A 1,122,040-nucleotide genomic window follows, 5' to 3' on the forward strand; every position below is an offset into this window, starting at 1 on the left:
TGATGTGTAACAACCTGGCTTTTTTATTCTGCTTTTGGGGGAGGATGATGCCCGGCTAGTGTAGATTGGATGTTATGGGTCTCTAAATTGTGGGTTGTGGGTTGTTTTAGCAACTTCTAGTTGTCTATGTTATTGATTATTTTACTTTTATGAGTTTCACACTGCATGCTGGTTAGGCAACTTGAGTCACCTGTGACAAAAAAGGCAGGGTACAAATGTTTTAAAATAAATAAATAGTGTTGAACCAGATTAGTTTATGTAGTGTATTAAGCTAGAGTCTCCCATGGTCCATATCAATGAGCTACTAGCTAATGTGAATGCTGCCAGTGATTTGTTTTCAAGAGACAAACTATGAAGATTTCATGAAGAGAAAAGTGAGGTCTGCTTCAGTGAAACACCAGAGACCTGTATGATCAGTGAAGCCTGCATCTGGGATTCCACCAGAGATGGTCTGTCTCCCCAGAAGAACTACATCATGCCCAGGAGGCTTTCTGAATGAGCTCCTGCCAGTACACGAAAGTGTCTTTGAATTATTTTGGTATTACCTTCTGATGCTATTAAGTACTAGATGCAGCCCTTGTGTGGCCTGTGGCTGGGAAGATGTGGTATCAGATCTCTTAAATAAGGAAATAAAATACATAAGAGGCAATGGAACAGTGGTTCTTGGGATCTGTCTCATTGGATGGAGTGCTAGGAAGGACTACACTTCCCAGCACTCCATGTGCACCTTCCAACATGGTGCTGGGGCTCAAGAGGGCTCTGTTCCCATTAAAGGGGCCTCACTGGTACAAAGCAAAGCACAGCACTTTGTGGTGGGAATGATCACCTCCACACAATGCCAGGGTGGCTGTGTGGGCTATTTGGCTGCTGCTGAAGCCTTGCACAGGCCTAATAAACAATGAGAAAGCCACACTTAGGGTCAATGGGAATCACAGTTGGCTCATGGGCCTTTCAGTGAAAAACACTGGTGCAGAATAATCAAGTGTTCTTCATCCAGTTAGACTTAAAAAAACAAAGAAACATACTACTGATCTTGAAATGAGGTGTACGTTCCTGCATTTCCGACCTTTCCACTGAGGTGTTTTGCTGGTATGGTTACAGGAGCTGAATATTTTGAATTCAGGTTCCATCTCTCAATTACACAGTTGCTCGGGAGACATGAAGTCGCTTCAGATGACCTGCTTTGCTTATTGTCACAACACATGCAGTTTAATGTTATACCAGAAGAGCAATTGCTTTGCTTGCTCATTTAATGAAGTGTCTCAGACCTGAATTAGCATTTCTCTTCTTAATAGTGAGTAATGATTTCTTCTGCTGCTTGGTGTTTTCTCTCTCTTATTTAGTTGACATTGCATTCTTTCAGGATGTTCAGAGTCTCAACCTTTAAAATTCTGAGATGTGATTATAGTGTTGAAAATGGCTCTCTCTTTCATTAAAAAAAATAAAAATGGGGAACAGCCTGATAGAAGGGGGGAAGGGAGATTTAAAATGTATTCCTGCATCTAGAATGCCAATAGATTTCTGCTTGAATAAAGAGTAAGTAAGTAAGTTATTTATTTATTACGGTCCATGACCAGTCAAAATACAAACAAAGCATAAGTCAATATAACAGAACATAGTCAAGGCAATAAAACTGAATGGCACCGTGTCAAATTATATATAAATCTGTTGCAGCTAAGATGTTCCCATCTCAGTTTACAGGCTGCTGCACAAAATCTTGCTATCTGTACTGTGACCTCTGCATGTCGGTCCACCAAGAAATAGGAAGTATAGTACTCTTCTGATCGATCCGGTCTATTTTTTTAGAAGTAGTTCAATCCAAGTAATATGAATGTCCTTGTAGTAAACACAATGTAAAAGGACATGTACAACCGACTCAATATCACTTGCACCACATGGACACAGCCAGTTCCTTAATGGAATCCCCTTGAATCTACCATCTAAAATGGCAGAGAGCAAGGCATTAAACCGCGCTAGCGAGAAAGCTCTCCTCTGATTTAAAGTGGTCAGGTGGGTGAGGTATGCAGCAGATTGGGGGTAATTTGATAAACCACCTTGGGTGCTGTTGGAGGTAACTAGGCTTAAATCCATTTGCTTCTCTATATCTGCCACACGCTGTTTAATAATCTCTTTGGCAGCATCGTAACATAGTGACAATAAATATTGCATTGAGAAGCCATGTCTACCCAGATTGTTGTGAAGGCTCTTGCTCCAAGGTGAGTGAAACTCATCTTTCAATACCAGGGGGACAAGGCCCTGGGGGAAGGCATGTACAGGTGAAACTCGGAAAATTAGAATATCGTGCAAAAGTCCATTAATTTCAGTAATGCAGATTAAAAGGTGAAACTGATATATGAGACAGACGCATTACATGCAAAGCAAGATAAGTCAAGCCTTAATTTGTTATAATTGTGATGATCATGGCGTACAGCTCATGAAAACCCAAATTCACAATCTCAGAAAATTAGAATATTACATGGAACCAAGAAGACAAGGATTGAAGAATAGAACAATATCGGACCTCTGAAAAGTATACAGTGTACTGTGCTTGATTGGCCAGCAAACTCGCCTGACCTGACCCCATGGAGAATCTATGGGGCATTGCCAAGAGAAGGATGAGAGACATGAGACCAAACAATGCAGAATTGCTGAAGGCCGCTAATGAAGCATCCTGGTCTTCCATAATACCTCATCAGTGCCACAGGCTGATAGCATCCATGCCACGCCGCATTGAGGCAGTAATTGCTGCAAAAGGGGCCCAAACCAAGTACTGAATACATATGCATGCTTATACTTTTCAGAGGTCCGATATTGTTCTATTCTTCAATCCTTGTCTTCTTGGTTCCATGAAATATTCTAATTTTCTGAGATTGTGGATTTGGGGTTTTCATGAGCTGTATGCCATGATCATCACAATTATAACAAATTAAGGCTTGACTTATCTCGCTTTGCATGTAATGCGTCTGTCTCATATATCAGTTTCACCTTTTAATTTGCATTACTGAAATTAATGGACTTTTGCACGATATTCTAATTTTCCAAGTTTCACCTGTAGTTTAAGCCAATAGTTAAATGTACAGAGCCGCACCTGGGCCTCAACTCTAATTGATCCTGTTTCCAGATGCAGAGTGGCATTCAATACGCATCTGGGCACTTGAAAAATGGCACAAAGAAATCCAGCCTGCACCAATTTTAAAGGCTTAAAATTGCAGGTGTGACAGATCTGAGCCCCATATAACATTTGTGCCAGTATTTTGGCCTGATATATCCTAAGCACTGCCAGAATATAATGGCCCCCATTTGTGTGGAAAAATTTAATATAGCAGCTGCACTCCTCTGCACACTTGCTGCCATGTATTCGCATTGCAGTCTCCATGATCCTTTTTTGTGGAAAACTCGACCCAAGTATTCATAAGTCTTGACCTGCAGAACTCTGCAACCATTGATTTGCCATTTGTGTTATTTTGGTCTCTTATCAAATACCATAACCTTGGGATTTTGTGTATTTATAACAAGAGACTCCTCATCACAGAACTGTGTGAGTATTTGTAGCACCCTCCTCATGCCAACAAGCAATCTTGATAATATAGCTGCATCATCGGTGTACAGTAAAATTGAGATTGGTCTACCCACTAGTTTTGGCTGATGTATGTCAGGGTTATCTAAGAGGGGGATTAAGAAATTAATATAAACATTAAGTAAAAAGGGAGCTAATATGCAGCCTTGCATAACCCCCTGTGTAGCAACAGGATCAAGGACATGTGGCCTTTGTTATTACATTTAACTCTCAGGAAGATGTTTTTGTATAACATACGAATAAGAAAGAGTAAGCGAGGGTCTATGGAAGTATTGGCCAATTTATTCCAAAGGTGGGATCTCGGGATTAAATCAAATGTGTCTTTAAAATCAATAATGCTACATATAGAGAGGAGGAGTTGTTAGTGTACTTTTCTGCTAAATGGCTCAAAACCGAGGCTTGGTCCAATGTGGACTGACCAGTGCGAAAACCAGCCTGTTCAGCAATATTATCTTGCTCTGCCCAATCAATAAGCTTGTTGCAGAGGTGTCTGGCATACACTTTGCTAACTATGCTCAGCAAGCTTATTGGTCAGTAATTAGAGGAATTAGAACATTGGCCATTCTTGTCAAGGTCTGGCCAACTGCCAGGGAAGATAACGAGACAAAGCGGAGCTGCTGAAACTGGATACGGCTCGGGAGGTTCGTCTTGACTGCACTTGGCTGCACGCTGTCGACACAAAGGTTGACGAATGTTGCTTTTCAGCAGTGAGTAGAAGGCTGATGACGTGATTTATAGTGCAAGCCGAGAGCTCCCAGCTGGCAGGAATTCAAGGCTTATCAGCCCTCAGCAAGAGGCGTTTGCTCCTCCTAATAGTCTCCAATTGAGTTCTGCATCTCGTGAGCCTCCGCTGTTGTGGAGTCAGTGGTGTTTGATTGCATAGCTCCTCTTCGGATTGGTCTTTCACGATTTCTGCTGTCTCAGGTTGCTGTGCCTGCTCTAAATCATTAGCTGGATCTACCACAGCCATTTCATAAACACTGACAGCCGGGCTCTGCTGTCTCCTCAGACACTCCTGAATCAGCTGGAAAGTTGACAGCTTCCCCTTCCTCCTCGCTGTCGGAGATCGAGGGTGTGACAATTCTTAAAAATGGGAACAATGACAGCCGTGCTCCATTCTTCCGGTATACAACCTACCTGATCAATGTAAGAGAAAATATTTGCCAAAACTGGCACCCACCAGTTAAGATCTGCTTTTAATAGCTCCATTGAGATCATGTCCACCCCAGGTGCCTTGCCTGATTTTAATTGGGCCACTAGACTGACAATTTCTTGGGGGGGAACTGGAGGCCAGGAGGGGGGGTGCATCCAAGTGATGTAACAAAGGAGTACCCTTTATGTGATTGGACAAGTATAGGGACTTAAAGTGGGTCACCCAAGTATCTGCCGGGATACAGCATCCAAGTTCCCCTTTGAACTGGCCGACACAATCCTTCAAAAGGTTCTGGAATCTTTCATTCTGGAGACAGCATAAAGCCGTTCCCAAGATTCCCTAATGGCAGTTCTTTTTTTTACCCTTATCAATGCTTTTTTCTTCTTCTTCTGATCTAAGATATCTTGGGCCATCACCGCATCAACATTGGCTCTATAGAGATTACATTTTGTGACCAGCTCTTTTTTGGCTAGGATGCAATCCTGATCAAACCAGCTATAGGATTTACATCCTCTAGTGGGGACCGTTTTAACTGCCAGGGTCAGACAGTGCTGAAACGTCTGGACAAGGATTTGATAGTGGGTAAGGATGTCCGCATTTAGGGGTTCTGCTAAAATAAATGAACTGAGGTGTAAGGAGTCATCTGCAGCCAGAATATCCTTAATTTGCTTTTCTAACTGGGGCAACAATTTGGCCCTTATAAACCAGGGACCTTCACAGTGGTCAAACTTGGGGGAGGGCTTCTCAAGGAAACCCCCTCGCCTGGGGCCTTCAATATAAGGGACAGTGGAAGATGGTCACTATCCATTTGTCCCTCAATACTGAATTGAATCAGAGACGTAAGCACATTCCGTAAAACAAATACATAATCCAGAACACTTGCCCTTAATCCAGACCAGCGGGTGAATTCACCAGCAGAGTCCTTATCCATCGCTCCATTTAGCCCAAACATGTCTAATGCATTCATCATTCATGCCAAATACAGACCTGCTAAGTTGCAACCCTAATCTTTAGACTGCTGTTGTTGTAATGGTGATGGGCAATCTCTTTCAGGAGGATAGCTCTGATAAACTGCATACAGATGAACATCATTTGGCCCTATTCTAGCGTTAAAATTGCCTCCAATTATACAATAAGCATTTGGGAATTGTGCCAAGAGATCGGCAAATTAATGTTTAAGGCCCTCCAAGATTTCCTTAATACTAGCGTATAATTTCTGTGGTGGAATGTATACATTTATAACCAGGAATTTGTGTACTTTTATCTTGATAACAACAGATTTAGTGAAATGGAGCTATGGTGCCAACTCCTCCATCTCTACTCAGAGATTGGTAGATATAAATAAACCCAACCCCCCTCTAGCTCTACCCTGGTAAAGCCCAGGAGTGGCTTTCAGCCGATAGAACATATAGCCATGCAGATCTATATCGGCCATCATCCAGGTCTCCTGCATTAATATAATATTAAAATTAAACAAATAATCTAAGAAGAGATCATCATTCTTCTTTGCAGACCATCCTGCCACATTCCAAGACAGAAATTTCATCATTTGACCACGTGGGAGTCATTGGGAAACTTCCTCCATTGGTATTCTCGTGGCTATAGTCTCTGGTGTAGTTCCTGCTTGATCATAAGTTGATGGACGACATGTAGTTGTCGTCTGGTCTTGTTGGAGAAATAAAGGGCTTCGGGAAGACACACTATCCAGGAAGAGAACCAGGGAGCTATTCTCTAGTGCCCTTATCTCACAGATCTCTTTATCCAGAGACTTAGATCCTTTTTGGGTATGCAAATCACACTCAGATAGGGCATTAAAGATGACATGTGAGTCAACTTCACAGTCAGTGGTAAGAGCTGACAGTGGGTTAAAGGCCTCATTCTCATCAGGTGGGACTACTTCAATTATGACCTGGTGATCTCCACTTGCGTTTTCTGTCAGAGAATCCACTTCAGGTCGTACTTGGGCAGAGGTCCCTTTTATCTGTAATGCAGTCCCTTTTATCTGTAATGCAGGTTTGAACCCTAAGCTTGACCTGAAGAGCTGGGATGTAGGGAGTACCAGTAGGGCCCCCACCAATGTCCCCGAGTGCTTTTTAGTAAAATCTAGGGATTCTGTTGTGAAATCACCAGGAATTGAGGATAAGCATATCAGATTAACAAGGCAATAAATTTCAAATTTAAGAACAGACATAGGCCACCTACAAAGCTCTTGTTATGGGACGACCCCCATTTTGATAGAATCGCCGTTCTGCTGCATGCATCACATTCTTCTCCTCTATCTACTGGTGGAGGTGGCACAGAGAATTGCACCTTGGCGGAAAATTTGGGAAATGCTTAACTGGATCTCTTAAATCTGCAATTGGACCACTCCTTCCAGGAGAGTTCGGCGCTATTTTATCTGGTAGAGAGCTTGCGCCTTTTGAAGTACAATATGCCAATATAGCAGAATATTAATGCTAATTGACAATCACACAATTACTCCTCCTATGATCAATTCACACTTCTCTCATGGAACATTTCTGGCTGGAGACAAAAAAGGACTGATCCTGATTTTGAAATTTTCATCTCTTGCTATGACTTAATTTTTTTGTAGGAGATTTGGATGAAGGATGAGTTTGATTTCCTCAGTTATAAAGTTATTGTGTCTCCAGCATCTCCAAACCTTGGTGGGGGGCGGGTAGACATTCTGGTGGTTTGGCTAAATGGAGCAGTAAAAGGAGACTAGCCGGGCCAATATACCTTTTCTTCTGAGGGCATACGTTCGACTATTGATTATATAGTGACATTTCGATACCTTCTAGGGAGGATAATGGAATTCAAGGTCGTACCGAGACCTGCAAGTGACCATTTTCCTCTTATATTAATTTGTAATTTACTGGGTCTCTCTTGACTCTAAAAAAGTAGGTTGCAACTCAAACGAGCACCACAATACTGATACAGTTATTGAGTGGCAGAAGATCAAATGGACTCAACACTCTGCCCAGGTAACTGATAACTGGTGCAAATCAGAAACAGAGATGAAGATACATGACTCCCTTATGGCATATCTGGGAACTGTGGAATGTTCCCTAGGTATGTATACTGACCATTAACCAGTAAACCACACTGGGATGATCTCTAATTATGACTTTTTTATTCATCAGCTTAGGCCTTTACTGGCCAAACCATGTATGAGGAATGTGGACAGTCAGTCAAAAAATAACAAAAAATGGTTTGACCAGGAGTGTATTTTAGCGAAAACAGCTTTGGTCCAACTTTCAATCCACTTTAAATGAAAATTTTTAGTCACACTTAGAGCAAGAAATTGCACAGCGTAAAACAGAATATAAATCTCTCATAAGATTTATTTAAACAGGAAGCCACCATGAAAGAGCATTGAGTGGCGGTTAGAAATGCTGTCAAAAATGATGACTTGAATGTCTTTTGTCAGTTAACTATGACACACGCTTCCCCTTATAGACATATTCCTATTTTGGCTGAACAATGGGAGACCCATTTTGCAGCACTCTATAGTGAACCACCATCATCTCAGCAATTGGATATTCTTTCACTTCCTTGTCTTCTTGGACCCCGGTTACGATTTATGAAGTTAAATGTTTAATAACACAGTTAAAGAGATGGAAATCACAGGGTAATGATTACATTTCCCCAGATCTTCTGTTATCTAATATAGATTGGTGGGCCCCAATCCTGGCATCATTGTTCACATATATAGACCATACGGCCACATTCCCGCAGATTGGGGGCTCGTGATTGTCCTCCCAATTCATAAAAAAGGAGCATGGGATGACCCTATGAATTACAGACTGGTAAGTTTGCTTAGTGTAATTCATAAACTCTACGCAAAATATCTGTGTCTTAAAGTTTGTGAATGGATGGACCAGGAGGATATTCTAGAACAGGAACAAGCAGGGTTCAGACCTTGGAAGTCGTTGATGGACCATTGTATTGTGTTGCAGTACTTAATTGAAAAATATGTGCATATAAGAAAAAACACCACTTTATGTTGCCTTTATTGATTTTCAGATGGTGTTTGACTCTATTTCAAGAGGCATTCTTTAGGCAAAATTACTCCAAACATCAATTGATAGGAGGTTATTGCTATTAATCTATAGGCTACATGAAAATTCAGCTCTCTGTGTATGCCTTAACCCTGTGGGTTATCTCTCAAAGAAGATATCCACAAAAGAAGTAGTCAGACAAGGTTGTATTCTAGCCCCTTTTTAATTTAATTTTTACGTGAACGGTTTAATCCAGCGGCTCCAAAGTATGGACAAACATGCTCCTAAACTGGCTGATAAACATCTACCGATCCTTATGTATGCCGATGATGCAGTGATTCTGTCTCAAACCAGAATAGGTCTTAAGAAAGCTTCAGGCGTGCTGGCTGATCACTGTAAAGAAATGCAGTTAGCAATAAATTACACCAAAACGAAGATCCTCCGTTTAAGCATTAAAAACCGATGCTTTAACTAGTTGATTGATGACCATAGAATAGACCAGGTAATGGAATTTAAATACCTGGGGGTAATTTTTCAGTTCAATGGCCACAAAACTACTCATACAAGGTCAGCAATAGACAAGGCCAAGAGCAGTACCACAGCTATACTGAGATTTTTCTAGTCCCAGGGGGTGGAACTACATTCCTGCAGCTATTAAACTTTACATGGCCAAAGTAGTTCCTCAACTTCTTTATGGGGCACAATTGGGGTCATATACTAACTTTAACTATCTCAAAAAAGTCCAAATGGACTTTTTGAGAACGTTATTTGGCATACCCAACTGTGTGCCCAATGCAGTGATCCGTTTGGAGGTGGGGTTACTTAAATGGGAATCCAGGACATGGCTAATAAAAATATCTTATTGGATTAAACTCCATCTTCACCCGATGGGACTAATCCCTAAGTTTCTGTTGGTAGAGCTGCAAGCATCCTGGTGTAGAAAAATAACAGATAAACTTTGCCAATGTGGATTATCACCTGCCCTACTGTTGGAGGCCCGTGAAGTGTGGCCCGTAGAATGGTGAGGCAGAGATTGGTCAATATAGATTTACAAAACGAGAAGGCCAGTGTACCGCTTTTCTACAAATCACTTTATACTAAGGTGGATCTTGCTCCAGCATCATATTTCTTTCTCCTTAAGTAAATTTCAGTGGGCCTTTTCTAGGGCCAGGTTCAATGTCTTTCCATCGGCTTTACTTTATGGGAAATACGTAAAGTTACCTTATGAAGAATGGAAATGCCCTTGTGGTCAGGTGGTTGAAACTATGGCCCATATCTTATTGAAGTGCCCAATTTCTCAGGATATAAGACATTGATTAATTGGTCCATTATTAAAAGACCTGACGGGAAAAGCCAATGATCTTGTGGTAATGGACTTATTAGATGACAAGGATACATCTTCTGTTGTAGTAGTCAGGTTTTGTTATGAGGCTTCTAGATTACAGACCTCAAAGGAATAGAGTTTATATGGTTCTTGGGATGTTATACATATGTACCTACATTTGGTTTTTAGTGACCAACTGGTCTTTTATCTAAAGTTTCAATTTTTATAGAAAGTTTTTTCTCTTTTTCTTTCTTGTTAACTGTTTTGTAATTTTTGGTCAAAAACCGTAAATAAAAATTCATTTCATTTCAGATGGATTAGATGCAGCTGATCTTGCTGGAAAGGCTTCCTGAGCCAGTGTTATAGTGTCGGAAAGAAGGTTCACATTAAAGATAGAGTTGAGATTATCCTCCATAGTGGGCACCACAGAAGAGAGGCAGCTAAAAGGAGGGAGCACTACTGCATCTGGTCGCACACCTTGGAGCTCTCCAAGTCTATCAAGTTGTTAGTTTCCTTATGTTTGGAATTCATTAAGTCTGAAGCCATTCCAGTTGGTACCCTGGGCGTTTGTCCAAAAAGACTGTAATTCCTTAAGGGAACAGATAGCCTCCTTCACACTTTCAGCATTTTTATTTGTTGTCAGCTTTAACTCAGATACTGTAATAGATATATCAGAAACTTGGTTTTTTATAGAAATTTTATTTTCTTGGTAGTTTGATATTGCAGAAACCTTGGCAACCTGCCCAGGCTTCAATAGTCGCTTATTCTTTATCTTATCAAGGTCGGCCTCCCTTAGCAGTGCAGCTGTTCCTGCTGTTCCTGCACCAGTCTGACCACTCAGGTTTTCCTTACAAAGCGGGAGTATACCTTCATTCTGAAGGACCCTGGTAATGAATATTTGAAAGTCTTCCAAATAGTTTGGAATACTAAACAGTTTCAAGGGAATCACATCTTGATGATGGAATGCCACTACCAGTCTCCTATGAAACCCAGCATTAGGGAGCCAGAGTAAACTGATTTAATATCAAGAAGGAAGCTTTACTCCAAAGGAGTTGTGTTATCGATCGTCTTATCATTGCCTGACTTGACCAATGACCATAATTCTGGGAGGAATTGCCAACTGTTATAGAAACTTGATTTCTCAGGAGCTTGTTAGAGTAATGTCATGAATCAAAATTGGCTCTAGGAAAAGTGTATCTAGATAAGTTATTATGGTCAACCCCTTTGTTATAAGGAGTGTTCCAAGCTGCTCCTTGTGCAGTAAGAGCCTCCCCTAGGGAGACCATAGCTGCTTTCACCGCTTCCATTTTTTCATTCAGCTTATATATTTTTCCATATATATCCAAAAGTGTTTCCAGTATTAATAATGTCTGTCTGGCAAGAATTTCAAGTGTATCAACATCAGAAGTATCAAGGTTAGCCTCGGTTTGTTCCTGAGTACTCTTCACCTCGAGGGGGAGGAAACAGCAGTGAAGGAAGACTGATTGGTAAGGTTAGGGACCTCCTCATCCAACACAGCAGACCCTTTTTGTTGGGAAAGGTATCAGTATAATTCTCAAGGTTTTTACCTTTCAGATAATAGTCCAATCTTTGTTGTTTCCCTGCCTTAATAGGCTGTTGCTCTGGTGATGAGCATATTCATTTCTTGGAATTCATTATTTGGCAGATAGAGGTAAAAGACGTAAGCTCCAAAAAGATGAAAAGATTCCGAAGATAAAAACAGCATTTCCAGAGAGGGAAAGGACACAGTAGAGTCTGTAGGCACTTGCTGGCTACATAAATGTTAACCTGACTAAAAAAAAGAAAAAAAGAAACAATAAAAACTACAACATTCCACAAACTTCTTGATAATGTCCTTGGAAGGCAATTAGCCAAGCCAGTAAAAGTGGAGAGCCAAGATTAGAAAAACCTTAAGGATTAAAAAAGGCAGAGCTCACATCAAATGCTGGCTTCACTTCGCCATCTTGGCTCTGCCCCCCACCGTTTGAATAAAGATTTTTGTGCATGCATTAGAAATTGCAGTGGTACTATCATACACAGCTGGTCTTGTGGTAGCAAGCATGACTTGTCCCCTTAGCTAAGCAGGGTCCACCCCGGTTGCATATGAGTGGGAGACTAGAAGCTTGAGCACTGTAAGATATTCCCCCTCAGGGGATAGATCCACTCTGGGAAGAGCAGAAGGTTTCAGGTTCCCTCCCTGGCTTCTCCAGGATAGGACAATATTTATTTATTTTTTTAATAGGACAAGATTTTTTTATTGAACCAACAAACTACCAAAGCATACAGTACGATTCCAAAGCACAATTATATACAAAGTGGTTGTTTGTACATGATATATCTACAAAGATTTACACACAAGGATTTGGAAACACACAAGATTATGAAGTATATGCGGGTAGTACTGTAACTTGGGGGTGGGGGATTACAAGGCACATCAGGTAATTGGGGGGGTTACGTCCGACGTCCATTTCCACAATTTGTCCCATTGCTGTTTAGAAGAGATACTCTTGTCTTTTTGCACATAACCATACAAACTTTTCCAGAAGAGATTTACTGTCTCATCTGCGTGAACCTCTTGGTCGCGTCTTCCCTCCCTATTCCTATGCAGGAGCATTGCATAAATGACATACAGGTTTACTAACCTGATTACGAGAAGGGGAACGTTCCAATTCCCTAGTATGAGGGCACCCGTTCCATCTCATTTCCTTGAAGGTTTCTTTTTGGGACCTCGAAAGGAGGTTCTATCGCTCAAACCCAAGGTTAGTTCTTCCCAAGTCTGTTTTTCCAAATCAGGCACTCTAACAGCTTGCTTACTCCCTGCCACACTCTTTTGGCTACCACACATTCTTTTAAGAAATGTGAGTGGGTTTCCCTGAATGTTTTGCCTAGCTCACTAGCTTTCTGTTTGCAGGTGATTTTAGGGCACTCTTGCTGGTCCTCTGGGAGCCATGGCTTAGCCGCATTAAGTGGTAGTACTTGATGGTATAAGCACCACCTTGTTTCCCATAAATGGAAAGGGACTTTTTTCTCTTTAAAGAGAGCGATAGGGTGATCGAGTTGCAACAAGTACTGTGAAGTGCATTGTTTGTAGCATTTACGTTCTAAATCAGGTTTTAAGAAACCCACTTCTAGAATCTCTCCATAAATTGTTTTCCTTAGCTGCTTAACTGAGGAGGATCCTTTAAATAGATCCGGTTCAACCTTCCATTTTTTAAGTGTGAATAACAAATCTCTCAAGTAGTCCGGGTGTTCTCTTTTTAATACTTGTGTAATATTGTGTAATATATGTAGGATAGGGCTGAGAGAGATTCCTGCCTGCAACCTTGGAGAAGCTGCTGCCAGTCTGTGAAGACAATACTGAGCTAGATAGACCAACAGTCTGACTCAGTATATGATAGCTTCCTATGTTCCTATGCTTTGATATAAGAGGAGTATGTGCAGTATGTTATACCAAGAAACCCTGGTGACTCTTTCTGGACTGTGTTCAAGCTATGGGCACAGCCAAGCCAGATTTAGACACTTCAGTCCTATTGATTTCAATTGGAACCTTTAATATATGCTTAAATCAGTCCCACTGAAATCACCGAGACTTTAAAGTGACTACTCTTTTGGCAGCCATCTGAACATCTCTGTCTTTTACAGGTACCATAAATCCAGGAGCCCTAAGGCAAAATATACCTGTGCATCTTCCTGCCATCGCTGCAGACTACCCACACATGCCAACATTGCAAACTATGAATGCTTCGGGATTTAGAATTTATATCTAATCTAATCTAATCTAATCTAATCTAATCTAATCTAATCTAATCTAATAATTCAACATCAACAGGAGGTGGGAATCTGTAGAAAGAAAGTTCTTATCCTAATAGGAAAGAGAGACTTAGTCAAACAAGGATAGTAAAAATAAATTGGTTCTTCAGAAGCACTGACAGGAATAGACAACCTAAAAACCTCCCAGAATAGGAAAGCAGCAAGAAGAAAGAACAAAATCCCCTTTACACCAGAAAGATAGCTGGTGGAAAATCCAAGTCTTAATAAATATTTTGAGGTATAAAGGCAACTCATGCATTAGACATCCGTCTCAAACACACACTGTCTACATGAGTACCTGTTTTATTTTATTTATTTATCATATTTCTGTATCGCCTGATATGTACATCTCTGTAGTTTTGCCATCTACAAAATAATGCACTTTTAAAATACACATTTAATTAGCTCCTCTGGCCTGTACTCGGTCACCATGACTAATGTGGATAACAATCTGCAGTCCACTCATAAGACTGCATTGAATGAGTGGGAAAATTCACCACTTACCTATCCTGTTGAAAGCACAGCAGGATCATTAACAAATACTTCACTAATCTGTGATTTATAATTTGGAGTACACATTCTTTATGGGCCAGTTCAGACAAGCATTCCAAAGCCTTAGCTTTGGAGCATATATAGAGGGGTGATTTGGATGAACACTCCTCTCAAATGATTAAAAGACATCCTGATGGTGTGCCAGGACATCCTTCAGTTATGTCGGGACAGATGTGCTCTCAGCATGACCTCCTCACTTGTAGTGGCTGCTGTTCATCTGAACCTGCCCTCGTCTGAATAGTCCATCATGCTGTTGCATATAGATGCACATTGCAGAGCATTTTAGCTATCTCACCACCCAATCATAAATTTTCCTGGGTAGATTCAGACAAGTAGCTGATGTGGTAAACAAAAATGATTATTCTGAGTTAAATGGTTCTCAGAGAAAATGGTGCTATATTCATTATCCTGAAGTGGAGAACATTGAACTGGGTTTCTTTATTTATATAGAGGGAAGCAGTTTATGACAATATATTATATATCCAACACCATCTCAGCATGCCCCAAGCAAGCCTCAGTTTAATAAAGCATGCAAAGGATCTGGAAAGGAAGAAAACATCAAATTTTGAAGATATGTAAGATATTCCACATTACATCACAGACACCTGCTGCAGAGAGATTTCAGAAACTATAAACCAGTCAGCCGCTAGGGTGTTCATTTCTCATAATTCTTATGTGTTTGTTATTTCTCTATGTAAACCGCCCTGAGCCATTTTTGGAAGGGTGGTATAGAAATCAAAATAATAATAATAATAATAATAATAATAATAATAATAATAATAATACTCCCAGTGAGGCACTACCTTGGCATGGTTGTGGGGCTTGCCTGCTCTGAGGAAAATGAGAGCTATGCCAGAGGTCCAGCCATACTGGACAGGACTCACCAGAGGAGCCAGACAAAGAGTGCCTCTCCCATCAACAATATGGTGAGAGGTAACTTTAATAAATCTGTACCGGATTGGTCATCGCCTGGGTCAACAAGGACCGCGCCAGGTGCTGTAGTCCCTGGACATCTGGTGGCAAGTGGGCAACAGGACTCAGGATCTTCAGTTGAGCAACCAGGGCTGAAGACAGCAAAGTTACTGGAAGAAATGTCGCTTAACCAAAAAAAATATACGAAAAATGTCAACAAGGAAATAATGATCTGCTATTACAAGTCTAGTCCAACTAGAAAAGGTTATTTAAAAAGAATGTACCAAATTGGGAAAGAGAAGCATCCAGATACAGAAATAACAGAACAAAGGCTAGCAGACCAGAGAAGATTCATAATAAGAAATAAAGTGTTCACAGGAGTTGAGCTGGAAGAACTGCAAAGAGCAACACAGGCTCAAGATATGGAAGAAGTTGCTCAGGCGCAGGAGGTGTTGGAAATAGAGGATGCCACTGTTGCTGAACTGTTTCAAAATCAAAACCAGGCAAACTCCCCTTTGCCTTCACCTCAAAAACCCAAATGCCGTCTAACAGAAAAGCAACAAGAACTAAAGCAAAAAATAACTGAGCACATGAACCAAACAACTACCAGGATTCGACTTCCAGCTCTAAAAACAGTTGCCAAAAAACAACTTGCTCAGGCATTAAAAGATGTCAATGCTGCACTTGCAGAAATAACAACCAATAATTTGCAAGAAACAAATCAACTAATGTACAGTGCAGCAACAATAACAACACAGGAGCTCGGATATAAGATCAGTGGACCTGTCAAAAAAGAAAGTAGTACATCACCTAAATGGAAGATTAGATTAGAAAATAAAATCTCCAGGCTTAGATCAGATGCTAGTAAATGGAAAGATATGAAAGACAAGAAGCTGAAGAATGAAAACACCAAACAGTATCTGATCCAAAAATACCACCTAGATTCAAGGAAAATTAGAGAAGTCCTGGAAATAATAAAGCAGCAAATAACAGCAGTGTCAAAGAAGATTAGCTGATACGAACACAACACAGGCAGAATCTCCAATTCCAGTCGAATCAGAGACGTTTCTACCAAAGCATAGAAGGAGAAACTGCAAGAAACCTAGAAACACCAAATAAAGAAGAAACAGTGCAATTCTGGGGAAAATTATGGGACAATCCAATAGACTATAATAAAAAAGCAGGCTGGATGAAAGAGGTAAAAAATGTAACTAACAAATGCAAGATCTAATAATAACACCAGAATTAATAAGTGAAAGAGCAAAGAAAATTAAAACTTGGACTGCTCCAGGCGACAATGAACTGCATAGCTTTTGGCTTAAACACCTTACAAGCCTTCATAAACAACTATTAAAGCAGTTCAATCACATTTTGCAAGTAGGTGATATTGAACAATGGCTAACAACAGGGAAAACTCATCTCATAATGAAAGACCCGGCAAAAGGTGCAGTTCCAAGTAATTATAGACCGATAACCTGCCTGCCAACCATGTTCAAGTTATTAACTGGAATAATAGCAGATGAAGTAATGCAACACTTATTAACTAACAAACAGCTTCCAGTTGGACAGAGAGGAAATTGCCCAAACACCAGAGGCACAAAAGACAAGCTGCTGATTGACAAAATGATTTTAGAAAATTGCAAGAGAAGAAAAACAACTCTAAGTGTTGCATGGATTGACTACAAGAAAGCCTTCGATTCATTGCCTCACACATGGATACTAAAATGTTTAGAAACAGCTGGTGTCAGCAAAAACATTCAGATATTTATTTTTTAAAAAGCAATGAGCATGTGGAGTACACAGTTAACAATCAATGGCAAGACACTTGGACAAGTTAGCATTAGAAGAGGCATTTTCCAAGGGGACTCACTATCCCCTCTGTTGTTTGTAATCGCCATGACCCCACTTTCACAAATACTAAACAAAACAGGCCTCGGATACCAAACATCTAAAACATCCAGTAAAATCAACCATCTACTGTACATGGATGACCTGAAGTTGTATGGAAAGTCCCAGTCAGAAATCGAATCACTGCTAAACACTGTCAGTATATTCAGTAGCGATATAGCAATGGAGTTTGGACTAGACAAGTGTGCTGTATTGATAATGAACAGACGGAAAATAACAAAAACAGAAGGAATAGAACTGCCCAATGGAAGCAACATCAAGAACCTGGAAGAGAAAGAACATTACAAATACTTGTGCGTTCTCCAGGCTGATAACATTGCACACACTGAGGTTAAAAGAAAAATTGGAAGTGAGAGTTAGAAAAATCCTAAAGTCCAAACTCAATGGCGCGAACACCATACATGCCATAAACACCTGGGCTATACCTATTATCAGATACATTACAGGAATAATAGACTGGACCCAGGCAGAGCTAGAGACGCTAGATCGTAAGACCAGGAAAATAATGACCATCAATCATGCTCTGCAGCTCAGGTGGAAGAGAAATGGTGCAAGTCCATCAAACAGTAGGGGGGGGAGAAAAGAGGCCTTGAAGAATATATAAGGGACAGTGAAGAAGATGCACTTAAAATGGTCAATAACGAGAAACTATTCAACACCAATGAAACAAATCAGGCCTACAAGAAAAAACAAGTCAAAAACCGAGACGAAAATGGAGAAATAAGCCACTGCATGGTCAATATTTGCACAATATAAGTGGAAAATCAAACATCACCAAGACCTGGCAATGGCTTAAGAATGGCAACTTGAAGAAAGAAACAGAGGGTTTAATACCGGCTGCACAAGAACAGGCACGAAGAACAAATGCAATCAGAGCAAAAGTTGAAAAGTCAACAACAAACAGCAAGTGCCGCCTTTGTAAAGAAGCAGATTAAACAGTGGACCACCTAAACAGCTGTTGTAAAAAGATCGCACAGACTGACTACAAACAAAGGCATGACAAGGTAGCAGCAATGATACACTGGAACATCTGAAAAATATCCAAGCTACTTGTAGCCAAGAATTGGTGGGACCATAAAATTGAAAAAGTCGTTGAAAACGAAGATGTGAAAATATTATGAGACTTCTGACTACAAACAGACAAACATCTGCCACACAATACACCAGATATAACTGTAGTCGAGAAGAAAGAAAAACAAGTCAAAATAATCGACATAGCAATCCCAGGGGATAGCAGAATAGAAGAAAAAGAAATAGAAAAAATCACCAAATACAAAGATCTACAAATTGAAATTGAAAGGCTGTGGCAGAAAAAGACCAAAATAATCCCAGTGGTAATTGGCGCCCTGGGTGCAGTCCCAAAAGACCTTGAAGAGCACCTCAACACTATAGGGGCCACAGAAATCACCATCAGCCAATTACAAAAAGCAACTTTACTGGGAACAGCCTATATTCTGCGACAATATCTATAACAACAGCAACAACATTGACAATAAAATTCAACCATCCCAGGTCCTTGGGAAGGACTCGATGTCTGGATAAAACAAACCAGTCAATAACACCTGTCTGACTGTGTAAATTAATAATAATAATAATAATAATAATAATAATAATAATAATAATTCATCATATTAATTGAAACTCTGCTGAACCTGATGCATGGGAAAAGATATGGGTCTGTCATTGCCATTGTTGGGACTTACGATAGACATCGTCTCTGTTCTTGATCTAAAACATGTTTGTATATATTTCAATGTGTCTGTGTACTGGCTTGGAGGGTGGAGTCACAGAGTTTGTTTGTTTCCTCCGACCATGCTCGGGCGGGCGGCATGTCCTTCCGCCATGTCCTTCCACCCGCCCGCCTGCTCCCTTCCCTGCCGTCTGCCATCTGCGAAGTGCAGGAAGCCTTCTGTGCATGCCTGCAGAAGGCTTCCTGCACTTTGCAGATGGCAGGGAAGGGGGCGAGCGGGCAGAAGGACATCTAGCTGCCGCCCGCCCGAGCGTGGTTGGACTTGGTCCGAGCGAGATTTAAGGGGCTGAAAGAGCTTCGAGGGGGCTTCTCGAGGGGGCTTCAGCGGCAGTAGGGGGCGGCAGGGAAGTATCCTGCCACCCGATTTTTTAAACAGGAAGGAGCAGCGGAGCCATCATAGAGGATAGAAGCGGGTGGAGAGGGATCCTGAAGCCCGCATTTTTTATTATATTTACGGCGCAAAAACTGGAAAGCAAGGGAGGAGTGAGTAAAGCCCCCCCCCGCCCTTAATGGAACCCCCCACCCTAACCCTCCCGAACCAAAACCACCCCATGTCCGGACTGGTTCGGAGGCCAGTAGAATGGCCTCCGAACCGGTCCGTGCACACTCCTAAGAGAGACTGGGCTGCAGTTTAAAGGATTGGACAATATCTAAAAGGTACCGCAGATTTAGGGCTGCTGCTACCGGAATGGTAGATTATATAGATGCCAACTGGGCTGAGGAAAAAGAGGATAGAAAATCAACCAGTAGGAATATATTCTCTTATGGAGGAGGAGCACTTTCTTGGATGAGTAAGAAACAGTCCATTGTCGCCATCTCTTCAACCGAGACAGAATATGTATCTGCAACACAAGCTTGTCAAAAGGTGTATGATTGCATAAACTCCTACTGGACTTTGAGATCACTGAATCAACACCAATTACCATGTGTGAGGATGACCAGAGCTGCATTCTCCTCTCACAGTGACAAAATTACACATATTGACACTAAGTACCACTTTGCGAGAGACTTACAAGACAAAAACTTAATCCAGCTAAAGTACTGTGCCACAGAGGAGATAGTGGTAGACATTCTTACAGCCAGAGGACAATTTCAGAATTTGCAAGAGGCACTGGGACTCATGTTTAAAGAACAAGACAATGAGAAGGGGAATGCTGAGATTTGCTATAGACATTGTCTCGGTTCTTGATCTAAGACATGCTTGTAGATATTTGAATGAGTCTGTGTACAGGCTTGGGGTTTCGGTGTACAGGCTTTCTGTTATGGAGAAGGGAGTTTTGATCGGATAAAATGTTTAAGGTGCACTTCCCCCATCATGATCTGGCTAAAGCTCTTGGATTCTCTGTAGGAGAGAGTGGGTTGGAAGCTGGGGTGGCTGTCAGTCTTTCTCAGCTCTCTCAAATTAAAAGGGCAAAGGAGAGGGGAGGTTTCATGGATCCTGAAGTGAGAAGAATCCCTTTGTTTGATTATTCATTCTGCACAATGCACCTAATTATCCTGAGTACCATTCTGATCCAATTCTAGTGTGCTCCTCTGTTCCTTCATCTACTGTAATCATTGCATGTGATCTATTCTTCTCTTCATACATTGCCAAAATGCTTTTTCTAACATTGTGTGCGAGGGTCAAAGTTGAACCGGACCAGCTTGGAGCTATACTGGTGTTGGAAGATATTTGCAACTTGCTTGTGCAGCGAAAAAGAAAAAGCATGATTAGTTTGAATAGTCTCCAGCTAGCTAAGATAGATGGAGTCTTTCATGTCTGGTACATCCCGTGCCTTGCCTTGAAGGCGTATGATTACACTACTTGAATGAATGTCCATGTGGGGAGGGTAGAAATTGGGGCCCACGAGCCCATCTCTTGAGAAATGTGGGTGAGAGAAATCACACTTGGAAGTATCTGGGACCTTTGGAGTTAAAAAGGGATGTTTTGGCTTGTATGCAATGCGCAAGTGTGGAATGTGTTGTTGTTTGAGTAAAAAAAAGGTACATAGAAATTGCTAGCGGGCGGGCACACCCAAGAGCTTTGTTGCTAGCAAATTAAAGAAAGCTTTTGTTTGAAATTCTTGATACTGGTGTCAGGTTAAGAAATTACCTAGCCAAGAAAACCAACTACAGGGGGGATCCCTGGCTCTAACACTGGTAAAGGGGAATCTGGGAGGGGAATAAACTAGGGATATGCATGGAACCGGCTGGCCCGGTTTGGTTCAAGGCCGGACCAGCCTCGAACCCAACCGGGCCAGTTCAGTCCAGCACCCCCTTGAACCCACCCCGGTTGGGTTCGGTTCGGGGGGTTGGTTTGTGGACCATTTTTAGTAAAAAAATAATTATTTTGTAAACCTTTATTCCCCTTGGGGGAGTTCCTGGAGGCGGCGGGGGCGGGGTGGTCCGCAGAGGTTCTCTCCCCACTGGCCTTCCTCATGCCCCCTCGGTCAATTCGGCAGCTCTTCAGTTGGTTTTCGTCCTTCACCCGGCAGTCCGGCAGCCATTATGCAGCCCATGTGCCTGAGCACTTGGCCTCTGCGTGGATTGGTAACTCTGGGTTTAATGTTGGAGTCAGAGTGTCCACAACAGAGAGGGTGCCCTCCACTTTCCCCCCGCTGACACTCCATTATCAACGGCTTCTTTGGGGCAGCAGCATACCTCCCTGCTGTCCCATCTCCTCTTTGCCCAGAAGTACCAGGAAGTACCTGGCACGCATGTGCATGCTGGGCACATGCACGCACACACACAACACACACACATTGTGTGTGTGTGCACACGCATGGCACGCACAAGCACACCAGTTACGTCCTGGTACTTCCGGGCAAAGAGGAGATGGGGCAGCAGGGAGGTATGCTTCCACCCCAAAGGATCCTTTGATAACGGCTTGCCGGCGGGTGGGAGGTGGAGGGAGGGGTTAGTGCACCCTCTCCTGCCCTTAAAGTCAGACCTCCCACCTTCAAACTGGCTGAACAGCTGGTTGTTTGAACTGGTTTGGAGGCCCTTAAAAGGGGCTCAAAAGGTCCTCTGAACAGATGCGTTCATAGCCCTAACTGGGAGAACTGTTTACCAAACCAAAGTTAGTGCCTGACCCAGAATCAGGATGAAGATCTGAACACTAACGAACCTGGACCAGAATGTATATTTTTAATAACTTGATTCTGTAGTTCGGAGGACTGCATATTTAATGAAGGGAGGAGTATAATAGATCTCACACCTCGAATATACTGTTCTTAGTTCTCTCTTTAGATTCAGGGTAAATCCCTACCCTATGGGAGCAGCAGCAAACTGGTATCTGATAACAGCAAATGATCTCTGTAAAGTAAAGTATGCTGTCAAGTCGATTTCGACTCCTGGTGACCACAGAGCCCTGTGGTTTTCTTTGGTAGAATACAGGAGGGGTTTACCATTGCCTCCTCCTGCACAGTATGAGATGATGCCTTTCAGCATCTTTCTATATCGCTGCTGCACAATATAGTACCAGTGGGGATTTGAACCGGCAAACTTCTGCTTGATAGTCAAGCATTTTCCCACTGTGCCACCTCTCAAAAGAAGCAATTTTAATCAGAATCCTCAAAACGTGGCAAGAAGCAGGTGCATGACCATTGCTGTTGTGCTGGATGGACAGTAGAAAGAAGAAAATGCAGATATAACAGCTCTGCTGGTTCCTCTATGCCTAGAGTTGGCTCTAGGGTTTAGGAGATTTATTTATTTGTTTGTTTGTTTGTTTGTTTGTTTGTTTACCACCTGACTCCAAAGGTTCTAGGCAGTTCACAAAAATAAACACAATAAAAACATTCACATGTTGCCTCTAGACAGGTGGAAGAAATGGCAAAGCCCTCAAGAATGCACATTGTGTCCCAAATTATCTGAGTTCTATTTATATATATTCATGAATTATATATTTACCCCTGCTAACTGGGCAAAGAGGCACCTTTGAACATGGTGATTCTCTTTATTTAGCAGGGGGAGAGTAACTGGCCCTCTACACCCCCAGCACAGTACTTCCAGTGACTGTTGCAGGTGTCTATCTTATGTTTCTTTTTAGATTGTGAGCCCTTCGGGGACAGGGATCCATCTTATTTATTTATCATTTCTCTTTGTAAACCGCCCTGAGCCTTTTTTGGAAGGGCGGTATAGAAATCAAATTAATAATAATAAAAATAATGCACCCCCGCAGTGATGTCGATAGGCTATACCTCCTTCGCAGCTCAGGTGGAAGAGGAATGCTGCAAGTCCATCAAACAGTAGAGGAGGAGAAAAGAGGTCTTGAAGAATATATAAAGGACAGTGAAGAAGATGCACTTCAAATGGTCAATAACAAGAAACTATTCAACACCAATGAAACAAATCAGGTCTACAAGAAAGAACAAGTCAAGAACTGAGCAGAAAAATTGAGAAATAAGCCACTGCATGGTCAATATTTGCACAATATAAGTGGAAAATCAGACATCACCAAGACCTGGCAATGGCTTAAGAATGGCATCTTGAAGAAAGAAACAGAGGGCTTAATACTGGCTGCACAAGAACAGGCACTAAGAACAAATGCAATAAAAGCAAAAGTCGAAAAATCCACAACAAACAGCAAGTGCCGCCTTTGTAAAGAAGCAGATGAAACAGTGGACCACCTACTCAGCTGTTGTAAAAAGATCGCACAGACTGACTACAAACAAAGGCATGACAAGGTAGCAGGGATGATACACTGGAACATCTGCAAAAAATACAAGCTACCTGTAGCCAAGAATTGGTGGGACCATAAAATTGAAAAAGTGGTAGAAAATGAAGATGTAAAAATATTACGGGACTTCCGACTACAAACAGACAAACATCTGCCACACAATACACCAGATATCACTGTAGTCGAGAAGAAAGAAAAACAAGTCAAAATAATCGACATAGCAATACCAGGGGATAGCAGAATAGAAAAAAAAGAAATAGAAAAAATCACCAAATACAAAGATCTACAAATTGAAATTGAAAGGCTGTGGCAGAAAAAGACCAAAATAATCCCAGTGGTAATTGGCGCCCTGGGTGCAGTTCCAAAAGACCTTGAAGAGCACCTCAACACTATAGGGGCCACCTTACATTGTACATGCATACAGATGTCTGTACACATGCACATGTTTCTGTGTGAACGACAGGGGCACAGCTATGATTGAACATGGAGGGACAAATGTCCTGGGGAGGGGGGACATAAGAGAGGGGGCCCCACCCACTCTTTGTTGTCCCCTCCATGATTGCCCCCTCCCTGACAAGCTTCTGGTTCCTGATTGTAGTGGGGGAATGTGTAATATTTGCATAACAGTGAGATAAAGGGCATGCCAATGTACTGTTTTTCACGATGTCCATATCATTCTTCCACAGCAAAGACATGGCGGTGGGTGAAGAAAAAGGCCCGGTGCTCATCTTCACTACTTGTCCCAGGGCCCACTTGAATCTTGCTATGTCCCTGTAAGAATCCAACACATGGATTATTTTAAAAAGTGAACCTGGGTATAGGCCCCCCTCAAATGTAGGGTACAGATAAGAAGTACACTGCTGTATGTGCATTGAAGATAATTTGTGGATAACTATATATCTTATTTATTTATTATTTCTCTGTGTAAACCGCCCTGAGCTATTTTTGGAAAGGCGGTATAGAAATCGAAATAATAATAATAATAATAATAATAATAACAACAACAACAACAACAACAACAATAATAAAAAAATATGCATACACTGTACTCAGACTGTATGTGCTTTGAACATAACTTGTGAATAGCGATATTTGTAACTATCTTATTGAAGTCGATAAGCTTTATTAAGTGCTTAACTTGAAAGGATGGATTCTGTCCAATGAATGTTAACAGGTTGCATTTTTCTTTTTCTTTTTTTTACTATGTGAGAAGTATAAGTATGTTAAACACCTTTGTTGTCTTACTGACCTTCGGGAGACAAGATAATCTAGCATCTCCCACAAACCATGACCAAAGATGGTCACGGGAGGGCTGTATTGCCAATGAATTAAAATAAGACTGAGGTTCTCCAAGGGCACAAGAACAAATGAATATAACAACTGAAGAATATTACACTGTACTCAAATGAGTTTAATTAAAGTACATTTTAGCAATAATTTAAAGGTCAGTGCATATTCAGTGTAACTATAGAACAGTTGGTATTTTAATTATACCAATGAGATAGGGGAGATTAAATCAGATATGACTCAGTGTAAAGTTAAACAACTGCTGCATACAGAAGAGGAAAATGTCATAATCACACACAGTCTCATTAAGACTCTCTAACATTGGCTACAGGAGGAATCCAGTCTCAACAGCAACATACAGTTCAGAAATACACTCTTGATACCTATAGAATTCATTCTTCTTTAGACTGAAATATTGTCTTTCTTTTTCCTTCCCTCTACAATTGTTTGAATGAGCAATATTAACTGTTGTTATTATATTATTGTTATTATTATTATTATTATTATTGTTGTTGTTGTTATTATTATTATTATTATTATTATTATTATTATTATTATTATTATTTATTTGATTTGTATACTGCCCTTCCAAAATGGCTCAGGGCGGTTTACAATTAAAACAAACCACTAAAACAGTAAAGAGCTAAAACAAATTAAAAACAATATAACAATTAGCAATTTAAAAACATTTTAAAACAACAATTAAACAATTACAGTGATTAAAATCCCAAAATCAGGTTTTCAATTTTAAAATAAACCAGATGTTAAAACTCCCAAAATTTAGGAAGCTGAGAAAGCTTGGGTGAAAAGATGGGTTTTCAGGTGTTTTTTGAAAATTGCCAAAGATGGGGAGGATTGTATCTCAGCAGGGAGCACATTCCACAATCTTGGGGCAGCAACTGAGAAGGCCCCTCTCTGTGGAGCCACCAAACGATTTGGTGGTAACTGGAGACAGACCTCCTCAGATGACCTCAATGGGCGGTGGGGCTCATAATGAAGAAGACGCTCTCTTAGATACTAGTAATAGTAATATATTCTGTCCAATAGCATGTAGCATTATGTCCTCTTCTATTCCAAATTAACTGTAGCTACTGCCTTGCATTGTTTGCTAGGCTTAGATTGCACTCATTAGCCATAGATATACCACTTTTCAACAAAAATTTCCAAAGCAGTTTACATAGAGAAATAATAAATAAATAAAATGGATCCCTGTCCCCAGCTCACAATCTAAAGGGAAACATAAGACAGACACCAGCAGCAGTCATTGGAGGAGTACTGTGCTCCCATGCTTAAAGCAGTCTCACATGCTTGAAATCAAAATTCTGCACATTTCACTTCTGAAAAAGTTGGCAACCAGATCTCTAAAATACGGCTTCTATCTACTGAGCGTGTATGGCCACCACCAACAAAAGCAGAAGCTTAAGCAGCCTTTGCTCAATGGCTTTGACTGGAATAGTGCTTATCACTTTTACAAGCCACAGCCTCCCTTTTGAAATTCACTCGCACTGCAGGTTGCCTGCCAAGTCAAAATAGGACAGAAGTATGAGTAAGACAATGAAAAACAAACTTCATTTGTGGTTATGTCATTTTGAAGTTAGAGCTCTTCTTCTGGGATCCTGCTTTCTGCCAGCAAAAGGAGGACAGCCAAAGGCAAAATGGCCAGCAGAAGTGAGATCTGCCCTTTCCATCAACTTGTGGTGTTACTTAGGCATGCTGTGGGCAATGCAGTCAGAGCAGTATGGAATGATATTTTTAAGGTGTACTGTGCGTGCTCAAAAGCAGGCTGCTTCACACCACTGCCAGGTGATAAAAAGGAAGAAACAGATGGGAGAAAATATCACTTCTGATATTTCGGGGCGGGGGAGGGTGGTGGTGGTGTTTTCCTTCCCAAGGAAGAGAAGCATTTGTAAGTGTATCTGTAAGCAGGCTGGCTTTGAAATGCTGTGTCTGCATGTGCCTTGATGATTTTAAAAAGGATGTATTAGTTTGACAGCAGAACTCCTTGAATTTAGTGGACAAGTAGGAAAAAAGATGTCTTTTCCTGTTCTAGCTTTAGCAAATTCCACAAATTCCTTACTATTGTGGCTTCATATGCTGCTTGCTTGCATAATTATTTATTTATTTATTTATTTATTTATTTCACCGCCTAACACCTAAATCTCAAGGCAGTGTACAAAACGTATGATTGGAAATGGCGTGAAACAATTACATTACATAAAGGGACTGGCTTGTTGTACTTCTAAGCCACTACCAAAGGTCTAGTGCCCAAAGACCTCTATCAGCCTGCACAGTTCAATGATGTTCTCAGGTCTCACTTATACAGGTGCAAAGTCACCACGGCTGCCCCTTGAAATCAGGACATCTCTCCGTCACCATTCAGCAGCTGTGTCCCAGGAGCGCACTGTATGTCCTCGCTGACCACAATATACTGAGAAAGTAATCTGCTGATTGATCGATCGATTGATTGATTAAGTGCCATCAAGTTGGTGTAGACTCTTAGCAACCACACAGATAGATTCTCTCCAGGATGATCTGTCTTCAACTTGGCCTTTAAGGTCTCTCAGTGGTGCATTCATTGCTGTCATAATCGAGTCCATCCACCTTGCTGCTGGTTGTTCTCATCTTCTCTTCCCTTCAGCGTTTCCCAGCATTATGGACTTCTCAAGAGAGCCGGCTCTTTGCATAATGTGTCCGCACTATGATAGTTTGAGCCTAGGTATTTGTGCCTCGAGTGAACATTCTGGATTGATTTGTTCTATGAATCCATTTGTTTGTTTTCCTGGCTGTCCGTGGTATCCTCAAAAGTATTCTCCAGCACCAAAGTCCAAAAGCATCAATACCTTTTCTATCTTGCTTCTTCAAAGTCCAGCTTTCACATCCATAGAGTGTCACAGGGAAAACCATTGTCTGAACGATTCTAATCTTTGTAGGTGTAGACACGTCATGGCATCTAAATATCCTTTCCAAGGCCTTCATTGCAACCCTACCAAGTGCTAGTCTGTTCTAGTCTGACGTAATCTGCTACAAATATTCATTTAAAATGTCTATACAAATAACCACAAAACAGATGCCTCAAGTGCCAACTGCCTGTATTTAGAGATAGGGATGTGCAAAATGTTTCGGGCACAGAACGACCTGTGCCCGAAACGACCAATTTCGGGTGATTCGGAGCCGAACCGAATCACCCATGATGAGACCCGATAATTTTCGGACCCGAAACTAATCACCCCTGTTTCGGGTCTGAATTTTTTGGGTGTTTCGGGTCTCCCTTTTGTGCCCTATAAAAGTGCCAGCCTTGTCTTCTTCTTCCCCCTCCGTTTTCAGTTTGACGTCTCTTTGAATTTCCCGCCTTTTTGCCTCCATTGATTTCAATGCAGAAATTGCTTTCCTTTTACTTTAATTGAAAGGGTCCTGGGGCCAAAAGAGTGGGGTGATATGGTAGTGCCTTATGGGTGGACGTTGCCACCCCAGTTGCAGAGGGATTGGGCAAAGGGCTGATTTTTGGTGAATTTTTGAAGTTTTAGTGTCTTTGGGGCAGATAGGGGGCATAACGTGGGATCTGGGCCAAAATAGTGGGGTGGGGTGGTAGTGCCTAATGGGTGGAGGCTACCACCCCAATTGCAGAGTGATTGGGCAGAGGGCTGATTTTTGGTGAATTTCTGAAGTTTACGCATCTTTAAGGTTTCCCCCCATTAAGTATAATGGAGGGTGTATCGCTTCATGTCGGGGGGAAAGGGGTGGCCTAGAGTGGTGTGGGGTTGGTGGTAGTGCCGGGTAGGGGCAAGGAAGCTACCTGAATTTTTTCAAAGGATTTGGGCAGAGGGCTGATTTTTGGTTAATTGTTGAAGTTTACGTGTCTTTAAGGTTTTTCCTCATAAGTTATAATAGAATGGAGCTTTCAGCAGCCCCATAAGTACACGTGGGGGGTGCTGGGGTGGCCCAGAGCGAGTGGTGGTGTAGTGCACATAGGGTGCCAACCACCCCCATGGGTTTCTAACCCATGGCGTACAGGGTTCTGTTGTTTCTGAGGTATTCTGAGTGTGGATTCTATGATAGCAAATGAGATTTTCAATGACACACCATGAATCCACTCTTAATCATAGAATCTAAACCTTAAAGACATGAAATTCAACAATTAACCAAAAATCAGCCCTCTGCCCAAATCCTTTGAAAAAATGCAGGCAGCTTCCTTGCCCCTACCCGGCACTACCACCAACCCCACACCACTCTAGGCCACCCCTTTCCCCCCGACGTGAAGCGATACACCCCCCATTCTACATAATGGGGGAAAACCTTAAAAACGTGTAAACTTCAGAAATTCACCAAAAATCAGCCCTCTGCCCAATCACTCTGAAATTGGGGTGGTAGCCTCCACCCATTAGGCACTACCACACCACACCACTCTTCTGGCCCAGATCCCACTTTCTGCCCCCGATCTGCCCCAAAGACACTAAAACTTCAAAAAATCACCAAAAATCAGCCCTTTGCCCAATCCCCCTGAAATTTGGGTGGTAGCCTCCACCCATTGGGCACTACCACCCCACCCCACTCTTTTGGCCCCAGGACCCATTTTTCTTACCCGAATCAATTCAGATTCGGGTGAATCTGAATCTGAACCAAATTGGGAGTGATTCGGGTGAGCAAAATTTGGGCACAGAACAGAACAGGGGTGTTTCAGTTCGGGTCCGAACCGAAACACCGAAAATACCAAATTGCACACCCTTATTTAGAGATGCCATCAAGTTCTGAAATTATCTGATTTTATTTTTATTTTTTACATATTCTACAGATATGGTCACCTGCAAACATCAAAATCTATCTAGAAAGTCAGCTTTGAGGGCAGTTCACTGGCACCTCCATGGGAAAAAAATATTTCTCAAGTTAATCCAGATTTCCAACTAAGGTTCACAAACCCACACCAAGTTATGAGTGTATCAAAAACATTTGGTTTCAGATCACAGTCTAGTGGGAAGGAATGTGAACTCTGATGAGCTATGGAAGGCAGAGCATTAGAAGCCATTATTCCACAGTCAGCAATAGAAAGACTCAAGCTATATTCACTGTATGCACTCCCTAAATCACATACACAGAGTTTCAGGTAGCTGTTAATGACCATGCGCATCGTCTCAGGTGGCAGAAGGAGTTGTTCATTTGGATTCACCAAAACACCACATTTACTCAAGCAAGCACAGTATGTCGTATGAATTATTTCTGCTGGGAACTAACGATTGTGCTCAGAGGAGCTCCTCACGTCAGGTCAATTTCACAGCAACTGCCTCATCATTGATCAATTTCACAGTGCCTGGATTTTACCAGCTAATTTCACAATGGTTTCACATTTAGACACTAATTGAAATCTACCCTAGTCAGGTTTGGTGTTATGCTAAAGGAAGAGGAGGAGGAGGAGGAGGAGGAGGAGGAGGAGGAGGAAGAAGAAGAAATAGGCATACAATTAAGAAAATATATGGTAACAATCAGATAAAGTATTTCACCATCCTATAATACATATATATGTTCACATACTACCTTCCTACTTTGGCATAGTAAACATTGAAAGAAGCCATACATATTACAATAGTATGGAGTGAATAATTATTGGTTTTCAAATGTCAAAATATATAATTAGAATATACAGCAAAGTGTTTCTCATACGTCATTCACTATTAATACTGCTTTTGTTTGTTTGTTTGTTTGCTTGCTTGCTTGCTTGCTTGCTTGCTTGCTTGCTTAATGACTGACTAGGAGATGTTCTGAAATTAATTCCAGAATTGGCACATGCAGAGTTTGCCACAGCTTTTTGTTCATTTACATCTCCCCCTGCATTACTGTTGCACATTTGTACATTTATAATACAAAGCAAAAAAAAAAAAAATCTTGATGCATCAATATTCTTTTTGTGCTGTGTTTTACTGATGTGTGTGTATGCTCCTATACATTGGTAAAGCACCACACAAAATGAATCTTGATGCAACTGTATATAGAGTCACATCAAGAGACTGCTTTGTTGAGCAGTATTTTCTCAATGCACACAAAGGCATGTGTGCATCAGTAAAACATGGCACAAACAGAATCCTAATGTGAGCCTACATGCTAGCACATCAAGATTGCTTTTGGGCAGTATTTTACCAATGCACTCGTCAAAATTAGTTGCAGGGTGTGGAGGAGAGTAGTATATGAACTGAAGTCTGTGGCAAACTGCTTTCAGAACATTCTGTACAAGTCAAAAAATGAACAAGTGGCAGAAGCCTAATGTATCAATTCAACCTCAGAAGCAAAACAAGGTAATTTGGAATTCCAACCTGCAAAACTGGATGAGGAGAATTCTGGAAGCATCCTAACCTTCAGGCTTTCTGTCCTAAATGGAAACAAAAGAACTGGCCAACATAATGCACAGCATTCCAGCACCAAGACACTCTGTCCTGGGGCTGGTGATGATGTGCAAGCAGCTCCGATACTGTTAAGGATGAGCATTTGGACAAGCAACATTCCCATTTCACAGCAATGAGATGCACTGCAGCAGCTTCTGCAACCAATCACTCAACAATGTCAACCCAGGCATGCAAATGATCAGTGCGCACATGCAGAGGCCTTCAAAATAGCCACTGCAAGCTAGATTGACCAATTGTCTGACTCAGTAGAAGCTTACGTAGGGCTTACACATCATGTCAGCCAGTAACATTACTAAATTCTTTAGTGGAAAAACAGCCATTCCAGTGTTATTTAAACTCAAGATAAAACTGAGAAGTATGTTGTTGTTGTGTTCTCTGTCAAGTCAGAACAATCAAATTAATTCTGCTGTTTGTGTTTGGATATGTTTAAGAGACAAGACGGCGTTAGATTATGTTTATCCCTTAAATGCTTTAATAAAATGGTGAAGGGCATAGGGTGCACATTCTGTCAAAAATGGAGAGTTCATAATTTACCAGTAAATATATTTCATCCCCAGGTGATGTGGATGGGTATGCATTTCTGCCAAACTAGTGATTCCTAACCTTTGCAGAAGAATTAAGTGGACCTTTTGGGGGAATTTCATCTTTAATTAACTCAACACCAAAAGTTCCATTCCTCCACAGTGCAAACGTTTAAGAATCAGTCCTCCCAGCCTCGTCTGAAGCATGCCATAATCTTTTTTCTCAAATGCCAAAGGTTCACATACCCTTGCCCCTTAAGAATTATTATTTTTTATTGGACCACTTGATGTGCAGCATTATGCCTCTGTAAGGCTATGCCATGGTGCTGCTGTGGACTTGGAATACAGCTCCACACTGGTCAGGATAAGCGGTTGTGCTACCAGCTCTTCCATCTTTCCCCCCACTGCTTGTGCAACTATCCTTTCTGACCAGCCTCAGGGCTGCATTCTCAGTCCGCAGCAAACCCATGAAGCAGTGTTAGACATAATGCTGTGTATCATGTCAGAAATTATGATGATGATGATGATGATGATGATGATGATGATGATGATGATGATATTTACACACAGCCTATCGAATGTTATTGACTGGATTTGGTACTTTAATTATCAGGCCCTTTCCAATGGTCTAGGATAACTATAGAAAATTTAAAGATATCGTCATAATATCCACGCTGTCCTGAGTAGTGTGGCCTTCTGTAGTTGATGTGTTGTTGTTGTTGTTGTTGTTAGAATATTTACTACTCAAGGCAGTATACAATGATAAAACCCTTTAAGGCACCATAAAAATCATAATTTTTTTAAAAAAGAACAAAGACCAGCAGCATCGCACAGAAATCTATAGTTCTTCCAAAATGTGAGTCATAGGAACATAGGACGCTGTCATATACCAAGTCAGACCATCAGTCCATCCAGCTCAGTACTGTCTACACAGACTGGCAGCAGCTAAGTGCTCACACTTCTAGTCTCCCTTTCATATGCCACCAGGTAGACCCTGGTGGACATCATGCTTGGTACCACAAGACCAGCTCTCCTGAGAGCTAGAGCTCCCAGAAAATTTTATAATGCTTCTGGAAGATGTACACTGTCATATCTCCAAAGGGAAGGAATTCCATGCTTTTCTGATAGTCATCAATAATTTTGTGCGGTATGGCTTATTTTGTACATGCTGGGTGCATAATGGTATGATAAGGTCAAGAGAGCATCCTCAGTTGCACTGGACAAGAGAACATAAAAGAGAAGTCAGTCCCTTGTGCATGCACTATACATATTACCAAATGTGGTGAGAAAATGGACCTATGGGTAATAGGAGCAAGGTGTGCAAATCATCATGTTCTCAATAGTCAGGTCTTACTAATGACCATAGGTCTGACTCAGAGAGGAGAGCTGGTCTTGTGGTAGCAAGCATGACTTGTCTCCTTAGCTAACCAGGGCCTGCCCTGGTTGCATATGAATGGGAGACTTGATGTGTGAGCACTATAAGCTATTCCCCTTAGGGGATGGAGCCGCTCTGGGAAGAGCAGAAGGTTCCAAGTTACTTCCCTGGCACCACCAAGATAGGGCTGAGAGAGATTACTGCCTGCAACTGTTGTGAGCCAAGCCTGATTTGTATACTAAATATGCTCTGGAGCTAGCATATGAAATTAAGCTTGGTTCACCAGTGTCACAAAGTGACCAGTTCTTTAAATAGTGACCACGTACAGTCTGGGCATGAAGGTAGAATGAAGACCCCAAACACTCCCAAATAATTCAATTGGCTTTATTAGAGAAAGTTGCTCATCAGGATAAAACTCAAACAGGTCATCTAAACATGTTTCCGATTCAAAGTGTAATGCAATGTGCCTGGCTATCATATGTGTGTGCAATCAGTAATTACAGCTGTCTAACAAATCCTAATAAAACATTTAGAGAGAAACAGCGAGAAAAGAAGGAAGGGAGGACTTAGGAAAGGGGTGGCAGTGATTAGTAGTGGGGAGGGAAGTGGAAACCAAGGCCATATTTACCAGGATCTGTCTGAAGTGTACACAGCTTGGATGCGAGCCTTGGGAACTATGAGGCTTCAGATGGAAAGAGCTGGTGCTGGATTTAACAGACAGAGTTAGCCCTTGATTCTTCGCCCCACGGCAAGAATCACTGAGCTGTCTCTTGTCTGCAGGTTTCAGGTCTCTGTTAGCTCCGCAGCTAGACAGCAGGCACTGGGGATGAGAGATCTGCTGGGGATGGGCAGAGATCTGCTGGTTAGGCAAAGCTTGCTGATTTGCCATGTCCAGAGACCCCTTCTTATAGTTGTTCAATCATTTGATTTCCATAGAGTCTATTCAAAATATCATCATCCTTCCTAGATCACAAAAGGTGCCAATTGCTGTTACCCTCCAGATCCTGTCTTCTAATTACTGATACTGGTCCAAGATATTAGGTCAGTCCAGGGTAAACAGGATCTGGGTCCCATCTCCTGCCTGGGCAGAGTATTGTTCTATTGACATTCCCAAAGCAAATCTGCATCTCTTGAGCTTGCAAATGGGCATCTTCTCTTGTCCCAAAGATTCAAAGCTATAGGTGTGAGAGAGCAGTTAAATCATTTTCTTTTGTGTGCATCTACCTAGGGTGGAATCCTAAAGACAGCAATAGGGTATAAACAATGCTTTTAATTCTACATAACAAACATCTCTCAGAATATCTCTCAGAGAAAGACAGGATTATCCCCTGGCAAAGCAGAGCAATCACCAATGATTAACATAGACTTTTTGTAAGAGGAAATGCAAATTAAGCTCCAAGCTTCCTGCAAAGACATTACCTGAAAACAAGTTCAGGCAAATTTTAGGAGTTTAATCATTTTACTCCATTTGAATTCCTGTTGCAAAGAGTTCAGTGGTACTGGCAAAGATAGAGAACTCAGCCTGGCCAGCTGGACTATGAGTTCTGATCCAACATGAATGAACTGGGCACCAACATATCCAAATTGCTAGTGTGTGTAAATCTTCCTGCCATGCATCTGTAAAATCTTTCTACAGTGATAGCATTTGGCTATGTGTGAGACAGGAAACCAAGCCTGGTCATTGTGTCTCCCATTTCACAAATATTGAGAAACAATGCTGGATTGCCCCTACCTTCACAAAGCAATTACCATCTGTCTCAGATGCTGGTAATGAGACCTGGGTTTCATGTACTGGTCAGTTCATCTGAGTTCAGGCATTAATTGATTTCTTAATAAAGTGGAATTAGACACAGGCCTGGATTCTACATAATTCTGGATTGATAACCCTGGGTTTAATGTTGGAGTCAGGGTGTCCACAACACAACCTTGGAGAAGCCACTGCCAGTCTGAGCAGACAATACTGAGAGAGATGGACCAATAGTCTGACTCGATATATGACAGCTTCCTATGTTCCAATATCCCTGACTGATTCAAATGCTTTAATCAATGAAGATTTGAGAATCACTTAAAACAAAAGCAAAAACCACGCCCAATGATTAAGTTATTTCCAGCACTGTTTTGGATCCCAGTCGAAGATCCCGGGTGCAATCATTTCCAGGTGGGGTACTGGGAAAGACCCCTGTACAAAACCTTGAAGAGCCATTTCCAGTCAGTGTCGATGATACTGAGCTAAATGACCCACATGGTTTGACTCAATATAAGGCAGTTTCATAATGAGGCAGTAGAATACAAGTTATTCTTTACCAAGTTACATTCCTGAATAACTCTAAGAATTGGACATCCATATTTTTCATGATGAAGCTGGACATCACTGAAATAATTAGCCTAGTGGGTTTTTCTCCGAATGAGGCTGCTTTTCCTGGATTCTTCATTACTTTATTACATCTCATACAGCAGGCAGAATCCAGCTATTGACTAGGCCTTCCTTTCATCTGTTTCCTTCACAGCCCACTAACTAATAATGCCATGTCTTTATTTCTCATTTGATACCATAGCAACTCACCATTAGAGCATCCAAGTGTCAAATATATATCAGTTGCGGCACCTGTGAAAGAATAATGGGAATGGTTATTATTGGTAGACAACTCATCTTTAAATTGAACCTTTCAAGTTCAGGGCTGTGTTAATCTATGCCTCTTTATTGAAAAAGAAAATGCTCCGTCTTTGTGGAGCATGAGCTATTACAGACCACAGTCATCTTCTCAGCATCTGACAAAATATATTGTAAACTACAAATATTCATAAAATTGTATTAAATCAATTATATACGCTGTATTAAATTAAACAAGCTGGACTTTAAGATGCTGCAGAAACCAAGTCTTTTCTTCTTCTCTTTAAAGGAAATGTTTCCTACAACAGAGTATGAATACATCTGTTGGGCTTTCTGTCTCCAAAAAAATAGTTCTGATTATTTGGATCAAAGTTTCTATCATCCAGCCACATCTTGTGATATCCTTTTAGAAATAGTATTTTCTATTGCTCAGGTCTCTATTCAATAGGGTTTCTTCCATTTCTTTTTATATTAACTAGGTCTCAAAAGAAAAAGAAACATCATTTCACATATACGTATATATCAATTTTTCTGAGTACCAGTTGCAGGGGAGTAACAACAGGAGAGAGGGCATGCCCTCAACTCCTGCTGTAGGCTTCCAGTGGCATCTGGTGACCCACTGTGTGTGTGAAACAGGATGCTGGACTAGATGGGCCTTGGGCCCGATCCAGCAGGGCTGTTCTTATGTGCTTAGGGACCAATAGCTGTCTTGGGAGGTTCTTTGCAGTGGGAAAGTGGTGCAAGTAAGAAGTTTTAGCCCTCCCTTCCCACATGCCTTGGACTCATTTTGGACAGAAAAGAGACGTTTTTGTTTCCTACCTGTTTTACACCAGCCTCTCTGACAAGCTTAATGTAATGTAGAGTCTGGTCCCAAGATCCTATGGAAAGGCTGGAGTGATCTTCTGCCCCCCACCCCACCCCACCCCAGACTTAGCATCTCTGAGAGGTGATCCTGGTAGATGATGCCTTAGTCCTCTGGAAAAGAAAACCAGGATATCAGCAAATATTTCAGAGCTTTGGAGTGGTCTATTTCAAGTTTCACTCTCTGAAGCATTTCCTGGATTTATACTAATAAAAAATCCAGTACTACTTAATTAGCCTAACATTGTCCATGAACCTCAAAATGTCAATCAGCCAAGATAATAGTTCCCACAGGACTACTACCTGAATACACTGAAGTCATATTTCGCTTAAAAATAGCCTTGGTTCTTATTACCAAGAAACATGTACTTGGGCCAATAATAGCAGGGAAATTCTAGCACCTGTGTTACCTTCCTTATCTAAGGAATAGAAGTGCATGCAAATGAAATGCGCAGTTGCAAAAACGGTTACCTAACATTTGCAGACATTCCATGCAGCAAATCCCTGGGGGAGGAGCAAGCCAGTTTGCACTAGTGCAAGTTGATAGTTTGGTTGTGCTAAAAATTTGGGATGTGCAGAATTGCACTCTCATACAATAGCACTCCTGTGCAAATGTCCCCATTACAACAAATGTACAGCTGTGAACTGCTGCACACAGACAAGCATTGTTGCAGTAATGCAACACTCGTTTGGAGTGCAAGTAGCTAGCACAGCAGTTTTGCACTTGGACGATGACCTCCTGCAAGCAGTTTATTGCTCCATATATTGGCAACCCATTGCTCCGGATGTCAGTTCATTGCTCCAGATGTTGGCAACCCATTGCTCTGGATGTCGAGTCGTTGCTCTGGATGTTGGCTCATTGCTCCAGATGTCATTGCTCCGGGTGTTAGTTCATTGCTCCAGATGTTGGCAACCCATTGCTCTGGAGGTTGATTCATTGCTCTGGATGTTGGTTCATTGTTCCAGATGTTAGTTCATTGTTCCAGATGTCAGTTAATTGCTCCAGACACTGGCAACCCATTGCTCCAGATGTCGGTTCATTGCTCCAGATGTTGGCAACCCATTGCTCCAGATTACTCAGTTTCCCCTGAGTAACTTTCACTAAGTGAAGTGTGTTGGTGTTGGTGTGGCAGGGGAGAATCACATTTTTGTATGTATTTTTGAGATTAAAACAGCATTTGTCCAGTTGTGGATGTATGGGGGCAGAGAGGACTGGCCTGAAAATCATCTGGCTATGTGAAAACAAGCTGGTAGGTTTGCTTAATGAAAAATGTTGCTGTGCTATTGAGCTAAATAAAATGAACAGAACCTTCTGAGTAGTGTCAAAAATGGGGGGAAAGCACTGGTCTTCTAGAAACAGATGGCTTTCTTAAATGGAGGCGAAAGCCGAATGCACTCTCAGCAATAGCCCAGCTGCAATCAGTTCTCCTATCTTCCCTCATGCACTTTATTAATCATCATCAATGTTATTACAGCCATTGGCCAGCAGAAATAGAAATAACAAACATATCCAATACAACAATACTAAAACACAATAAAACACAATATAGTCATTCATAAAAAATTAGTTTAAAAAGCATAAACAGCTCCCACAGTTAAGCATTAATTGAGACCTTAACCTAATGGCAATATAAAAAAATTTTGCTACAATTTTTGTAATCTAGGAGCTTATATCCGTGAGACAGTAATATGTATAAAAATGCTCGCACCTCCCAGGAAATTTGAGTAACAAAGGGGAAATAAGTTCTTCTCTAGCATCCCGATACAAAGAACAATATAGCAGAACATGGGTGACAGTTTCCAGGAGGCCAGCACCACAAGGGCAAAAAACCGTAGCAGACTGGTCTTTAGCAAACCTCCATTCCAAAAGAGAAGAGGGCAACACGTTTAACCAAGCCCGAGCAAATGAGGCCCGAAATTTAGAAAACTGCAATGTTGTTAAGTAATTGGCACCTCTATCTCCCCTAGGTGGCAAAATCCCAAAATGCAGCGGAGACATGCACTTTATTAAACATTAACACCAGCAGCTCCCCAAAGTACAGATAGACCTAGCAATGCATACTGAGACTGTGGGCCATCACCCGACCTATTTCTGCAGCGATTTGATCTGCTCTTGTTTCTTTTATATATTGTTCATTGGTCATTCATATTTCAGCTCTTTTTCCATTAAAAAGGATGGGTAATAAAATGTCAGAGATTATCTTACCTCTAGGAAATAACCAGAAAGCATGTTATGAGCTCTAAATTAAGCAATGGAAAATACATCTACAGGTGGGCTACACAGTTCTAGAAGTCTTGAGATAGGCTTCTATGTTAATATCCTTATAAAAGTAATCCCCAAACTGTGGGCTGTGACATACTAGTGTGTCACAAAAGAGCTGGTGGCACCACGATCCCGGCAGCACCACGGCGGCAAACCCACCTATGAAGCCTCCCTTGAAAATGGGCTTAGGAGAGCAAGCAGTCTTCTAACCCCGTTTTTCCTATTGTGTGTCCTATTGTGTTTTTCCTATTTTGTGCAAACAGCCGCGGCTGGAAGACTCGGGGAGGGGAGGGGAGGGGAGTGGGGTCTCCTTAATGCACCGCGGACTCACATGGTGCATTGCCCCAAGGGGGCAAGGGGGCAGCAGGGAGGTACAGTGCCACTCCGCCAGACTGTTTTTAAAGAGAGCACGGACAAGGGAAACGCAGCAGAAGGGGGTAAGTGCCTTCGAACCGACCAAACTGGTGGTCTTTCAAACCTGTTCGGAGGCCCCCTTGGATCGGAAGTGACTGGAAGTACCGGTCTGACAAGTGAGTGAGCATAATGTGCATGCACATGCACCCAATGTGGACGCACATGCCGGGTACTTCCAGTCACTTCTGGTCTGAGACGGCAACGGGGCAGAGGCAAAGAGGGCACTGGCGGGGGAAATGTGTTGGGAGTGTGTAAGTGCACCCTTCCCAGTCCTTAAAATTATCCCCCTCCCCCAGCCTTCGAACCGGCAGTGACCTGAGTGGCCTTCAAACAGGTTCATGCACATCCCTAGCACAGACAGCCCTCATCCATCTCAATGATGGGCATTTGGCTAACAGCTAGAACTGATAATGCAAACCTCTGCTTTTGAACAAAGCAAAGGGACTGCCAGTCAAGGATGACAGTCCTCAGGTCACTGCATTTCTCTCCAAATCCTATTTGCAGGTAAGACAGTAACTAGGGATTTATGTCACTTTTCAGCCCCATGAAATGCACAGCATGGTATCACTTCAATTTATTCTTCATACACTAAATCCCTGTTTCAGAGCAGATGATGCCAAACAGATAATGGAGTCAAATATAATACACAAATCAGCATTGCAACATGGTACTGTATTTACCTGAATCCAAAAAATGTTCCAAGTTTTTTTATATTAGAAAATCAAGAGGTCATCCTAAATTCAGAGTCCTGTTACATAAGAACAGCCCTGCTGGATCGGGTCCAAGGCCCATCCAGTCCAGCATCCTGTTTCACACAGTGGCCCACCAGATGCCACTGGACGCCTACAGGCAGGAGTTGAGGGCATGCCCTTTTTCTTGCTGTCATTCCCCTGCAACTGATACTCAGAGGCATCCTGCCTTTGAGGCTGGAGGTGGCCCTCCGACTAGTAGCCATTGATAGACCTCTTCTCCATGAAGTTATCCAAGCCCCTCTTAAAGCCATCCAGGTTGTTGGCTGTCACCACATCTTGTGGCAGAGAATTCCACAAGTTAATTATGCATTGTGTGAAAAAATACTTCCGTTTGCTGGTGCTAAATTTCCCAGGAATCAATTTCATGGGATAACCCCTGGTTCTAGTGTTATGTGAGAGGGAGAAGTATTTATTTCTATCCACTTTCTCCACTCCATGAATGATTTTATAGACCTCTATCATGTCTCCCTTCAGTGGTCCTTTTTCTAAACTAAATAGGCCCAGGTGTTGTAGCCTTGCCTCATAAGAAAGGTGCTCTAGGCCCCTGATCATCTTGGTTGCCCTCTTCTTCACCTTTTCCAGTTCTACAATGTCCTTTTTAGATGTAGTGACCAGAATCGTACGTAGTACTCCAGGTGTGGCTGCACCATAATTAGCCTTTTTTCACAGCTGCTGCACACTGAGTCAACACTTTCAACAAGCTGTCCACCACAACCCCAAGATCCCTCTCTTGATCAGTCACCGACAGCTCAGATCCCATCAGCATATACTTGAAGTTGGGGGGTTTCATCCCAATGTGCATCACTTTACACTTGCCAACACTGAAGTGCATTTGCCATTTTGTTGCCCCCTCCCCCAGTTTGGAGAGACTGTTCCTTTTGAGTAAATGCAGGTATACCCTGTATTTAACCTCTACTTTTTAAGGGGGTCATTTTAAATTCCGAGTCATCTTCTATTTGGGTAAAAATGGTAAATATCTAGCATACATCAGCCCTAGACATAGCAGTTGCTTTCCGTGTGGTCAGTAATGTGAATCTGCCCAGCCTATATAACAACTGACACAGCAGGTCACCTGCGTGTGGCTTACTCTAGCCCCTCCCTCTGGAATGTTTTCCCAAGGAAGATTTAGTTAGCTCCCCCTCCCTTGTTTAAGAAAGCTGGTGAAGACTATTCTATTTTTAGGAAAGCTTTTAAAGATATCCGTTGCATTCTGGTTAGTGTTTTATGGTTTTACAGCTAGAGTGAATTCTAGCTTTGTGAGCCACCCTGGGACTTTCTGTGAAGGTGCAGAATATACATCTTCTAAATACACAAATAAATAATGGGGGGGCACTCTGCTCTGACTGAGTCAGTGTTCCACAAGCTCCTCCTCCTGGATTCCATAGAACGGCTGCAGTGGAAGAAAGGAGGAGGAGCTTGCAGAGCACTGACTGAGTCAGTATGTTCCAGGGTGAACACACACTCATAATGGGTTGCCGAGGGCGCTAGGCAACAGAAAGATGCAACAGGAGCCTGAACAGAGCAGGGTGGCAGCGACTGGCCAGCCCTGACCATGGCCAGCGGGTACCAGTTATGGGCACCCTGGTCCCCACTGGATGAGTCCCTGCAATGGTTGCGAGGTGCCGTGCCCAGGCCCAGCAGCACCAAACACCCTTTCCGGGGTGGTCAAAGCCCAGCCACCACAACCGATCTGGAGGTGCAGCTTTGCTTCCAGGGGCTCAGCCTGGTGCTGGAGTCCAGTGCTAAGACAGGAGCTGGACTATCACAACCATCTGCAATGGCCGGAGATACCAAAGGGTGCAGTGGGGCTGTACGCAAGCCCCAGGCTGTGCGGCTCACTGGGCTTGACTCAGTCTTTGGGCACCTTGTGACGGCTCAACCCCCACACTGGACTGGCTCACTGCGGGTCTCGGAGCGCTCTGCCTTCTGTCAAGTCATAAGCCCCCAGCAGCACAGGCCCCATGGGTTCCAGGAGCCACAAGTGCGCATGGCCATGGCCATGTGCCGCCAAATGCTGCATGCTATCCTCCTGCTATATGCTGCCTACAAAAAGTGTGCCTTTGCTCTACAACATTCCCGCTAAGAGCCATCCTGGTTGGGAAAGGGTGAGGCAGTTTGGATTCCTTGACCTGCCTATGAGACAACCTCAAGCTCGCACACATGCTCCTTCTCCCTCCGTGATACCAACTCATTATCTTCATCTACATGTGCCTCAGAAGTGAACCTACTTCCCTGTTCCTGGATCAAACATCTCCTGCTCTCCATTCCTAAGCTAAATTTCTCCCATCAAGAGGAAACAGACTTTTTTCCTTACTGGCATCAAACTATAAGGCAAAGACGCAGACTGGAATTCAAGCCTCAGATTGTCAAGAGCTGAAACCAATCATATTGTCAACATAACCTTGCAAAGAAGAGACCACAAGTTGTCATTCATAAATACTTTGAGCCTATCCTCTGGCAGCATCCAGCTCATGAATGGAAGGAACCGAGAAAATGAAGAAAATGTTTTTGAAAGCTTTCATATGTCAATGAATCAAGGATACAGAGACTCAGATCAAATGAGTTTACATACATCTTCACTGAGATAATATCTTCAGAGATGAAGACATTAATAACCATTCAGTGGAAAGATATTTTTCCAAAAGGTGCCTACCTATCATTTTCAACATGTAACTGCACTCTAGATAAAAACTACATAAAGAGCAACAATATTTTTAAAATGTCCATACTCATGAAGCAAACAGATGGCACATTTTCAGTCCAGAAGAAACACTCTTATACTACAGAATGAAGCAGAAAACAAATATAAACAAAGCCAAATTATTCAGGAAAATACACTAAAATTCAGTGTAACTGAATGAATTTCAGTGATGAAATATGTGTGAAACTCAGACTGCATGAAAATTTGTTGACTAACAATTGAAAGAAAGTTTGAGTCATTCTGAATAAAATATCATTTACTACTAGTAAATGAAATGCACCACTTGCCTGGCCATAAAGCTATATTTGACAAGAAAATGAAATTACGAAATTACAAAATTACAAAAAACAAAACAAAACACTTTTCTGTGCTACCATTTTTAAAATTAAACAACAATCTTTATTTGACTGACCCAGTGGATGAAGGCTCCAGTAACTGGAAGTTTATTATACAAAGTACCAAGTGTGTGTGTGGTGGGGGGGATCTCTTATTTTTTTTCTAGAAATCAGCTTGAAAACAATCTTTTAAAAGACCAAATTTTTTTGTTTTCAGATAATGACAAAAGAGCTTGAAAATGCAAGACTGAAAGCTGCACAGTCCCCAAATCAAAAGTTGTTCTATTAATCACATTTAAATAGTTTGAGCACTGAAGTCTAAACCAGGCACAGCTCTAATTTCATGGCTATATGACATTTACCTCAAATTCAGACACACTGATTAAAAAAATCTATGCAAATGATTTTTAAAACAGAGCTACAGAAATACCATTATGCTGGATCCCAAAATGGAATTAAAATGAGTGCATTTTTTTAATCCATGCAACAAAGAGGTGCAGTTTCTGTTAAAGCATTGTGGATTCATTCTTCAAAAAGCTTTTCATCTGCCTGCTGCTTAATGAGCAAGATTCCCTCTTTCTTTCTTTTTAGACAAAGCAATGAAAACATTTATGAGAAGACTCAAAGCAGAAGTCTAAATGTTATTCTTTTTTGTCTGGGTGTATGTTCAAAAAATGACCTTCATGCCCAATATGCTACATAGAGATTTGCCAATAAGCACCTTGAACCCAAGTTGACACAAATTATTCAAACATTTATTGCTTCAAAGGAGGTGGGCAAGTGTGTGGGTGTTGTTGGTTTTTTGCACCTTTGTACGAAAGAGCATTTCTATCTAACAGTATATCAAAATTCTTCCAGAGCTAAATTTCTACTGAGTAGTCAAAGACATGGGACTTTGTAGTCTTTTGGTAGCACCTACAAGAAAGTTTCTTCAGCATCATACAATTGAAAACAAGCTATCCATGTTAAAAAGAGATTAAAGATCATCAGTCAGGCTGACTCAAATTCTGCATTATGATTGACTTAACAGCGTATACAAATTAGGACTTCTATCAACAACAGGCAGACACAACTTACTGTAAAAGTGCTGGTTGGCTTTGTAACTTAAAGACACTTATGAATCAACCAAAAGAAAAAAAAAGGGGGGGGGACCCTTCCATTGGCCTGCATCAGAATACTCAAAAGTTAAACTGTAGTTCTTCCACACTGAAGTGAAGGAAGGAGTTTATAATCAAACTAAAGTAAGGTCTTAGACGTGTTGCATTTTATACAAATAGCCTCAATGTGAAAAGCAATATGGCTGGATTGGACCCAAGGTACACATCATTCTGATTTCCTTTGTGACTTGAATTCTGAGAATAATATTCTCTCCAATCGTTTATAAGTAACAGAAAAAGAGTTTAGCTTCAGAACTAATAGTGGATGTTCACTGCTTGGTACGTGTATGCTTTTGTTTTTGGAAGACAATCCTCACTGCTGAGAGACGAGTGCATACCGCTTGCTTACAGCCAAAGAATATGAACTATAATTCTTGAACATTAGATTTAAAGGGGAAACTGTTGTCTATGACTATAATTATCAGCTGAATCGAAGCACTCAGACTACAAAGTATAGGAATTGCTGCTATTCACCAGCTTTGCAAGGTGATATTGACTAGCTGCAGAATATGGACCCAGACAACTAAATACACCCTTTGACTTTACATACCGAAAGGGTGTTTAAAACCCTCCAACTTTCCCTAGTTTCTCAAGAAACCAAACTTTGATCGTAAATGAAGATGGAGGCCAATTACAGTATTCAAAGAAACATACATTTTGACTAAAAAAAAAGCTCCAAACAAGCAGCTGCAATGATTGGCTTACACAAGGTTCAGATCTGTGGCAGAGAAATCAGAGACTGACTTACCATGCAAAGGAATGTAGGCAACTGAAGCATTGCCCATGCTGCTGCACACATGTACGCACTACTGATGGGGCTGTGCTCAGCTGCAAGGCAGCAGAGCCCCATCATAAATGCTCTGGGAATGCAGTTGTATGATACAATGCCCATTGGAAATAATGGGCATCACATCACACAACTGCATTAATGGAGCACTTCCATCAGAATCCTGCCGCCCTGCAGTCCAGCCCAATTGGCAGTGCTTACACATGTTGAGGGGCATGGGCAGTGCTCCTGCCGCCCACATTTCCTTGCATAATGTCAGCCACTGTTCTTTCCAAAGTGGTTGCAGCTGATAAAGGAAATTAATTTGCAGAGGAGGCATCTTTGCCATGCCTTGCTATATGCAAAGTAAGCAACATTCAAATAGACATTGCATAAAAGAAGCTTACAATAAGCACATTCAAGTAATTGCGGGTTTGTGCCTTGTATTTAAACAATTTTTTTTAAACCCATCAATTTTATCACCCAATGAAAGAGATGGGTAAGTGGATCTTGAGACTAATATGAAAAACATACATTTGACACAACCAGTTTACCACCAATGAATGCAACGTACACATAGAAAACCTCTGTGTTAACAGCATTTGAAAGGGGGAAACGCCCTTCTGTTGGGGTTTCCTTCCATTAATGGAACCAGCTTTTGGAAAATGTATCTTTGTCTTGTAACAGTCAAAGCAAATTGTACAGATTTACATCCATGATACAGTTTATTTTAAGTGAAAATTGCATGCTGTTTGGAAAAATATTAAAAACCCATAAGGTCCAGCATTGTCTGAAACTGGTAAGTGAGTCTTTTAGAGCATTCAGACTAAAATATATTTTTCCATCCATTTGGTAAATTATTTGTACTATATTTATTTATTTATTATCATATTTATTTATGATAAGGTTATTACAGATGCACAGAGGATTTAATGAAGCACACACAAAAAAATTGAGACCTTAATTATTATAGAGTCCTTTTAAAAAAGCTTTATTTATTTTTATTTTTGATATGCAATTGAAAATACATGTAACAAAAAAGAAGAACCTTTCTTAATGATACAACAAAAGTATAAATTAAAAGAAAAAATATACAGCCTTGCTCCAAGGGAAAATAAAATGAAGCTACAAGATAAAATATTCAACTTGGCATCGTGATGTCAGAATGAATATGATCCAGGGTTGTGATGCCAAGCAGAATATTTATCTTGTAATTACATTGGATAAGTGATATTTCCCCCAATAAGGATGGCATAGCCTAGTACAAGAGAGATGTAGCCTAGTACATCTCTCTTACTAGAAGAGGATGAAAGAATTGAGCATCTTTTACCTGCTAAAAGCAAAGTCAAGAAGTGATACTTGTCCTTTTTTTATACCATCCTTTTTTGAAGGAGCTCAGAGCAATATTCATGGTCCTGCATTTTGACCACTGTACCACATTGGCTCTGCTTACATTGGAAAGGTAATATTATTACCTCAGACAGGACAGATTTACAATTCCCACCGCATCCCCTTTTCTTTCTGCATAGGATTCCTGTATCCTACTCAACAAGTCTCAAAGAGAAATGAGATGATATAACAATAGGGAGCAGTCAACAGTTCCCTGGCAAACACAACTTCCAAGCCTCTTCTAAAATCCAGTTCCACTTCATAATCTTGTCCTAAAGTTTTTGAAATAGTATGACAGTGTGTGGAGTCAGATATAACACTCAGATGAGGTGTTGTGGTACCCCTAACTTCATTGAAAGCTACCTATTCAACTACAGGCGAGAAGAAACTGTTACTAGCCAACATGCAAAGATCTAGGAGATTGAAAGTAGTTGGTTCTTCCCAGTAGGCCTGACAGTAACAGACTTTAGAGCTATGGAACATGAACACTTGCCTTATCACTTCATTCTGCCTGGCCCTGAATATAACTGGGCTAGGTCTCACTTCATTACCAGAACTAATGGAGGTTATAAATTCTTTTTTAAGCATGCCAGAGAACAATCTATGGAGCCTCATGCATGCCTTAAATTAGGGATTCTCAACATTGGGTCCCCAGATGTTATTGGGCTTCAACTCCCATAATCCCCAACCATAGGCCACTAGGGTTGGGGATTATGGGAGTTGAAGTCCAATAACATCTGGGGACCCAATGTTGAGAATCCCTGCCTTAAATGATATACCAAGGTCGTTCTCACAACTTAAAAGCAGGGCAGGAAGGGCGCTGTGGGAGGGGAGGCAGGATTGGTCCTATCTTTCCCCCAGACAATCTTTGTCCTCCTGCAGGATGCACAGATTCCGTGCCCACACGAGCGACACTTCTACCAGCAGTGCAGCCTTCTGGAGGCTGGGAAAACACAGCCAGGCTTCCGGATAACCCTCAATGCACCATGTAAGGAGGGTGGTGTATTGAGGGATTCCCCCACAAGCCAGGCACTCTAGACAACTCTAGACAACTCTAGATGACCCAGTCAGGCTTAAAGGATGCAACAGCCTCTGCTGGTTTGACAGAGCTAACCCACTCACTGGCAGGGTTTTTAGAAAGCTTTCTCAGCCAGCTACTAAGAGAAGCCGTAACAGCTATTGAGGCTGTGGGCTGGAATGAGGCCTGCGCAGAAGTGCAAGGCTTCATGAATGCCCAGGTGAGAGCCATTCGAGATTCCATCTTCAGGGGATCCTGGCCAATGGAACTATCAGTCAAGCCAACCCTTATGCCCGAAAGGACATGGGACCTGCGCCAATCCTGGACTGTGAGTTCCTGGGTCTGTCATGAGCTCATGTGCAGCTTCAGGGCAAAAGGTGCATCTGAGGGAGTGTGGGGCCCCGTAGTTAGGCTGCATCCGGGCATCTCAGATAAATGTGACTGGAATTGGGAGGTCCCGGGTCCAGTATATGAAATCATCCTCCCTTCTTCTCACAATGAAAATCACTTTGTAGTGGGAGAAGCGGACGAGCCAAATGGCATTTGGATGGGAGTTGGGAGCCTGTGGAAGACAGGCCAATATAGAGGCCTCCAGAAATACAGAGGTTGACCATTCCTGCTTTAAATATCCAAATTCACTAGCTGTCCTTGATGTGACAATATGTGAATAACATATTTATCCAAACATTTATCCAAACATCTGATTGTCTATAGATTGTTGGATGTTGCCCATATTCTTTAGGCTTCTGGATAAATGAGAGTGAGTATAGTTAATTGCAATAGGAACAACAAACTAACCAGAGACTTAACATTTCCTGGAAAGATCAGCAATTAATGAATGCCAGGGAAGAAAACACATCCCCTCTCTATTTGTTTTCTTTTTTAAAATCAGTGTTTGCCTCTGGAGCTTCAGGTTAAGATGGTGGCTGTCCAAATTTCACAATTATCCCAGCATCTGTGTTAGTTCTTTATGGCCTCTAGGCAACATAGGAAGCTGCTTTCTACTGAGTCAGACCATTGGTACATCTAATTCAGTATTGTCTACAGCTGTCCTCCCATGATCCAAGGTCCTGGTCTAACTTCACCTGTTTATATTGAAGTCTAATGAGAGCCATCTCTTGTTTATTTTATATGTGTGAATAGTTTGGACATCAAAAGCTTATAAAGAAATGTTCTTGGCAGCTTCCACAACCACTATGGAATGCCTTACTCACCCACCCCCTCCATATTTGCGAAAGCCAAACACTGAATCCTCTTTCAAAAGTCCTATGTGGTCTTCCAATTAAAGTTGGTAACTAGAGGACAGGGTTAAGTTTTCAATAGCTTATCATTAAAAAAAAAAAAATCATTTGCTGAATGAATTTTTTTTTTCCATTCAGTACACAGTTCCTGGAGCTGCAATTTGCGATGTCTGCACTAGATGGCATTTGGACACAGTGTCAGAAAATGACAAGTTGTAGATAATGAATCTGCAACCTTTAGATCAATGTACTGTCTCTCTTTTGGTTTAAAATGATGCCTTTATGTTTTGAGTCAGCATAATAAAAGAGCAGTTCCAAAAGGGCTCGTAGTCTAAAAAGAAAGAAAAGGGAAACTCAAGCAACAGTTACTTGGATCAACAGGGACAATAGCTGTGTCCCTGCTAAATAAGAGTACTGCATTAAAAGAATAAATGTTTTTGTAGTAAATACAAATTTATTTCAGCATAAGTTTTCAGAGTCTAGATTCCACTTCATCAGATGCTTGGCAAGCTCATGAGATAAATAAATTCTAAAGGTAGGGTCAAAGGGATATAGGATGGGAAAGATACAGTCAGTGACCATTATTTTGTAAAGTTACAATGTAAGATATTAGTACATTGACCATTCATAATAGCAGTAAAAGTAGACATAGCAGTCTTCCTGGCTATATTAAGTTAATTAACTAACTAAAGCAGATGTTGTTGAACTACAACTCCCAGCATCCCAAGTCACAATGAATTGTAACTGAGGATGATGGGAGTTGTAGTTCAGCAACATCTGAAGTACCACAGGTTGGAAACCCCTGAACTAAAGTATTACACTATGAACAATTCAAGTATTGAGATGAAACCGTTAATGAATTGAGACCAGGAGTGTAACTATAATTGAGCAGATGGGTTAAAAGAACCCAGGCTCCCCAGCTCCTGAGGGCCCCCCAGATCCACCCCTCCCTATTTTCTTAATTACAGTCATTCCTTGCCAACTGCGAGGGCTCCGTTCCGGGAAACCCTCATGGTTGGAAAATTTGTGGATGGGAAGCAATAGGGAATCACAGCAGAATCGCGGTGGCAAAATGACTGAAAAATACAGTAAAGAATGGGGGAAATCCCCCCGACCCCCGGAAATCACCCCTGAACTCCCTAAAATTGCCCCAACCCCCCAATCACCCCTGACCCCAGGAAATGACCCTTGACCCCCAGAAATGACCCCCTGACTCCCAAAATCCCCTCCAAACCCACACATTTCAATAAAATCTCACCAAACTGCAGATACTCAGGTTGCAGTTGCCAAGGGTGGTCACAAATTCCCAGTCATGGATACTCAAATTCACGATTGAGGAAACCACAATTGGCAAGGGATGACTGTTTCTCTCTCACTCTGAGGGGCCACCAACGAGAGGGGCAAACACAGGCCCCTTCTCCCCTAGCTGCAGCCCTAATTGAGATAGCAACGTTCAGGCTCCCTATTACATTCTGAATGGGTGGACTAGAGATGAACAAGCTTCTCCAAGTTTGCTTTAGAAAGGAACTGAGCTATATCTGCCCAAATCAGAAATAATGCGCTTCCTCATCTGAGCCAAGCCTTTAAAATGCAGCCTCTTGGGAAAGCAAAGGAGAAAGTACAACTTGCTTAGCAAGGAGGCATCTTTTTAAAAAGCGCACTCTGGAAAATGAGGAGAGGGAGGAAAGACAGCCCCTGCAGGGGACTCTCTGACCCTGAAGGGGTTTTCTTTTCTCTCCTCCATTTTTCCAGAGTGCACCTAGTTTGGAGGGGATGGATTTTTAGAAGTCTTCATTCAGAGCATAAGGCATGATATGCCATTAATACTAGATGGATATCTGAATCTGGGATTTGCATAATATTATGCAAAATTCTAGAACCACGGTTGTATTTTAGCACCATTTCTATTTAATTTTTATGGAAATGATATAGTTTCAGTTTTACAAGCTCAGAACTTTCACATGGCAAGGGTTCTGGATATATTTGTAAATATTGTTTCCTTGCTGATGACTTGATTCTAATGTCAGCTACCCAAGTGGGCTTGAGAGGATTGCTAAGAAAGTTCAGTGCTTACGGTCAGTGCTTAATGCTTTCAATACAGCACGGGTAAAATTCTACTGTTACACTGGAGTGTTTTTTTCTGCCTCAGGCTTTTGAGAGATTTCAGCCAGCACTGGGCTTCCAGCCTGGCCGGAAAGACCTCTCCCTGCCTTTGCAAGCAGGGAGAAGCCATTTCAGCCATGCTGAAAACACGGTGCTGGCCAGAGTTCACTTCTAAACAAGGTGCGCAGCCCCATTTGCTAATGTGGCCACGCCCCCAGCATTTGATGTCAAACACAGGGTTGTGGCAGGGGTACCATGGCGCTGCATGGCAGCCCAGGGTATTTGAACCACTTCACACAATGGTGGCTCCACCCCTGTATATAACCCTTCTCCCTGGAACTCAAATTTGGAATCTTCAATCACCCGCTGTGACATTTTAAATGACTTTTTTGCAGATAAGATCTCTCATGTTCGGAATGAACTGGATCCCACATTTATTGCAGAGTCTACTAGGGAGGTATCCAGCAACTCCTCTTATGAAATCAGATTGGTTCACTATCAATTTTTGACTCCTGAGGATGTGGATGTTGTTTCTGATTGTACATTGTAGAACCTGTTCTCTTGAACCTTGCCCAATTTGGCTCATTTTATCTGCTAGTAGTACTATCAGAGAGGGTCTCATGCATATTATAAATTCTTCTCTGAAGCATGCCTCCTTGCCTTAACGAGGGAGGCTATTATTAGTCTTAAAGAAGCCTGCTCTGGATGCCTCAGAGTTAGCCAATTATACACCTGATTCCAATTTTCTATGTTTTGGTAAGGTGATTGAGAGGGTGCTGGCCTCTCAGCTCCAAGCAGTCTTGGAGGAAACTGATGATCTAGACCCATTTCAAACTGGCTGGGATATGTGGTTGAGACTGCCTTGGTCAGCCTGATGAATGATCTCCAATTGGGTCTTGACAGAGGGAGTGTGACTCTGTGGATCCTTTTGTATCTCTCAATATCTTCCACATCAGCCATGGTATCCTTCTTGGTCACCTGAGGGAGTTGGGATTGGGTGGTACTGTCTTACGGTGGTTCTGTACCTACCTCTCTGGCAGATTCAAGATGGTGTTGCTTGAAGACTGTTGCTCTGAAAAGTAGGAGTTAATGTATGGAGTTACACAAGGCTCCATACCATCTCCAATGCTTTTTAACATCTACATGAAACCACTGGGACAGATCATCAGGAGGTTTGGTGCAAGGTGTTATCAATATGCCTATGACACTCAAATCTATTTCTCCAGATCAACTGCTTCAAGTAATGGCATAACTTCCCTAAATGCCTGTCTGGAGGTGGTAATGGACTGAATGTGGTATTAAAAAACTGAAAACTGCTTGTTCTAGATGGGGGTTACACTCCCTCAGAAAAAAACAAGTCTGTCTTTGGAGTGCTCCTGGGACCAAATTCCTTCTGGTCTCTCAGGCTGAGACAATGACCAGGTGCACTTTTAATCAGCTTTGGCTATGTCAGCTACACCCATTTCTGGATGGAAATGACTGCAAAACAGTGGTACATATGCTTGTACCTCCAGACCTGACTACTGTAATGCACTCTACATAGGGCTGCCTTTGTATGTAGTCCAGAAACTGCTTGGTGCAGAATGTGGCAGCCAGACTGGTCTCTGGGATAATCCAAAGAGACCATATAACACTAATCCTAAAAGAACTGCACTGGCTGCTGCTATGTTTCCAAGTGCTGGTTAGTACCTATAAAGCCCTTAATGGCTTGGGTCCAGGGTATTTAAGAGAGTGCCTTCTTTGTCATGAACCCTCCCGCCTATTAAGATCATCTGGAGAGGTCTGGTTACAGTTGCCACCAGCTCGTTTGGTGGCAACACAGGACCGGGCCTTCTCTGTGGCTGCCCCAGGGCTCTAGAATGCACTCCCTGTTAAAATCAGAGGTTCTCCATCTCTGGCTGTTTTAAAAAATACCTTTAAGAGGCACCTGTTTTCTCAGCCTTTTAATTAGGGATGTGCATGAAGTGATGATTCAAAAGGTGTGGTGAGGAACCTTTAAGAGTGAGGAGAGCAGGTCTGTACCTGCTCCTCCACCACTCACTGCAGCAGGAAGCTGTGGCATCGTGCCCAGCACCCCTTGCATGCTACTCTGCATCACCACAGCATGAGGGTTGCTGGAGAGCGCAATACCGCCGCTTCCTGCTGCTGTGAGCAGCAGAGCAGCCGGTACAGACCTTAGTGTTTCCTCACTGCTCCTTTCAAATCATCAATTCATGCACAGCCCTATTTTTAAATAATTTTAATTGCTTTTATATCATAAAATTGTTTTAATCATTTTATCCTGTTTTTATATTTGTTGCATTTTAACTTACATACACCACCGAGGGATGCACATGGAAGGCAGTATAGAAATATGATAAATAAAATAAGTAAGCAGACTTTTAAATTGTAGATATTCAGGCTCAGACCAATTCTAAGTTAAGGTTGTTCCAGTGCTGATCTATGGTGCAGATGTATGGGGTTTTGCGAATGTTATACCAGTTGAAAGAACTCAGACACGCTTTCTGTGTTTGATCCTGGGCGGTCTAAAAATCCACTCCAACTTCTATAGTTACTGGATTAGAGTTTCATAAATGGGTAAAGACAGGCTCCCTAACTCTTGTCTTGAGGAACAGAGCATGCTGGCTTTACATAATTCATGGTTTCAGAAATTTATGAAAGTAGTACTGCCTTATGATTTCACTGTTCAGGCATTGTGGATTCTAGGAAGTGCTTCAAGGGAGGTTTTTAAACAAAAAGTATTAGACATGGGTGCTCAGTTTGACATAGCCATGCTTACATCTTCAAGAACAGCATGCTGGTTGGAAAGTGTATAACTCCACTATCAAATAGAAAACTACCTGTTATTCACTATTAAAATGGAACACCGGAGAGCTTTCACTTGCCTTTGTTTCAAACAGATGGATTCAGTGGTCAAGTATGGTCATTTGGGGGGTATACTGTCTCAAAAAAGATTCTGGGTTTGTGGTGCTGCTACCTTGGAAGATCTGGCCAATTACACCCTTCAATGTAAACTTTATACCAGTATTAGAAATCAATATCTGGGTAATTTTTAAAAAGAAAATGAAATTCTGGCATGTAGAAGAAAAAAATGACTTCTATACTGCAGGGAGAAAATCAGTAAGTAACAGAATGTGTGACTTCTTTTGCCATTAAGGCCTCACGGTTAAGAAAACAATAAGGTCGTTCACACAACTGCTGTTGGTGGGGCCGGGGAAGGTGGGGGGAAAGGCATGATCCTACCTTCCCCCCAGATGAGCGTGGATCTCTTCAGCAGCGCTGCTTACACGCCCTCATCAGCCATGCTGCAGTGAACAGCAGGGGCGTAGCTAGGGGAGAAGGGGCCTGTGTTCACCCCTCTCCCTGCAGCCCCTCATAGTAAGGGAGATAATGAAGAAAATAGGGAGGGGTAGAGCGGGGGGGGCTGGGTACTTTGAACCCATCCACTCATTTATAGCTACACCCCTGGTGAACAGCACAACCATCTGGAGGCAGGGGGAATGCAACCCAGCCTCTGGAAATCCCAGAATCAAAGCCCGGCCTCCAGAAATCCTGGCCTCCAGAAATCTCACATGGTGCATTGGGAGATTTCCCCACTGCCAGGCACTCTAGCTGCCTGGCTCTATTAAAACCTGGGCTGCAGGCAGTTTGAGAGTTCATACAAACAAGGAGTGGGGTGGAAGGGTATGCTCATTCCCTTCTACCTCACTATTAGCCTGTGTAGAAAACACAGGCTATGCCAGCGAAGAGTGCCAGGATTGGGACTGATCCTGGCACTCCACATGAGGTAGGGCTATGCAAGCCTAGGTAAGGCTGCTTGTATGAATCACCTCAAGATGTGGAAATTGGGGGGCTAATTGTCACATCAACTCCAAAACATTCAGATTGATGTTTGGAGCTGTTGCATGTTCCCTTTTAATATCGTAAATCTCTTCTCTTTATACTTAAATTTTTGTTTTATGGTTGTCTTGTTTATAGTCCCATTGGCTTTTGATATGGTCCTTCTTAAGTTTAAACTTTCAATTTGTGTGCTTGCCTTCTTTTGTTGATATGGTTCTTTTAAACTTCCATGACATGTTCTATGTTTCATGTTAGCCTTGTTTTTAAACCCACAGTAGTTTGATATGGTCATTCTGCCTAATCAATAAAGTTCTATTCTAATTCAGTAGCAGGCAGAATTGAAGTCAAACAGCAAGAGGTCAGCAGCCAAAGTTCAGTCCTTCAGTAGCAGGCAGCGTTAAACTCAAGCATCAAGGCGTCAGGAACCAAAGGCAGAGTCAAAGTCAGAACAAGCAAGGGGTCAGAAACTGAAAAAAAATCAGGAGTAGGGAGCAGGCACAGAATCCAGACAACACTTGTCCACAACAGAGTTGCTTCAGCAAATGGCGGATGCAAATGGAAGCCTTAAATACAGAATGACTGTGGTCTTAAAGGGGCTGTGTCCTGTTTTCTGCAGCAGAGCTGGGAGGCTGCTGGTGGGGATTGTGGGGTCTTTGCTTCTCAGACTCTGAGGGCAAGTGTAGGGGAGTGTTGAGGGAGTCAGCAGCTGCTGGCAATTCCGACAGTGGAGAAGGGGGCCCCTCAAACCCTGCCTCATTCTGACTGCTTCAGGGTCAGAAGCACCCTGAGACTCACCCTGAGATGAGTCACCCTGACTTCACCCTGAGACTCCCCAGTGTGTGGCTCAGGGGTCATGATGGCCCCTTCACCTTGGAATTCATTATATTTAATTTATTTATCAAATCTGTACACCAAACTTTCATCTCTGGGCAGTTAACAATAACATAAAGCAAGTTAAAACATACACAAAACTTAAACAATTTAAACAATTTAAACAATTTAAAAGTCAAAAACAGATTAAAACCTAAATATTTAAAAAGCTGAAAAAGCTTGGGTGAAGAGTTGGGTTTTCAAATGCTTTTTTTAAATTGCCAGAGAAGGGGAGGATCATATTTCAATAGGGAGCGCATTCCACAATCTCAGGGCAACAACCTAGAAGGCCTGTCCCTGTGTGGCCCCCAGCCAAGCTGGTGGCAACTGGTAAAGGACCTCTCCAGATAACCTCAATGGGCAGTGGGGGTCATAGTGAAGCTGTTCTCTTAAATACCCAGGGGCCAAGCCATGACAGGAGTCCATTACAGAATAATGTTCCATGCACACAACGGGGTGGGGGGGAGGTGATTTTTTTGCTTCTCCCCTCTGTAGCGAACTGTCTTCTGAAAATATGTCCCTGAAGATTCTGCAACCTTCAGGGACATATTTTCAGGAGGCACGGTGGGCTGTAGGAGGGGGAGATCAGGGGAAATCACCTCTCTCACGTTGCATGTACAAATGTTTCTCAGCAGACACCATGTTAGTCTTTATGTCAGCCAATAAATTATACTGAAAAAAGTCTGTTCATATCAGACATTGTGTTTAAAGTTTTTAATTAAATGCTGTGAGGGGAAAAGAATATAGCCCCTTGTCTGAGAAAATTTTGTTTATGTTTCGTTAACTTGTTGTTTAAGGCTTCATGAAGATTCTTTAAGCCTTTGTGCATTATTACAAAAATAAATTTTATTTTTCTAACAACTAATTGCTATATTTATTTGCTAAGCTGTATGTTAAGTGTCACAGAAAGAATCTAAATTGAGGTTTTTGACATTATGCAAATATAATTAACTAAAAATAATTATCATTAAATCAACCATTTATTCCTTATTTCCAGACAGCTTTAGAAATACATATGATTAATATTAATCATCACATTTCTGCTCAAAAAATAACATTAATATGATGTATTTCACCAGAATGTCATTTTTTTCAAATTCTTTAATATTTATTTTCAATGCATATCAAACATAACATATACAGGTAAAGGCATTTAAATATTTTAAATAAACATACTTTTTTTTTCCTTTTGCTGTTCAACCTGTACAGAACACAGGTGCTCTCAGTGATTTAAAGAAACATAATCTTGGAAAGTAAGTGAGCATTAAAGGCCTAGAATCATCTATCCATCTCAGGCAACAGGAAATAGCTATCACCTGCACAAAACATGTCTTTGGAAAACAGCTGAGGTGATTGACAGCAATAGCAACACAGTAGATATATTGTTTTGAGTCTCTTGCTGCGTTAGGTACATGTCTCTTTCTGGGCAAATTTCTCAGCTGTTGTCTCGCAACCAGCACACAGTGGATTGCCAAATGGTTGCAAAGAAAGTTGAAGAAGGAAAACTGATTTCCGTCTCCCCTTCTGCCCACATGCTGGACAGCAAAATGGTTCTTTCCAGAAGAAGATTAACAGGAGTGGATATGCCACATCACCTCCTATGGGACAGTAATCTTACTTCTTCTTTCTCCTTCCAGATCACCCACTATATCAGAAAATGGGTGACAGCCATAAATCATCCCAGATATGCTTGTCTTTAATATTTTCTGAGATCAGTTTCCATTAGACAACCCTGGCTGCACACATGCAACACCCACCACAGTAAGCCATTTTGAAAGTGAAGGCACTGAATCTTTGGTTTTTATCTCAGAATCAAGGCCACAATCAACCACAGAGTTAATCACGCTAAAGCCCTTTGTCTTCAAGGGCTTTAGGGTGCTTAATTCTGGAGTTGGATTGTAGCCTATACTGTATGTCTCTTTAATCTCAGAGTCAAACAAGACATGCCGCTAATTACATTTTTAAAAGGCGTGCTTAATCCTTGAAGTGCATCTTGTTTAACTAGAATCAGCCACAGGGGGAGAGTTTTTTTAAAACTTAGACTGTGATCACAGCATTTGGGGAGGGAAGGATTAACCCCTTTCCCAGGGCTATTTCCCATCTGGTAAGTCCGGATGGCTCTCGTAAAGCTTTATGCTTTAGGAGAGGCATCCCCAGCACCACTGCCTCCAATGCAATTTGAAGTAAATAGTTTGAGGGGAAATAGCAGCTTTGGAGGTACCATTTTTGGCAGGAAAATTGTGCGGAGAGAAAAGGTTTCCTTCCCCCTCGTGGCAGGTCAGAGTCCTGCTCTAAATTTCTCCGCTGCTTTTAGTTAAATAATTATGACTTCCAGGATTAAGCTGGCCCCATTAATATGCAATTAGCTGTATGTTTAAGTTTGACCCTCAGCTAGCCAGCTTTGGGATTTCTTTAAACATTACTTTAGCTGTGAAGACACTTTCCACAAGTGAGTCTGGCATAACTGTGGTAATATGCAAATGACCCAACTATACGGGTAGGAACTGATTCCATGGATCTTTCCCATAGACGTGGTATCCCCACTCTCTCAGCACAGTGCAATTCTGTGGCTGAGAAGCACACTATCCTCCCCCAGCAGCATGGGCTGACATTCTGAGCAGTGATAGAAGTATTTAACCGTCCAGCGTTAGTGGAAGTCTCCACAATGGAGCTCAGTCCAGCATGTTTCCAAGTAGGTAAACTCACGTGGAGGGGGGAGAGGTAGTGATTTTAACTGCTCTCTCCTCCCTCCAAAAGTACTTTTTGACTTCAGAAATATGCCCCAGATTTCTTTGTTCAAGCTCTTCTGAGGAGAAAAACTTGGAAAAATCCTAATTTCAGAAGAACATGTTCCTTGTGCATCTATAAATTTAAATAAAACTTACCTGTCAACGCTAAGGAGACATTTCCATAGAAACTATAATCTAATGTACTGGCAAAGTCAATCCAGTGGGTATGTTCATGCTAGTAAACACCTGGTTTATTTATACAAATTACTGACGTGGCTTACAGGACAGACTCATAGAAACACTAATAGATAAACTTTATAGCAAAAAATATGCATATAATAATTCATCCTTCTATGGTTTATATAAATGATGTCTATTTTCATGTGTGTGCACGCGCACATGTATGTTTATGTGTATTTTAGTATATACAGATATAGTTAAACCTGGGACTGATGCCACCTTATTCCAGGCCCTGGCTGAGGAACTGGTTTGTGATAGGAGAGGTGCCTGTGTGTATCTAACTTGATGGGGATGAAGACTCCAAAACGAGGGGTGGCATGTTGCTGCAAAGGACATCGTGGAGTAAGATTATGTTATAGGGAAAGAATTTGGTTCAGGGCTTCATATCTGTCATGCCCAGCAGTAGGAATAGGGGACTGGGAAAACCTACAATTTCCTTAATCCCATTCCACAATGCTGAGGGATGCTGAGGGTTTGGCTGTCAAGCTCTTTACATCTGCTCTCTCTGCACACATGCACATAATAATCATACAAATGTATACATGCTTGTGATGAGACACACAAACACATACCCCTATACACATATAAATATATAGCCAGCCACACACATATTTTTCATTCTTTGCAAGCGTGCTTTGCAAAATCTGTCAACAAACATTTCAGTCCTTCATTGGCTGTTAGCTTTGAAAGGTACCAAAGATACCAGTTTTAAAGTCTTTTGGGGATGAAAGCTACTGTCACCGCTGTGGGCAGAGAATGGGCTTGATGCATCTTCCTTTGTGATGGACTAAGTTTGCAGGGCAGTGGCATCCTGCAACACACGGCTTATTGCAGGGGCCAATCTCATTCCAGTTGCTGCAGGTTTTCACACATCCAGGACCGCAGGTATCATAAACTGCACCATGTTTGCATTGGGTTGCTGGAAGAGAATTCAAAGAAAACTGAGTGTCATCACTTGAAGATCAAATGCAGGGATTTTATATCTCATGAGGCTGTTCTCACAACCAGCCTAATAAAACACCCCATACAAAAAAGGCCCAGGGTGGTTTACACCACTCAGCTCTATCTCTCCTTGTCACCTGATCCTAGGGAGGCAGTAAATGTCCTGAATCGGGGGCTAGAGGCAGTGATGGGTTGGATGTGAGCTTACAAACTAGGATTGAATCCAGACAAGGTGGAGGTACTGTTGGTCAGTAGGAGAGCCAATCAGGATGAGGAGATTCTACTGGTTTTGGATGGCTTTACACTCCCCTTGAACGAACAAGTGTGCAGCTTGGGGGTACTGCTGGACCCAGTTCTGCTTTTGTAGGCTTAGGTGGAGGCGGTGGCCAGGGGTGCCCTTGCACAGCTTCAGTTAGAGCACCAGCTGTGTACTTTCTCAAGAAGGCAAATCTGGCCACTGTTACCCATGCCTTAGTCACATCACGGCTGGATTTCTGTAACACGCTCTATGTGGAGCTGCCCTTGAAGAATATTCCGAAACTGCAGCTAGTGCAAAATGCGGCAGCTAGGAGCTGCCTGCTGGGATCATATTGCCCTGAGAGGAAGTCAAGAAAGGAGGTGCCCAGGCTGAGAAGAGCATAACATTGGCTCCCATAGAGACCAGTAGGTATGTGCACAGAACCGGGGCAGGGGAAGTTCGAAGGCAGGGGGGTTGACTTTAAGGGTGGGAAAGGTTGCACTTACTCCTCCCTCTGCTTTCCCCCCACCGGCGCTCCATTTGGAAAGGCACCATCAGGGCAGCAGCGTACCTTCCTGACGCCCCATTGCATCCTCGGTCCCGACGTCACCGGAAGTGCCTGGCGCGCATGCATGCATTGGTGTTGGGTATGAGAGCGTGACATGTGCGTGCATGTGCCAACACACGCAGGCACATCAGGTACTTCCAGTGACATTGGGACCAAGGAGGCAATGGGGTGGCAGGGAAGTACGCTGCTGCCCTCACGGTCCCATTCCAAACAGAGCGCCGGTGGGGGGAAAGTGGAGGGAGTGGTAAGTGCACCCTCCCCCACCCTTAAAATCAACCCCCCTGCCTTTGAACTGGCAGAACCACTGGTCATTCGAACCAGTTTGGAGGCCCATAAAGGGCCTCCAAACCGGTTCCGTGCACATCCCTAGAGACCAGCTCTGGCCTGTGAGGACTGCTGGGGCAGCCTCTCTCCAACCTTCCCAGGAGTACGGAAAGACCTGTGTGCCCCCGAGAGGAAGGCAAGAAAGGAGGCACCCAGATGAGATATCTCTTCTCCTCAGCTCCTGAAAAGACCAACAGTCAGACATTTTATTAATCTTATTTAGTAACCTCTTGGGGTGCCTTTGTCAAGGCAGAAAGGCAGTATAAAAATGTAACAAACAAACAAGCAAACACCCCATTTTGAAAGAGCGACATTGGCTGCCAACCTGTTTCCGGGTCCAATTCAAGGTGCTGGTTTTGACCTTTAAAGCCCTAAACAGTTTGGGCCCTGGAGACCTGAGAGACTGCCTGCTCCCAAAGGTTTCTTCCTGCTTGATGAGGTCAACAAATTCTACCAAAGAAAACCACATGATTCTGTGGTCGCCAGGACCTGACACCGACTCAACATCACAGCTTTATCTTGGGGACAACTTTGTAGGATGTATACTCTTCTTGTGGGCTGTGTCTTCTTTTTATCTTTTTATTACCCTTTAGGATGTGAATGCTTCTGATCCATTTCTGCAACTGTTTTCCATTTTCCTTTCATCTTGCTCACCAATAGTGAAAATGACAAGCCACGTCACCTGCCTTAGTTTTGTACTTAGAAACCGTTCTGCTCTAACCTGAATGTAACATTAACATTAATGTTACTTTAATGCAACATTATTTGAGAACACCTACTCATAGATAACACCATTATTAACATTTTATTTATTTATTTTATTGTTAAATTTTTATACCTCCTTTCATTAAAATTATCTCAAGGTGGTTTACAAAATATTTAAAACAATTTAAATAGAAGGTACACAATAATTAAAATAGAATATAAAAATACAAATCTAATTAAAGGTTTTTTTTAAAATGTGCAATATAATCATAAGATACAAAGCAGCAGTAAACAAAATACTCATTTGAAAGCCTGGGTAAAAATCTAAGATTACAGGAGCAGTATACCATTGCCATCTCCCGTGCAGTATGAGATGAGGCCTTTCAGCATCTTCCAATATTGCTGCTGCCCGATATAGGTGTTTCCCATAGTCTGAGGAACATACCAGCAGGGACTCGAACCAGCAATTCAAACCAGTGAGGAGAGCTGGTCTTGTGGTAGCAAGCATGACTTGTCCCCTTAACTAAGCAGGGTCTGCCCTGGTTGCAAATGAATGGGAGACTACATGTGTGAGCACTGTAAGATATTCCCCTCCGGGGATGGAGCCGCTCTGGGAGGAACAGGAGGTTCCAAGTTCCCTCCTGGCTTCTCCAAGATAGGGCTGAGAGAGATTCCTGCCTGCAACCTTGGAGAAGCCGCTGCCAGTCTGTGAAGACAATACTGAGCTAGATAGACCAATGGTCTGACTCAGTATATGGCAGCTTCCTATGTTCCTAACCTCTTGCTCCGTAAGCAAGTTACTTCCCTGCTGCACCATTAGGGGTCCCCAAGATAGTATCCCTAATAATAATAGCCTATTGTCATTATCACTGTGAATAGTTTTTCAACAAACAAATTCTCAAAGCAGTTGACAATGAGAATAAAAACATTCTGAGGGCCAGCTCAGGGAGCCCTTTGCAAACTGCCTCCATGGACCCCTCTCCTACTGGGGTGAGTTCTGAGAAAGTTGATCTGCTAGCACCACATGAAGGCTATGGGCACAGACATGGTCTCAGGGATCAGTAATGGACCCTTATTTTATTTCATTTTATTTCATTTCTGAGGGCTCTGCGCCTTCAGCAAATGCCCACCAATGCTGACCCCGTTGACACCAGCCCTATACATTCCCATCCACTATAGGCTAAAGTGGTATTCATCAAAAATGCATCTGCACACATTTTATATCTAAAGTGTATACATTATATTACTTTTCTGCTCAAAAGGTCAGTACATATATATTTCCCTAATGGATCTCAGAAACGAAATCAATTGACACCTTCTTTCCTTTCTTTTGTTTATAGTAAAATTTAAGTAATGATGAAGTGGAAAATTAGAAAACCCAAAAAAGAACTGACATTTAAACTCTTACGTTTTTAAGCTTGCTATTCTAAGTTTCAACTATGGCCAGTCCAAAACATCCCAAATGTACCTTTGCTTTAGAAAGAACCAATAAAACATAACTACAGTTAAGAAAAAAATCAAGAAACTGGTATAATTTTTGGTGTTAATTCACATTTTAAAACACATATCTTGGACTCCCACTTGTTTTTCTTGTTTTTCTATAAAGAAATCATTTACAGAACTTATTCCCAAAAACCATTCTTGTGGGACATTGTCATGTTTCAGTTCAGATGAATTTTCCTACTCTTCTCATAAAACATATGTTTTGTGTTTCTATTAGCTCTGGTCAAGATTATAGGATTTTAGCAATTTGCTTCTAATTATCTCTTCTTTCTGTTGCAATGATGGGGTCATGAAGTTCTTAACTACTAGTCATAAAATGGGGAAATGGCACAAAATTGTTCACCCACCACCATCCTTTCAGCAAATGTTGTTAAAAAAGAAGATAATGTAATGATTGTTCCATAAAGTCCTAAGCAGGTTTAATTACTTGAACAAGTTTGAACTCATTAGAAAATTTGATTCTGTGAAATGTGGTCTCAATAAATCAAAAGAATAGGGAGGTTACCACAAAAGGTAATTTCCCTTCCTTAGGTGCATGGTTTACACTATTGATCTTGTTATGCCTATTCAATCAATCAATGAGCCTCTTCTCACGATAAGTGAGAGGGGCTCCAGAGCAGGCTCTGGGGAAGGTGGGTTATATTTACCTCCCCCGCAGATGATCCTGCTTGTGTTACTGGGCACACTCCCCACGCGCCCAGATGATTACAAGTACGGCCTGGCAGCAGAGAGGATCGGGGGCCGGGATGTGTCATCCCGGCCCCTGGAACCACCAGGATGCACCATGAGAGTGTGCAGTGCATCATGGGAACCCCCCCTTCCCTCCCCGGTCTCCCTGCAGTGTGGCAGCCACAGCTGCCACATGATTTAAAAAAATGAATATTTATTTATTTATTTATTTATTTATATTAATTTAACACACTTCTATACCACCCAAAACTCACGTCTCTGGGCGGTTTACAACAACAAACAAAAAGCTAAAACATTAGTGAAAATAAATGAATACAAAAAAACCTTAAAACAGTAGTTAAAACAAAATAAATGACATAGTAAAAGTCAAAACATTAATTTAAATCTTTAAAACATCATTTGAAAATGATGCCAAAACCACTAAAATAATATTTAATTAAAAGCCTGGGTGAATAGGTGCATCTTTAAAGACTTTTTATTAAAAGTTGTCAGCTTATTTCAGCAGGGAGCGCATTCCAAAGCTCTGGGGCAGCTGTGGAGAAGGCCCGTCCCCGAGTAGCCATCAAACGAGCCAGTGGCAACTGCAGATGAACCTCTCCTGATTATCTCAATGAGTGGTGGGGTTCATATTGAAGAAGATGTTCCCTTAAATACCCAGGGCCCAAGCCATTTAGGGCTTTATAGGTTATAGACAGCACCTTGTATTTTGCCCGGAAACTGATAGGCAGCCAGTGTAGATCTTACAATACATGGTAATATGGTCTCTCCAAGATGATCCAGAGACCAACCTGGCTGCCGCATTCTGAACCAGCTGCACTTTCCAGACTACACACAAGGGCAGCCCCACATAGAGCGCATTACAGTAATCCAGTCTGGTATGTACCACTGTTCTGAGGTTGTTTATCTCAAGAAACGGATGCTGCTGGCATATCAGCCGAAGCTGATAGAAGGCACTTCTGGCCACCGCCTCAACCTGGGACACCAGGAAGAGGCTCTGATCCAGAAGAACCCCCAGACTGCATACCTGTTTCTTCCAGGGAAGTGTGACCCCATCCAGAACAGGCAGAACAAAATTGTCTCCCGCACAATGAGTACCTCCGTGTTATCTGGATTCAGTATCAGTTTGTTATCTCTCATCCAGCCCATTACCTCCTCCAGACAGGCATTTAGGGAGGCTATGCCCCCTCCCGATGATGTTGACATGGAGAAGTAGATTTGGGTGTCATCAGCATACTGATAGCACCCATCTCCAAATCTCCTAATGGTTTCATGTAGATGTTAAACAACATCGGAGACAATATGGAGCCCTGAGGGACAAAAGTTCAGATTTTGAAGAACAGTAGTTTCCAAGGGACACCATCTGGAACTTGCCCGAGAGATAGGAGCGGAACTACTGCAAAGCAGTGCCTCTCACTCCCAACCCCCTCAGACGTTCCAGAAGGATACTATGGTCTATAGTACTGAAAGCCACCAAGAGGACCAAATGGACCAACAGAGTCACACTTCCTCTGTCAATTGCCAATTAGAGATCATCCATCAGGCCGACCAAGGCAGTCTCCACCCCATAGCCCGCCCGAAAGCCAGTCTGAAATGGATCTGCATAATCAGTTTCCTCCAAGACTGTCTGGAGCTGGGAGGCCACCACCCTCTCAATTACCTTGCCTAGCCACGGAAGGTTGGAAACAGGCCTGTAGTTGCTCAACTCTGAGGGATCCAAAGTAGCCTTCTTCAAAAGTGGTCTAATAATTGCCTCCTTAAGACAAGGAGACATCCTGCCTTCCCTCAGAGATGCATTTATAATCTCTACCAGGCCTTCTACAACAACCGCTCTGCCAGATAGTATAAGCCATATCGGGCAAGGGTCAAGAGAACAGGTGGTAGGTCACACCATTCCAATCTGCTCGTCCACATCCTCAGGAGTCACAAACTGGAACTGGAACTGCTGGACACCTCCACATTGGACACTGAAGTAATTGCTTAGATGGAATCGAAGTTGGCCCGAATATGACAGGTTTCCCCCCACAAAGAATTCATTAAACACGTCACAGCAGGTAATCGATGGTTCCAGATTCTGATTCAAGCGAGGAGGGGCACATACTAGCCCTCTCACAACCCTAAGCAGCTCCGCCAGACGTGAACTTGCAGATGCAATACAGGCAGAAAAGAATCACTTCTTTGCCACACATATCACTTGAGCATAGATCTTCAAATGCGCTCTGTGTTGTAATCTGTCAGAGTCAAGTCGAGTCTTTCTCCACTTGCGCTCTAGTCGTCTACCTCGCTGCTTAAGCCCCCATAGTTCTTCCATATACCAAGGGGCCAATTCTGAAGCGGGTCAGAGAGGACGTTTAGGAGCAATCATGTCTACTGCCCTGGTGAGTTTGCTGTTCCAGTTTTCCACCAGGGCATCGACAGGATCGCTGGCAGAGCCAACATCTCTCCAAGATCCCTCCATCTCTTCTTGAAATCCTATTGGATCCGATAACCTTTTCGGGCAGACCATCCTAATAGGTCCCTCAGCCCTGTGAAGGTGGGAAATGACTGTAAGTCCAACCTTAACCAGATGGTGGTCCGTCCATGACAATGGGGAAATCACAGGAGTCCACCACCCTGAGCACAGTGAAAGACCAAATCAAGCATGTGACCTGCAATGTGCGTCGGTCCCAAGACAACTTGGGATAGGCCCATAGTTTTCATGGCCACTATGAACTCCTGAGTCGCCCCAGATAATTTGGTCCCAAAATGAACATTGAAGTCCCTCAGCACCACAAACCTAGGGGACTCCAACACCAAGCCCAAGACCAAGTCTGTCAGCTCAGTTAGGGACTCCACTGGGCAGCGGGGCTATCGGTACACCAACAGAAGTCCCGGTCTATCTCTGGTCCCCAAACTTAAGAACACATATTCGATATGGTCCGACACCTCAACAGGGATCCTGGTCAGGGAGATATTGTTCTTATAGATCACAGCCACTCCACCTCCCCGCCCACGGTCCCTCACCTGCTCCTCAACAGAGTACCCTGGAGGAAGAAGCTGGGACCAGACCAGGCCACCAGCCTCCCCCAACCAGGTCTCTGTAATACATACCAGGTCGGCGCTCACTCCCTTAACCTCATTTTAATGGGTGGCTGTTTAGGCAGGTCTGCCGCCATGTTGCCACTGGGATCGGGCCTAATCCCAGCAGTTCACAAGTGCATGCAAAAATGGGCTGGGCTCCGTTAGCCTGGTTTTGCATGTGTGTGTGTGTGAATAGCCCCAATATCTTTATTACAGTCTTTGACCATCATAAGACAGACATAAAACTGTCATCAGAAGCGAAAGATTAAAATTATATTTTTAAAACAGTCTACTTATTTATTTAACATATTTCTATACTGCCCAAAACTTGCATCTCTGGGTGGTTTACAATTAAAATCATTTAAACATTAAATCAATTATACAATTAAAATCATTTAAACATTACAATCATTTAAAACCCAACATTAAAACTATTAAAACTATAAATCTAATTAAAAGCCTGGGTGAATAAACATGTCTTCAGTGCTTTTTAAAAAGTTGCCAGAGATGGGGAGGCTCTTATTTCAACACAGAGCATCTTCCAAAGTCCAGGGGCAGCAACGGAGAAGGCCTGTTCCAGAGTACCTGCCAGATGAGTTGGCGGCAACCACAGATGAATCTCTGCAGATTATTTTAACAGGCAATGGGGCTTATGGTAAAGAAGACGCTTTCTTAAATACCCAGGGCCTAAGGTGTTTAGGGCTTTATAGGTAATAACCAGCACCTTGCATTTTGCCCGGAAAAGTATCAGCAGCCAGTATTGTTTGTTTGTTTGTTTGTTTGTTTGTTTGTTTGTTTGTTTTGTATACCACCCTTCCAAGATGGCTCAGGGCAGTTTACAATTAAAAACAAACTACTAAAACAATAAAGAGCTAAAACAAAAATTAAAAACATATAACAACAGCTAACAATTTAAAAACACTTTAAAACAAGAATAAAACCATTGCAGTAATTAAAAACCCCAGTTCTTTCAACACAGGAGTAATATGGTCTCTCCTAGATGACCCAGAGACCAATCTGGCCACCACATTCTGGACCAACTGCAGTTTCTGGCCTATGTACAAAGGCAGCCCCACATAGAGCACATTGCAGTAATCCAGCCTAGAGGTTACCAGCATATGTACCACTGTTTTGAGGTTGTTGATCTCAAGAAACAGACGCAGCTGGTGTATTAGCTGAAGCTGATAAAAAGCACCTCTGGCCACCACCTCAACCTGGGACACCAGAGAGAGGTAAATCTTGCCTCACTAACCTTTTGGAGTTGCAGCCCACCAAAAGGGGTGTCAATAGGTATGTGGATAAAGGTGACCTGGTTGACATAGTATACCTGGACTTCCAAAAAGCTTTTTGACAAAGTTCCTCATCAAAGACTCTTGAAAAAACTGCAGCATCTCCAAGCTCTCCTAATGGGTTCTTCCATGATTGGCAGGCTCAGGTGCCCAAAGCAGATGGGGCAGGTGAGTGAATGACACACTTCTGACATGCTCTTGGAGGCTGAACATGAATATAGCCTTCAGAAATAATATCTGAATAGGGCTCTGTACAACCAATGATACACCCATCAGCCATCTATGACAACCCACTAAGGGTTCGAGAAACCTCTTTTTGCTGCCTGGGACTGCAAAAACACCAGTTGTCAAGTACCTGGCAAGTCACAACTTATGGCTGGTGGGTTGCAAGGACCTGATCTAGGGAATGGTTTAATGGAAGCAAGTGGGGCCTAAAATGCCTTCAGGACATTTGCTTCCTTCTATAATCCTCTAAATTACATTCTTCGATTTCTTCTTCCTACTTCGGCCTAAAACTTTCTTCATTACTCCTTGTCCTTCCTAATCTCGGATCAGTCTTCTATCCTAAATATATCTCATTAATTTTCTTCACTAATTCTTGCCAGACCTCCTTCTTTTAAAAGAATATTTTTAAATATATCAACTTGCACTGAACTCTTCCATGGGTGATGTGCTTCACGGTATACAAGTCATTAGCATTAAATAATAGAATCACAACATATGAGGGGAGGGGCTGAAATGTACCAAAATGTCATCAAGACTGACCACCTTGTTCAAGATAGGATTCTCCTATTGATTAATCTGCATAATCTTGACCACAATTTGCTACAAAAAGAGAGCAGAGGCAAGGCATGCACCCTGCAGATTCACACACTCTGGAAGGTGGATGTTTTGTTTTTCATTGTAGTTTTATTATTTAAAATCTATTTAATATTTATTTGCTACTTTTCAATCACAAAAAGTTGACATAGCGGTTTACATAGCAAAAGGAATGAGAAGATGGTTCCCTGTCCTAAAGGGGCTCAGAGTCTAAAAGAAACAGAAAGACATCAGTAACAGCCCTTGGGAGCGATGTTATGCTGAGATGAATAAGGAGAGTTACTGTCTCCTTGTTAAGAGAGCCACCATTTTAAAATATACCTCTGCACCCAGTTGGCAGGGGATAAATATTCCAGTACACTCAGGAATTTTGGCCTCATTTATTTCACAAAAGCACTGCTTCTGAAAATTCAGTAAAGAGAGAAAAGGGTTCCTTTGCTTGACTTTCAGGCCCTACCCACGATCCCCACTACTTGAAACACGGTTCATTGGAAAGAATGTGTAGCTAAATATAATGCTATCTTTATGTGTTTAAAAAATATTTTTGGATGGATGTTTTACTCTGCTGCTTCTATGATCTTATTTTTAAGGGTTTTCTTGTTTTGTTTAAAATGTTATTTTATTGCTACCCATGGTGGGAGTTTTATACAAATTGAATTATGCAACTGTGCTATAAATGCTCTAAGTATATGAATAAATAGTTTAATGTTTACCTTTACTCAATTCATATTTCTGAAGTGTATGCTAGAAGCAACAAAAAAATTAAGATGTCTGTAGTGAATAGTGGATTTAAGCCCAGCCTTTGCCTAGAGCAAGCCCAGGGGAGGTGGGGGAATGCTGTATCATTCCCTCCACATTTGCTCAACAAAGGCTGTTCCTTTAAAACTTAAACTATTCTTTTGGTACTCGCTGCCACCACACCCATTTTTTAAACAGAGTTTAATTCCCTCCCTGTTGTGTGCAAAATTCCAGGGAACTCTCTTTCTCATGACCAAATGGAAAAGTACAGAAAACCCTCCACGTCACGCTTCCACGTGGTAAGAAAACTTGGTAGGTTGCTGAAAAATCAACACTGAGGCATGTTTGAACCAGAGTAAAACCCCTTTCCACTGAGTTAAAAATCCACTCAGAGCAGGTAAAATCCACAGAACAAGACGGGGGGGGGGGGGCTTTATTCAAAATACTACAGACTGCTTCAGTCTGAGGCTTTCTCAGCTTTTAGTTACAGGTAACAGAAACACGCAGTACTTGCAAGAATACTTTCAAAGAGCACTCCAGCTGGTATTTGGAGTGGTACACTTTAAAAATCATGGTTACCCAGTCGCAAAGATATTTTAAAAAGCACCCCCAGTTGTAAGGAACCTTTAAAAGCACCGTTACGGGGTACAGAGATTTCTACTGAGCTCTGGTTGGATAAAAGGGCTCAGGTTGAGTTCATCTTAGTTATATTACAGATAAAAACACTATCAACCAATTGTAAGGATTTGCAAAAGCACAAAATCAAATGGAATCTAATGCAGTCTAGCTAACACAAGATTCCCTGGCTAATCCTTTCTCTGACGCCAAAGCCCTTGGCTTCTTTTTCCCTTGAACTCACCCCAAACTCCAGGAGATAATTCAAGTTTCCTGCAATCCAGTCTCTCAAGGATCTGCAGATGTCCTTCCATGAGAGAAATTTAGGACCAACAAATAGAAGTACTTTTTCACACAATGCATAATCCACTTGTGGAATTCTCTGCCACAAAATGTGGTGACAGCCTACAACCTGGATGGCTTTAAGAGGGGTTTGGATAACTTCATGGAGGAGAAGTCTATTAACGGCTACTAGTCTGAGGGCTATAGGCCACCTCGAGCCTCAGAGGCAGGATGCCTCTGAGTACCAGTTGCAGGGGAGTAACAGCAGGGAAGAGGGCATGCCCTCAACTCCTGCCTGTGACTTCCAGTGGCATCTGGTGGGCCACTGAGTGAAACAGGTTCTGGACTAGATGGGCCTTCGGCCTGATCCAGCAGGGCTGTTCTTATGACAGAAATCTCCAGGCTGGCTGTTGGCCATGAGGCAGCCAGACCTCATGGCTAATGCACATGAAGCCTGCTCCCCCTCTTCTCTTATTGCCCTCCTGGCTCCTTCTGAGAACAAAAACACACTTCACTTCTTGCCACCAGACCATCTAGGTCCTGGTCACTGTGTCCTGAGTGGCTGATCCCTCGATGTCACTGCCTGACAGACAGGACAGGGTTCACTTCCAGTTCACGCTTTAGGGGAGCGGAGGGCTGATCACCACAATGTGCATCTTTGTATTGCTTATAAATACTAACTTAGGCATCCCTTGCATAGGTAATTAAGAATTAATCTTGTTAAACTGTGCTGTTAGTTCAACTTTGGGTTTTACAAACAAGGGACAGTCTACATGACTGCATACATTAGCACAGCTCTACTGAACTCAAAGCCATTTCCGCTGTGTAAGGTACAAGTAGGCAATTTATTGCTTTTGCAGTCTACTTAATTCACTTTCCAGTTCTTTGCTGTTAAAGGCAAAGGTCAATAAACAAAAAGAGAGAGGAGAAGTGTTCCATTAATGACTAGATACTAGATACATTAATGACTAGGTACAAGTAGGAACCACTTTACTTGTATTATTCTTGTCCATTATAAAGGATGATCACAACTTTCAGGGCAACCAACCATTTATTTTTAGCTTTATCATTCACCCCTATCTGCTAATGTACCCTCCATCTAAAAGAATGCTAAAGAAAATCAGTGGACCTTGTGTCACATATAATTACTAATATGTACCTCAAGATAATAACTTCCAAAGTTAGCAAAGAATATTTCCTTTCTTATCTGTTCTAATAACCATCAATTCCTTTCTGTGAGTGTCTAAGTCACAACCCCATTAAAATGACATTCAACAATAAAGCTATCAAAAAGGAAAACACTCTTGATAGTGCAGCACTGTTCCAGGGCATTGTGGGTTAAAAAAATTGCTGTCACCAGCCTGGGAGGCCTGCCACTGCTTTAAACCTTGTAGTGGCAGTGGAAAAAAAAGAGAAGAAGCAAAGAGCAAAAAAAGAGGCACCTGTCCCCACATATGAGGAGAGGTTCTTTCGGAATTTTCAGTTCAGCTCTTGTGTGGATAAGCCATAGTTGCTCAGTGGTGAAGATTTATTTATTTAAAGGAGGGAAATGGCCACAGCTGGCAGCAGCTGGCGCTAAATGGGCATGGTCAGCAGGGGATGGGCAAAAAAACTGAGGAAGGCAAAGTGTATTTCTGGGTGGGTGAGGTGTACCCCACATGTTAGATTTCTGGTGACAGGCAACTACTTCTCTGAGGAGTCACCCCACTCCACCCCACCCCCATTACTTTTGGGGAAAGGTAAGAGCTCCAGGACAAAGACAAAACAGCATCTGCAAAAGTTTTTCCTCCTATTTATACAGATGTCCCAAACACTTCACTGCATGTATTATGCAGCATGTTTGCCACTACTAGGATTGCCTCCTTTTATAGCCAACTCTACACATGTGCCTTAGCCTGCCCTGCAGAAATTAAGCAGGTGAAGGTTTTTCCCATCATGCTAGAAAAAAATTTCACCTGATTAATTTCTTCATGTCAGGCTAATATTAAGGACACAGAATTAGAGCCAGCAAAACAGGTGGCATCTCAGGTGGGTAATAATTACCGTTTGCAAATTTCTAACCTAGACCTCTCCTGCTTCATTTGCTGACAAAAGCTTTTGGCTTGTTTGTCATGCTAGCATTGCAAATGGCCCAATCCACTTTGGAGCTGGACGGAATGCAATCAATCCATTCCATGACCCACCAGCATTTTTCAGAGTTGAACTCATCTGTACTAAATTGTCATTCAATGAATTGAGGGAAACAGCTTAGCGCGGTGTAGTGGTTAGAGAGCTCGACTAGGACCAGGGAGACCCGAGTTCAAATCCCCATTTGGCCATGATACTTGCTGGGTGTCTCTGGGCCAATTATTTCTCTTTCAGCATAGCCTACTTCACAGGGTTGTCGTGAGGAGAAACTTAAGTATGTAGTACACCGCTCTGGGCTCTTTGGAGGAAGAGTGGGATATAAAATGTCAAGACTAAATCATAATCATAATCACACACACACCTTGAATAGTTGTATATAAAAGGGAATCTGAGAAAAGTTATCCCTGCTGAACCCAACTTCTGCACACCTATTAATGCTACAGATGCCCTCTCGTCAATGGTATTTGGTCACCCAAAATATACACCACCAGGGAGTTCTAGCTTCCTGGTACACGTACGAGTATAACTAGCAAACAGGAATCATGTTGCATGTGTACACCACATTTTGCATACATCAAGCAAAAACATAATGTGTGAGGCAGTTCCTAAATAATTATAATTATAAAATTGTCATTCATTACAAGTTTTATCCTCAAGCCGCTTCAGCTCCAGATTGTAGATAAGTCATGAGATTAACCTATTGGTACTGATGGCCAGAGTTCTGCCCCATTTGAACTCCTGGATCTAACAGATGCCTTGAAAACTTGCATAGAAAATCAGGATAAAAAAAAATATGTTAAATAAATAAAATTTTGCATACATAATTTAGAGCAGAAGTATTTCTGGAATAGGCCCAGGGCTCACTGCATTGAGGTGAATTCTAGGCCTGTTGCCAAAACAATATACAAAATAGGCATCATGCAACTCAGGGACATCCTCAGGCCATGCTACACTCACTTTACATGCTCTGAGGCCTCTGGAGAAGAAAGGGGGCAGTATAGTCACCGCCACCTTGGTTGGAGCCTGCAAATCAAGGCTATTCCCTCACCTCATTGCTTTGGGCGCCCTGCATCACTGCTTCCCTGGATTAGTTAAAAGGGCAAAAGAGACATGTGCACATGTGTCTCTTTTGCCCTTTTATGTCAAATCCGTGGAGGCAGTGATGCAGGGTGCCCAAAGCAACGAGATGAGGGAATAGCCATGATTAGCAGACTATTCCCTCCAGTAGCAGAGTAGAGGAGGAAGCTGCAGCAGCCAGAGGAGGAAGCAGGAAGTTCCCTGCCTCCCAGCAGATTGGCCACCTTTATTCTCTCCTGGTTTGTCGAACACACTGTTGTTGTTGTTTTTAACTACCCACAGTGTTTTCTTTTTCTTTTCTGTCCTTTTTTTGGTGGTGGGCAGACCCCACAGCCACACCCACCCCTACAGCCACACCCATAGCCACGTCTCAATACACAATACCACATAAAATGCATTTGTATTTTAAATGCAGTTTTATTGCTTTGTGCAAAAACATACAGGCTGTTAAAAATATCCTTCTTAAAATAGACCTGCCCAAAACTGTCCCTTTTCTTCAAAGATCAAGGGAAGACATGACAGAGGTCTATACAGTTATGCACAGTATAGAGAGAATGGATAGAGAGAAATTTTTCTCCTTTTCTCACAACACTAGAACCAGGGGTCATCTCATGAAACTGCCAGGAAATTTAGAAGTGACAAAAGAAAGTACTTTTCCCACACAGAGCATAATTAATCTATGGAACTCTCCACCATGGGATGTGGTGATGGATGGCTTTAAGTGGGCCTTATACAAATTCATGGAGGACAACTCTACAGGTGAAACTCGGAAAATTAGAATATCATGCAAAAGTCCATTAATTTCAGTAATGCAAATTAAAAGGTGAAACTGATATATGAGACAGATGCATTACATGCAAAGCGAGATAAGTCAAGCCTTAATTTGTTATAATTGTGATGATCATGGCGTACAGCTCATGAAAACCCCAAATCCACAATCTCAGAAAATTAGAATATTACATGGAACCAAGAAGACAAGGATTGAAGAATAGAACAATATCGGACCTCTGAAAAGTATACAGTGTACTGTGCTTCATTGGCCAGCAAACTCGCCTGACCTGACCCCATAGAGAATCTATGGGGCATTGCCAAGAGAAGGATGAGAGACATGAGACCAAACAATGCAGAATTGCTGAAGGCCGCTAATGAAGCATCCTGGTCTTCCATAATACCTCATCAGTGCCACAGGCTGATAGCATCCATGCCATGCCGCTTTGAGGCAGTAATTGCTGCAAAAGGGGCCCAAACCAAGTACTGAATACATATGCATGCTTATACTTTTCAGAGGTCCAATATTGTTCTATTCTTCAATCCTTGTCTTCTTGGTTCCATGTAATATTCTAATTTTCTGAGATTGTGGATTTGGGGTTTTCATGAGCTGTACGCCATGATCATCACAATTATAACAAATTAAGGCTTGACTTATTTCGCTTTGCATGTAATGCGTCTGTCTCATATATCAGTTTCACCTTTTAATTTGCATTACTGAAATTAATGGACTTTTGCATGATATTCTAATTTTCCGAGTTTCACCTGTATCTGTGGCTTCTAGTCTGATGGCTATAGGCTACCTCCAGCCTCAGAGGCAAGATGCCTCTAAATACCGGTTGCAGGGGAGCAACAGCAGGAGAGAAGGCATGCCTTTATCCCCTGCCCTGCCATAGAAGCATCTGGTGGGCCACTGTGGGAAACAGAATGCTGGACTAGATCCTGCAGTGCTGTTCCTATGTTATGTTAGTACTCCTATTTCTTTCTTTTCTTTTCTTTTTTTCTTTTTGCATCCCATGATATAATTACAGAATGGCTGGGCAGAAAGCTCTCAAAATTCATATGGCGGAAGCATGTTTTGGTAGCATTGTGTGTGTTGAACTTGGGGAATTGGTCCAGCCATCAATTTTTGTTACTCATGGTAGAAAATGTGGTAACACCAGAGAATCCACTCTTTGGGTGTTTAAGTTTGTGTTTACATTTAAGAACATCGCCTTGCTTGGACTAAGTTATTATTGCTAGAGAAGCTAGCAATTTTTTCTAGCATTTTAATTATCATGTCAGGTTAAGAACATACAGCACACTGCAGCAAGACGTAAGAATTATTTTAAGTGTGTGCCAACTCTTGCCCATTGAATGGAATGGGACTGAAGGTACTTCACTCTGGCTAGATCATGAAAATGCTTAGTACATTGGTAAATGCAAATCCTATAATATAGCTATAGCAAGTGCATCACTGCAACAAGTTGCAGTGTATGAGCACAACTTTTAAGTCAAAGTTTCATTACCCTTAGAACAGTACAATGTCAAGGAAAAGTGTTCCCCACTAGCATAAACTTTCTGTATTTCCCTTAAAACCAGTGGGCCTATTTAAATACTTTCAAGATCAGTAACTAGCCCTGAGGAGAGCTGGTTTTGTGGTAGCAAGCATGAATTGTCCCCTCGCTAAGCAGGGTCCAACCTGATTTGCATTTGAATGGGAGACCTGTGAGCATTATAAGATATTCCCTTTAGGTGATGGAGCAGCTCTGGGAAGAGCACCTGCATGCTTGCATGCAGAAAGTTTGAAGTTTCCTGCCTGGCATCTCCAAGAGAGAGGTGAGAGAGACTGGAGAATCTGCTGCCAGTCTGTGTAGACTAGGGATTCTCAACGTTGGGTCCCCAGATGTTCTTGGACTTCAACTCCCATAATCCCCAGTCTCAGTGGCCTTTGGTTGGGGATTATGGGAGTTGAAGTCCAATAACATCTGAAGACCTGACGAGAATCCCTGGTGTAGACAATACTGAACTAGATGGACCAATGGTCTGACTTGATATAAGGCAGCTTCCTGTGTTCCTAGCTACAGAGACTGTATGGCTGGTTTAAACAGTTTGATTATCTCGTTGGTACTAGATACCTTTTCTGTTTCAATACACTAGGATCTACTTTCATGTCCAGTTCCAAGCTTTTCAAACCAGCAATTGTGATATAGAATTAAATTTTGGAAGCCACTATAGCGGCAATTACTGTAATCATAACACAACAATTAAAAAGGTGGATTTGCTTTTGATCAGAAATAACTATATGCTTAAGGACAGCCATACAGGCAGTACTAATATTCAACCCAACCTCTGTGATTTAAAAACGCCTTTAAAGAGCTTCTCTCTCCCCTCTTAATGCCTGAAGTGGCAGGGAGGGAGAAGAGATGGAGTGGGTAGAGGGAGACCTGGAATCAGAGGGCGGCAATGTGGGGCGGGGGGGAGAAAAAAAAGTGCAGCAGGGGGAGGTGGACAGCAGAGGAGGCACCGAGCCAGGAAAGGGGACACAGCAATGCCTGCAACCAGCTGAGCGAGGCACTCTCTTCAGAGAATGGAAGGCCAGCCCGGAGTGGATGACAGGGCACAGCAATAAATGAACCACCTGCCCGCTCCATCAGCCCCAGCTTTCCCCCCACCTGCTTCCCTCCAAGGAAGGGGAAGAGTTCCTTTCCCCCCGCTAGCACCAGCCACTGACTGCTTTTTAATGTGGTCAGCTTCTCCGCCATACTGCTACTGCTGCCACTGCTTGGTGCAAAGCGTCTCACTCAGCCCCCGGCCCTGACCCCCGGGCTCAGATGGCCTCTGCACATATGTGGAGTGTGCACATGCATGGAGACCATCTGAGCCCTGGGGGCAGAGGTGGGTGAGGCACCCTGCACTGAGCTGTGGTGGCACCAGCAATACGGCGGGGACACTGGCTGCATTAAAAAAAATTGCACGTGGGGTGTGGCGCATGCGCAAGGGCGACCCAGAAGCATCGCAGCCCTACGAGAAGTGCTGGGAGTCCAACCTGCCCCATCCTGGCTGGACTACACCCCTGGTGGTGGTGGTGGGTGCACATCCCACCCTGCACTTACTAATTGGCCGCCACTGGGCATAGCCATAATAGAACAGGGTGATAGGGTGGTGGTGGTGGTGGAAATATCCCTGGGCCCATGGGAACAGCCCACTCTTCGCTGTCACATACCTGACTCATTGGCAAGATGCTGGCTCTTGATCTGAATGTGAGGAGCATGCAATATGATTTGTATAGGAGTGAGAGAAGGGGCAGGCTGAGAATGTTTTGTTTTTCACCATATCTATATAGTTCTTCTGCAGCAAAGATATGGGTAAGGGGAAGGGGAGAGAATAACACTTCTTGTCTCAGGGCCAACTTCAACCTTGCTATGCCCCTGAATGCACCACCAACACTTTTCAGGGTAGAACCAAGGAGTTTGATTCATCCTTACTTCATTGCAAGTTTTGAATTTAAATGATTAGGGAATGGGATAATTTGTCCATTTGATGAGTAAAATAGATGTTAAAATAGATGTAGATAAGCTGTGTATTCCCATCACAGTCTCTCTCCCTCTTTCTTTCTTTTTCTCCCAAGGAAAGCAGATTTATCACAGCTGGGCTTCCACATGAGTGAAAGGCACTGCAGGAAGTGTTAGTAGTCAGCTCTCATGTTTCATAGCTAGAGCTCTGTGATCCTTCCACTAACCACTCTTCCATTCACCGGGCATGAGCACATGGAACTGGTATTTGATGCAAAGTGTTAGGATAGGTTTCTTAGCAGAAAGTTGATGGATCTCGGCTTGTCAAACAGCCTTCCCGGGTTTTCTCCAAAGAGCAGAATGTAAACTTCCTGCATGTTGGATATCAGCACCTGGAAACCATTTATTGGACTTCCTCTTCTTGCTGGCATTACAGTGCTGCAGCAATGTGAACAGATGAATTGTTCCCTTCAAGGCAAGTCAACTTCACATGCACATGCCTAAGGACTGTTTTTGTTTTTTGTTTTGCTAAAGAAAAGCAGCTTCAGGAAGGAACAGTTTTGAGTGGAGAAATAAGAGAAAGAGAGGGTACTTAATCCATTCCCTCCCCACGGCTTCTCCACTCAAAACCAGCACCCAAAGTTACAAGACAGGGTCTCCGGGGGAGGGGCAGCTCTAAGGAGAGAGATGTGGGAGATCTGGATTGGAGATCTGGAAATGAGAACCAGCGTGCAGTGTGGTGTAGTGGTTAGAGTGCTGGACTAGGACCGGGGAGACCCGAGTTCAAATCCCCATTCAGCCATGAAACTAGCTGGGTGACTCTGAGCCAGTCACTTCTCTCTCAGCCTAACCTACTTCACAGGGTTGTTGTGAAAGAGAAACTCAAGTATGTAGTACACCGCTCTGGGCTCCTTGGAGGAAGAACGGGATATAAATGTAAAAATAATAATAATAAAATGCACAGTTCTACCTTCAGCTGCAGTGAAGCAATTGCTTTATCCCACTTACCGGCACAATTCTGCTCAGGCTTCCAGTGGACTTTCAGACCTTCTCTCTGGCAGGCTCTGGCATAGGCTAGGAATGACTCACAGTAGCAATTCTTATGAACAGGACACTCACACATGTCTGTCACACAGGACCTGCAGAGAACAACCCAGCCAGTGGGGAGGGAGGGGAAGAAAAGATTGGACACAAGATTGGAGTCTAGCAGTTGCAACTTAAAAAGTCATATATTTAAAAATGCACACAACATGAAACATCAGTCCCTACTTGGCTGATAGTGAAAAGAACTGTCATGCAGCTAGTTAGTTACTCCCCTCCACAACATCTAGAGGAACTTTCCCCATACTGTGACATCCCCCGACTCCAAAACTGATGTGGGACTGGGGCAGGGATCTGCGGCACTTCATGAAGGAAGTTCTATGGGTCACTGCAGAGTGAGAGGAGGGAAGGGGGCTGCTGCCATTGTCAGTAGCAGACGCATGACTGTAATGTCCAATCTGGCCCTAAGATTAAGACATTTCTGCACATTTAGCTACCCTCCCCCTCCCCTTCTGGACTCCCTCCACAGAATTTCACCAATATTTTTTTTAATTTAGAGAAATGTTAAAGAACAGCCAAGAAAGAACAACAAAAAAGAAAAACGAAAAACACATATGATATCTCACGGTTATCTAATACGTTAATTGGAATTCTATTTCTCCAACTTGTCTCCTCCTATCATTTCATTTGAACCCAATGACAACTGAATAACATATCTACAAATCCATACAAACATCAGAATTGAAAATATAAAACTTGTGGCCTTGTTTACAAAGAAAATCCAAATCTCGAATGTGAAAGCGTAGGAAGACCCACATTTTGCATTCCCATTTGTGTTTGTGTTTAACTCAGAAATTACTCCCTCCCCTTCTGGACTCCCTCTACAGAATTTCACCAATCTGCCAAAAAAAAAAACACCCCGCCCCACTCCCAGCGTTTGCAATTGCAAACCACTCAAAGAGCAGACCATACCGAATAACAGCTGTCAAACTCCCCTTCATAGTGACACTTGGTGTTCCGGAAACCCACCCAGCAAACATTTTGAAAAAATGTTTCCAAACATGTCTAAAAACATTTTTTTAAAAATCAAACCCCCAAACAAGAAAGTGCAAGTATGGAAAAAAGCCAAATTATCAGCAATGGCCCCTCCACACATCACAGAAAAGCTTCAGGGCATACCTGAAGTCTCGGGGGTTCCCCCCCCCCCAAAAGCCACTGGAAATAGAGGATTTCTTTCCACCAGACATAATTTAGGCTAAGTCAGAATGCACAGCCATAATTCAGGGAAAAACAGAGTCATTTCTGAACTGGTCTCTGATAGCCCACAGAGACTTCGGGGTAAATCCAACTGATATGTGGACTCACACCCTACATTCCAGAGGAGATTTGAACTAACAGCCATGTGTGTAAAAGCTCCTGGGGACAGCTAGATGCCCTGGCAGCTTTTACAAAAGCTTTGAAAACACACCTGTTCAACTAAGCATTTGGTTATGTTTTAAGCCATTTCAACTATTTGGTGGTTTTGAATGTTTGCGAATTTTTGTAATTGTTTTAGTGGTTAAGAACATAACAACAGCCCTGCTGGATCAGGCCCAAGGCCCATCTAGTCCAGCATCCTGTTTCACACAGTGGCCCACCAGATGCCGCTGGAAGCCTACAGGCAGGAGTTGAGGGCAAACGCCTCTTAAAGCCACCATGGGACTCTATGCTTTTGGCAGTATAGAAATGTGAAAAATAACTAAGTAAAAACAAAATAAAGTCTTGTCAGAATTCAACCATACTCAGACCCCAATCTTGATGTGACCTCCTCTGGAGAATAGAAGGGACAGGAGTGCAGCAATTCTGGTATAATTGGGAGACCCAAGTAGTCATCTGGACACCTGCCATAGTTTCAGACCCCTCACTATCCCTGGGACCCCAGGAGCAGCCGTGAGAACAGGCCACATTAAATCCTGAGAACCACCAATGAATGGTTGAGGTCTTGTTAGGAACCATCCCTATCCAGACGCAGACCCCTGAAGAGGCCTCCTCCAGGAATGAGGAGAAGCTGGCCCCGGCAAGGATCCCATTGTGACCACAGGCCTTGCAAGGCCGCCAGCACTCACTTTTACTGTGGATGTTCTTTTTGAGCAGCCTTGCCTGAGTTACCCCAATTCATAGAAGCCAGCGTGGTGTAGTAGTTAGAGTGCTGGACTAGGACCTGGGAGACCCGAGTTAAAATCCCCATTCAGCCATGAGACTTGCTGGGTGACTCTGGGCCAGTCACTTCTCTCTCAGCCTAACCTACTTCACAGGGTTGTTGTGACGAGAAACTTATGTAGTACACCGCTCCAGGCCTCGGACAGAAGTGACGGTGGCCGCGGTGGGGCGACTGGCCCCGATGGCGGCGGCTGCCGCCACGGTAACAATGAGTGTGGGTGAGGCAGCGCCGGCCGCAGCGGGCCGACTGGCCCCAATGGCGGCGGCGGCCGCCGCGGAAGTACGGGTGAGGTGGCGGCGCTCTGGCCCCGTCAGGCCCCTTTTCTCTGCGCTGCGGCGGGTGGGGGTAAGTGAATGGGCCAATTTTGATGGCGGCAGCCGCCACCGCAGGAGTACAGGCGAGGCGGCAGCACTCTGGCCCCTTCAGGCCCCTTTTCTCTGCGCTGCAGTGGGCGGGGGTAAGTGAATGGGCCGATTCCCATGGCGGCAGACACTGCCGCGGGAGTACGAGCGAGGCGGCAGCGCTCTGGCCCCATCAGGCCCCTTTTCTCTGCGCTGCGGAGGTCGTGGGTAAGTGCATGGGCCGATTTGGCCCTTAAACGTGGGGGGGGTGTGGATGAAAAAGCAGCTGGGAGGGCGCGCGGCCGGTCGGCGGCGGCGGCGGGGGGAAATACATGGGCTAGCGCCCGTTATTATAACGGGCTTCAAATTACTAGTGTGTGTGTGTGTGTGTGTGTGTGTGTGTGTGTGTGTGTGTGTAAAGCGATGATGCAGTTAACTGCAATGGTAATACTAGGGCATAAATCCACTGATAACACTGGAATAATGGAGGGACCATTAATTAGTAGCAGTAGCTGTAGCTGGCAATGAGGCTGCACCTTTATACTGTTTTACTGTGTTGAATGTCAGATAAAGGTGAAATTACTGTTTGACCCAGCTTGTAAAACTTTAGATGAAGAGAACTCGTTAGATACAAATAGATTGGGCAGAGTGAGGATTTTAATATTAATGCTAAAACATGGTGTTTATTGCTTCAAGAAACATCATTTCTAACGCAATAAGGGGTAAAATGATTTGAATTTATACAAAGAAAACATTTAGACATTGGCTCCCTCTCGTGTTCAATATGCAGAATGACAAGCAATATTTTTGCAGGACAAAAATATAACTAAGGGTTGCTTTAAAGATATCTATTTCTTAGAAAGTATGCCAATTGTGTGCAGATTGTCATATGCGATAGTCACATGTCTAGGTTGACACATGTGGAGAAACTATTTTGGCACATATGCATGGCCAGAAGCCATTGCCAACTAGGGCTTTCTGAAGTATGCACACACAGCAAAATAAAGATGTATGAAATCATCACATCAGACAATCCAGACTCAAAATGCATACTTTTCCACATATAAAAATGCTGTCTATATAATAAATCAATTGCATTTGAAGAAACCCTTCGTGGCAATAATGTATAAACAGGGACAAAATGCAGACCACAATGCGTGTGCCTTTAAGGTTATCCAAAAATGGGAAAATAAATCTCTCTTCTCATAACCAGAATTCAGTCATAACATTTGTTTCCATGACAAAATTATGTGGATACAGTGTATATTTCCTTGCAACACCAGCATGTTGGGTCCATGCTCATTCTCACATTAGTATGGAACATGTACTCCTCCTGTAAGCTCTGTGAACATTGATATGTGTGTTCACAATGCAACATGGGATTTCAGTCTTGAAGAATAATGGATGGTCAGCAAACATTCAACCTTTAAGCAAGATTTGTCTCAAAGGTTTACAGTGCAAGACTGGATGAATATGGAGATACCAGTGTGGCAGAAGGAGCATTAAAAGAAAATACAGACTAAGAATATCTCAAGAACAGGGAATGGATGTTGCTGCTCTGAGGCCACCTCCAGCCTCAGAGGCAGGATGCCTCTGAATGCCAGTTGCAGGGGAGTAACAGCCAGAGAGAGGGCATGCCCTCCACTCCTGCCTGTGGGTTTCCAGCAGCATCCCGTGGCCCACTGTGTGAAACAAGATGCTGGACTAGATGGGCCTGATCCAGCAGGGCTGTTCTTATCTTCTTGTGTATGAAATAAGCATTAACTTTTCGTGAAAACCTCTAGGATAAATAGGTGCAATGGGTCCAACAAAATCACTGTGGATTCTGTAAGGTTGCCATAAATATCATAGTAATTGTCACAGTTGTCAGAGCCTCGGTATACACCAAGTGCCACTATTTGCAAATTTCAGCAGCAGCTCTGTTCCCTTTGTATAGACCTGCAATAGGAATGCATTGCATTGCTTTTTTTATCAGCTACCATGTGCATAAAAATAGAAGAACTTCAGTCCAGGCTGAAAATACAGGGAAATGGCTATAATCTGAAAGCTAACTGAGGGCAGAAATATAGAAATCATCTTGCAGAAAAAAACATTTTCCCTTTCAAAAAACCTATTTGCATCTTGCTAGGTTCTTTCAAAGTATTCCATTATGTTAACCTTTGAGTCTGTGAAGCTTTTGTAACCTCCAGGTCATCTGAGAACAAACAATTTAAAGTTAGAACTTCACACTTTGAAGCACAAACTTGTTTGGCCTCCAACATTCAAGGTGGGGGGTATTTGCAGAAGAAAAGCAGAAGGCAGGGGGAGGGGCTTAACCATCCCCCTGCCTGCCATTTTCCTCAGCAGCCCCTTCCTCTAGCTTCTTGTCTGCATTTGATCTGTCTCAGAGCCCAATTGGATCTCCCTTAATATTGGGCTGGTCACCCAAGCCTGCATGAGTCTCACTTATTTGAGAAAAGGTTGAGATAATTGATGATATATATAACTGTACCCAACTGCAACAAGAAACTGATGAAAAATGGGGCTAACAGCTCCTCCCTCTATTTTTGCCACCCCATTTGCAGGCTGCCTGATGCCTGTTTTTAAACAGGGGAAAGCAGAATAGAAATAATTTATATAAGATTTACAGTGGAGTTGTTTGGTGATTTTGGGGTGGGGATGCTAAATTCAGAGTTTCAGGGGATGAGGATGTACAGTGGAAAATTCAGTAGTGGGGGCAGGAAATTATCTAATTTCAGGGGGCACAGCTTATCTCTGACTGGTGGCATTAGGTACCCTTTTCCTTTATTTTGCCGTGTCTCTGTATGTGATAAATAATGATGGCAGCAGTGCTGATTCTCTTTTCAGTGGCCAGCTCTGCCCTACCACATTTTGTATCTCATGGAATACTCCAAGAATTATGCTATACTATGGTGCAGTATGATTCCAAGGGAGCTTCTGGGGGAAAGAATGGTGGTCAGATAGAGCCAGCCACCTGGAAGAGACTTGCCATTTCCAGTGCTGCTGCCACCACCAGCAAAAATGTGGCAGTCTAAAGTCCAAAGGGAAGACAAAATGCCACCAGGAAGGAGAAAGGTGACCCTGGTGAAACTAGAGACTTTCCGCTCTGTTCCCACAATTTGGCACATAACCTGGTTTCATACATGTTCCTGAATCCTTAAAATCTCCCCCTGAACTTGAACTATAAATAATTTTCAGCTCAGCTCTAATGAAAAATAAAAGCACCCGAAATTTGTGGGATACACCCGTCCATCAAGAAGTCCTGCGTTGCTCCAACCTCTTCAAAGTGAGTGAACCATATGAGTGCACTTCTTTAGAAACAGGACTTGTTCACATTAAACTGTGGAAAGTGTCCAAGTCCTGCAAGAGGGTTTGAAAACAAGAGAGAGTCCTTTGCTACACATAATTGACGTTTCTTTATTTTTAAAAGTGAAGGCTGCTGGTTCTGTCCTTACACATTTTTCTGCAGTATGGCAATTGCAGATGTTTGGTATGTTTCATCAAACATCTGCAGTTCTTTTCACTTCACAGTAAACAAGGGTTCCAAATCAATCACCATCAGTGGGAATGTCTTTTGCATTCAAGATTCAACGCCTTTCATTTCATAAAGCCAGCATGATGTAGTGCACACTAAAATGTACAAATCCCTCCCAGCCAATTCAATTCAATTCCTTTATTACGATCACAGACCAGCACAACCCTCCCAGCCATTACGTTATACTGATGAGATGCAACAGAGACTCAGGTTAAACAATATGAATATTCTGGATTAACAGATGTCCCAAAGGCCTAAATGTTAAGTAGCCTGGTGCATCTACATCAGGCTCCTCTTCCAATAATTCAAACTACATTCCAATAAAGAGAGTACCAGCTGTATGCTTACAAACTGGGAAATCTAGGTTGTGGGTCCCCCTCCCCCTTTCAATTGCTAACTGAAATGATAAGGCTCATTCACTAACCCTGCATCATTTGCAGTTAGGAAAGTCTATTCAGTAACTTAAAAGGTGCAATCCAAGTTTTAATGCCCCTTATTGAACACTGAAGAAGACATCCAAATTGTATTTGGCAGTCAAGATGGATCCTGCCATAGTCATTTCAGTGCTTCCAAAAGTAATACTATGATTAAGACTTTGGAGATTTATTTTGCTTCATGCAAAATGGAGCTCATTTTTCTTCTGTAACAAAAAGCTAATTTAATATGCAAGTATTCAAATTAATCTTGGTGACGAAGATGATCAAGAGAGCCTTTAATTTCTTCTGACTGGCTCAGTGTCATGAACTGAGCGCTTACCAGTTTGGAGATGATGACGGGGAGTGACTTGGCCTAGCATTCCTCCTCCACTCATCAGACCAGCAAATCTGAACTTCAGTTGCAAACTGAGGCACCATGGGCTTGTTCTGATGATACATCTGGAGCTGGTTTTGCCCATCATGTAAGGACGTGCACAAACAAGCCCACTCCATCTGTACCTTTTGCCTTCTCCTAAGCACTTGGGCGGGATGGGGGGGTGCAGCTTGGATTGATGTGATTTGGGGGGGGGCATGCTGGAAATGGTAACAGGATGTGCTCATGCATCATTGGCAGAGATGGCCCAGATCAGTTGTCTGAATCAGCCCCAAATCATGCCAATGATAAGGACAGGCAAGGAGAGAGGGAAGCAGGTGGGGAGGGAGACAAGGAGAGTGGTTGCTGAATAATCTTTAGTTAAATCTACTTACGTTTTATTTGCTTGTATGAGGGAAGCAGCAGCTATAAAGCAGAGAGACAGTGTGGTGTAGTGAACTAGGACTGGGAAGACCTAGGTTCCGATCCTTTTATGGCAACTTTTGGTTGTAGGGATTCTTGTTCATCTGAACTGGCCCCTACAGTACAAGCTGAAAACTGGCCCTGTTGTGCTTACTATCACCTGCTACCTGGGTAAAGAGGCATCTTTCAAAGAGTTGATTTTCTTCTGTTTAGCAGGGAGAGAGCAACTGGCCTCATTGAACTCCAGCACAGCATCCCATCAGTGGCTGTTGCTGGTGTCTACCTTGTGTCTACCTTTGGGGACAGAGAACCATCTTATTTTTATTTTTCTATGCAAACCACTTCAGGAACATTTTCACTGAAAAGTGGCATATAAATGTAACAATAATATAAGCAAACAAGTTATTGATTGTGTGGTATGTTACGTGGAACTTTCCTTCAGCACTGTGATGAAAAGTATTGGAAGGATCAAAGTTTGACACTAAAGGAGAAACTGTAGGTGTGGCCGTGGGGGCAGGAAAGTCTCTCACAAGCACCTGCTGTCTGGGATCCTTCCTGTCTGCCCAATTTGGAGGAAAAAAACATGACAGGATAGGACTAGATGTGCGGCGGCTGCCTAAATGCCTCTTTCTCCTCTCTCCCAACCTAGAATGGCCTGACCGGGGGGCAAGGGGACGGGGCACAGCCATGGGTGCAGAAAGCTGAGGCTGCAATGGCTCCTTTGGTCGGTTTTTCCCCCACCCACTTCTTTGGCAGGTGCAGAGAGATATGCACTGAAAGGGCTGTGGGACTGAATGGGGGGTGGCAATGTAACAACAGGTCTCCACTGCCCTTCCCCTAGTCTGGATGAGAATACTGTGAGGTGAAGAACTAGGCCTTGCTGCTCTGCTTCAGGGTCCTATGCGCTCACCCCTTCCTGTACTTGTCCCACATGAATGGGGAGCCATTGCTATAAGACAGCAACACAGAGAGGACTGTAAAGCCACCCCATGCATCCCCTAGAATGTGGCCAGTGGAAGCTGAGCGAGCAGCTGGGAAAATGAGCCTTGAAACAATAAGGCTCCATGAACAGAAGGCTCCAAGCCTAGAAACTCTCTCCTTGCCCCTAGCCCCATAAGGCCCCGTTCCTGCCTGACTATGTTGGGGGAGAGAGAGAGATAGAGGAAATATTTCCTGAATCTGAAAGCAGAAGTGAAAAGGCAGCTAGCTCATAGAGATTTAAGCTTTGGTGCTGCATCCTGGCTTCAAGGACAGTCTGGTCTGGGAGTTGTGGGATCCTACTGAGAAGTCAGGTCATGTTGGTGGCCCTGCCTTCTGGCCTAGTGAGAGGGGAATTCCTGAGGGACACTGAATGCTGTCCCGCATTCCTCAGAACAGGTGAATTATAACCACAGTTCGGTCATCTGGACTTCTGTTCCCAGTGTCAGATTTATACAGAAACTTTGTCATTTTGAATCTAAGATATTTTAGTATATTTTATAATAACACTTTTGTTTGTTTAATCATTGAACAATTAACACAGCCTTCAATGAACTTTGGATTTTTCCAGACCATTCTCTTAGCTTTAAAAAAATGTTCTGGATGTTGCAATTTCAGAATCCAAACTTTCCGCCCAAGATGTAAGCAAATATGCTATTTTTCAAGCTACTTTCAATAAATGTAGGTCAGCATAAACCCTTAACACTTTATAGAGAGCTGTGTTATATCATTTAAATCTTTCAGTGTATCCTGTTAAAAATATAAAGGCTTAAAAAAAAAAGTGGTAACTGTTTTTAAACCTTTATGTGAAAAAGAACTTCAAGCCAAATTTGTTTTTTATAGCTTTAACCAGAATCACACCACAATAAGAAGATAAAATGAATAATGAAATCCTCTGGAATTTTTTCTAAAACCACACAAAATAAAGCTTTCAGGACTATGCAAATATAACACCCACCTCAAAGAGCTTTATTCATAATCCTCCTTTAAATCTGGAGCCATAGTTTTGAAAGCAATAAAAATCCCACTCATTTCCTTATAATATTCCTCATAATATTATCCTGATGAAACACACGGTGGGCTCTCCCTTTCTCTTATACCGAAAAGCCACATGGTGAGTGAATCACTGGGGTTTCCCCCCCACAATCTAATTTCTGGACAAAAGGAAACCCAGTGTAAAACCATTTAGGAGGCAAGTTTCTCCATGCCTAAAGACGACTAAGAATCCATGTAAGAGTGCAACTCTTCCAGGAAGTTTGCTATAAAAATTAGTAGGAGTTGTACAAGATAATTTCCCAGTGTGCCGCTCAAATTCATTTCAGCAGAGCAGAGAATTAAATGTATGACCATGTCTGGCTAATCCTTTTTCAAAATAAGGATCCTCATTATGAACCACTTGAGACCACAAAAGAGGAAGAGCCTTATCCTCTAGAGCACGGCTGTACAACTATGGCCCTTCAGCTGTTGCTGGACTACAACTGCCATCATCCTCAGCCCCATTGGTCAATAGTCAGGGATTATGGGAGTTGTCCCATAATGAGAGTTGGGAGTTGTCCAAAAACAGCTGGAGGACCAAAGTTGTCCAGTTCTGTTATAGAGCATATAGGCCAAGTCCTAGGTCAGCCCAGAGGAGAAAGAGCTCTATCTTATTTATTTATTTATTTATTTATTTACATTTATATCCTGCTCTTCCTCCAAGGAGCCCAGAGCAGAGTATTACATTCTTGAGTTTCTCCTCACAACAACCCTGTGAAGTAGGTTATGCTGAGAGAGAAGTGACTGGCCCAGAGTCACCCAGCTAGTATCATGGCTGAATGGGGATTTGAACTCGGGTCTCCCCAGTCCTAGTCCAGCACTGACTCTAACCACTAGACCACACTGGCTCTCTATCTTGAACTCAAAACTGAAACTTCCCATGTCATTGATTAGCTGGGACATTTTCTTTTGATTGGCTGAAGAAAGGACTGCTGGTGGAAATGTTCAGTCTCTTTCACTCACCCACAAGGTTCTACTGCTCATCCCTCCTAAGGCTGTGCAGAACCAGTTTGCTGCGAACTGGGGAGGTTAGAGTGGCTCAGTCATGAACCAGATGATCAGTTCGATCACGAACCAGACTGCCCTTCAGGAAGGGGGTGCAATCCAATATCAAACTGAACCGAACCAAACCTGGTGCAATGCTGTGCAGATAGTGGAGCAGGATCTTTTAAGACAGGCCAACAGAATGGTATTGTTGTTCATAATGGCATGTGGTACCACCCTGCATGTGGTACCCTTGCTGACTTGTTTACAAGATGAGAGATGTTACTTCAAAATTACATTTTCTGGCTGGGAAGATCTGGTCTGTCCTACTAGAAGTGGAGAGATTAGGGGTGTGCACAGACCATTTTTCACACACATGTTGGTCTGAACCATGGGTCTGTGAACCAGTTCGGTCAAACTGACTGGCTGGTTCAGTCAGTTTGACCAAACCAGCTCAAACCAGTTTGGTGGTTTGAGTGCCAGGCTCAAATGAGGATAGCGAGAGACCATTTTTCACAAGAGACCATTTTTCGCACACATGTTGGTCTGAACTGTGGGTCTGTGAACCAGTTTGGTAGAACTGACCGACCGGTCCAGTCAGTTTGACTGAACCAGCTCAAACCAGTTTGGTAGTTTGAGTGCCAGGCTCAATTGAGAATGGCGAGGGGCTGAGGGTGTGAGGGGTGAGGGAAGTGCTGGGGGGCAGTGAGAGGCATCTCTCAAAGTAAATGAGAAGGTCCGTGTAGAGGTCAATTGAGTGTCAGAGCTGCACCGCCACACCGTGGGCTGCTGGGGGGAGCGCTGCTGCTCCAGGCAGCTTTGGTACCTAGTAAAGACCTCATTTACTTTAAAATATGCCTCTTGCTGCTCCCTAGGACCACCCTCACTATTCTCACCCTCACCCCTCTTGCCGCCCTCAATCGAGCCTGGTTCGGACTCATGGTTCGGTCAAAATTCAGACCAAACTGCAATAAATGGTCCATGCACACCCCTAATCCCTCCACTTCTAGTAGGACAGACCAGGTCTTCCACACCAGGAAATGTAACATCAAGTAACATTTCTCATCTTGCAAATAACACTCTAGCCTGCAAGGGTACCACATGCCATTATGAGACAATACCATTCTGCTGGCCTGTCTTAAAAGATCCTGCTCCAACATCTGCACAGCATTCCACGCACCTCTGATAAGCTTCCTCATGGGAGGAGATTCAATCAGTACAGGGTTGTAATCCGTGCAGAAAAAAATCCTGGCTCCTATTTTGGCCTTTGAGCCAATTGCCAAAACTTTGTATGTAAAAGCTAGAAATTTGAGCTTGTTGCTGACACAAAGGTCAGAAGAAAAAGATGGTGGTGCCGCAATATCAACAGGGAGTCTACTTTACCTGCTTCATCCTCCACCCTGATCTGGCAAGCCTGCTCAAATGTTCAAAGCTGGCATCAAGAAATTCCTTTCAAAACTCCTAAGCAAACTGGATCCATCACTGCAGCAGCACTGGAGAAAGTACATGTACTGTTCTGTTTAGTGCAGGGGTGAGGCTTCTGAGTTGTCAATGCTGGGGCATGTGAGCATGCTTTTGGGACTTAGTATCACCATGAGATGTGGGATGCCAAACTAGGCTGACAGTTTAGACTTTGAGGAATCGATGCATTGCTTAATCTGTGGCTGGTCTTGAATTAACTCCTAGCTGTGTACTGTTCCATGAACTGCCATGACTGTTTTGCTTCAAGGACTTGAAGTAATGGTTCTTCTGTAAATACTGAAGCAGTATCTGTAGACAGTGGGGCTTTCGTGCCGCTTGTATTTGGGTTTCAAGTTCATACCAGGCATACTTGGAAAATAAGGCTAGAAATAAATTCTCCCTGTGTACACCAGAAGGGACTCATTAAGAATATCTGGAACAGAGTTAAGAATGCAAAGCACATGCCTTAATGTCTCTCAGAGAACAGACCAAGAGTTGTGTATTTTTCACATATGTTAGCTTTGTTCATGGAAGCAGTCCTATTAATTTTAATATGCAACGACTACAAACAGGGTTTGGCCCTACAAAGTCATCCACAGCCTGGAAGCAGGAGTTGTATGGAGTTCTAGTTACTTACCGATATGCTCACTGTAAAAAGAGTATAAAATAAATGGTATGCATCTGCAAAGACTGAATACCTGTGCTTGGAAATGATGTAGCAAGGGTACATCCACAACTATCTGCATACACATATGCAATAAACATACATATTGTACATCTGGATACACATATACAATATATAGGATCAAATATGTATGAGCACATAAATACATATGCACATATATTTGATTTTAATTTAAATCAATTTCAAAATCAACCAACATTGCTGAAAACAAGTAGGCTCTAGATGCGGATGCGTGCGCGTACACAGCCCCATTCCTTATTCACTATATGCACTACAAATGTATTGATTGGTTGATTGATTGATTGATTGAGTGCTGTCAAGTCGGTGTCAACTCTTAGTGACCACATAGATAGATTCCCTCCAGGTTGATCTGTTTTCAGCTTAGCCTTTAAGGTCTCTCGGTGGTGCACTGTATAGGTTGCTCCATATGATAAGAATGAACACTGAGAGAAACAACAGGTCAAATCTGAAGCCCTATGCACATCCCATCCAACCCAAAGCAAAGCAATCAACAAGAAATGCCTATTATCTACACTGTTCTTACATACAACTGTATAGTGCAGGAGATCCCAACCTGTGATCCTCCAGATGTTGCTGAACTACAACTTCCATCATTCCCAGGCACAATTTATCATTTATTATGAAGGACCACAGGTCAGGAACCCCTAGTATAGTGCATCTATATGCTTGCCACTAAGAGTTCAAAAGTTAGCTTGCCTGCAACCGAGTTCCAACAGCGTTCCAATCCCTCTACCACAGCAAACTTGAAGCAACTTTTACAAAATACTGTGTCTAGCATTTTTTATAATTCAATTATCTCCACCTGAGACTATTTTAGGAGACCATTTTGGAAGCATTGCTCAAAAAGAGGTCTATAATGTGAAGTTTTAAGGAGAATCAGGTCTTTTCTGCATGCAAACATGAAGTACTTTGATGATTTAATTAAAGCAGAGCTCTTCCTGTATGGACTGTCTTCTTTTATGGCAGTAAGAGTAGCTTGCCTTAGTTTTATCTTAATTACAATCTTAATTTTGTTTCAAGCCAAGCCAAGCCAAGCCAAGCCAAACTAGACTTCACCAGAGTAAGATGTTCTTAAGCCAAAATCAAAATGACCATGATGAAACTGAACCAGGATACCTGCAAATATGTTTAAACATTCATATGCCCAGAAGATATGGAGATTTAAATAGACCATGTATATGATACGTGTTGCTTTTCCTTTCATTTTATTTTCACAGTAATCATTTATTTTGAAAATAAATTAACTATTACCCATTAAAAAGGAAATTGCACAGCTGATATAATGCATGGTAGCAGCTAGGGATGTGCACAGACCGATCTGGGGGCCATTCTAAAGGCCTCCGGACTGGTCCAGACATGGGGCCGATTTGGCACCGGGGGGTGGGGAGTAGACCTTTAAGGGCAGGGGAGGGTGTACTTACATCTCCCGTTGCTTTTCCCCTGCCGGTGCAGCTGTTTCTTAAAGCATTTGGGGTGGCAGGGTACCTCCCTGCCGCGCCTTCCCCCGTTCCTCGGCAAAAGGCTTCATAAAGCCTGACTGCACATGCGCACATCACATGCACACGTCATGTCTGCGTGTCGCGTGCATACATCGCGCATGCATACATCTGACTACGCACGCACACGACACACAGATGTGACGCATGTGTGTGATGTGCGCACGTGCAGTCAGGCTTTAATGGGGACTTTAATGGGGGCTTTAATGCACTTTAAAAAGGCTTTTTAAAAGGCTTTAATGCACTTTAATGGGGGCCTGTTTAAAAAACAGGTGTGCCGGTGAGAAGAAAGCGGTAGGAGGGGTAAGTACACCCTCCCCCACCCTTAAAGAGCCCCCCTAACCAGTGCCGGACTGCGGAGGTGCAGTTCCGTGCACACCTCTATTATTATTATTGTTATTGTTGTTGTTGTTATTATTACATTTATATCCCGCTCTTCCTCCAAGGAGCCCAGAGCGGTGTACTACATACTTGAGTTTCTCTTTCACAACAACCATGTGAAGTAGGTTAGGCTGAGAGAGACGTGACTGGCCCAGAGTCAGCCAGCTAGTTTCATGGCTGAATGGGGATTTGAACTCGGCTCTCCCCGGTTCTAGTCCAGCACTCGAACCACTACACCACGCTGGCTCTCTCTAGTAGCAGCTATTACCTTTCGGGTGTATCTATTTCACCTGGAGCTTTTTCAGACATTTCTTTCAGCTCCCGGTGTATCTGATGAGCAAAGCCACTTTGAATAGGAATCACAGCATTACAAAAGCAGCTCCTCTCCTCATTTTCTTTTGCATATGTTTGCACTGCTTGCTTCTGGGTTTTCCTTCTGGCCAATGGCTTCCTAGAACCAGACAGCAAAATGTAGCCTGCTGTCTGAAAACTGTTTTTCCCCACCATTTGCATCTGTAGAAGGCAGCTTCCTATTTGCATCTCAAAAGCTCGACTGGCAGCTACTCCCCCTTTATCCAGAAAAGGTTACTGAAAGACAGGGTTTTTTTCACCCCGGACATAAATCGGGCTAAGCTTACATTCAGAAGGAAAACCCTGAGTTGTGTGTGATGTGCTCCCAAAGATCTCCCACAGACTTTGGTGAGAATCTGGCCAATGTGTGAACGCACACTTTCTTCTGGCAGAGATTCAAGATAAAAGCACTGTGTGAAAAGGCTCCTGGGCAACATGGTTGTTATTTTAATTATGGACTGGTTCTTACTGGATGGTAGCTTGAGGGGCTGCCACCTGGGGTTAAACTACTCATTGCATGTGGAATTTTATTTATTTGTTTATTCACTACAATTTATTTATTTATCATATTTGTAAAACACCCCAAACATCTGTCTCTGGGTGGTTTACAACAACATAAAACAGATTAAAACAGAAATGAAAACCTTACAAAAAATTAAGCCCACAAGTCAGCTTAGGTGAAAAAGCTTAGGTGAAAAAAATGTGTCTTTAGAGACTTTTAAAAAGCTGTCAGAGATGAGGAGGCTTTTATTTCAGCAGGGAGCACATTCCAGAGTCTCGGGGTGGCAACAGAGAAGACCCATCGCTGTGTCACCACCAGACAAGCTGGTGGCAACTGCAGACAAACCTCTCTGGATTATCTCAATGGGCAATGGGGTTCATGGTGAAGAAGGTGTTCTCTTAAATACCCAGGGCCTAAGCTGTTAAGGTTTTTACAGGTTATAACCAGCACCTTGTATTTTGCCTGGAAACTTATGGGTAGCCAGTGTGGTTCTTTTAACCATAGGAGTATTACTCCATAGGAGTAATATGGCCTCTTTGAGATGACCCAGAGACCAACCTGGATGCAGGCCACAGAAGTTAAGCTAAATGTTCTGTAGTTTCCTGGATCCCCCCCTGGATCCCTTTTTGGAAATTGTAGTTACATTGACTACTTTCTAGTCCTCTGGTACAGAGCCTCACTGCAGGGACAAGTTACATATTTGTGCTAGAAGATCAGCAATTTCACATTTGAATTCCTTCAGAACTCTTGTGTGGATGCCATCTGGCCTTGGTGAAACATAGGAACATAGGAATCTGCCATATATCAAGTCAGACCATTGGTCTACCTAGCTCAGTGCTGTCTACACAGACTGGCAGTGGCTTCTCCAAGGTTGCAGGCAGGAGTCTCTCTCAGCCCTATCTTGGAGAAGCTAGAGAGGGAACTTGGAACCTAGATGCTCTTTCCAGAGTGGCTCCATCCCCTGAGAGGAATATCTTACATTGCTCATACATCACGTCTCCCATCCATATGCAACCAGGGTGGACTCTGCTTAGCTAAGGGGACAGTCATGCTTGCTACCACAAGATCAGATTTGTTAACTTTTAGTTTTTCAAGACAGTTTAGAACATCCTCTCTCATCACCTCAATTTGGCTCAGTTCTTCAGCCTCCAAGCCTGAGAAACTCAGTTCTGGACTGGGTATATGGTCAGTATCCTCCTTCGTGAAGACAATTGTAAAGAATTCATTCAGCTTCTCTGCAATCCCCTTATCACTTTCATGCCCTCATCATCTAAGGGTCCGACTGCCTCCCTGCAGGTTTTCTGCTTCTGATATATTTAAATAGGTTTTTCTTATTCCCCTTGACACTTCTAGCTATATGCTCCTCAAACTCTCTTTTTGCATCCCTTATTGTTTCCTTGCATTTCTTTTGCCAGAGTTTTATGTTCCTTCCTGTTCTCTTCATTTGGGCAGGACTTCCATTTTCTGAAGGAAGTCTTCTTCCCTTTTATAACTTCCCTGATTCTACTTGTTAGCCATGCTGGCATCCTTCTGAACTTGGTGGTACCTTTCCTCCTTCTTGGTATACATTCCAACTGCACTTCCATTATTGTGGTTTTAAATATGTCCCATACTTTCTGGACTGATATGACCTTCCTGACTTTCCTTTTCAGCTCCTTTTTACAAGTTCCCTCATTGTTGAGATGTTTCCCCTTCTGAGGCAGTGCTCCACTTGCATATAATGCTCCACTTGGTAAATGCCCCACTTGCATATAAGTTGAATTGGATCACACTATGGTCACTATTCCCCAATGGTTCTACAACTCTGACACCTCTAATAGGTCTTGGGAACCACTCAGGATTACGTCCAAGGTCTCCTTCTCTCTGGTTGGTTCTGCAATTATTATTATCGCCAAATCCTACATAATGCATAGTTTGAAACTCAGCTCATGTGCAATTTGTGAACCAACAGTTCCATACTGGAGCTATATGTGCACTTTTACACAACTGATTCACACAGACAGTGTCTCCACATGTGTGTTGCCCTCCACACTCCTGCAGTGCTTGCATGAGATCACTGTCAACCATGAACTGGGGCTTCATGCCAGATGTCACAATTTTGCTTGCAAATAACAAGTTAGACAGGCAGAAGAAGCAGAAAACAAAATGTTAATGTACCACCTTTAGCTAGGGGTAACTTGCTCTGCAAGAAAATAATGAAATGACTCTTCTTTGACTGACAGGGATTCTACTGTATCTCTCCAATATGCTGTATGTTAGCCAAGGCAGTGCTTTACAAAGCAAGGGACTAAGAATGGTTGTCAACTCATTTTGCAACACACTACCATATAAAATAAGAGCCCAGGCATTTGCTATAAATGCCTAATTTTAGGCATTTCCCAGGAAAGCATGAGGGAGGCATGAACTCCATCCTGAAATAAACACACAGTGAGGCTGCTCATATGACCAAGCAGGCAGGATGGGGGAAGGCTTGTTGAATTCACCTTCACCCCAGATGACTGATTCCATGTTGCTGGGAGTGTGGATCGTGCTCCCAGATGATCCATGCTACGTGCCTGCAGCATGGAGCTCCAGAAGCCGGGATGAGGCGTCCCAGCCGTCGGAGATCCTGCAAGGCACTGTGTAACATGCACAATGCATTGGGGGATCCCCTCAGGAGATGGGCACTCTAGGCTCCCATCTCTGTGTCCGCTGGGGCTAAACATAGCTCCAGCAAACACACAATCTGGTAGCCCGGGGTTAAGGTAGCGCTCTCTCCCTTAACCTCGACTAACAGCTGGGCTACAAAGTGAGGCTAGGTGGCGCCGCCCCTCCAGGATCGGGCCCGATCCCGGCCGTTCTCATGCACAGCCTAACCCAGGCTGGGCTTAGGCTGTGTGTGAGAACAGTCTCAACATTTCCTATATGCAACTCCCCCCCCACCCCCCGCCATGAAATAAATGGATGCGGCAAAATTGCATCAGGGCATCCTCTGCCAACTTTATAATGGGTATGCTCTTGGTATGACCCCTTCATAGGAACATAGGAACATAGGAAACTGCCATATACTGAGTCAGACCATTGGTCCATCTAGCTCAGTATTGTCTTCATATACTGGCAGTGGCTTCTCCAAGGTTGCAGGCAGGAGTCTCTCTCAGCCCTATCTTGGAGAAGCCAGAGAGGGAACTTGAAGCCTTCTGCTCTTCCCAGAGTGGCTTCATCCCCTGAGGGGAATATCTTATAGTGCTCACACATCAAGTCTCCCATTCATATGCAACCAGGGCAGATTCTGCTTAGCTATGGGGACAAGTCATGCTTGCTACCACAAGACCAGCTCTCCTTCCCTAATCATGTGTGCTGAGATGGCATCATTCATACCAGCCCTTTGTTCTGCTATAGTTCTACTTGGAGAGGCTCAAATAATTGTTTGGTGCCCTCCCCGACTTGCAGAGCATTTGTTATGAGAGAGAAAAATGAGAGCCCCTGCCGCAAATCACACATAACTTCAGGGGAAGATAGCAATATTTAGCTTCTGGACTCCCCCCCCCCGTCACCACCACTTAAACAAGTGAAAAATACATTTCCTGCATACACATGCATCTCTTTCATCCTATCATCCCATTTTAAAACAAACAAAAGTACTGGTAGAGAACCTGGAACTGCTCAACAAAAAGGCATCCCATCCAATGAAATGCAAAATGAGAGCCTGGAGCAGGAACTGTAAACTCAAGCAAAGTTATCTTCAGCTTCTGATGATGATTCACTGTATATATTTCCTAGGAGGTCCTGCGATATAATAATAAACATTCTCACTAGCTGAGAAGTCTTTGCATTCTTAAACTCTCTACAACACCCTCTCAGGCGTGGTAGACTAGCAGGACTCTTCCTTTAGGAGGTTACAGAACACTGAAAGAGCCATTTGGCTCATGATCCGGGCTGTATGTGTGTGGAATCAGGAAAGAGCCTGTTGTTTGGGGGCTAGCAATATGGAGGCAGGACAAAACTCTTTTACTATGTGTTACATAGAGTTAACACCTCAGTTTCCCCTCAAGCACCATAATGTTTACAGGCTACCTTTGCCTCTTTGGTGGAAAGGGATCCATAGGGCTGATTTCAATGTCATGTTTTTTCTCTCCATAACAAAATAGCAATTTTAAAAAATTGCAACGAAATCCCAAGCCCATGTTAAATTTTAAAGAAAGGTTGCATATATGGGTAATTAGGGGCTGATTCCAGTGCAATAAACCCCTGCTAACTGTGCTATGAGGATTTTTTAAAGTGATAACTTTCTTATATTTAGTAGGGAAATAATATAACTGTCCCTGTCCAGCCTAGCATCTGAGTGGCCATTCCTTGTGTTTCCTTTCGGGGGGGGGAGTATTTTATTTTAAAGATTATGAGCCCTTTGGGGACAGCAAACCATTTTTTCATGCATTTTGTTATATAAACCACTTTGAGAATTTTCCTCTTGAAAAGCAGTATATAAATATTTTTTAATAATCATGTTTTTCTCTCTGGAGGATACCCAAGAAGGAGCACTGTTTAATAGCTGCTTCCCTCATACACATAAGGAAATCTCATGTTAATTTAACTAAAGTTTTCTTCAGCAACGACTCAATTTTCTGCTTTTTCTTTCCCTCCCTTTCCTTTCTGACTCCTCCCTAACACTTTCTACAGGATTCCGCCAGGACAAATGTCCAAACAAACTGCAAAAGATTATTGGATAGAATAAAACAAGCACACATAGAACATGTTACAAATGTAGAATGCAAGATCAGTGTGGTTTCTGTAGGAAATTCATGATTAGAAACAGACATCCCTAGTAGAGTGTCAGCAAAATGAGCAAAATTTCATGGGGGAACTTTTGATTAATCCCTCAATTGCCACAAAATTTTGCCTAAAAGTAAATTATTTGAGAAGACTGTCAAGCAGAAGCAGCTCTTGGGGGTGTGCCAAGTAGGAAGAGACTGCCACTACTGAATGGCAACTGAGCTGGGGGGAGTGACCTTATTGGCAGGCATCATAAGGCAATGAGAGAGGCAGAAGGGTGTCTGGGTCAGGATTGTGTGGCCATATGGTCTAAATGGTCAAGTGTATACAGCATGGACATGGGTTGAAGACAGTAAGAGTCCCACTGAGCATGTCTTAACACATGGTAGTCATGCACTTGCATGATGCTAAGCCACATGCTCCTCTACTGCTACCTCACAGCACCAACACAGGAGCCCCCCACCACCTCCATTTCCCTGCAATGGCAGCAATCTCTTTCTATGTGATTGATGTCATGTTGACAAGGGGCTATAGCTCAGTGGCAGAGCTCATGCTTTGCGTGTACATGTCCCAGGTTCCCCTGGCAACTCTGGATACAGGTTTCCAAGAAGTACGGGTAGGAAAGACCTCTGCCTGAGACCTTGGAGATCTTCTGCCAGTCAGAGTAGCCAGTCCCAAGCTAAATGAATGAATATCCTAATAGGGCCTTATTTTCTTGCACTGGTTCTTATCCTCTAGAAGAACATTCACAGTTAAGTATACAAAATATGAAACATAGCCAACTAGGAGTGTGCATAAAATCTAGTCTGCTTCTTTCAGAACCTTCTTACAACATGCACATGTGAATGAAATATTTTTCATGTTCCATGGATACTCCTCTATTGACAGAAAAAGTTATGTTAATTTAGCCAAGGGGGTTTATCTTTGAGAAGGAGAGGAGAGCTGGTCTTGTGGTAGCAAGCATGACTTGTCCCCATAGCTAAGCAGGATCTACCCTGGTTGCATATGAATGGGAGACTTGATGTGTGAGCACTGCAAGATATTCCCCTCAGGGGATGAAGCTGCTCAGGGGAAGAGCAGAAGGTTTCAAGTTCCCTCCCTGGCTTCTCCAAGATAGGTCTGAGAGAGATTCCTGGCTGCAACCTTGGAGAAGCCACTGCCAGTATGTGAAGACAATACTGAGCTATATAGACCAGTGGTCTGACTACTGAGTCTATATGACAGTTTCCTATGATCCTAAGAGCATGAGACACCAAGCAGCCAGCATTTTAATCTTCAGTGGACTTCCCACCCTACAGTGTTGGTTCCAAAGATTGAACACATTAGAGGGTTTTGGTCAGTCAGGAGGGGTAGTCCAAGCCCCAGATGTGTGGTAAAGGACTGATATGGAATTGTTTAATCCAGGCCTACAAATAAGTGCATTAGAGTTTGATTCAAAGTTTGGTTAAGACTATTAAACAACACAAAGAGCCACTAGGCTTGAAACAAAGAAAACTGTTTGAGTCAGGAAAAGTGTTCAAACTAGGAATGTGGGGCCCCTCTCAAGAACATGAGATAGGAGGCTAGAAATAACAAATGCCAGAACTTGTTGGGAGACAGATAAAATAGGTATGCAACTAGTCCATTAGACAAATCCCTCACTCAAGCAAAAATAAACATCCTGGCACAAGATACCTATAAGGAGTAAGGTTATCAGAAAGACCAAGTAGTTAGGGGTATGCACGGAACTGGCTGGCCCAGTTTGGTTCCAGTGGAAACTGCACTCGAACCTGACCAGTTCGGTCCGGCCCCCCTTCAAACAACACCCCCCCCCCCCGGTTCGGTGCATTACGGGGGGTCCACGATTTAAAAAAAAAATAAAAAAAATATTTATTACCTCTAACCCCTTTGGGGGGCTTCCTAAAGGCCTTGGGGGGTGTCTGTGAAGGCTCCCCCTCCCCCCACCAGCCTCGTTTATCACCGCAGCGGCCCATATAAACCTTTTTTTCGGTCCGTTCGGCTTTGGTAAGCTGGTACGGTGGCCATTTCCCCTGCTGCTGCGCATGTGCAAATGGCCTCTGTGAGGCCCTGAAGGTCACAGAGGCCATTTGCACATGCGCTGCAGCGGGGAAAATGCCTACCATGCAAGCTTACCAAGGCCCAAATGGGCCCAAAAAAAAGACTTAAATGAGTTGCAGCGGTGATAAACGAGGCCGGCAGGAGAGGGGGCACCTTTGTGGACATCCCTGCCATGCCCTCGCTCTCAGATAGCGAGGAGGAAGGAGATGCTGACAGCCCTTCAGCCAATGCAGGGGTGCCTGAAGGGCAGAGCCCGGCTGTCGGTTCCCAAAAGATGGCTGAGGCAGGTCCGGCTGATGTCTCAGAGCAGTCACAGCAGTCTGAGGCCTCAGAGACAGTGACTGACGAACCGGAGGATGAGCTGTGCAGGCAACCCCCACTGACTCCACAGCAGAGGTGGGTCACAAGGCAGCAGGCACAGCTGGAAACCATCAGAAGAAGTAAGCGCCTCTTGCAGAGGGCTGATAAGCCTTGAATCCTTGCCAGCTGAGAGTTATCAGCTTAGACTATAAAGCACATCTACAGCTTGGAGTTAGCCGCTGGAAGACAACATATGTCATCCCTAGTGTCAACAGCCTTCAGCCAGAGCCAGAGAGAGGGAGACATTTTTGAGCCGTATTTCGCTTCTGCAACCCAGACTGGTCTTTTGCTAACTATCATCCTAGACTTCCCTACCGGGTGGCCAGATTGCTAACAACCCCTCACCCCCCGCAGCGTTTAGGAAGCCGACAAAGGGGCTAGAGGTATAATCACCAACTTGAAGGCGGGGTTCAGTCCCGGTCCGGCCAGAACTGGGGGAGGGGGGTGTTCGGTTCAACCCCAAACCATCAAACCAAACCCCCAAACCAGTTTGCACATCCTTATAAGTAGTAACTCATTTTCTCAGGCTCTAAATAGCACCTCTGGAATGTGTATATTTAATTACCAATGACAGTATTAATTGCGTTACTGATAAGCTTGTTTGCTTGAAACCTATATAAACCAGCCAACTGTGTGGCTTCGGTGCGCAGTACCAACCAGACTCTTACTGACTGTACTCTGCCTTTCTTGATCAAGAAATATAAAGCTTATTTTGAGCATGCATCCTTGCTGCATTTGACTTTATTCAGTCAGGCAATTAGTAGAATTGCGGGAACTCTGTCTAATTCTCTTTGGTTTTAGCAAGACGCCCATTCTCTGTCCATGTGATAGAAGGATGAATGCAAGCAGCTGAATCAAACAAGAGGGCAAGATTCCAGAGGACTTTTTCCCGCAACAGGATGAGAAGTTTAACATCTTTATAATCAGTCCTTGAAAACGTGCCCTTGGGGATGTGTCCTGGCACCCAGCAGATTGGCTGGGTGGCAGAGGCACCAGATTGGCTGGGCGGTGGGAGCTCATGCATGGCAGCAGGCCGTTGAGCTGCTACCAGGGGAAATGGTGGGGGCCACGGCGAGGAGGCAGCCCCAGCCCCAGCCCCAGCCCCAGCCGTGGTGAGGCGGCAGTGGCCTGTGTGCCCACCAGGGTCAGGAGGAGGCTGGGCTGCCAGGAAGAGGAGGAGGCGGCCAGAGGGGACAGATAAACTGGCAGGAGGCAGGAGAAACTGTGGGCGGGGGGGGGAGGCGGAGAGAAGCAGGCCGGGCTCTGACATCTCTGATGCCAGATAGAGTCAGGGAGAAGGGGCTGAAGCAGGGGGAAGAGTCGAACTAGGGGAGCAGACGCTATGCGTCCAGTCAGCTAGTTTAAAATAAAGCGACGCCTGCTTTACTCTCAATACCTCATTAAAAAATAAACAAACAGGGAAACAGGGAAACCATAAAATATGGTACATGATAAACCAAAGTGTGTAGATTTTTTAAACAGACTTTTTTCAAGCTTTCTATTACATTTTTCTTGCTTGCCATGCAAATATTAGAATGCCAATTCCTCCCTCCCCTCAGGATGGTCTGTATTATATTATGCTACTAAGGAAGCCAATTTTATTCCTCAGAGAGCTACTGTTCATGAACCATTTTGTTGAATTCTATCTAGTAATCTTCTTATGTTTTATTGTTGAGAATTTTGTCCCAGTAGGGATCCTGTAGAGTGTGTGTGTGGGTGGGGGGAGGTGGAGTCAGAAAGGGAAATGGAAGAAAAGGAGAAGGAGAAAATGGAGTTGTTTCTGAATAAACCTTTAGTTAAATCTACATAAGATTTATTTGTATCTATGAGGGAAGCAGCTATAAAACACATTTCAATTGAAAACCAGCATGAAAGACCTAGCTACTTTTCTGGTTTCTGCTAGTTGTTTTCAAGGCAACAACTGCAAAGGACAGAGGGGCAAAAATGTAAGATTAGAGGTATTGAAATCACATAATAAGTGAGTTGCTTTAAGTAAAATAGACAAACAGTGAACAAAGGATAAGGTGATACCAAATCCACATGGAAGTGTATGATAAAGAATGAGTAGATTAGCATTTGAAAAACAAAGAAACACCTGGACGTGTCTGCAGAATAAGATGTGTCCAAGACTGGACACAGAATAAGTTGCTTCTTATTTCTCTCCTATGAAGATCAGATCTATATTGTGATCTGCTGCAATGGGAATGGTAAATGCAGCAGCTGAGCAGTAAATGAACTAGACTGTTTGTCTGTAAGTTCCTTGGCCAGATACCTTCACTGCAACTCTGCTACCACAGAATTTGTTGCCAGCTCCATAGATGGAACCTACTAGAGGATTTTGGTCAACTAGGAGGGGCAGCCCAAGGTATTGCAGAGGCTGAGGCGAGATACCAAATACTGCCTTGTCCCTTGACCTTAACGGGGACAGACAAACCCCCTTTCAAATCCCTTGTAAGCTTTGAAAGTAGTGTATTGGGGCAAGAGGAGGGAAGGTTGCCAGAAGTCTCCTCTTTTCTCCTCATGCTTCGTGTAAGCTTTGCAATGTGTGTGAGGAGAGTTGCTCCTTGTAAAGCTCATAAGGGTCAGATCAGACCCACAAAGCTGCTCTGAAGGGGCAGAGCTGCAGGTGCCCCAATAATCCACTGCCTGACATGATCACCTCATGTTGCCTCATGAAAGGACGGACCACCCTCGTGAAGGGTGAAGGAGTCTGTTCAGCTCAGCACTAATAGGAGAAAGCAGAGGACATCTGTAATTCAGTGTGTGTGTGTGTGTGTGTGCCTGTTGCTAAGATTGTCTGTGGCCCCCATGAATTCTGATAATCTCTCCCCTGCCTATTCAACAATATTTACCCATTGAAATATGTAAGACTTCCAAAGAAACATGGATGGGATTAAACTGGTAGATTCAAATCCATTGCCATGGAATCACGGGTAGATTTGTGCAAGTCATTCTCTGTCTGCTTTAGTAGTTCCATAGTGAAATGGGAACAATAGTGGCCTACATTTCAAGACTATTGTGATAGCTAAGCAGAGAGGCAGAAATATGCATTAAAGGTGCTATATAAAATACATTATTATTAATAAAACTAATACGCACAACTCCATTAAAACAAACTAAATTACAGACACTTCTAAAAATGAGTTCTAAAATCTTTTCTACAGGCTGGAAAACAAAAAGAATGAAACACTTCATTGGTTGGGGAGATGAAAGAAACAGAAGGAAAGCTGAAGAAAAGGAACCAGAAGAGGATAGCATTCTGGCATATTAGAAAACAAGAAACAAAAGAAGGAAAGACAGGGCTAAAGAAGGAGAGAATTTCTCCATTAAATGGGTGTATTTCCAGGAGTTACTAGTCAACCAATCCCTAGCCCCTGAATTTATTTATTTTTTAAAACTGGCAACAATTTGAAGCAGTATTGCCAAGTTAAAGAAAAGTTATCAATCATGGAACTCTTTGAAGTCATGCACACAATCAAAAACTGTGTTCTACCCAGGTTTGGGAGCTATGTGTACTCCCAATTTTTGGTTGTGTGGAAGCAAGGTAAGAGGAAAACCTGGGTAGAAGTGATTGTGTAGAAGCAACGTAGGAGGAAAAGCTACCCAGGTTTTCCTCCTACTTTGCTTCCACACAACCAAAAATTGGGAACACAACACACACAGATCCCAAACCTGGGTAGAACACAGGGGTTTTTTTTATTGTGAGAATTACCTCTTTGATTATGTCAAAAATAGCTATTAATATACATATGAATTCATCTAGTATGGTTGGGGTTGCAGCTGCTTTGCCTTAGACATGAAGTCTGATTACCAGATACACACAAATGTCATGCCTATATTTGAAGCCAAACACCCTTGATGGATAGTACTGTCAGGGGCTTGGCTGAGTTCTCTGTCTGTCTGCCCCTTCCCGTCACCATCAGCCCTAATGTTCTTTGCTTAAACTTTAGCCAATTATCTTCAGTCCAGGTGCATCAGCAGGCAAAGTGACAAGTATATACAGACAGTACAAGGGAACATATAGTCAGATTGGAGTCTGCCGTGTCTCACAACCACTGGAGGCTACATCAGAAAGAACAAGGAGAAGGAGAAAAGGAAGGGAAGCGAAGTAAAATGGGATAGCTCACAAGAGCCTTTCAGTCTCAGAGTGAATTATGTCCCATTCACATGAAAAACTGCATTAACAACTTATACAATTAACAATTCTCTTACTGTACATTTTGTTTTATATTAAATGTAGCACTTGAAATAATGTGTATAATGATGTGTAATGTTCTTTAGAGTTGTGCATTTTGTATATAAAACATTTATATTTTGTATATAAACATGAAACTATATTAGTCTGATGTGAATATAAAAGTTGTGTAGCCACTTTGAGAACTGGGGATGATGAAGCAGGATATAAATATAATAAACTTGCATTTCCCCCAATATTACAGCCCAGGGCCAGCCCTGCCATGCAGCAGGGTGAAATGAGTTACCTCATGTGGTAAATTTGGGGAAGCAGATGTGGGGCCAACTCTTCCCCAACTCACCTTTCTGCTATAGCTGACAGCAGCACCACAGAACCCTCAAGTATCACTTCAGCCAGCTCAGCTCTGTGGGCAGAACCACTCTATCTTACCACGTGCCCAGAAATCCCCCCTCCTGCTCCTGCCTTCTCTCCCATTTCCTCTTTGGGGGCTGCCACCACTGTGTGGGACACAGCAGTGCTCCCTGCCACCCAGCAACAGAGAGCAGAGACACTTCAGCAACAACAGCAGCGTGCTGTTTAGCCACTGCTGCTCCTCACTCAGCTATTGAGCAGGCAAATGAGTGGGAGGGGCAGAATTTTCTTGGGGGTGGGAATGCAGCGGTATTTAGTGCCCCATTCAGGTGCAATGTCTTCGAGGACGACAACTGCAGCAAGTAGCCAGGAACAGGGTTGGCATGAGGGAATTTTGAGGAACTGGGTGCATATGTTCCTATATACACACTCTGCCGCTGTGTCAAAAGACATAACGCTTGATAAGCATCCCAAGCAACTCCTCTAGTGAGATCTCTTTAAGCCCCCAAAGACACGAGCCTCAGCAACAGGAACTGCAAGCGTCAGGAAGTGAAGCTCTTGAGCCCATCTGGGCTGACCATCCTCCCATTTGCAAGAAGAGTGCAAAAATGCCACATGCCACATGGTCCTCACAGCAGAGGAAGAGTCCAATGAATCAGGCACTGTGGGAATGAAAACCACAATAGGAAATGGAACACAAAAGTAGAAAGAAACATAGAAAACATCTGCAGATGTAGTTGTTTGTGGTAAGGGGTGTGCCACTGAGGAGGGAAGTCCATGCCTACGCAGCAGCATCCACAACCTAAATAAAAAGGTGGAGAGAAAACCAACAGTGCTAGCGCAGGGGATGTTTTCATGGCTTCTGCTGTTCAACATTAAACATCCAGCAACAATAAATATATATATATATATATATATTTAAAGGTCTTGGGTGTCATAAATGAAGATGGAAAGAAGATACACATGCATACTCATGGGAACATCTGTAGGAAGCCATTAAGTAGCTATGCAGTGACAAGAGAACATCTGTAAAGACCACCGGCCATGCTGCAATTACATTATTGGAGTACCCATAATGCCTTTCATCGAAAAGGTCATAGATCCTGTCCCAAATTAATTCAGCCTCATAACATCCGTGTGAGGGAAGACACAGTGGGCGGAAGACTTCAAAGAGCACCGGGAACTCAGCTGCCTCTGGGTTAAACCACAGCACCTGTTTTCAGCACACAACAATACAGTTTTCAGGACAGGAAACAAAACAGTATACTCAAAAATCAGGAGGAAGTGGGGACTGCTGAGAAGCAACTGATATTTAGCCAGAATGTATCTTGCTGCTTCTTGCTATTACAAGTGTCATGTGGTCTCTGTACAAGAGAGCAGTTCCTACGTCAACGCTATGTCATAAAGGCAGAAGTTTCCCGGAGCTTTTAAAAAGTATTGCTTTGACTTGCATTTCTAAAGAACAGTCCCTCTTTCTGGAATGCCACTGTACCTTACAATGTCCCAGGCACAGAAGCATTGCCCAAATTATAGTCATAGATAGACCACTTAATTCAAAGTACTTTAATTAAAGCTGGTTTGGTTCTATCTAAGCCGCATCCCTTCTTTGACATGGCATTAAATCAGCTTACAGCCAAGTACTCTGGTTCATTTACTTCGTTTTTAATGCTTCCAAAGAGCCAAAAGATAGGATATAAACCCCTAGACAGATGGACAGAAACAGCTCAAGGCAGATCACCCTACAGCAATAGCATCAAGCATAAAAGCTACAGAAACAATGTCCAACATCCAAACTACCAATGTGACAGTGGAAGAGCATTTAGTGGGATGGAGCAAATTTTGGCACTTTGGCATGGAGGAAAATGCTCTTCCAGAGATATGTCATTAGTCTGTATGTGAACCGATATCACCAGCATAAATACCACACCATAAAAATAGCAGCAGCAATCTGAAGGAACAGAGAGGTCAAAGGAGACTCTCTCTAAGAGATGCTCATCCCAGGGAAGTTAGGGCTTTTAAGGCAATAACCAGCATATTGCACTTGGCCTAAAAACTGCCTTTGTATTTCTCCATTTCAGGTGTTCAGGAAGGCAGAAGGTGACTGGGTAGGGACTGTTTGGTCTAATATATGCCCCTGTACATTGAAGAAAAACAATGGAAAGGCTAGCTTCTTTTTAAATAATGTCAATGAAAATATATGGAATATACCACCAGATAGCAAATACATTTAGTTGGGGAAGGTGAAATAATCAGATGTGAAGTTGAAGTGGGAGAGGAACTGCAGGCTTGGAATGTGAGGCTTTGTATGCAGAACTTCAGGGTGGGGCTACACATAAAGCAGCCCAAATCAATCTCTCCCACTGTCCTGGCTCCAATTAAGAACCCTCTGGTGGGGTTCCTTAGAGGTATATGTTATACCTCTTGTGGGGTTCTTAATTGTGGGTGAAGTAGTTGGTGAGGCCTCAGCAACTGGTATTGTTAGGGAGCTATTTATTTATTTATTTGGCCCTGCTGTGATTTTATACAAGCTTTTAACCATCATAAGTCTGTCAAAGGTTGTTAAGTACCTAGAATAGTGTCTCTGGACACTGAGATAATGACTAAATTGTCTTTATATATGTTTATACATGTTCATTATACATTCCCAAAATTTGGTTTATGTCAACATATAATATGTGAATGTTATCCCAGACAAATTTTGTAATTTTTAGAAAAAACATAGGGGAGGGGGACCCACACTCTGTTGACATGTCCCATGACCTAAATATGATTGTCAGTATTCACTGGTGTAGGTTTGAGAAAATACTTATCATCAGGGCTTGTCAGCATTCACACATGAATGCTGGCATTCACCAAAGTTTGGATTTTCACCGTAATATATATCTATGAGATGGGGAATGGCTATTAATTTATATACACAAAAGAGCTTTATTTTATGCTAAAGTTACTCAATTTTCTGTGCTTGTCACTCATATTTAGGGCCTCATCTCCAGAGGACTGTCTGGTATTGTACATTTAGACTATGTTGTAAATACTGAAGATACAAGGTCAAGACCACTGGCTTATGCATTGGGCTTCTCCTCCCCCAAAACGTATTTAGAAAATCCCTTGGACACCATGAGGATAGTCACTGAACAAAGCTCAAACTGTTACACTCCAACTCCGTTTTATTTCTCATCCAGATATCCCAAATACACACTGCAAGTAAGTCAGAAAATACATGCACCAGGGATCCAGAAAGTGACAAACAAGTTACTATTTGTGATTTCAAGATCAGACATCCAGCTGTTGTTCTTGTCTTTACATCCCTCTCACAATCCTCAGAGGCTTAGCAGCCTGGAGCTAACCTCTACGCAGCAGTAATCAAACTGAACAGGAAGCAAAAAATGTAACCTGTGTAAACATTTCCCTCGAACTCTCTCCCTCAAAAATTCCCAGTGGTTGAAAACCCAACAGAAGATCAGTGTGAACAGTTTGCCAGAAAACAGCATTCCCAAGTGCAAACTTATTGCTACACACACAAGTTGCTTTTTGCCCATTGCCAATTAGATGGGCAATGGAGACTAAGTAAGGAGCCTAATGCTGAGCCAATGGATAATTCCACATGGACACAAGCAGAACAGCCAATGGAAACCATGATGTAAAGTTCAGCTCCAGGGCACTGCTGCAGGAGCTTAGTCTAAGAAGGCCTTGTTGTAAGGTTTGTTGTGAATGAATGAAAATCTAAGCTAGAGGAGCTGGCGATATACATGCCCAGAGATCCTAGCAATCTTTTAGCAAAAGATAAAGGAAGAACTAAAAGCTGGGACGCAACATTACAGCCGATATACTTGTCCACTTAGTTATTGACACTCAGATTTTGATTCTGGATACAATAATTGTTCCCATTTGATGCACAGCTCTAGCAGCTGCCAATGCAAATTTTGTTATTTGGTTTATTATGTCACTGGCTCACATACTACAACCTTGTAATGGAGTATTTGTGCAGTTGTACAATTGTAGAAAAGCAGTTGTGTGATAAAGGATCATTATTTCCAATTGCCATCTATTGTGCAACTCTGTGCTCTTGTGCAAGAATGCTGAAGGAGTGTTGTGCACTAGGTGAGCCACTACCTTTAGAATACAAATTTACCTTGGGTTCTTTCTACAACAGGAGTTAGCCTTTTAGCTATAACGTATGAGTACAGGAGAATCTCATTACTCGTGGGGGTTCCATTCCTCACCTACTACCATGAGTAACAGAACCACGAGTAATTAGGCATTATGGATATAGGGAAAGGGGAGTTAGGTTCCAGGGTGGCGGGGGGGAGGCAAAAAAATGGCTCACAATAGTGAGAAAACTTACTGTGGCATGCTCTACCCATGTGCCCAGGAATACCCCCAAAAGGATGAAATGTCCCCAGAAACTATGAAAAATTGTGGGGAACATCTGGTTTTTTTCCAAGAAACAAGCCACAAAATAGTTCCTTTAGATAAAATGGCACGTGGAAGTGACCTCCACGGTCACTTCCTGTTGGATATGGAGTTCCAGTGCACCAACCTTTTGCACGAACTATCCTAATAACCACTAGGGACACTGGGAGCAGAGGTAATTAGTGAGGGTCTCCTTACCTGTCCCTGCTTTGCCTCTACTCTATGACCCCTGCCTTGACTACTCAGGTGCTTCCTAAAGAGTCAGTCTCCTTCCTTTCCTCTTAGAGAGCAGATGGCAACATGTATCTCTGCCTACCTATTCATTATGTCGTTGATAGATAGGACTAGGTCTTTCCTATCTCAATTGTACTTCACCAATAAACTTACTTAGTTTAGATTGTACAACAATCTCCATGTGTGTTCTTTAAATAACTTCAACAAAGAAACTCAGCACTCTACTCTGTAAATGGAGTGGGTAGCTTCTTTTGACGCTTTGCTAAATAATCACAAACCCCAACACATATGGCCCTCTAGGAACCATGAATATGTGGGTTTTAACCCTTTTGTATCCGCGGATACTGGAAACGGGTGTCTATTAGACACCCCCTGGATACACAGAACTGCAAATAGCAGTTCTGCGAATAACGAGGTTCTCCTGTACGATGAACCAATAAGCAGTGCGGAAAGGGCCTCAAATGAATCAGACTGACAATATTTGCCCACTTTTGACCTTTCCAGTACACTAGTTAACTCTGAAAATATTGCCAGTGATATCTTATATCTATTTCTAAAAAGCTGGGCATGTTATGATCATTATGGATGGAACAAAAACAGCAAGACATTTTTAAACTTGAAGAATACTCACTCAAGACAGTCAACCCTTCTGTTTCTGAGGGGGAAAGCTGCCCAATTTTCTCCACAGAAAAAAATCCTGAAACTCTGTGGTTCCCTCACTTGTCAGATAACCCTCTTCTATTTCTGAAGAGGGAGGAGTTTGACAGAGTTAATTTCTTGGTATTATGAAGTACGGTCCTCCCAGTTGCTGGTGGGCAAGTTCTGAGGGAATTTCCTCACAACTCCTCCACGTTATGGGGACACTCAAAGGTCCAAATAACCACAAAAAGTCTTATCAGTGCCGTAGCCCATTCTGTAGATGAGCCCTGCTTCTTAATACTAACTCTTTAGGGATGGATGAAAAGGAGGTGTGAATGAGCCCCCCCACACACACAAAAAACTAGAAAACGGGGGGGGAGTTGCACATGAAGTAAAACCCAAGTTAGAGGAGAGATTCCTGTATTTGTTGCCAACTCTTTCTCACCACAGGTGACAGGTACACCACAGGTGACAGCCACAGGTTTAGGTAACACAAACACTCCAAGGATATACTGCAGCATTTTCCTGCAGTTCCATAATTGTTTATACAAATCTTCAATGCTAAATTTGGAATCCACACTTGCACACTTAAGTTTAAAGATCTTAAATGAAGTGGGCTGACCAGACAGAAAAGTGAATAGGGCCACCCAAAGTTGAAAGAGGATATAATCCAGGCCTGCTCAATTTAGGTCCCCTCTGCTTGTTTTGGACTACAACTCCCATAATCCCCAGCCACAGTGGCAAATAGCCAAGGATTATGGGAGTTGTAGCCCAACATCTGCAGGAGGGCCGAAGTTGAACAGCCCTGATATCATCCCATCCTCATAGTTGTATACCCCAGATCTGAGGAAGCAAGGAAAAAGTCATATCATAGATTCCCAAGCAGTCACTCTACAGTTTATTTTGATATATCTGATACTGCTCACTGATGGAGATAAATGAATGTGTTAGATAAACAAATTTTGCAACCCAGTGGGACAATACTCAGATTGTCATGCTGGAGTACATAACAGCAAAGTCTGTACTTTTCAGAGGTCTTCACAGGGTAGAAAGTGGCAGACTTAAAGAAAAGGATGACATTTTTATTGACAAATTAAGGTTGCCTGGCATATAATTAAACATCCAGAACGCAGAACAAAAACCCACTTCTTGTTTGGCCTGAGCTTGTGCATTGGCTCATGCCTGTAGTGCCACTTCAGAGTGCCACAGATATCTTTTGCCTGAGCTTCCTACTCAAAAGTTAGTTGTTTATACATTGTACAATTGATGGCCTTTTCACCTAAGAACAGTCTATTTCAGGCCATTCCAAGATCAGGGCTTGAATTCAGTGCATGCATTGTCCTTCCTAAAAGACTGACTCCAGGTGGCAATCTTTTGGAAACACAACCAAGGCCTATTGCAATTCAGCCATGAAATCACATTTTAAAACACTGTTTCTCTGCCAGAAGTGTGTGCATTGCATCAGCTAAGATCCTCTAAGAGATCACCATGAAACCAAATCTGAAATTTGGACACTGAGTTGGAAATGAATTAGAAATATGATTCCATTTCAACTGCAGGTGTTTTTCTCTCAGTTTTTGTTGCCTCTATTTGATGGCAGTGTTCCACAGTTGAGATAAATTTGAGACTTGATATGGAAATCTCTTTCTCATGCTTCTGTCACTTACTGTATGACCTATTTCTGGAAAACAAGATATAAAATGCAAGTTGAAATCTAAACCAGCACTACCATTTGATTCTCCAAGTAGCATTAATCAGCAACTTTCTTCCTAACACTAATTTATATTACTATATATTGACACAGATAGATGCGTCATAGAATTTGAAACACAATTTAACAGTGTTGCACTCAAGTTAGATCTGGATCCAAGCAGGAGGCAGTTAATCACACAAATGTACAGTACATGACTACTGGGCTGGGTTCTGCTCGAGGGGTCTCAAATTCTAAAGGCCTGATTTAACCTTGTCCACATTTTAGAGAAGACGTCTGGGTGTTTAAGCCTTTGGCAGCAACAACCCCATGGCCTTTGTGCAATAGCATTTATTGTTCTAGGCAGGCTAACCATTCACTATGGGAGGAAGAGTCAGTCTAGGAGAAAACTGTCTTTCTCCAAAGCCCACAGGTCTGTAAATGTGACTTATCACAGTGTTTAAGAAGTTTAGAAACTTGTGTGTGCCTGAGGCAGGATGCTAAGTTCTGCCCCCTTACATGGACTCTCCTCCCACTCTTCTCTATTTTTAAACAGCAGGGGGCAGGAGGGCATCTTGGTGCCTTGCTGGCACCCCAGTAATCTTCTCATTGAGGCAACTGCCTCACCTCACTCATGGAAGGACTGCCCCACATTGGACTGTACTGAAAAAGGAAGCAACAAGACTCTATGGGCAGGATTCACTGTCTCCCTGCTACCTCCACTCAGATTATGGTTTACTGCATGGTTCAGAGCAGAACGGACAGTGCTGTATTAAACTTTACAAGCTACTGAGGGGATTGCTAAACCGTCTTAAAGTTGAAATGAGTGCCTCATGGTATCTATGCAAGGAAACTTATTACAGTGCTTCTGCTGAGGTAGTCACTAAAAACAAGCTGATAATGGATATACCTGTGGCAGAAATACAAGCAACCTGGCCCTCCGTCTTTTGTATGTTTTTCCAGTTCAAAACACTGGAAAATATTTGAACATATTTTAAAATCCCTGTTTGCTGAAAATGCAGATGCCTTCAGTATATCTCTTTTCCAGTTAGGGAAATTATTTTGATTGCTGACTGGATAAAATATTTTAAAGCAATGCAATACTAAACAAGGTATCCTCACAGCTGCCTTAGAAATGCTATTAAAATGAATCCATCCAAGTTACTGCTCTTTAAAATGTATGAATTCCTGTGTTGTGTCTATGCATTGCATCAGACGCAGCAACGACTTATAGGTGACTGTGGTTTCCATAGATTACATAGTGCTAAAATATAGGCTGAGCTGTTTTGAACCACTGTTCAGACATAGCCTTCTTTGGGCTACTACAACTTGTTTTTGTGAAAGAGTCATCAAAGGGGACAGAATCAAAGGCCTAGACTAAGAGGCATCCTTGACATATAGTTTATTCCATGGAAGTATTTTGAATAGTAAAATTTTAGAGTTAGAAGAGACTCTTGTTGGAGGTCTTCCTGATCAGCCCCCTGCTTAATGCAGGAATTCGCTACATTATCCCTGGCAGGTGGCCATTCATCCTCTGCCTGAACACCTCCAGTGTCCACCACTGCACAGGACAGCCAATCTCACTGTCAAACAGTTTTTACAGGTAGTAAATTTCTCCTAATGTCTAGCCTGAATCTGCTTAGTTGAAATTTCAGTCCATTGGTTTTAGTTCTACCTCAGGAGCAACAGAGGACAAGTTCACTCCTTCTTCTATGTGACATCTCTCCAGATATTTGAGGATAGCTATAATATTTCTCCTTAGTCTCCTCTTCTCCAGGCTAAATATATCCCACTCCTTTAACCAGTGATGTAGTTGCAAATTCAGAAGTGAAGGTGCTTTCCATGACAGCCCCCATGGCCATGCCCACCCCAACAGCCAGAGAAGCCAAGAAGAACCAGTGCTCCATCCCTCCTCCACTATACCCCTGCCTTTAACTATTCCACATAGGACTTGGTTTCCAGACCCTCACCATCTTTCAGTATCCTTATTTCCATTGCTTTGCTACGGAATATTTCCATAGCTTTGCAATGTCCTTGGGGCATCTTGTCATTAGAAGGAGACACCTGCCAGGGTCATACCTCATCGGGGAGGGTGTCATTGCTGATCCCTGGAGCCCTCTCACTCTGCTGCTGCTCCGTATTCTTGCTGCCACTGCCTGTTTACCAGTCATCTCTAAGTGATCAAGCAATGATAGGAATAAGGAGAAAGAGCAGCAGGCTCCACTCACCTCATCCTCTCCCTTAGGGAAAGGGCAGTGGTGTAGACTGGGCCCAGAAGGAGAAGGGAAGTGAATGGGAAGTGGGGACAGAGGCATGGAGGAGTTGGGCCCATTGAGGACATCTTAGTCTGCCCAAACCTGGAACTGGCACTGTAAATGCCCTTTATGTTCCTCTTAGATGAATGACACTTCAAAATACATAACTATGCTCTTATGATCTAAATCTACACCAAAGCTTTCTTGGAATGTCCCCTTCACTTTTTAAAATGTAGATGCTAGTAGTAACAATGGGGCTTATGCGACAGAGCAGGATATAAATCAAAGAAATAGAATTATATATATAATTTTATATAATAATATTCGCTCAGTATCCTCTGCCATGAAGACAGATGCAAAAAACTCATTTAGCTTCTCTGAAATCTCCATATCCTCCTTAATAGTCCCTTTCATTCCCTCATCATCTAATGGACCTACTGCCTTCCTGACAGGTTTCTGTTTCTGATGTATTTAAATAAGAGTTTGTTATCCCCCTTGATGCTTTTAGCTAAATGTTCTTCAAACTCTGTTTTCACCTCTCTTACTGTCTCCTTACATTTCTTTTGCCAGAGTTTGTGCTTCTTTCTATTCTTTTTATTTGAGCAGGCCTTCCAATTTCTGAAGTATTCTTCTTCCCCTTTATAGCTTCCTTGACTTTACTTGTTAACCATGTTGGCATCCTTCTGGACTTGGTTGTACCATTCCTCCATTTTAGTATACATTCTAAATGCTCTTCTACTATTGTAGTTTTAAATAAACCCTATGCATTCTGGAGCAAAGTGACTCTCTTGATTTTCCCTTTCAGTTTTATTTTCTCCAAACTCCTCACTTTAGAGAAGTTCCCTCTTCTGAAGTTCAAAGTGTCTGTGTTAGACTTCCTTGGCAGTTCTCTCCTTGCATATATGCTGAATTTGATCACACTATGGTCACTGTTCCCTAAAGATTCCATGACACTGACATCTCGCACCAAATCCTTTGCACCACTCAGGATTAAGTCCAAGGTCACCTCCTCTCTGGCTGTTTCCATGATCAACTACCGTATTTTATGGACTATAAGACTCACTTTTTTCCTCGAAAAATATCCGCCAAAATTCAGGTGCGTCTTATATGTTCTAACAGTTTAATATGTTAAAACTCTGAAAAACTGGATTAAAATTAAGGTGCGTCTTATAGTCCGTAGCGTCCTATAGTCCGTAAAATACGGTATTCTAGTGCAAAGCCATTCAGTGTATCTAGAAATTTGGCCTCTTTGTCATTACTTAAATGTGAATTTACGCAGTCTATGTGTGGGTAATTCAAGCTCACCCATTATTACAGCTCTCTCTTTGATGCCTCCCTGATTTCCTTCTGCAACTCCCAGTCACTGTCAGCATTTTGGTCAGGAGGGCGATAGCATGTTCCTAGTAGCACATTTCCTTTGTATTGTCACCTGCAGAGTTTGGGTGGAAGACTCCAGTCTTCCAAGATTTTCTAACTTGTTAGATTCTATCCCATTTTTAACATACAGTGCTATTCCACCTCCAAGCTGCCCCTCCCTGTCTTTTCTATAGAGTTTATATCCAGGGATAACAGTGTCCCACTGGTTCTCACTGTTCCACCATGTTTCCGTTACGCCCATTGTATCAATGTTCTCACTAGCAACCAAGCACTCCAGCTCACCCCATCTTGGCTCAGAGGCTTCTGGTATTGGCATATAAGCACCTATATGCTGGATCTTTTACCTGGTGCGTGCTATCTTTCTTATGGCCATTTGATTCTTTTGACAAGCTGGCAGATCCTTCTGTGTGCTCTTTACCTGGTTCTATTCTGTTCCCTTCTGGTTTATCTGAAACAGTTACACCCACACCTTAAGGGATGGCATTTGCCAAACTGGATACTGCCCAGCTCCTGTTGGCTATCCCCAAGATTGAAAAAGCTATTACATCATATGAAGCAATCCTGACATCATTGCATTAGGGAAACACAGGAATGTAGGAAGCTGCCTTATACCAAATCAGACCATTCATCCACCTAGCTCAGTTTTCTCTACCCTGACTGGCAGCAGCTCTCCAAGGTTCCAGGAAGGAGTTTTCCCCAGGCCTACCTGGAGATGCTAGGGAGCTTGCTTGCTTCTGCATGCAAGCCGATGCTTTCAGACACAAATTCCTGCAGTATTGAGAATAAGAGAATAACCCTTCCTATTATTATTATTATTATTATTATTATTATTATTATTATTAATTCAATTTCTATACCACCCTTCCAAAAATGGCTCAGGGCGGTTTACACAGAGAAATAATAAATAAACAAGATGGCTTCCTGTCCCCAAAGGGCTCACATTCTAAAAAACACACAAGATAGACACCAGCAACAGTCACTGGAGGTACTGTGCTGGGGGTGGATAGGGCCAGTTACTCTCCCCCTGCAAAATAAAGAGAATCACCACAGTAAAAGGTGCCTCTTTGCCCAGTTAGCAGGGGACCATTCCCTTTTCCCACTTGGTGCTTGGTGCTTGTGCCATGCAGTTCAGTATTAGACATGTGGGGGTGTTTTTAATTATTGGAAGAACCATTACCCACACTATAAACAGATTGCAGCAGAATGCTTCTAACACACAAACTTCTGCTTTCAGTTAGCATTTGAATTTATCGTGCCTTGGGGTAAATCGTGAACTTGGGTTTTCCACACACACCCCACCCTCAGTCAATATTTGCTCTCAAGTCAATAAATCTTCATATGGACCACAAAACAGAAACCAGTAATAGTTTAATACCAACTTGGCTTCCATTTTAAAGGCTAAAGGAAGATTTCAATCTCCCAATTTCCTTTGCATCTGGAAAAACTTTTAACCATTCAGAGTATCTGTTTGCCTTTAGGCCCCATCTTGGTTATGGATCTTTTTCTTGTTCCATCTATAATTGCTATTCAACATGTAAAGCGGCTTTACCTTGGAATTAGAGCTTGAAACCAGTGTCAGTATGCACCCCAAGAACAGTGAAGACATTGACATGGCGTGTCCTTGAAGGTCAGAAGATCTGTCGACTCCTATAATCTATGTGGCTGTTTCTCCTAGGTGTGGAAACCTTGACAAGAATCCCAGAGGAAAGGGAGTAGGATAGGAGGAAGCTATTATTCAGTACTCAGAAGGATTTGTGTAATCAGAAACTTTTGTGTAAGCACGTGGGGGGGGAGGGGAGAGAACACTCAATATTTTATGCAAGAGATATTATTTTATACAAGAGTTCTGAATTATGGATTAAGGAAAAGGAAATTCTTGGATGAGCAGCCAGTGGACGAGTCGTCTGTAATTTGTAAGGCAAGACTATAACACAAAGGCCCACAGTTATAGAAATTATGGCAAGTCAGCTTCCAGTCCTGTTCAAGAATAAAGTCTGTAAGATACATTATAGCAAAACATCTGTCTTAATGGAATAGGACTTAGAGCTGACATCAGAAAAGACAAGTAAGAGAAGAATTAGAAGGCAAATCTAAGCTAAGCACTGTGGGCTTGATTCCACTGCTTTCTTTCAGTCAGACAGCAGACTAGCTCAGTGGGACACATTCTACATCTGGAGTATACGCCCACTAGTCAAGGGACACATTGTGTACAGATAGGAGAAAATGGAGAACAGAGGAAGACTCCATCTGTGTTTAGCATGCCCTTCCTTGTGCATGAATAATACAAATGAGGTTGGAAGCCTATCTAAATCTCTCTCAGTCACTGCAGTACATCTGTCACCTTGATATACACTGATCAAATTACATTGGCTCTTCACATTTATATTTCCTCAGCAGGATGTGCTGGTGAATTGCCATCCCTGAGCCCAAAGTTCATGAGATGTAGTTCTGATATGCAATTTGGGACTAATTTTAATTGGTCTCAACTATTTACAATTCTGCCTGAAGCATGAGGGCTGCTATGAACATTAGGCCCTTTATGCAGCAAATACATAAGCAACTGTGATGCTTGCTTTTTGAGAAGGAAGAAGAGGATAGAAGGTTGCTCTGTCTCCAAAGATAATACGTTAGCAAACATAGGTAAGTGACTGAGCTTTGTTAATCTGGACAATATGTTTTCAAGGGATAAAGCAGTCTCCCCGGAAGTTCCCATTCCTGTTGCTGGAACGTTTTGAGTTTCATCTGAACTATGCATGAATATTAATTATTATCAGTTTTTAAGTGGTCAACCATCAGTACTTTCCCTTAGTAGCCTATGTAGGAAGGCCTGTGGTTTCTATTGAAAATGTACCTTCTTCTGAGCAAGTTTACAGAGCAAGTGGAACCCATTCCTTGTTATTAATGACAAAGCTTTTTGTTTAAAGGATCCAGAACCCCTGCCTCCCCCAATTCCTTAAGGAAGAAGAAAGCAATCTTCCAATAGGATAATAAACAGTTGGCCATTCCTGAAAGGAAATTCTCATGGGAAGAAAATCTACTAGATAGATACTACACTGTAAGGTACTATGTACCATTACTCCCTCTAGATTCTAGATTGAGTACTTCTGCTTTGGATAGCGGTTCTCAACATTTTCCACATTTATTTATTAGGTCTGCCTGTATCAATATAAGCACTTAGTGAAGGCACACAGTACCTCTATAACTTTCACTGGTTTTATGCACTGACAGGAGTTCTGAATCCCTCCAAATGTAACAGAACCTTGGTCAAGAATAAATAAGAACTCGTACCCCAATTCTTAAATCAGAGCACAGTTCATGGGTCAGTTCATGCAGCTCCAACTGTAAACTAAAGTCTGGGACACAAGGATCCAAAGCAGTGGATTCTGAAGTAGGTTCTCCTTTGAATAAAACTTCCCAAATTGTGCTAGGTTAAAATGCATTTGGGATTTTTTGTGTATTCTGATTGATTTATCAACACAAGCACAATTCCTAAAAGAGCACACAGATTTGTCAAAAGTAAAATAGCAGTCCTGGGTCTTCTTGCTGTAGGTCCTGTAGAGATTATTTAACAGTTACACTGAAAAGGCAAAGCACAAAGGGGAGGAGAGGCTGGTCTCATGATAGCAAGCCCTTTGCTAAACAGGGTCCAACTTGGTTTACATTTGAATGGGCAACAACATGTGAGCACCATAAGACATTCTGCTTAGGAGATAGGGCTGCTCTGGAAAGAGCAACTGTATGCTTGCATGCAGAAAGTTCCAGGTTCCCTATGTGGGACCTCCAAGATAGGGCTGAGATAGACTCCTGCCTTGTAGAAGTTGCCGCCAGATTGTGTGGAAAATACTGAGCTAGATGGACCAATGGTCTGATACAGTATAAGGCAGCTTCCTGTGATCCTAAATAACAGGCACTTTCAACATGGATTTTTGTAAGCCATGCCTTTCCTGCCATGGTGCCTTCTTCTCTTCTACAATATTTTAATGTAAACTAGCTGGCCCGGGCACAGAGCATCTGTGCCTCTAGTTCTCCCCACTCCTTTCCCCCCACCATCTCAGCTCTCCCCCCATTCCAACCCGCCCCCCCGACCACTGCCACATTCATCCCACTGCCCCCATCACTTTCCTTCCCTGCTACCACAATTTTATTTCCCGACCACCACCAGTTTTCTTTCCCCAGCCGCTGTTTTCTCCCCCCTGCCACCACTGCTGCTTTCTCCCCCCCCCCAATGCCACCATTTTCTTCCCCCCACCACCATTTTCTCTGTCCATTGCCACTTTCTTCTCCCCCTTCCGGCAGCTTGCTCGCGAACTATTGCGATAACTGCCACGCATGGGATTAGCGACGGGTACATCTTAGAGAATTATATAGAGAGATATTCAGTGCCTATCCCGCACACTCCATAGGCTTGTTCACACATTTACAAATAGGATAGGAGAAGCCTTCTCCCTTATATCAGAAGTAGAGAGCACTCCAGTTTGCTGGTCATCCGTGGCTTAAAACCAGGGTCAGAGAGGGAGGAAGTGATTGTGTGGGAAGAGCAGCTGGGTTGGAGAGGTTTTTATCCTACATCAATCAGCAGCTGGGTACAACTGCTGGACAGGATGAAGCTCTCCAACCCAACTGCTGCTTCTCACACAATCACTTCATCCCCTTCAACCTTGGTTTTAAGGTGCAGGTGACTGGCAAAAGAAGGTGCATTCTGCTTCTCCTACCCTATTTTTAATGGTGTGAACAAGCCTACTGTCTTTGTAAACTGCATGCTACACTTAAGAGCTGACAAAGAAAAATCAGCTGCTGAGATTTCTTAACATTTAAAACAATTCTTTCTAGATGGGTCTTAAGAGAAATGACTTGATATTAATTTTTACAACCTGGATTTGTATGCTTAGACAATGCATATTACAGGATTACACTGCTTTTTAAAATGATGCTGTTCTAAATCTCTTATCAGCATTTAAAATTAGACATTTTACCCACTGTAGACTATGAAGGTGTTTACCCTCAGTCCTTCTGTATAATTACTTAGGAGCTGCATTCCCTTCTCCTGCTCTAGACGTATTTGGTCCTTCCTTGTTACCACAACCATTCCTTGAAAAAAATTATAATCATGAAATTTGGAGGGGGGCACTTAAATGCAACACTAAGAAAGAAGTATGCACAGAAAATAAGACAAAAATCTAAAGATCATTTATCCACATCATTTATTTTGACACTGGAATGTAGACTCAGTACAAAATAGCCCACAAAAAGGTTCCACACATACTATGAACATCCATCTATATTTCTCACTTGCAAAGGTAAACATCTTCATACTGCACAGAGAAAAATGAAAGGATTCAATCAGACAGTGAGCCTTCATCATTTCAAATACCACTAAGCCCTGGAAATTGCATATCTGAGCACTTTCACTCCCCAGTTGTCAATAGCTGTAAGATTTGCCATTAGATCATTACGCACAGCATTGCAACATTACATGAATCACAACAATCATTTTCTAATGGGCATCTTATCAAGGAAAGAGAGCTGGTCTTGTGGTAGGAAATATGAATTGTCCCCCTTGCTAAGCAGGGTCCTCCCTGGTTTGCATTTGAATGGGAAACTATATGTGTGAGCACTGTAGGATATTTTCCTTAGGGGATGGGGCCACTCTGGGAAGAGCATCTGCATGCTGGCATGCAGCAGGTTCCAAGTTTGCTCCCTGGCATCTTTAAGATAGGGCTGAGAGAGACTCCTTCTGTAATCTTGGTGAAGCTGTTGCATCTCAGCATTGTTTACGTAAGAACATAAGAACAGCCCTGGTGGATCAGGCCCAAGACCCATCCAGTCCAGCATCCTATTTCACACAGTGGCCCACCAGATGCCTCTGAGCCCACAAGCAAGAGGTGAGGGCATGCCCTCTCTCTTGCTGTTGATCCCTTGCAACTAGTATTTAGAGGCATCGTGCCTCTGAGGCTGGAGATGGCCTATAGCCACCAGACTAGTCGTAGCCATTGATAGACCTGTCATCCATGAATTTTTCTAAGCCCCTTTTAAAGCCACCAAAGCTAGTGGCCATCACCACTTCCTGTGGCAGAGAATTCCATAGATTAATTATGTGCTGTGTGAAAAAGTACTTCCTTTTGTTCATCCTAAAATTCCCGGCCTTCAGTTTCATGGGATGACCCTTGGTTCTAGTGTTGTGAGAGAGGGAGAAAGGTTTCTCTCTGACCACTCTCTCTACTCCATGCATAACTTTATACACCTCTATCCTGTCTCTCCATAGTCTCCTCTTTTCCAAACTAAAAAGCCCCAAATACTGTAACCTTGCTTCATAAGGAAAGTGCTCCAGGCCCCTGATCACCTTGGTTGCCTTCTTCTGCACCTTTTCCAGTTCTACAATGTCCTTCTTAATATACGGTGACCAGAATTGCATGCAGTACTCCCAATGTGACCATATTACACATTATAAATGTGGCCGTACTGCACAGTATTGTGTTGAGCTAGATGGACTGATGGTCTGACTCAGTATAAGGAAGCTTCCTATGTTCCTAAGGTATTCATGTGACCACTAGATAAGAGAATGTTCTGTAACAACCAGTCAAATGGGGAAAAGTTATTTTATTACTTCCCTGGTTCTTCATCTCATTTCTGATTAGACACAGATGTGTGGTAAAATTTTATTCACCAACCAAACTGCTCTGGTGTGAGCTCTCCCTGGATGTAAGGAACCATGGGAAACACTTTCCTCTTGGTTTCTGATGCCCCTGGATGCCATCACAGGGCCTAACCTAGGTGCTATATTGAATTTATTCTACTCCTGCCAGCAAGTACAATCGGAGAAGGGGGTGGCAGAGATTTGGGAGCAATAAGGCCTTTAGACTCCATTGTGTTTTTGATGGCATCATCAAGACAGCTCAAACTTTGGAATGAGCTTGAGATAAAAATTGCTTTATTTTCCATTTCTTTAAAAAAAACTGTTTTTCTTAAGTCTGTTCTGAATTGGGTCAGGAGAACTCAGTCATCAATAATTCTAAGTGGGCCCTGCAGTACTTTGTGAGCAATTTAGTATATTAATTACATCACCCAGCATAGCCAATCTAAAACCTAGACTATTTTAGACTGAATATATGCCTCTCTTTTTTTAAATTTCCTGTTAGAGAACTGAATTGATCTAGCAATAAATGAACAAAACAGACTGATCAGGAAACATGATCAGCTTTCAACCATCACTTAGTAAAATATGCAATGCTTAAACTGATTCGAGGTGATTTTTCTTTTGCCTTGATCCTCCCTCACTGCTGCTAAACAACCTGTCAAAAATTACATTTACCTCTATAGTCACAGTATTACTTCTTTCAGAAGTATTATCACAGTAATACTTCTGAAAGATACATTGGCCTCTGAAATGGATCCAACTGCTCCAAATGCTATACATGTTCCTAAATTTCTTCATGGGGAACAATATCCTAAGGATCTCCTGCAAAGGTACTTTCCTCCCTCCCACCTTCTTCCAGTTTGCACAGATTTGAAGCTTGTGTGATATTATCAAGACAGTCAGGCTACTTCTCAAGAAGAACGCATAAACATTTCCAGTAAAAAGAATTCACATAAATTTGTTTCCCAAATGGTGCTTCAGCTGTTCTTGGTTGTAAAGCTTAAATGAGAAAACAAAGAAAGCAATTTTTCAGACCTTCAGCTTCTCCACTATACAATTAGACATACCCAGAGTACACAGCATTTATTTAAGGCTGAAGAACCCATTCGGGCAAATCCACATATACTCCTGGGTCTGGGTTTTAACACTAATGATTCCCTGAACTCAACACTAAGCTAAAGTGAAAGCCACACTCCTCTTCCCACCATGTGTAGAGCATATTTGTTAATTCCTTGAATCTTCAGTCAGATCAATCAGACTGAGGAAAAATTTCCCCTCTGGCTTTAGGAATTACAAAACCAACAGCAGCCCAAAGAGCTATCAAAATGAGTGGATATAAGCTTTTAACCATTTTTTCATGTTGGGAAAAAAGGATTGAATTCTTCCATTGCCAGACAGCCTCCTCCCCTCCTCTCTGCAAATTCTGACTTCCAATAGAAGCAAGGCTGAGTGAGGCATGGGCAAGCACTTGATGTCAGGGGGGAAGCTGGCCTCTGTTTGGATCAAACAGCCAAGTAATGCAAATCCTGAACTAGTGCAGAAGCTGCCTTGGAAAAGATGACACACCCATTCTGAATTCTGTGCATTCTTAATGACACCAGAGTTCCTGACACAGCAAAGAGACTAACAAGAAGACAAAAAAGAAGACAAAAGACAAAAAACTACCCCTGAGAAGCGCAGCTCTGTTTTTAAGAGGTTTCAGCCAACACTGGGCTCCCAGCCTGACCGGGAATGCCTCTCCCTGCTTTTGCAAGCAGGAGGAAGCCATCCCAGCCACACTGTGAAGGCAGTGCTGGCCGGAATTTCCTTCTAAACGGGGCGCACAACCCCATTTGCTAGTGTGGCCACGCCCCCTGCATCTGATGTCAGATGCAGGGGGCATGGCAAGGGTGGTGGGGGCCACCGCCGGCAGGCTGGACAGGGGCCATCGCCTGCCCTCCATACGCCACTGGAGCTAAGTGTCACATGTTGCCTTGTACTTCCCAGTGGTCCACCTGGCTGAGTGCCCATGATGCCCTCAAACTCTTTCCCCTGAGCTGAATCACTGGACTGCTAAATCCCTAAGTTGGAACACTGGACCATGGGGTCCAGAACTGCCAAGCTGAGCTGAAATCACTATCCTTGAGTAGTCCATGCATGGACTTGCTGTAGGACTACCTACACAAGACTGCCCTGGATACACTTGGAACTTTGAGTCCTGTGTTAGGGATGTGTATGGAACCAGTTTGGCCAGTTCGGTTCCAGGATCAGTCAAACCAGGCTGAACTGGTTCACGGGCTGGTTCACTTGTAAATTGGAATCCTTGACTCAGTGAGGATAGCTGATCTTGTGATAGCAAGCATGAACGGTCCCCTTTCCTAAGCAGGGTCTACCCTGGTTTGCATTTGAAGGGGAGACTACATGTGAGCACTGTAAGATATTCCCCTTAGAGGATGGGGGCTGCTATGGGAAGCAAAGCAGAGTTCTTGATTCTTTCTGTTCTGTATCTCTTTCTCTCCAATCTCTTCCCTTCTTCTTCAGCCACATTCCAATACTCATCAAGAACAAGGCTAACAGGAGCCTGGAAATTGACAGGATGGGAGCCACCACTCCTTCACTCCCTCCCAACATCCATTCTTGAGAGTTGCCTTTACTCCTGTGTGACTGTACCGAGGTTGCCATCTACCACATTTTACATCGTGCCTCTGCATTTTACAACTTTATCTCTGTCTTCAAACATCCTAGTCCTCTGGGGTACCCTAACATTGACTTGGGCAAGCATCCCCACCTGCCCCCCATTTCTGTTTCAGAAATCGAATATGTGGGACACAGCTTGCCCACTCAGAAACTACCCCTTAAGAACATAAGTGCAGCCCTGTTTGATCAGGCCCAAGGTCTATCTAGTCCAGAATCCTGTTTCACACAGTGGCCCACCAGATGCTTCTGAGAAGCCCACAGGCAAGAGGTATGTGTATGCCCACTCTCTTGCTGTTGCTCCCCTGCAACTAGTATGGAGAGGCATTGTGCTTTTAATACAGGCTGGAGGTGTCCTATAGCCACCAGACTAGTAGCCATTGATAGACCGGTCCTCCATGAATTTTCTACTCTAAGCCCTTTTTAAAACCATTCAAAATAGTGGCCATCACCCCATTCGGTGTCAGAGAATTCGATAGATTAATTATGCACTGTGTGAAAAAGTACTTCTTCTTGTCGGTCCTAAATATCCTGACCCATGGGGTACAGGGTTCTGTTGTTTCTGAGGTTTTCTGAGTGTGGATTCTATGATAGCAAATGAGATTTTCAATGAGACACCATGAATCCACTCTAATTTGCTGTACCCCATGGGTTAGAACCCTGTACCCCATGGGTTAGAAACCCATGGGGGTGGTTGGCACCCTATGTGCACTACACCACCACTCTCTCTGGGCCACCCCAGCACCCCCCAAGTGCACTTATGGGGCTGATGAAAGCTCCATTATAACTTATTATGAGGAAAAACCTTAAAGACGCGAAAACTTCAACAATTAACCAAAAATCATCCCTCTGCCCAAATCCTTTGAAAAAATTCAGGTAGCTTCCTTGCCCCAACCGGGCATTACCACCAACCCCACCCGGAACTAGGACACCCCTTTTTCCCTGACATGAAGCAATACACCCTTCATGGGGGAAAACCTTAAAGACGTGTAAACTTCAGAAATTCACCAAAAATCAGCCCTTTGCCCAATCCCTCTGCAATTGGGGTGGTAACCTCCACCCATTAGGCACTACCACCCCAGCCCAATCTTTTGACCCAGATCCCACGTTATGCCCCTTATATGCCCCAAAGACACTACAACTTCAAAAATTCACCAAAAATCAGCCCTTTGACCAATCCCCCTGAAATTTGGGTGGTAGCTTCCACCCATTGGGCACTACCACCCTACCCCACTATTTTGTCCCTGGGACCCCTTTTCTTTACCCTAATCAATTCAGATTCGGATTTAATCCGAATCCGAACCGAATCGGGGTGATTTGGGTAGCCCATATTCGGGCACAGAACAGAACAGGGGTGATTCGGTTCGGGTCCCAAACCAAATCACCGAAAACCCAAATTGCACACCCCTATAGCATACACCATACTGTGTATATAGTGCTGGTTATCAGCGGCCAATGGGAGTTTTTTCCCCTGGGGTAAATTGCAGCCAAGTTGGGGGATCCAGAGGACTGGGAGCATAGTGGGGAGTAGAGTTAAAGCCTCATATTCCACGGCACAGTATCATTCTACACGGAAGTCCTAATCCAGCTGTTATTAACTGGGGGGAGGGGAACACCCCTAAGTCTCTATGGTCTAATAATGCCTTACATGTTACCTGCATTTTTGCCCCAATTTTTACGTGTCAAGAGGGATGCCCAGTGCAGTGTTAAGGCTGGAACTGGGGCTAGTACCAACTGAAGCACATGTTTGGGTTGCAAAGATGTCTTATTATTTGAAACTAAATCTTGGTTGAGCAGGCCTCACATCTCTGGGCCTGAAGGACAACTTTGCATCTGTACAGAAAGAGGGAGTTGAGAAGAAATTATAAAATAATGGATTGGTCTCCTTAGGGATCTTAAAAGCTAAGGAGATAATTAGGCAGCGGATTTGGGAATAGCAACTCAGCGAGACAGGGCCGGAGTCAGACATTCACCTTTCTTAGGTAATGCAACTCTCCCTCATAGACAAGCTAAATATTTACATGAGCTTGTCCTTGCCAAATCGAGAAGGGCTTTTGCCTTGGCATGCTTGAATGGGCTGCCCTCAGCTCTCTTAGAGGGTGCTATCTCAGTATTCCTGTCTCTCAGTGGTTATGCCCGTGTCAGTCAGGAGTGGCTGACTGAGCGCTCGTTGCTGAGAGTCCTTTCTCACATGGAGGAAGCAGAGAGGTGAGAGGCTGTCACTTCATCACTTGGGAGGAGGGAGCGGGGCTGGACGGAGCTCACCACCTCCCTCCCATCCTGGATGCAGACGGAGGGTAACAGAGGGAACTCCCTCCTCCTCACCGTCCCACCCTCCCTGCAACCACCACTGCCACGCCCCATCCCACCCTCCCCCAAGGAAAACATCTCCTCCTTAAAGGGGAAATCTCCCCTCCTCATCCCCCCTCCCTGCTGCTAGTGCCGCCACCATGCAGTGGCACTTTAAAAAAAACTGTGCAAAAGGGGAAGGAATTTCTCCTCGCCCACCATCATGACAGTGGGGGGCGGGCTCCAAAGCTCTTCAGGTCTGGCTCCCAAATGACCAGTGTGCACCACTGGAGTCACTGCCAGTCAGAACAGACAATACTAAGCTAGATGGACCAATGGTCTGACTCAGTAGAAGGCAGCTTCCTATGTACTTATGTAGGCCTAGTGCATGAGGATGGACTAGATGAACCCATCACAACCATGAACACAACCATGAACATTGCTGGAAATATATTTATCTGATCGGCAACACAGAAGAAAAGTAGGGGATCTAAAAATATCTAGCTTTTAAGGGCACAACTCATTTCAGGTATATGTGCATAGCAGGATTTGTGGTACGAGAAATAAAACAAGGTCAAATATTTTTAACTATTTCTCCATGTCAACAAGAATCTATCCCAAATGACCCTATGCATCCCAGACACATTCCTCAGACAGGGTGGGACAGCAAATCATTATGAAATATCTGACTCAGATTTCATTGACTCAAGTAATGAACGAAAAAGCAAAGGATTTCTGCTGGAGAAACATAAAACACATACATGGAGTAACTAAAGAGAAAGAATGCTGCATTTCTGTAAGGAAACCACATCTACTTAATATAGAAGTATGGTACCATTGTGCAATTAGAAGAAACCAAAAAAAGCATTCCTGTCATGCCATCTTTGTGAACCAAAAGGAGCTTCTATATTCTAATTACAAAATAATATGCTTCTTCATCTGGTTTCCCTATAAATTCTTTCCCTGTTCCTAAACAGCAACAACAAACATAATTAGCTTTACACAGAGGGAAAGCATAAGAGGGTCACAGGAGAAATTCACCACTCTTAGACTGGAAGGAGGCCACTGAGAGTCCCAGGTTAGTGAGGTCTATCTAGCACCACAGTCTTGTAAGGATCTTATGTCCCACCCCTGATGCCCTCCTCCTCAACATCCCACTCCCAGAACTCAACAGGAAAAGAGACATCTGTGAATCCACTGGCATAGTTTCAATGCTTTACAGCTGTAATAACCACAGATGCAAAAACTGGGGTTGGGTCCTCCACATTTAGGGTTCCTGAGGTACTTTCCTAAACACACAGACGTGTATAGCTCTCTCTGTGCTATGTGTAATACCTTGCCAACATGGTGATGTGGACAAAAGATGGACAAATGTTCATTTTCAGATATATATGAAATCAAGGTTGAATGCTGATATATTCTCCAACCATTCTAATTTGTAAATGTAAAGGGCATTTCTAGATGGTTGCAGTCACCATCTATCCATAAAAGATGGGCTGACTGATAATATAATATAACTGGGAACCAGAAACAAACTGTTGTAGGGTTTCTGCAGCCTCTAACAAGAGTGTTCCTGGTGAGAGCTACATTCAGCCTTTAACAGGAGATTTGTAGCATTGTTTGACTCACAGGAGGGGAAGGGTTCAGTTTCAGTAGTGGGGGGGGGAGAGAAAGGGAAATCTTCTGAATACTTTGACTGTTGTTCTATCTACATATTTCTCTTAAGCGTACCCGTCGCTAATCCATGTGTGGCAGCTCTCGCGAGAGTTCGCAAGCAAGCTACCAACAAGGGAAGAGGAAAGCGGTGGCACCAGAGGCGAGGCGGGAAACAAAATGATGGTGGGGGAGCGACAAAACAACGGTAGGGGTGGGTGAGGGGAGAAAACGATGGTAGGGGTGGGTGAGGGGAGAAAACGGCGGCAGGTGGACAAGAAAATGGCGGTGGGTGGGAAGGTGGGGGAAGAAAGCGGCAGTGGAGATAGGCGGGCTGGGAAAGAAATCGGCAGTAGCAGAAGTGGGCAGGTGGGGAAAACTAGAGGAGCAGATGCTCTGCGCCCGGCTCAGCTAGTCATCTATATAGTGCTAAAAGGCTCAAGAACACCGGCAACTTTAGTGCTATATAACAAGCAGGAGAATTATAGAGGAAATAGGGGACCCTTTCCCCTCTTTCTCTCCTGAAACCTCTCTGAATAATTCAGGGAGTGCAGGTTATTTTCCCCTTACAATGCACATCACCCTACCCTGACTCACCCTCCATTTTATGATAACCTTATGTCTTTAAAATGCCAGTTTCCCATCTAATTCCAGGTCCCCTGGAACCCCAACATTCCTTGGTAGTTGGTAGCCACTATGAATAGATTCTTGTTGAATCATTTGGTGGTTTAAATTTTTTTATTTTAGCTTGCAAAGGAATATGCTTCTGCATACCTGGAGAGTCCCACAAGTTGTGTTCTTTCATTCATTCATACCCACCTTTCCTGTAAATTACAGTCCAAGGCAGGCTGTACACAGAATGTATGCAGAAATTACTACTTCATTTTTAGATGGCCCCACTGGTGGGACCAGCTGATAAGCACTGAACCATACAAGTTTAGTATTGGGAAAGAAAGAATGATGATAGCTGATGACATAGCTGATGACTCAGGAATCAGCTATACAATCTGTAAGTGTGGCACCTTAATATCCCCTTGTAAAGTAACTATCATTTTAAAATGGGTATTATTTCACAAGTCATTAGTAAATGAAGTTGATCAGGCATGTCTGAGAGAGGGGATGGAAACCCCAATATCTTAAATGAAATATTCCTAGAAAGCTTAATAGCAATAGCAATAGCAATAGCAATAGCAATAGCAATAGCAATAGCAATAGCAATAGCACTTACATTTATATACCGCTCTATAGCTGGAAGCTCTCTAAGCGGTTTACAATGATTTAGCATATTGCCCCCAACATTCTGGGTACTCATTTTACCGACCTCGGAAGGATGGAAGGCTGAGTCAACCTTAAGGGAGTTAAACATTCTTAAAAGGAAGAAATACAGATCTATTTGACCTGACTCTCTCCATATGACATCAGCTTAGATAAAACAAAGTTTAATAACCAAGTTCTGTTTCTCTAACAAATGTTTGCATTATTAGTATATAATCTCTATAGGGCAGGTTTTGAATACATAACTGCTGGCTTTTCAGTGAGTAACCAACATTCTAACTTTCATTCCAGCATCCAGATGGTGTGGAGACAAACAAAAGAATAAATGGTTTAATTTATTGTTTTGTCCCCCTTGGAGTATGACATATCCCAGATTTTCCTGCTTAGTTGCTGAACATTTTTTTAATATTAGCAGATGTTGGGGCCATTCACACGATCTAACAGGCAGGCAGGTGGCGGGGGGGGGCTTTGTAAACCTTGCCTTTCCCCCAGACAATAATTCTTTGCTTGGTGGGAACGTGGAGCGTGGAACATGCTCCCACATGATCCCCACTGCTGGTGGCAACGTGGAGCAGTTGGATCGCTCTGAGGCCGGAATTCATTGTATTCCACAGTGCACCACACACCAAGTGCAGTGGACTGGTGGATTCCTCCAGGGGAGAGGCATCTCTCTTTCAGCATGAGCTGCAAGTAGCTTGCGCTGACACACGATTCTGGCAGCCGGGTTAAGGGCGCGCCCTTAACCTCAGCTAAGAGCCAGGCTTCAATGCAGGGTCTGGCACCACAAGGCACTGCTGGGATCCACGTGGATCCTGGCGGTTCTCATGGGCAGCCAAGCCCAGGCTTGCCTACCTAAGCCTGGGCTTAGCTGCTTGTGGGAACAGCCTCATTATGTGCGTCAGTTCATGCTTTCTAAGTACTTAATTAGTTATTCTTCTATTTCAATTTTCTCTTTTTCTTTTTCAGTCATTTATCTTGTTACAAATGAATATTTAAGACAGATGAATTAACTGCATTTGCTTATACTGAATGCACCTCATATACTGCTTACATCAAATGAGACAACGTAGCCTACTAGTTTTTAGTATTTTATGTCTGAATGGTTGTGATTTAAAAGCTATAACTAAAAAAACCAGGTATGTGACTTTCTTCTATGCCAATGGACGTACAATTGAATCATTGTAATTAATGTGCACTTGGTAGCCTCTGATGGATTTCAGAAAAATACATACACTGGTGGGGACCCCTTTCCAACAGACGTTTTACACATTAAGACCCAGCTGGTTCTCAGTTTTCTGCATCTGGCAGTGGTCAGCACTGCCCCAGTCACTGGAATATCTGATGCATAAATCTGATGACTTATTTAAAAGCCTATATGCTCAATATATGAATATAAAGTCATCAGATTTGCAAACAAGGCGACACTAATTTGATCCCTTCAGTGCTCAATTTGACAGAGATCTGATTAAATAACCGCAATTTGATTTTAACAACCAGGTTCAAGAAATGATTGATTAGAGCTTCATGTATGCATCCATCTACATGTGGGAAACAGGGTTTTTCCTTCATTCGTGGACAGTAGACCTTTGCATGAGGAAGGCCCCCTTCACACACACAAAGATAGCAATAGTCCCATTCAGATGTTACATTGTAGGTGCTTTCAGGTGTCTGTACATATTTTTGTGTGAATGACTGTAAAACCTGTACTCAGTTGTTACAAATTGGGTCAGGTGGAGTATAAATCAGTGAAAGGAAATTCCAAGTGTGAAGTGGCACACAAAAGAGGAGGTGGATGACTGCAGAGGAGTATCTAGAGAAAATAGCGCCTAAGGCAAGCAGTGGAATTGCGCCCTCTGTCCAAACATCCGGCACCCATCTTTCAGATAACTTTACCATAATAACAGCTGAAAAATACAAGTCAAGCTCGTTAATCTTTTAATATTTCAAAAACTATTTAGCAGTGGACGTAGCCAGACCAAAAAATGCTGGAAAACTACAAATTTCAGTATGCTCGGGCTCATGAAATACCCAAATACTATGTGTAGGTGTACTTGGAAAACTAAACAGAAGTGCCTGTCTAATTCTCTACTATGCATTGTAGCATCACTATTACATAAATTTTAAAAATAAATGGAGAATTTGACTTTTCCCAGATACTCTGAAAATAATTAAAGGATATGCAGAGTAAACTGTGTCACTGCTTGGAATATATTCTAGTATTTCAGAAAGACAGTTAAAATGAGAGAAAGAGGGCAAGAAACTCCCAGTGGGCCTTAATACTAAGGATTTCATACTGATTCAAAGACAAACTCACCATTAATAGCCATATTCTTAAGACATCACATTTAACTCACTTATCACAAGAAGCAAAGTAAGAGCAAATGAATACAATCCTAGCTCATAAGCTTCAGCTCAGTATTCACAAGCCCTGATTCTCTATACATAGTGCCAAACTAAATATGTGTACAGTGACTTATATTATATATTTATTATTATTATTATTACCTGTAGCCCCTTTGGGGGGCTTCCTAAAGGCCATGGGGGAGTCTGCAAAGGTTCCCCCTCCCCCCTGCTGGCCTCTAGGACCTCGCAGGGACCATTTGAGCATGTGCAGTGGCCTTTTTTTAAAATTGTTTTTAAAAAATGGCCACTGAAAACAAAATGGCCACCGTGCATGCTCAAATGGCCTCTCTGAGGCCTGGCACGGCCTAGGGCCTCACAGAGGCCATTTGAGCATGCGCAGTGGCCATTTTTAAATTTTTTTTAATTTTAACAAAATGGCGCCCCCATTCAAGTGGCGCCCGGGGCACGTGCCCTGCCTGCCCTACCCTAGTTACACCCCTGGGTGACTGGATCATGCCCTGAGGTTTAATCTAGTAATAAAGACATTCTTGCTAGTAAATTGGGGGTTAAAAAGTAAAGGAGGGGCTAAATTCCCAAGTGATTTCATGAAATGACTGGTTACAGTCCAAAAGAAACCAAAAGCCATACCTCCCACTTAACAGAATGCCCCTTGGATGTTTTTTAAAATGGCTTGCTGCAATTTTAACTTTACATACATACAAGTTAGTCCAATAAGTGGTCTGGCTGTATGTATTGGATTCCTAATTATTGAGAAAACACCACACACACAAAAATAATCGTAAGGTTAAAGTTAAGATGTCATCACAGAAATTTCATCATTAATACAGTGTAACAAAGTGGCTGACACATTCAGCTGATTGCCTTTTTTGGAATTTGGGAATTACATGCCTTAATCTGTAAAGCTCTTATACAACTATATTTCTCAGAATTCTTATCAAAAGTAGATCACTTAAAGAGCACTGCAAGGAAAACTACGATAGTGTTGATGATTGAGACAAAAATGGTACAAATCTCTACGGTTACTGCACAGATTTGAAAAATAAAACAATTGAACTGAAAGAAAGCTATAGGATTGTCATCGTATGCCTTATTTCCTATCATATTAACCAAAGAGATACATGAAGATTGAAACACAATACATGAAGATTGGGTGGGGGGGGATGTTTCCTCATTTTCAGACAACACAGTGCTGTTGCACAACATCCATTATGTGTGAAATGCAGTGTTGGCAATCCAAGAAACAATGGTCTGCAAGCCTTCTCAGTTCAGCCATTCTGTTCAAAACCATAGTGAAACCAAGGAATTAACCAATTTCTCACTAATCATACGATGCAAATACAGTTTTGTGCAAGCACGCCAGTTACTTTCACTGTTTACCTACAAATTGTTTAATTATCAACTAGGGGTGTAGCTAGGGGAGAGGGGGTCCATGTTCGTCCCACTCCCAGGAGGCCCTTTTAAGTGAGGGAGATAATGAAGAAAATAGGGAGGGAGGGAGCTGGGGGGCCTCAGGAGCTGGGGCCCAGGGTTCTTTGAACCCATTCGCTCAATTATAGCTACACCCCAGTTATCAACTCAAAAGCTTTAAATCAATATTATGAATGAGCAAAATAATTGGCTGAAGTGTTAGCGTTTATCGAGTTTTACCTGAATGGATGATTTTCTGCAACCATTTTAACATTTGTTATTATTGTGCTTATTGTATTTATTTAATTATTACTTCTTATTTACACAGTCAGACAGGTGTTATTTACTGGTTTGTTTTATCCAGACATCGAGTCCTTCCCAAGGACCTGGGATGGCTGAATTTTATCATCAATTTTGTTGGTTATTATAAATATCGTCGCAAAATATAGGCTGTTCCCAGTAAAGTTGCTTTTTGTAATTGGCTGATGGTGATTTCTGTGGCCCCTATGGTGTTGAGGTGCTCTTCAAGGTCTTTTGGAACTGCACCCAGGGCGCCAATTACCACTGGGATTATTTTGGTCTTTTTCTGCCACAGCCTTTCAATTTCAATTTGCAGATCTTTGTATTTTGTTATTTTTTCTATTTCTTTTTCTTCTATTCTGCTATCCCCTGGGATTACTATGTCGATTATTTTAACTTGTTTTTCTTTCTTACCGACTACAGTTATATCTGGTGTATTGTGTGACAGATGTTTGTCTGTTTGTAGTTGGAAGTCCCATAATACTTTGCATCTTCATTTTCTACCACTTTTTCAATTGTATGGTCCCACCAATTTTTGGCTACAGATAGCTTGTATTTTTTGCAGAGGTTTCAGTGTATCATCCCTGCTACCTTGTCATGCCTTTGTTTGTAGTCAGTCTGTGCGATCTTTTTACAACAGCTGATTAGGTGGTCCACTGTTTAATCTGCTTTTTTACAAAGGCGGCACTTGCTGTTTGTTGTGGATTTTTCGACTTTTGCTTTTATTGCATTTGTTCTTAGTGCCTGTTCTTGTGCAGCCAGTATTAAACCCTCTGTTTCTTTCTTCATGTTGCCATTCTTAAGCCATTGCCAGGTCTTGGTGATGTCTGATTTTCCACTTATATTGTGCAAATATTGACCATGCAGTGGCTTATTTTTCTGCTCGGTTCTTGACTTGTTCTTTCCTGTAGGCCTGCTTTGTTTCATTGGTGTTGAATAGTTTCTCATTATTGATCATTTTAAGTGCATCTTCTTCACTGTCCTTGATATATTCTTCAAGGCCTCTTTTCTCCTCCTCTACTGTTTGATGGACTTGCAGCATTCCTCTTCCACCGGAGCTGCGAGGGAGATATAGCCTATCTACATCACTGCGGGGGTGCACAGCATGATTGATGGTCATTTTTCCTGGTCTTACGATCTAGCGTCTCTAGCTCTGCCTAGGTCCAGTCTATTATTCCTGCAGTGTATCTGATAACAGGCATAGCCCAGGTGTTTATGGCATGTATGGTGTTCCTGCCATTGAGTTTGGACTTCAGGATTTTTCTAACTCTCCTGATGTATTCACTTCCAATTTTTCTTTTAACTTCAGTGTGTGCAATGTTATCGGCCTGGAGAATGCCCAAGTATTTGTAATGTTCTTTCTCTTCCAGGTTCTTAATGTTGCTTCCATTGGGCAGTTCTATTCCTTCTGTTTTTGTTATTTTCCCTCTGTTCATTATTAATGCAGCACACTTGTCTAGTCCAAACTCATTTCTATATCGCTACTGAATATATGGACAGTGTTTAGCAGTGATTCGGTTTCTGACTGGGACTTTCCATACAACTTCAGATCGTCCATGTACAGCAGATGGTTTATTTTACTTGATGTTTTAGATGTTTGGTATCTGAGGCCTGTTTTGTTTAGTATTTGTGAAAGTGGAGTCACGGCAATTACAAACAACAGATGGGATAGTGAGTCCCCTTGGAAAATACCTCTTCTAATGCTAACCTGTCCAAGTGTCTCACCATTGATTGTTAACTGTGTACTCCACATGCTCATTGCTTTTTAAATAAATATCTGAATGTTTTTGCTGACACCAGTTGTTTCTAAACATTTTAGTATCCCTGTGTGAGACAATGAATCGAAGGCTTTCTTGTAGTCAATCCATGCAACACTTAGATTTGTTTTTCTTCTCTTGCAATTTTCTAAAATCATTTTGTCAATCAGCAGCTGGTCTTTTGTGCCTCTAGTGTTCGGGCAATTTCCTTTCTGTTCAACTGGAAGCTGTTTGTTAGTTAATAAGTGTTGCATCACTTCATCTGCTCATGATGAGATGAGTTTTCCCGGTTGTTAGCTATTGTTCAATATCATCTTCTTGCAAAATGAGATTGAACTGTTTTGGTGGTTGTTTATGAAGGCTTGTTAGGTGTTTAAGCCAAAAGCCATGCAGTTCATCGTCGCCTGGTGCAGTCCAATTTTTAATTTTCTTTGCTCTTTCACTTATTAATTCTGGTGTTATTATTAGATATTGCATTTGTTGTTTACATTTTTCGACCTCTTTCACCCAGCCTGCTTTTTTATTATAATCTATTGGATTGTCCCATAATTTTCCCCAGAATTGCACTGTTTCTTCTTTGTTTGGTGTTTCTATGTTCCTTGCAGTTTCTCCTTCTATGCTTTGGTGGAAACGTCTCTGATTCGACTGGAATTGGAGATTCTGCCTGTGTTGTGTAATTCTGGCTTCGTATCTGCTAATCTTCTTTGACACTGCTGTTATTTGCTGCTTTATTATTTCCAGGACTTCTCTAATTTTCCTTGAATCTAGGTGGTATTTTTGGATCAGATACTGTTTGGTGTTTTCATTCTTCAGCTTCTTGTCTTTCATATCTTTCAATTTACTAGCATCTGTTATTATTATTATTGTTGTTGTTGTTGTTGTTGTTGTTATTAATTCGATTTCTATACCACCCTTCCAAAAATGGCTCAGGGTGGTTTTCACAGAGAAAGAATAAATAAATAAGATGGATCCCTGTCCCCAAAGGGCTCACAATCTAAAAGAAACACAAGATAGACACCAGCAACAGTCACTGAAGGTACTGTGCTGGGGGTGAATAGGGCCGGTTACTCTCCCCCCTGCTAAATAAAGAGAATCATCACGTTAAAAGTTGCCTCTTTGCCAAGTTAGCAGGAGCATATATGATATTATATTACTATTAGCAATATATGATATTATATTACTATTTTAAAAATATAAATAAAAGTGCAACTGAAACTTAAGCAATTCAGATTCAGACACCAGCCTGTGACTGTTCCTGAAACCCTTTGCCTATGTTTGAACCTCTCTTTTCCATGTGCCAATCCTAAGCATGTGCAGGGCCAGCATGACTACCTTAGTTGTCTCCAGGGACACACAGAATCAGCATGCTAATGCTGTACTGCTACTATATAAAGGGCCTTTAAGTCACTTCTAAGGATAGGGCTTCATGTTACATGTGACACCAGAGAAGCCCTATTCACATCTTATGTCCAACATTTATACAACCTGTGAATGTTGTATACAGGTGCAGTTCTTCACAAGTTATGATGAATGCCGGTATAGCAGTACACTTCCTATCAGCACCATGCATTTAATGGACCTGTTTATAGGTTCAGTTTTTAAATGAATGCAGGTTCACACAGGGCCAGGGATATTGCCCAAACCACTTTGTCACTTTGTCTCTTCTCATCTCTCCCAAGGGTGTAAGATCATTTCCCGTTGTTATCAATCACCCGCATTTCCTGCCCTCATTCCACATCACTGGCTGCTACTGGTGGGGATAGGGAAATGCACAGTGTGATAATCCTACATTTCTCCTTCAAGAAAAGCTGTAGCTCAATGACAGAGCACATATTTTACATGCAGAAGGTCCCAGGTTCAATCCCTGGCATTTCTAGATAAGTCTGAAACTCTGTGGAGCCATTACCAGTAAGCGTAGACAATACTCAGACGGACCAATAGTCTGATACAGTAAGGTCATTCTTATGACCATAACAGAGAGAGTGGGTGGAGGGGAAGCAGGGTTGAACGTAGCTTCCCCCCAGACAATCTGTACTCTTTTTGATGCATGGCCATGCACCCACACAATCCACACTGCTTGGAGCAGCATGGATCTCTAGAGGCTGGGAAAATGAGTCCTAGCCTCCAGGAATCCCAAGATGCACCATGCAAGCAGTGCAGTGCATTGAGGAATTCCCCCTCAAGCTGGATGCTCTAGGCACCTGGCTCTGTGTATGCTTGGGCTGCCTCTACCCCGAGCATCCATATGATCCCAGACCAAGGGTAAAGGGTGCGCTTGTACCTTTTAACCCAGGTGAAAAGCCAGGTGAGGAACTCAGGCTACCAGAGGGGGCAGCACTGGGATCAGCCTTGATCCCAGCATCTCAAATGAGCAGCCCTGCTCAGTTAGTGCTGCCTGAGCCTCGGTAGGGCTGCTTGTGTGAATAGCTTTAGTATAATGCAACTTCTTATATTCTGAATGTCACACAAATGGTTTTAATATCATGGCACTTGTGTCCTTTGAAGGGTTACACCTCATCTTCAGAGGATATAAACTTTCCCTCCTGTTTTCCAGGTAACACACAATATACTTTTCTATGGTGAAAATAGAATACTAACTACAGTAACCTTTGCATGTACCTTTGCTGTGATGTTTGGAGTCTGCCCTAGCCAAGATATAAATCATTTTTCTTCTGGTGTCAAGAGTTTATTGAACTAAATTAACCACCAGCAACTTAAAAAAAAAAGTGGGGGGAAATCCCAAATAGAAAAAAGAGCAGATGCAACATTTGATAGAATAAAGCCTAATCTCTTGGTGCCTGGTCTTCATTTTCAATTTTCATCACTTACCTGTGAAAAATAGCAGAGGTAAAATTTAGCTATTTCTAAAATATAGGCAGCCAGTCACCCTTGGATAACCATTCCTTATGCTCTCTGTTGATTTAGCAGTACAGAGAAAATTAAAATACTATGAGTGTCATGTGAGAACAAATACACTTTGCTGTGGCCATAGCTTCAGGTCTGGTATATACTGTAGTATTAATCTTACTATTCTCTAGCACTTGCCTATATTGTATTGAAGCCCTATTACAGCTTTCCTGCTCTTGTATGCCCTTCACAAGCACAGCCAGCAGCTTAGAAGTTGCTTCTGTGTGGCACAATCCCATATTGCAGATAGATGTCGCTGAATAGTGCAACCACATGAGAGGTAGGTCTTTCCCACATAATTTGTACACTACCACCTGGGTGGATGCCATTGCCTATGTATGGAAAAGACCAATTCACTTGGATCAAACTATTCACAAGTGCAAGCCTACAGTGTGAGATGTCACCATTCCTATCTGCTCCTTGTGGCTGACAGGATTGATTGATTGATTGATTGATTGATTGATTGATTAAAATATTTAATATATCGCCCAATCCACAGACTCAGGGCAGTGTACAAGGTAAGAACAGCATCCGAGACTGGGGGGGGGGGGAGGCCTGGCGGAAAAGAAACGTCTTCAATAAGATCTTAAAGGCTGAAAGAGAGGAGGCAGACCAAATCTGGGTGGAGGGGGGCCACGGGAAGAGAATTCCAAAGTGAAGGGGCAGCAACAGAGAAAGCCTTATGCTGAAATGACTTAACAAGGCAAGGGGTGGGAAAAACCTTTAGGGAGTAATAAAGCATTTTAATTCTACAGGCGTATTTGAGCATCAAGAAGTCCTGCAACTTTCTTGCAATCAATTCACCATTCACAAGGAAACTATATTGGCTTACTAGCTTCACAGTATTACACCCAGTAAACATATCAAGTGTAAGGAACAGACACATGGTCCTAAACAGTCAGATGACATGTCCTGGGGAGCTCTTATGGGCCAGAGCTCCCTGATGTATATTTACTATGTTTTTAGGGATACACATCTGCCTTTTACACTTTAGTATTTACTGTAGGGAACATTAGTATAGCATCAGGGCAGCTATAGCAGACAGAAAACTGTGAAGAGCAAAGCAACTTGTACTTGTAAACCAATATACTTTTCTCTTTTATGTTAGGCAATATCAAATGAAAGAGTTGCACATTTACTGTGAGATGGTTAAATATACCTGATGTCAATCAAGGAAAGAAATGTCTTATACTTCAGCCCAGAAGTATGTGAAATACAACCATAGCTTAGATGAGCCTAGCTCCTTCATCCCTGTAGCAGTTAAAGCTAATGACAGAAAAGACACGTTCTGTTGTTCAAGTCTTTGAATCCACATATTTAAATGAGAGGAAAAGGTCATCAGTTCAACTGTATTAATCAAATCTGTTTTTTTAAAAGGTCATAGGATACGCTTCTAAATGCCTACTTGCCTGGTCACCATGCAAAATAACTCTAACCCAACAGGAGTCACGTGATATATGCACAGATAAATGAATAAATGGGTCTGTTGATTACCATTGCTCCTCTGCTTAAGGCTTCTTGAAAAGTAACGCTGCCATTCCTAACCAAGCACTTCCATAATCCAGTCTCTCCTCTTTTCCATTTCCAGGGGATTTTCAGCAAGTTCCTGCTTAACAACTTTCACATGCTACCGCTTTGCTCATCAAAAGACTGCACTTACCGATAAAATGTAGTGTAGTCCACAGTTGAATGGCAAGTCTGAAAATCCCAGGTTTTGAGTTTCTGGCATTCCCGGTGGGCCCGGAGCTTTATCCTCACAGTTCCCTGGCACAGTTCAGGAAACTGCTTCTTTGGAGGGCGAGTGCAGAACTCATTTGACTCCGCACGCCAGGACTCAGCAAAGTCATCCACGTCAAACTTAAAACTCCCATCACCCCCAATCAAGTCATCTCTCTTGTGCCCATTATAGTTGCCACACAGACCGCAAAGCCTGCCCTTGAGGTGTGGCGCCGCCATGACTTCAACAAAACTGTCTCCATCCCAAGAGATTTCCAATCCTAAAAAGAAGGCAAGACAATAAAAGTGAATCTTTAATGGAGTAAAGAATGTTGATATGACATATGAAGCTGACATACTGATCCAGACTACTAGTCCATCTAACCTAATATTGTTCATGCTGGTTGGCACTAGCTCTCCAAGACCTCAGGCAGAGATCATTCCCATACCTACAATTTGAGTTCTTTTTAACTGCAGATGCCAAGGAATGAACCTGGGACCTCCTGCATGCAAAGCACACGTGACTCCTCCTGTGGAGCAGTTTACTATGTAAAGCAGAAAGGGGAGGTAAAAATAAAACAACTACAACAAAAACTGCTCAAAGAACAGGCTTCACTGTTGCTGACATATCTCTGTCAAGTGTTTTAGTAGGGGACATCATGTTTTCCCCTGCTTGGTTTCATAAAATACTCACACTTTTCAACCTCTGCAACTTCATTCATACTTGCAGGCAAGACTTTGCCTAAGACTGGCTATTAGCAGGTGATAGAATTGACTGTGCCACTTCAGACTATGAGGTGGGAAGGTATCATTTCTATAATTCCCACACCTAAAAAAATCCCTGCAAGCTTGCACATCAAGAAAAAGTGTTCTAGCCCAGCACTTTGCCTGCTTTGCTGGCTTACTATTTGCAAGAAGGTTTTGACAATGGGGAGCATTACAAAATATGATCCTCTACCTGCAACCTGCAGGAGTTTGTTTATTTTGCTACATAAAATGCTTTTGAAACTTTTGTTGAAAAGCTGTATATGAGCAGGAGTAGCAGCAGTGCAGTCCACTCTACTACCTCATCATTTTACCTCCTTATTCTAATAAATGTGTAGATCAGGCTAAAGGCAGGATGCCCTTCTCACGCCATGTGCTAAAGGAGTCAGAGGGTTGGATTTAAAAGAGTAAGAGGGCAGGTTGAAAATATCCCAAACAAGGGAATTAGGCATACGTAGATGTGTTGTAGACTTGCGCCCTCAAAACCTCAGAGATATCAGATCCAGTTAAAGAGTGGGGCATGTTGAGTGACCACATGAAAACCATTAAAACCACTTTGACATTCAGAGCTCTGGCCAAAAATGAATATACCCTACAAACTTTCTTTAACAAAATATTCAGTTACTACTGATAACTGGCAAATACTGACTGGAAGTCTGCCCAAACTAAAGTCCCTTTCAATTCTACTGTTGTCTTGACTGGAGGCAGGTTTTTAGCCAACACTTTTTCCTGTAAAGGTTAAGCCATATAAAACAATTCATAGTTCCTTATGATTAATGACACTAAATCCAAGATCATTTTTCCAAACTCACTGTGGAATGCTGTGCAGCAGTTCAGAACCAGTGGAATACATTTAGGTTCCCGTAAGTCATAGAAGTATCTCTTTCTAAGCCTTGTTGGATAATAATGAACAGTGTTTAGACTAGGAGTATTATTAACCAAGATTGTGATAAATTAATATTTCCATTTCCTTCCCTAATTACATTATATATTATGGGCAGGATCCAGACTAAGGTAGTTATGACTAAATCCCATTGAAAATAATGGAACTTAAGTAAGTCATGAATGGATCCTAGTCTGCATCCTGTCATATATACATTATTAGTGCATGTGTAGAAAATTTAATTTATTCAACCCACCACAATTCAGCATTGAAATAAAGACAGTTATTCTATGGAACAAGATTTGAAATACAGTTCTTGGCAGATGCATGTTGTTTGGAATTTTATTTAATTTTTGATATTTTTTTCTTGGTGATTTTCCCCCCTGAATGGATGAGTTCTCCATTCTCTTGGACGAGAATCAGGATAAAAGTAATTGGTCAAATATAAAGCCAACGGGTTCAACATCTGTCCCATCTGGAGCGCTGAAAAATAAGAGCATTCTTTTACTGCCTTCCTAGAGCTTTCCCGATTTCCCCATTTCTTTTGAAAAACGTTTAACCATCATGCAGCTTATCTTCTCAGCTTGGCACAAAGTCCTACAGTATATGCTGAACTTGGAATATACACTGAGATTCACACCCTGGGAGCACCCATCAATTATTCTTCGGGGGCGAGGGGTTCCCTGCAGAAAAGGCATCCATAGATACTGAAGATATACAGAAGATCAAACTCCAAAAAGCCTAACAAGATGGATATTGTATCAATGATGCTACATTAGCTGTGAGGGTTAGAGGCACAACATTGACAGGTGAGGTACATTCAGAAGTAATCTCATTCCAGAAAATTAATCAGAAGTAACTAGTATTCTTGGATTTTTTTCTCACAACGTTTAACACAGACTCACTGGCTGACATCCTGTCTAACAAAGCATCCACACTTTAAGCAGCTGCAGGGAAGCAATGAGAGCCTGCACACTGCTCTGCTGCATTCTGAATGATGAGCACAATTGCACAAGATTGCTAGAGCACCAATATTTTGGGGTGCTTTCCTGTGCTTCAGAAGTGCTTTGCATTGGCTCCCCAGTCCATTTTCAGGCCCAATTCAAAGAATTAGTTTTAACCTTTCAAGTCCTAAATGATTCCTTGTTTACACAGTCAGACAGGTGTTATTGACTGGTTTGTTTTATCCAGACATCGAGTCCTTCCCAAGGAGCTGGGATGGCTGAATTTTATTATCAGTATCGTTGTTGTTATTATTATAGATATCATAGTAGAATATAGGCTGTTCCCAGTAAAGCTGCTTTTTGTGATTGGCCGATGGTGATTTCTGTGGCCCCTATGGTGTTGAGGTGCTCTTCAAGGTCTTTTGGAACTGCACCCAGGGCGCCAATGACCACTGGGATTATTTGGGTCTTTTTCTGCCACAGCCTTTCAATTTCAATTTGTAGATCTTTGTATTTGGTGGTTTTTTCTGTTTCTTTTTCTTCTGTTCTGCTATCACCTGGTATTGCTATGTCGATTATTTTAACTTGTTTTTCTTTCTTCTCGACTACAGTTATAACTGGTGTATTGTGTGACAGATGTTTGTCTGTTTGTAGTTGGAAGTCCCATAATACATTGCATCTTCATTTTCGACAACCTTTTCAATTGTATGGTCCCACCAATTTTTGGCTACAGATAGCTTGCATTTTTTGCAGAGTATCATCCCTGCTACCTTGTCATGCCTTTGTTTGTAGTCAGTCTGTGCGATCTTTTTACAACAGCTGATTAGGTGGTCCACGGTTTCATCTGCTTCTTTACAAAGGCGGCACTTGATGTTTGTTGTGGATTTTTCGACTTTTGCTCTTATTGCATTTGTTCTTGGTGCCTGTTCTTGCGCAGCCAGTATTAAACCCTCTGTTTCTTTCTTCATGTTGCCATTCTTAAGCCATTGCCAAGTCTTGGTGAGGTCTGATTTTCCACTTATATTGTGCAAATATTGACCATGCAGTGGCTTATTTTTCCATTTTTCTGCTCAGTTCTTGACTTGTTCTTTCCTGTAGGCCTGCTTTGTTTCATTGGTGTTGAATAGTTTCTCATTATTGACCATTTTAAGTGCATCTTCTTCACTGTCCTTGATATATTCTTCAAGGCCTCTTTTCTCCTCCTCTACTGTTTGATGGACTTGCAGCATTCCTCTTCCACCTGGGCTGCGAGGGAGGTATAGCCTATCTACTGTACATCGCTGCGGGGGTGCAGAGCATGATTGATGGTCATTATTTTCCTGGTCTTACGATCTAGCGTCTCTAGCTCCCTCTGGGTCCAGTCTATTATTCCTACAGTGTATCTGATAACAGGTATAGCCCAGGTGTTTATGGCTTGTATGGTGTTCCTGCCATTGAGTTTGGACTTCAGGATTTTTCTAACTCTCCTGATGTATTCACTTCCAATTTTTCTTAAAACTTCAGTGTGTTTGATGTTATTAGGCTGAAGAATGCCCAAGTATTTGTAATGTTCTTTCTCTTCCAGGTTCTTGATGTTGCTTCCATTGGGCAGTTCTATACCTTCTGTTTTTCTTATTTTTTCCTCTGTTCATTATTAATGCAGCACACTTGTCTAGTCCAAACTCAATTGCTATATCGCTACTGAATATACAGACAGTGTTTAGCAGTGATTCGATTTCTGATTGGGACTTTTCATACAGCTTCAAACCCATCCATGTACAGCAGAAAGTTTATTTGACTTGATGTTTTAGATGTTTGGTATCCGAGGCCTGTTTTGTTTTATTAATTATTATTTATTTACACAGTCAGACAGGTGTTATTGACTGGTTTGTTTTATCCAGACATCGAGTCCTTCCCAAGGACCTAGGATGGCTGAATTTTATTGTCAATGTTGTTGCTGTTATAGATATCATCGCAGAATATAGGCTATTCCCAGTAAAGCTGCTTTTTGTAATTGGCTGATGGTGATTTCTGTGGCCCCTATGGTGTTGAGGTGCTCCTCAGGGTCTTTTGGAACTGCACCCAGGGCGCCAATGACCACTGGGATTATTTTGGTCTTTTTCTGCCATAGCCTTTCAATTATTATTATTCTATTATTATTATTAATAAAATAATAATAATAATAATTGTTATTATTATTATTATTATTTAGAAGCAGAAATGCATTTTTTACAGCAGGGACGTGTTTCTGGTTCTACAGAGCAGAACCCTGAAAATATTAGTGCTCTTGCACAACTGTGCTCATAATTCAGAATGCAACGGAGCAGTACATGGGCTCTCACTGCTTCCCTGCAGCAGCTTCAAATGTGGATGCTTTGTTAGAATGTTAGCCACTGATTTACACTTAAATATACATTGATAGGCCCTCAACTGCTTTGACTGTGTAAACAAAAATTAGTCTCTTTGGATTTTTTTTTTTAAGGGAGAACCTATCTATCTTAGTAGGCTGTTCCCCTTGGCTAACTTTAATTTCTGGCAAAGAGCAATACAATGGTTGACGAGAGGATGGTGGTTTCTATAGCTCATACAATTTCCATCTCCTGCCCAACCCCTCTTTTTGTCACAAAAACAGCAGTTTGGCTCACTGCTGGCTCTTCTCCTATCTCTGCCTCCTTAGGTATGTAGAAAATCATGCTGGGTGAGTTCATGTAACTGTGTGGATTTTTAAGTGACATTCCCACATATCTGTGCTAGCACAATATATGAGAAATATGAGGGGCTGTACTAGCACAATATATGAAAAAGTACCTCCTGTTGCACTGGAATAGCTATTTTGAGAAGGTGTGCAAGTAACTTTCAACATAGCCATAATGTCAACACACTTTTGCTGACCCAGGAAGTTACTCTCTCTCTCTGACTCTCCTCACTGCACACACCTATTGTGGTTACAGAAGCGCAGTGGGGGCATGCTTCATATAACAATGCCATTAAAGAATCACCAGGGACTAGAAGTACGTTCTTTGCTTAGGTTTTGTGGAACTTCTTCCATCAGAAAGTCCTTGGCTACTCAACAATGTTAAAGAAAGAAAGGCATATAAAACTGTCAGATTCCCAGGGGACCAGGTGGGCTCCTAGCCCTCCTTGAACTCCAGAATGACTGGAGCATCCTCAAAAAGGTCAGCCTCAGGAACAAGCTGGGGAGGAGTTTAGCCTGTCACCTGAGTCCTTCTCCTGGCTTGCTGCATTCAGCCAGTTCCCTCTCCTGGAGAACTCCTGGCTCCCATACTCAGAAGCAGCTCCTCATCATCAGCTACCTTTTCTTTAAATACCCCAGGGCAAAGCTGACAGGGCTTAAAACTGACTTCCAGCCCCACCCTCTTTCTGACCTTGCTTCCTGCCACACCCAACCTAGCTGTCTCCTTAGAGCTGTTTCCTGCAGCTCTTCCTGCCTTGTCCTCTCGACCCCACTGGGATCTGACCAACCTAGATCCTTCTCATCCCCACTGCCCCTAAAGGGAATGGAAACCTCAGAGGAGGAATGCCACGCCCTTCTCCAGACTCCACAGGGCCACCCAAGCAACCAGGTAACATGGCATCCCAACAAAAACCGTTTTTAATTAAACCTTTTTGTACACCTCCTCATTGTATTTGTATGATCTGGCCATGAGTACAGTTTAGATTTGTTTTAATGATAATAGCATTGTATTTTGCTGTTCATTTGCCATAACATATTTTACAAATACATACAGGCAGAGGTCCTGGGTTAAACTAAAGATCCATTATCTCTGCTTAAAAGGAACAAGAAGCTCTGGGAAAGACTCTGCTTTAGACCCTGGGTAATCATTGCCTGCTAGAGTAAACAATACCCAATGGTCTGACGTACTAAGACGTACTGATATGTTCAAATTGCTTTTAGCTAATGCCTGAAGAAGAGTGCTGCAAAACATTTGAATAAATAATAAACTAGCAACAAATATATATCTAACACAAAGAAGATCTGCAAAAGGGAGGACAGGTTAAAAACATTGCAATTTCCCTAACCAACTACTTCTGTCAACATCAGAAAGCAGAATTCCACTAAAACCTCTTCCTTAAAGTGTGCAAGATATAACACCACTCTCACAGATATGTAGTTTAACTTCCTTTACTAGTAATTGTAGTGAGATTATACAAGCTGTTACACAGGGAGGGGCCATATGAATACAATGCCCAATATGCAGAAGAAGGGTACAAATTACCATGGCCCCTGCATAAATGGCAGCGCCTAACCTACTTCACAGGGTTGTTGTGAGGAGAAACCTAAGTATGTAGTACACCGCTCTGGGCTCCTTGGAGGAAGAGCGGGATATAAACGTAAAAATAAATAAATAAATAAATAAATAAATTACCACAAGGAAACACATTCAAATTGTAGATCATGCTTGAGGATATTTATAGAAAGTTAGATATTTATAGAAAGATGTATACAGGCTGGCCAAGTTGCAAGATTTGCTGGCACCAATTAGAAATAGTGTCAGAGCAGAACAAGCAACATTCTGACCATGGAGTTGCAGGCCAGCAAGGCTCAGGGGTCTTCTGTAGAACAGAGAGTGTGTATTTGTCCAGTTAATTCTAGGACTTGTCGTTTGAGAGACGGAAAGATTTATGCTTCCTTTTGTGACATGCTCTTTGAGAACTAGAAGTCCCAGAGTTCCTTGTGCATATAGGGGGAAAGGGACAGCTAGTGGGAGGAACAAAGCACCATATAATCAGGGACTGTGATCCCAGGGATAGTGAGAACAACTAGTGCTACTGGTAGGATTTCCAGACTCAAATATCAAATAAATGAGTTAGGTCTGGTCTGCAGATTGCACAAAGAACTGACACAGGGAAAGGAAATAGTGACTGGAAGGAAAGAGCATTTGTTTTCTCTCACTTTTTCTCATTCTCTCTCCTTACCAGGCCCAGAGAAATTGTGTTTGGGCATTGTATGTACAAGGTCCCAGATTTATTGAAATGTAAATAAATAGCAGTTGCAGGAAAGGGGATCCTGATTGGGACCATGGTGAAAAAGAGCTAAAGCCCCCATCTGACCTCTGTGGTCCCACTCTGGATTGAGGCCTCACTCAGCTGCTATTTGCAATTAACAAAATATACAAGCTCATCATGCGATAGGCTATTGTTTAATTTAGTATTCAGGATCGGGCTGTTAAATATGCATTCAGTGAGGCATATGAATATTTTCAATTAATGGGGAAATTATCTTCATTGTAATATGCTACAATTACATGCTATTGAATGAGCCATGATATCCCATGTTTGCCTTATATCTGCCAAAATAAAGACAATGATGCTGTTATTTACCGAGCTGAAGTAAGAGACAAACAGAACAAAACAATAATATTTTAGCCCATCCAAAACTGTTCTCAGGAATTCAGTGGAATTTCATAATTCAGCTGGCAGTGAAGAGACACAGTCAAGATGCTTTTAATTAGAGCTTATGAATAATGCTTTTTTGTGTGCATTCTATGGACAGTCACATTTTTTTTGTCTTGCAGCTCTGATGAACAAGCACATAGCTGAGATATATTTTTCAGGGGTCAAAGGAACAGGTGTATAAATTATTGGCTCAGCAGGAGATGCTGTGATACCCCTTAAACATTATCTAGGCAATTATTGTGCTTCATGCCGATTCCTCCTGAAACATCAGGGTAAAGTAGATATTCTGCAGAAGACCTGGTTCCAAACATCCAAAAAGCACTGAGGTGGTGGGAAGTGGCATGATTTGAAGGGGAGAAGTAGTCAATGGAGAGGTTTTCAACTCCCCTCTCACAATCTCCTCCTCAGCCCTTTTTCACTGCCTGAAAAATGAACCCTCCTCCCCACCCACCCACTAAGCCCTTCTCCAGATAATGAGAAAGGGCTCCTTATATGGCAGCTTCCTATGTTCTTCTGTTCCTAATGAGCACCTTGATCACTTATATATATTATAGGATTCATCCATCTCAGATTCCCGTGTTCTCCTTTACCTGTTTTCTTTCAAATAGTTACCAGATGTTCTCAATTTCCCTATTAAATCATATTTCAGATTTGAATGATGCAAGACACACATATACACAAACGATTGAATCCAAACACAGAAGCAATTCACTTAGGCAGAAACAGATCCAAGACAGATGTTACACAACACCACCATACTTCAGGGAGACAGAGCAAACAGCTTTTCTTTCACACTTGGGGGTTAACATCATACAGTGTTTGATTCAACAAGGAATTTTTGTGTTGGCCATATTGGCTGGTTAATCTGAGTGGCCTGAATGGAGGTGTGGGACAACGTTCTTGCTAAAGCCTTCCAGATTTGCTTTGTTTTAACAAAGTTTGCTTCATTTGGACATGTTTTACTAAACTTATTCCTTGCTCTACAAGCACCTCTGACATGGCAGTTGCTTATTTCTGATCTCTGCTAATGCCATAACTATCACTTTGAAATCATCAGCAATTTTCAAACTGTGTTCTGTGGAACCATGGGATTTCTTTAGAAGCTTAGCAGGGGATCATGATCCTGCATTTGGTTGCTATTGTTCTTGACATTTTTTAAGCCTCAAATTCCACTTGTGGGAACAGCAAAACTTGAAGAAAAATTGAGGTGCCCCATAATGCCGAAATAGTAGGCAGAAAAGTATTAATTATTAAGTATGAAATACGAAGTTCCCACTTGGAATGGTGGCAGTGGTAATACCTACCATTTCTGTGAAGGGTTTTGTTTTGTGTAATATTAACTAAAAAGGCTAACTGGCTGAAAATACACATCTAGGAAGCTGGTAAAAAACCAAAAATTCTTCTTTAGCTCTCTCACAATGGGGGTATTTATGGAGAAAATCAATAGTAGTGGAAAATGTCTCTGGGTATTCTAAGGTAGAGTATCGGCTCACTTGTAGGAACAGTGAGGCACTGTGGGTGAACATAGTACATGTCACTGATCTTGTCCAGAATCTTCTGCAAGTTACAGAATTGCAAACACAAACACAGTTGTGATAACACAGTTCTGTCGCTGAGGTGTAGTACATTCTTGGCAGATGTTACATAAAGCGGATAGAAAAGGCAAAAGTCTGAAAACTACTAGTCTAGATAAAAGAAGCATCTTTTATGGGTTTGGAGCATAGAGAATCCTGCCACAACACAGGACTGGCAAACTAGATAAATGATGCCCTCGATTTTTGCATGTCACATTCATTCCCATGTGCACCTTTACATTTACACACCTCACATGTTGTGCAGGTGTTTGTTTTTTTAAGCAACCAGCACTGACCAGGGAGGAAAAATGACTGCTCTTTAGGACAACTAGTTCCTGAATTTCAGCATCTATCCAAACAAAACTCTTTAGGCTTCAACAGAGGTGGCAGATATACAGCTACAAATATTGCCTTTCAGCTGCAATTTATAGAATGTAATATATTTTGCATAAGTTTTCAGGTGAGTATCTCTCTCTCTTCCCTGCAGTGTCTCTCAGTGGTATGCTGTAATAATTAATTTCAACATATGCAAGTTTATCTTATAGTATTATAGGTTTTTGACTCAGAAGCCATAAATAAATTGGGCTCTACATACATCAGAATAGACCTCCACAGCTTGCGACTGACCAAACCAAATTCTGCCAGCCAGCCATGGATTTCAGCCTCCTGACAACCGCCACCCTTCTGCAGTTCACAGCAAGTGTCAAAAACAGCTACAAAGCTGATGAGGTGTGTAGCTTAGCGGGGCACGTTGCATAGCACTGCCTTCTCCCTTTATTTTGTTTATAAAATGTATAACCTGCTTTTCCTCCAGCCATATTTCAAGGAGGCATACAATTATAATTTAAAAAATCAACATGAAACCATATAAATATATTAAACACCATTAGCAAATACCAAATATTTCATTTATCTAATTTGTTTCATCATGATCTTTAAGATCAGCAGAGTGTCCCACGAACTACACTGTCAGTGCACCAATGAGCAGCATTCTGGCTGGGTGCCCAACAGCTATGAACTTTGTTTCCTTAGAGAATTGTCCAAATTTGAGCTTGGATATTTTCGGGAAGCATGACAGGAAATTTCAACTGGGGCTGGCTTTTAACAGTAAGTGCGATGCAAACGTGCAGCTGTTTTAAAAACCAGTTCCAGTTGTGTATGAGTGTTTTGTTGGACTTTGGTTTTAATAAGTTGCCTTTTCTATGTTCATGGGATGAGCAGATCATGGATGGATGGATGGATAGAGCAGGCCATGTTACTATTTAAATACTTGGGCATAGGCACCAAGAGTTCTTACCAATGCATCTTTTGTTTAGTTCTTTAACTAAACAATAAGCAAGAGTTTTCAGAGTTATGGGCAATGAAACAAATCAAAATATCCCTATCGTAACTGTAGACTTAGGGGTGTAACAAGGGCACTCATCATAGCCCCACCTGCTTTGGTTGTCACTTTCAACAGATATCCTTCCAAGTCAATGTGAAAGTGTGGGTTTTCGAAAGGTAGAGATATCCGGGACCCATTCCACTTCACTGTGAGATGCTGATGAAGGCTGATGGTGCTGCTACCCAACACAAGGTCTACAGATTTTGTCCAGGAGAAAGAGCGAGTCCGACGGGCATCGTTCTTCACCAGCACCTGGAAGGGTGAGGTAGAGGAGGAGCAGTCTTTCGTCAAAACGTACTGACATGTTCCCTGAAAGTTAAATGTCCGTCCATCAAATGTGTTGTAGTGGGGGTCTCCAAATACAGTGCAAACTCCAGGCTCTGCAGGTGAGTGAGAAACAAAAGTACCATAAAGACCAATTTATGTTTGGAAAGGCAGGGATAAGATGAATGTAAGGGATTGGCCAAGATTTAGGGACACTTCACACATTACATTTTTTTAGGTATATGCCTTAAAATATACTATGTGAATGAGACAAACACATGTTTGGAAACAGGTGTGCCATACATGTGTACTTAGGGAAGCCAGAATTGGTTGCAAGACCCTGCTGAGACTACACTCAGTGACAAAACTGTTATTGATGCCACAGAGTATCGAATGGTCCTTAGCTGGCAAAACACACAAGTCCTGGGGTGGCCCCCATTGGTTACAATTAGGCTTTGATGAAAAAATACCCAGAGACTACAAAGTCTCCAGATTCTGGCAGGCTGTTAGGCTTGTATGAATCATAAGTGGTCTCTTTCATACTGTTGTTAAATGATGAGTAATCATTTAATCCAGGGGCTCCCAACCAGTGGTATGGCAGATATTGCTGAAGTACAACTGCCATCATCCCCAGGAACAATCAATTGTAGCTGGGGATGATGGGGATGTTGTAGTTTAATGACATCTGGAGTACCACTGGTTGAGAACTCTTGATTTAATCCATTAGGGTGATCGAAGTCATATAAATGATAAATAGTAGTTGGGTTATATCAGGGATTCTCAAACTTGGGTCCTCAGGTGTTATTGGGACTTCAACTCCCATAATCCCCAGCCTCAGTGGCCTTTGGTTGGGGATTATGGGAATTGAAGTCCAATAACATCTGGGGACCCAACTTTGAGAATCACTGGGTTATATAAACATTAAGTAATGACAGAATCCTCTACTAGCCCCTGGTACTGGCAAGGGAGGAGAGCATCTTCATCTATCCCCATTCTACTAGGATTCTAACTGCCATCAACTTGGCTGTCTCCCTACAGTGCATCAAAAGAAAAGCAGCAATTATGCTGCCTTGTGGAGAAAAGGAAGCTTTTTTTCCTCCCCTCCACTGCTGTTCTGATACACTGCTTCGCAGAGCTTCAGAACAAAGGTATGGTGACCTGTTGGATGTGGAGTCTTTACAAAGGCTACTGCAGTGCAAATATGCCACTGTGCTTATGCTCTGATGCTCTGTGGAACCGTATGGGAAAGCAATAATTGGGGCGAGGGGAACTTCAGAGCAGCAATGGAGGGGGGGACCCTCCTACGTCCTGAACGACAGCACCACTGCAGCCTTTATCCTAGCATACTGGAGGAGGGGCATGGAGGGGGGGAATGGCACCTCCTCCTAAATGACACCATTGATACTGTTGCTTCTCCTCCTGCTGCTGAAAGCAGGTAAGGAAAGGATGGAGGGCTAGTGGGAAGGAGTTGGAGAGCTCTGCTTGGCTTGGCAAATGTTCCACGTTCTTCCAGGTTTGCAGGGGAAAGAACTTGTATCATTTCCAGACTAGCCTGAGATGAGCTTTTTAGAGTTCATCCATCTCTAATAAATCTTATTTGATCTAAATATTCAGGTAGCTCCCCAGTTTAAGATTTATAAGATTTATTTTATTGTTTAAGGAACTATTAATTCACTCATGCTATTTCTATCCATGGCACTTTAATATGGTCTGGGCTTGCCTAGGAAAACAAGGAAATCACCAGCAATTCCTCTACTAGGATTAAATTTGTAACAAAAATAATTTATTTTCTCTCTGGTTTCTTTAATATGGTCATGCAGTACATATTATTGCCTAACATATCATAGATTTGTCTTTTTCTTCACCTAAATAAACAAGTGCATAAAAGTCAAGACACAGGGAAAGAACATAATTGAGAGATATGCCACCTGAAGTGATAGAGCTCATGGGCTCCAAGAGAAATATTTAGTTTTAATTTCCAAAGTGCTACACAGAGAACAGCATCAGCTTCATAGACAACATGACATGGTACAGCATGAAATATATCACATTGTTTAAAAGGCTGATAGAGTACAGGGCTGGGAAACCTCCTATTTTCCTGTGTGGTATCCCGTGCTCTGTATTGGCCCACGGGAGCCTCAGAGTGTGACCAAATGCATCCCAGCAGAACTTGAGAGAGAAGCAAAGCTTAATTTCTAGGGAAAGGAATAATAGGGTTCAAATCTGGATGCAATGCCTTCTGGTAATAAAGTCCTTTTCCTAATCCCTAGTGGGGACTCACCTGACCTACTCAAAGGTGAGGAAAATACACTCTGAATATGTAGTTCAAAAATTCAGGGATGAAACCCTGGAATAGGAAATAGATACCAGGACGGAACTCTAGTGAGCTCTGGTACAGGTTATGCCCCAGAGAGAAGGCCAGGGCTTCCCTGGCAGGTGAGCAGGGTCATGACTTAACTGCCAATACATAATTTCTTCTACTACTGTACTGTAGATTAAACTAGTCCAGAGCTGTTAGACAAACTTGGGGCCTAAAATGTACCTTAATAGTGATAGAATTGGATTGCAAAGGTCAAATGATATATTCTACACAAACACATCCAAACAAAGATGATCATACAGTCTAATTGTCACTAGATTTGGCAGTCTCAGTTTTAGAGCTCATGGTGTGATACTCCAAATTACTTAGCCACTAGAAAGAGCTCTGAAGCATTCCTGGACGATTTTCATGGTATCTAATAACACATATGCCACAACACAAAAGAAAGAAATGACCATATTGGGATGATGACTGTCTTGCCGGTGAGAAGGGCTGAAATTCAAGAAATATACAATCTGTGTAAAAGACAGTGGGAGAAAGAAGGGGGGAAACACCCGAGCAGTACAGTTAATTCCAAAGTGTCCAGATGCAAAGTACACTTGAGTTAGGGCTTGCAGCTAATTCACAGCAGCCAAGGAAAATATTATATAAACCATAACTAAGACAGATTTGGATATTTTCTGAGTAAAAATATGACATTAAAAAATAGAAAGGAGAGTAATTTATTCACACATACACAACTCAACAAGGCTTGGCTTTTAAAAACCAAAAATGAAATACAGAACTCAATTAATCAATGTATTGGGCTTCTGCATCAAAGCAAGCTGCTGCTAATTAAATTAAATTAAACTGAGGCACAGTTATTAATATGAAAGCTAGCTATATCACATGCAGAGTGGAACTGAACTGCTTTCCCCATTTTGCAAAGGGGAAAAAAACCCCTGTGCATTCACACTCATGTTTATCACAACTGCTCTGCTGTGTTATTTATTTAGCTGCACCAGAACATACTGTATTTACCCAAATACAAGATGACCCTGAATTTAAGACAAGCTCCTTTTAAAAAAGAGGTTAAATACAGGTTATACCTACATTTACTCAAAAGGAAAATGACTCTGAATTTAAGATGACCCCCTGATTTCTAAGATCAAAGAACTTGGAAAAAAACTAGTCTTGGATTTGGGTAAATACAGTATAGACTAAGCTCCACACGTGTGGCAGATATATTTACCGATGTACACTGGTATGGATGCATACATACTGTGGTGACCCAGCCTCCCCACCCTCTTTAGGGTTAACTTGAAGTGAACCCCTGTCAACTTACAGGCTGGTCACCCCAAGGTCTCTACCAATCAGGCCACCAGGTGGGTAGGACATGAGCGCTTTGGGGGGAAGTCTGGGATCAAGAAGAGGGAAGTGAGTGCAGAGAATGTGGAGGGGCAGGAAAATCCAGCATGGAGTCTGCTCTTGCAGGGTGACTCTGCAGATCCTTGAAAGACAGGATTGCAGGAGGCTTGATCTCATCAGGAGTTCTGGTGAGTTGTGGCTTTCAGAAGTTAGAATAGGGGAAAGTGTGTATAGTTTGACTTTGGGGCGATTCTCACGATCAACAAAAATTGGGCTACCAGAGGCTAGCCCAATTTTTGTTGACCGTAAGAACCACCGGGCTCGCAGCCGAGGCCGGTGGTTCTTGAGCGGGTAACCCGCTCAAGAATCCCTGGTAAAAAGCAGGTTTGCGGAGCGAGCGCTCCAGCAAACCTGCTTTTTACAATCATGAGTAATCGCAGCGCACCTTCGTGCCACGCCTAATCATGAGTAGACCCCCGGCCGGGAGGAAAAGCTGCCTCCCGGCTCCAGGGGGTCTCCCCAGTATGCCCTGCGCACTTGCGCAGGGCATACTGGGGCTTGCAGGGGCCACATGGCCCCCGCTCCCCCCACCTCCGCCGGCTCCGTCAAGGAGCCAGCCATCATGTGGGTGGCCAATCCGGCTGCCCAGGGCTCCCTGCCCGCTTCCTGCTCACCCGAAGAAACCGGGTCTCACTGATTGTGAGACCTGGTCCTACGTGTCAGGAAATTGCTTTGCTTTCTGTGTGTTGCTTTGCATTCCTAAATATTTGTTCTGTGCAACTGAGTAACCAAGATTTCATTGTGTGCTGCCTAAGAAAAAACTTGGCATTTTGAAATACTCTGTAACCAAAAAGATGAAACATAAGCCTAACTATTTTTGTAGCAATTAATAAATCAGTTTCTTTTCTTTTCTAAAAAGCCTCACAGAGTTTTTGATTTACTCTTGAAGGCTAGGGGGAGCTGCTGGTGCAAACAGCCCCAACAGGACTGCTAAAGCCAGCTACCTTGTTTTCTTACCACGTGTATGCATACATGTGGAAGGTTTTTATACTTGCCCAATAGCAAGATAGAGAGAGAAGTCTAGGCTGTGGCACTCCAGCCCAGGCTGTCCAGTCTCCGATAAAAGTGTGTCTGGTGGCACTATTTTTAATCTACTGAAGGTCTAAAGTAAATGTTGAAAAGGGAAGCCCACTCAGGCAGCTCAGCAGGGGTGACCTGGCACCTTTCCCTCTCACATGGGTTGGCTCTATGTCAAAGGCTTAATTCTTTACAAATATATCTTTAAACATCCATTTAGATATGTCTAGAAACCCTGATTGGGCTAAAGTCCCCAGACATATGCATTGCGTATGACTGCTCAAAGGTGCCTAAGCACATTCACACTTCACAGGTTTGCTGCATAAAGTGTGGAGCTAACCATAAGTTCGGATGTAGAAAATTCTAGACCAACACAGCAGTTATGCCAGATATGCATTTTTAGTCATCTGAGCATAATCCACCCCATACTAAGCGCTTTCAGCTACCATTGATTTCAGTAGCTGACATACAGGGAAACCTCGTGATCTACAGACTCACCATCCGTGTTTTTGAGTATTCGTGGATATTTAAATGGCACCCGATTTCATTATCCGCAGATACTAAAGGGTTAAAACCCATGTATCCATGGTTCCTAGAGGGCCAGAAGTAACCATGAGGTCACTTCCATTCAATGCTGCCATTTCTATGCATTGTAATTTTAATGCATGTCTCCCCCCCAAAGTCCTGCTATGCTGCCTCATTGTGGCGGGGGGGGGTGTTCATTGGGAAGGATGAGTGAAGTACGCCAGGAGGTATACTCTCAGTAGGGTCACCCAAAGTGCAAAGGTCATCCCAGATGCCGAGCTAAAGCAAGCAGGCAGCATTGGGCAGCAGCGATATAGGAAGGTGCTGGAGGTGGACAATCACTTCAGTGACAATGACAAAAGCATCATTTCATACTGCACAGGAGAAGGCAATGGTAAACCACTCCTGTATTTTACCAAGAAAACCACATGGATAGACAAAATAGAATGATTGTCGCTGTAGTGCCGGATGATGGGCCCCTCAGTTCGGATGGTACTCAACATGCTACTGAGGAAGAGCTGAGGATCTCTCAGGAGTACTGATGGTGTTTATGACGTGGTTAGATTAAAGCCTTTTGGATGTCTAGTGGATAATGTTGCCATGCGGGAAAAGAAAATCTGAAGTTTCAAAGACAGAAATACAATGGGAACATGGAATGTAAGAAGCATGAATATGGGAAAGCAGTGAAAGATGAAATGAATTGAGTACAGATTGACATCTTGGGCATCAGCTGAATTAAAATGGACTAGAATAGGACATTTTCAGTAAGAAAATCATACCATTTACTACTCAGGACATGAAAAACAAAGAAGAAATGGTGTTGCTTTGTGGTCCCTCTAATTTTTTTAATCTCTGTGCAGAATGATTTTTTTTTCTGGGCGGCAGTATCAAGGCAGTGTTTGCGCACATGCATTCAGAGTAGGGCCTTCCTACTTCAACCTGAGCGGGATCTAAAATTAACTGAGCAGACATCAGAAAACTTATGAGCGCACGCCTTAGAAAGAACAGTGGTGTTGCTTTCATAGTCAAGAAGGATACAGTAATGACAGCCTTGGGTACAATGCGGTCAGTGACTGACTAATATCAATTAGATTTCATGGACAACCCTTTAACATGACAGTTTTTCAAATCTATGCCCCAATGGCTGATGCAGAAGAAGAGGAAGTTGATGAGTTTTACGCTCAAGTTCAGTCTGAAATTGACAGAACATGCAAGCAAGATGTGCTGCTGGTGGTTGGAGAATGGAATGCCAAAGCTGGAAAAGGTAAGGAGGAGAACACAGGCGGCCTATATGGCCTAGGAAACAAACGAAGCAGGAGAATGACTTATTAGTTTCTACAAAGCCAATGATCTCTTCATTACTAACATATTCTTCAAACAGCCAAAGCGGCACCTATACACATGGACATCACCAGACGGAGTACACAGAAATCAAATTGATTACATGATTGGTGCAAGAAGGTGGAAGAGTTCAGTTATAACAGCAAAGACGTGGCTGGGGGCCACGGAAATCAAATTGATTACATGATTGGTGTAAGGAGGTGGAAGAACTCAGTTATAACAGCAAAGACGTGGCCAAGGGCCAATGCTGGAACAGATCACAAACTGCTCATGTGCAAGTTCCAAGTCAAGCTAAAGCGGAAAAACAAAGCTATCCATCTTCCACGATATGATCTTGAGAACGTACCCACCATTTTCAAGGAGAACATCAGGAACCGCTTTGAAGTTCTGAACCTCATTGAGAAGGAGGAACTGTGGAATGAAATCAAAGTTGTTGCTAAGGATGAATGTGAAAAGAGACTGCCAAAGACCAAGAAACAGAAGAAAGCAAAATGGATGTTAGAACAGACAACTGAAATTGCTAAGAAGAGGAGAGATGCCAAAGTCAAGAAAGAGAAAGACCTCAGGAAGGAACTTAATAGGGAATTTCAGAAAGCTGTTAGAAGAGACAAGGAGCAGTACTACTACAACATCTGTAATGACCTTGAAGGCAGAAATAGACATGGAAAAACAAGGAAAGTTTACCAAAAGAACTCTGAACTCAGGAGGAGGTTCCAATCTCAAACTGGTATGTTAAGGGATGCCAAAGGACAGATAGTAACTGATTCAGAGAAGATCAAACAGAGATGGAAGGAGTATACTGAAAATCGGTACAGCAGGGACATCAGCATCCAAGATACTCTAGAAGATATTCCCTACTTGTAAGAACCTCTAGTAAGGGAAGATGAAGTTAGATCAGTACTTCAGTCATTGCTAAGTTGGAAGTCTACAGGAATTGATGGAATAGCTACAGAAATATGGCAGGCAACAGAAGAAGAATAAGTCAAGGCTCTAACCAAACTATGCCAGCAAATTTGGAGAATGACATAGTGGCCAACAGATTAGAAGAGGTCAATCTACATACCCATACCAAAGAAAGAAGACCTAACAGATTGCGCAAACCACTGGACAATATCCTTAATTTCACATGCTAGCAAAATAAAGCTCAGGATCATCCAACACAGATTATAGCCCTACGTGGAAAGGGAACTGCCAGATGTTCAAGCTGTTTTCAAAAAAGGCAGAGGAACAAGAGACATCCCTAATGCACGCTGGATAATAGAGAAAGCCAAAGAACACCAAAAAGAAGTTAATGTGTGCTTTATTGACTACAGAAAAGCCTTTGATTGCATTGGCCATGTCAAGTTGTGCAATGTCCTTAGAAAAATGGGTGTCCCAGAGCATCTCATTGTTCTCATGAGAAACCAATACACAGGGTAGGAAGCCACAGTCCAGACGGAACATGGTGAAACAGACTGGTTCCAGATCGGCAAAGATGTAAGACATAGGAACATAGGAAGCTGCCATCTACTGAGTCAGACCATTGGTCTATCTAGCTCGGTATTGTCTTCACAGACTGGCAGCAGACTGGCAGCAAGGTTGCAGGCAGGAATCTCTCTCAGCCCTATCTTAGAGATGCCAGGGAGGGAACTTGGAGCCTTCTGTTCTTCCCAAAGCAGCTCCATGCCCTGAGGCGAATATCTTACAGTGCTCACACTTCTAGTCTCCCATTCATATGCAACCAGGGTGGACCCTGCTTAGCTAAGGGGACAAGCCATGCTTGCTACCACGAGACCAGTGCTCACACTTCTAATCACACTTCTATCTTACAGTGCTCACACTTCTAGTCTCCCATTCATATGCAACCAGGGTGGACCCTGATTAGCTAAGGGGACAAGTCATCCTTGCTACCACGAGACCAGTTCTCCTCCAGACAAGGCTGTATACTTTCTCCTTATTTTTCAATTTATATGCTGAACATATACTGAGAGAAGCTGGATTGGAAGAAGATGAGTGTGGTTATAAAGCTGAAGAAACATCACTAACCTGCGCTATGCTGATTACACTACTCTGATAGATGAGAATATGGATGATCTGCAAGCTCTAGTAATGAAAAAGTCAAGGAGCACAGTGAAAAAATGACTAAATGTCAAGAAGACTAAACTAATGACAACGGGTACAGCAACCAGCCTCATAATTGATAATGAAGACACTGAAGAGGTGGATAGCTTCTGCCTTCTAGGATCGACCATCAACAGTAAAGGATCCAGCAGTCAAGAAATACGCCGCAGACTAGCACTTGGTAGGGTTTCAATGAAGGCCTTGGAAAGGATATTTATATGCTGTGATGTGACTATACCTACAAAGATTAGAATCATTTGAACAATGGTTTTCCCCATGACACCATGGATGCGAAAGCTGGACCTTGAAGAAGCAAGATAGAAAACATAGTGACGCTTCTGAACTTTGGTGCTGGTGAAGACTTTTGAGGATACCATGGACAGCCAGGAAAACTGTCATGGCTCAGACCTCTGACTCAGAAGAGTCAGAGGAGGAAGGGGAGGTCGTGGTTGGGAGTGTAGGCTCAGAGGTACAGCAACAGGATTTGGCAGGGAGAACAGATGCTGGAGCTGAGAAATCGGGACAGCTGCCAGACATGAGAACTGAGCAGGCTGATCAGGAGGAAGCGGGGATTTTGCCTGTCTTGAGAAGACTTCCCAAGAGGAAGGCTCAGTGGGAGTCACGCAGGCGCAGGATATCACAGGAAAGGAAGTAGAAGTGCTGACTCAGGAAAGCCTGATTGGCTGCTGGTTATCTTGAGCCCTATATTAAGCAGTCTGATAACTGCACTGATTGCTGTTAGCAATTTTCACTTACCGCAGACCGTGTTCCTATTTAGAATTCCTCAACCTTTCTAGTTCTAGTTTGCCCAAGTTCTGTTCTTTCCTGCTCTGTGTTTCTTGTTCCGTTAATTCCTTGCTCTGGTGTCCTTTGTTCTATTCATTCCTTGCTCTGTTGTTTCTTTTCAGTTATTACTCAGTTATCATAGAGGGGGGTACCTAGTTTAGTTCAGGGGACTTGATTCATTTATTACTATTTTTCTTTGTGAGTCTTTTGTTTTCCTTCGTGCAGCTTCGCTGCTACTTTCTGTTTAACTCAAAGGAGGAGAGCTGAAGGGGTAGTAAATCCTGTTGGGTTAGCCGAGCTAACAGATTTACGACAAAAACAAACAAATGGATCATAGACCAAATCAATCTAGAATTTTCACTTGAGGCACAAATGACCAGGCTCAAACTATCATACTTTGGACACATTATGCTAAAACCCAGCTCCCTTGAGAAGTCCATAATGCTGGGAAAAGTTGAAGGACAGAGAAGAAGAGAGCAACCAGCAGCAAGGTGGATGGACCCAAATATGACAGCAGTGAATACACCACTGAGAGATTTTAAAGGCCAAGTTGAAGACAGACCATCATGGAGAGAATCTATCTCTGTGATCGCTAAGAGTTGACACCAACTTGACGGCACTTCAATCAATCAATCAATCAATCAATCAATGAGCATGAAAGCAAGAGCCATTTTGTGGCTCTTTTCTTTTAAAAACACACATTTACCCATGATTTTTCACACTGTGGGGGGCATTTCACCACTTGGGGGGCATTCCTGGGCACAAGGGGGACACAAGGGGATCCTGGAGATAATGGTACAGTTGTGTTTTTTGCCAGTTTTTGCCCAATTTTACCTGGAGGGCAGAAGATCTCATGGAGCGTTGTGTAGTAGCTTTTTTGTTTTGTTTTTTCACCTTTTGGGGGGAATGATGGCAGTAGCAGTGCAGCAGAAATTATGCACAGTTCAGAAATCAGGAGCAGCACCCACTTTCAGAACTGCATGGAAGGGCTATTGGTTGGTGTGGAAGCAGCGAGCATGCATCCCTCTTGGATGGGCAGCTCACTGCACTGCATGCCAGTCAGTGTGATTATTAAGCATGTGCCTAACTCTCTTCCACTGAAATCAATGGAACTTGATTACCTTTGATTGAATCATACCCATTGGAAACACTTGAGACATAAAATATCAATTGGTACACAGTACCATATCAACAGTACTAAAGAATGATTTGCCAACATGAGCTCCAAAAAGCAATGGGAATGAAAAGAAAAAAGAATTGTACTGTAATGAATTAACTTCTGAACTATGTAGTTATTGATGGTGAACGCTTGTGAAGTTTAGTGGGAAACAATGAGTTGTGGACCAGAAAGCACATATTTTGTTCAGGATCAATCTTCCTGTTAAACCAGCTAGGCTGGGGGATTCACCTCCACAATAATTCCACCTGTCTTAATACACTGCACATAGTTATTGCCAACACCTACTGCCAGAAACCTAACAATCCAGATGTAAGGCCTTCTGAAACCTATTAATGGGATGCAAGCCACTTTACTGGAAACACTGGCTGACAGACAGAGCAAGGGTGTACTGGTGCCATGAGAGAGCAGCCTAACAGAACTTCCCAGCTAACTGTACTGATGCAGCAGAGAAGCAGCAATTTTTGGTGCCCTTCCCTTTTCCTGGAAGCCCTCTGTGCTACTGTCAGAATCCACCTTGAGGGGTCTTCTGAGCCCGATGACAGCCAAGTAACGGACTCAGGGGATGAGGACTGGGGGACACTAGTGTCTTCACAGGCTCTAGAACTCCTCTCAGAGCAACCCCCAGAAAAAGACCCCCTTCCAGGGACTTGCCAGGACCCCCCCAGTTACTTCCCGGGGGAGGACACCGAGGAGCCGCTGACTCCAACTCCAACCAGTACCTCTGAGGAAACCACAGCCACCCACATCTCTCCAAGTCCAATCAAGAATAGGGGTGTCAAGTCCAATCAAGAACACACACCCCATCATGGCAGCATACCCATACCCATGAGGAACTCAACCAACGGTGCAGGAGTGCTCACCTCACAGCTAAAATGCAACAAACTAAGGGGTCTCCTTGGGAGAGGAGGAACAACAGCCAAATTCCTCATGAGTAAGGACTGTTTGCTCTCAGTCTCCAGGAGCACGGTGTGGCCCTTTCCTAACAATATTTAGGTCACTTCCTTTGCTGGCCAATAACTGCTCAAATAGGTCTGAACCTGGTGAGTTCTTTTGCCAGCTGGAGCCCAGGAATTCTTCTTCTGCCTAACCTGGATGATCCTACCCTACTCCTATGACTCTTCCCAAGTGACCGCTGAATTGGGACTCTTGCCTGTGAAACCTTGCTAGAACTTCCATTCCTGGGAGACTCCTTATCTGCCAACCCTGTAGAACTGCCACCTACAGATGGGTGAGCACTTATGTGTTTTGGGCATGACAGTGACTCAAAAATATGTCCATGAGGGTTGCACAGCCCTTGGAGACATATTTTTGGATGGCTCAGAGGGCTTCCTGGAGAAGTTGTCAAAAACCGCTGCTTCCCCACTACTTCAGTTGGGATATCCTCTTAGGCTACACACTTGCTGCACCAGTGCTTCCTTGCTCTGTTTGTCAGACACCATTTTATTATAGCATGCTCTGTCAGCTCTAACTTTTGATAATTAGAAGGAGCAGGAGAGTATTCATCATTCTTTTGTTGATTAGTTAATAACTCAGTGATCGTCATCCATAGCAACAAACCACATGCGGAAGGATGTTGTGTCAGCTAATTGTGCTAAGTCTGGAGCTTGCATTCCAGACTAATATTGTGTAACTGCAAGCATGCTTGTGGTTGCACAACAGTTGTGCCACTGTGAATGCTTAATTTGGTTTAACAGGAACTCATGCACAAGAGTGCTATGTTGCTGTAGCGCAAGACTGCAAGTCCCTGATTTTTTAGCGCAAGAATCCATCTTTTTGCACTAACATAACTTTGCCTTTTCTGTATGTGGTTCATTGATCTGGATGCTGGCCAGTGAGAGGTGAGTCTACAACTTCTGAATTATTACCCTGTCATTAGAAAGACTGTTTATTTCAGTAGGCGTCAACACAGACATAGAAGATGGACAGGATTTTTTTAATGCCTGTTGACTCATTTTCTTGCAACTACAAGCACAATTTGTTCTTAATGAAGCCCAGCACTACTAGGTATACCACTGCAGTTATTTTACAATAATGTACCCACCACTTGGTGGCAAAGGCACATCACCTCTGGTTTCCCTCTTTTTAAAATGACTGTTTATATAGTACACAGCAGGGCATTATATAACTTGTCTCTAATTTAACCAAATTATACCACCAACATTTAAAATACAGTGTTTCATAATTCATTGAGAATATTTCATGAACAGCAACTCCGCCCTCCATTTTAAAATCCCACTGACTTTCAATTTGTAAATATTTTCACTCTAGCGCAGGAGAGCATTAAATTATATGGGAAATCATCCAATTAAGTTTCTCCCATTATTAAGCTGTTATTTTGCAATTGTTAATTACACCTTTAAATGTTTAATCTAGGGATATTTAATGGATTAGTTGTGATTGAAAAGATAGTCAGGGTGAATATTTTTAGAAATATGTTCTAATTCCAGCCACCCTATTTCCAGGATGGAGTCCAAGGAATTCTGCCTATTTGAACATTTATGGACTGCTCCCTTTTGACTATCTCTTTTGTATACTCTCTGTACTCTGACAGATTTCTCATACACCATATTTTGTTTTTATCTGGTTTTTAATCATACCTATATGCAGCCTTATAAATCAATGTTGGAGACTTATCACTTAGCACTTGCTCTCTTTGGAGAAAGTAGACTATTGCCCTTTCCAGTTATATGCATTCGCACCTTCAAAAATCAACCTGGGTCTCACTCATTTCCCCAGGAATATTTTGATACATCAAACCCCAATCCAACAAGACAGAGTTATTGACTCCTAGCTCCAGACTATTTCTTCAGTGTCTGGGCTGGTTGTCAAAGGACTATGGTAACTGTGCAGCCTAGGAATATTGACAGAACTGGTGTCAATTTCTGTCTTGAAAGACTACCCATGAAACCCCCTGTGCAAAGGCCGCAGGGACTGGGCCAGGAGCGTTGGAGATCCAACTCCAGATGTCACTGATCTTTTGCATCAGTAACCCTAAGGACCAATAGGGGTATTGGGAGTAGAGATAGATAGTTAGGGTCTCCTTCTCTTTTCCTATTTATTATTTTACACAGCTATAATTTTATTATTATTTATCTCTGCCTCTATGAACCCTCTATTGATAGAATGTACTCAGGAACTTCCTGGGAGTGACTTACTACTTCTTCTTCCCAGAATGTTCTCTCTCTTTCTCTCTGAGCACCATGCTTCTATAGGTCTCTCTCTGATGACCATGTAGCCCGTGGTTAGATATACAGTGTAGGTCTTTTCCTATCACCATGTACTTCTGAATAAAGTAGATCAGTTTAACCTTACATGAATCTCCATGCTTATCATTTACAAGCTGTTGCCCCCTGAGACCTTGTCAACTTCTGCTGTAATGGGAGTGAGTTAGCACCTGAAATATTCTGCTATATAAGTAATTACCTCCCTCAACAAGGAGAAGCACTCAAGTTAGCGACTACAGGGGAAATGTTCCTAAATGCATCTTCATCACATGATGAAGGGAGGGGGGATGCATATAGTGGCTAACGTGTGAATGGGCCATTGAAGATAAAACACTACAGGTAGAACTTTCATATCACTTAACATCACCACAGACACAATAGTTTTCCCAGTGGCACTGACTCATAAATAAAATATATAACCATGTGAGGAGAAATAAAGTGATGCACATACACATGTGAATTAGCTTTAAGAAGAACAATTTCATTGACCATTTTTTAAAATATGTAAATAAATAAATTTTGACCATGAATTCTAGAAAAAGATTCTTCAGTTTCTAGTGACCAATTTTCACTTTATTTTTCATATTTGCCTGTGTCCAATTACAAAATATGTATGTGTCCCATCGAGTGTGCCAAATCTGGTACATTTGTCTTTTTAAAAAGCCTCAGAGTGACAGTCCAATCCTTTTCCAGTTGCCACTTCCAAGTTTTCTTTTTCTTTTTAAATAGACAACCACATATCCTCCACACTTGATATGGTGCATTTATATTTTGCACTTGGGTATACCTACCTAAATTAAGAAAAATGTGCACTTGCACTAAGGTACCTTGTTCTTGAGTTTGTCTTGTGGTAGCGAGCATGACTTGTCCCCTTAGCTAAGCAGGGTTCGTCCTGGTTGCATATTTTATTTATTTATTTAACATATTTTTATACTGCCCAAAACTTGTGTCTCTTGGCAGTTTACAACAAAATAATAACAGAAAAAGTAAAACAAAAAACCAAAGAGTTTAACACATTACAATTTAAATTTTTTTAAATAATATTTTAAAACAGCATTAAAATCATTAAAACAATATTAATTAAAAGCCTTTGTGAACAGATGTGTCTTTAAAGACTTTTTTAAAGCTGCCAGAGATGAGGAGGCTCTTATTTCAGTAGGGAGCCCATTCCAAAGCCTCGGGGCAGCAGTGGAGAAGGCCTGTCCCTGAGTAGCCACCAGACATCTGCAGACAACTGTGGTGGCAAATGCAGACGGACCTCTCCTAATGATCTCAATGGGCAGTGGAGTTCATGACAAAGAAGACGTTCTCTTAAAAGGGAGAAATATGAAAGGGAGACTAGAAGTGTAAGCACTGTAAGATCTTCCCCTCAGGGGATGGAACCACTCTGGCAAGATCATCTAGGCTCCAAGTTCCTTCCCTGACATCTCCAAGATATGGCTGATAGGGATTCCTGCCTGCAACCTTGGAGAAGCCGCTGCCAGTCTGTGTAGACAATACTGAGCGAGATGGACCTATGGTCTGACTCAGTATGTGGCAGGTTCCCGTGTTCACTGAATGGCTTCTATGCATTTCACACAGTGTCAAATTCATGTGCTGAAATGAACTGTAGATCTGCAGGTGCCCTCCATATACCAGTGCATTATATGTCAATCAAATGAATAAATAAATGAATTAATTAAGAAAATAGTTATGTGGGTAAGCAGAGGGGTAAGTGGGTAAGTAGAGGAGTACATGATTCTTGAATCAGCTATTGCCCCCTTCATAATGCAAACAAACTAGGTTTAGTCGTATGGCTAGATAGTTCTGCTTGCACACTCAGCAACTAAAACTAGGGTACATTAATAACTAATAATAACTTATACACAGAGGTGTATCTAGGGAAAACAGTGCCTAGGGCAGGCATTGAAATTGCGCCCCCTGTCCAAACATCCGACACCCATCTTTCAGATAACTTTACCATAATATCAGCTGAAAAATATAAGTCAAGCTCGTTAATCTTTTAATATTTCAAAAACTATTTAGCTGTGTACGTAGCCAGACCAAAAAGTGCTGGAAAACTACAAATTTCAGTATGCTGGGGCTCATGAAATACCCAAATACTATGTGGAGGTGTACTTGGAAAACTAATGTCTAATTCTCTACTATGCATTGTAGCATCACTATTACTTAAGTTTTAAAAATAAATGGAGAATTTGACTTTTCCCAGATACTCTGAAAATCATTAAAGGATATGCAGAGTAAACTGTGTCACTGCTTGGAATATATTCTAGTATTTCAGAAAGACAGTTAAAATGAGAGAAAGAGAGCAAGAAACTCCCAGTGGGCCTTAATACTAAGGATTTCACACTGATTCAAACTCACCATTAATAGCCATATTCTTAAGACATCACATTTAACTCACTTATCACAAGAAGCAAAGTAAGAGCAAATGAATACAATCCTAGCTCATAAGCTTCAGCTCATTATTCACAAGCCCTGATTCTCTGTACATAGTGCCAAACTGAATATGTGTACAGTGACTTATATTATATTAAATTAAAAAAATACCTGTAGCCGCTTCGGGGGCTTCCTAAAGGCTGTGGGTGGGTCTGCAAAGGTCCCCCCTCCCCTCGCTGGCCTCTAGAGCCTCACAGAGGCCATTTGAGCATGCACAGTGGCCATTTTGTTTTCGGTGGCCATTTAATTTTTATTTTATTTTTAAAAATGGCGCCCCTCTTCAAGTGATGCCTGGGGCATGTGCCCTGCCTGCCCTGCCCTAGATACGCCCCTGCTTATACAATGGTTTTCCCTAAATGTTCACAGTTTGTCACACACATAATAATCCATACAAAACCCTTGAGAGATATGCCATTAAATAATAATGTACCCATGTACATTATTGATGGAGGGTTGAGGCTCACAGAATAATGACTTACCTAAGGATACACAGTGGGCAACATCTAGACTAGTTAGTCACGATTATTTATTTTTATTTATTTATTTTTATTTTTACATTTATATACTGCCTTTCGTTAAAAGAAAACCCCAAGGCGGCTAAACACCACTGAAAGCAATGAGACAAGCTGGTCATGACTAACTGAAGTCCCATTAATTTCAATGAGACTTAGTCATGACTAACTTAGTCTGGATGTTGCCCAATGAGTTCATGGCTAAGGAAATTTTTGAATGGGGAACTCCTAGACTTCAAGCTCATTCTCTCCATATTAAGGAGAAAATAAGGCTATTCACACATACACGTGCAAAACTGAGCTAAGGGAGCCCAGCCCAGTTTTGCAGGTGCATGTGAATCATCAGGATCAGGCTGATCCTGGCGGCAACACGGCGGCAAACCTGCCTAAATAGCCACCCATTAAAGAGTGGCTCGCTCACTTAACCTCATTTTTTAGAACTGTTTGGCAGCCTGGGGAGGGGGATCCCTTGCATGGTGCATTATGGTATTTCCAGGGGCCAAGATGACACATCCCTGTCCCTGACCCTCCCCACAGCCTGGGCGCACAGAGAATTGTTTGGGCACATAGGGAGCACGCCCAGCAATGCTGAATGGATCGTCTGTGGGGAAGGTAAGTACAGTCCGCCTTCCCTGCAGCCAGCTCTGGAGCCCTTCTGAGAAGAGGCTCAATATATCTGAGGAACAATATTTACAACCATCAATTTTGGCTAGCCTGTTTTTAGTTCAGAATGCTTTTAGATAATCACTGTTGCTCTTTTATGCTAACAAAAATGGGAAAATGTTTTTAATTAAGCTATTATTAATTTCACAGCACAACTATTTATATTTTAGTCATCAAAACCCTCTGGCAACACACATCATCTTGAGATGAATGTAGAATATGCTGAGCCATCTCTGAGAATATTAAGCCTTTTGTTATCAGCCTCTAATTATAGGGTATGTCTCTTTTTAGCACTTGGAAATTATTTGGAAATAAACCAGGAAGGATAAAATTATAATGATGTCTATAGAAAAATACTGATAGTTAATTATGCTGTTTAGCATTTATAAATAATCTCAGCCCTTTGGCAAATACAGCTTCTGTTACTCAAAATGAGGGAGAGGACATGTACATCAATTTATGCTATAGTTTTTCTAACAAACAAGTATTGAAAAAATATAAAGAATGAACTTACTCACTTTCAGTGCAAATGGGACAGCATCCTTTTCTGTTCAAGATCTTTCCCTAGTTAAGAAAAACAGAAATAATATTTAATGATTTTTTTGCAAGTGTAGAAAAACTTTGAAAACTTAATTCAGTGCCCTCATTCAGTTTTGTCTTGTAGATGCAGTATCAAAAGTGTCATTCTGTGGCTTCATTAAAAAAAAAAATTTAACCTCACAGCTGTAAACCTTGTCCCAGACAAAGTGAGAAAAAGTTGCAATATTTTTAGACATTCCAAGGAAGTCCTGCAGACCAAATCTTTTCTATGGCCAATATAACAATAAAAACAAACCAATTTTTTCATAATGTATGCTAATACCATACATTAAGGCTAGCATAGCTATAGTGGATCCCAATTAAATGAAAGAGAAATCACCATTTTAGGGGCAGCAGAGGTAGGAGTAAACTTGGTTTGTCGTAAAAAAAAAAAAAAGTTCAATACAGAGGAACAAACTCATTTAATTATTATGTGGCATGTGTAGTTGCCATCCTTTCAGGTTTCTTTATCTTTAACCAGCCACTCTTATCACCAAACAATTCACACAGTCTATAAGGATTCACCTTGAAATCTTTAGCCGCACAGAGGCTGTTTTTTGCAATTCAGTGGCATCACCCTCCCTATCATGGATGGCACCCATACTGGATCACTTCCAGAGTTTTTGTTTGATTCAGCCTCTGTGTCTGCTGGATTACAGTTATTTACTTTTGACCCCTAGATGCTTCAAGATTCTCCCACCCCTAACACCCAGCATCAAGAATAGAGCTGAAAGACTGATTGTCTGAAGGGAAAGAAAATATGACACTTCTGTGAGGACACAAGGGAAGGATCAGGGCCTTTGGGTTTAAGGATGGGTAGTCCAAAGGTTTCAGACTGGTTCCAGATTGGCAAAGGAGTAAGACAAGGCTTTATACTTTCTCCTTATTTATTCAACTTATATGCTGAACATATAATGAAAGAAGCTGGAATGGAAGAAGATGAGCACAGTTTTAAAGCTGGAGGAAGAAACACCAGTAACCTGCGCTACGCTGATAGCTGAGCATGTGGATGACCTGCAAGCTCTAGTAATGAAAGTCAAGGAGCACAGTGAAAAAACAGGACTACAACTAAATGTAAAGAAGACTAAACTAATGACAACAGATACAAAAACTAGCTTCATGAAGACAATGAAGTGGTGGATAGCTTCTGCCTTTTAGTATCGACCTGCCTGGTGCGAAGTTTGCAGACATCACGCTGCATCTAGGTAGGCTGTTAGGCAGTGCTGGGGAGGAGTCAGTTGTTGTGACCTGCAGGAGTCAGTTGTCAGCTGTCGTGCATGTTGGCACCGACGACTTTGGGAAATGCAGTCAGGAGGTCCTGGAAGCCCAATTTAGGCTGCTAGATAGCATACTGAAGTCCAGGACCCCCAGGGTAGCATTCTTTGAAGTGCTACCTGTTCCATGCGCAGAAACAGCGAGACAGGCAGAGCTGAGGGGTCTCAATGCATGGATGAGGCAGTGGTGCTAGGAGGAGGGGTTTAGATTCGTTAGGCACTGGGACACATTTTGGGGGAAGTGAAGCCTGTATAAAAGGGACTCCATTTGAACCAAGATGGAACCAGACTGCTGGCATGTAAAATCAAGAAGGTTGCAGAGTAGCTTTTAAAATGATGCCTGGTGGATTGCCGGCAGGAACTGGGTGGCATCTGCTTCGGTCAGCAAAACCCCCTAAGGTGTGAGAGTGAACATGTTTTGGATAAACCAGAAGGGGACAGAGCTGAGCCAGGAGTTGAGCAGAAGGAAACACAAGACAGCTTGCCAAATAGGTCAACTGATGGTAAGGGGACATAGCACACGCCAACACCAGGTGAGGGACCCATCATTTAGGTGTCTATATACCAGTGCCAGAAGCCTCCAAGCCAAGATGGATGAGCTGGAGTACTTGGTTACTAATGATAACATAGAAATAGTGGGTGTAACAGAAATCTAGTGGATTAGTAGGACACGATTATTTCTGAATATAAACGCTATATAAGGGACAGGGAGGGGAGGATTGAGGGAGGAGTGGCACTGTATATCAAAGAAGGGATAGATTCCAGTAAGCTAGAAAACCTACTGTAGGTGGACCGGAGTCCTCCAGGGAATCAGTATGGGTAACATTACAAGGACTGAAAGGAAATGTGTTACTAGGGATGTGCTATCACCCTCTGGATCAAAGCGCTGAGAGTGACCTGGAGTTGGAGAAACAAGTAAGAGATGCATCAAAGAGAAGCAGGGCAGTAATAATGGGTGACTTCAACTACTCACACATAGAATGGGTAAATTCACATTCAGGTAATGACAGAGAGGCCAAATTTCTAGATGTGCCAAATGACTGTGCCTTAGAAGAGTTAGTCGTGGAACCAACCAGATAGATGGCGACTTTGGATTTAATCCTGAATGGTGCCCAGGACCTGGTGCAAGAAGTCAGAGTTGCAGAACCACTGGGTAGCAGTTACCATAGTGTGATTCAATTCAGCATATATGCAAGTGGAAAATTGTCAAGGAAGTCCAACACAGACGCATTGGACTTCAGAAGAGGAAACGTCTCAAAAATGAGAGGACTGGTAAGAAGGAAGTTGAAAGGGAAAGTCAGGAGGGCCAGATCACTCCAGAAAGCTAGAAGCACAGTTGAAATGTATACCAAGAAGGAAGAAAGGTACCACCAAGTTCAGGAGGACGACAGCGTGGCTAACAAGTAGAGTCAGGGAAGCTATAAAAGGGAATAAGACTTCCTTCAGAAAATGTAAGTCCTGCCCAAATGAAGAGAACAGGAAGGAACATAAACTCTGGCAAAAGAAATGCAAGGAGACAATAAGGGATGCAAAGAGAGAGTTTGAGGAGCATATAGCTAGAAGTGTCAAGAGCAGGCCTGCTCAACTTAGGCCCCCCAGCTGTTTTTGGACTACAACTCCCATAATTCCCAGCCGCTGTAGCCAATAGCCAGGGATTATGGGAGTTGTAGGCCAACATCTGCAGGAGGGCCGAAGTTGAGCAAGCCTGGTCAAGAGGAATAACAAAAACTTATTTAAATATATCAGATGCAGAAAACCTGCCAGGGAGGCAGTTGGACCCTTAGATGATGAGGGTGTGAAAGGGATTATTAAGGAGGATAAGTCTATTGCAGAAAAACTGAAGGAGTTCTTGGCATCTGTCTTCATGGCGGAGGATACTGACCATAAACCCTCTCCAGAATTGAGCTTTTTGGGTTTAGTGGATGAGGAACTGAGCCAAGTTGAGGTGACAAGCGAAGAAGTTCTAAACTGTCTTGAAAAACTAAAAATTAACAAATTGCCAGGGCCAGATGGCATCCACTCAAGAGTTCTGAAGGAACTCAAATGTGAAATTGACGATCTCCTGGCAAAAATATATAACTTGTCCCTACAATCAGGCTCTGTACCAGAGGACAGGAAAGTAGCCAATGTGACTCCAGTTTTCAAAAAGGGATCCAAGGGGGAAATTACAGGCCGGTTAGCTTAACTTTGGTGCTGGGTTGATGGAAAGCATACTTGGTGCTGGGTTGATGGAAAGCATACAAATTGATGGAAAGCATACTTAAGGACAAAATTGTTAAACATATAGAAGAAAGGGCCTTGTTGAAGGAGAACCAGCAAGGCTTCTGCCTCACTAACCTTTTGGAGTTCTTTGAGAGTGTCAACAGGCATGTGGATAAAGGTGATCTGGCTGACACAGTATACTTGGACTTCCAAAAAGCTTTTGATAGAGTTCCCCACCAAAGGCTCTGGAGTAAACTTAGCAGTCATGGGATAAGGGGACAGGTTCATGTGTGGATTGGTAACTGGTTAAGGGACAGGAAACAGAGTAGGAATAAATGGACAGTTTTCACAATGGAGGGAGGTAGGAAGTGGGGTCCTCCAGGGATCGGTACTGGGACCAGTGCTCTTTTACTTGTTCATAAATGATCTAGAAGTTGGGGTGATCAGCAAAGTGGCCAGATTTCCAGATGACACGGAACTATTTAGGGTAGTGAAATCCACAACAGATTGTGAGGAGCTCCAAAAGGATCTCTCCAAACTGGGGGAGTGGGCGACAAAATGGTAAATGCAGTTCAATGTAAGCAAGTGTAAAATGATGCACATTGGGGCAAAAAACACCAACTTCACATATACGCTGATGGGATCTGAGATGTCGGTGACCAGGAGAGAGGCCTTCGGGTCAGGGTGGACCGCTGATTGAAAGAGTCGTCTCAGTGTGCAGCAGCTGTGAAAAGGCCTAAATCCATGCTAAAAATCATTAGGAAAGGGACTGAAAATTAAAAAAATTATAATGCCCTTATACAAATCTACGGTGCGGCCACATCTGGAGTACTGTGTACAACTTTGGTCACTGTATCTTAAGAAGGATATTGTAGAACTGGAAAAGGTGCAGAAGAGGGCAACCAAAATGATCAGGGGCCTGGAGCACCTTCCTTATGAGACTAGGCTATGGCATCTGGGGCTCTTTACCTTGGAAAAGAGGTGACTATGGGGAGACATGATTGAGGTGTATAAAATTATGCATGGAGGGTGGACAAAGAGAAATTTTTCTTCCTCTCTTACAACACTAGAACCAGGGGTCATCCCATGAAACTGAAGGTTGGGAAATTTAGGACTGACAAGAGGAAGTATTTTTTCACACAGCACACAATTAATCTATGGAATTCTTTGCCATGGGATGGGGTGATGGCCACCAACTTGGATGGCTTTAAAAGGGGCTTAGACAGATTTGTGGTGGACAGGTCTATCAATGGCTACTAGTCTGGTGGCTGTGGGCCATCTCCAGCCTCAGAGGCACGATGCCTCTCAATACCAGTTGCAGGGGAGCAACAGCAGGAGAGAGGGCATACACATACCTCTTGCTTGTGGGCTCCTCAGAGGCATCTGTTGGGCTAATGTGTGAAAAAGGATGCTGGACTAGATGGGCCTTGTGCCTTATCCAGCATTGGCTTATATTTTTATGACCTTATGCCCATCAACAGCAAAGGATCCAGCAGTCAAGAAATATGCCGCAGACTAGCACTTGGTAGGGTTGCAGTGAAGGCCTTGGAAAGGATATTTAGACGTGTCTATACCTACAAAGATTAGAATCGTTCAGACAATGATTTTCCCCGTGACACTATGGATCCAAAAGCTGGAAAGCTTTGAAGAAGCAGGGTAGAAATAATATTGACACTTTTGAACTTTGGTGCTGGAGAAGACTTTTGAGGATACCATGGACAGCCAGGAAAACAAACAAATGGATCATGGAACAAATCAATCCAGAATTTTCACTTGAGGCACAAATGACCAGGCTCAAACTATCATACTTTGGACACATTATGTGAAGATCCAGCTCCCTTGAGAAGTCCATAATGCTGGGAAAAGTTGAAGGAAAGAGAAGAAGAGAACAACCAGCAGCAAGGTGGATGGACTTGATTACGACAGCAATGAATGCACCACTGATTGACCTTAAAGGCCAAGTTGAAGACAGATCATCCTGGAGTGTGGTCAACTAAAAGTCGACACCTATTTGATGGCACTTAATCAATCAATTGGTCAATCAATCCCAAGATACACATATGTTATTGGTAATGATTTAAAAAATGCTAAAGTGTCAGCAGTAGCAAATGCAAGAGGTAGCTGAAGCAACAAAGTTCCAGAGTGAGGGAGAGGAACAAAGCTACTGTTCTTCCACAAGTCCAGTCTCTGTTTTCCTACAGAAACCACAGGCACATAACCATTTCCTCCCCATCCCCCCAAATATACATGATAGAATTCTTTCTCCTTCAATTCTAGCATTGCTTAGATAAAAAATGGGGGGGGCGTGTCTCTACACCAAGCAGGATGGTCTACAGCAGGCCTGCTCAAATTCAACCCTCCCACAGATGTTGGCCTACAACTCTGGAATGCTCTCCCGGTGGCTATTCACTCCTCGGTCTCCATCACAGTTTTTAGAAAGCGTGTTAAGTCTTGGCTTTTTACCCAGGCTTTTATATGATTGTCTCTACTGCCACTTCTTTGTATTTTGTAGAGTTCTTATGCTTGTATTTTAAATCTTTTTAGTCAGATTTGTTTTATATTTTTAGCTTAATATTTTAAATGTGTCATTTTTATAGTCTTGTTTTTAATTTTTGTGTGAACTACCTTGGGATAGTTTTAATGAAAGGCGGTATACAAATTTAACAATAAATAAATAAATAAATAAATAAACTCCCATAATCCCTGGATATTGGCTACTGTAGCTGGGGATTATGGGAGTTGTAGTCCAAAAACAGCTGTGGGGGGCGTAAGTTGAGCAGGCCTGGTCTATAGGCACAAGGAGGAGATAAAGAAAGCAATACATTTGGGGTGGGGTGTGTTGAGGGGTGTGAGGAGAAATATTAAACTTTAACACCAGAGCATGCTATGTTACCTTGTGTTTTTTTAAAAAAACCCACCCAAATAAGATTTATTAAAAAACTAAAACATCACATACTGAGAGAGTCATTGAATAACATACCCAAACAGGCACTAGCCTTCAACAACAGTTCTGACTCTTAACTGACCAAGACAGACCTCTCATAATGCCTCTAGTGGCCAGAAGAGGTTACTGCGGTGCTAAGAGCAATGCTTTAGAATAGAGGTGTGAATGAATGATATTCTTCCATTCAATTCAAGCTTGAATCAGAATCATCAAATTGATTCATCAAAAACCGCTGGCTTGGATGTCTATCTCAATGAATCACTCTCAAATCACCCAAATCTATTCACTCATATCAATAGTCTATTCGGTAGACCAGTCCTCCAAGGCAGACTGACACACTAAGTCCAGAGTGGCGGTCTTGCCCCCAATTTGTAGTCCAGCTCTCCCCGGGGAAAAGGGGTCATTCTGAGGCCTGTTTTCCCTGCAGTACAGGCCTCAAAATGGCACTCAAATCTATTTGGATTGAATTGGGGGCGATTGTCTTCAGCCCCAAATCGGGCCCTTTATTTTGAGGCTGATTCGATTCGAGGTCGAATAACTGGATTGCCCCTGATTCAACCCAAATTGATTCAAGATTGAATTGAATTGCACATCCCTACTTTAAATATCTCACTTCTAACAGGATGCACTCTCCTTATATTAGTTATATGTGGGGGCTCCCACATGGCTATAATTGATTATAAGCCAGACCAACTTCCGCGCTGGAGCCCAGTCACTGTCTTGGAAGTTGAAGCTTTGGTTAAAAAATGTAAGACGGGTAAGGATTCTGGAATCGACTGTATCACAATTGAAATTATTTGCAACAACCTTGATTGGTGGGATCCTCTTCTTGCTTCCTTATTTACGTTCATAGATGCGACTGCAAAAATGCCTGAGGATTGGGGTGTCTCGATAATAGTCCCAATTTACATGAAAGGATCAAGGGAGAATCCTAATAACTATCACCCGATTAGTCTTCTTAGCATTATCAGTAAACTCTATGCTAGACACCTCCTGGGGAAATTACAGGAATGGCTGGATACTCAGGATATCTTATCTGCTGAGTAAGCGGGATTTCGAGAAGGATATTCGACAACACAGCAAGTATTTATTTTACAATACTTAGCTGAGAAATATTCCTCCTCGCCTAAGTCCTCCCTGTATGCTGCATTTATAGATTTTAAAACCGCTTTCAATTCTATTTCCAGAGATAGAGTTTGGACGAAGTTAAAGGAAGCATCAATAGATTCACATTTACTTTTATTAATCTACAATCTTCATCAGAACACCCCCTCAGAGTGCGGTGTACTAGGAAAGGGCATCTCTCGGCTAAGATACCTACTTATAGAGGAGTACGACAAGGTTGTATTATTGCCCCTGTTTTATTCAATTTTTATATAAATTCAATAGTTTTTCATCTGAATGACCTTGCTCTTCATCCCCCTAAACTTGCGAATAGGCATGTTTCGTTATTGCTTTATGCTGACAATATTGTCCTATTATCTCAAACCAAGATAGGGTTAAGCCGTGCCTTAACTTCCTTGAGTTCTTATACTGTGAAGGAGGCCTTGGAGGTAAACTATACCAAGACTAAGGTGATGGTTTTAGCAAAACGCCCCCAAACCCATAAATGGACATAACATTGAGCAGGTCAAAGTTTTCAAGTATTTAGAGGTTGTATTTCACGCCAGTGGATCCTGGAAAGCTCATCTTAGCTTTGTTTCTCACAGTGCCCAATAGACAGCAAATGTGATTAAATCTTTTTACTTCTTGAGAGGTGTCCCAGCGGCTGTCAAATTATTGAAGGCTAAAATATACCCTCAGATTCTTTATGGTGCACAAATTGGGCCTTTTGATAATTTTACAACCTTAGAAGCAGTCCAAAACAAATTCTTAAGGGCCATCCTTCAAGCCCCCAGAGGCACAGCTAATGTGGCTCTCCGTAGAGAGGTTGGGGTTACCACCTTGAAAATGAAAGCCTGGTTTTGTATAATCAAACTCTGGCTGCATTTGGTTTTCTTCCCAGTCAGTTTAGCACCTTTAGTATTAATTGACAGTTTTATATCTAAATGGGAAATAGCTCTAAAAATGAAATTGCATCAACTGGGCACATCCCAAGAAAATCTTATAGGGAGGGGTTTAGACCAGGCGATATGTTTTGTTAGGCAACAACTATTGGATATAAATCTGCAGGAGGAGTGTGCTCGACTACCAAGGGGAATCTATATAGGCCCTCAAAACTTCAGCCACAAACCGGCTAAATACTTGGACCATATGTTTTTACCTAAGTTTAGGAGAGCACTGACCCTTGCTCATTTGAACGCCCTTCTCTCTGCACTCCTAGATGAGAAATATAAACGAGTTCCATATACACTGTGTCGTTGCCCTTGTGGCTCAGGGGACATAGAGTCAGTTCTTCATGTTATTTTGTATTGTCAATTTTATAGGGATGCTCGTATTAAGTTTATTGCTCCTCTCTTAAAGAACCATCCTGGCCATACAGATCAATTTTACTTGGATTTTTTACTGTCAAATTTTAAACTTCTTACTTCTATAAATGTGGCCAAGTTCTGTTTTGTTGCATCCAAACTTCGTAGAGCTTGTATTAGCAATTTGAATATTTTGTAAATTATAATTGTATTATTTTAAAAGTTAAGTTCATCCAAGGACTGTAATAATTTACTTACGTACTAGTTATATTTGGAATACTAGATTTTTTTTAAAAGACAAAATAGTGGAACAGATGGAACTCAAACCTGGATGAGATCTTGCACACTTTTACAGAAACCAGTAGATCATCACAAAGAATGAGTTATCTCTAATAGTATTTTGCTTTTGTCCTTTAGGTTTTATAGTCAAGGTCTAAAGATTGTCTTTTGACATTTTTCTAAATATTGCCAATGTAAAAAAACACGATTTACTTCAACTTTTTCCTTCCACAGAAGCTTTAAGGCGAGAACAACAGCCGATACCGCTGCAGTAAGATATAAAAAGTAAATATGGTGGCCAGGGAACTGAAAATGTTGCATAGGCACAATGTGCCATAGTTATCACGTGTTTGATTTTAACTTCTGGAATTTCCTGATGGTGCTTTAATACAACATCCAGTGGCATTTTCCCATAAAAAGTAAAGTTAAAGGAAAAGAAATAAGCACCAATGTTTGAATAAACACCAGTGTTTGAACAAAAGTGCTACAAGAAATTCCCTGCATTAATAAGCAGCTGTAGAACTTTGTGGTGAGGGAGCTATTCAGGCCTTTGCCCAATACTTCAAGAAGGTTAAAGTGGTTGGTTTGTGTTATGTGCATGTGTGAAGCAGCTGAACAAATGGTCCATGGCCAAGTCCCATCCACGTTGCCTACAGGCTCTAATCTGGCAAAATAAACTAACCTAGCTCCTTCAGTAAGTTACCTTAGAGTAAAAACAGTACTCTATTGCAGCAGTTCCATTGCATGTTTGAGGATAGAATAAATTTTCCAGCACTCCAGGCTCAGTGGACAGTCAAATGCTGTTTTAATCTTATTTGAATCTGTAAATGATTCCTATATTTCAAATAAAGACATGGTTCAAATCTTCATTTAATAAGCTGCAGAGGCCAAACCTTCATTACAAATTCTGGCAGCAACAGCAGTGGCTAAAATTAAGGAACATATGGTATTTGGTTTTTGGAATCCTCAGTCAAATCCTTTTTTTAAAAAAAGCTTAACTAATTTCATTCAAATTAGAGACTTCTGGCCAGGATTCAAAGAGCTACTTTAGGCATGCCCAAGGGCTTAGGTGGGCCCAATGAGGATTCCCAACCCTCCCCCCGCCCCACCACCACCACACACACAATTTTTTCTTTATGTAACAGGTCTCTTTATACTGCTTTTCAAATTTCCCCATGTGAGTGAGAAACAAAAGGCCCAAGCCCCTTTGGGCACATAGCTGTGCTGTTCTCTGGATCTCAGCCTGAGAATCTAATTTAAAAGTTAATTTTGGAAGGTCAGTGATGGCTGGTTGACTGAAACTTGTGGAGAAATTCAGGCACCCTCCACAGGACAGTTATTCCTATTGCTTAAAAGAGTCTAATTTCTTTTTTAGAGACAGGTAGGAGTTAATCTCTTTCTGGAAGCCTCACTCTGAGAGCTAGCCATATAAACACTCCGTAAACTAGCTATTCAGATTGTCGCTCCAAGTGGTGTGGAAGGCTCATTGCTTTTACCATCTCCCTATTTCACTGGATTCCTGAGACCCAGATATGTGAGAAAATGTCCTCCCACACTTGGCAGGACAACACAGAAAACCAGTTTACCAAGTGATAGATCATCCATAGTCACCCCTAATGTGTTGAGCTCATGAGCTGTGGTTACCCAATAGTGATGAAAATACCTTCCACATATGGCTCTTCTATTTTACCACTTCACTTATAAATAAGGAAATAATTAACTTTTTCCAAGGCTCTGCCCTAGCGCTGAGGGCAATTTCTGGGGCAGACTCTTGACAAAGCCTGCTTCATAGTAAGCCTGTGCCTTTAGAGCCAGTGTGGTGTAGTGGCTAGAGACTAACAGTCTTAGGGCAAGGAGACCTGGCTTCAAAGCCTCATTCAGGGTTGTTTTGCAGATCAAAGAGAGGGCAATGGACACTGGCCAACATCCAGAGCAATGAACCACATGTGGAACAAGCAAAGTTACATTAGCACAAAAGGATGGCTTACCTGCGCTAAAAAATAGGGATTTGCAGAATTGTACTGCAGCACTTTTGTGCAAAGGTTCCCTTAAAAGAAATGGGGTGTGCAACAACTGCAGAACTTTAGTCTGGAATGGAGGCTCCAGAGGTAGTGCAATTAGCTAGCACACAATAGCTTTGCACAAACGCAACATCCTCCTGTGTGCAGTCCGTTGCTCTGGCTGTCAACCACTGCTTAGAACTCCTTGGAGGATGGATGAGGTTTTAAAAATGTAATGTGAAAGTAATGCCTAGCAAGCAAGTAGGGTGTATAAAGAGGACTTTGGCCCTGTCCATCCAATAATGATAGCCCTTCACAATCTGCTCTCTTAGCAAGTCAAGCCTATGTGCTGTCATTTTGCTCTGAGTTACTCATAATATGTTTACTCCCTGATATAGCATCTACTGCAGGGGTGCACAACATATGGCCTGTGGGCCAGATCCGGCTGGCAAGCATGTTTTTCTTGGCAACTCCCATGGGCCGGCAGCAGGAGCAGTGGCACACTGGTACTGTGTTGGCAGAGGCACCGCCACTCACCTCCCCCAGCTCCTGAGCCCTCCATGTGGCTTGCTTTCTCCCTGCTTACTTCCCCTGGCTCCAGAGCCCCTTGGCTGCTGTCGGGGCTGAGAACGTCCTGCAAATGAGGGCACACAACATGCTCCCTGAAAGAGATACAGGGCACATGTGCGTCCTCATTCTCAGCATGCTCCCAGCCGTCAATGGAGGAGGAGCTCCCAACCCCAATGGAGGTTAAGGGCCTGGGAGCCCGGGCTCCCAGACCCTCCACTTCCATTGCAGCCAGGAGCGTGCTAGGAATGAGGACATGCATGCACTCTGAATCTCCTTCAGGGCACATGAACGCCCTCATTTCCAGGAAGCTCCTGGCCCCAACAGTAGCCAAGGGGCCCGGGATCCAGGAAGAAAGTGAGCCACGTGGAGGGCTCAGGAGCCGGGGGAAGCAAGCGGCGGTGCCTCTGCCGCTACTGCAGTATTGCACCATCTCGCCATCCCTCCTGCTGCTGCCCACAGTAGTTGGGTTGCGGCGGTGGCTGAGCAGGTGGAAAGGAAGAGCAATGCATGTTATTGTTATGTATTTTGTACATATTGCATTGTATTTATGTATTTTATTAAAATGAATTTTAATTCAATTTATTTTAATTTGATTAATCTTGGCCTGCCAGAACTTCAAAAGTTTAATTTTAATTAATTTCATTTTATTTGAGTAAATTAATTAATTAATATTAAGTGTTTATTTTAATTTAATAATCGGTGACCTAAAAATTGGCCTCAGGCCCACACATGAAAAGTCATGGTTATTTTTGACCCACAGGGCATTTGAGTTGTGCACCTCTCATCTACTATAACAAACCACTTTCATATCCCTTTAATGGGAGCACCACAACCTACCTGCAATGCATCCCCTCCAACCATCTCCCAAACATTAATACTTAATTGGGCAAACAGCACTAGAATGGATGGGAGATACACAGCAGAATACCTCTTAAATGCATCAGAGAGTCATGCATCTCTGTTTTCACAAAAGGGCTGTAGTCATCATCTAGGTTTGAAGTGGCAGGAATTCAAGCAAAATTAGGGTCTGCAAGCCAACCTGCTAAGGCTGGTTACTTGAGCCACCTCGCTGGCAGGGGATCCTGTTTTTGTCTTGTAGAATAAGGAAGTCAATTATTACTAACATGTGCTGCTAAAGTTCATTAGCATTGAAGGTTCCCTTAGGAGTGGGCTAAGAGATGCAATTCCATTTTTGTCTATGAATATTTATAAGCAGACTGCATTTGAGAGTAAAGAATTTTGTAGGATCTTTTTCTTCCTGACTTTTTATAAGAGTTTCAGTTTTATATCCAAGGGGTCTCTCTCCCTCCCTCCCTCCCTGTTTTGAAGACAAAAGTAATTAGGAGCTTTTGCTGGTGTTCTGTTGTGCAATAGAAGCAGCTGCTGTTGTTTTGTGCCTCATTTGGCACTGGAGTAAGACCAGCAACTTTTCTTTTTTGTTTGTTTGTTTGTTTGTAAGAATAACAGATGTGTATAAAAATGTAATGCTGTCTGTGTTAGGCATGGGACAGCATGCCCTGAATAAATTTGAAACTCGCCTCACTTTCATAGATTCAAAATATATTCACAGAGTAGATCACTAAAAATACTGTAATGCCAGACAATCTAAATTTAGAGCTGCCTCTGAAATCCATAAAGCAGAGTCCTACAGACTGGATTTTGGAGTTCTGCTTTTGAGCTCCAGGCCCAGATGGGGCTGGAGAAAGGCTAAAAGTGGCTCATCCTTAAAACAACCACAACAACAACAACCATAAGCCCTTCACACACCAGATGACATTACTGGACAGCCAATGGGGCCTAGAGGCTTCCACATCTTGTACACTATTTCTAATATGAATCTCCCCGACAAAAGGCATTCAAGGGAGGAGCATAGCAGTCGTGGAATCCTCCAGGCTTAGGGGTATTTGTGCATCCTACATACAACTTGCATTATGCATTACACATGTGAGAGAGCATCCAAGGGCTTGCTCAACCCCAGGGCTGTGCAACTTTGGCCCTTCAGCTATTATTGAACTATAATTCCCATCATCTTCATCCACAGTGGCCAATAGTCAGGAATGATGGGAGTTGTAGTCCAACATCTGCAGGAGGGCCAAAGTTGTGCAACTCAGTTAAACCCTAACCCCTTTCTCTCTTGGGTCTTCTACATGGCTTTCCTGCCTCCAGTAACAAGCACAAAGCAGGTTTGGGTGGAAGAGACGGTCCAATTAATGAGTGATAGACTCAAACGCCTCTAGGCCCTAATGCATCAAATAACTCAAAGATAGTAATGCTGTTGACTGGTGCGACCGATTCAGATTAATAACAAACTGTAACTATGTGAGGAAATATACCCATCTAGTAATATATGATGACTGTACACAGTGAATGAGCATGTTGTTTATCAACAAATTTTAAAGTATCACATTCTAAGCAAAGTTAAGACAGTTAACTCTGCTTCAATATTGGATAACATCCTTACACAGAAACATAGGAGGGTGTGTATGTGCCCTCATACCCCAACCTCCTGGTTGTGTGGCAGCACAGGCTACCGACAGCCCATGCTACCATAGAGGCTAGGGGAAGGAGTGTCATGACCTTTAGAATGGCCACAATGGACCACACAAGCAGGATGGTGCATTGTGGGATTCCTGGAGGCCGGGCATCTTCCCCTGGCCTCTCTCTCACTGCACCACTCTCAACAGTGGCGCTCCTGTGGGAGTGTGGGCACTCCTGTGGGAGTCTAAGCCCCGTGGGTCGTGTGAACAAACCTCCTGTAAGATAAATAATTGTGTAGCCATACAGGTATATTTTTGTCTTATCAGAACAATAATGCCTACTACTACTACTACGGATATTTATATACCGCTCTTCGACTAAAGTTATCAAAGCGGTTTAGATAGGAAAATACTTAAATAAGATGGTCACCTGTCCCTAAAGGGCTCACAATCTGTTTTAGAGTATTTTTTTCCACTTTCTTCTGATTTATTTTTCTACAAAGTGTTATGTAAAACTCAAAATCTCATCTTTTTATTTTATTTTATTGGTATTCAGAGGCCCCACACAATATGAGGGTCTAAGCTGCAGCTTATTTAGCTTGTGTTGGAATGATTCCAGCACTGAACACAGAATAAGAAAACAGATAGCTAGATAACTATGGACAAGTTCACATAAGAGGGGTCTGAAAACCAAGTCCTATGAGGAAGGTTGGGAGGGTACATTTAAGCAGAGAAGTCAAAGGGGAGATCTGATAACTATCTTCAAATATCTGGAGGGTTGTCTCACAGAAGGAGGAAAGGACTTGTTCTCTGTTGCTCCTGAGGGTAGGACTAGAAACAATGGATTGGAATACAATAAACATTAGGAAGAATTTCCTAACTGTAAGAGCTGTTCAACAGTGGAACAGTTTGCCTTGTGTAGTGGTGGGCTCTCCTTCACTGGAGGTTTTCAGACAGAGGCTAGACAACCATTTGTTAGGGATGATATAGCAATTAATTGCATTAAGAAGGGGGTTGGACCAGAAAACTTCAAAAGATACATTCCAACTCAAAAATTCTATTGTGCCATAGAATTACACTATTCTATTCTATAGAATCACATTATTCTATGATTAAAATAATTCTAATCATAGAATTACACTGTTGTATAATTTCCTCTGTGATTTCCATAAGCATCAGAGAACTTGCTTTTCCAAAAAGTCTAAAACGATCCTAATCCATTAGAAATCCATTACTTGCTTTTCAAACGATTTGCATTTCAGGGCCACATGCAGACAACTATATAAACTATTTTTTTCGTTTCTTCAAAGTAGAACCAGTTCACACATGTGGTAAAGTTGTGCCATCGAGTCCGTGTTGAGACCTGGCAACTACAGAGCCCTGTGGTTCTCTTTGGTAGAATACAGGAGGGGTTTACCATTGCCATCTCCCGTGCAGTATGAGATGATGCCTTTCAGCATCCTCCTATATCGCTGCTGCCCGATATAGGTGTTTCCCATAGTCTGAGAAACATACCAGCGGGGATTCGAACCAGCAACCTCTGGCTTGCTAATTAAGTCATTTCCCTCTGTACCATTAGGTGGCTTGGTCGTGACACCCAATTTACCACATGCAAATGTGCTTAGACTTATGTGTGTTTATCTTCACATAAGAGGGAGCATGTAACTAAGTGTGCACATGCACCAATAACCTATAGTGGTTACACCCATGACTGTGGGTCCTAAAAAATGAAGGGAACTGGCAGGTGGGACTTAATTACAATGCTGTTGTTTTTGTTGCTTTGCTGTTTTTAAGATGCATTATACAGCATTGTGATGGATAGATGGATAGACAGACAGACAGACAGACACACACACACATACACTATAGGTTCACACAAGGACAGACCAATCTACACAACAGATATGGATCCTGGAGAGATCCTTCACACAAATATAGACAGATCAATGCAAACCTGAGGCCATTAACTGCAATTCATTCAGCAACGTTGCCACATGTGAATGTAGGTGGCATTGGTCCTATATATTTTTATTTGTTTTTATTCTGTGAAAGTGTTTTGTTTTTTATATTTTTATATTGTACAGGCAAACCTTGTTACCCAAGGATGCATGTGCGGATTTTTGTATCTGTAGTCGGGGAACTGACACCCAACCTTGGGATACGTGAAAAAGAGCGGGGACAGGTTAAATCTACATATCTACCGGTCAGGGGGTGGCCAGAAATTACCTTGGAGGTCATTTCCAGCTGCCATTTTGTGCATGGGAGCCATTTTATGGGTTGTTCAGTTTTTAAAAACCCATTCTCCAATGAAAAACCGTCGAATAATGGCAAAGTCTGGATTTCTGTAGGGTATTGCTGGAGGCCCACGGAGCATGGTAGGGCACTTTACTTTAAGCTACCCCCGCCCTTGATTTTTACAAGATTTTCATGCCTCCAGGAACTTAACCCATGCAACCCCATAGACTTTAATGACTCAATATTCATTTTTTCACTATCCATGGTGATAGTGGAGAATGGAACCTCTGTGAATACCAAGGTCCACCTGTAATTTGTATTATGTACACTGCTTAGATATGTACACATCAGGTGGTATATACGATAGATAGACAGATAGACAGACAGATACTGACAACATAAATATATTTTTCTTCCCTCACACTCTCCCCCACTAATCACAATAGCTCAATAACTTCAGGGCAATTAAGTTTCAGTAAAACCAATAGGGCAAACTTCCAAATAAGTGTACTCAGTCGGCTCCAAGCATTTTTAAAGGGATACTTATTAAATGAATTGGAATGCTTGTGAAGTAATACATCTCCTGAAGGCAAGCAAAAAATGAGATATGTATAGAAGAAAGAGGAGTGGCTGATGCATAAACAGGAAAAGTTACTTGAACACAGAAATGTTTGGAGGAAGCCGAAGGCTTCATGGCAAGAAGAAATAGCTAGGAAAGAGACAGGGCTACATTGCTCTGAATATTTCAGTCTGTCACAGAGCTCAGTCTCACAATGGTTCCCCAAGACTGCATGCGTCAAGTCTGCCAAGGTTTCTACTAAAAAGCTCTGCAAATTACTAAACAAGAGAAAGAAAACACACTCATTATAACACTCACATGAGGGCAGCTGGTGACTGGAATGCACTGCTTCTTGCGACATTCTGTCTTGCCTTTCACACAAGCACAGATGGTGCAGTTAACGGAGGACCACATCTCTCCATCCTGCAGGAGGGAGAACATGATACAGCCATCAGCTGGGGCAACAGAACGAAGCCATTCCAGTAATGCATCATCCTTTTATACAAGGGGAAAGCAACACTCTCCCTGCTGGAGTTATGTCATTGTTTAGTCTAAACTGATTATGAGGTGTTCACCTCCACCCAGTTGGATTAAGGATGGAAGCTCATCAGCAATAATTTTTCACTGTAATCCTTACAGATAGAGGCGTATTATTAATAAAGATCTGCTAGAATTTTCTGTTAAAAGCCTGATTAGTTGTATCGTCTCTTGAAATACATTCAGGTTGCAATTAGACAGTGTCAAGATTGTTTCATTCAGGATAACATAATTATAAAAATCTGATTCAATATGGCCATGTGATTGGCATGTTTAAGTTACCACACGTGAAACTATCTGATTAAGGATACAGAGAATTTATTTGCAGATGTGGCATCATTCTGTTTTAACCCAGAAACATACTTAATTATGAATTCAAATTCAGATTAGTTACAGTGCTAGGGCAGACATCTGATCTGCTAAACATCTGAAAATGCTTAGAGCAGATACAGAGCAAAAATTACCCAAATTCTAGCAGGTACAGATATATCTTGCTGTACCTACACCACCCCCTCCCCATTCCCTCCCAAATGCTCTATGACTCCTCTATGCCCAGGCTCATTCTTTATGGATTGCATGTGTCAAAAATGGTTCCTAAAGTATTCCATCTCACCAGTCTATAGTCCTGCAGTAGTTATTTTATAGCAGGCATATGGAAGCTTTTGATGTATTGAGGTTAAATGAAGGTGGGACAGATAGCAATACAACACAAATTAAATAGGAGGTGTTCTGGGTCTGTATGACTCAAAGTACAAGAAAGGTTGTTTATGCAGGAAAGTGGAAGTGAAGATTTGTCAATATATTCTTATTTATATTTTATAATGTATATATTTAAGAACGATCATGTCTTTCCTTTTGTTATTGTTTACTCCTTCTGAAACAATATGGCTTCTAGGGATGCGCACGTACCGGTTCGTTGGTCCTTTTACAGCCAATGAACCAGTTCGTTGGTTCGGCGTTCAGCCAGTTCTGCAGCAGGGGAAGGTTACCTTTAAGGAGCAGGAAGGGTGCCCATCCCCTCACCGTGTTTCCCCCGCCAGCACTGTTGCCAAAACCGGTACTGTGGGGCTGCTTAGTATCCCTCTGCACCGCCATTCAGCTTTGCTCCAGAAGTGGCCTGCGCATGTGTGTGATGCGCACACGCACACCAGCCGCTTCCGGTGTGATGCTGAACAGGGTTGCAAGCCCACAGCACCAGTGGGGGAAATGCGGCAGAGGGATGGGCACCCTCTCTGCTCCTTAAAGGTAACACACACACACATGCACACACCCGCTGCCGCTGCCGCTGCCGCCGCCGCCGCCGCCAAACCAGCCAAACGCCGGTTCGTGCACATCCCTAATGACTTCCACTCAGCTCTGATCAATTCCACACACAAACCTTATCTTGACAGAAGACACTACACTGTTGCTCATGAATAACTGAAGAGATACCTTGAGTTACTTCAAATGCAAACAAAACTTTATTCATACGAATTTTACACTTATCTATCCTAGCTTGCAACTCTCTGTTCCTCCATAATAGCTTCCTTCTCTTAAAGTGATAGTGCCACACTTTCACAAGCACAATATTTGTTTGCTATATTTATTTATTATATCTATAAATCAACTAACACGACTCTCAAGTCGTTAGTTTTTAAAACGGTTTTAACAAAAGGCCTGAGAAAACAGGTATGTCTTAAGCAATCCTTTGAAGGCAACCACAGATGGAAAAGCTCTTTGGAGCACATTCCAAAGCCCTGGGGCAGCCATAGAGAAGGCTTGATCCCACGTCGCCACCAAACATGACAGTGGTAGCTGTAACTGAACCTCCCCACATTATATCAGTAAGTGGCAGGGTTCATGACAGAGAAGGTACTCTCTTAAATACCTTGGACACAAGCTGTTAAGGACTTTATAGGTAATAGCACAGCACTTTGTATTTTGCTCAGGAACAAAACAGCAGCCAGTTGAATTTTTAAAAAAATCTGTGTTATATGGTCTCTTCAGATCACGCCAGAGACCAATCTGGCAGCTGCATTCTGCACCAACCGTAGTTTTTGGACTATGTACAAAGGCAGTCCTACACAGAACGTGTTACAGAAGTCTAGCCTGGAGGATACCAGCATATGTACCACTATTTTAAGGTTGTTTCCCTCTAGGATTAGGTGTAGTTGACATATCAGCCAAATCTGATAAAATGCACTCCTGGCTACCACCTCAACCTGAGAAACCAGGGAGAGCCTTGGGTCCAGGAGTGCTCCCAAACCATATACTGAAAGTTGTTCTTTCAGGTGGAGTGTAACCTGATCCAGAACAGGCAGGTCTAAACCATCTCCTGAGTCCTGACCCCCCCACTATCAGTTTCTTATCCCTCATCCAGCCTATTACCTCTTCCAAGCAAGCATTTTAGGGAAATTATGCCATTTCCTCGTGAATATGGTATGGAGAAATAGACTTGGGGTATCATCAGCATATTGGTAATACCCAGCACCAAATCTCCTAATGACCTCTTCCAGTGGTTTGATGTAAATGTTAAAAAGTATCAGAAGCAGTTATCTCAACAGTAGTCTCCACAACTATGATGGAACTCCATACAGTGGCTCTTACTTTGAAAAGCAACAGAGACACCAATAGACACCATCTGGAATCTGTCCATGAGATAGGAGCAAAATACTGTAAAACAGTGCCAACTTATCTCAACTCCCTGAGGCAATCCAGCAGGATACCATGCTCAATGGTATCAAAAGCCACTGAGAGATACTAAAGGGCCAACAGTGTCACACTCTCTCTGTCTATGCCTAACTGGAGATCATCCATTAGGCCAATCAAAGCAGTCTCAACCCCATAGCCTTCCCCAAAGCCCATTTGAAATGGGTCTAGATAATCAGTTTCTTCCAAGACTTCCTGGAGTCAAGATGCCACCACCCACTCAATCACCTTGATCTACCATGGGAGATTAGAGACAGGTCTACAATTGCCTTATTACTCGGGATACAATAGAGATTTCTTCAAGTATAATCTATTGAGAGCCTCCTTCAGGTAAGGAGGTATCGTGCTCTCCCTCAGAGAAGCATTCATAATATTGGCTCTCTCCAATAATGGAATTGCCAGATGAAAAGTTGGGCAAGGGTCAAGAGAACAGATGGCAGACACTAGGGATGTGCACAAACCGTGGTTCAAGCACTTTTTGGGAAACTGGCCCGGGAACTTTAAGAAACATGTTTTAGTGTTAGTGTACATATATGCACTGTCCATGCATGAGCCAATGCAACCTTTGGACTCACACACTCCCCCTTCACCTCCCTCCTTTTTATGGCAAAATCATGCCATTTGCTGCTTCTAGGTTCCCATCCTGCTGTTTGAACAGTTGGAAAGCACATCGTATTCTCTCAAATATAAAGATGACCCTTACAATCAGATAAGATCCTGAAACATGTTGAGAGACAGGCAGAGAGAGGAGACTGTGAAAGAGAAAGTGGCTCCCACAAATGTGATTTCATTTGGGGACTCTGGATGCCTTTCAGGTTCCTCTGTTTAGAATTTCAGCTTTGAAAACTGTGGCAATAAACTAAGCACAAGTGGACATCTGGTAAAATTAATAGCAGATCTGAACAGACAAAAGCAAGTTTTAAAGGCAAACAAAAAACCCACAAAATTATTTTCCACAAAATCCAAAGACACCTATGGAATTCTCATGATGTGAGAAATACTGACAACCATATAATTGAATTAGAAAACTATTGTTATGAATCGTACCATAATTGTGCATGTCCTAGCTGCTGTAAAAAGCAGTATACTGGACTAACCCATGATTTATGAAGACATACCTTTTTTAAAAAAAATAATTTAATTGCTTTGTTCCATGGAATAGCAGTCTGTGTGGCTATAACAGATCTGCAAGACTAGTTCTGCCCACCTCAGGGAGACTTTGGGCTTGTGCTTCTTACGATGCAACCCCCATCCCCGCAGATTTCAAACCTTTGAAACTGAGGGTATTTCGAAAGCAGTATGTGACAGGGGTGTTGTTCAAAGAAAGAAAGTCCAGCCTTCTGAGTGCATCTAAAGTAGCTCTTTGGATCCCAGCCAATATGATGATCACAAGAAAGCACTATATTTATCTATTTGAAGATTGTAAAGGATCGTTTGGGTGCATAACCTTTCTTCTGTGTTTTGAGTGCTAACTGAATTAAGAGTAGTTCCTCTCAATTTAATGTAAACAGGATTTCCAGGACCTACATACATTGCAGTTTTGTGCAAAGAAATTAATGGAAAGCAGCACTGGCTGGGTAAATACCGTGTGCATAAGGGATTTAACTTTTCATCTGATCCCAGGATCTCTTCATGCACAGATGGTCCACACAGAGACAGAAATCAGTTCCAACAGAGAGTTGTGCAGGGAGGGAAACCCAGCACCACTTGAAAAAACAAACAGACGCCCAATAAAATGGGAAGCATTTTGAAGGGAATCCCCAGTGACCTTGGGTAGGAGGAGGGCAGGAGAGGATTAGGACTGCACAGCTTCCCGATCCATGAAGTGTTGTCTGTACTTATAGCTGTGTACTGAATTATGTTCAGAAAAGCAAATTAAGCTTATGGCTCACTTGTGGGGGCGGGTGGAGGTTTCCTTTTGGCTGTACTACTGTCTGCAGGCCACAGAGAAAATACCTTTCCATGGCTATCAATTTGCAAGGGAAACTGAATTGCATCATTATAATGCATTTTATAGCATGGGGCAGCAACTCAGCTGTCTGCCTAGGGAGAAAGGAATCGGTGTACAGGACTGTAGAATTCACTAATCTGACTATTTTGTCCACATACTTTCTGCAGGGGCCCTCTCTGCACTGCTAAAAAGTAAAACCACAGCTCTGAATTTATAGCAACCTGATGATAATTCAAGTGTTGCAATGGTACCCGCGAGGCACCTTTAAAGGCATTTACCCGGAAGACTTTGTTGCCAAACTTGCACACTTTTGCTTCCTCAGGAGACACATACGAGACACACTCCGTGCAGCACTGTTCATTGGCCTTAATGCAATCTCCAGGAGGTGAGCATTTCTTCTTACATACCACAGTGGAATCCTGCATGGAAGGAAGGAAGAAACAGACTGCAGATAGATTACGATTATGCTGTGCCCTCCTCAGTTAGCAACTACTGCATATTCTCAATGAATGCTAATTGACTCCACAATTACTTGGTTCCTTAAATGTTTCATAGATGCTTTCAGTGAAATAATATTGTGAGAAATGTTTCGCACTGCCTTGCATGCCCCATCTTTTGGCATTCATTTGCATTTCTGCTCATGTGCGAGCATGTCTGGTGTGCATAAGCACGGCATGCGCAAGCGCCCAGTGTGCGGATGCATGCCAGCTACTTCCAGCCATTTCCAGCCAGGGAGAGGATGGGGCAGCAGGGAGGCACGCTGCCTCCCCATGGGACTTTGCAAATACCAAGCACTGGCGGGGGGAAAGCAGAGGGAGGGGTAAGTACACCCTCCCCCATCCTTAAAATGTGCCCCCCCCTTGAACCACCCTCTCCTGGTTCCATGCGCATCCCTACCCCTTTTACGTGCTGTAACATGCAACACTACAGATCCACAGTGGATGGACTGTGCCCCCTTAGTGATCAAAGAGAACAAGCTCCTTTTTTTAATCACTGGCTTCTGTGTTGCCAGGAGTCCTTCTCTGGGCCCAATGCTTCTCTGGCTCCAGGAGTTGGGGGATCCTCAGGCAAGGCACTCTCAGTTGACCCCCTTAGCCTGGAAGAGGCAGGGTATGCAAACTAAGAATTCTCTCCATCACCTCTCTGGCCCTTTTAGATCCTCTGTGCAAAGTGAGCATGACAGCACTACAGGGGCACTGGTCATGGAGCCCCTGAAAATGCCTAACCTTGCCTCCTTCTGGACCTAGCCTTGGTACTTTTCTCTCAGTTAACAGCCACAGACAGTGGTCCAAATCTGGAACTACTTTAGAGGGGATTGTAGTGTGCTTCTAATGGTACAGTGGGGAAATGACTTGATTAGCAAGCCAGAAGTTGCTGGTTCGAATCCCCGCTGGTATGTTTCCCAGACAATGAGAAACACCTATATCAGGCATCAACAATATAGGAAGATGCTGAAAGGCATCATCTCATACTGTGTGGGAGATGGCAATGGTAAACCCCTCCTGTATTCTACCAAAGACAACCACAGGGCTCTGTGGTCGCCAGGAGTCGACACCGACTCGACGGCACAACTTTACATTTAGTGTGCTTCTAACAATGCACTGGAAAGGTAAGGCTAGTCTGGCAACAGGACAAGTGCCTCTAGTCCTGCCTTGCTGCCTGGGCCTCAAATGTAGGGGAGGGGGTTAGTCTCACCAAAATTCTTCCTCCTGCCAGACTGTTTGTCTTCCTTGAGTCTAGCCCCTCAGCAGATATCATCCTAGACTCTCCCTGGAACAGGTCTGCCTTATCCCCAGCCTCGCCCTGCTTAAATAAGGAGGAGCAGGCTGAGCATCCAGCCAGAGCACTGCCCTTCCTCCCCACCACGTTGAGTTCCCCCCATTGCTTTCCCTTTCTTCTGCCTGCAACTCCAATCCCTGCGTGTCCTCCCTTTGCCTCCTGCTCTCACACTCTCTTTCCCCTTCCTGTTGCTGCTGCCGGCTCTCTGGGCCCTCCAACATCAACCAATGATGTCATCAGACGTTACCGCCCCCCCATCCCGCTCTGCCTGCCAGCCCCTCCGATTGGAATCTTCTACTTTACCCACATTGAAAACCTCTGCCTCCTCTACTCCTGCTCAGGTGTCACCTGGGAGTTTGACCACCACCACAGAGACCCCTCCAGCCACCAAAGTGAGTGGTGAAGGGGTAGCGACCGGATAGGAGCTTTTTCTTTTTCAGCAGCATAAGTTGCACTTATGCCACTATCTCTTAAAGATCCATCTGTAAATTGCAACGCTCTGTAAGCATATCTGCCCTTTCTAGGTATATCTCAGAACTAATTATGCATGTTAATAATTTCCAGATTATACTTGCATCTTATGTTTTAGACAGTGAAGATCAAGAAGTAGCCTATAGTGTAAAAATAATTCCAGGTAAGAGAACTAGACTAATTCCTCCTTTCCATATCTGTATTTGGACCTTTACTATGAACAAATAAGTCCTAGGTACCCAATGACCACCCCCTGCTGCTTTCCTGGGTAATACTTCAGAGAAGACCTGTGTGACCTGAGACCCACCATGCCAAACACAGCCCGCCCGCTCATCAAGAGCTCAATAACCCTTCTGTGGGTGCTGACTATCTAGGACAGCAAAACTACAAGGGTTCATCTGATAGGCCACAATACACAGCTGGTTTGGTTCTGAAGGTAAAGACGTACTATAAGGACTCCACACTTATGCATGATGGTGCCAAAAAAATGAAGGCAATGAAGGTAAGAACACACACAGAAGTAATATGCATGGAGACTCAGACCAGGAAACATAGGAAGCTGCCATATGGTCCATCTAGCTCAGTATTATCTAATAGCAGCTCTCCAAGGTTTCAGGCAGAAGTCTCTTCCAACCCTAACTGGAGATGTCAGGGATTGAACCTGGGACCCTCTGCATGCAAAGCAGATGCTCTACCACTGAGTTATGGACCCATCCCCATTCCAGAGCCATGGCCAGGGACAGTGAATCCCTTCCCCTCTTGAACTGCACAATCGGATTCCAATTCTGACCCACACAGTCCTATTTTTCCCTATCACATAGGAAGCTGCCATAAACTGAGTCAGACCATTGGTCTAGCCAGCTCAGTATTGTCTACACAGACTGGCAGCAGCTTCTCGAAGGTTGGAGGTGGGAATCTCTCTCAGCCCTATCTTGGAGAAGCCAGGGAGGGAATTTCAAACTTTCTGCTCTTCCCAGAGCGGTTCCATCTCCTGAAGGGAATATCTTACAGTGCTCACACTTCAAGTCTTGCATTCATATGCAACCAGGGTAGACTCTGCTTAGCTAAGGAGACAAGTCATGCTTGCGACCACAAGACCAGCTCTCCTCTCACATGCAACTGCAAATCAGTGGAAGCAAGTGTTCTGGCATCCAAATGGCATTGCAATAGCTGCTGCACCATAAAAATGAAAAGAAAATGACATGAAGTATGGTTTATTACTGACTCACCCTGCATGTACACTTAGTACAATTGTCATACACAAAAGATGCCCCATTGTCATAAACATCACTGTGAAAGAGGCAGCTTCCAAATGGGAGATCAAACACTTTCCTCTGTCCTGGATAAACAAGAGAAACAGAATGTGATTGAAAAGAAGCTGTGTTGTCAACAAAAATAGCTATGCTTGCTGTCACAAGACCAAAGCTCATCTGCAGACTATTATTAGCTGCATTGTTCTGTTTTAATTTCTTTCTAATGGATATTTTAATAGACTGCAAAATAGGGAACTGTAAAATGACATTGGCTTGTCTATATCACAACCTGTGTAGCAGAGGGATCCTAAAGTAATTTAGAAGCATGTCATTACTGAGTCAGACCATTTGGCTATCTAGCCCAGTGCTGCCAGTTCTGATTGGCAGTGGCACTCTAAGGTGTCAGGTAGAGATTTTCCCTAGAGCTGCTACCTGAGATGATGCTTAACAGGAAAATCTAGGGGTTGAACTTGGGACTTCTGCATACCAAGCTTGTGCTCTTTTACTGAGCTAGAGCCCTTCCTCATAAAAACTAAATTTCAATATCCATATATGCTCTAACTGGAAATGTCTCACACAGGGGTCTCTCTGACCACTTTCAAAAGCTCCCCAAGAACAGAGGCTCTCTCCTTCTCTTCAGTGCCATGGAACATTAGAGTGTCAGACTAGGACCAGGGAGACCCAAGTTCAAATCCCCATTCAGCCATGAAACTCACTGGGTGACTCTGGGCCATCACTTATCTCTCAGTCTTACCTACCTCACAGGGCTGTTGTGAGGGTAAACATAAACACGTACACTGATCTTGGCTCCTTGGAGGAGAAGCAGGATATAAATGTAAAAATAAAATAAAATAAAATACCTTCAACATTTCCCAACCCTGAAAACAATGTGACATGCCTTGTAAGTGCAGAATTTTTGTGTACAGCACAGCCATTGCATGGACACTAGAGTTAATCTATATGAGCAAATAAGTCTTAAGAAGAGCATCCTGTCAGAGTTTAGCTTATCATGTGTTTGGACATTTTGGTTCAGAGACAGCATGACTTTAACAAAACTCATCTATTGTGGACAGCCGCTTGAATGATCCCCACCTGCACAATAAAAGAGAGTCGTACAACAAGCACATGTCTTTAAAATGGCTTAGTACATCCTGCAGAACAATCTCCTTGATGTAATGTTTTGAGTTAGAAAGCAGTAATCACTAAGTGATGATGTGCACCAGCCCAGAAGATAATTCAGTACAACTTTTATGGCATGCCAGCCAAGTCTTGCAGGATATGAAAAAGCCCAGTCAACGCCAAGACCGTCCTATGAAAATCAGTTCAAGATGTTCAGAAATCCCAAATGGGACAACATATCCTTTGCATTGCTGTGTATTGCATGAAGGCACATTATATTGGTCTGGTAAGGCTGGAAACTATATACGAGTTATCTAGCTCATTCACTAACAGCCTCCTGAGCTGCCATATCCTACAAAACATCAGTTATACCATGCCATCTCCCATTAAAGCTGCAGGTACATCTAGAAACAAGGCATTTTTGCCAGCCCAAGCAAATGCACTGCACAATCAACTTGTGGAATTATCTGCCACGAGATGTGGTGACAGCCAACAACCTGGATGGCTTTAAGAGGGGTTTGGACAACTTTATGGAGGAGAGGTCTATTATCAGCTACTAGTCAGAGGGCTACAGGCCACCTCCAGCCTCAGGCAGGATGCCTCTGAGTACCAGTTGCAGGGGAGTAACAGCAGGAGGGAGGGCATGCCCTCAACTCCTGCCTGTAGGCTTCCAGAGGCATCTGGTGGGCCACTGTGTGAAACAGGATGCTGGACTAGATGGGCCTTGGGCCTGATCGAGCAGGGCTGTTCTTATGTTCTTAATCCAAGCCATGTGCCTCTTCATCTCTTGCAATGTGGCAGGAGATGCTGGAGCATAGCTGTTGGATCTGGCAACTCCACCAGGGATCCTGGGGTGCTTCTCACAGTCAGCTACAATCTCACGCTTTAAAATAGTGCTTGGGTTGCTTGTGCAGACAGACTGGCTCCATCTAAAAAGGGTAAGGACCATGGAATTTGTAAAGATAAACACACGTGTTCTATGGGGACGAGGGCTTTTTCTTAAGACTGGGCTACGAACAAGCTAAAGCAGAGGATCCATGATTGGTTACCCTTGCAATAAAGCAGGGGTTTCCAACTTATGGTGCTCCAGATGTTGCTGAACTACAACTCCCATCCTTCCCAGTCACAACAAACTGTAGCTGGGGGTGATGGGAGTTGTAGTTCAGCAACATCTGGAGTACCACCAGTTGGGAATCCCTTCTCTAAAGCATAAGGCATATCCACACATTTCCCCCCTATATAGAGTTCAGAAAGTGTTGTGATTCTTTTGATAGAATATGCAATTCAGACTCTTACTACTCAGTATTCAGTTGATCAGACTTTACCACCCTCACTAGTTTTGTGTCTGATGTAGACGGTTTCACCTGGCTTCATAGCATTATGCAGTGTGCCTGCAATCTGAGTCTAGAGGAAAATCTAAGAAACTAGAAAATCTAAGAATCTAAGAAACTACTCTAGCTGGATTAGAGGCCTAGAAGCATGAACAAAACTTATAGCTGTCCTTCCTGCGAGGTGCTGAGAGCTCCCTCACAGTGCTCAGAGCCTACTGCTATAGACATCCTAATGTTCCCATTCTCAGGAAACATAATCCGATACTTTTAAAAGACACGAGTGCACTGTCAAGCATAACTCCTATATCCTAACATGCCAAAAAATACAACAAGGTGGTTCAGATGTCACATTCCCACTGGGAATGATGAGAGCAGTATCGCAACTGTGATTACACAATGCTTAATAGGCACGGAGCAGCCCCACCTCCGCAGTTGCATGGGGATGTTTTAGAGTGCATTGCAACAGCGTGGGTGTCTCTCTCATCCATCCATCCATCAACTTTTCTCTGCATGGTATGTCAGCCATTGTTTTCTGCAACTGGATTCTATCACTTTTTAACTTTCCTGACTATCGTATTTAGCTTTAATAATACAATACAACATACTGTATAACTCTGCATAAACTTCCCCCAAAGGCTGTCAAATGTCAGTGAGAAGCCTTAGTATATGCAATATACTTGTGAAAATGACCACTCACCCAAACATTTTGGGCAACACCACCCAGAAGGAGTGTGACTGAGATGCTGGGGACATGAAAGAATGGGGCACACTTCCCGTATGCACTGTGTCCTGCCACCCTAAAAGAAAACAGGAGCATTCAGAACACACACACATGCTCTAGTGACAAGTGCAGCATGCAGCATAGTTGAGCAATACTTCTTCAGACAGACTTTAATATTTTATGTTAACATATAATAAATGTATGCAGTACAGTTCTTAATATTTTCATGGCCATGTATAATCCGTATTAAAATAAAATACACCTGGACAAATACAAATTCTGCACCAATGAAAGCTGACTTCTCCAACCTGTAGAAATGATCCACATAACTTATCTCATTTTGCATAATGTATCCTAGTTTTGCTAGTCATGGCGAGGGGCAAGGTGCTTTGCAAAGCATCAAAGCCCTGTACCAATCCACTGAACATCTTATTCTTATCTGGCTTTTGAGGTTTTAGCAGGCATGGCCCACATGCTCATGTCTTTCACAAGAGCAAGAAAGCTGAATTCTTCACCCAATATCCCATTCTGCATTCTTGCAGAATTGTGGCAAGACACACAACATTGGATTCTCCATCATACTGAATGAATATTCTGGAATGGCTGAGAACTTTGCAGTCAGACTTTTGCATGTATATTAGTATGACTGCAGTTCTGTTCATTCCTTCAGGTACAAATGAGTGTGTTGAGCAGGACTGATGGGGTGGTGGCAGTAGCATCCACTGGCTCCACCCACCAACCTCCATGTGAGAGTTTGTACACATGTACCCAAACACATATCGGCATAAATGTAATCCAACGGCCTCCATTTTGCAGGGGCCTGGGTCACATATACAGGAGTCTGTGTGTGTAAACAGCACACTTGGATGCATGGAGGTAGGGTGCAGAGCTCAGGTGCGACCCTGATCAGTTCAGTCCATGTGCTCATTTGTACCCAAATATGTGAATAAGGCTAGAATCACTTCAGAATGCAAACGGGGACTCACACTGCTGCACAAATAAAGCTAGCATATCAGGATGAAGCCTACATCTGGATAGACGAGTTGTCAACAGGCAGAGAATATTTAACACAGGTGAGCATTCAAACATAAGTCCCAATCTGCATTCTGAAGGAATACCATCCAGAAAAGCTGTATCACCTTTTTTTTTAATGTATTGATCAGTGCTGTCAAGACTCCAAGGGCCAATTTCACACATACAGCAGCACCTGAGGTTGCTGCAAGCGGCCACACCCCCAGGAGCATGTAGGAGCCTTTCTTATGGTCTCAGCAATCACATATCAAGATTGTTTCTTATAAAGTTGTATCCTGAGTAGGTTGGGCAAGAAAGGATAGCAAACAAGAGTCTTGGGAATTCAGTTTAGCAGACTGTTTATCAAACAGCTCAAGGGATCTCAGATGCAAGCACTGTGCTGTTTGTTAAAAATTGGGTCCTAGTCCTTTCCTTTTGAAAAGGAAACAGCAGGGGGTACCTCCACTCACCTGGTGATAAAGGGACTATATTCGGTCTAAGGTTTAAGACTGTACAGATAGCCATTTAAATTTGTTTTTATGATTTTGTGAACTGCCTTTGGAGTACCACCTCATCTAAACAACTTAATATAAATTTAGATAGACAGACACATAATCAGACAGGCAGACAGGACAAAGAAGCTCCCATGATGCCTCTGCACCAGGCAATTACTCCTCTTAATACTTGCATTGTGTGGACGACAAAGAGCTTAAATCAAAGGCAAGAAATTCCATGTAAACAATAATGAAGCAGGCATAGTGGGAGGAGGATGAGAAAATAATTGTAACATGTAAGGCCTGATTTAGAGAAAGACAGCTTTAAAAAGAATAAAGAGCTAGCCTTAGAGTTATATGGTACAACACAGAATAAAGGTCTTGGGAATAAGAGGGAAAGGCTGAAGGTCAACCTGTAAGAGAAATATTGTTTTGGCCAACCCAGTCCTTTAAACGAAATATAATCAACATCCATATAGCAAAAAGAGGCCCTAGTTGGGGAACACGGTTCAGTTGCGGAGCATTGTATGTACAAAGAAAAGATTTCCTCTACCCAAGGAGATATTAGCCTAAATGAGTGAGTGAGTGCGTGTGTGTGTGTGTGTACGTACTAAAGAAGCAAGAAAAGAACTGATGAAGGTGGTGGAGAATACAGGGATAGAAATGAATGGGGAGTAGGGGAGAATGCACATAAACACCACTACCCTACTGCTAAAACCCTTCTGTATATAGCTTCCCATTCCCACTGTGTCCACTACAAAGGACTGCAATCAAATCATACTCTTTTTTAACCTTTGTCCCAAAAAATCTCATCTAAATTTCCTGCGCAGTTCATAATTTAAAGCAGCAGAAGCAGCCAGCAATAAACTCTGCAGTCCTAGATGCTGGATGAATGAAAGAATTGTGAGTTGTCCACAGCCACATGCATCCAGGATGCTGCTCTAAACTCTCTTAAGAGACAGCAAGCAATATAAAGCCAATCTTTCCAATGTGCGGAGGAGGAAGCTTTGATGTATGGGAAATAGACCAACATAGGTTACTCCTAATACAAAGCAATTAATGCGTTATCTCTACCACACACATACTGCAACAAGATTTTTAGTTACTGACATCTCTGAAAAGAATAAGGCCTTCTTTTCCCCCCTCCAGCTTGCTCCAAGGGGGCTGGGGAAACATCCTGAATGTACACAGCTTTCGGCTTGTGCTCATAATCCTTTCAACAAAGCATACTGGGATACAAAGTATATTGCAGTCTGAAACTGCTGCTCTGAATTATGAAATCAATTGGGAAATGCTGAAATGATTTTTTTCCACTTAGGCAGCTCAGAGAACAGATCTTTTGGGGAAATGTGCAGGTGCAGTATGAGAGAATTAAACCTATGGCTTTTTGGAAAATGGTGCAGTTGCTCCTTCTACCATGGGAGAAGTTTAAGAAAAGTGTCCATCCTCAAAAGATAAAGTAGTATTGCATGAGGAATGAAGTTATTGGAAGGAGACTTCTGGTGAAGTGAGAAGCACTTCTGATGGCTTAAGGAATGGGTTACAGAGAAATATTTAGGCAGTGAATCACAAACCAGTTACGCAGGTTCACTTGGGTCAAGGACTGGTCTACATATGCTGCAGAATGAGGTGGAAATGAGGTGGTAAAGGGAACTGCACCACTTTAGACAGCAGGTGGGGGATAATACTTTTGAATGCTTCCCTAAGTGAAAAACTAGCAAGTTAAAAAAAAAACCAACTAGCACAACAGAAACTAAGCTAGAGTCAACCCTTTCTCCCAATGTGCTAGTCATTTAAGATAGGGGAGTATTTTTTTTAAAAAAAATGTGATCTCCCCCACCTGCAGTCTGAAGCAGTACAGTCCATTCTACCACCTCAGCACTTTATCACGTCATTCTCACCTCATTTTGCTGCATCTGTAGACCAGGTATAAATGCACTAGATCGCAATGTTTTGCTCTCTGCCTGTAATGCTAAAATAATATATCCATCAAGCCCATGTAATACTGGTAGGGTTACCAAATGCAAAAGACAAAATGGCTCATCCTGTAATGTTAACAGAATTTTAGCAAACTCTAATCTTGGTTCCAGCAGTCTCTGCTTTCATAGCACAGTAAACTATGGTTGTTGTCAGTAACTATGATGATACCAGCTGAGATGTTAAAGCAAACCATATGTAATGCTAATCCAAAAACCTTCAGTTTAAGATTAGAGTTAAGATGCTTGACATTTTCACTTATACTTTTAAAAGAATGGAAATTTCAAGTTAAGGTGCTCATCTTAACTTCCGCACCATATAAGCTGTAAAGACTTTGTACAGTCTGGTATATGATGATGGCTTTAAAAATTAGGCTGCATGCACCCAGGCTTTGCCTTCGTCTTTCAGTTGGACATATCAGTTGGACAAGGGATATATCCAGGCAGGCATTTAACGGGTGCAGCTTCCCCAATCATTTCCTAGAGGTGCCTCTAATGAATTTCTATCTGATGCATCTCTGATCAAGGCAAAGTGGAAGCATGGAGACTCATTTCTAAAGCCACGATCATATATCAGACTGTACAAAATATTTACAACTTATACAGTACTGAAGTTAAGATGGGCACCTTAACCTGCAATTTCCATTCTTTTTAGAGCATGAGTGAAAATGTAAAACATTTTAAATCTCATCTTAAACCAAAGGTTTTTGGCTTACTGAATTTCCAGGCTTCTTAAAAAGGCAAATCTGATTAGGCACTGTGGAAAAGAGTAGTATAACATGTCAATTATCCATGCTGCCTAAGTAGAGCATTCATATTCATAGGTAGTGAACCTATGTGTTCCACAGCAGAATTAAGTTTTTTAACTTAAGGTCTGGGGGGCGGGGGGGCTTCTAAAGAGACACACACACACACCCGCAGCCAAATCTAAGCCCCCAGACCAGGGTGCAGTGAGTAAAAAAGTAATTTTTACTTACTGCCCCCTGGTCCGGGGCCTTAGATTTGGCCATGGAGTTGTGTGTATCTCTCTAGAAGTCCCCCCACCGCCATGTACAAATCACCCAGTTCGGCCTGTTCCGGTCCTGCCCTCCATTTTGGTGGCCATATTGGAGGTTGCTGTGCATACTCAATCGGCCTCTACGTGGCCAGGTCATGACCACGTACAAAACCCAGTTTTGTGCACACCACTATAATGGGATTAATCAGAATTGGAGCTCCCAATGAACAGCCCTAGTAGCCAACATTTATTTTCTAAAGTTTATGGATTCCCCCCCCCCCTCCTGCTGTATCTCAGTCTCTTTACCTCAGATCTACACCAGATTTGAAGGGGTGGCATCACCTAGTTGATATCTCTAAATTTACAGGCAGATAGTTTAGATTCTATCATCAACAGAATGCCCAGATCTTATAACTAATAACTCTTAAGTATATTGGCATTATTCTGCCATAAGGAAAGTTTCTTTGGTAGGAGTTTTATTTCACTACGGAAGCTCTCTCTCTCAGTAGTAGGATAGTTTTTCCTTTCTACTGAAGAAACTGCTGATTTTGATAAGTGCTTTTGCAAGTCACTATAGTGTCTTAAGCCTCATTTGATAAGTTACTACCCATGCATCTCTAGATTAATAAATTAATAGACTTCAATAACTCGACATAGAATGTATCTTCAAACTCACATAATACCACCCCTACTTTAGCTTTAAATTTTCTGAAAACTCATAGTTATTACATAATATTGTAATTCTGTATTGGGAACAGTTGGCAACTCAGCCCAACAAAGCAATCAGGATCCAAACTGCAAAGTTTTCAATGTTTTATTCCGATTAAAGTTATTCTAAATCTTGCCTACCAAATAATATGATAATCATGAGGCTATCAAAGCACAAGGTGGCACAACTCCATGTTGAACACCAAAATTTCTGTAAGTCCTTCAACTAAAATAAAATCACAGTTTTCTTCAAAAATAAAAAAACTAAAAGCAATTAGTGGATTCAGTAGCAGTGGGAATGTGATCCTACCTCCTGATTACTACAAAAGTGAATGAGGGCACCACAAGAAGCAGATAATTTCTGTACATTTTGAATTTGTACTTCATTTTTCTTCTTTAAAAAAAACAAATAAAAAGGAGGGAGATTTGGTGATAATGATGGTAGCATTTAAAGAACTTAAGTTAGGTTAAGCCACCTAATGGCGCAGCGGGGAAATGACATGAATAGCAAGCCAGAGTTTGCCGGTTTGAATTCCCGCTAGTATGTTTCCTGGACTATGGAAAACACCTATATCAGGCAGCAACGGTATAGGAAGATGCAGCAGTATAAGTAGGCTTCTAGACTGAAGCCTACTCTGGGAAGAGCAGAAGCCGCTTCAGGAGGCGAGCAAGCTTTTCTAAACAGAACAAAATCTAGCCTTCCCCCCCTTCAAATTAACTAATGGGAGAACGGGAGATTTGGAAGGGCTGGTTTCTCTTTAAGGGATAAGTCCTAGTCTCTCTCTCTCTCTCTCTCTCTCTCTCTCTCTCTCTCTCTCTCTCTGTGTGTGTGTGTGTGTGTGTGTGTGTTATTTGCCAGGGCTAGCATTTACCAGGGCTAGCATTTACCAGGGCTAGCAAACTGCAGTGTTTTTGTTTGTCCCTGCCTGGAGAGGGTGGAGTCAGCTAGGGCTGGGGGAGGCCCCACATTCCTTTGACCCACATCCTGTGCCTCAGTTTGAAACCTACTCTCTACATAAGAGGTGAAGGCCCAAGAGCATAGCACCCAAGACCCCTGCTAACTTGGCAAAGAGGCACCTTTTAACGTGGTAATTCTCTTTATTTAGCAGGGGGAGAGTAACTGGCCCTAACCACCCCCAGCACAGTACCTCCATTGACTGTTGCTGGTATCTATCTTGTGTTTCTTTTTAGATTGTGAGCCCTTTGGGGACAGGGTTCCATCTTATTTGTTATTACTCTGTGTTAACCGCCTGGAGCCATTTTTGGAAGGGCGGTATAGAAATCGAATAAATAATAATAATAATAATAATAATAATTATTATTATTATTATTATTATTATTATTCTAAGGAAGTCTAAGGAAGAGGGAAATGCTCATTTAAAAGGGACCCCTTCCCTGGAAGATGAGCCCATATCCTCTCACACAGGGGATACTCCTCCAAGGGAGTGGGGGCCTCCTTGTAGTTGGAGATTCAATCATTAGAGGTCTAAAGAGATGGGTTTGTGACCTGCATGTTGGCCGCATGGTGACTTGCCTGCCTGGTGCGAAGGTTGCGGACATCATGCAGCATCTAGATAGGCCTTTAGGCAGTGCTGGGGAGGAGACAGCTGTCATTGTGCATGTTGGCACCAAGAATGTGGGGAAATGTAGTCAGAAGGTCCTGGAAGCCTAATTTAGGTTGATAGGTAGCGTTTTGAAGTTCAGGACTCCCAAGGTAGCATTCTTAGAAATGCTACCTGTTCCACGTGCAGATACAGTGAGACAGGCAGAGCTGAGAGGTTTCAATGCATGGATGAGTTATTGGTGCCAGGAGGAGGGGTTTAGATTTGTAAGGCACTGGGATACATTTTGAGGCAACCAGGGCCTGTACAAAAGGGATGGGATGCACTTGAACCAAGATGGAGCCAGACTGCTGGCACTTAAAATCAAAACCAGCTTTTAAAATGATGCCTGGGGAATAGCCAACAGGAGCTGAACAGTATCCGGTTCAGCAAACGCCATCCTTTAAAGTGCAAGGGTGCAAAGAATTCAGAAGGGGACAGAGCACGACCACATAAAGAGCAGACAGAGGGCTGTGCCAGCTGGTCAAAGAGTCTAAAGAAAGATAGCATACACCAGGTAAGAGATTCGGCATATAGGTGCTTATATGCCAATGCCAGAAGCCTCCGAGCCAAGATGGGTGAGCTGGAGTGCTTGGTCGCTAACGCAGAAATAGATATAATGAGCATAACAGAAACATGGTGCAACAGTGAGAACCAGTGGGACACTGTTATCCCTGGATATAAACTCATTAGAAAAGACAGAGAAAACCCTTGGAAGTGGAGTAGCACTGTATGTTAAAGAAGGGATAGAGTCTAACAAGCTAGAAAACCTAGGTGCACTGGAGTCCTCCACAGAAACCCTGTGGGTGACAATACAAGGCCTGAAAGGAAATGTGCTACTGGGGACATACTATCGCCCTCCGGATCAAAATGCTGACAGTGACTGGGACTTGCAGGAGGAAATCAGGGAGGCGTCAAGGAGAGGCAGAGCAGTAATAAGAGCCCCTGGTGGCGCAGTGGTAAAACTGCCGCCCTGTAACCAGAAGGTTACAAGTTCGATCCTGACCAGGGGCTCAAGGTTGACTCAGCCTTCCATTCTTCCGAGGTCGGTAAAATGAGTACCCAGAATGTTGGGGGCAATATGCTAAATCATTGTAAACCACTTAGAGAGCTCCGGCTATAGAGCTGTATATAAATGTAAGTGCTAAGTGCTAATAATGGGTGACTTCAATTACCCACACGTAGACTGGGTAAATTCACAGTCAGGTAATGACAAAGAGGTCAAATTTCTAGATACACTGAATGACTGTGTCCTAGAAGAGTTGGTCTTGGAACCAACCAGAGAGAAGGCGACCTTGGACTTAATCCTGAGTGGCACCCAGGACCTGGTGTGTGATGTCAGTGTCATTGACCCTTTAGGGAGCAGTGAACACAGTGTGGTTAAATTCAGCATACATGCAGGGAGAGAATCACCAAGGAAGTCTAACACAGACATTTTGAATTTCAGAAAAGGAAACTTCTCCAAAATGAGTGAAAAGAAAGCTGAAAGGGAAAATCAGGAGAGTCACATCACTCCAGTATGCAAGGACTTTACTCAAAAACACAATACTAGAAGCCCAGTTAGATTGTATACCCAAGAGGGAAGGGACCACTAAGTCCAGGAGGATGCCAGCATGGCTAACAGGTACTGTCAAGGAATCCTTAAAAGGGAAGAAGACTTCCTTCCAAAATTGGAAGGCCTGTCCAAATGAAGAGAACAGAAAGGAACACAAACTCTGGCAAAAGAAATGCAAGGTGACAATAAGAGAGGCGAAAAGAGAGTTTGAGGAACATTCAGATAAAAATATCAAAGGGAATAACAAAAACTTCTTTAAATACATCAGAAGCAGGAAACCTGCCAGGGAGGCAGTTGGACCCTTAGACAATGAGGGAGTGAAAGGGATTATTAAGGAGGATATGGAGGTTGCAGAGAAGCTCAATGAGTTCTTTGTGTCCGTCTTCACAGCAGAGGATACAGAGCATATACCTGTTCCTGAAACAGGCTTTTCAGGGATGAGTCAGATAGCAGTGACAAGAGATGATGTCCTAAACTGTCTGGAAAAACTGAAAACCAGCAAATTGCCAGGGCCGGATGGCATCCATCCAAGAGTCCTCAAAGAACTCAAATGTGAAATTGCTGGCCTCCTTGCTAAAATATATAACTTACTAGTATTTTTAAGCCCGTTAAAATAACGGGCGCTAGTAGGCCGGTCCTGCCACCGCCGTTTCTCTCCCTTCCAGGTCAGGTCCGGTCCCGTCGCCACCGTCTCTTCCTTTCCTGCGGCTGGGCCAGACTCGCCGCCACCGCCTCTCCCTCTCCTGCGCCCGGGCTGGTCCCGCCGCTGCCGCAGTTCCCCTCCCCGCAGCCGGTCCGATCCCGCCGCCATTGCCTTTCCCTTTCCTGTGGTCGGGCCGGACCCGCTGCCACCGCCTCTGCCCTCCCTGCAGCCTGGCCGGCCCGCGGGCACCGCCTCCGGCCTCCCCGCGGCCGGGCGACCAACCGGCCAACATGGCCGCCTGGTGCCTGCCATCATGTCTCCCTCGGTGTGTTCTGGGCATGCGCTCTGCACATGCCCAGAACAACCGAGGAAGACACGGACGCAGACACTAGCCTTGGCGACACGGACGGACACGCCAGGGACTTTATTATATAGGATCCCTGCAATCCAGCTCTGTACCAGAGGACTGGAAAGTAGCCAATGTAACCCAATTTTCAAAAAGGGATCCAGGGGCGATCTGGGAAATTACAGACTGGTTAGCTTAATGTTCATTCCAGGCAAATTGATGGAAAGCATCCTCAAGGATAAAATTGTAAAGCACACAGAACAGCTAGCCCTGATGGGAGACAACCAGCATAGCTTCTGCAAAGGGAAATCTTGCCTCACAAACCTTTTGGAGTTCTTTGAGAGTGTCAACAAGTGTGTGGATAAAGGTGATCCAGCTGGCATAGTATACTTGGACTTCCAAAAAGATTTTGACAAAGTTCCTCATCAAAGACTCCTGAGGAAACTTAGCAGTCACGGGATAAGGGGACAAGTACATGTGTGGATTGCTAACTGGTTGAAAGACAGGAAACAGAGGGTAGGTATAAATGGAGAGTTTTCACAATGGAGGGAAGTAAGAAGTGGGGTCCCCTAGGGAGCTGTACTGAGACCGGTGCTTTTTAATTTATTCATCAATGATCTAGAAGTAGGGGTAAGCAGCAAGGTGGCCAAATTTGCAGATGATACCAAACTCTTTCAAGTAGTGAAATCCAAAACGGATTGTGAGGAGCTCCAAAAGGATCTCTCCAAACTGGGTGAGTGGGTGACAAAGTGGCAAATGCGCTTCAGTGTTGGCAAGTGTAAAGTGATGCACATTGGGACAAAAAACCCCAACTTCAAGTATGCACTGATGGGATCTGAGCTGTTGGTTACTGACCAGGAGAGGGATCTTGGGGTTGTGGTGGGCAGCTCGTTGAAAGTGTCGACTCAATGTGTGGCAGCTGTGAAAAAGGCTAATTCCATGCTAGGGATCATTAGGGAGGGGACTGAAAATAAAACTGCTAATATTATAATGCCCTTATACAAAACTATGGTGCGGCCATACCTGGAGTACTGCATACAATTCTGGTCACCACATCTAAAAAGTACATTGTAGAACTGGAAAAGGTGCAGAAGAGGGCAACCAAGATGATCAGGGGCCTAGAGCACCTTTCACTGCAGGGAGACATGATAGAGGTGTATAAAATCACGCATGGTGTGGAGAAAGGGGATAGAGAGAAATTCTTCTCCCTCTCACATAATACTAGAACCAGGGGTCACCCCATGAAATTGATTGCCAGGAAACCTAGGACCAACAAATGGAGGTACTTTTTCACACAACGCATAATTAACTTGTGGAATTCTCTGCCACAAGATGTGGTGACAGCCAACAACCTGGGTGACCTTAAGAGAGGTTAGGTAACTTGATGGAGGAAAGGTCTATCAATGGCTACTAGTCGGAGGGCTATAGACCACCTCCGGCCTCAAAGCAGGATGCCTCTGAGTACCAGTTGCAGGGGAGTAACAGCAGGAGAGAGGGCATGCCTTCAACTCCTGCCTGTAGGCTTCCAGTGGCATCTGGTGGACCACTGTGTGAAACAGGATGCTGGACTAGATGGGCCTTGGGCCTGAATCCGGCAGGGCTGTTCATGGCATCATCTCATACTGCATGGGAGATGTCAATGGTAAACCCCTCCTGTATTCTACCAAAGACAACCACAGGGCTCTGTGGTCTCCAGGAGTCGACACCAACTCAACAGCACACTTTACCTTTGGAGGGAAACATCCTGGAGTATGGAGAAAGTAACGGTCTCTCACTAAAGGAAGCTAACGTAGACAGCTAACACTGTCCAGAGTGCTATACTGTTTACCAACCTAAATTATAAATAAATGTAAATAAGTGGAACAGCCTTGCCTGGTTCTTCATTAAAAAAACATTACAGTTAGTTAAAATCAACTGCTTTAGACTCCGTGTACAAAACTAGTCTTTCCAGAAATTTCCCACAAATCTCAGTTCTCCCACTTGATTCAAATCTCTTCAGGATGGTGTTGAGTAGGGATGTGCACGAAGCATTTCGTGCACCTTCGGGGTGTGTGTGTGTGTGTGTGGAGAGCAGACACTTTAAAAGGAGAAAGGTGGTTCTTACCAGTGCCTCCATTGTACCTCCACTGCCCCCTGCGTCACCACAGCAGCGCTATTTGAATTAAGCAGTCGGGCTCTCTGTTTGCTTGGCTGCATTTTCTTAGGAACAGGAAGTTCCCTGATCCCAGCAGCCTTTGGGCAGCATATTTATTTATCTATTTATCTATCTATTTATTTATCTATCAAATTTGTACTTTGAACATGGAGGTTCTACGTGAGATTCAAACTGCCTGTGAATATGGTGTCTTTATTTCCTAAGTATGGTCAAGTTAAGTTTCCATATCCACAGGCAGTTTGGCTCTGCTGTAGAACCTCCATGTTCAAGAGCAGTCTACACCAGAATTATAGTTTCTTGGTCCTGGATAGGGATGGTTTTTAGGGTTTTCTTGCTGTACTTCTTTGGAACCTCCTAGCTCAGGGTCCTTGGTCCCAATCTTCAAGCATCTCTTGCGCTACTGAACCCATGTGTGAATGTCATTAATGTAGAAAAATGCAGAAGAAAAAGGAAATTGACGTTCTGTCAATGTATGATTTACATACCCATTATAAACTGACTTATGCACCAACTACTTTAATTTAAGCTGCGCATTTAAAAATGCTTTCACTAGATAGGGACAGCTCTCTCTCTCTCTCTCTCTCTCTCTCACACACACACACACACACACACACACACACACAGGCTTGCGGGCGACATGGGAAAGTTGGCGGTGGGGAGAAAATGGCGGCAGCGGGCAGGATTAAGAAAAGAGCAACAGAGTGTGGGCAGAGAACTAGAGGCGCAGATGTTCTGCACCTGGCCCAGCTAGTTTATCTTCTTTTGGAACATGGAACGTGCTACTTCCATGTGAGTATGTTGAGTTTTGATGATTTATGATATATAAAAAGACAAATTACAGCAACAAAATGTGAAAATGTGCTTTCTAGATTTCAGAGAATGTGTGTGTGTGTGTGTGTGTGTGTGTGTGTGTGTGTGTGTGTGTAAATAACACTGTATAAATAACACTGTATAAATAACACTGCAGCAGGACATGACACCAGACCTCATGGAAGTGGTCCATTCATTTGGCTTACTTGCTGCAATTCTGGAAGCATCTTGTTCATATAACATAGAATTCTTGGGACATTAGAACCCCAAGTAATTATGGCATTGATCCTCTTTTGGAATTAAGCCTTTAGTGGTTACATCCAGCTGCAACAAATTTTTTGTACTGTCCATCAGCTAGTAATTTAGATCAAAAAGAAGCCACTGAATTATAGTCATGCTTCTCAAAACTGGCAAACGTGCTGGAGTGTATGGTGCCAAGGGCCAAATCAATGCTGCTGTTTGTCATCTATTCTAGTTTCCAAGGGCTATGCTTCCTGCAATCACAAAAATATGCTTCAGTACATTGGGCTTATAGCCAAAGTGCATCGTAACAGTGTCAAAGAATTTCCTCTTAGTAAAGAAGCTGAGTTAAACCTGCAGCACAGCAATCTAACATATTTAACTCACTACTTATTTATAGAATGAATAAATTATTAAATTCAATACTGTTTCCTGCGTAATTCTGTTGCACAGGAGGATCAACAGCAAAATGCTCGGCATGTTTCCTTAAAATTAAGATCCACTGTCTTTAGGGTGGCCACATTTGCCAGAGAGTATTCCTGGACATGATTGTCAAAAAGTGGTTAGGGGTGTGGTGGAGGAACAAATTTTAAAATCTGACTTTTGATTGGATTTGGAAAGGTGCTCAATAGTGGAATTTGGTACCTAGTTTGTGCATTTTCCCTATAATGTTCTTTGCACAGCAAAGGGATAGGAGCATTTCACCGCAATAAACACAATCAAATATGTGAAATAGATATAACTAGCTTAACCCACGCAGAGCACCTGCGAGCTAGTACTTGATTGCTCCTCTCACCCCCTGCCACAGCCCTCGTCACCTCAGAGATCTCTCCACCCTCACCTGAGCTGAACTCCTGTTCCTCCTCTATCCAGTAGCTTCCATTCCCCATCACCCCTCTTGGTCACTCCTCCATCCCTTTACTCCATCTCCCTCACCCCTCTTGGTCGCAGCTACAGCATTGCTAGCACCTGTTGGCCAAGCTGCAGCCCCCTTTTCCTCGGAGACCTCCCCACCTTCACCCGAGCCCTGCTCTGCCCCACAGGAGGAGCAGTAGCAGTAGCCCTTCCTCACTGCCACCACCGCTATGGCTGCTTGTTCCCCTCAAGGCCACTGACAGGCCTGGGCCCGTTCCTTGCCTCGCTGCCTCCCTCTGCCAATGGCCTCGGTAGCCCCAAACAGCAGCAGCGGTTAACAGATCTTGTTCATCTTGTTTCCTCATCTAATTCACACAGTGGCAGCCTCCTTCTCCTGAAGGGGCTCTTTCCTCCCGCAAAACTCCTCTCTTTGCAGACCCCTGCCCACTATCCTTTTATCCATATAGATTCCTCTCCTCTACAATCAAGAACATCTTTCGACCAGTTACTGTTGCATTACAACTAGGGATGTGCACGAACCAATTTTTTTAATTATTTGATTTTTACCCAAACTGAATCACCCCCAATTTGTTTTAGGTCCAAATCTGCCTCTCCGAATCACTCCAGATTCTATTTGTACCTGAATTTTCCAAGTCCAAATCGATTTGGGGCAAAAAATTGATTCTGGGGTCAAAAGAGTGGGGTAGGTAGTAGTGTCCGATGGGTGGAGGCTACCACCCAAATGACAAAGAAATTGGGGAAAGGGGTGATTTTTAATATATAATGGGGATTTCAGCAACCTTATAACTCTATGTGGGAGGCACCAGGGTGGCCCAGAGTGTGTTGTGGTGGGTGGTAGTGCCCAATGGGTGGAAGGAAGCTACCACCCAGATTCCAAAGAATACGGGCAAAGGGGTGATTTTTAACAATTTTTTTAATTTGGCATGTCTTTGTGGCAGATTCAGGACAGAAAAGCTGTCCCAGGGCAGAAGAGTGGGACGGGTGGTAATGCCCCAGTAGATGCCTGCTACCACCCAGAAACTAGTGAAAGGGGTGGGTTGTTGTTGTTTTTTTAAATGAATTTGCCACATCTTTAAGCTATAGGGAATAATGGGGATTTCAGCAGGGAATATCAGGGATTTCAGCAGCCCCATAACTCCACTGGGGGGGGCACCAGGGTGGCTCAGAGTGGGTTGTGGTGTAGTGCACATAGGATGCCAACCACCCCCAAAACCACAAGCCCATGGGGCACTGGTTTTTGTTGTTTTCAATGTCTGAGGTGTTCTGAGAGTAGACTCTCTGGTAGGAAATGAGAGTGGATTCTTTCTAAGTTCATTCATCATTTTGCACCAAAGAAGATTATGAATAAACAAAGAGGAGAAGTGATAGGGGATTCTAAATTCTGAACTTAGAATCCAGTATTACAGCTCATATTTTCATTGAAAAGGCTTAAAGGACTCCATAAGGCTGTTCTCACAAGCAGCCTAACCCAGGCTAGGGCACAAAGATCCTGGCGCTGCCCACCCGCCAAACCCCACTTTCAAGAATACTGTAACAACCATTGGCCTGATAAGAGACATGAATGATAAAAAGCAGGAAAAGATGGGATTGAACAATCAGGTATGAATTAGCAGCTTTTGCAGTGCATGTGATAGATAGAAATACAACACATATAGGGCCAGATTCAGATGATATTTTCAACCTATGATTAGATTCCTCTACATGTGTACAAATGACCATCCGAATGGAAAAACATATATTCTCTACCCATGATATAAATACTAGATATAGAGGTTACTCACATAATCAAAAACTGTGTTCTACCCAGGTTTGGGAGCTGTGTGTGCTCCCTATTTTCAGCTGTGTGGAAGCAAGGTAGGAGGAAAGCTTTTCCTCCTACCTTGCTTCCACACAATCACTTCTACCCAGGTTTTCCTTTTACCTTGCTTCCACACGATCAGAAATTGGGAGTACACACGGCTCCCAAACCAAGGTGGAACACAGTCTTTGATTGTGTGAATGACCTCATTGTGTAGGATTCAAAATTAGCATTACTCATTATCATGCGATTAGATTATCGTCTGGATTACTAAATTGGGTTCCCCCCCCAACCATTCATTCATTTATTCATTCATTCATTCATTCATTTGATTTATATACCACCCTTCCAAAAATGGCTCATGGGGTTCAAATTGTTAAAAAAAAACCAGCACCCACAATAAAGTCATTCTCTCTACCCACATTGGTCTGTTTGTCTGAATTCAAGCAAATTGCATATATATGAATATATACAGCTCATTCATGACTGGTGGCAGGTATACCTATTGCCAAGACTTGGGATCATGCTCCACTACACAGAAAAGATTTGTCCCGAGTTCTGTATGCCATCTGCCATAAGCAAATCACTGAGGGGAAACCTTACTATAACTGCTCAAACCATTAATTTTAGACAGAAAAGCAGCATGCCTCTTGGCCCACATTGGCAGCTGCAGTAGACACTTCAAACATAACTCCAGTTGCACTCAGGATACATCCACCCCACCACAGCTTCCTAAGACTGCAATAACAGACTAAACCATAAGCATCAAATTATGCCCATAACAAATCTTACCTTTTAGCATTTTTTCTTCTTTTGCCATTACCCTCCTACACTATAACTGAGCACTATGGAAATATTTTACTTTTGAACTAAATAAAACATTGACTATAATTTGATGTCGATGCACATAGACACATGTAACACACACTTCCCTTTGGACCATATTTGCATTCCACACTCATCATTGATGTAACCTCCGGAAGGACAGGATTTGACACATGCCACTTCCTTCAGAACAGCTATCAAAGTGCTCTATTAACAGGAAATCCTGCTTGTTCTTCGAAGCCCACAGTCATAAGAGATTGGAAATATTATACCTAATTCAGCAATAGACATGCTTACACAGAAGATATTTGAGAATATACTCAGGAAACCTTACAAAACCAGAGCATATTTGCAGAATCAGTCTTCACCGATTTTTTTAACCAGTCTCAAATTTATGTTGCTAGATATCAAGGATATTATATCCATAATGCATCTAGTATTATGGGTGTGTGTGTGTGTGTGTGTGTGTGTGTGTGTGTGAGAGAGAGAGAGAGAGAGAGAGAGAGAGAGAGAGAGAGAGAGAGAATTTTCCCACAAAAATAGTGCTTTAAAAAATAATATGATTCATCACCATACATGACTGCAAGACTAATCCCAAACCACTGATGTCTGGAGTCAGCAAGCTGAAGCCAATGAATATAAACAAGCAAGTGGTTTGAGGCTTGCACCTTAACCATTTTCAGAATCACAATAATATAGTAATACTCCATAATATGGTAAGGAAGTGAGCTACAGCCTACAAAAGCTGTAATAATTTTGTTAGTCTTTAAGGTGTCACAGGACTCTCTGTTGTTTTTACAGTAATAATGGTATCCATGTGGGCTGGAATGTCCAGCCAACATTGCCTCTACACACAATAAATACACAAGGTGTGAAACTGGAAGGAAAGGGACACAACTTTATTGCATTAGTAACAAAAGGCAAGCATGGGCACTGGTTTTCCATCCCCCAGCAACAATAACAACAGGTGCCAGATTATTTATTTATTTATTTATTTATTTATTTATTTATTTATTTATTTATTTATTTAACATTTTTATACCACCCAAAACTTACGTCTCCGGGAGGTTTACAACAAAATAAAAACAGAAAGTAAAACATTCGTTAAAACAAATACAAAAAGTTTAAAACATTACAACAATTAAAAAATTTTAAAACAATATTTTAAAACAGCATTAAAACCATTAAAACAATATTAATTAAAAGCCTGGGTGAACAGATGCATCTTTAAAGTCTATTTAAAAGCTGTCAGAGATGGGGAGGCTCTTATTTCACTAGGGGGCACATTCCAAAGCCTCGGGGCAGCAGCGGAGAAGTTCCGTCCCTGAGTGGCCACCAGACGAGCTGGTGGCAAATGCAGACGGACCTCTCCAGATGATCTCAGTGGGCGGTGGGGTTCATGACGAAAAAGACATTATCTTAAATACCCAGGGCTCAAGCTGTTTAGGGCTTTATAGGTATAACCAACACCTTGTATTTTGTGCGGAAACATATCAGCAGCCAGTGTAGCTCCTTCAATATAGCAGTGATATGGTCTCTCCAAGATGACCCAGAGACCAACCTGGCTGCCGCATTCTGGACCAACTGTAATTTCCAGACTACATACAAGGGCAGCCCCACATAGAGCACATTGCAGTAATCCAGTCTAGAGTTTATCAGCAGATGTACCACTGTTTTGAGGTCGTTCATCTCAACAAACAGACGCAGCTGGCGTATCAGCCAAAGCTGATAGAAGGCAATTCTGGCTACCCCCTCAACCTGGGACACCAGGGAGAGGCTTAGATCCAGAAGCACCCCTAGACTACATACCTGTTCCTTCTGGGAAAGTGTGGCCCCATCCAGAACAGGCAGATCCAAATCGTCTCTCAAATTCCGACCCCGTACAATGAGTACCTCCATCTGACATGCTGACATGGAGAAATAAATCTGGGTGTCATCAGCATAACACCAAGGACTCCCAAATAGCTGGTACCAAATAGCTGGTACCACAGCATCCCTGGCTATCGATCCCCAAGATCGTGGCAAAGTTGCCCAGGCCAAGTTGAGTTCCGTAACCAGATCCCCTCCCCTGCTTGTGGGCTCAGAACACAATGGAGTGGCCACAAATTAAAGCCCTGGTCAGCTGCAAAAGCACGCCAACACCTGGGGAAGAAACAGCAATTGTCACAAGGCGGAAACATCAGAAAAACACAATAGATATAGCATTTGTAAACCTTTGCATGCCAGCAATGCATCCCAACACGTTCCACGCCTTGAATTTCGCCTTCGGAAAACCCAATGCAGAAAAACGCCTTCAGAAAAATGCCTTCAGAAAACCCAATGGGTTGTGGCCACCCCAATGCGGAATGAATGCATATCAAAGTGAGTGGCGGGCAATCTCAACCCCCTGATTGCCTTCTTTCTGACTGACCAAAACTGGCATAGTGTAAGCGGTGCACCATTGGTGTGAGCAAACAAAATTCCATCTCTTGGGCCTCTCATACCCAAATACTGCTCAAGGGCACAAACTGGACATAACTTTGTATGTGCTGACCTGCATAGCCAGATGCGGGAGCCTCACCCTTCTGGTCGGTTTTGGATCACTGCAGCACAATGGGAACACCCTCTGAGGTGAAGGATATGTTGCCCTTACACAGGACTCCCAGAACGTTAAAGGCACACCTGAGAGGCAATAGCTCAGAAGCCCCAAAGGCCTTAAAGAAAGCTAGCAGAGCCACAGCACTAAAAAGCACCACCTAATAGGGTGATGTGCACAACTCCAGCAAGAGCCGCAGCATATGGACCAACACCTCAGGAGCCAAGGGCACTAAGAGGTGGGCAGTGCTGGACACTCCCTCGACCAACCCTCCATCAATCTGTAGTTGAGTCAGGCAGGCCCTGCATCGTAGCATAGAATGCCAGGGCTGTAAGATGGCCTGTCAACGTGCCTACAGCCATGCTGCCTCCCCTAAAGTGCAGAAGGTATTGCATGAGGTGTTCTGGGGAAATGGGCCAGGATATGTCAAGGCCTACCTGCAACCTGGAACTATCAAAGGCATTGCATTTCCACTCATAGCTGGCCGAGGTCCTGGGCGCCTAAGAGGCTTCGATAGCTCTGCACACTTCCATGCACCAAGGCTCCAAAGCCACAGAGGCATCTAATCTGGCTCCGGTCTTGCATCTGGCGCCAGCTGATAAAAGCACCCTTCCTGGAAATGAGGAAGGGCCTCATGCCTTTGTTGGCACCAGGCACATGCCATGCTAACAAAGAAAATGTTATGTTCCAGGCCATGCAGACAAAAGCCCTGACCAGACTCATCACCCTTGCTGATTTGGATATCTGTATGTTAACCACTTGCACTGTTGCCGCATTGTCACGCCAGAAAAAAATTGAGGAAACAAACTTATCTGACTCAGCAGATCAGCCCACAAATGCACCACCACCACAGTAGGAAAAACCTCCAAATACGTTAAATCTTTCATGAGACCTGCTTTCACCTTGCTGGAAGGCCAGCACTCCGTGCACTATTGGCTATGGAAGAACACACCAAAGCGCATCCCCCCAGCCACATCTGAATAAATTTAGAGCCTCCCTCAAGCCCACTGTCGCATCACAAATATGCCTCAGAAGCATCTAGCCGGGTGCTATGATTCTGTATGCAAAGATGAGATGCCCCACGAGTTCTTGAGGCTGCTTTAGTTTCAGCTTCTCAGCCAAGCAGCACTCCCTGATCTTGCTCGTAAGGGTAATAAGACCAGCAGCCTGCAGCAACACACCACTGTGTCAAGCTCAGTGCCCAGGAACATAAGCATGGTGCCCGGGCCCTCAGTTTTGCCCCTGCCCAGAGGCACACTCAAGCTCAGCAGCTAACTGTTCAAACTGTTTCGGAAGATGAAAATCTTGATCAACACCAGCAGAACCAACAAACAGGAAGTCATCTAAAAAATATGCCGTGGTTTGAAGTCCCACATTCTCCTGCTGGGCCCACTCCAGCATGGAGCTGAAAGCTTCAAAGGTTGCCCGAGGCCTTGGTGTGGCATGGGGGGGGGATCAGAAATGCATGTGCTGTTGCTAGTACAGTGATGCTGCCACTGGCAAGATGGTCAGGCCCACACTAGTGTGTGAGGCCCATAAGTTTGAGAGTATCAAAATGAGTATGATTCCTGGTGGCCTGGCATGACCACTGGGACATCTGCCTGCCCCAGAGTCCCAGTCAGCCTTCTAATGTCATTCTGTCTTCCAATGTCCTTGCCACTGCATTCGCCGCTGTTCACCTGACTGCAGATACCCAGAGCAGTGCCCAAGCTTCCTAATCGAATGCTGTTTCCAGGCCAAATTGCAAGTCTCCCTGAGTCCAAGGAAGGTGGGGCAAGTCTACTGTGCCCAGGAAGATGCCAGGCTAACAGTGGCAAAGGCTACTTCATATTGGAGACATAGGGAGCAGGCCCCCTTCAAATGGAGACCAGTAGGATTTGCACTGCCAGTCTTCTAGCAGGACCTCCAGAGCCAGAATTCAGAAGACTGCACATTCAGTTCAGGTAAATTTAGTGAACAGTTCTACAGAGTGTTTTGGGAGGCACTGCTGCTCAGCAACACTTGGTTAGGTTATATTTCCTTCCCTGCTTCCCATTGTTCTTGTTCCAGAGTATAACAGTAACCGCAGACTAATACTCCCTCATATCAATCCGCATTGTGTGTTGGTGAGGGGAAAGGAAGGGAGCCCAGGTTTTTTAAACACAGGATTAATACATTGTTGGCAAAGGCAGTACTCTGGAATGCAGAAGACTACATTTTCACAGCTAATTTATTTGTGGTAGAGCACAGAACTTACAGGACTGAACAAGAATAATTATCAACGTGCCACTTGTAACTACCTCCCTTTGACCTTACAGTGTGGAAAGAGGTGCAAGAAGTACAGAATAAGGCAGCTTCAACCACACTTTGAAAGAGTAGTGATTCCCTGCTGATTATCCCCTGCTATAATGTAGCATCGCTACATGGCAATGTTATGTCCTCCTGCTATGCAAAATGAAGAAGAAGAATCTACCACAGATACAACTACACTGTTTCCTGATTGCCTTTACGAAAACAGGAGCAGTTCTACTCACTAATTGTGAGACCTACAATTACTAGGCTTTGCCATCTTAGGCATGTGCCAGCACAAGGGGTGTGCACGGGCAGATTTTTGCAATTTGGTTCACATTTGCTGGTCTGCAAACTGGCTAGTCTGGTCCATTCAACTGAACCGTCTTAAACCGGTTCAGCAGTTCGAGAGGCTCTGCTTGTAAAGGGGAGTCAGTGAGGATTCCCTTTTACAAGCAAAAGGGAATCCTGGCTTGAAAATGCTTCTAAAGGGTGGCCAGGGCAGGTGATGAGAAGGCACCTTTAAACGTAGCAGTAAGGTGCATGCGCAAAGGCCAGGTCAGTTCCGGAATCATGCTGCTGTGTGGAGCACTGGGGTTTCAAGGAGTGGCTGCCGCTGCAGCCAAACCAGTAAACACCTTACAACTACTTTTAAAGGTGCCTTCTCGCCACCGCCCTCCCCAGCCATACTTTAGGAGCATTTTCAAGTTAGGATTCTCCTTTGCTTGTAAAAGGGAAGCATAGCCCCTCGAACTGGGAAACCGCAGCAAACCAGTCCACCACAGACTGGGCTCGGTTCGGTTCAATCACGGACTGGAGTGCCTCTCCTGAAGGTCAGGCCAGTTCGCAATCGAACTTTCAAACTGGCCTGGTTTGTGCTGGACCAGTTTGCTGTTGTACGGTTCGTGCACACCCCTAACCAGCACCTTTTACAGCTGAATGGCCAGCAGTTCAGCAGTGATGTGTCTTTTCTCCCCTCACTGGCCCAAGGTGACAAAGATGCTCTTGTTGAACTTTTCTCTGCCTTAGAATTATGCTCAGGGAATGGGAGCCCTGCCCAAAATGAAACCTTTTACAACTCAAGACTCTTGTTACATGGAGATAAAGAGTTTGTGCCAAACAACTCATAAGTAAAAAAAGGCTGATAATTTTTTTCTTTCAGTTCATGTCACTTTATAAGTCTCAGTTTTAAGCTACCAACCCAAACAAAATATTTGTTACTACACTTGCTCTTATTTATCCCTTGTTGCCCCTGCTTCTAACATTAATTTCTTCTGTTACTCTTGCCTCTTCCTTCCCTCTTCTTTCTGTTGTCTCTTCCATCATCAACACTGAGTATGCTTGTGAAATTGTCATACAGAGCTGAGAAAATACTGGCCAAGTAATTTACAAGGCATCATGTTTTCCTATATTCCAGCAGTCAATAACCTGTGAAATGGGAGGGAACGTACGTTTTGAAATCCACCTCTATTCCTTTTCCTGCTGCTGGAAAAAGTGTAGCAAACATGTCTCTAAGGGAAGGGTCAGAAGGTTAGAAAGGAGGAGATGTTCATTTCCTCAAAATGGTGAACACTCACCCAAGATAAACTAATTTTCCTCCATTGCTCCTCAGCATGTGTTCAAGGCCACTATGTTCTCAGCTGTATAAACTAGTGGAGTTTATCAGCTCACTTTACGCTAATTCTAATCCTGCAGTGCCAGCCAATCTTTAAACAATATGGGAAGGTGTCATCTGAAATTACTTTAAAAATGAAGAGCAGCTACATGGCTGAATTGTAACTATAAGCCACCAGTTAACAGCTGAAATACCTTCCACCCACAATGATAAAATAATAGTTGCTGCTACATAAAAAGCAGTTTCAATGTTGGAGCCAAGTGCCATGTTTATTTAGATATGTGCTTCACTGCTCTTCTAAGTGGAGGCCGATGACAGATGTGTTTTTAAGGAAAAAATATTAACTCTAGAGATGTCAGCATCTGTTCTTTTTCAGCCAGGCCTTGCAGAGTCGCACCTCATTTTTCATCAGCAGAGAGGAACACATTTTTCCTACAGAGAATCTAAAAATACTGGTGCAATTTACTGATACCAATGCCTGACAGTTTGATTATAGTGCCACTGAGCCTTCATGCTTAGTGTTCTGGGCATATGAACAAATATGGGTGGGATTCAGTAGGTCAGTTATAGCCTAAATGGGGGGTGGGCAGTCACAGTCATGTCCTTTTCCCCTATAAAGTCTCCACCTGCTTTTTCATATTATTGAGCAAAATGGGAAACATTTTAACCTAGCCCATGCCTGAAAATCCATAATTCAGAGCATAATCTTCAAAGCAAGATTACACCATAATCTTCCTGCCAACTCACAGTGTCTTCAGTGAGACTTGCATAGATGAATAGGGATGAGACCAGGCTGCTAGTCATATACTATACCCAGGAGTGCCATTTACGTAGGTGTTTCATTTCACGCAGTCAGGCTTTAGGACTTGTACAATTTTACTTTTGTGTCTCTTTATGCCATTCACACAAACACCTCGATCCAGAGATGCTTCTCCTGTCATAATGGATAATGGACAGGAGTGGGAGGAGGTTCACTGCACTGTTTCCCATCATGGAAACCTTTTAAGATTGCACTGCTGAAGTGGATTTCTAAGTTAATTTAGGGGTTTCACTTATGAGAAATTGAGAGGAACCCAAAGAATTGCAATTTATTTTATTTAACATATTTATATACCACCTGTAGCCAAGTTTCAAGGCAGTTTACAACTGACAGAAATACTAGCAAAATAATTTCTCAAAGGGGTCCCAGGTATTCTTAGGTTGCTACCAGATTTTGCTGGAAATAAAATCTGAAGAGAGTTTGGAGGGCTCTCTTCAGGCAAAACGACTAAGGAGTTTGGGGAGAAGCTGAAAGAGTTTCACTCAAGCTACAGAAATTTTTCAGGGGAGGGGCATGATGGATATTATGGAGTTTTGTATATAATTTAGGCAAGTCTTACACTGAGCAGCTCACTCCCTAATATGCCCATTGAGTTTAGAAAGGTCTGAAGTATTCTTGTTAGTAGTGGCTTTTTTATCCTCCTTCCAAGCTGTACTCCAAAGTTCACAAAGTTTTATTCACTTTTTAAAAAGCTTAATACAAAAAGCCACTAGATAGGTACAATGAAACCTTGTTAAAGTGAAACCTCTAACAGGAAATTTTGTAATGCAGAGAATTCTCATGAAGAGTCTTGAGTTGTTTCCAATGTGTTCCACAGGCATGTTAAAGCCAAATTCAGACTTGGGGTAAACAGGTGCTCCTCCAATGAAATCAGTTTTGAAACTATAGCCACTTCCTCCACTCCCCCCATTAGAAAGGCCAAATTAGAGAAAGCAAGAAGGGGGAGAGAGAAAATGCTAAGAGGCCAGTAAAATGCTCACTCTTCAGGTAGACACTCTCTGTAAATTGCATCCTGCATGCATTACATTTCCTATTCTTAGAAAGAAATCTTTTCCTGAAAGCAAATCTCTCAAATTATATATAATGAAGCAGCAGATGTCTAGCTATTTTTAAGCCCACAGAAACATTTACGAAATTGTCATTCAGCATATACTAAGGAATTGCTAAAACATCTGCCACAGAATCTACTGAGTATTAAAGGGATTCAGCTTTTAACAAGCTAGACCCACACAAAAAATTGTGATCAGTGCAAAAGGAGGAAACTCAATTGAGACCTTCAGTTTGCCTAGACAAACTTACCCTGCAGCGAAGTACAATCTGCACAACTTGGTGCTGCACTCATTATGTGATTGATTGACCAAGTGATTGATTGATGTAGCATATTTGTATACTGCCCAAACTCATGTCTCTGGGTGGTATACAACAAACGATGTGATTAACATACATGTGCAAATCAGGCCTTGCAATCATTATTTCAGATCTCTCAAGATTTCTTTTCTCAATCATTCAGTTTTTCCCCTCAATCATCCAATATTTTGCCTGCTTGTTCTCATTACAACATAGTATTTCTAAAATGGGACAGCAGCTTCAATTGAATGAGAAAGTACAAATGATTCTGCAATTAATACAGGATCTATATTAACTTTCTTCTGCTAGGAACTGCTCAAAATTACATGGTTTCTAAAACCCAATAGTGGCAGACATCCCCACTAACTGTGTGGCTCATGTTGGGAAAAGGTATTCCTGTAGCAGACATGCTTTCTTAGTTGATCACAGTAGGGAGGTTATTTTCATTAATCTCTTCTTCCCCTGGAAGTTCCCTGTGCCACCTGAAAATGTCCCTGAGGTCTGCACAACCCTCAGGGACATATTTTCAGGTAGTGCAGGGCACTTCTGGACAAAGAATAGATTGTCAAAAATATCTCGCCCATTTTGCAATCAACTCTGTGGAGCTAAGGAAATGCTTTGCTGTGGAGACACTTCTTCCTGGTGTGTAGCTGCATGGTTAGCAGGGATGTTTTCTCTTTCTGCTTGGCTCAGTAATAAAAGAAACAATATTCTTTGCTTACTGGTCCCTGATTTGGATGAGCTGAGGATTGGTATGCTACCACCAGTGATAGTATCCATAAGGGGTCTTGCATAATAAAGATTTTATCATTTTTGTTTAATAAAAATCTACAATTTCAAAGGTTTCGGTTTGAATCATTTCAGGATATTATATTGATAGAAAGTAGTATACATAAAGAAAGCACAGCACAGGAAATGATGTTCCATGGGAAAATATAAGAGATTAGCCTTTCCAGAATGAGATGTACTTTTCCATTCTCAGGCTGGCTCTTTGCCTGATTTCACAAGATCTTCAAAAGAGGAGAAGGATAAGGTGTGAAGCAAGCGGAAAAAACTTTCATTCCAACAACAGGACAAGAAACAACTAAGGAAAGGGACCCATAGAACAGACATTGCGTGCATATGCCTTTGGAAAAGCTAGAAGAGAATCAGTCCCCATGGAAAGTGAGCTCATGTTCAAAAACGGCTGGCTGGGTGCCTATTTTATTTAATATATTTATTTTAAAAACATGTTATCAAGCCAGAGATAGAACAAACCCCGTAACTCTTCTTTCATTAAAGGCATGTTTAGAAACCACTGCAAATGCATCTCATTTTCTCTCCCTCACCAATGGCAAAATGCTCCCCCCAGGCTCCTGGTTTAAGAGATTTCTTCCCATTGTTCTTTGTTCCAAAGCTGATTATCATATTTCCAGAGGAAGTTTTAATTATGGGCACATGTCACTCTATTTACAGAACATGCCACTTGAGCCAACATTTAATTCATAGATACTGAATGCCAGCTGACATCAGTCAAACTTTCTCCCTGCCAGGTCAATGAGTTGCCAATACTTCATGCTAGGACTTGAGGAACAAACATGTTGAGGCAGTCTTCAAAGACATTGCTTTGTCAGAACAGCCAATACATAATTAGTACGTCAGCCATAGGTGTAATAGGAACATATCTATCTTCAAGGACTCTGGTTTACTACAAACACAAATTGCATTTAACTGACGCATTACTCTCATTTGGTTTGATTCTCTTTCAGTGGTTTTCCAACTATGTTCCAGAGAACCTGAGATTCCTTGCAAGTTCCTCAGGGGGATTAGTAATAGGAAACAAGCTTCCCTGAAAAAATTGGTTGTCCCTCATTAACCAATCTTCCCTTGCATTGCGTAGCTGCATGAGAATTTGGGGACTGGTCTAGATGTGCTGAATTCATGCAGGGCAATGATGAAGCAAAAAAAAGGCCTGACCAGCTTGATTCCATGTCCCCCTTAGAACAAGGCAACCTTGGCTCTCCAGGTGTTGCTGAACTACAACTTCCACCATCCCCAGCTGCAATTTCCTGCAACTGCCGATGATGGGAGTTGTAGTTCAGCAACACCTGGAGAGCCAAGGAGAGCCAATCTTATATGCCTTAGAATATACACCAGAATCTTCAGCAACACACAGGGATTCTGGAGCAACTCATGTGAAAGTGCTCCCTGAAGACTGAAATTTTTAAAACTGCTGTGCAAGATTGTGATTACGCATGCCATCCAGTATCAGTAGAAATTCCAACAGTTTTTCATATTTTCCATCCACCAGATATGCTATTAAAATGGTGGGATGATATAACAGTGGAATAGCAGAGCAGAAGAAGAATTGGCAGACAGCAGGCAGGAAAGGATAGTGAGAGAAAAGCTGGTGTCTGACCTAACCAAATTAAGTCTGCAAAGACTTACACTATGCCAAATGCTGAATCTATATGCAGACACACACACACACACACACACACACACGGCAAGGCTCAACACCATATTTCTTCTTAGATATATCTATGTTTCCCTGTAAAAACAGTTTAAGTATCTAGCCTGTTAAAGAGTTCTATGCTGATCTTGTGAATCTTGTTCTCATAGATCAAATGGCTACCTGATTTTTATCTACTTTGAGGTCCATGTTGAGTCCTCACTCACCAACTTCATTTTGGGATGTTTTTCTCCACAACCATGAATGCCAGAAATGTAATATTTAAAAGAATGGAAGCTAAGGTTTTCAAGCATCCAGCAGATACCTGGATTCACGAATGGAAGCATAATTCTTAGGTACATGGCAAGAGTTTAAAATTCTGTAAACCATGGTCCCCGTCCCCAACATCTGCATCCAGAAAGGAAATTGCCTAATGCACTTTCACAAAATGGAATAAAGATGAGTTGTTAATCCATTTTAATCTTAGAGATGGGCTATTTTGTTTTTATGAATAAGCAGAGTAAATAAGGAAGTATTTTATCTACAATACAGCCACCTTATGTGGCACTGCAGGGAAATGCTTGGCTAACAACCAGAAGGTTGATGGTTTGAATCCCCGCTGGTATGTTTCCCAGACCTTAAGTGGCGCAGCGGGGAAATGCTTGACTAACAAGCAGAAGGTTGGTGGTTCGAATCCCCAATGGTATGTTTCCCAACACCTATATCGGGCAGCAGCGATATAGGAAGAGCATCTCACACTGTGCGGGATCTCACTGTGTGGGAGGAGGCAATGGTAAACCCCTCCTGTATTCTACCAAAGAAAACCACAGGGCTCTGTGGGTGCCGGGAGTCGAAATCGATGGCACACTTTACATTACTTTACTTATCTACAATACTTAGGATTATCATTCTAAAATGAAAGCAGAGTGTGACATAAGAGGAACAATAACAAGAAGCAGGTAGAGGGATATCTGGAACAAACTGGAGGGAATAAAAAAGAAATAGAAAGGAAATCTATGTTATTTGTGAGGAAGAGTTACAGAATAGTTCTAGGTATATGTGTGGACATAATTGCTCACAATGCTGATATAATACCCCTAAACATCAAAATGATACCATACTTTATAACATCTTGGTAGTACATGAATGATGCACCTAAAACAATAATTTGCTTGTGTAACAGGTTTTGCTCTGAGTTCATCATATATACTGCTAGTATTCATAAGCGCAAACTGAATAATTGTATTCACAACATGAACTGGAAATCAATGCAGCTGCCTCAATTACGCCCCATTATCATTTCCAGCTGAGATCCTAAAACCAATCACTAGATAAATGTGGAATGCTGTATATCTCAGCTTTGGGATGGGAACTTTCTGCTGTATTTCCCCCATTTCATGCACTTCTTTGTAACACTAAAAGACACTCTCTATGCCCACTGATCTGCAAAGACCATACTGATCTGCAAAGGCCATACGAAGAAGAAATCATAGAGATGTTCTTTCTCAGTGGCTGTTCCATGGCTATAGAATTCCCTTCAGTCTGAGATTTGCCAAAGCTTTGGTATCTGTTTTGATCAACTTTTGGGAGTTAGGTGGGAGCTAGTTTATGGAATTTTATGGGGGTTTTGTTGGGATGTTTCATGGTTTGGAAATGATTTCATGCTTTTGGTTTTTGAATTACTGTGACTGTCTTGTGCCTTGAATATGGAATAGTAAAGCAATAATGAAGATAACAATAATGATAATTGGGGGCCCTCAGAGACATATTTTTGAGAGACACAGATGACTGCAGAGGGAAGGGATGATTACTGAAAATCATCACTCCCCTGCACAAATGAGTAGAAATGTTCCCCATGCATGGATCTCATTCTGGATGTCAGCCAATAATATTATACCAAAAAAAAAGAAAAATTATGCACACAGGGTTGCCACTCTCATATGTAGAGATGGTTGATACCTTAAACACACATATTTCTCCATAATGCATCTCCTCCTGTGTCCTCATGTAGTTTCATGCTGTAATTTTTATGTATTTATCAGATATTTATACCACCTCACCCAGATGGCTCTGGGCGGTTCACAAATATAAGAACAATAAAAAACAAATGAATAACTCATTAAAACAACATTAATGGCGCAGCGGGGAAATGATTTTACTAGCAAGCCAGAGGTTGCTGGTTTGAATCCCCGCTGGTGTTTCCCAGATAGGAAGGTGCTGAAAGGCATCATCTCATACTGCACGGGAGATGGCAATGGTAAACCTCTCCTGTATTCTACCAAAGACAACCACAGGGCTCTGTGGGTGCGAGGAATCAACAGCAACTCGACAGCACACTTTACTTTACTTTAAAACCAGTTTAAAATCATTTCAGTACTCACTAAAGGCCCGGCTAAATATATATATATATATATATATATATATATATATATATATATATATATATATATATATATTAGGGCTCTTTTAAAGGCTGCTAAAACTCTTAAGCCTCTAATATCCATAGGAAGTACATTCCAGAGCACAGGAGCAGCTACAGAGAAGGCCTGATCCAGAGTCGCCACCCGGCGAGCTGGTGACAGCTGGAGACAGACCTTTCCTGATGATCTTAAAGTGTGGTGTGGATCATACTGAAGAAGGTGTTCTCCCAGGAAACCTGGTCCTAAGCAGTTTAGGGCTTTAAAGATAATTACCAGCACTTTGTATATTGACAGCCAGTGAGGCTGTTTTAAAACAGCCATAATATGGTCCTTCTGAGAAACCATATTATGAAACCAGACCACTCTGGCTGCCACATTTTGAACTGAAATTTCCAAACAATATACAAAAGCATCCCATTGTACAGCGCATTGTAGTAGTCAAGATGAGAAGTTAGTAGTGAGTGCACCACCGTTTTGAGATCATTATATTCACGAAATGGATGCAGCCAACAGAAAGAGCTCCTGGCCATAGCCTCCACCTGAGACACCAGGGTGAGGCCTGTGTCCAGAAGGACTCCCAAGCCATGTACCTGTTCCTTTATGGGGAGTGCAACCCCACCCAGAACAGGAAGTTCTATCACATCCCTCAAATTATGACCCCTCACCATTAGTACCCCCATCTTATTTGGATTTAGCCTCAATGTATTATCCCACATCCATTCCATTACTGCCTGAAGGCAGCCATTTAGGGGAGCTTTGCCATTTCCTGATGATGATGTCATAAAATACCTCAGCTTGGAGTTTGCTGCTTTACATATACTGTATTCCTAGTTGGAGACTGGCTTTGGTCCATGCATGGAAGGAGACAGGGCTGAAAGCGACATCCTTGAAACTGCTGACATCCAATGTGATGCAGAGGACAGAACAATGGACCTAGACAGGATTAAAATCTCTGCTCAGCCATAAAGCTCACTGGCTCACTATCTCTCTACCTAACTTATCTCAAAGGAGCCCTATTCACACGTTATGCCCAACACTTGTACAAGTGTATAGTGTATACAAGCACAGATTTGTACACAGGTACAGTTATTCATATGTTACGTTTAACACAGGTACAGAAGTACACCTCTGATTTCATGCCTTTGAGAGGTTAGTATTCAGGTTCACTTTTAAAATAAATACAGGTACAGTCATTCACACAGGTATCTGTACATTGCACCCAGACCCAGGGAGACACGGAGACATTGCTATGGTGGAATCGGCCAATTCTTTATTGAGGCTTAGATGTATTGTGCATACAGGCATATTAGCTGGGATTAGTTCATCCCCCTATGCGGTAGCTAGCTGGCCAGCCACAGCCATGGCTGCCATCACCTAAATGAACGTGGCGATAGCACCTTGGCTCCAGGCCGCTCCTCCGCTCTAAAATGGAAGCGCCCTTCTTCGCCGACCTAAGGTCATGTTTCGACTATCAAACACCACCCCTCTGATGCTCCACAGCCATACGGAAAGGATGTGGTAGGAGTTAAGCAGCATCCCTGATCTGTCAAGCCTCAAGGGATCCGCACCTCCTCCTTGACTTGAAAGCTTACCTAAGGGGCCACACCCATATGCTTAGCTGTTTCCCACTGCATTGTACCTGCCCGTCTGTGAGTCCCATAAACACTGCTCTAGCTAGCTACTTGCAACATAGATATAGCCTGAGGCAGGCAAAAAAAGGCACACACAAATTAGCCAATTAGGTGTAAACCCCAAAAATTCCTGCCCAGCCCCAAATGGAGACCAGCTAATGCCCAGTCTATATCTGTGGGATGGGAGGGAGAGTTCAACGAAAGAGGTGGACTGAGTACCGGCACAGGTGCGCTGCTGGCTTCAGCCCTTCTAGCCCCACCCCCGGAAGCAGCCGGGGCCAATGGGAGCCGTCTCCCAGTCCCCGTGTGCTCCGAGGGGAGGGGCTGGAGCAAAGCAGCCGCGTCACCGATGTGGGTGCTAAGCGGCTTGCTTTGAGCAACTTAATGGAACTCTTCTCACAATCAGTGAGAAGTGCTCCCGGGCAGTCTGCAGGGAAGGTGAGAGTTTAACTTACCTTCCCTGCAGACGATCTCCTACCCTTCCCTGGGCAGGCAGATTGCCTGCCCAGACGACTGGCAGCTTGCCTGACAGCTCCAGGGGTTGGGGTGCAGGGAAGCGCCTCCATGTGGCACCCTGCCCCCGGAGCTCTGATAATGCACCATACAAGTGTGCAGTGCATTATGGGAATCTCCCCTTGCCTCCCCAAGAGTGCTAGCTGTGGCAGCAAGCAGCCGTAGCTGACACACAATCAGAAAAACGAGGGTAAGGGAGCGCTTGCTCCGTTAACCTCATTTTAATGGGACTACTAAGGTGGGTTTGCCACCGTGTAGCCATCAGGATCGGGCCCGATCTCAGTGGCTCACACGCATGTGCAAAACCGGTCTGGGCTCGCTTTGCCCCATTTTGTGCGTGCATGTGAATAGCCTCAATATCTGAATAGGGCTAGGGTTTTGCAGGCATAAAACAGGGGAGATCTCAGATGTGCCTCTCTTAATTCATTGGAGAAAGGATAGGATATACATGTGACAGACCAGAGACAGACAAAATCTCCCTGAGGAATGAATCACACCTGACAAGAAACACAGCAAGGAGTAAAACATGTTACACAAGAGCTGCAGGTCAAAGCTAAATGACATGGAAATATATACGCACATGCATGCTGGAGGTGACATCACAACCAAGCATCTGCTGTTATCCCAAGAGTGTTGGAAATGCACCATTACAAGTGGTCGTAAGTGAAAGTGACATTAGACAGCAGCCTCGTCCTTCCTTTCCAGCCTTTGAACACTGTTAAGCAGGAAAATGAGATTCACTCTGCCCTTTAAAGTATGTGTCTTTGAAACCATTGCTAAAACTTAACAGCAGTAAAATACACAGCCGTGCAACTGATGTGGGGAAAGCAATTCACTAGCATTCCAACAGCATCTACACTCCTTTTGTTTTGCCTTTAATAAGGCCCTGGAAAGAAATAAGGACAAAGCTCATAAAATCCTTTCGGATATATTTTTTTTCATTAAACAAGTAATAAATTTTTTAAGTATGTGCAGCAACAACAACAACAAAAAATGAAGCACTGGATTTGGGACTCATGTACAATGATTTCAAAACAATACTGTAAAAGGAAAAAGTATCTGGCTATTTAATATAGGTGCATGGGGATCCTTTAAAACAGGCAAACACAGAATGACCCCCTCTCTCTTCAGTTTTCTTCTGCACTCGCTTTAAATTTATGCAAGGAGTACTGGGTGACTCGGAGACTAACCTTGCACTTGAACTGGCAATTAAATTTGTATTAGCATTTGTTTACTGCTGCTCTTAAAATCAGAAGAATGGCATGTACACATTAAAGCCTCATGTTTTACATGTGATATAATAGGTTGGCCTTATGTGGTTTCTGGGGGCTTCAGCTCAGATGGTCCAAATATCCCAGCATGTTTTCTGTTTTCTACCATCCACTAACCACCACACAAGAAGCATTTAGATAGAAGTGACCACTGGTTCATAAGATGTTATAAGGCATTAGATTCAGCTGCTTATTTTTAAGATAGTTATGATCAACCAACTTGGCATGGTCTGCATTTATTCCTTAAAATCCTAGCCATTCTCAGGGAGTTTTTAATTCTGGCATAAGTAAAATGCCCATTATTCCCTTGAGAACTAGGTAGTATCACATGAAAGCCACTAGGTGGTGCCAGAAAACAACAAGGTGATACATACAGAACATGATCTAAAGATGCCTCCCTTGTTTATAGCCTTGATTCTAATTCATCTATGTATGGATTTTGTTGCATTACAGAAGAAATAAAATACTGGTTCATTATTTAAAAATAGGCAAATAAAATAATTACTTCATCCAAAACATGCAGCACTATTCTGCAGAATACCCTCTAAATGTACCCATTTGACAAAAAGAAAATCAGTTTTCATGTCCTTCTACCAAAAAATTAGGAAACAAAAAGTATGCATAATTTCAGAGTCAGTTCATACAACTGTACAGGCCACTGGATGAAACAACATTGCTAATATATGCTGATTTTGAAATTATTTGGTAGTTAGATTTGCAGAACAGGGGTGTGTGTGTGTGTGTGTGTGTGTGTGTGTGTGTGTCATCTGTGCATTAGCAATGAACACTGAATGCTAATTCATCCCCTCACAATAGTTGTTGCCACACCAGTGTCTCCATCGCCTGTGCCTCTCAGGCACTCTAGCTTCACCTTTTTATGGGTGTGCCAGCACTAGATGGCTAGATTGCTAATTTTTCCCGGTTCCACCTGCTACCCAACCCAACCCAGCCACATAATAGTCTTCTCAGAATCTGCAAAGCTGTGTCAAATGGCTGCTTCAGTCCTTGTACAGGGAGCTGGGCAATTCACAACACAGAAACAACACTGCTCCTTTACAGTGGCTCAGGGTACGGGGCAACAAGAGGAGGGGATGGCCCAGATTTATGTCCTGTTGTTGCCACTGAACAGCAAACCACGGGATCAGGCTCTTCATGTTAAAACTGTACCTATTTCCAGCTGTCAAGTAGTGAAATGTATGAATCAGGTTGCCAAAGTTTGACATTTTTAAAAGCTTTTGTTTTCAAAGTATCACCACAGAGCAAATAATACACTATTTCACCATGTTCAGTAATATATACTGGCTGTGAACATCTCTCAGAGATGTTTTATGCCCAAATAAAGCTATTTTAGATCTAGCATTTAATGAAAACTACTGTCTTTCATTCTGTCTGTTGGCAAGTGTATTCTCAAGGGTGCAAGGAAAATACAATAAGAAACAAAAACACTAACTTGAGGACAGACATCTGGATCTTCCCACAACAAGTAACAAAAGCCTAACATTTATTGTGCAAAAGAGTGATGTGCTTGAAAGGCCCCTGTATTCCCCTGTATTGAAAGGGAAGGTGGAGGATGATGCCTTTGAAAAGGGAACACTAGCAAACTATTTCTGCCCAGAAAGACAAAGAACAGGTACATTGCTTGCAAAACCCCTTTGCCATTGGCTTCTTCAAGCATCCCAGAAGAAACGTTAGGAAACTACCGCAATGCTTTACAGCATTTGTCTATTTGTGTTTCTGCTTTTCAACAGACATTTCATAGACCTCTGATCCCAGGCTACAATATTTTCAGCTATTCAGGAAGATTTTGACCCACCCTGCAAAGGCCCGACATGTTTAAGGGAAACTAACATTCCCATGCTAGATTTCCAAATGAGGAACATTTACTCCATTCTCCAAATTTATGAATCCCAAACTTCCTTGCTTTGGATCTTTTGTTACATCTACTAACTTTCAAGGAAGACCACACATCAAATGAAATAATTGTTTATTTTTGTAATGTAGATATTTGAAAAGATTGATGTGTCTTTTTTGTATAATGGAATGGTAATTTTCAGAGTTCAGAAATGGACATTGGTGTTTTGAAGATGCATCTGGGTTTAATACAGCTGGAACAATATTTTTTCAGGCATATAGTATTGCTTAAAACAGGTGACTAATTTTCTCAAAATGTATTCATTATGCAAAAAAATAACAAAAATGGCTTCTTAATATAAACCCTGGCATATAGATTCTTCACAACCAGATTCACTAGCAGTATTCGATTATGCAAAAACTGAAGCAATTTTGATAAAGCATACTGGCCATCATTGATTTATCAGCAGCCTCCAGAGCAGCTTCAGGGATCCTTAACTTCCTGAGCTGCAAATAAGACTTATTTATGAAGATGATTTACTAGTCTGCTCTACAGATCAATTCACAACCTTTAATTTTAAAAAAAACCAAAACAACCTCAGAATAATGTCCTTGCCTAACCAAATACCACTTACTATACATATTTTTCATGAGTTGGTAATTGGGGTTAATTAAGTGTAGAACTGCATTGTGAAATAAATATTTCAGTTTGCTATTGGTATCAAAAAAGCAATGTTGGTAAAACTGCTGCTGGTCAAGGTATCAAAAGAGGCAGACATCTTTTGATACCTTTTGAAAGCAAAGTCATGCAGAAACCTGAACATATAAAATATGAGTTTACTGTGACGAAAGCTAAACTGGCACACAGTATAAGCAATACCAGAAGAATGGGGGCGGTGGGGGGAGCATGACAAGAGTGATGCAATCATGGGCTAGCTACACATTAAGGTCATATGCTCATATTGGGGTCTGAGGCTTTAAAATCTTTAAACGTTTTAAACTAGCTTCGTGACAGGAGAGCTGGAATGGAGAAACAGGAAGACAGGGTGGCCAAACTTTTCTGCACCCTCAGCTTTTCTGTTCCAAATCACTCTTGCAAGCCAGTTTCCTAACAGCAAGGTTTTGACACACACCATTTCCCCAAGAAGCCCTCTGTGCCTCCCAAAATATGTCCCCAAGAGCTGCACACTCCTGGGTTGCCAACCCTGACTGAAGTTATTCCTTGAGATCCCCCCACCCCACCCACCCACCCACACACACCAGTCAACACTGAGCCATTAAAATATCCATAATTTCTTGCACCTGGAGATTGATTCTGATTTCTGGAGACTCTAGGGCAATCCTGGAGGGTTGGCAACCCTAAGTATGAGCCAAGGTGCCTAATGATGCCAAGGGCCTAATTATGAGCCAGGTGCCAAGGGGCTGTCAAGGACAGGAAAGTGGAATGGGCGGACTATGTACTGGTGATGACTGAATTTAAGAGGAGTTGACATTTTCAGTGAAAAATAATTTGTAGGGGCCCTGAGCACCTGTAGGTGGGACATTTGGCCCTAAAACCCATTTGAATTTGACACCCCACCTTCCAATCTACAGTCTTCACACTGCAGCTCTGAGAAGCTGCTTTCACTACTTTTATATCCATCTCCCCCTTTAATTGCTGCCAAATTAGAAGTGGATGCTTTGTTTACTCAGCAGTGCATTATTCCTTACCAAAAAAGGCTGTCTAAGTATGCTTTTCTGACACCACTGCACGTGTGCCTCTGAGACAGATGCCTTGTCAAAATGAACAAAGCATTTGCAAATGTCAATGAGGGTTAGAATACTACAGAGTATTCTGTAACACAACACTTATCCTCTCAGCTGCAGAATTCATTGTGTGGCACATTTCCCAGATACCTCTGCACTTGCTCTTCATTTTGGGAATTCATCCCATTATAATGTATCCCATTGTGAAGTGCCTCCTGCTCTCTCTATGCAGTGGCATTAATGCGCTAAAGGTGTTTTATCCCACCGTGTGGTAGATGTGGTCAATATAATGGCAATAGCACTTGGTAATCCCCATTGCAGTCACCATGGGACAGCATATATTTCAACATGTACTTTGCATTTTCACGTGACTTGTCCCTGGAAAATGTATCCAAAACTGCAGTCTGCAAGCCAGAAAGAACCTCGACTCATCATAAAACGTTTTGCAAACAAAGGCTCTAATCATTGACAAGCTGTTGCTTTTACTGCTTCCTACTACAAGTTGTGGGAATCTTCTAGACCTAAATCAATTTTTCAAACAAGTGGCCCCATGAGATACCACACACATTCCATTTGAAAGCAATTTATAAAAAGTGCTTCAGCAGCTGAACATAAATCCACTGTGCTCTCTGGACATGTCTGCAGTAATGTGCAATGGTTTCATTCTCTTACGGTCATCAGGGGTTATTATCCATTTATTTTCAAGTAGCTTCCAGAGGCTTTGTTTTTCTGCTCAGCCTTTTGCACCTCTTCCCTGGGAAACAACTTCCTTTTTTTTTTTACATTTTCTAAGGTGTCCATTCAAACAAACATATTTATGAACTCCAGTGAAGCCTCAAGCCAATAAAAAATGTAGGTTCTCATCAGGGGCAGCCTGTTAATGGCCCACGTTTATTGCCTGAACTGTGTAAACTTAAGTCTTTCCTTGTCAATGGAAGCAATCAATCCTGGCTTGTTAATTAGGAAGGCTTTATGAACTGGGACTTGTCAACCTTTAACATCATTATGTGTGTTCAATAAATATCCCCCAGTTTGTATACACTCTAGGGGTGGGGGATACAAAAGGACCCTGTCCAGCAGCAAATGTTGTAAAAGAAACACAACAGCCCTTATTGGGTCAGACTACAGACCCATCTAACCCAATTACCTGTCTCCACCAGTGGTCAGACTGAGGTGCTGGGAATATATATAAAAACACATGGTGTTAATAAAATAGTCCATTAACTATAGTACTAATAATGCTTAGAGACACTCCATTAATTAGGATATACTACTGTGACTATGAATATTTATATACTGCTTTTCAATAAAAGTTCTCAAAGCAGTTTACATAATGAAATAAATAATAAATATATTGGATATAACCTCAGAGTTGTATATCCCATGATGTTATACAGTCATCTATCATAATTTCATAGGGTAGACTTTTTTAAAAGGAAAGAAAAGAAAAAAAGTGTTTTATTTTGTTTTAAACTGGAGTGTTGTTAATTTGTGTGCCCTCTATTTGTTTGATTGTGTCAAAAGGCAAAAGAGGTGTTTACCTATTCTAATGCACTCATAATTTTACTAACCACATTAATCAGCAGAAAGGGTATAGAACACCATTTCTATTCTTCGCCATTTCTTTCTAAGAAGCTGGATCTGCTATATGATACTGGCATCTAAATATATCCATGGAATAAGAACATAAGAACAGCTCTTCTGGATCAGGCCCAAGGCCTATCTAGTCCAGCATCCTGTTTCCCACAGTGGCCCATCAGATGCCTCTGGGGAGTTGAGAGGCAAGAGATGAAGGCATGCCCTCTCTCCTGGTATACAGAGGCATCCTGCCTCTGAGCCTGAAGGTAGCCTATTGCCATCCAGACTGAGAGACATATCCCTCATGAATTTGTCTAAGCTCCTTTTAAAGCCATCCAAGCTGGTGGCCATCACCACATCCTGTGGCCGAGAATTCCAGAGAATTTCACTTATGTGCTAAATGAAAAAGTAGTTCCTTTTGTCAGTCATAACTTTCCTGGCAATCAGTTTCATGGGATGACCCCTGGTCCTAGAGCTATGAGTGAGGGAGAAAATTTTCTATCGACTCTCTTCACACCATGCATAATTTTATAAACCTCTACCATGTCTCCCCTTAGTCACTTTTTTCCTCTATACTATAAAGCCTCAGATATTGTAGCCTTGCCTCATAAGGAAGGTGCTCTAAGCCCCGATCATCTTGGTTGCCCTATTCTGCACATTTTCCAGTTCTATAATGTCATTTTTGAGATATGGTGACCAGAACTGTATACAATACTCCATATGCGGCTGCACCATCAATTTGCTTACTTACTCATGTGTTTACTGAGTTTGCTGATCCAAACAGATGGTCATGCAAACAGGTCCTAACAGACTTAACATATAGGGATGCTGCATTTGCCTCCTTTTCCCATATGCTCAAGGTATTTCAGAATACATGTTATTATTCCTCAAGTACACTCATAATTCTGACTAATCATTAGTCCTACAAACTGATTATTAATGTATTAAAGGCTGATGTTTCTTTTTAACAATGAATGGCAGATCCTCATAAAAACAATATACTGAGGTTTGGTAATATTCACATGCATTTCAATTTGACCAATTAATTGATATATTTCAAAGAAAGTGATTAACCAGCTAAAACTGGCTGACAGCTCTACTTTAAGACACTGCCACCCTCAGAAAACCTTTGTTAGTGGCTGCAAACATTTGTGCCTGATGTGCAAACACAGAAGAAACAAATCCTCTATCATTTTTTTGAGATGGACTGACCAAGTATGAGTTTATGAATTCTTTAATTAAATGAAGAAAGTATCATTCCCTTTAATGTCAACCATTTAATACTACATACATTTCTGTTTTAAGTTGACTGCCCCCCCAACAAAAAAGATAAAACAATGTTTTTATCTTTATCTATTCAAGAGGCTCACCTCTTAGAATAAAGAATTCTCCCAGTGCTATAGTCACACTGACATGAAATAGTAATATAAAAACTGAATAAATGAGCTCTTAAGAGTGTAGAAAGATTGGTTAATCAACCTAAAAAGGTTAATTTAAGATCAAGATGAGATGGCTGAACAATAGACAGTATGTCTGAAATTAGAGTGTCCTCAGGTGAGACAATAAAAACTCTTGAGCTAAGACTTATAGCACAGAAGTAATTTACTTTACTTTACTCAAAAGTAATTTCCACTAAGTTCAATAGTACTTATTCCCAAGTAAATATGCATCAGACTGGCATAAGTTTTTGTGGACTAAGCCCACTCTGTCAGATGCTCTGGTCCATGAAAGCTTATGCCACAATAAATCTTTTCCTCTTTGGAGTGCCACAAGACTGTTGTTTTTGCTGCAAGCAAATGAACACAGAGAACCCCCACCTTGCCCCTCTGGAATTCCTCACTAAAAGGTTTTTAATATAGCAATACTTAAATGAAGTTTTCCTGAAATTCACACATGAACTTTCCTGTAAGGGCACAAGTTCAAAAGAGTGGGATTCATGGGGAAAACCTCAGAATCTTACATCCACAGACAGGGTAACCACGAAGGCAGGAATTGTTCCCTAACTATATGCCAAAAGGGGTACACTGTATGTAACAAGAGGAATAGGTTGTAGTAGAATAGCAGCTCAGCCTCTGAGTTTGAATATCAAGATTGGGGAGAAGGGTTCATAGGAGTCAAGGATTAGAAGCGGCACTGCTGAGTGTAGGCACTGACAAGAGGAGGTCTATTAAAGGGTATAAGAACTGGGGAGGAAATGAGTGTGAGAATAAACCTAGTGAGGTTTCTAGATCGAATGAGTGGAAGATCTAACATAGGAGTCAACTACTGGTGGCCCACAGGTAGAATCCAATTTTTAAAAAAGCTACCAAATAACCCAAGGAGGGAGGGAGGGATTGGTGGTAGGAAGGGTACCTCAGAGGGTATTGCCCTCAGTTTGATTTTGCAGCAGTTGAAGGGTTCCAGTGAATCTTTGGGATGCACACATTGACTTAAGGTCAATGCCCAGATCAGCTTGTGATCCCTGCACTTTTTGCCTCTAAACTTTCCCTCTCTGTCTATGAGCCTTGGTCACTAGTGTGCTTGGGGAAAGGGACCCAATCTCTTTTCACTGCAGGATTGCCAGTAGCAGTCAACCCAATCACAAGTGAGCTGCTACAAGGGCTGTGGGTTGTGTCAGTTCTGACATGCCCTCTGTCAGGCACTGTCAGAGGGAGTTGCACAATGATAGCAAGGAGCTTGTTGTCACCCCACATCACCTCCAGTTCATTTGTGTTTACATTTGGCTTGGCCAGTCATGTCATGACACCAATAGACAGGCATTGGAAACCTAGCCCTACTGTTAATGGATGCTTCTATTTTACAACAATAAATAATAATAATATTTCTTTGGGCTTTTCTATTTCACCACTATAACGAATTCACCATGTCCCCTCCTATGGCATGGTATTGACAGAAGTGTATTCAACACAAAGGTCAATGACATGTGAATAGTAAAGAACCTAACACAGCTAGAGCACTATGTAAATAATACTGCCGCTACTAAGCATATAATTCTATTGTTCCTCCACAGTAATACTCATTATTTTCCATTTGTATCAACTAAAAAAAGAGAGAGAGATTCTATTTTAATTTTTGGATTACTAAAGATAAATAACATGCTCTTGCTGAAAGCCAAAATGGAATTCTCTTAAGATTTCTGTCTGCACCCAAAGCCTTAGGCTCAACCTCCCACCTTATTAAATTCATCTTTTCAGACTGCATTGTGGAATGTGTGCGTGTGAGTGTGTGTGCGTGCGTGCACGCGCATTGCCTCAAAGAAAGTAAAGAGTATCTGAAATTTTTCCACCATATGGTGATGAACAACCACAGCTTGCTTGTAGTGGTGCTTCATTTTCTTCACTCACTATACAACTGTCAAAACTGACCTGTGAAATCCTCCACTACTTGAAACACAGTAACTGGACTCAAAAATGAATGGGTCATTTTATGAAAGAAAGCAAGGCATTGGATGAGAAGGATCAGTCCAAACAGCCCAATAAGGACGCTCTTGAAGCATCTTGAAAAATGCTCATCTGCATTAAAAAAACATGTTTTTCCGTACAAAGATAACAGTAACACCATTTAAACCTGAGCTCCCTTCAGGAGACATGAGATATAAATGACATAACTAATATATTTCAAGGTATGTAATTAATAATTTTAAAAGAACCTATTTTTAGCTATGCTAGATAAGCTGATGGGAAATAAAACACAGGTGATTGTTCCTCAGTTATTTCCTGCAAGAGGTAAAATATAACAACTCTCTCCCTTTCTGCCCAATTCATTTCATAGTACAACACTTAGTCATCTTAGCAATGCAATGATCTAACAATATTTTTTCACCACTGAATAGATCAATCTATTGCCTGCCCAGTTGGAGACTGAAAGTAGAATGGTCCTCTTCTGAAACTGCTCAATATCCCTGCTTACTCTCACAGCATGGCGGTACCTCATGTCTCCAAATACCTCAAATGCCAGTACTCAGAAAGATTATAGTCTCGGTAACATGGGTGTGCGGGAAACTCTGCTATTAAAAGGGCCCAGTTATGGGTTTGGAATACTCTCATTTAACAATAAACTTTGCCATGGTTACCACCCTCACACAAGCACCGCTTTCTTGCCAAGCTTGTCTTTTTTATTATTTTTTTAAATGGTTACATCAAAAGAAAAGTAATAAGATAATTGGAATCTGACTATTTAATATAAGCTGCAAGAAAGCACATGTGAAAGCCATGAGTTCCAACAACCCCCGCCCCCTCCTATAGGCTCCTTCTCAAGCTCTTGTAAATGCAATTTCTGGAGAACACCACCAGATTAATGTCACCAGGCCGTCACTTAAGTAGGTGGTTCCAAGGGAGGTGGGAGAAGAGCCAAGGTTTCTTCAGAAACTTCCAGTGACCCCATGAAAACAATGCTACAGCATGATGCTAGAGGGATGGATTACATCAGGGCAGCTGGGCTTCAGTAAGTGATCCCCATAACCTGCCCTGCCCTTCTTTCACACATAAATGGGCCTCTCAAGAGAGATCCAGCCATTTAAAGTCTGCTCCCTGACTGAAAGGCAATATGTAGAGCATGTACAATACATTTTCATGTTCATCTGCAAATCTCAAGTCACCCAAAGGACTAGATTGCTCAGGCAAGTGTTAATGGAATCACAAGTGTTTCAAGTCTTGTACCAGGAAAAACAAATGCCATCTGGAGCATTACTATCAATAACTAGTATCCCCATATATGGACACAAACCCTGAGCTTAGTAAAATCAGTCATTTTAAGTCCATTTTCTGCTGAGTAAAGGTCCCCGTACCATTGGCATGGACACTGCAGACAGTGACTGATGTGCAGATTAATGAAGTATGGGTGCTATGCGAGAAGTACCAGTGCTGCAGATGGTCTTCACAAGTTTTCACTAATGCACATTGACAATTGTGCAGAGGGGAACAAACTGGTTATCTCTCCTTCCCTCAGAAGTACTCTGTGCCATATTAAAATATATCCCTGGACACACTGACCTCAGTGTGTTTCCAGGTGATGCAAAGCACTTCCAGGGGAAGGGGAGTATCTTCAGGAAGAAGGGGAGTGTCTTCAGGAAGAGAGGAGAGCTGGTCTTGTGGTAGCAAGCATATTGTGAAGTACACACCAGTTCCACAGGTCTAGTGTGAGATGCAGGAGGGTTGTGGACATTGTACCACCTTGGCAGTTTATATATGCCAATGCAGTTGTATAGTCTGTGAAGACTAGAACCAACTTGTGGCTCAGTAGGCCCCCAAAATGTTATATGGCAAGGAAAATGTAGCACATTTTCTACAACTGTAAGTTAGGGATGTGCAAACAGGTTCGACGTCAAACGTGTTCGACGTCGAACCATTTCGGTTCGACCATTTGGGGTTGATCCAAACCATCCCCTGTTTGGTCTGACCTCGGACCGAACACCCCCGACTGTTCGAGGGGGTTGCAATTTTTTAAATTGTTTTTTACTTACCCCCTCTGGGGGAGTTGGAGGAGGTGGCGGGGGTGACCGTGGAGGTTCTCCCTCTCCCCACCAGCTTCCTTTGATGCCCACACCAGCCATCTGGCTCTTTGGCCCATTCGGGCCTTCCACCTCCAGCATGGGGGCCATTTTGGAGGCTGCCGCACCTGTGCTATTGGCCTCTGCATGGCCTGGGTCTTTTAGACATATTCTAGGGTGTTGTCAGTCTTGTCCCAAAATAGTTGCTCTCCATCAAAGGGTAAATCCTTGATCCTAGATTTTGCTTCAGGCGTTAAGGAGGTGGTTCTAAGCCATGTGTGTCTCCACAGGGCAACAGAAGTTGAGATGGTGCGAGAAGCGCAGTCTGCAATGTGGCATGCAGAATGGAGCAATTACTTGGCAATTTTCTGTCCTTCGGTAAGTACAGTATATTGCAGGCTGTCCTCTTCTGGTCGAGTTGGATGATTTGATCCATGAATGGAGACAATTTCTCAAAGAGCATATGCATGTATCGTACTATGTAGGCTTGGTAGCTGGCAATACACAATTGAAGTGCTGCTGTGGAGTAGTTCCTTTTCTCAATGGTATCTAACATCCATCTTTATCAGCTGGTGTTAAAGGCTTCTGTAGCAAGCATGACTGGGACATCTGCTCTACCAATAAATTTGGTACTGGGTGTTTAAACAGGAAATTACAATCTGTTGGTTGAGTGTGGTACATATGATCTAGACATCTAGCAGTCAGGGGAGCTGTAGCTGGCTTTTCCCATGCATGCTTGACTACTTCTAAAATTGTAGATATAAGGGGCAAAGATAGCAGAGTCCTCACATCTGATTCAATGAAGTTAATTATGGAGTCAGGCACCACTGAAGTGTTTGGATGTGCATCCACCCCAAGAGCCCTAGCCCTAGCCCTAGAACATAAGATCTATTTACTCTATGTACATTTCCTCAGTAGGAGAGTCTGGCTTTGTACCAGGTTCCACTGCCTCATGTGAAGTATCAAGCGGGGGGGGGGGGGAGGTGTCCAATGGAGTTTCCAGTGGCATCGACTGTGTTTCAGCATCAGAGTCATATTCTGAATGAGGCAACTGTATCCAAATCAGGATCAAGTTATTTAGGAGCAGTAGTGAGTGGTGGATTAGCAGGGGTAGGTACAATTCCTGCTGGCAAAGCTGGAGCATGGACCCCATGGTCAGGCACTGGTATTTTGAAAGCAGGTAGTTTTGAGGGCTCTCTCACCAAGGCTGTCAGTCTTGGCAGGCAGTTGAGTAATCCTCCCTGAGCCTAAGTGATGCTGGGTATAAGAAGGATGTTCCTGGGGCACAAAAAGGAGATAAACATCCATATCTGTCGTAGGGGGACCTGCTACAGGATTATAGATAGTGGTACTATCTACTCATCAACAGTAGTAGATGTTGATGAGTGGTACTGATAGGAAGCTCAATCCCAATCTGAAAAATTTTCATGCCTATATCCTTCAGTGTACTGATGCCTGAAATAGTCATGAGGGTGGCCTGATATTTGTAAGTCAGCAGGACAGGAATAGTCTCCATAGCAAGAATAGAAATAGTAAGCACATGGGTGGTGCTCTATGTGATCCCTTCTTAGAGGTGATAAGCCTCAGTCTCGGGGAGAAGGTGGGCATTCTCCATCATCACCCTCATGGGTGTAGCGATCATAGTTGGGATTGAAGTCTGGTTCAGATGCCTCATCAGAAAGTACTTCTGGTGGCTCGAGTCAGACTTGTGAGACAGCTCCAGGTCCAGGGATGGAACCGGGACTGATGGAGCTTCAGACGAAGCAACTGATGGAGCTTAGATGAAGGGATGGGGTGCTTCTTCTTTTTTGCAGGTTCCAAGCCAGAGGGTGCTGCTAACAGGGACTTCTTTTGGGCGACCTTACCTTTTTAGTTTAGATTTATGCTGATTAGGTTTCGCAACAGGCAGGGCAGCAGCAGTCGATGCCGAAGACAAGAGGCTTGTCAAGGTGGCAAAAACCATTGTAGAGCCCATGTGGGGAGACTCATAGATAATCTCGGAGGCAATGGAGGCAATAGGCACCGGTAGTGCAGGCGCATATAAAGCTGTTTTGCGATGTGCTTGATGCGTGAAGCCCTGGCAGAGGAGGCACATGTCCTTCTCCCGAACAAATTAAGCACTTTGCATGCTTGTCGGAGGTGGGGAGTTTAGCCATGCAGGAGACACAAAGTTTAAAACAGATCCTGCTAGCCATAAACTAGGCAAACAAATAGGGAGAAATTGAGTGGGGGAGGGGCAACCATAGTGAAATAAAAACACAAATCAAAAGCAGGAGGCGGTGAGAAGATAGAGAAGTAGAATAAACAACAATAATAAAGAAAAGAGTACATCCCTCCAATAAATATCTCTAAAGGAGTGTGTGTGTGTGTGTGTGTGTGTGTGTGTGTGCGCGCGCGCGCACGCGCGTTTAAAGTCCTGAAGCAGTGTGACTTCTGCAGAAGTTGCCGAACAACTGAGGAGATAGATGGGATAGCCAGGGTATGGATACATAAAGGGGGCAGAGCTACCACCAAAAATGTTATCTTTAAATCTCTAGAAGGTTCAGAAGCTGGTTTCTGCACAGTCCCAAATCCCACACATGTGAATGCACAGAGACCATGAAGAAAAATAAAAACTATTTACTGAGGCTAGAGCACACATAAAGCCACCTTAATGATGCAGTGGTGAAATGACTTGACTAGCAAGCCAGAGGTTGCCAGTTTGAATCCCCGCTGATCAATTTCCCAGACTATGGGAAACACCTATATAAGGCAACAGTGATATAGGAAGATGCTGAAAGCCATCATCTCATACTGCGTGAGAGATGGCAATGGTAATCCTCTCCTGTACTCTACCAAAGACAACCACAGGGCTCTGTGGTCTCCAGGTGTCAACAACAACTCTACGACACACTTTACTTTACTTTAGAGCACACATAATGGGGAACCTCCATATATTCCAGGAAATGCAACCAAATCATTAAGAAATAAGCTGGATAGTTTGGCCTCTGAGCTCTCCAACTCTCAGTTTTTCCATCACCAAAATATGCCAGATTGCATTGGCCCATTTATTTATTTCTACAGGAAAGAGTCTCTGTTTTCCAATGTCTCACTAGTTTGCCTGTTATTAAGAGCTAGAACATGAAGTCTTTATGAATGGCATAGTGTGTCATTCATTAATGTTGTCATAGTATTGACAACATTAAGCAGGCATAATACTAGATCCTTAGAAGTCTGGTTCCCAACAATCCCACTAGTTTTAGCCAAAATATTATCTGAAAATGTTTAGACAATTTGTAAGCCACCCTTCAGCACAAGACGGTACAATTTAGAACCAAACAAATACAGTAAATTATTGTGGATTAAGTCAGTTCTGTGGTAGTGAGCATGAACAGAGGCACGATGCCTCTCAATACCAGCTGCAGGGGAGCAACAGCAGGAGAGAGGGCATGCACATACCTCTTGCCTGTGAGTTCCCCAGAGGCATCTGGTGGGCCACTGTGTGAAACAGGATGCTGGACTAAATGGGCCTTGGGCCTGATCCAGCAGGGTTGTTCTTATATTCTTATGAATTGTCCCCTTTGTATAACAGAGTTTGCCTTGGTTTGCATTTGGATGGGTGACTACATGTGAGTGCTGTCTGATGTAAGATATTCCCTTTAGGAGATAGGGCCATAGCTTGGTGGTAGAGCATCTGTTTTGCATGTAGCATAGTTACCTGAATAGATGACGACTCTGAATTTAAGACAACCCCCTTAAAAACAGAGGTTAAATAGAGGTTATTTCTGCAAAAGGAAGAGGACTGGATTTAAGATGACCCCCCAGTTTCTAACAGCAAAGAACTCGGGGGGGGATCTGGTATTGGATTCAGGTAAATGAAGTAGAAGGTCCCAGGTTCAATCCCTGGCATCTCCAGATAGCGTTGGGAAAGATTCCTGCCTGAAACCTCGGAGAGCCTCTGACAGTAAGAGCAAACAATACTGAACTGGATGGAGAAATGGCGCGTCTTGGTATAAGGCAGATTATTATGTTCCTAAACAATTTTTTTTAAAGAACAGTAAAATGAGAGAAGACTAAAACCACAGAAGCAGCAGTCGAAAACATTTTTTTAAACAGTACAAGTCATTAAAAGAACAATAGAGCCAGCAATAGAACATACTGGAAGGCCCAGGCCAACAAGGTAAGTCTTTGCCTGGCGCCAAAAAGAAATCAAAGTTGGCACCAGGCAAGTTCATCTGGAAAGGAAATTACATATCCAAGGCACTATAGCCAAAAAAGCCCTGTCTCCAGTTATGACTTGCTTTACTTCAAATGGCAGGGGAACCCAAAGAAGGGCCACAGATGAAGAACAAAACTTGAGACTTATGAGGAAGAAAGTGGTCCTTCAAATCTGAAACTCTAAGATAAATCCACCATTTACAGTATAATACATTCCTACCACTGCCCAGTCCCAGGTCCTATGATATGGCACATTCTAGCAGGGTGGAGATACTAACCGGCCAGAAATATATATTTCTTGACTTATAAAGACTGTAGAGTCGACCATATCAAAGTCCACCAGAAATACTTCTGACTTGTGAGAATCCTTTTCTGTCCTGTCCCATCCCACAGGTCAGGCCAGGCCAGGCTAATTGCAGCACCATGGATAGCTCCAAGGGACAAGTTGCTCCAACAGCAATCAGAGGAAGACTAAGCTGTTAAATACCCATTGAGTTCAGGCTATCCCTCCTGGGCTCTATCTCCCTGCCTGAAAAATAGAAGTCTTAAAGGGGCAGGTTTCTAGCCCAGAGCCTGGCACTCCTCCTCTCTGTCCAATCCTGTTTAGCTTGTTGCCAGCATGACACACAGATATCAGTGAGTACAATGCTAAGGGAGGGCCAGCGCTTCAGGGGGCTCAAGCTACAAGCTGCTGTTTCGGGGCTCAGATTCTGAGGGTGCTGTTTCAGAAGGCTCCAGTTCTGGAGTTATTTCAGGCTCTGACCCATTGTCAGGGCCTGGGACTAAGTCTAGTATTGATCTTGCCTTCTGAGGGTCAGACCCACTCACTAGGGCATGGGTCACGAACCTGTTTTCATCACTGGTGGACCTGCCCCAGGGTCTTACACTTTTGGTCAGAGGTATTCACGGAGATGAGTAAGAACACAAATCAGAAAATAGGATTATGCCCCCAGTTGGCGTTAGCAAATATATTTTCTGAGGTCAATACAGATGTGTAATCAAAAAAGTGGTGTTTATGGTAACTGCTGCCAGGTTAGCTGTAGCCAAGCACTGGAAAAATCAAACCATGTTGATGAATATCTGGTATAAGCATCTATGGCATATCACAATCTCAGAAAAGTTAACCCATATTATTCGGTCCTGTGCAAACCAGACCACAAATAACGCTTTTTTAATGTAATATGGTCAGGTTTCATTCTTTATACCAACTGGGAGAATTATGGTTGTCTTCTTACCCCAGATAATATTAGAATGTGGGTGGATTGATGAATCGGGGTTTGTCGTATGATGTTTTCCTGTTTGTGTTTGGATTAATTTTGTTCTGCACTGTAAATTTTATTCTAATAAAGTTGGGGGATTTTTTAAAAAGATCTTGCCTTCTGAGGGTCAGACTCACTCACTACCCACTAGGGCAGGGGGTCACTTCACCCCCTACACCAACCTAGCTATACCCTGGATCCTGCTCTGCCTTTTTAATGCTGGGATTGTAGCATTAATGCTGGGATTAAATGTCTACATATGTGGCTCCTTCTCTTGTTTTATAGCCCAAGAACACTACTGATACAGTAAGGCCACAAGAAAGAGAGAAAGCTTCCTGTGAAGCTGCCATAGCACTGCATTGCATTTCCCTGTTGAAAGAACAGCACAGGGCTGTACTGGCTGCCAGTTGCAGTATTAAAGATAGTTAGAACAATCCTGTGGCAACACAGGTGGGTAGGTAGCAAGGGAAGTGTGGGTGCAACTGCTTCTTGCCCCAGGTGAGTAGTTAGGCACAGCTGTATTGAAATGAGTTACCAGTTTACATGCTTCAGGTTTCTTTTAAGTATGCTGGTGTGCTATTCCAGGCCCTGACAGTCAAGACATTCCTGGGATTGGAAGTTCATAGTTACACAAAACTGCCTTGTGTTTTTCCATCTATCATCCTATTGCCAAAACTGGAGGGGGGGGGACCTTACAGAAATGTTTCTTCAGTCTTCCTCCACCTCCTCCACAGTTAGCTTCTTCCTCCCTTACAGAAGTCATGCTGAATGATTACAATCTCAAATCACAGTGGAAATCTAATTAGGGGTGGGTAAGAAATACCTTTCATCTAATAAAGTCCTCACATGTTGCAGCATATCACTCACAAGCTAGTTCCCATACTATCGCATGACTAGATAGGTATCTGAAATAAGACATCCGCCCCACTTTTCTGATAAGATATTTGCTGCTTGCTGCTGCAGTCTCTTTCTCTCTCAAGATAGGTGGGGGGAAACATTCCAGCAATCTCTCTCTCTCTCTCTCTCTCTCTCTCTCTCTCTCTCTCTCACAGGTGGGGGTGGGGTACACTCCAGTGTGCAAGCAGCAAACTACTATAAGAATCTTTATGATGGCTCTGCAGGTCACATCAAATCTAAATTACACAGGTGTGAGTGTGATCCTAATTCAAAGGAAAATAAAGAGTTGAGACAGAAAAGGAGTGGAAGAAACAAGAATGAAGACAAGCATAATTGGAAGGAGTCATACTACATTGCTCTTCACTTTGCTGAAATTATTGTTTCCAATGACAGACTTCTTGTCCCAGTCCCCTGGCTTTATTTGGGTAGGAATGGAATGGGTGGGAATGGAAATACTGACAAACTGGCAACTTATTAATCATATTCATCAACATGCAACTCCAACTATACTTTGATGAAGTATAGGTGGTGTTGTTGGAGGCACAGCCAACTTCACCCCAGGCAAAAGCAAACATACATTTACGGATCTGACTGGTGCTCTATCTGTTTGTGCTGAATGATTAATTGAAGCCATAAGGGGCCAGATCCTATAGGTTACACAACTCATCTGTGCCATATGCAAAGTTGCCAGTAGAAAGGTGTGATGCCTGATCCTCCGTTGGCTTATGCTAGTTACCAACCCAGGATAGCTCTTCTGAAGCCACTATGAAATAAAGTTTGTTTTTCAAAGGACAGGAAATCAAGACTATGCACTCTACTGCAAGATATGAAATATATATTGCTGTAATGCATTAGATAGATAGAAAGATAGATAAGATAGATAAGATAGATAGATAAGATAGATAGGATTAAATAAAGGAGCTGCTGTGCATTAAATCAGATAACCCTACTCCGACTGGCAGCAGCTCATTTTTATTCCCAGCTTAACCACCTGAGATCTTTCTATTGGAGTGCAAAAGACTGAACCTAGGATTTTTTTTTTTAATGCAAAGCATCGAGGTATGTAGCACTGCTAGACTCTCTCCTCCCTGGTGAGACATATAAACAGCATGGTACACTATGTAATTTGACAATTCAGTATGAGTTTCCATATATTTTCTACATAAAGTGGTTGAGATCTGTCATCAAGTTTAATAATCTTAGCACAGTTAGGAGACGGATAAAAATAGAATTTTACTAAACTCATATATATATATATATATATATATATATATATATATATATATATATATATTTATATATACACACACACACACACACACACACACACACACACACACACACACACAAACTATTCCTCCCAAATGAACTACTGGCAAATAATTAAAAACTGTTTGCTTATGTTTAACTTTAAGATATTATATGAGACACGACTGTAGCAGAGCCTGAGCATTGTCCGATAGTATATCAAGGGAAGTCCTCTTTTGCTTGGGCTATGATTAGGATATTTTCACCCATGTAATGATATAACCATGTTCTGCATTTTCCGCATCTGTAATGTGAATTTAAAATGTATATTTGATATAAGTGGGCATCTAAAGTGTGGCACATAACTATATAATCTGCTCTAACACTCTAGAGGAAGTTCTACACATTATTGTAGTGGTACAGCAGTGTCATACATCTCAGTTAGCATGTAGACCTCGGCCAAATGGCATCCAAGGGCCAAATTACACATTTGCTTCAATGCAAATCTTTGTTTTAAAGAGCTGTGCTTAAACCCAAACACCTCTTCTTTGACAAAACTCAGCTGTGATGAGATCTGATCCCAGCACATGGAACATGGCACGGGGGTGGGGTGGGGGCTAACACTTTCTCCTTGTGACATTTTCTTACAAAAATCTCCTCACAACTGCATTTTGCTCCAAAGTGGTTCTTTGCTGGAAACAGCTACTTCAGGGGCAAATAACAGGTGGGGATAGAGAGGGGGGCATTCAGTGGGAAAACACAAGGGAGAGTTCACCCTCCTCTTCCTACACAAGATGTCAGTGGTGAGGCCTGGAGCTCCTGGAGAGGAGTCCAGTGAAAACAACTAGACCCAGAGGAGGTGGGAAAGGATTATGCATAACCCCCTTGATGTCCACTCTCTGACTAAGTCATAAGATAGCTAGGGCATGAGCCAGCAAGTTGACCACAGAGCACAGAGATACATTTCTTTTTGTTTATAATGCCACGCAGCACCAACAGAGTGAGAAAAACCAACAGGTGCTCACTGCTGTTTAGGAACTGTTTATCTTTATGCCAGTAAAAACAAACCCAAATTTCCCAAACCAATCAATAATGTGGACAACCTAATTCACTGCTTTACCTTCCCACCAAACAGAAAACACAATATATGCCATAAACCTTCAATTAATGTTTTTGCACCCAGAATCTCAGCAGATGGGGGTAAAGAATGTTCTTTAATTGTCAGCTCTATATAAAATAGATTGTTATTTGTAAAATAATAATAACCATCATCATAATCATCCAACACATATGCATTGATACAATTCTAAAGACTTACAATACAAGCACACTTGATGCATTTGTTTCCTTCAGGCTGAAATTCCTCACCTTCAGAGTAATGTCTACCTTCAAATGTACAACCTGGGCGGGAGGACAGAAAAGTTCTAATAAGTCTGAGTTATATCTGTACAAGATCTCTCTTACTTTAAAATCGCAGTACAAATACCAAGGGAGAAAAGTATTACCAGTCCTAAGTGTTTGCAAATCATAAGTTCAGATAAAATCATTATCTAAAATTTTATGAGCACATGTGGGAATTCCTGTTAATTGCCTTTTCATTTCCAAGCCTTTAGGGCGCACTGCATTAACATTTTAAATCTTATCTTCATAACCGCAAAGGTCTATGAACTTAATTAAAATGCATTAAGCAGAGAGTTCTCATTAATTTATTGTGCATCCCAGGAATTTGTGTTTTAACAAACAGAAAAATCACAATTACGTAAACCTGGTAGTCCATCCCTGTATACCACAGTTATGTATCGATTCCTTCATGTAGAAACCAAAGAAAGTCATTGTACACTCTGAAAAATCAATATGATACCCTAGAGATGAGGAAGTGAGGTAGAAATTATTCATTACAAAGAAAACTACTCGCCTCCATTTCACCTAAGAGACAGTTGTGATGCCACACTGACACAAACAAGGATGGGGAAAGGTGTGGTGCCAGGAGAAGATTAAACATAGCACTGTTCTTTTGGGGAAGAAGAGAGAGGATCAGGGGTATAGCGGGAAAGGTGGACATGTTTGAAGAACATTAGCCACCCCAGGTGCCCCAAGGAGATGGGCCACCAAAGTCCCGTCACCTACCCAACCACCTCCAGGCCCACTGGTCTTCCTTGCTGCTGCTGCTCCACTGCGCCACCCTTCTTTGTCTTCTTTCTCCCACTGTTGCTGCAGTCTCCCAGCCAGCTCAAAAGAAGAGGCTGGATGGTCTGGAAGCAGCCCATCCAGCCTCTGCTTTCCATGTGAGCTAGTTGGAGGAGGAGGAGGGGCAGCAATGGCAGTGCCACCCCAGTGGGTAGAGGCTTGGTAGGGCAGCAGTGGCGGCAGTGAGGGGGTTCCCCCCAATTTTGCAAGAGAAATTTGGCAGTGCAGTGCTTCTGGCAGAGTGGAGAAACCAGAGGGCCGAACACAGTCCGCCTCAGGCTTTGTACACTGGTGCAGAGGACAGTCCAGTGAACTCATGTGGGTTTCCATAACTACAATGTACTACAGCAAGCCATAAAACAGATGATTAATAAGCATATAAATTGAGATAGGGGACTGATCCATAGCTCAATAGTAATCATGTCCCAGGACTAATAAAAACGGTTTGAAAGGTTCTCTAAAGTTCATACTTGTAGTACTAAACTATAGTTTAGTATTATATCCAAACCATTCTCTTTCAAAACTTACCTAGACATGTGGGGCAACACAATCCTTGCTGCTTTGAAGGGTGTTTACAATGGACAACACACTGAACCTCAGATTCTGTTATTACACCCTCCTGCCAGAGAGCACAACAAACCAACATTATTAATAACCAAATAATAATAATAATAATAATAATAATAATAATAATAATAAAGTAGACCACAGTTTATGCACTATCAAGAACAGTAGAGAAGAACAACGTACACACATACAAAACCGCACATGTTCAATTTACATAATTAAAATAAAGATAAAAACATTTATCAGTGAGTTTGTAAAGGGAAGTGGGGAGAGTAGGCTAAGCCTGCTCTCCCCGCAGACAAGCAGGGCGGGAGCCCTAGGAGGCCGGATTGGCAGCTCAAATGACTGCTGGCTCCATGATGGAGCCGGCAGGAGCTGGGGAGTTTGGAGGCTGTGCGGCCCCCGGAAGCTCCAGTATGCCCTGTGCGAGTGCGCAGGGCATACTGGAGAGACCCCTGAGCCGGGAGGCTGCTTTTAAGCCTCCCACCAGGTGGGGGTCTACTCGTGAGTAGCCACAGCACAGAGCCACGCCGCAGCTACTCACGATTTAAAAACCCAGGTTTGCGGAGTGTTCGCTCCGCAAACCCAGTTTAAGGGGAGGGCTAGTTTGGCAGATTAACCACCAGGAAGCCACCGGGCTCGCCTGTGAGCCCAGTGGCTCCCACAATCAGGTAATATCAGGCTAGGCTCCCCTAGCCCGAATTTCGCCTGATCGTGGGAATAGCCCCAGAGTCTTAGAACATTTTTACACACAAAGTTCAAATCAATCCTTGAACTTCCCTGGTCTCTATTGCAGCTGTAAGCTTTGTATTTTATTAAAAATTAATGGTTATATTTTCTGTCTCACACCATTCATTTATACTTTCTGGCTTGCACTAACAAACAACATTCATTTGTGCAGAAACAGCACAAAAATGGTGTATAGATGCTTTTTTAGCATAATGAAGTGTCACCTTATGCTGGACTAGTCTACTAAAAAAAAGCTCATAGTGAACTAGCCTAGCATAAGGTAGGGATATATGAAACGATTCAGGTACAAATTGATTTCTACCCAAATCTGGACGATTCAGGTGACTTGTAGACAAAACAAATCACCTCTTTCCTCAATTGCCTAGATTTGGGTACAAAACAAATCACCCCAGATTCAGACCTGAAAAATTGAGAGATTTGGACCTCCATTTTGTGGCCAAAGTGGGTTGGGTGGTAGTGCCCAATGGGTGGAAGCTATCACACAAATTCCAAACTGGGCAAAGGGGCCACAATCTGCTCTGGGCCACCCTGGTGCCCCCCACATGGAACTATAAGGTGTTGAAATCCTCATCATTCCCTATGGAGGAAAGCTTAAAGATGCACTAACTTCAAAAATTATTTAACAATCACCCCTTTGCCAAATTTCTTTGAAATCTGGGTGGTAGCTTCCACCCACTGGGCACTACCACCCACATTTCTCTTTTGGCCCTAGGACCCTTTTTTATCTGAATCTATTCAGATTCAGAAAATTCAGCTACAAATCTAATCTGGGGTGATTGGGGGGGCAGATTCAGACCCAAAACAAATTGGGGGTGATCCGATTCAGATACAAATCAAAATGAAAAAATCAATTCGTGCACATCCCCTAGCATAAGGGGACCCTTGGTGGCACTATTTTGTGCTTAACATGGCAGAAACACACTTTCAAGTGACACAGAACCCCTCCTGAAGGCAAAAGCTGATGCTGTTAACCAAACAAGTATAACAGTGAGGGAATCTATTGCCTATAGAGGCAATAGAAGGAAAGAGGGAGTGTTTAACATTTCCTCCACCCCATATTGCCCTCAAGTGGCTTTTTCCTCTGTGAAATTCCAGAAATGTTTTGAAGTCCAATAAGGACGTGAGGGGAAATACCTCTGTTTGGAAAGAAGCAATGGCAAGTGGGAAAAAGGTTAAGATTAGAGAAATACTTTTCCTTCCCTCACCACTTCTGCACTCTCAATTACCCAATCTGTCTAATTCTAATTTTTTTCTTGTTTTAGTATGGCTGATAATTCAGACAGCTGATAATTCAGCTGGCTTAATATGTATGTTATCAGCCATATTAGTATGGCTGATAATTCAGCCAGCGTGGCTTAGTGGTTAGAGTGCTAGACTAGGACCAGGGAGACCCAAGTTCAAATCTCCATTCAGCCATAATACTAACTGGGTGACTCTGGGCCAGTCACTTCTCTCTCAGCCTAGCCTACTTCACAGGGTTGTTGTGAAAGAGAAACTGAAGTATGTAGTACTCTGGGCTCCTTGGAGGAAGAGTGGGATATAAATGTAATAATAATAACAACAACAACAACAACAACAGACAAACATCTGCCACACAATACACCAGATATAACTGTAGTCGAGAAGAAAGAAAAACAAGTCAAAATAATCGACATAGCAATACCAGGGGATAGCAGAATAGAAGAAAAAGAAATAGAAAAAAATCACCAAATACAAAGATCTGCATATTGAAATTGAAAGGCTGTGGCAGAAAAAGACCAAAATAATCCCAGTGGTCATTGGCGCCCTGGGTGCAGTTCCAAAAGACCTTGAAGAGCACCTCAACACCATAGGGGCCACAGAAATCACCATCAGCCAATTACAAAAAGCAGCTTTACTGGGAACAGCCTATATTCTGCGACGATATCTATAACAATTGACAATAAAATTCAGCCATCCCAGGTCCTTGGGAAGGACTCGATGTCTGGATAAAACAAACCAGTCAATAACACCTGTCTGACTGTGTAAACAAGAATAATTCCCACTTGCCTCTTTTAGTTTGCTGCTGTTTTTAGAGTGTATTGCTAGAGTGTATTGTGTATAGAGTGGAAACTGAGAGGCACTCCATTATGTATGTCCAAGCACACTGTGGGAAGGCTAGTACCTCTTTAATTAGGTAAAAAGTTACATACGAAGAAACAGAAAATGGATCACTCATATGGCATACGTTTCAAGATGAACTGTGAACAGTATTTCAAAGTATGTTCATGGACACATTTAGCTAAGCGCAATTTAGGATTTTTATATACTGCTTTTCAACAAAAAGCTCACAAAGCTGTTTAAATAGCAGAGAAATGGTGTGTGGAGGGGGTCCCCTATCCAGGGACTGTTTGCCCATGAGGTAATAGCTTTAGGCTGCAGCAGCACCACAGACTGGCAAGTGGAAACAGCTTGCTCTTACCCCTGCTGCCCATGGAGGCTGCTTTACCTGCTTGCTGCTGTTCTCTGACACCAGACTGACTGCCCCACCTAAGCCGCCCTTCCCCATCTCCTAGCTGCTTCACCTGCTAAGCATACTGGGGTTTTAAAGTGCTGATTGGTGGTGAGGCAGCAGCTTCTGTTGCCACCACTTTGCTAACTGGATGGCTTTCTCCCCCACCCCCTGCCACCCCACATACAAGTCTGTTGATGGAAAGAACAGAAGAGAGTGAGAGAGAGAGCCATCTATCTAGCTAAGTGGTGGCAACAGAAGACAACGCCTCATCACAGCTATGCACATGTTGGCGTCCATGGGCGAGGGAGGTGGGGCTGGCCCAGCCATCTTATGCCAGTGCCAGTGTCAAGGGGGCTGGGCCAACCCCACCCTCCTCACCGGCAAGAGCATGGCATCCTTCTCCTGGCTCTGCCTGACCTTCTAGCCACACCAGGGTTTTAGCACATAGCAGAGGCTTCTGTTGCCTCTGCTTTGCTAGACATGCCCTGCACACAGAAACTGCTGCTGTGTGCTAAAAGAAATCCCTTGCTGGCCACCACCTCACTGATGTGTAGTTTTAAACACCAGTTTGCCCTTAAGGTAAAATAGCCAGGAGATGGGGAAGGATCGGCATGCACATGCAGATGAGGGAGGCTGGGCATTTTGAGTCTGGGGGCATTTTGAGTGGTGTCTTGGTGTCACCTTGAGCAGTGCCAGCACTCAAGCCAGCACTGTCCCTATCCCATAGGGGCTTTTAAAAGAAAGAAAAGAAAAAGCAGATGCCAACAAGAGCCACTGGGAAAGGCACTATTCTGGAATGATTAGGGATACTTGATTTCTCCCTAATAAGTATCAGAGAACTACCACTTGAAAGGTGCCTATAGGAAAACCAGCTGGTGCATGCTGTATATCTCCATGGTCCGGACTGAGATTAATCCAGAGCAAAAGGGTACTTGAGCCTTCCTATCTGCACCTGCCAGATATGGTGATGAGTTGGAAACCAAGAAACCTTCTTAAGAGAGGGGGAAAGGATACCTGTCTTATCAAAGGTCCTTAGCACACAGGAAATGTGAAAATAATCAGCCATTCTGCTTTGATGGCAACAGACTTGATAAAAACATTCCTCCTACTCTACTTCCTTGGAGGAAAGGGGCTTATGAAATGAGATAAAAGGATCTTATCCTGAAGAATGGAAGCCTCTTATCTCTGATGTTTCTGCCGATAGAGTCTAGTAAATGATCACTTCCGGCATTCCTTGCTCCAGAAGTCAAAATCTTGACAAATACATAGTGAAAGACAGGATCTCTATGTTATTTTCTAATGTAATTGTCTGCACAGAGAGAAAAAGAGACTTTTTTAAAAGTTCTAAATTTAAACAGAAGTACCATGATTCAGTTTTTGCACTTGTACATTGAAAAGGACAAGAATACTCCAGACCGAATTATACATTATATTAAATGCAGGGCTCCTGGTGAAAACAGCAACTGTGAATTTCATTCCCCCTTTCCACTCCATAATGTATGGGGCAACTTATTCTCACGTCTAGTTTTATAAGTTTCATTGCCTTTCATTGGAGGAGGGATTAAGTGTGTATGCCACAGTGGCCACACATTTAACATAACATGTAGTTCTAGATTCAAGATATGCACAAAGACTCCAACTTAAATCTAATCTAGTCTGAAAATCCAACGAACCTTTTACTGTTAGGTATCATCGAAATATATTTGTAAATGACAAGACCCAAAACTACAGCTCTACTCTTGGGCTTCTATTATCCTCCATTTAGAGTAATATTTAGACACACCCTGTGACATTTTTTCGGTTGAGAAACCTAAGGTTGGTATCCTATTCAGTATAAACACACTGGAGAACCCCACTCCTTCTAACATCTTGAATCCATTTCTCTTTCTAGAAGTGGTTTCACAGAAGGCACTGGATTTTTCCTCAGGGAGATCTTTGTTTTCTTGCTGTTTTCATAGGCAAATGTCCGAGCAAAAGAACACATACAGCTATATCCTTATACCAATGGTGCCTTCCATTCTTCACTTACCTCTAGATTCTTCATCTAACCCGCAACTCATGATCTAATTTCACTATGCAAACCAGTAAAAAAGACAGTGGCTGACATCCAGGCTCAGTTACTCAGTGGTAGAGTTACTCTAAAGGACATCTAAGTTTCAATAGGACTTTCTCTGTTAAATTTAGTCAGGATGTCAGCCAGTCTTCTCCTCCTTTCTTAAGATTTACAAATGCTAAAAATCCAAGCCTTTTTGAAGTTCATTTATTCCATTCCTTACCTGACATTGGTGCATGATACAGGGTTTGTCTGGGACCTGCCATGAGATTGAGCTATTGTACGAATTTCCTTCAAAATTGCAACCTAGAGAAAAAGAATATGTAGTAGAGTTATTTTTATTTTAGCAATCTACGCTAGATAGATTAGCAAGCCCACTAAGAGCAGCCGCATTCCTTAAAAGGTGGTTTGATTTCTACAATTCTGCAGACATATAATTCCACAGAGAGTCAGTTCTCCAGAACAGGATGTGGATTCTATAAACAATCAACCTTAATTTTTTAAAAAAATAAAGCAAGTTTCTACCCCTCATGGTGCAGAAGAAGATACATTTGAAAATAAGCAGATTGGCAGTTAGCTAACCATAACACAATATAAGAGACAGGGAACTATTAAAAGGAATGATAGTCAATGATATGGTTATGAGCAGCTTTAGTAATGATGATCCTTTTTTAACTATCAAGGAAATTGATGGGGAGAAAGAAATTGCTGCATAAATTAAGCAGCTCCTTATAATTTAGCAATCTACTGGTACAAAAAGAAAAGATATTTCTAAGAAAACACAAAGAACGTTGTTCTGTATTTGTCCATGCTACATATTCTGTCTTCTAATTCTGCACTTTTAAGAAGTTGCAAAGACAGAGTACTTAATCATGCTATGAATGTCTGCAAGATTCTTCAGCAAAATTGCCTGAATAGTAAATGTCTTCCACTTTGGCAAGTTTATTCAGTCAGGTAGAATTCCACCTGCTACATGACTGAGCACAGAGCATATTTGGCTTGGAAAGTAGCAATTACTGAATTCCTCACATTCAGAGATATCTGTGAAGGCATTGCTTTCCATCCTGTTCATTACACCATAATCAAGTATTATGACCATTCATACTATTTATCTGCCCGACAAAGAAGGGAAAACTTCTGGATTAAATCAAGGTGGGCGGGGGGAGAGAACCTCAGTCCTCATTCCAGACCACACCACAGTGGTCCAGACCATTTTCATATAAACTGTGCTTTGCCAATATATATCAGCTATGGATTTGCTTCTAATTTACAGACCATTAAGACAAAAGGAGAGCCTTCTGAGAGACAAACACTTTCCCCACCTTTCATGAGACAGAGTACCTGCTTTAGTTCAAACAAAAAACATTACTTTCTATTTTGTGTCTCTGGCAGAGCCAGTGTTAACAGTAACAGAAAGACAAAACTGTTGTGTTAGGCAGCAGATTCCAGAGGTGGTACCATTTTCCTGCCTCTAATCACCATCTCTTTAAACCATTTAAAAAACAACAACAATTCTCCAGGGGAAAAGAGAAAAGCCAACACGGATCTCCTGTATTTAATCAAAAACAAAAATTATCATGCCACACTAAAGAAATACATGACAATATACCTACAAGAGCAGATACTTCCCCCAAGAACAGAATAAGCATAGCGACCTGAGTTCAACTCCCTATTCAGCCATGAAACTTAACTGAGTGACTCTGGGCCAGTCACATATCTCTCAACCTAACCTACATCACAAAGTTGTTGTGAGGATGAACATAACCATGTACACCCTGGGCTCCTTGGAGGAAGATCAGGATATCAATGTTAATAATAAATAAACAAATTAAATTATTATTATTATTATTATTATTATTATTATTATTATTATTATTCTCATTATTATTCTCATTATTAACAGAAGTTCTGAAAAAGAATGGACAACAGGAGGCATAAAGAATGTCCAGGGCATCCAAGAGTCTCACAGAACTGCAGGAAATCCAACTTTAACTTCTAACAAAGTTTCTAGCCTTCACTGCTACAGAAAACAGGTTTCAAAATGGGTTACCCTACCAAATGATATGGAGCAAAACTAGCAACAACAACAAAAAAGCACGTGTTCACTAAGGGTGCATGCAGATATCAAACTTTAGTTTTATTTATTCATTCATTCATTCTGTTCTATTTATATACCACCCTTCCAAAATGGCTCAGGGCGGTTTACAACAGGATAAAAATAATTAAAACCAGTTAACAATTAAAATCAAAACTATAAAAAAAAGAATAAAACCAATTAAACAAACAATTAAAAGCCCTGGAAAACCAGGGCAAACATTTACAACAATTTACAACAGTTTAAAAACCCTGGAAGGCCAGGCCAAACAGATAGGTTTTAAGGGCTCTCATGAAAGACAGTAATGAACTCAAATTACGGATTTCTATGAGGAGTGCATTCCATAGCCCAGGGACAGTTACAGAAAAGGCCTACCTCTGAGTCACCACCAGACAAACTGGTGGTAACTGGAGACGGACCTCCTCAGATGACCTTAACATGCGGAAGGGATCATGCAGAAGAAGCCGCTCTCTAAGATGACTTAGACCTAAGCCATTCAGGGCTTTAAAGGTAATAACCAGCACTTTGTATTGTGCCCAGAAACATATCGGCAGTCAGTGTAACTATTTCAAGACAGGCATAATATGGTCTCTCCGGGTATTTCAGTATTACATGAAAGCTTTGAAGATGGTGATGTCTAACTTCTTTCCTTTCCTTTACTTTCCTTTCCTTCTCAGCAAACCATCATTTGAACTAGCAAGCTATGATTTACACTTGCCCATAAACCAAGATCAAAACTGGTTATGCTGGTTGTTGTCTTAACTCTTATGCTACCTAGGTCTATGGCCAAGACATGGCTCTAATCACAGACAACTGCTAGTCCCCCACAATAGTTTGTGACTCCAGATATGCATGAGGTGGCAGCCAATCAGTTAAGTGAAGCCCAGCTGAAAAGTGCAATGCAGATGAAGCAGCTGCACATGCAGAAGCAGCATTTCCCTTTTCAGATTGTGGTTCATATACAGTATAAGGATCTTTCAAAGACAAACCCAATTTTTCACTTTTAAAATATTTCTTTACAGACAATGAGGCTATTCCCATGATCCCTGGAAAGCGGGCTAGGGAGCTTTCCAGGGATCGTGGGAACCACCAGGCTCACAGGCGAGCCTGGTGCTCCCAAGGTGGCTAGCACGCCTAATTCCCCCTCCGCTTAAATGAGCGCTCTGTTAACCTCATTTTTCTGCTCGTGTGTCGCCGCAGCACGCAGCGACACATGAGTAGACCCCTGACCAGGAGGCTGCAAGCAGCCTCCCGGGATCGGGGGTCTCTCCAGGATGCCCTGTGCACTTGCATGGGGCAGCCTGAAACTTCCAGGGGCCACGTGGCCCCCAATCCCCGCAGCCCCCACTGGCTATATGACAGACTCTGCGGCCGTGTGGGCATCCAATCTGGCGGCCCAGCTACAAGCAGGTGCTCATCTGCAGGAAGAGCAGGCTAAGCCTGCTCTCCCCACAAGCCCAACAGAAGCTCTTCTCACCGATTGTGAGAAGAGCTTCATTTAGGTCTTTCTCACGATCTGTGAGAATGGGCTGGGGGCATGTGGGGAGGAAGGCAGATGATTAACCCATCCATGCTGGGATTGCGCGCCTACACGGACTCCAGCTCTCCCCGTCAGAGGGTTGCAGGCGTGTTCCCACCCGTAAATCCCATAATGCACCATGCAAGTGCATTATGGGGATACCCACACACACACATCAACCAGGAGCCCTGAAGTCTCCCAGCCCCGACTACAAGCAGCCTGGGCTGGCAGACTATCAACAAAATGGGGAGAGCAGGTTTGCCACCGTGCCACCACCAGGAGCAACATGTCTTCTGACAGTTTACATGTGCAGCAAAGAGCAGGCTAAGCCAAGCCCAATCTTTGCGGCACGTGTGAACAGCCTCCATAAATGTCTCTAAATGAAGATACTGAAGAAACAATGGGACAGGTCCACCCTCAGTAGCTTGGAATATGCCATGTTTGCAAAAATGCTATGCAAATGAATGGGAACAGTCTGTTTGCCTACAACATTCTTCAAGGCACCATATGCACTGACAGACTGCATTATTTATTTCTAAAGCATGGAAGTTATGTATGCACCAAAGCTATGATCGTCCTGGCCATTATACATTTTCAATCCCTCAGTGTGTCCTAGTGCTAAATAAAATGCCCTACCTCTTTTCCTGGGGAGTTCATTCAAAACAGGCATTTATAAACAGAGAACACATAAGGGATTTTTGGTTATGTTAGACTAGCAGGAATTTTATAAGCAAGTCATTTCCTATACTCCCAAGAGAAAAAGTTCATGGTAACATCCTGTAAACTGGCCCCATAACCCCCTTTTCCTACAGCAATTTTTTCTGGATCTCTCCACCCTTTCCTTTCCGTTTACTGCTCCCCCCACTTTTAAAAAAGTTTCTATTGGCATGAAAAATAAACATCAGGAGCGAAAAAACATTCAAAGACATATTATATTTAATTCTTGATAAATTACTCCTCCGAGGAAAGTCCAGACAAACTAGTGTAGAAATACAGGAACAAGCCAACAATACCCTAAAAAAAATCATCTGTATTTCATAAGCATTAATACTTTGACCAAGTTGAAAGAACTGCAGATCCTATAAATGGAACATATTAAATGCGTTTTCACATATTTTTGTAATATAATAAAATTAGACATTGCCCGGCCAAACCAAAATTCTGCTCTTAGACCATTTTACTTATTATTAGTTAGAGCTGGTGCAGACAAATCCTTTAGCCACTGTCAAAGAACAGGGAGTTAGCCACTCCCACCACCCCCAGCCTCCCCGCCCCACTCTTCATGATATATCATTGTGTCTGGGTGGATGTGAAGCATGGCCACTGCTCATTAAGATCATCAGGAGAGATCCATCTTTAGGTGCCACCAGTTCGTCTGGTGGCGACTAGGGATAGGGCCTTCTCATTTTGTCGCTTCTGGGTTGTGGAATGCACTCCCCATGGATATAAGAGGGTTATCTTCCTTGGAGGCCTTCAGGAGAGCCTTAAAGACCTATCGTTTTAGCCTGGTTTTTAATGATGTTTAGTTTGAATCTTAATTTTAATGAGTTTTAATCTGATTTACATGTTTTTCTGATTTTAATTGTTTTATTATGTTTTTTTTAAAAAAAAAATAATGTAAACTGCCCTGAGCCACTTTAGGAAGGGTGGTATATAAACTGAATGAATGAACAAATAAATAAATTGTGCCCTCATAATCTGAGATTTGAAACCAGAGTTTGAAACTGGTTACAAATCCCAGATTCATAAATGTTAAACTGCATGATACCTTTAATACCTGGTTTGACCCTGCATGTCTCAGTTTTCTTAGCCGTGGCGGTGGGGGGGACCAGATTGGGACCATAGCAGGGTGGGCTTTAACACTTTGTCCCTGCTGTGGTCCTGCCATGCTTCTGATCTATTTGTTTAGTTAATTTATTTTAAAATGTTTATATCCTATGTCCTTCCAGTGCAATTATTCTTGGGGCAACTCACAGAAGTAATGAATCACAATAAAACAACATGGAAATAAAAGTAGACAAGCAGCAGAGCAGTGTAAAGGTGATAAAAACTATCTAAAAACTGGAACCCAAACCAAGTTTAAGCCCACCCACCCACCCCCAATACAAACAGCAGGTAAAAGAACTAAGAAGTTGAGGTCGGTCTTCGAAGACTTTTAAAAAACCTTAATGAAGGGAGCATGGTATCCTGGGAGGGCATTCTAAAGCCAAGGTGCCAAAACTGACAAGGCCCTGATTCTAGTTCTCCCAACTAAATCTTAGTTAGTGGCAGGCCTGCAAGCAGGGCCTGTGGTGCGGAATAGTGGGCCCTGACAGACTCCTATGGATGAATTCAGTTCAGGGGCATATCTAGGGGTAGGGCAGGCAGGGCACGTGCCCTGGGCACCACTTGAAGGGGGCGCCATTTTGTAAAATTAATTTTTTTTAAAAAAATGGCTGCCAAAAACAAAATGGCCACCGTGCATGCTCAAATGGCCTCTGTGAGGCCCTAGGTCATGCCAGGCCTTGCAGAGGCCATTTGAGCATGCGTGGTGGCCATTTTGTTTTCAGTGGCAATTAAAAAAAAGATTTTAAAAAATGGCCACTGCACATGCTCAAATGGTCCCTGCGAGGCCCTAGAGGCCAGTGGGGGGAGGAGGAACCTTTGCAAACCCCCCAGCCTTTAGGAAGCCCCCTGAAGGGGCTACAGGTAAAAAAATAATAATATATAATATAAGTCACTGTACACATATTCAGATTGGCACTATGTACAGAGAATCAGGGATTGTGAATACTGAGCTGATGCTTATGAGCTAGGATTGTATTCATTTGCTCTTACTTTGCTTCTTGTGATAAGTGAGTTAAATGTGATGTCTTGCTAATATGGCTATTAATGGTGAATTTGTCTTTGAATCAGTGTGAAATCCTTAATATTAAGGCCCACTGGGAGTTTCTTGCTCTCTTTCTCTCATTTTAACTGTCTTTCTGAAAGACTAGAATATATTCCAAGCAGTCACATAGTTTACTCTGCATATCCTTTAATTATTTTCAGAGTATCTGGGAAAAGTCAAATTCTCCATTGATTTTTAAAACTTATGTAATGGTGATGCTACAATACATAGTAGAGAATTAGACAGGCACTTCTGTTTAGTTTTCCAAGTACACATCCACATAGTATTTGGGTATTTCATGAGCCCCAGCATACTGAAATTTGTAGTTTTCCAGCATTTTTTGATCTGGCTAAGTCCACTGCTAAAATAGTTTTTGAAATATTAAAAGATTAATGAGCCTGACTTGTATTTTTCAGCTGATATTATGGTAAAGTTATCTCAAAGATGGGTGTCAGATGCTTGGACAGGGGGCGCAATTTCAGTGTTTGCCCTAGGCGCTATTTTCCCTAGATACACCTCTGATTCAGTTTGACAGGTTCCAGCTATATATGGCTTTAAAGGTCAAAAACAGCACTTTGAATCTAGCCCAGAAGCAAACTGGCAACCAGTGAGTTGCCACAAGATGGGTGTAACACTCATAAAGTAATTTGCACCCATGAGTATTCTTGTGGCAGCATTCTAGACCAGTTGAAGCTTTTGAACCATCTTCAAGGGCAGCTCACACAGAGTGCATTGCAGTAATCCAGACTGGATGTAACCAATGCATGAGTGACTGAGGTCAGGGTCCAACTTCTCCAAGTAGAGTCGCAGATGGCATAGCAGCCATAGCTGGTAAACGGCACTCCTGGGCACCACTGCCACATGTCTCCAAGAACAGCATTGGGTCCAGGAGAACCCCCAAGCTGCAAACTTTGTCTTTCAGGCAGAATGCAACCTCATCCAAGTTACTTCACCTCTTGGATAATCTGTTTTACTGGCCCAGAGCACTTCCATCTTGTTGATTAAGTTTCAGCTTGTTTCCTCCTATCCAACCCAGAATGGTCCCCAACACCAGTTGGGGTACCACCTCCCTGATATCTGTTGACTGAAATGAAAGGCAAAGGCGGGTGTCATCAGCATTACATACCAGTTGATACCCATGGATAATCTTTCCAAGTGGTTTCATGTAGCTGACCAGGCACAGAGTATCTGCAGCCCAAGTTCTCCCTGTCTCTCCCCCACTCCCTGCAACCAATGCAGGTCCCTGCCCCATCTTAATTTTGTCTCTATCCCTTCAGCCAGTTCATTCTCACCCCCATTCCTTCAGCCAGTTCGTTCTCCCCCTCTCCACATCCCTTTGGCCAATTCGTTCTCACCCCCCTTCCCTTCAGCCCCGGTTTCGCTGCCTGTGCCGCCACCTGCTCAGCTGTCCTCCTCGTGAGGAGGCAGGTGGTTGGAGCTGACGGGTGCTCTCCCACCCACTCGCAGTGGCACCCTCTCCTCCTCCTCCTCAACCTCCCTCCCTCCTCAGCAAGCTAGCTCAGAAAGAGGTTCCCCCTGCTATGCTGTTCTGCCCTCTGCTCTGCCCTGCCAGGAAATCTCACGAGAGCTGCCATGCATGGGATTAGCCACAGGTATGCCTCAGAAAATTATAGAGAGAGATATTAAGCAAAATCAAGGGGATGAACAGATCCATGCAGTACTCCATAGGTCAATGGCCAAGGAGTAGAGCAGACATCCTCCCAGCACCACTTTCTAGGTACAACCCTCCAGGGAGGACCAGAGCCACCATGCAACATTGCTCCCAAGTCCCAACCTAGAGAAGTGACCCAGAAGGATAACATGGTCAATGGTATCAAACGTCATCAAGAGATCCCAGAGAATTAACAGGGTCACACTCCCCTCCATCTATCTCCTGATCACAGGTCATCCACCAGGATCCACCAAGACAGTTTCCATCCCATATCCAGGCTGAAAGCTGACCCAGAAAGTATCTAAGTCAGGTCTAGGCAACCTTGGCACTCCAGTTGTTGCTGAACTACATCTTCCATCATCCCCAACTACAATGTATTGTGGTTGGAGATGATGGGAGTTGTAGTCCAGCAGCAGCTGGAGTGACAAGGTTGCCTATCCCTGATCTAAGCTCTCTGTTTAATTCAGGACTACCCAGAGCTGAGATGCCACTAAATACTCCAACACCTTGCCCAAAAACCTGGATTAGCCACTTCCCATTAATGCTATTTACAAAAATAAAAATAAAAATCAACTAGACATGCAGGTTAAGCCATAAAGTAAAATTTCATGCAGTTAGACATAATTCACCTTGGTTATCATTAATGACAAATCATGGTTAAGGATTTCAGGTGAAAGATCTCACACATTTTAAGGTCAGCCAGAAGGAAGCTGGAGTCTACAACAAAAGCCCACTTGTGCAAATTGGCTTTCTACTCAACATAACACATATATTTCATACTCAGTTTAGCTACTAGCCACAGGACATTCAAAGGGGCATTTTAGCCTTAGGGAAAGCTGGCATACATGACTACTTAGCACAGGAGGAGGTATGCTAATTGAGCCTAAACTGAGGCTGCAGACAGGCACCACACCCTAGGAATCTAAGAGTCTTCCCTACCCTCTTTTGTAATAAGAAGGTTCAAATGAGCACAGGCATTAATCTGTACTTTCATTTCTTGAAGACAATGCTCCATGGGGAAAATGGAATTTGCCCTGCATATCACCTCTGTGAGTTGGTGACTATGTGGCCCATTTACCAAGGAATGCGCACTGGGGAATGACAACATGTAGAATAAATAAGTTGCAGAACAGCTATGAAGGTTTATGCATTCGTTCTGTTTGGCTTAACAAATGGCCATATGCAGCCTTTAGCAAAAGGGAAAACAGAGGCTGAAGAGCATTGGGATACCTCCAAAGCCTGACTCTTCTGCACTAAGAGCTGGTGTAGTGACTAAAACACTGAGCTGTGAATCAGGACTTCCCAGATTCAAATCTCACCTCTGCCATGAATTTACTAGGGAGTCTTAGGCAAGTCACCTCTGTCTCAGCTCCACAGATGCAATATAGGGAAGTTCATTATTATTTATCTTATACAATTGTTGCAAGGATTGCAACAAGATAATTCAGATGAAGTGCTCTGAACACTCAAAAGTGCCATACACATGCTAAGCATTATTATACTAGAAGAGTAATATTTAATTAGTAGCATTATTCTAAAAGAAATTTACAGGTCTGTCATAAGTGAGCAAATAAATTCTCAAATAAGGTTTGGAATCCACACAGAGGTCTGTACTTTGAAAGGGAGAAAAATTGCAGTTGGCGCAGGTCAAGCACATATGCATTTCATTGATGGTATATGACCAGGAAAACACTGAGGGCCCCCAGTTATCCTCAAAGCAACCTTGTGAGGTACATTAGACAGAAAGAGTCACTAGTCTAAGGTCTCCCAGTGAGCTTTGTTGCTGAGCAAGGATCTGAACCTGGAACTTCTCCACCTAAGTTCAATGCTCTGGCCTCTACCCCACACTGGAATGAATTCAGTGTCAATTCACATCTGATTCCCAATGATGCTCTGAAAGTGCCTCCTTCTGCCAGGCTGAACAATGTATTTCTAACCATTACCAGGGTGGGAGACCACCTGGCTTTTTGGAGGAAGGATAGTAAAGAAATGCAGAAAATCAAATTAGCATCTTGGTTTTAGAAAAGTCTCTTCAATAATTCCCTATGACACCTATACTATTCATCCATTTATTCATTCATTCGATTTCTATACTGCCCTTCCAAAAAATTGCTCAGGGCAGTTTACATAGATAAGCCCCCGCTGGCTGTCGCAGAGCCGGCAATCATGTGGGTGGCCGATCCAGCCACCCAGGGCTCCATCTGTGATCGTCTGCGGGGATCGCTCACCCCACCAAACCGGGTCTCAGTGATCGTGAGACCTGGCTCAGTGTTTCTGAAAATGCTACGGGCCCTGGTGTGCTTACTGGGCAGCGACTGGGAATGAGCAGCAGCAGGTACTCCTCACTTTTGGCATAATGGCTGGAGTGGAAGCACCATTAGCCAATGCCCAGGCCTGGCTCCCTGCCATAATGATGCTATGTCAAGGGCCTGGGATAAGACATTCTGGGGAAACTGCACCTTCACTCCAGGTGCAACAGTGTGGAGCTCCAGCAAAACTGGGGAGCCCAGACAGTGGGTGGGGTGGCGGGCAGCAGCAGTGAGTGGGCCTTCTCACAGTGCTTGTGGGGGAGTGCTGGGTTCCTACCATTTGTCCAAGGATGCCACAATCTGATGCCAGACGTGGTTAGAAGACCCTAGTTCTGTTAAGGGAGGGGAGATATACTGGTAAAGCAGTGTATGTAGCTATGCTCTGGATTTTCTGAAAATTAGCAAAGCAATTGAAAACTTAGTACAGTCATATTGCAAGTACAAGAATATAAGGGTGCTCCTAAGCTGCCACTAGAGCCATTTGGTGCTCCACAGTGGTGAAAGACTTGAGCAATCCTGCTCTCTGACCTGAGAAGCCTGTAAACTGAGAATCCTGTTGCAGGGGATTGGTCTAGATAACTGGAGAACTCTTCCAAGTCTATCGCTTCTATGGTTCTGGGGAGTGATCTTTGCCCTGCACTCACACTGACATCAATCGGAGGTGCACACTGGGAACAAGAACAGAGCACGGCTCACAGTTATCATAAACGTACCTTATCCATCTCCAATCCACTAATAACAAACACATATTCAGAAAGCAAATACATATTGTTATAGATGGAGACAGACCCAAATTTAAATGACATATCTCCATCCAACTAAATAAAGAAAGACTGCCAAATCCGTTTCTATAACAATCTGTGATATCATATGTTTTGATTAAATATATTGAATAAATGAGAGAAAGGAAAAGGCATTTTTGCCTTATTGCAGCAACTATAGAAGAACCTGGACAAAAATTCATGCTTTAACTCTTTCTTTAAAATGAGAATGAGAGATACAAAAGAACTACAAAAAGATTGTGTTCTGGTCAGTAAGGTAGTTCAGTACTATGAGAGGTAGTTCTCACAACCAGCCCTACCCAGATAGGAGAGCTGTAGCCCAGATAAGGTTGGTCATCTGAACTGCCGGGATTGCTCCTGATCCTGGCACTCCTCCCCCGGATAGCCCAGGTTCTAAACCCGGGCCAAAAGTGAAGTAGGAGGGCAGCCAGACAATGCAGAGCTCCCCCAATATAAGATAATGCCCTCTAGTTTCCCCACTCCCCCTTTCCGCTCCAGGATTGTTCATGCGGCAGTTATGTGAGCTGCAGCAGCAACTGCAGCCTTTGGTCATGTGGGGAAAGGCAGATAGAGTCCTGCCTTCCCCCCAGCCCCCCCCAGCCCCAGCCTCATGGGTCATGTGCATGATCTCTAATTTCTATAAATAAAGCCCAGTGAGGCGTATGCCTCTCTGGAAATCACATCTTGTAACTGAAAGCCTTTCCCCAACATCTCAGATGTGTTTGGGCTGGTTGTGGTTACTGCAACACTAAGAACATTTCACTGTCCACATGCTTAAGCAACTCTTTCTGAATTATTACTTCATATACTCTTGCACAAGGATGAGCCATTGTATTAAAAATGGTTTGAGGACTAATCTTGGTAAATGAGCCATCGGTATGATATAAGTTAAGAAAACAATTTGTCCAGCTGGGATCAATGGATCTACCCTCATGGTCAAAGTCATGCTTCAGAGGGTTTTCAAAGCAGAGACTAGAGGAGGCCAGGTGAATCTATGGGCAGTAATAAAGCTACATTTCTCCTTCTACAGGCTATTATGAAAGGATCCAAAAAATACCAAATCCCACCTAAGGAAAAGGACCCTGTTTGGAATGTAACCTCTCAGATATAGCCAATTTGGATTATTTTCATTAGCATAGCTATCCACACCAGTGACTAGATGTATGACTGTACAGTGAAAGCCTCCCACACTGCAATTGGTTGAGGTACTTGAGGTGCACTAAATCAGTCAGTTGAATTCCTCTGTATTCCTCTGCCAGGTTTCCTTTTCTTCTCAGTTTTGATATCTTGCCTATAATGAGGAGATGCCCTTGGCTGTTTTCACGAACTATACCAAAGGTAGAGATTTAAGCTGTACTCCGTACCCTTAAAGTATAGACTGGGGGGTGGGGGATATTGCAGATATCCACATGTTTCTGCCCATGGTGGAAACACCTGCAATATGCAAAAAGGTATGATATAATAACGACACGGACTGAACATACCAAGCTGTTTTGGAATATACAATAATTTTTTTAAAAAAGTGAAATATCCGTATTTCAGAAATATCAGAAATGAATAAAGTATTTACTAACTTGACACTAGCCACCTAATGGCACAGTGGGGAAGTAACCTGCCTAGAGAGCAGGTGGCTGTTGGTTTGAACTTGCGAAATGCAGCCATTATATATATTGGCTGCACCGTCACGCAACTCCATTTGTGCAAATCAACATTGCTCTTGTACAACTGTACGAATGTTATGTTCCACCACAAGTGTAACATTGCACAGTATGTCAGCCATTAAAAAGAAAAATAAATTTGGTTATACTTTACTGTGGTTAATGTTGATGCCAGCATATCCCTTATCCGTGGCTAAAGCCCTGCTAACCCCTGCTAACTTGGCAAAGAGGCACATTTTAATGTGGTGATTCTCTTTTATTTAGCAGGAGGAGAGTAACTGGCCCTATCCACCCCCAGCACAGTACCTCCAGTGATTGTTGCTGGTGTCTATCTTATGTTTCTTTTTAGATTGTGAGTCCTTTGGGGACAGGTTTCCATCTTATTTCTTTATTATTTCTCTGTGTAAACCACCCTGAGCCATTTTTGGAAGGGCAGTATAGAAATCGAATGAATGAATGAATGAATGAATAAAATGAGGAGGAGAATTCAGGAGGGGCTGTGAGGAGGGAAAGTGCAATTCTGAACTGATAGAGATCTTTTAACCATGGTTAAAGATAGCAAGCATCAGATCTACACAGATCTTTAAGTTCACAATGTAACAGAAAGAGCACTCGGTATTACCAATAACAGTAATATCAGTATTACCAATAATAATATTACTAATAACAGTAATATCACAAATAATAGACAAATATGGATTGAAAGCATGCCATATGCTATTATTACAACAACCTGGAAGGTACTCAAGTATTACATTTTGCTTCATTTTGAAACTTCTTTGTGAGTTAAAAGGGAGATAAATGAACAAACTCCATTCATGTGGTTTTAAGGTCTCAGGGTATTTCTGTGTGTGTAGGCAAATGTTGGATAGCTTTGGTCTTCTTTCTGACAAACACACATATAATAAAATTAATTTTAAAGACATGAAGATAAAAAGAAGTATGAAGACCACTGCACCTTTGCAACGCTCACAGCATGTTCCTCTCTGCTTAATTACCAGAGCACACTCCTTGGAAAGTACCGGACACTTCTCTCGGTTGCATTTCACTTCCTTGTTCTGTGGGGAGGAAAGGTAGAAGGCATTGAAAGCAAAAATCTAAGGTCCATCTCCATTTTCTGCCACTAAAGAAAAGCACAATGAAGCTCGATTTAGAAAAATCTTTCTTCTGCTTGAGAGGAAATTTGTGAGATACAGAGAGGTCATTATTAGCCTTTCAGACACATGGACAGAGCTTTTCCCTTGTGACATATATGCAGCAGAGGAGAGTGAAAAACTGAGAAGAGGGGAGCAATGGCAATTTTGAAAAGGAGACTGAGCCTAGATAAAGTTATGCCAAAGGAAACATGTGACTCGTTTCATGCTAATGTTACTTTTTCGTATACTGTAGAAATGATAATATTTGTGTAAACTGTAGCTGGAACTATTTGAATACCTGGTCTAGGACTTCCTTCTGCGAACAAAAATATTTGGCCACAACTGTTCAACAGGTCTGCGTATTGCAGTTAGTTTAAAAAGAAAGAAAGATGCAAGTCTAAATTTCCAACCCAAATAAAGACAAAGATGGTTTGAATGAACTCGGTTCTTTTTTTTAAACAACAAAACTACAAACTAGAGATATAATCCAGCTAATATTAAATGGTTTAAAGCCGCACTGAGAATCAAGTGCACATTCTATTCCCTCATTTAAAAGAAATATTTGTCTGAATTGGGTCCTTTATATGTTAGCACTTTGTAAATATTCTTCCATCTGACGTGTACATACCGCAGCATTGTGGGAACTGCTTCTTCATGGCTGTAGTCCACACTGCTCTAGTGAAGGGGGCTTTATCACTGGCTGACACATTCTGCAATGAGGAATAAAGCAGGCACTGCAGACGCCACTGTGGGCTCTAGCATATTCAGCAAGGCTGTTGCACATTCCAGGACAGTTTACCCTTGCGTGATCACAGTTCATGTGCTACTTGCTTTATTCCAAATGCAAGTAATGTGTGTCCTGCAGTCACACAAAGCTAAGCTGTACCAGGACAGCCCTCTTGTACAGTAGTGTCACCATGTGTGTGATGGCCAGAGAGGCACAGGCAGGTCTGCAAGTCTCATGTTACACTGCAGAATATATCAGCCACTGTATTCTTAAATCACGTAAACAAGTCTTATGGCTTGATCTTCAAGCCATACACTCAAAAACAGCCATACGGTTTTTCTCCATTTTCTCCAAAAGCTTCCATCAACTTTCTCCAGAGTATCCAAATATACGGTTGGTGACAGGACACTGGCTAAATGGGTCGTTGATCCTAACAAATGCAGCAGATGCAACTTGTATGAATGTATATAATACGACTCAAGTAAGCTAAGTTATATCCTTGATTGGACTATTGCCTTCATACCCTGCTTGTAAGCTTCCCAGAAGAAACCTGATAGCCATCATTAGAAACGAGGTTCTTCTTATATTCTGAATCATTACTGGTGTAGTACCTAGGACGTAGGACAGATCGGGAACACCAAGATTTAAGTCACTGCTGAGAGAACTCAGAAACCTGTGCCTTGGGCTGGTCTCTCTAAGTTTAACCCATTTCACAGAATTGTTGTGAGGATGAAATGGCAGTGGGGGAGCCTCAGAACGACATACACTACTCTGAGCTCCTTGGAGGAGTTCCTGGCTCCTAGGAAGGGATACAAATGTAATAGATACATAGATTTCTCTCCCTATCCATGGCTGACATAGTGAGGGGAATTTCTCAAAGTAGTCCAATTGCAATTAAAAGGACAAGTGAGGCATACCATTTGAGTAACTTTCCTCACCATGTCAGCCCATAAATTTAATGAAAATATTCCTGTGCTCTTGGCTGTGTGTTATAGTGGTCAACTGGGAGTGTAGGAAGACCCTCCTAGAAGAGAAAGATGCCTAGACTAAACTTGGGCTCAAACTTGGGTTCAGATCTCACCACACCATCAAGTCACCAGGAAGGCCTGGCAGATACAAGCTATAGCTGTTTTCCAGAAACAAGGGGGCACAACAGTAATATTCTAAGCCTGCAGTTTTAAATGATGAACTATTCCCCACCCCCACCTAATCTAGGAGCCAGCCCAAAATTTAAGAGCCAAACAATGAACACTTGACAGAATTACTGGACTTAGTAATGGACATGTAAAACTGTTCATCACTACAGCTGGTAACTTCCAGGTTGGACTACTGCAATGCACTCTATGTAGGGCTGCTTTTGTTCATAGTTTGGAAACTTCAGTTAGTAGTTCAAAATGCAGCAGCCAGATTGGGGGATCCCAAAGAGACCACATGATGCCTCTTCTTATGCCTGCTGCTGATATGTCTCCAGGCAAAGTACAAAGTGCTGGCTATTACCTAAGCCCCAAATGGCTTAGGTCCGAGTTACCTAAGAGAGCACCTTTCTCTACAAGCTCCTCACTGCTCATAAAGATCATCAGGATGGATCTGCCTTCTTCGGGTGCCACCAGTTCATCTGGTGGCGACCTGGGATCGGGCCTTCTCAGTTGCCGCCCCTAAGTTGTGGAACACGTTCCCCATGGATATAAGAGGACTGTCTTCCTTGGAAGCTTTCAGGAAAGCCTTAAAGACCCATCTCTTTAGCTGAGCTTTTAATATCTAGTTTCAACCTTACTGTAATTTTAATGAGATCATATCTGGTCTAAATGTTTCTTGATTTAAATTGTTTTATTCTCTGTTTTTGATTGTAATGTAAACTACCCTGAGGCACCTCAGGAAGGGCAGTATATGAACTGAATGAATAAATAAAGAAATAAATAAAAGGGACATTCTCCCTTTTACAAGTAACGTACTCAGAATAAAAACAGGAGTGCCTGAGATAAATAAAGATCTTATTAAATAACTGTACCTTTGAATATCCTAGCCTAGGCATCATGGTTCCCTGGCACTGATAGGGACTCAAGCCCTGAATTAATGTTGCTACCACACTCTCTAGGGCAGGAGACCATCAGTTATCACTAACTCACAGTAGTCAGGATGCAGCCTCAGTCACATTGCCTGCATCCAGTCATAAGCCATGGCTGGACAACAGTTCAGAATCAACAACCATGAGTCAAGTGATACAAAAGACTTGGTTGTTCTCAGAGTATTGATAATACACAATGAACAGGATGGGAGTCATCCAAGAGAGCAGCTTTCAGAATAAAAATGCTGGCTGATATCCAAACTAACTTTGCATGTGTGGAATAACATTTCATATGCACAATGCGAATGGGCTGATTTTCAACAACCCTGCATTCCCTCTGCAACCAACTGCAACTTCCAAAAAAGTACGTCAGTGAGGGACAGACTGTGTCCACAACCTCCATTACAGAGGGCAAAGGGGACCAGTGAAAATAACCCATGCCCCATTGTGCATGTGAAACACTGCACTGTGCATGTGTGTTAGTCTGGATGTCATCTACTGTTGGCAAAATGGAACATCTATACCATTGTCAAGGCACATAAAATGCCAAACATTATTTATATAGCACATCTCCAGTGTTCAAAGCACTTTGCATCCATTATCTCAGTGATTCTTACAACAACCCTGTAAGGTGTTTCATTTTTACGGCCTCAATATGGCAGATGAAGGACTGAGGCTGAGAGAATAATAGCTTGTCTAAGGCCACCTACTGAGCCTGAAACTGAAGTGAGATTTGAGCTATGGACTTTGCAGCTCAGCCTGTGTATGCTACACTAGCTCTCTAGATGCAAATTATTTTAAAATTTAAATTTACAAATTGGCTGAGACCTGCCAGCCAATGATATTATGTTCTACAGTGCCCCTCAGAGCACAAAAGGATGCCAATTCCTACCAGAATCTATGGCAAATAGTTTCTGATAGCATTATGAAAGTCCTGGGAAAGCTTTAAATAAAGTTACTCAGCTACCTTCCAGTAAAGAAAGCTTGGTAACGAAGGCAAGCAATGGCAGCAACTCTGCTAATAACAAAACAAACATTGGTGAACAACAATCTTTAAGCCCCCACTTGACACTCAGACCCCAACCACCATAGCTTTGCATCTTTTATTTTTCAGAAATAAAATTTTACTACTGGAAATTCCTTACTTAAACACAGCACAGAAGGCCCCCTCTGCAGCAAACTCCACCTATAATTACTGGTTTGGTCCATTATATGACATAGAATCCCACTTGCCAGATGCCACTGTCCACTTTAGTAGATCATATGGCATAATTAGAGACCCCCCAAAGAGTGAAAAATCAAAGGGGAAAGGCGAATATCAGTCATAAAACTGAGTCATGAAGAGGCTCTGTTGTTTGTTTCTTTGTTTCTTATGGCCAGAGCCAAGGTGCTTTTGAAGGGTAGCTTAAAGTTTTTACTATATATGATCCTCTTGGGGCGGTTTTTTTAAAGGAAAAAGAAACACTCCCAACTCTCACACTCTGTCTTATGCTTCTGCAGTCAGTGTCTGTTTTGTTATAAAATATGATTCATTATCCCTTCACCAGGCCAAATCTGCAATTATTTCAACTGCAGTGACTGTAAAGTATGAGCAGGAAGAATTTGAGTTCTCAAACTGGGGATCAGCTGCTGTCAGAACAGTGTTTATTGTCAAAATGATTCACTCATGTGTTCTCCTGGCTGTTTTGACACTACTATACAGTTGCAAACACTTAGCCATAAATCTGAGTTACCTGAACAGTTGCGCAGCTGTACAGCTTCCTTGCATTTCTGAATTGGCTCAGTGCAGGCACAACATATGCTGTGGAACTGGACCCAATCATGTCAAGGCCAAATTCTGCTTGCACTCACATGAGCAGGGGCACCATTTCAGAAAGGAGTGGGAACAAAGAGATTTCAGTGGTGGGAAAGATACATAGCAAGTTTCAGAGGTCCAGGAATAAATTGTAGGAAAGCATTCTTTTTAAAATGTTTGTTCAGCTGTGGTGATCATATTTTTAATACTTCATCATAACAACTAAAGCAATATTAGATCTATTTAATTGTTCATTAATTATAGTTATACAGTATGGAGAAACAGCACAGAGGAGTTACATCCAAGATTTAGGTGCACCTAAGGAATACTTCTGTGTGATTTGAAACACACACAATCGATTCCTCTCTCCTATTTTTCCTTCCCTGAGTTAGGATAAAATTACTTTACAATGAAATACCAGAAAAAGATTTCAGCTACCTCTGTTTGATAACCTGAACCAACACTCTAGCTGATTAAGGCATTGGTCTCAACCCATACATCCTTGTGCATGCACATGTTGTGTGAGAACATGCATAAAGCTTTTTGCTCACCCACCCACTGTACCCTGTTGCATTTAGTCTCCCACCCCTCCAGACAGATGACTAGCAATGCCAGGTGCTGTATACAGGGGGGTTGACCATAGATGCAAAAACAAGTGGTGCAAAAACGTTTATTGATGAAAAAGAAGTCCCTATGCATTTCGAGGAATACCCTCTTCTCGGGATAGTCCTTATCCTGCAGAGTACAAAATGTACCTCTTATCATTAGCTACTGGTAAATGACAGGTTTTGTAAGCGGCAAGATAAAGACTATCTCCTGAAGAAGAGGATATTCCTCAAACGTGTAGGGATTTCTTTTTCATCAATAAACAGTTTTGCACCATTTGTCATCTTCAGCCTTGCTGTTGTGGCGCCTGCCTCTTATGTGTATCTACATGGGGTTTGACCCCATATAAAGCATCCTTTTAGGTATGTTGTACCTGGTCCAAAAAGTTGTCCATGTATGGATTTGCCCTTGCTGGACTGAGGCAATAGTTCGTTTTGGTTTTAACTAAAGAGACTTTCACTAACTCTCCTTTAACTCTCTTGGTTTTAACTAAAGAGAGTCTAATAACAAGTGACCTCAATGTTCCTTTCTACTTTGGTCGAAGGGGGAGTGGGATCTAAAAAAAACCCTTCCAACATCCTCTTCCCTTTGGGAGTATAGACCTGTTCAGACAACCTTGGATATTTTCCTTAATGCTATGCTTCTGCTAGCCCCATTTCTTAATCAGCAGTACTATATCCCACCCTCCCAAAATAATGAATGGAGGGGTGAGAACAATGGCAAAGTGCCTTCCTGTTCTTCCACATATCCTGGGAAGATAGCATTAGGGAAGGCAGGTGCACAGCCCACGAAGATCTAAACAAGATCTAAATGGAAAAGGATTTTGAAAATGGCAAAGTATTGTTGCAAGAAGAGCAGGCAGCATTGCTGGGGCCCAGGCCCTCACCCTTTTCTTAGAAGGCCCTGATTGATTCTGCAGTATTTGAGTAATAGAATAGAGAAGTGCTCAGCTCTCAAAGCAGAGGAAATAAAACTTCAAAGCTCACAAAATGCCAGGGGAGCCATTGTGTGCCCCCTCCCCCATCACAAGTGGGAGGCAGAGTTGTGCAGCCAAAAACCAGTGATGTCACAAGAGGTGCTCATGCCAAACATACAGCCACATTCTGCAAAGCAACTGCATGCTAGCCTAAGGTATTGTGTTTTCTTTTCCCAACTTACAATGTATTATGAATGCAGAGAGAAAAGCGTATCCTGAAACAAAAGCACCATTGAAGAAGGAATAAAGGATCCCTCACACAATTCCTGTGTTAAAAATATATGGAAAGGCTGCATGCCTTCTTCTAGGGGCAGCCCTTTCATGAGGTAAGGTGAGGCAGTCTCCTCAGGTAGCAGATTATTCAGATGCCAGCATACAGGGATGGATTAGCATTTTTGCCAACCAGAGGCAAAAGGCTTTTTGTAGAAAATGCCACTGTGCGGTGGCAGTAGGCTGTGTAGAGGGGGAGGCTGAGGGGAAACTTCCCCCCTTTTCCCCAGGCACGGTGGCAGCTGCAGCAAGGGTGGGGGAGGGGGCAAGGAGAAAGTCCCCCACATGGCATTTTTTTATTTAAAAAAACACCGCTGCACGGTGACGGAAGCACAGAGGCAGTACTCAAGAGGCAAGTGCAATCAGTTGGGAGGAGGGAGGGCAGCTGGAGGGAGCTCGTAGCCAGCCTCCCATCCTGGTTAAAGGGGGAACTCTCTGCTCCTCACCCCCCCCTCCCTGCAGCCTCCACCACCAGCGCCATGCCCCATCTCACCCTCCCTCCCTGGGTAAAAGGTAGATAGTTGGTTAAGGGGAGCTCTCCACAGCTACTTCCGTAATTGGGGACTTTCCGCCATGGGGACTTTCCGCCATATGGACTTTCTCCTCACCCCCACCCTCACTGCAGCCACCACCGCCATCCCGGGGTGGGGAGCAGAATTTGCCACCATAGGCAGATGCCTCCTCTGCTTCTCCGGTAATCCACCATTACCAGCAGGGTGGCAAGATGCCTCTCATTTGTCGCCATGCATGCAGCTCTCTGGGACCTATATGGCCTTTGCAAGTTTTGCAGGAAGTGCCTCTCCTCAAACTCCTTGAAAAACTTTCATGAAGTATGAGGACAGAAGGAGGCAGATACGAGCTACCATTCCTCTTCTTGCTCCCCATGCATGTCCAAGCTTTCAAGAGTTGGTTTTGAAAGGGGGTTGACCTCCACCAGGGGCATGGGCAAGATAGCATTTTGTGCCTCACCTCAGGCACTGCAATAACTTAGGCTGCCCCTGAGTTTGACTCTTTCCTTCTCTTCAGACACCATGCCTCCTTCTTCCTCCCCCCTCTCCTTCAAGTCACTCTCCAAGGCCCACTTCTCTAGCAAAGCATTCTTGATCTACTAAAGTTTAACCTTAATAGCCCATCCAGTATCATCTGGGTTTCACCAAAACCTCTCCTATGGTCAATCTACTCTCCAACTGGCCAAGGTTACACATATATATTTTAGTCACTTCAAAGTGAAAGTGGCCTACAACTACTGAACATCCAGCACTAGGAAGAATTCTGTGTAGGTGAAAAGCTCACATACAGCTCTGTGTTCCTAATGAATGTATTTCCCTGCTATCCTACTCTAGACAAAATGTCTGGTAAAAGTTCCATCTGTAATGGAGCTTTTCTTTATAATACAGCTAAAACAAAGCAAAACAAAAACCCTCTACCTTTCCACTCTGACTGATGAAGAGGTCTATACAGGTTGAAAACGTGCATGATTCTCTGCCAACACACAGTTGGCTCAAGGAAGATATCGCATTACCTATTCTATACTTCAAAAGATCTGCTGAATATTCATCTCTTAAAACAAGCATGCGTAATTCCACTGAAACCTTTGGAGTTGTGCCTGCTTTCTGCTCTAACTAGATATGACCCTTAAACCATTCCAGAATATCCTTTGAAAGTGTTATGGTCTAACGTGATTCATACCATGTAGGCTATATCTTCAGAAATGTCATGACCAGTAAAACATGATGTGAAGGAAAAGGACATTTCTGTGTATATCATCCCCCTGTCTCCCTTCCACCACAACCACTTCTGTCCCCCACTCAGATCAAGCAAGGTTGGTAAATCATTGTTTTGTCTATTGTAGTCTAGTGTTGTAAAACGTAGGTCTCTAAAGTCTTGTATGGATTGTAAAGATAAAGAGATAAAACCTCAAGAAATTATTCCTTGGATTTTTGTTTTAATCTGCATCCCAAAAATTTCATTCACAACTGTATTTAAATGCATCTTCTTGTTCCCTTTAGTTTGAAGTGGCAGAGAGAGAAAGAAAAGTTGGGGGGGGGATTAATCAGGTCAAATTACCTTTAACAAAAAAATCCTTTACTTCCAAATATGTTCCACCATTAACCTAGAAGCCCAACATTTCAATACTTCTCCCAGTCATACATTTAATGAAATCATTAAGCAGTGGCAAAAAGAACAGAAAAGAGCAGCCAAATCTCCATATACATTGTTGACAATGTGTTTCAGAGACTGTTGAAAGCTTCACAGATACTTTGATAGAGCTGCTCTGAAGGGGGGGGAAACACCCTTCTCTCAGACTGCAACATTCAGAAGCCAAGATTTTATAAGGCAGGGAGGAGAGGATTTTCTCCCTCTTTTGTTAAAAAAGGGCAACCGCGTACTTTTGGCATCAGAGACTATAGAAGAGACATATTGCTCATAAATACATAAACCATTTTATAAATCATAAACCTAGGAGTCAGGCAAAATCCATAATAGGATCCCAAGAATCATAATATATAATACGTAATTATAGTTAAGCACAACAGTTATTTTAAACAGATGGTTTATAGATCACATCTGGGATTTTTTTTAAATTTCATTTTCATGTATAAACACAAAGAAAGACCATAAATACTAGGCCAGGGATAGGGTTTTTAAAAAATTATTAAGGTACCAGGAAGTTCTCCTTGGCAAGTTTCTTTGAAGTTCATGGAAGCTGGGAATATAGTATACTGTGCCACCGTGCTCTTGAACAGGTCCATTTCTTTCACTGGGGCTTCTGCAGGAGAATTTCCCAGGTAATTGTGCTCTTTCTGGGTGGGTGGAAGTTATGACAGTAGGATGATGTTTCTCAGTGGGGTTAAGCTGATACAGAATAATATGTCCCATATTACATAATATGTCCCTTGTGACTCCTGGGCCAGTCAGAATTCACTTTAGAATTCAGATGTGCCTAAAAATAAGAAATCTGGGGAAATTCAGGAGAATAAGTCAAAGAGTTTGGGGTGTATCTTTCAAATAACAATATATAGCCCCCAGTGCACTTCATACCACGTTCACTGTTGCTTTAACCCATTAGCTTCCTGACCCAGTGTTCCACTGTTTCCCCAATTCCCATGTTTCATCCCTTGCTCTCTCGACATAAAATAATTATGGCCCTCTGGATCAAAACTCTGACAGTGACTGGGAGTTGCAGCAGAAAATCAGGGAAGAATGAAGGAGAGGCAGGGCTGTAATAATGGGTGACTTTAATAACCCACACATAGACTGGGTAAATTCACAGTCAGGAAATGACAAAGAGGTCAAATTTCTAGATACACTGAATGATTGTGCCCTAGAAGAGTTGGTCTTGGAAACAACCAGAGAGAAAACGACCTTGGACTTAATTCTGAGTGGCACCCAGGACCTGGTGTGTGATGTCAGTGTCATCGACCCTTTAGGGAACAGTGACCGCAATGTGATCAAATTCAGCATACATGTGGGGAGTAAATTGCCAAAGAAGTCTAACACAGACATTTTGAATTTCAGAAAAGGGAACTTCTCCAAAATGAGGAGTATGGTGAAAAAAAAGCTGAACGGAAAAATCAGGAGAGTCACTTCGCTCCAGAATGTATGGACTTTACTCAAAAACACAATACTAGAAGCTCAGTTAGATTGTATACCCAAAAGGAGGAAAGGGACCACTAAGTCCAGGAGGATGCCAGCATAGATAACAGGTACCGTCAAGGAAGCCATAAAAGGGAAGAAGATTTCCTTCCGAAATTCCTTCCTGTCCAAATGAAGAGAACAGAAAGGAACACAAACTCTGGCAAAAGAAATGCAAGGTGACAATAAGAGAGGCGAAAAGTGAGTTTGAGGAACATTTAGCTAAAAATATCAAGGGGAATAACAAAACCTTCTTTAAATACATCAGAAGTAGGAAACCTGCCAGGAAGGTGGTTGGACCCTTAGACAAAGAGGGAGTGAAAGGGATTATTAAGGAGAATATGGAGGTTGCAGAGAAGTTAAATGAGTTCTTTGTGGCCGTCTTCACGGCAGAGGATACTGAGCATATACTTGTTCCTGAACCAGGCTTTTCGGGGATGGAGGCTTAAGAACTGAGTCAGCAGTGACAAGAGATGATGTCCTAAACTGTCTGGAAAAACTGAAAACTAGCAAATGCCAGGGCCGGATGGCATCGATCCAAGAGTCCTCAAAGAACTCAAATGTGAAATTGCTGACCTCCTTGCTAAAATATATAACTTATCCCTGCAATCCGGCTCTGTGCCGAGGACTGGAAAGTAGCCAATGTAACACTGATTTTCAAAAAGGGATCCAGGGGCAATCCGGGAAATTACAGGCCGGTTAGCTTAACGTCCATTCCAGGCAAATTGATGGAAAGCATCCTCAAGGATAAAATTGTAAAGCACATAGAACAACAGGCCCTGGTGGGAGAGAACCGGCATGGCTTCTGCAAAGGTAAATCTTTCCTCACAAAGCTTTTGGAGTTCTTTGAAAGTGTCAACAAGTGTATGAATCAAGGTGATCCAGTTGACATAGTATACCTGGACTTCCAAAAAGCTTTTGACAAAGTTCCTCATCAAAGACTCCTGAGAAAACTTAGCAGTCATGGGATAAGGGGACAAGTACATGTGTGGACTGCTAACTGGTTGAAAGACAGGAAACAGAGCGTAGGGATAAATGGAGAGTTTTCACAATGAAGGGAAGTAAGAAGTGAGGTCTCCCAGGGATCTGTACAGTGCTTTTTGATTTATTCATAAATGATCTAGAAGTAGGGGTAAGCAGCGAGGTGGCCAAATTTGCAGATGATACCAAACTCTTCCAGGTAGTGAAATCCAAAATGGATTGTGAGGAGCTCCAAAAGGATCTCTCCAAACTGGGTGAGTGGGTGACAAAATGGCAAATACGGTTCAGTGTTGGTAAATGTAAAGTTATGCACATTGGGACGAAGAACCCCAAGTTTAAGTATATGCTGATGGGATCTGAGCTGTGTGTGACTGACCAGGAGAAGGATCTTGGGGTCATGATGGACAACTTGTTGAAAGTGTTCACTCAATGTGTGGCAGCTGTGAAGAAGTCCAGTTCCATGCTAGGGATCATTAGGAAGGGGATTGAAAATAAAACTGATAACATTATAATGCCCTTATACAAAACTGTAGTGCGGTAACACCTGGAGTACTGCATACAATTCTGGTCACCACATCTAAGAAAGGACATTGTAGAATTGGAAAAGGTGCAGAAGAGGGCAACCAAGATGATTAGGGACCTATAGCACTTTTCTTATGAGGCAAGGCTACAACACCTGGGGCTATTTAGTTTAGAAAAAAGATGGCTGTGGGGAGACATGATAGAGGTCTATAAAATCATGCATGGTGTGAGGAAAGTGGATAGAGAGAAATTCTTCTCCCTCTCACATAACACTAGAACCAGGGATCATCCCATGAAACTGATTGCCAGGAAATCAAGTACCAACAAACAGAAGTACTTTTTCACACAACACATAATTAACTTGTGGAATTCTCTGCCACAAGATGCAGTGACAGCCAACAACCTGGGTGGCTTTAAGAGGGGTTTGGATAACTTCATGGAGGAGAGGTCTATCTTCGGCTACTAGTTGGAGGGCTGTAGGCCACCTCCAGGCGCAAAGGCAGGATGCCTCCGAGTACCAGTTGCAGGGGAGTAACAGCAGGAGAGAGGGCATGGCCTCAACTCCTGCCTGTGACTTCCAGCGGCATCTGGTGGTCCACTGTATGAAACAGGATGCTAGACTAGATGGGCCTTGGGAGTGATCCAGCAGGGCTATTCTTATGTTTTTAACATAAAATTTTCTTTTATCTAAGATTCTTTTGATGTTTTTCGTGTCATGCCCTTTTCTCATTAGCTCCTCCTTTCTCAATTGCCTTATCTTTTCCTTCTCAGAATGCTGCTGCTATTCACTGCCTTTAGACACTGCTTTTTGAGCCTCCACTTTCTCTGAGAAGTCTTGCTTCTTGGGCATTCTTCTCACTAAGGCTAGGTTCAGAAGGAATACGAAACCGGAGGTCCTTTCACCTCTGGTTTAGCTAAACAAATGTCCAAACCCGGGGAACTACAGTTTAAGGGGGAAAGGTTTCCCTCCCCAAACTCCATATGTCACCTTCGGTTATCTTTAGGTTTTGTTGTCCCAACCTCCGGTTTGCCTGTGGCCGCGGTATGTTCAAATGTGGCCCCGCTGTCAGCCTTCTCCCAATATGGACTACAGGAAAGAAGGAAGCCCACACAGTCAGCTCGCTCGCCTCTCTGTAGTCTCGCTGACTGCAGAGAGGCCCCTCTCTCTAATGTCCAATCGTGGGCAGAGGGAGGGGAGTGCGGAAACACGAGTCCATTCCATATTACGTCTGAACTGGACTTTTGTGTCCCAACCTCCCCAACATCTCTACTATTCCACCCACTACCATACTGGTCAACAACATTCAGCCTCTGCCATCCTTAAGCCCTGAGCAAGGTTTCAGCCAACAACATTGACCTCCAGCTTCCCTCACAGAAATTGCAGTGTTTGTCAAGCATCTATCACTGATCCTTCTCTTTGAGCAGCAAAAATGTTTATGAACATTCCATTTTCTCCCAGCAGCTCAGCCAGTGACTATTATGATCACAGTCAATAGCCTCAAGTAAAAATTGCAAAGGTTTGTAAGACAAAGGGGCATTAACAGAATGCCCATACATTACAAGGGTGGGAAATGCATGCTCTCTGTTCACAGAAACACATGATACCCTCAGTGGAGTCCCTTGGGCTACCCAGTGTTGGGCTGGGAACAAGGTTTGCCCCCTCCATGAAAGAGGCCACAAATGTAGCATTTTCCTCCTATGGGAGTAAACGGCAGCCATTCATTCATTTCATTTATAGTAGAAAGTAAAGGCCTATATTCAGGGGGATACATTTGGAGTACTAACCCTGCCCCTTTTCTCTGCTGACTCCCTCTTCTTGGCAGGTTTTGCCCCTCCCTCAGCAGGCTTGACAACTGCAGCCCATTTACTTGGCTTCATAGAACTTCGTAAATTATCTTTATACCCTGCTTCATCAAGTGGTTTTCTGAGGCAGCTTCCAATAATAAAATCGAAAACAAAGCTATTAAGTCACTACAAGAATACATTCAAAATATCCTAAGCACTAAAATATGAAAGCATGAAAAGAACAGCAGATAAACTGGACAACAGATAGTTAAAACTAAAAAAACCCAGTTAAAACTCAAAAATAGCTGCAGATAAAATTTGTTTAATTTTGCAGGTAAGCTTAAAAGCCTAGATGATTAAAATAATTTTATTATTTATTTGCCCATTTGTATACCACTAGAAGTACATTATCTCTAGACAGATTACACAAAGTGAGAAGCTTTTACCTGGCATCTAAAGCTCATGAGGACAAGTGTCAGGCATACAGACCTAGGGAGGGCATTCGAAATGTAGAATGCCACTACAGAAGATGCCTATTTCTGGTTCTCAAGGTACCTGTAGGAGGGCCTGCTCAGATGAACTTAGGGTACTACTACTATGAAAATGTACAAATCATTTTTCAACAGAAAGTTCTCAAAGTAGTTTACATAGAACAAAAATAAATATGAAAGCAAGTAAGTAAGATGGGTACAGCCATGTTCATACAGGGGTAGGTGACCCTTGAGACAACCTATAAAGCACCATATGACTTGAGACCAGGGTAACACCAGCATTTTGGACTGCACCTGGAAATGCACAGTAACAGGAAGTCATTGTTTTTAAAGACAGATGAGATGTGTTCCACATAATTCAATGGGAGCCATGGAGATATCTGCTCACTTCTCTCTGTAGGGCCTCACCCTCATTTTAACTTCTTGTTTATGCTAGAATGTGAAACTCAGATGTACAGAAACAAAAATATTACTGCCTTTTACGTACACTTTGATCAAAAGATATTGCAACAGTCTATTTTTTCCAGCTATCACTACTACTGAACATTCCCTTTTCTGGGGATATAAAGTTTATGTCAACTCATTCACAAGAAAGACAAACCAGACACAGGCCTGACTTCAGTGTTGCTTGTTCTGGAATCCCACCTCACCAATAACTTATTCATCCCCAAAGCATGGCCTATATTTTACCTACCATCAAACAGCTCTGTGTATAAAAACCCCATTATAATGACAAATAATATCAGGACTAAAAATCCTTAACTCATATGGTACAGCAAAATAAAATGCCAACATGAAAAGAAAGATTTTTGGTGGGTTTTTTTAAAAATCTGAAATGTTTGGCTGAAACTTAGAATGGGACCTGTTCCAAACCACAGTTTTAGGACAGCTGCCAAAATTCCTACAGGATTCCCTATTGCGTCTCCGCTTAAAAGTGGGGGAAAGGAAGCAAAAAAGGAGAAAAGATCACCCCTCTAAGAACTGCTTTCTCCAACACGCATGTGACTTGGAACAGGAACCATGCTTCTTTGGGGAATAGGGGAATATAGGGAGCACTCAAGAATAACCTGACTTGCTGCATTCTGAGCCTAAAGTTTGATTATCAGGTGCACAGGAGAAACGGACTGTGCAGCAGCAAGAGAAGATGCTAATTGTCAAGATGCTAATTTTCTTATTTAAAAAAATATTTTCAACCGTTTTGTAATGTATTTTCAGCATCATTTGGTTTTAAAAAAAATTATCATTTGCCATTGCCATAAATCTAAAAAAGAATTGTAATCTATCTTTTGCCATGCGTGCATGCACACACACACACCCTTTATTCACATATTATAGTCAACACTCATACGAGTGTACAGTGTACACAGGTACAGAGCTGCACACAGATACAGTTAGTCACATGTTACGTTGAACATAGGGACAGCAGTACTCTTCCTTTCTGTATCATCTGTTTGAGAGTAGGGATGTGAGAACTGACTTGCTTTGAGCTGGACTCATAATCAAGCTGGCCTAGTTCGAGCACTCTGAATTAGAAATTGACAAGCCCCTCAAAAAGGGGGTGCCGGTCTGAGTTCAAACTGGACTGGCCTCCAGTTCAAAGAACCGGCTTGCAGGCTGGCTCAGGTGTACTTGTAAAGGGATTCCCCTTTACAAGTAAGTAAAGTAAAGTAAAGTGTGCTGTCAAGTCAATTTTTACTCCTGGCACCCACAGAGCCCTGTGGTTTTCTTTGGTAGAATACAAGAGGGGTTTACCATTGCCGCCTCCCGCGCAACCAGTAAAGGGCATCCTTAATCTTAATGGTAAAGATGGCATGGGTTGGGGGGTAGACAAAGGAAGTGGCTTCCATCAGCCTCCGTACCTTTAAAGGCGGTGGCAAAGTGGCGGAGGTGACAGGGGCTCCTCCAAGACACACGAAGGTTTGGGCCTGTGTATGTGTGCAGAGGTCAAAACTATCATTTGGGAGGCTGGAGGGGAGCTCAAAGGAGCCTCCACTGCTTCCTCTAAAGGTACAGAGGCCGATGGAGGCCACTTTCTTTAGCTACTCCCCTCCCTCACCACGGCTGGCCCAGGCTGTCATTTGACAGGCCAGTGGAGGGAGGGGGGCTCTAAAGATTTGAAGGCTGACTGAGGCCACTTTATTTAGCTACCCCGCCCCCCCCCGCCACCTGCTCCATCTTTACCATTAGGATTACGGATATCCTTTTCTTGTAAAGGGGAATCCTCAAGGATTCTCCTTTACAAATATTCCCACGCTTGTCCGCAAACTGGCTCGGCCCGGTTCGATGGCTGAACTGGACCGGGCCCAATTCGGCCAAGTTGGTCAAATGGCCAGCTCGCACATCCCTATTTGAGGGACCCATATCCATGTTCACTTTTTAAATGAACACAGGTACATTCATTCACACAAAAACATGTACTAGAGTACAGGAATCAGTATAATTGTACACAACATATTGGCCACAGAGAGAGAGAGAGAGTTCTGCATAGCAATGAAGATCGTGTATGATCGGTTAACATAGGGACCCAGCATGTAACTTCTACAAGCAAACAGAATAATTGGGTTTGCTCTCTCATCTACCCAAACACAAACCATTTTGTACAAACAAGAGCTTTGACTGTGAACCCCCCCCTGAGCCATTTTTGGATGGGCAGTATATATTATTATTATTATTATTATTATTATTATTATTAGCATTAGCATTAGCATTAGCATTAGCATTAGCATTAGCATTTATATCCCACTCTTCCTCCAAGGAGCCCAGAGCCGTGTACTACATACTTAAGTTTCTCCTCACAACAACTCTGTGAAGTAGGTTAGGCTGAGCCTGAGAGAGAAGTGACTGGCCCAGAGTCACCAGCAAGTATGGGCTGAATGGGGATTTGAACTCGGGTCTCCCCGGTCCTAGTTCTCTCCCATCTACCCAAACTTAAACCATTTTGTATGAACAAGAGCTTTGACTGTGAACCTCCCTGAGCCATTTTTTGGATGGGCAGTATAGAAATTAAATTAAATATATGCATACATTTGTACACGAGTAGACTCCACATATGTATGGGTTACACAGACAGGACCTATGAATACAAGTATGTGTGGTTATGTCACTGGTCAGTTTCTACTAAACATTTTTCCCAATAGGGGATTCCCAGGAAGGAGAGATATCCCAAGAGGTCCTGCTTCAAGTTCTGTCACCACCTGAAAGCATACTGTGTGCTGACGAGACACAACACCTTTTCGGTGTTGGCACTCTTCTTACAGAACATCTTGCCTAGGGAGGTGCACTGAGCCAGGATATTTGAGTCCTGATAGATCCCTGCCCACAGATCTTTTCTTTAAAAATCTAGTGGATTTTCAGTTCCCACATAGTATTTTCCACATTTGTACCTCAGCTGGAATTATTCCAAGTTTACTCCTGGGTCTATGTCAAAACAGGCCCTGATCTTGCAGGCTGAAAGGACCACAGTGGCCAGAGCAGCAGGGCATTGTTGATATTCAGTAATTGTGGTGTTACAAATCTGTCTACAAGGGATCTCTGCCAACATCAATTACTCCCTTTGGCATTTCACTCCAACCCCAAGGAGAATTAATAAAAGCAAAGGTCTGAGCCTGCACAAAGACCTACATTTCAGTGCAAATTTTCATCCTGCCACCACGCTATATAAGCAATTCACACCACTCCCTAAAGGCTAAACAATCACTTCCTGCAGTGTGCCTGATGCTTAAACAAATTTTCTCTCCTGTGCTCAGTTGCACATCTGAGCTTTCCTATCAGCATGGTATTATTCTGGTACTGTAGAACTGAATGTGTGTGTGCATGTGCATGTGTGCAAGAGAGAGAGACAGACAGACAGACCCAATACTTTGTTAAAATTGAAAAATGTAACAAAATGAGTCAATTAAATTAAAGTTTCTTAAATCTAAATAGTCCTCCTTAATTGGTTTGTGAAGCGAGCTGCTAGTGTGTGCATTTGTGTGCACACAAGCATGTACAGACAAGTCTGGAGCAACTGGAGCAGTGAATTTTTCCTTCTTAAAACTACCAGAACAGCCCAAATACAACAGGAACCCGAAAACTGTACAAATATGGGGAAGGGAGAACACTCTGATTGCTCTTTTTTTTTTACTAATCAGAAACATCTTTCCTATAGTCTCATATACATCAATGGAGCAACGGGTTTCTGGTTTAGTCAATTTCATTCCTAAGGAAAACTTTGCACACATTCACCCCACCCTTTTTAAGAATCTGGATGAACAGATATGAAGATATCTATGAATCCCTTATGTACACTAAATCAGCTATTAAAATTCAAAACAAATTTTTAAATCTTCTCCAGCCTAATGATGACAGTCCTAATGATGATCCATCTGTGATCATCACATCAAATCTTACACATCTTCCCCCAATGTATTGGTCACGCTTTCGAGGACTACTTTTGAGTCTTCCAGGCTACAGCCTAAAGCACTATGGAAATCTGTTAGACTAGTTTGTCTACACACCAAGAGCACATGCACACACTAAAAATGTATATTAGTTTTTATACAAGTTTGACTACATGGCTTCTCCCAGAGAATCTTGGGAAACAGGGTATGGTGAGGAATGCTGAGAATCCTCTCACCCTTAGCTCCCATCATAGAACTAGTTTCAAGGGTTCCCTAGAGACATGGAATGACTGTTGGGACCAGTTTAAATCTGTAGTGCAGAAATGCCTAGCAGTTGCCCTTCAAAACTGCAGAATTCTAATAAACCTAATGAGGCATCCAACAATTTTGATAATTAAAGTCTGTATTTCCAGTTGGGTTCAAAATGCACAGTTACACTGAAGTAAATCTGACAACACTTCTGAACATATCTTAAGCTAAGGTTCAGTGTCCCATTTTCTTAATGTATGAATTTAGCTGACTATTTCTTCTTTTATGAAATTTATTCATTGGTACTGTGTTCAGATGGCACCTTCTCACACTCTTGGTTAAGAATTGTACCTTTTTTCTGGAGCACCCCAATGCTTACTAGGGGCATCCCTGGCTCAGAAGACTGGCAGCAGGGGCATAGCTAGGGGATAGGGGGCCTGTGTTCGCCCTTCTCCCCAACGGGCACTCGGAGTGAGAGAGTTAATGAAGAAAATAGGGAGAGGTGGAGCTGGGGGGCCTTCAGGAGCGGGGGGCCCCAGGTTCTTTGGCTCAGTTTCTGCTCAATTATTGCTACACCCCTGACTGGCAGCAACCAGAGTGGCTGAAGCATCCCACCGGTCTGGGCCATGGGACATAACTCAAAGATGCAGCTTTGCCGGGTTCTACAATTAAGAGCCATCTAGACATTCCCTTAAAATGCTCACAACATAATTTCTCTAGTACATCAACATTTTGTCACCAAAAGAAAATGTATGTTTTCTTTTAATATTTTCTTGCAATGTTATGCTAGTAGCATTGTGCTTCATTCTAGGATGGTATTTCCCATCCTGATGCTGCATCTACTGAAACTGCCTCGATTGTGATTTTTGTTTTGTCTCTCCATCTCTCCTACATATCAAAGGTCTGCTTAGACAGACTTTACACTGGAGATTTGGGCCATGACAAATATTACCTTGTTGGGTTTCCTTGTGGCCACAGCCTGTACTAAAAACTCCGAACAAAGCGACCCTTGAAGCAGTTCACTTTCAAAAAGGTTTCCAAAGCCCACTGGGCCTCCCAGCTTATTTTGCAACAAGTCATATCCCATGAAGAAATTCACTTCTGTATAACACAAAAACAGAGTTAGATTAAAGAAAAAGAAAGAAAGAAAGCAAAATCCCCTGCTGATCTGTCTGGCCAGAATCATGTCTTTTACTGCCCATATCCTTTAAAGTTACCATCTTCTAAAGATATATGACCCTAATACATCACCAGACGACAATGTTCTCATGATATTGTATTCTTAAAAATATGACACACGGCTGAAGAAGCAACATGGAATGCTTAAGAGATTTTCTTTTATTATTATCACTATTATTTTTTAATCTATGTTTTTTAAACAGGAGGGGAAAGTTTGTTAAAAGCAGGGTGTATTTTTGCTCAGGTTATTATTCTCTTTTGTACCTCTTCTGTTCTTTTCTCTCTCACTTCTGACCTTACAAGACTAACATGTTTTAAAGTAAGAAATAAATAATACCAGATTTAAGCACAGGAAAAAAGTGTGAAGGCAGCTCTTTGTTGCCTTTGTATAAGTTGTGAAAATCTATCCAAAGAGTTTGAGAAGCAAAATAAAAATAGTAGCCCAAGAAAAAGTAGCAGCAGTCTGTTTTCTATTACAAAATTATCTAAACAAGAGGCCTCCAGACACTGCTATTTTAATGTACTTGCAACAAGGGTAAGGGTTGACCCAGGTTTTATTTTCTTCTGTGATCTTGGCTGCGCTATGTAGTAGCAAATATTACAAAAGAGAGAAAATAACCCAGGCGGACCTGTATAAACAAAGTTGTAAATGTGGTATGTCAGTTTTCATGAAAAACCCAAGGTACATACAGGCCTGCCAAAGCTACCTTTTTAGGCAATATACTACGGATTGCAAGGCTGACTTAATTTCCTAAAACCTTTCGGTCAAATCCGTCACCCACTGCTTATAAACTGCGTTATGGTTGTGATAATTTTAATCTGAAGTGTCACAAACTTTAGTTTTTCACAGATGCAGCCAATGAATACCACAGATAATTATGATCAGCAAGGTAAGCATTTCAAGTGCAGAGCTATTAGATAAAGCAAAAACTTTTGAAAAATACACTTTACAGCTTATTAAAAAAATAAAATGTAGATGATCTAGGGTTGAATGTAGATCTATGTAGATGGCTCAGGGTTGGACTAGACAAGTTCCCTTCAGCTCTATGATTCTAGACCTTCTGTGTAGTCTTAAGAGAAGGCAACATGAAGAATCTTAGCATGTTTATTCTGAACACACTAATCTAAATGTTCAAATAGTTAATCTAATTTTATTTGCCTTCCTTTTGCTGTAGGTCAATCAATCAATCAATCAGTCTTTATTTTGGTCTCAAACCAGCACAAGGTAAAAGGACCATGTAACAGGTGATATTAAAAGCATACAAAAGTGATAGAATCTGTGCCTATTAGCATAAAGACTGTAAGGCTACTATGAAATTACTATAAGATTAAAAACCATGAATGTCTGTAAAAAGCAATAAAGGAACTATAAAATCGCTAAAACAGTAGCATGTGACTATGAAGTCATGGTAGGGCTAAAGTCTATAACGTTGAAAGTTACACGCTACAAGCTATAAAGCACTGCAATGCTAAAATCTGTAATAAATAATAAATAAGTGGAGTCTTTAAAAGCAGTAGGGCTGAATGATGGACGAAATTAGTTCTTGCTGGTGGGCCGGTGCCCAACAATTTAATTAATTAATTGATTGATTTGATTTCTATACCGCCCTTCCAAAAAATGGCTCAGGACAGTTTACATTAAAATAAAAACAAATTAACAGTTAAAATCAAAAACTGTAAAAACAATTAAAAGCAATTAAAAACAGTTTTAAAACCCTGGAAAACAGGTCTTAAGGGCTCTCCTGAAGGCCAATAATGAATTCAGATTATGGATTTCTGCAGGGAGTGCATTCCACAGGCCAGGAGCAGCTACAGAGAATGTCCGCCTTTGAGTTGCCACCAGACGTACCAGTGGTAACTGGAAACGGACCTCCTCAGATTACCTTAACGTGTGGTGGGAATCATGTGGAAGAAGGTGCTCTCTAAGGTAACCTGGACCTAAGCCATTCAGGGCTTTAAAAGTAATAACCAGCACTTTGTATTTTGCCCAGAAACATATCAGCAGCCGGTGCAACTGTTTTAAAACAGGCATAATCCGGTCTCTCCGGGTTGCCCCAGAGACCAATCTGGCTGCTCAACTGAAGTTTCCGAACTACTTACAGAATTCTGCATGCTGCCCCACAGAACTTGGCAACACTGTATGTTAAAGATGGATTACAGTCTGAGAGTAATAAAGAAACATAGTATAGGCCTGAGAATCCTGGCGACCTGTGAAGAAGTGGAAGAATAAGGGTGTTTCATATGTCTCTGTAGAACAAGCAGTGAAGGAGGACATGCTCAATATTTTCAACTTGTCTCGAATCACAGGGGCACAGATGCTCAGGGAAAGGGATCTGCCTGTATCTTCCTTCAAGGACAGCCAAGGGAAGGGCATCACAGCAAGCCTGGGTAAAGGCCCTTCTGTAGTTAGGTGCTTCTAGCCATGTAAGGTATCCAGCAGATGTTATGTACCTTATATTTTCGGAGAGAAGAGAGTTCAGGGACCTATCTAGGTTGGTTTAGCATTCTGCATCCATTATGCACTGTTCGATAAGTGTTCTGGCCCACTCGTTACCCAAGGAAAGTAGGTGGGCAGTGGGGAGTCTAAGTAAGGACAGTTTTGCAGATAGAGATTGCTTCCATGTAGATTGGAAGCCATCCAGCAATGCTGAGAGGGCTAGGCCCATTGGGTGGAGGGGTAGTCTCAGCCAGTAGTTGAGTATGGACAGCCAGACCCTGGCCAGGATATAGGTCAGGAAATGGAACCTAAATCTGTATCTTTTATATTTTCAGGTGTTGACAGGCATTCCTCTTCATCAGTACCTGTCCTTTCAAGCCATAAACACACTGCAAACATAAACCCATTGAAACAAAATGACTTTCCCCCATGGAATTTAGGAACTGTCATTCAGCAAGAAGGCAGAGAATCCTTGAATTGTTATCAGTTTATCCTTATAATGCAACTATGTGTTGATTATACCCTTCATTTCTGCATCTGAAAATTCACTCATCCTTATAATAGACAGAGGTCACAAAGAGAAAAACTGACATGGATCTAACAAGATAGTTTCCCACTAGCTGCTTTCACATGGTTGGGAATTATGTACACTGAATACATGGAGGGTACACACACGTGCTGCTGTCCCCAGTCCTGAATTCCGTGTGTTAACAGGCTCTGTGCATACAAAGCTGAGGGAAAGCAGAGATAGAGAACATGGACAGCAGGTATTATATTTTTATCATATAAAATACATTTGAAAATTTAATTTTGCTTGTGATGGTAAGATCCAGAACATGTCAAATCAATTTTTCATTGTATCAGCTCCTGTGTGGATTGTGAAGCAACAATTCTCAAAAACATTGTCACCTCTAATGTGTTTACTGATGGGAATAAGTGTCTTGCCTTATTTCTGAGAGCAAAGTAAAGTATTTCTACAAAATCTGAACCCTGCAGAGCCAGAATCGCTTTGAGAAAGTGAGTCCCATTCCTTCTTCTACACTCAAGCACACAAAACAACTTTAGAAAAGAGCAGAGTTTATTATTCTCAATAATAGTTCACTAGACACATTTCAACCGGATTGTGCTTTCTTTGCTGCCTCCTCCCCGCCACTGGCTCTGTTGGACGTAACAAAAACACCTGCATTTGACAAGTGAATGGACCTGACATCACACACAAAGTGACAGGATGAAAAGGCTACATGCACAACTCATCTGTCTTTTTGACAAAGTGACTTTTGGCCATCAGTGGGACACTGTAAAAGACATCTGCAGGGTTGGCTTCGACCACCAGCAATTCTTACAAGCCTAGAAGGGGCCTTGTGGGACCTGAAACACAACCTGCTTTAGAACTGGCCCTTGCAGTTACACCTTGTGATGGCTATAAAAGCTGTGTAATATATCAAGTGCCATTACAGTCTTGCTAGTTACATTTCCATAGGTAGTGACAGCAGATAGCATCTTGTTAATCCAACTAATCTTCCTCAAATGCCAGGAAACGGGATTATGCATGGCTGAAAAAATCCACACAGGAGGAAAGCCAGCTACAGATGTTTTCTCTGTATGAAATGCCACATTCATTTAAAGAGAAGTGTACAATTCTAGGTTTGTACTTAAATGGAATGAATAAAAGCAGGATTTCTTTGAGAAGGTTTTAAAAGTGGGCAGAATATGGATACACAACTACAGATTGCTATTGCTGAGTCTTAGGGTGTTTATAACTTTGTGCCAATAAACTTAATGGTACAGCTTAGGCCTATGGATTTGGTGAAGTCAACTGTGATTGTATCAGTTATAACCCCATTTTTAATATATATAATAGCTTGCATTCCAAAGTAGCTGTTACTAAACTACCTGGCTCACAGAACAAAGAAAATAAAATCATCCAAGATTTGTGGAACCAACAGAGAAGCTAGCATTGTTATCAGGGGGCTGACAGACATAGGTCATGAGACCACAAGACTGCAGGACAGCTTTTGCATATTCTGTTCATCATATCATGGGGAAATTATTCATTCACTTTAGGGGAAAATTCTCCTTCAATCAGCAATAATCAAAGCAGGTTGCACACTGAAAATGACAGTGGGCTGGTTTGGCTGATACAACCAACCCCCCCTTGCTCATAAGAGAAGTAAGTTTTGGGTGGTATACAAATGTTTTAATAAATAAATAATAAATAAAATAAATAAATGTGAGCACACATTTCTGCTCCCTCCCCCACTCCCAGCAGGCTCTCCCGCAGCTTCATAATCTCCTGAAGATAGTATTTAATGTAGTTAAATGTAGATTAATGTTGCTAATGTAGTATTTAAATTGGGTGCACTTATGAAACTGTGAGATGGCTTTAAGAAGACAGCACCAGCACCTCAGCATGAGCCTACAATCAAACTAGTAGCCAATAACGTCATGGCTCCAGGAGCTCAGCTTTAATAAGGCAGCTGGGTTCAAAAATCCCAGGCTGCCCAGCTCCTGAGAGTCACCTGAGGAAGAGCTGCAGGAGCCTTCCATTTCCCAGCCAGTGTTTGCTGGCTAGGTGCATGTTCCCACCCCACCCCCTTTCTTTCCCTCAAACAAGGGAGAAGAAGGGGAAAACATACACCTAGCCAGCAAATGCCAGCTGGGGGTTAGTTTCGGAGGGCTCATGCAGGCCGTCTGGGCTCTGGCCACATCCCCTTTGCACATGACATCATGTGCAAGGGGCATGACCAGAGCCCCGGAAGGCTTACATGAGCCATCCCAGAGCTCATTCCCAGCCAATGTTTACTGGCTGGATGCATCTACTTTCCTTTCTCTTCCTCGTGCTTCCCTTGAGTGAGGAAGAGAAGTGGGGGTGGGGGGAGCACCCAGCTGGCAAACACCAGCTGGGAATGAGCTCTGGAGGGATTGCACAGGCCCTCCAGGGTTCTGGACACACCCTTTGCATGTAATGTCACATGCAAGGGTTGTCACTGGCATGTGTACTCTGCACACCCAGCAAGGCCACACGGACAGGGGCAAACATGGGCTCCCATTTCCCTCACTATGTCAGTGAATAGCTCAGTGAGGGAATCAAACCTATAGGCCCCAGTTACCATTCTGGTAGCTGCATTTTGCAGCAACTGCAGCTTCCAGACCATGGCAGTCCTACATGGCAAAATCCAAAATTTAGTCTTTCAAAGTGGTTTGTGAAATTCAAAAAAATTTCAAAATTCTAAAAACTAAGTTTATTTCAGATGTATGTGAAATTCCATTTCATGGTAGTTAGGCATGAAAAAAGTCGGAGTGATCAAGTGTGAACAGAGATAGTCACTTGTGCAACATTCCGCCTGACATTCCCTTATGCCTCAAATTCCTGAATTTTGGGAAAGCCTGTAGATGGCTGTTTGGAGGATGCAAAGGGCTGCAGTAGTGACTACAATTGTTGCCCCCTTGTGTGCAAGTGAAAATGAACATGGCATGGGGGCTGGATATAAGTGAGTTAAAGAAACGACAATAAAGGGGAACATTATGTTGAAACTTGAATGCTTGATTAGGTGGTTCTTTGATCTGATCCAATAGAGCTCTTTTTATGTTCTTTAGATAACAAAAGACTAATGTAATCACAGCTTGCTAGAGAAAAGCAAAATCATTCAAGGTTAAAAGATGGGTTTCAACTGTAATTATGTTATGATAAAAACACCAGTACAGTGGAAGTTTGAATAGTCCTGGTTTTTTATACAAGCAAAACATTTCATATTAAGTTTTTTTTGTGTGCTCTTTAAATTTTCCAAGGATTTCATTAACTCTCAAGCATCTACCTCAAAAATTAAATATTAAAAGATTATGGAAAACTAAAAATAAGGGTTCCCCCCTTTTTAAGAAAAATTGCTGTTTTTACATAGAAACATCAACAGAACACCAGATATCCTGAAACTGAATTACAAGACCATAATTTTTAAAAAGTCTATTAGCAACTCAATAGAAGAAACTTGAAAGCTTATAAAAGAGTATGCACAGGTAACAGTATGCCTTTAAAACTGAATTTTGATTTTGAACTTTCTCTTTAATAACATTGCTCTTACTGGCAATAAAGAAAAATGATTTCTTTCTTTCTTTAGCACAGACCAAGACCCATTTTGAATATAAAGCAGAAACATTCCAGAGACATTTTCAACCTATGCTACATTTTCCCATTTAGTTTATAGCATTTGGTGCCCTTCACAGTTTTCATTCTTTATTCATTTTAATGATGTGCTTTTGTATTCAGATTTCTGGAGCCCTTAATTATGCTGAAGTGCAGCCTTTGGCTATTTCTAATTTCTTCTAGTTGAAGCTCAGCATCAATGAACTAGCTTTACTGCTGGTTTCCTTTTGGCAGAGGGATGTCAAAATCTGTAATCGATCCAGCATTCCATGCATGTGTGCTATCTCTCTCTGTGATCAACTCAAGGTGAGATTATTAAAGGAACAGATTACTCACAACCCATAAAGGATTGTCTTCTTGAATCACATATATCAATGGTTGCAGCTTTACAGCACAGCAAAATCTTGTAATGTCACTAGGGGTTATTTCCCACAGTTGTTTCAATCCAGAACTCTGATGAACACAGGAGAGCTTCTATGTGAGCAGGCTTCTCTAAAGAACGTAAAGCTCCACAAAGGCACCACTTTCATCGAAATGAAAGGAAAACCCTTGTGGACAGTGGAGCTCTGTGTGATCTGGACAGTCTAAAAACCAAATCTGTGGTTTTAACTGGTTCCATTCCAACTTGAGCAAATAATTGCAAATAGTAAATTGTTGGAGATCCACCAGCTCATGGGATCTATCCTTCAGAATTCCACAGGGCCCTGCCTTTTGCCATGCTTATTTAATATGCATATGAATTTGCTGGGAAGGATTTAGCCAAAGTTTTTGATAACATGTTACAGTTCTTACACATTTGCACAAAGAGCAGATGTCTCGAACCTAAACTGGTGGCCACTGCTAACTAGATGAACATTAACAGACCAAGTGCAGACAAGATGAAAAAGGAGTGGCCCCTGAAATTTTGTGGGAGGAAAAAAGACTGTAATTAATGATACATCAAAATATGATCAAAATCCCACCCCCAGCTGCTTTGCCACCCATGGTGGAGAGAAGAAAAATAAGAGGTCACTTGTACCTTTTCCCCAAAGGAAGAAAGTTACCTGGGGTGATACTGAGTAAAGAAATTTCAGGACAGAAAGGGGCTAAACACCCCTTATCTCCAACTCCTCTCCCCCCCCCCCAAATGGTCTTCTAGTCAACCTTGAAGCCACCTGCAGCTGTTTTGCATTTATTAAAAAAACTGAGGAAAACAGTGCCTGAACTACACATGGCATCTAGTTTGGTCCTCTCCGGTTGATTATACTAACTCTATGTATCTCAGTGCAGTGCATACATATACCAGACCACCTCAGTCCTCCACTAAACCTTGAAACCACTTGTGGCTGTTGTGCTTTTTAAAAAGGGTGGGCAGAAGAATCACAAAACTACATGTAGTTTGGACCTCAGGCTTTAGCATGCCTATTGAAAAAGCACTAGATAGCTCTGTGTTTTCCTTGGCACGATTTGTCAGCAACTGTGAGAAGAAGAAAAATATACCCCCATAAATGTTGGTTCTAAATGTAGCTAACCAATCTACTTATTTGTCTTCTTTTTAAAAACTCTTCAGCTGCTCAGCCTCAATTTTCCACATGCTGATTAATATTCTATGCAGCTGGAACCACAGTTTGGTGTTACAACTTTTCTAGAGACATTGCTTAGGCGGTATAATCTCCAGAATTTGATTTTCATTTAATCCTTTTTTGTTCACAAGACACAAGTTTGCTTATTTATTTATTTAGCTCATTTTTATATCGTCCCATAGAGAAATATCTTGGCAGTTTACAGTTCTAAAAACACAAACAACCATCAAAACATTAAATCAATTAAAACAGTTTTTAAAAGAGCTAGAAATAACTCAAAAATTTAAACTTTAAATCTAAGAACTAAAAGTCTGATTAAACAGGTGATTAAACAAGCTTGATCTAAAAAACATCCCCATTACTCTGGAGTAACCACACCTCCCCATACTCCACCCCTGCACCAGAGTAGGAAATTGGGCATTGCTCAGCTGTCATGCAACAACCTCCAATACTACCACTGTGGTAGTAGTAGTACTGCTACTACTAATGATCAATGTAGCTGCAACACCTTGTGGTCAGGAAACAGGATATCCTGGGCCTTCAACTCACTGTCAGTTACTGTTGTGACTGTTAGTCATTGCTATGTCACTGCTGTTGGGAATTCTCTCTGGTAGGAGAAACCCTTTTCCATTATAGCAGAGTGCACAGAGGCACAACACAGCGGAATTTAGTTAGGCATGCGTGTATGCTGAGAGTAAAGTAACTTGGAGCCAGTTCATAGTTTCAAATCAATATAAGTGGTATTTATTAGAGAACTCCATTCTAGATAGGAAAGTGAGGAGATGGGATCTCTGATCTAGCTAGCTAGCTGGATGCAGATGGATTCTGCATCTCTGCACACATGGTGCAGGGGAGAGAGGAGCTTGCATGTTGCAAGGTAGAAGGAAGGGAAGAGAAAAAAGGAGAGAGGAAGTGACAAGGCAGACAGGAAGGAAGTGTCCCTGAGAGTATCAATCTACATTCCAAAGGGATAGTGTCAGAGCAGTAGAGAAGGGATGACCACTGTCTTGACCCTCTAGCCCCCTGACTCACTAGTCTGTCCTCCTATGTCATTGAGACAAGAGACAGCACATAGTCCTTCACTTCCAACAACTGCAATAGAGTTATGGTTATTTTAATATGATCACCATGTATGTGACTTCTCACAAAGTGTGTTAATAATAAGAGAAGTACTTGGGGGCTGATCTACAACTTGAAGGCACTGACTGATAGCAGTATTCACAATAGTCCCCGCCCCTCATCCCCCCCCCCACCATGAGCAGCTGAAATCCCTGGCGAGGAACTGAATTCTGCTCATACTGCTTTCAACCAGCTAACCAACATCAGCATCAGTCTTTTAAAAAATAATAATTCCTGATTGTTCATTTTTATATACTGCCTGATACGTGTATTCCTAGGCAGTGTGCATAGTTTAAAAAAGCAACAACAATAAAAACAAAATAAAAACAGTTAAAACAGTTTAAAATTATCTATATATTTAATTCTCTTACAGCCAACTGAGGAGAATGCTGGATGGGGATGTGGGGATGTTTGGCAAGCCCCGCCCCCACTGCAGCCACAACCAATGAAAAGGCAGGGGCGGAGCTGCTGCTCAGCACCAGGACAGACAACAGGCTTAGGAGGTGATGCAGTGGCGGCACGGCTACCCAAAAATGGCTGGCTGGCAGGCAGAGAGGGAGGGAGCCAGGTGGCGGGCAAAGCCTCGCTGCCCGGAGGAGGCCGCCAGCGGGCTTAGGAGGAGGCGCAGGGTGGGGAGAAGTGGCCTGGTGGGGATTGGGGGAGAAATCCCACTGGCCTCAGGAGGGAGGAGGCGGGAGGAGGAGGCAGTGAGCCCTGGTTGAGGAGTCGGCCGCTGCCACGCTGGCTGGTGGCCTGAGAAGAGGGCATGGGTTGAGGAGGCAGCTGCCAGCGGGCCGAGGGGAGAGCGGGCACTGGTGAACCAAGGATGAGGGCCAAGTTGGGGGGCAGGGTGGGCACCGGCGGGCTGAGGATGAGGGCCAAGTTGGGGGGCAACTGTGCCAAGTTGGGGGGCAGAGCGGGTGCCAGTGGGCCAAGGATGAGGGCCGAGTTGGGGGGCACAGCACGAGAGCAAGAGGGTTGTGGGAGGCAGAGCGCACGAGCGAGAGAGTTGTGGGGGACAGAGCGCGCAAGCGAGAGGGTTGTGGGGGGCAGAGCGCGCAAGCGAGAGGGTTGTGGGGGAGAGAGCTGTGGGCGGAGACAGACAGAGAGAGCAATTTGTGGGGGGAGAGAGAGTGAGTTGTGAGAGGAGAGTGGGGGAGGGATGCCACAGGCTCAGTGTACTACCGCACAGATGCTCTGTGTGGGTTCAGCTAGTTGTTAACTAAAAGCCTGAGAAAAAGGTGCATCTGGAAGACCTTTTTAAAAGCAGCCAGAGATGGAGAAGTTCTTATTTTGAAAGAGAGCACATTCCAAAGCCCTGGAGCAGCCATAAGAGATGGCCAGTTCCCAAATCATCACCAAATGAGCTGGTGGCAACTGTAACTGGTGATGATTTTAATAGGCAGCAGGGTTCATGAGAAAGGAGTCATTATCTTAAATACCCTGGATGCATGTTGTTAAGGGCTTTATAGGTAATAACTAGTACTTTGCGTTTTACTCAGAAATATATCGGCAGCCAGTTCAGTTCTTTTAAAATTAGTGTTATATGGTATCTTCGGGTTGTCCCAGAGACAAGTCAGGATGACACATTCTTCACCAATAATAGGTTTGGGATTATGTACAAAGCCAGACCCACATAGACTGCATTACAGTAGTCAAGCCTGGAGATTACCAGCATATGTTTTGATTGTTTGTTTATTTGTCCGTCAAATTTGTACAACGCCCTAAACATTTGTCTCTGGGTGGTTGACAACATCATAAAACAAATTAAAACATACCCAGAAATCTTAAAACAATTTAGGCAATCTAAAAATTAAAAACATTAAAACTTAAAAGCGTTTAAAAGCTGGAAAAGCTTGGGTGAAGAGGTGGGTTTTCAAGTGCTTTTTTAAAATGGTCAGAGATGGGGAAGATCTCTCCAGATTACCTCAATGGGCAGTGGGGCTCATAATGAATTTTAAGGATTTTAAGGATGTTTACCTCCAGAAATGGGTGTAGTTGACATATTAGCCAAAGCTGATAAAAAGCACTCCTGGCCATTGTCTCAACCTGAGAAACCAGAGAGAGTTTTGGATCCATGAGCACTCCCAAACTAATTACTTGTTTTTTTATGTCTGCCTATTAAGTTCATTGGGGGAGGTCCAGTTGTGTTTCACATTGGATTGCTTGGTGGTGACCCAAACCAGGCCTTCTCTAGAGTTGCCCAAGGCTCCAGAACACACTCCCAAATGAAATTAGAATCTCCCCATCTCTGGTTGTTTTTAAATGACTTTTAAAAATAATCCTGTTAATCAGGCTTTTAGTTTATGATGTAACCCCATCCAGAATAGGCAAATCTAAACCACTTCTCAAGTCCCAACTCCCCACAATCAGTACCTTCATCTTATTTGGATTCAGCTTTAGTTTGTTATCCCTCATCCAACCCATTACCACCTCCAGGCAAGTCTTTAGGGAAGTTATGCCATTTCCTGATGAGACTGATATGAAGAAATAGATTTGGATGTCATCATCATATTGATAACATCCTACACCTAATCTCCTGATGATCTCTCCCAGTGGTTTCATGTAGATGTTAAAGAGCATTGGAGACAGTATGGAGCCTTGTGGAACTCCATATTTTATTTCTCACTTTTCAGAGCAGCAATCTCCAAGCAACACCATCTGGAATCTGCCCATGAGGTAGGAGTGGTACCATCGTAAAACACAGCCACCCAATCCCAACTCAGATCAGGCAGATCTGGCCACAGTTACCCATGCCTTAGTCACATCAAGGCTGGATTACTGTAACACACTCTACGTGGGGCTGCCCTTGAAGAATATCCGGAAACTGCAGCTAGTGCAAAATGCGGCAGCTAGGGTTTTATCTGGAGCTGCCTGGTGGGAGCACATCACACCCATTTTGAAAGAGCTGCACTAGCTACCAGTTTGTTTCCGGGTCCAATTCAAGGTGCTGGTTTTGACCTTTAAAGCCCTTAACGGTTTGGGCCCAGGATACCTGAGGGGCCGCCTGCTCCCAAGGGTTGCTGCCCACTTGATGAGGTCATCTGAGGGGGCTCTGTTCCAGGTGCCGACAATGAGGGAGGTTCAGTTGTCGTGCACGCGAGACAGGGCCTTCTCTGTTGCTGCCCCCAGACTCTGGAATGCTCTCCCAGTGGCTATTCGCTCCTTGGTCTCCATCACAGCTTTTAGAAAAAGTGTAAAATCTTGGCTTTTTGCCCAGGCATTTATTTGACTCTCTGCTGCTGCTCTTTATAGTCTATATTGCTTCTATGCTTTTGTTTTAAATTTTTAATCAGATTTGTTTAATATTTTTTTCACTTAATATTTTAATCGTGTCTTTTTTACCATCTTGTGTTTAAATTTTCTGCTGTAATCCGCCTTGGGATTACTTTAATGAAAGGCGGTATATAAATTTAACAATAAATAAATAAATAAACTCCCTCAGGTGACCCAGAAGGCTATCATGGTCAATGGTATTGAAAGCGACAGAGATATCCAGAGGGATCAGCAGAGTCACACTCCATCTGTCAATACCTAACTGAAGATCATCCATCAGGCCAACCAGGAAACTCTCAACCCCATAGCCCACTCAAAAGTCAGTTTGAAATGGGTCTAGATAGTCTGTCTCCTCCAAGACCGCCTGGAACTGAGAGGCCATCACTTGCTCAATCATCTTGCACAACCATGGAAGATTGGAAACAAGTCTATAGTTGGCTAACTGCAAGGGATCCAATGCAGGTTTCTTGAAGTATGATCTAATGATAGCCTCCTTAAGCCAAGGAAACATGTTGCCCTCATCTTCATCAGCCTTCATCTCTTCTTTATACTGATAGCAATAAAGTGTATAGATTCAGTCACCAACCCTAAACCTGAGCCCTTCAGTGATATATCACAGCAGGAGAGAGGTTTCTGGAGAGTGGGGAAGGAAAAAGGTGCCCTTTTTCCTTTCCTCCCTCCTTAAATCATCCCATATAGTACAGGGAAGGAAGTGTTTTAACCTCATGGCATGCATCTCTCCAAAGGCTAATCTTTCCTCCAGGCTACTTACTGTAAGCTGTTATGAGACTGAGCAGGCCAATTCCCTTTTCTCTCCCTCTCCATTTCCTTTCTTTTTCTTCTTTCAACAATCCATGGATCTTTTAAAAAAAATTACAAACTGAACTGCTGCATACCTAAGAAATCCCCCAAGAATGTAGAAACCACTATTTAAGCGGTATCCAAATAAAATAAATAAATAAATAAAATAATTATTATAATAATATAGCAGGGTGGTGAAGATTCCCTAACCCCACTGAGAGTGTCAAGCAGAGTTACAAGGCTCCTGTTCCAAGGTGGCTGGAGCTCTGAACCGCTCCTATTAGGTGCCGGGAATATGCTGCAACATTTTCTTATTTTTAATTTTTTTAAATTTAATTTACATATTTTTATACCGCTCAAAACTTATGTCTCTGGGCAGTTGTAGGTGGGGCTATAGGAGGTGGGACTTGTAGGTGGGGCTAGAGGAGTTGATGCACTTATTAAAATTCTTAATTTATTTCTCAATTTCAATCACCATTGTTGCACATTTATCCATTTTATATATTGGCCTACTTCATGTAGGTCAATATATTATATGGATAAATGTGCAACAATGGTGATACCCTGCTCCAGATACCCTGCTTATCTAAACATGATTTCTGTTTCAAATACATCTTGTATGTTTTTGAAGATGCTTAAAAAGAACCACGTACAGGCACGTTTCTACTCTTGGATGTGCTTGCTTGCCAAATCCTGATCAAAACCTTTTTCACTGTGATGCGAGTAAAGGCTACCATTAACTACTGTGCAGGAGCGGCAAGAAGAAAAATTATTATCCCTCACAGAAATAAAGGAATTTAAACTGAAAGAAGATTCAATTCTGGTAGGTTCTTTTAGATGACATATATCAACTCTTGAAATTATACTGAATAAAATAGGTAGAAAGTACTGTTTGATGATTTTCTTTCAATATGCACTATTCCACAGAATTTCATCTGGGCCACATTATACCTTGACACAACAAAAATTGGATCCTGATGTACTAAGACATTGGCGTTTTCACCAAAGACATATGCCAAACAGTTGCTTCCAAACTGGGCATCACGCTCAAATGGAGGTTTGTGCAATGGAAAACAACTGGGTTTATTACAGGTATCTAGAGAATACAAGAGTACCAGGACAATTTTTGAGTAGACAATGTTTATTTTATATATATAAATAAATACATTAAAATAAAATTTGAGGTATACTCAGCTTCTTTCATTACATCTCTTTCAAGCTAGGTAAAGGAACACGATATATAACACTGAGCTTTATAACTAAAAGGTCAAATTCTACATGGCACATTTGGATATAGAAATGGAAATTTAAACTGCGGAATGATGTTTCATGCCGAATAAAACTCATGCCAAGCAAAGCTCTGATTTCTCGTTTCCTGAGTGCCTGTCTCCCAACCTCTCTCATGTTTCCAACACCAGGTTACACTTTCTGGCTCACATTGGTTTCCTTCTGTTCTACATTTAGGTGATAAAAGGTTGGGAACTACAATTACCGCTGCTCAGGTACACTTGGCAGGCTTAAAATTCAGGGTGGGGGCGGGGGGGAGGATGGGTATGGATGACATTTGTCAAGGTCATTACTGGCTTTTCTCAATTCTTACTTCACACATGCTTTTCTAAGATACTACAACAAAAATGCAAACAAACAAATACATCAGAAGCAAGAACTAATCTTCACAACTGGAAGTCTTGATTTCTTGAAAAGACATTTTAGTAGCAGGATTTGGAAATGAGGAATTAGCTCCTGAAACAATTGGCATTCTTGAGATTTATGTTCACATCTCTAAGGTATGACAAAGGAAATATATTATTGCCAGATCTCCCATTGTTGACAGTTAACTAAAGCCAAATTCTCACTGAGATGGTAAATCTGTTTCTGGGCTGTACCACTTCAGCCTGCAGGTGGGGCCTCACATGATCAAATGTGTTGCCATTAAAAAATAACTATAATATTCTCTGCGTATATTCCAGGCTAGAACGCTTCTCTCTCACATCTAGCTTTTCCATGTGGAGGATCTGGGTGTGTTTTTTGTTTTGTTTTGATTTGCATCAGTTATGTGAGCACCCAACTGTAGTCTAAAATGGAATAACCTCTTTCTCTTTCAAATACATCTTGTACGGTTTTGCAGATGCTTAAAAGGAACCACGTATGGGCATGTTTCTACTCTGGGAGGTTTACGACCTCAGTGAGAACAGCCTGTGTGAGCAGACTAACAGAAGAAACATTGGGATTTCTTGTAACTCTGAAACATAAAATGTCCCTGTTCTTCTTTGGCTTCTTGCATTTATTTAACTGTCAAAAGCAGCTGGTGGATCTGGCACATTTTTCACTACTTTCCTGGTCTTCTGCCTCTCCATCAGTTGCCTTGTTCTTATGAACCCCCTGAGCCAGCTAAAAAACTTATGCCAGCCGCTCTGACAGGAACCCCAATTTGCAAGGAAGTTTGTATGAAACATGTCATTAGAACTAAAGATTCCAATGGGTTGGACCATGTCAAAGGCAAAGTTGTTCACACATTGTACAAGTCCACACACACCTTTTGTGCCAGTACAAACCTTTGTGGTGGAAGAGACTTCCCCTCACCTCATGCAATTTTACTCAAACATTCCCTATCACTCATCCAGCTAAAGCAGCATGCTTAATTCTTCTTTTTCTGGTTTTGTTTTAAACACTAAAATCCAAAAACAGCGTATGGAAAGGTTATTCTTGGATTCCAGCAGCCATCTGGTAAGATGCTCCAGTTTATGCAGACAATGACACATGGGATGAAATTATATGGTTCTTCCCACCACCACCACCCAAGCTGCAGCCCTCATGGCCATAATCATATCCCAACATTTAAAAACTCAAAAAAAATTAATTCAGGCTAGGTTGATTTTGTGGAGAGTGCTCAAGTGTTTTTAATCCTGTAATTACGCACAGGATCTCATTTTACCTCTTTCTGCTAAGCTGTGGCAACTGTATGCTTTTCCTAAACTAACACTGGAGCACAGCATATTTTACACAAAATGCTACAATATTTAAAGTGTACTATTTTCAGACTAAGAAACTCAGCTAAATGTGGCAGTTTATTGTGCTTATACCAGAGTTCTCATTTTTTAAAAAAAATCCCTATGCTATATACCTTTTCTATATCATAGAACTTCCCAAGAAAACACACCATAAGCTATGTTTCCCCTCATATTTAGCAATGCCATGCAACATCAAAAGTTTTGAGTATTTCTTCACAACCCCAAATCTGAAGGCTAGCAGACATGCATACATCATTTGATTATTCTACACTTAATGTCCAACTGCCAAATGTGTGAACAGACTTCACCTGATATTGCTGTATTTGAAGCAATACAAAAGTCCTATTTGTAATATTACATCTGTGATATTGCTCAATCACACATGATATTGCTCATTCACACTGTTACTTAGTGTTACAGTCATCAAGTGATGAATATGCATATGGGAACTAGCCCTAAGTCTGCATGATGATAAACATGTCATTTCTCCTGCTCCTACTGCTTCTTTTTAACATAGTAGTCACAAAAAAAGGACTCCACTTGTGATTGGGAACCACAGCAAGGAGGAGGGACATTTCACCCTTTCCCCTTGCACAAGAGGCCAAATGAAAATGACCCCTCTGGAGCTGCCATTTGTCTTGAGAGGAAAGTTCCCATTGGTGCCAATGTGTATAATCCAGTTTGAAGGGACCAGTGTTGGAACTATTCTACTGTTTCTTTGCCTCTTAAATCATCCTGACCCAGTTGCTGGAAACTGACAGTCAAGCTATTTTGCATTATCTTACCTGAACAATGGGCTGAACTGCATGCCTGACTGTTATAGTTTCAGCATGACTATCAGTTTTAGCAGCAAGCTACACAGGCTTCACAAGCATAATGAATATTGTATAGCTAAAACTTGTTTTAAAATGGGAAGAACTGCAGATAGCATGACAAAGGACACAGGCAAAGTAATCCCTGGCTTATCATACACTGAAATGAAGAAAAGAGGGACACATCTTGAGATAATTGTGGGTTTCACAAAGGTCTATCAATGGCAACTAGTCTGCTGGCTGTGGGTCAACTCCAGTCTCAGAGGCATAATGCCTCTCAATACCAGTTGCAGGGGAGCAACAGCAGGAGAGTGTCATGCCCTCAGCTCTTCCCTTTGGACTCCCCAGAGGCATCTGGTGGGCCACTGTGTGAAACACGATGCTGGACTAGATGGGCCTTGTGCCTGATCCAGCAGAGCTGTCCTTATGTTCTTATATATAACAGGTTATCTGTGAACCTACAACTCTTGGAGAAGTGATGGCTCACAAATGTCCACAGATGAATAAATGGGCAACACCTTCCAGTTTCCCCTAGATAAACTGAAAAATAGTATTTGTGGAAATATGCACTCTCTGCAGATGTTCAAAGTTGTTCTATGTGTGACTATGTATGTATGAAATAATGCATGCCGGGGTGTGTCTGCTCACTGAGAACCTGATGTCCATGTACATAGTAGAACTTTTGTACAGTGGCCTTGCATGCGTAGGCCTACATGTGTAGATGTGATATGTGCAAACGGTACAGATAATGAGAATTCTGTCTACATACATTGGTCTCATGCAAACATTGGCTCCTGCTACACATGTGGACAACAAGCATACAAAGGAGGCTGGGCCTGCCACTGCAATAATTATTGTCCCCAACTCACAACAGAAAATATTTAATGTGTACACAGGGCTATGCAGTTTCATAGTTGTACTTTAATCCATTCATGTGCAATTAAGATGAGAAAATGAAAGGGGTTAATTATTTCTGTATAATCTCATAGAGGAAAGAGCTCTGGAGGGCAAAGAAGAGATTGTAGTTTTCTAAGGGGAACAAGAATTAAGAGTCCTCTTTCCTACATTCCAGACACTTACTTTTGAATAGTACCATTGAAGTTAAATCACCTGTGCCAGAGTAAGTGGTTTGAGAGAGTAACAGGCCAGGCCTTTATTCCCTACTTTGCCTTCTTATAAGACATTAGGCAAATCACACCTCTCTGTGCCTAAGGTGGCTTGATTTAAATTTCATGTGTGTCTCCATTCAGTAATGTTTGTACAGTAGCCTGAGCGGTTTCGATGGAAGTTACTACTGAAGTACAAATCTCTGCTCTTATAAAAGTTAATATGAAAGGTATTGTCCAAATAGATAAATACATAGATTATAGTTACTGCCACCATCCACATGACAGATATTTATTTACTTATTATAAACACTTATACCCTGTCTTTTCTGATCCAGAAATCAAATCATTCCAGCACAGCAGTAAATCATGCAAATAATAAGACAACAAAAAACAAACAATTAGAAATTAGCAATGGCATATGGACACTTCACATAAACATTTTTTACACAGAGAAGTAAGCAGAGCCCAAAATTACATAAGTGATTCTCAGTGAAAAATTCATATTATAGGACTCTTCCACTTTAATTTATTTTTCATTACAAGTGCACTGACAATATTTGATATTTTGTTCTAATGAAAGATCTGTAGATTAACACAGAATTTCAGCCATTATTAACCTGTATCCTTAAACTAGGGATAAGCCAAATCGCAATTCTGCTGATGAATCGTGAGGCACATACCTTTAAAACCGAGAGCTTACACAGCCCTTTTAAAGCGGAGGAGAGCAGGTCCATACCTATTCCTCCTCTACTCGCTGCCACTACCATCATCCCATCATCTTCCTTGCTGCCAATAGGTGCCGCCATAGCCACTCATTCCCCTCAAACTGCTGACAGGCTTGGGCATGTCCCTCGCCCTTCCTTCTTTCTCTCTTCCCCTCCCTTCTTTTTCTCTCTCCCCTCTGTCTTTCTCCCCCACTCCCTTCCTGAGTTAACATATCTTGTTCATCTTGTTTCCTCATCTAATTCACACATCGGCAGCCTCCTTCTCCTGAAGGGGCTCTTTCCTCCCTCACAACCCCTCGCTTTACAGACCCCTGCCCACAGGAGCATAGCTAGGGGAGAGGGGGCCCATGTTAACTCCTCTCTCTGCTGGCCCCTCAGAGTGCAGGAGACAATGAAGAAGGGGGGGGCAGGAGCTTACGTTCTTTGAACCCATCCACTTAATTATAGCTAACATGGTGCCACAGGCTCCTCCTCCCTATCTGCATATGGAATCCCCACTGTCCAATCACCATGGTGCTTCTGCTCACGAACTCTCACAAGAGCTGCCACACACGGGATTAGCGACAGGTATGCCTTCAAGAATATATAATGATAGTACAGGGCAGCTCAAAGCCAATTTAAGCTTTATGTGTGATAGTGTCCTTATCATGTGTTTTTCCTTTTATTTATTTATTTATTTATAAATGTCTATCCCATCTAACTCAGAGGCTCTAAGCAGTTCACATGAATTAAAACAATAAAAACAAGATAAATAAGCCATTAAAAACAATAAGAAAATAAAACCATTTAAAAGTCACTAAAAGCCAGGCTTTAAAAATGTGTCTTTAGGGCTCTTTTAAAGGCTGGTCAAATATCTATAGGGAGTGCATTCCACAGCTCAGAAGTAATTACAGAAAAGGCCTGATCCCGAGTCGCCACCAGACGAACTGATGGCAGCCGGAGACAAGTCCTCTCTCGATGACCTAAAGGTGCAGTGAGGATCATGCTAAAGAAGGCACTCTCCCAGGTAGCCCAGTACTAAGCCATTTAGGGCTTTAAAGGTATACCAGCACTTTGTATTTTGCCCAGAAACCTATCAGCAGCCAGTGCAATTGTTTTAAACCAGGCATAATATGGTCTCTCTAAGAAATCCCAGAGACCAATCTGGCTGCCCCATTTTGAACTAACTGAAGTTTCCAAATGACATACAAAGGTAGTTCACACAGAGCACATTGCAGTAGTCAAACCTAGAGGCTACCAGAGAATGCACCACAGTTTTGAGATCATTATCTTCAAGGAACAGATGCAGCTTGTCATATCAACAGAAGTTTACAAAAAGCACTCCTGGCCATAGCTTCAGCCTGAGAAACTAGGGTGAGGCCTGAGTCCAGATGTACCCTAGGGATGTGCATGCCTCCGAACCGGTCCGGATGGGCACGGGGGGGGGGTTGTAGCTTTAAGGGCGGGGGGTAGTACTTCCCCCCCGCCGCTCTTCCCCCTCCGGCGCTGTGGTTTTTAAAAAAGTTTCTGGGGCAGCAGGGAGGGCAGCAGCCCGTCATTAGCCTTCCAGTGCTCAAGTACGCTACACGCATGCGCCCGTTCCAGCGCGCGACGTGTGACGTGTACCGACGTGTACCGAGCGCGCGGGCGCGGCGGCGAGTGCGCACTTGCGCCGGAACGGGCACATGCGTGTAGCGTACTTGAGCACTGGAAGGCTAACAACGGGGCCAGGGGAGGCAGGGAGGAACGCTGCTGCCCCAGAAACTTTTAAAAAACCCACAGCGCCAGAGGGGGAAGAGCAACGGGGGGGTAAGTACTACCCCCCTGCCCTTAAAGCTACAACCCCCCTCTGTGCCGAGCTGCCGGACAGGCTTGGAACTGGACCGGTTCGGAGGCCTCCAGCATGGCCTCCGAACCGGTTCGGGCACACTCCTAATGTACCCCCAAACTACATATTTGTTCCTTTGGGAAGTGTGCAGCTCCATCCAGAACAGGAACTTCTATCACATCCCTCGAATTATTACCCTTTACCATGAGTTCCTCTGTCTTATTTGGATTCAGCCTCAATTTATGATCCCCCATCCAGCCCTGTAAGCAGGCATTAGGGAGACTATGCCATTTCCTGATGACAATGTCATGGAGAAATTGATTTGGATGTCATCAGCATATTGATAACATCGTGCTCCAGATCTCCTGATGATCTCACCCAGTGTTTCATGTAAATGTTAAGAGCATTGGAGATATGATGGAGCCCTGAGGGACATCATACTATAGCTCTCATTTTATAGATTAACTGTTCCTGAAAGACACCATCTGGATCTACCTGAGATACAGGAACAACAACAACAAATACTTATATACCACTTTTCAACAAAAGTTTCCAAAGATGTTTACATAGAGAAATAATAAATAAATAAGATGGCTCCCTGTCCCCAAAGGGCTCACAATCTAAAAAGAAACATAAGACAGACACCAGCAACAGTCATTCTAGATGGTACTGTGCTGGGGGTGGATAGGGCCAGTTACTCTCCCCCTGCTAACCAGAACAGAACCACTACAAGGCAGTACCACTTATTCCCAAATCCCCAAAATGATCCAAAAGCATACCATGGTCTATGATATTGAAAGCTACAGAAAGATCTAAAAGAACTCACACTCCCTCTGTCGATTCTTTGGTAGAGATCAGCTATCAGGCCAACCAAAGCCGTCTCCACCCCATAGCCTGCTCTAAAGTGAGTATGAAATGGGTCTAAATAATCCGAATCTCCCAGAACTACCCAGAGTTGATCAGCCACCGTCCTCTCAATCACCTTGCCAACCAAGGGCGGTTGGAGACTAGCTGCAAATAATTACAATCCAATTTGTTCTTTGTGTCAATGCTACTTCTTGCACATTCTGTGCACATTCATGCTTTTACCTTTATAAATGGTGTGCTGGTGAGGAAGGGGAGGTGTGCGGGAGGAGAGGGCAGGGGTACATAGGGAGATCTTGGCTACTGTTGGGCATACTCACAGCATCTCCTGGAATGCTGGGAACTCAGACCTTGCTGTTGTCTCCCCACAGAAAATTGAGCCCTCAAGCCCTGGCTTTCCTTGTCCATCTGGTAAGAAGTATGAAAAGCCAAAATGGTGGGGATGGCCCCATTTGGGCACAAATGCTGCAATATGGCCCAACAGGAAACAGCTCCCAAACTCCATTGTCCAAACTGTAGCTCAAAGAGAAGATCGTAATACTGTATTACTTTAAAAGAAAGGAAAACATTGAGGTCATGCACACCTCAATAAAATAAATTAGACAACATGCACGTATGCCTTTTGGGGGGAGAACTCAGTAGGTGGACTTGTGCATGTATACATTTTGTTTCAAGTTTAAAAGGGGAGGATAGATCTTATAATGGAGAAGGGGCATCAGAGCAATGGCCAGAGCAATGGACACTGCACACGGTTAGTGCCTATTTAACGCTGAAATTAAACTTGAAGCACTAACAATGAGATACTTATCAGGATAAAGTATGGGTTGCACAAACTATTTGTGGTGCATTCAGATGCAAAGAACATAGAAAACAGCCAGTTGCAGACATATCTTTAGGCTAAGTTAAAAAACAAATCATTTATAAGCTACAGTTCACTTCCTCCCTCCAGTTCCTCTTCCTCCTCTAAATTACTCTTAGCAATATTGATCCAGAAGTTTTGATGACTTTCTGAACACCAGCCCAACACACCTTCCTTCATTTAGAGAGCATTTGTAGAGCAGGGCATCTTAATTACAAACATATAAGAGTTACTTAGTTGTTTTGGAGTAGCAGTGACCTAAAACACCTGTCTCCATTTCTGACCTGACAGATGGAAAATTATCATTTTATAGCCAAAAAAACATTCTGCAAGATTCAGCCGTTGCTTCAGTTTCCAAGGTCTATAAATGCAGCTATTCCTACTCTATTTCCCATATATATATATATATATATATATAGAGAGAGAGAGAGAGAGAGAGAGAGAGAGAGAGAGAGAGAGAATATTGTTTTCTAACCATCAGTGATTATTTTTCGGTGGCTCTCACTGCCTGGCTTGCAAAGTGTTGTGAAACTGAGATTCACAGCAAGAATAAGGGGGTATTTCCTCTGCTGCAGAATACAAACCAGGGTCATTGTTAACTACCAGGGAATCTGAACTCCCTGAACAAACAACAGCCAGTGTCATCCTCAGAGTGCAGCTTTTTTGATAGAAGTATCATGTGTGCTGGCATTGTCTTTTTATTACAATATGTCTAGCCAAGAATGCAGTGCCTGAACATATACCATACTGCATTTGGAAAGCAGACTTCCAAACCACCTGGATTTTGTTGCCTTACTGACCTGTTATATCTCTCATTATATTCCTGAAGCCAATATTTAAAGTTTAGGCAAAGATTCAAATTAAATTTCAATTCCTTCTCCTTGGCCAGTCACAAGCACAAACTGCATATGCACAAATGCCTCAGCACTATGGATACTGGGGAAATAGCTTCAATCACAAGTACATCCTGTAAACAGACCATTCAGGTAGCCTCACAATGTCATGGGCAAAGTCAGTTGAAAGATTTGTGTCTCCAAGTTTAAAGTCAAGGATATGATTCCAAGATAATGCACTGGAAATTTTTGTAACCCATAAAGCAGCAAGATAACCTTTAGCTGCATGCAGTGGGGGGAAAGGCAATATTTGATTACATGAAACATTCTTGTTTGTTCTTATCAGTGGAATTCACACTTACCAGGCAAATGCACATTATACAAGGATTGTCAGTGATAAAGGGGATCTGTAGGACTTCTCCTTCATTTTCACATTTTGCAACAGAACCTGTGATGGAAATTAAAATGTAATATTCTTTCCCTGCATTGGCCATACAGTGTTCATTTTCAGAGGTGAAATTTCCAAGCTCCTTTAGCAGCCTAGCCTAACTGTGCACAGGGCTGTAGTCAGTTTGCAACTTGAAGTATATGTATATGCATATAAGTCCCATTAAAAGGAATGAGATCCTACTTCTACATACTTCTACATGGTTTCGCCAGACTGTTAGTATTTTTATTTGTTAAATATTTGTATTTTTAATTATTATTAATTTTGTTTTCTTATCTTCAAACAATTACAAGCATAAGAAGCAGAAATAATTGCTTTTGTTAGACAACAGCTACTTAAAAATTCAATGTACAATATTCACATTATCCTTATGCCTCAGCAGACAGTGGTATGTTTGATCTCTTGGGGTTATTTGTGGGGTAGGGGGTTAATGGAATTTAGGCACCCTTGATAAGGACCTAATCTCTCAATGGAAATGAATTGGGAAATTTCTATTGTTAACTCATGTGGATCAGATCAACTGAATGAACTACCAGTCTTTCAACCCATCAGCATATTTGATCCACAAAGACCATGAGTATCACCATATCATCGGCATCAATTTGCAAAATGAGCCCAGTAAGCAAAGCCTCCATGGTGACACCCCTCCCCGACCCCAGCTTCATGCCTGAATATTATCATATGGTGGCACCACTTTTGGAAACCTAATACTTCTCGCAATGTCTAGAAATTGACTCAACATTTATCTTTATGCACCAGGTGTCAGTAATGCATGTCCTTCAAGAAATGAGTTAGTGGGAAGATGTTGAAGAGCGAGGGGAGGAGGACAGCTTAGGCGCCTCACCTGCTTGAAGAACATACTGTATATACTACAATAATCACATTTCTTTGCTTTCTTTTGACATCAGTGACATCTTTAAAACAATCAAAGCCTTTTACATCTGGTACTTTAAGAACACCAAGCGAGAGGAGAATGGTTTATAATAGTTTTTAGAGTATAAGATGATCTAAGTAGCTCTCCTTATACAAGGGAACTACATCTAATCTTATTGACCTATTCCTGTGCTCAGGTCTACAGGCAACTACCATCAGAAGAGACTTATCATGGGTCATGAGGGTCAGTCCACAAGTTACGTGGAAGCAAAGCCAGGTTTGACATTCAGCAAGCAGCTGCAGGCGATCCTGGCTCTAACGTACCTGTGTGATAAACATATTTCCAAATATATATAATTTTTTTTAATTAAGGTATCTTTAAAAAGTAATGTGCGAAGTGGCCTTTATCTGCAGATAACTCCTGCGCTAAGAATCACAACCCAGGATTGTTGATGCTGCCTCTAGCACAGCAGCAAGCAACATCGCTGCCTGGAAAATCTCTGCCCTGCACAGAAGCGCTCATCTGCTCCTCCTCGCACGCACCCTGCACACACTCTTGCCTAGGCGGCTGGCTGAGCGCGTGTCGTTGTCGGCATCCCAGTCCCCGTCCTTACCTGTCAGGATGGAGGAAGCCAGAGGCATGGGAGGTCCAAGGTGGTGCAGCAAGAGCCAGGCGGCGAAGGTTAGCCCGGGGGAGCCGCCGAGCAGCTGAGCCACAGCTCGGAAGCTGCTGGGGAGCCAGAGCATCGTCCCCTGGAGACGAGCGCTCGGGTTGTTGCTATTGCTATTGCTGCGGCGGCGGCGGCGGCAGGAGAGAGACGGAGCAGGGGTTTGGCCGCGGAAGAGAAGGAGGAGGAGGAGAGCCGGGCAGGGAAGTTGCTGCTTGTTGCTGCTGCTGGGGATGCGGGGCGGGAGGGGGAGGTGGTGGTGGTGGGAGGGCTCCTCTTACTGCGCTCGGAGTCCGGGCAGGGCTTTGAGGAGCTCTCCTGCCCGCCGGCCCCTCCTGAGTGGGATATGGGTCGACAGGGGGCGGGGGGGAGAGGGCAGGGGGCGGGGCCGGCCGGCTGCTGCGAGAGGGACCCTCGCCTGGCGCACTGACAGGAGCGCTGCAGCCGCTACTCCGCCGACCCGCCTCTGCCCCCCACGAACCCAGCACACGCGCACCCGCCCCGGGCCGGCGGCGGCGCCCTCTGCCTCCCTCCAAGGCGCTGGAGCGCGGCGACTGCTCGGTGGGATAAGAGGACCCCCGGCAGTCTCTCTCTGAGGGGAGTTGGAAGAGGGCGCCTGCAGCAGTTGCTGACCTTGTTGTTGTTAACTGTTATTGTATTGTCTGGGAAGACGGGCTGAGGGAGGCAGAAGCACAACGTCACCCTGCGGCTTTCTCTGGAGTTTTCTTCCTTCTGCTTCAACTCCCGCCAGCCCTGAATATCTCGCTGGTGACGATAAGGCGCGCGGGGCAGGACTCGGTTGGAAGTAAAAATCCCGGGAGGGGGGGCGGGCTAGGGGAGGAGCACGCGGTGAACTCTTGGGATGCGACATGAACACGCACCACTACGTTGGGTGTTTGCCCTACCAGTGGTGGAGGAAAGGGCAGAGTTGATGGCGGGAATCAGCCGATGAAACTCTTCGCCACAGGAAGACAGGGTGTTATTTGGCATCTGATGTCAATGCCGGGGCTTAACCCTGTCATATAGTAAGTAAAAAATCGAGATAATGACATTTAATCAATTCATAGGTTAGAGTAATCCATATCATCTGAAAAGGTGCTCCCAATAAGCCAAGCAGACAGACAGACAGATAGATAGATAGTTAGATGCACTTCTAAGAACTGTAAATAGCAAGCGCCATCAAAAGAGGCATTCTCTCTTTTCTCTCCCATGGGAAAGAATGCCTCTTCTGAGATGATGTTTGTATAGATGCCGTGGGCATCACCTAAAAACAACAGAAGCATCTGCCTTGCTTCAGAACTGTAGTTTTTACCCAGATGCAAATTTAATTTAAATAACACACATATGATTTATAAATAACACACATATGATTTATAAATGAAGCTTCCTTTAGTCTGATGATACTGTTACTAGATGCAGGGGTGTAGCTATAATTGAGCAAATGGGTTCAAAGAACCCGGGCCCTCAGGCTCCTGAGGGCCCCCAGCTCCACCTATCTTCTTCATTATCTCCCTCTCTCCAACAGGCTACTGGAAAGAGGGGTGAAGAACACAGGCCCCCTCTCCCCTAGCTATGCTCCTGACTAGATGAAATGCCCTGGAATAGTTTTCAAAGCGCACATCCCCTCACCAATGAATGATGGGAGTCTCCACATCAGGGATCTGAAGGACTTCCGCATCAGATGCTGACAACCCAGAAAGAGGGACTAATTATTCAGGAGGGTACTTTCCCCTGTAGCTCTGTTCATGTTATTTTCTTTTTTCTTTTTAATGGTTATTGACCATTTTTGAAGGACAGAATGAAAACACGTGTAAACATTTATAACATATTTATCCTTTTTTGGTTCAATCATCCCAGTTTCAATACAATATACTGTGCAAAAACAACAACAAACAACAACAACAACTCTTTTCCCTTTGTTTTCCTTTTCTTTCTTTTTATTTGGGGGGTTGGGTTGTAATGATTCGTTAATTGTCAAGTTCTTATGTTATTTCTTCAGAGCATAAATGTCATGATGAGAGGTTCTAGGGCTTATACAATTTGTATAACATTGGGTTACCATGAATGTCACACAATAAGTAATTTAGTGTGAATTGCTGATATTATCGTGAAAATGCAACTGGGATATAACATGCTTGATAATCTTCCCTAGATTTTCTTATGTTTTCTTCCCACTTCACTCACACAATCCTCCCATGCAGAGCTGTTTACTTTCAAACTCTTCCCCCTGCCCATATTAGACTATGCTCATGGTGAATGGATTGCCTTTACTCATCATGAGTGCAAGTTGTAACATTACATGCCACCATATTTGGAACACATACATCTTCCTGCTTCCATCTCTATCCCACCTTTATAGTCACGATATGTAAAATTAATCCTCACAACTGGATTAATGAAGTTGCTGCTACTCTCATTTTCACAGATGAAAAACGGAGGCTAAAAATTGTGACTTGCTCATACTCATGATCCCTGACAGGGCTGTGCTTGAATGAAGGGTTCCACAGACCCACCTTGCACTGCCTGGGCTTCTTTCTTAAATCCCCACCTCCAGCATCAGGCCTTAATTCTCAGGACTCTGTTCAAGCAAGGAACTAGAATTCAGCCTTGGAGCAAAATTTCTGTCTGGTTACCCCTGCTAACTGGGCAAAGAGGCACCTTTTTAACATGGTGATTCTCTTTATTTAGCAGGGGGAGAGTAACTGGGCTTATCCACCCCCAGCACAGTACTTCCAGTGACTGTTGCTGGAGTCTATCTTGTGTTTCCTTTTAGATTATGAGCCCTTTGGGGACAGGGATCCATCTTTATTATTTCTTTATGTAAACCACTTTGGAAACTTCTGTTGAAAAGCAATATATAAATAGTTGTTGGTTCAGCAGTTTGGTGCACCCTTGAATACCTGTCAAAATGTGAGGCTACATCTCTGTGTTCTGAATTTTTTTATTTTTTATTTTTGTTCCTCTACCCATCATAACCACAGTCTTTCACATTTGGATATACCCTAGCATATCCCCCTGCAGGTTTGTCTCATGCTACTTAATATACGAACTCCTGGCCAAACACTCTTCACATGTCTTAAACTTCTCTTAACTTCTCCCATTGTGTTCTGTCTGTACATTCTTCAGCACTAGATATCATTTACATTAAATTATCCTCTGACTACCACATTTACTTCTTGGACCTTATGAATCCATGTACTCTGAAGTCAGACTGCAGAAACCTGTAAGGGGAGGCCCATCGCTGACCAGGCAAAGTCATTTTGCTCAGATTACACTGCTAGAAAAGTTCAAAAAAGTAAATACATGTAATATAATTTTTTTTATTAACATGCTTGTTAAAGGGAAGTAAAAGAATAGTTGTAAATTTGTAGGATTTCAACTTCCAACATTATTCATTTTATTGAATAATTACCATACATAGTAAATTTGAATCACAGTAAATTTGAATCTGAGAGACATCTTCTGCTTTTCTCGGGCATGATGTGTGTGTTTTTAAAAAAAAAAAAATTACGGATCTGACTACTGAGTGCTAAAAATCTGAGTGTTAAAAATCCATTTTTAACTTAACATAGTTAAAAATCCGATTTTAACTTTTTAATTTAGTAAATTTGAATCTGAGAGACATCTGCTTTTCTTGGGCATGATGTGTGTTTTTTTAAAAAAAAATTATGGATCTGACTACTGAGTGCTAAAAATCTGAGTGTTAAAAATCCATTTTTAACTTAACACAGTTAAAAATCCGATTTCAACTTTTTAAATAACAGTTAAAATCTGATGATTATATTCAGAATTTCTTTTTAATATACCAAAAATAATTATTTAAATCTTTCAGCCAGCCTATTCCAATGTAAAAAGTAGTGCATTCAGCTAATTTAAATGGCAGCATACTTTATGCAAAATTTGGTATCTGTATGTAATCACAAAGTATGACTTTATTTTGCACAAAGAAATCCACAAACCTTCAAAATATATAACAGATGGTTTTCTAGTGAAGGTAGCCATATATATATTTCACATCTTCACCTTATAAGAACAGTAGATAAAATGCAATAAAAGTAGATCAGCTATTTCATTTCCCATGATCCATTGCAAATGTGCTAATATAACTGATATTTCCATTCAGTCACATTTACTGCACCCACCTCCTTCCAGTGCTGGACTATTTCCGTACATTACTGTTTAGGTTTATTGGCAGCTTTTACTTAAGTAAATTTAGACAGTAATTGATTTTTTTATTTTTATTTTTTGTGACATCTTATTTTACACAGCCATTCTCTGCCACTGCACTCTGGGAGATGGAGCAAAAACAATCAGCAGAAGAGATCGAATAAAAAAGGAAAGGGACCATTAATTTTCACCAGAAAACTGACCTAACATATTCCCTGTTGGCTTTTGTAGTACTGTATTTCATTTGCTTCAAGAGGCAACCAGGCAAAATTATAGCCTCCAACCATAGGCATTTAGCTGTCTAGGAAACACCAAGTGCATGTTTTAATTGTGGTCTTTGACATTCCTGACAGAAGTAGGGTTATACAAAAAGCAAAGGTTGAGGGTCCTAGTTTGGACCTGATTCTCTCTCACATGACTACTTGGATAGGATATTCTAATGCCCAGTACAAAACTCAAGGAAATTCCAGATTGGTTGAAATCTAGAGAAGTGCAAGATCAGCAGAAGGCTGAGCATAGACATACCACTGTGCTAAAAAATTAACCTTGTCTTGTGCCACGCAGTGTTCTTTGTGGGTGCAGAAGATTATATACAAACTTAAATTAGATTAGCCTTTGCTAGGTGCAAGACATTTAACTGCAAATAAAGTGAATTGGACAAGTGGACAAAAATAAAATTAAAGAATGGACAAATATCAACAGATTAAACTGCACACAATTTTAGACATAAGAACAAAAAAACTCCTGAGGCGTTAGACCTCAGGTCCATCTAACCTAACATCCTGTTTAGAGCAATGGCCAGGTGTATGCTTTTGAGTTTGTCCACAATCCCCAGCAACTGGTACTCAGAAGAACATTATTTTTGAACCTGAAGGTTCTTTTTAGCTATCAGATTCACCAGTTGATGGACCTGTTCTCCTTCATAAATTTGCTTAATCCCATTTTAAAGTGTCAGAATATTTGGGTAGAGTCTGATCTCATAAGATCACGCTGATCAAGTCCCTGCCCTTTGTTCTAACAAAAGCCATCTAAACTTATGGTCATCACCACTTCTTGTGGCAGCAACTTCCATATATTACGAATATATGGAATATTTTCAAATGCGGATATTTATATTCCACTGTTCAACAAAAGTCCCCAAAGCGGTTTACATAGATATAAATAAATTTTAAAAATGGCTCCCTGTCCCTAAAGGGCTCACAATCTAAAAATGAAAGATAAGACAGCCACCAGCCACAGCCATTGGAGGGATGCTGTGCTGGGGATGGATGGATATCATTTGAACATTATGTGAAGAAGTATTTTATTTGTCTGTCCTGACTGCTGCCAGTCAGTTTCATTAGGTGATGTTTAGTATAAGAAAGTGAGGAAAAAGCTCTCTATCTGCTTCATGTATCATTTAATAGATACATTTGTTGTTTTACAACCCCCTTGCTGTTTGTGGCTGTTCCGTTCTTGCCTATAGGTGCTATAATGAAGTGATACAATGATGCATGGAGCAGAACTACTTTTATGTAAATTAGCTTGGAACACAGTAAAGCTGTCAATCACAAGTGGCAGTTAGTGTGTCACCGTTGGGAGTTGGGGCTTACTGAAGAGAGGAGGAGTGGATTTTTTGGTCTGGTAAGAAGCAATCTCAAAAAGAGATGCTTTAGAGTAGAATCAAAGGATTAAAAACAGTCTATGATATAGACTGGGAATAATATAAGACAGTGGGGCTATTCTCATGATCTGCAAAAATCGGCCTAGGAGAGCCTAGCCTGATTTTTGCAGATCGTAAGATGTTGGGAATTCTCTCTGGTAAGAGAAACCCTTTTTCATTATAGCAGAGTGCACAGAGGCAGAACACAGTGGAATTTGGTTAGGCATGCGTGTATGCTGAGAATAAAGTAACTTGGAGCCAGTTCATAGTTTCAAATCAATATAAATGATATTTATTAGAGAGCTCCATTCTAGATAAGAAAGTGAGGAGTTAGGATCTCTAATCTATCTAGCTAGCTGGGTGCAGATGGATCCTGCATCTCTGCACACATGCAGGGAGAGGAGCTTGCATGTTGCAAGGTGGAAGGAACAGGAAGAGAGAGGAGGGAGAGAGGAAGTGCAAAGCAAGCAAGCAAGAAGTTAGTCCCTAAGAGTAGCAATCTACATTCCAAAGGGATAGTTTCAGAGCAGTAGAGAAGGGATGACCAATGTCTTGACCCTCTAGCCCTCTGACTCTCTAGTCTGTCCTCCTATGTCATTGAGACAAGAGACAGCGCAAAGTCCTTCACTTCCAACAGTAAGAACCACTGGGCTTGGCTGCGAGCCCGGTAATTCTATAGCCGGCAACCTGCTCAAGAACTCCTGCCCTAAAACCAGGTTTGCAGAGCGAGCGCTCTGTAAACCTGGTTTTGTAGATCGTGAGTAGCCGCGGCTGGATAAGAAACCCTAAACGTTACAGAGGCTTCATAACAAACAAATGGTGGCAGCGGAGATATAGATGAAGTGAACATGCCTAGGTAACAAAGGTGAAAAACATCTGAAAAATAAACTTAACACAAATCATCAACATACGCCAAAATATAAGTCCATTTGCCATCTCTGAATTTCGTGTACAGGCAGGGATCACCTTCACTTCTTTTGAAGTTTGCTTGTAGCAGTATATCATTTAGTTTTGTGTTCCATGCTCTGGCAGCCTGTTTTAAACCATAAATGCTCTTTTACAGTTTTTATACAAGGATGAAGTAGTTTGCTTTGTAGGCTCTGAATGCAAAGGCCTGTACAGCGTGCAGGAACAACCTGTACCAAAGACAGACAGAGAAAGACCAGCCCAGTCCAAACCTGAAGCATACCAGCCCAATGAAATGAACCTTGCTCAGTCATATTTGCATGAAAACTGCTTGCAACTGTGGCACAGACACCTGGGACACAGGAGCTATGAGTCAATCCAGAACATGAAGGAAAGGGGATTAGCTGATGGCATTGATTTTGTACCATGTGACATTGTGACTAACTGTGTTTGTTGTCTTGAGTCCAAAGCAGTTAACAAGCCATTTCCTAAGCAGAGTGAAAGGAAGACCAGAAGAACCCTGGAGATGATCCACAGTGATATATCTGGTCCACTACCAGCAACCATAAGTAATTTCAAATATTTTCTCGCATTCATAGATGATTTTCACGATACACGATTGTATTTCTACTAAAGGAGAAATCACAGATGCTCGAGAAACTCCAGGACTACGTGGCCATGGCAGGCAACAAATTTGGGCGGAAGCCAAAGATCCTGCGTACAGACAATGGAGGAGAGTATATGTCCAGCGCCACACAGCAGTTCCTGAGAGAACATGGAATCATGCATCAAACCACAGTAGCTTACAATCCATTGCAGAATGGAGTCTCAGAAAGAAAAAATAGAAGCCTCCTGGACATGCTAAGATGCATGCTTGCTGACGCACACTTCCCACAGAAACTCTGGGGAGAAGGCATCATGACTGCTACATACATACAAAACAGAATGCACACAAAGCCTGTATGAACAACATCATACGAACTTTGGCATGGTCATAAGCCGTCCATGACGCATTTGTGTGTCTTTAGAAGCATGGCTTACTCATACATCCCAAAGGAAAAAAGGACTAAGTTAGGGGCTAGGGCCACAAAAGGGATTTTTGTAGGCTACTCAGCACAATCCAAAGGCTACAGAATTCTGGATCCTGACACCAACAAGATAACCATAAGCAGATCGGTGTATTTTGATCAGAATGAAAAAGCTATGTCTTCAGAGGGGGCCTACACCGAAGCAAGCAACCAGACCAAACACCCTGACGACTGGATTATGCTTCTTGATCTCAGCGGAATTGAGGAGGAGGAGACAGCAGATTCAGATCCAACCACGCATGACACAGAGACCCCCAGAGATCCACCAGACACACCTGAGATAATGGGAGAGACTACAGAGGGTGAGGTGAGGTGATCAATGCGCTCAACCAGAGGTGTTCCAGCCCCGAGACTGTCCTACCTCACAAGAATGGTGGAACAACCAGAACCCTCATCATGGGAGGAAATATCCCAGCTACCACAACCAGAAGCGGAAACAAGCTGCAATTGAAGAGCTTGAGGCTCTAAGGAAAAACAAAACCTGGACTCTTACTAAGTTACATCAAGGAAGGAAAGTTATAGGCTACAAATGGCTTTTCAAACTCAAACATGATGCTGATGGTGAAATTCAGCGCTACAAAGCCAGATTAGTAGCAAAAGGATATTCACAGAAATATGGAGAAGATTATGATGAAACATTCGCACCAGTGGTCAAACATACCACAGTAAGGACTCTGTTAAGTATTGCTGCTAGCAAAGGAATGCATGTTGAGCACCTAGACGTGAAAACTGCATTCTTGCATGGCGAACTAGAAGAGGACATTTACATACAACAACCACCAGGTTTCTTAGAGAAAGGCAAAGAGGTCCTTGTATACAAACTGCAAAAGAGCATTTATGGTTTAAAACAGGCTGCCAGAGCACGGAACACAAAACTAAATGATATGCTGCTTCAAGCAAACTTCAAAAGAAGTGAAGCTGATCCCTGCCTGTACACGAAATTCAGAGATGGCAAATGGACTTATATTTTGGTGTATGTTGATGATTTGTGTTAAGTTTATTTTTCAGATGTTTTTCACCTTTGTTACCTAGGCATGTTCACTTCATCTATATCTCCACTGCCACCATTTGTTTGTTATGAAGCCTCTGTAACATTTAGGGTTTCTTATCCTGGTTACATGACTCTGCAGACATGGTGGAGATTGTTGATAGCAGTAGCGGAGCCTGACCGTTGGACGCCTGTGTGCAGCAGCGGTGGCCCTGCTGACCCCGCCCCTGTGTCTGACATCAGACACAGGGGCTAGCCACACCCCCGTGTCTGACATCAGACGTGGGGTGTAGTCTGGCTCCCAAACGAAGCCTTGAGTCTTCGTTTGGGAGTTGGAGTTTAACTACGAACGGGGCCGCGCAGCCCCTTCAGGACCTAAACTAAGGCTGGTGCTGCTTTCTCAGAGCAGCCAGGAGCAGTTCTTCCCTGCAGGGAAAAGCCGCTCCTGGCTGCAATGCAAATGCAGCTCCAGCCTTTTAACTCCTGAAGGGGCCGTGCGGCCCTAGCAGGGAAGAGCCAATCCTGTCTGTGCTGGGAATGCAGCACCAGCCTTAGTTTAGCTCCCGAAGGGGCCATGCGGCCCCCACTCAGGAGCTAAACTTGCACTCCCGCGTCTGACGTCAGATGCAGAGGGGGCGTGTCGGGGCTGCGAGGTGCGGCCCTTGATTGGGCGCAGCCCGGGTTCTTTGAACCTGTTGGCCCAATGGTGGCTCTGCCCCTGGTTGACAGGAATTACTTTGTCAGAGATGTTTCAAACCAAAACAAGAATAAAATTTAATTAAAGATTTTTCCTGAGGTTTGTATACACTACTGTTAAGTAGGGCTTGCTTGGTTACAATATTGATGTTGTTCCTTTTTGCAGAGCTTGGTTTCGTTTCACTTAGTACTTAAAACTTTAACCCAGTTCCTTCCTAGAACTGTACTTTTTACCCAGTCCTTATCACAGACTCTCATTCACCCAGTCTTTGTCACAGACTGGACCGGGTCTCACGATCAGTGAGACCCAGTTTCTTTGAGTGCCCAGGGAGGGAGCCCTGGGTGGCCGGATCGGCCGCCCATACGATTGCCGGTTCCATGACGGAGCTGGCGGGGGTTTAGGAATTTGCCTAACCAAATTCTGCTATGTTGTGCCTCTGTGCACTCTGCTATAATGAAAAAGGGTTTCTCCTACCAGAGATAGCCACTGCTAGCAACAATCTCCACCATGTCTGCAGCATCATGTTACCAGGATAAGAAACCCTAAATGTTACAGACGCTTCATAACAAACAAATGGTGGCAGCGGAGATATAGATGAAGTGAACATGCCTAGGTAACAAAGGTGAAAAATAAACTTATCTGAAAAATAAACATCTGAAAAATAAACTTCACACACACAGCAGAATCAGATTCAAACACCACATGAATAATAATTTCAGATTATTTATGAATAGGTTAAATAATACCTGTCCCAACCAGATCTATTGGGTCCCCAGTGTCCCAACCAGATATTTTGGGTACCCAGTCCTTTGCAAGAGCTGTCCATTTACTCCTGTTTTCTGCTTACTGTTCTTTAGCCAGTTACTGACCCATCCTTAGATCCCATAAGCTTACTCGAGAAGCTTTGGAGAAGGACTGTTCAAAAGATTTCTGGATGTTCAAAAGAACTCCACAAGTGGAAAAGAAATCTATGAAATCTTAAGGCTTGCACATACACTGACAGAATGGAGAATCAAAATTCCAACATGACAGGTGTCAGGACTCAACTGTACCTAGAACTGGACCCCAAGGAGACCTTCTTAGAAAGGAAGTACAGGACCCTGCGGTGACATCTAACATAGATGGGGACCCCACAGAGGCAGCAGCACCTGAAGGTCAACTGGAGCTATCCCCTCCCAACAGCATCCCACTTGAAGAAGCTGAGATATCAGAGGATCCACTGTCCCAGTTCCAGATTCTCCGTACTGTTGTCTCTTAGGATTCCAAGAGAACAGCAACAGTAAGTTAGGTCCAAAGTCCAGAACCAACAACAAAACACCAACTAGCAGCCTGGACCCCTGCTCCTTTCCTTCATCGTACTCATGAGGAATAGAAAGACTCATGCCCTGGAGAGAGGCTTAGCTAAAGGTTAAGAGAGGGGTGGAGCATCCCTATATTATAAGTCCTCCTCAGTGTCTGTCTGCCAACCTTTCCTCTTGCTATGTAAATATCCTGTTCTAGGCTGAGTCAGGGTATCTGTTGAGGCAGGAACCCAGGACTGACACAGACAGCTCTGAGGGCAGAAGTGTCACAGCTATCTGAGCAGGAATGCAAGAGTTGGGCATAACAACATAGAAGGAATGCTGCACCAGCACTTTCATGGAGCAGAATACCTTTTTTAAATAGCTGCTGCCCAGGCAGAGTGAATAGGCCCTGCCCTTTCCCTAGGGAAGGCTGTGTTTCTTAAAGGGGCCTTGCCCAATTTCTTAAGCACTGACTCCAGCAGCACTGTGGGATTTCTACTAGAAGTCAGTCCTCAGGGAGCTTCTCCAGGTCCAAGGACTAAGGCTGGGCTGTGTCCTCAAGTCATAATGGAGGTATGGGATTGAGCTCCCTTGCTTCTCATGGCATTGGTGGGGGGGGGGGAGTCCCAGTGGCATGGGGTTACTTGGGATGTGGGTATTCCCACCTTTCTCATCCCTTGAAATGTCCACCTCATCCCCCAATTGGGGGTTGTGGATCCAGAGTCATGCCTGTAAACTACTTTAAGGATTTTGTTGTTGAAAACTGGAGTATAAATATTATAAAAAGTAATAACTACTACTACTATGATGACGACAAATATTTATATACCACTCTTCAACCAAATTTCTCAAAGCAGTTTACATAGAAAAAATACATAAATAAGATGGTCAGCATCTTATTTGATATCCTAGAGAGCTCTTCACAAAGCCAGATTCACACTCTAGCCCCAGCTGTGAGCTCTTGACTCCACTTTAGACTCCAGTTCCAGTTCCAAGCTTTAAACTGAGTGCTACATGCTGAGTGTTTCCTGTGACCCTCTCCATTCACCTGGGTTGGTGGATATGGAGGGCAGCAGGCTGAAGTGTAAAATGGTATTACATGGTGCTGTGACTAGCCACACTGTAGTATCACCACCTATCAACTTCATTATACTGGCACAGTCGTGCCAGTATAGTTAAGAAGAGGAGTATTTTCAACATTCCGATATTATAAGCCCTGAACATTCTATTGCTTATAAAATCAAAAGTATCCACCCTATCCCTCTGAAATTGTGCACCCATAACTAGGGGACAAGAGACATCACTCCTCCAAATTTTGTGCAAAACCATTACAATATGGTTGAGATATAGCAGTTTAGGTTTTTAACTCCTAAGAAGAGGATTCAAAGTCTTGGCCATATTTTTTCACCACAGATAATGTATTTTTTAAAATGTTTGATGTCTTTTTAGCACCCCCCCCCCAAATTCAGGTCAATACAGCACTGGTGCCTTTTGCTGGTTTAAAAAACATAATCTAGTGATTTTTTGAGTAATTACTGTTTGAAATCCCCATAATAATGGTGGTGGGGAGGACTAAGGGAAAGTTAACTAAGAGCATAACAGTCTGCCCACTGAGAATTCTGAAGCCAAAGGGGCAAGTCCTGGCAATTTCTAGTGAGTAACTTCCTGATGCTAAACATAGGTTCCTGATAAGCATAGTCTATGAGCACTCTGGTATTTGTATAGCCAAACAACAATTCCTCCCCCTTCCTTTTCAGAGGAGGAAAGCTTCTGATGAAAGGCATGCCTTGGCGAAGGTACTCAATTGGTGTGAATCTGAAATATTTTTAACAGAATTTTCTATCAGCAGTAGTCTATACCACAGAAATGGGAAAAATCTGATCACTGCAGTCCAGGCATGTTGAAAGATGGCAAACTATGTAATAGATTTCAAATGAGTGCAAGCTAATGTTGTGAGTGTGCACACAAAGACTGCATGAGTTTATGGCATCACTGATTTGGGCATCCAAGCAAGGAATGCATCTCAGAATTAATAAAAGAACAATTGGCAAGAAACCTACAAGTTAAAACATGAAGTAAAATGCACTGAATGTGTTAAAGCCAAAGCAACAAGGGGCACATATTTATCAACTACAGAAAGGCAATCCAACAAGGTTTTGGATTTGATTCGTAGTTATATTTGTGGGCCTTTTCCAGTAAAGACACCAGGAAATAATCTTTATTTTTTGACTTCCATAGATATTTTTCTCACTACACTTACACTTAACGACTCAAAGAGAAAAATGAGGTGTTGTCAAAACCTAAAAAAATATGTGGCTAGAGTAAGCAACAAGTCTAGAAGAAAACCTAAGGCTTTGTGTACTGAGGAATATACTGGGAAGGATATTGAGCAATACTTAAAAGAACAAGGCATTAAACATTAGAGAACAATAGCTTATACTCCAGAGCAAGATGGAGTGGAGAAAGAACAGAACTTTGATTGAAAAGTACAGGAGGACCTTGTTACTCATGGATCCAGCATCCGTGGTTTCGCACATCTGCAGACAGGTAATTGGCACTAAAACTTGGGTATACATGAGGAAAAAGTGGGGGGGGGAGTAGAAGGTTAAATCAGTGTATCCATGGGTCAAGGGTGGCTGATGGACCTTGGAGGTCATTTCCAGCCGACATTTTATTTTATTTTATTTTATTTTATTTTATATTTTGAGCGCTGGAGACATTTTGTTTCTCACTTTCAAAGAAAAAATGCTTTAAAATTGTTATTTTCTGCCAAAAAATTGTGGAGATTGGGGGGGGGCATTGCTGGAACATTGGGGGCCCACAAAGCACAGTAGGGCACTTTATTTGGCTTTTTAAAAATGTTTTGGCCCATTTTTTGCCATTTCCCTGTCCTTTGGAACCTAATTCCCAGATTTCCATTACCCCAATGCCTTGGTATTCATGGTTTCAGTATCCGTGGTACTAGCTGAGAACGTAATCCCCACAAATACCAAGGTACTCATGTATACTTCTTGACTCAGGTCTGGAAAACCAATACTGGAGAGAAGTTGTCATGACTGCAACTTATTTGAAGAATAGATTTCCAACTAAAATTAAGGAGTAACACCTTTTGAACTGTGGAATGGGACAAAGCTTAACTTAAAGCATATTAGAGTATTTGGATGCAAAGCATATGCATATATTCCTAAAGAACTAAGATGAAAATCAGATTGGAGAAGTGAAGAAGGAATATTAATAGGTTATGCAATAAACAACAAAAACTACATAATACTTGATCCTATCACAGAGACTGTTAAGCTACGCAGTGTTGCATATTTTGATCAAAAGCAAAAGTCAAATGCCAGTGTGATGTCTGACTGTGACCTGGATTTTCCAATGTGAAAAGGCTGAACAGCAACAAAATGTACAAGTAATGATAGACTATGATATAATAGAGAGACTCAGAGAAGGGGAGATGGAGACAGAACCAGAGAGTTCCACTCAAGAAGAGGAGATTGATGGAACAAGAAGTGAGACACTCAAGCAGAGTTAATAAAAGGATTCCACTGAAAAGATTGTCATTGGCAGCCAGAAAGGAGAAAATGCCTGAACCTACAGATTGGCACAAAATTGAAGGCATGCCACATTCAGAGACAGATAAATTGCTGCAATTGGGAAAGGCAAAGTTTGCATCACATCATAAAACAAAACATGAGACTTGGAATTCAAGAACGAGACAATGAGAAGGGGAATGCTGGTATTTTTCCATAGACATTTTCTCACTTATTTGTATGGGGCATGCTTGAATTTGAATTTATCTATGTGCTGGCTTGCGGGTGGAGTCACAGTGGTTTTTTGTCTGCTTCTTACTTGCTGTCCTGAATTCAAACTGAGAAGTTCTCTCTCTCTCTCTAAAGGAGACTGTTAGTCTGTTTATTGTTTTCTTAGCCTATGTTTTAGTTAGAAATAAATATCAAACTCTTGCTTCTCAGTTAAAGTTGCTCACTGTACAATTACTTATAGAGGATAAGTAATTTATCTGCAACAAGCTACCCTATTTATCCTATGGAGAGGGGTAGAAACCCCTTTATTTGACCAAAGAACTTTAGAAGATATATACGGTAATCACAAAAAAGAATATACTATTAATAACCAAGATCTCACTTTATCATGTTTTTATCCTTGAATATTATTAGGTATAATTGTACACTCACCAACTATATTATGAGCAACTATATGCCTAGCACAATTGTTGCTAATAAAGGAACACGTTTCCCTGGAGCTTTTCCAGATGGCAAGCTTTACTGTGGGAGAAAATAGCTTAAGTTAATGCGAGTTAGGATGAGAGCATATGCCGCATCTTTATGCGCATTCAGGTGTACATGAGTATAAATCAGAGGAAATCAGGGCCTTTCTCAATGCTGCCACCGCCACCCTCACCCCCACTGCCTTCTGCTTCTCTCTTCCTCTTCTACCTCCTCCGCATCTTGCCTGTTGCCTGGCACCCGCCCAACCTCTCACAAGTGGCAGAGAAGTTCAGGAGGAATCCCGTGCAGCCTCTCATCTTGCCAACCTGCTGGTGAGACAGACAGTGGGGCAGCGCAGCTTCTCTCTCATGACACCAGATGGAACCTTTGCGATAAAGAAAGTCCTCTCATTGGATCTATGTGATAGCCATGTGGGTTAAATTGGCCTTTTCTATTTGTTTGTAATGCAACCTTCTCCTTAGAACATGATGAGCCATGATACTTGGCATGCTCATTCAGAGCTTAATTTTATGTATCAAGTTTGCATATGGCCCCAACACAGCAGCCCTTTTAAAACCAGCAGTGTAAACATTTAGATATCTTCATTGAAATTCATTATTAATCTAAACAGAGCAATAATATGTTCATGTGTTTATTACATTTTTATCATGCCCTTCCTCCAAGAGCTCAGGGCAACCTAGATGACCGTCTTGCTTAACCTAACATTTAGAATATTCCAGTTGTTTGTTAAAAATATTGTCAAGGCCCATACTTATGCAAAACCAAGCAAATTTACTATAGCAATACTGTGCCTAAAATTCCAGCCATACAACAAAGTATGGCTGAAATACTGTCCCTATTGAAATAAGAGCATTTCCTTCTCTGTTTACCTTTAGGATGACCCTCAAGACGCAACTGTTTTCTGAGGCTTTTAACTGAAATTAATTTTAAACTATTTAATGTGTCTTTATCTCCTGAGATGGTTTTTATTTGTCTTGAATTCTAACTGTTTTTATTCTGTTTTTACATTTGTTATGTTTTAGCTTTGTAAACTGCCTAAAGATAGATATATCAGGTAGTGTAGAAACTAACTTAATTAATTGATTGATTGATTGATTGATTGTCAGTGAAGAAATTAAAGTGCCAGAGAACTGTACCATATATTTCTTCATTTTGTCATTTTGAGACAATTTATGTGAAATCTTGATCAATTCAGGCACATTGTTATTAAACTATTATTAAAAACACAGAACAATACTCCATAAACTCTTATTAATACCATGTCTAATACAGATGTAATGTGTGGATAGTTCTCATAATTAAACACTTGAGTTGCCTTAATATTTTTCCTTAAACACAAAACAGGCAATTGTTCCATATAAGAGATGGTTTCCTCTCTCTATTTAATTGCTGAAATCAGAATCTTTTGACAGAAAACACACTCACCCATTTGCAAAAGTAATTCTGGCATCTGAAACCTGAACAAGTTGTTTTAACTGAAAGAAAATAAAAATCACATCCATACAGAAACAATGGGTACTTGCACTTTTCACATCCCACATATATCTCAGACAAATAGGAAATGCTGACAGGATTAAGTATGGAAGTGATAGCGGATGCCATTAAACTGACCACAGACAAAACAAACACAACTCTATAGGGACATTTGTGTTTTGTTTTGTGACTTAGCTGCCGTAAACAAAATATCTTCTTGCAGTCATAAAAGGTGTTTTATGGAAGCTAAATGTTGAGTGTTGCCCTTGAACAGCTGGTAGGGCAGATAAGGGGTAAGAATTAACAAAGTCACATGCCAAACAACATGAGTAAGGTGCAATTCTTTGTCTGTAAAATTCCTGGAGAGACTGAAAGTCTGCATTTTCCCATACATTAGATTAGCTGATGAAGGCCACAGGTAACAAGGACATTAGAATTGGGAATGCTATTCATTTCAATGCTAATTTACAGCACAACTTCATATTTATTAAAAGCTCAAAAACTAACGTTCATAACCCCAAAATGTACCTAACTCATATTTCGTAGCTTTGCCTGGATTTGGAAACTTTGAATGCAGGATATGTGTGACTTTATTGTTCATTCCTTTTAAAATATAGAAGACCATCTATGCACGTGACACTTTCCAGAGAATGAGAGGACAAGGCATTGCCCCAAAGGGTTTACGTTCTAGAAACAGACAGAAGGGAGATTACCGGGGAAGGGGAGAAAAATCAAGGCAGATTATGTGATTATTTCACATATAGCCTAGATTTAGGCTTATTTACATTAACACTCACTCAAGCTTAGTTACAGTAGGGACTGGGTATTTTTGTGTGCCAAAACCCTCATGGACTCAAGAGCAATCTTTTTTTAAGGAATCCCACTAAATAGCATTTAATAGGTGTTTTTTTAAGTTACAGAGTTCAATATTTTGACACAAAAATACCTTTTCATAAAATCACCCTTTGAAATTTTATACTAACAAACATCATCTAGCTCACCTATGTTATTCCATGAGGAATTGCAACAAATAGCAATAACAGCCAAACAAAATCTGGAAAATCATTTCACGCCACCCTATATTTCACTGATTAAAACAGGGACACCCTTGTCTACTTGTGCCACAGTCCTGTTTTCACACAAGGATTCCTGCTTGCACATCCCCATTGTACGTTGTTGAAAGCTCTTCACTGCCTGCTTAGCTTTGTATTCATTTACTCTGCAGTAGCCTACCCCTCACTGGCAGCTGAAGCAGGATGTGTTAGTGTTAGTAAACTGACCATGACCATTTCCCTTTTTTTAAAAAAAGGCAAAAATGTGTAATAAGGTTTTTCACCTTGAAGAACTAAGTTTCACTCAGTTCAGTGGGGCTTTCTTCTAAAGAAGCATGCACCCTTAATCTCATAATGGATTTGATTGTGCTTACTGTACAATAGCAGTAACTCAAACACTATGCAGCATTTAACTCCTGTTACTGGATAAGCAGTTATGGACACTTGTGAACATACTCACATTTTTAAAAGGACAGCCTCGATCTCCCTAAAAGGCAAAATAAGGATAGCGGTTTGTCAGGACAGGTACAAAGAAACAGAAACTATCTTTGGTAAATGGAGACATAGGAATCTTTTTTCCAATTCATGCTACAAGAGCTAGGACTTGCATTGCTTCCCTTTTAACAATGGCTGACACATCCATCGCAGCAGCATTCTATAACACTGTGTTGCGGGGCGGCTGTGCTCTTTGAAGGCGGCACTGGGGCTGTGCAAAAGACCCATCTTAGCAAGCTTGCACAAAGAGCACTTGCACAAATGGCCCCTTTGTCCCAAACAGGAAAACCTACAGAAGCGCTGCTTCTGCAACCACCCATTTTGTGCAGCCCAAATGCTGTCTTTGAAAGGTGCAGCAGCCCCACAGCACAGCATTATGGAGATGTGACACTTCAGGCAACTTGATTTAAAGAACATTCTTTAAAATGATTTGTTGAAAGTTTTGTTTTATTTTATGGAGCACAATAGAGTATAAATCTTTTTTATGTTACCAAATTACACTACCTCAGTGGAAATCTATTTGTCATCAAGGCATAAGGTGCTCAATTGGTGTGAATCTGAAAGATTTTTAACAGAATTTTCTATCAGTGGTAGTCTACGCCACCAAAATGGGAAGAATCTGATCACTTCAGTCCAGATAGATTTTAGAAATGCCAGCACAATGGAGCCAATATTTATTCATGTTTAGTGCGCAGATATTATGCTGTAGCCGGAAGGAACTACAAATATCATCAAAATCCTACAGTATTGACAATTAATTCCCTTGTAATTTTCTTAGATTATCCAAGGGATTTTCTACAAATGCCACACTATGGATTAGTGGTTAACTTATAGAGATCCTTCTTAGCGAGGTATTAGAAAATAAAGCTAATTTACCATCTATTTTGACTTGGCTTAACATACAGTACTATGGAAGTTAACTTAAGTACTTTAAGAAACTGCCAGAAGGAAAGAGGGTAATTTTTATCCTGAATGGAATCAGTTTTTTTAATTGCAATAGATTGGAGCCAAAGTGACCAATCTGGTTATATGTTTTGTCCTTTTTGCAATTTACTAAAAGTAAAAACATTCTTCTTTTAGAATTCCTGTAAGGAGAAACACAAACAAGCTCCTAACTCTTATAACCTCCCTCAGAGTTATAAATCCACAGGAGGACTGCACAACATAGGATGACCTCTAGTATTACTAATCCTATATAACCACACTATTATTCACATATATCTTTTTATTATGTCTTTCACACCACTCAGGGTTAAGCAAAGTGGTTGTATTGAACTCATTAATATTTGTTCTCTGTGTATGACTAATTTTTTCATCTACTGAGGCCACATATAATTTCCATCTTTCTCACACCTTTCCTTTGTAACCTTTATAGTGCTTCGTTACTTCAGGTTTTTCTCAGGTACAACAGTTTTACCTGAATGAAATAACGTGTGAAGCCTCCTTTTATCAATAACCAAAATGAGGTAAAACAAAAATAAGCAGCACGCACAAAGATCCTCAGGTACAGACAGCAGCATAAGAAAAGTTGTTGTTTACAGAAACTACCTACAGATGGCAGTGCTGGGGACCATCAGCCACACAACAGAATAGACTGTGGGAGTCATTTTTAAAACCAGTCCCAGCTACGGTTATATATTTGGCTCAATGTATTCTAAATGTGTTAATGGGTTCTTCCTAGATGAGCAAAATTGTTGTCGTGATTTATTTTCCAGACTCTGTTTCTTTGAATACTGGATACATTTATTTTTATCATGCATGCAAACTTGGACAAGAAATCAAATAAAGACTGCATCACAGAGATTATATCTCTGCCATTGGTTTCCAGATACAAAGTTAGAACAGTTGTAAAGTGATTCTTCCCCCACTCCCCCAGTTGTGTGGCTGGCTGTGACTTGCATATTTCAAAGTAAATATTCTCTTTTCTTTCCTGATACTAACTCTAAAAAGCACCAAGGACAACATTCGCTTATGGCCCTTCTAGATGGCTCCTACTGTGAGGACTGGAAATATCACTTCTATGACCCGAAGGATACGTCAGCCCATCCTGGCCCTTGCCACATGGGTGACGGTGACTGGCACAGGCAGCGATGTTCACATGGCTGGCTTTCCAAATGGAGTACTGAATGCCTAAGGAAACTGCACAGGGTGCCAGTTTTGAAGCCTTCTGCTTCTGCATTATAGAGCCCAACTAGGAGTGTGGAAGGCTGCCACTGGGACATAAGAACTGGTTTGCTAGGTCAGGCCAAGGTCCATCAGTCCAGCCCAGCATTTTGATTCCAGGAGCGGCCAGAGAGATGCTGTCAGATGCTCTCCAGCAGGACATGGGGCATTCTTCTGTTGTCTGCCCTCAGTATACAGCATTCAGAGGCACACTACCTCTGCACAGGAAACTTCCATTTAGCAGCTGGAGCAAATACTTAATATTCAGTATTAGATTCTGTACTGTACTGTGCTGTATATTTGGAAAAGAGAAATTTCGATCACTTAATCCAAGTGTGTGTGTGTGTGTGTGTGTGTTGTGGGTGTGTGTATCCCATATTTCAAAAGTACCTTTTCCCAAAGTGGCAAACAATAAAGCCATCCATAAAAATACCAGTCCAACAAACTATAAAACTGTAATAAAGCAGAAACAGACTAAAACATCATAGCATAGCATTCATAGTTAAAACCAGCTATTAACAGCCTTGTGAAATGAAAATGTTATTAGAGCTTGTTTAAAGGCAGCAAAAGTAGGGACTTGGTGAATCTCCCCAGGGAGAAAATTCCACAACAGCAGCAGCAGCAACACTTACCCCAAAAGGCCCTGTACCCATCTAGGTTTGCCACCCATTTTTTCTTTCAAAGAACAGTTCTTTATTTAGCATTAACATGTACCTGTTCTTTTCCACATTATGAAAGAACACAGTTTGTTCTATATTTTCAGCACTCTTGAGGTAGGCCAGTCACTGACTGCCGTGAATAAAGAGGGTGGGTTCATGTTGCAGGCCTCTAGAAAGCAGTCTTCTTCAGCCCTGCGGCCTGAATAGCAGATTGCACTCTGGTACTACACTTCCTATAATGAAGCTTGTTTTTGGAGCCAAAAGTTCACCTCTGCCCCTGAAGGTGATGGGAAGAGGCTGAGCCTCGTGGAGCAGGGAGCAGCCAGGCCAGTGAAGGTGTGGCTGTGGCCCCTTCTGCAAAAGTCTCTCTCTAGAGTTGAACAGCCTGTCTATCATCTGTCTTCCACGTAACCTCCAGCAAAAAAGCGAATGCAAAAATATTCTGAAGAATGGGAAAAGGAAATCTATTAGTTGTCTAAAATGCATGATAATGCTTTGAAAGCTCATTGCAATATATGCAACACAGACATTTTAGTTTTGCATGGTGGGGTGTGTGAGGTGAAACAGCATGCAGCTGGAGAAGGTCGTTTCTAACATTCTAATGAGTGGCCAAAATCAAGCCAGATCCAAGTTCCTAATTAATGAAGGTTCATCAGAAGCCACTAAGGTATCTCTTTTTATCATCTCTTGTTGTACCAGTTAAATGAAAGAATGAAAGTAGTTTGAGGGGCTTTCTCTGGTGACAAAGCTACTCTCACTTTATATGAAAAATGTGAAGAACACTAGTATTTCTTCTGTGCTAATAATATGTGTATATTGCTGAGCCTGGGTGGTTGCAACAAGCTTCCTTGTTTTATTTATTCATTAAAACTTGTACCCCACCTTTCTAGCAAGCTATTCAAGGCAGCTGACAATACCAAAATTGTACAAATACATAGTAACCAAAAATACTACAAAGAGTAACCAAAAATACTCATGGAGAGGAAGAGATGCACTCGAAGGGCAAAATACAACTTTAATTTAACCTGCTATCTGTTTTTAATGGGTTGAGATTGTATTGTTATCAGCTATGTTGTTTTGTTATAATGCTGCTTTTCAAAATTGCTATTATTATGGGATTGCATTCAGACAATTTACTCATAAGAAGCACCATTGAAATCACTGAGAGCTATCTTTAGTACTTTAAAGCCCATAGATTTTAATGGAACTTCGTTATGGCCAACTTAGTCTGAATGCTACCCATGAATTCTAGAATAAATTGCTTAGAAAAGCAGTATATAAATATATTGGATAAATTTAATACATTAATACATTACACTACTAATAAATTATTGTTCATGTTCCGACAGCCACACATAATGCCATTTTATTAAGGTTTTACAGTGAGGCTGTTCTCATGTGGAAGGCTATAGGCCACCTCCAGCCTCAAAGGCAGGATGCGTCTGAGACCGGTTGCAGGGGAGTAACAGCAGGAGAGAGGGCATGCCCTCAATTCCTGCCTGTAGGCTTCCAGCGGTATCTGGTGGGCCACTGTGTGAAACAGGATGCTGGACTAGATGGGCCTTGGGCCTGATCCGGCAGGGCTGTTCTTATGTGCAGCCTAATCCAAGCTAGGGATGCCCAAGTTGGGTTAAGCTGTGTGTGAGAACCGCCAAGATTGGGCCTGATCCCAGTGGGGCAGTGCCACCTAGCCTGGCTTTTTAACCCAGCTGTTAGCCCCAGCTACCTGCTCATGTGCAAGCATAGGCTGCTTCCAGCCTGGCTGCACACAGAGACAGGAGCCTAGAGTGCCCATCTCTCGGGGGAATCCCCCAGTGCATTATGGGATTTCTGGATGCATCCTGACCTCCAAAACTGCACACTGCACCACACAGTGCTGCTTGTCTAGGAGTCCAGTCTCCGATCTCCCAGGAGCACAAAATCACTCATCTGGGGTAAAGTGAGTTTAAGCAGCCTTCCCATATGCCCGCTGTCCTACCCACCCACCCAGTCATGTGAACGACCTCACTGTGTTCTTTATTTTGGAGTTCTTCAGGTGGCAAACTTACCATACCCTGCTGAGTTTGTTTAAGTGGCAGGCCAGAGTGACAGGACATCCAGATTCCTGTGGAGGTCCAAAGTTTAATGAAAGGATCCAAATACTCTCAATACAGTTTGACCAAGGCTTAGATGAGAAGGGACACTAATGAATGTAACCATTTAGAAATGCAGGGAATTCTGAATATCATGTGAAAAACTTTGGCTAGAGTGAGAGAAAATATTTGAGTTATCTGCATTTTGCTATGATCACTTTGATGAAACTTTCACCCCCTAATGAATGCATCATAAACATTTTGGATTTTTAAATTAAATGTCTAACATCCATAGGAATTGTTGTTTCTTGTTGCCTTTGGGGTGGTGGCCTCCTCCTGTGCAATTTTTAAAATTGTTGTAATACTTTGATTTTTATGAAGCTTGAGCTGAATTGAGACTATTGTATACCAGTTTCAAACCTGAAGTCTGATATGCATAGAACACTTCTGTCTGTGGGAAAGAGACAGAAATGACCTACCTCTGTTGTGAAAGGGCAAACTGTGCTCGACACATTCAGCACGGTTCTTCTGGCTGCTCTTAGCTCAGGACTGGCCATAGACATTCTGGCACTCGGTGGTGGAAAATAATTTTGGCTCTTCCCCACCAGACTTCCAGCACCACCACCCAGAATCTGGGGAGCAGGATGATTTGGCAGCCCTTGATGTTGTTGGCTTTAAGGTCTGTCAGCTTGATTGCCTGCCACCTAGGCCAACCCTGTCTCCGTATTTCATGTGCAAAGGGAGAAAGCAGTACAAGTTAATACCTTGCACCATGAATTTACATTGGAAAACCCTAGGAGCCTGCATCATGTCATGATCTCAACTACAAGACACCTCTCCAAGCCAAGAGCCAACATATCTTTGAACATGCTATACCAGAAGCAAGAGAGCATTCTCTTTCTGGCCTTAACAAAGGTGAATAGTGCCAAGGCAGATATGCAGGGGGCTTCTTTAAAGAGAGATTGGATAACCCACGTGAGCCTAGCAAGACCCCACTGGTCTCCCACCAGACTGCATGGCTGAAGATGAAAGTAATGGGCCAAGCATGAGATCTCAGTATGAATCAGAGCATTGACAAGACTAGCCAAAACATTTTTTTAAAAGTCATCTTGTGGTAGCATTGCTTTGTCGATGTGGTTGCATGAATAAATCCTTAGGCATACAAAATTAGCAGGCCTTTTGAAGGTTTGACTTAGTGGAACCAATAAAAGTATTTAATAGAACTGAAGTCACCTAGTTCCTACCTAATCATTTCTTCCAGGAGCTCTTAATTTAAAATCCCTTATTTGGTTTGTAGCAGAAAGTTACAGTGGAAACCCCTTTATCCAGCCCTCAGACATGTCTCCTGAAAAGACCATTTTCCCCATTTGGGGTTCACATATTTCACATTTCCTATCTGCATGTTGGAATTAACTAAATTAATTAAATTGTTAACTTGGGGATCCTACAAACACCGTCAATAATCCTACACATAGGTTCTCACTTTGGGTACACACAATGAAAAATCCACTTGTAGGATTGTCATATATTATAGATGACTTGTGGTTTTCAAGGTAATTCCTATATGGAAGTCCTCTCAGAAAGAAAATGAGAAATGTATGAAGCAGCCTTAACACTCATCCAAATGTAAACGTAAAGTGGAGTACCATTAATCCACAAATTATCCAAATATTTGTAGTGTCTTCGAAAATATGAATTTGTAGACAAACCAGCTTTTAGACTAGCTCTGTCCATCCCACAAAATGTAAGGCTTGTGAAAGGTACCAGGCTGCCAGCCATTGTCTTTCACTACCTTTCCTATGGTTTGGGTTCCTTGCTGATGCCCCTTCAATCAGTTATTTTATGACTGGGAGGGGGAGCAAGGAACAGGAGGGAGATGACATGTGAAATGGAATGACCTGAGAGAGAGCAAGAATAGGACAATAACTAGGAATACAGAAATAGGACCCAGCCAGATATTCTCCATGTCTGGCCTTGGGCATACTATACAGAAGAGCCCATGAAAAGAAAATAAAAAATGCCAAATGACAGGTGTACCAATAGCAGATCAGGACAGAAGCAATGAGATCATGGTGTGCAGGGGTAGGGAGAGATAATTTCAAACTGATCAACTTTCCTGTGTCCAAAATGCCATTACAATTTTCCAGAGCGCTGAAGGCCACATGTAGGGCTTGAAAGTATCATCAACCTTTCTGATTTCACTTGAAAAATTAAAGCACTCAGCACCTTGCAGGAGGTACTTAGCATAGGCTGAGCCATTACCTTGATCCTTCCGGTCTCATTTTTAAAATAGTGCTCTTAAGAACATTATTTGTCTGGTACTAGATCAGTTGCTTCATTAAGATCATCCTTTCTTAATTCCTTGCATGCATACACACACACACACAATTTAGGCCAGATGTTTATAACACTGCTTCAAAAAGCCTCACAGTCAATTTTTAAAAGGTCACACATCATAATACACAGAACTAAGAAGATCTGAAATGTGTCCTTCCAAACTCTTAATAATTTACAGCAACATAAAAATAACTTCAACACTATAAACACCCTAATACTGTTCTTTATTGATTGGACAGTGCCGAGTACTTTAGGTGCTTGCTAAATCAATAGTAAGGATTATGTATTAAATACTTGCATTATCTCTCTCTATCCTTGAGACTTTTGGGGTGAAAACTGACAACCACTTACCATGTCAGAACAGCTTGAAAATGTTGCATCATGTGGTAGTTCCAACTTCAAGAGGAACTGGTGTCAGACCTGATTCTATGCAGGGCAAGGCAGATCGTGGGGGGAAATGAAGGTGATATGTACTGTAGCCATCAAGACTGTGTTTCTTATTTGCTCAGACCAGATAGCAAACCTCATCTGGAAACTGTAATAGGAGACAGGATGTATCATCTGAGTTGTTCTCCTGTCTATTGGTGCAAGGAGGCTTCCTTGGCTGCCGTCCTTGCAGTGCCCTCTCTCACCTGACACCTCTCAGGTCATCAGTTCAAGACTGGCTGCCGACTCTAGTTCTGATGCCTAAGAGCTCCAGTCACATGGTGGACCAAATGCTCACATGCTTCCGCAGATGTGAGGAGGGGGTTCTGCTCCACATGTGGCTGGAGCCTACAGACAGTTGCAAAGCACAAAAATTCACATCCTGTTGACATAACACAGGAGTTAGATTTATATCTCAATACAATCCATTTATTAATAGAAATATTACAAAGTCACGAAAGTAAAATTGAATGTGGTGATAACAGATGGCTGTAGTCACTCAGTGAGAAAGAAAAACCAGTCTCCACGTGCCCAATACTATTTCACTTATGACAAGGCTAAGACATGGATCTAATAAAGCCAAATAAATGCAATGTGACAATTTATAGGACTAGAAGCAAGCTACATTATTATTTACCTTTTTGTCCTGTCCTTCCTCCAAGGAGCTCAGGGCAGTGTACTCATTTTATTCTCAGAACAATCCTTTGAGGTGGGTTAGGCTGAGAGATTGTGGCTGGCCCAAAATCTCCCAGTGAACTTCATGGCTGTGTGGAGTTTTGAACCCTGGTCCTAATTCAATGCTTTAACCACTACACCACATTGAAGCTCTTCCCACGATCAAGTGGAAAGGGCTACCCTCTTTTGCAGGGAGGAAGCACTTACCTCCCCACAGACGATCCTCCTTCAGTCTCTGGGAGGATGGATCGCCCGCCCAAATGAGCGGCGGCTTGTTTCTGATGCTCCCACACCCAGCTGCGGCTCGCCCGGCAGCATAGGGGGCTGCGTGCAGAGAAGCATGAGTGCGCGGTGCATTTCTGGGATCTCCCTCCACGCTGCCTCCCCCAGAGTGTGCCTGCCGTGGCTGCAAGCAGCTGCGGTGAACACACAACCAGAATCACGAGGCTAATGGAGAGGGTGGCTACATAGGTGGTCTTGCTGCTGTGGAGCCACTGGGCTTGCCCTCAAGCTCGTTGGTGCTCATGAGTAAGCAAAACCAGGCTGGGCTCCCTTAGCCCAGTTTTGCTCGCTTGTGAGAATAGCTTCATTGGGTCCACATTTACAGTTAGCACATGATAACTGAAGCATCCACTGAGAATGTTTACTTGCCTGATTTATATGGATGAGGTTGTAAAATGTTATCAGACAGTACCATTTCAGATTGCAGGTTCTAGCTGAGTGGGTCAGATACTCGTTGAACATGCCTCAACAAAAAATTTACTATACACAGAAAAATAGCACGTCAGGGAGGAGTTGGGGGGCTCTCCTAGATGCCTATATTTTCCAATTTCATGCAAATTACTTCAAAAAATAAAATGGGGAACCCATACTATAAAGAAGGAAGTCGCTTCATATTCTGAGCACCATCTCAGATGGATAGGGCACTGGCCCTATCCACCCCCAGCACAGTACCTCCAGTGACTGTTGCTGGTGTCTATCTTATGTTTCTTTTTAGATTGTGAGCCCTTTGGGGACAGGGATCCATCTTATTTATTCATTATTTTTCTGTGTAAACCACCCTGAGCCATTTTTGGAAGGGCGATATAGAAATTGAATTAATAATAATAATAATAATAATAATAATAATAATAATAATAATAATAAATAATCTGCTCTAATAATCAGTGACAATCCACAAAATAACCACCTGTTTTTCAAACTCTTTTTATTCTAACTTGAAAAAAGGACTATTGTCTAATTGCCACTATTGTCTAATTGCCACAGATTGCCAGCAGATGGTGTTAAGAATATTATATGACATCCTTCTTCATAGTGTGGCTTTCCTGTTTTATTTTTCGTAGTAATATGTGCTGAAGGTGGAATATATCAGTGTGTGGAAGAACTCAAAGCTAGAAACCTTCTCACTGACATTATTTACATAGTGTCATCAATCAGGGGTGTAGCTACAATCGAACAAGAGGGAGTCAAATGTTCCTGGGCCGCTGAGTGAGGGGGGCCCACCAGCTGGGTAACAGCTTGCTTTTCCCCTCACACCTCACTGAAGAAGGAGGGCACATCTTCACATTTGTCCCAGGGCCCACTCCAACCATGCTATTCCCCTGTCATCAATGAGCATGATGTTTACTAAATATAATAGGACATGTCACTCTTGAGGGGGTTACATCTAAAATTTTTGCTTACTCTAAAATTCGACCTTGGAAGATGAAAGGAAGACGAATGGGTCAGTAGGTGGAGTATATGCATATATTTGAGTTATATATACTTAGGCTTACTTAAAGTGTTATATGGAAGTCTAAGGGATGCACCAAAGACTTTACATAAAAGTGAGGTTTTGAAGGAGTTAAGAGAGGCATCATGGCATCATGCAGGTGCTCTAGGCATGAGGCGGCATGATGAAAGATGGGATAATTTGAGAGAGCAGAAGACCTTTGGATGATTAAGGGAGTAGAGAAGGTCACGGATGAAGATACATCAAGAGAGAAGAGATGCGGGAGGAGGAGAAAGGTTGCAAAGAACTTTGAAGGTAAAGATAGGCGGTTTGTACTGGATCTGTGAGCAGACAGGAAGCCAGTGTATTTGTCTCATTTTAAATCCATTACGTTTTAATACTGCTCATGTTCTAAGGTGCACAGTTCCTCTCCCTCCATTTAGCCTCACAGCAACCTTGCGAGGTAGGTTGGGCTGAAAGTTGGTGGTGTGGAGGAACTAGACAAAGGCAACAGCAGTAGGAAGGTGTAGGAAGAAGGAGAGCTGGAAGTGAGGGGAAAGAATGGGAAAGAAGAGAGTGGATAGCATCAATGAAGAAGGCAAAATTTGGACAGTAAGCAAGGACCAGGGAAGCAATCAGGCAGACACTGAGGATTCCTTGAATTGATATAGATTAGGGAGATTTTAGCCAGGGAAGTTGCAGAGCAAGAAGAGAGAATGAATTCAGTCACCTGTTTTGTTCTTCTCTAGTGGTGTTCAACCTTAGAACAAGAATGGAGAAGTCTAGTGGTGTCTAATGGACGGCTCATTTTTGCCTATGCTTGCAGAAATTGCCATGCATCGTATATTTTGATAACATGAATATTTCTTGATACAGGTTGAGTATCCCTTATCCGGACTGCTTGGGACCAGAAGTGTTCCGGATTTCAGATTTTTCCAGATTTTGGAATATTTGCATAATGAGATATCTTGGGCATGGGATCCAGAACGCTAAAACAGACGCCAACAGAGCAGGCGCCAGAGTGAGCAGGGAGTGGAGGAGGGGAGCTTTCCCTTTTCCCTCTAACACCAAAGTGAGAACATCAAAAACATTAAAAAGCTTCACAATAAAAACAGAGCCACAACTAGAGAGAATTACAGACAAAACCCCTGTCACTAACAGCCTTCTGAAATAAGTAAGTTTTGACTACATGTTTAAAAGCAGCCAAATTGGGAATCTGTGAGCAAGTGAGCTGAGGCATTTTGTTTTCTGTTTTTGTTACGGCGTGGTGTCTGGATTTTGGAGCATTCCGGATTTAGGATGTCCGGATAAGGGATACTCAACCTGTATATTTCATTTAAACACACTCCATGTGGAAAAACAAACCTATTTAGAATTGATGCAGTATGGTGGCAGCTGGACTTTCTCTGGACTCCCTAGTAGGAGTGTGCACGGTTCGGTCCGGCACAATTCAAAAGACCGCCGGACCGGTCCGGAGGTCTGGCGGTCCGGCTGGGTGGGGGACTGTTCCTTTAAGCGGGGTGGGGTGGGGTGGTAGTACTCCCCCCCCCGCCGCTCTTCCCCCTCCAGCGCTGGTCAGTTGAAAAATCTTCTTGGGGAGGCAGAGGTCCTCTCTGCCGCCCCTGCCCCCGTCGTTGTTTGGAAAGCCTAGAACAGAGACAAGCGCTAGCAGCGCGCATGCGCCCTGCGCGGCACGCACGCTCGTCTCTGACGCTGCCGCGCGCGCCGCATACATCATGGCGCGCACGCCGCATATGTCACGGCACGCGCACGGCAGCGTCAGAGATGAGCGCGCGCACCATGCAGGGCGCATGCGCGCCGCTAGCGCTTGTCTCTGTTCTAGGCTTTCCAAACGACGACGGGGGCAGGGGCGGCAGAGAGGACCTCTGCCGCCCCAAGAAGATTTTTCAACTGAGCAGCGCCGGAGGGGGAAGAGCGGCGGCGGGGGGGGGAAGTACTACCACCCCCCACTTAAAGCAACTGTCCCCCCCCATGCCAGACCGGGGGTGCACCAGACCGTGCACACCCCTACTCCCTAGCATAAAAGAGAAGAAAAGTACTCTAGAAATTCAAACAGCAGAGGAAAGTATTCCAGATCCTTTCTCATTGTAAGGATAATGCAATGATCCTTTTCATGCAGAGATCCTTTCCACAACTAAGTTTCTATGGGGTGCATGCATTCATGGTCTTCCCTCTTTCCACCTTCCATCTATAGACTCTTCTACTACAACACCATCATGCTTTTTCCACTTGTTTGAGAAAGGATCATGTAAAATTGGGAGCAATACAAGTTGGGAGAAGGGGCATAAAGTATCATGAGTTGGAAGCATGCCTGCAGACTGCTTTGCCCATGCATGTCAGACACCTCATGATGATCACAATATCATGTGCTGATCTCTCTCCTTCCTTCCCTCCCTCTCTCTGTCTCCATTCATGTGTGTGTGTGTGTGCCAGTCCTTTTGGATGTAGTTTGCATGTATGACTGTTTATGTTGGTATGTGGTGTATGATCTTTAACCGTTTAATGTGTAAATGTCAAGGGTCTGGGGATAATACAGTTCTCTTAACTGAGAACTACTAGGAACAGGGATCTCTCTTTTTTGCTTGTTACACTGGAAAATTTCATTTACATTTATAGTGCTATCTATATATTAACAAATTTAGATTCATTAATGCGGATAAGCACTGGAGAGAATGGGGAAGAGAGAAGGATGGAAGAGGGCAGGAGGGGAGGAAAAACAAACAATTAGTTGGGCAATAGCTAATGGGAGCCAGGTAAAAAGGAAGAAATAAATGTAGGTTGGGTCCACACAATCACGTTATGGATAGCTGAGCCCTGCAGAGCTGATTGTGAGGACCCAATATTTCTGGCCAATCCTGTTCAAACCAGGATCAGATCCTAGTTATCAATCCTGGTTAAATGCAGTTTAACCACAGCAGTTTGTCTAGGATTGCCAAGAGATTCTGGGTTTTTACAGAGTTGCAAGGCTCCATGATCATGGTTAACTCTTCAGCCAGGATTGCCATGACTGTGTGAATGCAGCTTGAGAAAAGGCTGAGGAAGGGATGAAACTGCAACAGATCAAATCCCAAATGGCCTTAATAGAGAATTAATAGAGGCCCTTTTATTGAATTAAATGTGTGCCTGAAGCTGTAATTATCTTCAAAACATGGCCTGTTCCCTGCAAAAGGAACATGTCACAAAGTGGTGGGAGTTTTTGGAGACGCTCTGGTAAAATCTGGGTACCAGCTGTTGCCTCTGGAAAAGAACTTTCTGTGGACACCCACAGCTCTGCAAGACTGGCAAAAATGGATCCAGCAGCTCAACCCAATGTTCTTCTTCCTTCACACCTCCTTCCCCTTTCCAAGTTTTGTCCAGCCAACTGAGTGGCACAAAGAAAGGACAGTGGAAGAGCTTATAAAATTGTACTAGATCCTCTCCTGAACTCTGCACAAGGCCATCAACAATCAGATCCCATTTAGCAGGGAGGCATATGCAAATAATTAGGGAGGAACAGGATGTAGACCACTCTATTTTAGACATACTGGTTGTTTCCCTTATTACAGTTCCCTTTTGGCCCTCCCTTGGAATGTTCCACTCATTTTGACACACCTACAGATTGCCAGATGAGTGTATAAGTTACTACTTAGTACTCATCTGATGACCAGCTGACATTTACTGAATGATTCATCCACACATTTGCTCCTGCTGAATTTGGACTTCATAAGTATGCACAATCAGAACACATGTAAAAACAGGCAGGCTGTTTTAAGTCTGTTCTCCAGTAAAGCCTGATTGAGCTCCTAAAGCTTACATTACTGAACCTAACCCCTACCTTTACTTCCCGGAACCCATGACCTTCTTAAGTATGCATACATGGCGGGCCATATATACTTGACGGAGTATATATGCATACATAGGCATCAACATGTCCCTGCCTCAGTCACTCAAGAGAAATGGGCTCATTTTTCTCCCTGAATGCAGCATTTTTCTTGTTTTCATATAAGTGCATGACTTACATTCACTTCAATGGAAAACATGAAGGCAGCAGTATGTCCTGCATACTCTAGATGCCAGGAGGGTACACAGCAGCAGAGGTCCAATGTAGATCCCAACTCATGTTTGTTTTGTACTTCAAGAAGCCCAGGATTCATTTTGGATTGTACTGATTCCATTACTGGTGAATGACTCTCTGCCAATAAATGTTATTTACTTACTTACTTACTTATTGATTAGAGTTTAATTCTGCCCTTTCTCCAAAGACTTCAGAGCAGCATAACCTTCTAACCTCACAAAAACCACCCTGTGAGGTTGGTTAGGCTGAGAGATAGTGACTGCTTCAGGTTCAACCAATGAGCTTCACAGATGAGTGGGAATCTGAATCTAGGTCTCCTGAAGACCAGCTTTCCCACCACGATAGCACACCGGCTCTCAGTTGTCCTCATTTAAGTAAAGTTTCCACAATTCAGTTATATCTTTCCCCAGCACAGTTTTCTCTTCCCAATAATGCATCCTCAAACTTATTTATTGTGAGTCCATTAAGTGGATACATATATTCTGCAGGTTCATTTTCACATACCTAACCTTTAATAACATGTCATTATCCTTTTGTGATAGCTTTAGTAGAATTGATTGCTTCTGTTTCATCCACAGACATAATTACTTGGTTACTTTACCTGGGTACCTGTTATGTACCTGGCTACTTTAATCAGGACAAGAGGAGCAAATATTCCTTAGGTAACATATGAACTTGGCAGCAGAGTTACTGTTTGCAAATTGCCTATAATACCGAGATCTTTGCTACTCCTGATCTTTGCTACTCCTGATTAAAGTACCCTCCTTCTTTGTCATTATCAACATCATAGGTATAGGAAGGCAACTATAAAGAGTCTCCTGTATGATAATATAATTGTGAAAAGTTGATAGCTCAGGATTTTTATGAATCCCAGTTGTCTCCACCCCAATTAATAACCAGGAAACAAAACTCTGCTAATTGCCTTTATGTCTCTAGCGATTGATTTTATGTATGCTTGAAATATACTGTGGGCATTTTAACTATTAATTGTTGGATACTTGTCTCTTGATTCAGTTTAATTAAACTTCTGGACATACTTGCTAATATGATGTTGCCCAAACATGTAATGCCATATTTGTTAAGTGTATTATTCCACTTTTCCTCCAAATGGTTCATTGCAACTTGTATACGGTTCCCAGGAAGTTTCCCATCCAGGAAGCTTACATGGTCAGGCTTACTTCACTCCAAGCAGAAAAACTGTATCATGTGCCTTTTGACTAATTTCTGGACCAAGTATAGAAGCAACAGTATTTTTTGAAAAATACTTCATCACAACTATTAGAAACCATCTTTGTCAATAGCTGAGGTTTGTCCTGGATTTATTCCCACAATTAGTCAATCTGCCCCAGAGTATATTATTTTTATTGCAACAGTAGTACCCCTTTCTTCAGTCTCCCAATAAACTCCCACAGCAGACTACAAAGGTGTTTTTAAATCATAGGAAACAAATAAAACAACAAAAATTCACAAGACAATAAATATGAAAATCAGCATTGTTGCAACATATTAAATATTAAAACAGAGATTAAGAACAAAGCAGTCAGAAAACCTAAGAAGTCTGGCATCTTCACTGGGCACCAAAAAGATATCTAACTTGGTGCTACATGAGTTTTACTGGGGAGAGCATTCTTTTCCAGAGCTGGGGTCACACACTGAAAAGACCCTATCCCCAGTCACCCCTTACTTCATCTCCAAAGGTGGGGGGGCCAGGAAAAGGGTCTCCAAGGAAGATCTTAATATTCAGGCAGGTTCATGAGAGAAACAATGATCCTTAAAGTACTTACTTGGGACCCAAGTAAGCTGGGGATGAAGATAAATAATTTAAAGCTGAAGATGAGCATATTGAATTATTCTCAGAAAAGGACTGGAAGCTAGTGTAGCTCATATTGCTGGAAAGAAAAGTACCGGGAGCATAAGGAGTGACTGTAGTGTCAGAAATTTGGAGTAAAAACAGTACCCCTATGGTCACATACAGTAGATGGGATTGTATTAGATCTCTGCTAACCCCTGCTAACTGGGCAAAGAGACACCTTTTTAACGTGGTGGTTCTCTTTATTGAGCAGCGGGAGAGTAACTGGCCCTATCCACCCCAGCACAGTACCTCCAGTGACTGTTGGTGGTAACTAATGTGTATATATAGTTAGAAACCAGCATATACATTAGACGTGTGTGTGTGTGTGTGTATATACATGTCTCCAGTTACCACCGGTTCATCTGGGGGCAACTCAGTGGTGGGACTTCTCTTTAGCTGCTCCTGGGCTGTGCAATGCACTCCCTGCAGAAATCCGCAATTTGAATTCTTTATTGGCCTTCAGGAGAGCCCTTAAAACCTCTCTGTTTGGCCTGGCCTTCCAGGGTTTTTAAATAGTTATAACTGGTTATAATGTTGTAACCTGGTTTTCAGGTGGTTTTTTTAATTGTTGTGATTGTTTATTTGCTGTTTTATGATGTTTTAGTTATTAATTGTTGTTTTATACTGTTTTATAATTTTTGTTTTAATTGTTAACTGATTTTAATGGTTTTGCTTTAATTGTAAACCGCCCTGAGCTATTCTATTTTGGAAGGGCAGTATAAAAATCAAATAATAATATTATATATTATATATAGAGAGAGAGAGTGTGTGTGTGTGCATACACTAGACACCAGCTGGTGTCTAATGTGTATATGTGTATGCATGTGTGTGTGTGTATATATATATAGAGAGAGAGAGAGCACCCTTTGGGGACAGGGATCCATCTTATTTATTTGTTTGTTATTTCTCTGTGTAAAGTGCTCTGGAAACATGGAGCCAGCATGGTGTAGTGGTTAGAGTGCTGGACCAGGGCCGGGGAGACCCGAGTTCAAATCCCCGTTCAGCCATAAAACTAGCTGGGTGACTCTGGGCCAGTCACTTCTCTCTCAGCCTAACCTACTTCACAGGGTTGTTGTGAAAGAGAAACTCAAGTATGTAGTACACCGCTCTGGGCTCCTTGGAGGCAGAGCGAGATATAAATGTAAATAATAATAATAAAAATAATAATGTGTTGAAAAGCGGTATATAAATATTTGTTGTTGCTGCTAAAACCTTGCAGATAGCTATTTATGAAGCAACCAGAAAAGTTTATTAACTGCCAGCTTGGTAACACTTTGAAGCCAGGTTATTTATTTCCAGACTGACTTCTTTACTTCATTGAAATTAGATAATCTTATGGTCCATATAACCACCTCATGTTTTTCTTTGTTTTTCAATTATCATAACATTGCCTTTTTTGACTGAGAGCTCAAAATCGGAGAGCAGGCATTTGAATAGGAAGAGCATCCAGCCTTCAAAAAAGGTTCAGTCTGCAAGTGATTACTAGCTTGTTACAAAATCTCTTCAGATTCCCACAATATAACAATCACCTGGGAAATACACTGTTATTTAATAACTGGTAGAGAGTCTGGAGATACCTTCTCAGTATGTTTATTTTTCTGCATATCTTTTATTCTCTCACCCAGAGCAGATGTGAAGATCTGGTGGCCAAGACACGCTGCCAGAAGACATCAGGTCAAATCATTCAGCTTTGTTTTGCTTCAATCCCACAACTAATTAAATCACTTGTTTTTACACAGAACTCTAATTCAATGCTGCTAGATAGCTCTGCTGTGATCTCTTGGCCACACTTAAAAAAAATAAAGAGCACAAGGGAAATCAGCACTGCAGATAAAAATCCTTTTAAAAAATCATATTTCATACCATAAGTTTTATATTTATTTAAACAATGGAAAGTGTAATCTGCTCAAGCGGCTGGTAGGAATAATTACTGAGGGGTTTTCTGTAATCATTAAAGAATGCTAAGCTAACTGTAGAGCAACAATTGGGGCTGAGGGACAAGGTAGATGTGTTTTTAGTCTGAGACTGCCATCCTTCTATCTAAATCTTGTTCCTTCCTCATGTAAAGCATGTTATCTGGAGAGCCTATGCCACTCAAAGCATGCCAGAATTCTAGGCATGTGCATTTGTTTTTGGATTAATGGAAATGGATATGAATGGGGCCCATTCATATCCTTTCCATTCATTCAGAAACAAATGCACCCTGAAATTAATGACAACAAAGGTGGTTCCATTTTTAAAGCCCCCATTTTTTGCCATGTTAAAAACATAAATAAATGTGTGTCCTACCTAACTAGTTGCTGCGGACAAGAGCTCCCCCATGTACCTGCCTCCTTACAGAAGTCGGGCTGCCATATGGAAAAGCGGACTGGTCGTCTGTTTTTTAAAGAGATGCACAGAAGAGGAAATTTCAGTAGGTGCAGCTTGTCATGCAGTGGAAAGAAAATCTGACCAACTGTCATGCCATATTCTGTGCATCTCTTAAAGGAACAGGAGCTCTTTCTCATATGGCAGGCCTACACAGAAGCTGTTCTTTTTAATCCACATTTCTCCTGTGATGCAGCATTGTGGCAGGATATTGTTGGTTAAAAAAGAAATAGGCCAATGCCATAAAAATGGCCACCAGAAAAATTAATTAATGTAAGACACACTTATCTTATTCTAAGCAAAACAAACTACTCTGAAATGAATAGGAAAACAAAAATGATTGGAAATAAAACAACCAAAATAAATTAAAAACAACAACAACCCCACAACCCTGAGACACATGAAAAAAAACCACTAAAAACCATTTGCAACACTAAAAAAACTCTAAAATAAAAATAAAATGATATCCCCCCAAATATCTAACATCCCTGCAGAATTAATGTACTCTACATTTGAACTATGGCCTAGTTAAAATGTTAATTGTCGTTATTTTAAATGGAAAATTCTTCAGTACTTGGAATAATTTGGGTTAAAGATTGTATATCATCAGGCATTGTTCTCAGACAGTACATAGAATGTGCATTAAATGTGCTGCCTTTGTGGAGACAAATCAGATTTGGATTAATCTTGCTAATAAATTCCACAAGAGATAATCAGAGATACACATTTTGATGGGACTATAAGAACATAAATATTATCTTTTATGCCAGTACTCTGAGACAAAGACCGAGATAGAAACCTCCATTTCCAGTATGGAGTAGATAAGCCCTCATCCTGCAGCTGTGAAGAAAGAAAGAGCAACAGTAAGATGCTGGCATGTTTAACAACGAATGATAATGGCTTAACAAGAAAGCAAAGATAAGAAAGTACCATCATCCACTAGCTAAACAGAACTAATGGATCAGCTGGGAATTCCATTGCAATGCCAAATACAACAATCAAGCCTTCAATTATCAAGTAATCTAGAGCAAAAGATTTGAGCAACTTGTATGAAAAGGTTGGATGAAATGCATTTTTTAAAGTTGCACAAGGCTTTCGATTTCAAAGTCCTGTGTCCGGTTAGTCTTCTGTGAAGCAATGGACATCTTCAACTCCTAAATATTTCAGGGGCAAATGCATTCCAAAATGACTTGATATTGTGCAAAACAAAACAAAAATATATTAAAATTATTGGGTTTATAAAGATGATATTTTATTCAGCATGATACATAAATAAGGATTCCGCCCCCCACTAAAGATTCATGTGAAAATTATCTCCATACAACATACATTGGTCCATGACAGTAAATTATTCTTCATATACAGCAACAAGAACATTCAAATATATTTCTAATACAAGACAATAGATGATGAAAATAAGAAAGCATGTATTATTGAAGTAAAATCTGATGCAATAAAATACATTTATTACTCTTTGCCTAATGCTATTTTAATAGCAGAATTTACTTGGATAGCAAAACCAATTTGCAGGCTTCAATATAAATCAGAATGCTGGGCAATATAATGTCCATGTTTTCATCTGTGAAGGAATTAATATGCTTTACTGTGTATTCTACCAAAGAAAACCACATGGCTCTGTGGTCACCAGGAGTCGACACTGACTCGACGACACAACTTTACCTTTACCATGTTGTTCTACATTGGAAAAACAAATAACCAAACAGCCATTATAGCAAAATCCACAAATCACTTAATGCTACACGGTGGCTCTTAAACTGATCTTCAACTCTGTTCACAATTCAGAGTACTTTGATAATATCTAAGTGCTTCACTTAACTGGCTTGTGGATAAGGATCTTTGTGCCATTAAGGTCAATGACACTTACCAACTTAAATACAGTTGTATACACTGAATGGGCTTGTGGATCACAGACTCAAACACTCTTCAGCAAATTTAGTTCTACAAATTCCATTTTATTTCTAGGATATTCTGCAAGATATCCTAGAAAATCAAAGAAGACATTTTTGTCAAAGGATGCAAGTTAGAAAATGTGTATGAAATTGTACAAAGTTTAAACAATGACATTTAGAAAGATCAAGTTCGTATCACTGATGGACTGATTGGAACTTAGCACATTGTGCCCACCATGTCTACATTTATATATGCCTCTAATAGAGTTGATAAAGTCAAAAGTTTATTTTGGTACAAGCATCTCATAAAAATATAGCATATTCTTTAAATAACTTGAAGTAACATCCATTCTGCATATTTAAAGCTTGTCTGATAGTAACTGAAAGATTTTTACATTCTTATTCATTATCCCCTGCTAACTGGGCAAAGAGGCACCTTTTACCGTGGTGGTTCTCTTTATTTAGCAGGGGGAGAGTAACTGGCCCAAACCACCTCCAGCACAGGACCTCCAGTGACTGTTGCTGGTGTCTATCGTGTGTTTCTTTTTAGAATGTGAGCCCTTTGGGGACAGGGATCCATCTTATTTCTTTATTATTTCTCTGTGTAAACCGCCCTGAGCCATTTTTGGAAGGGCGGTATAGAAATTGAATTATTATTATTATTATTATTATTATTAAAGTATAAATAACTAGGACTTTACACAAGAAAGTGGTATTTACATACAATCTCATGTTGGTTTTTTGTTTTTTAAAAAAGGTTTGTGATGTATTGTTTGCCATGTAGGCAAATCTTTCTGCAAAGTCTCGCATTTGACTTGGTCAGCAACGTTATCTTCATTGGCTTCAGAAACATGGTTGTTGACATCTGCACATCTGGCTCTCCAAAATCAGCAAATTGGCTTTTTTACACATATTGTCATTTGGCTTTAACTTTTTTGGTTTTGGCAGTCAAAACAGTTGCATTGTAACTGATATTACATTTGAGGACATTCAGTTATTCTGTTGTATACATTGTAAATGATGATATCTTTTGAGCACATTCAATCCATATGGCCATGCAAAACCAAAATTGCACTGGGGGATCAAAGACGGATGGCTCTTGGTTGTTTAATAAATTGCCTCATTTTATCACAAGGTCTTCCTGTGTTACTACTACTCATACTTTATCCATTAAAAACCAACATGTTCTTTCTATATACATTCTGTAGATTTCAGGCCCTGTTGTGGTATTATCCTACAAAAGCCCTTTTGATGTGAACTAGAGTTGTACAGCAGCATGGTTGTGCTCTTGCACAATTCCTAGTCACATCATAAGCCAGGAGGATTGCAAAAAATGTGACATACCAGCTATGTACGTGATAGATTCTGTTTCCCAGCTACCTAGAGCGATAAGAACTGTTCTGGGTTCTTACCTCATCAGAGGTGAGGACCTGTGGAATGCTGTCCCTAAAGAGGCTCACCTGGCACCAAGTTTGATTTCCTTTTGGTGCCAGGTGAAGGTCTTTTTATCTGCCCAGACATTTTAGATCATTATTTTTTAACTGGTGCTTACTGTTTTCACACTGCTGTTTTAATGTATTGTTAGGTAGAGTTGTTTCAATTATTGTAAGCTGTCTTAAGAGGAATATAACTGGATTGGGGCCAGTTGTAATAGAAATATTATAAATAGTAATAATAATTAATAATAAAATTTACAAACTGGTAGTTTAATCAAGTACCTGGTGAACCACAGGCACAACTAGTATACCACAGATGGCTCAGAGGCCATATGTTGTGCAAGCTGTCATAAATGATTGTGCAGAAGGTGTTCCTAATGGATCCTGAATTCCTAAAAGTACTTCACATCACATATTGTCAAATATATGGCATGCTTAGTAAAATATAATATGTAGCATGACATGTTTGTGATGAACTGAGCCAACCTGACATTCCAATTCCATTTTTAAAAGCCCCATTTTAAGGAATCAGCTGTTAGTCTATTTTATGGGTTTTCTGTGTGTCTATCACACACAATGAGGGTTCTGCCACACCTTTTCCCACTTTTTAGGAAAGGTTGGGTATTGTCTGTCTGCCTACTCTATAATTTTTTCCTCTGCTATATACTAATCTGGCAGAGATCTATTTGCATAGCTCAGTTGCAGCCATGCCTTGCATGACCCTTGTAAACTTTTCACAAATCTGTTGGTGGCCCACCACACAAGGGGATGGAATCCTTTTGCATAGTGCTAGCATTTTTTCCATTATTAAACTTGAATACCTGGGAGATTCAGTTTTCAGATTCTGCTAAAGCTTCCTGCTGGAGATTGTGGCTATGGGATAATTACCTGGTTCCTACATTCTTTGTTATCTCAGAGAATGTGCACTTGGATATAATGGTGACTCGTGGTAGCAACTTCTAGGCTCTGGATGTGGCTTTTTAACTCTTAGAATCTTATACCTATACAAATGCAGGTGGACCTCATTATTTGCGGAGGTTCTGTTCTCGGCTGAAGCCGCAGATAGTGAAACTGTGGATAACAAGGCATTGCAGTAATGGGAATCGGGGGGTTAGATTCCTACAGGGGAAAATGGGTTAAAAAGGCTGAAAAGGAAATAATTTAAAGCAAGTGCCATACCATGATCTACAGGTCTCCAGTTGCCCAGTAATGCCACCCCCCAAGCCACAATTCTACCATTTTCCCATGAAAAATCTCAGGTGGAATTCCCTCCCGCCCTAAAGAGCCACAAAAATGGCTCAATACCACAAAATGGTGGCTGGGAATTACCTCAGTATTGTAAAACTCGTATCGTAAAATGATCTCAGAGGTCATTTCTGGCCATCTAGGAACCGCAGACACGTGGTTTTTTACACTTTTATTTACAGTGTATACCAAGGTTGGGTGTCAACTGCCCAACCGCGGATATGCAGAACCGTGGATATTGAGATCACAAGTACAGGAGAACCCCATTACTAATGGGGGTTCCATTCTGCAGTGGCGGAAGGCAGAGAGCAAATCCGTAAATAATGGGGCATTAAAGTGAATGCAGATGGGGGGTATGTTCCCACACCCCTCAAATCTCACCCCAAATGGACAAAACAGGCAAAATAAAGTGCCCTACTGTGCTTCACTGCCCACAAGGAGTCCGAAGATACCCCCCAAGAGTAAAAATTTGGCTGAAAAATCACTTTTTGGGGGCCTCATTTTTTGGAAGAAATGAGCCATAAAATGGCTCCCAAAGTCAAAATGGCAGCTCATGTAATCCTCTACTGCCAATTCTACAGGGATAGTCGTTCTAACCTTATTTTATCCCTTATAAAGAAATATCCTGGCCACACTGATCTTTTTCATCTGGAATATTTGCTGTCAAATTTTAAACCAGTGATCTATTAATGTGGCCAAGTTTTGTTTTATTACTTGCAAATTGCATAAAGCTTGTACTATTAACACCAAAATTCTGTAAAATGTAAACGTATTATGCAAACTGTAATGACTGGTCAATGACCATAATAATCTTCTATTACTCAAGGTCATTTCCATCTACCCTGACCTGCAGATATGCGGGTTTAACCCTTTTCCTGCTGTCCACCCCAAGTATACTGAAGTCAAGTGTCCATTACTCAACCACGGATACGTGAATCCATGGGTGCTGGTCCCACTATTAACGAGGTTCTCCTCTAATGAGGTCCACCTGTAAGCACGTTGTCTTTGCATACCATCTTAGGACAGAGACGTTTGCTTTTTAGTCAGGATTGAAATACCATTTTTAGGTTTGAATGCCTAGTGATTCTGATTTCCTAGCTTATCTCTTTCCCCCTAGACAGTCTATGCTTACCCCCAATGAAATCTGTTGTTCATTTATACCAATGAAATCAATTTATACTAATAATGAACTGATATTTGGATATTTTCTAAGTAACAGCCACATCCAAATACATTGAGAGGTAAAGGGAAGCCTATTTCTGTTGGGAGCAAGCAGCAACTACCATTTTTGAATCTTCAGATTGCTTTTGAATTTTAAGAGGAAACCATCCCAGAGAGCAAATCATGGAAGGTTGGACAAAACTCCTGCTTGACTTGAGCATCTTCCACAATGGTCTGGTTGTTATAAATTAAAGTATTTTAAATGGTCTTGATTTCTTTTATCTTTTAACTGCTTTAATTATTTTTGATTCTCCACATTTTTTGTTTTGTTGGTTGTGTAAACCGCCCAGGGCTACTAGATTGGGTGGTATAAAAATGTGACCAAAAATAAATAAATAAAGCATACATAGTTCTCACTGAAGGTATTTCAGTTGCACCAATTCACAGGTGGTAGCTCACTTAATTAAATGCTCCCTCACCCCCAACTCTTACACATAGGATGGTGGCCCACCTCACAATAGAAGATAATTCAATGTCAAGGAGAAAGATGAGAACCCCTCCACCTGATGTAGTTTTCTATGTGGTGGAAATATTTTGTATGGAGGAGCATTCAGACTTGTAGTCTAAAATCATACAGACCCAGATGTACACCTCAGTGGAAAGGAGGCCAGGATGAGGCCATAGCTCAGTGACAGGGCATCTGTTTTGCATGCAGAAGGTCCCAGGTTCAGTTCTTGCCATCTCCAGATAGGGCTGGAAGACTCCTGCATGAAACCTTGAAGCAGCCACTGCCAGTCAGTATGCACAGTACTGAGCTAGACAGACCAATGATATGACTTAAGGCAGCTTCCTATGTTCCTATGTAACTGACCTCTTCCTTCTCAGTTCTACCTTCACCTTCATCAATAGCTGGGAAAGGGTTGGGGAATTGTTTTTTGGCTTACTGGTGTATGTGGGTTTTTTAAATTGGTGCTTCTGAGAGATACTGACCTAATTCTTCAAGCACCATTATTATTTGAAAAGAACTTTAACCGCAGAAGTGCCATCACATGCAACAAAAAAAGTGGACATTTTATCAGAATTATCTAGAAGAGAACTGTGACAGACCACAAAAGAGGGATTTAGAGCTGTGTTTAATGTTTAAGCTGAAAAGCTCTGGGAATTGATTAGTTCCCCATGAATGTTCACTGGTCTCTGAAAGACAGAGAAAGACATATGCACATGTGCATCCTTTTAATGTACAACAGGTCTATTTTGTATTCATGATATTTTCCAACATTCTCCTGCAGAAAAATGCATAGGAAGCAACAAGAAATCTGGGTCCTACTCAAATGATTAAATACATATTAAAGTATGACAGCCATGTTGAAACAGAGATCAAGAAGCAGAAAGAGAACAAAGCAACATCTTCACAGATACAGCTCACAAATAAAAGCTTGCCTAAAGTGTTCCAATGCTATAATTAAAACCATTTTCTTACAGCAGAATAAAATCTAGGATCAGTCCTAAATTGCAACTTCAAACCCAAAAAATCACAATATTGCACAAATTAATTCTATGAAAATCTGCTCCAGTGATCTGGGCATGGTGCTGAATACAAGCCATTTTACTTCAGAAGCATCATCCCTCATGCTTCAAAGGCCTCTAATGAACAGAGAAATAGAAACCAAAAGATGATCAAGTGGCAAGCCAAGAGTCTAAAACTACAATAAGAGTTTCTAGGAAAAAGAACCTAAGTTGGCAAGACAATGGACAAATACAATTGCCCTTGCAGAACTACTGTAATAGAATACTGCATCAACAACGGCAAAAAAGCTATGCGTGACACTGATTTCATTATATACAAACAGGAGCTGGGGACAACAGCAAAACTCTTCAAATAAGTCAGTGGGCAAACAGAAGCCAATGGGCAGGTATACGACTGAAATACCATGCCGTTTCATTATAATTTACTGCTTGAGGTGAATGGCAATGAGCCATCTACCCCATCCCCACTCCCTGCTGGCCTCACACCCTGAGCAGGAGCCATCATAACACTGCCCTACCCCTGCCTCTTGCTAGCCCCACCCCCCATCTCACCAGACCAAGCATCACTCCGCTCTCTTCCCTTTCATCATTGGTCTCAGCTGCTGGCATGTGCTGCTGATACTGGGTGTCCACACAGCCCAAGGCAGTGTGGAGCATGCCTGTGACAGTTCAGGCTGGCCTCTCCTCTGCACTGCTGCACCAACACCAGCTCTCTCCCGTTGTCTCTTCCCTCTAGCACCTCCAGCACCAAACTTGTCCATAGACAAAGGAGTTATGTTTGGTGCTGTAGGGAAAGGAGAGAGGGAAAGATGATGCTGGCACAGAGAAGAGGCCAGCCAGTACTGCCAGAGGCATGCTGCCTCATGCTGTGCAAATAGCCAGCAGCAGCAGAAGCACACCCCAGCAGCTGAAGAGGAGGAAGGGGGCAAAAAAGACTGAAGATGGGGCAGCAGAGGAGGCAAGTGGAATAGTCCACAGCAGGGTAGAGGGTGGGGTGCCCTATGGCACACTCACCACCTAAGACTGTTGCCTCACCTGGCCTCATCAAGGAGTCACCCCTACTAATGTACTTTCTACTCCAGTGTTCTGATCATATTTCTTTGAACTTCTGGGTTGTATAAGACTTCACAAAGAAATGGATGAACTGCAAATATGCCTATTTTTTCAGAGGAGAAAATTCTGGTAATGAGAAATAGATATTATATAGCAACATCTCACTGGACCCAGGAATGGAAGGCAAGGAACAACAATACTGGGCACAAGCCAACCCAAGTCAAGTACATTTAAGTCTCATTGGTTTCAGTGGGAGTGTTATGTATGTGCTTCATTCTCTCCCATAAAACCAACAGGACTTAAAAGTGCTTAGGCCTTGGTAACATGATCTGCTCACTTTGGAGTGGGTTGGGTGGCCCTTATGCTTGCACTCAAGATTTCTCAGTGCATGGGCACAGAGAGAGGTGCTATGCAACTTACCTCAGAGTGAGCAGTTATTGTCACCAAGTCTCAAATCCTGTCACAATATCCTCAACATCCTGTTTACTTTGGAAACCTTTGTATCCCTAGACATATACAATCATTTTGAATTGTATTATAGATAAGTGTAAGACTTTCCAATAGAATTGTATAATAGGGGACAAAATGGAACTACTTATTTTGCGGAAAAAGAATAAAATGCAGTCTGTTAAAATGATATATGACTGGAAGACTGGAAGTTTTATTTTTGTCCATGGAACAGATAAAATAGGAAATCGCTGCTGATCAGCAATGGGTGAAAACAGAAGATGTTTATCTTTTAATCAAAACTATACATTTAGAGCAAAATCAACTATCTGAACAAGACAGAGGATATATATGCCAAAAGAAATGTTTTTTTATTTTTATTTTAAAATGTATAGTCCTAATCTTTAGTTGAAACACCTGCTAACATGGCACATATTTGCATCTCCCAGCTGTTTCAACCCCTGAGACCCTGGATCATTTGCCAAGAAAGCCAACAGAAGGTGCTAAAAAGTCAGGGATTTTTGCATTCTGTCTCCCTATTATAAGGAGCTGAGGCAAAAAAGGCTACATGTCCTGCCAAATAAGCGGCAGTTCTGTAATTTGATGTGGTGCAACAAGTAGACCAAAACAAAAAGAGAAGCATATGCTTTAATTGGAGCATGTAGCATTGGAGCCAGGCCTGCGTTTTTTCTCTCCAGACAATGGTGCATGTCTCTGAATTAACACTGCTATCATCTTGACTTCATTACTCCTTCCACATGCTCTCCTCTGGTGTGCATTATGGCATATAAAATCCTATGCTTTAGGGACGACAATTGCAAAACTCAAAGTTGTACAAAACCTGCCAACATTTTAGTACTGACCTATGAAAGTTTAGACTGACATATCAGACAATTTTGTGCAAACAAGTTGTATAGCTAAACTCAAATCCACTCTTTGGGTCTCTCCAGCAAGATGGCAGCTATTTATCAGATATTTGGATCAGACATAGGTGAGTGATCATTAAAAGAGCCCCATTTTAGGCAATATGGCCTGCCTCAGGTCTTTCAAATATTTGGTCCTTTGTAACAAATTTCATGGAAGAGAACAGAATTATAAACCATCTGGAAAAGAGCAACACACACCAAATGCAGGGAATTAGATGTGTTTTGCTTTGTATGCACTAACCTTTTCTGCACAAAAAGAGAAGCAGTGTTGCAAACCTTACTTTCAAGTAAACAAAATTTACTTCCATTATATCACTTAAAGTCAGATTTGTAAATCAGGAGTGACCTGATATAGGAAAATCTGGATTATTGGGAAATTTTAATGGTAAATTTAATCACATTAGCTGGCAGGAAAAGAACATGGTTAGCCTCGATCAAAACTGTACAGTGGAGGGCAAAATTAACAATATCCAAGTGAGATATTCACACACAAAAATTCAGGAAAAATGAGATATACTGTACATTTAAAAAGGTGTGCATACATTCCTCAATTCATAAAAAGTTTTAATCAATCATCAGGATTCCAATAAAAGACTGATAACTGCAGATTAACGTAAAACTGCTTACTCCTTCCGTTTGGTAAGTGGTCCAGAATTTGGTTATGGGAAAGCATGCCAAAAATTAATAGCTAGTAAGGGAGAGCCAGGTGCTTGGATGTAACTGGAAGTATTTTGTACTGTTAGTGGACTTCCTTCTTGAGGCTGGTTGCGTTCACTACCGAGGAAAATAAATTGGTCCTGTTGGATTGTAAATGCACAGATTTAAAAATTCTCCTGAGGGTTTTCTTGAGCTTTTCATGGCTTTTCTGCTTCCTGTAATTCATCCTGTGGCAAATCTAGAGAGAAACAGAGGAAAAAAGAAGAAGGAAGATTATGACTAAACATGGCAGTACCTAGCAACCCTGATGTTAATACCTTGCAATTCTATCATTTGCCAAAGTCCTGTGCATCAAAGTCAATACTTCCCAGTAATTTAATTTCCTGATATTCCACTACTCTGCAGTCTTTTTGCTCCCTTTTGACCAAGTGCAATGAACCTCAGAAGGTACAAGACAACAGAGAACTAACGTTTTGTTCAAGAGGTGTATTTTAAAGCACTATCCTTTTATAGCTGACACTTTTGGAGAGCAGTCTATAACAAGTCATTAGTCAGGAGGACTGTTTCTTTAACATTGCCTCTCTATTAAATAAACCCTTCTTTTAAGTATGTTGACAGTGCAAGAAAGGGGAATAAGGTTGGGCCTTTTGGAGATAAGCTAGAAGCTATGAACTAGTTCAATTCAGATTTTAGTTTTTCTTCCAAGCTATCTGCAGCTTTTGGTTCTTAAGAATCTGCATAGAAGGGTAAGTGGCTGGGTGTGCTGTTAAGAAGTTGAACAAACTTTACCAAGGGGGTCTAGAGAGTCAGAGCTGCAAAGCACCCCAAAGGCTCATAGAGAGCAGCAGCCAGCTCATGGAAAAACACCGTGGTAACACAAAAGACCCAAGCAATGAAGTCCCAGAAAGAGCATTAATTCCCTCCGGGTCTGTATGAGGCTCCTTTCTTCCAAGTGTCTGCTTTCGAAAAGACAATTAATAGGACCATGCGGAGAGTTGGGTTGGATTTGCAAAGGTCAGCTTTGCATGGACTCTCTTTTGTTCTGTGCCGTTAACACATGCTGAGGTGCTACAGGGATCACTATAAGATCCTGTCTCATTTAATAACTTCATTAATGACTAGGATGGGGGAGAGAAGCAGCAGGTTAATTAAATCTGCAGATTATAATACACTGAGAAGAGCCACACAAGCCAATGAAGAGAATAAAAGAACACACAAAAAAGGAGCTTTGAAATTGGTCAGGAACAAATCAGCCTGACATCTAGAGATCAGCTATATGAAACACATTTTGTATTGTAGACGGTCCCATTTTTTTAGTTATTGTATCTATTTGAGTCCAGCTTCACAGCCAGCTGTCATCAAAACAGCTATCACTAAAGCTAAAATATAATTAAAACAATTGTTTACACTCAACAAAAAAATGATCAGTCCTACCACTATAAAAGTAACAGAGATCATAATTAACAAACTAGCAGTTTATAGAACCCCAAAGGCCTGACAAAATATGGAGATCTTAACTGCTCCCCTCGCCCCCATGGGCTCATGGCACAGTAGGATGGAATATGCATGGAAACAAATACATGCAAGTGCCTTTTTGAATAGGAAATGTTCTGTAGATGTTTATTGCATTAAACAAAATATACGAGTGACAGCCTGTTTATGTTTAACTTGCAGTATTCATGATTCCTCAAGAGAGAAAGTGAACTATGATTAAACTGGCTAATGATAGTAGGATGGTAGATCAGAGACATTTATCACCTGCAGGCTCTGGCAAGTCTAGACAGCTAGGAAGAAACCTAGGAAATGAAAATTTTAATTCATTTTGTGAATACATAATTCACTACATTGTTGCCCCCCTCCCACCCCGCAATTCTATAGACCTGTTCACTGAAAATATTTTCACTTCCTAGAACATTTTCATTTCCAGTCTTACCATTCAGACATCATTTTTGCCTCTCAACAATGTGAGATTTATTATGATGTCATAGTGAGACAGTCCTGTGTAAGTAGGGCTCTAGAAATATTCCACACATACACTGGAATTACTCGGCAGAACGAGTCCATCGAGCTTTATGGTTGAAGCTTGCCTATGTTCAGCCTGACAACCAAGCTTCACATTGTGCTCACTGGAGTTGAAATGCTCTGAGGTTTTGCTTTTCCTCAATAGAAGCAGAATTAAAACGGTGGTTCCACATGGCACTTCATACAGTGCTAGATCATCTAGCACCATCCATTCCCAAGGCCAGAATCCTCACTTACTCATCATGTTCAGCAAAGGTTGCATGCAACTTTAATTAGAAGCTTTATCTTTGCAGCTTTTGCCTCTCATTGTTGTGACCAGCTTAGTGCGGTATTAGTGATGTTATAGTCAGTTCCCTATGAGGCAGGGAGAAAATTGTATTAGTGTTTTACTCTCTTTCTTTTTAAATTGTGGGGGAGAAACCTATGCTTTGAGCTCTGGGGCTTTATAGCATATAACTAATTTGGATTTGAAATGCTTAATTATTACTGTTTATTTATTTATTTGAATATACTGCCTCAACTCACATCTCTAGACACTTTACATCCTAAAACAACATAGAATTTTAAGAATAATAATAAAATTTAACACAGCAATAAAAGTTTTAAAAACGATTTATAAATGTATAATCTAATTAAAAGTTTGGTTGAATAGCTATGTTTTAAAGGTCTTTTCAGAGGCTGTTATGGGGAAGTTCTTATTTAATCAGTGGGCACATTCCAAATCCTCAAGGCAGCCATAGAGAAGACCCATCCCTGAATGACCAGCAGACAAGTCTACAGCAGTTGCAGATGAACATCCCCAGATAATCTTAATAGGTGGCAAAACTTATAATGAAGAAGGAGTTCTCTAAATACCCTGAGCCCAAGCCATTTAGGGCTTTGTAGGTTATCACCAGCATTTCATATTTTGTCAGGAAACATATCAGAAGCCAGTGCAGTTCTTTCAAAATAGGAGGAATACGGTCTCTATGCACTATTCCAGAGACGAACCTGGCTGCTGTAGTCAGTCAATTTCAACTTCTGTTTCATAGGGGCTGTTTATAAGTTACTCTTGTAGAAGATTATGTGCTTCCACACTGTTTATCCTAGGACAACTTGCCATATGGATTCTTTTTGACTAAAAGGATAATTTCACACCAGCCTAGGTTATTTCTGTCATGAAACTTTCCAAGCAGCCAGGAAGATCCCCATCTATATATATTGTGCTGACAATATATCAGGCAGGGAGAATTGTCACATGTAGGCAGTTTCTATGGGCTGGTTTGAAAATACCCACATGATTAGAAAGGCATTGTCTGGAATGACCATTTATCCCATGGAGGAACTGTTCATCCAAATGGCCACAGGCCTCTGCTATGTGATAAAGGGATGTGCCAAGAAGACATTGCAATGGGCGTGCTCTTGACACATCCCCTTTCTAATCTAATTGGTAAGGTTTTGTCTGAACCAATGCAAGGTTGATAACTTGACCCAAAACTTCAGTGTTCTTATAGAAAGAGGACTTATAAAAAAGAGGGAACTAGTTTTCTTTGCCTCCTCCTACCCCCGTGAGAAAGAAAGAAAAAATATTTCAGTGTCATAGCCCTCTAGTCAAAACAATTATTTTCATAACTTGCATAAAATTACTGAAGATAACCCCAAGTCCTCAATGATATTATTATGGGAAACAAGTTGTACATAATGACATAAGTTATTAGCTATCTTGTAACAGCTTTCCTGGAATCCTTAACCACAATTTTGATAACAATATGGCAATTATGCCCCCCTAACAACTCATCTATTACTCATAATCTATATATTTATTTCTCCTAGGCATACCCGTTGCTAATAACGAGTGTGGCAGTGCTCGTGAGAAGCTCTGGACTAGCGACAGGATTCAGAGAAAATGGCCGCTGGGATGAGGAGGTGGCAGTGGTGAGCTGGCCCAGCTGCCAGGATGAGGCAGTGGCTGGGCCGCTGGGATTAGGAGACAGCAGTGGGCCCGACCCAGCTACCAGGATGAGGAGTTGTCCAGGAGGATGCGGCAGCGGCGGCAGGCCCACCCACTGAGATGAGGCGGCGGCAGCGGGCCGGGCTGGCCGCCGGGATGAGGAGGCAGCAGCAGGCCGGCCAGAAACCATGGGGGTGGGGGGAGAAGCGGGCCAGGTAGGCCATCAGAGGCGCAGATGTTCTGCGCCCAGCCCAGCTAGTTTTCATTATTTCACTTAACAACAACAACAACAAAAAAGATGAATGGGAAAAATATGCTTCCTACATGTAATCTTTCTTCCATGAATGCATGCCAAAAAGATATTTCTGAGACTTTAGGAAAGGAACATACACAATTACCATTTTGGAATAACTGTGCAGTACTACAGCAAGTTGAGAAATCTATGCATTTGAAAGAAGAGTTATTTAAGCAAAACTTAAAACATCTCATTTGCCACATATATGATAGATAATAATCCAAACTGCTGGATCATATGAGGTTTGGCATTTCAGTTGATCTGTGGTTCTGTGAAAAACTTCAGATAGATTTTAGATACATCCCTAGCTTAACCAAGGACTAGAAGGTGGCCCTGGGAAAGTAACTCTAAGCCTCAGTTCATAAAATGGAACAAGAGAAACCAATCTCAGGAGTGTTGAGAGGGTGAGGGATTGAGAAGCAAATGGAAGGAATAATTCACACTCATATGAACATACAAGTTAACTTTTTCTTTAAAACTGTTAACGTACAACCAAAGAAAAAGGCTACACCACCACTGCAGTATAGCCTCAACACGTCTAACGGAAAAGAAATTTATCTTTTACATTTATTTAAAATAGTCATAGCCTGCCCCACTTGTACATTACTTCTATACCTATACTAATGCTTGTTGTACACCGCCCAGAGCCTTTGGATGGGATGGTATAGAAATGTAATATTAAATGAATGAATCAATGAATGATGTTCTCTTTTGCATGTAGAATTCCGTTCTTACTGAATGGGGTGATTATACATCAGCTGTTTTCATTTGTCTGAGCAGAGCGTTCTTAAGAGCTCCCATTCATCTTCAACCACTGGGCAACATAAAGTGAAGCAATCGGAAGAATAATGCAACAACCAGAGTATAAGGTACCAAGGAATATGACTTCATATTCCTGCCTTTAACCACCCTTCTCCTGCTCCCCATCCCAGCTACACCACTAATGGAAGGCAAAACTAGGTTAGAACATATTATATTGGAATAAGCCTACATTAAAAGCAACGCTGAGGCTCTAAGGTAGCCACAGGAAGTTTAGTTCTGAATTATGGTCTGGAACTCGCTGTAAAAGCAACAGGCCTTTCCTTTTGAGGGCATAGTACAGGTTTCATATTTTACTATGTTTTGTGGAAACATTTGCATTAGTTGTTGCAATGCAGGTTATGCTTGCTTTTTTGCTTAATTGATTGTGTTTTCTTAACAAAACAGGTGATACAAGGCAGTTGCCACTGACAATTGCTATCATCTCTGTATTTTTTTTTAAAAATGATTGTTTAAAAATGGGGCATATGACTAAGTATCACTAAAGCTTTGTTCAGTTACGATAATTTGTGTTTTGAAAACAAAGAATAGCCAAAATGGGCAAATAGTTAAAGTAAGAGTTATAATTAAACAAGCTGGACTAACATGAAACAAACCAAACATGTGTCATACGTTTTGCAGGCCAGTGCTAACACCTCAGAATCCATCAGCTTATGAAGCTTATGGAATGACCAGGTAGGCATTACAGCCTGTTCTGTAAAACCTTCCAGGAAGTCCTGAAAAGTGTATGTATCTCTGTTTTTCCCCCTTAGCCAACGGGGAAAAACTTAGCCAATCTCTGTTTTTCCCCTTTAGCTGCTTGATGTCATAGATTGGTTGTGGTCCCTGAAAGCACTAGAGACTGCACAGCTTTGAGCAGCTACATGATCTTTTTGCATGTGTACATCTTTGTTTCTTCCATTGGGTCCCGTGAACATGGGCCGTTGCAAACATCATTTTTTCAGGGGCCGCCAGTGCCTGGAGAGAAGCTCCACAGCCTGTCCACCTGCTGTGGAGCAGAGCCCTGACTACTGCAGTGGGTGTGCAGATGATCAAGGGACATGCAGTGGGGACAGAGAAAGCATGGAGGCAGAGCCTCCGAAGTGCACGCTGCCTTAGACACTGCCTGGAGCAGCTGATAGGCAAGCAGCCAGCACAGGCTCAGTAGAAGCTGGTGGCATTTGTCAGACAGAAGCAGTCTGTAGTATTTTGAATAACGTTTTTCTCTTTTTGTGCTTTGCATTTTACTTCTCTCTGAGTGGATTTTTAACTCAGGAAAAGGGGTTTTGCTCTGGTGCAAACATGCCTCAATGTTAATTGTTCAGCAACCTACCAAGTTTTCTCTCCACGTGTAAACTGCACGTGAAAGGTTTTCTGTACTTTTCCATTTGGTAAAGAGAATGAGTGTTTCCCTGGAATTTCACCCACACCGGGGGGGGGGGGGGGGGGAGGGAGAATAAACTCTGTTAAAAAGTGGGAATGGCAGCAGCTATTACCAAAGGAACAGTTTTAAGTTTTAAAGGAACAGCCTTTGTTGAGCAAACATTGAGGGAATGATGCAGCATTTTTCTTTCCCCCATGTAGGCTTGCTCTGAGACAAAGGCTGGGCTTAAATCTGCTATTCGCTACAACGATATATATCTCAGCTGTGGGGGAAAGCCAGGAAGGGAGAGAAAGTGTGTGTAAGGTGAGAAGGTACACATTGTCACTGGGGTGGGGTGGGAGACGAACAAAGGTTCCCTCTGGTCTAGTGGTAGCAAGCATGAATTGTCCCCTTTGCTAAACAGGCACTGCCCTGGTTTGCATTTGAATGGGAGACTACATGTGTGAGCACTGTAAGATATTCCCCTTAGGGGATGAGGCTGCTCTGGGAAGAGCATCTGCATGCTTGCAGATGTTCCAGATTCCCTCCCTGGCATCTCTAAGACAGGGCTGAAAGAGACTCTGCCTGAGAGAGACTCTACCTTGGAGAAGCCGCTGCCAGTCTGTGTGGATGATACTGAACTAGGTGGACCAATGGTCTGACTTGGTAGAAGGCAGCTTCCTATGGTCCTATGTTGCAGGAATCTGAAGCCAAACACATTGCAGCATGGCAGAAAAGTCAGAAGAGTCCTTCAGCTCTTGAGAAGGAGAGAAAGAGCAGAATGACAAGAAACCTCTGCAAGAGTGATACATGTAGAATAAGATGGCAACAGAGTAGCAGGTGACTATGCCCTGCTTTGCCATTCCAGCAAGCCATCTGGCTCCAAAATGCAAAGTGGCAGCATCTGCACCATATAATCAAAACAATATTTCCCCTGCTTTTTAAATGAATTGGCACAGTAGTAGCTGAGTGACATTTGTTCATTGTAGGGATCCTTAATTTTTATTATCTTTCCAAAGACTCATGAGATTGGCCTCCAAAATCTTCTTTGTCCCATGAGAAAAACAATTCATCTGGCAGACAAGCAAAACTACAGGGAGAATTATTTTAAGGGCACATTTTTCTAGCATTATCATATGATTGCTCTTTGCAAGCCCAGTCATCCAGCATCTGCCTGCAAGAGGAGCCAACATCTCTTAAAGAGATGTGAATTACAGCAGCTTTCCATTTATGTTGGTTGAATGAAGTTCGTATATCGCAGCTGAAGAAAACACATGGACTTCTTGTTAAAGTCTGGAGAACACTCCCCCCACCCAACAACCCTCTCCCATCTCAATAACCTTTGGCAGCTTGAACTGAGCTCCTAATAATTCTGTTAACTCAGTATAACTGCATATTTTTTTAATCATCTCTATATACTCCAAAGAGAAAGTGCCACCATAATGACAGTTGTTATATTCTATCTAGTTATATTTTGTGTTTGGTTGTTTGGATGTTTGTCCCAGTAGGGATCCCGTAGAGAGTGCGGGGTGGAGTGAGAAAGGAAAAGAGATGGGAAGCAGATGGAGAAAATGGAGCTGTTGAGGAATAAACCTTTAGTTAAATCTATATAAGTTTTATTTGTGTGTATGAGGGAAGAAGTTAAAAAACAACAGTTCGTATCAAAGCTGAAGCTTATATGAAGAGTGAGGTCTTCTCCAAATAATAAGACAAAATACAGAAGAATGTGGGCCAGTTAAGATTTCACACAGAACCACGATTAAATCTTAGTGTCACACAACATCCCCAAGTCTTGAGAGCAGGTCCCCCTCTCAACCTGGTGAGTCTTCTAATTGAGCCTAAAATCAAATCAAGTGGTCATGTCATCCAAATCAACCAATCTTATGAATCATTATATTGATCGCAGTGAGTTCCAAAAGTCTCAGCGATCTTTCCCATCAGTTTCATGTAGATGTTGAATAGCAATGGGATCAAGAATGAATCGTGTGGAACACTGTAAGCCAAAGCCCATGAGAAATGGCCATGAGAAGAATTGAAGTAAGGGAGTATTTAGACTGTGTCTTCAGTAAAATGTCCCATGGATTATGGGGGATGTACTCTAGGCAGCAGTATTGATTATTCATCTGGACACACCATAAATTGCTGTGACACAGAGACAACTTAGTAGAGCTTTTCTGCCTTTAGGCTGGGATCCAATGGGGCATATGTAGCATAAGCATTTCAGTCTCCTACTTCCAGGACTAGGCAATCCCCTGTAATGTCCCAAATGTCACTCCCTGAAGGTCAGGGGATACTCCAGTTCAGCACTCCACAAGGAGCAAAAGGCTGCTACCAGATGGGCAAGTTGGCAGTCCCCCTCCCCCATTGTGTGCATGGGCCTCTTGGGATCACAGCTTCAGTATTTATTATTTAATACATAACCGTTTGAAAGAGTTATAGATTCTTTAAGTGCCATAGAACACTCATAGAATCATCTGTTTCTGCTAAACAGCACACTTTCAGTGAACGACTGCTGTTCAAAATACAGTTTCTTCTCGTAACAAGGGATTATTATAGTGTAAGTGATAAAATCTCATTCAAGGTTTCCACAAATTCCTCTGGAAATAACATAGAACAACATTTTACCATTTGATGTCATTCTTCCTTTAGAGCTATAGTAGGGAAGAGGAAATACTGGGGTGGGGGATTTGGGAAAAAAATGCTTAAAAACAATAGCAAGGGAAAATTACTTTAATGTCATATTTTCCAATACTGAATTTTGCACATTGCTGTTAACCTATAGTATATGGTGGGAGGTTGGGTCCTCTGAATTCTTTTTTCTACAAGTAAACTCTTAAGTTTCACTCTTAGCTTTCAAACAAAATAACAGAAAAGTCATATTAAAATAATAAGAAATGGGGTTTGTTTGTTTTAAACAGAAACCTCAGCACTTTGCCCTTCATTTTATCACATGTTCATTTGCAGATATCCTGTTTGTTAGGAACTGACTCCTAATTGTGCAAAGGAAGGGTTTTCTAGGATTTGAAGCTGATAGGCTTGGGTTTTTTTTTACTCAGTAAATAGTATGTGTGGGACCAAGCTGGACTGAGATCATGGTATGGGAGATGGGGAGTTAACACCCACCCCCAGCTACTTTGCCTTGATCGCCAGCTACATGTCTTGATCGCATGTTGCAGCCAGTATATCGTCCAGACCAGCTTATTGTATAGCTGGAAGAGGTTCCAAAGAAGGGTAACCAAAATGATAAGAGGGCTAGAGAAACTTCCCAAAGAGGAAAGACTTCCATGTTTGGGGCTTTTTAATAATGGGGGAGGGGACATGATAGAGGATTTTAAAGTGATACATCGTCTAGATAAAGTGGATAGAGAAGGTTTTCTTCCTGTCTCACTTCCTGGTTATTAATCCAGAAGATTGCCAGCAGATTAATAATCTTCTGGTTATTAATCCAGAAGATTAATATTTATAAATGTTATGCATTTCTAGTTGTCTATTTTACTATCAAGTGCAATCACTAACTGTAAATTGTTAAATGCAGGACCTTTGAAAGATTCTGAGAGGCCCAGGGGCTGAATATTCATTAAAGGCCCCCCTTTCCCCCTCAGTTGGAGGGTACTGTTTACCAGTGTTGACCCCACTCCTATGTGTGAGGCCCAGGGCAATTGTCCCCATTGCCCTCCCCCAAAAGGCCTGGTTAAATGTGTTAATTTTAATAAGCCAATAAGGAAGCATTCATTTATTTATATTTACAAATGAATTAGGTGTGTTTATATTGGACTCCTTTTTAATGTAGTCAACACTGACTACAGTTATTTAAGCAGCTTTTTACAGCTGTGTAGTTCTCATAAATGTGCTTATATGCACTGAATATTGAAATTATGCATGCTTTAGATTTTTGGATTGAAATATGGGACAATAAAATGTAAACATTTATGACATCAATGTGAAAATTTTGCTTTCTGGATTGTAAAATAAGGCTCGTCAATATTTCCAAAAACGTTTTTGGGCAGTCACTGCCACACTATGAAGCCCTTGTAAACATAGCATAAAACAAGTCATCTTATATTCCTGTGTCTTGTCCAGTGGTGAGGGTTTAGCAGTGATGTAAATCAGGCCCTTAATTCAGTGGAAAAACTGGCCCAAGTCTGGGCCACAGTTTTTAATATCTGACATGCAAATCACAATGTGAAGCTGACATTTGAATTCTTAATTTACTTTAATTTAATTAAGTTATATACTTCCTGATATATGCATCTATATGGAGTGTACACAATTTAAAACACAACCAATATAAAACAGAGTAAAACAATTAAAACCATTTCACAGAACAAAAAGTTAAAATAGTCTCATGGGTTTTATGTTATTGGGACTCTGCTCTCTGCGAGTTATGTGCATTGACAAATATCTGATGAGTGGCTTAGAAAAGCATTGGCTTAAATCAATGAGGCTGCAAATAAGTCTTGGGAGATTTTGAAGCAACATTTTCAAATGCAGCTTGGCTTTCTTATGGGCAAAGGAAACTGTAAAACTGTAGCAGGCTTAGCATGTTCGGGAACAGTAAAACTTATCAGTTTACATGATCTGGCGAGAAATAAGTCCAGTGATTACAGAAGCCTAAAGTCTGACTGAGCCAAGTCTGATGATCATGAATTTGGCAACCATGATTGTAGCTGCTCAAAAATGAATGGGAATTATTGTGCAATGGCAAATTATACACTTAACATGATTATGTTCAGCTCTCTGTACACAGTAACAGGCAACTAAGAGGGCACATAATGGAGCGGGGGATCCTCAGTAGTCCAGCACCATACACATAAACAAGACAGTAAAAGGTGCTTTGAATAAGGATACATAATCCCATGCAAAATTTGCTATTTCCTTTGCAAATAGCAATCCCATAGGGAACACCCCCGCACACACACACACTCTTAACTGTTTGGAATTCTGTTGTTATATTTGGAACTTATCTACTACTGTGATTTATCTGTGAATGCTGAGCTTTTCAGTGATCTTTGGGGGGTCACTGTAACAGGAATAGCAGTGTTCACTTATTCAGGAAACAGTGACCTGAATAGAATGGTGGTTGTTTTTAGTCCCCACTTTCCTAGGGTCACACATTTGACCAATTCAGGAAGCATTGCCCTCACTCTAAAATTAGCTTTGTTTTCCCTCAGTGACCTCAGCATGCAACCAGATCTGATTGACTATGTAGCAAAATGACAGCCATCACCTTCACTATATGACCTGTAATTTGCTGGGATTTCAGAGTGAAAGGAAATTTAAAAATAAAATAAGCAAAGCAAATAACAAAACTAGCAAAAATAAAAATTAAAGAAGAAAAGGAAAACATTGCACCCAAATAACAAAATTTTTTGACCCTGTAGCTCCAAACAGGTATGAAGAAAGATGTAATATCTTTGCTTACCTTGATCAGCAGGCATAAATGACAGTGACCCATGCCCTTGTTATCTCCCGCTTAGATTATTGTAACACTCTCTATCTAGGGTTACCTTTGAGGACGATCGAAAAGCTACAACGGGTCCAGAATGCAGTGGCTCACCTACTCATGGGTGCCAGAAAATATGACAGGATAACACTTCTCCTGCAGTCATTGCACTGGTTGCCTTTTTGCTACCGAGTTCAATTTAAGGTCATGGTTTTGACCTTCAAAGCCTTGCGGAGTTTGGCGCCTGTCTACCTACAGACCTGCCTCTTCTGTTCAGTTACATCTCCTCAAATGGCCCTTTTGTCGGTCCCTGATTTCTGAGAGGTTTGGGGCGCTAGGACCTGTGAAAGGGCCTTTTCGGTTGCTACCCCACTTCTCTGGAACTCCCTTCCCCTTCAGATTCGTTTAGCTCCTTTCTTATTGATTTTTAAATCTCTATTGAAGACTTTTCTTTTTCGCCAGGCTTTTACCCTGTAGTTTACCTATTTGGTTTTTTCTTTTTGTTAGTTACTTTAGTTTTTAATTTAGAATGTAATTTTAATGCTGTCTTGTTCTGTATGTTTTTGTACACTGCCCAGAGTCTTCAGAGTAGGCAGTATATTAAATGTTTCAAATAAATAAATAAATAAATAAATAAATAAATAAATAAATAAATAAATAAAACAATACTCTCAATGATAGGGCTTTCATAGAAAAAATATTTCCGCTCTAATTTTCATCTCAAGAAATGAGTATCACAAGTATTTGTGGCATCCCTGATTTTATATACAGCAAGTAGTTATTTAGTAAAGTTTAACATAGTAAGAATTAATTTAAGCTTATTGTACCAGAGCCCCAACAGGCATTGAAAAAATAGCCTTTAGATTAATATAGTTTTGATCAATGCTGAATAAATAATGAAAGCATTTCCCAACAAAGGTTCTTAAAGAGGAGGGAGCAAATATATTTACACTTTTCTTGTCAATCAGTAAAGAAATGTTTTAAAGGGGGTTTGATTATTTCATTTTTAAAGCTTTACATTAAACTTGATGATGACTTTAAGCAAAGCAATAAATAATCACGTCACATATCGGCTGCACACAGTATTGTGCTGTTTAAAATGTTTCTTTCCCTGGGAACTGCTTTTCTGAGCTCTCCAAAGTGTTCTCAGAGGACCTTTTGGTTTTACACATGGTGTTTGAAGACATTCTCTGCAGGAGACTTTTTACAACAAAGTTTACGCAGAACAGCAAGAGCTCCACTAGAATCTTTCCAGGTGACAGATTTCAAGAAGAAATGCATAGATATATTGCTGAGACAGATTTGATGATGTCCAATTCCAAAGATAAATACTGTACTGTATCAAAACTAAGCAAAGGGAATAGCCCCAAATCCTTTGATGCAGACCTCCTTCTTGTTGCTATTCTCATGTAATATAGAATCTTAGCTAGGAGTGGCTGCATTTAAAATACACTGCTGTTATGTAAAAAGCAAAATAATTTTAAGTACATCAAGATATATAATTTTATAAAATGGGAAGTGTAATAGTCTATAAGGAGACATGTTTCAGCTTAATCTGAAAGCTAGCACAGTGGCTAAGAGATTATAATGTGAATAGGAAGATCCTGGTATGAACTCTGCTATGAACTCACTAGATGGCTTTATGTCAGCCGTTATCTCCCAATTTCTGTAAAATGGGAATAATAATAGAGACGTACCTAATAGGATTATTGTAAGGATTACTGAAGATATCACAATAATCATAGGAGATTTTAATGTGAAAGTAGGAGAGGGTAAGGTTGACGGCTGTATTGAAGACTACAGATTAGGTACGAGGAATGAAAGAGGTGAAAAACTTATAGAATTTTGCCAAGAAACAGACATGGATGTTAACAATACCTGGTTCAGGCTTCCTAAAAGGAGACTCTACACATGGACATCATCAAAGCACACAAAGGAGAACATTATAAGAAAGCATACTGATTACATCCTTATAAACAAAAGGTATAGAAATGTAGTGCTATCAGTAAAAACGTATCCAGGTGCTGACATAAATTCTGACCACAATCCACTAGTAGGAGTGTTTAGAGTGAGACTGAAGAAAATAATGAAGCCATGGAATGAACAGAATAGAAACATCGAACTGCAAATTGCAGCATTCATGGGGCATTGCTGGACAGCTGGGTACAGACTGAGCATAGTAGGGCACTTCCCCCCGCAATTTTAAGGCAATTTTACCCATTTCTGGCTCATTTTTAACCTCTGGGAAGCTAACCCCTACAGTCTCATGGACAATTACAATGTATTTGCGGTTTCCTTATCCGCGGTAATTGCAGAGAACAGAATTCCCACGAATACGGAGGTTCTCCTGTACTAATAGTATCCATTAAGGCCTGTAAAAGTGTAAAGCATAAATTATGTTACTAGGTGGGAGAGACATGAGCCAGAGCAAAAGATGGACAGAAGAAGTAGTGTGGTGATGAAAGGAAGATTATGGATTGCTGTGTAAATAGCATAGAACTGTGTAAATAAAAGGCACAGAGCCCATCTGAAGGCATATGCTGTGGCAATATGTGCAGCAAGGAAGTGATTTTATTCTGTTTGTATTGCATCTGCAAGTTCTCATCCAGCAGAGCTGTTCTGGATTGTTAGGGGTTTAACTCAAACCCCTTCTGTTTCAAATCTGTTTCCAGAAAAAATGTTTCACTGTGATGGATTTAATAGGTTCTTTAGGTTGCAGATAACATTTCTCACATTCAGTCTGATCTGGACTCCAATAATTCTGCAGGATCAGTTGGGGGTGTCCAGCAATCCCTCTTGCAAGATTAGATTGGATCAGTTTCAGTTTGTGACTCTGGAAGATGTGGACAAGCTGCTTGGAGCAGTGCGGCCTATCACCTGTTCTTTGGATCCTTGCCCAACATGGCTGATTTAATCCTGCAGGGAGGTTGTTGGAGCTGGTCTAGTTGATATCATTAATACTCCACTGAGGGAGGGCAGGATGCCATCTTGTTTGAAGGAGGCGTTTGTTAGACCGTTTGAAGGAGGCGTTGGTTAGATAGATTCTTAAGAAGCCCACTTTAGCTCCACTCATGATGGATAATTATAGGCCAACCTCCCATGGTTGGGTAAGATGATTGAGAGGGCAGTGGCTGACCAGCTCCAAGCAGTCTTGGAGGAAATTGATTATCTAGACCCATTTCAAACTAGCTTTAGAGCAGGCGATGGGGTTGAGATGGCCTTGGTCAGCCTGATGGATGATCTTCAACAGATAACTGACAGGGGTGACTCTGTCGGTTCTTTTGGATCTCTCAGTGACTTTCGATAGCATTGACCATGGCATCCTTCTGGACTGCCTGAGGGATTTGAGGATAGGAGGCACTGTTTTTCAGTGGTTCAGCTCCTATGTCTCAGGTAAGTTTCAGATGGTGGTGCCTGGTGACAGTTGCTCTTCAAAATGGGAGCTACTATATGGAGTCCCCCAGAGCTCCATTCTGTCACCAATGCTTTCTAACATCTATGTGAAACTGCTGGGAGAGGTCAACAGGAAATATGATGATGACACTGAAATTCATTTTTCCTTGTCATCAGTATCAGGAAATGGCATTAGCCCTTTAAATGCCTGCCTACAGGCAGTAATGGGCTGGATGAGGGATAATAAACTGAAGTGGAATCCAAGCAAGGCAGAGGTGCTCGTTGTTGGAGGTCATAATCTGCAAGATGGGATAGAACTTCTTGTTCTGGATGAGATTACACTCCACCAGAAAGAACAGGTTTGTAGCTTGGGAGTGCCTTTGGTGCCTCAGGCTGAGGCTGTGGACAGGAGCGCTGTTTACCAGCTGCGATTGATTTGACAAGTCGGCCCATTTCTTGAGGCAAATGACCTAAAACAGTGGTACACCAGCTGATAACTTCTAGGCTGGACTACTGCAATGCACTCTATGTATGGCTGCCTTTGTACATAGTTTAGAAACTTCAGTTAGTTCCAAATGTGGCAGCCAGATTGGTCTTTGGGGTATCTTGGAGAGACCACATTTGCCTGTTCTTAAACAATTGCACTGGCTGCTGATATGTTTCTGGGCATAGTACAAAGTTCTGGTTATTACTTTTAAACTGCTGAATGGCTTAGTTCCGGGTTACCCGAGAGAGCGCCTTTCTCTCCAAGATCCTCACCACTCATTAAGATAATCAGGAGGAATCTGTTTTTGGGTGCCACCAGTTCATCTGGTGATGACCTTGGATAGAGCCTTCTCTGTTGTCACCCCTAGGTTGTGGAACGTGCTCCCGGTGGATATAAGAGGATTATCTTCCTTGGGGGCCTTCAGGAGAGCCTTAAAGACCCATCTTTTTAGCCAAATTGGTTTTTGATTTTGTTATATATTTTTTATTTTAGTGTAAACCACCTGAGCCACTTTAGGAAGGGCGGTGTAAAAATAAAATGAAATAAAATAATAAGAAGAAGAAGAAGGAGGAGGAGGAGGAGGAGGAGGCAGAGCTAGAGACGCTAGATTGTAAGACCAGGAAAATCATGACCATCAATAATGCTCTACACCCCCGCAGTGATGTAGATAGGCTATACCTCCCTTGCAGCTCAGGTGGAAGAGGAATGCTGCAAGTCCATCAAACAGCAGAGGAGGAGAAAAGAGGCCTTGAAGAATGTATAAAGGACAGTGAAGAAGATGCACGTAAAATGGTAAATAACGAGAAACTATTCAACACCAATGAAACAAAGCAGGCCTACAAGAAAGAACAAGTCAAGAACCGAGCAGAAAAATGGAGAAATAAGCCACTGCATGGTCAATATTTGCACAATATAAGTGGAAAATCAGACATCACCAAGTCCTGGCAATGGTTTAAGAAAGGCAACTTGAAGAAAGAAACAGAGGGTTTAATACTGGCTGCACTAGAACAGGCACTAAGAACAAATGCAATAAGAGCAAAAGTCGAAAAGTCAACAACAAACAGCAAGTGCTGCTTTTGTAAAGAAGCAGATGAAACAGTGGACCACCTAATCAGCTGTTGTAAAAAGATTGCACAGACTGACTACAAACAAAGGCATGACAAAGTAGCAGGGATGATACACTGGAACATCTGCAAAAAATACAAGCTACCTGTAGCCAAAAATTGGTGGGACCATAAAATTGAAAAGGTTGTAGAAAACGAAGATGCAAAAATATTATGGGACTTCTGACTACAAACAGACAAACATCTGCCACACAATACACCAGATATAATTGTAGTCGAGAAGAAAGAAAAACAAGTCAAAATAATTGACATAGCAATACCAAGAGATAGCAGAATAGAAGAAAAAGAAATAGAAAAAATCACCAAATACAAAGATCTACAAATTGAAATTGAAAGGCTGTGGCAGAAAAAGACCCAAATAATCCCAGTGGTAATTGGCGCCCTAGGTGCAATTCCAAAACAACTTGAAGAGCACCTCAACACCATAGGGGCCACAGAAATCACCATCAGCCAATTACAAAAAGCAACTTTACTCAGAATAGCCTATATTCTGCGACGATATCTATAATAACAGCAACAACACTGATAATAAAATTCAGCCATCTCAGGTCCTTGGGAAGGACTCGATGTCTAGATAAAACAAACCAGTCAATAACACCTGTCTGTGTAAATAAATAGTAATAATAATAAGTCTCAGCTATAATTTCCTCCTCTGCCCAGCAGCCCCAATGGCATAGGGATCCAGTACAGTATCTTATTAATTTCCATCTGATTAATTTATTATTGTTTTCTCTATGTAAACCACATTGGTAACGTTTGTCAAAAAGTGGTATATAAATATTTGTTTTTAATCTTATTCACAGAACTCCCAGTTTGAGCCCCACGCTACTTGGCATGGTGGCTGAAGGAAACCAACAGAGGTGGCTGGATTGAAAAGCAAGGAATTCCAGAGAAGATTGGCACTGGAGGCATGAGCTGGAAGAAAGCAGAAACTGAGAAGCAAGCAGAGTGACTGAAAAACCACATAGGTTGCCCAGGGACTAGTGTGTGAGCTGTTCACAAAAAGGCAGTGGACAAGGAAAGGTGGTTTCAAAACTGGAGGACTGTGAATCCAGGAAACAAGAAGGTAGAAGCTTGCTGAGTCCAAACCCAAGGAGGTAGCTGCAACGTTAACAATTGTGGAGAAGAAAAAATTTGTACCTGTTGAGACATCTCCCATCACTGAAGTAGTATGGTGTGCAAAACCACCATCACTGGGAGAATGCATAATGACTGATAATCTGTGAAGGATGGCATCAGATGCAAAATCTCCTATGAACAGAGGTAGGTTGTTGCCTGTCACTGCTGAAGGTGAGCTGCAGTGTGCCATTCCATCCCTTCACTGGCCACCTGAATGAGCATGGTGCTGACACAGTTCTACCCCCACCCACCCCCCAACTGAGTGCCCCACCTCCTGGGTCCGAGCCCAGCACTGACACCACCCCTCTTCCCCTAACCAGACTCTCCTTGGGCAGAACATTGTCTTCTGGCTGTGGCCAGCGCTGCTGCTTGCTGTAGCAGGCAGCATGCTTCAACCTTCACCGGCCTCTCTGTCTCTTGCTGACATTGTTGCACTGCTTCTCGAGCTCCCTCTCCCTCTCCGGCTGACTCAACCAGTTCAGTGCTGGAGGAAGAGACAGTGGGGGAGAGGAAAAGTAGAGGAAAAGCAGTGGCAACTCTCTACGCTCTCTACCCTGTGGAGTACTTGCCACCTGAGGCCATCGCCTCATGGGGCCTCATGCGGGAGCCACCCTGCCAATGTACCTCTCAAAAGTGTCTCTGTATTCAATTCCATCAACTAATTTGAGCTAACCAGCCAAAAGTGCCATGGCGAGAAGTGTGGCAAATTGTAAACTGTATTCTCTTGGTTCGTATCCTAAACATGGCATGAAAGACTGGCATGGAAGGTGGCGGCAGCATCAAACTTTACTTTGCCTTGCCTCTCTTTCTCTGTGCTGCTGAAAGGCACAACTACAATGACCACTGAGGCAGAATGATTAGGTGAAGCAAATCCTAGACCTCCCTCTCTCAGGTAATCTTCAATGAAGGCTTACACCTTATTGTTCGTTTTGGGAAAAGTAACCAATTGGGCTCTATATTTAGCTGCAGTAATGGCCAGAGGTTGCTTTTAGTTTTGTTTTAAGAAAAGATAATATAATTAGCATTTTAAACTTCTCCCCCTACATTTCTGAACAGATTCAAAGCAGTTAAGATCATGCAATAAAATATTAAAATACAAAATTAACAGCAGCAAATAGAAACAAAAATAATGCCCTCTTTGTTACATAATAATAGTGGTTGCTTGTGTCTAACACAGAATGGGAATCTCTTGTCTGCTCGCAACTCAGAGTAGAAGTGTTTCATCCTGTTAGCAAGGCTAATTAAAGAAGTCAGCATATGTTCAAATCCTGACATGAGCTGGCATCAGGGGTGGGAACAGAACATGGTCGCAGAGTTCAGTGATATATGAGTCAAGCGAAGCCATGAGTCAATAGCTGCCTGTAGCTGATTGAATATGCCTCACCAGTAGGTGTTACTTCAGCCCTTAATGAAGCTTGCTCTGTGGACAAGGCAATACATATGCATGCCAAAGCACATAAGAGATATCCAAACCAAACTCAGATCTGCCAGATCTGGAAAATACCATATATATTTATACAAATGCTGTTGTCTATCTGCAGCAGCATCCAGAGCAATGTCTGTATGAGCTAGCCACAACCACACCTATCCGTATGCTTGAAACCACATTCTGACAAAATCATCAGCCTTTTTTCATTCATGGCCACTTCAGTTAATCAGTCAAAGTAATGCATGGCATATTGAGGACTCTGATTTAATGCAGCAATAACAATAATTCCAACTGTGGCGCAAACCATTCTCAGTAATTCCAAAACTTTTATTAACCTTGGCTTCTGAAGTGCTAGCTGTTTTCATCACAACTAAATATCAAAGCTCTTTCTTCTCTAGTGAAGCCAACCCTCATTACAAGGCCCCACTTCTTGTATGAAGCTTAGCTGTATTACCATGAGAGTAATTTTTCACTCAGGCGGTCCTTTCCTGAAATGACTGTAGCTTGAAGGTGTTTAATTCCCTGCAGATGTATTCCATGTTATCTTAGAACACTGGGTTCAAACTGAGCTTTGTATTGATCACTCTCAACAAACGTCCTGTGGGATTGAACTTCCATGGACATTACGACATTACAAGTAATTCCACAATTATTTTTTCTGATTGCATGGGCTTATTTTTCAATGTAGATTATTAAAGTAGAGTAGGAAAGGGAATTTGCTAGTCCACAGAGGCATGTTTTTGGAAAGAGACAAGAGTTTGGGACTTATTTATTTATTTATTTATCACTTGACTAGTGATTTCCAGTAACATAGTGGCTTTTCCGGATTTCCTGAATAAAGTTTCCGGATTTCCTGAATAAAGGGCTTACATAAAGTTCTTGGGGTCTTGAATGATATAAGTAATCTCCTACTCTTCCCAGGGCAAATATTTTGATGGGAAAATGTGGCCTTTGAGAAGTAAAGGTAAAGTGTGCTGTCAAGTCAATTTTGACTCCTGGTATCTACAGAGCCCTGTGATTTTCTTTGGTAGAATACAGGAGGGGTTTACCATTACCTCCTCCCACACAGTATGAGATGATACTTTTCAGCATCTTCCTATATAGCTGCTGCCCGATATAGTACCAGTGGGGATTTGAACTGGCAACCTTCTGCTTGAAGTACATACTGCATAAAATTACAGTTGCTGCTTTAGGCCGTCAAGTGTACTGCATCTAGTCTCCACCAGTAATTCATTCTTGATTCTTTGCAGTCATACTATGCTATCCTGTAGTACTCTGAAAAGGGCCATGAGAAGTACGGAGTTCTGAATTTGATGTCATTTTGCATGAATTGCCAGTTACATATTTTTGTCCTCCAGGTATGGCTTGAAAATCAGGGAAGAATTCTTGGAATAGGTGGATTTTTAGCTCTCAGTACAGCTTGTGAATTTATGTGCATAAACCCTATAGTTGCTGCAATGGTTTGAATCTTGGTAAACTTGTAAAGTGGTAATTGATCAAAGAGGCATCTTTTAAAGTGGTGATTTTCTTATATTTAGCAGGGGAAGAGGAACAGTCTCTTTCTAGCCCCAGCACAGCTCCAGTGGCTGTTTTTGGTGTGTGTCTTGTTTCATTTTAGATTGTGAGCCCTTTTGGGAGAGGGAGCCATCTTATTTATTTTTCTATGTAAATCATTTTGAGAACGTTTGTCAAAAAGCAATATATAAATATTCATAGGACTAGTAATAACCCTAGTAAAGAAGGTGGTTTTTATTATTATTAAGCTATTCATCAAGATAAGGTACGTTTCTGATGTTTTCTCACTGATGAACCTGAAGTAAAGCTTGAAGAACACGAATACCAACTTTAATTTGCTTTCAAAGACAAAATATTTTTACACTGGTTTACTCTACTCCAAGAATGGCCTCATCATCTAATTTATTCATTTCCCTTATTTTGTTTTTCTGGGCTAAAACTTCTCTGTGTACACAAATACAGTAGGTGAAAGGCAAAAAATCATTCAGTATTTCACCTACATGTAACATGAGGAAAGGACATTTCTCCCCAAAATATTTATACTGTAAGTGCAGTGTTTATTAAAGCAGATTGAAAACAGGTGAGGGTCAGTCCAAGAGTTTCTGATCTGTTTCACACATAAACTTAAGTTTTCTCAGAAATAATAAAGTCTCTATGCTGCCATAGTCTTGTCTTAACTCAAACTATGAAAGTGGGTCAGATTATGTGTTGTCCAACTTCAAGGAAACTGAACACACTAAAGTCTTTTGGCTGTTTAACTGTGCTGATTTATAGCCTTTCAGCACTGAAAACAGACGCTATATGTAAGGAAAGAGAAATAAACAGATTTTAATTCTTGTCGGAATTGTACCAAATTTTACTGCACTAAAAAATAAGATGCTTGCTTGCAGCTTTATCCTATGGTCTGTGATGTACAAGTCAAAAAGTAAACAGAATCCTTTGACAGAGCTGCTAAATCCCGCAGAACAATGCTGCAAATCATGATGGTGCATGGGTGATTCAAAACATCCAGGACATTTCCCTGATGCAGTGCAGTTGCACTGCAGGGCTGTGTTCTGTAATACTTTTCACATTTTTAAAATGTACATGGGTACTAATGTTGGGAGAGAGAGTGTGGGTGTTGGATAGGATTGCCACGACTAAAGGACAAATGATGCATTATGAAACACATTGTTTGGCCTTGCTTGTATGTTTTGTTTTCTTAACTTACATAAAAGCTGGGGATGGAGGGACAGGGCCATGACACATGGGGGCTATTTAAACATTTCCACTTGTGCTGTGGTCCTGATTAAAAATATCCCTCAGGAGGAAAGGTTCTATTGGTGCCAATGGCATCCTTCCTCATGGGGCTAATATATTTGATGGGGGTGGGTGGAGAGAGAGCATTTTTGTCAGAACCACAGGACAAGGATTGGCATCTGCTCTCTCATGTGCTCCAGTTCCCTGCCCCATGATTGCTATTTTAATAAAAACACACGTACATGCAGGGCCAAAGTACAAATTTAATATGATATACATTTGAAGCTAACTGTGGTAAGAAGACAAGGTCCCTCATCTCTGACCTTGTGATCTGGCACAAGAGTTCTTCCAGGAGACAAGTGGGGGCACTTGAGAACTTTTACACCCATGCTGTTTTGTTGTACAAACTGAAGTAGTGATCATCCTGGTGCTGGAAGGGAGAGCCTGGTGACAACAAGAGTCAAAGGCCAGCGAAACAGGAGGCAGTGTGGACTGCCTGATAAAACAAGCAGCTGTACACACTGGCCTTGGGACGAAGATGGAGGGGAGCACACACCCAGGGGGTAAGAAGTAAGAGGAGCAGCATCAACACCAGTCTTGATTCTGGTGGGTGGAACCAAGGAGGAGACGGTGGCCTGGGAGAGGGAACATAGCAACAGCAGCAGACGTGAGATTAGGGTGGCAGCAGCAGGTAGGTGGACAGTGCTCACAGTGGCGGGGGGGCAGGTGCCCACACATGCTTTCCCATAGCACACATGCCATCTGAGATTGTTGAATCTATACACATATGTGAATTTATACAAATCTATGAATGTGTGATTTTTCTCACTTAGCAGGGGTATGCAGAGCAGAGTCTGTACGTATGTACGTATGTACAGACTGAGCCGTATCGGCAGGGCGGTATATAAATCTAATAAATAAATAAATAAATAATGTGGGGCTGTACAGCTATACAGAGTACATATCTAGGAAAGGTATGTTCAGTATGGACCCAGTTTCCGCGACGGTCAGTAAAGTGGTGATGGATCTAGAGAGATGGGTGATGATGACAGCATTTCTGCTCTTTAGAAGCAGCTGCCCCTGCCCTTTTTATTCCAGATCTTACAGAAGAACCACTGTTTAACAGAGCTTTAACAAACCAAAGGATATTATCTATGCAAAACCTCATCTTAGTGTATTCATTATTAAGCAAACTATGTGAATGATATCACAAAATGTGAAGTGTGCATACATCTTGGCTACATTTCAAGTTAGATCTTGAAATCAGGAAATTTAGGGTCACACTAAACATTATTGATTCCCAGTGTGTTTTGTTTTTCACTAAAGCAGTTGTGTGGCCCCAATCCAGATCAGGATCATGATGCAAGGGATTAACACTTTCCCACCAAATATCACCCAGCTGAAGCTGTTATTTGCTTTCCCCCTGCAGCTGTTTATAGAGAAAAAGCCCAAAGACATCTTAAACATGGGATTCAATCTGTTTAATGTCATATCTAGTCTGACCCTTACTTAAGAATCACTTAACCAGAGTTAAATATTAAATACATTACAGAACAACATTGCCTCCACCTAATTGCCACATACACCTATTTTGTCACTTGCTCTACACTCTTATAAAAGAGATTTCCCCACATCTCATAACCTGATTACTGTTCCCTTATCATATGATAGGTAAACTGTAACAATGTTCTTCGTTATGGGGAAATTTGATTATGGTACCCTGGTTAGTGTTAGGAACAAAAGTACTTTATACCACAGCAGACTTAAGATTTCTGCCTCAGCTAATTTGCACCACTGGTAGTCTGGAAATGCCATACATACAATGGAGTCAGAGACCCCTGAATGGACCCCCACTTTCATATGAAGTAATGTGCAAGAAGGAATGTACACATGTTCACCTATACACCCAATTCTTCTTCTTCAGGTGCTATCTCCTACTGGAGGTTGCCTATCATTAAGGCTATCCTGACTTTGGATGCCGCTTCTCTAAAAGGTTGTAAGGATGTGCATCCAAACCTTCCCGCAGATTTTTCAGCCAGGATGTTCTTTGTCTTTCAACACTTCTTCTTCCTTTAATCTTTCCCTGCACGATTAGATTAACTGAAGTAAGGAGTATTTTCCCCCTCTGATAACATGGCCAAGATATTCAAGTTTTCTTCTCCTAATTATGTTAATTAATTCTCTCTCTCTTTTGCCATTCTTCTCAAAACTTCCTCATGGGTAAGTCTATCTACCCATGATATTCTTAATACAGGAGCACCTCGTTACTTGTGGGGGTTCCGTTCCTTGCCTACTGCTGCACGTAACAGAACTGCGAGTAATGAGGCATTAAGGCTATGGGGAAAGGAGGATTTGGTTCTAGGGTGAGGGGGGAAATGTTAAAGTAGCAAAACGGCCCCAAATGACCCGAAATGGCCTCAAAATGACCCCAAACTCACTGTGGTGTGTTCTGTAGATGTCCAATGTGCCCAGGAATGCCCTCCAAAGAGTGAAATGCCCCCCCTAAACTGCAAATAATTGTGGGGGAAAGTCCATTTATTAAAAAAGATCCACAAAATGGCTCCTCCTGGGCTCTTGAAACAAAATGGTGGCCAGAAGTGACCTCCACGGTCCCGGAACCGCTAATAACAAGGTTCTCCTGTATGTCGATATATCCAGAGCTTGAAAGATTCTAGTTAGTTCATATTCTGTTTTTTAAGTGTTCAAGCTTCTATTCTGTAAAGCAAGACTGAATAGATTTAACACCTCACCAATCCTCATAATCCTTAAAAGGGAGTCGAAAAGTAATAGGGTATGCAATGTACATTCTGCATCACATGTTACATTGTGCATGCCGTACAGAGGAGGATGTGCGCAAGCACCCATTGCTTTATCATGTGTGCCAAATATCCAGGTTGTTCATAGTGCGAACCAGTGCTCTGTACCTATTTGATTGCCAATGTGTTCCTGTGGTACTACAGGCAGAGGATGATGTTGCCAGATGAAGCCATATGGTGTTGTGCCCTCAAACATAGTTCAGAATAGTAGCCATGTGTATGACAGCATTATTCTCCGAACAGAAACATAAATGCTATACTTGTACTACTCACGTGGATTATTATACTAGATAGTTGTCCAATGTGAGAATTTTCTCTACTGCAAGAAATGAAGATGGAAGTTTAAAGATATGGGCTGTGAAATATTGAAAAATACCATTGTAAAGTTCAAAAATTAGGGCTGAAAAATAGGAATGATTTAATTTGCAATCAAAATATTCAGTATAAAACCTTGAATAAATATTTTTACTGGTAGACAAGGGTTGTTGTGAACAACCCCACCGCAAGAAAAAAACAACACCCAAACAACCCTGACATACACATTGGGAAAGGATCATTCACAAAATTCAAGAGTGCTTGTCTACAGTCACATCTGCTATTTAATATACAAGATTCATTTTTAATAACCAGTTCCAATATTTTCAGTATAAGGTAAGAGGTTTCCCACAGTGCAAATGAAGAAATCATGGAGGTCTACTATGGACAGCAAGCCAAAAAAGTCACTGTAGCAGCACCAACTGGCTCCAAACCAAGGCCCAACAGGAACCAGTAAACCATGACTGGATAGGCAGAGACCAGTAGGAGATGAACAAGGCAGATGTCCAGCAGCTCAGGCAGAATGCCACAATCTCACTATGTGCCACACACAGCCATCTACAAAGAAATGTACTGGCACTGAGGAATAAGAAATGGATGGAGGGGGCTACTGTGCAATGGCTGAAAGCTAGGAACTGCTGGAGGATTTCTCATTGCTTTCTTACTAGAGTAGAACACCTCAGAACTTCTTGCCACTGGGCACTGGATTTTGCTATCACAGTTTTGTCATTAGGATGCATGGAAATGCTTTGAGGGAGAGAAACTGTGGTGAAGTTTCCAGAGCATTGACTCTGTGAGAAAACCAGGCTCAAATCTCCACTTGGCCATGAAGTTTGATCACGGTTAGGTTATCTTAAGCAAGTCACAATATCTCAATCTAAGCTATATCACAGAGTGGCTGTGAGACAAATAAACCACTTTTAAGTTCCCTGGCAGGAAGGGGAAATACAAATACATTTATTAATAAATTGTTATTCTATTTTACATGGTCATTTTTAAAAAGGTTCTACAGAAGAATTGTTCTTGATAAGAGTCTCACTATATTCGTGGGGTTAGGATAGCAAGAGAAATCTTGGGGAATATAAGAGTAATGATATGACTTGAGCTAGAAGATTTCAGGGTAACTGGACACCAGCATATAAGCAGCTGTGACTCGTAGATCTTGTGCTCTAGAGAGCTTTGGCATTGGGGCCAGTGTTGAAAGGAAATGGGTTGTGTCCTTTGGTCTGATATGACCAGATAGTAAATATTACCATATGAATTGTGGGGGAAATTAAACAAGAGAATTTGGAAGGAAGGAAGTTGCTACGAAGAAATAGAAACAAATTCAGAATTTCAGTTTATCTCTAGGACTTTCTGTAGGAAGGAATTTGCTGCTTGATGGAAACAGCAATTTAATCTTCAAATGTTAACAGTATGTTAATAGGGAATCGATCTATTTAGTACGTTTCACTGACGATAACAATCATATTGACAAGAATAAAGCCTACATGGTAAATTGGAAAAACCTCTTTCCAGATTATCATCACTTTCTTGATGCCTAGGAGACTGTTATCGACCAGTCTTCAAAATAATGCACTGGTTGTTACAAAAATGAATCACATTGCAACATATTTTAAAATATGAATAGGCTGGACCAGAGGTTCTCAGACTTTTCCTATGTGAAACTCCCTAAGCCATATTAAAACTGACTGAAGCTAAAGAAAACAAAGGTAGACACACAGCTGGAAGTGTCTACTCACGTCCCAGACCAGAGGGCAGCAGATCAAAGGCAGAAGGGATAGATGGGACAGGGCTGCATAGACCCCAGAGCAGCAAATATCTCATAAAAATTGGGCTGGGGACTCGTGGCCCCAGAGCTTTCAAACACCAACTCAAATGGAAGAAAAACAGGCTGCATACACTCACTGAGAGAGACCCACAGAGATAGAAGCAGTGTGTATGTGTGCACATGCATATAGTTACATCTAGAAACTCTAAGTTGGGTATCCCTATAACCCAGGCCAGAAAGTATTCTGCACCTTGTCAATCAGACAGGTATTCAGGAATCAGGTTTACCCTATCCAGGCCCATCCAGGCCAAAACATTTGATATATTACACATGTTTACATTAGATTTTAATGGGATATTTTAATCTATTTGTTCTGCATGAAGACGGGCAATGGATTTGGTTATCCTCACCAATTAAATGATTGAATTGTTTCATAACCATAGCTGCAAAAGCCACAATGTCCCCAACAGTCTTCTCTCTTTGGTGATCTTTCCAAAAACCAGCAAAGTGCACAGACAATGACAATTGTACCATGAATAGAAAAGATTTGCCAAGAGTTCTGTTTGCATTTTTTTTAAGTCTTCAGAAATATCCAGTTTGCCTTTGCTGTTTGAGCCTTGGTTTGTGTTTAAGGCTTTGTACTAAAGGAAGCCATCTCTAAAACTACAGTTCATCTTTGCAGTAAATCCTATCTGGTCTCAATTCCAGCAAGGCATAGGAATTTAAAGGAATACCCAAACTGTGCTACTAATATAAATGAGCCCAGGAGTTATTAAAGACTGTCACATCAGGATGGGCAACTGTTGTACTGTTCTAAGTCCTTCAATTGGTTCATTTAAGTGGCAAGGTTCAATGACAGTTGATAATTAAGGAGAACAGCATTATCCTTATTGTCCTGGGCAAATTCCAGAGACGGTAATTTAGGCTACACACCTAGTTTCCCCCCTGTAGTTTCAATTGGATACAGATTCTTCTTTTCTTTATCTCTTGAAATGGTTGTGTAGGGTTGCTATGCAGTGCTGAATAGTTACCACATTCTCCCCTAAGGGTGGCTACATTTCAATGCTGCTTGAAGTGATCCCTGTTTAAACATTACTTAACTCTTGGGAGTGCTTCGAAACTTAATTAAATTAATTTCTTTAAAGTGCTTTGGATTTTCAGATGAAAGGTGCTATAGAAACCCAGAGTACTATTAACATTTTCAGCTTGGTGAAACATATTTGGATAAACATCTACATCGCTCTTCACCCACAGCCTAACCCTTCAATGCTTCAATTATCTCATTCTGTGTGTTTTTAAAATGTGCAGATTCTTCACTTCCTGGTTTCACCTTCAAGTGGAAAAAATGTAAATACAAAATGGCTAAAACAAGATAGAACTGTACTTCAAATCTTTCTCAAATACTGAGAAAATGCTCCTTCTCTCCTACAGCACTCTTCCCCCCCCGCCCCAGTGAAAATGTATATAATTAAAGGGAAAGGGACAACAACATACAGAGAACAGACACTCCTGTGTTGTGTAACTGGCAACAGTGGGATTTTTTTAAAATAAATGTACAAGGTAGCAAATCCAGACCTGATCAAAGGAAGCAATTTTTCACACAACACTTAATGGGAGCAAGAAATTCAGCATCACAGGATGTTGAAGAAGTCAAGAATCTGGCAGAATTCAAAGATGGAAAACATTAACTAGGCAAAAAGGAAAAGTATTGTCTTCTCAAAACTATATACTGTAAGAAACAGCTCAGGACTGCCCTACCACATAGCAAAAAAACCCCCCAAAAACTTAGACATGGGGGCGGGAAACCTAACATGTATACTGGTGAAAGTGGATCCATTGCAACAAATCTATTGAAATTCCACAGTGCTCTCCTCTCCCAATAGAAATATGCAAGTTCAATTGCTGAGGTACTTGGAATATTTCACATGAAGCGAAACACTGGACATTGCATTACAACAGTTCTGCATAATACAAGACCTATTGACATGGACTTTCACAGAACTCCACATAGCATTCTTTCCCATATCTTTGTTGGAATATCAAAAGTGAGTGCAGAAGAGACCCTGGATTCAGAGGCATGTGGTGAAATTAGCATCAGTTTTTCCTGAAGATGTGCACACACCCTCTTGCTCATTCTAAAAACCAGTCAGTCTTTCTGGGAAACATCAGGGTTGGGTTTTTTTTAGAATTGAATAGGAAGTTCCAAAAACCCAGTTGGTAAATGTGGTTAGGGCTTGCTTGCTTGCTTGCTTGTTTTCATATTTATCTTTTCATACCACCCTTTGTCCTAAGACCCCAGGGTGATTAACAAAATAAAAACAATAATACAATTTCAATTAAAAGATAATACAAATTCAACAGTTACTATTTAAAGAGAGCAAGGGGCAACTCATTGGCCAAAAGCCTGAATAAAAAGGGTGCTCTTCAATTTCCTCCTTAAGGGGGGCATTCTCCCTCTCCTGGGAGAGAGGGAGCCATGAAGATCTCATCCATGAGCGAGTTCCACAGCCTGGTGGCAACCACCAGGTAGGCGCTATCCTGCATACTCGACAAATGGGCCTCAGCTGGTGTCAGCATGCAAAGCAGAGCCCTTCTAACTAATCTAGTCAGGTGAATAGATTCATCTGGGAGCAGGTGGTCCCCAGGGCCCACACTATTTAGAGCAGGGGTGTCAAATTGTAGCCCTCCTGGAGATATTAGCCTACAAGTCCCATCATGCCTGGTTACTGGCCACTGTGACAGGGCAATGATGGGCATTGTAGGCCAACAACAGTTGGAGGGCTGCAGTTTGACACCCCTGATTGAAATGGGTCTCAAACTGCACACAATTGTGATGAAATGGGGATTACTCTAGGCTTTCCTGGGATCTACCCTCAGTAGAGACATTGCTCTGATCCCAATCTAGGAGCACGCCGCTCCTTCGAGGTAGGCTGCCACCAGTTGAAGACTGATCTAAAACGCTGGGTTGTGTGGACTCCGACTGTACCGTGCCTGTACATCCCAATTCTAGGTAGACACGGCTCCAACTACCTAGAACTGTCTGGCTTGGGATGTACAGGCACGGTACAGTCGGAGTCTGCACAACCCAGCTTTAGGCAACAATATATTAATTATTCTGAAAACAACTCAGCAGTAGCGAATGACCTTATGAGGCACACGGGGAAGAGTTTTGTAAGTAACGCTCCAGAACCTCTTAAATCAGACTGAAGCCATAGAAATGTGATTAAATAAAGTATATGAACTTTATTAAGAAACAAGGATTGCACACAGAATAAGGAATTGGGGAGAAATAAGTTGAAAATGGAAGTAAAGAAAGGCACATGGGAGTTCAAAAGAAAATATAAAAACGTTAACTAACTAACTAGCACTGAGTTTCACCTTACCATTTGAAGGTGCTTTAAAGGTAATAATCAGCATCTTGATTTGTACCCAGAAATGGGTTCTTAGCCAATGCAGTGCCTTCAAGATGGAAGTAATATGTGCACTTCAAGCAGTCTCAGAAACCAATCTGGCATTCTGCACCATTTGTAGGTTCCAAATACTTCTCAACGGCAGCCCCATGTAGAGCACATTACAATAATCCAAAGGCAATGTGACCAAGTCATGGGTGACAGAGGCCATTTCCTACTAATAAACCTCATGTTTCCCCATAGGAAATAACATTGTTCATGTTTACAGCTGGACAAGCTGTCCAGGGCCTCTTCTGTGTAGTAGTGAGCCCTCTCCTGTAAAAACCTTTCCTTGGGCTTTTTTAATTGGTGAAGATGGTGGCTGGCAGGGAGTGTTGTAGCAGAATGGGTAGGATGCAAATCCTATTTTGAATTGGGACCAGGTCAAAGGGGGCTTGATCCAAATGAAAATGTTGTCTGACCTTTTGACCAAAAGGAGTTTGAATTTTGCTCCCCACAGATGACGTCTTGCAACATTCTTACTTTTTCCAGCTTGTTGGAGTCAACCAAGCTGAATGGCTTGCCTGTATGCATGATTCTTTCAGTGTGTGAGTTGCTGGTAGAGTGAAAGCTTTGTCACTGGAAAACAACAACCACCAGATCTTCTGCAGCACTACAAAGACAGAAGAAGGACTCCACCCTCACCAAATGTCAGGAGAATCAGGGGCATAGCTAGGGGAGATGGGGCCTGTGTTCACCCCTCCTCCACCGGGCCCTCGGAGTGAGGAAGATAATGTAGAAAATAGGGAAGGGTGGAGCTGGGGGCCTCAGGAGCTGGGGGCTCCAGGTTCTTTGAACCCATCTGCTCAATTATAGCTACACCCCTGAGGACAATAGCTGTATTGAAGCTTTGCTTTGCAACCCAGCATGGGTAGAGAGGGAGGGGGACATATTTCTGGCAGCAAAAAGTGCTGTTTGGAAGGAGAGAGAAGTGAAAAATCATTTTCCCCCTCTCCCTCCACTGGGCTGCAGAACAAGGCTTCAATGCAGCTATTCTTCAGCTGATCTGTGAGGCTGGAGCCCATCTTCCACCCTCATAGTGCTGCAGAAGATTGGGGCCACTGAAGGGGAAGAACGGGAAGGAAAATGAGAGATGTGCTTAGAGAGAGACCTGTTATGGCTGGGGTTCCCAACATGTGGTACTCCAGATGTTGATGAATTACAACTCCCATCATCTCCAGCTACAATTTATTGTGGCTGGGGATGATGGGAGTTGTAGTTTAGCAACATCTGGAGTACCAGAACCCCTGTGTTATTGTATAGCGAAAACACTAAGTGGTGCAGAGCGAAAAAGAGCAAGAGTAACAGAGATGAGGCCATGGAGATTTGCGGGAAGACCCCATTTTGAATATTGCTTCCAGAATGATCTCACTAAATGGCCTTAGTCAAGCTACTTCCTTCCAGCTTCAGTCCCCCATTTGCAAATAGATAATACTGACTTATCTTACAGGTTTGTTGTATGGATTACAGCAAGATAAGGCATGCTTTGAAGTAAAAAGTGCTATAAATGATTAATTATCAGGATTATGCTGTCTGGTTGATAAGTGGTTTGATTACCATTTTCCCAGAAGAAAAGGCAGTAACCAACGTTAATTAGAATTGTTACCCGATTTTTTTCATAATTGTTTTGTTATGGATTAGGAATGCTCCAATTACAATTTATCCTGTCTTTATCTATGTTAATTATTTACATCTCTGCAAGAGAGACTGTACTGTGGGCACTTACTTTCTGCATGCTTTTATTTTCTTCCCTTATTTAAAGCCATGGGGCTGTTATGACCTCCTCATTCTCCAAGCTCTATCATATGCTAGACATTATACCTTTGTGGGATGAGAGGCTACATGACATTCTGAAATTAGCTCAACCACAGGTAATTGGCTTGATGCGGCAGGAACTGCTGGGCAAACACCTATGGTCGTTGTTGAAGGATATTTCACAAAATGATCACAGTGATGTTGCTTCTACTGCTGAGTGCTGATCAAGGGTATTTAAATTGATTCAATACACCAGAGGATATGACACCATCTTTAGCATGGGTCTGATGTGGGAAACCATTTTAAAACTTGCTGATGCTTTGGTGCTTTTTTATTGTGTGCTAATTATATAGGGGAAAGATGAACTTGATCAAAAAGATTACTCGCTTTTCTCTCATTTTTGCAATCTGTGTCTAGAGATTTGTGTCTGGTCTAATTAGATATACACAGGATGTCTAAAAATTTAAAAAAAAAAATCACTCTGACAGTACCACTGGAACATAAAGCCAAGATGGATAGGCCTTAGATGGATAAAGCCAAGATGGATAGGTCCACTCTAGAAAGTAATCCAGAAAAGAAAATTGCCTGGGTGTCCACTGGACATCAGAAAAATTAAGTTACAATCTGGATTAGGTCTGAATCAGACCATTAGAGTCTGCAATGTGATCATGTCATTGCCATGTGCCAAGGTCTAGAGGCTGAACCCCCCCCCCCCCGTCATTTTCAGGCTCTCAATGCAACCATTGCTTGCTACCATCTCCCACTTTTGCACTATCTATTAAGAGCATGGCTAAAAAGGCTACAGCAGAATCTTTAGTTCTGTATTCTGCTACACAAACTAGGTGTGCCATGACAATTCAATCTCCCAAAAACTGGGAGCCATGACAATTCATTTCCCCATGGATCCCAGTTTTTCCAGACGCATTGCACATGTCTAACAGCATCTAGAGTCCAAGCTTCAGCCTTCAGGTCATGAATATATCCATGTCAGCTCTCCAGCTCATCCATAATGCATTTTTCACACTTCTAAAAATCTGTCCTAAATACCCACCTTTTTCAGAGTTTGCAAGCAATCTTATCATATTCTGTATGAAAGAAGACATGGGAAAGCACTAATCAGCACTGAGCTTATCAGATCAAATGGTTGTTGTTGTTTTAAGGACCAAGTGTCTCAAAAAGGTTGTCTATTATAAAGCTGTGGTGTACTGTAATAAGACTGTGAAGCTCTTCTCACGATTGGTGAGAAGAGCTTCTTCGGGGTCTACAGGGAGAGTGGCTCCCCACAGACGAGCAGCTGCTCGTAACTGGGTGGCCGGATTGGCCACCCACACAGTTGCCAGTTCCGTCATGGAGCTGGCAGGGGCTGCGGGGATCGGGGGCTGTGTGGCCCCCGGAAGTTCCATGATGCCCCGCGCAAGTGCGTGGTGCATCCTTGAGAGACCCCCGAGCCCGGGAGGCTGCTTGCAACCTCCTGGTCAGAAGTCTACTTGTGTGTCACTGCATGCCCCGGCGACACATGAGCAAAAAAATGAGGTTAACCTCATTTAAGGGGAGGGTGTTCTAACTAGCCGCCTTGGGAGCACTGGGCTCGCCCGCGTGCCCGGTGGTTCCCAAAACTCGACAGAAAGCGGGCTAGCCTGCTTTCTGTCGAATGTGGAAATAGCCGCATTATCTGCTTAAAACAGCAACACACACCTCAACTATTCTCTTGCCAGAGAAGTTTAATTGTCACACAACTGTAGGAGTAAATGGGGCTTGTGAACATGGTATGTAATGTTCTACATACCTGCAATTTTAAGAGTTGAAAGATGTTACTGATGTAGTGGTTACACACTATATTTTCTTAGGGTCCATGCCACAGTATATACTGTCTCTCCTACAATCTGGAATGACTTTTACTTTACTTTTGGGCTGGCAGAACATTTTAGAAAAGACAGGATATATTAGGAAGAAATACAGGGTCATCATTTAGAATGGAATGAAAGGGGAGAGTGGTAGTTGTGTTTTTCTCCATAATACTACATGATCAGACTTCCTGAATGTCTGGCATCAAATTACAAAAATAAATAAATCACATACAGTTAGTGGGGATGGCGGTGGGGTGGGGGAGAGTATCCAAAAGCCAAGTTAGGATTGCCTCTGAGTACCAGCTGCAGGGGAGTAACAGCAGGAGAGAGGGCATGCCCTCAACTCCTGCCTGTAGGCTTTCAGAGGCATCTGGTGGGCCACTGTGTGAAACAGGATACTGGACTAGATGGGCCTTGGGCCTAATCCAGTGGGGCTGTTTTATGTTCTTATGATAATACCTATCAGAGAATGGTGAGCAAGCTGTCAAGTTCTCCAGAACTATTCACAGGTTGGATACAAAGCACAACAAAGGAAGGGGAGACCAAGATGGACATGATGGAAGCAGTTTTCAGTCTGCAGTTTCTAACAACATTAAGATGGAACGAAGCCCTCATTATAGATAGACAGATAGAGATATATAATCTAGCAGTTACTCAAATCTGTCTCCAGCTCTTTTTGGAGCTCGCACATCCAGTGCAAGGCAAGGAGTACAAGGATATGGAAACTGTACTTTTTCTGTTTACAAACCCAGTGATTTGCACCACCTAAAATTAATCTCAAGTTTTGCTAATATAAAGACTACCGTTGTTTCTCTTTACACCTGCTCTCTCTGCCACGCAAAGTGAAAAGCTTTTAAAAAGTCTCTCAACACACATTTGTTCACCTAAGCTTTTAACTAGATTAGTAATGTGAATTTGTTTTTAAAGTGGTTTTAACTGCTGTTTTAATTCATGTTTTTATTTGTTGTGAACCTCCCAGAGATGCAAGTTTGGGGAGTTATTCACATATACTATATAAATAAATAAATGCAAGGAAGCCAAGAATTCTGATAAAGTGCTGGAGACAGATCCAAGTAACTGCTGGACTGGGAATAATCATTTTTTTGTCTAGTGCTTAAATTATGGGATGAGAGGTGAGGGTGGGGGGCTTAATGAAATCCATGAGTTAAATCCCTTAATTCACCTCAAAGTTTTAGCCAAATCATGTCCCATGTAGTCTTCTAAAGCATGTAGTCTTCTAAAAACAATAACTAAGGATACAATCACAGTGGCCCAAGCTGCCCACTGCCCCCAAATTTGAACACTGTCGTTGTCCTCCTTTGCTTGCAGACGTGGCTCTAAAATGTGGCTTACAACCCTGTGTGATTTGCACAATCCAGTTTCCAGTGAGGTGATAAAATTGCATCTGGGCTGGAGACTACAGGTATGCATTCCTATGGCTGAATACTCCTTCACACAAATGTTTGCTGTATTTAGAAAACTGGCATGTCAGGAGGAAGGCTAGACTACAATTACAACAAAATATTTATTTACCGCTTTTCAACAAAAGTTTCCAAAGCAGTTTTACAGAGAGAAATAAGTAAGTGAGTAAGTAAGTAAGTAAGTAAGTAAGTAAATAAATAAATAAATAAATAAGATGTCTCGCTGCTGCCAAAGGGCTCACAATCTAGAAAGAAACATAAGATAGACACCAGCAACAGTCACTGGAAGTACTGTGCTGGGGGTGGATAGGGCCAGTTACCCACCCCCTGCTCAATAAAGAGAATCACCATGTTAAAAATAAAGAGAATCACCATGTGCCTCTTTGCCCAGTTAGCATACTACTACTCTGCTCCCTGACATCTTGTTTTCTATGTACAGGGAATGCTTTTGTATTGAGAAGCATCCAGTCATGTGAGCCCCTACCTGCTGTCTGAAGTGGTGCAATTCTGGCATTGTTTTGTCACCTCAGTGACAACCAGACCACACATACACTGCTTGCATTTCTTCCCCCAACCTCCATTTCTCTCATCAGGAATGATCACAAACAGCTAGTGGCTCTGGAGAACCAGACTGGACTAGGCTATTTAGCTCACTTTGCCACATGAATGAAAGCGAAATGTATTATACCCTCCAGTCTTTGATAGGGAAAGGTGGTAATAGAAGGACTGATATATTAAAGCAATCAGCTCTGTCATTCTGCTACATTCTTTCAGCCTAGTAATTCCCAAAGCAGTCATTTAATTTTAATATTCCTTCGCTATACTTTCCAAATACATGCCGCTCTTCAGAACATTAAGCTTCCAGAGGGGAGTGAATTCTACAGTATATTCTCAAAAATTACAGAATAAACTTTAAATCATGCTTCTTTATAATGAACGGGAGAAACTATAGTTTTATTTTCACTCAGAATCACAACAATAATATTTTAAATGCCTTTTCATCATCATGTGCAAAAGAAAAAATAAAAGCAGATGCTGTAGCTTTCAATATCTAGTCAGAAAGAACTAAAAACATTGCTTTGTTGCTACATGGGGCTGGAATTAGGGGAAGCTGCCGAAGGTCCTTGCTCATCCCTGAGACCACCTCTGTGCCTATGGACGTCATGTGGTGGTGTCAGACTCTCTTGGGGCCTGCCCAGAGAGAAAGGTGCCCATGGAGGGCAGCTGACCAAAGGCCCCTGAAACCTGGAGCTGGTGCTGTAGGCACATGGGGATTACAAAACAAGCTTAGTCCACAAGACCAGTCAAGTATGAATCCTGCTCTAATATGGTTTTTTATGGCTACCTGGTTATTGTTTACATATTTTTTAAAAAAACATTTTATATCACACTCTTCCTCCAAGGAGCCCAGAGCAGTGTACTACATTCTTAAGTTTCTCCTCACAACAACCCTGTGAGGTAGGTTAGGCTGAGAGAGAAGTGACTGGCCCAAAGTCACCCAGCAAGTATCATGGCTGAATGGGGACTTGAACTTGGGTCTCCCTGGTCCTAGTCCAGCACTCTAACCACTACACCACTGTCCAAAGATCATATTCCTGCAAAATATAAACAGATATACCTGCACTGAATAGCTTGTATTGGAATCAATGCCTTTCTTACATTTGATAGGGTTTTTTAAAAATCCACTATATTTTCTAACTAAATTACCCCCCTTCTAATCTAGTTATCCTCTGAGGAATTTTGACTTTTTTACTGAACTGAGCATTGTTCCTTTTTATATCATACAAAAGATTCCCGCCCCCACTTGTTGTTTTGACTAACTTAAACTTATTAACATACAGTGCTGGAGACAAAGCCACCCCCTCCCATTGCCACTACTGTCCCAACACAGACTAGTGTGCTGATAGACAATTAATGGGTTTAAAAAAAATTGAGTTCATTATTTGTTTCTCTCACCTACAGTTTAGCTATGTAGATCATTCTGTATGATCACATGTTGACTTGAGCCATGGCAGTTAAATAAATACATCTATTGATTTTGGTTGCCTTTATAAATCTCAACTGTTGCCTTTATAAGTCTGTATTTAACTGGTTTTGAGTCTGCACATACCAAATATGAATGGCTTTGCTTCCAAAGCTGCTAATGTTACTGTCGTTATTGAGCTCATACTACAATGCCATAGATAAACATGAAAATGAAAGTATGGAAACAAACATATGATTTTCTCTTTTTGAACTTCAAAGAATACAACAGCTGATTCTTGGTCTTTGTAGAAGCCGTCTATGACATAAAGAAGGGATTCCCCAACTCTCATTTTAAGTCTCTAACTCTCAATATATACACTATATACATTACATTGAACATACTGCCCTACTAGAGACAGGAGGGGGGGAAACTTGCAAGCACTTGCCTCTTGACTATTGCCAACATTTTGGTTTTCCTATATGACAGGGCTGTACAACTTTGACCTTCTTGCAGACATTGGACTACAACTTCCATCATACCTGGCCATTGGCCACTGTGACGAGAATGATGGGAGCTGTGGTCAAAAAACAGCTGGAGGGATGAAGTTGTGCAGTCCTGCTATATGGAAAGTACTTCCATGTAAGGAAGTGCATACAAACCATGATAAATTGTCTTGCATGTAATACTTCTTGATCTTCTTGACCAAAATTTATAGTTTTGGTGAGTTCTGGCCAGTTACAGCTTCTCTGCATGTGGCCATGTAGCAAAGACACATGTGCAATTGAGATGATCTATGTGTGGCATTTCACACATTTTCCTAAAAGAAATAGCTTTCCACATAGGAAAATCTTAACATCCAAAGGTGCCTGAAATTGGCATTTTTAAAGCTATTGTTTATAAAGGGCCTGTGGGAGAGATTTGAGAGGCTAGTACATCCTGGCAGGAGAGCTCATGTCTCCCCACAATAACTACTTTGTATAATTTGTCATATCAATTTCTAGTATTTTATTCATACAGACAGCTGCCGTTTGCTTCTAATAAATCACATTATGCCTGCTTTTACTTTAGCAGTACCTTCCTCAAAAATAAACTTTCAGCCTTCTCATGTAAGTTTGGAGACGTGAATGAAAGGGAAGAAAGGGATCACATGGGTGATCCCTAGAGAGCCATCATGGGGGTATAGGGTGGTTTTAATACTTCTCTTGTGTGTAGGAATGTTGGCTGTGTCAGCATCAGGGGTCAGCACCACTGGACAACTGTCAAGGGCCCAGGGCCCTCAAAAGAGTCTGATGCTGATTCCTCTGTTTGCCAAAGGTCCCCTGAAACCTGGAGCTGGCTGTGATGCTGGCGATTGCGTAACTGGCATGCTATAGATAGCAATAGCACTTACATTTATATACCGCTCTATAGCCGGAGCTCTCTAAGCGGTTTACAATGATTTAGCATATTGCCCCCAACATTCTGGGTACTCATTTTGCTGACCTCGGAAGGATGGAAGGCTGAGTCAACCTTGAGCCCCTGGTCAGGATCGAACTTGTAACCTTCTGGTTACAGGGCAGCAGTTTTACCACTGCGCCACCAGGGGCTCATAGATGGACTGGGAGCAGAGAAATGGCCCTCAAACTGAGAGGGATGGAAGCAGGTATTAGTGAAACTAGATTAGTAAGAGTGGAGAAATGGATGGAGTTATGTGTTTAATAGCTTATGTATGCTTGCCCAATTTTAATTTTGGTTTGTCTTTTATATGCTTCTTGCAAATCGCACAGAACTCAAAATCCAGGCAAATTAAAAAACAAAGCAAACAAATAAAACAAATTGTGTCCCAGCTGTCTCATAGTAATATCTCAAAATCATGAAACGAGCTGCTCAGATCCAAGTGGGATTTAGACGTCTTTTTCTTCAACAGAAGTCCCTAACACTGCATGACAAACCACTTTAGCAATTGCTACAAGTTTCACAAGCATGGGTTGTAGCATGGGGTTGCTTAAAGAAAAAGGTGAGAAATATCATCCAAACTAGCCCTCTGATTATTAGTGGGTATGAGGACGTTGACTTAAAAGAAATGACTTAGGACTTCAAAGCATGAGCTGTTGTTCTATTCTACTTAGTAATCTTCTGTGTTTGTTGTTTGGAGGTTTGTCCCAGTGGGGATCCTGTAGAGAGAGTGGGAGTTAGAGGAAGAAAAAAAAAGGGAGGGAAGGGAGAGGGAGAAAATGGAGTTGCTTCTGAATAAAATCTTAGCTAAACCAGCATAAGATCACTTTTTGTTTACAAGGGAAGCAGTTATAAAATAGCTATCTAATAATTGGAGTCGGCCTACGGAACCTATGGAATTGAGAATCCAGTCTTGCAGAATTTTCAGTCTTGTAGCTTACCTTGCCCAGCATGCTGATCGTGCATATTTTCACAGCTATGTTTGTGTAAGTAACAGAAACTCAAAGCAAAAGATGAAGTGAAACTTTCTTAATGATCTTCAGATAACAGTCCTTATCTAAGGTGCAAACAGTGTTTAAAACTTTCTGCATTATACCATTCATCAGGAATGAAATTTAGCATGTCACCCTGTAATTTGTGCTTCATTTAAAATGTCTGTGTAATCTTATCAAAATCCAAAAGAGCACATACTTTTACAGCATCAGGTTTTAAAACACAATGCAGTGCAAAGTGCCTAAAATAAAGAAGTGTTTGTGCGTAGGGACAAGGTTGTGGTCATAGCTCAGTCGTAGAGCATCTGATTTGCATGTGGAAGGTTCCAAGTTCAATCTCTGGAATCTCCAGGGAAGGGCTGGGGAAGACTCATGCCTGAAACCTTAGAGAGCCACTGCCGGTCACTACAAACAATATTGTGCTAGAGCCACCAATGGTCTGACTTGGTGTAAGGCAGCGCCTTATGAGCCCCTGGTGGCACAGTGGTAAAACTGCCGCCCTGTAACCAGAAGGTTACAAGTTCGATCTTGACCAGGGGCTCAAGGTTGACTCAGCCTTCCATCCTTCCGAGGTCGGTAAAATGAGTACCCAGAATGTTGGGGGCAATGTGCTAAAAATCATTGTAAACCGCTTAGAGAGCTCCGGCTATAGAGCGGTATATAAATGTAAGTGCTATTGCTATTGCTATTGCTATTGCTATTATGTTCCAATACACACTCTCTTCAAATAAGTACTTGGAATATTTGTATAGGAGTCATTTAGATTTCCAGCTCCACCCCCACATAATAAAGGGAAATGCTGGGAACAGGGGTGGAGCCATCATTGAGCGAATGGGTTAAAAGAAGCCGGGCCGCCAATGAAAAGGGCCACTGGAGCCCCTGTTGCATGTGACATCACACGCAAAGGGGGAGAGTCTCACCCCAGTCCTCCCCCTCTAATTTCCAGGCAGTGTTTGCTGCCTGACAGAGTTTATTCCCTCGAGGGAGAGGAAGGGAATAAACTCTGTCAGCCAGCAAACACTGCCTGGAAATTAGAGGGGGAGGACTGGGGCGGGCCACTCCTCCTTTGCATGTGATGTCACACACAACAGGGGCATCCAGTGAGGGAGAGGAAGGGAAATAAATCCTGTCAGGCAGAAAACGCTGCCTGAAATGAGATGGGGAGAGCTCACTCAGGCTATCTCAAGCCCAGGCCATGCCCCCTTTGTGTGTGACATCATGCACATGGGGGAGTGGCTCAGGCCCTGCTGGAGGGAGAGGAAGGGAAATAAATGCTGCCAGGTAGCAAATGCTGTCTGAAAGGAGATGGAGAGAGCTCACTCGGGACTCTTGGGAGCCTGAGCCATGCCCTTGTGCGCATGATGTCATGCACACGGGGTTTCACTGTTGGGGTCGTCAGGTGGGGCTGAACACAGGCTGCCTCTGCTCCTGGCTAGGGAATTTTGGGAAGTCCACAGAGGATGTCCCAATGGTCTCCTATTGACACATCCTTTTCCTAATTGGTTGTGCTGGGGGCTGGGCCATCTGAGGAGGTCTATATTATTACCTTTTTGTGGGAACTATCCTCTTTGGTTCCTTTCAGAGCAAATGTCTTAGTCTTTGACAGATAAAGCCTGAGAAATTGGTTGACAAAAATATCCATGGCATCTGAAGAACTGTTAATGTAGACTCAGAGAGAGAGAGAGAGAGAGAGAGAGTTGTGGAAGTAAAAATCATACAACCATGTTAATTATATACGTATAAAGGACAGATACATAACTAAGATCCGGTGTAGCTCTCTGCACCACAATATTTCTAACAGGGCCAGAGGTGCTGACTAAATTACCTGGCTTTAAAAGTTTAATGCTAGCTCCTACTTTGTGGGGAAATGCTTATTGTTCTTCTTTGAACACAACTTCATGAACAAAAAACCCACAACAAAAACTGTCAGAGCAAACTTGGCTGGCTCCTGCACAGTAAGTCTTGCCTTTTAACAGCTGGTTAAGATGCTTCAAGAACCAGTTTCGACACCATACCACTAGACGGATAGATTGATTATTCTGTCAACAGGAACACCAAGCAGCGGTCTGGTCTTGTTATTACATGGGCAATGATGAAATGGGCTGAGCATATAGTTGATGAAGGAAATGTATACCAAGATTTTTCAGAGTGGGGTGTAGTCCACTGCTATGCACCCATTTCTGTCTTGTCAACTGACAGGGCTCAAACAAAGTCTTTGAAGAGAGCACAACTACCTTGTCTCGGTTTGGGGAAGAAAGGCAGACAGATGGCGGAGAGTGTAATTATCATAGCACCATTACCCTCAGCAGTATTCACAATCTTGAAACACTGCCATTTTCAAAGCCATTTGCCTATGAAAAAAAGCAGAAATTCCTCAAAAGACTACGTGCTGCATTGCTGTACAAACAATAGGCCAATTCTCATGCAATTTAACACCGCAGCTACTTATTAAAAACAATAATAAACATTTTCAAATCTTGCTTCGCTTACAAAATTTGGGAAGAAATGACATAAATTTAAGGCAAAATAAAACATATATAATCACAGCAGATCGGTGCAGTAAAGGTTAGTTCCCCACTGGTTCACTCTATGGAATGAGAACATGCACTGGATGTTCTTACCAACAGTATACAAAACAAGCTCTGGGAACATTTTTGGCACATTCATATGCAGTATATGTACTTCAAAGGACATATTTGCTTCATTCATAACCGTATCTTACTTGAGTAAATTAAACAGCATTTTTTCCCCTTTGGCTCTATAAAGATCTTATTGATACAGTGGTGGGTAAGATAAGTATTCTAGTATGTGTGGAGACTGAGTGTGCTCACAGTGGGGAGAAGTGGAGGAAAAGAAGAACAAGAGAGACACAAACAGAATTAGGTAGAGAACAGTTTACAACTGCATTGAAGGAGAACTTTCATTATGTAATATCAAAAGTGCAGAGACATTGAAGCTCTTGCCAGCAGCCTCTCTACTGACAGGATGTACCACCCAGGCTAACTGTTGGGTAAGCCTGGCAGGAAGAAGTGGATCATTACTGCAGATATGTGTTGATTCCACAGTCCTCCAACTTGCAGGTGTGGCTGACAAGATTTTCCTGCAGTGGACTGATTGTTGTGGACAATAACAACTGACTGACTGGATAATGGGCAGTTCTGGTAAGACGGAGATGTAGATAGCTCTGTATGCGTGGCATGGATTGCAACCAAACCACTTTTTAGAGATCACTCTAGACTTCCTCCCTTGAACTACAACAGGCAAAATTGAGTCCCATCCTGAAGGGGTGATCTTAGCATCACAATTTCCCAATGCTGATATCTTGCTATAAGAACATGAAGAACACCCAGGCTAACTCTATCTTGAAATCTATCTTAGTCTTCATTAACAACACAGAGCCCACCACTACAAGAGACAGAAGGTTCCATTGTCGAACAGCTCTTACAATTAGCAGGGGCATAACTATAACAGGGCAAGGGGAGACAGTTGTCTGGGGGCCCACTTCCTTGGGAGCCCCCCAGAGGCAAGTCACATGACTTACTCCCCCAGCCGCGCACCCGCCCGGGCTTCCTTCAGTTGTATTCATCCTCCGAAATCAATGTGAGTGTTAAGACCTGGAGCTACCAGAACAGCATTTCTTTCTCTAGTACCATTAAATGACTTGCATCGTCCACAATTTACAAAATAATTTAGGATGATGTTCTATTTATGATTTCTTTACTTCATGAGCTGAGCTTCTGTGAGGGGAGGGGCATTTTAAAATCTTGTCTCTGGGCCCACTCCAACCCTGCTACGCCCCTGACAGTTAGGAACTAACTGTACCACCTGCCATTATTAAAATGTATAAACTTACATTGAGGTTTTAAAACCTTATAATACACAATGGATTTTCACACACACACCCAACCCCCAAAATCCCAGGAAGGGTAATTCCTTTGATAATCCCTCAAATTTTTGAATGTATTTAAGTGAGTAATTTAAACAAAAAAATCCAAAAGTATATTGTGTTTGAGCAAAAAGGGTTGTAAAGGCGGCGAGGGAGTTACCCCAAAGAGGAACATTTTAAAGTTGTTGTATCTCAATGAATCTGTCTAAAATTTGGCTGGATTATGTTACTCCAACACACGGATGCTCCACAGGTTGGATGAACGAACTGGATTTTATTAGCATTTAGGCTTTATAATGGCAGGGTTATATTTAACCTGTCCACCGTAACTAAGCAAGCACTCCTGTTAAAGCATTATTGTTTTATTTCTTAGATTTGTGACTGTCTCCCTCATGTAAGGGTGTGCACAAACTGTGGATCGCGTACCGGTTCGGCACAGGGAGGGGATTGGGAGCTTTAAGAAAGAGGAGAGCAGGTGCTTACCTACTCACTGCCAGCCCATGCAGCTTCCTGCTGGGGCAGCGCTCAGCCCAAGTATCCTCGCGCTGTGCCAGCACACAAATGGAGCCTGTGCATGTGCAGATGCCATGAGCATGCTAGCGCTGTGCAGGGTACTTGGGCTGAATGCCAACCCAGCAGGAAGCTGCATGGGGTGGCGGAGAGCAGGTAAGGACCTGTTCTCTTCTTTCTTAAAGCTCTCACTTCCCACTCCCCTCGCCAAACTGATGCTTGAACTGTGGTTCATGCACACTACTATTTATTTATCATATTTTTATACTGCCTGATATATACATCTCCTAGGAGGGTGGGGGTAGGGGTTCCCTTAAGATGCAGGGAAGGCGATGTCTACTTTCCAGTCCCCGCCTCACTGTTCTTTGCCTGCTGGTGCTCTCTCCAAAAGCAGGTGTGCGGGACAGCAGCATCCCTCTCTGCACCCTGTTCTGCATTACTATGAAAATGGGTGATGCACATGCTCATGGCACGTACATGCACGGCAGCCATTTGCATGGCAACGTACAACAGCTCCAAGGGTTAGGGTGCCAGGGCGTGTCGCCCCACCACTCCAATAATATACCGTACAAGTGCATGGTGCATTATGCAAATCCCCCCTCCCCGAGCGCCACATTCTGTCAGCCAATAAACGCTCTAAAAATGAGATTAAGAGAGCTTGCTCTCTTAACGTGCAAAACGTGTGTGAACAGCCTCTCTATCTTACAAATAAACCAAATCATAACTCAAGGAAGGGAGGCATCCAAGTTCTGCCTTTGTCAAACTGAGTTCCAGCAAAACTGGATAGTCATAGCAGCAATAGCACAGCATATTATACTTGGTGCTTAGAAATGAAAACTACAAATTCAAGCCTTTCTCCTCTCCTGATGAATCCTCTTCGAGAGAGGCACACTAAAAGGGCTGTCTCTACCTCCCAGTCCCTTTGAATACATTTTGAAATTTCCTCCTTTTATATTCTCCCTTCCCTCCTCCACCCGCCCCACCCCCAGACAATGGGGGCACAGTTGCCCATGACAACACTTGATTTGTATAACAAGCCAACTAAGAAGCAAGGAGCTCGCAAGCCAATGCCAGAAAACCAACCAGTAAGAGGAAAATAGGCTTCCAAAATGGTGCTTGAAATGCTGTTTTCATTGAAACAGGGTTGTTTTGTTCCAGGCTTGAAACAGGCCCTTTATTTAGTGAGCATTTTGTTTCAAGACACTCGAAACAGCCCATTTTGAGTTGAAATGTTTTGCACAACCCTAGTTTGAACAAGCCAGGATTGCTGGATATGAATGTCCTGACAAATCTCGGTCTGTTCTAAACCACCACCAGCACCAAGAAGAAGAAAACATCCTCCCCTTGTGTAAAAAAAGAATAGGGGAAGTGTGCAAGATTGAGGCTCATGATCACCATGTTAAATCATGATTAAATTGTGGATGAACATGATGTCTGGACCTGGCAAATCCCCTTTGGTTTAATAAGAGAATTAAGGCATTACAACTTTCAAGTGGTACAAAAAGAATGAAAATGATAAGTTAAGGAACATGCCTTAACTTTCACACCATGTAAGCAATAATTCTCTATACCATCTCATCTACTTATTATGCTTGCTTACAATCTAAGCTTCATGTAACCACACGTTGCCCTGGTCTTTCAGTTCAACATTGGGTGGGTGGGGGATGCATCTAGGCACAAGCTTTATGGGTGATGCATTTGCAGATGCCTGATGGATTTCTGCTTGGCATATCCATACAGGTACAGCATTTCTCCAACACAGTAATACATGTAGTTAGTGTCCAGGCATTATTTACACCACAGAATAGAACTGGTTTACTGGCCATTAATTTCCATGTTTTTGGAGCACAAGCTGCAAGAATAGATTTTGATCATGGAACTTTTATGCATGAGAGAGCTTTCTTAGGGACATCCTTTTGTTTTTATTGTTCCATCTAACTCATGAATGCTGTAACAAGCTGCTACTAAACATTAACATCTACTGTGATTGAATTAACTTGGCAAACATCTGATGTTTGTTATTCGTCTAAAATAGCATTCTGGTCACTTCAAGACCTTGGTAATCAAGTCAATATGTACATTTGTGAATGTTCTTTTCTTAGAAATAAAAAATATACAATAAATTGGTGAGAAACGCATGGACCACTAAAATAGATTTAACTGCATGTGTGCCATTCTAGGAAGTTTCTGAACTGTTATGACAGAGGTATATAGAAGTATTAAAATATATGGAGTCATTAATCTGAAAGATTTTTTTAAAAGCTTAAATAATACATATACTCCGTAATATAAAATCTGAATATTATAATCTAAATGACCTTGTAGTGCCTATATACTGCCTTAAACTGATGGACTGTGGTCTACCCAGTTACAGACCATCCCGTTCTGTTCTGTGTCTGAAATACTTGGGAATACAGTCTACATACTGCTGCACTAATATTGTGCTAGATGGCCCACATACTGCATTTGAACACATATGAGAATACAGACACTGAGTATTCTACAGTATATTATAAACAATTACACTGATTACTTCAACAAGTATATAAGGAAATCTTGCCACGGTTTCCCCCAAGCAGTTTTAAAAATAAATACAGTTAGAAGGGCAATGCTACACACTTGGGTGAATCACAACCATAAGTTGGATTTTTTTTTTTAAAAGGACAACAGATTCCTAAATATTGTTTAAAATAGGATCATATTACATGCATATTAACTCTTTTGTGGTTATGACAATTCATCACATGGAGGTTGTTCAAAGCATCCTACAGGGTTGCAATAACTGCAAGATTACACAGTTGTCTATAGGCTCCAGCCATGTGGTGAGTCTTGCATTATACCTTTGCATTTGGATGGATGAGATGTGAGCACTGTAAGAACATCAGAACAGCCCTGCTGGATCAGGCCCAAGGCCCATGTAGTCCAGCATCCTGTTTCACACAGTGGCCCACCAGATGCCGCTGGAAGCCGCAGTCAGGAGTTGAGGGCATGCCCTTTCTCCTGCTGTTACTCCCCCGCAACTGGTAACCCTATATGCACAGACAGTCAAAGCTGGTAACCCTGCAGCTGTTACTTCCCTGCAACTGGCTGTGGCCTAGGGAGCTTGGTGTGGGCTGGGGGACATCGGCTATCCAGTGGCTTCCCTGCCCCCTGGATGTTCCTTTGCACACCCCAAGGCATTCGGCTTGCATCTGACATCAGACACAAGGGGGCAGGGCCAGTGGTGAGAACAGGGTTGTGACAGCCCTGGCAGAGTTTCATTTCCCGTCAGCAGTTGGTGGAATCACTGAAAGGGAGATCCTAGGATCTCTCTTTCGGCGATTCCACCAACTGCTGACAGGGGAAATGAAACTCTGCGGGAGCTGTCACAGCCCCATTCTTGCCACTGGCCCTGCCCCCTTGCATCTGATGTCAGATGCAGGGGAGGGGCCAATGTCTGGTGGCAGAAGGGGAGTCTCCATCCTTCCCCAGCCAGGATGAAAGAAGGTCCAAGATGCACTGCTTGCCGTCTTTTAGGTAGGGCTGAGAGAGACTCTTGTCTGAAACCTTGGTGAATTGCTGCGAGTCAGTGTAAGCAATACTGAGCTAGAGGGACCTCTGACTGGGTATGAGGCAGCTTCCCATGCTCCTAACCAGCTCTTCGTAATGGCTCCATGTTCGAGCCATCACATGGAATGTGTTATCACAGCTGTAGTAATGCAATGTGGTTCATGGCCGTATGTTTCCACCCTGTATCAGTAGTAAGTGAAGTATGAAAACAATACCAATTGAGACAGTTCTGACAAAATACGTGTATTTCAAACTTCCTCACACCTATTAAAATAGTCTGTGAGTCTTCTAAACAGAATTCAATCACTACTTCTGCTAGGTATTTTTCAGTTAGCCAGCTCAAACAATGAACAAAAGAATTGTTTCATTTCAAATTGGAACAAAAAGGAATTGGCCTTCCCTCTTTGCACTCATCCTCAATAGAATGTTCTTCTATTAGAAATACAAGCTTGGGTCAAGGATGACAGCTCATCTCCTCTAAATTCTGACATGTTTTGGTAGAAAGCCTACAAAATTGTAAAGGGCTTGGAATTATATACAAAATAAAAATATGACAAAAAGGGAAGCTTTCATCTCTCATGGCAGCAAGGGCTGTTTTTGTTGATACATATGGAAAAAATTAGGCCCAATTATATGTTGTGCTTTGGCACTGGGGTTCCAACTTCACCACAAGCTTCAGGTTTTTTTTCCACAGATATACCATTACAGCCAGTTCCACTCTTGAACATTTGAACTCAAACCTTGTAACACAGTCATTTTTGTTGTTCAATAATGTCTTGAAATGCTCTATTATGGGGTAGTGTATTCTAGAGGTTTTTTAAAAAAAGGCTATCCCTATGGACATTCATAAGAATATATATCCTTCAGATCGTAACAAAGTTAAAATGAAGCATACCCAACTGTAGTGTAGCTCCTGGCCTTATAGGTTTGTTTGATCATATATTGCTTTATATCCCACAAACCTATAATCTAAGGATTTCCTGCTTACAGTCTATTATTCATTTATTCAGCACTGAGTATTCATCAGGCGGGTCTTTACAACAGTGGAGACATTTTGCTTGGATTTTGTGTTTGCAGGGAAAAATGAAAAGGCTCAATTACTGAAGAAAACTAACAAAATTATAGCAGAAAAGGCTAAAAGCCTGGCATCTCATAAAAGAACTATTTCATGATCATCAGCATGAATTGTCCCCTTTGCTAAGCAGGGTCCACCCTGATTTATATTTGAATTGGAGACCATATGTGAACAATGTAAGATATTCCCCTTAGGGGATGAGGCCGCTCTGGGAAGAGCATCTGCATGCTTCCATGCAGAAGGCTCCAAATTCCCTCCCTGGCATCTCCAGACAGGGCTGAGAGAGACTCTGCGTGCAACCCTGGAGAAGCCGCTGCCAATCTATGTAGAAAATACTGAGCTAGGTGGACCAATCTTCTGACTCAGTATAAGACAGCTTCCTATGTTCCTATGATCCCAAGTCCAATATAATGCTGCACAAATGAAGATTTGCCCTTGGGTTCCCAATATAATGTAGAGGTATTAATGTATCATTGGTGCATCATATTTTGCTGTTACAGTACAGCCTAATTTCTCAGGTTCTTGGCATACCCAGAGTCAGGGTTGAATCAATCAGTATATATGCATAGACAGTCAAAGCACACTTACTCTTTGTGGCTTTCAGTGTCAAGGCTATAATGTTTGAAATATGCACATTCCTGGGAGCTGCTGACACTGTGACTCTTCATGTGAATGAACATACAGTAAACAATTTTCAAACACTATGGCTCCTAAATGGAATGTGGTGCTGCTACTACATGGAAGTAGGGTATGGAACATTATAATAATCACTAAATGAATGACACTAATAGCATTTTTCCAGTGCATTTAATATTCTGTTATTATTTAAGCTGGTCCAATATGGCAATTTTAACATCAACAAAGCTATTTTAACTGGATGACATACTGACTAATGTTGCATGCAGGGGCAGAGCCACCATTGGGTGAACTGGTTCAAAGAACCCGGGCCACCACCGATCAGGGGAAGCCCCAGACACGCCCTCCCCTGAATCTGGCGTCAGATGTGGAGGGCATAATTTTGGTCCCAAAGGGGGCTGCACAGCCCCACCTGGAACTGAAATTGGCCCGTGCTGTGTTGGCAGCGTGGCCGGAGTGACTTTCCCTGCCTTAAAGGCAGGGAGAGCCGCTCCTAGTGTCTCTGCCAAAGCAGTGGGGCCGATCGATCTCCGCACGGCCCCATTTGGGAGACCATGCTCCCAGACGGACATTGGACACACGGGCGTGGCTAGCTGGCCCCCTGCATCTGATGTCAGATGCGGGGGGTGGGGCCAGGAGGCCACTGCAGCCGCACACAGGCCGCCGCCCGCCTCCCTACACTTCTGGTTGCATGCATGGAAGAATGTGTTTCAAGGGTGTTTGAAACACTATCTCCCTTTCCCTCTGCTTCCCTTCACACTATGTTCCTGAGGGTTAGAGGACTTTCAGAGACATATTTTCGGGGAGCATTGGAGGGGGCAGAGGAAGGCGAGTTCAAGAAAAATCACTCCTCCACTCCTGCATACATGAAATGTGCTTCCATGCATACAATGCTAGTATGTCACCCAATGTGTTCCTGGGCTGAATAAACACAGATATTCTAAAGCATATGTGCATTAGAAGTTGGATGAAGAAAGGCAATTCCCAATATAAGACAAAACACACCAATTAAGAGTTACTTTACCACATTTAATATCATGCAATAGAATTTAAATATATATATTGTTCTGCAAGACAGTTTTTAAAAAGCCATGCACACTGAAATTAGAATACAATACAGGTAAAGTATCGCTTATCCGGACTGCTTGGGACCAGCAGTGTTCTGGATTTTGGACTTTTCCGGATTTCGGAATCGTCCATAAACAGTACAGTGAGGCGGAACTCTCGCGAGAGTGCGTGAGAGTTCCAGTGGGAAAAACAATTGTGGCAGCAAGGAAGCGAGTGGAGGAGGTGGCGGTGGGCAAAAACAATGGTGGTGGCAGTGGGGGGGCAAAAACAATGGTGGCGGTGAAAACAATGGTGTTGTCATTGTGGGGCGAGGGCGAAAACAATGGCGGCGGCGGTGGCAGGGGATAAAAATCAATGGTGGCGGCAGCAGCAGGACAGCCTGGCCAGGTCCTGAGGGAAGTGGCATGACAGCCCTGGCCCTGAAGAAGGTGGCTTGACCGCATTTTTAAAGTGAGCTGGTGTGTTTTGTTTGTTGGTCTGTTTTTAATGGCATGGTGTGTGGATTTTGGAGCATTCTGGATTTTGGATGTCCAGATAAGGGATACTCAACCTGTATGTATAATGGAATACAATAAAGAAACATTGTGGTATTGCTGCAGGGACTTCCTGGTTTGTACTTCCCATGATGTCCTTTTGGGTGGAGGCCAGGCTATCCAGTGTGATGTTTAGCAGCTTCTATTCTTCTGCACCATTGATCCCAAGAACAACAATTCACTTGTCCCCCTGTAAGTGAATGGCTGGCATTCACTGCACACAAACCTCTATTATTTTTATTAGTTTTTTCAAATAATCATTTTGCAAAATACGTTTCTAATAGCATAGTGCCTAAGAAATGGAAAATAGATAGGAACATAAGAAAAGCAATGCTAGATCAAGCCCAAGACCTATCTAGATTATCTAGACCCATTTCAAAATGGCTTTCAGGTGGGCTATGGGGTGGAGACTGCCTTGGTCGGCCTGATGGATGATCTCCAATTGGCAATTGACAGAGGAAGTGTGACTCTGTTGGTCCTTTTGGACCTCTCGGTGGCTTTCGATACTATCGACCATAGTATCCTTCTGGAACGTCTGAGGGGGTTGGGGGTGGGAGGCACTGTTTGACAGTGGTTCCGCTCCTATCTCTCGGAGGGGTTCCAGATAGTGTCGACTGGAGATCATTGCTCTTCAAAATCTGAGCTTAAGTATGGTGTCCCTCAAGGCTCCGTACTCTCTCCAATGCTTTTTAACATCTACATGTAAACGCTGGGAGAGATCATCAGGGGATTTGGAGATGGGTGTTATCAATATGCTGATGACACCCAGATCTACTTCTCCATGTCAACTTCTTCAGGAGCTGGCATATCTTCCCTAAATGTCTGCCTGGAAGCAGTAATGCGCTGGATGAGGGAGAATAAACTGAAGCTGAATCCAGATAAGATGGAGGTACTTATTGTGTGGTGTCAGAACTCCAGAGACGATTTTGATCTACCTGTTCTAGATGGGGTCACACTTCCCCAAAAGGAACAGGTCCGCAGTCTGGGAGTACTCCTGGATCCACACCTCTCCTTAGTTTCTCAGGTTGAGGTGGTGGCCAGGGGTGCTTTCTATCAGCTTCGGCTGATACGCCAGCTGCGTCCGTTTCTTGAGACCAATGACCTCAAAACAGTGGTACATTTGTTGGTAACCTCCAGACTTGACTTCTGCAATGCGCTCTACATGGGGCTGCCTTTGTATGTAGTCCGGAAACTTGAGTTGGTTCAGAACGCGGCAGCCAGGCTGGTCTCTGGGTCATCTCGGAGAAACCATGTTACTCCTTTGCTGATGGAGTTACACTGGCTGCCAATAGGTTTCCGGGCAAAATACAAAGTGCTAGTTATAACTTATAAAGCCCTAAATGGCTTAGGTCCTGGGTATAGAAGAGAGCGTCTTCTTCACTACGAACCCCACCGCCCATTGAGGTCATCTGAGGAGGTCCGTCTCCAGTCACCGCCAACTCGTTTGGTGGTCACACAGAGACGGGCCTTCTCAGCTGCTGACCTGAGATTGTGGAATGCGCTCCCTGCTGAGTTACAATCGTCCCCATCTCTGGCTATTTTTTAAAAACATTTGAAAACCATTTTTTTTACCCAAGCCTTCTCAGGTTTTTAATTAAAAATACTGTTTGCTAATTTTATGGTTTTTAAATTATTATATTGTTTTAACTTTTATATATGTGTTATATGTTGCATTGTTTTAATTTTTATATATGTTTTAATTGTTAGCCACCCAGAGACGTATGTTTGGGCAGGATATAAATTCAACTAAATATCTATCTATCTATATATCTATCGATCTATCTATTCCAGCATCCTGTTTCACACAGTAGCCCACCAGATGCCTCTGGGAAGCACACGGGCAAGAGCTGAGGGCATGTCCTCTCTCCTATTGTTACTCCCATGCAACTGGTATTTAGAGGTTTCTTGCCTCTGAGGCAGGAGGTGGCCGATAGCCCACATGTAGTTAGGGATGCCGTTGATGTGGGGTGGCTGAACCTGCCTCTCCTGCCCTGCTGACCCCTGTGGGTGGGGTGAGGACCTGATTCCACTTCGTTTATATTGTAGCTCATTTTCTTCCCCCTATAGAACTCAGTAAGTGTCACTGAGCACCAAGCCAGCCCCTATTTTAAAACTGTAGTCCATTTCTATGTTGTTTTATTGTTTGTTACTATTTTTATTCTTTTAATTGTATGCTGGTTTGTACTATGGAAAAGCAGCCTATACATTTTGTATATAAATAGATGTTTGCATTGCCCTGCTCCTTCATCTACATAGCTCCAATCCAAGATTGTAGTTGAGGTCATATAGATAACTGCCTATTTGCTGAGGCAGAAATCATTCTCAGTCCTCACCAGCAGATGTTTCTCTAGCCGCCTCAAGACTTCCAGTAAAAGTATTATTCAAAACCTGTTCCACTACTAAACCAGTGTTGTTTGCCTGACATTTAACCAAAATCTTCCATTCTACAGCCAAGGACCATTATGTTTCTTGTCGTCTTAAAGTTCCATGTCTCACACACAGTAACCTGATTGTAGTGAACAATGGTTCTCTATCCTTTCTAGTAGCTTTTAAAATATTTCTGTAGCATCACATTATTGACTCATATTCCGTCTGTGAATCACTTGTAACAGACCACTCCTAAATGTTGGCAGGATGATCTCCCTAGAGGAATGGGCAACCCTCAATGTTATAATTATCTCAGCTATAAGTACCAAGAGAACTGGGGAAAGACTTTAAAACCCGAGCCAGAAGTAACAGAGGTGAGGAAGCTGTAGAGAGGCAGACTGTTATGAACTGGCTACAATGTGGAGACATATGGTGCTGGCCACCACCCAAGATTACCCAGGCACATTAAACGCATGATAAGCAGTCACTGATAAGACATGGAAAATTCATTATAGAAAGGATAGGAACACAGGACTTCAAAAAGCAATCAGCACATCAGGAAAGATCATGAGTTCAGAGGCGTAGGAAGGGAAGGGGGGCATGTTCACATATGAGCCAATACAACACGACTGGGAGAGCCTAGGGGGTGGGGCTTGGATTACTGCAGGGGTTGTACCTCCCTATTTGAAGAGAGCAGTGGTCAGGGATGAGATGGACTGGGCAGAAGGGAAACCTGGGTCCTCTGGGGAGTGGCCAAGTGAGTGTAGAGCACATCCACTCTAAGGGGAATAAAGTGAAGTAATTTGCCCCTCCATTCTGAGGCCCGCCAAGTAGGAGGGCAAAGGACAGCTGATGGCTCAGTATATTCCGAGGGCAGAGAATGCTCTCATACTCTGTGCATTAGTGTATAGACATCTGAGACTATAGTTGTCATCATCTTCTGGCATCCTTGCCGTGGTGACTTGCAAAGTTTTGAGTACCCCTCCCCATTTGGCTTCTATATTGATACATGTTTTTTTGTCCATAGTACTTTGTTCTGTACTTGGTGTGGGTTTTCTCTCTCCATACCACATCAGATTCAGTTCAAAGCCCTTCTGATGAGGTTTGCAAGGCTCTTGCCATAGTTGTTCTTCCCAGCTCTTGTGAGGTATACCTCATCTAATTCCAAGAGTGCTTTATGTAGGTAGTGTTGGCTGTGGTCCAAGAATCAAAACTGTTATCAGTTGCATCATCTTCGTAGCCAGCTGCTTACTTCAAGGAGCCTACATTCTCTACTTGCATCTTGACCTCCCACAGGAAGAATAGATGAAAACACCATTTGTACCTCCAACTCCCCCACTTTCCTACCCAGTGCCACATACTCCCTGTAGATAATTTCAGGATCAGCGGGAAAAGGCAGTGGTCAGTGGCAATCTCTCCATCACATTATGGATGTGTGCACTAGGAAGAAAGCATAACTCTCTCAATCATCTGTTGGGTCTGCACATAATTGCCTCCATCCCAATCAGCAGACCCACTACCATACATCTACTACTCTGTGAGTTGGGTTCCTCAAAGCCATGGGGGATAGTTTATCTTCCTCCCTCTGCTACTTAGTCTGCGGTGGTAATTCTTATCCATATGGCAATAAGTCACTGCTTATAGGTACAGTTTCATATTGGTTGCTCAGCATTAGTGGCGCTGAATATATCCTCAGTCTCCTGTAAAAACCTCCTTCCCTGAAAGATTAGGTATGTGGCTTGGGAGTGCTCCTGGACCCAAAGCTTTCCCTGGTTTCTCAGGTTGAGGCAGTGGGCAGGAGAGCTTTTTATCAGCTTTGGCTGATACGTCAGCTACATCCATTTCTGGAAGTAAATGACCTTAAAACAATTGTACATGTAATTTAATTTAATTCAATTCAATTTAATTTCTAGACCGCCCCATCCAAAGGCTCTGGGTGGTGCACAAGTTTTAAAAACATAAAAACAAACACCATTTAAAACACACTGCTTAAAACAATATAAAAACAATTTAAAAATAATAATCCAGAACCATTTAAAACCAATTAAAATACATAAAAACAATTTAAAAACTTTGGAAGGTCAGGCCAAACAACTAAGTTTTTAGGGCTCTCTTAAAGGTCAACAATGAGCCTAAATTATGGATATCTGCCAGGAGTGCATTCCATAGGCCAGGAGCAGCTACAGAGAAGGCCCGGCTCCAAGTTGCCACCAGGTGGTAACTGGAGACAGACCTCTCCGGATGACCTCAACATGCTGGACCCAAGCCGTTCAGGGCTTTAAAGGTAATAACCAGCACTTTGTATTTGCCCGGAAACATACTGGCACCCAGTGCAACTCTTTTAAAATAGGCATATAGTCTCTCTGGGTTACCTCAGAGACCAGTCTGGCTGCCGCATTTTGAACTAACTGAAGTTTACGAACTACGTACAAAGGCACATTGCAATAGTCAAGCCTGGGGGTTACCAGCTGATGTAACACTGTTTTCGTTCTTTTAAAGGAATGGACGCAGCTGTTGAATCAGCCAAAGTTGATGGAAAGGGCTCCTGGCCATAGCCTCCACCTGAGATACCAGGGTGAGGCCTGGATCCAAGAGTACTCCAAAGCTAAATGCCTGTTCCTTCTGGGGGAGTGTAACCCCATCCAGCACAGGAAGATCTAACATCCCTCAAATTCCAATCCCCCACAAAGAGCACCTTCATCTTTCTTGGATTCAGCTTCAATTTGTTATCCCTAATCCAGCCTATTACTGCTTGTAGGCAGGCATTTAGAGAATGAATGCCATTTCCTGATGATGATGATGATGATGAGGAGGAGGAGGAGGAGGAGGAGGAGAAAAAATAGATTTGGGTGTCATCAGCATACTGATAACACCCAGCACCAAATCTCCCAGTGACCTCACCCAGTGATTTCATGTAGATGTTGAAAAGCATTGTTGACAGAATGGAGCCCCAAGGGAATCCATATAATAGCTCCTGTTTCAAAGAGCAACCGTCACCAAGCTCTGCCACCTGGAATCTGCCCGATAGGAGCAGAACCACTGCAATGCAGTGCCTCCTATCCCTAACTCCCCCAGGCGATCCAGAAAGATACCATAGTGAGTGGTATCAAATGGTGCCGAGAGATCCAAAAGAACCAACAGAGTCACACTCCCTCTGTCTCCCTGGTAAGGTCATCCATCAGGCTGACCAAAGCCAACTCAAACCCATAGCCTGCTCTAAAGTAAGTTTGAAATGGGTCTAGATAATCTGTTTCCTCCAAAACTGATTGGAGCTGGTTAGTTACCATGCTTTCAATCACCTTGCCCACCCATGGGAGATTGGAGACCGGCCTATAGCTATCCATCACTGAAGGATCTAGGGAAGGCTTCTTAAGAAGTGATCTAATCATTGCCTCCTTCAAACAAGGAGGCATCCTACCCTCCCTCAGTGATGAGTTAATGCTATTAAAGGCCATCTCCAACATTTTCCCTGCTAGATAGAAGCAGGCAAGTCAGGCAAGGATCCAGAGAACACGTGGTAGGCTCTAAAGGTAGGCACCTCTCCAAGCAGCTTGTCCACATCAGGCATCACAGAGTGAAACTGTTCCAATCTAATACTGCAAGAGGGATTGCTGGGCACCACGTTAATAGACTCTACAAAAACAGTGGAGCCCAAGTTGGCCAAAATACAAGAGATTTTGTCTCTTGTATTTGTTAACCCATTAAAAGCATGACAGCAGGACACAGTCTCTGGGGTCTGGTGGTCTGAAATGGAAGCAGCCTGAATCAAACTCCTCACAACTTGGAACAACTCTGCTGAATGCTAACCTGTAGAAGCAATGCAAGCAGACTAGAATTGGTTTTTTGCTGCATGCACTGCTTCCACATAAACCTTCCCATGGGCTCTGTGCTGTGTCCTGTCAATTTTGAGCTGGGTTCTCCTCAACTTGCATTCCAATTGTGTTCCTGGTAACCTCCAGGTTTGACTACTGTAATGTATGCTACGTAGGGCTGCCTTTGCATGTAGTCTGGAAACTACAATTGGTGCAGAATGCGGCAGCCAGATTGGTATCTGGAACAACATGGACCACGTAACACCATTTTAAAAAGAACTGCACTGGCTGCTGCTATGTTTCCAGGTGAAATACAAAGTGCTGGTTATGACCTATAAAGCCCTTAATGGTTTGGGTCCAGGTTATTTAAGAGAGCACCTCCTTTGTCATACACCCTGCCGCCTGTCCCTGCCGCCTGTTAGGATCTTCTGGAGAGGTCTGGTTACAGTTGTTGCTGGCTTAACTGGTGGCGACCCAGGACCCGGCTTTCTCTGCAGCTGCTCCAGGGCATTGGAATATGCTTCCCGCTTAAATAAGAACAACTTTTCCTCTATTTTCAGGAAGATCCTAAAGACTCATCTGTTCTCTCAGGCTTTTAATTAGAATTTTAATAATTTGTTTTAATAACTGTTTTATGCTATTGTTTTTATTGTGTTTTGGGATCTTAATCTGTGGCTTTTATATTGTTTTCAAATTTTGTATACCGCCTAGACATGAATATATCAGGTGGTATAAAAATATGATAAATACATAATAAATAAATAAAATAATTCCCAGAGAGCTTCTTCTGTCCTGTCCAGGAACTGCTTGTCTTCCTTGATAAGTTCCTGGATAACTTCATTCCCTTTCATGAAGGAAAGTATGGTATTTATGCATTCATTTTGTTCTCTCCCACCATGAGCAATTATTTAAAACTGGCACAGCGGATATATTATAAACAACATCAACATATAAATATGGCTTCTCAATACATCATGGGATAATTTTGTTATTCTTGGGGAAATATTGCTAACATCATCTGGAATTCTAAATGACCATGTTTATATATAAATACATTGTCCTGTAGAACAATATATTAAAATTGCTTAAATTTTTACTTCTTCCCCTCAACATGAGCGGAACATTATCCTCAGCATTGAGGATAATTTCAAAATCTATTGCCTATAGACTCTTGAAGCTTATGCTCAAAGCCATTTCAGGGTATTTTGACCTATCATGGAACTCTTGGTTATGGTTGATTTCACTATGAGTGGCTAGAAACTGCATTATATCACAACCTACCACTACAGATTTTCTTTTCCTTATTCACACTCTTTTTATAAATGCGAACAGATGAACTCAATAAAACATAAGTCCACAGAATTATGGCTTCCTTTATTCTTGTGGTAAAAATATTTATACACAATTGGCACATCATTTTATCAAGTGGTTTCTTAAACTTAAAAAAGGAACTATTCAGTTTAAAAACTCAATGAATACATTTTGAAACAATCCATCATCTCTTTCTCTCTCTCTGCACTTTCTCTTTGTAGTTAGCAAATATGAATTGACCTAGTGGTGCTGACCTGCTACAATATTCAAAACTCAGGAGACCAATGTGACTCAAGCCTGGAGTCTAGACTAGCTTAATGGAGTGAGACAACCAGTGACTTATCAATTTTAAAAAAGGCATTAAAAACATAGGGCTAAATTTTGCCACTGCGGTTGGGGGGGGGGGGAAGCATAAATCGCCAAATGAAATTCCATTCATTGGAGAGCAGAGTTTGGCTATACATCTTGCAATTCAGTGAGGCGTACCATTCTATATGTTGGGCAGTTACAAGTCAATCTTTATTTAAAATACTTGCTAAAGTTTAACATGTTGATCTTCTACTACCATTTGGATGCCAAAAACTGTCCACAGATCTATTCAGTTAGGTTTTGGGTCAAGTGCTAGCAGTATTAGCCAACATTTTACATATTCCATGGACAACTCTAGCGAATGCCAACTTCAATAATTGACTGGCAGGCAAATGTAATATATCCAGTGCTATGTTTCTATTAAGCCTCAATGAAAGCAAACTTTGTGAAAAGGAAGGGTCTTTCATGCTTGGCTTCAGACAAGATCCTCAGGTTGCATTACTGAGTGTGACTCCACTGACTTCCAAAACTCTGTCCTTGTGTTTTGTTTTGTTGTAATTGATGACTTCGGCATGCTTGTGTTGGGACCTGACTAAGCTTTCTGAAACACAACATGGTTATCCCAAATAGAACCAAAACTATACAAACGATTACATCAGTATAAAGCTACTCTTAACATATTAGATATCTCTCATAAGCATTTTTGTATATCGCTGTGAGCAATTTCTACTGGAAAGATTACTAATACGCTTGTAGGAAAATAAATAAAAATAAATAATAGGCACTTTCATTATTGCTTTCCCACAATTTAGAGAGAAAAGAAAACAACATTCATGCCAACTATAATATATTGATTTTGTGCTGCAGAAAGAGGTAATGACCCTTTCTGGGCAACCATGCCATAAAACAATTCTCACTATCTGGAACAGTGTATAGAATTTGCTCGAATTTGCTCTGCTTTTATTAACCATATTCTCCTAACTTCCCATTTAGACCTTTGAAATCTCTTCCTTGCTTTCCTTGTCTCATGTTATTTCTTCTTCTTCTTCTTCTTCATTTTTTGGCATTCAGAACATGGTTGCTCTTCTCTCATTAGGATCCTCTCTCCTCTCACCTCTTTAAGACTTCTGCAGTGTTTTTTCACATCAGGTTCAAACTCCTGATCACAAGCTGGGATCCCAAGAGATACTGGAATCCAAACAAAGATAATGGAGAAAGTTGCTGTTATTGAGCACACGCGAGCACACAGAATTAATTGTGCAGTTCTTTGGATTCCAGACTTCTTTGGAGTCTTATATTTAAGACTCGCCATCCTTGATGAGATTCCTTCATTATTCCAATTCTCCCACTCAAGCAAATCTTCTATAAGGCTCTTTTCTCCTATCCCAAACTTTTACCATACTTTCCCCTGTTCATCTAATCACAGAGCTAGAGGGGGACCCTGTAGTCCAAACCCTGCTTGATGCAGAAAATCCAGAACTAGAGCTTCTCCAACAGATGGCTGTACAGCCTTTGCCCTAAGCTCTTTAGCAAGGGAAGGCCTCTCCCAGTAATTGGTTCCATAGCTGGAACTGCTTTTATCATTAACTAGCTTCTCTTAATGTTCAACTGAAATCTCCCCTCCTGTAACTTAAGTCCATTATGTTTAGTCCTGCCCTCTGAAGCAACAGAGAACCAGTCCTTCCCCTCTTCTGTGATAGAAGATGGCAAACCCAAACCTGAAATTCGGGTTTTCAGATTTGTTTTGTATTTTAACTGATTTTAAAATGAGCTTTTAAGCTGGTTTGTATTGTATTTTGTATTTTTAAAAACTTTTTTTTTGGTCTATGATTTAATGTGTTGTGTTTTTATTGTAAGTTTTAATCCTTTGTTTTGAGCCACCCAGAGAACAATTTCTTATGGGGCAGCTAACAAATAAAGTTTATTTTATTTATTACTACTACTACTACTACTACTACTACTACTACACTCTTCAAATGCCTGGAGAATGTAGAATCCAGTGGAAAGAGTTGTGGCACAGAAGGACAAGGCAGTGGAGCCAAATCAGGAAGGTTAATGGTTTAATGAAATATATATATTTTTACAGAGAGGCAAGTGCAAACTGCTTTCAATGCTCTTGCTGCTGGTTGTTTGTAAGAACTGCCTCTATTCCAGGACTGGACTAAAAGTAACTAAAGCACCATTTAAAAGCTGTCCTGGATCAAGGAATGGATTAACCAAAAAAAACCCTCACAGATTTATCATTTCCCCACCTCCAAATTAAGCACACGAGTTTCTTCTACCTTTCCTCATAGGGCTTGTTTTCCAGTCCTGTGACCATCATAGGGGCTATTCCCATGATCAGGAGAAATCGGGCTAGGGAAGCCTAGCCTGATTTCGCCTGATCATGGGAGCCACCGGGCTCGCAGGCGAGCCCAGTGGTTTCCTGGCGCTTAACCCGCCAAACTACCCCTCCCCTTAAACCGGGTTTGCAGAGCGAGCACTCTGCAAACCCGGTTTTTCTAATTGTGAGTTGCCACGGTGTGGCTCCGCACCACAGCAACTCACGAGTAGACCCCCAACCAGGAGGCTTAAAAGCAGCCTCCCGGCTCGAGGGTCTCTCCAGTATGCCCTGCGCACTCACGCACGGCATACTGGAGCTACCGGGGGCTGCATGACCCCCAAACTCCCCAGCCCCGGCCGGCTCTGTGACGAAGCCGGCAGTCGTGTGGGCAGGCACTGCAGCCGCCCAGAGCAGACAGCTGCTCGTGTGCGGGGAGCGCGGGTTAAGCCCGATCTCCCTGCAACCCCCCGAGAGGCTCTTCTCCATAATCGTGAGAAGAGCATCTTAGTCTTCCTCCTCTGAACACAATCTATTTTATATATCTTTCATTTTGTGAATTTCAGCCCAGTTTTCCATTCCATAAAGGTCATTTTAAGTCTGAGGTCTTAGCTATCCTTCACAGTTTTCTGCCATCTGTAAATTTGATGAAGAGTCCATCAATTTCTTCATCTTAGTCACTGACACCAATGCTGAAGAGTACTGGGCCCAGGACAGAATCCTGCTGCAGCCACTCCAAACCTCCCTCCAGTCTGATGAAGAGCCATTATGACAAGTAGTCACTAATTCTTTATTGAAGTATGCTACAGTCCAGCCACCTAATGGCACAGTGGGGAAGCAATCTGCGAGCAGGAGGCTGTTGGTATAGGAAGGTGCTGAAAGGCATCATCTCATACTGCGCTGGAGAAGGCAATGGTAAACCCCTCCTGTATTCTACCAAGAAAACCACAAGGCTCTGTGGTCGCCAGGAGTTGACACCGACTCGACAGCACAACCTTTCCTTTTCTATGGTACAGTCCACTACAGGCACATATGGAATTGGGCAAGTAGAGGCTTTACTGCTTTGATTATACTAGAAAATATTCTCTACTGGCTATATTTTAAGAATAATTTGAAAAATAAAATTAGAGCAATGCTTTTTAACTAGGTCTGTTAATTAGGGTTGTTTTTTTTTTAAAAAAACCACAAACCGATACCAAAAGAAGTCATGAAAAAGCTTTAAAGAATTGACCCCTACTCATTACTCAGTTGTAAAAATAAAGGTATGTGTATGAAAGAGAGATAGACTAAAAAATACAAAATGTGAAAACACTGTGTGAGAACATGAGAATCCTACATCTCACAGTGTATAGGTCAAGCAGCCATTTACATCACATATTATAATGCACACCTTGTTGTATGGTATAACTTACAGAAAATTATTATTCATTGAAGGTTTATAACAACATTCCATTAGCACTAAGATAATAAACAGTATTAACAAATGTTCTATAGTTGCCAAGGTCATTGCTCATTTTTTATGTTAGCCACTGTCATTTTAACACAAAGGTTCATTTTTAAAATAAAAAAGGTCTAAATCCAGAGGATATAGATATCCAGAGGATTACAGACTTTTGAACTCTTGGTTTAAAAAAAAAATATCCTGATGAGAAAGCAGTTCAAATGTCTAAAAGTAGATCCTTCTCTCCATTCTACAAAGACAGCACATGGACACTGTAGAAGGTGCCAATATTTCAAAATGCTTCAAAATATGCCCCCATACAAACAATCTACCTTTAGAGCAGCAAAAGTAGTCTTTAAAAAAGTATTGTCTAAACCAGGCAGTGCAACTAGCAAAAGAGTTTCTCCTATGCACTGAAGGTAAAAAATAAACTAGACTCATATACATTTCTATGAAAGCAAGGCCCTACTTGAAGTCTAAGAAGAAAGATTCCCAGAATAATCACTTAGGAATATTTCATATCCAAATCCCCCCTGCCAAAGTTGCTAACTGAGCTGATGGACCTAGTTGCAGAATTGGCATTGGAGTTGCCCAGCTTGTTGTTGGTGAGGGACTTGAATGTTTATTTCGGGACCAAGTTTCCGGGAGCGGCTCAGGAGTTCATAGCATCCATGATGACTATGGGCCAATCCCATCTGGTCTCTAAACTGATGCATAATGCTGGTCACACACTCAATTTGGTCTTTTGCTCTAATCAAGGTGGTGTTCCATTGATGGGGACTTCTGAACTTCCCACTGCCATGAACAGACCACCAACTGATTAAGGTAGGACTTGCAAGCACAACCCACCTCTTCAGGGGTGAAGGACCTATTAGGTTTGTCTGCTCGAGAAAGTTATTGGATCCAATAGGATTCCAAGAAGCCTTGGAAGGGTTTACAATTGGCACTGCTAGTGATTCTGTTGATGCTCTGGTGCAAACATCTATTATATTAATTCTCCTGGGTGTGCCTTGGAATGTGCGTCCTAGAGCGCAGCTGATTGGCTGGGCGGCGGACGCACCTGATTGGCTGAGGCGCACCCAGGAGGATTGGTTGCCACGGAGGCAGCCCAGCTGTGGAGGCCAGAGGTGGCAGGCCCGGCCCAGCCGGCGTCAGTATGCACATGGCCACCGTGCATGCGCAGTGGCCATGTGCATGCCAATGTCAAGCACAGGCTGATGGGAGCAGCGCTGCAGCTGCGAGTGGCCTTTTGAACAGTGAGCACTGTGCCCAGAAAAGTAGTGGGGTGGCGGAGGAGCAGGTAAGGTCCTGCTTACCTGATTTTAAAAGGAACCAATCCCCACCCCGCTGAACTGGTTCTAATGCTGGCACCCAAAGCAGTTCAGCGCTTCCCTAAGGAGGTGTCAAACAGGTATGGACACATCCTTAATGCTGATGACACCCAGATCTATTTCTCCACATCTATCTCATCAGTTAGTGACATAACTTTCCTAAATGCTTGCCTGGAGGCAGTAATGGGCTGGATGAGGGATAACAAACTGAAGTTGAGTCCAAATAAGATGGAGATACTGACTGGGGGGGGGGGGGGCGGTCAGGACCTGAGAGATGGTTTAGATCTGCCTGTTCTGGATGGGGTTACATTCACCCAGAAAGACCAGGTATGTAGCTTGGGTGTGCTCCTGGATCCCAAATTCTCTCTGGTTTCGAGGCAGTGGCCTGGAGTGCTTTTTATTGACTTCAGCTGCTTTGTCAACTACAGTCATTTCTGGAAGTAAATTACCCTAAAACAGTGGTGCCTATGCTGGTTACATGCAGGTTTGACTACTCTACATGGGGCTGACTTTGTATATAGTCCGGAAACTACAATTGGTACAGAATGCAGCAGCCAGACTAGGCTCTGGGACAACCCGAAGGGACTGTATTAACATTGATTTTAAAACAACTCCAAGTTGCTTACCTATAACTGGAGTAGTCATCTGGTGGTCATCTGTCCAGTTACACAGATGGGCTTCACGCCTGCATGAAGAAAACCTCCGGAACACTCACAAGCTAATCTTTTTCTGGCTCTCTGATAGACTGGAGGCTCCTCCCCTTACACCTTGGTAATGTACTCCACACCCTCCTCCTCAGTTCTAGAGTCCGCCAAGAATAGGCTCTGCGGAGGGGCAGGCTGAGTGGGTGTGTGACTGGACAGATGACCACCAGAAGAGCTCCAGTTACAGGTAAGCAACCCATAGTACTTCTAAGTGGTCTCTGTCCATCACACAGATGGGCGCATTGCAAGCTCCAGGACCCTGGAGGTGGGAAGCAGAGCACAGAGACTAGGAAAAAACCAAAAGCCCCATGCTTTGAAAGAGCAAGGTGGGCAAAACTGTGAACAAAGTAGTTTTATTTAACTTACACAACCAGTCAAAGGTAGAGACTAGAGAGCATACACAACTGCAGAAAAAATATATATCAAGAGCTATTGAAAAAGTGCTTGCAAAACCGACCTCCCATAGGCCGCATCACTATGGGCCCTGATGTCCAGTGCATAATGTTTTATGAAGGACGATGGTAAGGACCATGTCGCAGCTTGGCATATGGAAGCCAAGGAGAGTCCTCTGTCAAAGGCTGTGGAGGTGGCCACTGCCCTGGTGGAAAGAGCTTTCAGTGGGGCAGGGGGATCCAACACAGCCAGCTGGTATGCCAGTTTGATTGACGTGACAATCCATGCTGAGATAGATTGAGACGACACCCTTTGGCCTTTACAGGGTGCTCCATAATGAACAGCGCTGTAGTGGACCTAAAGGGAGCTGTGCGGTGAACATAAAAGGCCAGCACCCTTCTAACATCTAAGGTGTGCCATCTATGTTCTAAATCTGAAGATGGGTTAGGGAAGAAAACTGGCAGGGAAATCGCCTGCGACCTATGATAGGTCAACACTACCTTAGGGAGAAAAGAAACATCAACCCTCAAAACAACCTTGTCCTTTTTAAATAACAAATAAGGAGGATCACAACGTAATGCCCTCAACTCCCCCACCCTCCTGGCTGATGTGATCATGACCAGAAAAATGGTTTAAAGGGTTAAGAATCTCAGGTCGCATGTCCCATGGGCTCAAAGGGTTTACCCATAAGAGCCTACAGTACCCGTGGTAAGTCCCATGAAGGGGCCACCGAGGGTGTGTCTGGGTGGAGATGGGCCAAACCTTTTAGAGACTGTTTAACCTCCTGCAAGTTGAACAGAGAAGGACAGGAGTTAGGTAAGGTGTGGGAGGCAGATATTGCAGCCAGGTGGACCTGCACTGAGGACATGGAGAGTCCAGACTTCTTTAGATGGAGCAAATATGACAGGACCATTGATAGTGGTGCCATGGCAGGATCAGACCCACCTTCCAGTTTCACGAATTCTGAAAAGCGTCTCCATTTTGCTTTGTACGACACCATACTGGAGAGTTTCCTGCACGAAGCTATAATATCCCTCAACACCAAAGGCCAGATATCTGGATCCACCAGGCTGTTAGGAGTATCCTTCAAATATCTGGATGAATGATCCGTCCCTCTTGAAGTGATAGCAAGGTCGGTAGGAGAGGAAGGCGAATGAAGCAACCCGTGGGAGAGGTGTAGGAGATTAAGGAACCAAGGGTGGCGAGGCCACCAGGGTGTCACTAGGATGCAATTTGCCTATTCTACCTCTAATTTCTGGAGGACCCTTTGGAGAAGAGGACTGGAGGAAACAGATAGAGGGAAATCCCCGACTAGGTCGTTATGAAGGCATCTCCCCTGGAGTCTGTTCCCATTTCTGCCCTGGAACAGTAGATATGGCATTGACGCTTGAATTTGCTCACAAAAAGGCCTACTTGTGGAGATCCCCAAGTTGGAAAACATCTTGTGGGACTCCTGGGTCCAATCTCCATTCCTGGGACAAAGATTGTGTCCAGCTTAGATTGTCTGCCAGGGTATTGTCAGGTCCTTTGATGTGTACTGCAGACAGATGTACCCGATGAACTGTCACCCTGTGCCAGATCTTTAGAGTGAGAGAGATGAGGGTGTGGGATCCAGTTTCCCCCAACGGTTTATATATGCCTTTGTCGTAGAGTTGTCTGTCATGTCCTCGGTGGCATCTGTCATCAGCTGCACCTGTGGAGAGGCTCTCGTAAATGGGGTGGATTGTTCGAGGTTTTGTAGAACAGTCCACCTTGTACAGGCATTGTGGACCTGAGCTGGAATACAAAACACTCTGGAATTGTGGTCCGTGAGTGGTTGAAAAGCATCTAGGAACCACTGTTGTAGTGGTCGCATGTGCAGTCTGGCCATGGGCAGAACAGCAGTTGTGGAGGCCATGAGGTCTAATATGCACTGGACACTTTGAGCCATATGAGTGGCCCTTCCACATATTTGTTGAGCTAGATCTTGTATCCACCCGACCCGATCTACTGGAAGGCTCACTGTAGCCATCATTGAACTGAAAATGACTCCTAAGAATTTTATGTGGTGTCATTGGTGTCAACTGCAATTTTTGTATTTTACATAAGTATTCAGGAGACGTAAATCCAAAATGGGTCTTAGGCCACCATCCCTTTTCGGAATGGTGAAGTAAGGGGAGAAGAGTCCATTCCCCAGGTGGGAGGGAATACTCTCTATTGTTCCCTTTAGGAGGAGGGTTCCGGTTTCCTGCTGGAGGGTGGCTGTCACAAGGGTGATTGTCTTGCCCAAATCTGGCAGCCATTCTGTGAATTTTATAGCATAGCGTATGTGTAGATGGTGAGGGCCCAGGCATCCAATGCGATGCTCTCCCAGCGATTCAGGTAAAGCTTTAAACACATTCCTATCCAGGGATAGTCATGATCTCTTTTGAAATGTAGTGGATTTGAGCTTCGGCTGGACAGGTTTGTTAGTAGGGAACGCGCTTCCTGTACTGCATATTGAATTGATTGTATCGGGGTTGACTAAATGGTTGGTCATACGTCTGAGGTGTGGACAAGTGGGAATGGAAAGGTTGTTGCGAGCGAAAAGGCCTGTTAAATCTGGAACTTGATGAAGATGAGGAGAAGCTCATGGATTTCACGGTTTTCCTCATCTTTTGCACCCTTTCTATTCTTTCATCGGTCTGCCCTCCGAACAAGGCCAGACCATCAAATGGAAGGTCCTCAATCCGTGTCCAAGCCTTTGGGTTCATACCCTAAGACCAAAGCCACACATGTCTGTGTAGTGAAACTGCACCCATTAAGGACCTAGCTGCAGAGTCCATGGAGTGTCTGGAAGTTTGTAAGAGTTGTTTGCTCAGCTTGCATCCTTCCTTCTGTAAGGCAAGGATATCTGCCCTTTGTGGGGAGGGGAGAGAGTCCAGATGAGTAGACAGCTTCTCCCATAGCAGGTGGTTGTACCTTGACATAAATGCTTGATAATTGGCAATCTTTATCTGCATGGTAGAACTAGGTGCTTGCCCATGGAGTCGAGCCTGTAACCTTCTCTGTCCACCGACGGTGCCTTGTTCCTAGACTTTGCCTGTGCTGCCTCAACCACAATAGCGGAACAGGGTGCTTTTGCAGAAACATACAGTCCTCCATTTTGACTCTACACAGGTTCTCTACCTTTCTGGAAGTAGAGGGCACGGAGGACGGCTTTTTCCAAAAGCTTTGAGCAATGTCCAGTAATGCCTGATTCATTGGGAGTGCCACTGTCTTTAATGAATCCCCCTCTAGTATATCTAAAAGGGTGTTAGAGGAGGGTTTGGCCTCTTCTTGCAACTGTATTCTGAGAGCCGTGGCCATTTTAGATACCTGGACTGAAAAGGACCTCAAGTCTCCTGAAGGGAAGGTGGTGTCAGTATCTGGCCACCTGGCAGGGAAGTTCACAGTACCAAACGGAGCTGCAGGAACAAGATACAGCTCAGAACAGTTCTTCTTTATCGGGCTTGGCTGCAAGCTGTCGACACGAAAGTTGACAAACGTTGCTTTCCAGCAGTGAATAGAAAGCTGGTGACGTAATTTATAGCACAAGCCGAGAGCTCCCAGCTGGCAGGAATTCAAGGCTTATCAGCCCTCTGCAAGAGGCGTACTGATAGTATCCTCCTGATAGTTTCTAGCTGTGTTCTTCATCTTGTAACATGCCTCTGTTGTGGAGTCAGTGGAGGTTCCTTGCATAGCTCCTCTTCTGATTGGTCTGTCACGGTTTCTGCTGCCTCAGGTTGTTGTGCCTGCTCTAAATCATCAGCCGGATCTGCCTCAGCCATTTTTTGGAAACTGACAGCCGAGCTCTGACCTCAGACACCCCTGACCCCGAGCTCTGACCTCAGACACCCCTGCATCGGCTGAAAAGTTGACAGCTTCCCCTTCCTCCTCGCTGTCTGAGATCGAGGGCGTGACAGATGGGGGCCTTGATGTTGCTGCCATTTCGATGGTTAGAGGTTGAGGCCTCCTTGTCTGAAGAGGACGCGCTGGATTTTGATTCGTAATCTAAAGAGGAGTCCGAAGACTCCTGTATTTTCTCCGGTGGCACTGGGGAAACAGTGTCCATGAAATGGAGAGCCACAGGTTTAGCAGGGTGAGATGAGGCTTTGTCTGGCTTAAGGTGCTCTACCCAGGGTATCGGAGCATGCGTTGATCCTGGATGGGCACATATTGGTGCCTGAGCTAATTGGGATGCAGTCATGGCATCACGTTGTGTTGAACTGTTCCATGCTTGGGAAGCAACCTGATCCATTCTGTGATGGCAATGATGCAGCATGGGTGGAGGTGAACGCCCTCTGGACAGCCGTGATATGGCCGATAAGGAGAGCGGGATCTAGACCTGCAATCCCTATGGCATGTATGGGGCCTGCCTGGATAGGCACACCTCATATGACCCTGGTCCTGGTCTGGGTGGTAGTTGCTTGTCTCATATGGATCACAGTAACTAGAGTATTCACTCCTTTCTGGGTCATTCCTGTCGACCTCATAATTATCAAAGTGATAGGAAGAATAATATCTAATGGAGTGATATGGTGAATCAGCCCTCCTAGATGCAAATTCCCGGGTGTAGTCCTCTTCGCCGGGGTCCTCAGACTGCCATGGATCTGCATCAGACTCAAAACAAAGTCCCATCCAGTCCTGAGAGCTGGTCCTTTTGGCAGAGGCCAGTGGGCTCGTCACAATGAACGGGGCTGGAGAGAAAGTGGCTGTGGCACTTGCCCTATGGGCTATTCTGACAGGGGTTGCTGGGACGCCTCTGGCAGTCCCGCCTTGGTCCTGAGCTCAGACTCCTGTGATAGTGCTGCGGCACCGTGTTTCTGTTTGTGTGCCGACTTCATCGGCTTGGGGGCCGGCTCTGACAGCTTCAGCCCTGCAGGAGGCTTCTGTGCATGCCCCGCAGCGGAACCTGCCAATCCGTTTGGCGCTCGGACCTCAGCTGCTGGTGCTTTTCTTTTCTTTGGCTTCGGAGCTGAAGCATTGGGAGCCTTGTCTCTTTTCCTTTTGTGTTTTTTCACCCTTGAGAGGAGAGTCTGGGCGAACTGGCCAGGTTGAGGCTTGCAGTCCCAGAACTGCCAGGGGGCAAGGCTTGCGAAGAATCCAGGAGCCCCAAAGTCTGCTGGGCAGAGGGCTGTGGAATTTATGGCATGAGTGGTAGAATGGAGGCAGAGGGAGTCTCCAGAGGAGTCCCAGGCCCTCCCAGTGGCGCGGCTAGCACTTCAGAAGACACAGCTCCTTTCACAGAAGGCATCAGAGGAGCGCTAGACGCTTGCTCCATAGCAGTAGAGGCAGACAGGGCACGTTTCCACAGGTAAAGATGTAAACGAGAGGCTCTATTGCATTGAGCCTGCTCTGAAAATTTTAGACAGTGAGAACAAGTCATTGTGAGGTGGGTTTCCCTCAGGCAGAACGAGCATAGTCTGTGGCTATCGGATGAGGGGAAGGCTAACTGGCATTGGGTACAACATTTAAATGTTACATTGCCAGCCATACACCAGAGGAAAGAAATAGTAATTCCCCTCACAGGGGAGGAGTAAGAGATTGGCAATCCATGAAAAATAAACAAATAACGCAAAACTAAAAGAAGAGAAGTATATGAAGTAGGAGATGAGAATGAATAAACACAAAAATAAAATATAGATGTTTGTCTTCACAGAAAAGCTTGAAAGTGTATCCTGAGAAGTTTCCTCTTCAGCGGACAAAAAAGAACTGAGGAGGAGGGTGTGGAGCACGTGACCAAGGTGTGAGGGGAGGAGCCTATCCACTTATCAGAGAGCCAGAAAAGGTTTAGCTTGTGAGTGTTCCGGAGGTTTTCTTCACGCAGGCGTGAAGCTCATCTGTATGATGGACGGAGACCACTTAGAAGAACTGCACTGGCTGCCAATATGTTTCCAAGTGAAATACAAAGTTCTGGTTTTACCTATAAAGACCTCAACGGCTTGGGTTCAGGGTATTTAAGACAGAACCTTCTCTGTCATTAACCCTGTTGCCTATTAGGATCATCTGGAAAGGTCTGGTTATGGTTGCCACTGCTCGTTTGGTGGCAACTCAGGACTGGGCCTTCTCTGTGGCTGCCCCAGGGCTTTGGAATATGCTCTCTGTCAAAATAACAGCATCTTCTTCTCTGTTTGCTTTTAGACACACTTAGTTAGACATACTTGTTTTCTCAGGCTTTTAACTGAAATTAATTTCAAAAGGTGTAATTGTTTTTATCCCATGAAATTCTAACTTTTTATTCTGTGAAATGGTTTTGTTTTACCATGTTTTATATTTGTTGTGTTTTAAATTGTGTGCACCGCCTAGAGATGCACATATTAGGAGGTATATGAATGAATGAATGAATGAATGAATGAATGAATACTACGAGAGGGTGAAATGGCTCAGGACTGACTTTGAGTGAAAAAACAAGGTAGCCTATTTAGACCAGCTTTTATCTTGTGACCTTCCCTAAAATGGTATATACATGGAAAATCAGTCATAAGAACATAAGAACAGCCCTGCTGGATCAGGCCCAAGGCCCATCTAGTCCAGCATCCTGTTTTGCACAGTGGCCTACCAGATGCCGCTGGAAGCCACAGGCAGGAGTTGAGGGCATGCCCATCATAGTCCATCATAGTGGCAAACTATGAAGTGTTGAGAAAGTAGACAGCCAACTCACATATCAGCCTTTAAAAGAGCTCCATTATGGACTAGCCTTCAATGGTGCAATGCTGGACACTTCTACCGTTCAACTTCATCTCATGCAATCTGCCCTGGATTTGAATTTGTTTTTCTTTGGACCCTCAAAAATGTCACAGATTCTGAGCCCTCTGCACATATGTGTAGATTCTTTGATCATGAATGCCTCTTGACTTTGTTAGCTCCTTTATTGCTCCACAATTATTTATAGGTCATCGTAAATCTCAGAGTTTGACATGGTGGAGCACACTCAGAACAAAAATTCACACTGCAATACTCTGACTTCTCTTCAGATTGTATAAATCCCAATGCAAAAATGATAGGTGAAAGTCACACTTTGGTGACCACATCAAAAATAAACACAAGAACTGGGTTCAAATGTTGCTTTACTCTTAATTGTCAAGCACTACAAGCTAACTGCCACTTTTAATTATCCCTTTAACATTATGATAAAAAGGAAGATATTTATGATACTTAGAACATGCACTCATGACTTGCATGCTCATCTGAAGAGGGTTTAACTACACATTTTCAATTGTTACTTTCATTTTTATAGTATGTACAATTAATCACTATGAAATTACAACCATATAAAAAGGTGAGGTACATGGAAGCAGCTTTAATCTATGGAACATGCAAGAATAAAAGAAGAATCCCAAAAGAACTATTAAGTCCATTGTTAAGAACTGACAGACACATACTGTAGCTTCTGTTTAGCCACACAGATATGTGCAAATATAATCATATAAAGAATAAGTCCCTATGGCACATTTTTGATACTGTGAGGACTACCGTATTTTACGGACTATAAGACGCTACGGACTATAAGACGCACCTTAATTTTAATCCAGTTTTTCAGAGTTTTAACATATTAAACTGTTAAAACATATAAGACGCACCTGAATTTTGGCGGATATTTTTCGAGGAAAAAAGTGAGTCTTATAGTCCATAAAATACGGTATATTCAGCAAGCACAGGACTGTTTCATGCCATTCATAGCCTCACATCTTCTCTGTTTATTTTTCATGTGTCCTTTGGCTACATTGTAGAGTAAGTGATGAGTCATGTCTAGGCTGCCCTACTTCACCTCTTGTTCTTTGAGGCTGATGGGGAGGGAGACCAGTCAAATGTGCAGCCTACAGCGTAACAATTAGCCTTTGATTTCTCACATAGTAGTTAATCAGAACTATTAATTTAAGGCAACCATTCATTGACAGCTTACATTGGCATAGTCCCACTAGCTATGCCAGTGTAAGCAGTCCGTTTACCTTTTAATGATCCAATCCACAAATCAGCTAAGCCAGCATATCTGGATTTAGTGTAGTTTAACCTTACTGATTTTGGTGCTTACTTAGACTTCACGTGTCAATTGCCACAATGTGAACTGCCCACAATTAGCTAGTTTATGTGGTATTTTTAGTTAGTTTCTATACCAAGTCAAGCTAGGTGATGCACAAATGTGTAGATTCCTAGCTGGTAATTTATTTTACGAGCATGGTCCCTGGAACAGAGAGTGGGGTGGGACTTCACCAAATGGTCCAGCAACCACCAGCTCTCAAAGCTCTCTCTCTTCCCCTCTCCTCTCTACCAAGATAGCTGCAGCATAGAGACCAGAGCTTTCCAGTGGGAGAAGAATCCTTACTTTTGCTAGTATATCCCAGTCTCAGTTTGCTTTTCCAAAATCCATGAGTAAGAGGGTTTTATATTTCCAAGATGTTCAGATTTCAATATCTCCCTTTCCTCAAGCTGTCTAAAAAAACATGGATGGGTGAATGGAATTAATGAAATGGAATTAATTACTTGGAAGCAGCATCCTTCTTGCACCTCCAGTTATTGATCCCCCTCTAAATTTATACAGCAATACGAATACATCTTTCCTACATGGGTAGTATGTTAGGGCTCTGGCATACTTGGCTCTTGTATTGAGAAATTCATTGTTCTTCATATCTGTGTATATGTACAGATTTAAGATTAAAAATACAGCCCACCTTCATGCATTTTATACATTTATTGGAACCCCACAAAAAGTAGAACTTTTGGCCATAACTACAGGATAAAATGGGAACACAGTTTCTCCATGTATGTATAGGCCTTTGCCTTTTGTGTCCTATTATTCTAAGTTAAGGAAGTTCTGTAACTACACTAGGCAAGAACATTTTTTAAAATAGCAGCATATATTTCAGCATTTTCAAGAATCATCATGACAAAATGTTACCTTTTGTATCTCTCTTTTGTATTGTAAATCTTATCTCAAGACTTTCCTTTCTTTGTGCTTGAATCAGACTTCCCGTTAGTTGACTTGAACTCCTTTAATAATTCTGGGCAGTTTAATCCAAGCTCCAATGATAAGATATAAAGTTATTTTGCTTGTGTATCCTTAGTTCTCATTTGACTTGCACTCACCAGTAATTTATCATAACTGCTTGGATAGCATGATCAAATATACCCAGAGCACTGCCTATCCTCTCTAAAAAGCATCAACCTTGGGGTAATGAGATATCTGCAGATCAGTCTACCAGTTTCCCACATATTCTCTATGTTTCATATACATCCAGTTGCCAGATTTCCCAAGTGGAAAAAATTATCTATAGGTTCTATATTATTATTAAAGTATCCTGGAGACACCTTTATAATGGACAACATCCACTCTAACTTTGGGAGTATTGTATGCAAAGCACCTTGGCCCCGTTTAGTAATCCATAGTTCTGCTTCATGAGAGGGCGGCAAGTCTAGCTGATCTCTCCTTCCCCTGGAAGCATTCTTTAAAAATGTCCTTGAGGGTTGTGCAGTCCTCGGGGACATATTTTCATAAGCTAAAGAGAGCTTACAGGGGAAGGGGAGACTGGTGAAAATGCCCTCCCATCCACACAATGGGACTCTGGATTACCAATTGCTGTGGAGGTGTTTTGCATGCAGTGCCTCCGCATGGTTACTGAGGATGTCAGTCAGTAGTTCTCCAATTACCTCTGACAACGTTAGTCATGAAAATACAAAAATCTATCTATATCCATATCTATATTGATATCTATATAGATATTTCTCTTATGCATACCCACTGATAATCCCATGCGTGGTAGCTCTAGCGAGAGTTCACAAGCAGCTGCTGGATAGTGATGGGGACGGACGGAAGGGAAGAAAATGGCGGCGGCAGCCAGGCGAGGGGCCCAGTGGGGGGAAAAGACAGTGGTGAATGGTGGCTGTGAGTGGGCGGCCAGCTGGCTGGCGGACAAAGAAAACGGGGGCAGGCGGGTGGGCAGATGGAAGAAGGCGGCAGATAGGCTTGTGTATTTTGATTCAGCAACAAAACATTTTGTGTCCGAAAATGGCATTTTTGGACATTTTATATACAAATCGAAATGAAAAAATTAAAAACAAATGTTTTTGTATACAAATCAAAACTACCCTATTTTGGAGCCGAAGTTTTGTTTTGTTTTGTTTTGGTCTTGGGAGCTTTGGTCTCTGTCTGCTTCTGTCTTTCTGGCTGCCTCATTCAAGAGAGACAGAGAAAGAACTAATTTTGCACTGCATGTCTAAACTCAAGTTTCCATGATGCCATGCGTGCCTTGCTACCGGCCTGAGCCCAGCATACTGCCCCCTACTTAGTTACCATATATGTGTATATAGTATATAATGCAATTCAAATGCCTGCCTGCCTGCCTAGGATAGTTCGTTGTTCTGCTGCCTCTGTGTGATCTTGCTTTGGATATCGGTTCTTTGTAAAGCTCTGCTATTGTTGTAGATGTGTTGAAAAAAATGTCTATGGATGAGAACTGCTTGCTTGGTAGAGGAGGGAGAGTAGGGCACACTTGATGTTGCTGTTAGCCATAGTTTGCTACAGCAGTGGAGCGTGGGCTTGGGGGTTGCAGCAGTGGAGCATGGGCTTGGGGGAGTGAGGGGTTGTTGAAGTTTGTGTGTCTTTGTGGCAGATTTGGGGCAGAAAGGGGTTTGCTGGGGCAGAACAGTGGGTTGGGTGGAAGTGCCCCAAGGGGTGCCTGCCACAACCCAGACTCCCATAGAATTGGCCTAAGGGCTGCTTTCTTAGGAATTGTCGAAGTTGCATTGTCTTTGGGGCAGAAAGGGATCTGCTGGGACAGAACAGTGGGTTGGGTGGAAGTGCCCCAAGGGGTGCCTGCCACAACCCAGACTTCCATGGAACTGGCCTAAGGGCTGGTTTTTAAGTATGTGTCTTTGGGGCAGATTTGGGGCAGAAAGAGGTCTGCTGGGGCAAAACAGTGGGTTGGGAGGAAGTGCCCCAAGGGGTGCCTGCCACCACCCAGATTTAAAAGGAATTGATCAAAGGGTTGATTTTTTGTGATTTGGGGAAGCTTGAGCGTCTTTAAGCTTTCCCCCCAAAGGGAATAATGGTGGCTTCAGCAGCGCCATAACTGCACTTGGGGGGACTGGTGTGGTGCTGAGCAAGTGGTGGTGTAGTGCACAGAGGGTGCCAATTCCCCCCTGGATTGCTAACCCATTGGGGGTACTGGGCTTTGTTGTTTCTGAGGTGTTGAGTTTAGATTCTCTGATAGCAAATGAGATTTTTAATGAAAAACCATGAATCCACTCTCATATGCTACCAGAGAATCTACTCTCAGAACACCTCTAGAACAACAAAACCCTGTACTTCATGCGTTGGCAACCCATGTGGGTGCTTGGCACCCTATGCGCACTACACCACCACTTGCTCTGGGCCACCCCAGTGGAGTTATGGGACTGCAGAAACTTCCATTATACCCTAAGAGGAAAATGTGAAAGACACGTAACTTCATTAATTCTTTAAAAATCAGCTCTTTGCCAAATTCCTCTGAAAAAATTGTGGTAGCTTTCTTGTACCAACTGGGCACTACCACCAACCACACTTCACTCTGGGCCATCCCCCCACCACGTGAAGCCCATCCCCCCAGCCGTTTGCCCAATTCCTTTGAAATTTTTGTGGTAGCTTCCACTCATTGGGCACTATAACCTCCACCCACTCTTTTGACCACAAGACCCATTTTTTAATTTGAACTAATTCAGATTCAGATTCGGATTAATTCAGATACAAAACAAAACTGGGGTGATTCGGAAGGCTTAATTTTGGACAAAATACAAAATGGAGTTGATTTGGATTTGGTACAAATCGAAACAGAAAACATACGAAACGCACAACCCTAGCAGCGGAGGCCAGGTTGGAAGAAAATGATGGCAGTGGTGGGGGGAGCGGCGGGGGGGAATGGCAGGGGTGGGCGAAACAGCACAGGTGGGGGGAATGGCAGAGGGAGCAGTGGTGAACTAGAGGCACAGAAGCGTGTGTTCTCTCTCTCTCTCTCTCTCTCTCTCTGTGTGTTTGTGTGTGTGTGTGTGTGTGTGTGTGTGTATATATATATATATATAAACACCACTTGACAATGAACTCAGTGTGGGCATAAATGAAGAGTCTCATGGGTTGACTTCCCCCTGTGTTTGGCATATTACCTACTATTTTGACTCAGAACAATAGATCATGCTCGTCAGTAAATATGAGATCTTTTAATGTAAAAAATCTGAAAAGCATTTAGAAAATGAATGTTTGACCTGAAAATGGTATTATAATTTGTTTCTGACATCATATGATGAATTTTTTTAAAAGTAGTGGGGGGGAAACTCCCAAATAAGCTCCCTAAATTCAGAGAACTGGATAAGTGTATTCCATTATGTAGCTGATTTTTTAAAAAAGTCTCATTCAGTAATGCTTGCCAAAAACCAGTGGTATAGTTATGAATGCCAGAGACATGAGCTATTTTGTAATTTGGAAGAGTGTGAAGTAGGTGAAGTTTAAATCTGAGAGAGAGAGAGAGAGAGAGAGAGAGAGAGAGAGAGTGCTCCACAGTAATATAGAGGACAGAGGATCAAATCAGGACTGGTGAGACCTTGGTTCAAATCCTCATGCAGCTGAGAACATAAGACCATCCCTGCTGGATCAAGCCAAAGGACTATCTAGTCCAGCATACTGTTTCACACAGTGCTCCACCAGATGCCTCAGAGAAGCTCACAGGCAATAAGTGAGGGCTGTTGCTCCCCTGCAACTGGTATTTAGAGGCATCTTGGCTCTGAGGCTGGAGGTAGCCTATAGCCACCAGACTAGTAGCCATTGATAGACCGGGCCTCCATGAATTTGTCTAAGCCCCCTTTAAAGCCATCCAAGACAGTGGCCATCAACATATCCCATGGCAGAGAATTCCATAGATTAATTAAGTGCTGTGTGGAAAAGTACTTCCTTTTGTTGTTCCTACATTTCCTGGCCTTCAGTTTCACAGAATGACCCCTGGTTCTAGTATTGTGAGAGAGGGAGAAAATTTTCTCTCTGTCCACTCTCTCTACTCCATGCATAATTTTGTACATCTCTAGAGATGTACATATCAGGCAATATGCTTGATAAATAAATATCATGTCTCCTTATAGTTGCCTCTTTTCCAAACTAAAAAGCCCCAAATGCTGTAGCCTTGCCTCATAAGGCAGGTGCTTCGGGCCTCTGATCATTTTGGTTGCCCTCTTCTGCACTTTTTCCAGTTCTACAATATCCCTCTTGAGATATGGTGACCAGAATTGTACACAATACTCAAAATGTGGTCGCACCATAGATTTGTATAAGGGCATTAGAAGATTAGCATTTTAATTTTCAATCCCCTTTCTAATGATCCTAGCATGGAATTTGCCTTTTTCACAGCTGCCCTACACTGAGTTGACATTTTCAACAAGCTGTCCATCATGACCCCAAGATCTCTCTCCTGATCAGCCACTGACAGCTCACATCCCATCACTAATTATTTGTAATTTGAGAAGCTGGGTTTTGTTTTGTTTTGGCCCCAATATGCATCACTTTACACTTGCTTACATTGGACTGTGTTTGCCATTTTGTTGCCCATATGACCAGTTTGGGGAAGTCTTTTTGAAGCTTCTCACATTCTGTTTTGGATTTCATTACCCTAAATATTTCAGTGTTGTAATGATCAGGCAGTAACAGCTTTTCCTTTCCTATAAAAAGTGAACCGCAAGTGAACCCTGTCCTGACAGGTGGTGACCTCAAGGGATCAGCCATTCAGCACACGGTGGGTGAGACCTAGAGGGGCATGAGGCAGGAATAGAAGCATGTCTTTGGGCAGGAGCAGATAGGTGGGAGGTGAGAGAGGGTGGGCGGAAAGCTTAGTGAGAAGCGAGCAAAGGAGTTTTGCTGCCTCATGGTCAACAGCATCTGCAGATCCTTGAGAGACAGGATTGCAGGAAGCTTGAATTCTCTCCTGGTGTTTGGGGTGAGTTCAAGGGGGATGGAATCTAGGGCTTCTGACCAGGGAAATTTAGTCTAGGGAATAGTTTGCTAGTTAGCTTGAGTCAGAAACTTATTTTTTCTTTCGTGTGCTCTGCATTTCCCTGACATTGTTCTAAATTTGTTTATCTATAATGCAACTAAGCTAATAAATGCTGAGTCTGTGCCATTCCAACAGGGCGTTGCAAAAGTCTCTGTAAACTCTTAAAAGGGCTTTTTGTATTTTCTTACATCTATGTTCTTTGCAACGGGGTAACCACGATTTTTAAAGTGTGCCACCCCAATATCATCTGAGGGTGCTTTTTGAAGTATTCTTGTAGTTACTGAGTGTTCCTTCTACCTGTAACTAAAAGCTGAGAAAGTCTCAGACGGAAGCAGTCTGTAGTATTTTAAAGAAAGTTTATTTTTCTTTTTGTTCTTTGCAATTTTAACCAGCCTCTTTGAGCGGATTTTTAACTCAGGAAATGGGGGCTGGAAAGCAATTTACTCTGGTGCAAACACATCTCAATTTGATTGTTCAGCTACCAAGTTTTACTCACCACATGTAAGCATGCACACATGGAAGGTTTTTGTACTTTTCCAATAGTAAGAGAAGAAGAGTTCCATGGAATTTCGCCCACACCAGGTGTGTGTGTGTGTTAAACTCTGTTTAAAAGTGGCCGTGGTGGCAGCAAACCAACTACTGGGGATACAGGAAAGTTTTAAAGAAAGAGCCTTTTTGGGTGAAAGCAAAAGAGAGGATGATTCAGCATTTTTCTTCCCCTCACGTGGACTTGCTTTGAGACAAAGGCTGGGTTAAATCTGCCACAAGTGTCATCTGCAAATCTGGCCACTTCACTGCTTACCCCAACTTCTAGATCATTTATGAACAAATTAAAGAGCACCAGTCCCAGTACAGATCCCTGGGGAACCCTACTTCTTACTAACTTCCATTGTGAAAACTGTCCATTTATTCCTACCTCCTGTTTCCTGTCCTTCAGCCAATTACCGATCCACACATGAATCTGTTCCCTTATCCCATGACTGCTAAATTTATTCAAGACCCTTTGGTGGGGAACTTTGTCAGGGACAAGTTTTTGGAAGTCCAAGTGTACTATGTCGACCGGATCACCTTTATCCACATGCCCGTTGACACTCTAAAAGAACTCCAGAAGGTTAATGAGGCAAGACTTGCCTTTGCAGAAGGCATGCCGGTTCTCCTTCAGCAAGGCCTGTTCTTCTAAATGTTTAACAATTTTGTCCTTAAGTATGCTTTCTATCAATTTACCCGGCACAGAGGTTAAGCTAACCAGCCTGTAGTTCCCTGGATCTCCCCTGGATCCCTTTTTGAAAACTGAAGTTACATTAGCTACATTCCAGTCCTCTGGTACAGAGCCTGCTTTGTAGGGAGAAGTTACATATTTTTGCTAGGAGATCAGCAATTTCACATGTGAGTTCCTTCAGTACTCTTGGGTGGATGCCATCTGGCCCTCTGAAACTCACTGGGTGATTTTGTCTCTCTTTCTCTCAGCCTAACCTACTCACACAGGATTATTGTAAAGATAAAATGGATTAGGGAGACCATATGCCCTGAAGAACTTAAAAGAAGGGTATGGTAAGAATTTAATACATTACAATGTAATGATAGGGGAAATTGCTGACTGAGCCTAAGGGATATATTAGAATTCTGTAAATAATTGGTACAATTTAGGCAGCAAGTACAATTGCTTTGTTTTTAAACATACACTCTAAGATTTCTGCAGCCTGCTTGGTATGCCTATTGCAATCTAATATATTTTATAAACTCTAGTGTTTTTCCTGTGTTCTATGACGATCTTCTAAATTAAATATTTTTGACTTGTACCTCTATTGCGGTGGTGACATACACTTATATTATTACAACACAAAAATGTTTCCTTAGCATGTCAGGAGTTAATATTTCCTGTTTCCAACAAAAACAATGGCTTCTGATTACCAGTCTCCCATAGATTGTAGTATGTATGTTAGCAGCACACATAGTGGAACAGCCAGGCCATTATACGCATCACTTATATACATCTTAGGCGAGTGCCAATGTTTTCATTACGTCTGGCATTTATGCTGTAGAATTTTATTTATTTGTTTTACACATACTCCCCTTATAGATTTTTTTCCCTTGTTTAATAAAACAGAAAGACTCTGTAGATTTCTTTATTTGTTCCTCAAACGAGCCCTAAGCACACATTGGAAAACATGGCTACACACAATTCCTTTTTTGTAGAATTCCACCCAAAGGTCAACTATGCTTGTTAAGATTTTTAAGGTGTCTGTTCCATTTAAATCAAGTTTTAAAAATGGAATGGAATCCACTTAGAGAGAACAATCCCACATCAATGAAAAACATGTGCAAATTTTCAATAGGTCAGCTATGTAAAAATGTGTTATATACTGTGTTTATAGGTGTTTCATTCACCAAGGAGGCGGCACTGGCAGTTTATTGATTTCCTCATGCACATACATGTTAATCTAGTGATGTATATGTTAGCTCCTTTTCTCACCATTATATATGACAGACCAAGTATTGGTGACTACCAGAGCATGATGTTCATTTGCAGCTTTATTTCAAACAGATTGGAAGCTGACTTTTGAAATGGTCCCTATGTATGATGGACTAATGTAATGTATTATTGTCATTCCACTTTCCAAATTCAGCTATCACTGGCTGCATTCACGTGTAACATGGAACTGGAGTTTTAGGGGGAAGAGGTTATCTCATTGTGTGTCGTCCGAACACGTGCAACTCCGGTTCCGTGAGGCGACTCACCCGAGGTTTAGATTTTGAAACTACAATCTGAACCCTTGGGTTGTAGTGCGTTTTGTCACCACAACCCAAGTTTCTATGCAGCCTGCATGTCCAAATTCTGAACTGCAGGCTGCATTCAGTGTGATTGGAGTTGAGGGAGGAAGTGCCTCTTTCCCTCTGGCCATGATTGGCTGTACAGGTTGTTCTTCATGCGAGAAGGAAGACCGCACAGCCAGCTCTCCCCTCCTCTCTGCAGTCTTGCCTACTGCAGAGAGAGTGCTCTTCGTGATATCTGAATTTGGACAGGAGAGTGGAGGGAAGGGGGAGCAGAACCGTGGGTCCATTGGACCTGCAGTTCTGCGTTACATGCAAATGTGGTCACTGTATCTGAGTTCCAGAGCTATTAGTGTGAATTTTGATCTTCTCCCCCCACCCCCCACATTGGGTCCAACTTTGGATGACCACAGCACTCCATGAAATGGTTTGCATCAGTGACCCATAACAACCTGGAGGGACTCTATTTCTAAGGCTATCTGTGAAAATCTTTAAGGGCCAGTACAGAACTTGTCATTAATGGAAACACACATGTTTAAAAAAAATGCCATTATTATATTTTATACGTAGGAGTGACTTTGGGGAGCATTTCTGAGGATGTGGAAGCACTTTTGTAAGTGGATAAAATATGTACGTAATTTCCTTCTTTAAGTCAATATCTGGCCACTAGTGTAATTCCTGCTGCTTAGTAAAAGGAAGAAGATGGTGCACTGACCCCAAAAGGCTCGCAATCTAAAAAGAAAAGGTGGACATAACCAGCAACAATTACTGGAGGATGCTGTGCTGGAGTTAGATAGGGACTGTTGCTCTCCTCCTGCTAAATATAAGGGAATCATGACTTTAAAAGGAACTTTTTTGTTCAGTTAGCAGAATATCTGGAATGTTTTGCATTTAACAGCTTTAATATAACTATTATCTAATCATTCAATATTTAAATGCACATTGCTGTACTAGAGAAAAGGATCAGAACACTATCATTTGTATTTGTTTCTCTGAATAAAATAAGCCAACCTTTGAACAAGTCTAACCCCAAGCAGCAGTCAGGATTTCAGTAGCAGATCTTCTGCCAGATGTTCCATGTGGGCAACAACATAATAATATAGAAGTATTACTGCACTGCTAGAGTATTGATAGTAATAAACACAAGGATTTATTTTAAATGAGGCTTTAAAACCCACTTCCTTTCCTCACCATTTGCTATTTATTTTGCAGCTACTCAATATTCCTGTACAGCCAGCAAAAATCCTATTTCATCACTCTGCTACAGTGTTGAAGATTTTAGTTTTAAAAACACAATATTTCTGAATTAAATCCCCTTATCCAAATGCGAATAGGTAAACACACACCATGTATGTATATTTTTCTTTTCAAACTTGCATTTTAATGTATGCCTTTCAGTTGCAAATCACCAGCTCCTATCTGCATCAAAGCCAAGTTTGTAATGCCACCACTCCTATTTCCTATATCCTACTTTCCTGAATGAACCTTTCAGTAGCTCTAAATGCTTATGTGAATAATTAAAAATAAAACCTTTCAACCAGCATTTTCATTTATAATGCATGTAGAGTGCCAATTCTGAAGCCATATGGTGTTTATACATCAACACAGTAGGATCTAGGCACTGTTTCTATTGAGTCCATTTACTTTGCTCATTATTTGACTCCACCTATGCAGTTGAGCACATAAGTGCTCCAGAGATGGTGGAAGATTGATAAAATTGCTATGTTCCTTCCCATGGCCTTTTGCGTAGTTTAAGGAACCACCATTTGCTTGTGGGAACTTTGGCTTGCAAGTCACCAGGCTGCCACCAATAAGTTTCAAGGGAGAAGAGGCATAAAGATATGAGGCAGGATTTACTTTTGAATCATGATACAGGATTGATTCTGAATACAAAACAAACCCCAAATCAAGTTCATTGGTTGCAGTAATTAAACCATAGAAAAGAAATGATGCTGAAATGCTTCATTAAGGTAGTGAAGAGAGCGACATTATCTGACTAATGTGGATTGAACTCTGAAATCTTGGGGCCCACAAAACATCACCAGTTAGTGATTTAATTATTTGAGTAATTCAGATGGTGTACTGACATAGCACACTGCTACACACACATACACACTTAATATCCTAGCATTATATTCCATTATGTACACTTATTTCACATATACAGTCAAACTGTAGGTCCAAATGATCTGTACTGCAACCTGACATACATGAAGGAAAAGGCATTCACATACAACACATCTTGAATGCTTAAGTCTATTCATTTAAGACATCTGTAGGGTTAGCTTTTGAGCAAAATGAAGAATAAAACAACAAAAGTAAGACTCATTAAGACAAATATAACATAGGTTTAGACACAGGAAAGAAAAGAAAACACAAAATGCAGTCTGTTGACTTAGCTTAAGATGTTAAAATGCCATAAGCCAAGTATTTAAGGAGCTAATCCTATATTCTTAGATCATTCTACAAAACAAATTCTACTGAAGGTGGACACTACACTCTAAAGTGTGTGGGGCAGTGAGGGCAGGGGACAATGTTTCATAGAAAGTCACACATCAGTAAGCTGCAGATTACTGAAGAAACAGGAGGTGAAGTAAAGGGAATCCAGAAATGTGTGTAGTCATGATTGAGGCACGCTTGGTGGCTAGATGGACATATGATTGAGCAGTTAAATACCCCATGCTTTAAATATTTGGGGGTAGTTTTTCACTCTGGCAGCTCTAGGAAAGCCCATGGAGAACATGTGGTTCATAATGCTGCCATCATAAAATTACTGCGTATGAGAGGAGGCCATTATGTACCCGTGACCCTCGATCTGTTCATTGCCAAACCACTAGCCCAGTTTCACTATGGCACCCAACTGGGTCCCTTGCACAGCTTCACCCCACTGGAACACTTGCAATCCAAATTCCTGCCAGCAGTTCTCCAAGATCCAATATGCGTCTCTACCACCACTCTGTGCTTGGAGACATGCCTGATCAAAGTGGGGGTCAGGGTGGGGGTGTCCATTCTCAGCTATTGGCTCAGACTATCCTTTCACTCCATTGGTCTTGCTCCCTTAACCTTATGTGACAACTACCAATCTAAATGGAAATGGTCAATTGAGACAAAAATAGCATCCTTGGGCCTTTCCCCCTTGATTCTACTAAATATGGACTTTGATATGAGGCCAAAGCTTCTATCAAACAGCATATGATATGAGGCCAAAGCTTCTATCAAACAGCATATAATGAACACAGAGCACCATACTGATTTAAGCAGGGTCCCGATTTTTTTCATCAGTGAAGGTCTTACATATTTACCCATCCCAGCGTCCTCTCTTACTCAATTGGAAATCCCAAAACATAGGGAGGCATTCACCTTGGCACGTTGTCCCACCCTCCCTTCAGCTGTGCTTGAAGGCTGTTTCAAAAAGATCCCACTCGTAGAGTGACAATGCCCCTGTGGCTTCGGGCAGCTTGAAACAACTGAGCATGTCCTACTCCACTGTTCGTATTACAGAGACATTCGCTCTTCCTTCATCCACCCATTGCTATGCAGGACATACCCAGGACATTCGAGCCATGTCTATATGCTGCTTTCTGACTCTAAGCCAACAACCATTTATCAGATTGCATTCTCAACAAACAACTTCTCTGCTTCCTGTTCATGGTTTAATTCAACAGTGCCATAGTCTTCAAAACGTAGATATATTATGTATTCTTGGCTGCTCATGCCTTTCGACATCATTGATCTACCACTGGATCACTAATCAAACATTTTTGCCTCTGAGCTGATAAGAGTTCTGAAGGAATTTAAGACTACAAAGGCATAATTTATGCTCCCAAAATAGAACCCACCTCTGTTACTGAAAGAGTATATGTCTAGGTGAATTGTTTGGCTTGATTTAATGTCACCATATACCTTCCCACAATACAGCCTCCTTTACTGAAGAGAGACAATGCATCTGGAATCTACCTTTCATTAAGGTAGTGATACTGGACTTGATCCAGTAATTCCCATCCTCATGATGAGAATTAATGGGTCAAGAACACGGTCACTGGATAAAGGGCAAAACTAAATGTGATGGCAGCAACAACGGTAGTTTGTTCATGGATCTGCCCTGTCCATAAAGTGGAATTGGGAGTCACTTTTAATATCAAAAGAATGTGCAGATGAAGGGAGCTAGACTCTTCTCCCCCCCTTACCTCCCCATGGTCTGCCCCTGGGGATTTCTTTCTCAAACTGGCTCCCCCTCCCATCGGAGCCAGGTTGGGGGGGGGGAGTATAGGCAACAGTCTTTGAGGATGTCAGAGTGGAGGGGGATTTTGCTCCTCTCACTCATATGCCTCCTTTGGTGTTAAAATAAGCTCTTGTGGATTTTTTGGGGTATGTGTGTATAAGCAGGGCAGACACATGAACAACAAACATAGCTGCTGTTTGCGTCTGGTTTTCCCTTAGTTCCTCAACAGACTTTATAAGGAAACTAACAGCTTTTGTCCTCAACCATTAAATTAATAGCATCAGGTAGTATAACAATATAAATATCCAAGGCAGCTAACATCTCAATAAATATCAGTAAGAAGCAAAGCTACCATTAATATCTGGGGACTGACTTCACATTATTCTGTAACATAAGCACTTTCCACCCAGAGGGCAGAAGTCAAGGAGGGTCTGATTGTGGAATCAAAATAGTCCTACCACTCTGTTATTTTAGCCTCCCTTTCTTCCTCCCGATTACTGCACTCAACATAATCTACAGTGCTTGGTGATAAACCTGCTGGCACACAATTTATAGAGAAACAACACTTGTCTCTATTCAGCCCACTTATCTTCTTGACCAGTCAAAGAAAGCTATATATATAATGTCTGCCTGGCGTCTAAGCTTTCTTTCTTTCTTTCTTTTCCTCCTGGGGGGGAGGGGTGACGTGCAGAAGTGAGAAGGCAAGACTTTATGTACAGCATGAGAGAACAGTTGTCTCCTTTCTGCCTGAACATAATACATGTCTTTACACACAACTAGAGCACTTCCTAATGCATGGCGGATTGAAAAAGTAGCTGCCGTGTGATAGGATCAAGTTGTCATGCAGCAGAATCTTCATTTTTCTCAGTTCCAGCCAGTTGTAATGTGCTTTGCACAATAGAAGATTGGAGCCCTGCAGGGAGAGGCAGTGGTGTCTGGTACCTCCAAAACACTGGGGTGCTACAAGAATCACTCACCTTGTCAAGCCCCATGTCCCACCACACCTTCTCTAAGCTGCATCCACCCAAAGCTCTTCCTACCCATTCCATCCTAGCTCTGCCCATAAAAACTCCTCCTATCTCCAGGAATAACTAACACTGAACCTCTAGTGTCATAGGCAGCTTACTTCTGAAGAACAAATGCTGAATGGGAACAGATCACAGAGGAGGGCAATTGCCCTCACAACTGGTTTGTATGCTTCTGTTGAAAATAGAATGCTGAAGGCAGTTGGCACATCTAGTGCCACCTGCCTGCTGAGCTCCACACACATCTGAGCTCCAAACACTAAACTACTCCTTTGGCTACTGCTACAACACAGCATTCATTTTCCAGAAGGCAAATTTGTCAACTTGAGAAAGAAGTGTGCCTCAAACATCAAACCCCTAAATAATTTTCACTTCAGTTAATTATCCTCAATTAATTCAAAACATTAAAATCCCCCCAGATTCCTCATATATTATTTAATTAAAATATTCTGCATTTGTTTACAAATTCAAGATGACATAAAAACTGTTTTAGATGCCATAAAATACAATGGCTGCATTTGCATGTAACATGCAACTGGGGGTGAAGGGACCTCTGGTTTCGAAAACTGTACATTTGAATGTGGGAAACCGCAGTTCTGGGTGTACGGTTTCCCTCCCCAGACTGTGCTTTGTATCATTGGTTTGCAGTGAGGTCCACCACCTGGACCTCCAGTTACACAGAGCCAGTGTTACATCCAAACACTGGCACTGCTCTGCAACCGGAGTTGAGGGAAGAAGCTCCTCCCTCGCACCGGCTGCTATTGGCTGCCAGGACTTTCTTTCAGTAAAGGATGAAACCCAGGCAGTCAATTTCCCTTCCTTTCTGAAGTCGGTGAGACTGCAGAGAGGGAGCTCTCTATTTTGTCTGAATTCAAAGGGGGGAGGGGAACCATGGGTCCACTGGACCCTGGTTCTGCGTTATGTCCGAAGGTGACCACCACCAGTTTTTACACACAGAGAGAATGCCAATTGCCAAAAAAGGTTAAAGACACTGCATAAAACGATAATGAAGACATAGCAAAAGAGCATATACACAAAAGCAACCTAAATTTTGGCCCTGGATACCTGAAGGACTGCCAGCTTCCAGGAGTTTCTGGCCGCCCAACAAGATCGTCAGGCAGGCCCTTGCTCCGTGTGCTGACGTTGAGAGAGGCTAGATTGTTGTGCACACAGGCAGAGCCTTCTCTGTTGTTGCCCCCAGACTCTGGAATGCTCTCTCAGTAAACATTCACTCCGTGACAACTGTGGCTGCTTTAAAAAAAAACAACTAAAGACTTTTTTATTTACTCAGGCTTTTACTTCCTAGAGACTCCAGGTTTCGCAGCTTTCTTGCATTTATTTCTAATTGTTTCTTGGCATTGTATGGTTTTAAATGTTTGATTGATTTTAAGGTTTTAAATGTAACTTTTATGGAAATTTATTGTATTTTAACTTGTAAACTGCCTTGAGATTCGTTATGAAAGGTGGTATAAAAATTGAATAAACAAACAAACAAACAAACAGCTAAGTCTTCATGAGGTGATGGAATGTAAAAGGGGTGAGTTAAATCTCCAATTGGACAGAGCTCCATGGGGGGGGGGAGTCTGATACCAGGTGACCACCAGATGGACCTCACACAGAGATGGTACATACAGGCACAAAATCTAAAAACAGCCCTGCTGGAGTAGGCCCAAGGCCTATCTAGTTCAGAACCCTATTTCACACAGTGGCCCACCAGGTGCCTCTGAGAAGCCCACAGGCAAGAAGTGAGGGTATGCCCTCTCTCTTGCTGTTGCTCCTCTGCAACTGGTATTTAGAGGCATCTTGTCTCTGAGACTGGAGGTGGCCTTAAGCCACCAGTCTAGTACCCATTGACAGACCTGTGCTCCATGAATTTGTCTAATCCCCTTTTAAAGCCATCCAAGCTAGAGGCCATTACCACATCTTGTGGCAGAGAATTCCATAGATTAATTATGTGCTGTGTGAAAAAATACTTCATTTTGTTGGTCCTAAATTTCCTGGCCATCAGTTTCATGGGATGACCCCAGATGCTGTGATAGTTCTGAGTGTTGTGAGAGAGGGAGGAAATTTTTTCCTTGTCCACTCTCTGATTGATTGAATAATTTTATACACCTCTATCATGCCTGCCTGTAGCCATCTCTTTCCCAAACAAAATCTCTATGCTCAATTCCTCCTTTTCATACACATTAATCCTCTAACATTCCTATTCATACACATATCACTTGCTCCATTCTCCATCCCTCAACATGTACAACTCATTTGCAGAGGCAACCCTAGGTCAGGCTGCTGCCACCACCTGCCTTTGTGACAGTCACCCACTGTGCACTCCACCCCGGCCATGTCCCTTGCGCCAGTAGCACACTAGCACACAGGGTGTGGCTGACACCGACACTAGCACAGCGGGTGGGGCATGGTCATGTGGCCCCTCACTCTCTCCCAGCTGGCCAGCCAGCACATTGTATGCCATCTGGGTACTTCTTTCCTCTCCCTCGCTCAGGGTGAGCAAGAGAAAGGAAGCACCTGGCCGGCGAATGAAAATATACAGTGGTCCCTCGACTTACAAACTACTCGACATAAGTATTTTTCGAGTTACAAACGGCAGTTTTAGATCCGGTTTTAGATGCGGTTTTTTCGACTTACAAATTTTTAGATTGGGTTTCCTCGACTTACAAATTTTTAGATGGGGTTTCCTCGACTTACGAATTTTACATGCGGTTTCCTTGACTTGCCTGCCTGTTTACTGCCTGTTTATTCTTGAAAAGAAATGTTCCTGTGCAGTTTGCAAGCCTTACTGGGGGTCTGGGTCTTTTTTCTAGGCTCCGGAACGCATTAATCCGTTCCCAATGCATTCCTATGGTAAACCGCTTTTCGACTTACGAATTTTTTGACTTACAAATGTGCATTCGGAACGGATTAATTTCGTAAGTAGAGGGACCACTGTAAATAAATAAATAACACACACACACACACACACACACACACACACACACACACACACCACTCTTCAAATAAATATTTTCAGGGCAGCCTGCAAAATTGATAACATGGTAACACAATACAACAAAAATAAACTAAGCAAAACAACAACAGCAGATAGAAGTAAATATTAAAACAGTTTCAGTAAAAGTGAAAATAAACTTTTTAAAGGAAAATAAACAAGGTCTTCGCTTGATGATGAAACTACATCAAAGTAAGTGCTAGGCAAGCCTTCCTGAAGAGCATTCCACATGTGGGGAGGGGCATCATTGAGAAATCCCTCTCTCTAGATATCATGGGTCTCACTAGATGGCAGAACACCTGGAAGAGAGTCTCAGAAGAAGACTTCATTTTATGCGCAGGTTCATGGTGGAGTAGGTTGCCCTCCAGGTATCCCGTTCCAAACCATGAAGGACTTTAAAGGTAAGCACCAGAACCTTGGTACTTTACCAATTCTCCATGTGTAGTGCGGCACAGAGGCACCTTCTGAAGCATGCAGGAACTTCTATGAAATTCACCCAGTCTGTGAAATCTATCCAGCTTTTTACCATTCCTTTTAGCAGAACTAAACAGAGGTATTGTGCATACTACCAGATCACAAATCATTTCCTGTGCGTGTTTAGAAGGTCAATACTGCCCTATTCATCCTATTAGGCCTTGTCCAACCTAGGCCATAATTCTGGATATTTCCAAGCTTGCCTTTGTAAATGTCAACATTGATTAGTACACGAGAGATATGTAGATGAACATGGGTAATTTACTGAAGACATTTGATAGGTCTTAGAGCTGTATCAGTGAATGTCAGAAATGTCTTGTTATGAAGCTCATTTTTCACATTTACAACCAAGCTATAATAAATGCCATTCTTCTGTGGCAAATGATGGAAGAAGAGAATGGAATTCTTCACTTACCAAAGAAAACCACAGTGCTTACCAGTTAATGACAGAGTTTTCTGACATATGCCTAGCACTAGTTTCCTAATTACTGGCAAATACCAACCTAATTAATTGATAAATATTCACCAAATTTCTATAATACACTAGAAATTGTTATATTACTATAACATACATGCTGACATTCACAAAGGGTTGTGATTGAAGCATCACTGCTTTTTCTTTCTATTAATACAACTGAGCTGCATCTGATCTGAGCTAGTTGGAAGGCACTGTGGCCAGGATTTGCACTGGCTTCTTGCATAATGAGTTCCAGACTGGCCAGTCATTAAATACAACATGCACACTAGAGGGTGCTGTGTGAATGGCTCCCCACTGTCCAGACTGCAGCAACTCTGAGTGCAAAGCATGAAAATATCTTGTGCTGACAGCTAAAGGAAACATGTAAAAAATACTTGATGTTTTGGAAAGAACTTTGGTTTGAAACGTTTCACTTCTACATATCCAGAAAATAACTAAATATTGCTAATACTACATAACTGCATTATAAACAAGGGTTTTTGTTTTTGTTTTAAAGAACTCAACTACTGCATTTTCTAATGAACTTCAACATACAATTAAAACTAAAGTTCTTCAGTAGTTGTGGTCACTATTTTCTGTGGCACTGGGTTATCTGTCTTGTTTTCAAGTTTCCAGTGTTAGATGAAAGCATACTATGAGATCACAATAAATGGTACCACAGTTAAAAACACTACAGGAAACTATGACTAAAATCAGTGGCGGTAGTCTTAAAGGCAAGTTGAAGACACATCATCCTGGACAGAATCTATCTATGTGGTCGCTAAGAGCCCACTTGATGGCCCTTAATCAATCCATCACTCAATCAATCAACCAATCAATTAAAGTCACAGAGAAAGAAACACTCATCCAGTTTAATTTGGGATATTCACCACTTTCTTTTAAAGATGGGTGAGCACCTTCTTTCTTGTCCCCAAAAACTATGCATTCCTCCTGGGGATCTTGCCCTGTGACAATCAAGCCTCATGATCTGCCAGAAAATTATGTATGGAGCATGTCACTTGGCAACAAGGAGAGGCCCCATTGGACCTCTCCTTGCCTACCTCAGTGGGCTTTTTTGAGTTTTTTATTTGAACACTAGAGCATAGAACAGCCCAATTCTTTTCCTTCCCAAAGTGTCCCTGCCACTTTTGCTCTTCCACCATACCTGCTAGTCCCTCCTTCTTCCCCAAGAAAAATTCTTACTTGGGGGAAGGGGGAGTAACAGACAGTGGAGGACAGGAGGGCCAGTGGTAGACAGGGCAAGATAATTGGCTAGGAGAGGCCTTGTGGGGCCTCCTCTGCAATGGCAAATGAGATGCTCTGTGCATAGTTTACTACTAGTTCATGGGGCTCAACTATAACACCCATGAATCCTGGTAGAAAATATTACTCAGAATGAACCATTTGCAGCCAAGGAGAAGTTCTGCAGGGCTTCTCTAGAGTCTAGCCCTCCACTGCCTGGCTTGCTCTCTTGCTATCTGCCACCTTTTTCTTGATCTTTTCCAACTCCCAGGTAATGTGTTTTCTTGAGGAAGACGGGCAGGGAGGGTAGGTGAAAGGAGGAAGCAGCGAAGTTTAGAGAAGGGATGTGTGTGGCCTTCTTCTGGCCCAATATCTCCTGAAATGTTGTTTATGCTGTTGCAACCCACCAAGAATGAAAACAGCAAGAAACAACCCTCCTCCACTGCTATAATGGGGGAGGGGGCACCTGAAATCACTTTGTGGAGAGATCCCTCAATTCTGGAGTTGGCCCAGCCCTCACCTAAGGAAAATGCTTCCTTCTTGGGGCAGGGGGTTGTGGTGGAAGGATGAGTGAGATAGAATGTAGAGAGAGTGGAATGATTGACCAAGGAAGTGGTATACCAAAATGGCCCCTTGGTATACTGAGGAAATGCAAGGGCTGAAGTGGCTGGGTAGGCGACTGGAATGCAAGTGGAGGAGAACCCGGCTCGGATTTGACAAGATGTAGCATAGGACCCATTTGAAGGCATATGCATTAGTAGTGCGTGCAGCAAAAAAGGGATTTTGGTCTGCGCATGTTGTGTTTGTGGGTTCACATTCAGCAGAGCTATTACAGTTTGTGAGGAGTTTAATTTCTGTTCCTTCTGCTTCAAATCAGTCCCCAGAAACATTCCGCTGAGATGCTTTTAATGGGTTCTTTGTGCACAAAATCTGTATTCAGGCTGATTTGGACTCGACTATTTCTGCAGGTTCTATGAAGGAGGTGTCCAGCAATCCCTCTTGCAGTATTAGGTTGGATCAGTTTCAATCTGTAACTCCTGAGGATGTGGACAAACTGCTTGGGGCGGTGCAGTCTACCAATTGTTCGCTGGATCCTTACCTGACTTGGCTGCTTCAATCTAGCAGGAAGATTGGTGGAGGTGGCCTAGTTAATATCATAAATGCATCACTGTGGGAGGGCAGGGTGCCTCCATGTTTGAAGGAGGCAATAGTTAGACCGCTTCTCAAGAAGCCTTCACTGGACCCCTTAACGATGGATAATTATAGGCCAATCTCCAATATCCCTTAATTGGGCAAGGTGATTGAGAGGGTGGTGGCCGACCAGCTCCAGGCAGTTTTGGAGGAAACTGATTATCCAGACCCATTTCAAACTGGCTTTAGAGCTGGCTATGGGGTTGAGACAGCCTTGGTCGGCCTGGAGGATGACCTTTACTGGGGAATCGACAGAGGGAGTGTGACTCTGTTGGTTCTCTTGGAGGCATTCGATACCATCGACCATGGTATCTTTCTGGATCACCTGTGGGAGTTGGGGATAGGGGGCACTGCTTTGCAGTGCTTCCACTCTTACAGCTCGGGTAGATTCCAGATGGTGGAACTTAGTGACAGTTGCTCCTCAAAACAGGAGCTTTTATATGGAGTCACTCAGGGCTCCATTCTGTCACCAGTGCTTTTTAATATCTACATGAAACTGCTGGCTGAGGACATCAGGAGATTCGGTGCTGGGTCTTATCAGTATGTTGATGACACCCAAATCTACTTCTCCTTTTCATCTGCATAATCCCCACCACACATTAAAATCATTTGAGGACAGCAAAAATCCATAATTTGAATTCATGACTGGCCTTCAGGAGACCCCTCAAAACCTTTTTGGCCTGGCCTTCCAGGGCTTTTATTTTGTTGTAAATATTTTTAACTTGTTGTAACCTGGTTTTTCAGGGTTTTAAAACTGTTTTGAATGTTTTAATTATTAATTTTTATGGTGCTTTTAGTCTCTGTATTTAATTGTTAATTGATTGTAATTGTTTCAATGTAAATGGCCCTGAGCCATTTTTAGAAGGGTGGCATAGAAAAAGAATAAATAAATACATACATAAATAATAAATAACTAGCTTAACTCACGCAGAACATCTGTGTGCTAGTACTTGATTGCTCCCATCACTCCCTGCTGCAGCCCCCCTCACCTCAGAGATCTCTCCACCCTCACCTGAGCCGCACTCCTGCTTCTCTATCATCCCCCTCACCCCTCTTGGTCACTCCTCCATCCCTTTACTCCACCCCCCTCACCCTTCTTGGTCATGGTTGCATCGTTGCTGGTGCCTTTTGGCCAAGCTGCATCCCCCTATCCCCAGAGACCTCCTCACCCTCACTCATCCTGCTCCTCCCCACAGGAGCAGCAGCGGTTGACTGGGCCCTTCCTCACTGCCACCACCGCCATGGCCACTTGTTCCCCTCAGGCCACTGACAGGCTTGGGCCCATCCCTCACCCTTCCTTCTTTCTCTCTTCCCCTCCCTTCTTTTCCTCTCTTTCTCTTTCCTCCACTCATTCTTCCCCTCTGTCTTCTTCCCCTCTCTTCTTTCTTTCTCCCTTTCTCTCTCTCTCCCCTCCTGAGGTAACAGATCTTGTTCATCTTGTTTCCTCATCTATTTCACACAGTGGCAGCTTCCTTCTCCTGAAGGGTCTCTTTCCTTCCTCACGACCCCTCTCTTCACAGGCCCCTGCCCACTAACTAACTAACTAACTAACTATACACACACACACACACACACACACACACACACACACACACACACACACACCCCCCTACCTCTCCTCTACAATCAAGAACATCTTCTGACCCGTAACAGTAACATTCCAACTGTCCTTAACCATCACAGGCTCCTCCTCCCTATCTGCATATGGAATCCCCACTGCCCAATCACCATGATGCTTCTGCTCTCACAGGCTCCTCCTCCCTATCTGCATATGGAATCACCACTGCCCAATCAACACTGTGCTTCTGCTCGCAAACTCTCGTGAGAGCTGCCATGCACAGGATTAGCCACGGGTACGCCTTAGAGAATTATATATGTAGATAGTTGATTGTGGGAGTTGAAGAGAAAGGTTGACTGAAAAGAAGCTGGGGAGAAAGACAGCAGACAGAAGAAGTGTGATTATAGTATTTACTAGTAATGTTATCGTCTTTTATTTGTTAACCAACTGCCTGGTGTCATATGTTGTTCTTAAATAAAAGCGTTTACTCTGTTAAATTGTCATGTGTTCTGGCCTGGGTGAAGCTGTAGTATAAGTAGTCCCATTTCACATTCTTGCCTTGCCAGTGCTCGAGCTGAGATATTATATGAAATTCCTACTGATCTTTAATGCAGTAGCTGGTGGCACCTGACATTTCATCTGACATTTCAGTTGACCCCTGCGGGGCAGAGCAAGTGGGACACCAGGTACATCACAGGGTGCTGACAAGAAGTGTGGGTGTGTGGATGAGGTGGGGCACATGTCCTTTTTTTTTAATTCAACCAAAATTGAAAGGTGCTTGGACATGACTCAGGTTGTTCTATCTGAGGAATGGGCTAACACTTTCATGCCCCTGTTTTGAATTTCTCTCTCATCTCTACTATGTGCTATAACGTTGAGTACAATGTATCTGCATATACATGAGTCTCGGTTTTGTGCCAAGAGGGTGATGGAGGTAGCAATATATCTAGATCTAACCCCCATGCTCACCTCCACCCCTGTCCATTCCTCTCACACCTGATTTCTTGCTCCATGCGAGCCTTCTCTTCCCTTCCTTATGGTGTGTGGAGCATGCCTTGTGTCAATTTCCCCAAACCCATCTCCTCACCAATTGCCTCCCACCTCTGCAAAGTCTTATTCCCATCTCCCCTGCTACCTAGTGATGACATCAGCAACTGCCACCACCACTCCTGCTTCTCATCCTGCCCTGCCTTTTCAAAAGCTAAGGCCAGGGAATTTAGGTAAAGTGTGCCATCAAGTCGGTGTCGGCTCGTGGTGACCAAAGAGCCCTGTGGTTGTCTTTGGTAGAATATAGGAGCGGTGTACCATTGCCATCTCCCGCGCAGTATGAGATGATGTCTTTCAGCATCTTCCTATCACTGCTGCCCAATTTAGGTGTTTCTCATAGTGGGCTGTGTTGTTTTTATAGCACCAGTGACCAGGAAAAGCTGTAGTAGCAATAGTACTTAAAGCTCCAGGAGTCAAAGCAGCAGAGAAAAGCTTTGGAGTCATTGCTCCTGGAACTTTAGGAGCTGCTACCGTTGTGGCATGGTAGTAACAGCAGCAGAGGAGGCAAAGGCAATGATGAGGAGGAGGAGGAGAAAGGTGAGTCATCACAGAGGCAGCAGCTATGGGGCTGTGTCAGTGGGGGAGAAAGGGGGCTAGTGGCATGGCTGTAGTGGTAGCCACATTTGGAACACAGGTTGTTGCCAATATCACTGCACCACTAGTTTCTAATGTTATGTGAACACCTCTGCTAACAAAGCAAAGAGACACGTTTTTAAAGTGGTGATTATCTTTATTTAGCAGGGGGAGAGCACCTGGCCCTATCCAACCCCAGCAAAACATCCCCCCAGTGGTTGTTGCTAGTGCCTATTTTATGTTTCTTCTTCAACTGGGAGCCCTTTGGGGAAGGGAACCCACCTTCAGAAGGGCAGTGAAGACTATGTTGTTTAGACAAGCTGTTCAGACTTTTAAAATGGCCTAGCAGAAATATACTGTGCTGTGTTTTTGTTGTGATGTCTTTTTAATTAATGTTTTTCATCTGAATGTAAGCTGCCTTGTGTGTATTTCTTTTCAGACATACGGGGTCTAAAGCAATAAACTAAACTAAACATACACAAGGAAAGCAAGGTGGCAGGCTTCCTACAGTCTACAGAATATGGCTTGTCCATGATGAGGTAAAGGAAGTAGATATAATTGAAAACTATCTGGACGTTCACAATATACAGATAAGCTTGTCCTTAACTTTAAAAACACAGCAATCACAGCAGTGTTAGACTACTGTGTTGACACATCCAAACTGCTGAAGTGACAGGAAACTTTGAATATGTGTCATTGTAGTGACAGCTCCTTACGATAGCAAATGTTTGTACAGGTGGCCCTCATTATCCATGGTTCCAACAACCATGGTTTCACATATCTGCAGTGCGGTCCTAGAGACCTGGTGCAAAAATGGGCTATTTTCGCCTATCTGCAGTTTCAGGGCCACTGGAAATGACTTCCAGTGTCATTTCCAGACTGGAGGCAGTGCAGTGCCATTTGGTGGCTCTTTTTAAAGATTCCGCTATTTTTTGCTGAACACTGAAGGAATTGGGGGTCTAGGGGGGCACAGCTGGAGAGTGAAGTATTTTATTTCTCTTATTTATGACCCCCCCATTTTTTAGCCTTGTGTGTGGGAACCTAACCCCTAGATTCACATAGGGGTAAGGTTTCATTATTTGCAGTTTCCATATTCATGCCTATAGGCAAGAAAAGAACCATCACAAATAACGAGGGCCACATTGATAACTATGTGGATCTTACTCCTACCCATTACAAGGATCTCACTCCAACCCATTATCAACCACAACTAGAAATGGGCTTCCTTTATTGAACAAGAGAGATCCATGTTTCCCTTTTTGAACAAAAGATTTGAGCTTAGATTTGAGCTTAATATTGAGCTTAGAATTTCCAAACATTTAAACCTGAAAACTGCTGTGGGCATGTAGTTTTAATACAGTATTCTGTCCCCCGCCCTCACACTCTCATAATAGCATTATCACAGTGTGAAAATCATTTTTCAGATTTCCTGTTTCACTGCTGTTGTAGAATTGGCAAGAAGTCTAACACCTTAGCTTACTGAACTTAGAAAGCAAGAACAATTGTTTCCATCTCCTTGACAATCTGCTTCCGTTTTTTAATTATTATTGAAACCTGCAGGAGATGTAGCTCAGAGATGATTTTCAAGAGGCTGTATTCCCCACCCCGGATTGTGAAAGGAAGAGCTCTTGTTTTCAGTAGCAGCATGTTAAGTCAGCTGAACTTTGTCCATCGTCTGACATAATGTGATAATAAGAGTGCTCACTAAATGGCGACAGGCTGTTCTTTCTATCTTTGATGTACTTGGGATTTGTCAAAACCTTACTTCAGCACTCAGGAGAACTGCTATTTATTCATCAGTCTCGCAGACTGGAGCAGCAAATGGCAGGGGAGTGGCAGCTACTAAATTCAAGTTCAAAAGAAGGTCAGATAGTAGTAATTCTCCCTAGGAAGGAAAGTCTGCTGGCTCCAGCTTCTTATTATGCCACAAAATAGCAGGGAATTCCTCTGTCTCTTCGCTCAACAGGACAAAGAGTTTTGTTGTACTTGAGTCAAAGGTGACCAGAGCCTTTCTGCAATTAATCCCCAAGGGATTAACTGCTATGAGAAGATGAGCACTCGATTGAAGACATAATGGGTGATATTAGCAAAATACTGTATAATGATGTCATTACGACCAGAGGGCCCAGCTCATCTCACACAGGGTGAGAGAAAAAGCTGTGCCCTGGAAGGGAGTGACATCATTCTAGTGGCTTACATTCACATTTCAAAAGTGAAATCAGAATCAGACCCAAAGTTTCTTGGATGGGGTTCCAGATACTGCTGTTAAAGTCAAAAGAGCAGCAAATCACTCAGGGCATGAGGGAACTGTTTTCTTGACAATATAAACAGACAGCAGTGGCACAGAATGGGTGTGCATTGATGTGCCTGCCTGGGGGAGAAGATTAGTCACAGTTAAGCATGCCAGCTTGGATTCAAATACAAGCTTTATAAATTGGTTCGGCACAGTGATTATTCCTAGCCATTGCTGGCAAAACACGCATTACTCTCCAAATGCCTCTAGTGAGACTTCTAGTGTGCCCTGATGCTAATTACTGAAGAATCATTAGGATGTGAAAAATACCAACTCCCAGTAAAAACAGAAACAAGGCTTATTATTTTGTTGTTGTTGCTGCTGCTGTTATTTCTGTATTCAGTTTCAAAGAACAAGGAAGCAACCTATTTTCATTTGCCCTCTGGGTTCATATTTGCTATAGTCTTTAATTTATAAAAAACCTTGGAAATTATACTTATGTGATATTTCAAAGACTTCAGAAAATAGATTTGGTACTGGGAAAGGGCCTTTTGTTCCATAACTAACAAGGTGAACTTAAACACATTTAATTGGAAGTAAGGGCAGAACCTGACGTGAAACTTTCCTCCATGAAAGTGCTGCTGCAATAATCACTGGAGGTGAGGGCGTGGGGGGATGTGTGTGGTACATAATGCATTTGATGTGATTTTTGTGATGTATGAATTTTCACGCATTTTTCCATGAGCAGAATATTAAAATCACATTGCTCTAATTCATTTATCTTTCCCGTAAAATCCAAGGGCTTTTGAATGCTGACACAGGTTTTCAATTTGTCTGCCACAGGAACAATTACAAGGTACTCCTGTGGAGTAAATGACTTAGTATTATTTCTGTGAACAAACTAGATCATAATAAACAGAGCATGGCTTGCAACGTTGGCTCATATTGTTTAATTATAAAGGTAGTGTATTATAAGGTGGTCATCTATCTCTTTACAAGTCTTTTAAGAATGAATAATTCTAAGATTTGGCAAAGCCAGAATAGAAAAGTTGAGGGTTTAAGAACTATTGGTACACTCTATTCCAAATCATTAAACAGGCAGAATCCAGCTTTGCATATTTTAGCCTTTATGGTTGCTTGAATCTAACATTTTGGATTGACTTTTTCTGTGGTATGTATCCTGCCTGATATGTAACATTGGGCATACCTGTTAATTTAAGATGCATTCAAAGGAAATGAAGGCACCAATATTTATTTTTAACATTGTATTAGAGTGAAAAGTCAACCTGGATATTTGCTACTTAGACTTTAAACACTCCTTAATTTTCAGTAGTTTATATCCAAAATAAGAGGTAATGTGGGGAACACTTCTGGGTGTGCATGGAGGAGAGGGAGTCACCAGAGACATATTTTTGAAGGCACCAGTGGCTGCAGAGCAAAGGCAGGGTGGGGGATCAAAAGTTACTTGTCTCCCCCATGTGCATGTTGAAGTATCCCCCATTGCAACTCTTAGTTTGTATGTAGGCCAGTGTTCCCAAATAAACCAATTCCTAAGTAGTTATGAATAACACTTTAAGATAGTATTTCCCACCCAGCTCTGTTCCAAAATTTCAATATTGAATTAAGAAGATTTTGCTCTTTGTTTACGATCTCATTTTAAGCAGTAATAATTGAAATATGATTATGAGGGTATTCTCATGATCAGTGAAAAGCGGGCTAAGGGAGCTTAGCCCGCTTTCCATGGATCATGGGAACCACTGGGCTCGCAGACAAGCTCGGTTTCCCCAAAGCGGGTAAACCGCTTAAATACCCCTCCCCTTAAATGGGGTTAGCGAAGCAAGTGCTCCACTAACCTCATTTTTTAAATCGTGTATTGCCGCAGCGTGGCTCCGCACCATGGCAACATATGAGGAGACCTCTGGCCGGGAGGCTTCAAGCAGCCTCCCTGGCTCAGGGGTCTCTCCAGCATGCCCTGCGCACCTATGCGGGGCATCCTGAAACTTCTGGGGGATCCCTGCAGCCCCCACTGACTCCGTGATGGAGCTGGCAGTCATGTGGGTGGCCGATACGGCCGCCCAGGGCTGCAATAGTGATCGCCTGTGGCGAGAGCAGGCTAAGCCCGCTGATCATGTGAAGAGCCTCTGTGTGAGTTTAGATCATTAGACACATTTAATTAAAATGACTGAGAGTTACATACGTAGTGTATTTTCATCTCTCTGTATCTACATAGTACACTGTTTCTGTTCAGTATCAAATCAGGATAACGTTATATGTGAATAATTTTGTACTTCATTCATACCTCAAAGAATATTTCCCTGAGGTTGTTTCTAAGATTTAGTCTGATCAGATACTTTCAGATCACATCTTTCTAAAACAAAATCCCAACATCATACTTTGCAAGGTATAATACATAATTTCCATCCAGTTTTCTGAATAAGTAATGATAATAAGAAACAAAAGAAGCAAGTTATGTATATAGCACCATCCACCTATATAATGCTTTACAAAGAATGAGATTATTTTGTAATATGATTTTCCATATATAGAAACACAGATACATTTTGCACTTTTACCCAGTCGTTTTATCTACTGTTATAACCATTTATCATTATAGTACCCAAACTATCATAGAAAATATTATACTAAACTTTGTCCCACAAGATTATCTAAATTATACAAAACAGACCTACGGGGTGGGGTGGGGGTGGGGCTGACATGCAGACTAACACAGCACCAGCACTATGAGGAGGGACTATTTTTGCTGTTCTCCTCTTCCTTCTGAAGCCCACTATGCCTCCCAAAAATATGTCCCTAAGGGTGTACAACTCCTGTCACCAGGGTTCTCTATGGTCCAATTGTGTTGACTACTTTTCAGTTTGTGTTGGCTGAGAATGAGGAAAGGCTGCTAGGAAGACTGAGGGTGACTACATGTGCACTAGATGTGGGTGTTGTTGAGACCAGCCTCACAGGCCGTGCTCTTGGCCTTTACTAACCAGGGACAGGGCCTTCCTTGTGGTGGTGCTGCACTGGGGAACAAACTCTCCAGGGAGGTGCACCATACCCCTTTCTTGCCAAATATTTTTATTTGCCAAGTATATGGGGTGGAGCTAGTACTTCCTGGTTTTAATTTGCTAGTGGTTGCTACTTTTAATGGGGCTGTAGGCTGCAGCTTTTACAGGCTTTTGTTGCTGCTGGTTTTTAAAGAAGTATTCATAAATTGTTTTGAATTTTGTTAGCCAGTCTCTGAGGCTATATGGTCTGAAAAGCAGGATATACATTATTGTAATAAATAAAAATAAATAAGTAAATGCATATTTAAAACATGTGTTTTATATACTAGCTCTGATAATTGTGAAGCATTAGGTCGACAAGCAGTCCTGTAAGCTATAACATGCTCCAGGTAAGTGCATACATGACACACACTTAGTTGAAAGACAGATGATATAGTCCACTGAGGCTGAGTGCCATATCTAGAAATGGGAACCCTAAATCCTAGTTCTTTCACAAGTAGTACACCTCACCCCAATATTTGAACATGATTGCCTAAACATGGACATGGTGCCATTTCTGTCCCTTCCTTCAAATTTCTCCTGAAAACTCCCTTTTTCTGCATCATCTTTCACTTACCCTCTTACTTTCATTCCTAATAGTAAGCAAGCTCTAAGTACATATAATGGCCCATATTCTTACCTTTCTACATTTTTATTTCCATTCCTGTTTCCCTCTCCCCTGTATTCTCATGAGAAGGAATCAATCTGCCTTGCCAATGTAACTGTTTGGAGATGGTGCCACACTCTGGAATAAACTCCCCATAAAAGTCCATTAAGTGCCATCATTGGCAAGCTTTAAGACATCAGTCAAAGCCCTTTTATAGTGTGAGCCCTTTAGTTAATTGATATTAGTCAGTCCCCTCTAGCATTTTGTCCCTCCAATAGTTTTATGTGCCACTGTTCTTATTTCTCTTGATGAACATTTTGTTGCTGGTTTGTGCTTTTATTCTATGTAGGGTATTTTACGATTTGTCTATGTTTTTATAATATTTTTTGGATGCTGCCTTGTGAAGCCTTTTTCTTTCTTTGTAAGATGGGGTGGAAGTATTTATCATAAATAAAAAAAGTATGGCTCATTGTTACAGATAATCTCTGAACTATTTCAAAGAAAATCACACCTAATGAAAATATTAATGGAATGCTAACCATGGTGATGTGCCAAGAGCTTGAAGTGGCCCAGCCTATGTTTTATAACATTGAATGTTTTTATGGCCCAATCCTGGAGCCTACTGTGCAAGGAAAAGGATTTCTGGAATGATGTATTCTGAACACTGCACCACAAACAACACTGCAGGATGTCTCTGTGGTGAAATGGACTATATAATATGGGGCATGGAGGGGTTCCCTTAAGGAGCAGTTAAGCAGGTCCTTATCTGATCTGCTACCACCCCACCACTTTTCCGGGCATGGTGTTTGCTCAAGCAAAAGCCACGTGCAGGTGCAGTGCTGTTCCCTACAGATTGAGCGCAGTGTCAGCACACACACGGCCAGAGTGCATGCCCACTGGCTGTTTGCGTGGTGCGCGATGGCCATCTGTATACCGACGCTGCGCACAGCCTTCAGGGAACAGTGCTGCAGGTAAGACCTGCTTACCTGCTCCTTAAAGGAACTGCTCCCCGTCCCGCCAAACTGGTTTGGCAACAGGCACCCGAGTTGGTTCAGTGCTTCCCAAAGGAGGTACTGAACCAGCTCAAGTGCATTCCTAGGCATTGCTTTGGATGCCCACAGCAGTGTGGACAGTTCAGAACCTCCTGGGTTGTTTTGTACAAATGTTAGCCAGTATTAATTTGAAAGTTAGTTCTGGATGCATTTCTCTCTAGCTCGATTTAATAAGAATCCCGATCTCAACTGCTTAGTAGTTGTCAGTTCAGTAAGCAGTATTATATAATATATATTTGTTTATACAGTTATCAGCAATGAACCATTTACATTATTAACCACATAGCAAAACCTGGTTTTAAACTGATGTGGAGTTCTGGTTTGTGAACCACTGTGCCTAAAATCACATCACACTACCAAAATGCTACCTTGTAGTAAAAACAGAAAGCTACAAAGTAAGAACTAAAAAAAGAGAAACAGAGTAGCCAAGATGAGGTCCATATGAACTTGTTTTTTTTTCCTGACAAAGAGTCAGTATGGTGGCAAAAAGGCGTTTCTTGGACTAGTTCAGGAGTCCTTTAAGAAAATTTCCAGTAAATTGTAAAACAGAACCTGCTGGACACCACAGTCTCTGCAATACTGCACGCAGATCTAATACAGAGCAATACTTACAAATTGTGACTGTGACAGGATAAGGAAGTTAGTCCTAACTTGTAGTAAAGTTAGGAAGAAGAGTTAAGAAGAGTTAGGAAGAAGAGTTAAGAACTGTAGTTAAGAAGAGAAAATGGAAAGCACACTGTAAGTATAAACCTCACCAAAAGGTGATTTGATCATGACAATTTGCTGGTCAACGACCGAATAAACCTATATCTATCTATCTATCTATCATTGACAAGGGAGTCAAAAGAAACTCAACCACTTAAAGACGGGATACTTAAATTATTAAACATTGTGACAACAGAAAAACTGGAAGCTGGAACCAGATTGCAGACTGTGCCTCCAGTATATGTTGCAGTGATGATGCTGGAACAGTCATTTGGTTATTATGGCAACCGTTATGTTCCAAGCTGCCCCTGACATGGTAGCATTAGCATGAATGTTGAGATCCTCCAGAACCAACAATCTGGGAGTCCTCAATACCAACTCTGAAACTACCTCTATCAGCTCAGGCAAAACTATTAGGCAATGGGGTAGTTTGTACATTAACAGAATCCCTAATACTTTACATTTGTACAACACCAGGTACAAGCACTCAAACCCAATATCATCTTGGCAAGAGATCTAGAAAGGGAGATGGATTTTTTATAACCACTGTGACTAGCCTCTCCTCAACCATCAAGTCTATGCTGGTTCTGCACTGCAAACTCAAGGAGACACAACTGTGAGAGAACAAATCCTCCCAGCTCAGCCATCCAGGTCTCAGTTGCTGGTCACAGATAAGTAGAAGCACAGAGAGCACTTCTAGTCAAAGAAATAACCTGGGCATCTGGAAGCAAGTCTGAAAGGTACTAGAGGTACTATGCTGGGGGTGGATAGGGCCAGTTACTCTCCCACTGCTAAATAAAGAGAATCACCATGTTAAAGAAGTGCCTCTTTGTCAAGTTAGCAGGGGCGTAACAATGTTATTCTCCTGCTAACTGTGATGGATAACAAGATCCATCACAAGCTCAGCTCTAATCCTCTGTGCAGTTAATTAATTAATTAATTAATTATATTATATTTAATAAAGTTGTATACTGCCTGCTACCCAAGGTATAAACCACCCTGAGCCATTTTTGGAAGGGCAGTATAGAAATCGAATAAATGATAATAATAAAATATCCATAAAAACACCAACTAAAATGCTTGGCTGAAGAGATATGTCTTTAGTTGTTTCCTAAAAGCCAACAGGGATGAAGCAGCTCTAATCTCAGCAGGAAGTGCATTCCACAATCCTGGAGCAACCACAGAGAAGGCGCGCCTTTGAGTCGTTAACAGACGTGTTGGTGGCACCCTTAGATGAACCTCCCCTGAAGAACTTAATAGGCGGTGGGGTTCATAACGAAGAAGACATTCTCTTAAATACCATGGGCCCAAGCTGTTAAGGGCTTTATAGGTAATAACCAGCACTTTGTATTTTGCCTGGAAACTTATTGGTAGCCAATGTAAATCTTTTAGAATTGGAGTAATATGGTCTCTATGGGATGTCCCAGAGAACAATTTGGCAGCAGCATTCTGTACCAATTGCAGCTTCTGGACTATGTACAAAGGCAGCCCCACATAAGTGCATTGCAGTGGTCTCTCCCAGCGGTTTCATGTAGATGTTAAAAAGCATTAGAGACCAAATGGAGCCATGAGGAACACCATACAAAAGCTCTTGCTTCGTAGAGCAGCAGTCTCCAAGTAACACCTTCTGAAATCTGCCCAAGATGTATGAGCGGAACCACTGCAAAGCAGTGTCCCCCCTACCCCGAATCCCCACAGGCAATCCAGAAGGATTCCATGGTTGATGGTATTGAAAACCACTGAAAGATCCAAAAGGGCCAACAGAGTCACACTTTCTCTGTCAATTCCCCTTTGGAGATCATCCATCAGGCTGACCAAAGCAGTCTCCACCCCATAATCTACCCAAAATCCAGTTTCAAATGGGTCTAGATAATCTGTTTCATCCAAGACTGCCTAGAGTTGAGAGGCCACCACCTTCTCAATCACCTTCACCAACCAAATTATTAGCGTCCCCACCCACGGAACACCAACCTGATCAGAGCAAAATACTAAATCAAGCATGTGACCAGCAACATGTGTTGGCCCTGAGATCACTTGTGAAAGGCCCATAGTTGTCATGGCCACTGTGAACACCTGAGCTACTCCTAACAGTTCAGTCCCAAAGCGAACACTGAAGTCACACACCACCATCAAACTGGGCGACTCCAATGCCAATTCTGCAACCAAGAAGAGAGGCAGCCAAGCGGTGAGGCAGCCAAGGGGGCGGGGTGAGAGGGAAACTTTAAAAGTAGATGTAAGGGGCTCACTGGTACGATGGTGGAAACAGTAATGGTATCGCTGCACCTTGAAGGCCCCCCTGACCCAAACTCAGTGCAAGTGTGGCCACTGGCCCAAACTCAGTGCATGTGTGGCACTCTCCCAGCACATGCGTGTGCACATAGGCCAGGTCCACGCCGCCGCCACCCCGCCGTGTGGGTGGGTTGTGAGGGAGAGTGCCGCGCACACACTGGTTCTTGGGCAGTGGCAGCAGTACCACTACCACAGCTGGCAGCTGCTGGTGAACTGTTGAGCCACTTACTTCTACATTTAATTTAAAGGTGCCCTCTCACTGCCAGCCCCAGCTGCCCTTTAGAAGCCTTTTCAAGGGCTCCCCTTTGCTTCTAAAGGGGAATCCTCAAGGGATTCCCCTTTACGAGCATACCCCCTCAAACTATCGAACCGTGGCTAACTGGTCTGCCATGGACTGGTCTCGGTTTGGTTTGATCGCGGAATGGCCTTCTTTCCTGAAGGTCAGTCCAGTTTGCGATTGAGCCAATCGAACCAGCCCAGTTTGTGACAGATCAGTTCATTGAGAACGATTGGTTGCATACCCCTATATAGCAATCCCAAACAAAAATAAAATCAGGATTTTATCTCTGAAAGGTGTTTAACACCACCTTTATCTGGTTACACAAATGATTAGTAATATACTACTGGCAACCTCTTTCAGCTTTGGTTGGCCATGTGTTGCTTCACCTTTCAAATGAAATAACTCAGTAGTTCCTTCAACTAAATCTATACTAACACCTTGCTGGAAGCTATTTTGGCAAAAGAAGAAGAAATAAACTATAATATAGTTGCCTGTGTAGACCTTAAGGTCATTAAATACAATTAATTCTCAATGAAGTACAGAAACTATATCTTTCAAAGTATCTCCACATTACAACATGGGAATATATTCCTTTTGATTGTTGTGCTTCCTCTTCTCAGCACTGTCCCTAGTTCCAAAAAGAACCCTCTGGTTCTAGAATGGACAATTATCAACTGGCCATGGGCATCACTACAATTGGGCAAGGGGAGGCACTCATCTAGGGGTCCCACTGCCTGGAGGTCCCCCTAGAGACATATCACATGACTCTCCATTGCCCACCCGCCCAGCCCCAAGGCCCCTCACTCAACCAGTCCCCCTTGCCCCTGTCCGTCCTCTTTCCTGCTTGCCTTCCTGGCCTGCAATCGAAGCCTGCAAGCTGCTAGAAGCTTGTTCTCTTGCCGCCTCTCAGCTGATCGGCGGGTGGATGGGGCTTCCAGAGAAGCAGGCCTCCCTGAAGTAGGCCGGCAGGCAGCAAGGAAGGAAGAAAGGAAGGAGGCAGGCAGAGTTCTCTGCAGACCCTCTGCCCAGGCCAGCCAGCCCAGCCTTTCCGAGTAAAGGAGGTAGAATGTGTTTGTTTGTTTTTAATGTAGACTAATGTAAACTGGACTGAACTTTTAAAAATGTCCTTCATGTGGTTCCCCCCCCCCACCGCATACAGGGATCTGCTTGCCTGCTGTAGGGCTTTGATGGCGGGGGGGGAGGGGGGAGGCTGAGAAGTCTCTGAATATTTAATTTGAAATGGATTGGAAGATTTGCTGGCCTTAAAAAAAAAAAAAACATCTAAAAAGTCCTATAAGTGGCTTGTTTCATGGCAGAAAATTACAAAAACTTCTGGAACAAACAATATTATATTTATATTTATTTATTCATTCATTCATAAATGCACTTATGTTCAAGTTGTTCTGCAACCCAGAAGGTCTGAGTGAGAACTGTGACGCATGTGTTGTGCTTTTTATGTTATTTTTCTTTAGAAATGCCGAGCTGGTTGGACATGTCCAAAAACTTCACTCACACTATTTACACTGTATGTCATCAGTCAGTATGATTCTGTAATTTACTGAATGTTAATGAGGCCCTGCACATGCTGATTTGCCCCTCAATCCCACACCCCACTAGGGATTACCTTGCTTCTGAGCACCTGCAGAGAGTGGTTTTTATCTCAGTACAGTAAGAGACCACAACCAGCCCTACCTCCACATTGGGGAGCAGGGAGAATGACTTTTAGGACAGAGGGCATAACATCAGGAGCTCCTTGAGCCCTGGTATATCTCATCTATCTTAAAATTTTACCAAGAAGAGGCAGATTCCTAATCTCTCCCCCCCCCTTTTTTCCCCTCCTAAGGGTTGGTGCTAATTATTGCTCTTTTCTCTATTTCTCCCCACTTATCTTCCTTGCTTCAGCCTATAGGGAGCAAAATATGCTGGGAGCACAAATTAGTTTGGTTTGGTTTACATCCCTGAGCATGTGCATCTCAGACAGTTGAATGCAATGGAGTTTATTTTTAAGTAGACATGACATGCTTTCTTTGCTTGTAAGTCCTTTAGGTTTCAATGAAATGTACTTCCAGCTAAATGTGGTTAGATTTGCTGCCTGAGGGTGCAATTCTCCACACACTTACCTGGGACTTTTACACACAGCAGGCTTTACTGCAAGTTTACTGGGAGGCTTTACTGCAAAACTGAAGTTGTCCCAAAGGACCAACGCAAAATAGTGTTGTTGTTTTTTACTCCGGATATAAATCAGGCTACACTCTAAGGAGCAGTGAAAAACCTGACTTGTGTGTGAACTGCTCCCCAATAACTTGCAGGGACTTCAGGGTAAATCTGGCCAACATGTGAATGTAGCACCTCCATTCCAGAGGAATGCCCCGTGTGAAAAACCTCCTGAAATCAAACTTTACTGAATTTGTTCAGAATTCTGAGAAAACATACAAAGGGTCACACTGCATGGCTGAAAGTCTTCTTTGCTAATCTGCAGCGAGGGGCCCATTTTAATAATTAGTGTTTCTAGTGTGTTCTAGGCATTAAAAATAACACAAATATATAGTATATATTTGAAGTGTGCATGTGTGTATTCAGTGAATGTATTTCCAGGCAGCATACGTATTTTGAAATATCAGACTTAAAAGCTTGGGGGCCTGGAGTGTGCGGAGGCCCTGGACTTTGAGGGGGGGAGCATTTTAAAATCTGGTCTCTGGGCTCAATCCAACCTTGCTACACTCCTGCAACTGGCATTTAGAAGAACATTTTGAAGCACTTATTATTTACACAAAGAAATGCATACATTTACCATAGATCGAAGCAAGGAATCCTATACCATAAAAGCCTTCGGTGTGCGGCCGTGCTGCCCATGTCTTTTTGGGCCGTTCTGGGCATGCGTGAAGCGCATGCCCAGATCGGCCCAAAAAGATATGGCCGCCCAGATACGGGCGGCCATGTTGCCCACAATTGCCAGCGACTGCTCGACCGCCCTCCCAGCTGCCCGAGCCCTCCTCTCCCGGCTCCTTCGCCCCAAAAAACTGCTGCCGTGGCCGCTGCCGCCAACCGCCCGCCCGCCCCCCCCCACAGCCATTGCCCCCGCGGCTGCCGCCACCGACCACCCGCCCGCCCTCCCTCCCTCCCAGCTGCCCAATTCCTCCTTACTGAAATTGGCCCGCGTCAGTCGGGCGATAATAAAAGTCCGTATATTGTGAAGAAGAGAGGAGCTCACAAGCAGAGCTCCTCTCTGTGCAAAGTCTCTGCCCGAACTGCCGCTATGGACGCAAAGGACGCAATAGGCGTCCTTTGCGCCCAAAGCGCCAGTTCGGAAAGAGGCTTTAAAGAGAGATGCTCTGCGTGCGATCTCCTCTCTCCGGGGCTGTAGAGGTCTCGGCAGCTGGGAGGGAGGGTGGGTGGGTGGGCAGTGGCAGCGGCCGCGGGGGTAAGTGCATGGCCCGATTTCGCCCTTAAACATGGGGGGGGGAAGGGCGGGTGGCCGGTCATCGGCGGCGGCCTTGGGGGAAAATACATGGGCTAGCACCCGTTATTATAACGGGCTTCAAATTACTAGTAACATTATAAATATGAACATTAAGACAGTTCATAATAAATTAGAAGAGCTAGTGGTCATTCTTTTGGTAGTCATCTATAAAATATATCATACTATTTATTCTACAACCAGTATGTTTTTCATAGGGCACAATCCTATGAAAATTAGGGACATCAAATTCCTCCAAGCAGTTGTATAAATGGAGAGGCAGAACCACCAAACACACTGAGAAAGGCCAGTGTATAAAAGGAACTACTTGTAGGGAATCAGCAGCCCTCTTTGTAACCATGGTTGCTGGAAGCAGTGTTGTTGTTTAAAATATTTATACTCCACACCTTCAGTGCACTACTGCTCGGGCCGGCTCACAATAAGATAGATACAAGATACAACAAAAGTAATACAATTAACGAAATTAAACAAAAAAATTGTCAGATTAAGAACCACAATCATTATTAGGTTCAAATTAAAGGTTATTTTAAAAGCTAAAAATTGAAAGTTATAAAAAGCTAAAGAACATACCAGATATAACAGGGGGGGGGGCATTAAAAAGCCTCCTTAAAAAGGTGTGCTTTAAGGTGTTTTTTAAAAACACTGAGGGAGGGAGCATGCCGAAGCTCTTCAGGGATGGCGTTCCAAAGCCAAGGGGCCACAACCGAAAAGGCCCTGTGTCTAGTCCCCGCCAACTGGATCTCTGTTAGTGGCGGGGCCATGAGAAGAGCCTGAGATGTTGAGCGGATGGCCCTGGCAGATTCAGATGGTTACTGCCATCTTAGAAATGCCTGTGGACTCCCAATGGCAACAGCCCAACTCACACTAGCTTTTTTTGTATACAGTCATGTACCTGATACATGACTACATGAAAGAACCAGACAATGTGGACTAGCCCCATTAAACCCAAATCTCACTAAAAGCAGTGGGAAGACAACAATGAACTGTGCACTTTAATTCAAATAATTTCAATGGGACTAAATTTTACTCGATTGTATCCAGAATTTTTCACTAACTGAAAGAGTCCTTAATGATAATTTCCAATTTCTGGTCCAATGGGAACCTCAGCCATCAATCTTTGTAAAACAAGACTATCATTCAGCATTGTTTCTGAAAAAGGAAAAAAAATCCAACTTTTCATTATTTTCTGAGGCAGTTTGGAACAACCTTACCAGTATGTCAAATACAATGTAATTCAAAACTTCAAGCCACAAAATACCAAATTATGAAAAAGCAATGCTAAACAGAGAGCTTGTTCATTTATTGTTAACAAAAACAGACAAACGGTGCATTTTGTCCAATATGGATAGATATGCTGATAAGCAGGTCCAATGGAGAAACTTCCATGTGCCACTAATGCATGCAAAATTTCCTTGAGAAACCCAGTAATAGTTAGCCAAAACATACTTAGAAAGGATGTCAGCATTTTATTCAATGAAGTGTATAAAGCATTCCAACAGAATAACCTCCATCATCCACCCGCTTTGTAATGTGATGTTTAAATCACCAATTGCTAAAAATAGACCATTTATCTTGAATATCTCATACTTGAGCCAAAAAGTAAAATACTAGAAGAAAAAAGAGGGGTGGGTAAGGGATCACCTATTTTAACAAGTTATTGGGAATAAGAAGCTAAACTAACTGGTACAGTGCGACCCCTGTAGCTTTGCTAGGGGTACATTAGCAATTATGTGTGGCATTATCTCATTAACTCTTTCACTTTCCTAGTGATTAAAAGCTCTTAAAATGGGCAAGGGTGTGTTTCTGAAGAGGCAGCAGTCAGTGAGTTAAAATCCTTTCTAAAAAAGGTGAAGCATTTTGCTGACCCAGTATGAGAAGGATTCAACAAAATTCAATTCTGCTGTAGTCAACAGGAAAGTAGAAAGGAAAATAGGATTTAACAAACAAAGCATAAAAAATCCACAGCAGGAAATCATTATTTGGGCAATTGTTCACTTTGTTAAGATCCTGGACTATATTAATAACTATCGGGACACACTGCTGTGTTTGTGGTTTCTCTTTAGTGCCACGTCTACTCCAATTATGTACAAAGAGGTAGTGCCGGCTGTGTGGGGTTTCTGAGAAATACATGTGTCATAGATGCATATTCTGGCACAAGCTTATTTTGGTTATAGTTGGAACAGTTGGCTAAAATTGAATCAGTACTAAAGGAAGTCCAAAGAATGCCAACAGAAGTGGTTTACAGAAATAGTTCAGTGACCATTACATCTGCAATAGATTAAGCACATTAAATGGTTCAGTTCGAGTTAACATTTATAACACAGAGCTATAGGTAAATAAATGCAACCACATATTTTAATCACATATCTGCAGTGTGAAGCTTGTTGGGCCTAATGTTGACTCCTAGAATGTGTTGAATGTTTTGCTTGTTTTTTAAAATAAATATATATTTACTTCAGAAAAGTTCAAAGACAAACGATAAACCTGAAAGCATTTTCAGGCTTATGAAAACTTCATGTTTTATATTTCATCCCCAAACATGGATGTTCACTCCTGCAACCTGTTCATGCAATTTGAGATCCTAAACTTTATTGTGACAGCCAAAACGTCAACAATTTGAAGTAGACTTTCCAGATGTTCATAGACCCAAATCCTGAGAACAGCCTCCAGCCCAACATTAGAGCAGATGAATGCAAGAACAGGATAGTAAAAAGCAATAACCTGTTAAAGTTCATGTCAGGATGAATATTTCTTCTCTATTACATAAATCATATCAGATAGCCAGAAATGCATTGTTTAGCAAATAATGCAAATTTTAACTTCAGCTAAATTTTGTAGAACATTTATCTGGCAAGTTATAAAAATATAAAAAGTTCATAATTATGCTCAAGGGGTGGTAATTCTGAAACTGTGGTATTCGTGGACATAGTGAAGGTGATAAAAGTCTCATGATTGCATAAAATGCCATAATTTACTTCACAGTGTAAAGTTTGTGATATGATTATACAATTCATACTTTATGAATTGAAACCAATTCATACTTTAGCTGAGTATTTCTCTCTGTAGGAAAGCTGATGATTTTCCTCCACTAATGAACCTGCTTGTGCCCACCCACTCTTGTATAAACTTGCCTGTGATTTGAGGTCATCAGGTAGACCCTCATCAGGTAGACCCTGCAAATTAATGTCAGGGGGGTGGTGACCAGAGATTGAGCCTTTTTGGTGGTGGCATCCCATCTCCAAAATGCCCTCTAGGGGTCTGTATACCTGATATGTCCTCATGTGTTTCCAGATGCCAAGTAAAGATAACTTTATTCACCTGGTTACTTTTTAATTTAATTTTAATATTGCTATTTGGAGTTTATTCTGCTACTTTCATGAACTATATCATTTTAATATGGCTTGTTTTAATGTTCTGCCACTGTTCTGACGCTCAGGTTTCTATTTTGATAGTTCTGTTTATCATTGTTAAGACACCTCAAAAAATCTCTTGATGAGTTGGGACCTAAACTATTAAATAAATACTCACAACCTATTCCTGATATATTTATTTTTAGAATGAGTAAAGCTACTTTTAGCTGCATTTTTTGCAAGTAACAGTTTATCATCAAGAAACACCACATATAAATGCTGGACATAAATGCCACCACATCTTGTTTCTTAAGGGATTTGGGGCTTTTATTTTGAATGGTGTGAATAAATATTAATGCCTCCAAAATGCACTGTAACATATGTGGCCTGATGTGGCAGATATAAATGTAAAGGATTTGCAAAGTTCTATATAGCTTTGGTATCTGGAAAGTATCTGGTTATTTCTTAAACTTAAAATGGTTAAGTTAAGCAAGTATTTTACTATCATAAACCATTTGGTTTTATGACAATTTCTGGTTATTTTATGAAGTGTCCAGAGATACCATCTCCTTCAGAGAAAAGTGATACCACACTTAAAAAACAATTATCACATGTAATATCAGTTAACCAAAGCCCCTAAATACCTAAAAGTTCTCTTCTTAGCACACAAAAGATCTCTGGATCTGCACTCACACACTGTAGTCATCCCACAAAAGGTTGAGGTAGGGGTCTGGTCAGGTCCAGAAGAATAATTACTCGGCAGTTAAAAGCTTTTAGCACAGACCTGATAACTGTTTCGTTTTAGGAGACAGATTGCCAATCATAGAGCCAATCTACCATGCCACCACTATCTGCCCCTTCTCAATCTAATCTGTAGGTGAGCAAAGGCCTACAAACAAGAAAGCCTAAAAACAAACGAAATCTACATCTTGAGGTACTTTGGCTCACATTTATAGGAGATGTCCAGATTTGGCTGGCTCTTTTGTTTCACCCTTTCCTTTCTTTGTATTATGGCTTATTGGAAAGCTTGCTGACACAGTAAATCAGTAAGAATGGAAAACGCAGTCACAGCAGGAACTTGTATCCCACCCATTCCTCTTCTATGAAAGGAGTTGTAGTGTATTACCCTGCAGTTCTTCTCAGGCAGTTTTCTCAGGCTGGGAAGTTTCTTTAGCCCTCTCTACAATGAGGGAGCACAGATTCGCTTTAATATCTTCTTTTTGCTCTCCATTCAAGCCTTCACGGAACTAACTCCTATTTCCCCATCAAAATCTAATTTTCAGTGTCTATAAATATCTTGTCACTTTGATAAAGTTGAGCAGGTTTCACTTGGTCATTGCCTCCATGGGACTCCCATGTAAGCTTCTCTAATCTATAAGTAGGATAGGTGGTCCCATTTATACCCCATTTTCCCATTAGAAGTGGGGTCACCCCTCCTCCTGACAGGCACACAGGAGAGTTATCCTTGCTAACTGAGCAAAGAGGCACCTTAATACAGCAGTGATTCACTTTTATTTAGCAGAGGGAGAACAACTGGGAATTGTCAAGTCCTCCTATACGCTCTTAGGGGCTCATAAGAGGTCACTATCCTTCCTCCTTCTCTACCATTTCCATTTTTAAAGCAACACTTTCAATGCTCCATGGCTTAGCTTACCTCAACCAGACTTAATTGACAGTCTCAAGCAGTAGAGATGTGCAAATCGATTCGATCTCAAATTGGGGTGATTAAAGTGATTCAAATTCGAATCAAATCACCCCTAGAATTAAGGAACTGATCCAAATTCTAATCAAATTGGCTCCAATTCAAGTTTGAATTGATTCGAGTGGCAAGAGCCATTTTGGAGGGCTGTTTTTCCCTTGATAATTGATTTTCTGGCACTGGCTTCTGATTGGCTTCATATCTCCTTGCTTCTTGGTTGGCTTGTTATTCAAATCAAGTGTTGGTATGGGCAACTGTGCCCCCATTGGCAGGGGGCAGGGAAGGGGGAGGCCTAAGGGGGGATTTTCAAAATGTATTTAAGGGGCTGCTTGGAGGCAGAAAGGCAGAGAGCCATTTGTGCCTAAGGAGAGAAAGATAATCAGAGAGAGACTTCAGCAGCAGCAGCAGCGGCAGCACTGAGAACAGAGACTGGTGGTGGTCTAAGCTGGCCGGCCTGCCTGCCTGGCCCAATGAGTGGTGAGAGAGACAGAAAGTCTGATGGCTTATTTGTCTCTCTATTTTGTGCCCACCTGCCCTCCCTCAAGCTGTCAAATCCTGGTGTCTGCTTGGCTCAAGAGAGAAACACCTGGCAAACTCCAGCTGAAGATGCTGGAAGCCGCCAGCAGAAGACGTCAGAAAGTGGGACCCCGCTCCCCCAACTTATAGGTTATAAAATGTAGTTATTTAAATAGAGTCTAGTTTGGGGGGGAGGGAAGGATTAAGTAGTAGTAGGACTATAGGACAGGAAGGGTGGATTTGTGTTAGAGAGGCCACAGTAATCCCTGCCCTTTGCATTCCTTCCCTTAGACTTGCCTGCCCCATTGTTGCTTGGCTGCCTAAAAAAGCCCCCCCCCAATAAAGCTTACTTCTTTATTGGGGGGGGCTTTATTTTCTAGCTTTTGTGTGTGCACCACAGTGCTATAGATAGTGCTGTGTGTGGCACACAGAGAATAAAGAGATGACCCCCTACATTACACCTCCTTAAAGGTGTTTCTTCTCTCACGCACCCAATCCGGAGAGCTGGTCTTGTGGTAGCAAGCATGATTTGTTCCCCTAGCTAAGCAGGGTCCACCCTGGTTGCATTTGAATGGGAGAGCACATGTGAGCACTGTAAGATATTCCCCTCAGGGGATGGAGCCGCTTTGGGAAGACAAGAAGATTTCAAGTCCCTTCTGTGGCTTCTCCAAGATAGGGCTGAGAGAGATTCCTGCCTGGAACCTTGGAGAAACCACTGCCAGTCTGTGTAGACAATACTGAGCTAGATAAATCAATGGTCTGACTCAGTATACAGCAGCTTCCTATGTTCCTATCTATGTACCACCCTCATCAGAGTTAGGGCTTAAATTAAAAAAAAAACAACACTCTCAAGAAGTCCAGAAGGTTTCAAAGCAGAGCCAGGTGCAGAATGGTAGGCAGAGGGAGGAGTGATGCTGCTAGTCATGGTGGACAACAGAAGGAGGGGCCTACTTCCCAGGTCAAACCCTATGATGTTGTGCGCAGTCCCTCCTTTCTGGAAGGGCCTGGTCCCACAGCACAGCCACCTGTGGCAGCTGAGCTAGAATTGCGGGGGGGAGGTTGTCTCTATCAGGTAAGAAGCTCTTCCCATGGCAGCGGAGGAGGAGTGTCATCTGCTGCTAGCCCAGCCAGATCACTCTCTCCATCTTCCCTAATCCTTCTTGGCAGTGCAACCGCCCCCCCTCCCCGGCTGAGACTGAGGAGGAGTATAAACTACCTCCACTTCCTAGACCTTCTCAGTCCCAGATGGAGGGCCAGTGGGGGAGCGGGACCGCCAGCGGCCTGTGTGTGGCCGTGGCGGCCACCCCGCTGACCCCGCCCCCTGCATATGGTATCAGATGTGGGGCTAGCCATGCCCCCTGCATCTGATGTCAGATGTGGGGGGGTGGGGTCTGACTCCCGAATGGAGCCTTGAGGCTCCGTTCGGGAGTTGGAGTTTAACTCCTGAAGGGGCCGTGCGGCCCCTTCGGGAGTTAAACTAAGGCTGCCGCTGCTTTTGCAGCGCAGCCTTTTAACCGTGTGGCCTCTTCAGGAGTTACTTAGGCTGGCGCTGCGTTCACAGTGCAGCCAGGAGCAGCTCTTCCCTGCCTTAGCAGGGAAGAGATGCTCCTGGTTGGTGCAGCGAACACAGTGCCAGCCTTAGTTTTGCTACCGAAAGGGGCACACGGCCCCCGCTCAGGAGCTAAACTAGTACCCCCACATCTGACGTCAGACACGGGGGGCATGTCGGGGCCGCGAAGCGCAGCCCCTGATTGGGCATGGCCGGGGTTCTTTGAACCCATTCGCCCAATGACAGCTCCGCCTCTGTGGAGGGCATTGGTGGTGACGGCCCCCACAATGAACCAGCAGCCCCAATGCCACCACTACCAAAATGGTCCTGGGCTGATAGCAGCCTGGTGTGGGACCACTTTGAGCTCCACCATGGTGACCCACACCATGCTGCCTGCATCTACTATGGGACATAGGTCAGTGAGGTATGGATCATAAGCATTTTAGGAGGCTGGGGATGCTACAGCACCTGAGACGGCATCACCTAGGCCTTCATACTCCTGCTGGTAGCAATAGGCGTGGTGTGTCCTTGGCTAGTGTCCAGGCACCCAATCCTGCTCCCAAGCAGGGGAAGTTGCCAGCACAGTGGGTGCAGTTGGTGGGCAAGCCATCCGGTTGCCCAGTGCTTCTTCTCATCACCCAGGCCATTGCCAAGATGATCGCTTTGGACAACCAGCTATTGCACATGGTGGTGAACACTGGCTTCCACCAGCTGCTCAGACTACAACATCCCCACACATACCATCTTCAGCAGGCGGGTAGTGCCTGCCCTGAACCGGATGGGCAGGGAGGCTGTGCACAGTAGCCCTGACACCAGCACGGACTTCACTGCTAATCAGTGGATCAGATGCAGTGGGAGGCATGCTGCTTGCCTTCCCTCATGGTGCACTGGTGGGGGGGAGGTCAGGAAAGCAAAGGGACATCTGCTGGTGGTGGCATGGGCAGCCCCTCCCATGCAGCAAAGCACAGGTGGGCTGTGCTGCATGTGAAGGTGCTGGACACTGATCACATGACTGATAAGCTGTTGGCGGCCATGGGTCACCAAGTGGCGGGGATGGCTGTCCGGGCAGCCAAACCTTGCCAAGGGTTCATGGTCACCGACAAGGCTTCCAACATAACTAAGGTAGCTGAGCAAGGTCAGTTTGTGTCCATCCATTGTGTGGCACACACTCTGAACCTCGTTGTGCAGGATGCACTTGGCTCTTCTGAGGCTGCAGCCAGGTGAGACATTTCCACTGCAGCCACTGGGTGCCATCCTGCCGCCGCCACAGTAGTGCTGCAAAATAGTAGCTTTCTTCCACCGGAGTGAAAAGGGTAAGTGTATGCTCAAGGTGAGGCAGCTTGACCTCCACCTATGTGAACATCTGATCCCTTAGGATATTCTGACCAAGTGGAACTCCACCTTTCTCTTGCTCCTGCACCTATAGAGCAAGAGGCAGCCATCCACGTCCTGAAAGGGAGGTGTGGCTTGTAAGTGAGTGACCTATCCAACCAGGATTGCGCACTCCTTTCCAAGGTTGTCTTGGCACTCAAGCCTTTCTTTGATGCCACGAACAGCTTGTGTGCCAAGACAGCAACAATGAGCTAGGATTTGCCCGCTGCTCTTCTCCTCAAGAAGACAATGGATGAGCTCCAGACCACGCTGACCACTAGGGAAGCAACTGCCTTGTCAGGTCAGCTGAAGAGTGGAGTGGTGGATAGGCTTAGCACACCATTGGGTGCATCAGCAGCGCATGTTTTGTCCTGCCTGCATGACCCAAGGATGAAAGGCAAAGCAGTCAAAGCAGTCACTCCTGACCAGCTGCTCAGGTGGGGGGACCTCCTGGTTGCAAAGGTTAGGCAAGCAGGGGAGAGGAGACTGGGGTGCAATCAGGAGGAGGGTGCTGGAGTGCCTACTGCTAGTGAGCAGTCCACCCCCAGTAGCAGCATCACCCCCACTTCCCAGTCCAGCAGCGTGGTGTCCCTGGCAAGCCCTGCAGCAGTACTGAGCAGTGTGTGCTTCAGTACCTGCAGGAGCAGGCCAGGAGATGGAGCCGATCCAGTTCTGGACAATGCCTTGCCAAGTCTGGCTGGCTGCCACTCTTGAGTTGTGGTTTGGTCTGTTTGTGAGATGCTGTTGTGGCAAGAAATGGACAGTGGCAGCTGAGCTCTATGGATCTGTTTGTAATATTTCTTGGTGACTGCTGTGATGAGCTCCTTGTCTGGCCTTGAGACTAACTTGTGCTTCACTCACTGCTCTGGTCTGCAATCAAAAGGTGGAAAAGGTGACGTTCTAGTTGAGCTTATGGCTATACTTGCTGGCTGCTAAGGGTGCTGCTGTGGCAGCTGTTGCAATGCTAGGAAGTAACATTAGGAGTCATAATTGTGTGCAAGAGAGCAACTTGTGCCAACAATGTTACTGCAACACAGGGACTGTGGCTGGCAGTGGATTCTGGGTCCATGATTCTTTTTTGGCCATTTTTGGACAAGTGTGTTTGGTAGAATGTAGCGTTCTGTGTTGGGAGAGACTGTGTGCTTCGGTTCTGCAGTCATTTTCAAGGCAGGATTGCAAAATTTGTGTGCTCTGCTTGTTTGGGCCATAGGGAACAATGGGAATTTCAAAACACCCAATTGTTTGCCATAGGTAGGTCCTAGGGACACCAAAGTAGCGTGATGGGTGCTCCCCAAGTCACAAAAGAAAAGGGCAAGCAGGTGATTTTTAAGAAAGTTGTTAAGCTTTAAAAAAAAAAAAAGCCTGAACATTTCATAGGTTCTGGACGCTCCAGGGACATTTTTGTTGTTTAAAAAATATTTTTCTTTTAATGTATAGCGCGATATATTTCTGCTTAACTAGGTGCTCCCCCAAGTATGTAAGAAACAATGTATTAGATGGAACAAATGGGACCTACAACAAAATACTGCAGGGTATCCCAAGCCCCTAAGAGGAGTGCTAGTGTTCAGGGATCCTGCACGCCTGGAACCGGAGCCTTGTTGTGATGTTCAGGCCTCACAGTGTGAGGGGAGTTTCAGGAGTGGGGAGGACGAAGAGCAAAGGGACTTCCTTTCCCCCCTCTTTTCCATTTCCTTGAGGTCTTTTCCCTGATCTGTTGAGGGAAACTGCATAGTTTCAAAGTCTGCCCCAACAGTGTAGTGACAGGTAGGGGTGTGTGAACAGGCTCGGAACCGAACCGGTTCAAGACAGTTTGGTTTGACAGTTGGGGGTCGAGCTGAACCTTCTCTGGCTTTTCCCTTCAGGGGGTTTGCAAACCAAAATGTTTTGTTTTTTAAAATTTCAACTTACCCCCTCTGGGGGGTTTCTCTGAGATGGCAGCGGAGGGGTCTATGGAGGGCCAGCGTCCGTTATGCACTCATCACCCATTTCGGGTGGCCTTCGGCCCTTTCCCCCGGTGCAGCGGCCATTTTGGAGGCTGCCATGCATGCCCAAATGACCCTTGCATGGCCTGGAGAAGTCCCCAGACGGGGTAAGTTGAATTTAAAAACAACAACCTTTTTGGTCTGCAACTCCCCCTGGACTGGACCAAACTGTGGGGCGGGGGATGAGAGGGTGCCAGACCGAACTGGCCTGGTCCAGTTCGGATCCAGTTCAGACTCGAACCAAGCAGGGCCAGCCGGTTCTGGGCACATCCCTAGTGACAGGGCTACTGTGAAATGCCTTGAAAGAACCACAGTGCTGGCCAGAAGTGTTTTAAAAGCATTCCATAGCATCCTCATCACTACACTGTTGGGGTGGTTTTTGAATTTGTGCAGCAGCCCCAACAGGTCCCCAAGTCCTGGAAGTGCAAGATCACCTGGAAGATCCAATAGACACTGAGAAGCTGATAGGCACACAACTACCTGAGTTGCTATTAGAGGGAATGATGATTTTACTAATTCACCAGGGACAATCTGCATAGAATGTTGTACAAGGATTGAGGAGACCCAAGTTCAAATCCCAGTTCAGCCATTAAATTCACTGGGAGGTTTTGGGTCAGTCACTTATCTCTCAGCCTAACCTACCTCACAGGGTTGTTGTGAGGATAAACATGTACACCACAATAAGCTCCTTGGAGGCAGGATATAAATACAAACAAACTTAAATAAAATTTAGGGAGAAGATGTGGGATTGCAGAACTTCAATATTTATTCCAAAGAGAGACAAAGGCCAGAATTTGGGTTGTAGAGAAAAGAAGGCCAAAGGTGACCTTTTCACATTACAGTGTGTCTTATCTTGTAATCAATCAATTTCAACCCCCTTGTGATCTTTTCAGATCTAAAACTCTATACTAATGCTATTTTTAAATTGCAAGATAGTTCCATTATATTAGGACACACTTACGGGCAAACTGCAGAGCATTAAAGGTTTGATCTCTATAAATTATTACTGAGAATGATTTACTTCAACTATAAATACACTTCCAGGTGCTGTACTGTAGCCATTTATAAAAGCAACACCAGCTTCTTAGTAGCAAACATTCTGCTGACAGTATATATATTGATAACATCACATATAGGATTTTGAAAGAACAGAAGAGAGAGAGAGAGGTAGAGAGAGAGAGCCTTCATATTTTTGGTTTGTCAAGAACAAAGCACCATTTCTTCCTTCCTGTAACTAGAACTTTGCCTTAAACTCTGGTTCCCCACCTCTTGCAGATATTTCCTGCATCAATGAAATATTCATCTTAGTTGTTCATGGCACTATCATTTTGTAATCAAAAAGATTTTAATACTGTGCGATCACAGCTTACAGCACCCTCCTCCACCCCACTTGAAACCCTTACTCTCCATCAGACTCCAGATAGACTTATGAAGTTCTGCACAAAACCTGCACTTCTCGCTCTCTTAGAAATAATCCTCACTCTCCCAGCTGCTGCAGACATTCATTTTAATTGCTGCCAACAGGGGCATAGGGAGATTCCCACAGCCTGGGGACGGGCTCAAACTGGCAGTCTCTCACCCCAGCACTCTGCATGTGTGCTCTGAGTACATGCGCCAACCACCCCGTGTCTGATGCCAGGAACAGGGGGCCATGGCCAGAACACAGAAAGCCCTTCTCCACCTCCTTGCCAGCTTTCATCCTTCTCACTCTGAGCAAGGAAGAAAGCCCCCAGTCAGCAATGAAGTAGGGATGTGCAAACAGGTTAGACGTCGAACTGGTTTAGTTTGACTGTTCGGGGTCAAACTGAACCACCCCCTGGTTCGGGGGGGGGGAGGAAATCTCCAAGGACCACCACCACCCCACAGCCTCAGATAAAGTTTGGGGGGCGGGAATTAAAATTTTAAACAAATCACGAACCCTCCCCAGATTGGAGCGAACCAGGAGGTTTGAGGGGGTTCCGGAACGAACTGGTCCAGTTCGGACTCAAACCAAACTGGACCAGCCAGTTCCATGCACACCCCTACAATGAAGGAGCTGGAAAGGGGTCACACAGCCCTTTGGGGTGCTAGCCATGCCTCCTGAAGGATGTGTAAGATTGTCTGCACTTCCTGTTCCTCCACATCACACCTCTGCATCTTTACTACTCAGGAGATGCTAGTGTAGTATAATGGCAAAAAGTATGACTTGTGCCATGGGAAATATCTGGTTCATACGTCAACATAACCATAAACTCACTAGGAAGTCTTAGTCAAGCCACTGTCTCCCATACTCAGCTCCCCCCACCCATCTGCAGTATAGAAACAATACTGCATAGGGCTGTTCAAATAGTATAGGAGAAGTGCTTTGTATTCTAAAATACTCTAAAGTGTTATATTATTAATTATTATTATTATTATAGTGATGCAATGGCTATACTAAAAATAATTAATTATTTTTTTAAAAAAATTAAAATTAATTTAAATTTAATTTTATTTTTTTAATTTTTTAAATTTTTTTAAATCAGATTTGTTTATATATATTTTTAGCTCAATGTTTTAATGTGTCTTTTTTACAACCTTGTTTTTAAATTTTATTGTGAGCCACCCTGGGATTTTCTTAATGAAAGGCAGGGTATCAATTTAATAAATAAATAAACATAAATATAAATAAATAAATATACTTGAGAGGTGATAAACACTTCTCAAAGGACTGGACAGAGAGCATAGTTCAAATCTTAAAATACTCAGGACCATACCACGTCAGCAGAAACTGCTGAATAGACACAACATGGTAATTCTCAAGCTTTTATGTTATGCTTTTATTACTGGAAGAAAGTGCTCTTTTTTTTTCTTTTTTGTTAAAAAGCTCTAAATAATGCTTGCTTCTAAATCTGATCACTTGATCATGGATTGAAAGGTAAAGATAGTTTATATATGAAGCCCTCCCATGAAAATGCTATAAAGACCAATATTTAGACTTTCAAGGTTTTTTTGCAGCTAAATTCTGAAGTATTCTGCAACATTTCGCACCTGAGCTAGCAGGAAGTAGGGGTGTGCACAGAACCAAAGGCCTAAATGGGCTGCAGACCAGCCTGCACTGTCATTTGGGAGGAAAGCAGGAAGAAGTCCTTGGTGCCGCCTCCACTGTCCCCGGGGATGACAGAGTCTGCAGTGAAGGCTCCTTCCAGCTCCCTGCCTGCCACCCAAATGACAGCACAAGCCAGTCTGCAGCCCGTTTTGAGCCTTTTTGCACACGGGTGCGTAACGGTGTGTTTTTATTTATTTATTTATTCCATACATTTCTATACCGCCCAAAATGCAAGTTGTTGTTTAACTTTTTTCCTACGTTTTTAGAAGATAAAAGAGGGAACATTTCCTTCCCCCCAAGTGTGGGGTTTGGCTTGGCTCACTGCTGGACTGAGACCCGCCCCCCCCAGTTTATTTATTTATTTAACATATTTGTATACCACCCAAACTCTTGTCTCTGGCAAGCCTTCGAGCCCAACTGGCTCGAGTGCAAACCGGCTCAAAAGTGAGCCAGTTCGCACATCCTTAGTAGGAAAGTTCAGTCAATTCTCTCGACCAATCTTTTGCAACCTTATTAATAGTTTCATCAATTAACATAGGAAGATGAACTACTTTGCCAGTAGATTCCCTGAGCCTTGTATTTCTGGGCTCAAAAATACAAGATTTAGAGAGGCTTTTCTCATGCACCGCCTGACCCAGGCTAGGAAAGCCCAGCCTGGCTGTGCATGAGAACTGCTGGGATCGGGATTGCTGCTCCTTTTAGCCCAGCTTTTAGCCTGAGTTAATGTCACCAGCACACCATTAACCCAGGCTCCAAGATCATAGGAACATAGGAAGCTGCCATATACTGAGTCAGACCATAAGTCCATCTAGTTCAGTATTGTCTTCACAGACTGGCAGCAACTTCTCCAAGGCTGCAGGCAGGACTCTCTCTCAGCCCTATCTTGGAGAAGCCAGGGAGGCTTCATGTGTCTCCTTGGGCTGTATTTAGCTCAAAGAGTTGCAGAGATGGGTGCCTAGAGTGCCCATCTCCTAGGGGAATCCCCCAATGCAACGTGATTGGTGGATGGTGCATTGTGGCATACCCGGAGGCCAGAACGCATCATTCTGTCCTCCAGAGCTCCTGCCTGGGTTAGCAGCAGATCATCAGGGAGCGCAGTCCATGCTCCCAGCAATGTTCCATGGTTCGTCTGGGGGGGAAGATAAGATTTGTGCAGCCTTCCTCCCGCTCGGTCATGTGAATGGTCCCATAGTCTTGTAATGCAAGTCTAAAATATGAGGCAAGCATTAAATTATTCTCTGGCTTGGGTTTTGATCTAAACTGAATAATTTTGCCCCCCTGCCCCCTGCATTCATGGATCCTCCAAACCAACCCCACTTACCTGGCTGCTGCCAATGCTCTCTAGTGGAGAGGAAGGAAGGAAGGAAGGAAGGAAGGAAGGAAGGAAGGAAGGAAGTCCCCCACGTTTGACACCTGGTGCACACTGCTATGGAGGGCCAAAAGCAAGCAGTCCCTGGGAAAGGGTTTTTCCAAGGGCAACTTATATCAGTCTGTTTCTAGATTCTGCTAATTTACATGTCAACCACACTTTTTTTAAAAGGTGCCACATATTAAAACACTGCCCTAAATGTATAGTCGTCAAGGAAGCAAATCCTAAAACATAATTCTAAATAGCCACTACTTCCATGCCAAGCTATGAAACTGAATACTGTGCCAACTGAACTGTTCCAGAACTATGCTCACACACTTCTGATAATAAGTAATTGCATCGATTGCATCACCCTTTCTCATCTTCAAAGCAGACATGAGAGCAAGGAGTACTTGTTCCCTCTTTCTAACGTTGAAACATTTGCTCCTGGGTCAAGTTTATTAATTTGGCTTACTGTGATTTTTCCCTGGGAAACACTTTCCAATGTATAAATTAAGGCAGAATCTTCCCTGTGTTTTTATAGGAGTTACAGCTCTGTTGTGGTAGGATTTTTATTGGTTTTTGAGAAGCACATACTGTTTTATTTAGGAAAGACTTTGGTAGTATATGTTAGACATGGTTTTGCTGTCCTATGCTCTCTGTCCAAATGTTTCAGTTCTGGTGATTACATTTCCCAGAAGACAGAGTAGGAGGATCAGGGCATCATCATCATCGAGGTGATAAGGAAGGTGGAAAAAGCAAGTGCACTATGAGGATCATGAAAAATAAACCTAAGTGTGTACTGTCAAGCTAACCTATCCATCCAAGAAACAGCTTATGAAACTAGTGTTAGAAAAGTAAACCACCGGCTTATGCTAATGGACAAGACAGACCTTACAGCAAAAACGGAAGAACGTCAACTTCAGGGTTGCCTGCTCAGCCACATTAATGGAGATTTATTCTCTTTCTTAGTTCCCATGTAAGTTCTATTCAATTCACCTAGCTCATAGGAAGGAAGAATGAAATATTGGACCTTGCATAGTCTAGGATCAAAACACATTCCAATATCAGCACAGTATACAGAAAATTCAAAGAAGAATGCATGCAGAGATTTATTTTGGGAGCTTTCCTTTTAATAATCACATTCAAATACTACAAATGTTTGTCAGCAAATGGAGTCAAGAAGTCAGGACAAACAAAAATGGAAATGTTTGGTTCCCTACAAAACATAAATTTTGCTCCAAATGAGAACCAAGATAAAATTTGTGATAATTCTAACATGCACATCACATTTGAATCATATTGTTAGAATTGCACTACTTGTAACCCACCTAGGTTAATGCAGTCTATTTGCCAGGTGATTGACAACCTCCCCACCCCCACCCCCCCTTTTTTTTGAAGTTCCAGGCAGGCAGCAAAACCAGGAGATTTATCAAGTTGCTGAGTGGGTAGACTATATGGCTGGGTGGGTCAAAAGTTGTGTAGGCTTCTTTAAAGTTAAGCATCTTCAGAATTGCTTTCCTGTATTGCTCTCTGGCTCACATGATTAAAAATAGTAATATAAGACTAACAATCTCATTGCTGAAACCAGCCAAGAAAAGCTAAACATGGGGGAAATTCAGATAAAAATTAATTGGGTGTGATTATGAATTTTAACCGACTGCTTAATAGCCTTTGCATACATTTTTCCTTCTATATATCTAAAGCAGGCTTATGTAGCAAGGACTATTAAGTAATTTTAGTACTGTATACATAAATACTGGTATGAAAGCAAGTTACTGGAAATTCACATCTCTACCATACACACACACACACACACACACACACTTATTCAAGCCATTTTATCACCATGACAGGATGCATCCATGAAAACTAGATCACATAAAACCTGAAGAGTAAAAACAAAAACAAAAAAAACCCCCAAAACTCGCAAAACCTAAATTTCTATTAAATATTTCTTACACAAATATATGCAAATTTCATATTTACAGATACAGGTGGTCCTCATTATCCATGGTCCCAGTGCCTGTGGTTTCACATATCTGCGGTTGGGCAGTGTAGCCCCAACCTTATGTGCAGTTCAAAAAATAGACAAAATTTGTCTACCTGCAGTTCCTGGGCGGCTGGAAATGACTTCTGATGTCATTTCCTGCCACCATTTTGCAGTATGGCGCCATTTTGTGGCTCTTTAAACAAAACATTCCTGCAATTTTTCACGGAGAATCGGAGGGGGGGCATTGCGTAACACCTGGAGAGCATGATACAGCACTCTATCTCTCTTGTTTCTGCTCTTGCTTGCTTTTAAAGCCATTTTATAACCTCAAGGATCTAACTCCCCAATTCCCATTGACTCAAGGTTTCTTTATCTGCAGCTGCAGGCCAGAATGGAAGAATAGTTATCACATCCCTTCTTAGTCTTATCTTCTCTAGGCTAAACATACTCAGCTTCTTCAACCATTCCTCGTGGGACTTGGTTTCCAGACCCCTAACCATCTGCTGCCCTCCTCTGAACCTGTTCCAATTTATCAGTGCCCAGAATTGAACACAATATTCCAAGTGAGATCTGCCTGAGACAGAATAGAGGGGAACTATCATTATTTGTTCCTGAATCTGGTTTTAACTGTAATCTGGTTTTCTACTTAAAACTAAACGCTGCTCAATGCTTTATACACTGCCTTGGGGTTAAGAGATGAAAAGTGGCCTAAAAATGCATAAAATAAAATATGCCCTTTCTTCCGTTTCTATACATGCCCTTTTTGCTTCTCAGATTTTCAAAGAGCTCTCTGTGCAGTCACATTGGTTTCTTTAGAAGTCTCTCATTTTACCTTGTTACAGGAATTGTTTGCAATTGTATCTTCAGATCATTTTTTTCAGGATCTTCCATTTCTCTTCAGCTCTTTTCTCCTTTAGAATTTCTAGCTACAGAATCCTATCACATTTCTATCAGAGTTCATTAAAATCAGATTTCCTGAAATCTAGGGAACATGCCCAACCTCAGTTTGCCCTCCCTCTTGATATCATGTAGTTCAAGATGATGTGGTTCCTTTCCCCAAGGTTCCACAATTTTCATTTCATCAACCAATTTTTTTTTGTTGGTAAGGATTAAGTACAGAATAGCAGGTTCCCTTGTTTGTTCCATCTTCTGAAAAGTGAAGTAGAAACACAGATCTACTTCACTTAAAAGAATTTACTGGACCTCCCATTAGCAGAGAATGAAACACAGATCGATAGGCGGTTACCATTCAAGAACACTTGCACCAATGAGTATAGTCCTTTCCACAGATCAAAGTTCTTAACTGATGAACACCCTTTTAGAAATTCCACATAATTACTAAACTTTCTGTGAAAAGTTATTTTAAAAATTAGAATTTTGGTTGAATATGACAATGCCAGTAAATTTGAATACTTCTCTGAAAAATATCTCAAAATGGATGATAAATAGCTGGTGGAGACATTACCCCTTTCTCTTATTATCTGCTCTACTCTTCATTTTTAATATTACTTTACATTAACATTTATTTCTTCACCTCCTCTATTTAATATTTGAACACAGAGAATATTTAAAAGCAGAAACATAAGAATTGACATAATTTATCCTATCTTTGGTGTTCATATTGGAAACATCCATGCTAGGTTACAAAAACCAAATGTGGGACAAAATCCATCAAGAATTTCTCTGGAGCAAGCTCCACTGAAGTTCAGGAGAGCCTAGGACAGTAGGGTAGACATGCACTGGCCACTTCCCATCCGAAGCTGACCATGGCAGCAAAGAGGTATGCTGCCACCCTGCACCAGCAGTTTTGGAACCAGCAGGGGAAACATGGCGGGGGGTGAGGGATGAGCACCTTCCCTGCTCCTTAAAGGTAACCCCCCAACGCTGAAATAGCCCAAACTCCAGACCTCCAACTGGTTTGGCAGTCCAGAAAGGACCACCGAAACAGTTTGTGCACATCCCTAGTGTGTATATACTTATGTCAGCTTTACTCCCATCTTCTTGCGGATCATGAGGAACAGCAGCTTATCTAGATATGTAGCAGTTGCAGCTACTGAATTTAGAATCTAGTGTAAAATCTAGATAGTTTCTAGTCCAGTGCTGAAAAAGTCAGCCCAGGGCAGTTTTGTCATACAGTCTCCTCTTCATTTTGGAATCTAGCCTAAGTCTTGAAAAAGATAATCTGCAAAGACTAAATCTTATGTCAAGAGGCTCAACATCCATTCTTAGCAGAAGAACACATCATGTAATCAGAGACTTGAGAGTCTCTGAGAACCTGAGCAAGGTAGAGACCACACCCAGCATTCCTGCAGCTTAAATCTCCATTTGGAATAAAGAATGGTCATGCGATAGAGGGAGGTTCTAATAGACCAAGCAACAATACCCTAATGTAGTCAAAGGCACTCCTATTCACTAAGGCTCCCTAGAGCCCTTTTATTCTTGAGTCTCCAACTGAACAAAGCTGACCTGCCCCTGTGCTTCCTCTGATCACCCACCCCATAACACTATCACACAACTGGTTCCTGACTGTGGAGCCGCTGGACTTCACAGTTCAGGACACCCCTTGTATTCTGCCTTTTTCTCATAATTTCAGGAACCAGGTTTCAGGTTTCCCACATCTGCTGCCCCCAACTTTATTTGTCAGGAATCCCTAGAACTAAAATCATATAAATAACTTCAGAATCAAGGCTTTCATATTGAACACAGGATGGCTGGTGGACAGGCTACACAGTACTGCCTCAGAATTACACTGCTGAGTTCTTGATCTTGAGCTCAAACCCTACCCTTCTTGGAACTTCAAGTGAAGCCAGAAGCTACCTTTCATCACCAAGTTGACATTAAGTGGACTCACTAAAGGTGGGCTTGCTTGCAGACCACACTGCAGAAGGCTGCCCTCAGATTCCCTTGCCTTCAGAGAATGAATCACTGAAACAAAATACCTGGAGATGTGGACTTGTTATGGGCCACTGTGTTGAAGACTGCGCTAGAACATCCTTTCCTCCTGGAACCAGCTAGTGATTTGTGGTGTGTCTCAGTCCAGACTTTGGAATCCAGTGCCAATCTGACAGCTGGTTGCTTTGGATCAAGGTGCCTATTATGGTAAGTTCGCAGCCTTCTGGACCCCACAGTGGTGGACACTATTGTGGTGTGGGACCCTGGATTTCTAGCCTGAGAGTATCCTTTTTTTCACTCACAACACACAACTGATCGGTATATAATCACTTCTTTTTCTCTAACCTTTAACCTTCAACGCCAAGTGGCACAGCTATTCCAGCCCCTGCCTCCCCCTGATTTATCTTGGAACAGCTTCCAGTCTCACTACTGTAACTAGAATGAATACCTGATTAATATACTGTGCCTTTTAAAAACAAAAGCTATTTTCTTGCTTTTGGAAAAGTTATTGTTTTCTGACTGTTTACTTCTCTGAGATACCCTAAGGTGACACTTCCCTATCCAGATCTGATCTGAAGTTATGCACAAACATATATAGACCGCTTTTCAACAAAAATTCCGAATGTGGTTTACATAGATATAAATGAATAAATAAAATGGCTCCCTGTCCCCAAAGGGCTTACAATCTAAAAACGACACATAAGACAGATACCAGCAACAGCCAGTGGATGGATGCTGTGCTTGGGATGGATAGGGCCAGTTGATCTCCCTCTGCTAAATAAAGAGAATCACCACTTTAAAAAGGTGTCTCTTTGCTCAGTTAGCAGGGGATGCATGTTATCTGGTTTGGTGCTAATAATTCTGGATGCACTCTACCAGGTAGATATCTGTCTATTTTCCCGACTAGCTGAGTCAGCTGCTATAGGGAAAGGGTTTCCCCTAGCAACCAAGTAATTCTCCCAATTCCAAGTATATGTTTCCTGAGATAATTGATGTCCCAAGGCACTGACATGCAACCAAAGGTGCACATGTGCACATGGCATGGGCCTGAGCAACTTACAGCAGTTATAAGTTCTACAGACTCTGGATCCATAGGAAAGCATCATGAACCCCAATGTCAGCTAAGATAATCAGAGGATGTTTGTCAGTGGTTATCACTGGCTCATATGGTGGTGACGCAGCAGCAAGCCTTTTCTGTAGTTGCCCAGGGCTGTTGAAGTTAGAGCTGCATTATCTCTGATGGCCTTCAGAAGAGCCTTGAAGACGCATCTATTCAGTCACGCTTTTAGTTGACTTCAAATTTGATTTTAAATTTTAATTTGTCAATTTTAACTCTTTATTTTAATGTTTAGAGATGTCTTTAACCAATCGTAAACTGCCACAAGACACTTGTTTTTGGCAGTATATAAAATGTGCTAAATAAATACATGTTTGCAACTTATCTAAATACTAAATGCTCCTATTTCCAGTGAATCTGAAGGGGCCAAAAGCTACCAAGGATGAAATCTATTTGCTGGAAGGATTTTAATTTACTTTTCATTTTGCACTGGAGAGTGAATATGAGCATTAAGGGACTATGTGAACTCTGGTATGATGTACTCTTGTAATGAAAACACCAGACAAAACTAAAACTGTTCATAACAAGTATCTCACACTCAATCATTTCTAATTTAAATAATTTTTTTATGGAGGAAATGTTTGGTAGCTATAAGAGTTCAATTCATGCCTTCTCTTCACTTTAGAACAGATCAGTACTTTAAGAATATTTAAACTAGTGAGCTGCATGGGTGAACTGCTTACATAGCCTGAGCTCAGATTTATGAATAATCGCAATCCAAACCAAAAATTAAAAGTTGGCTTAAGCTACACTTATGCACTGTTCAATCACATTCATCAAGTTGCACTTGCCACTTCCCCACATTTCCCCATTGCTCTGTCCAGATTCCAACAAAATCCTATAAAGTGCCAAGTGGGCTTGAACCAGGGCATCTGTCAGCAGGGCTCAGGCGCCTCTCTCTGCACTACTGTGGTGACTCATAGATGGAGGAAACTGTCAGCCTGTTCCTTGCTGTTCTGCAGTGCCATCATGATAATGGCTGTGAAGTGCATTACAGCTTGTCACCCAGGTGCATCAGATGATTGGTGAGCCAATCAGAGCTCTGCAGACCTTATATAACTGCTCACTCTGGCTTGACTTCCCAGTCTTAAAAACTCATCAGTCAGAGTAGTTGTGTTACAAAAGACCTCACTGTAGTTCTGCTCCCTTTTCCTATACTGTTGCCTTTCAGAAACAGAGATATGTAGCCTTACTTAGACGACATTTGCAGCTTCAGAACTTCATCCCTTCAGGGCTTCAGTTATTACATTTGAAACTTTGCCTCTTGCTTGTAATAGACATTACATGCCTCTGATTTCTTTGACCACTGCCTCTGGAGCTTGACCTGTGTTTACCTTAGACATGCTATTCACCTCTGGCCCCTTAGACTGGCAATTGATACCCCTGCAGACCCCAAAACCTGATCCATGGGGGGGGGTGTCTGTTCTGGTCAGGCCCTGACAAATCCTCCAGTAGGGATGTGCACAAGCCAGTTTGGCGCCTCCTGTTTGAAGTGCCAAACTGACTCACGCACCAGCATTCAAATCGGTTTGGCGGGGCGAGGAGCAGTTCCCTTAAAAAGCAGGTAAGCAGCTCCTTACCTGTGTGTCTGCCACTCACCGCTTTTCTGGTGGCAGTGCCTGCTCTCCAAATGACTGCATGTGGCTGTGGCACTGTTTCCTGCAGCCTCTGTGTGGTGTCAGCATGCACATGGCCAGTGCATAGCTACTTTTTAAGGGAACCACTCCCCGGCTACCTGAGCCATTCATGCATATCCGCCCAGAGACGTAGGTTTGGGCAGGGTATAAATTTAATAAAATAAAATAAAATATCCCTATCCTTCAGTTGATACAGAAACATATATTTTTAACTCTTGTGCCCAGCCTCATTAATATTTTTTCCTCACTTACATACATTTCTTTTCCATGTACCAAGTAAGGCCATATGATATGATAAGTCAAGTGAACAAATAACAGATTAGTTCTATTTCTTCTTGGCAGCACCAGCTTGAATGGTGGCACCACCTGAGGTGATGCTAAGATGCCACTGGTCACACTCTCTAATTTTGGCCCAGCCTCCCGATGCCAGTAGCCTGATGCCAGTACTTCTGCATCTCCCAGATGTGTAACCTTCTGGGCAGCTGGACTTTTAAACTGCAGATCAGTGGCAAGGTGGCTGGCAAGAGTGGAGCTTCTAATTCCGCTAGATGGATGCTTGTAAGTGGTGGTACTAGTAATCTAGCAAAGCTAGAAGCGCCATTCTTGCCAACCTACCTTGCTGCCAATCTACAGTTTAAAAGCTTGGTTGTCCAGTAGGTTAGGCAGCTATAAAATGTAGAAGGACAGTACAGGCGAGGGAGGCACTGCTGGTACCAGCACCAGGGGGCTGAGTCGGACCAGTAGGTGGTGGCGGCGGGGGTGAATAGAAAGGGAAGGTAGCAGCACAGTGAAGAACTGGGGAGTGGTGATGGCAGGAAGGTGAGGCAACATCCCAGGGTGGTGGGGAGCACTTGCAGCCCCATGGCACCTCACCTTGCCTCATGGACGAGCCACCCCTGCCACTTGGCATTCCATGATTCAGTTTAGAGTAAATGTGGGGACCAACCCCTACCCCAAAGACCCCATTACCTGCGGGGGTCCAGGAAGAGCCAGGGAGAAGAAGCCAAGCAGTGGGCCCAGCAGCATGGATGCCGCCAAAGACAGCCAAAGCGAGCCTGGCAATGGCAGTCATGCCATGAGTAGGTAGGAAGCCAGCAACACTGGCCATCTGATGAGCTGTGGGTGCCAGTGTCACTAGCGGGAGGCAAAGCCCCAGGGGCAGGGTTGGAGCCAGTGTTCCCTCTAAGGCGTGCGCATGTGCATGCGCTCACACAGTTTTTAATGTCCACTCAGTTAATTTTAGATCCCACTTAGGTTTAATCAAGACGGTCCCATTCTGAATGCATGTGCCCACATACTGCCTTGATACTGCTGCCCAGAACAAAACTCATCCCGCACAGAAATGAATTTTTTTTTAGAGAAAACACTGGTTGGAGCAACAGAATGAGGAGTAGGCTGAAGGGAAATGGGAACAGGGAACATTGCGGGGCAGGAACCTGAGGGGAGAAAGGGCGGTAGCCTTTATGGCAAACTGATAAATGTATGGGTGACAGGAAAGCGAAGAGAATAGGCCAGAAGGGGTGGGAGGTTGTCCCGGATAAATTGGCAGAGGCCGATGATGAAGCCGGCCAAGTTGGAGGAAGCCTGAGACCTCCGATGAGAGACCAGGCTGTGAGCATGGAACAAAGCCCCCCCACCCCACCTCAAGGGTAATGTAACCCATCTCTTTCCTGCCTAAGGGCTTCCCTAGGACGGCCATCCCAGCCCAGAATACGGAGAGGGTCGGAGAATAAACTAGAAACTTGCAGCAAAAGGAGTGGAAATTCAGCTCAAATCGATGAACTCCCATTCCACTTTCCCCCTTCTTGCACTTTGCTGTTCCCTCCGTTGCCAGGCCAGAACTGCAATGCAGTGCCACAGGAGAAACAGAATTCTTCCTTCTATGCAGCTCTTATCATTCATTCATTCATTCGATTTTTATACCACCCTTCCAAAATGGCTCAGGGCAGTTTACAACCGGATAAAACAATTATACCAGTTAACAATTAAAATAAAAACTACAAAAAGAGAATAAAATCAATTAAACAGCTAAAAACCCTGGAAAACCAGGGCAACCATTTTAAACAATTTAAAACAGCTTACAGTAGTTTAAAAACCCTGGAAGGCCAGGCCCTCCTGAAAGACAGGGCTCTCCTGAAAGACAGTAATGAACTCAAATTACGGATTTCTGCTGGGAGTGCATTCCATAGCCCAGGAGCAGCTACAGTGAAGGCCTGCCTCTGAGTCACCACCAGACAAACTGGTGGTAACTGGAGACAGACCTCCTCAGATGATCTTAATGTGCGGTGGGGATCATGCAGAAGAAGCAGCTCTCTAAGATAACTTGGACCTAAGCCATTCAGGGCTTTACAAGTAATAACCAGCACTTAGTATTTTGCTCAGAAACATACTGGTAGCCAGTGTAACTGTTTCAAGACAGGCATAATATGCTCTCTCTGGGTTACCCCAGAGACCAATCTGGCTGCCGCATTCTGAACTAACTGAAGTTTCCGAACTACGTACAAAGGCAGCCCCACGTAGAGCGCATTGCAATAGTCAAGCCAGGAGGTTACCAGCTAATGCACCACTGTTTTGAGGTCATCCTCTTCAAGGAATGTGCGCAGCTGTTGAATCAGCCGGGGCTAATAGAAAGCACTCCTGGCCATGGCCTCCACCTGAGATACCAGGGTGAGGCCTGGGTCCAGGAGTACTCCCAAGCTGCACACCTGCTCCGTCTGGGGAAGTGTAACCCCATCCAGCACAGGAAGATCTAACTCACACCTCAGATTCTGAACCCCCATAATGAGCACCTCCAGCTTGCTGGGATTTAGCTTCAACTTGTTATCCCTCATCCAGCCCATTACTGCCTGTAGGCAGGCATTTAGAGAATGAGTGTCATTTCCTGGAGATGAAAAGGAGAAGTAGATTTGGGTGTCATCAGCATACTGATAACACCCAGCACCAAACCTCCTGCTGACCTCACCCAGTGGTTTCATGTATATATTGAAAAGCAATGGTGACAGAATGCAGCCCCGAGGGACTCCATATAACAGCTCGTATTTTGAAGAGCAACTGTCACCAAGCACCACCATCTGAAAATCTACCCAAGAGATAGGAGCGGAACCACCGCAAAGCAGTGCCCCCTCTCCCCTACTTTCACAGGCGATCCAGAAGGATACCTTGGTTTATGGCAGGCTTCCCCAAACTGTGGCCCTCCAGATGTTGCTGAACTACAACTCCCAGCATACCCAGCCACAATAAATTGTGGCTAGGGATGTTGGTAGTTGTAGTTCAGCAACATCTGGAGGACCGCAGTTTGGGGAAGCCTGGTCTATGGTATCAAATGGTGCCAAGAGATCCAGAAGAACCAGCAGAGTCACACTCCCTCTGTCAGTTCCTCGGTAAAGGTCATCCATCAGGCCGACCAAGACTGTCTCAACCCCATAGCCAGCTCTAAAGCCAGTTTGAAATAGGTCTAGATAATCAGTTTCCTCCCAAACTGCCTGGAGGTGTTTGGCCACCACCCTCTCAATCACCTTGCCCAACCAAGGGAGATTGGAGATTGGCCTGTAACTACTGGCCTGTAACTCTTGAGCCTTCTGAGAGTCTAGATTCCTCTTCTTTGATGCACTGGCCCAGGGTCTCAAATTTACTAAGATCTGTAAGAGGTACCTGAACCGGAACTAGCTCCTGTAGCACAGAGAAACTGACAACTAGGAAAGGAAAGGAAAGGAAAGGAAAGGAAAGGAAAGGAAAGGAAAGGAAAGGAAGAAAGGAAGAAAGGAAGGAAGGAAGGAAGGAAGGAAGAAAGAAAGAAAGAACTATAAAAGAGGGCTGTTGTTACAGAGATGCTTAGTTCCAATTATAGTAGATAAAGTGGCCATTCTATTTGTGATTAATTCTACATCTTTCTTCATTTACATTAAACTAAAAGTCTCTCTAGAACAGCACAGAGGAATTGTCCTTCCTTTTTTTAAAGGAATACGATTTTGAAAGACAAACAATCTTTGTTGAAATAAACAAGATTGGATTGCTGGACTATGATTTACTATTGACTTCAAGTGTGACCTTGGATTAAATTCTTTGTATCTTAGGTCTACCATCACCACACTCCTACTCAGTGTTATCTTGCCACATTTGTAAATCTTAAATTACAATGATAAGAAGTATAGTCTCTTGATATTATTTATTATTGGAGTCATGCATTACAGGTTCTTCATTAATGTTCTTTTCTTCCCCTTTCCATTAAATCTATCAAGAAAAGTATTGATTAATTACCACATCACCTTTTGTCTAAAATATAAAAGCAATATAATATATGCTTGTTCCTCGTAAAATCACCCATCCTGCACAGTATAAGTTGCCTAATTGTCTATTTACCCTAATGCACTTTGCATTCTATAGCTTTCACATGTTTTAAGTACTTATTTATTTGTATAAGTATATCCTGAAGGCTCAGATGCAGTTTACAATATTTTTTAAACTTACGAAACATGCAGAAATGTAAAATATATTTGCTGTTTAATTGTACAAAATATAAACAAACTGAAATAACCTCAGATATACCTACCTCTGCCATGTAAAACTAGTCCAAATAAGTCCTACTGTGCTTCTGGAAAATGTTCACAGTTTGGTAAACCTCCAGGGAAACTGACTTTCCCCAACTGAGGTAGTGCCAAGAAAAGAGGGATATGAATCAAATCAGGACTGGGCCTATTATCTGGATTTGAAAGGATTTCAGCATTAAAGTAAAATGTGCCATCGAGTTGGTTTTGATTCCTGGTCACAGAGCCTGTGGTTGTCTTTGGCAGAATACAGGAGGGGTTTCTACATAGGGGAGAGTACTAGTTAATAGACAAAAATGTGGGTATGTAATGCTGTTTCAGAATTACATACCCACATTTTTGTCTATTAACTAGTACCTTAGTACTAGTACCTATTAACTAGTACTCTCCCCTATGTAGATGTATGAAAAAAGATGAAAAAAAGGTTTTCCTCCTTTCCTTCTTAAATGAAGAACTCTATTTGAATGCTATTTGCTAATAGGATACAATTGAAAACATTATTACTATAATGTAATGCTTTGTTTAGAGCATTTTAAGAACTCAGTATCTCAGTCAGACATGTTGGATCTGAAAAGATATCACCACTGCTATTTATTTTATGTATTTATCCATTTATTTATATACCACCTGACTCCAAAGGCTCTAGGCGGTTCACACAAATAAATAAAAAGAGAACAAAACAGTTATTAAAACAACAATTTAAAACATTCAACAATTACTAAAAGTCAGGCTAAAAAATGTGTCTTAAGGGCTCTTCTAAAGGCTGGTAAATAAGTCAAAGCATGAATGTCTATAGGGAGTGCATTCCACAGCCCAGGACCGACTACAGAGAAGGCCTGCTCCCGAGTCGCCACCAGATGAGCTGGGGTCATTCGGAGACAGATTTCTCTTGATGTGCGGTGGGGATCATGCAGAAGAAGGCATTCTCCCAGGTAACTCGGTCCTGAGCCATGAGTTCCATTCAGGCAAAAGAACAGTAAACACACTAGTATAAGAAAAAGTTGTCAAGTCAGAGACTATGGAGAACCCTCAGCACTGCCTTGAGATAATAGCTCTGTTCAGGCATTCAAAATGACCATGAAGAATTAGATCAGAGTCACACCTGGTGGCCCTACCCCACTCTTCATCAGATCTGGTATGCACAGAGCCCTCTCCACATTGTCCATGCATTCAGCCATGAAACTAGCTGGGTGACTCTGGGCCAGTCACTTCTCTCTCAGCCTAACCTACTTCACAGGGTTGTTGTGAAAGACAAACTCAAGTATGTAGTACACCGCTCTGGGCTCCTTGGAGGAAGAACGGGATATAAATGTACTACCTTGGTGTGGTTGTGGAGCTTGTGTGCTCTGAAGAAGGTGAGAGCTATGCCAGAGCTCCAACCATACTGGACAGGTCTCACCAGAGGAGCCAGACAAAGAGTGTCTCTCCCATCAACAATATGGTGAGACGTAACTTTAATAAATCTATACCGGATCGGTCATCGCCCGGGTCAACAAGGACCGTGCCAGGTGCTATAGTCCCTGGACATCTGGTGGCAAGTGGGCAACAGGACTCAGGATCTTCAGTTGAGCAACCAGGGCTGGAGACTGCAAGGTTACTGGAAGAAACGTCGCTTAACCAGAAAAAATATACGAAAAATGCCAAGAAGGAAATAATGATCTGCTATTACAAGTCTAGTCTAACTAGAAGAGGTTATTTAAAAAGAATGTACCAAATTTGGAAAGAGAAGCATCCAGATACAGAAATAACAGAACAAAGGCTAGCAGACCAGAGAAGATTCATAATAAGAAATAAAGTATTCACAGGAGTTGAGCTGGCAGAACTGCAAAGAGCAACACAGGCTCAAGATATGGAAGAAGAATTACCACCAATTGAAGAAGTTGCTCAGGCGCAGGTGGAGGAGGTGTTGGAAAACAAGGATGCCACTGTTGATGAACTGTTTCAAAATCAAAACCAGGCAACCTCCCCTTTGCCTTCACCTCAAAAACCCAAATGCCGTTTAACAGAAAAGCAACAAGAACTAAAGCAAAAAATAACTGAGCACATGAACCAAACAACCACCAGGGTTGAACTTCCAGCGCTAAAAACAGTTGCCAAAAACAACTTGCTCAGGCATTAAAAGATGTCAATGCTGCACTTGCAGAAATAGCAACCAAGAATTTGCAAGAAACAAACCAACTAATGTACAGTGCAGCAACAATAACACAAGAGCTCGGATATAAGATCAGTGGACCTGTCAAAAAAGAAAGCAGTACATCACCTAAATGGAAGATTAGATTGGAAAATAAAATCTCCAGGCTTAGATCAGATGCTAGTAAATTGAAAGATATGAAAGACAAGAAGCTGAAGAATGAAAACACCAAACAGTATCTGATCCAAAAATACCACCTAGATTCAAGGAAAATTAGAGAAGTCCTGGAAATAATAAAGCAGCAAATAACAGCAGTGTCAAAGAAAATTAGCAGATACGCAACCAGAATTACACAACTCAGGCAAAATGTCCAATTCCAGTCGAATCAGAGACGTTTCTACCAAAGCATAGAAGGAGAAACTGCAAGAAACATAGAAACACCAAATAAAGAAGAAACAGTGCAATTCTGGAGGAAATTATGGGACAATCCAATAGATTATAATAAAAAAGCAGGCTGGATGAAAGAGGTCAAAAAATGTAACCAACAAATGCAAGATCTAATAATAACACCAGAATTAATAAGTGAAAGAGCAAAGAAAATTAAAAATTGGACTGCGCCGGGCGACGATCAACTGCATGGCTTTTGCCTTAAACACCTAACAAGCCTTCATAAACAACTATTAAAACAGTTCAATCACATTATGCAAGGTGGTGATATTGAACAATGGCTAACAACTGGGAAAACTCATCTCATCATGAAAGACCCAGCAAAAGGTGCAGTTCCAAGTAATTATAGACCGATAACCTGCCTGCCAACCATGTTCAAATTATTAACTGGAATAATAGCAGATGAAGTGATGCAACACTTATTAACTAACAAACAGCTTCCAGTTGAACGGAAAGGAAATTGCCCAAACACCAGAGGCACAAAAGACCAGCTGCTGATTGACAAAATGATTTTAGAAAACTGCAAGAGAAGAAAAACCAATCTAAGTGTTGCATGGATTGACTACAAGAAAGCCTTCGATTCATTGCCTTACACATGGATACTAAAATGTTTAGAAACAACTGGTGTCAGCAAAAACATTCAGATATTTATAAAAAAAGCAATGAGCATGTGGAGTACACAGTTAACAATCAATGGCGAGACACTTGGACAGGTTAGCATTAGAAGAGGCATTTTCCAAGGGGACTCACTATCCCCTCTATTGTTTGTAATCGCCACGACCCCACTTTCACAAATACTAAACAAAACAGGCCTCAGATACCAAACATCTAAAACATCAAGTAAAAGAAACCATCTGCTGTACATGGACGATCTGAAGTTGTATGGAAAGTCCCAGTCAGAAATAGAATCACTGCTAAACACTGTCCGTATATTCAGTAGTGATATAGAAATGAGTTTGGACTAGACAAGTGTGCTGCATTAATAATGAACAGAGGGAAAATAACAAAAACAGAAGGAATAGAACTGCCCAATGGAAGCAAGATCAAGAACCTGGAAGAGAAAGAACATTACAAATACTTGGGCATTCTCCAGGCTGATAACATCGCACACACTGAAGTTAAAAGAAAAATTGGAAGTGAATACATCAGGAGAGTTAGAAAAATCCTCAAGTCCAAACTCAATGGCGGGAAATGCATACAAGCCATAAACACCTGGGCTATACCTGTTATCAGATACACTGCAGGAATAATAGACTGGACCCAGGCAGAGCTAGAGACGCTGGATCGTAAGACCAGGAAAATAATGACCATCAATCATGCTCTGTACCCCCGCAGTGATGTCGATAGGCTATACCTCCCTCGCAGCTCAGGTGGAAGAGGAATGCTGAAAGACCATTAAACAGTAGAGGAGGAGAAAAGAGGCCTTGAAGAATATATAAAGGACAGTGAAGAAGATGCACTTCAAATGGTCAATAATGCGAAACTATTCAACACCAATGAAACAAAGCAGACCTACAATAAAGAACAAGTCAAGAACCGAGCAGAAAAATGGAAAAATAAGCCACTACATGGTCAATATTTGCACAATATAAGTGGAAAATCAGACATCACCAAGACCTGGCAATGGCTTAAGAATGGTTACTTGAAGAAAGAAACAGACGGTTTAATACTGGCTGCGCAAGAACAGGCACTAAGAACAAATGCAATAAGAGCAAAAGTCGAAAAATCAACAACAAACAGCAAGTACCGCCTTTGTAAAGAAGCAGATGAAACAGTGGACCACCTAATCAGCTGTTGTCAAAAGATCGCACAGACTGACTACAAACAAAAGCATGACAAGGTAGCAGGGATGATACACTGGAACATCTGCAAAAAATACAAGCTACCTGTAGCCAAAAATTGGTGGGACCATAAAATTGAAAAAGTTGAAGAAAATGAAGATGTAAAAATATTATGGGACTTCCGACTACAAACAGACAAGCATCTGCCACACAATACACCAGATATAACTGTAGTCGAGAAGAAAGAAAAACAAGTGAAAATAATCGACATAGCAATACCAGGGGATAGCAGAATAGAAGAAAAAGAAATACAAAAAAATCACCAAATACAAAGATCTACAAATTGAAATTGAAAGGCTGTGGCAGAAAAAGACCAAAATAATCCCAGTGGTAATTGGTGCCCTGGGTGCAGTTCCAAAAGACCTTGAAGAGCACCTCAACACCATAGGGGCCACAGAAATCACCAGCAGCCAATTACAAAAAGCAGCTTTACTGGGAACAGCCTATATTCTGCGACGATATCTATAACAATTGACAATAAAATTCAGCCATCCCAGGTCCTTGAGAAGGACTCGTCTGGATAAAACAAACCAGTCAATAACACCTGTATGACTGTGTAAACAAGAAATAATAAATAATTTGTGGGTCTTGAGCACAGAGCCTATCCCATGTATTCAGTTGAATGGAGAATGAGGGCAGATCCAGCGGGCACAATATTGATCCCCTCTTGATGCATTAATCTGAGTATCTAAACAAGGTGAATATCTCAATATATATAATTGGATTAAATGTAGATGAAAATCCTCTTCCATCTCTCCTCTTCCTCACAATTAAAATTACTGAATTAGCTAATCATAATATCTGAGGGTGCAATATTAGGGAAGTGGTACTCTAGCCTTTATTATTTATGAGCTGCCCAAGGGTTGTCTGCTTTCTATTACATTTTATGTTTTGCACACAATGGCTGAGATGCTCATCTAGTAAAACTAAAATTAAATGGAAAACCTTGTATGCTGTAGGCTACTTACGGATGGCACTTATGGAGAACAGCCAGGAAATTCTCTTGTCTAAGATAGTATTTGACAATTAATTGGAAGGGGTGGGTGGGATCAGAAGACTTGTTGATTTATGTGACAGTGATGGTTATATTGTTAGCATATATATTCCATACATATATACAAAGATATAGCGTTAGGGTTCCTTTTTAATTCGTGAAATATATAGATCATGATTAAGAATCCTCACTTTGAAGGTAATACAGATTAAACATTATCAACAACTATGGTATGTCCATGGGCATGCAGCCCAGGTTTGGAGGGCATACACTAAATAACTCATGAGGGAGGGTCTGGTACAAAAGCCAAAGTATTTGCTTGCCTACATACAGAGACGAGGTTTCTCTGCAAGTTTCATCCCATTAGGCATTGTCAATTATGGGTGGAAATACGTTGGGAATGTTAGTACATATATCCAAAATAAGCCAAACACTACCACTAATTCTGAGGAAAGGATCCAAAATGTTGTAGGTGCAGGGAAGATGTCATTACCTTGATTTTCAGCTTGAAGCATTTTCTAGACTGTATAGGATACAAAGATTCTCACTACTTGAGATGGGAAAAGAGACAAGATGGGGATTGATGCTTTTCTTTGCTGGAAGGACAGACTCTTGTGCTCCTTCCTCTAAAGCTGTTCTGACCTTGCAGTAACTACCTACAATAAAGACCTACCTGAGGATTCCACAATTAATGCCCCAAATATAAGGCTTGCAGTACATACAAGTGCACAAATGGCACCCAATGTGCCACCACAATGTAACAAATCCTGTTATGTTGCATCATTGTGCTTCATGACTGAGTAGTGAAGTAGTTACTGCAAAGTCAGAACAGCTTTAAATACAGACAGAAACATAACTGGATGACTGTGATCTTAATTTCTCCTTCCCTCCCTTGCTTCTGTACAATTAATATTCCTGTCATGAAATGATGCAACTGACTTTTAAAATAAGTTGTACTTTCTCATCTAACTTATAGTTGATTGTCTTTGTTATTTTTGTATTTTTAAATGAAATCAATTACTATTTGCATCATATATTAAAATCACTACTAAAAAAGGAGCTTACATGAACAAAATAGTAACAGCTTTAAACAGGTTGCTTATGGTGGGAAGAAAAACTGTCAAATTATGTAAGTTTTGGCTATATAGCATTTCCTATATAATAAGTGAGGTCACCTTAAGTGGTGCACAGTGGGGAAATGCTTGACTAACAAGCAGAAGGTTGCTGGTTCGAATTCCCGCTGGTATGTTTCCCAGACTATAGGAGACACCTATATCGAACAGCAGAGATATAGGAAGATGCTGAAAGGCATCATCTCACACTGCACGTGAGGAGGTAATGGTAATTCCCTCCTGTATTCTACCAAAGGAAACCACAGGGCTCGTTGGGCGCCAGGAGTCAAAATCTGGGGCAAGGTTCCCAACCTGTAGTACTCCAAATGTTGCTGAACTACAACTCCCATCATCCCCAGCTGTTGTACTACTAATTGTAGTTCAGCAACATCTAAGTTGGGAACTCCTGGCCAAGTACAACAGGATAAGTCCCCCAAACTGCTGCCCAATTAACTGAAAGTGGATCTGGGTGTTTCTTCACCAAAAAATACGAGTGCGGTTAAGCCTCAAGCACAAATGCTATCCCACCCCACCAAAAAGACAAGGCTGCCTTTCAAAAGTGTCTCCTGAAGGGAGGAAAATTGCTAAATCTTTCTGTAGATTTACATATGAACAGATAGCTGCTGGAGGGCATTTCTGTTGGGAGGAAATTTGAAATAAACAAACAAAAATATGAAAGAGACCTGTGGTAGGTAAATATTAACAGGATTCCCCCCACTTCGCTTTTCCTTTTATCTCTGGTACAGATTTATAATGGCAGATGTGAGACAACTGAGCCAAATTAATCTACAAACCAGATTAAAAAGAAACTCTAATTGAGGCTTACATCTCTTACTTTTGAGACTTAAGTTATTAAATTACTTGTCCCTCCCCCAGTACAAATACATTGTACTCTTCTTTCAAGCCAGAAGCTCCATAAATACATTAATACTTTAAATAGTCTTTTAGCAAGTCCTAACCCATGCAGTTACCCAACCTATCTCGAGTGCAGTGCAGGAAGGGAAAGAAAATCTCTGCCTTCAGCCAAATCCCTAATTTCTGTCAAGAACTATGAAGTAGCATGGTAAAGTTAATTAATTATGGAGTCAATTGGGGTTTTTGTACCCAGATATTTTCCTGATGTAGGTCTTTGAACGTCTGCCCACTCTAAGCTCATGAATCAGTGTCATTTACAACATGCATTAAGATAATTGAACATAGAACGGAGGAAATGTATACAAGAGAGCTAATATTTCATACAGGAAAGCTCATTTTATCAGTGCTAGAGTGCCTATCAGACCACCTCACAGTTGGCATCCTTGCTAAAGTTTAAACAGGAATTTGCAGTGTATAAATGTTATTCATATTTCACATTTATTTTCTCATTAAATGAAAAATGTATAACAAAAGATCTTTAAAAGATCCCTAATAACAAGAGTGTTGCAGGAATACACAATAGGTAGGATCCTAAGGCCTAAATTAGACTGAAACGTTCAGTGAAATTTTAAACAACCCCACTACCCACTTAAATGTTGGGCATATGGAACTAGTTGCATGATTATTTGGATCCTACATAAAATATCCAAAAGGGGGAATCTGTGTACTTTTTTGGAAAACATTTAACTAAATCTTTATGGTAATGGTGATTTCAGTCCGTTATAAGTTACATCCAAAGAATGGTGTGTGGAAGCAAAACAGCATCTAGCTCGTAAAACAGCTATAAAAGGTTGCACAAACTCATCTGCACATAGGAAAAAAAATCTTTTTATTTAGTTTCATTTTGTTATGCAACATTCTAGCATAAAATGTAAAACAGTCTGTATTGAAGTGGAAAGCACATTCTGCAAAAGGAGGGGCACTTTCAGATCCAACAAAAAATATAGTATTTTACCTCATTAACGTTATGGTACTAAAATCCCTAAGCACTAGCACCAGCCTATATGCTTTCAATACCAGCAATGCGAACTTAGCATCAGGTCTTGCAATGCTATACCATTATGCACCAATGGAAAAACATCACACCAATGGATAAACATCACCCAAAACACAATTTATCAATCTTCTTGTGATATAATCAAGCTTAAGGCTTGGTGTGCAAATCAGACTACAGTATATATCCAAACACATTCAAACTAAAAGCAGTTTGATGAATTAAACAATTAGCTCCAGTGGAATCAGGAGTTCACACAAGGTTGTAAGACTTTTTCCCCCTATTGAAACAGTAAATCTCTCGAAAATATAACAAGAATCCACTCAGAAAGAACAGTAAGTTGGGTTCTACAAGTCATAATTATTCAAATGATATCATGCAAACAATGCCATCAATTTTAAAACAGTTATGGATAGATAACACACACTCCATGTGAAAATCTAAAAATGTGCATTCAAGTGTCTAAACGAGAGATTGTTTTCCAGTCATTAGGCTGGATGAGGAAACTTAATCTTCATCAGTATCATTTTCACTAGTGTTTGTGTCCTTGAAGGAAAAGATGACAGAACATAAAAACCATACACATTTAGATCAAGCAATGTGAATTAAAGGAGTTACTGCACATGCATGAAACAGATGACATTTTCTTTAAAAGGAACTGCAGTTCTCTAACAAGTGTCTGAGGGAGAGTACTCTTAAAAGTTTCCTCCAAGTTAACTTCTTTTCTTTTTGAAGTGTTTCAAAATAGATACTGTTAAGTGTATAAATCTTGGAAGCAGAACTACATTTGAGTTTCTTTCCACAGACATGAGCTCTGCTTAAGCACAAAGACGACAGTAAAAAACAAAAACAAACCCCCCCTGAGATTATAACCCTTCAATCTTTAATTTTTTTTTATTTTAACTATAGCATACCCACATCCATCATACAAAGTCAAAGAGATAAATTAATTTTTAAAACAGCAAATGCTATGTTAAAAAGTAAGAAAAATATGTTTAGAGAAGCCCCCCTCCCATCAAATATTCTAACTCTGATGCTATTTTTCTTTCTTTCAGCAAGAAATTATAACACCTATATATATAATTCTCTAAGGCATACCCGTGATTAATCCAGTGTGTGGCAACTCTCGCGAGAGTTCACGAGCAGAAGCACGGTGGTGATTGGGCAGTGGAGATTCCATATGCAGATAGGGAGGAGGAACCTGCGAGAGCAAACACCATGGTGATTGGGAGGTGGGGATTCCATATGCAGATAGAGAGGAGAAACATGTGGCACCATGGTGATTGGGTAGTGAAGATTCCATATGCATATAGGGGGGAGGAGCCTGTGATGGTTAAGGACAGTTGGAATGCAACTGTTATTGGACGGAAGATGTTTTTGATTGTAGAGGAGATGAGGGGAAAAAATAGATAGCTAGGTAGGTAGGTAGGTAGGTAGATAGATAATGGGCAGGGGTCTGCAACGAGAGGGGTGAGGGAAGAAAGAGCCCCTTCAGGAGAATGAGGCTGCCACTGTGTGAATTGGATGAGGAAACAAGATGACCAAGATCTGTTAACTCCAGAAGGGCGGGGGGAATGGGAAATAAAGACAGAAGCGAAGAGCGAGCGGAGGAGAGAGAAAGAGAGACAAAGAAGGGAGGGGAAGAAAGAAAGAAGGAAGGGCAAAGGACCGGCCCGAGCCTCTCAGTGGCCTGAGGGGAGTGAGCAGCCATGGTAGCACCTATTGGCAGCAAGGAAGGGCCAGTCAACCACTGCCGCTGTCTGGGGCTACCAAGGCCATTGGTGGAGGGAGGGAGGCAGGCAAGGGACAGGCCTAAGCCTGTCAGTAGGCTGAGGGGAACGAGTGGCCATAATGGTGGCGGCACCGAGGAAGGGCCCGGTCAACTGCTGCTGCTGCTGTGGGGAGGAGCAAGAGCAGGGCTCAGGTGAGGGTGGGGAGATCTCTGGAGATAGAGGGCTGCAGAATGGCCAATAGGCACCAGCAACACTGCAGCCACAACCAAGATGGGTGTGTAGTAAAGGGATGGAGCAGTGACCAAGAGGGGTGAGGGGGATGGAGGCAACTGGATGAAGGAGGAGGAGCAGGAGTGCGGCTCAGGTGAGGATGAAGAGATCTCGGATGTGAGGGGGGCTGTGGCAGGAGGGGAGGGGAGCAATCAGGTACTAGCGTGCAGATGCTCTGTGTGGGTTAAACTAGTTTCCATTATTTGAATTAATAAAAAAGCTAATATGAAAGTGAAATAGATTCAATAGGACTTCAATGCTGGTCAATGCCACATCACATTGATTGCATAATGATACAAAGTAAACAAAATTCTACATGATATTTGTTGATAGTCGAATTTCCACTGTCTTGCTGGGACAGATGGAAACTGCAAGTATGGTGGTTTGATAGATATTTTTGATTTATATTTGCCTCTTAGTTTCAAGGCTTTGATGGAATAATTCATTTCTGAACTCACTTACACCATCAGCCTTCCACAACCTTTGACCAATAGATGCTCCTAATTCATATATTTTAGATATAATGAAAAAGTTCTTCTTCCCCCCGCAATGTTAATTGTTACTTTACAGACTTGTACCATCTAAGACAGATGTTTCACAAAATCCTTCCATAATTTTCGATGCTCCTCTCTGTACATTTCTCTGTACATTCTCCAGTTGCAAGCTTTCAGATAGATTTTAATACAGTGTTCACTCCATAATACTTTATAGCCTTTCAAGGCACTGTAGCAAAGGAATTGAATTCTATCAAATATTTAGGGAACATTCCAGTCACACCAGAGGCATAGTAAAGGCAAAGTGTGCTGTCAAGTCAATTTCGACTCCTGGCGCCCACAGAGCCCTTTTGGTAGAATACAGGAGGGGTTTACCATTACCTCCCCCCGCACAGTATGAGATGATGCCTTTCAGCATCTTCCTACATTGCTGCTGCCCGATCTAGTACCAGCGGGGATTCGAACTGTCAACCTTCTGCTTGTTAAAGAGGCATAGTACCTGCAGATAAATAATTTCCATAAGACAAAAGAGTTCTCGAATTCCCTCACTGCCTCCAGTTATGCATGAGTACACAAGTAAGTGTGATGGGATATTGGGGGGGAAATGAAAAATCTGTGCTTGTCCCCCACATTTCCAACCAGTTCTCCATCTTTGTTCAAGGCAAGTTACTCAACTTGTCTCAAGCCTCCCCCTGACATCAGGAGCAACTGTGCTGCCTAGGTTTATGCTGATGCATACATAAAGGTTAAGGGAGGTGAAACTAGGGATATATTGAGCCTTTTGGGAATTCTCTGGGTGGGGGACTCCAGCTATGATGCAAGTAGACTGTACCCTTAATTTTCATATAGTCACCAATGTTTCCAATAACACTATATAAAACTAGCATCCAATTCAAGCAATTTGGGTGGACATTCGACTTTCTAATGCACACAGTTTCTCTGCTTACAAAAATTTGCCCATTCATTGAATGGGCATAATGTATATACACATTCCTTTGCATGTACAGTTTAAGTCTTTCCAGTGAAATTAATTTCATTTTGGAACAAAACCTGCATGCACTTCTGAGAGTATAGTGATCTTTGGATAAGGACATACATGTACAATTCATATCCCATTGAAATAAATAGAAGATTTTAATAACTGTAGATTATTAAACATCTAGATGCGATCCTGAACATTTGTATATGCATTTTGTACACTGTCATGTACAATGACAACAATAAATGTAAAATAAATGTATTACTTCATTTATTTTAAGCTTAATTTTAAAGTTTTATTTCCTCTTTTACAGCCTCAGGAGGCTCTCAGAGACTTACACAACATTCTTATAATAAAATCATATTAAAGGCTAGTATGAGGAACAGAAAGAATGTGATTTTCATGTAGTGTCACAATAATTCAGGAAACATTTGCCATACCTTCAGTCTTCCCTACTCAACATTACCCTGTGACCACAATCTTCCAAACAATACCTTCCAAGGACCACTTAAATAACGAAATGGAGCAGAGCACCTTGAACTTGCTCAAGCTTTTGATGCTGACAGGTCTTCCCTTGCTGGCAGTTGCCAAGCAGCAGTGCCTCCTGGGGATTTCTGAGGCAAAAGGAGTGGGGCTGAGCAGCTGGAACTCATTCAGCCCTTGAAAGAGGCAAGTCTTCCCTTGTTTATGACACAGCCATGTTTGCCACATCCTATTTATTTAGCTTTTTCTTTTTTGGCATCCACCACCACCACCACCACCACCACCACCACCACATTTTTCAGGAATCAGACATTTTGATTTTCCAATCACTCAGCCAACTTGAATTTAAACCCAGCTAATAATACTTTAAATGACAAAGAATGAGTTCACACAGTCACAAGGATTCTAGTTAAAAGGTTAATCAGGATTAGATAACTCTGAGCCGATTATGAGAACCCACAATTTCAGGACAGTCCTGGTCAAATCACTCCACTTAACCAGCATTTAGACTGTGGTTGTTATAGCACCAAAAGCATTGTGGCTATCAAGCTTGTTTAAATGATGCTTAACCTGAGCAGTTTGACCAGGATTGCCCTGAAATTCTGGGCTCTCACAATCAGTTCCACAGGGCTCATTAATCTTGATTATCTTTTAACCAGCATCCTTGTGATTGTGCGAACCCAACCAAAGTATGACCAAAAATGTGGTAGGAAAGCAAAAAGGAAATTAAGACTTTTAGAATACTTTTCTTTTCTTTGCATTACTCAAGTGGTGGTCTGAATAAGAAAGAGCTTGATTTTGGAAACAAATGAGGAGCATAGCTTTTTATATTAAAACTGTAATTTAAATTTTTCTGGTACTATTTCAAAAACGGAAAACAATTTTATATAATGTTATGAAGCGATTGTTTATCTAAAATATAATAAGGTCCCACACAAACCCTTCTGTCAGACAAAGGCATGTTATTTGGGACAAAAGTATAGTATGTTAAAGTTTAGTCCAAATCTGGACTTCATAAATCTTTAAATACAATTTAATTCTATTTTCCATATCTATCTTATGAACTCAAAAGCTGCCAAATTTCATTTTAAAATGTCAGTTTGAATGCTAGTCAACTAAAGGAAATAGCAACAAAGGGGAATAGCATCTGTAAAGCTCCACTGAACAAAGCCTTACACAGGATCCAATATCGCAAACCTGAAATGACGCTATGGAAGTCACTGAGTTATGCAAGACAAATGAAAAAAAAGGGAACCTCTTCCCATAAATATCTATTATTGGGAGATGAAAGCGGACATCCTAGAACCTTGGGATTGCTCTCCCATTAGGAAAAGAGGCAGGACCAGCTTTCAAGTGACTTCTTCATGGAGTTAAAAGCCAGGCAAAATCAGCTAGAACAAAGGAAAAAATTAACCTGTAAAAAATGCAAAAGATATGAAAAAGACAGACAAATCAGCATCTCAGGAGGCCCAACTATCTCTTCTGTATGTGCCTACCATCCAGAAGAAAAAGAAGAAAATCACCTCAAACTAAGTGGGCAGGGGAAATGCCTTTTTGTATCTCCCATTAGGAATTCATGGTAAGAAATTCCATTTTCCCCTCAGAAGATATGAGAGGGCATTCTAGAATATACAAGTCTTTGCCACTACTTATCCAGGAGGTGCATGGGATGAGGACAAAAGGAAGAATCAGCTCCTATGATCTATGAAACTACCACCAGGTCAGGTAGGATTATCACATGGTGTTTGGCAGACTACGTGTGGTTGGTAGACTGGCATCAAGAAGTCAGGGTAGTTTCCAAAACAAACCCATTCAAAGTGGTTTAGACAGCAGAGAAATTAAAACATGGTTCCTTGTCCAAAAGGGGCTCACAATATATTTGTTCTGTCAACCTCCCTCCTCCTTCAACCCCTTTACCCTTGGCTACCCTGTTGCCCTCATAAAATTCTTCCACAGGCCCACTTGATTCAATATCTTCCTGACTCCTTGGTCGCCATTTCTACTATCAGTGTATATCTTCTCCATCACATCACACCACCAACCTTGTTCTCACCTCTGGGTCCTTCCCTACAGCATTCAAACACCTCCCCCCCCACTATCTATCTAATCCCTCAACTATCCTCTTTCTCCCTTCTACAGTTCGCCTCCAAACTCCAGGAAAACACTACCTAATCCCATGGCCTGAACTTCCTTTCCACCCTGTTATTTACCCTTTCCAATATGATTTTTGCCCTTGCAGTTCACTGAAACTGCCACACACACAAAAACCAAGGATCTTCTCACTGCCAGAACAAAAGGCCTCTATGTTGTCCTCAACCTTCTAGACTTCTCTGCTTCTTTTGGTATAGTTAATTATTCTCATTTGTTAGACTCCCTCTATTAGATATCCGTGACTCTGTCCTCAAATAGTTATCTTTCTTCATTTATAATTCTTCTTCCAAGGTTACCACAGGGGGAGTCCCCTCTCTCAATTGGGTTCCTCGGGATTCTGTTCTTAGCCCCTTGCTACTTGCTGTTGAAAGGTGACCACAATAAATCCCAAGATTTTCAGTACCATCTATATACACTGACTATATCCAGAACGTTCTCCATCCAATCTCACACCTCCAGCTGCCTGTCTGACATATCAGCTTGAATGCTTCATTGTCATCTCAAACTCAGTATATCCAAACTGAATTATTATTTTCACTCCTTGTACCTTCTCCTTGTTCACTGATGGTTTATCACCATACACCCTGTTGAACAGGCCCAGAGCTTTGGCTTTATCATTGGGGGAGGGGGAGGCTTTGGGGAAGGAGTGAGGCTGAGTGAGTGCCCTATAATTAATCATACATAAACCTCAGGAACAAGCTGAGCTGGAGGTGCCCAACAACTCCTCTTGTGTGATTCGACTGGATTGGTTTCAGTTTGATAGGATGTGGACAAGCTGCTTGGGGCGGTGAGGCCTACCACTTGTTCTCTTGACCCTTGTCTAACATGGCTTGTTCGATCTAGCAGGGAGGTTGTTGAAGACAGCCTGGTGGAAATCATAAATGCTTCTTTGAGGGAGGGCAGGATGCCTCCTTGTCTTTAGGAGGCAATCATTAGACCTCTTCTAAAGAAGCATGCATTAGATCCCTCAGAGTTGAACAATTATAGGCCTGTTTCCAACCTCCCATGGCTGAGCAACGTAACTGAGAGGGTGGTAGCCTCTCAGCTCCAGGAGGTCTTGGAGGAAACTGATTTTCTAGACCCATTTCAAACTGGTTTTCGGGCGGGCTATGGGGTGGACACTGCCTTGGTCAGCCTGATGGATGATCTCCAATTGGCAATTGACAGAGGAAGTGTGACTCTCTTGGTCCTTTTGGATCTCTCGGCAGCTTTCGATACTATCGACCATAGTATCCTTCTGGAACATCTGAGGGGGTTGGGGATGGGAGGCACTGTTTGACAGTGGTTCCGCTCCTACACCTCGGAGAGATTCCAGATGGTGTCAATTGGAGACTGTTGCTCTTCAAAATCTGAGCTTAAGTATGGTGTCCCTCAAGGCTCCGTACTTTCTCCAATGCTTTTTAACATCTACCTGAAACCGCTGGGAGAGATCATCAGGGGATTTGGTGCGGGGTTTTATCAGTATGCTAATGACACCCAGATCTACTTCTCCATGTCAACTTTTTCAGGAGCTGGCATATCCTCCCTAAATGCCTGCCTGGAAGCAGTAATGGGCTGGATGAGGGAGAATAAACTGAAGCGGAATCCAGATAAGACAGAGGTACTTATTGTGCGGGGTCAGAACTCTAGAGACAATTTTGATCTACCTGTTCTAGATGAGGGTCATACTTCCCCAAAAGGAACAGGTTCACAGTCTGGGAGTACTTCTGGATTCACATCTCTCCTTGGTTTCTCAGGTTGAGGTGGTGGCCAGGGGTGCTTTCTATCAGCTATCAGAAATGCCAGCTGCGCACGTTTCTTGAGATCAACAACCTCAAAACAGTGGTACAACTGTTGGTAACCTCTAGACTTGACTTCTGTAATGTGCTCTACGTGGGGCTGCCTTTGCATATACCCTGTTTCCCCGAAAGTAAGACCTACCCCAAAAGTAAGACCTAGCAGTAATTTCTGATGTACCGCTAATTGCCCTAGTGCATTTTTGGGGGCTAAAATTAATATAAGACGCTGTCTTATTTTCGGGGAAACACGGTAGTCCGGAAACTTCAGTTGGTTCAGAACGTAGTAGCCAGGCTGGTTTCTGGGTCATCGCGGAGAGACCATGTTACTCCTTTACTGATGGAGCTGCACTGGCTGCCAATAGGTTTCTGGACAAAATACAAAGTGCTAGTTATAACTTACAAAGCCCTAAACAGCTTAGGCCCTGGATATTTAAGAGAGCATCTTCTTCATTACAAGCCCCACCGCCCATTGAGGTCATCTGAGGAGGTCTGTCTCCAGTTACCGTCAACTCGTTTGGTGGCTACACAGAGACGGGCCTTCTCGGTCACTGCCCCAAGATTGTGGAATGCGCTCCCTGCTGAGATACGATCCTCCCCATCCCTGGCAATTTTCAAAAACACCTGAAAACCCATCTTTTCACCCAAGCTTTCTCAGCTTCCTAATATTTTGTGTTTTAATTTCTGGTTATTTTTAAATTGTTAAATTGTTTTTAAGCTTTTGTATATGTTTTTAACTGGTTTTATGTTATTGTAAACCGCCCAGAGATGAAAGTTTGGGGCGGTATACAATTTTGTTAAATAAATAAATAAATAAAATCTGCACTGGCCTTTGCAGAATATGGAAGTACACTTATGAGATATCTATGGAAACAATTTATTGTTAGACTTAAAGGCCAGCTTTAATATTTCCTTTTTCATTGCTTATGCCACTATTACAGCAGAACAGACAAGTCTAAATGAACAAGTGCGACCTTAACTTGTAGCCCTCTGATTAAATTTCTCCTTCCCCAGCTAATCAACTAAAGTAGCTCAGTACTCATTGCTGTTAGTTCATATATGCAATGGCATAATTTAAGACAGTTGATTGTAGAGACTATCAAGCCATCCAACTCAAGAATGCATAACTTGAGAGACCAGGACAGCTCGTCTTGTGGTAGCAGGCATGAATTGTCCCCTTTGCTAAGCAGGGTCCACTCTGGTTTGCATCTGAATGGGAGACTGACTACATTAAGATATCATGCTGCTCTAGGAAAAGCAGAAGGTTCCCAGTTCCCTCCTTGGCATCTCCAAGATATGGTTGAGAGAGACTCCTGCCAGCAACCTTGGAGAAGCTGCTGTCAGTCTGTGTAGACAATACTGAGCTAGATGGATCAATGGCCTGACTCGGTATAAGGCAGCTTCCAATGTTCCTAACTATGTTTTCTCAAAAACAAAGTACTTTTTTTTAGCCACCCCATATCATATTGTTCTCTTTATTTGTTAGCCAGCCTATATCATATTGCTATCATAAAACTGTAAAAACATCCAATTAAAACACATAATGCAAAACAAACAAATTACAATATTAAAAAAATATAAAATACTGTAATGCTTGTCTATTTATGCTGGTCTATGACCATAATAAAGATGGTTGATTGATACAAAATATAATACAAAACATTGAATTTTTTAAATTAAATCAATTTTCAAAACAGAAAGATCTTCCTGGTGTCTAAAAGAACAAAGCAATGACACCAAGCAAGCCTCACTGGGGAGGCTATTCCATATGTCAGCATGTCATTGTATTTACACATTAATCATTCATGGGTAGTGAGATGACAAAATGGTCATCCACATGGTGGCCTTTTCTATAGAGTACCCAGCATTTTTAGTTACTGATGTCAGGAGTCATAATGCAAAGGAGCATGGAGATTTCACTATCCCAGATCAACATGACCCTAGACCTATGGTACTATAACGTCAAACAAGAAGAGACTTATTTACATCTATTACTATAACTATAAAGTGCCAAAGACATCTGTCCTGCCAATTTGCAAGCTATCATAGTACTTTGATCACAAGGAAATTAAAACAGGTGCTTCAATGGATTTAATAATAGCAGAGTTTAAAATAAGCAAAAGTGTTTGGTTATAACCATGCTTCCAATCCCACCACTTTCTAGGATAAATTCAGAGATTAAACAATATATAGCTTCCACCATTTAGACTATCTAGGAACATAGGAAGCCGCCATATACTTAGTCAGACCATTGGTCTATCTAGCTCACTGTTGTCTTCACAGACTGGCAGTGGCTTCTCCAAGGCTGCAGGCAGGTATCTCCTTCAACCCTATCTTGGAGAAGCCAGAGAAGGAACTTGAAACCTTATGCTCTTCCCAGAGCGGCAGCTCCATCCTCTGAGTGGGATATCTTAGAGTGCTCACACTTCTAGTCTCTCATTCATATGCAACCAGGGTGGACCCTGCTTAGCTAAGGGGACAAATTATGCTTGCTACCACAAGACCAGGTCTCCTCCATCCATCCAGATTAACGCTGCGCTGGTACAGCAGTGTTTTCCATAACCATCTGTCAGTGGGGATCTACAAAGGATGTTTTCAGGAAACATGGGGCTACAGAAGGAAAGGGTGGATCACTGAAAATCGTGATGGAAAATGACATTGCACTGGCAAGGTGTTAGTTTGGTTGTCAGTCATTGACATAACAGATGGCTAGTCAAACATTAGAATTCTCTTCCACACAAGTCACCTTGATTGCCCTGGGAATACATCCATTGCAACCACTGTTACTGCTACCTAGAAATGTTTCCAGTGGTTGTGCCAGCTGAAAAATATCCTGCTATGAGCAGAAATCACTGTTGGGAAATTGCAGCTGTACCATATGGCCCATGGAGAAGATATTTTTGTCTTAATTCACAGACTGATATTATCACTGCAGCACATTTATCCCTTTAATTAAGATATTGAAAGCCAGTATATGACATACACAAAATCTTAAAATCATGTGTAATGATAACTTCATCAATAAAATAAACAAAATAATTAAAATAGTGTTTTGGGAATGTTATTCATTTTCATGTTATTCATTTCCTCCATGTGAAAGATCTAGTATAAAGTACAAGGCTGCAGCCTAAAACGAATAGATTTTAATTAGTACATTTTAACTACTTGAGATACTGCAAATACTAATGATGAAATGGATGAATGAATAGCATCTTTTAAATCACACTAAAACGACAATGGCAAAAGGCAGGAAACCATTTTTTTAAAGTACACTGTATAACATTGTAGGTACCAATCAACTCAACAGAAAAGTTATCTTAAAAAGCAAAAGAAGAAGAATTCAGTCTGAGACCACTTTAGACAGATTGTTAGTTCACACTTAGGTATTTGGAAACCTTCCAGACAAGTGAAATTTAAGGCTGAGAACTGACTGACAAGTTTACAACCTGGCTGCAATATTTTAGTACTTATTGATTTGTGCTTATACCCCACCACAGAGTGAGTAACAACTGGTTAAACATAAAACTTAAAAGTGACTGCCAATACAGAAAGCTTTTATTCTGTTTCTAAAAAAACTGCTTTTCTCGATGTTTAGCTGTCCTTAAAACCAACATATATTATAATACGCAAACGCATGCAGGCTGGCATTACAGGTGGCCCTCGTTATTTGCGGGGGTTTTGTTCTTGCCTGTAAGTACAAACATGGAAATCGTGAAGGACAAAACCTTGAGTCAGTGGGAGTTGGGGGATTAGGTTCATAACAAAAAGGGGGGACAAAAAAGCAAGAGGAGCAGAAATAAAAGGACAGCACCTTGTTCCCCAGGTCTCCAGCAATGGCCCCCAAAGCCCCCAAAATGGTTGGATTTTGGTGAATATTTGTGGAGGGGATTTTTTAAGAGCCACAAAATGGCTCACTGCTGGAAAATGGCCAAAAATCACATCAGAAGTAATTTCTGGCCACTCAAAACCACAGATAGGCAAATTCTGCCGATTTTTCCACCTGTAAATAATGAAACTGGGTCTCTAAGACAGAATCGAGGATACATGAAACCGTGATCTGCGAGTTCGTGGAAACGAGGGCCACCTGCACTCCCAACATTAGGACAAAATAGAGAGGACACTACTGCACAGAAAGCACAGCAGGTTACAGCTATTAATGAAGGTATATTCTACAGAAAAGAGTATCAAACCTAGCACAAGAGGCCTTTAAGTGCTGCTAATATAAATTGGGTAGGATTTACGGCCAGCTAACTATACTGAGATCAAACTGAGTCTGCATTTTCAGGGCTACTGGCATACTGTATACAGTTTGTAGAATTTGGGGTTTTTATCAACAGCTCAGATTCACAGTAAATACTTTGAGACACACGTCTGTTTCCAAATCTAGCAGCTCATGTTTTCCTCAAATCCTCCAGGTATATCTAACAATACAAAACATGTGATGTAAAATCATTCTGCTTAAAAAACTTTGCCACTTCTGCAAGGGTCAGTCAATGATGCAGAGTGGGGGCACAGAAACCTATCACATGGTGTCACATAATACATTTTGAAATATTAGATCTATTGGGAAAGGAAGAAGGCAAGATGTGGAGCTCCTGTTTTCAGCAGCAGTCACACACCTCCTATAACATCTAGTTATGTCCTGAATAACATCACTCCATGGCATTAGCTAGCTTAAAAAAACACAAAACCATACCAAGAACATACTGTGGTAACACATACTTATGAAATCTGCCTGTGTGCAAACTGAAGCACTTTCTGTTCATATAGAGGGTTGTTTGGATTCCAGCCATGGTCCTAAACAATGTTGTGCTAAAAAATAAGTCAAATTGTGACTTATCTTGTGACTCCTGAGGAAGTGGACAAACTGCTTCGGACTGTGCGCCCTACAACCTGTTCTCTTGATCCTTGCCCAACTTGGCTTATCACATCGGATACTCATATTATCAGGGAGGGTCTGGTTAATATTATTAATGCTTCTCTGAGGGAGGGCAGGATGCCTTCTTGTCTTAAGGAGGCTATTATTAGACCACTTTTGAAGAAAGCTATGCTGGATTCCTCGGAGTTAGCTAATTACAGATCTGTTTCTAAACTTCCATGGTTGGGCAAGGTGGTTGAGTGGGTGGTGGCCTCTCAGCTCCAGGCAGTTTTGGATGATGCAGATTATCTAGACCCATTTCAAACTGGCTTTCATGTGGGCTATGGGGTTGAGACTGCCTTGGTCAGCCTGATGGATGATCTCCAACGGACTATCGACAGAGGGAATGTGACTCTGCTGGTCCTTTTGGATCTCTCTGCAGCTTTCAATACCATCAACCATGGTATCCTTCTGGACTGCCCGGGGAAGGTGGGATTGGGTGGCACTGCCTTACAGTAGTTCCGCTCCTACCTCTCTGACAGATTCCAGATGATGTCACTTGGGAGACTGTTGTTCCACTAAGCAAGAACTGAAGTGTAGCATCCCACAAGGCTCCATACTGTCTCCAATGCTTTTTAACATCTACATGAAACTGCTGGGAGAGATCATCAGGAGGTTTGGTGCTGGGTGTTACCAATATGCTGATGACACCCAGATTTACTTTTCCATGCCGACCTCATCAGGAAATGGCATATCTTGCCTGCCTGGAGGCAGTAATGGGCTAGATAACAAACTGAAACTGAACTAATGGGCTAGATAACAAACTTGATAAGAACTACGTCTTATCAAAATAAGACGTAGGTGCTGACTGTGGTGGGGACAGGACCCAAGCGATGGCTTATATCTGCCTGTTGTGGATGGGGTTACACTCCCCCTGAAAGATCAGGTATGTCGCTTGGGAGTGCTCCTGGACCAAAAGCTCTCCCTGGTTTCTTATGTGGAGGTGGTGGCCAGGAGCGCTTTTTATCAGCTTCAGTTGATACGTCAGCTACGTCCATTTCTAAAGGTGAATGACCTTAAAACAGTGGTACATATGCTGGTAACCTCCAGGCTTGACTACTGTAATGCGCTCTATGTGGGGCTGCCTTTGTACATAGTCGAGAAACAACAATTGGTACAGAATGTAGCAACTAGATTGGTCTCTGGGACAACACGGAGGGACCACATAACATCGGTTCTAAAAGAACTGCACTGGCTGCCAATATGTTTCCGGGTGAAACACAAAGTGCTGGCTATTACCTATAAAGCTCTTAATGGCTTGGGTCCAGGCTATTTGAGACAGCGCCTCTTTTGTCATAATCCCTGCCGCCTGCTACAATCTTCTGGAGAGGTCCGGTTACGGTAGCCACTGGCTCGTTTGGTGGTGACCCAGGACCGGGATTTTTCTGTGGTTGCCCCCAGGGCTCTGGAATAAGCTTCCTGCCGAAATAAGAGCATCTCCTTCTCTATTTGTTTTCAGGAAGAACCTCAAGACCCTCCTGTTCTCTCAGGCTTTTAATTAGAATTAATTTTAATAATTTTAATAATTTTAAAAAACTTGTTTTAATAATTTTATTCTATTGTTTTTATTGTCATGTATTTTCATTTGTGACTTTTAAATATTTTAAATTTTGTACACGGCCTAGAGATATCAGGCGGTATAAAAATATGATAAATAAGTAAATAAACAGATAGATAATTGATATTAAAACACCCAATAGCAAACAAAGATAGGGACTGGAAACAAACATGGACTTTGAAGCTTGAATTTAAACATTTTTATGAACATACAAACATTTCTTAGCAGCAATTTAAGGCCACATCGTGTGACATTTCTATGCTGGAAATCCAAACATTAAAAGTTTGAAATTTCTTTTGTCCTTTTCAAATGGGGTAGTAATTTAAAATTAATTATTATAGCTATTCAGTCTAGGTAAGACTTGTTCAGCCTATGTTTAATTATATTGTGAAAGCTAGTTTGATGCATCTCTTTGCCTCTGTAACAGAACAACCAGCTTCTGAGTATATCTTTTCTGCACATAGTTATTTATAGAGTATCATTGAGCAAACCAACAGATAAGCTAGGACTGTGCAGAGAGGAGACATAAACCAGGATGGGGAGATGTAGCACATGAGATGAAAGATCTACAAATGTGAAACATAATGAAAAAAAATTACTGCAAGCACACAAGGAAGTTTAAACTGACACCAGCACATTTTAATTGGCTAAGCTGTGAACATTTCAAATCAGTAGATTAATCAAACTGTTGATTAATTGGTGAAGGCCAATTTTAATCAGTGAGGGTGAATTGTAATCAGTAAGCGGGTTAGGAGATAAGGTGGTACAGAGGTTATACTTTCTAAGGTGTGTGTGTGTGTGTGTGTGTGTGTAAGTAAATTATCTAAATTGGGGGGAATCATATGAAGTAAATGAGTTCAAGCATCTAAATCTTGACAAATCCACAACTTTCTGTTGTGCAGTTAGATACACCTGCTTTTGTTCTCCAAAAGCAGACCGCCAAACATGTTCACTTAATCTAACTTTTAAAAATACACCTGATAGCACTTGTCTAAAAACCAAAAGTGAACTCTGCCTTATAAAATACACACTTAACATAAACCAAGATCAAAGGTTAGAATAGCCACTGATAAAGGAGGTTTGACAGTCTCTATGCTTAGAATGAAAGTAATGGGAGACAAGCTATGACACAGAAAATAAAATGAAAACTGTTATGGGATATTTTATAAACTTTAAGGAATCAGCCTAAATACATTTCTTGGTCTCAAGTTAACACTGTAACATAATTTCCAAGGGCACACAAAGTCTTTTTAGACCTCATGTCATCAACACTGTATTTCATATCTAACATAACAAAGCTGCTTGCACACCCAGGCCCCAATAACAACAGAACATGTAAGGATGGAAGAACTAGGGCCACCTTTATTAATTAAATTTACAATTAACTTGCAATGAGGAACATACCAAACAGAGTGCAGGTACCACCCATGTGAGTCAGCCTCATAACGATGACTGCCCACCGCAAGGTGAAGGACTGGGTGTTGATCCAGCCTGGCTCCATGTCCAGACATCCTCACCACTGTGAGGTTTTATCCCCACTGATGGGAGGCCAGCCAGCCCTGCCCCACCCAGGCCACAGAACCCTGAGTGGTGGACCCAGCCAGCCGCTGAGTAGGGGCAGATCCCAGCCCAAGGGCTGCAAAACCTACAAGGACTGTTCGTTGGCTTCCCACTCACCTTAATCGGTCCTCCAGTCAAATACCAATACAAGACAACCTAAGACAACCCTCACTTACCTGGAAAATGGTTGAACATCCTAAACAATGAAACCCTACCAAGAGAATCAGTGAGAAGCAGGTGAAATAAGGCCACCTCCAAAGCCAATCAGGTGTGACCCAAAACATTCCTACTTGGCCCCAAAATGGCGATCAGAGAACCCTCACCGAAATGGGATGGGAGGGCAGGTGCCTTGCCCCAAAGCAACTGAGCCTGAGCAAAGGTAGCTGGACACTTATGCAGCCGCTCCCCAGCTCCCACTGGCTGGCCAAAATCATGTGCCAGGGGGAACAAAATGGCGGCCCCTATGCCCGTCAACGGGGCCAGGTGCACAACTCCTCCCCTCGCCTTACCATGAAGTGCAGCAGCGGGGAGCGGTCTTACACATTTGTCAGAAACATAATGTCTCAACTTTAATTGGTGCGTACTAAAATCCAGCAATGATGACATCTTGATGAAATTACCATTTTCACTTCTGCATGCTATTCGGTTTGGTCATATTTACAGTCCGGAGCCAACCTGTCCACAGCTAGTGCAGCATGCTGTCCAGTTCCCTGACATACCTCATGCAAACCTATTTATATACTCATAGTCTGTATTCTGAAAAAAAAACCACCCACAAGATTTGAAAAGTTAAATGGTTAAACCAATAGAAAACTAGCAAGGAATCACCCAAAAGCAACTCAGAGTTACTTGGAAATAACACAATAATTCCTCATACATATATATACACATTCACACCTTATGAACATACCATTGTCTTGCATTTAATACAAATACATTATTTTCTTCTCTTACCAGGTTTGGTCTTCTGCTTATGGAGATGTCTGTGATTGGTAAACACTGTTGTGGAGTCTTCTGAGGCTGGTCTTTCCTCTTGGTCAGACTCTGGGATGGTAGCACAGCCACCTAGGTTCAAATTTTCAACAGAATGAATATAAAGATCAAGAAAAAACAAAGAATGGTAATCAACGGTCACATAAATGATCTCTCAAAATGCTAAGTATAAATGGTTCTTCAAGACCTGGAAAAGATATACTCCAAGCAGGTCAAGACATCTCGTTTTTCCAAGCAAAACTGTTCTCTGTGATCCAAGAAGTGTGCCCCAAGATCCCTTCTGATCACAAGCAACTGTGGGCAATCTGCAAATTATATCCCAGCATCATTTGCAACACTGGAAGATCACAGCGTTCACTTTGAGTGTTGTGCACTACTTCACTAGTACCCTAAGTATATTACTGTCCCAATCAAACTGGTTTCATTGCTAATCCAGACAATACATTCTACAAAACTGGGCCACAACTCAGGTAATAAAACTGAGCTGTACCATTTCAGACTGCAAATAAGATGGAGGTACTGACTGTGGGGGGTCAGAACTCAGGAGATGATTTGGATCTACCTGTTCTGGATAGGGTTACACTCCCCCAGAAAGAACAAGTTCGTAACTTGGGAGTGCTCCAGGATGCAAAACTCTCTCTGGTCTCTCAAGTTGAGTCGATGGCCAGGTGTGCTTTTTATCAGCTTCGGTTAATACGCCAGCTATGCCTATTTCTGGAGGGAAAGGACCTTAAAACAGTGGTACATATGCTGCTAAATTCCAGGCTTGACCACTGTAATGTACTCTATGTGGGACTGCCTTTGCAGGTAATCTGGGAACTAGAGTTAGTGCAGAATGCAGCAGCCAGACTGGTCTCTGGGTCCCCTCAGGGGATGAAGCCACTCTGGGAAGAGCAGAAGGTTTCAAGTTCCCTCCCTGGCTTCTTCAAGATAGGGCTGAGAGAGATTCCTGCCTGCAACCTTGGAGAAGCTGCTGCCAGTCTGTGAAGACAATACTGAGCTAGATAGACCAATGGTCTGACTCAGTATATGGCAGTTTCCTATGTTCCTAACCCAGTATAAAATAGTATAGATAGTATAAAACCAATCTTAAAAGAACTGCATTGGCTGCCGATATGTTTCTGAGCGAAATACAAAGTCCTGGTTATTACCTATGAAGCCCTGAATGGCTTGGGTCCAGGGTATTTAAGAGAGTGCCTCCTTTGTCATGAACCCTCCTGCCTATTAAGATCATCTGGGAAGATCCGGTTACAACTACCACCGGCTCGCTGGGTGGCCACTCAGGACTGGGCCTTCTCTGTGGATGCCCTGGGACTCTGGAATGCACTCCCAGTTAAAACAAAGGTTCTCTATCTCTGCCTAATTTTAAAAAGACCCTTAAGATGCGCCTGTGTTCTTAGTCTGTTAATTAATCATAAAATTGTTTTAATCATTTTATCCTTTTTTATATTTGTTGTATTTTAACTTCCGTATACCATCTAGGAATCCACACATCAGGCAGTATAGAAATATGATAAATATATTAAATTAAATTAAATAAATAAGTGGGGTTCACATGATAGAATGTTCAGCCACACCAAAAAAGATCCATATACAAAGAAAAATAGCACAGCAGGGGAAAGATTAGTTGATAACCTTTCTCTTTGGCATCTAACTTTTTATGTGGAGGGATACATACGTATGCACAAATCAGAATTTAGTCATGTGATCCCCGCTCTGTGCTAGGCATTAGGGAGAGGAGAGTGAGGGAGAGAGATCCTTCCATTCTCCTTCTGCCACTGTAGCTACAATAAATGTAAGTGGGATGAAAGGGGGCTTGGGAGGGTAAGAGGCAGGTAAGGGCTTAGGCTCCTTGCCAGCTTGGATTAAAATCTGAGCTGAGGAAGATTTCTCTTGAGTTGGAGAAGAGCATTACAAAACTGCTAGATTAGGGGCATAGAGACAATGGAGCAACAGGGGGAACAAATGTCCCCAGACTGCCAGTGTCTGGGGGCTGACCTTTGCCCCCCCCACCCCATGATCAACATGTGCATTGCCCATGACCCTGTCTCATCCAGTGAGCACTTTGCTCAAGTACTTACTGGCTTAGAGAGACCAATGGGCAATGTGTCCATGCCCTGTTGTTGGGCACTTCCCCTGGTACGCCACATCAGAAGCACATCCATGTGTCATGCCAGGGGCCGTGTGCCTAGCAACAGGGCATTTACATGCTCTCTCCCAGCCAGCCACCTTGACCACTGGGCGCTTTCTTCCCTTCCCAGAGAAAAGAGCTCTAATGGCTGGAAGAGCACACATACATGCCCTGTTGCTAGGCACACACCCCTGGTATGACACATTGATGCATTGCACTGGGGAGATGTCTAGTGCATGTGCGGTTGAGATGGCCCATCTAGTCCCTGAGCCACCATCAACCTCGCTACACCCCTGTGCTAGATTATACGGGTTGGATCATGCTCTTTGGTGTATGCCCCTTGCCAAAAAAAGATCATAAGGTATAAGTGCCGCTGATCTTACAGGATGTTGCATTTAGCTGAAAAGTTCATTAATATAATCCATTCTTATACCCATTCAGACTCTTATTATAGTTTTAATAGACACCTAGACTAAGGCCTTTCCTTTTTCTTGTGTAAACATTATTTAAAAGGAAGACTGAAAACCATTCCTCTAAGCTTTTGTGTATGTAACCCTTGTTTCTTAGATAAAATACAAGATAAAAACTCGATGAACATAATAAACCACTAAAGATTCATAGAAATAATGCCTTCTAAACAATATTTCATAACACTGAAATTATGAGAGAAATGTCACGTAGCCCATTAGCACATGCAAGGTTTCTGTATAAGAGAAAACATTCTGAAAGGTTGTTTTGAAAACAGAAATCCCAAAGGTTATATAGCCTTGAAAAATAATACCTTTGATATGAAACTATTTCATTAGGCATCAGCACAGCTTTCCACTAGAAGGTAACTTAATCACTGTCAAAAAAAAAATGTCACTTTGCCCTGCGGCACCTCATGCTATTGGCTGGAAGGAAGCAAGACATCCTGATTTTAGTTTTGATGTCAGAGGGTGTTAAGTTCTGCTTGTCAACTGATGCTGTCAAAATGTACCAGTGTTAAAAGCAAAAGTCATTCTTTCCTTTGTCTTACTTTATGCAGACATGCAATTATTGTATTTCCTTATTTAAAAGACACAAGAGCACTTGCACGTACAGACTAAATGCTTGAAAAGAAAACACAAAAACGGTATAGTGCAAACTGCTTATTTATTGCCACGACCCAACATCTCCCCTTTTTTCATCACAATATGTTAGCATTTTTGCTCTTGTATGAAGGAAGCAATGTATCACACTTCTAAAGGCCTTTTAACCCCACCCCCATCAGACTTTGTTTCTGTTTAAACCGATGGCCAATTCCTCTTGTCACATTTACTACCTCCTTCAGACGTGCATCATGCTTTATTGTCCCCAACCCTTTTTAAAAATCAAGATAAGTTACAACAACTCTAAAGTATTCTCTGAGTAGAAGAAAAGAGAATCTTTGTCATTAAAACAACATGCAAACTAAAGGCTGGTTCACAATGAACATGAATGTACACCGTTTGATTTTTCTATACTATACTTTAGTTAAGGTACAAATACAATTAGTAAAGATACAAAGTCTCACATGGGATAGGAAGTTGTTGAAATATGAATTTGTGTTTCTCCCTGTAGTCATGTCAAACTAAACCCAAATTCCTCGAGAGTTGAGGCCCATCTTGGCATGAGCTTGACCTGCCACTCAATTGGAGAACCAGCTTCAAACTATCTCTGTAACCATCTTCCCTTTCCATGACCCAAACGTATGCAGCTACTGCAAAGGCTCGAGTCTCCATAAGGCCGAGGACTACCACCAGGATCCATGCAAATTGCATTTTCATGCTTCCTAGCTACAGTGGACAACAAACACTAAGGAGGGGTATTTCATTCTCTGGTACCCATGTTAAGAATGCAAAATGCACATATGATTTAAATATTAAAAAGATAAAGAACACAAGGAAAGCATCAGCATTAAAACTTAACTAGTGCCAGTGTGCAACAGTAGATGGTTTCTGTCCTCTGGTACCCAAATTGTTTTGAGTGAACAGCAGCCCAACAACTTATTATTTCCATTGTGTCTTCTGTAGACCAGTTTCTGCTAAGACGACCCCCTGGAAAATGTTGTGCACATCTGTCTTGGACTTCTCTGCTGGTAATATGCTAGCATGCACACATGTACAGAGAGATGGTTGCCCTGTCAGGTTTTTCTAGCATTTAGGAGCTGGAAAGATCAGATGCCACACCATGAGCATGCAGCAACAAGCTCATCCTGAAACAAAGTAATACTGTACATACAGTAAAGGAATAATTTAAAAACAGCTATTAAAGAAAGCTTTAACCAGATTCACAACTGTCAAGACACAAAGAGCTATGGCTCAGAGACTGAGACATGTCATTTACCTCTAAAAAAAAAAATACTCCACTTCTTATTTTACAGCTGAAACAAACTCACCAACAGAAAGGATGAAAACACTGTTTGTACTAGGTGCCTTTGCCTAAGCAATCCGAATTTAATTTTGATTTTATCATTGGTTTTTAAAAAACAGCCCCCTTGTATAGCTGTGTGTATTAATATCTGTGTTCATGTTCTTGGGTACAACCGGTGAACAAACAGGTAATATTAGATAGGTCCTGTCTCTTATTGCAAGTACTGGTGTTTTACTGCTTCTCGTTGGCTGTTATGCAAGAAATTATTCAAAATGCAGTAGAATTCTACAAAGAAATCAAATTTCTCAAAATAGGACAAAAAAGAAACTGTAAAGATTCTAACTCTTCAAAAGCAAAATAATCTCTGGGATCAATTACTAGTTTTATTTAAAATTTAATATCTTGGAGCAAATATGCTTTCCCCCCCTCAGCACAGCGAATGAAGGCCAAAGTAAAGAAGACAGTGGCATACCTGTGTGTCAGAATAAAATCTCTACTGAATCCCTATAAAAGCAGGCAGGTGAGTGAGTGAGACAGGAGCACTGGGCCCTTCCTCCCTAGCTGTTTTTTCCTCTTGGGACTCCAGTACTGGAAACAATTACTGCCATGAGACAAACAGCTGGGGAGCATAGATGACCGATGACAACTGTACCCCTTCCCAACTGCCCCATATGTGTTCTTATCACCCCAGGCGCTGATTGTGCAGTAACCCTCATTGGGTCATGCTGTAATCACATCTAGCTGACCCTGAATGTGCAAACTGCATGGTTCTACCTGCAGTTCCGAGGAACTGATTGTTTTATACAACTGCTCACTACTGTCTTCAACTGGATAACATAACTGATTACATTCCTACAGAAGCCAATCATTTCCTTCCCAGTACTTTGGACAAGCACTAGATAAGAACAGAATGTTTAATTTAAAAATGTTTAAACATAACTATAGTTTACTGTGGGCATGACACACAGTGTGTAAGAATAACTTAATTGTGTGGCATCCCACACAATCTTTAAACCAGATTGCCTTGTCCACGTGAGCATTAGTATGTCAGGAATGGATGGCTCAGGTGAGTGCTCTAGTATGCTGTAGAGGCATGCCCATACTGCACATGTAGCAGCTAAGGTTCCAGCTGGAATTAGATACCAGCCATGTAGAACACTGTTTTTCTTACACAGCTGGCATTGCTTTCAAATTGGGTCTTAATATTTGTAGTGGATTGTAGCCCTGTGCAAATATTCAGCAAAAATCCAAAGCCAAATAATCCACAGATTATTCGGCACTGTGGAGACAATAATTCCAGCTCCACCTAGACTCCCTGAGGGAATGCTAATGAGCGTTGAATGCTAGCCTCACACCTCAACACCATCCACATCCAAATACCCACAACGAGATCCAAGATCCGGTAATATGACTCTCCAACAGCAAATCGTGCCTTTGTCCCAGCCTCTCCTATTAACCAGCAATCTGCCACCCCCCTCCGTCTGTCTTCCCTCCTCCCCTTCCATTCTGGTGTCTCTCTCTGTGCTTGCATTATTGTTTTATATTAGCTAGAATAGCTGCTGAGGAACACGTGCAGAACATCTAAGTTTGCCACTTGAAATGATTTAAGCTGCAAACTGATTTAACTCTACTAGGGAAATGTATTTATTTATTTAAATTTTCTTGTATACCACCTCCTCCAAAGACTTTAGGCAATGAACAACAACAATACCAATAACAATTTTAAAAAATTAAAAGGCAAAATCCTGGCAAAACTGATAGGTCTTAAGAAGGGCCTTAAAGGCAACTAATGAGGGGGTGGAACAAATCTGGGGGGGGGAGAGTGTTCCAAAGAGGTGCAGCCACAGAGAAGGCCCTCCTATGGAGGGCACACACTACCCCAGGGTCCGGGACACTAAGGAGTGCCAGCTGAGAAGACCTCACAGGACAAAATACACCTCTATATACGAAATACTCTCTCACCTCTCTCAGGGTGAGAGAGACAATCCCAGAGATAGCCGACAGGAGCTGGACAGTATCCGGTTCGGCAAATGCCATCCTTTAAAGTGTGAGGGTGCAAAGGATTCAGATAAAACAGAAGGGGACAAAGCAAAACCACATAAAGAGCAGACAGAAGGCTGTGCCAGCTAGTCAGAGAGTCCAAAGAAAGATAGCATACACCAGGTAAGAGATTCAGCATATAGGTGCGTATATGCCAATGCCAGAAGGCTCCGAGCCAAGATGGGTGAGCTGAAGTGCTTGGTTGCTAACACAGAAATTTATATAGTGGGCGTAACAGAAACATAGTGGAACAGCAAGAACCAGTGGGACACTGTTATTCCTGGATATAAACACTGTATGTTAAAGAAGGGATAAAATCTAATAAGGTAGAAAACCTAGGAGGACCGGAGTCCTCCACAGAAACCCTGTGGGTGACAATAAAAGGCCTAAAAGGAAACTGGGGACATGCTATTGTCCTTTGGATCAAAATGCTGACAGTGACTGGGAGGTGCAATAGGAAATCAGGGAAGCACGAAGGAGAGGCAGGGAAGTAATAATGGGTTGTTTCAATTACCCACACATAGATTGGGGAAATTCACAGTCAGGTGATGACAGAGAGGACAAATTTCTAGATACACTGAATGACTGTGCCCTAGAACAGTTGGTCTTGGAACCAACCAGAGAGAAGGAGACCTTGGACTTAATCCTGAATGGCACCCAGGACCTAGTGAGGGATGTCACTGTCATCAACCCTTTAGGGAACAGTGACCGTAGTGCCATCAAATTCAGCATACATGCGGGGAGAGAATCACCAAGGAAGTCTAACACAGACATTTTCGAATTTCAGAAGAGGAAACTTCTCCCAAATGAGGAGTATGGTGAAAAGAAAGCTGAAAGGGGAAATCAGGAGTCACTTCACTCCAGAATGAATGGAGTTTACTCAAAACCACAATACTAGAAGCCCAGTTAGACTGCATACCCAAAAGGAGGAAAGGTACCACTAAGTCCAGGAGGATGCTAGATGTCTAACAGGTACCATCAAGGAATCCATAAAAAGGAAGAAGACTTCCTTCTGAAATTGGAAGGCCTGTCCAAATGAAGAGAGCAAAAAGGAACACAAACTCTGGCAAAAGAAATGCAAGGTGACAATAAGGGAGGTGAAAAAAGAGCTTGAGGAACATTTAGCTAAAAGCATCAAGGAGAATAACAAAAACTTCTTTAAATACATCAGATGCAGGAAACCTGCCAGGTAGGCGGTTGAACCATTAGACATGAGGAAGTGAAAGGGATTATTAAGGAGGATATGGAGGCTTCGGAGAAGCTCAATGAGTTCTTTCCGTCCATCTCCACGGCAGAGGATACTGAGCATATACCTGTCCATGAACCCAGCTTTTCGGGAATGGAGGCTAAAGAACTAAGTCAGATAGCAGTGACAAGAGATGATGTCCTAAACTGTTTGGAAAAACTTAAAAATAGCAAATCGCCAGAGCTTGATGGCATCCATCCAAGAGTTCTTAAGGAACTCAAATGTGAAATTGCCGACCTCCTTGCTAAAATATATAACTTATCCCTGCAATTGGGCTCTGTACCAGAGGACTGGAAAGTAGCAAACGTAACACAGATTTTCAAAAAGGGATATTACAAGCCAGTTAGCTTAACATCTATTCCAGGCAAATTGATGGAAAGCATCCTCAAAGATAAAATTGTAAAGCACATAGAACAACAGGCCCTGCTGGGAGAGAACCAGCTTGGCTTCTGCAAATGTAAATCTTGCCTAACAAATCTTTTGGAGTTCTTTAAGAGTGTCAACAAGTGTGTGGATAAAGGTGATCCAGTTGACATAGATACCTGGACTTCCAAAAAGCTTTCGACAAAGTTCCTCATCAAAGACTCCTGAGAAAACTTAGCAGTTATGGGATAAGGGGACAAGTACATGTGTGGATTGCTAACTAGTTGAAGGATAGGAAACAGAGGATAGGTATAAATGGAGAGTTTTCACAATGGAGGGAAGTAAGAAGTGGAGTCCCCCAAGGATCTGTACTGGGACCAGTGCTTTTTAATTTATTCATAAATGATCTAGAAGTAGGGGTAAGCAGCAAGGTGGCCAAATTTGCAGATGATACCAAACTCTTTCGGGTAGAGAAATCCAAAATGGATTGTGAGGAGCTCCAAAAGGATCTCTCCAAACTGGGGGAATGGGCAACAAAATGGCAAATGCGGTTCAATGTTGGCAAGTGTAAAGTGATGCCCATTGGGACAAAAAACTCCAACTTCAAATATACTTTGATGGGATTTGAGCTGTCGGTGACTGACCAGGAGAGAGATCTTGGGGTCGTGGTGGACAGCTCGTTGAAAGTGTCGACTCAATGTGCGGCAGCTGTGAAAAAGGCCAATTCCATGTTAGGGATCATTAGGAAGGGGATTGAAAATAAAACTGCTAACATTATAATGCCCTTATACAAAACTATGGTGTGACCACACCTGGAGTACTGCATACAATTCTGGGCACCACATCTAAAAAAAGGACATGGTAGAACTGGAAAAGGTGCAAAAGAGGGCAACCAAGATGACCAGGGGCCTAGAGCACCTTTCTCATGAGGCAAGGCTACAACATAGGAACATAGAAACATAGGAAGCTGACATATACCAAGTCAGACTGTTGGTCTATCTAGCTCAGTATTGGCTTCACAGACTGGCAGAGGCTTCTCCAAGGTTGCAGGCAGGAATCTCTCTCAGCCCTATCTTGGAGATGCCAGGGAGGGAACTTGAAACCTTCTGCTCTTCCCAGAGCAGCGGCTCCACTTCCTGAGGGGAATATCTTACAGTACTCACCCTTCTAGTCTCCCATTCATATGCAACCAGGGTGGACCCTGCTTAGCTATGGGGACAAGTCATGCTTGCTACCACAAGATCTGCTCTCCTAACCCTTCTCAGTATTTGAAGATCTCAGTATTTGCCCCAGAAAAGCCCCAACACCAGGGGCTTAGGTTGCTTAGATAAGGTTGCCATATGTCAGATGTTCAGCCTGAGACTCAAGTTTTGAACAGCCATCTTGGACCCTCCAGGTGAGTGGCCCAGTCACCAGTTACCCAGCACTTCTGCTGTCCTCCTTTCACAGTTGAGTTTTCACTGCTGTCAGGATGCTCTGCCTCCTCCAACTGGCCTAGTCATTGAGCGGCCTCTGTGAGCTTCAGCTGCAACTTGAATGCAAAGCGATCATAGCCTAAGCTTTGTGCAAATGCCCCCAGGCTATGACATGAAGTTCAAAGATGCATTTGGAGAAACTGATCTTCAAATACTGAGAACTTCTGGTTCACACCTGGGGCTTTTTAGTTTAGAAAAAAGACGACTGCGGGGAGACATGATAGAGGTCTAGAAAATCATGCATGGTGTGGAGAAAGTGGACAGAGAGAAATTCTTCTCTCTCACACATAACACTAGAACCGGGATCATTGCATGAAATTGATTGGCAGGAAATCTAGGACCAATAAACAGAAGTAATTTTTCACAGAACACATAATCAACTTATGGAATTCTCTGCCACGAGATGCGGTGACAGCCAACAACCTGGATGGCTTTAAGATGGGTTTGGATAACTTCATGGAGGAGAGGTCTATCATCGGCTACTAGTTGGAGGGCTAAAGGCCACCTCCAGCCTCAAAGGCAGGATGCCTCTGAGTACCAGTTGCAGGGGAATAACAGTAGGAAAGAGGAAATGCCCTCAACTCCTGCCTGTAGGCTTCCAGTGGCATCTGTTGGGCCATTGTGTGAAATAGGATGCTGGACTAGATGGGCCTTGGGCCTGATCCAGCAGGACTGTTCTTATGTTCTTATATACAGGTGCTAAGCCCATAAGGGTTTTGTAGGTGAGAACCAGTACTTTGAATTGGACCCGGAAGCGAACAGGCAACCAGTGCAGCGACCATAAAAGAAGTGTGACACTATCAAATCTAAGGCCACCCATAAGGAGGTGGGCTGCTGCATTCTGGACTAGCTGAAGCTTCCAAATCATTTTCAAAGGCAACCCTAGATAGAGTGTGTTATAGTAATCCAAACGAGAGATAACAAAGGCATGAGTTACTGTTGCCAGGGCCTGCCGGTTGAGAAAAGGCCATAACTGGCAAACCAGCCGAAGCTGGGCAAAGGCACCCCTGGCCACGGCCTCCACCTGCTGTTCAAGCAGGAGCCGCAAGTCCAGAAGGACCCCCAGATCACGAACCGTCTCTCTCAAGGGAAGCACAACCCCATCAAGAGATAAACTCACACACAGCAATTGGCCAGATTGCAAACTGAACAAGAGCAACTCAGTCTTGGAGGGATCTGTTTGGCCTGGCCTTCCAGGGTTTTTAATTTGTTTAATTTGTTTTTAATTGCTGTGTTTGACCTGGTTCTCCAGGGCTTTTAACTGTTAATTAGTTTTATGCTGTTTTTATAGTTTTGATTTTAATTGTTTCTACTTTGATGTAAACTGCCCTGAGCCTTTTTTGGAAGCGCAATATATAAATTGAAAAAACAAACAAACAAACAAACAAACAAATAAAGCCTGAGGTTGTTTTGGCCCATCCAGGTCCTGACAGCCTCCAAGCACTGAGCCAGCACATGGACGGAATCACCTGTTTGGCCAGGGGTAGAGATATAAATCTGGGTATCATCAGCCTATTGATGAAAACTTACCCCATACCGATGGATGACTACGCCCAGCGGTTTCATGTAGATGTTAAAAAGAATGAGAGCAAGGACATACAAGAAAGGGGCACGACACTCACCCCCAATTGACACCGACTGGAATCGCCCAGTGAGATAGGACCGGAACCACTGAATAACAGTGCCCCTAAGGCCCAGCCCACTTAAGCGTTCCAGAAGGATAGCATGGTCGATGGTATTGAAGGCCACTGAGAGGTCAAGGAGTGTTGAAGGTTCTTAATTTTTACCCCAGTAGATAAATCGGCAGAGCACTAAGGCACACTCCAGTTACAGAGTAGATAGCAGAGGATGGTTTAGTTGTTGCAGCTATTTAGACAAAACACATGGAGATTCTTGTAGAACTAAATACTAAGTATTTATTGGGTAAGTACACTTGGATAGGAAAGTCTAAATCTAATCTGAAGGACTACACAGTGAATGGGTAAAGAGGGAGACAGATGTTTCCATCTGTTCTCAAAGAGGAAAGGAAGGATTGTGACTCAGCACAGGAAGTGCAGAAGAGTCAGATCAAGGGTCATAGAGTAGAGACAGGTAGAGCAGTTAGGGAGACCCTTACTCACTGTCTCTACTCTCAATGCCCCTAGTGGTCATTAGGATAATTGGTGCTAAAGGTCAATGCACTGGAACTCCATCTCCAACAAGGAGAACCAAGAAAGGTGCGCTTCCCACATCAAGGTTACGATTCAGGTCATCCAAAAGGGCGACCAATGCTGTTTCAGTGCTGTGCTGCAGCCTAAAACCTGACTGGCAAGTGTCCAGAGAATCAGTTTCCTCCAGGACTCTCATCAACTGAGCACAAACCACCTTCTCCAAAATCTTACCAAGAAAAGGAAGACTGGAGGTCGGACAATAATTATCCAGATTATCAGGGTTGAGAGAAGGCTTATTCAGAAGAGGGTAGACCACCGCCTCTTTTAGGGCTGATGGCACAAACCGCTCCCGAAGAGAGGAATTAACCGTCTCCCGAAGCCAGGAGAGAACACTCCCCCTCACATCCCTAACAAACCAGGAGGGACAAGGGTCCAGGCTAGAGGTCGCTGTACTCATGTTGGCGAGAATCCTGTCCACATCATCAGCCTCAACAAGCTCAAAGGTCTCCCAGGTAGTATCAGAAAACCCAACCTGAAATTGATTGATTGCTTTGTGTGCCTTGATTGATTGGCATTTGTGCCTATGTAACCAATTGCCTTAATAAAGCCCACTGAATTATAGAAAGCCACTCTGTCACCTTTCAATTCCAAATCATACATGGCCACCACAAAAAGAACTGAATAACAACTGTTTGGCTAGTGATCAAGCCTTGTTTCCACCACTGCCAGGTGTGAATTGGGGCGTTGTTCACAATACCTTCTTAGATGTTTCTTGCGCTGGTGGGGCTCAGTTTCTCTTTAAGGGGCTCCACCAGCACAGGGGAAAGTGCAATACTGAATGGAAGTGAGCAACGGGAACAGCTGACTCCATGCATTGCCAGATGTGTTGTGTGGATTATTCGGTTTTAGATATTTGGAACCAAATATCTTCACAGGCCTAGAGAATTGAAAGCAACACACTTTCAGCCTTCAAGAACAGCTATCAGACCAAATTAGCACTTATTGTGCTTTCTTTTCCTGTCCATATTTTACACTGCTATCTATTTATTAAGAATTTTAGCATGCCATTCTTGAGAAGGGATTTCCACCCAAAGGACTGCAAAATAGTGCATAATTATTTGTATCCATTGATAACTATTTAAGCAAGCTGTACCAAGAACAAGAGTAAGAAATTTAGAAAGAAAGAAAAAAGATTGGCACATAAATCCGACAGTTTGGAAAAGATTCAAGTTGAAAAGTTCTCCAGATGTAAGTCTGTAAACAGTGATTCATAAAATGAACTTCCCCATTAATTGTTGGCAACGATAGCATCCAGAATATGTTATTGTATTATGACCCATTCTTTTCCCCTATTCTGTGTAGCTAAATTCTTGTTTGACACCACAGATCTTTTATCAGTTGTGATAAATGCAGCAAGCAAGCTGTGGTCAGCAAAACTGTTTGATAGCTTATAACATTCATAAAATACAGCCAAGCAATTGCGAACTTTACTCACTGAAGGAAACAAAACTCCTCTTGTTTATTTTCAGTTACTGTTCTCAACACCAAATGTTGTGCTTAACTTGGAAAAAATACATATCTAAAGAAACTATACACACACACACACACACACACACAATTAATTGGCCATTTTACTGCAAGTTTCTAAGACAAAGTTGTTAACATAGTCTTCAAACATACATAAACATAGCCCTTACAAAGTAACATAAAATACATTATGACAATAAAAGCAGACAGACAGACACATTCATTCCCTCCCAATTTTTTTTTAAGGTAACACTTGTGTATAATGTCTAGTTGAATCTCCCAATCCTTTCTGGAATGCCTGAGTTCAAATCTACCAAGGGACAAGTCTTTGTCAAATCTACTTGGGAAAGTCCTTATCTCAGCATCAGTCTCCCATCTGTATAACCAGAAGTGATAATACAGTAGAGTTGTTCTATATGTGTAGAAAATGGCAATACATTAAACTGGAAACACCTGAAACCCATATTGCTTCAGCTACATTGGTTGCTAGTTTGTTTCCGAGTATGATTCAGTGAGGTTGCCAGGGAGGACGGACGGGAAAGGTGGTGAGGAAGGCAGGTGCTCACCTGCCTTCCTGGGCAGACTAGCAACTGCCGTCCTCCCCTACGCCCTGCCACACACCCACACAAGTGGTGGCACGGCAAAGGGAGACACTGGACGAGGGAGGACTCCCCCCCCTCATCCCAGAGTGCCCTGGGGCATGAGTGCGGTGGCTGCTCTTGTTACTCTTGGCCGCTCATTCCCCTGGCTCGCAACCAGAAATGGTGGTGGGCTGGGGGAAAGCTGTTTAATCCACTGCCATTTAATAAAGGCAATGTCTCATCAGTTTTCAGAAATGTACTATTGTGGTACAAGGATAAAGTGTGTTGTCAAGTTGATTTCAACTCTTGGCTCCCACAGAGCCCTGTAGGGTTTTTTTTTTTGGTGGAATACAGGAGGGGTTTGCCATTGCCTCCTCCCGTGCAGTATGAGATGATTCCTTTCAGGATCTTCCTATATTGCTGCTGTCCAATATAGTACCAGCGGGGATTTGAACCAGCAACCTTCTGCTTGTTAGTCAAGCATTTCCCCACTGTGCCATGTAAGGTGACAGCTAAAGCAGGTACAGAAATTTTCCATAATAATGGAGGAGAAGCACATAGTCACAAAATTTGCTAAAATGAGATAAAATCAGTTTTCACAACACAAAACACACAGCTTTTGGGACCTGGAAGGTGATGGACAGCAAAAACAATTTGTATACTACAAAAGCACTACAACACATAATATATTACTATAAGAATGCCTATTATCAAATGGGGCGCTTTTCGGAGGACATGTCAATATAAGATGCATCAATTTATTTGATTAACTTATTTTCAAAGATTAAACTCTCTTGCACAAAAACACACACACACACACACACACGGTGGCTGGGTTACAAGTCATGTGACTAATGAGACAAATATCCAAGCAAATTTGCTATGGAAAGGCATCTCTCTCCAGCAACGTGTTCATCAAATTATAGAAACACTCAAGAACAAACTCTGTCCCTCAGCATACCCTTCCAAATTGAAGCCTATTTCATAATCAGATTATTGACTCCCCGTCTACAATACTTTCTGTCTACATTTATAATCAGTATTACGTGCTTAGAAGCAGAGATTTTTCAGTACTTCAGTGCCAACAGTTTTTAAAACCATGTTAGGCCCCTTAAAGATAATGAGATTGGTTTAAATCTAATTTAATTTGGAGGGAGTGGGGGCATTATATTACTTTTCTTTTAGATTTTACTCCAGGCCTTGCTTTAATTTCCCCTAAAATGAGGGTGAGAATTTCTTTGCTAATATGTTTTTTTAAATGAACACTGAGGTTAACAAATAAATGAAAAGAGCTGAAAAAAGCATACATTATAACACTGTAGGAACAAGCACAAGGTGGTACTGATTAAGGAAGGGATGCAACATTTGAAGCCTTCAGGAAACAAATTTTCTGGGTATACGGATTCCAAATTTTCAATTATTTTTAATTTAATTTTTAAAAATTGAACTGCAGCTCTGAAGAAAGGTTGAAAATCATCTTTGTAGCACATGTCCTAATGAATGAAATTAGACGAACACTGTGCTGGACCAATGGACAAAGATGCACACGTACAAAAAATTGCTTAAAGTTGAGCCATTTCTTGTGCACTTGGTCCACTTGCATCCATATTGTGCTCATGCAACAAGGATAGTGGATAGCTTTGCATCATTCTGTACAACGTATATAAACTGAGGAAAAGATTTCATAGCAGGAAGCACACCACAGGTTGAACAAGGGTACCATGTCGCACTAGCACAACACTAGGCAAAAATGCAAGCTCTTGACTTCATAAAACTAGAGTGCAACATCCTTGCACTAGTGCAGCATGTCCACATCAGCACAGCATTACTCTGGATGTCAGCCACTAAATATGTTCTTTAAAATAATATAAGCCAGGAGAACTCCAATCACATTTTAATTAATGAATTAATTTCACCAGCTTTCTGTACTAAGCTCATTTTCACTTCTGTGTCTAATCATGGTATCAGGAGGAACTCTCATGGGCAGCCCCTGTACCTCCTCAGACAAATAACCCCAATAGTCTGTCCAGGAGTTTTCAAAGCTCCTGAATTTGCTGGAAATAGATTTTGAAGAGGAATTCTCTGGGGGTGGAGAATATACTGGCAGATTCTGAACCCTGAACCCTTTTAGATGTAGAATATGAATCCATTTTCCTGTTTGCCCCCATCACTGTTGGAGAATGCAATTTGAAGATATTCAGTGGCACCACAGTGCACAGCTGGCAACCAGAAATGACACTCTTTTTCTTTGCAAGTGCTCCTGAGAGTTCTGGTAGTCATCAATTCTTTTTTATGGGGTGGGTCCTGAATTTCTATTGCCTCTATGCTACATGATCTACTTTTTTTTTAAAAAAGTATGTTTTATTTTTGTGTGGTTTTTGTTTTGTTTTTTTGCTTTCGCCTTTAATTTCACATTATGGCGCAGTGAGAAGGTTCTGCCATTGCTAGACACGCTCCCCCATGCACCTAGACAATTCCCCGCTGGCCCAGGCAGCAGGGAGGGTCGGGGGCAGGGATGTGTCTGATCCTCCACTTCTATGGTAACTTCTTGTACTATCTGTGTATAACATGCAATTGCAAAGTGCCCTATTTTTAAACATTTCTTGCACTGAGCTCCTCTAGCAGGACAAATTCCTCTAAAGTTATGCATCCTCCCATATCTTTTATATACAGATTGGGATGCTTTTTATATACAGACAGTATGCTTTTGAAATGGCTGGGCTGCTCTACTTGGGGTTCCTTTTGTTCAGTCCCTTGCAGGTACAGACTGAAAATTTGCATTTCCAAAGGAGCTGCTTTTTCTGCTGTAAGTGTTTTGTGGAGAAAAGGCTATTTCTTCCACTCTGGTTTCAGGTTTCCTCTGCTCCCTGATCTGTGCTTATATTAACTCTGATGCCTTGCCATTTCAATGGCTTTTCTGAGAGTTGCATTCGCTCTGATAGGCCTTTATCAAGAATTCCAAGGACAAGCCTGCCTCTGAAATGTTCTTCATTCCTGTCTGCAAAATCACAACGTTCAGAGAGTTCATACAGCCCTCTAACAAATGATTCAACATTTCCCCCAGACTGCTGTGTCCTTTGATAAAAGCAAGCCCTCCCATAGAGCACATTCCATTTTGGAATGAAATCGGCATCATTTCATTCAGCCAGTGGCGTAACTATAATAGGGCAAGGGGAGACAGTTGTCTGGGGGCCCACTGCCTTGGGAGGCCGCCCAGAGGCAAGTCACATGACTGACTCCCCCAGCCGTGCACTCGCCCGGGCTTCCTTCAGTTGTATTCATTCTCCGAAATTGATGTGAGTGTTAAAAACTGGAGCTACCAGAACAGCATGTCTTTCTCTAGTACCATTAAATGACTTGCATCGTCCACAATTTACAAAACCTTTAAAAAAATAATTTAGGATGATGTTCTATTGTGGCACATAGTATAGATATACAGATATAAATATAAATTTTACTATGTTTTTTGTTACCACTATTCAGCCTCATTTAAGATTTCTTTACTTCATGAGCTGAGCTTCAGTGTGGGGGGCATTTTAAAATCTTGTCTCTGGGCCCACTCCAACCTTGCTACACCCCTGCATTCAGCCAAAACAGTCTTAGTCATTCTTTTGACCCTCTTCAGCAAAGGTAAAGGATTTATAGATGCTGTTTGCTTCCTTTCCCTTGACATAAAGAAGGGAACTTACTTGCACAATGCTTCTTTGTGGAGCTTTGTAGCTAGTCTGAAACAAACAATCTTTCTTTCCATTCTGGCCAGGCTTCTGGTGCAGGAAAGTGAGCCATTTTCTAGGTTTGGTGGATTCAAACAGACTTCTGACACCATGTCATGAGAGTTCAGAGGAAGGCAGCCATTATAGGCTAAGGCTATTTTATGGTGTTAAAGGAAGAGACAAGTTCAACAAGAAGTACAGGCAGGAAGTAGGAAGGGACTCTGCCTCCAATTAGGATCATTACGAGCAAATGCTAGTTCCACCTACTGGCGGGGCAACTTTTTAAAAGGCACTCTAGATACATTTGTTCACCCAGGCTTTTAATTATATTTATTGTTTTAATAGTTTTTAATGTCCATTTTAAAATGATTTTGATGTTTTAATCATTTTAATTGTGTTTAATTTGTATTGTTCTTGTACACTGCCCATAGACGCAGGTTTTGGGCAGTATATAAATATGATAGATAGATAGATAGATAGATAGATAGATAGATAATGTTTCAGATACTTCTTGCTAGAATGCATGGGAAAATAATGAACAAGTTGGAATATCATGAACATGCATTTTTGCATGCAAATCCATCCTTAGAAATTGCTCAGTTTTTCACATTCCTGATATTTAAGATATGCAGCAATTATACTGTTGAAGTCTTCAAATCTCTTTAGCTGTATTTTCAAGTTGACACTGTGCACATGTGGTATGTAATTCATAGAAATGGCATTGGGAAACAAACTACTGAAAAAATAACAGATCTAACAGCTGGTTTCTTTAAAGGCACAATATCAGTACCAGAAGCATTCAATAGTACCTCAGTAAAATATGGCTGTGTGTCAAATAACTTATATATTTGTTTTTTTTCTGGAATTGCCAAAAAACAAACAAAAAAACACCTCTTCACCCTGAACAAATGATAAACAATGGCTGACATGATATGCAGCATACTGCAGGCAGTTCTGCACTGCCCATGCTGCTGTTGGCATCTAAAACAAAGCTGGCACTTTTGAGCAAGAGTGTTCTTGTACTCATATAGAAAATTACATAGTTGCACTTGTGCAGTTGCACCATTTTATGCATTGCACAAATACATAAAACACAAATACAACTGTCATACCTTGTATTCTAATCAGACCCAGAAGAACTATATAAATAGCAATGAAATATCTGGAAAGGTTTCATTTTTGTTCAGCTAAGTGGCATGAAAATTCATGTTAAATTAAGGTATTTTCTAGAGAATGATCACCTCAGACAATATCTTGACAAGCTGAAGGCAAATCATCCAGCATGTTTTATACATTTAAAATGATCTGAAACCAATGTCAGTGGTTTCAATTGTTCTGAACCTGTGCCCACAATAGCATACTATTGTGTGAAATATATACAAAATAATGCATATATTTTAAATAGACTCATCCACATAAAACTACAATACTGGAAGAAATCTACAGATCATAAGGTCTAACCATGTCCTCTGAAGCACAATTAATTACACTTCACATAACAGAGAGATAGCTAATTCACGGGCAGATTAAAGGAGAGGCAGTAGAGGTGACTGCCTATGATGGCAAAATTCCCCCAGTGGCAAATTTTGGTCAAGTGAATTCCCACCCCCCAATGATTAAAACTGCCACTGCGCTGCTGCACAGCGGCAAGAGCTCCCTCACGCCCACCTGCCCCTCATATTATGATGGCGGCAGGTTCGTGTTTTGCAGGCAGAGGAGAGAGCAGGCAGGCAGAGAGTGATACCCCGTCTTAACGCAAGCCCGCCCACCTCCCAAATGACAGCATTCACCCAATTTTGGCCCTTTCTGCGCATGCACCTGCCGCCGTCATAATTTGGAAGGTGGGTGGGCAAGTGTGAGGGAACTCTTGCCACCACGCAGCAGCAATTTTAAACATTGAAAAATTGATTTAAACTCCCCTCCTCCATCCTCCCTTGCTGCTGGGGCTGCAAATCTTCAGCAGCCTATGGGCAGCAAGAGCTTAATCCACCCCTGAGCTAACTTAGCCTGGATCTACTGAGTAACTGTGAAGCGTTTCAGTCTCCCCTTTCCAACAGCAGCCTGAAAAGTTGCCCATGAAGATTGCAAACACTCAAAAATGGGACTCCATGAGGAGTGAGGAGCTGCCACTAGAAGGGAAAATTGTGTGCACATGCAGGCATATTTTTGGATCCTTGTCCTCGTCTTTTTTTACATTTTTTAATGGCCCAAAGATGACAATATGCCTTCTTCACTGATAACTTGTGTGGCTAAAAATATTCTAATTGTAGCTTCTTTGTCTAAAATTCAACTATGAAGTCCAGTACCTAAAAGAGGTTGCCACAGAAGAAGTTGCACATCTAAACATTTATGGAACAGCCTCCCCAATGAGGTTCATCTGCCAGGTTCACCTGGCAAAATCAGTAGATATAAAAACAGCCCTGCTGGATCAGATCCATCTGCTAGAGGATCTGGAAATCCGGGTGAATTGGAAGAGGTCAAACATAAGAACAGCCCTGCTGGATCAGGACCAAGGCCCATCTAGTCCAGCATCCTGTTTCGCACAGTGGCCCACCAGATGCTGCTGGAAGCCACAGGCAGGAGTTGAGGGCATGCCCTCTCTCCTGCTGTTACTCCCCTGCAACTGGTACTCAGAGGCATCCTGCCTTTGAGCTTTGACCTGCTTGTTTGTACAGGCTTTTTTAAAAAAAAGGGGTTTTAATATGTATTTGTATTTTATTGTACTTTTTTGTTTTTGTTTTAATGTGCTTTTAATTGTATGTTTTTTATTCTATTGTTGTTTTATTGTTTTGTGAACTGGTCAGAAAAGAAGCACTATAGGGCAGCCAAATAACTAACTAACTAACTTATTATTACAGTGTAAACTTGCTCTCGTGTCTTTTTCACCACTTCCTCCTCCGGGCTACATTTTGAATGTGTGCTGCCTAGTGGGAAACATCAGGGATATAAAACATGAGACAGATTTTGTTGGCATGTGTTCAACAATAATAATCAAAAACAGTATTTACAAGGGAGTAAAGGAGTACTTCCTGTATTCCTGAAATATTACTATGAAATAATCAAATTTGATGAACAAATAAATAAGGAATCTAAATCTCCAACTGTTTCAGATTGCCAAATCGCCCTCTACTGATTCATTGACAATTGTGTATAATCATTGGGTTCTTATGAGCAAGAAAAAAATAAATTAGATACTGTATTGAAAGTACAGTTATAATAGAAAACCATATTAACCAGGATTTGAGATAAATTAGAAACTGAAACAGAATTTAAACTAAGGCTTTGACTTTTAATGAACAACTAAAAGGTTTGTTTTTGTGTCACTTAAAAAGCCATTGGCCTAGTTTTCTTTGGAAATACAGCATGGGAGATTGTTTTGTGCAACATAGGCATTATACTCTTCTTTGAAGGAGTTCAGATAATCATATATGATGTTTCGAAATGGTCTCTCACAACTAGGTTCTGGTCATGACTCCAGACTTGCTTCAGAAATGGAACTATATCAGGTGATTTCAGACCTTTCTCTGGTTCAATGATTGGGGGGGGGGTGTCACTTTTCTTAGTGACCATTAATCTATATTTTACTTACTGTAGTAGTGCATAGGACTGTATGTGATATTAGCAGTCTTCAAATGTCAGAATAATTAGACAGATGTGACAAGGAACAGTATTCACTGTTATTCTGCATTCTCTCCTAACAGCTTCCTGCATGAATATCCTGGGACCTTTTGTCTAGCTATGCAAGATGTGGAAGAGTTCCATCTTCCCTATAAAGAAACAATCAGCTAGTCCTTTTGCTAGTAGAAGATGGTAGCGCTTGTTCCACAATGACTGTTGCGCAACACTAGTTCCAAACCTTGTCTGTGTCCAGGAGAAAGTGTTCCATTAATGGTTGCAGAACATCAGGGAGTACAACATGGTGCAACTCCACAACCTCTTGCGCAAGTGCAACTTTGTTCATTGTGCAAGTGCACTGTGAGTAGGGATGTCTGCCAGTATGCTGGGATTAACAGGAACAGTTGCTCCACGTTAGACGATGTCTCTTTGCTCAATTGGCAGGGAATAAATATAAGATAATATACAAATAAGCAATTGTATTTCACATTAAATAAATTGTAGTGTGTGTGTGTGTATGTATGTATGTATGTATGTATGTATGTATGGATAGATAGATAGATAGATAGATAGATAGATAGATAGATAGATAGATAGATAGATAGTTTTAACATTTATATTCTGCTCTTTCTCCAAGGAGCCCAGAACGGTGTACGTAGTTATGTTTCTCCTCACAACAACCCTGTGAAGTAGGTTAGGCTGAGAGAGAAGTGAAGGGCTCAGAGTCACCCAGCAAGTATCATGGCTGAATGGGATTTGAACTCGCGTCTACCCAGTCCTACTCCAGCACTCTAACCACTACACCACACTTACAAAAGGTTAAGAGTAGCAGTTGTTGAAAAATGGTAATAAATTGCAATAAATAAAGAGATGGCCATGATGCTATGATCAGGAAAGTCCAGTTTTGGTGTGAGGACACAACTTATTCAGTAGAGGCATGTGGGGGGAATGATTGGAGGGCACAGAAGGGAGATGTGTAGACAGGGGATGAACTTTGTCCAACAAATTAGATTTCAGAAATAAAAATAATGGTATATTTCACATTAATTTTCCTATTCTGAACATCCTGCTTTTTGTTCTGAGCAGGGCGGTAGACTAAAAGATTTCCAAGGTCCCTTTCAACTCTAAAAATCTATGACACTAAGATTAATTAAGTGAGCCAATGGAACACTGCTCTATGTACATGGATAGAACTCTTTGAGGCTGTTCTCACGAGCAGACTAGTCCGGGCTAGGCTGCTTGTGTGGAGCGGCAGGATCCACACAAATCCCAGCTCTCCTGCCCAGCCTAACCCCACTTCAGAGCCCAGCTCTTAGCCGTTAAGGGAGTAACCGCTCCTTTAACTCAGCTGCTGGGCTTGTGTGTCTTCTCGGCTCGGGGGAGCCAAGGAGACACAGAGAAAGGCCTAGAGCGCCCGTCTGATGGGGGAATATGTGGAGGCCAGGAAAATGAGTCCTGGCCTCTGTTGCTCTGCGCTGCAGAGAGCAACGTGAATAGTCATTTGCACTGCTCCTGACAGTGCAGGTCGTGTGGGAGTGCAGCTTGTGCACTGGAAGGCTAAAGAGGGATTGTCTGGGGGAAGGTAGGTTGAACCCTGCCTTCACACACACCCGCCCACCCGTGTGAATGGGCTCATTGTGAATTGTGTCTCTTTTTTCAAGTTACCACAAGGTTCCAGAAATGAAGGGAATGTGGTGTGGGGGATTGTCTGGGGGGGGGGGGCATTTCTACCCTTTCCACTTTATTTTATTTAACATATTTGTATACCGCCCAAAATGCAAGTCGCTGGGTGGTTTACAACAAAACAATAAAAACAAGTAAAAATATAAAACATTACAACAATTTAAAATTTAAAACAATGTTAAAACTATTAAAAACCATCCAACTATTAAAACAGTATCTAATTAAAAGCTTGGGTGAAATGTGTCTTGACTGCCTTTTTTAAAGTTGTAAGAGATGGGGAGGCTCTTATTTCAGCAGGGAGTGCATTCCAAAGCCTCGGGACAGGAACAGAGAAGGCCTGTCCCCGAGTAGCCACCAGACGGGCCAGTGGCAACTGCAGACTAACCTCTCCTGATTATTTCAATGGGCAATATGACTCACAGAAAAGAAGACGTTCTCTTAAATACCCAGGGCCGATGCTGTTAAGGGCTTTATAGGTTATAACCAAGACCTTGTATCTTGCCCGGAAACCTATTGGCAGCCAGTGTAGATCTTTTAAGATAGGAGTGATATGGTTTCTCTGAGATGACCCAGAGACCAACCTGTCTGCCACATTCTGGACCAACTGCAGTTTCTGGACTATGTACAAAGGCAGCCCCACATAGAGCGCAATGCAGTTGTCAAGTTGCCCACCAGTAATTGAGGAACAGATCAGTGCTCCATTAAAAGACAACTACTCAATTCTGGCAAAACTGGAAGGTTCAGGATCTCTTCTGTCATGCTGGCATGGCCAGATTTAAGCTATATGAGCAACAGAGAGACCTTGAAAGAGCTAATGCTTTATGTAGCTCTTTAAGAATGGAAGATTACTTTAATTCTCCAAAATCGATTCAGCTGCCCCTGAAGAAAGGTTCTCAAGTTTGAAACCTGTTGAATAGTTATAAATAGTTTCTTCAAGGGCATTCTTTAAATCTCTTCTTTTCTTTGTTCCTGTGTTGTTGTTTTCCTCCTTCCCTCTGGCTTAAGTTGCAGGAATACAAGCCACATATACAAATTATCTACTTCAAATCCTGTTAATATTGTGCTGCCTCATTCTTCAAAGGCATCCTATTGAAAAGTTATTTCTTTTGCTGACATCTTAACTAACAACGCACTTGCATAATGAGCAAAACTGAATTAGCGCAAGATTGCATAGTTGTGTTAAAAATGGAGATTTGCAGAATTGCGTTCTTGCAAAACCATTGCATTTCAAACAAATGAGGCATACTGCAGGTTGTGCAAGTACAAACATGGTTGTGGTAGTGCAACATTAGTCTGTAATGGAGGTGGGGAGGAAACCTTGAAGAATATGATATTCAGGAAATCATCAGGCTAGGTATTATTTTACTTGCAAAATCACATACACAATGTAACTGGAAAAGTACTAGCAGTGCCAGCCTTTTTTGAGAATAAATTTTTTTTCAATAGGTCCCCCCCACCCCGCTCTCTTTTTAGGAATCAAATTATTCTTTCCAACTCAGGACTGCAGCTGCAACTAGCCACAGTAGAAGTGCACCAGTTTATCAGAGAACAGGATTTCCTTGGCAAAGAATATTTGAACTTTTCTATTAATACAAGTCTCAGCTATTTTCTCCCCTTAAACATGCCATCCACTTTGCCAGTAAGCAAGTTTTTATAGAAGATTGTTAAAACATTAGACTTTTTGTACTTCAAGCACATGAAGCAATGTCATTTAAAAGTCCACTGTTTGATTCAAATTAAGACAGACTTGAAAGGCAAAATGAGACAGTGGCCCCAACACTGATTTTTATTAAGGAACAAGAGAAACACACTGTGTTTTTCAGTTGGTAGCACAATAGACTATTGTGCTGGGATACAGTTCATAATGAGGTGTTTGATAGGACAAAGTTGTTGCTCACTACACTGGAAGGCCCCTCAAAAGACCAAGAACATTTTAAGAAAAGCTCCAAAAATAGTTGTTTCCCAATAACTACCAATTTAAAATATATTCTGTTTAAGTACAGCTATATAATTTCTGCAGAGAATTTTTGGCTTTGTTTCATGTACAATAGTGTGTTTCTAACTTCAGAGCAGTCTGTAGTTTAAGGTAAAGGAACTAACACTATATCATATGTGATTATGGGGGGTGGGGAGCAAAGACAAAAGTAAATGCCAACTGATTGAATGATTCCCCCCACCCCATGCCCCCTTAGTTATTTTCAAAGTGCACAAGATTAGTTCAAATTCTCTTATTTAAACCAATACTCCCTATGGGCTTTATTCTAACTTTCTCAGGGTTACATGTCAATATGCTTTTCTTCTTAATACTGAGTCTATAAAATCAAAGTGTGCAACCTACAACACATTATACTACTCCATAGGGCCTGAAAATATGTGACTGTTGCTGCAATCCAGATATCTGTGGAGTGAGACCAGAGTGCCTAGCAGAGTTTTACCACTGAAACAGTAGCCTCCCAGGGACCCTGGAAATGTTTTTAAGGTGAGTGTGTGGGGAGGACCTCAAGGTGGTCAGGACATGATTCATGTTGCCTCCTTTTCAGGAGCAGGGTTACCTCTGCTTCTTTAAGGGATAAATAAAGTTAAAATGTATCACAATCAATACTGTTAAAATAAGTTTATCACAATCATACAAACGGCTGAATAAAAAAGAAAAGACGTCTACAAACTAGTAACTGAGCAAAGTAGATTATACACTTATGGAATTCAATTGTGGAATGCTCAAGCTAACCCATATAATTTGCTTCAGAACAGGAAAGTAAGGCTACAACAAAGTAAAGTATTTCACAGAAAATTAGAATAGTTATTTATTACTGGAATATCAGATATAAATCAGCAAATTCAGAAAGGAGATGTTACTTGGTAGTTACCTTTCTGTAATGAAAACTAACTAAAGCCTTGTACAAGGCTGATTATGTTTGCTGTTTTGTACAATTTAAAACATTTACTGTATATAACCAATTACACTATTTATTAGCCTCTCTGAAATCAGTGGGATTTACTTCCAAATAAAAGTGCATAGGATTGCCAGTTTCATTATATGGCTGCTCTGTTTCAACAGATGAGAGCAAGCTGTATATTGGTCAAATGTTAAATTATTAAGTTCACAAGGAATTCCAACTTTACTGAAAAAAACATAGTTTATGAATACTGTCGAATGCTAACTAGAAGCTGTATGAGACCCAGACTCTTCACTCTTTACAACTGTTTCTCTCTCTGTTCTTATATAATCTCTCCTCATTTTGACTCCTTCCTCCACACCAAAGCACAAGGAAGGCCCTGAAGGCTGTGCTCAGTTTGACAGGACATGAGTTGTGCAGGCCTGGAGTACCCCCCCCCCCACACACACAGGGCAAACAACACAGGAAGAGATCTCTGATAAAGGAACATAGGAAGCTGCTTTGTACCGAGTCAGACCATTGGCCCATCTAGCTCAGTATTGTCTACACAGACTGGCAGCAGCTTCTCCAAGGTTGCAGGCAGGAATCTCTCTCAGCTCTATCTTGGAGATGCCAGGGAGGGAACTTGGAACCTAGATGCTCTTCCCAGAGCAGCTCCATCCCCTAAAGGCAATATAGTGAGCATCTGACACTTCTAGTCTCCCTTTCATATGCAACCAGGGCAGACCCTGCTTAGCTAAGGGGACAAGCCATGCTTACTACCACAAGACCAGGTCTCCTAATTACAGTCCTTGGATGCTTAGGCAAAGCAATTCCAGCTCGAATATGCAAGTACTAGTACAAGGTACACAGTATGGATTATTTACATCCAGTATGAGCCACCTGTGTTCAAGAACAAATAAGTTAATAGGGAGTGTATAAAATATATTTTTCAAGACAAAATATTTTTCATTTACTTGCTCATCATGCTGTGTGTTAGAATACATATTAACTAGTCAGAAAGTCAGTGTCACCACAGGCCCATTAACTGCAGGAACCTGAAGCAGCTCCACGTCTCCTTGCTGGAAGGAAATAGGGTTTATGAGTCCATCAGAAAACCTCAGAAAAGGTTTGGAAGGGTTGGCCCATTCTACTGAAAAGACAGTTTAAAGAACTTGAGAAAGATCATTGCAAGGAGTTTGGAATATACCTGGAGGAAAATGCCCTCACCCACTTGGCTAGAAGGTGGCCAGCTGCTCGAGCAATATAGTCATCTGTTTTCTGAGCTGCAGCATGTGGCATGTTCAGAATACCACAGTGAGGCATAATCTGCTTGAAAAAGCTTGCCCTAAAGGGCAGCAGCTTGTCCTGAAGGCATCTGCTTGTCTTGCAAATACTCACCATCTTCCCTAGTGTCCAGAGCTAAAGAAACAGAATACTTCAGAGAAATAGGCACCTGTGCATCTTCACCCCCGCTCTGTGGGTGTCTATGCCTTTGAGGTGCCTGAGAACGAAGCCAGCCTACATTTTGGTGCCTTCTTCATACCAGAGCCTTTACCCCAGGTGAAGGACTGAAAGACGAAGAAAGGGGTAGAGGAGAAGGAAGGGGAATCAAGGGATGAGAGTGCTATGGAGTCCACCTCCCCTCATTTGGATAACTAGCTCCTCACAATTTCTTACACGCCAGAGCATTAGCCTACTACAAATGCTGGGGATAGGCTCAGTCCCCACACACAAAAAAGGGCATGGATGGGATCTTTAAGATTGTTTTAGGTTACCTAAGCAGTGGAGCACTTGCTGGCTTGCCACTATACTTGGTGCTGGATACTGATGTGCCCATCTGCAGCCTTGCATTCAGCTGACAGAATGATAACAACTTATCCCCCTGCTGCTACTTGTGGCATTTGACGTCCTCCTTCCAACCTCCATCTCAGCAGCAGGAGTAGCTCAGAGCTGGGCATGAGACACTGTTACAGTCCAGAGCTATGCAGTATCCCTACTGCTGATGAGGAAGTTCTTGCCCTTGCAGACCATGGCCAAAACAACAACAAAACACACTAACCCACCTACCCCAAAATCCCAGGAAAAGGGCCCAGTTCCTCTCTATGTCATGTTTGGCAGAAGTGGGTGAAGAGAAACTAAAAGACAAGCAGGGAGAAAAAAATAGTTCAAGCAAACACCTGCCAGTCTGCTCAGAAAGCAGGGCTGGTCTGAGTGGGCAAGAGTGGCCTCTCTCTATGGAGAAGCAAAACTGAAAATGGACCCTGCCAGCTGCTCTGGGGAGGTGCCAGCCCAAAGCTTTTGGAATAGCTTCTGGAAGTCTAGGGAGAATAAAAGTTTTACAGATTAAACATTTTTTTCATTCACTTGCTCCTCAGTGTGTTTCAGTTCATGCTGTGCATAAGCAAAGCTCACTTGACACTCACATTGGAAACTGTCAACTGACAATAAATCTTTTATTACATGACTCTAGGTTGAAAATACTCATGGAATCATGCATTAAAAGGAAGAGGAGGTACTTCCATTGTAATCCAGTACAGTATATTAAATTAAATGGGAATTGAATGATGATTCAGGAACATGAGGTTTCCAGATAGTACTAAGGAGAGCCATATTAAAATCAGTTTTCTTTTATTTTAATAGTTAATTGATTTTAGTTTTGTTTTAATGTAAACTGCCCTGAGCCATTTTTGGAAGGGCAGAATAGAAATCAAATCAAATCAAAATCAATAAAATAAGAGTGTAGAATCTGCAAAACATTCACACAAGTTGTGAGCACAAATCACACAGATGGCTCCTGCAGGCTTCTTCTCTCCTTCCTAGCACAATCTTAACCTCTGTACACATGCCAAGCAGAGACCTCACATACATCTTGCAACACCATCTGCTGGCCAGCTCTTGCATTCTGAAGACAGTCCATCTTTATTACTACTACTTTTCTGATGACTGGGAGGAAAGGTGGGTTCTTCTCAGAATGCAAGAGCTGGATGGCAGGTGGAGCAGCAAAAATTGCACGAGGTCCTTGCTCAGCGTGTGTACAAAGGGTAAGATCGTGCTAGGAAGTAGCGCAGCAGCATACAGGAGAATCTGTACAGTGTATGAGATTATGCTTGGAAGTTATGCAAATGTTTTGCAGATCCTACACTTTATTATTGTCTGGACCTCCTCCTTCTTTGTATTTATGGATCAGAGATTCACTGAGATTTAAAGAAAAATGTGGTCATCTGCAGTGACATCAATTTGCATTGACCTGCACAGATTTAGCTTCTACCATCCGTGAAGAGTGATCATGGCTGTTACCTTCTTCTGGAACATTTTATCTGTCATATCGATTATCTTGCTTGTCATTCTTTCTTATGGATTATTTCTAAATAAATAAATGAACATGAATTATGATTCCTTAAAACTACTAAAACCTAGTAATAGTAGAATGCTATTTCAGAAATGAGCATCCACAATAAATTGTTACAGGACATCCCCAGATCCTAACATGAGGGCTCCTGCTCAGGTTTCCAGGCACCCTGGAACAAAAGCCAGGTACTGCTCTTTGGAGGTTGTGGAGAAGGGAAGGGAAAAGGACAGTCTTTCTTTTCCAGCTGGTTTGAAACATGAGCCTTGTAGCACTCTGGGGATTGCTGAGGGGGGAGGGGTTGAGGACCAGGGGAAGGAAGGAAAAAGAACACTCTTTTACTTTCCCAGAAAGCTGAAACCTTTGCCTGCGAATTGTAAGACACTGAATTGGTTCAGACATCGCGCAGAACCATGATAAAATTTAACTAAGGTTTACAACATAAACAAAGAAAGTCGCTGAGATGATCACCAATCTTGGTTTGTTTTCTGTAAGGATAGTTTGTATGTGTCCTGTCCCCTGACTTTGCCTCCCATGAAGGGCCTATATACAGTCCCAGACTGCCTTGTTCTAACCTGCTTCTAGCAATTTCTCACCTTGTCATCCACTTCCCACCTATTGGTCCCGGGTACAAAGGGGATGGGCTTGCTGCAATGAGCTCTCTTGGCTCTTTCCACCCCCTTTTGGAGTTCTCTGGTAGCTCTTGGCTCCCTACAGAAGCTGTAAAAGTGCTAATCCTCCCATTCCCCCCCCCCGTAGTCTCACAAAAACACCTATTAACTGTTTCCTATCTATTTTTACACTAGAAGAAAGCAACACTAATTCCTACTGGGGAATATGAGAGACACTGAAAGGAACCAGAACGGGAAATGAAGTAATGGGAGGACAGGATTAAATTTCAGGAGAAGATAAACCAAGTGAATGCTGTTAGAATGCGGGAGAAAGACAACCTGACACTAACTGCATACCGTAGCAAAAGGGAGAGGGACTGACAGGACACTCAGAGAAGTGAGAGTCATGGGGGTGGAAGGGGAAATCCAGGATAATTCCCTGGGGATATAGTATTAGGAGGGGGGATTTCAGGGAAGGACAACTATGGAATGTCAGAGCTATGGGAGAGAAGGAGGAGGAATAATTTAGAGCAGGGATTCTCAACATTGGGTCCCCAGATGGTATTGGACTTCAACTCCCATAACCCCCAACCAAAGGACACTGGGGCTGGGGATTATGGAGGCTAAAGTCCAATAGCATCTCGGAACCCAACGTTGAGAATCCCTGATTTAGAGTACGGACCTACATGGTGGCCATTCAACATGAATGGCACTAATTTATGAATGCTTCTTCTTCATGTTCCTTTCTTGGTGCTATATCCTTGCGCTAGCACAACAGCATCATGCTAGCACAACACTAGTCTGGATGTAGGCCAATGCCTAACTAAGATCACCCAGTGAGCTTTGTGGCTGAAAAGGGTTTTGAACCTGGGACTTCCTAGTAAAAATCCAATACCCTAGCCACTACACCACATAATTTATAGATTCATAGTAAAATTTCTACAGAAGCTCATAGGAACATTAAGAAGCTGCCATATACCGAGTCAGACCACTGGTCCATCTAGCTCAGTAATGTCTACACAGACTGACAGCTGCTTCCCCAAGGTTGCAGGCAGGAGTTTCTCTCAGCCCTATTGTGGAGATGCCAGGGAGGGGACTTGAACCTTCTGCTTGTAGATGCTCTTCCCAGAGTGGCCCCATCCCCAAGGGAGTATCTTATAAAGCTATCAATAAACCAAGGTATGCAACCTGTAGGGAACTTAGGTGGATTACGTCCAAGGAAGAGGGTAGAAAGGGGTGCAACATGGCCCCTGTATCTCTATCTTTTTTATTCAGAAAAGCATTTAGTGGTCATGCTTCAGCAAAGACTTGTTAGGTAGTGTGTTTGTATTTTAATTTTTTTTAACTTTTCTGTTTTAATTTACTACTTTAGACCTTGTTGCCCACTCACAACCTTCAGAGATAGGGCATATTTAAAATAAATCTGAAAGATGAAGTCATGTTATTTCATGAGAAATTTAGTTTAGTTTAAAAAGTAGAAAGATAACAGGTTTGTTTATAACTTTTAAATTACTCAGCATATTATATATTCTTTGTTACTACAACCAAAGTCATTTTAGAAAGCAGAATAGATTTATTAACGTTCTCCTTTATAAACATATTCTTTTTCTGTAACCTTTCTAGTGGTTTGTGCACCAGACACAGCAGGATTACATTCAGCTACATATGCCTTAAAAAAATGTACAGAAAATAAAGTACAGTGACAAATGTGGTCATCAGTGAAAATACTATTTGGCTATTATTTTCACCAGCAGCTGACATCGGCATTGTTAATCATTTGTGACTACTTGTACGTTAGCTGCACATATTAAAATTTAATTATTTCAATGCAAAGAACCAGCAGTAGAATTCCACACACCAAGGCACTAATGTGTTGATACCAAATGTACTTCTAGGAGGAGAGCTGGAATTATAGGGGCTGCCAGCTGAATTTCACATTTCAAACAACCAATGAGTTCCAAGTCTCCAAAGGGATTTTTAAAAATTCATTATGCATGACTTTTTCCTCTTTAAATTATTCATTTTTTAAAATGTTGTTGGTGTTGTCTTTTTAATGCTTGTGTTGCTTCACCGTCTAGTGCTTGACAGATGCAATACCAACTGAGCAATGGGGTGTTTTCTCATCAAGCAAATAGATGTCTTTTCACAATACAGCATGCTTATTCATCTTGCTACCCCTTTCAACATTTTACCCAGGGGAATATAAATATGCAAGCAATGTAACAGACCAAAGGAAATTAAACATCAAACAATTCAGACCATAATAACTAGTGCATACAGGCTAGACTTTACATCTTAAAAATCAGCACTTTGCATTGGTGAAGAACAGGGTAAGGCTGTTAAGCTTGGAACCCAGGTCCAAGCCTTAGACTAGGCTCTATTGTAATACTACATATTATGCTCTATGGATATAATTTGTTTTTACCAGAAAGTCTATAAAGCAAAATAATAACAAAAAACATGTAGACTTGGGACACAACCCACAAGCGTTGCAACACCTTCTGGCCATGAACAGGATGGCAGTTGTAATGCACAGTAAGCAGCGCAACTCAAAAGGCTGGCCTGAGTTTTCCATGCCTGCACAGGGAACAGTGTAGGAACATCAGAATTGTGCCAATAAAATTGAAAACTTTCATAGTTCTCACTTCTGTCACCAAAACCTGTCATTACATTTTTTCAGTCACTTCTTTTAAAATCTTTTCAAGGTAAGATTGACTTTCTCCCACCACAAGAAATTTTCTTTTAAAGCCATCCATCATTAGATTCTGAACTGGGACTTCAGAGCAGTCTAGCATACATGCAACTCCCTCGTTATAACATGTCTTGTCAAGCCCAAGCAAAGATCATGTTTGCTAGCACTGCTACTTCAAAAAAACAAGTTCTAGGTAGCTGAAATTTCATTCAGATGTTGTGAGAAGAAGGCAATTGTATAAATCTAAACCTGTATGCTAACATTATGCTTAAAAATGCTCAGGTGAATGACCATTATAATGCTGACATCAACACTACCAATAAAATCATTATATGATGTTAGTTGAACATCTCACATCGTACTGTGACCATTTATTTGGGAAACTGAATCATGATTCCATTCTCCCTAGTTCATTCTCCTGTTGCCCTTTACACTTGCCTGGAGGAACGTGGCAACAGTAAAAATCTTTATCAGGCCTTGTATTTCAAGCCCTCCCTCCTACCAGTTATATTCCGTTTCAGCCAGATAGGCTCAGCCAAACTTAATTTTGCACTCCACACAGCACCTTATCATTTCCCCACCCCTTCTTCATTAGTCATATATAGAATTGCTCTGTAAGCTTTTTGGGGGTAAGAACCATATGCTCTAATATAATGAAGTGATTGGTGCTTACAGCACTCTGATGGTACTGAAAACTACCATGACCCCTACTAATACTGCACTAATATCTACAGAACAAAATCTGGAATAAGGCTTGTAATTACTTTAACAAGCAATAAGACACTCTCAAGAGTTTTGCAAATTATTTTCTAATGTTTCTTCCCCAATATTTTCCAATCACTATTTGGAAGCACTGGAAGACCTCATAATGTATTAAAAGATGTATGCCAAGTTCAGTACGAGTAACCATAACATTACATTTAAAATTTTGGCAATAGGTGCTGCAGAGCATTAGTGTGACAAGAATTGCATCATTTTTCTGTGTCTGAGTTTTAATACTTGTCCATTTAAAGTAAAACATAAATCTCAAAGCAAACTTAAGGACGAACCTACAGATATTTTGTAGAATTTCTATCAGTTTCATTAAAGTTTTTGTGGTAGATGTCGATTTACATCAGAAAATGTAAGCTGTTTTTTGGGGTTTTTTTTTTTTTTTTTTTTGGCAGCCTTGAAATATATGCTTTAGGAACATCATAAGTATTGAAATGCAGGGGGAGGGGTCTCATTTATTTTAATGGGGTTTTAGCTATAACTAACTTAGTCTGGATCATGCCCTATATCATAAGGCAAAAGTTTCTAGTCTCATCCACAAATACTAAAATTAATTTATCTTAGTTGTAGAACAATTTAGTGTTGTTACATAGTGTGGTGAGATACAGAAACTGATATGGTGAGATACAGAAACAGAGCAAAAAATGCCTTAGGATTTTGGATAATGTAAAGCTCTAGCATGGTCATCCAGCCAATGTTTAAATCCAATAGGTATCAGAGAAATCACATTTGTTAGTAATACTGCAATCCTAGAAAAATGAAGATCAGCATGATCTGGTAGACAAAATGTTGGTCTGGGACCTAGGAGTGTTGAGTTCAAATGTGACTTCTTCTGTGAATTGAGTAAATGGTACTCAGTCCCAGTTCCCACACTGCACAAAGATACAGAGTCAAATATTGCAAACCATTCTGTAAATTAGTCTTTTATATATTAGATTAATAATACATTAAATTTGCCTAATTCTCTTTTTCCCCACATTTAGTGAGACACCTGAAACTGTGTAGGAAAAAAATGCAATAATCTAATAACCTGATAAAGCTACAGTGACAAAACTAGTTGTATTAACAAGAAACACAAGCTAAGGTCAATTATAGACACAGGAAGCTGAATACAAAACCATATTTTGATGACAAAAGACTCGAGGTAAATCAGTTCTTTAATATAATTTCAATGTCCAAAGGATTAGACCTCAGTTTGTAAATGAATTAGTTATCTATTTAAGAGGATGCCAATGTAATTAACTGAAACCCTTTATCACAGATTTCCATATACTGATCCATTAACTGATCATTATAGAGACGTTTATGAATTAATATATCAGCATCAAGCAATTATAGGTGGACCTCATTATCCGCAGGGGTTCCATTCCCACCAATTTCCATGGATAACGAGACCTTAAGTCAAAGGCAATTGTGGGTTAGGTTCCTGGAGAGCAAAATAAACAAACAAACAAAGAACAAGGCAGAAATTGGAGAAATAACATTCCATGCCATGTGCAACCTGCAATTGCACCGATTTTCCATGAAAATTGTGGGATAAACAGGTTGCTTACCTGTAACTCTTGATCTGGAAGTGATCCGTTGACCCATTGCTTATGATTACAACGGATCACGATCCAGATAGAAAGGATTCACAAAATGGTTCCAATCAGCAAAATGGTGGCCGGAAATGACCTCAGAGTTCTGGTGTCCAGAAATGACTTCAGAGTTCATTTCCGACCACCTAGGAGCCAAATTTTAACCCTTTTAAAACTCACGTATACCAAGGCCAAGTGCACATAGCCCAACCCCAGGTGCAGAGGCAGCGTATAACGAGGTCCACCTGTAATTGATTTTATTGTGTAGTCTCTGAATATGTGCTGCTAGGATCGAAAATTCCAAGAGAGATTGAAAAAAATATATAGTTTCAATTTATTGTTTGAGAATATGGTAATAGTGAGAAGGTCTGTATAGGACCATTCAGAGAACACTACAGAAAAACCAAAAACTCATATGATCATAGCAGCCACAAGGATCAGAATGAGGAATAATCTATAATGTAGATTTCAAAAATGTTATTAAATTGTAAGATTTTAGTTCATGTCATAATATGCATCATGCACAAAGGGATAACTGAACTTACTTAGGGTTTCTTGCTATTAATACAATTGTCTTTACTCAGCTTTATAAACCTATTAGAACACTGATTTTTCAGTAGTTTTACACTTTTTTCTTCTGTTTGCTTACTTAGCTTGTCATTATCTCAAGTAATAACACTGTCATGCACAACTAAATAATGTAAACAAATTAAGAATACTATACAGAATCTTCCAAAAATTTGTTACAGAGCAAAGTAGTCATTGTTCACAGGATAATTCATTTGATAACCTGAATCTATTGTAAGTTCCTATGTGCTCAATTGTCATACTTTATCATTTATCTAACAAAAGTACTACATTTGGAGGCAACAAGGTTAACACATTATGGACTATTTTTTAAATGAACATGTGAACTCACCCTTCAACTAAAGGTCACAGGTTTTTAGTCACTTTTAGCATTCACAGATGAGAACAGATTAAGAGAGAAAGATCAGTTGGGAATGAGTTCATCACACTAGGATACATGAAAACAGCAAAATTATGTTCTAGTCAAGCCATAAGATAAAAAGATGGTTGTAAGTTTGGAAAAAAGCACTATCAGATGAAGTCTAGATCTAGAGGCTGCTGTACGCTGCATATGTTTCAGATAGTACAAAAGAAATCAATCAAAATACATTAGTAAGAAAAACTACAGAATTCATTCACTGTACTAACCTTAAAAAGGAGGAAAAAGTTTGCCCACCCACCAAGAGTCATCAGGGTGGTCTAAACCACATTTCAGTGGAACCTCTATGGCCTTGACCCATACGAAAGATTGGCGGAGTTCCTAAAACCCCTTTGCTTCCTCCCTAAACCAGCTGTTTAAGATGCTGCCAAAGGCAACATAGTATGAAACGCACTCTGATGTGACTTGCAGATCCTTATCATCACATTTCTAGAATGGCTTCTGAGCATCTTTCACTCCTCTTGTAATAATCATACCAGCATTGGCCTTCATAGTTTCATGAATTGCAATTGCAAAAGCACTTCAGCATGACTTTAAGATAACTGAATGGAGCTGAAGACTATAACTGAACAGAGATTTTTTTTCACAGACTCGATATATACATTTCATTAAAAGGCACACTGCTATTATTATCATGTCTCAACTAAATTCATACCATTTTATATTTCTAGAAACTTAAAATTAATATTCAAGTTAGTTACACCCACTTTAACTGGAGATGACATCTCAGTTCTAAATGACCAGGTTTGGGATCTAAACAGCTGCTTAGACTCATGTATGTAGCTTGAGCTAGCCCACTTGATACACACCATGCCATATCGCAAACAGCTTTTGAAAATACCATCAGTCTCAAAAGCAGTTTATTGTAGGCTATGGGAGGGCACTGCTATTGAAGAGAACAGAAATCTAAAGCCCTCTAGTACTTGCAGAACAAGTTTATGGTATTTTGAGTTGTGGTCTTAAGAATAGTTAAACCTATCATGCCTTTTCACTGACCTCTGCCATTTATGTTGTGGTCAGTTTATTTTAGCATTCCAGCTGTCTGAAATAGAGTATTTAGTTGCCCCTAAACAGGGCAAAATAGGTTCATACTAGGAAAACATAGTGCACAATATGGGCAACAAAGCATTAATCATTAAGCAATATAACATTAATCAGGTTCCATCACTGTGATGATTAACACATAAGGACATGGATCTACAGCATTATGTGAGAAATAAGTAATTAGACAATATCAGTTTGTTTATATTTGCATTGCAATATCTTCTGAAGCAGCCTAAAAGAGTAAACATCTATTAAATGAAATTTATATATATATGTAGAATTTTAATATTTGAATGGAAAGTGTGTGTGTGCAACTGTGCAAATATAATAGTGATTACACACACATGCACATACACACATGCACCCAAACCAATTATGACTCCAGAATGTTATCTCCCATGCATTCCAATTTAACATTTTAATATTTAATAATTACTTATTTTTACAATTATTTCCCACCTCCTCCTTTCCACAGCAGTTTACAAAAGCCAAAACAATTCAAGCATAACAATTAATAAAAATCTAAAATGCAAGAAACTCATACTATTTTAAACCAAAGACCAGTCTAGAAAAGAAATATATTGCATGTTTCTTAAGGGAAGTGCACTGAAACACCTCCTTGTAGAGCTCAAGGCCCTGTCCCCAGCTGACCTCATTTTTTTTAGAAGAAAAGATCTGGAACTGGGCCTTTGCACCTTAGCTTAATGGGAGACACATTGAGAAATACAGGTCTCAGCCCATGAAAAGTTTTGAAGATCACACCACCAGCTTAACTGGAACCCAGAACATCTACTGCCTGCCAGTGCAGCAGCTACGGAACTAGTTGCACATATGCTCTCATCTCTGCTTCATCAGATGAGCTGCAGCATTCTGTACCAACTACAGTCCCTGCAGATTCTTTAAAGGTAGTCTCATGTAGACCATCTTACACAGCTGATCATTGAGATTATAAAGACATAAAAGGTAGCAGTAAGATCCCTACCTGTCCAGCAAGGGATACAGTTACTGTATTAGATACTTGTCACAGCTGTCATTTTCTTATTAAAAAGCAGTGTTGGATCGGCTCTGCAGCTGGTCAAGCAAAGCAGTTGTTCCTCCATCTATGATGGGCAAAGTCACACTGCCAAGAGTTTCAGGATCTGAGTAATGTTACTTCCACCTTATAGGATACAGTCCACATCCATCTGACTGTAGTTCCCTGACACAAACAGCTGTTCCTGATTGTATAGTCAGAAAGAAGAGCTGGGTATCATCATCATATTGATGACAATGCACTCATACCACTAACCCTGGTGGAACATATGTTAGTTGCCATAGTGCTGTACAGCTGCCTGCTAGGGATACTTTCTGAATCTGCTCTGAAATAAAGGAGATAAACCAACTAAAGGATAGTCCTGTTAAGTCAACTTAGTGTTTAATAAGTTGCAGTAAGTTGTTACGGAGCACAGTATCAAAAGCTGATGAGAGATCCAGAAGAATCAACAGGGAAGAACCTCACGAGTCTATCTTCAGACACTCATCATCCAGACTCCTTACCTTAGAGTAGTTCTGAAGTTCTCCTAAGAGGCTGTGAATCACTCCTTTCCCCCTTCCCCTATTAGATGTGTCCACACATTGTATTAGGTAAGGGGGGAAAATAAGATTTGGGAGGATATGAAAGAAGTATCATGAAAATAGGTTTCTTGTCTCTACCCTCCTCAGGCAGAAACAGTTTAAAGACATTTATGGGAGCTAACCATAAGTGGCTCTATAATCCAGTTGTATGCATATATAGAAGTCCTCAGAGAAGAAATGCATATCTCTGTGTGCCTTTCAACTGAACTTAGCGGTTAGCTTTAAGGCAGCAGAAAATGGTCATCTGGGGTACATTAACTTCTGTATTAGTCTATTTATGTTATTGAAATATGGCAGCCAGTGATCAAGTTTAGACAAACGTTAGCTGAAAATGGTTTTATTCTCTAATCCACTTTTTATTGGTTAGAAGAAAAACATAATGGATCATATTTAATGTTACAGCAAAGAAATACATACCATTCTAAAAATATTTGGCATCAAAATTCCACTACCATATTTATTCAGTGGTTACACTGGAATTTCTGAGAGGGATAGGAAAGTTATTTCTCCTGACTGTCACCATTTTAATGGGAAATTTAAACTGCAAGCCTAACCAAAGTTGCATTCCTTTATTTCTGAACTAGATGTACACAAATGCATAAAAAATAGCTTACCTGGCAGAATCACATTTTGTTGAGCATCAACATCCGTGCTTAGAGACATACGACCACCTTTGGCCAATCTGTCATAAAGCAAGGTTATGTGTTTCTTCAGCCTATTAGTATCCCTGGGGATACTCAACTGACTGGCAAGAGTCAGGGCATGTTCTTTAGAACTCTTGGACAAACATGTTTTCAACAAGTGAGAGACAGAAGCATCCACACTTTCTTCCCAACCCTGTATGAATGAAGAAGAAAATTGATAAATTAAGAATGAAATACAAAACTTGCTTTTCCACACCAGATTAAAAATTCTCTATTTAAATTTTAAAAACTAAAGCAGAAGCTTCAGTCAATCATGATATAGAAATGTGCAGTACTTAAAAGATTAGCAAATCTAAACATTTGTTTAAAAGAAAAATAGAGCCCTAAGAAAATATTAAAATATCAAGCCCAAGAAATCGGAAGATCTGGAAAAGAACTGCAAACATGGGGCAATATAAGTTTTTTTATTTTTTTTTATTTATCATATTTATATACCACTTGGTATATATGTTAAATTTGATTTTTAATTAACATTAATAAAAAGGCTTCCCCCCAATTTTTCCTGATCAGTAACTTTTTTATTCTTAATGTGGGAGCTATTTCACAAAAATGACATAGGAAAAAGGGCTCCCTACCTCAAAACATTAACTTATATGAACCAGACCTTGTGCCACCGTCTTAACAGATATTAAAACTTTTTTTAAAAAATGAAGCTCTTGGAAACTCAGGGGCATATCTAGGGTAGGGCAGGCAGGGCACATGCCCCGGGCGCCACATGAAGGGGGGGGCGCCATTTCTTATTTTTTTTTTTTAAAAATGGCCACTGAAAACAAAATGGCCACTGTGCATGCTCAAATGGCCTCTGTAAGGCCCTAGGCCATGCCAGGCCTTGCAGAGGCCATTTGAGAATGCACGGTGGGCATTTTGTTTTCAGTGGCCATTTTTAAATTAAAAAAAATTTAAAAATGTTTACCGCACATGCTCAAATGGTCCCTGCAAGGCCCTAGAGGACAGCGGGAGGAGGGGGAACCTTTGCAGACCCCTCTCACAGCCTTTAGAGAGCCCCCCGAAGGGGCTACAGGTAATTTTTAAAAAAATATATAATATAATATAAGCCATTGTACACATATTCAGATTGGCAATATGTACAGAGAATCAGGGCTTGTGAATACTGAGCTGAAGCTTATGAGCTAGGATTGCATTCATTTGCTCTTACTTTGCTTCTTGTGATAAGTGAGTTAAATGTGATGTCTTAATAATATGGCTATTAATGGTGAGTTTGTCTTTGAATAAGTGTGAAATCCTTAGTATTAAGGCCCACTGGGAGTTTCTTGCTCTTTTGCTCTCATTTTAACTGTCTTTCTGAAATACTAGAATATATTCCAAGCAGTGACTCTGCATATCCTTAAATTATTTATTTTCAGAGTATCTGGGAAAAGTCAAATTCTCCATTTATTTTTAAAACTTATGTAATAGTGATGCTACAATGCATAGTAGAGAATTAGACAGGCACTTCTGTTTAGTTTTCCTAGTACACCTCCACATAGTATTTGGGTATTTCATGAGCCCCAGCATACTGAAATTTGTAGTTTTCCAGCATTTTTTGGACTGGCTACATCCACTGCTAAATAGTTTTTGAAATATTAAAAGATTAACAAGCTTGACTTGTAGTTTTCTGCTGATATTATGGTAAAGTTATCTGAAAGATGCGTGTCAGTTGTTTGGACAGCGGGCACAATTTCAGTGTTTGCCCTAGGCGCTATTTTCCCTAGATACGCCTCTGTGGAAACCCATATAAGCACATTATTAAACATACTATTAAAGTACCCTCCCATGGACAGCCTGTAATAGGTTATGCACTTTGATTTCCTCTCCATTAAAAATCAGACCTACTGTATAAATTTTGTAGCGAGCATGAGAGAAAAAGCGAGGAAGGATTTTGATGTGGCCTTAGGTTGAGATTCAAAAGGGCCATGATCAGAACACCATGGATGGCATCCTAACAAACACAGTGTGGATGCTCCAGCATGATATGCAGTAGCAGCTGGTGAGGGCACCGTGGGTGCGGTGGTGAGAGGCACCGTTAAGAGTAAATGAACTGGTGCTTACCTCTGCTCTTGCTGCACCTGAACGCTGCTCAGAGAAGTAGTGCACCTCCCAGAACCCCCTGTGGCAGGGATCACCTCTGCCACTCACCTGGCCTCCATGGATCTCATCCTCTGCTTGTGGCCAGGTGCATGGTGGAGGCAATCCCCTGCCGCAGGGGGTACTGGGTGGCAGACTGCTTCTCTGAGCAGGTGTGGCGAAAGCGGAGGTAAGCACCAATTCAAAGGTGCCTCTTGCCGCCCCCCCAGTGGCACCCTCACTGGCTGCTACTGGAGACACGTCTATGCTGTGAAGAGCTTCCCCACTGGAGAACACATGGATGAGGCAAGGAAGTGATTTTCACTTATGTCCCTTGTCTTAAGTGCCCTGTGCCTTACAAAAATATGTTCCTGAAGGTTGCACAGATCTCAAGGACATGTTTTTGGAAGGCACAGGGCACTTTCTGAAGCAGGGAAGATCAGCAAAACTTGCTTCCCCTACCCTATCCACTCTGGTAGCAAGAAAGCCTCCAGTTGCATTAGAAGCAGCCTCCTGCTGCATGCTCGCTTCTTTATGATTTATGATTTATTCGATTTCTATACCGCCCTTCCAAAAATGGCTCTTTAGCCACAATATCAGCCTGTGTGTATTACCAGGATTTTTGTTGTTGTTGTTCTATTGTCCATTATAATCCCTGGCTTTCCTGAAAAGCTTCTCCTGAATGTGACATGTAAGGGGAAATTACAAGGAAAAATCAGCACTCCCCTTCACCTTCTGGGCTTCCACTCGTGCATTGGGCTATCTGGACCCTATCTTATTGTTCTGCCTGATTTTACAAAGATTTATTTCTACATACAGTATATTATTTCTGATAAGTATCGCGTGTGTTGGAGAAAAACACTGTAAACAATGTATCAATTTAATAAACATATTTTAATGTGTAAGCTGACAAGTCAAAAGGATAGACAAAATCAGCATCATAATTTATTTCAATAAGCATTTAAAAATAAATTTGCATATTAAAGTGCAGAATCAGTGGGGAATCTGGTTTGATAATGCTGGAATAAGGAGAGAAAGAGCAGAATATGTTGGAATGCAAATAATATTAGTCAAAAATGTAATGACACAGAAAGAGCCCAAACTATTGGGATATTTTATACTCAAAAAGATCAAAAACTATTGGGGCATTTTTAAAAGGTGTGATATGTAACCCTGGTCAGATCTCATTTGTAGCTGTGTGTCTTAACATTGTTGTACACTGCCCAGAGCCTCCGGATGGGGTGGTTTATAAATGTAATAAATAAATAAACAAACAAACAAATAAACAAACATTATCATTAAGATACAGAGTGGTATCCAAAGGTTCCTTTCCGTCCCAGATAAACTGAATGTTTAGTAACACATATGTTTATATCTGGTCATGTTCCAGAATATTCACAATGAAAATACACTGATTTCTCATGTGTTATTTATATTAAAAAAAATTAGGACCACTGATATAATGTTATTCTGAACTGTTCACTGGTCTTATAGCAGAAGTTAGGAGTTTAATGTAATCATACTAAAGCTGCATTTGGAGAACCAAGCTCTGATCAGTCATCAATAGTCATTAACTCTATAGAAACTGCCTACAAGATCATGTAAACATAGCAGGTGTTTCAGTAAGACAGGGATCATTGCTTCAAGACAGCTTTCAAAACAAAGGTTAAAAGATACACAAAGAAGCTGATGAAGAAAAAAATAAAGCCACGAAATGTGTTGTGCTGGTTACAAGCTTCACAGCTGCTTAGCCTATATAAATAAAGTGTATAAGGACTTCCCTCTCTCCACCTCTCCTGCAACCACATTGCCACTCTGAAAGGAAACTAACCATCCATACTGAATGCTAATAGTTTTCTGATACATGTTTCCCATTAAAAATAAAAATAGAACAAAAATAATTAAAACTGCTGGTACTATAGGATGCCCTCAGCAGCTGACCACATAACATTAAACTAAATACTTTCAACAGTTTAACTTCATCTACTGGAACAAACACAGGTCTAACTACTTTAGCAACTATGGCCTCAGTTTTCCGAGCACCTACTCTGCACTGATAATACAAGTGCTTTGAAAAACAGAAACAAAAAACAATAGTATGCCCCCAAACCTGAATGCCATTGTAAATTGTTTTTCTGGTAGTATGCTTCTAGTTTGCAGGTCGCATCCTAATTTTGTGCTAATGTAAGAACACAGGAATCTCCCAGATGGAGGTTAACTGGTTGATTTTGGCATGAACTTGCTTATTTATTTTGGCATGAGCTTTCAAAACCAGAAGCCTACTTAATCAAATGTACGAAAATGACTGAGAGAGAAGTCAGTGCGTTTACATACAAACTGAATGAGATTTACTGGAGGATAAATCCTGTTAAAGTAAAAACTAAAGATAAAGCAACACTACACACTAAGATCAATAGAGCACCAACTTGACTATGAACACAATACAAAGCTAAATGGGTGATCATTACTTTGTACTCTGAACCGTTATCTAGATGATGAAAAATTAACATTTCCCAATTCATTTATAATGTTATAGGACCATGAGTGGCCTGCTGCCTCCCTCTCACTCTCAACTGCATCCCTTCTCAGTAGTAACACTGGCTACAGCACTACATTTGCTTCAGATTAATGCTAACCACGGTTAGCTAAAAAACTTTATTTCAAACCCTGATTAAAGAACTAACTATTGTTAGCATTAGTACAAACATAACATTACATCACAGTTAACTATTGAAAGTCTATGCTGAAAAGAGACAGGAGAGGGAACACCTACAGGAAGAGGGAAGACAGAACACTGCAGGACATTCCCAGTCTCTTAACCCTAGTTAAGAAAAGCTGCATCTGCATCCGGTCCAAGTCGGATAATTCTCAAATCTGTAGGTATGGGGATTGTGATCTTGGACTTCATGAGAAGATAGCAATAGTTTTACTCATTTATTTATTTTAAAATGGCTTTAGTTATTAATACGGGGGGGGGGATACACACACACGAGCAGCAGTCTAAAAATGTGCAATACAAATAAAAATATAAAAATAGTCCAAAAACAATCCAAAACCCAGGCATAAAAAAAGTATTTTCAGCTTCTACTTAAAATCAGTGGCTGACCTCTAGTGCAGCTTTGGAACAGAGGTGGTGTCCTCAGAATGAGAGCTTCTCCAAGCTCAGCCAAAGACTTGTCAAACAACACAGCATGTGCACAGAGGGAGAGGGAGCAATACTGCTGCTTTTCTCTCCCTCCTAAATTGCTCTTTGGCATCCATATATATCCCTGAGGGTTGTGCAGCCCTTGGGGACATATTCCTGGAAGCCAAAGAGCACTTTTGAAGAAAAGAGAACAGCAAAAGATCACACCCACATATCCACACATCCAGTGCTCTGCTGCTCTACAAGCCTTTGGTTGAGTTCAGAGTAGTCTGCACTGAGAGAGCACAGCTCCTGCTCCAACCTCTTAACAGTGCACTGGATGTCAACCAACAAAAGAGGGGGCCTAAAGTATTCTGCACAGAGAATTCCACAAGTATACTGCCACCACTGAAAGGTCATGCTGTACCTGCCAAGCATATATCCAATTTAAGACAAACCAGAAAGCAGGCCAGGATGTATTAAAGGAAGGCCAGAATGCATTTACAGCCTGTAAGCCATGGAAAGACTGTTTTTTGGTTTCCAAACATACACAGAAGACATGTAAAGACAAATAACACAAAAGTCAAGTTACAGGCAGAAAAGGTTTGTCTTTCTTTCTACATACAGTACTTTTAATTAGTAATTGTAAAGCAGTGCAAAATAATACTTTCGTGAAATAGAATTATTTCATTTTTTACAATACTGCACTACACAAATTAAAATAGTGAATGCTGTGATTGATTTTGTATTTCCCTGATAGAAAATAAACATTAATAAAGTTTTTCTTTACATACCTAAAAAGGGGTTTACTCTCTCCTGCACTTTGCTTTGTGCAATGTAGTAAGGCAGGGGTTCCCACCAGGGGCTACTGGCATTACTTAATCTTTGCAAGGGTTGCCAGATTTGGCTTCAAATAAGCCAAATTCTGGGTTACGGCCCATTTGACCCACGAGTATACCCCTTGGGTTCTGCCAACCCTTTATTCAGATGTCAGATGCAGGGCTGTGGTTTAGGTTGCAAATGGGGCCGCACAGCCCCGTTTGTGAGCTAAATCCAGCCAGTGCTGCATTCACGGCGTGGCCGGGAGTGGCTCTCCCTGCCTTTTAAAGGCACTGGTCATATGCAGCGCTGGCTGATTTTGCTCTCAAAGGTGGCCGCACAGCTCCATTTGTGAGCTAAACCACACACCCTACATCTGACGTCAGACACAGGGGGCATGGGTAACCTCTGCCCCCCTGAGTCTGACTCAGATGCTGATGTCTGACACAGGGGATGGCTAGGGGGGCCACAGCGCTGGCCTGAACCCAGGCTGCCGCTGGTCTCCCTCCGCCATGGGGTAAGAGTGCCACTGCAGGGAGCACTTCACACACAATTCAGGTTTTTCATTGTGCATTAGAGCATAGCCAGATTTATAGCAGGGGTAACAAAAACCCACTTTTCCCATCGGTTTCTGGGAGGCAACTTTGAATTTGCAGTAAAGCCTCACGGAAAACCCACGGTAAAGCCTGCTGTCTGGGAAAGCTTCTGGGAATGTCCCTTCAACATGAACATATGATGCTGGTTTATATAGAGTCAGACCATTGGTCCCTCTAGATCAGCATTGTCTGCACTGTTTGGCAGTGATTCTCCGGCCTTTTAGGAGCTTCAAAAACCTGGGTTGGAGAAGCCAAGGATTGAGCAGGGGACCTTCATACGCAAAGCTGCAGGAGCTTCAGCTCCTCCCCAGGAAGGAGGAGTTCCCTCTAACAGGTTCCCAAGTGTTGTTGACTACAACTCCAAGAATCCCCAAATGCAATGGCTTTTGCTTGGGGATTATGGGAGTTGTAGCCAACAACATCTGGGAATCCCTGTTAGAGGTAACACTGATTAAGACCCTTCTCTACTCCAGATTGGCTGGCTACGTGCTGATGCTCAGTGTACCCTCCCCTCAGCCTGACAAACAGGTTCAGGAAATTAGCACTGAGTACTCCCATAGAAATCAATAAGCATTAATTTCAATAAGACTGCTTATGAGTAACTTGGTGAAGATGTGAGCCAGTGATGATAGTAGCCCATGTCCCTAACGGTAACACCCAAATTTGTGTTTTTATGTATATATGTGTACACAGACAAAATTTAAATGTTACACTTATGAGAAGGGCTACTCCAGTCACTAGCTTACATCCAGATTATACATAAGAAATGTATCCTACAGGTCAGTAAATTTCAGAAGGTGCCCTTGTGATTCTATGAACTCAGTGGAATAGAACATAAAGGCAATAGGTGTTAAACATGTGAATGTCAAGATAAGAACCATTGTTATTTCACTTGGAGATTTGTACAGGATGGTTTTAAATGCCAAGAATAAAAATGAAGACCAAGAAGTTCTCTCCAAGACAAATGAACGTACTGTAGTTCAAATGCTTCTGAATTTGTAATAAGAGAAGATTTCTCTGATTAGGGTTAAGTAGTGAGTACTGTCTCTTTAAACTAAGTTTTCCCATCAGATTAACAGCATCAGAGGCCAAGTAGTATATCTGAATGTCCTATACAACAAAGAGAAATTCCTCTATAACTTAAGAACAATCTCATTAACCTGCTTTGCTACATTGATCTTTATAAGTGACAAACATCCTTTTTAAAGGCAAATATCCACCCACATCTTTCAAAATGCTGATATCCTATAGCTAGGAGATGCAAATAACGAATAGTCTCAACATTGATTGTGTGCAAAGCGGAAGAATGCTTGAAGAAAGGACAGCCGTTAAAACATGATTACTGCTGTACTGAAGCCACAATATTGCAAATTGTTCACCCACACTGAAATGGTCCACCTATTTCAGAGCCAAACTGTACATTGGGTTATATCCCAGTGTTAACTGTGACTAAGCACCACTGAAATCAATGAGACAAGTTATGTCTTACTTAAATTGCATTCATTTCAGTGGGACTTTGGAATCCTAACTTCTTTGGGATACAACAAATTATGTATGTGGGAGATCCATAACGGGATCTTTTGAAGTTTTTTGTTTTATTTAAAGCAGCTGAGGGAGTTCTAAATTTCCCAGGATTAAAAACAAAAAATGGAGGAAGTTTAACCTTTATGCCATACATTATTTTCTCAATCTAAATCACTTTCCCCAAATCACTAAAGTGATTTAAGTGATCACTAAATCATTCTCAATCTAAATCACTTTCTCCTGCTGAGCAAAACAAAAAACCACAGGTACATGTATTTTTTTCTACAATGAGACTATTTTATTTATTGTTTTGGTTTGAGTCTCTGTTATTTTGAGAGTGATTACCTTTTCTCTGTTAAATGCTCCTGGAACATCCTCCCACTTTGGAATTTAGCCTTCTTCTTCGCTAAACCGCAACATATACCAAGCTTGTACTTTGAGGGTTGGCCTCCATTTTAGGCAAGTGAGATGGTCACATAGGCAGGAGCTGGAAATTTGGACTTAAGAATAGGGATGTACACAAACTTTGCATGAATCATTCGAATCACATTGAATTAGATTTCGAACCACTGAACTGAGTGATTTGTTCAAAAAGATTCAAATTTGCCCAAATTTGAAGGCTAATTCGCATCAATTTGAATGAATCCCCACACTGTTCAATGGTTCCAAATTGAATCGATTCAAATTTGATTCAGATCGATTCATGCAACTTTTGTGCACATTCCAACTTAGGAAAGGCAAGAAATTCAGTACACTTTCTTGCAGTTTTGATGAGACTAGATCTCCAGCCCCCAAATGATGACAGTTCCAACAGTCCCCACTCTAACGTGATCACAGCATTTTTGCGGTAATGTAATCACAGCTCCTGGCCACTAGTTGAACTGGCAAACCTCCCATCTTTGTACTTCTACTAAACAGTGCTGACGCACCCACTTGGCTCCCATGCTTCTCAATACAAATATCAGAATACAAGCCGTTCTGCCTTTTGAGCCCCTGGAAATGTCCCACTGGAAAGAAGATGCATTGCTTTTCATTTGTCTAAAATTCTTATAACTGTTCAAAGTACCCAGAACTCGTGTGTTTCCAGACATGGGACTGTTGGTGGACATTCTAGCCAGTGCTTCCCTGCAGAATCCACATACAGAGCCTGCCCTGAACCTGGCTTGCACTGTACACTAGCCCGCCTTGGGCTCTGGAGCTGCCTGACACCCAGACACTTTGGACTCCTTGATTAAAGTGCATACCCAGCAGCTTGAATGCCTCCCTTCTCTCCTGCAAGTGAAGGTCTGACTGTAACATGGAACCCTGATCTCAAATCAAGATCCATCCTTCCCTCTCACCATTCTCAACAGACTGGAAGAAGTATAAACTGCTCTTTTTCTTTTTTTCCCTTCTTCCCTCTTTTCCACACTACCCGTTTACTTTTATTTTCCCCACAAGCAGCATCTCTCACTTCCCCCTCCCTACAGAAACCACCTTAAACCCCACTACTGCAACAAGTACTTGATACCTGGTTATTGTGCTATGACTTTAATAAAAACTATTTCTTTCTTTTGAAAAATCCTAGCTTCCTGACTATCTGCTGGAATACTCTACTGCTGAAATACAATACTTCTGAAATACTCTACAGTGACACTATACTGTTCAGACCCGATCCACAGTTATCCACACTTGCTGATTTGGTGTCAATCCAAACCTGCTCTACCAGACAAATAGCTTTCTACTTTCCTAGCAAGTCAGAATTGGCTGCATCCCTTAGCACTCAAATCATCCCCTCAGCATTAAAGCAGAAGTTCCCTGAAACTTAGTAGGCATTCCACCCACGAAATGGCAACAAAGATGCACACATGTATAAAGACACCATTCTGAGAAAGTATGTTATCATCTATTAATATGTAGCTGACTACTAATAGAGGGTGTGTATAGGCCCAAAGTCTCTGCAAGCTCCCATTAATGATTGGGGGACATTTGGGGCTGTTGGGATATATATAACACATGAGATTTCAGACCAGATGTGACATTTTTGTTGTTGCAGGTTCCACTTGTAAATGTTATAGCACTCTGAAACATAGTTTCTCAAAAGGTAAAAATGAAGCATTAGCGTTTGTTAGCCATTAATAGTAGAGCTTTGTTTATAGGACTTCAAATTTAAAGTGGTAAAAATCTTTAATTCCCCCCCTCCATCACCATGCAACGTTTAACCAAAATAAATTACACACAATATTGCAAACCTACACAGATGGAGCCAAAAAAAAGTCCATAGTGACATCATCATTTACATAATGGAAATCATGAAAATATTTATTCTTTGATTAAGTTCCCATAGATATTGTGTTTATAAGGGCTCCCTACCAGTCATAAATTCTGTCTGTTAAGTTCAATCTTTTAAACAAAGAGGATATGAATAACTATAGTGATCAGAGGTTGAGTCATCACTCAATCCAAATGCCAAGTACTTACTAGATCAAAATTATCTTATGCTGCATGAACCTTGTGAACCCTTTAAATTAGCTGAGCCAAATTCCTTTCCTCAATAAAATAATTTTCCTGTGGCAAACACATTCTTCATCTCAAACCCTACATTAATATATTCAGAAATATTTTTCTACTTTAAAAAGCAGCCACTAAGATAGCACAAGAGAAACATTAGTTTGAATATGATACACCATCTCAGCATATTTGTCTTCCTCTCATATGAACAAAAGAAGTCTTTGCCAATAATGTTAGTTATTTTGAAAGAATCCACAGCTATGGTGTAACCTGTGCACGATGTCAATAGGACAACTGTAATACAACTGTTTGTTAACCACAAGCAATAGTTTAACAATACAAATTATTTTCACAGTGGGAAGCTCTGGTGTATGCCAAGGGGTGTTGTACTTTTAATAAGTACTTCTTGGACCTCTTCAGCTCATCTAGTTTTGGGGGCAGTAGCTAACAGGCAGAGCTTCTGCAAAGCCCTTGCTGTAACCACAGAAGAGCCCTGACATTGGCTCGGCTGGATCTGCTTCCCTCTGCAGTTCTAGGGGGTAGGTATAGGAGAGTTCCTTATTTGGAGAGACTGTGCCCTTGTGGAAGTGGGAAGATTGAGACTGGTGGCCATGTGCTTCTGTGGTGTTCTTTCTATCCTGAGCTGCGTTCCAAATATATTGCTCCTCTCATTCTTAGATACCCTGACAATTTGGATGAATTTTATATAAACTTATTTCTTTCTGATAAACACACTTATGTCTCGCACTCAGTAGCCAAATTCTGCGATTAAAATTCACTCATGGTGTGTCACAAATGGTTAATTTTAATCGTCCCTCCTTTTTCTTTTTAATTTGGTTTTATCCTATATTTTTAAAATCTCAATCTTCTATGTAACTGATTTTTTATATGTATATGCATGTATGTGTTTATATTGATATCTACCCTCAGGGTAGATTTATTTGATCTGGATTGTGTATTTCATCAAAGATCACAATAAACTGAACTGAACTGAACCTTGCTGTAACAATAATGAACCGTTGCACTTTGAGGCCCGTGTGATCCTTGCATTTTTCCTGCTACCAGGAGAGTAGCAGCATCCAAGCGAGTGCACCACTAGGGTTGTGCTTGCTCAAGAGGTCCATGTCTTTAGCTTTTTATAATTTTCAGTTATAATTTGAACCTAATAATGATTGTGGTTTTTAATCTGACAACTTTTTTTGTTTAATTTACGGTAGTTAAAGTTATTACTTTTATTGTATCTTATATCTATCTTATTGTTGTGAGCCGTCCCAAGCAGTAGTGCACTGGAGGGGCGAGGTATAAATATTTTAAATAATAAATAATAAATAAATACGTGTGTGGAAGAGGTCTTGGCACAAAGCCCAATGCTCTTTCCATGCACAGAAGGAGTTTCAGCTGACAGAGCATCTAGTTTGGATGCTGCTCAGTGAACTTCTAAAACTGGATATACAGGTGAAACTCGAAAAATTAGAATATCGTGCAAAAGTTCATTAATTTCAGTAATGCAAATTAAAAGGTGAAACTGATATATGAGAGACGCATTACATGCAAAGCGAGATAAGTCAAGCCTTAATTTGTTATAATTGTGATGATCATGGCATACAGCTCATGAGAACTCCAAATCCACAATCCCAGAAAATTAGAATATTGTGAAAAGGTTCAACAGTCTAGGCTCCAGGTGTCCCACTCCAATCAGCTAATCAATCCATAACACCTGCAAAGGGTTCCTGAGCCTTTAAATGGTCTCTCAGTCTGGTCCATTAGGAATCACAATCATGGGAAAGACTGCTGACTTGACAGTTGTGCAGAAAACCATCATTGACTCCCTCCATAAGGAGGGAAAGCCTCAAAAGGTAATTGCAAAAGAAGTTGGATGTTCCCAAAGTGCTGTATCAAAGCACATCAATAGAAAGTTATGTGGAAGGGGAAAGTGTGGAAGAAAGTGTGGTGCACAAGCAGCAGGGATGACCGCAGCCTGGAGAGAATTGTCAGGAAAAGGCCATTCAAAAGTGTTGGGGACTTTCACAAGGAGTAGACTGAGGCTGGAGTTAGTGCATCAAGAGCCACCACACACAGACGGATCCTGGACATGGGCTTCAAATGTCGTATTCCTCTTGTCAAGCCGCTCCTGAACAACAAACAACGTCAGAAGCGTCTTACCTGGGCTCAAGAAAAAAAGAACTGGTCTGTTGCTCAGTGGTCCAAAGTCCTCTTTTCTGATGAGAGCAAATTTTGCATCTCATTTGGAAACCAAGGACCCAGAGTCTGGAGGAAGAATGGAGAGGCACACAATGCAAGATGCTTGAAGTCCAGTGTGAAGTTTCCACAGTCTGTGTTGATTTGGGGAGCCATGTCATCTGCTGGTGTTGGTCCACTGTGCTTCATTAAGTCCAGGGTCAACACAGCCGTATATCAGGAGATTTTGGAGCACTTCATGCTTCCTTCCGCAGACGAGCTGTATGGGGATGCTGACTTCATTTTCCAGCAGGACTTGGCACCTGCCCACACTGCCAAAAGTACCAAAATCTGGTTCACTGACCATGGGATTACTGTGCTTGACTGGCCAGCAAACTCGCCTGACCTAAACCCCAAAGAGAATCTATGGGGCACTGCCAAGAGAAGGATGAGAGACATGAGACCAAACAATGCAGAAGAGTTGAAGGCCGCTATTGAAGCATCCTGGTCTTCCATAACACCTCAGCAGTGCCACAGGCTGATAGCATCCATGCCACGCCGCATTGAGGCAGTAATTGCTGCAAGAGGGGCCCAAACCAAGTACTGAATAGATATGCATGCTTATACTTTTCAGAGGTCCAATATTGTTCTATTTACAATCCTTGTTTTATTGGTTTCATGTAATATTCTAATTTTCTGGGATTGTGGATTTGGGGTTTTCATGAGCTGTACGCCATGATCATCACAATTATAACAAATTAAGGCTTGACTTATCTCGCTTTGCATGTAATGCGTCTATCTCATATATCAGTTTCACCTTTTAATTTGCATTACTGAAATTAATGAACTTTTGCACGATATTCTAATTGTTCGAGTTTCACCTGTACAGTTACAGTCCTACAGACTTAGTTGCTTCACTTTGGGTTGGTGTTCAAGCCTCAGATGCATGGGTCAGGCCTCAGGTGCATGAAAGAACAGGTCATAATCTCCAAGAGACAACCTTTTGGATCTGCAAACAGTGCTAGCACACACATGGAGTCCACACATCCTCCTGACATGACTACTGCAATGCGCTCTATGTGGGGTTGCCTTTGTACATAGTCTGGAAACTGCAGTTGGTACAGAATGCGGCAGCCAGGTTGGTGTCTGGGTAATCTCAGAGAGACCACATTATTTCTGTATGAAAAGAGATACACTGGCTGCCAATAAGTTTCCGGACAAAATACAAGGTACTGGTCATAACCTATAAAGCCCTAAACAGCTTAGGCCCTAGGTATTTAAGAAAACGTTTTCTTCACCATGAGCCCCACTGCCCATTGAGATCATCAGGAGAGCTCATCTGGTGGCTACGCAGGGAAGGGCCTTCTCTGTAGCCACCACAAGGCTCTGGAATGTACTTCCTGCTAAAATAAGAGCCTCCCCATCTCTGACAACTTTTTAAAAGTCCTTAAGGACTCATTTTTTTCACACAAACTTTTTTGACTGTGGTTTTAAGTTGTTTTAAGGTTTTCATCCCAAGCCCCACTAACAACTGACACATCACAACTGCCTTCTACCCCAACATTCCACCCTCCTCACTTCTTCCCTCTCCCTCTTGCCTCAATATTCCATGCCCTGAACAACTCCTCCCTCTCATCCAGAAACAAGCCAGGCACAGTTCATTACAACACCAAACCCATGAAACAATAAGACTGAATGGTTGTCAACAATGATGATGCAGGTTATAAGACAATTAGGAAAAATAGACATTCCAAAAATGTAGGACAATATAATAGAAACAAGCCCTAGAGCTACATAACATAATATTAGCCAATATGATTCTTCTCCAAAAACTGTTAAAGGCATATCTGCTGCTCTTTTTTACCACCATATCTACCTCAAGTATTTAACAATATGGCCTGTTTAATATTCCGAGAGAATTAATGTGAGAAGAGCAAAACTCTAAATCAGTTGCACATTAAATAAATGCCCAAAATACAAGCAACTATATATTCTATTTTAAACAGATATGCCTCTGTTAGAATGTTGTTGATATTAGACGCAAGAGAACCAATGTTCCCTGTAACAGGGATTCCCAGATGATATTGACTACAACTCCTATAATTCTCAGCTGCAGTGGCCTTTTGCTGGAGATTATAGGAGTTGTAAGCAACATCTGGGAATCCTTGTTGGAGGGAACACTGAAGAGAATATACTTCTGTTCAGCAGAACATACAAAAATACTATTAAAATTATATGCTTTACATGAAATACAATTGTACTGCAAAACTAAACACCAATAATTATTAAAAATGAATAAAAAAAATCAGAATATTCTCTATCACAATTCTACTCAACGTTTTGTGGGGAAGACTGATCACAAGCTGGAAGCTTCTGTCTAAAAACATCAATGGAATGTCAGAAGCACCCATCCCCCTCCATACCAAAAATGCCCTTCTCTTTAAATTACATTCAGATTTCTGTGGTACTGTAATAGCTTCAGTATGGCATTTCTGTAGCATCCTGGGAAAATGTTTTTTGCTCCAAATCCACCATCATTTTCAGGTTTTCAATTTAGCACATCACACCACCACTTATATCTGACATCTCGGAATTTGACATTATATATTGTGAGATATATATGTACAGGGACCACAGGAGAGTAAGTATTAAAATTGTATCTTTTGTTTTAAGACATCAAACAGATATTCTCCATGTTGTACCAGAAAATGTCTCAAAGAATTACAGTGATAATGCCAAATTGAAAATTTTAAGATGCATTTATTTATTTAAAATGCCATTTTAGCCACTGAAGCATTCCATTCTGGATATCTGAGATCTCACGTCTTCCAGATTTGGCTCACATGCATACTGGAACAAAATAAAACTCAAAACAACTCAGGGCTCTTTGGTGCTGTGTTTACATATGTCAGGGCATTACAGTTAACCCTGGCTTGCCTGGCATGTGTACCATATCAATAAATCATGTATCATGATTATTCACCATGATGAAGGGCATTACTATCATCTCTTTGTCATAGTCCAATCTCTGTCTGAGATTTAGATTTATCAGGATGCCTAGCCTTTGCAGGCATGAGGGGCCTCATAAGGTCATCTGCCCTGGAGGCTTATGGATCCAAATGGATTTCTGAGAGATCTTCCTGCTAATAGGACTACGGATTCTGCTTAGGTACTAGTCAGCTCTGGAATGGGAAAATGACCAAGGAGATTTGACATGAGAGCTTCCAAATATCCACTTCCCAGCTGCAACACTGGTTTTCCATGGAGCTGTAAGTAATAAAGTTACAGAGTAGACATGTTGAGCAATGGTGAAGGGATACTCAAGAAAAATTTGACTGACAGGAATCACCAGGACACCGACTCTGAAGAGAGCAAGCCTGAGGAAGGAGGAGTCCATCCTAACCTGGACTCCCACCCCTGATGACAGCTACGTAAAAAGATTGAAACCATAACAGCCAGAAGTCCTGGAGTTCTGGTAACCTGGCACTCTCTAGTTGGGTTCTGGTCTCTTCCTTTAAGCACCCTCTATCACCCCTGGGTTTCTCAGGAGCAGAGGTGACACCACTGCCGGAATGAGCTCATCTCCAAAGACAGACCACACAACTGGCTGCTCAGGGTCTCTCTCCAGATGAGTCTCCTCAGAAGGAGAGCTGCCCCAAGAGTCCAGGAAGAGGCGGGGCTCTGCTAGTAATAAAGCCCCTCAGTTGCAACCTGCTCCTTGCTCCCCTTAGGAGCCCTCCACCTACCTAGCTGTCTTTCTTGATGCCTCTCTTGACTCAGGTTCAGATGCTGATCTAACATGAGCTAGAATCCACCTTTGAGACTATGCCATGAACACATATCATTTATCTGACACTCCTGCATCCGTAGAAAGCTGTCCAGCAGAGCTTTTCAGAGTACTATGGGGCCTTTTACATCTTGGCCTCTCCAATCTCTGTGGCTGACTACAATTTACTTGTGAAGTGTTTTGCAGATAAAATCACATCTGCCATGATTGGTCCCAAATCATATACTAGGGGAACCTGTCTGTCCCAGTGACCTGAGATTCTTTTCACCTTATCCAGACTGAGAATGTGGACAAAATCCTTGTAAGTATGAATGTATCCATCTGCATGCTTGACCTTTTCCCAGTCTGAAAGGTAAAGGCAGTTGAGGGCACTGTCCAAATGGGCAGATTCATTAACAGAAGGTGGCAGCTCCGTCGTTTAAACAAGTGGTGATTCATCCCAAAGTTGGGACAAGGCAGTTGCATAGGGTGCAGCATGAATAGGAGTGCAACAAATGACAATTTTAACTATTGTATTATACTATCAGGAAATTCCTCCCTCCATGGCATATATTTTGTGATACTTCAAATTGCAGGGATTGAAATAAAGGGCCATAGCCTCTAAATGGAAGTACTGCACAGCTATTTGGTGATTTGCAGTGTGTGGGAGGGAGGGGTTACCCAAACAGACAGACAGACATAGCGTGAGGGCTAGGGCTCAGCTGGCCCTCATACTAAACACCCACTTCGACCAGTTTACGGTTTTTAGGGTTTTTTTTACTGGCTCCACTCCCAATCACTAAAACCTCTGTATCTAATTTAAAAAAAACAACAACACCTAAGTATGATAAATCAATAGGGCAAGTAGGCATGAGGTGGAAACAAAATGACAGACAGAAACAATGGTAAAATAGTGAAACCATACTCTCTCAGAGTATATTAAAAACAATGTGGAGCGGTTTTGTCATTGCAAGTCAGGTGCTATAGAGACACTACCACATGTGCGACTATACTGCAGTTTCTACAGGGACACTCGCTATGAACTAATAGTACCCCTCCTAGCAAATTATCCTGGTGGCCCAGATTAATTCTGTGTTAGCTATCTTTTATCTGATAGCGATGACAAAATTACTTATGCAGTTGCTATGTTCTGTCTCACTGCCATTAGAATTTGAAGTAGAGTGTATCTGTATAGCTGGACTCCATAAGGTCTACGATTAGCTGGATCAGCGATTGTTACTGTTTGAGCTGTATGTATATATTTCTCTGGTCAGTGACTGCAAATAAACTGAGCTGAACTGTTGAAACAGCAGAATAAGTTCACTGTAATAAAATCTTCAAAAATCCAAAAACAGTACAGCAACTAATGGAAAAATTCAGTTAAGCAAGAGCACAATTGTGTACACAAGAGTGCTCCACAAACCAGGGTTGTTTTTTTATCGTGAGTAGCCACAGCACAGCTCTGTGCTGCGGCTACTCACGAGGAGACACCCGGAGGGGAGGCGAAAAGCCGCCTCCTGGCTCCGGGGGTCTCGCCAGCAGGGCATGCTGGAGCTTGCGGGGGCCGATTGGCCCCCGCTCCCCCCAGCTCCATCACGGAGCCGGCAATCGTGTGGGCAGCTGATCTGCACACCCAGGGCTCCCGCCCTGCTCATGTGCGGGGAGAGCAGGCTTAGCCCCCTCTCCCCACTTTGCTGCACAAACCGGGTCTTACTGATCGTGAGACCCGGCTCACTGTCTTCCTAACAGCAAGAGGTGCTATCTACAGACCTCAACATTCGTGGGACAGAATCAACATTACTATGGCATTGTTTGATAAGTCAGAGCTAGTCTACGATGTTTTGAAGCCTAAGGTAGAAAATCTAGAACAAAGAGCAACCAGCAATTTACTGCCCTTTAATAGTGTCCAAATTCTGCTGCCTGAAATTATCTGTCTCCTTTTACTTAATGGTAGGACTAGTCCTGAAGCAAGCACAGGACAAAATAAATTCCAGTTGGAATGACCAACTACATGCTCACACACACACACACACACACACACACACACACACACACTCACTTTAAAAATGTATATTTAGCACAGATCAACAGGACATTTTAAAAACATGCCTCTTCCCCTGTCTTAAAAAAAGTTGGAAATGAATTTTTGTTTAAAAATAAAAAATGAAAATCTTTAACCAAACATGCTGGGAAGCCCATGATAATTATAGATTTAATACTTTTCCAGATTTTCAGTAAACCTAGAAGATTCTTACCAGCTCTTGAGTATCCTGTGTTAATGGCAAAAACGTAGCTTCCAGAATAGCAACTTGGTCAGCATTCAGTTTCTGCCACAGACTAATCAGCAGAATTACCAGCTGGGTGGCACTTTTTAACTTTGTGAATACCTGGAACATATTGGCTTGGTTTTCTTTAGCCGCATCTGCTAGAGCTATTACCTGCAAAAATTACAAACTTCTGTTAGGTATACTTTTACTATTCTTGAGCACTCAACACTAACATTACATTTGGCTAGCACTTAGTTTTCTTTAGAAGAACCTGATGAACTTTGCTTTCCAAAACACAAGCCAGATAGAGTATTGAATTATCATTTGCCTTCTTCTTGTAAATGGAATAGAATTTAAAATCCATATGGTAACAGGATTAATCTATTATTGCAATCAATGAAGATGGGAATCTGCATTGTCTTTATGTGTATAATCTACAGTAAAGCATTCCCCAGATTGATCCTCAGTATATAATGAAACTATAGTCCTTAACAAATTGTTAACACTCACTTTAAATACCATCTATAATGTTAACCCCAGTGTGATCGTCATCCCCACTGGAGTAATTTCCACAGTGTGTCATTTAATTTAAAACTATATAACACCTCAGCTTTCTTTACATAGAAATAATTAAATCTCTTTTATTTGAACATTTTCAATTAAACTACTTTCTCTCTTCATAAAAAAATTTAGATGTTTGGGGAATGTGATCAGCTCACTGATGTTTATAGCACAAGCTACTGGTGTACAAAGGTTTTGAAAAGGAAATTGAAGGTGTGCTGAATTGAAATGCCAGATCTTTTCTTTAGAAAATTTATTTCATCCTATTCCCATATTCAGGACATCAGTGGAAAAACACAATTAGAAACAGAACCAAGGTAAGTAGTACTTTAATCACTGAAAATATTCTCATAAACATATATTATCCACTTCCTACACATACCCACAAGGAACAGCTAGAAAAAACTGTAACAAAAAAACTACTATACTTAGTCTTAAATGAAAGTTATAGACTGTGGGACCCCAATTATGCATTACTGAGTATTTGAGATGCAATCTAGAAACCCACACAGTTATTCGAAGTACCACTTCATAAAATAGGTGAAGGGGTGAGACTGTTGAAACCTTGAGACTCTCCTCCATTTGTTTCCTCCCAGTAGCAGCCAGCAGCTTCACTGAGTTCTTGTGTTTGGGGGCAAAACTCTTTTCCTTGCCTGAAAGTGTTACCAGCTGCTCAATCCCAGTCTCTGCTTTGGGATAATTAGTTAGCAGTCAGTGGCCTATAGCCACAGCAGTGCGTGAGAGGAGAGACTGCTGCTTTCTCAAATCCCGCCTCCTTGTTTCCATAAGCCACTAGCAGCCAGCAACAACTACTAGATTTACTGAGTTCCTGTATTTGGGGTGGGAGTCACATGTGCACCTAGGTAATTTTGGGGCCTGGGCCTAAAGGCTTTTGGAGCCCCCACCCAAACAGTATTTTTAACATGACCACCCCACCCAGAGCAGTCTAAAAAGGATTTGGAGGGCCCCAGGGAGGAATTCATTATTTCCACTTTGATTGATTTACCTGCTGTGTCTTAAAGGGGTAAGGATCTAGCCACTGTTGAGCATGTCTGATAACATCTCAATCTGATTACTACGCTAATGCACCATATGGTGTGCTGTTCTTGAAAATAATTTAGGAACTTCAACTGATCCGAAATGTGGCAGCCCAGCCATTAGGTAGAGTAAGCAACAGAGTACAGATAACTCCAATAATTTTTTAGTTGTGTTTGTTACCAATTTGTTTCAAGGCTGTGTTCAAGTTGGTGGTTTTATCCTATGAGGTCCAAAATGAGCTCCCTTTCCGGAGCACCAAACTGGTTTGGCCCGCCAGTGACCAAACCAGTTCAAAGGGAGGGGGTAGCTTTAAGGGACAGGGAAGGTGCTGCCTCTATCAGCCCCCGCCCCCCACTTTTTGCCCACTGGCACCCTCCAAAAAAGCAGGCACACTGGGCTGTGGTGTTCCTGCTTGCAGCCCCGATCAGCGTCGCTATGCTCATGGCACACATGTGATCGGGGCTGCAAGAAGGAATGCTGCCGCTCAGCACACCTGTTTTTAAAAGCGCCTTCCCTGTCCCTTAAAGCTAACCCCCCCCCCACTCCTGGGAGTACACAGACTAGTTCCGTGCACATCTCTAGTCCATTTCCCCATTATCTTGGAAAAGTCTTGTTCCCATCTGATAACCTCTGTCCCGCACCTCACAATGGATTAAGATCACTTGGAGGACTATAAATTCAAGGTTGACGTAGATGAAGATTATAGTATTTTCAGTGATGCTACTTTGAAGGAATTAATGAAAATAAATTTCTTCTACCAAGCTTTTAATAATCCTTGAGCTTGTTGCACTTATCTCTGTGCTATCGCTTGTAGTTTTTAACTGTATTTGATTGACTTGTTTGACAGTTATGATCAACGAACTGTATTATGGTTTAAGGAATGTTGAGGACCATTTTTAAATAGAAAGATGACATATATATTTAAATACATATCGATAAATAGTCCTTTAGACTTCTTTAGACATAACAATTATGTCCATGCTCTCCAAACCAATAGCAAGGCTAAAATGCCATATAGCTTAAAGTAAATAACTGTCTATTAACTACATCAGAACTAAGGTGGAATTTCTGAAACATATCTCACCACCTCTGGTAGCAATTCCTTAAACAAGACCATCAGCAGTTATCAGAACATTAAGTACTGATTTACTTAAGTACTTTGTAATTAATGTTACTTAATTATATTAAGTAACATTAATTACAAAGATCATAATAAAACATCTAAACAGCCAGTCCATAAAAAGTCCCATATGCAATATTTAAGAACTAAAATCATATCACCGCCACACAGAGTTTGCCAGGGGAAACGAGAGTAGCTAACATACTAGCAACTCAAGAAAAGCAAAAATACAATGTAATGTATTGTCACCTTAGAACCAAAATTAACCAGTTTGTAAGCTCTTCTGAGGCAGGGACCTATTGTTTTTGCCGAAGAAACTACTCTGTAAAGTTCCACATACATGGATGACGCTACATGAATTGCATCTCAGACAGGAATATGACCAGTCCTGTTTCCTTCCTTATTCCATCTGATATTAACATTCGAGTTGGACTTAGAAGCAAATATCCAGTTTGGGATCAACTGCATCTTAAACATCCATCCATCAACAATATAATAATATGACTATACAAGCACTATGCCCCTTCATAGATGCTGCACAAGAGGTATGTAGGTAGTGCTCCTACTACAGTCACAGAGTATTACAAAGCTAAATATATAGATTGTTGTAACACAGACATATTTAAAGGAAACTCTTGATGCACATTTTAATATTTTTTTAAAGGTAATGCTTTCAAATAAAACAGAAAACAGAGGGATTCAGGTCCAAGTGCTGTAAGTACTTAAGCCAAAGAGTGAGCAGGGCCCCAGTAAACTGCCCTTAAAGGGTGGGTGGGTGGGAATATCCAGCTTGTAAAAAAATCCAAAAAACACACAGGGCAAATTTAATCCCAAACAGGTAGATATGCCAAAACATGCTCTAAAATTGTTACAGGAGAACAGCAGAGCTTTCACACATGAATGATTGAGTGTCAACACAGTTGTATTAATAGTACTACTTAATTTTTATGAGTGCTTCTCATACATTACTTTAGTAATCATTACAACAGCCTTGAAAAGTAGGTATTTTAATCTCCATATGACATCCAAATCAGCTCAATGAATCAGCCCAATGGCAAAAGCTATATAGGCCATTTCTCATCTCCCCATTCACCTGTATAAGAGTGGAAAAGAAGCTGACTGGCAATAATTTGGTAGCCAGAGGTGCAGAGAAAGAGGCAAAGGAGGCAAATGGACCTGAGGCCCTACAAGACTGAGGGCTTAGGGATGTGCACAAACCTTTTACAGGCCTCTGAACAGGTTTGAACACAGGCTGGTTAGAAGACTCGATAGTGGGGTGGTGGTGTCTGCCTTTAAGGGCGGAGGAGGGTGCACTTAAACCCCCGTGCCGCGTTTCCCCCGCTGGCGTAACTCCTCCCTGCCGCCCCATTGCCCCCTTTACCGGAAGTAACTGGAAGTACTCAACATGCCTGTGCATGTCGGCAAAATGTGCGCCTGATGCATGTCGAGTATTTCCGGTTACTTCCAATTAAAGGGGGCGATGGAGTGGCAGGGAAGTACATTACCGCCCCGATGGACTTTGAAGAAACCGAGCACTGGTGGGGGAAGCATGGGGGGGAGTGCACCCTCACCCACCCTTAAAGTTACCCCCCTGCCATCAAACCAGCCCCCACCAGTGCACATCCCTATGAGGACCTCCAACTTTCATATGGTACATATTGACAGCCTTTGAGAATATGCAGGAGAATGGCCCCAATACTACGTTTTATGTCCCAGACCCCACATTTATTTATTTATTTATTGCCTCTCTGTGCCCTGCTAAGAAAACATGCTGGACTAGAAAGAAGCAAGCAAGCAAATGAGAACAGCAGCTCTAAATACAACAAAGTTTAACAATTGCTCCTGTGTGCTTCTCTCAGAAAACTTGGGAATCATCATTAAACACTGCTGCACATATAGGCAATTCCCCTTGTGATATTTGTGAGCTAACTATGTAAAGAAACTTAAAAAAAAATTTTTTAAACAAATTAACAGTTTAGTATTATTTTCTTACCACATTTAGCCTTGACTCTTATTCCTGTGCACTTCACACATATAAACTTGTAGCTTGAATTTTACAGTTTCTCAAGAACAACTCAGGTGCCCATTCTTTGGCTAAGGCCTTTGACTCTCATTTTCAGTTGTGGCTGATTTAATAACAACTGCTAAAAGCGGTATAACACACAGCTGTACTTTTAGTTGCAATGTTGTTACCTGGAAGCTTCAACCACAGAGTACATCAATCTAAACAAAAGGACTTTTACTGCCTTTATATACTATTCTATATACATAGTTAGCACATTTCCTTTGTTTTACCTTTATAAAAATTACAAAGGCTTCAAAATGAAATAAGCATTTGAAAACTATTTTACAAAAAAAAGATTGCATTTCAAGAGTAATTCAGGATGGATATATGGTAAGCACTGCAATGATCAAAGGGCCTTTGGCAGAGAATAAAAGCAGAATACTGGGGGTTTTAAAACAAAAAGCCAGTCAAAATTTGCTAGCCATTTATGGCATGATTTGTGTCTGGCTGAGCAAATTCTCAATCTGCTATAATAAGCTTATCTACAGCACAGTTGAGGCCAGGATGTGAATATATAACAATAATGGGAGGCCCTTTAAAAAAAATGCAGATACAATCTAAGGAGGGGAAGAATTTCTTCTTCAAGGTTATGCTTTTAATTGTCTTTCTTTAAAAATATCACATTTGCATTTGCATTGGCAGGGGCACGGGCATAGCTTCACTTCAGAACTGAGTTTTTTTCTTTACAGTCCCCTATTTTCATTAATTTCACCCTCATATAGTAACCAACATGATCCAAAAATTCTCATTACATACAACTTATTCTGACATCTACATGTCTGAGTCAAGTTGCTGATATACAGGCAGCCCTCATCTGAGGTTTAAGCACTCGTGGTCTTGCGTATCTGCAGTTGGACAATATATACCCAACTTGGTTATCCATGGTACAGAGCTCCGCCTATCTGCAGTTTTCAGCTGTGCAGTTCTGCCCGTACATGATTGTGCTCTCGCTGTACGTCCTCATGGGTTGAGAGAGGAGTTTGGTGGAGGACAGTGGAGTGCTTTGGTCTGCATGTTTAAGTTTTTTGTGCTTCTAAAAGCCATTCTGGGTGGCATTCGGCAGCATTTGGTATCATTAGGGAGCCATTGCTCTGGAGCTTTTGGAGGCTTTTTGGAGCCATTTCTATGGAGCGCTTGGGAACCTATTTTTGAGGTATTCCCGTGAAGTTTCTTGGAGCCATTTTCTGGAGCCTACTGCAGCATTGTGCTACCCTTTTAAGATGCAAATTATCACTTTTATACATTAATTTTAAGGACTTACGAACTTGTTATATTTCCTCATTACTGACCGATTTCCCAGGTCATACAGTTGCATTTTACGTCAACTATCTGCTCTCAGATCAGAAGGAGGAAGTAACATTTAAAGTTGCTAAGTTCTGTGAGGCAGCTAAGAAGGCTAGACAACAGATGGTAAACCAGATTATGCAAACGGAAAACTGCTGATTAGGATGAGTCCATGTTCCTGATTATATTATGTATATATTACTACTATATTATGTGTATTATTATGTATGTAAATTTTGGTCTATGACCATAAATAAACATGATGATGATGATGATGATACATTAATTTTAATGAAATTTTTTTTAACTAAACATTTCAAATTAAAAATTCATTTTAATCTTGATAATTACAGTACTGTAATTTAAATTGCAAATAAAAATTCAATTTAAATTAAAAATTAAAAGTTGATTTTAATTATCCATTGAAATTTGATTCCCTTTTCACTCCTTGATTTCCACATTCTCTGCTGTGTGTGTTTACTTGAATTGGATTTCTGATTATTTCTGGTTTTACCCCCGTCTTTTTGATGGTTTTTTAAAAAATCATTTCCCTAGGCTCTGGAACCTAACCCCCCAATTCCCATTGGATTAAGGTTCCATTATCCGCAGTTTTGTTATCCGCGGTTGTAGGCCAGAAGGAAAGCCCAGCAAATAATGAGGGCCACCTGTATTTTAAAACGGTTTAGCATTCTAGCTTGTCGATTACATTGTCCTTAATCGTGTAGATTAAAAACTGAAAGATATGGATCCTGGGGTTGTTTGTTTATCTCAACACATCCAAATGCCATGCTAAGAAGAAGAAACCTTATTGTGAATTTGTGTCCTCTCTGCCTTCTGGAAAGTATTCCAGAACCTTTAGGATAACACCTCCTCCTGTAGGCTGGTCATGAAACTTGTTTGTCTTGACATCCTCCTAGCACATTCCTTTAATCACACAGGAGTGGGTTCATCTGAACCACCCCTCTATACACATTACAAATACTAGTATAAACTAGTAAATGGGCTGTATGTAAAGTGGCGTTTAGTCACACTGCCCCGCCATGTAATAAATGAATGCAGAGGAAGGACATAAGGACATGTCAGGAACACATGAGGACATGCATGCTGACAGTGTGCTTCTGTGTTATTTGCAGATGACCAGTTCGGGGCAGTGGGGATATTGTATGAACCAGCCCATAGATTGTTACAGAGGTTTTGGTTTTTGTTTTGAATTGAAAAGTCCAATTGCCATCTCCAGGTCATTATCATTCAAGAGAGGAACAATTATGGTTATGATTTGTTTCCAATGTTGTATAATTAGATTTTCCAAGGATCTGCATCTAGAATATTAAAGAAATTATTATATTTGAAGGTATAAAACTAAGATAAAATCTGTTACACAGCAGTACTTTTGATCCGTTTTAAATACTGCAAACAAGAGCAAGGAAGGGACTTGCAACAGGCAATGTCAGGCCCTTGGCTTACATCCAGGGTTGGACATTATGCCCACACCTGCTGATACATACCTGAGAACCCATGGCTTCCCACTTGGTGTACACCATTGTGTAGAATATGAATACAACAAATATTAGAAGCGTTGGTGTGAGTCAGCCTGACTCAAACTGCTGCTGCTCGCCACTGAACACCTCTATTTGCAAACTGAAGTATACCCCAGCGGTGAGGATACATCCCTGCATGGTCTCTAGGGGAAATGCTGTATGTCTCATCTTCCTGCCCCCTCCCACTGGCCACTGAACTTTCTTTCAGACCTCTTCATTACAGCGAGTGAAGAGGAGGAGAATTTACAAACCCAACAGAGGTTGTTGGCAGTGGCAGCAACTCCGCCTCTTTATTCCACCTTCACAGGCACAACAGGCACAGGCCCCGCTTACATCCCCTATTTTTACAAAATAAATGATCATCCTCTCAGGCTAGCAACTCATACTGAAAGCTTATTATCAAGGAGTGGGGGGTGGGTTTGCACACCAAAGACCTGAAAATCAATACTATCAACACTTGCTTTTTACTTTGTATTTAGGCATTAATTTGGCAGCCAATCAATATTTGATTTTACTTTTAATCAAAAGCAAATAGGTGGCACAACTTAAGCACACAAATTCCTAAACATTATGTTCACCCATAGCAAGGTTCAGGGGAACAAAAGAGCAAACAAATGAACAGAAGTCTAGTAAATTATCTCCACTGCACCCTTCATTTTTATTCACAGCACCTGTAGCATGAATGTTGATAAAAAGCTGAGTTAGGATAAGCTGGATAATATTGAGGAATGGATATCAGTTTCTAAATAAAGTTTTTAAAAGAGCTACAGGTGTGATAAATCTAGTGCTTAAGCAAACAACAAAGATTGTAGTTGTGTTTGTTTTAAAGGCACTCAAGCAAATAGCTTGGAAAAAATAGATGTTTGTGTCCATGCTACCATGCTTTCTTAGTATTTAGAGATGTTAACAGTATTTTAACATATGGCAAGTCTCAAATAGACACAGTACTTGAAATATTATTGGTAAAATGCATCACCTCTCCCTTTGATCTCCAAAAGTCCAATGACATGCTATTCAATTCTCATTATTTTATTTATTTATTTATTTATTTATCTATTACATTTATTACATGTCTGAACAAAGTGTGAAATTTCAGTTAGAGAGATCTAAACAACTACAAAATACCCAATGTGATTTCTTGTACCAATAACATGTATAACAATAACTCAAATAACTCTCCCTCCATTCTATCTGCTTAAAACCACATGGCAGAATCAATGCTCTTAAAACTCACAACAATCCCATTTGTTCTTCAATGTGCATCCAATGTCACCACACCACTGTACCTAAATAAGAACCTAGTCACTAAACCAGGGGTAGGCAACCTTGGCTTTCTAGCTGTTGTTGAACAACAACTCCCATCATCCACAGCCACAATAAATTGATGGAAATTATAGTTCAAAAACAGCCGGAGAACCAAGCTTGCCTACGCTGCACTAAACCATTTGGACATGTAGAAACTACAGGAAAAGGAGGACATTTTTATTATTTGTAAATGTTTGTTTTCCCTAGTGGCAGCAAAACAACCTGCTCACTAGACTGGTGCCTTTTTATGGACTGGCATTTCTTCCTGGAATCAGATAGGAACTTCCGATCAAATGATGACAACCAGGAGGAGGATCTACTATATATTTAGACTATACCTCAGTAGTTTTCTTTGATGGAAGCAAATAATTCTTGGAATATGGAAGACTCAGTTGCAACAACCATTACATAACTGATTAAAGTGGACAAAACCAGAGAAGACTGAATGAATACTGGAATTACATACTGCGGGATCAACTGAACTGATAGGGATACACTTTTTCCTGTTGTGAGTTTTAAGAGCAATATTTAGAATAAAGCACTCTCTGAGATAATTAAATATGTATTGATAAGAGATGTATGTATTTGGAGAATCAACATGATTCATACCTCAGTTTTCCATGAGTTAATGGAGACTATTGGGTCATAGGAACAAGTTAATTCCACTGCTTCTTTGATTCTGCCATGTGGTTTTAAGCAGGGAAGTAGGAAAGGAAGTAGGAATGAGTACACTGAAGGGTAATAATGGTTTGATAATCCTTCAGAATTGTTAAGGAGTGAAGAAAAGGAGTGGTCAAGAAAAGGAGTGGTCAAGAGAGTAAGAGGGAAATGGGATTGGGTTTGTATACAGCTTCCCCCCACCAAAAAAAAGTTAGTTTTCTGTCCCAAAAGGTTCACAATCTTGTCCTTGACTATCTGCAAGCTGATCACAAACTCTTGTGAGAGCTGCCACACATGGGATTAGCCACGGCTACGTCTTAGAGAAATAAATATAGAGAAGATTAGAGAACTGCACTTCCCAGCACTCCCTCAGTACTTTCCAAAATAGTACGGAAATGACTCTGTGCTTTTTAAAGTCCCCACCAGTGTTCCCTCTAACAGGGACTCCCAAATGTAGTTGATTACAACTCCCAGAATCCCCACTGCAGCTGGAGTCCCTGTTAAAGCCAAAAAAGCCTCCCTGTCTGGGAGTCCCTGTTGAAGCCAAAAATTGGTGGGACCATAAAATTGAAAAAGTTGTAGAAAATGAAGATGCAAAAATATTATGGGACTTCTGACTACAAACAGACAAACATCTGCCACACAATACACCAGATATAACTGTAGTCGAGAAGAAAGAAAAACAAGTTAAAATAATCGACATCGCAATACCAGGGGATAGCAGAATAGAAGAAAAAGACATAGAAAAAATCACAAAATACAAAGATCTACAAATTGAAATTGAAAGGCTGTGGCAGAAAAAGACCAAAATAATCCCAGTGGTAATTGGCGCCCTGGGTGCAATTCCAAAACACCTTGAAGAGCACCTCAGCACCATAGGGGCCACAGAAATCACCATCAGCCAATTACAAAAAGCAACTTTACTGGGAACAGCCTATATTTTGTGACTATATCTATAATAACCAACAGTATTGATGATAAAATTCTGGCATCCCAGGTCCTTGGGAAGGACTCGATGTCTGGATAAAACAAACCAGTCAATAACACCTGTCTGATTGTGTAAACAAGAAATAATAGTGGTTTACAATATAATTAAAACAATGCCTAATTAAAATATGAAGGTACAGATGATCTTAAAGCAGTTTACAATATAATTAAAACAAAACATAATTAAAATACAAAAGTACAGATAATAGTAATATAAATATAATATCTCTATTTAAAAATTTAGTAACCCATTAAAATTAAAAACAATACATAAAACACAACATCAGCAGTTTTAAGACATCAGCAGCAAAAACAATACTTTTATTCAAAAGCTTAGATGAAGAGGCATAACTTTACTTTTTTCCTAAAAACTATTGAGGAGACTGAGGAGCGGATGCCAGCTGGGAGAGCATTCTAAAGCCTGGGGTCAATGACTGAGAAGGCCCTGTCCTGTGTGCTCAACAGCCAAGCCTCTCTCTCCATCGGCATGTTGAGCAGAGCTCCATCTGATGATCTTGTCAAGTGGACAGAAATCCTTGAGAGCAGGCGGTCCTTCAGATATCCAGGGCCCAAACCTTTGCTGGGTCCAGCTGCCGCTGGTGACATATGGGATACTATTCTGCTGAATGAATGTGTTAGATTGTTGGCTTGGCCCTACATGTGAATGGCTGATAGTCCTATGTCCCTGGGAATTGCCCAATCCCAAATTTGTAATGCCAGATTTAGCAGTGATTTGGAGCCTATGCCTCCCTGTCTGTTGAGGTAGGCCTTGGCAGTGGTATTGTGCATTTGCATTTGGACGTGGTGAAGCTTTATTCATGGAAGAAATCTCTGAAGGGCCTTGTAAATAGCTAGGAGTTCCAAGTAACTGATGTGATGCTTCCTTTCTGGTGGGGAACAGTGCCGACTGATCTGAAAGTTGGGGGAACTCAGATGCATTTTTTGTGATCATCACATGTATCTTAACCGTTTTAAGATGTCCAGATAAATAAAATGGTTTATAAAGAACCTTTAAACCTTTTGCTTAGTTGTCTCAGTATAATCATTATGTATGCTAAAAGTGAACTCAGATGGTGAGCTCCTGTTAGTTTGGAAGCAAAACATGGCCACCAATAGTAAGGTCTTCATTTCTATGTATGGAGTGGGGGGCTTCCTTGAAACACAGAAGTGTATACATGTGGAAAATGAAATAAAAATGTTTAAAATCCCATAATGGCTCTGTGAGCTTCTAGAACAGTAGGGAATATTGAGGTTATAAAATTAAGTAAATACTATAGTTCCTTTTGTTATCTGGAAATGGGGAACTTCTGCCTTAGCTGCTACCTTTTTTTAAAGTGCATGTGTAATTAGGCTTCATACATTAGGGGTTTACATGGAACTGGTTCCGTGCACACCCGGGAGGCGAGAGGGAATCTCTTTAAGTCGTGGGGAGGGTGCTCTTACCTCTCCTGCTGCACTTCCCCCTCCAGTGCTGTGTTAAAAATCGCTGGCGTGGGGCAGCTGTATTCCCTCTTGCCGCCCCAGTCAGCATGAGTGTGGATAGGGCCACTTACTCTCCCCCTGCTAAATAAAGAGAATCACCACGTTAAAAGGTGCCTCTTTGCCAAGTTAGCAGGCAAAGTAGTTGTCTTCTTGGGAAACCTTCAGGAGAGCCTTAAAGACCCATCCTTTTAGCCTGGCTTTTAATATTTAGTTTTAATTGTAGTTTTAATCTGGTTTTAATTGTTTTTTTAAAATTTTAATTGTTATGTATAGAGTAGTTGAGCATAGCGTAGTTGAGCCAGCATAGTGTAGGGGTTAGAGGGTTGGACTAGGGCTGGGAAGATCCGAGTTCGAATCCCCATTCAACTATAAAACTCACTGGGTGGCTCTGGGCCAGTCATGTATCTCTCAGCCTAACCTACCTCACAGGGTTGTGAGGATAAAAATAAGCACGTACACCACTCTAAGCTCCTCAGAGGAAAAGCGGGATATAAATGTAAAAATAAATGAATGAATGAATGAATGAATGAATGAATAAATAAATAAATAAATAAGATGTTTTACTGTAAACTGCCCTGAGCCACTTTATGAAGGGCGGTATATAAATCAAATAAATGGATAGACAGATAGATAGATAGACAGATAGGATAAATAAATAAGACTCTCTGTGCCGAACGGGATAGGCTTGGTACCTATTCCTGTTATGAAAGGAGTAGCAATCCTCCGATGCATAGACTAAGTCCTTTCCTATGTACCTATCCACATCCTACTCTCCAAGATGACAAAGATCACTAGTGCAGTGAGGATTCCTGGGAGACTTGATAGGTGCTCTCGGATTTGGTTTCATATCATTGTGCAGTTCTGAGACAGGGGTCAAGGGTCCACTTGGTCCAGAAGCTGGTACTGACGGTACTGGCAGTGATTCCTGTGATTGGTCCGAGAGGAGGTTTGAAACCGATACTACTGGGGACGGCACATCTTCTACCAGTGCATCAAGCTCATCGAGTAGTTGAATAACCTCCTCTGAAGTGAGGATAGGCTCAATGGGCTCAGGCTTGGAATGCAGCTGACATCAGTGTTGTCAGCTGGGCTCCCTCTGTCTGTTTGGGCACTGTCTTTTTAGGTATTTTTAAGCAGAAATTTTCAAGGACAACACAGCATGTAAAGGCTTTTGTTTCAATAAAAAGAGCCCTGAGGTCTGCTGAGGTTGTTGCTGTTGCTTCTTCATCATCATCATATCTGATGCTGAGGCTAATTTGCGTTTGAGTATGGGTGTTTTTGGGACCACGGACGCTTCATCTATCTTGTCCCATTGTGGCACCAAAGAAGGTATCAAAGTTTCAGGGGAAAGCTTCAATATCGTACCGAGCTCAGGCACCCACGGAAGGGAAGGGTCTGTACTAGGAGCGCTAGGTTGCCAGAACCTAAGAGGTATACTCGTGGGTCAAATGGGCTGTAACCCAAAGTTTGGCTTTAAAAAAGCCAAACCTGCCAACCAATGAAGACGAGGACACGGTGGTCAGGGCTGTCAAGGCCCTTTCCCAAAGAATACAGCAAAGTCTTTGAGCTCTATTTTTCCTCACTTGTTTAGTGAACTTCAGGCAGTGGGGACACAAATTGATCCTGTGGGCCTTGCCTAACCATACAAAGCAACAAGAGTGGCTATCCAATGGTGGGATTTTAGTGCAGCACACCTTTTAAAAACAATTTTGCTCACCAAACAAGGGCGGCAGAGGAAGAACTAAAAAGATGGTGAAATAAAATCGCCCCCAAAAGGGGGAAGACAATCAAAGTTAGGGGGGAGGGGGAGAAATATGGAGCTAAAGTAAAATGCAAAACGAAATAGGTAAGAGGAACAACAGAGAAATAGAAAGAGAGAAACAAGTAAAAAATTAAACTAAAAGATAGCAGGGCTTTTTTTTATTTCTAATTTTTGTAGAAGGATAGACAAAGAAGAAGTGAAAGCTGTTGACTCAAAGGCAGACAACAAAGAATTGAGGGAAGACAGACACTGTACTACTGAGGGAGTGTAGTTTCCTGCCAAAAAAGCTAGCAGGGATAGAGAGCTTTAGAAGGTTCCCAACAGAGCTTCTGTGCAGGTGCAAAAGTCCATCAGTGTGGACAACACAGACCACGTAGAAGAATATTTCTTCATTCATTCATTCAATTTCTAGACCGCCCTTTCAAAAATGGCTCAGGGCAGTTTACACAGAGAAACAACAAATAATGTAAACCTTTAGTGTAACAAGTTAATGTAAAAAAAAATTTCATTTTAACAGATACATTAATAATGTATTAACATATTTCAGAAGCTTATAGGATAGAAGGTTGAGCACAATTAAATTTTCTTTTTAAGGTAAGGGGGGGGGTCTTTTATTGGAGCAGGGTTAAACCTGAAGAAAATATAAGGCAAGAAATATTAACTATGATTCACTGACATTCCATGATTTATGTTTGGTTGTTAAAATTGTTATCTTAGTTCTATTCACTGTGTTACATGCTTACTCATTGGTAGGTTTATTCTTTTAAAAAATATAAGAAAATGATCTGAGGGGGAGAGAAGGCCTAGGTTGACTTCTTAAGAAAACTATTTCTCCAAAATTGCTAACAAATGGTCTTAACTGTTTTGGCCAATATCAACTTTCAAATAAGACTTAATTTTTCATTCTAGATGAATTGTTCAAATTATATCTAATTAAGTCCCAAGCTCAATACAGTTTAAATTAATCATGTACTTCAGTTAAATTCAATATATTTGTTTTGGCCAAGAAGATATAAAATAAAGTATGTAATTTTGCATCATCTATTACTCTTTTGTCCAACTGAATGAAATTAATGAATACACACATTAGTTACATCACATCACATACTACTTTTCATCAGACACAAATATATTTATTTTTAAATCTATCATAAAATTCCAAAGAAAACCTACTGACCAACAAGGTGTGACAAATACTTCAGCTTAAAAATTAGGGAAAATGTGTTTCCAAAGTTTTCCAGCTGGTGGAATCTCAAGACATATCCTGGACAACGAGCTTCAGTCTCAGACTGTATGGCCTGGGGTCATAGACATAATTTAGTACAAATGTAAAGCCTTTTCATAAACCAGTCCATTCTCAAAATCAGAATCAGGCTAGATTCTGTAACTATTTGAATACAGCAATAACCTTAACTTATGTCATGCATACTTTTTTTACTCTGCACTGCTGGACAATAACTAGGATCTATTTTTCTAAATATCATCGTTACTAAGGCTACTGCTAGTCTGAATCTTCTCATATCATATCAGACAAAATTATAGCAGCATAACTGATATAAAGTTGTTTTTGTTTGGTGCAATCTTGCAGACACTTATCGACGAGCAAGTCTGATGTATTTTGATTTAAATCTGATGTATTCATAATTATATGCAAGACTAAAACTAAAGTAATACATCATGATCTAGTCAATATTTTCTAGATCATTACAGATTACTATGCACTCAATGGATTTTTTTTTTTTTTAAGAGTTAACACCAGGCCTTTAGACTGCTTTTTGAAAATCATACATGGGGAAGGCTGCTTTAAAAAAAAAAAAAGCCAGAAGTGTCAGTTGGTTTACAGAGCTAGTTACATAGTGTTGGATCCAGAGGCACACATGTTTGGTAAACATTTTTGCTCTGCCCACAGTAGATTTTAGTCTTTAATTATTGTTTTGAGGTATTTCTACTTCCTCTATGGAATCCCTGCAGCTAAAGCCTCGGGGTTTTTTCCTCTAGACAAACTTGCTGCACTGTCTGTAAGCAAACACTGATATTTGTTAGAAATAGCATAGTTTAGAGAATTCATGTTTTATTTTATTTCCCTGCAACCACTTAACACTGCAATCAAACAAAAACAATACCTCAGAACTGCATATTGCATTTTTTCTTGCTCACTACTCTTTTACTTAAAAACCATAACAGAAAAAGAGGCAGACTACATAAGCAACAAGCTAGTTGGGAATGAGTTAAGCAGCATTTATAGCACAAGAAGTATTGCTGAGAATTTGGGGGGTGGGGGTAATAAAGCTATGCCATGATCATAGATCTTGCTTCAAGGATTATTTCTTGGAATGCAGTGATTTGGAGTAGGTTTTCACAAGGACACCAATAAGCTCTTTTAGTCTGGAATGGATCACTTTTGAATGTTTTGAAGAGAAAAGGTGCCAGTACCATGTATAAGTGCAACGTATAATCTTGTTTAGTAGTTAGATATTTTATTTTTAACACATTTATATGCTGCCCAAATTTATGTCTCTGATATATCTATATCAGCAATTTACAAATACAAGAGAAATACAAATAGATGAATGTGTCACATGAGAAAACAGTTTGCAAAGAATACTTCTAATATAGTAAATCACAAGAAGAGAATTAAGGAATATCCACACTACAAACATAGCCAATATCCCTCTAATAAGAGAATGCAGGAAATAGTACTTCTGTAAAGCGAAAATGAGCAAAATACAAAGTGCTGGTGATCTATCTACCTACCTACCTACCTATTTCTCTAAGACATACTGGTCCCTAATTCCATGTGTGGCAGCTCTTGCGAGAGTTCACGAGTGAGCTGCCGGGAAAAGATGGACGGGTGAAAGATGCGGTGGGGAAAGTGCAGAGGACGGACGGGTGAAAGAGGTGCCAGGAAAAGCAGCGACGACAGACAGACAAGAGAAAAAGGCTACGAGGAAAGTGGCGGCAGGGAAAGCACCCAGGACAGATGGGCGAGAGAAAGAGGTGGCAGGGAAAGCGGCGGTGGGGAAAGTGCTGAGGATGGATGGGCAAGAGAAAGTGGCAGGAGGCAGGTGGCATGAAATGGGCCAATAATGGGAGGGGAAGAGCCAAGAGAAAAGGAAGGAAGAGGGGCTGAGAATGAGTGGCAAACTAGACACACAGATGTTCTGTGCCCAGGCCCGATAGTTAACTTTAAAGCCCTAAATGGCTTAGGCCCAGATTACCTAAGACAACATCTACTTCCCACCAAGGTCATCTTGGGAAGTCTGTCTGAAGATGCAACCAGCTAGTCTGGTGGCAATTCAGCGTCAGGTCTCCTCTGGAGCCATCTCTGAGCTTTGGAATGCACTTCCTGCCTTGGTGTCCTTAAGAAGATCTTGAAAACATTTTTTTGGTCAGGCTTTTAGTTGAAGGCTTGTTTATACTTGTATTATAAAGATCTGTTGATTAGTAATATAATAGAATATATAAGTTCTGTAGCATAGATAGGGCCCTAAACTTTGTGTAATTTTAGTCACTCAACTTTCAGCTCTGTGGAAGAATACTAACATACCTCCCAAAATTAGTGAGGCCATGTCTTAAATCTATATATTTAATTCTCCTGGGTGTGTCTTGGAATGTGCGTCCCGGCATGAAGCTGATTGGCTGGGTGGCGGAGAGGATTGGTTGCCGTGGCGGATGTGGGCCCGGCTGCAGAGGCCAGAGGTGGTGGTGGGCCGGGCCCGGCTGCGAAGGCCAGAGGTGGTGGTGGGCCCGGCCCAGCCATGGAGGCAGGCAAGCGGTGGCGGTAGGCCTGGCCCGGCCATGGAGGCAAGGCCCAGGAGGGGGAAAGAAAGTGCAGGGGCAGAAGTGGCAGTGGGGAGGAGAGGCGGCTGGGCCCGGCACAGCTGGCCATGGTCAGGAAGCAGAGACTGAGGCAGAAGTGTGGGGAAGTAACCGCCAGCCCCAAAGAGTGCACAGATACTCTGTGCAGGGTCGGCTAGTGTAGGATAATTTAAAAACTTGTATTTTGTTCTATTTACCAAAAACATTGAGAGATTGTGTTGTGGGAAAATCCTGTGGAACCTTGCCCTCCTGTTTAATTCATTTCCTTGTGTTCAACCTTCCATCAGATTGACAGAGAATGGGGCATCTTACTGAACTAAAGAGGATTAGACAAGGTTCCCGTAATAGATATCACTGCCTGACAGAACTGAGTCATATTCAATGAAGGGTGTGTGCTCAAATAAACTTTTTATTCATGATAATGAAAGCACAGTGAAAGTCAAAAATAGTCTGACAAGCACTGCACGCCGAAGGTACGCAGTTGCTAGTTTATATAGATTTTTAAAAGCAAGCAAATCAGTAAATCCTACAATACATGTCTTTGTAATTAAAAGGATGTTTTCATGTGCTGCCAATTAGCCTTGGACATGAGCTACTGTTTGGCCTATCCGCCCTCCCTACTCCCTATTGGTCAGCTATGTTTCTTTTTCTGCTGAGTGGGGAATTTGTCTCAGGACCTTGGCTGCATACAGTATCTCTTGTCAGGCTCTGGTATTTGCTACTCTTGGCCAAGGGGCCTCACATTCTTAAACAATCTTGTTTAGGTGTACTGGCCCTACATTCTTTTAGGAGCCTGAACCAAACTTTTATACACTTGTTTGTGAGCCTGGATTAAACATTTTGTTATCAATTGGATATTCTCCACTTTGTCCTTATATCTGATAAGCTGTTGGCTAAATACAATGGTTGTTATCCAAATAAAGTTACTATAAATAAATAATATAAATATAAATAAATATAAATAAATAGAGCCAGCGTGGTGTAGTGGTTAGAGTGCTGGACTAGGACCGGGAAGACCCAAGTTCAAATCCCCATTCAGCCATGATACTCGCTGGGTGACTCTGGGCCAGTCACTTCTCTCTCAGCCTAACCTACTTCACAGGGTTGTTGTGAGGAGAGACCTAAGTATGTAGTACACCACTCTGGGCTCCTTGGAGGAAGAGCGGGATATAAATGTAAAAATAAATAAATAAATAAATAATGAATAAATAAGCACTACTGAAATTAATAAGACATATTAGTTGTGACTAATTTATATTCCATTAATTTCAAGGGAATTCAAATCATTTTTTGATACAGTCCAACGGCTGGGATCCAGTTTCTTAGGCTCACACAAGGGGCTTTTGTAGCCCAATGGATTTTTCCCCTATTTTTCCTTTGAACAATTGACACAAACACTCCATGCCATTTCACAAACTGTTTTTGATATTTTTCTCAGTTGCGAAAACAGTTTTTCATGTGGCATGTTTGAAGAAGAAAAATCTGAAGAGCCTTGGGACTCACAGAATTAGTTTCATGGTTCTTCAGATCAAAAGATATTTGGGAAACTTGTTGGGAAAGTTCTTGAAGAAGCATGAACTGATGGTGCACTAAAAACTGCTTTCTCAGATTTTGACTGAGGTATTGTTTTAGGGGCCAGAGCCACAATATTTTATATGTTTTGCTGGTGATGCCTTGAATGTGCAGCAAATGTAACCTGTATTACAATCTGACTGGCAGTTACCCAAGTACTTAAAATGAGATTAGATTGATTTCCAGCATCCAACATATGATGAGGGGAGCAATTTTTCAACTCTCATGAATCGTTTTTAATGCACAATTTGATGACTACTTGAGCCCTATTCAGACATTCAACAAAAAAACCCACCGAACATGGTTACATTGTTCAAAGTGGGTCCAGATGTCCTGCCCCTGACACACCTCTGGTGTGTTGGTCATATTGACTGACCCAGCTTGACTGATCTTGGAAACAGAAATGATCACGCTTATGGCATTCACCTCTTTTAATGCCCTAAACATGAAGAGTACAGGTGGCAGGATGACTGACATATTGGAGACATGCCGGGGGGTGGGGGACTTCTGGACCCACTTTCAATGATATCAACATGTTCAGCAGGGTTGTTGTTCGACGTCCAAATAGGGCTTTGGCTGCTTGGAAAACAGTAATGCACACACGATTAAGGATTTCAAGGATGATCTTGGGGTTCATGAATGAACTAAAAATTGGCTTTAAAAGGGGAACATCCAACATTTTACAATTTAAGATTGTGGCTAGTATCCACAGCAGAGCTTGTGGAAAACAGAATGCATGCAAACAATTCTCTTCTGTCGTAACCCTTGCCTTGAGTACAGAGTCCAACCCTGAGGAAAAAGGAGTAGTCAGGCTGAAAAAACAGTTATAAGATGAGCCTCAAGTCCTGACACCAGGCTGGAGCCAGAACCTGCCAGCTGGAACACCCTGGAGTCAGAAACCAAGACTCACTGAGCCCAAGCCTCCCAATGAACCAGCTTGCCCCACACCAAGTACTGCATGCTCCCCCAAGCCTGCACACCAGCAACAGGCCGTAAGGGACCTGAGGGAGTGGAGGACGAGTGTTAGACTCAAGCCAGAGAGCTGCCCCTTGATACTTCTCTGCTCTCCAGGCAGAGAGCCAGGGCCTACAAGGGGTAGTCTGAACCTCATTTAAGACAGAACAGACATGCTTTTCTATTTTAAATACAGTATTTGTGTCTACGCAAATTCCCACTTCCATGATTTACCTGTCTTGCTAACGCTAGCAATCTTACATATTATTGAACAACATGTATCAAGCATACCATGTGGCAACGGAACGATAAAAAGAGATTTGTTGATGGATTGCCGTAAGAGATGGTTGAGCATGATGAAATGCAACAGGGTGGATTCAAATTAAATGATTACCACAAAAAGAAGCACACAATACCATTTTGAAAAATGTTTTCCCAACAACAAAGTAATGAGTATTTATTGTATTTATATTTTTATACTGCCCTTTGTCCAAGGACCCCAGGGTGGTTAACAATAAGATAGTAATAAAAATACAATGAAAACAAACTGCTAAAACAACCTTCGAAAGCAGCCTTTATTCTGGATAAGCTAATGTATGATTGTAGGCACATAAGACTTTTATGTTGCATACTGAGACTGTTGTTTCAAAGAGCAACATTAAATTACACTTGCACATTTCCAGATAAAATGTATTTTCCTGTTGATTCAATGGCACCATATCTTTTATGTTCATGTGCAGATGCATCCAAAAACTAATTTCAGACCAAAATGAATAAATCCATAACTACAAAAATACATGGCTGTCTTAGCAATTATGAATTATATGTATTAAACTACAGCAAAGGTTAGAACATTGACTGAATGTAAGAAGAAGAGCCTACTTGGGCATATATAGTAATACAGTATAATAGGTTACTCCTGGAAGTTTTCATGAAGTGACAACTCAATATTAAATTTGTCAAATTCAACTAGATTTTTTTTAAATGTCCAAGATTTAAGGGCGTTTTAAAGGTATAATGATGTCCTAGCCATATGACTTCAAAGGAAAAGCTCTCCATGCAGAAATTAGTTTCCTAACATACCAAGTGTAATTTGAAGAGAACACAACACTGTTAACTAATTAACTTAAGTAGAAGTGGGATCAGCAGGTCCTCCCCCTGTGCAATTTTGTTTTGGTTTTATCTTCATCCTCTGTTTCTACTCTGACTGGCACTACTTTCAGGTCACTATAATCCACAAAGAGCAAAGGAAATCCACACCTGTACCTAAATTTACTCCTAGAATATCTCCTTTGATCTTTCTGTCCCTAAATGTGGTTATAACATCTTCAGTTCCTCTACACCCATTTGTTATGACCTTGTAAAGCAACCGTAGTTTCAGCCTAGACAAGATTACTGCAGATATGCTAGTGAGAAATTACATTTCTTAACAACTTGTGAAATATATTTGGAATAGTTGTTGGCTTTTGTTACTGATCAGAAAAATAACAGAAACAGAGTCAAAAGCATACATGCCACTGATTCTCATTAAGTTCTCTTATATGGGTTGAATGTTGATTTATCTTGAGTTGTATGTGTACACTGGAGCCTCCTAATAACTACAGAAGCTGTTGCACTGGCTTTAGAATATTAGTATGCTAGTGGTTTAAGAACAATAAAAAAAGAAGAAAAATTCAAAGGTGGTTAACTCTCAATCCATGTAATGGTTTGCCTCAAGAAAATTATCCCAAAACAGTTCATAGTTTATGAGTGAAATTAGAGCCTTAACAACTAATTAAATAATTACATATACTAAATACTTCATTTTGTTTTCCTTGCAAGAAATTTATTTTCTGAACACATTTGATTAATATACTGTAGTTGGAAATGTGTGCAGTGTAATTTAATGTGATTATTAGAAATAGAAAGCATTAAAGTAATGTGCTTTAGTAGCCACGTTACTTTCGTATGACTTTATTTCCTAAAATATCATCATGTTTCTTATTTTTAAAATTACATATGATTTTAATTATGAAAATGCTTACCAAACAACATCTTGTTAAGATTTAACTGGAATGAAGTATGGTATGGCCATGCAGCACTTAAGAAGACAGAGCTGCTACTGGAATATATACTAAATACTAATTTTTCTACTAACTTCAGCTCATCATGTTTTCAAACATTATTCTACAATGAAAATTATAAGCAAGAAGGATTCTTGAGAGAGTGCTCAACTGTTCATTGTGAAAGAGATGAAGGGGGAAAGTGCTATTATTTACTTTTTATTTTCTGCAAATGCTGTAATTATAGGAACATTTTAGTTATTTCATAAATTAATTAATGATGTACCAACCAGTCTTGTCAAACTGCAAACCACGCTGTGGTAAAAAATACCTGTTTAGAGTGAAGACAATAGCACAAGACAATCTAGTGTCATCACAGTTTCTGATACTGCAAACACTGAGCACAGCAATCCCATTCTTCTACAATTATCCCTCCATCTTTTGATGTGCTTTGGAAATTTGGGCACAACCCTCAGCTTCTCTGGGGGGCGAGCTCTTTGCCCCAGCCTTTTAATGAGGAACAAGGCAAACACAGGCCTCCAACTGGCTAGCGGGTGAATGGGACGGAGCTTGCATGGCCGTTGCTTCAGCTATGCCTCTCAGCCCCTCACTCCGCATTTGAGAAGCGACATGACAGGATCTCCTACTTGTTGCTTCTCCCAGACTTGGAGATCTCTTCCATGGCAGCAGCAGTCTTTGGTGGTGATTTCAATGGCATCTGAGGTGATTTCGGCAGCAGTGAGGCAGCAACAGGGCTGGGTAGCCTGGTGGCCTGCCTTTCCCCGATTCAGGGGGTGGTGTCACATGGATTGCAGCACGTTGCAGGGCCTCTGGCCCATCCCAGGCAAGATACGTTGGGCCTTGCCCCCACTCCCTTTCCATTTCTTTGGGGTGGAACGGGGGGCTTAACTGGAGGGTTGCCTCATCCCTGCCCTGTCTGGGGCCACCTGGGGCAAAAGTTGTCCATGTTTCTTTGCCCAAATACCCCAACACAGTTTGTGGCCTTTTCTGCCCCCCCCACTTTTGGTTTTCATTGTGGGGAGGTGTGGGAGAGGCTGGGGTGCCCACCCTGCCCTTTCCTCTCTCTTGTGGGCTCACTAGCAGCACTCCTTGGGGGATACCACATCACAACCCTGGGCTTTGGTTTCCTCCTGCTTTGGGGACAGTGGTGGGGTTATAGGTCAGTGCTACAGTGTCTGCTTAGCACTGGGATAACTTTAGGCCTTTCCTGCTGATCTTGCTTTGGCATTAGATGGGTTTAGGGGTGTATTTGTGCATTTTTTGTGTGTGCTGTTCTGTGTGTTTTATATTTGGTCATGTTACCAAAGAAGGCTATGAGTAAAAAAGGGGATAGGCCAGTTCAGCTCAGTAGGCCTCCCCCCACCGTTTGTCCTCCTCTGATCAAGAGGATGATTTAGGCACTGTGCATGTTCCAGGTGGTCCCTCTGGTATTCCTTCCCAGCCAAGGAGGGATTCTAAGGCTGCAAAACGGGCCAAAATGTTGCAGTCTTTGTCTAAGACTGCAACACTTTGACCCATTTTGCAGCCTTAGAATCCCTCCTTGGCCAAAAAATATCCCTGCTTAGAATCTCAGCCTTAGTATCCCTCCCTAGATTCCTTCCTTGGCCCATTTTGGAATGGAATGGAATTTTTATTTCAGTCATCGACCAGGGAACAAACACAACACAATATAAGTAGTAACTATAGTGTGCACGGAACCAGCTGGTCTGGTTCGGTTCAAGTTCAGACTGGACCGAACTAAAACGGGCCAGTTTGGTCCGGCACCCCCTCGAACCTCCCTGCCCCCACCCTCAGTTTGGTTCAGTCCAGGGGAGTTGGCAAACATTTTTTAAAATAAATGAATAAATAATTCTAAAAAAATTATTTGTACTTACCCCTTTCAGAGGAGTTGTTGGAGGTGGTGGGGTGTGTGTGGCGGTTTCCATGGATGTTTCCCCTCCCCCCGCTGGCCTCCCTTTATGCCACCACCAGCCATTTGGCCAGCTCTTCGACCCGTTCGGGCCTTCCCCCTCTGGTGCTGCGGCCATTTTGGAGATCGCTGCGCCTGTGCAATTGGCCTCTGCATGACTCAGGCCACACAGAGGCCAATTGCACAGGTGCGGCAGCCTCCAAAATGGCCACTACACCAGAGGGGGAAGGCCCAAATGGGCTGAAGAGCCAGCTGAATGGCCGGTGGCAGCATAAACAAAACACGGTTTACATTATAACTATATACAGTACAATCAATACTCATGATTTCACCAATTGCTTCCTTACACAGCTTGCAGTGTAGCAAAATTTTACCACCTTGATGGAAACATTAATATCACTGTCAGACAAGAGGAGAAACACATAAAAGGCCAATGGCCTACCTGGGAATTTAGACAAACTAGGTGACAAAAGTGCTAACCAAATATCTCTATAAAACAAACAGTGAAGCAACATATGGTCAATTGTCTCAACTGCTCCTTACTGACATGGGCATAACTGTTGAGAAAAAGGAATACCAAGATAGCGACCCTCTAAGAGAGCTGAGGGCAGCACATCAAGCGTGCCAAGGTAAATACCCTTCTCAATTTAGCAAGAACAAGCTCATATAGATATTTAGCTAGCCTATGAGGGTGAGTTGCATTACCTAGAAAGGTAAATATCTGACAGACTCATTTTGCACTATCCCTCCTTGGCTGGGAAGGAATGCCAGAGGGACCACCTGGATCTGGGCCCCTAGGGTGATTGCTTGGCCAGATTGGAAGATGAAGAAACTGTTCCTGCACCTGTGTCTATAGATCTCACTCAAGACAACAGGCCTCAAATGTTGGCGCCTGCTCCAGCCACAGAGGGAGGAACGCCTTCAGAACACGGGACAGGTGAGACACCAACTGGGGATTGGCCTTGGCCCATGGGCCAGTTTGGGTTTTACCTCCAGTCTCTTCCCTTAGAGCAGAAAGGGACCTTTGCCAGGCCACAGTGTTGGCTGTTGGGTTTCCCTGGGCAACAGTTTGCTCCTAGAGGGGCCTGCAAGTTTGGCAGGTTTGACAGGGCACTGGCTTGCCTGGCCAGGCTGCTTGGCCTGACATGGTGGCCAGCAGAGTGGCTTTGATGCCCTCTACCCACCTGTGAAGAACTTTCCATCTGGTGGTATCTCCTTGCCTATGGGGGATCATCTTCTCCCTGCCACCAAGGAGTGAATATGGAGAGGGGGATATGCAGCTGTATTCCAGCTCCTGTTTTGAGAACCAGAGACATAGCCTAAGCCTGGTCCAGCAGAACAGCTGATGCAATACCTGGTGCATCTTCATTCTGCTAGACTTTCCTCCACCACATTAGCGGGGCATCTCATTGACTTGGCCTTTTATTTTAAGGCTCAGGGTTTGGGGGACTCTACATTGGATTTTAGGGTTCAGATGATGGTTGAGGGCTGGCCTTGACAGTACCCCTCTCAACCTGATTCCAGGTGGCCTCTTAGTCCTGAAATCTTGGAGTCTCTACTGGACCTCCTTCCGTCACTATGAACATCATCTTAGGAGGCTGCCCTGTTTCATGCTGTTGGAGTTGTGGCCTTTTTGGCGCATTTAGTGCATCCCGAAAGAATGATTTGGGCCCATGTCCTGGGTGGTGCAGAGGGCTGATATTCGGTTGCACCCACTACAGGTCACTATTTCACTTTGTTTTTCTAAACCCAATCAGAGAGGTAAGGATCAGCTTGATATGCTCCATGGGGACAAGGGTTCAGCCTTGTGCCCTGTTCAGGCTTTGGAGCACTATCTTGCCAGGGCAGGAGTCTTTTGAAGATGCCTTTTCTGCCATATGGATGGGTCTCAATTGACCCAATATCAGTTTTGATCTGTCATTTGGTGAGCATTGGAGGACAAGGCTGGTGGGTGCCTTCTCTTTGCATTCATTTCAGCTGCACAGCTTGCCTTTTCTGAGCAGGATGTTATAAGAATTGGGGGATGGCATTCTAAGGCATACATATGCTACATATGGTAGCTGGAGTTGTGTTAACTCTGTTTGTTTTCTCTCTTGGCAGGTCCTGGTCTGCTTCCCCGGTGAGCCAGGGTGATGATCATTGGACCCTCTTTTGTATTTTGGCCTCCCAAGTGGGTGAGAGAAACCGACTGAGACCCAGCTTGGGTTGAGCCAACGAACATTGGTCTCATGAATTGGTAGGAGGGGAATGGTTTGTGAACAGCTCCTGCCTGAAGTGTGAGAGTTTCTGGAGAGTAATTCACTTCTGGGTATTCTCTTACTGCATCTGAGGAGAAATGACTTGGGATGTAGCTTACGGATGGCCATGACCCATCAGGCAATCAGAGACCTGGAAGATATTCAACGTTGGGTGCCAGATGTGCTTCTCCTGTGGTCTGACTTGTTGTTGCAGTGCTGTGTTTGGCGCAGAGCCAGGCAGCTTAGGAAGACTGAGAGGGTGTGTAAGAAGATTAACCAAGACTTGGGTCAATTTGTGCAGGCTTTTGGTGAGGGATTTGTCCCTCACCCTGACTTTGTCTGGACTGATGGTGTGTATTTGTCCCCTAGGGGTTCAGATTGCTTCTTTTCAGATTTGAAGGGAGGATTGGTGGCAGTTTTGGAAGGGTTGTGAGAGGTGAAGGGTTCAAACTAGGCTGACCCCTTCTTGTGGCTGATACCGTGTGGTTTATATGGGGTGTTGTAGGGCTGGTGAACACCTTTAGGCTCATGTTTGGCATATGCAGGAGTCCTTGCCAGTCCCTGGAGGCTTTGTGGCTCAGGGAACTTTGGTTTAGGACTTACTCCAACCTGCTCTGGAATCACCAGCCTTAAAGGCTTGGCAGCTTGGGACTGGTGATCCCTGAGGCAGGTGCCTTGACATTAGGTTGCCTAAGATGGGCAGCAGCGGCTATAGGATTGATGCTGCCTGGAGCCAAAGTGTGTCACCCTAACTGTTTAGGTTTGACTCGAGCTGCAACAGGAAATCTTTAACTTCTGCACTGTAGGGGGTGGAGTGCCAATCCTCCTTTGTTAATCAGAATGCCATTCAACAAAGTTGTGGCCCATTTTACTCCATTACTGTCGTCTCGTGTCTTCATTGGGTCTGAGTGCAAAACTTTTATTTCTGCAACTTGTTGATGTCTGTCTGCTACTGTGAGACGACTATATTGGAAAATACTGTTTTTGCTGAGTCATTGTATGGATTTATGCTTCAATTTGTTAGCCACTTTGAATGCATTTTACCATACACCAAAAGCATAACAGCAGCAGCAATAACAATGCCATCATAATTAGCCACTCCATTTTGCATATGCAATTAACTTTTTCTGTTTGTTTGTTTGCTTTGTTGTGAACCACCCAGAGATGTGAGTTTTTGGCGGTATAAAAAAATGTTAAATACATGTTTTTAATTATCCATGGCACAGAGAAGACCACAGAGATTGGCTGTGAGTCTGTGCAACAGAGTCTCACACTTGTGCTAGAACAAACTAAAAATTGTACTGGCCGACATCCTAATACAATGTAGGTGCTCCTAATATTAGCACCCATGCTGCACTAGCTCCCACTAGTTCCAAAGAACAGGCACTCTTGTGCAAGAGTGCAAATACGTTTGGAGCATGCCTGTACTCCAGAAGTGCTATGTTAGAGCGGAAACACATTGTCTGATGCTTAGCAACATGTTTCCACTCTAACAAAGAAATTGCTGTAGATTACTGTGCACCATTATAGAGTTTTTGATACTTCCCTGGTGTCATGGTTTTTGTAATAATTTGCAGTGTAAGGCTTTTTCCCCTTGCCTGATCTATACCATGAAGCAGACTAACACATTGCTGTATTACAACAAATGGACAGGTGCACTCCAAAAAGTATTTGTGCTCTTGCATGCTTTGGGACTACTGTAGTATGGGTACTGTTGTTAGGAGTGACCACGCTGAATTAGCCAGGATGTATGTTTGGGGATAAGAGTCAGATGAGAGAGTGTTTAACAATAACTGAGTACTGAGCTTTCTGTGTTCCTAGTCTCTCTTCTATTCTCTCTCCTCCCTTCTGATCAATGTGATGCATATAAATGTACTGGCAAAACTGGTTATTTAGGCAACTTCTCCAGAAGTGTTCATGTCATAAAAATAAAATGGATCACCAGTTCTAACGTTAACTCTTCACATTTAAAAGCTATCCCCCTGAAGAAGAAATATAATAGCGAAGGAACTACACATTTAGGCTTAGCTCACTAGGTAGACTTTTTGTGTGGTTGCCACCAATCTGCTCTCTTCCCTCAGATTCGTTTCTGGCACACAAGAAGAGGGCTTATAAAAGAACAGGTCTTCTGTCATTTGCACTGGGATATGAGATGATAAGAAATAGTGGGAGCATTCTGCTGCTGCGCAGAAAGGATTCCTGCTGTTTCTTACCTTCTCAAAAATGGCAGTGGAAATTAGACCTCTGACAAGGATAACTGTGTGGTACTGGATGTCTTGCTCGCCAGAAGGCTGGGAGCACTCACCACTGGTGAGCTGGCAAGTGGATTTGTAGATGCCCAATTACATCAGAAGAGACCTGTAGCTGAGCTCTTGGAAGGGTTGGTCGGTTTTCAATTTTGTATGATGGTCTGGATTTTATCTAATCAAGACTCCTTATGTATGCATATAGTAATAGCTTTCCCTGTCTCTGATTGAAGAATTACTCTCTTATAATACTTTTCTAATTTTTGTTTAACCCTCCTAAATATCAGAAAGAACTTCCAATGCAAATAGAAGGGTCCTATCCTGTATACAAATCTGACAGCAGAATTTCAGCCTTGCTTTTCAACTTCTATATTTAATAATTGGGATCATGACCCTTATAAAATTTGTTTTGTAACTTATCTGGCATATTTCTTACTTCGATCTTGGCCAAAATGACTACTAGAGATATTTGCAAAAATCAACCCAATCTTAGTGACCTATAACAATACAGAGCCATCCAAACAAACACAGATGTAGATACAACAGTGACGCAGTAAAATAAAGGCTCCCAATTTTAGTAGTTTTGAGAATCTATGGAACAAATCAGAGTGCATACTGTTTGCTTATTAATATTGTAGGAAAAAGCATAACCTCTTATTGGTAAAAAACATTTTACAGTCTATCAAGATCTTATTTTTAAAAAATGAATAAAGAAACCAGCCGACTAACAACAAGGAGGCATTTCTGTTACACTGTTTATATCTTTCAAAGTACATAACTGTCCTGAGCAGAGGAATAATATGCCTAGAAGAAATTATCAGTTTTAACAGATTCCTTTGTTCATCCTGAACTTATATAATTATGTGATTTTATTTAATCCTATATGAGCTAAAGAACTGATTCAGAAGTATTATTAAGTACTGTTAATCTCACAGGGTAGAAGGAAAGTAGAATAATTAGACACATTTTCTTTCTTATCCTACTTTGCTCGTGTTAAAGCTTTTCTAATTAGTACTTTCACAAGCGTATTCTTGGTTGCATTCATGTACTTCAGTTGTTAACATGTACTACTCCCCATGGAAACGAGCAATAAAAGACTAACCTGACATCTTTAACAAAGGCTCTAGGTCAGGGAGCAATTTAATTAAGAGGGGACAAGAGACTGCCAATCATATTCAGAAACACCATTCATTAAACAAGGCTAATAGATACAAAGGTGCCACCCTCTTGGGAATCCAATCTCTTCCACTGCTGCAAGCAATACCTCACTGAACACTAAGTGCTAAAAGGTTTGACATAATATATTTGGGACATGGGGGTAAAAATGCTCACATATTCCACTGAATCACTCTTCCATAACACTTGCAGAGTAATGCTTGCATGTTCCCCTTGGGCAAACACCTGTTTACGAATAGGGACATGTCATTAGAAGTGACTTCAGCCTCTTATGTGCTATGCCAAATTTAGTGTAAATCACTGAGGTTATGCCAGGACTGGCATTCCAATCCTATGTTCTGGACAATTAACTGCAACCTTTAGTTTCTAATTACTTATCTAAGGTGTTTAAAGCAGTGTGTGAAAACAGAGAAAGGGCAACAGAGACAGCATTCACATTTTCCAGAGAGACAAACAGTGCCACCTGCTTAGTTAGCACAAACACACTCTGAAAGGCTACAACTAAACGAGACAAGTTATTAACTCTGTGGATATAGTCTAATTTATACATTACTGATGTCATAGACATTTATGGAGCAAGTAAAGTCCTTTCTTACCTATCAAAAGAATAAATAAATATGTCAACACATAGTACAGAAAACATTTCACTGTGAGAATTAAGTAACAAAAAAGGGAGCCGTTTGCATCATTAAAAGCATTTCCTCCAATTCACATATGTATGTCAATATTATTTTTCCTCTTGACTTTGCACTTTTGAAAAATGAAATGACTTTTCAAAATCAACTCCAAAATCTGCACGTGACCAAACACAAGGTTACTTTCAGAGAATGAAATATTCTTGGTTTTGTGTCTAAGACAAAACTATTGTAGAATTGTAAGTTCTAGTAAAAGTTGAACAATTCATATGGCCAGGGGTGGATTAAGCTTTTTGCCACCCATAGGCAAAAAGGCTTTTGCTGCCCTTTTATCTGAAATAAAAAAAGGTTTGCCTTTTTTAAAATAAGGAAAAGGGGGGTGCTTTCTCCTCACCCACTCCACGCTTGCTGCAGCCACTGCTGCCCACAGAGATGGGAGGCAAAATTTGAGGAGGGGCAAAATTTGCTGATCCTCAAATTTTTCCACTGTAGGCAACTGCCTACTCTGCCTCTCCATTAATTCACCACTGCATATGGCAATCATGTTAGGAGCCAAATATAAATCAGATAAAAATAAAAGTTTTACTTCTGTAAATTCCTGTTCTATAAGATGGCAGCAGGGAAGAGGCACAGTTACAATATAGCCTACAGGGACAAACGTCCCTGAGCTGTAAGCTGAGCAACAGCTCACTTTTTGAACTTTGTCCATCCCTGCACCTCCCCAACTCACTAGCATGCTGTTCACTCCCCATCCCAGAACTCACTTTGCTTCAAGCAAGGAAGAGATGAGGGGAAGAGGGCAGGATTGTCAGTCTGACTGGCTGGATACATGTTCAGCCCTCCACTCTCTTAGCCTGACAGGCTCAGTAGCCGAAGAAATGCAGTTGCTGAGCATAAGCCAGCATTTCCCTGACTATTGAGCCTGCCAGTAGGGATGCACCCAAATCAGTTTTTGCAATGCAATTAGAGTTCAAATCAGCCTGATTCAATTTGAGCTCAAATCTGCTGCCCTTGAATCTGGGTCAATTCAATCCAAATTTGAATCAATTTGGATGCATTTTTAAGGACTACAGGCACCAAAGTAGACTGTGTGGCAGGGCTCCATGGGTACCAACCGTGTTACCAGCTGAGCTTATTCTGCTCACTCCCAGAAGCCTCTCTGGTTGCAACTGCATCTCCAGGCTTGGAGACTGCACTTTTGCTATGCTCAGGGGCTGCACTGCAATGTGAGCTCCCAGTCTATTTTATACATGGAGACAAGTCACTTAGTTGGCAGTGTACTGGTCACCCCTAGATTTGACTTCAAACCTCACAAATTGGAAAGGGGATTAGCTTCACATTCTCTATGAGGGGTGTCCAGCTAAGCAGACTCCCAGGACTAGCTACTGCAAGTGTCTGGAATCTAAGATCATTTCAGCCTTGGAATGAAATCTAAACTCCCCTCTTTCTCTCGCAAAGAGAGACAATCCCTGGCCATCAGGCCAGGGGGGAAAGATAGATAAGACAAGTTTCTTATCTACAGCCTCCATTACAATAGGGACAAGTTAGTGATGTAACTTTGAAGAGGTGCCCATTGAAACTCTTGACAGAATTATTGGGAAGTCCTTCCCAGCACAGAATATTCTTTAAACACACATGCACACTCCAACTGTCCTCACAATCAGCCTTGAATGCCATAGGCAATTCACACACATTCCTACCCTGGAAGGACTAAGACACAATGCATTCCAAAAGAAGGTTGTATGGGCTCCCCTGTTCAGCAGAGGAGAACAAAAGACAAGTGCCCTCAAGGCATGTTTTGGGATATAAGTATCCCTAATTCCATTACCCACTGTGCTTCCTTGTGTAATTACACCTGCGACTCTCACTGAGTCCCAGTGGGGACTCAGTGTTCTCTTGTGCCTTTCACTCTGGACTCCAGCAGACTGCAACAAGAGACCCCAGCAGACCACCTTGGTGTTCCTCTCTCCAGGACAGGTGATACAGCCTCTTGCCCAGCTTATTCAGGGACGAATCTATCCTCTTATTTCTGAAATCTTGCCTCTCTATCTTAAAGTACCTCTCTAGCCCGCCTGGGAATTCACACACAATTTGGAACTTTATTCTAAATGTGCCTTATAATAGTCTGTTTCTTAGCATATTTGTAGTGCCTTTAAACTAGGGCTACATAGTAATTTAGTCTGATTTTATTTTTAATAAACTCCTATTTTGATTTAATTAAAACCTCTCTCTCTCTCGAGCCAATTTTCTTGAGTTCGTACACTTGCACAAATTAAGGCTGATTGGAACTGCCTCCCCTTTTGAGCTAAATTCCCCACATTCGCCCGAACTAGGGGGTACAGGCCAATCACCCTTGAGCAGGGGCGTAGCAAGGTTGGAGTGGGCCCAGAGACAAGATTTTAAAATGCGCCCCCCCAGAAGCTCAGCTCATGAAGTAAAGAAATAGTAAAATTTATTTATATCTATCTATCTATCTATCTATCTATCTATCTATCTATCTATCTATCTCCCCGATGTGCTGTGTAATAGATCATCCTAAATTATTTTTTTAAAGGTTTTGTAAATTGTGGACAATGCAAGTCATTTCATGGTACTAGAGAAAGACATGCTGTTCTGGTAGCTCCAGGTCTTAACACTCACATCAGTTTCGGAGGGTATATACAACTGAAGGAAAGCCCGGGTGGGTGCGCAGCTGGGGAGTCAGTCATGTGACTTGCCTCTAGGGGTCCCCCCAAGGCAGTGGGCCCCCAGACAACTGTCTCCCCTTGCGCTATTATAGTTACGCTCCTGCCCTTGAGCCAGTTTCATTAAGAGTCAACACTCAACCCCCAAAGAAATTCGGCAAAGGGGTGAATTTTTAGATTGTGGATTCTTGGTTGTGAAATGACTTCTTCATAGGGATTCCATATGAAAGTCACAACCAAGAACCCATACATAAAAAAGAGTGCAGGAAGATTTTACTGCTGCCTTGGCGTCCTCCTTCATCAGAAGAGGAAACAAGGGGAAAGTTTCTCTTTCAAATTATTTACTATGGCTTATACTGTTCTATTATAATCTTGAGCATTCCGGTTGTCATTTAAAAAGCAAAACAGATAAGTATGATGTAGTGTAGTGGTGTCGTGTAGTGGTTAGGTACTGGACTAGGACCAGGGAGACCTGAGTTCAAATCCCCATTCAGCCATGGAACTTACTGGGTGACTCTGGGCCAGTCACTTCTCTCTCAGCCTAACCTACCTCAGAGTAGATGTGAGGATCAAAATAACCATGTATACTGCTCTGGGCTCCTTGGAGGAAGAGCGGAATATAAATGTATAAGTAAATAAAGATGTTGCTGAACTAATTTTCTATTTGCTTTACTAGTTGCTTCAGATCTTAAATTCATTACAATCTGCTTCCTAAATGCCTGACTATGCCTCACCATGTGCTAGAGAGAGAAATCAACTCACCCCAAACATAATTTCTAGAGTATACTTCTGGATCCTATAAAATTTGTTTGAGAAATATTTATTGTATTATAAGGAGGGAGGGAGGAACATCTTATATTTAGTTAGGAGTTCACTTCACAATCTGGAGATGTGTAGTTTTTTTTAAAAGTCTCTACTGACATTATACCAGCTGACAATGACTAAATTTGGGTGCTTTTGTTGTTTCTGGCCATTCAATCTGGTTTAAAAGAAGCAATTTAAGACTTCTGAGAACAATTGCAAAATCAGTGTGTAGGGAGGAGCATATGAACTAAAACAGCCAAATCAAACTGAGAAAGAATTCCAAAAGGTGAAATGTCTTCATAAACAGGATTACTTTCTTCTCTCAACATATTTGCCTTAGCAAATAATCTCTTCTAACTACTTTGGCAAATTTCAAAGGATTTTAAAGTTGGCAGGTTCAGATAAGCATTCATACGCTCAACAGTTCATCTAAAGATTTAAACATCCACATAATACTACCCCCATGAGCAGTTAAAATAAATATAGAAATAATTTTGAGGCAATAGTGTGTGTTTTATAGGTGAAAAGTGCAAAACATGTTTTCTGTGTGCAGATTATTAAACCCAGGCTGTATCCAGAGAACAGAAAAAATGCATTACTGTATATCATTTTTTAAAATGTTGACTAGCATCTTACTTTATCTGATTTTCAGCTATTCCTAAGACTGTAATACAATTCCTATGACTCTAATAGATCCAGTGTCTACTAATCCCATGCAAAACAGATGTCTTATTTAAAAAAAAAAATACCACAAATGATTAGTCCATCCAGCATCTAAGCACTTCTTTGCAAGATGAGCCATCACTCAGTTTTCAAGCCAATTTAAATATCCAAAGCATGTGAACTCAAACCTGCCATTAAGAATTTGAGTTATGCTTTAATTTATTGCAGCTTGAATTTAATACCAACGAAGAATCTTTTCCTTGCTTTATCCTGGAGCCTGCCAGGTACAGAATGAGTTTTGCAAACCTACCTTTTAACTAAATAGAAACATGTAATCCCCGGCCCCCAATACTTGCTTTTTGATTTCTCCCCTGCTAACTTGGCAAAGAGGCACCGTTTAAACATGGTGATTCTCTTTATATAGCAGGGGGAGAGTAACTGGCCCTATCCACCCCCAGCACAGTACCTCCAGTGACTGTTGCTGATTATCTTATGCTTCCTTTTAGCTTGTGAGCCGTTTGGGGACAGGGATCCATCTTATCTATCTATCTATGTAAACTGCTTTGGAAACTTTTATTGAAAAGCAGTATATAAATATTTGTTGGGCATAGCAAGCTTGGAGTGGGCCCAGAGACAAGATTTTAAAATGGGCCCCCCTCAATGAAGTTTTTATACACACACACACATACACACACACACACACCCTATGTGCTACAATAGAACATCATCCTTTTTTTTTTTTTAAGGTTTTATAAATTGTGGACGATGCAAGTCATTTAATGGTACTAGAGAAAGACATGCTGTTCTGGTAGCTCCAGGTCTTAACACTCACATCAATTTCTGAGGATGAATACAACTGAAGGAAGCCTGGGCGGGTGCGCAGCTGGGGGAGTCAGTCATGTGACTTGCCTCTGGGGGGGCCCCCAAGGCAGTGGGCCCCCAAGACAACTGTTTCCCCTTGCCTTATTATAGTTGCGCCTCTGCAAGGACAAGTTTAACAATATTTATTGAAGTACCAAAAATAACTAGAGAAAGGCCTTTTACAAGGATAAAGCCTTCAAAGTATCACCTAAAAGCATTTGCTACTTTATGGTTAATGAAATCATTAATTGCCTTTTTGCCCAGTAAACAGCATCACTCTCTCTTCCTTCCCAATAAATAAAACTCACATATTATATAAGATTAGACACTGATAAAGAGGCCAAGATGACTTTATGAAATGTGCCAGTAGCACTGGATATACAATTTTTGGAATAATGCCTCCAACATGAATGTTTTATTTTATATTTTTCCAGCAGAATAAAACATAAATGAAAAAAATAGAATTAAATGCTAAAAATCAATACTTTTGAAAAACATAAAGCTAAACTTATCCCATAACTCTCCACAAAAAGTGCAGCCCAAGTTTGAAAGATAGGATTTCTCAAGTGTAAATGGCAAGACTAAGGAGTTGCAGGTTTTTAAGCTCCATATAGCTTTGCCTTCCCAACTTCTATTACATCCAACCCTTTGCCTTTGGGATTGGGGTGAACTGACAAATGAACCTACATTTGCTTAATTTGAGCAATATTATTTATTTATTGTTTGTTTGTTTAAAATATTTATACCCCGCCCCTCCAGTGCAATATTGCTCGGGGCGGCTTACAACAATAACATAGACACAGATTCAAGTAATTATTTTATTTTATTTTTTAAAGTCAGATTAAAAACAATTATTAGGTTCAAATTAAAACTGAAAATTATAAAAAGCTAAAGAAGCTAAAGAACCTACCAGATATAACAAAATAATGAAATTAAAAAGCCTCCTTTAAAAAGTGTGTTTTAAGATGTTTTTTAAAAACACTGAGGGAGAGAGCATGGTGAAGCTCTTCAGGGAGGGTGTTCCAAAGCCAAGGGGCCACAACTGAAAAGGCCCTGTCTCTAGTCCCCAGCCATCGGTCACAGTGGGCTGCTGAGTATTCTGTTTGATGGTCTTTGGGGTCTTCACCTCCTAGGAGGCCCTGAACCACTCGAAAAAGCTCCACTGGACAAATATGGAGCAAAACAGCTAATAAATACGTTCCACTAAGCCTTAATGTTGGATGATGGCCACAAAGTCTTTCCTAGTGTCATTCTAGCTGCTTTCTTTGGGTCAAACCACATGTCATGCTAAACACGGCATTTATAATTCTTTGGATTTTAAAAAAATATTATTTAAAATTTATAGATACTGTGTGTGTGTGTGTGTGTGTGTGTGTGTGTGTGTGTGTGTGTGAGAGAGAGAGAGAGAGAGAGAGAGAGACTCTATGCAACCATATGCACAATGCAAGTCTCATTGAGATGTACTTCTGAGTAAACATGCACCCTTAAGTAAGCTCACTTAATAAGTATTATTAACATAGGAAACTATATTAATAGGTTTGTGCTGTAAGCAATAGAAAAATCACTTTTTAAAGGATGGGAACCTTGATATATTGTAAGCTCTTCTACTGCATCGTAAATACTGGTTGGTCCCAATGAAACATAGTTAGCTGTTTATTTACGATCTTAGATCAAACATCAATAGACACAGAATATACACAGTAAAGAGAGAAAACAAAAATGTATCTAAAATGTTATCAAATACATAAAATCAGGAACCTTTGACAGTAACCGATTGCTGTGCTCTAGCTTCTCTTAGTTTGGTCAATGTGTAACAGAATTTAGCAACCGCCAGGGATATTGTTGGGTCCCTATCTTCTAATAAAGATGTAAGAATCGTCTCCACTGAGTGGCTTTTGAGATCTTTCAGGTACTGAGATAAAAATAAATCTCTTTCATCAGTATAAAGTGGACAATGTAACAGTGAATGCATCAATGTTTCGGGAGCAGATCCGCAGGGGCATAGTCTCTCCTCATAGGGTTTTCTCTCAAATTTCCCTGCTAACATCGCTGAGGGTAGAGCATTCAAGCGAGCTCTTGTAAACGCCCAGAGAAGCTTTGGTGAATAGATTGTGTAGAAATAAGAGGCTATGACCCAATCTTTCTTGGTACTTAGGAATTGTAGAGGCCTATTTATAGAGGCCCTTTCCTCCTGGAAATTTATGTCCCTAAGCCTTTGTTTAACTAGGCATCGTGCCGTTGACTCGCTCTGTTCTAACAATTGTGCTGGGCAGAAGCCCAACTTCCGGAGTCTTTCCTCAACTGTCATACACCAACGGGGTTGTAGGGTAGCGGCAAGGAGATGAGGTATAAGTCCTACCGGGTAAAGATAAGTCTTGATCCAATACAGGATAATAAGAAGCCAGGCCCTGGTCTCCAATTTCCATAGCCCAGTCTCCAGCCGTATTAAGGAGTTCGGGACGCATTTTGGTACCCCCAACAGTGATCTCAGAAAGCCAGAGTGGACTTTTTCTAAAGCTTGTAAGTCTTTTGGCAGTCTAACCTGAATCCCATATAGCAGCTGAGGTATCACTTTAGCCTGAAAAGCTTTATTTGCTGCCGGAATGTAGTCACCACCTTGTGCCCAGAAAAATTTCCTAATTGCCATGGAAGATCGAGTGGCATTCAATTTAGCAGCACTGGTGTGCATAGAAGTACCGCCATTAAACTGAAACACCACCCCCAGGTATCTGTAAGACTTCACCTGCTCTACTCTAGCTCCACCTATGGACCATCTAAAAACCCGTTGCTTCTTTGCAAATCTCACGATTTTAGTTTTGGTGTAGTTGATTTCCAAAAATTCCTCATTGCAGAGCAGACTCAACCATTCTAAGGCTCTTTTTAGACCAACTCTGGTCTGTGACAATAAGGCTGTGTCATCTGCATACATGAGGATAGGTAAGCACCTGTTCCCTATCTTTGGCGCGTGAGTTTCAACTTGCCGTAGGCGGGTGATTAGACCGTTTACATAGAAATTGAAAAGAGCTGGGGCTAGTATGCATCCCTGCCGGACCCCACTTCCTACAGGGATCTCTCTGGATAATTGGCCATTATGGTCGCATTTTACTCTCAGACTCGTGTTCTCGTAGAGTTTATATATTAGAGATAGCAATCTCTTGTCAATAGAAGAGTTTGCAAATTTCTCCCACAGAGCATCCCTGGATATTGAGTCAAAGGCACTCTTAAAGTCTATAAAGGCGACATATAACGGCGCCTTTCTGCCCTCAACATATTTCTCTATTAAACACTGGAGGACCAAACAGTGATCCATCACAGATCTTCCTTTTCTAAACCCTGCTTGTTCTTGTTCTAGAATGTTTTCTTTCTCCATCCAATCCAACAGTTTGGAGCTTAGATGTTTAGCGTATAGCTTACCAATTACGCTTAATAGACTTATGGGTCTGTAATTTGATGGGTCATCAGACGGGCCTTTTTTGTGAATTGGGACGACAATTGCCTGTCCCCAGCCATTGGGCATGTTTGATGTTTGGTCTATGTAAGTGAACATGGAAGCTAAGAGCAGAGCCCACCAGCTAGCATTGGCCCTTAAAAAATCGAGGGGAATATAATCTTTACCTGGGGATTTGCCTCTCTTTAGCTGTCCAATCAAATTCTCCACTTCTTCAGTGGTAACTGGAGGCCATACAGGCAATTCCTCCGGGGGGATGCTGGGCCAAGATGGAAAGATTAAGTGTACTTGTGGGGCAGCATAGATTTTGGTGAAATGGTTTACCCATCTTTCCTCCAGGACTGGAATTTGTCTGGGGAACGAATTAACCCCGGATACTAAGCGCCAAAAACTGGCTTCATCCTTATCATTAAGGGCCGTTATAAGTTCTAACCATTGTCTTTCTTTCAGGGCCTCCTTTTTGGCTTTAATCAGAGACTTGTAACTTCCCTTATATTGTTTGAATTTCGTGTCTAAAGATAAGGTATTATTTATTTTGAGGTCAGCCGAAAGTTGTAGCAGTACTTTTTTCGCCTTTTTACAGTCCTAGTTGAACCAGGGTTTGTTGTAAGATACGTGCGAGGCGGCCCTGACCCTGGCTTGAGTGCCTCTGACCAGTAAAGGGAAACATATTATTTATTCATTCTGTTGAATGCTGTTTGTAGATTTCCAGGGATGTATTTAAATAGGGCTATAAAGAACTTAAAATGTATGCATAACATACTTGCTAGATTGGAGGCTTCTTCTTTAAGCATTAGACTTAACAATATATTCTTTAGCATCTTAAGAAGGCAAGTTTTTATTCATTTCCAATAGTTTGGTCTCACAGTGTTAATCACTTCCACACAATGGCCACAACTCAAACTGAGTTGAACTTAAGTCTCACTAAAATAAATGCGACAAGTTATTTGAAATTAACTTAAGACCCATTAATTTCAATAGCTAACATTCTCAGAGAGTCTCTGGGGCTCTCCATAGTAAAGTATGTTCCAGTGGCCTCTTTAAAAAAATTTAATGAGTCAAAAACCTGGCAGCAATTTCTAAAATGACAGCAGTGCTTGGGCTTTATCTGGGTTGTTGTTTTTTTTGAGCGGCTGCAACTATGGAAATTGCTGTCAGGTTGCTGCAGATGAATCCATGAACAGACCAGTTAGTTTGCTACTTTATCCACACAAATGTCATCCCTAGGACAGTCAAAGCTCTTCATATGGAGCCCATTTTCATCATATGATTCAATTCTAAATTTGCACTCAAGTCAAGGATCAATGTGAAATGATCTAGTCCTATTTTCAACCATAACAGTGATGAATCATCTGCTTTTCAGTGTTTCAGTTCCCCTCTGCAAGGATATTAAAAAGAACATATTCACTTCAGTAAATAAAAAGTATTATTTTTATCTTATTTAAAAGTAGTAAAGTTCACTGGCTGGAGCCAAACCAGGCAAGGTTTAAATCATAAAGCTTGAACTTGAAGCTTGAAACGAAACATGCTTTCTAAGCTTCATATTGTTCTTCTGGAAATTAATTATTTTGGGAAAGGCTTCAGACATATTTCAAACACATACCACTGAGTACTCTCCTGAGAAAAATATAGTTATTAAAAAGCTCAAAATATTCATATCTTGCTATTAGTTCAGACGCCACAAACCACACTTTTCATATACAATATATTATGACTTAAACTATACAAATCGTTTTGATCCTAATCTTTCTTTTCCTTACCAAGTGAAGTATATGAAGCAGAACTGTGTGCTGTTGACAGAGAGTCAACTAACAAGATGCAGTTTTCAGATTGCTCTGAAGCATACACATTTGTATTACTTTTTTATTATGAAATTTCCTTCATTGTATGGACAAAACCATCACAATATTATACTTGACTAAAAAGAAGAAGTAGCTATAAGCATCCATGAAATTAAGTGTCATCCTGGCCAGACAATACAGGTTCTCATTTCAAGAAACTGGATGAAATGCAAATATACATATATATTAATAGGATAAAAGGCTTACCATTCTTCAATTGGAAAAAATGAAACTTATAATACCAAAACTTAGTAGTATGCTGGCCCTGCAAATGGAGTAGGCACATGCATCAATGTCGTTTGCATGCCAACACCACGCAAGGGCTGCTGGGAGCAACAACATTTTGCTGCGGCAGGGCACTTTAAAGGAGCTATCAGCACAGGCTGCTGCTTTCATGGAGGAGCTACTGGAAGGACAACACTGCAATGGGGTGGTGCGTGGTGGGGAGGCTCGCAGGAGGGGCAGGTAGGACCTGCCGGCCTCCTTTTAAAGGCACCTCGCGCCAAAACGTTTCAGCAGCAGGGAGCCAAATTGTTTCGGTGCCTCTTCAAAGAGACAACGAAATGATTCAGGCACATCCCTAGTTGCAATGTTGTCTATTGCTACTCTGATTATATGGCTGTGCAGGATAGGGCAGAAAAACTGAAGGTCACTGGAGACTGCTAAACATTCAAGGACATTTATGTGCTGTTGCCTGTCTGTTGTGGCCTGGGGTCTGTTGATTAAGAAGCTTTTGCAAATAGGCTACCCAACAACAAATGATGTCTGTTGACACTGTTATGTAAAGGGCTGGGAGTTGAAAGGTCATAATATGAGGCCTACCATTGGAGGAACACATTTAGCCCAGCACAGTCAGAGGGTGATTGTGGCTGGCAGGGGCTTAGCCAGGTTGGAGTGGGCCCAGAGACAAGATTTTAAAATGCCCCCCCCCCCCCCCGCTCACTGAAGCTCTATCTTAAATGAGGCTGAGTAGTGGTAACAAAAAGTGTGTGTGTGTGTGTATGTATGTGTGTGTGTGTGTGTGTGTGTGTGTGTGTGTGTGTGTATATATATATACACACACACACACACACACACACATATATATCCCATGTGCCGCAATAGAACATCATCCTAAATTATTTTTAAAAAGGTTTTGTCATTTATGGATGATGCAAGTCATTGAATGGTACTAGAGAAAGACCTGCTGTTCTGGTAGCGTCAGGTCTTAACACTCCCATCAGTTTTGGAGGATGAATACAACTGAAGGAAGCCCGGGCGGGTGCGCGGCTGGGGGAGTCAGTCATGTGATTTGCCTCTGGGGGCCCCCCAAGGCAGTGGGCCCCCAGACAACTGTCTCCCCTTGCCCTATTATAGTTAGGCCCCTGGTGGCTGGTGTGAAATAGGCCAGAAGGCACAGTTGCAAGGGTGGTATGTGGATCCATGAGAGAAGGGTGACTGCACTCATCACTGTTGTGTGCCTCAGGGTTTCATATACTTGGGATGGAACTGCCATATAAATGATAATTATATCATTTTGGCCTCTCTCCAGACAAAAAGGCTGCAATGAACACCAGTCTCTCTGCACTAGATTGAATCTTTGTTTTTTGACAAGAAAAATGTAGCAAGGGGGGCAGGCATGTGTACATGTGACAGTAGGAATGCCTGTGAAGATGATATGAGGTCAGTCACTTATATATGGATAGACTTGGATACTACATTGAAAGAGATGAACAAGTAAAACTGCCAGGGGTGGAGAGCTAGTCTTACAGTAATGAGCATGAACTGTTCCTATTGCTAAAGCAGGATTTGCATTTAGATGAGTGACTACGTTTGAGTCGTTTGCTGTAAGATATTTCCCTTAAGGATGGAGCCATAGCTCAGTGGTAACACTATCTGCTTTGTATGCACAAGGCCCCAGATTCAATCCCTGGCATCTTCAGGTATGGCTGGGAAAGATTCCTGCCTGAAAACCAGTCAGTGTAGACATTACTGCGCTAAATGGAGCAATGCGCTAGATGGACAGTACTGAGCTAGATGGACTTGGTATAAAGCAGCTTCCTATGATCCTACTATGCATTTTGTGAAGATGCTGGGATTGGTAGAGCCCAAAAGAAAGAATGGTAAGCTTACTGGTCCAGAGGCAAATGGAGGGATTTTTTGTGCTGAGGGTGGAAGGTCATATTCAAAGAGCTGTTCCACTACTGGAGTGCAGGGAAGCTTTTGCAAGCATGGAAGCCCCACATAAAAACTGCTACATGTCTAAATAGTCTTTAGGTCAGCCTGAATGTAAGCACAACCCCTTTGGGAACTTAACACAGGAACATAGTTCTGAGCTCCAATATTAATAGTGTGGGAGTCCCTTCCAGAAACTGAAAATTTTGGCATAACTTGTGTATGCCTACACAATTTTTCTCCCAGACTGGACCATGCAAAGGAAAATGAATCACAGCTCTGTGCTCCAAGGCAAAGTGGACTAGCAATTGATATGTCAAGCCTCTAATGATTTTTAGATCTAATTCTTAGCATTAAGAACTATGATTGTTACAATATAAATTATTGAATAACCCAACTCTCTAAAGGCTGGATAAGTGAACTTTCAATAATGCTTTCAAGGTAGACTTTTTATGACTAATATAAACCCCAAGAAAGATGCATTCATAAATCCAAAATAATTCCCCACAGGAAAAGCTTCTGCATAGAAAGGTTTTTACATCACATTTACAAGGTGTGAAATAAACAATATCACACATATGTTTGAACCTACATTATTATCATGTCATGTAAAATGTGGAAGCTTCATTGAATCAGTAGTAGAATACTTACTACCACAGGCATATTGCTGTAAAACACCGCCCCGCCCCCCCCAAAATAAAGGAGACAGTAATGTTATAATGTTAAAAAAACCTATTATCCTATGATAAATACTGTAAATTTAATTAGAATTTTATAATCCTTTTCATGTGTTTTATTCTTTGATTAATTACACATCTTTTAACTTTTAGTCAGACTCACTAATGGAGCTGTTGTAACAGCATTTAAAGAACTAATACTACTCTTGCCTAAGACCGAATGCTTGAAGCCTTAACAAAATCTTTCTGAAAATAATAACTTCCCGAAGGAAATTCACAACTTTCCCCTTCAAGTCCAGCCATGCCCTTCAAGTTCTTCTTGGTTATCAATAGCAGAATCCGGTACATTTTTCATAGACTGCTTTGATCTCTCCAAGGTGATGTCAATTAATAAAGCAACGGCTGGAGAACAAACCAAACACATGTAGCAGTAACTTTCAGAGTCCTTTCCAAGCCTGTCCACACACATTTGATTTCATGGTCCACAGGAATTACTCATCTAGTTACTTAAGATCTCAGTGCACTAAAATAAAATGTAATCCTAATGAAGATGAGCATTATTTGAAGAATTAAGTATACTTAAGTATATAGTTTTAGTTTTTGTCTTAATGCTCTGAGTAACCACAGTGCTTTTGGATAAGACCTCAGACTAGATAAAAGCCAGCAAGAAATACTTATTTGAATGGCACTGTTCTGACACTGCTTTCTGCACTTGTCTTTGTAAATCACATATCCCTTTTATCCAAATGTCACCTTTTCAGAAGTTCCAGGTACTTAGAAGGACATATTATACACACACACACACACAAACACCACACAGACAGATACACACATACACATATACACATAGTCTTCTGCTGCACTCTGCTGGAAATAATTGTGCCATTGCTAACTAGCATATCAAAATGGATATAATAAAATAAATAGATTCTCATTTTGACATAAAGCACTGCATTCCTTTTTCAGTACTAGATAATGTCCAACTAGAAACCTACAGCTACATAGACAGACACAAATCCAAAATTATCCTAAATCACTGTTTATGATTTACTGAACATTTGCTACAATTATTCTTCCATATGGTATGTGACAGTCTCAGAACATATGTAGAAAACTATGCTTTTAATTTTAGATGTCTGGGCTTGAAAACATTGGTCCTTTTCACTTCATTCTGAATAACCCATAACAAACAACTCAAGTAAGAAAAAGGCTGTTTGAGGGACTACTGGAATTCTCATTATACTGCAGTCAAAACAAGAGTCGATGTATTTTAATGAAGAATACATTCACGTATTTATTTATTTCGAGCCCTCCCTTCATCCAAGCAACTCTGAGCCGTGTACATAGTTCCCCCTTTTTATCCTCACAACAACTCTGTAAGATAGGTCAGACTGTGTAAGCAGACAAGATCAACCATTGAGTTTCATGGCTGACTGGGATTTGAACCTGGATCTCTCAAGTGAGAGTCCAGCACTCTAACCACTATACGATGTTGGCACATAACCATCAGAAGTCAATAAAAACATGGCAGCATTGATACAACAATCTTCTAACAACACGGAAAACTCCTCTTACCCTTAACGATATGCTGGCGTTAGTTCCAGTATGCATGACGTATTTTGAAACTTTGGGTAATACATGCTAAACTCATGTTTTCGTTCATTACTTGGACAAAAAGGCATAGAATGACCTTTACTTTTACTTTTTTATTTTACTTAAGTTTCCTAAAGAGTTGTTTTCAGGGATTTTATCTTCCTTTACAAAAATATATATTTCTTTATTATGACTTTTAAAAAAAATTGTTTCACTGATTTTTTTTCTCTTGGAAAGCAGAACAAAGAAAGTGAAGATTCAAAAGCTGCAAAAAACACATGTTCAGTGAAATGTCTGTAATCACCAGTTAGCTCAGTTATTACAGCTATATTAGCCTGAAAACACTAAACTACTGAAAAAGCTAAACACTGGGTAGGTTCAGATGAACACAGGCCATCTCAAGATCCCAATATCATTGTGGAACTATTATGTATTTAACACTATGGGCTGTTATTGCCTTTGCTTCTGTTCAATTCCTGAACCAAAAGGTAATATGTAAGGAAAAACTGGCTGAACCAAAGGGTAATATGTAAGGAAAAACTGGCTGCTTTAAAAAAAAAAAAATCTCTGCAGCTGGCATCATTCTCAATACAACCCACCTATGTGGTGGTTTCTGTGACTTACTTGCATTCAACCCCCATCCCCAATTAGTAAAGCACACTTTTTGCTAGAAGGAGGGGTACACAGATCAAATTATAAGAATCTGCTCAGATTGCTTCACTAAATAAGCAATTTTCAAAGCCTGTATGACAAAATAAACTGGCTGCAAAAAAAATATTTATCTGGCTGTTAAGCAAAGAAAAAAATAAGCATACATGCGAGTGCTACTGAAATGAACTATAACATCTTGGTCAGTTACCACAGCAAATAAAATAAGAAGTTGGGACACCAAGGAATGCTTATACATTTTTTTAGCCTAAAATATTATTAGAGATAGAACTGTAAACACACATAATATCTAAGATCAAATTCATAGGTTTTATAGTATTTAGAAAAGCTGAAGTGTGCAAAAGGTATAGTTTAAAAAAATTATAACACAACTATCAAGCAATTCTGCGTAAGAAAAATAGCTACCCAATGCATTTAACAAAATGATGTTTATCAACATAATCCAATGACAGTGAAGAATATTGTGTTAAGTTAAAGACTAACAAATGTATCATGGCAGAGGCTTTTGTGGGTCATAGCCCATGAATGCTTATGTCACAATACATTTGTTAGTCTTTAAGGTGACAAAAGGTTCTCTGTTCCTGTTGCAACACATCAATATTGAAGACTTCCATTTTGGGGACGATACAGTTCAGAGATGGTCTGATATTTTTGAAAATAAATGTTCATAATTAATCACCAGCATTCCTCTCCACTGCTATGTGCCACATCTTTCTCTCCTTAACTGGCTTACACTACCATCTTAAGGTAATGATTATACTTCAAGACCGATATATAATTTCATTGAAAATTATTGTCCTACATTTTTACATAAAAGGACTTTCTCACTCATCTTCAAGCTTATTCTTGATTTACCATCATTAAGTCATTTTAGCAGTAACATTTGTTAATAACAAAAAAGCTATGCTGCATTCCATAAAAGGACAATTAAGTGCCTCCAAATGCATTAGTCCTATGAAAACTTAGAAGATGCTAACTAAATAATAAGAAAGATACAGTGGTGCCAATTGGAAGAAACACTGGGATATAAACGTAGTTTCTGTTTGCTTTATTTCAGGAACATTTGAATTCCCACATAAATGTTACTCTCTTTTTTTGAAAGTTCTAAAATGGGAAAATGTCTGCACAAGTTTTTAAGAGATGTAGCAACTAGAACAGAAGCCTGAACTAACAATACAATTTTAACAGCAGTATTAGGGCAATATGTGAAGCTCACCTATATTCCTTGAGATAAAAAACTCCCGGAAGCAGAAACAAATCTTTCTAATAGTCTGTATCCTACTATCACTAAATTAAGCTTTACTGTAATGTCTATGCCTTTTCAGTAGAGGTTTCACTTCTCTTCTATCCTGCAGTATCAGGCTCTCATAAAGTAGTCCTGCCCCCCCCCCCCCCGCCCGGCTCATCTTCTTTATTAAAAAATGAGATACGCTTTCATTAACATCTTCATTTTTGTACAATAAAGCAGAACAGGAGTAATATCTGTTCTGAAAAATAAATACAGTAAAAATACTGCATATCTTGCACAGAGTAAAAATTATGCAAAGGGAATAATGTTTTTAAATAAATGCTCTCCTTTTGCAAAGGAAGGACTGCATTGCAGCCCTAGTTTTGGATTTTTTTATTGGGAGCAGGGGGTGTTTCACAAAGAACACCAGCAACATTGTATTCTTAATGAGGACAATGATTTCTCTCTTTCAAGAGAGAAACAGAGAGTAGAAATGTATGGACAATTTTCACAACTATAGAGAGAGTGGTCAGAAAGACATTTTTCTCCTTTCTCACAACACTAGAACCAAAGGTCATCCTATGAAACTGAAGGCCAGGAAATTTAGGACCAACAAAATGAAGTACTTTTTCACACAGCACATAATTAATCTATGGAATTCTCTGCCACAGGATGTGGTGATGGCCACTGGCTTGGATGGGTTTTAAAAGCGGCTTGAACAAATTCATGGGGGACAGGTCTATCAATAGCTACTAATTTGGTGGCTATAGGCCACCTCCAGCCTCAGAGGCAAGATGCCTCTAAATACCAGTTGCACAGGAGCAACAGCAAGAGAGAGGGCATACCCTCAGCTTTTGCCTGTGGGCTTCTCAGAGGCATCTGGTGGGCCACTGTGTGAAACAGTATGCTGGATTAGATAGGCCTTGGGCCTGATCCAGCAGGGCTGTTCTTATGTTACATTGCCAATACAAGGCTCATATGTGACATTATTGTGACACGCTTTCCCAACTTCCTTTCTAAGACAAGTCTCTAAAGCGGATGAATAGGACACAGCTCAGATATACCCATTAGCTTGCTATAAAAGGAAGCAGGAAGTCCCTCAGAGTAAAGTGAACAGAAAATCCACCTTTGCTGGAGGTAGTCTGAGAGTAGATTGAACCATTTCAATATGAAGAATCTATGCAGCATGATATTTAAAATTTCATTAAATCACTAACCATAGATACATTTATTAGTTAACTATCCAATTTCACTCTTGAATATAAAAAGAATTCATATTGTCTGATAAAATTCAACACACCCAACATTTCTAATGAGTGGGGACTATGAGCCCCTGGTGGCGCAGTGGTAAAACTGCTGCCCTGTAACCAGAAGGTTGCAAGTTCGATCCTGACCAGGGGCTCAAGGTTGACTCAGCCTTCCATCCTTCCGAGGTCGGTAAAATGAGTACCCAGAATGCTGGGGGGCAATATGCTAAATCATTGTAAACCGCTTAGAGAGCTTCCAGCTATAGAGCGGTATATAAATGTAAGTGCTATTGCTATTGCTATGAAGGAATAACTCTGTCACTTGAACCTTCTTAACTTCCAGTCCACACAGAAATCCAGATACAGATTCAAATAAGAATTTGATTTATTATTTGTATTATATACTTCTGTATACATGCCAAACATAGTTCAGACTACACTGGTTATATTGCACAAAAACAAACAACTAAAATAACTTGGTTTCCCAAGCAAACACTTCGCCAGACGACCTCCTGTTGCTAACTCTGCAGATATTCACACAGAACAATAACAAAAATCAATCTCTTTGATCAACCTAACTGAAGTGATGCATCACTTCAAATAAACTGTTAGCAAAATTCCAAAGTATTTCAAAGATACACAACATGGTTTGCATAATCTGTTGAGTACCAAGATCATGAAAAACTGACATGAAAGGTGTATGCAATACAGTAATTTGTAATTGTAAATGCTCTTTTCTCAGATGGTGAATAAATTTACTTGTGACCAGTATTCAGATTTTTGGAATAAACAAGTCCAGAAACATTATCTAAAACTGTGAACTTTTCCTACCTGTTAAACATTTGAGGCCTTGCTCTGTGTTACAACTGCCAAATTCCCAACTGCCTGTGATGCAGGGCAGGGGCTTTTCAGTGGTGGCACCCAGATTATGGAACTTCCTACCTTGCAAAGGCTGGCTGGCCCCCTCACTGATAGGTAGCTAAATCTCATCTGTCTGGTCTTGCTTTTAATTAATGGGGGGAGGGTTGCACTCTGCTGCATTGGCTCTGGAGTTTTAAAAAAACTGATTACTAACTTAATGTTTTCTATTGTGCTTATTGTTGGGGTTTTTTTTTTACATTTTGTGTTACCCTGCCTCAGAGTTCCTCAAGCAGGACTGAAAGATGCAATAGAAGTGTTTTAAATACATATATTATATTTATACAAAGATGCCTAAATTAAAAATATTGCAGGCCACACAAGCAGTACGATACATTTGTTATGTTCCCTGTGATATGTGCACAAAGTGATTTTTGTACAGAATATTCAAACCTGTCTGAACTTATTTAGATGCAAGAAATTTAAAGGGTTTTTACACAGGTCTTGCTAATTGTGCAGACTGCAGCTTTTAATCATTGGCGCAACTACAAAAATGGTTTGTAAATAAGTAGTACTGAAAATTTAAGAAGGCTCTTAAATATCAAAATGCATGTGCCAACTCTTGTTTATGTTACAATGGAGCTTGGTACAAATCAGACATAATTAACATCGGATGGAGAGCACTATCAGGTTGTCATTAAGTATGAAGTTGAATCAGACTATTTCCTCTGCAAACATTTGGCGTCCTTATTTGAAAAACGTATTCCAATTAACTGTTGAAAAGTATCCAATTTTATGCATACTTTCCAGGCATTCTTTTTGGCAAAATCCTTTGCTTAATAATACAATCAAAATGATAGAAGTCATGCACCTTGGTGCCTCAGAGACACAAAGCCTGGCAGATAATTTGCAGATTGTTTCAACAAAACAATAGTTATTCGTGGATATTTTGCTTATTTCCACCTTTTTGAGCATCAGTGCTAAATGAGCTGAAAGACTGAACATGCTGCTCATGTCCTCCTATCACATGGTAGTCACAGAGTGGGTGATGTGTTCCTTCTTCCAACTCACTCAGCATGGTCTAACTATCAACATCTTCACAGCACAAAGCAGTACAGTGGATGTTCAGGTAGGCTCCATGTGCATCTTTTATATAGTTAAAGTATTTTGCATTCATACATGAATTATGGGGGGCAATATAGTGGCAAACAGAAATAGCAACACTATTAGAGAAGCACTTCATGTCTTCAGCTACTACAAATAAAATCTTTACAGTCTGCATCTACAGCGAAGGCAAATCAAGACATGGCTAATACATCTGCAAGCAGCCAAAATCCACTAGGACAGGGGTTCCCAACCTGTGGTCCTCCAGATGTTGCTGCACTACAATGCCATCATCCCCAGCCACAATAAACTGTAGCAGGGAATGATGGGAGTTATAATTCAGCAACTTCTGGAGGAGCACAGGTTGGGAACCTCTACACTAGCAACAAGATCAACTGAAAGAGCTTTACTATTCCATGCAGAACAACTGTCTACCACACTGTGGAATGGATTGCACACATCCCTACATGCTGTCAGAACAGGAGGGACCATAACTATGGAAGGGAACAAGAAACTCATGGAGTTGCTGCTCTTTTGATGATTCCAGAAGAATTCTAAAAGAATCCTCTTTCAAGGAATACTACTGTCCCAGTGGAAAATTTTATCAAAACTTGTTGGGACTTTGTGGTCTTCTCCCCAAGTCCTGCTATGCTGCCTCATCGTGGTGGTGGGGGGGGAGTATTCCTGAGCAAAGTACGCTGGGAGGTATACTCCCAATAGGATCACCCAAGGAACAAAGGTCATCCCAGCTGCCCAGCTAAAGCAAGCAGACACCTATATTGGTCAGCAGCAATATAGGAAGCTGCTGAGGGCAGATGCAGTGACAAGAACACCACATAGGTAGACAAAATGGCATGATTGTCGATGTAGTGCTGGGTGATGAGCCCCTCAGGATGAATGGTACTCTACATACTACTAAGGAAGAGCTGAGGACCTCTTAGAATACCGATGGTGTTTATGATGTGGTTAGATTAAAGCCTTTTGGACGTCTAGTGGCTGATGTGAAATATGAAATTGCCGACCTCCTTGCTAAAATATATAACTTATCCCTGCATTCAGGCTCTGTACTGGAGGCCTGGAAAGTAGAAGATATAACACCGATTTTCAAAAAGGGATCCAGGGGCAATCTGGGAAATTACAGGCCGGTTAGCTTAACGTCTATTCCAGGCAAATTGATGGAAAGTATCCTCAAGGATAAAATTCTAAAGCACATAGAAGAACAGGCCCTGCTGGGAGAGAACCAGCATGGCTTCCACAAAGGTAAAGCTTGCCTCACAAACCTTTTGGAGTTCTTTGAGAGTGTCAACAAGTGTGTGGATCAAGGTGATCCAGTTGACATAGTATACCTGGACTTCCAAAAAGCTTTCGACAAAGTTCCTCATCAAAGACTCCTGAGAAAACTTAGCAGTTATGGGACAAGGGGACAAGTACATGTGTGGATTGCTAACTGGTTGAAAGACAGGAAACAGAGGGTAGGTATAAATGGAGAGTTTTCACAATGGAGGGAAGTAAGAAGTGGAGTCCCCCAGGGATCTGTACTAGGACCGGTGCTTTTTGATTTATTCATAAATGATCTAGAAGTAGGGGTAAGCAGCAAGGTGGCCAAATTTGCAGATGATACCAAACTCTTTCAGGTAGTGAAATCCAAAACTGATTGCGAGGAGCTCCAAAAGGATCTCTCCAAACTGGTGGAGTGGACGACAAATTGGCAAATGCGGTACAATGTTGGCAAGTGTAAAGTGATGCACATTGGGACAAAAAACCCCAACTTCAGGTATTCACTGAAGGGATCTGAGCTGTCGGTGACTGACCAGGAGAGAGGGTCATGGTGGAAAGCTCGTTGAAAGTGTCGACAGGCAGCTGTGAAAAAGACCAATTCCATGCTAGGGATCATTCGGAAAGGGACTGAAAATAAAACTGTTAATATTATAATGCCATTATACAAGACTATGGTGTGGCCACACCTGGAGTACTGCGTACAATTCTGGTCACCACATCAAAAAAAGGACATTGTAGAACTGGGAAAGGTGCAGAAGAGGGCAACCAAGATGATCAGGGGTCTAGAGCACCTTTCTTATGAGGCAAGGCTACACCACCTGGGGCTTTTTAGTTTAGAAAAAAGACACCTGTGGGAAACATGATACAGGTCTATAAAATCATGCATGGTGTGGAGAAAATGGATAAGAGAGAAATTCTTCTACCTTTCATATAACACTAGAACCAAGGGTCATCCCATGAAACTGATTGCCAGGAAATCTAGAACCAACAAACGGAAGTACTTTTTCACTCAACACATAATCAACTTGTGGAATTATCTGCCACAAGATGTGGTGACAGCCAACAACCTGTATGGCTTTAAGAGGGGTTTGGATAACTTTATGGAGGAGAGGTCTATCATTGGCTACTAGTTGGAGGGCTAAAGGCCACCTCTAGCCTCAAAGGCAGGATGCGTCTGAGCACCAGTTGCAGGGGAGTAACAGCAGGAGAGAGGGCATGCCCTCAACTCCTGCCTATAGGCTTCCAGTGGCATCTGGTGGGCCACTGTGTGAAACAGGATGCTGGACTAGATGGGCTTTGGGCCTGATCCAACAGGGCTGTTCTTATGATGTTGCCATGCGGGTAAAGAAAATCCAAAGCTGCAAAGACAGAATTACAATGGGAACATGGAACGTAAGAAGCATGAATATGGGAAAGCTCGACACAATGAAAGATGAAATGAATCAACTACAGATTGACATCTTGGGCATCAGTGAATTAAAATGGACTGGAACTGGACACTTTCAGTCAGAAAATCATACCATTTACTACTCAGGAGACTAAAAACAAAGAAGGAACAGTTTCCATAGCAGGAAGGATATAGCAATGACAGTACTTGGGTACAATGCGGTCAGTGGCTGACTAATATCAATTAGATTCCGTGGACAACCCTTTAACACGACAGATTTTCAAATCTATGCCTCAACGGCTGATGCAGAAGAAGAGGACGGTGATGAGTTTTATGCTCAAGTTCAGTCTGAAATTGACAAAACATGCAAGCAAGATGTGCTGCTGGTGGTTGGAGACTGGAATGCCAAAGTTGGAAATGGTAAGGAGGAAAACACAGTCCGAATGTATGGCCTAAGAAACAGAAATGAAGCATGACTAATTAGTTTCTGCCAAGCCAGTGATCTCTTCATTGCTAACACATTCTTCAAACAACCAAAGTGGCGTCTATACACATGGACATTACCAGATGGAGTACACAGGAATCAAATTGATTACATTATTGGTGCAATAAAGTGGAAGAGCTTTGGGGGGCTTCCTAAAAGCCACGGGGGGATCCGCAAAGGTTCTCCCTCTCCCCCGCCAACCTCGGTAATCACCACCTCAGCCCATTTTAGGAAGCCTCCCCCGCCGAGGTAAATTAAAACATTTTAATTTTTTTTAAAAAAATTCATGAACCCCCTCCCCCCGAACTGAACCAATCGGGGGTGGTCGTGAATGGGGGCCAGACCAAATTGGTCCAGTGAGGTTCGAGTACAGTTTACACTCAAACTAAACTGGGCCAGCCGGCTCCATTCACACTCCCTACAAGGAGCAGTACTACAATGACATCTATAATGATCTTGAGGATGGAAATAGATACGGAAAACTAAAGAAAGTTTTCCAAAAGATCTGTGAACTCAGAAGGAGGTTCCAACTAGGGATGTGCCAAACCACTGCACAATATCCTTAATTTCACATGCTAGCAAAATAATGCTCAGGATCATCCAATGCAGATTACAGCTCTAGGTGGAAAGTGAAATGCTGGATGTTCAAGTTGGTTTCAGAAAAGGCCGAGGAACAAGAGACATCATTGCTGATGCATGCGGGATAATTGAGAAAGCCAAAGAATACCAAAAAGAAATCAATATGTATTTTATTGACTACAGAAAAGCCTTTGATTGCATCAACCATGTCAAGTTGTGGAATCTCTTTAGGAAAATGGGCATCCCAGAACATCTCATGAGAAACCTATACACAGGACATGAAGCCACAGTCCAGATGGAACGTCGTGAAAGAGACTGGTTCCAGATCGGCAAAAGAGTAAGACAAGGCTGTATACTTTCTCCTTATTTATTAAATTTATATGCTGAACATATACTGAGAGAAGTTAGATTGGAAGAAGATGAGCGTGGTTTTAAAGTCGGAGGAAGAAACATCAATAACCTGTGCTACGCTGATGATGCCACTCTGATAGCTGAGAACTGATTATCTGCAAGCTCTAGTAATGAAAGTCAAGGAGCATAGCGAAAAAATAGGACTACGACTAAATGTAAAGAAAACTAAACTAATAACAATGGGTACAGCAACCAGCCTCATAATTAATAATGAAGACACTGAAGTGGTGGATAGCTTCTGCCTTTTAGGATCAACCATCAACAGTAAAGGATCCAGCAATCAAGAAATATGTTGCAGACTAGCACCTGGTAGGGTTGCAATGAAGGCGTTGGAAAGGATATTTAGCTGCTGTAACGATTAGAATAGAATAGTTCAGAATAATAGAAGATTAGATTAGTTCAGACAATGGTTTTCTCCATGACTCTCTAAGGATGCGAAAGCTGGACATTGAAGAAGTAAGACAGAAAAAGTGCTAACACTTTTGAACACTGGTGCTGGAGTAGGTTTTTGAAGAAACCATGGACAGCCAGGAAAACGAACAAATGGACCACAGAACAAATAAATCCAGAATTTTCACTCCAGCACAAATGACCAGGCTCAAACTATCTTTGGGAAGGAGGGAAATAGCCTCCTTTCTCCTCCTTCCCAGAGGCAGCAACGCCCTTGGGAGTAGGGGCAGAGACAGCATACTTTGTAAAACTGATTTGCTGATGAGACAAACCTTCTCCCATCTCTGGTGAGCCAGACTCTGCTCTGTTTCACATATCACACTCCCTGTAACCATAGGAACAAGAAAGGATGGTCTGTTACATTGGGGGATTTTTCTGGGCTTTCATTTCAGCAGCTGGAGCAATAGGTCAGATTATATAGTTAATTATAGGATACAGATGCAAAGGGAAAGGATCCAAGATCGATAGCATTATTATTTTTTTGCTTACTTTTAAAGTTATCTCACCTCTACATTCATAAAACTAGAAGGGTTCTCTAGGTCCATAGATATTTGTAAACCATGAGGAACAGTACTGTTTACCAGTAAAAATGGCCAACCATTTCCATGGGCAAAAGCCATTTTTCAATCCTGTTAGCTGAGAGAGATGGGTGCTGTTGAGAAAGGACATATCCAATCAGCTTTTAGCAGGCACAGGTAGATTTTATCACTTCCAAATAAAATGACTCAATGGAAGAAGATATTCCCATGGTCAGGTGGTAGAATCAGCAACTCTCTTTGGAGTGATTCTGATGTAAATTGGGGGGAAAGCCTCTGGGAGTCTGGAGCATGTGAGCCAGATCAAGGCCACTAATTAACAGATCAAAGAAGCAGGTTGAAGTAATGCCTCATTCAAAGAGGAAGCTCCAGATCTGTGTCAGCCTATTTCTTTTCTGTTTTTAGGGCTATACATAATTTATACCTTAACAGACATTCTGTAGATGTGTGAGCTGCTCTGGACCGTATAGTGTCAGAAGAGTATTGTAGTGTCAGAAGAGTATTGTGTCAGTAGGCCACAAACTTAAAGTTGGCTATCAAGAAAGGGATATATTTGAGGCTGTGTTCTTCAGCACTATACTTTTCATTTCACTGTACTTCTGCATTTGCCTCATCTGTTTCCCTACTTTCCTGTCTGTTGCCTCTTTGCATTCTGTTTCCTTTGACTGGATATCTTGAATTCTCCTTTAACTAGTGTACCACTCTTTTAGATGACATTTGGAACCTCAGATCAACAGCTCCTAGAGCTTGGCAACACCAGCCACTGATGTGTGCTAAGTGGCAACACCAGCCACACCAGCCATTGTGGTAACATATGCTACACATATTCAAAATGGCTCTGCCTTGGCTTCTTAAAGTAGAGCATGGTTATCTTGCGAGAGAAGAGTGGGGCCTAGCATAAATTGTCCCTGAATAGCACCCCACAAGCTACATATGGATCCTTCACAGGATTAAATGGCAGACTACCATGAGCTTTTGACTAATGACCATAAATTATCCTTATTTCCATAATTTACTAGGAAGTGTTCATAAGTTTGCTGACACAGTCATATTGGGTTCTCCATCTATAACTCATCAAACAATTATAATCCTAACACATAAAAGACTAGAAAAGGAACTTTTCTTGTGCCCAAGAAACCATAATCATGCTCTATACAACCATCAGCATATACAAAGAGGCAGTTCAAATTTCTCTACAGTTTCCACTGTGTCTGAGGTTAATACTAACATGTAGAATAAGATAACAGGTTAGGGCTGCATAAAGTTCTCTAATCCGAAGGCAAAAATATCACTGCAGTGGTTCTGTGGGAGATACAGAGGAAGCTAAGTTGAAATGAATATTTAAAGCAACACCAAGCAGAGGTAGAAACCCACTGTATACTCTCTTGCAACTGAAGACCAGTTGGTTTGCTTTCAATTACTCCAGCTATTGCCTTTGAAACACCCAGGATGTAAATACATCCGCAAAGGAGACGGTTGGTCTCAAACAATTTTGTTGTGGATGTTACATCAGTTAAACCATTCCATCAGTTTACAGTATACCATAAATGTTTACATGAGCTCTGAACTATAAAATATTTTCACATAACGATTCCAGCTTGGAAAGAATGATACACTGTCAAAGACTGCAAGACCTCTGAGAAGCAATTCTGTATCCGAAGATCAAATAAAATCCATTGCAAATCATCTGGAAAGTTGCAGGGAATATTAGGTTAAACAAATTACTGTTCCATGGTTTCTCAAATGGTAAATGTAACCAGGAAGGTATAGCTTATGTATTTTTAAACTATATGTTTAGAGTGGAGGAAAACATTAAGGGGACACAGCCCAACTATACTGACCTGTCTGTAAGTTCCTTCTAGCAAGGTGTCCAGATGTTGAAGAGGAGCTGGAGTTTTATCTTTAAACCGTGCCAGTAGACGTCGCTCAATAGCTCTAAATTGTATGGCTCTTTCAGATAATAGTTGCTCATATTTTGCAGCATTCAAGCGCAGCTATAATTCACAAAGTTTTAAAGGAAAGGATTAAGACTATTCCAGGTCCAAAAATATTGCTACATCACACATTTACAACAAACAGGTGGAGGATGACCACATTTTTGGAAGCTTTACCACATAGCACTTTAACAATAGTCATGTTCCCCATCTAAAGATAGGTAATTTCACACTCATCATGAGATCTACTAACAGGCTAAAATAATGTCAGCTATTACCAAAATTGAAAATAATTGTTGACAGCCAAAGTAGTCTACAGTAACGCACAATAATCTTTCCATGGGGTTTCATGACAGGAGTGAAATTAACTCGTCATCACTAGATTATGAAATTTTTCTGTATACTGGATCTGCAGCACACATGCTTAATATATTATAGCTTGATACAGCAGGAAATAGTTCACTATATTATTGCATGTTTAAATATTGTATGGTACCTTTAAGAATAGATTTATATATTTTGAAAGTGATAAGAGTTAAATACTGCATCCAATAAACAAAAAAACCCATGATACTTAGAAATCAGATGTCAACCCAATACCAAAACAGCAGCTCATGTTGCTGTTTTAATTCTCTTGCCACTTGGCATTCCAAAGATTTTTTCAAAAAGGATTCTGAAGAATCTTATATCTATTTCTGAAAGAGCTGGAAAAATTATGATACCAGAGCACTTATGGGTGAGTGGGAGATACCAGCAGATGCAGGGTGATCTACAGATGTGTCAGTTCTAAAAAAACACAAACTGATTTAAAAAAAAACAACCTCAAGGACAAAAAATCCCTCAAAACTGTTCCTGTGTACATCAATGGGATTGAACATTCATAAGCTCAGAGTTTAGTTAACAGACACGCAGGCAGATAGAGCTAATGGAACTCTTTGGTGAAGGGAGAGAGGACAGTTTGAACAGAGAGAGCAGGAAATTCCTCAGCTTGAAGAATATGTCCTCATGACACTCACAACCCCACTTAGGGGGAAAGTTGTCTAAAACTTTTTTTGTTTTCTCATCAGTCGTTTCACACCTTTGTGTTTCAGAGGGGAAAGGGACTTGACACATTTAAGCTCTTGGTGTGTATTGGGGGTGGGGTTTAACCCAAATTCTTGAAAGTTTAGGGCTGGATGAAAAGGAGCTGAGAATGAGCACCAGTACTCCCCTACATTTATAGAATTATTTATAGAAATCTTATCCTCCACTGAAGGTAATATAGTAAAATGTTTTCAGAATTAGTGTGTTTTATCAAACGTGTGTGTGTGTGTGTGTGTGTGTGTGTGTGTGTGTGTGTGTGTGCAAAAAAAACCCCAGAAAACATATGAAGTAAAAGCCAAGTTACACCAGGGATGCCTGGTTTTGTTGCTAAATCTTGGTTGTTGTCATGCTCATTCAGAGGCTCAGGTAACACATGCACACCAGAAACATACAGCAAAATTTGTTGCAAGTCCATACTTGTAGATTCAGATGTATTTGGCTTGTCAAAAATTACTAGAACCAAAATGACAAATAAAGCAGGCAAGTTCTGGAGGACCTCAATCTTTCTGGGATTCATTTATTTATTTATTATTATTATTATCTCTTGTTTACACAGTCAGACAGGTGTTATTGACTGGTTTGTTTTATCCAGACATCGAGTCCTTCCCAAGGACCTGGGATGGCTGAATTCTATTGTCAGTTGTTATAGATATCGTCGCAGAATATAGGCTGTTCCCAGTAAAGCTGCTTTTTGTAATTGGCTGATGGTGATTTCTGTTACCCCTATGGTGTTGAGGTGCTCTTCAGGGTCTTTTGGAACTGCACCCAGGGCGCCAATTACCACTGGGATTATTTGGGTCTTTTTCTGCCACAGCCTTTCAATTTCAATTTGTAGATCTTTGTATTTGGTGATTATTATTTCTTGTTTACATATTATTATTATTCTATATAAATCACTTTGCAGACTTTTGTTGAACTTTTTGTTATATTAGTAGTAGTACTAGTTCATACAATTCATACAAATGGTGTCCCTGCACCAGATCTTTGAAAAACCTACTACTTCTAATATTATAAAATAGCAACAACTCAAAGCAGCCACTGCAGAGGACACTTGCATTGAATAGATACAATTACAAGGGGTGGGGTATAAATATTTTAAATAAATGAATAAGCTCTCTCAAAGACTTCTTTACTGCGTGAATAAAAACAAAACAGATGTTCAAAGGTTGCAGATGTTTCGATGTGATACACCAGCTTCAGTGCTATACACTAGTGCAGGCCTGCTCAACTTTGGCCCCCCAGCTGTTTTTGGACTACAACTCCCATAATCCGTAGCCATAGCAGCCAACAGCCGGGAATTATGGTAGTTGTAGGCCAACATCTGCAGGAGGGCCGAAGCTGAGCAGGCCTGCACTAGTGGCTGAAACATGCTCTTAAATACAATAACTCAGAATCATTACTCAGCAAAACTGACAGCAAATAATCAATCCTGTCGTGGTACCAATGTCAACCAATCCTGTTACAAAACCACCAATGTCTCATAATAATAATGAGGGAGGCATGCTCTCCCCCTCATCATTATTATCAGACATTCTGGCATTTTGACATACCTCAAAATGATGATCAATTATCTCAAAATATTCTTGCAAAGGGATTGGGCCAGAAAAAGTACACATGAAGTCTTTGCAGTCTTGTTTCCTGAAGTGTTCTTCAAGGCGAAGAGTGAGTTCTTTCGTAATTAGCCAAATATCTTCCAACTGATCACTCTGAATTCTGTAGCGTTCTTCAAAATTAAAACCAAGCATAATTAGTAATTGATTCTAGTTGGTGCCATCTACACAGAAATCCTTGAAAGTAACTCTTTATTAGTCATCTGTTAACTGGGCAACAGTTATCAAACAGTTTGTCCAATTATCAAATCTGATAACTGGCAAAGGGACACCTTTAAAAATCATGGTTCACTTATATTTACCAGAGGAAGTGCATCCCTATTTGACCCAGCACACTTGTTAAGTTTCTACTTTCTGATGAGGATGTTTCAAATTTTAACTCGGTAGCTAAATTTTGTTATATTGCTTTTAAGATGTATAATGAGAATTCATAGAGTTTCTTATAAATTTGTTTTGCTTTTTGCATGTTTGGTCTAGGACTGTAAATAAAACTTGACTTGACTCAGCACAGCATCTGTCTAGTAGTCGTTTGCTGGGGTCTCCTGAGTCTCCTTTTAGACTGCAAGCCGCTTTGGGACAGGGAATTATCCTTTGATTAGCCCAAGAAAATATCGATTTAAATTGCCCAAGGCTTGTCCCCTGCCAGCACCTGAGATGGTGTTGCAAAGCACCACCTCCCCTTGCCAATCAGCAGTGTGCTACACTCTCGTCTCTCCAACAGAACACTCTGCGCACTCTCCTGCATCTGACAGCACATTCGACTTTCACTACCTCCACTCACCAAACCTAACAATTGGTTCTACTCTCTTTTTGTTATGGAGGTTCACTTTTGGACCATCTGTACACTCCTTGGGACACCCCTACAGGAGGTGTCTAGCATGGAGTAACCCAAGTCATTTGCAGAAAGGTCTGGGAAGAAATTGTGTTTTACAATAAAGCTAAAGAATAGTTTAGGGAGTCAACTAAAGAAGGAAGCTCCCTTCCCCAACCCCTCTAATGGGGTTGGGATGCCTAGTCTCTCCAACTTTGGTTGGCCTTCTTTCTATTTATTTATTTAGTTAGTTAGTTAGTTAGTTAATATACCGCCCTTCCAAAAATTGCTCAGGGTGGTTCACAACATCATAAAAACAATTAAAACAAATTAACAATTAAAATCAAACTATTAAAAAGCTGAAAAAGCTTGGGTGAAGAGGTGGGTCTTCAGATGTTTTTTTAAAATAGTCAGGGATGGGAAGGATCGCATCTCATCTTCTTTGTCTCTGTATTCCACTCTTCTCTGTTCTCCTTCTCCCAACCCTCTGTTGTCTGTTAACAGGAATTTATTCGTCTTTGTCTTGGTCAGTCCTTTGGCCCTTTCATGGAGATTCTCACCAACCTTTCCTAGTGTGTCTATCGAAAGTCATTTGGATACCCTTCCTAACTTTGCTCCACTCACCCCTTGGAAGTCCAGGCAGGTCCAAATTGTCTCTGTTTCCAAAACTCATTCGGGTTCCCTATGTCTGTCGGTCTGCTCCCTCTCCTAGTTCTAATCTCCAGCTGCACCCAAACTGTTTTCTCTTTCCCAATGCTGTCTCTCTTTCTATGGTGATTTCAGCAGACGCAATCCAGTCTCTGTACCCAATTCTTTTTGGGTCTGCCTCCATGTCTGTTCAACTCCCTCCTCTGGTCCCTTTACCTACTCCACTTTATTCCCTTTACTCAGACTCATTCAGGCCCAAAGTGTTTCATCCTACACTCCTTTGGATCTTTATACTAACTCCTCTCTCTCTCTCCCCAAATTGGTTCCGATGCTGTCTGTCCTATGCTCCCCATTATCCTTTCCCAACTCGCTAAAGTATATACGCCATGCAGCAGTCAAGCAAGCCCCTTTAAATTGTCATTTAAATGGCCCATGCAACGAAAAGTTGAGGTTAAACAATGGTGCCCAGACATATGTTTCATCCTGCATGTTCTGTGACATATGGGGATGCCCTGCAAGTTCAAATGAAATGATGATTTAAAAGCCTCACTCTGTAGTCAATAAAATATATTTTTATCTGGATTTTAAGCCTGTGGTTATCAAGTCTTTGTGGGAAGACTGCCAGCTTTATAACCATGCCTTGGATACCAAGAGGGACAGAACAGAGACCTCTCCTTAACACTTTTATCTGGCAGCACACCAACTGCTACTGCCACACCTACTCCTGCTCCCCGAATTTTAAAGAGCAAGAGAAGAGAAGAGTAGTGGGCTAGCGTGTCATTAGTCTAGCCACACTTACATTCACTTTTCCAATCAGTTCTCCTTCTCCTCTTTAAAATTAATGAGGGGGGGTTGAGGAGGAACAGCAGCAGCTGACTGGCTGCTAGGCAGAGGGGAGCAAGTGGAGGCTGGGCAGAGGGGGGCGATGGAGAGAGAAAGGAGGCATGCATGGGTGGGGGAGAGGAGAAAGGGAATAGACAGATGGAATGGCATCTGTGGGTGGTGGGGTGGTGACTCTCACCACCTTCCTATGCCCATCACGTGAGAGGAAAACCTCCCCCAATCCTATGTAGAGACGAGTTTGCTGGTCTGCATCTGAAAGAGAGGTGAGGCAGCCCTATATCAGTCAAACTCCCCTTTCCATCCTGCCCAAGTTTGAACTACATATTAGGTATTGCCTCCACCTGGCTGGCTTTTTGTGCCCTACTGCCCTATTATAAACTTGAACAGCCTGACCTCCCACTCCATCCATCAGTGATACTGAGATCATTTACCTGAGTTCTCCCACATTTATGCTCAATATTCATTCCTATTTAGTTTGCTGTAAAGAAGAGGGAATAGCTTGCCATGAATTTCACTTTTTGTAGAGCAGGAATACTGTGTAGTCAGATTATTACTTTTTAGGTTTTAGGGAAATGGCATGAAGCCTAGTGTAAGGAAGCAAGTCCCCCTTCTCACCTTGTGTACAACAGGCCTGACTGCAATTTCTCGGTCATTAATTTTGTGGTTTGCCTTGTATTACTTGTTTTTCTTGTGGTCTGTTTGAGAACTATTTTATCAGTGAATTTGTAAAATGTAAAGTATGAGGTCTAAAGCCTAATCTAGATGACACACTATGTTCTCCAACCCTGAAAGTTGTACTCTCTAATCTCAGATGTGTAGAGGCTGGCTGTGAGAGATACTATAATTGTCAGAGATTATTCCTTCACATGAGTTTCAAGATGTAAAGCTCACAATGTTAAAATGTTAAAGTTAACATTAATCAACAATTAGTGCTGAAAAACAAAGAGAAAGGAAACTTGAGCAGGTGAAAAGAGGAAGGATGTTTTTTTTATTGTAAACCACCCTGAGCCATTTTTGAAGGGCGGTATAAAAAGCAAAGCAAAGTAAATAAATAAATAAATAAATAAATAAATAAATGGTGTTTCGATTTTCAATTATGCTAAAAAGATTGCAAACACTATGTCTGTACTAGGCCTGATAGAGTAAGGATTGTGGAGTATATGTTTAGCCTAAAGGGCAACATATGATGACAGCTATTCTCCCCAACAATTCCATACAGAAGCTATTTTGCACTACTGTCTTAAATAGATATGTCATGTCACAAAAATAGTTGATCAAGGAGTGACATTTTGCATTCTATATTTTGCTAGAAGTGTGGGGAGGGGAGATTGTATATTTATAACCCATTAATGGAAGTATAACCCATTAAAAAGACTAGCTATAAAACAATGACAGTCCCAAGGTATTTCTGAAAATACTATATTTAATATTCATTCATTCAATACATTTGGAAGGACAGCTGTGAGGGGGGAGAAATATGAGTGATGAGAATGGGGTGGGGTGGGGGTGGATGTTTTAAAATCTTAATGTTCTGCTACTTAGAAGTTTGACCAAGTCCAAACACACACACACACACCTCTCAAATGCAAAGGTTTAGAACATTACTTATTAAACAATTTCATAAGATTAGTAATCCAAGATTGTATAATATTTCTATTGGCAAAATTCCCAGAAAATGCATTTCATTGATGGGACAATGACAAATTCTGTTTACAGTGTACAAGGAAAATAGGCACGTTTTATTTAAAAACATGTCTTTTTAAAAGCAGAAAACCATCTGTTAATGATAATATTCAACCTTATTTTCATTATTGCCAAATATATTTCCAGCACAATGGCTGGACGTTTTGTGCAAAACATTAGAGTATCCCTTGCCTAAAATTAGCTGTGTTCCTTTGGGACAAAATTAAGGTGATTGCTGGTTTCAAAATATTTTTCAAAATTGTACTGAGCCCCAAGAAAACATTGCAGATAGCTCAAACCTAGCAGCAACAATAACCATGCCCAGTTTGGGTAACCAAAAGTTGTTAATGGGAGCTAATATGAAGAAAGTACAATGCCCATACCAGAAGCATTAAAAAAAACAAACAGGCATGCAGTTACCACTGAAGACATGCCTAAAGTCAAATAAAGAAGATATACGTACTTTTCAAGCCTTTTAGGAAACAATTTTAATAAAGCATGGTGTAAGCCTATCAAACTCAAAAATAGACCAAACTCTCACTACCTATAGAATTGCAATGTGGCTTCTCTTTGGGGAGTTTTTTTGTTCCACTAAAATATCTAATGTGGAAAAATATTGCAAAGCAGTTTTAACCACACACATCATTAAGCATGTAACTATATGCAGACCATATACAACAGCCTTAGTATAGCATCTGAACAAACATCAAAGGGAAGGTGTGCGTTCAAACATTAGGGCCAAACTAAATGAGAGGGGATGGAGTCATACCTGTGGTAGAGCACATGTTTTGCATGCCTAGGGCCCAAGGATCAATCTCTGGAATCTCCAGGTGAGGCTGAGAAAGACTCATGTCTATAATCCTGGGGAGCTAGTGCCAATCAGTGTATAAAATGGCTAAATGGATTAGAGGTCTAATTTAGAATCAAGCAGTACTATATGCTCAGAAATGACGTTAAACATGTCATTGTCTAATTTTGGGGGGTGGTAGTTTAAAATGCAACCTCCATGGGGGTCCACAACAAGGAGGTAGAGAATGTTTAGCTCTTTCTCTCAGAGTCATATTTCTACAAAAAGTCATCCCCAAGTTGTTATGGGTCCCTGATACTGCCATTTGAAGAAATAGAACCTTCTTCCTCCTCCTGGACAATGGTTAGACAGAGATGGAAGAAGGTTGTGCAGGACTGGCATGTGGGCTGGGAACAGGCCATGCTCCTTCTCTTTCTTGTCATCACAGCATAGCAACTCAGCCTGGAGGAGGAGGAGCCAAAGCAGAGGCGAAGCCACCATTGGGCAAACGGGTTCAAAGACTGCTGCCAATCAGGGGCCACACCTTGCTGCCCCAACACACACTCTAGATCTGACGTCAAATGCAGGTGGTGGTGGTGGTTTCTGGTTTAGCTCCTGAGCAGGGCTGCATGGCCCCATTTGGGAGTTTGAAACATTCCTACCAGGCAGCCGGTGCTGCCAGAAATGAGCTGAGAGCTCACTTGGGCTCTCAGCAGCCCAGGCCATGCTCCAGGTTTCCCGCTTCCTCCCCTCCTCCACTGACATAGTCCGTACTGTACCAGATCCTAACATGGCAGCGGCAGCAAGCTAGTGAAAAGCATGGCAGGAGGGAGCTTCGGGGCTGCGAGGCTGGGTGAGTGGCGGGCTACGGTGGTGTCACCTTCACAGTTTAAGAGGTCATATGAGGGAGAAACTGCCTCCACCCCTTTGATCTGTAAAAGGCGTCTTCATTGTTCGGGCTGCAACTCATTGCAATATCTATGGATGGAATTAAGATTCCTCGTCCGCCCCCGCCAGCATCCCTCTTTGCTCAGCTCTGACAACAGCAAAGCGAATCCAGATTTGTTGACAAGAGTCAACAGCAAGCATAGACATGTAGTGTTTTGTCTTGTGTTTGAAAGAACGAAGCATGAGAGCTTCTTATCTCCGTCTCAAAGAAATCTGGAGGGCATCTAAATCACTTAACCAAAAACCCCATTCTAGGCATTTTCCCCAGGAGATAAACTAGGAAAAATGGGAATTGATTTGGATCCAGCCGCACCCTTGCCAGAAGCAGTGGCGCATTGAGAAGCGGGTGCAGCCACTTCACCCAGCCGCAGAAAGGCCCGCCAGACGGGAGTTCGGGTTTAATGACAGAGGAAGAGAAAGAGGGAAGGAGGGAGGATTTTGTCTCTTCCAGTTTGAATCTGCCCCCTAAATGCCTGTCTGGAATCGGTAGTGGGCTGGATGAGGGATAACAAACTGAGACTGAATCTAGATAAGACGGAGGTACTCATTGTGCGGGGTCAAAACTTGGGAGATGATTTTGTTCTGCCTGTTCTGGATGGGGCCACACTTCCCCAGAAAGAACAGGTATGCAGTCTAGGGGTGCTTCTGTATCCAAGTTTCTCCCTGGTGTCCCAGGTTGAGGCAGTGGCCAGAGGTGCCTTCTATCAGCTTTGGCTGATACGCCAGCTGCGTCCATTTCTTGAGATAGATGACCTCAAAACAGTGGTATATCTGCTGGTAACCTCCAGACTAGATTACTGTAATGCGCTCTATGTGGGGCTGCCCTTGTACGTAGTCTGGAAACTACAGTTGGTTCAGAATGCGGCAGCCAGGCTGGTCTCTGGGTCATCTCAGAGAGACCATATCACTCCTGTATTGAAGGAGTTACACTAGCTGCCGATATGTTTCCAGGCAAAATACAAGGTGTTAGTTATAGCCTATAAAGCCCTAAAGAGCTTGGGCCCTGGGTATTTAAGAGAATGTCTTCTTCGTTATGAACCCCACTGCCCATTGAGATCATCAGGAGAGGTCCGTCTGCATTTGCCACCGGCTCATCTGGTAGCTACTCAAGGACAAGCCTTCTCTGTTGCTGCCCCAAGATTTTGGAATGTGCTCCCTAGTGAAATAAGAGCCTCCCCATCTTTGACAGCTTTTAAAAAGTCTTTAAAGGCGCATCTCTTCACCCAGGCTTTTAACTGATACTGTTTTGATTGTTTTTAATGTTCTTTTAGAATATTGTTTTAAACATTTTTAAATTGTTGTGTTTTAAATTTCTTGTTTTATGTTTTTAACTAATGTTTTAATGTTGTTTTTATCTTGCGACGTAAGTTTCGGGCGGTATAAAAATATAAATAAATTAAAAAATTTAAAAAAAACTGTCTTATGATCATAACATCTTTTACTGTTCAACAGAGTAAAAGTGTTATGATATTGTTCCCGTGTGAATGTTTTCTAATAAACCAAATTGCTGCCTGCATCTGCATTTTGTATATTTATATTTGCTCTCTACTCATTAACTATAGTTGTACAAAATAGGGAAGTGAGAAACTTTCACACATGTAGTCCAACGTATTTTGGTGCTTTATCCTCTGCAGTGCTTAAAAGGGGCACAGGTTGAGGAGAAGAGGCTGCTTGCTGGTAGCCTCTTTCCATTGGCCTAGCCCTCTTCCAAAGCTTGCAAGGGTTGGATTGATAGTTCCCAATCAGACCTTTGCAAATTTTTTCAAGGAGAAGAGGAATGTTGTTGCCAGTAGCCCTTTATCCTTAGCCTGTGTTTCTTGCAAAGGTCAAACCTACAATTCCCAGTTCAACCCATGTAAAACCTTTGGAGTACAATGCCCTCTGCCTCCACCTGGAACTTCTTTCCTGGTGGTGGAGTCAGCCACTGTACTTTCCCTCTTCCTCACTGCATCCTACTCTGCCTCTTCAAAACACAAAAACTGTGGCAGCTGCATTCTACTCTTTGCCTGTTCAAAACACACACAAACAAAAGGCAACAGGAAGTGCCTTTCATCACTTCCTGCAACCACAGCTTCCCCATTTTTGCTATTTTAGAAGGATGGGGTGGAATGCAGAGAGGGGAACAGTAGCAGATGGCACACGTATGCACTGCGAAAACATTATGGGCGGCGGTAGCAGCAGCAGCCGCCACTGCCACCTGCATTGGAGGCGGCAAGTCATAGGAGGTGGTCAATCTGCTACCTGAGCAAGTCCAATACCTGAGGTGACCACCCCACTACTAGTCATTAGCCTGAATGTGTTTCAAGGAGGAAAGCATGCAATTAGAGCAAGGAAAGCTAATGAAAAAATTGAATTAGTTTAGTTACACTTTAAACCTTTTTAAAAGGTTACATTTTAATTCTTACAGAGTTATAGTTAGGAAAACAAAAATAATGTCACATGCATTGATAGGTACGTAGACAAGGGGTTTTATGACACAACAGTATCTTGGCCATGTTACATGAAACATTGCATGAGTTTATTTCAAGCAGCGGTACCGTGGGAAAGCTTATGTTGAGATTGCAAGCATCATACCAGATCTATGACTAAACAAAACCAATAAGGAGAAGAACATGATTGGTGGGAGAGAAGAGCATCATGAGATGGGAAAACTAAGCATTTCCTCTATGTATTTCCTCCTTGAAATACAGCCAAGCAGAGGCTTTGGTTAGCTGAAGTGAATTGTAACCTTTTGGCTTACACAACGCTAAAAGGTTACAAATCACTTCAGCTAACCAAAGTCGCTGCTTGGGTAACTTAAAGCTCCTTCAATTAATGAATGAACACTGATTTCCATTAGCTTAAATCTTATTTACAAATGTAAATCATTTAAGTTACCAATTTCTAAAACAACAATCCAAATAACCAATTTTAGTTTCAACTCATTTGTAATACTATTTATAAAAGTGTATAATTTTTCTCAGATCTTTGTTATGGAATGTTCCAGTTACTTCAACTGTTTAACATTTTTTTACTGTCAGCTTAAACAAATATTAAAAGTTATCATACAACACTCAAAGAATGTTCACACAACCAAACACAAACAAAAATGAAGCCTGTAAAAGTAAACTAATTCAAACAGTGAGAGTCCCTAAATAACTACTTGTCCAGATGTTTCCCATCGTAGGATTTATGTTGAAAGATATTAAAGCCATTTATAGCTTAAGGATTCACGACATCAGTGTCAATGGAGAAAAGCTCACATACCACTCAGTCAAGAAGATTCTTCACGGCATCCTTAAAATCTACAAAACTGGCACAGAGATTCTTGAACAGATGTTCTCTCACATTTCTGAATTCCTCATTTCATTAACATATTTTATAATGAGCAGCGGCAAAAATGTGATACATTTAGTAAATGTTTTGAAAAACCACTTAAAGCCAAAAGCATTCAATAAAAACCTTAAATCAATGAGACCAGGATTCACAATTAGCTCTGTACATTCAAGGGGGCTTTGGGCTTAACAACAACTTTATTTTACTATTGCTTCTCTAATATTGCACATGTACTGTAACATTATTGCCTCCAACCTTAACTATAGTTAAGACTACAGTATATCAGTACATATCTTAATTTCACGCAGAGTTTTGAAATCAGCTTCAAATCCTGGTTTAAAATTCTAGTTAACAACAAACTATGGTTAATGTTAACTATGGTGAAGCTTGACTCCAACGTAAGCATTATGAAGCTATACGTCAGACCATTGCTCCATCTAGCCAACTACTGTCTATTATGACTGATAGTAATTCTCCAAGGTCTTTTCCAGCCCTCAACCTAGAATCCTTTTAATCTGAAATAGTAGTGTTCTTCTTGTGATACCACTGAGTTATGTTCCTCCCCACTGTAGCATTAACCATGTTTAAGGCAAACAAGATAAAACTGATGAAATTTAGGCCAGAGAAGGGAGAGACTGCAAGTGTGTGGTCTCAACTCAATTTAATCCATTAATCTTGGTCAAGGAATTTGGAATGTTAAAGTGTGCACTATCACTGAATCAATTTGTTCAAAATATATCAAACACCATTAGCAAACTTTTGAATTATCTCCCTGTTGATTGCATTTCATGCAGAATAGATCCTAAAGATTGTGAGCCCTTTGGGGACAGGGATCAATCTTATTTATTTACTATTTCTCTGTGTAAACCGCCCTGAGCCATTTTTGAAAGGGCTGTATAGAAATAAAATAAAATTAAATTAAAAAATAAAGATCCAGTATAAATCCCAATTGCTGCATTGAAGGCAATAATCGTCCACCGTCATATGAAAATCTTACCCATATCTCAGCTAATCAGGGTACTCACGTGATGTTTTTGAAGCAAGTAATGTGACTCTAGATCCAGCTAATAACTGAAATCCTAAAGCATTTAGTTGATCTTCATCAGTCTGATCAGCAAAGTCTACAAGGAAAAAAAAAATCCTGAAATGAAATATACACACAATTTATCTATCCTGCTAAATAATGCATCCAAACATCTATTTATTTATTATCCTATTTATTTATCATATTTCTATACTACCTGAGATATGCATCTCTAGGTGATGTACTTAAGTTAAAATATAACAAATATAAAATCAGGATAAAATGATTAAAACAATTTTATGATATAAAACCAATTAAAATTAATTAAAAACCCAAGAAAACAGTTGCATCTTAAGGGTTTTTCAAAAAAACAGCCAGAGATGGAGAAACACTGATTTTAACAGGGAGTGCATTCCAGAGCTCCAGGGGCCAGCCACAGAGAATGTCCAGTCCCAAGCAGCCACCAAACAAGCTGGTGGAAGCTCTACCTGGACTTCCTCAGATGACCTTAATAGGCAACAGGGTTCATGACACAGCTGGCGCTCTCTTAAATACCTGGATCAAGACATTAAGGGCTTTATAGGTAATAACCAGCACTTTGTATCGCGCTTGGAAACATGTTGGCAGACAATACAGTTCTTTTAAGATCGGTGTTATATGGGTTCTCCCAGAGAGGTCTGGCTGGGGCATTCTGCACCAACTGTAGTTTCCGGACTACATGTAAAGGCAGCCCCACACAGAGTGCATTACAGTAGTCAAGCCTGGAAATTACCAGCATATGTACTACTGCTTCAAAGTCATTTTCCTCCAGAAATGGGCATAGCTGACGTATCAACCAAAGCTAATAAAAAGGACCCCTGGCTGTTGCCTCAACCTGAGAGATCAGAGAGAGTTTTGGATCCAGGAGCACTTCCAAGCCAAGTTCTTGTTCTTGCTGAGGGAGTATAACCCCATCCAGAACAGGCAGATCTAAACCATCTACACAGGTATGGGCCTTTTCTGTTGCCACCCCAAGACTCTGGAATGCATTTCTCCTGAAATCAGAACCTCCCCATCTCTGACAACTTCTAAAAGGTTGCTAAGACACATTTATTCAACCAAGCTTTTTAACTAGATGTGGTTTTAAATTGTTTTAAGGTTTTAATTTCTGTTTTTATTATGTTGCTATAAACCTCCCAGAGACAGGTTTGGCGCAGTACACAAATGTAATAAATACAATTTATATACCACTTTTTAAAAAAATCTGAAGAGGTTTACATAGAGAAATAATAAAGATGGATCCCAGTCCCCAAAGGGCTCACAATCTAAAAATAAAAACAGATTGCTTACATGTAACAGGTGATCTGGTAGTGATCCAGTAACATTCATAAAAAGTGGGTTCTGCACATGTGCGGAACACTTCAGATACAAATCATTAGCTCCTCCTGGCGCTGATCAACCACCCATTGCACGTGCTCCACACTTGTTCATATTGGCGGTTTGGCACCTTATCGTTCAGTTTCTTGTTGGCTGCTTCAATGCAGCCTTTCCCTGTATCATGTGTATATTGATCACATGCTTGCAGTAGCTGCTGCGGGGAAGGATGGGAACATTTTATGAATGTTACTGGATCACTACCAGATCACCTGTTACAGGTAAGCAACCTGTTTATGTGGGTCGTGATCCAGTAACATCCATAAAAAGTGGGTGACTCACAAGCTTCACTTATCCTGGAGATGGGAGCAGCTAGCTACTGCAAAACCCGTTTGAGCACACCCCTCCCAAAGTCAGCTGCCACTGTTTAACAGAGGTCCACCACATAGTGCTTCACAAACGTCTCTTCCAACACCCATGCTGCAGCCCATTACAGCTCTTCCAATGCCCTCATTGTCTCCCATCCTTCTGTTTGTCCTTGAATTTTATTCCTGACAAATGTGCCTCTGAGGATGCATACGCCCTCATAGAGTGGGCCTTTACTGCCTTAGGAGAATCAACTTTTTGTATCTTGTAGGCCAGGTAGATTGTCTCTACCAGCCAATGAGAGAGTCTCTGTCTCGAAATCGAATGTCCCCAGTCCTTCTGTTTGTAAGTGACTAACAGCCTTTTTGTTTTCCTTACTCCAGATGTTCTCTGCAAGCAGAACAGGAGGGCGCGTCTCACAACTCGCTGTGCATCGCCTTTTCCAGAAGCGTCTCCAGAACAATGTCCTGGTTCATATGGAACTCTGATATGACCTTTGTTCTGAATTCCAGGTCTAACCTCATTTTGACCTTGTCATTGTGGAACTTGGCTCATCAATGTGCAAGGTGGTGAGCTCATTCATCCTTTTTGCTGTTGTTATGGCAATCAGAAATGCCGTCTTTAATCTTTCTATTTAAAGTTTTGCTGTTGCCATAGGTTCAAACAGCCTCTATCAGGGCCAAGAAAACCAGCAAAAGACTCTATCTATCCTGAATTAAAGAGTTTCTTCCAGAGAAATATGACATAAGAAGTCTCATTATTCTCTGTATGGGTTTCTAGTAAAGCTTTCATGAGAAAATTGTTTATCTCAGAGGCCTCAAGAAGGAAGAGAGATCTGCAAAAGCACAAGGAGTCCCTACTAAATGAGCTGAATTGCTCAGAAATGACTCACAAGATGAATCCATCGAAGGACGTATGGCAGAGTATAAAGGAGCTTCGTAAACAAATGGATGTCATAGAAGCAAAAGAGACATACAAGAACATAATTTATGCAAAACAAACACATTTTGAGAAGGGTAACAAACCTGATAAACTACTGGCATACCAACTGAGAAAAGAACGTGAGAAGAGAGTCATCACCTCCATGTGAAATGGGGAAGAGTTTGTTTCAAATATGGATAGAATGAATGATCAATTTACAGATTATTACACTATATTATACAGAAAAGAAATGATGAATCTGGAGGAGATTGCACAGTACTTAGAAAATCTACAGATATCAGAGTTCATGGAGAGACAGAAAGAACTACTGAACAAACCAATTTCTGAGGAGGAAACAAGAGAGGCAATACGATGTTTAAAAAATAACACCCCTGGCCCAGATGGATTTTCTTTGGTTTATTACAAGTATTTTCAGGAAATATTAATTAGCCCATTGACTAGGGTAATGAATGAAATACTACACTGCCATGTGCTGCCCTCCTCCTGGCAAGAAGCATTCATTTCTTTTATCTATAAGGAAGGGAAGGATGCAACCCAACCTGAATCATATAGTCCAATTTCTTTGTTGAATGTTGACTACAAACTCTTTGCGGTGATGCTGGCAGGAAGGTTGAAGGGCTTTTTGACTGATATAATACATCTGGATCAAACAGGATTTATACCAAGGAGAAACATGAAAGACAACTTGAGATTGGCAATGAATGCAATAGATGATATTTCAAAGAGGAAAAGTAAAGCAGCGATCAGCTTCCTGGACACAGAGAAAGCTTTTGACAATCTGGATTGGTCCTTTCTGTTTAAAGTTTTGGAAAGAATGAACTGTGGACCAAATTTCCTCTCATGGGTTCAAAGTATCTATCAGGAGCAATCAGCAGAGATAATAGTGAATGGGATTCTACCCCCCAAATGTGCTTTCTACAAGGATACTAGACAAGGGGGCCTTCTCTCCCCACTGCTGTTCATTTTGGCTCTCGAACCTTTGGCAAAGAAGATTCGGCAGGAGCAAATAATTTATGGAATTAAGATGGCAAATCAAGAGCATAAAATAACATTGTATGTGGATGATGTGGTTCTCACAATTACTCAGCCAAAGGACTCCCTAGATGCAATAATGGAGCATATCAACCAGTACAGCAGGATCTCGAGATACAAGATTAATAAATGCAAAACACAGATCATCACATGTAACCTGTCAGCTATGGAATTATTGTATTTGAAAGACAAGACTGGATTTCAGTTGACAGCAAAACCTATTAAAATTTGGAGATTAATTTAACAGAGAACAATACAGACCTGTTCAAGAATAATTATTTACCAGTGTAGAATCTTATCTTAGCAGACTTGAATAGGTGGAAAAAACTAAATCTTTCTTGGCTGGGAAAGATAGCATCAGTTAAAATGAATATTTTACCAAGAATGAATTTTTTCTTTCAAATGATTCTGGTTAAGATTGAGGATAAGACGCTGGGTATATGGCAGATGCATATAAATTCCTTTATTTGGGCTTACAAGAAGCCAAGTATCAAGTTTAGGATTATGCAAGATGCAAAAGAACTAGGAGGATTGACTGTCCCTAACCTGAAACTATACTACCATGTCAGTTGTTTGACATGGATCTGGGACTGGATCAGAGAACCATATGGTTCGATTATGGACATGTGGGATCAGATCTGTTGGAGGGACTACATAAGTTTTTGTGGACTAACATAAAAAGAAATGACCAGAAAATAAAATCCTATAAAATCAGAAATAGTCTGCTAAATGTCTGGGATAAGTATTAAAAAAGGATCAGCCCAGATCAATCACCCTTGGCATCCATTTTAAACTTTTTTCTATGAAGAAAAAAATCCAACAAGTTTGATTTTTGGAGAGAGAAGGTATATAGTATGCAAAAATTAACTACTGGGAAAGCAAAACCTAAATCTATTCAAACTCTCACTTCAGAATGGTCCAAGGCACCTTCATGGTTTCAATACTTACAAATTAGCTCAATAGTGCAGAAGGAAATACAAAAACAAGTTGGCAAGCTCAGAGACATAATGGAATTTGAAGTATTAATAACCAAAAATGCTGATCATTTACTGGGACTGATAAAAAAGTTGCTGTTGAAATTCGACTCGGAAACAGAACAGATTAAAGATTGCATGATTAAGTGGATACAAAACTTAAATAGGACAATTGATATTCAACAATGGGAGCATCAATGGAAGACGAATATTATATTTACAGCAAATAGCACCCTAAGAGAAAACTTGTACAAAATGTATTTTTGTTGGCACATTACTCCTGTGACCATTAGAAAGATGGACAGCAATTACCAGGGAGATTGTTGGAAATCTCAGATCGTTTCTGGTACAGTACGATCTGTACACAAATCAGGCAATTTTGGACGATTTGTGCACAAAACAAATTGCCTGATTGCTAGTTCCAAAAGGACCTCCATTTTGTGGCGATCTCACTGTGTAGTCTCCGTTTTGAGTTTGACGTCGATTTGAATTTCCCACCCATCCAGCCTTCAGATTGGTAAGCAAAAGCATGGGCTGATGTGCTGGCAATTGTCTCCTTGTTCGTGATTGGCTCTTTTTGGCTCTGCAAGTGCTAAATGAGCCAGCATTGGCCAGGGGAAGGTCAAAGAAGCGGCAAGGGTGGGGGACAGTTCGCAGAGGGATTTTCAAAGGGATTTAAAGGGGCAGCAGCCTACCATTCTTCCTTTCAGCCTCGTGGTAGGAGAGAGAGGAAGCTTTGCTTTTTGCTTGGCTTATTGTTCTGCTTGCCTATTGTTCTTCTGCCTTGCCAGCCTACCTTGCTTGCCCAGTGCCATGTGCCTGTGCCATCCTGAGGTGGATTCTCTCCTGCATTAATTGTTTTTTGTAGAGAAAGAGAGAATTCTAGAGGAAACAAGAGAATTCCATGTGATTCTTTTTTTCACCCCTTCCTGCTGCTGAATCACTGCCTGCCTGTGCCAGCCAGCCACCAGCTCCAGAGTGCCTGCGGCCACTGGTCACCTGGCCAGCCAGCCACACCCTCCCCCCCAGATTTTCCAGGCTTTTGCCCCAGCCCCAACTGAAGACTGAAGAAAGAAGAGTAGAGATAGACCAGACCACAGAAGTAGAATACTGGGTGCAACGTGGGTGAGGCCTTCAACTGCATGAGTACCCATTTATTTTAAAACACAAACACCACCACACCATACATACACACGTCTCTGGAACTGTGTATTCTTTGGGGCTTTATTCCTGTTTGGAGGGAGGTTTTACGTCGCAACTGGATTTTAAAAGTTGTGTGCTATTTAGAAGTTGTTTAAATAGGAGTTCTGTCTGTGGGAGAGATCCCCGTTAGCTAGTACTAGTAGCGGGGTTAGAAGGGTAGCGTAGCCTTCTGGTTTAAAAAACCCAATTCTGGTTTGTTTTTTTCCATTTCAAAGATTTTTTTTTGCACCCATGCACCCATTTACCACCCACCCCCACTCACAGCCTTAAACAAAGAAGGCCTTCAGCCACCACCCCAGTCCAGGAGCAGCCTATTGTATCTTCTTTGCCCTAGTTCCCTAGATGTATCTGTTCCCTAGTTATTGTATGTGTTATTGTATCTGTTCTCTAGTTATTGTACATGTTATTGTATCTGTTCCCTAGTCATTGTTCCCTATTGTATCTGTTCCCTAGTTATAATAGTCCCTGTGTGTATATGTGTGTGTGTACACACTTTGAATACTTTGCTGAGGTGCTGTCATACGTTAAATTAAGAATAAGCCTATATTGTCTGGGTTATGCACAATAAGTAATATGCTACATTTTCCACAGGGTAATCCTTCAAGCAGTCCGAGTCAAATCCAGTAAAATCCACGAATAAGTAAATTACTTTCTGAGGAGCAAAGATCAACGAAGAACCGAGTGCACTGGCGGTTAGAAAGAAACTGAACTATAAGGCGCCAAACTGCCGATATGAGCAAGCACAGAGCATACACAGTGGGTGATTGGTTGGTGCCACGAGGAGCTAATGATTTCTATCCAAAGTGTTCTACACAAGAGCAGAAACCACTTTTTATGGATGTTACCGGATCATGACCCAGATACATAAGATAGACACCAGCAACGGTCACTGGAGGGGTACTGTGCTGGGAGTAAGTAAGTAAATAAGTAAATACATACATACATACATATAATATCTTGAGTTCTGACACACACACCCCCGCCACATCTTATTTGGATTCAATTTCAGTTGGTTATCCCTCATTGAGCCCATTACCACCTCCAGACAAGCATTTAGGGAAATTATGCCATTACCTGACAAACTTGATATGGAGAAATAGATTTGGGTGTCACCAGTAAACACCCTGCACCAAATCTCCTCATGATATCTCCCAGTGGTTTCATGTAGATGTTAAAAAGCCTATTTACTTAGACTTTACTCTCTACATAAAGAGAATGAGGAAAGGAATGTCCCAGGTAGTACTTTACAATACCACCAAGTATTTTGTACCATTATTTAACATACATGTAGGCTGCTTTTGCCTCTATATGGAACATGCTGTATAATACATCTAATAGGGACCTTAATAAGGGACCTTAAAGAGAGCCAGCATGGTGTAGTGGTTAGAGTGCTGGACTAGGACCGGGGAGACCTGAGTTCAAATCCCCATTCAGCCATGAAACTAGCTGGGTGACTCTGGGCCAGTCACTTCTCTCTCAGCCTAACCTACTTCACAGGGTTGTTGTGAAAGACAAACTCAAGTATGTAGTACTTGAGTACCTCTGGGCTCCTTGGAGGAATAGCGTGAAATAATAATAATAATAATAATAATAATAATAATAATAATAATAAAGGCTGCAGCATGGTCCCCCCACCCTGCCACCCCAGAGGATCATTCCAAAATGGTGTGAAATGCAGCATGTATTTCTCCCCTGTAGTATGGGGAGAAAATTAGTGCTTCCCTCCATCATACAAAGTGTAACTGTTAATTTTGCTCATACATGGGGATCTTTAGATCCAACCCATGGATTTTAGCTGGTGGACTAGTACCAGGGAGACCCGAGTTCTAGTGGACTAGGACCGGAAATCCCCATTCAGCCATGATACTAGCTGGGTGACTCTGGGCCAGTCATGTCTCTCTCAGCCTAACCTACTTCACAGGGTTGTTGTGAGGAGAAAACGCAAGTATGTAGTGGGCTCTGGGCTCCTTGGAGGAAAAGCGGGATATACTGTATTTTATGGACTATAAGACTCACTTTTTTCCTCGAAAACTATCCACCAAAATTCAGGTGCGTCTTATATGTTTTAACAGTTTAATATGTTAAAACTCTGAAAAACTGGATTAAAATTAAGGTGCGTCTTATAGTCCGTAGTGTCTTATAGTCCGTAAAATACGGTAAATGTAATAATAATAATAATAACTCCTCACACACATTATAAGCAGGAGAAATTTTACTGCAATTCCAATATACTTAAGTTTTCCTTACATAATCAACACATACTCTTAGAAACTGAAACATAAGACTTTGGAAGTCAAGATTGTTGATTCCAATTGCAGGTGGACCCCATTATCCTAGGGGATTCCTTCCCACAGATTACTGTGAGTAACAAAACCATGGATAATGAGTCATTGAATCTATGGGAATGTGGGGGTTAGGTTTCTACACTAAAAAACAACCCCAAAATAACTCGCAAATCACAAAAATGGACCAAATAAAGTGCCCTACCGTATTCTGTGCATCTCCTGGCATCCAGAAATGCCCTCCAAATGCCCCACAAATGCCCCCCCATTAAAAAATTGGGGGATTTGAAAAAGTCATGTATATTTCCAACTCCGCCTCCCGAAATGAGCCAAAAAATGGCTCCCGCTGACAAAATGGCAGCTGGAAATTACCTCCGCAGTCATTTCCAGCCTTCTAGGAACTGTGAATACAGGGCTTTTTTGTATGCACAGATAAGGAGGTCGGGTATCTATTTGACACCTGTGGATATGCGAAACCACAAATAGCAGTTTCATGTATAATGAGATTTACCTCTACTGCCCAGTAAAAGTAGTTATTATTGATGTTCCAGTTCTTCTTTCTCACTGTTTCCCAAGAAATATTAAAAACAGGTAATACGTCCAACAATACTGAATGACATAATGGGTTAGAGACATATCATCAGAACATACCACTCCCATTTTAAAGATCTAGAATGTAGGTTATAGGGTTCTGTCCCCATCTATTGCTGCCATTCCTAGTTTCAACTAGAGCCAATTTTATTTCTAAGTTTAAAAAAACCCAAAACCAATACAATTATAACAAAATCTATTTGATAAAATTCTAAATATATGAACTATATACCTTTAAAATTGAAAAACCAAACCAAGTAAAATGGCTTGATTTACACCATAAATATCGGATCTATTCCTTATATCACAGGAGCACCATCATCTGAAGTCCTACCTGGGAAAAGGGTAACAAGGCTCACTGGAGGTTTGTTTGTGTCAATAGTTAACCTCTGGCTCGCAGTTTTCGAAGGCAGAGCTGGAAGGCAAACTAACCGCAAGGGTAATCGAAATTTGCACTGGGCAAATTTTGGTATACCTGAAACAACACAAATATATTATAACTGCTAACATTAAACAAACTGTAGGTTAGGTATAAGGATTTTTGTTGGGGCAACCTTTAAAAATTAAAATGTATTATAATAAAGATGGCACATCATTCTGACTTTTAATTAAAAGTCAGAATGATGTGCCATCTTCATTATAATACATACAAATCTGTGACAAGATTGGGATTTTCTGGTAGCAGAACACACATTAAAACAAAGAAACTCATTTTTCTCGCTAAAGGAGGAAAACAAGGTTATACTATAAACAGTATAGATGTGTGCTTTAAAAATAAATAATCAGACCTCAAAATTTACAGCAATGAACTGGGCTATATGCTAAGCTATTGGATATCTTCATATATGAATTAAGGAAAATAAGCTTATGAGATCACTCCGTTTTCTGTATGTGTGTTTGTCTAATCATGTGTGTGTCCCCCGCTATCAACTTTGCATTGCCTGGACCAATTTGAACCAAATTTGGTACAGTTGTAAGGACACATGGGGACATCTCAATAGCATAGTTTGTGATGATGTCATCCACCCCAATTCAAGTTGGTGGACTTATGAACATTTGGGGAGCAAGTGGGCTCATTTGTGAACTGCCTGATTTGAACCAAATTTGGAACAGTTGTAGGGACACATAGGGACACCTCAACGGTGTAGTTTGTGATGTCATCCACCCCAATTCAAGATGGCAGATGTGTAAATGTTTGAGGCGCAAGTGGGAATCGATTGGAACCAAATTTAGTGCAGTTCTAGTGAGACACAGGCACACCTCAATGGCATAGTTTTTGATGATGTCATCCACCTCAATGAAAGATGGTGGATGCATGAACGTTTGAGGTGGAAGTGGGCTAACTTGAGAAGATGGTAATTATCAATTAAGATTATAGTGAAAGGAAAGTAGGTAGATTAGTTCTTACCAGAACTTCTTGTTATTCAGATGTGTTAGCTTTCATTGTCACACATTAAAACAAATGAAATTCCAGTTTATATCCAATGAACCAATTAATTCATATCCAATTAATTATTTTTAATTGGAGTGCCATTAACTGGATCATTTTAACACAACTATTATCTGTGTAAATATCTTTATGTGCATCAAAGTAAACTAATGCATTTGATCCACCATTGAGCTGGTGGGCTGCAACAGCTGCCCCCTAAGCCTGTGTTAGATATGTACTGACCCAAACCAATATCAATATATAAGTGATCACACTTACTTAATGTGACAGAATTTTTTAAAAATCTCAGTATACAGCCTTGTTTTGATTAGATAAGCTTATGAATAATTAAATGGCTACATCATTCATAAAACAAAACACAAGAAGAGTTAAGGTTTTCTGTTACTTAAGCTTCAAAGTGTTTTTAAAGAAGCTTATAAAGGACACTTTGGGTTTATTTATTCTCTCACTCACCTTCTGGGTTGAGATCTGCCATATAACCAGTGAAAGCAAAGGTGAACGAAAATCAAAAAATAAAAGTAAACAAAGACTTGTTCATTTATACAAGTTGCCTAGTGTCTTTAAAAATGAAGGACTGGCTGGAGGGCGAAGGTGTATTGGCTGACGAGCAGACTGGTTTCAGGGAAGGTCGCTCTACGATTTATCACTGCCATATTTTGCAACATTTTATTGAGAAATACACCTCTCAGAGACCGGCTTTGCTACATACGGCCTTTATTGATCTTAAGGCCGCTTTTGGTTCTATTTCTCAAGGGAAGCTCTGGACTAAACTTTACAATTCATCGATAGATCAGAGCCTCCCCCCCCCCCTTATTTGAGCTATGTATACTGATACTTTGCTTAGAGTCTGCCTTAGCCCTCAAGGCTCTCTGTCAGTCTCTGTTCCAATCTTGAAGGGAGTGACAAGGGTGTATTTTAGCACCATTGCTTTTCAATTTTTACATAAATGGGATTGTTACTAGATCTGATAACCCAAAGTATAATCCTCCAAAATTGGCAAACAAGCATATTTCCATCTTTTTATATGCTGATGATGCAGATTTAATATTAAGGTCACCAACAGGACTTAAGAGGGCTTTAAAATTTTTTGCAGAGTTTTGTTTGGAGGATAAGTTAGAAATCAGTTATGGTCTTTGCTAAAAGGACCTAGAAACTTTACTTGGTCCATCAATGGTAACATCATCAAACAAGTATCTGTATTTAAATATCTAGGAGTTGGCATTCATGCTAGGGGAAGCAGGAAGGCACACGGGGACATGGTTTCTTGTAACACGCGTAAGCACTGCTGCTCTTTTGAAATTTCATTTCACCAGGGTAGATGAATTTATTCCAGCCTCAGTCAAGTTATTTGAGGCTATGTCTTTGGCCCAGATTCTGTATGGAGCCCAATTAGGTCTATACCCTAATATTGCTACTTTAGAGAGAATGCAGTCAAAATTACTGGGGGCTATTTTCCAGGTCTCATGCCGTGTTTCTAATGTGGCCTTACATTTAGAAGCCAGCTTGGTGATTGTTTCCGCTAGATTTTGGTTAGCTATGCTAACTCATTGGCTTAAGATTTCCTTTTCCCCAGTTGGTCTTGCACCCCTTATACTTGTTGATGACTTCCATTTTTCTAGGAAAAGTGCAATTCAGTCTAAGCTCGCTTTACTAGGATTTTTGTCCAAGCAGCTTCTATCTATGGGGTTGGTGAGGGATAAGTCATTACTTAAACAGCGTATACTTGACGTTGAGTATCAAGTGGACTAAGCCACAGTCCCATTGCTGCCCTTACATGAGCATGTTAGATGCTTAGTAACCCCTGTGACCTATCTCTTTAATCTGCATCACCATCATAGAGTGTTTTCTTTGGAAAGATTTTACGCCCTGCCTTCTGCTCTAGTTGAGAGTAGATAGAAAAAACTTGCATACCATCTAGGCCTCTGCCCCTGTGATGCTAATCAGGTAGAAGTGTTAGAGCATGTGATTCTTTGCTGTGAACTATATAACCATGTTAGGTCGACCTTTCTTACACCTTTGCTGAGTGTGCTCCTTACCAAATGGTTGAATTTTTGTTATCTGATTTAGGTCCTTATATTACTCATCAGGTTGCTAAATTCTGTGCAACAGCATTAAAAATAAGGCAAGCCACAGTCAAAATATTTGCAAACTGTTAACTTTAAATAAGTATCACTGTCTGTAAGTTTGTTTTTATCTTGCTTTGTAAAATTCTCTTTTACTACAAATATTGTACTGCAATGTATAATGTAATGTATGCTGGTTTAAGACCACAATAAGAGATTTGATTTGATTTAGTTTCTTAAAATAAGAAATAGGTGGGATGGAAAACAACTGAACCTAAGAACACACAAAACCAAGCGAGATGGAAAAAAAGAAAAGGAGCAAGCAAGGGCAGAGCCACCATTATGCAATAGGGTTCAAAGACTCTGGGACACCAATGAAAAACATTGGGCTGCTAGTGTTCTCCATGTGTATGACATCATGCACAACGGGAAATGGCCTGATTTCAGCCACAACCCTCTCAATGACATTTCCAGCCAGCATTTGCTGACTGGAAGCAATTTTTCCCCTTTCTCTCCCTTGCTGGGGGGAGAGGACAGGAAATAAGTGCAGCCAGCCATCAAATGCTGGCTAGAAATGAGCTTGGGAGAGCTCACACAGCTCTCCCAAGCCCGGGCCATGCCCCCTTTGAGAGTGATGTCACATGCAAAGGGGGCATGGCCCGGGCTTTGACGGGCCATGCCCCTTTGATCAGGGGGCACCTGCGGGAGAGACAAGGGCTGCCCTTCCATTGGCTATGCCTCAGGGAGCAAATATGGAAGTGATAACATAAAACAGAACATGAAAAGTAAAAACAGATAGTGCTGGATATACCAGGAGAGGAAGGGGTCATCTGTCTCACTGGGAGGTACCAAATGCAGCTATTTTTCATGGAAGTCCCAGTGAAATAGTATGCAGGTATGACAATTACAAGGGTGCCCTCATATTAAAAGTGTATTGGCCTGAATGGATTGCCTTATTATCTATTTTCGTTTAGAGTCTTTGCACTTGTGCATCTTTGGATCCAAGACTCTCTCCATCTCCTATCACTGGCAGTAAGCCACACTGTTGTGCTCCTTTATGGCTGGGGTTATCTATAGATGGCAAATGATGGGCAACACCTAATGCTTGCTCCATGGAAGGCAAATCCTTTTTATTACTCTGCTGTCTCTTTTGCTTGCATGATTGAAATATCAGGTGCATAGCTTGGGGGTGCTCTTGGATCCAATATTCTTTCTGGTTTCTCAGGTTCAGGCAGAGTAGTCATGTGCACGGACCGGTTCGGAGGCCATTCTAAAGGCCTCCAGACCGGTCCGGGCACGGGGTGGTTTTGGTTCGGGTGGGGGGTTCCACACAAAACAGGGGGGGCTTTACTCACCCCTTCCATTAAAGTGCCGTATTTTTTCTAGTAATCCGGCGGCAGGGTGCCGCCCGCTTCAATCTCTTCTCGGTGGTCCTCTTATCCATAATCGGGGCGGCAGGGTCGCTCCCAGTCCCTGCCGCCCCTTCAAGCTGTCCCCCTCGGCTGGCGGCCGCCCCCTGAAGCTTCCCAGAGTTCCCCCGCCGCCCCCTTCTTTCAAAATCTGCCCCCATTATAAAGAGGACGGCAGGAGAACTCCCTGCCGTCCCCTTCCCCCTTGCCGGCTAGGCTGCAAATGGCTTCTAGGAAGCCTTTCGCGCGCCTGCGCGAAAGGCTTCCTAGAAGCCATTTGCAGCCTAGCCGGCAAGGCAAGCGGACGGCAGGGAGTTCTCCCGCCGCCCGCTCGCTAAAGTAAAGTAAGCGCTTACTTTACTTTAGCGAGCGGGCGGCGGGAGAACTCCCTGCCGTCCGCTTGCCTTGCCGGCTAGGCTGCAAATGGCTTCTAGGAAGCCTTTCGCGCAGGCGCGCGAAAGGCTTCCTAGAAGCCATTTGCAACCTAGCCGGCAAGGGGGAAGGGGACGGCAGGGAGTTCTCCTGCCGTCCTCTTTATAATGGGGGCAGATTTTGAAAGAAGGGGGCGGCGGGGGAACTCTGGGAAGCTTCAGGGGGCGGCCGCCAGCCGAGGGGGACAGCTTGAAGGGGCGGCAGGGACTGGGAGCGACCCTGCCGCCCCGATTATGGATAAGAGGACCACCGAGAAGAGATTGAAGCGGGCGGCACCCTGCCGCCGGATTACTAGAAAAAATACGGCACTTTAATGGAAGGGGTGAGTAAAGCCCCCCCTGTTTTGTGTGGAACCCCCCACCCCAGTGCCGGACCGCAGCTCCGCGGTTCCGTGCACACCCCTAAGGCAGAGCACTTTTTATCACTTTTGGCCGACATGTCAGCTACATTCATTTCTGGAGATAAATGACCTTAAAACAGTGGTGTATATGCTGATAACCTCCAGGCTCGGCTACTGCAATGTACTCTACAAGGGGCTGCTTTTGTATGTAGTTTGGAAACTACAAATGGCACAGAATGCGGCAGACAGACTGGTCTCTGGGACTAGGGGTGTGCACGGAACCGGTCCGGCACTGGGGTGGGGGGTTCCAATTTAAAAAGGGGGAGCTTTACTCACCCCTTCCAGTAAAAAACCGTATTTCTTGTAGTAATTGGGCGGCAGGGTGCCGCCCGCTTCAATCTCCGAGTCTGGCCGCGGGCTCCTCCTTGGTAGACATAATCGGGCGGCAGGATCGCTCCAAGTCCCTGCCGCCCGCTCTCTTCATGCTAAGCAAGCCCCCCCCCCCGTTGGCTGGCGGCCACCCCCTGTGCATATTAGGGGGTTCCCCCCTCCCCTCCGCCCCCTTCTTGCCAAATATCCCCCCCCCATTACAGGAGGACGGCAGGATAACTCCCTGCCATCCCCCTTCTCCTTTGCCGGCTGGGCTGCAAATGGTTCCTAGGAAGCCTTTCGCGTGCGTGCGCGAAAGGCTTCCTAGGAGCCATTTGCAGCCCAGCCGGCAAGGCAAGCGGACGGCAGGGAGTTCTCCCGCCGCCCGCTCGCTAAAGTTAACATTTCATGTCACTATGACATAGTTAAGGCTGCCAGATTTACTCAAAGTGGTGTAAGTATACATTAGACTTTACTCTGCATTTGACACAGCAACTTCCTCTTAAATGAAGACAGTTTTCACATCAGTCGCAGAACATTATTACCCATAAAATGAACTGATTTTCAGACAAGATATGTTAAAATTACACTCATTCAAGAAGTAGTGTGGACCAAAAGGGTGAGATCAACAAAGGATGTTTAATAGATAGACTTCAGTTTTGTTTTAAAAACAATTTGCTCATCAAACACATTAAACACTACTAAACCGTTCAAAAAGGGTGCAAAGCAATAGAAAAATTATTCTAACCTTTGTATTATTTTCTTAGAACCCTTTTGTTCAAAGCAGAAGGGGATCACAACATTGATGGTCATATTTCTTGGCCATTTCACCAGAAACAAAAGACTGAAAGTGGTGCAAGAGCAATTAATTCCTAACCCTTAGAGGTGGTCTTTTCCAGTCCAGGGATGAAGAAAATTGATACCCCAGTTGTATGAGGAAGCTAATTAAGTGGCTGCTACAAAGTACACACATACAAATTAATGATTCAGAAAATACTATATCTTGAAGCCAAAGTTCAATAAGCACAGTTAACAACTATTTTAAGGTGAAAACAGTTTTCTCCCATTTATTCAAATTTTTATAATATTTACCTGTTGGCGTGCTATATGAAGCTAAAGCGTTACTATCCAAATCAGAGGGTGGGCAGTTCCCCATTAGAAAGGCAGAGAATGTCACAGTTTTAGATACAGATGACTCTGTAAGCACAAAGATTAAAAACAAAAAGGTCACACTGAAAAAAGACTTTAGGAAATACTCCTATAAAACAATATCCCCGCATCCATGCACCACAAAAGTAAATGTGACAAAAATTTAGCTAGAAACAATACAATATTTAAAATGCTTAGAAGTTGAAATCAAACTAACCCACACTTTCATAACCAGAGCAACACCATAGTGGCATAACATTAAACTAGGGGCTTTTGCTACATAGAACTCTCATATCTAATAGGAACATAGGAATATGCCTTTATTTATTTATTGAATTTTTATACCGCCCCTCCCAATTTGGCCCAGGGCGGTTTACAAACAAAACAAAAACAGTCAAAATCAGTCAACAACAAAAACAAAAATCCTAAAATACCATAAAACAATCAGTTAAAAAACAATTTAAAAACCCTAAAACACCCAGTACATTAAAAATCCCTTACAACAATTTAAAAACCCTGGAAGGCCAGGCCAAACAGATAAGTCTTAAGGGCTCTCCTGAAGGTCAATAAAGAGTTCAAATTACGGATTTCTGCAGGGAGCGCATTCCACAGCCCAGGAGCGGCTACAGAGAAAGCCCGCCTCTGAGTTGCCACCAGACATACAGGTGGTAACTGGAGACAGACCTCCTCAGATGACCTTAAAGTGCGGTGGGGATCATACAGAAGAAGGCGCTCTCTGAGGTAACCTGGACCTAAGCCGTTTAGGGCTTTAAAGGTAATAACCAGCATTTTGTATTTTGCCCGGAAACATATCGGCATCCAGTGCAACTGTTTCAAAACAGGCATAATATGGTCTCTCCGAGTTGCCCCGGAGACCAATCTGGCTGCCACATTTTGAACTAGCTGAAGTTTCCTAACTATGTACAAAGGCAGCCCCACGTAGAGCACATTGCAGTAGTCAAGCCTGGAGGTTACCAGCTGGTGCACCACTGTTTTGAGGTCGGTCCTCTTCAAGGAATGGACGCAGCTGTTGAATCAGCCGAAGCTGATAGAAAGCACTCCTGGTCATGGCCTCCACCTGAAATACCAGGGTGAGACCTGGATCCAGTAGTACTCCCAAGCTGCATATCTGTTCCTTCGGGGGGAGTGTAACCCCATCCAGCACAGGGAGATCTAACTCATCCCTCAGATTCTGAGCCCCTACAATGAGCACCTCCGTTTTGCTTGGGATTCAGCTTCAATTTGTTATCCCTCATCCAGCCCATTACTACCTGTAGGCAGGCATTTAGGGAATGGATGCCATTTCCTGCTGATGCAGATGAAAAACAGAATTAGATTTGGGTGTCATCAGCATACTGATAACACCCAGCACTGAATCTCCTGATGTCCTCAGCCAGCAGTTTCATGTAGATATTAAAAAGCATTGGTGACAGAATGGAGCCCTGGGGGACTCCATATAACAGCCCCCATTCACCAAGCTCCACCATCTGGAATCTACCCGAGAGATAGGAGTGGAACCACTGCAAAGCAGTGCCTCCTATCCTCTAGTTCCCCAGGCGACCCAGAAGGATACCATGGTCAATGGTATCGAATGCTGCTGAGAGATCCAAGAGGACCAACGGAGTCACACTTCCTATGTTGATTCCCCGGTAAAGGTCATCCACCAGGCTGGCCAAGACTGTCTCAACCCCATAGCCCATTCTAAAGCCAGTTTGAAATGGGTCTATAGAATTTGTTTCCTCCAAAACCACCTGGAGCTGGTCAGCCACCACCCTCTCAATCACCTTGCCCAACCAAGGGAGATTGGAGATTGGCCTATAACTATCCATCGTTGAGGGATCCAAGGAAGGCTTCTTAAGAAGCGGTCTAACTATTGCCTCCTTCAAACATGGAGGCACCCTACCCTCCCTCAGCGATGCATTTATGATATTAACTAGGCCCCCTCCAACAATCTCCCTGCGAGATCGAAGCAGCCAAGTTGGGCAAGGGCCCAGAGAAAAAGTGGTAGGCTGCACTGCCCCAAGCAGCTTGTCCACATCCTCAGGAGTCGCAGATTGAAACTGATCCAACCTAACACTGCAAGAGTGATCGCTGGACACCTCCTTCATAGACCCTGCAGAAATAGTGGAGTCCAAGTCGGCCCGAATACTTCAGACTTGCTAAAGTCTTGGTAAACTCCATCAAGCTCAATATTGTCTTTACTGACTGGCAGTGGCTCTCCAAGTTTTTAGGCAGGAGTGTCTCCCAACCCTACCTGGAGATGCAAAGGAGTTAATGTGACACCTTCTGCATGCAAACATGCAGATGCTCTTCCACTTAGATTTGGCCTTATCTCTGAAGGGGACTATCTTGCAGCGCTCACGTGTAGTCACTCTTCCAAATGCAAGCCAGAGAGGACCCTGCTTAGCAAAAGGAACAATTCATCTTGCTACCACAAGACCAGCTTTCCTCCTATAGGCAAAGTATCTTCTATGACAAAATACCATGATACCACCAACAAAATAACATAAATACAAAAACTACTTCAGACAGAAGCATTTTTCCCTACAAGTATTAAGCTTTGTTCACTTACTATCTACAGAACATTAATTGCTTGTGTGCCCCACCCCCCACCTCCCTTCTCCCAGTTCAGATCTGCGGATATTTCTGGTAATAAAATGCAATTGCAGCTCCAGCCTGTCCAGACTGGATAAAGTGATATTAAAGGTTTTCAGAGTTTTGTCCTTTAAATTAAAACTTCCTTTTTGCAAGTTTAGTCTGTGGGGAGGAGAAAGATGGTGACTGGTTACCAGCTCAAATCTCAAGCTCTGACTTCTATCTGGACTTTCCCCCCTTCTTGGGCATGCCTTCCAAGGGACTGAACCCCCCGGGGGGAGAAAACGATCTTGGAAAAGTCCTACCAGCAAGAGCCCTCCTGAGGATGGGGGTGCAGGGGAAGAGAATGGAAGAAAAAACAGGTGTGGATCAAAAACTTCCTCCCCCACTCCCATCCGCCATAGAGGCAATGACGGGAGAATTGTTTACTGTGAGTACCAAGAGCAGATTCACAGTCCTGGCCACGGATGCTGCCTCCCCCACAACCAAGTAGGGTGCTTCACACAAGCTGGCATCACAAAAGACAGATACAAAACAAAATACTTTGAAACAGTCTCATCAGAGGGCCAAGCAGGGAAACTCTTTGAAACAATGGCTGTGAGTTGTACAGTTCCTGACCTTGTCACTCAGCAGCTCAGCGATGCCTATCTAATTTCTGCGGAGTCTCTAATAATTATACTGGGAAGATTAAATGAAATTGGAGGAAAACTACAGAATTTAACGCAGGTTTTTGCCCATTTCACTGCTATGAATCAACAAGGGGTAGAAAGCTCAGCCGACATTAACAGCTTCTGGACAGCAACTCAGATCATTTATCAGATCATAAAAGACTATTCTTAACTTTTAAAATAGCCCATGTGCCTTCACAACTCCTACACTAAGCCCAGCATTTAAGGCAATTTAATTTAAGTTCTCATCGCATCTTTAGGGACCTTGGCACTAAATTATTAATCATGGGCTTGTTAACTACCAACAACAATAAACCTGTCAACTTCATTCCCAATAAATTACCCCTTCCCAGCCATATCAAATCTTCACAAGCTGAGCCACTGAAGGCCAAATTAAGGCCAGAAGTATCTAGCCCCAGTTGTAACAAACTTTCCAGCCAAGATAAGCCTCAACCAACTCTCTCTGCAAAGATGGCTAATTTCTAGCCCCACAACCAAGATGATTTATTACACTTAAAAAATAAGCTCACTACACTTATGCAGAGACTCAGCCCACAGCTGGGGCTATGAGCGAATGTGCGCCTAGACTGATTCTGAAAGCAAGCTGGAGCAGGATTTGGAAGTACAACCATTCCATGCTATAGCAAGACACTCCAGCCTCCCCCCACCCCCTCGTCCAGGGATTCTCAACGTGTGGGTCCCCAGATGTAATTGGACTTCAACTCCCATAATTCCCAACCAAAGGCCACCGGGGCTGGGGATTATGGGAAAAACATCTGGGGACCCACACGTTGAGAAACCCTGCCCTAGTCCATCATCAGGCCATGGCTCAAATAGCTACAGCTGAACCACCCTACTGGAAATGTCTTTCCCTCCCAAACAGCTCCTTAAAATACATCCTTTGGATTTTGAAATTGAATCTGAAACAGAATCTGATTTAGAAAGTGAATGTGAAAGTGACTGTGCCCAATCCCCCAGGCTTTCTCCTGCCTCCATTGGATGCCTTAGGATAATCTGTACTAAGGCCCCAGACACAGCAGACATGCACCTGGGAGTGCTTCTTGCCTCATACCCACACTTTGATAGTCTCACTGCTCTCCTCACCCCAGACAGGCTGCCTGTGTCACAGACTCCCCAGGCCCTCCCTGCCGTGCCTCCTCTCATGTCTATAGAGACGGCCTCTACGATGAAAATCCCAACTCACACAGACTTCTTAGCAACCAATGAGAGACAAGGACAGAGCCTCCCAGCACCTTGCCGCCCACAGCATCCCTCTATTACCAACCTGCTAATTCTGCGAATGCAACTACCACTCTGCAAGAGATGGCTACAGAGGTACCCTTGATCAGTGATACTAATCTCAAGAATATGGGTGAGCTGAACAACCAAGGCAGCCTATAGGGGACAGCAAGCACCCTAGCCCCTCCTACTGATCTCCTCAGTGTGAAGATCCAGGCCCTATCTGTAGCCCCAGAGGACATCGACACGGAAGATATAGGTCCAGAAACTCTCCCTGACAGGGGTGAGCCGAGCAGCCAAGACAGCCTACCAGAGACTGAGAGTATTCAGGACTCGCCTACTGACCTCCTCGGACTGGATCCAGGACAGTTGGCTGCTGGGACAGAAGTGTGCAATCAACTGAGTGCCACAGCAGTGTCTCCAGGGCCGGATGGGCGGACCCTGGAAGATACCCGCTCCCTCACGAAGCTCATCTGCTCTGACACTGGTTTACAGTCCAACCCCATGACATTCAGAAGATCAGCATAAGGTGGCCCTCCTCTCCTGGAATGTGACTAGGTGGGCTGCATCTGCAAGGGATGCCTGATTCACTGATTTCCTGGCCTACCATGAAATCATTCTGATCCAAGAATGATGGACGGCGGAGGAAATATTATTTGATGGATTTCTCTCATTCTCAGTTGGGGATGAACCAGGGATGGGTCATGGAAGATCCAAAGGCGGTTTGGGGGTGCTAGTTTCCACCGCTCTTCATGCAACATCAAGTTCTCTTCCACCATTCTTGCATTATGCTATGGCAGTGTTAATCCAATTCAGTAGCTGCTCCTTGCTGATAATTAATAACCATCTTCCCCCACAACAGCAGAAACCCCAACTTAGAGTCATCTAGGCTGAATTGGAAATCTATGCTGCCAATTTCAGCCTTTCTCACCCCAATGCACTGGCGGTCCTGGGTGGTGACTTCAATGCTAGGTTGGGTCCTGATGATCACACCCTGTGCACAAAACATCAATGCCCCACAACCAACCTCAAGACTGGTCCACACTTGGTCTATAGATGAGCACAAGACTGAACAGGTTCCTTGTTTTAAATACCTGGGGGTAGTCCTTCATTCCACTGGCACTAGGAAGACACATGGGGACTATGCAGCATTAAATGCACAGAGGAGTACCTCCGTTATCCTTACGTTTCTCTGCACAAGAGGTGGCCATTATTTACCCACAATGCTTAAACTGCATGAAGCCAAGCCGCTAGCACAGCCTCTCTATGGTGCCCAGCTGGGCCCCTTCCGCAACTTCACCCTATTGGAGTGTGTGCAATCAAAGTTTCTAAGATCAGCTCTTCAAGTTCCAAGATGTGTCTCCAACGCCACGTTGCAATTGGAGACAGGCTTGATGAAAGTGGAGGCAAGGGTCTGGATTACAATACTTAACTAATGGCTTAGACTATTTATTTATTTATTTAACACATTTTTATACTGCCCCAAACTTGCGTCTCTGGGCGGTTTACAACAAGATAAAAACAACGTTAAAACATTAGTTAAAAACAAAAACAAGAAATTAAACAATCAAAACAGTATGTTAAAAGCCTGGATGAAGAGATGCGTCTTTAAAGACTTTTTTAAAATGGTCAGAGATGGAGAGGCTCTTATTTCACTAGGGAGCGCATTCCAAAGCCTCGGGGCAGCAACAGAAAAGGCCTGTCCCTGAGTTGCCACCAGCCAAGCTGGACCTCTCCTGATTATCTCAATGGGCAATGGGGTTCATAATGAAGAAGACGTTCTCTCAAATACTCAGGGCTTTATAGGTTACTAGTATTTTTAAGCCCGTTATAATAACGGGCGCTAGGGTTTTTTTGCCCCTTTAATTGTTCTTCCCTTCTATTGGGTTTTTTTTTTATTTATTTCTGTCTCTCTGTCTTTCTTTCCTTTCCTTCCTTTTCTTGCTCTCCCTTTCCTTCTCTTTTTTCTGTTTTTTATTTTATTGTAATTCTTTTTGTTTTCTTTATCTTTATTCTTTCTTTAATGGGCGTGTTCTTTGGGGCTGTTGGGTTGTTGTTTTTACCTTTTTCTCTTTTTCTTTCTTTTGTTTTTCTCCCTTTATTCTTCACTTCTATCTCTTTTATTTTTCTTTCCTCTCTCTGTTTTTTTTTGTTCTTTTCTTTCCCTTCTCTCTCTCTTCTCTCTTTTTCCTCCTTTTTTAATTTTATCTTATCTATTGTTCTGTCTCCCTTCCTCATTCCTTGTTTTCTCTTTCTCTCTGTCTTTGTTTTCCTCCACCCTTTAGCAAGGCTCCCTGGCTTTCTACCTGCTATAGGGGAGAAGCAGCAGAAAACAATCTGAACAGGATTGTGCTCGATCTGGATGTACAGGGCTTGTATGCAGCTTCTGCAAGCTTCTGCCTCTCAAGCCTGTTCCTTGGGCGGTGAACCCCCTTCCATTCCAGCAAGAATGTTCACAGATGCAGAGAGCTTCGCCCAACTCAAGCCCCTGCAGAAAAAGCCCTCTGGATATTCCAGGAGTAAAAGGAAGTTTCTTCCCTCTTTTGTCATCGGCAGGCTATGCAGAGAGAAAAGGAGGACGGATGTAAAGGAAAAGGCGAGGGAGGGGAGAGGCGCCCAGTGCTACTTTGCAAATTGCCATTCCATTCACTCCTAAGTCCGCTTCCAGTAACCCACACGCAGAGATAGTGAGAGGGGGAGGGAATGGCGGCTGTGGGTGCTTTTTTTATTACTCATTTGGCTCTTGGGTGGGGACGTTGTGTGTGTGTGTGTTTAACATGTATGCTTGTAGCTTTGTTTGTTTTGGGGAGGGGTGTTTGTGTGCAACTTTGAGTGGTGTGCTTGGGCGCCGGGCTGGACGTGCTTTTGCTGCCTTTGGGCTCTTCGTGGCCGGGCTGGACCCACTGCCGCCGTTGCTTCTCTCTTGGCGGGGGGGCCGACCCCGCCGCCAATGCCTCCCTGCAGTTGTTCCGGGTGCGCCATTGCTGCCTCTGGGCTCCCGGTTGAGTGGTGAGTGCCATTGCCCTCGGCTTTTTCAGGGCGGCACTCACCCAATTCCCGCCACCCACCGCCGCCCGCGGCTCCGGCCGGGCCCGCCACCCACTGCCCCCCGCCAGTTTTTTGCTTGTCCTTCCGCCGCTAATGCTCTCCCCCTTCCCCGCATTCCCGGCTTGCTGGGACGGCTCTTTCTGGCCACCCAAGATGTTAGGCGGCTCCTGCCTCTCGGTCCTCCTGCCGCCGCTAATGCTTTCCCCATTCCCCGCATTCCTGGCTTCCTGGGGCGGCTCTTTCTGGCCACCCAAGATGTTTGGCGGCTCCTGCCGCTGGGTCCTTTGCCGCCGCTAATGGCCGAGGCGGCGGCTCTGCCGCCGCCTCAGCCAGTCTCTCCCTCCTCCGCAGTCCCGGCTTCTTCGGGGCAGCCGTTTGTGGCCGCTCAACATGGCCGCCGGGTGCTGGCGGTCGTGTCTCTCTTGGACTGTTCAGAGCATGCGCTCCGCGCATGCTCAGAACAGTTGAGGCACGAACGCACGCTTGGTGTCCGTCCACGGACGGACACCAAGCGTTTTATTAGAAAGGATAACTAACACCTTGTATTTTTGCCTGGAAACATATCGGCAGCCAGTGTAACTCCTTCAATACAGGAGTAATATGGTCTCTCCTAGATGACCCAGAGACCAGCCTGGCTGCCACATTCTGAACCAATTGTAGTTTCTGGACAAGGGCAGCCCCACATAGAGCGCATTACAGTAATCTAGTCTGGAGGTTACCAGCAGATGTACCACTGTTTTGAGGTGATCTATCTCAAGAAACGGACTATCTTTCTGTCCCTTAGGACTTGCCCCCCTAACCCTGAGCGATGACTTTCAATCCAGCTGGAAACAGTCAATTAGGACTAAAATACTGTCCCTGGGCCTATCCCCATCCCACTTAGTTAACATGGGCTACGATCGGGACAAGTCTCTTATCCAACAGCATATTATAGACATAGAGCGCCAATCTGATATAGACAAGGCCCCAGAACTTCCTCATCTGTGAAGGACTCAGATATATTCCCTCTCCTGTGGCATAACTAACATAACTGGAAGTCCCAAAGCACAGAAGGGCCTTCACACTGGCATGTTGCCGTGTTTTCCCTTCCACCATGCTTGAGGGGCAATATAGGGAGATCCGACTCTCAGAACGTCAATGCCCCTGCAGCGCAAGGAAAGCAGAAACAGGGCACGTCTTCCTTCATTGTTTGTACTATAGGGACATTCATGCCACCTTCATTCTATCATTATTATATAAGTATACTGATCATACGGACCAATTTTACACTTCTTCACTGCTTTCTGCTAGCAACCCTACCACCACTTACAGTATTGCCAGGTTCTGCATGGCAGCAATTAAATCCAGCGGATGAGGGCCACTGGCTCATGCCCAGCGCCCAACCTTATGGAATAACTCAAGCACACCTTTGCCTGCTGCCTCAGAGTGCTTTATGGCAGCACAGCACTCCTATAGTACTACAGTCCCACAGCTTCTTGGCATTTTATTTTGGCCTAAATCGATCAAACTCTTACTATTTCTATAGTTGCCCTTGTATGATTTTATATGACCTTTTATGACTCCATGTTTTTTTATATAACTTTTCAATGCATTCTTGCTTCTCTCTTTTAGGCCTTTTTAAATGACGTTTCTATTTATTTATTTATTTATTGAAAATTTCTTATATACCGCCAACTCCAAAGACTCTAGGCAGTGAACAATAAACAAACAAACAAATAAATAAGGAAAATGAAGGGCAAACTGATCACCAAGATGATCAAGGGTCTAGAGCACCTTTCTTACGAAGCAAGGCTACAACACCTGGGGCTTTTTAGTTTAGAAAAAAGACGACTGTGGGGAGACAGGATAGAGGTCTACAAAATCATGTATGGTGTGGAGAAAGGGGATAGAGAGAAATTCTTCTCCCTCTCCCATAACACTAGAACCAGGGGTCATCCCATGAAATTGATTGCCAGGAAATCTAGGACCAACGAACGGAAGTACTTTTTCACACAATGCATAACCAACTTGTGGAATTCTCTGCCACGAGATGTGGTGACAGCCAACAACCTGGATGTCTTTAAGAGGGGTTTGGATAACTTCATGGTCTATGATCGGCTACTACCCAGAATGAGTACCCAGAATGTTGGGGGCAATATGCTAAATCATTGTAAACCGCTTAGAGAGCTCCGGCTATAGAGCGGTATATAAATGTAAGTGCTATTGCTATTGCTATTGCTACTAGTAGGAGGACTACAGGCCACCTCTAGCCTCAAAGGCAGGATGCCTCCAAGTACCAGTTACGGGGGAGTAACAGCAGGAGAGAGGGCATGCCCTCAACTCCTGCCTGTGGCTTCCAGAGGCATCTGGTGGGCCACTGTGTGAAACAGGATGCTGGACTAGATGGGCCTTGGGCCTGATCCAGCGGGGCTGTTCTTATGTTCTTAAATGCCTGGCAAAACAGGTAGGTCTTAAGAACAACCTTTAAAACAGCTAGTGAGGAGGCTGAACAAATCTAGGGGGCAAAGAGTGTTCCGAAGAAGAAGGGCGGCCACAGAGAAGGCCCTCTATGGGCCCAGGCACCACGTACTACCTCACAGGATGGGATACAAACGGCCGAGAGAGGCAATCCCGGAGATATACCGGTGCTAAGCCCATAAGGGTTTTGTAGGTGAAAACCAGCACTTTGAATTGGACCTGGAAGCCAACAGGCAACCAGTGCAGTGACCATAAAAGAGGTGTGACACTATCAGATCTATGATACTGTTTATAAATATTTGTACCCTTTAACAACTGCAATTTTCAGTGACCCTTGGCCACTAAGGGTCAGTTAGTCTGAATTCTTGCTTTATTTTAGAAAGCCATAGTTTTGTTAAAATTTTACTTATACATCTGATTCTTATAGTCTTTTATCATAGTCTTTCAATATATGCTTATATTGTGCACCCCTAAGCTTTTAATATTTACTTTTAATATGTAATATGTAATCACCCCTTCTACTTTATGCTAGTCTATAACTGTAATAAGGATTGAATGATTGATTGGTTGAAGTTTAGTCTGTTTTATTGTTTCCACTCTTCCCAGCAGGATGATTTATGTTAGCTTCTGTTCCTGCTGAGAAAAGGGGAAGGCAGAGTTTTTAATTGCTGATTTCATCTCATTTTTTCTTTCTTGTTTAAAATAGTAATATCGGGGGGGGGGGGAGAAAAAGGACAGAAAACCAGCAATTAAAACCTCCTGCCCTACCTCCCACAGGAGCAGAAACTGACACAAAGCAATGCAGAAAAACTATCTGAAAGACAATTGCTCACTAATTCCCTCCCCCCAAAACGTCTGGACCAGCGGAAGCCAATATAACAGGCTGAACTTGAGAGCAATAAACTTTATTTAAAGTTGTCATAGACCTTTGCTGAAAGGAACTTATTCCTGAGTTGACTTTCTGAGTTGACTTTAGTCTTGGCCAGGAGTGATGGAGGATTGCAATGCTAATTAATATAATGCTACACTGAATGATGCATGGAACCTCTCTCTTAATTTCACTTACACCTAATTGAAGAAAAGCAATACTTTAGCAGCTCTAAAGAGCTTTGCTTTGGAATTAGGCAACCAATAAATGGTTATCCTAACTGTAGTAGTTTGAGTATTAGACTAGGACTGGGAAGTAGGGGTGTGCACAAAACTGGAAAACCCAGTTTGGTTTGAGTAGAACTGGACTTGAACCAAACCGGGTCTGGCCTGGTTTTGTGCACACTAGAACTGGGCCTGGTCCGGCTCAAGTCCGAACCGGTTTGGGCCTGGTGGGGGGGGAGCGGGGGGAGTTTCCCCCCCAAATGGCAGACATACTGCCATTGCAAGGTTCCAAGAGGTGCTGCAGCACCCAGGGGAGGATCTCCTGAGATTCCTACTCCCTCCTCTGGCCTCTCCCCAGTATCAAGTGGCCCATGCCGGGCTTCTCTGGGCTGGCGACAGCTATTTTGGTCACCTAGCCATGCAGCTGGCCAGTGCATATGCATGGCGTCCTTCAAAATGGACACTGCCAGCCCAGAGAGGTCCAGAATGACCGAGGGCAGTGGGAGGAGGGGGAACCTCAGGAGACCCCCTGAGGCCCTACAATGGCAGTAAGTCTGCCTTTAAAAAAAAAAAAAAAACCGATCCGGCCCCAGATCAGCCGGGGAGGGGGTGGGGTTCGGCAAACCCTCGAGTCAAGTCAGTTCGAGTGTGAGCTGGCTCCACCTTGAGCCGGCTCACACATTCCTATTGGGGAGGAGAGCTGGTCTATAGGAAAAGAGCTGGTCTTGTGGTAGCAAGCATGAATCATCCCCTTTGCTAAGCAGGGTCCACCCTGGTTTGCTATTTGAATGGGAGACTACATGTGAGCACTGTAAAATATTCCCCTTAGGGGATGGGGCCTCTTTGGGAAGGACAGATGGTTCCAAGTTCCCTCCTTGGCATCTCTAAGATAGGACTGAGAGAGTCTCCTGCCTGCAACCTTGGAGAAGCCACTGCTAGTCTGTGTAGACAATACTGAACTAGATGGACCAATGGTCTGACTAAGTATAAGACAGCTTCCTATGATGTTCCTATGTGGAGACCAAAGTTCAAATTCCCATTGAGCCATGAAATTCATAGGAACATAGTAAGCTGCCACATACCGAGTCAGACCATTGATCTATCTAGCTCAGTATTGCCTACACAGTCTGGCAGCAGCTTTTCCAAGGTTGCAAGCAGGAATCTCTCTCAGCCCTATCTTGGAGATGCCAGAGAGGTAACTTGTAACTTAGATGCTCTTCCCAGAGTGGCTCCATCCCCTAAGGGGAATATCTTACAGCTCTCATGTGTAGTCTCCCATTCAAATAGCTAACCAGGGTGGACCCTGCTTAGCTAAGGAGACAAGTCATGCTTGATACCACAAGACCAGCTCTCCTCTCTATAATTCATTGGATGACTTGACTCTCAGTTTGTTGTGAGGATAAATATAACAATGTATACCACTCTAGGTGCCTTGGCTGAAGAGTGGGATATAAACGTGAAAACTAACAAACAAACTTGCCGCTAACCAACTACTTACAGTTCAGCCTCCAAAAAAAATGGAAAGCAGTCTCTGGACATTTTCACACTGGCAGCACTTCCTACAGGTACTCTGAGTCTGTATGGTACCCCTATACAAAACATGAAGTTTCCAAGCTAAAGGATAGGTTCTATTAACTGGACTGCAGTCTACTCCAAGTGAGCTCCGCAAGTTCAATTTACAGAAGTCCACTAGTGTTTACAGGCTGGGGTCTAAACAGTTGCTTCAGGTTACCTTGATTAGGTGACTAATCAGTCAGCATGATGACCCAGACTTTTTTCCAAAAAACAAACAACTTTTTAGAATCTAATGCCACATCAGAAACATAAATAAAATTTGGGGAAAATATATTTTGAGAAAATTATTGCTATTAAGGATTAAATTTGGAAAATCTATTTTTTAAAAAAAATTTAGGATTGGTCCACATATGTAGAGCAAGTAAAAAAACAAGTTGTTTGATAAGGGGATCTGAATAAGGCCTTAGAAGCGTGTAACTACTTCATTTCTGCAATAGTAAAATAAGACGAGTTTCCACCCTTCATGCAGGTATTTACAAATGCTAACACTGCTGGCACAATTAATTCCTATTAATTTATTATTATTTATTTACACAGTCAGACAGGTGTTATTGACTGGTTTGTTTTATCCAGATGATGATGATGATGATGATGATGATTAGCAAACAACAAAACCCAACTAAGGAATACATTTGGTGGATAAAAAGCATTACACAATACTATAAAGTTGCTGGCTGATATTCTAGGTAGCTTAACCAGCATTTGCAAGCTGCCAGGGCTGATGCACATGTAAAAAGCAGCTGATTTTTACTGAATTGCAGAGCTACTGTAGAGGTGGGCTGTTGCAAAACGCTTTAAAAACTCATTTTGCACTACTGAAGTTAGACTGCCGAGAATATCAATCACTAATACTTTCGTACACTGATATAGCAACAATCACATATTAGGTAATATACAGAAAACAGTAGTGACCATAGATCAGAACAAGAATATTTACCTAAGTCCAAGATGAACTTGTCATGAGTCAATGCTAAAGGAGGTTGTACATGTAATGATAATTTGGTTTTCAGTGCTGTCAGTCTGCTCTCTAATGTGATCTGTTGGATATAAATATTAGAAAGATATTTACAGTTAGCTATCTTGAATATCATGACAGAAAGGCAGGTATAAATGTAAATAAATAAATAAATGTCATCAGCAGCATATGAATCAGAACACAGTACAATTAGAAAAACAAAACGAATGAATTACAACTTCAAAAATGCAATTTCATCAAATCAGCAATTAGAGATCTTTCACAAGAAGATGCATTTGCTATGAAAACAAATTCTTATAAATATGTGATTATTCACTAATTATCCTTCAGTAATTTAGTTTATTAGTTAATTCAAATCAAGGAGCTTCCCCACATATTTCCATAATTATAAAACACAGACAAAACATATTCAACATTTCAAACCCCTTCCCCCCAATAAGAGCTTCCAACCAAGAGAAAGCAAAAGAAAATTATTTGTGATGCTATCACTGCAGTAGCTGAAGAAGTGAGGGACGTGGTACAGGCCACAGAGCTGTGATTCATATCAAATTTCTTGAGGCTTAGCTCTAGAATGTTCTGAATGAAGTTCTGAGCAGGTGCATAGGTGTGACTGCATAAAGACTACAATGAAGAAACTGTCATTTCTTGTGTCACCCAAGTACAGCAAACTGTGGTTTGTATAAAATATAGTTTTATGTCTATGGATAGGCAGGCTATCAGACCAGCTCTTTGTTATAAAACACAAATGGAACATTTCTAGCCTTCTCCCTTTGCACAAAAAAGAAGGTAGAGCACACAGGCCCAAAGCTCACCACAACTTGTCCACATGACAACAAACCATGAATTTCCATCATGCCTGAACCAACTGTTGTTTATAATATGACCTATTTTTTCAGTGCATATTGGCAGAAACTCAAAATCCAAGCACAGGTGGCCCTCATTCTCACCTATAAGCATGAATATGAAATATGGAAACTGCGAATAACAAAACCTTACCCTGCGGGAACATAGTGGTTCATGAACAAACTGGTTCACAGATTCATATTCGAACCTGTGCACGGACCGAGGTTCATGCACATCCCTATCCCCAATTCCTGCGATTTTAGCAAAAAAAATCACTGGAATTTCCCCCCCGCCAAGAGACACAAAATGGCTGTGCTCAGCCTCCAGACCAGAAATGACACTGGAAGTCATTTCTGGCAGCCCCAAACCCAAAATCGCCAATTTTTTCACCAGTGGATATGGAAACCAGGTCTATGGGACATCACTGTGGATACGCAAAACTGTGGTTGCTGGAACCACGATAATGAGGGCCACCTGTACTTACATCTCCATCACTTATGCACATTTTCCAGGAACACTCCTCACTCCTGGAATATAAGAATGTGTGACAGTATTACATTTAACTAAGTTATACTTACAGAATGTTTGTCCTACAGAAGAGATAAGTATGTCAAAACTGCTAGTGTTTTGAGACTTACACATTGTGTCTTATTATATGAACAAGGCACAATACCTTTATTGTCACTGATGGAACCACCTCCGCTCTTACTTCACTGTCATTGGCTTGCTGTGGGGGGAAACACACATCAAACTCAACCCAGGAGTGAAAATGTTTGCAATATTAATCATTAATAAGTGCTTTCATTCGATAGACAATTTGAAATCAAAAGGGAAAGAGTAAAAACTAAAAAAAAGAGAGATTAAAATGCAAAATAATGATTTGTGGATTTACTCAAAATCTTTGTATAAAATGGCCCATAAAATGCAATAGCAAAGGACAGCAATATTTTGGCCCAGTTCGGATGTCACATTTCCAGTACCACAAACCACAGTTTATTGGAACAGATAGGAGTGACAAGCTTGAGTGCTGCTTCCTCCCCTTGCACACCTATTTTACAAGGTCCTAGTTTGTTAAACCACAGTTTAATCTGATATCCAAACCAAGGAAAAACAAGCTGCTTACCTGTAACATATGATCTGGTAATGATCCCACAACATTCATAAACAATGGGTTCTGCACCTGCTCAGACTAACTTCGGGTAAAATTCATTAGCTCCTCAAGACGCCTCCAACCGCCTCCTGCACATGCCCTGCAGCATTTTATAGCGGCGGTTAGGTGTCCTCCTTGCAATTTCTTGTTGGTCGACTGGTGCTAATTTCCTAAGCATCTCTGCATGTATAGCAAGTATTGCTTGAGCTCTGCAGTGGGGATGGCTGAGCGGGTTTTATTAATGTCGTGGGATCACTACCAGATCATCTGTCACAGGTAAGCAACCTGTTTATCTAGATAGTGATCCCATGACAGTCATAAACAATGGGTGAATTACGAGCTTCCCTTTAGGAGGTGGAAGCCGCAAGCTATTGTAATGCCCTTTTCAGCACTGCTCTTCCAAACTCAGCCGCCACTGCAGAGTGAAGGTCTAAAGTATAATACTTGACAAATGTCTGGTCTGAAGCCCAGGAAGCAGCCATGCAGATGTCCTTGAAGTTTCTACCGGACAAATGTGCTGCCGATGTTGCATATGATCTTGTTGAATGGGCATTCACTGAACGTGGAGAGGCCACCTTTTGTAGTTCGTAAGCTATCATTATGACTTCCACTAGTCAGTGTGATATCCTTTGGCATGATGGTGTCTGGCCCTTTTGTTGGCCACTTACACAGACAAATAGATGTTTTGTTTTCCTTATCTTCTATGACCTCTTTAAATAGAACAGAATCGCTCTGCACACATCAAGAGAATGAATAGCGTGCTCCAAAGGCGAGGATGGATTCCTGAAAAAGGTTGGTAGGACTATATCATTATTCAAATATAAGTCTGAGACTATCTTTGGTCTGAAGTCAGGATCCATGAACATCATTACCTTGTCCGGATAAAATTTTGTATATGGTTCGTCTATACGCAGTGCTAGAAACTCGCTTACACATTTTGCAATTGTTATCACCCCCAGGAATAATGTTTTTAATGCCACCATTTTCATAGCAACAGTTGTCATTGGTTCAAATGGTTTTTCGTTAATGTTGCAATTGCTGCCATATGAACCTTGATAGAGACATTTGTGAGTCCCTTTGATTTCAAGGACGTGAGGTATAGCAACATCTCCTTTAGTGTTGCTTTTTGGGGTGCAAAGTGTCTTGATTCTGCATAGGTGCAAAATCTCTTCCACTTGGCCTGATAATTTTTTCTAGTGGATCTCCTTCTGTTATTTAGTAAGATTTTTCTCAGTAACTTATTCTCCATGCTGTGTGCTTAGTCACATGCCTAGTCACATTCAGTGTGACTAGGTTCGGGTGTAGCAATTGACCTTTTTCTGAAGATATTTGGTCTGTCTGCTGTGAAGTCTCCGGTGGTTCCAGCCAGACAGTATGAGTAGTTGTGGGAACCATGGCTGTGTTGGTCACCAGGGAGTAGGGGTGTGCACAGAACAGGCTGGCCTGGTTGAGATCAAGTCCGGACCAGACCCGAACTGGACCGGGCCAGTTCAGTCCAGCACCCTCTTGAAACCACCACCACCCCCAGTCCAGTCCAGTCCGGGGGTGGTTTCGCAAACATTAAAAAAAATTAAAAAAAAATTTACTTACCCCCTTCAGGGGAATTGTTAGAGGCGGTGGGTGGCATCTGTGGAGGTTCTTCCTCACCCTGCCAGTCTCCCTTTTTGCTGCCACCAGCCATTCAGCTGGCTCTTCGGTCCATTCGGGCCTTCCCTTTCTGGAGCGGTGGACATTTTGGAGACTGCTGTGCCTGCACAATTGGCCTCTGCGTGACCGAATGGCAGCAAAAAGGGAGGCCGGCAGAGGGAGGGGAACCTCCGTGGAACCCCCTCCGCCACCTCCAACAACTCCCCCGAAGGGAGTAAGTAAAAAATTGTTTTTTTAACTTAAAAAAAAATCCAAGAACCCCTACGAACAGTCGGGGGTGTTCAGTCTGGGGTCGGACCAAACGGGATGGTTCAGTTCTACCCTGAACCATTGGACCTGTTTACACATCCCTACCAGAGAGTTATTAAAATTTATCTGGTTTTGTCCTGCAGTATCTTGGCTATCACCCTGTTAAGTAGGGGATATGGTGGATACAAGTAAAATGTATGGATGTGCACGGAACCGCAGAGACAAGGTTCGGCACCGAGTGAGGGTCTCACTTTAAGGGCGGGGGGGTTGTACTTACCCCTCCCGCCACTTTTCCACCTCCGTTGCTCCGTTTTTCTACAAAGTTTTGGGGGCGGCAATGTTTGGGGGCTATTTCCAGCATTTGCAGGAAATAGCAGAAGTACCCGATGCACATGTGCCCACCACCGCACACTTCTGCCGCACACATTGCACATTACGTACGCACATCACGTGCGTGACATGCACATGCAGCGGGCACACATGCAGTGGGTACTTCCACTATTTCCTGCAAACAATGGGGGCAGGGACAGCAGGGAGGAATGCTGCTACCCCCAAAACTTTGTAGAAAAATGGAGCGCCAGAGGGGGAAAAGCAGCGGGAGGGATAAGTACAAACCCCCACCCCACAGCGCCGAACCGGGCAACATCCGAACCGGTTCGGAGGCCTCTAAAATGGCCTCCAGACCAGTCCAGGCACATCCCCAGTAAAATGTACTCTGAGTCCATTGAAACTGGAAGGCATCACCCTTGGATCATTTTCCCAGACCTATCCTGGAGCAGTACTGCTTGCATTTCTTGTTCTGGGTGGTTGCGAACAAGTCGATCATTGGTGTTCCCCAAGAGACGAATAGCTGTTTCAGGAGTAAGGGATTCAGTTTCCATTCGTGCTGTTGGCACACATGACTCCTGTTCAATGCATCCGCTAGTGAGTTGTCTTCTCCTTTAATGTGGATGGCCATCATATAAATATTCTGTGCAATGCACCAGTTCCACATCTGTAGACTGAGTTGACACAGTGGTTTCGACACAGTGCCTCCTTGGTTTTTTATGTATACAGTTGCGGTGGTATTGTCCATCTGAACTTGGATCACATGGTTTGTGATGATGTCCTGAAACGATTGTAGAGCCTTAAAGGCTGCTAGTAGTTCTAGGAAGCTTATATGTAACTACCTTTCTCGAGCAGACCAGAGGTCCTGTATCCTTAGGTCTGACAGATGAGCTCCCCAGCCTTGCATGGAGGCATCCGTTGTTACTGTCAGCGTGAGCACCAGAGACTTGAATGGGACTCCCTCCTGGAGATTTTTGCTGTTGGCCCACCAGAGAAGAGAGGCTAACACCTTCCTTAGTAGAAGTAGGAGTTTGTTCTGAGGATGTATATTGGGTCAAAATCCTGCCAACTACCACATCTGCAGTTTCCTCAGTCTCAGTTTCACATAGCACACTGTGGACGTGCATGAACCCATCAGGCCCAAGAGTACCTGAATCATTCTGGTTTTTTGTAGTGGTGTAGTTTGGAATACTTCCACTATCTCCCGAATGCGCTTGTACCTGTCTTCCGGTAAATATGCCTTTTGGTCGTCCATGTCTACTACTACGCCAATGTATTGTAGTAGGGATGTGCATGAACTGGTTTGCAGACCAGGTTAGAGGCCTGAGAACCAGTTCGCTGGTCCAGCGGTCCGACACCAGGTGGTGGGGTGTTGCTTTAAGGGCGGGGGCGTTGTACTTACTCCTCTTGCCACTTTCTCCCCTCCGGCGCTCCATTTTCAAGCAAAATCGTCAGGGCGGCAGCGGTCCTCCCTGCCGCCCCTGCCCCCTTGTTGCCTGCTAAAAGCGGAAGGAACTTCCGTGCATGTGCACACACGGCAGCGGACTTTTAGCAGGCAACAAGGGGGCAGGGAGGACCGCTGCTGCCCCAAAGATTTTGCTTGAAAATGGAGCGCCAGAGGGAATAAAGCGGCAGGAGGAGTGAGTACAATGCCCCCCTGCCCTTAAAGCAACACACACACCCTCCGGCGTCGGACCACACCTCCGCAATCCCTGCACATCCCTAAATTGTAGAAACTTGCTCAGTTGCAGATGTGACTTCTTCTAATTGATTCGTACTTCCAAGTTGTGTAATAGCAATGTCACTACCTGTACGTGGAAGGTTAACTGTGTCCTTGTTTTTGCAGTGATGAGCCAGTTGTTCAGATATGGAAAGATGGAGAGACCCTGTATTTGAAGGTAGGCTATGATTACTGTCATACACTCCCTCAGGGCAGTCGCCAGGCTGAAGGGTAGCACATTGTACTGGTATATCTCTGTGCCTACTGTGAAGCGCAGGTATTCTGTGGTTCTCTTGTATGCCAATGTGAAAGTATGCGTCCTTCAAATCCAGCATTGCAATCCATCTTTCTTCGTGTAGAAGTGGGAGGATTGTTTGCAGCGTTATCATGCAGAACTTCTGCACTTCGACATACAGGTTCAACCAACGTAAGTCCATTATTGGGCATATGCCCCAACTCTGTTTCGGGATTTGAAAGTATCTGGAGTAAAAACCCGCTTGACTGTGATCCCACTGCACGAATTGGTCCACAGGCCATGTTAGAGGTTTGCATGTTGCCTGGTCCTGCGGGTGTGTGTGTGTGTGTGATGTCAGTGGCGTGCGCATGCACAGATGTTACTTCCGCATTTTGCAGTCAACAAGGGGTCAGGGGCAGCAGAGAGGAACACTGCTGCTCCAAAGATTTTACTTGAAAATGGAGCGCCAGAGGAGGAAAAGCGGTGGGAGGGTTAAGTACAACCCCCCGCCCATAAAGCGACACCCCCGCAGCGTTGGACCGTGCCTCCGCGGTCCGTGCACATCCCTACACTGGTGTGATCGCCTGTTTCCAACAATTCTTTGACCTCTTCCTTCAGAGTTGCTGTCTTGGGGGTATATTTTATTCCTATAAACTCTGCCAGAGTCACGAATTCTACTGCATACCCCGTTGTGATTATACATAACACCCACTGGGCTGATGTTATATGGTGCCATGCTGGTGCAGTTTGATGGGGACTCTGACAAGCATCAAGGTGTTCTTCCTTGCGCAGATGGTAGGTAATATTATGTTGTTGGGTGCTGGTTGGCTCTGAGTGCAATCAAAAGTGCTGCTTGGCCTGCTGCGCAGCCTTGTTGCGGTTCTGCTGGTTAGGTCTATTTCTAGCAGTATAAGATTTGCAGTTTTATTGTTGATATGGTTTCCTGTAGTCTTTTTGTTCGTTTTGTCATTACATGTTCTTTAGAAAGGTTGGTATCTAGTATTCGTCTACCTTTGAGTCATAAACAACTTTGCCGTATTTTTCCCCCCACTGCTCCATTGTGGTATCTGTTTCTTCTGAAAACAGGTCTTTACCATCACAATGGAGTGCTTCTATACATTCATGCATATCTTGTTGTAGGGTGGTTGACGTGCCTCCTTAGCATTATCGCAGATGTTAGAGTGCAGGATTCCAATTCCACTAGATGCTATACATTAGCTAACTGCTGGCGTGTTGCTGTCGTCTTGATGAAGGTGCTCTCAAGTTTCTTCTGAAATTCAGCTGGAGTCAGATTAGCCCGCTCTTCGAATAAATTCTCCCACAAGGAGTATGTATATTTAGATAAGCAAGCAATTTAATTGGCTATCTTAATGGAGAGGCATGCTCTTGAGCAGGGGCGTAACTAGGTTGGAGTGGGCCCTGAGACAAGATTCTTAAATGCCCCCCCCCCCCCGCTGTCACTGCTTACCTCTCCTTCCTCTGGCCGGATGTCTCTGCTAACTATCCCAACTAGTTGCAAGGTATAGATAACACGAAAGCAGAACCAACTAATACAACAGATTTGTGATGGCGTATTGATACCAATTGCTGTTTGAATCACAATTATCTCCCCCTGCGTAGAAGATCCAACATTTGCAGTTCAAACCTATGCATGTGCAATCACTTAGAAGTAAGTCCCACCGTGCTCAGTGGGGTTTACTCCCAGGCAAGTGTCCACAGGACTACAGCCTGTGAGTAGAGAGGCATAGGACTGAACTCGTAGAGGTCTCAGGTCTGAATGTTGGGGGCTTCAGGTACACTAAAAATCAGTATAAAAGTGGGGGAAACAGGAGTCCATTTTCCTCCCACTCCTCCCATATCAACTAAAGACGCTCTGCTTGCTGCCGCCCTGGATCTCTGGCTGCCAGTGCCTGAGAGGGGAAATGGTGTTGTCAACGGAAAAGGTGTTGGTTAGCCTGGACTTGCTCAGCAGCCCTCTCCGACTTCCTTGCAGCAAGTAATGCCCGAGTTCACGCCTCGCCTTTCTCCCCGACATGCCCAAGAACAAGGAGAGCTGGGTGAGTGATCGAGCGCGCGCGCGCGCGCGTGCGGCATCCCTTTCCCCAGACCACTAGCCAGAACAGAAACCGGGCAAGAGATGCAGCAGCAACAACTGCACGCTGCCACCAGCCCCGTGGCTTCAGGGGGACCCAGCCAGCCGCGCTCTCACCTCGCATGGCCGCCCCCCTCACCCGCCCACCGAAGAGGAAGCCGCCTTCCGCGCTTCTCCCTGGGCTTGGGCGGGGGTGTCTCTCTTGTGCATGCTCCTGTCCTTTGATTTCGAAAACCTACCGTGAGCTTTCCAGGGCTGCCTCCTTGGCGGCGGAAGATCGGGTAGGCGCTGGGGGGGGGGAGAGCCTCTGAGGGGCCCCCCCAAGGCGGGGGGCCCCGAGACAACGGCCTCCCCCTGCCTAATTGTAGTTACACCCCTGCTCTTGAGTAAGTCCTTCTGCCAAGCACATCCAGCTTGCGTCCTTCCTTATTCAACAGGGTTGTGTGGTGTCTTCCACCTCTGGACGATGACACACAATCTATTACCAGTGCATTCGGTGTCAGGTGTTTCATGAGGTACTCGTTGTCATCTTCTTGTATTCTGTACAGTGTTTCCAGCTGCTTTGATGTTGGTGTGGACATCTGAACAACTTCCCAAGCTGATTTTGCAGCCTTGGTAATAACCGGTAGCATTGGGAAGTGAACTGGTGGCACTCCTGCTGTTCTTTACATAAAGCTGTACACCAGGTCATCCAGATCAGTTGTTTTCTGTCTAAGGTCCAGGCCCAGTACCTCAGCCATCTCCATCTGTTGGTGATAGGATTTCATCTCTTCCGTCGGCAGTGCCGACGGAGATGTCGATACATTCTGACTGAGCTCTGGGATATACTCCTCGGACTCTTCTCCGGAGGAGTCTGTAGCATAGCTTGCTTGCTTGCTTTCTTATTTATTTATTTATTTATTTATTTATTTTCCTTCCATTCATTCATTCTATACTGCCCTTCCAAAAATGGCTCAGGCCGGTTTACACAGAGACACAGGTCTTGAATGCTCTGGTCTCAACGTCGATATCAGCGGTACAGGTCTTGATGAGGGAGATGCTGCTCAGTGTTGAGATTCCAGCACTTGCCCACTCAGCTTCGATATTGAGGCTGTCGATATTGAGTGTGGTGTCGAAGGAGACTGTTGTGGAGTTGGTGTCAGTGAGAGCGATACCGCTTGATGCCGTGACTCCAATCGATGCCGATCCGATGCTGACGCCAATGGGCTTCTTGTTTGTTGTAAACCCATTGCTGAGGGGGTTATCTCCAATGTCTGACTGTGATGTTTCTTGTGTGTCTTGACTTTATGTTTCTTAGATGGCAGTGCCTCAGGCGATGGCTTGCCCTTTCTTTTGGGGCTGGCATATATGGCAGTTGCTCTTAAAAGGTGTTTCATCCCTTGAGGTCGAGGCTACTGGTCCAGACACCGAGAATTTAGACTGCATATACGTTGCATTTCTTGGTGACGATCTCGAGGTCTAACTGGAGGTCACGGGAGTCTGTGGTACAAATTTCCCAGGGCAAAGTCTGTCTTCCATTAATGCAACCTTTAGTCGAGTCGCCCAGTTTTTCTAAGTCTGCTTCAAGAATGCTCAGCAGATTGAGCAAGCCGTGGCACTATGGCCCTCCCCCAGGCACAGCAAACAAAGTTGGTGTGCATCAATTGAAGGGAGTTTCCCCTTGCAATTTTCACACCTTTTAAAGGTGGTCTTCTCCCTAGGAGCTTTTGTACTCATTGGAGGTACAGAAAAGGAGGGGGGTCTATACAAAGAGTAGTCAATTCCAGTCCAGGGTCAAGCCAATAAATCCCGCCATAAACTAGTTAAAATAGATAAACGTCTCCTATACTGTTCAGCGTTGCGTGGTCAAAGTCTGTCTTATCACCTCAAGATTTTCCCAGTTCAGTGGGTAAAGCCTAGAATAGTCGTCGTCTGTTCCATTTTCAAGCCACTGAGTTGTTTTTTTAGTTTAATTGTTTATTTCTGAGGAGCTCTAGAAATCTGAAGATGTGATCGCTAAGGCGGTCAGAAAGAAACTGAAAGGAGGATGCCTAACTCCTGAGTCACAAGATACTGTTGGGCACATGCAGGAGGCGGTTGGAGGCATCTCGAGGAGCTAACATATTTTACCTGAATTTGGTCTGCGCAGGTCCAGAACCCATTGTTTATGACTGTTATGGGATCACTATCCAGATCTGTGGGCAATATTCAGACTATCACTGCACAAGTTAAAAAAAAAAATCCTCAGCACAATGGGAGAGGGGCTATTTTTACTGATCTCCCCTTCCCTTTGTAGCTACCTGTGACTCCTGAAAATATGTTGTGAGGGTTGTGGGACCCTCAGGGAAAAACAGGTTGCTTACCTAACATCTGGCCTTTTAGTGGTCTGGTGTCATTCACAATGTGGGCTCTGTGCCTGCACAGTGACTCCTGTGAAAGGATTCACAAGCTCCTTGAAGTGCTCTGAGGCCCCACCCTTTGCACACAGTATTCTTGGCCCTAGAACGCTCTCTCTCTCTCAGTTCCTGGATGGCCGCTGTGAAGATTTGTGTTCAAGATGCAGGAGACAGGTAGGTCATGATGAGAACATCCAGTAAATGGGGAGGCTGGGTGAGTGCTGTAAATGATACCAGACCACTACAATATCAAAAACTACAGGCAAGCAACCTGTTTATCTTTGTGGTGGTCCGGTATCCTTCACAACGTGGGCAATGAAAGAAAGGAGGTGGGCACAAGGATGAAGTTCATGAGATGCATGCCCAAAACCAGCCTCAGCCGTGAAGCGGATGTCTAGGACGTATGTCAGTAAACCAAGAGTATGTCAGTAGACCAAGCAAAGGCTTTGCAAATTTCAGAGAAGCTAACTCCAGACAGGTGAGCAGCTGGAGTGGCCATTGCCCTGGTGGAACGTGCTTTGATTGTAGAAGGTAGTTTTACCCCCTGCTTCTCATAATACAAGAGGGTAGCTTGAACCAGCCATTCAGATAGTCTTTGTCTGGAGACAGGCTGGCCCTTATCGGGACTATCGAAAGACACAAAAGGTCTGTTAGATTTCCTTAAGCTCTTGTCCTGTCCATGTAAAACAAAAGTGCCCCGAGAACGTCTAGAGAAGGGGTGAAAACAGATTTAGGGAAAAGGTAGGTAAGGTGATGTCTTGATTGATGTGGAATTCAGACACTATATTGGGCAGGAAAGTGGGGAGCATAACTATTTTATTGGGGTAAAAGGTGATAAAAGGCAAATCTATCCTCAAATCGGTCAGTTTGCTAACCCTTCTTGCAGTAGTGATCGCGATCAGGAAAGCAGTTTTCATAATGAGTAATATGAGAGGTGCTAAGGATAGAGGCTCAAAGGGGGTCTCAGTGAGAGATGACAGGACTAGAGTTGCCTACCTGGAGGAAAAAAGTTATTTAGGCCTTTCAGAAATATCTTACAGTCAGAGTGGGGGGAAAGAAATTTAGAAGCCCATCTGGGATGCATAGCGGAAAAGGCTGGTAGATGTACTTTAATAGAGGAATTTGAGAGACCTGCTTATTTAATAGAGGTAAGGTAGAGAAGGACCTGACACACCGATGCTGCAGATTGGTCAAAGCCCTTGGATTGTGTGTAAATTGAAAATATTTTCCATTTGCACTTGTAATTGCACCTGGTGGAGGCTTTCCTTTCATGAAGGAGAATATTATGTAAACATTCAGCCTCCACAAAATCATATTAAGGATCTTTCATCTGTGGTGAAGGTGAAAGACCTTCCCGTTGTTCTGAGGGAGGAGATCCAGAGGCTGCTGTAGATTACAGTGAGACCCTTGAGACAATCGGAAGGAGAGGGAACCACGGTTTGCCTCAGCCACCATGGTCATAAGTAGAGGTCGAGCGGGATTTTGCTTATGACTTTGGACACAAGTGGGAATGGTGGGAAAAGGTAGAATTGGGGGTCCTTCCAAGGAATCTGATAGGCATCTCCCAGGGACCCTTTTCCTACTGCAGCCCTAAAACAAAAAAGTGGGCATTTCTTGTTCTGTTGTGTATCAAATAGGTCCAACTTGGGGAGTCCCCCACAGTTGGAAGAGAGCGGTGAGGACGTCTCTGTGAAGTTCCCATTCATGCTGGCAAGAATGGTTGGTTTCTCTGCTGAAGCTATCTGCCAAGATGTTGTCAGAATCCTTTATGTGGAAAGCTAGGGGGTAAATTTGGTGGCGCAGTAGTCCCAGAGTTGAATGGTGAGGTTGCAGAGGGACCTGGAGACTGTGTCCCCTTGACCGTTTATATATGTGATAGCCGTGGTGTTGTCTAGTGGCACTGAAACGTTTTGCCAGACAAATATGGAAGGAACAATTTCAGGGAAAGAACTACCAGAAGCTCCAGGAAACTGATATTTAAAGAAACTTGCTGATGGTTCCAGAGGCCCTGGGCATGAAGGACTGCACAGTGGGAGCCCCAGCCTTTCAAGGATGTGTCTGTAGTGACGGATATTGTTCGTGTAGGTGGGTGCAACACAAGAACCATGTTGAGGTTTACCGGTAGAGCCCACCAAAGTAGGGAGTCCAGTACAGGTTGTAGTATCACAAGTTGCAGGTGTTGGTTGTCAACATTCAATTGGAATGTGGGCAGGAGCCATAGCTGAAACAGCCACATGTGGAGTCTAGTGTAGTTCACTGTTGACGTGCAGGATGCTATCAAGCCCAAATGGTGCTGTATGGTCTGCGCACTCTGAGTTGGGTTGGAGACAAAGGAGTGGACAAGATTTACAATTGTGAGTCAATGTTCCTCTGGGAGAAAGGTGTGCTTGAGCTCTTCTTCAAGTATTGCTCCTATATAAGGAAAAGACCGTTGGGGGAACAAATTGGATTTTTTCCAGTTTACTTGGATGCCCAGGGTGCACAACAGAGAGAGAACTGATATGATCCACCAGCAAGTCTCTGTTGTACAAGCTGATCAGCCAATTGTCCAAAGAAGGGAAGATGGATATTTTCTAAGTCCTCAGATGGGCAATAATTGTGCTTATGCATTTCGTGAACATGCGAGGGGCCATGAAAGGGCCAAAGGGAAGGACAGTGTGTTGATAAATCTGGTCTTCCACAGTTAATCACAGATATTTCCTGTGTTGGGGACAGATGGCTACATAAAAGTAAGTGATCTTAGATCTAGAGTGGCAAGCCACTCTTCCTCAGACAGGAGGGGAAGAAGCTGTTGCAAAGTCAGCATTCGAAATGTCCTGGTGTATGTGAATGCATTGCAAGAACTTTAGTCCAGTATGGGATGCAGGCCTCCATCCCTTTTTGGATCTTGAAAGTATCGGCAGTAGAACCCTGCCCATTGGGTAGCCGGTGGTAACAATACTTAGCACCCAGGTGTGATAAGATGTGATAAGGACGTGGTAAGGCACCAGAGTGCTAAGTAGAGGACAAACCACAGCAGTTCCAATCTACAAGGCGATGGAGAAGTCAAAGGTTCTACTTAGAGACATCAGGACATCTTGGCTTAAGACTTTGTTTCTGTCTCTGCAGAAACGAGCACCTTTGAGACTGCTGAAAAGGCCTGTAGTAGTATTCACGGTCCAGCCTGCTGAATTGGGACCTAGGTTTGTCAAATTTGCGATAGTGTTGAGAATAAGTATGAGGCATTGAAGAGGTGGTAAAGGTTTTGGCCGTGAAAACTTTTTCATGGGTTCTATGGTGTCATTCGTTTCTGGGCTGAAAAGGCCGTCACTATCCAAAGGCAAATGCTCTATCTTATCCTGCATGTCTTGTTGGAGGGAAGGAGACTGAAGCCATGCATGCCTATGTGGACACATTTTTCAGCATACACAAAATTAGTCTGGATGTCAGCCTCTGGTCTGAGTACTCCCTACAAACCAAGATCAAACCATGGAGAGAGAGCTTGAGTTTGCTGCCGATTCTCAATTCAACTATCTGTCATTGGTTAGATTGGGAATGCAACGTCTGAACTGGTCCAGTGTGTGTATGTTTGTATAAATCAAAGTAATATATTTTAGTCTATTATGCCTTATCTTTCAAGAGACAGTTTACATTATCCAAACTACAGATGTAATTATGGGCAATTTAAATTTAAAATCTTTACAAGACAGACAATTATAAAATAGCACACACATATTTAGAAGCAATTCTTTCCTCTCAATTTTTTGTTTAGGCAAGTAAAGTATTTCCTGTCTTCTACCGCTATTACAGAAATAAACTGCAAAATATTATTCAGACCCAGAATAGTTAAGTCTTAAACATACATTATGGATATTAAAATAATTTTTGAACATATTACAATGTTGAGCTTATTAACCTTCTACATATTAGGGTTGATTTGTTACAACCAACACAATTGGCTCTCGGAAAAGCATGCCAATTGTCCTACTAACATCTAATAATAACTTTTAGCACAGATAATGGAGTAACAGGGAACACAGACAATAGTTCAATTCAGACATTGTACCGGACTATGCTTAAGAAAGCTAATTTGTGGCTAGGTTCAATACCTGAACTGACAAGCCATAGTGTTACTTCTGTCACTTTGTCTTCAGAGGCTGCTGCACTATGGGGGTGAACTTTATGATGAGAGGATTATAAATGAACTTATGAGAGGATGGAAATCAAAAGCAGACAAGGACCTCTAAAACTGGGTTTGCCTGTTGTATATAATTGGTTTCAAAACTATGGTCAACACAAACCATGGTTTGTCATAATGTCTAACTTGAGCCAATGTTCACTGACAGCTGAAAGCAAGTGATGATGGATCAACAACTGGCAGCGTTTGGTGGGAATAGGAAGCTGGGTTTAGCTTCTGGAACAGACAGCAGATGGCACAAAATAGGTTTATTTGGGGTGGTACATAAATATAGTTTATTATAGGGAACCAGTTTCTTTTTAATGTGGTTTAAGCTGTCACCGCTCATCAACTGCAAACTCTGTCAGCAATGAAAATGAAGCACAGTCATAAACAAGATAAGATCCCACTCACTTTCCCATAGTTGTGTATAACTTTTCCTGTTTTTATCAAGGAAAGCTAAGATTTTAATAACAAAAATCATTACATTCACTCTGGATTCAGAGCTTAAATGTAAGTAATTGTCATAATCACATATTGCAGTAACATAGCAAGATAGAAAGCCCTTATTCATACTGCACTAGCATTAGTGGGCCAAATATGCAATAGGAACAGATCCAACACAAAATTCTCTTATGTGCCAATATCAAATGGATGTTGACAGTGTCTGTATAAGATCAAACATGTATGTTCTGAGGATCTGCTATGATTTTCCTCTGTAATTTGTTAAGATGAATTATGGAGGACATTGTCAATCGCAGAGTAAGAAGAATTGTATTACCCGGTACAACTAGCAGTTCAATACATTAATATGTTTACAAGCTTTTTCTTCAATATTATGTAAACAATTCTACTCTAAAAATATTCTGAACAAAGCACACATTTATATTTTCACTGGATCAAGTTCTTCCATTCATGCTTAATGGAAAATACTCTCAGGTGATTCTATACCCCTAAAAATTTCCCATTTCCCTGGTGCATGGGACTTTAAGGCATGGGATACTCCTAATAGTTCCAAGAAGTTTACGTGCAATTGATGTTGCTGAGGCATCCACAGGCCTTGCACTTTGAGCTCCCAGCAGTGTGCTCCCCATCTCCTCAGGGATTCACCTGTTGTGACCCATTTCCTTGGTTGGGGTATCTGAAATTCTATTCCTGAAAGCAAATTGTCTTGTTTGGTCCACCATTTGAAAGAGATCAGAACTGAGTATGGGATTGTCAAGAGCATGTGTGCACTGTCCACATTCAGTCTGAAAATTGACAGAAACCAGAGCTGTAGTTTCCTGAGTTATAGCTTTGCATAATGCACAGTCAAGGTTCATGAAGCCATGAGTCCCAGCAGTTTCTTGACATTCTGAGCTTTTTGTATTGGTTTGTCCCCAAAAGCTGCAACCATTTCGCTGATATATTGATTGCGTGCCTGGGGAAGATATGGGATATGTAACTTATCCATTTGGATGCCCAAGTCTTCCAGAAGAAAGAGGACTGTTGTGATTTGAGAAACTAACTTGTTTATTTCTTTTGAAGACAGCAGCCAGTCATCCATGAGCTGGAATATCACTATCTCCTTGTACCGCAGATAAGCTACTATCACAGCCATGCATTTGGTGAACTGACAAGGCACTGTCGCCAAACCAAACGGATGTATGTTGTACTGGTGCACATTGCATCCCACTGTGAATCTTAGGTACTTTCTATAATTGGCTTGAATCCCAATATGGAAATATGTATCCTTCAAATCCAGCATTGCAAGCCATTCCTCCCCATGCAGGAGGGGAAGGATGACTTGAAACATTATCATGCAGAACTTCCACACATCAATGTGCAGGTTCAGCCAACTTAAGTCCATGATTGGCCTTATGCCCCATCCCACTTGGGTATCTGAAAATAGCAGGAGTAGAAGCCGCTCCATTGATCTGTCCACCATACTGGCATTATCGCCTCCTTGTCCAAGAGAGTCTTGACTTCTTCCATCAGTGTTGGAGTTGTCGGGGTGTATTTTATTCCATTTAATCCAGCAGAGTCCTGAACCCGTCTGGGTTATGCATATAAGCTGTCTGGATCATATGCAGAATCCATTAATCCAATGTTATTTTGTGCCATGCGAAGGCACGACTTGCCAGCTTCATGACTGTAGTGGCTAGGTTGGTTTTTATTTGTGGTTGGATGGTTAGCATCACAGAAATAAGGCTTGTCGGTGGGCTGACCTTGCAATCAAAGATGCTTTTTATTCACCTCTGTGGTCTTTGTGTGTTGACCTTGTCATGTCTTTGTCCTTTGATTGTATGGTTTTTTATTGAAGCATTGATATGGCTTCCAATAATCTTTCAGTTTAGATTGTCTGTAATTACCTTGTTGCCTGTTGTACGGGCGGTATCTGGATGAGTTATAAGACTATGTCGTAGTAGTAAATGTTTTCTGTCGTATATTTCAACTTATTCATAGACTCCATTGTCAAGTCAGTGTTTTTATAAAACAGACTTTTCCCATCAAATGGTAAACTTTCTAGCTTTTCTTTCATGTCTGGTTGTAATCAAGCATGCCTGTGTAACGAAACAGCAGTGCAAGCATGCGTGACTCGGTCTCAGCCAAGTGTTCTGCATTGCTTAACTGTTGTCTGGTCAACAAAGTCACCTTAGAATTTATGCCATTTAAGCAATTTAGGAACTCCTCTGGAGAAAGATTAGCTTGTTCATAGAACAGATCATCCCACAGGGTGGGTGTGTGAACTTCGCAAACCATGACATGGAATTTGCAATTTTTAAAGACAAGCACACAGTAGAATACAGTTTGCATTAGTGTTCCCTCTAAAAGGGATTCCCATATGTTGTTGACTACAACTCCCAGAAACCCCAGCCAAAGGCCACTGCAGCTGGGGATGCTGGGAGTTGTAGTGAACAACATCAGGGTATTCCTGTTAGAGGGAACAGTAGTTTGCATCCGGGGGCGGGGGGAATCTAACTTTTGGTCCTCATCTACCGAGGTACTGTGCCATTTTCCTGTCTTAGTGGAAGAAACTCAATCTATCATGAAGGAGTTTGGAGATGGATGTTTCACTAGGTAGCACTAGCAATAGCAATAGCACTTACATTTATATACCGCTCTATAGCCGGAGCTCTCTAAGCGGTTTACAATGATTTTAGCATAGGTAGTCGTTGTCCTCCTCCTGTATTCTGTACAAGTTCTCCAAACATTTTGAGGTTGGTGCTCTTGTTTGGAGAACTTCCCACTCTGATTTTGCTGCTTTGGATATGACTGGCAGCATTGGTAGAAACACTAACTGAGTTGTAGATACTGAACTCAAGAAATTGTAGTCAGGGATGTCAAGATCAAACCTGTTTCTTCAGCTCTAAGCCTAGAGCTTTAGCCATTTCTGTTATTTGATAGTGGTAAGAAAACACCTTCTAATTCGGCAATATATTTGGCACTGGTACTATCTCCACAGTGGATCATCAGGGTGTTCCGATGAGGTAGTACTTGTCATGGAGGAATCAGAGGCATAATCATCTGCCTGGAATGCTGTACATGTTTGAGTGGATAGTCTAAGTTTTGGCGTGGTTTGAGTTTGAGTAGTTGTAGAGGTGGTTGCCTTTACCACTGTCTGATTAAGTTGATTTTTAACTGGCTGGGTCTGAAGTCTATCCATTGTTTGTATTGCCATAGTAGTGTATTGCTTAGGCAACACTGTCACCACCTGAGCCTGTGCAGTGGTGTCTTCTCTCAGAGGGGTGACTTGAGTCACCATTGGAATCATCATTTTGGATGCCTGACGGTAGGCTTTCCAAAGCTTGTACTCCTAGTAGTCATATGGAAGCTCCAGTGACTGAGCCTGTGTGTGGGCGCTGTCATCTCCAGTTGCCTTCTGGAACCAAGCCATGAGCCATGGTGTAGTCCCTTGGAGTTTTCCAAGCATGCCCAGTAATAGCTTGTGCCATGGGCAACGAGATTGTTGTGGTGTGTGGTTGAGATGCTGATGTCAATGGATTTTTCAGGAACTGAGTTCTTGGAGGAAACATACTTGGTGTTCTTGGTATCGTGCCCTCATCAGGATGCCCATCATCATCGAGACCTTGGTTAATGAAGCCTTGGAATGTTGAAGCTGATGGTGTGTTCTCATTTGAATCCAGGATACGCATTAGCCTTTGGGCATCTCCAGGTCCAAGCACAGCCTCCATCTCATCGATATTGTCCTTGATTTTGAAGGTGACCGGTGAATGGGCTGCAGTTACACAATCCCAAGCCCTCAGCATCGAGGGAGACGGTGACTGATGTGGGTTCGGAGCAGGAGACAATGAATTGTCTCAACATCGTGGTATTGTGGTAACCTCATGATGCTGTATCGTCATCATAATCAAGGAGAGCCGCAGATGTCAATTCCCCCTGATCTCGAGGGGATGACCCTGATGTCATCTGTAGTCCCAAAGGGGATGGTGTCGATTGGTTTTTTTCTGCTTGCTGCAATAGTCTGGGCTTCAATCCCTTGTTGTGGTGTTTCTTAGGAGGAGGCTCCTCCTCAGTATCGATGTTTTTACACTTAGATTTTTGCTTTTGCTGATATGAACCACCAGATGAAGGCTTTGGTTGTTTAACTGCACCTCTGCCATTGAGGTAGTCTCCTCCAATGATGAGGATTTAGACTGCACTTTTGACACAGTCCTCACTGCCAACACCGAACTCGAGGTGGATGTCATGGGCGTATCGGCTGGAGACCGAGGCATTGGAATTCCTGGTCTCATAACATCTTCATATATTGCCACTTTCAAGTGCAATGCCCGGTTCTTACGTGTTTGGTGCGAAAACGTCAAACAGATCTTGCAAGTGGAGGTATTATGTCCCTCAACCAAACACAGAAATCACAAATCATGGTCATCCGCTGAGGTGAGTTTCTCCTTATAGCACTGACAACTCTTAAAAGTTTTATTCTTCTCTATTCAATGTCTCTCTCTCTCTCTCTCTCAGATACAAAACAAGTGTCAGCATCCAAGTCAAAACCAAGTTGTTCATCCATTCCGTCATACATAGGAAGCTGCCATATACTGAGTCAGACCATTGGTCTATCTAGCTCAGTATTGTCTTCACAGACTGGCAGCAGCTTCTCCAAGGATGGAGACAGGAATCTCTCTGAGACCTATCTTGCAGAAGCCAGGAAGAAAACTTGAAACCTTCTGCTCTTCCCAGAGTGGCTCCATCCCCTGAGGGGAATATCTTACAGTGCTCACACTTCTAGTCTCCCTTTCATATGCAACCAGGGTGAACCCTGCTTAGCTAAGGGGGACAAGTCATGCTTGCTACCACAAGACCAGCTCTCCTCTCCTTAAGTTGTCATCTGATAAAAATTTGTCATCTAAGTTGTTGTCTGTCGTCTGATAAGAATTTGCGTAGTCTAGCATTCCAAAGTCTGAGAGGGTTAACTTACACTGTATTTCTTGTGTTTTTGTTTAGATAATATTCAGTTCCAAGGAACCATGTAGCCAAGGTACCAATGCACTGGTGGTCAGAAAGCAACTGAAGGGAGACACATCTAACCGCCAAAATTAACAGTAGTGCACCATGTGCAAGGGGCAAGGCTAGGTGCCACAAGGAGCTAATGTATTCTGCCCAAAAGGTCCTGCATAGGCGCAAAACCCACTATTATGAATGCAATGGGTACCAATGATATCTGACAATTGCTGCAACAGGATGGGAACATCTGTGTATAAGTAACCATCACTCTACAGCTAGCATGGGATGAACTGATGTTACACAAAGTGCTTCAGTTTTGGAGCCACTTTGTTCCATGCTGCTCAGCTTGTCTTTGCAGAACTTCATTGCATCACATCACTGCATCACTGGATGACTTTAAGAAGGGTTTGGATAACTTCATGGAGAAGAGGTCTATCAACGGCTACTAGTCGGAGGGCTAAAGGCCACTTCCAGCCTCAAAGGCAGAATGCCTTTGCGTACCAGTTGCAGGGGAGTAACAGCAGGAGAGAGGGCATGCCCTCAACTCCTGCCTGTGGCTTCCAGCAGCATCTGGTGGGCGACTGTGCGAAACAGGATGCTGGACTAGATGGGCCTTGGGCCTGATCCAACAGGGCTGCTCTTATCCTTTTCATAATGTAACATCATTGTGCTAGCACAGTGGTTTGTATGACAGCAAAAAGGATTTCTTCCCTAGTAAGTATGCTTAGAAGCCACCTAATGGAGTAGCAGGGAAATGACTTCATTAGCAAGCCAGAAGTTGCTGGTTCGAATCCCCACTGGTATGTTTTGCAGACAATGGGAAACACCTATATCGGGCAGCAGCAATATAGGAAGATGCTGAAAGGTATCATACTGCGCAGGAGGTGGCAATGGTAAACCCCTCCTGTATTCTACCAAAGACAACCACAGGGCTCTGTGGTCGTCAGGAGTCGACACCGACTTGACAGCACACTTTACCTTTAAGTGTGTTTAGGACTGCAGCTTCAGACATCTAGAGAGCACCCAAGGGAGCTTTAGATTTGTATTTCTCAAAATAGCAGCACCTCATACCACATGATGAATCATTTTTGAAAGGGGGGGGAGTTTAAAAAGCAATTTCTGAAACAGCTCAGACTTCTACTATCCCTCTGGGCATGGCCTAACCTTGGGTGCATCTAAGGTAAGTATTTGGTTCCAGGCCATTGTTAAGAATTTAATCCTAATGTTCATAAAGGTCATTACTTTGACATAAAATGGTGTAAGCCAGTGGTTCCCAACCTGGGCTCTTCCAGATGTCGCTAAACTACAATTCCCATCATCCCCAGCCACAATCAATTATAGCTGGGAATGATGGGAGTTATAATTCAGCAACATCTGGAGGACTCCAGGGTGGGAACCAATGGACTAAGTACTGGTTTGAGAGTATGCAATCTGTACAAAAAACAAATCTCTGCACAAATATTTATGTTTACATACAGAAACTGAATTGAGATCAGACAAGAACTCCACAGCAAGCACCAAATCTTCACTTTTTTTAGATACAGGCAAGATATCTGCAAGAAGAAACAGATAATTAGCAATTAGTTGACAATTTAATAACAAACAGTCAACAGCATGAGATGGAGACTTATAGGGATGGAGCTTCAACTTAAGATCAGTATTGGCTTAAGCATCTGTCACATTTTGGATATACATGGGGCTTTGTCTGAGAAAAATATGTCTAAAGCAGAGAATGAATATGGGTGTCCAACAGCAACAAGCTCCTGCCTGCCTTTTCATCCTCATCTAAAGTGAACTAGTTTGTATGACAGCAAAATGTCTGAGAGCAGGAATAGTTCTTAAGCTCCTGTTTACACTTTACACAGGCATCCACAAATCACTTGCCAGCTCATGTGTGGCAAGTGCCACCAACCCTCTGGTGAGCAGGACACCCGGATCTCCTCCCTAGCGGTCTCATGTCTACTGCCAGTTTTGAGAAGGTAAGAAACAGAAGGCATCCCTTTTGAGTAGTAAGAGAGGGCTCCCACTGTTTCTTACCCACTTTATATCCCCGTGCAAATAAGAGAAGACCTGCTTCTCTCCTAAGACCTAAGAGTGGAATAATAGTTAGTTAGTGAGCTAATCCTAAATTTGTGGACCCTTGACTTTAAGAATGCACCCATTATCTTACATCTTAGTATTAATTATCTGCCCCAGTATAGTGTGAATATACCATCATTATAACATTGTATTTTGGTATGACCCAGTATAGGAATCCTTCAAGTCTAATTTCCACCCATAGCAATAGCAATAGCAATAGCACTTACATTTATATACCGCTCTATAGCCGGAGCTCTCTAAGCGGTTTACAATGATTTAGCATATTGTCCCCAACATTCTGGGTACTCATTTTACCGACCTCGGAAGGATGGAAGGCTGAGTCAACCTTGGCCTAACCATAGGCCTAATTCCGCTTCCTCTACCACCCCAGTTCTCCTTTAAACTGAGACAAAAACCCCAGTTGCAGTGTAAAGGATCACTGGGAGAAAATAATTGCCCCGAAAATGCCCTCAAACGTGAATTCTCCAATTCAACCCCACAAGACCATTTACACTGCAAGGAATAATGCCCACTCAGGGTATGAGGACTACAGAGTAAATCAGATACCCATCCAAGTGCGGATGTGATCTATCTTTGCTGCATTGCTTTCAATTGAATGTACACTCATATGTGCATCCAAACACACAGTCACATTCAAGTGTCTAGACTGAAAAAAAACAGGTTGCTTACCTGTAACAGATGATCTGGAAGTGATCCATTGACATTCATAAGTATGGGTTCTGCACCTGCGCAGGACCATCTGGGTAGAGTTCATTAGCTCTTCGTGGTGCCGAGAACAGCCCCCTGCATGAGCAACACTTCCATTGATATCGAACATTCGGCGACATCTTCCTCAGTTTATTGATGGCCAACAATCTACAAATCAGCCAACTTTATCTCATGTGGTAAGTAACATTCAATGTCTGTACAAAGCATACAGTCAGTCTTTATTTCCTCCACCAATGTCGCTTACTGCTGCAGGAAGATAGGGAGGGTCTTATGAATGTCAACAGAACACTTCCAGATCATCAGTTACAGGTAAGCAACCTGTTTATCTGGAACATGATCTGTTGACCTCCATAAGTATGGGTATACTCCATAAGTATGAGCTACCCTTACAGGGAAAGGTACAGGAAGTTATAGCAATACCTTTTAAAGAACACTCCTCCCAAAATTTGCCTCCACAACAAAGAGAAGATCTAATGCATAGTGTCTTACAAAAATCTATTCTGAAGACCAAGTTGCAGCCATACAAGTGTCCTTAAATTTTATGCTTGACAAATGTGCTGCTGACATAGCATAAGCTCTGGTGGAATGTGCTGTAATGGCCTTTGGTGGATCCACATTCTGGTGTCTATACGCCAGATAAATGAGTTCAACTATCCAATGGGAAAAACATTGTCTAGAGATCAAACACCCTTTCTTCGGTGGATACAAATTATTTACACCTTTCAAAATCATTTGCAGTGTGGGTGGGAGAAGATTGTTTCCCCATCCCAACAAGAATGATGAGAGGATATTGGTGCCAAAAAGACCTTGAGGGAAACATTTGCTAGCCCACTATGTTTCAAATTGGTTAAGTAAGTTTCTAATCAAAGCAGAAGACTGTTTGAAATCATGGGATCTTGCATATTCCTTGAACCTTCTTCACTTATAAGCCTAATTACACCTAGTGGAGGCTTTCCTATCATTTAGTAATATCTTGGCTAAGAGTATATCCTCCAGGCTGCTAAGCATAGAGTTCTTAGATTTGGATGAAGTACCAGACCATCCTCTTGAGAGAGAGAAGATCTACGTACTGAGGCAGTCTGTGGTACCTTCCCTCTAACAATTTGAGTACCAGAGGAAACCATGGCTGCCTTGGCCACCACAGAGTTTTCAGAATGCATTGCGGCATGTCCTGGAGTATTTTGGCAACAACTCTGTTTAACAGCAGGCAAGGTGAGAATATATAAAAGTAGCAGGAGTGCACCAAGTCCAGAAAATTGGCAAAATATAGTCTAGATGCATGGACCACTCATGCTGTTGCAGTACTTGTGATGGACTTAATGCATCCATGAGTGTATTGTCGTCTATCCTCTTTATGTTGAGCAATGCACCAATTCAAAATCTAGAGACTTAGATGACACAGTGTGCGAGACATAGTTCTTCCCTGTTTGTTTATATAAGCTATTGCTGTTGTATTGTCAGCTGCAACTGAACAACATGTTTGTGCAGTTGAAGCTTGAAAGATCTGAGCACTAGAAATACTGCCAATAGCCCTAGAAACTTGATGTGCAGACAACATTGTTGTGGTGCCCAGAGTTCCTGAGGCTGGTGTGTTCCCAAGTGCACTCCCCAGGCCTGGAGAGATGCATCAGTGGTAATCCACACCAAAGGCTGAGGCATCTGGAATGGGATGCCCCCTTGAAGATTTGTTCCTATTGTCCACCAGCCCAAGGATTTTATCACATTATCTGGTACTGTTAAGAGCATACATGGATTGTCCACATTGGGGCAAAACAATAACAGGTATTAGAACTGTAGCTTTCTCAAGCGCAGTCTGGCATACCTCACCATCGAGGTGCACAAAGCCATCAGACTTAGTAGCTTCTTTACAGTATGTGCTCTCAGTTGGTTTTTGTTGAAACTGCAGTACCAATTCCACAATTCTCTGGTAACACTCTGATGGAAGAAACACTCTCTTCAGTTGTGTGTTTATTTCAGCTCCTGTGTAATTTATTCTCTTCACAGGTGTAAGATTTGACTTCTTCCAATTCACCTGGATTTCCAGATCCTCTAGCAGATGGAGAACCCATTGTAATCTGCAAACTTAACTAATTTTTGTTTTTTGCTGCCAGTAGTTCAGGATTGGAAAACCAGTAACATCCTGCGTCCTTAGATAAGCAATTACCACAGCCATGCACTTGGTGAATACCTGTGGGGCTGTTGACAGTCTGAACGGGAATATGTTGTATTAGTGCACACCATAAAGTGCAAACATTTTCTGTGATTTTCTTGTATTCTGATGTGAAAATAAGCATCCTTTAAATCCAGCATTGCAACCCATCCCTCACCATGTAACAGAGAAAGGATATTCTGCAACACTATCATTAAAAAATATATTGATAAATAGGTTCAGGTCACGAAAGTCCACGATTGGACAAATGTCTCCTTCTTGCTTCAGAATTTAGAAATAGAGCGAGTTGTAACCCCTGTTCCATCCATCGGACCAGGGAGATTGCCTCCTTTCCCAACAAAGTCTTGACTTCATCCATCAGTGCTGGTGTCACGGGTATATATTTTATGCCCTTGAAGACCGGCACGGTCTTGAACTCTAACACATAAACTGTTTGAATTATCCATCATACCCAATGAATTGATGTTATGTTGTGCCATGGCTTGCCAATTTGATGGTAAATGTGGCGTTGTTGGGTGGTTGTGGTGGACGGATGCTCAGATCAAAGGTCGTAATCCTGAAATCTTGTCAAGTACTGTAATAAAGATATTCATTTAAATCAAAGATGTTGCTTGTTCTGGTCCGTAGCTTTGTTACGAGAGCCTTGTTAATTCTTTGATTTTGTGTTGAACGGCTTCTGTTGGAACTTTTGAAAGGGTCTTCTGTAATCATGCCTTTCAGGAAGGTGGTTAATTGCCTTGACGTTGATTGTAAGGATGGTATTTGTTGGCAGTATTATTTATTTGTTTATTTTATTAAATTTATATACCGGTTTATATTTATTCAATTTATATAAAAAGTGGTAATCTAAGTAAAGGCTTTAGCTGTATACTTTAATTTCTTTACTTTTCCCATTGTTGTGTCTGTTTCTTCACAAAATAGGCCTTTTCTGTCAAATGGCACCAATATCCTCGCATCATGCTGGTTGGGACAGGGAAACAATCTTTTCCCACTCAGACTGCAAACGATTTTGAAAGGTACAAATAATTTGTATCCACTGATATGTAAACCAATGGAGCTTATCTTTGGTCCTTGCAGCTTTGACTGAGAAGTCATTTGAGCCGATGGCTAAAAAGTCTCACTTAAGGCTGTGTTTCTCATTACAATAACTACTCTACATAGGAGTTAGTGAATTGACTGTTTTGTGAGTGTTAATATATAACCATAAACTAAATTTTTCCAAGACAAAGTCGTTCTTCGATTAGATCCAGAGTTCCATCCAAAAATACTGACAGGCTTTCATTTAAACCAGGATATTTATTCGATTTGCTCCTTCATATCTTGTTGGAGGCATGTTGAACGTAGCCAAGCATGCCAATGGGGAGGCTCTGAAATAAGAGCCTCCCTATCTCTTACAACTTTTTAAAAGGCAGTCAAGACACATTTGTTCATCCAGGCTTTAAATTAGATAATGTCTCAATTGTTTGATTTTAAATTGTTTTAACCTTTTAAATTTTAAATTGTTTTAACCTTTTTATTTGTTCTTTTATTGTTGTTGTTGTTGTTGTAAACTACCCAGAGACTTGCATTTTGGGCAGTATACAAATATTTTGAAGAAAATAAATAAATAATAATAGTAATTGCAGTTGCCAAAGTTCTTGACTCAGTCTCAGCTAAATGTTTAGCATTGCTTAACTGCTGATGAGTCAAAGTTGCAGTTTTGGCAAAATGCTGTTTAAAAGCCTCAGGTGAAGTTTGCTTAGTCCTGAAAAAGTATATCACACAGCGAACACGTATACTTAGCCATGCATGCTGTATTGTTTGCTATTTCAAGAGCTAGACAAGCTGTCGAATACTCCTTCCTACCCAAAACATACAACTCGTGTTCCTCTTTATCAGCTGGAGTTGTATGTCTACGTCCAGATTTAGATGAGGAAGCATAGCTCATAGAGTTAGGTACTGGATGTTTAATCAAATACTCATCGTCTTTCTTCTGAATTCTATATAGGCTCTCCAGATATTTTGATATAGGTGTTGACGTCTGAAGAACAGCCGAGGCCGATTGGGCAGCCTTTGTAATTACAGGCAGCATCAGTTAAAATACTGGCTGTAAAGAAGCCAAGGACTTCATGAAGTCATACATAGGGTCCTGTAAATCAGTTGCTTTCTAGATCCAGTATTGGATCTAGACCCAATACTGATTCCATTTCCTCAATCTGCTTATGGTAGGAATGGAGCTCCTCAGTTGGAGATATAAATGGAGCTTTAAGGAGCAAGGCAGTTGGGTCAGATGGATGTTCAGACACATAAGAGTCACCACTGACCGAGTCAGAATCATAATCATTTTCAGAGGAATCACCGGGTTCTTTATGAGTGGTTGGAGTTGGTGCAGAAGTTGTTGGAGTTTGTGTAGAAGACTGTTGAGACTGCATAGTTTGAAGCCACAGAGTTTGGGTTCCAGCAAAGCTTTAACTAACAGTAGACTTCCTAGGTTCAGACAGCACATTAGTGGTCTGTAGGGCAGCCAACGTCTGAACTGGAGCAGATGGCTGAGTAGGCAATGAACGTGGAGGTGTTACTTGTGCAGCAGCAGGTATCAGAATTCCAAAAGTACATTTATCTGCTTTCCACATTTTGTTATCCTGGTAGTCATACGGAAAACCAGAGGACTCAACAGCCTGGTGTTGGCAGGAGTCACTCAGCCTCCTTGTGACAATAGAGCCTTGATCAATAGAGTAGTCTCTTGGGGACTTCCATGCAGATGTATGTTCACTTGAATGTAGCCTATGTGCTAAGGTATGCGATGTCAATGGTCATTCTGCAGACCTTGAAGACTTAAAATCCTTGCAGGAGACATACTAAGGGTCTTTGGTACAGAAATGGGTTTTTCTGTGTAGGTGTCATCATCTAAGCAATGGTTCAAGAAACCATGAAAAGAGGAAGCAGATAGTGTGCTTCAGCTGGATTCCAGAAGAGTAAGCAGACTTCGAGCAGTGTCAGGATCCAAATTTTATATTATTTTATTTTATTTATCAAACTTATATGTCACCCAAACTTTAGTCTCTGGGAGGTCACCAGATAAAACAATTAAAAGACATATAAAAATTTAAAACAATTCAACAATTTAAAATCAGCCACAAAATTAAAGCCAACAATTTTTTTAAAAGCTGAAAAAGCGTGAAGAAATAGGTTTTCAGATATATATTTTTTTAAATTGCCAGAGATGGGGAGGATCGTATCTTAGTAGGGAGCTTATTCCACGATCTTGGGGCAGCAACCGAGAAGGCCCATCTCTGTGTAGCCACCAGAAGAGCTGGTGGTAACTGGAGACGGACCTCCTCAAGTGACCTCAATGAGTGATGGAGCTCATAATGAAGAAGACGCTCCCTTAAATACCCAGGGCCTAAGCTGTTTAGGGCTTTGTAAGTTATAACTAGCACTTTGTATTTTGCCCAGACACCTATTGGCAGCCAGTGTAGCTCCATTAGCAAGGGAGTGATCTGGTCTCTCCAAGATGACCCAGAGACCATCTTGGCTGCTACATTCTGAACTAACTGACTATGTACAAAGGCAGCCCCACGTAGATCGCATTACAGAAGTCAAGTCTGGAAATTACCAACAAATGTACCACTGTTTTGAGGTAATTGATCTCAAGAAACAGGCGCAGCTAGCGTATCAACCGAAGCTGATAGGAAGCACCTCTGGCCACCCCCTCAACCCGAGAAATCAAGGAGAGGTGTGGATCCAGAAGTCCAGACTGTGAACCTGTTCCTTTTGGGGAAGTGTGACCCCCATCTAGAACAGGTAGGTCAAAATAATCTCTGGAGTACTGACCCTGCACAATAAGTACCTCCATCTTATCTGGATTCAGTTTATTCTCCCGCATCCAGCCCATTACTGCTTCCAGGCAGGCATTTATGGAATATATGCCAGCTCCTGAAGAGGTTGACATGGAGAAGTAGATCTGGGTGTTATCAACATACTGATAACACCCAGCTCCAAATCCCCGATGATCTCTCCCAGCAGTTTCATGTAGATAATAATAATAATAATAATAATAATAATAATAATAATAATAATAATTCAATTTCTATACCGCCCTTCCAAAAATGGCTAAGGGCGGTTTACAAAGAGAAATAACAAACAAATAAGATGTTAAAAAGCATTTGAGAAAGTATGGAGCCCTGAAGGATGACATACTTAAGCTCAGATTTCTAAGAGCAACAGTCTCCAATCAACACCATCTGGAATTTGTCCAAGAGGCAGGAGTGGAACCACTGTAAAACAGTGCCTCCCACCCCCAACACTCTTAGATGTTCCAGAAGGATACTATGGTCGATAGTATCGAAAGCCACTGAGAGGTCCAAAAGGACCAACAGAGTCACACTTCCTCTGTCAATTGCCAATTGGAGATCATTCATCAGGTAGCCAAGGCAGTCTCCACCCCATAGCCGAAAACCAGTTTGAAATGGGTCTAGATAATCAGTTTCCTCCAAGATGGTCTGGAGCTGAGAGGCCACCACCCTCTCGATTACCTTGCCCAGCCATGGGAAGTTGGAAACAGACCTATAATTGCTTAAACTCTGAGGGATCTCACAGGTTTTGCATGCATTTCAGCCTGTGTTGTCACCTCCTCAAACGTTATTGGAGACTGGGCCCAATAATTATCCTGATGTCAAGGAGGAGAGCAACTGCTGCAGATTTGGAGCTGGAAATAAGGAAGTAGCCCGATGCCGAGTCGATGACACTGAAGGAAAATCTTGTGTAGTGACCGTCAACATCGAGAGTTGTCAAAGTTTCAGAACTTCAGTACTGACGCCAACACCAAGAGTGGCGTTCGAGGCCTCAGTGATCATGATGACTGAAGGTTGCATTGTAACCCCGATCGTGTCGACATGCCTGACACCAGGGCAGGCAACAATGAATGAGCATCTTTCTCCTTATGCTTTTTAGGATGAGGCTCATTTCTCTCATCTTGTCGCTTCTGATGTTGACTGCGGACATTGGAGCTCCGAGATGAAGGCACTGGCTCCTTGAATAGGCTTGCCATCAATGTCGAAGCCTCCAATGTTGAGGGTTTCAACTGCGAATGTGACACAGCCCTCGACATCAATGCTGATCCCAACGGTGATGTAGAAGGGGAGTGAGGCATCAGCGTTTCCGATCTAAGGGTGTCCTCAAACGCTGCTCTCAATCATAATGCCCTATTATGATGTTTGCTGGGAGAAGGAGGTGCAAACTTTACACTTAAGGGGGTTGTATTCTTCCCAGAGACAAGCAGGCATAGGGAGTGTCTGTCCGTCAACGGAATCATCCTCCTGCAATTTGGGCATCTATTAAATGTCTTTTTGACTGTTTTAGGGCCCATTAACCCTGGTTTTTAAAAAATAACTTAGTCTGTTCAATGAAGGAAAAATACCTTGCTGACATCCAATTGCAATAGCGTAGTCAAATGGTCTGCATCAATCCAGAAAGCACAAATTCAACAAAACCGAAGCCCAGTGAACAAAGAATAGGTATGAAGCAGTCCAAGGTCAAAACCAATGATAGTAACAAAATATTTCTATTTCTTTACAGAAAAGTAACTTTCTGAGGAGCCACAGCTACCGAGATGTGAGTGCTCTGGTGGTCAAAAAGAAACTGAGGGAAAGGGTACAAAACTGCCAATATCAACGGAAGCTCTGCACGCACAGGGGGTGGTTCTCGGCACCACAAGGAGCTAATGAACTCTACCCGGATGGTTCTACACAGATGCAGAACCCATAGTTATGGAGGTCAACTGATCCAGATCCAGATCAGAGCAGTCCTTATAGGCAGTATCTACATTCAGATAATGGATGTGCATCCAGTTTGGACCTGCATCGATCATGCAAGTAATAAATAGGCAGAAGGCTGCTTCCTTACACTCCTGCTTCCAATCTCCTTAGCTCAGGTCTGCACAACATAAGGCCCAGGGGCAAGATATGCCCCACAGGGATTTTTTTTTTTTTTGCTGGCCCCAGGGATGGCCCAAGGTACTGTGGTGCATCAGGTGAGATGCAAAATGTTGCCTTGCCCCATAGCCCTAGTAGGGATCAGTCCCATTTAAAAATTAACCTTCGTAAACTTTGACAGTGCACAAGAGGGGCAAGGAGGAAGAAAGGCTGTTGTGGGTAACTAGTAATTGCTTTCATTAATGTTTTTAATAATTAATTTAATGTAATAATTAATGCTCTAAAAATTTACCTTGGCCCCGAAACCAAGTCATGGTTGGTTGCGGCCCATCAGAGTATTTGAGATGTGCACCCCTGCCTTAGCTAGACCAGATAAAGAAGCCTGAGTGGAGGCTGGAGAGGAAGGATAAAAGGAAGAAGAGTTTTCTCCTCTTTGCCTTCCCTATCATGATCACATTTAGGACTGGGACATAACGCAACACAACAAAAATGCAGGGGCAAGGTACAGCACCATGACAAATTTTCACAGGTCTTTACTCATTTATTCTGTAATTTTAAATGTACTGACAGTTGCCACAATTGCTGCAGCAAAAAAAAAAACCACGCAGCATAATCTGTTATCACCTAAAATAAAGGATTTCTAGAGTATGGCAGGTAGCCTAAATATCTAAACTCATTGAAATGAACTCTGAGAAGGAAGACAGAGTACTGAGAACACATGAAATAGCGGTGCCGTTTTACTGAATGTAGAAACCAATGTATAAGGTTGATAAAAGTGTATACAATTGGTATTTGACACTATAATGTATTACTGTTGGATGTTTAATTCCTTTTTATTGTAATCTGTATGTTTTATTTTTATTAGATACACTTTTCAAAGATTACAACATTAATGTAACAATAATAGTTAAACTGTATTTAATCTGAGCAGTACAGTGTTACTGTTACAATCATAACTGGAAGAGAAAGACAACTCATAATAAAGTTGTTTCTTCTCCATTTTGTCAGTACAATGAAACCATATGTAAAGTTCATTAAGTGAGAATTATTGGCAGAATTTGTTGCAAACTACGAGTTAGAAATTTTGCACTTTTTTGGATAATTACAAATAAACAAATTCTAAATTGATAGTAAAGACAGAAATAATTCCTATTGTGTTAATAACAATAAACCTATACCTTTGGTTTTTGTGGCTTCTTTTATGATTCTCTGAAGTTTATTCATTTCTGCATCATATTCTTCATAATTTATATCCCTAGCTTCAACTTTAGGAGCCTGAAACAAAGAAGGATCTGTACCAAGGTAGGAGCATTGTAAGTAGCCATTATCATTCAGTGTGACTATCACACCCTTCAAATCTCTGCAGAACAAAAAAAGAGAGAGCCAAGTATAATTCAAGTGCAACAGAATAAGACATCAATACAAATCTTGCATTGTGAACCACCCAGAGACTCTTTTGTATGGGGTGGTATATAAATGTACTGAATGAATAAATATATCTGTTATGCTTCTATTTAAAATACTCTCAAATTTAATTATTTCCAAGAAATTTTCTGTACAAAGGAAAGTCCACAAGTACATTTCTATTAGGTATTTCCAGCTGCAAGAAAAAGATAACCCATTTCTAAACAAATCAAGCATAACATTGCCACATATTTTGAGTTACCAAAAAGTTGTTACTAATAAGAAAAACAATTAAGCAACTGTTAAATGCTCTAACACAGAATTTTCCTTCCAAGATTTTTAAAAACAGATGTGTGAGCAATGAAAATTAGCAAAACACTTACTATATGAGCAATATATACCAATGCCAGTCCTCCACCATACTCATTGTTAGTCAAGGCAAATGGTTTAGTAGTTTTCTGTAGATTGTTTCAAACACAGACTTAATATGATTTGAATGGGTATATGCTCATTATGGGTGTGCAAGAACTTTTGGATACCAAACTGGTTCACCTCGAACTGTGTCAGTTCAACAGTTTGATTGTGAACTGGACCAGAGGTGGTCGAGTCCGTGAATGAACCAAACCAAACCCAGTCTATGGTGGACAGATTTGAGATCGAGGAGCTATGCTTGTAAAGCAGAATCCGGTAAGGATTCCTCTTTACAAGCAAAGGGATGGGGGAATCTTTGAGAAGTCTTCTAAAGGTCGGCCGGGGGGGGGGCAGTGAGAGGGCACCTTTAAAAGTAGATTAAGGTTTTCACTGGCCCAGTGGTAGAGGCCACCATTCCTTGAAGCCCCCCTGGCGCAGCCCAAGCACACGGTGCTCCCTCCAGCGACCCACTCATGTGGCGGTGACATGGTTCCAGCATCCATGGAAGCCAGAGCCACACCACCTGAAGGGAGCACCATGTGCTTGGGCTGCGCCGGGGGGCTCAGAGGAGTGGTCGCTGCAACTAGACCAGTAAAAAACTTAATCTATTTTAGAAGGTGCCCTCTTGCCACTCCACAAGCTGCCTTTTAGAAGACTTTTCAAGGATCTTTCCACCCCTTTGTTTGTATAGGAGAATCCTCAACGGATTCCCCTCGAACCGCCAAACCAGTTCAGTAGAACAGAACGGACTGGGTAGTCATTTTGACTGAACCAGTTCACGGATCAGCAGTTCAGTTCAAATTCAGTCCAAATTCAAACCAAACAGCAAATTTCAGTACATGCAGACCCCTAATGCTCATCTCAACCCCTGCAGCACTGAACAGTGGCTTGGATGGTGAGAATTTAAAATGGAAACGTGGTGGGCAAGCAGAGGGTTAAGCACCCCTCCTCCCAGTGCTTCTCTGATTAAAATTCTTTCTCAAAGCTGCTTGCCCCTACAATCAGCAAACGGCAGACTTTTAACATATGCATTTGCATGGCAGGGATGTGCACAAAACAGATTTTGCATATCGTTTCAAGCGCAAAACGAAATGCAAATGGCCAAAACATTCCATCAAAACATTCAAACCGACTGACTGTTTCAATGGAACAAACCCAAAACATTTCAAGTGTTTTGGCTATAGGGAACAATGGGGGAAACCTTGAAACAGCCCATTGTTCCCCAAGGGTAGCTCTTAGGGACACCAAAGTGGGCTGGATGGTAGGGCATGACGGGTCCTACCTACCACCGAGCCCACAAAAGCAATGGGCAAGCAGGTGATTTTAAACAAATTTTAACCTTTCCCCCAAACCCCATAGGACACCCCCTGCATCTGACGTCAGACTCACGGGGGCAGGGCCTATGCTGAGCCTGCTATATCCTTCTTGACATGAGTGCAAAGAAGCGGGGAGAAAGGCAACTCTGCACACTGTGAGGAGCACAGTGCTTGGGGGACCTTCCCCCCGCTTTTCCTCAGCTGCAAACAGATACTGGCTGAGGGACCAGGCGGGCATCCTTGGCGGCATCTACCTGGGAGTGAAGCGTAGGCTACTGTGGTGGCAGTAAGGCGAGCATGGGTGAGCCAGGCTCCATCCGCAGTCCTTCCCAGTGGCTCTTTGTCTCTGTTTGGAAAGTTATCATGGCCGCACGTGTGCTTTAACCCCTGCCCAGTGGGACAGAGTGACCCGGTGGGCGGAGAATGTGTGCCTGGCCCGCCTCCACTGGTCTCTCCCTCCCAGCCCAGGCTGTGGCTGCTCCACACCACATCCTGAATCTGGAACAAGGACTCCTCTGAAAATGTGCAGAAGTTAGCCAGGCTCCAGGCTCTGGGGTCCTTCCCAGTGGCTCTTTGCCTCTGTTGGGAAGGTTGCCATGGCCACACAAGTCCCTCAAACCCACCTCACAGCAGAGCAGGGCAGCCCGAAGAGCAGAGACTGTGCGCCTGGCCCACCTCCATGGGCCTCTCCCTCTCATCCTGGGCTCTGTCTGCTCCGCACCATATCACGAACCTAGAATAAGAAACTCCTTTGAGCACGTCCCTTCATCCCTCCCCAAAGCATGATTTGCAAGCGGGGCTGTCAGCACCAGCAGAGCTTCATTTCCCTTGTCAATGGTTTGTGGAATCTCTGAAAGGGAGCTCCTTTAACTGGAAACTCTGCTAGGGCTGATGGACCCGTTCTTAGCACTGGCCCTTCCCCTTGCATCTGACGTCAGATGCAGGGGAAGGGCCAATGCCAAGGAAAGCATCCATCCCCAGAAAAGCATCCCTCATTGAAACGCTGGCTGGAGTGGAGAGGGGTGTGCCTTGAGCTCCCAGCTCAAGGGGCAAGGGGGCAACCTGGCTGAGGGCAAGCCTTGGTGGCTACCCCAAAACCTGGCCACTGTGGAGCAATAGTCATCCCTTGCTCTATGGACACATACTATGTATATGTTTTTTCCACACAGCAAGTCTTAAGATAGGGAAATATGTCTATGAATACTTTATACAAACTGAAAAGCCCATTGAGGAGCCTTAGTTTTCTTATTTTCAGACATCATTTTGCCAATAACTCCTTTACAGTTGGTTTCAAAAAACATAGTATGTTTAGTAAAGGGATGTAAAAATGCAATGATTCTGCCTTTGCTCTTGTTAGGTATATACACTGCCATCCTGTGCACAGTTAGGCTGCTTAAATTCTATAATGGTGGTGGGATCTCAGCCGTGTAACAGTATACAGGATTGGAGGTAAAGAATTAGTGTGTCCTCTGGATCCTAAAATCTATGGTGTTTCCTGTTTCAAAATTAAGTGTACAGAACTCCATTAAAACTTTAAAGATTTCCCTCCTGTTAGTTTTTCCATACATTCATAAAAAAAGGAGTTAGCAACTGAATTATGATGTACTAGTTTATCACATGGAACACCTGACACCCAGACGGTTTTAGTTTCTCAAACCTTAAGCCAAGTTGAGAGCTACAATTCTCAAATGACTCACCCCAGAACACTATCACCCAAGTCAATGGTACTGCTCCAGTACAACTTGTTTGAGGACTGCAGTTGTGAGCGGTTTTTAAAATAAAGTTTATAGACATTTTCCTGCAGCCACTGCATTTGTACTGTACCTCTGCAAACGCTATTACTCTAACACATTTCAAACAGCATGCAATTTCAATCACCACTTTTTAAAGTAGAATATTTTTAAACTATAACAAAAATAGTCTAATAAATGTAAAACTAGAAGAAGTTTTATACTGAAGAAACTCACTTGAAACAAATTATTCTCGTGTGTATAATACCTTTATTGTTCAAGTAAGTCAGGCCTGCACAACATGCGGCCCGCAAGGCCTTTTTTCTTGGCCCATGGAACCATTCCGCTTGTCCCCCCGCCTCCCTCCTGTCCCAAGCCTCCGTGTATTTATTTTTTTAAATTTTCTTTAAATTTCTGCCACCGCATGGCTGAGGGATGGCTGCCGGGGGGTGAGCCAGGAGTAGTCTTTCTCTCTCTCCCACCCGGCAGGGCAGCAGCGGCTCCCGGAGCAATGTGGAGCCTGCCGTTTGGCCCCGCGCCTTCCCAACTGCAAGGCGCACCTGTGCAGTGGGAAAATCATCGCATGAGATCTCTCCCTCTCTCTCTCTCTCTCTCCAAGCCTCCTGCCCCATCCTTTCCCTCTTTCTCAAGCCAAGACTCATCATCTTTTCCCTCTTTCTTTCCCCCTCTCCCTTCTGATCAAAGTGTAATCTTCTTATCGAAAATTATGAGAAAAACTTCTCTAATTTTTTTCCTTACGTGTGATGATTTGGCAGAGGTGGAAAGGAAGAACAATGCATTTTTAATGTATTTTGTACAGATTGTATTGTATTTATTTTATTAGAATGAATTTTAATTCAATTTATTTTATATTAATTTAAATTAATCTTGGCCGGCCAGAGCTTCAAAAGTTAAATTTTGATCAAATTATTTTAATTAATTTAATTTCAATTTGATTTAAGTAATTGATTGATATTAAATGTTACTTTAATAATCAGCAACCTAAAAATTGACCTCGGCCCCCATGAGCCAAGTTACAGCCGGTTTCGGCCCACCAGATCATTTGAGTTGTCTATGCCTGAAGTAAGCCCTCCACATGTATCGTAGTAATTCAAAAATCTATCTTTTACTGGATTTTGGACAAATATAATACCATATGCTTTTGTGTGTCTTTTTTGCAGAACAAAATTGTTCACAACATGTTTTAACAAATCAAAATGCTTTGCATACTTTCAGTCATCCAATAAAACATCAATTCATAAACCAGGTGATGAAGATAAGCTCAGAATCTTTATCATGAATGCAGTAATCGGAAAAGCTTCAAAAATCACAGGTCTAGTTAGTCTGATTATTTCCATACTTATTAAAAAAAACATGTTTACTGTGAGGCAGAAAAGTTTTTTTAAATATAAAAATAGAAATTGGTGAAGAAATCATTTGTGGTTTTCCTTTTTAACTAGGCAACCACATAATGTATGGATCCATAGCTTTATTAATCCATCATTCCAGATGGGTTAATAAATCCATTAATCCAGATGGATTAATAAAGCTATGGATCCATACATTATGTGGTTGCCTAGTTAAAAAGAAAAACCACAAATGATTTCTTCACCAATTTCTATTTTTATACTTTAAAAAACTTTTCTGCCTCACAGTAAACATGTTTTTTTTTATAAGTATGGAAATAATCAGACTAACTAGACCTGTGATTTTTGAAGCTTTTCCGATTACTGCATTCATGATGAAGATTCTGAGCTTATCTTCATCACCTGGTTTATGAATTGACTACCATGGAAGTAGTTCATAAACTAAATCACTTGTGATTTAAGACACCATTACACCATCAGAAAGATTGTATTCTTCTCAACCAATTTTTCTGTAAGTTGATAGCCACAGAATATAACTGCATACAATTGCTAACACAGGTATGGTAATAAATTTTAAAAGATTTAAATAACCAAGTAGGGGCCAAGAATGTAGGATTTAATTCTTTAAAGGTAAAAGATGTATATTTTACTGTATTAAAAGAAATTGTGAAAGATCTCTCTCTCTCTTTCTCTCTCCCCTCTTTCATAATATAGTACTGTTAAATTAGTCCATGATGTTTTTGGCAGATTTCTTCCCCAGACATTATGCCAGTAATCCTGGGTCAAATCCACCAGCTTTCCTCAAGCCACACCAAAACTATTATGACTTCCAGCAAAATTTCTGCATGAGTTTGTAAGAGATCAGTTTTGTGACAACATTATTCCTAGGCCAACTTAATGCCATCCACATACAAAATTCTCTCCATCATCCCAGAGTTAGTCAAAAATTGGGGGCATCTGAATGATTTTGCCCTTGATCAACAATCACTGCTTGATCAATTCTGAACTATTCTTCCGGTGTGTGTGTGTGTGTGTGTGTGTGTGTGTGTGTTGGGGATGCGGGGGGATGGCACAACTACATCATAAACCTCTCCAGGAACCATGCTGTATTTTCAAGTAAAGGCAAATGCTTTTCGCTTGCAAAATGTAGTTCATACACATCTTGTTTTTATTAAATATATTTCAAATCTACAGGAAATGCTCGGAATTGTGCTTATTGTTAACAATAAGCAATATTAATAGATTAAAAAGGCATACAAGGTTCCCAAAATGAAGACCATAGCAACAATCAAAAGAGCTCATTTAAGGTATGCTCTACCACATTTTGTTTCTTGTTGCCTCCTTTTTGCCATCTGACTAGCATCTTTGCTTATAGTTATATTATGGACCAAGATTACCTCCCTGTACATGAATACTCTCAGATGTTAAGATCTTCAGCAGGGTTTCTGCCTCTCTTGGAAGTCCAGATAACGATCACATAGGAAAGGGCATTTTCAGTAGTGGAACCTAGAACTCCCTTCCTCTGGATATTTGCGTGGCCACTCACTGACTGTCTTTCACAATCTGATCACAACTTTCTTGATCAAACAGGCATTTCTCTACTGAATGTGATCTAAGTTGTTTATTTACTGCTTTATACCTTTGGTATTTTGTATTATGGCTGCTGATCTGGTTTTATGATTCTGTGGTACAGCGCTTTGAGACCCATTAGAAGATTAGAATACAAATCTAATAAAATAATAAAATAACCACATACTACAGCTACTCATATGATCGAATCTCCCAACTTGTCTTTTCTTCTTATTTTAACTGAAATGCAGCTGCTGTAGGCCACCAATTTGCTCGCAGCAGCAAGGGAGCTGCAAATGGGGCTGTTTAACCTTTTCTTCCACATCATTTTCCCAGTCAAAATCCCACTTCTTACCAAAACTACTGTTTTTCTCCCTGTGGGGCAAAAGCAATGGGTGGGAGGATTATGAAAAGAGAGAAGGGGGAAATTTCTTCTTACAATTTCTTCTTACAATTTCTTCTTACAGCTGATGTTGTGAGCAAATTGCAGCTGAAACCAGACAACATTTCAGTTTTTACAAAGTCAGGCGATCCAAACACAGATCTCACATAATGTTCATATGGCTATGGTCAGCCAGGTTCTCTCTTTACAAGCAGGGGTTAATCTCATCCTACCAAAGAAAATATGTTATGTTCTATTACTATTTATTTACTACATTTCTGTCAATGCTCTCAAGATAGTATACAGTTCTTTAAAAGGAGACAAAATTAAGACAGCAACATGACAAACCAAAAGAGCAGCAATAGAATCCAACAGATGCAAGAGACAAATTTATTGAATAAGATCAAATAATGGTCCCAGTGCATTTTGCTCTTCATCAGGAGACAAGCTGGTAGTTTCTTAGAAAAATTGTTTCTACTATCTGCCAGTGAACTGAACATGGTTTCTAATTTGAATTGATGGTATACAATCTAATAGACATAAGACAAATGGGGGAAAGGAGTGGAAAGCAAAGAGGAAAACAAGCAAATTCAAACATGAATTCCTAAATACAGTTACATAACTGTTATAATAATCAAGTGGAATGGACACTGATGGAGACAATTCTGGATGGAACGAGTCAAACAGCAGTTGGTCCCAACCACACCAAGAAGGTTGGCCTCACTGTCTCATCAGTATCATCCATGTTCCGTTTGTTTGTTTTAAGTACCTGAAGTCCACATCCAATGGATGGAAGGATAGACAATCAACATTTTAAAAAAATTTAAAATTAACATGATTTCTTTCTTTATTTATTTATTTTAAAAACACCCATTAGTTCAACAAGACTTCCCAAGACCAGGTCAGCAACTTTTACAGTGCAATCCTAAGCATGCTTCCTCAGATGTAACTGTCCACTATGCTCAATGGGGCGTCTTCCTAGGTAAGTTCACATAAGACTGAAGCACTAGTTGCCATCATCATAATATATAATAAAATGTTTTCATCATGTTGACTAAAGCAAAAGAAAGCCAAGAATCTTAATTTGTACTTATGCAGTGCCTGCTGGGTTAAATTAAATGCGTGTCAAAACCCTTTTACAAGGTCAGAGTTATAGCTTGATTGTCTACACATGATGAAATTCTAGAACTACAGTACTCCTACACATGATTTGTAATACTTTCCATTAATTCTTAAATCACCGAACAATTTAACCAGGGGGTGCAATCCAAAGTAGTCCTCCTATGAAAAACCCACAGACATTAATGGGTGCTGCTTGGAAGAAGTCCTTCATGGACTCCACTTTCCAGGTCAGGAAAGTGATATCAAGCCTTATTACAAAATTTAATTAGTGGCTCTCAGAGAAGAGAAGAGTTCTTAAATTAGAAGCAGATGCCTAAAATGTAGTCTAAATATATTTCTACATTTAGAACAATTTTGAACTACCTCATTTTTCCATACTTGCTGCTTTAAGATAGTAAAATATGCAAAGCAGACGGTCCAGGGAGTTGGCATTTTCCTTTATAATCCTCTTCCAAGAGCCTTCATAAACCCCCACTTACCACCAGGAAAAGTCAGACACTGTAGATTACCCAACTGCCTAGGTAAAGATTCTTCCCCCCCTCCAACCCAAGAAACATATCAATCTAATTCTTTGTAAAGCACCATGCAAACAGATATCTTCTGTATATCTATTTATCTAAGGTGTACCCATGACTAATCCCATGTGTGGCAGTTCTCGCGAGAAACTGGAAAATGGACACCCCAACCACCACTCTTAACAAACTCAGCACTGCACTTGCAGGTGGGGCGAGGTGTCATGAGGAGCTTCTCAATCAGCCTGCAAGGTCCCTGCGCAGGCGCAGAACCCAATTCTTATGATCACAACGGATCACGATCCAGATACAGTAGTAATGTTGGTAGCCGGCTGCCACCAGGCAGAGAAAGAAACAGTGGAGACGGGAGGGTGGGGTGGCAGCTGGCCAGAAAACTACTGTGGTGGCCAGCAGAGAGGGCAGCACAGCCTTGCTCTCAAGTCCATTTGCCAGCCAAAAGGAAGGATGGCTCGGCCGCCAGGTGGAGAAGGCATCAGCTGGTGGCCAGAGAAGAGGGCGGCACACTCCCTCTTCAGACCGCCTGCCAGACAGAAGGAATGATAGCCTGGCGGCAGCAACAACAAAAAAAGAAATAGGAGAGAACTAGAGGCATAGATGCTCTGCACCTGACCCAGCTACTAATAGTAATACTAATAATATTATTGTTATTATCATTAAAAGTGCCCCTGGTTGCTATGTAGTGGTTTCCTAGATGGGGGGGGGGAATAATTTTTCCTCTATAGTAATTAAACATTTGAAGAGGAGTAGATGAAGAGTCACAACTCAGCAGAAGTTACATCTAGACATTTTCCATAATCATCGCCCCATTATCAGTAACCATGGCTACTTCAGGGGGGAAATGAGGACAATATCTGGTCTAGTTAGTCATAACTAACTGCCACTGAAATTAATGAGACAAGTTATTTAGTCATAACTAAGCCCCATTAATTTCAAAGGGACTCAGTAAACACCCAGACTATGTTAGTAATGACTACTTTATAACACAATAAACATCCAGACTATGTTAGTAATGACTAACATAGTCTGGATGTTTACTGTGTTATAAAGAATACACAGAAACTATCATGTGTTTCCAGTATTATTATCTTACAACACCATGGATACCTGTTGTATGGCACAACAGCAGGATATCAAAACAAACTCTATTTGCTATTTGCTTTGGGAAAACCTTCCCAAAATATGCCCCTATATTTATTTATTTATATAAATTTTCTCCTTTTGCAAAGGCTTGAGACAAACAAGAGGTGGAAACCTGGACTAGGACCGGGGAGACTCAAGTTCAAATCCCCATGCAGCCATGATACTAGCTGGGTGACTCTGGGCCAGTCACTTTTCTCTCAGCCTAACCTACTTCACAAGGTTGTTGTGAGGAGAAACCTAAGTATGTAATACACCGCTCTGGGCTCCTTGGGGGAAGAACAGGATATAGAATGTAATAAATAAATAAATAAATAAATAAATAAATAAATAAAAATAAAATATGAAGGGCAAACACATTATTCTAGTTCCCATCAAAGTAATAGTGGATTCAAATACTGAATTAGGAATTCAGCAGCCAGGCAGAAACAGTGCTTGTTTTTCAGGATTGTGCATTAGATGATAGTTTCAAGCCCATCCAGCTGCAGACTGAGTCAGAAAGTCAAAGGTAATCAGATATGGCAATTGTCACCTTCACTTACCTCAGTAAACAGCTATTCTTTTGACAGTTTGCCAACACAGTCAGTCATTTCCCATTGTGAAAAATTGAAATGTGGCAACCCTCAACCCCATTGGCCTTAGTTGAAGGAGAAGGTATTACTGTCGCCCAGTTTCTTCTTCTCCAACACTTCTGTTTCTCTCTTTGACCACTGGGTGTCATGGAGCTCTTTCCTTATCATCATTTCCCTTTTATATACAAGTCTCCAGCAGTGTCTGTTTGCTGGTTCTTTTGTATTACTTACAAGAAGGCCCTTGCCATCCACCTCCCAGGCCAGTCAGTGGGAGAAACCAGTTGCCCACTGCTTTCATAGTAGGGTTGCTACTTTCCTGCAACTCCTCCACCTTTTTCCTCCCTCCATCAGATAATTTCTCTTTCCTATGGGAACCTCGCCAAGGTGCAGTGTGCTCTGAAGTCCCACTCCCACATTATAGCTCTGTGTGACAAAAAAGAGCAATAGATTTTTTGGCCTGGAAAAGCTGAAGTATAGATGGGGCTACAGATGCCACACTCTGCCCCATCTACAGCACTGCCTGAACTAGTGAAAGATCACAATGTAGTTCATAACCATCAATACAACATAATGTGTTAAACTAGAAAGTACAGATTTTTAAGAACTTGGTGTTTCTACCCCCACCCCACTTTATCTCAGTGACTAGAAATCATTTTGCGGGACATGGCAAAAACTATGATCAGTTGCAGAAGTTATAATACAACATGTTCAGCTACCAGCAGTGCAAGTTTATTATTCATAACCCTCACCATTAAAAGTGGAGAGGGGAAGGTAGCAACAGGTAGGTCAGGAAAAACACATTATTTGCAAAGAGTGTAAGCATTTGGAAATTTCAAAACAGTTGGTAAAACTAACTAATGTTTTTAACAAGACTGAATTCAAAAATTGTTTGAAGAAGCGAGATATTCTATTTCTTTTGAACACAACTTATTGGGAGGGGAGTCTCTGAAGAAAAGAGTTACGCAGTGGGCATTGTAGTTACTTTGCATTATCAACCATGTCTTTTTTTTAAAAAGAAAATAAATAGAAAAAAATAAGCATAGATTGCTCTGTTTTCCATATTATTCTTCACTATGCAGAGATGTAATTTTATAGATAAACTTTTCTAAGAAACAGCAATCAGGAGTCTTAATCAGGAATTTTAAAAATACAGTATTTTGTATGAACATGACTATCTTTAAACTAATGTAGCTGAGGAGTAGTATGACTTAAATATAATGCAATCCATTCTCTAACATCTCTCTAATGTGGAATTATATTTGGATTGAAATTGTAAAAACAATTAATGGGTTTAAACTTCTCACATTCTGTTATGCTGAGTATTCTCAAAAAACATCAAATGTATATAGTCATTCAGTTCTTACTGTGTGCCATAACTGGCAAAACTTCTGTTAAACCAACAGTGTTGCAAAAAGGAAACTTTGAATCCTGCCATCTTTTTTCTATAAAATTCTGCAATAAGTATTAAGTTTTCCCTTTTTTATAGGAGAGTTTTGCTATTTTTATATGGTTATGCTTTAACAGTTATGGTGATGTCACCTACAAGAAAGAGTAACAGATGCTCTGGAATGAAAACCAATGTATTTTTCTCCATCTGGATAAAGAAAACTAAGTGTGTGTAGTGGTTTCATTTATAAACTCCACCCATTATTTCACTCCCATTTTAATACCCTATACTTACATTCAACTAGACTTTTTACTTATTTTTTTCTAGTTATGCTAGCTCACATTCTCAATCAGGCCTTGCTAGGCATATCAACCACAATGTACTGTCTGCAGCAAAAAAAAGGTATATTGCTTTTGCTTTCTTTTAAAAGGACACAGTACAAATATTCATCTCAATAAATATTCAGTTATTCATTGGCTTAATGTAGATATAGTGAAATGCCAAAATGCAATTCAAGAGCCAGATCCCGGCACAATCCCTTTAAAATTGAGGGATTACCCAGCCCCTTTAACGTGGAGGAGAGCAGGTCCATCCCTGTTCCTCCTCCACTCACCACCATTGCCATACTAGCAGCATTCCCTCCAGCTACCGCCACGCACTGGCAGTGCTTTCCCCCAGCTGTTCCCAAACCGTGCTGGCACACGTGGAGGCCATGTGCATGCCAGCACAGCATGGGGCAGCTGTGGGAGAATGCCACCGGCACATGTGGATGCACATGTGGGAACAATGCCTGTATGGGTAATGGTTGTGAGTGGATGAGGAGCAGGGATGGACCTGCTCTCCTCCACATTAAAGGGGTTGGATAAGCCCTCTATTTTAAAGGGGTTGTGCCACAATTCGGCTTCTGAATTGCATTTCAAGCACATCCCTAGTAGATACTGATTTCTGGTTCATTATAATCATAGGTTGCTGTGATGTCAAAATTGGGCGCATTTTAATTACAGGAGAACCTCAGTATTTGCAGGTCTATCGCCCAACTGAGGATATGCAAAACCACAATTAACAAGGTCCTGCTGTACTGCTAACCAGCTTGCCTCCAAATCAGAAAACTTTATTTGAAGTTAATTTCTGATTATCATTTGGAGTTACTGTACAATTGGCAGTAACTTTAGTTTGCCTGATTTGGGCATTGTGACAAACCAGGAAATGAAATTATGGTAGCGTACACAAGGGAGAAGAGGAACTGCATGAGCTCACAGCGTGTTCTGTATAGTCAAACCATGGTTTGCTAACATTTCTGAACTGAGCCACTTATTTGCAGATATTTTCATTACCAATATTTACCCTACATAACTGCTGAGATGATCTATTCCTCAATCTTTATTTCTCTCAGGGCCAATTTGAACAGAACCCCAACACCATGGACAGACAAAGTGAGTCTTGCAATTATGTACTTCTTTCCTCTACCTTGGCATACATAGAAGATAATTTTGTAGCTCTTGGTTCAGAAGTTATTTGAACATAGGGTCTCTCTTATCCCTATAACATTTGTGAAATTTCAACAAGTTGTTCTAGTAAAAACTAATCTGCCCACTTTCCTTTTACTATTCCTACAAATGGACTAAATCTGGTCCAAATTGGTTAGGCAGTTCACAAGTTAGCCCACTTGCACCTCAGACGTGCATGCATCCGCCATCTTGAACTGGGGTGGATGGCACTACTAACTATGCATTTGAGATGTCTTTACAACTGTACAAAAACTGGTCCAAATTGGTTTTCACTGGTGTCTCAAATGTTCATGCATCTGCCAACTTGAATCAGGGTGAATAACATCATAAACTACACCCTTCAGCTGCCCCTATGTGTCCCTATACCTGTAATAAATGTGGTTCAAATCAGTTAGGCAGTTCACAAGTTAACCCAGTTGTGCCTCACAGGTTCACGCATCTGCCATCGTGGATTGGGGTGGATGACATCATCACAAACTATACCATTGAGGTGTCCCTGCAACTGTACTCAATTTGGTTCATATTGGTCAAGGCATTGCAAAATTGATAGGGCACACACGCACGGACGCACAAACGAAATGTAGGGTGATCTCACAAGCCTATTGGAAAGTGGGTTTTAAAAGGTTATATGCACTTGAAGTGCAAGCATGCATTTTGCTGCATGTGAAACAATCCTGAAGTTCTTTAGATTAATTTCCTCCAACTGATATTTTAACAATAAAGTGTATATGATCGTTTGTTTCCAAATATCATTATTTCCTAAAGTTTAGTCATGGATGGGTGGATCAATTTAAATTACATTTTCAGCTTTCTAATAAATGTATGTGTTACTAATTGGTTGCAGCAACAACTGGCATGCATACTGAGACAGTTGCTATAACAATTAAAATAAACTAGTTTGTTAACTAAAGAGAGACTTTTCAGGGCACCTACCTGAAACAGGTGCAAGCTGAGCTTGGTGGCTCACTGAGTGTACTGTCTGCAGTGAGCTAGGGGGAGGTGAAAAAGTAGAAAAGCAGGTTGCTCACCTGTAACATTTTATTCTTTGGTGGCTATGCATCATTCCCAACATTGGGCTCTGCGCCTGCACAGTAGCCTCCATGGAGGGACTTGAAAGCTCCATGAGGCACTTGAAGCCCTGCCATGCATGGAGTGTGCTCAGTCACTTTGAGCAGCAGGTACCTCTTCCCATCAGTTCCTGGACCAACGACGTGCCACTGAAGCTCCGTCAGGATGTAACAAAAGGGGTAAGTATCTCAAATGAGTAGGGAGGCTGGGTGGGTGTTGTGAATTATGCCTAGCCACAAAAGGATCAAAAGTTACAGGTGAGCTACCTGCTTATCCTTGAGGTGGCTAGGCATCATTCCCAACACTGGGTGATTAGCTAGCTCCCAAATAAGAGGAGATGGGAATTTAAAGAATTTTATTAAGGACAGAACGCCCAAAACCATCCTCAGCTGCAGAGCAGATGTCAAGAACATAGTGACGAATAAATGACTGATCTGATGACCACATTGTAGCTTTTCTGATGTCTGAGAAACTAAAGCCAGAGAGGTGAGCAGCTGATGTTGCCACTGCCCTCATAGAATGAGCCTTAACATTTGAGGGTGGAGCGATTCCTTGTTTCTTGTAACATCTAGGATAGCTTGAACCACCCACTCTGACAGCCTCTGCCAGGACACCGGCTTACCCATGTTAAGCCTTCAAAGGCAACAAAAAGTCTGTGAGTATGTCTGAAGTCCTTTGTACATGATAAATAAAGGACAGCTCTCCAAACATCTAGAGAGTGAAGTGAGCATTCAAGAGGTGTCTGAGGGTTAGGAAAGAAAGTGGGTAAGGCGATATCTTGGTTGATATGGAATTCTGACACAATCTTAGGTAGGAAGGATGGGTCAGTTCACATCACCACTTTGTTAGGATAGAAGATGGTGTAGGACACATCTATCTACAGTGCAGCCAGTTCACTGACTCTTCAAGTGGTCATGATAGCAACAAGGAAAGCCACCTTAAGGAGAGCAATTTTAGAGAGTTGGAGTGAAGTGGCTCAAAGGGGTCCTCAGTAGTGTTTCCTCTAACAGGAATTCCCAGATGTTGTTGACTACAAGTCCCATAATGCCCAGCCAAAGGCACTGCAGTCAGGGATGCTGGGAGTTGTAGTGAACAACATCTGGGAATCCCTGTAGAGGCAACAGTGTTCCTCAGTGAACACAGAGGACCAGGGATAGACTCCATGGTTGTATAGGTTCCTTAAGCAGCAGGGGCTGGGTAGGGGAGGTTGTTGAGACCCTTCAGGAACTTTTACAGTCTGGGTGAGAAAAGACCAACAGAGTCCCAACCTGGGTGCATGGCAGATAATGCCAATAAATGAACTTTGATGGTGGAACTAGAGAGACTCTTTGATAGAAGTTAAATAAAGTAGGGTTTGGAGAGGCAATGCTTTAGAAAGGTCAAAACCCTTACAACGGGCATAAATAATCTTTTCCACCTGCAGAAATAATTTCTCCTTTTGGAGGCCTTCTGTTCGTAAAGGAGGATGTTGTTCAGAGGTCAACCTCCATGCTGTCATGTTCAAGTTTCTCAGGCTGTGATGGAGGATCTGGCTGTTGATTTCTGGTGGAGGAGATCTTGGCAGTGCTGAAGGCAGCAGCGGGATCCCCAAGAGAGGGAAAGGAGAAGAGGAAACCAGGGCTGCCTTGGCCACCATGGAGTAGAATTCAATGTTGTTGTTGTTGTTATATCTTGCTGACCACCCTGGAGATGAGTGGGAAGGGTGCGAACATGTAGAAGAGATTGTCTGTATAAGGGATTTGAAAGGCGTCACTAAGCACCCTTCCCCACTACAGCCCTCAAGCAGTACGACTGGCACTTTTTCTTTTGGCTTGTAGCAAATAGATCCACTTGGGGAGTCCCCCACGGTTCAAAGAGAAATGATAGAACGTCTTAATGTAATTCCCACTGGTGCTGAAGGCATCAGTCATCTGCCTGCTCAGATCATCTGCAAGGATGTTGTCTATGCCTGCTACGTGTATGGCCAACGGGTAAACTTTGTGTAGAACACACCAGTCCCAAATGTGGATGCAAGGTTGCACAGCGACCTGGAGACTGTGCCCCCTTGATGGTTCAAATGACTTGAACCAGCTTGCAGGCCAGCTGTCCAGTTCAAATTTGGCTTGAATTATAACAGAACCCCCAGAATCTGTTCAGTGCACAACCCTAAACCCAATCCAGCTATGAGCACTACACATGCTGGAGCATGCATTCACACAAAGTACTAGCTGGATGGATAACTTTGTGAAGTACTGTACACAAAGTTCCTCTCTCCAATCGATTAATCATGGCTGCATGTGAAGAGAACTCTTTTTAGAAGTTGTCAATAGACAGTGATCACCTGTTTGAGAGGGGAAGTGAAGGCTTGATTCAATCTTCACACCACATTTTTTAAAATACTGGGATTTTAACTTTAAAAACGGGCCCCTCACATGCAGTCCTAGTGGCTCTGTACATACTTTATTGGAACAGGACAAATGTTATCCATGAAGTTTCTTTATAATCCTCTCTAATAAAACGCTTGGTGTCCGTCCGTGGACGGACACCAAGCGTGTGTCCGTGCCTCCCTGCCCTGTTCTGCGCCTGCGCGAAGCGCAGGCCCAGAACAGGGCAAGGGAGACACGCTCGCCGGCACTGGCAGCCATCTTGGGCAGCCAGAAGCAGCCGTCCCGAAGAAGCCGGAGAGGCGGTGGCGGGGGGAAGTGACTGAGGCGGCGGCTCCGCCGCCGCCTTGGCCAAAATAGATGGAGGCTGGGGGCGGAGCGGAGGCCATGTAACTTAAAAAAAAAAATTGCTCCCGCGGCCGACGCCGCCGACCGCCCACCCTCCCTCCCAGCTGCCGAGTCCCCCTTACCCTGGCCGACTGCTGTCGGCCAAAGACTGCCCTCAATTTAAGAGGCAGAGAGGAGCTCGCAAGCAGAGCTCCTCTCTGTGCAAAGCCTCTTGCCGAACTGCCGCTTTGGGCGCAAGGGACGCAAGCGCCCAAAGCTGCAGTTCAGCAAGAGGCTTTGCACAGAGAGGAGCTCTGCTTGCGAGCTCCTCTCTGCCTCTTAAATTGAGGGCAGTCTTCGGCCGACAGCAGTCGGCCAGGGTAAGGGGGACTCGGCAGCTGGGAGGGAGGGTGGGCGGTCGGCGGCGTCGCCGCGGGAGCAATTTTTTTTTTAAAGTTACATGGCCTCCGCTCTGCCCCCGGTCCCGGCCTCCGTCTCCCCAGCCTGGCGGGGGCAAGTGCCTGGGCCGATTTGGCCCTTAAAGGTAGGGGGGGCGTACGGCGGAGGGAGGGGGAATGGCGGCGGGGGGCCAGGAGCGCCATTACTAGCGCACGTTATTCAACGGGCCAAAATTCACTTGTGTTATAATATATAAATTGAAGTAACAACACTTTTTGTAAAAATAGAACTTGTTTCAGTCTTATTCAACAGAAAACGCACTATTTCACTACCAAGTAAAATGATATTTAAAAGCATAAAAATGCTTTTTAACATCTACACGAAACCACTGAGTGAGGTCATCATGAGATTTGGTGCAGGGTGTTATCAGTATGCTGATTAGGCTTGTGCCTGAAACGTTTCGGAGACCATTATGAAGGCCTCCGAAACGTTTCGGCTCCGGGGGCCGTTTCAGTGCTTCAGCACCGGCGGGGGTAGTCCTTTAAGGGCGGGGGAAGGTGCACTCACCCCTCCCGCCGCATATCCCCCGCTGGCGCTCCGTTACTTTCAAGCCCCTCAGGGCGGCAGCGTTCCTCCCTGCCGCCCGTTTTTTGTCATCGACCGGAAGTGGCCGGAAGAAGCAAGCACGTGTGCGCCCATTGCGGGCGTGCACGCGCCCGTCTGTCATGCGGGTGCGCACACACGACGGGCGCACGCGCGGTTACTTCTTCCGGCCACTTCCGGCCGATGACAAAAACGGGGCGGCAGGGAGGAACGCTGCCGCCCCGAGGGGCTTGAAAGTAACGGAGCGCCAGTAGGGGATATGTGGTGGGAGGGGTGGGTGCACTCTCCCCCGCCCTTAAAGGACTACCCCTGCCGGTGCCGAAGAAACTTCATGCACATCCCTAATGCTGATGACACCCAAATCTATTTATCCTTATTATCATTATCAGGAAATGGCACTGATCCCCTAAATGCCTGCCTATGGGCAATAATGGGCTGGGTGAGGGACAAAAAATAGAAGCTGAACCCAAGCAAGATGGTGGTGCTCATTTTGGGGCATCGGAATTTGATGGATGAGTTAGATCTTCCTGTCCTGGATGGGGTTACACTCCCCCTGAAGGAACCAGTATGCAACTTGGGAGTGCTCTTGGATCCAGGCCTCACCCTGGTATTCCAGGTGGAGGTTATAGCCAGGAGTGCTTTCCATCAACTTCGGCTGACTCGATAGCTGCGTCCATTCCTTGAAGAGAATGATCTCAAAACAGCGGTGCATCAACTGGTAACCCTCTGGCTTGACTACTGCAATGTGCTCTACGTGGGGCTGCCTTTGTACGTAGTTCAGAGATTTCCGTTAGTTCAAAATGTGGCAGCCAGACTGGTCTCTGGGGTAACCTGGAGAGACCATATTATGCCTATTCTCAAACCGTTGCATTGGCTGCCAATAGGTTTCTGGTTACCTTAGAGAGCGCCTTCTTCTGTATGACCCCAAGCAAATGTTGAGGTTATTCAGAGAGGTCCATCTCCAGTTACCACCGGTATGTCTGATGGCGACTCTGAGGGGCCTTCTCTGTAGCTGCTTTTGGCCTATGGAATGCACTCACGACAGATATCCATAGTTTGGGCTGATGGTTAGTCTTCAAGACTTACTTGTTTGACCCGGCCTTCCAGGGTTTTTTAATTGCTTTTAAAGAATTTTTAATTAGTTTTAAATGGCTCTGAACAATTTTTAGATTTGGTTTTATACTGTTTTAACCTATTGTAGTATTTTAACTGTTGTGCACCACCCAGAGCCCTTATATGGAGCGGAACAGAAATGTAATAAATAAATAAATAAATAAATAAATAAATAAATAAATAAATAAATAAATAAAATATTCACAAGAGTGAATAATGTAATTTCACTTACTGTCATCTCCTTATAATAAGGAGCACTGGACTTGTTTTGAAGGTACACTTAGTTCTGTGGTTTTGTTCAACATATTTCAGCACAATCTCTTCCCAATGAAAGGCAACTAAAGTGCTTTCTCTCATGAGTAAAATACCTACAGAATTTCATAAACATAGAACTGACAGCTGAATTCTTTCTAGATCTCAAGTCCCACCAAAGAGATAATATTTTTATTTTATTGATTGATTGATTGATTGATTGATTGATTTAGATTTAGATCTAGATTTAGATTTAGATTTATATGTCACCCTACTCCCATAGGACTCAGGGCGGCTTACAAGCAATAACATACAAAGCAACACAGTTCTATAAAATACAACATACATAACATCATAACCACAACCCCATACGGTACTCATTACAAGACATAATAACTATGGATTACCAGATCACTTTACGACCAGCTATCTCAGTGACCAAACACCCAGCGGAACATTTCCGTCTTGCATGCCTTACGGAAAGCCAACAAATCATGGAGAGCTCTGATATTATCCGGGAGACCGTTCCATAGAGCCGGGGCCACCACTGAGAAGGCCCTGGCTCTCGTTGATTGCAGTTTAACATCCCTAGGGCCCGGGATCACCAAGGTATTACTTGTGGCCGATCGCAGGACCCGGCGAGGGACATATTGAACAAGGCAGTCCTGGAGGTATGGAGGGCCCATATTGTGTAAGGCTTTAAATGTTAAAGTTAATATCTTAAACCTAACCCGGGACTCAACCAGCAACCAGTGCAGTTGAACAAGCAAAGGTGTCACATGTGCTCGCCAAGGCACCTTAGTTAGGAGGACCTTGGCCGCTGCATTCTGCACCAGTTGCAATCTCCAAGTTAGGCACAATGGCAACCCCACATAAAGTGAGTTGCCATAATCTAACCTAGAAGTGACCGTTGCATGGATCACAGTGGCCAAATCCGGAGGAAACAGATAAGGGGCTAGCCGCTGTATTTGGTGTAACTGAAAAAAGGCCTTTCGAGCGACCTCCATAATAACCAAAGAAATCTTAATAGTTTGGGGTCCCCTGCCCCTTTTTCTGGGATGCCAATCTATTCACCCAAACCAGTGGCCAAACTCCAAAATTAACTATACAAATGACTTTTTAATTCTTCAGCAAACCTTCAGTAGGAAGGTTAAGGATAGGGGTGTGCGAACTGGTCCAGGCCTGGCTCAAACAGAACCAGACTGAACTGGTTTGGGACAATACTTGCAAAGGGGAAACCACTGAGGATTCCCCTTTACAAGCAAAGGGTGATTCCCAAAGGGCAGGGAGCATAGAGAGGAACTTACTTTCCCGGCAGCGGTGGGACAGCGGAGGCTTTTCTAAACCCCCGCTGACCTCCCCAATAGCTGCCCAGGCTGGCGGCTGAAGCCCAGTTTGGGCCTCCAGTAACTGCAGAGCATTCAGGGCCTCCATGCACATGTGGAGGCCATTAGGATAGATAGCCCAATGCTCTTGCAAAACCCGTTTGCGAACTAGTTCAGCCTGGTTCGGCAGTTGAACCAGACCAGGCCCGGTTCGGCTGGAACAAGACAGGGCCAGCTGAAAGCGGCCATACCAGTTATGTCAATATCCCTAGTTAAGGACAATGTGTGCAGCATATATTGTCATCCTCAAAAAAATTGTTTATAAAAGTGAGTAATAAAACACATGTAGAGTTACCAACATACAAGGACAATCCAAATCTCAAGACATGTGAGTGAAATATCAGAATTGAATCTTCCTAGAATTATTAGTCAGCTATTTTCTCATCAAAGAACTCTACTTGCCCACAAAGTCAAAGAAATTGAAGTAGGTGCTTATCTATAAGAGAGGTTATTCTGGAATGAGTCTCTCTGACATACCAACAGCTAATACAATGCAGCTCAAAACAAACATATTTATTTTGAATATGTATGTACCCCCTTTCAGCAAAAATGTTCACCAAAGCAGTTTACATAGCAAAAGGAATGAGAAGATGGTTTCCTGTTTCAAACAGGCTCAACCATCAAAAAGAAACATGGAGACACCAGCAACATCCACTGAGAGGGACATTGTACTGGACTCAAAAGGTACAATTACTCTTCCTCTGACATTTCAAAAAGTGTCTCTTTGCCCAGCTAGCAAGGGTAACCATCAAAACCTGGGAAGTCCATTCAGGACCTATAATGAAGCAAGATAAAACTGCCAAACAAGCAGAAAGCAACTTACTCCTTTAGCTGCAGGGGCTGCTGTGGAGATAACTTCAAAAGAAAACCATGACTGCAAACTCAGTTTCTATATATATATGCATGATAGCAACCCTTTGGATCATGGCCTCAGTATATGAAATTATGGAGAATTACATACATCTCTCTGAAGAGCTACTTAGTGTAGAGGAATCTTACTTACAAAGCCTTTAATACAGCAGCTTTTTCTCAGAGTCTTTAGCATGGCAGAAATGTGAGCCAACTATTTACATATCTACCCTGTATCTTAACCTTAGGGGGAAGCAGATTGGCAAGCATCCACTTCAATTTGAAAGTCAATTCTGTACTCCACACCACCATTTTATGCACAAGACATGTAACAGATGGAGCTGAATACACAACCTTCTTTCTGTGAATAATCACCAGCATATTTAAGCACATGAAAGGTACAACTACCAAACTAGGGCTGACAACATGAATTTATGTGTACTTATATGCATCACGAGCAGCCTCGGACAAGCCAACTAAAATGATTCAACTTTCAAATTACCCTTGGAAAGCCTTGTGCTACACTTATAAAAAACTTCTAGAAAGTCTTTATCTGGGAAGTCACAACTAATTGTAAATGTTTTTCCTTCATTTTTTCATATATATTTTTTAAATTGAGGATACAAAATGCAATGGTTGTGGTCTCAGAAAGGACTACAAAACTCAGTAGCACCTGCGCCATCCCCAGAATTTCATGGGGAAAGAACAAAAGTCACTTTTAAAATTAAGGCACAAACGGTGGCTCCTTGCTCACTTGCGGTGGACAGTGAAGAGGAAATATGGGGCTTTTCTCCAGGCCCCTGCTGGTCCTGAAAAATACTTTGAGGTGGGGCGACCTCAAGGGTTCAGTCTGGTTTGCTTCACTTTGACTCCACTTTGCCCGCTGCAATGGCACATCATTTGGAGCCGAAGGAGACTGAGGAGGGCCAAACCCAAATAAATCTCCTGAAATTCACACAGCCCTATTAAATAGGCGCATATATCAAGTCACACTTGCTATCCTCATCCGTTAGGCATACCTACATATTCACTTAGAAAGGCAGGGTGATTATAATATTTTTAAATTGTGGAACTAAAAAATAAAATTAGGAACAGGAAGCTTAACTTACATTTTATCATGCGACATTGATCTAATATCAATCTGAAAATTTTAACAACAAGCCAAGCAGTTCAACCCAGCTTTCAGTAGGGGATCTTATAATCTAAGGCAGGGATTATCAACAGGAGATACTCAGAATCCTCCTGACTCATCACACTACAGCCCATCTGAGGATCTCCGCCTTGAGGATCTCCACCTCGTGGGCCCATTGCGGGGAGAGATCGGCCTGTGCTGCATTGTCAGCGTGGCCAGAACAGCTCTCCCTGCCTTTAAACTGCAGGGAGAGTCACTCCGGCCTCTGCTATCCAACACAGTGTGGGCCAATCTCCCTTCCAAACGGGGCCGCGTGGCTCTGTTTGGGAGGGAGACCACATCCCCGCGCCTGGCATCAGACATGGGGGCGTGGCTAGCCGACACCTGCATCTGATGTCAGATGCGGGGGCAGGATCGGAGGCTGTATGTGTCTGCTGTAAAATGGGAGGGAGGGAGGTGAAGACCTTCCTCCTGTGCTACTGGGAGGGAGGAGAGCTGGCCTTGTGGTAGCGAGTATGACTTGTCCCCTTAGCTAAGCAGGGTCCACCCTGGTTGCATATGAATTGGAGACTTGATGTGTGAGCACTGTAAGATATTCCCCTTAGGGGATGGAGCTGCTCTGGGAAGAGCAGAAGGTTCCAAGTTGCCTCCCTGGCTTATCCAAGATAGGGCTGAGAGAGATTCCTGCTTGCAACCTTGGAGAAGCCGCTGCCAGTCTGTGTAGACAATACTGAGCTAGATGGACCAATGTACTGACTCAGTATATGGCAGCTTCCTATGTTCCTATGTACTGATTGGTTGGGCTTTGTGCTGAAGTGAAGTGTACCCTCTTCTCAGCCTGACTGCACTGGCTTCAGAAAATCAGCACTGCATACACCCATGGAAATCAAAACTGAATTTGTCCCATTAATTTCAATAAGACTGCTTATGAGTACCTTAGTGTAGATGTGAATAAGTGACTGTAGTAGCCTGTCTCTCTACCACTGTTTTTGTATACCACACACACACACACACACACGTTGTGAGATGGGCTACTTCAGTCACTGGCTTACATCCAGATTAAGTTACTCATAAGCAGTCTGAAATTAATGGGACATGTGTACTTGTTCTGTTAATTTCAATACTTTGGATGTGACTGGAGTAGATTGTGAACCCCTAATTTAGGGTATTTTGATCTTTATTTTAATATAAGTATACAGTCATTAACATTCACCATATTTATATGTGTTTCTATTTCTCAATTACGTGTAAAATATTTCAGCTCTCTTTCCTCCAAAAATAGGAGCTCAGCACAACTTACAACAAACCCAATGAGTTAAATAGGCTTAATAACTTCATGCCTAATATCAGTTCTTAATATAAGTTGGAGTGGAGTGTTAGAACAACATGTTTATACATTACTGAAGAATTTGCTTTCCTGTCTCCTCCTTCAAATGAAGCCTGGTTAGACTTAGCTAGGATTAATGTTGGCACCGACATATCCTTTAAATGCACTTCACTTTGGGGAGGAGCCAAAGGAGAAAGTATGCTGGCACAGCCTGCTCCCGGTCTTTCAACCAAGTAAAGAAAGCCCTAATTTTATGTCTGTACCATCTCTATGTGAAAATTATAGCAATTACTACTTTTGGACTGGTTTTTACTTGTCTCTTTATTTCCAGTCTTTCACATGTTTTTGTATTTTTAGCCTAACATTTATGGGATTTTAAACATGAAAACTGAGACTTTTTACAAGACTCCCAAAGCGGCACACTGACACATTTCCAGTCAAGGACAACAAAATTAAAATCAAAGTATTGTATTCTAGACAAGAAATACAAAAATAAATTTAAATGGAAATTATGGCAGAGTTACTTACTGTAAATTCCCCACTCTTACTGCCACAGGAACATGGGGAAGCTGAGTTGCCCACTTTAGAGTCACATCTTGATAAACATGTAACATGCTGTTGTGGTTTCCAATAAGAGTGTTTATAGTTCCGTCAGACACTGCAAATATATATCCAAAGACCTTAGAAATCATTTTTCATTCAGATTCCTTGAAGATTACACTATTTCTTCCCTTTTATGAAGCATATGTTCTTTCAAATGTGTGTGGATTATCAATTCCAATTTCCAAATAAATGAAAGTACAAAAACAGTATGATACAGTTTTCAAGGGACATACCTTTATTACAACTAACCAGTATGTCACAAAATCTTAAGGAAACTTTCAAATTCCTCAGTTCCTCAACTCTACATCAAACTGCATGCTATGCAACGCAAAAAATGGCAAGAGGTTGCTGGACATGGCAAATAGCCCTAAGAGCCTGCATATTTGAACAGATCTGCAGTTTTTATGTACTTTAGAGAATATCACATTTAGCTGCCAAGCAGAGGATAGTAAACCTGGAGGAAAAGTATCTTCTACCACCTGATAATGGAACTATGCTTTGACAGCTAAATGCCCTCCAGCCACTAGGTAACATTACCAATTTGGCTTCTATTCTATCTATCTAGTATAACACCTAACATTAAGCTCTAGTTTAAACAGGTTGCTTACCTGTAACAGATGATCTGATAGTGGTTCCATACTTTCATAATGACTCGGTTCTGCACCTACACAGACCATGCTTTGGATAGAATTCGTTAGCTCCTTGAAACGCCGAAACGCCAGCAGCACGTGACTGCAGTACCCTTAAGTGGTGATTAGGCATCCCTTTCCTCAGTTTCTTGGTGGCCGTTAAGCCAATGAGTTTGACTGGTTTTATACTGTAGTTCAAAACTTGTCTTATTCTGTAGATCTTGACATAGCTTGTCTTCTGTCTGCAGCAGGGATGGACGGGTGGGTCTTATGAATGTATGGAACCACTACCAGATCATCTGTTACAGGTAAGCAACCTGTTTATCTGGATACTGGTTCCAGACATTCATAATGACTGAGTGAATCATAAGCTGCCCATATGGTGGTGGGAGCAGCAAGCTACGGCAGGACCCTCTTCAAAACTGCCCGCCCAAACTCCACCACCGCTGCCATTCTAATGTCCAAAGTGTAATGCTTGATAAATGTCTGGTGTGAAGCCCACATTCCTGCCAAACAGATGTCTTGGAATCTGATGCCCGCCAGGTGTGCTGCCGAAGCGGCAAATGCCCTAGTGGAGTGAGCCTGTATCGTTGATGGCGGAGTGACCTTTTGCTGCTCATAGGCCATCTTTATTAATTCTACTAACCAAAACGCCAGCCTCTGGCGTGTGGGAGATTGGCCTTTATGTAGGCCTTTTTCACAGATGTAAAGGAATTTCGTCTTACGGATTCAATGTGTAGTCTTTAGATAGTAAAGCAGAGCTCTCCTCACATCCAGAGAATGCATTGCCCTGTCCAACGGCATCACCAGATCCTTAAGGAAGGTTGGCAAGCTGATATCTGCATTTAAGTGGAAGTCGGAGACAATCTTTGGTTTGAAGTCTGGATCCAAGCGCATTAGAATGAGGTCTGGGGGAAATTTGGTATATGGTTCATCCACCCGGAGTGCCTTAAGCTCGCTAACCCTCCGTGCCATGGTTATTGCCACTAAGAACAGTGTCTTTAAGGTCGTTAGTTTCAACGACACAGTAGCCATGGGTTCAAATGGGCCTTCCGTAAGAGCTCCGAGCACTAGAGATAAGCTCCATTTTTCTGCTGGTTGTCTAACTGGTGGATAAAGATTGTTTATTCCCATAAGGAAGTCTTTACACCTAGGGTGAGTAAAAACAGTTTTGCCATTCCACCCAGTGTGTTGCGATGATAAAGCGGCCATGTGAACTCTTATGGACACATTGGCCAAGCCCACTCTCTTCAAAGTGATAAGATAGAGGAGTACCTCCTTAAGGCTTGCTGCCTTTTGTGAGAAATGATGTTCCTGAGCATATGAGCAGAACCTACACCATTTAGCTTTATAGGTATGTCTGGTAGAAACTTTACGAATGTTCAGAAGGATCATTCTTAGAAGCCTATCCGCCAGGCCATGAGATTGAGCACTGATAGATTGGGGTGCAGTATCTGGCCTAGATCTTGAGATATTTGAACCTCCCATTTGGGGAGACGTATGTATGTCTCCCTTGACAGTTTGAGTAGCTGTGTGAACCAAGGTTGTTGGGGCCATCATGGAGCTATCACAATTGCTCATGAGTGTTCTTGCAATAGCTTGGCCACTACTTGTGGGAGGAGCGGAGTTGGCAGATACACATAGAACAAGCTCTGTATCCATTGATATTGAAAGGCATCACCCTTGGAATGTGTGCCCAGACCCATCCAGGAGCAATATTTGTTGTACTTCCTGTTGTGTGCCATCGCAAACAGATCTACTTCCGGATGGCCCCATGTCACAAACAGCTCTTGTAGGATTCCTGTGTGCATCTCCCATTCAAGTTGATGCAACACCGTTTCCCTGCTCAATGAGTCCAACAAGCAGTTCAGGGCGCCTTTGATATATATAGCCTGTAAGTGGATTTGCCTCGGGATACACCAATTCCACATCTGGAGGATGATGTTGCAGAGAGGTCGAGACACGGTACCACCTTGCTTGTTCACATAGGTTATTGCCGTGGTGTTGTCCATCTGCAACTGGATTACTGCACCTGGTACCTTGTCCTGAAAGGCTTGCAGCGCCCTGTATGTCACTAGTTCCAGGAAGTTGATATGCCTTAGAGCCTCGTTTCGAATCCAGAGGCCTTGCGCTCTGCTTTCCCTCATGTGAGCTCCCCAGCCCCACATGGAAGCATCCATTGTCAGGATGCATGATGGCAAAGGTGTCTTGAATGGCACCCACCTCAAGAGATGAGCTGCTTATGTCCACCACAGCAATGAAGTCAGGACTTTGCATGGTAGTAGTAGTCGTTTGGATGGTGGATCGACCATGGTATGGAAAGAGCAGAGAAACCATAGTGGTAGATTGCGCATCTGCAACTTCGAATATGGAACTGTGGTGGTAAAAGAGGCCATCAAGCCTAGAAGTACTTGAATTGTCCTTGCAGACTGTTGCGTGTCGTTTGGAATCTCTGTACTAGGGTGCATATGCAGTGGTACCTTTCTTCTAGCAGATACACCACCTGCTCCAGCATATCAAATCGTGCGCCGATGTACTGTAAGCTTCTCAGTGGTGTTAGATGCGACTTCTTCCAATTGATTTGGATTCCCAAATCGTCCAGCAGTGCCTTCACCACCTCTATATTGCTGAGCAGCTCTATATCGCTGGGGATGCCTAACCGCTGCTTAAGGGTACTGCAGTCATGTGCTGCTGGCAGTTAAGTGTCATGAGGAGCTAATGAATTCTATCTGAAGTATGGTCTGCGCAGGTGCAGAACCGAGTCATTATGAATGTCTGGAACCACTATCCAGATTGCTAATATAATGATTGCCATGTTTCTCTTTTACTTCTGTTCTCTATCAAGGGGTCTGTGTGCTTCAATTGGTGTAGGAGGTGGAACTGCTAAATATGGAAGGATGGCCATTATTGTCCTTCATCCATCCCAGAAACCCTGGGTGCAGCTTGAGATCAGTGTCTAGCACCTAGTGGGGCTAATTTAACTCCTCACTCAACTCCTCCTATATGCCATTTGAAAACTCCTAAAAACTTCAGACTGTTAGGACCATTACACTATGCCCTGCAACTACCTCCCCCAAACACTTTTTGAGCGGCTTTGTTTAACATCTAATCTGAAGAAGAGTTCTGAGGAACTCAAAAGCTTGCTCAAGATTTAATCTCATTCTGATTAATCCTAATAAATATTTTACTATAACTGTGGCTTTAAAATATTTTCCTAAATGGACCAAGATAGAGATCCTTGACTTTCAACAGAAACTTTTTTTTTCCTGACAAAGAGCAAAGAGTACACCACAGAAACATCTATCAGCGTCAGGCACCAACTAAGTACTGCAACTATCAGCACCAATTAGTCTGCAAAGAATGGTAGGAATTGGATTCTACCTTATTAAAGTCAAAATTTATTTTATTTACATTTTTATTCTTGCAATATAGCCCACACCCCAAACTGGCAAAAATGCTACACGTTATGCAAAAGCAATAAACAAAATGTAAGGTTACTGTAAAAGTCGATGTCGCTTGGGGCATTAAAAGAACCATTCAAGATCACTTATATTAAGTCACTATTTCAGTTTCAAAATTTGTCTTTACAAACCTGAACAATACGGAAGAAAGCAACTTGGGCTACAATCAAGCTTTTTCATGAACCGAATTTGTCCATTATCCTTAAGACAAAAGAAGTTCCTTTCTCCAAGCACAAACACAGAGGAAACAGTCATATTGAAAGAGATAACACATATATCCAGAGCTTGCTCTCCAATGTTTAAAACCCAGTCCACCTTAAGAAAACAGACAAAATCAATGTAAAATAGACTGAATAGATTTTAGAATCCATAAAGCAGGTTTCATGCATCTCATAACAAAAAAGTTTTGGACAACTTGAGAAAACTGCTTGATTATAAAGCATGTTAAGACGCTATGTAACCAGAAAGTGACAAGTCTTGCAGAGTGCAATCTTCTATAGTGCTAAACCGACCTGCATCCTATAGGACATAGAACCATGGAGCAAGGGGGAACAAGGGCACCCCATTGCCCCCTCCCGCACACACTGGCTGGGAGCGTGAAGCACCCCAGCCAGCGTTTCAATGAAATGCTGACTAGGGAGGGATGGGAGAGGGTCTGAATGGACCTTCTCCCATGTATTGGCCGCGCCCCTGAGTTTGACAGCAGGCACAAGGGGGCTGGGCCAAAGCTGAGAACGGGCCCCGTCAGGCCCAGCAAAGATCCCCTTCCCCAGTCAGCAGTTTGTGGAATCGTTGACTGGGAGCTCCTTTTCCTTTCTCCTTGAGGAGAAAGAGAAAGGAGCTCCTAGTCAGCGATTCCACAAACCGCTGACTGGGGAAGGGAAGTTCTGCCAGGACCAATTCTCGGCATTGGCCCCACCCCCTTGTGCCTGTTGTCAGAAGCAAGGGCATGCGATAGTAAAGCCTAGGGGGCAGGGGAGCTGCCAGAGGATTTTGGCCGCAGCCAAATTCTCTACACCTCTGAGGACACCTGCTCATTTTGCAACTTCTACTGACATTTTTTGTTCTCTCTCCCTTTGCTTTGTTGGCCGCTATTTGATTTTGATCAAGAAAGTTCTGTTCAGGGGCATAAGTATAATAGGGCAAGGGGAGACGTCTGGGGGCCCACTGCCTTGGGGGGCCCCCAGAGGCAAGTCACATGACTGACTCTCCCAGCCACGTACCCACCCGGGCTGCCTTCAGTTGTATTCATCCTCCGAAATTGATGTGAGTGTTAAGACCTGGAGCTACCAGAACCTCATGTCTTTCTCTAGTACCATGCAATGACTTGCATCATCCACAATTTACAAAACCTTTTAAAAAACAATTTAGGATGATGTTCTATTGTGGCGCATAGGTGTTATATATAAATTTTAAAAAATTACTATGCTTTTTGTTACCACTATTCAGCCTCATTTAAGATTTCTTTACTTCATGAACTGAGCTTCAGTGAGGGGGCCCATTTTAAAATCTTGTCTCTGGGCCCACTACAAGCTTGCTACGCCCCTGGTTCTGTTAAGGAAAAGCAACACCCAATCATGGTGACAAATGCCATGGAAGAGTGGGGGGAGAGCATAAAACTAGTACTTAATGAGGGAGGTGCACGTACGTGTACACACACACACAAACACCCCTACCTAACAAAAACAAATGAAAGAAGATATAATGACCCTGCACAGAAAATGTGAAATGAAGGTTTTTCCAAATAAGCCTATTCCATGCTTCAAAAAAAGTTACTTTAAATTCTTCCTTTCATGTTTAAAGCACAGCTTCATGTGATGCTGAGAACATCTGAACTGAAAGACCAAAACATAAACCCTTGTTAGGTTGGCAGACAGCGATTGTCAAGATCCTTTAAAATACCTCCTTTATAAATTTAAGATCTGTCCATATGAACAAGCAAATCTTACCAAAAGCCTTTTCCCAGACCCAAGTTTTTGTTGCTCTGTTTCTTTTTTGGCAGCATCTGTTGCAAATGCAAGAACTTGGTACCTATTGTAAAAAAAATTAAAAGTCTAAGTTGATATTTTTGCATGAGAAGGATATATAAGAATATGTGGGGGGAAATTAAAACTATTTTCAAGAATTCACTCTTTAGCTCTGATGTGATATAGAATACTACTTATCTGACATTCACAACTTCTAATCCAGTACAATACAAAAACCATTTTATTTATGGATACCAAATGTAAACATTTTGATTCTGTAATATGTTAAAATTGTTTGAAAAGGAACAGTGAATCATAGGCTTATTTTCACTGAATACATGCAGAAAGACAGACATATGTGCTATAACTACACATTATTTTAGGGGAACACATTAAAACACACACACACACACACACACACACACACACACATGCATTCATAAGGTTTTCTGCATTTGAAACATGCAATGTTTGAAATTACTATTAGGGCTGGATCAGATAATACAGTGGTTCCCAAACTGGGAGCCTCCAGATGTTGCTGAACTACAACACCCACCAGTCCCAGCTACAATTTATTGTGGCTGGGGATGATGGGAACTGTAGTTCAGCAACATCTGGAGGCTCCCAGTTTGGGAACCACTGAGAACCACATCTGGCCCATCATACAGAAAGAAGCAAGCAAGTTTCTGCTGTGCCTGTCCCCTGGCATACCTTCTCTACCATCACAAAGGAAGGGAATGTATGATAAACAGCCTACATGCATAAAAGGTAACATGCACAGGCAAAAATCATATGGTAAATCCCTGCCTGCCCCACAAATCTGGTAACTGACAATGCGATTTTGTCCTACACATATCGGCTACATTCAGAAATTCTATCTCATGAATGTGCGAGGAAAGGATATGTGGGGCAGGCACAACTCCTCCCCTCCCTCACACACACACCCACCCATGCAGGACATGATCAGAAACAAGAGTTTTGTCTGATTAGACTGTTAGGCATCCAGCAGAGTGAAAATGAGCAGAGTACGTTATTAGTTTTCTGTGCTACTGAAACTATGTAACCATAGGCAGAGGTGAGATATGTGGCAAGATAGGCCATTGGGATAGTCATGCAGATCCTTCACAATATGTTAGTTTTTTAATTTGTTCTAAATAAATGGTAAACAGCAACATATCAAGCATAGTAACTTATAAGTTTAATATCTATACATACTTATAACTCTCAACCTGCCGACAAGAAGAGATGGTAATGAAGGAATCTGTTCGAGAGCTGTATGTTAGTGGACCAGGCAGAAGAAATCCAGGTAGAAAACGACCAAAAGAATAGCTTTCTTGCTCAAACAACATAAGCATTCCATCCACAGACTGTATGCAGATCAAATCACGACCTAAATAACGAGACAAAGCAGAATACATAAGTTCTTCTATTTGGCAAAAATAAATAAATAAATAAATGACCCTGAATTGTTATTGAAACAGAGCGTGTATATGCAAACATGCAAGTACATGTATAAATGTACTATGGAATTACTGGTAAATCCTTTGATACTTAAATCATATATTGACTGAGTAACGTGAAATTATATTTACTAGGACTATGCATCAGAAACTTGATTTGATTCAGAGGAACCTATCTCCAGTGCTGCATGGAGGCAGCTGCTCTCAGTGCTGTTCCTCACATTTCCAGCACCAGTGGAGCCCTTCTACTGGAGTCTGTAGGGTCAGCTGGGAAGGCATGCAGAGATGTGCTTGGAAGAACTGCACTTCCTAGATTTCCCCATGTGCCTTCCCAGCAGCATCTGCACAGCACCAGGGTAGGTGTACATGCTGCAAATTCAACAGAATCAGAGTGTCTGATACCAGGGGTGTAGCAAGGTTGGAGGGGGCCCAGAGACAAGATTTTAAAATGGGCCCCTCGCTGATATACAACACACTTCACAATATATAGTGCACTCACACTCACATCCCCATTATGAATACGGTGAATATCCAGTTCACATTGAATCTAGTTTTTTTACTCTCTGCTCCTGCTGATCTCCAAGAGACTCAATGTAATTCATAGGGGGTGCAACATGGGTGGGTGGGGAGTCATGTGAGGTGCCTCTGGGGGGGCCCTCGAGGCAGTGGGGCCCCAAGACGACTGCCTCCCCTTGCCTAATGGTAGTTACACCCCTGTCTGATACACAGTCCTATGATTCACTAAGCTGTTTCTTCATGTAACAGCTGCTATTATATGGATGGCTCCAAGTGCTTTTTATTAGCAATTCACATTAAAATTTAAACAGTAATGAGTTATAAGATACTAGATACCTTGGCTACATGTCACTACATCAGCAATAAGAGATGTATAACCATATTTTCAGCAATTTCTCCCTTACTGTTTACTCAGTATGCTATCAGTCAACAATACTATTTGCAAAATAGCATTTTTAAAAATCCACTCTATATCCATGCATGCAACATTCATGAAAATAGTTGACAATTACCAAAAGTGTAGTCATGTCAGTCTGTTGTGGCAAAAACAGCAAAGGCTTGTGGCTCTTTAAAGACTAACAAATTTAATTAGTACATGTTTTCATGGACTACAGCCCACCTAATCAGATGCATAAAGCATTGACGTCAGTTGACCTGTGTTATGTGTGTGTGTGTGTGTGTGTGTGTGCAAGAGGAGTGAGATAAAAGAGGTGCCTCTCATGGTGGGAGAAAAGTAAGGTAAAGGTAAAGCGTGCCATCAAGTTGGTGTTGACTCCTGGCGCCCACAGAGCCCTGTGGTTTTCTCTGGTAGAATACAGGAGGGGTTTACCATTGCCTCCTCCTGAGCAGTATCAGATTATGCCTTTCAGCATCTTCCTATATCGCTGCTGCCCAATATAGTACTAGCAGGGATTTGAACTGGCAACCTTCTGCTTGTTAGTCAAGCATTTCCCCACTGTGCCACTTAAGGTGACAAATCATAGCTAAAATACAGCTGTCCACAATGGAAATTTTTTTAAACCAAAAAACATTACTGTACATACAGAAACCTCACCAGCAGCGAAAGGGAATGCTGGGAAGGAAAAAATGCTGGGAAAGCAAAGGAAGAAGAGTGGAGAGGTGGAAGGCCAAAAAAACAAGTACAGAGGAGGATAGAACTTATCCAGGCACAAAGAATGAAGGGAGGAAAGGAGACTAACAAGTAAAAAGGAAAAAAGGTAACAAACAAAATGAATTGAGCCAGTTTGGCTACATCCCTAGAGGAAGCTGCAGAACGTGGCTTGAGGGAAGGGCAGAGAAAAAAATGGAACTGAGGCAAAAAGAAGCTGATCAGAGAAGTCTGTGAAGAACCCTCACAGCACTTGGCAGCAGCCTATGAGGTAATGTGATGGGGAACAAGCTACTGTTGCCAAGCAGTAATTGAGGGGAAGGGAGGGCCCTACACACAAGATTGGACATAGGAAGTGAGGACAGAAATGTGCAGGAATGTGGCTGCTGACTGGCCAGCAGCACCCCTGTAAAAACAGGCAACAGCAGCAGCAGCCTGTGTAGGGCACTGCTGGCCAGTTAGCAATCACACATCAAAGTAGAGTTGTCTACACTGCCCACTGTGCCTAACTTGACCATGTGATTCCTGTCAGTAAGGGTATCCACAGACATCCTCTTCTAGACATTACTCAGTAGTAGTGGCCATTTATTACCAGCCCTCCACCTTAAAGGCTACAGCACAAAATAGGGAAGGAGTTATGTGCTCTGAGGGCAGGAGGGGCACTACAAAGACTGATCAGTGGCTAGAAGAAGTTGGATAAAGTAGACAATGCCCTAAATATCAGGAAATGGCTGAGATATGTAGCTAAACAAAGGAAAAGCCAATGAGAATTTAGGTAGAACTACACATAGGGCCTACAGACTGGGGGCTGTGAGCTACTGGCAGAAAGGAAGTGGGCAAGGGAGAGAAGAATTCTTCACAGGGTTGCTGGGTACCCATCCCCTGATATCTCTCCCTGACTCTACATACTCTTGTATGAAGTTTTGTTTCTAGCCATGCTAACAATTTTTCTTTTCCTAGAAGAAGCCGCATTCCAAACTATTTAAGCTTCCTGAGAAGCTGAACATTCTGTTATCACCACACAGGTTCGACCAGTCAACATCAGAGACTTTAATACAGTATTATGTTTATGGTAGTAAACACAAGGAGCTGTCATACTAAATCAACCAATGGTCCATCTAATCCAGTATAGTATACACTGACTGTAGCAGTTCTCTTAGGCCTTTCCCAGATCTACTGCCTTTCAGTGGAGATAATAGGGACTGAGTACAGGACCATATACATCAGGACAACTAGTTTGAGCAAAGGGGGACCAAAAGGATGGCAAAAACATTGAATGGGGAGCAAAGATTTTTGCTATACATTAAATACTTATAGTGGTAAGACAATTAATGCTCTCAGTTTATTCACCGTATTAATGAAGCTTGCTCAATGTTTTCAAAAATGGGCCAACATTTTTCAGAAATGGGTCAGAAGCCTCTTAGAAAATACTGCATTTTTTGATTAGGTCAAACCTTCCAGTCTGCTTTCCAAGCCTATGTTCTTTTCCTGTCCAAGACCATATGGCAAGAAAGACTGGCGAGGGGAGAGAGGTCGTACCAGGTGAGCTGAAGTCTGCAGGGGAGATGACCTCTTCCCTATGCTCACATGATCTCACTCAGTCCAGTTTCTGGCTAGGAAGGAAACTAAGTGGTTGGCCTAGCTCCTGGGAAGCTGGAGAAGTCTTCCGCCCACTTGACTGCAGTGGCTTCTGCTGCTTGTTCTGGGTAGAGGAGTGACTGAAAGAAGTTTCTTTAAACAATGGAGGCCATTAAAATAATTAATTCAAGCTATAGAACCAGAATATACTATGACTGTATTGTCTAAAACTTTACTGTAAAGTTCAAGTCTAGTGGATGGGGGAGCAGGAAATATTTCGGAAGAAGGACCTCTATCTCTTACTAGCCCTTGGAGTCATCCCTGTTATAAATCTGTACTCTAGCATGATTTATGGCCACTACCCAGATGTTTACTAGGAGCAGGGGGGATTATTTCAAATAGTTTTAAGAATTATGTTTCATCGGGTTGGGTGTTCTATGTAAAAATGTAAATATTTATGAACAATAAAACCTCCCAAATATTTAACTTTTGACATCAAGTGTACATGAAATAAGTTTATTTTTCTGATCATCTATCAATATCACATACTTTAAAATGTAACTAGTTTTAATTATAATATTCAATCAATCAATCAATCACCTTTATTTCGGCCTTAGAACAACATAAGAGTAGTAGAATATGTGAGGTACAAGCAGGAGTACAATATAAAATATAATACAGTTATGAAGCTATGAAAGTACAGGATAATAAGGTGGGGGGGGGAAATAAAATTTAAAATTTAAAATAGAACTGAGAATGTCTACGAGAGAAGTCTGCCTCCTAATAAAGAGTTGGCCAGAAGGGCTCTATGTGTGAGAGTACTTAAAAATAATTAAGAGTGTTTAAAAATACATAAGAAAATTTAAAATATGAAAATGAAAGGAGGTTACAATAGCTTGTGTGAGAGCTGAGGCAAAGACTGGACTCAATCCACGGTCCCTCTAAGCGGGAGCTGTCATGGCCCTGCGGATTCTACACACTGCAGCACAGAACTTTGCAGCATTGTATGTGATGGTGGGGTCTTCGTCTGAGAGGAGCAGCAGAGTATAGTACTGGCAGGATGAGGTTGGCGCAACTATCTCTGTAAAAGGGGCAGAACAAGAGAACGTGCATTATAGTTGCAATTACAAGGACATAGTCTCTCTGCAGGTCGAATCTTCCTGAACCTACCTTCTAGAACAGCTGATGGGAGAGCATGGCAACATGCCAACGTGAAGGCCCTCCTATGGGCTGGGATTTCCAGCAGTGACAGATATGCAGTAGAAGAGTGGAGGTATCTCAGACTTTCCGATATGGGGAAGTTTGGAACCCTACCTAGGTCTGTTTGGCATTTCATGTCCATTATCCTTTGTTTAAGCACAGATTTGGCCTGGTCATATCCCATAGCCAGTAAAATGGGAAGAGAGAATCCCAAACTTTACAATTTGGTCTGGATAGCTCTTTTCCAAGAGGATAGGAAGAAGTCCTGTAGAGTCAGGGGGACCAATCTATAAGGAAGGAAGGCTAGTTGAACCCTATAGGTAAGGGCCAGCCATACTCTAGCCTCCACCTTCATCATTCCGGTCTCTAATAGCAAAGTGGCATTCGAAACGCAATGTGGGATTTTGAGGGCAGCTCTTAAAAATTGGATTGTACCAGTTCCAAGGGGACAATAATTATTATATTGTCTTCATTTTAATAAGGGATTGTACAATCACTTATTAACTCAGTTTAGAGATAACAATATTCTTATTCCTAAAGATAATTACAACTTTCCTTACAGTCATTCAATTATATCATATTCCCGTCATTCCATATATCACTGGAAGTTGCTGACATGCCTGCGTGCACTCATGCTGTCACACACAGGCATGTCAGCAACTTCCAGTCATATCCGGAAGATGAGGGCAACGGGGTGGCAGGGAGGTATGCTGCTGCCCTGATGGAATGTTAAAAACCCCGATGCCAGCAGGGGGGAAGCCGCGGGAGGGATAAGTGCACCCTCCTCCTACTCTTAAAGGGAGACCCCCGCTGCCTTCGAAGCACCCTGCCGCAGTTCCGTGCACATCCCTAGAATGCATTGCTTTTAAACAATGGTAGCTTAAGTGGGAAAGAGAATGGCCACATCTGCCACGTTAAATTGCTTAAAATAAAAATATTTTACATTATAAAAAAGTATAGTTCACTTAGAATTTTTTCAAGAAGATTTGATTTGTCTCTGTAATACTGTGTTCTAATATTAACCAAGATTTCTCTGCTTTACAGTAAAAATCCTACCACAGCAGTATTACTGAGCAGGTAAAATATTATTAATGTAATAAATAATGATATATAGTTTAAAGCAAATCTCAAACAATATTTCAAACCTTTCCCAATTCAAATAAAACTGCCTTTTAAAAAGAAAACAATCTCTATTATTAAACATAAGGTGCATTATCTCAAGGTGTAAAAGTTCTTTTATTCTTTTACTGACTGTTGATCAGAAACACATTTCCATTATACCAAAAGCTTTAATAAAAAAGCTAGCAGTTTCAGTTAACAAAATCGTAAATCAGGATATTAAAAAGTATTTCCATCACTTTTAAAAAGAATCCTGTTTCCCTTATTAAACATGAAATAGAATGAAACAGCACATTAATCATGACATCTAAAAGGAAGTTAGCTAACCAATGAAAATTAATCTGTTCATATTAGAAAAGGCATATATCATTTGTATTTTATACAAAAAATAAGCTTCAGTATATGCAGTATACTTGCAGTCCAAAAATAGTCATACTACCACATAACCATTTACAGAAAGTCAGACAAAATAGTATTAAATTAATAAAATAAAAAATACATTTTTCTACAACTGTAAGAGAGAAAGACCAAATATATAATTAGACTCTACTCCTTAAGCCTCTGGCTATACATTTCACTGACATGTTAAATTTGATTATTTGTTCCCTTTGCGACACATTTAGTTCTTGATATTTTGAAGTTCATTTCAGATTTCCAAGGGGTGGTAATTTTAAGACTTTCCTGTTGCTTTAGTAGGAAAACTCATCCATCTTTTCAGGAAATGTAAACTCTTTACAGTTTAAGTCAATGAACAAATGCTTCCCATTACTAAATTCAATAATTTTAACAGAATTATAGGTTTAACATGTAGAATTCTTAAAGCATTTTCTGAAGAGGCCAATTGTTTTAGAATTATGACTCTCCTAAACTTCCTACAATGGGACATGTTTTTTAAATTATAGAACAGGATATATGGCTTCTGTTCAATCTAGACTTTATTGTTTATAACATTAAAAACTGTTCATTTATATTCTATAAATATATACTCTTTCACACACATATACATAACCTCCTATAGGTAGACAGTTGGTTGTTAAAATTTGAAAAATCGTTAGCATTGTTAGACAACAACTACTTTTCTAGACCAAATATTCAAACAATAAATTACTAGACAGGTTTTAGTATGATCAAACAAGGCTCTTCTTACATATCTCTGCACAGTTGTCCGTCAGTTTTACCTATCAATACTTTAGGAACATCAAAAAGTCATAGGGTTCTTAAAAATACATCTGAGATTTATTTACTTAATTAAATAATAATAATACACATGTCTAACGCTTTCCCCACCACAAGAATCTATATTATTAATTCTCCAAGACGGGCCATGCGTGGGGACATAGTAGAAAGGAGGCGATTGGCTGACAGTGTTTGCAAGCAGAAGCACCTGTTTGGGCAGTGGGTATTCCATATGCAGATAGGGAGAAGGCTCCTGTGAGAGCAGAAGCACCATGGTGATTGGGCAGTGGGGATTCCATCTGCAGATAGGGAGGAGGAACCTGTGGCACTGTGGTGATTGGGCAGTGGGAATTCCCTATGCAGATAAGGAGGAGGAGCCTGTGATGGTTAAGGTCAGTTGCAATGCAACTGTTACTGGTCGGAAGATGTTCTTGATTGTAGAGGAGAGAAATATCTCTCTCTCTCTCTCTCTCAAAGAATAGCAGGCTGGGGTCTGCAAAAAGATGGGTCGTGAGGGAGGAGGAGCCCCTTCAGGAGAAGGAGGCTGCCATTGTGTGAATTAGATGAGGAAACAAGATGAACAAAATCTGTTAACTCAGAGAGGAAGGGAGAGAGAGAAAAAACATGAAGGGAGGGGGGAGAAAGAGTGGGGAAGAGCGAGTTGAGGAGAGAAAAAGAGAAAAAGGGGAGAAATAATGGCAGCAGCAAGGAGGTGGGCAGACAGCGGGCAAAGCCCTACCAGCCAGGAGGAGAAGGTGGGAGGCGGCGGCAGGATGGCCTGGCCCTGGCCCACCCAATGGAGAGAGCTGTGGGGGGAGAGCAAGCGAGCGAGCAAGCGGCAGGGGGAGAGCGAGCGAGCGAGCAAGCGGCGGGGGGAGAGCGAGCGAGCGAGCAAGCGGCGGGGGGAGAGCGAGCGAGCGAGCAAGCGGCGGGGGGAGAGCGAGCGAGCGAGCAAGCGGCGAGGGGAGCGAGCGAGCAAGCGGCGGGGGATGCCACAGGCTCAGTGCACAACTGCACAGATGCTCTGTGCGGGGTCAGCTAGTATTGTTATTGCAACAAGTGCCTTCTTCCTCAATCAATAGTTCAACTAAAAAATTATACTTTTGTTCACCAAACTCTGAATTTACTGTTTAGGCAAACCCACTCTAACAGATTTCCTTACCATGCAAGAAAATTAAAGTGATGCTGAGGTAGCATCTCTCCGAACATTTTAGAGAATATTCCCTCAATAGTTAAATGGCTTTACTTTCTACAGATTGATTTAATCACATGGGAAATCCTGAACAACCTTCAAGGTCAATCCCAACGAATATCAAATAATCATACTGAACACTGCTATATTCCTGGCAAAATTCGCATTGTCTGGGCTATTCAAACGGCTTCTTCAGACTTCGGGGAAGAGCTGACCATTTGGAAGAGTAAGTAACAGCAGGTGATATCAATGAAAGGAGAGTAAAAAGGACCCTCCTTCCCCAAACCCTACTTCCTAGAGATTGAAGAATATTACTAGTTATATGCTTTAACAGTACATTGGCAGCATATTACTAGTTATATGCTTTAACAGTACATTGGCAGCTAACTAAATGTCCATTTACACACTGCAAAAGATCTGTGAATCATCCTCACAATCAATAGGTTAGCAACAATTCTTCTAATGTAACTTGACTGGTTGATTGATTGAGCTCAGTCAAGTCAGTGTCACCTCTTAGCAACCACATAGATAGATTCTCTCCAGGATGATCTGTTATCAACTTAGCCTTTGTCTCTCAGTGGTGCATTCATTGCTGTCGTGATCGAGTCCATCCACCTTGCTGCTGGTCGTCCTCTTCTTCTCTTTCCTTCCACTTTTCCCAGCATTATGGACCTCTCAAGGGAGCTGGGTTGTAGCATAATGTGCCCAAAGTATGACAGTTTGAGCCTGGTCTTTTGTGCCTCAAGTGAAAATTCTGGATTGATTTGTTCTATGATCCATTTGTTTGTTTTCCTTGCTGTCCATGGTATCCTCAAATGTCTTCTCCAGTACCAGAGTTCAAAAGCGTCAATATTTTTTCTGTCTGGCTTCTTCAAAGTCTAGCTTTCACATCCATAGAGTGTCGCAGGGGAAACCACTGTCCCAACAATTCTAATCTTTGTAGGTATAGACACATCACAGCATCTAAATATCTTTCCCAAGGCCTTCATTGCAACGCTACCAAGTGCTAGTCTGCGGCATATTTCTTGACTGCTAGATCCTTTACTGTTGATAGTCGATCCTAGAAGGCAGAAGCTATCCACCACTTCAAGGTCTTCATTATCAATTCTGAGGCTGGTTGCTGTACCCATTGTCATTAGTTTAGTCTTCTTTACATTTAGTTGTAGTCCCATTTTTTCACTGTGCTCCTTGACTTTCATTACTAGAGCTTGCAGATCATCCGCGTTCTCAGCTATCAGAGTAGTGTCATCAGCGTAGCACAGGTTATTTATGTTTCTTCCTCCAACTTTAAAACCATGCTCATCTTCTTCCAATCCAGCTTCTCTCAGTATATGTTCAGCATGTAAGTTGTCCTTGTACAGCAGGGACATCTACATCCAAGATACTCTAGAAGATATTTCCTACTTGCAAAAACCTCTAGTATGGGAAGATGAAGTTAGATCAATACTCTGGTCATTACCAAGTCAGAAGGCTACAGGAACTGATGGAATAGCTACAGAAATATGGCAGGCAACAGAACTATGCCAAACTATGCCAAACTCTAGCCAAACTATGCCAGCAAATCTGGAGAATGATACAGTGGCCAACAGAAATGGGCTAATACTGACCTATAAGCAATTTTCCTTGCATCGTCTTTCACATTTATGTGTGTCAATTTAATACACACTTTTGCAGCATGGATCAACTAAAATAAAATTACAAAACTATATTATATTCATATTTTGCTCACCTTCTTTTTGCTATTGGTTTTTTAAATGTAATAACCAAATTTGGATTTGACACTTCAGTCTTTTAAACTGAGTCTTCCAAATCCAAGGCCTGAAATGTCCATTTCAAAAAACTTACTTCAGGCAACTGAGTTTGCCAGAAAATGGAGCCCATTGTGTTCACTGCAAATCAGATAGAACCACTTCATATACACTACAGAGTCGAGAACTTCTGCCACAAGCAGCTCATCCCACAAATTCCCTTAAGAATTAAAACCTGGCTTCCTGCGACAGAGCCAGCGTGGTGTAAGTGGTTAAAGTGCTGGACTAGGACCGGGGAGACCCGAGTTCAAATCCCCATTCAGCCATGATACTAGCTGGGTGACTCTGGGCCAGTCACTTCTCTCTCAGCCTAACCTACTTCACAGGGTTGTTGTGAGGAGAAACCTAAGTATGTAGTACACCACTCTGGGCTCCTTGGAGGAAGAGCGGGATATAAATGCAAAATAATAATAATAATAATATTATAATAATTCCCCAAGCCTCGGGAGCATATGTTCCCTGCTCCCCTTCACATGCAAAGCTTGAAACAACTTTATTTCAAATTCTAGCTTCAAGCAAGCCAAGATTACTTATGATGTCCAAATCAAGTAAAACTGGGTTATTATCCAAAATAAACCAGAATCTGCACCTGAAATTGTATTCTAGATTCAGATTCTGGTTTATTTTGGAACTCTGGCTACAACAAACTAAGATTGTTCAATATAGATGTAACAAGGGTTCCCGGTTTATTCTTAATCTCAATTGAAAGCAGAACTTTTCCTCAACTTCCATGCAAAGAGAACTGGGGAGCACATCTCCTGAGGCCCCAGGAGCTGACATGAAACCTGCGTTACATCTAAATATGCTCAAGTTCCAGAAATAAGGGGAAAACTTAAATCACCATCAAAAATATTTAGGATCTGGAGACACTGCATTCTAATTATGTCTATTTAAAAGTACATGTTACACACTAAATAGTAAAAATACCATATTGTTTCTCAGACTGTATTCACACACAGCCATATCTTAGAAGTAATTGCATCAGATTTTTAACTACAGTACTTTATTTCAAAGTTAAACGTCCACCCTGACAAACTGTTCCAAAATTAGGAAGGAGCTACCATAATTGCACTAGAAAGATATATCACCACAGACAGAAGCAGGCACAGAGTTAATAGTGGAGATGACACTCACAATATTCTTACAAAATGTAAGGCCTTAAGGTTTATTATTTGACAAGTCAAAGGCCTGTGAAAAAGTGGTGAGTGGTGAAAAAGCGGCAGGGAACAATTTATTTTGTGTGCCACCTTTCTTCCTTTTCACTTGTTAGTCTCTTTTCCTCCCTTCTTTCTTTGTGCCTGGATAAGTTATATCCTCCTCTGTACTTGTTTTTCTAGCCTTCCACTCTCCACTCTTCTTCCTTTGCTTTCCCAGCATTTTTTCCTTCTCAGCATTCCCTTTTGCTGCTGGTGAGGTTTCTGTATGTACAGTAATGTTTTTTGGTTTAAAAAAATTCATTGTGGACAGCTGTATTTTAGCTGTGGTTTGTCACCTTAAGTGGCGCAGTGGGGAAATGCCTGACTAACAAGCAGAAGGTTGCCGGTTCAAATTCTACCAAATAAAACTACAGGGCTCTGTGGGTGCCAGGAGTTGAAATTGACTTGACAGCACACTTTTCCTTTTCCTTTGGACTGTTAGTGATGGAGTGTCTTAAACTGTCAGCAGATTAAGTTGGCAGTGATGTGGAATGAAATTTTTTCCATGGGAAATTTCCCCATACTTTATTTTTCTGATGGAAATTTTTCCATTTCTAAAATTTCATTCTCTGACATCCAGATTAGCATTGCAGACATGCAACAGTAGTCTGAAACTCACACTATTGAGCATGCACAATGTTAGTCTGGATGTTCAGCATTATTTCACAAAATTTAATAGTAACAATTAATGGAGGCCAATGCAATATTAGGCAAGTTCAGCAATTTCAAATTTGTAATTAATGTTTTTCAGGTGATTATACCTAGAAAGTGCATGAGAGGACACACATGTTGTATTAATTTATTGAGCATTCCAATAAAGGTGTTCCCATATAAAGCTCTGATTTTGTTTCAGTATGACAATTAAAACACAAGTGTATTTCTTGATTCCCCCCCAAACAAATATTTCAGTTCGATTCCTTGACTACTTTAAAAATTTCTGAGGTACAGAGTGGGGAATTAATTAGGTAAAGGTGTGAGTTGGGGGGGTTAACTGTATACAGGTGAAACTCGGAAAATTAGAATATCGTGCAAAAGTCCATTAATTTCAGTAATGCAAATTAAAAGGTGAAACTGATATATGAGACAGACGCCTTACATGCAAAGCGAGATAAGTCAAGCCTTAATTTGTTATAATTGTGATGATCATGGCGTACAGCTCATGAAAACCCCAAATCCACAATCTCAGAAAATTAGAATATTTCATGGAACCAAGAAGACAAGGATTGAAGAATAGAACAATATTGGACCTCTGAAAAGTATACAGTGTACTGTGCTTGATTGGCCAGCAAACTCGCCTGACCTGACCCCATAGAGAATCTATGAGGCATTGCCAAGAGAAGGATGAGAGGCATGAGACCAAACAATGCAAAATTGCTGAAGGCCGCTAATGAAGCATCCTGGTCTTCCATAATACCTCATCAGTGCCACAGGCTGATAGCATCCATGCCATGCCACATTGAGGCAGTAATTGCTGCAAAAGGGGCCCAAACCAAGTACTGAATACATATGCATGCTTATACTTTTCAGAGGTCCGATATTGTTCTATTCTATTAGGATCCAGGAGAAAGTCAGGAGCTGCGTTAAAAGTAAAGAAAAAGATATGAGTAAGGAGCAAAGCTCTCTAAAAGTGGCACTGGATGATGGATTTTGCTTAGCAGAACTCCAAAGATAGCTTAAGCCTGCAGCTCCTTTGTGTCAAGAGGCCAGTGTTGAGATCGACATTGATGTCGAGTGAAGGCCAGAGGGAGATGGGGCTGAGTGGGAGATAGTCGTAGGCTCTCCATAATGAGCAATCTCTGTTACAATCTCCTTCTTGCCCTTATCCCAATGCTTTTTGGAAGGAGGCACGGCCTCAGTATCTTCGCCACGGTGTCATTTACAGCATGTGGCGTCTGAAGGTGGCTTTGGTGCCTTAAATGGGGTATCCGAACCCAATGTTGTGGCACTCCTAGTCGAGGATTTGGACTGTACCTCCACAGTCCTCAACTTTGATATCAACAACATGCTCGAAGATGAAGGAACAGGCGAGTCTGCAGGAGAACAGGGCATTGGAATGCCAGGATGAAGCACCTCATCATATAGCACAGCCTGAAGGCGTAGCGCCCTATTTTGGAGCATTTGATGGGATAAAGTGAGGCATATTTTGTAGGTTGGAGTGTTATGCTCTTCTCCAAGACAAAGGAGACAGAGCTCATGGTCATCTGCTGAAGGGAGCTTAGCATTACAGTGGGGGCAAAGCTTAAAGGTCCTTTTTTAATCCATGAGGGAAGAAGGGGGAGACAGAATGATACTTAAATGCCGAAGTCAAAAGACAGTTCCAAGTCAGCGCTGAAGTATCTCTGTCAGTACGAGTCATAGCCCAAGAATATGTCCATTTAAAAAAAAAAAAAAAGCTAAAGAATAGTAAGGTCCAGTCCGAGTCAGAAGAGTATAACAAAGTAATGTCTCTTCCTTTTCCAGAAGAAAAAAGTTCCAACCAAGGAGCTCACTGTCTGAGGTGCCGACACAATGGTGCTCAGAAAGGAACTGAGGAGAGAAATACTAGCCTACCCAAACCAATGAAGTGCACCACGTACAGGGGTGGGGCTAAGCACTTCGAGGAGCTAGTCAATTCTGCCCGAATGGTCCTGCGCAGGCTCAGAACCCAATCTTATGAGTGCAATGGATCACGATCCAGATCAGCACAGTCTTAACCTGGGAAGTTCATTCATGCTGAAAGAAAGAAACTAAGAGATTTATCCTCTGAGCAAAGTTAAAGAAGAAAGCTAAGAAAGAAGAAAGCTAAGAAAACAAGCGTGGTGTAGTGGTTAGAGTGCTGGACTAGGACCGGGGAGACCTGAGTTCAAATCTCCATTCAGCCATGAAACTAGCTGGGTGACTCTGGGCCAGTCACTTCTCTCTCAGCCTAACCTACTTCACAGGGTGTTGTGAAGGAGAAACTCATGTATGTAGTACACTGCTCTGGGCTCCTTGGAGGAAGAGCGAGATATAAATGTAATCATCATCATCATCATCATCATCATCATCATCGCCCAGTGAGGCACTACCTTGGCGTGGTTGTGGGGCTTGTGTGCTCTGATGAAGGTGAGAGCTATGCCAGACGTCCAACCATACTGGACAGGTCTCACCAGAGGAGCCAGACAAAGAGTGCCTCTCCCATCAACAATATGGTGAGACGTAACTTTAATAAATCTATACCGGATCGGTCGTCGCCCGGGTCAACAAGGACCGCACCAGATGCTATAGTCCCTGGACATCTGGTGGCAAGTGGGCAACAGGACTCAGGATCTTCAGTTGAGCAACCAGGGCTGGAGACAGCAAAGTTACTGGAAGAAACATCGCTTAACCAAAAAAAAAATACGAAAAATGCCAACAAGGAAATAATGATCTGCTATTACAAGTCTAGTCCAACTAGAAGAGGTTATTTAAAAAGAATGTACCAAATTTGGAAAGAGAAGCATCCAGACACAGAAATAACAGAACAAAGGCTAGCAGACCAGAGAAGATTCATAATAAGAAATAAAGTATTCACAGAAGTTGAGCTGGAAGAACTGCAAAGAGCAACACAGGCTCAAGATATGGTTGAAGAATTATCACCAATTGAAGAAGTTGCTCAGGCGCAGGTGGAGGAGGTGTTGGAAATCAAGGATGCCACTGTTGCTGAACTGTTTCAAAATCAAAACCAGGCAACCTCCCCTTTGCCTTCACCTCAAAAACCCAAATGCCGTTTAACAGAAAAGCAACAAGAACTAAAGCAAAAAATAACTGAGCACATGAACCAAACAACCACCAGGGTTTGACTTCCAGCTCTAAAAACAGTTGCCAAAAAACAACTTGCTCAGGCATTAAAAGATGTCAATGCTGCACTTGCAGAAATAACAACCAAGAATTTGCAAGAAACAAACCAACTAATGTACAGTGCAGCAACAATAACAACACAAGAGCTCGGATATAAGATCAGTGGACCTGTCAAAAAAGAAAGCAGTACATCACCTAAATGGAAGATTAGATTAGAAAATAAAATCTCCAGGCTTAGATCAGATGCTAGTAAATTGAAAGATATGAAAGACAAGAAGCTGAAGAATGAAAACACCAAACATTATCTAATCCAAATATACCACCTAGATTCAAGGAAAATTAGAGAAGTCCTGGAAATAATAAAGCAGCAAATAACAGCAGTATCAAAGAAGATTAGCAGATATGAAGCCAGAATTACACAACACAGGCAGAATCTCCAATTCCAGTCGAATCAGAGACGTTTCTACCAAAGCATAGAAGGAGAAACTGCAAGAAACCTAGAAACAACAAATAAAGAAGAAACAGTACAATTCTGGCGGGAATTATGGGACAATCCAATAGATTATAATAAAAAAGCAGGCTGGATGAAAGAGGTCAAAAAATGTAACCAACAAATGCAAGATCTAATCATAACATCAGAATTAATAAGTGAAAGAGCAAAGAAAATTAAAAATTGGACTGCGCCAGGCGACGATCAACTGCATGGCTTTTGCCTTAAACACCTAACAAGCCTTCATAAACAACTATCAAAACAGTTTAATCACATTATGAAAGGCGGTGATATTGAACAATGGCTAACAACTGGGAAAACTCATCTCATCATGAAAGACCCAGCAAAAGGTGCAGTTCCAAGTAATTATAGACCGATCACCTGCCTGCCATCCATGTTCAAATTATTAACTGGAATAATAGCAGATGAAGTGATGCAACACTTATTAACTAACAAACAGCTTCCAGTTGAACAGAAAGGAAATTGCCCGAACACCAGAGGCACAAGAAAACCAGCTGCTGATTGACAAAATGATTTTAGAAAACTGCAAGAGAAGAAAAACAAATCTAAGTGTTGCATGGATTGACTACAAGAAAGCTTTTGATTCATTGCCTCACACATGGATACTAAAATGTTTAGAAACAACTGGTGTCAGCAAAAACATTCAGATATTTATTTAAAAAGCAATGAGCATGTGGAGTACACAGTTAACAATCAATGGCGAGGCACTTGGACAGGTTAGCATTAGAAGAGGCATTTTCCAAGGGGACTCACTATCCCCTCTGTTGTTTGTAATCGCCATGACCCCACTTTCACAAATATTAAACAAAACAGGCCTCGGATACCAAACATCTAAAACATCAAGTCAAATCAACCATCTGCTGTACATGGACGATCTGAAGTTGTATGGAAAGTCCCAGTCAGAAATCGAATCACTGCTAAACACTGTCCGTATATTCAGTAGCAATATAGCAATGGAGTATGGACTAGACAAGTGTGCTGCATTAATAATGATAAGAGGAAAAATAACAAAAACAGAAGGAATAGAACTGCCCAATGGAAGCAAGATCAAGAACCTGGAAGAGAAAGAACCTTACAAATACTTGGGCATTCTCCAGGCTGATAACATTGCACACACTGAAGTTAAAAGAAAAATTGGAAGTGAATTCATCAGGAGAGTTAGAAAAATCCTAAAGTCCAAACTCAATGGCGGGAACACCATACAAGCCATAAACACCTGGGCTATACCTGTTATCAGATACACTGCAGGAATAATAGACTGGACCCAGGCAGAGCTAGAGACGCTAGATCGTAAGACCAGGAAAATCATGACCGTCAATCATGCTCTGCACCCCCGCAGTGATGTAGATAGGCTCTACCTCCCTCGCATCTCAGGTGGAAGAAGAATGCTGCAAGTCCATCAAACAGTAGAGGAGAAAAGAGGCCTTGAAGAATATATCAAGGACAGTGAAGAAGATGCACTTAAAATGGTCAAGAACGAGAAACTATTCAACACCAATGAAACAAAGCAGGCCTACAAGAAAGAACAAGTCAAGAACCGAGCAGAAAAATGGAGAAATAAGCCCCTGCATGGTCAATATTTGCACAATATAAGTGGAAAATCAGACATCACCAAGACCTGGCAATGGCTTAAAAATGGCAACTTGAAGAAAGAAACAGAGGGTTTAATACTGGCTGCACAAGAACAGGCACTAAGAACAAATGTAATAAGAGCAAAAGTCGAAAAATCCACCACAAACAGCAAGTGCCGCCTTTGTAAAGAAGCAGATGAAACCATGGACCACCTAATCAGCTGTTGTCAAAAGATCGCACAGACTGACTACAAACAAAGGCATGACAAAGTAGCAGGGATGATACACTGGAACATCTGCAAAAAATACAAGCTACCTGTAGCCAAACATTGGTGGGACCATGAAACTGATAAAGTTGAAGAAAATGAAGATGTAAAAATATTATGGGGCTTCCAACTACAGACAAACATATGCCACACAATACACCAAATATCACTGTAGTCGAGAAGAAAGAAAAACAAGTCAAAATAATCGACATAGCAATACCAGGGGATAGCAGAATAGAAGAAAAAGAAATAGAAAAAATCACCAAATACAAAGATCTACAAATTGAAATTGAAAGGCTGTGGCAGAAAAAGACCCAAATAATCCCAGTGGTAATTGGCGCCCTGGGTGCAGTTCCAAAAGACCTTGAAGAGCACCTCAACACCATAGGGGCCACAGAAATCACCATCAGCCAATTACAAAAAGCAGCTTTACTGGGAACAGCCTATATTCTGCAACGATATCTATAACAACTGACAATAAAATTCAGCCATCCCAGGTCCTTGGGAAGGACTCGATGTCTGAATATAACAAACCAGTCAATAACGCCTGTCTGACTGTGTAAACAAGCAATAATAATAATAATAATAAAATAATTAAAATAATTTCTCTGTATCCAAAATCTATTTACATTAATGGTTAAATGCTCTGGTTCCAACATTGTTTGTCATTTATTATGCCTCATTTAAAGAGAGGCAAAAGATGCATTTAATTTTGCAACATAAAGTTCACATGATAATTTTTTTTTAACAACACCTAATAAAAATCACCTTTGCAAAATTGTGGAAAAGTAAACCTGAGTCTACCTTTCTTATAGGTTTCCTGTTACAACACTGCATGGTTTTTACATATGTAGTACTTTGTTATTAAAAAGAATTCTTCCTCCTAGCACCTTCTTTGTTGTAACACTGAAACATGCTTTGCCTTCAGGCTGAACTATAATAAAAGTAAAATGGATTCAGACACTTGGCTAAGAAAATCTAGCTTTTCTATAGCCTTTCTTCTCCTTGTAATTTTTTTCCTATAAAGGTTTTCTACTGTTTTAAAAATACAATTGTTTTTATTATTTTTGTTTTGTTTTGTTGGATCCATGGATTAACATAAAACAGATGTGTAATTCTGGAAGCCACTGTATATTTTTAAGCACTGTAAGAGCCCTTATTATTATCTTACAATGCTACTTGTGGTGTTAGATTTTTCAGAGCAGAGACATTCTAAAAATGCTATATGTCATTCAATATTCATTATCTAAAACAGCAAACATGTCCCCTTGCATTGGTAAGCAGGGATGCTCACCTTAGTCCTGCACTTGCAATGCAGCCCTTGCCATAATAATGGAACAAACTCAAGGAAGGACAGAGCCTTGAGACTTCTTGCTCCACGTCATATACAGTGTTTAGAATGCTGTTTTCCCTACAGTAAGTTATTATTAAGCAAGGGGCTACCATACATATTTGTTTTCACACAATTGATTTACTCTGGACTTTCACTTATTACAGACACAATCTTTGAGCAAATAAGCTACAAAATTACAAGCAAAGAAATATGGAGATTTCATTTCCCATGGCTAGATGTCCACAGCATAGATCCAGTATGCATAGGTTGCAGCACAAGGTGGGGTGGCTTAACCAAATCTTGAACTGTATTATAATCTTGTTATTTATACCAGACAGAACATGGACAACATACAGCAGTGCAGAAAATGGTTTCCCTAAACTCCAGAATTCTTGGTTTTGGTATTAAGCCTCAATAATGAGATAGTAAAGAAAATGGCTACATAATTTACTTCACTCTAAATGAAATATTATATTACTAGCTGGCCCGGGCGCAGAGCATCTGCACCTCTAGTTCTCCCCTCTCCTTCCCCACTCCCTCTTGGCTCTCACCCTGTTCTTCTCTCCCCCTCCCGCCGCCTCCTCTCCCCCTCCCCCGGCCACCGCTGCCATTTTCTCCCCCCCACCCCGCCTGCACGTCTGCAGCCGCATTCCTCTGCCTTTCCCGGCAGCTCGCTCGCAAGTGGATTAGCGACGGTTACGTCTTCGAGAACTATATATACAGAACATATTATACACATGTTTCAGCAATGTCTGTAAGGTCTGAGGATTACTTTCATGGGCATTAATATATAGTGGGAAAGGTAACCCAAGAGGTGGCCTCTATATTAAAAGAAAAATTGCAACTAACCATTTATTTCTATTCTCGGGGGGTTCTGGATGGGGCTGTCTTTACTTTTGGGAAGTACAGTTGGTTGACAGGCAGGGTCTATCAGCAAAGACACCACCTAAGGGGAAGGGCTTCCCCTCACTTCCCAGACTAAGCCAGAGCCTGTAGGTAAACCCCTTCACCCTCACAAATCAAGGTATATTAATAAAACACACAATATAATATTCAATAGTAGAAGCACACAAAGAAGTGAAACACTATAACACTGAAGAAAGAAAAATAGAAGGAAATCCCACTGGACCGAATTAAGTCTGATGCTGAAAAATGCAGTCATGCAAGATGAGGAGAGGAGAGCTGGTCTTGTGATAGCAAGCATGACTTGTCTCCTTAGCTAAGCAGGGTCTGCCCTGGTTGCATATGAATGGGAGACTTGATGTGTGAGTTACTGTAAGTTACTCCCCTTAGGGGATGAAGCCGCTCTGGGAAGAGCAGAGGGTTTCAAGTTCCCTCCCTGGCATCTCCAAGATAGGGCTGAGAGAGATTCCTGCCTGCAACCTTGGAGAAGCCGCTGTCAGTCTGTAGACAATACTGAGCTAGATGGGCCAATGGTTTGACTCAGTATATGGCAGCTTCCCATGTTCCTATGAGTGAGCCAGCTCATGCTTCCAATCGTGTGTGTGTGTGTGTGTGTGTGTGTGTGTGTGTGTGTGTGTGTGTGTGTGGACTGCCCCCACCCCAAACCCCCGAGAATGGAAATTCATGGTAAGTTGACCTTACCTTCTTTTGGGATGTAGAAAAGCAAGATCATCCCATGCAGGGGTTATATATTCTCATTAGCTAGAATCAACCTTTTAGTTCAAACAAAAGCTGCAACAGAAATAAATATATTGATGCACTAGTGCTTAGTGAATGTAAAGACAGATTTCCAGGTTGCTACCCTACATCCTGACTCAATTCCTAAAAGCTGCAGTAGCAGAACCTCTCAAGGAATGAGCTGTAATGCCTTCTAGTGAGAAATAACACTAGGCTGGATATCGAATGAAAGCAATCTGTTTCCATCTAGCCCCACATAAGAGGAAACCCTGGAAACCCAGGGAAGATCGTCCAGAAGACCAATTCGAGAACCTTGTGGCCTGAAAATACAGATATGAGGGTTAGACCCTGGTTGTGCCATTCTTTCTCCTTGAAATGAGAGATATTTTGAAAGAAAGAAGACAAAGCAATTCCTCAGATCTACGAAACATAATATTAACTAGAGAATAAATATGGCATATGTGGGGGACACATAGAAAATTACTTTACTAGCTTTGGGTACCTGAATGGCAGCTAACATTATATTCACCATGTTGAAGTATTTAAGCCCCTATTTTATCTTTGTGGATAAAATCTCTCATATTTGGGCCAACTTGGATTCAAACTCCACAATTAATGCAGTGTCTGAATCAGAGGTGTCCAGCGACTCCTCTTATGTGGTTAGGCTGGATCAGTTTCAGTTTGTGACCCGTGAGGATGTGGACAAGCTGCTTGGAGCGATGAGGCCTACCACCTGTTCTCTTGAGCCTTGCCCGACGTGGCCAATACTATCTGGCAGGGAGGTTGTTGTAGAAGGCCTGGTAGAGATCATAAATGCATCTCTGAGGGAAGATAGGATTCCTCCTTGTCTTAAGGAGGCAATTATTATACCCCTTCTGAAGAAGCCTGCCCTGGATTCCTCAGAGTTGAGCAACTATAGGCCTGTCTCCAACCTTCCATGGCTGGGCAAGGTAATTGAGAGGGTGGTGGCCTCCCAACTCCAGGCAGTTTGGATGAAACTGATTATCTAGCCCCGTTTCAGACCGGCTTTCGGGTGGGCTATGGGGTGGAGACTGCCTTGGTTGGCCTGATGGATGATCTCCAATTGGGAATTGAAAGAGGAAGTGTGACTCTGTTGGTCCTTTTGGACCTCTCAGCAGCTTTCAATACTATCGACCATAGTATCCTTCTGGAGCGTCTGAGGGGGTTGGGGTTGGGAGGCACTGCTTTGCAGTGGTTCCACTCCTATCTCTCGGGCAGATTCCAGATGGTGTCTCTCGGGGACTGTTCTTCAAAAACTGAACTTCGGTATGGAGTCCCTCAGGGCTCCATATTGTCTCCGATGTTGTTTAACATCTACATGAAACCTCTGGGAGAGATCATCAGGAGATTTGGTGCAGAGTGTTATCAGTATGCTGATGACACCCAAATCTATTTCTCCATGTCAACGTCATTAGGAGAAGGCATAACCTCCGTAAATGCTTGCGTGGAGGCAGTGATGGCCTGGATGAGAGGTAACAAGCTGAGACTGAATCCAGACAAGGAGGTATTTATTGTGCGGGGTCAGGAGATCATTTTGATCTGCCTGTTCGGGATGCAGTCACACTTCCCCAGAAGGAACAGGTACGCAGTCTGGGGGCGCTTCTGGACACAAAACTCTCCCTGGTGTCCCAGGTTGAGGCAGTGGCCAGAGGTGGCTTTTATCAGCTTCAGCTGATAGATACGCCAGCTGCGTCCATTTCTTGAGATAAATGACCTCAGAACAGTAGTACATCTGCTGGTCACCTCCAGACTTAACTACTGCAATGCCCTCTATGTGGGGCTGCCTTTGTACGTAGTCCGGAAACTGCAGTTAGTCCAGAATGCGGTGGCCAGATTGGTCTCTGGGTCATCTCGGAGAGACCATATCACTCCTATCTTAAAACATCTACACTGGCTGCCGGTAAGTTTCCAGGCAGAGTACAAGGTTTTGGTTATAACCTATAAAGCCCTAAACAGCTTGGGCTCTGGGTATTTAAGAGAACATCTTCTTCGCTATGTACCACACTCCCCACTGAGATCATCTGGGGAGGTTCATCTGCATTTGCCACCGGCTCATCTGGTGGCTACTCGGGGAAGGGCCTTCTCCATTGCTATTCTGAAGCTTTGGGACACACTTCCTGCTGAAATAAGAGCCTCCCTATCTCTTACAATTTTCAAAAGGGCAGTCAAGACGCATTTGTTCACCCAGGCTTTTAATTAGATACTGTTTTAATTGTGTTTTAATAGTTTTAACTTTTTAATTTTAATTGTTGAAATGTTTTAATCTTTCATTGGCTGTTTTTATTGTTTGCAAACCGCCCAGAGAACTTGCGTTTTGGGTGGTATAGAAATGTATGTATTTATTTATTTATTTAATAAATATTGATTTTATTTGATTTTTGTTTTGCCTTTAAAACCAGAACTGACTGAATCAGTACAGTTCTTTGATTCACAACGTACCCTTCTCACCAATCTCCACAGCATGATCAGTCACTTTGTGGGTTATGAGTAGAAACAGATAACCCAGGTAACTATGGTTTTAAAAAAAGTTTGTGTGTTTGTATGTTGGCTAGCAGAAGATTAATACTACTTGCCTAAATACATGAAATAAAATATCTGCTCTGTGGTTTATATGACAAATCGATTTGGTGAGATTTTATTTCTGGTATTTAGATTTCTTGAAAAATCTCCACCTTGATTATGACCTTGCAGGCTTCCTGTTGGAGAATGAAAAAACTTGTGATTCTGTGGACATCAACATTGTCGGCTTTTGCAGATATGTTGTCCCAATGGGTGAGACCTATTAGCCCCCACAATACAACCCCAGAAGGCCAAGAACACTTACGTGGTTTATTTCAGTGCTAGCTAGCTGATGCTTTCTTGGTTACAGCTGTAGATCAGGCCCTCTAAGGAACTCAATCCTGAAGGTGGGTTCCTGAGCTAAAAATGTTGACATCAAGCTTAAGGCAGGCATTCTGTGGCTCTCTTATAGGTAACCCCATGCCAAGTCTGGTTGGAAATAGACACTAATATAGTAAAATCATAGCAATATCCAAACATCCTCCATGACACTACTCTGCAGGCATGTTTGCTCTGCAGTATCTAGCTGGAAGACAGACAGAACCTCTGAAAATACCCAGGCAAAATCCACATAAATACTCATCAGGAGATTATCATACCTACTGGTTGACCTAGCACCAAAAGCTCCACTTCCGTCCAAATCCAGATCAGAGTCCTAAGCTTTAACATTGACATAAAAATTTTGCTATGAAACCAACAACTCTAGTCTCTGCATGGGAGGAAGAGCGATCATAGTTAGCCTAAAAATCCCTCTTTCCTGAATGAGATCCAAGATATCATCTGAGTGGGGAATGGAATGCTCACTTCTTGCAGGCCAAAGTGTGCCATGAAATCTACAAGCATCTTCATAAAAACCCTCAGGGTTGAAGAGGGCCTAATTGCAAACCTTCTCTAATGGAAACATTTGTCAAGATGGGATTTTGAAGGATTTAGAGATGCCACTGAGATCCTGATCCTGTTGCTGCTATAGTCACTTCAGGGTAGAACATTCCGCAATCACTAATTTCTCATGCAGTGACTAATCCACCTCAGGCTTAAAAGGACTGAAGGCTGCCATTCTTTGGGATCTTCCACTAGCCGACCATTGAGTGCCTCTGGGGCACCTTACCTTGGAGTCCAAGAGATCTGCTGCTGCTACAACAGAAAACAATCTTTAAAATTCAACAAAAATGTTATTTGCACAGTAATGCAGCAACTGAAGACATACACCATATTTGTGTGGTATTTCTTTCTTCTTGAAGGAAGAGGGGGGATTGTTCATGGGCCAATGTTAACAGGTAGTGTGCAGACATTTGTTCAATGTTCTTGCAATAAGGAACACCTTCACTCCATAGTTATGTTAGGTGCGTATTAAGCTCCACTAAAATCTGTATCAGGGACAGTCAGACCCCCACCTAAGGTGGATACTATGCCTGTTCATGGAGCATGAGATTCTCTGGAGAACTCTGAATCATGAACTTTTGAACTATAGGAGTGAGGTCTCTGTACTATTTTCATAGGTATGTTAACATAGAGACTTTTGAAACTGTGATCAAGATGTTTACTAACTCCAGGCCATTGGGGCCTGATTTCCGCAATAACCATGCCAATTAATGCTCATCTGTGATGTAACCTGAGCTGGAAAGGTTTATGTAGCACTGAGATATTAGAGATGATTGTCAATAAGGATCAGTAAGGTTATTTTGTATGTCTTCCTTTTCCTCTCTCTCTCACCCCTCCTCTCATCTTTGGAGCTGTAAAAATGCTGTACTTTAGCTACCCAGAGAAACACGGACAGGAAAATCATGCTGTTCCTATTCAAAGATAGCCACAGAGAACAATGGAGACTGTATTAGGCCGGCAGAAATATACTTTTTGCCATGATAAGATGGTAGAATGCTGTGTGAAAGGTCTATACCGAAGGGAAGGGCAGGAGAAGTTTTGAGCTGAGACAGCGTGGAGTGAAATGGCTCAAAAGGAATACAGATTGGGGGGGGGCAGTCGGGGGGGCTTTTTGGCTTTGACTTCTGACTCTTTTGGATGGCACTGCAGAGTATGGTCCAAAAAGAGACAGTTCTGAGTCAGGCCTTACTTACAGCACAGAATTTCTGTTTGTAATCTTTGCACAAGGGCAGAGTTCAGAGTAGAGATTTACCCTGTGTTTGATCCTGTGTTCGGGCTGACACTCTCAAAGATTCCGAGACTCTTCAACATCTGGGTCCAGCTTCCAGCAAGATCAGCCTTGTGTCCTAGCCTCAAGCCAACTTACCAAGCTGCTGAAGCCAGGTAATATGAATGCTTCCTTGAGAAACTCTGCTCCACTCCCATTTCTCTTCCAAATCTCTCTCTCTCCTTCTGCCTTTCTTCCAATGTTAAGGTATTATTGATATTTTCTATGTATTGCTAATCATTAGGGCAATACACACACCACTTGCCAGCTCTTATTTCTTTGTAAAAGCTCTTTATTAGTTAGTAAACTTTTAAAAGACAGTTTGGTGCCTGTGTCTTTCTCACATCTTCTGCCAAGAAATTGCTATATCTCGCAAAAGGACCAGAGGGTGTTCCCAGGGGGTAGTTTCAGTTCCTTTGACTGAGGTGTCTCTAAAGCATATACAGAGTGCAAAGTGGATGAGAACACATCTGAGAGGCACCTTTTCTCAGAATAATGTATGGACTCTAGACTGAAGACCCAAGACTTTATTTTAAGAACTGAACAGGTCCTCGAGAGTTGTCCTCCAAGGATCTCAAACTGGTGACACTGGAGTTGCGAAGGTCTGTCTGTGCTCTAACAGAGAAAGATCTCAAATCAATCCTTGGAAGATTGGTCAAGTATCTAGCTTTTGGGTTAGATATTTCAAATTAACCCTGTGAACACAATTGGGTAAGGCACAGCTTTATTCTTTAGCTGTAAGCTTTTAGATTCATTACGGAAATAATAAACAAGGTCTTCTGAGTTCAGCTACCCCTGGGGGCACAACAGTTCCCACAAGGATTTTATATTTGTACATCTTAGCCCCAACCAGAAGGGAGGGGGAGAGAGAGAGAGATTTTTTTAAAAAAAAAAACCCTTTAGTAATACAGTCAAAACCTCTAAGGTATCCACTGTTACAGGATTACTGAGGTTCCTTCCCAGTGGGGACAACTCACCGCAAGTGTGCTTGAACACCAAAGAGTACAAGAGTACCAGTATGTTGAGGATTATGTTATTTAACATAATTGTATCCCTCCCACTGAAAGTATAGTTAGCAAAAAAGTAAGGATAAAAGGTTCTTTGAACTGCCATGCGCTAGAATTTATAAAGAGCAGCTACCCTCTTTGGACAGATCTATTTACGGTCTGAAGTTCAGGAGCTCCTTAGACATCTGGAGGAGGAGGAGGAGATTCCACAAGCTTGTGAGGAGGAGGTTTGCACACAGAGGTTGTTTGCACATATAACCCCCCTACAGCAATTTTAGCAAAAAGCAGAGGGAAGGAGGGGGAAACCCTTGAGCCTGATGGGAACCTCTGACATATGAATTATATAAGACACGGCCCTAAAGCTGTTGGATCTCTTTCTAACATGTGCCTCAGCTCGTGGGCAACAGTGATAGTGTTTCTCATATGGGGAAGAATGGCAGCTTCCTTAGGAGAGGAGGGAGAACAGGGAGCTGTCATCTGTCTCTATTTTGCTTGTTCCTAAACTCTTGGGCTTTAGTGCTGCTATTTGGCTTTACCACATTATAACCCTGTGTGCCTAATAAGGAAAGATTTAGCTGCTGTCCCTTTCCATTGTATTTGTACCTCAAAGCTGGGCCTCAGTCCTACTGAAGCTGAACTACTGGGCTTCATAACTCCTGTTTAGCATTTTTACCACACTACAAAGTCTGTACTCGTAAGGGAAGGAGAAACTGTTTGCTTAGAAGAAAAGAAATGGAGAATTGCTATCCTTCTCTGTTTTGTTAGGTTTGTACCTGAACTGCTAGTCCTCATTGCTGCTGTCTTGCCCTTTACCTCATAAAGGGAAGAAAATGCTACCTGTCCAGGAGAAGAAATAAACAAGGAGCTGCCCTTCCTCTCTATTATATCATTATTATATCATTATTTTTTATTATTATTATTATTATTATTATTATTATTATTTTACATTTATATCCCACTCTTCCTCCAAGGAGCCCAGAGCAGTGTACTACATACTTGAGTTTATCTTTCACAACAACCCTGTGAAGTAGGTTAGGCTGAGAAAGAAGTGACTGGCCCAGAGTCACCCAGCTAGTTTTTTTTATGGCTGAATGGGGATTTGAACTTGGGTCTCCCCAGTCCTAGTCCAGCACTCTAACCACTACACCACGCTGGCTCTCTCTTATACTATATTTGTATCAAAGGCTAGGCTGCAGCACTGACCACACTTGAACCATGTACCTCATTGGGCAGGAAATCTGTTTGCTGAGGAGAGGAGGGAGACAGAGTTGCCACCCTTCTCCATTATATAAATATTTCAGACACTAGGCCTCACCACTGCTGTTCAGCATTTACTACACTCCAACCGTGCACCTCACAGTGAAGGGAGAGCTGCTTGCTCAGGGGAGGAGGGAGACAGAGCTGCCATCCTTCTCCAGAGTGTCTCTTCTGCCTCTGGAAGGTGCTTTGAAGAAAAAGCAAGTAAGATCCACCACACTGCTAGGAAGCAGTGCTGAGGTAAAAAAGACAGGAAACAGGAGAGGCAATGAAAACGCTTTTTGGATAGTATACTTACAACAGCTTCTGAAGAGATGTAGATGATCATCAAGTTGTGACTGAGAAGAGTGAACACCATTGCTCACTCCACTGCCACGTTCAAGATGGCATCTGCTTCTTGTGAGGTACAGCAGGAGACCCTGGGAGTCTAGCTGAGTGATGCAACAGGTGAGTGAGTTGCTGTGGCCAAGCAGCTGCTTTGCCTCACTCCCAGCATGGGGTGGGTAGGTGAGGGAAGGTGTGGAGATCACCAGCCTCCTTTGCTTCAGATACAACTGCTTTCTTACTCTGAGCAGCTACTTTGCCTCTCTCCTGGCCCAAAGGCAGGAGATGAGGGCCAACATGGAGAAAAGAACAGCACTCACCAGTTTCACAGCCAACTGCTTTCCCACTCCACACAAGAGAGGGGGAGAAGTTGAGCATGGGAAGCCATGCCAGATCGGAAATGTTGTCTCCTCAAGAATACTCTTTTTCCTAGGCTAGCACAAGTCACTCCCTCAAATGGTGCCTCTCTACCGGAAAACAAACTGTTTAAATAAGATTCAAATGGGGTTGCAACAGCTCAGATACACACATTGCCAGAACCCTGCTGCCTGTTAACCAGGCAGTGCCAGTCTGGAAGCTGAGGGAAGCTCCTCCTTCTGGTGGGGTTCTTGCTGATGGACCCTGACTGTCAACCAATGGGAGGTACTTCCCAAAAGTAAAGACTGCCCCACTGCAGAGCCACTGGAGAAACTCTGTTTACACACCTTCTATTCCTAGCTTTCCTGTGTCATCTCTCCTTTTATAAGATATTCTGCAGTAAATCCCTGGTTTGACTATCACCTCTGTATGAAATCATTAGGTTGCCTTAAGCAAGCTACTCCACCTCAGACTCAGCTCCCAACTGCAATATTGGAGTAATAATACTTACTTACCTTACAGGATTGTTATATAGATAACAATACATGTGAGGCTCTTTAAAATGCTGCAAAAATACTTAGTAATTATTAACTGTTAGCAGTCTGGGGGTTTCAACATCTTAAAAACTACCAGCCTCTTTGTTCTGTGTGATGCTGGCACTGTACACAGAAATATACATGTTCCTGTTTTTGACATGTACATCCATTGCTTATGGTCAGCTTAGGATATAGCAAGGATATTTTCTGTGCATCTTTGGTTTGATTTTAATTCTAGTTCAAAGAAAGACATGAGAGCCCTCTAGTGGGTAAATATATGCATGCACATGGGGGGCAGGGGACATACTATATTTACCATCTTATGTACCAGCAACTGGTATGCTGCAATTCATTTTTAAAAAACCATAAAACAGCCAAATTGTAGCCACTAAATCTGGTGAACAAATAATCTTAAATTAAAACTGGGCTTAAAGATTTTTCCCCCACCCACAGACTTATGGAAATTGAGGATTAAAATTACCAAATAAGAGTCATGAATCAATCCCCCAATTATGAGACTATTTTTAAAAACATTCATCCCAATCTTTTCTATTATACATTTCGGTTTCCCAGCCTTTAAAGAAAATGTGACAGCATTGCATAATATTTTACAGTCTCAGGAGGATTTTACAAGCTGACTTTGGTTTGTATTCTGACACTACCAAGGAAAACTTCAATGGCAACACTAAGTAATAAATGGCATCTGAACTTAATATTTGTCTTACAAACTGAAGCCATTATTTGTCTCATAAATGAAAGCATAACTTTCATAAAGCATAATGATCCAGGCCTCATCATTTGTGGTTGAAACACACAACTAGGATGCTACACATTGTAAAATGACAACACATGTTCATGTCAAGCTTTTACCTGGATTTTTGTTAAAACTGAATGAACATATAATGGTGCTACAATTGAATATATTTAGCACAGATTTTATTTTAACTGAAAAGCATATGGAAAAGCAGTAGCGGCTGGTGACTTACTGTATGGCAAGTTCGTGCTGTACTAACCCCTCAAGTGGTCTCTGTGCATGTGCAAAGGTCAATTGAGCAAAGGGGCAGGGCAGCCTGCCCACAGGATGATGGGATGGACACCTATGCCTCACAGAGTGTTTGGGGTATAAGCAGCAAGTAAGTTTGATGCTGTTTATTTTCCTGTCCTCTCTGCTCCCCGCCCACCCCCCTGCAGCATTCACTGGCTTCTACGACAGGAAAGAAAAAATTTATACTAGTAATAATAAAAAACTATTCATGCCAGGTATTTTAGTGATGTAGGCAGTAACCGCTTCCCACCTCCCCATCCACAATACCAAATCCTGAACATCTCAGACCCCACATCCTCTGCAATTCATTGAGTCCTTCACACTTTCATATCCTCAGAGATCTACCAGCAACAGCCTACACCTATGGCTCTCAGCTCTCCATTTCCCAACTCTAGAAAGGAATGACTGATGCCAAAAGCTATGGCTATTTGCCTACCTACTCTGGTAACAGGGCTCCCTGTCCTGGCATCACATCTGATATCAAGTCATTGATCTGAATTTAAACTCTTTGTCACTAGATTTCCTTGACTGTGCCCCAACCCTTTCTTGCCTGAGGTCATCTGTCCTTCCTGCACTATAATAATCAAAAACAGATAGCATCTGCATCTCCCCATTAAAGAGCAGGTCTCAAAAATCAGTTCTACAGATAATACAAAGCAAGATAATTTAGTATATACCTTTTATACCTCCAAATGGTCCATAAGTCATGTTGCAGGCTGTTCGCTGAAGATTGTGTTCATACATGAGTTTCAGCTGATACTGATTACCATGTTCAATGTTCCCTAAAGTTCCTATAAAATACAGAGAATATATTATGCTTCCAGTATTTTTCCTTTCCTGTGCAAAGCATCTAGCAAAAAGTCACACTGTAACTAGATTGCCCCTGAAGTCTATCACTAAGACCAAGACTTGACCGATTCCCCTGAATTATATTCTACATAACACAAGACAAACATTACACAAAAAAGGAGGCATGATTTTAACAGAATCCTGATAGTGCAACAATATCAAATCACTTAAAAAAAAACGAAACATCACATTTTCCTCACTCATTGAAAAAACATTTTACATTATTGCAATGATGACATTTCACTCCTAAGGAAGCTCTTTATGTTATTCTAGCTTCATTCCCACATCTCCCTCAGTGTATTCTATTAGGACAGCAAATCACCTTTGCAACAAAAGCACAGTCATAAAGAAGTTACAATTTCAATATATACTACTCCTATATTAATATCAGTTCAGATATATTGCTATGAGAACTTCAAGAAAAAATTGTCATTTCTGTTTAGTATTCAAACATCTGTAAAATGTATAACAGAACATCTACTGTCTGTGAGTACATCATCCGGAGCTGTCTAAAGTTAACTTTTACTCACTTATTTTAATCGCCACCCCCCCTCTCCTACCATCTGTTCCTTCTATCCTCAAGGAGAAACAGCTTCAGTACTAATATACATTGGGAAGGGATGTATGTGCACGCATGCTCATGGTGTGAACAGATTGTCTTAAATGAAATGGTTGTGTTTCCCCTCTCCCCTTTCCTCAACCATCTCTGTATTGTCTCCCCTTTTTCCAGCCTCTACTTGTTTCTCTTCTTCCACTGTAACCAGGCAGTATATAGTACATATACCAAATAATCCAATCCACATATCTAAGATTGAGCATTAGCGCCCAGGCACATAGTTCATCTAGCATGTTCTGTGACATGTAGGAATGCCCTGCATGGTTTATATTGCCCATGACTTCAGCCTCACTTTGTATTCAATAAGATACGTTTTATTTTGATTTCAACCTGTGATTGTCAATTTCTTTTGGGGAACTGCCTATTTAATAGCTTTAGCCTTCTGATCCCCAAAAGGGGACATGATGATGACAGTGCCCCCTTGTTAACATTTCCACTTGTTGCTGATGGGGGGGACGGGACCATCTTTCCTAACCAAGAGTAACTTCGAGATAGTGTACTTCCTGCTAAGCCAGCTGTGCTTTTTCCTAGTTGGCTTTGAAGCCAGTTGCCAGGATCACACACAGTGATTTCTCTAGTCTTCTCTTGAATAGAAGGATGGATCAGAACATCATCTACATAGCTCATCACGTGAGGATGGGAGGCAGGGCTCAACCGATCATAGTGCTGATGTAATGCTGGCAGTAACTCAAGAGATGACTGACGCCCTGAAGGGTCCTAGTGAAAGTGAACTGGGTGTACTTAAAAGTGAAGTCAAACTTGTATCAAAAGGACTGGTGCAGCAAAACCAGTGGAGCAAGATGCTGAAGCACACATTCATCAAAAAAATGACTGATTACCAGTAGGTGCCCACTGCTACTGCAGCCACAACCTCTTTGTACTTGGCCGCTACCAGAGCTACTGTATTGGAGGAGTCATGGCGTTTAGGATTCTTAGGTCTACTGTAAAACACAAGGTTCCATTGGCTTTGTGCACCAGTCAGATGGGGACATTAAAGACAGACCGCATTTTAACTTCAGCTTCTTGCTTGACTAAACCTGTGATGACTTGGACTATTCCTTCCTCTGATTCTTGGGGGTACTTACTCTGTTTTTGTGGGAAAGGATCCAGACCTTTGATTGAGACTTCAGTATCTATTCTCCTACATTCTGCCCTGACTGTGATCTACTTGACGAGAAATTCTCCACCCCATGAGTAATAATCTTTGATTGTGTCTAAGAGGCAAGGGGATTTTAAGGCAGCACGCTGGTGGACTGCACTGATCATGGGTGGGCCATCAGGAAACTTCCACAACCTTTCATTGGCCAGGTTTTAGGAGAGGAATGGGAGTCCTATAATGCCATCCTTGGCTCCCCAGTGGGCACATGCTTCCAGGACAAAGAGATAAACTTTTAGCCAAAAGGGAATCTGACTCCAAATGGGGGCTTCCTCAGTCATACCTCCATACCAGACCAGGTGCAGGGACTTTCCAGTAGAAATACTCTTGTTCACCCAATCAGGGGTTATGATGCTCCAATGTCCACCAGGACCATGGCAACTATTCCTGGGTCTCCTATGGTTGCTTGAACATGTAGTCTCCCCCATTTATCTGGATGCAAAGAGACTTGTATGGAGGAGGGAAGGCCTTGGGGAGCCAGGCCTCCCTATAGAAGGCAGACTCCTTCCTCCAGTGTTGGTGGGGCACTCGCCTTTAGCATAGCTAGTGGAGTGGAATTCCATGGGGTAACTTGGGGTTGAAGGGTGGCTTCCTGGGAAGACTGGGCTTCCCACAAAGCCTTCCACAGGACAGCATCGTCCCGCCTATGTAAAGATATCTTGTCCAAATGCAAATCTCTGAGCAACTGCCAGAACTGGGTCTGGATTGGGACCAGGGTTGGTTTGGTGGAATCTGAGGAGGGATGGAAAGGGCTGGTAGGAGACAGACTAACCTACCAGTCCTAGAGTCGATGGTTGTTCCTGACCATTGGGTTGGGGATCTCCGGGGTGGGTAAAGGGATTATATCTGTTCCTAGATATGGCGTGGCTTGGCTATCCAAGTACAAAGTTAGAGTCTGTGGTTTGCATATGCCATAATTTGGATGGGTTCTAACAATGAATGTTTCCTAACTTTTGGCAAGTTGGTAGGGGTTTTCTGAAGGCTCCCGCTTCCTGCAGTAGTGTGGAAGCCTCCTTAAAGGCATCATCAAAACCTTGCCAACAATTGTTGGTTATGTTGATTCTCCCTAAAGCCACCTTGATTTGGATGTTTAGTCCTTTGTAAACTGCTTGACTGAAACCTGGGTTGTTATATTCCCACTTCGCTTGGAGCTGTAAAACTACCATACTCAGAATTTCCAGGAGTTTCTTCCAGGCCACAAAGGGCTCAGGAACTTCTTTGGGTTTCTGACTTTCCATGGTGAAAATCCAGTTAAGGCTTCCCCCAGCAAACTAAACCTGAACTATGTGCCACATCCACTGGATGTCAGTAACCAATGGATGCCCCACTTCACCTAAGTATGATTTGAGTAATGCACTGTTGGCTGGAGCCACAAAAGCACAAACAAGTTGGGAAAGGTCGATCCCACTCAAGGTTTCTTCTGTTAGCCAGACTCAGATGATCCAGGAGATCAATGTGTCCCCATTGAGAGGGGTTAATTGCGATGCCACTGCTTTTGCCAGGGGTCTGACCATTTATGAGTTATAGTCACTTGCTCCATGGCTGTAAGATGGGTCTTCCGACCTATGATGGGCAAGGGAGCAGTGGTTAGCCAATTGAGATTGTGTGGGGCTTGAATTTCTCACAATAAGCTTCAAAAACCTCAAACAGGTCTGACCACCTTTCAAAACCTTCAAACAGGTCTGAAAGGGATCCTCACTGTCAAAACCCTATTGTCCCCAAGGATAATCTCCAAGGCGTACCACAAGTCTCTCCAGCTTGGAAAGCTCCCAATTATTTCCAAACAATTTGCCTAGATTCACTTTTTAATTCCCTGGCCATGGTTAAGGGATGAAAGGGGCGAGGTGATGAAAGTTGCTTTCCTGGGTCAGTTGGGAGCTACTCCCACTAAAACAGAGATGCTCCAAGAATTAGAGAACTTCCCCAGATTCCTGGGGAAGGTGAAGATCTTTGCAGAACCTGTGTCCTAGGCAGTCTCAGGTGCTCCTGTGGCAACTTGCAGGCAAGAGGGAAGATGGGAGGGTAAGCGTTACAGTGAGCCTAACCAGTACTGGACTCATGGGTACCAAGATGACAGGGTACCCACTGTGGGGATTGAGTCCTGGCAAAGGTGGAGGTTGTGGATTAACTAACCCACAGGCAGAAAGAGCAGTATCTAGAGTGTACAAGGCTTTTGAAGATGGCCGGAGGTGGTCCAGAGCATGCATTCCCTGACCCACTCCAGATCCATCTCGGGAGAATTATCTGTCTCCGAAGGGACCAGGGCACTGGATGGTTCATAAGCCAGCTTAGAGCCCCAACTCTCCCGGTGGCTATTCGCTCCTCGGTCTCCATCACAGCTTTTAGAAAAAGTGTAAAATCTTGGCTTTTTGCCCAGGCATTTATTTGATTCTCTGCTGCTGCTGCTCTTTATAATCTGTATTGCTTTTATGCTTTTGTTTTAATTTTTAATCAGATTTGTTTAATATTTTTTTCACTTAATATTTTAATTGTGTCTTTTTTACCATCTTGTGTTTAAATTTTTTGCTGTAAACCGCCTTGGGATTGCTTTAATGAAAGGAGGTATATAAATTTAACAATAAATAAATAAATAAATAAACAAATACATACATACATACATACATACATACATACATACTCAAGAGGGGAAATGGGGAAGGAGGTTGACATACCCCTTTTCATGTACCACTATCAATTTTTCTCCCACGCTGTGTTAATTTCCTTGGGAACTTGCTACCTACACAGACTAGGGTCTGAACCCACACACGTGTTTGCCTTGCCCGCATTCCCCATCAATGAAATGAGGCGGTGCCCTTGTGCCCCTTTGGGGGATCAGAAGGCTAAGGTTATAAAACAAGCAGTTTCCGAAGAAAAATTGACGATTACAGGCTTAAATTCCAAATTCTTTAAAAAACATTCTTGAACACAAAATGAGTTGCCATCCAGATCGTACTGATCTCTTTTATCTTAGTTACCTTCTAACTGATCAGAATGATATAATATCTTACAATGTGGCTATGTTTTGTTTGATAGCCAGTAAAATTCACCAGGAACCCATTATGAACTATCTAATTTATTTAAATTAGTCTTTTTGCAGATATATATTTTAAATTTTTTACAAAAAATTATGTTGGGTTTCTGTATGTATTTCCTTTTCTGTACTGATCAGTGACTGTAGTAAAGATTTGTATTTATTTATCATATTCATATACCACCTGATATATACATCTCTAGGCAGTGGATAGAGGCGTATGAGGCTGGATTCACTGGACAATATAAACCATACAGTGCAATCTTGTGTGTCACAGTATATGCAAGATGAACCACATGTCTGGGTGCTAATGCTTAATTGTTTTAAGTGGATTCTTTGGTGTGTATACTATAGTACCTAGTTACATGTGAGAATGATACGAATTAGTTACATGTGCGTGCTAAAGAGCGGAAGAAAGGAAATGGGTAGACAGTGGTAAGGGGAAGGCAATACAGAGACAAACCAGACAAATCCTTATGGTCCCCACAGGATCATCTCCAAGGCACACCACAAGTTTCTCCAGCTTGGAAAGCTCCAGATCCTTTCCTAACAAATTGTCTAGATTCACGTTTGAATTCCCTGGCCATGGCTAAGAGAGGAAGGGGCTGAGGTGATAAAAGTTGCTTCACTGGGTCAGTTGGGAGCTACCCCCTCTTAAACAGAGATGCTCAAATGGGGAGCACAAATGGGGGCTGGCAGAAACATAAACAGGCAAATTCGGGGAGAAGGCATTGGCAGAGCAAAAAGCAGGGAGGAGACGGGCTATGATGTTTAGCAAGTATAGGGCTAAAGTTTTGTTCTTGCTGTGGTAGAGAGTTTTGAATCTAGAGAGCTGTCGAGCAAAATGTTATGTTAGAGGACAGTTGGAATAACAGCACACCAGTTAGATGGGGCTTGGGTCAGGGGAGAAAAAGACTCAGGGAAGAATCTCTCTTAGGACTTAAAGAAAAGACAGCTTTCTGAATAAGCAAGGTTAATAAGAAAGGGCCTGAAGTGGACTTTCTTGATAAACATGGTCAATGCCTTATAAATCAGCATCTGTTAAACGGAAATCTAAGGATCAGTAAGGCTAAGGAAGTTGTGGAGCAAGCTAAATAGGTTCTGTGGGAGAACTAGTTAAGTGTCTGTGTATTGGTGAATGGAGTGCTGTGACATAAGAAATGTCATAACAAGCAAGAATAAACACCCTACAGTTACAGCGTAAAGCAAGACAAAGAGACTTCAGTGAAAGTTTAATAAACTTCATTCTATGTACTTGTTTTAATACCAGACTGAGTGAATGTCTGTCAGCTCCCCTACCTATGCTTACACTAAGCTATGCAAACCAATTTCAGTGTGCTAAATACAGAGGCTTGAAGTGAATTTTAAGCCGGCAGCAAGTATAAGGTCTAACTGAGATCTTCAGGAATATTTATTAATCATAAACAACATTGAAAATAACCTCCTAATGGCACTGGGACGCAACACAGGGACAGACAGAAAGACGAAATCAGAGAGGGGAAACAAGTAGGCTTGCTTCCAAGGAACCAGAAAAGGGAACAGGGAAGGGAGCGAGCTAAGTCTGACCAGGATTGGGGAGAGAACGTAGATTGGCCCCATCCAGACTTCTGGAGAAGCCAGAAGGACCAATTTGAAACAGGAGCCCAAACAGACTCGGAGACGCAGACTAGGAAAAGCTGTGGAGAAATGGCTATGTTATTCTAAAGACAGGCAGTAGCTTGGCTTTTCAGTTGCAGAGCGAGTTCTGAGGCAGGGCTATGCAAACGAAAGCGAAGTGGTGGTCCTGGGGCGGTAAACCTGAGCTGGAGTTGGTCCAAGTTGGAGTAGATTACAAAGTAAGTGCCATCAGTGAAGCAGAGGATCATTTTAGACATCTGGGGAACTTTGCTATTGGAGAAGGTGGCTTACATGCAAATGACTAGGACTCCCTTGTACTTAAAGGGATATCACTCAAATACCCCGAGAGGGAAAAACTGGCTGAAATCCCCTGTAATCAATGGAATTTTCTCCCTAGTTATCTTGAGCTTAGCCAATGGAGATTGCTCCCTAGCTAGCAATGAAGCCTCTGATCATATTACACACACTCATGAGAGGGTGATTTGCCATCAAGCCTGAAAGATGTCTCTTTTGTCACTGACTCTCATAGCCACAACTTTCTGAATGTACAGATCTTCCATCTCATGAGCTTATGGACTTGGGGTTGACCTTCGGGTCAGGTGTTCCTGTGGGGTTTTCTTCTAATTCTGGGGAGGAATTCACCACCCTCTCCATGGAAAAGGGAGATTCGTTTCCATTACTCTGGTGAACGATAGATTTTAAAGCATCCAACCTGGCTGGTTGGACCTCTGAACATGTACACACATACATATTCATACATACTCAGGACAGGAAGGGGGGGAAATAGGGGGAAAGATATAAAGGACTCCCAAGGACTATGGAAGGGAGGGCTACCCTCTATAATTACCTTGTCCAGGTAATATGAGTTGAGAAGTCTGCTAAGTTCCAGACTAGTCCTCAGAATTGCTCTGCTCCTGCTCTCTTTTCGAGTTAACTTATAGGTTGAAAAGGAGGCTGGGTCGGCTTCCCATGTTAATGCTTGCGCATTGACACTTTAAGGAAACAAAAGAATTCTAAAAGGTGCTAGACCAGAGCCATACAGGAAATGGGGATTTGTGGGGATGCGAGGGACCTCCTGTGGAGAATTCTAGCTATTTTGGTGAACCCATGTAGCATTAGCACAGATTCCAGAGGAACTGGGCCATTAGGCATACGTAGGAATGCATGGAATATGGAGAACGCAACTTAGAAGGACTAGGTGATGGAAACGGGGTCAGGGAAAGTCTCAGGATTGTTGGGAAATAGCCATATGGTTAGCCTTGCTGGGGGAATTGCGGAGCCTGTTTCAGACTCACAAAGGAATCAAATGCATTTATCATGCCTCTTTTTCCTTTTTGGCTTCCTAGGTTATTCCTAAAACCAGTGTTAAGCACTGTCCTATTCCTGGACTGTTTCCTCTGGGCATAAAGGATTGGATTTCCTCAATCCACTAGAAACACTTGTGAAAGGGGAAAAGGGGAGTGTACTATCAGGCCCCAAATCAAGACCCTGTAACATCTCTGGTGTGATGACACACACTGATGACACACACTTCTAAAGGATGAAGAGCTAGTAGGCTGGCCTATCCTCAAAGAATCATGAAGCTGACAAGTTCAGAAACCTGGGGCAATCTATCCACAGATTGACACACAAAAACAATTCAGAATATTTGAACAAAACACCTAGGTCTGTACCATTTAATAATGCAGGTGAAGGGATGGTTTATTGAAAACTGTCACATTTTAAATGCTCTCTGGAGGTGGAAAGATAGAGCCTCGGGAAAAAGATCTCTAGCACAGCTTTCTCTGTGACATTCTAGTTTTTCACACAGAACGAGTTTTTGAAGTGTAAGGGAATTCAAACATGCCATTCCCATTCCCCATCAAATTTGGACACAGTCCCAGAAGTGTACAACACCTTTGTCCATTTGACTCAGCTTTCATTCTGCTGATGGCCTGGTTGAGCTGTGGAACAATAAGCGGACCCTAGCCACCAACACAATTGTTCAGGTATCCTCTGCAGATAGGTTGTGCAAAATGTTTGGGCAACAAAGACACATAGGAATGTTTGCCCTGCCTATGGGACTTCCTTCTCCAAGATTCTTACCAGAGCATGAGCCTATTTTTACAGTTTGTTGTTGTTGTGCCGTCGAGTGGGTGTCGACTCCTGGCAACCACAGATCCGTAAATACGAAAGCATATTCTGGACAGCATTGATAGAAAATATTTGTGGCCATTTTCTTTTTTGATTTCTGGTGCTTTACTATGCACAAGGCTTAAAAGTAATATTATGCACTTGTCTTTTATATTTGCTTATTATAGTTTGACTACTTTACCAGTAAAAATAGCCACCTAATCCTCGCCAGTATGTTTCCCAGACTATGAGAAACACCTATATCGGGCAGCAGCAGTATAGGAAAATGATGAAAGGCATAATCTCATGCTGCGCGGGAGGGGGCAATGGTAAACCCCTCCCATATTCTACCAAAGAAAACCACAGGGCTCTGTGGTCACCAAGAGTCGAGACCTACTCGACGACACAACTTTACCTTTAGAAGACACATCCTCTCAGGCAGATTATTAAGAAAAATACTTCTCTAGGAGAAAGCAACATGTGACCCATTTAACAGCCATCTGACGGTCACCTGTCAGTAATTCAAGGGCAAAAAATTGTAATAATTTCCCTCAGAGGGCATGAACTATGCATATATTATTCACATTTTAACTGTAATAATATAAGGAGGCCAAGTCAATTTTGATATCTGGCGTAAGAGGATTGCATCATATTTTACTTAGATGGAGAGAACAGAGAAACAGAAAAGTAGTTGTCACCATTATCTGAAGATTCTTTTTTACCTGAGACAGCATACACACACAGTTTTTTGCAGTGCAGTACAGCCAGATGTAGCAGTTCTGTACCACTGCCAGGAAAAGACAAGAGGGGGGAGGGAAACCCAAGTGAGTTTTGGTTTTTTTAAGTACATTACTGTAAGGATCATGATTCCAAATTATAATATTAAGGTTATGATTGTTAAGCTCTAGGCAATTAAGAACCATTGGCATGTAACATATTATAAGTAAAAGAGATATCATATTCAGTACATTTGACAAATCACATTTATGCTTGCAAGTGTATGCCTCTTCATAGCTTTCAAAAGATATTTTGTTTTTGTGAATTCATGAAGTAAAGAAGCTCACCTATTATTTTAAGATACAAGACAGTTCTACTGCTACATTTATGGAGATAAATAACTCCAAAAGCTAACACATGAGCATCTCTATAGCATTCTTACACCTAGTTAATCAATTTCACTGAAAAACAAACTTAATATTTTTATTATTTCTTTTAAAGACTTTGTAAATCAGTCTATTAGTTACAAAGTAGTTACTCCAGCAGGAAAAAAATATTAATGTGCAAACTGCCTTCCAAACATAAGTTCAGGCCATCTGGCAAATTTAGGAGTTAAGGCTTTCAACCACATTTTGGAGGACTGTGAATATGCCACAGGCTCACACACTCACTCTTCCTCTATCACATGCCAATTCTCTCCTTGATTTCCTGAAATCATAACTTGCCATGAACTAGAACTATGGTTGGTTAGTGCTAACCTCCAAATCATATTTTGAAGCCATGATTTGTAGTGGTTTTGCAAGCTACAACTGAGAGCTTAATAATAAGTGCTAACTCAAAATGAGGAAGGGGAAATCATGAAAATTTCATAAAAACTTTGCCCCTGCAAAATGCACGCTATCCTTTTTCAGCAGTAGTTTGGGAGCTCTATGAAATGGAATGAAAATGTTAATCCATTCAGACTGACAGCAGAATGATTGCTCACACTCAGATTTGACTTTGTGCCAACATTGCACAGATCATGTGATCCCCAACTGGTTGAACAACAGCCAGCAAGAAAATGGCACCAGAACAGTTGCTGTGAGGAGGAGAAAACAGGAGCAACACCAGTGCAAAAAGGGGGAGTCTTTTGGAAAATATGTCAAGCCCCATCCACCAGAACTTAGCATTTTTCACCAAAGAAGTTGGTTCACCCTTATCTTTTTTCCCCTTTTAACCATTTTTAAAGGGCTTTCCCCCCTTTAACAATACTTTTAACCACCCTTTAACCATTTTTCACCCTTAAAATTTGGTCAAGCACACACACCACAGTTGTCTAATTTGTATGTCACAGCAAGCTACATTTAGAGAAAACTAGGAAATAGAGAAGGGAATCAGCATATTAAAGGGGTGAGGAGAGAGCACATTAATCCATGGTGTTTTCCCAGCCCAAACACAGTTTCGAAGAACATCTGAATTTACCATATAAGAGTTAACTAAATTGATTTTATTTTTTAAGTTGTTGGTTTTATAATGCTTACTTTATTAACATTCAGAGATCATTGACATTTCTAAGATGTAGGATAGTTCCAAGAAATAAACATGCCAAAATCCATATTTTGATTCGAATATAATTGCTACAATGCAAACCCAAGACACTTCATAAAACATGTCTAGTCTCTCCTTAGGGAAGAAAGTTGGCTTCAATGAGCAACTAACTCAACCTAAGACTCCCAATTAGCATGATCATTTACAGCAACACTGATTGTTTACTTACGAAACAAATTTTCCTACTTCAACCTGCAGTATTGGCTCACATAATTGTACTTCCAAGAGCAGATCTTCAGTTTGCAAAGCTTCTCCAGGTTTTATAGGATGGGGATTATAGATTCTAAGAAATCCCATGTAACTACCCACAATTATTTTATCTGAAAAACAAAATACCAAGGAATAAGAATGAAGATTTTATAACTGATCCTATGCTATGTTGCTAGTATTGTTTAAGATGGAGTGCTAAGGCTGCAATCTCATGCACACTTACGTGGGAGTAAAACCTACTGAACCCAGTAGGACTTCCTTCTGAATAATCATGCATAGGCTCAGGCTGCATGTGTGCTCAGGATTACAGATTTGGAGTCTAAATGAAATATGCTTTCAGCTTTAATAAGATTGACGTTTCAATAAATAGGCTCAGGATTACTGCCTCAGTGAAGCTAAACAACATTCAGCACATGTGACTGCAAGCAATAAATTTCACAATAAATATTAGTCACTTATTGAATGTACAAAACTATTAATTTCCACTTACCCTGCCCACTGCTGCTATTATCCACATTTGCAACACATAAGCAGCCTTGATCAAATTCTTCTTTGTTGCCAACTGTTGTAGACCACCAGTCACGGGCTTTAAATAAAGACATTCTCCTTCAGCCCTAATGGGGAAAAACTGACTGTTATAGAACTCATAATTAGTATAAACTGGTTTTAATAAATATTTGTGCAGGCTGGCCCTAACACCTATATGTTAACTTCATAGCCATCATATTTTTCTAATTCTACACAAACAGTTGTAATATGGTATGTGTCCATCATTCCCAGTGGTCCCTTTCTTAAACAATAGGGTTGCCTACTGACCTTTTGGATTACTGAACTGCTTATAAATATAATAAACATAACAGAATGGAGACCTATGATTGAGCAGGAAAATGCAGGTGGCGTTCTTGTACTGAAAAGTCAGGGGTGGGTGCACAGAGATTGCAATCTAGCATGGCTGGCTTCATGCATCCAGTGGGTTTCCACCTTTCACTATGCCACATCCTAAGTTGCTTTTTAAAACTAAAGGAAACTTAAAAAGCAACTTGTGATGCAGTATTGTTATGCTGGGCGGTGCGGGGGGGGGCGGACACCATGCTGAGAGCACATGTACATCTTTATATGCTCTGAAGCAACCACTTCATATGATAGTTCATCACATTTATTCATACTGGAAAGAACAGTTGCACGTACCATAACTGTTAACATAACTACAAAATACAGCAACCAATGACTATATTCTGCCCACTTTTTAAAATATTACTACTACTACTACTACTACTATTATGAGTTCCTTTGGGACAAGGAACCATTTTTCTCTTACTATGCAAACTGTTTTGTGAACCTGTTTTGTTCAAAAGTGATATATACATATAAACAATAAGTAGACAAAGATCTTCACACCACCAGGACAAGAGATGGGCATGTGTCACCAGTGGTATGGAGCAATTAGTGCATGTGGAAATTAAAGGTGCCTCTTTTGTCTCTCAAAGGGACCAAAAGAACAACAACCAACCTTGCCCAATTGCAACATCCTTTTAAAAGCATGGCAATCTCTCTTTTCTTTTGTTATTCTATGAAGCCAGGATTCAAAGAATGTGTGCAGCATTCCACACATTCAATAGAACTCTCCTGGTACCCCCTCTCCACTGCAGTACCTTACATCCCCCCGAAAAGTTATTCCTGAAGGCTGGGGGTCCCTCCAGAGCAGAATATGACATGGTGTAATGGGGGGCAGTTGCCATTCTATCAATGGCACAAATAACTGTAATTGATTTTAATAGAACAGCTCTGCAACCATAAACATACAAGCATCTAGTCTTCTACCTTAATCGCCTTGTAGTTGCCCTTGTGACACAAGCTAAGGCGCACAATCCAGCAGGACACAAATAGGATGTTCTAATACCTGCCTGCAGTTATCTGGAGCATGGTGAGGAAGAAGAGGCTTGAGAGATGATAATCCTTACCTTGACCTAGTAATGGCCATAAGTAAATTAATACGAAAATATTTTTTAAAGCACATTAAATACACAGTAATTTTGCTTGCTTCTTTAATACTTTGCTTGCACATAACTATTCAATTGTAAGTGTGTTTCCTTAGAATGCAAAAGTCTTTTAGGAATAAACCTATGTAAGTAGTTGCCACTTTAAAAACACACAAGCTCCTTCCAGTACTAAATATTAGAACCCAAAAAAGACAGTCATTAAGCAAACGATACTGGATATTTCCTAGATCTTGGCAATACTGGGCACACACCTGCACACACAGCCCAATATTTCATCTTACTCATGCAAATGGCTTGTTTACATCACACTTATGTACTACTACCAATATTTATATACTGCTTTTATTCATGTAGCCCAATCCTACATATCCTTTACTGAGAAGCAAGTCTCATGGAGTCTGATGAGATTTATTCCCAGGCAGGTGTGTTTAGGAACTGCAACTCTCAAGTGACAATCAGATGCACCATCCCCCGTAAGCCTCACTGAACTCACTGGAACTTACTTCTTTGTAAGGGTCGCATTGAAAGACTGCAGTCCTAGGCACACTGACCTGGGAATAAATCCCACTGAACTCAGGATTTACTTCCCAGTAATCATGCACACAGGTTCCGATTGAAAAGGTCTCCAGTGACCAAGTCTCTACTTTCCGCTGTACAGGAGGCACTACGGTAAGCTCATTACTTACCCACTTGTCCAGGAACTGGGGAGTCTTTCCCCCCTTCTGCGCTCCCACTTACATAAGCGTACAGCTATACAGAAGGAGCCACAACAGTTGTCCGCTCCGTGAGCCTTGAGGAGTGTGTGTATAGGGATACGAGCGCGTCCGTGGTGTGCATTAAAGACAGAGGCTCATCTCCAAGCTCCTATCGGCCCCACAGACCTCAAGAGTTAAGCGGCTGTGTCTCACGGGGGCCAGGATCGGACAAGCACGTCCTTGCCACCGGCACCCTCCTCCAGCACTAGCTTGGGGGCAGGAGGATGCTACGGGAATCCATGAGGAAGGCAATCGACTAGCAGAGGCCCGGAGACAAATGCAAAAGAGCAGAGTTCCCTAGCTGAAGCTAAGAAAGAGGAGAGGATGTCTGTCTGTCTGGTGGTACAAGGGGCGAGGTCGCAGTCACCGCCTAGCCCCCTCTGCCCGCCGCCATTTTTGCTGCCGTTGTCATAGCGCCTCCACAACCAACGCCGGTTCCGCCCCCTCTCGTTCTCAAGAGAAGAGGACAGCAGCGGCAACTGAAACTAGAAGTGAGGTTCCACGATACGCGGGGCATGCTGGGAGATGTAGTCTTGGTGACAAAAGGTAAGCCTGGGTGGACTACTGGCGGGGCGGACCATACAAAAGAGAAGGTTCCTCTGTCTTTCAAGTGTCTTAGAAAGAACGCTCTCCTCCTTCCTCTTTTAATTATTAGTATTCGTTTGATGATGTCTACTCTATGGGATAGTGGGGGGAAGAGGCCTTTTGTTTGAAATGTAAGCATGCTGCCCTGAGAAAGATAGGCGGGGAAACGAGAGAGCCACTGCCTCCCCTTGTTGGAATGGTTTCTCCAGCTAGACCAGCCCTGCCCACACTTTCCTCGCTCTCCTTCCGCTCTCGTCCAGCTCAACTGCTAAGAAGAGGGTTTCGGGGATCACACGCGCTGCTTGCTGCGCTTAGAGAGACAGTTGATGCCGCCGCGCGCTCTTGTGCAGAGAAGCAGGGAGCGGCTGATGGTGGTGGAGGAGGAGGAGGAGGAGGAGGCGGCTCGGATGTCGCGCTGCCGCTTTGTGACAGGCGGGTATTGCTGAGGCCGGGTACGGCAGGTGGTGTGTGCGAGGCGCTTGGGAGACCCCCGTCGAGGGAGGAGGAAACTCCAGTCCTGTTCGCCAGTGCTTCGGTTTGCCCCGACTTCGAGGCCGGCCGAGCCCGAGGCGTGAGGCTGCCGTCATGGACAAGAGCGCCGTGGCCAGAATGGGAGCGGTGGCCAGCGCCAGCGTGTGCGCCCTGGTCGGAGGGGTGGTCCTGGCCCAGTACATCTTCACCATCAAGAAGAAGACCGGCAGGAAGACCAAGATCATAGAGATGGTAGGCGCGCTCTTTGGGGAGACTAGCCCCCCGATCCTAAGCGCTTGTTTCTTAGACTTTTCCGCTGCCTTTCAATCGACAGATCCTCAAGATAGCTTACAACAGACTAATATTAAAATCATAATTTATAGAACACACGTGCAGTATTTGCACATAACCCAGCAGCCTTTAGTCCTCCTGTGGCTGCTGATGGAGGAGGCCACAGTGTGCTTTCCTTCAGGTCCCTTGGCCACTGCCAGTTGGAGCACATCGCATTCTTCTCTTTGGCAGGCAGGGAGAATCGGGTTCTCTGCAGCTGTTGATGCTGGTCTTGTGGTAGCAAGCATGACTTGTCCGCCCTGGTTGCATATGAATGGGAGACTTGATGTGCGAGCACTGTAAGGTATTCCCCTCAGGGGATGGAGCCACTCTGGGAAGAGCAGAAGGTTTCAAGTTCCCTCCCTGGCTTCTCCAAGATAGGGCTGAGAGAGACTCCTGCCTGCAACCTTGGAGAAGCCGCTGCCAGTCTGTGTAGACAGGGCGGGACTGGGGGCACTGAGAGGGTGGTGGAATGTATGTGGGGAGGGACCAGGTTTTGAGCAGAATGGGTAATTAAGGATGGGGGGTGGGGCGCACCAGGTGGGGTGGGGCGCACCGGGAATATGCCCTGTTGCCCTAAGGGCAGTCTGAGCCTACTTCTCACAACCAATCAGAAGGAGAGGAAGTGGGGCTCTCCGGACAGGGAGGGGGGAAAGGGGAGCCGAGCAGCTGGTGTGGGGAGAGCCCAGCGAGCGCAGCAGGGAGCACCAGGTGAGGGTGCACCGGGAAAATGACCGGCTGCTCGGTAAGCCAGTCCGAGCCTGTGTGTAGACAATACTGAGCGAGATAGACCAGTGGTCTGACTCAGTATATGGCAGCTTCCTATGTTCCTATGTAAAGTAAGTGTGTGTACAGGACTGCAGTCCCTCGCACTGCCTGATCCTAAGCCTATTTGCTCAGAAGCAAGTCTGACTGTACTCAGTGTGCTTTATTCCCATGTAAGCAGACATTGAATCCCAGCTCAGTGCCATGGACCTATTTGCAATGGACTTTGGAATAAAGTATGTATGTATGTATGTATTACATTTATATCTGAGGAGCTCAGAGCGGTGTACATGGTTATTTTAATCCTCACAATAAGCCTGTGGGGTAGGTTAGGCTGAGAGATACATGACTGGCCCAGAGTCACCCAGTTTCATGGTTGAATGGGGATTCAAACTCGGGCCTTCCCAGTCCTAGTCCAACACTAACCACTGTGCTATGCTGACGCTCTCACAGACTTTCAAGTAAAGATGCTTAGGATTGGGCTTTGGCTTTATATACACTCTTATGTATTAAGTCTCATTGGCATCATTGGAACTTCTTATGCACCTGTGTTAATAAGTATCTCGGTATAAGACTACAACACTATGTACATTTACTTGAAAGTAAGTCCCATTAACAAAGTGGGGAATTCCTTGACCAGATGTCTAGTAGGGCTAGGATACAGGGTTGCATTCCTGTGGTCACTTCGGTAGAAAGTGAACTCCTTTGAAATCAGTTGTTGAAATCCGACCCGAGTTTGAATCCCCATTCAACCATGAAACTCACTGGGTGACTCTGGGCCAGTCATGTATCTCTCAGCCTAACCTACCCCACAGGCTTGGGTTATTTATTTATTTATTTTGCTACCAGGTGGTTCCACAGAACAATAAAACGGAGAAACAAAGATTGTAATGTGGCCATATGAATGATGGCTTTTATTAGGCTCACATATATAGTGGTTCTACTTATTCTGTCTGTCTCGACTTCAGAATATGTTTCCCTCCTACATCTTCATTAAGGCCCTAGCACAGGGGTGTCAAACTATGGCCCTTCAGCTGTTTTTGGCCTACAACTCCCATCATCTCTGACTACTGGCCACTGACTGAGCATGATGGGAGCTGTAGGATATAAACAGCTGGAGGGCTGTAGTTTGACACCTCTGCCCTAGCATTAATGTAACAAGAATAAATTTGACACTACTGGAGCTTTTCAGCTTTTGAGGTTCACTTTCCATTAGTGAGTCTAACTTTCAGGGCAGAAAAGGAATTCTGGATGTTGTACAGTTGCAATTGCAACAGTATTCATGTCCATACCTAGAGATGTAAAGTAGGGATATGCAAAATGATTCGAGCTCAAAACAGCCATTTTGGATGATTCAAGCTTGAAATGCTTAAAGCACCTGTTTTAAGCTTAAATAGAAATGACCCAGTTTTGAGCTTGAATCGCTTCAAGTGTTCAGAGCACTATTTTGGAGGGCTGTCCATCCCTGTCTAATTGGTTATCTGGCACTGGTTTCCAATTGGTTTGCAATCTCCTTGCTTCTTGGTTGACTTGTTATTATCCAAATCAAGTATTGTCATGGACAATTGTGTCCCCATTGGCTGGGGGGAGGGAGGGGAAGGGAGCGGGGAGCACAAAAGGAGGGAGTTTCAAATGTATTTAAGGGCCTGGGAGGCAGATAGCCCTTACAGTGTGCCAGTGCCTCTTGAAGAGGAACGACATCAGGAGAGGAAGGACAGAGACTGCAGCAGCACAGCAGTAGAGGAGAGCAGAGTGGTGGTCTATGGCCCTGCCAGCCCCCAGCCCCCTTAATTTGCAGTGCCAAAAACTGCTCTTCTTTTTTAATAATTACCAAAAAAAATCTACCAACAGCCCTAGTGGCTTCAACTGGGTGCTACTTTGGATTTTTTTTCCCCTTGTGTGGATGTTTCCTTCTTGTAACTAGTTCCCAGTGGATTTAATAATAATTCAATTTCCCCAAAAATTTCTGTTTTTTTCATGACTTCTAAATTTCCAGTAACCACTCCATAGGTGCTGTAGTGGAAAGAGCATCATAGGTAGCTTTTAAAAAATTTAATAGGAATACCTTCCTTCAGTGACCAAATTCAGACATTATTGAGTATCTTCCAAAGGTTTGAGGAATTAACCATGCACTTATTGTTAATGGCTTCTTTGTGTGCAAGAGTGTATTCCACACAACTTGTCCACAAGGTATACAATTTCCCCTAAACTTGTGTGAAGATATCCCACTATTCTTTTTTGCTCTTTCTTTTTTAAAGATTAATATGACTCTTGGGCAGACAGAAGCACCATGAAAAGAGGTAAAATACCCTGACATTGTTATGTAATCAAGAGCAAGGATGTGAAGGATATCACTTTCCACTCCAATTCTTTTGCCATTCTGAGTTTATGGAGAGAAAAAAGCTTAGCTATGAATTCTCCCCTTATTTGTTCATAAAAACATTGTCGGGGTTCTTTACATTTAAAGCAAAGACTTGTTAAACTGAAATACCTATCCATGAGAATATGGTTCATGCAGTCTAGTCATCATTTTGGGAAGGAATTGTGTAAAATCCTGCAGTGTAGCTCAACTAGCCTCAGCAACACTGAGAACTCCTCACTGCACAATCTTGCCATTTAGTGTGATATTGCATTACTAGTCTTCAAGTCATCTTGCTCTACACAGCCTTGGATCTTCTGGTTGTCTTCCTTTCTCTGCATGTGTTGTGTAATATAGTGAAATTTCATTGAAATATTAAATAGTTGTTCCCCATCTTGAATATCAAGGAGCTCCTCTGTACATTGCTGCTGTGCAATATTGCTTAAAGTTATGATTTATGTTATGGCTATTTCTGTTACCTCTCCAGTAGCACCTTGCCTAAACTACACAATTATTATATGAAAACTAAGATATCAATAATAAAGTAATGCAGGTATTGTGACACTCTGATAGGTAATTTAGAAAAGTTCTCAGCCTTAATTGGAGTTTGAACTTTTTTTTTTTAATTATTCCTTAGTTTCTGAAGAGCCAAATTTCTACAGTGTTCAGAAATGGGGTGATGGCAGTATAAATATTAGGAATTTTTGTCTTCTATTTGCAGCCTGTGAGCATGGTGTGTGTGTGTGTGTGTGTGTGTGTGTGTGTAGTTTAGTTCCTATAGAAACAGTGATGACACATAAAGAATATGTTGACATAAGCACAGAACAAAGCCATAATGTCTGGAAAAGAGCTTCAACTTTTCTTTTAATTAATACAATTATAGGCTCTGTTTCATTAAACTTCACAAGTCGTCTAAAAATTAGTAAGTAGTAGTACTGTATAGCCATTTTACAGAAGGATTAACCAAGAAACTGTGGTTAAGTGACATACAGCTGAAACCATGCTGGTTTCAGTGGGACTTGCAGGTATGGCTCAATTCAGACATCATGCCAAACCATAGCTTGCATTAACCCTGGTTTTAGAACCAAGCTATGATTTGAGCCTCCTGGTGAACACATACAACATAATTAATTGCTGCTTATTGGCTTTCATTTCTTATCTGTTCAGCATTTTAGTCTCAAGGTGCAGTGGCCTCCAAAGGTGTACCAATGTCTGTAACCCTAGTTTGTAAACTCAGATATTTCACTAAATCATGCATAGTTCAGCTTCCTTAATCATGGTTTTTTGTTGGGATTAAAATCATAGACTTGGTCAAAAAGTTGAACATCTTAGCTTTCCTACTTGGATTCCTGCTGTTTCTTGCTCTGCAAATACAAGTGGTTAGAAGACATTAATTTTCATTGCCTTGATCATAGCTGTAAACATGGAAAAATAAACTAGTGTCTGGAAGAAGCACATGCTACAATTTTGTGAAACTAGAATTGAAACTTTTATGTGAATGTTGAAGCACCTCAAAGCCTGCTAGTCGTGTAACTGTAAAATGTGATGGTAAACATTTACAGCTCTGTTACTTCGTAGACCAAAGACAGTTCTTCCCATTCTGTTCATAGTGAGCAGAATGAATCTATAGACTTTATTTTGAGAGAGTACCTCTCCTTGTTCTCTGTCCTTATGCCAATGTCAATCAATTTTATTACAGCCATAGGCCATACAAAAGACATAAACAAGCATTAAAACAAAACATTATACATAGTAAACAGAACAGTAGGCTCCTATGAATTTGACCTTGAACAAGATCTTAATCTAATAGCAACATAGGCCTTATGAAACTTGTCCTTATGCAAGTATTTGCAAGCAGTGCAAAGTTATGCGCTCTGGTTCATGTTCATTCTTTCATTACTAATAGGCATAAACTGCTGCAAGGGCATCCAGGTATTCAGTGCAGTGCATAAGAGAATTAGAAAGATATAAGTTAATACTATCAGCCAAACCAATAAAATCTGAACAGCTAGTAAATACTAAAATCAAAACAGTCTGTACTAAAAATAAGATAGAAATACAGTAAATTCTTTTTTAAAAAAGCAATAGTGTTAGCAAAGTTTAGAAGTCTGGCAGAACAAACAAGTTTAAAGTATCTAGCTGCCAGACCCAGCTTCTGTACAGTTGAGTGGATATGAGCAGGGGCAGCTTGCCCATTTATGCATCTGCCTGGGGTATATGATATCATCCCAAACTATGCCGTTACGGTATCCCTACAACTGTACTCAACATCTATATACTTATTTCTTGTAGACGGGCCATGCACGGCGACGTGGTAGGAAGGAGGCGATTGGCTGAGTTTGCAAGCAGAAGTACCTGATTGGGCAGTGGGGATTCCATATGCAGAGTTTGCAAGCAGAAGCACCTGATTGGGCAGTGGGGATTCCATATGCAGATAGGGAGAAGGAGCCTGTGAGAGCAGAAGCACTATGGTGATTGGGCAGTGGGGATTCCCTATGCAGATAAGGAGGAGGGGCCTGTGATGGTTAAGGTCAGTTGGAATGTAGCTGTTACTGGTCGGAAGATGTTCTTGATATAAAAGGATAGCAGGCAGGGATCTGCAAAAAGACAGGTTGTGAGGGAGGAAAGAACCCCTTCAGGAGAAGGGGGATGCCAAAATCTGTTAACTCAGGGAGGGAGAAAGAAAAAACATGAAGGGAGGGGGAAGGAAGAGTGGAGAAGAGTGAGTGGAGGAGAGAGAAAGAGAAAAAGAAGGGAGAGGGAAGAGAGACAGAAGGAAGGGTGAGGGATGGGCCTGAGCCTGTCAGCAGCCTGGGGGGAATGAGTGGCCATGGCACTGGCAGCAAGGAAGGGTCCAGGCAACCACTGCTGCTGTTTGGGGCTACTGAGGCCATTGTAAGAGGGAGGCAGGCAAGCGAGCGGGCGGTGGGGGGAGAGCGGCCGAGCGGGCGGTGGGGGGAGAGCGGCCGAGCGGGCGGTGGGGGGAGAGCGGCCGAGCGGGCGGGCGGCGGGGGGAGCGGGCGGGCGGCGGGGGGGAGCGAGCGGGCGGCGGGGGGAGCGAGCGGGTGGCAGGGGGAGCGAGTGGGCGGTGGAGCGAGCGGGTGGCGGGGGAAAGCGAGCTGCAGGGGATGTCACAGACAGTACACAACTGCACAGATGTTCTGTGCAGGGTCAGCTAGTTTGGTTCATATTAGTCCAGGTATTGCGAAGTTGATAGGGGTACACGCAGGCGGATACAGACACGCACACACGCACACGAGGTATGCCGGATGATCTCATAAGCCTACTGGAAAGTAGGCTAAAAATAACAATCTGAAGTGGAGGCTCTAGAACTAGGGATGGGCCCAGACCGGTCCGGAGACCATTCTAAAGGCCTCCGGACCGGTCCGGACCTGGCCAGTTCGGTTCAGGTGGGGGGTGTTCCTTTAAGGGCGAGAGAGGGTTTACTTACCCCTCCCACCACTTTTCCCTCTCCAGCACATGTATTCTATGTAGTAATTGGGGCGGCAGGATACCTCCCTGCCTCCCCTTCTCCCACTTGAGTGCAAAAGGCTGCACGGAGCCTTTTGCGCACGCGCACATCGTACGCGAGTTTCACGTCTCCCCAACGTGCGTGCATGTGTGTGGCCGCGTGCGCACGTCGGAGACGTGAAGCGCGTGCGTGACGTGTGTGTGCGCAAAAGGCTCCGTGCAGCCTTTTGCACTCAAGTGGGAGAAGGGGCGGCAGGGAGGTATCCTGCCGCCCCAATTAGAATACGCACGCTGGAGGGGGGAAGCGGTGGGAGGGGTAAGTAAACCCTCCCCCGCCCTTAAAGGAACCCCCCCACACAGTGCCAGACTGCAGCTCTGTGGTTCTGTGCACACCCCTATCTAGAATAAGCTATTACTCAGACGCCATTTGCGCTCCTCCTTCCCACCGAGTGTAGGCATTCACCCTGCTCCCCACCCCTCACAGGTATCTCCTCACCTGACTGCCGCTGCTGCTCCCTCCCACAGCTTGTGTCCCAATCCAGTGTCAAGGCAAGGCCAGTCCCCACCTCCTTTGCCCAAACTGCCCTTCCCCATCTCCCAGCTGCCTTGCTTCCTGGGCACACCAGGGTAACTGACAAGTCAGTGGTGGAAGCAGCATTGAGAAGGGTAAGAACAGAGCTTCTAGCATGGAGCAACGGTCTCTGCTCATTGCCACTCACAAGTTGAATTTCTTTTTCTTGTGCTCTCTTTCCCTCCATGACTTCAACCAACAGGCTTGTGCACTTTGCGCCATTTCTGGAGCAAAGTACAGCATACAAGCCTGTTGATGAAAAGCATGGCAAGGAAAACGGAGTGAGAGAGAACGCAATCCAAGCTAATGGCACCAACAAGCAGAGGCTGCTGTCCCATGCTTGCGTCTCACATCGCTGTCTCCGCCGCTGACTTTTGGTTTAAAATCCTGGTGCGCCCAGAAAGTAAGGCAGTGAGGAGATTGACCCCTCTCCCTGATGCTGACATTGGTATCGGGGGTATGGCTTGCAGCATCTTGGTATTACCTTGATCAGCGCAAGCCCTCAGACCAGTGCAGAGAGTGACAATGGCAGGCTGTAGCAGGGGTGTAGCTATAATTGAGCGGATGGGTTCAAAGAACCCGGATCCCCCAACTCCACTCCTCCCTATTTCTTTCATTAACTTCCTCACTCAGATGGGCCACCAGGGAGAGTGGTGAACACGGGGGCCCCCTCTCCTCTAGCTTCTGCCCCTGGGCTGTAGTCAGGTAAAAGCAGGCATCCTAGTTGCTCAATACGTTTTTTTAAAACTGTTTCCTTCATTTTCTATCCTATGGGATCCACTGTGCAGTTTGCAAAATATCTAACAACATTCAATCTGCCAGAAACATTTTTTGAAAAAGAAAAGAAAATTAGGAAGAATCAAGGTCAGTAAGCAGTTATGAAAAAGGCAGCCTTAAAGACAACTATTTTGACCGGCCACCTAAATACTCCCAGTGGGGTGGTCAACTGTGTCCTCAGATCCTTGAGCAAACCTGATCTGGGTGCCTTCACAGGAGTCAAGGAGCATTACCTAACCTACTGTAACCTATTAGTGGAAGGAAGCTTCTGTGGCTCACCTCCTTACAGTTCACTTCTTTGACCAGATTTGTGTGGTGGTACCCAGGCTGAATTCCTCATATCTCCAGTTCCAGACTATCTGCAGGCTGATATGAAAGAAGAAAAGCATTCCCTAATGTCTGCTGGAGCCAGACCATTTAGGACTTTGTAGGTCAATAGCAACCTCTTAATGTTTGCCTGGAAACCGACAAACAAACTGGTAGCTATTGCTGTCAGGTGACCACAGGAATTCTATGTTCCCTATGTCCATTTGCTGGCAAAAGACAAGGAGTAGAATTTTGATTAATCTGAATGCAGATTAATGTGAAAGGAGGAAGTCTATATGTTCGTAAGTCTGCCTACGTTCTCCTGAACTGATTTGGCAGCAGGAGCACAAAATCGGAAAGCTGAGAGTGAGTGAAACGTGGTAGGCTGTATTGGGGGAAGCCCAAACAGTGTTTCACTTGGGACAGATTGTCCCAACTGCCCCTTTCCCCTGTGAACTGTACTGGGGAAAACACAGCAAGGATTTCTCCTTTGCCAGGTTGGATGTCTTTGAGATATCAGCCGGCAGTGGATTTCACACACACACCTCCGCGCACGCACACCTCTACTTGCATATTTATAACCCCCACACACTACTAACTGAATACAGCTACTAATGCAATCAGTTTCTGAGAACTGAGTAGCTCTTGCCTGAGACTGGGCACCTGAATGGGCTGTGATTGACATGTCTCACAGAACTGGAAAATCCTCATAGTGTCAGCAGGCCTATCTAAATCTGCAGGATCTCTTTCCCTTTTCCCAAAGGAGAAATATACTGGAGAGGACTTAATGTGCAGATGTGAGACGTTGTCAGTCTATAGACTCAGGGCAGTTTACATGTGTTATAATGGTTCCTCTGTGTAAGATGAGTGGAGGGTGGAAGGGACAGTAGCTGCTGGTAGGCCAGGGTGCACAGTGACGATGTATAAATGCAGACAAGATGTTCATGAAGAAATGGTAAACAGTTGGGAGGCCATAGCCTTGCTGATGGTGGTAGATGTAAGATGTAAGAAGGTAGTAGATTAACCACAGCGTGGTGTCTATACCCAAGGGAATTCTTGGAGTGGGGAGTTGTTTGCTATACTGAGCATTGCCTAGAGACAGAGGATACAGCACACACCCCAAACTTCTGCTCATTATGCAAGGACTTGCCCATCCCTAGGCCACACTTCCATACATAGTCCTGCTATTTGGTAGGCATCCCACTAGTGTTTCAGTTTTTTTTCTCTCGTGCTTGAATATTGTTGTGGACATTGTTTGAATTAGAGTGGGAAAAGAGAAGTCTGAATATATCAGACCTGCTTGTTTTTTCCTTCAAGAAGTACAAAGTCTCTCTGTCTCTTTGTGTAGGATTTAACTTATCGCATTAAAAGAAGAGTCTTCTGGACTTGTTTTTAAGAAATGACATATAGGCCAATCACTCTTTAACTTGATGTATGTTAGTTTTTCAGTAATACTGGTTCTGGCATTTGTAGTCTAAGTATGTTTACCCTGAAGTAAGTCCCACTAAATACAATGGGACTTCTTACTTCCTAGTAAGAAGTGTAGAGTTGCAACTTTAGAAAGCCTAGGAATATACCTGTTGTGAGAGGGCTAGTGGCAATCTTTGCACTGTCCTAGTTTCTTTGTAAATTGATTCTTCCTGGACTCAAAATGTGCTGACTTACAGTTGCAACTTGAGTCACAAGAGAGAAAGGTCATTTTGTTGGATGAATGTAGGTGCTCATATCCCAGCACTTATTCATGTGCCTGATTAGCTTTGCAAATGTGCAGTCATTTCAGGCAGTCTGGCAGCTAAAGAATTGTGGACTACCTGTAATTTTACTATTGAAATGTTACTACATTCTGAACTTTAAAAAATAATAATAATAATGAATTAATCTTCTCTGAAGCTGCTACTTCTGTATAGGAAATATTTATTTTGTGTGTTACATTTTTCTTTGTGAATGATAAATCGGTATTCCTCAAAACTGAGGTTTTTTACAGTAACAAAGTCAGATGGGATAAACTAATATTATGTTCTTGAAATATTGATACTTTCAATTTAATGTAATGCTAGGGATCATTCCATACAAATTCATTAATTCATTTAATAATTTATTCCAGAATTTAGAATTTGATTTTTGTTCTGATGAATTGTTGCTGGGTTCTTTTAAAGCACAGAATATACATAGTCCTAATACAATGTATCATTATTCCTATAATCATTATTCTTATAATAGTTTTATTCCTTTAAACATCTTGTGTTGGCTGTCTGAGGTAGGGGCAGTTTGTTTCTCCAAGCAAACTGTTGAAGTTTGAAAAGTATTAGTACAATTGTTACTGAGTTAATGTTCTTAGCTAGCTGTTTTCAGTCTGCATTGCTTAAAAGTGACAAACAATATCCATTGTTTGAAGGGTTGTTATTGCCATACATGGTGTAAAACAGCAGAGGGCACTAGGCTGAGCATGATTTAGATGTCGAAGTGAATTATTAAAAACCAATGAACCAATTTGGATTTTCTTTCTTTCTGCCTACTCCCACTGCATGCAGAAATCTGACCTTGCATTGCAAAGGACTAGAATAGATAATAACGTTAATCTTAAGGATGCTTTGAGATTTGGTCTAAAATATATAAAATATATTTATATGAGTTAATATGTTGAATACCATATTTCTACACGTTTCTTGCTAAATTTTGACCTGGATCTTACAAAAAAAAATTTCAGGAATTATTTTTAATTTTTAAAGCTTAATTTTGTGAATTTTAACTTCTTCAGATGAAACAGTTTTTCTAGTGAATACTTGCCATCATTTTGGTAGAACTAAATCACCCATTGTGCAAAATGGAGGGGGGAACGTCTGTTGGTTTTAAAATTTGACTTTATCAACAGACTTTTAGCAAGCCATAATTGGTATGCCAGTATGAGATCCTTTATCTTAATGAACATTATCTAGATTTTTAAAATAATTGCTAAGCAACACTCCTCACCCCTCACCTCCCAGACTTCAGACCACAGTATGCTGCTCCTTAGGTTTCTTTCAGTAATTTTAGATGCAAAACATTAATTGGTCTTATTGTTTTATATTTCTTAACAAAAACTATTTTTGATGGAAGACATGTTACTATGGACCTTTTTTAATGGCTTGGAACCGTCTTGGAATGTGTAGTTGAGGTAAAAATTGACATTGAGACCCAAACTGTACATTATGGATTATGGTATATAACAGTAAACGCTCAAGTGTGGAGAAATATATTATTAGTTTTCTAACTGGCAGTATAATCTCTGTGAACAATTAATGTTGTTTAGTAAAATGTTAGAACAGCTGGCTGTGGCACCTGTAGCTAAGGTGCCTCTTTTACACTTTTCCCTACAACATCTTCAGTACTGTAACTTAACCTGATAACTTCTTGCTCTTCCCTTGGAAATAAAGAACAACAATTATTCCCTCTCTTTCATGCAGCCTTCAGACAATAGATAGCTGCTTCTATAATCCTCATGATAATCTTGATAGTTTTATTTATTTGATTTGTATACCACCCTTCCAAAATGGCTCAGGGCGGTTTACAATTAAAACAAACCACTACAACAGTAAAGAGCTAAAACAAATTAAAAAACAATATAACAATTAACAATTTAAAAACATTTTAAAACAACAATTAAACAATTACAGTGATAAAAATCCCAAAATCAGGTTTTTAATTTTAAAATAAACCAGATATTAAAACCCTCAAAATTTAGGAAGCTGAGAAAGCTTGGGTGAAACGATGGGTTTTCAAGTGTTTTTTGAAAATTGCCAGAGATGGGGAGGATCGTATCTCAGCAGGGAGCACATTCCACGGTCTTGGGGCAGCGACCGAGAAAGCCCATCTCTGCATAGCCACCAAACGAGTTGGCGGTAACTGGAGACGGACCTCCTCAGATGACCTCAATGGGCGGTGGGGCTCATAATGAAGAAGACGCTCTCTTAGATACCCAGGGCCTAAGCAGTTTAGGGCTTTGTAAGTTATAACTAGCACTTTGTATTTTGTCCGGGAACCTATTGGCAGCCAGTGTAACTCCATCAGTAAAGGAGTAACATGGTCTCTCCGAGATGACCCAGAGACCAACCTGGCTGCCGCATTCTGAACCAACTGAAGTTTCCGGATTACGTACAAAGGCAGCCCCACGTAGAGCACATTACAGAAGTCAAGTCTGGAGGTCACCAACAGATGTACCACTGTTTTGAGGTCATTGATCTCGAGAAACGGGCACAGTTGGCGTATCAGCCAAAGCTTATAGGAAGCACCCCTGGCCACTGCCGCAACCTGAGAAACCAAGGAGAGGTGTGGATCCAGAAGTACTCCCAGACTGCAAACCTGTTCCTTTTGAGGAAGTGTGACCCCATCTAGAACAGGCAGATCAAACTCGTCTCTAGAGTTCTGACCCCGCACAATAAGTACTTCCATCTTATCTGGATTCAGCTTCAGTTTATTCTCCCTCATCCAGCCATTACTGCTTCCAGGCAGGCATTTAGGGAAGATATGCCAGCTCCTGAAGATGTTGACATGGAGAAGTAGATCTGGGTGTCATCAGCATACTGATAACACCCAGCTCCAAATCCCCTGATGATCTCTCCCAGCAGTTTCATGTAGATGTTAAAAAGCATTGGAGAAAGTATGGAGCCTTGAGGGACACCATACTTAAGCTCAGATTTTGAAGAGCAACAGTCTCCAATTGACACCATCTGGAATCTATCCGAGAGGTAGGAGCGGAACCACTGTAAAACAGTGCCTCCCACCCCCAACCCCCTCAGACGTTCCAGAAGGATACTGTGGTCGATAGTATCAAAAGCCGCTGAGAGATCCAAAAGGGCCAACAGAGTCACACTTCCTCTGTCAATTGCCAATTGGAGATCATCCATAAGGCCGACCAAAGCAGTCTCCACCCCATAGCCCGTCTGCAAACCAGTTTGAAATGGGTCTAGATAATCAGTTTCCTCCAAGATTGCCTGGAGCTGAGAGGCCACCACCTTCTCAATTACCTTGCCCAGCCATGGGAGGTTGGAAACAGGCCTATAATTGCTCAACTCTGAGGGATCTAATGCAGGCTTCTTTAGAAGAGGTCTAATGATTGCCTCCTTAAGACAAGGAGGCATCCTGCCCTCCCTCAGAGAAGCATTTATGATTTCCACCAGGCTGTTTACAACAACCTCCCTTCTAGATTGAATAAGTTGGACAAGGGTCAGGAGAAAAAGTGGTAGGCCTCACCGCTCCAAGCAGCTTGTCTACATCCTCAGGAGTCTCAAACTGAAACCGATCCAGTAGAATCACATAAGAGGAGTCGTTGGGCACCTCCAGCTCAGACATCAAATTAATTGTAGAATCTCCATACAGGTCGGCCCAAATCCGAGAGATTTTATCTTTGAAAAACTCTTTAAACGCATCACAACAGGTAACTGATGACTCCAAATTCTGGTTCAAGGGAGGGGGGGCAGATACTAATCCCCTCACAACCCTGAACAACTCCGCTGGACGTGAATTCGCAGAGGCAATACTGATAGAAAAGAACCGCCTCTTTGCCGCACATATTGCCTGAGCATAGATCTTTAGATGTGCTCTATGTCGCAATCTGTCAGATTCGAGTCAAATCTTCCTCCACTTGCGCTCCAGTCGCCTACCTTGCCGCTTCAGCCCCTGTAGATCTTCCGTATAGCAAGGAGCCAAATTTGAAGCGGGTCGGAGGGGATGCTTGGGAGGAATCGTGTCTACTGCCCTAGTGAACAAGTTGTTCCAATTCTCAACCAGGGCATCAACAGGATCACCAGCAAAGCCAACATTAAATCCCTCCAAGGCTTCTTGGAATCTTAGTGGATCCAATAACCTCTTCAGGTGGACCATTCTAATGGGCCCCTCACCTCTGTGGAGGTGGGAAGTGGTTGTAAGTGCAACCTTAACCAGATGGTGGTCCGTCCATGACAATGGGGAAATCACAGGAGTCCCCACCCACCGAACACCACCCTGATCAGAGTAAAATACCAAATCAAGCATGTGACCTGCAATATGTGTCGGTCCAGAGAACACTTGGGATAGGCCCATAGTTGTCATGGTCACTATGAACTGCTGAGCCACCCCAGACAGATTGGTCCTCAAATGAACATTGAAGTCCCCCAGCATCAAGAGTCTGGGAGACTCCAACATGAGTTCTGCGACCAAGTCCATGAGCTCAGTAAGGGATTCGGCTGGGCAGTGGGGCGATCGGTGCACCAACAGAAGTCCCAATCTATCCCTAGTCCCCAAACTCAAGTACACACATTCAATATGGTCCGAAACCCTGACAGACCCTGGTAAGGGAGATGTTATCCTTATAGACCACAGCCACCCCACCTCCCCGCCCACGTCCCCTCATCTGCTCCTCTACAGAATATCCTGGAGGGAGAAGCTGAGACCAAACTGGACCATCTGCTCCTCTACAGAATATCCTGGAGGAAGAAGCTGGGACCAAACTCCCCCAACCAAGTCTCGGTAATACATACCAGGTCGGCCCCTTCATCCATGATCAAATCATGGATGAGTTCAGATTTATTTTGGACCGACCTGGCATTACAGAGGAGCAGGGAAAAGCTATGTGGATTGTTGGCAGTGCTCCCCAAGGTCAAAGAGCTGGCAGGACAGCCAGGAAACAGCTATTAAATTTCTGACTACCCTTCCCCTGGAACGGCCTGCTGACCTGCCAATGTTACTTTTTCTATTCCCCACCACCACCGGGATAGCTGCCCCATAGTCAACGAAGGCGCCCCCTGTCCCCCCATCTCCAGACAAACCCAAACACATTACAGCAACTTCAACCAAAGTCTAAAACAGCTTAAAACTAATTAACCAGAAGCCCCCTCACCCTCGTTCTCCCCTGAAGTGGCTCCCCCAAAGGGGAGCCCCTCTTTGGTGTTGCCCCTTCCGTGGTGACCCCGCCGGTGGTGGGCCCACCACCACAAAGAGCCTTCCTATAAAGCCCAAAACTGAGCAGGTGACCCAAGGAACAGCTGTCACTCAGGGGCTGGCCCCAATCCTGCCCCCACTTCCCACAGATTTTAACCTGAGGCTGCAGCCCCACAGGGGAAGCAAAAGCAGGTAGGCAACAGCAGAAGGAACCCCAGCACCCACCTAGTCTCTCACTCCAGGCAGCACTGGGTGGGAGGTAGAAGACTCTCCCTTTCCCTCTCTGCTGGGCTTCTAACACCTTTAATATCTTTATTGTGTCCTCTAATATCTTTGTTTTATATGTCCTCTAATATCTTTATTGTTGTTCAACACCCCTTCAATCTAAAATTCAGTATCCCAAACTGGACAATATTCCTGCAGCACTAGCAAAAAAGTGCTGTTACTTTCACTGCACCTTGTATACACTCTTAATATTGATGCAATCTAAAATAATTCCTGACTTTTTTTTCAACAGCATCCAGTTGCTGCTGCATATTCACTTTGTGCTGGACTGAAAATACTTTCTCCCTCCCGCCATCTTCTGTAGTTGTCCTATTTCTAGGCGTTGTTTCCTATAATATACTACTGCATTTGATCATCTCTTGAAATTCTGAAGAATGCTCTGAATTCCTTCGTAGATTTAAGCCTGTCTTCAAATTTACCCCTAAATCTTAACTTAGTGTTCAGAATGTTATTGCAAGATAGTGTTTATCTTCTTTTTTAAAGTTATGACTAAAAATAATGAAGAAACCCCACCCAAGGCAGACTCTTTTGATATGAGCTTATACTTCCAATTTGACACAGATCCTTTCTGATCACCTTGTTTGTATTATGGTTCATCTACTTCCAATTGCATATTTACACTATTATCTGTTTTATATTGCTACTTATTTGTCACTTACATGTGTGAAGTTCACCATTTAGGTTATTTAGAATCAGGCTAAATATAACATCCACAGGGGCCCACAGATTTGGGCTGGCCTTGATAGCCATGTCAAAAAGTGTGGATTCAGGACCCTGCCCACCACTTTCTAACCTCACACTGCAACTGTATGAAACCAGAGACAATTCTTTTCTCCCCTCCCCAGTTCCAAGTTTGAGTTGGAGAAGGGGATGAGAAACATCCCCTTAGTTGCAGAAACTCAGCACAACAGTAGAGTGATTCCCTCCCTCTCCAGCTTTGATCTGGGGGTTGTTTTGGTGTTAGGATGGTAGAGTATCTCAGAAGCCCATTGCTCATATGCTAAGCTTCCTCCTGAAGGAGAAGTCTGGCATTTGTTTGCTGGGCTGAACTTACTAGCCCATCACCCAAACAATGAGAGATCCTCCTTCCTTGTTCTGTGCTTCCAACTGTGAGAATGAATCCCTCTCCAAGTCCAAACTGAAGAGGAAAATTGGGAGGTGAAAGGACACTCTATGATGAGGGTGATAAGCAATTTCACTACGAATATTGTTGGGCAGATTTCTAATGACGGTCAGTATAAATGGAGTGAGAGAGCATTTAGCAATCTGTTACAGTACATAGCTCAGTACATCAGTGGAATATATTAAATTCTCCAAGAGAACTGCATGGAAATGTAATTAAACTATTTGCATTAATTTTCTAGGAGTATTTGCATTAGACTTGTTTCAAATATGCATTTTAATACACAACAGAAAGGTTCCTTGTTTTAGCCCTCATATGGAAAATAATTTGCTGTTTTCAGTTATTAATTGTTACAAACATTGAGAACAGCAATTTTGAGAAGATAAACTTGACCTCCTGATGATGTTTATCTTTGTACATTTCTCATTTATAAACACGCTGTTTAGTTATGTCTTCCAGCTTACTTTTGGAGTCAGTCAGGGTCAGATTTAGACACTGGACGATAAATCCAGATCTGTTGTGATGTTCTCCAAGACCTACAAAGTCAGTTAATGGCGCCTAAGCTAAGCCTTGAGCTTGAACTGTTTCTGGAGTCGAGAGTGAGGGGCAAGGGCTTGAGCAGAAGCCTTAACTGCAGCTGAAAGAAGATAGAAACCAAGCTGTATTTATAGCGGGCCGAGTCAACCCTGAGTCCTCATATTGTTTGCCAACTACAGGGGCAGATGCTGCATATCCCTGTACCTTTCTGTCTCTGAAGAAAGCTCCAGTCCCAGGTAGCTCTCTAGGCTAGGTTCTACCTCCTCAGACTATGAGGTTCCTTGTTCAAAACAGATATGCCTCTTGATTTGGCTTCCCATATATTATATTGCATCATAATGGCCAATAGTAAGTTCTCTGTTTGCATGGCTAATGCTAATTGATTTCAGGTCAAAATAGCAAAGACTACATCTTATTTCAAACAATCTTAACATGGTGGCCTTCCCCCCCCCCTTTTTTTTAGCATGGTTTCATATTTTTAAAAAGGCATTATAGAACAGCAGGCTGTTTGTTCCCTCTGGGTTTTTCTATGTAGTTCTCATTGCTTTGCTATGGAAATCCTTTTTCACCCTTCATTGAGCCTGTTGCCATCTCTTAGAGAGTTTAACCTTTCCCCTAACCTCCATTTTTGAAGTATTCATTCTTTCCTGCTCAACCTATGGTATTAAGGGACTCTTTTTCCATCATAACAATTTCAGTATATGGTGCAGATAAAGCCCTTTCCATTGTTTACAGTTCTAAAATCTGGCACACTATGAAATCTTGTGCTGCCTGTTCAGTTTACGCTGCATAGCTTTACCATACTTTACAGCTGAAACAGATTTAATGTGACCCTGATTCACTCTTGAAAAACTTTAATAAGTGTTAGTGTGAAGAAGCTAGTAAATGCAGTTCAGTATTAGACATCTTATGAGCTATATTTGGGTGTCTATTAACATGTAAATTAGTTTTGTCATGAGTGACTTGGAGATTTTCTGAAGAACATTTGAAACATAGCTGTGGGCCACCGAACTGTAAAACCACCAATATGTCTCTCAGAACTTCCTTTTTGTAAGAGACTTCTCTGATGTGATGCTAGCTTGTTTGAGCTGTCCACTATTTCTGGAGCACACCGCTGAATTTCTGTATAGACTCCCATCTTGAAAAAGACTACTCTACTTCAGTTTTCATGAAAGGAGTTGCTTTTTGAAAGCAACCTGGCATGAAAATTGCACTGCTACATCATAATTTACCACTCGGGAGCGGTGGGGAGAGGATGTATCATCTTAGATCAGGCCTGCTCAACTTCGGCCCTCCTGCAGATGTTGGCCTACAGTTCCCATAATCCCTGGCTATTGGCTGCTGTGGCTGAGAATTATGGGAGTTGTAGTCCAAAAACAGCTGGGGGGGCCTAAGTTGAGCAGGCCTGTCTTAGATGATAAACATTTGAATTGGCCTTAATGCTTGATCTGCCATTAGTTTCTGATGCAGTAAGCATGGAAGAGCTGTCTGAAATTGCCCTTAAGTGAAAACTCCAGACAATTTCCAGCCTTCTATCTTTTCCCTGACTCAAATTCTATGATCTTCATGTGGGAGCAATTCCAAACACCTCTCTGCATGAAACCAAGGTGAAATGTGTGTGTAAATTGGCTCTGAACAAATGTTTAGAAAACACAGGGATTGTACCACTCCAGAATGCAAATATGTATGTGAATATTTGTCCAGGTCAAATATTGTTTGCATGTGTTAAGCAAGAGCAGTGGGGAAGAAATATTTTTGGTTAGCCTTTAGTTTAACCCAATTTACTAGGCTTCACATGCAGGGGCTTTTTGATGTGCGGGAGTATTCAAACACTTCAAAAAAGTCCAAGATGGCTATACCAGATTATTCAAATATCTATTATATTAATTTTCCTGGGTGTGCCTTGGAATGTGCATCCCAGAGCCCAGCTGATTGGCTGGGCAGTGGACGCGCCTGATTGGCTGAGGCGCACCCAAGAGTATTGGTTGCCATGGCGCCAGCCTGGCTGTGGAGGCCAGAGGTGGCGGGCCCGGCCCAGCCACGGAGGCAAGGCCCAGGAGGGGGGAAAGAAAGGGGGGCAGAAGTGGCAGTGGGGAGGAGAGGTGGCTGGGCCCGGAAGCAGAGACTGGGGCAGAAGGTGGCGGGGAGAGGTAACCACCAGCCCCAAAGAGTGCACAGATGCTCTGTGCGGAGTCGGCTAGTTTGAATCAATAAATATAGGGAGGTGGCAATAAACATCAGTTATATAATGTGGCATTTTATTTCATTGTCTCCCTTCATCGACTGCTCTTTTTTGCTGTGGCAAAAATGTTAATAGAATCGTGTTGTTAAATGCCCATACAAAAATAATGCTTTGGAATAATAAATTGCATTTGAGCATAAATATTCTGCTTTAATTTGGGTATTTTTTAAATAACTTGATCATCTTTAATTCTGTTGAGTTGTAATTAGTCATGTAATTTAATGTTGCCTTGTACAACCTAAGGAAAGGCATAGGTTATAGTGATGATGAATACAAAATAATTCCTTCATCCTCCAACTGACAGAGCTTCTCAGCTTTATATCTTTGGTATATTTCTTTTTTTCTGCTTCAGAGGGCAAAATGATAATAAGCATACCTATTAAGATATGCAAGGGGCTGGCTATAGGTCATTGGTATAGTGCATTCTTGCAAGGGAGCAGGTTCAGTCCCTGACATCTCAGAGTAAGACTGGGAAAAGATGCCGGTCTGAAACACTGGAGATCTGCTGCCGGTCAGTGGAGAAAGTGCTGAGCTAGATAGACCAATGGTCTGACTCAGAATAAGGCAACTTAATATGTTCATGACCTTATGAGGGGCTATAGAACCTACTTTGCACTGAATTTGATAGCCACAACACTGAAATGCATTTATTTCAGTTTAGTTTTAATGAGTTTACAGCCTTGCCAAAAGCCTAGACTGGGTAGAAAACATTTGGCATGATGATATAGGGAATTTTGCACTACTAATATCAAACTGAAATTTCTTCATGAGCACAAGCTTGGGAGCACCTTTTTTATTTTTATAAAGGAATCCATTGCAATGAGTGTGGGCCTCTATCTAACCCATGACTTTTTCTAAATTTGCCCTTACTGTTGTGTAAGTGTTTGAAGGCATATAGAGCTTTTGTGATTCCCACATTCAAACCAACTAGCCCCCACAACTACTTAATTCATGATTCATGTAATCAGAGTGACTTTAAATACATATCATAATTTACTTCCTTTAAAGGTTATGTATCTTTTCCATAATAAGATGCAGATATTATTTATTCCAGTAGCTCTCACCGCAGGTTTAGAAATGTTGGTAAGCTGAGGATTGTTTTTGAAAGTAGGATTAAAGTGCCTTCCTCTTGTTACAGCATTCCCAATTTGCCTGCTGCATCAGTCAGAGCTGCCTGTTGATTGGAGGTCTGAGGTTCTGTTGTTGGTGTCCCAGCTGATCATCTGTAAATCTGACAGGCTGGATTGTTGAGCTGTGCCTTCCTGATGTGCGTCACAGGGCTCGGGGTTTTTTTGCCCAGGGATTAGTCAGGCTGCTTTTGGAAACGCCCTCGGCTGCACCTTGTGCTGCTATATTAGTGTTTGCCTAGCAAGAAGAATTTTCTTTTTGCTGCTGCAGCTGCTTCAGCAAGCCCCTCTGGTAAGTTGTAAACAGAGCTATTGCTTTCAAGAAAGTATTATCAGCTTTGTGGTATTACTTTGATACTGTGTGGTATCGCTTATTCTGGATGTGTTTGCTGCACATTCTAAACATCTTCGTGTTTTTAAACATGAATGAAAAGGAATAGGCATGGATTTATGGATTGATCCAGATTATTGAAAACTTTGCAGATTAGAATATGATAATTCTGGAGGTATGCAAATTTCTGTGTGTACCATGTTTATACACACAAATGCTGAAGATCAGATAATGTGGCAGACCATTTTTTAAGCGGTTTGCTTGGTTTTTGTTGGCAGCCTGCATGCAAGTCCTGCATCTCTGGAGTCTGCTTGCCACCTGTGCAGTTGCAGTAGGAAAGGATCAAGAACAGAAGAAACAAGAGTGCCCTAAGCTCAGCGCACAGGTACTCTCCCTTTTTAAAAAGCACAAAGCAAAACTTTGACCACCTGTTGTCCAATAATAAACATCATCCAGATTTGAGCACAGTTGTCAGTTTTGTATGTCTTGCAGATACAAAGTTCACCCAACACAGCTACAAGTCTAGGGAGTTGGTTAATATCAATACTTTAAATATGTTCTAAACAAGACTCTTGTGTAGCCATTACTTTTTTAAAAAGGCTTTAAAAGACTAGGCATATATCCTTTTTCTGTTTTAGGTCTATCTTCTTTGCTCACTTATATACATCAAGGCCCTGTAGCTTTAGTTTGGGTTTGTGACCAACTTCTTTCTAATTAGTTCTGAAACCACTTTTGTATCCATTACATTATGCCACCACTTGGGAAGAATTTAACAATAGCAAATCATGTGTCTGTGAGTATTTCAGTAACTTGCAGACAAAATAAGTTAGTAATCTTGTGCCATTTTAAGATGAAGTTGTGATATTTTCCCTCATTTTTTAGTTCAGCTTTATAACCAGCTGAAACCTTCCTGTATTATTTTGATTGCTTTCTGTCCTCTGTATGTTCTAGTCCAAAAATGGAATCTAACATAATGTGTATTTTCACATCTGTAAAACTTGGTTAAAGTGATGTAGTAATTGGCATGACGTTTGCTTTCTCTGTTAAACCTGTGAAAGAGCTGTTATCCTTTAATTGAATATTACATAACTGGAAAAACCTTCATTTATTTTATCTCTAGTATATTCTTTTACAGCCCTGTTAATGCAAATTGGCATGCAATTAGCATACATTTCATGTTTCCTCCAAATTACAAAGTTGTTTATAGATCTGAAACCAAACTGAGCATTTTCAAGACTGATTCTATTCATGCCTAGTTGGAAGTAAGTCCCATTTAGTTCAATAGCAATTATTTCCAAGTAGAGAGCCAGCGTGGTGAAGTGGTTATAGTGCTGGACTAGGACCGGGGAGACCAGAGTTCAAATCCCCATTCAGCCATGAAACTAGCTGGGTGACTCTGGGCCAGTCACTTCTCTCTCAGCCTAACCTGTTTCACAGGGTTGTTGTGAAAGAGAAACTCAAGTATGTAGTACACCGCTCTGGGCTCCTTGGAGGAAGAGCGGGATATAAATGTAAAAACAAAACAACAACAATAATAATAATAATAAGTAAGCGTATGTAGGATCACAACCATCTAGCTCACAGTTTCTCAACCACTAGTCCCTGGACCGCTGCCGGTCCGCGAAGGGTTGAGTGCCGGTCCCTGACTGGGAGTCAAACCCGCCCCCCAAAAAACTGTAATCAAGGCACTCACTTCCTCAGTTTTGCACATGGCACGGAAGAGGAAGAGGAGTATCACGGAGGCATGGGACCCTGATTCCCCATTGCCTCCACGTGCTGCTGAGATCTTCCTACAGCTATCTTATTCCCTATCTTTACAGCTTCAAATTTTATGCGGTACGGGGGTATGGAGGAAAAGGTATGGCAGTGGGTGCCACTTGAAGGGCTGCTGGTTCTTGCATGCTCATTGTTTGCAGCCAAAGGTTGATTGATTGAAACCCAGCTGCCTAGTGTGGCCGAGGCACCTTGAGAGGGAACGCTGTTTCCCTCTTGAATTGGTGGGGCATTGTGGTCCCTCGGCCCCCTGTAACCCCCTGGTCTGCACCGCCGGTGGAAGACTGTGGTTCCTTTTGTGACCTTGCCAGGGTGTGGAACCTCTGGCCAGGATCATGCCATGGTGAGGGCTAAACGGCGGAGGGAGGGAGGAGGGCTGCCTTGGCTCGGGCTTTGCAAAGAGGGAGTGCAGGTGGACTTTCCTCAGGGGAGGGGGAGCAAGCACATATACCAAGGAGGGCTAAGTGGCGGAAGGAGGCGGCGTGGTATGGGGGAGAGGCAAGATACTATTTTGGGCATTCATGCAAAAGGGTCATTGGATGAATGGCACTGGAATGAAGTGGTCCTGGGGATTTGATGCCCAGCGCGGTTCATGTCCAATCCCAACCGATTTAAAACCAGCTGCCTGTTGAGGCCAAGGCATCTTGAGAGGAAACACTGTTTCTCTCTTGCATTGGTGGGGCATTGTGGTCCCTCGGCCCCCTATAACCCCCTGGTCTGCACCACCAGTGGAAGACAGCGGTCCCCTTTATGACCTCGCTGGGTGGGGTGGGGGGGACAGCCTCTGGCCGGGATAATGCCGCGGTGAGGGCTAAGTGGTGGAGGGAGGGAGGACTGCCTTGGCTCGCCTCACAGCTATGCGCAGTCAGCATGTGGGACCACGTGAGCTGCGTGGCCCCAAAGGCAGGCTGGTGTGATTGGTGCATGCAGGGGAGTTGGGAGGGGAGCGCAGAGGCACGCTCTGTGAGAGAGGACGGGGGAACACCTGCTACACTCTGGTGCGCAAGCACAGCAGCGGCAGCTCTTGGACCCAGGCAACCTTCCGAGCGCAGTCTGGTGCACCATTGCCTCGCCCACCCTGAATAGTGCCTCGTCTCCCTAGCGAGGAAGACGAGGCACCCACCACTACTATCCCCCCCGCCCCACCATCTCAGAATCACGCCCTTCCCTTTAACGCCAGGTCCCCACTGCTTTTCTTCACATTTTCTTTCACCATTAAAAAAAACCCATTCCCAGCACCTGCCACATAACCGTTTTTAAGGAGTTTTGGAGGAGCTGCGCGGGTTTCATTAAGTCCGCCTCACAAAATGCACATCTAAGAGCAGGAACCAGATCAAGCCAGGTGATCATGACCAAGCAGCATTGACCAAGCAGCATTAATTTCAGTGGGTGGTCCTGACTAACGTCATTTGGATCTGGCCCTGCAACTACACAACTCCTGCTAAAACTCCACCTCCGTCATGAGAGGGTTAAACTGTAGACTTCGGGCTCTACTGACAACTTGCCCAGCTCTCCTCTCCTCACCTCCTTTTTGCTTTGCTTGACATCCAGCCTGATGAAGAGTTTTGAGGAATTCAAAAGCTTGCTTGTGTGTTGTTTTCATTGGCCCCATGCAGCTTTTGAATTTTTCTAATGGCCCAACATCCCCATTCCATTGAGTAATCACAAGCACCCCCACACACTGAAGACATACTGGAGACATATTTTTTCACCCAAGCTTTTAGATTCAGGGGTTCTCAACCTTTGGTCCCCAGATGCTGGTGGACTTCAACTTCCATAATCCCCAGCCATAATGGCCAGATGCCATTGTGGTTGAGGGTTCTGAGAATTTAAGTCCACCAACATCTGGGGACCCAAGGTTGAGAACCCCTAATATTCCATGTTTGCAAAAGTTTCTCAATTTAATTATTTTATGCTTATATTATTTTAATTATAAACTGCCCGGAGATGCAAGTTTTGGGGAGTATAGAAGTCTGCTAATTAGATAGATAGATAGATAAACTTAAACTTGAAACCCCTTTACTAACTGCTGGTCCGGGAAACTGCGCATGAAGAATGTAGCAGTCCCTGAAACTCTGCACAAAGAATTTAGCGGTCCTTGACTCCAAAAAGGTTGAGAAACACTGATCTAGCTCACTTCTGCCTTGGGCTGGAGCTGCTGCAATACAAAAGGAGCATCTTGTGGCAGACAAAGGTGCCCAGCTCTGTCACACTTGGTATTATAAGCAAAGAAGAAATGCCTTGTTTTCAGCAGCTGCAAAGCTCTTCTGAGATTGAGAGCTGAGACCTGAGTTGGGAACAGCCCTTAAACTTTAAATTTTAATGTGTTTTTATCTTTTTATGAATTTTAAATGTGTTATATTTTATGTTTTAATTCTTTACACCACTTAGAGATGTTTATACTAGGCGGTATATAAATTCAATAAATGAATAAGCAAGCAAGCACAGGGCACAGCAGCAACCTTGCCTAAACCTCCTTTGATTATGCTGCACATATGGGTGGGCAACTTTTAGAGTAAGGAGAACCTGTGCTATACTCACTCTGTGCTGCAGAGAATAGGCTTGAATTCTTAAATGACATAGCAAATCCTGAAAAACATTATGATTTTTTTAAAAAATTGATGTCAATTTTATGTTAAGTAGCATCACACAACCTCAGTGCAATTGATTTACCTATGTCACAATTCTTGTCATATTTTCTTCAGCATTTTAGCGATTTCTTTGTGAGGGTGTTCTCATCTCCATCTTTCAGAAAGGAAAAAAAGATAGCAGGAAATAGAAACTCTTTCTGATATGAGGTTCTATCAAAGGTAGAAATAAAAGTTTGTGCAGAATGCAACCTAAAGTGGTCTGTCTCAAGACGGTTTTGAAGCAGCTCATCACTTCAAAAAGCACAGATAAATAGATTACAGACTTGGCAAAGCAAGTGAGAACTTTATATATACCAGTAGTGTAGGCTTACAGGACTTTCTGTTTATAAATACGCTGCTCTGTTTGTTGTTTGTCCTTCCCTAGGAGTCTTTTTCAAGATGTCTCCAAAACCATGTCCTATATAATTGTAGTTGTCAATATTTTAACGCTAGATAATCATAATTAATATCTTTATGGCTAGTGTCCAAAATGTATAGACTATCATGGATGGATACAGCCATGTGGTTGGGGCTGAAAGTCACACAACCTTTGAGTGATTTTCTGATGTGCAAGTCTGCTCCTGCATACCTCCTTCAAGCTACATGTTCTCAAATCAGAAGCCAGGTATGAATGTTGAAAGAGATTTCTGAACTAAAGGATTATTTTAATGATTAAAAATTCATTTTAATTCACAAAGTGTCATTGGTTGTCTTCACAATCTTATTCACAAACCTTAGCCAGTTAAGAGCAATTGTAGAAAAATAGAGTTCTTTAATACTGTTGTACATACAAATCTTCAAATATAAGCAGCTGCCGCTGTGGTCCACATAGCCTTATGACCGATCTTTCATAATTGTACCTTGTTCAGTTATTTTAGTAATCTCTTGATGGCACCCTATAGAATGTTTAACTCTACTAACATTAATTTGGGTTTTATAAATTTAAAAATGCCCATTCAGGTTTATCTACATAGGCAAGTGCCTTATGCCATTGATCCATCTAGCTCAGTATTGTCTACACTGACTGGCAGTGGCGTCTCTAAGGTTTCAGGCAGGAGTCTTTCCCAGCTCTACCCGGAGATGCTGGGATTGAACCTGGAACCTTCTGCATGCAAAGTACATACTCTACCACTAAGCTACAGCCCCATTGCCATCTAAACATTGGCCTCTTTTTACTCTTCTCTCCAAATGACCCCATCCTCTTAAATGTTTGAAGATTTCTTGATCCTAGGTTTTCATAATGCTGAATCATGGTTTCCTGATCTTTTACAATATATCAATACTGAGATTTTGAATTTTCACTGATGTTATGACTTTCCTCAGGTTCTGGTCCATTTACATGAATAAGGTGGCAGTTGGGAGGCTGCCTTCAAAATCAAATTGAAGATCGCCTAAGGCCATCAGCCTCTTTAAAAGGTTCGAAGCATATGCTCTTGAGATTTTTAAAAGAAGAAAAAAACCTTGACAATACCCTTTCAGACCTTTCAAATCAGCCCACAAAATTTTCACTCACACGTCTGTCCGCACATACTTGTTTTTGTGGCCTGAAATGCATAGCTTTTATATTTGCTACAGGAGACCAGCAAAGTGGTTTCTCTCCTGCATTTTCTTTCCCACACCTCTCTCTTGTAATTCATAGCAAATAATACTGAAATTTGCAGAGCAAATGGGGGCAGGGGCAAATATTTAGTTTCTGTTATGCTTAGGCTTATAGTCCCATACTGTCTTCTTTAGCATGTCCATTGCGCCCAAACTCTTCTAATATTTGGCCATGCTCCTTCCTTAAATAAAATGACAATGTAACTCAAATACTTTGTTCCAATATAATTTATTCATACATCCAGTCAAGAGAGAAAACCAGGCCAAATAGTTTTTTGAAACTTTTTTTTTTAAGTGTATAGTTTTTGGTATACCTATACCAGCATTAAAACTTCTAACTAGCTGGCCCGGGCGCAGAGCATCTGCACCTCTAGTTTGGCCCAGCTGTTTTCTCCTGCCTGCTACCACAGCAGTTTTCTCGCTGCCCACCCACCGGTGCTTTCCCTCCCACCTGCAAGCGGCCTCTGCCCAGCAGGCCTGCGGCCGCCACCTCCCACCAACATGGCTTTGCCCGCCGCACAGCTCCACTGGCCCGCTGCTGCCTCCTGCCAGCGCAGCTTGGCCCGCTGCGCAGCTCCACTGGCCGGCCACCGCCTCCTGCCAGCAGGGCTTCACCCACCATGCAGCTCCACCAGCTGGCCGTTGCCTCCCGCCAGCGCAGCTCCACTGGCTGGCCACCTCCTCCCACCGGCATGGCTTCACCTCCTCATCCTACTGGTGCGGCACCACCAGTGGCCCAGCTCCACCAGCCACCATGGTTGTTTACTTCCCCGTCCCTGTGGCTACCCAGCAGAGATAACTCTCTTGTGAGAGCTGCCACACATGAGATTAGCCACGGGTATGTCTTAGAGAATTAAATAGATAGTTCATCTAGGTGCCTAATTGATAACTGAGTAAATTTTCTAAAAGTATGTTTAACATGTATTATCAAAATTTTGGCATTTAACGGAATCCATTTTGCAAAACAGTGAGAAAAAAGAGACTTTTCTCCCATGAAGAACCAGGATATTTGTGCCAGTTTAGAGAAGAGAACATATTTTAGAGCAAATAATGTTTTTGAAAATATGTATAGTATGGAGCTTTCTAGTTGCTGTGATACATACACACTGTCACAGAAAGTCTCTTGGAAATAGGGCAGGTGATGCTCAGTACATTTAGATTTGCAATTTGAAGATGTAAGCTTACTATTTCCCTATAACTTTGAGTTTTTATATTAAAAATATTTTTTCCTTCTGAAGGACCATGTGCTCCCTCCACTGCATTCAGACTCGTAGTAGAGTATAATACACATTTTGGTTAACCCTCTCCAAAGAACTTCGCCATGCTCCCTCCCTCAGTGTTTTTTAAAAATACATATTTTTAAAGAGGCTTTTTAATATTTTATCTGCTGCTTATATCTGGTAGGTTCTTTAATGTTTATAGTTCTCAGTTTTTAGCTTTTTATTAATAACTTTTAATTTGAAACTTGTACAATATTTGTAACTTTAAATGTGGTTTTAACCTAGTCTTTTCACTTTAACTTTATTAATTTTTTTAATTTTACGTTGTATCTATTTTATTAATGTTGTGAGCCTCCCCGAGCAGTAGTATACTGGTAGGGCAGGGTATAAATATTAGGAAACTTACAAATGTTTCTCTTCACAGTCCCAGATCTTTTGCTTTTTATACTGTGCCTGACCAGCCACGTCTGTCTGTCAGTCAAACTTTATTATGGTAGTAATAGACCAGAAGGGGGAGAAATAACAAACACATAAAATACATGAAGTTAGGATACTCAGTGAAATTATCCTACATCGGGCAACTTTGTCAGTGATGTGAGAATCCCAATCAGATAACAAGAAAAAATAAAACTCATCCGATCTGTTTTGTTGTTGTTGTTGTTGTTTACACAGTCAAATAGGTGTTATTGACTGGTTTGTTTTATCCAGACATTGAGTCCTTTCCAAGGACCTGGGATGGCTGAATTTTATTATCAATATTGTTGCTGCTGTTGTTATAGATATCATCGCCAAATTATTATTATTATTATTAAAAACATCTCATCTGGATGTTTATTATTATTAATAATAATAATTTATAATAATAATAATTTAATAATAATAATAATCTAATAAAAATAAAATGAATATAGAGCCTACGGCATACCTGTCGTTAATCTCTCTCAAGAGTTCGCAAGCGAGCTGGCAGCAGGGGGAGAGAAAAGCAACAGCGCCAGACAGGCTTGCAGGTGGGGGGGGGGAACTGTGGCGGGCAGGGGGAGAACTAGAGGCGCAGATTCTCTGTGCCCAGCCCAGTTAGTTAATTCTTATTTGAACAAACAAGCTTCTTCTTCCTGAATTGATGTTGCTGTGATGTCTTCAAAGTATTCCAGATATTATCATCATCTATATATTTAATTATCTTAGCTGGCATGCATGTCCTGGATTTGGTGGCAGAACTCTCGCGACACATTGCGAGAGTTCCCAGCCTTGGGCGAGAGTTGCGGGCAAGAGCACATGGTGCGGCAGCAGGCCGCAAAATGGCCTGAGGAGGTGGCCTTGGCTGGCCGCTGGGAGGCAGAGGCAGTGGGACGTCCTGGCTTGGCCACCGGGAGCAGGAGGCAGCGGTGGGGCCTCCAGGCACAGGCGAGGGGAGAGAAGGCAAGGGGGCGGGAAAGCGAGTGAGGCAGCCTGGGGCCGGAGGGAAACAGGCAGCGGGACTCCCCAGTTCACTGCGCTTGGCGAGGGGAGAGGAGGCACCGGCGAGAGGGCAAGGGGGTGGGAAGCAAGTGAGGCAGCCTGGGGCCGGAGGGAAACGGGCAGTAGGACTCCCCAGTTCACCGCTTGGGAAGAGGAACGGCAGCGGTGGGGCCCTTTTTGGCCCTCTGCCAGCCAGTAAGGAGGACCTAGCTGCTGGCAGCCTGAGGCAGGAGAGAAATGGGTGGCGTGACTCCCCAGTTTGCCACTCTGGAGGAGGAAAGGTGGCCGTGGGACCCTTTTCAGCCCTCTGCCGCCCAGTAAGGAGGACCTGGCTGTGGCAGCGGTGAGGTCCAGCTGACAGTTGCTCAGTGTGGGTGGGGGTGTGGGGCAGGGAGAAGAGGAATGGAAGGGAGGGCAAGAGAGAGTGGGGGAGGGGGCAGGTGGGAGGGGGACAAGAGGGAGGGTCAGGAGAAAGTGGGGCAGGAGGGAGGGGGAGGGGGCAAGAGAGAGTGGGGCAGGGGGAAGCAAGAGAGAGTGGGGTGGGGGGAGGGCAAGAGAAAGTGGGACGGGGGGGACAAAGAGCGTGAAGATGCTCTGTGCGGGTCGGCTAGTACAGTAATAGTTCTTCTCAAAGGAATGTTAATGACCTAGGTGATGGGACAACTGAGTAGCTGTCCATTTAAACGGAATTGAGTCTTGCTCGGGGGGGGTGAATCAGAACACTTTTTAAAAAATCAAATCTCATTTATTGAGTGAGTTGTTGCTTTGGAACTGCTGTGAGGAGCAAACTTATATCTCACAACCATTTCAAAATAAGCACTTAGCTGCGACTCCTCCCTATAATTTGAGAGCTGGTGTGTTGTGGTGTAGTATTTAAGAGACTGAGCTGCAAATCATGACTTCCTTGGTCCAAACCTTTCCTCTGCTATAAATTCACTTAGCCTTAGGCAAGCCATTCCCTCTCAGCCTCAGTTCCCTGGCTGCATTATGGTCATAATACTTGCTTAAAACAACCCTGGAAGGCAAATGTTATTCATTTTATTTATTTATTACATTTATATTCCACTCTTCCTCCGAGGAGCTCAATAGATGCCTATTTTTATCCTCACAACAACCCTGTGAGGTAGTTTAGGCCAAGAGATACATGACTGGGCAAAAGTCACCCACTGAGTTTCATGGTTGAATGGAGATTCAAACCTGGGTCTTCCCAGTCATAGTCCAACACTCTAACCACTATGCTATGCTGGCTCTCTACACCAGGGATTCTCAACGTGTGGGTCCCCAGATGTAATTGGACTTCAGCTCCCATAATTCCCAACCAAAGACCACTGGGTCTGGGGATTATGGGAGTTGAAGTCCAATAACATCTGGGGACCCACACATTGAGAAACCCTGCTCTACACTATGCTATGTATTATGTCAAGATAATACATGTGAAGTGCTTTGCACACTCAAAGTGCTATACAAATGCTAGGTATTAAGCTTTAGAGCTTTTCTTGTCCCTTTGCAGTATGTGCCACTATGCAGACCCTGTGATTTCACCTAAGTCTGTCACATGCTCTGTCAGAGGACCAGGTATAAATTGCTCATGGGTGCTGTGAGAATTGTTGAGATCAGTACCTATCTAGGAGAGGGTAGTGAGAATGATATGCAGATTTGTGCCCATGCTCCTCATACATCAGTGCTGAAACTTGATATTATTTCTCTCTTATCAATGTGTGTAATATGTTTTAGGATAATCTTCAAAAGCCATAATAAAACACAGTACTTTGAGGAAATGCAGTTATATACTATGTTTATTTTAGGGTGAGAACTGCATTGGTTGTCTTAATGGACAGTGTACCGGGAAATAACCGTGAGGCATAGTGGCCCTGTTGATTCTCTTGGATCTTTCAGCAGCTTTTGATACCAGCAACCATAGTATCTTTCTGGGCCACCTTGCAGGGAAGGACTTAGGAGGAATTGTATTGAGGTGGTTCCAGTAGTTCCTGGAGGATAGATTCCAGAAGTTGGTGCTGTGGTTACTGTTCTCTCCATGCCGTTTGTTTGTGTCTCTTTTGTCTGCATGAAATAGCTGGGTCAAGTTATCCAGAGATTTGAGATGAGGTGTCATGGTATGCTGACGACACCCAGTTCCATCTGTCATTTTCATCTAATCCAAAATGGGGGCCGTGGAAACCCTAAATTGGTGCCAGGAAACTGTGAGGAATTGGATGTGGGTGAACAAAATTAAACTTGATCACGATAAGATAGAAGAGTTATTGACTGGGGAATTGGTTGATCCAGAGCTGGGAATACATCCTATATTGTCTCCTCCTTGTCTTAAGGAGGCAATTATTAGACCTCTTTTGAAGAAGCCTGCATTGGATCCCTCAAAGTTAAGCAACTATAGGCCTGTATCCAACCTTCCATGGTTGGGCAAGGTAATTGAGAGGGTTGTGGCCTCCCAACTCCAGGCAGTCTTGGATGAAACTGATTATCTAGATCCATTTCAGACTGGCTTTTGGGCGGGCTGTGGGGTGGTGACTGTCTTGGTCAGCCTAACGGATGATTTCCCATTGGGAATTGACAGAGGAACTGTGACCCTGTTGGTCCTTTTTTACCACTCGGCATCTTTCGATACTGTCAACCTTCTAGAGTGTCTGAGGGAGTTGGGGGTGAGAGTCATTGGCTTGCAGGGGTTCCGCTCCAATCTCTCAGGCAGATTCTGGATAGTGTCACTTGGAGACTGTTCTTCAGAATCAGAATTTGTGTATGGTGTCCCTCAGGGCTTCATATTGTCTCCAATGTTTAACATTTACATGCCAGGAGAGATCAGTAGGAGGTTTGGTGCAGGGTGTTATCAGTATGCCGATGACACCCAAATATATTTCTCCATGTCAACATCATTGGGAGAAGGCATAGACTCTCTAAATGCCTGCCTGGAGGAGGTGATGGGCTGGATGAGGGATAACAGACAGACTGAATCCAGATAAAATGGAGGTACTTATTGTTTGGAATCAGAACTCAGGAGATGGGTTTGATCTGCCTGTTCTGGATAGGGTCTTCCCCAGAAGGGACAGGTACACAGTCTGGGAGTGCTTCTGGATCCAGACTTCTCCCTGGTGTCCTAATCTGAAGCTGGAAGTTGAGGCCAGAAGTGCAGTTGATACACCAGCTGTGTCCATTTCTTGAGATAAATGTCCTCGGGATGGTTGTACATCTGCTGGTCACCTTCAGACTTTACTGCAGTGTACTCTATGCAGAGCTGCCTTTATATGTAGGCTGGAAACTGCAGTTGGTCCACAATGTGGCAACCAAGTTGGTCTCTGGGTCATCCCGGAGACACCACATCACTCCTGTCTTGAAAGAGCTACGTTGGCTGCCGATAGGTTTCCTGGCAAAATACAGGGTGCTGGTTATAACCTATAAAGCCCTAAACAGCTTAGGCCCTGGGTATTTAAAAGACCATCTTTTTCACCATGAGCCCCACCACCTGCTGAGATCATCAAGAGAGGTTCTTCTGCATATCCCACCTAGCCTACTCAGGGATGGGTCTTCTCTGCTGCTGCCCCGAGGCTATGTAATGCACTCCCTGTTGAAATAAGAGCCAGCCCATCTCTTACAACTTTTAAGAAGGTAGTCAAGATGCATTTGTTCACCCAGACCATTAATTAGATACTGTTATGATAGTTTGTTTTAATAGTTTTAACATTGTTTTAAATTTTAAATTATTGCGATTTAACTTTTTTATTTGTTGTTTGTATTGTATTGTTGTAAACTGCCCTGAGACTTAAGTTTTGGGCAGTATACAAATGTGTTTAATAAATAATAAGTAAAATAAAATTTGGAAGAGATTACACTCTCCCCCCGAAGACGAAGGTTGGAACCCTGTGGGTACTCCTTGATCTAGTGCTGCCTTTAGATGTGTAGGTCACCAATTTCACAATTGGTGAGCTGAAGCACACTAGTGTGATATAGGACATTAGCCAGAGATCCCTGTTTTTGCTGTTGACTCGCCCCATAATGCCCTGGGAAGGAGGTGCCCCCTTCCCAGACATAAAGGAGCAAATGAGCGACAAAGCATGCATGTGTTTGAAGCTGGCTCATCTCTTAGTGCATAGGTTACCCTCCCCGATGCATAAAAGGAGTGAGTCATCTGGAGTTGGCTTTTGCAGCTGGATTGCCCCATAATGCACCAGGAAAGGTAAATAATCTTGGAGGGGGGATGTTTGCCTCAATATTTTTTTCTTCTTAACTTAAGTGTGTAAGAAGGAGGCTAGGAAGCACTGGTCTAGGTGGGAGCGCTGAAATATTTCCTTCTCTAAACTAAGAAGTATACCAGCTGCATCTTTTTTTGGAGAAGATGAATCTGTCAACAGTCATTTATGCTTACATAACTTCTGTATTAGATTATTATAACACATTCAACATGAGGCTACCTTTTTAAAATGTCCAGAAATTTCAGTTGGTAAAAAAGTGCTTCAACATGCTGTTGGTTGAAGTAGGATGGCTTGAAGATTTATCTCACTGCTATTTGAACTGCTCTAGTTTAGAACTGTAAACTGCTTGTAATCACATTAGGAAGCAAAAACTGGTGAAGAATTGTATCTATGAATATTCTATTAATATCTCCATTATTTTCCCTGCCTAAGTGTACTATTTTCTTGGAGATCAAATTTTGATTTTAAAAATACACATATTACTTGTCATGCCAGGTTCATTATACATTAATTACCAGTTCAATGTGTGAAATTATCCTTTTTGTAAAGTTAATATACACCTCTGATCTGTCTTTTCCTAGATGCCAGAATTTCAGAAGAAGACTGTTCATATCAAGGACCCAGAAAGGGTAGAAGAAATTATCTGTGGCCTCATCAAAGGAGGGGCTGCCAAACTTCAGGTGAAGAACAAAACAGATTTGTAGCAATGAGAGTTGTGCTTTTGTTATTGATCAACAAAGTCAAAATTAGGATGTAAAAGAAGATACAAAAATGTATTGCGTCTCTAGAATTGTGGGATTTATTTAAACGTTCTGCACACAACTCATGTGTGCAACTATATCCTTCTTAATAATTCCTTAATAAAAGATGTTGCTGCAGTGGTTCTGAATGCCTTATGATACTAACTTCTTATTCTATTTTAAATTCTGAACATTTAATTTGATGATGTGCTTCTGTTTTATAACTTGTTCTATCTGTCTTGTACAGATAATTACAGACTTCGATATGACATTAAGTAGATTTTCCTTCCAAGGGAAGAGATGCCCAACATGTCATAGTGAGTACTATTTCTAAGTATAAGTAATTTAATTTTAACAACATAGTCATCTTTTATAATAATTAGAATATTTATTTATATACCACTTTTGAACAACAAAGTTCTTTGATGCAATTACATAACAAAAGGAATCATTCCTGGTCACAAATGGGCTCACAATATTAAAAAGACGCAAAGGAGGTAATGGGAAAGAGTCACTGAGAAAAATGCTATGCGGGAATGAATATAGACATTTGCACTCTCCTTGCTTAATATAAGAGAATCACCACTCTAAAAGATGTCTCTTAGCCCAGTTGGCTATATTTTAGCTAGAGATTAGGACAGAAGTAGGATATGATAAATTAGTATCTGAGCTCTGGATTTTTTCTGCACCCCACCCTTGCCCCTCTTCACTTCCTTTGCGGTTTATTGTTTGGCCAGTGTTGAAATGGTATTCCTTGTTCACTACTGTTCTCTGATTATTCTCTGATGTTCACTACTGTTCTCTGATTACTCTATAACCCTCCTAATCCAGAATAATCTGTTGAAAGTGTGGAAGACCTGTCCTTGGGGAAGGACATCAAACTTGGTGTGTGCACAAAACTGATTTTTTGTTTCATTTCAAGCTCAAAATGAAAAATGCTCAAAACATTTCATCAAAACAACGGCCAAGCCAGACGTTTTGACGAAACAAACTAAAAATGTTTCAAATATTTTGAGCGCCATTTTGGAAGGCTGTTTTTCCTGGGAGAGCTGATCTACCGATTGGGGTTGGCGGGTAGACCATTTCTCCAAGGTGGCCAAATGCACTATCGGCATGGTAGAAGGCAAGATATAACCCTGTATTTTATGTACAATTTCTTCTAATAACTTTTTAAACATCTTTCAGACATCATAGACAACTGCAAACTCATCACTGATGAATGTCGCAAAAAGGTAATCATGAATCTAGCAACTTAAAATATCCCTTGTATTTTATTCATATTCTCACCATTACTTTGGGGGGTTTTTGCCTATGTGCTATGAAACCAAAGGCTTTAGTTAAGATAAAATAAAAAGTGCAATATAGCAACAAGTTATTTCCAGGTTTTGACTTGTAAAAACTTGGTAGAATGTAGTAACTTAGATAGATTATGTCTTTGTAAAGCTAAATTTTGAAAGGTAGGGTGAGGCAGCAACTCTCCTCACAGCTCCCTCACGACCTTCCTAGAATATAAGAATTACATTGCTAGATTAGAGTACAGTCCATTTAGTGCAGCACTGAGTTTCCTATAATGGCCAGGTAAATATTTAGAAGCAGGACATAATGGTAGTGACCATCTGTTATGGTTTGTCCTGCACCATTTGAAATTCAAAGATCTGGTTAGTGATCCATAACAGTCATAAAGATTGGGTTCTACACCTGCAGAACTAATGTCGTGGATCACTAACAGATAAGCTGTTACAAGTAAGCAACCTGTTTTTATACTACTTCTGTACCTGAAGATTCCATTTAACTTTCCTAGCTTACAACTTACAAACCCATGCTTCTTGGATCTGTCTGATACTTTAGAAAAACCATCTAAAGCTATTTCCTGGAAGACAGAAGGGAAACTAAGGGTAAATAAAGAGGCTGATTCTTCAGGCCCAGTGCACAGTACGTCCTTGGCAGGGCTGTCGCTAGCTTGTGCAGCGCCCAGGGCAAAAGTAATTTGTGCCTCTCTCCCCCTCCCTCTCATGATGAATCAGTATTTTTCTGACCCTACCAAAACTAGAAGAGGCTGTGCTGTTGCATGGGGCTACTGTCAACATGGGTGCCTAGGCAACTGCCCCCATGGCCCTCCCCTTCAGACAGCCCTGGTCCGTTGGGTTCAATTCTTCCAATAAAAACAGAGGAGTTTCCTGACACGTTTCCAGATAATTCTGGTATGAGTTCCACTGCATGTTCCAAATTCCTTCTAGACTTCAGGTTGACTACTTGGTGTCTCAGATTCATTCCCAGTGCTTGAAAAACCAACTCTGAGAATGATCGTCAGTCACTGCTGTGCAGGGCAAGAAAGAAACAGAAACCTGCCTACCCCACTCCTTAATTGTCATCAGTAGTGGAACAGTATGTTGGAATGAGTTATTCCTCCTGCTTGTTCCACAGGCACAACCATGTCAGTCATTACAGGACTACGCTTTGCACAGAACAGCAGGAGAGGCAATGTTTCTCCCTATGCAGAGCTTTGCCTCACCATCAAAAACCAGAAATTACTTTTGTATACCTGATTACAGGAAGTATACAATGTAAAATGGATCATGATAGTAAGTTTGTTTAGATTACTTGGTCAAAGCACAAAAATTGTCATGAAATACAACAAATACACAACTAAATTTTATCTTTTTTCCCCCCAGTTATTGCAACTGAAAGAAATATACTATGCTATTGAAATTGACCCTAGTCTTACAATTGAAGAGAAGTATCCCTACATGGTTGAGTGGTGAGTTTGAGACAGATTTCATTTCTGTAAGGGTTAATATTACTGCAACTGTTTACATCTTAATTATTAAGTGGAGCTGAATCCTGAAGCACACTTGTGGTTACTCTTTTGTTCAACTGCACTCTGAACTCAGTATTTGTTAGCTTCTCTTAAAATAAATTCCAAAACTATATTTGAAAAGATAACTTGTTTGTTTATATACCGCCCTTCCAAAAATGGCTCAGGGCGGTTTACAGCAAAATAAAAACAAAACAATTAAAATCAAAACTAAATCAATTAAACAAAACCATTTAAACATTAAAATCATTAACATTAAAATAATTTAAAACCAACATTAAAAATTTAAAACCATAAATCTAACTAAAAGCCTGGGTAAATAAATGTGTCTTCAGTGCCTTTTTAAAAGCTGCCATTGATGAGGAGGCTCTTAATTCAACAGGGAGCACATTTCAAAATCCAGAGACAGCAACGGAGCTGGCCCATTCCCGCGTAGCCAGCAAACAAGTTGGCGGCAACCGCAGAAGAACCTCTCCAGATAATCTTAACAGGTGGTGGGGCTCATGGTGAAAAAGACGTTCTCTTAAATAGCCTGTTTTCTGGTAAAACAGCAGAAGCTGTTGGACCAAGTTATTCCTGTTCAGTAAGGATTTCTGTTCCAAAGGGTTGTCTCAGAGTTCTCCACATGGGGTAGAATTTCCAAGCTGTTTCCTTTTGACTACAGTTGCCAAAGTTCAAAGCAGCTTCAGAAAACATCTCCAATGCAATGCAAAGAGCTGCTGCTGTGGGACAGTATGTGCACCTAAAAGGCATGTCTTAGATCACTGTCAGGAAATCCATTGTAACTCCTCTTGCCCATCTTCTTGCCTTTCCCTGTTTTTCCAAACGGGGAAAACAATACAGGTGAAACTCGGAAAATTAGAATATCGTGCAAAAGTCCATTAATTTCAGTAATGCAAATTAAAAGGTGAAACTGATATATGAGACAGACGCATTACATGCAAAGCGAGATAAGTCAAGCCTTAATTTGTTATAATTGTGATGATCATGGCGTACAGCTCATGAAAACCCCAAATCCACAATCCCAGAAAATTAGAATATTACATGGAACCAAGAAGACAAGGATTGTAGAATAGAACAATATCGGACCTCTGAAAAGTATAAGCATGCATATGTATTCAGTACTTGGTTTGGGCCCCTTTTGCAACAATTACTGCCTCAATGCGGCATGGCATGGATGCTATCAGCCTGTGGCACTGATGAGGTGTTATGGAAGACCAGGATGCTTCATTAGCGGCCTTCAGCTCTTCTGCATTGTTTGGTCTCATGTCTCTCATCCTTCTCTTGGCAATGCCCCATAGATTCTCTGTGGGGTCAGGTCAGGCGAGTTTGCTGGCCAATCAAGCACAGTACACTGTATACTTTTCAGAGGTTGTTCTATTCTATAATCCTTGTCTTCTTGGTTCCATGTAATATTCTGATTTTCTGGGATTGTGGATTTGGGGTTTTCATGAGCTGTACGCCATGATCATCACAATTATAACAAATTAAGGCTTGACTTATCTCGCTTTGCATGTAATGCGTTTGTCTCATATATCAGTTTCACCTTTTAATTTGCATTACTGAAATTAATGGACTTTTGCACGATATTCTAATTTTCCGAGTTTCACCTGTAGATCCTGCTGCAAATGCCACTTTTAATTGTAATAGGATGTTTTAAAAGCAGTAATAACTAAAATGGATTTGCAGTGCTAAAACATCTTCTGAAACCATATAATGCAATTAAATTGTAAGTTTAACCAACATTTTAAAATGAGACCTAGTACCTTTGAAAGTCATCCCCCCTCCCAAGTACACTGCAGCCTTTCCAATAGAATATGTACATAGAAAAAGACTGGCCAACATCCTCACTAACCATGTGGTGGTGGTACATGCAGTAGTGGCTGGTGGCCATCGGAGCAGGGGGGTGGGCAAGGGAGGATTTGGTCACCAAGGCAGGAGCCCACTCGTCCTTTTCTCCATGCCAGCAGGCTTGGGTCACTGAGACAGGCATGCCAATAAGGAAGAAAACAAAGGGGGGGAGCAGAAAAGCAAGGGGGGAGTAGAAAATGGGGGGAGAATATTGGGGAGGGGTGGCAGGGAAGAAGGCAGAAAAGCAGGGAGAAAGCAGAAAAGCCAGGGCAAAAGACAGACACAAAAGGCAGAAATTGGAACAAAAAGGAAAAAGCAGGGATTGCATCTCCAACCCAACCCAAATAAACAATTGAGTAAAAGATCAGAATTACCAGCAGCCAGGGAATCCTCTAGAGCAGGGAGCTTCCACCAGCCCCTCCTCTTCTGCCTGAAAACTTCCTCTTTTGGCCTTACTGGCTGGAACAGCTGCTACTCAAGCTGCTCCAACCAATCTGATTCCTAGGGGTCTCCTGAGTCCTGGCACTGCCCCCAAGAAGAAAGAAAAAAGTATTTGAAATATACTCCCTGAAGCAACCAGGAAGTGTAATTTTTTACCCATTCTTTTAGTTCTTCCTGGGGGCAGTGCCAAGAAGAGCCCGCTAGGAATCAGATTGGTTGGAGCAGCTTGAGTAGCAGGTGTTCCAGCCAGTAAGGCCAAAAGAGGAAGTTATAAGCAGGGGTGAAGGGGCTGGGGGAAGCTTCTTGCTCTGAAGGTTCCCCTGGCTGCTGCTAAGTCTGATCTTTTACTAGCTTTTTGGTTGTTGTGGGGTGGGGGTCAACCTTCCTGCCCTTACTGACTAGCCACCGCTGGCTGCATGCAAAGTGCATCTACAGCACTGAGTAATCCAGACTGCTGCTGTGGGAGGAGGGGGGCAGTTGTCTCCCATCTCTCCTCTCCCTCAAAATGCTCTCTAACGCACTTTAAGGATGTCCCCAAGGATTGTACAGGAACATATTTTCAGAGTGCTTCCAAGGACAGAGAGATCCATAAAAATTGCCCCACCATCTGCACGTCAGGACTCTGAATTACTAAACACTGCAGAGGCTCTTTGCACACAGCGCCTCCATGCAATTAATGAAGATGTTGGCCACTGACCTGTGTTTCTCATACTGCTTAATGTCATCCCCCTCTTTCTTTGAGGAAACTTGTGCATTAGCTTTTAATATGATTAATTATTTAAGCAGTTGGTCAAAGTAGCTATAGGGTCAGCTATAGGTTGAAACACTGCACATTTAGAACTTGGGATGCTATGCCAGACATTGCACTATATGGGCAGCATCCAGACTAAAGGAGCATCCAAACAGGCCATCTGAGTCGGGTTTGATGCCAGGTTAAATAGTTTCTCCCTTTCCAAACAGCAATGAACTGTGGGATTTTCAAAACTTTCATGTGAGTTCCAAGCACAAACTCGCTCCCAGTATTCACGCTGCAACAAGCTTCCATGCTCTTTCTTAGTGCAGTCCTCTGGTGCAACTTGAATTGATTGCTTGCCTGAAGCAAGCTGCAAACTGCTGCCTCCCACCACCACCCAGCATTTAAAGGGGCACAGGCTAAATAGAGGAAACAGCTTCCAGGCAGCCTGTTGTTTTCACCTCTGCCACCTTTCAAGGTGTGCAAGGCGGCTTGGCAATTTTAAAAAAAAAGCTACCTGTAAGCAGAAGTACACCTAGGTAACATTGGAGCCTGGACCTAAAGGCCTTTGGAGCACTCACACCCTCGGCTTGGGAGACCACACACACCATGACACACACAGTATTTCTTTCCCCACTCTCCCTCTGTCTCTAAAGCAGAGGTCACACTCAGTGGCCACCTAGCACAGTGGCAGGCCAGCACCCTGCAAGACAGATTAAGGAGGACTTGGAGGACTGCTGGCCCAGAAGTCCAGGGGTAAGAGCGCCTCTGCTTGTAAACAGCCTCCTCTCCATAATACTGCATTCCAAAGCTATTCACCGGTCATGTGGGAGCATCCCCACCACACCTTTGCAGGGTTCTGCAAAGGCACTCTACAAAGAGGGAGCGTTAACAGCACCACCACTCCCAACACGTGGTTGCAAAGCTCTGATGGGAAGCTTTCGAACCAAGTCCACTGCAAGGCTCCAAGAAGATGCAGCATGAGGAGGGAAGCCTGCTGACTACCTTTCCTGCCTGTGCAGCTTTTTAAAAAGGCTTACCATGGTGTGCCCCCTCCCTAGTGGTGGCTGTGGATGTAGTCGTTCCTCTTCCTAGCTGCGTCCTCTTGCCCTATGCCTCAAAAGTAGGGGTGCGCACGGGTATTTGGGCAAGTGCTGCTGCAGAAGGAAGCTGCATGCGGCAGCTGAGCAGGTGCACCTGCTCTCCTTCTTAATTAAAGAACCCACTTGCTGCTCACCCTCCCTGCAGCACTGAACCTGTGCACGAACCCATGGATCTGTACTGGGACCAGTGCTCTTTAACTTGTTCATAAATAATCTAGAAGTTGGGGTAAGCAGCAAAGTGGCCAAATTTGCAGATGACCCTAAACAGTTTAAGGTAAGGTAGTGACATCCACAACAGATTGTGAAGAGCTCCAAAAAGCTTTCCAAACTGGGGTAGTGGGTGATAAAATGGCAAATGCGGTTCACTGTAAGCAAGTGTAAAGTGTGGCAAAACCCGCAGCGTCACATATATGGTGATGGGATCTGAGCTGTCAGTGACTCACCAGGAGAGAGAACTTGGGGTCGTGGTGGACAACTCATTGACAGTGTGTACTCAGTGTGCAGCAGCTGTGAAAAAGGCCAATTCCATGCTAGGGATCTTTAGGAAGGGGATTGAAAATTAAAATGCTAATATAATGCTCTTATATAAATCTATGGTGCAGCCACATCTGGAGTATTATGTACCGTTTTGGTCACCATATCTTAAGAAGGGTATTGTAGAACCGGAAAAGGTGCCGAAGAGGGTAACCAAGATGATGAGGGGCCTGGAGCACCTTCCTTATGAGGCTACGCTACAGCATCTGGGGCTATTTACTTAGGCAACTAAGGGCTACAGCATCTGGGGCTACAGCATCTGGGGCAACTAATGATCCAGGTGTATAAAACTATGCGTGGAGTGGACAGATACATTTTTCTCCCTCTCTCACAGCACTAGAACCAGAGGTCATCCCGTAAAACTGAAGGTCGGGAAATTTAGGACCGACAAGAGAAAGTACTTTTTCACGCAGCACATAATTAACAAATGGAATTCTTAGCCATGGGATGTGGTGATGGCTACCAGCTTTTGTGGCTTCAAAAGGGGCTTAGACAAATTCATGGAGGACAGGTCTATCAATGGCTACTATTCTGGTGACTGTGGGCCACCTCCAGCCTCAGAGGCACGATGCCTCTCAATACTAGATGCAGGGGAGCCACAGCAGGACATGCCCTCCCCTCTTGCTTTAAGCTCATTAAGATGGAATTCCATTAAAACTAATGGTACAAGTTCTCTCAACTAATTTGGTGGTAAAAGTAAAGTGTGCCTTCAAGTTGATTTCGACTCCTGGCGCTCACAGATCCCTGTGGTTTTCCTTTGGTAGAATACAGGAGGGGTTTACCATTGCTTCCTCCTGCACAGTATGAGATGATGCCTTTCAGCATCTTCCTATATTGCTGCTGCCCGATATAGTACCAGCGGGGATTCAAACCAGCGACCTTCTGCTTGTTTGTCAAGCATTTCCCTGCTGCGCCACTTTTGGTGGTACTTAATAATTAACCAGTCTGGATCCTACACTATGTGTTTAGAGAGTGTGCTGAAAATGTTTTGGTCTTGTTTTTGTCTCATTGGGTCTAAGTATCTGCTGTACCAGGGGTGGTTGTAAACTCAACACACAAATACAGAGATTTTAAACTAGCTGTCAAAGACTGATTATGATACAGAAGTTCTGGGCTGCAGTCCTAAACACACGTACAGCACATGCTTATGCATGTTTGCTCATTGGACATAATGAAACCTTCTTAGGAGTAAACATGCATAAGCATGTGCTGTGAGTGTGTTCTCCCATTATGAGTGAATACATTCCCAGGCACCTGTGGAATGTGCATAAGCTTTCTTTTTATTTTAGGTACAATAAATCACATGCTTTGCTTATTGAACAAGGATTGCAAAAGGACAAACTTGCAGAAATTGTGAGGGAGTCTGATGTTATGCTGAAGTAAGTAGTATTTTCTTTCACAGGTTTTATAAATATAGTGGTTTGTTTGTTTACATTTATATCCCACTCTTCCTCTGAGGAGCTCAAAAATGCAGTTATGTTTGTGCTTTACATATGTAAAGTAGGAGGTAATTAATTTAGCAGTATTTGTGCTTATTTGTGACTTCCTTTTCCTCCATAAATATTTATCTCTATTATCTCTGGTAAGCTTTATACTTCATTTAACTTGTGACCAGTGAAAAATTGTTTTGCTGCTATCCTTCCTGTAGATATGAAACCATGTGAAGAGTTTTTAGCTTGAGAAAAGCTATTAATACTCAGATTAACAGATCTGGAGAACTCGCTTCCTTACGCATCAGAAGCAGGAACATTTATTTTCTCCTTGCTTTCTATCCCCAATGCAGTGTTTGCTGCATTTCACTTCTCCCATTTTACCCCCTTTTTTGGCATTTCTCCGAACTCCGGGAACCCAGCCCCCATTTCCATTGCCCAGTTATTCAGTATTTGCAGTTTCCGTATCCACGGTAGTAACGGAGAACAGAACACCCACGAATACTGAGTTTCTCTTGTAATGACCTGTCAGGGAAAACTCAACACATGTATTTAAAAAAAAAAAAAATCCATGGGTTTGGACCACAGATATTTGATAAAATGTCTGTTCCTAAATCTATCGTTTCAAAAATTTAAAAAACCAGTTGAAGGGGAGAATTGTATCACTATCCTGCCTGTTTTACAGATATTGGGGCGGGGGGTTGGGCATGGGATTCCTATCTTGAAAATGATACTACTTTCGTTTTGCCCAATCGTGTTTTACAGAGAAGGGTATGAGAATTTCTTTGATAAACTCCATGAGCATAATATTCCTGTGTTCATATTTTCTGCTGGGATTGGTGACATTTTAGAAGAGATCATCCATCAGGCGGGCATCTACCATCCCAATGTCAAAGTTGTTTCAAACTTCATGGATTTTGATGAGAATGTAAGTATAAAGTTTCAAGTCCCACTGCAAAATGTTAATTTGCTGTTTAATACTCTACTGCAGGCCTGCTCAATTTAGCCCCCCCCAGCTGTTTTTAACTACAATTCCCATAATCCCCATTCACAGTGACCAATAGCCAGGGATTATGGGAGTTGTAGGCCAACATCTGCAGGAAGGCCAAAGTTATATAAATGTTAAGGAAAAAGATTCAAACACCTTTTAATTTTAGCAGGAAAAAAGGATATAAACATGTCTTATTAATAACATCAATAATTAAAACTTAGACCAGATTTGCTTAGACAAAGTGCTCCTACAGTTTAAAAAAAAATCATTACTTAGGTTTCTGATTAACAAATAAATCATTTGTTCTCACTGTCCAAAAAAAGCAAACACCCCACACACATCCCAAAGAAATGCACCAATGGCACATAGCTTTGAAACTAATTTTTGTCATTTTACAGGGCATATTAAAAGGATTTAAAGGGGAATTGATTCATGTTTACAACAAACATGATGGTGCCTTAAAAAACACAGAGTACTTCAAACAGTTGAAGGACAATAGCAACATCATATTGCTTGGAGACTCGCAAGGAGATTTAACTATGGCAGATGGAGTGGCAAATGTTGAGCATATTCTTAAGATTGGGTATCTCAATGATAAAGTAAGTATGTGTGCTATAGGTCAGCACATGGTTTATAATATTGTAGAGTATTAAATATTTGTTATATTGATACATTCTTTCTAATTTTATAATTTGTTGTGCAGCAGAAGCTTAAACCTCTGCATCACTGTTGTATATTTGTATACACAAACGGTTCTGAATAGTCTATCCTAATTGTAATACCATTTTCTCACATCATATGTGAAATATTCAAGATCATTGGCAGTCTTGAATAGTCTAGCATTCAAGTTTAAAAATGGATTACAGCAGTAAGAAAATGGCTTGCTTAAATTGGTCCATTATTTCGTGAGTTGATATTCCTTACCCTTGAAGAGTACTTGAACAGCCCATATGGACTCCTTTGTTTTTCCTTCTCTATCACTCAGACCAAAACCAGTGCAATGAAGTTAAACGTGGACTGCAATGCTAAAGTTGACTGTAGGATATTGTGAAATGCAGAATTAAAGATGTATCACTCTTTTCTGTAATAAAACCTCCCAAATTTAGTCAGCCCCTACTAGCTCAGCTGCAGTAGGAATAAGACATGACTATGACTTGGGATTCTTTCCCCGAGGGGGAAAAATGCATTATCCCAGGATATCTGCATTTTCTAACGCATAATCTAGCTTTAGTTGGGCTTCCACATCTGGTTTTGCCTTTTATTACATAGTGAACAAACGTCCCATTGACATAGCATGGTTGTATCTAAATCCACAAATTACAGTGAATTGAAGCTATTCCTTAATTTCGTAGGTTCAACAAAATATACTAGAACTGAATCTGATATGCAAGTATGCAAAATGACTTCTGTGAGTAATTTAATGTATTGCATACTTTGTGTTCAAAGTGGTAATAATTAGAATTCCACATCCAAATTATGGGGAGTGGTATTAATTCCTTTCTTGTAATTCAAGGTCCTTCTCACTTCAATACGGGACTGCACACACCTTTGAACAAAATTGCATTAGTCACTGAAGCCCTTTTTAATAACAGTGGCCAACATCCTGACCAACGGAGCACTGGTGCAACGGGAGAAGCACTGGTGGTTTTGAAAAGTTCAATTCACTCAGCTACATTGCTAGTTCAGCAGTAAAGGCAAAGTTTGATGACTTCCTCTTCCCCAGGAAGCACTCTTTGCCACCCAAAACTACATCCTTGAGGGCTGTGCAACCCTTGGGGGCATATTTTCAGGTGACACAGAGGGATTCTATGGGAAGTGGGGGTTGTTGAAATTTCCCCAAACACAAATTAACACCAGTGCAGCATTGGTCTGGAATTCTTCAGAAGCACTTGTGCAACACTAGTGTTTCTCCTGTTGTGCCAATATTTTGTTAGGATGTCTGCTGCTAATATCCTGGCAAACTGTGACTGACATCCAGACTAATGAAGTGCTTGTGCAATGATCAAAGTTGTGCTAGTGCAAGATTGTGTAGCTGTGTGAAGTCATGAAGTTATTTGAAATTGTGCTCTTATGCAAAAGTTCCCTGCAAAACACATGAGGTGTACTACAGGTTGTGCATTTGTCGCACAAACAAAAACATGTTTGATTTAGCACAACACTAGCCTGAAAAATAAGCTCCAAATTTAGCGCAACAGCCTCGCATTAGTGCAACCCATCAGCACACCTTTATTAGCTTGAATGTCAGCTTGTAGCTGTGTTCTGTGGCATCTTACTTGTTCTAACAACTGGATTTTCCTTTGCATTCTGAAAACTAGGTTGAAGAACTACTGGAAAAATATATGGACTCCTATGATATTGTTTTGGTGAAAGATGACTCTTTGGATGTGGCCAACTCAATCCTACAAAAAATTCTGTAATCTGGATCATCAGAATTTGCTTTCTTTATTCCTGATGGAGGACATCAGCTGGACAGATCAGCACGCCTGTGCTGTCTTAAAATATTAATAGTTATATTGTTTTCAATGGGATTCACTTTATTTGAAAAGTAATATACTGTATCTGTGATCATCTGTCATTTTATTTGGGGGGAAAAGAGGATATACTGCATCTACAATCACCTGGAAACTCCTCTGCTGCTGTTAAACACTCTTTACTTTTAAATATACACCTTATTTATTCCAATTGAGGTTGTATGGATCACTGAAAAAAGGCGTCTTCAGTTTTTACTCATGCACAATAAAAGGAAGTTTTTTGAATAGGTGAAACTGTTAAATAAAATATGCAAGAGGCATGATGAATAACCCAATATGAATTTTGGTTCTTTAAAATTTCTCTTTTTGCATTTAAGAAGTTGTGATACTACCAATTATTGTATCTCCATAAAAACATACGAAGGACAGTGCACAGATAATAAATCTTAATATTCACTCTTTTTTACTGGAGAGAGGGCTAAAAAGTAACAAACTGTGTAAGCCATAACAAATTCTAAAGATGTCAAATAGGAACAACTCACAGCACTTTGGATTGTATGATTTACAATCTCACTCCTCCCATGAAGCCTGTGGTGTCGGTTATTACAGTTGTTGTATTGCTGAGCTAAGTGGCATTTTCCTCAAAATTCCTCTTCTCTCAGTGAATCTGTGGATATGACTGAATCCTTCCCTAAGTCCCAATTCCAATGCAAACCATCATTTCACAATGACAACCAGAGTTTCCAGCATTTATGATGAACACTGAACCATTTCTGGTCACACATACATGAGGGATACATGTATTTGTCAATATTTTATTTAATAAAAATACCAGAATTTTATCACAATTGACAATCCTCATGGCATTATTAGAATTAAAAAGTGTATTTTAAAAAATACAAAACTTGCTTGCTGAAATTTAAAACTAGCACCATTCATACAGTTAAAGAAAGGAGGTCTATCTCTACACCAGGAACAACACTATTCATTTCCATTAGTGTCAGGCTTATGTAGGACACAGTCCCTGACATTCTAAGTGAAATGCACATTAGGGGTGTGCATGAACGGGTTTGGTGCTGTGGGGAGTGGGAGCTTTAAGAAAGATCAGAGCAGGTCTTTATCTGCTCTCTGCCACCCCATGAACCTTCCTGTTGGGGTGGCGCTCAACAGCATGCACATTGCATCTGTGCATGTGCAGGCACCATTTGTGTGGTCAGCAACGCCATGCTAACCACATAAATGATGCCCACACACATTCTGATGCCATATTCATGCTGATGCTCCATGGTGGTGGTGGGGAACTTGGGGTGAGTGTTGCCCCAGCAAGAAGCTGCATGGGGTGGCTCTTCTTAAAGCTCCTGCTCCACTCTCCATGATCCTGAACTAGTGCTTCAGTTGTGGATCATGCAGACTCCTTATGCATACAGGCTATAGTATTCTAAAGCACACAAGCACTGGCAGGACACCTCTGAGCCTCTTAAGTACAGCTTTATCACTGATCCAACATTGCTTCTATTAGGAATACTGGGAGCAGGGTTGGAAGAGCAATGACACTGTGCTTAGTCGACCTGGAGATGCCCTGCTTAAACAACCAGCATCCATGTGCTTTTGAGCAGAACATTGTGGTGTATGCACATCTTGCTTACAATGAGCGGGTGGGGGGATGACTAGGTAGTATGTAAGCCACTGTCCTTATGCCACCAAGCTTTGTAGAGGTCACTTTTGTCTAATTTATGCTCTCAATTTAAATATTTGACCACATTTACAGTGTTTTTACAGACTGGGCCTGAGATGCTCTTTGAAGACCACTTATAAGAATTCTTTACTCTGAGGATTACTAATTACACCAAAATAGATGGAGTAACAATATGTTGTTTGTGGAGTAACAATATGTCATCATGCATATTTCAGCATCTCTTTTCCTCCTACTGATACCAGCTTTCTTTTTGCAATATGTACATATTTCAAAGAACAGGAGCAGGGGGAAAGAGGAATTTGTGTTTGTAAATAATTAACCCTCTACTGCAGACTTCTTGTAATTTGACAGGATGTCTTTTGTATTATTAACTACAACTGAAATATGTAGGAAAGGCTGAATCCTGGATACCTATAAAGCTTATTAAAAAGTACATCAGAGTAGGACACTGGCTGTCAAAACAGGTGGTAAAGTAGATCCCATAGTACTAGACCCAGGATTCCTTGCCTTTATCCAGGAGTAGTAACTGAGCTTAGATTTGGAGTCTGTTTCAAACAGGAGGCTCACTTTCTTAAGGTGTACGATCTATGCTCAGTTACTTTGGTGCCATGGTATGGTTTCAAAACAACGGAGCACAGTGCCAAAATACAGGCATGTTTTTGAGAGAAGTTTGTACTTCATAGGAAATCCATCATAAACTTCCATATCTCCACAATGTGCCACAAAAGCTGTATTTCACTATACATGGAATGTGCATTTTAAAAAAAACCCAATTTTGAGGCACTTCATATTTTATAATAAAAATGCCACAGGAAGCATCTTCCACTGTATAATGATCTCTTCACACATACAGAGATACTGTATACTGATACTACTTCACATATACAGAGACATGGGTATTCCTTTCCATTGTCCTCAGTTTAAGTGTGCACACATACACATTTCAAACCGCTTCTATGGTGCATACATCATAACAGCAGTTCAGCTCATAAAAAAAATATTTAAAAACTAATCTACAGTTCATCATGCACTGTTGGCTCCTGGTCTTTCAGTTTGAATTCTTCTGCAGTAATCTTGCCATCTCCATTTCGATCCTGGTTGCTGAACATATTTTTCACAATTCCTTCAGAATCAAAGCCAGGAGCTAATTTTCCTTTGCCAGAATTGACTTGCTCGTGGATATAGACCGAGAACTAGGATTTTTAAAACACAGAATTAAAAATTATATAAAAGTGAAATGCACTTGGGTGTCAGGTAATTTGACCCTCAAATATCAATAAACAGCACATTTTGATATCTCACAATGATTCCTATGTACAGGTGAAACTCGGAAAATTAGAATATCGTGCAAAAGTCCATTAATTTCAGTAATGCAAATTAAAAGGTGAAACTGATATATGAGACAGACACATTACATGCAAAGCGAGATAAGTCAAGCCTTAATTTATTATAATTGTGATGATCATGGCGTACAGCTCATGAAAACCCCAAATCCACAATCCCAGAAAATTAGAATATTACATGGAACCAAGAAGACAAGGATTGTAGAATAGAACAATATCGGACCTCTGAAAAGTATACAGTGTACTGTGCTTGATTGGCCAGCAAACCCGCCTGACCTGACCCCATAGAGAATCTATGGGGCATTGCCAAGAGAAGGATGAGAGACATGAGACCAAACAATGCAGAAGAGCTAAAGGCCGCTAATGAAGCATCCTGGTCTTCCATAACACCTCATCAGTGCCACAGGCTGATAGCATCCATGCCATGCCGCATGGAGGCAGTAATTGTTGCAAAAGGGGCCCAAACCAAGTACTGAATAGCACAGTATACTGTATACTTTTCAGAGGTCCGATATTGTTCTATTCTACAATCCTTGTCTTCTTGGTTCCATGTAATATTCTAATTTTCTGGGATTGTGGATTTGGGGTTTTCATGAGCTGTACGCCATGATCATCACAATTATAACAAATTAAGGCTTGACTTATCTCGCTTTGCATGTAATGCGTCTGTCTCATATTTCACCTTTTAATTTGCATTACTGAAATTAATGGACTTTTGCACGATATTCTGATTTTCCGAGTTTCACCTGTACATGCATACAGTGCTTACTGAGGCCCAATTTAATACATTACTTCCTACAGGCACAGGTGCCATCAGAAAACACCTAACATCTTATCAGGAGAGAAGGTGCAACATAAGCAAGAGCTGCATGGGAAGGAACCAAAGTGAATTGGGAAACCCACATGAGCAGTGCTTGCATCCATTACCACTGTGACTTGAGTCCCAACTGACAACACCCACATCACAGAAGATAACTGACATTCAGCTACATTTAGATCTTCCCTGTAGTAGCTATTATCTATGCGAGATTATAAAGTGTTCAATTACACAGCTCCTGAAGCATAAGAGTCCGCTTTGAAGTAGCTTCCACAGCTGCAAAACTCTTATGGATCGGAATATTTCATTTCCCAACTGCATTGTCACAACATTAACATAATCTTAAACGTATTGCTTGAACCAAGTGATTGGGTCTCGGATCCTCAACAGATGCTGCTGTCTATGAGCATACTGGCATCTGCCTAAAAGGAATCTATGCAAATCAGCTTCACTAGCCAAAACTTTACCTCTTCCAGAATAACCTCTCCATTGTTATCCTTGTCAATTTCTTCAAAGAGATTAGGAGAAACTTCATCATGCCATACAAACATATAGCCTTCTGGTAATCCAGACACTAGGTCGAGTAGTTCAATGTCAAAAACTAATACAGCACTACCAGGGACTTCTCCTTCTGTCATGGTATATGAGAAAAACACATGTTAATCTTTGTTTGCTAATAGTAGGAGTGGGGGAAAGCCAGTCTCAGCCATCCTCCTTCCATTTCAAACGGAAGCAGATAATCATTTCACTCTTTGTGATCTAATTTTTAGAATTTATTTTAAATTTATTTAATTCTATGAGAAAATAAAGTATACTCAATCCAAAAGACATTTGATACGCAATTTTGGGGTTTTCCACTCCTAACAGGCACAGTACATGTTGTGACAATATGCATTTAAGATCTGAGGGCTGACATCCAGGCCAATAGGCAATATTTGCAGATCTTCCCTTCCTTCTGAAACCCACTATCCCTCCTGAAAATATTTCCTTGAGACAAATTCTAAGGAGGCACAGTGGGCTTCAGAGGGAAGTACTGATCAGTGAAAACATACCTCCCGTCTTTAGCACCAGCACAGTGTTAGTCTGGATGTCAGCCCAGGTATATAGATTTACTAATGCATGCACTGTCATGCATTTAAAATACTCCAGTGCTTTATAAGCTGAGGCTGTGCTCAACATTTTAAATGAGAACAGGATTCCAGTATCTATCTATATATATAATTCTCCTGGGTGTGCCTTGGAATGTGCGTCCCAGTGCCCAGCTGATTGGCTGGGCTGCAGATGGGCCTGATTGGCTGAAGCACACCTAGGAGGATTGGCCGCCATAGCAGCGGCAGGCCTGGCTGCAGAGGCCAAAGGCAGCAGCAGGCCCAGCCCAGCCGCAGAGGCAAGGCCGGGGGGGAGAAGGGGGGGCAGAAGTGGCGGTGGGGAGGAGAGGCAGCTGGACCTAGAAGTGGAGAATGGAGCAGAAGGTGGGGGGAACAGGTAACCGCTGGCCCCAAAGAGCGCACAGATGCTCTGTGCAGGGTCGGCTAGTTTATATGAATGCAGCATCTCATGTCAAGTACATAACTTTTCAACACTGTTTTTGGAGAAATTGTAATAAAGCCCTACTACAATCCATGAACTGAGTATTCAAAATGGAGTAATATCACACCACTAAATAATCTTCCCACATTATCTCACACCATTCCAGTTACAGTAAGCTATAAACAGAAAAGAGTATCAAAGAGAGTACAATAACAAAGCTGCCCAAAAATCGAACAGTATGCTTAAAGAACAAACTAAGAAGTGAGCTGTGGTGCCCACTGCAGAGGAATGTGAAAAGTAATCAAATCAGTGTGTCAATCAACAACTGCAACTGTGTGAAGCTTTATGTACTTACCAACACCAGCTTCTCCATAACCAAGATGGGGTGGAACAATAACTGTTCTTTTCTCTCCAACACACATATCTCTGAGACCAATATCCATTCCCAACACAACTTGTCCAGATCCTAGAACTATATTATAAGTTTTGCCAAGGCTAAACCTGGGGGAGGGAAAGTTTCACAAACTATAGAGACACATGATCTATGGTAAAAATGTTGAAACCATCTAGGTTAGAAGCACAGAGACATTCATTTTATTTAGGTAGTTGGTTTGGATATGTAACAGTAGTATCAGAATGATATTTCCTGTAACTACCTGGCATTCATTTCTGCCCACACACACCCCCTCCAATTTACATGTGATTATCTGAACTATTCTTAGACTCTTTCAGTATGTTGCAAGTTGAGATAATGCAGGAAACTTGTTACAAAATTTACCCAAGAGCTCACAAGCCCTTAATCTAGACTGTCTCTTCCTTTCATCACCTCTCTGTTTCTTCCACCTACTTTAACTGAGCGCATTTTTAGATAAATGCTGAATCAGATCTGAACCATATGTATGAAATATTTGTTTCCTCAGTTATTACTCTGTATTGCATATGATGTATCCCGTTTCATGCTTCTATTATTGTTCAGTGCCAAATGATATACTTACGTTGAGTCTAACAAAGTACCATCGAGGAGTGAGGCATTGTAGTGATACTTCAAGTAATCACCTTTCTTGCTCAGTATAGAGCAGTTAGTAGGTTTATAATGGGTGGTAATGGCAACAGAGTCTGAAGGGTTGTGGAAGTCTATCACATGAATGGCAAAAACCAACACTGCAGAGCCCGGAATATTCCCTATAGTAATAGGAACACAGAAAAGAATCATATTGAAATAAGCTGCTCTAGCCAATCAGACACCCCATAAACATCAGACCTAAACTGCCAAAAATATGTAGAGTGCAATTAAATTAGATATTTATTTAAAATATTTATATCCCACCCCTCCAGTACAATACTGCTCAGGGCTGCTTTTAACAGTAAACAACAAACATAATATAAAATTTTACACAACAAAACAAATAGAACACAATGTAGAATAAAAACAATTAAACCTACTTAAAATTAAAAACCCACCAGACCATAGTAAAATATATTTTAAAGAACCCAAGTAGGTTTGAATATCTTGTTTAAAAAACCCTAAGGGAGGGAGCATAGCAAAGCTCTTCTGGGAGGGCATTCCAGAGCTGAGGGGCCACTATGTCGTGTGAGCAGCACATGAGATATGAATAGAAGCATTTCTCAAGTTCATGCAAAATTGTACAGAACAAGCTTCTGAGGTTTGAGGCATTTGACATGCTTCCATAAGCACAAATCCCATGCACTGAAAGATATTCTGGGACTTAGAGAATTATCACCTATATTTACTGTCTTGCTCTTCTCTGTGAGCATGATGCACTGAAGGAAAATCATGGGCACAGGATGTGTCATGTCACAATAGTCTATCTAGTTCAGGTGAGGAGCACTTGAGGATTGTCCAGGACCAAGCACTGGGTGATTCAACCAAGCAGAAGGCCCAAGATGAAAGAGTCGGGTCACTTCTCACAAACTGTTCAGGCTCAGCTGGCTTGGAGACAAGAGCTTACAGAGCCAAGGGATCAGTTCACATTTCTCAGACCAGCAATGTACTCTAGAGGGTGCCTTTTCTCTATGAGGTTTACTTGGTCTGGCTTGCTAAAGGACCAGGATGTGGTGGATGAAGGAGGCAAGGCACCAGACACTGCCTGCTGGGAGACCCCGAGATAGACAGACAAATAGACCCTGGTACCTTACAGCTAGAAACATTAAGCTGTATTTTATCTAGCTGCTAAAAGACAGCAAAAGTGTTCAGATTTCACAGGGCTTTTAATAAGGCATTAAACCTTCAATAATTGATTTCATTTTTTAAAATATTTTTTAAAATACATTTAAAACAAGGCATTCTAAGTAGAGTCAATGGAGTCAACATTCTGCTTCTTTCAATATGATACATCTTATAACAATCTACAGAGATGGAATGCATCTTCACCTATAGCCACTTCGGATCAGATTTAACTGCTTCTAATTTGAGTGGCCATCATAATATTTCACAAGGGTGAATCAAAGTAAATGTGCCTCCATCAGCATTCGCTAGGACACACACACACCCTCCATGTACTCCAAGTTTAATTTGTATCAGACTGATAACATGTCAATTCTAAAGGGGGGGTGCTAATAATGAGTGGCTACCATCTTGTTTCAAGATGGTGGACTGAAATTAAAAAAACACCCATCATGATCCCCTATGACCCCCTCCTATGTATTGTAAATTTGATTTGTACCATCAGGTAAACACAAAGATTATAGGGTGGGTTGACTCAGATATGGGGGGACTCATAAACCTTCGGAAAGTAGGCTAAAAATGAAATCACTTGAGGCAACTTTGATTGCTTTTCTACTTACAGTGTAAAATGACACCTCAAACCTTACACTCACTGTGGAAGAGATGCACAAATCACCACTTCTGTCATTACATTGGAAGTGCAGGAAAACATTCACTTCGATGCCTTCTGTAGGCACTTCCTTGTAACATGTGAACCCAAAGAAGCAAGCACAGGGGTAATTAAAGGCAATCGTACCTCAAATAATAAGCAAATAAATGTATTGGTGACTTAGAATAATTTTATTTATTATTTGAGACAATTGGCTTTAATTACCACTGTGCTTGCTTCTACTGGGGTTTAGGATCACCCCAGTTGCTTCTCTATACTGTGGTTCTCTATGATAAAAAGGGGGGGAGTCAAAGCTGTATGTTTGTGTATTTTATCTTATTTTTTTACCCCTAATTTTTGGGACAAATTTGAGATCCCCCAGTCCTCAAAGTCACATTAATCATTACAGTATTAAATAACCAGAAAATTTTCTAGCCAACATAAAGTGACATATTGCCCTTTTAACAAAAACATTTGAATCAATGTTTAACATACAAAACATTCACTACACTTCATTTCTGCACCAAATTCATCCACCATTTGCAGAAGTAGAATTGTCTTCAAAACCTATGAGCAAAATGCGTTGCTACATAACCGACGAACTATGCAGTATTCTTGCTTTAATTATGTTATTCGCTGAATACTGGTGATTAAAAAAAATCTGTCCCTTGTGGCAATCGCATCATCCCTTTTGATACTCTTAGAGCAGCAATGCGCAAAAATGGTTAAAGAACAGTCAGATTTTGCTTTGGGGTTCTTAGCACCATAATTTTCAAAGCCAACCGTAAGACACATTTAAAATTGTTCCCTGTGTTTGTGTCTTTAAAAAAAGAGGAGGTTGACGTAGCTAAAGAGCACCCCTCCATTTGTTTCAGAACATTTGATTCCATGTTTTTGGAACATGGAGTCCCAAAAACATGTTTATGGAGTGGGGTTGTGCTACAGTCCTGTTCAATATGACTATGCTATCAGATTAACACTGCACTAGCACAACGAACAAAGTTGCGCACACATGAATGCTCAAAGTAGCATAATCCCTTGCACTCTTGTTCCAGTCACACAAGCAATGTACTTGCATATCAAGAATGGTGGGACTGGAATCCAGACTAATGTGGTGCTCACGTAATAAAAGAAGTGGCACACACTTCAGATGTTTGCAGAGTTGCATTAAATTGTGGCAACAAACTTCTCTGGGGCATATACAAGGTTACAGAACGTACAGTATTGTGCAACACAACCCACAACAAAGTCCAGGCACCAGCTCCCCATGGCGCCTGACTAGAGAATCGTGGGGTCTAATTCCCTGCTTCCTATGACTACCTCCTCCAGCTGCACTTCTTGGCATTAATGCTGAGCTCCTGTAAGAACTTGTGGGATTTCTCCCACTAGAAAGGGTAACAGTGCAGGCTCAGGATTTCCAGTGGTGCTGGCATCCAAAGTAGGGATGCTGAAGAGGAGAGCAGCAGAGAGTGGTCTTAGAATGAATTAATGAGTCCAGGGAGGAAGCAGCCCAGGGACCCTGACGAGGAAACAATTAAACCTGTAAAGGTTTGCTTTAACAGCTATGGAATCAAATGTTCTGAAACAAACGGAGGGGTGCTCTTTAGCTACGTCAACCGCCTTCTTTTTTAACGACACAATCACAGGGAACAATTTTAAATGTGTTCTAAGGCTGGCTTTAAAAACTACGGTGCTAAAAACCCCAAAGCAAAATCTGATCGTTCTTTCTTTATTATTTATTTATTTTACTTATTTTACATATTTTTATACCACCCAAAACTTAAGTCTCTGGGTGGTTTACAACAAAATAAAATATTAAAGCATTAGTTAAAAACAAAAACAAGAAATTTAACACACAACAATTTAAAAGTTTTGTAAATAATATCCAAAACAACATTAAAAACAATCAAAACAGTATCAGTTAAAAGCCTGGGTGAACAGATGCGTCTTTAAAGATTTTTTAAAAATTGTCAGAGATGGGGAGGCTCTTATTTCACTAGAGAGCGCATTCCAAAGCCTTGGGGCAGCAACAGAGAAGGCCTTTAGCTATTTAAACCATAAATAAACAAACAAACAAACGCAGTTTCACCTTTTGTAGTAAGATGAATGTTCGCTAATGATATGTTTATAGGCTGACTTTAATGCAATAAATGTTGCGTTGTTTTTTTAGTGTGAAGAACGCACATGTATACTGCCCCCCGCCCTGCCCCACGTGTTGGGAAACTGTAGCCAATTGTAGCTTCCCATCACCTGTCCATGCAATGAAATAAACACATTTGCATTCATGGTACTGTACTGTATGCATGCTGAAGATAAAATAATGCTCTGTATTACAAAGTATAAAGGGTTGGAGTTTATCAAGATCCTTACTTTTAAATATCAAGCATTACAGTGCATCTTCAATATGCATACAGGTGAAACTCAGAAAATTAGAATATCGTGCAAAAGTCCATTAATTTCAGTAAAGCAAATTAAAAGGTGAAACTGATATATGAGACAGACGTATTACATGCAAAGCGAGATAAGTCAAGCCTTAATTTGTTATAATTGTGATGATCATGGCGTACAGCTCATGAAAACCCCAAATCCACAACCCCAGAAAATTAGAATATTACATGGAACCAAGAAGACAAGGATTGTAGAATAGAACAATATCGGACCTCTGAAAAGTATAAGCATGCATATGTATTCAGTACTTGGTTTGGGCCCCTTTTGCAGCAATTACTGCCTCAATGCGGCGTGGCATGGATGCTATCAGCCTGTGGCACTGCTGAGGTGTTATGGAAGACCAGGATGCTTCATTAGCGGCCTTCAGCAATTCTGCATTGTTTGGTCTCATGTCTCTCATCCTTCTCTTGGCAATGCCCCATAGATTCTCTATGGGGTCAGGTCAGGCGAGTTTGCTGGCCAGTCAAGCACAGTACACTGTATACTTTTCAGAGGTCCGATATTGTTCTATTCTTCAATCCTTGTCTTCTTGGTTCCATGTAATATTCTAATTTTCTGGGATTGTGGATTTGGGGTTTTCATGAGCTGTACGCCATGATCATCACAATTATAACAAATTAAGGCTTGACTTATCTCGCTTTGCATGTAATGCGTCTGTCTCATATATCAGTTTCACCTTTTAATTTGCATTACTGAAATTAATGGACTTTTGCACGATATTCTAATTTTCCGAGTTTCACCTGTATACTACCATGTGTTTAAATATTTAAATATTTAAACTGTTAAGTCTTACCATTTTTATTTTACAGTTAACATGGTCGGCTCCAATTAAAAAACCACTTAACACCCCCAGCTGGAGTGGGGGAACACCTATATCCTCCAGCTGCAAAAAATACCAAAAGTCTGCTCCCCCCATGGAGCGAAGGGCATTACTAGGGGTGAGTGGTGAGTTCGCCCCGCTTCCCATAGAACAGAGAGTGGTCTGGCTCCTACATTTTTGGCCTGGCTCCTACAGCCCAAGTACATTTGTCAAGGCCTGGTGCAACTCGTTGCCCAATCTGTTGCACCAGTACAACACTAGTCTGGAATAAAAGCTCCTAACTTAGCAGAACTAGCTAGTGCAACATCCTTGTATTAGTGCAGAGTTAGTTTGGATGTCAGCCACTCTCTTCAGCAATCCTGATCCTTAAAACACCTCCATTTAGAAGTACAAACACACCATGTATTACGTTGCTCCTTAAAACTTCTAATGGTTGAAGTAAAATAAACTGTGGCTTAGAGAGTCAAAAACAACAACAAATATTTATATACCACTTTTCAACAAATGTTTCCAAAGCAGTTTACAAAGAGAAACAACAAGCAAACAAACAAAACAAAGATGGATCCCTGTCCCCAAAGGGCTCACAATCTAAAGGGAAACAAAAGACAAATACCAGCAACAGTCACTGGAAGTACTGTGCTGGGGATAGATAGGGCCAGTTACTCTCCCCCTGCTAAATAAAGAGAATCACCACGTTAAAAAGGTGCCTCTTTGCCCAGTTAGCAGGGGTAACTGGATTTCCAGTTGTGCTGATATCCAAAGTAGGGATGCTGAGGAGGAGAGCAGCAGCGATAACTTTTGCCGAAGTTATCAAAAACAAAGCAAATTACAGGATTCGGCTATGGAAGAATGTGCTGAATTAAAAGTGATATATACCTCTTCCCTCTTCGCCATAGCCAAGGTGAGGTGGGATAGTTATTCGCCTCTTCTCTCCAATGCAAATGCCAAGCAAGCCTTCATCCATCCCAGCAATCACATAACCTTTCCCTATGTAGGTGTCATAAGTTCTGTTCCGTGAATAACTAAAGAAAATATTTTGCTTTAGTAAGACCATTATCAAGAGTAACACTTTTTGTAGTTTATCTAGCACTATAGCAAACACAAAAGGGACTCCTTACAATTTACTGTGCTCAACATTTTGAGTAAGAGTTGGGGGGCGGGCTTCATCTGCACATAGAAGAAAAGGACAATTTTCAACTATCTCCCCCATCCCTTTGTAGCTGCCTGTGCCTCCGGAAAATATGCCCTTCCACCCTCGGGAACGTATTTTCTGGAGGCACAATCAGCTGCAGAAGGGGGGTGGGAATCACTAAAAATTGCCCCTCCTCTCCATGAGCACATGGAGGAGTCCCTGCATGCAGGGGATTCCATGTTTAGAAAGGACTGTTTTCAGATTGCAGCTTTATTTTCTCTATTGATAACCATCCTTGATAATACAGAGTATCAGACAGAAAAAACAGAGACCACATAAAGCTGGCAACCAACACACAACTGAAAGTAGGTTGTAGTCACAGTCCAGAACAGAGATAACAGGCTTAAGTATGCTTGATTTCAGTGGGCTTAAGTTTTCCATAATTCTGTGCTAGATCAAAATTATAATGTGTCCATTCATTCACAGAAATGAAGGCACACAAGTTACACCATGATTTCTATACAGTAATGCCTGTACAAGCCCATGCAAGCAGTCCGAACGATTTAGGTGTGACATTAAGAAAGAATGCAGTTTACAGCGTCAAAGAGATTCTAATTTGAGAGAGAAAGGACTTGTTCATATAATCCTGCTAACTAGACAAAGAGGCACATTTCAAAGTGGTGATTCTTTATAGTCAACAGGGTGAGAACAACTTGGCGCTATTCAACCCCCGGATAATATTTTTCCAGTGACTGCTGCTGGTGTCTACTTTGTGTTTCTTTTTTTAGAAGACCCATCTTATCTTTGTTATTCTTTTTCTATGAAAACCACTTTGAGAACCTTTTTACTGAAACGTGGTTCTACTACTACTACTACTACTACTACTACTACTACTACTACTACTACTACTATGAATATTTACATGCTGCTTTTCAACCGAAGTTATCTAAGTGGTCTAGAAATAAAAGTAATAATAGTAACAACAATAATATTCTACAGGGCAGATGTTTAATCACATGATGGAGAGGCAGAACAGGGCCATTTATCTCCTCCATCACCACTAGCATCTCGTCTGGAGCAGGGACCCACTGTCTTTTCTGAAAGGGAAGAATCACATGAGCCAGGCTTCTCTGTGCTTGCTCATTTGTATGAAATGCATGGTTTAGAGTGAGGGGCTTGTGTTGTAAATTAAGTGCCAACCCTGAGAAATGTATGTACTTCAGCAGAATCTGTGTGCGTACGTGCGCATGCACTTGTGTAAGATGAGAAAAGCTACCCAATAAGCTTCAATTTGAAGCTGTGTTTTTCACAATCAAGCTCAATATTTTATCCCCTGTGTTACATGGAGCTCCAGATTAGAGTTCTTGCAGGATTTATCAGAGAGGGATATAAAAACTGCCATTACCAGTTCAAAACTTCTGGGATTAAGTGAGCTAACACACCTTAAGAAGTTAATAACACTGAAGTGCTATAGATAATTTTAAGGGGAGTAAAATTTAGTGCTGGATAGTTCTGAGAATGGGGCTCATCACTGAAGAGCTGGCACCCAGTGGTCCTCGTACCCAGTGGTCCCACCCTATGAAGGTAGAAGCAGAAAGAAGCTGATGGATGTGAACCAGCTAGACACAAGCAATTAATGTAGTTAACTAGAGAGTAGTGCCTGTTTTCTCTTTTGGAATGAGTGATAGGAGCCAAACAGCTTCATATCTTTGAACTGCTTGACATAAGCCCTATTCAGACATTATGTTAAACACACATACAAGTGTACATAGGTATAGATCTATACACATGTACAATTAGTCACATGTTACGTTGAGCACAGGTACAGCAGGACACTTCCTGTCTGTACCATGCATCTGATTTTCAAATGGACACTTCCTATCATTTCATGCATTTCACTTTTCAAGTGAATGCAGGGATAGTAAGTAAAGTAAAGTGTGCTGTCGAGTCAGTGTTGACTCCTGGTGACCACAGAGCCCTGTGGTTGTCTTTAGTAGAATACAGGAAGGGTTTACCATTGCCATCTCTTGCGCCGTATGAGATGATGCCTTTCAGCATCTTCGTAATTTGCACAAACACATGTACAAGTGTACAGACATCTGCACACTAGTACAACATAATGTCTGAATAGGGGTATAGTGGAATCAATTTGTGCCATATTCGTGCTTCCATTTGCATTTCCTACATACTAAGTCTATAAATCTAACCTCAGGCAATAGTTGGGCATTTCACTAGTGTTGACAGCTCTTAATATGTTTCAAATTATTTGGTTTGACCAACAAAACTGGAAACTAGTAATTTCTAATATGTCTTAGACACTGCCCTTGCTTGAGGCATATGCCAGAAGGAACAACATTTTCAATGACTTCAAGCCACTTTAACAGATGGACATGAACCTTAGTGTTCATTTGCTCATCAACATAAAGCACTGTTGCATCAACCATCATTGAAAATGTATCTATTCCTTCATGCAGCCATGCAAAATAAATATTCAAAATTCATTAACTGCAAAAGAAATAACAAGCAAAACTTTTAAAGTTTTGACAGGCAATCTTATTCTTACTTAGTGCTTTTTTGCATACTGTAACAAAAGATGCTATCAGCATACAGAATTAGGTTTTCAAAATTACTCCCATCAAGTGCAACTGGGTTAAGTTATTGCAGAACATTTTAATGGACTCTTGGCTGGTTCTCATGACTGACAGCTGGGTAGAAGGAGTGTCCTGCCAGGCTCCAAGCTCCGTGAGTGCTTCCAAGACACGGTTGTGTGTCAACAAAATCAAAGTATGAGGAGGGAGAAGTGATCGTCTGCTAGATTCAATATGGGCAGGATGGTGGTGGCTAACCCACACTGTGTACCCAACACTCTATCAAGGAAGAAGGAAAAGCATGTCCCGTGCCGCTCTACCCAGATTGAGGCTAGCAGGCTATCACTTCCCCCTCCTCCTGCCTCTATTTTATCAGGCATACAACAGTTTCTCAGGAGAACATATGGGGCTTGTAGCTCGATTGGACACTCTTCCTACCCAGTTGTCAGTCGTGATAACCAGCCCCCTGATAGGGATGTGCATGAAATTTGGTTGGCTATGATTCTAATTTGAATTGATTTGATTAGGAACCATTGAACAGAGTGGAGATTCGTTCGAATCAATTTGAATTTGGGCAAGTTCATATAGACTTGAACAAATCCCCACTTTGTTCAATGGTTCCGAATCGAATCGATTCTATTTGAATTTGAATCAAATTCAGCCAAATTTTGGGCACATTCCTACCCTCTTGAGGGCACATGCATAAACAAGAAGAAAGAACCACATGCTTAATAGTCTGGCCACCTGGAATCAAATAATGTGCCATCCAGAAGTGTTCCATTGTAATGATATCTGAGGAAGTCCCCAACTTGGCTTTTTCGCTCACAGGATTCAGGCACATACTGCTGCTCAACAGTGATGCTATCTTTGGGGTTGTGAAGATCTAGAAGAGCCACATCAAAGACAAGAGAAGCCTGACCAGGAATTTCTTTACCTATGAATGAAGTGCACGTAGGCAATTAGGTTAGTGCAAAATTAAAAAAGAAACTAAAGTTTCCACACATCACACACAAGCCCTCAATCTAACCTCAATCACATACAAGCCCTCAACCTAACCTCACACAAGCCCTCAACCTATTTCTTCCAGGATAAGGCCTGGCAATGTAGCTGTTTTGCAATACTGAAACTTTTGGTAAGCAAAGCTATATTGTTGATCAGCTGCTTCCTACAAACTGACACTATGAATGCATATTCTGCAGAAGTATATTCTGTTGGTTTATGCTTCATAATATTGACTATGGGTAAAAAGCTTAGCTGGCACTTACCATCTCCGTCTTCTCCATATGCTAGGAAAGGAGGTACTGTGATTATGCGCTTTTCTCCTACACACATTCCAAGGAGACCCTCGTCCATACCAGGGATTAGCCAACCAATTCCCACGTAGGTGTCATATGATCGCATCCTATTGTGACTAAAAATGTAAACAAATCCAAGTTACGTATAGCCAGCTTCTTCATTTTAACACTAGAAGTGAGAGAGAAATGGAAAGATTTGGACAGAATAGAGTCAATGCACACAGATGTTTCAAAGAATGTTACCTTTATACAGACCCAAAAACTACATAAAGGCGATAGTACTTAAATTTTTTGTCACCTTCTATTGTTGTTGTTGCCATAACCTGATATATGAAGTTGTCTTATACTGAGTCAGACAACTGGTCCATCTAGAACAGAATTGTTCATTCTGACCACAGCAGTTCTCCAAGGTTTCAGACACGGATTTTTCCCAGCTAACAAAAAATTTTCATTCACATTTTTATTTAAGATACAGAAAATGTTCTGAAAGATATTTTACACACACACACACACAAGTTTACCTTGAGTCAAACAGTGTTCCATCCAAAAATGTCCCATTGTAATGGTATCTCACAAAATCGGACACCTGAACTGTTCTTGTGCAATTTTCTGGCTTGTAGTAAGTTTGAATCTGAACTTGGTCTTCAGAATTCCAAAGGTCAATCAAGAGCACATCAAAGTGAAGCACTGAATTTGCAGGAATTACACCAGCTGTGATTGCAAAATATACAAAAATAAAAATAATTCAATTTCTTCTCTAATCACAAATATGAAAATCCCTTACTGTTACCCAGTCAGACATCTAACATTCAATATTAGCAACAAAAGAAATAATGGGTCAGTTCACATGACTAGAACAATTTAGGGTAATCATTCAATCCTAGATTCTTATGGAGCACATCTCCCTACTTCCAGTTGTGTGAACCTGGAAGCTTTCAGCAATGTCAGGTCAGCACCACACTGACTTGACATTTACCCAAGGTTGACTACCATAGTTCAGACCTAAGATTCATAATCTCAGGTAAATGCTGAGTTGATGCAATGAGGACCCAGCATTGTCGAAAATTCCCAGGTTTACATGACTGGAAATCAGGAGTGCACGGATCTTGAGGAAATTACAATTGAACGTTTTCCTGACATTGTTCTAATCATGTGAACCAGCTCAATGTTTCTTTTATGGAAGGAGTGGTAATTTTGGGGGGGACAATATATGTGCTATGCAAAAATATGCCAACATCTATCCTATTTCAAATGGAGTATCAGTCATTTCCACTCTCCCTTTTATTCTTAATCTCTTTATTAAAACAAATTTGCAATGCTAAACAACATCGAACCAAGCACAGAATACAACAAACCCTGATTCATCAATCTATCCAAACTCTAATATTGTCCAAGGTAGGAAAACAATCATAATTTTCCCGATTAGTGTAAAGAATAAAGTCTGACCAAATTACATTAAAAGCATGATTTGTAGTCTGATTTGAACGAGATTGAATGATATGGGTTTGCCTTTCTGAGATTGCAATATGCCATAAATTCTTGAACCAGATATCCATCGATATGGTTTGATTTTTCCATTGTTTGGCTATAGGTAACCTGGCAGCAATTACCATACACACAATTAATGTTTTTGATGTCGCATCTGTATTGACCCCAGAAAATACATTTAATAATGCAAGATGGGGGCATAATCCTATTTTCTGATTTGTAATCCTGCTCATCTCCATGAATACCTCTGTCCAAAAGGATGAGATCCTAGGACAGGTCCACCAAAGATGAAAATTGGTACCCTTCATCCCGCAATCACTCCAGCAAAGTGGAGAGCAGGCTTTTTTGATCTATGCTAATGGGGGGGGGGGGTCAGGAACCTCTATAGAAAACTTGAGAAAGTTCTCCTCAATTTGGGCCAAAGAGGAAGTAAGTGGCTTTCATTTCCATATATTCTTCCACTACTGAACTTTGATTTCCTGTTAAAAGTCATTTTCCCAAGACACTTTAAGGCTAGGCAGTGGATTAAATGTGTGGTTTATAATCAAATAATATGATTTTGAAACCACACCTTTGAGGGTGTCTGGGGCTTCAAAAACCAGTACTTCAAATTTTGTTAGTTGTCTATTAGCTTGCACTGTTATTTCTGGGGTGGAAATAAAGGATCTACACTGTAAAAGATGTATCCATGTATACTGCAGGGGACCCCAAAATTACCCTATAGCCTCTAGGTTGATAGGATTTCCCCGTTGGTAAAAGTTGCTTAATCTAGCAACTTCTAGATCAGCAGCTGGTATCAGTCAAGGAGATATAAACAATCCATCAAATTTAGGATGGCAAAAAATTAGAATGAGAGGGGAATATGGGAGTGTTAGACTCTTATACCATTTTAGTGATGTGCCCAGACTGGTCTGGAGGCCATTCTACTGGCCTCCGGACCAGTCCGGACATGGGTGGTTCGTTGTTCGGAGGGATTGGGGCGGGGGGATCCTTTAAGGGTGGGGGAGGGTTTACTTACCCCTCCCGCCACTTTCCCCCCTCCAGCACACGTATTCTCTTTAGTAATTGGGGCGGCAGGATACCTCCCGGCCGCTCCTTCCCCCGCTTGACTGCAAAAGACTGCAAAAAGCCTTTTGCGCATGCGCATGTCGTGCGCTTCATGTCTCCGCGACGTGCGCGTGCGGCCACACATACATGCACGCCGCGGAGACGTGAAGTGCTCACGCGACGTGCGCACGCACAAAAGGCTTTTTGCAGCCTTTTGCAGTCAAGCGGGGGAAGGGGCAGCAGGGAGGTATCCTGCCGCCCAAATTACTAAAGAGAATACGTGTGCTGGAGGGGGGAAAGTGGCGGGAGGGGTAAGTAAACCTTCCCCCGCCCTTAAAGGAACCCCCCACGCCAGTGCCGGACCGCAGCTCTGTGGTTCCGTGCACACCCCTATACCATTTTGCCCAACTCTTGAAAGTGGCATTCAGAAAAGGATTGTCTGCTGCTTTAAACTTAATAATCCAATCTGATATTAGAGGCAAACATTTAATTCTACAAGAGTATTGATCAGAAACTTCCATCTTAACCCAAGAATTAATTTCAACATCGGTCAGCGTCCATAGGATATTTTAGAGGTGGAAACCCTCAAAATCAGTGGGCTGGTAAGGAATTCCATCCTGCCATTTGCAGTTTTTGTGTAGAGAATGCTATATCTAAGTCTCGGTTTTTTGTTAGCATGAATAAAAGAGAGGATCAGTCATTATTCTATATATATTTTTACATCAACTTTTCAAATAATAATAGTAAACAAAAGAAAAACTGCAAGTGAATGGCCTAATCTAGAAAGCCGCCAATGTTGTGCATACAATATTTTTGCAATAAAGGTAATAATGAGACATATATCATGACTGAAACTCTGTAATATCAATTATGGCTATAGCACTTGAAGAGAAACCACTGGCTTGTGAAAAGTGCAGACAAATAGAACTGTCACCTAACCTGGACACCAGATGCTGTCCTTTATTTACATTTGCAGCTGGTGTGAATAAAGAATGTGATGGTTGCTTCCACCCATTCCCTTAATGGTCTTGTTGCCCACACCCTTCCATCACACATTGTGCCGCAAATTTAGAGACCTGCTTATTACTGCAGATCAGCAAGGAAGATGATAGGACTGTGGAGGAAATGGACAGGAGTAGCCATGGGGAAACTGCAGTTTCTTTTTCTGCTGCTTTGGGTGGAAATTTAAAGGGCAACATCTGGTGTCCAGAATAGGAGACAATCCTATATACAATTAATAATGAGTGAAATTCAGGTGGTATTTATTAAAGAGTGGCCAGAACCTAAGGGGTATACTCGTGAGTCAAATGGGCCGTAACCCAAAATTTGGTTTTTAAAAAGCCAAATCTGGCAACAGAGCTAACCACACACTAAAGTCCAATGTGTGAATACGTCTGAGGTGTTCTAAACTCAGTTTTATTTACTTTTGCTACTGAATTAAATGAGGCCTTTAATCTTGTCATTGGCCCAAATGCGGTTCCTTCCCCCAACTCTCTGTAAACAGCATGTACCAGGGCTGGGGTGATCCAGACTGCCCCCAACACACAATCATGCTGCTTATTACAGGGGGCAATTCCCATTGGAGCCCATTTTTCCCTAGGGCAAATAGTGTTCCTGAGAGGCGTGGGGCTGTAGCTCAATGGTAGAACATCTGCTTTTCATGCAGAAGGTCCCAGGTTCAATCCCTGGAATCTCCAAATAGGGCTGGGAAAGACTCCTATGTGACACCTTGGAGATCCACTGCCGGACAGTGTAGATAATACTGAGTTAGGTGGACCAATAATCTGACTCAGAATAAGGCAGCTTCCTATGTTTCAATGAAGTGTGATTCAGACTGGGACCATAGGATGGTAGGGGGATAGGATTAAAGCACCTCTACCTCCATTGTGGACCCCAATGCAGATCAGCCACCCCACAATATATGTTATTTACAGGGGGCGGAAAGCAAGCATGCCAAGACCAACGATATATTTAATGTCACATCTAGTGACTAGAACCCTGGGATAAGGGTTCTATTTTACGCTTTGTTTTTGCTGTACTCTAGCACGGATGCCAAAATCTAGGCAACTGGACATTTACTTCATTCTTTTTCTCCTTCTAGATGGAATGTATTCTTGTTACTTTCAAAGAGGGGAAAAATTCAGAAGCCATATTCCTTCCTGCTCCACTATTTGAAGCTTTTCTTCAGTTGCATAACTCCTCAAACTGTAATCTTGTATCATCTGAAGCCTGGTCTACAGATGTAGCAGAATGAGGGGCAGAAATGGATGCATATTTTTGAATGTTCCCCTACATGTTACATTTTCTTTCCTGTAGGAAAACCAGCAGAGCAGGCAAAGGGCTGAGCCAGAATCTCCCTGATGTGCTAGTTTTCTGCTTGAAAGGAGTGCATTATGTGAGGGAGAGCATTCAAAAAATGGCATTTCACCCCAATAATCTGAATTGCTACAGGATATTCTACTTTTCCACCTCATCCTGCTGCATGGGTAGATCAAGCCTAAGTCAAACATAATACCAAATGCACTTCCCTTATAAGAAATAGTAGGGACAACCTCTGCATACTCACAGACATAGACAATTCCACTCACTAGGGTTTTGTGAATGATTTTCCCCAGTAAGTTTGGAAAATCAGACCATTTACTTCTTTAGATGGATACTGTATAGTGAATCTGAAATCTCTTTCTTTTTTGTTTTTGCATATACCATGTCTGCTCGATATATTCCTCATTTTTTCCCCTTTTTAGAATATTTTTCTCCGCCTGTCCCAATGGAGAACTAATATACTAACACATGTACAAAGAAAGTAAGTTTTGAGAAACAACAAAACTGTTGTCCAGAACCTGCAAGTATATGAGGGTATGTAATTTTATTTATGTACTTTTAAATATGCATGCATGGGACAAAGAGATTGCTATTTGAAGCATTTATTTCTATTTATAGCCCACCACATTCTACATTCTTTTTTCTTCCCTGACTCCACATCAAGCATGCCTGAACCATTCAATCACTTTTGGTGCAGAGACACAACAGAATTACTCACAGATAGGGGAAGCTGTTCACTGTACCTCCAGAGCATGAATCAATATTTTGGGTTTGACACCAATTAGCCACCCCCCCCCCCATGCTCATCAGCATAGGGAAGTCCATCAACTTCCTAGCCACACACCCATGTTCAGAACTGGCCTGCAGAGGGTGGGCACTGAATGCAGCGATGTCTGAAGTGTGTAGCCAGGGAAGACCTCAATCTGGAGCATGGCTAGCTAGCATGTTCCTGTTTGATCTCTCCCCGTGTTGGTCCTCCATGGACGACTAACACCTGTATAGGGCTCTACTCAAAAAGCAAATAATTTGGGCTGGAAGAATCATGTGTGCCTTTCATAGTAATTTGTTTTTAAAGGTATGCCTCAGCTAGCAGAATTTTAAGAAACAGTGCCAGGTTCAAAATTCATTTTGGTTGGAGCAGTAATAGCACATTGTTCTACACTAAGGAACAATTGGACATGTTTGCCATTGTATATTCTCTGTAACAAGGAGAACTACATTGTCATGAGAGCAGAGATTATCAGGATTCTCACAAGTGCAGGGAGGGGGAAGACTCATAAACAACAAATTGCATGTCTCCTGGACTAAAAACACACCTAGTAATTTGCCTGTCATAATCAGATCTCTTTAACTCTATCTGTGCAACATATCCATGTATCTCAACAGGGGGGTGGCAGGAGTGGGATGGTGCCCATTGGCTCTGTCTCTGACCTTTAAATGCTAATTAGTGTAGGTTCTGTTCAGAGCTTCCAATATGTGTAGAGGTGCTTTTCCAATTCCCCCCACACATACCTGTTCACGTCCACAGATTTGTCACCCAAGTAGGCTATTTGAGCAAAAATAAATTCACAAAATGAAGGTTCCTAAGGCCTCTATTTTGTAAAGGCCCGACTCAGTTCACAATTTCTAAGCATCACTTACACACATGGCACTGTACTTACAGACTCCTTCACTCCCATAGCCAAGATGGGGTGGAATTTTCACAAATCGCCTCTCATTCACACACATGCCAATTAGAGCTTTGTCCATTCCTGGGATCAGCTGGCTTTTCCCCACAAACACGTTGAATGTGGAACCCCTGTCATAGCTACAAAGAGAGATAAAGGGTTATTTATGCTTTCATTTAATCTTGCATTCACCTATTTATTGGAAGTTCAAAAATGTTACCCTCTTTACCAGTCATGCCCATACTACCAGCTGTTTTTATTTTAGAATATTGGTACACCACTTTTCAACAACAACAACACCAACAATAACAATCAAGATTCTCAAAGCAGTTCATGTAGCAAAAAAAAAAGTGAGCAGATGGGTTCTTTGTCCCAAAGCGGTTCCTAATCAAAGAAGAAACCCAAGGAAGATACCAGCAAGAGCCATTGTGAGGGATGCTAGAAAAGGCTGAATAGGGATAATTGCTCTCCCTCTGACAAATATATAAGAGAGCCACTACTTTAAAAATTGCACCTCTTGCCCATTTAACAGGGATTGTTGACAGACCTGGCTTCCTTGAATGTACCTAAAACTCTTTTTTAAGAAAACCCATCAAAACTAACAGTAATATCTTGTGTGCCTCCACTTGGAATGCTGTTTTCAGTTTAGTCACTCACTCCATTTAAAAAGGTTGTAACAGTGCTGGGAAAGACACAAAAAACAGCAGTTAGAATGATCAAGGAGTTGGCGCATATTTCCTATGAAGAAATAATATAGCATTGTGGGGAGGGCTAGTTAATAAAAAATGATGGCTAAGAGAGGGCATGAAAGGACCTTATAAAGTTAGGACATGTTGAAAGGATGGACAGAGACATGTTTCACTTTATCTCAAAACACTAGAACTTTGAATAGCCCCATGCAATTAACTGACAGTAAGTTCAGGACATACATAACAGAAATTTCTTCATACAACTCATAAGGATATAAGAACAGCCCTGCTGGATCAGGCCCATCTAGTCCAGCATCCTGTTTCACACAGTGGCCCACCAGAGCCACTGGAAGCCTACAGGCAGGAGTTGAGGGCATGCCCTCCCTCCTGCTGTTACTCCTCTGCAACTGGTACTCAGAGGCATCCTGCCTTTAAGGCTGGAGGTGGCCTATAGCCCTCCGACTAGTAGCCACTGATAGACCTCTCTATAATTAGCTTATTAACTCCCAGACCTCTCTATAATCAGCTTATTAACTCCCAGAAATTGTGTGAAGATGCATGCATGTTTCTCTTGAATGCATTATGTTAATATGAGACAGAAAGTGGAAGGGAATAACCTTAACATTAAATGTGTATTGCAAGTGATGTAGCTTTTTCATTTGATTTACATATGTGCAACATGTAAACACTGATTTAAAAACCATTTGTGAGAGAATGGTTTGAGAAAGCTACTTTCTGGAATGCATATAAAATATAGGTAGCCACAAGAAAGAAAATCAAAACCCAACATATTTATTATTATTATTATTATTTACATGTATATCTTTATTAGCACCAACTGAGATATCATGAAGTAGTTAGCAAGAGATATGGACTCAAACATGTTTTTAAAATGAAATGAAAACTATAGACACTTGTTCACTATTTTGGAATAATGTGGGAAAGGGGCAAAATAGATTTCTAGGAAGATGTGGATTCTTCCTAGCGACTTCTGGAGCTTTGCCAAGCAGCATTTTCACATACGACATTGGCTGTCGTACAGAACAAGGATGTACCAATGAAACAAGAGAGCAGTCTAACAGAACTTCCTAACTAATTGCACCAGTGCAGTGGGGAGGCAAGAGTTTTTGACAACTTCCCCAGGAAGTCCTCTGTGCCACCTGAAAACTTCCCTGAGGGAAGCGCGACCCTCAGTGTGGATGGCACAGAAGACTTAATGGGACAAGGGAGGGCATCAAAAATTGCCACTTCTTCGCTGCACCAGTGCAGTTAGTTATGAAATTCTGTTAGGCTGCTCTCTGCACTGGTGCATCATTTGCTCTGTATGTCAGCCAATAGCAATACTATAATGATATCTGGGAATGCTTGATTATTTGTTTTGATTTATTCACAAGATACTGTTTCCACAACTAACGGATGACCTCCTTCTCTCACTAGTGCAGAAGAAAGAGTCCTATCTGCCTTGTGCAGATGCTCCCATACAGCCCCACAGTAATGTGATTTGATGCATTTTGCATATAATTCACTAAAATGCATACAGTGTGTTTTGTAATCCAAGTTCCAAAGTGAATATATCTATGCCTTCCTTTTGAGCCCTCCATTTTCAAAACTGCATCCCTTAACAGGTAAGCAAATACAGTGGTGGGGGAGGGGGGAAAGTGGGCAGGACAAAGACACCTTTATTGTATTGTGTGAAAACACCAAAGCATGCCTCCGCTTCACTGGAAAAACCGATGCATTGCCCTTCTAGCATTACATTTGCAGGCACCGAGTGTTTGTCCTTTGAGGGGTGCAGACAGAGGGAAAGCCTGAGGAGCAAAACCTTACTTAAATTTTTATGGAGAGGAAAAGTTTCGAGAGGAAAGACATTTTGCAGGGGAGAAAAATATGATTTGGAGATTGAAGATATTGGTATGTCAGGTATGTCAGGGGAGCTCAGTAAAAGGAGGGGAAGAAAAATGCTTAGGGGATGATGATGATGATAAGAAGAAGAAGACCAAAATAATCCCAGTAGTAACTGGCGCCCTAGGTGCAATTCCAAAACATCTTGAAGAGCACCTCAACACCATAGGGGCCACAGAAATCACCATCAGCCAATTACAAAAAGCAGCTTTACTGGGAACAGCCTATATTCTGCAACGATATCTATAACCATTGACAATAAAATTCTGGCATCCCAGGTCCTTGGGAAGGACTCGATGTCTGGATAAAACAAACCAGTCAATAACACCTATCTGACTGTGTAAACAAATCATCATCATCGAAAATGTTTTATACGAAGTCCATCATCATCGAAAATGTTTTATACGAAGTCCTGCTTTGACTGATAGGAGCTCTCCTGGATACCAGGCAGACGGCCTTCCCCACTCCTGCCCACCCCGCTCCAGATCCTCCGTTTAACTGGAACGATCAGAGACGAGATGTGGGACCTTCTGCACTCAGAGCCTGTGCAGTGCCGCACTGCTGAGCTACGGCCCTCACTTAGGGCCCCTAAGGCTGCAAACCGAGGTACACTGAAGCAGCCTGGTCCCAAGTAAACATGCATAGTTGCGGCCTGAGTTGCAGATCTTCCCCCGCCTGCGGTTGGCCACCCCTCTCCTCATTCCGGCACCGTGGCCCGCAAGCCGGGAGCAGGAGGAGAGAGAGTCTAGAGGAGTCGCTACCTGGAATCGAACTTGTTGCCGTCCGGGAAAGTGCCGTGGTAATGGTAGCGCACGAAGTCGCCGGAGTGCACGGTACGAGGACACTGCTTGGGCACAGAGCTGCGCTCGACCAGCACATCCTTGCCATCCCACTCCCCTGCCGGCACCGGCGGAGCCTGACACGCCACGCAGCTCACCAGCAGGGCGACGAGCAGCGGCGAACAGCAGCGGCGGCGGCGGTGTCTCCTCCGGCCGGGCGGCATTCCGGGCTCTTCCATAGCAGCAAGAGATAGAGATGAGCGCGACTCGAGGAGGAGGAGAGGAGGAGGAGGAGGGGGTCAGGAGGTCCTCCGTTGAAGTCCCGGCTTCCCAAAGCTGCAAACGTGGAGAGGGAGTGGGAAGAGGCGGGGGGGGATCGCAGCCCCTTCTCCTCCCCCTTGCAAGTGGGAGGAGCCAGACGCGAAGGGAGGGGGGCACGCGCTAAACTTTCCTCGGGTGGAGGAGGAGCCCTGCAGCTGACCACTGGCCCGTGGCGAAGCTGGCTGTTCCCCCCGCCCCGGTTAGTGTATGGCGTGACGTCACGCGCGGGCTCTGACGAGTTGGAAAACTAAGCCAGGCTGCGAGTGGACTACAGGACAATCACAATAAAGGCGGGCGAGGGAAGGGAGGCGGGCTAGAGAACTGTCGCGTTTCCGATTCCTCCGCTGTTTCTCCCCTCGAGAAGGCTCTCCTCTTCGCATTCCTACGTGGCGCTGCTTTACAATTGGGCAAGGACTTCAAGGGCTGAGTCCCCCTCCTTCCTTCAGGCCTGAGGACAGCATTCTTTCCCTCGGCTTCTCTCTGACACACGCTGTGTGTGTCATCCCATTAACATCAGCAGGAATTCTGCCCTTGCGCGCTCCTCGTTTGCAACAAGCAGGCCACGCCAGTTTTTCCCTTTTTGTTAGCTTGAGCTGTGTCCGTTTCTAACTTTAGCAAACAAAAATGCAAGTACGGACTAGCAAGACAAATATGCCGTTCTCATACTGCACTATGCGAATAGTTTGCTTAAAGTATTTATCCTACATGTCCGTTTAATATCATAACTCAGCATCAGCTGTGGGTACACCCTGCTGTGTAGTGAGACAGATTTGAAATCAACAGGATGGAGTTACATAGAGGCCTTTTCTGAATGTAGGAATGTAAAATTATTTGCCCAGTTCTTTCGTAAAAATTATTTGGTCTTGTACGGAAAGGCTTACCATTCGAGAAGGTGACGTTTTATCGGGCCAGCTTTTAAGAATAGAGAACTTTCAGATAACAAACTCTTCAGGAATCAGAATGTAAAATTTCTCAGCTATAGATTATACGGCTACTTGTTGGTTGTTTTGATTTGATTTTTATGGATCTTATCTATATATATAATTCTCCTGGGTGTGCCTTTAGAATGTGCGCCCCGGCAGCCCAGCTGATTGGCTGGGCTGCGGAGGCGCCTGATTGGCTAAGGCGCACCCAGGAGAATTCATTGGCTGGGCAGATGTGAGGTGGCAGCGGACCTGGCCTGGCCCAGCCGCGGATGCAAGGCGGTGGCGGGCCCGGCCATCCAAGGCGGCAGCTGGCGGGCCCAGCCACAGATATGAGGCGGCGGGAGCGGCCCAGCCCAGCACTCAGCCTGGGCTCAGAACTTCAGAAATTCACCAAAAATCAGCCCTCTGCCCAATCACTCTGCAATTGGGGTGGTAGCCTCCACCCATGAGGCACTACCACTCCACCCCACTCTTTTCACCCAGATCCCACGTTATGTCCCCGAACTGCCCCAAAGACACTAAAACTTCAAAAATTCACCAAAAATCAGCCCTTTGCCCAATCCCCCTAAAATTTGGGTGGTAACCTCCACCCATTGGGCACTACCACCCCACCCCACTATTTTGCCCCTGGGACCCGGTTTTTAATCCAAATTGATTCGGATTAATTCAGATCCAAATCGAATCAGGGGTGATTCGGATGGACCATATTCAGATACAAAACAGAACAGGGGTGTTTCGGTTTGGATCCAAATCGAAACACCGAAAATCCAAATTGCACACCCCTATTTGTTAGCAGAGGAAATGACCTTTTACCTCTTCTCTCACTCCTTCCTGCGGAGGTGATAAGTTTGAACTGATCTGATGTTGAGGAGAGCATTTGGCTAGTTCTTGAGAAGAAAAGTGCTTAATTAACTCATGTCTATTCTGGCTTCCCCACCTGAAAGGCAATCACGGAGGCAAGCACATGGCTAGTCCTCCTGCAGTCTTGGGTTAAACTTGACCTAGAGTCATCTTTTTCCAGGATACATGCCAAGTGATATACCCATGAGTTCTAAAAGGCAAACGTGAAAACTACAAGTCTGTTGCTCCAGACCAGCTATAGGGGTGCTCCTGCCCCCCCACAAACAGGTCATCTCAGTAACAACAGTAAAAAAAATCCAATAATGGCAATACTTCAGCAGTTTTAGGTAGATTTTAATGGTCCCAGTGTCAATAGATTGTAAAAACACAGCAATGAAGACACATTTATGATAGATTAGATCTGAGCTCTTATATGCATATTATGATGATTCAAGAAAACAGCGTCTCTATTTAACCCATTTACTTTTTTTAAAGCACAGATTATGAACTCTGTGCTATGCCAGTTCCCTATGAGTGCAAGGACCAAGAGCTGGAGCAATAGTGTAACTAGAGGAGAGTGATTTGAATCTGCATCTGTCACTTACCACATGATCCTAAGCATGATTATTCAGAAGTAAGCCCCATGGATCTCTGTGGGATTCACTTCTACATGAACTTGTTTTGGACTGCTGTGCTAATTGACCAATTGTATATGATTTTTATCAATTAAATCTGCACATGAATACAAACCTAATCATTATAAAGAAAAAAGCACACTTTGTTTTTATTTGGTACGCATTTCAGATGACACACACACATAATAGCACCATCTAAGTAGTGGCATTCCCTCCTGTGTGAGCAAGAAAGGGGTGTGTGTTTCTTCTCAGATAGTTTCTGCCATCCACAGTTTTTGTAAGTGTTTATATTTAAAAAAATTACTTTTTGAACAAAACCTGCTGCTTTATTAATTGAGGGCACAATTTTAATGAATCAAACTATTTTTGATTGATTAATATAACCTATTAACCTCCTAAAACCACGAAGTCCCATTGAACACAGAGAGACATACTTCCAAGCAAATGTGCTTGATATTGCAATCCTACTTGGATCTTGACAGTCTCTTGCTGTCTAACAATATTCTAGGTATGTTTATTCTTGGTTTCAAAATACCAGCTTACTATGTGGGATTGCTTGGTGGACTCCTGGTATATTTCTTTCATGCATGGTGTAAATGTTTAGTACTACACATATGCGGTGAATCCAAAGTTGTTTACAAGTTGTAAGGCTTCTTCCACGTGGAAGAAAAATAGAGCAACATCTTTGAAAATATAAATTTTAATCCCTGCAGGGAGGAAAGCTGTTGGGGTGTGTAATTTAGAATGGAAAGTGACAGACAGTGAAAGGGTTAACACTCCTTTCCCCCTTTCAAGTTTAAAAAGGTGGTGGTGGGGAACAGGTTTCAAGTACAAGGATTTCTCCTTTAAACTGATTTAATAGCCATCCAGCTACCAAGGAACCTGGGAAATGTGGTTCTGATACTGAGTTATATATTTCTGTGAATGAATTTTTCAACAGCATTCTTAGCATTTTCACAAAACCACAGTGGGGAGGTGTGGGAAGAAGTGAGGCAATTGTACCAATGTTTGTAGTGTAGATATACCCGTAAAGAGAAAAGTTTTTTTAACAGATTCTTTATCCTAATTCGGTCATACTGAAGCTGCCCCCCGCCCCCTTTTAAAGCTGTAAAAGTGACGTGGCATGTAATTCTTTTGGGAGGATCTGTTGTGTTCACCTGAATGACATTCTGTTCTCTATTCCAGGATCTCAACAGTTTGAAAAAAGTATTAACAGTAGCTGACTTGTAGAAGAAGGTAACAGTGTTGTACTCATGCAGTGTATGTGTGTACACCCACATATCGCTTAGGGAATTGTTTTTAAGAACTTCAGTTCAGCAGGCAATGTGTTGCTCTCCAGACATTACTGAACCTCAACCACAATTTATTACAGCTGGGGAAGATGGGAGTTGTAGTTCAGCAGCATCATTCTGGAAAGCTAGAGTGCTGGACTAGGACCAGGGAGACCCGAGTTCAAATCCCCATTCAGCCATGATACTAGCTGGGTGACTCTGGGCCAGTCACTTCTCTCTCAGCCTTACCTACTTCACAGGGTTGTTGTGAGGAGAAACCTAAGTATGTAGTACACCACTCTGGGCTCTTTGGAGGAAGAGTAGGATATAAATGCAAATAATAATAATAATAATAATTAATTGCCTACCCCTGCCAGTTAGGTATGGGCTGATTAGTAGGCCCCGGCAACAGGGCTTGTTTGGATGAGTTAGTTCACCCAGTGATTCACCACCTTACAAGTGCACATCTTACAAAATAATTGTAAAACTGATCTTAATAAAGAGAGTGCAACAGGACACATCAATCTTGTCCATACACAGAACCTTTGACGGGAGCCAAGGAGCTAAGATGGTAGCTTGACTTTGACTTAGAGTACAATATGTGAAACATAATTCTTTGAACATGCTTTAAATAAAGAGCAAGAGTATTATTTTAACCTCCCCACTCTTCGGTATCAAATGAAAATCTTCACAGCACATTCAGTTTGTAAGTATAGGGCAAGCTGTGAGCAGAATACTATTATACTGTTTAGCCTATGTGATTTGTCCAGACCTCAGCTAGCAGTGGTTTGTAATGACCTGTTATATAGCAAAGATAACAAGTCTGGAAGATCCTTGGATGCCTGGAAACATTTATGTGATTTTCAGTGTGGATAATGTAGTGGGGGGAAACAAAATACAGGCTGTACTTCTGCTGCATAGGAAAATGCTGTGCAATCTAGAGAGACAGCCTGTTCTGAATTCCTAGATTATAAACATGCAGTCTAGCATGAAGGTTTATCTTGAAGGTTACTTGCAGGCGGCTAAGAGACATATTGCAAAAATATTCTCTTCAGCATGACATTCAGCACGTTGCAAGCATTAGTACTGTATAGTCACTTCGTACATCATGTACCATTGGGCACAATTATGACACAAACTATTTTTAAGCATGCTGTGCTGTCATACTTTCCCCCAAGGAAAGAGGGATGGCATTAGAGGTAAGTTGCATAAATGCATACTAATAAGCCTGAATTAACAGTTCATTTGCCTATCAGGTCGCCCCTTCCCACACCTAAGAGGTACACGTCTGGGTGCATTCCATAGGGAAGAGAGTGGAGGTTCTAGCAGGGGAACGCAGCTATCATATACCCTTGACTGAAGAATGGTACACTCCTATAAGGAAGAGAGGTTTCGACATGCTGACATGTGTCTGTTGCTTAATCATACAATTTCCTCCAGTCCCACTCCAGTAACACGTTTGCTTTTGCCTTCTGCAGTATCTTGCTCTTGCAGCACAGAAACAGAATTGCTGGAAGATATAAAAGATAGCATGACTTTCTATTTGTAGCTAAAAACAAGGAAAGAGAAGTTCAGTACCGTGAGTATCAGCGTATTCTGTTATGTTTGACTATATTGGCTTCTGTTAGATTGACTTATCAGAAATCTGTTTAGCGGAGGGTGTGGTTGGAATGCAGAGCAAGATTTTTATTACAGAAACAACTTCTTTGCCGGGGGCTACTCTGTAAGACAGTTTGCTATATCTCTGAGGGCAGCCTGGCTGACAGAAAAGTTGGTAGGAAATTCATGTTAACTAAAATCTCGCATAGTGGTTGGTCAGATGGAAACTCTTTTGGAAACTTCTTACTCCCTGCTGGTATCAGCCCAAGTCAGGCAAACATGAGAATCTTAGTAGTTATTCCATGAGGCTGAAATTTGTTCCCTCTTTATTCTCATTGCTTTATTATGGGTCAGAGTCACAGCACTGCATCAACAGCTTGATTAAGAAGCAGAAGCTTTCATCCCATTGAACCTCAAAATATTACCCATCTCATACATCTCCATCACTGAAAGACTGTCTTCTTTGAGATGCACAAATAAAATAAAAGAATGAAGAACTGGTGCTGTGAGCCTCAAAATCAGCTTTGGGTCACTACAAATAATACACTCTCATGACCAGCTCACTTTCCCCTATGACAGGGGTGGGTATTAGGTAGCTCTCAGTTTCACTTGAAATAGCTCTTCAGGCTTTTGGGCTTGCCTCTCCCTCACTTCCCTTCCCTTCCCACCAATACTACAAATCTGATTGGCTGGCTGAGTGAGGGCATGGCTGTGCTCTCCCTTTGAGTGCTCAGGGTTACTTTTACTTTCTCTCCAATTTCTTCCCACATAAAACCATGTGTACAAGGACAATAGAGCCATGGAAGACAAATGTCCCTGGACAGTGGGGCCACCCAGAGGCTCCGTCAAGCACCCCTCACCCCCCATTTGCCGCACATCCTACACACACACATGTGCATGCACCACCACACACACATGCCACCAAAGCTGGGCACACTACCAGGCACCAACCACACCCCTTTCCCTTGTGTGGGCAGTAGGGCACTCAGTGGCAACGCTATGCCCCTGCATAAAACAATGTCTCTTGCTCTCCTTTTGTCCTATAGCAAACGTTTGTTGGAATTCAGGGGTTATGGTGTTAAAATCCTCAATGCCCATTTTTGTATAAGCTGCCATTTTTGCGACTCAAACACCTTGAGGTGTGCGCAGGGCAGGGAGGTGGAAAGGCTGCCTCCTCTTCTCTCCTCAGGCTTCTTAAAAGCTTTGCAAGGAGTGTGAGGATGGGTGCTCCTTGCAAGGCTCGCGAAAGTCAGATTAGTCCTAAAGTGCTACTGTGATGGTGGCAGTGGAAGGCATTTTGTTGCCTACCTGGAACCCCAGAATCTGCCACCCGAGGCAACTGCCTTATCTCACCTCATGAAAGGGTTGCCCCTGCTCATGATTTTTCCATTAGACACTATTTCATGGAGGTATTAAAATGCTCCTCTAAATATCAAGAAAGGGCACGGGTGCCTAAAGGCTAGGGTGGCATAATGTAAGCTTGTGAGCTTACATTTTATGGGAAGGGAAACATAAATAAGATGTTATTAAATTTAAGATCCAATTCACACATTAATTTTGAAGCCAGGTACAAAAAAATACACAGATTTAAATGCATGCTTAAGATTATGGATTGTAAATAGTGCAAGGACATCTCAGTGGCCATGTTACTCACAGTAAACATTAAAATGTGTGCTTGTATATGGGAAATACATTTAAATAGATCTGGACTAGATCTCTGTTTAATCTTACAACATCTTGTGGACAAACAGGTTTTAAAAAGAATATACGACCTTTGTTTGCCACTTTTATAGATCTTAAAATGGCTTTTGATACAGTCTCTAGAAGTCTTTTGGTCTAAATTGGCTGCTACATCTATGGACCGAAGGCTTCTACTTTTGCTCATCAAACTGCACAAAAATTCCTTTTTAAGCGTGTGTTTAGATCATGCTGGTAATCTTACAAATTTAGTACCCATTAGGAAAGGGGTGCGACAAGGGTGTGTATTAGCCCCTTACTTATTTAATCATTATATTAACGATTTGATGAGGCGTTTGCAGACATCTGACACTCATCCATCAAAATTAGTTAATAAGAAAATCCCAATCATGATGTATGCTGATGATGCAGTAATTTTATCTCAAACCAGGGTTGGGCTTAAAAGAGCATTAGATGCCTTAGCATTATATTGCAGAGAGGAGCATTTGCAGATTAATTACGATAAATCTAAAATTATGTGCTTCACTAATAAAGTTAAAAAAATTGTATTGATGCTAGATGGACATTGATTAGAACAGGTAAATAAAATAAAATATTTGGGGGTAACCTTTCAACAGAATGCTGGGAAATCAGCACATATAAGTATGGTCGCAAAGTCATCAAAACGTAACACAACAGCAATCTTAAGATTTTTTAGAACTCAGGGTGCAGATTTCATTCCAGCTGCTTTAAAGCTCTATTCTGCAAAGGTCATTCCTCAATTACTGTACGGTATTCAATTAGATCCATATTCAAAGTTTGATATTCCAGAAAGAAGCCAATCAGGGTTCTTGAGGAACTTATTTGGCACTCCAAAATGCACAGTGAATTTGATTTTAAGGACAGAGGCTGGCTTTTTAAAAATTGAATCTTAATTATCTATTTTTGGTTGAAAATACATCTGCAACCAGTTGGTTTAATTCCTGAGTTGCTCTCAGCTAGTCCCCAGTCATTGTGGTGTTACAGTAAGTAATAAACTCACCTCTCTAGGTTTAGATCCAGCTCAGTTGCTGGAACTGGGTCTAGCGAATGCGAAAAGAGTAGTAAGACAACACCTTGTTGATATTGAGATCCAAGAGAACTGGGCTGTACTTCCAGAGTTTTATAGAGTAATAAGAACTAAGATGGACCTTTCGCCTTCAAAATATCTGTCAACTATCACTTTTTCTAAGTTTTGATGGATATTCACAAGAGTAAGGGCTAATTCCTTTCCATCTGCACTTTTAGCTGGGAGGTTTCAGGGTGTGCCTTTAGAACAGGCCTGCTCAACTTTGGCCCTCCTGCAGATGTTGGCCTACAATTCCCATAATACCTGGCTATTGGCTGCTATGTCTGAGAATTATGGGAGTTGTAGTCCAAAAACAGCTGGGAGGCCTAAGTTGAGCAGGCCTGCTTTAGAAGAACGATGCTGTAGTTGCGGGTCAGGAGATACAGAAACTGTTGCACATATTCTTCTTCACTGCAAATTCCATTTATACCCTAGGGAATGTCTTATTGTTCCTTTAATATGTAAACTGGCAGATCAATCCAATGGGAATCTTGTTAAACATTTACCCTCAGATAAAGATGCTTCAATTTCTATTTCTGTAGCTAAGTTTAGTTATATTGCTTTTAAGAGGTATAATGGGACATCATCCTAATTGTAAACTGTACATATATATATATAGAGAGAGAGAGAGAGAGTTTACTAGTTTTTATTCTCTGTTTGGTCTAATGACAGTAAATAAAATTACAATACAATAGAATGTTTACATGCTTTCACAGTTGATTGTATCATGCATATATTGTACAATTTAAGTGTACCTCCCCCCCACACACGAGGTGAAAAAAAATTGAATCTCATCCCTCATCACTTAGCACCACTTGAAACCATGCCAGTAACATTCACTGTTCCACTTTGTTCTTCAACTGCTTCTGAATTACTTTAGAATACAATGGTGAAATTTTAAATGCACCAGCCCATATTCCATTGGAATGCTGGCACTTCATTAAGGATAGTCCAGATGCAAAAGCTGGCACTGAAAGTGAATTTTTACTCTGTAAACCTGATACGTTTTGCGGCACTTTAACCTCAAGGTAAAGTAGCATGCAGTGGAAGATTGTAAATCCAATCACCATCAGCCTTTCTAAAAGGGAAAATACTATAGCTCTTTGAAGTGTTTTGTTATGTATTTATTTATACAGTTTAACCTCACTTTTTTCATTAAAAAGGTGGATTGCAATAATTCATTATAATACAAATGGTATATTTTGCTGTAAATTAGTACTCTGAAATATTCCATAGACTTCTTTTGATGGCCCATGACCCTTCAAGTTTCTTTTTCCAGGGACTCTGCTGCCAGCTTCATATACTGCTGTTTTGGTGTCTCCAGAGAGGCTCCCTTAGACACTTACCTCTACTCTTCTAGATAGTTGAGTAAAATAGAATTCTGCTGGCTGACTGGAGTGGAGAATGGACAGGGTCAACTGAGTTGCCAAAGTTCTAGCGTTAAGGAGAGTCAAGTTGTTCCACTTAACACTACTTCATGCTTAACTTAATGTCTCTATTCCCACACTCTTAAACCAACCAGTACAAGTTGAAGTTAGCTAATAGTCTGGAATCATTTCACACTGCTATACTCATTTTTCATCTTGATTATTGCCATCTTTTACTTATCTTTTCAACTTAAATCTCTTATTCTTGTTCAGAATTTTCTTGAAGGCCTATCTTGCTTGATGCTGTGATGTTACTTCTGTTTATGATATTCTTAATTGACTCTTAACTTCTTCTTGTATTGATTATTTTTTTAGTTTCTTTTTTGTAATTCTTGCCCCTGCATAATTAACAGATCATATTTTGCAGAAAGATGGAAGCTACTTGCACAAATAATCAACTACCTGAAGCCTGGAAGACAGAATTTGTAAAAATGAAACCTCTGATACCTGCTGTGAGTATTTACTTAACAGCTTGCTCATGGTGAAATTATTAGGTATACCCTATAATGTTTGAGAGGAAAGAAACACACCAATTGTTGCTCTCCATGATGCAGCCTACATACAGTCTGAAATGTGTTTCCTGCTTATACTTTATGAGAGAATGTAGTTTTCATTTTAGGTTTGTAAAATGTGAAGTGGTTCTTAATCCATTATTATTCTAAAAATAGGGACCTTGAGTTCCCAGGTGGTTACCAGATACCTCAGATTTGAATGAAGAAAATGTGGTTAGACAGAAAAATGTCAACCTGCTTGCATCCAGAGTTTCACACAAATTTCTGAAGAAATTAAATTGCTATAGTCTCCAAAAAAGTTCATTGTACTCCCCAAATGGTTACTAAAGGAGCAAAGTTAGTTAAATGCCAATTGCCACCCATTCATCTTAAAATGGTGAGTAGGCATTCAATAGTAGTTCTTGTGTAATCTTTGTTCCAGTTCACCAAGTTGACAAAAGTGGGTGGGGTAAGATATAACATTGTACAAAGAATGACTGGTGACATGCTGACCATAGAAGGGACATCGATACATGATGTTGGAGAGGAGAGCTTGTCTTGTGGTAGCAAGCATGACTTGTCCCCATAGCTAAGCAGGGTCTGCCCTGGTTGCATATGAATGGGAGAATTGATGTGTTAGCACTGCAAGATATTCCCCTCGGGATGAAGCCGCTCTGGGAAGAGCAGAAGTTTTCAAGTCTCCCGTCCCCCGTCCCCCCCGGCTTCTCCAAAATAGGGCTGAGAGAGATTCCTGGCTGCAACCTTGGAGAAGCTGCTGCCAGTCTGTGAAGACAATACTGAGCTAGATAGACCAATGGTCTGACTCAGTATATGGCAGTTTCCTATGTTCTGAATAAAGACAACTTATTTTGCTGGTTACTCAAAAAGCCTTTTTGGTTTTATATAGATGGTATAAAATGGAGTTTTGGAAGCTGCCTAATACCAAGCCAGACCACTACTAGTCCATCTAGCTTGGTATTGTCTGCATTGAGCTGCAGCACTTCTCCAGGGTTCCAATCAGAGGACTTTCTGAGTCTTACCTGGAGATGCCAGGGATTGACCCTGGGGCCTTCTGCATGGACCACCATGTCACCATGTCGACATGTCACCATGTCTAGCGTTAGCGCTAGATACACTATTAAGTAGATACATTTTAAGTCGTACCAGAATAATAGCAGAACTGTCATATCCAAATGCTGCCTTGTTAATTCAATTTAATTTTAATTTTAACAATTTTACTGTTTTCTCTGGCCCTAAACAACCAATCCTGTAGTAGGAACACCAAGTACTGCAAATAAATCATTAGCCCTTTTTTAAAAACCTTGGATATTTTCCTGCGGTTATGATAACAACTACTGATGCTGCTACTACTTTTAGTTATGCGTATACTTATAGCAATAGCAATAGCACTTACATTTATATACCGCTTTATAGCTGGAAGCTCTCTAAGCGGTTTACAATGATTAGCATATTGCCCCCCAACATTCTGGGTACTCAGAACCCAGATTTTGATTATCAGTTATGATAATCAAAATAATGAGGGGCTCATGCATGAACTTGAAACCAGAAATGAATAATCATAATTCCATTTTAGGAAGAAATGGTTCTTGTTGAATTCTTCAGAACTGAAGTGTAATTTCTATTAACATTGGTGTTGTGACTTTAAAAGCCAGATACAGTTACAGTTAAAAGTCAGATACAGATATGAAAAATCTTCCACTGATTGCATCAGGTTTGTATATTAGTTTTGCAGCTGACCCATACAATTTTCTCTTTACAGATATTTCAGGTTGTAACTGCAATTGCAATTATTATCACTGGCTGTTTTGGAGAAGCAGGAATTGGAACACCGTGGTGGTCTGGAAGCATGGTAAAATAGCATGTGATAAAAAGTGATTTATTTATTTTTTAAATGCTGCATAGGGAACAAAATGAAAATATTTTATAATAAGAATCAAATTCTCTGTTGAACATATCAATCTGCTTTAGAATGTAAAAGACCACTGATCTGTCAAACCAAGTTTCGTATACTCTAAACTGCCAGGAGACCTCCAAACCCTCAGACAGAACTTTTTCCCAGCTCTCTTGGGGAATCCCTTTAACTGGAGACTGCCAGACATTGAAACTGGGTACCTTATACATGCGTTGTATGTTTGAGTGATCCGGGTCTCCTCTCTCTACCTAGCTGAAATCCACACTCTGTTTACATTCATTTGTACTCTACAGTTCTACCAGCATGACAGAAGCATAAGAGATAAAGGGGGGGAAATAAACCACATTGTTATCTTCTTCTTGCAGTTCCTTATCTCTGGCACCTCTCTTCTCATACTGGTGCTAATGAAACAGACTCTTCCTTGGGTAAGTTCTTAGATGAAAGGAATTTTCAAAAACAAATGCACTTTAGCTCTCACAGAGCTTCACCAGCATAGATGTCATTGAAGTAAATGAAACCTGGCAGCGTGCTTAAAGAAAGAGGCTGCAAATGGTCTGTTAATACGAACCCACACAATTATATAAAGCATCAACAGAGTTTGTTTTCCAAAGCAAAGAGCAAGTACCAGTACAAGTACTAGCAAGAGCAGTACTAGTTCCATTCATTTTTTAATTTGTTCTAATGGTCTACCATAACAGCAGAAAAATTCCACTCCAGGTTTTATTACCTTCACAGCAGAAGGAAAATGATTCAAAATGTTTGATCTTTTAAGAAATAGTTTTGAATATTAGTGATCTGAAGTGCTTGATTTGTTCCAGAACTCACCAGGGCTTAGTCTCAGCATCTGTTTCCTATGTTATGACTCAAACATCTGGAGATACAGTATGAAGGAAAAATAGACAGAAACTGCACCTGAGCAGATGCAGAATGCACTTTCCTACCTGCTGAGTAACTTAAGAAAATCTCCATACTTCAGGGATGAAGGCAAAGAATGTCCAGATTACAGGATGAAGTATACGTACTGGCCTGAATCTTATGCGTCTCTCTTTTAATCTTTTTATCTTTTTTAATAGAAATTAAACATTGGGACCTTAAATCTAAAATTGGATTTATTTGTTCAAGTCTGCATGGGAAATCCAGTCCTCCCTCACTTTATCCTCTTTGGCCCATAACTGCTTGATGGTACGCTCATACTATTGCGTGGTGTTTACATAATAATATTGAGAATAATGAGCTTGATTCAGATGTTTCTGAATCAATGTTTTCTTCTTCTATTTAAACCCACATCAAAAGCTAATTTATCCAGGATCACTATGTATTCTGGTACATCATCTTCAGCCTCACATCTCTGATATATAGCCATTGCTGTTCCATGAAGGGTTCATTTATCATCGGGTGTATCTTCAGTGAAATCAATATTGTCTATTGCAAAGATTATGAATCTTCCCTCAACTAACTACATCAGGAGGCAAATAGATGCCATCATTGACCAGCATTCTTTCCACAACAGTTGTAGCTACCTGTGCCTCAAATCTTAAAATCCTGTTATGGTCAACACACAGACCAAACTGATGCAACATGCTGACAAGCTTCTTTGCTCTGAAAAGCTTGGTGAACTGCTATTGCAATTCCCAGTTGTTGAGGCATTTCATGGGTGGTCCTTAAGAGTCTGTGATTTTTTGTTTTGGACCTGGTCCTGGGACAGAAACAAAGACACTGTAGTCTGAGCTAAACTCATGGCATGCTGGTTGACTTCACAGTCTTTTTTTCCTGTGGATAGGCTTGTGTTTGGTCCCTTGAGAACCCAACGGAATAAGCTACACAATTCACTTGGAACATTCTGATCTGTAACTTCTGTAAGTGAACCAGAAAATACCCATCTCTCTGCTTTGCTGATAAGTTTTCGTAGAATCTTAGCAGCACCATAAGAGTATTTTCATGTTATCATTTCTGTCAGTGTTGTTCTCTTCTGCTAATTGAATTGTAGCATCTCTTAAAATATTTGATAGAAACACATTCTGATTCATTCACTCATTTTGGTTTATGGAATTCTACACTTGGTATATCATGCTGCATAAGTTGCTTTAATTTTTTGTGGCTGGGATGGCTGTCCACGTTATTTGCCATAAGGATTCCTGTGTACGCCTCTTGAAGATGAGCCATGGTGTCTATATTTCCATCCAACAATGTATTCACAAGCAGACCAAGGAATTCAATCTCAACTGCCACCTCATTTGCCTTGCTTGGTTTTTGTGGGTTGAGTGCTGAGCAATTGACCTTTGTTCCATTTGTTGCCCAGCACCATTTGTGGTATTTAATGTCAATAGCATGTGCATCTTGAGGATCAGTGGATGTATAAAGCTTGACAAGCAGTTACTCATTCCCACTTCTTTCAACTGCATCTTTAAATGACTGACCAGCATTTTCTAAATAGAAAGGGTTCATGTAACCTGGTCCATTCTCACAAAAGAAACACAATTCCCTTTTGGAAGGTGATAATCGAGACCGAGTGAAGGTACTGCTTGACAGTATTGGGTCTTTCTCAGTATTCAGTTTTTTCTTTTTTTCATATCGTTCTTTGGCATGTTTGAGCATTTTGGTATGAACAGTCTCTTGATAACATTTTCTATGCCACAAACATCCTTTTGCTTGAAGATCTTGCCATGTGACATCACCGAAGTACCAACTAATCTCAGGAAAACCTTTGTCTCCATGCTGAGCATGCTCCCCGATAAAGCTCAGGAATCTTCATAGGATATAGTGACAGGCTTCTCCACCAATGCCTCATTTGTCTCTCTCTGACAGATGACACAAAGCAAGTAGTTATTGTCATATCTTGCTACTTTAGCTCCATGAACTTCAGGGTGGGAAACACCTTGCATTGTTAATCAATGAACAACAGTCTCAACAATATTTAAGTGGCTCTGAGGATCTAAAACACACAAAAAATACAAATTGATAACTAAGCTAAAACAAACTTGTACACGTCAAAAACAACCTCAAACCCTTAACTAGGGAAATGTCATGATCAGTTGGGGTTCAGCTGATTTCCACAACATGCAACTCCCCCCTCAAACCTCTGATAATGTTGAATTACATTTTTATGTTTAAAGGGAGTTAAATCACTGCCTAATTGTGGTGAATTACCTTGTCTATTGGTTTAACACATGAATTTACATTATAAAATACCTTAAAAAATTACTTTCTACTTTAATAATAAATATAAATATAAAAAACAGAGCAGATTCTCAGACTGCCAACATGTTTCATCTTGTTTTTAGAGGTATTCTGAAGATAATTATATAAGTGGTTTGCTTTCATCTCAAAAATCCCACGGGTTTCCAAATAGCCACATATGCTCCCAAACTATCATCCCACCCTTCATTTAAATCCTTGCTTTTCATCTCAGTGTCCCCTATCCATCAGACACTCTACCTCTGAGCTTCCAGACCTTTGATTTTCCCCACTGAGTTTCTCAGCCCTAAGCCTTCCTGTCTGCCCTAGGACCAGTCTTTATTCTCCCCTTTCTGACAAAGCAGCTTCTTGTGTCTCTAACTTGCATGATTTTTTTGATCCAGTCACTTTTCATTAATATTCTACTGCTGATGGATTCCCTCTGAGTACTAGGAAGTTCTATGAATATCCCTTTTAAAAATGACCAGGGCTAGTGAGGGTCATAGTTACAGGATTATAATGTTCTGTGAATATGAATGATTAACTGAAAATGTTTTCCTCTCTATAGGAAAAAATTACCTTCATTACTATAATTCTTAGCACATTAATTGCAGTGCTGGCTATTGCTCTTTATTCTCTGGAATTTGCACTGGCCACATTGCCTCAGAATCCCTTTGCTCACCATGGAATCAGTGTAAGTACTTTCTGAGTTATATTATTGATATTTCTACATTTTTCTAAAAACTCTTATTATTTAAAAATGTTAACTTTGTGTTTTTAAGTTACTGTATGGCCCTCAAAGCCCTTAGTAATATTTACATACTAAAAATTAAATGCATGCTTAGTGAGTGTAGAGTGCACTTCAGGATTACCCACTTTTCCTTTGAGAGGCTGTGTGCCTTAGTTGCATGACACAGAGAATTCAGCAGATGCTGCCTTCCTAGTTTTCCTAGGAAAGGAAAGTTGCCAGGAAAATTGCACCTGTTGATTTTCTGTATACAATGTAACTTTTAAAGGCATAGTAGATCCTTTATCAATGAAAACAGTGGCAGCATTAGGAGTTGCAGCTATCATAAATATTGGCCACAACCAACACAGCATTAAGTACACTTAAACCTATTGATTTCAATAGGTGAGAGCCATTCTAAACTTTATACAGAATGAGGCTGTAGAATATTGGACTATGCAACTTCAAAGTTCAGACTCTAGGTGGAGATATTTTTGAATGTTCATCCACCTAAAACGTTCCTTGATGTAGTGAAATTACCATGTTAGGAAGAGAGCTGTGGTTTCTTTCTCCCTGGTTTTATGAGCTGACCACAAAGAGGAAGGGGTTTTGTGTTTTATTTTTTTATATGAGGGATCATTCATGAGGGATATGACACACTCTTCACTTCTAACCTACAGTCTGAATTGTATCATTAAAAATTTTACCACTTCAAGTCAAAACAGATGTGATGCAAGAGCACAATTTCCTGATTTAAAAGCAGCTGCTGGTGCTCCAGTTTTGATCTAGGAAGCAGCACCAAGCTGGAGGGCTTAATCTTTCTCCTCGTGCCATATCACTTATCTAAATCCATCCCACCAATGCTGTTATTTATTTTTATTTTATTTATCTATAAGATTTGTAACCACCACAAAATTCTGTCTCTGAGCAGTGTACAGCAAATTAAACATAAAACATTAAAAATTAAGATCTTAAAACTACAGTCAAGTTAAAAAGCTTGGGTGAAAAAATGAGTCTTTAGGAACTTTTTAAGTTGTCAGAGATGGGGAGGCTCTTATTTCATCAGGGAGTGCATTCCAGAGTCTCGGGAAAGCAATAGAAAAGGCCCATCCCTGTGTAGCCACCAGGCAAGCTGGTGAACTGCAGATGAACCTCTCCAAATTATCTCAGTGGGTGGTGGGGCTTATGGCGAAGAAGAAGACGTTCTCTTAAATATCCAGGGCCTAAACCAGGCCTGTTCAATCCCCCCCAGCTGTTTTTGTACTACAACTCCCATAATACCCAGTCACAGTGGCCAATAGTGGGGTTTATGGGAGTTGTAGGCCAACATCTGCAGGAAGGCCAAAGTTGAGCAGCCCTGGCCTAAGCTGTTTAGGGTTTTATTGGTTATAACCAGCACCTTGTATTTTGCCTGGAAATTTATTTTAGTATAGGAGTAATATGGTCTCTATGAGATGACCCAGAAACCAACCTGGTGCCGCATTCTGTACTAACTGCTGTTTCCAGACTATGTATAAAGGGAGCTCCACACAGAGCGCATAGCATTAGTCAAGTCTAGAGGTGACCAGCATATGTACCACTGTTCTGGGATCATTTATCTCAAGAAATGGGTGTAGCCGGTGTATCAGCCAAAGCTGATAGAAATCACCTCTGGCCACCACCTCAACCTGGGACACCAGGGAGAGGTTTGGCTCCAGAAGCACTCCCATACTGCATACCTGTTCCTTTAGGGGAAATGCAACCCCATCCAGAAGTGGCAGGTCAAAATCGTCTCCTGGTTTCTGACACCACACAATAAGCACTTGTGTCTTATTTGGATTCAGTCTCAGTTTGTTATCCCTCATCCAGCCCATTACTTCCTCCAGGCAGACATTTAGGGTTGTTATGCCTTCTCCTGATGATGTTGCCATGGAGAGAAAGATTTAGGTATCATCACCATACTGATAACACCCTGCACCAAATCTCCTGATGATCTCTCCCAGCGGTTTCATGTAGATGTTAAAAAACATTGGAGACAGTAGTATGGAGTCCTGGGGAACACCATACAAACGTTCAGATTCTGCAGAGCAACAGTCTCCAAGGGACACCATCTGGAATCTGCCTGAGAGGTAGGAGCAGAACCACTGCAAAGCAGTTACGGCTCCACTGTGGAAAATAGATAGGTATCATATGGGGAAATTGGTAAAGTACATTCCCCCTTCCCAGTACAACCAGTGAAAAAGTAATTAGATAGCATCTGTGACATCACTGATGATGAAAATGTATCTTCCCCAAACATACAGTAGATTTGGACCTGTTTGTGGTACCCCATGTTGGGGCTGGACTGGGTGAGCCCCTTAAAAAGGGGCCAGCAGAGAGGGATGGTGTGTGCCCCAGCCGTGACTGCTGATTCCAGCCTATGGGTGGGGTGGAGCCTGTTGCAACCTCAGAGTTTGACCTCTCAGGAGTCTCTCTCTATGGCTCAGTCTCCTAGAACTCCCTTCACCAAGGGCAGTCCTCGCCTCTCTGGCCCCATCACAGGCCGGCCGGGTTATATGGTGGTGAAATCTTGTGGGTAGTCTCACAAGACTTCGTGATCTCATCGGCCATCGGCTTGCATGATTTCGCCATGAGATCTCGCAAGGCGGAAGTCCCATTTCACAAGAATTCATTGTTGGGGTCGGGCAGAAAAAAGCCGTCCGGCCAGAAAGACCAGGGGTTTGTGGTAGGGTTAGTTGCACTAGCAGCGCAGCCAGCCACAGATTGCTTTTGGGAGCCGCCCAAAGCAGGTAGTGGACTTGCGGAGCTCCCGAAGTCAGGCGGCCCACAGAGGTCATCGGCGGGCCCCCAACACTGTTTTTAAAATCATTTACTTGCTTTACCACAAGACTAGTGGTAAGTGCTGTCTTCCACTACAGCAGTGCCCTGCCTTTTCAAGAACTTTCCCTACCCCCACCCCTTTGAAGAACATGCATCCCTCATCCTGCACTTGAGTGCTTATCTCATATCATTGTATATGAACTGCAGGGATGCCCTTTCAAAAGCATCATGTAGCCACACTCTTGATTAAAGGAGCTTCATGTTACAACATTTCTCCAGCAAGGGACAGGTACAAATCAACCAGCTATCAAGCAGGTAGGGGATGATTCTTCATCTAAATTCTCTCTTGGTGGACATTTGTTTCTTAAAAGAAAGAAGCAGGAAACTAGCCCAGATTTCCATAAAGCATGTTTCAAAATATGGAAAGATCACTCATCTTTTGAGTGTGTATTTAAGATAAATTAATGTGGGTTAGCTTTGAACACTTTAACCAAAAGTGGTGAGACTCATATTTAGCAGGGGGAGAGCAACTGATCTTATTCAACCTTAGCACAGCATCCCTCCAGTCCAGAGGCTGTTGGTAGTATCTACTTTGTGTTTCTTTTTAGATGGTGAGCCTTTTGGGGACAGGGAACCATCTCATTTCTTTTTCCATTTAAACTGCTCTGAATTTTTTTGGTTAAACGGTGATATATTAATATTAATAATGATAATCATCCTGTTGTATTCATGAGTGCTCAAAGAGTGGACCTTGAAGATAGATAGCATGTGGTGTTGGGGAGTCCATAGACAGCATCTTGGGTTCCCAGGATGGATTAAGAATGTGATAAATACATGTGAATAGTAATAGTCTAGATTACAAAGTTATTGAGAGGTTGAATTAGATGAGAAAAAGTTGCCTCCGCCATTCTGTGTAATGGAGAAAGAGCAGGATCAACATCTAAATAAAGGATTCTGTAGGATTCTGATGTCAATTAGCTTATATCCCACAAGCAGGATCAGGAAATGACACTTTTGATCTTCTTGCTCCTTCTAGACTGCAGAGTTGACACGCCACTACAATGTAACTACAGCTGAACTTGCACTAACAGCCTTTGAACTTGGCATTTGTAGCTGGATTGTGCATATAATTCAGAAAGCGAGAAAGACATTGCTACACTAAAACATGCATCTGATGAAGTGGACCTTTGCCTGTGAAAGCTCATGTGTCAGTCTTTAAGGTTCCCTGCAGCAGACCACCAACATAGGTACTTTTCTGGAATGTATTATTAACAAAATATCTTTCTCCTGCTGTAGAAAGCAGCCTGCCTTTATAACAGAACATATTTAAAGGGAAATATATCATTGTGAGTTTGCTGTCTGATGAGTTCCTCACTACAGTTTTTTTCTGAAGTGAATGGGGATGAGAACAAGCCACAAGGGATGTGATTAAATAATCTTAAGAACTTTAATGTGCCTTTGATGATTGTGGACAATCATCAGATACATTACAGATACATTACCTCCTGGGGAAGAATGTGTGTGAAACAACTTTGTCCTTTTCAACTGCAAACTGCTCACTGAAACTGGGGGTGCAGCTTTGTTCTCTGGGAATCTGCAGTAGGAGTGGCTTTTGCCTCCACTCTAGTTGTATATTTGTAAATAAAGCAAAATTTTACAAAGACATCATAAGCCTGTAGTACTTTCTAATCCCAGAGGAACTAAAGCCAGTAGCATTGTCTTTGGAACATTTCACCAATCACATGGTGGGGCCGGGGCGGTGGGAACGGGACATAACAACATGAATTAATCATTATTACTGTGATAATAGTAAAATGTTCTTCATTGTGGAGAGGCTGGGTGTGTGTGTTGAGTGTGTATAGAGAGGGCATGTTCATTGCAGTGACTGCTAAATGGGGCATAGTGAAATTATTATTTTGTACTCTGTGCACAGAAGCACATTACACCTCTTCTATTAAGGGGTTCTTCTTAGTGGAAGCTGGGCCACTCAGTGTTTTTCCCAGCCATAAAGTTGTCACCAAGGGTATCAGTTTATTTTCCCCCAGAGAAGTGATGGACGGCCATTAACATACAGGGGAAAGTAAAGGACTGCCTCAAGGTCATTACTCTGGTGTAGGCCAGGCCAGTTCTCTGTCTGTAATGACTTCAGTATCTAGGGTAGCAAACAGCCCTCCCCACCTACTGTGTTCCCGATTGCAGGCTGTTTCAGAGAACTCACTTGGAACTGTGTGTGACCCTGTAGCAGATTAAAACTTTTGTCTCAGAGCAAGCTCACGTAAAGGGGAAAAATGCTGAATCATCCCTGCTGAGCTGCCTGGCTAGGCTTCTCCTAAAACTATTCTATATTCCCAGTAGGTTTAAAATGCTGCCGCCGCCACCCCTCTTATCGACAGAGCTGGAACCTCTCTGGGCTTGGGGTAGAATCCCATGGAAAAACTCTTTATTTTGCTCTTGGGCAAGTACAAAAATCTTCCATGTGCAAGCCTGCACATGGTGAGAAAACTGATAGCTTCTGACCATTTGAGAACGTGATTGCACCAGAAGAATTCCCCTTTGGCCCCTTCTTTTTCTGAGTTAAAAACCAACTCAGAGAGGCTCATAAAAAGAAAAAAGAAAAAAACCCACCCCAGTTTTATTCAATTACTACAGACTGCTTCCATCTGAGGCTTTCTCAGCTTAAAAACAATTAAGGATACTTAGTAGATTACAAAAATAGGTTGTCTTAGGCACATTTAAATGTTTATAGAGTCTTTTGCAACACCCTAGGTAGGATGGCCATAGGCTAGTGTTTCTTATTTTAATTACATTACAGGTAAACAATAAGAGAACAGTATCAGGAATATGCAAAAACACATACCCCAAAGAAATAAAAACTCTAACACAAAGTCTGACTAAGCAAACCTTCCCTTAAATTAATCTTCCCGAAGTCAAAGCCCGGGCCTCCTTTCCTTGAACTCACCAAACTCCAGATGAGAATTTGAGCTTCCTGCCCTCTTATCTTTCAAGGATCTGCAGAGTCATTCTCCAGCAGCCAGCCTCCATGGCAGGCATGACTTGTCCTCATAGCTAAGCAGGGTCTGCCCTGGTTGCATCTGAATGGTAGACTTGATGTGTGAGCACTGCAAGATATTCCCCTCAGGGGATGCAGCCACTCTGGGAAGAGCAGAAGGTTTCAAGTTCCCTCCCTGGCTTCTCAAAGATAGGGCTGAGAGAGATTCCTGCCTGCAACCTTGAAGAAGCCGCTGCCAGTCTGTGAAGACAATACTGAGCTAGATAGACCAATGGTCTGACTCATTATATGGCAGTTTCCTATGTTCCTATTGGGCAAACAGGTTCAAAGAACCCGGACTGCCATCAATCGGGCTGCAAGCGCAGCCCCAGACACGCCCCCCGGTGTCTGACATCAGTCACAAGGGTATTATTACGGTCCCAAATGGGGCTGCGCATTGGCAGTGCGGCCGGAATGAATCTCCCTGCCTTAAAGGCAGGGAGAACTGCTCCTGGTCTCGCTTCCAACGCAGTGGGGCCGATCGATCTCCCTCCCAACCAGGCCCATGCGGCCCCATTTAGGAGAGAGTTTGGCCCGCGCTGCATTGGCACCGTGGCCAGAACGGCTCTCCCCGCCTTTAAGGCAGGGAGAGTTGCTCTGGCCCATGCTGCCCAACACAGCGTGGGCTGATTTTTCCAAATGGGGCCGCACAGCCCTGTTTGGGAGACCAAGCCCCTGCGTCTGATGTCAGATGTGGGGTGTGGCTAGTTGGGCCCCGCATCTGACATAAGACAGGGCAGGTCAAGGGGCCACTGCAGCAGCTGCACATGGGCCGCCGCCAGCCTCACTCTGCTCCTGCTCCATGGCCACATCCTCCTCTGAGCACCTCCAACCTAGCTTCTTTTCTAACAAAGAAACTTCCTTCTTCCTCATAACAGCTCCCTAGGTCCCACCCGCCTGGTGTGCTGATTTGCTGAGCCCTGGAGTTCACCATCCTGTCAGTGAACAGGGTTCACTTCCGGTTCTCTTTAGTGGGGAAGGGCGTCTGATCCCTACAGACCCTATCTCCTTAGCCCCACCCTTTTATCCTGAGTTTTGTTCTTTGGTTCACTGGTGTGTGATGCAGCTTTGGGATTGGACTTTTATATTTTCTGATGACAGGTTCATATTTCAGCTTTCAAGACTGGCACCTGGGTATTCGAGCCAGTCAAAAAGCCTGTACAGGTGAAACTCGAAAAATTAGAATATCGTGCAAAAGTTCATTAGCACTTACACTTACATTTATATACCGCTTTATAGCTGGAAGCTCTCTAAGCGGTTTACAATGATTTAGCATATTGCCCCCCAACATTCTGGGTACTCATTTTACCGACCTCGGAAGGATGGAAGGCTGAGTCAACCTTGAGCCCCTGGTCAGGATTGAACTTGTAACCTTCTGGTTACAGGGCGGCAGTTTTACCACTACGCTACCAGGGGCTCTTTTTAATTAATTTCAGTAATGCAGTAATGTGATGATCATGAGCTGTACGCCATGATCATCACAATTATAACAAATTAAGGCTTGACTTATCTCGCTTTGCATGTAATGCGTCTATCTCATATATCAGTTTCACCTTTTAATTTGCATTACTGAAATTAATGAACTTTTGCACGATATTCTAATTTTTCGAGTTTCACCTGTATTTCATATCAGGCTTCTAAATTAGTGCAAAACAAGCTGTTTCAGGCATCAGATTGTGGGCCATTTCTCAGGGGAGGCCTGGCAGACCAGCCAGCACCTTGCATAGATGGCCTGCAGAAGAAGGAAGATGAAATAGTACCATGGTGCGTTTCTTTGTCACTTCCTAACAGAAAAGGAAGGAAGGAAGGAAGGAAGGAGAGAGATTTGAAAGGAGGAAGAATTAGGTGTTTGATTTTAATTTAAACAGAGAGAAAGAAGGGAGGTGGTGCCATTTGGTGCTCTGCTTCTAGCAGCAAAATGTCACAGGCCAACACTGTTTTCTATGCAGAAGTTCAACATTTCTAAAAACATCAGAAAGGGAAATTATGCTTGTTCATGTCTTCATGCAAAGTTAATATGTTAAATATCAGAAATCACTAGGAGCTGGATGTCACCAAAGAATCAAATTTTCCATTCAAAATATAGGATATGTATGTCTCTCAGAAAAATTGAAAGCACAATTAAACTTAATGCCAAACCAGTTACAATTTCTAAATAATATCTGCTTGTACACGGTATTGCAAAAGCTCAACAGTTTTTCTTGATACATAGATCTAAACTATTTGTAGCTATCCCCACTAATGCAATGGGGCAGGAAGGATTGCAGCACATGTAGATCGAACCATAGATCAGAACACACATGCATATGCATGTATTTCATAAGTTGGAAGCAGAATGAAGCAGAGTAGCTTGTTGGCAACAGCAACTCTGATCATAGCAGCCTGCAGGTAAGTTTTTGTCTTTTCTTTCAGGATGTATTGTTTTGCTATGACTGTTCTGTCTGGTTTTTATTTTCATAATTTTACTGTTTTTTTTTAATACTTTACTTGTTAGCTGCTCTGGGTTTGTATTCATTTAATTAATTTATATACCACCTGACTCCAAAGCTTTAGGCGGTTCATAACAATCCTCTATAATAAAAGCCTAAGTGTGTGCCCGTGTCAAATGCCTGGCGTGCGTCCGTGTCTCCCTCGGCTGTTCTGGGCATGCGCGGAGCGCATGGCCAGAACATGCCGAGGGAGACACAACCGCAGGGACCAGGCGGCCATGATGGCCGGGAGAAGAAGCGGCGGCCGAGGAAAAGCGGCTGCCGCGAAACCGGTCGGGGGCAAGAGGCGGCGGGGGAAGCCGGCCGAGGCGGCGGCAGAGCCGCGGCCTTGGCGGAGCCGTGGCCAAGGCCTGGCTGCAACGCCGAAGACGGCCGGAGGGAAGAGGCGGCAGGGGAAGCCGGCCGAGGCGGCAGCAGAGCTGCGACCGAGGCCTGGAGGCGCCACAGAAGCGCAGAGGCGGGCGGTACAGACGGCAGGGGCGGGTGGTACAGACGGCGGGGGCGGGCGGGACTCTTGGAGGCGGCGGCGGCGGCGGCGGAACTCTCCCCTACTAGCGCCCGTTATTTCAACAGGCTAAAAAACACTTGTAAATACAATAAAGACAAAATAAAATAAGCTGTTGAAACAACAATGATTTAAAACAATTTAAAACTTTCAAAGATCACTAAAAGCCATGCTAAACACACACACATATCTTAAGGGCTCTTTTAAAAGCTGATAAAGATGTTAAGCCACAGATGTCTATCGGGAGTGCATTCCAGAGAGGGAGAGAGAGAATAGCAAGTCTAGAGAAAGGGGTGAAACTTGTGTGCAAAAAGTTCTTCCCTATTCTGTCTACTTTACTCAGTGGTGAGGGAAATGCATTTTGAACATGAAGACGTTCACGGACATTTCCATCTATTCAGAAACATGTCTTGTGCTCAGGGTTAAGACCTGATTTTGAAAACAGATGCAGGAATGAACCCTAGAAGACAGTAAGTGTTGACAGTGGCATAACCTGACAGAAAACCAACCAACGGATTTGTTGTATTTATGGCTGTGTTGCCAAAATAAATGTACCAACGTGCCTGCCTGCTGTAAACAGGGAGTGTGGCTGAAATCCCTGCCCCAAAGATGGTGCAATGGAGAACGGGCTGCCCTAAGCTAGATAACAAAGAAGGTCTCCTTTAGTTTTAGATACGCCTTGAGCCCCAGCCAGCATTTTTGCAGCCCGATACTTTACTGGCAGCAAATCCTGAGGAGCCTTACGCCCGACATCACTTGGCAAGTTGAGCAGTATCAAACAGCTCCAGAGGTTCTCCCCACATTACCGAGCCGCCCCCGCAAAGACCGCAGTCACCACCACACAGATCCAGAGCACAATACTGAAAGTGCCCCAAATATGTCTCAACTGACGTCTCAACCACCCAATGCTTGCACCCGGCGCCTGTGCCCTCCTCCTGCGGCTTACGCCTGCCAGCACAAGCGGGGAGACAAGTCCGTCTGTCCCCTAACTTGACTTGAGCAGCCAGAGGAGCAGGGGGCGTTGCCTCCGGCCGGCTAGAGGAAGTGCCTCCTTCGCCTGGAAGTGAAAGCGCGGGGCACGCAAAGCGTCGCCTGGGCTGCTGCCTGCAGAGGCGGATGGAGAGGCGGGTCCCTCTTTGCAACTCAGCCAGGTTGCCTCTGCCCCGTTTTGTAGTCTTTGCGTTCCCATCATGTCCCAGGCGGGTAGACGCGAGGAGGGGAGGACCAGCAGCCTGAAGCGGCACAGAAGTCACAGGGAGTCCCTGCCCAGCAGCAGCAGCAGCAGCTCCAGCGGAGTCAGCAAAGGGCTGGAGCTGAGGGAGCAGAAGAGGAAGAAGCGCGAAGTGCAGCAGATCCAGCAGATGCAGCACCTTGAATCCTTGTGAGGCAATAATACACTTTCGTTCGGTCTTACACACACTCTTCTGTTTGCCCTTCTAAAGAGCTCAGGGCGGTGAATAGCCCCGCTTGTTATCCTCACAACAACCCTGTGAGGTGGGTTAGGGCTGTGAGAAAGCGACTGGCCAGTTTTATGCGATCGTGTCAACGATCGTGTCAGCTTTATGACTGAGCCGGGATCTGCACCCAGCACTCCTTTGCCTGAGCCTACTGCTACAATCACTTCGCTGCACTGGCTTTCAGCGCTAGGTTGGCATGGGCAGGGGCGGTGACGCGGGGGATTGCTTCTTCCACAGAACCCATTCAGACATTATGTTGTTTCTGCATTCAGATGTCTGAACACATGTACCTGATTTTGTGCAGGTGACCAGTGTTTTCTCTAATTTTTTTCATTTGTGTGCAGAATGCGTTTTGTTCTGGGTGGCAGTATCAAGGCAGTGTGCGCGCGCATGCATTCAGAATGGGGTCTTCCTGATTCGGGAACCTGAGCGGGATCTAAAACTGACTGAGTGACATCAAAAAATGTGTGAGCACACACATGTGCGCATGCCTTAGAGGGAACACTGAAAGTGACTGTCCAACTGTTCCTTAAAAAAATTAACCTGAGTACAGGCCCCCTGAAATGCAGGATAGGAAATATAATGCCGTACCTATATTCAGCAAAACATGTGACTATCTTTGCCTGCATATGCATACAGATCTATACCTGTGTACGCTGTACACAGAAGCCCTCTTCAGGACTATGTTGTACCTGTGTTTAGCTGTCTTTACACTCATACGTGTTTTTGTGTGAATAACTAGCCCCATTCAGACATTAAATGCTCAATGCAGCTCATGGTTACAGCACCAAAAGCAGGTAGGAAGCCCCCGTGCTGTCACTTACTCCCTGGACCACCTTGCTGCTTACAGTTAAAGTGGTGTTTGTGTTAAAAGGGAAGTGCTGTAATCATGACGGTAGGCACTTCTGTGATCAACAGCCTGAATCACCAGTGGTGGCTGTGCACATTTTGTCACTATTACACGCAATCAGTTTGAGAATTGTGCCTGTCCCTATGTTATTATTATTTATTATTTTTACATTTATATCCCGCTCTTCCTCCAAGGAGCCCAGAGCGGTGTACTACATACTTGAGTTTCTCTTTCACAACAACCCTGTGAAGTAGGTTAGGCTGAGAGATAAGTTACTGGCCCAGAGTCACCCAGCTAGTTTTATGGCTGAATGGGGATTTGAACTCGGGTCTCCCCGGTCCTAGTCCAGCACTCTAACCACTACACCACGCTGGCTAATATGTTGAAAATTGTTGGTCCAAGCAGAGTCCTAAGATCAGTGTAAGTCCCTCTGGATTAGCTCTGTCTTCTGGACATTGCCTTAGTGGCAAGGAATGACCATTTAGCTCATGCTCAGAGACTTGAAAGGCTTCCTGTCTCATTACCCTTGCTGGCTTGGTAAAGTGTGCCATCAAGTTGATTTCAACTCCTGGTGCCCACAGAGCCCTGTGGTTTTCTTTGGTGGGGTTTACCATTGCCTCCTCCCCACAGGAGGGGTTTACCATTGCCTCCCGCTTGCGTAGTATGCAAAGATGCCTTTCAGCATCTTCCTATATTGCTGCTGCCTGATATAGTACCAATGGGGATTTGAACTGGCAACCTTCTGCTTGTTAGTCAAGCATTCCCCCGCTGTGCCACTTAAGGTGACTGCTGGCTTTGTAGGCCACAGTTATTGTGTTGACAGATTATCACAACTTTCCTAACCATTAGGCAAGGTCTCAGCAATCCTGCCAATAATATCTGTGTTTCAGATCATGGCAATAATATTTTAAAAGAGATAGACAGTTCCAAGTTGATATTGTAGTTATGGCAGTTTTTAAAAGTGTATGATTTTATCTGTGTTGTGGCAAGATGGAGTTAGTAAATCCGGATGCCTCTTTCTAGAAAATAGTTGCACTTTTGAATAGAGAAAGGTATAAATTTCTGGCAAATGCGGTGTTGCTCTGATGAAGTACCTTGAAGCTGTTATTTCCAGCCAAAATCAGGATGACATCTGCAGATTAGACTATACTCTTACAAGTTACAAAGACAATAGAATATCCTTTTTGACTCTTTGGGCAACTTCTAGGGGAGGACACACTCCCAGCCTGAGTTGCAAGTTGCAGCCATTCCGTAATGTCTGAAACTGCCAGTGTTGGGTTGCCATATGCCCTCCACCACCCAACATTCGCCCGTGTGGTGTAGTGGTTAGAGTGCTGGACTAGGACCGGGGAGACCCGAGTTCAAATCCCCATTCAGCCATGAGACTTGCTGGGTGACTCTGGGCCAGTCACGTCTCTCTCAGCCTAACCTACTTCTCAGGGTTGTTGTGAGGAGAAACTTAAGTATGTAGTACACTGCTCTGGGCTCCTTGGAGGAAGAGCGGGATATGAAATAAATAAATAACTCTTGATTAGAACTATCAGGTGAATGTCAGGCAATAAAGGGAACCCAACAGTAACTTGACCTTGGTGGCTTCAGATGTCACAAAATGGTTGCAGCTTACAGCTCATGCTGGAACCTCCAGGTCCTGCCAACTTATCTGCTGTCGTTACATGTGAAGCCACCCCTTGGAAATACCACTGGCAGCATCTTAAATGAGTATTTCCAAAGTGAAACCATCTAAGGGATAGATGTTCTGAAAACCATATTATCCCTCCCTTATTTTTTGTTTTGATTGCTTATGCTCCATTGCTGGTTAGTAAAACACTTTAGCTAAAGCTGTATTTTCATATTTTTCAGCTATGAAAAACTTCCTCCTGGGCTAATTAAGGTGAGTTGGTATACTTGCAGGCACAACCTAGTAAACATATGTCCCTAGATCAGAGTGCAAAGAAAAATTCATCCACTAAGCTTCTCCCGGTGAGAAGTGTCTTGTTCTCTGCTTGATTTTATATTCACAGCTTTATTTTATTTTCTTCTTGTACAGGAAAATGAAACTAAACCCGAAGACTGTATTCCTGATGTACCTGGCAATGAGCATGCACGAGAATTCCTAGCACATGCCCCAACAAAAGGACTTTGGATGCCACTAGGGAAAGAGGTGAAAGTCATGCAGTGTAAGAACAGAACATTTTAAAATTGCTTTACATCATTTATTGGAGAAGGGAAATGAAGAGAATGTATTGTAAAATGTCGTTATTTCTTTTATTTTGTAAGATTTCTATCCCACCTTTCCATTATAAAAAAGAAATGCCCATCACAAAATAGAACAAAAAGCCATAACCATCAAACACGAAAAACAAAAACAAAACAATTGATCATAGACAACTGTGAAAGACACACATAGATACACTTAAAACTGTAGCAATAAAAACTCAGCCACCAGACATGTTAAAAGCTTGCTGGAATAAAATTTGTTTTCACATTACTGTGGAAAGTCAGTGGTGCAAAACAAGTTTCCCAAGGGGAGAGTTTCAGAGTCTGGGCGTGGCCACAAATAAGTCCCTCTCTCATGTCCCAAACAATATTGGTGAGACATGAAGGACAGCCTGCTCAACTGATTCTCTTAACAATCAAGCAAGTTGATACAGACAGAGATGGTCTTTCAGCTACTCAAATCATAAGCTGTTTAGAATCTTATAGGTTAAAACCAGCATTTTGAATTGGGCTTGGAAATGACCAATGGTCAGTATAGCTGTTATGGTACATGCATGATCCCATTATCTGGCACTGATCAACAGTCTGGCCACAGCATTCTGGACCATTCTGAGACATTGACGTATTAATAAAATAATAAAATAATAACTCTCAAAGCAGTTTACATAGCAAAAGAAAAGGACAAATGGTTCTGGTCACAAAAGGCCTCACAATGTAAAAAGAAACACAAGGGAGATACTAGCAACAACCTCTGGGAGGGATGTTATGCTGGACTGAATAGGGACAATTGCTATCCTTTTACTAAATATATAAGAGAGCCATCACTTTAAAAGGAGCCTCTTTGCAGCAGGAGCTGATACTAATATGGATATGTGCACTGCACGACTGATCTCTAGTTTGTTTATACCCTGCACTGTCCTGAGCAACTCTTACAGCAACTTATTTTTTCTTCTAAAGTCTTATCTGTTACTATCCCAACAGGACTCATAATCAGTTAATGGGTTTAAGTGGCCTGAGGAAATAAAGGGGAGGGAGAACTAGAAATTATAATTATAATTTCCACTGACTAACCTGTTATTGTCATTATTATTTTCCTTCTGCCAAAATTGCATCGTTTCTTTCACTTCCTACCCATTTGCCATTCTCAGATGCCCAACCACAAATAAAAAGGGAGGTGTAAAAATGCAAGACACCCATCCTTTGGAGAGGAAAAAAAGTACATTTGATACAAATAGCCTGTTGTGTGAGAGAGGAGCCCAGTTGCAGCTGGTAGTATGCAGTTTCAGTTGGAGGCAGCAGTGATGGCCGTTTGCCTTTCCTTGTTTTTCCTGTTACTGCCAGCTGGTTGGTTCTAAATATAAATGGTCACCATGAGGGACCCAGTTCCCTGCTGCTGCTGCTGCTGCTGCTGATGATGAAGCAACAGCAGCAGGCAAAGTTGGCAGTAGTAGCAGCTCTGTCACTTAATACTATGCCTGCTGCTTATTAGGATAAACACTAGCAACCTTTTATCATGAATGGAAACTGTTTCCATCTTACAGGTGGCATGTCTTAAAGAGAGCACTTCAGTTCCTTCTCTGTAGTCTTCTTGAGGATGCAACCTAAGTATCGGATAAGGACAGGGAGAACATGTGGGAGGCATTCTCAGTGGCCCCTCTCCAGATGGCTTTGTTCAGGCCATTGATAGGGATTGGCTGGGGCCATTTTTTGTGGGGAGAGGGCTGGTATTACCATCACCACAATTTAATATGGAAACTATGCTAGGTGCTGCAGAACATACAAAGGAAACAGCCTTTGTATGGTCTGCATACAAGGCTTGGGGTCTGGGGAGAAGTAGTGAGTACACAGTATGGAGACAGTGTCAGCAATTTTGCAGTCAAGTAAAGGCTTGAACAGCTTATCAAGGGCGTTGCTGAAGAAATAGGTTTGGAGCAGGGCTGCAGATAGTGTATCCTGCCTCCATGTTCTGTGCCCCAAAAGCTAAATCCTGCACACTGTGGATTATGCAAATTAATCATGTTTGCCTGCACTGTATTTGCATAATTTATTCTGCTTCTGCTGTTCTTAGTTAGCAGAAGAGGAGAGTCTTAGAGCTGTGGATGGTACTGGAAATCTTGCTCTGTATGCTCCCTTGCCTAACTCTCTGCCTTGTAATAGTGAAGGGCAGGCAGTTCTCCACTTAGCCAGGGGCAAGCAACTGATTGTTCTATCTTTAATAAAAATCAAACATACTTTAGGCATTGCTTTTTTAAAAGTAAAGATAGCAACATTTTAATTTTGTTGTTGATTTATGTTGGTTTTAATTTTCATTATAAACTTCTTTGAGTTTTCTTATGGTTGGGAAGGTGAGATGTACATTTTCTAATATATATATATATATATTTAAAAATAAAACATCTCTTTTGATGCAGAAGGATATCTGACAGTTTCTTAAGGACAACTGTTACCTTTTCTTTTTCTGAAGGCTGGAGATGTAAACGTTATGGACACAGAACAGGAGATAAAGAATGTCCATTCTTCATTAAGGGCAATCAGAAATTAGAGCAATTCAGAGTAGTAAGTAAAATGTAACATTAGTTACATGTCTTTTTAATACCTTTTAAATAAGATAATTTGGAAATGTCTGCTAATTTATGTGTCTGAAGGATTTCTTTTCTTCCAATCTGAGGGTGAAGCTAGATGTTAGATGGAAACTTGGGTTTCCCAACTTTGTGTTTTCTTTGCAGTGGGGCATCTGGGATGCCAGGGAGAACCACTAAGCAGAGGCAGCTTCATCATTCCTTTGCCTGCCAATGCCACCATTTCCCATACTGCTTAATTTCCCCTTCCGCTAGCCATATCTCAAAATTGGAATAGCTTTGGGGGAAATGGCTGGGGTGTGGGGTGGAATATTTGTATAGGATAATCAGCAGGTGCTGATGTGAACAACTGCAGCTGCATTCTCACAACCAGAACAATTGTGATTAAAGGGTTAACTGCAGTTGATGACCTCTGTGCACCCCCATGGAGCAGGAACCCAGAATTTCCAGGCATTCCCAGTTAAATTGCTGCAGTTAACCGGCAGTTAACCGGGATAGATAACCAGGATTTACCCTGGTTATGTGTTTGTAAGCCATAGTTATTTAACCAGGATTGTCCAGAAACTTCATGTTATCGCAACAGGAGCACATAGGGCTCGATTGCAGTTAAAATGTTAACAGTGATTGCTCTGGTTGTAAGACTGTGGCCTGCATATTGGGAATACTACAACTGTAAAATTACTTACAGTCATATTTCATTTTGGGTGTTCATAGTTTAGAAGAGTTTAAAATGACAGGTTCTTTTTCTGTTTGATGAAAGATGGAAGACAACCAATTTGCATGTTATTTTTGACCATGGTTCCATTCTTGAGAGTGATCCCATTGATTGGATCCCTGTGAAAATGTCTGTGCAAATAATGTTGAGCATGTCAAGTTGCTTCAGTGCTTTTGCATGTATAGCAGGTTTGCAAAGATCACAGGAGAACAGTTTATATGCATAAAGCTATCATTAATGGTGTGCACTAAAGCATGAGTCCTAAGGTAGGCCAACTAGATCTTTGCTTGTGTTCCTGGCAAATGCACTGGCATTTGAATGTAGGAATTGTTTAAAAAGAAAGACATGCATGTTCTGTTTGACATTGAATTTTTTCCCCTCAAGGCACATGAAGACCCCATGTATGATATAATAAGGGAAAATAAGCGCCATGAGAAGGAAATGCGGTAAGTGGTTTGGGTCCTTATAAATACTCATAACAATAGCACTAGAATGTTCAAATCACTTATTAAATTATTATTATTATTAATTCAATTTCTATACCGCCCTTCCAAAAATGGCCCAGGGTGGTTTACACAGAGAAATAACATAAGATGGATCCCTGTCCCCAAAGGGCTCACAATCTAAAAAGAAATTTAAGATAGATACCAACAACAGTCACTGGAGGTACTGTACTGGGGGTGGATAGGGCCAGTTACTCTCTCCCTGCTAAATAAAGAGAATCACCACATTAAAAGGTGCCTCTTTGCCAAGTTAGTTAGCAGGGATTTGCAGACATTATCCTGTTTTACAGTTATCCTGCAAGTTAAGTCAGCAGCATTCTTCCCTGGTTGTAGATTTGGGCTGGAGGGGAGGCACTGAGGCTGAGAAATGGATGCTTGCTTAAGATCATCTGTTAAGATTCTGAACCAGGGAATTTCTACTTAACAGATTCAGTGTGTATTAGCCACTATTCTTCACTAGCCCTCAACTAATGATGATGCTTTCAGAATTGAGAGTTGAAAACAACTCCACACTTCATGTAATAATCTGGTTACCCTATCTCCATTTTAAAGCTGATATGTAGGTTTTAAAAAGCAGTTTGGCCACCAAAGCAAAATGGAATGTCTTGCATGGCCATTTATGCTTTTAGGATACAACAACTGAAGCAGCTACTAGAGGACTCCACTTCAGATGAAGACAGCAGCACTGACAGCTCCAGTTCTTCAGAATGCAGAGAAAAGTGCAAGAAGAAGAAGAAATCAAAGAAGAAGAAGAAAAAGAGAAAGCACAAATCCTCTAAATCAAACAACAGGTCTGAATCGGATTGAGGAAATGCCACCCTAATGGTAAACTAGTGCAGTGGTATAAAATATCCAAAGAATAGTCCTCCCAAAAGGCCTTGGAATAGTTCCAGGGCACAATTTTGAGGCCCATTTATATACCCCTTGGTGTTACTTGGTAGTTGCCTTATCAACAGGTTTGCCCACTGTACCTCCACATTGCATCCCCCCCCTCCCAATTTTTTTTAAAAATGGTGATTTGGTACAGTTAATTTTCTGCTAGGATAAATGGCCTTTGGTGTTTGCATGCTACTTTCCCCCTGCATGTCTCCTTTTTAGCAGTTTTCTGTACCATAGTCCCAGGTTTCTTTTCAATGTACTAACAGGTTAAACAGAAGTGGGTAGGTTTTTTGGTTGAAGCTGCCAATAGAGAAGCTTCATAAATCGTGCCCAGGGCATACAAGAACCCCTGGGCCCTGGCCTAGGAGAATATATTGAAAAGCATCCCTTTAGAGTCATGTCAGTGAGACTGCTGCAGTACTGCAGATGAATAAGGGATTAAGGACTAACAAGGACTACTACTGACCAATCAGATTTATGCGTTCTGAAGCAAAACTTAAGAAAAGCAAGAACAACAAGGGGACTCTGGGTGGATTTCACTCTGTCTACAACAGAACATTTGCAAAAAAAAAAAAGGATGGTTTCGATGAGAACAGTGTGATGTAAGCACAGATCACCACTGTGATTTGTGCCCTGCAGTTTTATGACACTGGGTATGCTTTAATGTAATTGTACCTGCTCTAACCTTAAGCCAGCTTGCACAACTTGTGACCTAGGGGCTTTATAAACCTGCTTTGGCTAGCTGTCCACCACAGCACTGGGGATGATTAAGTATGTGGCAGGTCCTCCATGCATGGCTGGTAGGCTGCATTTGGTGGGTCACATGTTGTGCCAGTTTGACTTAGAATTCTATGCCATGTTGGCATATTGTTTGGTAATTCTGTATGCAAAAATCCTCATTTATATGATGTTGATTATAGAGTCTTGTCAAGCCTTTTCTATTGTGCTGTGATATTTAAAGATAAAATGAAATAAATCTGTATCTGCACATAGCATTTCCTTTCAACACGAAAGTCTATCTCTGTCATTACAACCACAGCATACAATAGTTTGCATTGGCCTCACTTGAAAAACATGGATAGAAATCCAGAGTGATTAGAATTTGGTTTTCTCTCATAAGGCCCACAGTTGAACAACTTTAATTCTACTGCTATATTGACTTGACTCTCCAGGCATTAAACCATCCTACTAAGTTTTTAAAAAATCATCAGTAGCAAACACAGACTGCTTCAAATATGCTTGAAAAAGCAAAAGGTTCAGATGTAACAGTAAACCATGGTTTCCTGTTATGTGAACAAGCTTCTGCAAGGCATGGACTCCCTGCTTCCTTTGAAGACAAGAGGGGAAGTTTTTACTTCTGCATTGAAGTAAACCTACCACTTCCACATTAAGGAAAAAATAAACCACTGCTTGATCATGCCTTGTTTCCTCCAGTCATGGTTTGCTTCAAGCCACAATTTGAACTGTGGTTACTTCCGAGTGGAAGCTTTCCCTCTCATACATGCAGAAGAGGAGAAAGTAACAATCCCACAGTTTACAGAAGCTTCACATAACTAGAAACCGTGGTATTCTGTTAGAGTTGAACTGGGTCACTGTGTCTTGTGATATAGCTTCATAAATGTATTGACATACTGGCACATGTTTGGGAAGTAGTTCTAAGTTACTACAATTGTATGTAGTAATGCCACACCACATGTTTGATTCTTTTGTAGAAAAGGGAACCTTATATAAAAGAGGCACGTATTTTGAGCTTGCCGCTGGTCTAATTAAAGAACTTGTCCATTTGTTATCCTTGAAATGTGCAAAGGAAAAGCTGCTAACTTTATGGCACTGAGAGTTTTGGGCCAGAAGCCTAAACAGCTGCAGTGGGAGCCAAGGGGGGAAAAAACATGCATAGAGCTAGTGGCGTGTCAGGCTCTTACTGCAGCCGATTACCCAGTGGAATGGGCATTTCTCCACTTAGAATGGCAACTTGCCTGTTTGTCCGGGTGACTGGCTGCAGCAAGAGTGTTCAAGATCTTTCTGCTCAACACACTTCCCCGTTACCCTTGCAGGGCTGCCATGGGAGGCCGAGAGCAGAGTTGCATTTTTGGCAAATACTGCTCTACAATAAGAGGTGTTATTACAATGCAAAGTTAGCTAACCACTCTCCTGGCAACTTCTGCTTGCGAGTCAATATGCAAGTGCAAGAAGGAGGCCAGAGCAGTTGGAAGTGACTAGGTGCATTGAACAAACACCCTTCACTCAATAATTAAGATTCCACATATTTATTCACTTAAACTAAGAGAATATAACAAGATCTAGGACAGACCTATCCCACTACCATTAGTGCAGTAGGGGAACCTTACACAGACTTAATGCCCTATTCATTTATCACATTTGTAACTACTCTCCCCCTACCCCAACAGATCACGGTGGCTTTTTTTGGGAAAAGCTTTCCTACTTTTCCTCAACAGCCCTGATAAGAAAGTTACATGCTCAATGTAACTTTAACAGGACTGTTGAGGAAAAGTAGGAATTGAGCATGTGCCTTACCCAAGGACACGTCCTACATTCAACCTAGTCCAAAGCCTCATTCATACATTATAAAAGCACCACACTGTAGCCATGTAGAGTAGGGCAAAGAGGGAGCAAGTCCCACCCCCACTTCATCAGTCACCTTAGTGCCCATTCACACTTACAGCAGGGCTTATCTAAAGAAGGAAAAGCCCAATGTGCGATGGTAGGTGCTTCCGTGATCACAAGACTGGATCGATCCAGGCTTTTACCCCCAAGGAAGCCACCCTGATCTGTTGGGTTAGGGGGAGAGTAGTTACAAGTGTGATAAATAAATAGGGCAGCAAGTCCGTGGAGGGTTCCCCCATTGCAGTAATGATAGTATGATGGTCTGTCTTAGATCTTGTTATATTTTCTTAAGTGAATAAATAAATGGAATTTTAATTATTGGGTAAAGGGCATTCGTTCAAGGCACCTAGTCTCTTACAACATGTCTGGCTTCAGCCTTCAAGCACCCCCATATTGACTCACAAGCAGAAGTGTGAATGGCAGGGCATGATGGCGACTGATGCAGTGGGGTGGGATTTCCTCCCTCTTTGTTCTGCTCTACATGGCTAGAGTGGGGCAGTTTTCCAATGTCTGAATGAGGCTCAAGTTTTGCACTTTGCCCACAACACACCTTTCAGAAGAGTAGTAGTTTCTGTCATGGAACTTTCCAAAACAGGGCCAGCAACTACATTGTGAGGGAGACCTGGAGGCTTTGCAGACAGGGCTGTTACCCCAAATCTCCTTTGGGAGAGTGTGTGCGCATTCACACACCAGCCAAACTTACCCCAAAATCCCTTCGAGATCCTTGGACCCATTCTACACACAAATCGGGCTTGGTCTTACAAATTCTAGCTTATCTCAATGTATTTCCAGGTTTTTATAATGCTGGTTTTAAGCTACTTTTTCTGAAAACAGCCGGAGCAAATAGGGAGAGGTACTGATGTAGATCATTAGCAGGATAAGCGGAATATTCTCTTTAGAAATGCAGATCTAGCTCTTTAGAAAGCTCCCCCCACCCCAATTGCCTAGAAGGAAAACACGGAGGGCGGAGGCATGCCATGTGAACTTGCATCAAAACAAAAACCGAGAGCAGAGGGGAGGGGTTGCTTTTCTCAATGCCATGAGTTGATTTGAAGTGGCTTTGCTCAACATTTATCCTTCAGCAGGAAGCCATGTGCGAATAACTCCCTGGAAATACATAGAAGTCAAATCTAAGATGTGGATATTAAGGAGGACATGGGGTGGGTGGTGGTGGTTAAAGTATCTCATAAAAAAAGCTATAAAAACCAGGCTAATTTTGAGTCCTATCCAGCTTATCTATAGCTATCTCTGGAAGCTACTGAATACAGGTAGCATTTCCCCCCCTTGATTTTTAAAAAGCTATTCAAAATGATATATCAATCCTATCTTTCAGTTTGAGTGTAGCTTAATATAGACGCAAAGTATTGTTCACTATAGACAGATATTTCCTAGATAACATGCAAAGTAGGAACTCACCTTTGTAAAAAGATGCTTGCACCTCCTCTGCTTGTTACACAAAGCAGGAGTGAGCTACTTGCACTGTCAGCAATAGTTTGATTAGCCAAGGCCAATTGATGTTATAAGTCTGGGCCAATTCAACTTCACCCCATTCCCAGTATTAAGGTCATACAAGACAGGTTTATGCAGGATGGCTGGTTTGTCTTTTTTGAGCAGCTGGATCAGAGCTGAGCAACAAATCTAGTGAGACAATTGCCAAGACTGAAGATATTACAAAGTTAAGAAGAAAGAGAAATGTCTATTACATGGTACACATAAAATTGTCTGTTCCAGCCTTTTCTTCAGTTGAACAGCCAAGGATGTTTCCTTAATGAGCAATCTACCTGCAGGATCTAGTTGTATCTGTGTGTGAGAGACAGAAAGGAGTAGTTCAAGTTTAGATAGAAAATGTTGCAAGTTTAGCTGGACTAGTAGCAGCCTTGGATCTATGGCAAGTCTACGCAGTTGCTCTTTGTCAGTTTGATGCAGGATCAGCAGTTGTTCTGCTTACTTTGAGAGCAATCATTTCCAATAGGTTCCGCTTGTATATTTGTAGACAAAAAGGCCATAAATCTTCAGTATTCTCTCTTATATCCAGAGAGAACAAAACCCTGGCTGTAGCACCGTCACTGAATCTTACTCTTTAAGTGGGCAAGTTTAGCTTAACGCAAATTTTAGATGTTTAAAATAATCCTACAATACATTCATTTTTGTGTCCGTGTTGTCACTTAGTTCAGATATTGAGTATTAGTAACCATTGCAATTGTCCACAAGACACCACTTTAGTGCAATTTTGAATTTTTTAATATCAATTGTGTTATTTCCATATGCCTTCATGTTAGTGGTTTTTTAAATACTTTTTTCTAACATACTCTGGAATCTTTACTTTGAAGTGCAACTTTAATCTTGCTGAGCTGCTTACAAAAAGCTAGGTTTAACTCGTGTGGACAATACAGGCAGATGTTTGTACGTTCAGTTCTGATTATCTTCTTCGGTAGAGAGATCTCTTTGCGCTGTGCCCTGCACAAAAGAAGTTAAGGAAGGTTAATTTTGAAGCTAACTATACACTTTCCCCTCTGTCAGAAGTCTCTGAAGCCATTTCTATCTATGGTTTGGGCACCCCTCTCCACAGCCACTTATTTTTGCAGACACTAGTACATGCAAGGAATAACTTAAGATTCACATGCAACCAATTTTAGAGGTAGGTCTACTGGAATGCAGTTGCCCATTTTGAGAACCACTTTGGAGACCTCTCAATTCAAGAGCAAGATTGCTGTTCAACAAGATCCTGCCTACTCTCAAGGAATACCAAAGCTACATAGAAAGACATCTTACAGCCAATTCAAACAATGCATGTGGTATAGATCACTTTAGAACAAGTATCTGGTAGAAGCAGGGCCTTCTAACTAAAGATAGATAAGCAAGACAGCCACCTAGGGCACAGCATGCATAGGAATGTGACAAATGACAAGTGTTATGCTTTATACCCCTGCTAATTTGGCAAAGAGGCACCTTTTAACGTGGTGATTCTCTTTATTGAGCAGGGGGAGAGTAACTGGCCCTATCCACCCCCAGCACAGTACCTCCAGTGACTGTTGCTGGTGTCATCTTATGCTTCTTTTTAGATTGTGAGCTCTTTGGGGACAGGGAGCCATCTTATTTATTTATTATTTCTCTGTGTAAACTGCCCTGAGCCATGATGTTTCAAGTCACAAAATGAAGCCCCAAAGCCTTTCAGGATATTTAGCAATTTGTGATGTGGGGTAGGGCTGTACAATAATGGTTCTGGAATTCCAGAAGTAGTCTGATATAGGCCTTGGGGAGTGGAGCTGAGAATCTGGATCCAAAATCGGGCAGCTTAATTCAGTCTGGAATTAGCAGATATCATTCTGTGATTTCTGGAGCATTTTTGGAAAGGAGTTGGTATTCTGTGTTGGACGTTAAGGACTTTGCATTGTCTCTTGTCTCAAAGAAAGTGGAGGACAGACTACCGAGTCAGAGGGCTAGAGGGTCAAGACATTGGTCATCCCTTCTCTACTGCTCTGACACTATCCCTTTGGAATGTAGATTGCTACTTTAGGGACTAACTTCCTTCCTCCCTTCTCTTCCTGTCCCTTCTACCTTGCAACATGCAAGCAAACTCCTCTCCCTGAACCATGTGTGCAGAGAAGATGCAAAATCCATCTGCATCCAGCTAGCTAACTAGATTAGTGATCCTAACTCCTCACTTTCCTATCTAGAATGGAGTTCTCTAATAAATGCCTTATATATTGATTTGAAACTATGAACTGGCTCCAAGTTACTTTATTCTCAGCATACACGCATGCCTAACTAAATCCGCTGTGTTGTGCCTCTGTGCACTCTGCTATAATGAAAAAGGGCTTCTCTACCAGAGAGAATTCCCAACATTCTGGAGCTCCAAATGGTGGAGGAGATACAAAATGGAGTCCCCCTGCCTGGCTGAGGGGAAACGGCCATTTTCTAGCATCTGCTTGCCCACTCATGCATTCGTTTCTTAATTTAGCTTATGAGATCCTTGGGGTGTTGCACCACTTTTCTTCCATGATGCAAATACAATTTCTTGACTACTTAAAATGTAGGAACAGATTGGATTCACTTGTAATTAAATACACTGAGTCCAGCCATCCTTACCTACTTATGGGGCAACTTTCAGAGCTCCTTTAAAAAAATTCTTCCCCCACTAGACTATGGGGATTTTTGCCCAAAAATTGATTCCCAGAAGGGAATCCAGTACCAGAATTCTGAAGGGTCCAAAGGTCCCATAACCAATTTATGTGGTTCTGGACTGGCTTTGGATCAGATCCTGAATTTGCAATTGTGCACAGCCCTAGTGTAGGGGAAGGAGGTGTTACACAAACATTGCAGAAAGCTGACAGACATAGCTACAGTGCTAAACAAGAATCCCACCATCCTTTCAACAATAATTAGCTAATCCTACAGCCTAAAATATATGCACAACCCAAGTGCTTCTCAAGAAAGCTATAAATACGTTGGTTATGTCAGGATCCTGATTATCCTGGTTATATCAGAATCCTGATTATCCCCTGTTATATATGTAGCTGGTTCACACAACTACCCAGAAGCAAGTAAAATGGGAACCAGAGGTTCCCAGAGAACACATGCTCTTGGTGGACATGTTGCTAAACCTACCAACTCCTGGTTCCCACATTGGTTCCCAACCTTTGTTTGAGATTCTATGTCCAACCTCAAATGTCAGTGCCAAGTTGAAAATCTCCAGTGGAGGTTAGGAACTTGTTCTGAGAGGTAAAACTGTGTACTTCATGCTTTCATTGGGGGTATAATTTTCAAACTTCACCTAGGGTGCATAAATGAATTGTCCCAGCTCTGGATGGAGGGTTTGCCTATTTGAGTGTTGCCTCACAGCATCTCCCCATCTTGGCAAGCTAGTATATTAGGGAGAAGGTATCAAGCCTAGAGTTTCTCCCAATATGCTCGCTATCCTTGAGCTTAGTGGTTTTTAATATGGCAGAGCATTCATAATTTGATCTACTTCTGCATCTGGAGAGCTACACTTTTTCTGAATATGAATTTACCTCAAGTCCCAGTGTCAGTGCACAGTCCCAGAGGACTGGCAGCAAGTGTACTTCATGCAACATGTGTAAGAAATACAGAATGATAGTCATTACCATGTCAGGAATCAGATTAGCTTTACATAGTACCCCCTCAGACTTGAAGCCACAAACCCTTAGACTTCTAGAATCAAGATGCCTGTCTCTCCTACAACTTACCTTTGCTCAGCTGCATCTAGATACTAGGTATTCCAAGTGTCTATACAGTAGAGATGATAAAACTGAAGTCTAACAATTCAGCTAGTTTTATATCAATTATTCAGGTAGTGGGCCATATATTTTAAAGGTGTACTTCCAACTTCCAACTGAAGTGGTGAATAGCTTCTGCCTTTTAGGATTGACAGTCAACAGTAAAGGATCCAGCAGTCAAGAAATATGCCACAGACTAGCACTTGGTAGGGTTGCAATGAAGGCATTGGAACGGATATTTAGATGCTGTGACATGTCTACACCTACAGAGATTAGAATTGTTTGGAAAATAGTTTTTCCCATGACACACTATGGATGCGAAAGCTGGACTTTGAAGTAGTAAGATAGAAAAAGCATTGATGCTTTTCAACTTTGGTGCTGGAGAAGACTTTTGAGGATACCATGGACAGTTAGGAAAAACAAATGGATCACAGAACAAATCAATCCAGAATTTTCACCCAAGGCACAAATGACCAGGCTCAAACTATCATACTTTGGGCACATTATGCGAAGACTCAGCTCCCTTGAGAAGTCCATAATGCTCGGGAGAAAGTGGAAGGAAAGAGAAGGACGACCAGCAACAAGGTGGATGGACTCGATTATGACAATGCACCACTGAGAGACATTAAAGGCCAAGTTGAAGACAGATCATCCTGGAGAGAATCTATGTGGTTGCTAAGAGTCAACACCGACTTGATGGCTCTTAATCACTTCCAACTATTATACACATTCGGATTCATATGCTCTTCTCCCCTCTGCCACAACTCAGGATCTGTATCCTTTCAAAGTTGATTTCTATAAATATTCAGTGTACAGAGTGGCAGTCAAGAATGAGAGGGGCATCACTTTCCAATCCTATATCTACGTAGCAATTCCCTGTATCCAAAAGCCAGTGTGGTGTAGTGGTTAGAGTGCTGGACTAGGACTGGGGAGACCCGAGTTCAAATCCCCATTCAGCCATGAGACTTGCTGGGTGACTCTGGGCCAGTCACTTCTCTCTCAGCCTAACTTACTTCACAGGGTTGTTGTGAAAGAGAAACTCAAGTATGTAGTACACCGCTCTGGGCTCCTTGGAGGAAGAGCGGGATATAAAATGTAAAAAATAAAATAATAATAATAAAAATCTATTCCGATATCTACTCCTGGATATCTATTCACTGAAGATTGGACCAAAAATTTTAAGCCACATACACAACTGAATATAGACACCATTTGCGAGCTTGAAACTAGAGAAGTAGTAGGTGACCACCATGTTAGAAAGTCTGCCTGATTATAACACGAACCTTTGTGTTGAGTAGTTTTAGGCTTTTCCCATTCTTCAGCTTCTGTGCCATCTCGTCTTGTGTCCCTGCGCTTGTGTGGAGGCTTATGCACCCCTTTCTTCTTTGGAGTGTCTACTGATAAGCTGTCTGAAGCAACAGAAAGCATTTCTGCATTTAAGAGTTTTATCATTGTTAACCCAGATTAGATGAGGTAGTTGTTGGATTCCCACCTTCATTATAGTTAGGACTACTACTGCCCCCGTAGTCCATCAGTTTTCTACTGTGCTAGGCTAGCCAGTTTATAAGCTGATATAGAATACCATCACCCAACTATAGTTTACTTAAATATTTTGGGAAATTGTTCTCAAGATGCATTAAACATTCACTCAGAAGTAAGGTGCATGTGTGGCAAATATGTGCAAAAGTTACCTAGTGCAGTAATTCAGGGACCATGATTGGGCTGCGGCCATCTAATGGCACAGTGGGGAAATGGCTTGATTAGCAAGCCAGATGTTGCTGGTTCAAATCCCCAATGGTATGCTTCCCAGACTATGGGAAACACCTATTTCAGGCAGCAGTGATATAGGAAGACGCTGAAAGGCATCATCTCATACTGTGTGGGAGATGGCAATGGTAAACTCCTCCTGTATTCTACCAAAGACAACCACAGGGCTCTGTGGTTGCCAGGAGTTGACACCAACTCGACAGCACACATTACTATACTTAGCTGTTAGGTTTACACTATGGCAAACCCAGGTTTGCCTTGGCAAAGTGTGTGAAATCGCCCCTGCTTTGACCATGTGTTCACTTTCCCTCAAGAACTGGAGAACAAAAGTAGTAGCCATACTAAATTGCTATCAGAACAGGGTAAAGCACCTGGCATCTTCCAATATTCATAGAAGTAGACAAGGCCAAACCTTTTTCTATGCTTTTGGTTGTGGGTAAAAGGCCCCCATACATCAAGCTAGCCAACTTGGGCCGAGCACCACTTTTCATCCAGTATTCATCAGCTGCTATACCACCACCTTCCTTTTGCAGTCTTCCTAGCCAAAACACAAGATAAAATCCCAGTGAGTCTATGCCTGCTGCACTATCAACCTAATAGCCCGAGGAGTCAGAGATCTAACATACAGGATGGTTTCATTTGGTAAGAACTTGTAGAGCTAGCATTTAGCTTAATCCAATTCTCAGATATTTTGAAAGTCACACATCCTCTAGTTGTCATCTTTCCTCTCCCACCCCATTTTAGCTGCAGAGCTAAATAATGTACACATAGACTAACATCGCAGTAAGTCAATTTGCCACTTGCAACTTAAGGTCAGAATGTGATCCAAGTTAAGAGAACACATTCAGTATATGCTCATTTTGAAACCCTGTGAAGCCATGACATGAATAGCTATGTTACAATGGCAAAGAAACAGATGAGCAGGGGACCAGCATATGCTAGCAACTAATGCAGGTATAGGCAACCTTGGCTCTCTAGCTGTTGAACTACAAATCCCATCATCTCCATCCAAGATAAATTTCTATCAGGCTTGATGGGAGTTGTAGGCAACAGTAGCTGGAGAGTCCAAGGTAGGCTGCACCTGAACTAATGCAATGTAGCCTTGAGAAGCTTAATGGGTATTCAGCCAATTCACCCAATATGGTTCTGACTTACTAGTTTATGACTTCAAGTTCTGGTCCCTTCACTTTTTCTAACTAGCAAGGCCTACTATGAGAGATAAAATAAATGTTGCCTTAATTTCCACCCACGCCCCTATTAATAATTGTAAGTTTTATGTCTTACTAGAGGATTTTTGAGGCATTCTTCTGTACTCTTGTGCTTCTGGTTGATGCACTGTAGGTCTCTTCAGACAGAAGTTGTAGTCACCACAGAGGTCTTCATCTTCTTCTTGCTCCTTCAGTTTAGTAGCAAGATTGGAAATTTTTATTTTCTCTTGTACAGGCCACCTAATAAGCTGAGCTGGCACTGCATGTTTAGGTATTCTCCAGAATACTTGCTGGCCCAGCTGCCAACCAAGACCACTTTTGTCAGGTGATAGGGTTCCATAAGGAGGGATGCCTTGAATTAAATACTCCTCCTCTTCCTCTTCCTCCTCCTCCTCCTCCTCCTCATCTTCTTCCTCCTCCTTCATCCAGTATTCTTCAGAGTCCTCTGCTTCAGATGGCGATAAACTCTTAGCAGCTTTTTTTTTGCAAGGATAAAGCTTCTTCCTACTGGAAGACCGTGGAAGAATGCCCAGCTTCCTGCTTCGACTAAGAACTTCTTTGATCTTAACTCCTGAACAGCTCTTCAGGTTCTGACTATGGCTACTACCAGCCTGTTCACTCCCCACCACTTCCTCGTTTTCATTGAGGGAGCCTCCGCTTTTTATTTTCTCTCTTTCCAAGCCCTCTGTGCTTTTCTTGAAGGCATACATGTTTTTCTGAAGCATATATTCAGGGCCAAGACAAGGCACTGATGCAGTGTCAACTGATGAAGCTTCATCTATGGAAGACATCTCATCAGAGGTAAGACTGAGTACACTTGGACGTTTTCTTTGAGACAAATATACATTATAGTTAAAGTTAGTGTCCATGTTGTCTAAACAAGCCAGCCAGCTCTCAGGAGGAATGTATTTATCTGACTCATCACACCATAAGCTTGTTTCTGGAGTCACCTGATTTTTGTCAGTCATCTCAAGTTTCTCATTCAATTTCTGAGGAAAACACAAGTCATTTATCTCCATGCCAGATGGAAATAATTCACTTTGCCGAACGAGGTTTGACACATCTTGAGGAGCTTTTGAACCACTGGACCTCTTGAAGCCAGAAGATCTTTTGGACATTAGTGCATCCAGTCTTGCCCCCATCTGGTCAGGTCTGGTTGGTTCAGCCAGCTGCATGGCTTTGGCTTCGTCTAAAGGAGATTTTGCTCTATGGTTAGCAGTTCCTTGCTTTTCTGAATCCAGCTTTAATTTATGTGCAGACTCTTTCTCCTGCACATCTTCAAGAGTATTTTGCTCCTCTGAATAACCAGTGCTCAGCATCAACTCTCCTTGTTCATGGGGCCCATATACAACTCCTTCACAGGAACTCAGAGCAAACACATCTCTTTGCATGACATTTTCTGGGACTGGTTTCTTTGCTACATCATATAGAGGGATTGTTTCTTTGAAGGATTTCCAGAGTTGAATGGCAGGGGCACCACCATTACCATACTCTATTCTTACTTCCTCTTTCTCAAAGGCATAGCCTCGTGGGGGAAGGCTTCGAAACTGTACAGAACCTGAAGAGTTCTTGGCAAAGTCTCTTTCTGGAACAATAGGAGACACAACCCGCTCTGTTTTTTCCAAGGAGCTTTCAGTTCCTTTACCAACACCAGAGGAGACACAGTTAATGTTTTCAGCATCAGAGCCTTTTGTTTCTTTACTGTGATCTTGATGCTTTTTAAATTTACCTTCAGGCTGCTTGGGATCAGTCTGCGTTTCTTTGGTCTCTGTTCGTTTCCCAGGGCTATAGTGCCTGAACCTTGTCGCTTGATAAAGCATGGGCGAGGGTGGGTGACCATTATAATAAGGTCTTCTGTTAGCTCTTGTATGCATGGGATGCTGTTGAATAAGGTATCCAGGGTACTCGTGGAAAGGAACCGAATAATATGGGAAATATGGATTCCCATTTCTAAAGCCTAGACACATCAAAAGGAACAGAAATATGTGCTTAACATATAATCTTAACATCCATTAGATTATAACAGAGAAGATGTGGGATTCACTAAATCTTCAATATGCCATCCAATTTTGATTAAGCTTCTTACAGCAATCAATCTAGGCTACTCCATAATGTTGTCCCTCAAAAGACAGCAAAAGGTTTAGCCTGATATAGTTATGTCATGTCTGTCCTCCATGGAATTCTATGGAGAACCAAGGTATGAAGTCCCTTCATCCTGAGCATATAGAGAACACAGAATTTGGATGAGAAGACTTGCAAACAAGCTTGAGCAGGCATCCGTCTTGTTCACATGCAGGGCCTGTTTGCCAATTTGAGATTTGCTAGCAGTCCTGCTAGCAGTCAGTTAGGTTTAGAGAATTTGTTTCCCACTACATGGGAAGAGCATAGGCCTAGAGAAAGGCTAGCATTATTACTGGTTGACCAGTAACACCCCTTGTGGCCTAAGTGCAATACCAACACCTGCATTCCAAACCATTTGGAACAAACCCTATTGATTGCAATAAACTATATTTTGAATAAGTATTCTTAATTATAGTACAGATTAAAACTGAACATGAAGCTTATTTTCAGGCCAGTCAATGAGATAAAACATGCAGAAGTTCAGCCAATTAAGCATTTCCTATCACTGTCTCCATGCTGCCAATTGTCACCTATTGCAATTGTGTTGCCATACAGCTGTTAAGCAATAGGTTCCCCAACAGATAACCTGGCAAGGCCACAATGCAGGTACAACAATGTAAGGGCCTCTGTGGAATTATATAAGGAATACAGTCAACCAGTTAAAAAATAAGCTAGACAACATACTAGAGCTAGACATCTTTACCCTGAAGATCATGACCACAACTACAGGACTGATTGGTCAGTGGCTCAACCCAGACATTTCCCTCATATATATATGGAGGAAACTTACCTGTGGTAGGAATACCATATGGATTGTACACATGGCCAAGGAACCATGGATTTGGGAACGGTTGTTGTGCTGTTGGCTGTGCATAAAAAAAGGGTCTTTGGTTTGTGGAGTAAGGTCCACTTTCTGACGCTGAGGAGGAGTTCATTTTCTAGGCTAGAAACAGACATAGCAGATATCAGAGACTTATTTGACAGAGACAGATTTTATGATAACCCAGGTTGTAAAATAGTTTGGTAAAGACAAGGCCGGCTCTGTCGTCCTTCTGGAGATGCAAGCTCATCATATGCATCTGGAAGTGCAAGCTCATATTCCCCTGCCATCCTTCCACACTTTGATTTGGTCAGTGGAAGGGCTTTGGAGCAATAGATTTGCCTCCCACCGAGACTCCTCAGTCACCTTAACTCCTTTTACCATTCTACAAGATGATACACCCTACACCATTTGTTTGCATGTCTCTGCATTGAGAACAAGAACAAATTCAGCCAACAGACTAATCTCTGCAGTTGTCAGAGAAGGTTAAGTAATTTGTTTAACTGGAAAGGGTGCCTTTCCAGATGCTAGAGACATATTCTACAGAGAGGCTTCAGACTGTATGCCCCAAACTCTCAGTTCACACAGCCATACAGAGACATACAGTTTTACTATCCCACTAGTTATACACCCTAGCCAACCCTCCCTGGGTACATGCCGATTGCTTTACAATCTCACTAAAAGGTACCTCTATCAGTCTGACAGAGTGGTGGAGAACTGCAGATATGACCTATCCCACATATGTACTTGTATTAGATTTTTATACACACTTCTTCAGAATTAGCCCTCAAGTAATACAAGACACACTGCTTACTTAGCAGCTCAACACCTCCTTTGTAACAGCCACTTCTAAGGAACACAGAGTAGATATAGAACATAGCCCCATCTCACTAAGTCAAGATATTCTTCTCCACTCTTCACTCCAGTAAAGGGCAAGTCTTCCACAAACCACTATTACTTTTAGAATAAGAAAACATGAGCTGCCTACAGAAAAGTCTATTTAGGATGCATGACAGACTGCAATTTAGCATCATCAGAAGAGTTGCAAGTTAAGTTTATATACACATGAAAAACAGACAAAGAAGACAAGGAGGCTTTCTCCAAGAGAACATAAGTCTACACACCTCTTCTGGAACCAATAGTCAAATATCAAGAGAGTCCTTAAACAACAGGCCAGTCTCTCAACCAAACACCAAACATCTGCAGTCTAAGCCCTCACCTATTTTCCACACCCTTCTATAAACCAGGTATCCCCACTATCAAACTGTTTATTTTAATCCTTACACACAAGCCCTACAAAACTAAGTTGCTTCCACCCTTGCTGTATTTGACCCCAAGCCAAAGGTCCATGCTGCTGCTGTATCTGAAAACAGCCCAGCAAAGAACTAATTGAGTAAGCCACTCATCTTTCTTAAAAAGCACAACTGAAGGGGGGGGGCTCCTCATCACAGCACACCTGTAGCTAATTTAATGGACTTGTAGGAATCTTTCCCGTAAAACAACAGGAGACTTACAGCCTGATCCTATGCAAAGTTAAATGTGCCTAAGTCAAAGTACTTTGATTAACTGAGCTTCTCATAATCTCCCTCTCTACACCTTTTATATTCATATTTATCACTACAGAAAAGACTTAGACCAGTTCCCCTGGTAGTTCAAGGCTTTGATCCTGCAAATACTTAGTGCCATCCTTAATCCACAGAGATCTCTGCCAAGCCTCCTTTGCTTGCAGAGCAGAGGGCTTAGGCATGCCCAACTCTGCTTATGATCAGGCTTACAGAATCAGATCTTCAGGGCCAATGTAGTGTAGTTGGTGCATTGGGCTAGGATCAGGGAGACTTGAGCTCAAATCTCCATTTAGTCATTAAATTTACTGGGTGAATCTGGGTCAGTAAATTCTCTCTCAGACTAACCTACCTCACAGGGTTGTTGTGGGAATAAGCATAATAATGTATACCACTCTGGCTGCTTGGAGGAAGAGCAGGATATAAATATAAAAACAGATAGATATGCAAGTGTTCCTGCAAATTGCAATTAACAAATAAATAACAAGTGAATTAGTGAAAGCCTCAGTCCTGTAGCCACTTATTTGCAAGAAGTTCTAGACTTTTAGTGGCTGGTTGTAGGGCTACAGATGTATTCACATATACCTTTTAATGAAACAATTAATTATAATAATATAAATACAAATAATACTTAGCTTTATAATAATATTTCAAGTGTATTCACACATCTTTTATTGAAACTTTTAATTATATCATAAATACAATAATATTTAGCTTTTATGTAAGTGTTCAAAATGCTTCACATAAGCCAGGACTTCTAACCACAGCAAATAAGGTAGGTCAGTATATCTCAACAGTATTATCAGTATAATTCTCTGCCTGAAGCAGAGAAATAGTGGATTGCGTAGAGAACTCTCATAAGTATGTATGATCCTCAGATGTCCCACAAGGTTCAAGGAGACTTACTCCCAATTAAATGTTCAGAGGGTTGCAGACTTGGGTCGTGTTAACTGGCCCACATTCTGTGCAGTCCCACTGTACAAGGTAGTTGTTCATTGGCAATATGTTTCATTATCAGGAAGTGGAGACACTTGGACTGAACAAACTGAAAGATGAAAAAGCTTTCTGAAGTGACCATTGGACTGAGGACAAGTGGTTTGTTTGGATAAGCTATAAGAAGAGACTGCCTACTACTATGTTCCTTGGGTCCGAAAGATCTTACATGTCTGCTTTGCTTTAAGAGTGGCCTAAGTAAGCTGTTTTCTGAGTGCAACACAAAACTACTGTGTCCACCTGTCTGGGAGCAGGTTCACACATAGAGGTTATCTGAGATGTAAATAACGTTTTTGTACAAAAAGGTTAGGGCTGCAACTTTTGACTTCAAACAGCGTCATATTAGAAGGAGTGCCTCATAGGATGTGCAGGAGTCCTTCCCCTGGAAACAAAGTTGGCAAAAAGACGTTTCACAGTGCCCCTGACTGAGGGTGTATAGAATTTATTTGAGGAACAGAAAGGTGCTCCTTCATCTATCTGGAATCTTACCGTACACTTACCGTTTACCTTCTGCCTGCCTGGGACAAGATAGGAAGCAGGCACGCAATAAAGAGGAAGACGCTAGGCTCTGGTCGAGTGTGGTCTGGCTGGCTCAACTGGGTGGGTGGTGGAGGTAGCAGGAAAGCGCAATATAAACATTTGCAGTACACTCTCCCCCCGCCCAAAACCCGACACCTGTCCTGAGCTATCTGTGACTCCTAATATCTACATGGCAAAACAATGTGCAGGATGATTTGCATTCACAGCGCATGCACACTCATGGTCACTACAAATTCCACCGCTCCATGTAACACCTTAGTGCTGCACCTATGTGAAACTATGATAATGCAAACTGGCGCAATAGCAGCAAAAAATGGCTAAGCAAGAATGTTTTCTAGAACTCTGTCTTCCAATACTGGTAACCATCTTGACGTAAAATAACCGGCTGGGACAGTAAAATTCTGCCCTGTTACCAGCCCTAACAGGAATATATTGAGTTTCCCACAAGGTTTATTATGTTTGATGAAGTCAAGAGAGAACTTCCTGGAGTTTTCCTCCACAGTCCACAACGGTTTCTTTCTACACAGGAAGGCACTTCTGCTATGAAATGGAAGTTTATGCCATTCTAAATTGCCAGTGCAAGGTATTAATCATCACAGGAGTGGCAAGGACAGAGCAAACGCCTGATAATGGATATTTATAGATAATGGACATTTGCGGCTTTCAATTTCAAAGGAAGCTCAGGCTCTCATGTATGATGCTAGTATATATTTTCTTATTTCACAGCGCGCTGGGACGGGTCCTCCGTCTAACACAAACTATACATTGCAGCTGCAACACTTGACTTGGCCTGCAGGAGGCGAGACGAAGAAAAGATCTCTGAGAATGATCGTCAACAGCCGCTTTTCTCAAGCGCCCTAAAGCAGCCTCAGATTGCCGCAAGACCCAGCATACACATGCGCATCATGGAAGGAGTCGCTTTCCCCTGCGAAGGGGAAGGGAAAATACGCATGCGCACCAAGTGGGTGGGTCAGGCTGGCGGAGATGCTTCTAGTGCGCAAGCATACAGCTTCCTCTATCCACCCCCGCCCACGTCCGAGACCGAGTCTGCGCAGGAGTGGGCTAGAACGCGACGAGGGTGCGCTCGCGCGCGCTCTGTGGCTCTCAACGGACGCCGGGGCGGGCGGAAAACGAGGTGAGAGCGCGCGCAGTCGCTGTGTGTCGCCTCGGCTCGGGCCTTTCCCCTCCCTTTCTCTCTCTCCGCGCCGGGGGTAGGAGAGGCTGAAGCTGCAGCAGCGCAGGCCGACGGAGGTTTGTGCCGGTGGGAGGGGAGGGAAAGTTGTTCGCTTTCTTCGCCGCCCCCGCCCCTTTCCATTGTTTGTCTAGGCCTTGGCCCTGCGGGGCGGGAGATCCTGCCGGTTTTTCTGTGAGAGGAAATGGCTCCCCCGCCCCACGTCCGCTTCATCTTTCTCCACCGCCAGTTCCTTGGCGTCAGCTTTCTGGCCTGGGTGCGGCCCCCGGGGAGGCGGACAGATGCGGGAAGCGGCCCGGGCTCTCAACTGGAGCCGGCTGCGTAGGGTGGCGGATGGGAAAGAGGGCGAGGAGGGTCTGCGCCGGTATGCACAGAGTCTAAGGGCGGATGGATGGATGGATGGGGGGCGCGATAGGAGGGCCAGGGCGGCGCCGTGTGGATTCTGCGCTGTGAGTCCGGTTCTTGCCGGGTGGGAGGGAGGCGGGTGAGTGCGTGTGTGTGATTCTCGGGAACTGCGTTTATGGTAGGCCCACGGCGACATCCCCTGCCCTCCCCCCACCCCCGCAAGCAGCCGTGACACAGGTTGGGGGCGGAAGGGATCCTGCTCTCGGTCGCCCCCGGGCCTGCCTCCAGAGCCCCTGCCGTGGGGACCGTAGCACGGGCACAAGGTGCTACGTTCTGGGGCGGGTGGGTGGAAGTGATTTTGGGGGTGCCTAGAGAAGAGACGTGGGGAAGGAAGCAGAAAAGCTAGGGAGTGTGTGCCCTTTCTCGGGCAGATTCAGGTAGAGGCCGCATCGGAGTGTCTGCGACGCGCTGCGGCATAAAATACTGATTTTGGATGCGCACCTCTGGGATCTTTAGAGAACTACAATTGGAAACATTCCCAGCCCCTTGACGATTAAAGCAGGTAGGGGTTTGTGGTTTTTTGGACGGTACAGCCTCCTAGTGGATGGATAATGACATTGCCTACCCCGCAGTATGAGGAAGAGAGGAGTATTCTCCTACTCCCCGAAAAGCTCACTGTGCATATAAAGTTGTGCTTCACATCTTTATGGTACTTAACTGAAACTGATCTGCTGACTTGTTTAGTCTCTTGCACTTTTCCTAGTAACATATATGCTTATAATATGATTTCAATATGTAAACATAATTTGCCTTGAACAGTGGTCAAGTCACTTTATTCTATAGAGAACAGGTGTAAATTTTAACTGCTGGCTCAAACCAATACATAGAGTCTCCCTTGGGGTGCAAAGAAATTTGGCTTACTGCAGTTACCCAAAGTCTTTTATGACAAAAGGAGAGAGAGAGAGTGAGTGTGTGTGTGTGTGTGTGTGTGTGTTGGGGAGTGCTTATAATTCTTTGTTTTAAATTTGGTTTATGGTGTTAAAATGCTGTTACTAAATGGATTTATCTTTTAGCAGTAGTGTGTGTCTCTGTGCAAGTACTGTAATTCATATTAAGCCTTATTTGATGTATTGATCAAATTGGGTGGTGTTGCTACTAAAAGCAATACATTGGATAGCACTAGAAGAACATACACTTTCTATTTCATATATATTTAAAACTGGCTAACTTGGAAATACATTTATAATATACTGTCATGTATTAAGACTTTAAAAGAAATGGCTTAGTTTAACATTAGGTGTGATTTGTCAGATGTCTTAGAAAATGAGTTCTAAGTTTCTAGGCAGGAAAACTGGGTTTCATATGATCTGAGAGACTGGATAGAGAGCTCAATCTTGCCCAGTCATTCTGCTGTATTCATAGTATTGACAGCCTGGTTGAAGGGAAAAGGGATTTTTCATATGCTGTGATAAATGTTGGTGTGAACCTTAGGAACTTGTTAAACTGAATGTAGTGTGTGATATTATGGTGATGTGAGTTATAATTACACATAATGTGTAGTGAAGGGGCTTGTAAGTAGTTGTAACTTCTCTCAGTTAACCACTTTCTTGTCTTTCTGTGGTGAGTAAAATGTCTCCAGGCAATTCTCATCTCTGCAGTGATTGAGCTGTGCATGAAACTGCCATGGCTCTATATACTAAGATACATATATGACTTCTTTTCTCTTTTAGTCTTCCAGAGCTACCAACTTGTATTTAGATAGAATATAGAGCCTTGTGTACAGCTTTTATAGCAACCACTTCCTTTCCTCCTGTGGTGTAAATGTGGCAGCACTATGAAAAAGGTGCAGTGCCTTTATACGTTGCTGCTGGGTCAGGATAGCTTCAGAGGAACTAGGGGATTGGAATGAGAGTTGACTGGAGAAGTGGAACAAGGTTAGGCAACTTGATGAATAATTGCATATTGAACTTGCCCACCCCAAGCACTGTTCCCTCTAACAGGGATTCCCATATGTTGTTGACTACAACTCGCATAATCACCAAGCAAAAGCCATTGCAGCTGGGGATTCTGGGAGTTGTAGTCAACATCTGGGAATCCCTGTTAGAGGGAACATTGACCCCAAGGTTATATATTGAGAGCAGACTATATATTGAGAGAGAGGCTCTCTTTGTGTGAGAATAGCTTCTCTTTTAACATACATGTTCTGCTATGTCTTAATTTAATCAGCTATAACATAACCTGGACTACAGTTGAATGTGTTCATACTCCTTTAATACTATCTTGGCATTTTAAACTATATTAATTGTCATTTTCAAGCTTACATGCTGATCTTAGGCAAGGGTAAACATCATTGATTTAATTGGAATATCATTCCATGTAAGAATGCTTAGAACACAGCTGTACATTCTGAGTTGTTGCAGAAACAAAGTAGTTGGCTTGGTTGTTTGCAGTGATTCAAAATAGTAAACAGCATTTTTACTTCATATATCGGGGCTTTGATTGGAACCGGGCTCCTAAGTTATAGAGGAACCTGAATCTCAAGTTTTTTGACAAATATTTTTTGAGAATGAATTGGATAGGTGCTTGGCAGTGATATTCTTGTAAGCTTGTCCAGCCAGTTGGCAAAAGGTTAGTGTTATATGTATTGGGAGTAGAAACTTCCTCTGCCATAGACCCTTTAGCTTCCTAATCCACAAAGAAAAGGAGTAACTGAGAGTAAGATACTCCTCTTGTTAGAAGTAATGGGATCTGTAAAGTGAGAATAGCTCTGAGAGAGAGCCATTTGGGAACATAGAATGTTGAAAATCAGTATATAAATATTTGTAGTAGTAATAGTAGAAATTTGAAAGGCCGAAAATAGTAGGAAATGATGTGCTGTGGGCTGTATAGCAACACTGGAGACAACAGTATGTTCTGGATTGCTTTTTAGTTGTTACTAGCCAACCTGCACAGAGCATCTGTGTGCTCTTTGGGGCTGGCTGTTCCCTTCTGTCTCCTGCCCCACTCTCCCTCCCTCCCTTCTGCCCCACACTCTTGCCTCTCTTGCCCGCCCTCCCCCTCCCACCCCTCCCTTTCATCCTCCTGCCCCAGTCTCTCCTGCCCTCCTTGTCCTGCCCCCTGCCCCACTCCCTCTTGCCCTGCCCCACTCCCCCACTGCATTTTTAAAAGTTGTACTTACTGGGCTGCTGCCACCACTCCTTCTCCCGGGTGGCGAACAGGAAAGTCCCGCTGCCTGGTTCCCTCCCACCCCAGTCTCCCACAGGCTGCTCCTGGCCTGGCCGATAGCCACCTACACGGCCTGTCCCGCCGGTGGGCCCGCCACACCAAGTGCCGCCTACGTGGCCTGCTGTGCCCGCTGCCGCCACTTGCCAGTCTTTGTGGCCAGCAGCAGGCCAGTCACCTCTCCCCCCACCCCCACCTTCTGCCCCGGTATCGGGGCCGGCCGCCTCACCACCTCGGCTGGGCCCGCTGCCACAGCCGGGCCAGTCCCGCAGCCGCCACCCGTCGCCAGGCCAGGCCCGCTAGCGGCCATGGCTCGCAGCGGCCAATTCTCCTCCTCCTGGGTGTGCCAGCCAATCAGGCGCCTCCGCAGCCCAGCCAATCAGCTGGGCTGCCAGGACGCATTTTCCCTGGCACACCCAGGAGATAGATATAGATAGATATAGATATAGATGTTTGGTAGCTAGGTGGCATACTGATGTTATACTCAAGAAAAAATAAAGGACATAAATTTAAAAACAGGCACCACCAGGAGTAAGAAGCTATTTGCTGTATTATATACTGAGACAGAGAGTAATTTCAGTGTTAAAGAAATCCTTCAGCTTCATGGTTTTGGGGGATCCAAGATTAGATAATTGTCTTTGAATGTAATTCCTCCTGTAGTTTCATAACTTATTGTCAACATCGGATTACCCCACATTAATCCATAAAGTTGTCTAGTTGAAAATGGATCATACTTGATCCTCTGATGTACTTTGTTCAACTTATATTTTTTAACCTTTATAAGCGACAAACTAACACTTTTGAGCTAATAGCTTTTTTTAGAGATGACTGCTTGGGTCTTTTCATTTTATTTAAAAACTTTCTACCCTACTTCTCTTACAAGCAAACCAAAGTGGCTGACAGTAAAAAGAAACAAATCTAAAAGTAATTTAAATACCAAAACAATATGAACAATAAAATAGTAACAAAAATACTAGCAATATTTTTGCTAGCAACTGCAGGTTTCCTTTTTAAAAAAATTGAAAAACAGGGCACAAACTCTTCACAGCTGCAGAAAAACAGGAAATGCCACCAACCAACAATCAGCCACCACTAAAAGCCAAATCGAAAGTGTCAAGTTTTTACTAGGCAATGAAAAGTACATAACAAGGGAGCCAGGCAGACTTCCTTCAGAAGGGCATTCCAGAGGGTAGGTGCTGCAAGTGAAAGGGGCCTGTCTTACATGGCCATTTGTCACACTTCATTCGGTATGGGAACAAGGTGCAACACCTTAGTTGCTTAGCAGAGAGTATGGTGGAATATATAGAAGGATGCTATACTTAACTACACAGATCCCAAGTCACTTAAGGATTCAAAGGTGAGAACAGACACTTTGATTGAACCAAGAAATGGATGGATGATAGGACTGGGTGCCCTCCAGGATTCAGCTGAGTTAGCTTTTAGTTCAGATATAGTCCACACTTGAGTGAGTATTGCAGGCTGGCTAATAATGTTGGAAATGTTCCTCAGGAGCATATAGTTCAGATAAAATTAAAAGGTACACAGTGGGCTCTTTCTATCACAATTTGGACTACATTTTAGTGTTTCTACTTTTTTGTTCGGGCTCAACATGCAAATTTCTGCTATTGCTTGCTGGCAAATAGACAGCCTACTTCAGATTGCTCCCTAATCTAATCTCTCTCTTTATAAAAATAAATCGGGTAGTATATAAATATGATTTTAAAAAATGAATAATCTGCACTGTTTAGCTTGGAGATATTTTCTTTATCCTGCTCTTAACACTTTCCATTCTTTGGCAGACTCAGAATTCCAATAGACTGCACCAGTATTATAAAACTTACATGCTGTGCATTTGTTAACATAGTGTTCATGATCTCTCCTTAAGTACTTGAATATAACTTTGTCAGTGCTTGGCAAATCCCAGGCACCAGGAGGCTGTGGTGCCTAGACTAGGGAATTCAGAGGCAGATATACCAATATTTAATAAAATATTTATTTATTCCATTTAGCCCTTAATTAAGCATGTTACTTGTAAAAGAGATAAAGAACTGCCTACCCCCACAATGTGCGTCACTAATTCTGATAATTTGTCAAATATCCCCTGTCAAGCTCCTAGATTTTTGAGCTGGCTGCTAGATCCAAGAAAAAATTGTTAAGAACTGTTTTGATAGTAAAGCTCCCCTTGATTAAACCAGGACTCAGATGCTTAACATCTTGTGAAATAAGTAATGCTTTTCACTCTATAGCCTAAAAAGCATTTGACAAACATTTGGATCTCCTTTGTAACTAAGAACCCCATCAGTAGTGACCATACTGCATACTGTAAGGAGAGACAAAAAAATAATAATCTCTGGGATTATGGAGACTTTTCCAGTAAAGTAAACCTTTTGGGCTTATACTCCTGAGTATTTCCATAACATTACAGTACCACTACATTTGCCAACCCTCTCTAGTTGTGAACATATTTAATGTGTTGGATGGATGGGGAGAGTGTTTAATTTGTTCTTTATAATAGCTTTTGCTCCTATTAATGTTCTCACGACATAACTTGATAATACTTTAAATAGTATACTAAACATTGTATTAGTCAGAATTATGATGAGACTGGCTTAAAGTTACTGACAATAATTTTTTCTTCTTCTAGTCATCCAAGTGCAGCCACTGCTTGAGAGATGTTTCAAGAAAATCTACCTCACAAATTGCATTTGTTCGCCCATGTGCTGCACCACTGGAAATCCCAACAGGAGCTTGGCAGTCATTCTTGAAAGTCTCAGGAAAACATATGGACACTAAGTATTGTGCCCTGGGAGTGGGTCAAAATTAGAAGCATTCTTTACTCAACCATCAAATCAACCATTGTTAATTGCCCTATTAAAGTTTGTAAAGTCTTCAAACAATATCCCCTGTAATTTCTTCTGAGTTCTTAAAGAAATGGTTGCTTGACCTCTTTCCTGCCAAAATAAAGTGGCTTCTCTATTCTGGTCCTGGAAATATTAATGGAATGCAGTCATGGCTACCCAGGAAGAAAGGCAGATCAATACGGAATATGCTGTATCCTTACTGGAGCAATTAAAGTTGTTCTACGAACAGCAGTTGCTAACAGACATAGTTTTAATTGTTGAGGGCACTGAGTTCCCATGCCATAAGATGGTTCTTGCTACATGTAGCTCTTACTTCAGGTATGTGCTTAAAGCAGCATTATTACTTCTGAGAAAATGTGTTATGTCTAAATGGTTGTCATCTTGTGGGTCCAAAACCTCAATGTGTAGCATAACTTATGACAGGCTAGTTCTGCTGGTCTTGAAGTGAATGGTGATCTGTTGTTTTGGTTACAAATAGTTATGTTTGTTCTTGAAAAATTTGAATTGGGAAACTTTCTGGAAAATATTCTGATGCCCTGAGCCTATGCCATATTATATCCTGCAAGCATATTTAAAAGCTTCCCCCCTCATAAGGAAAGGTTGTGTTGTCGAGTCAGTGTCAACACCTGGTGACCACAGAGCCATATGGTTTTCTTGGTAGAATACAGGAGGGGTTTACTATTGCCATCTCCTGCGCAGTATATCAGTTCTGCCCAATATAGGAGTTTCCCATATTCTGTGAAACCCACCAGTGGGGATTCGAACCAACAGCCTTCTGCTCTCTAGGCAGGTTGCTTTGCCCCTCATAGTTCAGTTCAAATAGTTATGGCTATTTGATTAGGGAGGAATAAATAAAATACACTTAATGTGGCTTAACTGTTAGATTAAAACAAATAAAAAGCTTTACTGGGAAATTAGTTTAATGAAATACTTGTAAATATTTTAATAGATGAAAACTCAATAACAAACACATCCCTTACTCTGTATAAAATTAATGAAGAAAGTGCCTTTGAAAACTATTAACATATTGGACAACATCCAGGCTAAGTTAATCATGACTGACTACCATTGAAATAAATAAGATTTGAGTTAATCATGACTAACTTGTCTTAATGTTTTAGTTTTTTTAGGCATGACTGACTACTCCTGGACATGTTAAAATTAGTGGACAACATCCAGAATTTCTCATTGTACAAATTAATAATTTTGAAACTGCCTAAGTTGTCTCACGTGTCCATTATGTTACTAAATAATTCTAATGAATTACATATTTGTAGAAGTGGAATCCTCTCTCCCCCCCGCCCCACCGGAAAGATATAGCATAAGACAGGGGTGTGTGTTTTGCATCACATCAATAGTTACAAATGTGGGATGGTACACAGCTCAAACTTCTACAAAGGATACTTGAGGATTGCACTGAGGGTGGAATATCTATTCTGTAAGAGCTGTGTTTGGTTGTCGGATCAGGTTTTTTTATGTACACAGTACTGATTTTGGGGGAATAGGGTTGTTAAAAATGAAATGGAAATAAGATTGGAGAAATTTCCAGTATGCTCACCACTTGTGCAGAAGGAGCCTTGCTTGCATTTGCAGTTTGAGATGTAGGAATATAGGAAGCTGCCATATACCAAGTTAGAGACCATTGGTCCATCTAGCTCAATATTGTCTATACTGACTAGCAGCAGCTCTCCAAGGTTTCAGGCAGGAGTCTTTCGTAGCCCAGCCTGGAGATACCAGGGAGTGAACCTGGGACCTTCTGCATTTAAAGCAGAAGCTCTTTCATTGAGCTATAGCACCATCAACAGACATCCACTTGGCATAATCAAGTGTCAAATTAAAGGCTATATTATCTTATCCTAGCATTGAGTGCAAACTTATGAGGGGGAGTGGGGGCAGGGAAGCACCACTCAGTTGTTCTCTGTACAACTTCGGCCCTCCAGCTGTTACTGGACAACTCCCATAATCCCCAGCAACAGTGGCCAGTAGTCAGGGATTATGGGAGTTGTAGTCGATCTACAGGAGGACTGAAGTTGTGCAGCCCTGCTCTAGTGTATTAGAGAAAATAGGAAGGGTGTCATTGCGGCGGCCAGGTTGGTATCTGGATCATCTAGGAGAGACCATATTACTCCTGTGTTGAAAGAATTACACTGGCTGCTGATACGTTTCTGGGCAAAATACAAAGTGCTGGTTATTACCTATAAATCCCTAAACAATTTGGGCCCTGGGTATTTAAGAGAACGTCTTCTTCACCATGAGCCCTACCGCCTGTTAAGATCATCTGGAGAGGTTTGTCTGTAGTTGCTGCCAACTCATCTGGTGGCTAGGAGCCCCTGGTGGCACAGTGGTAAAACTGCCGCCCTGTAACCAGAAGGTTACAAGTTCGATCCTGACCAGGGGCTCAAGGTTGACTCAGCCTTCCATCCTTCCGAGGTCGGTAAAATGAGTACCCAGAATGTTGGGGGCAATATGCTAAAATCATTGTAAACTGCTTAGAGAGCTCCGGCTATAGAGCGGTATATAAATGTAAGTGCTATTGCTATTGCTATTGCTACTCAGTAATGGGGCTTCTACATTGCTGCCGCTGGGCTTTGGAATGCGCTCCCTGTTGAAATAAGAGCCTCCCCATCTCTGGGAACTTTTAAAAAGTCACTTAAGATACATTTATTCATCCAGACTTTTAATTAGATTTATGGTTTTAAATTTTTAATGTTGGTTTTAAATGATTTTAATAGTTTAATTGATTTAGTTTTGATTTAGTTTTGTTCTTTTGATGTAAATTGCCCTGAGCCATTTTTTGTAAGGGTGGTATATAAATCAAATAATAAATATGTTTGCTATTTTCCAAGCAAATGTGGAAAAATCGGGCTTTGCAGCTTTGTGCTGCCATTTTTGACAAGGTATTAAGCCCCTCGACACCAAGGGAACCCTGCCTTACAAAATCTGCATCAACATCTAAAAGCCTGACATCAACTCTTAAACTGTCGAAATTGCGACCATTGACATCAACGGCTGTTAAAGTCCAAAGGCTCTGTCGAAGTTGACAGCCACGTCAACGCCGAGGCATTCAAGGTCAGATACCCATTCACCTTCCCCACGAACCAAGAAGCCAAAGGCTCTGGATTTGATGAGAGAGAGGATTCAGTCTCCATCCGAATAGCAAAGTTTGCCACCCAAGTCCTTGGCGCCAGTTATCAATATCGAACATCAACAATCAACATCAAAAACCTTTACATTGGTGAAGGAAACATGACTGACATCAAAGAAATTGATTGATGTCAACTGCCCTTCAATACCGAGACTGTCGACATCAAGGGCCCACTCACTATCCCCAGCCCCAACACCAGTTGACTCTTCACCCCGTCAACACCTAGTCGACATCAAAAGTCTCTGTCGATGTCAACACAACTTCTCTTGACACCAGCTGTGCAAGGTCCGATTTCTACATTGCATACTCTGGTGTTGTCGGCATCGAGGTTGGTAACTCCATGATGCCAAGCCCCGATACTGACCTTCAAGGTTGAGGAAGATAGAGAGACGTTATTGGATCCATCCACTGCCCACACCTTACTCTCTATTCTAGATTCATAAACAAGTACTCCATTGACGATATCCAAAGGTTTTCCTCTTGGCCAACGCACTCAGTGTTCTTCCTTCTGCCCATTTGGCGGGCCCATCTTTGTGGCATTCGTGTGGGTTTATATATTCATCCTCTGCAGGGGCTACTCTTGCTTTGGCGACCATGAGGACCAAATCTCCTGGCTTACCTTTGATTTTTCAAGAGGATCAACCCTGGAGATCAGCTCAGTCAAAGTCTTCTTTACCTTTGGTACCTACAATCACTTCAGTTCAGACTGTACAATCCCTGGTGCGAGGTGAGGGCTCAGCCTTACCAGTGAAACCCCTTGGACAAAGTTTTTCAGTTGCAACACAAATGGTTGCTTGGCCACCTATTAAGCATTTGGTGGATATAACTACTCAGACTGTGTTCAAAGGCACTGATGTGGGGTCTCAGACCATACCTGTTTCAGCACCACAGAAAAAAGTCACTATTGAAACCCAGACATATGTACCACCATCACCTACACACTAACCTTCCAAACATCACAGCTCTTCAGACTTTGAGTCTGACCCTGATGAGTCGAGGGATTTAGCTGATCCTCCCAATGATGTGCCTCCAGTCACACATGTTACGCCTAATGAAGTCTTATTGCCACCATGTGAGTGAAATGGCAGGAGCTCTGGGACTTGGCCTCAAGTCTGAGCTAGCCATGATAGATGACCCTGTGTACAATTTCATGATTAAATCTCAGTTATCTCAATCTGTGGCACTTCCAGTTCCCCCGGTCATTTCTAGGGCTGCAAAGTATACGTAGGAGTTGATCCATACTTCAACCCCCACCTCTAAACACCTAGAAAGTTTGTACCGTATACAGAAAAAAGATAATGAATGCCTTCTTAAACACTGTTTTCAAAACTCACTGGTCATCAGCTGTGCCACCTCCTCATCTAAGACAGGTTGTCGTCACACCACACTTCCTGATAAAGGAAGAAAGATGGCTATTTGGGGGAGGAAAATCTACTCCACCTTGTGCCTGTTCATAAAAATTGCAAACTATTCAGCCTGCACTGCCAAATACAACCATGGCATATGGGAGACACTTCAAAATAATCTAGATGTCCTCTACTCAGAGGAATGTAAGTACAAGTTCCAACAAACATTGAACAAATCAGCAGCACTCACTCACCAGCAGTCGAGTACTGCGAAACATCTAGCAGAGTTGGAATCATGTTCTTTGGTCACTGCAATTTCCCTGCAGAAACACGCCTGGCTTCGCTCTACCTGGCTTCAACATGAAGGACAAAATAGGTTTGCCCTTTGACGTTAAGGTCCTATTCAGTGAGGACACAGACTCCACCACTGAGAAAATGAAGGGGGGGGGGAAATCAAAATTCACCGCTAAGATTTTTACTGCATCTACATTGTCTTCATTCTACAGAGGAAGTACTTTCTCATACAGTGCATAATTAATCTATTGAATTCCTTGCCATGGGGGTGTGGTGATGGCCACCAGCTTGGATGGTTTTAAAAGGGGTTTAGACAGATTCATGGAGGACAGGTCTATCAATGGCTACTAGTCTGGCTGTGGGCCACCTCCAGCTTCAGAGGCATGATGTCTCTCAATACCAGTTGCAGGGGAGAAGCAGCAGGAGAGAGGGCATGCACATACACTCATTTTCCCCACCACTGGGGGCCACAACATCATGGCCAGTGAGAAATGTCACCAGTCTCTCAAATACTTCTCTTGCCAACAACCAACATCAAGTTGGCATGCTATGCTCCTGCATAGCACCACATAACATCGGACCTGAAGATCATCTCTTCAGGCTACTCTATAAAGTTCAGAACAACCCCAACATTTACAGGGATGAGGTTCACTCAACCCTCGCAGGTGTTGTTAGAGGAAGTGAAGGGTCTATTGCCCCGGTACAGTGAGTGCACAGACGTGAGGGGTTTTACTCCTGAAACTTCTTGATCCTAAAGAGAGACGGCGGCATACGACCTATCATGGATCTATGCCACCTGAACAAATTTGTCCATGTGAGGAAATTCCACATGATAGCATTACAGGAGATCCTACCTCTTCTACAACAAGAGAACTGGCTTGTCACGCTGGATCTCAAAAACGTGTGTTTCCACATTGGCATCAGGACATGACAGAAAATTTCTGAGGTTCGGAGTAGGAAATCAAGTGTACCAATACAGTCTTACCCTTCGGGCTTGCCACTACCCCCAGGGTATTTACAAAATGTATGGCTGCAATGGTAGCTTTCCTGCAGGCCCAGGGTGTATCAGTCTATCCTTACCTGGCTTCTGACTTCCAAAGACAAAGGAGAATTATGTTCTCAGATGAAACATATATTCTCTCTCCTCCAAGACTTGGGGATCCAAGTCAATTGGAAAAAAATCCAAACTGGAGCCAGTTAGTGCAATCGACTACATTGGAGCAGTTCTGGACACAAAAACCAGGAAGGCATACTTATCCCAAGAATGCTTCCAGTGCGTCAGGGACTTGGTTCTCCATTTCCAGCAACATCCATCTCAACCATCCTGACTCATTCAAAGACTTCTAGTTCTGATTGCATCCTGCAACACAGTAGAGCGATGTGCCCAGTTAAAGATGCGCGAGTTGCAACTTGGTTTCTGTCGGTCTTCCACCCGAATGTGGATCGTCAAGACTTACATCTAGTGATCCCAGATCAAATTCTACACTCACTTACCTGGTGGTCGACCACCAGGTAAAATGGTGGTGATGAGCAGGAATCTGCTAGAAGGGGTTCCTTTTCAAATGATGACTCCTATTTGACTAACAACAGACACCACTCAACTAGGCTGGGGTGGAGGGCACTGTGGAGTTCTTCAGATATAGGGCAAGTGGACCCTTGAACAAAAACAATTACATATCAACTTCCTGGAACTTCTGGCTGTCTTCAAAGCAATGAAAGCCTTCCTACTACTTCTACAAGGGAAAATTATACAGGTGCAGTTAGACAATGTCATGGCCCTGGCCTACATCAACCATCAGGGAGGGACAGTATCTCGAAGTCACATAAAGGGCCTAGACAACATCCTTGATTTCCCACAACAGCACGAGTGGGAAATCAAGACAGAATACATTGCACCTCTTTTTACAAGTTGGATGCGACCGACTGTAGATCTCTTTGCCATCTCGGAGAACACAAAGTTCACTTGTTTCTGCTCCAGGGCAGGGCATGACCCACAATTACTGGGGGGACGCCTTCCAGCTAGACTGCCAGCAGGAGACGCCTTATATGTTTCCACCGTAACCACTGATTGGCTGGGTGGTTGCCTGCCTTCTGATGGCTCCTACATCATGTATCCTGGTGACTCCATGGTGGCCAATGCAACCATGTTTTCCACATGTACTCAAACTGTCAGGGAACCAGAACCAAATACTACCACAAGAGGTAGATTTCCCAACACTAGACAGTGGCAGCGTACTGCATCCAGACATTCTCACACTCTGCCTAACAGCATGGCGAATTGGCTTTTTAGTAAGATACTTCTTAACCAAAGGAAGTCTTCCACCAGACGTAATTACAGGGGTAAATAGCTCCGCTTCAAAATCTATGCAAGGAGGCATGGTTTTCAACTTGACCAGGCCACAGTCAGGGATGTGCACCTTTACCTAACTGACCTAAAATCACAGTGGTTGGCTAATGTGTCTCTAAAGGTTGCTCTAGCAGCACTATCTTAAAAATGTCAGGGCTATGATAGAAAGATTCTCTTTTTCGCACCCAGAGAGTAAAGTCTTCCTGAAAGGCCTTATGAACTTGTATCCACCTGTTCACACACCCATGGAGCATATCCTTGATCCTTTCAACTTTGACAGAGGATCAATTTGAACCTATGGGTTCTGCCTCCATCAAACTAGTAACTTTGAAGACTGCCTTCCTACTGGCCAGAACTACAGCTAAACTTGTAAGTAGATTTACAACATTGTGCATAGATTCGTCATACACCAGAATTCGGATAAAGTGCTAATGTGTAAGGACTCGGACTTTCTACCCAAAGTAGTGTCCGACTTCCACCTCAACCCATACATTGTTCTCCCTTTGTTCTTCAGGGATCCATCTACCCGTTTAGAGTTTGCAAAGCACTTCTTGGATGTGTGGAGGGCACTTCTGTATTACCCAAATCGCCCCAAGGACTTCAGGTCCACCAAAGGTCTGTCTGTAGCATTCAACGGGTCTGTAAGAGGCTCCTGTATTTCCAGTCAAAGAATGTCCAGACGGATAGTTGAGCTCTTTATGCTGAGTCGCAGAATGTGAAACCACCAGAAGCAATCAAGGCCCACTCAACCCGTACCTACGCTTCTTCAGCTGCACACCTATTGGGGGTAACCTTCACAGACATCTGCAAAGCAGCAACTTGGTCCACTGAGTTACTTTTTGTCAAGCATTATGCCGTAGATGTGCGCTCTGCTGCTGAGGTGAGCTTCGGGAGAAGAGTTTTAAAGCAGGTGTTGCAATAGCTACTACTGCATCCTCCTCCAGGGGGAGCTAGCTAGACACCATTCTTGTGGATCTCGATGGATCTTGAGCCAGATAAACAGGTTGCTCACCTGTAACTATTGATCTTGTAGAGATCCGTCGAAATCCATAAGACCCTCCCGGACCACCCCTCTGCAGTAGTGCTACGCTATGTGTGTATTGAGTGTGCAGGCTATTCTCCTTCATTGATGAACTCACCTTATTCTGGATTATCATCCTCCACAGCGGTCATCCAAGAACTGAAGAACATGGTGCCCGGCCCATCTTTAAATAGCATGCTGTAGGCATGGGGGCAGAGCTCTGTCTCGAGCTGTGGCATGCTACCACGAGGGTCCTGTGCAGGCGCACCACCAATTCTTATGGATATTGACTGAGCTTTACCAGATCATTAGTTACAAGTGAGCGACCTGTTTTTATGCTGCAAGTCCTGGCAACTCACATTTTAATTTGAAAATTAGACACTTGTCCCAAAACATATTTAAATACAGGTAACTTAAAATAAAATTCTTTGGGAATAATAAATTAAACAAAATTAACTCAATTGAGACTGGTACCAGAGGTATAGCTATACGGTGTCTATATGAAAAAAAGTTGACATTACTTGTATGCTGTAAATAAATGTGAAAAAATCCAGTAACTGTTCTGACACAATTACAGTGCTTCTGTCGTTATTATGTATGGGTTGGAATGCACTTTGGCCCAAACAATTGAGACATTTTATTAGGCCTATTTTAATAATTAACACGTTTATTTCTAGGTCACTGTTGAATTTCCCTGGCAAAGGAGGGCAAAATAAGTTGAACTTCACTTATAATCTATCTTAAATAAAGATTTTCAATGTGACTTAAATTTAGGGAACATTATGACCTTGCTAAATATATGAAGAAATGCTAATTTGTTTCTGGGTAAGAATATGGAGTAAAACGGATCCATCAGGCTGAATTTCATGTGGCCTGTATGTACAAGTTATTCATGCAACAGGATATAGGTTGTATATAGGTCTTCAATGCATGTTATGTGCACTGATGGGACAAGAAGTGAGAGTGCAGAAGTTCAGGAGTTGCTCCTACATCCTGCTGTGTAGATAAGCAATATACCCAGACCATGTATGAATTAGCCCTCAGTTTTATAAATGTGGGTGTCATATCTGCTTGAAGCAGCAAATTCTTGTGCATCACATGGATGTAACATGGTTTTGTGGCATTTTGCAAATTCAGTGGTTTTCTGAAACAGTATCTTTGAATTGGTACACAGGCAAATCTGGAAGGAGGGGAACAGGTACAGGTAAAGCAAGTTGGCACTTAAGAACAGTGCCATATATATGCAAATTGAACCCTGCTAACTGACTAAAGAGGCACCATTTAAAGTGGTGACTCATGTATTTAACAGTGGGGGAGCCATTGTCCCTATCCAACCCTAGCACAGCATTCCTCCAGTGGTTGTTGCTGGTGTCTTCCTCTTGTTTGTTTTTAGATTTTGAGCCCTTTGGGAATAGAACCATTTCATTTCTTTCCTATGAAAACTGTCAAGAGGTGGGGGGGGGGTTTGGTTGTTGAAAAGCAGAATATAAATATTCATAAGGACTTGACCTTTGCAGCAAGTGGTAAATAAGAAATATTTCAACTGCTTTAATTTGAAAAAAGCTGAACAGTCCTGGGTGCTTATACCTAAATTTTGCACACACCCAAAATTGATATTGGGAGGCAGGGGAAGAAACGAGAGCAAATAAGTCTGGTTTCATTCCCATAGAAATTTGAGTGATGTAGTACTGAGTACCAAATCTCCCAATCTTTAGTAAGAGCCAGTATCGTGTATTGCACAGTGGCACCAACTGTATAAATACTTGAATGAAATGTTATCGGTTCTCAAGAGATTGTGAGTACAGTTTGGAATGCAGCTATCATGAATCAGTTCAGTCCTGGAAGTTTAAGAATATAGAACTTTATTCAGCTGTTGGTCTCAGAGTTGGGGAAATTAAGGTAGAAGCTAGAAGATGGCCAAGGTTAATGTACTTTGTGTTTTTTCTTTAGGGCTATGTTCATGAGCGGGTTGAGTGAAAGCAAGCAAACGCATATCCATCTGAGGAATGTGGATGCAGCAACTTTACAAATCATAATAACTTATGCTTACACAGGTAACTTGTCAATAAATGACACTACAGTCGAACAGCTTTATGAAACAGCTTGCTTCTTACAGGTAAGAGTTCTGTACTCAATTTTCTAAGTTGTAAATTCTTCCTGAAACTGCATCTGAAATGTGACTATTGAATCACTAAAGAGCCATCATTCTTGATTCAAATGTGTAAATAGGTTTTAAGAAACTGTTCTCAAGGCAATTTGTGTTGGGTAAAGATAGGGAAGAAAGGTATCCTCCAGTACATTTAACAAACTGCCATGTCAGCATTTACATTAGTTGCAAGCTACTTTACTTTCAAAGTATATCCTACTTGCTTCAGAGAAGTTTACTTCCAAGCAAATACTTCTAAAATTAGTATGTGAATCTGATTTTCATTAATGTAGGGAGGCTATGCACTATCACAAGCTGTTCAAAGGGAACCTATATTAAAGGACGTTAAAGTCATGAATGCAATAGGATATAAGAAATACTAATGCATTAAAAAGAAGCCCAAAAAATGATCTGTTGGGGGTCCAAGTTTGCACCTGTTGGCCTGCAAGGAATTTTTCAGTATCACTGTTCAGAATGTGTGGGATATTGACGGTTGTGGCTTGCAGTAAGAGAAGACTTGCCTTGGGAAGCCTCTGCTTTGATGTACTCTCTTCTCCTTTGGCTCCCATCCCCACAGAGTTTGGACATGGCTGGTGAGGTTGGGAAGCAGAACAGAATTTTGAGGTCCCCAGACCTCTAGGCAGGAGTAAAGGAAGCACTTGTCCCTATTAACCATGGAGACAGTGAGCAGACATCACTGGGAGATTGGCAGATTCTTCAATCACCTGGTTTCTGCTTCAACATTAAAAGTTAGGGGACTCTCTCCCTCCCTTTGCCTAGTTCCAAACTGAAAACAACGCTAGTAGCCTAGTAGTGTGTCTGTTGAGCATTATGTTGGGACATAGAGAAGAGATCCACACTCCCAATTGATCCCTTCAACCATGTTCAGCAGATGTGCTCAAGTTGAGTGGAAGATCCCTTCTGGAAATTCATGGGAACTTATCCATTTCCTGGTTTTTGTCTCACAAACTGTAAGTCCACAACTGTAGTTAATGTAAGCAATACTCTGACTTTTTCTAATTTTTTTTTCATTGCAGGTAGAAGATGTATTACAGCGATGTAGAGAATACTTAATTAAAAAAATTAATGCAGAGAACTGTGTACGGCTCTTGAGTTTCGCTGATCTCTTCAGCTGTGAAGAGCTGAAACAGAGTGCGAAGAGGATGGTGGAACACAAGTTCACAGCTGTATACCACCAGGATGCTTTCATGCAGCTGTCCCATGATCTATTGATAGATATTTTGAGCAGTGACAATTTAAATGTGGAAAAGGAAGAAACCGTTCGTGAAGCTGCTATGTTATGGCTGGAGTATAACACAGAATCTCGATCACAGTATTTGTCATCTGTTCTTAGCCAAATAAGAATTGATGCGCTTTCCGAGGTTACGCAAAGAGCTTGGTTTCAAGGCTTACCACCAAATGACAAATCTGTAGTGGTTCAAGGATTGTATAAATCTATGCCGAAGTTTTTTAAGCCAAGGCTTGGAATGACTAAGGAGGAGATGATGATCTTTATTGAAGCTGCTGCTGAAAGCCCTGGTAGTCTTTACTCTTCAGTTTGCTACAGTCCCCAGGCTGAAAAAGTTTACAAGCTCTGCAGCCCTCCTGCTGACTTGCATAAGGTTGGGACGCTTGTAACTCCTGATAATGATATTTATATAGCAGGTGGGCAAATCCCGCTGAAAAACACAAAACCCAACCACAATAAAACTAGCAAACTTCAGGTTGCTTTCCGAATTGTGAATTGCTTTTATTGGTTTGATGCCCAACAAAACACTTGGTTTCCAAAGAGTCCAATGCTGTTTGTTCGTATAAAGCCATCCCTGGTTTGTTGTGAAGGCCACATCTATGCAATTGGAGGAGACAGTGTAGGTGGAGAACTCAACAGGAGAACTGTGGAAAGGTATGATACCGAGAGAGACGAATGGACCATGGTAAGCCCGTTGCCCTGTGCATGGCACTGGAGTACAGCAGTTGCTCTTCATAACTGCATTTACGTGATGGCACACAATTTGATGTACTGCTACTTCCCCAGGTCAGATGCTTGGGTTGAAATGGCTATGAGACAAACTAGCAGATGTTTTGCTTCAGCTACTGCCTTTGGAGACAAAATATTTTATATAGGAGGCTTGCATGTTGGCAACAACACTGGTATAAGAATCCCAACCAGCACTCTAGATGGGTCTTCGGTAACCGTGGAAGTCTATGATGTAAATAAAAACGAATGGCGCACAGCAGCCAATATCCCTGCCAAGCGTTATTCTGACCCCTGTGTCAGAGCTGTTGTGATTTCCAACTCTCTATGTGTCTTCATACGAGAAACCCACATGAATGAGAGAGCCAAGTATGCCACCTACCAATATGATATGGACCTTGACCGGTGGTTCTTGCGGCAGCATATATCTGAGCGGGTGCTCTGGGATTTGGGGAAAGACTTTAGGTGCACTGTGGGAAAACTCTATCCATCTTGCCTTGAAGAGTCCCCATGGAAGCCTCCACCGTATCTTTTCCCACCAGATGGAGCTGATGAGTTTGAGCTGGATGGAGAGATGGTCACCCTACCACCTGTATAGCTCCCAAAATTCAAAGACTGCATGCCTGTAACTGGTTATGAAAATTCCTTATAAAAGAATAGGGCTGGAAACTGCAACATTAAGGCTGTCGTATGTATGCCCTATTTAAAGTTTGTGGCCATGGAACATAAATCAGTGAAACTTACAAGCGGATATGCTTCCATAATCTGAAACAATCCCTCTGATAGTTGATGGGGATTTCTATGTATATTGCAAGCTTAAAGCATCTGCTTACTGTCTAAATTTTTAGTCCTGTGAAGACTTTTAGTTCAGGAAACTTTCACAAAAGCAGCTTCTGTTTCTAGGATGGTATGTCAATTGCTCTGAAAGTATCTTCCAGTTTATATTTGAGTGAGTTCTGGAAATCTTTGTATGTGCTAGTTCTAGATTCTGTGTGGCCTAATGGAATGTGCTGCACTTAATATACAACAGCCGTGGTGGTATATTAATGCCATGTAAAAGAAGAAACAAATCCCATGGATCTACCTGTGGTAGGAAGGGTAGATCTTCCATTTTACGGTGACATGCAGGGCAAAATGACTGCAGGCTCAGTCAAGCTGTATTATGATTATTATTATTATTATTATTTAGGTGCATGTATTTTCACTAACTTATACCTGTCTATTTAGAATACAGGTCTTCTGAGCAGCTGGTTGTTTACCAGGTGTGAACTTACGTTGCTGGGCTTGCAATAAGAATTGCCAGCCCCTACTAGTGCGGGTCTGTGTGGAGCTTTTCGTCAGTAAATAGCTCCACATTCTGTATTTCAGAAACATTGGCTCATGCATATTACTTCCTGCTGCTTATGTTCCCCCTGCTCCAGTGTAAACAAAGATGTAGTGTGGATTAACCAGGTCTTTATTTTTGTTAATTTAATAACAAGCATTACTGTAGTGTGACTGTGTATAGATATCCCTTAGTTGTCATGTTTTGTTTTTGTGGGGGGAGCAAATTGTTCAGGAATACTCTGTACCCTCAGTGCAGGAGAGCAGTTGACCAGTGCTGCTCTGGCATTAATCCCAGGAACCACTAGCAGTAGCGGGGCGCCGCCAATCTGACATGAGCACAGGTGCTTCATGATCGATCGTACTAGCATGTTCAGCTGCATCATGTTCTGGCACTGTATTTTGAATGATATTAATTTATTAAAAAACTGAATCAAAGTTTCTGTACTCTGGTGTGGTTTTTTTTAGGGGGTGGCATTGATGTGGGTTTTCTGGAAAACCTTGATTTAAAAAAATTCCCTATACAAATTTAGCCCTCATTTGTGTTTTGTATGGTATACAATCACTCACACACTTAAACCGATAACCCCTCATGAAGTGCTGGTGCTTACAGTGAGTGGCTTCAGCCATTTAGAAAATCAGGGACAGCAGGATGTACAGGAGTCTCATGTTTCCTTGAAAACATCACATATTGGAGCATAGGTTCTTATGCATTAATGCCTTGTTTGTTGGCTTTTCAGAAAGGCTGACAAAGTTTTTAAAAAACCAAATTGGAAGTACATACACCATCTAAGGATGCCCCTTCTTGAAGGAGGGATTAGCCGTATTACTAATACCCAGAGCACTAGGTATAACTTTAGCAGCAGATGTCTTGTTATAATCGAGCATGTTCTTGCTAGGACTGAAACTCCCAGTTCTGCACAATACCATTCTATTGAAAACCTCCCAGTTTCTACTGTATTGCTGTGATATACTTTGTGCTTGGCATTCTTGTAGCATTCATCTGCAAGTTTTCATTCTGTTTTGGGAGTGAGGAGCATGTAAAGGATAGGGAACAATAATGGAATACAAAATACTCATTTGTGTAGGTATTTCACTTTTCAGTTGTAGGCAAATGGCTTTTAAAAAATCATCATCAAATGCCCTCTTATTAGTAAAACTTGTGATCTCAGTACCAACCAAGAATCCTGTCTAGTAGCTTAGCCTAGGGCTTCTGTGGAGTCAGGATTCAAGTTTTTTCCATTCATGACAATGAAGAAAACTGCAGAAGTGCTGCCAACACAACTATGTATTCTTAACAGTGTTGGGGCTGCCTTCTGACTCTGCAGCAGCCCCAAGGCATTACATCTCTGTAATGCTGTGGAAACAGCATTAGTAGGGAACATTCAACTAAACTAAAATATCCTAGAACAAGATAGTACACAGGCAAATACTGGAAGTGATCATTGTGAAAATACATAAGTTTATAAATTGTATTTTGATGATTATTTTTGGAGTTATACTTTGTTATGGGATATTTAGAATGCTGGCAATAATTTAGGCAGCAGCAGGTGAAAATGGGGGCAGGGGAGCCAGAGGTGCACTTAGGTAACTTTGGGGCCTGGACCCAAAGGCCTTTGGAGCACCCCCATTCCCTGCAAGTTAAGCATCATCCCCATCACACACAGTATATTTAACATGTGGTTTTTTGAAGGCACAAATAGCAGCTGAATTCACAATAATGAAAGACTATAAAATGTATATTTATGCAAATATGCAGATGCAGAAACATTTCAACACGCAACTTAACATATCCCCATCCAACATATTTCCCCACTCCCCCATCTCTAAAATCATAATCACACTTGGCCACCCGATGCAGTGTAGGCCAGTGGCAATCACACCACCCAGGACAGTCTTAAGGAGAATTTGGTGGCCCTCAAGGGGTGTGGAGGCTCTGGACCTTGGCCCCGAAGTCCAGGGGTAAGAGCGCCACTGAGGGGAGCAGGTTAGAAAGATGGATATAAGGGAACGGACAAAGCACAAATCTTCCAAATGAATTGGAGCGTTTTGAGTAGCCTTTAGTAAGAAGATGCCATTAGTGTTCTTAATCACAACACAAAGTAACAATCCATATCCAAAATAAAATTAGTTGAGGTGATTCTTGTTTTCTGCATTCTAAACAACTAACAATTGTTGATCCCGGAGATAGTTTTGTAATTCTTGTTTTAAATTGCCAGAGATTAATCCAATACACCTGGCTGTGGTATGCCTGTTCAAATGCATGACCTCCCTCCACTACTTTAGGTGAGGCCAGTTATTGACTGGGCAGAATTGTTTTGTGTAGGTTACACATCTATAATATATAATAATTCTATATAATGTATAGATAATGTGTTTTGCAAAAGAAGTAAAAATTTCAACTACAAACTTCATTTTATTGAATGACATATGGTAAATTTGAATCTGAGAAATATTTGTTTCTCTGGGGCATGGTATTTTTGTATTTCTGATCTGTGTGTTAAATCAGCAGAGAACAGTGAAAGTGGTTATATTCAGAATTCTAAGAAATACAAAAAAATTAAACCTTTCCCCCCAGCATATTCTGGTACAAAAGGTAGTATACTTTATTTAGCTAATTTGAGTGCCAGAATTGTGTATACAAAAAATGAAATCTGCAGATTGAGAACTGACTTTATTTTGCACGACCCTACCTATAAAATTCTTCAGAACAAAATAGGTCTCTAGAATCTTGAAGATTATAGGGCTGTAGCTTGGTGGTATAGCATCTGCTTTGCATGCAGAAGGTCCCAGACTCAATACCTGGCATCTCCAGATAGGGCTGGGAAAGATTCCTGCTTGAAATCTAGTTGCTGCTAGCAGTCAGTGTTAGGCAATACAGTCATCCCTCGCCAATCGCGAGGGTTCCTTTCCTGGAAACCTTTGCTGTTGATGAGGCATAGCAATGCATGGGAAACAGGGTTAGGGGATCCACAGTAGGAAGAGATAGGAAAAATAAGGTTAAAAATTAGAAATTTGAAAAGTCACCAAACTGCAGATACGTGGGCCACCACAAGTCCTCACTCACGGATACTCAAATCTGTGATTGACAGATCAATGGTTTGACTCTGTATAAGGCATATGTTTGTTGCAAACTGTCTGTTTGCTGGTTCTTTTCTACTGGTGGTAAGGGAGTTGCCACCTTGAGGCCTGCTCGTTTCAGCCTAGAAGAAAGTAATATCTGAATCTCTATGCTACATCTAGGCAACAGCTCTTCCAATAAATACGCAACACCCAGAAAGATACATTCAAGCAAAACCAGAACTATGTTTATTTTCTTTAGAACAAAATATAGAGCAAAAGCATTAATAGTCTTTTGTATACAGTAACTTTGCACATTGACAATAGATGAAATACCTTATCAACCCTCTTCTCCCATGAGGCTAGTATTAAAGATCAAGTGGAAATTTACACCACAGTCCATGATTAGGCAGTCAATTTACTGTATTTTATGGACTATAAGACTCACTTTTTTCCTCGAAAAATATCCGCCAAAATTCAGGTGCGTCTTATATGTTTTAACAGTTTAATATGTTAAAACTCTGAAAAACTGGATTAAAATTAAGGTGCGTCTTATAGTCCGTAAAATACGGTATTTGTATACTTCAAAACAAGCCTTGTAGGATGGATGAAGTCTTAAATTTGGAGTAGAAATAGGACTGAGAAATTAAGCAGTAGAGGTATTTCTAGCCTATCTAATAGTAATAGAGTACACATTTCTAAATAACTGCAAGATATTAAAAATCTAAAATCAATTGCATTGTGCATGATGCAAATATATAACTCTAGTAGAAAGCACCAGCACACAAAACAAGTCTTACAAAATATCAATTTAGCAGCCTTATCCTAAACACTGTAGGATGAAAACCAGCATAATCCTGCAGTGGCCATGAAACATTACACTATGCAATGTGCTGGCACACCAGTTAGTGTGTTGTGTTCTGAACATCTGCTTGCTAATGAGAACAAGTCTTAGGATTGCACTATTGGCCATGTAACTGATTCACATATTGGGAGACTGAATGGTTTTGCTGCTTGGGACTGGCTCACACACACTTTGGTGTGTGGATTTTGCATGGTAGGATAGGCTCATATACCGTCCTGTTCTTAAGCAGATCTTGAATCCCACATTTTATATAAATAAGATGCCGACTTATTCTCAATTACATCCCTTGTAGAAACTTATACAAGCCAGCCTTTAATGAATGTCACTGAAAGCATAGCTAGATCCAGATCCCTATCTTAACTTTGAGAAATGCCCCTCCAAGAATAGAAGTAGCAAAATCACAATGTAAACCATGATTAGAACTGGAACAGCATCTTGTGCTACATCTTATTTTTACCACCTCAATGAATGGTAGTGCTACTGTCTTCAGTATATTAGTTGAATTGATTATCTTTTCAATGAATGTGTTTTACGTAAGCATCAACTCTTATGTGCAGTTTCTACTGAATTAGACCATGGCCCAAGGGGAAGCTATTAATGGGGGCAGGGAGAGACACATTCCTAACTATTGGACTATCCATGTGGTACTTTCACAAGAGCCTTCTGGTACTCATGTATGCTACCTTACAAATTCACACCCTACAATATGTAATTATGACAATTGTCCGGTGTATATTATAGCTGATGAGTACTTATTTGTAGCTTGTAGTGCACAAAAAACAGATTGACAGGCTTTTCAGTTTTTCTTATCAGAAAATGATATGCTATAACACTTTAAACTGTACTGACACCATTACTTGTTCAATTAAATACTGCCAGACTACTTTCAGAAAAGTATAAAGATGTTTAAATGGTGCATAAAATAGTGAACATTCACTCCAAGGTGGTGGCTATTAACGGTTGTACATTAAACTGTTTAAATGACACATTTAACCACAATCCCATCTTCTAAAGGTACTGCAGATCCTTCATTATGCAGCCTAAAAATTAATCAGCTATAAAAAGGTGTTCACTTTAAGGGAAGAGGAAAACCAGCACATTATGTTAGGTGATGTTACAACTAGAAGGATTTCTTTGTAGTTGGAGAAGGTGTTTTGGCCTGTTTCCATTGCAGTGACTGTCATAGCATAAGCACTTATTCTGTGGTTTTTAATAAAAGGCTGACCTCTACACAGTACCTTATGGTAAAAATGTTTTTTCGTGAATACAGTAAACTCTGGCTAGAGAACGGAATCATAATTTAGCTCATATTAGAGCAGTGTATTACTACTAGCGGAAGAAAGTTCTCTACTCATTTGAAGAATACAAGATGTTAGCTACGTGCTGTTTCAAAGAATGATTTTGGAAAAGTATGTGCTCAAAACAGCTTGCCAGAAGCTACCTGAAGCTGATTAATCAGAGCAGCACTGTCCCCAGGACCATTATTTCAACAGCATAAGATGTGCACAGTATCTTGAGTTAACATAGAAGTGTATTTACAGATGTTACAATTGTCCACTGCTTTCATTCCCTATAAGCAATAGATCTGTACATGTTAACCACATGCACATGCTTTCTCTTACATGTGATAGCTGTAAACAAATTTTTTGCACAAAAATCCTTCTGTAGTGCAACCACCCCCACTCCTGCAGACCAGGCCTTCTGGACATGGGCAGAATGCAGGAACCTTTGACTGGGGCAAGTTGCATTGTCTGTACCAGAGCAAACTGTTATTGTAATGCTGTGAATATTCAGTTTTCAGGAGATCGAGTAAGCAGTCTAGCTCTAGAGGACACAACTTGAAGAAAAGTTTTATATGGCCTTCATCCATTTGGACCATTTAAGGTTTGAAAGGGGAGAGAAATCAACAAGGATAGCTAGCTAGGAGGAGCTGGAAGGTGGGGACTGTAAGTTAAAAATAAAAAGAACTGAAGGGAGCCTTGGTATTGTTTTATTTCTTTTTGGTAAGTGACAATCATGCTCTCAGAAGTGCCCTTTTACCCCAAACCAAATTAGGTTGCTATATGTATAACTTCCCTGATGCCCACACTGCAAGAGGGGAATAGTTCTTGATACTGCAATACATACATTCATAGCTTGCAGCAAACCAAGTAATACATAGTTACAATAATCATTTTTCAAGTCTTTGCTGATCCACACATTGCAAGTTCTATAGCAGCTAGGGAGAAAATTATTATGTACTCCTGACTCTTGCACATGGAGCTTAACTTTGTCAAAGAGGTAGAGGTTATAAAGAGGTTATATGTATTCAGTGGTGAAAGTAACACCTACTATGGGAATACAGCATAAGCCAAAGGGGACATGAAATCGAACAGTACCCCCACTTAAACCAAAAAAATTACATTCACTTCATTAATCGAGTGGGGCCTTGAATTACTGAGTTTCTATTAAGTTTCCCAGCCACCTGTTCCAAGCAAGTAGTGCTTCTTGGAGAAGGTAGGAGGAAGACATGTAGTTCAGCCAAGCTTTGTAGACTCTTTGTTATCTATGTCTTTCTAAATTTAATTTAACTTTGGGATAAAATTTAAAACGCTGCTGACTGGGTTTGTAAAAAGGGGAAACTGGTGCAAAACTTCTGATAGTAGTCCGGAGACATGGTATTAGCTTTCATTTGGTGTTCAAAGTATTAAGGCCACAGCTGAGAACTCAGTTTTGCTCCTTTATTTTAAATTCAATTTGTTTTTACTTCACTTCACTCACAGGTGCTTAGAACTGCAGTATTGGGCTACATCCCTCTTTGCACAAGTTTGTGGAAGTATGTTGCACTGAAATGAAAGGAACTTAGAGTGTATGTATGTGTATATATAGAACTAGGTCTTGAAATGTTAGCTTCTGGGGCATAATTTCTGTTTCAAGCTGGAATACAACCCAACTGTATTCCGAAGTTTAAAAAAACAAGTCTAGAGATTTGGAGTTTAAAAGACATCAAAGTTTACATAAAACATCTTCACGGTGCAAGGAGCAGCATACAATGGAAAATAAAGCCTATCCTGCGACAAGGCTCGTTTAACTATTGTCTTTACAAAGGCTCAGATTTAAAAACACAAGGAGGCATGGATGCAAATGACATCCTGTGATACAGCTTGAAAGGCCATCCTTCATCCTCATGCTGCTTGAATTCGTGTGCACGTTGTTAGCGGAACCATTTGGTTTCTCTCTCAAAAGAAGTGCCAGGGTTTGGTCCACGGCAGCATGATCACTCCCCAAGGCTGTGCGTCGACTGGGAGAAAGTGGAAAGCCAGGAGGACATGGCTGACTTTGCACTTGTAAGAGCCCCTCCAACAGACTGACCTGCATTTTAAAAGCAAAGGAGGGTTAGGCAGAGGCACGTGAGAGAAGTCTGAGAGATTTAAGGGGGACTTTAGTGTGACAGTCACGATTCTCTTGAAAAAGCTTCCTCAAGCAAGCAGCAGAAAATGTGGCTTTCTGTTTCGCATCTTGTCTCCTGTGCTCAGGTTAGTTGATTCACTAACCGATTTTTTTTTTTTAAAGCTGAAATACAAAAGTGTGTCATCAAAAGCGCCCCTTTGCAAACTGCCTGCTCCAACAGGAAGGCTGCACAATATTTCTCAAGCTGGTTTAAACTATGGCAGACCTCCAGAATTGGAAGGCTATCCGATGGTTCGGGAGATATCATCAAGGCTGTTCAGATTTATCCATCCCTCCAGGGTTTTCTACCCTGCCTGTAAACCTGAACAGGGGCTTCCAGGTGGATGGTGCATAGTGTGACATACGGACTGCAGCAGAAGCCAGAGGGGAGGAGGATGCTTATTAAGGATGGACCTAGGAGCTCAGCATTAAAAACTGACAGCTGGTGCCTAGCTGGCCAATAATTACGCAGCATGCAGAATTCTCCCGGATGGGAAGATAAGACAGACGTGCAATGCTGGTGTCAATTCGCTGCAGATGAAGGGCAAGTGCCGTGACTGAATATGTATTCTCTACTCTCGGATTTTATATTATCCCTGCTAACTAGGCAAAGAGGTACTCTTTTTTTTTTTAAGCACATACTGTATGTCGTGGGGATAGCAATGGTCCCTATTCAGCCCAGCACAGCATCTCTCCAGTGGTTGTTGCCAATGCTTCTGTCTTTGTACATTTTAGTCTGCGAGCACTTTCGGGACAGGGAACCAGCTTCTATTTTCTGCTGCTACACAAACCACTTTCATAACTTCTTATTGAAGTGCAGTAGACACATTTGTGGTACCAACAATAATGTTTTGCAGCTGCTCAGTTGCCTTCATTCTACTCCTTCATCCTGAAGGTGGCAACATTTGTGTGTAGCTAGTGGTGCTATGTACAGACTGACCCGGAAGTTAAAGCCATTATCGAATATGTGTTTGCAGCATGCATCTGTCAGCACACACTGATTTCACTTTCTTACCTACAGCTCTTCCTGTCTGTACAACATTCCGACTGGTAGTAACCATAGCATTTCCAATCTTCTTACCCCGTTCACTATTCTGAACTGAACTAAGCAAAATGAAAATAATCACATTATATACCTGCTATTTTATTAATTTCAAGCATTTGAAGTTTGTTGTTTAAAAAATTGTGCCCTGCATTTCTCAATGATTCAAAGTGAAAAACAGTAAGTTAAAACTTTGCCATCACAAGGAAGGCATCCAGAGACTATAAAGGTGTCATACAGGAGTCCCCCCCGGGCCCAAATCATCTTCTGGACCAGGGATTCTCAATGGTGGGTCCCCAGATGTTATTGGATTTCCATAATCCCCAGTCCTAGTGGCCTTTGGTTGGGGATTATAGGAGTTGAAATCTAACAACATCTGGGGACCACATGTTGAGAATCCCTGTTCTGGGCTATCCTGCAGGAATAGTGCAGGAGCCACTGTAAAATCATGCCCCCTGCCTCATCCCTGCAAGGCACCTTCTGGACCCCACAGCCTATGGTAACAAAAGCCACTCAGGTTCAGCTGAACCAACAGGGATGCACTTGCTCTGTCCAGATCCTAGTCTCAAGACCGTGCCAAAAACCAGATTAAAATGGATCAAATAACCCCACCACAATTTGGTCACAATTTAGTGTGGTCAAATGGACAAAGGGATTTTAAATAAGAGAGGTATTACAGAGTGATTACTGGTCTAGAAAAATGCAGAAATCCTTACATTAATATGATGGGCTTGGAGCTGGAAGCTCTATACAATTGTCTACATTTCAGAAGTTATTACTGCCCACAAAAATAATTAAACTTCTAAAAGCATATAAAGATACAGTACTTACTGTGATAATCTTAATTTTACATCTGAAACTGAATACTGGCCTTGGAATGGATGACTGAAAAGAATTTGGGAGGGAGGAAAAGAACAAACCAGACAATTTAAGATTTGTTTTGAGCTGTAACAATAAAAACAAACCATAAGCCATCATCCTCTTACCAAACATTTCAGCATCTGTTCCAAAAAAGCTCTCTCGTTTGTGTGTGTGTGTGTGTGTGCGCGCGCGCGCACGCGCACGCGCATACACAAACGTCAATTGGCTCTGTCTTATCTTGGGAGGTAAGGAAAGGGTATGGACAGAGTTCAGAGACTTTGTATTGATCCATCTCAGAATTTATCCCCTGGAAATTTCTCTTTTCCTTTGCTGCTTTCCCACTCTTCTCTGTTTCCCTCCTCCCCCTACTCTGGCATTGGTTGGCCTTTAAATGGTCAGGTTATAGTCCATTCCTGGCACACACTAGCTGCTTTCAATTCTCTCTCTAAACTGTTGTTTGGAGGTTATAAATTTTTAAGTATGAAAAAGCACTTATAAGGAATGAAGTGAATTCTTGGGCAGAAAGTTCTGAAATTAAAAGACCACAAACAGCATCTAGAACTATATTCAGAAATAAAGTCAAGGGAATATAGAGAGTACAGATACCTAGTAAGAGCTTGGACAGTTTAAGTTTTGGAAGCACTAGTAGAATGTCTCTGATTTCAGAACTTAACACCTCCTGCCGAAAAGAAAAATCTAGGAAATACTACAACCCTACCCTTTCCCCATGTTTGCAACTTTCCCCAGCTACTCCTTGAGTGATCCTAGCCAACAGGCGATCACGTATTAGGTATAATGATGCTACAAAGCCAGATTTGGCTATGTGCTGATGTCACTAAGGACCAATGAAACCTATGTACAGCAATGCTGTCAATCCCAGTAACATGGGTGATCCTAGGGCTTGTTTATGCAGGAACTTGCCCTTCCCAAATAACCAAAGCAGGTGTGGGGATAGCTTACACGGCTGATAAAGATATAAATTAAATGGGCACTTGCATTTTAGTTCAGCCACTAACACTGATGATAATACTAATAAAGTGTAAACTGTAATCACTTCTCCCATACACATCTTTAAACAAAGGAGTTTCTTACCTAGGATTTACCTCTGTAAGAGCTGGGTGTTTATTGCTGTTCCACACTCTATAATTGTGTGTGTTCTTCCATGCAGCTACAAAGGTGGTTCCAAAATCCGACAATAGTTTTTCACTATCTGATGAATAGAAGAGATAAATGAAGTGGAGATGCAATTCTTCACATGCTGTGTGTGCAGATGAAATTGTGTCTGAGCATATTTGCCTTTTAAAAAATATATATATACTAGCCCAATTCAGACATTACATTGTAGAGATGTTTTATACACTCGTACATGTTTCTGTGTGAATGAGTGTACGTGTTCATTTAAAAAGTAAACCTGGGTAGAGACCTCAAATTCAGGGTGCAAATAGAAAGTATGCTACTACACGTGTTGAATATGATGCATGAATAACTATGTGTGTACAGATCTGTATATGCAGTACACAGATTACAGGTGTGTGGAATATAATGTGAATAGGGCTATGGACAACATAGTAACTGCAACACAGGACTGATTAATACGCAGATAACTGAAGAAACAGCAATCGAGGTTGACATTTGTGATGGTGTGAGAGAGACTGACTGACTGGAAAGGGAACAACTACCTTGTACCCAAGCCTGTATGTGTGCTTAGGTTAATGCACTTACAGCCCAATCCTATGCATGTTTACTCACTATATTCAACTGAACTCGCTTCCAAATAAGTGTGCATAGGACTGCAGCCCTAGGATAGTTTTTAAAAGACAACAAACAAACATATAGATCTATTCTCACCTAACTGCAAGCAAATGGTTTTTAATTTTGCATACCTTAAAACAACCCCAAGCTCCACAAAATCTGTTAAGATTTAAATCCTGGAACACACAGGAATTCTGTCATGTGCAACTTTCCAGTACTAGAGCTTATGAGTCAAGAGTTTCTACAGTCAACAGATGGAATATTACAGGAGACCAAAAGCTGTTTGTTTTCTAAAACCAATGGGAAGTAGCAGCACACTTTGAAACCAAGCTTTAAATCAGATGGGTCATGTGACTAAGCTGCAATATATAGTTTGAAGGGACATAGAATTGGGATAATCGAGGATTTTAGCTGCCCTTGGGGAGATACAGAACAGTTTCTTCCCGTGCCTCCAGTACACACAGTGTTCATTCAGCCCTTTCAAAATGAGCTAAGTGCCAGCGTGGTGTAGTGGTTAGAGTGCTGGACTAGGACCGGGGAGACCCGAGTTCAAATCTCCATTCAGCCATGAAAAACTAGCTGGGTGACTTTGGGCCAGTCACATCTCTCTCAGCCGAACCTACTTCACAGGGTTGTTGTGAGGAGAAACCTAAGTATGTAGTACACCGCTCTGGGCTCCTTGGAAGAAGAGCGGAATATAAATGTAAAAACAACAACAACAACAACAACCTGCATCCAAGGAAGCCCAAGTTCTGTAATCAGAAACTTTTCTAAATAATGTGTTAATTATTATTATTTGGAGCTGGAGTAGGAAGGGGCTAAGACAATGACCTACACATCAATAAGCCCCTGGTTCCAACCTCATCTCTATCACAAACTCATTAGGTGGCCTTAGGCAAGCCATGCTCTCTCAGCCTCAATCTGCAATGTGGGGATAATACTACTGACATACTTTATAGGGTTATCAGGATTACAGTGTCACAACAGTGGATATAAAGCACTTTGAACATTCAAATGTACAATCAAAGAAGCTGTGGGTGAAGAAATGGCTTGGGGAGCAGATGTCAAGGCCAAGGAAGTGAAGGGAATGCTTTGGAAATTATGGTTACAGGGCAACGTGATGTTGCGTGTGCAGGCACTAAAGCACACCCCCCCGCACCCAGTCACCAGGATTTCTACCCAGTCTCCCACAGGCTTTCCAACTTCCACACACATCTGCCTACTCATGAGTGAAGTATGCTTGCAAAAGTGTTATTTTCAGGACAATAAGCATGCTTTGTGGGTAGCAAACTGACAGTAGTATGCAGTTTTGGGGGTACAAGCAATCTTATAATTTTAACATGGTCTCAGTGCAGAGCCAGTGCCCTTCCCACTTCCTAAATTAATTGCCGTTGCATCTTGGCTAAGAAGGCATAAAAGCATTATTTTAAATCAAATAATACATATAAAGATCAGCACGAGAGCTTACCTGGCTGTAGAGTAGCAGCAAGCAGTGCATGGAGATATGACCCAAACTGGGCACGGATCCATTCATCCCCTCCTTCCCAGCCTGTTCCATCCAGGAATACATCATCCCTGTTCTCAGTTACATGCTTCACCAGGAAGTCTGCAAATCTCAGGTCAGCTGTTGTGGGATTCAAAACCTTCTTGAGCTCTGGATCGTGGACTTGAACCAGAGCTTCCTCAATCTGTTAGAAATAATCCCAAATTTAAACCAGAGAGCAATATTCTTAAGAGAAGCAATTTATTGTCATTGTACCATAAGCCACAGCTAATGTTCAGTGTAGTATCATTTGGAAATGTACACATTCTGACTGTAAAGGAAGTAGATAAAGGTGGCTTATCAATGATAATGCATAATTACCAGTCCCTCAAACAGGCAAGCACCTTATTCATTCTCATGGTAGGCTGTGGCAAGGACTGTACACATGGAAAGGGAAGAAGGTGACGGACTAGAGGATGTTTTGGCCCCCTTCTGCTCTGCAAGTCTAAGAATTATTGGTAATAGTGTTGTGGAGGCATTCCAAGCAATAGTGACAATTTATGTTACAAGATTTTGTTTCAGCCACTTACCACATGTATGCTTAAAGACTTCACCTCAGTCGTTTCTGGAGCATGTGTTTGAGAGGAAAGCCTTGGTTTTACTCAGGAATTTGAACAGTGCCCTAATGTTTAGATGCTGGTTGCTACTCGCCAACAAGACAGACAGAATCTTTTATTTATATATATATATATATATATATATATATATATATATATATATATATATAAAAAAAATATTCTCCTGGGTGTGCCTTGGAATGTGCGTCCCAGCGCCCAGCTGGTGGCTGGGCCTTATTGGCTGAGGCACACCCATGAGGATTGGTCACCATGACAGCAGCAGGCCTGGCCGCAGCGGCGGAACCAGCCTAGCTGCAGAGGCAAGGCCCGGGGCGGGGGAGAAAGTGGTGGGGGAGAAGTGGCGGTGGGGAGGAGAGGCGGCTGGGCCTGGAAGTGGAGACTGGGGCAGAGGGTGGGGGTGGGGGGAGAAATAACAGCCGGCCCCAAAGAGTGCACAGATGCTCTGTGCAGGGTCGGCTAGTAGGATTATATTTCAAGAAAGAATCTTCCATTTGGATCAACTATACTAGACAGTTAAGCAAGTACATATTAAGAAGCGTTGTCACTTGTCTGCTCTATAACTATTTTTTAAAATGGCACATTTTGCCATATCCTCAGATCTGTGCAGCAGAATGCGGGGGGGAGGAGAGCAGCTGGGGTGTGGGTTCCGAGAACCACTTGGCACATAACCTAGTTGATTGCTCAAATGGGTTCACGGTTCAATTAATTCTGTATGTAAAGAGGAAGGATTGATACCTCTACAATAGCATCACTTAGATGCTTCTGCTGCCGAAAGAGAATGTTGGTTGCTCCAGCAACAAAACCACGAATGGTTACATCAGAGAGGAGGTGGTGTTGCTGCAGTGCCATGTATGGCAAGCAAAGGTACCCCTGGAACAGAAAAGGGAAGGTATTAATTGTGAAAAAATAAAGTCGATTTTGGGGTTGGGTTTTTTTGGTGGGAGGAGAATTAATGAGCAACGGAAAAATAAACTAAAGACTGCAATTACTACTCTGTTGTCATCATATCTACAGGCATTACAGTAGAATACTGCTCTGTTCAATCAAGTTAAATTGTCAGCAGACCAGTCTACAACTTTAACAGGCTATAGAAATCATTGTGTTGGTTCTGATGCAATGCTAAATCATGGTTTATTGCTATGTGAATAAGTCTGTGCTTGTGCAATCCCGCTTTCCCTCACATGTACCAATTCCCTTCTAGTTTAGCAGCAAACCATGGTTTGCTGCTAAATTAGAAGCGTGGGTAGAAACCAGGGCACATAATGGGAGGAAAGAGAGCAGCACACAATCACAGAACTTGTTTACGTATACCATTCCATGATTTAACATTACTACACTGGTTAGGATACCTCTCTTGGGCCTTTAGTTTAAGGAACATAGGAAATTGCCTTATGCCAAATCAGACCATTGGTCCATCAACTCAGTATTGTTTACTAACTGGAAGCAGCTCTTCAAGGTTACAGGCAAACCTTATGCCCTACTTGGAGGTGCCAGGAATTGAACCTGGGATCTTCTGCATGCATGCAAAGCAGATGCACTACCACTGAGCTATGGCCTCCGGTTTAAATTCAGCCTGAGTTGTCAGTGCCTGAATGTCATGGCTTTTGGGCGATGCAACAGTAAGAACGGATTGATCCAACTGTAAGTCCAGTTACCATGTCCTTTAGAGTCTTAATAATGAATATGAAGACTGAACATACTGATACTGATTTACAACATGGAAAACTCTTTTACAACTGAGGCAGGCTGCAAAAATCCATCTTTTTATTATATGTATTTCCATTGTAACTTTGTTACTAAGTTTTATAGATGCCACACACACACACACCTCACCACACAGAAACTCTAAAAACGACCAAATCAACAGTTGATAACTTCCTCAAAGTCACCATGGGGCCACAATTTATAATGTGAACAACTGTGGAAGAATGATAGGAAATGATGATACAAATGTCACCCTATACAAGTGATGGTATAAACTCACTCGAAATCTACACAATTGCTGACAGAGGTCTTCTGTTTTCTTGTCAGGGAGCTTTATAAATTTAAGATTACAGAGCAAATGGCTACATTTCCTGTACCTTATAATATTTGTGTTCTTATGCCATCAAGTATGCCAGTGCTTTCCAGGAAAGTTTACTATTTTTAAAAAATCTTGCAACAATGTGCACTACATCTTAATTTTAAAGGATATTGCTGAAGGCATAATAATCTGAAATTATAAATAGAATCAGTAATTCTAGCCCACTTTCAGCTGTTGCTTTATAAACATTGTGCTGTTAATTAAAATGAACCACAAACCTGCGAGGTAAAACAAGAAGAAAACCCATGCCAAGCAATCTGGAAACAAAAGCAAGAATTCCTGTAATGTAAAAGGATGTTTGAAGACCACTAGTGAGCTGCTTTTAATGTTGAGGAACCCTTCAGACCTCACTAACTATTGACACAATCTCTGACTTGTCATAGCCACTAGCTTAGATGGCTTTAAAAAGGAATACAAAAATTCAAGAATAAGGTATGTATTTGTGGCTATTCGTCATAGTAGCAAAGAACAGAGCCTTCATGTTTACAGGTGAAACTCGAAAAATTAGAATATTGTGCAAAAGTTCATTAATTTCAGTAATGCAAATTAAAAGGTGAAACTGATATATGAGATAGACGCATTACATGCAAAGCGAGATAAGTCAAGCCTTAATTTGTTATAATTGTGATGATCAATGCGTACAGCTCATGAGAACCCCAAATCCACAATCTCAGAAAATTAGAATATTACATGAAACCAATAAAACAAGGATTGTCAATAGAACAATATCGGACCTCTGAAAAGTATAAGCATGCATATGTATTCAGTACTTGGTTTGGGCCCCTTTTGCAGCAATTACTGCCTCAATGCGGCGTGGCATGGATGCTATCAGCCTGTGGCACTGCTGAGGTGTTATGGAAGACCAGGATGCTTCAATAGCGGCCTTCAGCTCTTCTGCATTGTTTGGTCTCATGTCTCTCATCCTTCTCTTGGCAATGCCCCATAGATTCTCTATGGGGTTCAGGACAGGCGAGTTTGCTGGCCAATCAAGCACAGTAACCCCATGGTCATTGAACCAGGTTTTGGTACTTTTGGCAGTGTGGGCAGGTGCCAAGTCCTGCTGGAAAATGAAGTCAGCATCCCCATACAGCTCGTCTGCGGAAGGAAGCATGAAGTGCTCCAAAATCTCCTGATAGACAGCTGCGTTGACCCTGGACTTAATGAAGCACAGTGGACCAACACCAGCAGATGACATGGCTCCCCAAATCAACACAGACTGTGGAAACTTCACACTGGACTTCAAGCATCTTGCATTGTGTGCCTCTCCATTCTTCCTCCAGACTCTGGGTCCTTGGTTTCCAAATGAGATGCAAAAGTTGCTCTCATCAGAAAAGAGGACTTTGGACCACTGAGCAACAGACCAGTTCTTTTTTTCTTGAGCCCAGGTAAGACGCTTCTGACGTTGTTTGTTGTTCAGGAGCGGCTTGACAAGAGGAATACGACATTTGAAGCCCATGTCCAGGATCCGTCTGTGTGTGGTGGCTCTTGATGCACTAACTCCAGCCTCAGTCCACTCCTTGTGAAAGTCCCCAACACTTTTGAATGGCCTTTTCCTGACAATCCTCTCCAGGCTGCCGTCATCCCTGCTGCTTGTGCACCTTTTTCTTCCACACTTTCCCCTTCCACATAACTTTCTATTAATGTGCTTTGATACAGCACTTTGGGAACATCCAACTTCTTTTGCAATTACCTTTTGAGGCTTTCCCTCCTTATGGAGGGTGTCAATGATGGTTTTCTGCACAACTGTCAAGTCAGCAGTCTTTCCCATGATTGTGATTCCTAATGAACCAGACTGAGAGACCATTTAAAGGCTCAGGAACCCTTTGCAGGTGTTATGGATTGATTAGCTGATTGGAGTGGGACACCTGGAGCCTAGACTGTTGAACCTTTTCACAATATTCTAATTTTCTGGGATTGTGGATTTGGGGTTCTCATGAGCTGTACACCATGATCATCACAATTATAATGAATTAAGGCTTGACTTATCTCGCTTTGCATGTAATGCGTCTATCTCATATATCAGTTTCACCTTTTAATTTGCATTACTGAAATTAATGAACTTTTGCGCGATATTCTAATTTTTCGAGTTTCACCTGTAAGGCCTTCTCTGCATCCCTCTTGAGTGACAGCACAGGCCCCTTTGCCTCTCAAATGCTGCGCTGACAATTTAACTCCTTAGCAGTTAAAATTTAACGAGTGTTCCATGCTGGGTACCATTAACTGATGGAGGCAGGCAATTGCCAGGCTGGGCCCCAGTTCCGCTAAGGGGCTCACTGAGTGACATTCGCTTTTGGCACTGCTCTTTTGCTATGGGATCTGGCCAGGTCAGAGAAAGTGTTCACTATATTCAGCCTGAAAGAGCCCCAATCTACAAGAGCATGCCTGGAAGTTCCAAGTGATGTCATAGGGACTCTAAAGTGTGTGTCCTCCGTTCATCTGCCCTGAATGTCAGTTCATTTCTTCTCCTAGTGATCTTTGCTCACTCTTGACAGTTAAGAGGTCCTCCTAGGTCAAGTTGCTCAAACTACACGCCAATACCAGTTGCTTATTTTACATTACTAGGATAGGGAAATCTTCAAATGCACTGTGCATTTAATTCCAGCCCCCTGGAGTATTTCCACAAAGGGCTGTTCCAGCTAATCTCCTTCAGAAGAGAGTGTGTGCATTCGCTCTCTAAGTGTATGCCAGACTTACCCCGAAGTCCATTCGAGATCTTTGAAAGCATCCCACACACAAATTGGGCTTTGTCTTCCAAATTCCAGCTTGTCTCAATGTATTTCTAGGTTTTTAAAATCCTGGTTATAAGCGTTGACACTGACTAGAGTATTTACATAATCATTAACATGACAAGAAGAAAGCACTCTATATATATATAGCTGCCTTGCCTAGATGTGAAGAGTTTTCAGGAGGTGAATCTCTCCAAACTGGGTGAGTGGGTGACAAAATGGCAAGTGTAAAGTGATGCACATTGGGACGAAAAACACCAACTTCAAGTATACGTTGATGGGATCTGAGCTGTCGGTGACTGACCAGGCAAGGGATCTTGGGGTCATGGTGGACAGCTCATTGAAAGTGTCAACTCAATGTGCAGTAGTGGTGAAAAAGGCCAATTCTATGCTAGGGATCATTAGGAATGGGATTGAAAATAAAACAGCTAATATTATAATGCCTTTATACAAAACTATGGTGCGGCCCCACCTGGAGTACTGCGTACAATTCTGGTCAACACATCTAAAAATAAAATAAAATTGTAGAACTGGGAAAGGTGCAGAAGAGAGCAACCAAGATGATCAGGGGCCTAGAGCACCTTTCTTATGAGGCAAGGCTACAACACCTGGGGCTATTTAGTTTAGAAAAAGGACCACTGAAGGGAGACATAATATGGGTCTATAAAATCATGCATGGTGTAGAGAAAGTGGATAGAGAGAAATTCTTCTCCCTCTCATAACACTAGAACCAGGGGTCATCCCATGAAATTGATTGCCAGGAAATCTAGGACCAGCAAACGGAAGTACTTTTTCACACAACACATAATCAACTTGTGGAATTATCTGCCACAAGATGGTGACAGCCAACAACCTGGATGGCTTTAAGAGGGGTTTGGATTACTTCATGGAGGAGAGGTCTATCAATGGCTACTAGTCGGAGGGCTATAGGCCACCTTCAGCCTCAGAGGCAGGATGCCTCTGAGTACCAGTTCCAGGAGAGTAACAGCAGGAAAGAGGGCATGCCCTCTACTCCTTCCTGTAGGCTTCCAGCGGCACCTGGTGGGCCACTGTGTGAAACAGAATGCTGGACTAGATGGGCCTTGGGTTTGATCCAGCAGGGCTGTTCTTATGAAGCAAATTCTTTGTAAGTTCTACTTACAAACCTCTGTGTATGCTGAAGTTAACTTTTTTTTTAATTAACAATATTAGTCCACCTACTTAAGGTTTTCACTGGTTAAAATAAGAAGTTTTACCAAGAAACTAACGTAGAGCACACCACACATGTGTTGGGAAAAAGGGAAGAAAACTCTTAGTGTATACAAATGCTCCCAGTCTAGGACACAAGATTTTGAAGGCAACATTGTGTTCCTCTCATGGAGCTCCCAAACACTCATTTTCTCTCGGCTAAATGGAAAACACAGAGGCATGCATTGTGAACCTGCAGAGAAAGAAAACCAGAGAGCAGAGAGGAGCAGTTGCTTCCCTCATGCTGCGAGTGTAATTCGAAGTGGCTTCCCTCAACATTTACCCCGAGAGCTGGAAGCTGTGTGTGGGAAAGCTCCTGCTGTCTTTTTCTTCTTTCTGTTCTACAAGCTGGCATGGCAACTATTTTCCCTCAAAAATCAATTTGATATCTCTTTTGTCTCTCTAAAATGGTGAGTTAACTTAGCTCATTCAAAGTCTATTATGATAAAGATCCACAACATTTACTGTCCAAAATGAGACCTCTTATATGCATATCACAAGAAACTGTGCCTTGCCTTTTGAAAAGGAGGCCTTAAAATGTTGGTGACTTGCTTATTAATTACTAAAAGGAACTACCTTAGTGAAGACTGCTAATGGCATGCCGTACTGGTCCTCTTCCAAACCAGATATAAGTCCAGGAACAAGTATTGTGTGGCCTGTATTAGCCTGAGGTTGCACAGTAATTGGAATGCTTTCAGAAACTGTAGATTCCTTCAAATGGATTTCATTCTGCCCTGCTACTGAAGTTGTTTCATGTTCTCCTTTTGAGCCAGGATCCTCCAGAACACTAGTATCTAACGTTTCCCAGTCACTTTCAGATGACTCCGGTGAAGTGCGAGGAGGTTTCAAATGCTGCCCAGCGTCTCTGGAGGCCTGAGTTTCATTCCCACTAGCCTGTATCTGGGATAAAGGCACTTCTACCTTCTGTATGTCCCCTGCTTGGTTTCCTGACAACTTTTGGCCTTTCTCAGTTTTTTCCAGATTTGCATTTGGAACATCCACAGAAGACCAAGAAACATAATCATCTGAAGTGGGTGGGACTTCCTGCTGGCCAGTATCTTCCGATATGCTCTTTCTTGGCCGATACTGTGAACAGTCAGTAAGGCCATGTTCTATCATACCTGAAAGGCAAAAGTCATATAAATATCCTCAATAATAGCATCATGGAAAGCGAGTTTAGCTTATCAACACAAATTGTATTGCCTATTTTAAAACACCATCTTGCAAGTCCTTATTTGGAGAACCCCTTTTTGCCTAAATAAGGATAACGATTGATATCTTTCATCTGCCTGAACAAGGATAATCATATGTTCTCTTATGGAACGTATATATTTAAAGCTTGAAATATTGGACGACATGCTAAACATTGTTACACACACAGTAAAATGTAATGTTTGTGCAAGAGCACTGTTGTGCAAGCACAAAAATTGCAAACACAGTTGTGCGACAGCACTGTTTCACACCTTTGTGAAATATGCACAACTGGACATATGTTCCACCATGTGTGTAACATTGTGCAGTATATCTGTCACAGTTCATTACATAAGGGGAAATTCCAGAAAAAGTGACCTCTTAGGGCCTTTCCAAATGCAGTCTTTCCCACCAGTGGGGATGTGACAATTGTACAGGTGTTACACAATCCTCACCCTTTTGCTTGGTCATGCTCTCTGCAAACACTGCTAGTAGCCATTGATAGACAAAATGGTTATCTGGTTCTGGGAGCCAGTGTTCAACCTGTCCAGGATGGGGTTTCATCCAGAGAGCAGGTTCAAAGTGTGGGGATGCTGTAAGATTTGGTATTACATTCAGTTCCCCCATGGCACACAGTGCCTTTCACCAGCTTAGGTTGCAGAACCAGCTGAGACCCTTCCTAGACAGATAACCTGGCCAGCATTATTCATGCCCAGGTAACATTTGGGTTAGATTGCAATAATGCATTACGCATGGGATTGGCTGCCTTTGAAGACTGTTTGGAAACTTCAGCTCGTTCAGAACACGATGGTCATGTTGTTCACTGGAACTTGCCATGATAAACATCTCTCCCTGGTACTTAAATATCTATAATGAGATTGTTTTTATTGTGTTTTGTGGAATTTTAATCTGTTTTTATGCTTTTATATTGTGTTTTACATTTTTTACACTGCCTAGAGATGTACATATCAGGCAGTATAAAAATATGATAAATAAATCATAAATAAATAATGGTTTCAAGTTAGTTGCCAGGAATAATCCAGCATGCTGATTATGACCTATTAAAAAAAGCCCAACTGAGACCACAAATTCTGAAGGTCTATGATCTCACCTATGAACCTGCCCAAAATTTGAAATCTGTTCTTGAGGCTTTTCTTCAAGTGCCGCTACCTTCAGAGATTAGGTGGGTGGTAGCGGGGAGAAGATCTTTTCAGTGTTGGTGCTTGGCTTTGGAATAACTTCCCCAGCAGATTAATGAGGTGCCACCTACGTTATTCTCATTAAGGTGCCATGCTAAGAACTTTGTCTTCATCAATGCTTTTAACTGAATAGCTTTGCTGCCTTTTAATGAGAAGTATGGATTTTATTCCTCTGCTTCATTTTATCTCCTGCTTCTGTTAATTTTTTTTTATTATTGTGGTTCTTTTGCTTACATTTTTGACACAGCAAGTTCACTTGGAGGCTGAGGTGAAATGCAAGTCACACTTTTAAAAACTAAAGATACAGGTGGCCCTCATCTGCAGTTTCAAGAACTACAGTCCCGCGTAACTGTGGACGGGTCTTAGAGACCCAGTTTATTTACCTGAGTTATTAAAATAGGCTAAAATTCATCTGTTCACGGTTTTGAGTGGCCAAAAAGCGGGAGCCAGCATAGCATAGTGGTTAGAGTATCGGACTAGGACCAGAAAGACCCGAGTTCAAATCCCCATTCAATCATGAAACTCGCTGGGTGACTCTGGGCCAGTCATGTATCTTTCAGCCTAACCTACCTCACAGGTGTTGTTGTGAGGATGAAAATAACCATGTACACCACTCTGAGCGCCTCGGAAGAGCGGGATATAAATAAATGAATGTATAAATAAATAAATAAAGTGACTTGCAGTGTCATTTCCAGCCACCATTTTACAGTGCAGAGCCATTTTGTGGCTCTTTAATTTAAAGGGGGGGGGTCCCTCAATTTTTTATGAAAATTGGAGGAACTGGGGGTTTGGGGGTGGATTGTTGGAGAGCAAGGTAGAGTACTTTATTACTTATCCCCTATATTCCCACAGGGGTAAGGTTTCGTTATTTGTGGTTTCCGTATTTGCGCCTAACAGCAAGAACAGAACCCCCATGAAAAGTGAGGGCCATCTATACTTAAAATAAATATGTTCCATGAATTTATTTAACCCATTTAAAAACTATTTAGGCTAGTGGCCATCACAACACCTTGCGGCATCAAGTTATATAAATGATAAGACCATAAGAAAGACCATAAAAATGAATTATAGGAAAGATCTCATAGAGAAATAACACATTCACTTACCAGGAAAGAGGGATAAGACAGTCATTAGTGCTCCCACTAGCCTATTCACGGGGGAGATATAAAACAGAACCTAGAAGGGAGAAAATGACAGCATTAACTTCAGGAAGAAGAGAAGCAAGTGTAAGTACTAAAACAAGAAGTCACCACCCAAGATTACAGCATTTTATGGGTAATGTTAACAGGAGTCTTTGTGGCATTTAATTCAAATAATTATCTTAAGACTACAACACACAGACTGCGTGCAGAACCTTGTAGCCCTGGAAGCACTAAAAAAGCACTAAACTACTAGAAGACCGGGGGGGGGCGGGGAGCAGCAGCTGTTACATAGGGTATGCAGGAATGCCTTCATAACATTTCTATCCAGAGACAATGTATGAACATCAGATAGGAGGATGCTATTTGTAATTTGTGCAGTCAGCACTTCCTGAACAATGATCCACAATTTCTGGTTGCCTTTGATTGTCAAGCCCGTTTTGTGGTCACCCCCCGCCCCAAGATTGTTCAAGTAGCAGGCAACAGAAACCACTATGCCTACCTTCTCTTCCTAATATAAAGTAGGGAAGGGAAGAGAAGTGCAGAAGTACCTGTTCAACTGCCACTCAGGCAAGGAACCAAAGCCAAAGGCCCCCTTCCTGCCTCCGTTTCATGCTTTGGAACAGAGCAGAGGAAGAGGCAAGAATCGCTGCACAACTGGTGAGACAACTCTGTCCATTCCCTTGATCCATGGCTGGGGCTCATCATGCTTGTCAGACGGTACCAGCTCACTTGCCGCAGCAAGCAATACTGTGGAAGCCTGTCTTGAGTACGTAATTACATTAAGCTATGAGGTCTAGCAAACTCACCTTGGCCCTTTCTATCACCACGGAAGGGAAAGGATCTTACCTTTTTCTCTAGAAGAATCAGTTTAAAAAGAATTAAAACCTTCAAAATAAAAGAGACATGAATCTTAAAATACTAGTAATAGTCCTCCAATGTAGTATTTCAATTTGATACTTCACAAGGCACAAGATATAATCAAGATCTGAGCAGTAATAGAAAGTATACTTTATTGATATAATTTCCCCGCATTTATAACCCCTTTTTAATAAAAGATACTCAGTGGCTAACAATACAAGAAGAAAAAGACAGCTCACAAAATAGCAAAAGAGGTAAGTAGTAAAACAGTCATAAGACCACATAAGCTAAGGTTGCAATCCTGATGCCCCACTGAACACAGTAGAACTTTCTTCAAAGTAAACCTGTGTAGGACTGTACTGTAAGCCAACTAATGATCTCATAGTAACTACTTTTACAAACTCAGTGGTCTCAACAAAAACTACATCCCCACAAGTTTGCTGAAATAGATGTGCCTTCACTGCCCACTGAAAAACAAGCAAGATGAAAACCCTTCAAGAAGACATTTGGCAGGCTTGACACCACCACAGAAAAGGCCCTGTCTCTCATGCCTACCCTGGTGGTGAGACGTGAAGTAGGGCCTCTGATACAGATCTTCACATTTATGGGAGAGTACAGTTCCTAAGGGTTCTTAGACACTTAGTACTTTACAGTTCAAAACCAGCTATTTATTGATTTTTGATTTGATTTGATTTCTATACCGCCCTTCTCAAAAATGGCTCAGGGCGGTTTACACAGAGAAATAACAAATAAATAAGATGGATCCCTGTCCCCAAAGGGCTCACAATTGAAAAAGAAACACAAGATAGACACCAGCAACAGTCACTGGAGGTACTGTGCTGGGGGTGGATAGGGCCAATTACTCTCCCGCTGCTAAATAAAGAGAATCACCACAGTAAAAGCTGCCTCTTTGCCAAGTTAGCAGGGGGTTTGAATGGAGCCCTGAAACAAACTGGCAACCAGTGAAGACAACATAATTCCTGCTCAGACTTCTTCTTCTTCTTTTTTTTACAAGGCATGCTGGGTTTGTGTACAGCATCCCGGAATGCACCTGGAAGCCCTGCCTCTGGCACTAATGTGCCAAGAAACCTCACCCTCCCCACACTCTTCACATTTATGGCATTTGTATGAAAAAGGCAAATGCCAAAACTGTGAAGGCGCTCATGACCTTCACAGTTACGACATTTGCCTCTTCAGACAAATGCCATAACTATGAGGACTGCAGGGAGGGCGAGGTTTCTTGGCACATCAGCACTGAGGGTGGGACTTCCAGGTATACTCGGAGACACTGTGCACAAGTAGAGCATCCCCACCCCACCCCCAATATCTGAACAGGACTGTGGTCTCAGAGCAATGTGTTCTGACTGCATGCTCAAGCCAAAAGACTGGCAGACATGTTTTGAATCAATAGTTTCTCAACCACCTTCAGAGGGAGCTTTATGCTGTGGACATTATAGTCATCTAATCTAGAGGGCATGAATGACAGCTGCCAAGTCCAACTAGTTCAGGAAAGGGCACAACTAATGCACGAGCTAAAGCTGGTTAAAAGCTTTTGGTCCTTCATGATTTGGCATTCTTGTGGCGTCAAGAACATCCATTTATAAATTATGTCTCCTCACAGAAGCAGTTGACTGGTCAAGCAGAAAAGCTGGGCAGACATCTGGACTAGTACTGCAAGTTTCCAGCTTACTGCTGCACCATCATACAAGTGGAGGAAGGGGCAATTTCCAACTGTTTCCCCTTCCCTCCGAAGCCCACTGTGCATCACACAACCTTCGGAGATACATTTGCGGGAGGCAAAGTGGGCTTCAGAGGGAAGGGGAGAATGTCCAAAAAAAAAAAAGTCACCACTTTCCCCTCTTCATGTGACGGCATGGAAGTCAGCACTGCTGCAACTGAGCAGAGCTATTTTGGTTATCAACCATTATTAGGAATGTAGACTTGTTCACTTCACGTTTTACTAAAATGATGTATATTAATCTTGTCAATCATCGTGTTAAGTTACCACTTACATACATGTATAACTGCACTTTTAAATATGTTTGTGCATATTTATTTTATTTTTTATTTATTTGATTTATATACCGCCCTTCCAAAATGGCTCAGGGCGGATATGCCATTGATGGGATGGGATACATTATTTTCTGGCTGAAAACAGCAATGTAAGATAGGGATGTGCATGGAACCGTGGCAGGGTGGTTCAAAGGCGGTGGGGGTCTCTCTTTAAGAGCGGGGGGGAGGGTACACTTACCCCTCCCGCCGCTTCCCCCTGCCGGCATCGGTTTTTCAAGCAGCCCATTGGGGCGGCAGCGTACCAGCGGCAGGAGGGGCAAGTGAACCCTCCCCCCACTCTTAAAGGGAGACTCCCACTGCCTTTGAACCGGTGGAACTGCCAGTTCCGTGCACATCCCTAATGTAAGACTCTTTAGTAAGGAGTGATGAGGATTCTTCCTTCATCTCTAATACTGTTGGCACAGACATATGGAGAGAGATTGGACAGGGCGAAAGACAAAAGCAAGGACCATTTAGCCTAGGATTCAGGAACACTGTTGGCATCCAGATTATACTAACCTATTTGGATGTCAGGGAGGATAATCAGAGGGTTGAATCCCTCTATTTTTTGGACTATTTCTGGCTTTCGAATAGCATAGACTTTGACCTTAACTACAGAAAAGACTGTGCGCACTATGAGCACAGTTCCTATGATGTCACATATTTGCAACACAACATACAAGCAATGCTTATTGGCTTTGTATATCAGACATGCACATCCGGGAGAAAAAATACCTTGTGTCTAAACTGAAGGACAAGGTCTCGTGGAGACAGACCTAAAAATACAGAGAGCAAAACAGTTAGCACTCCTCAAGAAAAGCAGCTAAACCTTTTATTCTTGTTTGCAGGACTTCCATGTATATAGAAAAGGTTAGATACGCTCAGTTTAGTATACATGTGGAGAAGTCTGCTGGCCACACAATGAAAAAAAAGCATGTTGATTTCCCAGCATTTAGGATAAAGAATCTGCACAGGAAAGTGCTCAACTACTTGGTTCACTGACAAGTGTGAATTGGGATTTAGCTACCAATGAGGGATCCCATTTTCCATAAAATCACAAGAGAAAGGATGACGAAAAGTTATATGGCTGCTGCCCTATTAACACACTTTTAATAATTCTGACATTGATTTTGAATAAACACACACAATTTAGAGAAAGTAGCTGAGCAGCTCACCTTACTGAGCAAGAATTCTAAAATAAAAGGAGAACCCAGGGGTGGGTGGGGCTGATTTCTGCAGCCAGATAATTATCTAGCCCCATGACTGATGGGAGAAGGAATCGTAACTAGAATACTGTTCAGGCCCACAGGCTTGGAATTAGACATCAATACATATTACATAGTTTAGGAAATGAAAATTGGGCAACTACGTCTTACTTAGTAAAAATTGCTTACCAAGATAAACTTGTGACCCTTCCAGGGGGCTTCCTCCCAGTGAACTATTCATATGCTCATAAAGTTCCTGAAAAACCATTAATTTTGAAAGCATTGAAATCACATTTTAAGAAAAGGCAACTGCCATAGCAGTAGTTATGGGGGCAGGGGGAGCTAATATATTTTATATAACAAGGGTCTGCAAAAATATCACTACTACTACTACTACTACTACTTTTTAATATAGGCATTATTGTAAAAGAATCACTGAAGTCATGGGCATCAGTCCAATCCAGATCCCCTTTAGGCAAGGGTTGGGATTCAAAAAGTTACTTTAGGCATGCTCCAGTGCAGGTTTTTTTAAAACTTTCTTTCTTTCTTATCAGCAAACTCCTGGGCCACATAGAAATCTTCTCAATTAATGTGGCTTGCAATGGGGTGGGGGCTCTGTTTGGAAAGCACAAATGCCACGGCCGCTTGAACGTGCAGAACTCTGCTCTTTGGAACCGAGCCATGCACTCCAATGAGCTCATATTCTCCTCGGCTCGCAGGGCTTCCCCATTCACTTCAATGGAAAGGGCAGCTCTGCAAGTACAAATGAATGGCACCATGAACCTTGCTGCTACTTAGAAATCAAAGAGATAACAAGGAAGATCCTCTGTCACCCACGAGTCACTTACAAATATCATCTATCCTTCTTATTCATTCTAGACAGAACAGCTGCACAAATCCTGCACAAAGTCTTGAGTCTTTTGTATACTGAAAACTTACCTTAAGAATAGAAATCTGTGAGAAGTCTTTTTCCTCAAAATAGGCATGTGTAATTAGCTGCAGTTTAGCTTGAAGGAGCCCATACAGAGGCTTGCAAGACAAATACATAGTGTTAGTATCAAGAAAAGAAAGGCAGAATAAGAATAAGAGAGTGCTCCATCAATCCTAATACAGATAAATGCACAGTATCCAAAGAAAGATCATGACTAAGCACCATTTGAATCGGAGACACAAGTTTACTATCAATGGCACTTAATCGTGACTAACTTTCTTTAGATGCAATCCAATGTGTGCAATTCCTACTTATTTTACACATTTTCCAATAATACACATTCACCACATTAAACAACAGTTAATTCAAAAAGATTGAATGTCAGTTATTCTATCAAAAACAAGCACAGGTTTGCCAATGTGATCATGTTCTAATACGGCAATAATGGTGTAGTTCTTTAACAGAGTACTAAGTCTTGAATAATACGCTACTCCATTTGTTTGCACATCAATGTTACATTTCTTCATCAAGAACCTTTTTCTCCACAGAGAAAATAGCTCCAAAAATCTAATCCTAAAGATCATGCACATGCAGATAAATAGGATTTCACATCTGGTGGTGGTTACATTTTAAGGATGATAAAGACTGCCAAGTGCTTTGAGCATCCACAGTGTTCTTGCCCCTATTTTACTTAGCACCCAAAGAAAGAAAGATTACACTATTGGATAGGTTAATGAGAACCACTCATTTTAATAGTCTGCAAATACAATTTTTCTATTTTCAAGACATACAATTTTGAAGGATGCCTTTGTCTCAGATTTCAGGACTCATGACGCTTTTCAAGGACAGAGTTGAATATGAAAGAAATATCCAAAAACAAACTGATTTCTAGACATTTCACTATTTCTTACCAGCTGACTCAGAACACAGACACTTTTCTGTACTGTTTCTCGGGTGACATCTGCTTGCCGCACTTTCAAAGCCTTAAAATAATAATAATAATTACTGTACATGCATTTTAAAAAAACCTATTAATGTGCATTTTTAAAAAGCCACTCTCACTCAGATGCCAGATTTACTTTATCAGAAAGGTCCTAAAGTAATTCAGACCTGCCCTGTGCCCACATGTTTCACTCCAAACTTAGCGTACTTTAAATATACACTAAAAGCCTTGGAATTGTTTTAATGAACGACAGTATATACATTTAACAATAAAATAAATACAACGCAACACAATCAGATCCTGTATTTCATTTCCATCAATAAAACATACAGTTAAAATACTGTGCAAGACTAAGGCCAGATTCTGCTGCAGCCTGGAAGCAGTTAACTAAGGATTTACATTGTGTAACCTCACAAAAAGGGATATCACTGAAGGGTTTGCCAAAACCATTATGAAGACACTTTGCAATGACAGTAGGATGCAAGCCTCAAATCACTGGCAAGGATCTGGAACAGGGGTTCCCAACCTGTGGTCTTCCAGATGTTGCCAAACTACAACTCCCATCACCCCTAGCCATGATTTACTGTGGCTGGGAATGATAGGAGTTGTAGCTCAGCAACATCTGGAGGACCACAGGTTGGGAACCCCGATCTAGAAAGCTAATCAGATTCATGTAAGGGGCTTGCATCTAGCCTGTTTTGCCACATCAAACTGCATTCATATCAGTTTCAAAGCAGCTTCCTGTGCTTAAGGACAGGGCAAAAGCTACTATTTGACAAAAGTGTCTTCAATATCCCTGGGATTCATAGAACTGGTTTCAAAGTTATTTGGATCATGATCATATATTCCACAGTAATCCTATTTATTTATAGTGGACTTCTGTAGAATAACTGCTAGGAGAACCACACACAAAACTCATAGGGCCCAAACTGAGCTCCCCCCACAAACCGCCACTGCCAGATGTGGCCCTTGAAGCTGCCACCAGGCAGTAAAGAGCTGTGGCACTTTGATGCACAAAGAAGTCTGGATGCTCAGCGACAAGGAATGCTCTCTACATCATGTCATGTTTCCACTATAATAGAGCACTTCTGGGAGAGCACTAAAAATAATCGCACATGCACTTCGGCAGCACTGAGACTAGCATAGGAACTAGTGTTGCATGTGCACTGCTAGAAGCATATATTCAGTATTAGTCAGGATGTCAATCACTGATTATTAATATTATTATTTTTACATTTATATCCTGCTCTTCCTCCTGGGAGCCCAGAGTGGTATACTACATAAGTTTCCTCTCACAACAACCCTGTGAAGTAGGTTAGGCTGAGAGAGAAGTGACTGGCCCAGAGTCACCCAGCAAGTAACATGACTGAATGGGGATTTGAATTCGGGTCTTCCTGGTCCTAGTCCAGCACTCTAACCACTACACTGCAATGCCATGCATTTTTTTTGAAAGAGAAAAGAGATAAGTAGTGGGCGGGGGAAACAGAAAAATCTGGTTTTGCCATGGAACAATGAAAAAAAAATATTTCTACAAAAACAATAGATTTCTCCAATATTGAGATAGATAGATATGTTCTTGCTTCATTTTGTATTTCAAGACCATTTTTTAGATGCCGTTTCCTTACAACAGCTAGCATCCACAACCACTTATCAAAAAGTGATGGATGCCCAGGATTGTCTTCTCATCTTTGAGCAAGCATTTATGTTATCTTGCCAAATGTTAATGCTTTAATTTAAAAAAGAATTCAGCTGCTTCCCAATTAATTGAGGGCACAATTTTAATTACTTGCAAGGATGGTCTTTGAAATAAACAGATTAATGTAACCAATTCACTGACTGAACATTTTGCTTGGAAATTGCTTGATTACTGTCACTTCAGTCATTTCTGCCCTTTGCAAGATGTAATGTAATGGTGTTGCTCTCATCCAGCGTCAGCTGCTTTCTGAGCCAGAACAAACAGTTCTCACACCTGGAAGCAACAATGGCAAGAACAAGGATAAATGTAATATGTCATATTGACAGTATTACATATAGAGAGCCAGCGTGCTGCAGAGGTTAGAGTGCGGGACTAGGACTGGGGAGACCTGAGTTCAAATCCCTGTTCAGCCATGATCCTTGCTGGGTGACTCTGGGCCAGTCACTTCCCTCTCAGCCTAACCTACTTCACAGGGTTGTTGTGAGGAGAAACTTAACTACTGTACGTGCACGAACTGTGGTTCAAGCAACCATTTGGATTGTGGGGAGGGGAGTGGGAGCTTTAAGAAAGAGCTTCCTGCTGGGCAGCGCTCGGCCCAAGTATCCCTGTGCAACACCAGCATGCACATGGCGTCCGTGAGTGGGTGCCATGTGCGTGCCGGCAAGGATCTATTCTCTTTCATAAAGCTCTCACTGCCCACTCCCTTCCCCATGGTGCCAATCTGATGTGCACACCTCTAGCACCGGATGTAAATATTTAGGCCCCAAAGGGACAGTGTTTTGAAAATGTTAATATAGACCAAAGGGACACATTTGATTTATGTTCTTCAAATATATAATTATCTTAACCTGGTTAGTAAACAACACTACCTGAAAATATCACTATAAACACTTAAATTAGAACAGCCACAGTTAAATAGTGAGACAGTTACTCCACAGGACATTACAATAAAAAAAAATTATTGCAATAAACCTAGAACATAGAGAGACAAAATATAGTTTATGATTATGAGAGATAAACTCTGTGGGCTATAAAATCTGCAGAGATTTTATAGTCTACAGATGCTGCTGAAGTGTGATAAAGCATTAAGATAAGCATAGAAATTATATGGATTAGAAATTCTCAGGAATTTCTAATTCAGGTGTGCAAAGCTGGCAATTTTAAAGGTCCAATTAAGTTTCAAAGCGTGAATTTTTGATTTGGTGCAGGGTGTTATCAGTATGCCAATGACACCCAAATCTATTTCTCCATGTCAACATCATCAGGAGAAGGCATAACAGCCCTAAATGCCTGTCTAGAGGCAGTGATGGGCTGGTTGAGGGATAACCAACTGAGACTGTATCCAGATAAGACGGAGGTACTTATTGTGCGGGGTCGGAACCCAGGAGACTGTTTTGATCTGCCAGTTCTGAAAGGGTTCACGCTTCCCCAGAAACAACAGGTATGCAGTCTGGGAGTATGTCTGGATCCAAACCTCTCACTGGTGTCCCAGGTTGAGGTGGTGGCCAGCGGTGTTTTCTATCAGCTTCGGTTGATACACCAGCTGCATCAGTTTCTTGAGATAAAGGACCTTGGAACAGTGGTGCATACGCTGGTCACCTCCAGACTTGACTACTACAATGCGTTCTATATGCCTTTATATGTAGTCCAGAAACTGCAGTTGATACAGAATGCGGCAGCCAGGCTGGTCTCTGGGTCATCTCGAAGATGAAGAGACCATATTACTCCTATACTAAAAGAGCTACACTGACTACCAAGAAGTTTCTGGGCAAAATATAAAGTGCCGGTTATAACCTATAAAGCCCTAAACAACTCAGGCCCAGAGTATTTAAGAGAACGTCTTCTTTGTCATGAACCCCACTGCCCATTGAGATCATCACAAGAGGTCCATCTGCAGTTGCCACTGGCTCATCTGGTGGCTACTTGGGGATGGGCCTTCTCTGTTGCTGCTCTGAAACTTTGGAACGCGCTCCCTGCTGACATAAGAGTCTCCCAACTCTAACAACTTTTAGAAAGACTCTAAAGACACATTTATTCACCCAAGCTTTTTAACTAGACTAGTCATTTTAAATTTTAAAATTTCTGTTTTTACTTGGTTTATGCTGCGTAAATCGCCAGAGATGGAAGTTTGGGGCGGTGTACAAATAGGATAAACAAAACAAAATTGCAAAGAAAGAAAAGGTCTATATACAGAATGGGGGGGGGAGCCACCCTTTAATTATTCAATCTGAACTGCCAGTTCTCTCTCTTCAGTCAAGGTCAAGGGTGTTTATACCACAATAGGAAGAGATATGCACTGCAACTTTATTCCTAAAACAGATGGTCAAAGACACATAGGAGGCTGCCTTATACTGAATCAGACCATTGGTTTGTCTAGCCCAGTATTGTCTACTTACACTCACTTGCAGTGGCTCTCCAAGGTTACAGGCAAGACTCTCCCAGCCCCCGCTGGAGATGCCAGGGAGTAAATCTGGGATCTTGCTCTTCCACTGAGCTACATCCCCATCCCCCAAGGGGGGTATTTTACAGTGCTCACATGTAATCTCCCATCCACATGCAAACCAAGGCAGACCTTGCTTAAAAGGGCTTTGCTTGCTACCACAAGCCCAGCTCTTCTCCCTGTTGTTGTGACCAACATCCACCTGCTTCTTCCAGCCATTACTTTAAACATAATACGGTAAACAGTTCTAACTATGCAGCCTGAATGACTTGATAGGAACACAGGAAGCTACCATATACTGAGTCTGACCATTGGTCTGTCTAGCTCAGTATTGTCTTCACAGACTGGCAGCGGCTTCTCCAAGGTTGCAGGAAGGAACCTCTCTCAGCCCTATCTTGGAGAAGCCAGGGAGGGAACTTGAAACCTAGTCTCCCATTCATATGCAACCAGGGCAGACCCTGCTTAGCTAAGGGGACAAGTCATGCTTGCTACCCCAAGACCAGCTCTCAATGGTGCATTGCAGAAGCTAAGCACTATTTGGCAGCTAGATGCAAACACAGCTGGACTGAAGACCATACGACTAAATAAATGTTTAGTCATAATAGTCAGCGTCAACAGAAGTGATCCTCACAAACACTGAACATCACAGCCTGTTGTTGCTTTTATACTTTTATATTTTCCCAACAAGACCACTTTTAAATCCAGAATTCTGAGGAGATTCCCATCTCATGTTTTTAGGTTTTGAGTAGGAACTCAAAGGTCACTATGAAAAAATATTCCAGCAATTGCTAAGTGTTAAGTCCAACATTTCACATGAGCTGACCAGAGTCTGAGGTTCCATATAAATGCAAAGCTAGATTTTGTATAACTTTGTAAATACTTGGTTTTTTGTTCTTTTAAAGTGGGGGGAAGCAGAACAGTCTTTGCTGGGCAAAAGTTGACACACTAGAAGTAGAATTTGAGACTCTTAAAGTCACTTAGTTTCTTCCATAAACTGCAGGATGAATAGTACACCACATCAAAGGAGAGATTACTTTTCAACTTTTAAAAGCTGACTTAGATTAGACCCATTTTCCTGGGTTTAACCCACTGTGACTTCTGAGAACAAGATTAAGCATCTGTATGATGGCTGGAATAGACTGTAGTCCAGCTATTTATTTAGCTAGCTAGCACATTTTTATACTGCCCCATACATAAGTCTCTGGGCTATTAAGAAGAATTCAAGTTTTCAAACCCTATTTAATCAGTATGCATGCTATACCCATAGGAAGCTGCTTTATGATGAGTCAGACCATTGCTCCATTTAGCTCAGTCTTGTCTATATTGACTGGCAGCAGCTCCTTCACGGTTTCAGGCATGAATCTTTCCCAGCCCTATCTGGAGATGCCAGGGATTGAACCTGGGACCTTCTACATGCAAAGTAGATGCTCTGCCATTGAGCTAAAGCCCCATCCCCTGAGGCAGCATACATGGTCTCCCACCCAAGCACTGAACAGACCAAGACTGCTTAACTTCAGCAAGATGGCTGGATCATGCGCCCATGCTCTGGGACCCGAGACCAAGCTCTGGGGTCCTTGGTACAAAGTCCATAAGAGTGCACCAGAAAGCTCCACTCCCACAATGATATGCTCCATAGCCGGCCTGCCCCCACCATATTAGGAGAGGTCCCAATCACAGGAGAATCAAAGTCCCCCATTTGTCTCCTCAGATGTAATCATGGACAGCAATGGAGCAGATTTATAGAGTGCAATGGGAGGGGTTTGCCAATGTGCTCTCATGGACGCTGTCACACAGTATCCACACTTTCTGAAACTAAAAAACAGAATTCCTATGTCCATGTTATACATCAACTTCCTGCTCAGTTCAGAACATTTCATACACTGGCTCCACACAACTGCAATACAATTACCTTAGCTTCAATCTGTCTATAACACGAGACGCCATACACAGTGCTTCCTTCTCCACTTCGTGGCGGCAAGTGGAAAAACACAGTGTCTGCAAGAGGAAAGAGAAAACATTTCATTTACTAACAAAGTATTGCATCAAGGATTGAAGTTTTTACAGCGTTTGTAAGTGTATAACTTTTCAGTATCACCCTAAGGGCCCATTTGCACATCATGTAGCATACCTAGGAAAGAGATACGGACATTGTGGTGCAGGACGCCAGGCCATGGTTAACTATTTTTCAGTAGCATGCAACACCTGCTCAAGTTATTTAGCTGCTCTAGGTGAAAAGCCATTGTGCTCACTCACCAACACATCCTTTCATACAGAGGAAGGGAAAACACTTCAGGAAGTTGAACAGGTAAGTAAGTGTGTTCTCCTTTTTAAGGGCTTCCTCACTTACAGCCCATCCTTCCTGCGCCATTCAAATGACCTTCACTGCCCAAACATGGGTTGGTCAGTTCAAATGAATGTGTGAAACTTGTATCTTGCAACTGCCTTACACCTCTGCCGCAAAGGCAAATCTCCAACCAGCAAGGAAAAGACAATACCCAGGACACAGTGTCCAATTGCTTTGTTGCTATGATAGGTTTCTAACAACTACTGTTGCTTTCACCCAAAACAATGCATGAACAGCTTGTTGCTGTAGTAACAGATGGACCAGAGAAATAGATGTACTCATTACATTTATGGATTCTTTAAAAGTATATTTTATCCTGTCTATCCTTCATAAGCAGTATACATGGTCCCTGGCTCTGTTATCCTCACAATGCTTCTGTCAAGTACCTTACACTGAGAGTGTGTGACTGGCCCAAGGTTATCTCATGAGTTTCATGGCTGCGTGGGGACTTGAATCCTGGTCTCTAGAGTGCCAGTCCAACATTCTAGCCACTACATCAGGCTAGCTAGGGATGCTTCTTGTGGTACAGTAAAGGCCTGTGAACATTACATAATATATACCCACTTCTAGCTTGTACCAAATGTGCATATATTTGGCAGCCATACAGGCAAGAAACCTATTTAAGAGAAAGCTGGCATCCTCAGGGTGCCAAATTCCACTCTTGCTAGACATGATCATAGAATATGCAGAGCATTATCTGGAACCATCTCAAATGGCTTCTTACCTTCTTGATAGTTGTGAGCACCATCTGGCAATGCAAGGAAAGGCAAGTATTTCCATTCCTCTGGCAAATTGTGGCTGTCATGGTCTTCTCCTGGGATTAGAGGAGGATACGAGAACTCAACCTGCAAACAGATGTCTTAGATTATACCAACTGCTCCACCAGAACACAAGAGATACCCACCAAACCAGCAGTCAATCGAAGTATAAGCAATACCATTTCACAGCCAGCTATTGATAAAGAAATATCTGCATGGCTAGTTCAAGAGCTGGCAGCCCAAGTTGCCTTGCCATCCTCTACCATGGCCAGGCAATGATCTCCCAAGATTCACTAGTCTGCAAATAAGATATATGTCTGGAGGCCTATTTTAGAAGAAGAGGTAAATGCAAATGCTTCGCCTCTGAGGCAGACTGTAAAACAAAGGAGCCTATATCTGATCCATCATACACCTTTGCTTATTTTACATGTCCCTCCCATGAGAATTGTAAGCAGTGCTTACAATATCAGGCTCAGGTGGAAGAAGGACACACCTGCAAAAATACATAGAAGGATCTCTAGCTAAAGTGTAAAGGTAAAGTGTGCCGTCAAGTCGATTTTGACTCCTGGTGCCCAAAGAGCCCTGTGGTTTTCTTTGGTAGAATACAGGAGGGGTTTACCATTGCCGCCTCCTGTGCAGTATGAGATGATGCCTTTCAGCATCTTCTTATATTGCTGCTGCCCGATATAGTACCAGTAGGAATTCAAACCAGCAACCTTCTGCTTGTTAGTCAAGCATTTCCCCACTGTGCCACTTAAGGTGACAGAAGGATCTCTAGTAACAGCAAAACACAGAAGCAATATTATTGAAGAGAGCAAGTCTATTTGAACACATAACTGAGTGTGAGAGTTTGCAATCTGTGTAAATTAAGTTAATCTACAAAAATAGCAGGGTTTCCCCCAAAATGCTTTCCTTTAGGATCACTCATGGTACATATTTGACTGGAATTTTTCCTTCTGCTCCAGCAAATTAGAACATCCCCCCCCCCTTTCCTTACACCACACATTAAAGGCATTATGGCTCTTAGTTCTTTTGTGGAACAATAATTTATGCTAAAAGACAAAGCTCTTGTCAAGAAATGCAAATTCAAGGCCTCTTCAATCTGTGTGAAAAATCAGCTGACTTCTCCATGCCTCGTGGTGCATTCTCAAAAGGCAGTTATCAGAACAGGAAGCTATCAGTGTCACGAGGTAAGCATCAGAGCAGAAATGATGGTGCTTCACTTAAACTGGAGTAATTTGCCAATCATCTTGTAAGTATTGCACTCCATTTTATAACAGGAATAAATGACCATTTCCAACTAAAGACATAATTATCTGTCAAATGCTGATCTTGCAGATGAATCTTGGCTGAACATCAGGATGTTCTGCCTACCCAGATCACACTAGAAACATAATGGTTTTGGTTTTAGATGGGTCCTGGTTTTAGTTATTTTTCTTATTTTATTAAAGTTATATTATTTTAAAGTGATTAAAGTTGAGGCATTAGCATGGCCAGCCATTTTTAATTACTGGTTAAGAATATCCTTTTTTCCTATTGGCCTTGCCCCTCTAACATTGGCGCACAGATGTCCGACCATATGGGAGCAGTCCTTGATGACAAAACTCTCATATTATGGGCTTTCCCCTGCTTACTTGCTCTCTCAGACCAAGCCAAAACACTTCTCAAACAACACATAGTAGATGTTGAATGCCAAACTGATCTGGGCTTGGTACCAAATCTCATTTCAGAAAAATTAAGGTTTTTGGATGCACCCGCTGTTTATCTAACCCAGCTAATCGTCCCTGGACATAGGAAGGCTTTCACACTGGCTCACTGGGGTGCATTGCCTTCAGCAGTGTTTGATGGAAGACACAAGAAAATCCCTCTTCCAGAACATTTTTGCCCCTGTAGTTCGGGGGCAGTAGAAACAACAGGGCATGTCCTCCTATACTACCAGTTTTATAAGGATATCCATAATGTTTTTATTTCCCAGTTTTAATCAAGTTGACAGGAGAAGCTGATCAATTTTATGTTTCTTTATTTCTCTCTGATTGGAACCATTTTATTATGTATAACATTGCTAGATACTGTGCTGCTACATATAAAATAGGTTGTGAGCTGACTGCCAGCTCTAATTTGATTGATATACAGCTAGCCCTCGTTATCCACAGTTGTGGCACCTGTGGTATCCCATATCCACAGTTGGGTTATAGGGACCCAGTGTCTTTATGGGCAGAGCAAAAATAGAGTTATTTTCACCTATCTGTGATTCCTGAGTGGCCACAAACGACTTCTGATATCATATCCTGCTGTCATTTTGTAGTGCTGAGACATTTTATGGCTGGTTGGTGGGGGGGGGTTGTTAAAAAAAAACACGAACAAAAAAATCAAAGGATTTGGAAGTTTGGGGGGCATTGCTGGAGAGCAAGGTACTGTGCTTACTGTGCCTCAGGGGAGGGGTGCCTCTGTCTCACCCCCACCAGGTGTGTATCATTGCTGCTGTTGCTATAAAGGTCAGGTTGCACCAGGGGAGTGAGCCTCTTGGCACAAGCCAAAGGGCAAGAGGACAAGGGCTTGTGGCTCTCAGCCTTGGGGCCTGGGCCCTCAGAAGACCCCCCTTTTTCCATCAAGGAGGACAAGGCTGAGAGAGACCAACCTCATCCAACTCATCAAGGAGAGCTGTATGCCTGAACAGGTCTTGGACCTGGTTTTTATCAAAACAGGGGAGCTGCGGTTGGTTGGGCTGGGGAGATGTGTCTGGGAGAGCAGAAGAGTGAGGATGGTCTGGAGGTAGCAATGTCACAGATAGGGGCAGAGGAAGGCATGGTGGTGGGAGTGGGGCAGGCCGTTACAGGGGGGAAGAGGTCCAGGAAACTGAGGCCAGTTTCTTTTCCCAGCTCTTCCCCCAACCCTTCAGCCCCAGGGAGCTCTGAGAACACTTCCTCTAAGATTAGGGTGTTGCTGTTGAATGCCAGGTGGTAACTGTTAAGACATCCCTATCCACAATTTGATTGTGGATGAGCATGCTGACCTGGTTGGTTGAGAGTGGTGTGACAGAGATTGGGGTTGGTCTAGCTCAGCATTGTCCTCCAGGTTTCCTGATCCCACCTGGAGCATTAGAGGGGGGTATTGCAGTCATTTATTGTGAGATCTTTCCCATTTCCAGGTGCCTGGTTAGGCAATCTTAGAATTTCAAATGTTTGTTCTTGAGGGTGGGCCTACGAGATGGGCTGGGGATTCTGCGGGTGTATTGACCACCCCGCTGCACTTCAGTCTCCCTACCTGAGCTGGTGGGGGTGGGGGTCTAAGGTGTGGCTTTGGGTTCCCCCAAGCTTATTGTCTTGGAGGATTTCAATGTCTACACTGAGGCCCCCCCAGTAGGAGCAGCTCAGGATTTAATGACCTCCATGGCAACCATGGGTCTTTCTCAGTTGGTATCTGACCCTACCCACATGGCAGGTTATACTCTGGATCTGGTTTTTGCTGACCACGGAATAAATCATCTGGAGGTGGGGGAATTTGAAATAACTCCCTTGTCATGGACAGATCACCATCTGATAGGATTTAGTTTGACTGTTTTATCTGCCTTCTGCAGGGGTGGTGGACCAATTTGAATTGTCTGCCCCTGGACGTTTATGGATCTGCTCAGTTTCCAGATAGCCCTATGGGAGTTTCCAGTGTCCAGAGCTGGTGACTGTCAAAGCCCTGGTGATTCTTCGGAACAGAGACACAGCACGGGCTATTGACAAAGGTGCTTCTAAATGTCCTCTCCGGCTTGGTGGGGCCCAATCTGCTCCTTGGTTTTCCTTGGAGCTTAGGGCAATGAAACGATTCGGTTGATGACTGGAATGATGCTGGAGGGAATCCGATCGAACATGGGCTAAAGCCCCATTTAGGGACTACTCTGTGGTGGGACGGCAGCGAAAGAAATGCTTTTTCTCCGCCTCCACAGCCCAGACCACGGGCGGCATGTTGAGAACATGTTGCCTACGGAGAGGGCAAAAGCAGCAGCGGGGGAACCGGGGAGGGCTGAGGCGGCAGCGGAGGGGGGGGGAGAACCGGGAGGGCTGAGGCTGGCAGCGGGGGGGGGGGGAGAACCGGGAGGGCTGAGGCTTTGGCCAGCGGGGGGGGGGGAGAACCGGGAGGGCAGAGGCAGGCAGCGGGGGGGGGGAGAACCGGGAGGGCTGAGGCCGGGCAGCGGGGGGGGGGGAGAGAATCCGGGAGGGCTGAGGCGGCAGCGGGGGGGGGGAGAACCGGGAGGGCTGAGGCGGCAGCGGGGGGGGGGGAGAACCGGGAGGGCTGAGGCGGCAGCGGGGGGGGGGGAGGAGAACCGGGGAGGGGCTGAGGCGGCAGCGGGGGGGGGGGGGGAGAACCGGGAGGGCTGAGGCGGCAGCGGGGGGGGGGGGGAACCGGGAGGGCTGAGGCGGCAGCGGGGGGGGGGGGAGAACCGGGAGGGCTGAGGCGGCAGCGGGGGGGGGGGGAGAACCGGGAGGCTGAGGCCGGCAGCGGGGGGGGGGGGAGAACCGGGAGGGCTGAGGCGGCAGCGGGGGGGGGGAGAACCGGGAGGGCTGAGGGCGGCAGCGGGGGGGGGGGGGGAGAACCGGGAGGGCTGAGGCGGCAGCGGGGGGGGGGGGAGAACCGGGAGGGCTGAGGCGGCAGCGGGGGGGGGGGGAGAACCGGGAGGGCTGAGGCGGCAGCGGGGGGGGGGGAGAACCGGGAGGGCTGAGGCAGGCAGCGGGGGGGGGGGGAGAACCGGGAGGGCTGAGGCGGCAGCGGGGGGGGGGGAGAACCGGGAGGGCTGAGGCGGCAGCGGGGGGGGGGGAGAACCGGGAGGGCTGAGGCGGCAGCGGGGGGGGGGAGAACCGGGGAGGGCTGAGGCGGCAGCGGGGGGGGGGAGACCGGGAGGGCTGAGGCGGCAGCGGGGGGGGGGGGAGAACCGGGAGGGCTGAGGCGGCAGCGGGGGGGGGGGAGAACCGGGAGGGCTGAGGCGGCAGCGGGGGGGGGGAGAACCGGGAGGGCTGAGGGCGGCAGCGGGGGGGGGGAGAACCGGGAAGAAAAGAGAAGAGGGGGGAAACGGGCCCACGGGGGGGACCGGGAGGGCAGAGACGGCAACGGCGGGAATACTAAACTGCAGTGGCAGGGAGATGAGAGCGGGGAGAAGAGACCACCCCGTCCGCCACGGCGGAAACATAATGGCGCCCATGTGGACTCTTGGCGCAGCGGCAGCAGGAAGGACTGGCCCCGCTGGCGGTGGCCGCCACGGCGAGAAGACTGGCCCCGCTGGCAGCAGCAGTAGCGCTGGGGACTGAGCCCGCTGGCAGAGGCAGCCGCAACGGGGGACTGGGCCCGCTGGCGGCCCAAGAAGAGGATTGCCCTTCAGAGCAAGAGCAGCACCCCCCCCCCCACTAGAGCCCGTTATTAAAACGGGCTTAAAAATACTTGTCTTCCTATATTGCTGCTGCCCAATATACGTGTTTACCATAGTCTGGGAAACATACCAGGGGGGAATTCTAACCAGCAACTTCTGGCTTGCTAGTCAAGTCATTTCTCTGCTGCACCATTATGTGGCTTAACTGAGACTAGGAATAGCAAAAAAATAAAAAAATAAAAATAAAATAATTAAAAAATAAATAAATAAATAAAATTACATATTTCAGTTTTGTAAGATTCATTGTAAGATTCATCATCAGGAACTGAATGGGAAATCAGGAGTTCAGTGCAACTCAAAAGCTTGCATATTTCTACATAAACAGAAGCTTTAAAAATCATTTTGTTCACTAAGATCAGCATGAACAGGAGTGACATAACAAAACATAATGTAACTACTACTGAAAAATACTGCAAGCCAATTTGATGAAGATTAAAGTACATATAACCCATCAGTTTCAATGGATATGGGCACAGGATGGGACTGTAAGGTTGCATTATAAACATTTACTAGGAAGTATATTTACTAGAAAGTATATTCATCTGAACTATGTGGGACTACTTCTGAGTAAGCATGAATACAATACTCATGATTGCAACAAATAACTTATTTATTTAATAGCTCAATTTTTATACCGCTTTTCATAAAACATCCCAAGGTGGTTTACAAAAGTTAATACACAATAAAACACCATTAAAATCACATTTAAAACCTTAAAATCAGTTAAATAGTAAAAACCACAATACGCCCCCCAAAAAACCCCAACCCAACCATAAAAAAGACCAACTGAAACAGGAAAGCTGAGAGACTTGGCAACCCCTAAGGGGTAAAAGCCTGAACAAAGAAAAAGATCTGATGTTTTTAAAAGCTGCCACAGATTTCACAGAGCAGACATTCACTTGGAGAGCATTCCAGTATCTGGGGGCAACCACAAAGAAGGCCCTGTTCCACATGCACAACAATTTAGCTTCTCTCAATATCAGCACACAGAGCAAAGGCCTCTCTGACAACCTTGTTTGGCAGACAGAAACCCTTGGGAGCAGGCAGACCCAAACCACTAAGGGTTTTAAAAGTAACTAGCTGGGCCGGGCACAGGGCATCTGTGCCTCTAGTTCGCCCACGGCAGCTTTCTCCTCCCACAACCACCACCGCTGCTTTTTTGTCGTCACCCCCCCCCCAGCATCCATCTTCTTTGCCCGCCCCCTTCACCAGCTGGCCGGCCATCTGTCTGCCGTCCATCTTCTTTCCCCACCATCGCTGTCTTCTCCCCTCCTGCCCACCCCCGCCGTCATCATTTTCTTTGGCCGGCCGGCCACTGCCATTTTGTTTGCCAGCCGGCTACCACCACCATTTTCTTCCTCATTCCTATCGTTATCCGGGCAGCTGCTTGCGAACTCTCACGAGAGCTGCCACACATGGGATTAGTGATGGGTATGCCTTAGAGAAATATATATAAAGAAAGAAGATAACCAGCACCTTGAATTAGATCCGGAAACAAATTGGCAGCCAGTGCAGCTCTTTCAAAATGGATGTAATATGTTCCAAAGCGAGCAATTCCAGAGAGTACCCTGCCATCTGCAATCTACACCAACTGAAGTTTGTTGCAGAATGCAGCTAGGACTATTATCAAGAGAAGAACCCTCACATCCCTAACTTATGCATGTTAGCAGTGATGCAAGCTTTTACCAGAATTGGGTTAGAATGATTTCTCTCTAAAATGAAAAGGGATTTACAGGACTGAAGTGATATATAAACTACAACAAAACATAAAGATTATATAGTAGCAAAATTTCTGTTGCTCTGGAGCTGGGGGAGAAACCGTTTGCGGAGTGCAGAGATCTCAGGAGGCAGGGGAGGCAATGCCTCCATCCAAGAATACCCAACAGCTGGGCATTCTGGTGGCAAACAGATCTGTGGCAGAAGTAGTCTGCTCAGCACACAGAACAGGCAGCCACTGCACCCCAATGGACCACTGCCCAAGACAAGCTGGCCAAGCTGTTTCCCTGGCAACTTGCTGATCTCCATAAACTGCAACAGAGATGGCTTGGGTGAGCTCACTATTGCCAGGAAGAAATAATTCTCTGTCCACACCCACAGCAAAGTATAAAGCTTCCTTCTCTTGGCACCTGAGCTGGTGGGTGGGGGAGGCAGTGGCAGCCTTTCCACCCATTTTTTGCCCTGAGGCTATGTATTGCAGCTGCTGGTAAAAACAAGAGGCAAGCCTCGAGAGAATCTGCTGACCTCTGAATCCATAGGCAAGAAACAAAGCATGGAAAACCAGACCTCCTTCCAATCCCTTCCATTTTCATTTGTGCCCCCTTATCTCTTGGTCACCCTGGAGGGTGACCAAGTGTCACTTGGGTTTAAAAGTATAAAAAATATTTTAAACACAAAATATAACAGCATTTCAAATCTCAGATTGATTAATATTTTGGACCCAGTTGCTACATATCAAGACTCCTGACAGTATCATCATGAAATATTTATTCATAAATTGCTAGCCAATTTATGAATATAAATTCCTAGTAAAAAAAGCAACCGCTAGTCAAAAAGTAAACATACGGGAAGGAAAAAGTAACAACTCAAAGATGGCAGAAAGCAAGAGTATATTTATCACCAAACTGTACTCTTTAAGAGTAATTCAAAATAGAGGTGGACTGGCTTTCTTACTGCACTTGACTCAAATCCATCTTTCATTTCAGGCCTAGTATATCAGCTCTGATAAATATTTTAAACCTGGTAACACAATCTAATTACTGATACAGAAACACCACAGATTTTGCAAATTCTTACAATGTGTAAATCTTTGCACTTGTAGAAAACTATCAGTAACACACCAACTGATAGTGCGTTTAGTTTATTTAAATAATCCAAGTCATGCAAATCAACTCCCCACTTTAATCATGATATAATATGAACAACATTTTAAGTCAAGGAACTGGTCTTGTTTGTGCATTATGCACAACAAGCAAAGATGACGGCAACTACTCCAAAGAAAATCTTGTGTTGTGCTCCTGAGCTCTCAGGACAGTTTGGGTTTATCACCATTCACAAAGCAAAGTATTTGGTGCCTTACACAATACTAGCTTGCAGTTCTTCTAACTCCACTTGAAGTTAACATCACAAGTGGCACCCAGAAGCCAAAAAGCTGCTCACACAATTGCAGAATCAACCTTGTCAACCAAGCTCAAACTGGAGTTGTAACAATGCAGTTTGTTTTCCTCCTCAAAAGATGCTGTCCAAAATTGCTTATAAAAATGAACCACCTACTAAAAGGTATAAGTGTTAGGTAACTGTGCTGAAAAGAAAGGGAAAATAAAGAACTTTACTTTTGCTAAAAATTAACATTTTTGTTATGGTAACCCAACCCTCAAAGCCCCTAGCACGTGTGAAAAACAGATGCCATACATTAAGACAATAACAGAAAGGAAACATCATTAGTCTTACAAGTCTGAGGAAACAAGACAACTAACTATAGTAACATCAGCTGGGATCTAAAGGCCTGCTTTTACATACACCCAAGAGCTTGGGCATACCTAATGGGTGGGTGTGACGGAATGGGCCTTTGTTCAGCCTAAAAACTCATTCTTTGAGTTTCATATCAGAACTTTCCTCAATTCCAAAAGCCAATTTGGCCTGGCCTGCTGTCCCTTTGTGGATTTCTTGTCTCTCACTAGCCTGTGGGATTCGGTAGCTCCAAGTATTCTTAAGTATCGGCTCATCATGTAAATGGTTGCTCCTATCCTTTGGACACTTCTACTATCAGGGAGAAACATTTAGCTTTTGAAATAAGTAGTAGTAAAACTTTATTTCGGTCATAGACCAGCAATACAACAATATTAAAATAATAATGATAATAACAATAATAAGATGATAATATAAAATCAGACTACATTTTTGAAATAAGTGTTGAGTTATCAGATCCTAGGATGTTTTGCCTGTCTCCTGGAGGAAGATTGTAATTAGGAAAAGGAAAGATTGTGCCTACGAGTCAGTGTTGACTCCTGGTGACCACAGAGCCATGTGGTTTTCTTGGTAGAATACAGGAGTGGTTTACCATTGCCTTCTCCCAGGCAGCATGAGATGATGCCTTTCAGCATCTTTCCTATATCGCTGCTGCCCGATATAGGAGTTTCCCATATTCTGGGAAACAGACCAGCGGGGATTCAAACCAACAGCCTCCTACTCTCTAGGCAGGTGGCTTCCCCGCTGCGCCATTAGGTCTCAAAGATTGTATTAACAACTGGCTTTACCTCTTTCCCACATTGCAAACTTTCTCTATAAAGGAAACAGCCAGCTTTTGAGGGAGTTAGGTGGAGTCAGTCATCAGAGGGACTCTTGAGGTTGCTGTCTCAAACATGTTTCTTTGGAGTTAGTTTTAGCTTTGTTAGTTGAGGCCAGGCTGCAGTGCAGACCTCTCCACGATGCAAGGTTCTGAACTGCAAGCCAAGAGCCACTGTCTCCTGTGTCTAACACCAGACAGGAATGAAAGATATCTCGGTTGTGCATTTTAACCATTTTACTTTGCTTGCCTGAAAACTGTCCTGCTTTTGAGATCTACTTAAATAAATTAGCTTTTGATTGTTTTACACTTGATCTGGCTGGAAACGTGCTCCATTCTGTCTCCCCATGAGCCTGCTCTGGCTACATAGGAACATAGGAAACTGCCATATACTAAGTCAGACCATTGGTCTAGCTAGCTCAGTATTGTCTTCACAGACTGGCAGCAGCTTCTCCAAGGTTGCAGGCAAGAATCTCTCTCAGGTTCAATTTAAAAATAAATAAATCTTGTCCTATCTTGGAGATGCTGTCAGGGAGGGAACTTGAAACCTTCTGCTCTTCCCAGAGCGGCTTCATCCCCTGAGGGGAATACCTTGCAGTGCTTACACATCAAGTCTCCCATTCAGATGCAACCAGGGCAGACCCTGCTTAGCTATGGGGACAAGTCATGCTTGCTACCACAAGACCAGCTCTCCTCTCAAGAGGTTTTGGCCATATTTTGAGTTCACCCTGGTCCTAGATGGAACAGAGAAGGTTTTAATGCTAGTTTTGTCTCATAGGAGACTGGTGGCAGCTCTACTGGAGAATTTTTAAATGAACCTAGGGGTGGTCAAAGGACAGAAACTCTCTCCCAGTTCACCACAATGAGTTTTTCTTTAAACAGAAGACCCTCATATCATATTAAGAATGTTTCCCCCGAAGTCCTGGGTTATACAAGAATGGGTGGTGGCAACTGCTGTCAAAGAAACATAAGCTCAAAGGGTGCACAGAATCAGTGGCACTGTTCTCTGGATCCCAGCCATTGTTTTACCCATATCAAAAATATGCTGCCAGAAAGAGAAAACCAACCAAACAGTAACACCCTCAACCAAAGCTGTGTGGGAAACGGACAGGAGAATTTAATCACTAAATGGATAATGAATACTAGGTAACAAACGCTCATATGAAGGACAACAGCTACTTGACTTGCTGTGTTAGTTATACAATGTGGCCAGTTTCTGGTTTAGGAACTGACTTCCTAAAGACAGATCATTTTTCTTTCACAAGTCTATTTCCACAGTTTCTTGTAATTTTTTTTCACACTGTTGAAGCATGAGAAAGAAAAGTAATTTCCCAAGATAGGTCTATAATATGTAACCATGATCCAACTGTGCTGGTTTATGTCAGTCAATTAAATGCCCACCAGGAACACTTAATTCATGCAAGTCAGAGTGAACTTAACACTAGAATGCACACGGGGAATTCAGCAATAGAATGTATCTACACATACAAAGCGCTATTTTGCCCGAGTCCAAATATATAAAATATAGCTTTTCAACTTGATCATTCACAAATTCACCCAGACACAGATTCCACTGAGTTCATCAGGTCTTGCCCCTTAGTAAGTGTGTTTAAGATCAACAGCCTTATCTTTGCTTGTACCATTTTCTTTTCCAAACCAATTTTAGGGAATTTCTCCCATTTCACCATTATTATGGCTATCTAAGTTAACAGGTGCATTTATCCGATAATACTGTCAACTTTTTCTGCCACCTCTCTTTTAAGACTTCCTGAAATTTTGCCCCTTCTGCTAGATGTACAGCCTTTGAGTCTAAAAGCTTAGCAAGACATTTTTTCTAACTGAATAAAAATTCCCATGCATAAGTGCTAAATATTAATTGCAGCTAACAAACCAAGCCACTGCTTCTCTAGGAACTAAACCGTGTTTTTGCCAGATTGAATAATCAAGGCCTCACCAACAAAGAGCTATCAATATTCCTTTTTAGTATCTAAACAGAGTATTTAAGCAGAGTCAAACCCAAAAGCGACTTAAGCTCTTCATAAAGCATTAAAGACTTGGAGCTTAAATAAGATATGCATAACAATATAGACACAGAGATTTCCTTTTGATCACAAAACACCACACACACACACACACACACAGATTTCTGCTGTGCACTGCAAATATATTGTAGGTTAAGGAAGGTCTTCTACAGCAAGAAACAATAAGAGTTATATGGCTCAAAATAAGAAAACCAAAATGACTGAGCTGGTACCAACACACTCCTTTACTTGATGGCCTTTGTTGGAAACAGGATGCCATACCAGATGGACCATTCATCTGACACAGCATGGCTTTTCTTACATAACTGCATGAGCCAGAAGTGCTTGCTGACAGAATTATGCTTTTGGTTATTTGTTTCAGTTTACAACCTTTAAAGTCTCGTTCATTAAAGTCTCTCCCTTATCTCATGCCTCTCTCATTAAAATTGTTTTATTGGCCTAGGATGACAACGTGAGGAAGTTGGGAACTTAACCTTATTAGGTTGGGAATTTAACCTTATTAGATGTGTGTGTGGGGACTGACCTACCTAATGACACATACACAAGATCACACCTTTGTATTACTTAATCCTGAATATCATTCCCCATTCCCACACTCACAAGCCTTAAATCAGGGTAGAATAAGAACTTCACAGTTATAAGCATACAATAAGCATTGACTTCCCATTTATTATTCCAGCCACTCTGACAGAGAATGGTTAAAATCAGGCATTAAGATTGCAATGACACACATATTTTACCTGGGAGCTCAGTGGGACTTACTTTTGAGTAACCATGCTTAAAAGTCAGGCTGCACAGGCTACCTCATCTATAATAAATCGTCTTGAAAAATACGGATTAGGCTATGCATCTGTACATAAGGCCAAGACAAAGGAAAATACAACTTCTCACACACACATATGGAAACACAGGAAGAGGAAGGAAGAGGTTTAAGTGCACAACAGGCAGGAAGAATCAAGCAGGAGGAGAAGGGTGATGGGAAGAGGCAAAAGGAAGGAGTCGGATTAGGACTGGAACTGCGGGGTGGGACTGGAGCAGAGAAGAGAGGTTAAGAGGGTTAAGCAACGAGCTTGGTGTGGAAGCAGAAGCCACAGGAGCCAAGGAAGGAGGGTCAGCAGCTCCTCACCTGGCAGCCCTTTTTGTGGTGGAAGCCGACCACCACGATGTGCAGCACTGGTCCCCTAGGGCCGCTGGTTCGAGAGAGGGGGTCGCCCTGCTCTCTAGCCGCCCGCTCCATGGGGGCGCTCCCCGGCGCAGCAGCAGCAGCAACACCGCCCGCCCCTACCCCAGGAGGCTGTTGTTTACCGCCCGGCCACTGGCGCTTCCTTCCGCGCAGTAAATACTACAGCCTGCTGCCCGTCCGAAATTTTGCGGCTTGGCTGTCACTGAGCATGCTCTCCGGAGCCGAGCACGCTCAGTAGCGTCTGCTGAAGCCACGCCGGCCCTCACTTGACGAGCTCCTCTTTGAGGCTCAGGACGGTGGGAGGAAACAGGAAGAGAGCGGGCGGCGGCGGCTCCTTCCCTCCGAGAGTCCACAACACAACTGGAGGAAGGCTAAGGGGCGAAATAAAGGCCTAGACGTAGGAATCGGGGTTTAAGCCTAGGGGAGAAGATCTGTCTAGGAAGAGAGAACGTAAAAGGGGCCCGGGACCAGAGGAGAGCAACCGGCCGTGTTTGCAAAAACAGGGTATTTACAGGAAGAAGGCGTTTCCTTACCCTATTACCTCAGGATGGTTCCTCTTGGCAACCAGTTGCCAGTGCTCTGTTCTTAAAGGCATAGTACACCCACATGCCCAAGACACAGATTAAACTGTGGCAGCTGTCCCCAATCCCCACTTCACTGAGTCCTGTGTAGCTTAGAGGCTTGCGGCATACAGATGATCCAACAGAAAAATGTCATCAAACAAAGCGGGCAGCCCCCAACCAATATAATCAAGGGGAGATTTGCCATTGACTTCAGTGGAATGGGAGTTGCACCTCTAGTTTATAGAATAGGCTTGACCATGTGTATGAGTGAAGAGGAATTCTGATGGTCTTTAAAGAAACCATTCTAGATAGCTAGAGCTCTGGAAAGCAATCACAATTGAGGTGACAGCTGTAGGCAGGAAACTATGTCTGAATGCTGTCCCATTAAAAACACAAAATTCCCTGTGCATAGAAAACCAATACATTAGAGAGAAGTCTGTCTAAACTCTAAAATATGATAAATAAAACTCGTCTTTGTGACATGCTAGCAGTCCATGTAAAGGGTGCTTTTAAACATGGGAGATCATTCAGTTAATCAGCTTCCCCCCATTTTTACCTGGTATAGCCCCTAGAGAACTGCACTGCGTGCTTTTTCAAAACGTGTGAATCGGTCTTTTGCATCTGTCCAGAACCCATTTCCTATACCACGGCTCAATCCTGAAACGTGGATAAAAGGATGTTTTAAGCATGTGTAGAATGCTTTCTTTCTCATCACGACCGGCCCTGAGACGTCTTGAAGGACTCCATGGATGTATGCTCCATTGAAACTTAAGCCCAGAAATATTTCATTTTATAAAATAACCACGAGTTTGGTTGGAGGAAGAGAGAACACCTGTTAAAACTGTTACACATTTTCCTCCAGACTTGTACATAGCTTCCAGCACCTCAATCAAAGTTCGATTGTTCTTGCATCGATTCGCTAAGCCGAGGTGGAGCTGCCAGCGCTGTTGGGGGGGGGGAAGCAGCGCCCGTGTTCCCTTTTCCACCAATAGGCTCTCAGCAACACCAATAAGAGCAGAGTGTAACCGATTGGTCATGTCTTATTTCAAAATGGTGGCCAACGCGGGTACTAATCAGTCTCAGCTATTTCCACCAATAGGCTCCCAGAAGCACCAATAAGAGCAGACTGTAACCGATTGGTTCTGTCTTATTGAAAAATGGCGGCGAAGGCGGGTACTAATCAGTCTCAGCTATTTCCACCAATAGGTTCCCAGCAGCATCAATAAGAGCAGAGTGTAATCGATTGGTCAGGTCTTGTTGGCGGCTAATGTGACTGAGATCGGTCTAATGGCGACTAACGCGACTAATCAGTCTCAGCTATTGCCTCTTGGTAATGAATGAACGTCGCGCTTGCCCCTGGCAGGAGAGAGGCGCCTGCCAACGGTGTAGCCCGGAGAGATGATTTTGCGGGGGAGGGGTTAGGGTGTGAGTGACTGAATAATGGGAAATGCATTTTTGAATGCTGCTCTTGAACCAAATAGATATCTGCAAATAGAAAAGTAGCATATTGGGGAGAGAGATTCAAGTTTAGCCTGCCTTGTTTTCAGAGTTCTTAATTAATGTAGAGGAGCATTCAAAAATATATAATTTCACCACTGTAGTTAGTGGTGAGGTCTATTCTGAAGCATAATTGTGTTAACTGTCTCATCTTAAAAGTATTTGTGTTTGAGGTCACCTGAGGTGGTGTATGGAATCTCTGCCTGTGCTAAGCCAACTTCTGTATTCTTGAAGAGATGCAGAGAGAAGGCCGGAAGTATTAAATCTCCAGACATGATCCCAGGATTTGAAGGGGTTTTTTTGTTGCACAGATTGGCAGTTCACTAATACTCACTCACTATAATGAAGTTGGCAGTATATAGCTATTGGGATGTCATAATTATGCGTTAAGAAATAGCTGTCTAACCACTATATACAAAGTCCAAAAGAAAGAAAATTTCCTAAAGATTCAAAATGTTTTTCTTAAGTTATGAATGAAACTATGGCACCTTGCTGTCAATTTGGTAGAGGTAGCAAGGGGTTACACAAGTTACTTAGAGGCCTTTAGGCCATTAGCTTTTATGTTTTAATGGTAAGTGGGTGGAAAGTGGAGGAGTGGCTGAATAAAATATGTGCACGTACTGCAGGTGCTGCTGCTATTATGTAGCATCATCAGTATACATGGCACTTGACACAGAATGACAGGTCCCTGTCCCAAAAAGTTTACAATCTACCACTAGGTAGATTACAATTTCCCTAATTAAGCAGATTAGTCTGCTGTTCTGCATGGTCAGCATATCTGTGCATGCTCACACATGGTACTCTAGGGGGGGGGGAAAGAGATTCAATAGAAAAATAATAAGAATTATTATTTTATTAGAGAGAGAAAACTAGGATTTCTTATCCCTGATCTTCTGCAATACATTTCATCTACTCAAGCAGTTTGTCTACGTGAATAGATTTCAGTGGGTAGGAGGAGAACAGGATGTGTTCTGGTTTTCTTTATAATTTACTGATTTACAAGTTGTTTTTTGAGGTTCACTTAGAATCTAAGTGTTACACACATTACAGATTTCCTTTATAGAATTGTTTTCTGTGGGGCCGAGAGTATGCATTCTTCATATAGATTGTCACCTCCTAGGCACACTAGCTGTGATTTGTGGGGTGTACTTGCATGCTAATGCTGGTAAAAATTGTAAACTCGGAAAACAGAAATGAGATTATTTGTTTTAAATGTGTTTGATCTCAGACTACCAGAAAATGAAGCAAGGTATCAGGTGTGGAACTGGGGTCACTTTCCAGTTTTTGGTTTTTCTAACAATCTTCTAACTATTGAGTTTTGAATATATACTGTTTTGTTAAAGATGTATGAGTCACAGTTATTAGCATTTGCTATCAACACAATATATTTCTGATTAACAGAGCTTGTGGACAAGTGTATAGGATCACGCATTCACATTGTGATGAAAAGCGATAAAGAAATTGTTGGCACACTCCTAGGATTTGATGATTTTGTCAGTATCCTTTACTAGAAATAGCAGGCAGCTTTTGCCTATTTCTTTCTTCAATCCTTTAAATTATTCTTTCTCTATAAAAGTTTTTATTGATGTTTTGAGGGGGGTGAGAGATGAGATTAAATCTGTGGACTCTGGTTAATATGTTTGGTAGCTGCTACATAATTGCTTTTGACTTTTTGGACTTTTTGACATAATTGCTTTTGAGAATGTTCATGTTGTCTTTGAGCTTGTGTGGAGGCACCATTTGTATGAACGTGCAGCTTTGCATGGGTAAGCTATCCATTGACACTCAGTTCCTGTGAAACTGACACCATACAAAGGGAGCCTGTATGTGATCTATTCAGGTTGTGAGTCTGACAGTTTACTCATTCTTTCTTTGAGGAAATTACAATAGCCATTAATTGTATGAACAAGGCTCACAGTGGCTTGCACTTAGAAAATCACCTTGTTGACAGTCTTTATCTATTGATCTTGTTAAAGCAGACAAAACATTAACCAGTACTTCTGTAGTTATCTTCCTTGACCCCAGACACTAGACATGGTGCTAGAAGATGTTACAGAATTGTAAGTATTGCTCTTTCTGGCTTCCAACCTTTGCATGTTCATAGTCAATTCAGTCTTGTACAAACAGTTGTCTTTCCTTTCGCTTCTGTGCTCCCATGTTCACGACAATATAAGCTAACAGCATTAGGTATTGGAGTTATTTTGGATAGGGAGATGCACGGAACCAGGTGGGGGTGGTTCAAAGGGGTTGGGGGTAGGACTTTAAGGGCAGGGAAGGGTGCACACACCTCCCCCCCGCTTTCCCCCCACTGGCACTAGGTTCCTGAAAAAGCTTTCAGAGTGGCAGCGTACCTCCCTGCTGCCCCTTCCCCTCTTCGGCTGAAAGTGGCCGGAAGTACCAGCTGTGCATGCACACGTCACGATCGTGCATGAGTCTCTGTGACATGCGCAAGCTTGTGCACACATGCCCGACGTGCACACGGGCACCTGGTACTTCCGGCCAAAGAGGGGAAGGTGTGGCAGGGAGGTATGCTGCTGCCCTGAAAGCTTTTACAGGAATCTAGCGCCAGTGGGGGGAAAGCGGGGGGAAGGGTAAGTGCACCCTCCCCTGCCCTTAAAGTCCTAGCACCACCCACTGCCTAACATTCAAACTGGCCAGTGTTCGAACCTGTTCAGAGGCCTGTAAAAGGGCCTCTGAACAGGTTCATGCACTTCCCTAATTTTGGAGGATGTGCCTTACTTCTGGACTGTTCACATATTTTTCAGAAAAGGAGTTTATAATACTGCTTTCTGCTCCCAGGAGAACTTGTTTTGCTAGTTCTGGGCTCTGCTTCCTACAATATTAGCAACAGTATTTTCTAGGATAATCTCTGGGACAGGGGAAAGTGGATGGTCTTCCTGTTACTCATCCAACTATGGTATGGATTCTGTTTAAAGAGGATAAGACTTTGCAGTCCTAGTCTTCCTTCACTTGGGCCCTTTTCTCCTTGCTTTACATCAGCCATTTAGAAGCCACTGCAATATGGTTGCTTCCTACACTACTCCAGCAAAGTCAGGGCCACAAGACTATGTGGGAGGTCATGTGGCAGTTATATTCCATACATTTTTTGCTGATGCTGGGAGGTTGAGCGAACATGATGTGCAAAGTAACCATTTTGACTTCGCCAGTGACACGTGGGAGTACTTCTGTTTCCAGAACAACATGAGATGCAGCCATGAAGTAATGGCTCTCACGTTGTTTAGATAACATAAGAATGGACTTTTTTTATTTCCTTCTCACTGTGAACAGTATACTGGAACACTAAGGACTTAAAATGTATTCATACAAGCGAAATAACTCTTTGCGTGACCATTGCTCAAGACAGAGTGCTAAGATGAAAGGAGTGTTTATGCAATCAGCAGTCTGCCAAGAAGAAATGCAGCTTCCCTTCCTCTGTGGTTCTAGGTGTCATATGAACCAGCAGAGAGGCTGACCTAGATAGAAGTTGCAAAGGGTAAAGAGAAAAGTTGTGTGAAACTCTGAAAACTACCAGATGCCACTGGTTTTCTTAAAAAGTGGTTCTAATGATTTTTTTCAAGCTGCTATTCATTTAGAAGTCCCACTAATTCCAGTGGAATTTGCTTTCATATACTGTTTAGGATTGCAGTCTATTAATAAAAATATCAATAAATATGATAATATGAATAAAAGTATATTGATGATAATGTTGACTGTTTTTCATTAAAGTGCCTAGTTTTTAAAACCTTTTCTATACTACTTTAATGTTCAATAGTGAAATCACACCTGAAGGACGAAGAATCACGAAGTTAGATCAGATTTTGCTAAATGGAAATAACATAACAATGGTAAGTAGTTTTTTGTGTTTTGTGTTTGCATACAGGGTGTGGAGAACTGGGGACCTTGTTGGTTAAAGCTTTCAAATACCCCAATTGCTTCCCTCGGGTTTCCTCTACCACCACCAATTTAGAGCAGGGCTGCACAGCTATGGTCCTCCTGCAGATGTTGGCCTACAACTCCCATTGTCCTCCCTGACTATTGGCCACTGTGGCTGGGGATGATGGCAGTTGTAATTCAGAAATAGCTGGAAGGACGCAGTTGTGCAGCCCTGCTTTAGAGCCACAATGGAATGACCAGTTTCTAGATGAAATTCTTGTGTTCTACTATAGGAGTAAGTTAACTTAACATTTGAGATATAGAATTTGCATTTGGTATTCCCAAAGGAATAATAGTGTTATATTAGTCATGCTTTAAAATAGGGAAATAATTGAGGTATAGTGACATTCACCAGTCATCCAAAAGACAATAATTAAATTTTGGATTCCCAAAGAAATTGACAGCTTACCTATAGCTGTGTTTAAATTAGGGGCATTGTTATAAAAAATTTTTTTACCTTCAAGCAAATTTAGCTCATTTTATCCTTTGGAATTCACCCCCCTTTTTTCTCTCTAAATATTAAAATATGAGTAGATATTCTGTGAAAAAAAGCTTAGTTAAAGGGAAAGGGTCTGCTGAAGCCAGAACGGTGGGGTTCAAACACCAAGAAAAGTTATCTTTCTATATTTTGTAATCTATTAATGTTACTAATTACTCTCAGAAACTGATTCTTCCTCTTAATAATGATTTTGAAATGTATTGCATAAGTTTTTGCATTTTCCTGTACTGGTAAAAGCTAATACTAAGGTAGATGAGGCTTCCTTCTTTGTATAATCTGAAATATATTCAACTGCTGTAACTGGAAGCTCAAGAGATGTAACTATCCTTTTTCTATTTTCTTATTTCTTAAAATAAAAAAAATTATACTATAAACAAAAATTCTTGTGTTCTTTGTCAGCTCATACAACATAACCTTTTACCCATTCCCCCCCCCCACCTTTTTCATCCTGTATAGCTGGTTCCTGGAGGAGAAGGACCAGAAGTATAAATGCATTCATTTACCATCACTGAAGACTTTCTGTTAAATATATTGTAAGAATATCTTGATGAAACTTTTTTATTTTTATGTTTAAAGTTATTTGAATAAAAAGTAAACTTTCCTTTTAAAAGAATGCATCATTAATGATGACTTTAAGTTAAAATCATGACTGTTGTAAAGGCAAAATAATCTGCTGTTCAGAGCAAGGCAATAAAGTGTTTTTTAATGTTAAACACAGTTTTTATAACTCTGGCTTGTGGTTTATATAACATGTTTCAGATGAAATTATGATCCTTATTTGGATCATATTGTTCAGGCTAAATTTTGTATCATTTCAATCAATTATTATGGTCAATAGACTTGCAAAATAAACATATAGTATGGTATCAACATTTCTTTTTTTAAAAAAACTGTCTTGTACATGAACTAGTTGAACTGTGATTCCCAAACTGTGTGGTGTTGCTTTCTCCTAGAGATCTCTCCATTTCCTCTCCTCTTGATCTCCTGTAGATGAAAACTCATTATTATTCTCTGCAGAATACTTTACATAATCTACTTGAATCATCTCTCTATTTGGAATGGAATGGAATCTTTATTTTGGTCATTGGCCAGACAAACTCTATTTTATTTTATATCTGCATCCTCCATTTACTGTTAGCTACATCAATGTGCATTCAGAAGAAATGTACATATAGCCCTTGAAAAGTATAGATGTCATTTTCTCATGAGTTCAGTAGATTCAAAATTAAGGCTAGAATTGAGGCCTGGATCAACCTGTGAACACTGTAAACACTAAATTTGATGAATAAATTGTCTGGGAGCTACTCACTGTTGTGGCTTAATTGTGAGGCTTATAATATCAGTTAAATACTTTAAATGTGTATAAACTCCCCAAACAGCTTGAACATAATATGTATTTTGATCTTCAATACTTAAATTGCATTCTGCTTTAGATCAATATATAAATCAAGATCATGCTTAAAGGAATTGTCTAAATTTTAACAAAGTAATTTCCCACCCAAACAACTCAATTTCCCACATTAAGTTTTGTTCTGAGAGAGGTTTGTATCTTACCTCCTGGGTGTGTGTTCTTCCATGGGTCTCTGTTACTTAGCCTGGTTTGGTGAGGGGTAATTTTGAAAAGATACAAGCCTTTAGCTGTTGTCTAGAAAAACAAAATCTGGAATCAAAATAGTCATTTTGACTAAGTTCTTCATTGTTCTAATCTGAAATTGGTGTAAACACTAAACCAGTAAGAATGTTTTTGTCACAGAGAGTCAAGTTCTGTGTAACTCAAAAGCTTGATTAGTCCTGTGTTTCTTCTATGAGGCGAATACACAAAAACCTGATTGGAACGATGACATGCCTAAATAAAGAACCAAAGGGCCTACATTCTGAAAACTTGCCACTCAGTTAACTACCTGTTAGCATGTGGCTCTAGAGCAGGAGTCTCAAACTACAGCTCACCAGCTGTTGGACTACAACTCCCATCATCCCCAGTCACCATGACCAGTAGCCAGGGATGATGGGAGTTTTGGGCCAACATCTGCAGGAGGGATTCAGTTTAATCTAAAATAACTGCCATTGATGAAATGACCAAGGAATCGGGAAAGGCCAAACTTGTCAATAGGAACTGTCAACCAAGCCTTTGTAGACAGCTTGATTTTTTTAAACTTTATTGATGACTTCTGAACCAATAGAGTGGAATCCATTTACACTGCAATCTTACTACATTTACTCTGAAGAAAATACCCTTTAATTCAGTGGGAATGTACTTGCATTGTACATTACACACTTGCATGGTGCCCTCCCTCCAAAGAGTTCAGAGGAGTGTGTGTGGTGATAGTTTATCATCTTAACAACCCTGGTATTTAGGCTGAGACCAACTTTCCTAAGGCTACCTAGTGAGTGTCATCACTGAACTTTTCTTGTCTGCAGGGTAGCAGGTAAATCAGCAGTGGCAGGGGAGGGGAAGGTATTTGTAATGTTGTAACCTTGAGAAGACTCCAGATCCCAAAGGTCACTGTGATATTACATGCTGCAGAGCACCACTTCAGAGCAATAATGACTGGACAGTTTTATCAGTTTTATCCACTTTTGTTCTCTTTTTTGTACATGCACATCCCTGTTGTACATGCACATCCCTGTCCAGGACAGGGTGGAAAAATGCTTTCTAGATCCTATGTGGTAGTAAGGTAAAGTATGCCGTTGAGTCGGTGTCAATTCCTGGTGCCCACAGAGCCCTGTGGTATTCTTTGGTAGAATACAGGAGGGGTTTACCATTGCCTCCTCCCACACAGAGTGAGATGATGCCTTTCAGCATCTTCCTATATTGCTGCTGCCTGATATAGTACCAGCGGGGATTTGAACTGGCAACCTTCTGCTTGTTAGCAATAGCAATAGCACTAGATCATTTCTGGGCTAGTCTGAAGAGTTTACCCATCATTCTAGTTACCTCTAGTAGAGACATCAAACAATCCTATTGATTTTTGTGGATGCTATTTTTCATATTTGTCTTGCTTGCATTAATGCTTTTACTCTGCATATAGTCCCATTAATGTATGCATCTGTAATCTAAAATGTATGCATTTATAATCTCCTTAGTAAGAAATTTCCTTTGTTTATAATACTATAAGCTTTGCTTAGTGTCAGAGTGTTGACTATTAAAGATGTTCATGGTGGTTTTGATAAGCCACATTTTAAGCAATTCCTGAATTCTTTTATTAAAATGAAGCAAATTATAGAAATGGCTCTTTCATTACCTACCAAGCTATTGTTAGAGTAAAATTCTAAATATATAGTATACTACTAATTCATTTTTTTGCCATTTAGCTGTGGAACTCAAAGGTTCCACTGGAGTAGTGATATCACTATGTCTCTTTCTTGTACAAAAAAAGAGAACAGAAGTGGATAAAACTAATGAAATTTCAATACACTGCATAAAGAAATGGAGATTCTAAATAATCAACACTAGTTTCATTTCTGCAAAATATCTCATTTGCCCTTGATGCATGTTTAAATAATTCTTGTTTCCCCAAAGCACATATTAAAATGGCTTGATGGTATACATTTTATACCCAGTCCTTTCACCTTCAGAAAGGTGCCCAAGATGACTAACAATCTATAAAATAATAAAAATGCAAAAACATAATCAACTAACTCCAATCCAGCATAATATCAACCAACGTTTGATACAATACTTGACACATTTTAGTCCCTGAAGATTAGCAGGCCAGCAATTCTGTTTCTGCATGTATGCGTAATAGATGTGCACACATAACAAGTTACCAGGCAACTGCACATGCCAGATGCACTGGGAGTTACAAAGCAGCTGGTCAATTGCTTTCAACCAGTGGAAAAGTACAAATTCACTTCTGATCTTGATTCTGCTCTCTACTTGTGGGGTTTATTTATTCTATTTATTTATTTCCTAGTGTCCCTGGCTCCAGTAATAAATATATTACTAAATGCATTATTCTTATACAGTCAGAATTCTAGTGGCATTTTGAAAATATTTGCATGTAAACATGTAGCTTTAAAAAAGTGTTTAAAGTTTTCTGGTTTGGTCTTCAGCCTTGTGTGGTGGCATTAGAAAATGAACAGTGGATATTAGTGATGTGCATGGAACCGGGTGGTGGTGGCTTGAAGGGGTGGGGGGTAGGATTTTAAGGGCGGGGGAGGGTGCACTTACCACTCGCCCCACTGGCACTGGAGTAACGTAAAATCCCTCAGGGCTGCAGCATACCTCCCTGCCTCCCCTTCTGCTTCTTTGGCCGGAAGTAATGGGCGTGCGTGAGCACGCATGATTGTGATGTGCGCACGAGAGTGCCCGGTACTTCCGGCCACTTCCAACCAAAGAATCAGAAGGGGTGTTAGGAAGGTATGCTGCCGCCCTAAGGGATTTTACACAACTCCAGCGCCGGCGGAGGGAAAGAGGGGCGAGGGGTAAGTGCACCCTCCCTCGCCATTAAAATCCAACTCCCCACCCCTGCCAAAGGTTCAAACCTGTAGGGAGGCCCGTAAAAGGGCCTCCAAACAGGTTTGTGCACATCCCTAGTGGACATGGCTCCTTTCTGCTGCTGTGGCTTTTCTTAGCCAATTTTCATTGATCTGATCAAGATAATACATTCATTGAAAATGCAACATCTGGCATGGCAAATCTGAGAGCTTGAAACTAGCTGGCTGACTCTGGGCCAGTCACTTCTCTCTCAGCCTAACCTACTTCACAGGGTTGTTGTGAAAGAGAAACTCAAGAATGTAGTACACCGCTCTGGGCTCCTTGGAGGAAGAGCGGGATATAAATGTAATAATAATAATAATAATATAATTAATTGAGATAAACTTGGCATTGTTGGCTTTCAGTTTGAACAAACATGCAGAGTTCAGTTTACACTCTCAGCAGAATTTAGATTTAAGTGACTTTGTGTATAATAGTTACCTAGGTAGATGGTAGAAAATTTTGGAAGGGCGGGATTATATTTAGTCTTATGACTTGCTGTTTTCTGACAGTTTTTCTAACACCTTGCTTTGGACCTCCTCTCCATTAATGCATATATAATGATAGTATGCAAGTTATACTGGAAACACACAGCCTATTGGCTTATTCTTGCACTTCCCTTTAATCACCCTGCCTCCTGTGTTGTCTTCCCACTCAGACTGCCAACTTATAGAGCACTTCTGCTTCTCCTCCCACTCCACTGCTGCCAAGATCGTTTTGTTGCAGACTTGCAACAATCTCACACAGATTGTTTTGTTGCAGACTTGCTATCGGTCTTTTTGTCCACTCCCTTCCTAGCAGCTATTCAATCCTATTTTCATCAGGAGGATGCTCAATTTGTCCCAGCAGCACTTAAATTATTTTTACCTAAATCCTGCCCTCAGATGTTGTACGGATTGCAATTGGGTCTGTATGCTAATTTTGCAGCTTTGGAGGTTGTTCAAAGTTTTTAAGCTCTATTTTGCAGACCCTGAGGCTGGAAGCTGGTATTCCTAGAGTGGAGGCCTTGGGTGTAGCTTTCCATTTTAAGTTACTGGCTGAAGTTACATTTCTTTCCTACAGGCCTTGGTCATTTAACCCTTATGGATAGTTTTAACTCCTGTTGAAAATCATCAATTTTTTGTTAACTAAGCCTTTATGGCTTTAGCTTAGATGTCCTGCTGAAGATGGGATTCATCCATGCAAGATTGGCACTAAAACAACAGATCTATGATATGGAGGTGCAAATTGATCGGTCTTTAATCCCCAAGGAAGTTTTCTGGGGGCTACCACCCTATAACAACAAACCTGCAAGTTATTTAGATAAACTTACAATTGCTAAATACCGCAGGATGTTCACGTTGGCCCGATTTAATGTATTACCTTCGGCTGATCTGGAGGGTAGGTTCATAAGGATTCCTAAAGAACAGACTGTGCCTGTGTGATTCTGGAGATCAGGAATCAATTTTTCACATTTTACTTTACTGCTACCTTTACAGGGACTTTTGTCAACGTTTTATTGCTCCACTATTGATTGATTATTCAGGGCATACAGACATATTTTATGTTAATTACTTGCTTTCTGATCAGAAGATAATGTTGCCAAGTTCTGTGTGGTGGCTAGGAAAGTTAGGCATCAGATAGCAGACCAGCTCATGTAACTTGGGGTTTGTTTGGGACATTATACCAAACTACTATAAGTACTGTTGATTCTTATTTGTACATATGTTTTGAATTCTGGTCTTTGACCGTAAATAAACTTGACTTGTTGCAGACTTGCTATCGGCCTTTTTGTCCACTCTCTTCCTAGCAGCTTCACATTTTCAACTCCATGACTACTGCTTCACTTTAGGGTGGTAGAAATTTTGTGACATCACAGCAGCTCAGCCAATGGTTTGAAAGGCAACAGCAACTTCTTAGTCTAATATATAACTCAGAGGGCATAAACAACTTTGGTATATCTTATTGAGCCCCATCCTTAGTGGTGTACATTCATCTATGAATGATTCCTGACTGCTTTACTTCACATAAATCTATTCTACTCTCCCTCCATCCTGCCTAAGGCTAGGCTAGTTAACATAAAGGAATACAGCCAGGGTAAGTGTCTAAGGATCACAGAAGTATGAAAGCTGCTCAGTTCTAAAACTGAGCTGCCTCAGGTGAGGAAACACTGTGGAAAAAGCAACCCCTTAAGAGAGAATTATGTGGATGATTCATACTGTCCAGGGCTTTGCAGTGTTAATCAGAAGATGGTGGCTTTCCTGATAGGATGTGGTTGTTATGTGCTAATATGGAGTTATCCATGATTATCGTCTCTGTTCATATTGAAACCACTCAGGAAAAAAATAGAGAAATGCAAAGTGCTGGAAATCGTAGGGCTTAAGTCTGGCTTCTTATTGGAATTTTTTAAAAAAGTTGGGATGCTGTGATAATTTACAATCAGCAGAATTTGTGAATGTGGAACAGTTGCCTTGCATTTATTTAGCACTAATTAGTGTACTAAAAGCAGCGACTGTGGTTCTTGAATGCATGTTGCTTTATGGAAGAAGTAATTAGGAGTGTTAATTTATTGGAAACCAGTGGTATTCCACATAGTGTAAAATCCAAGCTGTCTTTTTATTTATATATATCTAGTTACTAATTAAGAAAGGTTGCAAGAACACTAGATAAAAATGCATAGAGCTCAACTGCTGTAAAGGTACCCTTTCTCTTTTCTTTCTCTGGCACAAAGTATTAGGAAAGAACAAGCTCCATAGCATAGAAGTACTCAGGAAGCTGATGCTCTTTCTGGTAAGATGAACATGTTAAAGTGGCAGAATCACTTTATTTTGGTCATCAACCAGACAAGATAACATCACGTGAATATGTTTTGAGATTTGCAAACAATATAACAAAATTTGGCCACCAAATTAGAAATTATAGCATTAAAATTGGGCAGCAAGAAATCAAGATAAAAGTCATCAGTATGGCCAGGAATATTCTTCATAATTGGTGAAATAAAAATTTGTACAGATATCCTTGTAAAAGTCACAAAATAAGATTACATGGGCAGTGGATTCTATAGCATAATCGCAAAGCGTATGGGATCCCCTTAAACTTCCCCTCTAAAACAGCCATGGGGAGAGCATTAAGTCGAGCGAGAGTTAGGGCGTGCCTAAATTTTGGGATTGATATGTTACTTAAGTAGTCAGCAGGTTTCAGATTAAAAAGCTGATTACCCATGTACAAGCCTCTCAGTATTCTAGCTGCTGCTTCGCCTTGTAATAAAAGTGGCAAATTTTATTTAATGCAGGGGTTCCCAGTCTTGGGTGCCCATGGCCACTGTCGCTGGGGATGATGGGAGCTGTGATCCAGCAGCATCTGGGAACCTTAGGTTTAGTGAACCTTGAGGCTTGTTGATGGATTATGCTTCTGTTTGTGGTGGGATGCTGCTTGAACTATCGTGACATCTGATTGCTCCTCCAGATCCAAGATTACGCTTCACTATACTCAATTCTTCATGCTGAATAGTTAGAACCACAAAGAAACTCACACTACTGGCCTATGGGTTTTTTGTTTTGTTTTGTTAAACTCTGAACTACCACAAAGCGAGTGTTAACAGTGAACCCTTTCCATTGGAATGATTATAGCAAAACCTTACAATGATTATTGAATACAAGTAGACTAGGAACAATTTTATGAAGATTTCTCTATTGTGGAAAACAGTTCTGTTTTAAACATTGGTACCATATGCTGGTTAATTGATAAGTAGACTGACAGTAATATTTTAATAATTATTTTTAAATAAATCATATATAGTTTATATACAATCCAAACTGGTATACAAAGTTTGAAGTCAAAATTTAAGCAGATATTAAAATATGGTCTCTTTTAAAAGTCATTCAATATCCTTTATGTGCACATCCCTAAGGAATAAATAATTGCAAAAACATAATTAAAGTTTGTAATAAACTAGGCATGTTTTGTACATTGTCTCTTACATTTCATTGGCATCTTTTAGTGACAGAGAGTAAACCATTTTAGGTTAAACCTAGCTGAAATATGGTGTTTTTCTGCAGATTCCAATCAGTAACTGTGTCTGTGACAAGATTCCTCCCTAAATCAAGTCTATATTTAGACTAAAAGTCTATACTTTTAATTGTTAAATTTATAACTGCCTTTCATTAAAACAATCCCAAGGCGGTTCACACAGAAAAAATAAAACAAGACTATACAAATATATAATTAAAATAGTAAGCTAACATATAAAAACATGATTGATTAAGTCTTCTTATAAATAAAATATATTTAGCTTCGTACTTTGGAGGCTTCTGGAATTGTCTTCCGCAAACTGCTCAGTTTGATTTTCATATGCAGCTCAGAGCTAAAAGTCATAAGGCTTATGCAGCAGCTGTGAAAAACGAAGCCCAGATCACAGAACTCTAAAATGTCAAGGATTTAGCCTCCAGAGGCTAAATCCTTACTTTGTGTGCTGTGTGTCTGAATATCTGTATTGTGTAGTCCACAAAGGGGCTACATATTCTCCTAGTGGGAAAGGATTAGCAGTGTTGTGAAAACAAGGTGGTTAGAATGAAAAGTTGATGGCAGGGCAAATGTACTAGAACAGAAATGTTGTTTTCAGAGGGCACATCAATGTTTTGAAGCAGAGCTCCTTTCAAGGAGAAAGACTTTTAGATGTGAGACCAGTTAATGGAACTGAATGCATGTGTCATTATTAAACTGCTCATCATTATACAGGAGCCCATAAGGAGTGCTTGTATATTGCAAGGAGTTCTGGGGGCAAGTAGTCATCTCTGCACTTTCTGTATACACACACGTTGCCCCTACTGCCTGTAGGATACCTGTCAATGCGGTGCCACTAATGAGGTACTCGCTTGTCAATGAGGTACCACCAAGTATTAGAGGTGGAGGATTTTGCTGTCTCCACAGCAGTGCTGTGTTTTTCTTCTCCACATCACAGTGAATGGTAATCAGTTACTTAAGTGGAAGAAAGTCAAAGGGTATATTGGGGGACACCATTGGAGTAGAGCCTAAACCGGGCCCTGATGAGCCAGCTGTAAAGAACTAAGCCACAACTGCCTCATCACACACTTCCTTGGTCACTCTAAAGTGTGACAGAATGTTGGGAACTGGCCTGCTCTATGTATGTATGACACATTGATTGAAGTTTTTCATTTGCACTACAGATTGATAGACTGTTTTGTACAGTATTATTAATTTAGATGGGGTTTTTTTGGGGGGGGGTTATGACTTTTGATTGAGGTTCCAGTTGTTTCATTTTTCATCTGTTGGACCACCTCCTTTTTTCATAGTGGTATGTATGGATATTGCTATATATTCGATATTTTTATATCACAACTATCTGAAGCAACCTATGCTCCTGAAGGGAACAGCAAATACAAGCTGATTGTGAGAGAATAGCAAATACAAGCTGATTGTGAGAGTCCAAAGCCTACATCTGGACCTCCAGTCTGTGTTTTACAGACACTATCGAAGTCACAATGCAATGAAGAATGCTTATGTGTGTGAGAAAGTGACCAGAGTCCAGCTTCTGTCTCTCCTGCTCTCATTACTTTTCAGACTTTTGTGAAATTAACTGTGGTTCCAGACAAATTGCATGTATTCCTGTTTTGTGTTATAGTGCTCTTGTATTTCAGCACCCCTGTGCTATTTGCAAATGACTGTGTTTTTCCTGTTTGCTACACCCATTCAATTCAGCCTAGTGTTATGTAGTGTTGGTGTTAATGTTTTGGAGCTTGGTCTTTGGCCTAAATAGAAATATATTTGTCTGTCTTAATGGTGGTAATTACTTGCTTAGTACCAATTATGGTTCAGACCTAAACTGCAAAAGCACAATTTAGAGGTGTACAAGGGAATTTTGTACACAGCCAGGAATTTCTCTTTAGTTTCCCTCTGAAAGCTGCTATAGCTAATGAAGCAAACTGCTTTAATTTATATATACTTAATATATATACTTACCCTGCCTTTCAAAAGCTGAACAGCTGCTTGCCTCATTGACTGTTGGAATGTCAAAGGCAAAAGCATCATTGAAAAAGCTAGTTTGTGCACATGGTCCCCTCACGTGCTTGTAAACAGATCTTTGGGATCATGGCCATAGATTTTACCTAATTGCTTAACCCATCCTGCCTGATTTGTTAGTGTATGGCTGCTGCTGTAGTCTGCAAAAATAACTCTGCCTTCTGGCATTTTTATGAAACTTGTAAAACCATTGTTTACTGGGTGGTGCTGTAACAATCCTTTCCAATAAAGCTAAGAAATGAAGGCTTGTGCCAAGTAATTATACTTAATATATACTCTACCTTTTGACTAATAATCTGGATTGCAATATGCAAACATCAGATCATTTAAAATTGCTACTAGGCCTACACAACATAATGCCCAGGGGTCGGATCTGGCAAACAGGGACTTTTTTGCTGGTCCAATGGATGGCCCAAAGTATTATGTTGAAGGTGAGGTACAAAATGCCACCTCGTCCTGTAGACCTGGTGGGGGGTCATCCCCCTTTCAAAATCAACCAAGAGCAGCGGCTTTAAAATGGCAAGAGGGGTGGCACCCCCCCTACACACACACCATTTCTCTTTCTCAGCTGGCTGACTCTCTTGTTTTCTCCTCCTTTCTCTTGCCCCCTGTCTCCTGCCCTATGCCCACAGCTGTCCAACGAACAGAGGGCTTCTTCCTCTCCCGCTGTTTCCCCCTCCCTCCCCATCTGACTCTGGGTTGGTCGGTGGTTCCATCGCCCACGCTGCACAGCTCAGCGCCTGCGCAGTCCAAAGATTTCGCACTCTGAAGGCGCCAGTGTCACGGCTTCCCGGCTCGGTGCCGCTGTTTGCCCCCTGAGGCACGGGGGGGGGGAGGGAGAAGCGCCGTCTCCGCTTCAGGCGGGTGTGTGTTTGTGGGTCAGCGAGCGAATCCAGGGAAAGCGGCCACCAAAGCCGAAGTTCCCTTTCAGGGTGGTGCTGAGACCACCCGAGGCTAGGCTCCAGGCGTTTCGACGCGAGAAAACTTGCCCGAGAAGCGTGGCTGCGGGTTCTGCACTCTGCAGAGACAGCCTCTTCCGTGTTATAACTATGACTGACTCGGTGTGTTCTCGAAGCTGAGCTTCTGACTCGAAAACGCGCGCGCGTGTGTGTGCGCACGCGCGCAAAGAGATATAAGAATTCCCCTGGGAAATCAGACCCTGCATTTGCCCACAGGCCATCCAAATGCCCACTGGAAGCCCGCTGCCCACCACTATCAAGTCATGAAAACAGTAGCCCGCCTACACGGGTTGCCCTTCAGGCACCTGGTATTCTGCCTCTGAACATGGAGGTTCGCTTTATTTATAATCCGAGTCCGTTGTTGCTAGACCTCTCCTCCATAAACGAGTCTCTTCTCTTAAAAGCCTTTTTCTCTCACGGCCGCATCCTGTGGCCGGGAGTTCCTTAAGCTGAGAACGCCTTTCAGGACTTAGGGCTTTGCTTGGGCTGCCCCCCTGAAGGACTTGCCCATCTATTTTCCAGGGAGACTGGAGTCCCCCTCTCCACCGTGCGTAATGCGTGTCCGTCTCTCCTTGCGCTTGGGCACCCCATTCTGCCCCGCCTAGGTTGCCAAAACCTAAGGGGTATACTCGTGGGTCAAATGGGCCGTAAGCCAAAGTTTGGCTTTTAAAAAGTAGCAGCAAAACACCTAGTGGAAACAAGATGGGAAGAAGGAGGGGGGGACAGGTTTAAGATACCGAGAGGCGCTGGAAATTAAGGAAAGGCTGAAAATATCATTTATTTTGCACTGTGTGTCCTTATTTCTGGATACATAGCTGGAAGGTCTGCTGCTATGTTGGGGTGACTTATTTTATGTCCATAAATTGGTGGGTTCTGACCTACTTTCCCCCCCCCCTCCAAAGGGGAACAATGCTTCTTCTGATTCATTGATCTGTTCCCCACTAGGGTGGATCGTAGAGGGAAAATAATATATTTAATTATTCCATATAGTATTTACTTGGTGGGGAGGGAAAAGTGTCATTGGCTAGAGGGGAATGGGATAGAAAGTTCTTTAAAGTGCTTAAAATCGCCCATGTGAAATGTCAGGGCAGGGAGAGGAACACAATTCTTTTTTTGCGCCAAGGTGCAGTTATAATTTTCATGTAGTGCCATAACTTGTTAATTAAAAGATTAACGAGCTTGACTTGTATTTTTGAGCTGATACTATGGTGAAGTTATCTGAAAGATGGGTGTCAGATGTTTGGACAGGGGTGCAATTTCAGTGCTTCCCCTAGGTGCTATTTTCCATAGATACGCCTCTGGAAGGCAGTCAGGATATGCTTGATTTCTTTTTACTAAAGTGGTCAATGTCACCACCGCCCAGCAGATTCGACTAGATTTGAGTTCCAAGTCTACTGGATAAGTGGGTGGGGAAATGAGGCAGCGGTAGCCTTTCTTTCTCTGTGAGAGACTAAGCAGTCTTTGGTTCAAATGCTTAAAATATGGATTTCATGCTGGTATGTTTGAACGATAGAAAGGTGAAACAGGGGAGATGTTTGCAGCAGTCACTTCTCTCCCTCTCCCTTGCCTTGAAGGAGCGAAGAGTGAAAGGGAGGTTGGGGAGGAAGGGGGAGGCGTTTGCAGTCATTTCTGTCCCTTGCCTTGCACGACCCCCATCTCTACTACCCTTCTCCTTTTCTCTCAGACTGAGTTCATTCACTGGGATTAGTTTCAAATGCTTCAAATTAGTTTATATTTACAACAATATCCCATCAGCCACTTGCAGTTTTACTGACCATCAAAAACTCCTTTCTCTCTCCTTCTCCTGGCTTGTTTTGTCCCCATCCAATTATTAAGTTTGCTGCTCTTTGCAGGCATATCTATGGAAAATAGTGCCCAGGGCAAGCACTGAAATTGTGCCCCTGTCCAAACATCTGATACAAACTTAGAATAAAAACTGCTTTGTTCCAGTAGGGTGGGGAAAAGTAACTTAGAAGAGAAATACAAGAACAAGCCCACCTCCCACACAAAATCAGCACAAGGTTCCTGTAAGAATTCAGCAGTAAACTGGGTTTTCCAACAGTCCCCAAAAGTCGTCTCCCTATTGACTGAGCCATGTATGATTGATCCCTACAGGGAGCATAATTCATTACAGTAGAGGTTTTAAAATGTGTGCCCTCTGATGTTACTGGACTACAGCTCCCATCATCCTCAGACAAAAAACCCACTGTGGATGATGGCTGTTGTAGTCCAACACCTGAGGACCCATGTCTGAGAACCCCCTGCACTCAACAACCGAAAAACAAAGAAATAATTACTTTGACATTTAATTTATTTTTTACATTTGTATTCCATTCTTCTAAGGAACTCTGGGTGACATATATGGTCTCCCACATTTTAGTCTCAAACTTGAAAGCGGGACACTCAAAAACATTCAAAAACCTGATTCCCACATGCACCCCGAAGAAAAAGGTAAAGTATGCAGTTAAGTCGATTTCTACTCCTGCCGCCCACGAGACCAGTTGTTTTCTTTTGGTAGAGTACAGGAGGGGTTTACCAACCCTAAGTGGTACAGTTCAATCTTTCACCTCAGGGCTATATACCACATCATTTTAATGAATATGTAGGCTAGAGCTGCAGTGGGTCCGCCTATCACAAGCTCTTCAGACTTTGAGTAAAGATGCTTGTAGGGTTTGCATTCTTACTGTAGCAAAAACTACTTTTATTTGTTCTTAAAATAAACTCCTTTTGTTAATTAAAACCTTTCTCCTAAGCCATATTTCTTGAGTTCAGACACTTGCACAAATTAAAAATGCTTGGAACTGTCTCCCTTTTTGAGCTAAATTCCCCACATTCGCCCAAACTGGGGGTATTGACCAATCATCCCCAAGGCAGTTCCATCAACAGTACAAGCTGACAAAGGATAGAGAACTACATTGTGTAGCACACACATGTACCCAATAAACACAGTATCACAGTTCCAGACTAAACAACGTCTGGAAGTGCCCTTCTATTCCTTTGGGCCAGAGAGATATTTGAAAAATATTTTTTTTTAAGAACAAAAAACTCAGAAGCCATAAAGTGCTGGATAAAATTTCTGATAGTCATACACTGGGATTTTGATGCTTGTTGGCTTTCCTGAAGATTTACAGAAACAACTTAGATACATGGGAAGCTGCTTTATACTGAGTCAGACACTCCATCTAGCTTGGCATTGTCTACTCTGATGGGCAGCAGCTCTCACTGACTTATATTGTATTAATATTTTTATATATTAATCTGTAGCCCTTTCATGGGGCTTCCTAAAGGCCGTGGGGGAGGGCTCTACAAAGGTCCCCTCTACCCCCGCCGGCCTCTTAATTTACTGCCGCAGACTGTCCAGGGCTGATTTTCAGGCCCATTCGGACCTGCAAAGATTGGTGCAGTGGCTATTTTGGAGGCAGCCATGCATGTTCAAATGCCCTCTGCAAGGCCTGGCAAGGCCTAGGGCCTCGCAGGGACCATTTGAGCAAGTGCAGTGGCCATTTTAAAAAATAAATTAAAAATAAATTTTAAAAATGGCCACCAAAAACAAAATGGCTGCCACTCATGCTCAAATGGTTCCTGTGAGGCCCTAGACCTTGCCAGGTGTTGCAGAGGCCATTTGAACATGTGTGGCAGCCTCCAAAATGGCCACTGCGCCGATGTTTGCCCAAAAATCAGCCCGGGATGGGCTGCGGTGGTAAATTAAGAGGCCGGCGGGGGAGTGGGAGTGGGAGCCTTTGCAGACCCCACCACCACCACGGTCTTTAGGAAGCCCCCTGAAGAGCCTACAGGTTTAAAAAAATTTTTTTTTAACCGTGAACTGGGGAGGGGGTGGGAAGCAGCATTACGTGGCGCCCCCTTCAAGTGGTGCCCAGGGCACATGCCCTGGCTGCCCTACTTTAGATACGCCTCTGTTTACACTGCAGCGTTTGCAATTTCTCTGTTGCAAAGAATATTTACCCCAGTTCCTTCATTTCTCTCAGATCCCATCAAGTCATCTTCAGGGAGGAAGAGAAAGCCTGAGATACTTTCCCTCACTCTCCTTTCTTTCCTCCTCATCTTCCTCTGCACCATTTCGACCCTCTTTCTCTAAAACGCCGAGAACCCTATGCTACCCCGCAAAGAGGAGACTCGGAGGCAGGGAAATATTTCTGAGCTGCTTTGAAAAAGGGAGATGTGAGAGCTGGCAAACTGAGAAGAGGCTGGTAGGAGCTCCTGCTCCTTAAGCCAAGACAATTTAAAAAGAGAGAAAGAGGGGAACAGTAAGTATTTGGAAAAAGAAAAGGAAAAGGGGCAAGGGCTTGTCAAGAAGGACTTGGGAGAAACTTCTGCCCTCTCCCTCCTCCTATATACAAACTTCCCTCAAAAAGTTATATAAAAATATCTGATACATAAGTGACCAGTTATGTTGACCAGTTTTGTTGTTACTATTAATTTTGTATTTTAATTTTACTTCCTACCCTTTTTGTTCCTTTTCTTATGTTTTCCTCCAATCGCTTGCTGGACTTCTTATTTTTTATTTTTTAAAGAAGAATGTTCAGCCAAAATATGAGGTTTGTCTGTAGTCCTATATCCTCTCACATGGACTAGGAGAGGACCAACTATGTACTAGCAATGTAATTTTTTTTAAAAAAAATTTAAACACTGGCTTTTATATGGTATTTTTTAAATTTTAAAAAACCCAGAAAACACCCGCTCTTTTGCTTTTCACATTTCCATTTTGGAAAGAGTGTATAGCCACCTGTCTCTCTGGTTTTAAATGCCATGCTTCAAGGATTATTCAAAGAGAAGGGAACTAGTAGCCTTTTACAATATTAAAAGTTTTTACTGAAGAAAATGGTGTAGGGGAAGGAATATGCTCCAGATCATAAAATCACCTTGTACTGTACTGAATTAATTAAGCTATATTTTACTGATCATCTTAGTGATGTAGGTTTCTCTGTAATGCACAGTTAATGTTACTTCTCTGCCTGCCCCCATAACATTTGTCCCCTTATCAGCAGGGATTTGACAGATTAGGCCTGCCTATCTCCATACTGGAGAAAACTTCATGTGTGGCATCTCTGCCTGTTATGTAGCAATTAAGACAGAAGGGGATGGAGCTATTTGAGGAAGAGCACCTGCATCCTTGCACGCAGAAGGTTGCAAGTTCCCTCCCTGGCATCTCCAAGGCAGGGCTGAGACACTGGCTCCACCTCCAGCAGCACCCACACTGGTTCTGCCCATTACCTGCCCTGCCTAGTGCCCACCCGGTCCCAGGAGCCACCAGCCACCACTGTTGCAAGCGTTGAAAGTGCATAGGGGAAGAGGAAAGGTTGCTGGGAGCCTCCTCTTCCCTTCTTATGCTGTGGGTAACTAATAATTGATTTCATTAATAATTATAATTAATTTTAATGTAATCATTAATGTGCTGAAAACATACCTTGGCCCCTACATACCAAGTCATAGTTGGTTCTGACCCACCAGGGTATTTGACTTGTGCAAGAAAATAAAAAACAAAACCAGCAGCAGAAAAAGTGGTTAACTTTTATTTTTATGAGTTGTTTTTCCCTGAGTATCTGAAAGCTAACCATGAGGGCGGAACCTGATGAATCTCCCTAAAAAGAGAGTTCTTGTAACCACGGGCCTAGCTTCTGCTAGCCAGTGGCCAGGACCCTTGGGTTCTTACACATGGATTATTTTTTAAAGATTGTAGCTTTGCAAATTTGGAAATACAGATCCAAGCGAAGACTCCAGCTGAGCCCCAGAGCACATGTTGTGGACTGCAATTGCTAGTAAAGATTCCTGCTTGAAACACATTTTGATCTTCCCAAAGTTCTTAAGCTTGAATAGCTGCATACATATTAACAGCAGCCCATGGCTATGTAACCACATGTAACCACTATGTATTTAGGTCTTTGCAATTCAATCATGTCACTTCAGATTATCTGTGCTTCTGATGTTTGAATTCATTTTGATTGGATGAGTAAAACATTATTTTAGGCACAGATTAAGCAGTGTAGAAATTAGGAATGCAGAGATATGATGAATCTGTCACTTGCAGCTACCATTTTAGGTCACTCTCATTCTGTTGGCATTCAAGTAAGCAGGTAGTATTGACCTGAGGTGCCTTGGAAGGCAGTCATTCACACGATGCTACATCTTCCACTACATCTGTCTCTTCCTCGAAGTCTCTCCTTTTTGTTTGAAACCTTTGGCGTAATATATCAGACCCCACTCTCACAATCAGTAGATAAAGGAATCAGGGGCATAGCAAGGTTGGAGTGGGCCCAGAGATGAGATTTTAAAATGTCCCCCCTCACTGCTTTCCTCGCCTTCTCCTGGCCCGATGTCTCTGCTAACTATCCCAACTAGTTACTAGAGTATTTATGCTGCTTAGCTAGATAGATGTTAAGATATCATGAGCTAGATAGATGAAATTAAAGCTCACTCATTTCCTTTTTGCTTTCCACAGTCAAATTCAGCTCACTGTTGTCTTCTTCTACAAGTTCAGCAGTTTGTAACATCTCTGCAAGATTAACCCATAGATAAATCACTATCATGGTCCTAGAATATTATCATGTTTACAAGTAAGCTTATTAGCTACACTCTTCAAACAATTGACTCTTGAGTAAAAGCATAATCTGAAACTCATCTCGTGATATTTATTTATTTATTTATTATTGTTAAATTTATATACTGCCTTTCATTAAAACAATCCCAAAATTTAGAAACAAGGTTATAAAAATGACACAGTTAAAATATTAAACTAAAAATATAAGACAAATCTGATTAAACAATTTAAAATACAAATATAAAAACCAAAAAACAATAAAACACAAATATAAAAAACAAGGTAAAGAAATCTTTAATGAGGCTGAATTGTGGTAACAAAAAACATAGTTAAATAGTGATATGTAATGTAATGTAATAAAATATATAATATAATATGTAATATATAAGAAAGTAAAGTGTGTTGTATGTGGTGTAATGTGAGAAAATAAAATAAAATGTGGTGTAATGTGGTATAAAATGGTGTAATGTGAGACAAGAAAGTAAAATGTGGTATAAAATGGTATAATGTTGATAACTGCAAAGGGTTCAAGCACCTGATGCAACGACACCAATTGATTATACCAAGAGGAGATCTAACTTACTTTATTATGTTCTGCAGAATACAAGAAAGGTGATGCTCTATATCAAATGCAGAATATAATAAAGTAAGTTAGATCTCCTCTTGGTGTAATCAATTGGCATAATTGCACCAGGTGCTTGAACCCTTTGCAGTTATCAATGTGAGATAATAAAGTAAAATGTGGTATAATGTGAGATGATAAAGTAAAATATGGTGTAAAATGGTACATGAGATGAAGTAAAACATGGTATAAAATGGTATAAAGAAAGTAAAATATGGTATAAAATGGTATAAGGAAGTGAAATAGGGTATAAAATGGTATAATATGAGATAAGAATAAAATATGTTATAAAATGAGATAAAGTAAAATATGGTAAAATATATGGTATAAAATTGTATAAAGTGAGATAAGAAAGTAAAATATGGTATAAAATGAGGTAAGAAACTAACACATGGTATAAAATGAGGTGAGAAAGTAAGATATGGCATAAAATGGTATAATATGAGATAAGAAAGTAAAATAATATAAGAAAGTAAAATGTAATACTTATGTGCTACAATAGAACATCATCCTAAATTATTTTAAAAATGGTTTTGTAAGTTGTGGACGATGCAAGTCATTTACTGGTACTAGAGAAAGACATGCTGTTCTGGTATTAAAAATATTTTGTATCAGTACTTCTGAACTGATATTTGAGCAAGAGATTCTCACTTTATGACATGAAGAGAAAGTATTTATCCTTGTTCGATTTGAATTGGCATTTTGTGTAATTAAGTATTCTTTAAAAGGATGATTTTTATAGTCAGTATACGTATTCTATAAATGTATAGAAAGCAGAGATTCCCACAGAAAAAGAAACATGTTAGCCCTCTGTAATATTTCAGATAAAGCCTGTCCCTTTTAGAATTATAAATATTATTGGGAATTAAATAATGCTGTGAATCATTTCAATTTCCATTGAAATTTCTGTCAGTTTCCCTTGCTCAGCAAATACCTTCAATTGAAAGGAGCACTATTTTCTAGTGAAGTGCTTAACAAATCACAAAACTACACTAACAAAAGCTTGTTAAACATCTTGATCCTCAAGCACAACCAGAACACCCAATCCAAACTATGAATTTGGTGGAGAACAAGAAGGTATATTGTTGGGCTGTGGGGAGGATTTTTATTAAACGTTTATAATGGAGAGAGATTCAATCCAGGGAAGGAAGTGGGGGAGAACAAACACAAGCAGACTGGCTTTTCAAATGCAAGCACACACACACAATGGCTTAATGAAGGGCAACAATAAAACTAAATAGATATGGGATGAGGAACATGGTTTTTTGTTGTTGTTTTACTGTGCTTGAGAGAGGGGGGTGCTTTTCTGGCTTTGGGATTGCAAGGAAGGCAGAAGCCCTGCTTGGTTCCAACCGCATCTGCCTGCTTTGGGAACAGGAGGGAAAGCAGCGAAGCGCCCTTCGGGGCAGGGAGAGGAAAAGAAGAGCTGCTCTGCTCTCCTGGCGGCTATTTTTCTCTCTGTGTACCCAGCCCTGTGGAGAGAAGGGAGGTTGTCGCTCTGCCATGAGAATCATCATTCAACGGGGTTTGGGTGCCACTTTTCAGCTGGATTGCAAGAGGAGCCTTTCTCCAACATCTCCCTCCACTTCTTCCCCCGCTTACCCCTCATATGTCACCCTTTTGGCTCTTCCCCCCCCCACAACTCTAACTAAGGGTTAGGGTTAGGGTTACTGGTCTCTCGAGTCTCGCCGGTTGGGGTAGGAAAGACTCCTTGGTGCCGCTGCGTTGGCCTTAGGCTCTGAGACTTAATTTCTTTCCCAAGTCCCATCCTCTTAACTGCACAAACACAATAAATAAAAGTTTGATGCACATAATAGCTTTCCCCCACCCCACCCCCATTAATTATTAGAGGCTACCGGCCCTTCTCAGCAGCGGCAGGATCAGCTAACCTGAGAGCTCCATGTTTCTCCTCACAAACACGCAGCAGCCGCCCTCCCTGCCTACAACGCGTTGGTAAACAGCAGCAAGGCGGGAAGGGAACAGTGGCCTCGATAAACGGCGATGGGCGGCGTTCACAGGCTGCAATCTCTTGCTCACCCACTGGCTTGTTCCAGCTGATCATGTGCCATTCTGGACTTTTCCGTGCAGCACCGCCAGCCAATGAGAGCCTCAGGATGGGGAAGGAGGAGGAGCCTACAAGTAACGAAGCAAAAGGGTGGAAATGGGGAAAGGAGGGGGAGGGAGAGACAGAAGGAATACAGCATGGAAGGAACGGAAGGATCATTCAGAATAATGAAGGAAACCCGGGTGGGGCTGGGGAGTAATGTGATTTGCCTCTGGGGGGCCCTCGAGGCAGCGGGCCCTGAGACAACAGTCTCCCCTTGCCCAATTGTAGTTATGCCCCCTGAAAGGAATATGTCTGTGTTTAGATTTTCTAGAGTTCTTCTAGAGATGTGAATGCCTGGGGGGAAAGCAGCCCTCCCTTTTACCCTGAGGGAAAAAAATCCCACCCCTGACATTCACATCTCTACTCACTTCCTAGACAAAGTAATAGTGTTGGTGATGAGATGTCTATAAGCTTATTCTCTAAACAAGGGGTTCCCGACTTTGTGTCTCCAAATGTTTGTTAATGGAACTGCCCTGGGGTATTTGGTCAGCACCCCAATGTTCAGGCTTTGCGGGGGAATTAGCTCTTAAATTAGCTCCACCAGTTTTAATTTGTGCAAACATTTGGACTCAAGGAACGACTGGATTGAGACGAGTTTCAAAAAGAAGTTTCAAAGTTTTAAACTAAATTCTTATAGTTTCAAAAAGAAGAATTTATTTGAGGGGGATACAGAGAAGAGAATTATGGGATTAAAGCAATTAAAATATGTTTCTAGGTAAATCCACTATTATTATTATCATTATATTATTATTAGGGTGGGTATCTTGATCCATGTTCCAATTTGCTTTGTAGCCAAATCTAGGGGGCGACTATATTGCCAACTAAGTGTCCTGTCCCCTATGTGTACCATAAACTGGGAGCTCATGTTGCTGTGAAACTCCTGAGCATATTCAAAGTGCAATCTCCAAGCCTGGAGATGCAGCTGCAAACAGGGAAGCTCCTGGGAGCCCGGCAAAATAAGCATAGCTGGTAACATGTCAGACAGCAACTTGCATCATCCCTAGCATTTGGCCATTGTGGCTAGGGAGTTGTAGTCCAACAGCATCTGGGGAGCCAAGGTTGAGAACCCCTGCTCTTAAAACAATGATCCTTTGTGGGTATTAGATTCTGATGTACATATGGGCCTCCTGTGCATGCCATGGCCTTCTCATTTCACTGTATATACAGAGCTGCTTCTTTCTCCCACTTGAATGAAAAGGATAGTCCGATTGAGCATAAGTTCCCTTTGTATGCTGGAGCCATGCATGGAGGTCTGAATAAGGCCAGAACTGATGCCCCATATCACATTTTATCTGTCATGGTTTGTCTTTGATTATTATCTTACAATGAAAATATGTTGGCTGCACACATTCCAGGGAATAAGCTCCACTGAACAATGATAATTATTTTGAAGTAAGCAGGATTTAGTTGCATGTTTGGAGAATTCATTTCGGGTGATAGCTCTGTTACTGACCTATGGCCAATTCACTGTCTCTTGCTTGGCCTCAGTTTTGAACAGGTAAAATATAGAGTTGCAACCTTTAATTTTAAATGACAGATTAACCAACTAAAACTGTAGCAATTAAGCAATGGGGGCCAATTTTATTTGTGGGATGCAAGATGAAGACAGCATTTGTTTTTTGAAACTATTTTGGTTTTGATGAATTATTAGAAGTAATGAATTTGAATATATAAAATGGCTTTTCATTATTACAAGCTTTTATTTATTAAGTTGTAAGTTGGCTTACACATTCTTTGGTATCTCAAAAAGAGATCTATTTATGGATTCTACTAATAGGAAAAATTAATTCATTAATTGATTAAATGCTGGATATGCATGTATAATTGGCTAACAATTCTCATACAAAATAATAATAGTATCTTCATATGAGTTGATTTGAGATAAATAATTATTGCTACTGTCTCAAGGATTCAAGTGATGGAGAGAAGGCTTCAAAGATGAGGCTGCAATCCTATGCATGCTTACCTGAGTTAAAGTGTCTTTGAATACAATTGGACTTCTGAATAAACATGGGTAGTATTGCCATGAAAAGTATACATATCTAAACCATTATGTGACTTTCCCCATTATTTTCTGCATGTGCTTATAATAAGGAAGTGCTATTCTTCGGTCAACAGTGAAATAACATCTCCCAGGATGGAAAGACACTCTTCTTCATCACCTATTATGTTATCTCTGATGCGGCTACTCAGTGTTTTTTTCCTTAGGGAAAACCAAGAATGAGCTGCAGAGAGAAAGACACTGGAGACAAAGAACAACAAATGAAACACAGTGGGCCTGAGCTGGCATTTGTGCCTTTTAGATTTCAAGCTCAGTGTATTCACAAGGGGCAAGTCCATTTGCAGTAGAAACTCCCTATATGATGTCAGTGCTTCTGAGTTGGCTCAGGTCTCCATCAGACTGCACCATAATAGGATACAATTGCTTTCTCTTGAAAGGGGAAGGATTTCTATGTGGATGTTTATTGCCCGATCCACTGACATACTCCTGAGCGTGTATAGGATAGCAGCGTTAATATAGCAAAAAAGAACGGTAATACTGAAGAGAGAAGCAATCTTGATTGGATATTATTTTGTTCTTACTTTAGTTTTCAGTCTGCTTGAGCTACCCAGCAAAACAAGTGAAAAACAAAAATAACTTATTAATGAACAACTATGTACTTCTATTAGCCATCACACATCACCAACCAACCTAATACATATCCACAGCATTATGGGTTATCTTAGGCAGGGTTATAATCATATATTTCCCTTCTTAGAAAGTACAGCAGTGTGATGTTCACTGTAATCACACCCCTAGCACAGGCAATTTTCCACGAGTCTATTATCAGCCCTTTAGCAGGAATGAGTGTTATATTACAGTAATTATGATTTAATGTAATCCTCAGGTTTTCTATGAAATGCTAGGAAGGCTGTTCCCAGCAGCCATCAACTGAGAATCTCCTGAATGTGTTCAGCCTTAGAGGCGGAGCTGAGATACAGAAAGATTAACTATTTGAAATTGCACAGTGAGAAGTGTGAGGTTGTCTGTTGCTCCCCAGGAAGCAACCAGCAAGCCTATCCCAAGAGTCAAATGCACTCAAAGGAGACATGGTGGATTCCCTGTGGTGGTTGCCTGTTTTAGTATCTCCTACACTTGCATGATTTTCCCTACCAAAAGTCCTGCAATGGCTAAGTCATCAGTATCACACAGCTGAGAGCACTACTGGAGTCACTATGTTTGTTTTTATTTTTCTTTAGTAATAAAGCCAAACAAGACATTAAAGTAAATATGCAGCTGCCACTGAAAATTTCAACTATATGTTCAGGCTCCTCTCTGTAACAGCCAGCAGAATGACCTTGTGTCATGGCATTGCAATGTGTTGCAGCCAATGATGGGAAGCAGGGATGGGGAAATGTGGAATGTTGTGATGTAACAACATGAAGCATGTTCTACTAACTGATATGAAGTAGGAGAGGAGGGCTAAACACGTGGCTGCTGTTTTTCTGCAGCAGCTGTGTGTTTAATGTAATATCTAGAATGGTTCTTGGGGACAGAATGTTTGATGATGCGGGATATTAACTTGAATAAATGTGCTGGCCTGCCTAGGTGGATTAGCTTTATTCATGTACAAGATCTGACTAACATATGGGGGTGTTTCTTCGAAGTTATAGCCTGGTCACACGAACTTGATAGAGATGGATAGACCTGGATACAACAACAACTAATAATATTTATATACCACTTTGCAACAAAAGTTTCCAAAGCGGTTTACATAGAGAAATAATAAATAAATAAGATGGCTCCCTGTCCCCTAAGGGCTCACACTTTTAAAAAGAAATGTAAGATAGACACCAGCAACAGACACTGAAGGGATGCTGTGTGCTGGGGATGGATAGGGCCAGTTGCTCTCCCGCTGCTAAATAAAGAGAAGCACCACTTTTAAAAGGTGCCTCTTTCTCCAGTTAGCAGGGGATAAGAATCTAGTTAGACCCGCCGAGCCAGGCTTACTCTTTAATATGTATTTTAAATGTGGTGGTGGTGGTGGTGCAAATGCAAATCCCCCTACTGCAGCCGAGTTGGAACAACTTTTGTACAGAAAGGCTCTCCAGGCTCGGTGACCTGTGCGGATGAGGCTCAGGCAGGCACAGCTGTGAAGGGCAGGCGCTGGGTGTCGAGGGGGCGTCCCTTCTGGCTCTGCCACGCCGTCTGCGGAGCGTCTGAGGGGAGGGCTCGTCCAGGGCGATGCTTGCTTGCTCGCTCGCTCGCTCGTGTATGTGAGAGGTGTTCGGCACCCGAGGCTGTCCGGAGTAGCCAAGAAAGTTGCTTTGCCTGAGCCGGGGGAGTCAGTGGGCAGGGAAGAGGCGGAGCCCAGAAGCGGAGGCGGACCGCGCGCCTCACCTGGCCCTGGGCGAAGTTCTCCGAATCGCGTCCTCCCTGCGGCCATGGGTTCAGTCGTCTCGGCGTTCACCCGCTCGCGGAACACCGTGGTCCAGCTCAGCTCCGAGCCGGCGGCTCCCCAAGCAGCGCCGAGCAAACTGCGAGCCTTCAGAAGCCGGAGTAAAGGGGCCAGCAAAGCGGCAGCGGCGCCCCGCAGACCCCCGCCGGCCCCGGGCGCCTGGGAAGGGAGCGGCCGGCAGTTAAAAGTAGAGGAAGAAGCGCGCAGGGAGCTGTCCGTGGTGCTGAAGCGCCTAGACGAGGAGGACCAGGGGACGGCTGCCATGGCCTTACCCCTTCCCCGCCGCAGCCGGAGCGCCTGTGAGTGTCATGAGGTGCCTCCCCTCCGAGGGGGCTTGTTCTCTTTGTCTCTCGTTCACTGTTCTCGAGCTCTTCTCTTTGTTCTCGCAATTTCACGCCGGCGTTCCCACACAGGTCTTCGGATCTGCTCAGGCGTTGGCAGGGAAAACTTTCTTTAAAGTTTACCCGAGGACGGTACTGGGAGCTGTGGTGACTAGACGCAGCAGAGGACTCCCACTGGGGTCCTCCTGAACTCTTATTAGTCGTGGGAAAGAGAGACACGCTTGGTCAGGTCCAGCTTTCTTCCGTTGTGCAGCTGCAGCCCTGTGTGACCTGGCAATCTGCTTCTGAGGAGAGAGTGGCATTTTAGCCTGGCAGCAATCGGGCTGAGGGATAGCTATTTTCCTAAGGCCATCCACTGAGGTTCTTTGTGTGAGATCTGAACCTGGGTTTCCTGCCGAAGGCCATCACTCTGTGCTATTCTCTGTTGCTGCATCTGGGGCGGCACCCAAGGTCCATCCACAAAGTGGCATATTTGTGGGCTTAGCTACTGATTCAACACTTTCTACCGCAGAAGTCTCATGGCACCTATACTTCTCTTCTAGTGGTTTTTGCAACAGACTAGGAGTGAGCATGGGTGGAGTGCACCCAGGGGATGGATGTAATGTGCAAAATTACGTGCTTTCCCCAAGGATGATCCCTTGCAGACAGGCTCCCTCTAATTCTTGCAGTGAAAGAGCTCAAAAACATACTGTCAATTTCATTTCAATTTGTCTGAATTTCAGTTTTTTAAGTTAGCTGATTTAATGTCTTCAGTGCCCCCTAAATTATGGTAGGGTAAAGGCAGGCTAGTAAGAGTCCCTGCAAATGTTATGTCCTACACACTGCAGTGTTTATAGAAACACAAGCAAATGATTGATTTGTGTTTAGGGAAACAAAAATTTAAGGGGAGAGTGGGAAAAAGAATCAGCTTTGTAAAATACAAAGATCTGGTAAAAGAAGAGTGCATTTAGTGTATGTTGCTATTGGTGTTGCAAAATATCAAGGAGTTGGCAACTTTGAACAGTACCCACCTGTGCATAAAGATGACCCAAGGGCTAGATGTTGAATAGCAGTGGAGGCAAGGGGGTCTCATTCCCCTTACTGAGAATCTGCTTCCTTGCTTTGTTGTATTTCAGTTTTAGAGAAATCAGTAGTCACTGATAGATAACATTCTGAATTCTTCCAGGGATTTGAAGAATTCTGAATCATTCCAGGGATTTCATTTTAAGGTGTTAAAATTAACTTAGTAAATATTGAATTCTCCTTTTGTTCATCCCCATCCCTCTTTTGTTAGGAATGATTCAGCTGCTTGAGTTCAGAAAATTCAGTTTGTGAAACCCATAACGGGCTGATTTGGAGTACTGAATACTGGACTACTGAACACCATCCAGCTGCTCTCACTTCCACACCATTAGAAATGTGAACTCACCATGAGTACAGACAGAGATCTCTAGTTGTCTGGCGGATGGCTTATTCAAACTGTTCCTCTATGCATGATTTAAATACTATTTTAAAATAGTAAAAAGGGAAAGGACAGGACAGGGGCAGGAGATGCACACTCATGGCACACACACATTCCTAACTGTGTGAAAGCAGGAATGGCTAGAATGTTTTGTCTGAACTGACCCAATGTATTTTCCCTGTGAATTTGCTTTTAAAGAATTACTACTTTTTAAAATGGCATTTGACATATTAATTTATTATTTATTTGATTTTTATACCATTTTTATATGTTTATATACATTTCATATGTTTTGTTATACATAGTGATGCTTTTATTCTTTTGCTGATCTACTGCAATCTTATTTCCAGTGGTTGGGGGTGGGAATATGTTGCAGATGGCTTGTGTTGTCTTCATTAGTTGCTAACTTGGTTGCTTCCAATGCATGTCACAGGCCCTTAGATCAAAAGGTATGAGCCCTTGGGGAGTCCTGGACTCTCATCCAGGCCACCCAGTTCAAAGTATTCATGTGTCAAAGACAAAAACTGTCGATGGCTCTGATGATTCATTATAATGAATCCCAAAGCAAAAATAGTGTTAGAACTAATGAAATCATCACTAAATATTGAGCAAGCTTTTGAGTTTTCTCAGAGCTCTTCTTCAGGCTAGATGTTCAGTAAAAACAACAATTTTTAAAAGGCAGGGGGAAAGAAGAAAGATATTTCAGGGCATCATGGAAAAATCCCCAAGTCTGCCATTTGTAACAGCCTTTAGATAGAGTACAGGAGGTGTTAATGGAGATTAACCATTAACAGGAGGTACAAGAGGTGTTGGACCAAGCTAAGCACAAACAGATTTCTAGTTGTACTATGGGCTAAAATTTCATTGTTGGACAAAATAAATGTCCTCCTTAGGGGACATTAATTTTGATGTATTTGAGACTGATTCATCATTCCAAGTAAGGCATAGTATATTAAAAAAGCATCTTATTTTACAGTTTAAATGGTGGGCAATCTTTTGCACAGTTTCTCTGGGTAGAGAAACCCTTTTCTTTCTTTTCTTTTAAGATATATTGTCTTTATAGTTTCCAGTCTAGTGATGCTGTTGCACTCATTTTTGAGGCTGTTGCCATTTGTCACCCTAGAGTGTGTGTCTCGGAGATAACCAGCTGACAACCTGTCTGTGGTGGTTGTGTTTTTCATGGACAAGGCAGCCTTTCCTTCGGTTAATAGAATAATCTGCCTTTATGTGATTTTTTTTTTTTTTTCAAGGCTGTGGCAGAGAAAACAACATGGGATGGGAGTTTCAAATGTCCATTCTGTCACATGATTATTGGGATCACCATATGGTGGTGGTGGTAATCATTCATTCATTCCATTCCATTCCATTTATATCCTGCTCTTCCTCCAAGGATTTTTATCCTCACAACAACCCTGTTACGTAGATTAGGCTGAGAGATACATGACTGGCCTAGAGTCACCCAGTGAGTTTCATGGTTGAATGGGGATTTGAACTTGGGTCTTCCTGGTCCTAGTCCTACACTCTAACTGCTAACAAATAAATAAACTTTATTTGTTAGCCACTCCATAACAAATTGTTCTCTGGGCGGCTTACAACACGGTAGCATGAGCCTTTGGTCTTCTAGACCAGGCTTAGCCAAGCATATTCTCCCTGGTTTGCCCCTCTCTGATTTAGTGTTGAGATTGGGAAGGTGAAAAGAGAAGGAAGGCAATGATAAAAAAGGCAATTAGCTCTTTCAGGGCTAACAGGCAGGGCATGGACAGACTCATTGATCTCCTCTTGTCCCTGTTCTCCACTCCCACTGCTTCAATTTTGTCCCTGAATTAGACTTGTGGGTTTGAGGCAGTACTACTCAATGACTTCTACAAGTTCCTCCAACAGAGCTGCATCAACCCGTGAGTGTGCTGCTACCAGCTGCAATGGCAGTCCATCCTGATTTTCCACAATTTACAAATCAAACCTGAAATTAAAATGGATAAGGAAAAATGCCCTTCTGCAGAGCAACTATAAACATAGCTTCCAAAGGTTGCAGCACTGAGACCATATATATTTTCTTCCTGTCATTTCAATATATTGATCATATCCTTCACATCCCAAGCTTTGCTCAGTTAAAAACTTAATAGAAACAAAATGTAAACTCCTCCAGCTGAATATCTGGTATAAAAAGAATCTGGTATATACCAGCTGGTATAAAAAGAATAAAAGCTGGTGAAAATGAAGTGAGCATTCATTGTATTGTTCTATTTAAGTACATCTGGATGGCCAATAGCATTACTTAATTCATCCAGCAGTTATTTTATATATTTACTTGGTACACTTAAAGTAAGAAATATATACTTGAAAAGAGGATTCCCCCCACCCACCCCCAGGATTCCTTATAATGTACAAAACTTCAAATGGATTAATTATGTTGAGATCGCAAGTAATCAGTTCAGTGCTGCATATTCAGGTGACAAAGATCTCGGCATTTTTCATTTATGTAAGTGAAAAAGTTCCCACCAATCTGCTTTTACTAGGAAAATATATATATTTGAAGAAATTGTTCAATCTGTGTAACTATTTGCATATTGTGGTGGAAATTTTATAAGTTGATTGTAACTAGATAATTAGGTTGTAAATGTTTATGAGCAGCGATATGTTGATATAACAAAAAGGGACATTAAGTTAATTTGTAGATGGGCTTGATTTATATGCCATTAGGATGGGATTGAGGCTGAATATATATATATGAAAATTGAATGTCTGTTTGTTCCCTATACATTCCCACACCCTTTGAGCTATCAGGACCAAACTTTGCAAAGTGACTTCCTATGATCCTACGAGTAACATAGAGTACCGGGAACCCTGACAACCACCTTGCACAGACAGACAGATGGATATACAGCAGATTAGGGTTAGGACTGAAGAAGAGTTGTCCATAGATATGTTCTAAGTTTATATATCTGAGCAATGCCGGGTACTTAAAGCTAGTATGTTATAAAAGTTATTCCTATTTTATTTTATCTTTATTTTCCTCATTTGTCCTATGGCCAGATCCTTCACCAAAGTAAGCAGGTGTAACTACAGTTAATTTATGTTAGGATCGCAAAAGTTGACCTATCTAGTCTCAGTAAGGATATACTGGCCAGGCAGGGGCAGAGCGACCTGTATTCAAGGGTATTCCAAGAACATAGGCTCTTTTGCCCCTCAAACCCCCTTCTCCACTTCCCTCTCCAGCCGGCTGCCTGTTCCTGCTTGTTTGGGTTGCTCCTGCCACTTGTGCACCTCACCTGCACCTCACTCTGGATGCTCCTGCTGCTGCTCCTGCACCTCCTGCATGCCTGCCTCTGCACCTGCCTCCTTGTGTGCCTGCCTCTTGCTTCCTCTGCCTCCACCCACCCACTGTGCTCCTTGCCAAAGTGAGCCTTGCAAGCAGGTGTGTGCACTGCCACAGGGGGCTGTATGCTACTTGGGGGGGAGTGTCACATCGTCCCCTCTGTAATAGTATGTTTATGCTTAGTTTGGGGATGGGTGGAAAGTAGAAGGAGATCCAGGCGTGGAGCCAGCTGAGCGGTGGCCTGCGTCCAGCCCCACTTGGCGGCCCCTTCCAATATGCCTGTGCGTGTGATGTCACACGCACAGGGGTGTGGCTTGGGCTCCGGAGGAGCGAACTCCTCCCTCCCACACCTGGGCCACCGAGAGCCCGGGCGAACTCTTTGCCAATTATTTCAGGCAGCTCCGACTGCCCGATAGAATGTTTTTCCCTTCTTCTCCCTCTCTGGAGGGAGAGAAAGGGGAAACCGCCTTATCAGGCAGCCGACACTGCCTGAAATGACGAGCTGAGAGCTCGTTCAAGCTCTCGGCAGCCCAGGCTACACGGCCTTTCCCCATTGGTGGCCTGGGTTCTTTGAACCCTTTCGCCCAATGGTGGCTCCACCCTTGAGATCTACTGGCTGATCTCTGGGTTTTTGTAGCATATTTTCAATAGTTTCTGCCTCCTAACTGTTAATGGCCACATTCTCACAACTGTGTCAATTTACCTGATTATTTGTAAGCTGCTTGGAGGGTCAAGAAGTGGGTTATATACAGGGCCAGCTTTAGGGTTTGGGGCACCCTAGGCAAAGCCTGACTTTGGTGCTTCTCAGCTGAGAAGTTCAAAGCCCCAGCTTTAACATGAGCTGCACAGGCTGTTCATTCTCCAAGTTGAATGACTGTTTTGCACAGATGACCAGTGAATAACTAGCCTGCGCTGGTTTGGGGATACAGTGGGAGAGGGGAAAGAGCTGAGGAGCTTGGAGCCACACGACATCTGTCCTTCCTCTTTTGCGGCTGCCTCTCTCCCCTCAGCAGTGCAGATTCTGCAATCCTCAGGGCCAACCAACTCCCTGAGAGGCAGCTTTTAAGATGCTTTGAGGGGTGTCTCTCCATGTCCAACCAGCCTGACTGCAGCCAAGCCAACCGTCACACACACCACTTACCCTCTTTTGGGTCTGGGCCATCTGAGTCTTGAGAAACCAGGATGGAAGCTCTCACCTGCAGCAGTAACAGAGTGGAGGGAGGCAGGGAGCGGGTGGGGACAGAGCACACCGATGGGGGAGGGGGAGGAAAGCACAGGGAGAAGCAATTTCATAAGAACAGACCTGCTGGAGCAGGCCCAAGGCCTATTTAGTCCAGCATTCTGTGGCACACAGTGGCCCACCAGATGCCTCTGGGGAGCCCACAGACAAGAGGAATGTGCATGCCCTCTCTCCTTCTGTTGCTGCCCTGCAACTGGTAATGAGAGGCATCACACCTCTGAGCACCTGTTGTCCATGAATTTCTCTAAGCCCCTTTTAAAGCCATCCAAGCTGGTGGCCATCACCACATCTCATGGCAAAGAATTCCATAGATTAATTATGCGCTGTGTGGAAAAAGTACTTCCTCTTGTCGATCCTAAATTCCCTGGCCTTTAGTTTCATGGGATGACCCCTGGTTCTAGTGTTGTGTGTTCGAGAGAGAAATATCTCTTTGTCCACCCTCTCCACTCAATGCATAATTTTATACACCTCGATCATGTTTACCCTTAGTTGCCTCTTTTCCAAGGTAAAGAGCCCCAGATGCTGTAGCCTAGCCTCATAAGGAAGGTGCTCCAGGCTCCTGATCATCTTGATTGCCCTCTTCTGCACCTTTTCTAGTTCTGCAATATCCTTCTTAAGATACACACATATAATGATATCCTTCATTATACACAGACACATGCATGAGCCAGCGTGGTGTAGTGGTTAGAGTGCTGGACTAGGACCGGGGAGACCCGAGATCAAATCCCCATTCAGCCATGATACTTGCTGGGTGACTCTGGGCCAGTCACTTCTCTCTCAGCCTAACCTACTTCACAGGGTTGTTGTGAGGAGAAACCTATGTATGTAGTACACCACTCTGGGCTCCTTGGAGGAAGAGCGGGATATAAATGTAACAAATAAATAAATAAATGTCACTGAAGGTACAATATATTTTGTATATAAATAAATGATAGCAGTAGGGTTTGCTTAGATTTCAAACACAAAAGTGCAGTAAGTAGGAACAATTAACCTCTCATAGCTTTTTGTCGGGGGAAATTTTATTGTGAAAAGAGATTGGTAAGCATTATTTATACCAGCTAAATGAATCTGTGCCAAGAAGTAGTTTTTCAAAGCAAAATTGAATGTATCCCAATGAAATGCTGAAGGCAATTCCAAACTCACTGGCGTTGTGTGTTATCATTAAAACAGCTTTTGATCCCTTCTGCTTTTACTTTGTCGGCTTTGGGTGCAACTCCCGTGTTAGGATTTATTTTGGTTACAGCAAAATGGGGAAGTTTGTAGCCAATTATCTGGACCCTTTTCAATCTGGCTTCCGCCCCAGGTACGGGACTGAGACTGCCTTGGTGGCTCTAGTGGATGACCTACGCCAGGAAATAGACAGGGGGAGTGCGTCCATGTTGGTTCTGCTGGACCTCTCGGCGGCGTTCGATACCATCAACCATGGTATCCTTCTGGGCCGCCTCTCGAGTATGGGAATCGGAGGCACTGCGTTGCAGTGGTTCCGGTCCTTTCTTGAGGGGAGGGTCCAGAAGGTGGTGCTGGGGGACTACTGCTCGACCCCGTGGCCATTGGCCTGTGGGGTCCCGCAGGGTTCGGTCTTGTCCCCCATGCTGTTTAACATCTACATGAAGCCGCTGGGAGAGGTCATCCGGGGATTTGGACTGAGTTGTCAGCAATATGCGGATGACACTCAGCTCTATCTCTCCTTGTCATCTGATCCTAGGGAGGCGGTGGATGTCCTGAATCGGGGGCTGGAGGCCGTGATGGGTTGGATGTGGGCTAACAAACTGAAATTGAATCCGGATAAGACGGAGGTACTGTTGGTCAGTAGGAGAGCCAATCGGGATGAGGAGATTTTACCGGTTCTGGATGGGGTTGCACTCCCCTTGTAGGAGCAAGTACGCAGCTTGGGGGTACTACTGGACCCGGCTCTGCTTTTGGAAGCTCAGGTGGAGGCGGTGGCCAGGGGTGCCTTTGCACGGCTTCGGCTGGTGCGCCAGCTGCGTCCCTTTCTCGAGAAGGCAGATCTGGCCACGGTTACCCACGCCTTAGTCACGTCGCGGCTGGATTACTGTAACGTGCTCTACGTGGGGCTGCCCTTGAAGAATATCCGGAAACTGCAGCTAGTTCAAAACACGGCAGCGAGGGTTTTATCCGGAGCTGCCCGTTGGGAACATATCACCCCCATTTTGAAAGAGCTGCACTGGCTACTGGTTCGTTTCCGGGTCCAATTCAAGGTGCTGGTTTTGACCTTTAAAGCCCTAAACGGTTTGGGCCCGGGATATTTGAGGGACCGCCTGCTCCCAAGGGTTGCTGCCCGCTTGACGAGGACATCTGAGGGGGCCCTGCTCCGGGTGCCGACAATGAGAGAGGCCCGGCTGTCGTGCACTCGGGACAGGGCCTTCTCTGTTGCTGCCCCCAGACTATGGAATGCTCTCCCAGTGGCCATTCGTTCCTCAGACTCCATCACGGCTTTTAGAAAGCTTGTAAAGACTTGGCTTTTTACCCAGGCTTTTACATAATCGTTTTTTACTGCTGCTGTAGGTGTTTTTATCTGTTGTATTGTTTTATGCCTGTTTTTATATGTTTTTATATTTTTAGCATGATGTTTTTATTGTGTTTTTATTGTATGTTTTTAACTTTTCTAAACCGCCTTGGGGTTATTTTTTAATGAAAGGCGGTATAGAAATGCATAAATAAATAAATAAATAAATAAATTAAATTAAATGTTGCAGCACATGTTAATGGCAGAATATTCCAGTTCCAGTGCTTGGCATTTCCAGTTAGAAGGATCCTGGGCAGTGGAGCTAGGAAAGTCCCTTGCTGGGAATTTGGAGCCACTACTACCAGACAGAGTAGACAGCACTGGTTTAGATGGATCAGTGGTCTGACTTGGTATAAGGCAGCTTCATATAAAATTACTATTTAGTGATACAAGTGTTCGTATCACTTGTTTGCTAATTGTGCTTCTCCAGCTAGACAAATGACAGTCTTGATGATTCTGTACAAGTTCCTACCAGAATTCAGCTGCATGATAATTTTCAAAGATATCCACAGCGGAATGAATGTGGAAACAATGCAAAAGCTGCACAGTAGGTGCAAAGAAAGTTCTCAGAGTCATCAGCTAGTAGCTCTTCAAAGTCCATTCTGCTTATCACAAAGGAAATACATTAGCAGGCTGAGTTTATTTTAAGATATCAAGAGACCTATATCTCTAAATTGGGCTCTTGGGGGTTTATTTATGGGGGAGGACATGTAGTGCTCATGAAATTTACTCATTAATGGTTCGCAAGGTAAGCACGCTGCCAAGCACGGAGTGTTGGAACTGAAGTCATAGGAACATAGACAGCTGCCTTATACAGAGTCAGACCATTGGTCTGCCTCGCTCATGGTGCTCACATACATGAGAGTGGAGAGATAAGGGGGGGATATACTGCTTAATTTTAATTAAGGTGAAGCTGGATATAAAAATTTTAAAGGTAGCCCTCTGCTTAGGATCAAACAGTAGCAGCATAGACTGAAGGATAGTTTGTACACTTTTAGGGTATTCGTTAGGGCTGTGCATGGATCAAATTATTGGATCTGATCCAATTCTGATATAAGCAATTATTGTATTGTCTGGTCTGGGTCGAATTGGTCAATGCATCATTATTGGGTCGATGCATTGTCCCATAAGATATAGTGGCCTATAGGAAATAATGGTAAATCATCAAAATGTCTATAAATATATTAATGTAAGTTAGAATGGGATGAAACTTTTAGGCATAAGAGACGTTTTCAAAAGTTGATGGTGGACCCTTGTTAGAGACTGATACCACCACAATGGTAAAAGTGTCAAGATTTCTGAGAGACGGACAACCCTTGCCACCATTTTCACACTTCTGCTTTGCTTAGGTGCTTGGATAGATAAATAAACACTGATGAATGAAAAAGTGCCAAAAAAGAAAGAAAGAGAAAGAAAGAAAGAAAGAAAGCGTAAGCAAGGGGAAAACAAATTGGAAATAAATGGATCAAAAATGAAATGAAACAACTAGCAGAAATTGAGACTAGAATCAGGCAGACTGGGATTTAAAATCAAAATGTTAATAGCAAACAAGTAGAAAATAAAACAAAACCACTAGAAGATTTCAGACAGACTAGAATCACTGAATCAGATCACAGACTCTCTTCATCTGCAAAGCACCTTTCAAATTATTGTCATGTAGCCCAGATCTTGGTCCAAGTATAGAGCACAGATCAGATACAGCATTCTGCTAGGGACTCACTTTTAATAATGCACAACTCTGCCCCCAACAGCTTTCTAGATCTCCAGCATAGCAGGAGATTAACCCTTAAGCTACCACGTCTCCCCTCGCTCCCCAATCCTGTTAATGAGAACATATGCAAGCAAAGATGAAGCAATGAGACAACTAACTAATGAGAGATATGGGGTAGACTACTCAATCTCAGCAGTCCTGTTAACTTATTAATAGGCTGTAGCATAGTGTTCGAGTCTAACTTTAAGGCCTGCAGCCAATCCCTGCCCAAGAGGTGCGGGCCCTGGCCTTGGGCCACCACGAGGGGTAGTTTAGCTGACTAAGTGTCATAGGAGACATCTACTTCACTGAAGCCCAAAATGGAATCTTCTCATCTGAGTAAGTTCTAAGGACTGCAGCTGTCAGTTCCAGCTAGAGGCTAGAATCTTCCTTGGCTTATTGTTGGAGCGTTCCATGGTCTATGACAGTAGCAGATTCTCCTGTGTCCACTTCTTACTGGACAATACACTTGTTCATAGAACAGCAACCATTATGAGGTCAGGCAGTGGTCTCCTCCTCCATTTCTGATGGATCATTTGAGGCTGGGGGCCCTTCTAGGTGGTGGGCTTTATAGGAGGTACCCCTATGTGGCCTGCCCTCCTTTTTGTCTTTAGTGCAACAGACTTTCTCTACAGGCCCTTTCTTTTGCAGTAATCACACTGAGCACCGGTAAACCTGCACATCTGTGGGTGATGAGTGTCTCCACAGTGATAGCAAGGCTTCTTCGGAAGTGTAACAGTGCTAGATTATGAAGTTTCTTTCTTTCCTGGGTTTGGTCCATCTGGGGATGTGTTCATTAGGAACACAGGAAGTTGCCATATACTGAGTTAGACCATTGGTCTATCTAGCTCAGTATTGTCTTCACAGACTGGCAGAGGCTTCTCCAAGGTTGCAGGCAGGATTCTCTCTCAGCCCTATCTTGGAGAAGCCAGGGAGGGAATTTGGAACCTATGCTCTTCCCAGAGCGGTGCCATCCCCTAATGGGAATATCTTACAGTGCTCACACTTCTAGTCTCCCATTCATATGCAACCAGGGTGGACCCTGCTTAGCTAAGGGGACAAGTCATGCTTGCTACCACAAGACCAGCTCTCCTCTGGGAGTTGGCTGGACTTGGATCCCTGGTTGGAGGTCCTTCGCTCCTTGGTCTGCAGATTCCATTGCAAAAGCAGTTTCTATAGCTGTTTTTAAGGTCAAATCTGGCATGGTCAACAAGTGATGTTTAATAGCAATATCCTTAATAACCCACACCAGTTGGTCTCATAGCCTGTTGTCTAGCAGGAGAGGAGAGCTGGTCTTGTGGTAGCAAGCATGACTTGTCCCCTTAGCTAAGCAGGGTCCGCCCTGGTTGCATATGAATGGCAGAAGTGTAAGCACTATAAGATATTCCCCTCAGGGGATGGAGCCGCTCTGGGAAGAGCAGAAGGTTTCAAGTTCCCTCCCTGACAGCATCTCCAAGATAGGGCTGAGAGAGATTCCTGACTGCAGGCTTGAAGAAGCCACTGCCAGTCTGTGAAGACAATACTGAGCTAGATAGATCAATGGTCTGAATCGGTATATGGCAGCTTCCTATGTTCCTAGCATGAACCTTGCATGTGGATGCAAGGTACTTAAGTCCTCCTGCAGTAAACATGGCTATGAAGTCACCTTCATTCTGGAGCATGATTTAAATTTAAACTGCTGCACAATTACGGAAAGCTTAAGTTCATAATGATTCATCATAATTTCCACAATTTCTGCATACAACACTCCATCAAGTGTCAATCAGGGGCAATCAGGTTCCTGATGAGCCTGTAAGTAGAGCAACCACAGACACTCAATAAAACAGAACTCTTCTGTACATCCTCAGTCACAGCATTAGCCTCGAAAAAGAAACAGTCATTTAATGCTCCAAGATTCTTGACCTGGGTTGAAAGCATCCACTTTCCCAAATGTCCCATGGTGTGCAGTTCTCCTCTTTCACCTACAGAGAGAGCAAGGGAGCACACTCCAGCTAGTTGCTAGACAGTAGGGATGTGCGAACTGGCTTGAGGTGAGCCAGTTCATCATCAAAGTGGTCCGGCTCGCCTTTGATCTGGACCGGGCCCAGTTCGGCTCGACCTTGAGCCGAAAGCCCCCCCAGCTGGCTCGTGGGTTCTAACATTTGACTTTAAAAAAAAGAATGATTCATTGGCGGGTCTGGTGGCCTCGGGGTGGTGGTGGTGGTGCAGTGGTGGTGGTGGTGGTGTCTCCGCAGTCTCCCTCTCTCCCTGCCGTCCTCCTGTTCTGTCCCTTTCCCCTGTGGTGATGGCCATTTTGGAGGCTGCCATGCATGCACCCTGGCCATTTGCGTGTCATTACCTGGCCACACTATTGGCCGGGGCGCATGTGCAGCAGCCTCCAAAATGGCCACCACCACCAGGGAAAGGGCTGGAAATGGGCTGAAACAGTCTTTAGAGGATGGGGGAGGCTGGTGGGGGGAGAGGGAGACTGTGGAGAGTCCCCCACAGCCGCAGCAATACCCCCCAATGCCGCCAGACCCACCGGTGAGTCATTCTAAAAATAAAATAAAATAAAATACATCTTTAATGTTAGAACCCCCAGGCCAGCTCAAATTTGAGCCGGGGAGGGGGTTGTTCAGTGGCACAAAACTGAACATTCCTGGTTCTGTAAGAGTCCGGTTTGGACTTGAGACAAACCGGTTTTGTGCATACCGCTACTAGACAGATTCTGAGGGCAAGGCCTGACTACGCTGAGTGATAGTGAGCCAGCAGAAAATAAGGTGGGCTCCCTCTTCCCTAAGAAGCTTAAAAAACAACAGCTCTTCTCTTCTCCCTCCTGAGTAGGAACACTGGAAGCAGCTACCCTGCCAAGAGCTGGGTGGATGATCTCAAATGAGAAGAGATAGATTGCTTCAAATTTGGAAGAGGCTTCCTGTGCCGTTGGGAGTTCAGCTGGCTTCCCACTAAATACTGTGGTCCTGGGACTGCTTGGCTGAAGGGAGGAGAAGAAATTGTTACCTTCATTGCCAAATATTGTAGTGTTGCCCAGATCTAAGTCCAAGTGCAGAGCACAGACCAGACACAGCCTTCTGCTAGGAACTTACTTTTAATAATAAATAACTCCACCCCCAGCAGTCTACTAGATCTCCAGCCCAGCAGGAGATTAACCCTTAGGCCACATTCAGACATCACATGAAACCAGAGTTAACTCAGGTTCGCTGTGATGTCTGAATGCCTGCAACCGTGGCTTTGCAATGAAATCACAGGGTCCAGTTTACTTCCCAAACTGGAATTTGGAGCTGGAATTACTCCTCAGTTTCACTACTCTAAACCTCTGTTAGAAGGGGCTGTCGTGTTGTCTGCTTGCATCCATGACTCTGTCTGTGGTTACTGGTTTAAGTGGCGGCTGTGACCAGTGAGAGGCCAGCTCAGAGCACCACCAACAGCAGTTATGCTTTTGGGCTTACCCAGTACTCCATGGTGTGTGCCCTGACTGAAAGCCACACCTCTCCCTGCATACTTCCTACTTCCTCTGCCTGCCAACAGGCACGCCAGGCTCTGCTGCTCCTAAAATGAAAGGGCCAGCAGGACTACTAGGGGAGCACTGCTTGGTCTGTAATCACAGCCAGTAATCACACACCCTCCAAGCTCTTGGATTTCCTGGAGCTGTGAAGCCATGGCTACAGTCTGGTGATAGCATGGCTGTACACGTGGGTGGAACCAAGCTTGGAGGACCAGCAAGAGGGAGGGTAAACTCTAACCTGCTTTTGGAGTTTCCCAAACTGGGGATGGAGGATTTTCTGAGATGCGACCTCCAGTTTAGAATTTTAACTGCAAACTGCAGTACTAAGCCAGTCCCTGCTATGTCTGAATGCAGCCTTAGACTACCACACAAACGTTCCTCTAAAGAGTCACCAAGAGAGGGTGGGCTTTTGCTTCAGATAGATTCTAAGATACTATTTCTACATCCTACCTGCAAAGCCCTGTGGTTGGAAGGGAACAGGCAGGGGCTTAGCTAGGGAGAGGGGGCCTGTGTTCATCCCTCTCTCTGACAGCCCCCCAGAGTGAGGGAGATAAGGAAGAAAATAGGGAGCGGTAGAACTGGAGGGCTCTCAGGAGCAGAGCCCTCCCTAGGGGGGGTGCGGGGCTGGGGGCGAATCAGCATGCGTGGGGCCTCCTTAACATTTCATATCATTACAGAATCATACTGATGGATGGCATACTATGTAAATAGTGTGAGTGAGGTTTTGGGGCATGTCCAACCAGCTTGGACATATAATGCATTTCTAAAGAGATAAAAATAAAAAGCACAACACATGCTTCACAGTTCTCAGACCTTCTGGGTTGCAAATCAACTTGAGCATAGTGCATTCATAAATAAACAAATCAACAAACAAACAATGTTTGTTCCAGAAGTTTTGTTTCCAAAGTTTTTGTAATTTTCTGCCATGAAACAAGCCACTTATAGGACTTTTTGGATGGGTTAAAAAAAAAAGACACCCAACAATTTGTCCAATCTACTTCAATTTAAATATACATCTTCCTCCCACTCTGCCCTACATCTCTGCTCAGTACCAAAGCCCCATGCCAAGTCATTCCAGGACAGGTGATCTAAAGGCTGAGGCAGGAATCAGGGGGTGTTTCCCCCTTTTTTATGAAGGCAAAGGGCAGATTCTTCCATATGGGGGTGGAATGGTGGTCTAAAGGGCAGGGGTTCAGTTCAAGACATTTTTGTAATTTTCTGCCATGAAGCAAGCCACTTATAGGACATTTTGGATGGGGTTTTTTAAATTAAAGGGGGAAAAAAATAAAATCCAACAATTTGTCCAATCCAATTCAATTTAAAGAAACATATTCCTCCCATCCTGCCCTACATCTCTGTTCAATACCAAAGCCCTATGGCAAGCCAATCCCTAAATATTCAAGCGGGGGGGAGATAGACACAAAAAGAAAATCACATCATACCTCCATTACTAAGGCTGGGCTGGGCTGGGCTGGGCAGGGCAGGGCAGAGGGTCTGCAGAGAGCTCTGGTGCTAGACACCCTCTGCCTGCCTGCCTGCTTCTTTCCTTAGCTTCAGGCTTCAGGGTAGCCTGCATGGAGGCCTGGCCTCTCTGGAAGCCCCGCCCACCCGCGGAACAGCTGAGCTGAGAGGCAGGAGAGAAGGAGCTCTAGCAGTTTGCCTGGGAGCCTTTCAAGCTGCACACAGACACAAAAGATCGGCTCTGGCTGTGCTGCTGCGCTGGGGAAAGACAAATGGCTGGGACTGGGGAAGAGAGGAGGGCAGGCTGCACTGCAGTGTGCCCAAAGCAGGGCCTATGCCAGCAATTGCCCCGGTCGCCCCACCCTAATGACAGCCCTGCTCGGGAGTTGAAGACCCGGGTTCTTTGAACGCTTTCACTCAGCTATTGCTACACTCCTGGGAACAGGGACACCAATGAACGAATTGCAGCATGCTTTGAACAGCTGCAAACCTGCGAAGGCATTGAGGCAGAGATGCTAATCACATAATTGCTCTCCTTCCCTCCTCAGTGTTTTCCATATATGACACATCACCAGATTCAAGAAGAAACCAGTTTTGGCACAACCATGCAGAGAAAAGCCTGAAAACAGCCATCTAATAGTCAGATGAATTTGATACGGTCCAATACAATATGGAAAATATTGTGTTGAATGGTACTGGTATTAACAGTTTTGCATTGAAAACCAAATGATGCAAAATGCTGCTGAAAGGGACTGTATCAGATCAGATACAACTACTGTTTCAATTTGATTTAGCACTTACATTTATATACCGCTCTATAGCCGGAGCTCTCTAAGCGGTTTACAATGATTTAGCATATTGCCCCCAACATTCTGGGTACCCAACATTCTGGGTACTACAACTATTTAGGGCCCTAGTATTCTGCACAGATTTCAAAATCACCAGAGAAATGGTAGAGTTGCAGTCCAGCAAAAGCCAACTGATAGGCAGCTCAGAGACACTTTCTATGGCATGTTGTTTTGGCAACAGAATTATCCCCACCCGCAGCAGTCAAACTTGCAATGCAGATTATTCTTTTGGATAACTTAGCCTTGGAGGCTATTAAATCCAGTCTGAATAAACTCAAAGAATGTGGTGAATCCAGTAGAAAACAGGTGGTCACCAATAGGTATGGGGTGGCTATCCAGAATGCATCTAACACTTTATGAAAAGTGTATTGAAATTGATTCTACCTGCTGAAGCATTAAAAAATGGTATGCTATAAAAGAAATCATTAGGCCTATTTCTCACAAGTATTGGGTGCTCTGCTGGAGGAGAGCCAGTGTGGTAGCCTCCAGGCCCTAGTTATGATCCAAAAAACTAAACCACAGATCCTGATAATATAACCAAAAGCAACATAAACCACTAAATAAGTGAATATAAATTACATTCAAAAGATATAAAAGATATATAGAACAATCAAATATATTTACATCATATTTATATTTATCCAGATCAAATATATGTGATTGTTCTATTTTTCAATATAATTTATATTTACATATTTAGTGGTTTTTGTTGTTTTGGGTTATATTATCAGGATCTGTCATTTTGTTTTTATGTACTATATTTCAAATCCTTTACCTAGTTATGTTCCTACACTTGGGACCACTGTCCTTTCAATCCCTGTTAGGTTGGTAGTTCTTAAAACATGGACGGAAAGTCTGGGATGAAGCCTGATCTGCCAGTTGTTTAGCCCTGTAAAACAGTTGCAAGAAGCAAGTGGTGTGCCTGATGAGCAGTGCCTGCTCCAGAATTTTCCAGGCTCTGGACAAGGTGCCCTCAGTAAACCTCCTTAACTTGGCGCCATTGTATTAAAAAAACCAAAAACAAAACACACCCACACAGAAAATTAACATAACCAGTAGGTTGACCTAGACCATAAGAACAGCCCTGCTGGATCAGGCCCAAGGCCTATCTGGTCCGGCATCCTGTTTCACACAGTGGCCACTAGATGTCTCTGGTGAGCCCACAGGCAAGAGGTATGTGCATGCCCTCTCTCCTGATGTTGCTCCCCTGCAACTGGTATTGAGAAGCATCATGCCTCTGAGGCTGGAGATGGCCCACAGCCATCAGATTAGTAGCCGTTGATAGACCTGTCCTCCATGAATCTGTCTAAACCCCTTTTAAAGCCATCCAAGCTGCTGGCCATCACCACATCCCATGGCAAGGAATTCCATAGAATAATTATGCACTGTATGAAAAAGTACTTCCTCTTGTTGGTCCTAAATTTCCCAGCCTTCAGTTTCATGGGGTGACCCCTGGTTCTAGTGTTGTGAGAGAGGGAGAAAAAATTCTCTCTGTCAACCCTCTCCACTCCATGCATAATTTTATACACTTCGATCATGTCTCCCCTTAGTTGCCTCTTTTCCAAGGTAAAGAGCCCCAGATACTGTAGCCTAGCCTCATAAGGAAGGTGCTCCATGCCTTTGATCATCTTGATCAAAGTGACCAAAGCTGTATGCAGTACCCCAGATGTGGCCGCACCATAGATTTACATAAGGGCATTATAATAATAGCATTTTTATTTTCAATCCCCTTCCCAATGATTCCTAGCATGGAATTAGCTTTTTTCACAGCTGCCACGCACTGAGATGACACTTTCAGTGATCTGTCCACCATGAACCCAAGATCTCTCTCCTGGTCAGTCACCGACAGCTCAGATCCCATCAGCGTATATATGTGAAGTTGGTGTTTTTTGCCCCAACAGGCATCATTTTACACTTGCTTACATTGAACCGCATTCGCCATTTTGTCGCCCACTCACCCAGTTTGGAGAGATCTTTTTGGAGTTCCTCACAATCCATTGTGGATTTCACTACCCTAAATAGTTTAGTGTCATCTGCAAATCTGACCACTTCGCTGGTCACCCCAACTTCTAGATCATTTATGAACAAGTTAAAGAGCACTGGTCCCAGTACCAATCCCTGGGGGACCCCACTTCCTCCCTCCCTCCATGGAAAACTGTCAATTTATTCCTACTCTCTGTTTGCTGTCCTTTAACCAGTTACCAATCCACACATGAAGCTGTCCCCTTATTACATGACTGCTAAGTTTACTCAAGAGCCTTTGGTGGGGAACTTTATCAAAAGCTTTTTGGAAGTTCAAGTATACTATGTCAACTGGATCACCTTTATCCACATGCCTGTTGACACTCTCAAAGAACTCCAAAAGGTTAGTGAGGCAAGACTTTCCCTTGCAGTAGCCATGCTGATTCTCCTTCAACAAGGCCTATTCTTCTATATGTTTAACAATTTTGTCCTTAAGTATGCTTTCCATCAATTTACCCGGCACCGGTTAAGCTGATCGACCCAACCCCTTCTCTCCAACAAGCTACTTTTATGTGGGTGGTAGGTAGTATTCCCTCTAATTGTGTGTGCAGAATGAGTTTTGTTCTGGGCAGCAGAATGAAGGCAGCATGTGTGCATATGCATTCAGAGTGAGACCCTCCTGATTCAGCCTGAGCAAGATCTAAAGTTAACTAAAAAACTTTATGTGCACATGCACATACCTTAGAGGGAACACTGGTTGTAGGAGAGGAATACTTAAAAATGGCATCCAGTGGCATAGTGAGGACACCGGTGGCTGTTGTTTAGGCTGCCGCTGGTGGCCCCCCCACCCCAGCCACACCCCCTGAATATGACATCAGGCACTCCTGTGTCTGACATCAGACACAGGGGGCATGGCAATGGTAGCAAACGGGGCTGCGCCCCCCCCCCATTTTGGAGTAATTTGTCAGGTGCTGGGCTCCCAGTATGGCTGGGATGGCTTCTCCCTGCTTGCACATGGCTCCGTTTTTGAGAGATTTCAGCCAGCACTGAGCTCCCCGCCTGGCTGGGAATGCCTCCCCCTGCCTTTGCAAGCAGGGAGGAGCCATCCCAGCCATGCTGGGAGCCCAGTGCTTGGCAAATTTTTCTTAAAAACAGGGCACATGACCCCATTTGTTATTGTTGCGATGTCCCCTGCATCAGATGTCAGACGCAGGCACAGCCCCTGGAATGTGGAGGCCCAGGTTCTTCAAACCCGTTTGCACAATAGACACTAAGTCCCTGATGGCATCCCTCATCAACAGTCTGAAGTGGTATCATGGTCCATTCTACCATCACATTCTGCTACATTTGTAATCAGAATGGTCTCCAGCCTTCTTGGATGCTTCATTCAAAGTGAAAATGGTGGTGCGGTTGGGGCAGCAGGGTCTTTGCTGGTCATTTAGTGGCATCTGTAAACACCCAATTCCATCCTCCTCCTGAGTTCACCTTCTACTGTGCTTCCTTTCTCTCTCAGGGGCATAATCCCCCTCTTTTCCTCCCTTTTCCTGTGCTCCTCCAGATATCTGTCCAGTCTACTTGGACTTCCCAGGGGAAAGGGGCTCATCTTTAGAGTTTCTTTGAGTAAATTGTATGTTGTGAAGTAGCAAAAACATACTGGGAATAATGGCCCCCATTATTCTGCCTGCCACTGTGAGTTACTATAAAAATTGTTTTTCTTTAAAAAATAATCACATCTGGGATATTGGGAGTTTGAAAAAAATCTGTTCAAAACGATCAGCTAACCAAGCTAATGAAGGTAAAAGTGTTCTTTTAATTGAACAGCATGGGATTTGGAAAGGAAGTGCTATTTAGACAATTGCAAACATGTTTTATTTAGTTGCTTGTGAGATGAGAGAGGGAGGTGGGGAGAGGAAGACTTACAAAGTGGAATTTTTCCCTTGCCCCCTTTAAAGTTGCATGCATTGCTCCACCAAGGGAGGTTTATCCATATCCCCTCCATTTCCAGTATAACTGGCATGTTATTCAATCTAAACAAAAAATACAAATGTGACAGAATGGTGTCTTTATATAAACAACTAGATGCTAGTCATGCATAAATCCTATCTCACAGTATAATAGCACGTATTCACATCACACCAACATGGGTTTGTCCTTCACTGAAAGTGTCTGAAAAGTGTATGGAAGTGAAAGTCATGACCCAAGCCACACAGAGGCCCATTGGGCATATGTGGCAGCCTCCAAAATGGCCATCGCCATGCAGGGCAGGCTAGAATGGACCAAAGACTGCCCAGACCAGGTGATTTTTACTATAATGGAGGCCAGCAGAGGGAAGGGGGAACTCTGGAGACCTCCCCGTGGCCTCAGGGGGGGATTATTATTAATTTTTAAAGATAACAAACCCCCCAGAACAGCCAGAGGGTGGGGGGTGCTATTGGTCCAATGCCGAACTGAACTAGGGGTATACTCAACCGAACCAAATCACTTGGAAGAACAAGATCTAGTATTAGATAAGGAACGTTTGTAGACTGCCAGAGTAAGTAAATCAAGAAACCATTTGTCACTATCTGGAGGATATTTACATTTCCAGTTTTGTAAAATAATGTGTTTAGCCACCAGAAAGGCCCTAGTGAGCCATTTCCATTGGAAATGATCAGGAGGCAATCCCAACAAAACTGAGGCAGGGTCTAGAGGATATTCCCTTGCTATTACCTTATTGACATAGTCACTCTCATTTATCTTTTTCCAGAGTGGAGATATAACTTTACAATTAAGGAACAGATGTAAGAATCTCACCTCTCCTTACCCACATCTCCAACATTTATCAGATTTGCTCAGCCCACATTCATGGAGTCTAATCTGAGTCCAATAAGAACAAAATACTATTTTTAGCAATAGCAATAGCAATAGCACTTACATTTATATACCGCTCTATAGCCAGAGCTCTCTAAGCGGTTTACAATGATTTAGCATATTGCCCCCAACATTCTGGGTACTCATTTTACCGACCTCGGAAGGATGGAAGGCTGAGTCAACCTTGAGCCCCTGGTCAGGATCGAACTTGTAACCTTCTGGTTACAGGGCGGCAGTTTTACCACTGCGCCACCAGTTTTACCACGGTGCCACCACTGCGCCACCAGTTGAATTAACTTGAATTAGAGTTATCATAAGAACTCAAATCATAAGATACTTTGGTAGTTTCAGCCAAAATCATATCCCATTGATGTTGTGAAATTGGAACATTCAATTCCAAGCTCCATTTAATACTTTCAGTATCAAGTGGAGATGCTACCTGGGCTTGGATAAAATTATAAAGCATATTATGAGCCCGATTAAATTCACCAATATGACGATAGAATTTGATGATATTTGGAGCTTCCGAAGCACTAATAACATCAGGACCAAACCTTTTGGATACGCTGTGTCTTAACTGAATATATAGCTAAGCACCATCCGATTTTAGACCATATTCATGTTATATAAGATGAAATTGTTTAAAAACAGAAGCAGAGGATATTAATTGGGATAGGAAAAAAAATATTACTATTAGCCCAATTCTGTCAACAGACAGGTCTTCAAGCCAGAGGCGTAACTATAGGGGGGGGCAGGGGGGGCACGTGCCCCGGGCGCCATCTTTTCGGGTCACATGGGGGGCGCCGCCATGACCAATTTTTTTTAAAAATTTTTAAATACAAATTTCTCCTGCTCAGTGCAGCAGCGCTGCAGCAGTCAAGGGAGCGCATTGGTGCCCCCTCCCCCACGAGCGGTCCCTTCTGCGCCTCCCGTGCCCCCCCCATTGCTTTGCTGGCGGCCAGTAAGTGGCCTGGCTTGGCGGCGGCGGGCGCCACGGTGGGCGCCTTTCATGCTGCTCACTGCGCCTGCCTGCCCGCGCCCCCCCATTGCTTTGCTTGCGGCCAGTCAGTGGCCTGGCTTGGTGGCGGGTGCCTTTCATGCTGCTCACTGCACCTGCCCTTGGCTGAGGCTCGCTCACTCCGTCGCTCGCTTAGTCTGGAACAGCCAGAAAGAGGCCCTCTAGTGGCTTGCCAGCCAGAGGGTCTCTAGTCAGTGACGCACGCATGCACGACTCGGCCGGCGTGCCGTGTTGTGCTGCGCATGCGTGCAGTGCGTCTGTCCTCCTCTGTTCGCCTGCACGTGGTGGCGCGGTCGCCGTCACGGAGGAAAGAGTGGTTGCTGGGGCTGGGATTGCACTGCAGCAGGCGCAGGCAGGATGACGAGGACACACACGGACACCCGCACGGAAGAAAGGATTCGGCGGCGGGCGGGTGGAAGCAGCAGACCAAGTGTCAGGGTGAGAAATTGAATGAGTTGCAAAAACTACAGAAGCCACATGTGGAAAAAAAACCATATTAAAGAATCAGGCTTTTATTTAGCTGCCCAACTATGGTTCTCAGATGCCTAACAGGTGTTAATGTTTGCATTATACGCTCCTCTCCCCGCCCCAAAAGAAAGAAAAACAATCATAAAGATTCCTTGGCACTCAATCTTAAATGCATGCATGTATATGGAACTGAGAGTCAATTCCCACAGCCTGGGTAGTACAGCAGTGTGAGTTGACGCAAGCAGTGTAACATTGCTGCCTGTGCATTGTTACAAGGTGTTTCAAGAGAGTTTTACCATGAGTTCTGCTTGCTGGCATGCTTGTTTTTGCACTGTGAAAGCTTGCCTTGTGATCTCAGTTTACGCTGAAGTGCTGCTATAACAGCTCCATGTCAGAAAAACCTGCAGTGTTAGCTTTAACAAGTGCCTGTGGTATCCTGCTAAAGACACAAAGTTTGGCAAGAAAAATGGGGGAGGGGGTTATATGCCAGGACCTTTGGAGATTGTCTCTTGCTTGTGAGGAAAAACCTAAGTATAATGTGGTGTGTATCATCAATCATTGCATCATAATTCTGTTGTTTGAGATACAAGCCAACTCCACAGGGTTGTTGCTTGTGAGAAAAAACCTAAGTATAATGTAGTGTGTATCATCATTGCATCATAATTCTGTTGTTTGAGATACAAGCCAACTTCACAGGGTTGTTGTGAGGAAAAAACACATGTGTGTCAGTCAGATGTATGCTGGGGGGTGGGGGGGGCGGCGGGGGTGGGGGGGAGCAATTTCAGTGCTTGCCCCGGGCACCGTTTTCCCTAGTTACGCCTCTGCTTCAAGCAATACTTATTTGGGGATTTCCCCATAATGTGGACTCCTCATGCGCAAACAGACGTCTTGAAATGGAGTAGTATATTTTTCCAAGCAGATCTTGCAGCCAAAATAGATGGACTACACCAAGCAGAATGTTTCAAGTACCTAGAACCTAATGCGGCTTCACCAAAAAGAGGTACCAATTGTTGGTCCTCAACTTTTGCCCATAATGGAGCCTCACACATTTCATCAGGCTTTCCCCAATACAAAGCTTGTGAAATAAGAAAGGAATTGTGATATATCTGAAAATTAGGCAAATTAAAACCACCTTTCTTTAAAGGCAGTTGCAATTTCTTATAAGAAATTATAGATTGCTTATTCCCACCCCCACCCACGCCCATTAAAAAGATCTAAATAAAGCATCCACCTTTGTAAAATAACAAGGAGAAATATGCAAGGGCAACCCATGTAACAAATATATAAATCTGGGGACAATATAAGATTTAAGAATATTAATCTTCCCCAAAAAACTAAATTGGAGCTTTCCCTAGTGGTTAAGATCCATTTCATTTTGTTTAATGAAGGAATTTAAATTACTAGGAACCATTTGCTTGATTTCTTTACAAATTAACACCCCCAAATACTTAAAATGACTATCTGCCCACTTGAAACCCCGCTTATTCAACATGGGATCTTTAGGAGATATTCTCCCTGTTGAAATAAGAGCCTCCCCATATCTGACAACTTTTAAAAAGTCGATCAAGACACATTTGTTCACCCAGGCTTTTAATTAGATTTACTGTTTTAATACTTTTAACCTTGTAAATTCTTAGTGCTTAAATTTTGTTTTAATTATGTTTTAATTGTAAACCGCCCAGAGACATAAGTGTTGGGCGGTATAGAAAATTGATAAATAAATACGTAACAAACACATCCTTGTGTGAGCCGTTCCAGATGCTCCATATCCATCCAGCTCAGTATTGTCACATTGTCTGGCAGCAGCTTTCCAGCTGGAGATGCCAGGGATTGGACTGGGACCTTCTGCCTGCCAAGCATGTGCTCTAACACTGTGCTATGTCTCTTCAGAGCACCATTGTAATGACAGTGGAAGCCAACAGAAGCCAACAGACACCCGATGGTGCTCCTGCAGTCTTCATCTGGAAGGAAGCTTTAATTTTGATCGTAATTGTTTTATCATGATGTATTGGTTAACAGTTGTACTTAATTGTAAGAATTTGTGAGCAATAGAGAGGATTAAACAGTGCCTCCCTGCCAGCATAATCTAATAATAATTTGCATGAACTCACACTGTCTACTGTTGAAGAACTCATCCAAAGACTTAAATACTCTTTTCCAATATTGCAAATAGATACACTACTCAAGTTCCTCTAAGCAAAGTTCCATTTTCTGGCTAATGAGTGTTCAGCTATTTCTACTTCATGCTCTTTTGACTTTATAAAACATGGTTGGTTAGCTACACAGCATGCAGCTACCTTAACTTTAATAGCACTGAGAAGAAATCCAATGGAGTGTGGTACTGCACAGATGGGTATGAAAGCCTTAAGACTGTGGGCTGCATTAACAAATGTAGGAACCTAATATTGTGCCATGATCTCTCAGGATACAAGCCAAAGCAGCTGAGACAAAAACTAATCAAGGAGAAAATCTCCAGGGGGTGAGTTAAAAAAACAAATAAAGGATTTAAAACGCCCCCCCACACACAAAAGGTTGGAAGTAACACAATTTAAAGAGTGAAAGAACGTACCAGTGCTGCAGCTTTTCAACCCAGTGTCCACATTCACATGTAATGAGGAACTGGGGTCCAATGGACCCACAGTTCCACGTCCCCCCTCCCCTTGCTCTCCATTCCAAATTTGGACGTAATGGAGAGCATCCTCTCTGCAGTCCGCGAGACTGCAGGGAGGAGGGGGATCTGACTGTGTGGAATTCCTTCTTGACTGAAGGACAGCCCACACAGCCAATCATGCCAGAGTTGAGGGAGCAGCTTCCTCTGTCATCTCCAGTTCCAGGGGAAGCAGCCTGCAGTTCCAAATTTGGACGTACCGCAGGCTGCCTGGAACCTCAGGGTGTGGCAACGAAACTTGCTGCAACTTAAGGGTTCAGATTGGATTTCCAAGTCTGAACTCTTGGTTTTGCTGCTGTGCTGGATTCCAGTACCCCACATTCGGAAGTAATGTCCTTGAACTGCTTGCCCTGTGGTTGTGCGTTATGTGTAAATGCAGCCAGTGCGTCAGAATGAGACTGTAAAAGAATACTGATTTCCATTTGACCGAAGCTGAACAACTCAGTATTAGAAACAAATTACCTATTAAAAGTAGTCAAAATTCTGAACTCAAAATATATTACACAAATGAAATCTATGAAATGTTCTCTGTGTCTGAAGCCAATTTTTGAGATTGGAGTGTGGAGCAGAAGAAAAAAAGGAAAATGGAAGGGAACAATCTGGTGAAAGGAGGGAAGGAATGGAAGGGTAGCAGAGGTACATATGTATGTAGGACAATATGATTGGAGAACATGAGACAGCCATGGAAAATACCGAAGTTCTACCTCTAAAAGATAACACTTTGTGGTCTGGGACTGAACTTAGGTTACAGCCACATTGTGGTGTTAGGTTCATAGTTCAGTGGCAGAGTGCTTTGCATGCAGAAGGCCCAGATTAAGTCCTTGGTATCTCTAGGTAGGGCTGAGAAAGACCCCTGTTTGAAACCCTGGAGAGTTACAGACAATATAACAATACATAGTTAGAGTAACCTACCCAGCAGCATATCTCAGATACACTGAGATTCATCTCACAGAGTGGCTGTAATATCTGAAGGCTCATAACCCGGCTAACTTGGCAAAGAGGCACCTTTTAACATGGTGATTCTCTTTATTTAGCAGTAGGAGAGTAACTGGCCCTATCCACTCCCAGCACAGTAGTTCCAGTGACTGTTGCTGGTGTCTATCTTACGTTATTGTTTTTAAAAGATTGTGAGTTCTTTGGGGACAGGGATCCATCTTATTTATTTATTACTCTGTTTAAACTGCCCTGAGCCATTTTTGGAAGGGCAGTATAGAAATAAAATAAAATAACAACAACAACAATTGGAAAATCAAACATCACCAAAACTGGGCAGTGGCTTAAGAATGGCAACTTGAAGAAGAAACAGAGGGTCTAATATTGGCTTCACAAGAACAGGCACTAAGAACAAATGCAATAAGAGCAAAAGTCAAAAAATCAACAACAAACAGCAAGTGCCACCTTTGTAAAGAGGCAGATGAAACAATGGACCACCTACGGTAATCAGCAGTTGTCAAAAGATGGCACAGACTGACAACAAACAAAGGCATGACAAGGTAGCAGCAATGATACACTGGAACATCTGCAAAAAATACAAGCTACCTGTGGCCAAAAATTGGTGGGACCATCACACTGAAAAAGTGGTAGAAAATGAAGATGCAAAAATATTATGGGACTTCCGACTACAAACAAACATCCACCACACAATACACCAGATATAACTGTAGTCGAGAAGAAAGAAAAACAAGTTAAAATAATTGACATAGCAATGCCAAATGATAGCAGAATAGAAGAAAAAGAAATAGAAAAAATCACAAAATACAAAGATCTACAAATTGAAATTGAAAGGCTGTGGCAGAAGAAGACCAAAATAATCCCAGTAGTAATTGGTGCCCTAGGTGCAATTCTAAAACACCTTGAAGAGCACCTCAACACCATACGGGCCACAGAAATCACGATCAGCCAATTACAAAAAGCAACTTTACTGGGAACAGCCTATATTCTGTGATGATATCTATAACAACAACAATATTGATAATAAAATTCAGCCATCCCAGGTCCTTGGGAAGGATTCGATGTTTGGATAAAACAAACCAGTCAATAATACCTGTCTGACTGTGTAAACAACAACAACATAAATATAACAACAACAACAATAACAGTAGCAATATAGCAATGGAGTTTGGCCTAGACAAGTGTGCTGCATTAATAATGAACAGAAGAAAAATAACAAAAACAGAAGGAATAGAACTGCCCAATGGAAGCAACATCAAGAACCTGGAAGAGAAAAAACACTACAAATACCTGGGCATTCTCCAGGCTGATAACATCGCACACACTGAAGTTAAAAGAAAAATTGGAAGTGAATATATCAGGAGAGTTAGAAAAATCCTAAAGTCCAAACTCCATGGCGGGAACACCATACAAGCCATAGACACCTGGGCTATAACTATTATCAGATACACTGCAGGAATAATAGACTGGACCCAGGCAGAGCTAGAGACGCTAGATCATAAAACTAGGAAAATCATGACCATCAATCATGCTCTGCACCCCCACGGTGATGTAGATAGGCTATACCTCCCTCGCAGCTCAGGTGGAAGAGGAATGCTGCAAGTGCATCAAACAGTAGAGGAGGAGAAAAGAGACCTTGAAGAATATATCAAGGACAGTGAAGAAGATGCACTTAAAATGGTTGATAACGAGAAACTATTCAACACCAATGAAACAAAGCAGGCCTATAAGAAAGAACAAGTCAAGAACCGAGCAGAAAAATGAAAAAATAAGCCCCTGCATGGTCAATATTTGCACAATATAAGTGGAAAATCAAACATCACCAAGACCTGGCAATGGCTTAAGAATGGCAACTTGAAGAAAGAAACAGAGGGTTTAATACTGGCTGCACAAGAACAGGCACTAAGAACAAATGCAATAAGAGCAAAAGTCGAAAAATCCACAACAAACAGCAAGTGCCGCCTTTGTAAAGAAGCAGATGAAACCGTGGACCACCTAATCCGCTGTTGTAAAAAAGATCACACAGACTGACTACAAACAAAGGCATGACAAGGTAGCAGGGATGATACACTGGAACATCTGCAAAAAATACAAGCTACCTGTAGCCAAACATTGGTGGGACCATCAAATTGAAAAAGTGGTAGAAAATGAAGATGCAAAAATATTATGGGACTTCCGACTACAAACAGACAAACATCTGCCACACAGTACACCAGATATAATTGTAGTCGAAAAGAAAGAAAAACAAGTTAAAATAATCGACATAGCAATACAGGGGATAGCAGAATAGAAGAAAAAGAAATAGAAAAAATCACAAAATACAAAAATCTACAAATTGAAATTGAAAGGCTGTGGCAGAAAAAGACCAAAATAATCCCAGCGGTAATTGGCGCCCTGGGTGCTGTTCCAAAAGACCTTGAAGAGCACCTCAACACCATAGGGGCCACAGAAATCACCACCAGCCAGTTACAAAAAGCAACTTTACTGGGAACAGCCTATATTCTGCAACGATATCTATAACAACAGCAACAACATTGATAATAAAATTCAGCCATCCCAGGTTCTTGGGAAGGACTCGATGTCTGGATAAAACAAACCAGTCAATAACACCTCTCTGACTGTGTAAACAAGAAATAATAATAATAATAATAATAATAATAATAATAATAATAATAATAATAAATTTGTTGTCTCTTTTTCAAGCTGATGTGACTTTTAAAATGACTCACAGAGTTATTTGGATTACCTTAGCCAGGGAAGGGACCACCATTTCACTTGGATGACAAATAGTATTTCTACGTATTGCATTGTTTGCTAATGTGCTACCTATTCTATCGTAAGCTTTTGCTTGCATTACCTGGTTTTGTAACAAGCGAAATTTCTAAGACATATTTTTGTTTCTTTAGAAAACAGAGCAACTTCTCATTTGTAAATTTTGATATCTATGATGGGGGGTGGGGGATCATGGCTCTGTTGCAGCTTTTGAAGGGGTTTCCATAGATTTTCCATTGATTTCAGGGGATAAATGTTGCTTTTGTTGTATTGCTGAAGAATAGAAAGAAGCATAATGGTCGAAAATAAGAGGAGAGAAGGAAGGAGCTTTGAGAACACAGCATTCTAAAAGAGAATGTAAGGTGCTGCAATATTTGTCAGAAAAATCAATTCCTGGGTTTGTTAAAGAGACAGTCACAAGGTGTCAACACTCAGTTACTTATCTAATGGAATGAGGATCATAGTAAGGGTGAGACCAAATACAACCCATCAAGGATTACTTCATACAAAGCCAATTTGATATTACAAATGCTGGCGTGATTCCTGGTAGACTGTGTCAATTAGAAGAAACATATTTTAATGGATTGCTTAGCATTCGATTCCTAAAGAACCCATTCGAACAACAGCTCTCTCCTCTCCATGGGAAGAGAGCTGGTCTTGTGGTAGCAAGCATGACTTGTCCCCATAGCTAAGCAGGGTCTGCCCTGGTTGCATATGAATGGGAGACTATTCCCCTCAGGATGAAGCTGCTCTGGGAAGAGCATCTAGGCTCCAAGTTCCTTCCCTGGCTTCTCCAAGATAGGGCTGAGAGAAATTCCTGAAGCCGCTGCCAGTCTGTGTAGACAATACTAAGCGAGATGGACCTATGGTCTGACTCAGTATATGGCAGCTTTCTATGTTCCTATGTTCCTCTCTCCAGACTGGATATATAAAGACACTTTCTAGCTTTGTAGTGATACCAGAGAGCTGAAATACGGTTCTGCATGTAGGTGGATAGTTCCAAAACAACTTGAAGAGCACCTCAACACTATAGGGGCCACAGAAATCACCATTAGCCAATTACAAAAAGCAACTTTACTTAGAACAGCCTACATTCTGCGACGATATCTATAACAACAGCAACAACATTGACAATAAAATTCAGCCATCCCAGGTCCTTGGGAAGGACTCGATGTCTGGATAAAACAAACTAGTCAATAACACCTGTCTGTGTAAATTAATAATAATAATAAATAATAACCACATGATCAGAAGCAATTAGGCAGACCCTTGGTATGAAATCATCACCCCTGATCCTGGCTGGACAACAATTTCATAGTAAAGCTCATGCCATGTGGTTGCATATCTTTGAACCCCTGGAAATGTCTCTCCCAGGATGCAACCATGTAATGTTTAAAAGTAGTGTGTTTAAGCGTGTCCCCACAACTAAAAGTTAGCAACTAGCTTTAAAAAAGAAGCTAAATTGGAATTCTGCACTAAATATTAGATTCTGTATAACATACTGCAGGGTTGCTAAAGATGAACAGCCCTAAATAATTAGGGATATCCAGAAAATTTGGGATTTTTAAAATATTGAAAATAGCATATCTTGATAGAAGCCAGAGCCTGATATTTAATACTAATAAACTGGGCAATAAGAAACATATTGCCCTCTGTTCTCCTTCCTTGGTTACTATTGGATAGGCACGGCTTGAGCTGGTGGGAGAACTGTGTCAGGAAACTCCGTTCCTATGGTCTTTCACCTGAGGCAGTCCTCTCTGTGGGTTTGGACAGGGTCAAATAACTTATTAAATGAAGGATCTGTGATATTTAGTTTCAGAAATACCTGTTGAGGACATTTAGGTCATTCCTCCTGCTCAGTGGTGGGATGAAAAACTCGCCCAGCAGATTATCTGTTTCTCCTCACTTTCCCCAAACATAGATTGGCCTTTTCGAGGGCCTATATGAATGCCCTCCCTTCAGAATTATTGGTTGGTAGATACAATAGAATTCCAATTGAATAGAGATATTGCCCCTGTAACTCTGATGAGATTGAATCAGTTGCACTTGTGCTCCTGTGATGTATCTTTTATATAGATCTTAGGCGGAGGTTAATTGACCCTCTTTTACATAATCTGCTAGGTTGATTGGACAAATTCTACATCAAATATCTCTAATAGATGTAAATTCATCTATCACAAACACAGTGGCAAAATTCTGTTGTTCTGCAATACAAGTTCATCGCATTCTGCTCACTAATGATTAGATCCGGTGTACAGTTATGTTAATAATATGGCTATGTTTCAAATTTTATATTGTTTTAGATGTTGTGTTATTGGTCAAATACCATAATAAAGACTGACTGACTGATTGACAACATAATTCTTTGGGCATAATGTACTCATTTGCTGTTATGATTTTGTTATGATTTACTGTTATGATTTTATCGGATTTTCCCTAGTACTAGGGAAATAGAGAGTCTCCTAGTACTAAACAGGGTACCTATGCAAAGCAGAACCACTGAAAGGTACTTTTCACTTGTGCAATTGTATGTGGTTGGGTGTCTGTGCAAATGGGAACCCACCAACCAGGGGTGCTAGTGGAGGGTGGGAATGGGACTGCCAGGGGTGGGTGGATATACTGAGTACAGCCCTCTGTGAATCCATTTGCACAACTCCCATACTAACTCCAGCAACAAGGATGCAGTAGTCACTACTCACTATTAACACTTGCAAAGAAAGTTGCCTGCCAAGGGTATATTTACACAAGCACCCAACTGTGATTTTACAGAGCATAAGGAATGACTCAGCTACAATTATGTGTTTATTCTACTCCATTTGGTTTTTAAAGAGAACCTGATCGTTATTATTAAGTGCGACTGTTAATACAGAAGAATGCTCAACTGCAGCTGTTCTGTCATTGTCAACACAGTATCAGCTCAATCCATCACCAGCTTCTTTGATTTCCCCTGCACTCTGCAGTCCCTTCTTATTCAGAGATATATTCATGACAAGAGCAATATAAACCCAGGAAGATCTCAACACCTGGCAGTTCTCAGAATCCCTGTGACGTACCCAGAGATATGAATGTGAAGACGGGCGCTGGGATTGTTCTTGCTGGCCCCTCTAGATCCACAAGTATGTAGCCAGAGATCAAAACAGAAACATTTGCATGTATAACTGTACACATGTATGCAGGTCTGGCTCCAGGGGGCTTCTGTGGGCTCTGAGTAGGTTGCTCTGCTACAAAAGTACACTTGATCTCAGTGGTGGACATCAGTGAGCCTTTCCAAGAGCCCTGGGCTCTTGGCTACTGCTTAGCTATGCTGACCCCTGATACTGGCCCTAGTAGGTTAGGCCTGCTCAACTTTGGCCCCCCAGGTGTTTTTGGACTACAGCTCCCATAATCCTCAGTCATAGTGGCCAATAACCAGGGATTATGAGAGTTGTAGGCCAACATCTGCAGGAGGGCTGAAGTTGAGCAGGCCTGATGTAGATGCTGTCTATGCAATTTGGCACCCTGCAAAAGTCAGGGCCCCCAATCTTATGTATAGACTAGAGCCTACTCGCATATAGTTCTGCTCAGACCTTCAGCCCAATGTGCAGAAGTTGCAGGCCAGGGCCGGTGTGTGTGTGTGTGTGTGTGTGTGTGTGTGGCAAGTAGACACAACCTAGTTCCCCCTCTACCTTACTGCATTTATTTGAATTCAACAGTGATAAAACTATTAACACAAACATCATATACAAAAGCGGTTACTTTTTATTTGGTGAAATTTAATCTGTTTTTACTCTGTTTTATATTTGTTGTGTGTTTAAATTCTGTACACTGCTTTGAAATGCACATATCAGACAGTATAAAAATATGATAAATAGCTATTAACAGAAATGAATATTCTGTTATCTTTGCAATAAAAATAATACACAATGGAACACAAACTGTTCTATTTTTCTTTTCTGCCATTCAGCTGGCAAACTGCACTGCCATTTGAAAACAACAGTATTCAAACATTTCCTTAACTTCCTAAATAGAAGACTATTAATAATATCTGTAATTTTCATTCAGTGCCATATTTTTAAAAACCAAAACCAAAAAAGAGGAGGAGGGCCAAGCTGGCAGCAGAGGAGGAGGAAGGAGCAGCGCTTTCCCAAAAAAGTATTGGATAGTTAATGCTGAACTAATTAATAACTTAATTTTAAGTTAATGCTAAGCAGCACTCCCCCCCTCCAACCCCACTGCCTTTGCCGATTGAAATCAACCAGGTTCACTATGAGGTTGTGACCAATGTGGCTTTTTAAGCCTTCTGGGTGCTTCATGGATGTGAAAGGCATTCATTCTCAGAGTCAACCCTGCCAATTCCCTATGTTTCCAGGTAGAGCAACCCCAACTATGCCAGGAACACTGGCAAGGTGTATCTTGTGGGATCAGTGACAGGCGGTGGTTTGATCTTGTCTAGCAGCCCGGAGAAGATTAGGTCACGCTTCATGGAGTCATGGGCAGCGAAAAACTCATGCACAGGCTTGTTGATATCACTGAAGACAGGAGCTACATCATGTTCGCAGCAGCGGCTGGTGAACTCAAGGGTATGTTGGCGTGAGCACATCAAACCATCACATGCATCTGGGTGACAATACAGTGCCTGGTCAGAGGCCTGTAGTATGCCACGCCATCACAAAGCAGTCGGGGTGGGAGCAGTGGTCTTACTCAAGAAATGCACCCGTTGAAATAGACTCTTGCAGCCACATCCCCCATTCACATTTCCTCTAGAAGCCTACTCTGAAGCCTCCTCTGGGACAAGCACAAGCAGATTGGGGAGGTAAGCAAGTTTTTCTACACAAAACAACCACCACCAATTTTTCATCAAGCAAACAGGAGGAGGGGAGATTTTGAGGGGCTGGTTTCTCTTTAAGGGAGAAGTCCCAGGTGTGTGTGGGTGGTGTTTGTTTGTTTGTTTGTTTGTTTGTTTGTTTGTTTGTTTGTTTGTTTGCCAGGGCTAGCCTTTGCCAGGGCTTGCTTTGGGGGCTCTGTGTCATTTAGTTGTTTCTTTCTGCCTGGAGAGGGACAGAGGGGGAGTCAGCTAGGGCTGTAGTGATTCACACTTGGTGGGAGGGGACACATTCCTGTGAGCCACATTTCTGTTTCAGTTTGAAGCCTACTCTCTATATAAGAGGCAAAGGCTAGAGAACTTAGTGAACAGAGCATAGTGAATAGGGCTAGCAAACAGGACATTGGAGTTTTGCATGGAGTTTAGTGGCGAAATGTGTGTGGGAGCCTGAAATTAGTCCCCTTGATCACAAGAAGCCCAGTGGTAAGAGAAGGTAAGTACTACTCCCTCCTTCATACTCTTGGGAAAGGAAGTTTAAACTGTTAAATAGCTGACCAATACAGTTAAGACTTAACTTTCTAATAAACAATCTCCAAATACTCTAAACAGACAACAAAACCAGTTATGAAGATAGAAAGCCAGCAGGGGAAATAACAAGCAGAGAGTTCGCTCGGAGCTCTTGGGAGCCCAGGCGTGGGAGTGGGGGAGTTCGCTCAGGGCTCCTCTGGATCCCGAGCCACGTCCCCCTGCGGGCTTCGGCGGCCCCTCTCATTAGTGACCCGGGTTCTTTGAACCCGATCGCACAATGGTGGCTCCGCCCCTGCTCTCTGCCCCTGCTCCACCTCTGCTCCAGGAGCAGATGCACCAAGAAGCATCACCCTCCTTGCACATTCTCTGCTTAAATGGTTTTTTTTAAAAGAGGCAAATGCCATAAGCATAGTAGTAGTTGCTTCTGTGATCAAAAGGCTGGGGTACCCAGGATTGCACACCAGACTTAAAACAGAATGGAAAACTTCAGTGCTTCATTTGAAAACTATCAACATGGTGCTATGCACTGCCATAATTTTTCAATGCTTTATCTGGTATCAACATTGCTTTTTACACATATCTGCACTCGAGTATGGTTTGTCTTCAGAAATGATCCTATGTATTTGAGAATACAAAGAATGTTATGTGATCTTTCATATCGCTTCATTTTTTAAATCTGAAAACTTAGTGGCTCAAATCAGAGTAGACAAGAAGGCAGTCAATTCCATACAGACGCTTTGCCTATGCTTTTGTTCTGGTGTTATGGACGCATTAGTTTCTATGGAGTTTCTCTCTCTCTCTCTCTCTCTCTCTCTCTCTCTCTCTCTCTCTCTCTCTCTCTCTCTGTAACACCGACACCCTTCAAGATTAGACAAGTTTTCTACAAGTGCCAATGTCAGCTTCCACCAAAACTGATATAGGGACAGTTCTCATGATTGCCAAGAGTGAGCGGGGAAGCTGTGGGGGTAAGGCTGTTTTTAATTCACCTCCCCCATCTCAGACAACTGAGTTCTTTTGGGAGCATGAAATGCACTCTCAGATGAGCAATGTGGCGTCCCTGCAACGCTGAGCTCTGGAGGCCAGGACGATCCTGTACACATTAAGTTTCAATAAAGGCAAGATCTGCTTGTGCAGCAGAATTAGGTGATACAGTCATGAGATGGTAGAATGGACTATACCAGGGGTTCCCAACCTGTGGTACTCCAGATGTTGATACAACTGCCATCATCTCCAGCCACAATATGTAGTCTATGGGAACCCCTGGACTATGCCATTTCAGACTGCTACTGAGTGGGGGGTCATGATTTTGAGTGCTCTTCTATACTGGAAACTCTCTACAAGGTGAACACTAGAACAGCAAGGATAGGGCTGGACTAGAACCTTTTTTTTTTTTTTTTTGGTGTGCTAGTTTTCTTCTAGCAGGGTTTTTCTTTACATACAGAGCATTCAAAATGTTATTCTTCACCTGCATCCTGAAGTTATACAATCCACACAGTCACTTCAGGATACTACCAGCTCATTCTGCTGAATGTGTTGCTCTGGCTTAAGGCATATTATTTTCAGTTGAGGTTTCCTGCAAGTAAGCAGATTTGCAGTTCTTCTGGCCAAAGATATTTCCCTGCCTTTATACTTTCAGTATCCTGATTCCAGAAGACCTGCCAGATATTTGCATCTCCAGACCTAGGATTTGCTTGATGTGATACTGCCAGCTGTGCCAAATTCTGAATGAGTTTGTGTCTGAACTAATAATGACTACTTTGAACATGAGTCTTATGGCGGAAGTGTTATGTTGACTGTAAATCAATATGAATCCACTGCATATCTTCCATTGCATCCCTTGCTACCAACCAGGGCTGGGTTGCTTTCGTTTTTCATAGCACTATTTGTACCTGCACACTGTGGACATCAGTGAAAAATTTATTTATTTATTTATTTATTTATTTGTGAATTGTTAAATTTATATACCGTCTTTCATTAAACATAATCCCAAGGCATTTCATTAAACACAATCCCATGGAAAAATTAAAACAGGACTATAACAATTACACAATTAAAATGTTAAGTTAAAATATAAAAATGGATCTAATTAAAAGATTTAAAAATACATTAAAAACCATACAAAATACAAAGAAGCAACAGTGGAGACAATCACATAAAAAGACTGGATAAAAAGACAAGTTCACTTGCTTTCTAAAAGCCATGATGGAGACCGAGGAGCGAATAGCCACTGGGAGAGCATTCCAGAGTCTGGAAGCAGGCCCTGTCCTGCATGCACGACAGCCGAGCCTCCTTCATTGTCGTCACCTGGAGCAGAGCCCCCTCAGATGACCTCATCAAGTGGGCAGCAACCCTTGGGAGCAGGCAGTCCCTCAAGTATCCTGGGCCCAAGCCATTAAGGGCTTTAAAGGTCAACACAAGCACCTTGAATTGGACCCGGAAACAAACTGGTAACCAGTGCAGCTCTTTCAAAATGGGTTTGATGTGATTCCACCGGGCAGCTCCAGATAAAACCCTAGCTCCCGCATTTTGCACTAGCTGCAATTTCCGGATATTCTTCAAGGGCAGCCCCATGTAGAGCACGTTACAGTAATCCAGCCGTGACGTGACTAAGACATGGGTAACTGTGGCCAGATCTGCCTTCTCGAGAAAGGGACGCAGTTGGCACACTAGCCAAAGCTGTGCAAAGGCACCCCTGGGCACCGTCTCCACCTGAGCTTCCAAAAGCAGAACCAGGTCCAGCAATACCCCCAAGCTGTGTACTTGCTCCTTCAAGGGGAGTGCAACCCCATCCAGAACCGGTAAAATTTCCTCATCCCGATTGGCTCTCCTACTGATCAACATTACCTCCATCTTGTCCGGATTCAGTCTCAGTTTATTAGCCCACATCCAACCCCCATCATGGCCTCCAGCCCCCAATTCAGGACATCCACTGCCTCCTTCGGATCAGGTGATAAGGAGAGATAGAGCTGAGTGTCATCTGCACTTTACTGACAACTCAGTCCAACTCCCCTGATGACCTCTCCCAGTGGTTTCATGTAGATGTTAAACAGCATGGGGAACAAAACTGAACCCTGTGGGACCCCACAGGCCAATGGCCACAGAGCCAAGCAATAGTCCCCCAGCAACACCTTCTGGACCTTCCCCTCAAGAAAGGACTGGAGCCACTCCAATGCAGTACCTCAAATTCCCATACTCAAGAGGCAGTCCAGAAGGATACCATGGCTGCTGAGTGGTCCAGCAGAACCAACAGGAACGCACTCCCCCTGTCTAGTTGCCGGTGTAAGTCATCCACTAGAGAGACCAAGGCAGTTTCAGTCCCATATCCGGGGCGGAAGTCAGATTGAAAAGGGTCCAGATAATCCATATCATCCAAGACCCTCTGCAGCTGGGATGCCACCACACACTCTATCACCTTGCCCTTAAAGGGAAGGTTAGAGACAGGTCTATAGTTATCCAAGTTGGAGGGATCAAGGGAGGGCTTTTTAAATAGTGGTCTTACCATCGCCTCCTTGAGGCATGATGGCATCCTGTCCTCCCTTAATGAAGCATTAATGATCACCTCCAACCATCTGCCTGTACCCTCCCTGGAAGTTTTTATTAGCCATGAAGGGCAAGGGTCAAGAGCAAATGATGTCACCGGCACACTGTCCAAGATCTTTTCCACAACCTCAGGCTGCACCAACTGAAATGAATCCAACACAATAGGACCAGATGGTACCAGAGGCCCATCTGTTGGAACTGCCAAAACTCTGGAGTCCAAATCAGTATGGATGTGAATAACTTTATCTGCAAAGTGACATGCAGACTGATCACAGTGGGCTGTAGATTCATTACCTGGATCTACCCCATTACCTGGGATTTACCCCATTACTCCCCCATTATCTGGTGGGATGTGTGCAGCAATGTCTTTGCTACATGAAACAGCTGTGCTGGTCTGCACTGAGCAGATGCAATGGAGGCGGAGAAAAAGCATTTCTTCGCCATCCCCACCGCCTCAGAGAAGTCCCTAAAATGGGCTCTAGCCCATGTTCGATTGGATCCGTCATGACTCTTCTTCCGGCATCGTTCCAGCCATTAGGGGTGTGCATGGAACCGTCTGGCCCGGTTCAGTTCGAGGCTGGACTGGCCTTGAATGGAACCGGGCCAGTTTGGTCCAGCCCCCATCGAAACCCCCCCCCGGTCTGGTCCTCAAACTTTTTTAAAAAAATTTTAATGCAAAAAAGAACTACCTGTAGCCCCTTTGGGGGGCTTGCTGTAGCCGCGGGGTGTGTGTGTGTCCGCATGCGTTCCCTCCCCCCCGCCAGCCTCCCTCATCACTGCTGCAGCCAGGTAAATGTCTTTTTGGCCCTTTCAGGCCTCCATAAAAGCAAGCAGCCGCCGCTGTGCATGCACAAATGCCCTCTGCAAGGCCGTAGGCCATGCTAGGCCTCTCAGAGGGCATTGGTGCATGTGCAGCGATGGCCAAAATGGCAGCCGCTCGCTTTTACAGAGGCCCGAAAGGGCCAAAAAGACTACATTTACCCGGCTGCGGCAGTGATGAGGGAGGCTGGTGGGGGGATAGGGACCTCCCCCAACGGCTACAGCAAGCCCCCTGAAGGGGCTACAGATAGTTCCTTTTAACATTTTAAATTAAAAAAAAAAAAAGGTTTGCAGACCTGCCAGACCGGACCCGGCTGTCCAGTTCTGGTCCGGATGGAACCGGTATGTTTGTGTGTTTGGTTCGATCACGAACCCCCGGACCAAACCATCGGACCGCGGACCGCTGGAACGGTTCTGCACATCCCTACCAGGCGTCGCCCGAGTTGTTTCATCACCCTAAGCTCTGAGGAAAACCAAGGAGTTGAACGGGCTCCACCAAGCTGCAGAGGGCATTTAGGAGCAACCGTGTCAACAGCCTGGGCTGTCTCTCCATTTCAGAATCACCAGCGCCTCGACAGGGTCACTAGCTCCGGACACTGGAAACTCCCCGAGGGCCATCTGGAAATCAAGTGGATCCATAAGCCTCCGGGGGCGGATCATTCTAATTGGTCCACCAGCCCTGCAGAGGCAGCTGAGAAAGGCCCATGGTTGCTATGGAGGCCATGAAATCCTGAGCTGCACCTATTGGGGGGCCTCAGCATGGACATTGAAATCTCCCAAAACAATAAGTTTGGGGTAACCCAAGGCTACCTCCTAAACCACCCCCAAAAGCTCAGGTAGGGAGACTGAAGTGCAGCAGGGTGGTCGGTACACCAGCAGAATCCCCAGCCTATCTCGGAGGCCCACCCTCAAGGACAAACACTAGAAATTCTGAGAATGACCAGGCACCTGGAAATGGGAAAGATCTCTCAATAGATGACTACAACTCCCCGACCCTCCAGGTGGGGCTGCTGCATGATCTGGAAACCTGGAGGACAGAGCTGAGACAGACCAACCCCACCCAGCTCATCCATCCAGGTCTCCATCACACATACCAGGTCAACATGCTCATCCACAATCAAATCATGGATGAGAGATGTTTTAGAATTGACTGACCTGGCATTCAGCAGCAGCACCCTAATCCTTGAGGAAGTGTTCTCAGAGCTCCCTGGGGTTACAGGGTTGGGAGAAGAGCTGGGAAAAGGAACAGGCCTCAGTTGCCTGGATTGTTTCCCCTGTAATGGCCTGTCCAACTCCCATCGCCATACCTCCCTCTGCCTGCTACCTGTGATATTGCTGCCCCCAGATCATCCCCACTTTTCTGCTCTCCCAGACACATCTCTTCAGTCTCACCAACCACCGCTCCTCCGTTTGATAAAAACCAGGTCCAGGACTCATGCAATCAAACTCTCGTGCTAGCTTCTAGATGGAAAAACGAAGGTAGGTTTTCTGAGGCCCCAGGCAACTTGCCCCACAGCTGAGAGCCACAAGGACGAGAGCCCTTGTGCTCTTGCCCTTCGGCTTCCACCAAGAGGCTTGCGCCCTTGGCTAAGCCTGCTCTTTGTAGCTGCAGCAGCAGTCCCACAGATGACGCACCTGGAGAAAATAGCACAAATGATTTTGTTAGTCATTGTGTCTGCAGCAGAAGACACAGAGTTCCAAAGCCTGGGAGATAAAACTTCTGTCAGATAGCTTGATGCATTTAAAATAAGATCTTTCTCTGTCTAATGTTCCTGAACATCAATTGCATCTTTTTTGAAGACCAAATGAATTCACTTCACAACATTTCTATAACAAACAAACAAACAAACAAACAAACAAACAAACAACCAATGGAAGGAGCACTGCATTGCTACCCAAAAGTGGTTTTCGTTTTGTTCTTGCCTGTCAGGAACAGACACTATTTGATCTTGAGTAACAAACACAACAACTTGATTCTGTCTTCCATTTTGGGTTTTGGTAAAAATGAAAGAGTGGCCGCATTCGCATATAACGCGAAACTGCGGATCGGCTCTCCATCCCTCCACTCCCTACAACTTCGGACGTCATGTAGAGTGGAGTCACTCTGGAGTGAAGTCACTCTGGGAAGAGAATCTAGGTTCCAAGTTCCCTCCCTGGCTTCTCCAAGATAGGGCTGAGAGAGATTCCTGCCTGCAACCTTGGAAAAGCTGCTGCCAGTCTGTGTAGACAATACTGAGCTAGATGGACTTATGGTCTGACTCAGTATAAGGCAGCTTCCTATGTTCCTATATGTTCCTGGCTCTCTGCAGTCAGTGAGACTGTAGAGAGGAGGGAGAACTGGCTGTGTTGGCTTCCTTCTGGCATGAAGGACAGCTTGCACATCCAATTACAGTTGGAGTTGAGGGAGGAGCTTCCTTCCTCAACTCTGGTTGAAGGGAATGCAACCTGCAGTTACAAATTCAGACACAACGCAGGCTGCATCTAACCTCGGGTTGCAGTGAGAAAACTCACTATAACCTGAGGGTTCAAATTGGAGTAAAAAACCCCACCCCAGAACCTTTGGTTGGTCTCCACATGGAACTGGGGTTGCATGCATTCACATGTAACAGTGAGAAAACCTCTGCCTCCTGAAACACCAGTTCCACGTTATGTACGAATGTGGCCAGTATGTAGGGTGCACTCTTCTGCCTCCTGTGGTAGCCTGAGAGAATGCAATGCAACTACTATCTGTAATTATAATTTTAAAGCCATTTCACAGCAGCCCATCATGCTACATTGTCAATGCTACTTTTGAAGTTGTGCAGCAGCCCCAGTAGCCCTCTAATGTGGATAGAGGGCTGCACGGAATGTCAGACATTATGAATAGTGTTTTAACTGTACAATGAGAGGTGGTAGGGTGCAAGTTGCACATTCTGATTCAGAGACCCTCTACTTCCATTTGGATGCTGCTTAGCTATGGTTACTCTACGGTGAGGGAGGCCCATTCTTGACTCCACACTGGCTTACTCTGAGTCTGAACTGCTGCGTTGCCATGAACCTTCTACTCCCCATGGACAGCATCTCCTCATCATTTGGCTTCTACACAGGCAGGCTGCCTTCTCTGCTGCAGGTTTTTGGGTGGCTGTGATTATCTTGTGTCTGTATAGTTGAAAGGCATCAGGGCTCTGAAATCAGGGACTCTGACTGTGGGACCCAAATTGTATTTCAATGCCACCCTCCAGATAGTCAGAAGGAGGTTTTGCAGCTAGTTGTTCAGCAGAAGGCAGATTACATAAGGTGAAGAACAGGCAGCTACGAACATATGGAAAATACAAGAGAAGCTCAAAAGGCAATATTTCATCAGGGAGTGAGTCATTCTCCCAGTAGACCTTGGAGGTCAGTGAAGGGTCAGATTAGAAGGAAAAGAGATGAGGTTTTAGGTGTGATCATAAAATATAGTTAAATGATTCTGAGGGGAAAAAAATCATTTTAAATATGAGGGGGCTAACTAGCCCAGTTCAAAGCCAAGTGCTTCCTCCAGTTTTCTTAAAGCAAAAAGCAGAAAACTCCTCCTATTGCAAATCAATATTTATTACCTAAATAAGAATTTGCTGAAAGATCTAATCAGAACATTTTTGGCATCTAGTAATTATCAATGAGTGGCTCTCATACAAGATAATACAAGATACTAAAATAATAGCCCAGAGCCTCTGGATAGGGCAATTTATAAATGTAATAAATAAATAAATAAATAAATAAATAAATAACTGACAAGAGACATCTTAGTAAAAGGAACTTGAGGCTTGTATACACTAACATTAGGATGTGTTAATGGCCCAAAGAAAAGTAACCTGCATTAAAAAATAAAACATAGAAATAACTATGGCTGCCATCCCAGTGATATTTATACAAAATGGGAAATTAAAAGATATGGTTCCTTTTTATAATAAAAATGTATAACAATTCAGCAATAAATCAATTGATAACACTGTTATCCATTTAGTATTTATTATTTCTAGATTGCTTAAGACTGTTGATGTAAAAACATACTAAATTGCTTAGCTGTGTGGGTTGTCACAACTTCCTTATCTTATTGCAATAATAATGTGAAGAAATAAATTCTTAATTTAATATGCAATTTGCCAAAAATGGCCTATAAAAGAATGTGTTATGTGACCAACACTGTGATCTCTGTTGCAGAATATGTGGGGGGCAAGCTAGTGAACAAGAGCAGGCATGTATTAATCATTTTCAAAATCAAGTGTTTTGAATTTCCACTATGTTCTGTTAGCTGGTCCAAAAAAGTGAGGAAACAGTTGGTAATCTTATCTGACTTCAGGATCTGAACCTCTTGTTCATGCCTCGTGATGGCTGAACTCTGGAGCAGAATTAATTATACCATTTGAATAAGCATCCCAATGTGTATGTGTGTACTGGACACTACGACTTGAACTGGGAACTGTATGGCCCGAGGACTTGTCCCAGCCAAACTTTCTTGGGACTGTCTATCTAGGCCTAAGAATCTTCCTTAGGCACAATATCAACCCCTGGGACTGGCAGGAAGTAAGAAGTCCTGGATTCGCCATGTCTTGTTTAACTATTAGTAGTCTGGCCCAGAGGCACACTAACCCCCAGACCTTGGGGACCCAGTCCGGTCCTCTAAGGTCTGGGGGAGCCTCCAAATGGCCAGGGCCGGGGGCTTCCGGCAGCTGAGTCGCCCCGCCCCAGCAGCTCCACTTTTTTTTTTTTTTAAGTCTTACAGTGGCTGAGGGGTGGCTGTGGTGGGGGGGAGGGGGAAGTCCTTTTCCCTTCTCCCCCCCGTTCGGGCCAGTGTCTTTAAGCAACTGCGAGGCATGCCTGCGCAGTTGTGATCGTTGCAAGCCCATGATGTCACGGGCTTGCGATAATCTCTAAACTGCGCAGGCACACTTTGCAGTTGCTTAAAGACGCTGGCCTGAATGGATGGGGCCAGCATCTCTCCTCCTACCAACGCCAGGGGAGGGGGGAAGAAAGGGAAAGGACTGCCCCGCTCTCCCCACCCACAGCCACTTCTCGGCCGTGGAAAGATTTTTTTTTTAATGGAGCTTTGGTGGGGTGGGCCCCCCAAAGGAGATTTGGAGGGGCTCGTGGCTGGGTGGTCCGGGTGCCAAAATTACCTTGGTTTGCCCCTGGTCTGGCCTGCTTTTGTCCGATAACATGAGCTGTACCTCCTTCTGCTTGCTGCCCTTCTGGCTTTGCCAACTTTCAGTTCAAGCTTAAGAAAGATAAGAATATAAGAACCCCAATGGATCAGAGCAAAGATTCATCATGACCAAGGTCCATCAAGCTTGCAGCTCTAGTTCCATGACTTTGGGGAGCCAGGGAATGGATTAGGTTGTGGCTGCTCCCAGCTCTATCCTGGACCTTACATTGTGTTTCTTTTTCATCTCTTCCTTCCTACCCACTAAAATGAGCTTTGACTCTTCAGTATCAGAATTATGCTGAGTGATGAAATGCACCTTGCCTTTGAAGCCAGCTCTGATAAGTGCTGTTGTGTTAAGAGATGGAAAAACGATAGAAGTGATCCATGTCTCTTTCATATCCGGTCTTAACATGTTTTATTGCTGCCTTTGATACCTGTAACCACAGCAACAAACAGCAAGGGATACACTGTGTCAAGGCTTCTCATCTTGCTAATCATATTCCACTTCCAGACACCCTATAGATCACAAAGTGAGTTAACATGTAAAAGAAACACATGAAGATCCTGCAGAAAGTGCTTGTCTCCTCTCTAAAAGGATGAGTTGTGATGACAAAGGCCTCTACGCATGAGGTGACCTTTGCAGAAGAAGGTCTGTCATGCTCCTGACTTGACAGAGATGGACCAGGCTGTTGGGCAAAAGGTTAATGGCAACTTCTTACTGATCTACTTGGATGGGACCAACTATATTCAGTTCAAAATATGGAACAAAGCATCACATGCTTCATTCGAGTGGTGAGCAGTGGTGCATCTAGGGTGGGGCAGGTAGGGCACGTGCCCCAGGCGCCACTTGAAGGAGGGTGCCATTTTGTAAAATTAATTAATAAAAAAAAAAGGCTGCCGAAAACAAAATGGCCACGGTGCATGCTCAGATGACCTCTGTGAGGCCCTAGGCCATGCCAGGCCTTGCAGAGGTCATTTGAGCATGCACGGCGGCCATTTCGTTTTCAGTGGCCTATTAAAATATATATATATATATATATATATTTAAAAATGGCCACCGCACATGCTCAAATGGTCCCTGCGAGGCCCTAGAGGCCAGCGGGGGGAGGGCAGACCCCCCACAGCCTTTAGGAAGCCCCCCGGAAGGGCTACAGGTAAATCTTTTTTGAAAAATTAATATAATATAAGACACTGTATACATATTCAGATTGGCACTATGTACAGAGAATCAAGGCTTGTGAATAATGAGCTGAAGTTTATGAGCTAGGATTGTATTCATTTGCTCTTACTTTGCTTCTTGTGATGAGTTAAATGTGATGTCTTAATAATATGGTTATTAATGGTGAGTTTGTCTTTGAATCAGTGTGAAATCAGTAGTATTAAGGCCCACTGCGAGTTTCTTGCTCTCTTTCTCTCATTATAAATGTCTTTCAGAAATACTAGAATATATTCCAAGCAGTGACACAGTTTACTCTGCATATCCTTTAATTATTTTCAGAGTATCTGGGAAAAGTCAAATTCTCCATTGATTTTTAAAACTTATGTAATGGTGATGCTACAATACATAGTAGAGAATTAGACAGGCACTTCTGTTTAGTTTTCCACGTACACCTCCACATAGTATTTGGGTATTTCATGAGCCCCAGCATACTGAAATTTGTAGTTCTCCAGCATTTTTTGGTCTGGCTACGTCCACTGCTAAATAGTTTTTGAAATATTAAAAGATTAACAAGTTTGACTTGCATTTTTCAGCTGATATTATGGTGAAGTTATCTGAAAGATGGGTGTCAGATGTTTGGACAGGGGGCGCAATTTCAGTGTTTGCCCTAGGTGCTATTTTCCCTAGATACACCTCTGGTGGTGAGAAAAGGAAATTAGGTTAAAGGTTTAGAATTTTGAAGCAATGTGTAATGACTTTCTTTCTGCTTCCTTGTGTATATATAGTAGCTTTAAATACAATAGCTTTTGTACAGCATTGTAAAGTATTCAAAGGACTTCCCATATATTGCTTCAGTAATCCTTACAACTGCCTTGTAAGCTAGCTCAGTATTAACCCCATTTTGGAACAGGAGGCTTAGGCTGAGAGCATAGTATCTTTCACGAGATCATCTCATGAGTTCATAGTTAATGTGAAATTTGAAAAGGGGAGACTTGCTGGGTCATGGGCAGCCATGAGGGTCGGTTGGACCTTGAATTTGGGAGCAGGAAGGCACAGCAGAGAACCAGGAGTGAAGAAGCAGACCAGAAACTGGGATTTGGAAGCAATCAGGAAGCAAAGAAGGCATCAAAGCCAAGCAGATGAACAAGAACTGGGAGTGTAATACAAGCCAAAAATCATGGCTGAAGCCAGGGTCCTCTAGGGCAGGTATCAGAATCAGAAAAACACCACATAGGTTCCAGGCAGCCTTGGTAAAGATAAAGTGCGCCGTCGAATCGATGTTGACTTCTGGTGACCACAGAGCCCTGTGGTTGTCTTTGGTAGAATACGAAGGGGTTTAGCATTGCCATCTCCCGCACAGTATGAGATGATGCCTTTCAGCATCTTCCTATATTGCTGCTGCCCAATATAGGTGTTTCCCATTCACATAGTCTGGGAAACACACCAGCAGGGATTCAAACCGGCAACCTCTGGCTTGCTAATCAAGTCATTTCCCTGCTGCGCCATTAGGTGGCTGTAATTAGAGGGGGACAAATGGACACACCCAGAGACATGGTGAGCTCATAAGCCTTCTGGCCTTTGGAAAGTAGGCAAAAATTAGAGAAAATTGAGAGGGAGAACTTGATAGAAAATGGAGACTTTTCAATAACAGCATTAGCAAATAGATCATTTTGGATTTGCTCTAATTACTAGGCCCCCAATTACAGGAAATGTCCATAACCTTATTAATTTGCTATACTGCATTTTTCTTCCATTTGTGCCTAGCCTCCCTCTCATTCTATCATTTACTTCAGATTTTTCTTTTTTAAAAAACTATTTTAAAAACATAAACTGTCAATGCAGTGCTTAAGAAATGGAAAAAGCTCATAAAGAAGCAGCAAGCCAAATAGAAGAGCCTAGACACAGAGTGAGCTATTCCCCTGGGGACAACAACAAAGAAATTACAGACATGATATGTGCTCAGACTAAGAGAGGCATTTCAGCTACTAAACGATGAAATTAAATTCTCTTTGGCTGACCTTACAGTGAGAGGTTTTCAACAGGGATTATATGATATAAGATTGTGTATACAGGCAATTATTTCAGTGCAGCTACATTAGTGTTTTCGCCCTGACTGTTCTGGTGGCTCTGATCTTGGCCCTGCTCCAGATGCCAAGAACTGAACCTGGAACTTTGCATTTGCTAAGCATGTGCTCGCTGGCTCTCAGAAGATGAGAACTGTATAACACCCTGGAAGCAGCGAAAGTAAAGAGCGATCTGTGGGCCAGTTGCAGGAACTGGCTGTCTGATAACCTGCATTCCACTGCCCCATGTGGCAGCCAGATGAACTACAGTAGCCACCCAAGGCTGCCACCTCCATGGGGTCACCTGAGCCTGCAGCTCCCATGGAAACTTCAGTGCCATCCAAGCCTGCAGTTCCTGCAGAGGCTCCAGTGCTAACTGAGCCTACTCCTCCCTCCTCAGTTCCAGCTTGGCTGTTGCTGGTTCAACTGGCTGGGTACACCTAGGTAATTTTGGTGGACCTGAAGGGCTTTGGAGGCCCCCCTCCACTGTGAGTTTTTTTTTAAAAAATGTCTCCCCAGAATCATGCTGCTGCTGCCCCATGATGCCGAAACATGGCACCGAAAACCTGAATAATTCTAGCCACCATGTGCATGGCTGGGGTGTGGGGAGTGAGCCAAGCAGGCCTCCCTACCCCCGTGGTGGCAGGTGGAACAAGAGCAGCCGCTGGGCCTGTCTTCGGCCCAGCAGCCTTTGAGAACCGCGAGGCGCTCCAGCCTGCCTGGCAGTTGGAACAGTGTTGCAAGTCCCAAGGTCAGGAGCTTGCGACACTCCATTCTAACTGTGCAGGTGCAGTTCTCAAGGGCCACTGGGCTGAATGGTCAGGCCCAGTTGTCACTCCCTCTCTGCCCACCATCGTCACCACCACCACCACCACCATGGGGGTGGGGGAGGTCTGCTTGGCTCACCCTCAACCCCCCCGGCCATGCACATGGTGGCTAGAATTATTGAAGTTTTCGACACCGCAGTTAGGTGTTGCGGGGCAGCGGCAGGGTAGGCATGGGGTTGAGTAGTGGCAGGAGCCCCCCTGGGCCATGGACTGGGGCCCCAAGTTCTGGGGGGTCAGAGCGCCTCTGTCAACAGCTCCTCTTGGGAGTCTACCCCAGCTTTTGGAAACGGGCTTTGTTGTCTTGGTTCCTGCCTGGCCACCTGCTTCCTTCTGTATAGCCTGGGTCCTGCCCCTCTTTCTGAGCCTGCTGGCTCAGTATAGTCTAGCACAGCAGCTCATGGGTTGGCAGCTATGAGCACCCCCGTTCTAACTTTGGAAATGTCCTTGCTCGCTTAGTGGCAAGCAACATGGAGGTAGTCCATGTGGTGGTTGAGGGGTGAAGGCATTACGGGGTGAAGGCTTTACCAGACCTGTACCCTGGTTCCCAGGTGAGAATTAAACTGGACAATCAGAAAGGCTGGTCAGAACCAGCAACTATTCAAGAACAATATCAGACACTGCAGTCTTATACTGTGTTGTCAAAAGCAGCAGTGGCACAGTTAGATAGAATAGGAGACATCTACAAAGTGTGCCAGCATCACACCCCAGTACAGCATTACTGGAGCCTTTGAAAGCAGTGCCATTGGCTGAACTGTGGGTGCCATCGGAGCAACTACCTGGAACTGAAAGCAGCACTCTGAAATAATGGCCAAACCCAGCCACCATCTGGTGAAGCTTGTTCCTCATCTTCACTTGGGGCGCAGTCAACCTCTTGTGGCCGCGTGTTCCAGAAGCCTGCACATTACAGAGACTGAGCAGTGCATAACTAGAAACAGCACCCATTTGAGGGGCAGAATGGCCCCCAAGTGGTGTTAGAAGCGACTGACAGTCTACTTATCGCCTCCAATTAGGAATTGTTTAAAGTGGTTTTGTTTTCATTGTTTTTCCTTTCTTATTGGGTTTGGTAGTTTGAAACTCAAAAGGGGAGGAATGTAGTGAAATGTAACCCTAAGAAGTGGAGGGGCTAAAGGCCTTATAAGGAGTAGGAGTGTTAAACAAGCAGTGTCTGTGTGCATGCTTGTGCTTGCTTTTTTTCTGAAGACCTTCTGCAGCTCAGAGTTAAAACAACACAGAAGCTGCTCCTGTTTCAACTAAGTCCTCGCTTCATTACTTTTATTATTCCTGTCAAGAACAGAACCTGGGAACCTTCATCCATATCTGCCTCCCTGTACACCCCATTTGTCACGTGAGGCCTATGCCTTCTGAGGTAAGGTAGGCATCAGCTAGGACCAGGGCCTTTTCAGTGGCAGCCCCAATACTTTGGAACTCCTTCCCCATGGAAGCCTGCTCTAGTTTTTGATCCGATCCTTCAGATGACAAGTTCAGACTTGGTTTTTCTGCAAAGCGTTTGGTTGTGTTACTGAGCTGGGTTCTGGGTCTGATTATAAACATATTGTTCTGGATTGCTGTGCTATTATTGCAGTTTCATTATAATTTTATTGTGCTGCTGTTGTTTTGTTTTGTTTTTGGCTTGTTTTATTTAGTTTTTATTATTGTGTGTTTGATATTTTACCAACTGTTTGGGTTGCTACTGCCAAAAAAAAAAGGGTGTGTGTGTGGGGGGGGGGATAGCAAATCTTTATAAATAAATGCCAGGCTTCCCTGCCAGCTCCTGAAGGAACAATCCACTTACCAGGCTGCATGGTGGCAGAAGAGGAGTCCGTGGCACATCCAGTCCTCTCGAGAGCCAACAACACCCACCCTTGGTCCACAGGGAGGGAGAGGAAACTGGCAGGCTGTTCCAGGCTGGGCTGGCATGGCCTGAGAAGCCATCACCTGCATGCAATGGTAGGGAGGCTGGCCACAGGGGTGTAGTTATAATTGAGCTGATGGGTTCAAAGAACCCATGCCCAGCTCCTGAAGGCCCACAGCTCCACCCCTCCCTATTTTCTTCATTATCTCCCTCACTCTGAGGGGCTGCTGTGGAGAGGGGTGGACACGGGCCCTCTCTCCTCAGCTACACCCCTGGCTGGCCCCACCCCTTTGTTACGGTGCTCCGTGATGGTGCCAGAAATGGAAGTTGGGCCAAATAAGATAGCCACCTCAGACACTGTCTGGAGGAGGCGGAGGGACCCGGGTAGGAGGAACCAGGGGGAGAGACAGAGTGCCCTGAACGCAGGGCTTTATCTAAAGAGCAGCCGGGCCAGGGATGAGAAGGTCGGGAGAGAGGGGAGTTGGCAAGCCCTGAAGGCTGCCGGGGAAGAGTGGGTCAACCCCTCTCCCTGACAGTTGGAGGAGGACAAGGGTGGCTGTCAACCCCCTTCTCACCCCTCTGAGGCTGAACACAGGAGGTTGGGGAACTGCCACACCACAATAAATAAAACAAAAACTGACTTTTCACCTGGCAAATATTATTGCACATGTCAGAATTCAAGCATGGCTATAAGTGTGCATCCCCTGAGATTGTGTTCGGTTCTTAATTTAGCATGTGGTTGCCTTCATGGTATGGAAAATGACTCAGCTGAGAATACCGTGAACAAATATTTATAAATAGTCAATTCACAGGTGAATTGTCGCCCATAAATATTTTCTACTCATGCCCAGGAAGCAGAACACATCAAGTCTGTAGACTGACATGCCTTATGCCTTGTTATGGCTGTGAGCTGGAGATAGAACAAGGTGCTCCAATCCAGTAAGGTAGAACCATATGCTTCGCTGATGTGGATGCAGATGTGTACCAGTGTGGTGCTCATTCAGGCCTCATTGGCTGTATGCATCTTCTGATGCAGATGGAAATGTGCATTCCCATTCCAGACTAGTGCTTCTTGTTTTGCAAGACTGTGGTGCATGACTAGCGATGCATTTGGGGCCAGAGGCTTTAAGAAAGTTGTTGGTAATGAGAGAGCCATTGCTGCCCAAGAACACATCACATTATTTTCCCCTGCTATCATTGTCAAGACTGAACAAATATTTAATGCAATCTGGTTTTATTATTTTGCTCACTCTTTTAGGCAGTTGTTTTAATTTTGAAAACCATCTGGTGGTACAGTTACAGACTGAAAAGTGTGATGTTGTTAAATAATAAAGTTTTGCAGGTTCTTGAAAACCCGAAACCTTGTCTGACTTGCATTGGCAACAGTAGTGATCAGTGTGCACACCACAGCCGATGAGGCATCTCTTTAAAATAGCATATTTTGTTGCATAATGATGTTTTCCTCCTTTCTGCTAAGGTTTGTTTCTTTTTGCTTTTGAGGATGTCCTCTCTTTCTTTTTGTGTTTTGGCACTCTCTTCCCATTTTTTCTTTATGGAGCCCGTATCTTGTGTTACTGTCAACACTAACTGTCCACATCAGTTATTTTCCTTTGTCCTAATTCTTTCTTTCCCCTTCCTCCCATTGTTACTGGCTGTGCCCTGTTGATTGACAGGAGGAGAAGAATCTCCTTTCAGAACCTTTGCTCCAGACTTTAGTGGCGGCCAAAGCATATGTGCTTCAGGGGTGGGGATTTTTTTTGGTTCTGAGGGGGAGGTCCAAGCTGCTCCTCACAAAATAAGATTTTGGGATACGCATTCCCTCCCAATGCCCCGAAATGCCCCTCCACCTTTCACAATTGCTTGTAGAGGCTCTGTGCCTATCCACACACTCCATTAGCAGTCAGCAACATATTAACAGATAGTTTTCAAAAGCAACTTTCTTATAAGATGCTGATCACCTCTGCAGCCCTTGCCCACCAGTTGCTTGCCTCCGCGCCCCTGTTCAACCGCTCACCCACTGCTGCTGTCACCACTGGCTTGCCTCCTTTTGCCAGTTGCAAAGTGGTCTAATGATGTAACTGCCCCAGTGCCTGTTCTCACCGGGATGGTCTTGTGCCATGGTGGTGACATCATTAGGCTGTGTCGCTGATGGTATCAGTAATGGGTGGCCGAGTAGGGTTTTTGGAGGTGAGCGGTGGGTGGCTGGCTGTGGAGGCAAGCAGTGGGTAGTGATAGGTAGTGGCAGCAGCAGGGGGGACCAAAATATCTAACCATGGGCCGCCAGCAATGTTGCTATGACACTGCCTCCAAGCTCCTTCCATCAGACCCTAAAGAAACACTATAAACAATGATGTTCTGTCAATTTGGGAGCTAAAATCTAAGGAGTGTTGTTCGTATATTGCTGTTTATGCATTTTAACTGCATCTTTTTATGGTTGTTTTATGGTTTATTGTCTGTCTTGTATAATGTACACTGTTTTTAGTGAACTACATAGAGGGCTCTTTAAATATCTAGTTATAGATACAGATATAAAGAGATGGATACATATACGTATCACAGAAAGAAAGGGAATACTTGTGCTTCACTCTGAGCACAGAGTGAACCCTATCCTACTTACTCACTTATTTGTAGATTTATATTCCACCTTCCCTACAAATGCAAGTCCAAGGCAGCTTCTAGCTATAATTGGCAACAGCAGTTGTGAAGAGTGGAGTGAATTTCAACAACCTCCCCTTCCCCTAGAAGCTCTCTATGTCATCTGAAAACATGTCCCTGAGGGTCACACAGCACTCGGGGACATATTTTCGGGTGACACAGAGGTTTCTGGAGGAAGGTAAGGTTATTGAAACTCCAAATACACCCCCCCCCAAAGTTCCTGTGCTACGTTAGTCTGAAACCCATCCACAAAGGGCCACCCAAGGATTCTAGTGCACCAGGTAAAATCTGGCTTTAGTGCCCTTCACCTGAGTGGGTGGATGGGTAGGCCGGCAGTCACCATTGTTCCAGAGAGCGGAGGGGTGTGTGTGTGTGTGAAATTTTAAAAAGTTGTTTTGCATAAAAGAGTTATTTACAGCTTTCTCCCAGCACATTCCAGTGTAAAAAAGTAGTGCATTCATCTACTTTAAGTGGCAGGATTGTTTATGTAAAATTTGGTATCTGTAGATAATTGAGAAGTGTGACTGTATTTTGCACAAACAAATCCACAAAGAAACTCTTCAAAATATATAATAGATACATTTTTAATATATGTAAGATAATTGTTTATTAATGTGCTTGCAAAGGCGAACTACAATAACAGCTTCAAACATGTAGGATGTCAACTTCAAACATTGGGGCCAGGGTATCTGTTGGATAATAATTTTTAGGTGTGTGTTAACTGGATTTCTCTTTTTCTTTTTTTAGTTTTGCTTGCCTTTATCTGCAAAAATTTCATAGTTGTGTGTTTTACGTGTTGCTGTTGATGCTTTTAGCTGCTTTAGTTACGTACAATCTTCTGTTGATTACTGTATTACTATCTTGGAGAGATGGTACATGGAAATGTACCATCAGATAAATACATAAACAGACAGGATCAGTAAAACTAAGAGAGAATAAGCAGGATTCTGTTCAGTTCAGTTTATTGCGATATTTGATCAAATACACAATCCAAATAAAAGAAACCTTGAGGGTAGATATCAATATAAACTCATACATGCATATACACATGTAGAATCTGTTACACAGACGATTGAGATGAAAAGTATATGAAAAAACAAAATTTAAAAGAAACAAAAGAAGGGACGATTAAAATGGACTGTTTCTGACACACCACGAGCGGATTTTAATCGCAGCCGTACAGAATTTGGCTACTGAGTGCGAGACATAAGTGTGTTTATCAGAAAGAAATAATTTTATATAAAATTAATCTGAATTGTCAGGGTATCTAAGAATGAGAGGAGCAATATATTTGGAATGCAGCTCACGATAGAAAGAACAATACAGAAGCACATGGCCAACCGTCTCAATATTCCTATTTCCACAAGGACACAGTCTCTCCAAATAGGGAACTCTCCTATACCTACCCTCTAGTACTGCAGAGGGCAGCACATCCAGCTGAGCCAATGTCAGGGCTCTTATAAGCAGGATTCAAGGTAGAAAGAAACTTGGGAGGGGTCAGGGCAGAGCAAGGCAATAGGAAATAAAGCGGAGTGGAAATAAAAAGCAACATTGCCACCTGCTGCTAGTTAAAGAAAATGGCCACTGGCAGGCATTCTAGTGGAGGCAGCAGTGCCAGAAGCCAAGAAAAGCCCTTTTAACTGGAAAGCTCTATTAAGGATCTCTGTATTGCCAAAAAAACCCAAACACCCCCAAACAACAACAACAACAACAACAAACCCCGAGTTCAGTTGGAGTATCTGAGGCACCCACAAACTTGGCTGCATTCTTAACTTGCCTCCTTTAATTTCCACAGCGGAGAGAATGGAATTTAGAGCCCACCACTTAAAAACCTCAGACAAATCAGGTGAATTGATTCATAGTCATATCTTTATCCTATCCAGTGGTACACAGGAAAAGCAAACTTCGACTGTTTTTACATGGAGATGTGCCATTTTCATGATGTCCTATAAAGGTAGAGTTGTGCCCTCGGGTCGCTGTCAACTCCTGGCTCCCATAGAGCCCTGTGGTTGTCATTGGTAGAATGCAGGAGGGGTTTACCATTTCAGCATCTTCCTATATCGCTGCTGTCCGATATAGGTGTTTCCCATAGTCTGGGAAACATACCAGTGGGGATTCAAACCGGCAACCTCTGGCTTGCTAATCAAGTCATTTCCCCGCTGCACCATTAGGTGGCTGCAGTTGGAGGGGGACAAATGGACACACCCAGAGACATGGTGAGCTCATAAGCCTTCTGGCCTTTGGAAAGTAGGCAAAAATTAGAGAAAATTGAGAGGGAGAACTTGATAGAAAATGGAGACGTGCCAGCTGGGATTCAAACCGGCAACCTCTTGCTCCCTGGGCAAGTTATTTCCCTGCTGCACCATTAGGTGGCTACATGATGTCTGATGACAGGGCCTAATTGTATTTTTTATTTGCTTGAAAGATTTTTCACTCCTGGGTTATCGCTAAAAAGTGGCAGGCTTTTGAAAAAAAGTGGCAGGCTTTTGATTTTAAAAAGAAACTTAAGAAAAATGGATAAACAGTCTATCAAATATGTAAATACAGTAGCTCTTTAAAAAAAAAAATCTCATTAAGCTGCTCATCTAGCTATTAATGTCCAGGCTGAGTTTTCTAGCTTTCTGGCATTTAATTGGAAAAATATTTTGTATCCTGATTTGGCAGGCTAGCTCCATCGGTGGTTCTCCTACTCCTGGCCCCTCCTGTAACTGTTCCCCATTGTTTGTGCTGCCATACAGTTTCCTGTCTCTTTGTCCCACCCTTTCCCTTCCTGTCTGACCCCATTTCCAACTCTGTTCCTTGGCAGCTGCATTAAAAGCATTAAACATTGATCGGCAACAGCCAATCAGGAGAAGATGAGCCCAAATTGCAAATTATACCTAGGCAACAAGGAGGCAGGACTGAACTGAGCATGCCTTGTGCATTAGAGCACAGAATTCTGTTTGAAGCATTTTGGTTTACTCCCTTAAAAAACAACAACCCAGTTTTTATCCTTGTTGTGTAAATAAGGTTGAATATGCATATATTCAAACATATATAGTTGGCATCATCGATTCAGATTGCAGCATTTATGCTCTTCTTGGTTCCACATTTAGCTTTTGAGGGGATGTGGTGTATATAGAATATGCATATACAGATCTGCATGCACATAATTCATTCACACATTATGTTCCATGTAGGTAGAGTAGTACTTTATCTGCAGTGTATTTCAGGGAGCTTGTACCCTGGTTCACTTTTAAAATGAACACATGTGCTAGCAGTCACACCAAAGCATGTACACATGCATATACACCTGTATACATATACAACACAATAAGGCTGTTCTCACAACCAGTCCTACCTGTGCTAGCACTGCCCTACCTGGGTAGGGCTGGTTGTGAGAACCGCCAGGATTGGTCCTGATCCCACCACTCCTCCATCAGGTAGCCCAGGTTTTGTACCTGGGTTAAAAGTGAGGTAGGAGGGTGCATGCACACCCTCCTACCTCACTGCCCAGTTGTATAGCAGCCCAAACTTCCAAAGAGCTGGTGGTGGGTGGTGGGGAGGAAGCAGCCAGGTAGCTCAGAACTCCTCCAATGCATTGTGCTCCTCCCATGGTGCATTGTGGGATACTGGATGAAACAGCTTGGTTCTCTACGCCTCCCCACCTTGCCATTCTGGGAGTGCTCATGCACTGGTCATGTGGGCATGTGGGGTGGCAGAGGCCAGGATTGGTGAGGATCATTTGGAGGAGGTCAGGTAAGCTCTTGGCTTCCTCCCAGTCCTCTCCAACCCCAGCAACTGTGGCCATGAGAACAACCCCAGTGTCTGAATAGGGCTAAAGTCCTGGGTATCAATCTGCTTTATATGATCACATTGATAAAGTTTCAGCACAAATGGATATTGCTAAGTCCTTAATATCATCAATGTAGGTTCTATTAAAACATTTGAATGGATGAATCATTGCTCCCCAACATGAAGCTCTATCAAAAGGGTGGGCTGTTTCCCTGAAAGAAAAGCCAGCCGCTCTGAAACTCTTACTGAGAAGGAAAGATGTAGGAAAAAACCACACACACTTGAAGATTGCCCCTTAGAATCAACGGTGATCAACGGTGTTCTCCATTAGGGATGTGCACGGAACTGGTCCATGCACTCCCGGGAGGGTGGGAGGGGTTTGCTTTAAATGACAGGGGAGGTGCTGCCTACCTATCACCACCACCCACGCCACCCACCCTCTGGTTATCTCCAGAAAAGCGGGTGTGCTGGGGGTGCAGCGTTCCTGCTTGTGTGACATGCGCATGACGTGTGCGTGCGCACCGATCATGAGCGTGGCAACACTGCTGGGGCTGCAAGCAGGAACGCTGCAGCTCAGTGCACCCACTTTTCTGGAGAGCACCAGCAGGGGGAAAGTGGTGGGATAGGGACTGACAGGTAGGCAGCGCCTTTCCTGTCATTTAAAGCAACATCTCGCCCTCCAAACTGGTTCAAATGCCGGTGGATGGAACCGGTTTGGTGCTCCAGGAAGGGAGCGCCAAACTGGTTTCGTGTCCATCCCTATTCTCCATGCCCTCTCTTCTCTCAATTTCTCCTAGGCTCTTTTCCTTCTTCCCCCACCCCCAATAGTGAAACTTGCAGAGACAAGTTAGAACACTAGTCCACCTAGTTCAGAATTATCTACACTGACCGGCAGCAGCACTCAGAGGGTTTAGGCAAGAGTCGTTCCAAGCACTGAGACCTCCGGTCCTTTAGCCAGTGCTTGAACCTGGGATGCTAAACATGCAAAGCACTACCACTGAGCTTTAGCACCCCTACCATCATATTTAAAGACATCAGATACGATTATATTAATGTAAATATTTGGCTGTGAACATGTTACCAAAAAGACAGGTCTGATAAATAGGATGTCTGCCAAGTTACTTCCTTTTGTGTCAATATCTGCCATTCTGATATAAATCCCAAAGAGCTGGGAAGCAAACTCATCTGAAATTTACATTTTTCATTGTAACATCTGTTTTTTGTCCTACAATTTAAATTTCAAAGGGTGGAGAGGAACTCAGCAAACGTAGGTGAAATTTACATTCCTGAGTTTCAGAAGGAGACTAGCTGACTAGTCTAATTCAAACATGCCAAGGTTGTGAGCTATAAATGACATTTTACAGACCTGCTCAAGGAAATCTGTCACAGGTCATAAGGCAGCAGGACGCAGGAGATGAGATTGTCAGAGTGTAGATGATTCCATAAAAATATACCATATAAAAGGTGTATTTTATATTATGTATTATAGTCTTGTAGTTGTACTATATATTAAACATTGTATTAAATCAAGGTGGTGGCAGTGGGGCCAATAACTACCTATGATTTTGCTTGTAAGCATGGCGTTATATGACAAATGCTGTCATTTCTGTTACTATAGATTTAGGGCATGGATGAACTAAATTCAGTCCTGTGTAATTTATCTGAAAGACAAGTAGAGTCAGTCACTAAGGTCATTCTCATGACCAAACCATTTGGAGGTGAGGAGCAGAAGGGAAGGCAGGCATCTACCTTCCTGCTCCCATATGAGTCTCCTCCAGGCTCGGCTGCGAACACAAATACACAAGCAGCATGGTGACGAGCTCTGGAGCTTCGATGGGAAGGGGGACATTTGTTGGGTTGTCCAGGATCCCACAGTGCAATGCACAAGCAGCGGAGCAGCTGTCCTCCGCATAGCAGCAGCTCCACTCTGCCTGGCTCCTCTTTCCCCCTGCGACTCTGATAAGCATGGCTGCCACCTGCCCGGGAGCAGTGCTGGAAGTGGTGGTGGTACACATGACCAGTGAAGGAGGTAGGAAGGGTTTGTTCTCCTCCTACCTCACTTTTTACCTGGGTAGCTGATCTGGGCTACCCAGAGACAGAGCTTTTGGCTCAGGAGGGCTCCCACTGCTGCAGATGACCAGAGCTATCTGGGTAGAAGAGGGTTAACCCAGGTAGATCTGGTCATGAGAACAGCCTTACAGTGCTTTAAATTTACAAGCAAGAGAGCACAACCAGGTTTTCTTACCAGTAAAGGCACAACTAATCTGTGTTCAGTATCCCTGAGTATGCATTATTGGATAAGAATATAAGAAGTGCCTTTCTCAATCAGACCGAGTCCAACATTCTTTGTCCGTATCCCAGCAACCAATCGTTTTTCTTCAGAATAGACAATATTTCACCTTTGGACCACCAGTTGTCTTTTGTCCAGCCCTGATTTAGGTCATGAGCCAACCAGCATGTCCTGCTGATGTTAAGGAAAATTAAGTATGTACTCGAAGGTCAAACTACATGCCACTTTAAGTACATGCTGATGCTTCGCAAGAATGTGCTACTTTTTAAAAGACAACCACGTAAGAACTCATGTGGATTGCGGTTGTAGTGGGGTGATACGTAATGGGGCTTTAACCCAACCCCTTATTGTGATCTATCTGGATCTCCCCATTCTATGGCTGCCATTTGCCAGGACAAAACTAGAGGGCGCTTCTCACGATCAACAAAATTCGGGCTAGCAGAGGCTAGCCAGATTTTTGTTGACCGTAAGAACCACTGGGCTTGCAGCCGAGCCTGGTGGTTCTTGAGTGGGTAACCCGCTTGAGAACCCCTGGTAAAAAGCAGGTTTGCGGAGTGAGTGCTCCAGCAAACCTGCTTTTTACGATCGTGAGTAGCCATGGTGTGCCTTCGCGCCACACCTACTCACGAGTAGACCCCTGGCCAGGAGGTGAAAAGCTGCCTCCCGGCTCCGGGGGTCTTCCCAGTATGCCCTGCGCGCTCGCCGGCCATCATGTGGGCAGCTGATCCGGCCGCCCAGGGCTCCCTGCCCGCTCATGAGCGGGGAGAGCGGGCTTAGCCCGCTCTTCCAGCTCACCCATAGAAACTGGGTCTCACTGGTAGTGAGACCCGGTCCAAGTTCTCATTGGTACTAGTGGGATGTTTATATCTTGGCAAACAGTTGTTGTGGAGGGCAGGAGCATAGCTAGGGAAGAGGGGGCTCGTGTTCACCCCTCTCCCCGATGGCCCCTCAGAGTGAGGGTGATAATGGAAAAAAATAGGGATGGGTGGAACTGGGGGGCCCTGAGGAGTTGGGGGACCCGAGTTCTTTGAACCCTTTCACTCAATTATAGCTGCACCCTTGGGTGGGTGATCAGGACTGTGGTGGAAAGCCTGCCATGATCCCATTCAATGGGGGCCCAACTAGTTGCTATTTATCTTTAAAAATAAATAAATTAAAGCACACACTTAAAATAATGTCTAATTTGGTCTTAAATCTGTTCCATTGAAATATAACTTAAGCATGCTACTTTTGCCTGTGTCATGCTCTAAATATATCACGACACACTGTTTGCTAAGCTTACTGGTTACAGCAATGCTGCTAAAAGCAGGACTGGGTTCAACTTATAACTCCCCAGAGCATAACGCTAGAACCTTTTCCCCCCAACATCAGGCTCAGTCTTTGGACAAGTGTAGTAGAAATAAAAATGGTATTGCCAGAGAGAATGTTCAGAGTGATCCTCCACAGCTAGAATGAGAAGTAGAGCCTTCCAGGACACAGAGTGTGGCCATTGGACAAGTGATTTTATAAATTAAGGGCTTTTCCAGGTTGGTGCTGCTGCTAAATGGGCAAAGCTGCTAAAATTGTGCAAGGACCCTGCTGTGCGTAGGGAAAGAGTGAGCATTCATACTGGAAAGGACAACACAAGCCTCTTGACGTATGTGGAAGCGGAGTAAAATCTCCCTTTGAACAGAGCAAGACCAAGGCTTCTTAATGTCACCAAGTGTGGCTGTAGGCACAAATGAGCTATCACATTAGTGGGGCTAATGAACACAATTTGTAGTGGAGGTCTATTGTTGCAGAAGAGAACTAAGAAATCAGGGAGCCTGTTGGATGTTTTAAGATTTATAATGGGGCTGTGGGGGAGGAGAGCCTCTTTTAGCCTCTAAAAGAGGGCTATCCATAAGGTTTAAAACAGACAGTTGAAAATATGTAGCCATCTGGACTTCGCAAATTTCATACAGGTGGGAGAGAACTGTGCAATAACAAGCCCACTCCACATGCTCAGACGCCCACACCCTGCTGTAAGAGCATAAGGATGCTTTCAGTGGAATCCCTCCTCCCAGATAAAGCGGCACTGTTTTGCTCCCTTCTGACTCAGTCTTGAATTGCACACGTGGCTTATTAGATGTGTTGTAATTAAGGCTCATTTAGAAAATAGTGCTAAGAAATCAAATATAATAATATACTTATTTATGGAATTAATCTGCCATTTATAAATTTGAAAGATATGTACAATGGGAAGGGGTTGCCATATTTTTTCCATAATTATTAGTTCAATATAATTAAACCATTACTACAACTGTGTAATATTCACCCTTTAATAACAATATCTTCAATAATGTAAGTAGATAAACCACTATTGCTGTCATGACAACTGTCTTCTGTAACTTGTGCTGTGCAATTTCATCAGAACAAAAGGAACAATCTCCAGAATGCAGACAGGATAAGATGCCACTTTTAGAAGTTTCAGCATTAATGCTTGTCATAGTCAAACAGCAAGGGTATGTCCTTTTGACACTGGGCAGAATCCAGACTACTTATTCATGACTAAGCATCAGTGAGACATTTTAGGCATGACTAACTTAAGTCCCATTAATTTCAGTTGGACTTTGTCATGACTAACTTAGTCTGAATATTGCCCACTGGTCTTTTTTGTAAAATAATTTAGGGGTTCACATGTCCTACACAGGTTATTCACCAACATAAAGGCAGTCTAGGCATTATTTATGCTGCTGAATCTCTAGTGAAATTCACATGAAACCTATGTTAGGCTTACATGAAACCGGGGAAAGGTTATGGGATACTTGGTGAAACTGACATAGAACTTCTATGAACTGTGGTGAAACTGATGTGAAGCTTTGTGAAATTGCTATGAAATATATTTGAAATGTGACAAAACCTATGTTAAACTTGACTAAACTTCTGTGACATCTATGTGAAACTTGGTTAAACCCATGTGAGACTAATGAGCTACAAACCCTGGTAAAAGGTAGACAGATCTAATAAAACCCATTTATCTTTGCTGATTCATCTGTTTTCATCCATGTTGGTTTCAATGGGGGAAAACCACAATTTCTTCTGCCCATAACATTGTGGCTTCCCAGCCAATCCACATGAGATTTGCAGGTACTTGAGTAGGTGCCCAAGGGACCATGTCTGACACTTTTCAGACAGATAAACACCAATGGGAGCCAATTTTATAGGACATTGAAAGTTTTGAAACTTCCCATTGATTTCAATGGAAGAACCAGCTCCAATTCCCCTCTATAATTTTGTTGTTTTCCAACTCGATCCTCCTGAACAAAAATAGTAACCTTCAAATATGTAAGAACAAATAAGAAATAGGTTGGAAAGACTGCTAGCTTTTGGAGGGAGAGGGAGCATTGTATTTATTTTGCAAGTAAAAGATCTCCAAGGAAACCAACCTCCCCTGAACAAACACATGAATGCACATCTTTAGAATTTGTTAATAGTTGGTGAGATTGTGAAACTCAATGAAACCTATCTGAAAACCGATCACAATAAAATAGAACCTTGGGAAACTGAGATAAAACCCAGCAAAACATGCAAAACCTTGATAAATGCGGTGAATGATGAAGATGAGGAACTGGTAAAACTCAGGCAAAATTTGAGTGCAGCTTCAGCAAAACCTAGTGAGACCCAAAACTTTCTGCAACTCAGTTGAAACCTGGCAGAACTCAGAGAAAACCTCCCAGGATTTGGCAAAATCCACTCAGAACCTAGGTGATGTTGGAAGTGAAGGACTTTGCACTGTCTCTTGTCTCAATGACATAGGAGGACAGACTAGTGAGTCAGAGGGCTAGAGGGTCAAGACATTGGTCATCCCTTCTCTACTGCTCTGACACTATCCCATTGGAATGTATATTGCTACTCTTAGGGACTAACTTCCTTCCTTCCTGCTTTGTACTTCCTCTTCCCCTTCTCTTTCCTTCCTTCTACCTTGCAACATGCAAGCTCCTCTCCCTTGCACCATGTGTGCAGAGATGCAGAATCCATCTGCATCCAGCTAGCTAGCTAGATTAGAGATCCCATCTCCTCACTTTCCTATCTAGAATGGAGTTCTCTAATAAATACCACTTATATTGATTTGAAACTATGAACTGGCTCCAAGTTACTTTACTCGCATGCCTAACTAAATTCCGCTGTGTTGTGCCTCTGTGCACTCTGCTATAATGAAAAAGGGTTTACCTTACCAGAGAGAATTCCCAACAGGTGAAGCCTAGTGAGACATAACCCAAACCAGTTGCAACTCAGGTCACACCTGACAAAACTCCAATGAAAGTTATGCCTCCCACGGGGAAAAAATGTATGTAACAACTGGTGAAATGCATGCAAAGTCTGGCAAGGCTCATGGGAAAGTTGGCAAAAATAATCATGCAAGCCTATGCCACTTATGAACATCTACCTGTTGTACATATACAGTATTATGTAGAGCCCAGTAGTCACAATTCATAAGAGTGCAATGTACTGAAGCCCACTGTTGTCAATGGGCTTAAGTGCATTTAACTGTATTGAATTATACTCAGTTTAGTCAGGCCCAGTCTGCGCATGATCACTCAATAAAAAGGTTTCTGGATTGTACCACTTCAGGCTGCAGTGGTGGGGGTGATGGTGTTGCATTTCTGAATATTTGCTTATTGTGGGGGAACTTCCTTACAGCTAGCATAACAGCTAGAAGGCTAAGCTAGGACCCTTCTCCTTCACATGTAGTTTTCTATGTGCAGGGTAACTTTTATTTATATGGGTGAGCTTTCAATCATGTGATTACCCCCTTTCAGCCTGAACCAGAGATAAGGAATTGCTGAGCGGCGAGAACTGATTAGATCACCTGAGGTTCCTGAGAGGCAGGAGTGGAGCGGATCAGATCAGAGCGTTGTGTGTGTGTCTCCTCTTCTGCACCTAGATGCTGACTTTTCAGGCTGCTGTTAACACTGGCAGACATCCAGATTAACAGTACTTGTGCAAATGTGTTGCCATAGTGCAATTTTGTTGCACTAGCTAGTTATGCTAAGTCTGGAGGCAATCTGTTGTAAACCTTATATGTTGTGCTGGGAACTTTTTGTGTGAAAGCACAGTTCCAACAAGTTTTAGTAAGAATGAATTTGCCTACTTTCCTTTCACTATCCATACAACTGGACTAAATTTGGTCAAAATAGGCAAGGCAGTTCAAAAGTTAACCCACTTGCGCCTCAAATGTCCATGCGTCCACCATCTTGAATTGGGGTGGATGACATCATCACAAACTATGTGTTTGAGGTATCCCTCTGTGTCCCTACAGTTGTACCCAACTTGGTCTGAATTGGTTCCCACTTGCACCTCAAACATTCATGTATATGCTATCCTTCATGCATCTATAATCTTGAATTGGGGTAGAGGACATCATCACAAACTACGCCACTGAAGCATCCTTATGTGTCCCTACAGCTGTAGAAAATCTGATTCAGATCGAATAGGCCCACTCTGCTCTATGAATATTGGCTGGCAAGGTTCAGTACCGTTAGATTGCAGACAGGTTCCTTGTAATGAGGAGAGGTCTGGATTTCATCTAGTGAGATGGACCCCTTCTCAGTTCAGTCGAGTCACCTTGCTTTTAAACTGTTTGGACGCTTGCTATAGCACTTAGCACTTACATTTATATACTGCTCTATAGCCGGAGCTCTCTAAGCGGTTTACAATGATTTAGCATATTGCCCCCAACATTCTGGGTACTGCTATCTGAGGGATGCTCTAGTTGCTGGGGAAGTTCAGAATTCTGAAACCTTCATGCTTGAGTATTATAATAGTTTACTGGGTCTTTTATTTCCTGTGCTTGTTAATTCATGGCCCTTTATTAGGGAGTGTCAAAAATATCCCTCTTGCCCCTGGTTTGATACCGAGTGTCGGGTTGCAAAAAGGACTCTAATCCAGGCATTTAAATCTTATGCTGAAGGCGATTCTTCACTCAGTGCACAGGATTTACTTATAATGAGGCATCAATATAAGAAATTACTAAAACATAAGAAATTTCAGTCCCTTAAGGAAAACTGGGCCAACATAACTGGGTCTGCCAAAATGAAGAATCAGGCTACTTTCTGGCATCTCGTATTGTCATCCATGGTGGGAGCCCCCTCCTTGCCATCTTCTGCTGTCCCAGCTGGGAGCGCCACTTCCATAATCTATATAGGTGAATGGACCCCTTGGTGGTACAGTTGAACTTGAATGTTTCCAACCTTCCTCACTGGAACCCAGTCCCTTGTGCTGGAATTGAGGGCCTTGTAAAACAAGTTAAAATGGGTAAAGCCCCTGGGAGTTACTACATCACTATTGAGGTTTTACTTTCCAATTTAGATTGGTGGGCTCCTGTTTAGCCTCCATTTTCACATTTATTGACAACACAGCAAAAGTCCGTCATGATTGGGGAGTTGCCACAATCATCCCCATTTATATAAAAGGGAGAAGAGAAGACCCAGCCAACTATTGCTCCATTAGTCTCTTGAGTATTATCAGCAAAATACACAGTCTATGCAAAACATCCGAATAACATCCTGGTCCCTGAGCAGGCAGGGTTTCATGAGGGGCACTCCACAATAGAGCAAGCTTTCATACTTCACCATTTAGCCGATAAATACATGTATAACCCTGGATCTGCTTTATTTGCTGCATTTATAAACTTGAAATCAGCTTTTGATCTTATTTCCAGGGATCGTTTATGGCTAAAACTGAAAGATTTATCTATTGACAAGCATCTCCTGTTATTAGTTTACAAGCTTCATGAAAATACTCACCTGAGAGTCCGTTGTAATGCATTGGAGCATCTCTCTGCCAAGATACCAACATATAGAGGCGTGAGACAGGGGTGCATTTTGGCTCCTGTTTTATTTAATATACTGTATACATCAATTCAGTAGTGGCGCATTTGAATTAGCCCTCTACACACCCACCTAAATTTGGCACATAGACATATTCCAGATTTATTGTATGCTGACGACATGATCCTCCTGTCTCAGACCCCACTGGGCTGAGGTGGGCACTTGCCTTATTAAGCTCTTATTGCGCAGATGAGACCACTGAGATAAATTATCAGAAAACGAAGGTCCTGGTTTTTGCCAAATGCCCTAAGTCTCATATGTGGCATATGAATGGCCATAGGATTGAGCAAGTTCCCTCTGCTATTAAACTTTTTCTTGCCAACTCTTGCTCAGCTTACATATGGTGCGCAGCTAGGGCCCTTATCTAGCTTTCAGCTGGTGGACAGAATTCAGTCTAAATTCCTTAGAGCTGTACTTTCGACCCCCCGTTGTGTCTCTAATGCCAGATTGAGAATGGAGACGGGTCTAGTCAAGGTGGAGGCTAGATATTGGCTATTTACAATTTTTTATTGGATTAAAATCCATCATTCCTATGGTAGTTTAGTATTTCTTACATTACAAGATTCATTTCATGCCTCTTGGGAACGCAGAATACTTACTAAATTGGCAACATTGGGGTTGCTTCCGCTTACCCTGCTTAAAATGGAAGTACAACAAGCCTGTGCCTTGGTGAAACAGAAAATATTAGACACGGAGCGGCAGGAAGATTTATCTGTCGCCAGGTTTTTATTGTAACAATACCTCAAGATATCTTGTTGCTCCTTTATCCTATCTGCAACAATTAGATATCCCCAAATATAGGCTGGCTTTCACACAGGCCAGATGTAGATGCCTTTCCTCTGCTGTCCTTGAAGGTCGTTACAGTGGGACTCCTTATGCGAAACGTTTATGCCCCTGTGGTGGTGGGGAGGTTGAAACAATCAAACATGTTTTGCTTTATTGCCCCTTTTATAGGGACTTATGTCTAGAATTAATATCTCCACTGCTGGCTCGTTTTCCAGGAAATTCGTCTAGTCGACAAGTGGCTTTCCTGCTTGAGGACAGCATTCCTGCCATCACTCGAAAAGTGGCGGGCTTTTGTGCGGCAGCTCAAAGATCGCGTCAGTTTTTAATTAATAATTCTAGTGCTGCTTTATAACCTTTCAGTTATAATATTGTTGGTGGGTTAGACTGTTGATATGTTATTTTTTAAACTGTTATTTATATTTTAATTGTATTCCCCCCCCCTTGTGCTGGTCATAGACCGTAATAAACTTTGATTGATTGATTGAGCAAGTTAAAATCTTTAAATATCTTGGTGTAGTTTTTCACTCATCTGGCGGTCGTCAAGTCCATTTGAAATACATAACGCAGAATGCCCAACAATCGGCAAACTCAATTAAATCTTTCCACTACACAAGGGGCGTCTCATTCATTCCTGCTGCTATTAAACTTTTTGTAGCTAAAGTACATCTGCAGCTTATGTATGGAGCCCAGTTGGGCCCCTTTGGCAACTTTGCTCTCGTGGAAGCTATACAAACAAAATTCCTTAGATCCATATTCCAGGCTCCTTGCTGTTTTTCAAATTCAGTTCTCAGATGGGAGATACGAGTCACCACTTTGGAATCAGGCTACTGGCGGTGCATTGCCCTTTTCTGGTTAAAACTTTATTTCTCTCAAGTGGGTTTGGCCTCATTAACACTGATTATGGGTTCAATTCGAAATGGAAGCTGATGGTTAAAACTAAATTACAACATTATGGGCTCCTGCAGGAAGAACTTATTAGGCTTGGACATCTCCAAGCCATGAGGGCCATTAAACAGCGCATTCTCGATACTGAATTACAAGACAAAGCAGCTAGAATACCAAGAGGCTTGTACATGGGTAATCAGCTTTTTAATCTGAAATCTGCTGACTACTTAAGTAATTTATTAATCCCAAAATTTAGGCGTGACCTAACTCTCGCTCGACTTAATGCTCTCCCCATGGCTGTTTTAGAGGGGAAGTTTAAGGGGATCCCATACGCTTTGCGGTTATGCTATAGAATCCACCGCCCATGTAATTTTATTTTGTGACTTTTACAAGGATATCCGTACAAATTTTATCTCACCAATTCTGAAGAACATTCCTGACCCTACTGATGACTTTTATCTTGATCTCTTGCTGTCCAATTTTAATGCTATAATTTCTAATTTGGTGGCCAAGTTCTGTTGTACTACTTGCTAATCTTGAAACGTATTCATGTGATGTTATCTTGTCTGGTCGATGACTGAAACAAAGTGATTCTGATTCTGAATCGATTAGGTGGTTCACAAGTTAGCCCACTTGCCCCTCATACATTTATGCATCTGCCATCTTGAATTGGGATGGATGACATCATCACAAACTACACCGTTGAGGTGTCCACTTGCCCCTCATACATTTATGCATCTGCCATCTTGAATTGGGATGGATGACATCATCACAAACTACACCGTTGAGGTGTCCCTATGTGTACAATTGTACTTGCTTGGTTTATATTGGTCCAGGCATTGCAAAGTTGATGGAGAGACACACACAGAGACACACACATGGATGGACACACACATGGAATGCCGAGTGATTTCATAAGCCTACTGAAAAGTAGGCTAAAAATCCCTGTAGCTTCACACTGCTATACAATCTTGTTGCACTAGTGCTACTTTGTTCATTGCACAAGTGCTTCATTAGCCTGGATATCAGCTACTAACTCTAATCCCCAAACCACATGCATTTAATCTGAATTAATCTTTATGTTTAAAAAACAACAACTCGAGGACCCAAGTTCAAAACTAAGTTTCTTTATTCCTACAAATCCAAGTAGGAATTTTCCCAATCTTTCAAAGCATAACCACAATACAAGTAGGGTTAAAAGTAGGTTTTTCCATGTTGTTTCAATGACTTTATTGGCTGATGCTTGATTTGCAAGTCAGACACATCACATTATCATGATAAAAGATTGCCTCTTACCTCTTACAGCAAATGGAAGCATAAATGATTTAATTCTGAAAGGATTTGTCAGACATTCAGGCTACGTCAAAGGTTTTTTCATTACAATCATTTTCTCTCTTTTGTATATTAGTAATGTGACTTTCAGACTCGGTGTTAGAGTAATATACAAAGTAATTGTTAAGAAAAATCAGTCCCCTTTCCAAAACAGCAGGCAATTTAATTTCCTTCTATAAGAAACCACACAACTGCATATTGCAGACCTTACATTATTATGGGTGTCTATGGCAGTTAGAAATCTGGTAATTTGTAAGGGATGGCGGGGGGGGGGCATAGGGAGTGGCTAGTGCTGGAACGAAACTGCCAAAATTGCCAACCTCCTTGCTAAAATATATAACTTACTAGCTGATCCCTCACAGAGCATCTGTGCAGTAGTACACTCCCCCCACCTTCTGCCCTACTCCCCTCCCCCCCAGATTTCAGCCCCAGTCCACTCTCCCCCCAAGCCTTCTGCACCAGTCCCCTCCCCCCTAGCCTTCTGCCCTAGCCTGCTCCCTCCTCCATTTCCCCCTCTTTCGCTCTCTTTTTCTCTCTCTCATTCATGCTCCCCCACCACCTTCGCTTTTTAGCCTGCTTGTGTTTTCCCCACTGGCCATTGCCACCTCCTCCTTCCTCCAGTCCCTTGTGTCGGGCGGCCAAGCATTCAGCCGACTCCTTCCTGCACAGCCCTCCCTCTAGAGAGCATCTTCCATAGCGGCCAGCTGTTTGTCTCTGCCCAGCCAGGCTCCACCACTTTCTCTCCCCTCAGCTTCCCCACTCCCTTCTGCCCCAGTCCGTTCAGTTCTCCTCTCCACTTGCCCACTTTCCTTCCTTCCCTTCCCTCCCCAAGCGGCCACTTCCCTACGTGGCCAACCGCTGCCCAGCCAATCCAGTGCCTCCACCATCCAGTCAATCCGCTGAGTTGCCGGGACGCATCCCCACAGAGGCACATCTATGAGAATTAATATAATAGATCCCTGCAATCAGGCTCTGCATCAGAGGACTGGAAAGTAGCAAATGTAACACTGATTTTCAAAAAGGGATGCAGGAGCGATCCGGGAAATTACAGGCCAGTTAGCTTAACGTCCATTCCAGGCAAATTAGTGGAAAGCATCCTCAAGGATAAAATTGTAAAGCACATAGAACAGGCCCTGCTGGGAGTGAACCAGCATGGCTTCTGCAAAGGTAAGTCTTGCTTCACCAACCTTTTGGAGTTCTTTGAGAGTGTCAACAAGTGTGTGGATCAATGTGATCCAGTTGACATAGTATACCTGGACTTCCAAAAAGCTTTTGACAAAGTTCCTCATTTGACAATGTTTCCTCCTGAGGAAACTTAGCAGTCATGGGATAAGGGGACAAGTACATGTGTGGATTGCTAACTGGTTAAGAGACAGGAAACAGAGAGTAGGTATAAATGGAGAGTTTTCACAATGGAGGGAAGTAAGAAGTGGGGTCCCCCAGGGATCTGTACTGTGACCGGTGCTTTTTAATTTATTCATAAATTATCTAGAAGCAGGGGTAAGCAGCGAGGTGGCCAAATTTGCAGATGACACCAAACTCTTTTGGGTAGTGAAATCCAAAACGGATTGTGAGAAGCTCCAAAAAGATCTCTCCAAACTGGGGGAGTGGGCAACAAAATGGCAAATGCACTTCAATGTTGGCAAGTGTAAAGTGATGCACATTGGGATGAAAAACCCCAACTTCAAGTATAAGCTGATGGGATCTGAGCTGTCGGTGACTAGTAGTGTGCATGGTTTTGGTCCGGCGCAATGGAAAAGCCTGATGTATGTGGCGCACGCGGGGCAGCGTCAGAGACGAGCGCGTGCGCCGCACAGGGCGCATGCGCGCCGCTAGCTCTAGTCTCTTTAACCCTTAAGGAACAACGACGGGGGCAGGGGCGGCAGGGAGGAACTCTGCCGCCCCAAGAAGATTTTTCAAAGGACCAGCGCCAGAGGGGGAAGAGCGGCAGCGGGGGGGGGGAGTACTACCACCCCCCCGCTTAAAGTAACAGTCCCCCCGTGCCAGACTGGGGGGGACTCCGGACCATGCACACCCCTATCAGTGACTGACCAGGAGAGGGGTCGTGGTAGACAGCTTGTTGAAAGTGTCGACTCAATGTGCAGCATCTGTGAAAAAGGCCAATTCCATGCTGGGGATCATTAGGAAGGGGGTTGAAAATAAAATGGCTAATATTATAATGCCCTTATACAAAACTATGGTGCAGCCACACTTGGAGTACTGCATGCAATTCTGGTCACCACATCTAAAAAAGGACATTGTAGAACTGGAAAAGGTGCAGAAGAGAGCAAACAAGATGATCAGGGGCCTAGAGCACTTTTCTTATGAGGCAAGGCTACAACACTTGGTTTAGAAAAATGACGACTGCGGGGAGACATGATAGAGGTCTATAAAGTCATGCATGATGTGGAGAAAGTGGATAGAGAGAAATTCTTCTCCCTCTCACACAACACTGGAACCAGGGGTCATCCCACGAAATTGCTTGCCAGGAAATCTAGCACCAACAAATGGAAGTACTTTTTCACACAACGCATAATCCGCTTGTGGAATTCTCTGCCACAAGATGCAGTGACAGCCGACAACCTTGATGGCTTTAAGAGGGGTTTGGATAACTTTATGGAGGAGAGGTCTATCATTGGCAACTAGCTGGAGGGCTGAAGACCACCTCCAGCCTCAGGGGCAGGATGCCTCTGAGTACCAGTTGCAGGAGAGTGACAGCAGGAAAGAACCCTCAGCTCCTGCCTGTAGGCTTCCAGCAGCATCTGGTGGGCCACTGTGCGAAACAGGATTCTGGACTAGCAGCTATTTGACAAAGCAGTAGCAGTAGTATGGAGGGACTAGTCAATGGCACCAGTACATATGATCTTCAGTCACTGCATGTGTGAGGAGAACTTGCACACAATCAAAGATCCACCATCCTCTGCAATTCTACAAGAAATCCTGACTGATCAGATCAAATAACCGTGGTAAGTTGTCCCAGGTCAGTTCTGGTGGGGACAGAGGTGCATCTAGGTAATTTTTGAGCCTGGACCAAAAGGCCTTTGGAGGCCCTCCCCCTACAAATTAAGCATCATTAAGCTCCACCTGGTGACCACACCACCCAGGACAGACTACAGAGGATTTGGGGGCCCCTAGGGGCTGTGGAGGCCCTGGACTTTGGCCCTGAAGTCCAGGGGTAAGAGTCCTCTGGGGGGACAAACATTTCCATGTGCTTTTACTTCAGTAGCCTTTGATTATAGTGATCACCTTTTCTCTTGCATGCACATCTCTTTTTTGTATCTCTTCCATGCAACATAATCTTTGTCATTTCATAATTTCCATGCTATGAATATAAAAAAGATACGCTGAATGGTGAATAGAGGTATTAATAATCGTGATATAACACCCACACTACATTCTTCTTCATTTGAACTTTTAATAAGAACATTTTCAATTGCCCACAATATCCTAGCACATTGATAATCTGTTCTGTTCCCTTTCTTCCCCACCCCAATTCCTCCTTAGTTTTCCAAGTTTGTGAACTTCTCAGGTTTTCTGGACCTGCATCCACTACAATAATAAATAATATGCCATTGAAATCAAGAGTCAAAGCAACTTTAAATGCATCTGTTCTATTACATTATTGAAAATGAAAACAATCTAACTGGTAATGGTTCTGTTTTGAAGATTCAGCAGCAGAGATTCCATAAAGTGCCAAAGCAACTGGTTTGATTTCTCTACTGTGGTGTTGACTTATCCACTATTGTAATACAGTGCCTTAGCCTTATAGCTGTGTGTTCCAATCCTGTGGGATGACAGACACAGCAAACTCCAAAATGTATGGAAAATTTGGCATCCTAAGAACCTCACCTTTCACTTTTAATAAATTACTAGCCCTTATGCCTGAAAGTCTGGAGGGAAAGCTTGTCAAAATTCATAAAGCCAGAGAAGTGATGGAATAAGGATCAAATTAGATCTGATGATAGAAATGTGTGGATGCATATCTGCCTCTTTTACATTTTTGCAAATAATAGTTGTAAGGGGAGGGCTGATCCAGATCAGTGCTGTAGGTTGTGTGGAGGGAGATTTGACCCCTTTCCACAAGCAAATAGCAGCTTGGTTTGTGTGTGTGTGAGTGAGAGAGTGAGAGTGATTCACTGAGAAAATGGGGCAGGAGGAAAGAGAGAAGTAAATTGAAAAATAATGGATGCCTTATCTCAAACAGTTTTGAAATCTGGTTGAGATTCCAATACTCTCTTTTGTTGTTCCTTTCCCATGTTTGTACCAGAAGATTTCTCTCAAGCACAGATAATATTTGGACTAACCAATCAAAGCCAATCTTATGGCATACTATGGGGTTAGATTAATGTTTTCAAGGTCCTTTCAAATATTATCATTAAAGGGACCGTGGCAATGTAATTTATTTATTACAAAAAAATAGCCCAAACAAGGTGCCTGTTCACCTTTGATGCTAGCTTAACCTTGATTTTCCTAAGTATGATTTTGGTTTTGGCTACTGAAACAGATAGGTTTTTGCAACAAGCCATACACTTTGTAATGTTCAGCAATCTAAGAGTTTAAAAGCCCCCAAGGGGGTGCCTGTTCACTGCCATTATTCCATAACAGTCAAGGAAATGCATTCTATAATGGACTCTCTCTTCGTTCCTTCATACGCATGTGGAGCTACCACTGACGCTAATGGGAGTAATCTGTGTGAACTACAGGGAGAATAGTTTCCATTGTCCTAATCAGTTTTGTATTATTAAAGGCAATGCAGTCAGCTTGGTAGATGCCTATAAACACTTGGGGAAAATACATCCCCAGTGGAGCTCGGCTGAACCTGCTCCATTGGGTTTCCTTGGCTTGTCTTTAAATCCCTGCATAGTTTGTAGGCAGCTATGTTTCTAACATGATAGACCATGTGACTGTGGCAACAAAACACCATGTTAAAGTGATCTTGGCAAAAAACCATGAGAGAGAGCACAGTCCATTCCTGTAGTGTGGTGGGTTCTTCTTGAAAGAGATGTCAAGTACTCTCTCTTTTTGTGTCATCCTCCTACCTCACCAATCATTTCTGAACTACTGTCAGCAGTCACATTTAGTGGTATATGCACATATTCCACCCCCCACCCCGTACGTCATTTCCATTTATAAAAAGGCTTTTTGGCAAGAGCTGGCATTGTTCTCTGAGCCTGGAAACATTTTACATCTTACAAATTACAATCACTTTTGTTTTGCATCTCTGTTGTTGAAGCTGTTGCTAGGAGAGTCCCCCCCCCCACCCCAGCAGGGACTTACAGCTGTAGTTCTGGAACTTAGTGGAATAACATTAGTTGGTAATCTTCAGTTTCACAAGTGTGGATGTGTGTAGCTCGTCTAATCTAAATACGTATTGAATGGAACAGTGGTCATTGGAGGTGTGATTTGATTTCATCTGTGCCATCAAACCTTAGCCATGTGATGGGGAGCAAGTACTAGTGATTGCGAGATGTTGCCATTGGTGAAAGAGCCCCATATCACTAGATTTTTAAAGAGAAAACATTTAAGCCCCATTCACACATGTTCAGTACTCATACAGTGAGTGTACAGATCTATAGTGATTCACATGCTATGTCAAAAACAAGTACATTAATACACTTCCTATTTTTACCATGCATCTGAGGGGCCTTTCCCCAGGTTCATTTTTCAAATGAGTGCAGGTACATTCATTCACATAAAAACATGTGCAGATGTACAGACATCTGTGCACATGTGGAACTTAATGTCTGAATAGGGCTTTATCTTAAACTGTGAATGTGTGTATCTAGGTGTGTGAACAACTATATAATTTTGTTGGAAAGAAGTAATTCCAGCACCACCAGACAGGTAGCTAAATTTTGTATTGCAGCCTTTCATTTGCATAAGAGCTTAATAACGGGAAAATAGGTGATGGATTGAAGGCCAGAGCAACTTTTGCAGCTACAGTGTGGCAAACTGCAGGTGGGCACGCAGGTATTGGGATCCCTTGTATATCATCAGTAAATCTATCAACAAAATTTCCCCCAGCTCCTGAATTGTTTAACCCCTCTCAGATTCAGGAGTTGGGAAGGCAACTGTTTAAATTTTGATTTGTATGTAATAATCTCATAAGTATGAAATACTGCTGTCTCTTTTTATTCTTAGTTATGTATTTTTAGTAGTTCTGGTGGGTCCACTTTCAGTACCTTGGTCTATGTTCAAGAGCACTTATAAAAATTTATTTGGTTTTATTGTTCGTAGTAGAAGTTTGATTGTTTTCTCTTCTACATTTGTTTTAATCTCATGCTGGTTGATGACCGAAATAAAGAGATTTGTATTTTTATATAATTTGACAAGACGTGGTATATAGATTCTGGCCAATATTTGACTGACTAGTTTCTCCATTATAGCTTGAGCCTTCTTCACACTACTCTGTCTGTCTGTCTGTCTGTCTGTCATATTTCTATACTGCCTGACAGGTGCATCTCTAGGTGGTGTACATAGGTTAAAATACAATATAAAAACAGGATAAAATGATTAAAATTATGATATACAATATGATATAAAACTATGATAGACAATCAATTTAAAACTGAGAAAACAGTTGCATCTTAAGGGTCTTTGTAAAAACAGCCAGAGATGGAGAAACTTTGATTTTAGCAGGGAGTACATTCTAAAGCCTGGAGGCAGCCACAGAGAAGGCCCTGTCTCAAGTAGCCATCAAGTAGCCACCAGTTTTACATTTAGAGAGTATGCTACTCACAATAGTATTCAGTATGAATATGCAGAGTTCTGTGGTAATTGATATAACATTTAGTATAGAGATATGTTTGGATTGGAGGATACATTATTTGGATCTTTATCAATCATCTTCCCTCCTTCGACCAAAAACAGGATGAGACCAAAATATATGAAGGATGTCCTAGGTTGGGAGACAGAGGGAGTGTAAACCTGTTACTCCTCTTAGAACTTTCAGTGGCTTTTGACACCACTGACCATGGCAGAATCATGGCTGAGAGTCATGGTGCTTTGATGGGTTTGGTCTTACCCTGAGTACTGATCTTTATCATCTACATGAAACCACTGCAGTTGTCTGGGGAACTGGCTGAATCACCAGTATGTAGATGATACCTAGCTCTACTGCAACTTTATGCAGACAAAATGAGGTTGGGTTTTTTGCTGAACTGCTTGTAGGTGTCCAGCCTGTTTTGGATGCACTTTCCCAGAAGGATCAGGTCGACAGCTTGGGAGTGCTCCTCTGTCTGGCATAATGTCTAGATGCCCAGGTGGCAGCAGTGGCAAGGGGCACTTTTTCAGGATCTCTGGCTGGCATACCAGTTACATCCGCACCTGGAGAAACTGGACCTGACCACAGAGATTCATGCCCAGGTTTGATTTTTGTAACCTGCTCTTTGTGAAGCTGCCTTTAAAAATACCCTTATTTATGTTTCAAGCTTTTAAAAAACAACAACAACAAACAAAGTTATGAGTTGCTTTGAGCTTTGTTCAACAGAAAGATGGAATATAAATGTTTTAGCAAATAAGCAAATGTTATGGAGTGAGTGTACAGCTCAGAACCTTGGGATGCATGGTGGTGCTGTGGTCTGAGTTTACTGCAGAAAAAAATGCTGCCCAGTGAATAAGGTTGGAGATGAGTTTGTGCATTAGAGTTTGGAGGTAAGTGCTATGATAAATATTCCTCCAAGCAGCTCTCACAGACTCCAGAATACATTTTAGTTCACTTGCTACAGTAGCAGTGTCCACTAACAGCCAGATCATATGCAGATTTATTCAGAAAGTCCCCATTTAGTTGAATGGAACTTACTTCTCTTTAATGGAGCTTATTCTGCAGTGAGGCTGCAATCTGATGCACACATACCGAGCAGTAAGTCCCGTTGGGCTCAATGGGACTTGCTTCTCAATACACATGCATGGGATTGGCTAATGGCTGTGAGTTTGGAAGTGCAGCCTTATTTGGGACTCACCAAGTTGAGTGGAGCCAATGGCCATGTCCAGAGGCCTTCAAGGCTCTGAAACACCTCTCCCTTTGTCTTTGTAGTTCTTAGAAGACAGCAGAAGCAGCAGGTTTATTGAGCCTCTTGTGTGCAGTATTTGGCTGGGTGGGTCACAAGTTCTGCCAGCCTGATCAAGATACAGCTAGTGGGGCTCTGTACCACCAAAATGAGTGTCATTGCATCAGGTTAGATATGATCCTGATCAGGTGCATTGACTTGATCATGCATTAGGGCAGGGTTGCACAAGTACAGCCCTCCTGCAGAAGTTGGCCTACAATTTCCATCATTCCTGACTTTTGGCCATTGTGGCTGGGAATGATGGGAGTTGTAGTCCAGAGAGGTGAAGTTGTGCAGCCCTGCATTAGGGGGTGCCTTCAAATGAAACTAGTAACATGGAGCGCATCATAAATTCAATGACCCGAAGATTGCAGTAGATGGGCTCTCTTTTCTTTTAACTTAGAAACACTGCTGCTACCTCCGTGGTCAGCAGGAGTGAGGTTGAAAAACTGCAGCTTTCCATTATCCATGCCTGTCTCATATGTGCTAAGAAATGATTGTATTGTACGACATAAGCTTTGTTTAGATGTTCTATGAAGTGGGGAAACTGTATGTGAGAGCACAGTTGGAACTCCTGCTTCCACTCTCCATGCTTACAGCATTTGTCTGATTAGACAAGTGCTGTACTTTTGATGAGATTCTCCTTGCTGGGCATCCCAGTGTTCTAATAATTGTAAGAATATCTCCAGAAGTACAGTGTTTTTCTCTTCTGTAACCGTGAAGAGTGAGGGGGGAGTAGGATCAGTGAGGACAGGTCTATCAATGGCTACTAGTCTGATGGCTATAGGCCACCTCCAGCCTCAGAGGCAAGATGCCTCTAAATACTAGATGTAAGAGAGTGGGCATGCTAGGGGTGTGCATGAATTCCGACAGTTTGGTTCAAGTTTGAGCCGAACTCGAACCGGCCGAAGAGCCTGCAAGCTGGTTCAAATTGAACTGGTCTCCAGTTCAGCCCAAGTGTCGAATTGGCCAAAATGGTTTGGAACTGGTTCAGTGGTTCGAGGGAGCATGCCTGTAAAGGGGAATCTGGTGAGGACTCCCCTTTACAAGCAAAGGGGGAACCCTACCTACTTTAAAAAAATCCTAATGAGGCATGAGAGTGGGCACCTGTAAACTGAGGATGTGGTGGTGACGAGGTGGCTCCTCCTCCCTGGACCTGGCCCAGCACTCCAGCATGGCCCAGTTCCAGCCTCTATATGTGCGTGGAGGCTGGATCCAGGCTGCACTGAAGCACCACCGGTCCTAGTCCAGGAAGGAGGAGCCGTGCCGCCACCATTACCACCGCTGCACCCTCAGATTACAGGTGCCCTCTCGTCAGAATTTATTTTAAGGTAGGCAGTGTTCCCCACTTGCCTGTAAAGGGGAATCCTCATTGGGGAATCCTTATCAGTTAAAAAGATTATTCTTCGCTCCTCCACTTTACCACTTTTCTCTTTTTATCAGTTCCCTTCAAGCATTCTGACACCTTTTTTGTGGTTATGTGAAAGCTGACTCTACAGCCCTGAATGGAGGTCAGGTGGAGGCGTACAGTTCAGCTTAAAGTTCTTGATAGTGATGGCAGGTTAGAATTAAAGGAGGAGGGATCTTCTGTTGCACCCTATTCTGGGATGCTATGCATCTGAGGCCACTAAACTATGAGAGCTAGAATGGTGTTATGGATGATGTACTGAGCTTGGACCAGGAAATCTGGGTTAATGGGCCAATCAGTATCTCTTTACCCAATCTACCTCACAGGGTTGTTCAAAGATACGAGGAAAATCCCATTTATGCTACCTTGAGCTCCCAAGAGGAGGGGATGACTATAAATGTGATGATCCGAACTCTAGAAAATCTTAGGATTGGCTCATGCTAGAAGATCAAGAACTGAGCATTGGGGCAACTGGAAGAGAGACTACCTTTCCCTCCTCTTGATACAATCTTGACTAAAACCGCCCTCTCTGAAATGATTTGACTTGGAGGAAAGAAGCTATTGGTGCCAATATCAGCTTGTCTCCTAGAGCAAATGGCCACTTTTGGGGACATTTTCTTTTTAAAAGGACTATTAAGTGGGAAGAAAGGGTTAAACCCCTGTTTTGGTCTTGATCCAGATTGGGGCTCTCAAAGCTGTTCTTAAAACAATCCGAAGCAGTTCTAAGTAGAACTAATGGAACTTACTTTCAAATTCTTTTAACATGGTAACTCTTACCTAGGACACCCCCTGCCACATGCTGTGAATTTGGTTTCTAATTTCTATCCAACTGTCAGCACATCTGTTACAAACACAGCTGTTACTCAAAGTTGCCTATACTTTGAGTGGCTAACATTTTGAGCCAGCATGGAGGATTGGCACAAGAGACTGTCCTGTGAATTTGGTTGGTATTGGATTGTATGCAAACTTTATTGTGGGGACGGGGGACATATGGGCGCACACACAGACATACATACATGGTGATCTCACCTTGAGGTTTTTAACATCATTTCAGATTGGACCCCTAGCTAGTTACACTGCTGCAGGGTGTATGATGTGACCAAGCCTGTTCTCTGCAGTTTAGCATGATGGTTAATTCAGACCCGGTTGTCAGAAGAATGAGAGATGACAGCTGATGACGTAATTGGTTGTTTCTCCCTTCCTTTCCTTTCCTTTAAGCATCACTTTTGCAAGTGTTCTAAAGTGTTTTAAAGCAAATAAGTGTTTTAAGATTTAAAAAAACAACTTCTCATGTTCACTGCATCTGTATTTGGCAGCATTTTGTACATTTTAAAACAACTAATGAAGTAATTAAAAAATAAGAGCCTTTTTAATTTTTAGAGACATTTATACTAGACTTCTGATCATTGTGCAAAAAACCTCTCCCAAAAAACAAATGAATACATGTTGCTTTTGAGGTTCTGCTTTCTGTGGTTTGGATGCTTTCACTATAATATTCCAAGGACATTATATAATAGCAATTGTTCCATTGTACAAGTGCTTTTTAACTCTTGATATTGTGTAGAACTTCGCAGGGGGCTCCAGAGGTGCTGCTTTTCTACGTCTCGCTTTGAATTGCTTTCTTTCATTGTTAACTGAAGAACACGGTGGAGAGAGATGGAGCTGCTGTGGAAAAAACACAGCCTTCAGAATAAATTGGCCATAAATGTTTACGATAACAGAGGCTTAAGAAATCATAACAGCTTCAGAGTTTTATGTGTCAATATAAAGTTAAGGATTGAATTCCCCCCCACATCAAGCAAGTTATGTAAGTGAAATAAAAGCTGCATACAAGGTGCCAGAAGGAAAATGGGATTTTAAAGATGGAAGGAAAGTGTGCTTCTCTTTCCTTGGATGCTGTGGCCCAAACTCATCTGTTTTGCTTTAACAGGTGGAAAGTATAAGCTGTAGCCATAGGGAGGGCTTGACATATCTGGAGCACCTTTGTGCCACAGAAATCTAGCAACAAACTACTGTAGCAGCTTCCCTTGTCCAATCCCTGATACTTTTGCATGGTTGGTGGTTGACACGGGAGAGTACATGTGCAATGCAGTCTTTTGCATGTGGGAAATAAGTCACATCGTGTGCAATGGGGCTGACTCCTCTTAGTGCAGTGATCTTCACTATTTTTCAAACGGGGGCCACTTTGGGCAGAAAACCTTCTATGTCAGAGCCATGTGCTGACCTCAGCACAGTATTGCACTTTTTAAAGTGCTGGGAGGGCCCTTTAAGAGAGATGGAGCCCTCTCTTAAGAGTTCTGTGGGTGAAGTACTGGGAAGGGCTACACTTCCCAGCACTCTGTGCAAAATGATGCAGGGGCTCAAGAGTAGGGATGTGCACGGAACCACGGAGGCGTGGTCTGGCACTGGGGGGAGTGTGTTTTTAAGGGGGGTAGTACTCCCCCCCGCCACTCTTTCCCCTCCGGTGCTGGACTTTCCAAAAACATTCTTGGGGCGGCAGAGTTCCTCCCTGCCGCCACTGCCCCCGTCGTTGTCGTCAAAGAGTTAACAAGTAGAAAAAGCTGGAGCCACGCATGCGCCCTTCGCAGCACGTGTGCGCCCATTGCCACCGCTGGCTTGCGCGCCGCATAATCACAATGACATATGTGGTGTGCACGTGCCAGTGGCGGAGACAAGTGCGTGCGCTGCGAAGGGCACATGTGTGGCGCCAACTTTTTCTACTTGTTAACTCTTTGAAGACAACGATGGGGGCAGCGGTGGCAGGGAGGAACTCTGCTGCCCCAAGAACGTTTTTTGAAAGTCCAGTGCCGGAGGGGGAAGAGCGGCGGGGAGGGAAAGTACTACCTCCCCTAAAGACACATTCCCCACCCCAGCCGAACTGCCGCTGGACCGGTCCGGAAGCCTTTTGTGTGGCCCCGGACTGGTCCATGCACACTCCTACTCAAGAGGGCTCATTTTTCCTTAAAGGAGCACCCCCTGCCCTGGCGCTGAGCCAAGTGCAGTACTGCACAGTGAGAATGATAGTCTCCACATGGTGCCAGGGGGACTGTGCAGTGTATTCAGCTTTTATAAAGGGAAGCTGTTTTGGGAAACACCAGCTGACAGCTAACAAAGCACCGATTCAACACCAGTGCTTCTGAAGAGTTCCAGAATAATGGTGTGTGTGTGTGTGTGTGTGTGTGTGTGTGTGAGAGAGAGAGAGAGAGAGAGAGAGAGAGAGAGAATGTATGAATTTCAGTGACCACACCATCCCCCTGAACACTTCTGTGTCACCTGAAAATATGTCCCTGAGAACAGTGTGACCCTCAGGGACATATTTTCAGGTGGCACAGAGAACTTCCAGGGGAGGGGTGTCATCAAAATTTGCCTTGAGTTAGTTGAGTTAGCTGAGTTTTTCAGAAGCACCAGTGCTTTTCCTTTTACACAGGTGCTTTGTTAATCAGGATATCAGCCACCGTATGAGAAAGACACCTGCAGCAGACATATTGTGAAGAGTGAAGTTCTTTTGTGTCATATTCCATTCACCTGTGTGCATAATTTTATAACACTTACAGCAGCAAATGCTGTAAAGATGCAGGTTTCTTTATTTTGCTTTCAAGTGGAAGCTGTAGGTTGATTGAAATTTTTTCCCTTTCTTGTTCTTCATGTGATTTACTCTTTTTTTTTGCCTTTTACAAAGCAGAATCCAAAGGTCTGTCTTCACACTACAAATGTAAATAGCTACTCAACCTGTTTAACTGTAGACAAGTTTCAACCTGGAAATTATATGTTGATGTTTTGATTTATAGGACATTATTATTAATATTTTTAAAAGATTCCAGCTGAAGCAAGAGACAAGGCAGCTGCAGCTTCTTGTGCCCACTCCTCCGCTTAGTCTGTCATCCACCTTGTTCCACACCTGCTGTAATGAGCAAGAACCCCAGTTGTGTCCCACAGCAGGTGGGGCAGGGGAACAAATGACAGAATGGAGAAAACTAGTCTGGAGAAGCTAAGGCTGCTTCATTGAATGGTACCAATGGAGATCTTAAAGATATAGCGAAGCTGTTCTCATGAACACTGGAAGCTATTCCCACGATCAGTTTCCAGTGGTCATGGAAACCTCCCAAGGCAGCTAGCCCACCTAAACCACCCTCCCCTTAAATGAGGTTAATGGAGCAAACGCTCCGTTAACCACATTTTGTTGCTTTTTGTCGCCATGACACGTGGTGTCATGTGAGTAGACCCCCGGCTGGGAGGCTGTAAGCAGCCTCCTGGGCTCAGGGGTTTCTCCAGGATGCCCCGCACACTTGTATGGGGCATCCTGGAACTTCCGGGGGCCACGTGGCCCCTGATCCCCGTAGAAGCTAAGCTCGTTCTCCCCATAGAACCCCCTCAGGCACTTCACCCGTGTTGTATGAAGCACCTCAGCATTAGTTTTTGGGTTGTAACAGCAACCCTGTTTAACTGCTAAATCTCCCACAAGCAAAGGAACATTGGGATTATAGTTACGTTGAAGGCCAATGCAATTTATGACCAACACACACATACACACACACCCTAAACACAGTCACCCAAGTACAGTTCTCAGAGGATTTTGAAAAAATAAGAATCCTGCTGGATCAAACCATTGCTTCATCCAGCATTCTTTTCCTAGCAGTGACCAGCCAGTGACCTGCTCAGTAAAGAAAATCACCACGTTTAAAAGGTGCCTCTTTGCTCAGTTAGCAGGGAGGGTTAGCATGGGGGTTGGGTTTCCCCCTCAAACCACCATAGGAGCTTATGGAGATTTGGTGGGGGGATTAAATTATTTTTTTAAATCACGCACTTGCTCATTTCTTTTGTGGGTTGGGTGGTAGCTAGCACCCATCATGCCCTACCACCCAACCCCTCTTTGGTGTCAAGGACATGGAAAAGGTGCAGAAGAAGGAAATCAAGATGATCAGGGACTTGGGGCACCTTCTTTGTGAGGCAAAGCTACAGCATCTGGAGCTTTTTAGTTTGGAAAAGAGGAGACATGGTAGAGGTCTATAAAACTGTTCATGGAGTAGAGTGAATGGACAGAAATTTTTTGCCCTCTCTCACAACACTAGAACCAGGATCATCCCATTAAACAGATGGCCAGGAAATTTAGGTCCAACAAAATGAAGTACTTTTTCACACAGCACATAATTTATATTCTGCTATGGGATGTGATGATGGACACTAGCTTGGATGGCTTTAAAAGGGGCTTAGACAGATTCATGGAGGACAGGTCTGTCAATGGCTATTAGTCTGGTGGCTATAGTCTGGTGTCTCCAGCCTCAGAGGCAAGATGTTTCTAAACACCAGTTTCAGGGGAACAACAGCAAGAGATAGGGCATGCCCTCACCTCTTGCCTGTGGGCTTTTCAGAGGCATCTGGTGGTCCACTGTGGTAGACAGTATGCTGGACTAGATGGGCCTTGGGCTTGATCCTACAGGGCTGTTCTTGTTCTTAACTCGAGCAACTCAAGCTAAAAAAATAGAACAAGAGGTAAAAGTATGGATATAAAAGGGACAGTGATTGACCAGGAAAGAGGTAAATTTGAAGGAAATAGGGATTGTCCCTGGTAATCAGGAACAGGCAGAGCCTTTGAAAGCAGCAGCCCTTCTGTTTCAAGAAGAAACTGATAAATTCCAGCACAGCACAGCCTTGTTTCTCTGAAATGACCTTTGGTTGTACATTCTAGCTGATTGGTAAAGGACCTATGATTTCCCTCCCAGCAAGTCTCCATCAATTCCATGGGAACACAGTGACCTAAATTCCTAAGTGAAGTTGGTGTGTGTATGTGTGTCTATTTGCTGTTCACATTTCTTCTTTTCCTACTGTCTTTCTTTTCTTACTGACTTTCTTTTTGATAGCAACAACAGCCGCTTAGCTCTCATCATTTTAAAACATTCAGGCAGATGAACAAGTTGGCTTGGCAACAAAGGATCACTGGGAGGATGGGCAATTGAGCCCACTGCTTGGTGGGTAGTTCACTTATAAACACCAGTATAGCAACATTTTAGTTTCTTGGTTGTCACTGCAGCTGGGCAGAAGGAGAGTTTTATGGAAGATGGTCAAGAATCTGGATTCATGATTACTCGCACAGCATTGAGTCAAGGCAGGAGGATAAAATAATGGACAGTGATCTATCCTGGAGTTTGTCATAATCAATATGTGTCCATTTGTTGTTATCTATCTTATTGATATTCACTGCTGAGAGGGTGACACCAAGGATTTCATTTCCATCACTCTAATAATATCAAAGTCCATTAACGCTGGTAAAATTGCACATGTGGTGGTTTCATCTCTGTGGAAGTTCATCGGTGATATCACCACTTCCCACATGCATTAGCATTCCAATTCAAGTATCATGTCGCAACAAGCCTTTCCCTGTCACAAGAAGTGACATGAAAAGCTTTGAAGAATACATTTATTTTGTAAAACCTTCTGGCCTTTATCAACCGGGGGTGGTGGTGGTGGTGAGTCTGTTTCACTACTACAGTAATGGTTATTGAAACTTCAGCAGTTGTGAATTGCAACATGCCTGTTGATGGGAAATGAAGATGAAAGATTTTTCTTTAGAGCTCCATGGCTGGAACTTCCAATTTAATTTTCCTCTTCTAACAACAACTGCAGGGCTTCCCAATTTGGTACAGGGCCATGGTGTGGGTGGAGGATGGGCCCAGAGGAGATAATTTACAGATACTCTTTGCCCAGGAGTTCCCCCCTCTTCCTGCTAATAGCAGCTTCAGGGGGCAAGTAGGATCAGGGCTGCAGCACAGGAGGAAAGAATGTATAGATTTATTTGCATTTAGTCATCAAGCCATAGCAAAACAAATGGAATAAATCCAATGAAACAGATTATACAAAACAGACCAGGAGAAAGAATGAGACCCCTCCATGCTCCAGTACCAATTCATAGCCTCCGTGGCTATGTTTACATGGAGAAAATTACAGTGAGAGTTCCAGTCACTGAGCTCCAACATAGCAGCTGCATTCACATAGTAGCTGCATTCCCCTGCCCCTGCTCTCCCATCTGAATTTGGATATGCTGGAGAGCAGTCTCTCTGCAGTCAGTGAGACTGCAGAGAGGAGGGGAAGTTGGCTGTGTGGGTTTCCTTCTTGACTGAACGACAGCCCACACAACAATCACGCCAGAGTTGAGAGAGGAGTTTCCTCCCTCAATTCCAGTTCCAGGGAAAGCAGCCTGTGGTTCCGAATTTGGACGTACTGCAGGCTGCCTGGAACCTCGAGTTGCAGCGGCGAAACTGACTACAACCCGATGGTTCAGATTGGAGTTCAGAATCTGAACCCTCAGTTTTGTCCCCGCGCCTAACCCCATTTGCCTGCATTTGGATGTAACATCTGCAGAACCACTAACCCATGCAACTGCAGTTCTGTGTTACGTGCGAATGTGGCCAGTGTAAGGTTTGGCCCTTAAGTTTTGCCTCTACAGACTGAGGCATCTTACAACAGCCAGAATTTCAAGGAACACTACTACTGTAATAGTGAAGGAGGCATTTTCTGACGTAGGGAACTCATGTCCACCATTCTGGCCTGGCACAGCCAGGAGAATGCCTTCTCCCATATACATGCATATATATGGGAGCATCTTAAGATTAGCTGGTGTGGCCTTGCTCTGGATCCCTTCTTTTTCTCTTGTGAGAACTGCGGGTGTGAGGCAAGACCTTTTCAGTAGTGGCTTCCTCTTCATGGAACTCTTTCCCAGGAGTGTCCTCTGCATATTTTTTGTCTAGCCTTCTTTAGGAGGTCCAGAAGACTTCTTTGGGCAGAAGACTTCTTTAGGCAGGTGTTATTTGGTTGATGACAGAAGACTTCTTTAGAAAGGTGTTATTCGGCTGATGCTCTAGGAACTAAATATTGCTCGTTGAATTGTGCTTTTTAAAAAAAGATATTACTGGGTTTTTTTCTTTAGACTTTGTTTTTATCTTAAAACAAAGAAGCACTTACATTGAGTGCTTCTTAGAGAAGAATTAAATATTGCAATTCTGTTCCACAGATTTGTTCCACATACTTTTCTCCCCTGAACTGGCCCATGTGATTGAGGAGGAGGATGTATCATGAGCACACACATCCTGATGTCTTTCCTAGATGTCCTAATGTACTCCTGGCATGTTCTTTTAGTGCGTGTGCATGCACATGCATATGTGTCGGCATGTGCATGCATATGTGTGGGCATATGCCCACATAAAACCCCTCCTCCCCCACATGATAAAAGAATGCACCAGGAAGATGTTAGGATATCTGGGAAATATATCAGTACACACACACTCTTAGTGCATCCCCTATTTAACCATGTGGGTCATGAATCAAAAGGGGGAAATGATTGTCCGATTCAGCCCAATATGGAAAGTTATTCTGTTGCTAACAAGGACACTTGGAATTGTCTAAAATGGTTTTTTGGGGGGTCATTCCTAACAAAAAAGAAAAAAGAATCTGGCCTGACTAATGTATTTCCAGAACCTTTTTTTGTTTTGTTTTTGTTTTAAAATAAGTTGGGGATGATGATGATGGTGATGATCTCTCAGCCTAACCTACTTCACAGGGTTGTTGTGAAAGAGAAACTCAAGTATGTAGTACACTGCTCTGGGCTCCTTGGAGGAAGAGCGGGATATAAATGTAATAATGATACTAATGATAATAATGATGATGATGATGATGATGATGATGATGATGATGATAATAATAATAATAATAATAATAATAATAATAATAATAGGCTGATGGTGATTTCTGTGGCCCCTATGGTGTTGAGGTGCTCTTCAAGGTCTTTTGGAACTGCACCCAGGGCGCCAATTACCACTGGGATTATTTTGGTCTTTTTCTGCCACAGCCTTTCACTTTCAATTTGTAGATCTTTGTATTTGGTGATTTTTTTCTATTTCTTTTTCTTCTATTCTGCTATCCCCTGGTATTGCTATGTTGATTATTTTAACATGGTCTTTCTTTCTACTGGACTACAGTTATATCTGGTGTATTGTGTGGCAGATGTTTGTCTGTTTGTAGTCGGAAGTCCCATAATATTTTTACATCTTCATTTTCTTCAACTTTTTCAATTTTATGGTCCCACCAATTTTTGGCTACAGGTAGCTTGTATTTTTTGCAGATGTTCCAGTGTATCATCCCTGCTACTTTGTCATGCCTTTGTTTGTAGTCAGTCTGTGCAATCTTTTTACAACAGCTGATTAGGTGGTCCACGGTTTCATCTGCTTCTTTACAAAGGCGGCACTTGCTGTTTGTGGTTGATTTTTCGACTTTTGCTCTTATTGCATTTGTTCTTAGTGCCTGTTCTTGTGCAGCCAGTATTAAACCCTCTGTTTCTTTCTTCAGGTTGCCATTCTTAAGCCATTGCCAGGTCTTGGTGATGTCTGATTTTCCACTTATATTGTGCAAATATTGACCAGGCAGTGGCTTATTTTTCCATTTTTCTGCTTGGTTCTTGACTTGTTTTTTCTTGTAGGCCTGCTTTCTTTCATTGGTGTTGAATAGTTTCACATTACTGACCATTTGAAGTGCATCTTCTTCACTGTCCTTGATATATTCTTCAAGGCCTCTTTTCTCCTCCTCTACTGTTTGATGGACTTGCAGCATTCCTCTTCCACCTGAGCTGCGAGGGAGGTATAGCCTATCGACATCACTGCAGGGGTGCAGAGCATGATTGATGGCCACAGAAATCACCACCAGCCAATTACAAAAAGCAGCTTTACTGGGAACAGCCTATATTCTGCAACGATATCTATAACAGTTGACAATAAAATTCAGCCATCCTAGGTCCTTGGGAAGGACTCAATGTCTGGATAAAACAAACCAGTCAATAACACCTGTCTGACTGTGTAAACAAGAAATAATAATAATAATTTGTTGTCTCTTGTTCAAGCTGATGTGACTTTTAAAATGACTCACAGAGTTATTTGGATTACCTTAGCCAGGGAAGGGACCACCATTTCACTAGGATGAAAATTGCATTTCTACGTATTGCATTGTTTGCTAATGTGGTACCTACTCTGTCATACAGCTTTTGCTTGCATTACCTGGTTTTGTAACAAGCGAAATTTCTAAGACATATTTTTGTTTCTTTAGAAAACAGAGCAACTTCTCATTTGTAAATTTTGACATCTATAATGGGGGGTGGGGGATCATGGTTATGTTGCAGCTTTTGAAGGGGTTTCCATAGATTTTCCATTGATTTCAAGGGATAGATGTTGCTTTTGTTGTATTGCTGAAGAATAGAAAGAAGCATAATGGTCGAAAATAAGAGGAGAGAAGGAAGGAGCTTTGAGAACACAGCATTCTAAAAGAGAATGTAAGGTGCTGCACTATTTGTCAGAAAAATCAATTCCTGGGTTTGTTAAAGAGACAGTCACAAGGTGTCAACACTCAGTTACTTATCTAATGGAATGAGGATCATAGTAAGGGTGAGACCAAATACAACCCATCAAGGATTACTTCATACAAAGCCAATTTGATATTACAAATGCTGGCGTGATTCCTGGTAGACTGTGTCAATTAGAAAAAACAAATTTTAATGGATTGCTTAGCATTCGATTCCTAAGGAACCAATTCGAACAACAGCTACTCCTCTCTCCAGACTGGATATATAAAGACACTTTCTAGCTTTGTAGTGATACCAGAGAGCTGAAATACGGTTCTGCATGTAGGTGGATAAAAGAGAACACAACATGGGGGTGTAGAAGTAATTTCAAGTTTGCTTCTAGAGCCAGATTTTAGAAACTCTAGTCTAGATGGAAGCATATTCAGTGACTGTGAGAAATGCACTGAATAAGGAACTAAATAATGCTGGTTTCAGTTCAGTTGTGATGGAGTCTTGAGCAACTCCACCATTCACAGCAGATAGCGGGGTGGCTACTCAGAGCTCCATCTCAAGACTACCCAGGCTTCTTTCATCTGACCAGCTCCCACCCATATCCTACACTCTCTTGCTGTTTGCATAAAAGTGAATTCTAAAGAGTTTAACATCTCTGATCTGTAATAAAACTCAGTCTCTGACTAAAGCTTTGTTGAGAGCCTGGGCCCAGGATTTGATTCTTGTACATGTTACATCACACCAGTTTGTTTATTTGTTTTAAAAATGTATATCCTGTCTTCCCCTGAATCAGTCACTATGGCTTACTATAAAATTTATTTGTGTAAATACAAGGTAAACAAACAATACACAATGATTAAAAATGATCCATTAAAATAGCAAGAGAGAAGAAAAAACAGCTAGAAGCAACAATACCCATAGGTGAGAGCATCATAGATGCAGGGGACATTCTGAAAGGCCTGCTGGGACAGTACTGAATTAACTCTACATTTAAAAACAGGGAAGAAGGGTGCCATATGCATTTCAAGTGGCAAGGATTACCAAAGAGTAAAGACAGCCACAGAGAGCAAGCACAGTGCAGTGCTTAGAGTGTTGGGGTAGGACTAGGGAGACCCAAGTTCAAATCTCCACTCAGCCGTGAAACTTACTGGGTGACTCTGGGACAGTCACTTAGATCAGCCTAACCTACTTCACAGGGTTGTTGTGAAGATAAACATAACCATGTCTCCTCTGGGATCCTTGGAGGAAGGACTGGAAAGAAGTGTAAGTAAGTAAATAGAAGGCCCATAAATATGTCACCACCAACTGAGCCTCTGAGGATGAGTCACAAAAGGGAATCTCCAAACAATCTTATGGGATGGACAGATTCATGTGGAGTATATAACTCTTGGTAACAGGTTAGTTCTTATCCTCTTCCAGGCAGGGGCGTATCTAGGGTAGGGCAGGCAGGGCACGTGCCCTGGGCACCACTTGAAGGGGGTGCCATTTAAAAAAATTAAAATTTTTTAAAAAGCCCACCAAAAACAAAATGGCCGCTATGCATGCTCAAATGGCCTCTGTGAGGCCCTAGGCCATGCCAGGCCTCGCAGAGGCCATTTGAGCATGCATGGTGGCCATTTTGTTTTCAGCAGCCATATATATATATATATATATATATATATATATATATATATATATACCACCGCACATGCTCAAATGGTCCCTGCAAAGCCCCAGAGGCCAGCGAGGGGAGGGGGACCTTTGCAGACCCACCCCACAGCCTTTAGGAAGCCCCCGAAGAGGCTACAGGTATTTTTTAAATTTAATATAATTTAAGTCACTGTACACATATTCAGTTTGGCACTATGTACACAGAATCAGGGCTTGTGAATAATGAGCTGAAGCTTATGAGCTAGGATTGTATTCATTTGCTCTTACTTTGCTTCTTGTGATAAGTGAGTTAAATGTGATGTCTTAATAATATGGTTATTAATGGTGAGTTTGTCTTTGAATCAGTGTGAAATCAGTAGTATTAAGGCCCACTGCGAGTTTCTTGCTCTCTTTCTCTCATTTTAACTGTCTTTCTGAAAGACTAGAATATATTCCAAGCAGTGACACAGTTTACTCTGCACATCCTTTAATTATTTTCAGAGTATCTGGGAAAAGTCAAATTCTCCATTTATTTTTAAAACTTAAGTAATAGTGATGCTACTGCATAGTAGAGAACTAGACATTAGTTTTCCAAGTACACCTCCACATAGTATTTGGATGTTTCATGACCCCCAGCATACTGAAATTTGTAGTTTTCCAGCACTTTTTGGTCTGGCTACGTCCACAGCTAAATAGTTTTTGAAATACTAAAAGATTAACAAGCTTGACTTGTATTTTTCAGCTGATATTATGGTAAAGTTATCTGAAAGATGGGTGTTGGATGTTTGGACAGGGGGCGCAATTTCAGTGCTTGCCCTAGGCGCTATTTTCCCTAGAGATGCCTCTGCTTCCAGGCTTAGCCAGCATTTCCACAAACACACCAGACCTTGTACAGCTCCAGTGGCCAAAATCTCAGCCAAAGCTAAGCAGAGCAACAAAGTAAGGTAAAGTGCCCACAGAGCCCTGTGGTTTTCTTTTAGTAGAATACAAGAGGGATTTACCATTGCCTCCTCCCGTGTAGTATGAGATGATGCTTTCAGCATCTTCCTATATCACTGCTGCCTGATATAGTACCAGCTGGGATTCAAACTGGCAACCTTCTGCTTGTTAGTCAAGCATTTCTCCGCTGTACATTAGGTGGCTTAGTAGGGATGTGCAAAATGTTTTGAGCTTGAAATGTGCATTTCAAGCTTGAAACAAAACAACCCCATTTCAAGTTGAAATATTTTGAGTGCCATGTTGGAGGGCTGTTTTTCCAGGGAGAGCTGGTCTACCTATTGGGGTTGATGGGTAGACCAGTCTGAGGCAGGCCGACATGCACTTCTGGAGGGGAGGCCTGCTCTACCTGCTGCATGAGGCGGGTAGATCAGACCACCACTCCGGACTTAGCATGGCGGCTCACCTTGGACGACTGGTCTACTCACCAACCCCGATCAGTAGACCAGCTCTCCCTCGAAAAACAACCCTCCAAAATGGTGTTTGAAACACTCAAAACGTTTTGAGTTTTTCATCGAAAGAGCCAGCTTGGCTGCTGTTTTGACAAAATATTTCAAGCATTTTGCATTTCATTCCGAGCTCGAAAAGAAACTCAAAATCCATTTCATGCACACCCCTACGACAAGGCTGGACAATGCAATATAGGAGAATGTTGTTCCAGCAATGACTAATAACAGGCTACCAGTTCTTATAGCTGCTGCTTAAGCAGGGTGAATTAGCCCTGCCCCTTTCCTTAGAAAGACTCTGTTCCTCAAAGGGGCCTTGCCTGATTCCTAAGCATTGGCTCCTGTTATGCTGGGGGGACTCTGCTACAACTAGTCCTACAACATTTCCAAGTTGGAGGACAAAGGCAGGGCTTTATCCTCCGGTCAAAGTGGAGGTGCTGGCTCACGGTCCCCCACTTTTCCTGGTGTAGGGGGTCTTAGTGGCATGGCATCACCCGGCAGGGGCGTAGCAAGGTTGGAGTGGGCCCAGAGACAAGATTTTAAAATGGGCCCCCCCCAAAGTCCAGGGCCTCCGCACACCCCAGGCCCCCAAGGATTTAAGTCTGATATTCCAAAATAAGTATGCTGCCTGGAAATACATTTCACTGAATACACACACACGTCACAATATATAGTGATATACATTGAGTACTATACATTTGTATTACTTTTAATGCCTAGAACACACTAGAAAGATGAATTATTAAAATGGGCCCCTCGCTGCAGATTAGCAAAGGAGACTTTCAACCATGCAGGGTGAACCTATGTTTGTTTTCTCAGAATTCTGAACAAATTCAGTCAAGTTTGATTCCAGGAGGTTTTTCACAGGAGGCTTTTAAAGCCCTTTAAGACACATCTCCTCTGGAATGGAGGTGCTGCATTCACATGTTGGCCAGATTTACCCTGAAGTCCCTGCAAGTTATTGGGGAGCAGTTCACACACAAGAAAAATAAAATAAAAGCACCACACATGCTTCACAGTTCTCACTCAGACCTTCTGGGTTGCAAAACAACTTGAACATAAGTGCATTTATAAATGAATGAATGAATAAATAAAATTAATAAAATACTGTTCCAGAAGTTTTTGCAATTTTCTGCCATGAAACAAGCCACTTATAGGACTTTTTAGATAGTTTTTTTAAAGTCAGCAAATTTTCCAAGCTGTTTCAAAATAAATATTCAGAGACTTCTCGGTCCCTCCCCCCCCCATATCCAAGCCCTATGGCAAGCAGATCCCTATATATGGGGGGGGCGGGGGCGGGAAAGGTAACCACAAAAAGGAGTTCACACTCTACCTGGCAAATGCTGGTCTGGGTTAAGCAGGGCAGCAAGGGGTCTTCTGCTACAGAGAACACTCTGGCTGCCTCCTCCTTCCTGGCTGGCTTGGGCCCTACTCGAGTTCAGGCTTCACTGCGGCCTACACGGAGGCCTCCGTGGAAGCCCCGCCCACCCGCCGATCAGCTGAGAGACGGGAGAAAAGGAGCTCTTGGCAGCTGGGCTGCTGCTTCGATTGCGGGCCAGCAGAACAAGCAGGAGAGACGGCGAAGAGGGCAAGTGGCTGAGAGGCTATGGGGCTGGGCAGGGGGCAATGGGGAGTCACATGAGGTGCCTCTGGGGTGCCCCTCCAGGCAGTGGGGCCCCCAGACAACTGTCTCCCCTTGCCCTATCATTGTTACGCGCCTGTCACCCGGGGTCTGGATCCTAGATTGTTGTCATCCTCTCTTTCACCTGCCTCGCCCTAGGTTTGGGGAAGGCGCTTGGTTCCAGGCTATTACAGTTCTGGGAGGAAGCAAGCAACTGATTAAATTTTCATTTTTAAAATTTGATCACTATTTAGGTTCTCTGATCTCTAGGGAGACTCATAGCATCAGTGCTTGTACTTAGTTTTGCACAATGTCCTTACCAAAGGCAGCATCTCCTGTTTGGTGTTGTGGTGAAAGGGTGGGAGTGGAGAGACCCAGTTTAAAAACTCCACTCAGCCATGGCCCATTGAGTGATTCTGGGTCTTTCACCTTCTTTTATCCTAGCTTACATCACTGGGTTGTTGTGAAGATGAAATGAGTGGAGGGGAGGGAGAACCTTGTACACTAGCCTTCACTCCTTGGAGAATGGGTAGGTTAGAAATGTACCTAATAATAATAATAATAATAATAATAATAATAATAATAATAATATCTCCCCTTCCAATACATGGTGAAGTGGAATATAGCACAACTAGCAGACCCGGCGCATAGCATCTGTGCCGCTAGTTTGTCGCCAAGCTTTCCTTCCTCTCCCTGCCTGCCGGGAGTGCTTTCATTCCCCACTGGGTGCAGCACGGCTCCGCCGCCCGCCCAGCCAGGCTCCTCTGGAGGTGGGGGCAGCTCTGCCACCCACCTGCTCTCACCTTTCCTTCTCCGCCCGCCAGCCCAGCAGCACTTACCTTCCCCGCCGGGCGTGGTGCAGCTCCGCCTCCCGCTGCTGCCGCCCCCTCACCACCCACCTGGCAACCTTCTGGGCCAGTTTGCTCTCCCTTGGGTCTCCCTCCACCTCTCGCTTGCTTCTCCCCCTGCCTCCGTCTCACTCACCTCCGCCTTTGCCACCCACCCCGCAACCTTCTGGGCTAGTTTGCTTCTCCCCCTGCCTCTCTGCGAGAGTTCCTCGTGAGAGTTCCGTGGCTCTCGCAAGATTTCCACGACGCATTCCCCTTCATCCACGCATAGACCATCTTAGTGAAATAAATAAAGATAGATAGATAGATAGATAGAGCACTACTTTATCTACAGGCAAAGCAAAACGATCAGTGGGAATATATTTCTGCTATCTGCAAACATGATGACTGTACCTTTGTGTGGGAAAGACTGTTGTTCCCATTTTACAGGCAGACAGGGTGCCTGGAGCTTGCCCACGTTGTGTCTGCTGAGTTGAATTGAGGTCTGAGCTGTATCTTCCTGGTCCCAGTCCAATATTCCACGGTACTGGCATGATACGAGAGGAGAGTGAGTGTTTATCTGGCAGAATCAGGATGACTGATTTAGTGTTTGGCTACTTTCAGCCAGTTACAAATTGGTGCAACATCCTTCCTAAACATGACTGATGCAACTGACAATTCAGATATGGAATGAAGTGGAATGCTTTGGGTTGAATCCAGCCCATCATTAACATTAATCCCTATGTCTTTTTGTGTGTGCCCAGGATTTGCCATACTTCCCCCTCTATTATAATGTTGTCCTAAATTATGTGGAAAGCTACACCAAGTGCACAAGCAGTGTGTACTTCCCAGGGTCTTGGTGTACGCTTAATTAGGATCTGGAATAGAAGAAATCGGTCAGCTTTGTAGCAAGTAAAAAGAAAGCAAACTTAAAACAGCTGAGCATCAGGGAAAATATTGTAGTGCCTTGAGGCAATTCTGAGTAAAAATAATATTCTCAAGCAGAATGAATTTTCCTGATGAAGTCATCCCAAGATCCAGATGGTGTATTTCTAGGGAAAAACAGAATCTCTTAGGCATGCAGATCACAGCTGCCATAACCAATCTGAAAAGGATAATCACATTAGCTTTCTAAAAATTGTCATAACATAATTACAGGGATTTCAGTTCATCTCTCAGGTCAGTTCCCCAATTTGCAGTTTATATTCATTCATGTCTGAGGATATCTTGGAGTGCTTAATAAAATAGGTCTGAGTCAAGTTGAGATTAGATGATTTTTATAGGGAAATGTCACCACTTAGTACATCTCCTTATAGTTACCGATTCTTCAAAATGACATATATATACACCCCTACTCACACTGTATCCGGGTGTACATAGTAAACCAAAGATATAACCGCATTAAATGCACTGTTAATGCCCAAGCAACATTTTATGTGGTTACATTTATAATAACCAATAATCTTGTGGTATCTTTTGCCTGTTAAAACTGATGGTGTAAACTCTCGTTTGGATGCATGAATGATAACTTATTTCAGTCAGGCAGATTTTCTCTAGATCTCTTTCTGCTGGAAGCTAGGAGTGAAACATGTGGGATTAGTTCCTACATAATTGCCATCTAAGTTCAGATTCACTTCCTTAGTGATCCCTGAATGGTACGCTTGTTTCCAGGGGACATGCTAGCGGGGGACTATTAAATATGTGAGAACAGTAGTACACATCAGGTTTCTACTAAGAATTCAGTTACACAATGCAGGGGTGTAGCAAAGTTGGAGTGGGCCCAGAGACAAGATTTTAAAATGGGCTCCCTCCCTCACTGAAGCTCAGCTCATGAAGTAAAGAAATCTTAAATGAGGCTGAATAGTTGTAACAAAAAGCATAGTAAAAGTTTCATAGATATAGATATATAAATACCACAAAAGAACATAATCCTAAATTATTTTTTAAAAGGTTTTGTAAATTGTGGACGATGCAAATCATTTAATGGTACTTGAGAAAGACATATTGTTCTGTTAGCTCCAGGTCTTAACACTCACATCAGTTTCGGAGGATGAATACAACTGAAGGAAGCCCGGGCGGGTGCGCGGCTGGGGGAGTCAGTCATGTGTCTTGCCTCTGAGGGGCCCCCCAAGGCAGTGGGCCCCCAGACAACTGTCTCCCCTTGCCCTATGATAGTTACGCCCCTGACACAATGCTTACAACTCACTGGCAAAAGCTCAGTGTATTTACGGATGTGCATGAATCTGTTCTTTTAAAAGGGCCTTTTAAGGGCCTCCGAACCAGTTCAAACGACTGGCTGTTTGGCCGGTTCAAAGGCAGGGGGTGGGGGCATACCTTTAAGGGAAGGGGAAAGTGCCCTTACCCCTCCGACCACATTTCCCCTGCCGGTGCTCCATTTTAAAAGTGTCCGTTGGGGCAGCAACATACCTCCCTGCTACCCTGTGTCCTCTTCGGCTGGAATTAACAGGAAGTACCCGGAGAGGAGAGCTGGTCTTGTGGTAGCAAGCATGACTTGTCCCATTAGCTAAGCAGGGTCCACCCTGGTTGCATTTGAATGGGAGACTAGAAGTGTGAGCACTGTAAGATACTCCCCGCAGGGGATGGAGCCGCCGCCCTGGGAAGAGCAGAAGGTTCCAAGTTCCCTCCCTAGGGCTGAGAGAGATTCCTGCCTGCAACCCTGGAGAAGCTGCTGCCAGTCTGTGTAGAGAATAATGAGCTAGATAGGCCAATGGTCTGACTCAGTATATGGCAGCTTCCTATGTTCCTATGTTCACGCGTGCGCACGCCGGGCGCACGTGCACATCACGCACACTTACGTGCCTGATCGACGTACATGTGTATGTGTCCCAGGTACTTTGTGTTACTTCTGGCCAAAGAGGACACGGGGCAGCAGGGAGGTACGCTGCCACCCCGGCAGACACCCGGTGGGGGGAACGCGGCGAGAGAGGTAAGGGCACCCTCCCCTGCCCTTAAAGGTATGCCCTTTGAGCCACTCCCCACCGGGGAGCGTACAACTCCCATAATCACTGGCTATTGGCCACTGTGGCTGGAGATTATGGAAGTTGTAGTCCGAAAACCTTAAAGGTATGCCCTTTGAGCCACTCCCCACCGGGGAGCGTACAACTCCCATAATCACTGGCTATTGGCCACTGTGGCTGGAGATTATGGAAGTTGTAGTCCGAAAACCTTAAAGGTATGCCCTTTGAGCCACTCCCCACCGGGGAGCGTACAACTCCCATAATCACTGGCTATTGGCCACTGTGGCTGGGGATTATGGGAGTTGTAGTCCGAAAACCTTAAAGGTATGCCCTTTGAGCCACTCCCCACCGGGGAGCGTACAACTCCCATAATCACTGGCTATTGGCCACTGTGGCTGGGGATTATGGGAGTTGTAGTCCGAAAACCTTAAAGGTATGCCCTTTGAGCCACTCCCCACCGGGGAGCGTACAACTCCCATAATCACTGGCTATTGGCCACTGTGGCTGGGGATTATGGGAGTTGTAGTCCGAAAACCTTAAAGGTATGCCCTTTGAGCCACTCCCCACCGGGGAGCGTACAACTCCCATAATCACTGGCTATTGGCCACTGTGGCTGGGGATTATGGGAGTTGTAGTCTGAAAACCTTAAAGGTATGCCCTTTGAGCCACTCCCCACCGGGGAGCGTACAACTCCCATAATCACTGGCTATTGGCCACTGTGGCTGGGGATTATGGGAGTTGTAGTCCAAAAACATCTGGGGGACCAGAGTTGAGCAGGCCTGTACTAGAGACAAGATACTCAGGCTGATATGTTAGCTCTAAGACTTGGGCTTTAGAGGGCATGGCATGATGGAATTAACCTTTGGGGGTCAGTTGATCATAGATGCCTAGTCAGCCTGACACACTAGCTTAAATAGTGACCACGAAGCCCAGAACTCAGCCTTGCAAGCTTGCAGTTGGAACAGGGCGCTGGTGATTCAGGTGTAAGATGCCATAGTGTGCCTAGAGAGAGTTCTATTACAAGACCCACCTCTCTGGGCACCTTGCTGTCTGTGTGTTTAAAAGCTGAAGTGTATGTTGAGGATCTGGTCTTTCAGTGTCGCAAAATAAAGCTCAACACTGGCGTAGATGTAATCCAAGCATGCTGCCCATGTACTGGTTGTGTTGCCTGCAATGCAGCAGGGTCAGTGTGTTCAGCGAGCCTGCAAGAGCTTTGTGTTTTCTTCTAGGAAGTGGAAACCCATGGCATGCACAGTAAGAAATAGTGTGCGGTGCATTAGCCCAGCTAACTGAGCAAATGGGCACCTTCCAAGTAGGGATTCTTTTATATTTAGCAGAGCAACTGCCACTGTAATTCCAGAAGAGTGTCTTTTCCTGTGGCGATGGGTGCTATCTTCCTTGTGTTTATATTCAGTGGTGAGGCCCCTTGGGACAGGCAGCCTTCCCTCCCCCCATGTCTCTGCTTCATACATCTCTTTTTGAGCTTGTATTGAAAAATATATACATCTTTATAAATAAATACATAAATAAATGTCCCTTTCACAGAACGTAAAGCCCCACTGGGCTGCCAATCCATGGCCAATGGTCCAAATGCATTTGCTATTATCTAGGAGCACTTTGTTCTGAGTGCCACTTTCATTGGAGATGGAGTTCCAGTGCATTGACCTTTTGCACCAACTATCCTAATGACCACTAGGGGCATTGGGAGTAGAGATAGTGAGTAAGGGTCTCCCTAGCTGTCCTACCTGTCTCTACTCTATGACCCCTGACTGGACTCCTCAGGTATTTCCTTTGAGAGTCAGATTCCCTTCATTTCCTCTTAGAGAACAGATGGAAACATCTCTCTCTCTGTACCTGTTCATTCTGTAGCCTATAGGTTAGGATTAGGTCTTTCCTATCCAAAGTGTACTTCACCTTATTTAGTTTTAACGAGTATATTCTATTTTACTTTTTAATTTGCAATCATTCTTAGTTTTAACCTTTTGATGTTATGTACTAATATGTATTTTAACTTACCTTTTAAATTGCAATCATCCTTAATTTAGATTTGTCAAGTTATGTATCATTATATCATCATAACAAGATCACATAACATGTAATTTTTAACCTGTATCAATTTTATGCTGGTCTCTGACCGTAATAAAGGATTGATTGATTGAATCTACTTTGTATTTGATTCTACAAGAATCTCCATGTGTCTTCTCTAAACAGCTGCAACAACTAAACTCTGCATTCTACTCTGTAACTGGAGTGGGTAGCTTCTTTAGTGCTCTGTGAATTGACTGGGGGTAAAAATTACAACCCCCAACAACTTTTATGGCAGATAGTATGGTGTGTGTGTGTGTGTGTGTGTGTGTGTGTGTGTGTGTGTGTGTATATATATATATATATATATATATATATATATATATATATATATATGAGAAAAACTCAAGATGAAGTATCTGTCTAGGACTCCTTGTCATATCAGCATGCCTTGTAGTCCAGGGGGGTTGATAGCATCCCGGAACCACCTTGTGCATTATGAACCATCAGTGCACTGCCTTGAGGCCACTAGTGAAAAAACAGGCTGTCCATAAATTCTAAACGAAAAGACAAGAATGGCTGTTGTACAGAGTGTGCAATATGACAACATTCCAGTGCAGAAGACTCCCACTCTCCAGTGCATTGATTTGCCTCTGTCACTGTAGGAAAGATATCTCACTAAGGTGACTATAAATTCTATTCTGAAGATACATCCTTCTTCCCCTGTAAATGGAATACTCAGTTATCTTCTTTTGCTTTGGGTGATTAAAGCTTGACATGAATGTAACGTGCGGTTTATATAGGCCTCATGATAAGAACTGCATTTATTAATGTTAGATTGTTTCCCATCTCAGAGGATTCAAATATGATCAGTGAGCCATCCACAGGAAGCATATTCTGTTTGATGCTGAAGGCAACTATGGAGTATTTAATAGCATATAGCACAGTTAATGTAGTAATTAAGGATACAGTATAAAGAATGTGTCCCAAGTGAAGTCTTGAGGCAACTAAGGAAAGCAAAGTGGATTCACTGTGGCATGGCAGGAACCTGATTCTTCCAGGGAAGTGGAGAGGATTTGGTAGGAAATAACTATATCCTAGCCAGTAATCTTTTGAAAATATGGTTGAAAATATCCTATCCAGTAAAAAATATCCTATCCAGTAATCTTTTGTAATTTGTTTGGACATTTGTCCCAAGGGGGCTCCTGTAAAGAGGGTGAGGGAGGAGTCAGAAAGGAAAAAGGAAGGAGAAGGAGAAAATGGAGTTGTTGCTGAATAAACCTTTAGTTAAATTCACGTAAGATTTCCTTGTGTGTATATGAAGGAAACAGCTATAGAGCTACTAGCCAGTGGAAAATCAGGCTTAGAATATTCTGGGCATTGCATATTCTGAGATGAGTGAGTTTCTTGGATTCTTTCTTATGAAGCAGCAAATCCACTGTTTAGGTGACCTAGAAAACCACTTACAGAAAAATTATTTCTGAGGGAGGCAGAAAATGAGAGCAAGAGCACTTTAAAATAGCCTTGTTCTTTGTAGCTTACAACACACACTGAAGTTACTCTTATCTTTACATATGGATAAACTGGGGGAACAGGTGTTACATTATAAGGTTCAAACAACATGTTATTTGTAGAGAGATATTTTAAATTATGTAATTTTGCTCTAATGATTGATGTGAAGAATCACGGATGATGTTTTCTGAGGCAGTAGCTGGCACATCAGTGAAATGACTTGATTAGCAAGCCAGAGGTTGCTCGTTTGAATCCCTGCTGGTATGAAACACCTATATCAGGCAGCAGCGATATAAGAAGATGCTGAAAGGCATTATCTCATACTGCATGGGAGGAGGCAATGGTAAACCCTTCCTGTATTCTACCAAAGACAACCACAGGGCTCTCTGGTTGCAGGAGTCAACACCAACTTGACGGCACACTTAATTTTACCTTTACCAACATCTGCAGGAGGGCCAAAGTTGAGCAGCCCTGGTCTACACTGATTGGCAGCAACTCTCCAAGGTTTCAGGCAGAAGTCTTTCCCAGCCCTACCTGGAGATGCCAGGGACGGAACCTGGGATCCTCTGCATGCAAAGCAGACCACTGAGCTACATCCCCCCTCCAAGGGGCCAATGTGGACATGTAACAGTTATTCTAGGTGACAAAACTGAGGGACATGAGCTCGGGCTATATCCACACCATATGTCTCCTGCTCCTTCATCTGAAGGAATTGGTTTGGGGCAAAAATAGTGGTGGATGCACCTCTACACAGTAGGGATGTGCACGGAACTGGCTGGCCCAATTTGGTTTGAGTATGGACTGGACTCGAACCTGACCGGACGAGTACAGTCTGGCACCCCCTCAACCTCCCCTGGTTCAATCTGGTCCAGGGGGGAGGGGTTCGCGATATTTTTAAAGTGATTTTTTAAAACCTTTCTCTCCTTCGGGGGAGTTCCTTGGGGTAGCGGGAGTGTGTGTGTGTCCATGGAGGTTCCCCTTCCCTCTACCGGCCTCCGTAATTACCCCCTTTGGCCGTTTCGGCCGGTTTTTCGGCCCGTTCAGGCCTCCATAGTTTGGCATGTTGCCCAAAATGGCGGTTGCCGCACATGCACAATTGATGTCTGTGAGGCCCTGGGCCATGCCAGGCCTCGCAGAAGCCATTTGCGCATGCGCAGTGGCCGTTATTTTAGGTGCCACGCCAAATTACGGAGGC

General features: G+C 42.4%; 10 protein-coding genes, 4 long non-coding RNA genes and 1 other non-coding gene across 49 annotated transcripts; 9 read left to right on the forward strand and 6 right to left on the reverse strand.

The window, feature by feature from the left end:
* Window positions 1-41,533: 41,533 nt before the first annotated feature.
* LOC128328745 (FANCD2 opposite strand protein-like) lies at window positions 41,534-45,859 on the forward strand. The gene has a single exon (XM_053258791.1). It carries the CDS (start codon window positions 41,670-41,672, stop codon window positions 42,198-42,200), a length of 531 nt encoding a protein of 176 aa, XP_053114766.1. The 5' UTR covers window positions 41,534-41,669; the 3' UTR covers window positions 42,201-45,859.
* Window positions 45,860-56,498: 10,639 nt separating this feature from the next.
* On the reverse strand, window positions 56,499-354,030 carry BMPER (BMP binding endothelial regulator). Of its 3 annotated transcripts, XM_053264967.1 has the most exons (16): window positions 353,927-354,030; window positions 335,633-335,659; window positions 316,003-316,088; window positions 272,446-272,545; window positions 258,807-258,889; window positions 253,269-253,359; window positions 251,872-251,954; window positions 199,340-199,439; window positions 196,169-196,278; window positions 192,968-193,108; window positions 187,832-187,936; window positions 170,505-170,550; window positions 152,259-152,588; window positions 141,206-141,542; window positions 78,751-78,881; window positions 56,499-59,425 (listed from the first exon to the last, which is right to left on the reverse strand). In XM_053264967.1, the coding sequence occupies exons 3-16, from the start codon at window positions 316,015-316,017 to the stop codon at window positions 59,244-59,246; spliced, it is 1,854 nt and encodes a 617-aa protein (XP_053120942.1). In that variant the 5' UTR covers window positions 316,018-316,088; window positions 335,633-335,659; window positions 353,927-354,030; the 3' UTR covers window positions 56,499-59,243. The 3 variants fall into 3 exon arrangements, with proteins under 3 accessions (XP_053120942.1, XP_053120941.1, XP_053120943.1); XM_053264966.1 differs by lacking the exons at window positions 335,633-335,659; window positions 353,927-354,030 and adding an exon at window positions 317,576-317,831; XM_053264968.1 differs by lacking the exons at window positions 56,499-59,425; window positions 78,751-78,881; window positions 335,633-335,659; window positions 353,927-354,030 and adding exons at window positions 108,971-109,046; window positions 317,576-317,831.
* On the forward strand, window positions 323,358-333,866 carry LOC128331492 (uncharacterized). Its single transcript, XR_008310324.1, has 4 exons — window positions 323,358-323,419; window positions 327,975-328,396; window positions 330,158-330,947; window positions 331,421-333,866. It is a non-coding gene; the product is annotated as an uncharacterized LOC128331492 (long non-coding RNA).
* Window positions 354,031-362,975: 8,945 nt separating the features above from the next.
* Window positions 362,976-793,520, reverse strand: BBS9 (Bardet-Biedl syndrome 9). Of its 14 annotated transcripts, none has more exons than XM_053261609.1 (23): window positions 793,184-793,520; window positions 792,402-792,464; window positions 790,988-791,111; window positions 790,457-790,607; window positions 788,706-788,770; window positions 779,280-779,393; window positions 749,090-749,264; window positions 747,857-747,938; window positions 746,039-746,222; window positions 741,743-741,872; window positions 717,137-717,318; window positions 706,545-706,621; window positions 686,349-686,402; window positions 684,794-684,893; window positions 671,126-671,230; window positions 664,305-664,445; window positions 655,229-655,324; window positions 645,109-645,281; window positions 642,383-642,535; window positions 585,161-585,343; window positions 566,255-566,477; window positions 527,165-527,275; window positions 423,089-424,533 (listed from the first exon to the last, which is right to left on the reverse strand). In XM_053261609.1, exons 3-23 carry the CDS (start codon window positions 791,097-791,099, stop codon window positions 424,376-424,378), a joined length of 2,769 nt encoding a protein of 922 aa, XP_053117584.1. In that variant the 5' UTR covers window positions 791,100-791,111; window positions 792,402-792,464; window positions 793,184-793,520; the 3' UTR covers window positions 423,089-424,375. The 14 variants fall into 14 exon arrangements, 13 of the variants coding, with proteins under 13 accessions (XP_053117591.1, XP_053117593.1, XP_053117584.1 ...); XM_053261611.1 differs by having other exon boundaries at window positions 792,398-792,464; XM_053261610.1 differs by having other exon boundaries at window positions 792,319-792,464.
* LOC128329841 (uncharacterized) lies at window positions 404,083-435,462 on the forward strand. The gene is made up of 3 exons (XR_008309816.1): window positions 404,083-404,283; window positions 427,866-427,931; window positions 435,194-435,462. It is a non-coding gene; the product is annotated as an uncharacterized LOC128329841 (long non-coding RNA).
* A 144-nt stretch (window positions 793,521-793,664) lies between the features above and the next one.
* NT5C3A (5'-nucleotidase, cytosolic IIIA) lies at window positions 793,665-841,752 on the forward strand. Of its 8 annotated transcripts, XM_053261630.1 has the most exons (13): window positions 813,735-813,876; window positions 815,107-815,387; window positions 815,705-815,811; window positions 828,203-828,292; window positions 828,890-828,988; window positions 829,296-829,365; window positions 830,234-830,280; window positions 831,721-831,806; window positions 837,815-837,904; window positions 838,721-838,883; window positions 839,345-839,545; window positions 840,299-840,354; window positions 841,262-841,752. In XM_053261630.1, exons 3-12 carry the CDS (start codon window positions 815,710-815,712, stop codon window positions 840,347-840,349), a joined length of 999 nt encoding a protein of 332 aa, XP_053117605.1. In that variant the 5' UTR covers window positions 813,735-813,876; window positions 815,107-815,387; window positions 815,705-815,709; the 3' UTR covers window positions 840,350-840,354; window positions 841,262-841,752. The 8 variants fall into 8 exon arrangements, with proteins under 8 accessions (XP_053117604.1, XP_053117608.1, XP_053117606.1 ...); XM_053261629.1 differs by lacking the exons at window positions 813,735-813,876; window positions 840,299-840,354 and adding an exon at window positions 793,665-793,798; XM_053261627.1 differs by lacking the exons at window positions 813,735-813,876; window positions 840,299-840,354 and adding an exon at window positions 794,422-794,560.
* A 466-nt stretch (window positions 841,753-842,218) lies between these two features.
* Window positions 842,219-868,304, reverse strand: FKBP9 (FKBP prolyl isomerase 9). Of its 2 annotated transcripts, none has more exons than XM_053261624.1 (10): window positions 867,973-868,304; window positions 864,439-864,584; window positions 858,442-858,631; window positions 857,891-858,036; window positions 857,370-857,559; window positions 853,782-853,927; window positions 847,799-847,985; window positions 847,159-847,304; window positions 845,741-845,904; window positions 842,219-844,306 (listed from the first exon to the last, which is right to left on the reverse strand). In XM_053261624.1, the coding sequence occupies exons 2-10, from the start codon at window positions 864,524-864,526 to the stop codon at window positions 844,127-844,129; spliced, it is 1,437 nt and encodes a 478-aa protein (XP_053117599.1). In that variant the 5' UTR covers window positions 864,527-864,584; window positions 867,973-868,304; the 3' UTR covers window positions 842,219-844,126. The 2 variants fall into 2 exon arrangements, with proteins under 2 accessions (XP_053117599.1, XP_053117598.1); XM_053261623.1 differs by having other exon boundaries at window positions 867,797-868,166.
* TRNAE-UUC (transfer RNA glutamic acid (anticodon UUC)) lies at window positions 862,081-862,152 on the forward strand. Its single transcript has one exon. It is a non-coding gene; the product is annotated as a tRNA-Glu (tRNA).
* Window positions 868,305-893,797: 25,493 nt separating the features above from the next.
* RP9 (RP9 pre-mRNA splicing factor) lies at window positions 893,798-902,991 on the forward strand. 2 transcript variants are annotated; one of them, XM_053261636.1, is made up of 6 exons: window positions 893,798-894,166; window positions 896,953-896,983; window positions 897,140-897,269; window positions 899,774-899,865; window positions 900,988-901,049; window positions 901,659-901,877. In XM_053261636.1, exons 1-6 carry the CDS (start codon window positions 893,976-893,978, stop codon window positions 901,660-901,662), a joined length of 510 nt encoding a protein of 169 aa, XP_053117611.1. In that variant the 5' UTR covers window positions 893,798-893,975; the 3' UTR covers window positions 901,663-901,877. The 2 variants fall into 2 exon arrangements, with proteins under 2 accessions (XP_053117611.1, XP_053117609.1); XM_053261634.1 differs by having other exon boundaries at window positions 893,799-894,166; window positions 901,736-902,991.
* A 3,837-nt stretch (window positions 902,992-906,828) lies between these two features.
* On the reverse strand, window positions 906,829-919,870 carry LOC128329759 (uncharacterized). Of its 3 annotated transcripts, none has more exons than XM_053261390.1 (6): window positions 918,819-919,870; window positions 915,734-915,886; window positions 912,899-914,779; window positions 912,027-912,152; window positions 911,131-911,256; window positions 906,829-907,067 (listed from the first exon to the last, which is right to left on the reverse strand). In XM_053261390.1, the coding sequence occupies exons 2-6, from the start codon at window positions 915,876-915,878 to the stop codon at window positions 907,030-907,032; spliced, it is 2,316 nt and encodes a 771-aa protein (XP_053117365.1). In that variant the 5' UTR covers window positions 915,879-915,886; window positions 918,819-919,870; the 3' UTR covers window positions 906,829-907,029. The 3 variants fall into 3 exon arrangements, with proteins under 3 accessions (XP_053117365.1, XP_053117364.1, XP_053117366.1); XM_053261389.1 differs by lacking the exon at window positions 918,819-919,870 and adding an exon at window positions 916,888-917,154; XM_053261391.1 differs by lacking the exons at window positions 912,027-912,152; window positions 918,819-919,870 and adding an exon at window positions 916,888-917,155.
* KBTBD2 (kelch repeat and BTB domain containing 2) lies at window positions 919,860-940,513 on the forward strand. Of its 3 annotated transcripts, none has more exons than XM_053261395.1 (4): window positions 919,860-919,993; window positions 926,262-926,796; window positions 936,582-936,747; window positions 937,815-940,513. In XM_053261395.1, exons 2-4 carry the CDS (start codon window positions 926,627-926,629, stop codon window positions 939,348-939,350), a joined length of 1,872 nt encoding a protein of 623 aa, XP_053117370.1. In that variant the 5' UTR covers window positions 919,860-919,993; window positions 926,262-926,626; the 3' UTR covers window positions 939,351-940,513. The 3 variants fall into 3 exon arrangements, with proteins under 3 accessions (XP_053117370.1, XP_053117369.1, XP_053117368.1); XM_053261394.1 differs by having other exon boundaries at window positions 919,973-920,109; XM_053261393.1 differs by lacking the exon at window positions 919,860-919,993 and adding an exon at window positions 920,172-920,957.
* A 2,844-nt stretch (window positions 940,514-943,357) lies between these two features.
* On the reverse strand, window positions 943,358-989,527 carry AVL9 (AVL9 cell migration associated). Of its 3 annotated transcripts, none has more exons than XM_053265124.1 (16): window positions 989,459-989,527; window positions 975,967-976,087; window positions 974,808-974,893; window positions 968,731-968,802; window positions 967,828-967,917; window positions 967,078-967,144; window positions 966,419-966,459; window positions 963,620-963,658; window positions 962,738-962,807; window positions 959,818-960,362; window positions 953,941-954,075; window positions 952,553-952,772; window positions 950,425-950,542; window positions 949,303-949,356; window positions 948,445-948,533; window positions 943,358-947,351 (listed from the first exon to the last, which is right to left on the reverse strand). In XM_053265124.1, exons 1-16 carry the CDS (start codon window positions 989,510-989,512, stop codon window positions 947,257-947,259), a joined length of 1,896 nt encoding a protein of 631 aa, XP_053121099.1. In that variant the 5' UTR covers window positions 989,513-989,527; the 3' UTR covers window positions 943,358-947,256. The 3 variants fall into 3 exon arrangements, 2 of the variants coding, with proteins under 2 accessions (XP_053121099.1, XP_053121098.1); XM_053265123.1 differs by lacking the exon at window positions 989,459-989,527 and adding an exon at window positions 988,861-989,387; XR_008310344.1 differs by lacking the exon at window positions 989,459-989,527 and adding an exon at window positions 988,861-989,391 and having other exon boundaries at window positions 947,287-947,351; window positions 948,445-948,528.
* On the forward strand, window positions 989,294-996,122 carry LSM5 (LSM5 homolog, U6 small nuclear RNA and mRNA degradation associated). 4 transcript variants are annotated; one of them, XM_053265128.1, is made up of 5 exons: window positions 989,294-989,421; window positions 992,379-992,474; window positions 993,010-993,037; window positions 994,750-994,822; window positions 995,866-996,122. In XM_053265128.1, the coding sequence occupies exons 2-5, from the start codon at window positions 992,420-992,422 to the stop codon at window positions 995,896-995,898; spliced, it is 189 nt and encodes a 62-aa protein (XP_053121103.1). In that variant the 5' UTR covers window positions 989,294-989,421; window positions 992,379-992,419; the 3' UTR covers window positions 995,899-996,122. The 4 variants fall into 4 exon arrangements, with proteins under 4 accessions (XP_053121103.1, XP_053121101.1, XP_053121100.1 ...); XM_053265126.1 differs by lacking the exon at window positions 989,294-989,421 and adding an exon at window positions 990,607-990,653; XM_053265125.1 differs by lacking the exon at window positions 989,294-989,421 and adding an exon at window positions 990,662-990,810.
* LOC128331562 (uncharacterized) lies at window positions 996,092-1,006,983 on the reverse strand. Of its 2 annotated transcripts, XR_008310346.1 has the most exons (4): window positions 1,006,457-1,006,983; window positions 1,005,845-1,005,883; window positions 996,964-997,054; window positions 996,092-996,393 (listed from the first exon to the last, which is right to left on the reverse strand). It is a non-coding gene; the product is annotated as an uncharacterized LOC128331562 (long non-coding RNA). The 2 variants fall into 2 exon arrangements; XR_008310345.1 differs by having other exon boundaries at window positions 1,005,845-1,006,981.
* On the forward strand, window positions 1,006,666-1,011,276 carry LOC128331565 (uncharacterized). The gene is made up of 3 exons (XR_008310351.1): window positions 1,006,666-1,007,194; window positions 1,009,207-1,009,314; window positions 1,010,850-1,011,276. It is a non-coding gene; the product is annotated as an uncharacterized LOC128331565 (long non-coding RNA).
* Window positions 1,011,277-1,122,040: the final 110,764 nt, after the last annotated feature.

This window comes from Hemicordylus capensis, chromosome 6 (assembly GCF_027244095.1).
Source record: "Hemicordylus capensis ecotype Gifberg chromosome 6, rHemCap1.1.pri, whole genome shotgun sequence".
NCBI lineage: Eukaryota > Metazoa > Chordata > Lepidosauria > Squamata > Cordylidae > Hemicordylus > Hemicordylus capensis.

Coding starts and splice junctions, on each gene's coding strand:
- KBTBD2 (XM_053261395.1), top strand. CDS start 926,627: ATGGCTACCCAGGAAGAAAGGCAGATCAATACGGAATATGCTGTATCC. Junction 926,797..936,581: donor ACATGTAGCTCTTACTTCAG/GTATGTGCTTAA, acceptor TTTTTTCTTTAG/GGCTATGTTCATGAGCGGGT. Junction 936,748..937,814: donor AAACAGCTTGCTTCTTACAG/GTAAGAGTTCTG, acceptor TTTTCATTGCAG/GTAGAAGATGTATTACAGCG.
- FKBP9 (XM_053261623.1), bottom strand. CDS start 868,053: ATGGAAGAGCCCGGAATGCCGCCCGGCCGGAGGAGACACCGCCGCCGC. Junction 864,585..867,796: donor GGCAACAAGTTCGATTCCAG/GTAGCGACTCCT, acceptor CTCTCTTTGTAG/CTATGACAGGGGTTCCACAT. Junction 858,632..864,438: donor CTATGGGAGTGAAGGAGTCT/GTAAGTACAGTG, acceptor TTGCAATCACAG/CTGGTGTAATTCCTGCAAAT.
- LOC128328745 (XM_053258791.1), top strand. CDS start 41,670: ATGGCCAGCGGGTACCAGTTATGGGCACCCTGGTCCCCACTGGATGAG.
- LSM5 (XM_053265125.1), top strand. CDS start 990,768: ATGGCGACTAACGCGACTAATCAGTCTCAGCTATTGCCTCTTG. Junction 992,475..993,009: donor AGGATTTGATGATTTTGTCA/GTATCCTTTACT, acceptor CCCAGACACTAG/ACATGGTGCTAGAAGATGTT. Junction 994,823..995,865: donor ATGGAAATAACATAACAATG/GTAAGTAGTTTT, acceptor CATCCTGTATAG/CTGGTTCCTGGAGGAGAAGG.
- RP9 (XM_053261634.1), top strand. CDS start 893,976: ATGTCCCAGGCGGGTAGACGCGAGGAGGGGAGGACCAGCAGCCTGAAG. Junction 894,167..896,952: donor ATGCAGCACCTTGAATCCTT/GTGAGGCAATAA, acceptor CATATTTTTCAG/CTATGAAAAACTTCCTCCTG. Junction 899,866..900,987: donor AATTAGAGCAATTCAGAGTA/GTAAGTAAAATG, acceptor TTTCCCCTCAAG/GCACATGAAGACCCCATGTA.
- LOC128329759 (XM_053261390.1), bottom strand. CDS start 915,878: ATGAACTCCTCCTCAGCGTCAGAAAGTGGACCTTACTCCACAAACCAA. Junction 912,153..912,898: donor AATGCCTCAAAAATCCTCTA/GTAAGACATAAA, acceptor TGTTTTGGCTAG/GAAGACTGCAAAAGGAAGGT. Junction 911,257..912,026: donor AACCAAAAGCATAGAAAAAG/GTTTGGCCTTGT, acceptor CTGTTGCTTCAG/ACAGCTTATCAGTAGACACT.
- BBS9 (XM_053261608.1), bottom strand. CDS start 791,099: ATGTCTTTATTTAAAGCCCGTGACTGGTGGTCTACAACAGTTGGCAAC. Junction 746,223..747,856: donor GGTCTGGGAAAAGGCTTTTG/GTAAGATTTGCT, acceptor TGTTTTCTTAAG/GTGGACTGGGTTTTAAACAT. Junction 741,873..746,038: donor CTTTCTTCCGTATTGTTCAG/GTTTGTAAAGAC, acceptor ATATATTTGCAG/TGTCTGACGGAACTATAAAC.
- NT5C3A (XM_053261629.1), top strand. CDS start 815,710: ATGCAAGTCCTGCATCTCTGGAGTCTGCTTGCCACCTGTGCAGTTGCA. Junction 815,812..828,202: donor GCCCTAAGCTCAGCGCACAG/GTACTCTCCCTT, acceptor CTCATCTCTTAG/TGCATAGGTTACCCTCCCCG. Junction 830,281..831,720: donor CTGATGAATGTCGCAAAAAG/GTAATCATGAAT, acceptor TTTTCCCCCCAG/TTATTGCAACTGAAAGAAAT.
- BMPER (XM_053264966.1), bottom strand. CDS start 317,708: ATGCTCTGGCTCCCCAGCAGCTTCCGAGCTGTGGCTCAGCTGCTCGGC. Junction 258,890..272,445: donor ATGCTGTGAGCGTTGCAAAG/GTGCAGTGGTCT, acceptor CTTTTTCTCTAG/GTTGCAATTTTGAAGGAAAT. Junction 199,440..251,871: donor GCATCAAGTGTGCTTGTATT/GTAAGTCTTTAG, acceptor GTTTTCTTTTAG/GGTGGCAGGACACAGTGCAT.
- AVL9 (XM_053265123.1), bottom strand. CDS start 988,971: ATGGAGCGGGCGGCTAGAGAGCAGGGCGACCCCCTCTCTCGAACCAGC. Junction 954,076..959,817: donor CATTAGCAGTCTTCACTAAG/GTAGTTCCTTTT, acceptor TTTCTGTTCCAG/GGGTACCTTTGCTTGCCATA. Junction 948,534..949,302: donor GTAAAATTAAGATTATCACA/GTAAGTACTGTA, acceptor CATTTTGCTTAG/TTCAGTTCAGAATAGTGAAC.